Genomic DNA, 1,153,433 nt, shown 5'->3' with positions numbered 1-1,153,433 from the left:
CCGGGAGGGAAAGCACAGGTCAGTTACCCTTACGGTTCCACAGGACCATTTTCGCAGGATCTCCGACCTTAACGGGATTCCTGTTGTCCCCGCTCCCATGCAGCTCTCTACTTTCAAACACACAGTATAGTGTAAGTTCCCTGGTTGCAGAGCAAGGTACTGCAATGATGTTACAAAGTTGTAATGGTGTTCCTCCCCCCCCCCCCCCCCCCCCGAAAAAAGTTTATTTTTTAAACATTTAAACGCAAAAAGTAATATTTACATGCTGTTCTTTCTACAGTGCTCATCGATGTCAGCAACATAAACACAGACATTTTGGAAACATTTCTAACCTATCTGTAGCACTATCAGATAAATAGCTCTTCAGTAACAGTATAAAATTAAGTCAGAATGTTAGATAATTTCATTAATTAATCCTTGAATTTGATACTTCGTGCTTTGTTTAATTGTTTAGGTCAGACCTTTACACTGGACTCCTCAACAGATAAGTATTTTCTTAATTTTTTCTTTTTCTCTTCTTTCTACTCTTGTTTCACAGTTCTCTTTTTCTTTATTCTATGGAACCTCAGATTATGCACCTTTCTTTCGGTGGGTACAAATCTTTCTTTCAGTAGTAGCCAGGGCACTGGTCCAAGAGAACCTACTACTCTGACTGTACAAACAAAAAAAAATTAAACCTAATTCCTATCCAATTATTTGTCTCAGGCAGGAGTGCAGTACCAAATTAACTTTTAGGTTTAACTAGCCATTAAGCCCATTAAAACGGGCGAGAGGTAACTTTTAGGTTTAACTAGCCGTTAAGCCCATTAAAACGGGCGAGAGGTGTGTTTTGCAAACCATCCTCTCTCCCCTGGCCTCACCCCGTCCACCGATCCTCCCCCCCCCCCCCCCCCCCATGTCCAGCAACCCTCCTCTCTGCCCTGCTCTCACCCCATGTCCAGCAACCATGCTCTCTCCCCCCATGTCCAGCTACCCTCCTCGCCAGCGCTCCCTCCGTGCCGGGTCCCCTGCACTGACCTGACAGCGCCTCTCACCTCCAGAGGTCAGTGCAGGGGGCCCGATACGGAGGGGAGCGGCGGGGATGGGGGGGGAGGGTGGAGGTTGGTGTGCGTGATGTTCGTTTCCAGGCTCCAGCGGCAGTGTCCGACAGTCCGACTCCGTTTCCCTCTCTGTTCCGCCCTCTGACGTCATCACGTCTTGACGCAAAGGCGGGACAGAGAGGGAAGTCTCTACTGCGCATTTGCAGGTGAGTCGCTCACTTGCCATTTGTGTTTGATGTTTTTCACTTGCTACCCAAAAAAAGAAAATCAAAGGACCTTTCAGACACACAGGCATTCTTCTGTTTCAGGCCCTTACTATTTGTTTAATTATTTTCCTTACAAGTAATTCACTCCTTCAATCACTTTTATCTCTTTTAAAAACCATCATGTTTCTCATTAAGATTCAGCTGAATATGAGAATCACTCAGACGTTATTCCTTCAGTGCAAGAGGTGGTGGTGTGGGGTCCCCTGGGCAACAGTGATCATAACATGATCAAGTCTGAGCTACTATCTGGGATAAACCCACAAAGGAAATCTATTGTAGTTGCATTTAATTTTCGAAAGTGCGACTATAATAAGATAAGAAAAATGGTTAAAAAGAAGCTGAAAAGATCGTCTGCTAAGGTTAGGACACTGAATCAGGCATGGCTGTTATTCAAAAATACCATCTTGGAAGCTCAGACCACATGCATTCCACATATTTGCAAAGGTGGAAAGAAGGGAAAACAATAGCCAGCATGGTTAAAAAGTGAAGTAAAAGAGGCTATTACAACCAAAAGATTGTCCTTCAAAGAATGGAAAAAGACCCACATAAAGAAATTAAGAAGCAACATAAGCACTGGCAAGTCAGATGCAAAGCATTAACAAAGAAGGCTAAAAGAATATGAAGAGAAACTTGCCACAGAAGATAAAACTCATAGTAACAACTTTTTCAGGTACATCAGAAACAAAAGGCCAGGAAGGGAATCCGTGGGACCGTTAGAACAGGAAGGAGCAAAAGGGACGTTCAGGGAGGACAAAGCGATAGCGGAGAACTAAATTAATTCTTTGCTTGTCTTTACAGAAGAAGATGTAAGAGATCTGCCTGTACCGGAAATGGTTTTCAAAGGTGATGCAGAGGAACTGAAAGAAATCTCAGTGAACCTGGAAGATTTACTGAGCCAAATTTACAAATTAAAAGAGTAGTAAGTTACCTGGACCGGATGGCATACATCCAAAGGTACTCAAAGAACTCAAGCATGAAATTGCTGATCTGCTGTTAGTAATATGTAACCCGTCGTTAAAATCATCCATAGTACCTGAAGATTGGAGAGTGTCCAATGTGATACTGATTTTTAAAAAGGGTTCCAAAGGTGATCTGGAAAATTACAGACCAGTAAGCCTGACGTCGGTGCCGGGCAAAATAGTGGAAATTATTTTAAACAATAAAATTACAGAACACGTAGACAAACATGGTTTAACGGTTCAGAGTCAGCATGAGTTCAGCCGAGGGAAGTCTTGCCTCGTCAGTTTGCTTCATTGTGGCGCATCTTTACACTTGATTTCAGACATATTCTAATTAGAGTTCCTGAGGAAGATTGCAGGTGATCAAAACCCTGCAGAGTCGAACTTGTGATTGCTTTTTCGAATATGAGCTGAATAACGCCTAAAGAAGTTTGGCTGCCAGGTTCAGTTCACAAACCCGGTGGCACAAACATAAATGTGCCTTTATTTAAATACTTAAGATTGTATACTTAAGTTTTGTTGCATCTTCATGCCCTAATCTTGGAGGCAGACTTGGACATAGTTGCAATCACAGAGACATGGCTCAATGGTTCCCATGAATGGGATGTAAACATACCAGGATATAATCTTTTTAGGAAGGATAGAGAGGGGCGTAAAGGTGGAGGAGTAGCTCTGTATGTGAGAAATGATATCACAGCGACTGAAATGACAGGGAACTGGGGAAAGGAAGAAGCGATATGGATCACCTTAAAAAGAAAGGATAAAGCCTCGGTCCATGTGGGTGTTGTCTACAGACCTCCGACACATTTGGAGGACCTAGATAAAGATCTGATCGCTGATATTCAAAAGTTGGGGAAGAAAAGAGAGGTGCTGTTGTTGGGAGATTTCAATGTGCCAGATGTAGATTGGACGGTTCTGTCTGCGAAATCGGAAAGAAGCAGAGAGATCGTGGATGCTTTTCAAAGTGCTTTACTCAGACAAATGGTGTCAGAACCCACGAGGGAGGGAGCGACGCTAGATCTGGTACTCACAAATGGGGATAATGTGTCAAATGTCCGAGTGGGTGCCCACCTGGGCAACAGTGACCATCAAACGGTTTGGTTTGATATGACGGCTGAAGAGGAGGGTGGCCACTCAAAACTCAAAGTCCTGGATTTCAAACATGCTGACTTTAGTAAAATGGGGGAATACCTGAGGAAGGAGCTGATGGGATGGGAGGAAATACAAGAAGTGGAAGGACAGTGGTCCAGACTGAAAGAAGCTATAAATAGGGCCACGAACCTTTATGTAAGGAAAGTAAATAAAAGCAAGAGAAAAAGGAAACCGATATGGTTCTCCAAGCAAGTGGCTGAGAAAATAAAGGCTAAAGAGTTGGCGTTCCAGAAATACAAAAAAACTCATGAAAGGGACACAAGGAGGAATACCGGATGAAACTGAAAGAAGCCAAGAGAGAGATACGACTGGCGAAAGCGCAAACGGAAGAACAAATGGCTAGAAATGTGAGGAGGGGTGGCAAAATTTTCTTCAGGTATATTAGTGAAAGGAAAATGACTAAAAAGGGAATTGTGAGACTAAAAGATACTGCGAACCGCTATGTGGATAATGATGAAGAAAAAGCAAATTTGCTAAATAGATACTTCTGTTCTGTTTTCACAGAAGAAAATCCTGGAGAAGGACCGCGATGGACTACAAAAAGTACAAATGAGATTGAAGTGGATAGAGCACCGTTCACGGAAGAGAGTGTGTATGAACAACTTGAAAAGCTAAAGGTGGACAAAGCCATGGGGCCGGATGGGATCCACCCTAGGATATTGAGGGAGCTCAGAGAGGTTCTGGCGGGTCCTCTTAAAGATTTGTTTAATAAATCCTTGGAGACGGGAGAGGTTCCGAGGGATTGGAGATCGGCGGATGTGGTCCCACTTCACAAAAGTGGTGATAGGGAAGAAGCTGCAAACTACAGGCCGGTAAGCCTCACTTCAGTTATTGGAAAAGTAATGGAAGCCATGCTGAAGGAAAGGATAGTGAATTTCCTGGAAGCCAATAAGTTGCAAGATCCGAGACAGCATGGATTTACCAAAGGGAAATCGTGCCAAACGAACCTCATTGAGTTCTTTGATTGGGTGACAGGAGAATTGAATCAGGGACGAGCTATGGACGTAATCTACTTAGATTTCAGCAAAGCTTTTGACATGGTTCCCCACAGGAGGCTCTTAAATAAACTGGAGGGGCTGAAGATAGGACCCGAAGTGGTGAACTGGATTAGGAACTGGTTGACGGACAGACGCCAGAGGGTGGTGGTGAATGGAATTCGCTCGGAGGAGCGAAAGGTAAGTAGTGGAGTACCTCAAGGATCGGTGCTGGGGCCGATTCTGTTCAATATATTTGTGAGTGACATTGCTGAAGGGTTAGAAGGTAAAGTTTGCCTATTTGCGGATGATACTAAGATCTGTAACAGAGTGGACACCCCGGAGGGAGTGGAAAACATGAAAAAGGACATACGGAAGCTAGAAGAATGGTCTAAGGTTTGGCAATTACAATTCAATGCGAAGAAATGCAAAGTGATGCACTTAGGAAGTAGAAATCCACGGGAGACGTATGTGTTAGGTGGGGAGAGTCTGATAGGTACGGGCGGAGAGAGGGATCTTGGGGTGATAGTATCTGAGGATTTGAAGGCGATGAAACAGTGTGACAAGGCGGTGGCAGTAGCTAGAAGGTTGTTAGGCTGTATAAAGAGAGGTGTGACCAGCAGAAGAAAGGGGGTGTTGATGCCCCTGTATACGTCGTTGGTGAGACCCCACCTGGAGTATTGTGTTCAGTTTTGGAGGCCATATCTTGTTAAGGATGTAAAAAGAATTGAAGCGGTGCAAAGAAAAGCTACGAGAATGGTATGGGATTTGCGTTACAAGACGTATGAGGAGAGACTTGCTGAACTAAACATGTATACTCTGGAGGAAAGGAGAAACAGGGGTGATATGATACAGACGTTCAAATATTTGAAAGGTATTAATCCGCAAACAAATCTTTTCCGGAGATGGGAAGGTGGTAGAACGAGAGGACATGAAATGAGATTGAAGGGGGGCAGACTCAAGAAAAATGTCAGGAAGTATTTTTTCACGGAGAGAGTAGTGGATGCTTGGAATGCCCTCCCGCGGGAGGTGGTGGAAATGAAAACGGTAACGGAATTCAAACATGCGTGGGATAAGCATAAAGGAATCCTGTGCCGAAGGAATGGATCCTCAGGAGCTTAGTCAAGATCGGGAGGCGGGGCTGGAGGTTGGGAGGCGGGGATAGTGCTGGGCAGACTTATACGGTCTGTGCCAGAGCCGGTGGTGGGAAGCAGGACTGGTGGTTGGGATGCGGGGATAGTGCTGGACAGACTTGTACGGTCTGTGCCAGAGCCGGTGGTTGGGAGGTGGGGCTGGTGGTTGGGAGGCAGGGATAGTGCGGGGCAGACTTATACGGTCTGTGCCCTGAAGAGCATAGGTACAAATCAAAGTAGGGTATACACAAAAAGCAGCAAATATGAGTTATCTTGTTGGGCAGACTGGATGGACCGTGCAGGTCTTTTTCTGCCGTCATCTACTACGTTACTATGAATAAAACCATCTTTTAGCAAGCATATAAGCATGAATAGGATAGTACATGTTACAGAGTGTACTAATTAGCTTCTCTCTTTTTGAGAGGCTCCTATATGTTATAGCAGGCATAAGCATTAGTATATGCCATGACATAACAAATTTGTAAGTAGGTGCTTTTGCATTATAAAAGAGCTAGAGTTATGAGTGATATGAACAAGATTTTGAAAAAAAAAAAATATATATATATACAGCTTTGTAAGAATTGATTTGTGTGTTTTCATGGAGAATATAGGTAGGTAGACCTTTTTTGTTTATTATATTGTGATTATTTGTCACGTTTTGGATTGGGAGCATAGGTTTTGCTCACTTCTCATTGGGAGAATTTCAATGATTGAGAAACTCATTCACCCTTAGGAGTAGGTTTTACCTTGTGAACTACTCTGTCCTTTGGGTGAGTTAATACTCTGAGAATCTCTCCTTTACACAAAATTTCTTAAAGAATTGTTTTTCTTTTTTGTATTAGTTGTAGAGTGTCTTGGGTCTTGCTACTTAAAGCCTCTCTGAATTGTTACATTACTCTGGTTTGTGTTTTTGATTTGTAGTTTTATACCAGAGACAGTGTTGGGAATTGTATTTATAGCATTTCTTTTAAATTCAGACAGTCCTTTGGGTCCACCACCTCCACCGGGAGTCTATTCCACATGTCCACTACCCTTTCCATGAAAAAGTATTTCTTTAGATTACTTCTCAGCCTATAACTTCTTAACTTCATCCTATGCCATCTTATTCCAGAGTTTTCCTTCTTTTGAAAAAGGCTCATCTCCTGTATGCCATGGAGATATTTAAATTTCTTTATCGTATCCCCTCTTTCCCGCCTTTCTTCCAGAGTATACCTATTGAGGTCTACATTAGTTTCTATTTATTTACTTATTTATGACATTTATATCCCACATCAAACATTAGTTTGAAACCTGGGAGCATTTAAAATCATTTTTTTTTCCCTTTGCCAAGATCAAAAGAGAAAGATGGTTTGTGGGAACTTGCTCCTTTTTGTTTTGTGGAATGAAGTGGTGTATTATAAAAATGCACTTGATATTTTTTTTATTACTATTATTTACTACTAGTTGATATACAGCAGAAGTTAACCAAGTCTACTTCATGCATTCTAATATATTTTTAACAGTATTTTCTCAGTTATTACCCAAATGCGAACACAATTATAATGTTATTTAATAAGCTCCTATTATTCTGTCTCACTATTTCCAGTTTTGTCACAGTATGTCATCACAAGGACAAAATATAAGAAAACCAATGGTCTGCATTAGGGGTTTATAGCCTATTTAATTATGTTTAAAGAAATTAGAGATTTGCATGAAAGAGAATATTTATTTTTATTATTTTGACTTATGAAAACCACTTCTCTAAAACATGCTCAAAATACAATCATCTCTTTTAGGTGAAGATGTTTTCTATGTGTACCAGTGAAAGGAGAGATTACTTTTACTTATTTTAAGGGGACATTTTTAAGAGCAATATTGACATTTGTGTATTTAACGGTTGAAGATACTGAATCCAGCATCGTTTCAGGTGTCACTGAAGTGGGTGCATATTGAGTCTTGTTAATGGATGCACATTCATAGTGGCTGCCATGTGATCCAACAGCCGAAGGAGAGTCCTGGTTGTGGCGAAATGGACAGATTGTACATGGCATACCAAGGAGACTAAGTCCTGAAATATCTGTTCTGGGAGCCTCGCCAGAGATCGGTGAGAAGACGCATCATCGCATGCAACGCCTGAAGATTGGCCTTTGGAGAGGACGCTGCCAGTAACCAGTCATTCAGGTATGGATAGCCTTGATAATCCTTCTGGTGTAAATGAGCCACCACAACAACTACACACTTGGTGAACACTCTGGGTGCTGTACTGATAGTGGCTACTGCCTAGTTGGACTCTGAAGTACTTTCTTGAGGACAGACAGATTGGTATGTGAGAGAGCCATGCATCCCTTTGAAGGAAAGGAAAGATAATTGCTAATGTCATTCAAAAATGTTCCTTGATTATAAACTGATTCAACTTCCTGAGATCTAAAATGGCATGGTGTCTCTCCTTTTTTCATGACAAGGAAATACCTTGAATAGAAACATCTGTTCCTACAGCCTGAATGGTTAAGAGGCATTTTGTTTCCAGTTGAAGTCAAAGCTGATGTGCTAGAAGAAGCAGAACCCTTGGAAATCAAAGTGGTGGCCTGGTGATGAAATGCAAGGCATAACCTGTATGAACTATCTTCAGCACCAAAGTGTCTATCATAATTAATTGCCAGGTGGCGTTGGATGTGACCTCCCACAGGTATGAAATGGTTGTTGGTGCAGTCAAAAACTAGTGTCAGGTTTCACTCACTGCGTTACTGCTGCCTTTTGGACCATATGGTCCCGATTGTATCTGCTGTTGAATTGTTGACATTGCTTAGGTTGTGGACTTGTGATGTTGATGTTGAAATTTAGATTTTGTCAAATAGTAAGGCAATTTTTTTATACAATGACTTGGTATAATGCTGATTGTCATTTCAAGAGTATAAATTAAAAATCTAATGTTGTGCAATCGTCCTTTAATCCTGTTGATTCTTGCTGCTTAATTAATACATTAAAACAAATTGGTCAGTTTCCTTTATTCAGTGGGAAATTTGCCATGGCAGATGAAAGTACATGAAATCAAACACTGACAGAAGTCAGATTTCTTCCATAAGCTTGTTGCTAGACACAAAGTACAGTTTATATAGACAAAACAGGATTACATCATAAGGTCAGCTAAAATTCAGTTCAATAAATCAACAAAATAGAAAAGAAACTTTGACAATTAGCAAAAATAGATGAGTTTCAGGGGAAAAAAGCCCAAAATGTATCTTAGGTAACGATTCTCAACCTGATAAGAGAACAAGAATAATTATTAATATATCTAAATTGTTCTTTCAGAAACAGAATGGAAAATAAAACAATTGGCACTAAAACTTGTCTTGGAGATGTTTACGTTTCTTCATAGGACCCCTTAACTACAGCTAAGCAGCTCAGTGAAATTTAAATAGCTTTCTCACAAGGTTGATGGAGGGGCTGAGAGCTGCAAGTTTATCTCTTGTAACCCAGAGAGAATTTCTGCTGTTTTACAGACCAAAGATATTTAACCCTATGTTTACCAGTTCCACAATTCCCTCCTCTTGTCATGATGATATCCCGTAGGAATAATTTTTGACAACATCCATCTTGAGGACTTTAATCTGTTCACAGTATCTTTCTTCCACTCATTTCACATTTCTTGGACTAACTTGTTAGAAAACATACTAGAGCAAATATGTAAAGACTTAAACAAATTCTACAATCAAAATACATATTATAATTCCTCCTACTTGTAAAGCTTATCTCTAAATCCAAAAGCTATTAAATAAGCTATGATCAGTCTTATAAAAATCTCAGGGTGATAATTCTCTAATTTTATCTTAGTATGAGAGCTAACAACCTTTCTCCTATATAGTGAAGGAAAAAGCATTTAAACAAAATTAGGGCAGACTAGGCAGTTGCCTAGAGTAACACTTTTTTTTCTGGACCAGCAGCAAGCACTTCCAGGCAAAGCAACATAATAGATACTAACAACTTCATAATCTAAGAAACTCATTAAGGTATTCTCTCCCAATGGGTAATTTTCTGGAATCTCATTTACCTTGGGTATATGACACACACACACATATTTCTATTAAGCAGCATCTTAACATAAATCCAATAATTGGACATTACTGGATTCAGGTGAAGTATTTAGTTCCCATGGCGAAGTTTCACTGAACAAATGTCTTCTTTCACTAACAACATTAGCAGAACAAAATTCTCTGCTACTATGAGAAATTCAGGGTTTAACATTCTAACTTATTGCCATAGAATCTCATAACAAAAAAGTCTTTCTGCAACTGCATTTGGCACAGACAGAAATGTAGTGAAACAGTTCATGACTCAAATTAACCAGTGAATACTTAAGTATAGCACAAAAACAAGTAAGGCAATGCCCTCTACTGTTACTGTAAATTTTAGGAGAGAATCAGTTCCTTCCAGTCCTTTGGTGCAAGAGTCCATGGGGATTTCATTTCAATTCTTCACCCATCTCTTAAGATAGCCTTCAGGTAGATGGTAATACTAAATGTTCCAGCAGGTGTCGCTGTTCAGTAGTGGTTAAAGTAGTGTTTTCTGCTAATGGGGAGTGTGGAACCTGGAAGGTACCCCTTCACACTTGATCACTGTATAACTGACACCAGCTAGGCTCCTCTCCATTTTGGCTTCAAGCAGTTATTTCTACAAAACACCTGGGGTAAACCCTGATTTGAAACTACAGCTGATGCAATGATCCCTCAGCCTTGTCTGGGAGGGCTGCAACCACCTGTAAATGATAAGACTATAACACAGCGATTAGGTTTCCTTCGTCTCATAAAACATTACTCTTAAAGTTTGCAGAACGCATACACAAAAGAAAATGCTTTCATAATCCTTTCAGTAATTAATCTCATTTAATGTTAATTCTGACCTTTTACTAGACATACTTCTTGGACTCTGGAGAGCTAATGAAAGGCTTTGAACCAAATCTAATCCAGTTTCCTGTACTCAGAGATTACAATCTTCATTTTCAGTCTTCAACATTCCACTAGTTCCTTCTATGTTCTCTCAGTTGTAATAAAGGTGTGAAATTGGTACAGTATAAAAAAAAACTTTCACTTCCTGTTGAGCTGTAAAAAGAATGCCCTTATCACTAGAGAGCCATATCATGACTCGCCAGGAAGGAATAAAGTGTTGACATTAGCTTTCTCATTACTCATCCTAAAAATAAATACATAATTTACTAAGCAATGCTAAGTAGAGAGGTGTGGTAGCCGTGTTAGTCCACTCTTAAAGGTTATCAAGGCCTGGTTTGCCTCTGCTCTGCGCCTCCGATCTGAGGAAGAAGGGCAGCCTTCGAAAGCTAATTAAGAAATGTATTAAGTTATGTCCAATAAAAAAGGTATCATCTTATTTTCTTTTCCATATTTTATTTTGTTTGATTTCTATTGATAATCCTAAGCAATGCTCAAATTCCTGACGTGGGCAGCCGGAAAAAATCCAATTGCAAAGTAAAAAAAAAAAAAATCCTAATGGGGCAGGCAGGCTCTTTACAGGCTTATCAATACTGTTTCTTATAGACCAGGCAAGAAATAGCACATATTCCTCTGCAGTTTCTGGACAAATTTCAGATTGTACCAGTCTTGGGAAAAATGATAAATCGCTCCTCCTTTGCTGTCGTGTACCTGGCCATGATACACGAAAGCAACTTGAGGGAGCAGGGCATCAGGATCTCACGTACCCCAGGATGGTGAGCCCTTGGCCTGAGCTAGGCTGCAGCAGACAAGTCCTCTGGGTAGGCGCAGAGCAGAGGCAAACCAGGCATTGAATACAAACAGGATACCAGACGTGGCAAATAGAGCACACTCAAGACAAGCAACACGCACCACCAGAAAAGGGAGATAGACCACTCAGGCGGGCCTCATGGCCGATCCGGAACCCACTCATACAGAGTCCAAGTGTATGGGCCTCATGGCCAAACTGGAACCAAATCATACCAGAGGGAAGGGAAAAGAAACAGAACAGAATCTCTTGAGCAAGTACTACTCAAGCAGTGCACACACACTGCACTAAACAGAACCACAAACAAGGGGTCAAAAGATCCTACACACAGGCAAAAAGAAACTGAAGGGGGAGAGACAACCCCACTAGATTCACGTGGTAGAAACCACAAGTAAAAGATAAGAAAACCACACAGGAAAGCAGCACAGCACTGGGCTTAGAACCCTAGCTATAAATGAATAGTCCTAACCAAGTCAAACAGACCTCACACAGAGAGGTAGCACAGGGCTGGGCTAGTAGTCCCAGCTATCCAGAAGAACCACCCACTGAAGCACAAACAGAACCGAACAGAGAGGACACTCAGGGCTGTACTAGATCCACAGCTATAAACGAATAATCCTAACCAAGTCAAACAGAAATCACAGGTAGCTCAAGGCTGAGCTAGTAGTCCAGCTAAACGGAAGAGCTGTCCACTCGTGCCATTCAGAGAGTCAGCTCAAGGCTAAGCTAGTAGTCACCGCAAACAAAAGAACCACAGACTCAAACGGAGAGGATGCACAGGACTGTGCTAGAAGACAGCTAAACAGAAGAACGGACCACTTGTGCCACACAGAGAGACCGCTCAAGGCTGCGCTAGTAGACAGCCAAATGAAAAAGCAATCCACTCAAACACAACCAGAAACCTCACAACAAGAACTCAAACAGAAAGCACACAGGAAAAACTCAAGACAAGGCCACACAGAGGAACACTCATGGCTATGCCACACAGCATTCAAGGGAAAAGGGAAGCCACTCATAAAAATACACAAGGTTGGCCACGCAGCACTCAAGGGAAAAGGGGAGCCAACTATAGGAATACACTCTAGGCAGTACCATACAGCACTCGGGGGGGGGGGGGGGGGGGGGGGGGGGGGAAGTCACTCATAGGAATACACTAGGCTGGGCCACACAGCACTCAATGGAAAAGGGAAGCCACTCATAAAAATACACAAGGCTGGCCACGCAGCACTCAAGAGTAAAGGGGAGCCAACTATAGAAATACACTCAAGGCCAGTGATGGCAAACCTATGGCACACGTGCCGTCGCTGGTCCGCCCACTCTCCCTCCGAGCATCAGTTCGGCCTCCCTCCCGCCCTCCAACCAAACAAGCATCAGGCCGCCTGCCTGTCCTCCCTCCCTCCCAGCACCAGGAACCCCCCTCCTCCTCTGAAAATTAAAAAGCGTACCGTCCTCGGGGTTAAGGTAGCGTGCAGCGGCAGCGAAACGCGTGTTCCATATCATCAAGCTGATCAATCCATAGACTGGTGGGTTGTGAAACTTGGAGGGAGGGAGGGGGGAACCTGGAACTCGGAGGGAGTGAGGGGACGACCCTGGAACTCAGAGGGAGGGGGGGATAACCCTAGGAGGGAGGGAATGACCCTGGAACTTGGAGGGAGGGGATGACCCTAGAGCTCGGAGGGAGGGGGAGGATGACCCTGGAACTGGGAGGGAGGGGGACCCATGGCATACGGCATACACTCTCATTCTCACACACACACTGTCTCTCACAGACACACTCACACCCAGTCTCACTCTCTGTCACACACACACACTCGCACATTCACTCTCTCTCACACAGTCACTCACACACACTCTCTCAAACATACACACTCCGAGGAAAACCTTGCTAGCGCCCGTTTCATTGGTTTCAGAAACGGGCCTTTCCATATCATCAAGCTGATCAATCCATAGACTGGTGGGTTGTGTCCATCTACCAGCAGGTGGAGATAGAGAGCAAACTTTTGCCTCCCTATATGTGGTCATGTGCTGCCGGAAACTCCTCAGTATGTTCTCTATCTCAGCAGGTGGTGGTCACACACAGCAGCAGCTCTGGCTAGGCCTCCAAGCCTAATCCTTAGGTTTTGTTGAGGCCTGGGGTTGAGGGCTCTTTTGAGCAAGTGCAAACCTGGTGGTGCCAGGTCCCTCCTTTTCTCCCCCCTCCCGCTGGCTCCGTTTAAAAAAAAAAATATATATATATATTTTTAAACGTCTTTAAAGGCGTTTAATTCGACGTTTCTTTAAACGTTCATTGCAGCTACTCACTGGGACACCAGTTCGTTACAGCTCGGAGCGGCAAGCAGGTAATTTTACCTTTTTATAGCGGGCAGGGGGTTCCCCGATTCTTCTCCTCGTGGCAATGGCGTCGGAGGGCGAGGGCGCAAAGGGTCGCTCCCCGGATCGCTGGAGCGCTTCTAGAGGGGATGCGGGGGTTTTACAACCTGATTCGCCCTTGATGGGTGATAGTTTAGTGACCGATGAATGTCCCGGTCGTTCCTCCGGCGTGGCGGTTTTTTTCCCGCCATAAACGCCCATCCCCCGCTCCTCGCCTCCGCCATCTTGGCCGGCCACGCGGCTCGGACGGCTTCTTCGTGGGCCGCCCTTGAGGTTGGAGACATTAATGCCATGAACGCCCTTAATTTGGGCGACGGCACAAAAGCGGCTAAAGTTAAGCGCCGTTCTTCCCGCGCGGCTCCTTCACGGAGTTTCGCGCCGGACGCCATTTTGGATGCGCAGCATGTCTCTCCCCCCCCTATTGCGAGCGCCGGTTGAGAGTGCGTCTAGGGCTGTTGCCCAGGCTGCGGAAGTGCACAGTCTGGGGGGTTTCTCCCCCGAGTTTGTTTTGCTGCTGCATCAGGCTTTCCTCATGCAAAACGCTGCCCCTGCTCCCTCTTCTGATAAAGAGGTTGAGGTTCCCAGAGGTAAACGCCCTCGGGTTGATTTCCAGGCCTTGGAGGACTTTTGTCTCCTCCGATGTAGATGAGGGCAGCGTGTCTGAGGTCTCCCAACGATCCTTTGCGGATTCCTTGGAGGAGATAGATCCCCGCTCGGATGGAGCGGATGACCCCTCTGCAGCGCGGCTTTTTAGCCCAGAGGATTTGCCCAACCTGTTGTTACAGGCCATGGACACTTTGAAGATTTCCTCTCCGGAGGACGTCTCTCCCTCAGCCCCTGTTGGCTCTGCCATTATGCTGGGGACGAAGCGCCCGCCTAGAACCTTCCACGTGCATGATGCCATGCACACCTTAATTGCGGCTCAATGGGATGTCCCAGAAACGAGCCTTAAAGTGGCTAGGGCTATGTCCCGCCTCTATCCTTTGGCTGTGAGTGAACGTGAGGCCTATCTGTGGCCTACCGTGGATTCTTTAATCACTGCGGTGACTAAGAAAACGGTGTTGCCGGTGGAAGGTGGCACGGCCCTAAAAGACGCCCAAGACAGAAGATTGGAGGCGGCCTTAAGGTCGTCCTTGGAGGCAGCTGCTTTAAGTTTGCAGGCCTCAGTTTGCGGCTCCTATGTGGCCAGGGCGTGCCGGACTATGGTGCAGCGGGCTTCCCCCTCAGATCATTCCTTGAGGGCTGATTGGCCGGCCCTGGAATCGGGCTTAGCCTATTTGGCAGACTTGCTGTATGATGTCTGGAGAGCCTCAGCTAAAGGCATGGCTCAGACAGTCTCTGCGCGGCGGTGGCTTTGGCTGAAACATTGGTCTGCTGACCACGCCTCTAAATCCCGCCTGGCTAGATTGCCTTTAAAGGCAAGCTGCTCTTTGGGGTCGAGCTGGACAAAATCGTGACCGATCTCGGCACGTCTAAGGGCAAGAAATTACCAGAGGTCAGGGCTCGGGTTAGTACTCGTCCCGATACCTCCATACCGCCCGGGCAAGTCGGGTTCCTCTGCCCCCTCTTCCTTCAAGAGGAATTTCTCCCCCAAGCAGCATTCCTTTCGCAGAGACCGCCGTCCCGGAGGTGCTCCCTCCGGTCCTCCCCCAGGGTCTCGTACCCAATGACGGGGCCTTGGTCCACGCCCCAGTGCAGATTGGAGGACGGCTGTCCTCGTTTCTGGGCGAATGGACCACTATAACATCAGACGCGTGGGTGCTGGAAGTCATCAGAGACGGCTACAAGCTAGAGTTCTGCCAACCCTTAAGAGACGGGTTTGTACTCTCTCCCTGCAAGTCTCCGGTCAAGCTGTGGTAGTGCAGCAGACCTTGGACAACCTGATCCGCCTGGGTGCGGTCGTTCCGGTGCCAAAAAATCAGATTGGCAAGGGACGTTACTCCATTTACTTTGTGGTTCCAAAGAAAGGAGGTTCTGTCCGGCCTATCCTCGACCTCAAAGGGGTCAATCGGGCCTGGAAAGTGAGGCACTTTCGCATGGAGACTCTCCGCTCTGTTATAGCGGCAGTGAAGGCAGGAGAGTTCTTGGCTTCCTTGGACATCAAGGAAGCGTACCTGCATATTCCCATCTGGCCTCCTCTCCAACGCTTTCTGCGTTTTACAGTCCTGAGACGACACTTCCAGTTCAGAGCCCTCCCTTTCGGGTTGGCTACTGCTCCGCGGACCTTTTCCAAAGTAATGGGGGTCATAGCGGCCTTCCTGCTAAAGGAAGGAGTACAAGTCCATCCTTATCTGGACGACTGGTTGATCCGAGCCCCCTCTTATGCAGAGTGCGGCAAAGCTATGGACCGGGTAGTTGCTCTTTTGAGCTCCCTGGGATGGATCATCAACTGGAAGAAGAGCCAGCTGCGCCCGACTCAGTCCCTGGTGTATCTGGGAGTTCGATTCGACACCCAAGTGGGCAGAGTGTTCCTGCCAGACAATCGGATTGTCAAGCTTCAGGCTCAGGTGGACTAGTTCCTAGTAGCCTCTCCTATTCGGGCTTGGGACTACGTGCAGCTGTTGGGCTCTATGACGGCCACGATGGAAGTAGTGCCCTGGGCCAGGGCTCATATGAGACCACTATAGCTATCTCTGTTGCTGCGCTGGACTCCGATGTCGGAGGATTATGCTGTGCGCCTTCCCGTGGACCCAGCAGTGCGCAAGGCGCTGAGCTGGTGGACGCAGACAGACAAGTTGTCTGCAGGATTGCCTCTGGTGACCCCGGAGTGGATTGTCGTCACGACAGACGCCTCTTTGATGGGCTGGGGAGCCCACTGCTTGGGAAGGACAGCGCAGGGGCTCTAGTCTCCTGCAGAGGCAAGTGGTCTATCAACCTCCTGGAACTCAGAGCCATTCGGTTGGTGTTATTGGAGTTCATCCCGGTACTGGTGTTGAAGCCTGTACGGGTCCTGTCGGACAATGCCACGGCTGTGGCCTATATCAACCGCCAGGGAGGTACCAGAGCGCCCCTCTAGCCAAGGAGGCTATGAGTCTTTGCCAGTGGGCGGAAGCGAACCTGGAGCAGCTTTCAGCGGCCCACATTGCCGGAGTCATGAATGTCAAGGCGGACTTTCTCAGTCGCCATACCTTGGAGCCCGGAGAGTGGCAACTATCTGCTCAGGCGTTCTTGGACATCACGAAGCGCTGGGGCCAGCCGAGCCTAGATCTGATGGCGTCATCGGCCAATGGCCAAGTGCCGCGCTTTTTCAGCAGAGGACGGGACCCTCGATCCCTGGGAGTAGATGCTCTTCTCCAACAGTGGCCGACACAAGAGCTCCTCTATGGGTTCCCGCCCTGGCCCATGTTGGGCAGGGTGCTAGACCGGGTGGCAAAGCATCCCGGCAGGGTAATCCTGGTGGGTCCGGATTGGCCCAGACGTCCCTGGTATGCGGACTTGTTCAGGCTCTCAGTCGACGATCCTCTGCGGCTGTCAGTGGAGCAGGGCCTGTTACATCAGGGTCCCGTGGTGATGGAGGATCCCTCTCGCTTTGGTCTTACGGCCTGGCTATTGAGCGGCAGCGTCTGAGGAAGAAGGGCTTCTCAGACAAGGCCATCGCCACTATGCTGAGAGCGAGGAAGCGCTCTACTTCTACTGCTTACGCCAGGGTTTGGCATATCTTTGCAGCATGGTGTGAAGCAGGCTCACTTTCTCCCTTCACTGCTCCAATTTCTTCAGTGTTGGCGTTCCTGCAAGAAGGTCTGGAGAAAGGCCTGTCGCTCAGTTCCCTTAAAGTCCAGGTAGCGGCTCTGGCTTGCTTCAGGGGCCGCCTGAAGGGTGCTTCCCTGGCTTCGCAGCCAGATGTGGTGCGCTTTCTCAAGGGAGTTAATCACCTGCGCCCTCCTCTGCACTCAGTGGTGCCTGCGTGGAATCTCAACCTGGTGCTAAGAGCATTGCAGAAGCCGCCTTTGGAACCCTTGTCGAGGGCATCTCTGAAAGACCTGACGTTGAAAGCAGTCTTTTTGGTGGCTATCACTTCAGACAGAAGAGTTTCCGAGCTCCAGGCGCTCTCATGTCGAGAGCCTTTTCTGCAGTTCACTGAGGCAGGAGTGACTATTCGCACAGTGCCTTCCTTCCTGCCCAAGATTGGTTCTCGCTTCCATGTGAATCAGCAGCTCTGTCTCCCTTCCTTTCGTAGGGAGGACTACCCAGAGGAGTACTCCGCTCTTGAATATCTGGATGTGAGACGAGTCATCATCAGATACTTGGAAGTGACCAATGATTTCCGGAAATCGGATCATCTGTTTGTCCTGTTTGCAGGTCCTCGTAAGGGTCTGCAGGCTGCTAAGCCTACAGTGGCAAGATGGGTCCAGGAAGCCATTGCAGCGGCTTATGTGGCCGCGGGGAAGGTGCCGCCTATCCAGCTGAAGGCTCACTCCACGAGAGCTCAGGCGGCCTCGAGGGCAGAGGCCGGATCCGTCTCCTTGGAAGAGATATGCAAGGCGGCAACGTGGGCTTCGGCTCATACATTCTCCAAGCATTACCGTTTGACTGTGGCTGCACGGGCGGAGGCCCGGTTTGGAGCTTCAGTGTTGAGGTCAGGGATTTCTATGTCCCGCCCTGGGTGAGTACTGCTTCGGTACATCCCACCAGTCTATGGATTGATCAGCTTGATGATATGGAAGGTAAAATTATGTATAATCATACCTGATAATTTTCTTTCCATTAATCATAGCTGATCAATCCATAGCCCCTCCCAGATATCTGTACTGTTTATATTCTGGTTGAATTTTAGGTTCAAGTTTAGCCTTCAGTTACTTCAGGAGGACTTCGTGTTCAAGTTCTTCTTTCACTTGGATTCTTCAAGAGTTGAGACGACTTTGTGTTACAGTGAGCTGCTGCATTCCTCTCCCCTCCGTTTTACGGGGCTGGATTGAGACATAAATTCTGCCGGCACTCCCTCCCGCTTCGTGCGGCTGTAGGGCAGCTTTGTACCCCTCCCGCTTCGGCGGTGTTGGGGTCAGTCAGCTCCTCCCGCGGTTGCGGTTGCAGGATAAGCCAGATCCCCCCGCATCGGCGGGTGTGGTGTCCCTCCCCCGCTCCGCGGGGATGAGCTGGACGGATTCCCCTCCCCCACTTGTGTGGGGATGAGCTGGGTTAATTCCCCTCCCCCGTTTCGGCGGTGGTGAGCTGGGCAGAGTGTCCCTTCGTGGGTGTAATTCTCTAAGTGCTGAGTCCTGCGGATGGAGCTTTGATATCGACATACTGAGGAGTTTCCGGCAGCATATGACCACATATAGGGAGGCAAAAGTTTGCTCTCTATCTCCACCTGCTGGTAGATGGACACAACCCACCAGTCTATGGATTGATCAGCTATGATTAATGGAAAGAAAATTATCAGGTATGATTATACATAATTTTACCTTCTTCGTGCGGCGCACCTTCGGCCTTCCTTTCTGTCTCTCAAGCTCTGGGCCCGCCTATGGGGCGGGCCCAGAGCTTGAGAAACAAAAGGGAAGGCCAAAGGCGCTGTCACGTTCACTAAACAGGAACTGGGTTTGTGAGCCCTTGGGCCACTGCCGAGGAGCAGCAGTGGCAGGCAAAACCACCCCACACCAGAAGCAAGGCAGAACAGACGTACCGGCAAATCCAGGCAGGGTCTCTGGTGGTCCGCCCGCAAGCAGAAGACAGGTCCAGGCAAAGGTTCAAAAGGCAGGCGGCAAGCAAAACAAAGTCCAGGTCCAGGCAAAGGTTCAAAAGGCAAGCTGCAAGCAAAAACAAAGTCCAGGTCCAGGCAAAGGTTCAAAAGGCAGGCGGCAAGCAAAGCAAAGTCCAGGATCAGGCAAGGTTCAAAAGGCAGGAAACCAGCAAACACAGAAACAGGTCCAGACAAAGTCTCTCAGGCAGAAGTGCACAAGCACCCACGACCAGGGCCTAAGACGCAATGCAAAGGCAAAACAGCCAGGTTTCAGAATGGCTAATAAGCCCAGCAGCAGTTGGAACTCAGCTGCTGCAATCACCAGGCAGCTACGGGTGCTGTGCAGGCTCAAACAGCACAAGCAAACCTGGCAGCCTGGAAAATCCAGACCGGACTGGGCTGAAATCTGGAACGGGTGACGGTCCACAGCAGCCACCGGTTCTGGCCACCAGAGGGCGAGGTGAGCACAGATGTAACAGGCGCGCCGAGCGAAGAACACGCGCTTCGCTGCCGACGCACGCCGCCTTAACCCCCGAGGACGGTACGCTTTTTAAATTTCAGAGGAAGAGGGGGTTCCTGGTGCTGGGAGGGAGGACGGGCGGGCGGCCTGATGCTTGTTTGGTTGGTTGGAGGGAGGCAGGCAGGCAGGCCTGGTGCTGGGTGCTGTTGCTGGGTGCTGGGAGGGAGGCCTGATGTTGTGTGCTGGGTGGGAGGGAAGCCGGCCTGATGCTGGGTGGGAGGGAGGCCTAATGCTGGGTGCTGAGAGGGAGGGCAGGGGGAGAGGAGGGTGGCTGGACATTTGTGGCTGGAGGGGAGAGGAGGGTGGCTGAAGGGGAGAGGAGGGTGGCTGGACATCTGTGGCTGGAGGGGAGCGGAGGGTTGCTGGACATGGATGGAGGGCAGAAATGAAGAAGAAAGGAGGAAAGTAAAGAAATAAATGGAAAGGAAGCCCTGGAAACGGAGTTAAGAGGACAGATAGCAGCAGAATCGGATACTGGGCCAGCATGATCAGAAAAACAAAGTCACCAGACAACAAAGGTAGAAAAAATCATTTTATTTTCATTTTAGTGTTTGGAATATGTCCAATTTGAGAATTTACATCTGCTGTCATATTTTGCACTGGGTATACTGGAGCTGTAACAGCTTAAGAAATGATTTATAATGAAAGAAAATCATGTTATTTTTTTTCTCCTATACTAGTATAATATTTTCAATGATGTCTGTTTACATGCGCCATGGCTGGTGTAAGAGGTGTGGCTATCATAGGGGTGGAGTCATGTGGTGACCCCGCCCATAATGAGTACCAGCACTTTGCGATAAATAATTCAGTATTTTGTTGCTGTTTGGGCACTCGGTCTCTGAAAGGTTCGCCATCACTGCTCTAGGCTGTACCATAGAGTCAAATAACAGACATTAGAGACAAAGGGAAAAGTAAGCAAACAGGGAAAACTGCCTTTACATACACAGATCAGATAAGAAGCAATGCTCACAAGAATCAGGAGACAAACACAGGAAAGAGTTAAAGCAGGCTAACGGGAAGGGCTGCTTCTAAAACACATGAGGAAGAAGCAGGGCTTACACTGCAGACAAAAGTTTAAAGCAAACAAAGGGAAAACAAACAATGTTCTTACCAGAACTCAGCCAGGAAGGGAAAGGAAAGGCAGGCAGAGAGAGCACACCCAACTACACGGGAGTAAGGTAATCAAGGAAAGCAGCTGGGCTGGAAACAACCAGCTCTCTGAACAGTGAAAGGTAACAAGGGAAATCACACAAGGAAACAGAACAGGCTTAAGCTGGAGAGCTTAGACAACAAGAAAAGAATCTATTCTGGTTCAAAGCAGAACCACACAGAAAAACAGAACAGGGCTTTGCTTGGAAGCAAAGTTAACAAGCTAGTAATCCATACAGGTTTAAAGCAGAACAACACACACAGAGAAATAGAAGAGGGCTTTGCTTGAGAGCAAACCTAACAGGGAAGTAATCCATACAGATTCAAACCAAAACCACTCACACCAGGGCTCAAGGCTGTGCCCAAAGGCACAGCATAACAAGAAGACCAGTTCCCTCAAAATCACACAACAGTACAAGAAAAAGGAAAATAGACCTGTTGCAAAGGCAATGCAGGAAAGCTCCCTGGGTCCTTATAAAGGAGTAGGCTGATGATGTCACAAGTAGGAAATGAAGCAGGGAGATCAAAGCGAGGCTTGGCTAACACGAAGTACACGCAAGAATACACTATACAAGAAATTCCACAAACTGAAAATGTTCAAGACAGGTTATAACACTGGCAGTATTGCTTCCACTGTCTGCGGATCAATTTTAGAAAGAAAAAGGCCTCAAAGAGCTCATATGTACTCAAAATCTACCAGAGCTGACCAGATCAATAAGATCTTCTCTTCTTCATTGGCCGAAAAACCTTCCACTTCTGGTCAATTACTGACTCTTCAAAAACTATTCTTCATTGTTCTATTTTTTTACTTTAATTTTTCAAATGCAATTGCTCCTGCTTAATGTAATCACTTGGTGCAAAAATGCTTGTCCACGTATTCAACAGAGGGACAGCAAGCAAAAGAATATCCCAAATGTTAAGTAGTAGTAGTAGAAATATTAAAGTGATAGTATCATGATCTCGTACAGACACTTATCTTTTAATGTCGGTACTTTCTGTTGTCAGCACTACAGGAACATGTGCTGTGCCATATTCTCTTCACCCCTTTGTCCCAAGCCGACGGCCAGCGTTTCGTGTTGCTGCTGCTTCAGGGTCTTGGTGACAGGGCTACTTCTGAGAGATGTCATCTGCTTCCAGCAAAAATCCCTTTAACCAAACACAAGAGCCTTGGGGGAGAGGTAATGCTGTGGCCTTTGCTGAAGGCACTACGGTGTTTAAATAGCATTTTGGGCATAGGATGAAGCAACAGAACTAATGCCTATCCGAGGGAACCCTATGTTTAGACCAGGGATGGAAAACAACACATTCCAACTGCCTGCATCTAAGATACTGATACAAATATATTCTTTCAGCATGTTAGTGCAAAGGAATATTTAGTAAAATAATAAAATGGTATTATTTAGTAAAATAAAATAGTAAAATAATGCCACAGAGTCAACGTTGGAGGTGCGAATTATTATATTAGATATATTCATTTTGCCCACGAGATGGCAGTGTTGATCAATATTACAAATTCTCACAGACGTTTTCAGCACAGTTAGGGAAACAAGACAAAAAAAATATCTGAGCAACAATTGTCTCATAAAATTTACAACTCAAAATTTAAGAGCAGAGTATCAGAACACACAAAAACCAAACTAATCACGTGGAGACACAAAACATACTCCACTGGACCAAACTGACCTGTTCATTTATCATCAATTTCACAACAGGGAATCGGCATTTACACCTAGAAAACTCCTGAGCAAAAAAGCAAGAGTCTTACCTTCTGCAGCTCTCCAGGAGTACACTCAAGGCAAAGCCATAGTGATGAAGTCGGGGTTACAAAATTGTCAATTCTCGCTGCTTATTTAATACATTAGAACAAGTTGGTCAGTTAGTTTCCTTTATTCAGAGGGAAATTTGCTGTGGCAGAATAAGGTACATATAAAATCAAACACTGACAATTAGAAGTCAGCTTTCTCCCATGAGCTTCTTGCTAGACACAGAGAGTGTACAGATTATATAGACATAATGAGCTAGATTCTATATATGGCACCTAAAAATATGGCTTAAGCATATTCTGAAAGTATGCGTAAATTTTATAGTATATGTTTAGATCGCCAGTGCTTTTCTTATGTGACTATTTTATTCTGTTCCAAAATATCTAAGATTCATTATTTGACTTGATTATTATCAAAGTTTTCTCTTTACAGTTTATATGGGTGTCCAGGGTTTTCACCTTAATGCTTATGGCTGCCAGGTTTGATCTCAAGGTCCTGTCATGATTACAAAGGTTTCCTGAGCATAGTGGAGAGGGGAAGGGAGAGAGGGATAAGGAGTGCTGTCACAATGCCCTGCTACTCCAAGAGATAGTGTGAACGTGTCATCTCTGACCTACAATAATTGATCTCAATGGACCCATGATGAGGGCGGGGGGGGGGGGGGGTCAGCTGAAGGTACTTGTGTTTGTCTTAGGTGATTCCCCGTCCACTACACCAGGCCTCAAAGTAGTTCCCTCAGTACTATCACTGAAAACATTTATCCTCCATACCAGATTCCACACTGCAGGGCTCGGGGGTGGGGGGTGCGATCATGTGAATTAAGGATGGCAACTCGATCATGAATGCATATGAACACAAATTTCTAGAGCAAATAGAAAGGTAGCAAAGCCTTTATTGCCTTTCCACAATCATGCAAAACAGAACATGCATTGATACAAGTTAGCAGGGTCTGTAAATGTCAACACATGGTATGAGACATTACAATACTGGTACACAAACAATATAGATTGAGAACAGAACAATGATACCCCATATACATCTTTCCCCCTTCCCCCATACACCCTAGCCAGAAGACAGATCTAAATGTTCTTTAACTTGAAAACACACTCTTTATGGCTGCAGTCTATGGTGCATGGTCCTAAGATGTAACACAAATCTCACTCTGTCCCTGGGAGACACTATCATTGTCTTTCAAACACTCAAGCTGTACAGGGTTACATAAATGGGTGAGCAGTACATACGGTGGAAATCTAAACCACTACCTCTAGTATCTAGGCCCCAGCCCTGGCCTTTCTGGCTCCTGGAACTTTCCAAACTCCACTAGGAGCTTCAGCAGGGGGCAGTTTAACTGCACCTGACGGATGAGCAGTGTGTGGCTGGGTTTAGATGTAATAAGGATACCATCACATATTTGTGTGAGGAGCTACTAGAGGACTTGGAGCCTACTGCTTGAAGGGCTATGCCATGGCTTTTCTGGCTAATGCAACTTTCCAGACTCCACTAGGAGCGGCAGCAGCTGCCTCCCATATCATTAGCCAGTTTCTGGAGGCTTTTTTGAAAAGGGACACCGTGTATATCCGTTTCCCCATGCGTGAAGCTGAACAGCAGGAAACAATGACATCTTGTTAGGCTACTGCTAATTTCCCCTCTGTGCTTGGCACTATTGATGGGATTCATGTGGTCTTCTCGCCATGTGCTCATAGTGAGGCTGAATATCACAATAGAAAGGCGTACCACTCCATCAATGTGCAGGTTGTCTGCAATGCAACACTTGAGATTACAGCTGTCTGTGCCAACTATCCTGGGTGTTACCACGATTTCTATGTGTTTTAGTGCTTGGGCATCCACATGGCTTTCTAGAATTGGGACATCAGAGGTGGATGGCTAGTAGATAAGGAGCATCCTACAGCCCCTACACCCTTCTATTGATTGATTATCAACCCCCATGAGGCCAGAGGAGGTTTTCTACAATAAGGCCCAAAGTGCTACCAGGGCAGTCATTGAGCATACATTTGGCCTGCTGTAAAACAGGTTCCACTGTTTTGACTGCTCTGGCGGCAAGCTCTTACACAGTCCCACCAACATATGTGGCATTGTTACAGCCTGCTGCATGCGTCATAATCTGGAAATTAGAAGACAGATGTCTCAGCCAAAGCCACAACCCAGTCGATAAGCCAAGGGACAACAAGTGAAAGACAACCTCATCCAAACATTTAGGGTAAAAAGGTGGCAGTACAGTTGCCAAATGATGAGTACATGTGAACCCAGCCTTCACTTGGCCCCCTCATAAACCCACCTCTTGACCCTGCAGGTCTCAGCCAAAGGAGAGATCCTAACCTCTAGCTTGAAAAAAACTTTCAACATCTCTCTGTCCCTGGTGTACACTATCTGTATCTAGCAAGTACTCAAGCTGTACAGGGTTCAGTGGGTGGGTGAGCAGTGTAAATGGTGAGAATGAAAACCACTACCCCTGCCTCATAGGCTACTTCTACTTCATAAGGCCCATAATATTTCACTTTTGTAACACTGAAGTGTATATTCCCACCACCAAACTTTTCACAGTATGCACCCCAGCCCCATTGTCCATTGAAGCAGCAGCAGAAGATGACAACATCCTGCTTCTGGAGGCAGATGATCACAGTATAGGCGGCACAGGTAATGGGAGCATCAGAAGAGAAGATTACTCCTAGATACTGTCATAGCACATGTGGGTGGTTGGGGGGGGGGGGTCGACTGTTCAGGGGTGGGATCTTTGGGTTTTGGAGGAACCTTGGGGGATTGAGATTGTCTTGGAGATCTCAGTGTTGTGGGAGGTTTTGAGGATGGGGTAGTTGGTGGGGGGGTTGTTTATCTCATGCTGTGCTGAATTGATTTTTCTGCTTGTATTATCTTTTATTAATAAAAAGACACAATAATAAAAATGTATGGATGCCATAATGGAAAACATTACACGAAGGAAAACATGGTGTAAATCTTTGCGTCCAGCTTTCCATGGAGAGCAGCAAATTCTATTACCACGCACATAGATTTTGGAAATGCCTACATCATGCCCATTTGTATGTGTGCGCACTCCAAATTAGGCATATTCTGTAACGCAATGTGCGTAGATAGTTGTGCGCATTGATTCCAATTACTTCCAGTTAGTGCTAATAATTACCTATTAATTGTCTCTTAACCAATTAAATTATGTGTTTCTTGTGGAATACACTTTGATTTCCACGTAGAAATTAAGGCGCGCTGTATAGAATGTGGGGGAATAGGCTTACATCATAAAGTCAGCTAAAATTCAGTTCAAGAACTCAGCAAAATAGGAAAGAAAAGAGACTTTGACCATTAACCAAAATAGATTAGTTTCAGGACAAAAAAATAACAGGTCTTAGGTAATGTTTCTCAACCAGATAAGAGAACAAGAATGATTACTGATATATTCTTGTCTATCTAAGTCATTCTTTCAGAAACACAGAGGCTGGAAAAGAAAACAGTTGGCACTAAAACTTGTCTTGGAGATGTTTACCTTTCTTCATAGGGCCCCTTAACTACAGATAAACAGCTCAGTGGAATTAAATAGCTTTCTTACAAGGTTAATGGAAGGGCTGAGAACTGGAAGGTTATCTCTTGTAACCTAGTTGCTATTTTACAGACTAAAGATTTAACCCTGTGTTTACCAGTGCAACAATCCCTCAATCAATTCTTTTTTACTTTATCTCCAAAAAGGTCAGTTCCCATACATGGTGCATCTACAACACATTCAAAAACATCTTCTTTTCAGTCTGATGCTCAAAGCCATGCTAATTTTCTGGTAGCAATTGCTGTGGCTGCTGCTCAAATTGCAGTGTCATAACCTTTACTACTACTACTTATCATTTCTATAGCGCTACTAGACGTACGCAGCGCTGTACACTTGAACAGGAAGAGACAGTCCCTGCTCGACTTGCTGCCCTTGCTATGTGTTTAGAGCACTCTTCAAGATGATCACGTATAGTCTGAAATGAGTGACTGCTAGACTGTGGAATGAGTTCTGAAAGTTTAAATAGGTGTACTGAAATCCTTGCTGCAAGCATGGCAGACTGCAAAGATGTTCTGCCTATTTAATCCATTGTTTTCAACTATTTACTGGGCGGTGAGCTGGGAATTCTTTCCCTGATCTGGATTTTTGCATGGAAGATTTCAGTACAAGGGATGCATGGGCCAGATGTTGTTTTCCATGGCCAAGAATGTCCTGCTCCTTTATATTTCATGTGTATGACTCGTTTTATCAGTTTTAGTTAGAAAGGAATAGCCCATAAAAATTGTGTAATTCCTGTAAAAGATCATCCAAAGGCAGAGCAATACCTTCATTGGAGAAATGTAGATATTTAAGGACTGAGCGTTTCCAAGAAACTGGGTTCTGCTAAGACACTGAAGGCAATTCTAATGTTGCAAGCTTGCATAAAAATTTTGAATAAGTGTCATCTTCCTGATAACACTGATTTATCTTGAATAGATGTTGAATCTAAGGTCTGTCTTTGCTTCTTAGGAGAAGGCTAAGATGATGATCTGGAGTGGCTAGGCAAACCAGCTGGAGATGAACATCATTTGATATTAAACCTAGATAAGACAATAGCGTCCTGAGTAACAGGACATAGTCCTGAGCCGTCCTTAATTCCAACATTATTTCATAGGCAGATTGTTCTGGTACTGTCTTTCAGATATCTAGGTGTGATTATAGACTCTGCTCTTTCAATGATCAGATATCCGATGTTGTGAAAAAATAGTTTTATTACCTTTGACAATTATGCTCCATTAGGAATGCTATAGATCAAAAATCCCTAACTCTAGCATACATTACAACACGATATGATTACTGTAACATTATCTATGCTGGCATCACAAAAACAAATCTAAAACATTTACAAACTATTCAGAACATAGCCACTCATATTATCTGTTGAGCCTCAAAATATGATATATCACTTTACTATGCTGAAAATAACAGGTCTAGCCATCTACTTGCCCAGTATTTAAAATTTAAACAAGATAGGTCTAGAATTACTCAGATAATAGATTCATCAGATGTTACACACATCACGGATCCTGATATAGCTTTTTAAAACAATTTTTATAGTTCTGAAATTAATTTCACACCCTCTTCCTTCCATAGATTCACTGAGCATTTGACTCCTCCTGCTATTTCTCAGAGCCTATTGAATTCTTTAGATCAAGATATCACTGAAGCAGAAATATTTTCGGCCATGAAATCGTTTCCTAAAAATAAGTCTCCAGGAAACAATGGGTTTAATATTGAATTCTACTTAGCTTTCTCAGACATTCTTAAACCCAAGCTTCTCCAGTTATATAATCTTTTTCTAATGGAAGAATCTTCTAAAGGTTCTTTCTTAGAATTTACGATTATAGTAATTCCTAAACATAGGTGCCCCATATAAGCCCCAGCCCAGCTATGACCTTCCCTGCCTGCCTCCTCCTCCTCCAATGTGGCCCCGGCACAGCCAGGAACAAAACTGTATCTTCTGCTGCCTCCCTCAGTTCCCCGACTGCTCTCCTTTCCATTCCTGCCGCGGCCGCCATGCATTTAAACCTTTTATTTTAAGTCTCAGCGGCGGCTCACCTCCAGCCTTTCCCTTCCTGCTCAGTGTCCCGCCCTCACAGAAACAGGAAATACCTCATCAGAGGAAGGCGGGACTCTGAGCGGGAAGGGAAAGGCTGGAGGCATATAAAAGGTTTAAACACAGGGCGGCAGGAACGGAATGGAGGGCTGTCAGGGAACTGAGGGCGGGCAGGTGGGGCTGGGTTGCACCTCAAACTTGGGGGCTGAAAAGGGGGGCTGGGGCAAGTCACTGGACATGGATGGGAGGGGAGGACAGGGGGCAAAGGAGAATTGTTGGACATGGATGGGAGGACAGAGGAAAATTGCTGGACATGGAGAGGAGGAGAGAGGAGAAATCACTGGACATGGAGGGGAGGATAGGGGCAGAGGAGAATCGCTAGACATGGATGGGAGGGGAGGCCGGGAGAAAAGAGAAATCGCTGGACATGGAGAGGAGGACAGGGGAGAGAGGAGAATTGCTGGATATGGATGGAGGGAGCAGGGGAGAGAAGAGATTTGCTAGATATGGATGGATGGAGGGGAGGGCAGGGGAAAGAGGATCTGATGTTGAATTGTTCCATAGATGTGTATGTGGTTTAGTGTTGGTAAGTGTTGTGCCCCTCACCTGCTGCGTGCTCCTTGCAGCTGGCCCGCTCCCCGGTCCCGCCTCAGTGAAGGCGAGCATCAGCCATGCTGGCTGGGCCGACGCTCCGCCTCACTCCCCGCTCTGCTGGCTTCGCGGGCCATCATGGCGGAGCCGGCGCCCCGCTCTTGCCATCACTGCAGTGTGGAATGCCAGCCATGTTGGCAGCGCCGGCATCCCAGGGAAAGCGCTTCTTTAACGGGTGCAGGGCCCGGAACTCTGGCCACGCCTCCGATGCCCAGATTGGCCACTTGCATCTAGACCCCGCCTCCTCCTACCGATCGGCCAATCTGTGTTTCCCTTGCCAGCTGATATTTGTCTCCCTGATGGTGGGGGCTATTTAAGGAGCAACGTCTCTCTACAAACTGCTTCGGCTTCTACTTCGGTAGGTTCGCTTGTGCTACTGTGTGACTTTGTCATCTACTCGTTCTACTGTCTACTTTGTTGCTGACCTCTGCCTGGACCTCGACTACTCTGTGCTTGCTGCCTGACCTGACCACTGCCTGGACCTCGACTACTCTGTGTTTACTGCCTGACCTGACTTTGTGCTAGTTCCTATGGACTCTTTACCAGCGACCTGCTCTGACCACTGCCGGTACCTGAACTGCTCATTTGCTACTGCCAGCCTCGCTCGCCTCCTGAACGCCAAGTCCTCTCCGCCAGAGTACTCTTTGCCTGCTGCCGTCTGACCCCTGCCAGCCTCTGGAAGTCCTGTCGGCTGCCTGCACCTGGGGGCTCAACCCTCAGGGAACGGCGGCCATCACAGGTGAAGCCTCGGGGTTGCCCAGCTGCCCAACAGAGCGCAGGTTCCAGTCTTCATCTCTGTGCTCCGCCTGGGCACAAGGACTTGCGAACATTACAGTAAGTGCTTGAAACTCTGAAAGCAGCTGCTTCAACACCTTTTTATCCAAATTTTACAAAGCTTTTGAAACTGGCACTTCCTGTTGGCACAGCTACCTGTGAGAGATGCTTTTCTGCCATGAGATGTGTACGAAACTGGCTGAGATCCACAATGGGTCAGGAAAGACTGACAGCTTTATGTTTACTAAACATTGAAAGTGATCTTGTTGGAGATATTAACCCTGAGCAGATCATTGACACTTGTGATGCGAAGTCTAGTCGTCGGCTGTTACTTCACTAATGTGACCATTTCATTTTGGGATTTTCCATGGATGGAAGAAGCAGTGTTTAAGAAGAACATTTTTGAATAGTATACATTGGTTAACATATGTTTTGAGCAACCACTTTTTTCTTTGACATATGATACATATCTAATATCTAAATTTAATAAAAGGTATTAATTGTGACTATTTTATTTTAACTTTTTTTTCTGTGTTGTCAAACAATTATGGATGAAAGCCCCACCCCTGGTACCACCCCTAGCCCCGTACAATTTAGCCTCCACAAACAGTTGGGCCACCGACTGCCTATGTTCCTAAACCTGATAAAGATCAAAGTAAAGTGGAGAATTATAGACCCATATCACTTATCAACACTGATAATAAAATATTTGCTAAAATTCTTGCCTCTAGACTCCAAAACATTTTTCCTATTATCTCTCTATATAAAAGGCAACACCAACGTTCTATGAAGCCTCCAGCCGGAAGTGTGAAGGGGGAGAGATATCCGGTTTCCCCATGAGTGTCTGCCCCGCCCTCTCTGTAACACAAACAGTCAGTGGAGGAAAACAGCAAAGCACGAAATCAAATCGCTCGCTCTGTAACAGTGAAGGACTCAGAGGGGGCAGGGGAGAGAGGCCAGAGGGCAGGGACACACACACTCCCACTCCCACATGCACACAGAAGAAAACCTTGCTAGCCCCCCCCCCCCCCCAATTTCATTTGCATCAGAAACAGGGCTTTTTTACTGAAGGACTCAGAGGGGGGAGGGGAGAGAGGGCAGAGGGCAGGGACACACACACTCCCACATGCACACAGAAGAAAGCCTTGCTAGCCCCCGTTTCATTTGCATCAGAAACGGGGCTTTTTTTACTAGTTATTCATAAAGATCAAAATGGATTTACTCCCCAGTGCCTCCCAAATGATAATTCTCTGCTCTTTTGAAATATCTTCTCGAATGCTCATAATTTTGATGACTCTTTAAAGTCTCCTTGGATGCAGAAAAAGCATTTGACAGAACTGAATGGCAGTATTTGTTTTATAAAACAAAAAGCACCAAGGGCCTCCAAAGAAAAGGGATCAAGTCTTTAATGATATACGTTGATGAAACAGTACTTAAATGGACCAGACATGGTCCGTGTTTCGGTGCCCAGTGCCTGCGTCAGGGGTCGCAATAAATAACTGACCACATGCGGCAGTATTATGAAGAACAAAATGAAGTGAAAAAGTGATATACTGCAACTTCGTATGATCCCCTTAATGCAAAATAGATAGATGTTTAGATTAAGCAAACACAATCCTTCAGTCCAAAGCTCAATCAAGTAAACAGTGATAGATATTTAGATTGATTTTACTTGATTGAGCTTTGGACTGAAGGATTGTGTTTTGCTCAATCTAAATAGCTATCTATTTTGCATTAAGGGGATCATACGAGGTTGCAGTATATTGCTTTTTCACTTCATTTTGTTCTTCATAATACTGCCGCATGTGGTCAGTTATTTCAACACGGACCGTGTCGGGTCCATTTAAGTACAGTTCATCAACATATATCATTAAAGACTTGATCCCTTTTCTTTGGAGGCCCTTGGTGCTTTTTGTTTTGTTTGTTGGCTTTTGCTGTGCTTTGCTCCCTCTCTCTGTTATACTACAGTATTTGTTTTATACCATGAGATGGTTTGGTATTGGTGAAAAATTCATAAACATGGTTAATATTCTTTATGGTAATCCTTTGCCTACTATAGTGGTCAATAGCACTGTTTCTAAACCCTTTTCTGTAAAAAGGAGAACAATACAAGGTTGCCCTCTCTCACCACTTCTTTTTTTTTTATTTTTTATTTATTTAAATTTTCCAATATATCACCACATAAAGTGAATATGCAATCGGCATTATTTAACATTAGGAAACAAAAATGTCCACCAAATATTTTTTAACCATCTCCAAAGGAGAAATTAACGGCGATTTGGGAAAATTAAGAAACCTAAGGTTAAGTCTTTTAGTCTGATTTTCAAGGTATTCAAGTCGTTTATGTAGGAAATTATTGTCTTTAACCAAAGCTGTTTCTATAGATCCCATTTCTTGAATTTTGATATCCACACGTTCCAATTTCTGGGTTTGCTGTGCAGTCACTTGTGCATGAAGCAGGGCAGCCTCAGAAAGAACTTCAATATCAGAAGAATTCTGCTTTAAAGTAGTTTGCATAGAGGTTTGGATATTGTAAACCATGTCCCATAGTGACTCCAGCGTCACAATTGCTGGTCTAATCACTCCACTAGCCACAGGAGGAGATTGAGATAGACTATCAGCCCGAGCTAACTTGGAAACAATAGCTTGAGGCAATACCTTTGAAGCCTGTTGTAGTAATGTTTCCCGAAGTTGAGAATCTATCTCCGTTGCTGCAGTCACACCCTCAGACAGGACCAGCTGAGCCACTTCGGTGTCTGTCTCTGTTTGAACAGCCAGCAACTCTCTTCCAGGCTGGGGAGGTGCAATTTGCTTCACAGGGCTCAAGGAAGCCCCGTTTCCACTCTCAATCGACTCCGAAGGGCCGAGAGCTGCAGTGGGGGTCGAAGTTCCCTGAGGACCCGGTTGCTGCCTGGGAAATTGTAGGGTTGTTTGTTTCATCGTCAAGGAGGTCACAGGAACCGAGGGAAATTCCTTTATCTTCCCTCTCCGCTTCCCCATGGTTAACGAGGCTACAGAGGCACCGAGAGAAACTCACAAACACAGCAGCCTCCAGGAGCAAACACAGGTGCATCTATTCACAGCGCCATCTTGGAAATCTGTCACCACTTCTTTTTAACATTGCTTTAGAACCTTTGACAATGGCTGTTATACATAATTCTGAAATTTTGGGTGCCTGCATTGGTACTGAAGAATTTAAACTATCACTATATGCAGATGATATTCCTCTGTATACTACATTAAAATCCAGTCCGCCTCTCCTTACTTCTATAGAACCCTTCTCTTTATTATCCAGTTATAGGAGTAGAGGAGTGGCCTAGTGGTTAGAGCACCAGTCTTACAATCCAGAGGTGGCTGGTTCAAATCCCACTGCTGCTGCTTGTGATCTTGGGCAAGTCACTTAACCCTCCATTGCCTCAGGTACAAACTTAGATTGTGAGCCCTCCTGGGACAGAGAAATATCCAGAGTACCTGAATGTAACTCACCGTCAGCTACTACTGAAAAGAGTGTGAGCAAAAAACTAAATAAAACTTGAATCAGCTGTTTTGTCCTTCTGTTCAGAAACATCACATTTCTTCTTTTACTTTTAAATGAAAACCTAATAAAATCAAATATCTGGGAATTTGGTATGGTAAAACTGTAGATCACTCCTTACAGGTAAATTCTGAAGCTCTTCTATCCATAGTAGATTGTACTCTAGATAGATGGAATCTATCTCTCATGGTGGGGTCGGGCTGAGGCAATAAAATTGGTTCTTACTCCAAAATTAAGCTATATTTATAGCATGGTACCAAATAGAAGGTAAGCTTTCTAGATTTTTATGGCAGCGTAAACCCCCTAGAATTGCTCTTCTGAAACTTAAATTGTATAAGTCTAATGGTGGTATCAGTTTCCCGGATTTTAAAACCTGTCTTCTGTCATTTAGATTGTCACAGGCTATATATTGGTTTCATGAGGATAACTTATCAAAATCTTCCTAGATAGCTTGATTTTGAGAAACATTTAGGGGTATGTTTACTAAGGTGCATTCCATATCATCATGCCGATCAGACTGGTGAGTATGTTCTCTATCTCAGCAGGTGGTGGTCACACACAGCAGCAGCTCTGGCTAGGTCTCCAGGCCTAATTCTTAGGTTTTGTTGAGTACCTGGGGTTGAGGGCTCTTCTTGAGCAAGTGCAAACCTGGTGGTGCCAGGTCCCTCCTTTTCTCCCCCCCTCCCGCTGGCTCCGTTAAAAAAAAAAAAAAAAATTTTGAACGTCCTTTAAGGGCGTTTATTTCAACGTTTATATCAGCGTTTATTGCAGCTGCTCACTGGGACACCAGTTCGTTACAGCTCGGAGCGAGAAGCAGGTAATTTTACCTTTTATAGCGGGCAGGGGGTTCCCCGTTCGGTCTCCACGTGGCTTATGGCGTCGGAGGGCGAGGGTGCGAAAATTTGCTCCCCGGACCACGTGTGTGCGTCTAGTGGGGATGCGGGGATTTCAAAGCCTGACTCGCCTTTGTTTGGGCGTCAGTTTGGAGTCCGGTCAGTGTCCCGGTTCTTCCTGCACTTGCTCAAGAAGAGCCCTCAACCCCAGGTACTCAACAAAACCTAAGAATTAGGCCTGGAGACGTGACCACCACCTGTTGAGATAGAGAACATACTCACCAGTCTATGGATTGATCAGCTATGATTAATGGAAAGAAAATTATCAGGTATGATACATAATTTCACCTTAGCTTGATTTTGAGAAACATTTAGGGGTATGTTTACTAAGGTGCATTAGCGTTTCTAACAAACCTTTAAATTTAAGGCACGTTAAACGCTAACGCGCCTAAACCATTTACGTGCATTAAAAACGCTAACGCGCCCATAGTGCACCTTAGTAAACATGGGCGTTAATTTCTCCTTTTCCTCTTCATCTCCTTCCTTCAATGGATACATTCTCATATCCTACTGGTATGTGCTTAATTAAAGCTACTGCGAACCTTATCAGCACTATGAGAAAAATAATGTTAGTATTTGGTTTAATTTGTCCAATAGACTAAATAATTCAGCTCTAAACTGGCCGCTTTGGCAGGAAAAAGGTATATGGTCATTATCTCAAATTACTGTATGTGATGATATGACTTCTGCTGAATCTGCTTGTCTACTGTATAATTTGCCTGTACTTGAAGCTGATTCATGGCTTAATCTTTCTAATATCTATCTAAATTTATTGCAAAACATGGGTGATCAGAATGACACATCTAATCTAATTACCTTCTGCTGTACTATCCGAATGGGTAACAAGAAGGCATTGAAAATATACAAATGTATGCATGACTCCTTCTTAAACCCCTGTCTTGAGCTCCAACATAAATGGGAATTGGAACTGTTACTATTATGAAGATATTGGTTGGTTAACCTTTTGGTCTAAATCCAGTAGACCCACTTTTTCTGCAGGTATAACTCAAATCATCATTTTTTGTTCTTCACAGAGCTTACTGTACTCTTTCCAAACTGTCTAAATTAACCAGATCAACATCTCCTTAAAAATGTTGGTCTTGTTCTGCTCCTATTGGTCATCTAAAGCATCTCCTCTTTGACTGTCCTTATGTGTACACCTTCTGGAATCTAATATGGAAAAGAATAAGTGCAATCATTCCCTTCTCCTCACCTGTTGGTTTGACATATGATGTGATAATACTCCGTTCTTCAACCCCTAAACTCACACTAGAAGATCAATATCAAAAAACATCTAAATATATAAAAGGCACTTTGAAGCCTCAAGCCGGAAACTTGAGGCGCCCGAGATATCCGGTTTGGCCTGCAGGCTCCAGTCACTGTAGCTCCGCCCTCGCGTCAAAACACAATGATGTTGAGGGCGGGGCGGCCCTCGCGTCAAAACGCGATGACATTGAGGGCGGGGCGGCCCTCGCAACCACGTCACTGAGGGACGAAGGGACGAAGAGGAGAGGTGTGCAACTCGGAACGGAGGCACGGAGGGGTGTCTGCAACTCGGGAGGGAGGGAGGACGGGGGGGGGGGATTACCCTGCTAGCGCCCGTTTCATTTTTGCCAGAAACGGGCATTTCTTACTAGTTTTAATATAATGATGGCTCTTGCCACTCATCTTATAATATTTCATTGGAAGAATAATCCACATTTGAATTTTCATGAATGGTGGAGTCATCTCTGTACTATTGGAAATTATGAATCTGCAGCTTTTAAATTTCGTCAATTATCTACTTTTAAAAAGCATTGGGCTCCTTTTGACCATTACATAAAAACAGCATCTTCTAGAGATTAGACCTTTTATATTTATACTTAAGTTTTCATATTTACCTTTGTGTAATGCATTTGGCTTTTCTCTCTTTTTTCATATATTCTATGTTGTATTGGTTTTAGTTTTTATGAAAACTCAATAAAAATGATTAAAAAAATATATGATAGGGTCACTCCTCTTGTATTTTGGTGGAGGTTGAATTTGTGGGGACGGGGAACAAACTTTGTCCCCGTATCATTCTCTAATTGACAACCTTTACCTTCCACACACTAAGGTCCCCTTTTACAAAGCCATTCGGTAATGCTGGCATAGTCCATTCAAAATGAATAGGCAATGTCTGCATTACTGCACTGCCAGCTGCTAGCGTGGATTTGTAAAAGCAGGGGGTAAGATAACAAAGCAGGACCTCGGGAATCTAGGACATAAAACCAGAGACAGCTGTTTGACCAGCTTACACCAGCACGGAGGAGAAAGCAGGCAAAGGTTGCGTTTTAGATCACCGTCTCCCACCTTTTTCCAGTACGTATTCTTCAATCCTGTCGAATCACTTTGCTGTAAATGCGGGAGCAGAAGTGGCAGTTTTGCGCATCAGGCTATGATGGTGGCCTTGTTGGGTACAGAGTAGAGTTGGGGCGCTCCTCCTCGTTTTCTGATCATCTTGGGAATTGGAATTGAATACAGGACCAAGTAGCAGAGGGGAAAGTAATCTAAACTTATTGTCAATAACAGCAGCTAGGTTAAAAAAAAAAAAGCTAATTTAGGCACCCTTTTATCAAACTGCATTAGTGGATTCTGGTGCAGTAATGCCGACAAAGCCCATTCAAAGTGAATGGGCTTTGTTGGCATTACCGCATGACAGCTGCTAGCGTGGTTTTGTAAAAGGGGAAGGTTAATTGGAAAACCACACACTTGGTAACACGTTGTACACTCGCTGTCTTTTCAGTCTTCAAGATGAGCGCCAGAGTGCAGGTACACTTGAAGTAATCAGAATGGATAGATTCATAACTTAGAAGGAGACATTGAAAATAGGTAAAAGTTAGAGGAAGATAACATTATACATATCATGAAAACTTAATGATTATGTAAAATTCACTAAACTCCCCACTCCCACTTTTACAAAGCCGCACTAGTGGCTGCTGGTATGGTAAAGCTGACACAGTCCATTCAAAGTGAATGGGCTGTGTTGGTATTGTAGTGCAGCTTTATAAAAGGAGGGGTAAAATCTTGCCTATTTGACAATGTAAGTCTCAAAGAAATAAGGATCAACTTTATTCCAGCAGATGGCGCTAATGATTCCTACTAGTAGTTCAATGACAGTCTCCATCCAGCTTGATGTAGTTAGTTCTGAAAGCTGTTTTGGAAGTGACTGTGTGTGAGTAATATATACTATTTTAGCATTTCTTTATCCCTTTCAATGTGGGGAAAATCCAGATGAATGAGCCAAGCCTATTTTCTCCAAGGACAAGGAGGCTGAATATCATCACGCATGGCCCAGGAGACCAGAACTAATAAAAAAACTTTAGAAAGTTCTAGAGCGGCGCGCACGGGGACAATGCACCGCGCATGCGCGAGTGACTTCCCGCTGGTGACGCCCGCGCGCTTCCCTCAGTTCTTCTTTTTCCGCGATCCGAGAGAGTTGTGCTTGTCGCTTCTCCCTTGTGTTTTTTGGCTCAGGAGAACCGCTGATTTTTGTGTTTATCGCGCCCTTTTCTCTTTGTATTTAGTTTCTTAGATAAAATTTAAAAAAAAAAAAAAGGTTTCTTTTAGTTTTTCTCATTTTTTGAACCTTCCTTTCCTTTTTCGTTGCGGCCGCCCTTAGGCTGCTCGGCCGCGTCTTTTTTGTGCCCTTTTTATTGGCACAATCGAGCCATTTGATTTTTGCGGACGTTATTTTCCCGCCCATGTCATCGAAGACTCCCAGAGGCTTCAAACGCTGTACTCGCTGCAACCGGACCATCTCGGGTACCGACCCCCCAAGTGTGGTGCCTCCAGTGTCTTGGGCCCGTTCATCTTCCAGCTGCCTGTAAGCTGTGTAAGTTAATGAAAAAAAGGACCCAGGTGGCTCGAGAGGCTCAGCGCGAGAGACTTTTTGCCGATCTGTCTGGTCCTTCGACATTGGCATCGACATCGGTACCGAGGTCGGCGGCGTCGATGTCGAGGGAAGCAGCAACGACAGTCCAGGTAATGGCTGCCGAGAGACCATTGCGAGCTGGGAGCAGCGAGGCATCGAGCGGGTCTCCACCCATCTCGAGGCCTACTGCTATGCAGCCCCCCCCCCCCCCCCGGCTCCAAGGAGGTGTGAGGATTCCCCTTCCTCCTCGGTACCGAGGAGGGTCGATGACGGGCGTCGAGCGAAGGCTAAGAAGCACCGTCATCGATCTCCTTCCATGCGCGTACCGAGAGCTCCGGGGAGCCGAGGGAGTCGGCACCCGAGAAGCATCGGCGCCGGGAGGACTGCTCACCATTCAGGAGGTGCCGATGCGTCAGTCGTCCGTCAGCCTGGTACTGGCTCTCGAACCTCCTCAGATTCTGGCACCGACTCCTGTATTGGCCCCACAGTCTTTTCCGATGGCAGCTCTCGATAAGCGTCTCCAGGCCCTTCTTCCAGAGCTTCTGGAAGGATTGCTTCGTCGGTCTGCCTCGGTGTCGGGGGTGCTTGCGCCTCCCGTACCGACTGCTGAGATGACATCTGGGCCATCACCTGTGCAGAGGTCCCCGCCCTCGGTACTGCTTGCGTTACCGGAGCCGGCTACCACCCGGGTTGACTCCCCCCCGACATCGGTGGAGGAAGCTTCGCCAGAGTCCAGGCAGGGGTCGACTTCTCGACATCGCCCACAAGGACGTCGATCCTCGACGTCGAGACAGGCACGAGTTCGGGCTGCTCTTAAGGAGTTTATATCCGATACCGAAGAGGAGCGCTCATGGGGAGAAGAGGAAGACCCCGGGTATTTTTCGGAGGAAGACTCCTGTGGGCTTCCTTCTGATCCTACTCCACCCATTGAAGTTAGACAGTCTCCGCCTGAGAGTCTTACTTTTTCATCCTTTGTAAGGGAAATGACTAAGGACATTCCATTCCCTATGGAGGCTGTGGATGAGCCCAGGGCTGAGATGCTCGAAGTCCTGGATTATCCTTCGCCTGTATAGGTTGCAACAGCCCCCCTGCACAATACACTCAGGGAAGTGATGTTGCGGAATTGGTCTTGCCCTCTTTCTAATTCAGTTGTCAACAAGAAGTCTGAGTCCCAGTACAGAGTCCATGAAGAGCCTGTGATGGTGAAGGCCCAACTTCCTCATGATTCCATGGTGGTGGACTCTGCTCTCAGAAGAGCCAAGAGTACTAGAGACTATGCCTCGGTGCCCCCAGGCAGAGAGTCTAGGACCTTGGATTCTTTTGGGAGGTGTACGTATCAGGCCAGAATGCTCGCCGCCAAGATCCAAACATACCCCGCTGTACACGAGCATTCACTTACGGAACTCGGTGAGGCAACTGTCCAGTTTAGTTGAAGCTCTCCCTCCGGAGCTTGCTGAACCTTTTCACCAGGTGGTCAGGCAGCAGAAGGCGTGTCGCAAATTCCTGGCCAGGGGAGCTTACAACACTTTTGATGCCGCATCCCGAGTAGCTGCTCAAGGTATAGTGATGTGCAGACTCTCATGGCTGTGTGTCTCTGACCTGGATTAGAAGACCCAGCAGCAAATGGCGGATGTTCCTTGCCAGGGGGATAATCTTTTTGGAGAGAAGGTTGAGGATATGGTCGATACCCTCAAGAAGCATCATGATGCGATGTATTCTCTCTCCCGCCGGACGCCTTCTACTGCTACCTCCTCCACTAGGAGGTTTTTGGGAGGGAGGAGGAGTGCTACCTATTCCTATAATAGGCGTAGGTACATTCCTACCTCTCAACAACCTGTTTAAGCTCGCTTCCAGCAGGCTTGCTCTCAGCGACGTGCACCTAAGGCCCTTCTGGCTCCCCAGCAAAAGCAAAAGATGGGTTTTTGACTGGCTCCAGAGCAGCATAGCCGCAGTAAAAGTAGCCGTGCCGGACGATCTGCCTGTTGGGGGGAGGTTAATATTTTTTCACCAAAGGTGGCCTCTCATAACCTCCGACAGGTGGGTTCTTTAAATAGTTCAGTTAGGATACACTCTCAATCTGGCATCCAAGCCTCCAAATTGTCCACCGGGAGCTCAATCCTTCAGCTCCCAGCACAAGCAGGTACTTGCAGAGGAACTCTCCGCCCTTCTATAGGCCAATGCGGTCGAACCCATGCCTCCCAGGCAAGAAGGGCTGGGATTCTATTCCAGGTACTTCCTTGTACAAAAGAAAACAGGGGGGATGCGTCCCATCCTAGACCTAAGGGCTCTGAACAAATTCCTTGTCCAAGAAAAGTTCAGAATGATTTCCCTGGGCACCCTTCTTCCCATGATTCAGGAAAACGATTGGCTATGCTCTCTGGACTTAAAGGACGCCTATACTCACATCTCAGTGCTTCCAGCTCACAGGAAGTACCTTCGATTCCGATTGGGAAATCAGCACTTTCAGTACTGCGTACTACCCTTTGATCTAGCATCTGCGCCCAGGGTCTTTACAAAGTGCTTGGCAGTTGTCGCAGCATCGCTACGCAGACTGGGAGTGCATGTGTTCCCTTATCTCGACGATTGGCTGGTGAAGAACACTTCAGAGGCAGGAGTTCTAAGATCCATGCAAGTGACTATTCGACTGCTGGAGCTGCTGGGGTTTGATATAAATTATCCCATCTTGTTCCAGTACAGAAGTTGGAATTCATAGGAGCTCTGTTGAACACGCAGCTTATCTACCCCAGGCAAGGGCAGACAATCTTCTGGCCTTAGTGTCCTCAGCTCGAACATCTCAACAGATCACAGCTCGGCAGATGTTGAGACTTTTGGGCCACAGTACATGTGACTCCCATGGCATGTCTACATCTGAGATCAGCTCAGTGGACCCTAGCTTCTCAGTGGTGTCAGGCTACAGGAGATCTAGAGGATGTCACCCATCTTTCCACCAAATTTTGCAATTCCCTTCTATAGTGGACCATTCGCTCCAATCTGACCTTGGGACATCCATTCCAAATTCCTCAGCCACAAAAAGTGCTGACGACGGATGCATCCCTCCTCGGCTGGGGAGCTCATGTAAATGGGCTTCGCACTCAAGGAGCTTGGTCCTTTCAGGAAACAGGTCTTCAGATCAACCTCCTGGAATTACGGGCGATCTGGAATGCTCTAAAGGCTTTCAGGGACCGGCTGTCCAATCAAATTATCCTAATTCAGACAGACAATCAGGTTGCAATGTATTACACCAACAAGCAGGGGGGCACCGGATCTCGCCCTCTGTGTCAGGAAGCCGTCAGCATGTGGCTTTGGGCTCACCGCCATGGCATGTTTCTTCAAGCCACATATCTGGCAGGCATAAACAGTCTGGCCGACAGGTTGAGCAGGATCATGCAACCTCACAAGTGGTCTCTGAACATGGACGTTGTCCGCAAGATCTTCCGAGCATGGAGCACCCCCTCGGTAGATCTTTTTTCCACTCAGACCAATCACAAGGTCCCTCAGTTCTGTTCCAGGCTTCAGGCCCATGACAGACTAGCGTCAGATGCCTTTCTTCTCCATTGGGGGACAGGTCTTCTGTATGCGTATCCTCCCATACCTCTAGTAGGGAAAACTCTGCTGAAACTCAGGCAAGACCGCGGAACCATGATTCTGATAGCACCTTTCTGGCCCCGTCAGATCTGGTTCCTTTTCTTCTGGACTTGTCCTCCGAAGAATCGTGGAGATTGGACTGTTTTCCAACCCTCATCACTCAGAACGAAGGGTCACTTCTACATCTCAACCTCCAGTCTCTGGCTCTCACGGCCTGGATGTTGAGAACTTAGAAGTTGCCTCTTTAGGTCTGTCAGAGGGTGTCTCCCAAGTCTTGCTTGCTTCCAGGAAAGATTCCACAAAAAAGTGTTATTCTTTTAAATGGAGGAGGTTTGCCGTCTGGTGTGACAGCAAGGCCTTAGATCCTTTTTCTTGTCCTACACAGGCCCTGCTTGAATACCTTCTACACTTGTCAGAGTCTGGTCTAAAGACCAACTCAGTAAGGGTTCATTTTAGTGCAATTAGTGCTTACCATCAATGTGTAGAAGGTCAGCCTATCTCTGGACAGCCTTTAGTTGTTCGCTTCATGAGAGGTTTGCTTTTGTCAAAGCCCCCTGTCAAACCTCCACCTGTGTCATGGGATCTCAACGTCGTTCTCACCCAGTTGATGAAGCTCCTTTTGAGCCACTGAATTCCTGCCATCTGAAGTACTTGACCTGGAGGGTCATTTTCTTGGTGGCTGTTACTTCAGCGCTTAGAGTCAGTGAGCTCCAAGCCCTGGTAGTCCATGCTCTTTATATTAAATTTCATCATAACAGAGTAGTCCTCCGCACTCATCCTGCTGAAGGTGGTGTCTGAGTTCCATCTGAACCAGTCAATTGTCTTGCCAACATTTTTTCCCCGTCCACACACCCGCCCTGGTGAGGACAAGTTGCACACCTTGGACTGTAAGAGAGCATTGGCCTTTTACGTGGAGCGGACGAAGCCCTATCGACAGTCTGCCCAGCTGTTTGTTTCTTTTAATCTCAATAGGATGGGAGTTGCCATCGGAAAACGCACCATTTCTAATTGGCTAGCAGATTGCATTTCCTTCACTTATGCCCAAGCTGGGCTGACTTTAGAGGGCTATGTCATGGCTCATAATGTTAGAGCGATGGCTTCAGTGGCCCACTTGAAGTCAGCCTCCATTGAAGAGATTTGCAAGGCTGCAACGTGGTCATCAGTCCACACATTCACATCTCACTACTGCCTTCAGCAGGATACCCGACGCAACAGTTGGTTTGGGCAGTCGGTGTTACAGAATCTGTTCGGGGTTTAGAATCCAACTCCACCCTCCTAGGCCCATTTATGTTCTGTTCCAGGCTGCACTCTCACTTAGTTGTGTTTATTTTCAGGTCAATCTCAGTTATGTCCTCGCCATTGCGAGGCCCAATTGACCTATGTTCATTTTTTTGAGTGAGCCTTGATGCTAGGGATACCCCATGCGTGATGATATCCAGCCAGCTTGTCCTCGGAGAAAATGAAGATACATACCTGTAGCAGGTATTCTCCGAGGACAACAGGCTGGATATCATCACAACCCACCCTCCTCCCCTTTGGAGTTGTTCTTCTTCTTCTTGTTTTGCTTGTTATATAACTGAGGGAAGCGTGCAGGCATCACAGGCGGGAAGTCACTCTCCCATGCGCGGTGCGTTGTCCCTGTGTGCGCTGTGCCGCTCTAGAACTTTCTAAAGTTTTTTGATTAGTTCCGGTCTCCTGGGCCGTCGTGGACGACGACCCATGCGTGATGATATCCAGCCTGCTGTCCTCGGAGAATACCTGCTACAGGTATGTATCTTCGTTTTATTTCTGTTTGTTGTCTGAGAGTGCACATTGACAAATGTGTTAGCCAGTGGCGTAGCTAGTTGGGGCACAGGGGGAGCAGTCGCTCCCTCAAACAGATTTTTAGAAAAAATAGCACCTAAGCTCCATATGCCAATATCTTTCTCTGCCTCCCTCCTCCCCCCTCCCATGCGATTCTTGCATCTACTCCTGTCTCTTCTGCCCGTTCTCTCCCATCCCTGTGGTCATTTTTAAAGCCCTGAAGCATTCTCCCTCTGGCACCGGCGATTGACATAGTCAGCCTTCTCCCAGTGTCTGGGCCTCTCCCTCAGGCGTGTCCCACCTCTGCGGAAAACAGGAAGTTACATTACAGTAGGCGGGGTGCGACTGAGGAGAGGCAAAAGTTGTAAGACTCGGGAGGTGGGGAAGCGCTGCCCAAGGAGGCTTAATAGGAGTGGAAGTGAGCCTATCTAGTCCATTGTAAGCAAGGAAGCCAGTTTGGTTAATCTATTTCCACTCCCCCGTGCAGCCGTCATTGCCATTCACTCGAAACAAACTTATGAGCTGCTGCATCCACCTTGTCATTTTTTTTTATTGTTGGTCCATCTGTAACAAGTCTAAAGCTGTTTCAGTTGGATAGACAGTGCCTTAAAAGCTGGAGGAGAAAAGAAATAACAATTGAATATCACTAAAACAGCTTCAAAAATTATTGTACTCGGTAGAAACCGCAATTACAGTGAGGATATCCTGTTTCCTGATGGGTTCATCTTAACTGTTGTGATCTGCCTTGGGAAACCTGGTGTTATAAAGGTGATAGAATACATTGACATTAAATGGAAGTAGAATTAAACTCTTCTTTCACTGGGGCACATGGAATCACATCTTCATCTATTTTGTAGAAGTTTCTTTTAGATACACAAATGGGTTATTCTGTTTTCAACATGTTTCAGGGGCAAGTGGTTTTATAAGTCAAAATAAAAATAAATATTTTGTTTAATGCAGATCTCTTTTGTTTAAACAAATGGACTATAATAAGCCCCTAATGTAGTCCATTTGGATTTCTAATATTTTGTGCATGTGATGACTTATACTGTGCCAAAACTGAGAACTCTTATCTCTATCTGGTCGATTAGAAAAGGAACACTATCCACCCTAAAAAGTTGTTTTGTGGCTGTGCATGACGAATTGTGATACTGAATGAATAAATAAATGTGTGTTTGTGTCCCTAGTCATTCATCCTACGTTTATATAATCCTTTCAAGAAATCCAGTTAATCATTTAACATTAGTGGAACATAGCCACAGAGGCATGGTATGGTCGCGTTTTTTATATGGTAATACTAGGGCCCATCTAAGGAACAGGTTATTTTGAGTTAGTCTTCACTGGACCAAACTTGCTTTCCTTGTGCCATCACTATCCAGCAGGATAGGCAGTGTCTTGAAAGGTGGAGGATAAAGGATTTTTTTTTTTTTACATTTACATTTATATCACACATTATCCCAAGCAAAGTAAGATTCAATGTGGCTTACATTTTGAAAATATGATGAGACAGAAATATAGTATTCAGTTATATCATAGGAACAAATAGTTGAATATGTCTGAAAATTTTAACAAAGTTGAGATTAGCATATATACCCAACTGGGTATTTAAAAGTTTGTCCTTTAATGATACCACATGTTCAGAAATCATAGCCATAAGTAAAGACAGTTATTCAAAGATTATCACATGCACACACCAGAAAAGGCATCCATCACATTGCAAAAATAAACAACTTCTACAGCGAACATCCAAAATTTAATTTTTATTTCCTTATTTCCATCTTCCAAAATTCCAGACAGCAGATCAGCAGGTCCGAAAGCAGTCCAAAACAAATAAAGTCAGAAACAACACAATTTATACCTAATTGTTCAACCACCCTTAGGATTCACCTTTGGGTTTAAAAAGCAAACCACATGTATGTAAGGTCTGGATAGACAAATTAAAACAATCACTGTTTAAAGCAAATGCCCATATGTAATACGTGGTAGCAATAATGAAACAATGATGGAATATTCACAGAGCAGACAGACTGAGCCAACAGATTTATTTTCCACTGAACATAATTAACTTTGTATGAATGTGGCAACAGCTCATAGGTTTGCTTGCTTTGTGTTGAGAGTAGGGCGATGACAGCTGTGCGCGGAAAGGGAAACTGAGACTGACCTAACTGGTTTCAACATTTTGATGTCGCAGGCGTATTTTCAAAGCACTTAGACTTACAAAGTTACACAGTAACCTATGGAACTTTGTAAGTCTAAGTGCTTTGAAAATGAGCCCTTTGGTCTCCTGTCTATTAAACCTCATTGGAGCTGTCAGAGGATGGGCCATGGGAGCAGGCCAGGGAGATATGTGGCCCCAAGGAGGATGGGGAGCGCTGAATGAGACAAGGAAGAAGGTTAACATGGGGAGAGCGAAAGATATAGTAAATGCGGGACAGGGAGGGAGAAGGGCACAGAGTCAATACTGGACAGGGAGAGGGTAGGGACATTGGAATGCAAAGAGGAAGTGCTGGAAAAATAAGAAAAGGAGGGGGATAGGGGCACTACTGGAAAGGGGGTAAGGAGATAGGTACACAGAGCGGGCACTACTGGAAAGAGGAGGAGGAGATAGGAACATAGAGGGGCACCACTGGAAGGGGGAATGGGAATATGGTCAAATGGTGAAAAAGGGGTGAGATGGGGAGAAAGAGGTAATGCTGGAAAAAGGGGGAAGATGGGGACACAGGGCAATGTTAGAAAAAGGGAGAGATGGGGACACCAGGAGGGCAGATACTAGAAAAGGGGGAGATGAGACCAGGTAGGCTTGTGCTGAAAAGGGGAGATGCTGAACTTGGGAGTAGGATAGGGACAAGGGACACAGAAGGGAGATACTGGACAGAACAGATAGTGGTGCAGAGGAAAGAAAGATGGTGCACTTGGAGACAAGAAATGTCAGATGGGCAATAGACCCTGTAAAGGCAGAAGAAACAGAGAAAAACAGAAAAGAGACCGTGGAACCAAAGCAAATGAAAAAAATAAATTGTTCAAACAACAGTAGAAAAAGGTATTTTATTTTGAATTTGATATTAGGAATATGATTGTATTTAAAAATGCATATCTCTGATGTCTTCAAATTAGCAACCCTGCAGGGGTCCGAGTGCATTTTCTTAAGTCATTTTGGATGTACTGCAGCACAGATTTTGATGGGTAGAATCAGGTACTGCAAATCCCACATGAATTTGGGATGTGAGTTCACACTAGGACTGATTGAAAAATCTTCCTTCTGGAGCTGGATCACTTGGCAGCTCTATGCACAGCTATTTAATAGTGGGGACATAAAACAAAAGATCAGTGCCAACAGATGAAGAGAAGAAAAGGAAGAAGACAAGAGGCAAGAGAAGAAATGGAAAGGCCAATCTGGAAAAGAATTTGTAAGGCTGACTTATGGAACATGGAAAAAAGACTGGGACCAGCCAAATTCCCAGACAACAAACGTAGAAGAAAATTATTTTTATTTAATACTTTGTAAGGACTGAGATGTACCTGCTTTGTAAAAGGTACATTTTTTCTATTTTTATTTTGCAAAGTACAGGAGAAAATGCATTTCTTTTTTTTCTTTTTTTTTTTTACCAGTATTGCACTGTTTTATAGAGTCTGGCTTCCTTGGGCAGAGAGGAGGGGGTCTCTATTTCAATTTTTGTTATTGTTGCTCCCTATTCTGTATTAGATTGGTAGCATGGAATGTTGTCGCAATTTGTGTATCTGCCAGGTGCTTGTGACCTGGGTTGGCCACTGTTGGAAACAGGATACTGGGCTAGATGGACCATTGCTCTGATCCAGTATGGCTACTCTTATGTTATATAGATGAGGGTCTGCCCATGTTCTGCATGTGTGACTGAGGTGAAGGATTCTGCTAGCATGGAACAGTGCTGCTTGTTCCAGTTTCCCAATAGTAGGTATGTTGGTTCTCCAGAGCCCAGTGTAATTTATATTTTCATAGGTGGGTTAGGGCTGTTATGGTATGGTAAGTTTTGTGTTCTAGGGCAGTCCTGGAGTACCCCCTTACCAGTCAGGTTTTCAGGCTATCCACAATAAATATGCATGACATTGATTTGCATATACTGCCTCCATTACATGCAAATCTTTTTCATGCACATTCATTGTGGATTGCCTGAAAACCTGAATGGCAAGGGGGTACTCCAGGACCACCTAGGGAAACACTTCTCTAGCTTCCACTGTAATATTTATAGCACCGTCTTTTCATACGTAGGCTAGGGCTGTTATGGAGTGGTAAGTTTTCAGTATATATTTTGGGTGTCTTTTTGCAGGGGTTTGTGTTATTTCACAAAGCGTCTCACCCTATTTGAAAGTAGGCTGTGGAGCAAGGGCCACCTTTGTCATGCAAAATAAAAATTCTCAAGACTAGTGTTCTTCACATCCTGTACAGTCACAACACAAACAAAAGCCCATTTGATTTAAACAAGGTGTCTAGCAGTGGAAGGATGTGTGTGCTATTCCTGAGGTGATGGTCATGATTTGAATATTTTTACTTTGTATATAAGAAGACAGGTTGCCTGCTCTGCCAGACAGTCCAGAGACCTCTTTTGTGTCCTGCCTCCTGATGTAACTTACTGTTTCCTTGTAGCCAGGACGCAACAGAAACAGCATGTATTAATCAATGCCTGCTACAGCCCCTGAGCAACACCACAGACACTGCTGTCTAGCAGATACCAACCAGCGCCTATTTTATAAAAGTCTGCTCCCCCTGAGATCAAAACCTGGCTACGCCTCTGGTTTTAGCCCATATTGTAAAACCAAACTGAGAGGGGCTTCCCACCTGTATAAGTCATGAAATGAAAAACACCCTTTAATAATCCATTCCTATATTTGTAACAAAGTTGTCACAAGTTGAGTTTACTTTTGGTTTGGACTTTTTGTCTGTTTAGCCACCCCTGCAAAGCTGATTCCACATTAGAGATTGATGCGGCAACAAGGTTTGTCCCCGCCCCTGCCCCCAAGCTTTGTTTCATCCCATCAGCAGACGCCTTGAACAGTTAGGATTTTGAAGTATAAAAAGAAACAATATTCAGTACAACTGTCATTTTATAAATCACAACCAATACAGAACAAGGATTAAAAAAAAAACCCTCTCCCCTCCCTCCTCACAAATATTCCCACCAATAGTGAGAAAACTGAACAGGCCAAATTAATACAGAATATTGCATAGAAAATTCATGCTAGTAGAATACCTCAGTCACACAAATGCCAAATACATAATAGCTGACCAAAAATGAAAAACATATATTAAACCAAAACCCCAAGCTAAACCAAAGACATAGAAGGAGATGGATGTCCTCATATAATAGGCATAATATAAAGATCACACATGTCAGGGATGGTGTTAGGGGAGTTCAACTAAGACAACTGCCCCTGGCCAGAGAAAGAGAGAAAAGCCTGCTGAAAGCTGAAGAAAGCATGGCCTGGTATTGGGCTTTGAGGTGCCCTTCCAAATTTCTGTCCTGGGCACTAGCCATGTCTAACATCAGCTCTGGCAGCATACACAAGTTACATCTGACATATTCTAATCACAAAATAGAAAATAAATTTTTTCCACCTTTTGTTGTCTGATCACTTTATTTTTCAAATCATGTTGGTCCCTCGCTCTAGTTGTGTTTCCTTCTGTCTTCTCAACTTACTTGCCAGTGTCTCCTGCCCATTTGATGATTATTTTTTCTCAATGCTCACTATTCTCATCTTCTATCTCTGCAGGGCCGGTCTTAAGGCAAGGCGGCCGCATAGGGCCTCGCGCTCAGGGGGGCCCCGTGCGGCGTGCCTCAGGTCACCCCGCCCCGACCGCCCGAGCTCCACTCTCCCTCACAAGTTCAACAATGCGCAACGGCGACGTGGTGGGGGCGGTCCGCCCCAGATGTCGGCGGGTGGTGGTGGTGGGGTGCTCCGAGTCCGCTCCCGGCGCTGCTCGCCCTATCCTGCCTTAAAAAAAACAATTTGAAGAGCTGGAGTAACAGGCAGCAGCGCCTTGCATCTGCCCGGCTACTAAAAATCTCTTCGACGACGTCATTGGGCCTTCCCACATTGAGTCCCGCCCGCCTCTGAGGTAACTTCCAATTACCGCGAGGGCGGGCGGGACTCAATGTGGGAAGGCCCAACGATGTCGTCAAAGAGATTTTTAGTAGCAGGGCAGACGCGAGGCGCTGCTGCCTGTTACTCCAGCGCTTCAAATTGTTTTTTTTTTAAAGGCAGTGAGGGTGGTGGGCCTGGGCGGCAGGAAAATGGAGCTGGTAGGTGGGGAGGGACTCAGAAGGGAGAAGGGTGTGGGGCTCTCAGGTGGGGGGAGGGTGGGGAGGGGGTTCTCAAATGGGAAGGAGACTGAGGTGGGGAGGGGGTTCATGGATGGGAGAAGCAGAAGGGGGTGGGGAGGGGGTTCTTGGATAGTTGAAGGGGACGGGTGGGTACGGGACTGGGGTTCTTGGATGGGAGAGACTGGGGAGGGGGTTCTTGGATGGGAGAAGGGGACAGGTGGGGTTCTTGAATGGGAGAAGGGGACTGAGGTGGGGAGGGGGTTCAAGGATGGGAGAAGGGGATGGGGAGGGGGTTCTTGGATGCTTGAAGGGGACGGGTGGGGAGGGGACTGGGGTTCTTGGATGGGAGAGACTGGGGAGGGGGTTCTCGGATGGGAGAAGGGGACGGGTGGGGAGGAGACTGGGGTTCTTGGATGGGAGAAGGGGACTGGGTCTGAGAAGGGGCAATATGGGAAAATGGGGCATGCATGGGTCAGGTGGGAGAATGGTTCTGAAAAGGGGGGCCCTAATACAAGGCATGTGGATGAAGGGGGCTGGAACTGGGGGCTGAAAAGGAAGTTAGGTGGGATAAGGGGGCTAGTACTGGGACTGGAGGCTGAAAAGGGGCAGGGGCTGAAACTGGGGACTGGGGGCTGAAAAGGGGGACTGGTGGGATAGTGGGGCTGGAATTGGGGGCTGAAAAAAGGGGCGGAGAGAGGGGCAGATCCTGGATGGGGGAGCAAGAGGGAGGGGCAAACCCTGGATGGATGGGAGAGGAGAGGGCAAATGGTGGATTGAAGGGGCAGAGAGAAAGGGCAGACAGTGAATGGATGGGGGAGAGAGAGACGGCAGACAGGGGCAGATGGTGGATGGAAGGGGCAGAGATAGAGGGCAGATGTGGATGGAAGAGGCAGGAAGAGAGGGCAGACATTGGATGGAGGGGACAGCAGAGAGGGCAGACACTGGATGGCAGAGAGAGACCGAAGACAGATGCTGGATGGAAGGAAGACAATGAAAAGAAGATGAGGAAAGCAGAAACCAGAGACAACAAACTGTAAATAAAATATATATTTAAATTTTTTTGCTTTAGGATAAAGTAGTATTGTAGATGTGTTAATAAATGTTTATAATAGAACATATAAACAAGGTAATCTTTTTATTGGACTAATTTTAATACATTTTGGCTAACTTTCGGAGAACAAAACCCCCTTCCTCAGGTCAGGATAGGATACTGTAACAGTACTATACTGTATTGACCTGAGGAAGGATGTTTTGGCCTTTGAAAGCTAAATGTATTAGTTCAATAAAATGGTATTTTATTTTCTATATTTGTTTTATTTCTATTTGTTAATTTGTAAAGTGGTGATTGGTATTTGTTAGTTTTTTTCAAATTTACATCTGCTGTCTTTATATTTTGCACAGTACTAGAGGACATTTTCTGTTTCTGTGGTGTTGCATTGTATGCAGAGTCTGGCATCTTGGGGTTTCATTTTATTTTTTGTCTAAATAGAAAGTTTATGATTACTTATTCTATAGTGGATTAGGGTGTATCTGTGTTTGTGAAAAAGACATGGCTTTCAGTTGGCATTGACTGTGCAGGATCAACAAGCCCTGGAGCTGGGGGCCTTGGAGCTCCCATGTGGGTCCAGCACTGCCCCCCTTCCCCCGTGTGAATCCAGCACTGCCCCCTTCTCTCACACGGGTCCAGCACTGCTCCCTTTCCCTGCGTGGGGCCAGATCTTCCATAGGCCTGTTCCGGAGCCTTCCCTCCTCTGACTTCTCCGTGGGGTGGTAAAAAGTTTGCTCCCGCAACTGTGGTAAAACAAAATTTTTACCACGGATCACAGCAGGTCCTCGTGCCCGTGCCATTCTCTACACCACACTAGCTTGTATCTGGCTCTCTTCAAAGATCTAACTGTCAGTACTTCTAGTAATTTGTGTTGTTTTATGATGAATCCTTTTAGGGCAGTGATCTTCATTATTTTTCTAAATGGGACCATGTTAGGAAAAAATCTATGTGAGAACCAAGATCGGTTTAGGGTGTGGGGGAGGCCTCCAATGCACAACTGTCCTGAAGGTTTCTCTTTCAGCCTGGCTTCTCAGGTGCAGTCTAAGAAATTTGTGCAACTATAATAAAGTCTACTACTCCACACAGTTTCTCTTTCAACTCCCCTCCAACTCTTTCCCAGCTAGACCCAATCCCCTGCAATCAACCATCACTATCCTGTCTCACTTCCAATCCCTTTAAGCAGGCTTCTCTCCCCCCCCCCCCCCCCCCCCCCTGTTTTTCAATCCTATATTTTAATCCTGGGGAATACTATGCAAAAATAAATAGATTCTGCACATTTCTGCATAGTTTATATGGAGTGTTTCTGTACAGAATTCTCCCATCATAAAGCTTGAAATTCCCTCCTGCTATCCTATTTCCCTCCTCAGTTCCTCTTCTCAGTCCAACTGCAGCTCTCTACCTCTTACTCCCAACAAGACCCCTAATTCTGTCTGCCAATTCTTTATCCTCCCCAACTATCACTGTATCTCTCCCCTGCCGTCCCCCATCGCTTACCCTCAAGCTTGATCCCTCACCCCTTAATCCAGTGGTACACTCCCAGCTTGCTCTCACCCACCCACCCCTACACCCCCACGGCACAATATCGGCTTTCTTTGCCTCCTGCCAACTCCATGGCACATTTTCTTTTATCTGCCACCCCAATCCCCATAACACACTCTGTTTGTTTGTGCCCCCTCCCGACAAGGCACACGACACCTTGCTTCGACCCCCAAATCAACGAAGAAAGGAACCAGAAGAGAAATCCTTATGTAGGAAACCACAAAGGAAGTAAGGATAAGCAATGTTCTTCCAGACATCAGTAAACTATTTTCTTTTTATTGAAAAAACACCACATATGTTGAGATCCAAGAGACCGCCTGCCTCAGGGGTCACACCGTAGAACTGTAAATTTAAAAAAAAAAAACACTAACCTTGTGCTCAATTTAACAATTGTTTATTGCCATATTGATATATGAGAATATACAAGTCTTAATGGCAGACAAGGTATGTTCTAAATTCTGGACAGAGGCCAGTTCCTTAAATAGGGAATTTGGCATCTTGAACACAAAAGGATCAAATTAATACATAAAACGATTCATTATTACAGGAGCATAGGTTAGTGTACTGAGGTTTATCGTCTCTGTAATACTCCCCTTCACCTCTTGACCATCAGATTATCCATAATATATTGGAGTCATAAATTGCTCCCAAGTAAGATACAAATGACTTAAATGTTTTTCCATATCTAAAGGTCCCTAGGTCACTGATCACTCTGTTCTTTTTAGTTAAACAGTGAAGTAATACACATTCAGAAAGTGGTCATACTTACTAAATTCTAAGGTAGAATTTTTTTTCCACAACACAATCTCAGATTTGATGACAAAATCTCATTGAAGCGATGGTGCATAAGAACAGTAGAGACTGGTAATGGCACAACGAGTGTAGCCGTGCTCAATCACAGTAGAGTCCTAAAGCACTTTTATTTCTCCCACATTTTAGGACTCTGTTCATTTTATTGAGCACAGCTACACTCATCCCATTACCAGTCTCATCACATCTGACAGGTCGTGTGATCCCTGAGGCAGGCAGTCTTTTGGGTCTCAACATGTGATGCTTTTTTTAATAAAATGTTTTACTGATATGTGGAAGAACATTATCCGTCCCTACTTCCTTTCTGCTTGTGGTCCCCAATCCACATGACGAACACACCTCTGTACTCCCCCCTCAATCCCATGGCACACTCACATGCTCTGTACTCCACCCCCCCCCCCCCCGAACATGGCACACCTTCACATTACACTCCCCCCCCCCCCCCAGCAACGTGGTACACTCAAATTGCTTTGCACCCTCCCAATTCATATGGCACATAGTCTACTACTACTACTACTATAAATCATTTCTATAGCGCTACCAGTCGTACGCAGCGCTTTACAATTGAACATGAAGAAAAGACAGTCCCTGCTCAAAAGAGCTTACAATCTAAATCAGGACAGACAGACAGGACCGATAAGGGTAGGACAGACAGAAGGACACATAGGGAAGGGACTATTGAAGAAAGGAAGACAAGATAAAGGTTATGAGCAAGTGACAAGTTAGGAGTCAAAAGCAGCATCAAACAGGTAGGCCTTTAGCCCAGATTTGAAGGCGGTTAGGGATGGAGCTAGACGTAACGGCTCAGGAAGCCCATTCCAGGCATAAGGTGCGGCGAGACAAAAGGAACGGAGTCTGGAGTTAGCAATGGAGGAGAAGGGTGCAATTAGAGATTTGCCTAGTGAACGGAGTTCCTGGGAAGGAGTGTAGGGAGAGATGAGGGTGGAGAGGTAGTGAGGGGCTGCAGAGTGAATGCACTTATAAGTCAATAAGAGGAGCTTGAATTTTATACGGAAACCAGGGCTTTTTTTGAGGGGGTACTCGGGGATACTGAGTACCGGCACCTTTTCCATTGTCTGCTAAAATTGACCCATGGTCCCCATGTTTTGATGAAAGACCTCAGGCTCTACACACAAATTCTGCCTTGTCATGCATTCTGTGACTGGTTGCAGGGGGCCTGGCTATTGTGGGATGGGTCCCTCAGTGATCACCCCACCCTTGAAGAACGGCCTGGCATTTGAGTACCGGCACCTTTTTTGCTAGAAAAATGCACTGACGGAAACAGATAGGGAGCCAGTGAAGTGACTTCAGGAGAGGGCTGATATGGGCATAACGACTTTGGCAAAATATTAGTCGTGCAGCAGAATTTTGAACAGATTGAAGAGGAGAGAGGTGGCTGAGTGGAAGACCTGTGAGAAGCAAGTTGCAGTAATCTAAGCGAGAGGTGATGAGAGTGTGGATGAGGGTTCTGATAGCATGTTCAGAAAGGAAAGGGTGAATTTTGGCGATATTATAAAGGAAGAAATGACAGGTTTTAGCAGTCTGTTGAATATGTGCAGAGAAGGAGAGGGAGGAGTCGAAGATGACCCCAAGGTTACAAGCAGATGAGACAGGAAGAATGAGCGTGTTGTCAACAGAAATAGAGAATGGGGGAAGGGGATAGGTTGGTTTAGGTGGGAAGATAAGGAGCTCAGTTTTGGACATATTGAGATTCAGGTGGCGGTGAGACATCCAGGCAGCAATGTCAGAGAGGCAGGCAGATACCTTGGACTGGATTTCTGGTGTGGAGAGGTAGATCTGGGAGTCATCAGCGTAAAGGTGATACTGAAAACCGTGGGAAGAGATCAGAGCACCAAGGGAGGTCACCTTTCTCTGTCCCCCATCCCCACTGCACACTTACTTTACCTTGCATTGCCCCCTCTTATTCCCATGGCATACTGGCCATCAGCATCAGCTGCTGTTCTCCCCCCTTTCCCATAAAGATCGTGGAAGAAGAGGAGCTGCATATTGGGCTGTTTCCTCCCCCAGTGCTGGCCTAGATCCAGCTGTTTATTTGAACTGCAGGGCTGTATGGAGGTCCTCCGGGTTCACTTGAACAGTCAAGTCTAAACCAGCACAGGAGGAGGAAATGCTTCCTCCTCTTAATGCACAATCTGAAGAAAAAGTGAGCAAAGCAGCTGATGTCAGTTGCTGCACTTGTGCAGAATTCTGTGGGTTCTACAGAGGTGGGGAATTCTGTGCAAATTCTGCATTGTGCAGTTGGCACAGAATTCCTCCAGGAATAATATTTGCTCAGCAGCCTTCTTTGCAGTGTTATCTGAGTTTATCTTGTTGGGCAGACTGGATGGACCGTTCAGGTCTTTATCTGCCGTCATTTACTATGTTACTATCTCTGGACCAGCTAGGCTTTTTTCTTGTTCCATGTGACTCAGCTAGTTTGAGCTGCTGTATGCCCAATCTCCCACACAGCTATCAGTCTTATGAGAATAGTGAAGGAGTTCCGGGAACATATGGCTCAAACTTACAGAGAGTTGAATGCTGGAGGTAGAAAACAGAACAGCTAATAATATGGATGTAGTGCCAGTAGCAAGACTGAGGGTTGTTGGTGTCAGAGGATCCACTAACAGGGTCAGTGGGGTCACAACTGGCCTCCAGGAAGGAAAGGATGCTTGACCCATTGGGAGGGGGGCTGGAGGGAAGAGAGAGGGGTTACTCCAGGGGAGGGTGGCTTGAGGGAAGTGAATGGGCTGTGTTAGTATTACTGCACTGTCAGCTGATAGCACAGATTTGTAAAAGCAGGAGGTAAGATAGCAAAGCAGAACCTCAGGAATCTGGGACACGAAACCAGATACAGCTGTATGACCAGCTTGCACCAGCAGGAAAAAGAAAGCAGGCGAAGGTTGCGTTTTAGATCACCATCTCCCACCTTTTTCCAGTCCGTATTCTTCAGTCCTGTTGAACCATGTCACTTTTAGAGCAAGGGCAGTCAGCCACACCGCCCCTCAACAGCATGAACCTCGTTCCTTTTTTCACAACTGTAAATGCGGAAGCGTTGTGCTTCAGGCTATAATGGTGGCCTTTTGGAGTACAGATTAGAGCTGGATGTGCTCCCCCTCATTTTCTGGTAATCTTGAGAACTGAATGTGGGACCAAGTAGGAGAGGGGAATGTTATATATACCTATTGTCAATAACAGCGACTAGGTAAAAAAAAAAGAGAGAAGCTAATTTAGGCACCCTTTTATCAAGCCATGATAGTGGCTGCCGGTGTGGTAATGCCGACAACACCCATTCAAAATGAATGGACTTTGTCAGCATTGCTGCACGACAGCCACTGGTGTGGCTTTGTAAAGGGGCGGAGGGGGGGTTAGTTGGAAAACCACACACTTGGTAACGCTGTTGTATGCTCGCTCTCCAGTCTGCGAGATGAGCACCAGACTGCAGTGACACCTAAAGCACTAATGGCTGCCGGTATGGTAAAGGCGACACAGCCCATTCAAAGTGAATGGGCTGTGTCAGTATTGTAGTGCAGCTTTATAAAAGGAGGGGTAAAATCTTACTTATTTGACAATGAAGGTAATAAAATAAGAAGGATCTACTTATTTCCAGCAGATGGCGCTAATGATTCCTACTACTAGTTCAATGACTTCTCCCTCCAGATGAAAGTAGTTCTGAAAGCTGTTTCGAAAGTGACTATGTGAGTAATATATACTGTTTTAGCATTTCTTTATCCCTTTCAATGTGGGAAAATCCAGATGAATGAGCCAAGACTATTTTAGTTCTGTTTGTTGTCTCAGAGTACACATTGAAAATGTGTTAGCCCATATTGTAAACTGAGAGGGACTTCCCACCCCTCTCAGTCACAAAATGGAAAATACCCTTTAATAATTCATCCCTATATTTGTAACAGAGTTGTCACAAGGTGAATTTACTTTTGGTTTGGACTTTTTGTCTGTTTAGCCACCCCTGCAAATCTGACTCCACATTAGAGAATGACATGGAGACGAAGCTTGTCCGCACCCCGTCCCCACGAGCTCTGACTCCTTCCCCACAAGTTCTGTTTTGATCCCATCCTCCTCATACAGTTAGGATTTTATATTTAAATCATTTTATTAAAGTGTTACAAGAAACAATATTCTGTACAACTGTCATTTTATAAATCACAACCAAGGACTTCCGGTGGAGCCGGGCAGCAAGATGGCTGCTGGTCAGTGAGCTCTGTCAAGCCAGAGCCACAGCCCTGCTGAAATGGCCGAAAACCTACAATAAAACTAAAAAGACAGCGGCGCCCAGTCTCCGGATCCCGCGGGAAAGGCAGTCGATAAACACCAGCAGCCCAAATGCCGACGGCAAAAAGAACCATAACATAAATGCCGGATCCCAAGATGGCGGAGGAGCATTGAGCGACGGCGAAACCTCGAGAGCCAATAGCACCGTGAGTGACGAGCAACTGAAGGGGGCACCTGAACGGGAGTTAGCCTGAGAGACAGATGAGCCGTATACTTTCCCGCGCCTCTCCCTGTGTGTTGTGGCCCGCAGGCAGGGGTCCTGTATAGGGGCGCACCCGAAGATTAGCGGACGGCCATTAGAGGATCATACCTTAGACAGGAGAAGGCGCGAAGTCAAGTGGATGGCCGCCCAGAGGGCCTAGAAGAGGGGAGCCCCAGATATGGCTAACGTTGAACGGGCAGCACGGCACAACAATAAGGTGCACTAAGTAAAGCAAGTTTGGGCTTAAAGTCTTTACCCTGCAGCGCAGCAAAATCCCTCCTGTAAGCAGTCGAGGTGGCTCCTGAGGCAGAAGAGCTAAATAGTGAGCGCTAAACGGCGCAGGAAGGCCGCAGCGAAATATAAACTGCTCAAACAAAGGAATCAAAGTGGAACATATTCTCGGCGCCAGTGGGCTGGGTGTGGGGACAGATTAAGGGCAAGGCTTGTGCAACCTATGGAGCCTTTCTTGCGGCCCATGCCAACAGGAACAACCCGCAGAGGAACAAAATTTGACAAAGGAAAAATCTCTCCCCATAAACCAGGCGTAAAGATGCCGGAAGGAAAGCAGGAAGAATCCGGGGAGTTCAGCGAAAAACAGCTAGCGCAAATTACGATGGCCGTCTGCGCAGCCTTAAACCCGAGATTGGACCTGCTGGCAAGCCAATTTAAAAACTTAGAAACTTCCAGGGTTGACACTGAAAAGAGACTGGGAGAAGTGGAACAACGGATGTCGACTGTGGAAGATGAGAGGTCGCAGAACGAGAAAGAACTGTCCCGATTGCGGGAACAACTGAAGGCACAACAAGACAAAATGGAGGATATGGAAAACAGCGCAAGAAGGTGTAATTTGAGGCTCGTGGGAATACCGTAAAACATTCCAGAACAATCCCTAGGAACTGGCTGAGAAAAGAGCTGGCCTTATCAGACAGCTATGGAACGCTATGTATAGAACGTGCCCACAGGTTGGGCAGGCGAACACAAGGTCAGCTGCGGCTGAGGATTGTTATTATAAAAATTTTCAACTACCTCCATAAAGAAGAAATTCTACGGGGATACCGTACGAAGCGAGAATCATTAGCCTATGATGGCTCCTCGGTAAAGATCTTTCAAGACTATTCAGCAGGAGTCCAAGATCAAAGGCGCCGATTTAAACCCCCTGTGTGCATCACTGGTACAGAAGAAAACCAGATTCATGCTGTTGTATCCCGCAGTCTTGAAGATCCAACACGGACAACAATGGCGGACTTTTAAAACAGCACAGGAAGCACAACGGTTTATAGACAATGAGTTAAAGGTACCAGAGGACTGACACCTGAGTGCTGGGTTGCTTGAAATAAGGTAGAGGACGCCAATCGCAACCGATTGTCGCCTCACCAGTGGGTGAAAGCGACGGGTAAGAATAAAAGGTTTACGTTGAAATGTACCATTGTTTATATTGTATTGGGATGGTTTAAATCAGTTCAGAGTTCTACACTAAGTTTGTAAAGTTACACAGACCGGGTCCATCGGAGGGACATGGGATTAGAATATGGAGTGAACTATCAAGGAGAGGTGGGACACACACAAAGAGTAGGTTCAACGCGGTCAGGACTATGGCCTGACGGTGGAAGTTAACACGAAAGGGAAGGGGAAGGAGGGCAAGGGAGGGGGAGATGAGAGGGGGAGGGAGGGACATAGGAGGAACAAGGGAAGGGGAGTACAAGATAACAGTGCCATAAAACAAGAACAACAACAGGAGTCATGCCATTTAGAAGCAGGCAGTAATAAAGAGATTACAAAGCAGTCTAACAAAATTGATTCAAAGGTGAACCCTAAGCTTCAAGGGTACCAGAGGGGAACTAAGAAGGAGAGCCAGGGGAAGGGCTGGGACCCAGGGCCTCCAAAACAGCAAAGGCAATTGAGAAGTCATAGCGTCTCACTGAACTGCACACTGTAGAATAACTACCTGGAACGTGGGAGGTATAACCTCCCCGATCAAGAGGAAAAAGATTCTAACTCACTTAAAGCGCATACATGCGGATACTGCATGTCTACAAGAAACCAGGTTAACAGACCAGGAACATGAGACGCTAACCCGGGGATGGGTGGGGCAAACCCTCTATGCCTCTTCTGATGGCCATAGAGGAGGAGTGGCGATTTGCCTGCACAAGAATCTAGCTTATTCTGCTGAAAAGGTCATACAAGACACTAAGGGGCGATATTTATTGGTTAAGCTGTGGTTGCAGGGCAGGGAATTATATATATTAAATGTTTATGCCCCCATCCCAGCAGAGCGCTCCTTCTTCCCGGAGCTGGTAAAACATATACTCCCTTATCAGGGGAAGCCACTGATTATTGTAGGAGATATGAACAGCCTGCTGGAACCCAAAACAGATTGTACAAGGGTTAGAGGAGAGAAGGGGGGAGCCAGGGGGAGAGCAAGATACTGAAAGAATTTAGAGACTCTCTCTCTGCGGTAGATGTCTGGAGGGTTCTTCACCCCGAGACAAGAGATTACACACATACAGTGGGGGAAATAAGTATTTGATCCCTTGCTGATTTTGTAAGTTTGCCCACTGACAAAGACATGAGCAGCCCATAATTGAAGGGTAGGTTATTGGTAACAGTGAGAGATAGCACATCACAAATTAAATCCGGAAAATCACATTGTGGAAAGTATATGAATTTATTTGCATTCTGCAGAGGGAAATAAGTATTTAATCCCTCTGGCAAACAAGACCTAATACTTGGTGGCAAAACCCTTGTTGGCAAGCACAGCGGTCAGACGTCTTCTGTAGTTGATGATGAGGTTTGCACACATGTCAGGAGGAATTTTGGTCCACTCCTCTTTGCAGATCATCTCTAAATCATTAAGAGTTCTGGGCTGTCGCTTGGCAACTCGCAGCTTCAGCTCCCTCCATAAGTTTTCAATGGGATTAAGGTCTGGTGACTGGCTAGGCCACTCCATGACCCTAATGTGCTTCTTCCTGAGCCACTCCTTTGTTGCCTTGGCTGTATGTTTTGGGTCATTGTCGTGCTGGAAGACCCAGCCACAACCCATTTTTAAGGCCCTGGCGGAGGGAAGGAGGTTGTCACTCAGAATTGTACGGTACATGGCCCCATCCATTCTCCCATTGATGCGGTGAAGTAGTCCTGTGCCCTTAGCAGAGAAACACCCCCAAAACATAACATTTCCACCTCCATGCTTGACAGTGAGGACGGTGTTCTTTGGGTCATAGGCAGCATTTCTCTTCCTCCAAACACGGCGAGTTGAGTTCATGCCAAAGAGCTCAATTTTTGTCTCATCTGACCACAGCACCTTCTCCCAATCACTCTCGGCATCATCCAGGTGTTCACTGGCAAACTTCAGACGGGCTGTCACATGTGCCTTCCGGAGCAGGGGGACCTTGCGGGCACTGCAGGATTGCAATCCGTTATGTCGTAATGTGTTACCAATGGTTTTCGTGGTGACAGTGGTCCCAGCTGCCTTGAGATCATTGACAAGTTCCCCCCTTGTAGTTGTAGGCTGATTTCTAACCTTCCTCATGATCAAGGATACCCCACGAGGTGAGATTTTGCGTGGAGCCCCAGATCTTTGTCGATTGACAGTCATTTTGTACTTCTTCCATTTTCTTACTATGGCACCAACAGTTGTCTCCTTCTCGCCCAGCGTCTTACTGATGGTTTTGTAGCCCATTCCAGCCTTGTGCAGGTGTATGATCTTGTCCCTGACATCCTTAGACAGCTCCTTGCTCTTGGCCATTTTGTAGAGGTTAGAGTCTGACTGATTCACTGAGTCTGTGGACAGGTGTCTTTCATACAGGTGACCATTGCTGACAGCTGTCTGTCATGCAGGTAACGAGTTGATTTGGAGCATCTACCTGGTCTGTAGGGGCCAGATCTCTTACTGATTGGTGGGGGATCAAATACTTATTTCCCTCTGCAGAATGCAAATAAATTCATATACTTTCCACAATGTGATTTTCCGGATTTAATTTGTGATGTGCTATCTCTCACTGTTACCAATAACCTACCCTTCAATTATGGGCTGCTCATGTCTTTGTCAGTGGGCAAACTTACAAAATCAGCAAGGGATCAAATACTTATTTCCCCCACTGTAGATCCCGGGCACATGGCACTTGGAGTAGGTTAGACTATGTTTTCATGACAACAGATCTCTTCCCCAATGTAAAGGAGGCACAAATAACAGAAATAATAATCTCGGATCATGCCCCGATGTGGGATGATTTGGGGGCCCCCCCAAGAATATTTAAAGGCCAGACGCTGGAGATTTCCAAGTCATCTGGCAAAAGACAAGTCCTTTCAAGCGTTCCTAATTGCAAAATGGGAAGAATTTGTATCGTATAATAAAGATCATATGTCTAACCCGCAGTTATTTTGGTGCATGGGGAAGGCAGTATTAAGGGGTGACATAAAAGCCTATATGTCAGCTAGGCGGAAGAAAAATACTCTTAACCTTGTAACGTTAGAAAAACAGATGCAAAAAGCCAAACGCTGCTATGCGGCACAAGCAACAGAAGCCAATAAAGAGGCATATTTAGCAGTTCAGGCAGCAGTAAACTCACTCCTACATGAACAAACGCAAAGGAACCAAATCTACCAAAAATATAGGTTCTATAGATTTGGGAACAGAGTGGGGGGACTTCTGTCAAGACTAATACAGAGCAAAAGGGGGAATAGGACAATCCCGACCCTAAAGGACAAACAGGGGAACATCACAAACGCTCCAGATAAGATAATACAGTTGTTACAGGAACACTTCCAAGAATTATATACTTCAGAACCACTTGGGGAAGGGATGGAGATAAGAGAATTCCTACAACGGGCAGATATGCCACGATTAGGACCAGAGGAGGTCTCCCTTCTGGAGGCGCCCATCCAGCCCTGGGAGCTACAAGAAGCGATAAAAAGCTTAAAACCATTCTCGGCACCGGGTGTGGATGGGTACACAGGGGAATTTTACAAGCTAATGCAGGCAGCCTTGATATGCCCACTCTTCGCTTACCACCAGGCTATCATTCAAAAGGGACAAGTTCCTCAGTATGAAAACACTGCAAGTATCTCACTGCTATTGAAACCTGGGAAGGCAGCGGATGAGCCAGAGTCATATAGACCTATATCTTTAATCAATGTAGATATCAAACTGCTAGCGAAAATATTGGCAAAACGTTTAGCGAGGTGCCTGCCAAAAATTATTGACCCGGCACAGGTGGGGTTTATCCCAGGGAGGCACTCTGTGCTCCACGTGCGCAGAGCTTTGTTGGCAATGGCGCACAGCCGCTATCAGCATATTCCTGGTCTAGTGGTGAGTCTAGATGCCGCTAAGGCCTTTGATAGAGTGGGGTGGAGCTTCCTTTTTGAAATAATAGAGTGGGTGGGTTTCCCCAGTGAGACGCAGCAGGCCATCAAAGCCTTATATACAAACATGTCCGCGTACGTAACAGCCAATAGCGGAATATCGCAGAGCTTTCAGATAGAGCGGGGAACAAGACAGGGTTGCCCCCTTTCTCCTCTGTTGTTTGATGTGGCGCTAGAGCCTTTGCTGAGATTACTGAATTCGGCAGCAGAGATCAAGGGGGTACGGATGGAAGAGTGCGAGATACGAGCCTTAGCCTATGCAGACGATATTCTTCTGCTTCTCACAGAGCCCCAAGGGTCCCTTCCGGTGGCCCTGAAGATCATAGAAGAATATGGCCGACTATCGGGATTTACGATAAATCAGGGGCATTACCAGTTGATGATGATACACGGACGCATTGGAGGGGGGGGGGGGGGGGTCCCATAAAGTGGGTAGATTCCAAAATGAAATATTTGGGGGTATACCTCTCCAGAACTGGGGGCTGGCTCCCTGTACCGGGATAATATTGACCCACTGCTGGATATGACCAGAGGTAAATTGGCCATATGGAGAGAATTACCCCTCACACTGTGGGGGAAAATAGCACTATTTAACATGGTGATTGCACCACGGTGGCTATATGTGTTTCAACAACTGCCTTTGTTCCTGAAACGCAAAGATGAGGAGAGGCTACGGCGGTTGATACAAACATATCTATGGCGAGGGAAGAAGCCAAGAATCACATATCGGTTGATTGCATCGCCCCGGGAGGGAGGAGGCATGGGCTTGTTGAACATCAAATTTATGACGATTGCCTGCTCCATGAGGCACATCAATGACTGGTACAGGGGGTCCTCAGAGTTTTCCCTGACAGAATTAGAGACCTCTAGATTTCTAGGAATACATTTTAGTTATTTATTGCACACAGGAGGGGCTCTACCTAAAGACGCATACAAAATACATCCAGTACTATGAGCCTTAAGGGAAACATGGAGATGGCTATGCAGGTGCCATTTCTTTTTGGCCAGAGTGTCCCCTTGGCTATCCATCCGTAATAACCCGAACTTTCCGGCAGGCCAGGGGAAAAGCGTATTTGATCAATGGGCGGAGAAGGGAATAGTGCACGTAACGAATGAAGAAGGTAAAATATACTCCTACCCAGAGTTGCAAAAGAAATATAAGATTCCATCCAATCACTGTTTTGCATACTATCAGTTAAAACATTATATAGCCTCACTAGAGTGGACAGATTTAACAGAGGATGTCGTGGAGGTTATCTCGGAAGACTATACTGTGGGGGCTCAGTTGCCGGTGCCACTGAGATTCCACCACCAGCAATTAAAAGACATGACGGTGGAACCAGATACAGCTAATTTAGCTTTAGAGTGGTCCAGAGATCTTAGGTGTGATATCTCTGTGGATACCTGTGAAACGTTTCTAAAATCACTATATAAGTGGAGGCTTTCTATACCGCAGAGAGAGAGGTTATACAGGTGGTTACTACGGACATATATCTCCACATAGAGCATATTTGGCAGGGTTCGCAGAGAGTGGCAATTGTCCAAAATGTCTAGGAAAATCAGCCACCTTAGGACATATGTTTTGGCATTGCAGATATGTGGAACGCTTTTGGTACAAGATATTAGGCGGGATAGAGAAAATGTGGAGCTGCACTGTCAACCGAGAGCCACTGATACTATTTAATGTATTCACATACTCAAGAGCCCCTCCGGAAGGATTCAAGGCCTTCATTAGAATAGCAGTCTATTTTGGACTCACGTCCATCTTACAGTACTGGAGACAGAGGGAAGAACCACCACATCAGATATGGAGATCGCAGCTTATAAAGCAGATGCAAGTGGACAGGTGTGGAATTAGAGACCTAGATAGCATACCGGGCCGGAAGTTCTAGGTGGGAGCCCTTGTGGGACACCTTAACCCCCAGAGGGAGAAGCCTTCTATTTAATTTCTAAGTATTTAGAGTTCAGACATCGACATTGTCTGGGGAGTTGACTGCTTGGAAGAAATTAGAGAATTAAAGACAGGTGAAGCTAAATGGAGTTAAGCTCTAACAGACTCCTGGAGCATTTGGGAATGGCGGGTGGGGGGGGGGGGGGAGAGGGAGGGACGGGTGGTAGGCTATTCATTTAGTAAGGGATTAGATATATAGACCAGAGGCTAGAAATTGGAAGATCCAGGATTGTAGGAATGACTTACCTCGAGTAGGAGACCATATGGTAAAGTTATGCGGGCACCACAATCCCACTGGTTAAACACAGCAATAAAATGTACAGGTCTTAAAGGTATAGTGGGGCTGGGAGGTGTTGGTGCAGAGGCTTGAATGGAAAGGGTATCTGATTAACTAAGTGGGAAGAGAGCCTCCACGGAGAGACAGCAATCTACAACAGAGTGGAATGTTGAAATTGTTGTAATAATAAATGCATACCCAGCCATCTGTTAGTCGTCTTACATTGTAAAGTTGAAGTATGGTTAGAGTATAGGATGGTATATAAATAACAGGTTGGGCTTATTGTGGTGTATCGTCACTCCGTGGGGCAAAGTGGCTCTCTATGTATACTTAAGAGATGTTACATTGTAACAATGCCTGGAAAATAAAAATGGTCAATGCTTGATGGAATGTTAAGGGAAGGGGGGTGGGAGGGAGAAAATATAAATGTTTGATGATGCAGCGGAAAAAGCTTACTGATGGGTACGATGTGAAACCAATGCCAATGTTATTATGAGAAATGTCAGTTTTGTTTGCTCTGCTGTTCGTCAATAAAACCTTTGAAATATAAATCACAACCAATACAGAACAAGGATTTAAAAAAGAAAGTCACTCCTCCCCCTCACAAATATCCCCTCCACTACTGAGAAAACTGAAGAGGCCAAATTACTACAGAATACTGCATAGAAAATGTATACTAATAGAATACCTCAGTCACACACAGAGAATGCAAATGCCAAATACATAATAGCTGACCAAAAATGATAAACATATATTAAACCAAAACCTCAAGAAGCCACACCAAAAACATGGAAGGAGATGAATTTCCCCTTCTATTGGGCAAAATATAAAGATCACACATGCCAGGGATGGTGTTAGGGGAGTGCAACTAGGACAACTGCCCCCTGGCCAGAGGGAGCCCCAAACCTGCTGAAAGCTGAAGAAGCTAGTAGTGGGCTTTGAGGTGTCCTCCTAAATTTCTCCCCTGGGCCCTAGCCACGTCTTACACCAGTTCTGGCAGTATACACAATTAACATCTGACATATTCTAATCACAAAATAGAAAATAAAAAAAATTCTACCTTTTGACCTTTGGTCATTTTATTTTTCAAATCATGTTGGTCCCAGGCTCTGGTTTCTGTTTCCTTCTCTCGTCTCATCTTCCTTGCCAGGGTCTCCTTCCCATTTGATATTTCTGCTTTCTTCATGCTCTCCATCCATCTTTGTGTACCTATCTTTCTCCAAGTTCAGCATATATCTTCTATGTGTCCCCTATACTTCCCTAACCAGCATCTCTTCTGTGACCATCTTCCCGCATTCATCATCACCACTCTGTCCCTTCCCCTGTGTCCCGCCATCACTTCTCTGTGTTCCTATGCCCCCATGTCTAGCATTACCTCCCATGTTCATATAACATCCACATGCAGCATCTCACCCTCCCTTCTTTCCCTTCCCTCCAGCGCTACCTCTGTTCCCTTCAGCTCCATCCCTTCCCCACTCCATTCAGTGCTGCCCGTCATTCAGTTCTAGCCTCCCTCCCTCCATCTCTGTTACATCAGAAGGCGGGAGTCAGCAGAGGAGGGAAGGCCCCGGAACAGGTCTATGAGGAATCTCCTCGCAACGGGGATGAAGGGAAGTAAGGATGGAGGGAGGAGATTCCAGACCTGGGTAATTGCGGGGAGGGGGGGTTCACTGTTGGTGCAAGGGTTTTACCTGTCCTGCATGGAGGTAAAAAGTTCAGTTTCCACACCTGCGATAAAAAAAATGTCACCGCAGATTACGGCAGGTCTCCATCCCCATGCCATTCTGAAGCCACTGTCACTCTTGGTTTAGGAGGTGGGTAAGACCTCCAATGCACAACTGGCCTGAAAGATTCTCTTTCAGCCTGGCTGCTCAGGTGCATTCTAAGAAATTTGTACAAGTAACATAAAGTCTACTATTCCACATGTTTTTTCTTTCAACTCCCCTCCAACTCTATCCCAGCTAGTCCCAATCCCCAGCAGTCAACTTTCACTATCCTGTCTCACTTCCAGACCCTTTAAGCAGGCTTCTCCCCCCCCCCCTCCATTTTTCAATCCTATATATTAACCCTGTACACACAAAATATAGGGGTATCAAAATTCCAATATAATTGTAACTTACAATAACTGTATTATATTCTCACAACTATAAATCATCTTCAAACATTTCTTCTGTATTACAAAACATTAAAATCTCATACCCACCATTACATCATTATAGTGCTGTCCATATACACATTCCCATTTACAAATTTGTATTCAAGACACAAGCCATTAAACAGCATGTGACATGTACACCCTCCCACTCAGAAATATATGCAACTCTCATCATACAGTGATGTCCATTAAATCGCTTCACAAATATCAGAATGTGACATCAACTGTCCACATAGTGTTCCACAGTTGGCATAACAATATGATGTCCAGCCATACATCCACCTCTGCATGAACTGAATGTATCAATCAAACACATCAAAATACTTCCAAGGTTCCAGATGCAGTCCAAAGTCACGCTGTCGATCTTACAACTGAAATGCACATCGCAAGATTGGTAGAGCCCGTTTCACATGAGTAACGAATCCAACACAGTCTCCATGTTTTGCTTCACTACGCATCATCAGGGATCAGACATCTAAAAGTAAAATAGCAGTCACTATAACATGCACCCCCCCCCCCCCCCGAATATATATCCATACAACATTACAATATTACATAAATAAATATCAGCAAATACTTTACAACACTTGTGTTAGTGAATGGGCAGAAACAAACTCACTCCAAGCCAACATGCTGCATGGCGGGTCCGCCAAAAGACGCCCACACATGCGCATGATTGTCATTAAGAAACCCCTAGCGTCACTCCTCCTACACGCTCTATCAATTCACTTCTTTGTTTAGCCCATATGGTGACACCGTGTTCCATGAAAAAAATAATTGTTCCTTTCTAGAAAGTAACAATGGAACATTGCAAGGCTGCAATGTGGTCTTCAGTCCACACATTCACGTCACACTACTGCCTTGAGCAGGACACCCGGCGCGACAGTCAGTTTGGGCAGTCGGTGCTGCAGAATCTGTTCAGGGTTTAGAATCCAACTGCAGCCCCCTAGACACTTTTTTTTTTGTTCTGTTCCAGGCCTACACCCCTTCCCGTGCACTCCGCTCCATGGATAAATTCTTCTTATCTGTTCCCTTCTCCACTACTGCCAACTCCAGACTTCGCGCCTTCTGTCTCGCTGCACCCTACGCCTGGAATAAACTTCCTGAGCCCCTACGTCTTGCCCCATCCTTGGCCACCTTTAAATCTAGACTGAAAGCCCACCTCTTTAACATTGCTTTTGACTCGTAACCACTCGCCTCCACCTACCCTCCTCTCTTCCTTCCCGTCCACATTAATTGATTTGATTTGCTTACTTTATTTATTTTTTGTCTATTAGATTGTAAGCTCTTTGAGCAGGGACTGTCTTTCTTCTATGTTTGTGCAGCGCTGCGTATGCCTTGTAGCGCTATAGAAATGCTAAATAGTAGTAGTAGTAGTAGTAACATTGCCACCCCGGGTCCCGCTCAACTGATATAAGACCACAAACTTTAATTGATCCGCTGAATGTTCCACCTCTTTGCAGTGGGAAACCAGGGTGGGGGGGCAGTCACTGCAAACACTTAAATGATTTGCAGTGCAAACTTTAATTTTACAAGTGGTCTGCCCTATATACCACAACTTACAAGGGCAACAGGTTCCATACATGCACCGAGCTGTGTTACAATAGGTGTAAGCATGCAATCTATAAATCTGACCCGTAGAATGAAGTACATAAATCTCTATAACTTGTAAAGCATATGAACAGTAAATGCACCGCTGACAGGCAACATGACCCAATGTTCCATTGTTACAGGGTTGTGTCTTTAATACACATTTGTAAATGGGAATGTGTATATGATCAGCACTATAATTATGTAATGGTGGATATGAGATTTTAATGTTTTGTAATACAGAATAAATGTTTGAACATATTTGTAATCCTGGGGAATCTTGTGCAAAAATAAATAGATTCTGGACATTTCTGCATCATTTATTTGGAGTGTTTTTGTACAGACTTCCCCCATCATAAGGCTTGAAATCCCTTCCTGCTATTTCCCTCCTCAGGCTCTAGCCCAGTTCCCCTTCTCACTCCAAATGCAGTTCTTGCTCCCTCTTACTCACAACATGGCCCCTAAATCTGTCTGTTCCCAAAGTCTTCTCCCTCAGGCACACATACCCACCTATCATTCTTTCTCCTCCCCTCCCCAACTATCATTGTATCTCTCCTATACAGTCCCTCATGGCTCACAATCAAGCTTGTTCCCTCACCCCCCCCTTACACAAGTGGTACACTCAGCTTACTGTCCACCACACACTCTCATGGCACAATATCAGCTTTCTTTGTCCCCTGCCAACCCCCATGGCACATTTTATTTTCTCTGCCACCCCTCTCCCCAATCCCCATAGCACACTCTCAGTTTGCTGTACCCCCTCCCCCTAAGGCACATAGTCACCTTTCAGCAGAAAGGAAGTAAGGATAGACAATGTTCTTCAAGACATCAGTAAAACATTTTATTTAAAAAAACACCACATATGTTGAGACCCAAAAGATCACTGGCTTCAGGGGACACACAATTTGTCAGATATGATGAAAAAGCATAAGGAGTGGCAAATCAAATGAAAAGCGCTGATAAGGAACGCAAAGAGGGACTTTGAAAAAAAGATTGTGTTGGACACAAAAAGACATAAAGTTTTTTTTTAAGTATATTAAAAGCAAGAAGCCGACAAAAGAATCGGTTGGACCACCAGATGACCGAGGGGTAAAAGGGGCACTCGGAAGACATAGCCATAGTGAAGAGATTAAATGAATTCTTTGCTTCGGTCTTCACCAAGGAAGATTTGGGAAAGATACCGGTGCCAGAAATGGTATTCAAAGCAGATGAGTCAGAACTCAATGAAATCTCTATAAACCTGGAGGATGTAATTATGCAATTTTACAAATTGAAGAGTAGCAAATCTGAAATGGATGGTATTCATCCCAGAGTACTGACAGAATATTCAATCGTTCTTATTTCAAAGGTCTTAGGTTCCTGTATTGTTTTTAAATTACCTTTCAGTATTCTTACTGTGAAATCACTGGTGGTGCAGTGTTCTGGTCTTGTAAAGTGTTGGCCCACAGGGGTGGGGGCTTGACTGGCACCGGCTATTTTCATGTGATGTCTGTGCAGATTGAATCTTTTGATTTGAATATTTTGACACCCAACAAACAGGACTTAATAAGGATCTGGGTTTTCTAACCCATTATAAACCATAAAGCTGTATTTCTCTGTTTATTTCTTTATTACCCTCCTCTCACCTACCAACACCCATCCTGTTAGAATATCAGTGAAATGCTTTGATGTCCCCATGCATACCCCCTCCCACTCTGTCAGACTGTCAAAGTAATGCTTTGATGTTTCTCTTATATATACTATCTGCTAACACATTTGCTTATTTCCGATCTGACGAAGAAGGGCAACCTTCGAAAGCTAATCAAGAAATGTATTAAGTTATGTCCAATAAAAAAGGTATCATCTTATTTTCTTTTCCATGTTTTATTTTGTTTGATTTCTATTGATAACCTTTAAGAGTGGACTAACACGGCTACCACACCTCTCTTTTAAATTTACTACACTGTAGTTTCATCGCATGCCCCCTAGTCCTAGTATTTTTGGAAAGCGTGAACAGACGCTTCACATCCACCTGTTCCACTCCACTCATTATTTTATATACTTCTATCATGTCTCCCCTCAGCCGTCTCTTCTCCAAGCTGAAAAGCCCTAGCCTCCTTAGTCTTTCTTCATAGGGAAGTTGTCCCATCCCCCTTCGCTGCACCTTTTCCAATTCTACTATATCTTTCTTGAGATCCGGCGACCAGAATTGAACACAATACTCAAGGTGCAGTCGCACCATGGAGCAATACAACGGCATTATAACATCCTCACACCTGTTTTCCATACCTTTCCTAATAATACCCAACATTCTATTCGCTTTTCTAGCCGCAGCAGCACACTGAGCAGAAGGTTTCAGCGTATTATCAATGACGACACCCAGATCCCTTTCTTGGTCCATAACTCCAAACTCCTTGTTCTGTATTGTTTGTGATTTATAAAACAACAGCTGTAGAGAATATTGTTTCTTTCTTATACTGTTCAAGGCTTATGCAGATGGGATCAGACAGAGTTCACGGGGACAGGGACAAACTTTGCCCTCTTATTATTTGTTACTTCAGGCCATGCAATGAAGAATACTGATTTAGGGGGGTAATTTTATGAAAGGCTTTTACAAGCCACTTATTAAAGTACTCCAGACACACACACACACACACACACCCCTCTCTAGGTGACCAGTACTAAAAAAGTAACAGATATGGTCTTTACTAGTGGTGTTGGGTGAGAGCAACAAAACAAATACCATTCTAAGTTGATGTTTGGATTTGTATTTTTCAAGGCCGCCAGAATCTGTGCACTCGCCATGCCCGGTAGTTCAATTCAAAATAAGGGATGCAGACAAAAGGGTTATTGCTCATAATATGTACTAAGTAAGTGAATATGAAATTAATTCGTTTTAGCCTCAGTTCAGTTACAAAACAGAGGCTTATGTGTGTGATTTTAGTTCTTTGAGCTAAGGCGTAGATCTAGGTGCACTAAAATTTGTGTGGAGGCAAGTTCGGCGATGAGTGAAGGCGCTTTTTTATGTGAATGATTTTTTTTTTTTTTTTGTGGAGGAAGGAGGTACAGAAAATGGGGGAGTTGGTACATATGTAGAAGGTTGCATGTACACTGAACCAATGATTCCACATATTTCCCTTATTATTGAATACAATCTTGGGGGGATATGAAGCTGGGTAGTGTACCCTAGTGGATGTTCGTAAATTCAGTACTGTAGCGGGGGGAAACATACTATATGTAATTCAGCAGGTTTTTGGTTGTTGTTGTTGTTGGGGTGTTTTTTTTCCTTCATGGAACCCTTTTAAATACAGCTATGCGCTATCGTGCTACTTGCTGGCCCCTTTTACTTTCGCTTTCCAAATATTTTCTGAAGGGCAAAGGAGCTATTGCATCCCAGCTGAATGGGGACACCAGGCGCAATTCATCGGAAATGTTTAAGGATATGACGTTTACAAATGTTGCTGAAGTAATATGAACGTGATTAAAATAAAAGGAACCGAGAACGCAGTGTGTATAATAGTTGTAATGAAAGTACAACAGTATTTCAAGTATTGTTTCTGTTTCACGCTTATTCAGATTACCTCTTTTTGTGTGTGTGTGTGTGTGAACACAGATCGTAGGCTATGTGGTTTTGTGTTGCAATTTTCCTATGTACATTTAGTTTTCAGTGAGGATTTTAAAACGGCACAGGCAAAGAATCTACGATCTAAACTCTGTGTATTTGTGTACTTCAAGCGACGTCCTTAGTGCTTCGTCTCTGCTGGGTCTCGCCTCGCCCAGCAGCACCAATGGCGCGGCAGAAGACACAGAACCACAGCGCCGCCATTGGTTCGTCGGCCATGGCGAGATCACGCGTTTCCCTTCCGATTTCCTCTCGAAAAGTGAAGCACTCTGGCCGGTTGCCGGGGAAACCTCCGTGACGTCGGCGACAACGGGCGTCCTGGATTGGCCCTGGCATCGGACCAGGCCAGGGCCGTACTGTCGCCGCCCGTCCCCGCCCCTTGGCGTGCGCCCGGCCCTCCCCTGCTCTGTAGTGTACACCTACGGGCGGGTGGTGACTGACCACTTGCACAGTGTCCCGTGGCGGGGTCCTAGTGAAGCTGACGAGTGCTGCTGATCTGTTGATACCAGGCCGCATCAGGTCAGTCTGTTCTTCTTGGGTTCGATTATAAAGAGACGAGTCACTAGTGTTTGCTCGTTTTCTTCCATCTACGTGGCCCTGAATGATCTGTACCTAGTTGTACTCTCCGTGGGCGATTATGTGATGAAAATGGCCACACAGTAAGCATATGAAAAATGTGAACGTGCACGGTACACAGGGTCTTCATTTGCTATGTATATATATATATTTTTTTTTATCTAGCCTTTTCTCCGAGCTTATCCTCCCTTGAAGATGATAAATGTAAAAAGATTCTGTGGTTGTCTCCCTAGATTTTTTTTACAATAAATATCCGAATTACTCTCTAGTGACTTGTAGAATCGGCAGAATTTGTAGTGAATCGGGAGGATTATGAGACTGTTTGAATAAGACTCCGATGTCTTTTGCATTATCTTGTGATAACTTCCTGTGTTCGATGCTGTAAAAGGCAGAATATGATGGAGAGAGCACTTACTATTAGGAAACCGAGCAACAAAAATGTGTACATGGTTACTTCGATTTTTAATGTTCACTTTTTAAATTGATGTATTAGGGTAAAGTCTAATGGATTTGTATTATAGACTGTTTATTGTCTCTTTAAAAAAACGTAATTGGGAATAATTCATTTCAAAAATCAAAGGTGATGCTACCTGAAATGCACCTCCTGACCCAAGAGTTTGTTTTAAGTCGGTAATGTAAGTTGAATACTAAATCCAGGTTCAGTAGCATTTACTTTATAGTTCCTTTTTATGTGTCACAGATATGTGTTTCACACAGTACCTTTACAGGTTATTTAAATATACTTTTGAAAGGAGTTACAATATTTAGGACACCCGCTGACATAGAGCATATTAATCTGTGATTTATGTATGCTCTCTTGCTATTTCCTGTTTCAGGTATCTTGTTCCATTGTTTTGGTGCTAGAGGTAATTGCAAATATCTATCTATCTATTTATTTATTTGTTACTTATATCCCACATTTACCCACTCATGCAGGCGCAACGTGGCTTACAGAGAATTAAATAGTTTGCTGTAGAGCATATTAACCTGTGTTATGTATGTTGTCTTGCTACTCCTAGTTTAGGTATCTTGTTCCATTGTTTTGGTGTTAATTGCAAATTGTTCCATGTATTCATATAGTCGGTAACTGCTGTTTCCATATCATCATGCTGATCAATCCATAGACTGGTGGGTTGTGTCCATCTACCAGCAGGTGGAGATAGAGAGCAATCCTTTTGCCTCCCTATATGTGGTCATGTGCTGCCCAGTGTTGCCAGGTGGGCGGTTTTACCGCCCAATTGGGCGGTTTTCCGCGACCCGCCGCGGGAAATTTTTGCCCGCGGCGGGTTGCGGTTTTTTGGGCTGCTTTTTGGGCTTCAGGGCAGTTTTTTGGGCAGCTTTTTGCCTTTTTCGGCTGCGGGGGGCGGGGTTTTTGGGCGGGGTTAGTGACGTTTTGGGCGGGGCCGATGACGGGGAGGTGGGGCCGGTGACGGCGGGGGCGGGGTTGATGACGGCGGGGGCGGGGGTGATGACGCGGGGGTGGGGGTGTCAGGGGCGGGGTTTGTGTTTGGGCGGTTTTTGGGCTGTTTTTTGGGCTGGATTGGGCTGGAAAAAAAATTTCCACCTGGCAACCCTGGTGCTGCCGGAAACTCCCCAGTATGTTCTCTATCTCAGCAGGTGGTGGTCACACACAGCAGCAGCTCTGGCTAGGTCTCCATGCCTAATTTTTAGGTTTTGTTGAGTACCTGGGGTTGAGGGCTCTTCTTGAGCAAGTGCAAACCTGGTGGTGCCAGGTCCCTCCTTTTCTCCCCCCTCCCGCTGGCTCCGTTAAAAAAAAAAAAAAAAAATTTTGGACGTCTTTAAGGGCGTTTACTTCAATGTTTATTTCAACGTTTATTGCAGCTGCTCACTGGGACACCAGTTCGTTACAGCTCGGAGCGAGAAGCAGGTAATTTTACCTTTTTATAGCGGGCAGGGGGTTCCCCGTTCGGTCTCCACGTGGCTTATGGCGTCAGAGGGCGAGGGCGCGAGGATTCGCTCCCCGGACCACGTGGGTGCGTCTAGCGGGGATGCGGGGATTTCAAAACCTGAATCGCCTTTGTTAAGCATCAGTTTGAAGGCCGGTCAGCGTCCCGGTTCTTCCTCCGGTGCGGCGGTTTTTCCCGCCATAAGCGCCCATCCCCCGCTGCTTGCCCTCTCCATGTTGGCCGGCCACTCTGCTCGGACGGCTTCTTCTTGGGCCGCCCTCGAGCTGGGAGACGTTAATACTATGGTCGCCCTTGATTCGGGCAACGGTAAGAAAGCGGCCAAAGTTAAGCGCCGTTCTTCCCGCGCGGCTCCTTCTCGGAGTTTTGCGCCGGACGCCATTTTGGATGAGCAGCACGTTTCTCCCCAACTCTTGCGAGCGCCGGTTGAGGGTGCAGCTAGGGCCGTGGCCCAAGCTGCAGAAGTGCACTGTTCGGGGGGATTCTCCCCTGAGTTCATTTTGCTGCTGCATCAGGCTTTTCTTATGCAAAATGCTGCCCCTGCCCCCCTGTCTGATAAAGGGGTTGAGGCCTCCGGAAGCAAACGCCCTCGGGTGGATTTCCAGGCCCTAGAGGACTCTGTCTCCTCTGATGTAGATGAGGGCAGCGTATCTGAGTTCTCCCAACGGTCCTTTGGGGATTCCTTGGAGGAGATGGATTCCCGCTCGGATGGAGTGGATGACCCCTCTGTAGCGCGGATCTTTCGCTCAGAGGATTTGCCCAACCTGTTAGTGCAGGCCATGAGCATTTTGAAGATTTCCTCTCCGGAGGACATCTCTCCCTCAGCCTCTGTTGGCTCCGCCATTATGCTGGGGACGAAGCGCCCGCCTAGAACCTTCCACGTGCATGAGGCCATGCGCACCTTGATTTCGGCTCAATGGGATGTCCCAGAAGCGAGCCTCAAAGTGGCTAGGGCTATGTCCCGCCTCTATCCTCTGCCTGAAGGTGAACGGGAGGCCTTTCTTTGGCCTACCGTGGATTCTTTAATCACTGCGGTGACTAAGAAAACGGCGTTGCCGGTGGAAGGTGGCATGGCCCTAAAGGACGCCCAAGATAGAAGATTGGAGGCGGCCTTAAGGTCGTCCTTCGAGGCGGCTGCTTTAAGTTTGCAGGCCTCAGTTTGCGGCTCCTATGTGGCCAGGGCGTGCCTGACGATTGTGCAGCGGGCTTCCCCCTCGGATCCTTCCTTGAGGGCTGATTGGCCAGCCCTGGAATTGGGCTTGGCTTATTTGGCAGACTTGCTGTATGATGTCTTGAGAGCCTCAGCTAAAGGTATGGCTCAGACAGTCTTTGCACGGCGGTGGCTTTGGCTGAAGCATTGGTCTGCGAACCATGCCTCTAAGTCTCGCCTGGCTAAGTTGCCTTTTAAAGACAAGCAGCTTTTTGGGGTCGAGCTGGACAAAATTGTGACCGATCTCGGCACGTCTAAGGGCAAGAGGTTCCCAGAGGTCAGGGCTCGGGCCAGTGCTCACCCCGGTAACTCCAAAGGACGGTTTCAGGAAGCTTCCTCCGGTCCTCCCCCAGGGTCTCGTACCCAATGACGGGGCCCTGGTCCATGGCCCAGTGCAGATTGGAGGACGCCTGTCCTCGTTTCTGGGCGAGTGGACCAGGGTAACTTCAGACGCTTGGGTGCTGGAAGTCATCAGAGACGGCTACAAGCTAGAGTTCTGCCGACCCTTAAGAGATGGGTTTGTACACTCTCCCTGCAAGTCTCCGGTCAAAGCTGTGGCAGTGCAGCAGACTTTGGACAATCTGATCTGCCTGGGTGCGGTCGTTCCGGTGCCAGAAGATCAGCTTGGCAAGGGACGTTACTCCATTTACTTTGTGGTACCAAAGAAAGGAGGTTCTGTAAGGCCTCTGCGACTGCCAGCGGAGCAGGGCCTGTTGCATCAGGGTCCCGTGGTGATGGAGGATCCCTCCCCCTTTGGTCTTACGGCCTGGCTATTGACTGGCCCAGACGTCCCTGGTATGCGGACTTGATCAGGCTCTCAGTGGACGGACCTCTGCGACTGCCAGCGGAACAGGGCCTGTTGCATCAGGGTCCCGTGGTGATGGAGGATCCCTCCCCCTTTGGTCTTACGGCCTGGCTATTGAGCGGCAGCGTCTGAGGAAGAAAGGCTTCTCAGACAAGGTCATCGCCACTATGCTGAGAGCGAGGAAGCGCTCTACTTCTACTGCTTACGCCAGGGTTTGGCGTACCTTTGCATCGTGGTGTGAGGCAGGCTCCCTTTCTCCCTTCACTGCTCCAATTTCTTCAGTGTTGGCGTTCCTGCAAGAAGGTCTGGAGAAAGGCCTGTCGCTCAGTTCCCTTAAAGTCCAGGTAGCGGCTCTGGCTTGCTTCAGGGGCCGCCTGAAGGGTGCTTCCCTGGCTTCGCAGCCAGATGTGGTGCGCTTTCTCAAGGGAGTTAATCACCTGCACCCTCCTCTGCACTCGGTGGTACCTGCGTGGAATCTCAATCTAGTGCTAAGAGCCTTGCAGAAGCCGCCTTTTGAACCCTTGTCGAGGGCATCTCTGAAAGACCTGACGTTGAAAGCAGTCTTTTTGGTGGCTATCACTTCAGCCAGAAGAGTTTCCGAGCTCCAGGCGCTATCATGTCGAGAGCCCTTTCTGCAGTTCACTGAGGCAGGAGTGTCTATTCGCACAGTGCCTTCCTTCCTGCCCAAGATTGTTTCTCGCTTCCATGTGAATCAGCAGCTCTGTCTCCCTTCCTTTCGTAGGGAGGACTACCCAGAGGAATACTCTGCTCTCAAATATCTAGATGTGAGACGAGTCATCATCAGATACTTGGAAGTGACCAATGATTTCCGGAAGTCGGATCATCTGTTTGTCCTGTTTGCAGGTCCTCGTAAGGGTCTGCAGGCTGCTAAGCCTACAGTGGCAAGATGGGTCAAGGAAGCCATTGCAGCGGCTTATGTGGCCACGGGGAAGGTGCCGCCTATCCGGCTGAAGGCTCACTCCACTAGAGCTCAGGCGGCCTCGATGGCGGGGGCCGGGTCCGTCTCCTTGGAAGAGATTTGCAAGGCGGCAACTTGGGCATCAGCTCATACCTTCTCCAGGCATTACCGCTTGACTGTGGCTGCTCGGGTGGAGGCCCGGTTTGGAGCTTCAGTGTTGCGGTCAGGGATTTCTATGTCCCGCCCTGGGTGAGTACTGCTTCGGTACATCCCACCAGTCTATGGATTGATCAGCATGATGATATGGAAGGTAAAATTATGTATCATACCTGATAATTTTCTTTCCATTAATCATAGCTGATCAGTCCATAGCCCCTCCCAGATATCTGTACTGTTTTTATTCTGGTTGCATTTCAGGTTCAAGTTTAGTCTTCAGTTCCTGTTCAGGAGGACTTCGTGTTCAAGTTTTTTCAATTGGATTCTTCAGGAGTTGAGACGATTTTGTGTTACAGTGAGCTGCTGCATTCCTCTCCTCTCCGTTTTACGGGGCTGGATTGAGACCTAAATTCTGCCGGCGCTCCCTCCCGCTTCGTGCAGCTGTAGGGCAGCTTTGTACCCCTCCCGCTTTGGCGGTGTTAGGGCCAGTCAGCTCCTCCCGCGGTTGCGGTTGCAGGATAAGCCAGATACCCCCGCATCGGCGGGGTGGTGTCCCTCCCCCGCTCCGCGGGGATGAGCTGGACGGATTCCCCTCCCCCACTTGTGTGGGGATGAGCTGGGTTAATTCCCCTCCCCCGTTTCGGCGGTGGTGAGCTGGGCAGAGTGTCCCTTTGTGGGTGTAATTCTCTAAGTGCTGAGTCCTGCGGATGGAGCTTTGATATCGACATACTGAGGAGTTTCCGGCAGCACATGACCACATATAGGGAGGCAAAAGGTTTGCTCTCTATCTCCACCTGCTGGTAGATGGACACAACCCACCAGTCTATGGATTGATCAGCTATGATTAATGGAAAGAAAATTATCAGGTATGATACATAATTTTACCATTTGTCAGTATAGTGCAGCATTAAGGATCTGGAACATATAGACTAACAAAATTGAGCAGTTTTAAGCTCCTCTGGAGCCAGTGCTCTGATTTTCTTCTAGTACTAGTAGGCAATTGAATATTGTGAGTAAAAAAAATTTGATAAAACACAAAATACACCCCCCCCCCCCCCCCCAAAAAAAAAAAAAAAATTGATAGCTTGTGTATGCCTTGAGAATGTCTGATAGCAGTTTCATAGGTATCCTGATGGCAGAGGTTTGACCCAACGAGAAAATGTGTGGCGTATTAAGAGCTGGGTAAAACACGTGGAGGTGTATTTTCAACGCACTTAGACTTAAGTGCTTTGAAAATACACCTCTTAGTAACTTTGTAAGTCTAAGTGCAATTTCTGTTTATGTTATGCATTGTGTGTGTGTATGGGGGGGGGGGGTATAACTGTAAACTTCTAAAGTGTCAGAATTTATTTTTGCTACAATACCAACCCTGGAATGGTTCTATGATCAGCAACAATTGGAAGATTTGATTCTTGCACCTTCATGCAACCAGAGTATTCTCTATGAGTAAACCAGACAAAGGTAGTAGGATTCCTCTACTCGCATTTCATTAAATTTGAGGCAAACAAAACAAACTGTAAAGATAACTGGAACAAGGCTTACAAAACATTTGGCAGAGTTTGTTTATAGTTAATAAAGGATTTATAGACCGGCCCAATAAAAGTTGCCCAGATAGATTTTTATGGAAAATCTAAAATAAATAAAATTTGTTAAGAACACCTCATTTGTTTAAAGAACTAGTATTTTTCCTTTATAACATGTGTGAGTTTATATGTAGTATGTTCTTAAAATAGGGTCACAGAACAGGCCCCTCTCTTTCCCTCTGAAAAGGGCTGGATTTAAGGTTTTGGCACCCGTAGACAGGACCAGAGAATAAGGGAAATGGGACTTTTACTGCCTTTCTGTGGTTTTTGCAACTACATTCAAAGTGGTTTACATATATACAGGTACTTATTTGTACCTGGGGCAATGGAGGGTTAAGGGAGTTGCCCAGAGTCACAAGGAGCTGCAGTGGGACTCAAACCCAGTTCCCCAGGATCAAAGTCTACTGCACTAACCACTAGGTTACTCCTCCACAGATCTTAAACCAAGTGGCATAGGGTTATGCCTTCAAAATGTGGCATTAGGTAGTTACCTCTGTTTTCTGTGCCTAAATTCAGGCCTTCCTCTGTGACTATTACCATGGAGAGTGCAGGGGTCTGAGTGGTACACAAGGCCTTGTACTGGCTGCTGTTTCTGTTGGCATCACTGCTGTTGCCCCTGCTGTCAACATGGGGCAGGAGGAAGTGGATGGGGGGGGGGTGAAGGTTTTCCATTTTGATCACCATCTCCTAGGTTCAGGTGAGGGTTGTTTTTAAAAGACTGTTAAAATGGAGTAATAGTGGTTAAATGTTTGGGATGCACTGTTTTAGTGATTTCCCATCGCCACTTGCTTAGGAAAAAGTATTCCGCTAAAATTTTAAGAGAGGAAGCTATAGAAAATGAATCTGAAAGTGAAGCTACAGGGCTCTTGTACAGGAGTTTGCTGTGGAAATCGGAGTACCTCATACAGAGTAGTAAGTCTGGCTCCCGACTTTCTAGCCATTTACCTCATTTAATCCCAGCCACAATGGCTGCTCCATGTACTGTGCTGCACATTTAGCTCGCTCCTATAGTTTCTGTAGCGCTGCTGGATATGTGTTGTATATATACATACTAGTAAATAAGGCCCCTTTTTGACACAAGGTTTTCCTTGGAGTGTGTATGTTTGAGAGTGTGTGTGTGAGAGTGACTGTGTCAGAGAGAGAGAGTGAATGTGCGAGTGTGTGTGTGTGTGAGAGAGAGATAGTGTGTCTTGGTGCGAGTGTGTGTGTGTGTGTGCATATGTGAGACACAGTGACTGTGAGAGAGAGTTTGTTTCAGACAGATACACTGTGGGGGAGAGAGAGAGAGTGTGTGAGAGAGTATGTGTGCGATACACAGACTCTCTGTGAGAGTGACTGTGACACACAGAGTGAATGTGATAGTCTGAGACATAGTGTGAGAGACTGTATGAGAGTGAGAGAGAGAAAGACACTGTGTGAGAGAGTGTGTGTGTGTGACAGAGATACCTCCCCCCTCCCTCTGTGATCTCAGGACACCCTCTTCCACCCCCTCTGGTCTCAGGACCCCCTGCCTCTCCCCCCCCCCCCCCCCCCCCCGCGTGGTTGGCAGCACCGTGCGAGTGTGTGTGTGTGTGACAGAGTGAGAGAGACTGGGTGCGAGTGTGTCTGTGTGAGAGAGAGAGTGTGTGTGATTGTCCTCTGTCCCCTGCCCCCCCTCCAGCCACCCAGTGATTCTCCTGTATCCCCTGCCCCCCTCTTCAGCCACCCAGCTATTGTGCTCTCTGCCCTGCCCCCCCTCCAGCCACCCAGTGATTCTCCTGTGTCCCCTGCCCCCCCTCCAGCCACCCTGCGATTCTCCTCTGTCCCCTGCCCCCCCCCCCCCCCCCCCCAGCCAACCAGTTGAAGCGGCAGCGTTATTGAAAGCCCTGGCCATCCACGGAGTCAGCTTCAGAATATTGGACGAGGCGAGTTCGTTCGTTCCCTCAGTCCTCCTGCCTTCTTACCCGCCCTCGATGTCATCACGTTTTGACGCGAGGGCGGGGCAGAGAGATGTGACACCCTTACAAACTTACGAACCCTGAAGCCACGGAGTCAGCTTCAGAACGTTGGAGGTGCGTTTTATTATAGTAGATGAGAGAGTCCTTGCTAAGTAGAACTGACACTCGAGTCATGTCTTCTTCTGAACAAATTGATAAACACTGCTGTCTTGTCCAAGAAGTGCTGGTGTTGCAGTGAGACTGGCATGGCAGCAGGATCAAGGAGGAGCGCAGAGGGGGATAGAAACAAAGAAATAGTCCTTATGTTTAACGTTTCGTACGTTGGATTGACTGCAGTGTGTGATCATTGAAACTTAATATTTTTTAAGTACTCAAGCTGTGTCAAACATATTGTGTAATTGCAGCTTCCATATCATCAAGCTGATCAATCCATAGACTGGTGGGTTGTGTCCATCTACCAGCAGGTGGAGATAGAGAGCAAACTTTTGCCTCCCTATATGTGGTCATGTGCTGCCGGAAACTCCTCAGTATGTTCTCTATCTCAGCAGGTGGTGGTCACACACAGCAGCAGCTCTGGCTAGGCCTCCAAGCCTAATTTTTAGGTTTTGTTGAGTGCCTGGGGTTGAGGGCTCTTTTGAGCAAGTGCAAACCTGGTGGTGCCAGGTCCCTCCTTTTCTCCCCCCTCCCGCTGGCTCCGTCAAAAAAAAAAAAAAAAAAAAATTTGAACGTCCTTAAAGGCGTTTATTTCGACGTTTATTTAAGCGTCTATTGCAGCTACTCACTGGGACACCAGGTCGTTACAACTCAGAGCGGACAGCAGGTAATTTTTACCTTTTTATAGCGGGCAGGGGGTTCCCCGATTCTTCTCCTCGTGGCATATGGCGTCGGAGGGCGAGGGCGCAAAGGGTCGCTCCCCGGGTCGCTTGAGCGCTTCTAGAGGGGATGCGGGGGTCTTCAAGCCTGATTCGCCCTTGTTGGGTGACAGTTTCGTGACCGATGAATGTCCCGGTCCTTCCTCCGGCGTGGCGGTTTTTCCCGCCATAAACGCCCATCCCCCGCTCCTCGCCTCCGCCATCTTGGCCGGCCACGCGGCTCGGACGGCTTCTTCTTGGGCCGCCCTTGAGGTTGGAGACATTAATGCCATGAACGCCCTTAATTTGGGCGACGGCACAGAAGCGGCTAAAGTTAAGAGCCGTTCTTCCCGCGCGGCTCCTTCGCGGAGTTTCGCGCCGGACGCCATTTTGGATGCGCAGCATGTCTCTCCCCCGCTATTGCGAGCGCCGGTTGAGGGTGCGTCTAGGGCTGTTGCCCAGACTGCGGAAGTGCACAGTCTGGGGGGTTTCTCTCCCGAGTTTGTTTTGCTGCTGCATCAGGCCTTCCTCAAGCACAACGCTGCCCCTGCTCCCTCGTCTGGTAAAGAGGTTGAGGTTCCCAGAGGTAAACGCCCTCGGGTTGATTCCCAGGCCTTGGAGGAATTTGTCTCCTCCGATGTAGATGAGGGCAGCGTGTCTGAGGTCTCCCAACGGTCCTTTGCGGATTCCTTGGAGGAGACGGATCCCCGCTCGGATGGAGCGGATGACCCCTCTGCAGCGCGGCTTTTTAGCCCAGAGGATTTGCCCAACCTGTTGTTACAGGCCATGGACACTTTGAAGATTTCCTCTCCGGAGGACGTCTCTCCCTCAGCCCCAGTTGGCTCTGCCATTATGCTGGGGACGAAGCGCCCGCCTAGAACCTTCCACGTGCATGATGCCATGCACACCTTAATTGCGGCTCAATGGGATGTCCCAGAAGCGAGCCTTAAAGTGGCTAGGGCTATGGCCCGCCTCTATCCTTTGGCTGTGAGTGAACGTGAGGCCTATCTGGCCTACCGTGGATTCTTTAATCACTGCGGTGACTAAGAAAACGGCGTTGCCGGTGGAAGGTGGCACGGCCCTAAAGGACGCCCAAGACAGAAGATTGGAGGCGGCCTTAAGGTCGTCCTTTGAGGCGGCTGCTTTAAGTTTGCAGGCCTCAGTTTGCGGCTCCTATGTGGCCAGGGCGTGCCTGACTATGGTGCAGCGGGCTTCCCCCTCGGATCATTCCTTGAGGGCTGATTGGCCGGCCCTGGAATCGGGCTTAGCCTATTTGGCAGACTTGCTGTATGATGTCTTGAGGGCCTCAGCGAAAGGCATGGCTCAGACAATCTCTGCGCGGCGGTGGCTTTGGCTGAAACATTGGTCTGCTGACCACGCCTCTAAATCCCGCCTGGCTAGGTTGCCTTTTAAAGGCAAGCTGCTCTTTGGGGTCGAGCTGGACAAAATCGTGACCGATCTCGGCACGTCTAAGGGCAAGAAATTACCAGAGGTCAGGGCTCGGGCTAGTACTCGTCCCGGTACCTCCAGAGGACGGTTGCAGGAAGCCCGTCGGTACCGCCCGGGCAAGTCGGGTTCCTCTGCCCCCTCTTCCTTCAAGAGGAATTTCTCCCCCAAGCAGCATTCCTTTCGCAGAGACCGCCGTCCCGGAGGTGCTCCCTCCGGTCCTCCCCCAGGGTCTCATACCCAATGACGGGGTCTTGGTCCACGCCCCAGTGCAGATTGGAGGACGGCTGTCCTCGTTTCTGGGCGAGTGGACCACAATAACTTCAGACGCGTGGGTGCTGGAAGTCATCAGAGACGGCTACAAACTAGAGTTCTGCCGACCCGTAAAAGACGGGTTTGTGCTCTCTCCCTGCAAGTCTCCGGTCAAAGCTGTGGCAGTGCAGCAGACCTTGGACAATCTGATCCGCCTGGGCGTGGTCGTTCCGGTGCCAGAAAGTCAGCTTGGCAAGGGACGTTACTCCATTTACTTTGTGGTACCAAAGAAAGGAGGTTCTGTCCGGCCTATCCTCGACCTCAAAGGGGTCAATCGGGCCTTGAAAGTGCGGCACTTTCGCATGGAGACTCTCCGCTCTGTTATAGCGGCAGTGAAGGCAGGAGAGTTCCTGGCATCCTTGGACATCAAGGAAGCGTACCTGCATATTCCCATCTGGCCTCCTCATCAACGCTTTCTGCGTTTTGCAGTCCTGGGACGACACTTCCAGTTCAGAGCCCTCCCTTTCGGGTTGGCTACTGCTCCGCGGACCTTTTCCAATGTAATGGTGGTCATCGCGGCCTTCCTACGAAAGGAAGGGGTACAAGTCCATCCTTATCTGGACGACTGGTTGATCCGAGCCCCCTCTTATGCAGAGTGCGGCAAAGCTGTGGACCGAGTAGTTGCTCTTTTGAGCTCCCTGGGATGGATCATCAACTGGGAGAAGAGCCAGCTGCGCCCGACTCAGTCCCTGGAGTACCTGGGAGTTCGATTCGACACCCAAGTGGGCAGAGTGTTCCTGCCAGACAATCGGATTGTCAAACTTCAGGCTCAGGTGGACCAGTTCCTAGTAGCCTCTCTCCTTCGTGCTTGGGACTATGTGCAGCTGTTGGGCTCTATGACGGCCACGATGGAAGTTGTGCCCTGGGCCAGGGCTCATATGAGACCGCTTCAACACTCTTTGCTGCAGCGCTGGACTCCGATGTCGGAAGATTATGCTGTGCGCCTTCCCTTGGACCCAGCAGTGCGCAAGGCGCTGAGCTGGTGGATGCAGACAGACAAGTTGTCTGCGGGAATGCCTCTGGTGACCCCAGAGTGGATTGTCGTCACGACGGACGCCTCGTTGTCGGGCTGGGGAGCCCACTGCTTGGGAAGGACAGCGCAGGGGCTCTGGTCTCCTGCAGAGGCAAAGTGGTCTATCAACCTCCTGGAACTCAGAGCCATTCGGTTGGCGCTTTTGGAGTTCATCCCGGTACTGGTGTTGAAGCCTGTACGGGTCCTGTCGGACAATGCCACGGCTGTGGCCTATGTCAACCGCCAGGGAGGTACCAAGAGCGCCCCTCTAGCCAAGGAGGCTATGAATCTTTGCCAGTGGGCGGAAGTGAACCTGGAGCAGCTTTCAGCGGCCCACATTGCCGGAGTCATGAATGTCAAGGCGGACTTTCTCAGTCGCCATACCTTGGAGCCCGGAGAGTGGCAGCTATCTGCTCAGGCGTTCTTGGACATCACGAAGCGCTGGGGCCAGCCGAGCCTAGATCTGATGGCGTCATCGGCCAATTGCCAAGTGCCGCGCTTTTTCAGCAGAGGACGGGACCCTCGATCCCTGGGAGTAGATGCTCTTCTCCAACAGTGGCCGACACAAGAGCTTCTCTATGTGTTCCCGCCCTGGCCCATGTTGGGCAGGGTGCTAGACCGGGTGGCAAAGCATCCCGGCAGGGTAATCCTGGTGGGTCCGGATTGGCCCAGGCGTCCCTGGTATGCGGACTTGATCAGGCTCTCAGTCGACGATCCTCTGCGGCTGCCAGTGGAGCAGGGCCTGTTACATCAGGGTCCCGTGGTGATGGAGGATCCCTCCCCCTTTGGTCTTACGGCCTGGCTATTGAGCGGCAGCGTCTGAGGAAGAAGGGCTTCTCAGACAAGGTCATCGCCACTATGCTGAGAGCGAGGAAGCGCTCTACTTCTACTGCTTACGCCAGGGTTTGGCGTATCTTTGCAGCGTGGTGTGAAGCAGGCTCACTTTCTCCCTTCACTGCTCCAATTTCTTCAGTGTTGGCGTTCCTGCAAGAAGGTCTGGAGAAAGGCCTGTCGCTCAGTTCCCTTAAAGTCCAGGTAGCGGCTCTGGCTTGCTTCAGGGGCCGCCTGAAGGGTGCTTCCCTGGCTTCGCAGCCAGATGTGGTGCGCTTTCTCAAGGGAGTTAATCACCTGCGCCCTCCTCTGCACTCAGTGGTGCCTGCGTGGAATCTCAACCTGGTACTAAGAGCATTGCAGAAGCCGCCTTTTGAACCCTTGTCGAGGGCATCTCTGAAAGACCTGACGTTGAAAGCAGTCTTTTTGGTGGCTATCACTTCAGCCAGAAGAGTTTCCGAGCTCCAGGCGCTCTCATGTCGAGAGCCCTTTCTGCAGTTCACTGAGGCAGGAGTGACTGACTATTCGCACAGTGCCTTCCTTCCTGCCCAAGATTGTTTCTCGCTTCCATGTGAATCAGCAGCTCTGTCTCCCTTCCTTTCGTAGGGAGGACTACCCAGAGGAGTACTCTGCTCTTAAATATCTGGATGTGAGACGAGTCATCATCAGATACTTGGAAGTGACCAATGATTTCCGGAAATCGGATCATCTGTTTGTCCTGTTTGCAGGTCCTCGTAAGGGTCTGCAGGCTGCTAAGCCTACAGTGGCAAGATGGGTCAAGGAAGCCATTGCAGCGGCTTATGTGGCCGCGGGGAAGGTGCCGCCTATCCAGCTGAAGGCTCACTCCACGAGAGCTCAGGCGGCCTCGATGGCAGAGGCCAGATCCGTCTCCTTGGAAGAGATATGCAAGGCGGCAACTTGGGCTTCGGCTCATACATTCTCCAAGCATTACCGTTTGACTGTGGCTGCACGGGCGGAGGCCCGGTTTGGAGCTTCAGTGTTGAGGTCAGGGATTTCAATGTCCCGCCCTGGGTGAGTACTGCTTCGGTACATCCCACCAGTCTATGGATTGATCAGCTTGATGATATGGAAGGTAAAATTATGTATAATCATACCTGATAATTTTCTTTCCATTAATCATAGCTGATCAATCCATAGCCCCTCCCAGATATCTGTACTGTTTTTATTCTGATTGCATTTCAGGTTCAAGTTTAGTCTTCAGTTACTTCAGAAAGACTTCGTGTTCAAGTTTTTTCACTTGGATTCTTCAAGAGTTAAGACGAGTTTGTGTTACAGTGAGCTGCTGCATTCCTCTCCCCTCCGTTTTACGGGGCTGGATTGAGACTTAAAATTCTGCCGGCACTCCCTCCCGCTTCGTGCGGCTGTAGGGCAGCTTTGTACCCCTCCCGCTTCGGCGGTGTTAGGGTCAGTCAGCTCCTCCCGCGGTTGCGGTTGCAGGATAAGCCAGATCCCCCCGCATCGGCGGGTGTGGTGTCCCTCCCCCGCTCCGCGGGGATGAGCTGGACGGATTCCCCTCCCCCACTTGTGTGGGGATGAGCTGGGTTAATTCCCCTCCCCCGTTTCGGCGGTGGTGAGCTGGGCAGAGTGTCCCTTCGTGGGTGTAATTCTCTAAGTGCTGAGTCCTGCGGATGGAGCTTTGATATCGACATACTGAGGAGTTTCCGGCAGCACATGACCACATATAGGGAGGCAAAAGTTTGCTCTCTATCTCCACCTGCTGGTAGATGGACACAACCCACCAGTCTATGGATTGATCAGCTATGATTAATGGAAAGAAAATTATCAGGTATGATTATACATAATTTTACCATTGAACAGTGGCAAACAATAATCAAGAGCAGATTAATCATTTTGAAGGTTTCTTTGGCTTTATATTTTGAAATTACTGGTAGACATTGTGCATTCTGGGAATTATCTTGTGTATGAGTGGTAGTCATTGAGGTGACTGAAAAACAAGCTGGACCATGGGTTTGCGTTGGAGGAACTGTAACCATAACCATTAAAAGCTTTGGTCCCTGTTGCCACCACCATAGTATTAGAAATCAAAATTGTTTTTTTTTATTGGATTGTGGTAAGCCAGGGGCCATAAAGTGTGCTTCCTTTCTCTTTATTTCATCAGAACAACCAATGAACACCTACCCTTCCGAAAGCTGCTGAAAACTTACCCCTTCAAACAAGCTTACCCAAACAACCCAACTTAATTCTCAAACTTAATTCCTCACCATCAACACTACCTACACTCCAATCCTCTCCCTCACATCTCTTCATATTGTTCTACTCTTTATAACTGAACATCTCTTGATACTTTGTACCATACTTTGTGTCATCTATGTGAAACTTTGTACCATACTTGTGTAACCGCTGTGATACTTTATAACACAACTTGTAAGCCGCACTGAACTTGCTATTGAGCGGGAAAGAACGGGGTATAAATGCTATAAAATAAATAAATAGAGCAGGGGTTCTCAACCTAGTCCTCGGACACACCCAGCCAGTCAGGTTTTTAGGATGTCCACAGTGTGTATTCAGGAGATAAATTTGCATGTACTGCTTCCATGGTGAAAAAAAAACCCTTCAAATTGATTTATCTGTCTTATGCATACTCATTGTGGACATCCTGAATATCTGACAGGCGTGGTGTGTCTGAAGGTCAGGATTGAAAACCTCTACTTGAGCAATGGTTTCCAGATTTGTCCTAGTGGACCCCCAGCCAGTTGTATATTCACTGCAGCTATCTTAAAAACCCATGAAAGAGCTGCAGGCCCAAATTTCTCATGTATATTAACTACAGATAGCCTGAAAATTCAGCTGACTAGAGGTCTCTTGGGACAGGTTTATGAACACTGCAAGTCACAGAACCAAAGTATTCAAAGTTGTTAAAACACATGCAGACTGTGTAAAATTGCAGGAAGATATTGGGAGACTGGGCATTCGAATGACAGATGACATTCAATGTGGACAAATGCAAAGTGATTGGGAAGAACAATCCAAATCATATAATTTACCTGATGCTAGGGTCCAACTTGTGGGTCAGCACCCAAGAAAAAGATCTAGATGTTGTTGTAGGTAATACACTGAAATCTTCTGCCCTGTGTGCTGCAGTGGCCAAAAAACCAACAGGATGCTAGGAATTATTTGGAAAGAGATGGTAAATAAGACCAAGACTACTATAATGCCTCAGTAGCACCCCAAGGTGTGACCTCGCCTATTGCGTTCAGTTCTGATCACCGCATTTAAAAAAAAGATATAGCGGAACTAGAAAAGGTGCAAAGAAGAGCAACCTAAATGATAATGAGGTTGGAACTCCTCTTATATGAGGAAAGGTTAAAGAGGTTAGGGCTCTTCAACTTGGAAGAGAGATGGCTGAAGGGAGGGGGAGTGGCCAAGATGGTGACACGCTAGTTTGGAGCATACCTGTCCAGCATTTCTTGGTTCTTCATTGAAGATTTTCCTCTACGATTATGCCTCATACCAAGCGAAAGAGGGCTTTGAAGGCTCTTCCCGTGGCAGCCTGAGCCTCCTCTCCACCTCAACAAACGCTTGAACAGTTTGTCTCCAAACAATCTCAGGCACTGCCAAGAGGGCCCTGCTGAATGTTTGGGGGAGGGAGCGTCCATATTCTTGTTACAAGATGTTTCTCTGTCCCCTCTGTCATCCGTTGCTCCACTGTGTCTGGCAGCTGTTTGCGCCCTGTCCACACATGAACCAGAAGTGGAAGGTACGGGGATCAGGGACACTGAGGAGTTAGCTGTTGAAGTTGAGACAACAGGGTCTGCAGCTTGTTCTCTTGAACCTGTGGCGGTGACTTTGGAGGTAATCTGGGAGGTTCTGAAGAAACTGGATTTGACGATCAGTAAAGCATCTGATGAGATTTTTGGCTTGGTGGGTAAGGTGGACTTATCAAAATCTGTTGGGAAGGTTAAGCAGGATGGTATGCTTTTTTTTTCCCCAACAGACCCAAACAGAGGTTAAAGAATTGAAAGCTACTGTTTCTACAGTAGTTAATGAAAACTTTGATACAACGTAAATTCAAATAGCTTGAAAACTATAATTGCAGATTAAATCTATGAGTACTTAATTTTCCCAAGGCATTTGGTCTGGATCTCATTGAAGACTTCAAAAAATACTTTGTTTCCTTCAAATGCTATGGCTCCGTTTAACAAAGATTTACTATCTGATTAATGCTTCAAGGGATGCAATGGCATCTGTATCGGCTCAACAATATTAGATCAAGAAGAAAATGCTTTAAGAGATTTATTTTCAGTTTTGGAAGAGTTACTGATGTTCTAAGAGCTACTTTGTTAGTCTCATTTGTTTTCAAGCAAGTTCTGAACTCCGTAATGAAGCTGTAATTTCGTAAATGTAGAACAGAGATTTTCAACCTTTTTCATTTCACGGCACACTTACATGGTGCTAAAATTATCAAGGCACCCCCCCCCCCCCACACACACACACACACAAATGGCCCAGCATTTTACCTTCTTCACCACCCACCTGCAGAAATAGTCCAGCATCTCTTTGTTCTGTTCCCTCTCCAGTCAGCAACCAAGTATCTTCCCTTGTCTCTCGACCCCCTCCCACCATGTACTTTTTCAAAGTTTGCTTGTCTCTAGCGATCGGTACCAGCGAGCAGTGAGTTCATACAGCCTGCTCGTGCCAACTCCAGAGCCTTTTCTGATGTAACTTCCTGATTCCTGCCCATGTGGAAGCAGGAAGTTACACCTTTATTCGATCACATTTTCACCTCGTAATTGTTTCTATACTGGTCTTGGCATACGCCTTACGGTACTATGTAAGCCACATTGAGCCTGCAAATAGGTTGGAAAATGTGGGATACAAATGTAACAAATAATAATAAAAACTCTGGGGTTGGCACGAGCAGGCTGTATGAATCGCTGCTTGCTGGTACCAACCGCTAGAGACGAGGAAACTTTGAAAAGGTACACTTGTTCCAGCAGAAATTAAGCTGGCCCTACTAATAAATGACCCACTCCACAGCACACCTGTGGACTAGCCACAGCTCACCAATGTGCCACGGCACACTGGTTGAAAAACGCAGCTCTAGAATGACTTTCTGTGGTAAAAAATTGTGTTTATTTCCTGATGTGACTAAGGTAACTCGGGAGAGAGAGAATTTCTAGCGATGCGTGTGGAGGCAAATGATGTGGGAGCTACTTTTTTTATTAGCCTATCCCTGCAAGTGCTTAGTGCAATATCTAGGGGTCAAGTATACCTTTTTCATTCCAGCTCAATTAAGAGCTTTTTTAGACCTTAAGAAAATCTCTAAATATTTAGTTTGATGATATTGTAATGTCTTGAGGAAACGTATTACGCTTTATTCCTCAATAATTTTGATTCCTTTATTACTCCCTGTATATTGTAGGTTTCTCTCCCTACTGTTGGTGGTCTAAGAGAGAAAATTATTATATTCCTTTTAATTGTTTTCTTAACAAATGCTTATCCGTTTTTCTGTAGCAAGTATTGTTTCTATTGTGTGATATATTTTTCAATTAATACATTTTTTTTTTAAAAGACAGCTAAAGGGAGATGATATGATTGCGGTCTACAAAATCCTGAGAGGTATAGAACGAGTGGAAGTGAATCTATTTTGGCTTTGTTTTTTTTTTTCTGTTTCAAAAAGTACAAAGAGTAGGGGACACTCAGTGAAGTTACATGGAAATACTTTTAATATAAATAGAAGGAAATAATTTTTTCACTCAGTGAATAGTTAAGCCCTGTTCCTCTTTGGTGGAAGATGTGGTAACAGCAGTTAGCATATCTAGATTTTAAAAAGGTTTGGACAAGTTCGGGAGGAAAGTTCCATAGACTGCTATTGAGATGGACATGGGGAAGTTACTGCTTGCCCTGGGATTGGTAGCATGGAATGTTTCTACCATTTAGGTTTCTGCCAGGTACTTGTGACCTGGATTGGCCACTGTTGGAAACCGGATACAGGGCTAGATGGACCATTGGTCTGACCCTATATAGCCATTCTTATACTCTTATGAGATCAAAGGTATACAACCACAAAAAGGAAGAAATCTCCACTTAAGCTCAACAATAATTGTTGGTTGTTGAAAGAAGGGAAAAGGATCTAAGCAACCTTGCACAAACACTGCATTTATAACTAAGGGATCCAGTTGTCAATCATAGATCCTTGGGAAAAAAAAAAAAAAACCCTTCAGTGTTTTTAAATATTTTAATCTTTTTTTTAACCATTTCATTTTTAATAAACATTTACTAAAGGTGTAGCTTCCATTTATTGCAGAAAATCTCAGCAGAGCAGTTCATGCAGCCATAGCTCAAGTACAAAGCAAATACTTAGCTTTTCAAACAAACCCGATCCTCCTACGGGACCTGTTTCATCAGCAGAGAACTGGCTTCATCAGGGTTAACTCGGGGTTGTACATCAGCACACAATGTCTACAATGAATATGAAACACAAATATATTAATACTACCCAAGCTTATCCCAATAAAAAGACCTACTTAAAACTCACTTACTTTTAGTGTCCTATTGATACAGCTTTGTGGCAGGCTGCTACATTGAAAATGGCACGACTAAAATGCCAGCTCATTTTAAATCTTCAAACTTTTAGAGCCCTGTTTACTAAGGTGCGCTAGTGTTTTTAGCGCACGTTAAACACTAGAGATACCCATATGGGTATGTCTAGCGTTAGTGCATGCTAAAAACGCAAATGAGCCTATAGTGCGGCTTAGTAAAACAGGGCTCCTAGTCAGATATGTCTTTCTATTAACTATATTAAAGTTCCCCAAAATTCATTAACAGACCAATTGTATTTAGATCTATTTTAAATATAGGAAACTTATCAAGTTTATCTACCTTGAAATAAGAAGCGAATAATTTCTTTTCCCCGCAGCGCTGTAAACACAAAATGCCAGCACATGCTCTATAAAATAAAATTTAAAAACAGTCAGTTGGACCCTCCCCCACTGTGATAGCCCAAGTCCAACATCCTCATCTTTTTGAAATTTTATTGAGCATGAACTGGAATTTTGAATTGCTGCGGTGACAAGAACTTATTCAGTAGTTCTTACTTTAAGGTAAAAAAAAACTTTATATATATCCTATATTTAAAATAGGTCTGTATACAATTGATACTTTGATATAGTTAATAGAGGAATCAGACTAAAAGTTTGAAGATTTAAAAACACTTGCGTTTTAGTTAGTCGCGCCATTGTAAATGTAGCAGCCTGCCGCAAAGCTGTATCAAGTGACACTAAAAGTAAATAAGTTTTAAGTATGTCTGTTTACAGGAATAAGCTTAAGTAGTATTTTAATATATTTTTGTGTTTTCATATTCATTACAGAGAGTCCTGGGATAGGAGGTAGTGTCCTATTGTGGATTAAAAACTGGTTAAAGGAGGTCACGTGATGCTGTGAGCTAGGAAGGACGTGGAACTTTCTGCTGCTGGGAACCTTGCCCGAAAACTGAACTTTAAAGGTGTCTCCGACCCCAGAAGATTGATAATCTAGGGCACATTCGCTCCCCCAGTGTATGGACAAATATTTAACAAGATTGGCGATGGCGCAAACCGGAAGAAACACTAAGAAAAAAGAAGAGAAACCGAGACTTGGCGAATCCAAGATGGCGGCCGCCTCGCCGGCGAATTCACCCTCCCGCCCGGCCTCTGATTTCACGCTGCCAGAACTTACAGAAGCAGTGGTGGGTGCACTGGCCCCCCAATTCGATCAACTCTCTGCCCAGATAACAGGTCTGTCGGCGCTCACAACGGAACTCTCACGTCGGGCCGGGGAGCTGGAGGCTCGGGTTGCGGAGGTAGAAGATGGTCAACAAAATAACTCGGGGGAGCTAGAAAGACTACAACGCCTGGTCCAGGAGAACGTGCAGCGAGTAGAAGATTTGGAAAATCGCTCGCGCCGCGATAATCTTAGATTTGTGGGGTTTGCAGAATCTTTGGCAGATAAGGATTTAAAACGTACATTGGAGACATGGCTGCAGGCGCACTTCCCAGAGGCGGGTGAAGGCCGAGCGATCCGAATTGAACGGGCACATCGCGTAGGACCTAGACCAACAAGAGAATCGAGGCCCAGAGTGGTGATAGCAAAATTTCACTGTTATGCTCAAAAAGCGGCAATATTGCGACAGTATAAAAACTGCAGGGAAACTACAAAGTTTGATGGGACTTTAATTCGTATCTTTCAGGATTACTCTGCGGCCTTGGCAGCGCAACGACGAGCTTTTTCCACGGTTTGCACCTGCCTGGTGGAAAAAAAGTTTAAATTCACTCTGCAATATCCAGCAACGCTGAAAATCCTGGAGAACGGAACCTGGACAGCTTATACTACACCAGAAGCTGTAGCGGAGTGGTTAAATCATCATCAGACCTGATCCTGGGGGAATCCCTAATCTATTCATTAGATGGTTTGACCATGCAGTATGTGGATGGTGTACGTGGTTGGCGGTTACCGGTTGGATTCCTAATTTGATTGAGTTCCAGAAAGTTTCTGTTGGATTGTTAAAGATGACAATTGATTGTGACAAAAGAGTGAGACTGAGTTGAATGGTGAACAAGATGGCAGACCGGAGACACATGGCAGAACAGTTCAGGAATGGGCCGGACGAGGAAGATAACCACCTATCCTGTACTGTGAGCTTTGCGGTTTTCTGGGATATGTGAGACACTATCTATGTAACATTCTTAAATTGAAAGAAGGGCGGGGTTCCTATGGCATCTAGACCTCTGCCTTCTGTACTCACTGGAACGGAGTGAAGTGGGTAAGATAGGCCAGACGGTTAGTGGGGGGCAGACGGGGGGAGGGCAGGGGGGGCGATAAAGAGGGGTGGGGTGGGAGGGAATAGAAGTAGGGGCGAGCAGAATGATGATGGGGAACAAAGACGAGCTGTGGGTTTAGGTCAAACATGGTATATCTCTGTGTTGTTTGATATAAGGTGCCTTTGGTTGGGGCTGGGCAACCGGGGCATTATGTTCGCTTTGTTATATGTTAATTTGGTAATTTTGGGGGATTATCCTGACTGAACCTTTAAGATTAGTGACCTGGAATGTGGCTGGGATTACTTCTCCAATTAAGAGATCCAAAATTTTAGCACACCTGAAGCGCCTAAAGGCTTCCATAGTCTGCCTACAAGAGACTAAACTCTCAGATGAGGAACACCGAAAGCTGCGCCAACAATGGGTGGGGGAGTGTTATTACTCCTCTTCCGGAGCTAGGCGGGGAGGAGTGGCCATACTGATTAGGAGAGAGCTCCCATGTACTTCTAAATTAATAGGACAAGACCCAAAGGGAAGATATGTCCTGCTCCATCTTAACATTATGGGACAGGAATACTACCTATGTGCTGTCTATGGGCCAAATGGTTATGACGCAGACTTTTTCCAGACTCTGATAAATCTAGGTCTTAAATATGATACGGCCCCTTGGATTGTAGCGGGAGATTTTAACCAGGTGCTTGATCCGGACCTTGACCGCTCGACGGTTGGGGCATGGAGTGCACTACCCCGCAGCAAAGGATTGCCTTATCTTTGCAAATTAATGGACCTAGTGGACCCCTGGAGGTTACTATTCCCACAGAGGCGGGATTATACTCACCTGTCGAAGGCCCATAAAACCTGGTCCCGTATAGACTACCTTTTGGTTTCCACATCGCTTTTTTCTCGGGTAATTAATACGGACATGGCACCTATGGCGATCTCAGATCACACTCCAGTTTGGGCCGACATAGCACTGGGACACAATGTGGACAGATTTAAGTCCTGGAGGTTTCCATCCTACTTAGCTGGGGATAGAGACTTTGGCAATTTTCTAGTACAAAAATGGAACTTGTTTGAATCTGATAATGTAGCCCATAAAGATAATCCGACATTATTCTGGGAAACCTCTAAAGCAGTCATGAGAGGGGAAATTATTAGTTACTTAAGTGCAAGACATAAAAAGATCTCCCAAGGTATACTTTTACTAGAGCGAAAATACCAACAAGCCAAACGTGCACACATACGCTGTAGAACCCAGACAAATTACGATAGTGTGATTGCGGCACAAGTGGCTCTAGACTCACTACTCCACGAACGTGCTAAGAAGCAAGCTTTTAGTCGTAAATATCACTATTTCAAATTGGGTAACAGACCTGGGAAATTGCTAGCTAAAGTCGCAAAGGCTTGGTCAGAGAAGACATTCATCTCTACAGTGTTAGCACCTGATGGCTCCCGTAAATCTTGCCCTAAAGATATATTGACCATATTTCGAGATTATTTTTCCCGAGTGTACCAACCGGAAGCGCAGCAGGGGGGACCACAATTAGATGATTATTTGAGAGATGCAGGCCTCCCGGTGCTGCCCCCCGCAGTTAGAGATCAGTTGAATGCTCCCCTCCAGGCCCGGGAGATTCAACAAACGATCAAGGGTTTATCTTTGGGAAAATCTCCGGGCCTGGATGGGTTCTCTACAGAATATTATAAATTACTGTCGACCCAACTGAGTGTCCCCCTGACGCTTCACCTTGAGACGGCGGTGGCAGTGGGGAGGCTGCCCAGGGACTCGAATGACGCTTTAATTGTTCTTATCCCGAAGCCGGGTAAGCCAACTGACTTGCCAGGGTCTTACCGGCCAATATCCCTTCTCAATGTAGATGTAAAAATTCTAGCTAAAGTCCTTGCTGATAGGCTGGCCATGCATCTTCCGGCCTTAGTGGGAGACCACCAGGTGGGGTTTGTGCGGGGGAGGCACCCAGGTCTAAACGTCCGTAGGGCCTTGATGGCGGTGGCGCACGCTGAAGCTACGGGTCACCCATTATTGTTGGCAGGCCTGGACGCTACTAAAGCATTTGACCAAGTAAATTGGGACTACCTCTTCCAGACACTTAAATACATAGGGTTGTCAGGGTGGTATTTACATGCCATAGATACATTATATACTGATCCTGGGGCCAGAGTCCTAGTGAATGGAGTGTGTACTCCACGTTTTTTGGTAAGACGGGGCACAAGACAGGGTTGTCCCCTATCCCCACTCCTGTTTTTGATTTATTTGGAGCCCCTGTTGCGCAACATCATAAAAGATCCAGAAGTGGGGGGAGTTCAGCTGCCACAGCTTCATGTTAAAGTATTGGCTTATGCGGACGACATTCTCCTAGTGTTGACACATCCTCAGACATCGCTGAAAATAGCTTTAGACCACATAGCAGAGTTTGGATACTACTCGGGGTTCCAACTCAACTCACAGAAATCTGAGGCGCTGCCGGTACCCCTCTCAGTGCGGGAACGCTGGGGGGGAAGGTTCCCGTTGAAGTGGACCACTGATCACCTGGTTTACTTGGGGATTAAATTGCCAGCATCACTTACGCAACTTTACAAAATCAACTTGGCCCCCTTGTGGAAAGAGACACAGCATACCTTAGAAATGTGGCAGCGCCTTCCCCTGTCTTTGTGGGGGTGCGTAGCGTTGTACAATATGGTCTTGGTTCCTAAATGGTTATACGTGGTCCAGGTACTGTCTCTCTTCTTCTTACACAAAGATGAGCGGAAACTACATAGGCTCTTAGCTAGATATCTATGGAACGGGAAAAGGCCCAGGGCTACATTAAAACAGACGTATCTTCCAAGACATAAGGGAGGGTTAGGTGTACACAGTATTCAACGTATGTCAGTGGCGGGCTGCATGAGACACCTTACAGATTGGTTTAGGGGCACATCCTATTTTTCTTTTCCTATTCCTGAAACTAAACTGGTGAGCAAGTATCACTTTAGCTATTGGTTGCATGCACCAACGGGCAAAGCACCTACTGCCAAAGGATACGCCCCTCTTTTTGCGCCACTGAGACGTACATGGCGATGGCTGGGCAAAACTGGAGGGTTTGAGTGCCACTCTTCCCCCTTTCTACCGATTGGTGGCAATGCGGATTTTCCAGTGGGCACGGATACTGAGACTTTTCAGACATGGAGGGAGGGGGGGACAATATTCCTGTTTCAAGTATTAACAAAAGAAGGCAAATGTAAGTCCTTCACAGACTTGTGTGAGAATGTTGGACTTCCTGCGCAGGCTGCCCTTTCCTACTTACAACTGAGTCATTACATTGCCTCCCTCCCCCGAACTTCGCTGACCTCACAGAGACGGAGACAAATTACAGACTTGCTAGATTTGGAGGCGCAGCTTTCGGTTCCTCTTAAATTTTACCATTTCAAACTCAAAGAGCTTTGCCCGGAGATACCATATGACCAGATCGCTGGGGCCTGGACTAGAGAGTTGGGCTGTCCTATTACTGGCGTGATGGTACAGGCTAATTTGGCAATTGGATATAAGACTTTTAAAGATGCGACACTACAGGAATCTCAATATAAATTTAATATGAGAATATATATTTCACCACATAGAGCGTTCAGAGCTGCCCTGAGACCTTTGGACGACTGCCCTAAGTGTGCGGGAGCTGGGGCGCATTTGGGACACATGTTCTGGTTGTGCCCTCCGGTCCGTGCCTTCTGGACACAGCTTTGTGCATTTGTCTCGACTGTCTGGGGGTTGCAGTGGTGCCCCTTACCTACTCTCTTGTTTGATAAATATAAGGTGAGAGGGAACCGAAGAAAGGGCATGTTACCATTCTTACGCAGGGCGACTGCTATGGGAAAGAAAACGATTCTATTGAATTGGATCTCATCGGAACCACCTTCGGTACCACGATGGCGATCCCTTATGATTTCCCTAGGTGCCTTAGAACGTAGGGAAATAAATGACTTAGCATCCCCAAAGGGAGATCGTCTGTTACAATGTTGGTTACTGTTTTGGGATACCCTGACCCCCATGGCTCGTAGTAGAATCTTGAATGGGTAAGCTCGCTGGGAGGAGGGCGGGTGGGAGGTGGGATGGGGGGAGGTTAGATGGGTATACTATGAAAAGTAAAATTATAGATGGCCAGTTGGACTATGTTGATGTACATCAGTTTATTGGAACACACTTGTAATGCAATGTTTTTTCTTCATCTATTGTCACTTGTATATTTTGGTCGTCAATAAAAATGATATTAAAAAAAAAAAAAAACTGGTTAAAGGATAGAAAACAGAGTAGGGTTAAATGGTCAGTATTCTTAATGGAGAAGGGTAGATAGTGGAGTTCCTCAGGGGTCTGTGCTGGGACCGCTGCTTTTTAACATATTTATAAATGATTTAGAGATGGGAGTAACTAGTGAAGTAATTACATTTTCTGACACCACAAAGTTATTAAATCGCAAGAGGATTGTGAAAAATTACAAGAGACTGGGAGACTGGGCTTCTAAATGGCAGATGACGTAATTTAATGTGAGCAAGTGCAAAGTGATGCATGTGGGAAAGAGGAACCCGAACTATCTATATAAATAATTCTCACCTCCAACGTACTGAACCTCACTGTGTGGCAGGGAAACACTGAAGCCCTGTAGTCTTCTAGGCTGTCATCACCACTCACTCTCACTCTCACTCATAGACCCGCCCTCAGCCACTCCCCATCCACACATAATCCACACTCCATTCTAAATGTAAATTTGTAGTTGCAAGATCCCATGAGTGTCTGCCCCGCCCTCGCGTCACAACGTGATGACGTGGAGGGCAGGGCTATGACAGCCAATCGGCAGTTCCAACGCCCTCCGATGCTCCCCCCCCCCCCGACGCACAGCCAGAAACAGCGACCTACGCAGGGCTTCTACCCCCCCCCCCCCCCACCGACGCACACCGACAAACACCGCTACGCAGGGGGAGGAGTGCCGTCCGAACACCTGATCCGCTGGGACCCCGAAGCTGCCGGCCGCCCTCCACAAAAATACTACCCACCTGCACCCTCCCGACGCTGCCGTCCTGTGCCCTCCCGACGCTGCCCTCCAAACACCTCACACACTGCCTCAGGAAAACCTTGCTAGCGCCCATTTCATTGCTCACAGAAATGGGCCTTTTTTACTAGTAGCTACATAATGCAAGGTTCCACGTTAGGAGTCACCGACCAAGAAAGGGATCTCTGCGTTGTTGTTGATGATAACGTTGAAATGTTCTGCTCAGTGTGCTGCGTCAGCTAAGAAAGCAAATGTAATGTTAGATATTATTAAGTAAGGAATGGAAAACAAAGTGAGGATGTTATGCCTTTGTATTGGTCCATGGTGCGACCGCACCTTGAATATTGTGTTCAATTCTGGTCGCTGCATGTCAAAAAATATATAGTGGAATTAGAAAAGGTACAGAAAATAGCAACGAAATTGATAAAGGGGATGGGACGACTTCCGTATGAGGAAAGGCTGAAGCACCTAGGGCTCTTCAGCTTGGAGAAGAGATGGTTAAGGGGAGATATGATAGAGGTCTATAAAATAATGAGTGGAGTGGAACAGGTAGACGTGAATCGTATGTTCACTCTTTTTTTTTTTTTTGTTACATTTGTACCCCGCGCTTTCCCACTCATGGCAGGCTCAATGCGGCTTACATGGGGCAATGGACGGTTAAGTGACTTGCCCAGAGTCACAAGGAGCTGCCTCTGCCTGAAGTGGGAATCGAACTCAGTTCCTCAGGACCAAAGTCCACCACCCTAACCACTAGGCCACTCCTTGCGGCAAAATTAAAATTGGTGCACATCCGTTTTGAGTCTGAGACTTTACTGCCAACCGTGGACTTAGTGGTAAGGTCTCACGTGTTAACCGTGCGGTAATCGTCTACACACGTAGAATGACGATTACTGCCCGGTTTCTGCACTGCACCAGAATATAAAAATTATTTTCCGGCGCGCATAACAGCCATGTGTCAAAAATTAACTGCAAGGGGCCATGCGGTAGCCGGGTGGTAACTCCAATTTGACACACATTGGGCGCACGTAGGTGCCTATGCAGCTTAGTAAAAGGGCCCCTAGGTCTCAATGCATAAAATGGGGCCTGTGCTAAAATTCTTTCCAAAAATACTAGGACTAGGGGGCATGTGATAAGCTACAAAGAGGTAAATTTAATACGAATCGGAGAAACTTTTTCTTCACTCAACGTGTAATTAAACTCTGGAATTCATTGCCAGAGAATGTGGTAAAGGCGGTTAGCTTAGCGGGATTTAAAAAGGGTCTGGGTGGCTTCCTAAAGGAAAAGTCCATAGACCATTATTAAATTGACTTGGGGAAAATCCACTGCTTATTTCTGGGATAAGCATCATAAAATGTATTGAGCTCTTTTCTGGGATCTTGCCAGGTATTTGTGACCTGGATTGGCCACTGTTGAAACAGGATACTGGACTTGATGGACCTTTGGTCCATCCCAGTGTGGCAATACTTACGTATGTACTTATGTTCAACCCCTGAGTTCAATAACTCTGATGAAGCCAGTTCTCTGCTGGTGAAATGGGTACAGTAGGAGGATTGGGTTTGTTTGAAAAGCTTAGTACTTGTTTTTGTATTTGAGCTATGGCTGCATGAACTGCTCTATTGAGATTTTTTGCATTAAATGGAAGCTATATCTTTAGTAAATGTTTATTTTAAAAATACTAAAATAAGGAAAAACACTGAAGAGGGCATTTTATAAGTATCAATCATTGACAACTGGAACCCTGGAACCTTTGCAGTAAAAACTAAGGACCCTGTTTACTAAGCCACGCTTTAGGCTCACTAATATTTTTAGCGCATGCTAAACATTAGCGCGCACTAACGCTAGAGACACCCATAGGAATATATGGTGTCTCTAGCATTAGCCCACACTAAAACAATAGTGCGCCTTAGTAAACAGGGCCCTAAGTTTTAAATGTAGTGTTTGTGCAGGGTTGCCGTGATCCTTTTTCCTCCTTTCAATAAACAGTTTTTGTTGAACTTACGGTTTTAGGAGCCACATTGCTCGGATGTCGCTTTTCGGCCTTGCACTATACAGGATCTGGTTGTCATGGGGCTGTCATCTGCACACATGAAAGTGTTTAGTGGTTCTCATACCAGTCCTCAGGGCTTACCCAGGAGTTAGGTTTTCAGGATTCCCACAATGAATATGCATGAGATTGATTTGATTAGAACTGTAGGAGTGGGGAGTGCATGCAAGTTTATCTCCTACATGTTCATTGTGGATGGGTGAGAATCACTGTTTAGGCACAATCCTGCCAAGTTATTAATGCCTTCAGTGATCTTTGTAGGCATACATGAATAAAATTTGTTATGCCTGGGTCCTCTCTGAATTAAGCGTTCAAGCTTATACATGTTGGTAACCATGTTTGCATCTTTTAGAGGTCATCCAAATAAGATGTTTCTAGTGAAGGCATTTCTCGGTGAATTGTTCATACTAAGTCATGTACTGTTGGTGTTGGAAACTTAATAAAAATGAGTTAAACATAAGATGTTTCTAGATGAGATATCAAACGAAACTGAAGGGAAGGAACCTCAAAAGGGTGAGCAATATTTAGATACATTAATGTTCTATAAAAGAAAGTAGTCTACTTTCTTTTATAGAGTAGGCTCCTATTGCCACCTTCCGGGCACCTAATTGATACGCCCAGAATTTCAGTGCGGGGGGACTGGACCACAGATAAAATATGACTTGTGAATGCATGGTAGTAAGATTCCAATAGGCTGATTGGTTGGACCATTTGATCCTTTTCTACTACCATTGTCTTTTAATTAGTGGGAGATTGTGATACAAATACGTTCTGTAAACGAGACCTGTGGGTCTCATTATCTCTTTAAAAAAAGAAAGTCTCCTAACCTGTGGGTTTCCCCTAGGTTTAGAAAGCAAGATTGGAAAATGCTGTCTCGACTCTTCCGCCTGCATGGGCTTTTTGTTGCCTCGCACCCATGGGAAGTCATTGTGGGCACAGTAACGCTCACCATTTGCATGATGTCAATGAACATGTTTACGGGAAATGACCGAATCTGCGGGTGGAACTATCAGTGTCCAAAGTTTGAAGAGGTAAGAAGCTGAATTTGCTCTGGCATTTGTCGAATCTGCTTTTTATTAGTGTTCCATCAATGTTAAGTGGTGACATTTTATTTATTTAAAAGTTGTATGTATACCCTCTCCTTGACAAACAGCCAATCAAGATGGTTCACATAGCAAAACAAATGAGAAGCCCTATATTACTTTCAAAGCCGCCTTAAAATAAACCATAGAAAACGCACCCTGTATAGTCACATGAGAAGGGAAAAGAAGAAATCCTTCAAACAGTATTGGAAACCATGTGCATCAAAGTTCATTGCACATTTGGAAAACTGTTTTATCAGTTCTATCATGTTTTTTGTCAACAGTTGACAACTAAAAATAACTAAAAATATAAGGAGATGATTTAGATCACTATTTCATATGTTTGGCTATATCCACCTAGGATTTTGGACTGGTGATCTATAAATAAAGGTATTTCTTTATGAAATGTAAAACAAGGGATGTGTGACCTGATGGGGGGTAAAGAGAAAAAGCAAAGCTATTCTCTAGATCAGCCAAACGTGTGCAGTACTTTTATATAAGAATAGCCAAACTGGGTTAGACCAATGGTAAATCTAGCCCAGTATCTTGTTTCCAACAGGGACCAGTCCAGGTCACAAGTACCTGGCAGAAACCCAATAGTAACAAGGTTCCATGCTACCAATTCCAAGGCAAGTGGTGGCTTCCTCATGTTTATCTCAATAACAGACTATGGACTTTTCCCCTAGGAACTTGTCCAAACCTTTTATAAACCCAGATACGCTAACTACTGTTAGCACATCCTCCAACAAGTTCCAGAGCTTAACTATTGAGTAAAAAAAATTTCCTCCTATTTGTTTTAAAAGTATTTCCATGTAACTAAATCGAGTGTCCCCTAGTCTTATTAGAATACAGTTCTAGTTGAGGTGGTAAGGTGCATGAGGGTTTGAATCCTGCATTTCATGGAGAACATATATTACATATAAGTACTTGGTTTTAACTAAAAACAAGTAGGATTGTAAGTCCTCATATGCTACAGGTTATTTTCAACCAAAAAAGGGGGGGAAAACAAAAGGCATTGATAGAAATCTGCCTTTCCTTAGCGTATGCAGCTGATGAATCCAAGAACTGGTGGGTTGTGTCCAGCTACTAGCAGGTGGAGATAGAGATTACAAAGCTGAAGGCAGTGATACCAGACGACCAGCTCCTCCTTCACCTCAGTACATCTGTATCTCCAGCAGGTGGTGGACGGCGCTTCAGCAGCTCCTGGATTTGTCTGTTGGGGATACTCCTGAGTCCTGTGGGCCAGTTGAGTTTAGGGGTGTCTGGCTGGTGGTGCCGACTTTGGGGGCATACTCAGTCTTCTGGGTCCCTGCTTCACCCTTTCCCCCCTTGCCTATGGGTCTTTAGAGCTCTAGCCTTCCTCACCAGTACTGTGCTTTAATGTGGGCGACGCTGACGTTTGAAAGCTGTTCCCGCTGCGCTGGCAGTTCTCTGCAGCAGGACTCTGTGTGGTGGTGTGTTTGAACGCTAGGGAGGGAAGTGCTGAAGTTCCCCTTCCCCGAGCAGCCTTTTCCTGCGCTAGTATGGCGGAATGCGCGCCTTTTTGCTGTTGTGGCCCTCTCTTTTCTCCTGATGTCAGCTCATCCTTTCCTGCCCTGTAGCCTCGATGTGGCTGGGGGGGGGGGGGGGGCGGCTTCTCCTAAAGGACCGTGTGTTCCATTAGAGACTGCTGGTACAGGGGATTTCCCTTTATTTTCTCCAGCCTTTGGTTTCCTTTACCAAAATCACTGTTGAGTCAGAAACTGTTTGCATATAGCTGGGGCAGTGGCACAAATTCTTTTCAAACTGTCCCCACTATGCAAGGGGATCCAAGGGAAGAACAGAACTACGTTAAGCTGTTTCTATATCTTCTGAATCTGAGCAGGATCTCCTGTGCTCTGGGACCCTTAATTTGAACCTTTCTTCTTAAGACAGCTTGGCCTCAGTAGCCCTTTTTTGTGATTGGGGGAGTTTTTATGCCCATCTCGGGCAGATGGGTTCTAGAAGGCTAAGTTTTTTCCAGAAGGAATCTGATGGTGCTGCGATGTGCCTTGTTATTTTTGGGATGCACGTCAGCCACTGGGGGCTTCTTGGGGCAGGGGATTTCTGACACCCCCCACCCCCCGAGCTCATTCTGCTGCTCTGTATGCCTCTATGTTGCAGAAGTCTGGTAGGGGAGCTAACAGTTCCTTTTTAGTTCAGCCTTTGCAGTTTTCTGGCTTGTTCTCTGTCTTAGTCTCTTCAGATGGACCCTGCCCCGAAGGGGGGATGTTTTCTCTCCAGCTCAGCAGTAGGGTCCATTTCTCCCCTGTCTTCCTCTATTCAGAGGGGGTCTTTTCAGGGCAGTCAGTCCCTTTCTGCACAAAGGCAGCAAGAATCACCTGAGCTGGAAAGCCATGTTTGCCTAAGTGGGTGTATTGATGGCAGCAGGCTCGAGTAGGCCTGACTGGCTGTGGTGAGTTAAGATTTTCTTATAGTTCCTGCGTTGGCTAAGGCTGTTCCTGGTGTGGGAAACAGTGAACAGTATCAGAGCAGGAGTCCTTATATGTTGGGCCTCTGAAAGGGCCTATTTAGTGTTTTTATTTACAGACTTTTCTGTCCCCTTGGTTTTTCTCTGAGGGCAGTTGCTTGAACAGCTTGGAAGTTTCCCTCCTTCCTTTGTGAAACTCTTTTTATGCTGGCAGTACATGGTGGTGTGCCTGATCTCTGATCTTGGAAGCTCAGCAGGGTTGGGCCTGGCTGGTTTCTACTTGGATGGGAGACTGCCTGGGAATTGCAGTAGGTTTTGTTGTTTTTTTTCTGCACCTTTTGCTCCTTTACAAATGGGAGTTTCTAGGCTTATTGCCTTTGGTTCCACTTTCTGTGGTGAAATGTTACATATTGTGGTTTTCTGGGGCCAGTGCTCCTCAGTACTGTCATGGAGGCATTTGCTCCAGGGTGCAGTAGCTTCAGCAAAATAGTTTTATTTTTCTGGAAGATGGTTGGCTTTCAGCCTGAAGGTCACAGGTTTAAGGCTGGTTTGTGCATCATGTTAGAAGCTGTGGTCCTCTGCTCCTTTTCTTTGGGGCATATTTTACTTCCCTCTCTCATATTGTTTGCCTTGACAAGCAGTTCTTTCCATAGCTGGGACAGTTTACACTATGGTACATTGCCAAAGGTTAGCTGAGGTGGTTTCCCACAGCAGCTCTGCTCTTCTAGTTTTGCTCTCTGACACTGATCAAATTATTGCATTCCAGCTCCAGCTTCCACTGTATCTGTGGCACCTCTAGTTAGCTGTTTGTTGCAGTGTCTCTAAGGCTTTTATTGCACTTTTTCTTTATATTGGACAGCTAGCTATATTCAGAGCTACTTCAATTTAGCCTGCACTTCAATTTTCCCTGCACTTCTCTCTTAGGAAGCATTTCTTTTCTTTCCTCTTTGGACCCCTCATCTGCGGTTTCTCTGTTTGGCCGTTCTGAGCCCTCATCTCATGTTCAGTTCCAGGCTTTCCCTGTTGGCATGGCTATGGCGCCATTCACCTTTTCCTAGGTTTGGGAGTTTTGCAGCATTCTCCACAAGGACAGCATCAGAGTGCACTTCACTCTAGACGAGATCCGAGAGTTTTTCTTCCCGGGTCTTCTCGGAATCCTTGAGCTGGGTGGTCACCCTTCAAATGAGCCAACCTCGTCCCATCCCAGACAGCTCTGGTAAGATTTTTTTTCTTGACCAAGGACTGGAGGATCTAGGTTCAGACTTTGGTGCCCAGTCTGCTCAGGGCGCTGAGTCCTCGGGCCTGGCTATGCATTCATGTCTTGGGCTCTGTGGTGGACACTTTGGAGGTAGTGCTGTGGGTGGTGCTCATAGACAACATCTACAGCTCTTGCTTCTCAACAGGTGGTCTCCTGTGTTCCAGGAGTGTCAGCAGTGTCTTCCACGGCTGTTCTCGGTACGCCTGCGCATGAACTGGTGGCTTCGTAATTCCTCCCTGTGGAAGGGATGCTTTGGCGACTCCGCAGTGGATGGTGGTGGTCACGTATGCGAGTCTCTCTGACTGGAAAGCCCTTTGCCTCCTCCTTCCGTCTCTGGGGTGGTGGATGGCACAGGGGACGGTGTAGCTGATCTCCCACCTGGATCTGCTTTTGGTGCTGTTCGTCTTCTAGCCTTTCAGGACACATTGCAGGCCAGGCGGTGCTTGTGCCATCTCCCCCGCCTGTACCTGCTTTTGGTGCTGTTCGTCTTCTAGCACTTCAGGACACGTTGCGGGCTAGGCGGTGCTTCTACCATCAGAGAAGATGAGGCGGTGGCTGCTTCTTTGACAGAGTGGAGTCAGACTGTGGCCATCGGGGTGTGTCGCCCCCATGGAGTGGGCAGAGGACCTCGTGTTCTGTTTCTACGCTGCCCACTTTGTGGGCTTTTCCTACGGTGAGTTCTCTTTTCTGCCCTCTTCTGGTCTCGGAAGAATGGTTATTCTGCACCAGTGCTTCTCCAACATGGCCTCAGGTATAGAACTCCGTAAGTAGATCTGATGGCATCCCGGCTGGACACCCAGATTCCTTCTTTCTTCTGTCATTGGAGAGAGGGTGATTCGGCAGGGCTGATTGTTCTATTGCATCCTTGACTGGAGGACATTCTTCAATAGTGTTTCCTCCATGGCCTCTGCGGCCGAGTTCTTTTCAGATCACTGTCCGCCTGAGTCGAGTCATTCTGGTAGCTCTGGATTAACACGGTGCCCTTGGTATGTGGATATAGTGAAGTTCCTGGTGGTGCCTTCGTTTTGGATCTGCTTGACTCCAGGCTCTTCTGGGTCCGCTCCTGAGTGGCTGATCCCTCTTGCTTTGTTCTTGCGGCCTAGTGTTTTGAGAGGCCGACTCTGAGGAACAGAGTTCTTTGGACGCTATAGTTACTATTCTGTTGCGATCTTGTATGTGGTCCACTGCAACTGCGTATTCTCAGGTGTTGAGGATTTTTTTTTTTAGGCTGGTTGTGGCCCACGCTTGGTCTTCATTGTGGGCGTCTGTTCTTCAGCAATTGAGTTCTTTCTGTAGGATGGGTTGCAGAAGGGCCTGGCCATGCACTCGGAGGTGGTGCATTTCTTGCAGAGTGCTTTGCTCCTCCACCGCTGCGACCTTCTTCTCCTTGAAACCTCATTCGTATTCTCCGAGTCTAGCTTGGGGCTCCTTGTCTACCGAGCATTGCTTCGGACTCCTTTTTGTTTCTTTGCAGAATGCTTTGCTTAGGAACTTACAAGCAGTGTTCTTGGTCGCCAATTCTTTGGCATGCAGAGTATCTGAATTTTTAGCGCAGCCATTCTGAGCTGTTTTTTTTCTGCAATTTGCTGAGTCTGGAGTGACCTTGCTTTCGGCTCCTTCTTTCTTTTCCGCCTGTGGTTTGGCTTTTCTTTTTTAACCTCTCTTTCTTCCCTCCTTTCAGGAGGGGGATTTTCACACGGAGTACACAGATGTTCAGAGGGCTGCCCGGTATTTGCAGATGTTGCATGTTTTTCAGCGTTCAGATCTTCTTTTGTCTTTGTCACTGGTTCTTGCCGTGGGACAGCAGCCTCTGTGTAATCTGATTTTTTTTTTCTCGTTGGATTGTAGATACTTTGTGTTTTTTTTGGAAAGGTTACGTCCCACCGGTGGCATTCCAGGTTTGTTTCACAAGTTTACTATCATACTTCTTGGGCGGAATGAGTGTGCTTTTACTATTCAGATGCTTCCTTTGCAGCAGCGGTTCTGTCTCAGGGAGCGACGACTTCCCACCCTACTTAGGGATTGCTTTGGTACATCCCACCAGTTCTTGGATTCATCTGCATACGCTAAAGAAGGTAAAATTATGCCTTAGCTGCTGATAATTTTCTTTCCTTTAATAGCAGCAGATGAATCCAGGATCCCGCCCTTTGTCAGCCGCACTTGTTTTGCCTATCTGTTCTTATTCTGGTCTTTAGTTTCCAAAAAAAAAAAGGAGAAGAGGAAAGAGAACAGAAACCACTGAAGAGGACTCCATCGCAGATGTGGTTTCTCTTAAGTGAGACTGACAAGTTTCTGGTTTATATGGCTGGTGAGGAAGGCTTCCTGGTTTCTTGTCTGATTCTGCTTGGTGATGAGACATGTACTGAGGTGAAGGAGGAGCTGGCCGTCTGTTACCACTGCCTTCAGCTTTGTAATCTCTATCTCCATCTGCTGGTAGATGGACACAACCCACCAGTTCTTGGATTCATCTGCTGCTACTAAAGGAAAGAAAATTATCAGCAGGTAAGGCATAATTTTACCTTCCTAGTTTCCACCTGCTTGTGAGGACCTGAATCCTACTGTCCATGGAGAATAGTTACCGAGGGAAGATGGAACTCAAGCTGCTTACCCATATTTTTCCTTTTTATCAAGTCTTATTTTTTTTACCTGTCTCCAGTTCTGCAGTTCGCCACAGTCTCGTATCCAGTGCACACACAAATTGGCACAAACCTTTCCACAAAATCACCCAACCTTCATACCTCTCCATTTCCCCTTTTTATACATCTTCTAGGTAGTTTTCCATGTCATCTATATTTTCTCTCTTCGCTGGGGTTCATGCTTCCTTTTTCTGCTGTTGGACCACAACCCCCTGGTCTCTGTCTTCTGACATATGGTGAAACTATCAGATTTTGCTCTCTAATAAAGTGGGAATACGTGAGCATATTAGCTTGTTCTCCTTCTGTGGATTTGTTCTTTTATTTAGATGTAGCTCACATTCTCCGAGGACAAGCAGGCTGCTTGTTCTCACAAATGGGTGACGTCCACGGCAGCCCCTCCGATCGGAGATCTTCCTAGCAACAGTGTTTGCTAGTCCTCGCGCGCGAGGCCGTCTTCCCACCCGAAATTGCTCGTGTTCGCTAGTCTCCTTTTTTCCGCAGCTCGGGAAGGCTGTTTTTTTCGGTCGCTCCGCGCCCCTAGGAGATCCCTCGCGATTCACAGTCTTTTTTCTTTTTTAAATTTACCTTTATTTCTAGTGTTGGCCCGTAAGTTTTCTTTCGTGGTCGAGTGCCCGTTCGCTTTTTGGTGAGTTTTTGGTGCCCTTTTTTTCACCATTGCGGATTTCAATTTTGCCGGTGTGATTTTTCCGCCCATGGCATCGAAGCCATTCAGCGGCTTCAAACCGTGCACCCAGTGCGGCCCGATAATCTCTCTCACTGATAGGCACGCTTCTTGCCTTCAGTGTCTGGGGGTTGGGCACCGTCCCCAGGCCTGTAATCTCTGTCTTCTTTTGAAGAGGAGAACTCAGGCGGCGAGATTAGCCCAGTGGAACAGTTTGTTCGGGACTTCATCCGGCGCGTCGACATCCTCCGTTCCGCGGTCCTCGGTATCGGAGCCTTCGGTACCGCGCCCATCATCGACTTCGGTACCGCGTTCATCGGTCCCAGCATCGACATCGAGGCCTTCGGTATCGAAGTCATCGTCTGGTGCAGCTGCGAGGTTGGGATTGTTCCTCGTGAGGATGTCGTCGGAGGGTGCTTCGATGTCTGGAGTGCAGGTGAGGACCCGAGGAAACGTTTGGATTCGACGTCTTCCTCTTCGGTACCGGGGGGTGCAGAGGCCGTGCGTCGTGCTAAAGCAAAGAAGCACCGGCATCGGTCACCCTCCAATCGTTGGGTACGAGAGCTCTGGGTCGCCGGTACCGCCGGCACCCAAGCGTCGACATCGGGAGGACCGCTCACCCTCCATTCAGGAGGTGTCGATGCGTTCCCCTGTGGACAGCCCGGTACTGCCTCCATCCCCGGAACAGATTCGCAGCTCGTCGTCGATACCGGCCCCACCGCCTTTCTCCACAGCCTCTCTGAACGAGAGCCTCAGGGCCGTCCTTCCGGGGATCCTGGAGGAGCTGTTTCGCCCTTCTCCTCCGGTACCAGGGGTGCTTGCGCCGCCGGTGCCGTCAAGTGAGGCGACGGCTGGGCCCTCATCTGCTCTGAGGACGCCCGCCCCGGTACCGCTTTGCGGTGCCGGTGCCGGCCGCCTCCCAGGAGGGCTCCCCGACGACGTCAATGGAGGGAGCTCCATCATCTCCGCTATGGGAGTCCTCTTCTCGACGCTCCCACCGTGGCCATGTTCCCACGGAGTCGAGGCAGGCGCAGCTTTGGACCGAAGTCCACCAGCTGGTGTCCGACACTGATGAGGAGGCCTCGTGGGAAGCAGAGAAAGACGTCAGATATTTCTCTGATGAGGAGTCTGACGGTCTTCCTTCTGATCCTACTCCCTCGCCTGAAAGACAGCTTTCTCCTCCAGAGAGTCTCTCTTTCACGGCCTTTGTCTGGGAAATGTCTACGGCAATTCCCTTTCCTGTGGTCACGGAGGATGAGCCGAGAGCTGAGATGCTGGAGCTCTTGGACTATCCTTCGCCACCTAAGGAGTCGTCCACAGTACCCATGCATCATGTCTTCAAAAAGACGTTGCTGGCGAACTGGGCGAAACCCTTAACTACGCCCCACATCCCCAAGAAGATCGAATCTCGATATCGGATCCATGGGGACCCGGAGTTGATGCAGACTCAGTTGCCACACGACTCTGGTGTGGTGGATCTGGCCCTCAAGAAGGCCAAGAGTTCTAGAGAGTATGCTTCGGCGCCCCCGGGCAAAGACTCTAGAACCTTGGACTCCTTTGGGAGGAAGGCCTACCATTCTGCAATGCTCATTGCCAAAATCCAGTCCTACCAGCTCTACACGAGCATACACATGCGGAACAATGTGCGGCAGTTGGCGGACTTGGTGGACAAGCTCCCTTCTGAGTAGGCCAAGCCCTTTCAGCAGGTGGTCAGGCAGCTGAAGGCGTGTAGGAAATTCCTGGCCAGGGGGGTCTTTGACTGTTTTGATGTTGCATCCAGGGCCGCTGCTCAGGGTGTGGTGATGCGCAGGCTCTCATGGCTGCGAGCCTCCGACCTGGAAAATCGAATCCAGCAGCGGATTGCGGATGCCCCTTGCCGGGGGGGGGGGGGGGGGGGAACAGTGTTTTTGAGGACAAGGTCGAACAGGTGGTTGAACAGCTCCACCAGCGGGATACCACTTTTGACAAGTTCTCCCGCCGGCCGCCTTCAGCATCTACCTCTTCGGGTAGACGTTTTTACGGGGGAAGGAGGACGGTCCCCTATTCTTCTGGCAAGCGTAGGTACAATCCTCCTTCTCGCCAGCCTGCTCTTGTAACCTCCGATCAGTGGGTTCTCCAAATAGTCCGGCTAGGATACTCTCTCAATTTGGCCTCCAAACCTCCAAATTGCCCACCGGGAGCTCAGTCCTTCAGCTTCCAGCACAGGCAGGTACTTGCAGAGGAACTCTCCGCCCTTCTCAGCGCCAATGCGGTCGAGCCCGTGCCACCGGGGCAAGAAGGGCTGGGATTCTATTCCAGGTACTTCCTTGTGGAAAAGAAAACAGGGGGGATGCGTCCCATCCTAGACCTAAGGGCCCTGAACAAATATCTGGTCCGAGAAAAGTTCAGGATGCTTTCTCTGGGCACCCTTCTTCCCATGATTCAACAGGATGATTGGCTATGCTCTCTGGACTTAAAGGATGCCTATACGCACATCCTGATTCTGCCAGCTCACAGGCAGTATCTTCGATTTCGTCTGGGAACACGGCATTTTCAGTACTGTGTGCTACCCTTTGGGCTCGCCTCCGCGCCCAGAGTGTTCACCAAATGCCTGGCTGTAGTAGCGGCTTCTCTACACAGGCTGGGAGTGCATGTGTTCCCGTACCTCGACGATTGGCTGGTAAAGAACACCTCCGAGGCAGGAGCTCAGCAGTCCATGCAGGTGACTATTCGACTCCTGGAGCTGCTAGGGTTTGTGATAAATTATCCAAAGTCCCATCTTCTTCCAGTTCAGAAACTCGAATTCATAGGAGATCTGCTGGATTCTCAGACGGCCCGTGCCTACCTTCCAGAGACCAGGGCCGACAATCTGCTGGCCCTTGTCTCCTCGGTGCGGGTGTCTCAGCAGATCACAGCTCGGCAGATGTTGAGATTGCTCGGCCACATGGCCTCCACGGTTCACGTGACTCCCATGGCCCGCCTTTTTATGAGATCAGCTCAATGGACCCTAGCCTCCCAGTGGTGCCAGGCTGCTGGGGGCTTAGAGGACGTGGTCCGCTTGTCCATGAGGTTTCTCCTCTCCCTCCATTGGTGGACAATTCGATCCAATTTGACCCTGGGACGTCCCTTCCAGATTCCTCAGCCACAAAAGGTGCTGACCACGGACGCGTCACTCCTGGGGTGGGGAGCGCATGTCGATGGGCTCCACATTCAGGGGAGTTGGTCCGTCCAGGAACAAGGTCTACAGATCAACCTCCTGGAGTTGCGAGCGGTCTGGAACGCTCTGAAGGCTTTCAGGGATCGGCTGTCCCATCAAATTATCCAAATTCAGACAGACAACCAGGTTGCGATGTATTACATCAACAAGCAGGGGGGCACTGGATCTCGCCCCCTGTGTCAGGAAGCCGTCCGCATGTGGCATTGGGCACGCCAGTTCGGCATGTGGCTCCAGGCCACGTATCTGGCAGGCATAAACAACAGTCTGGCCGACAGATTGAGCAGGATCATGCAACCGCACGAGTGGTCGCTCAATGCCAGAGTGGTTCGCGAGATCTTCCAAGTGTGGGGCTCCCCCTTGGTGGACCTCTTTGCCACTCAGACCAATCACAAGGTCCCTCAGTTCTGTTCCAGGCTGCAGGCCCACGGCAGACTGGCGTTGGATGCTTTCCTTCTGTTTTGGGGGGAAGGCCTCCTGTACGCGTATCCTCCCATTCCTCTGATAGGGAGGACTTTCCTGAAACTCAAGCAAGACAGGGGAACCATGATTTTGATTGCTCCTTTTGGCCTCGTCAGATCTGGTTCCCTCTTCTTCTGGAATTGTCTTCCGAAGAACCGTGGAGATTAGACTGCTTTCCAACCCTCATCACGCAGAACGAGGGGGCGCTTCTCCATCCCAACCTCCGGTCTCTGGCCCTCACGGCCTGGATGTTGAGAGCGTAGACTTCGCCTCCTTGGGTCTGTCAGAGGGTGTCTCCCGTGTCTTGCTTGCTTCCAGGAAGGATTCTACCAAGAGGAGTTACTTCTTCCTCTGGCAACGCTTTGCTGTGTGGTGTGATGGCAAGGCCCTAGATCCTCGCTCTTGTCCTACACAGACCCTGCTTGAATACCTTCTACATTTATCTGAGTCTGGTCTTAAAACCAACTCTGTAAGGGTTCATCTTAGTGCGATTAGTGCATACCATTACCATGTGGAAGGTAAGCCGATCTCTGGACAGCCTTTAGTAGTTCGCTTCATGAGAGGTTTGCTTTTGTCAAAGCCCCCACTCAAACCTCCTACAGTGTCATGGGATCTCAATGTCGTTCTCACCCAGCTGATGAAACCTCGTTTTGAGCCACTGGATTCCTGTCATCTGAAGTACTTGACCTGGAAGGTCATTTTCTTGGTGGCAGTTACTTCAGCTCGCAGGGTCAGTGAGCTTCAAGCCTTGGTGGCTCATGCTCCTTATACCAAATTTCATCATAACAGGGTAGTCCTCCGCACTCACCCTAAGTTCTTGCCGAAGGTGGTGTCTGAGTTCCATCTGAACCAGTCAATTGTCTTGCCAACTTTCTTTCCCCGTCCTCATACCCGCCCTGCTGAACGTCAACTGCACACATTGGACTGCAAGCGAGCATTGGCCTTCTATCTGGAGCGGACAAGCCCACACAGACAGTCCGCCCAACTTTTTGTTTCTTTTGATCCCAACAGGAGGGGAGTGGCTGTGGGGAAACGCACCATATCCAATTGGCTAGCAGATTGCATTTCCTTCACTTACGCCCAGGCTGGGCTGACTCTTGAGGGTCATGTCACAGCTCATAGTGTTCGAGCCATGGCGGCGTCAGTGGCCCACTTGAAGTCAGCCACTATTGAAGAGATTTGCAAGGCTGCAACGTGGTCATCTGTCCACACATTCACATCTCACTACTGCCTTCCGCAGGATTCCCGACGCGACAGTCGGTTCGGGCAGTCGGTGCTGCAGAATCTGTTTGGGGGTTTAGAATCCAACTCCACCCCCCTAGGCCCATTTTTATTCTGTTCCAGGCTGCACTCTCAGTTAGTTGGAAAAGTTTAGGTCAATCTCAGTTATGTCCTCGCCGTTGCGAGGCCCAGTTGACCACGTTTGTTGTTTTGAGTGAGCCTGGGGGCTAGGGATACCCCATTTGTGAGAACAAGCAGCCTGCTTGTCCTCGGAGAAAGCGAATGCTACATACCTGTAGAAGGTATTCTCCGAGGACAGCAGGCTGATTGTTCTCACCTACCCGCCCGCCTCCCCTTTGGAGTTGTGTCTTCCCTTGTCTTGTTTTTGCTTGGTAAGGGACTAGCGAACACGAGCGATTTCGGGCGGGAAGACGGCCGCGCATGCGCGCACCGCGGGCGCGCGCGAGGACTAGCAAACGCTGTTGCTAGGAAGATCTCCGATCGGAGGGGCTGCCGTGGACGTCACCCATTTGTGAGAACTATCAGCCTGCTGTCCTCGGAGAATACCTTCTACAGGTATGTAGCATTCGCTTCCTCATTATTTGTAGCTGAAGGTGAGCCGCATTCAAGTATAATAGATATTCCTTATCAGAAGGCTTACAGTCTGTGCCTCAGGTACACAGAAGAACGAAGTGACTCCAAGATTTATAAGGTTCTAGTTCTGCTAAGTAACCCCATCACGTTTTAGACATCTCTATGTGCTAGATCTATCACAACTAGAGTGTCTCTCCATTTCTTCAAGCTGAAATCATACTTAAGTTAACAAAAATGTTATTTTGTGGACAGAAAGAGGACTATTTAACTTAAAAACAAAACAAAAAACCACCAGTGTGTCTTCCAGACTTAAAACAAAGATGAGGGCTGGGCCCCACTGGACCCCCTTAACAGTGGAGCAGTATTCCAGGGATTTCTGAAACTGACATGGCTGTCACATCAAAAACTTCTGGATGCTTCCCCACACCACCAGCTTTAAGATCTAGTTTTATAGAGGGGGACTGCACAGTGGACAGACAACTGTTGCTATTTTCTCCCTCCAGTCATGTACCCATGAATTTCCCTTTCCAGCTCCATTGTTCCTCTGGCACTGGGTAATTCTTTCCTGGGTATCAGCCACAGTTTTTTTTTCTGTTGTGCGTAGAGAAGTCTCATCTCTTCATTCTTCATGCTGCTCTCTGCTTTGTTCTTTCTGCTCTAGGCTCTTATCCTGTGAGCATCACTCATGTGCCCTGGCTCCTCACCTTGCAAATCATCCATGTGTATCTTATTGCCTGTTTTGTCCTTATTTTTGGTTCCTTGTCGCACTTGGGTTTTTCCTCTCTATTCCTTCTCAGATCCTCACTATGTACAGACTTCCCACTACTAGACCATATATTTCCTATATGTGGGTGAAAACAAATGCCTTGGTTGATTATCTGTGGCTGTCAAAGTTCTGCACTGCTGCTGCTCCCAGCACTCGGTCACGACCAGTGCTCTGTGCATGCTCTCCGTAATTGTCTCAGCCTGAGATTGACAGAGGCTGTTATTCAAAGGAGGCCACTCTAGTGTGTGTGTGTGGGGGGGGGGGGGGGGGGGAATGGAGGAGATATTGCTGTGTGCAGAGCATATGCTGAATAAAGTAGAGTGCAGCCATCTGTATCCTGTAATCTGCCCATTAAATCTCACACCCTGGGGGGCCTCATTCTTTGGTGACTGTACACATATTCAGAAAGCTTCTGCACATTAGAGAGCCATTTCTGGTGTATCTTGTTGATACAGGGTACTGAGAGGTGAGCCTAGGTGCTGGTCTGGACTTCCATATCATCATGCTGATCAATCCATAGACTGGTGGGTTGTGTCCATCTACCAGCAGGTGGAGATAGAGAGCAATCCTTTTGCCTCCCTATATGTGGTCATGTGCTGCCGGAAACTCCTCAGTATGTTCTCTATCTCAGCAGGTGGTGGTCACACACAGCAGCAGCTCTGGCTAGGTCTCCAAGCCTAATTCTTAGGTTTTGTTGAGTACCTGGGGTTGAGGGCTCTTCTTGAGCAAGTGCAAACCTGGTGGTGCCAGGTCCCTCCTTTTCTCCCCCCTCCCGCGGGCTCCGTTAAAAAAAAAAAAAAAAATTTTTTGGACGTCCTTTAAGGGCGTTTACTTCAACATTTATATCAGCGTTTATTGCAGCTGCTCACTGGGACACCAGTTCGTTACAGCTCGGAGCGAGAAGCAGGTAATTTTACCTTTTATAGCGGGCAGGGGGTTCCCCGTTCGGTCTCCACGTGGCTTATGGCGTCAGAGGGCAAGGGCGCGAAGATTCGCTCCCCGGACCGCGTGTGTGCGTCTAGCGGGGATGCGGGGGGTTTTCAAAGCCTGAATCACCTTTGTTGGGCATCAGTTTGGAGTCCGGTCAGTGTCCCGGTTCTTCCTCCAGTGCGGCGGTTTTTCCGGCCATAAGCGCCCATCCCCCGCTGCTTGCCCACTCCATGTTGGCCGGCCACTCTGTTCGGACAACTTCTTCTTGGGCCGCCCTCGAGCTGGGAGACGTTAATGCTATGGTCGCCCTTGATTCGGGCAACGGCAAGAAAGCGGCAAAAGTTAAGCGCCGTTCTTCCCACGCGGCTCCTTCTTGGAGTTTCGCGCCGGACGCCATTTTGGATGCGCAGCATGTTTCTCCCCCGCCCTTGCGAGCGCCGGTTGAGGGTGCGTCTAGGGCCGTGGCCCAGGCGACAGAAGTGCACAGTCTAGGGGGTTTCTCCCCTGAGTTCTTTTTGCTGCTGCATCAGGCTTTTCTTATGAAAAACGCTGCCCCGGCTCCCCCCTCTGATCAAGGGGCTGAGGCCTCCGGAAGCAAACGCCCTCGGGTGGACTTCCAGGCCCTAGAGGACTCGGTCTCCTCTGATGTAGATGAGGGCAGCGTATCTGAGTTCTCCCAACGGTCCTTTGGGGATTCCTTGGAGGAGACGGATTCCCGCTCGGATGGAGCGGATGAACCCTCTGCAGTACGGATCTTTCGCTCAGAGGATTTGCCCAACCTGTTAGTGCAGGCCATGAGCATTTTGAAGAGTTCCTCTCCGGAGGATGTCACTCCCTCAGCCTCTGTTGGCTCTGCCATTATGCGGGGGACTAAGCGCCCGCCTAGAACCTTCCACGTGCATGATTGCACATCTTGATTTCGGCTCATGGGATTTCCCAGAAGTGAGCCTTAAAGTGGCTAGGGCTATGTCCCGCCTCTATCCTCTGCCTGAAGGTGAACGGGAGGCCTTTCTTGGGCCTACCGTAGATTCTTTAATCACTGCGGTGACTAAGAAAACGGCATTGCCGATGGAAGGTGGCACGGCCCTAAAGGACACCCAAGACAGGAGTTTGGAGGCGGCTTTAAAGTCGTCCTTCGAGGCGGCTGCTTTAAGTTTACAGGCCTCAATTTGTGGCTCCTATGTGGCCAGGGCGTGCCGGACGCTTGTGCAGCGGGCTTCCCCCTTGGATCCTTCCTTGAGGGCTGATTGGCCAGCCCTGGAATCGGGCTTGGCCTACTTGGCAGGCTGGCTGTATGATGTCTTGAGAGCCTCGGCTAAAGGTATGGCTCAGACAGTCTCTGCACGGCGGTGGCTTTGGCTGAAGCATTGGTCTGCTGACCACGCCTCTAAGTCTCGCCTGGCTAAGTTGCCTTTTAAAGGCAAGCTGCTCTTTGGGGTCGAGCTGGACAAGATTGTGACCGATCTCAGCACGTCTAAGGGCAAGAGGTTACCGGAGGTCAGGGCTCGGGCCAATGGTGCCCGCCCCGTTTCCTCCAAAGGACGGTTTCAGGAAGCCCGTCGGTATTGCCCGGGCAAGTCGAGCTCCTCGGCCCCTTCTTCCATCAAAAGGAATTTCTCCCCCAAGCAGCATTCCTTTCGCAGAGACCGCCGTCCCGGAGGTGCCTCCCCCAGGGTCTCGTACCCAATGACGGGGCGCTGGTCCATGGCCCAGAGCAGATTGGAGGACGCCTATCCTCATTTCTGGGCGAGTGGACCAGGGTAACTTCGGACGCTTGAGTGCTGGAAGTCATCAGCTATGATTAATGGAAAGAAAATTATCAGGTATGGTACATAATTTTACCTTTAGCACCAGGTGCTTGAAGGTACACCTTTTCAGATCCAATGGCATACCAGGTTGAGGAAACACTGGTTTATTTGTATGTTTATGTGAATGAGTAAGAGAGACGCCCACTTTCGATGAGATTATCCCTTGACATATGACTTAGAGCACATAAATATGTAGGGAAGGAAGGTGATGACAGACTCCTACTTTTCTTTTGCTTTGCATTGTTTTTATTTGTGTAGGTAATCAGAAGTATTTTTCAAAAAAAGAGTTGGTGAGCACAGGGTAGGCATGATCCTTTAAACTATTTAGTCTTTAGCAGGATTGATTCCTTTAAAATGGAGAGAGTGAGCATGTTGCTATGTCCAATGTCTTTATTGAATTAAAGCCAGCAATAAAGCTATTTAATGTTCTTAAAGATTTGAGATGCAGTAACCAGGATTCACATAATTATTGTAGCAGAGTTTAAAGATTTGGACCAGCTTCTGAAGGAAATGTCCATAAGCAGTATTAACCGAGTAGGCTTGGGGGAAGCCCCTGCTATTCCCTGGAGTAAGTAGTGTGGAATCTGCCTACTCTTGGGTTCCTTTCAGGGCACTTGTGACCTGAGTTGGCCACTGTTGAAAGCGGGATATTGGGCTTTATGGGCCTTTGGCCCAATGTAGCAGTTCTTATGTTCTGGTATTCCTAAGAAAAACAAACCTTCTCTGTCTTACAGGATGTGTTAAGCAGCGACATCATAATATTGACCATCACAAGGTGCATAGCAATCTTTTACATCTACTTCCAGTTCCAGAATCTAAGGCAGCTTGGGTCAAAATACATTTTAGGTATTGTAGTTTCTCTTATTTCCAGAGTGTAGTATGTTGTCTCTTGTCTGCAAATGTAAATTTAGATATTCTTCTTGGATTGTATTTGCTCAAATACATGTTTTTTTGTTTTCTTTTTTAAATATTCTAATGCATTAATTTAATATAACTCAGTTCTTATGACTGATGTTTTTGTTCAGACCCTTTCTTGCTTGGCTGTATGTTTTCATATAAATATCTTTTTTTTTTTAACTGCTTCTTTCTCTCTTACAGGAATCGCTGGCCTTTTCACAATCTTCTCAAGTTTTGTATTCAGCACTGTGGTGATTCATTTCTTAGATAAAGAGCTGACAGGCCTGAAGTAAGTAATCTACACTGCCAGGAGTCTGATTATGAAGAAATGAACAAACGGTTCAAAATGGATGTAGCTACTCGTGTATTTTAAATTTCAGCAGAGGCTAAATGGAAAACCAGTTTAATTTCCCAGCTTTGGTTTTCAAGAATCACTCATACACAACATCTGGCTTCAGGATATCCACACTAAATATTACACATTTTTCTCAAGTGTCTGTAACCAGAGGTCCCACATGATTATTTTACGTATTTTGTTCTTTTGGAAACTAAATTTATGAGTCTGAGAATCATCCTAGCAGAAACATATCCACCGTTCTGTTAGTTGTTGATTAGAAACCCTCCTTACTGTATTTCACTTATAGCAGGGTTTCTGCTACGCAGAGGACTTGGGTTCAGTTTGCAAGTCAGGACTGTGCTCTCCAGACTGACAGGGATGGGAGATGCTATGTAAACTAGAAACGAGAAAACCAGAAAACATTCACATGAAAATGCAAGCAAACCAAACCAAGAGTGGAAAATGACAAATGTTAAGATGACCAAATGTTGTAAAAAAAAAAAAAAAGTTCCTTTAGGTGGGTAAAGAACATGTAGATACAAGTCCTAGACAGAAAAACTCAACACAGGCTCTGTTTTAGCTAGACAGCCTTCATCAGGAGAATCTGAGACTCCACAAAACAGAATTTAATCCAACCAAGAAAATCAAACACTGCATGAATTAAAGTAAGGGTGCATGTGATCAACATAAAATTTCTAATCCACAGTAGAATAAACATACATTTACATGAGCCTACTGCATACCAGCAGTCCAAACCGGAATATCCACATCAGTACCCAAACTGACTTGATGCTATGAAAGCAACGTGGATCCTCTGAGAGCAGATGTGTCTGCTGTCATTCTTCAGCAGCAGTATCTAGTGGCCAGATGAAGGGATCAGTTAGCTCAAGTTGCAACACCTGGCCAAGGACTGTTGCTACAACTGTGATTTTTAGAGGACCCACAAATAGGTACCAAAAAAGCCCATGGTACCATCATAGCCTAAGTGAGGCTGATTCCAAGGAGCAGAAAGCCCAAAGAAGCAAAAGGGAATTACGAGGCAAAAAAAGTATTGCATACCAGTAAGGTGGAATTTAGGGGCACCCAAGTAGCTTATTATTTCAGACCCTTTAGACTGCTACATGGTTTCCAATTAAAGTAACATTTATCTTTACCACATATATAATAATGTTTTTGTGGAAATAGAACGCTTCTCTGTTTGAAGAGGGGAGAGCCCTTTATTTAAAATTAACACACTATTACAGTTTTCTCCCCTGGCGATATTGCTAGACAATTATGAAAGCCTGAAATTGACACACAAGGGGGCCCAGCAGTTTGTCCGAAAGGCCAGTATAATTGCGAAGAAGCTTATTATGAATAATTGGATGCAGGCTGAACCACCAGACTACTGGCATTGGAGAAACAAGTTGTATGAGTTGCTGCTGCAGGAGCGTAGGGTGGTGGGGTCCTCCCCAAAGAGAAGAAAGAAATTCCTGGAGATATGGGACGGTTATATCCAATCGCTATCTCCGAGGGCACGCAGTTTTGTGTTAAATAGATTATGAAGGATGTCAAGGAATATATATATATATTTATAAAAGTTGGGGTTTTTTTTTTTTCCTTTGGGGGGGGGGGGGTGGCGGATTTTGGGGGGGGAGGGAGGGGAGGAAAAAGAGGAACTGTTGTGTATAAAACTTTGCTGAAACTATAAGGTGCATTGTTATATTGGAAATTGTTTCAAGTTCTACCTGGTTGTTTTGAACCAAAATGTTGTACCTGTTTGATTAATAAAAGAAGATTTAAATTAAAATTAACACACTATATTCAGAGATTTAATGCTGTCAGTGCCGACACTGACTACATAAGTTCCCCCTACCCCCTTGAAATTTCTGGTGGTCACACACAACTTCTATGGGCAATTCTATAACTGGATGCCTCCATTTAGGCGTTCCAAGACTAATCATATAGTGGGACCTAGGTACCTAGATTCCATTATAGAATACAGCATAACCCACTATCTGATTAAAATTTAGGCGCTCACGCATGCCAGCTGTAAATTTGATGTAAGTGTGAGCGTCTAAATGCAGCCGAGATGGGTGTAACTTAGGTACGTAAGTGGGAGTCATGACTATATATCCCATCTATGCTTGGCACATATTTGAAAGGGGGAGTGTATACAGGGACAAAGTTAAGTGAGTATTTGCATAATAGCTCTTAGGTGTCGTGCAGGTACTATTTGCTTAAGTACATCAATGCCCATGTAAGTGTGGGCACCTGGTTTTAGAATTGCCCTTTATGTGGGAAAGGGTAGGGGTGTGCTGAGGGAGGCAGTAGCACTTATCTGTTTAGCTGCAAAATTCAGGTGCTAAACAGATATCTGTTGCAGTTAGGCCAGTGAAATAACAGGCCTAACTTAAGTGGTAGTGACTGCTGCAAAAATGTACATTCAGCAGTGCTACTTAAACATGATGACCCCTTTCTGATAGAATGTAGAAATCAGAATTGATAATCCAAGTTAGGATGTATACAGTTCTAATAGTATTTTAGAAAACAATTTGCCAACATAGAGACTTTTCTAAAATACATGTAGGAATCCATGTGTATGTGAAGGTATGTATTCCACAATTACAAAGGTGGAAAGTCCGCAACTTTTTAACATGTGTAACATGAAATAATTTTTTTTGAGGGGGGCATTTTTTATAAACCTACATACACATGTAAATGCAGCCTCTCTGTGGTTAATAAGGAACAATCTTTTAGTTTGTTTGCAGGGGGAGATAAACAAACAGTGCCAGGGAGTAGCTGTAGATAAATGTGTAGATTTGGTTCCACCCAAAATCCATGTCGGTTTGCAGTCTGTGTATTACAGATTTATAGATGTAAATACCGGCTGTCTAAACTTGGGTTTTACCTGTGTAAATCACAAATAAGGCTTGTAAAATAATGCCATAATGCCACTGAATATATGAATACAGTTTTTATAAATGATATAGAGGCTTATTTTCAGAGCACATAGAAAGTTATGTAGTAACCTATGGAACTTTGTAAGTCTTTGAAAATGAGCCCCTTAGTGTCTCAATGATTCTGATCATTTTTTTATAACTTCATGATATTTCATTTCTTCTTACATGTGCGATTTTGATAAGTAGCCAGTTTCTTTTGGTTTCTCTGACCAGTTGTTCTTTGCATCTTACTTTTTCAGTGAAGCTTTGCCCTTTTTCTTGCTGCTGATTGATCTCTCCAAAGCCAGTGCATTAGCCAAATTTGCTCTCAGTTCCAATTCACAGGTCAGTGTTTCATATGAAGTTTTTGCCCATTACCTTTGCTGGAATGTGTTGTAGTGTAGAGGATTCCTCCATATAAAACAAACAAAAAAAAAAGTATATTTGCGTATATATAATAGCATATACCCAGACACACAGTATACAGATAAAATGGGTATATGTATTTATCTGTAGACACTTAAATGTTTATTCCTGTTTAGTTGTTATTCTTTTATACCTTGTCCATCAAACTGGAGTTTGACCTGAAGTGGCTTACAAGAGAATAAGTACATAAGTATTGCCACACTGGGACAGACCAAAGGTCCATGAAGCCCAGCATCCTGTTTCCAACAGTGGCCAATCCAGGTCACAAATACCTGGCAAGATCCCAGAAAACTAAATACATTTTATGCTGCTTATCCCAGAAATAAGCAGTGGATTTTCCCCAGGTCAATTTAATTATGGTCTATGGACTTTTCCTTTAGGAAGCTGTCCAGATGCTTTTTAAACCCTGCTAAGCTAACCGCCTTTACCACATTCTCTGGCAGTGATATCCAGAGTTTAATTACAAGTTGAGTGAAGAAACATTTTCTCTGATTCATATTAAATTTACTATGTAGCTTCATCACATGCCCCCTAGTCCTAGTATTTTTGGAAAGAGTAAACAAACTATTTACGTCTACCTGTTCCACTCCACTCATTATTTTGTAGACCTCTATCATATCTCCCCTCAACCATCTCTTCTCCAAACTGAAGAGCCCTAGATGCTTCAGCCTTTCCTCATAGGGAAGTCCCATCTCCTTTTATCATTTTCATTGCCCTTCTCTGTACCTTTTCTAATTCCACTATATCTTTTTTGAGATGCGGCGACCAGAATTGAACATAATATTTGAGGTTCAGTCGCACCATGGACCAATATAAAGGCATTATAACGTCCTCACTTTTGTCTTCCATTCCTTTCCTAATAATACCTAACATTCTATTTGCATTCTTAGCCACCACAGCACACTGAGCATTACGTAGCTATACTTCGGGTTCCTCTTTCCCACATGCATCACTTTGCACTTTTTTCTCACATTAAACGTCGTCTGCCATTTAGACGACCAGTCTCATAAGGTCCTCTTGTAATTTTTTACATTCTTCTCACAATTAACCATTTTTAATAACTTTGTGTCGTCAGCAAATTTAATTACCTCACTAGTTACTCCCATCTCTAGATCATTTATAAATATGTTTAAAAGCAGCGTCCCAGTACAGACTCCTGAGAAACCCCACTATCTACCCTTCTCCATTGAGAATACTGACCATTTAGCCCTACTCTGTTTTCTATCCTTTAACCAGTTTTTAATCCACAATTAGACACTACCTCCTATCCCATGACTCTCCAATTTCTTCTGGAGCCTTTCATGATGAGGTACTTTGTCAAACGCCTTTTGAAAATCCAGATACTCAAACAGAATATTTATTTATTTATTATCTCATTTATACCCTACATTTTCCCAATATAAACTAATGGTGCAATATAGCAATGAAATACAGGACAAAATTGTATTTTGTAAGCAAGTGGGATGTCAAATGTAGAGACACAAAATAGTTTTATTGTGGAGACAATTTTGAATAGGTTAACTGATTCCCCAAGCCATTATTGAAAGACCTTGGTTCTTACTCAAGAAATAATTTTATTTCATTGGCACAGAATGAGAGAATGCCCTTTATTTTTGTTTAAGGGATCTTGTCTCGTGCATCCACCAGTACTGACTTGCATCCGGTAGGCAGGAATATCTCAGCTCCTCCCAGTACTTTCAGTGAAGTTTTTTTAGTCTTGTCCCTGGATCCTCATTGGACCATCACATATGACCATTCATTCAAATGACTGTGTAAAAATGTTTGTTCTAATAATGGTGCTTTATTAGCCTCAACATAGGTGCCCCCTGATAAAATTACCCTTTCCATATCATCAAGCTGATCAATCCATAGACTGGTGGGTTGTGTCCATCTACCAGCAGGTGGAGATAGAGAGCAAACTTTTGCCTCCCTATATGTGGTCATGTGCTGCCGGAAACTCCTCAGTATGTTCTCTATCTCAGCAGGTGGTGGTCACACACAGCAGCAGCTCTGGCTAGGCCTCCAAGCCTAATTTTAGGTTTTGTTGAGTGCCTGGGTTGAGGGCTCTTTTGAGCAAGTGCAAACCTGGTGGTGCCAGGTCCCTCCTTTTCTCCCCCCTCCCGCTGGCTCCGTTTAAAAAAAAAAAAAAAAAATTTTAAACGTCCTTAAAGGCGTTTATTTCGACGTTTATTTAAACGTTCATTGCAGCTACTCACTGGGACACCAGTTCGTTACAGCTCGGAGCGGACAGCAGGTAATTTTTACCTTTTTATAGCGGGCAGGGGGTTCCCCGATTCTTCTCCTCGTGGCATATGGCGTCGGAGGGCGAGGGCGCAAAGGGTCGCTCCCCGGATCGCTTGAGCGCTTCTAGAGGGGATGCGGGGGTCTTACAGCCTGATTCACCCTTGTTGGGTGACAGTTTCGTGACCGATGAATGTCCCGGTCCTTTCTCCGGCGTGGCGGTTTTTCCCGCCATAAACGCCCATCCCCCGCTCCTCGCCTCCGCCATCTTGGCCGGCCACGCGGCTCGGACGGCTTCTTCGTGGGCCGCCCTTGAGGTTGGAGACATTAATGCCATGAACGCCCTTAATTTGGGCGACGGCACAAAAGCGGCTAAAGTTAAGCGCCGTTCTTCCCGCGCGGCTCCTTCGCGGAGTGTCGCGCCGGGACGCCATTTTGGATGCGCAGCATGTCTCTCCCCGCTCTTGCGAGCGCCGGTTGAGGGTGCGTCTAGGGCTGTTGCCCAGGCTGCGGAAGTGCACAGTCTGAGGGGTTTCTCCCCCGTGTTTGTTTTTGCTGCTGCATCAGGCCTTCCTCATGCACAACGCTGCCCTGCTCCCTCGTCTGGTAAAGAGGTTGAGGTTCCCAGAGGTAAACGCCCTCAGGGTTGATTCCCAGGCCTTGGAGGAATTGTCTCCTCTGATGTAGATGAGGGCAGCGTGTCTGAGGTCTCCCAACGGTCCTTTGCGGATTCCTTGGAGGAGACGATCCCCGCTCGGATGGAGCGGATGACCCCTCTGCAGCGGCTCTTTAGCTCAGAGGTTTTGCCCAACCTGTTAGTGCAGGCCATGGGCATTTTGAAGATTTCCTCTCCGGAGGACGTCTCTCCCTCAGCCCCTGTTGGCTCTGCCATTATGCTGGGGACGAAGCGCCCGCCTAGAACCTTCCACATGCATGATGCCATGCACACCTTAATTTCGGCTCAATGGGATGTCCCGGAAGCGAGCCTTAAAGTGGCTAGGGCTATGTCCCGCCGCTATCCTTTGCCTGAAGGTGAACGTGAGGCCTTTCTGTGGCCTACCGTGGATTCTTTAATCACTGCGGTGACTAAGAAAACGGCGTTACCAGTGGAAGGTGGCACGGCCCTATAGGACGCCCAAGACAGAGGATTGGAGGCGGCCTTAAGGTCGTCCTTTGAGGCGGCTGCTTTAAGTTTGCAGGCCTCAGTTTGCGGCTCCTATGTGGCCAGGCCGTGCCTGACTATGGTGCAGCGGGCTTCCCCCTCGGATCATTCCTTGAAGGCTGTTTGGCCGGCCCTGGAATCGGGCTTAGCCTATTTGGCAGACTTGCTGTATGATGTCTTGAGAGCCTCAGCTAAAGGCATGGCTCAGACAATCTCTGCGCGGCGGTGGCTTTGGCTGAAACATTGGTCTGCTGACCATGCCTCTAAATCCCGCCTGGCTAGATTGCCTTTTAAAGGCAAGCTGCTCTTTGGGGTCGAGCTGGACAAAATCGTGACCGATCTCGGCACGTCTAAGGGCAAGAAGTTACCAGAGGTCAGGGCTCGGGCTAGTACTCGCCCTGGTACCTCCAGAGGACGGGCTCAGGAAGCCCGTCGGTACCGCCCGGGCAGGTCGGGCTCCTCTGCCCTCTCTTCCTTCAAGAGGAACTTCTCCCCCAAGCAGCATTCCTTTCGCAGAGACCGCCGTCCCGGAGGTGCTCCCTCCGGTCCTCCCCCAGGGTCTCGTACCCAATGACGGGGCCTTGATCCACGCCTCAGTGCAGATTGGAGGACAGCTGTCCTCGTTTATGGGCGAGTGGACCACAATAACTTCAGACGCTTGAGTGCTGGAAGTCATCAGAGACGGCTACAAGCTAGAGTTCTGCCGACCCTTAAAAGACGGGTTTGTACTCTCTCCCTGCAAGTCTCCGGTCAAAGCTGTGGCAGTGCAGCAGACCTTGGACAATCTGTTCCGCCTGGGGGCGGTCGTTCCGGTGCCAGAGAATCAGCCTGGCAAGGGACGTTACTCCTTTTTCTTTGTGATTCCAAAGAAAGGAGGTTCTGTACGGCCTATCCTCGACCTCAAGGGGTCCATTGGGCCTTGAAAGTTCGGCACTTTCGCATGGAGACCCTCCGCTCTGTTATAGCGGCAGTGAAGGCAGGAGAGTTCCTGGCATCCTTGGACTTCAAGGATGCGTACTTGCATATTCCCATCTGGCCTCCTCATCAACGCTTTTTGCGTTTTGCAGTACTGGTCGACACTTCCAGTTCAGAGCCCTCCCGTTCGGGTTGGCTACTGCTCCGCGGACCTTCTCCAAAGTAATGGTGGTCATCGCGGCCTTCCTGTGGAAGGAAGGAGTTCAAGTCCATTCTTATCTGGACGACTGGTTGATCCAAGCCCCTCTTATGCAGAGTGCGGCAAAGCTGTGAACCGGGTGGTTGCTCTTTCGAGCTCCCTGAGGTGGATCATCAACTGGGAGAAAAGCCAGCTGCGCCCGACTCAGTCCCTGGAGCATCTGGGAGTTCGATTCGACACCCAAGTGGGCAGAGTGTTCCTGCCAGACAATTGGATTGTCAAGCTTCAGGCTCAGGTGGACTAGTTCCTAGTAGCCTCTCCTATTCGGACTTGGGACTATGTGCAGCTGTTGGGCTCTATGTCGGCCACGATGGATGTAGTGCCCTGGGCCAGGGCTCATATGAGACCACTTCGACAATCTCTGCTGCTGCGCTGGACTCCGATGTCGGAGGATTATGCTGTGCGCCTTCCCTTGGACCCAGCAGTGCGCAAGGCGCTGAGCTGGTGGACGCAGACAGACAAGTTGTCTGCAGGAATGCCTCTGGTGACCCCGGAGTGGATTGTCGTCACGACGGACGCCTCTTTGTCGGGCTGGGGAGCCTCTTCTTGGGAAGGACAGCGCAGGGGCTCTGGTCTCCTGCAGAGGCAAAGTGGTCTATCAACCTCCTGGAACTCAGAGCCATTCGGTTGGCGTTTTTGGAGTTCATCCCGGTACTGGCGTTGAAGCCAGTACGGGTCCTGTTGGACAATGCCACGGCTGTGTTCTATGTCAACCGCCAGGGAGGTACCAAGAGCGCCCCTCTAGCCAAGGCAGCCGTGATTCTATGCCAGTGGGCGGTAGCGAGCCTGGAGCAGCTGTCAGCAGCCCACATTGCCGGAGTCATGAATGTCAAGGCGGACTTTCTCAGTCGCCATACCTTGGTTCCCGGAGAGTGGCAGTTATCAGCTCAGGCGTTCTTGGATATCACGAAGCACTGGGGCCAGCCGAGCCTAGATCTGTTGGCGTCATCGGCCAGTTGCCAAGTGCCGCGTTTTTTCAGCAGAGGACGGGACCCTCGATTTCTGGGAGTCGATGCTCTCCTCTAACAGTGGCCAACACAAGAGCTTCTCTATGTGTTCCCGCCCTGGCCCATGTTGGGCAGGGTGCTAGACCGATTGGCAAAGCATCCGGGCTGGATAATCCTGGTGGGGCTGCCAGTGGAGCAGGGTCTGTTACATCAGGGTCCCGTGGTGATGGAGGATCCCTCCCCCTTTGGGCTTACGGCCTGGCTATTGAGCGGCAGCGTCTGAGGAAGAAGGACTTCTCAGACAAGGTCATCGCCACTATGCTGAGAGCGAGGAAGCGCTCTACTTTTACTGCTTACGCCAGGGTTTGGCGTACCTTTGCAGCGTGGCGAAGCGGGCTCATTTTCTTCATTCACTGCTCCAATTTCTTCAGTGTTGGCATTCCTGCAAGAAGGTCTGGAGAAAGGCCTGTCGCTCAGTTTCCCTTTAAGTCCAGGTAGCGGCCCTGGCTTGCTTCAGGGACCGCCTGAAGGGTGCTTCCCTGGCTTCGTAGCCAGATGTGGTGCGTTTTCTCAAGGGAGTTAAGCACCTGCGCCCTCCTCTGCACTCAATGGTGCCTGCGTGGAATTTTAACCTGGTGCTCAGAGCATTACAGAAGCCGCCTTTTGAACCCTTGTTGAGGGCATCTCTGAAAGACCTGACGTTGAAAGCAGTCTTTTGGTGGCTATCCTTCAGCCAGAAGAGTTTCCGAGCTCCAGGCACTCTCATGTCGAGAGTCTTTTCTGCAGTTCACTGAGGCAGGAGTGACTATTCGCACAGTGCCTTCCTTCCTGCCCAAGATTGTTTCTCGCTTCCATGTGAATCAGCAGCTCTGTCTCCCTTCCTTTCGTAGGGAGGACTACCCAGAGGAGTACTCTGCTCTTAAATATCTGGATGTGAGACGAGTCATCATCAGATACTTGGAAGTGACCAATGATTTCCGGAAATCGGATCATCTGTTTGTCCTCGTAAGGGTCTGCAGGCTGCTAAGCCTCCAGTGGCAAGATGGGTCAAGGAAGTCATTGCCGCGGCTTATGTGACCGCGGGGAAGGTGCCGCCTATCCAGCTGAAGGCTCACTCCACTAGAGCTCAGGCAGCCTCGATGGCAGAGGCCGGGTCCGTCTCCTTGGAAGAGATATGCAAGGCGGCAACTTGGGCATCGGCCCATACATTCTCCAAGCATTACCGCTTGACTGTGGCGGCACGGGCGGAGGCCCGGTGTGGAGCTTCAGTGTTGAGTTCAGGGATTTCTATGTCCCGCCCTGGGTGAGTACTGCTTCGGTACATCCCACCAGTCTATGGATTGATCAGCTTGATGATATGGAAGGTAAAATTATGTATAATCATACCTGATAATTTTCTTTCCATTAATCATAGCTGATCAATCCATAGCCCCCGCCCAGATATCTGTATGGTTTCTATTCTGGTTGCATTTCAGGTTCAAGTTTAGTCTTCAGTTACTTCAGGAAGACTTCGGGTTCAAGTTTTTTCACTTGGATTCTTCAAGAGTTGAGACGAGTTTGTGTTACAGTGAGCTGCTGCATTCCTCTCCCCTCCGTTTTACGGGGCTGGATTGAGACATAATTCTGCCGGCACTCCCTCCCGCTTCGTGCGGTTGTAGGGCAGTTTGTACCCCTCCCGCTTCGGCGGTGCTAGGGTCAGTCAGCTCCTCCCGCGGTTGCGGTTGCAGGATAAGCCAGATCCCCCCGCATCGGCGGGTGTGGTGTCCCTCCCCCCGCTCCACGGGGATGAGCTGGACGGATTCCCCTCCCCCACTTGTGTGGGGATGAGCATGGGTTAATTCCCCTCCCCCACTTGTGTGGGGATGAGCTGGGTTAATTCCCCTCCCCCGTTTCGGCGGTGGTGAGCTGGGCAGAGTGTCCCTTTGTGGGTGTAATTCTCTAAGTGCTGAGTCCTGCAGATGGAGCTTTGATATCTGACATACTGAGGAGTTTCCGGCAGCACATGACCACATATAGGAGGCAAAAGTTTGCTCTCTATCTCCACCTGCTGGTAGATGGACACAACCCACCAGTCTATGGATTGATCAGCTATGATTAATGGAAAGAAAATTATCAGGTATGATTATACATAATTTTACCTTATAAGTGGTAGAAACATTACACCAGCTCTAGAATTGGTGTAAATGTCTATACTGATTATTTGTCAAGTTTGCACATAAATTGTAGTACTTTATAATGTACAGGCATACGTGTGTGTTTCACCCAAACTCTACCCCTATGCATGCCCACTGACAGTGTATGCACTGTGTTAATGGCATGTACTTTTCCACTACTCTGTCTTATACATATGTGAAAACTGTTATATGGTCATATCCATGCATACATGACTAAAATACCTCAAAGTGGGCATGTACTTTACTGCTTAAAGTACTCACAACCCCATAGAATTACGCTCAAAAGTATTTCATAAAGTGAGAAGGCAGGGAAGAGTTTAGTATTACAGTTCATTTTAGTTGGCACAGCTACCTACCTGTCTGTCACAAAGCAAACACATGGTTTTGTTGTGCAGTATGTCTATTCCCTTATTGACAGGTAATCTTTCTTCTAGGATGAAGTAAGAGATAATATTGCACGTGGTATGGCAATCCTAGGACCCACATTCACACTCGATGCGTTAGTTGAATGCCTTGTGATTGGTGTTGGTACAATGTCAGGTGAGCAATAATATTCAGACAGCCACTGGCATAATCAAATACTGAAATGTGTTGGATTTATTTGTAGATTTAAATAATTGGCGTTTTGTCAATGTTGCTATCTTGCTGCAAATCCTGACTCTCAACTTCATTTTCTCCTTTGTGTAGGAGTACGGCAGCTTGAAATCATGTGCTGTTTCGGCTGCATGTCTGTGTTGGCCAATTATTTTGTCTTCATGACCTTCTTCCCAGCCTGCGTATCCTTGGTATTGGAGGTAAGAAGAAACTGCACTTTCCATTCATGAACAGAGAAGTTGGTGATGACATAACTTACAAAAGTTTACTCTTTCAGCCATCTTGAACATTTTTAAAGTTAGCCATTTTCTGTATTTTGCTCACTGAGGAGTGTAATCCATTTTATTCAATCCAGTATTGTAAAGATGGAATATGAATACTGGAAATCAAGATGTACAAAATTTTGGCAAATCTGTGTAAAGTAGGCACACTTTGACCAACCTCATTATCTCTTGAGTCCTTTGATAAGATTGGCTTGTAATATGACACTTTTCTTCCTGAAGTCTCACCACATCACCACAGTTGTACCCACTTTTCTGTGGAATAAAACTTGAAAGATCAAATCACCATATTTGATCTCTTGTGTTAGGAGCTACCAGGCCAGTCGTTTCTTGAATCAAGTATAGCAATGTATTACCTAGTAGAAAATGACCAGTGGGTTCATCCTGTTAATGAGCTATACTTGTTTAATTATATCATATTTGTTGTACATTTGCAGTACTAAAATAGTAATCTGTACTTTTAACTATTACACAGCTTTCCCGGGAAAGTCGTGAGGGGCGTCCCATTTGGCAGCTTAGCCATTTTGCTCGTGTTCTGGAAGAAGAAGACAACAAACCAAACCCTGTGACACAAAGGGTCAAAATGATTATGGTATGTTTTAAACTAAATCACAATTTTTTCACCACTATTTTTTTCTTGGAGGGAAAAGACCTCAGTGGCTTCGTAGCCAAATATTAGGCGTATTAAAGCCTTGCAATACATCCACAATCATCGATCTGGGGGGAAAAAAAGTTAACTATTGAAATCTCATACATCTATTGCAACTGTTTTACTTTTCATTTTCAAAAGTCATCTTTTTTGTAAATTTTCAGTTTTATGTATTTTTTTTTTAGACACTTAACATCATGGCTCACTAGGCTCTACAGAGCTATCCATTTTGCCAATGCTGGCTTCTTCAGGAGCCTGTCTGCCAAAGTCGTATACTAAGGCAAAAACGCCCTTGGGGGCCACTTAAAGACCTTGATTCTGAAAGACCATGCTTATGTCCTGCCGACAACCATGTTTTAAGCAGGATTAAAAAAGCAAAACAGCGAAGATGACTAACAAAAGCAAAAATAATCAAAAATTAAAAACAAAGTATCAAATTTGTATTTAAAAATACAAATACATAAAAAAGTAAAGAAGTATGAAAAAGACGACATTTGTTTATAAAAAATTAAAGCACTTTATTAGCCAAAGGATAGCAGGGAGAAAGGGACTCGACACAGCTGTGTTTCGGCCATACAGGCCTGCGTCAGGAGTCTTCTCACCGTGTGTTGATTTTTAATTCTATCCAATTGTAAAGGGACTATGTGTGTCTCTTTTTAAACTGTAGCCTTAAATAATCCTTGAAACAAAGTCAAGCAAAAAACATCGGAGCAGCGTCTCGTCTTTATAAAATCAAACAGAGCAAGCAGGTAGTAAACCAATCCAAGGAAGTAGGAGGGTTTCTTTTCTACGTTAAATGTATCTGTTATGGTCTATGAAAAGCTTGCAGAAGAATGAGCTCCTGCAGAACATTCCTGTAGTACTGTATCCTTTCCTCTGTTTAGTCTGCAAATGGATGCAGCAAATTGGCCACACTAACAACAAGAAAATCACTATGGTGGCAATTTAGTATTAGATCATCTTCGGTCCAAGTCAGTGGTTCTGCTGCTAGATTTTGATCGAGGGACTATTCAAGCTGGAAAGAAAAGTTTGCAGGAAAAGGGAACAAGATGGGGACCATTGACAAATATTCACATTCATTTCAATTTGGCCAAGAAAATTTGAATTTATAAATTCCTAATTTTTCAGCTGTCCTAAACTGATCTAACAAAGTGTGATGGCTTATTGACTTTTGGACACGTTTATGTATAGAGTAGTATAAGGATATAAGTAAAAAGTGGGATGTTTGACCACGGAAATACAAATCCTGGAGACATTCCATGCTGCGCTCCTAGTGACCTACGGACAAGCTTACCACGAAAGGTCTTTTTCAAGACCACTTTTGTAATATAGCCAATCACTTTACGTTTGGTTCGTTACATGGACCAAATCGTGTTTCAGGCATTTCAGACTCCTGATGCAGGCCTGTAGGCCGAAACACAACAGTTGTGTCAAGTCTTTTCTTCAATAAAGAAGTTTTTATGATATTGTCTCCAGAATTTGTATTTCCGTGGTCAAACATCCCACTTTTTACCTATATCTGTGTTTTCCCGTGGGGCGTTCAAGTTCTCCGCTTGATTGCGGATTTTTTTTAGAGTAGTATAAGGCACATTTACTTATAGTATGGCACATTGTTAGAACCTCAGAGAACAACAAATTGAAATTTTGAGTGTAAGATAATAGGAATTTAAATTGTGCCTCAAAAGGTGCATGAGTTCTTCAGATCTGACTTAAGTTGTAATTCTGGTTAGCCTCAATGCTGTAAGACTGATGTAGAATTTATCCCGTTTTGCTTTCTGAAGTCCTTAGGTTTGGTCCTTGTTCATGCTCATAGTCGTTGGATAACAGAACCATCTCCTCAAAACAGTACGGCAGAAGGTCTGAAAGTGACGATGGCACTGGATGAAAATACACCAAAAAGAATCGAACCTCGTGTGCCCTTTTGGCAGTTTTATCTCTCTAGGTAGGTTAGTGCATAAACGCATCTGGTAATTTTTCTGCTAGGTCACTGACCTGGAATCTTTTTGAACTGCTACAGTCTGCCACCAGGCTGTCTGCAGTGTACTTGGTATTTCTAAGAAAAGTGCTATGTAGCAGGGGCGTAGCCACAGGTGGGCCTGGATGGGCCCAGGCCCACCCACTTTCCCTCCAGGCCTGCCCAGGTGCCCATTCACATCCTTCGCTCGCTGCTTCTCCCCAGGCTCCGCTTCGCTGCATCGCTCTGCATTCTTCTTCTCGCCTGTCGCGCGGTGCTGCCATTCATGCAGGCGGCTGCGTTCTCCCCTGCCGCGTCTATCCGGTCTTAACAGGAAGTGCATCAGAGGACCGGATGGACGCGGCGGGGGGGAGCACGGCTGCCTGTGTGAATGGCGGTGCTACGTGCAGCGTGGCGGGCGAGAGGAAGAGTGCAGGGAGCGACGATCATGCGGCGAAGCGGAGCCTGGGGAGAGGTGCGCATGGCTACATTTGGTGCTCACTCAGCCAAGGTACCGGGCAGGCAGCGTAGCAGAGGGAGAAATTTTGTATAGTGGGAGGAGAGGGAGAAATGCTGCCTGGAGGGAGAGGGGGATAGGGACAAGAGATATGGGGTTGATGGAAAAGGAGAAATGTTGCATGGAGGGGGAGGGAGAACACAGGGAGAAATGTTGCACACAGGTGAAGAGGAGGGAGAGATGGTGCATGAGGGTGGAGGGAAGGAAGAGAGAGAGAGACAAAGGGGTAGAGGGGGGCAAGAAAGGGAGAAATCTTGTATATGGGGGTGGAGGGGAGGGAGAAATGGTGCACGGAGAAGAGAGGGAGAAATGTTGGGCATGACAGTGGATGGGAAGAAGGGAGAGATGCTGTATGGGAGGAGGAGAAAGAGATATTGGACCTGGGGCACAAGGGAGGGGGAGACAGAGATGTTGAACAGTGGGAGAGAGTCAGAAATGTTGGACATGGTGGAGGAAGGAAGAGAATGCTGCATGGGAAGGAGGGGGAAGACAGATATTGGATCTGGGGTACAAGGGAGGGGGAAAGAAGGATGTGGACAATGGGAGAGAGGGGGAGATGTAGGACATGGGGTTGGATGAGAGGCAGGGGAGATTCATAGGAGAGAGGGAGATATTGGATCCAGGAGCAAATGAGAATGATGGAGAGATGCCAGACAATGGGAGTGAGGGAAGAGAGAGGGAGAAATGCTGGACCATGGGGAGGAGAGAAGGGACAGGGAGCTAGAAGGGTGGATGGAGGAAGATGCTGGGAATGGTGGAACCATGTGGGAGATGCTGGAGGGGGGAGGAGGAAGAGGGTGGCAAGAAAATGGATGAGAGGATAGTGATTACAGAAGATAGAAATATAGTAATGGGGAGTAGATTAAAGATGAAATGGAATGGCTGAAGAAGGAGTGAGTTGGGTAATGGGAGAGGTAGTGGGTGAGAGAAGAAGATGACGATCTGATAGGCAGCTGTAAAGTAAAAAGAAGGAGAAAGGCGAGAAAGAGAGTAAAATTTGAGTTGACAGAAAGGCAGAAAATAAAAAAAAAAAAGAGGAAGCAGCTAAAAAGGAATGATCAGTATGTCAGAGGTAGATGTAGTGAGGGAATAGACAGTAGAGAGGAGAAAAGACAAATGCACAGCAGTCACTTGAAGGAGAATTAGTAGACGCCAGGAAATTAGAAGCAACATAATGGAAAAATAAAATGTCCAGACATCAAAGGCAGAAAAAAGCATTTTATTTTGAATGTTTAAATGGAATATGTTAGCTTTGTGAAAAGTGCATAGCAAATGTCTTTGCATTGTGTTCAGTACAAAGGAATGCATTTTTGTTTTTATTTCTTCAGGGTTGTAGTACATGTTAAGTTTAACTTCTTGGGGTTCTCAATTCAATTTTTGTGTAAATATTTTTATTTCTAACTTGTGATCCCTTGTTCTGTTTTTGGTGAGGGTCTGTCAGTGTGATAGTAATGGCAGGTACATAAATCGGAAGGGAGGCAGGGAAGAGAGGGGATTTGAGAGAGTGCCCTCCTTTATTTTCTGACCTGGGCCAGAGCATGTCTAACACTGGCCCTTACCCTTGCTTTATAGCTGATGGGGCTCCCCAAGCATCCATCCTCCAAAGGCAGTCAGAGCTCCCTTCTACCAAGCTCTGCAGTTGGCGACAGCATCTTTGAGTTACTGACAACTAAGGATGCAAGGGGTGCCAGCTTTGGTCGCTTAGGGATGTTGCTGCTGCCTGCCAAGCTTGGTAAAGGGAAGTTCTGGCCACTTTCAGAGGAAGTCTTCAACTGACAGAGTTTGAGGATCCTCATTAGCTAAAGTATTTATATTTTGAGGTGAAGGTAGGGCGAGGCAGAGAAACTTTTGTGCCACCCACTTTGGGCTCAGGCCCACCCAAAATTGGTTTTCTGGCTACGCCACTGCTATGTAGCCATCCTTTTCATTCTTAGGATTGCATTTTATTTGATCAAAGGCATAGTCTGTGTTTGTCAGCACAAAAGGGCGCTTGTTCATCATGCAGTTTGGAGCTGTTTCTATTCTAAGTATTGTACTGATACATTGAATACCAAAAGGAGTGGAGGAGTGGCCTAGTGGTTAGGGTGGTGGACTTTGGTCCTGAGGAACTGAGTTCGATTCCCACTTCAGGCACAGGCAGCTCCTTGTGACTCTGGGCAAGTCACTTAACCCTCCATTGCCCCAGGTGCAAATAAGTACCTGTATACAATATGTAAGCCGCATTGAGCCTGCCATGAGTGGGAAAGTGCGGGGTACAAATGTAATAAAAATAAAATGCAGATTTGCTTACTGAAACACATTCCCGTATTAGTTTCTTCAAGTTGAGAAGAGTATAACAGAACATCTTTATGTAAAGAGTATAACAGAACATCTTATGTAAAGAGTATGCTAAAGTGCAGAGTGTAGTTCTGCAGTTGATTTTGCTGAAGGTTCACATCACCATTTAAAACAAGGAAGCTATTTTAACATATGTATTTTGTTTTTTTTTTTCTAGAATGGTCAGCATGGATGTAGAGCAAATGATCACCCTAGGTTTTAGCCCTTCTACTTGCCATCAAGTACATCTTTTTTGAACAGACAGAGACCGAGTCTACACTCTCATTAAGAACCCCATGATATCGCCAGTGGCAAACCAGAGAAAGATATCTGACAGCGGTTGCAAGAGACAATTGCTGCTCATGAAGCCTGTCAAGAAAACTGTCACAAATAGAAGAGGATTGCAAGGGGCAGAGTGGTAATGTCTAACTCTCTTTGATAGATTCAAAACAATGTGATGTCAAACTGATCAAATATCCTCAGCTAAATACCACTTTTCTCCTGTAGAAGTCATAAGACCATTGCCAGTAAAGGAACACCCAAAGGCCAAGTTTGTAGTGGGTGATTGTTCTTCGGTGGATACTAATGAGCATGAGGATGAAACTGAGCTACCTGATGAGCCACGTACCATCGAGAAATGTCTCCACGTTCTTAGGAACCCAGAGGTAAAAAAAAAAAAGCTGCTAGGTTTACTTTACAGCTACTCACATTTTTTTTCTTTAAAGAAAAAAAGCAGTGGCATCAATAGTAGTAGCATTTAAAGCAAATGTTGCAGTGCTGCACACTTTGCAGTGGTCCTATTCCTTTCTAGAATAGATAGCAGAGCTGGGCAACCATGGCCTTTGAGAACCACAACTCAGTTGGATTTTCAAGATTTCCACAGCGAATATGTATGAGATCTGATTTCCATGTACAGCTTCCATTGTAATCAAATAATGTCATGCATATTCATTGTGGAAATCTTGAAAACCCAACTATGGTGTGGCACTCAAGCGCCATGGTTGACCACCCCCTGACGTACAGTAATAAGATGCGACAGCAGAAAGACCATCTGGCCTTTCTAGTCTGCAGAGTTATCCTTTAGCCTTGAAGGGAAGAGGGGGAGGAGATGCCATATCGTGGATTGTCCAAACCACCTGCGAGCTTAGCCTGCTTTGCTCACTGAGGTTAGGTTTTGTGTTGCCTTCTCCAAGGACAAGCAGGCCTATGATTCTCACATGTGGGTAATGCAATTTGCACTGCCTGGTCTAGAACTTGTGACAAGCTTTTACATAGATACTTTTGGAACATGAATTGCACCCCACCGCGCATGAGTCGCACTGTCTGTTGCGAGAGTGTGGGACCACCAGTTCTTTTTTTCCGTGGTGAGGAGTCTGCACATTTTTCTCTTTGTTCCTCACAGCTACCAGTGCGGTTTTCTACAAGAGCAACTTTTTGTGCCTTCTCAGTTTCTCTTTTAGTTTTATTTTGTACTTTGTTTGGGGTATTCGTCTTACATTTTTAGTTTATTTTCTCCCTTTTATAGGTTTCCTTTATTTTACCGCACTCGGTAGGCTGCATTTAGGCCTGAGCTTCGGTCGGGTTCTTCCCTTTATTTTTCTCTGGTGCTTTGCCCCTTTTTTCTGCACCATCGAGTCTCTTGATTTAGCTACAGTTGTTTTTCCTTCCATGTCATTGAAGGTGCCCAATGGCTTTAAACTCTGTACCTGGTGCAATAGGACCATCTCTGGCCAAGAAACCCTTTCTTAGTGTCTCCAGTGTTGGGGCCTGAACACACCTTCTGTCTTCCGTGTCTTCGTATGGAGGAGAGAACAGAGCCAAAGAGGCTCAAAGAGAAACTTTTTGTAGCCAGGTCCAAAACCTCAACGTATGTTGCATTTGGGGGTGTCACTCCATATGGCTGCAAAACAGAGAGTGACCGTGCATCTAGTGGGTCTCCACCTGCCTTGACACCGGCTGCTATGCAGGCCCCCTGGGACTGATCGGCGTCAGACCCCCAACCCTGAGGTGACGTGAGGACTCGGTGTCATCCTTGTTGATGCCAAGCATCAGAAGAAGCATCGGCATTGATTGCCCTCGACGCATGGTGCCAGGAGATCCAGGGCACCGAGGACCTTTGTATCGCTCCATGGTGTAACCGCACCTCGAATATTGTGTTCAATTCTGGTCACCGCATCTCAAAAAAGATATAGTGGAATTAGAAAAGGTGCAGAGAAGGGTGATGAAAATGATAAAGGAGATGGGACGACTTCCCTATGAGGAAAGGCTAAAGCGGCTGGGGCTCTTCAGCTTGGAGAAAAGACAACTGAGGGGAGATGTGGTAGAGGTCTATAAAATAATGAGTGGAGTGAAACGGGTGGACATGAAGCGTCTGTTTACGCTTTCCAAAAATACTAGGACTAGGGGGGAATGCGATGAAGCTACAAAGTAGTAAATTTAAAACAAATCGGAGAAAACGTTTCTTCAGTTAACGTGTAATTCAACTCTGGAATTTGTTGCCAGCAAATGTGGGAAAGGCGGTTAGCTTAGCAGAGCTTTAAAAAAGGTTTGGACGGCTTCCCAAAGGAAAAGTCCATAGACCATTATTAAATTGGACTTGGGGAAAATATTTCTGGGACAAGCAGCATAACATGTTTTGTACTTTTTTGGGGGATCTTGCTAGGTATTTATGACCTGGATTGGCCACTGTTGGAAACAGGATGCTGGACTTGATGGACCTTTGGTCTGTCCCAGTATGGCAATACTTATGTACTTATGACTCCCTGGCACCTGAGAAGCACCTGCGCTGGCTCCCCTTCATATAGGAGATGCCAATGAGTGTTCTCCAGGCAGCCAGGACCAGACACCTGCTTCGACCCCCCCCCCCCCCCAACACACAAGTTCAGCCTGCTTCTGCACAGACGCCCCAACGTTTCCTGATGTTGGCCCTCGATGAGTGCCTCTGGACCTTGCTTCTTGAGCTTTTGGTGGGGTTTATACAACAAAGTGCCTCAGCATCTGTGGTGCTTGCGCCTGCCATGCCTCTTGCTGCTGTCCCACATAGCCATCAGCCTGCGGTGGTGTCTTCAGCGCTGATTGCTCTCTCTGCGTCAGTTGCCACCCGTGTTGGCACCCTCTCGAAGTCTGTGGAGGAAGCTTTGCTTAGTTGAGGCTGGAGCAGACACTTCAATGCCCCTCTCGGGGACATGGTTCCTCTTCGTTGAGATTGGCTCTGTCTCGGCTCTCCCATGAGGAGTTCCTAGCTATCACTGATGAGGACTGCTTATGGGAGTCGGAGGAGGATCCACAGTACTTCTTGGAGGAGTCTTATGGCATCCCATCTGATCCCTCCCCTCCACAGGAAAGGAGAAAGTCATCTGAGAGCCTTTCCCATCTTTTATTAAGGAAATGGCAAATGCTATTCCAATTCCTTTGGAAATGGAGGAGAGCCCAGGGCTAAGATATTAGAGGTCCTGGACTACAAGTCTCCTCCTAGAGAGGCTGTGATGGTCCTATTTCATGAGATCTTACAGGACATTCAAGTGAAGAACTGGGAATCCTCTGTATCGGTCCCTATCCTTTCCAAGAAGATTGACACTATGTACCAGATTCAGTCTTCCCCTAGGTTTGATAGGCCTCAGTTGCCTGACCATTCCCTAGTGGTGGAATCCACACTCAATGGACCATGAGTTTCTAGGGACTATGCTTCGGCGTCCCCGGCAGAGAAGTTGGAACCCCTGGATTCTTTTGTACAGAAGATGTATCAGGCTTCTATGCTTATCTCCCGTTTCTGCTGTACACGAGCCTGTACTTGTGGGTCCTTGATGCGTAATATGTCTAATTTGGCAGATTCTCCCACTGGAGCAGGTCGAATCTGTTCGCCAGCTGGTCAACAGCAGAAGTCATGTTGTAGGTTCTTGGCAGGGAAGACACTTTTGTCTATGACACTTTTGATAATATCGTTTAGAATCTGTGCTCAGAGTATAGCGATGCGCAGACTCTAATGGCTACATATCTGACTTGGACTCGGCCTTTCCAACAGAGTTTGGCGGATGCTACGTTCCAGGGGGATAATCTTTTTTGAAGAGAAGGTGTAATAGGTCACTGAACTCATCAAGAAGCACACTGATACCATCGATATTCTCTCCCACGAGGCGCCTTCTGTGACTCCCTCCTTATCTAGGAGGGTTTTTTTCAGCAATTTGGAGTACTTACTCACAGAGTCGTAGGTACACCACTTCTCGCCAGTTCCAGCAGGCTCACCCCCAGCAAGCTCGTTCTCATCAACAGTGTGCACTAATACCCAGACAGCTCCCCCCAGTCAAAGCATGGGGCAAGCCTTTACTGGCTCCAGCAGAGCATAGCTGCTGTAAAAGTGACCATCCCAGACGACTTGCCAGTCAGGGGAAGCTGAAGTTGTTGTTTTTTTTTTTCCCCCAAGAAGGTGGCGCCTTGTAACCTCCAACCAATTGGGTCCTACAAATAGTCCCTTCTCAGATATGCCCTGTATTGGTGAAAGACACTGCCAGATTTGCCCTCCGAGAGCAAATTCCTTTGGCTCTCAGCATAAACGATACCGCAGAAGAATTCTCTGCCCTTCTAAGGGCCAATGGAGCCCATTCCACCAGGGGAGGAAGGGAAGTACTATTCCAGGTACTTGTGCAGAACGAAGACACGGGGGACGTGTCTCGTCCTAGATCTAAGGGGGATGCTTCTCATCCTAGATCTAAAGGCCTCTGAACAAATTCCTGGTCAAAGGAAAGTTTCAGGATGATTTCCCTAGGACCCTTCTCCCCATGATTCAGAAAAAATGATTGGATATAGACTTAATGGTTACTCACATCCAGGTCACAGGAGGTATCTTCGATTTTCTTCCTGGGGTCACGTCACTTCCAGTACCACATGTTGCCTTTTGGCCTTGCGTTGGCTCGCCGGGTTTCACCAAGTGTCTTGCTGTAGTCGCAGCGTCACTGGTGGTCTTGTGGTATGCAGGAAGGCACTCGCACATGCGTGGTGGAGCCCAACTCGCTCACCAAAGAGCTCTGTAAAAGGTCACAAGCTCCGGATTGGGCAATGCGAATCGACTGGGCAACGTGAATCGCTTTACCCACATGTGAGAATATAAGGCCTGCTGTCCTTGGAGAATACCTGCTATAGGTAAGTATCTTTGCTTCTCTGTTCTATTGTAGCATACTTTGAGGGTGCAGTAGGGAAATCGGCAGAGTGCAGATCAGCGTCGCAGAAGATGTGTCTCTGGTGTTCCAAGTCATTCTTTTCTAAAGTGCCTTTAAATATCTACCCCCTCCCTTTACCACCCAAAACAAGATGGTGTTTCTGTGATCACACTGCAGGAACTATGAGGAACCTGATTTGAGTCGATAAATCTAGGAATTTCTCAGCATCAAAGTCTGCAGTTTGGTTCATTATTAAAGGGATATTTTCCCCTAATTTTGTAAAAGTCATCAAAAATTGCATGCACTAATTTGGGTAGGCACCCAATTTGTGCATGCAGTTTAATTGAAGAGTGAGCTAATTAGCTCCAATTAGCTTTTTAACAAGCAGTTATTGGTACTAATTAGGTTAATTGGAACTTGTGTGCATAAATTTAGGCATGAATAAAAAAAAGGTACATAGAAATAGGAGGGTCATGGCAGAACGGGGGCATTTATAGCATTTATGTACGTTATAGAATAATGGGAGTATGCACCTAATTTAGGCACGTATATTTGGTACCAATATCCACACCTAGTTAAGCACAACTCCCAGGCATAAGTGTTATTTAGCCACCCTATAGAATCTAGCCCTTAATGTACTTGAGAGAAACATGACTGCATTGAATGGTAGTTTTAGTTTAAAAAAAAAAAAAAAAAAGTATTACAAAATACAAATGCTTTTCTGAAACCTCCCCCCCTCCCCCAATAAATAAATAAAGAGGGCTGCTGAAGCTATGCATCATGTAAAATAGGGACTAAATTTTCTCTGCATTCATATCATGAGTGTTACAGGGCAGGGACTTGTGCGCCTCCTTGCCGGCAAAATGATTATGTATGAGATTGGTCTACAGTGTTGGGGTGGGGAGGTTTCAATGCTTCAGGTATAGATTTTTAAAATGTAAACATAAGATTCAAGGAAGCAATGTTGAAACTACCCCCATTGCAGACATTACAACTTGCTTACAAACTGAAAGTACACATGTATTTTCACTTTGAAACTTGCTGTAGGTATTTTGTATCCACAGACACTTGCACTTGCTTTATGTGGATGACTTTTCATGAAATGTATATGTAAAGCTGAAAATGAGCTATGTTCTTCCCCAATTTAAAGACATCCCTGGGATTGCTGCCTTTAAAGGTAGCTAAAAATATGCACCTTATTCCACAGAGCACATATTTGTAGGTATGTTGAAGAAGCTTGGGTAAATCTCTCTTTCGGTCACATAAATGGCTTTCACGGTTACCCTGTGAAATTCATTTAAGATGCGCTTCATGTAGTAGATAGTGTGAAAGCATTGGAATTTTGATAGCCATATGAAATTAGAGAAGTACATTGCAAAAAGAATCAGTGTTGAACATCTAAGAAGGAATGGTCCAGCATAAACCAGTGAGATGAAATCACATAGTTCTCTCTGCTTTGCCAGATGGGTGCCAGGTTCCTCAGTGATGCAGAGGTTGTTAGTTTAGTGAATGCTAAACACATCCTCGCTTATAAATTGGAAAGTACAATGGAAGCTCCTGAACGTGGTGTGTCCATTCGGAGACAGATGTTAGCCAAAAAACTGGCTCAGCCTACAGCTCTTCAGCAACTGCCTTACAAGCATTACAACTACTCGATGGTGAGTTATTAGTGGTTGGCTGTTTGATGCTTTATTCTCCCAGCACCATTTCTAGAGTAATAGTATGCTTGTGTGTTCCACTGTCTAATTTATTCATTTTACTAGAGAAAATTGGTTGGTTAATTTTTCTCTGATTTGTACTGTACAGTCAGCATTGTTTTAAAACACCAATTGTGGTGTTGTACCCATATACCATTGCTGAATGTCCAGGCAATAAACTGGCCTGCCTTAACTGGGTACCGCCAGTATTTAGATTCAGTATCCAGGTAACTATGCGGACAAGATAGGACAGCAATTTTGGTTGTCCTAACTTGTTTAGATAGATTCCAAGTACTGACGCTGAATGTTGGTGGTACCCAGATAACTTCCGTCTCCACACCCAGATAGTGCTAGGGTGGTCAAAGATCTTCAGTGGCATTATCTGGATAATGCAGATGAAAATCCTGGTATGCCCCCAGTGAGCAGCATTTAATAGGAGCAGCTCCAGTCTGGATAAGTGCTGCTGGGTATTGGGGCATTTTAGAACGTTTGCAGGCAGTGTGTTCCTGCAGTCGCTCTGATATAAGACCTTGTCTGTACTGTCTAATTGTTATTTGGCCTTCTTAGGTGATGGGAGCATGTTGTGAGAATGTGATTGGCTATATGCCCATTCAGGTTGGTGTAGCTGGGCCGCTTCTCTTGGGATAACAAGGAATTCCATTGCCCCTGGCAACAACGAAGGCTGTCTAGTGCTAGCACAAACCGGGGTGTGCAGGGCAATATTTGTAAGTACTTTTATGTCTATAAATTTGGTCTGGCTGCCTTTTTTAAAAGTTCTGCATAGAGATCGGTGAGCATATGGAGGATACTTTTGTAAGTCGCCTTTTTTTATAGACACATAGGGGCCTATATGTCTTTATAATACAAGCACAAATCCTGCAGAAATAGTACCTAGACTGAGGTCACTTATTGGGAACAAGAGAAAATATATTTTATAAAATACATGCATAGAATGCAACTCTGCCCAGATTCCTCCTCTGAGCACAGCTACTTGAAAATGACATACAAGTACTTGCCATACTTTATGTATGAGGTAATTTTATAAGAGGCCTCTATGTGTGTATACAGGCATATATGCAAAAACCCTTTATAAATTTACCTCTTGAATACAGTGTGTTGTGTATGTTGCTCTGTTGCTTTTCATTTGCTCAGCATGCTAATATGTGGTGACTTTAAATGCGCACCAAACATGGAGCACACAAATCAGGCCTAGCTGGTGATTTGGAGGCTTACATATATTTGCTAGTTAAAGAAATTTAAACTCTCAAGTATTAGCTGAATACCAGTTTTTAAGCACCAGCTGTATTTGAATTCTTATTTACTTACTGGATGTCTACATCTTTTGTTGCCCTCTTGGGTGTTTTATGCTGATAGTACTCAGCTATGGGAAGAGAGGCTGCAGCCGCTGCTTGGGTAGCAAAACAGGTGCCCTGCAAAGTCACCCTGGAGTTTAATGCCTTACACATGAGATTTCTGCAGTAAATGGCCTATGCAAAAGAGCAGAGAAATAAACAGATAGCAAGTGAATGCTTAATGAGAGCCAGCTGAGAAACCCAGAGCAAGACAGCGCAGTTTTGAAAAATGAACCTGGTAGAAATTACATCTGAAAGTATTTATTTTCCATTTACTAAAAGGTGTCTTTGTTTCACCTTAGCTTGGTTGGAGGAGCAAGGAGCCGTGTCCTAGCAGACGGAATGACTCGTGGTCCTGTTGTGAGGTTGCCCACTGCTTGTCATGCTGCAGAAGGAAGGTGTGGCTGGAAGCTCAGAGGGTTTCAAAGTCATTAAAGAGGCATTCGATAGCACCAGCAGGTGGGTGTTTCATTAGCAAGGCACAGACATATTTTTATTGCTGCTTTTTTTTTCCTGTTTCTATCATACATTTGAAGGTGGTGACTTAGCTTGGTCTTCAGTGAAATGTCGTAGCTTATTTATGATACTGTCCTAAAGAACTGAATAGATTTCTAAGAAGCTATTGTCAAATGTACTTGTGAGAGAAATATGAGCATAGTAATCTGCTAATATAGGTATTGTTGCTTAGTTATGCGTTAACTTCTTTTTAAAGAGATTTTTCAATAGATAGGATTTGCCGATTAATACTATTTACTAGGTATTTATCAGAACAAAAAGCATAATCTTAAACTGACTTTTTTTTTTCCACTAAACTTAGCCTTTATCCTTGTCCTGCCACCACTTTCCTGCATACTGCCATTTACTGCAATAGAAGGGAGCCTTTATTAGGATACGTTAATTAGCTGTTGCTTTTAGCTTGACTTACTGAACACTTTCTCAGCTTCGCTCACCAGCATGCCACTTTCTCAGCTTCGTTCACCAGCATGCCACCTCACCAGAGAATCTGTGCTTAGCCAGTCAACCATCTTAGCTCTTGTAGCACACCACTACCATCAGACTACTAGTCTCGGTACTGTCCAGAGAAGATGAGATTGAGTGACTAGAGATTTTTGTCCACGTTTTAGCCAGCCAGCACCATAATCTCAGTTTTAAAAGGAGACTGTCTCCATCCATAAATTCAGCTATATCTATCTTAAAAAAAAAAATTTGAGCATTTCCTTGTGACTTCAGGGCCTCCAACAAGCTGGCATATATTCATCTGCTAATGCTAAGACTCCTCTGGCAATAAAAGGAACTTGATTAGCACATATTTCTAGCAAGCCATGTTGGATGGGGAGCGAGAAATATAGTATGTAGAAAACAGTCTTCATTTATGGTAAATGAAGAGCAGAAGAAGAAACACGTAGAATGCAACATTCTTTTTTCTGCCTTGCAGATTTTGCTCGTCTTGGGAGACTTCAGGTCAGTTAGCTGGTCGCAACCTATATATCCGTTTCCAATCCCAGACTGGGGATGCCATGGGAATGAACATGATATCAAAGGTAAACGAGATTGTTCTTCACAAATTAACGTTTTTAACCTGGTCCTAACTTAAAAGGCTTACAATACATTCCAGGTGCAATGAATCACTACCCCAAAGAGCTTAAGTCTAAGTGGATGTCTGAAGCAGCAGGGGATCATGATTTGCCTAGGGTGTGTATTCAAGTGGCAAAAGCAGAATTTGAAACTCTGATCACTGTAATCAGTCTCTTTATCTTTTATATGCTGTGATTCTTAGTATCGCCTCTTGTGAGGCAGGAAACAAAAAGTGGTTATAGAGATCTCTTACAAGAGAGAATCACGCAGTAAATTAATTAAAACACAGGGCAGGTGAAACTACAATGTGAGCAATTCAAAGCATAAAATAACTGCTGCATTACTTACAAATTAAGTGTATGTTTAAACTTAAGAGAGAAAATTGAACAATTGACTGATTTGGAGTGATTGGTTTTATTATTCTGATTTTGTTTCTAGAAGATAAGGCTGGGGCTTACTGTTTTTTTGCCTGCAGGGCACCTGGTTTTCCTTGTTTAAGCTTAATCATAGTACTGAAGGCTGGCAAAGAGCTGTAACTCAGTACTCAGTCTGCAGACCAGTAAGAACAAGCAGGCATACGTTTTCTGATATTAATTTAATTTGACACATTTATTTATGCTTATAATCCACACAGTGCTGAGCAGATTACAAGCATATTCATACAAAATACAAAATTGTACAGATCATAAAAATATTATTACAAACCAAAAAGTTATAGCCTCATTTGAAAACCACTACACACTTGGTTCTGTTTAATAGACCGATCAAATATTTACTAAAAAAAACAACAAGTTTTTAAACTACACTGAAAAATCATTACAGCTTTTAATATTCAGAATAAAAGATGGAGGAAGATTCAAGAGCTCAGTTCCTTTACCAACTAGTGTTCGTTCTTGTGGTTTTCAGTGTACAAAGAACTTAGGATTTCTGTCACTGAACGGAGACATCCTGAGGGGGTATAAATTATCACAAAATCTGTTACGTAACAAGACCATAAAGAATTATAAAAACAAAAACTAAGATTTTAAACTCAATTCTAGCCCTTAAGGGCAACCAATGTAACTGAATCAAATAAGTGTCACATGATCAAATCTACCACCTAGAACAAGTTTGCTGCAGCATTTTGAACTGCTTGTAGTCTGTGTAGTTTTTGTGAAAGACCCATAAAAACCACATTACAATAATCTAATGTAAGAACAGAGATTGAACAATCCATTTAAACTGATATTCCATGAAATATTGTTCTCCTTAGCAACTGTAGTTTAAAGAAACATTTCTGAACCACACAACTAATACACAAATCCATTGATAACCTGGAGTCAAGAATGAACTCCTAAAGGTTTTTAATATTTGATTTCAACAAAACTTCAACCCCTGACAATTTTGATTTATTTATCAGTTGAACTCCCCACCCATAGAATATTTGTTTTGGCAGGATTAATCTTATGATGATTCATATACATCCAAATGTAAATAGAATGAAAAACATTGTTCATTACAGTATAAAGTGCAGACAAATCAAAATGCATAGGAAACAAAAGAACAAAACCAGCAGTATATGAAAAATACTGGATTTTTAAGGACTGAAATAGTCTCCCCAGACCACTAAGGTAAATTTTAAATAACATGGGAGAAGGAGGAGATCCCTGAATTACCCCATTCCTTTTATTCTTTTCCTTGCCAATTAACCTGAACAACTGTTTTTTAAGAAACGGGACTGAACCCTTCCAGAGACTTAAGTCCCCTAGCTCAGGGGTAGGCAACTCCGATCCTCAAGAGCCTCAGGCAGGTCAGGTTTTCAGGATATCCACAATGAATATGCAGGAGATAGATTTGCATACCAAGGAGGCAGTGCTTGCAAATCTATCTCCTGCATATTCATTGTGGATATCCTGAAAACCTGACCAGCTTGCAGCTCTCGAGGACTGGAGTTGCCTACCCCTGCCCTAGCTTATCCAGCAAACACTCATAATGAACCAAATCAGGCACAGTGGATAAATTCAATTCCATAAGAAATATTTGGGTCCCTTTTATCTAACAACAATCTAATTTCAGTCAACAAAGCTGCCAGAACTGTTTCTTTACTAAATTGAGATATAAACCCAGACTGCATTGGATCTAACAATAGATAGACATCTAAATATTCCTGTAATTGGTCAGCAACTATTGCCTCTGTAATTTTGTCATAGTAGGTAAATTTGCACCTGATAATAATTACAACTATCCTTACTATCTGAAGCAACATTCTTTAATAATGAAGATAGAATAATCTTTTCCCTGTGCTTTGTAAAAACCCCATTCTGCAATGAATGATTGATTCACTAAAAGAAGCAACCATCCCAGAATGTGGTTCGGCAAGGCTTTCAGTAAGGTTGCAGAACATGGATCCAACATATTAGACATATTTTCTTCACCTTCCTCCCTGTAACAGGGCACAGAACATGCACTTTCAAGGCTGCAGGAAGAGTTCCCAGAGCTTCAAGTGCTAGCTGTTAGCGGCAACTACTGCACAGACAAAAAAGTTGCTGCCCTCAACTGGATAGAGGGAAGGGGAAAGTCTGTCGTCTGTGAAGCCACCATTCCAGCCAAGGTGGTTAAAGAAGTAAGTGGCTCTAAAACAGTATGCAGACTGGCCAGTTAGGTAGAATAGAATATCGCTGGCAAAGTTTGGGAATGGTTGGATTGCACTCTGAACTCTTGACCTCCCAAGGAGCTTAGAGGCCCTTTTACAGAGCGGAGGTAAGCCTAACACAGGCTTAACCACTTGCTTTTCCGGGGCTACCGCCAACCCGATGCAGCAGGTGGCAGTAGTCCCGCCCTGAGCACGCACCATTTCCTGGGGGGGGGGGGGGGGGAAGAAAACCCCAGGAAATGGCTTGCAAGACGATAACCCGGAGGTAATTGGTTACCACTGGTTAGGGTTGGCGATAAGGACTCCTTGATGCATGGCCATACAGTAAGAGTTCTCTTACCACGTGGATATGTATGCTGGGGCTTTTTTTTTACCCGCTGCGGTAAAAAAGGTCCTGGCACCCAGGAAAAACAGCCCCCCGCTGCTAGCTCAGGGCTATTTTTCCCGCATCTTGGTAAAAGGACCCCTTACAGTCTTAAGGCTGACAAGCAGATCAATGATGAAATAGGAATCGTCAATCAAGTTGCAGGTGACTTATCTTTTTTTTTATAAATTACTCACTAGTACTGTTTAACATTTTTTAAATAAATTTCTTTATTAATAGATCAATACAATTATCCTAAAATAAAATCCATTCCCTTAACCCATAGTTATTAACCAATCCATACACCAATACATTTAAAACAAACAATTCTCCACAATACTCTTTCAGTACACATTCAAATAACATATATCTGGCAATCTTTTACATCAGTGTGTGGTCATAGCTCTTAGTCATGTGTTAATCCACTGCTCCAGAGTCTCCCACAAGATTCAGTCTTGCTTCAAATCAGACTCATTGAATCACCAACTATAAAATAGTTCTGTCCTTTTTTTCAACAAACCGTTGTAACGTTAGTGATAAATCTTGAGCAACCATTGATGATGTCAATCAGCAACATCCAAAACTGTCCATTTTCACTATTAGCAGTATCATGTGCTCCAGATATATATATTTTTTGAAAATGTTATTACATTTGTATTAGAGTTTCAATCTCTCCTGTTCTTATAGTATTCCACCATATGACCAGGACCCAACATGCTCATGTTTCGCTATAAAAGGTCATCAGGGGTCTTGAATTCTAAACACAATAACAGTGGATTAACTATAATTCTACTTAATATGTATCATTGTTAAAAACTCTCAAAATTAAACATTAACATGTTATCATAAATACACTTACTGGCTCATCCAGGTGGTGGGCCAGCAATGCGGTGGTGAGCTAGAACTGCTCTCCCAAACGCATAGATGGTACCAGCTAACACAGAGGTTAAATACTCTAGAGGTTTAACCACTCAATCTCTTTATTGAGTCCAGCTGGAGCTACCGTGTTCCATTGAAATATATAATGTGCTCCTTCCTAAGTAGTGCCTGAGGCATGTTACCACCACCCTCTAACTTAACACAATCAAGGACAACAAATCGAAATTCCTCTAAATTGTGTTGCATTTCCAACCAGTGGGCTACAATAGGAGCTTCCAAACGAGCTGTATGTATGTTACTTAAATGCTGTGAAATACGCAATTTAATCCTCCAAGAAGTCCAGCCAATATACCACAAACCACAAGGGCAAATCACCCCATATATAACAATTTATAGTATTGCAATTTGTGTTTTCATAAAGATAATATATTTCTCAGAATGAGGAATTTGAATTTGAGTAACTTCCATAGCATACTGACAATAGTGTACATTGATTGCAATCTATGGTGGCCCACTATTTCCCATTGAACTATCACGGTTACCTCTTTCTTCGCCAATTGTTCACCTAGATTCATACCCCTAGAAAAGCAAACCGGGGTGTGACCTTAAATGCAGGATGAATATTTAACATGGGCCAATATCGACGAATGATGTTTATACTATCATTAGATGCTCTGGTGAAAGGTAAAACACACGTTAAAGGTTTACATTCATTAACCCTATTCACCTTCCGTTCCCATTCAGGATGATAAATACTCGCTTAGCAGCATTTTTCAAAACTTTGTGGGGATAGCCTCGAACCCGAAACCTGCTGATCATCTGTTCTGCCTGAGTGCAGAATTCTTCCCTAGAGCTACATGCTCTACATACTCGTAGGGATACTGTCTTTTAATGCTTTTGGGTGATGGCTACGGTAATGAAGCATACTATTTCGGTCAGTGTTTTTAACGATATAGTCGGGTTGTGAAATCTATTGTTATCCCAACAAATGTTGATATCTAAAAAATTGACTTCATATATAATGCACAAACTTAATATGATCACTAATTTAATTTATTCTTGCAAAAACATTTTTTAATTCCAATTCAGTGCCCTTGCCATATCAATAGTATATCATCAATATACCGTAGCCATTTAACTACCCCTCCAAAGTATTGAGATGTGTAATAACCTTTCTTTTCCAATTGATCCATGTATAAACACGCAATGGTAGGGGCTACAGTAGCCCCCATTGCTACTCCTTTTATTTGTAAGTAAAATGTGTCCTGAAACTTGAAATAGTTGTGATATATCACCAATCTCGCCATCCTGCCTAACAACTGAATTTTAGAGGCTGACAGAGGACAAATTCTCCAACAAACTATCTATTAGTTGTATCGCCTCTATCTGCGGTATGTTTGTATAAAGAGCTGTGACGTCCAACGTCACCAGACATACCTGCGCTTTCTCTGAAATTTTAAGGTTGATCCAATATTTCCAAAAGATGTGTCTTTGACAAGCTGTAGAGAGTCCTTATAGGTTAGTGAAGAAATATAAGCATGTTACACTGGATTTAAATAGAACAGACTCATCTAGGTTTTAGGCTGTCTGCATATGTTAATACAACTCAATGAATGGGGGGGAGGGGAGAGATAGAGCCAGCAGTGAGGAGACAGTGGACACTTTATCAGATATAGGGCCTTTGATCTGTTATGGAGTGAGAAGTCAATGTCTCTATTGAATCCTGCACAAGGAGAGATAGACCTTGCTCCAGGTGACAGTGCCTCAAGACTCAAAACAATCCCCAACAGATATTTGTCTACAGTTCTCTAATAAAGGAGATTCAACCATCTCTCTGAGAATGTCTTACACTGCACTGCTGCTCCTACTATATAATACAATGTGCTTGTGTGCAGATTATAAATAGATTCTTGGAAGGTGGTGTATAGATATCATTACACTTATAGAGGAATGAATAGGACCATTTCTGAAACATTCATTTTGTCTCTGTTCAGAACCTATAGCGTGTTACAAGGTGCCTTTTTATGCAAACTTTTCATAGAGGGGGCCTTGGACCTGTTTTCATCTGCAAACCCCACCCCCTAACTAAACACAATATCCCCAAAAAATGCTGGGTAAAGCTATTCCAATATAGCTGTAAAATTTTCTTAAGATGTATCTCGCCAATCACAGCTATGTGCAATTACAAAATGTTATAATTTTCTTATCATAACATATGTATGTTAAGAAAATTAAGAAAATTTTGTAATTGCACATATCTGTGATGGGTGAGATATAACTAAACACATATATCCTGCCACTAGTTATACTTTTCCAAAACTACACAGGAATTCAGGATTTCATGAGATTTTTCCCTCCCAAAGGTTTTCTGGCCTGTCCACTTATTTGAACCAGGTCTCTGAAAGCACACCGGATTTCAGAAGGAATACTGTTGGTACGTCTCAACATTCTACTGGAGGCACATCTAGCCAGCCAGTATTTCAGGATGCCTCCGTGAATATGTTTGAGAGATGTGCATGTAGTGGGTCTCAATATATTCATCAAAGCACCTCATCTATGAAATTTAAAGGGGATATCTGCTATTAAGCTATCCAAGGCTATCCTTTTTTTTTTTTTTGATGGAGACATTGCACAAACTCACTCATTCCAGACACATGAGTCCTACAACTATTCTCCAGGGGGATACAGAATAATTTCACTCAACTTCCTTCAGCACTCCTGCTAGCAACCTGCCATCATCTTTTGCAGGATATGTAGAGGTTCTGAGATATGGAAAATGAAAAAAAATTCCTTAGCCACCAACACCCATACCTCTATTTATCCCCATTACTGGAGGCCCCAGTGATTCACCATGTAGAACAGACTGCAGTACCAGTACCCTCTTTCTGGAATCTTATCTGCTTCAAGAGTTTTAAACAAAATAACTGTTGCGGTAGCACACCTAAACAAGAAGGAATTCTTTTTTTATTTCCCCTATATCAGTACTTGGTTAACATCAGCACACAAATAACCAAGATGACCTTCACTCCCTTAGGATCATGGAACATCACAGGTTCAGACTTCTTCAACATGCAAAATCATTCATTCATGCTCGTTCAAGAATCCGTAGGAACTTGCTTGAACACCCTTCTCTTCCCCCCCCCCCCCCCCCCCCAAAAAAAAAAAAAAAAAGCAAGGGCCACCTTACTTAAGCATGCATCTGCAAGCTCAGAGCATCGGGTTAAGGAATCTCCTACAACTGTGTGCAGTGTCTGCTCACACTATCTTCAGTCTCTTAGGGCATATGGTAGCAATAGTCAATATTGTCCCCTTACAAAGGTACACATAAGACAGCTACAGTGGTAGTTCCACTGGGGCAGCCATAGCAGCCAGTATTGCTTCTGATCACTGTAAATGCAATTATTTATTGCTACCTACAGTGGGGTAAATGCATGGAAACTTTTTCAGCAGGGGTGCACCTTCTAGCAGCCTTAGTATATCATTGTCATGACCACAGACGTGTACATTGCAGGTTGAGGAGCCCATCCACCCAGTATTCACTGACCCACAAGAAGTTCCTCCACATTCAGTCAACTTGTAAGCCACATTGAGCTGAAAATAGTTTTCGGATAATGTGGGATATAAGAACAAGTAAATAAACTTGAGCTCTGCCTTCTGTGCTCTCCAGTCATTCAGAAAATGAATCCAAAGGAAGGTGCTTCCTCATGTGCACAGACAACCAGGTCACCAGTGAACACAGCAGTTCCGGCTCCTATGAATTATGCTAGGAAGCAGTCAAAATCTAGAGCCTGGTGATTTTTCTAAATATGATCCTTCAGGAGTGGAGGAATAGCCAAGTGGTTAGTGCAACGGACTTTGATCCTGGGGAATTGGGTTCAATTTCCACTGCAGCTCCTTGTGACTCTGGGCAAATCACTTAACCCTCAATTGCCCCAGTACAATTAAGTACCTGTATATACTATGGAACCGTTTTGAATATAGTTGCAAAAACGCAAAGAAAGGTGATATATCAAGTCCCATTCCCTTTCCCTTTCCCTTTCCCTTATACTTACCAAGAGACCAAAACTAAATATTGCACAAATTCAGCTGCTACCTGTATTCAGAGATCTGGTCCCTAAACCTGGATATGACCCTTTATCGTCAAGAAATGGGTGATTTTCCATCATAGAATTTTGCATCCAGCATATCGCAAAATGCACAGTTTTTTGTTCCAAAACAGCTGTAGATGGATAAAGGATGTGTTCTCCATGCCCTAAAATCATAGACTCCTCTGTGCCCGTCTGCCCATCCTATTTATATCCAACACCATTCAGAACAGACACTCAGCACATATAATTAATAGTACCTTACTGGTATTGATACATTTTTCATTCCCATGACTCGCTTTACTGATTCATGTACCACTTCACCTAAGGCAGTGTTCTGTGAAGAGCCTAGGGTGGGCTAATCGTGGCCTCGTGAGTCTCTTTCCCCCCCCCCCCCCCCCCCCCCCCCCCCTTGAGCCTTATGATTGGCACTACATCCATATCATTAGTTCTGTTTTCTCCCCTGCACCATTCAGCTTTCTAAGTTTGAGCCATTTGTTTCCTGAACTCCGTCACTTATCTCATTAGACTGAGCAGTGTGGAAGATTGGGGACTGAGCAGCTCAAACTTGTGTGGTGCCAGAAGATAAGACCCTGCTAACATCTCTTCTCTGTACTTTCACTTTCTCTGTCTCCTCCTTCCTGAAGTTCACTCTCATCGAAGATCACTGGTCATGTCATGGTGCCAGTGTAAATTGATTTTTCCATTGAACTCATGTGATGTGCAGTCAGACCATTAATAGGCAATCATTACGGTTTGTGTACTGGGCAGTTGATAAATGACTAAGGTCGAATATCTCTTTCTGGTGTACTGATGCGAGTAATGACTCAAAATTCATTTATGTTCCCAGTTACTGAAACATCTACAGAAGCCTTGGTTGAACTTAATATAAACAAGAACCTGGTGGGATCTGCTATGGCAGGCAGTATTGGTGGTTATAATGCACATGCAGCTAATATTGTTACTGCCATCTACATTGCATGTGGACAGGTAAGCCATAGATTTCCCCAAATCTCATTGTACCGCGTTAGCTGAACATTTGGTTTGCAAATGTGACTTCTGTCTTTTCTTTGTATAATAATAGGATGCAGCACAAAATGTGGCGAGCTCTAACTGCATCACACTAATGGACCAGCGGGTCCCCTAAAGGAAGATCTGTATATCACATGTACTATGCCCTCTATAGAAATGGCACTGTTGGTGGAGGAACTAACTTGTCTCCTCAGCAGGCTTGTTTACAGGTATGGAACTTTCCTGACCCTTAATTTTTCTGAAACAGAGAGGAAATATGGCATTAGTGGTTGTACAGTGCTTCATGGTTTGACAGTGTAGTTGTTCCAGCTTTTCCTTTGGCACCTTGGGAGAAAGGCCTGGAGTTCATGGAAACCTTGAGGTATAAGAGAAAAAAATGGACATTGCCCCAGTGGTTCTAATTTAATAGCTAAAATTAAGAACTAGACCTTTTTCTCTTCAGTTTGTTGACCTAAATTTTGTGCATTTGTAATGCAGCTAAGGAACATCTGGAATAAATTTTGGTCTTGGGGTTATTTGTCCCCAGAAAAGTGGAACTAGCACAACAATACATAGAAAATGTAAATATAACATGCACAGTAAAAGTGAATTTGAAGGATAAAACTTGATGTCGCCATAGTAAATAAATGCGATGATAGAAAAACAAAATATAAACAGTTTGCTTCCTTGGTTCTATTCCTAAGGAATAGGCAGAGTAATAATTTAAGCAATCCAAGAGTTCTGCTATTTTCCAGTCTCTGAATAAATCCTTAGTCCTAGAAGAAATAAAACCTATACTGTATATGTTCATGTGGCAAAAGAGCTAATGGCCTAGGCAAATACTAGTCCCTTGAATTATAACTTACCTTAAACTCAAATTTGGAAAGGCAAGTAATTACATAAAATCAAAATCAGTTTAGGTGGGTAAAAAAAATTCACCTGTCTGACAATTGCCCACCTTTAGTATGGCTAAAATTTTCAGTGACTTTGAGTCAGTGCCCTAAGGGGTGTTAATTTGAAGGAAAGGTGTATGGGTAACTTGAATTTTCAAGTCTAGGCACGTAACTTTTCAAGTAAAATTCCATCTGCAAAAAGATGCAGGTGCAAGTACCATGTCCTGGCACTTTTTTTCGAAGTGGAAAGTTCTTGCAAACTTTCTTTTTGAAAATTGGTGCAAAGACTGAAGTTAGAACATGTTGTTGTGCTACAACCGGTGCAATTTTCAAACTTTCTGTTTTTTTTTTATAGATGCTAGAGGTCCAAGGAGCAAGCAGCAAAAATCCTGGAGACAATGCACGTCTACTTGCACAAATTGTTTGTGCAACAGTGCTTGCGGGAGAGCTTTCTCTAATGGCTGCACTAGCGGCTGGGCATCTAGTGAAAAGCCACATGGATCATAATCGGTACATTTTTTAAAAATCCTACTTGGTTTGTAATGAAATGTAACCAGTAGATGCTCTCATTTACTTATGCTTAATAATCACAGAGCTGACCTTTTTGAGAATGGGACTACAAGAATAAACTTATCCATTCAGCAGGGTTTCCCATTCATTATGCTTCTCCCTTTACAGAGCTTTAGAAAAATATCCTGAAAGAAGTTTTGATCTTCTTTGATGTCAGTCTTAGTCTTAATTCTCACATCAGAAAGAGAGTTAGTGATGCTAGGATAAGAAGTTTTTCCAAAATTTGTAATGGGTTGTACTATATATATGTATACTTACATGGTAACAGAGCACCCAGTTCGTAGTATACAAAACATGGATGATGAATTTGAAACCTAGCTGCATCTTACTATCTTCTTTTCTTTACCTAGGTCTAAAAGCAACCTGCAAGACTTGCAGGGTACCTGCACCAAGAAGGCAGCATGAACTTGGCTGAATTGTAGAAATATACCAAGGTCAAAATGGGGGAAATATAAAACTACCTGTGAACTTTTGGAAGGACAATACTTGAGTGGAAAATATTGTAGTGAAAAGAGAAACCTGGCCAATGATCACAGCTTCTCCTAACAACCTTTTGAGCAGGTTATGGAGATTAAGGAATGGATGGTTTGGAATAAGACAGTGCTGATAATTTCAAATACTTGGTAAAGGAATCAGCACAGTGCAGCTTAAGAACTCTGTATTTCAGCTATTTCTGAGATGAAAGAGTTATACTTTTTTTTATATATATAAATGTAAAGCAGAACTTTGATTTAGCTTCAGTTGGTTAACATACAGTACTTTGGAATTTCTAACTCTGTTTCATCCATATTTTTAAAATAGATTTAGATAAGTGTGTTAAGCTAGGGTTGAGAGAAGGGCTTAATATTTAAGGCCTTAATATTTAAGTCAAGTGGTTGCCTTCTGCCAAGGAGAAGCAGCGGCCCATATACAGCTCTGAATTCAGGTTCTACTAGGCATGCAGACCTTGATGTCTCAGCAGCAGGTGAAGGGCTAAGGGTCAACCTTCATGTTTTTGCGAACACTCAATTGAGATGGTAAGGAAGGAGCTGTCCTATGTATCTGTGTTCTTTCCCGTTCTCTTACTGTAGTGCTGCTGGGTAATTCCTAAAGTAGTAGATATGTTTGAAAGCTTCAACTGTGGTCATGAAACTTTATGGGTAGATATCCAATGTTTCTTTTGAAAAGATGTGTATATATGTAAAATATGTAAATGCGGACTTTTCTTGAAGGCCCATGGCCATTTAGGCTGGGACATTTTGTCCTACCCTGGACCCCCTTTTAATTAGGGAGCATAAGCAGCTGCCCACAAATGGAGCTTACAGGAAGTTGAGCTTGGGTATAGGACACATGTAAATTTGTGAGAAGTAGGAACAACAAAATGTGTGAATCTGGAATATACACTCAACTTTTTACTGTATTTAAGACCACTTAAAGCTGAGGAAGTGTTGACCCATTCCATCTTATGAGCAATTTCAGAGATTGGATTTATTTAATTGTCAGGGCTTATGAGCACTGTGGACAATATGTAATATCCGTATTAAAACATTTTCTTAGCAGTCTCTATCACTTTTCCCTTGCATGTAGTGTGAAAGACCTAGATATCAGAATGACTAAATTCATCTAAGCAGTACGTAAACTAGTATCATGCATCATCTAAAAATTACGCTTGGATATTAATAAGATTAATAGAAGTCCAGCTAAGAACACAGAGACATTGCTATTAAATGACAGGATGTGTCCAATACGGCATATGTTTAGTTCACACTAGGATTTTTTTTCCAGTACTGTTAATGAAGTTCTTTAGGAATGTTCAGTGGTCTGTAGTAAGGTGGCACAAATATTTTAAATGCAGTAGCAAACCTCAATGAAAAATGTAGAAATTATTGGAGACATTTCTCCTTGATGTACTACAGTAGAAAAGTTGCCCTACTGCTGTAAGTACATCATGGGAAGGTTATAGCAGCTACATATGAACTTTTATGTACGGTTTATTATAATATATAATGCATTTGCTTTCAAGGTCATACTTCCCTAATGTAATAGGGTGACCAGACATGTTTTAAGTTAATTTCTCTGTCTGGATTCTTGTTGACCATTCCTTTTTTTTTTTTCTTTCTTTATTTTAAACAAATTTAAATGTTAAAAAGCCATAATTTTTAATATAAGATTCACAGATTAATATTCCTCAGATTTTTCTAAGGTACAGTCAACTCATTTATACAAATATTAGGTACTTTGGGTGGGGAGATGAAGAGGCAGCCACAAAAACTGTACTTTGTTGTTGTTGTTTTTCATCTTTCCTCTTAAGGTTTGACAGACACAGTGTAGCACAAAGTCTTTGTTTAATAACAAAACAAAAGGGAGAAGAGCAAAAATCCCTTTAAGCAGGCTCGTCTTTGTATGCTATGGAGTAGCTCTGTATTTGATTCTGAGCCCTGGTCCTTGGTGTACTGTATTAGCCAGGGCTGGAGATGCTCTAGAGGTAGCATTCGCATCCCCTGAGGGAGAAGAGGGAAGGTGTCTCAGTCATCCTGGCAACGACTACTCCTCATGGCTGGATTTAGGGCCCATGATTACAAGATTCTGAAATAATCTGGTATATGGCTCTCTGCCATGGACTCTTTCTGTAATAATTAGGCTGAGTGAATGAGGACGCAAGATAAAATGATCAAAAATACCCCTGGGTGACTGCAGAAGAAAGCTTATGGCAATTAATGTTGATTTTGGTGTGCATGTCCCTGTCCATCTTTTTATTCTAGCATGCAGAAGGTCATTAAGAAAACAGTAATAAGCAGGGGCAATTTGCAGTCCTTCATGGATAATAGACTATGTACAAATAACTGTGCTGTACTGAGGCTTTGGTCAATTCATATGGTAACATTGGGCACTAATGGGTTAAGAACGTCAGGGGGTAGGGCCCACCATTAAGTGTTCACTTTTTTCCTTTTAGTATTAAATGTACACTGGAGTTATTCTCAAATTTGTCAAAACTTGAGCTTTCTATATGGTACGTATCACACTAAAAATACATATTCAGTTTGCCATGTCATGGACCCATCCAGAACATGTGTTCTGCCAGTATTATCCAGAAAGCAAGTTACCTTTCATAAATAGGACATTAAGCTACTGTATTTATATATTTATAACTTTTTTTTAACCATGATTGTATTTTATGAAAGGTCATAACTGAGCAGTGAATGTTTATACTGGTGAACGTAACTGACATTATCTTATACAGGTTGCATTTCGTTCTTGAATATGGCTTTGGTTTGGTACTGAACATATTTTCAATTTCATTAAATGATGAAAAACTTTTCTCTATTTATTTCCACTGGTGATTTTGTCAAGAGGTAACAAAGACAAGGGTAGAATATAACAATATGCTCATTTGTGGATTTTGCTTGAACATATTTCTCATGAGCAGTCTTGGCTTACACACAACTATATATCGTTATGATTTTATTGTGTTTACTGTTCCGCCTTTATACAGAGCCATCAAAGCAGTTTACAAAATAAAACTAAAACAAAGAAATACAAAAATCAAATTCAACAACAAAGACTCATAAAACACAGGAATTCCATTAATCAGGTATGAAAGTATTCAACAAAACATTAGTTAACAAACAGTAAATACAGGTGCCATCCAGAGTCTCAAAGCCCAAAGGGTAGCATTCTCAAGTTTATAGGCCATATTTAAAAAAACAAATTAGGAGCAATTTTTTAATTTCAGGACAGACAATTCCATAAATAGGAAGCTAGAAAGGGAAAAAAATCTGAGTGGTGTGTGGAGTCGAGATGTGCTTATGGTAGTGTTTGGAGGGACAGGAAGTTCCTTGAGGTGAGTGTAAATCTTGAAAAGGCCTGTATGGAACTAGTAAAGAAGATGACACCTTATTTAAGAGCACTCCATTGTAGCTGAGTAAGTATGAGCACTTTAATAGCTTATTGGTAGCCAATGGTAATGTTCTAAGAAAGGGGAAATGTGATCTGATAGAGCTTGACATAAGATCCCAGTGGCCATGTTTTGAACAGGTAGACATTTCACCAAGTACTGAGGTAATCCAGCAAACACATTGCAGGAATCCAGATGTGATGTAACAGTGACTTGAATCCTGTTCACTTAGAAAGGGTTGTACTGATCAAAACTGACGCAGGGTAAAGAAGCAGTTGTTTGACAACAGAAGAAATACAAAAATTGAATCGCAGCTAGTAGAATGCACACCCAATTATCTAAGAGATCACAGAGAAAACAGCTGAAGAATGGAGCCCAACAGGGAAAGTGCTACTTATGGCCCTGCTGCTGAGTGACACTTTTTGAAGCTAGCAGGTACACACACCAGTCCCTTCAGATCATCTTCGTTCTTCACAATGTCTGCAGGGTTCCCATGAATGGCTAGGAATCTCCATTGTAAAACCCCACAGCAGCCTTCTGAAATTCAAGGCCATGACCTTTCTCAGCTTGCTGGAGCCAGGAACAATTGCTCAAGATGCTCCAGTGCCAGATAAAGCTATCCCACAAGGCTCTACACCAGATAAGCAGTCTGTCAATTCTTAACCCAAAGTTCTTGCAAACGCTTACAAAATCCCTTTCTATCTCTGACTGGAGTATTCTGAGAACAAGCAGGATTTCAACCCTATTTATAACTTTATTAATGCCCCTGAGGGTCTTGATAGCCCTGCCAATCCATCAAGTCTACGGGAAAACACCTTTCTGAACCATCTGTCTCCAAGTTCAATGTGCATCCTGCCTTGAAACTCTCTCTCTATATATAAACAAATTGGCTTATTACACACACACCCACCCTTCTAGGTATATGACTTTTGGAATTGACTTATTACACACGTGTGTGTGTGTGTAATACTTATATATATATATATATATGTGTGTGTGTGTAATACGTCAATCAATTTCAAAAGTCATATACCGAGAAGGGGTGGTTTGAAAATGATGAGTTTGTGAATATATGGACATATTGTTTTGCTTTGATTGCTGCTGCTCCCCTTGAGAAGCTGGAATCCTAAGCAGCCACCTAGTCTTGCCTAATGGTTGTATCACTTCTGCTAAATACATAAGTGTTGCCACACTGGGACAGACACAGACCAAAGGTCCATTAAGTCCAGCATCCTGTTTCCAACAGTGGTCAATCCAGGTCACAAATACCTGGCAAGATCCCAGAAAACTCAATACATGTTATGCTGCTTATCATATGTACATAAGTATTGCCACACTGGGACAGACTAAAGGTCCATCGAGCCCAGTATCCTGATTCAAACAGTGGTCAATCCAGGTCACAAATACCTGGCAAGATCCCAGAAAAGATCAATACATTTTATGATGCTTATCCCAGAAATAAGCAGTGGATTTTCCCCAAGTCAATTTATTAATGGTCTATGGACTTTGGACAGCTTCCTAAAGGAAAAGTCCATAGACCATTAATAAATTGACTTGGGGAAAATCCACTGCTTATTTCTGGGATAAGCATCATAAAATGTATTGATCTTTTCTGGGATCTTGCCAGGTATTTGTGACCTGGATTGACCACTGTTTGAATCAGGATACTGGGCTCGATGGACCTTTAGTCTGTCCAGACCCTTTTTAAATCCTGCTAAGCTAACTGCCTTTACCACATTGTCTGGCAACCAATTCCAGAGTTTGATTACACGTTGAGTGAAGAAACATTTTCTCTGATTCGTATTAAATTTACTACTTTGTAGCTTCATCGCATGCCCCCTAGTCCTAGTATTTTTGGAAAGTGTAAACCACACGCTTCACATCTACCCGTTCCACGCCACTCATTATTTTATAGAGCTCTATCATATCTCCCCTCAGCCGTCTCTCCTCCAAGCTGAAGAGCCCTAGCTACTTCAGCCTTTCCTCATAGGAAAGTCATCCCATCCCCTTTATCATTTTTGTCTCCCTTCTGTGTACCTTTTCTAATTCCACTATATCTTTTTTGAGATGCGGCAACCAGAATTGAATACAGTATTCGAGGTGCGGACGCACCATGGACTGATACAAAGGCATATAACGTCCTCACTTTTTTGTTTTCAATTCCTTGTCTAATAATACCTAACATTCCATTTGCTTTCTTAGCTGCCACATCACACTGAGCAGAGAATTTCTTCCTTCCTCCTTTTTTAATACACAGAATATATTTGGCCTGGGCTTCCGGGATGGTATGTTTGAACAGCATCCCTTGCTCACATCTCTTCAACTTCTCTTCCTTCCCTCAGTAAGTCTGAGCCTGGTGCTAGTAGCAGATACCTACGAGCCCTCTTTACTTTACCCCCTGTTTCTGTACCCCCACCCTACAGTCTTGAGCTCAGGTTCAGTAACCATTCTTGAGCTCAGGATCAGTATCAGAGACCCATATAGCAAACTTGCCATAATCCAGTTTCCCTCTTGTTCATTCCTCTCTCCTCTCATAATTCCCTAGACCAATGATAAATATACTGAGTTTCTCCCTGTATTGTGGGAAAGTGTTGAGCATAATATATGTAAATGAACCTATGGACTCTCAGTAAGATCTATGCTCCATTTTCCCAGAAGAGGACATACTGTGGATGTCAATATAGTGAGTAGACTGATCCATTTTCTATGACACTCTTCTCTTGGAGTGGCCATGGGGAGTTGGTCAACCAGGTCTTATGATTTTTTGATTAGAGTGCTTGTATCTAGGAAAAGAAAATAGGCAGTCTCTTATTTCTTAGGCTGAAAAGGTAGCAGGAGAGGGAGGAAGAAGGCCTCCTGTCTCTGAACTCCAGCAGCAGGTCTAGCAGGTCATAGAATAACTCACTGTGGTGATTCTTCTGGCATTTCACTATATATTGCTTTTCCTGAGAGATTCAGTAGTGCAGTGAAGAGTATCCCACTCTGAAGGAACAACCCTCTCACGCTTCACACTGGTTTTGCCTTTCATGCGGAAGGAAGACCCTGAATGGAATTCCATGCGTGAACAAAGATTGTGACAGGAGTGGTGAAAAGTGTGTATCAGGTGTCTATACAGAGGTAGTAGCCTACTGAGTGAAAAGGAGAAAAGAAAGCACTGTGAATCTGATCTGATCTGATCCACGAGTACAAAAGTGTCCAGAGGAGGAAAGGAACCAAAGAGAAGATATTCATGCATTTGTAGAAATAAGTGCAAGAATGATACTAAGGGAACCTGGCAGCAGTCCAAAGGGAACCTAGCATTGTTAAAAGGAAGGAAGGAAGAGTAGGAGATCACAGACATCCCTATGGACACTTTTAGAACTGCAACCAGCCTGTTACAAATTGAGGAGTCCTTTTACAAAGGCGTGCTGAAAAATGGCTTGCAGTAGTGTAGGTGCGGGTTTGGGGCGTGCGCCAATTCATTTTTCAGCGCGCCTGTAAAAAACGCCTTTTTTTTGCCAAAAATGGATGTGCGGCTAAATCAAAATTGCCACACGTCCATTTTGGGTCTGAGACCTTACCGCCAGCCATAGACCTAGCAGTAAAGAATCTGGGTGTTAATGAACTACGCGTGTCAAATGCCACTTGGTGCGAGTCCGAAAATAAAAACATTTTTCAGATGCGCATATTGGATGTGTGCCAAAAATGAAATTACCGCAAAAGCCACGCGATAGTCGAGCGGTAACTCCATTTTGGCATGTGTTGGGCACATGTAGATGCTTACGCGGCTTAGTAAAAGGACCCCTGAAATCTGCTTCATTTTGAGGACATTTTCCCAGTTAAAGATTGTATTGTGAACAGCATTAACAGACAGCTGGTAGAAGGCACAGCAGGGTTAGTTACTTTCATTTTTTGGAAGTTTCATTGCCTTCTTTTTTGGTTCTTTCTTTCTAAACTTATTTAATAAAATTAGAAACTGCCTTTTGAAGCCGACAACAACCTGATCAAGGCAGCTTACATAAATTTAAAAAACAAACAAAAAAGAACAAAATAGAAACAGAGAAAATGACAGCAGAGAGAGACCATTTGGCCTATTCCTTCCTCTCACTTAGAGATCCTATGTTGTTGTCTCAAACTTTCTTGAATTCAGATACATAGAAAGTACAGACTGTGCGGTAACTAAAACTAAGCTAAACACAGATAATTAACCACAGAGGCTCCATGTCTAAGGAAAATGCCATTCTATTACCATCTTGCCAGAATGCAAGTAGTTCAGCTCCAAATGAATATCAATGGGAAGCTCATTCCAGAGCAGCAGTGACACTATGGAAAATATTTCCACCCTAATCTTTGCCTGCTTCACTCATAGGGATCACCAGCCAAATTGGCTGGAACATTAAGGTCAACCTGGCTCTTACCAAGCAAGCCTATGAGCCAGATACTGATGACTGTTTGCCCTAAGATCCAGGAAGACCAATCAAAGAATCTTAAACTATAGTTGCTGTTGAACAAGTAGCCAATATAAACATGGTCAAAATGGCATCAGCAGTGTGAATTTCGTAGAGTGAATGCTACCTGAACAGCAGCGTTTTACAGCACCTGGAGCCTGTTTATGAACCACTGAGAGGGGTCCACGTATGGGCCATTACAGTAAGCGAAAAGAGATGTGATCAGAACATGTAGAACCAACCCAAAAATGTAAAGGTCCAAAAATACTCAAATCAGAAAACTGGGAAACTTCAGTGAGAAAGAACTGTAATGAAACAGAATAGCTAAAGCTAAAGTATAATTAATATAATTGTATCAATATTAATCTTACAAAGGAGGAAAAAAAAACCCTCAAGTCCAGATAATGGTATCTGTCATATCTCATGCCACCAAAATCTTATGAGACTCCATTTTTATTGGTCTTTAAAAACCTCCTTCATATTTTTAGTTATACACGTACATACACAGAAAATCTAAAAAATGCAAAATACAAATATTATCAACTTGACTAAACAGCAAGCACTTAGCTTTAAAGATAAAGTCCTGAGGGGGATCTCTGTTTCACTAAATCAAGCTTCATCAGGGGAACTAAGTGCCATGCTCGCAATTCAACATATTATTCAAGTCTTGATGCTGGTATAAAAAAATGGAGGCATATGGGAGAACCTGGGTGTTTTGATTCCATATAGTGCCTTTTCTTAATATCTGCATCAAGACTTGAATAATATGAGTCTGCTTGTTTGTTGAATCACAAGCATTGGCACTTAGGGTTCCTGTTACTAAGCTACTGTAAAAAGTGACCTGCGGTAGTGTTTTTGGAGCGTGCTGGGCCATTTTTTACCACAGCTGGGGAAAAGGCATTTTTCAATGGGGCAGTAAATGGCAGTGACCTCAAATGAAAGGTAGGGCATGGCTGTTTATTACCTGAGCCCTTATCGCCAGCCATTGACCTAGCTGTAAGGGCTCACATGCTACTCATGCAGTAATCATGCAGCGTGCGCCAATGTGGGGGCGCTGCCGATTAGCACCAGAAACAACCCCGCGGAATAAAATAGAAAACTATTATCTACCACAGGAACCAGCACGTGTCAAGTTCAGAATTACCGCTGGGCACCCACGCTACCCCGACAGTACTGCCGATTTGGCGCTCGCTACTCGCACAGCCCTACCGCTGCTTTGTAAAAGGGTTCCTTAGTTCCCCTGATGAAGCTTGAGTTAGTGAATCAGAGATCCCCATTGGGACTTTATCTTTAAAGCTAAGTGCTTGCTTTTTGGTTAAGTTGATACTAGTTTGCTTTGTGCATTTTTGAGATTTTCTGTGCACAAGTATAACTAAAAATATGAAGGAGGTTTTCTTAAGATCAATAAAAAAATGGAGTCTCATAACATTTTGGTGACATGAGATATGACAGATACCATTATCTGGACTGTTGTGGTCTTTTTTCCTTCTTTGTAAAATTATTATTATTTTCATTTTGATCTAATTAATATAATTTTGTTATCAATATTCTAACGTCCAAAAATAGACAGAATTCACAAACTAAACTCAACTATAAAAAACGTTGATAGCACTGATCAAGCCACTTGATTTTCCAAGACACACTTGGGACCCTGTTTACTAAGCCGCACTAACGTTTTTAGCATGCGCTAAATGCTAGAGTTGCCTATATGTTCCTATGGGCAACTTATGGGCTGATAATCAAAACCCGGCGCCATTCAGGATAGCGCTCTCAAAATACTGCCGTTCCACCGCCGTAGTAGCATGGAATAGCGCAGTCATGATCAGAGTTAATATATACAGATATAAGCAGCGTTATAGTAGCGCTAACCCCCTCTAAAGAGCGTGATAAAATATGCTAAACAGTCAGGGCGCATGCACACTAATCTGATGCACTAAAAAGAAGCCAGTAACAACGCACATGTGCATAGGTGGGGCGCACCATAGCGAGCATCCTTGCATAGGACAGCTCGTCAGTGTGTCATAAAATGCACCCTGTCGTAAAGGACGACAAAACATGCTGTCTGAAAATGCCATAAAAAGATAGCTTGCTGCCCTGTTGTTCTATAGGTGGCCCTAGTCTTTCTTGCACTGGCTTTGTACCTCATTTGACTGCACTTGTAGTGCTTTCCTTCTGGCTTTTTTGTCGCATCACAGACCAGTTTGAGGTAAGTGAATGCACATATGTATTTGAGTAGCCTCATCGTTTGTGTGGGGGGGCTTAAAAGTAATGCTTTTTTTGTTTTCTCAGGTGCCTGTCCTTGCTCCCATTGGCGGTCCCCTTGCCTTCTTGTGCTGTTTTTGAACTTTAGAGGTTGGTGGTAATCATGCTCAACTCCCAAAAGATGTACTGTAATCTGAGGGGTGGGGTTTTTTTTTTTATATATGTGTGTGTGTGTAATCTAAAGGGGTGTGCATTTTTATTTAGCATTGCCTTCTTTCTTTTTTTCAGGATTCATAGCCGACCTGTATAGTATAGGCGGTTGTTGGTTCCTGCTATACCCGTGTGTTTTTAATCTTGTGCATGTAAGCATGAGCGTTTGGCTTTCACAAAAGGCCTTCCAGCTGAGTGGAGCAGATTGCCAAAACCTGTCGTTTCTTTCTCTATAACATCAGCAAAATCCGTCCCTTCCTCTCTGAACACTCTGTCAGAACCCTTATCCACACTCTTATCACCTCTCGCCTAGACTATTGCAACCTGCTTCTCACCGGTCTCCCACTTAGCCATTGCTCTCCTCTTCAATCAGTCCAAAACTCTGCTGTGCAACTCATTTTCCGCCAGAGTGGCTATGCTCACATTAGCCCTCTCTTCAAGTCACTTCACTGGCTCCCTATCCGTTTCCGCATTCAATTCAAACTTCTCTTACAGACATATAAGTGCATTCACTCTACCGCTCCCCAGTACCTCTCCACTCTTGTCTCTCCCTATGCCCCCCCCCCTTGGGTACTCCGTTCTGTGGATAAATCTCTCTTGTCTGTCCCCTTCTCCTCTACTGCTAATTCCAGGCTCCGTTCCTTTTATCTCGCTGCACCTCACGCCTGGAATAGACTTCCAGAGCCTGTACGTCTAGCCCCATCTTTGGCCATTTTCAAATCCAGACTAAAAGCCCACCTCCTTAATGTTGCTTTTGACTCCTAACCACTACTCACTTGCCCTGTCCCTTTATCCCCACCTTTCTTTAATTACCTTACCTCTTAGTTGTCTGTATGTTTGTCCTATTTAGATTGTGAGCTCTTTGAGCAGGGACTGTCTTTTTCATGTGTGGTGTACAGCGCTGCATATGCCTTGTAGCACTATAGAAATGATAAGTAGTAGTAGTAGAGGTTTATATAAATACATTTTTTGTTTCCTCAATTCCATCATGTTCTTGTTGTGTTTATATTTATACATTTTTGGTTTCCTTATTTCAATAATGTTCTTGTCACATTTATATAAATAAATTGGGGGTTTTTTCCACATTCTTTGATGTTCTTGTCATGTTTGCTGCCTCTCTGGGGGCCAGGGATGGTGGTGGTATTGTGCCCAGAGACATCCCCTTTCACAGAACAATATTCAACAACAAAGGAGCTCCAGCAGTCTGTGGGGAAAATGGTGAAGGTTTGTCATACATATACTATGGAGATTGTGCTGTGAAGCAGGCAGTGATAGAGAAACTTTGTCCCCATCCCCACCCCGTCCCCATGGGCTTTGTCCTTATCTGCAGAAGCTTCGAAGAATTATGATTTTATATTTAAATCGGAACAATATGCTGTGCAACTGTTATGTATAGATTATAAACAAAAAACAATAATTACCACGAGCAGCTATAATAACCTTCCTCACCACCACCCTCTACCCTTCCAACCCCAACAATAGCTAATTTCTACTACCCCAAGGAATCCTAATCCACCCTGTTAAAATGTCCAGAGGTACAAAGTACAATCCCGTTCTGTATGCCCTATGAAGCACTGTTATGATTTTTTAATCTGTGGATGAATAAGAAGTCATCAACAACCTTGGGATTCAGTCTAGCGCTCCTGTCTTACTACTACTACTTATCATTCCACAATTCTTCCCGCAATAGATGTCTTCCTGGAAGATGTACAGGATCCCCTATGCAAATATTGCTAGCTGTGGCCAGCATGTTTGCTTGTTTTTCCAAAAAAACAAAATATCATTGTCTGCATAACAGTCCAGTTCATTAACAGGTTTCAAAGTAGAAAATGACACAGGGACAAAATGTTTGTCCCTGTTCCCGGTGTTCTCTGTCCCCATCCCCGCCCCATCCCATGGTATCTGTCCCCACCCCGTCCCAACAAGCTTTGTCCCTATCCCCATCCCCGTCCCCGTGTCATTCTCTAGATGGTGAAAGTCATAGTTTTGGCTGGGGAGGTCTATATTGCTTGCTGTAAATATATCATGCTAGCAAGTTACCCCAAATCATATATCCTTCCCCAAAAATGTCATCAGAGAAGAAGAACGACTGGGAGAACTTTCTGGCATCATTCCTTCTCAAGCTTTATTCCCCTTCCTTGTTTTACAACTATGCCCTGTGCACAAAAAGGCATGTGCCAACTGACTGGGGGGGGGAGAGCGGATGCATGAGGTACAACAAGCTTTTCATTGGCGGTGAATGAGGGGAGGACACGCCTACTGTTTGTAGGCCCGCTCATGCATAAAGGCACGGCACGTGCGTGGTCCGCTTCGCCCAGCAATCGCTTCTGAAGATGTCAGAGAGAAGATTTACATGTAAGTATTGCCATAGAATAGAATAGACTCTGTCCTGGAATGTGTTCACCATCTCTCTGGTGCAGGGAGTGGACATGTCATGTGGGATCGGCTGACATATGGGAGTCTGGCTAACAAGGAAGTCTGAATTTTATGGCATGCAATACAGATGAAAGCTCTGGGTCAAAACGTTAAAAGGGTAGTAGACATCTGTGAGCCAGTTTCCCAATGCTGTATGTAGAATTAAGTCATTATGGACATACTCATTGCACCTTTCTATTTGTATGTGGGAGCTGAGAACTTGTTTTGGTTGGCAGATCCCCATTCTATAATCCGGGGTGATTTTCATGTACCTTTTGCTTCCTTTCCTTTTAATTGCCAGTTGGTGAAGTAGCATACACCATGTTTTCGTGACAAAACCATATCCAAAGGTAGTCTGGAAAAATGTACAATGCTGGACAGGACAGCTTTCGTGCTAGTCAACTTATGGTGTTGACATCTTTGCTTGGGTGTGGCCAGAAGAAAAGCTGCCTACATCCAGCATTGGAGCTATGTGATACAAGTTCATTGTGCATGAGAGGACAGTACAGTTAGTTTAAATTCTAAAATATAAACAGACCCAATAAACCAAATAATGTTTACTGGGATGCAAAATTAGAACAGTGGAGCACCCAAAAATCAGAAAACAGTAACAGGTAACCATTGTATGTTCACTCTTACTATCTCTGCCTTCTGTGCTTTTCTCCCTTTGGCAGATGTGAGAAAGCGTCATCCTGGAGAGGGAGGTGGTGGAGGTGAGTAGTAGTATCAAGGGAGGGGGGAGGGAAGGGGGTGTAATAAAGTTCAACATGCATGAGAGGACAGAACAGTTTGTTTAAAGTGGACACTGTGTAATTCTGGTACCTGTTGCATAAGAGAGTGATCTTTGAAAAAGCTTGGCAGTCGTTACATAGTAGAGAATTCCCTTGCTAATACAGCACACTTTTCCATCGTTTCATGGAAAGACCCACAGACCCAATAAACCAAACAATGTTTATTGTTGTGCAAAATCTTTACAGCAGTGGAACCCCCCCCAACCCCCCCCCCCCCAATTGTAACAGGTAACTGGATTAATCATGCAAAATTAGAACAGTGGAACACAACAAAAACAGCAAACTATGTACACATTTGTTCACTGTCACTATCTTTCCTTCTGTGCTTTCTCCCCTTGGAAGACATGAGAAAGCGTTGCGCTGGCGATGGAAGTAAGTAGTAGCACCAGTGTGTGTGTGGGGGGGGGGAGGGGTGAAAAACTGCTGTCTTTGACATGTTGTACGGTTTTTACAGTGGAGGATCCCGAGTGTGAGAAGCCATCCACCTCCGGACTCTCATCCCCGAAAAGATCCAGTCCCAGCCAATACTACCTTGGCACATCAATGTAGTCCCGTTTTGTTCTTTAGGAACACATAATAAATGATAAAGCAAATACTATTGCAGTAAAAAATTACTTTAAAAAATTGTATGAATAATGAAGTAATTGGAAGGTTTTTTCTGGCCAATGATAAAGAGAAGATCGCTGTGATCTGGTTAGCTGTAGATCTACTTGGTCTATGAACTCTGTGAGGCCTTTTTCCTTCCATAAAATTTCAGGATCTAAAGAATAAGTTTGTGATAAGATCTGTGTATGGTGGGACTAGCATTGGTGTATTTCAAACACTGTTTAGGACATTTTTATTTGGTGAAGATTATTTTTGTATGTATTCTTGCGATTTCATTTTTCCATACTCCACTTGATTTTTGATTTAAGTGAGCTCTATTTTCAGCCACAAGGTTACTGCACAACTTTAAATGAATAAGATATCAATGGGATACTGTGTTATCAGAATACAAATTACATCACAATGATAGAGGGGATAAAATTGGAGGGGAGGTTGTGCTATATGTTAAAGAGGGAATTCAGTCAAACAAAAAAAAAAACATTCTACATGAAACGGCAGCGTGGAATTACTATGGATAGAAATTCCATGTGTGAAGGGACAAAACAAACAGATGAAGAAATGTTTACAGAAATTAGGAAAGAGGGTAAAATGGGCAACAGTATAGTAATGGGTGATTTCATTTACCCAAATATAGACTGAATAAATGTTACATCAGGTAGTGCCAGGGAGATAAAATTCCTAGATGTAATAAATTACTGCTTCTTAGATAGAGGAGTGTGGTAGCCGTGTTAGTCCACTCTTAAGGTTATCAATAGAAATCAAACAAAATAAAACATGGAAAAGAAAATAAGATGATACCTTTTTTATTGGACATAACTTAATACATTTCTTGATTAGCTTTCGAAGGTTGCCCTTCTTCCTCAGATCGGAGAGGAAGAAGGGCAACCTTCGAAAGCTAATCAAGAAATGTATTAAGTTATGTCCAATAAAAAAGGTATCATCTTATTTTCTTTTCCATGTTTTATTTTGTTTGATTTCTATTGATAACCTGCTTCTTGGAGAAATTGGTTCAGGAACCGACAAGAGGTGGAGCCATTTTAAATCTAGTCCTTAGTGGAATGCAGAGCATAGTACAAGAGGTAGTGGTGTTCAGTCCGCTGGGAAACAGTGATCATAACATGATCAAGTTTGAGTTACTATCTGGAGTGAAGCCACAAAGGAAAATCTACGGTAGCAGCATTTAATTTTCGAAAGAGCAACTATAATAAAATTAGGAAAATGGTTAAAAAGAAGCTAAAAGAAATGACTGCAAGGATTAGAACATTAAGGGATAGCTTGGTGTTTACCGCCAGCTGATTTCTACCACAACCTAAAAACGCTACTGCAGCTTAGTAAAAGACCCCCTAAATCAGGCATGAACATTGCTTAAAAATACCATTTTGGAAGCCCAGACCAGATGCATTCTATGTATTTACAAAAGTGGAACGAAGGGAAAATGACAGCCAGCATGGGTGATGATGCAGAGGAACTGAAAGAAATCTCGGTGAACCTGGAAGACGTACTGAGCCAAATCAACAAATTAAAGAGTAGTAAATCACCTGGACCAGATGGCATGCATACAAGGGTACTGAAAGAACTCAAACATGAAATTGCTGATTTGCTGTTCATAATCTGTAAACTGTTGTTAAAATCGTCCATAGTACCTTAATAATTGGAGGGTGGCCAATGTAATGCCAATTTCCAAAAGGGTTCCAGGCATGATCCAGGAAATTACAGACTGCCAATCCTGATATCAGTGCCTGGCAAAATAGTGGAAACTATTGTAAAGAATAAAATTACAGAACACATAGATAAACATGGTTTAATGGGACAGAGTCAGCATGGATTCAGCCAAGGGAAGTCCTACTGCACCAATTTGCTTCATTTCTTTGAAGGTGTGAATAAACAGGTAGATAAAGGTGAGCTGGTTGATATAGTGTAGTGTAGCATTTTCTGAAATGCTACCTGTTCCACGTGCAAGGCCCAAGAGACAGGCAGAGCTCCAGAGTCTCAATGCGTGGATGAGACGATGGTGCAGGGAGGAGGGTTTTAGATTTGTTAGGAACTGGGCAACATTCTGGGGAAGGGGGAGCCTATTCCGAAAGGATGGGCTCCACCTTAACCAGGGTGGGACCAGGCTGCTGGCGTCGGCATTTAAAAAGGAGATAGAGCAGCTTTTAAGCTAGAAATGGGGGGAAGGCTGACAGTCGCTCAAAAGCGAATGGTTCGGGAAAAGGTATCTTGCAAAGATACCTCACAAACAGGGAAGATAGGGTTTCTGGATAGTGAGGTTGCACAACAGACCGTGGTAGACCAGGTGCCCTTAAATACAACTAAAGATCAGACAAAAGATGTCAAATCAATAGTGTCAGGTACTAAGCATCATGCAAATAAGAACAACAAACATACTCTGAAATGTCTATATGCAAATGCTAGGAGTCTAAGAAATAAGATGGGAGAGTTGGAATATATTGCACTAAATGAAAAATTGGATATAATAGGCATTACTGAGACCTGGTGGAAGGAGGATAACCAGTGGGACACTGTCATACCGGGGTACAAAGTATATCGTAGTGATAGGATGGACCGGACTGGTGCATTGTATATTAACGAGAGCCTTGACTCAGATAGATTACAAATTCAGCAGGACACAAATCACACCTTTGAATCATTGTGGGTTGAAATTCCATGTATAAAAGGGAAAAAAAACGGTGATAGGAGTGTACTACCGTCCGCCTCGCCAGGATGAGCAGGTAGACACAGAAATGATAAAAGAAATCAGAGACGCGAACAAAATGGGCAATGTGATAATAATGGGTGACTTCAATTATCCAAATATAGACTGGGTAAATGTAACATCGGGACACGCTACAGAGATACAATTCCTTGATGAAATCAAGGACAGCTTTATGGAGCAACTGGTGCAGGAGCCGACGAGAGAAGGAAAAATTCTAGACTTGGTCCTTAGTGGAGCGCATGATCTGGTGAGGGACGTTATGGTACTGGGGCCGCTTGATAACAGTGACCATAATATGATCAGTTTTGATATCGACCTTGAAGTAACTGTACACAGAAAGTCAAATACGTTAGCGTTTAACTTTAAAAAAGGAGACTATGATAAAATGAGAAGAACGGTAAAAAAAAAACTTAGGGGGGCAACTGAGAGAGTAAAAACTGTACAACAGGCGTGGACGCTGTTCAAAAATACCATCCTGGAGGCCCAGGCCATACATATTCCGCGAATTAGAAAAGAAAGACGGAACTCCAAAAGACAGCCGGCCTGGTTGAAAAGTGAGGTGAAGGAAGCTATTAGGGCTAAAAGAAACGCCTTCAGAAAATGGAAGAAGGAACCGTCTGAAAATAACAAGAAGCAGCATAAGAAGTGTCAAAGCAAATGCAAGGCGCAGATAAAGAAGGCCAAGAGGGATTACGAAAAAAAGATAGCATTAGAGGTATATTAAAAGCAGGAAGCCGGCAAAAGAATCGGTTGGGCCGCTGGATGACCGAGGGGTAAAAGGGGCAATCAAGGAAGACAAAGACGTAGCGGAGAGCCTGAATGAATTCTTTGCTTCAGTCTTCACCGAGGAAGATTTGGGTGGGATACCGGTGTCGGAAATGGTATTTCAAGCGGACGAGTCGGAGAAACTTACTGACTTCACGGTAAACCTGGAGGATGTAATGGGGCAGTTCGGCAAACTGAAGAGTAGCAAATCTCCTGGACCGAATGGTATTCACCCTAGAGTACTGATAGGACTGAAAAATGAGCTTGCGGAGCTACTGCTAGTGATATGCAACTTATCCTTAAAATCGAGCGTGGTACCGGAAAATTGGAGGGTGGCCAATGTAACGCCCATTTTTTAAAAAGGCTCCAGGGGAGATCCGGGAAATTATAGACCGGTGAGTCTGACGTTGGTGCCGGGGAAAATGGTAGAGGCTATTATTAAAAACAAAATTACAGAGCACATCCGAGGACATGGATTACTGAGACCGAGTCAGCACGGCTTTTGTGTGGGGAAATCTTGCCTGACCAATTTACTTCAATTCTTTGAAGGAGTAAACAAACATGTGGACAAAGGGGAGCCGGTTGATATTGTGTATCTGGATTTTCAAAAGGCGTTTGACAAGGTATCTCATGAAAGGCTACAGAGGAAATTGGAGGGTCATGGGATAGGAGGAAATGTCCTATTGTGGATTAAAAACTGGTTAAAGGATAGGAAACAGAGAGTGGGGTTAAATGGGCAGTATTCACAATGGAGAAGGGTAGTTAGTGGGGTTCCTCAGGGGTCTGTGCTAGGACCGCTGCTTTTTAATATATTTATAAATGATTTAGAGATGGGAGTAACTAGCGAGGTAATTAAATTTGCTGATGACACAAAGTTATTCAAAGTCGTTAACTCGCGACAGGATTGTGAAAAATTACAAGAGGACCTTACGAGACTGGGAGACTGGGCGGCTAAATGGCAGATGATGTTTAATGTGAGCAAGTGCAAGGTGATGCATTTGGGGAAAAAAGAACCCGAGTTATAGCTACGTCATGCAAGGTTCCACGTTAGGAGTTACGGACCAAGAAAGGGATCTGGGTGTCGTCGTCGATAGCACACTGAAACCTTCTGCTCAGTGTGCTGCTGCGGCTAGGAAAGCGAATAGAATGTTGGGTATTATTAGGAAAGGTATGGAAATCAGGTGTGAGGATGTTATAATGCCGTTGTATCGCTCCATGGTGCGACCGCACCTTGAGTATTGTGTTCAATTCTGGTCGCCGCATCTCAAGAAAGATATAGTAGAATTGGAAAAGGTGCAGCGAAGGGCGACTAAAATGATAGCGGGGATGGGACAACTTCCCTATGAAGAAAGACTAAGGAGGCTAGGGCTATTCAGCTTGGAGAAGAGACGGCTGAGGGAAGACATGATAGAGGTATATAAAATAATGAGTGGAGTGGAACAGGTGGATGTGAAGCGTCTGTTCATGCTTTCCAAAAATACTAGGACTAGAGGGCATGCGATTAAACTACAGTGTAGTAAATTTAAAACAAATCAGAGAAAATTTTTCTTCACCCAACGTGTAATTAAACTCTGGAATTCATTGCCGGAAAATGTGGTGAAGGCGGTTAGCTTAGCAGAGTTTTAAAAGGGGTTGGACGATTTCCTAAAGGACAAGTCCATAAACCGCTACTAAACGGACTTGGAAAAATCCAAAATTCCAGGAATAACATGTATAGAATGTTTGTACATTTGGGAAGCTTGCCAGGTGCCCTTGGCCTGGATTGGCCGCTGTCGTGGACAAGATGCTGGGCTCGATGGACCCTTGGTCTTTTCCCAGTATGGCATTACTTATGTACTTATCTAGATTTTCAAAAAGCTTTTGACAAAGTTCCTCATGAGAGACTCCTGAGAAAATTAAAGAGTCATGGGATAGGAGGCAATGTTATTTTGTTGATTAGGAATTGATTATTGGACAGAAAACAGAGGGTAGGTTAAATGGCCATTGCTCTCAATGGAGAAGGGTAAATAGTGGAGTGCTACAGGGATCTGTACTGGGATTGGTGCTCTTTAACATGTTTATAAATTATTATTATTATTAACATTTGTATAGCGCTACCAGACGCACGCAGCGCTGAACACCTGACACAGAAAGACAGTCCCTGTTCGATAGAGCTTACAATCTAAAAATACAGACAGACAAGACAATTAAGGGCGAGGAAAGTACTGGGTGAGAAGGAACAAGGATAGAGGAATTGAGTAGTGGTTAGGAGCCAAAAGCAGTGCTGAAAAGGTGGGTTTTCAGCATAGATTTGAAAACAGGTAGAGATGGAGCTGGGTGTACAGGCTCAGGAAGTCCATTCCAGGCATAAGGTGCCGCGAGGGAAAGGAACGAAGCCTGGAATTAGCAGTGGAGGAGAAAGGGGACGACAAGAGAGATTTGTCCAGCGAGTGGAGTTTACGGGGAGGAATGTAGGGAGTGATGAGAGAGGATAGGTAATGGGGGGCTGCAGAATGGATTCATTTAAAGGTCAGTAAGAGAAGTTTGAACTGTACGCGGAAGCGGACAGGGAGCCAGTGAAGTGACTTGAGTGGGCTAATGTGGGTAAAACGATTTTGGCAGAAAATAAGTCGTGCCGCAGAAATTTGGACAGACTGGACAGGAGAGAGATGGCTGAGCGGAAGACCAGTGAGAAGCAAATTGCAATAATCCAAGCGAGAGGTGACAAGGGTTTGGATAAGGGTTCTGGTAACGTATTCAGAGAGGAAGGGGCGAATTTTGCTAATGTTGTAGATAAAGAAGCGACAGGTTTTGGCCGTCTGCTGGCTGTTAGCGGAAAAGGAGAGGGAGGAATCAAAGATGACTCCTAGGTTGCGAGCAGATGAGACAGGGAGGATGAGGGTGCCATCTACTGAAATAGAGAATGGATCTGGAAATCAGTATGACCTGTGAGCAGTGGCGTACCTAGGGTAGTTGACACCCAGGGCCGGTCATTTTTAACCCCCCCCCCCCAAAAAAAAAATCCAGTACTAGGCATGCCGAGAATACAAAACACTCATGACCTTTAGAGCAATTCTACCACACCATAAGCAGTCATTTCTACGAGTCACACAAGGAAAAGGAAAGCATCTTAAACACTACAGTGAGCACTAGAACATCAATTCACCTATTGTAAAACTAAACCAGACAGAATAGTACAGATCGTAGATCCTGCACAGTCAATGCCACTGAAAGCCATGTCTTTTTCACAACACAGATACACCCTAATCCACTATAGGATAAGTAATCATAAACTTTCTATTTAGACAAAAATTAAACTGAACCCCAATGCCAGACTCTGCATACAATGCAACACCACAGAAACTGTCCCCTATTACTATGCAAAATATAAAGACAGCAGATGTAAATTTGAAAAAAACTAACAAGTACCAATCACCACTTTACAAATTAACAAATAGAAATAAAACAAATATAGAAAGTAAAATAATACCATTTTATTGGACTAATACATTTAGCTTTCAGAGGCCAAAACCTCCGTCCTCGGGTCAGTACAGTATAGTGCTGTTACAGTATCCTATCCTGACCTGAGGAAGGGGGTTTTGTTCTCCGAAAGTTAGTCAAAATGTATTAAAATTAGTCCAATAAAAAGATTACCTTGTTTACATGTTCTATTATAAACATTTATTAACACAGCTACAATACTACTTTATCCTAAAGCAAAAAACAAAAATATATATTTTATTTACAGTTTGTTGTCTCTGGTTTCTGCTTTCCTCATCTTCTTTTCACCATCTTCCTTCCATCCAGCATCTGTCTTCGTTCTCTGCCATCCAGTGTCAGCCCTCTCTGCTGTCCCCTCCATCCAATGTCTGCCCTCTCACCCTGCCCCTTCCATCCACATCTGCCCTCTATCTCTGCCCCTTCCATTCACTGTCTGCCCTTTCCCTTCCATCCACTCCACTGTCTGCCCTTTCTCTCTGCCCCTTCAATCCACCATTTGCCCTAACTCTCCCATCCATCCAGGGTCTGCCCTCCCTCTCGCTCCCCCTTCCATCTAGGATCTGTCCCCTCTCTAACTGCCCCCTTTTTTCAGCCCCCAGTTCCAGTCCCCTTCTCCCCTCCCCTTTTCCCCTCTGAACACCCCCACCCCAGTTCCCTTCTCCCCTCCCCTTCCTTCTCCCATCTGAGATCCCCACTCCAGTCCCCTTCTCCCCTCCCCTGTCTGAGACCCCCACCCCAGTCCCCTTCTCCCCTCCCCATCTCCTATCTGAACACCCACCCCAGTCCCCTTCTCCCCTCCCCTTCTCCCGTCTGAGACCCCCACCCCAGTCCCCTTCTCCCCTCCCCTGTCTGAGACCCCCACCCCAGTCCCCTTCTCCCCTCCCTTTTCCCCTCTGAACCACCCCCGCCCCAGCCCCCTTCCCCCCTCCCTTCCCTTCTCCCGTCTGAGATCCCCACTCCAGTCCCCTTCTCCCCTCCCCTCCCCTGTCTGAGACCCCCACCCCAGTCCCCTTCTCCCCTCCCCTTTTCCCCTCTGAACACCCCCACCCCTTTCGCCCCTCTCCTTCCCCACCTCAGTCCCATTCTCACTACTGTCTGAATCGGCGAAGCAGCATCGCAGGCAGCGCCTCGTCTGCCCTGCTTGTAAAAATCAAATCTCCTTCTCCTCGTCTTGACGTTGACTTGGGCCTTCCAATCAATCACTATGTCCCGCCCTCCTCTAAGGTAACTTCCGCGAGGGCGGGCGCCGGGACATAGTGATTGATTGGAAGGCCCGAGTCGACGTCAAGAAGTCAAGACGAGGAGAAGGAGATTTGATTTTTTTCACAAGCAGGGCAGGTGAGGCGCTGCCTGCGACGCTGCTTCGCCGATTTTTGTTTAAAGGAGGCGGTGGGAGCGGAGCACCCCCCACCCACTGGCACCTGGGGCGGACCGCCCCCCCCGCCCCCCCCCCCCCCCCCCTTGGTACGCCACTGCCTGTGAGGCTATTAAATTTGCAGATAACACAAAACTATTCAAAGTTGTTAAAGCATGTGTGGACTGTGAAAAATTGCAGGAAGATCTTAGGAAATTGGAAGACTGGGCATCCAAAGAGCAGATGAAATTTAATGTGGACAAATATAAAGTGATGCACATTGGGAAGAAATTTGAATCATAGTTACTTAATGCCAGGGTCCACCTTGGAGGTCTGCACCCAAGAGAAAGATCTAGGTGTCATTGTAGACAATATGCTGAAATCTTCTGCCCAGTGTGCAGAGGCAGCCAAATAAGCAAACAGTATGCTAGGAATGATTAGGAAACGGACGGTAAATAAGACCAGGAATACTATAGTGCCTCTGTATTGCTCCATGGTGTGACCTCACCTTTGAGTATTGCGTTCAGTTCTGGTCACTGTATCTAAAAAAAGATTTAGTGGAATTAGAAAAGGTTCAAAGAAGGTTGCAACATCAGTAATGCACATGCCTTAAATATCTTCATGTTGGACATTTTTTTTTTTACCTGGCTGCTTTGATGCCACAAGAACAAGTTAATCTGTTGAAAAAGTACCTTTCCAAGATACTGTTGATTATGCATAATTATGATCATTCCGTATCCTGACAAATTTGCCAATACCCATCTGTTACCGTTCCCCCTTTACAGCACTCCCTCACAGTCTTAAAGAACATACTACACACAGCAGGAAGAGGATGACTCAGCAACTGCAGAGCAGGGAGGGCGTGGTCTAGGTGGGATAAAAGTCATTATCCCAGCTCAGTCAGAGAGGCCCAGAGGAAAGAAGAGAAGCCCTCCAGCATATGCCTCTACTGTATATGTGTAAGCTACAGAAGCTCCACTCAGACTCAGATAGGCTAGGCTCATCTTGGAACCCTGAAACTGTAGCTTTGGAACTCAGGGCCAAGTCTGGCCCAATTGTGCTGAGACAGAACTTTAACTCTGGGACCCTAGGCCAGAGACAAGCTGTTTGTGCTGCCTTTTGAGGCATGCCTTTTAGTACATGCTGTGGCCCTGCAAGAGCAGGCCACAGGGAGAACTCTTGTGTCGAAAATTTGTTTTTGTGTTTTATTTCTCCCCACCTCTGAAAGAAAGAGGATACCCTTTACCTGCACCATTAATAAATTGTTTTGTTTTCACCTTTAAAACTGCTGTCTGTCTGTAGTTTGTCAAGGTTCTGGGTCTGCCCCCTCTCCAATTTACCATCTTTCTCATTTTAGAGGGTGAAATTTGTTTACCTGCCAGGTTTTTTGTGAGCATATCCCCATGTGGGAGAAATCTGTCATATGATTGATTTATTCAAAGCAAAGCAAGCAATGGATTGTGCAAGCTGACCCATTTAACCAGTGACCCATTGGTCGTATGACTCATTATTTATTTATTGTTAGAATTTGTTATACCACCTTTCAAGAACTATCAAGGTATTTATACTTTGAAACTCATGTTTCTGTGATAAACAAACAGTGTTTTGTTGTCTTACACTAGTTTTGTTCAGTACGTTCTCTACTAAACATCTCATCCCAATGCACAATTTTATGTGTACTTGTTCTTTCCAAGACTTGACTATTGCAACACCGCTTTGGCAAAGCTACTTCAGATTACAATTAAACACATAAACGTGATCATGTTTCCCCTCTGCTTATTCACCGTCATTGACTTCTAGTAAAATTTTGTTGTCAATATAAGGGGCCCTTTTACTATGCCGCGTAGGCGCCTACACGCTCTGAACACGCGCCAAATTGGAGTTACCACCCGGTTACCACATGGCCCTTGCGGTAATTTCAATTTTGGTGCACGTCTGCTACCCGCGTCTTCAAAATATTTTCTGGCACGCGTAACGGACGTGCGCCAAGTGGCATATGACATGCGTAGGTCATTACCACCTGGATTCTTTACCGCTAGGCCAATAGCTGGCAGTAAAGTCTCAGACCCAAAATGGACGCGCAGCAATTTTGATTTTGCCGCAAGTCTATTTTCGGCAACAAAAAAAAGACCTTTTTTACAGACGTGCTAAAAATGGATTGGAGCACATCCAAATATGCGCCTACTTTACCGCAAGCCATTTTCAGCGCATCTTTGTAAAAGGACCCCTAAGATTCTTACCATGATCCATAAAATATTTTATTCAGGTATATCCTCCCTATGTCCCTATAAGCCTGCTCAGAAACTTTATGAGCTACTTCAAACCTTTCCAAATACATTGTGTGCCGATTGGAAAGCACTCGTCATTCAACCTTCTATTTCTTAGACCCAAAGTTATGGAACTCCCCTCTCCCCCCCCCCCCCCCCCCCCAGGTAAAATTAGAGCCTAGCCACACAAGCTTTTCTTACATGATTTTTTCCCTAGATTCTATAAAGGTCACCCATATTTAGGCACAGATTCCAGATTGGCATCCAAAATAATGGGCTCCAATGATTTAATTATTGGAGTTAACAAGCACTTGATTGGCATTGTGATTTGGGTGCTGATCTTGTTACCTGCTATTCCGTACCAGTGTGTGCCTCAATTGGATTGTGTGCAACTCGAAAAGGGGGTGTGGCTATGGGAATGGCATAGACAGGTCAGGGGCATTTAAAAAGTTGCACGTACTGTTACAGAAGAGCAGGAATTTGCATCCAATTTGCACATCAGATTTACACTAGGTTTCGGCCGGTTTAAGTCCTCACGCCCAAAGTTGAGCACTGAATTTAGCACTCAATGCTATTTTAATAAAAAGTGCTAATTAGGGACTGGATTTTCAGCTGTTAGGATCACCAGATTAAGGCTACCACACATACGTGTTAAATCATTTTGTAGTAGTTTGGCTGCTCCAGCGCATTAAACTGTGTTATTTTTCTTAATTTTTCTCCAAGGGGGCATGGTATGGGCAGAGAGTGGACATGGGAGCATTAGCAGCTAGCACGTTATACTTAACTTTGCATTAGCCAGTTAGCGAGCGGCAACATGGGACCACTTACCACCTCCTAACACTCCGCACTTACTGCGCGCTAATGGTAGAATTAACGCATGACCTGCAAATTCTAGCACACTTTTGTAAAATGGCCTCTAAGTTTTGAACCAGCTAGTCTGTATATTCAATGCCACTATCAGCTGGCTTAAACTAAATGAATACGTTATCCTCTTAGTGGTTGACTATAGCCACTAAAAAAGATAACTTGTGGTGCTTTCTTTGCTCCTTCCCCAACCCAGCCCACAATGATACGGAGAACATTGGGTCATTTATTTATGTATTTGTGGCATTTATACCCCGCTCTTTCCCGCTCGATAGCAGGTTCAGTGCGGCTTACAAAGTATGGTACAAAGTATCACAGAGATGACATAGACAAAAAGTGGCCTTAGGATAATCTGAATAAATGTAGGTCTTGCTTTGCAGAAATAGGCTCTTTACCTTACGTACTATTTTACTGAAAAAATGCTTTTGCTTATCAGGAATATGTATGGAACTGGATTAAAATCTTCAAATTATTTGAAGATACACCCATCACATATAAAACTGTGATCTTTCGCTTGTTCAATCCAGACTTTTAATTCCAGACTCACGTACAAAATTGTTCAGAATAACGATCTCTTTGGCTACTCACCTATTATTTGTAACTGGAAAGATAACTCAAAACTTAATTTTCCTGAATGGTAGAGTTATCTATGTATTATAAGGAAATATGAAGCAGCCACGGCCCTTAAACTCCATATGTCTTCAGTCAAGAAAACATGGACTTTATTTGACTCTTTTTGTGCAGATGTAGCCTTATAACCTCTAATATGACTTTTTCTACAGGATACTCTTATATACACAGTCAGCAGTTTATTATGCTTGTATTATTTGGTAGCATCTTGTTTCTGTTCTATTTTGTATATTCACATGTGAAAATTTCAATACATTTTGTCAAAAAAAGTGGTCTTAGCATGCCCATACATGGGTTTTTCCCACGTGCTAAGGCCAATTTTATCACAGCTGCAAAAATGGCCTTTTTGTATTAATGGCCTTGCTCTAATGTTGCCATTAGTGTGTGGCCATTAAAATATTTTACCACATAAACACTTACAGCCAGTGGTGTGCTGGTAAATGTTTAACAACAGGCTCTCTCCCCGGTCCACCTCTGCGTCCCCCTCCCAAATTGCAGAGCTGGCTATAGCCGGGGAGTGAGCCTGGGGGGAGGGGGGCAATGCATTACTTCAGGAAAAAAAATTAAATGATCCCAGGTTCCAATCTGTTTAAAGTGGAATAAAATGCCATAAATAAGTAAATAAATATAAACTTTTAATGATGAACACCTGATTCTCAAAGTGGACATATTCCAAACACTATAATGAAAATAAAAATATTTTTTTTTCTACCTTTGTTGTCTGGTGACTTTGTTTTTCTGATCATGCTGGCCCAGTATCCGATTCTGCTGCTATCTGTTCTCTTAACTCCGTTGCCAGGGCTTCCTTTCCATTTATTTATTTATTTCCTTTCCTCCTTTCTTCTTCATTTCTGGTCCACCTCAGACTTGACTGTCCAGAGGATCCAGCTTCTGCCTATTTTCTTCATCCATGTGCAGTTTTTCTCCTCTCTTCCTTTTTGCTCATCTCATCTCCTTCCTCACTCTTCCCTCCCCTCCATCCATGTCCAGCATTTCTTCTCTCTCCCTTCCCTCTCCTCCATCCATGTCCAGCAACCCTCCTCTCCCCTGCCCTCCCCTCCATTCATCCACCCATGTCCAGCAACCCTCCTCTTCCCCCTGCCCTCCCCTCCATCCATCCACCCATGTCCAGCAACCCTCCTCTTCCCCCTGCCCTCCCCTCCCCTCCATCCACCCATGTCCAGCAACCCTCCTCTCCCCCCGCCCTCCCCTCCATCCACCCATGTCCAGCAACTCTCCTCTCCCCTGCCCTCCCCTCCATCCACCCATGTTAACCATCTCCTTCCAGCCCCCCCCAGCAGCCCATGTCAACCATCTCCCTTCTAGCCCCTCCCCTACTCAACACCAGACATTTCCTGCCTTCTTCCAGCCCCCCCCCCCATTCCCGATCCCCCACTCTCCAGGTTGTCCATCATCTCCTGTCTGCCCTCAGCTCCCCGATAGCCCTCATTTCCTTCCTGCCGCCGCCCTGCCTTTAAATATTGTATTTTTCCTCGAGTCGCGGTGCCAGCACTGAAAGCAGCAGGCTCGGCTTCAGCCTTCTCTCACATGGTTCACAGGAAATACATCAGAAGAGGGCGGAACCATGCGAGGGAAGGCTGGAGCCGAGCCGAGCCTGCTGCTTTCAATGCCAGCGCTGTGACTCGAGGAAAAATACAATATTTAAAGGCAGGGCGGCTGCAGGAAGGAAACGAGGGCTATCGGGGAGCTGAGGGCAGACAGGAGATGATGCATGACCTGCGGAGCAGGGGAGTCTGCAGCTCGCGGGGTTGAGGGAGGAGAGGCAAGCGAGCCGGCTCACACTTGGTAAACAACCGACTCACAAGATGCCAATAAATTTAACAACCGGCTCTTGCGAGCCGGTGTGAGCCGGCTCCAGCACACCACTGCTTACAGCTACCCATTTTGTTGGCAATAAGGGCTTACATGGTATTCCTGCACTAAGCAGTGCATGGTAATGTAACTGTGCTGATAAGAGCAGAAATGGCAACTCTTTGCCCACTAACACACCTCCTCTATTTTGTAGTGCATGGTTAGTGTGTGCTAATTAGTCAGTAACCACAGGACACCTAAGTGTTTCCCGCAGTACACCATTTTAGCTACAGTAGGCATACAGTAGTAGGTGCACATTAGTGCCTAATGCAGCATAGTTAAAGGGCTCCTTAGTGATTTAAACATCCCGATACTATGTATACCGTCTTAAAAATCTATGGATAGAGGAGTTATGCACTGGCCATCTGGCAGCCAATGCAACATTCCTTTTGAATATCAGGTCATAGGTTTTATGTTATTTATTGTATGAATTATAAAGTGGAATATAAGAAAACTTAATGTAAGGTGGTGTCCAAGTTGCAGGGTGGTCCTTTGATGGAGTCACAGCACAGGACCCCCACAGAACATTTATTTCTTCCCAGTCCTCTCCCTTCTTTACTCAAAGCACACACACTCATACCCAAGAGAGCAGGTTCTCTCTGTTTTTTGGGGGGGGGGGGGGGAAATGGAATTCCCTTAACAGCCCTGGTCCCTTCAAACAACTGCTCAAGATATGGAGTGCTCTGTAGGGATAACACCACCTACATAGCACTACACTATAATATTACAATATATGGCACTTAAATTCAGAGTCTGGCTAATGGAAACATCTTTGGAAGATTGCACTATAGACTACAGACTTGGAGCCAGATCAGCATCACTTGGCAAGATTTTGCCAAGTTCTGCAGGAAGGCCCCTGCCAACCTGGCTGATTCCATATCTGGGCAGCTGTGACAACATCCTCATATTGTTTATTGAAACAATGACTCGTGGTTAAGTTGACTTCCAGAATGACTTAAATGGGACAATATTGTGATTCTTCAAATCATAACATCTGAAACAAACAATACTGTTGTGATAGCCAGTTCAGAGCTAGTGCAACAATATGTCAATTAAAGCGAGATTAGGATTTATGTGACATATACCATCTGGAGCCAAGATCCCAGAGTTGCAGTTTGCTGATGCTGCTTGACTTTGCAATAATTCTCTGGGTCAGATGATACAGAATATAGGGAACAGCTTGCCAGCTCCAAGAACTTCTGCCTCCATCAGAACTGTATAAAAGATGTCTTTTTTCCATTTGACTGAGTCTGCCATCATTCAGGGATGCCATTCACTTTACATTGTTCTGCCGAGACTCATCTGGGGATCTTCTGTCTATGCAGGACATCTGGTGCACCATCTACATTCAGGTTGTATAAAGCTATATGCTATTGCTAAAGGGGCCCGGATTAAAGGCCTACCCTAGGGTTTAATGTGCATTTACTCTGTCCTTTTCCCATGTCCCATTCCCATACTTGTCTTTCAGTTTCCTGAGTTTCCTTGCATTCTTATATAAATGTATATCATTTGTAGCCACTTGGATTTTCACTAGTTACTCATAAATAAACAGCCTTTATTTTTTCAACCATTGAGGTTTGTTTCATTGCTTGCTAGTATAGCTAGATTTTGGATTTGGGTCCGTAAGGGAACGTAAATTGGTTGTTATAAATTCCGGAGTGTGAAATCATAATTATACCACGTGTTCTTGTTCCCACATTGCCTCCTCCTTTCCCAGAGGCAAGGTAATCCATATCAGCCCCATAGCTCCATTTCTCTTTACTGAAGATAAGTGCAAAACAGTTACTGCATTCAGATAGTCTTTCTGTCCAGATGTTGTATTGCTTTATACAAACTGGACAATGAGGCAGAGATTTTACAAAAATGATTTCTTTATTTGTAGATTAAAATGTGATCTACAAGTCAATCTACATGTCAGGATTCCCTTACCTCTGTGAATTCCCTCACAACATTCATCAGATTGGAACCTTATTATTTGTTATTCCAGAAATACCTTAAAACCTCTCTGTTTAAGCAATTTCTCACAGATGATCATAATTAATTTAAACCCCTAATTGTACAATTATTCAATTTCTCAGTTCCATTCTAATTGTTATTATACATGAATGACCATAAATTGGTACCTTTTTGTGTCTAGCATTCATTTCCATATTGCATATTGTAATACTCAATCCTCATTTACTTTGTTATTGATGCATAATGTATACTATCCTGCATCACTTTTTGTACTATTAATCACAATAAGTTGTTAGCCGCATTGAACCTGGTCTATTGGGATAATGTGGGATATAAATTAAATAAATAAATAGCCACCTCAAATATGCAAGAGGTACTTGCAGTGTGTTCAAGTGTGTCTCATGTACTGTATATCAGTTTTGGATATCTTGAAAACCCAACTGGCAGGGAATTTCTGAGGACATGGTTAAGAGCCAGTGTTATGGTACGCATAAAAATGACTGCTTGCAGAACAGCAGCTCTTCTGTCAGTGACTGAGGATGCCAATTGCACAATATCAGCTAAAAAAAAGAAATAAAACAAAGTAAAACAAAAAGAAAAGAAAATAAGAGCATGACTTTTTAATAGTAACATAGTAACATAGTAGATGACGGCAGAAAAAGACCTGCACGGTCCATCCAGTCTGCCCAACAAGATAAACTCATATGTGCTAGTTTTTGTGAATACCTTACCTTGATTTGTACCTGTCTTTTTCAGGGCACAGACCGTATAAGTCCGCCAAGTACTATCCCCGCCTCCCAACCACCAGCCCGGCCTCCCACCACTGGCTCTGGCACAGACCGTATAAGTCTGCCCAGCACTATCCCCACCTCCTACCCACCAGCCCTGGCACAGACCGTATAAGTCTTCCCAGTACTAGCCCCGCCTCCCAACCACCGGCTCTGCCACCCATTCTAGGCTAAGCTCCTGAGTTTCCCCTTTAGGTTTTGGCTCCACTGACAAGCTCAAATGCTGATGACATGGAATTTCCAGTGCTTTTCACATGACTGCAGGATTCCCCTTGGTCTGAGTTTGCATTATTACAGTACCAGAAATTCCCCTCTGCATTGTTTGACTGCTAGAAGAGTTTCTTTTCAATACAGCTTTCAGAAATACGGGATGGCCTCTAATGCTCTATGTTCAGCATTCTGGCTGCCCTCCAACACTGCCACCACAGCCTTTTTTAATAGGATTAACCATGCAATTTTGACAAGCTTTCAAAGGCTTATTTTATTTCTATTTATCATCTTTCAAGTGGATTAACATGATGACCACACTAAAATATCAGCTCTAATTTGATAAACTAGCATAAGAAAGATGAGTGTATTCCTAGTAGATTAGGTATGCCAGTTTTATGTGTTTAATTTTCTCTACTTGGCTAAGAAACAAGGAAATTTATTTATGTTTCAACATTTTTATTGATGACATCTCAAAAACATAAATACTTTACATCTCTTGATATTCAAGCTCGGTATTAAAACAAGGAAAAATGAAAACAATTTGCTACATTTAGTCATCAACCTTTTTACTGTTTTATCCCCTCCCCCTTCCCCCCTCCTCCCCTCCCTATGACACCACACACACTATACCATGCATTTTGGGGATGCCCAAAGGTTAGAGCCTTTTGGAGACGGATCCAGAGATACATGACCACTATACTGGGAGAGACAATAGGAGGATCTTGGGACCATTATGTTTTAGACACACCAGCAGCTTTTCGTATTAAAGGAAATTTATTTAGATTGTAAGCTCTTTTGAGCAGGGACTGTCTCTTTGTATCAGGTGTTCAGCGCTGCGTGCGTCTGGTAGCGCTATACAAATGCTAATAATAATAATAAAGAAGCAAGTGCTATGAACTCCCCACTTCTTGTCTTTTTTCATTTGGCAACTTAAGGAAGGCAAACTTTCACAAAACTGTACTGATTCATCTCTACAATTTAGCTTGTGCGAAATACAGAGTTGCACGGGGACAGAAATTTCACCCATCCCCAATGGAACGTAACCTATTCCCAGCTGTACCTGCTAAAATACATTCCATCCCCACCTGTACCCACAGGTGTCGACACTATTATTTACTTGCTCGCAGCCCTCTGTTTCTTCCCAACCTCAACAGTCTCCTGTGTTTTTTTTTTAATGTTATTCACTATTTAACCAGTGAGTGTTCCAAGCCTCAGTCTGGCTCTCCAGCTGGCTGCACTGCGAAAGAACAGAATGCATTCATAAAACATCCTTGTATACTTGAGTAATTGAAGTGTCAGGGTCATGTGCTAGCTCTGTAGTTTCCCCTCTAGGTTTTGGCTCCACTGACAAGCTCAAATGCTGATGACATGGAATTTCCAGTGCTTTTCACATGACTGCAGGATTCCCCTTGGTCTGAGTTTGCATTATTACAGTACCAGAAATTCCCCTCTGCATTGTTTGACTGCTAGAAGAGTTTCTTTTCAATACAGCTTTCAGAAATACAGGATGGCCTCTAATGCTCTATGTTCAGCTTTCTGGCTGCCCTCCAACCAGGGCCGGTCTTAGCAAGTGCGGGGACCTATGCAGACCAATTTGGTGGGGCCCCATCCTAGCCCCGCCCCTATCCTAGCCCCGCCCCCGCCCATTGATAAGATTATTCAATTTTTAGAAAATTTTTTATTTATGAAATTTCAAATAAAGACAAATGAAGCTAAACTTGTACAGAAAAACTGATTGAAATAATAAGCACAATGCTATCATGAAACCCCCCCTCCCAAGAAATTATTCAGTTCAAGTCCACAATTAGTAGTTCAAATTCTCATAACCCCGGGGGGTCAGAGGTGCGGACACACAATCTCTCCACTGCAAAACACTATACACAAACTTGTGCAAAAACACAGTCAGAACCTTACCAAACCATAACAGCACTAATTCCAAGGACAGGACGAGCTACAACCTTATGCATGGAAAGGCAGAACTGTAATTACACCAGGCTCTATAACACCAATACACTACCTTGTGAAAAAAAAAAAGGGCTGCAAATACTACACGCTAGCAGGATACTGTACCTTGATCACACATGAAAAACACATGACACAACAAATATGAAGGCAAAATACTGAATGGAAAGTTACCTCAAGAAGTTAGACTCAGCATGCAGAAATACTAGAAAAATTGAAACTTACATGCAAAATATCACAGATGCACATTTCTAAAAGCTGACATATTCCAATTAATAAATTCTGAATAAAATACTTTTTTTCTACCTTTGTTGTCTGATCATTTAGTTTTTCTATTCGCTTTGGTCCCAGTGTCTTCTGTTTTATGCAGTGTCTTCTTTCCGTTTGATATTTTTTCTCTCACCGTGTCCACCATCCTCCTGTGTCCTTATGTGTTCTGTCTACCATCTGTAGCCCCCTGTCCCTATCCTTTCTCCAGTTTCATGACGTCAGAAGAAGGCGGGGCACAGCGAAGAGAAGCGCTTTTACTGGCTGGGAGCGCTTTCACTGACGCTGCAGGACTGGAGGTAAATTTAAAAGCAAAAAAGGAAAGGGATCGATGATCGATCGTGGGGGAGAGAAGAGGGCGGGCAGTTCGGACGAGCGGCGGCGATCCCCGGGCGGAACTAGGTCAAGGCTGACTGAGGCGCGCCGCGCGGGGCCCTATGCGGCCGCCTCGGTCTAAGACCGGCCCTGCCTCCAACACTGCCACCACAGCCACAAAATCACTTGATTTACTACTCCCTGGGACTGCTCCCCACTTCACTCCTATACACGAATGAAAGCATCTATATTAAAGGAACTATAAGCAGAAAAGTCCATATTCATTGCACCAGTGGCGTGGCAGGCTTTTTGTATTTGAAAGGTGAGATGAGAACATTAAGGGGGTAATTCTTTGTCACCTATAATTAGGTGCAAAGGGTCAGATTCTATATAAGGTGCCAAAAAAATTGGTGCTAATAAAACCACGCTTAGCACAATTCTATAAACCAGACATAGCGGCCATCCTGAGACTGAAGTTTAGGTGCAGTCATTTACATTAGCTAAAACCTGTTGTAAATGCCCATGTCTTATTTAGGCACAGATTGGGCATATGCTGTAACAGTGCAAGTAATTTTCAGGAATGCTCATGACCCGCCCATGCTCCTCCCATGGCCATGCCCCTTTTGTGATCCAAGGCACACATTAAAATTTATGCCTAGGGGCAGCCTTACCATTAGGCCACCTGTGTCGGGAGCCTCAGGATTCACTCTTAGGGGAGCAGCATCTCCCCCTTCCTTCCTCCACCCTGTTCCCCGAGATTTACCTTCTTTTTTTATGTTCCAAAAGCAGGCAGTGGCAGCAATTCTGATATGCTACCTTGCCGCTGGCACCCACCTCTTCACTTTACTGTGGCCGCCTCATGTAACTTCCTGTTTTGTCAAAGGCGGCCACAGTACAGAAGAGGCCAGCGCTGGTGGCAGGGCAGTGTAATAGAATCGCTGCCACCGGTGACTTTTCAAACATGAAGAAAGAATTTTAATTTGGCCCCGGGGGGGGGGGGGGGGGGGGGGGGGCGGCATCTTAGCCCTGCCTCAGGTGGCATCTTGCCTTGTGCTGCCCCTGTTTACGTGCACCACTTTACAGAACATGCTTAGAAAGTTGTGTGTGTAAATCCCAACTAGTGCCAATTAGTGCTGATAATTGCTTGTTGGTGACCATATTATTGGCGCTGATTAGCTTGTTATGCAACGCATGCAGATTTGTGTGTGCAACTTTAGTCACCGTTTATAGAATTTGGGGGAAAGTGTGTGTGCTAAGCACAAATTCTATAACAGTAACATTGTACTTAATTGCTGTTATAGAATACAAGCATAAGTTGGCATTTATATGCCCACATTTTGGCGCAGCCTCATTGCCAAGTCTATAAGTACCATGCCATACTGGGACAGACTGAAGGTCCATCAAGCCCAGCATTCTGTTTCCAACAGTGGCCAATCCAGGACACAAGTACCTGGCAAGATCCCAAAAAAGTATATTTTATGCTGCTTATCCTAGAAATAGGCAGTGGATTTTCCCCAAGGTCTATGGACTTTTCCTTTAGGAAGCCATCCAAACTTTTTTAAAACCCCGCTAAGCTAACTGTTTTTACTGCATTCTCTAGCAACTAATTCCAGAGTTTAATTACTCGTTGAATGAAGAAACATTTTCTCCTAGTATTTTTGGAAAAACACCGTTCCACTCCACTCATTATTTTATGGTAGGCACAAATGCACATGACTAACAGGCTTATTTTCAAAAGAGATAGACATCCAAAAAGTGACATAAATCAGCATTTGGACGTTTATCTCACAGAAACGTCCAAATCAGTATTATCAAAACCTCTTTTTGGACGTCTTTCTCTGAAGTCCGTCAGAAGGATGTCCAAATTTCAAGGGGGCATGCTCAAAGCGGGACCTGGGTGTTCCTAAGACATGGACGTCTTTCAGCAATAATGGAACAAAACAAAGACATCCAATACTAAAGCTTAATGTTTTGAGCTAGACCTGTTTTTATAACAACTAGCTGCAGTGAGAATTGAACCCACTTCCCCAGGATCAAAGTCTGCTGCACTAACCACTAGGCTACTCCTTTACTCCACTCAAGAAGTGCCCCAAATAACCAGATGACCACTGGAGGGACTCGGGGATCACCTCCCCTTACTCCCCCAAATCACAAAACATTTTTCCAAACAGTACTTTCAAAAGGAAAAGATAGGCTTTTTTTGTGTAGAAAATGACCTTTCTTGTTCTGATTTTGGACGTTTTACAAAAAACATCCAAATTCAGACTTACATGTCATATCCAAAAATGCCCTTTCTGTATTTGACTTGCCCAAAGTCTCAAGGAGCATCAGTGGAAGTTGAACCCATGTTGCCAGGATCAAAGCCTGCTGCACTAACCATTAAACCATTTCTCTTCTGTTGTAAATGTGTTGCATTTGGACGTGTTTTGTTCAAAAATGGACAAAAAAAAAAGGACGTCCAAATACGACATCCAAACATCCTTGGTATTTTCGAAATGAAAGATGGACGTCCATCTTTTTTTGAAAATGACTTTCTCCCCGTCTCCAAATTTGGATGTCTTTGTAAAACGTCCAAAGTCTGACTTAGACGTTTCTTTGAAAATGCCCTCTATATGTGGCAGTTGTACCTAAGTACAAGGGTAGACAAAGAAATTTTTTTTTTTAATTGTCTCACACTTTAGAATCAGACTTGACGCAGATCTGCATTTCGGCTCCCAGGCACCTGCCTCAGGAGTCAACAATATCAGGAACCTTGGAATACAGTTAGATTCAACACTTACTCTGATTCCCTAAATCCAAGCAATCTTTAAGAGCTGCTTCTACTATTTGTGACAGCTACGCTGCCTCTCTCCTTACATCGAAAAGGTAAATCTTATCCCAGTTGTGCATGCCATAGTAACATCAAGATTGGATTACTGCAATGCACTATACAATGGTCTGACTACAAAGGGCCTGCACCAGCTCCAGTTGATTCAGAATGCAGCAGCAAGACTCATAGAAGTAGGGCCGTGCCAACAGCCTCTCTCCTTACATCGAGAAGGTAAATCTTATCCCAGTTGTGCATGCCATGGTAACATCAAGACTGGACAATGCACTATACAATGATCTGACTACAAAGGGCCTGCATCAGCTCCAGTTCATTCAGAATGCAGCAGCAAGACTCATAGAAGTAGGGCCGTGCCAACACGGTAGGTGGGGTAAGCACCGCAGGGGGGCACTGACCTCTGGAGGGCGCCGCTCCGTTCACTTGCAAAATCTTTTACCTGAAGTTGTGATTCTCCTCTCTCCCCTGCCCTTCCCTCTCCACGTCAGAAAGTGAAGGCAGCCTAGCAGTGCTAACTGAGGCAGACACCTCTGCTGAAGTTGTTTAAAAGAATACAACCAGTGCTACATATGTCTTTGGTGTAGGAACAACTTCTCATTCGGGGTGAGCTTGAAGTGAACAACATTCAAATTAAAGAGAACAGGTTTGGAGAAAGGCGTGCAAGTGAGACTGGGGAGAAATAAAAAATAAATAGTGTAATTGTTAAAATCTGTAAGTGGTTCAAAGTTGTTTTTTTTTTGAGCATGTACACTGAGAGGAGAGCATGACTGCAATGATGTGTGCATAATTATCTGATCAGGTAACCTGAGATATCTACAGCTAAAAGCTATTCCATTGGCTGATGGTTCAAACAGTAGGTTCAAAGAGGAAGTTTAGCTGTGAAGAGCTGGTAAGTGAAAATCTGATTGCTTTTTTGTGTGTAATTACTAAATGTTTTGTGTGTAATTACTAAATGTTTATTTCTTATATATCTTCACCATTCATGATGTATTGTAAGCCACATTGAGCCTGCAAAGAGGTGGAAAAATGTGGGATATAAATGCAATAAATAAATAAATATAAAACATTCTGCTTGGATAGGAGAGTTTGTGATATGTGAAAATACATTTTGCTTTAATGAAATTGCTAAACTTTAGAGTCAGTGCTTTTTTGTGTTTGTTTTTAGGTTATGGATTTTGTTTTTTGGGTTTTATTTATTAACCTTTTTATGTCTGTGCAGAAAGTGCCTTTGAGAAATAACTTAAAAAAGAATCCAGCGCTGGCTTCTGTTCTTTATGACCTGGCAGAAAGGCATCTGCTCACCCTATGGGTAGTTAAAGATGATATACTGCTTAGTCTGAGTGAGAGAGATATGGAGAATGACAGAAGGGAATGACTGTAAGGCCCACTTGGGCCTGCCCAAGCCTGAAACAGTGCTGCAGAGATTGCACAGTTTCTGGCTTTTATGTGGTTCAGGGGAGAGAGGAGAATCGCTGGACATGGATGGGAGGGGAGGGCAGGGAAGAGAGATTCTCTGGACATGGATGGATGGAGGAGTTGGCGGGGAGAGAGGAGAAATGCTGGTCTTGGATGGAGGAGAGGAGAGAGAGAATTATTGCTTTATATGGATAAAGGGGAGGGACGAGAGAGGAGAAATGCTGAACATGGATGGAGGGGATGAGAGAGGAGAAGTGCTGGACATGGATGGAGATGAGGAAAGAAAAAAAAAGATGCACATGGATGGAGATGAGGGAAAGGGAAGAGAGGAGAAAAACTGCACATGGAGAAAATAGGCAAAAGCTGGATCCATGTTATACCTCCTCCAGTCAATTTCACAGAGGAGGACACAGCATTTACTTATGGATGTAGGGCAAGAAATGAAGAAGAAAGGAGGAAAGTAAAGAAATAAATGGAAAGGAAGCCCTGGAAACGGAGTTAAGAGAACAGATAGAGAGCAGCAGAATCAGAGACTCGGACCAATATGGATAGAAAAACAGAGTCACTAGCCAACAAAGGTAGAAAAAAATCATGTTATTTTCATTTTAGTGTTTGGAATATGTCCACGTTGAGAATTTACATCTGCTATCTTATTTTGCAATGTATAGCAATTTGTTTTCTAAGAATATTGCTGACAATTCCTGTCAGTGTGGCAAGTGGTAAGCGATCATTTTCACGGTTAAAAATCATAAAAAATTATTTGCGATCAAGTATTTCGCAAGAAAGGCTTGTAAGCCTTGCCATCTTGTGCCACACCGGGGGGGGGGGGGGGGGGGAGCCAACTGATAGTCTGCAGGGGGGCACCAGAGACCCTAGGCATGGCCCTGCATAGAAGGTTGCAAGCGACGTGACCACATCACACCATTTTTGCAAAAACTTCATTGGCTACCAGTACAATACAGGGCTAAATTTAAAACTCTATGTCTGATTTTCAAGGCCCTGAAAGAAAATGGTCCCGAGTATCAGAAGGATTGGAATGATCCTCCACACACCACCAAGGACACTAAGGTCCTCCCAAGGACTTTCACTAACTACACCCTCTCCAAAAGACATTACACGATGTAATACCCGCAAGCGAGCCTTCTCTGGAGTAGCCCCCACACTCTGGAATGCATTGCCTGAACGGCTCCACTCAACAGAAGACTACCTCTACTTCAGGAAGCAGGTGAAAGCTTGGCTCTTCAACCAAGCCTTTAACGGAAGAAGTAACTAACTTGTTAGCCTCACTCATACACACACACAAGGATTGACTCGGGCTGCACATACTGCAGCGAGACATGTTTATCCACTCCTACCCTAGCTGAGATAATATTTAACCATCTCTATGACCTCACGTGCAACTTTCTTCAAATCAATCACCTTACTTTCTAATTCTTCCTACTTTCTTACTCATCTATATGTTACAACTTTGCCTTACCCTTCACTACCAATTATAATGTTCTAGTACATATTGTGTTGTCATTGCAAGTAGTATAGCATGCCATAATTTGCTCTAATTGCCTCCTGCTCATGTTTGATCTATTCTTACTGTACACCGCCTTGACTGAATTCCTTCAAAAAGGCGGTAAATAAATCCTAATAAATAAATAAATAGGAATATGGAACAAAAAAACTCAGCATCTTCTAGGCCACACTGTTCCAAACAGTCATTCCAGCTTGCATATTTGAACAATAGATATTACTTCTTTAGAAGATGCCGAACCACTTGTTGGGATTGTACAAAGCCCACCTGATGCTGATGGATAAGATCTGGCAGCAGGCCTGACATCTGAGTTGCTAGGATCTTAGCCATCAGCTTCACCTCAAAACTGAGCGAAGAGATAGGTCTATATGAGTCCAGCTGAGAGGAGTCGCAACCAGGCTTAGGCAATACCACTATTATTGAGTGATTTGCATGAACTGGAAAAGCAGCGACATCACAAACTCATCCAAGATATGTCTCCAGTGGTAATGAAACATGATTCTGGAGAAGCTTATAAAATTCGGCACTTCGTTCATTGGGGCCTGGAGTCTTAGTCAATGGGGCCTGTCTTATAGCCTGAAGGATCTCCAAAGCCGAAATCGGCTCATGCAAACGCCCAACTACCTGTGGGTCAATCGTAGGCAAAGCCATAGTAGAGACATATGCCTGAACTGCTTCAAGTGGGACAGAGGATTGCTGATAGAAGCAAGCAAGATATTGGGAAAACAAAAGTATCAGCTAGTCCTTATTAGACTCAAATTTACCCTGATGATAAATACTTTTATTAAAAAAACGGGGACCCTCCCAGGGATGGACTAAGTGAGCTAGCAACCTCCCATCCTGATTCCCATGTTGATATAGCTCGTGCTTATAATACACAAGGGACTTAATGATCTGGTAATGAACTAGAAAACTGAGGGCCACCCTAGCTGCTTGTATATTGTCTTTAGCCGTCGTAGGACACATAATCTACTCCCTCTTACATCGGTCAACCTGACGTTCCAAATACAACAGTTCTTTGGCCTGTTTCCATCTCCTAGCAGCCACATAGGCAATGATTTCCCCAACAGCCTTCGCTGTTTCCTAAAATAATATGGGGTCTGAAGCATGGCGCTCATTATGTGCCTAATAATGTTGCCACTTCTGGACAAGATAAGATCTAAAGGAAGAATCCCAGTACAAATATGATGGAAAACGCCACAAGTCTGGGACCCACTCATCCAATACACCTTGAAGATCAACTTGGAAAAGGGAATGGTCTGGGAGCATAGGGAGATCTATATTTGCCTCAGTAACCCTATGGAAATGAGTGGATGTCACAAACATATAATCAATGTGAGACATGACCAAATGTGCCCTAGCAATATGGGTAGACTCTTTGTCTAAAGGATGAAAAATCCACCAGGGATCCACCAAATCTAGGTCTTTACAAAAATATTGAAGGCCCCGACTGGGTCTAAGGTCAACATGGCCCCTTCCACCCTTTTTTTTTTTAAATAAATCTTTTTATTGACATAAAAGTGTACAACGTGTAACACCGTAACCAGCAGGATATTACGATAAATGGCTAAGAAAAATAATAATATCAAATTTTTCCTTTTTGTTCCCCAACTAACAAACTCCCCCTAATCCCCTCCCCTCTCTACTGCCCCCCCCCTTCCACCCTTTTTATCTAAAGAAGGATCCATTGCAATATTAAAATCCCCCGAACTAGAAGAGGCAAATATAGATATGGCGTTACAACTTTAATCAGTGTCTAAAAGAAGGAGAGAGTGAAAACATTAGGGGCATAAACATTCAGAATGACCAGCTCTGAGCTCTGAACGGTCAAATGGACCAACATATATCTACCCCCCCATCCCACCAGCACCTTATGAATCTGAAATGGTATTAATTTACTGATCAAGAATACTATCCTGCACTATGGGTAGTACCAGATGAATAATGTACTGCCCCCACCCAGCTACGCTTCAATTTTTGGTGTTCCTCATCGTTTAGGTGGGGTCCTGAAGACAGGTTATAAAACATGCTTTTTCTTTAGCTCCTGTAAGATCTTTGTTCTCTTAATGGGCGAATTAATACCCGCCACATTCCAAGAATAAACCCGGTTCCCACTGCACAATGGCAATAATAAAAAAAAACAGATTTCCCAGGGTCTCTCAGTGCCCAGCCTCCACCAGGTTCTCCCCCTCCCCCATACCACAGACCAGTGGCATACTAAGGGCGGGGCGGTGGGGGCAGTCTGTCCTGGGTGCACGCTGCAGGGGGGTGCAAGGAGAAGCCGTGCGGCTGTCGGCTCTGTCGGTTCCCTGCTCCCTCTGACATTACTTCCTGTTCTGGGGCAGAAAACCAGTTGAGCTGACAGCCACCCGACTACTTCCAGCATTCCCAGAAGGTAAGATGGGGGGGGGGGTGGAGATGATAAGCCGGGGGGGGGGGGGGTGCACAGCAGCGATCTGCCCCAGGTGCCAACCGACCTAGGAATACTACAGCCATAGACCATTAGCAACACACACCATACTCGCAGACATCCATGTAAGTAGCCCTGAAGTACAACTTCCAACCCCCAAAACAACCTTCCCACCCAACCAGCCCCCCCAAATCCCCAACCCCATCTCACACATACCCAGAGAAAGACTCCCCCATGAACTAACCCCCCTTCAATCAAAGCTCATACACACATTCATCCCCCAATCATACCATCCCCTAGCCTAGCTCCTCATTATACAACTCAGCTGTCAAGCCCAGTGGAGAGATTATGCATTGGCATTACTGAGGTGACATCAAAACTGTAATATAATTGTATCTTGGGGACAGTATTACACCTAGGCAGTCACCTAGTATGTACTTATATTGTGGATAAACAAAATTTAATTGTTGGGACCAGGGCTCAGAATCAGAATCCTCCAAGATGCTGATAAGCAGCTTTTCACACTCTTTCCTTTTACCCACTCTCACAGTAAGCCAGGTGAGTCCAAAGCTGTTGTTCTGAATCAACTGTTTGCTAAAATCACTTTATTTGGCAGTCACAATAAAATATGTCAGAGGCAGTAGCAAAATTCAAAAGCAACAAGTGACAACAATAAATATTTACAGTAGCTCTGAAGTACTTTGCTCCCCCCTCTAATATCAGAAAAAGTCCAGACTCATTTATCTCCTTGAGTAAAGATCTACTACTGTGGGTAGCAGAACAGTGCAATTCAGTAAAATGTCCACTTATAGTACAGATATTGGCTGCTATGAGACTCAGGGACTCAAACTCAGGTGCAGATCCTTTTCAATGGGGGGGGGGGGGGCAGCTGAGATGTTCTTGGATTCTCAGCAACACTGTAGTTGTAGTGGATGATGGTCTTTCTTAAGGTGTTTCTGGAGCACTACTGCAATGATTTTCAAACCTGGTCCTGGAGGCACCCCAGCCAGTCAGGTTTTTAAGATAGCCACAATGAGTATTTATGAGAGAGATTTGCATGCACTGCCTCCACTGCATGCAAATCTCTCTCTTGAATATTCATTATGGATATCCTGACTCACTGCATTAGTGGATAGGGAGGAATCCTTGTCACCATGCTGGAAGAAATACACAGATCGACCAGCCTCTCCATCTCAGTATCTAAAGGGGAGTGATGAAGGCTCCCATGCCCTTTGCTAACTGATAGAAAGCCATTTGAACAACTGCCCTAACACTTATGCAATCCTGGGCACACCTTGGCCAAATATTCTATCTTGGGTAGCACATTACTCAGTCCATTTAGGATCTGGTCTCTAAGGCTAAGGCTAAGGCTTAGGCTTAGGCTTAGGCTTAATTAGAGACCAAAAAGCTCTCAGAAAAAAACAGCCAGTCAGTTACATAGGTGCTCCATATAAGAAGCTTAGGAAGGCTAAGCCCAACTGTGACCGTTGTCTTCACAGGTCTGCTATGGCAGTGGCACTGGTAAAAGCAGCAGAAAAAAAACACCTGGGACCATTTCCCTGCACACGCCGCAACTAGCTCTGCCGGTCTGTCCTCTACAATGCAGGGGTTTTGTGTCAGAGAGGGACAACAAGCAAAACTAACAACAATATGCTCAGGGAAATGGTCCTCATGTCTTTTCTACTGCTTTTACTGATGCCAAAGCTGACCCAGGAAGGCAGCAAAAGGGTAAATAGGATGGATGCCACTGCTTGCCCTGGGATGGTAGCATGGAATGTTGCTACTTATTGGATTTCTGCCAGGTACTTGTGACCTGGATTGGCCACTGCTGGAAGCAGGATACTGGGTTAGATGGACCATTGGTCTGACCCAGTATGGCTATTCTTATGTTCTTATGAGAAGGGGAAAGAGAGACGGAGCAACGTTGGATGGGGAGAGAGACGGGACAATGGTGCATGGGGAGAGACGGGGCAATGGTGGACGGGGAGAGACAGGGTGATGGTGGATGGGGAAGGGAGGAGAGAGAGAGAGAGATGGGGTGATGCTGGATGGGCTATAGAGACAGAGAGGGTGAAGTTGGTTGGTAGGGGAGACAGTATGAGAGAAGAAATGCTGCATGGCAGGGAGGACAGAGGAAATGCTGCATGAGAGAGAAAAACAAAGGAGATGCAGCATGGCAGGGGGAGAGAGAGACGATGCTGTTTGGCAGAGAGAGAGAGAGAGAGAAGAGAGGAGATGCTGCATGGAGAGAGATAGAAAGACAGATGCTCCATGGTGGGGGAGGAAAGAGAGAGAGACTGCATGGCAGGGAGGGACGGATAAAGAGAGAGGCATGGAAGGGGAAAAAAGAGAGAGAGAGGGAGATGCTGCATGGGAGGTAGTGATAGTGACAGAGAGGAGATGCTGCAAGCAGGTGGAGAGAGATAGAAAGACAGAGATGCTCCATGGTGGGGGAGGGAAGAGAGAGGCTGCATGGCAGGGGGGATATAGAGAGAGGTATAGCAGGGGGAGACAGAGAAAGAGAGGAGATGCTGCATGGCAGGTGGAGTGACAGAGAGAGGAGATGCTGCATGACAGGTGGAGAGAGATAGACAGAGATGCTCCATGGTCGGGGGGGGGGGGGGGGGGGAGAGGAGGTGCTGTATGGCAGGGGAAAAGAGAGAGAGATCCTGGATAACTTGGGGAGAAAGGTAAGAGTTAAAGAAAGACAGAGGAATAAGAGGAACGGGCATCTTTACCTTCCTGACTTTTGCATCTAAAACCTGGAATGCTTCCACAGTTGTCGAGTAACTGAAGAGTTTTGCAAAGTTCAGCTAGAGCACATAAAGGCATATTTTCAAAGCACTTACACTTACAAAGTTACATGGAGGCATATTTTCAAAGCACTTAGACTTATAAAGCTACGTGGAGGGCATTTTCGATATGACATCTAAGTCCAACTTTGAACATTTTGTACAAAATGTTCAAACTCTGAATAGGAAAGAAGGTAATTTTTGAAAAAGAAAAACATCTATCTTTTTTCCGAAAATACTGTTTCGAACAAGGTTTTGTGCTTTGGACGTTTTGTTTTTTGGTCCATTAAAAAAACAAACAAACGAATAAGTGCAAAACATAGAGATTCAGGTCATTGAGATGTAGGAGGAGCCAGCATTTTTAGTAGACTGGTTCCCCAGACATCCCAGGAGAGCAATAGGGCACCCCAGAGGGCACTTCTGTGCACTTCATAAAAATGTCCCAGGTACACATTTCACTTTTGCTCCCTTATCTTGTCCCCTGAGCCCTCCAAAATTCATCCAAAACCAACTACCCCCCACTGTACACCACTACAATAGCCCTTATGGGTGAAGGGGGAACCTATATGTGTGTACAGTAGGGTTTTGGTGACTTTGGGAAGGGTCACAGTTACCACCACAAGTGTGACAGGTAGAGGGACATAGGGACCTGAGTCGCCCACTCCATTGTGCACTGCACTGACCACTACACTACTCCAGAGACCAGCATGCTGCTCTAATAGACCTGACTTTAATATCTGAGGCTGGTAAGTCATATTTTTATTCACATTGTTGGGGGTGGGAGGGGGTCAGTGACCACTGAAGGGGGTATTGGGGGGTCACCAGTGGTAATCTGGTCTTTTAGGGCACCTTTTTTTTGCCTTATTTGTTATAAAAACAGGTCTAGCTCAAAACATCTCAGGTTTAGTCCTGGACAGTTTTGTTCCATTATAGCTGAAGAATGTCCAAGCCTTAGGAACGCCAAAATATCACCCTTAACATGCCCCCAACATGCCCCCTTGAGATTTGAATGCACTACAGAAGAACAGCATAGAAAAACATCTGAAAATAGGTTTCAAAAATACTGATTTGGACATTTTTGAGAAAAACATCCAAATGCTGCTTTATGCCACTTTTTAGTCATGTTTCTCTTTCAAAAATGAGCCCCATGGTAATCTACAGAACTAAGTGCTTTGTAAATGAGCCCCTATGTACATCATTGATGATAACCAAAGCTACACAATATTCTGCTTTATGTAATTTGTCAAAGCTGTATTTATGTATTGGATCATTGTTTTCATCAACTATAGTTCTTGACTAAAGCACTCATAGCAAAATGCCTAGATAATCCATCTGACCTCGTTCAGAGGTTTATATGAAATAGCTTCAATTCTGTCACCTTAACAATTTCACAAAGCTTCATCTTTGTCACACTAGATCAGCAAAAAATAAATAAAAATGTATTGTGTAGATGGTGCATATAAGCATTTCTATAGCCCTCATAAATGGAATATGTTTCCAGTCATCACTGTCTAAATCCTCATGGGATGCAAAATAGTGGTGTTCTATGAGATGAGGCATAGATTAATGCAAAATTGCTGCCACATCATTATCAGACTCATTTTAAAAAGAGAAAATGTCCAAAAGTGACATGTCTGCATTTGGACGTTTTCTCACAAAAACGTCCAAATCAGTATTTCAAAACCTATTTTTAGACGTTTTTCTCTGAAGTCCATCTGAAGTGTGTCCAAATCTCATAGGGGCATGTTCAGGGTGGAACTTGGGCGTTCCTAGAACTTAAATGTTTTTCATCCATAATGGAAGAAAACAAAAATGTCCAGGACTAAAACTTAGATGTTTTGAGCTAGACTAGTTTTTATAATGAATAGTTGCAGTGGGAATTGAACCCACTTCCCCAGGATCAAAGTCCACCGCACTAACCACTAGGCTACTCTTCCACTCCACACAAAAGGTGCTCCAAATAACCAGATGACCACTGAAGGGAATCCAGGATCACCTCTCCTTACTCCCCCAGTGGTCACTATACCCCTCCCACCCCAAAAAATTTGATTAAAAATATTATTTGCCAGCCTCGGGTCCATTAGAATAGCATGCAGGTTCCCGGAGTGGTCTAGTAGTGGTGCAGTGCACTGCAGACAGGTGAACCCAGGCTTCTACCTCCCCCTACTTGTTACACTTGTGGAGGGAACTGTGAGCCCTCAAAAACCCACCAGAATCCCACTGTACCCACATATTGGTGCTCCCTCTCCTGTGCTGACTCTTTGATGCACTTTGAGATTTACATTACAACCAAAGCTTTTACCACACTTAGAACATGTGAATGGTTTCACTCTATTGTGGATTTTCTTGTGTATTTTGTCCATTTTGCATTCGGACATTTTTTTGTTTGAAAATGGACCAAAAAATAAAATGTCCAAACACAAAACGTTTTTCCAAACAGCATTTTCAAAAGGAAAAGATCAGACTTTTTTTTTTGGTAGAAAAATGACCTCCTTTCCTGTTTTGATTTTGGACGTTTTACAAAAACGTCCAAATTCAGACTTAGACGTCATATCCAATAATGCTCCTTGTGCACTTGACTTGCCCAAGGTCACAAGAAGCTGCAGTGGGAATTGAACTCATGTTGCCAGGATCAAAGCCCGCTGCACTAACTCTTTTGATGACTTCAACCCAGAATGTGTGAGTACCATGCCCTCTCCTCAAGTGGGTTCTCTAGTGCTCCCCGCCCATAAATCAAAAACTGAGATCTTGTTGGCCCTTGCCGTTTAAGTGACAACTTCCGTTGGGGGGAAACGGGGTAAGAATGGCTTGGCAGCAGGAGGGAGAAGGGTAAAAAAGATGGAATACATCCTCGGCCTGGTGGGAACAGGGGCAGCCAGAAGTTAATGCGTCAGGGGGATGCAGGAACTCAGATCATGGCTGGACAGATTCAACTTCAGAAGTTGAACAAGGTCTGTGCCCCGATAGTGGCTGAATAGATTTGGATGGGCTGGAGTGGAGCTTTTCAGGGGCTTCAGTGTTAATTTCAGAAATTTTAGAACATGGACAGTGCTGGGCAGACTTCTATGGTCCATGCCCTGAAAATGGCAAGGACAAATTAAAACCAGGTATGCATGTATTACACACCATATGTAATGAGTTTATCTTGTTGGGCAGACTGGATGGACCATATAGGTCTTTATCTGCCATCATGTACTACGTTACTATGTTCTTGTGATAGGAAGAAGAGGAGGAGGAGGGGAGGCAGGAGCAGCTCTTCCTCAACCTCGACTTCCAATTCCTCTTCCATGTTTTCTACCTCTTCTTCTTCCAGTGTTGTTCCTGGTTCTGCTAACAAAACACAAGGGGCATCTTGGGGGGGGGGGGGGGGAGAGGGGAGGTCAAGGACTGAGGGTTATCTGCTTTAGTTGCTCTCTCAGAGCTATGGGAGCATGTCCCTTGAGCCTTGAGGAAAATTAGGAAGAGACACTACATAGAAGAGGGCAAAAGGGCGGGGTAAGGAGGAGGAAGCAGATAAGGTTAAGAAGGTCTTGCGCAATGCTATTAACTGGGTGCGGTCATTTTTTAGGATGGCTAGTATGTGGGGTCACAGTGATCCCTCACAGTATGGTCTCTTGTTGGCCTATGGGGATTCGGATTTGAATGCATGCCAGCATTTCGGTGATTGGGCCTGGCTCAACTATGATGAAGCATTCTGAGACAAAATGGAGAATCTCCAAATGGGTTCGGGGATGCAAGACATTAATCTTTGGCTCACTCATATGTCGACCAGACCTGGTAGTAGTGGGGCTGTGAGTGTTTGTAGGCAGGCAGTATTAGTCTCAGGCAATGTGCGGCCCTTTTGGATTGGAGAGCTGGTGCCTCAAATTACAGGAACAACGGGCTTTGAGGGACTCAAGGGTGAGGACTCATTGCAAGTATTTATTATGTGCTTGCTCCAGTCCGCCTGATCCAGCTTCCTCCAGCTTGTTCCAGTCCGCCCGATCCTGCTCTCCCTGCTTGCTCCAGTCCATCTGCTCCTACCTGTTACAGCCCGCGTGATCCAGCTTGTTCCAGCCCGCCTGTTTCAGCTTCTCCCTGCTTGCTCCAGTCATCCTGCTCCAGCTTGTTCCAGTCCGCCTGATCCAGCCTCCCTGCTTACTCCAGACCTCCTGCTCCAGCCAGCTTGCTCCAGACTGCCTGATTCAGCCTGTTCCAGCCCGTCTGCATCAGCTTATTCTAGATTGTTCTAGACTGTTCCAGTCTGTCTGCTTCAACTTGTGTAGTCCGCCAGCTCCTGCTTCAAACCATTCCAGCTTGTTCCAGCACTACTGCCGTGCTCTCCACCGCACTCACCTGCTCCTGCCCGCCTGATACCCAATCCACCTGCTCCTGCCACTCAACCTGCCTACTAGCCACTCACCTGACAGACTACCACCTGCCAGCCCGCCTCCCAGCCCATCTTCCTACCAGCTCATCACTCCCCTCCCCGACTGATCACCCTCACCCCCTGCCTGTCTCCCAGCCCACCTACCTGCCCTGTGAACACCTCAGTCACTACTCATGGCCCCCATCCACATCCTATTCCTTGCCCTGTCCCTCCCCAATCTTTTCCCCCTCCAACCGCCATCTACCACACGATTTCACTACCCATCCCTGTCCTCTTCCGTCCTCCTCGCTACTGCAATACCCTACCTACCCCTGTCCCCCACCACCTCACCATCCCTACTGTCTTCCTCCTCCTTCCTAGCTCTCAACTTTCAACACCTCCTTCCTGCCATGAACCCTTCCCCTTTCTTCCTAAGCGCATCCCGTCTTCGTCGCCCTTCCTCTCCCACCCTTCTCCGCACTCTCTTGCTCCTTCTCCTGCTATCCACGGGAGACATCAATCCCAACCCAGGTCCCCCACACCTGTCCTCACCCTCATCTCATCTATGCAAACGTTCCCGCGATAGCTCCAATCTCATCTCTATCCCCCTCCTCCCTCCCCTTCTCGTGCGCCCTGTGGAACGCCCACTCGATCTGCAACAAACTTCCCTTTACCCACGATCTCTTCATCTCCCATTCCCTTCAACTGCTTGCCCTAACTGAAACCTGGCTCACCCCTGACAACTCTGCCTCAATCACAGCCCTATGCCACGGAGGCTATCTTTTCTCCCATTTGCCTCACCCAGCTGGCCGCGGTGGCAGCGTCGGGCTACTACTTTCGCCCTCCTGCAGTTTTCAACCTCTCCCCCTACCTCAGTCTCACTGCTTTTCATCCTTTGAAGTTCACTCCATCCGTCTATTCCACCCACTGCCACTCAGAGTTGCAGTCATTTACCGCCCCCCTGATAAATCCCTCCATTCCTTCCTTACCGACTTCGATGCCTGGCTCACCATTTTTCTCGAGCCCTCATCCCCATCCCTCATTCTTGGTGACTTCAACATTCACACTGATAACCCATCCGACTCATATGTTTCTCAGTTCCTCACTCTTACCTCCTCCTTCAACCTCCAACTGAGCCCCACCACCCCTACTCATAAATCTGGCCACTGTCTTGATCTCGTCCTCTCTTCCACTTGCTCTCCCTCCAATTTCTGCGTTTCAGCTCTTCCTCTCTCTGACCATCACCTAATCACATTCACACTTCAGCACCCTCCCCCTCAATCTCGCCCCACACTAACTACTACGTCCAGAAATCTCCAGGCTGTTGACCCCCCACCTTATCCTCTTGTATCTCTGATCGCCTCCCTTCCATCTTGTCCTCCAAATCTGTTGACAAAGCTGTCTCCACTTACAATGCCACTCTCTCCTCTGCTCTTGACACCCTTGCACCATCCATCTCCCGTCCCACAAGGCGTACCAATCCCCAGCCCTGGCTGACCCCTTGCACCCGATACCTTCGCTCCTGCACCCGTTCGGCTGAACGCCTCTGGAGGAAATCTCGCGCCCACACTGACTTCATTCACTTCTAATTCATGCTATCCTCCTTCCAATCCTCCCTATTCCTTGCTAAACAGGACTATTACACCCAATTGACTAATTCCCTCAGCTCTAACCCTCGTCGTCTCTTCGCCACTCTCAACTCCCTTCTCAAAGTGCCCTCCGCTCCCATCCCCCCTCACTCTCTCCGCAATCTCTGGCCGACTACTTCTGTGACAAGGTCCAGAAGATCAACCTTGAATTCACCACTAAACCTTCTTCTCCTCTTCATCCTATAACCCACTCTCTCAACCAACCTACCCAGGCCTCCTTCTCCTCTTTTCCTGCTATCACCGAAGAGGAAACCGCCCATCTCCTCTCCTCCTCGAAATCCACCACCTGTTCCTCAGACCCCATCCCCACCAACTTACTTAACACCATCACTCCTACTATCACCCCCACCATCTGTCATATCCTCAACCTCTCTCTCTCCACTTCAACTGTCCCAGACACCTTCAAGCATGCCGTGGTCACACCTCAAAAAACCATCACTTGACCCTACCTGTCCCTCCAACTACCGCCCCATTTCCCTCCTCTCATGCCATCCTCGATCCGCTTCAATCCGGCTTTCGCCCCCTACACTCGACAGAAACAGCACTATCTAGTCTGCAATGACCTGTTCCTCGCCAAATCTAAAGGTCACTATTCAATCCACATCCTCCTTGACCTATCCGCCGCTTTTGACACTGTCAATCACAACCTACTTCTTGACACACTGTCCTCCTTTGGGTTCCAGGGCTCTGTCCTCTCCTGGTTCTCCTCTTATCTCTCCCATCGTACCTTCAGAGTACACTCTCATGGCTCATCCTCCTCCCCTATCCCGCTCTCTGTTGGAGTTCCCCAGGGATCTGTCCTTGGGCCCCTTCTTTTTTCAATCTACACCTCTTCCTTAGGCTCCCTAATCTCTTCTCATGGTTCCACTATCATCTTTATGCTGACGACACCCAGCTTTATCTCTCCACACCAGAAATCACTGCGGAAACCCAGGCCAAAGTACTGGCCTGCTTATCCGACATTGCTGCCTGGATGTCCAACCGCCACCTGAAACTGAACATGGCCAAGACCGAACTTATTGTCTTCCCACCCAAACCCACTTCTCCTCTCCCTCCACTCTCTATCTCAGTTGATAACACCATCATCGTCCCTGTCTCATCTGCCCGCAACCTCGGTGTCATCTTCGACTCCTCCCTCTCCTTCTCTGCACATATCCAGCAGATAGCCAAGACTTGTCGCTTCTTCCTCTATAACATTAGCAAAATTCACCTTTTCCTCTCTGAGCACACCACCCAAACTCTCATCCACTCTCTCATGACCTCTCGCCTTGACTACTGCAACCTACTCCTCACTGGCCTCCCACTCAGCCATCTATCCCCCCTTCAGTCCATCCAGAACTCGGCCGCACGTCTTATCTTCCGCCTCAACCGATATACTCATATCACCCCTCTCCTCAAGTCACTTCACTGGCTTCCGATCAGATACCGCATACAGTTCAGCTTCTCCTACTCACCTACAAATGCACTCGAACTGCAGTCCCTCCTTACCTCTCTACTCTCATCTCCCCTTATGTCCCCACCCGTAACCTCCGCTCTCTAGACAAATCCCTCCTTTCAGTACCCTTCTCCACCACCGCCAACTCTAGGCTTCGCCCTTTCTGCCTCGCTTCACCCCATGCTTGGAACAAACTCCCTGAGCCCATACACCGGGCCCCCTCCCTACCCATCTTCAAATCATTGCTCAAAGCCCACCTCTTCAATGTCGCCTTCGGCACCTAATCACTACACCTCTTCTTAGGAAATCTTAACTACCCCAACTTGACATTTCGTCCTTTAGATTGTAAGCTCTTCTGAGCAGGGACTGCCCTTATTTGTTAATTTGTACAGCGCTGCGTAACCCTAGTAGCGCTCTAGAAATGTTAAGTAGTAGTAGTAGTAGTAGTGATCCAAGATGGATCAGATTGGGAGGGAGTCTCTTGTGAAGTGTGCCCGGCTTGCCTCTTGCCAGGTCTCTCTGGTGGCTCGTTACACCAGGGTTTGACCCCTAGAGGTGTTATGCTTTTGATGCATGTGGATGGGCTACCTCTTACCTGATATCAGTTTGCTGCGGCTTCAGTCCCTTATATGGCGTGAAGCCCTGCCCAGCACATCCCAGAATACACTGGGCAGGGCTGGGCGCCTCCATTTCGCAGCATCGAAGGAAGAGGAGGGAGGCAGGCTACCTTCCTCCTCCAACCCAAGGTAGGGGGGTAGGGGTGGTAGGGGGCGGATTGACACTGGACCACCAGGGACCCTTGCCCATGCTGGGGGGGGGGGCTAAGGGGGACTGGAGATGCACCGGCTCTCCAGCCCTCCCTGAACTGTGTCGGGGGGGATTGGAGGTCCAGCGGATCTCCAGCCCCCCTGTCACTTGGGGGGGGGGGGGGTTGTTGGTCGCCCATTGGGCCACCAGGGACTTTTGTTTTGGAAATGTTGACCCACTGAATCTCCAGCCCTCCCTGACCCTGGGGGGGGGGGCACCATAGGTCCGCTGGACCTCCGGCCCCGTCGCTGGGGGGTCTTCAGGTTTGCTTTGTTTGGGGGAATGGGGGCCTGCTAGCATGCTCACCATTCCTCCCCAATGGTCTGCAAACCCTAACGCCAGCTTGGAGCTGGCGTAGGGTTTGCCACAGCCAGCAACCCAATCTTTGGCGCACTGGTCGCTGATCATTGGGGATGAATATGTTTAGCCCTGTTTTGCATGCTAGTTGCGTTCAGAGCCCTCGAGTGCGTTGTTTCACGTGGTCAGGGACTCTGATCATGGGGCAGTAGCAAACGGCGGCGCTAGTATGGCACTAACAGCCTCTAACGCCGGCGTTTGCTTCTGATCATCTCCCTGTGAGGTAGGCAGGTAGTACTGCTGAAACACAGACCGTGTCAGGTCCTTCTACTTAAGCTGGGTTGGATTATCCTTTGGCCAGCCTCTACTTTTCCCTGCTGGAGGTACCTCCACCATTACACCATTGTCTAGCAAGTTGTAGAATTCCTCTGTGAGGAGAGGACTTTGGTAGTGCGGTTTGGTGACGACATGGGGCAGTACAGCGCTTGGAGGCTGCTGGGCAAAGTTGAGCTTGTAGCCTTGTTGGATAATAGTGAGGACCTACCAGTCATTTCTGATTGCAGGCCAATTGTCCCTTAAGTGGAGTCAACATTCAGTTTGACGTCACGATTTGGACATCAATATTTCTATTCATGCAGGTAAATTTAACACTGGTCTCTTCAGGAAGCCCAGGGATACAAACACTCTGTTGCATTATCATAGTTTCCATCCTGTGAGTTTAAAACAGGGCATGCCAGTAGGTCAGTTTTTTAGAATTAACAAATTATGTGGGGGGAAAAAAAGACAATTTTGAATTCCATGCCCAAGACATCCAAAATGTTTTTTTTCCAAAGGGTTTACCCCAGGAAGCTAGTAAAAACAACATACAAACAAGCAGTGAATGTACATCACCAATGGCTTCTCAGTGACAAAGGGAGGAAAGACGTATTGTCTTGTGTGTTGCCTTATTCTTTACAGTCTTCGCAAATTAGACATATCATTTATAAACATTAGCCTTTGTTATCACTACATGGATTGGCTACCAATCTATGATTTGCTTTCACTAGAGGGAAGAACTTAGGGGAAATGTTGGCAAAGGAGGGAATGACAGCCATGGAGAGCTTAGGGAAAGGGCATGCTAGATGTGGCAGTTGTGGTTATTATGCATATGCATGGGTCACACAAGAAGTGATTAACCCAGGCACAGGTGACAGATTTTATATTAAGATACTGATTGCAACATATCTCAAGTGGTTTATGGCATCAGATGCCCTTGTGATAAATGGTACATAGGGCACACCAGGCACAGAATAAAAGATAGATTGAAGAGCATTTGAGCAATTTGCACAATCATAAAGCTGAAGTCCCTCTTAGTCAGTCACTGGGATCAGCACCAGCATGTTGAAAAAGATTTGCTCTTTGTAGTGCTGTTTCATATCAAGTTGAAGAGAGGAGGTAAAATAGTAACATAGTAGATGACGGCAGAAAAAGACCTGCATGGTCCATCCAGTCTGCCCAACAAGATAACTCATATTTGCTGCTTTTTGTGTATACCCTACTTTGATTTGTACCTGTGCTCTTCAGGGCACAGACCGTATAAGTCTGCCCCGCACTATCCCCGCCTCCCAACCACCAGCCCCACCTCCCAACCACCGGCTCTGGCACAGGCACAGACCGTATAAGTCTGCCCAGCACTATCCTCACCTCCCCAGCCCTGCCTCCCAACCCCAGCTCTGGCACAGACCGTACAAGTCTGTCCAGCACTATCCCCGCCTCCCAACCACCAGTCCGCTTCCCACCACCAGCTCTGGCACAGACCGTATAAGTCTGCCCAGCCCTATCCCCGCCTCCCAACCCCCAGCCCCGCCTCCCGATCTTGACTAAGCTCCTGAGGATCCATTCCTTCGGCACATGATTCCTTTATGCTTATCCCACGCATGTTTGAATTCCGTTACTGTTTTCATTTCCACCACCTCCCACGGGAGGGCATTCCAAGCATCCACTACTCTCTCCGTGAAAAAATACTTCCTGACATTTTTCTTGAGTCTGCCCCCCTTCAATCTCATTTCATGTCCTCTCGTTCTACCACCTTCCCATCTCCGGAAAAGATTCGTTTGCGGATTAATACCTTTCAAATATTTGAACGTCTGTATCATATCACCCCTGTTTCTCCTTTCCTCCAGAGTATACATGTTTAGTTCAGCAAGTCTCTCCTCATACGTCTTGTAACGCAAATCCCATACCATTCTCGTAGCTTTTCTTGCACCGCTTCAATTCTTTTTACATCCTTAACAAGATACGGCCTCCAAAACTGAACACAATACTCCAGGTGGGGCCTCACCAACAACTTATACAGGGGCATCAACACCCCCTTTCTTCTGCTGGTCACACCTCTCTTTATACAGCCTAGCAACCTTCTAGCTACTGCCACTGCCTTGTCACACTGTTTCGTCGCCTTCAAATCCTCAGATACTATCACCCCAAGATCCCTCTCTCCGCCCGTACCTATCAGACTCTCCCCGCCTAACAGCAGTACTTAAAAAAAAAAAAAAAAAAAAACAGCAGCAGCTCATTTTCAATTGGAAAACAGTGACCCCTAGGGGTCTGAATAAAGAAATTGAATGGCAGGCGTTGATTTAAATTTCCTGGGTCTTCAATAGGGGAGTGATCTGTTTAACCGTAGATGCGCATGCACTGGCATCTTCCCAGGGCGCTAGAGAAAGGAGAGACAAGCTCATCAAAGGTAGCCGTTACTGAGATTTTGATTTGGTTTATAAATGTTTTTGATATTAGTTATATTTTTGGCACAATCTAAAGTGCAGCTAGCATTTACATGACATAATATAATAAGGGAGGTTCTGATGTATATTGTCACACATAAGCTTGCAGTTTGGTGTTTTGTTCTAGTTAAGTTCTGCAGAGGATGCCCAGCTGGGTGAAACAGAGAAGAATGAAAACAGAATGAAAGAGAACAGACAATAGAAAATGAGAATGAAGTATAAAACTAAGATTACCAACAGTGTGGTGGAAGTTTGAAGCATTTATAGATTTTTTTGGGGGTTATCGACACAGTGGATATACATAAGAGCGGGATCCTTCTCTACATTAGCACTGATTAAAAGAATATTCCATCCGAGGAGTGCCATCTTTGCAGATAAATGAAGTTCACACTTGTATGATTATCACTTCTTAAGATTCAATGATTTCACGCAGGCAGGATGGACTCAGTGCGATGATGGTGGAGGAGTGCGTTATGGAGGAGATGGATCCTGAACCATGTTTGGTATAAAGCACTTATCTGAGCACTATTATAATATTAACAATAGATCAATGATAGTATTACAAAACATTTATAAAAAAAAATTCTTTATGATTTTTGTTTTCTGTAAAGATTGGTGTAATTAGTTGAGGAAACCGGACATATTGTTACCCTATATATTTAATAGTGAAAAGTTAAAATTTAATGCCAAGAAGTGCAGAGTGATGCAATTGGGGTGCAGAAACCCAAAAGAGAGATACTGGATAGGAGGGGAGAGGTTAGTAATCTCAACTCAGGAGAGAGACCTTGGGGTGATGGTGTCCAAAGATCTGAAGGTAAAGAAACAATGCGACAAGGTGGTGGCCATGGCCAGAAGGATGCTAGGCTGCATAGAGAGGGGTCTAACCAGCAGAAGGAGGTATTGATGCCCCTCTACAAATCATTGGTGAGGCTCCACTTGGAGTATTGTGTTCAGTTTTGGAGGCCGTATCTTGCTAAAGATGTAAAAAGACTGGAAGTGGTGCAAAGAAAGCTACAAAACTGGTATGGGATTTGCGTTGCAAACCGTAAGATGAGAGACTTGCTGACCTGAACACATATACCTTAGAGGAAAGGAGAAACAGGGGTGACATGATACAGATGTTCAAATATTTGAAAGGTATTAATCTGGAAACAAACCTTTTCTGGAAACAGGAAAACGGTAGAACTAGAGGACATGAATTGAGGTTGAAGGGGGTAGACTCAGGAGTAATGTCAGGAAGTATTTTTTTCCACAGAGAGGGTAGTGGATACATGGAATGCCCTCCTGTGGGAGGTGGAAGAGATGAAAATGGTAATGGAATTCAAACATGCATGGGATAGACACAAAGGAATCCTGTTAAGAAGGAATGGATCCATGGAATCTTAGCAGAGATTGGGTGGAAACATCCGTAATTGGGAAGTAAAACCAGTGCTGTGCAGACTTCCACAATCTGTGCCCTGATCGTGACGGGATATGGATGGGTTGGAGCGTAAATTTTAAGGGACTTTGACGTTAACTTCAGAAATTTTAGTACAAGAACAGTGATGGGCAGACTTCTACAGTATGTGCCCTGAAAATGGCAAGGACAAATCAAACAGGTATAAATATAAAGTATTACATGCCATATATAATGAGTTTATCTTGTTGGGCAGACTAGAGGGGCCATACAGGTCTTTGTCTGCTGTCATTCATTAAGTTACTACGGAGCTCATTTTCAAAAGAGAAAAACGTCCTGAAAATGGAATAAATCTGCATTTGGATGTTTTTCTCACACAATAATGTTCAAATAGGTATTTTCAAAACCAATTTTTAGATGTTTTTCTATGAAGTCCATCAGAAGTCCGTTCAACTCACATGGGGGCATGTTAAAGGCGGGATATGGGCGTTCCTAACACTTGGACATTTTTCAGCCATAATGGAACAAAACAAAACCGACCAGGCCTAAAACTAAGATGCTTTGAGTTAGACCAGGTTTTATAATGAATAAGGCACAAAAAGGTGCCTTAAATGACCAGATGACCATTGGTCACTAACCCCCTCCCACCCTCAAAAAATGTGATTTAAAACATTACTTGCCAGCCTCTATGCCAGCCTCAGATGTTATACACAGGCCCATTAGAATAGCATGCAGGTCACTGGAGTAGTCTAGTGGTGGGTGCAGTGCGCTGTAGACAGGTGGACCCAGGCTGATATCTCCACCTACCTGTTGCACCTCTGGTGGAAACTATGAGCCCTACAAAACTCACCAGAAACCCACTGTAACAACATATAGGTGCCCCCTTCACCTGTAAGGGCTATGGTAGTGGTATACAGTTGGGGGTAGTGGGTTTTGTGGGGCTCAGGAGACAAGATAAGAGAGCAATGGTGAGATGTGTACCTGGTAGCATTTTATGAAGTCCACTGCAGTGCCCCCTGGGGTGCCCTATTGCTTTTCTGGGATGTCTGGGGGACCAGTCTGCTAAAAATGCTGATTCCTCCTACATCCCAATGGCTTGATTTTGTGCGTTTTTCATTTGGATATTTTTTTTTTTAATCGGCCAAAATACAAAACGTCCAAATCACAAAACCTTGTTCAAAACAATATTTTTGAAAAAAAAAAAAAAAAGAGACTTTTTCTTTCTTGAAAATGACCTTTCCTATTCAGATTTTGGATGTTTTTTTGCAAAACGTCCAAAGTTGGACTTAGACGTCATATCGAAAATGCCCTTCCATGTCACTATGCTACTATCTTCCTTGGTAAAGACTGAAGAAATAATCTCTCCGCTGTGGCTTTGTCTTCCCTGAATGCCCCTTTTCCCTCTCGGTTATCTAACAGTCCAACTGATTCATTTACCAGCTGCTTGCTTCTAATATACCTAAAAAAGTTTTTACTATACAGCTTTTGTGTGGGGAAATCTTGCCTGACCAATTTACTTCAATTCTTTGAAGGAGTAAACAAACATGTGGACAAAGGGGAGCAGGTTGATATTGTGTATCTGGATTTTCAAAAGGCGTTTGACAAGGTACCTCATGAAAGGCTACAGAGGAAATTGGAGGGTCCATGGGATAGGAGGAAATGTCCTATTGTGGATTAAAAACTGGTTGAAGGATAGGAAACAGAGAGTGGGGTTAAAAGGGCAGTATTCACAATGGAGAGTAGTTAGTGGGGATCCTCAGGGGTCTGTGCTAGGACCGCTGCTTTTTAATATATTTATAAATGATTTAGAGATGGGAGTAACTAGCACGGTAATTAAATTTACTGATGACACAAAGTTATTCAAAGTTGTTAACTCGCGACAGAATTGTGAAAAATTACAGAAGGACCTTACGAGACTGGGAGACTGGGCGGATAAATGGCAGATGACGTTTAACGTGAGCAATTGCAAGGTGATGCATGTGGGAAAAAAGAACCCAAATTATAGCTACGTCATGCAAGGTTCCACGTTAGGAGTTACGGACCAAGAAAGGGATCTGGGTGTCGTCCTTGATAATACACTGAAACCTTCTGCTCAGTGTGCTGCTGCGGCTAGGAAGGTGAATAGAATGTTGGGTATTATTAGGAAAGGTATGGAAAACAGGTGTGATGTTATAATGCCGTTGTATTGCTCCATGGTGCGACCGCACCTTAAGTATTGTGTTCAATTCTGGTTGCCGCATCTCAAGAAAGATATAGTAGAATTGGAAAAGGTGCAGCGAAGGGGGATGGGACGACTTCCCTATGAAGAAAGACTAAGGAGGCTAGGTCTTTTCAGCTTGGAGAAGAGATGGCTGAGGGGAGACATGATAGAGGTATATAAAATAACTAGTAAAAAAGGCCCGTTTCTGACACAAATGAAACGGGCGCTAGCAAGGTTTTCCTCGGAGTGTGTATGTTTGGGAGAGTGTATGTGAGAGTGACTGTTTGAGAGTCAGAGTGAAAGTGTGAGTGTGTGAGAGAGAGAGTGAGTCTCTCCCTGAGCCCTGCCCTTCCAATCCATGCCCATCCATGCTCTCTGTCACCTGGCCCCTCCATTCATCCACTATCCAGCAATTGCCCTCTCTCCCTTAGGCCTGCCCTGCAATCCATATCCATCCATGCCCATCTGTCCCCTCTATTCATCCCTATCCAGCAATTTCCCTCTCTCCCTGAGTCCTGCCCTCCCAATCCATGCCCATTCATACTCCTCTGTCCCCTGCCCCCTCCATTTATCCATTTCCAGCAATTCCCCTCTCTCCATGGGCACTGCCCCCTCCATTCATCCCTCTCCAGCATTTCCCCTCTCTGCCTGAGGCCTGCCCTGCAATCCATATCCATCCATGCCCATCTGTCCCCTCTATTCATCCCTATCCAGCAATTTCCCTCTCTCCCTGAGTCCTGCCCTCCCAATCCATGCCCATCCATGCTCCTCTGTCCCTTGCCCCCTCCATTCATCCCTTTTCAGCAATTTCCCTCTTTCCCTGTGCCCTGCCCTCCCAATCCATGGCCATCCATGTTTCTCTGTCACCTGCCCCCTCCATTCATCCCTATCCTGCATTTCCCCTCTCTGCCTGAGGCCTGCCCTGCAATCCATATCATCCATGCCATCTGTCCCCTCCATTCATCCCTATCCAGCAATTCCCCTCTCCATGAGTCCTGCCCTTCCAATCCATGCCCATCCATGCTCCTCTGTCACCTGGCCCCTCCATTCATCACTATCCAGCAATTGCCCTCTCTCCCTTAGGCCTGCCCTGCAATCCATATCCATCCATGCCCATCTGTCCCCTCTATTCATCCCTATCCAGCAATTTCCCTCTCTCCCTGAGTCCTGCCCTCCCAATCCATGGCCATCCATGCTCCTCTGTCCCCTGCCCCCTCCATTCATCCATTTCCAGCAATTCCCCTCTCTCCATGGGCACTGCCCCCTCCATTCATCCCTATCCAGCATTTCCCCTCTCTGCCTGAGGCCTGCCCTGCAATCCATATCCATCCATGCCCATCTGTCCCCTCCATTCATCCCTATCCAGCAAGTCCCCTCTCCCTAATCCTGCCCTTCCAATCCATGCCCATCCATGCTCCTCTGTCACCTGGCCCCTCCATTCATCCCTATCCAGCAATTGCCCTCTCTGCCTGAGGCCTGCCCTGCAATCCATATCCATTCATGCCCATCTGTCCCCTCTATTCATCCCTATCCAGCAATTTCCCTCTCTCCCTGAGTCCTGCCCTCCCAATCCATGCCCATCCATGCTCCTCTGTCCCTTGCCCCCTCCATTCATCCCTTTTCAGCAATTTCCCTCTTTCCCTGAGCCCTGCCCTCCCAATCCATGCTCCTCTGTCCCCTGCTGCCTCCATTCATCCTTTTCCAGCAAGTCCCCTCTCTCCCTTCCATGGCCCCCCCTCGCATCCATGCTCCTCTCTCTCCCATGTCCCAGCCTGGCCCGCCCTCTTCTCCCCCCCCCTTCGCATCCATGCATCCCTTTTGTGTTTTTTTTATTCTTTTTAACTTTACCTCTGTGGCGTTTCCGGCAGTGAAGCGTCAGGGAAGGAGGCGGCGCTCCCGATGTCTAGCTTTCCCTTCGCTGTGTTCCGCCTTTTTTTGAAGGCGGAACACAGCGAAGGGAAGGCTAGATGTCGGGAGCGCCGCCTCCTTCCCTGACGCTTCGCTTCCGGATTTGTTTGTTTAGACGCAAGGGCGGGGCAGAGACGGCTGGGTGGCTTCACACCACGAACGCCACGAACCCTACAGCCAGGGACTCAGGGAGTGACGTCAGATGGCTTCAGAACGTTGTCCTCATTAGAACGTTCACGGTGCGTTTTATTATATTAGATGTGTGGAGTGGAACAGGTGAATGTGAAGCGTCTATTCACGGTTTCCAAAAATACTAGGACTAGGGGGCATGTGATGAAACTAGTGTAGTAAACTTAAAACAAATCAGAGAAAATGTTTCTTTACCCAACGCATAATTAAACTCTGGAATTCGTTGCTGGAGAACGTGGTGAAGGCGGTTAGGTTGGCAGAGTTTAAAAAGGGGTTAGACGGTTTCCTAAAGGTCAAGTCCATAAACCACTACTAAATGGATTTGTGAAAAATCCACAATTCCAGGAACAACATGTATAGAATGTTTGTACGTTTAGGAAGCTTGCCAGGTGCCCTTGGCCTGGATTGGCCGCTGTCGTGGGCAGGATGCTGGGCTCGATGGACCCTTGGTCTTTTCCCAGTGTGGCATTACTTATGTAATTGCCTCCAAAGCAATCATTTTACAAAAATCTTTGCCTCCTTATCAGCACTTTGCATTTGACTTTCCATTCCTTATACTGTTTCCTGTTATTCTCAGTCACATCCTTCTTTCATTTCTGATTTTCTTTAGCTCTTATAGCTTCCTTTACCCTACTTTTTAACCATGTTGGCTGTCGTTTGGCTTTCCTTCCTCCTTTAATACATGGAATATATCTGGGTTTGGGTTTCCAGGATGGTATTTTTGAATAGCACCTACACATAATGTTCCTCAAGTTTTTTGTAACCATTCTTCTCATTTTAAAGGTGAGAATTTATGTAGTGTATCTAGATTTTCAGAAAGATTTTGACAAAGTTCCTCGTGAGAGACTCTTGAGAAAATTAAAAAATCATGGGATATGAGGCAATGTTCTGTTGTGGATTAGGAATTGGGTATTGAACAGAAAACAGAGGGTAGGATTAAATGGCTATTTCTCTCAATGGAGGAGGGTGAATAGTGGAGTGCCGCAGGGATTTGTTCTGGGACTGGTGCTATTTAACATATTTATAAATAATCTGGAAATTGGAACATGGAAGGTGATTAAATTTGCAGATGACACAAAACTATTCAAGATTGTTGGAAATTGAAAGACTGGCCATCCAAACGGCAGATGAACTTTAATGTGGACAAATTCAAAGTGATGCACATTGGGTAGAATAATCCATAGTTACCTGATACTAACTACCATAATCATACTTGTTAAGGACAGACTCAGGTTCTGAAACAATCATGAAAACGCCATCTATATCCCAATACTAGAAATCCTTTCCTATATGTGGCAAGGATTTCTTGAAATCTTGTAATTCTGTTTATGGCAGAACTAGTTCATTGCTTTAATCTAAAAGAGAAACAATTGTACAAATAATTTTGTTTAGTGTAATAATTTTATTTACAGAATTGCAAAAGTACATCACATTTAGTGCAAATGCAACTAAGATTTATATACTTCTTTGTAAACTTCCCATGCCCTTTGTAAAATTATCCAATTCAATTAAGAAACAAATTATTTGTCTGTGTTCATGATAGTTACCAAAATGGCAAAGAGTAAAACATTCATCTCCTGGTTTGTCAGCAATTTCTTTAAGTTTTCCAGCAGCGGCTATGGGGAATGGACTATCATTTGTTTAGATGATTGTAAAAGACCAAAAACATTTGAGTGAAAGAAAATAAAACTATATGTAAAATGTTCACTAGTGATATAGTAAACAATTATTTTCTCATTGTATTTGCCATACTAGCTTTACTCTAGGCACTTTTCCAGATATTCAAATCAAAAACAAATTTTCTGCAATAAGGCATATTTCATGCACATCATTTAAAAAAAAAAAAGCAAATCAAGTAAATATATAAAGACATGAAATCTGCATGTGTGTAAACATTTTAGGCTAGTATGTATGCCTCACTGATAACAGAATATACTTGCTAGGAAACAAGTCACAGTCAAGGATTGGACTGCTGATACACATTTAGTCCAGTCATCACATTTTGGTCTTTGTATTTGTGTCAGGCATCAGAGTTTATTTCTGAAAGCTATATTTGCCCTAGTGTACTGGCCAGGTATAAAAAAGTCAAAGAAGCAACTTTTAACCTCTTCCAGTAATAACCTACACAAGTGTTTGCTAATCAAGTGACTATTCATCTCTGCTCCCTCAAGCTGCTTATCAAAATGCACAGGAGGGCAGATTTCATCACAGCAACAAGAGAACGTTTCAGAGCTGTATGCCTCTAAGAAAGATCTTCATAAGATACTTGACTCCAATTTTCCTCTGTACCCTCCCTAGTATGGCTTTATTATATGGGCAAATCAAACTGGGTAGTAAACTAGCAATGTATGATTGACTTATAGACTGGGAATTTTGTTGTGTGAAGACAAATATTACAGTTGAGCGTGTTTATCCTGATAAATGTGTCAGAAGGCAGCCCTCACTCACAGTGTATACAAACTTTAGTTTCCACTTTCAGGCCTTCTCTTACCAGCTCACACACAATGTATCTTGAAATTTCTGGTTTATGGACTGGAACACAACTAAAAATGCAATAGAAATATGAAGATTTCTGGTGGGAAAATAAAGCTTTTCACACTTTCCCTCCATCAGAACCATAGGTCTTCATAGGAGTGCAGCAAAGAGATAAAGGCAAAGTCTAAAGTGAAACTGTCCTTGGTTATTACTTAAAGAGATGTTTTACAAAACAAATGATCCATTTTAGAAACCAGCAACAGGAAAAGAAAGGAAACCAATGATTATACAAAGCAAAAAAATATATATATAAACAAATCCCCTCCAAAATATGTACTGTAGACTTGTGAGAAAAAACACACTCCTCCCTTGTATATTTTGCAAATGAGCAGCACAACTCCTAGATTAACTTGCAGGTTTTGTGCTTTCACAGAGGGAACCCATTTGGAGCAGTATTTTTGCAGGTCTACAGTAAATAACCAATCTGTAAATCTTATAAAATTAAAGCATTAACCCACAGTTTGTGATTCAAAGTTGTATATCTTCTCCCTTCTGCTACAGCAAGCAAATAAAAATACAGCAATGTACTGTACAGTTTTCAATACAGGTATTTATAATTGCACACTGATTCAGCAAGGAAAGCTAGAAAAAGACATCTAGTGTTGGGTGTTCAGCCCGGTTGTATTTATTCATTCTGGACCCAAGGCCTGGGGCCTGTGCCATAGGAAAGGCTGTAGATCCTATGTTCCAGCTGGAGCTTGCTCTCTGGTTTATTTTTCCAAAATGGAATGTTCACACAGTCTTGCTTTCTGTCACTGTAAAAAGCATGGAAGGGACACAGAAGATCAGTTTTAAATACTGAGAAGAGGAAAGGCATTAAAGGATAAATAGGTTTGCTCTGTACCATCATACATAATACAGCACTTTCTTGCTCCTTCGATTGACAAAGATTCTAACTGGCTTGTATACTAAAACATAACCACTAAAAAGGACTGAAAAACCTCCAGTAGTATCTAGCAGTTGCAGACATATTTCAGAATCAATGTATGACATTGGAGGGGAAGTGGTAGAAGGGACAGGTTTCTAACAGGGCACTAACACAAATTTCAAAAGGTGCCTACTTTATGAAGACAACATAGGCACCTACATACCTTATAAAATACTCTCCTACAATAAAGGTAAGTTACTCACCTGTAAGCAGGTGTTCTCCGAGGACAGCAGGCTTGCGGGTGACATCATCCATGGAGCCTGGTGCAGATACTGCCAAGTACACTATCACTTTAAGGCAATGCCCCCACTGCATATCCTCGGGTACCTTCCTGCCTGACACTCGAGGGCAGGTATAATAGTAAAGCTAAGGCAACTCCAAAGGGAGATGGGAGGGATGTAAGAATATATGCCGGCTGTCCTCAGAGAATACCTGCTGCAGGTGAGTAACTTAGCTTTCTCCGAGGACAAACAGGCATAATATTCTCACATGTGGGATTCACTACCAGGCTCACAATAAATCAGTTTCTGCAACCAAGGCAATAGTGAGCCTGCTGGAAAAAAAAGGGCTGGAGGGTGGAGTCGATTTTTAAGTAGTAAAAAAATTCTACAGGGCTGCTTGTCCAAACTGGCTATCCTGCTTGGAATGCTGATCCAGATAGTAGTGAGCAATGAAGGTGTGGCTAAAAGACCACATAGCAGTCTTGCAAATGTCTTCAATGGAGGCGTAAAGATGGGCTACCTAATCTACCATGGCTCTTAGACTGCGGCCATGAAGGGTCAAGCCCAGCCCTCAGTATATGTGAAGAAGATATAGTCATCCAGCCAAGTTTATAGTTGGTGATGGAATCACCAACCTATTAGGGTCAAAGGACAAAATCTGGGAGGACTTCCTATGAGGTTTTGTAAGTTCTAGATAGCATGGACGAGAACACTTGCAATCCAAGCTATGAAGGCTGTTTCTCTAGGATTACAGTGTGGCTTAGGGAAGACGACATGTAGTACAATGAAGGAATTTGGGGTGGGTTTGGAGGACACCCTGTCGTGGGAGAACCTGGTGTAAGGTGGTCTGCCACAATGGCTTGAAGTTTGCTAAATCTTCTAGCAGAAGAGCTATTAAGAACACTACCTTATATGTGAGGAATTTTAAAGAACAGGAACAAAGCAGTTCAAATGGAGGTTTCATGATGGCTGTTATCATGACCATTCTGATCCCACACCACTGGAGGCAGTTTGATAGGAGATTTGATATGTAACAAACCTTTCATGAATTTAACTATTAAGGGATGAACTGAAAATGGCTTATTATCAACTTTAGTATGAAAAGCACTGATAGTACTCAAATGTACTCTGAGTTAGTGGAGGAGGTACTCCATAAGGTTAGGCAAAAGAGCTTGCAGTAGGATAGAATGCTCTAGTTGCACATCAGAGAGAAAATCTTTTCCACTTTAAAAGGTAACATTTTTGTATAGGTGGTTTCCTACAGACTGCATCAGGAAGGTTTAAGGAATGTTAATCTACGTTATCAGGAACCAAGCTGTCAGGGCTAGAAAGCGAAGGTCTGGATGAAGGAGTAACCCTTCGTTCTGTGTATCGCAGTTTGAGTACAGTTTTCCATACAAGAGGCAGTGGGGGAAAAGCTTATAGAAGGTCTGTTCCTCAGAGAAGCAAGAAGGCATCTGCGGCTGTACAATTGAGCATATACAGTCGAGGGCTGTACAATTGGGAGCATACACAACAGCGGGAAAGCATGTTGTTCTTAGAGGAAGCAAAGAGATATATTGCTGGTGTCCTCCACTGTGGCATATTCAACAAACTTCAAGGTGCTGAGGGACCCAAGATGTTTCAGAAGCTGTGGCGACAGATAGTAAGAACCTATTCCTTTTGTTTCTTCAGGTAATACATCGCTACTTGGTTGACTGTGAGAACAAGTGCAGCCTGACCGATGATACGATCCTGGAAGGTTTTGAGAGCGTTCCATATTGCTCATAATTCTAGAAGAGTGATATGATATCTTTTCTAATGGGGACCAAGAACCTTGTATGTGGAGACCTTCTATGTGTGCTCCCCAACCTGTCATGGAGGCATCTGCAGTGAGGAGCTTGTGATGTGGAAGGGGTTGGAACATAAGACCATGGTGAGATTCTGAGACACCATCCACCACTGTAGAGAGTGGCATACATAAGTATCGCCATACTGGGACAGACCGAAGGTCCATCAAGCTCTGCATCCTGTTTTCCAACAGTGGCCAATCCAGGTCACAAGTACCTGGCAAGATCCCTAAAACAGTACAATACATTTTATGCTGCTTATTCTAGAAATAAGCAGTGGATCTTTCCCAAGTCCATTTTAATAGTGGTCTATGGACTTTTCCTTTAGGAAGCCATCCAAACCTTTTTTAAACCAAACTAAGTTAACTGCTTTTACTACATTCTCTGGCAACGAATTCCAGAGTTTAATTACATGTTGAATGAAGAAATATTTTCTCTGATTTGTTTTAAATTTACTACTTTTGGAAACAGTAAAACAAGCGATTCACGTCTACCCGTTCTACTCTACTCATTTTATAGACCTCTATCATATCTCCCCTCAACTGTCTTTTCTCCAAGCTGAAGAGCCCTAGCTGCTTTAGCCTTTTCTCATAGGGAAGTCATCCCATCCCCTTTATCATTTTTGTCACCCTTCTCTGTACCTTTCTAAGTCCACTATATCTTTTTAAAATTTTTTATTTATTTATGAATTTTCATTTTATAATCATGCAATAACATATGGCAATTCTGAAATATGATACATTTAAAATAAAATAAGAATTATTTCTAAATTTAGACCACAATTTGGTTCAAGAACAAAGAAAATTTAACATAGAATTAATAATAAGAAACGGAAGGATCCCACGGTAGGCACAACCGATACATAGTTGAACAATCAGGTATTCTTATTCTACTCTTTGCTCGAAATAAATTCTGACAATTTTCCCCGGTTCAAAAATATATAATTCAAGGAATTTAAAGAAATGACACATCTACAGGGAAACATTAGAAAGAAGGTTCCACCGAAATGAAGTAATCTTGATTTTAATTGCAAAAACTCTTTCCTTCTTTTTTGAGTTTCCCTCGATAAGTCAGGAAACTTTTGAATTATCTTTTATATGGCTAAATGCGCTGTGATTGGCTCAGAGACTTCCAGGTCTCTCAGCTGAGTGAAGCACGGCCAAAAAGAACGTTTTTATTATTTGGGTGTGAATAATGGCCAAAATGGAAGGCTATTTTTGTGATGGACGCTTTTAACTGCACTCTCCAATATCAGCTGATTTAAAAACGGCCAAAATGGAAGGCTTTTTTGAAGCGGAGCAAATTTTTGGTGGTGTTGTTACTTTTATAGCAGTTTTTCAATCCAGCGCAGCCCCAACGAGAAGTAAGACCTCTCATTAGATTTTCCGGCATTTTCCACCGTTAAGGCAATCGGAAAAGTTTAGTGCATCTCATTACAATAGGTTTCTGCACAGTTTGCTCATCTGCATTCATTTTCATTAGCTGCTACCGTCGTCAGAAAAAAGTCTTTAGTGCATGCCAGGGTTTACTACTTGCTCGTTAATGGCTCGTTAAGTTTAGTGCATCTGGCCCTCAGTCTCACTCTCTCTCACACACACACACTCGCATGGTGCTGCCAACCACGCAGAGGGGGGGGAGAGGCAGGGGGTCCTGAGACCACAGGGGAGGGGAACGCAAGGGGGGAGGGGAAGGGGGGCCTCAGACCTGAGAGTGGGGGAGGGTATCTTGAGACCACAGGGGAGGGGATCCTGAGACCAGAGGGGGGGAGGGGAGGTATCTCTGTCACACACACACTCTCTCTCTCTCACAAACACTCTCTCTCACAGTCAGTGTCTCTCTCTCACTCCCACACAGTCACTCACACTGTCTCACATTCACTCTCTATGTGTCACACAGTCACTCTCACACACTCTCAGTATCACAGAGAGTCTATGTATTGCACACATACTCTCTCACACACACACAGTGTATCTGTGTGAAACACTCTCTCTCTCACAGTCACTGTGTCTCACATACGCACTCGCACACACTCTCATTCTCACACACACACTCTCTCTGTCACACACACACTCGCACATTCACTCTCTCTCACGCAGTCACTCTCACACACACTCTGTCAAACATACACACTCCAAGGAAAACCTTGCTAGCGCCCGTTTCATTTGTGTCAGAAACGGGCCTTATTTACTAGTATATATATATATATATAGCGAAGATACTTACCTATAGCAGGTATTCTCTGAGGACAGAAGGCTTCACATTCTCACATGTGGGTCGACGATCTGTGTCACCCGGGATATCGATATATAGACAGCAAAGAAAAAATTTTTACAGAGCCTTATGGGCAAGTGACGCGCTCCACCGTGCATGTGCGGAGTGCCTTCCCACTCGCAGCGCCTCCGCATCTCGTCTGTTTAATCCAATAGCATAAATATGTAATGAAGTAGGAAGAAACAATTCCAAGGGGAGGTGAGCAGGATTGTGAGAATGTGAACCTTACTGTCCTTGGAGAATACCTGCTACAGGTAAGTATCTTCACTTTCTCCGAGGACAAGCAGGCTTCCAATTCTCACAAGTGGGGAATCCCTAGCATCCAGGCTCACCGAACACAACAAAACAATGGTCAACTGGGCCTCACAACGGTGAGGACATAACGCAGATTGACCTGAAACAAAACACAACTAGATGAAGGTGCATACTGGAACAGAATAAAAATGGGCCTAGGAGGGTGGAGCTGGATTCTAGACCCCAAACAGATTCTGCAACACTGACTGCCCAAACCGACTGTCACATCAGGTATCCTGCTCAAGGCAGTAGTGAGATGTGAATGTGTGGACTGAAGACCATGTCGCAGCCTTACAAATCTCTGTGCATGCGCAGTGTGCACTGCACACACGCCAGAAGACTCTGACAAAACTTTTTTTATATTTGCTTGCAAAATGCCGATTCCTGGGCCGACGTGGACGTTGACCCACATGTGAGAACAAGCAGCCTGCTTGTCCTCAGAGAAAGTTTTTTTCTCGTTGAGCTTCTCGGGAAATTCATGTCCTTTTCTTCATACGAAGACAAAGGACACAATTTGCTGGGCTACGGTCAGGCCCAGGAACTGAATATACCAGAATGTGTATCAGTACCAGAGATGGTTCGGTTGCACAGGGAACAACGTTTGAAGCCACTGGGAATCTTCGATGACATGGAAGGGAAGATGGCTCCGGCAAAATCAAGTTGCAATTGTACCTAAAAAAGAGAGAAAGGCACGAAAAAAAGGGTAACTCCGACCAAGCAGGCCTAAATGGGGGCCCGCGATTAAAAACAAAGAAAACTTAAACGCGGGCCTAAAGCCGAAGAATGGTAAAGGAAACTTTTCTTTTTTAAAATAATGGGAAAAAACCAGAAAAACAAGAAAAAATAAGAAAAAAAAACCAAGCAGAAAAAAGCTCTGAAAATGCGGTATTATTACTTCCTGTTCAGGGGCAGAGGGAGCATGAAAACGAAGAGCCCGCAGGCGCGTGGCCCCCCCCCCCCCAATGGCGTGCATCCAGGGGGGGTTCATCGGCGATCCGCCCCGGTGTCAGCCCCCCTAGGAACGCCACTGCTGAATCATGAACCTATGATATGCTGATGCTTACTAATATTCCATCTTTTGCTACTTGTCACTTCTCCGTGATTTTGTTTGTAGACAGTGGAGGTTGTGTTCCGGGTCCCTGATGAAGGTCGTCTTGAAACTTTGCAGCGTCGGACGCAGCAGTGAAAAATTGTTGGACATAGAAAGACACAGCGGCGTAGAAATTTTACTACACCTGGAGAAGTAACAGCTGCTGGGTATAGTGCACACACCCAGCAGCATTAAGATAAATGCGCCTCTTTTCTCACAATACTCTCATTGAAAAGTTTTTGTGCTCTCATGTTATTTGTATATGGTTTAGTGAAATGCTCATGGATATACAAAAAGATCTGCATGTTGGTTAATGGTCATGGGCAAGATGGTACTCTATTGCTTTCAAGACGTATATAAGTTAATATATTTCAACTGCATTTTTGGGTCCAACAAGAGAAGAAAAAGCATATTGGTATTGTAAGGCATTATATAGCATGGTAACATATTGTAGTACAACTTTTTCTAGAGATTAGTTGGAATGCATGTGAATACAGTGCACTCCATTTAAGTGCACGTCGGATAAGCGCATGCTCTGTTTAACTGCAAGCCGTACTTCGGTCCCGTTTTTGGCGCCATCAATTTTTATGGGGACAAACTTCGGTTTAGCACACCACTGATAAGTGCAAGATTCGCTTATATGCATGGTTTAAGACCGCTCCTCTGCAGGAAAGACTCCGCATAAGCGCAGGCACGGAATATGGAAGCCGATTGGCTCGTGACAACCAACTAGATTTCAAATTTACTGCCCCTTTAACTGCCACAGGCAGAATAAGCGGGGTTGTCGTCGTCGCCGCCGCCAAGCAACTGTAAGACTAAAAGTGGCTGAACGAATAGAAGTTCTTAAAAAACTAGAAAACAAAGTCAAGCATCTATTGCTAAAGAATATGGTGTCAATCCCAGTCAAATTTCACGTATCTTGAAGCAGAAAGACCAGCTTCTGGAAGACTGGCAAAACAATACAAATCCACAACAGAAATGAAAATGGGCGGGAAAAGCTGAGGAGGTAGAAGATGCTCTTCTTTGGTGGTTTTCTCAAGTCAGGAGCAGACAGTTTCCTGTCAGTGGTCCATTGTTTATGCAGAAAGCTAATCAGCTATGTGAAAGTCTTGGACTAACTGAATTCAAAGTCACTGTTGGATGGTTGGAAAGATGGAAGGAAAGGAACACCACAAAATTAAGAAACAGCATGGTGAAAAACAAGACGCTGATGACTTCGGTGCTGAAAATTGGGTTATTTCAGTTCTTCCTACCATCTTGAACGAGTTTGCACCTCGTCACATTTTCAATGCTGATGAAAACGGTCTCTACTGGCGAGCGATTCCTGATGGAACACTTGCATTCAAACAAGCCGAAACTATAGGAGGTAAAACGTCGAAGGACCGACTGACGATGCTCCTTTGCTGCAATATGGATGGGAGTGAGAAGTTGGAACCACTCATCATTGGAAAGAGCAAACAGCCCCGTTGCTTCAAGAATGTTAAGCTTCCTGTGTCATATGAGGCTAATGCAAATTCATGGATGACTGGGGAAATTTGGAAGCAGTGGCTAAAGAAGTTAGACACTAGAATGCGGGCACAAAAGCGTCAGATTTTTATGCTTTGTGATAATTGTGCTGTACACAGTGATGATGTCAGGCTGTCTAACGTCAAGGTGGTATTCCTGCCACCAAACACTACCTCTCTGATCCAACCTATGGATCAGGGCATAATAGCCAATTTCAAACAACATTATTGGGCTCTAGTGCTACATCGTCTGATGAGCGTTATGGATGACCAGACTGGCAAAGATAAACGTGCTGTTGAAATGGCTCGTAATCTATCACTGTTGGATTCCCTACATATGCAGAAAGAAGCCTGGAATCATGTTAAACAGGCAACCACTGTGAACTGCTACAAGCGGGCAAGCTTTGTTAGGGTTGTGGAGAGGGACGAAACAGATGCAGCTGTTGCAAACGAGTCAGATGAACAGGCTATTGACATCCCAGCTAGTGTTACTGAAGAGGCGTTTCATCACTAAGTAGCTGTTGATTACGATCTACAAACAGCTGACAACAGCACTGATGTCGAGATATGCGCCTGCCTACAAGCAGGCAACGGCTGATGATGAAACAAATGATGAAATGAGCAGCGAGGCACATGCTGACAAAATTCAACAACCTCATGTCACTTTTGCAAGAGCGCTGGAGAATCTCAACACCGTGCGGGCCTATCTGGAGGCCACTGGATGTCAATGCTATGACAGTTTTTACCGTCTGGCAGACATAGTCTATGGAACTCACAGACACAAGAGTGTACAGAGGACTATGACTGATTACTTCAAGTAAGCCTAACGTCAGTTAACGGAGACTGTATACTGTACGTACAATAAACAGTACTGTACATGTTTATCAGATGTCAAGCTTCTTTGTGTCACAATGGTTAAGTGCACGCTCCGGTTAACTGCATGTATTTCTTTGGTCCCAGACCCTTGCACTTAAGCGGATTGCACTGTATTTGAATACTTAAATACTGTGTTGATTTTAGGTAATACTAATGCAATTAATGCCAATATATTATTACCATGCTAGAGTATGAATAATATGAAATGAGTACATGAAAAAATATGAGATGAAATATGAAAAAAACATGTTATGGGGATGAATGTTTTATGTGAGTGTAGGTACGTTAGCAAGAGTTAATCTTTTTTAGATATTAGAATACAGTTGGAGAGCTTTAGTTTATTCATGAAGTAAAGCAAATGCTACATACCTGTAGAAGGTATTCTCCGAGGACAGCAGGCTGATTGTTCTCACTGATGGGTGACGTCCACGGCAGCCCCTCCAATCGGAACACTTTCTAGCAAAGTCCTTTGCTAGACCTCGCGCGCCGATGCGCACTGCGCATGCGCGGCCGTCTTCCCGCCCGAAACTGGCTCCTGCTGGCCAGTCTCATATGTAGCAAGACAAAGAGAAGGGAAGACACAACTCCAAAGGAGAGGCGGGCGGGTTTGTGAGAACAATCAGCCTGCTGTCCTCGGAGAATACCTTCTACAGGTATGTAGCATTCGCTTTCTCCGAGGACAAGCAGGCTGCTTGTTCTCACTGATGGGGTATCCCTAGCCCCCAGGCTCACTCAAAACAACAACCATGGTCAATTGGGCCTCGCAACGGCGAGGACATAACTGAGATTGACCTAAAAAAATTTACCAACTAACTGAGAGTGCAGCCTGGAACAGAACAAACATGGGCCTAGGGGGGTGGAGTTGGATTCTAAACCCAGAACAGATTCTGAAGCACTGACTGCCCGAACCGACTGTCGCGTCGGGTATCCTGCTGCAGGCAGTAATGAGATGTCAATGTGTGGACAGATGACCACGTCGCAGCTTTGCAAATCTCTTCAATGGAGGCTGACTTCAAGTGGGCTACCGACGCTGCCATGGCTCTAACATTATGAGCCGTGACATGACCCTCAAGAGCCAGCCCAGCCTGGGCGTAAGTGAAGGAAATGCAATCTGCTAGCCAATTGGATATGGTGCGTTTTCCTACAGCCACTCCCCTCCTGTTGGGATCAAAAGAAACAAACAATTGGGCGGACTGTCTGTTGGGCTGTGTCCGCTCCAGATAGAAGGCCAATGCTCTCTTGCAGTCCAATATGTGCAGCTGACGTTCAGCAGGGCAGGAATGAGGACGGGGAAAGAATGTTGGCAAGACAATTGACTGGTTCAGATGGAACTCCGACACAACCTTCGGCAAGAACTTAGGGTGAGTACGGAGGACTACTCTGTTATGATGAAATTTGGTGTAAGGGGCCTGGGCTACCAGGGCCTGAAGCTCACTGACTCTACGAGCTGAAGTAACTGCCACCAAGAAAATGACCTTTCAGGTCAAGTACTTCAGATGGCAGGAATTCAGTGGCTCAAAAGGAGGTTTCATCAGCTGGGTGAGAACGACATTGAGATCCCATGACACTGTAGGAGGTTTGACAGGGGGCTTTGACAAAAGCAAACCTCTCATGAAGCGAACAACTAAAGGCTGTCCTGAGATCGGCTTACCTTCCACACAGTAATGGTATGCACTGATTGCACTAAGGTGAACCCTTACAGAGTTGGTCTTGAGACCAGACTCAGACAAGTGCAGAAGGTATTCAAGCAGGGTCTGTGTAGGACAAGAGCGAGGATCTAGGGCCTTGCTGTCACACCAGACGGCAAACCTCCTCCACAGAAAGAAGTAACTCCTCTTAGTGGAATCTTTCCTGGAAGCAAGCAAGATGCGGGAGACACCCTCTGACAGATCCAAAGATGCAAAGTCTACGCTCTCAACATCCAGGCCGTGAGAGCCAGGGACCGGAGGTTGGGATGCAGAAGCGCCCCTTCGTCCTCTGTGATGAGGGTCGGAAAACACTCCAATCTCCACGGTTCTTCGGAGGACAACTCCAGAAGAAGAGGGAACCAGATCTGACGCGGCCAAAAAGGAGCAATCAGAATCATGGTGCCTCGGTCTTGCTTGAGTTTCAACAAAGTCTTCCCCACCAGAGGTATGGGAGGATAAGCATACAGCAGACCCTCCCCCCAGTCCGCCGGGGGCCTGAAGCCTGGAACAAAACTGAGGGACTTTGTGGTTGGCTCGAGATGTGAAGAGATCTACCAAGGGGGTGCCCCACACCTGGAAGATCTGTCGCACTACACGGGAATTGAGCGACCACTCGTGAGGTTGCATAATCCTGCTCAACCTGTCGGCCAGACTGTTGTTTACGCCTGCCAGATATGTGGCTTGGAGCACCATGCCGTGACGGCGAGCCCAGAGCCACATGCTGACGGCTTCCTGACACAGGGGGCGAGATCCGGTGCCCCTCTGCTTGTTGACATAGTACATGGCAACCTGGTTGTCTGTCTGAATTTGGATAATTCGGTGGGACAGCCGATCTCTGAAAGCCTTCAGAGCGTTCCAGATCGCTCGCAACTCCAGAAGATTGATCTGCAGATCGCGTTCCTGGAGGGACCAGCTTCCTTGGGTGTGAAGCCCATCGACATGAGCTCCCCATCCCCGGAGAGACGCATCCGTAGTCAGCACTTTTTGTGGCTGAGGAATTTGGAAAGGACGTCCCAGAGTCAAATTGGACCAAATCGTCCACCAATACAGGGATTCGAGAAAACTCGTGGACAGGTGGATCACGTCTTCTAGATCCCCAGCAGCCTGAAACCACTGGGAAGCTAGGGTCCATTGGGCAGATCTCATGTGAAGGCGGGCCATGGGAGTCACATGAACTGTGGAGGCCATGTAGCCCAGCAATCTCAACATCTGCCGAGCTGTGATCTGCTGGGACGCTCGCACCCGCGAGACGAGGGACAACAAGTTGTTGGCCCTCGTCTCTGGGAGATAGGCGCGAGCCGACCGAGAATCCAGCAGAGCTCCTATGAATTCGAGTTTCTGCACTGGGAGAAGATGGGACTTTGGGTAATTTATCACAAACCCCAGTAGCTCCAGGAGGCGAATAGTCATCTGCATGGACTGCAGGGCTCCTGCCTCGGATGTGTTCTTCACCATCCAATCGTCGAGATATGGGAACACGTGTACCCCCAGTCTGCGAAGTGCCGCTGCTACTACAGCCAAGCACTTGGTGAACACTCTGGGCGCAGAGGCGAGCCCAAAGGGTAGCACACAGTACTGGAAGTGACGTGTGCCCAGCTGAAATCGCAGATACTGTCTGTGAGCTGGCAGTATCGGGATGTGCGTGTAAGCGTCCTTCAAGTCCAGAGAGCATAGCCAATCGTTTTTCTGAATGTTGGGGAGAAGGGTGCCCAGGGAAAGCATCCTGAACTTTTCTTTGACCAGATATTTGTTCAGGGCCCTTAGGTCTAGGATGGGACGCATCCCCCGTTTTCTTTTCCACAAGGAAGTACCTGGAATAGAATCCCAGCCCTTCTTGCCCGGATGGCACGGGCTCGACCGCATTGGCGCTGAGAAGGGCGGAGAGTTCCTCTGCAAGTACCTGCTTGTGCTGGAAGCTGTGAGCTCCCGGAGGACAATTTGGAGGTTTTGAGGCCAAATTGAGGGTGTATCCTTGCCGGACTATTTGGAGAACCCACTAGTCGAAGGTTATGAGAGGCCACCTTTGGTGAAAAGCTTTCAACCTCCCTCCGACAGGCAGGTCGCCCGGCACTGACACTTGGATGTCGGCTATGCTCTGCTGGAGCCAGTCAAAAGCTCGTCCCTTGCTTTTGCTGGGGAGCCGAGGGGCCTTGCTGAGGCGCACGCTGCTGACGAGAGCGAGCGCGCTGGGGCTTAGCCTGGGCCGCAGGCTGTCGAGAAGGAGGATTGTACCTACGCTTGCCAGAAGAGTAGGGAACAGTCTTCCTTCCCCCCAAAAATCTTCTACCTGTAGAGGTAGAGGCTGAAGGCTGCCGGCGGGAGAACTTGTCGAATGCGGTGTCCCGCTGGTGGAGCTGCTCTACCACCTGTTCGACTTTCTCTCCAAAAATATTATCCGCACGGGAAGGCGAGTCCGCAATCCGCTGCTGGATTCTATTCTCCAGGTCGGAGGCACGCAGCCAGGAGAGTCTGCGCATCACCACACCTTGAGCAGCGGCCCTGGACGCAACATCAAAGGTGTCATACACCCCTCTGGCCAGAAATTTTCTGCACGCCTTCAGCTGCCTGATCACCTCCTGAAATGGCTTGGCTTGCTCAGGGGGGAGCTTATCCACCAAGCCCGCCAACTGCCGCACATTGTTCCGCATGTGTATGCTCGTGTAGAGCTGGTACGACTGGATTTTGGTCACGAGCATAGAAGAATGGTAGGCCTTCCTCCCAAAGGAGTCCAAGGTTCTAGAGTCCTTGCCCGGGGGCGCCGAAGCATGCTCCCTAGAACTCTTGGCCTTCTTTAGGGCCAAATCCACAACTCCAGAGTCATGAGGCAACTGGGTGCGCATCAGATCTGGGTCCCCATGGATCCGGTACTGGGATTCGATCTTCTTGGGGATGTGGGGATTAGTTAGAGGCTTGGTCCAGTTCACCAGCAATGTCTTTTTGAGGACATGATGCATGGGTACTGTGGACGCTTCCTTAGGTGGAGAAGGATAGTCCAGGAGCTCAAACATTTCAGCCCTGGGCTCGTCCTCCACAACCACCGGGAAGGGGATGGCCGTAGACATCTCCCGGACAAAGGAAGCGAAAGACAGACTTTCGGGAGGAGAAAGCTGCCTTTCAGGAGAGGGAGTGGGATCAGAAGGAAGACCCTCAGACTCCTCGTCAGAGAAATATCTGATGTCTTCCTCTTCTTCCCACGAGGCCTCACCCTCGGTGTCAGACACAAGTTCACGGACCTGTGTCTGCAACCGTGCCCGGCTCGACTCCGTGGAACCACGGCCACGGTGGGAGCGTCGAGAGGTAGACTCCCTCGCCCGCACCGGCGAAGCTCCCTCCGCCGATGTAGTCGGGGAGCCCTCCTGGGAGGCGACCGCAGCCGGTACCGCACGCGGTACCGATGCCGGAGACCTCACCCCTGGCAATGGGCAAGCCGGCGCCTCACTCGACAGTACCGGTGGCGCAAGCACCCCCGGTACCGGAGGGGTAGGGCGCAACAGCTCTCCCAGGATCTCTGGGAGAACGGCCCGGAGGCTCTCGTTCAGAGCGGCTGCAGAAAAAGGCATGGAAATCGATGCAGGCGTCGATGTCAGAGTCTGTTCCGGGCGTGGAGGCTGTTCCGGGCTGTCCAAAGGGGAGTGCATCGACACCTCTTGAACAGAGGGTGAGTGGTCCTCTCGGTGCCGATGCCTACTGGGTGCCGACTCCCTCAGCGACCCAGAGCTCTCGGTGCCGACACGGGAAGGAGACCGGTGACGATGCTTCTTCGACTTCTTGGAACGAAGCATGTTACCGGAGCTTCCCGGCACCGACGAGGAGGACGTAGAATCCAGCCGTCTCTTCCTCGGGGCCGAGGCCGAAGGAGGTCGGTCTCGGGGGGGGGGGGGGGGGGGGCTGTACCGCAGGAGCCCTCAGGGTGGGGGGAGACCCACCCGAAGGCTCACCGCCACCAGCAGGGGAATGGACAGCCCTCACCTGCACTCCAGACGAAGCACCACCGTCCGATGACATCAGCAAACGAGGAGGTCTCGATACCACCGACGCAGCCTTCCGATGACGCCCCGATGCAGAGGGCCGATGCCTCGATGCACTCGGGGGCGAAGATGAAGGTCCAGGCGCCGATGACGTCGATGCAGTCGATACTCCCAGTGCCTATGCCGACGAAGAGCCCGAGAACAAAATGTTCCACTGGGCCAATCTCGCTACCTGAGTCCGCTTTTGTAAAAGGGAACACAGACTACAGGCTTGCGGGCGGTGCCCAGCCCCCAGACACTGAAGACACGACGCGTGCCTGTCAGTGAGCGAGATTACCCGGGCGCACTGGGTGCACTTCTTGAAGCCGCTGGAAGACTTCGATGTCACGGGCGGAAAAATCGCGCCGGCGAGATCAAAACTCGAAATGGCGAAAATGGCACCGCAAAAATAGGGGGAAGAAAAACTTCGACCGAGGCCTAAATGAGGCCTACCCCGACGACGAAAGAAAACTTACCGGGGCAAAACTGGAAGTAAGGGAAGGCAAAAGACCATAAAGGTCTCCCTCCGACACCTTTTTTTTTTTTTTTTTTTGAAGAAAGAGTCGATAAACGACGCGCGAGGGCAACTTTGGGGCGCGAACGGCGAAACACGACCGTACCGAGCGCGGACAAAAGAAGACTGGCCGGCACAAGCCGGTTTCGGGCGGGAAGACGGCCGCGCATGCGCGGTGCGCATCGGCGAGCGAGGACTAGCAAAGGACTTTGCTAGAAAGTGGTCCGATTGGAGGGGCTGCCGTGGACATCACCCATTAGTGAGAACAAGCAGCCTGCTTGTCCTCGGAGAACTTTATTTACATATTTATTGTTGTGTTAGTTTCTTGATTGGCACTGGGAGCACTGGTGTTGCTCACTATTGTTCTGTTGAACATTTGAGAGACTTTCAATGATAGAGAAACCCATCCACCCTCTAGGGATCGCCTTCAAATTGTGATGCACCGCTTGGGTAAGTCTTATCTTACCTCTGAGAATTTCTCCCTTTCACATACAATTTTTTAAAGTTCACAGTAGAACTTATGTAGCTCTCCATCTGAACTCTATGTTTGTTTGTTTTTTTTGGGGGGGGGGGGGGGTGTCAAGTAAGTTCTAAAAATCCCTGGTTTGTGTGTATTGGTTCATTCATTTATCAATTATACCAGTGGAATTGAAGGGAATTACATATTTAAATCCATGCCAATGGGGGCAGAACACTATGGCAGTTAAGATCTGTGTGTTCTTTAATTGATTAAAAGGCTGTTTACCTTTTACTTCACTCTCTGGTGCTATCATGTATAGACTGCTGCAATTTCCTTTACTTTGGTTTACCCCAAGCACAATTACATAGATTGCAGCTGTACAAAATGCTTCTATTAAGCTCCTTTATAAGGCAAAGAAATATGATAGGGCATCATTGCTTTGATCAAAAGAGCATTGGCTTCCAGTGGTACATCAGATTCCATTTAAGGTGCTTGCCTTGACTCACTGATCATTTCATATTGGCTTCCAGCCATTTCTCGTTAGCTCCTTTATTCTTTATGTTCCAAGCTTTGTGTTCATCCCAGTAGCAGCTGATGGTTGTCCCCACCTATATGTATATCTGTCTGAATTGTGTCTATCACTCATGCTTTGACTAACAGTACAGTTCTTGTAGAACAAACTCCGAGTCTTATTGTAAATTTAGGATGGCTTTTAAGACAGTATACTTGGGCCATCCTTCTTATCTGATTGATTTAGTTTGAATCTGCCTTTGTGAACTTGCCTACAGTGGTGGAAATAAGTATTTGATCCCTTGCTGATTTTGTAAGTTTGCCCACTGACAAAGACATGAGCAGTCCATAATTGAAGGGTAGGTTATTGGTAACAGTGAGAGATAGCACATCACAAATTAAATCCGGAAAATCACATTGTGGAAAGTATATGAATTTATTTGCATTCTGCAGAGGGAAATAAGTATTTGATCCCCCACCAACCAGTAAGAGATCTGGCCCCTACAGACCAGGTAGATGCTCCAAATCAACTCGTTACCTGCATGACAGACAGCTGTCGGCAATGGTCACCTGTATGAAAGACACCTGTCCACAGACTCAGTGAATCAGTCAGACTCTAACCTCTACAAAATGGCCAAGAGCAAGGAGCTGTCTAAGGATGTCAGGGACAAGATCATACACCTGCACAAGGCTGGAATGGGCTACAAAACCATCAGTAAGACGCTGGGCGAGAAGGAGACAACTGTTGGTGCCATAGTAAGAAAATGGAAGAAGTACAAAATGACTGTCAATCGACAAAGATCTGGGGCTCCACGCAAAATCTCACCTCGTGGGGTATCCTTGATCATGAGGAAGGTTAGAAATCAGCCTACAACTACAAGGGGGGAACTTGTCAATGATCTCAAGGCAGCTGGGACCACTGTCACCACGAAAACCATTGGTAACACATTACGACATAACGGATTGCAATCCTGCAGTGCCCGCAAGGTCCCCCTGCTCCGGAAGGCACATGTGACGGCCCGTCTGAAGTTTGCCAGTGAACACCTGGATGATGCCGAGAGTGATTGGGAGAAGGTGCTGTGGTCAGATGAGACAAAAATTGAGCTCTTTGGCATGAACTCAACTCGCCGTGTTTGGAGGAAGAGAAATGCTGCCTATGACCCAAAGAACACCGTCCCCACTGTCAAGCATGGAGGTGGAAATGTTATGTTTTGGGGGTGTTTCTCTGCTAAGGGCACAGGACTACTTCACCGCATCAATGGGAGAATGGATGGGGCCATGTACCGTACAATTCTGAGTGACAACCTCCTTCCCTCCGCCAGTGCCTTAAAAATGGGTCGTGGCTGGGTCTTCCAGCACGACAATGACCCAAAACATACAGCCAAGGCAACAAAGGAGTGGCTCAGGAAGAAGCACATTAGGGTCATGGAGTGGCCTAGCCAGTCACCAGACCTTAATCCCATTGAAAACTTATGGAGGGAGCTGAAGCTGCGAGTTGCCAAGCGACAGCCCAGAACTCTTAATGATTTAGAGATGATCTGCAAAGAGGAGTGGACCAAAATTCCTCCTGACATGTGTGCAAACCTCATCATCAACTACAGAAGACGTCTGACCGCTGTGCTTGCCAACAAGGGTTTTGCCACCAAGTATTAGGTCTTGTTTGCCAGAGGGATTAAATACTTATTTCCCTCTGCAGAATGCAAATAAATTCATATACTTTCCACAATGTGATTTTCCGGATTTAATTTGTTCAATAGAGGTGCTTTAACTAAAGATCTGTGTAGAATTTTTCATACTGCTGTGTTGACTAATGGTTAATGTAATTTGGTTCCTATTGTACCTGGTGCTTAGTAAAGACTGTATATTTAAGGGAGGGGCTGCTTCTTGAGAAGCTGGCAATTTCTGAAAAGCAGACTTTGGGAGAACACATGTGATTTGAAGCACTGCAAGACTCAAAGCTCAGCATTTCTGAATTTAAACATTTCTAGATGTTGTGTTGGTTTGACTCATAGATCCTAAACTGCTCTGTTAACTGTGTCTTCCTCAAATTTGCTTTTCCAGAGTTCAAGGACACTGCCTTAATCTATCCTAGGCAGAAAAATAAGATAGCATTTACAACACTTGATTGGATTAAAAAACAAAGCCCAACATGGCCATGTTTCACCCAGGTTGTTTTGAGACAAAGACTATACAAACAAACAAACAAGAGTTCGTATCATAAAAATCCTTTCATGGCATATATGCATAGGAGGCAGGGCTCTCAACTAAAAGGAAGCCCTGGAATGAGGGGGCATAAGATGAAGATAAAAGGGGTTAGACTCGAGTAATCTAAGGAAATGCTTACACAGTAACATAGCAACATAGTAGATGATGGCAGATAAAGACCTGTACGGTTCATCCAGTCTGCTCAACAAGATAAATTCATAGCATAAGGTATGATGTGATACTATATATGCACACTTGATCTTGATATGTACTTGCCACAATCAGGGCACAGACCGTAGAAGTCTGCCCACTACTAAAGCTGTCATTGAAGCCCCACTCGAGCCCATCCAAATCTGCCCAGCCACAATCAAGGAAGAGACGACAAAAAGCATGCCTGGTACTGGCCTTGCTTCCCAATTGCTGGAGTTGCCATCTAAGCACCACTAAGTTTGTTTGGTTCCATTCTTTCCATACAGGATTCATTTGTGGCTATCCCACACATTATGGAATTACATTATCATTTTCATTTCTATCACCTCCGCAGGAGGGAATTCCAGGTATCTACCACCCTCTCTGTGAAAAAGTAAATCCTGAGGTTATTCCTGAGTCTGCCCCCTTGCAACCTAAATTCATGTCCTCTAGTTCTACCACCTTCCCATCTCTGTAAAAGGTTAGCTTGTAGATTAAAACCTCTCCTTTCGTTCAGGGTATATATTTTCAGGTCATCAAGTCTCTCCTCGTACATCTTGTGACGTAAACTTCTTACCATTTTCATTGCTTTTCTCTGATCTGCTTCAAGTCTTTTTACATCTTTAGCAAGACATGGCCTCCAAAACCGAACAAAATACTCCAAGTGGGGCCTCACCAACTTGTACAAGGGCATCAAATCACCTTTCTTCTGCTCGTTAAACTCCTGTCTATGCAGCCCATCATCCTTCTGGCTGTGACCACCGCCTTGACACTTTGTTTCGTCACCTTGAGATCCGCAGACACCATCACCTCAAGGTCCCTCTCCTGAGCTATGCTTATCAATCTCTCACCTCCTATCTGGTACATCTCCTTTGGATTTCTGCACTTCTTTGCAATAAATTTTAACTGCCACACCTTTGACCATTCTTCTAATTTTTCGAGCTCACTTCTCATGGCTTCTACTCTTTCCAGGGTATCCACTCTGTGCAATTGTCGTGTTATCCACAAAAAGGCAAACGTTTCCTTCTAACCCTTCAGCAATGTCTCTCACAAAAATATTAAACAGAATAAGCCCCAGTACTGATCCTGTGACACTCCACTACTCACCTTCCTTTCCTCTAAGTGAATTCCATTTATCACCACCCTCTGTTGCTTGTTGGTCAACCAGTTGACCACTTTGGGTCCCAAGTTCAGCCCTCTCAGCTTATTTATGAGTCTTCTGTGAGGATCTGTATCAAAGGCATTGCTGAAATCCAAGTAGATTACATCTAGTGCATGTCCTTTATCCAGTCAAAGAAATCAGATTAATTTGGCAAGATTTTCCTTTGATAAAACCAAGTTGCTTTGGAGCCTGTAACCCTTTGGATTCTAGAAAGTTTTTTTAATTCTTTATTTATAATTTCAAAATTTTACATCACAAGAAAAACTTGTTACAGAAAAAACAGACCCAAAATAAACATTAGGATAAAATATCCAAAGAAAACTTTTGTAATCATATATTGTATGTCTTCTTTAAATCACAAGTAGACAAGTAAGAGGGGGGCATGAAACAAAAAAAATGGGGAAATCAAAACAGGTATAATTTAGGAAAAAGCTTAACACGCATTTTCTCACCTATTACAAATACTTCTAATCAGTTGTTAGCTTCCGCAGATAGTTTCCTTGAATCCAGAAACACTCTTAATTGCTCTGGCTGAAAAAATATGTATTTTATTCCTTGATATTTCAAAACACACTTACTAGGGTAATTCAGATAGTACGAAACACCCATATCTAAAGTTTCCTTTCTCATACTCAGAAACAATTTCCTAAGTTCTTGTGTCTGCTTTGTCACATCTTGATATATTCTTACTGTTTTACCATAAAACAATTCATTCATCTTTCGAAAGTATATATTTTTAACGCTTCAATGTCCTGTTGAAAAACTAATTGAACAAATAATGTCATTCTTTCAGACTGTTCAGATAAAGAAACTTCCAACAGTTCAGATATATTCAAATTTCCTTCCAAGATTTCTTTTCCTGAGGAATTTTTGTTTTGAATGTAGTAAACTTTATTTACCGGAGGTAAAGTTTCAGGGGAATATCTCAAAACTTCAGTCAAGTATTTTTTAAAGACTTCCAGTGGTGATATTCCTATCTCTCTTGGGAAATTTAAGATATGCAAATTAAGTCTCCGATTATGGTTTTCAATTTGTTCAATCCTTCTTTTAATTATAAGTTTATCTTTAATCATTTCTGAGGATAAATCTTGTAGTTTTTTAACATCTTGTTTAATCTCTTTAGTTTGTGTGGAGAAATCTGTTCTAATATTCGCCAGAGATTCAGAAAAAGTGTTCATGGTACTCACAAGTGTAGAAATTTCCTTTGTGGATTTCTCTACAGTAGCTGCCAACTGTTGGAGAACAATCCCAATGCTCTCCAACGACACCGTTCCCGAAGCTGCTTTCAATGGCTTCAATTCAACGCCGGAGCTCAAAGGTTCCAGCTCACCTGCACATACCACCTTTCCAGTACCTTCGATCGAGGTAGTCCCAGCAAACACTCCGGTTTCGGGTAATCCTCTCTGGTTCTGGCGGCTGTCGGGAGGGAGCGGCGGATGAAGCGCCGGAGGTGAGAGAGTAACATCCAGGTCCAAGTCCTCAAGGTTTTCCCCTGCCTTGAGGAGAGCCGGACCCCTCACGGCGTCCTGGGTAGAAATTCGCGAGGTGTACCTTTCAATCGACGCCTGACAAGGGGAAGAGGTCCGGGTTGTCGAAGCTTCTCCTCGGACCGTTCCCTTTCTTTTTGTATGAGGCATCGTAGGAAAAATTTCTTTAGTCGGCGTCGATACAAGAAGGGCTCTATCCTCGTTCAACTGCGTGTCGCCATCTTGACACGCCCCTTGGATTCTAGAAAGTTAACTATCATTTTCTTCAGCAACGACACCATTATTTTTCCTACCACTGACATGAGGATTACTGGCCTGTAGTTTCCCACTTCTTCCCTGTCACTGTTTTTGTGAAGAGGGACCACATCTGTTCATCACCAATTCCGCAGAACCTCTCCCATCTCTAAAGATTTATTAAATAAATCCGTAAGGGTCTCACCAGGCTTTATCTGAGCTCCCTCAGTATTTTGAGATGTATCCCATGTGGCCCCATACCTTTGTCCACTTTCAGATTTTCAAGTTGTTTATAAAACACTTTCTTCCATGAACGGTGCAATATCTTCTCCATTCCCAGATATACCCTCAGCAGCTAACCACGGGTCCCTTCTGCAGGATTTTCCTCCAAGAACACCAAAGAGAGCATTTGTTTAGGACATTTGCTTTGTTTTTTTCCATCACTTTCCATATAGCTGATTTCAGCATCTTTTAGTGGTCCTTTCACTTTTACCCACTGCTTTCCTACTTCTTTCAGATGTTCCCATCCAGACAGCAATTCCTTGAGGTAGTCCCCCATCTGAATAAAGTTAGTTTTTTTTGAAGTCTAGAACCTTCACTTTTAAATGAACCCTCTCCACACCTATATAAATATTAAACCACACCATCTAGTGATCACTGGATGCCAGATGATCACCTACTATAACATCAGAAACACTCTCCCCATTAGTAAGCACCTATGTCAAGTAGTAGTATTAGTAGTACTTCCCCTTTATAGCTATATTTTGAATGTCTTCAATTAAATCTGTCCACTTTTTTTTGTCTGTGAAGGAGGCCTGTATATAACACCAATGTAAATACATTTGCCGTTTCCTCTTTCCAGACTGACCCACAGTGCCTTTTCCTTACCCTGTAGGTGTGGCTTTAATATTTTCTTTAACATATAATGCCACTTCTCCTCTTTCTTCTTACCCTGTCTTTCCCAAACAGATTATAGTCAGGTATAACAATATCCTAGCCATGGTTCTCTGTGAACACCACTAAATCCAAATCAGCCTCTTCCATCACATCCTCAAGATCTAAAATCTTATTTCCCATACTTTGGGATTTGTATATACTGCATTTGAGACGCTGCCCCTTTTTCCCTTAGTAACTAAAGCAGGCAAATCTTCTGAGGTTTTTGCCACCACTTGATCTAAATTAGTCATTACAGTCCAAAAAGCCTAAATAATCACCCCCCCCCCCCAACTGGACCTCGAATATTACTGGGACCTTTGCCTGGTATATACAGTAGATTCCAGATAATCAGACCATTAGTTACGGTAATTGGGGCAGCTATTTGGTCCAAACAAATCAAGATTATAGCCAAAAAAAAGTTTCACTTATTTGGGACACTGCCATCTTTAAACATGGCGAAGGTACAGATTGTTTTTAGTGTGACTGCTCGGTGATTTTCACCATTAAAAAAAACAAAAAAAAAAACCAGAAGATACCAGATTACTGTTAAGCGAATGCTACATACCTGTAGAAGGTATTCTCAAAGGACAGCAGGCTGATTGTTCTCACTGATGGGTGACGTCCACGGCAGTCCCCTCCAATCGGAAACTTCACTAGCAAAGGCCTTTGCTAGCCCTTGCGCAACCATGCGCACCGCGCATGCGCGGCCGTCTTCCCGCCCGAACCGGCTCGTGTTCGTCAGTCCCGTATGTAGCAAGACAAAGACAAGGGAAGACACAACTCCAAAGGGGAGGCGGGCGGGTATGTGAGAACAACCAGCCTGCTGTCCTCGGAGAATACCTTCTACAGGTATGTAGCATTCGCTTTCTCCGAGGACAAGCAGGCTGCTTGTTCTCACTGATGGGGTATCCCTAGCCCCCAGGCTCACTCAAAACAACAAACATGGTCAATTGGGCCTCGCAACGGCGAGGACATAACTGAGATTGACCTAACAACTTATCCAACTAACTGAGAGTGTAGCCTGGAACAGAATAAACATGGGCCTAGGGGGGTGGAGTTGGATTCTAAACCCCGAACAGATTCTGAAGCACTGACTGCCCGAACCGACTGTCGCGTCGGGTATCCTGCTGCAGGCAGTAATGAGATGTGAATGTGTGGACAGATGACCACGTCGCAGCCTTGCAAATCTCTTCAATAGTGGCTGACTTCAAGTGGGCCAGTGACGCTGCCATGGCTCTAACACTATGAGCCGTGACATGACCCTCAAGAGCCAGCCCAGCCTGGGCGTAAGTGAAGGAAATGCAATCTGCTAGCCAATTTGAAATGGTGCGTTTCCCCACAGCCACTCCCCTCCTGTTGGGATCAAAAGAAACAAACAATTGGGCGGACTGTCTGTTGGGCTGTGTCCGCTCCAGATAGAAGGCCAATGCTCTTTTGCAGTCCAATGTGTGCAGCTGACGTTCAGCAGGGCAGGAATGCGGACGGGGAAAGAATGTTGGCAAGACAATTGACTGGTTCAGATGGAACTCCGACACTACCTTCGGCAAGAACTTAGGGTGAGTGCGGAGGACTACTCTATTATGATAAAATCTGGTGTAAGGGGCCTGGGCTACCAGGGCCTGAAGCTCACTGACTCTACGAGCTGAAGTAACTGCCACCAAGAAAATGACCTTTCAGGTCAAGTACTTCAGATGGCAGGAGTTCAGTGGCTCAAAAGGAGGTTTCATCAGCTGGGTGAGAACGACATTGAGATCCCATGACACTGTAGGAGGTTTGACGGGGGGCTTTGACAAAAGCAAACCTCTCATGAAGCGAACAACTAAAGGCTGTCCTGAGATCGGCTTACCTTCCACACGATAATGGTATGCACTGATTGCGCTAAGGTGAACCCTTACAGAGTTGGTCTTGAGACCAGACTCAGACAAGTGCAGAAGGTATTCAAGCAGTGTCTGTGTAGGACAGGAGCGAGGATCTAAGGCCTTGCTGTCACACCAGACGGCAAACCTACTCCATAAAAAGAAGTAACTCCTCTTAGTGGAATCTTTTCTGGAAGCAAGCAAGACACGGGAGACACCCTCCTACAGACCCAAAGAGGCAAAGTCTACGCTCTCAACATCCAGGCCGTGAGAGCCAGAGACTGGAGGTTGGGATGCAGAAGCGCCCCTTCGTCCTGTGTGATGAGGGTCGGAAAACACTCCAATCTCCACGGTTCTTCGGAGGACAACTCCAGAAGGAGAGGGAACCAGATCTGACGCGGCCAAAAAGGAGCAATCAGAATCATGGTGCCTCGGTCTTGCTTGAGTTTCAACAAAGTCTTCCCCACCAGAGGTATGGGAGGATAAGCATACAGCAGACCCTCCCCCCAGTCCAGGAGGAAGGCATCCGATGCCAGTCTGCCGTGGGCCTGAAGCCTGGAACAGAACTGAGGGACTTTGTGGTTGGCTCGAGATGCAAAGAGATCTACCAAGGGGGTGTCCCACACCTGGAAGATCCGGCACACTACTCTGGAGTTGAGCGACCACTCGTGAGGTTGCATAATCCTGCTCAACCTGTCGGCCAGACTGTTGTTTACGTCTGCCAGGTACAGTGGGGGAAATAAGTATTTGATCCCTTGCTGATTTTGTAAGTTTGCCCACTGACAAAGACATGAGCAGCCCATAATTGAAGGGTAGGTTATTGGTAACAGTGAGAGATAGCACATCACAAATTAAATCCGGAAAATCACATTGTGGAAAGTATATGAATTTATTTGCATTCTGCAGAGGGAAATAAGTATTTGATCCCCCACCAACCAGTAAGAGATCTGGCCCCTACAGACCAGGTAGATGCTCCAAATCAACTCGTTACCTGCATGACAGACAGCTGTCGGCAATGGTCACCTGTATGAAAGACACCTGTCCACAGACTCAGTGAATCAGTCAGACTCTAACCTCTACAAAATGGCCAAGAGCAAGGAGCTGTCTAAGGATGTCAGGGACAAGATCATACACCTGCACAAGGCTGGAATGGGCTACAAAACTATCAGTAAGACGCTGGGCGAGAAGGAGACAACTGTTGGTGCCATAGTAAGAAAATGGAAGAAGTACAAAATGACTGTCAATCGACAAAGATCTGGGGCTCCACGCAAAATCTCACCTCGTGGGGTATCCTTGATCATGAGGAAGGTTAGAAATCAGCCTACAACTACAAGGGGGGAACTTGTCAATGATCTCAAGGCAGCTGGGACCACTGTCACCACGAAAACCATTGGTAACACATTACGACATAACGGATTGCAATCCTGCAGTGCCCGCAAGGTCCCCCTGCTCCGGAAGGCACATGTGACGGCCCGTCTGAAGTTTGCCAGTGAACACCTGGATGATGCCGAGAGTGATTGGGAGAAGGTGCTGTGGTCAGATGAGACAAAAATTGAGCTCTTTGGCATGAACTCAACTCGCCGTGTTTGGAGGAAGAGAAATGCTGCCTATGACCCAAAGAACACCGTCCCCACTGTCAAGCATGGAGGTGGAAATGTTATGTTTTGGGGGTGTTTCTCTGCTAAGGGCACAGGACTACTTCACCGCATCAATGGGAGAATGGATGGGGCCATGTACCGTACAATTCTGAGTGACAACCTCCTTCCCTCCGCCAGGGCCTTAAAAATGGGTCGTGGCTGGGTCTTCCAGCACGACAATGACCCAAAACATACAGCCAAGGCAACAAAGGAGTGGCTCAGGAAGAAGCACATTAGGGTCATGGAGTGGCCTAGCCAGTCACCAGACCTTAATCCCATTGAAAACTTATGGAGGGAGCTGAAGCTGCGAGTTGCCAAGCGACAGCCCAGAACTCTTAATGATTTAGAGATGATCTGCAAAGAGGAGTGGACCAAAATTCCTCCTGACATGTGTGCAAACCTCATCATCAACTACAGAAGACGTCTGACCGCTGTGCTTGCCAACAAGGGTTTTGCCACCAAGTATTAGGTCTTGTTTGCCAGAGGGATTAAATACTTATTTCCCTCTGCAGAATGCAAATAAATTCATATACTTTCCACAATGTGATTTTCCGGATTTAATTTGTGATGTGCTATCTCTCACTGTTACCAATAACCTACCCTTCAATTATGGGCTGCTCATGTCTTTGTCAGTGGGCAAACTTACAAAATCAGCAAGGGATCAAATACTTATTTCCCCCACTGTATGTGGCTTGGAGCAACATGCCGTAACGGCGAGCCCACAGCCACATGCTGACGGTTTCCTGACACAGGGGGCGAGATCCGGTGCCCCCCTGCTTGTTGATGTAATACATGGCAACCTGGTTGTCTGTCTGAATTTGGATAATTTGGTGGAACAGCCGATCTCTGAAAGCCTTCAGAGCGTTCCAGACCGCTCGTAACTCCAGGAGATTGATCTGCAGATTGCGTTTCTGGAGGGACCAGCTTCTCTGGGTGTGAAGCCCATCGACATGAGCTCCGCACCCCAGGAGAGACGCATCCGTAGTCAGCACTTTTTGTGGCTGAGGAATTTGGAAAGGGTGTCCCAGAGTCAAATTGGACCAAATCGTCCACCAATACAGGGATTTGAGAAAACTCGTGGACAGGTGGATCACGTCTTCTAGATCCCCAGCAGCCTGAAACCACTGGGAAGCTAGGGTCCATTGAGCAGATCGCATGTGAAGGCGGGCCATGGGAGTCACATGAACTGTGGAGGCCATGTGGCCCAACAATCTCAACATCTGCCGAGCTGAGATCTGCTGGGACGCTCGCACCCGCGAGACGAGGGACAACAAGTTGTTGGCTCTCGTCTCTGGGAGATAGGCCCGAGCCGTCCGAGAATCCAGCAGATCTCCTATGAATTCGAGTCTCTGTACTGGGAGAAGATGGGACTTTGGGTAGTTTATCACAAACCCCAGTAGCTCCAGGAGGCGAATAGTCATCTGCATGGACTGCAGAGCTCCTGCCTCGGATGTGTTCTTCACCAGCCAAGCGTCGAGATATGGGAACACGTGCACCCCCAGCCTGTGAAGCGCCGCTGCTACTACAGCCAAGCACTTCGTGAACACTCTGGGCGCAGAGGCGAGCCCAAACGGTAGCACACAGTACTGGAAGTGACGTGTGCCCAGCTGAAATCGCAGATACTGTCTGTGAGCTGGCAGTATCGGGACGTGCGTGTAAGCGTCCTTCAAGTCCAGAGAGCATAGCCAATCGTTTTCCTGAATCATGGGGAGAAGGGTGCCCAGGGAAAGCATCCTGAACTTTTCCTTGACCAGATATTTGTTCAGGGCCCTTAGGTCTAGGATGGGACGCATCCCCCCTGTTTTCTTTTCCACAAGGAAGTACCTGGAATAGAATCCCAGCCCTTCTTGCCCGGATGGCACGGGCTCGACCGCATTGGCGCTGAGAAGGGCGGAGAGTTCCTCTGCAAGTACCTGCTTGTGCTGGAAGCTGTAAGACTGAGCTCCCGGTGGACAATTTGGAGGTTTGGAGGCCAAATTGAGGGTGTATCCTTGCCGGACTATTTGAAGAACCCACTGATCGGAGGTTATGAGAGGCCACCTTTGGTGAAAAACTTTCAACCTCCCTCCTACCGGCAGATCGCCCAGCACTGACACGTTGATGTCGGCTATGCTCTGCTGGAGCCAGTCAAAAGCTCGTTCCTTGCTTTTGCTGGGGAGCCGAGGGGCCTTGCTGAGGTGCACGCTGCTGACGAGAGCGAGCGCGCTGGGGCTTAGCCTGGGCCGCAGGCTGTCGAGAAGGAGGATTGTACCTACGCTTACCAGAAGAGTAGGGAACAGTCTTCCTTCCCCCATAAAAACGTCTACCCGTGGAGGTAGAAGCTGAAGGCTGCCGGCGGGAGAACTTGTCGAAAGCGGTATCCCGCTGGTGGAGCTGCTCTACCACCTGTTCGACCTTCTCTCCAAAAATATTATCCGCACGGCAAGGCGAGTCCGCAATCCGCTGCTGGATCCTATTCTCCAGGTCGGAGGCACGCAGCCATGAGAGTCTGCGCATCACCACACCTTGAGCAGCGGCCCTGGACGCAACATCAAAGGTGTCATACACCCCTCTGGCCAGGAATTTTCTGCACACCTTCAGCTGCCTGACCACCTCCTGAAATGGCTTGGCTTGCTCAGGAGGGAGCTTGTCCACCAAGCCCGCCAACTGCCGCACATTGTTCCGCATGTGTATGCTCGTGTAGAGCTGGTAAGACTGAATTTTGGCCACGAGCATAGAAGAATGGTAGGCCTTCCTCCCAAAGGAGTCTAAGGTTCTAGAGTCCTTGCCCGGGGGCGCCGAAGCATGCTCCCTAGAACTCTTAGCCTTCTTTAGGGCCAAATCCACAACTCCAGAGTCGTGAGGCAACTGAGTGCGCATCAGCTCTGGGTCCCCATGGATCCGGTACTGGGACTTGATCTTCTTGGGAATGTGGGGATTACTTAGAGGCTTGGTCCAGTTCGCCAGCAATGTCTTTTTGAGGACATGATGCATGGGTACTGTGGACGCTTCCTTAGGTGGAGAAGGATAGTCCAGGAGCTCAAACATTTCAGCCCTGGACTCATCCTCCACAACCACCAGGAAGGGGATGGCCGTAGACATCTCCCGGACAAAGGCCGCAAAAGACAGACTCTCGGGAGGAGAAAGCTGCCTTTCAGGGGAGGGAGTGGGATCAGAAGGAAGGCCATCAGACTCCTCGTCAGAGAAATATCTGATGTCCTCCTCCTCCTCCCACGAGGCCTCACCATCGGTATCAGACACAAGTTCATGAACCTGTGTCTGAAGCCGTGCCCGGCTCGACTCCGTGGAAACACGGCCACGGTGGGAGCGTCGAGAGGTAGACTCCCTCGCCCGCACCGGCGAAGCTCCCTCCGCCAACCGGGAGCCTTCCTGGGAGGCGACCGCAGTCGGTACCGCAAGCGGCAGCGATGTCGGAGACCTCACCCCGGGCAAGGGGCCAGCCGGCGCCTCACTCGACGGTACCGGAGGCGCAAGCACCCCCGGTACCGGAGGGGAAGGGCGCAACAGCTCTCCCAGGATCTCTGGGAGAATGGCCCGGAGACTCTCATGCAGGGCGGCTGTGGAGAAAGACACGGAAGCCGATGCAGGAGTCAAAGTCAGAGTCTGTTCCGGGCGTGGAGGCTGTTCCGGGCTGTCCAAGGTGGAGCGCATCGACACCTCCTGAACAGAGGGTGAGCGGTCCTCCCGGTGCCGATGCCTACTGGGTGCCGACTCCCTCGGAGACCCAGAGCTCTCGGTACCGACGCGGGAAGGAGACCGGTGTTGATGCTTCTTTGACTTTTTCAAACGAAGCATGTCACCGGAGCTTCCCAGTACCGACGAGGAGGACGTAGAATCCAGCCGTCGCTTCCTCGGGGCCGAGGCCGAATAAGGTCGGTCTCGGGGGGGCTGTACCGCAGGAGCCCTCAGGGTAGGGGGAGACCCACCCGAAGGCTCACCGCCACCAGCAGGGGAATGGACAGCCCTCACCTGCACTCCAGTCAAAGCACCACCGTCCGACATCAGCACTAGTGGAGGTCCCGGTACCACCGACGCCGACGCAGCCTTCCGATGTCTCGGCCCCGACGATGCAGAGGGTCGATGCCTTGATGCAATCGATACAGTCGCGGCCGAGGGCGGAGGTCTTGACGTTGTTGACTCCCGGTGCCGATGCAGACAAACAGCCCAAGAACGAAACGTTCCACTGGGCCAATCTCGCTACCTGAGTCTTTTTCTGTAAAAGGGCGCAAAGACTACAGGCCTGCGGGCGGTGCCCAGCCCCCAGACACTGAAGACACGACGCGTGCCTATCAGTGAGCGAGATTACCCGGGTGCACTGGGTGCACTTCTTGAAGCTGCTGGGAGACTTCGATGACATGGGCGGAAAAATCACGCCGGCGAAATCAAAACTCGTAATTGCGGTAAGGCACCAAAAAGAGGGGGAGAAAAAAACTCGACCCGAGGCCTCAAAAGGGCCTACCCCGAAAACGAAAGAAAACTTAATGGGGCCAAAAACTAGAAATACGGGAAAGGGAAAAAGACCGAAAGGCCCTTCTCAGAAATCCCTTTTTTTTTTTTTTTTCAAAAGCGAAAAGTCAAAAGACGCGTGAGGGTCAACTTAAGGGGCGCGAACGGCGCAAACACGACCGTACCGAGCGCGGACTAAAGAAGACTGATGAACACGAGCCGGTTCGGGCGGGAAGACGGCCGCGCATGCGCGGTGCGCGCGAGGACTAGCAAAGGCCTGTGCTAGTGAAGTTCCGATTGGAGGGGCTGCCGTGGACGTCACCCATCAGTGAGAACAAGCAGCCTGCTTGTCCTCGGAGAAATGACTGTATTTGACTGGCACCTCGTTTATGTGCAGTCAGTTCATTCAACTGCCCAGCCCAACTGCTGTTCTTTCATTGGTGTGTCGCTGCCATTACTGTTCTATTAATTATTAAATGGAACTTCAATGACTTGACTACATTTATGTGTAATTAGCTGAGTTGGATCCAGTAAATCTACTATAATAAAACTCACCCTCAACGTTCTGAAGACACTGACGTCACTGCAGCAACTCAGACACCGGTTCTTAACTTCATGGTGGTGAAGCCTCAACACTCACCATGTCTCCATGCCCCGCCCTCGTGTCACACGTGATGACGTTGAGGGCGGAACAATTACAAAACAACGTAAATGAACGAACGGGGAGGGAAACACGCTCTGCGTGTTTCCCTACTCCTCCCCTTCCAACGAATCGATGCAGACAGCCTAACAAAAAAAAAATGCAGAGGACGTGCCCAACCGAAGCCATCTCTCAGCCCATGTCTCCTAGCCCCGCCCTCACGTCAAACGTTATGACGTCGAGGGCGGACACATGGCCAGAGAGAGATGGCTTCAACTGACAAAACCCACAGTGAGCACAGACTACAAACGTCCCAGCTACAATCCAACCACCCCTCCACATATGGCCCCGCCACAATCACGGTCATCCTTCCACAAAGTGGTGACTTACAGGGGAGTGGGAGAGGAGAGGGAGGACTGCCTGTGGCATCTAAATCTCAGGTATTACAGAGAACCCTGCCTCATCCTTTCATCGGGGGAAGCGCATTAGCAGTTATCAATCTACTCTAAATCAAAATCTGGGAAGCGATTTCAACTGTGCTGCTCTGAAGGAATCGCCACTACTAAATATCAGGAAACAGTACGATGCCTACTACACCAAAATGACATGCTTCCCCCCTTCATTCTCTCTCCTAAAAGTTCCGGGACTCTGGTCACATGTCGCTGAGAAGCTCTGAGCCATTTCCCCACAAGCTAATTTTTCGCAGATTTTGTGGCGGTTACGTCAGCTACACGACCAGAACAAAACTTTGACATGAGATCGAAGGGGTTACAGAGAGACGTCAAGGCTTACCTGCTGCATGGAATGCAGAGCCCTAGAGAGATCTGTTTCTCAGACCAGCAACAGCCCCGAACTCAGAGTATCAGTGACAGTGTAAGACTCACTCTGCTAGCATCCCACTGTGGGAGCCGTAAAGCAGCCGCAGCTGCTCCTGTTTGCTGATTGGTTAAACGGAGAGTCTGGCCCCGGGCCAAGCTAATGAGCTGGGCCTGCTGATGATGAGGATGGAGGGGAGAGGGTGAGAGAGCAAAGTGCAGCAGCAGGTTCTGCAGGCAGAGCCGGAATGCCAAGGTATGTTTCCAGTACTGGCAGAGTTCAAGCATGCTTGCCGACTGCAGTCACACACTGAGCAGCAGCTCAGACTAGGAATACTCTCTTCTATTTAAACTAAAAAACAAAAACGGGGGGACAACCCTGGAACTCGGAGAGAGGACGGGGGGGACACTGGAACTCGGTGGGAGGGAGGGGCCCCAGGTACACACACTCTCTCTCACACACACTCTCGCAACCAGTCTCACTCTGTCTGTCACACACACACACACACTCACAGATTCACTCTCTCTCTCTCTCTCTCTCTCACACAGTCACTCTCACACACACTCTCGCAAACATACACACTTCGAGGAAAACCTTGCTAGCGCCCGTTTCATTTGTGTCAGAAACGGGCCTTTTTTTACTAGTGTTGCCATAATGAACGGTATTCTATAAAGGGAGTTCTGGGATTGGCGCCCTTTACAGAATAGCGCGTAAAGCGAAGATACTTACCTGTAGAACTGCAAAATGGCACTTATCCAATTTAAAGCTGCGCCTGCCTGAAGACTGCCAATCTCGAGTCAGAACGTCCCTATGGAACATCATAATGTCACAGTGTTCTTTAAACAACCCACCAATCTGGCTGCCTCGCGATAAGAACACAGCTCTCAAGGTACAGGAGTTTTCAAAATTGCATACTCACCTGAAGTGTTCTGCAAGATGTGTGTGTGTGTGTGTGGGGGGGGGGGGGGGGGGTTGTTGTTTCTATCTACCCTCGCATCAGACGTGCTGTTTTTGCTGTTCCAGGTTTATTCACAGTGAAGGCTCTTGAAAAAGCCTATGCGAAACGGGTCTGTCGGGACCTCACTGCATGAGAGACTGACTTGCCAGCAGAAACAGAGCAGCACAGAAGTGTTTTTCTTTGTTTCACACACTAATTAGAAGGTTTAACATTGAGAGTTTTTTTTTTTTTTTTTTTACCAATGATTACTTTTTAACTGTGTGCTTTGAACATTTTTCTGATAAGTAATTTGTCCGGTTGAGTTAACCGAGTCAAGCCACAGTAGTATGAGGTTTTTCCTCTCACCTTCATATTAAACATAAGTGATTTCACATTCACAAGAGCACAGTGATTTCGCAGTGTGCATGTACAAGATTCACAGTGGGTTTGGGTGTATTTGACTATGCCATGCCAATGTTGGACGGTCCACACTGCATGCATTTTATAGAAATGCCCCCTTCATGACCACGCCCCCCTTTGCAGACCCACGTGGAAACATTTAGGCGCTGTTCTATAAATGGGTGCTTAAGTGTGTTTTTGAACAGATCTGCCTTTTCTGCCCCAATTTGGCACCTCTGTTAGAATGCTTTCCATGTTGAATTTTCAGTGAAGTAGTGCCTAACATTCGGTGCCATATATAGAACTAGTAAAAAAGACCGTTTCTCAAAAAAATGAAACGGGCGCTAACAAGGCTATCTTGTAATGGTGATTATGTTTTTAAGGCTCTCGTCGAAGCGATTTCTCCTCTCTCCCCTGCCCTGCCCTGCATGTCCAGCGATTCTTCCCTCACCTCCCATCCCTTCAGTATCCCGCGATTTTGACCTCCCCTCCATGTGAAGCGATTTTCCTGTGCCCTGCCGTCCCCTCGGTATCCTGTGATTCTGGCCTCCCCTCCATTTCCAGCGATCCTCCTCTGCCCTGCCGCCCCCTCTGTTTCCCGCGATTCTTGCCTCCCCTCCACGTCCAGCGATTCCCCTCTGCCCTGCCCTCCCCTCCATGTCCAGAGATTCTCCTCTCCACTGCCCTCCTCTTGGTGTCCCGCGATTCTGGCGTCCCCTCCATGTCCAGTGATTCTCCTCTGCCCTGCCCTCCCCTCCATATCCAGCGATTCTCCTCTGCCCTGCCCTCCCCTCCGTGTCCCGCGATTCTGGCCTCCCCTCCATGTCCAGCAATTGTCCTCTACCCTGCCCTCTCCTCAGTGTCCCGTGATTCTCTCCTCTCCTCCCATCCCCTCCATGTCCAGCAATTCTCCTCTACCCTGCCTTCCCATCCTTGTCCCGCAATTCTCTCCTCTCCTCCCATCCCATGTCCATTGATTCTCCTCTGCCCTGGCCTCCCCTCCATGTCATGTCCAGCAATTATCCTCTGCTCTGCCCTCCCTTCCCTGTCCCGCAATTCTCCCCTCCCATCCCCTCCATGTCCGGCGATTCTCCTCTGCCCTGCCCTCCCATCCGTGTCCCGCGATTCTCTCCTCTCCACCCATCTATGTTTATTCTCCTCTCCCCTGCCCTCCATGTCCAGTGTTCCGTTGCCTTCACTTGTCTTGCTTGTGTTCGTAACATCCTGACGTCAGCTCGCCTCCAGCGTTCACTTCCCTCTCACTGTTCCGCCCTCTGACATCATTTCATCTTTATGCAAGGGAGGGACAGTGAGCGGGAAGGGAATGCTAGAGGCTTGCTGATGTCAGGATGTTATGAACCCAGATAGCCAGCCAGCCATGGAACATTGATAGTACAAATTATTATATTAGATTCCCCCACTACTGTCCTATTGATGGTGCTACGCTATATACTTAGTAAAATGTGTGATAACAGATAGTTTAGAAAGGGTCACTTTGGTTATGTGCACACTCTGGTTATATGCAAGTTAAACTTCTGTCCTGAGGCTGTGCACTTAACCAGAGTGCACTTGTATATATGTATACACACACATATAAATATATATATTATTATTATTATTCCATTACATAACATTAAAGGCACAAATTCATATATACAGTCAGAATTCTAAAAAAAAAATCAAAATAAGTTAATACAACAAACTGATATTCACATATTTATATTAAAGTTGATTGCAACAGAGCAAAAATCAAAAGACCAATAGATACCCCTTTGCTTGTATCACTTACTTTCTAATACGTGTATACTAAATAAATCTGCATTATGCTATAGAAATAACAAATATACATGTACACAAATCAAAAAAACCCAAAATTCATTCTCATTCTCTCTTTCTCTCACACACATAAATAATTTAAATTAAATTTGATACTGTTAACATACTCAAACTTGGGTTCAATCAAGCAAAAACAAAATCAGGGAAGTCAACAGTTGGTGAGCCAATCAGCTTAAAAAAAATCAAAGTGAATACTCCAATTTACACACTGATTTCTATGCTGTTGAAATGCAAACATTATGACGATGAATCATTTATTAATGTTTTATGAATTTAAGTATATTGTTTGATTTTGAGTCTCATTAATGTTTTATGTTTGATTTTAGCTTGTGATGTTATTACCCCAATGCACCCTGAGGGCCAAATATGGCCATGTTGAGTATTTTAATAAAGAATTTTAAACTACAGATTCATTTATTGTGGTAATACTTGTGGTTCTTATCTACCTGAGGCACTATATTCTCATTTTTATTCTCAATTCCTATTCCCAATGTGGCTTCTATGGGAACAACTGTGTGTTCTGGTAGTGTAAAGTGGACAGCACCATATCAAAGCTAAGTGCCACTGCTAGATTAGTTTGGAAACATTTTGGAATGATCCATTGATATTTGAATGAACTTACAGACATTTTGAATTTGGAAGGCCATCCCAAAACGACACCTACTCTCCTTTCCTTTTCATAACCTTTTGCTTCTAAATCCAAGACTTATCCACCTTCCCAGTTAATAGTCCTATCTCTAATTTATGAATTAGAGGCTTTCTACTTTCATCCTCTCCTGAGCTGGAGGGAAGCGCCTTTGAAGATGCTACAGATTCCTCTTTTGATGGGGCCCAGGTTGCCAAGAACTGTGGAGAACATAAACTAAGAGTCCTACTGTCTTCCTCTCCATCATGGAGGGCCTTTGAACCTGAAGATTTTTTTTTGAAAATCATAATTTATCTTGAAATGCTCATTGAGCCAAGTCAAAATAGATGAACCTAAATTATGTCTTCCCTCTCTTAGCTCTTGTGTCTCATTCTCTCCTATTCACCATTCTGCTCTGACATCCAAGGGTGTCTCCTCACTCTCTAGAACCTGCCCTCTTTGCAGAGCAGGCATACTGGACTGGGAGTAATGACATTTACCAGTTCTATATAATCTAGACAGAGATAACCTCCTTTATTGCTTTCTGATTTATTCTGTATGAGGGAATTATAAAAAACAGCTCTGCAAACAAAAACATGTATATAATTGGACATATGGCTCCTTCCTGTATCCCAGGTGGTCTTTTCTTTGAGAACAGAAAGCTCATAACTCAGTCTACCCACCTCATCTACTACGTAAGGCCCAAAGGTTGAGCCCATGGTCTTCTTGTATTCTCATTATTGTAGAAAATCAAAGGATAAAAGTAGCTGTGGTCAGACCTCAGACATTTTCAAGCTATAACATAGTCCTCCTCTGCCAGACAAATTGGCATTACAAGATCTATGCAGATAGTCTTCAGCTGCACTGCAGGAAACAACAACCCACCAACATATACATAGAGGAAGAATCAGTAGAAGATAACCTGGAAAGTGGCATCAAGAATACTGCCTAGCATGACTACTGGGGTCTTGCTGAGCCAGATGGTACTGTACTCTAAATGATCCAGTTAGCAGAATCCTTAACAAAAAAACTCTCAATGACGAAGTTTTGTAAGATTGACATACCTGACAATGCTAGAAAAGAATAGATTTTCCAGACGTCTTCTCTTGGACATATGATGTAAAACGCTTAAGGAATTTGGGATACTCTCTTTTTGCCACGGCTCTTAATACTGAGGCTGGTGCCCAACCCCCAGGGTTGACTATACAAATAGAAAATGAGATAAAAGCTTCAAGTTAGCACATATAACACAAATATCTACTGATCCAAAAAACAAACACTACATACTCACCATAAAAGATTTTGAGAAGCAGGCTAATATTTCTTTCAGCATTACTTTATAAAGTAGAGGTAGTGCTACTGCTTTTCATAAATTGCATTTTAAGATACATTTATGTGATTGTTCTTTTAGGAAATGTATTTAAAGTTTGGCAATATAAGAGGAAAAAAATCCCTCAATGCAAACAAGAAAATGAAACATAGCTGGTGTCAGGAGGGCACATAAATATCTTCTTTAAACTTTCTGAAAGACTTTGGAGATGAACTTCAATTCTTTCTTTGAGTTTCTGAGTGTTCAGCTATTTAGCTAGCAGCAATCTGTTTAACCAGTTTGATTAGTTTTAGGAAAGTAATAGATAAAACAGAATTTTGCACTTATTTAATGTGGTATAGTAATAGAAACATTTTTACAGACATATTATTTTACTTAAAAGTGATACCTCTTTGGCAACAAAATTATTATACTAAGGTTATAAAATGATTAAACCATTTGCCTGTATAAATTCTTTGTGAATGGAGTACTATAGAAAATGGGATCGTGCCTTAATGTTTATTAAACATATAAGAGGCCATGCTTACTAAGGTGTGCTAGCGTTTTTAGTGTGTGCTAAAAATTAGCACGCAGTAACCGTGTAGATGTCCATAGGATTATTACAGGCATCTACATGGCGTAGCTCAGTAAATGGGACCCAAGGTGGAAAAAGAAAAAATATTTTGATTCATAATAGCTATTTACAAAGGTTCTGCTTTCCCTTTAGGAATTCTGATTGTGAAGTCATCCTTTTGATAAAATATTCATTTGGTTTATTTTTAGGTAATCTTATTTCATACAGGTAGGTCTCCGATTTATTTTCCATTGCCTATTTCTTGGCCAATAAAGCTGGCACAAGAACAGGGAGTTTACATAAAGCAAAAGCTACATACCTGTAGAAGGTGTTCTCCAAGGACAGCAGGCTGATTGTTCTCACTGATGGGTGACATCCACGGCAGCCCCTTGAATCAGAGATCTTCACTAGCAAGAGTGTTTGCTAGCCCGCGCGCGCGCGCACGCATACTATGCATGCGTGACCGTCTTCCCGCCTGAACGCGCTCGTGTTTGTCAGTCCAGTACATAGCAAAGACAAAGACAAGGGAAGACACAACTCCAAAGGGGAGGTCGGCGGGTTGGTGAGAACAATCAGCCTGCTGTCCTCGGAGAATACCTTCTACAGGTATGTAGCTTTCGCTTTCTCCGAGGACAAGCAGGCTGCTTGTTCTCGCTGATGGGGTATCCCTAGCCCCCAGGTTCACTCAATACAATAAACATTGGTCAATTGGGCCTCGCAACGGTGAGGACATAACTGAGATTGATCTAAACTAAACCAACTAACTGAGAGTGCAGCCTGGAACAGAATAAAAATGGGTCTAGGGGGGTGGAGTTGGATTCTAAACCCCGAACAGATTCTGAAGCACTGACTGCCCGAACCGACTGACGCGTCAGGTATCCTCCTGAAGGCAGTAATGCGATGTGAATGTGTGGACAGATGACTACGTCGCAGCCTTGCAAATCTCTTCGATAGTGGCTGACTTCAAATGGGTCACCGATGCTGCCATGGCTCTGACACTATGAGCCGTGACATGACCCTCAAGAGTCAGCCCAGTTTGGGCGTAAGCGAAGGAGATGCAATCTGCTAGCCAATTTGAGATGGTGCGTTTCCCGACAGCCACTCCCCTTCTGTTGGGATCAAAAGAAACAAACATTTGGGTGGACTGTCTGTGGGGCTGTGTCCGCTCCAGATAGAAGGCCAATGCTCGCTTGCAGTCCAATGTGTGCAGTTGACGTTCAGCAAGGCGGGTATGCGGACGGGAAAGAATGTTGGCAAGACAATTGACTGGTTCAGATGGAACTCCGACACCACCTTCAGCAAGAACGTAGGGTGAGTGCGGAGGACTACTCTGTTATGATGAAATTTGGTATAAGGAGCATGAGCTGCCAAGGCTTGAAGCTCACTGACTCTGCGAGCTGAAGTAACTGCCACCAAGAAAATGACCTTCCAGGTCAAGTACTTCAGATAGCAGGAATTCAGAGGCTCAAAAGGAGGTTTCATCAGCTGGGTGAGAACGACATTGAGATCCCATGACACTGTAGGAGGTTTGATGGGGCCTTTGACAAAAGCAAACCTCTCATGAAGCGAACAACTAAAGGCTGTCCAGAAATCGGCTTACCTTCCACACGATAATGGTATGCACTAATAGCACCATGATGAACCCTTACAGAGTTGGTTTTAAGACCAGACTCCGACAAGTGTAGAAGGTATTCAAGCAGGGTCTGTGTAGGACACCAGCGAGGATCTAGGGCCTTGCTGTCACACCAGACGGCAAACCTCCTCCATAAAAGAAGTAACTCCTCTTAGTGGAATCTTTCTTGGAAGCAAGCAAGATACGGGAGACACCCTTGGAGAGACACAAGGAGGCAAAATCTACGCTCTCAACATCTAGGCCGTGAGAGTCAGGGACCGGAGGTTGGGATGCAGAAGCGCCCCCTCGTTCTGAGTAATGAGGGTCGGAAAACACTCCAATCTCCACGGTTCTTCGAAGGACAACTCCAGAAGGAGAGGGAACCAGATCTGACGCGGCCAAAAGGGAGCGATCAGAATCATGGTGCCTCGATCTTGCTTGAGTTTCAACAAAGTCTTCCCCACAAAAGGTATGGGAGGATAAGCATACAGGAGGCCCTCTTCCCAATGCAGAAGAAAAGCATCCAACGCTAATCTGCTGTGGGCCTGAAGTCTGGAACAGAACTGAGGGACTTTGTGATTGGCCCGAGTAGCAAAAAGATCCACCAAGGGGGTGCCCCACGCTTGGAAGATCTGTCGTCCTACTCTGGAATTGAGCGACCACTCGTGAGGTTGCATAATCCTGCTCAACCTGTCGGCCAGACTGTTGTTTACACCTGCCAGATATGTGGCCTGAAGAAACATGCCATACCGGCAAGCCCAAAGCCACATTCTGACGGCCTCCTGACACAGAGGGCGAGATCCGGTGCCCCCCTGCTTGTTGATGTAATACATGGCAACCTGATTGTCTGTCTGGATTTGAATAATTTGATTGGACAGCCGATCTTTGAAAGCCTTTAGAGTGTTCCAGACCGCACGCAACTCCAGGAGATTGATCTGTAGATCTTGTTCCTAGAGGGACCAACCCCCTTGGGTGTGAAGCCCATCGACATGAGCTCCCCATCCCAGGAGAGACGCATCCGTGGTCAGCACTTTTTGTGGCTGAGGAATTTGGAAGGGACGTCCCAGAGTCAGATTAAATCGAATTGTCCACCAATGCAAGGATTGAAGAAAACTGGTGGACAGCCGGACTACATCCTCTAGGTCCCCAGCAGCCTGGTACCACTGGGAAGCTAGGGTCCATTGAGCTGATCTCATGTGAAGGCGAGCCATGGGAGTCACATGCACTGTGGAGGCCATATGGCTGAGCAACCTCAAAATCTGCTGAGCTGTGATCTGCTGAGACACCCGTACCCAGGAAACGAGAGAGAGAAGATTGTCGGCCCTCGCTTCCGGAAGGTAGGCACGAGCCGTCTGAGAGTTCAGCAGAGCTCCTATGAATTCGAGTTTCTGAACTGGAAGAAGGTGGGACTGTGGATAATTTATCACAAATCCTAGCAGCTCCAGGAGTTAAATAGTCATCCGCATGGACTTTAGAGCTCCTGCCTCGGAGGTGTTCTTCACCAGCCAATCGTCGAGATAAGGGAACACGTGCACTCCCAGTCTGCGTAGAGATGCTGCTACAACAGCCAGGCATTTGGTAAATACCCTGGGCGCGGAGGCGAGACCAAAGGGTAGCACACAGTACTGAAAATGCCGTGTTCCCAAGCGGAATCGAAGATACTGTCTGTGAGCTGGCAGTATCGGGATGCGAGTGTAAGCATCCTTTAAGTCCAGAGAGCATAGCCAATCGTTCGCCTGAATCATGGGAAGAAGGGTGCCCAGGGAAAGCATCCTGAACTTTTCTCGGACCAGATATTTGTTCAGGGCCCTTAGGTCTAGGATGGGACGCATCCCCCCTGTTTTCTTTTCCACAAGGAAGTACCTGGAATAGAATCCTAGCCCTTCTTGCCCCGGTGGCACGGGCTCGACTGCATTGGCGCTGAGAAGGGCGGAGAGTTCCTCTGCAAGTACCTGCTTGTGCTGGAAGCTGAAGGATTGAGCTCACGGTGGGCAATTTGGAGGCTTTTTGATCAAATTGAGGGAGTATCCTAACCGGACTATTTGAAGAGCCCACTGGTCGGAGGTTACGAGAGGCCACCTTTGGTGAAAAAAGTTTAACCTCCCCCCGACCGGTAGATCGTCCGGCACGGACACTTTGATTTCGGCTATGCTCTGCTGGAGCCAGTCAAAAGCCCGTCCCTGGCTTTTGCTGGGGAGCCACAGGGGCCTGCTGGGTCGCACGCTGTTAACGGGAACGAGCGCGCTGGGGTTTTGCTTGGGCAGCAGGCTGGCGAGAGGGAGGATTGTACCTACGCTTACTCGAATAGGGAACAGTCCTCCTTCATCCATAAAAACGTCTACCAGTTGAGGTAGAAGCTGAAGGCGTCCGGTAGGAGAATCTGTCGAAAGCGGTGTCCCGCTGGTGGAGCTGCTCTACCACCTGTTCGACCTTTTCTCCAAAAATATTATCCCCCTGGCAAGGAGAATCCGCAATCCGCTGCTGAAGTCTATTCTCCAGGTCGGAGGCACGCAGCCATGAGAGTCTGTGCATCACCACACCTTGAGCAGCGGCCCTGGACGCGACATCAAAAGTATCGTAAACACCCCTGGCCAGGAATTTACGACACGCCTTCAGCTGCCTGACCACCTGCTGAAAAGGCTTGGCTTGCTCAGAAGGGAGGTTATCCACCAAGTCTGCCAACTGCCGCACATTATTCCACATATGAATGCTCGTGTAGAGCTGGTAGGATTGGATTTTGGAGATGAGCATTGAAGAATGGTAGGCCTTCCTCCCAAAAGAATCCAAGGTTTTAGAGTCTCTGCCCGGGGGCGCCAAAGCATACTCCCTAGAACTCATGACCTTCTTAAGGGCCAGATCCACCACTCCAGAGTCGTGCGGCAACTGAGTCCACATCAACTCTGGATCCCCATGGATCCGATACTGGGACTCGATCTTCTTGGGAACGTGGGGATTAGTTAGCGGCTTCACCCAGTTTGCCAGCAACGTCTTCTTGAAGACATGATGCATGGGTACTGTGGACGATTCCTTAGGTGGCGAAGGATAATCCAAAAGCTCAAACATTTTGGCCCTTGGTTTATCCTCCGTAACCACAGGGAAGGGAATGGCCGTAGACATTTCCCGGACAAAGGCCGCGAAAGATAGGCTCTCGGGAGGAGAAAGCTCTCTTTCAGGAGAGGGAGTGGGGTCAGAAGGAAGACCATCAGACTCCTCGTCAGAGAAATATCTGATGTCTTCCTCTGCATCCCATGAGGCCTCACCATCGGTATCAGACACGAGTTCATGAACCTCGGTCCGAAGCCGTGCCTGCCTCGACTCCGTGGAAACATAGGCACGGTGAGAACGTCGAGAAGAGGACTCCCGTACCGGAGGCGATGAAGCTCCCTCCATCGATGTCGTCGGGGAGTCGTCAGGGAGTCGCCTGGGAGGCAGCCGATGCAGGTACTGCAAGCGGTACCGGTATTGGAGACCTCACCACGGGCAAGGGGCCATCCGTCGCCTCACTCAACGGCACCGGCGGTGCAAGCACCCCGGTACCGGAGAAGGGCGCAACAGCTCCTCCAGGATCCCTAGAAGAATGGCCCGGAGGCTCTCGTTCAGAGCGGCTGTCGAGGAAGGCAGGGAGTCAGGCAAAGACGACGAGTTCAGAATCTGTCCGGGACGCGGTACCGGGCTGTCCAGGGTAGAGCGCATCGACACCTCCTGGATGGAGGGTGAGCGGTCCTCCTGGCGTTGATGCTTAGAGGGTGCCGATTCCCTCGGTGACCCAGAGCTCTCGGTACTACGTCTGGAAGGTGACTGGTGCCGATGCTTCTTTGAGTTCACACGAAGCATGTCACCGGAACCTCCCGGTACCGAAGAGGAGGACGTCGAATCCAAATGACTCTCTCGGGGCCGGGTCCTTAGAAGGTTGATCCCGGGGGGGGGGGGGGGGGGCTGTACCGCAGGAGCCCTCGAGGTAGGCGGAGACCTACTCAAGGGCTCACCGCCACCAGCAGGGGAATGGACAGCCCTCACCTGCACTCCGGAAGAAGAGGCACCCTCCGACGACATCAGTACCAACGATGATCCCGGTACCGTAGACGTTGAAGCACCGGTTGATGACCTCGGTACCGCAGACGTCGATGCACCGGCCGATGACCTCGATACTGTAGACGTCGATATACCGGGCAAGGCCCTGAACAAACAGTTCCACTGGGCCAATCTCGCTACCTGAGTTCTCTTCTTCTTCTTCAACAGAAGACAGAGATTGCCGGCCTGAGGACGATGCCCAGCCCCCAGACACTGAAGGCACGAAACGTGCCTATCAGTGAGCGAGATAACCCAGCTGCACTGGGTGCACTTTTTGAAGCCGCTGGGAGGCTTCGATGACATGGGCGGAAAAATCATGCCAGCAAAGTCAAAATTCGCGATGATGACAATGGGCACCAAAAAATAGGGAAAAACCCGTACGGGCGGCCAAAAGGGCCGCTTTCGAAAGCGAAAGGAAACTTAACGGGGAAAAACTCGAAAATAAGGGTTTAAAACAATTTTTTTTAAACAAAACTCAAACAACATGACGGAGAAGAAAAACGCAAGACTTCCGAATGGAAGAACGCAACGAAAGGCACGAGGGTCTCCTCAGGGCACAGACGACCAAAACAACAGCCGTCCTGAGCCACGGAAAAAAGAAGACTGACGAACATGAGCGCGGTAAGACAGTCGCAGTATGCGTGCGCAAGCGAGGGCTAGCAAAAGCTTTTGCTAGTGAAGATCTCCGATTCAAGGGGCTGCCGTGGACGTCACCCATCAGTGAGAACAAGCAGCCTGCTTGTCCTCGGAGAAAAATAAGTTGTTATTCAGGTGGGCTCAAGAGACATTTGGCTATATTCCTATGCATTTTTTTGCTCTCCTCCTAATTTTGAACAGCAGCGAGAATGACCATACAAAAACAGAGATAAAATGGAAAGCAGGTATTGGAAAAAGTTGAATACATACCATTTGCTACATATGTGATCTTGCACTGGATATTGTCTCTGCTTATTTCCCGGTTACCTTCTGGCGGACTAACTAATGTTTGACAGATCATAGCAATGTTGATTTTGGCACGAACACATCGATTGCTCACCTACCACATAAATCAAATACAACATAGGGTTTACTAAATGAATGAACAAACCATGAAGATAATGAACTCATCAATTTCTATATCTGTATCCTAATTTTCTGAAATCAAAGAGATTCTGAAATCAAAGAGACATATTTGAAAAGCACTCCTAATGCAAAAATCCCAGAGCTGGATTTTGATTACATAAGAATTTAATATTTTTTAAAATAATTTGAGTACTGACAACTGGCATTTCAAATTCCTTGCCCTCAAGTTAAAATGGCTGTGAGGGCCAGGCCCCTCCCCCTCCCTTTTGGTATATTCAAAAACAAGGGGGCACCCATCAGGGAGTTGGGGGAGAAAGGTCTACCCTTTCTGGGTCTTCTTTCCCCACTCCCTCCATAACTGTTTTCTTTACCATTGTCCTCTTCCTTACCTCTTTCCAGGTTCTTCTCCCATGTATACTGTGTCAGAGCTACATTCTCAGTCCACTCCATTCTTTTTAGCTCTCCCCTCACCTACCTGCTCCTGGGCAAAGCATAATGGGGCCTGACCCTCTAATCTTAAGCTGCAAACTGAAGCAGTTTTCCTGGGTAAATCTTTCAGTGTCAATAACGCCCCCCCCCCCCCCTCAGCTTATGGCCTTTGAGCTGGCATGTGCCTATTCACAAGCACAATTGTGGCTTGGCCTTTACACAGATTTCCCTCCTTTACACAGGAGAACTGTGTAAAGGACAGGTTAGGGCCAGACCTTTTATTGCACCCACCCTGGCTTACTGCTCATTTTTCTTTTCTCACTGTTACTGAAAGATCACTTTGGAGAGACAATCATAGGTTGAAATTTGGGAGTGGAGATCCATCTGTTGGGCTTGTGTTGGCAGAATAATATGTTAGATTTTACTCGCCTGCAGTTTTCCCTATTGATGTTACAGTCAGACTAAAAAACTGATTTACCTAGTGGCCAGAAAAAACATATGTAACACTACAGAGTCCTCTGATAACAGACACTATAAAAGTTCACAAACACACCAATAGCTTCCCTCTATTCCTTTCGGCAACATTACATTTTCATTCACAGCTAGCTACCTATGGACTGCTCCCATTTTACATTTCCTCTCAACTCACTTTGCTGTGATGGTCCTTAGCTAATGGCCACACAAGCGTGCTTTCTGGCACCCTGTAATTACAGACCCTAAATATGGCCATTAAGTGTCACAGTTGCACAAGGATCCTGACTCCCTCACAAACTCAGCCAACTTGCCCTGGGTATAGAAACCAGATTCTATTGAATCACCAGGTTGACCATAGGATGAAAAACAATGCTTTTACCAGGCCTAAATAAATGAGACATTATGAAATAAGTTTAACAATTTTTTTTATAAAATGGATCAAAAACAAAAGCACAAAGCGCCTTCAAGGGTGGGAGTGTCAATTAGTCAGATCCGACACGGTCTGTGTTTTGGGGAAACCGCCTGCATCAGGGGTCAAAATAAAAAAATATATGAACACATAACAAATAAATATGATACTCATACGTATCAGTATAGATATTGTTCAATATTTTCACAGCAATCAAAATGTTTATTAAACCTTTTAGCTACAAATAACAAAGTAGTTTACAATAATTAAAAATAAAAAGGTAACAGGAAGGGGAAGGGACAGCAGACACTGCAGTGTGTAGCCTGTTTCAGGGGATGGTAAAACAAGCAGTGTTAGAAAGGTGAACTGAGCTTCAGAGCACAGTGAAATTTGCTTAAGGAGCATCCAACACCAAGAATGTGCTTTGGGCCAGATGATCAGCAGACCTCTGAGATCATAGTGATATGTGGAAATGGAACCTATAATCCTCATCAACCAAAGAGAAGACAAAAGTGCAAGAGGTGAAACATCTGCTTTACAGTATTCAAACAATCACTTTACTGCCATACCTAAGCTAACCCCAGTACCCCCAGACCACCCTTTGGATCCAAAGGCTTGGTGAATGCCAGATCAGTTACTAAGAAATTATCAGTGATTCATGATATCAGCTATGAACATCTAGACATTTTAGGAATAACTGGAGCTTGGATAGATGGTAAATCCCTAGTTTGATTGTCTAAACTATGACCAACAGGTTTCAACAGTCTGCAATAACCAAAACCAGGAAGATGGAGTGGAGGGGTTGCAGTCATGACTAGGGGACACAAACTGCGCAGAATCACCAAATCCCTTCTAACTGAATCAGAATCCCTTTTAATCCAACTAGAGGAGGAGAAACCAATCTAGCTGCTCATGGTTTACCGATCATCTCTTTAAGAACTCCTTGATCCGATTACAGAACTGACCTTGAGTTTCTCTAGGCTGGTGATCATGGGGCATTTTAAACCAGATACTGCAACCCCAAATACCATGACAGCTTTCTTCTTGGACACAATGACAGCACTAGGATTCACACAGGTGATCAATTCTCCAACCCAGAAAAAGGGTCCCATATTAAACCTGGGGTTCAACAAGGGGGTTGACATCCCAGAACACCATGATAGCAGTATTAAAAGAATACCTTTATCATGGATAGACCATTACCTAATCAAATTTCCTTTAAGTGACCAATTTAAGTAGATGGCGCCTCCCAGAGTTCGGAAGGAGATCAGAGACTAGAAAAATAGCTGACCGCTGAGAATTTCCTAGAGACCTTGGACTATCCACATATTTGTATGGAAAGATAACTCCTAGTGTCAGAGCAGGTTGACATTTGGAATATACACTTTGCTAAGGCCCTATAGAAAGCTACACTGCTAAAAAAGGTCTTATGCCCTACTCACAAATGCTCACCATTATCTCCAGAACTTTGGCCCATAAATGAAGGACAGAAACTGGAAAGATGGAATAAATCTTGCCTGACTGAAGATAGGCTAAACTGTAGGAAAACACATGACAAAGTACTGCCAAGCCTTAACTCAGGCAGCAATGGTCGATGTGAATGCAATCGACGTGTATATTGTAAATATGCTTTAAACACTGATAGGGTCTTTAATCTCATTACATTTTTTCCTACTCTCACTTGTATGTTATGTATTGTCATTTTATTTACCCTACCTACCTGTTATTCTTGTACATTAATTGTAACAATATGCTGAACCTCTTACTCTATTGATGGTAATGCCATTGTTATATAATGTAAGCCACATAAATAGGTGGGAAATAGGTGGGATACAAATGTAGCAGGGACTGTCTTTCTTCTATGTTTGTGCAGCGCTGCGTACGCCTTGTAGCGCTATAGAAATGCTAAATAGTAGTAGTAAGGGGACAGTATGATTGTAATTCAGCAGGCGTGGTGCATGCAATTACTTGTCCTTGCCATTTGTGGTATATTAGGCAGACACCTCAAAATTAAAATCAGGATAGGGGAACATATAGGCAATATCTGTGTGCAGAAAAGTGAAGCTCTGTTAGCTGCTCATTTGGTAGCATTTCAACATTCTGTGGAGAATTTGCATTTTATAGTGTTGACAAGTTCAATTACATCGAAGTGGTAAAATGTCAAAACTTTATTTAAAATTAGAGCAGAGAATGATTTATTTCTGGCAAACAGTGCATCCTGTAGGTTTGAATAAGGCAGGGGCGTAGCCACGGGTGGGCCTGGGCCCAGGCCCACCCACTTAGGCTCAAGGCCCACCCATGATCCCTTCCCTCCACTCCCACCCCGTCTCACAGATCCGGCACTAATCTTTTTTTCCTCCCTATTTCTCTACCATCGTGCTTCCAACTTACAAGATTGGTGATACATACAGGCCGGCTCCGGCGTTCGCTCTGCCGCGTCACGCCCTCACTGACGCTGCGTCATGCCCTCACTGACGCAACTTCCTATTTAGGACAGGATGTCACGTTAGCAAAGCCAGGGAATGCCGGAACTACAGCGCGAGCCTGCGTGTGTGAATCGCTGCCGGCCCGGATAGTTCCAATGCTGTAAGTTGCAGAAGCAGGGAGAAAAAAAAGTACAGAGGTGCCAGACCAGGGACTGGAGGCAGGGAAGGGAGAAAAGTGCTGGACCGGGAGGGGCACCAAACCAGGGAAGGGACAAAAGTGCTGGACCCGGGGGGGGGGGGGCATAAGAGGGACGGGAGAAATGTGTTGGATGGACTGAGAGGGGTGTGAGAAATAGAAATGTTGTGCATAGGGGTGAAAAAGAGGGAGATGTGCATGGGGAAATAGGGAGAAACGTTGGACATGCCAGAGGAAGGGATAGATGCTGCATTGGGGGGGGGGGGGGGGGTGGATGAGAGAAATGTTGGACCTGGGGCACAAAGGAGGGGGGGAGAGGGAAATGGTGGACAGTGGGAGCGAGGAAGAAATGGTGGACAGTGGGAGCGAGGAAGAAATGTTGGACATGGCGGAGGAAGAGCATGAATGCTGCATGGGAGGGAGGGGAAGAGAGAAGTTGGCTCTGGGGTACAAGGGAGGAGGATAGAGAGATGTAGGACATGGGACTGCATGAGAGGCAGGAAGAGATGCACAGGTGGAGAGAGGGGAGAAGAAGATGGATCCAGGAGCAGATGAAAATGATGGAGAGATGCCAGACAATGGGATTAAGGGAAGTGAGAAGGAGATATGCTGGACCATGGGGGGACAGGAGAGAAGAGAGAACGGACAGGATATATCAGGCTACAAAGGTGGGGATGGAAGAAAGAGAAAGCAGATGTTGGGCTAGAAAGGTGGACAGAGGAAGGCGCTGGGAATGGTGGAACCATGTGGGAGAGGCCAGGAAGGGGAGGAGAAGGGTGGCAAGAAAATGGATGAGAGGATAGTGATTACAGAGGGTAGAAATATGGTCATGGAGAATAGATTAAAGATGGAAGGGAATGGAAGCCTGGGGAAGGAGTGAGATGGGGAATGAGAGAGCTAGTGGGTGAAAGAAGATAGAAATCTGATAGGTAGCTGAAAAGTAAAAAGGAGGAGAAGGATGAGAAAGAGGGTGAAATTTGAGCTGACAGAGGTGGAAAAGAAAAAAAATGAGAGGACAGAACTAAAAAGGAATTATCATTATATCAGAGGTAGGTGTAGTGAGGGAATAGACAGCAGAGAGAAGACAAATGTACAGCAGCCGCTTGAAGGAGAATTAGTAGATGACAGGAAATTGGAACCAACATAATGGAAAAATAAAACACCCAGACAACAAAGGTAGAAGAAAGCATTTTATTTTGAATGTTTTCAATAGAATATATTAGCTTTCGGAAATGTGCAATTGTGGTCAATAGAAAGGAAATGCATTTCTGTTGTTATTTCTCCAGTGTTGTAGTATATGTTAAGTTTAACTTCTTGGGGTTCTCAATTTTTGTGTAAATATTTTAATTTCTAACTTGTGATCCCTTGGTCTGTATTTGGTGAAGGTCTGTCGGTGTGATTAGTATTGGCAGGTGGGGAAATTGGAGGGGAGGCAGGGAGGAGAGGGGATCAGAGAAAGTGCCCTCCTTTATTTTCTGACCTGGGCCATAGCATGTCTAACACTGGCCCTGACCCTTGCTTTATAACTGGTGGGGAACCCCAAGCATCCCCAGCTGAGAACCTCCTCCAAAGGCAGCCAGAATTCCCTTCTACCAAACTCTCCAGTCAGTGACAGCATCCTTGAGCCACCGACTACTAAGCTCGCATGTGGTGCTGGCATTAGTGACTTAGGGACATTGCTGCTGCCTGCCAAGCTTGGTAAAAGGGAGTTCTGGCTGCCTTCGGAGAAAGTCTTCAGCTTTGAGGATCCTCATTAGCTATTTATATTTTGAGGTGGAGGTATGGCGGGGCACAGATAATTTTGTGCCCACCCACTTTAGGCTCAGGACCACCCAAAATTGGCTGTCTGGCTATGCCACTGGAATAAGGAGGTTGAATGTGAAGTATAGTGATTGATATCTGTTAATTTAATGATAACAAATCTAATTGGTGTAGACTATGCATGTGTCCGCTGTTTTTCTATCAGTACGAAGAGTCAGCTCCAGGTGGCAGTACTATCATGCCCCGCCAATATTAAGATTATTTGAATGGACTTATGGTATTTATTGTTATTAGCAGCATATATTGTATTTTGTTATAGATGGTTATTGTTTTGGATTTTAATGGGGTGAGTTAATATGGTGATCCTTTTTTGTGTAGGCTGACAGCTCCTAAAAATGCCATCTGGCAAAACTCAGAACTGTGTCAAGCTGTTCTTAAATAATTTCTAAACCATTGGAGTACTGGGCTGCAAAGCTGATTTTTGGCTGGACAGAAGACCAAAACTGCCTGTTTTTGTGTGTACTGATGCTATATGTAGGTTCATCTTTATTTGATCTATATGGAGTTTTCTTGTAAACATAAGGGGATCACCAGGAAGACCCTACCACAGTATAATAAGAGTTTTTTCAAAATCAGAGGAAAACCTTTTTCTGGAGTAGAGGAAATGCTATATTTCATCTTATGGATGTTCCTCATATGTTCATTAATTGTGACATTCTGTGTTAGCAGATGAGTATTACTATTTCATTCTGAGACATTGTTTGGAACTTATTTCTGATGCTGATTTTCTGGGGTGGTTTGTGAATATTATAGACTGTGTTTTGTTTTTATGTACATTTATGTGTATTTGTAACAGAGATTTGAAAGAAAAATGTTAAATTTGTATTTGTTGGATTTGTATCCCACATTTTCCCACCTTTTTACAGGTTCAATGTGGCTTATATAATACCGTGAGGCATTCGCCAACACCGGTAAAGAAACAAATACATTCAAGTTTGTGGTCGAATAAAGTACATGCGTGCAGACACATTAAGGAATCATAAAGAGAAGCAGAAGGATTAGTTTAGGGTACAATATTCTCATAATTTTTGTAGTTTAATTGGGGAGAACTATTTGTAGTGTGATTTTTCACATTTATGTATACATTAACAAACAGCCTACTGCAACCCCCAATAGAACCAGTATGCCCAGTGAAAACTGAACTGCAATGATTTTGCTGTATACGTTACCAACAAAATTAAAAGTCTCTATCAGACTTTTGTTCCTGGGGTGTTGAGTAGGAGGGTTGGGGGCTGGGGGAGTTAGGGGCGGGAAATAGGATTTTTGTTCTTGTTATTGTACAGTTTATTGTATGTGATCATTGTTACATATTAAACATTTAATAAAATTGTTTTAAATACAATTCTCCATCAAGCTTTACAGGCAGTCTCATCTAGTATCCTGCCAGTTAACCAGGATCATACAACTTGCCTTCTCCTCATACAGACATATAGGACTCTTAACCCAATAACAGAGGAGGGCCTTGACAAAATCCTGACAGTCCTACGACCAACTCATGATCCCTCGATCCACACTCATCAAAGACAGAGCAGCAGGCAAGCAGTAGAAGGGGGCCATAAAAATTGTCAACTCCTCTTTCTAATGGGCAACTACCAACAGCATTAAAAAGGGCAGTGGTGGATTCTCTGCTAAAGAACACCCTTGACCAGGAGAAGCTCGAAAATTACCAGCCAGTATCTAATATCCCATTTCTCGGAAAACTTACAAAACTGTTTACGTTCAGTTCAATGACTGGCTAGAAGAGAGAAACTAGCTAGATCCATGCCAATCTGGATTCAGCCCCGTTTTAGTAACATAATAGATGACGGCACAGAAAGACCTGTACGGTCCATCCAGTCTGCTCAACAAGATAAACTCATATGTGCTGCTTTGTTTGTATACCTGACTTTGATTTGTATCTCTAGGTAATCTGGGGATTTATATGTGGATGGTTTCTTAGGGTGTCCTTCAATACATTGTAAAAAAGAAACCTGCTATATTGCGTAAATTCATTCTATCTGAATGCTAAGTGACTCACTTCTTGTTACTGAGGGGTATGACATGCCAGTTAAAATTTTTTTAATTTTTAAATAGTGCTCAGAAACAGGTATTTGAGTTGAGCTATGAGCAGCTGTTTAGTCATAACACCATCACAGCACTACCCTACCTTCCTGCCAATATATCTGTTGGTAAATTACCAACAGATATATTGGCAGGAAGGTAGGGTAGTGCTGTGATGGATGTGATGGATTGATGGTGTTATGACTAAACAGCTGCTCATAGCTCAACTCAAATACCTGTTTCTGAGCACTACTTAAAAATTTAAAATTTTTTTTAACTGGCATGTCATACCCCTCAGTAACAAGAAGTGAGTCACTTAGCGTTCAGATAGAATGAATTTACGCAATATTGCAGGTTTCTTTTTTACAATGTTTTGATTTGTATCTGCCATTTTCAGGGCAAGGACCATAGAAGTCTACCCAGCACTAGCCCCGCCTCCCACCAACGGCTCTGCCACCCAATCTCCGCTAAGCTTCTGTGGATCCATTGCTTCTGAACAGGATTCCTTTATGTTTATCCCACACATTTTTGAATTCTGTTACCGGTTTCATCTCCACCACCTCCTGCGGGAGGGCATTCCAAGTATCCAAGTTTTGGCATGGAGATGATCCTCACGGAACCAAGACAGATTTGCCTTGATGTTAGCGATTTCTTAGCTGCTTTTAACACTGTGGACCATAATATCATACTATCATGACTGGCAGAAACAGGTATCAGTGGCACAGTACTTGCCTAGTTCAGACTGTACCTATTAGATAGGCCACAGCCATATTGTTTGGCAGAACTCCATTGCTACCATGGCCACTGATCTGCGAGATAGTACAAGGATTAATATGTCACCTATTCTTGTTAATATCTACCTCAAGCCACTAGCCGGGCTGATTTGGTCCATGAATACTCAGTTCTACATCTACGAGGATGACATGAACTTCTTCAAAAAGATGGTAAATAAATCCTAATAAATAAAATAAATATGCACTGAAACAGTTACATCTGATGCAGTAGACTGATGGCATGCAAATTCCTACAGCATTCAAAATATGCAACAGGGGAAACAGCACACACCACCGTGATAACCTACCATGGTTTGCTGCATCGGACATGTTTGCCTCCTTTCCTGTCAGTGCATGAGTGGGGACTGGCTCATGCACAAACAGGAAAGGAGACAAAAAAAAGCCCACTAAACTCTGACCTGTGGCCTCAGCATCCCGAGCCTAGGAACCCAGTACTGGATGCCATCAACCAGAAAGCCTCCAGTGCTACAACTCCACAAACCCTATGGAGCAACACACCAAGTCCCGGGAAGCCATCCAGCAGCGTCCTCTCTGTCCCACCTGTATCTTACTGAATACCAACACTAGTAGTGGGAGTTGAACTGTCAATTAAAAAAAGGTGCATATGGGGTAGGGGTGGGGGGAGAAATATGCATCTTTCTCCCACTTGGAACACTGGGGGTGGGGGGCTCAGGACAAACAGGGTCAATTGAGGTGAAATGCCACACTTAGTTTGTATCACCCTTTACTTCTGGGCTGGAGTAAAGATTCAGTGCTATAAAAAAAATAAAAAACTGCCAAAATTTGGTGAATTATTTTTATATCATTAGCAATTACAGATTCAGCTTTTTACAACACCACTGTATTGTCCTTTAGTGTGATAGTTTAACTTTTTTTTAATATACTGCCTTTCTGTGGCACAACCAAAGTGGTTTATATATTATATAAAAGGTACGCTTTCTGTCCCTAGTGGGCTCACAAAGTAATTTTTTTGTACCTGGGACAATGGAGGGTTAAGTGACTTGCCCAGTCTCACATGGAGCTGCAGTGGAAGTTGAGCCCAGTCCCCCCCCCCCCGGTTCTCAACCCACTGCACTATTAGGCTATTCTTCCACTCTACTTTTTATTTTTTTGCACTAAACCTTACTACATTGGGAATAAGAAGAGAGTTGACTATTGAGCTAAAGTATAGTGTGCAGCTTATTATATCAGCCCTTCACTGGGGAAAAAGAAGGGAAGAAATGCAGCCTATTCCTGTCTCCTGCTGCTCAGTCGGGGAAGGAAGGAGAGAAAAAAATGGAGAGAAATTTTGACTAGCAGTTTTTCCAGTGTTCTTCCCCTACCTTATTTAGAGCTGCCAAATAGATGCTCCACTACTAACACATAGCTCTCTCTGATTTGCCATCCCACAACAGTATTCCAACCAGCAAGTCCAGCGGCAGATCTTTTGAGCTACCAGGAACGAACCCTTTCGCCACATTTTTAAAAATGACCTTTATTAATGATGTATTTTCTCCATACTTTCTTTTATCTTACCAATGTATTTATTTAATGCTTGCCTTAGTGGTGTGATGGACAAACCTGATTTAGTGATTGTACCTAAGTCACAAGTTTACTGTTCAGATGAGCGTGTGGTACCTATTTCCCAGGTCTTGATCACTCATATAAGTATAGCTCTGTCTGCTTGCTTGTCCTCTGGGCAATGATGGTCTGACTTGATTTGGAGACCTCTGCATCCTTCTTTCTCTACCTTTGTCAAATACCACCTAGATACTGTCTGCATCCTTCAATGTTTGCTTCTGAATCCGTAATTTGGCACATTCTCTTCTCTAAATGATGGAATTCTGAAGCCATATATGAATTTCCTTTTAATGCCTCATCAATTGGCTTGCCTATCAACCTCTTATTCTTGTCACAGCTGTTGCCATAATTTGCTAACATTTACTTTTGTTCTGTTTTCACAGAAGAAAATCCTGGAGAAGGACCGCGATGGACTGCAAAAAGTACAAACGAGAATGAAGTGGATAGAGCACCGTTCACGGAAGAGAGTGTGTATCAACAACTTGAAGAGCTAAAGGTGGACAAAGCCATGGGACCGGACGGGATCCACCCCAGGATATTGAGAGAGCTCAGAGAGGTTTTGGCGGGTCCTCTTAAAGATTTGTTTAATATATCCTTGCAGACGGGAGAGGTTCCGAGGGATTGGAGAACGGCGGATGTGGTCCCTTTTCACAAAAGTGGTGATAGGGAAGAAGCTGGAAACTACAGGCCGGTAAGCCTCACTTCGGTTATTGGAAAAGTAATGGAAGCGATGCTGAAGGAAAGGATAGTGAATTTCCTGGAAGCAAATAAGTTGCAAGATCCGAGACAACATAGTTTTACCAAAGGGAAATCGTGCCAAACGAATCTCATTGAGTTCTTTGATTGGGTGAAAGGAGAATTGAATCAGGGACGAGCTATGGACGTAATCTACTTAGATTTCAGCAAAGCTTTTGACATGGTTCCCCACAGGAGGCTCTTAAATAAACTGGATGGGCTGAAGATAGGACCCGAAGTGGTGAACTGGATTAGGAACTGGTTGACGGACAGACGCCAGAGGGTGGTGGTGAATGGAATTCGCTCGGAGGAGGGAAAGGTGACTAGTGGAGTGCCTCAGATCGGTGCTGGGGCCGATTCTGTTCAATATATTTGTGAGTGACATTGCCGAAGAGTTAGGAGGTAAAGTTTGCCTATTTGCGGATGATACTAAGATCTGTAACAGAGTGGACACCCGGGAGGGAGTGGAAAACATGAAAAAGGATCTGAGGAAGCTAGAAGAATGGTCTAAGGTTTGGCAATTAAAATTCAATGCGAAGAAATGCAAAGTGATGCACTTAGGGAATAGAAATCCACGGGAGACGTATGTGTTAGGCGGGGAGAGTCTGATAGGTACAGACGGGGAGAGCGATCTTGGGGTGATAGTATCTGAGGATTTGAAGGCGACGAAACAGTGTGACAAGGCGGTGGCCATAGCTAGAAGGTTGTTAGGTTGTATAGAGAGAGGTGTGACCAGCAGAAGAAAAGGGGTGTTGATGCCCCTGTATAAGTCGTTGGTGAGGCCCCACCTGGAGTATTGTGTTCAGTTTTGGAGGCCGTATCTTGCTAAGGATTTAAAAAGAATTGAAGCGGTGCAAAGAAAAGCTATGAGAATGGTATGGGATTTGCGTTACAAGACGTATGAAGAGAGACTTGCTGAACTAAACATGTATACTCTGGAGGAAAGGAGAAACAGGTGTGATATGATACAGACGTTCAAATATTTGAAAGGTATTAATCCGCAAACGAACCTTTTCAGGAGATGCGAAGGCGGTAGAACGAGAGGACATGAAATGAGATTGAAGGGGGGCAGACTCAAGAAAAATGTCAGGAAGTATTTTTTCATGGAGAGAGTAGTGGATGCTTGGAATGCCCTCCCGCGGGAGGTGGTGAAAATGAAAATGGTAACGGAATTCAAACATGCGTGGGATAAGCATAAAGGAATCCTGTGCAGAAGGAATGAATCCTCAGGAGCTTAGTCGAGATCGGGAGGCGGGGCTGGTGGTTGGGAGGCGGGGATAGTGCTGGGCAGACTTATATGGTCTGTGCCAGAGCCTGTGGTGGGAGGCAGGGATAGTGCTGGGCAGACTTATACGGTCTGTGTCAGAGCCGGTGGTGGGAGGTGGGGCTGGTGGTTGGGAGGCGGGGATAGTGCTGGGCAGACTTATATGGTCTGTGCCCTGAAGAGCACAGGTACAAATCAAAGTAGGGTATACACAAAAAGTAGCACATATGAGTTGTCTTGTTGGGCAGACTGGATGGACCCATCATCTACTATGTTACTTGAGCTTTTGTAGTAGCTATTAGTGAAATTCAAATCAAAAGGGCTTGTTTCCAGTTTTAACTCCCTAATTTTTCTAAATAAAATGCTTAGTTCTATATTCAATATGCACCCTGGAGAAAAGCCTGTATGATTAGTGGTGGCACAGAACATAAGAACTACCAAAATGGGTCAGACCTAAAATCCAAACTCAGTATCCTGTTTCCAACAGCGGCTAAAACAGGTTACACATACCTTGTAGGCTCCCATAAAATTTGATGTTTCCATGCTTATGTACCCCTAGGTCTAATAGTTTATTGATTTTTCTTCATGTGTATCTTTATTAGCTTTAAATTAAATAAATTACAATCCAAGCATGCCAACAAATGCTTAAGCATAAATAATTACATGCCATGCATAAGTCAACCAAATACTGATTAGTAGTCCCAATGCTTTCCCCCTAATTTTTTTCAATATGTTTTATTCATCATAACTGTTGCAGCAGGGCAATCTTCAAAACAAAGCACGTTAAACACTACGACAACCATAGTACTGAATTCAAATGCCATTAATCGAGGTCTACCTGCCTTTTATTGAATTGCAGCATTTTTCTCCCCTTAATCTTCCCTCCCTTGATATAAAGAATGCATATATTTGTGCTTCTCAAGTGGGAGCTATGTTTGTTCTTTGCCTCCTCGCTGGGTGCATCTGTAGCCAACCTTCTCAAATGTCACACTACCAATCTTAATTTTTGACAATCTACCCTTCCTCCATCCCTCTTTCACCCCCATTCCTGCTCAGTGACCATTTATATAGCAGTTTAATGACCAACTATGGTCTCTGTTTGAAATAATGTTCCAGATCAGTTCCCCTACTTGCTGAAACTTCCTCTAACATTAGGGATTGCAGCTTTGTGTCTTAATTCACTCCATTACCATCTGAGAATACAGCAAATTCTTCCAAGGGGTCAAATTGGGAGGTTCCTCCTTTCTCCAATTTTGTAAGATTGTTTTCATGGCCAATTGCCACACCTTCATTAGATAACGTTTTTGTCCTGATCTCGTACTGAATCATCATCAAAATGGAGTTTCGCCTTTGGTAAATGATAATTAAAATTTTTGTTAAAAAAAAAAAAACAGGCCATCTTCCCCCCAAAAAAATCTTGAATGAATTGACAACTCCAAAACAAATAACCAAAGTAGCCTCTACCCTCCCCACAGTTTAGACATTTCCCTTCCAGTGCCATACCCATTTTTTGCATGCTTTGTGGAGATGTATAAGCCTCCAACAAAAATTAAAGGTAAACCAAATTGCTTTTTTCAGTTTTGGACAAAATCAAAACTGCCACTGAAACTGTCTGAATGCTTTCGGCCAAAACCAAAACTGCAGATGAAACTCATTACCTGGTTTCAGCTGAAAACTCAAGTTTGGTTATGTGAATGTGAACCAGTGAGGGCCACTGGGGATTGTCAGAGCTTGCAGTCTGCACCCCTCTGCTAAACCCACAGTATCCAAGCCAGGATACAATTTAAATAATGAAAGACCATATTTTACCTCCAAGCAAAGTAGCCTCCACACATGGACCACAGCTACTGAAAAAACTAAAAGCCACAGTGTTTTTAGAGTGGCTGACTTTGCATCACACTCAGAGTGACAGCTGATGTCTTAACTCCACAGAGAAGCTAACTTCTAAGGAGCTTATCCCAAATTTACAGACTTAAATTCCTGCAAAAATTCTGTATCAAAAGCATTTAGTTGAAGCACTTTACCATATAAATTATTGTGCAAGATCGTAACTGCATATTTTGCAATTGAGTTAAAAAAAATAGTCCCCTCTTTCCCAGGACTACCTTACAATCCCCTGGTGGTCTAGTGGCATAGTCAGGGCAGAAGTGATAGACCAGTCTTGGCAGCCACTTTGAGAGCAGAGCTGGAACGAGCAGGAGTAACTGTGTATCGCTCCTGCCCCAACTATACCCCTAGACCACTAGGGATTATACGATAGACCCAAGGAGGCCTATGGGTGGTAGTGTGGGGGCATTTAGGGGATCTGGAAGGAGGGGTTCATAAAATTGTTTATGACACCACCAACTGTGCAATTTTCTCTGTTCAAGGTCCCGGAGTTGTGGAATAAGTTCCCACACTTTAGATCTACATCATCCTTACAGCAATTTAAAATGGGTCTACTTGCTTGCCAATGCCTATAATTGATTTTTTACAGTGAAGTGTGCTGAGGCAAGACTGGACTGAATTACTTGCCCCTGTGTGTTCCCCCCCCCCCCCCTCACTTTCCTATGGATATTATAGTTTCACCCCTTTCTGACTTTTCTTTTTTCTGTTTGCTTTATACCCTTCTCTATTTTCTTACCCTCTATTGGGCTGTAAGCTGCTCAGACAGAGCTCTGATGGGCAGGATAGAAAATTTCTGAATAAACTTGAAACTTGACAGCTCCTGGTTTTTTTTTTTTTGGGGGGGGGGGGGGGGGGGCAGGGAGAAGTACAAATTTTCAGCTTCCACTGAGAACACAACCATTTTCACAAAAAACTGAAAAAATGTCCAAAAATTAAAATAATCCTTTGACCAAAACTGGGCAGAAAAAAGGATTTGGGGTTGGCTTCAGCACCTTAACTAAAACCAAAATTCAGTCAGCCTCTAACAAAAATTTACATCGTTGTTCCTGTAACCCTATACTACTCAATATCCCTGGAACCTAGCACAAAGCAGCATCGTGAAGTTCAACTGGAGCACTGGGCTGATCATTTACTTGCATGTAAATAATATTTTGTATCTAATAAAATTTTGTAATATAGGGATTCTTTGTAGCATTTAATAACCAGAAGCCTATTCTTCTCAATAGTCCTCAGCAAGGAGGATGGATGAAAACAGGAGACAGGATGAAGACCAAAATTGAAGCAAATTAGGTTAGCCTCTGTTTCCCCTTCCCAGCACAGCTGTCATCTCAATACACTCAAAACAAAGCAAAGAAACCTATGAGCTGCTGCATCCACGTTTGACATTTTTTTTTTATTGTTGGTGGCATTTTTATTTAATCTGACTTATATTTTCAAACATGCCAGCTTGTGCAGCATACAGATGTACACAGAGGAAGTATAATAGAATAACTTTTCATAGGTATAACAGTAATTTGTTATAAATCGTAATCAGTGTGTTAGTTGGAGGGACTGGTTATAGGGACACTAGAACGTGTCATATTCGTGCAGAATTTTTTCTCCTGGTCAAGGGCCACTAAAACAAACATATTATGAGAATCAGGTGCTCAACATTTAACGTTTCTATTTATTTACTTATTTATGACATTTATATACCACATCAAACAAGAATTAGGTTGAAACCTGGGAGCATTTAACATTTCTTTCCTGTGATTAAGATGGCATGTGGGAACTTGCTCCTTTTGTTCTGTGGATTGCAGTAGTATATTATAAAAATGCACTTCATATTTTTATTACTACTATTTAAAGGCAGATATTGAATAATGAGAGCAGAGCTACCTTCATGCAGAAGTCCAGTCACTCAAAATGTACCAACATTGTCCAGTTCAGCTTACTATTAGCTGCCGAGTTCATACAAAGTTAATTATGTTGCATGAAAAATAAATCTGATGGCTCAGGCTGTTTACTATGTGAATATTCCATCACTGTTTCATTATTCTACCAAGCATTACATATTAAGGACATTTGCTTAAAACTTTGTTTTAATTTGTTTATCCAGTCCTTACATGCACATGGTTTTGCTTTTAAAACCCAAAGGTGAATCCTAACGGTGGATGAACTATTAGGTATAAACTGTGTTGTTTCTGACTTGTTTTGGGCTGCTTTCGGTTCTGCTGATTTGTAGAAATGTAGAAAGGTAATCAGAAGAGTAGTGGAGTCAACAGGACACATCCAAAGGCACAAGGGAAACAAATGCTGTCATACACAAGGTTTATTCATAAGGTCTCCTGATACCTTATGAGTAAACCTGTATATATCTCCCTCTTGTCTTTGGATGTGTCCTGTGACTATACTAGTCTTCTGATCACAATTTTACCTAACCATGATAAACAGACTTCCAACGATCTAGGTCTCTTATCGATATTTAATCAGGTTTAGCTTAGAGTGATTTGCTGAAATCTGGATCCCTAAGTACATAATCATCTTTGACTCCTCTCTCTCCTTCTCTGCGCATATCCAGCAGATAGCCAAGACCTGTCGCTTCTTCCTCTTTAACATCAGCAAAATTCGCCCTTTCCTCTCTGAACACACCACCCGAACTCTCGTCCACGCTCTCATTACCTCTCACCTGGACTACTGCAACTTACTCCTCACCGGCCTCCCACTTAGCCATCTATCCCCCCTTCAGTCTGTTCAGAACTCTGCTGCAAGTCTCATATTCCGCCAGAACCGATATTTATTTATTTATTTATTTATTGCATTTGTACCCCACATTATCCCACCTTTTTGCAGGCTCATATCACCCCTCTCCTCAGGTCACTTCACTGGCTTCCGATCAGATACCGCATTCAATTCAAGCTTCTCCTTCTTACCTACAAATGCACTCAGTCTGCTGCCCCTCACTATCTTTCTACCCTCATCTCCCCTTACGTTCCCGCCCGTAACCTCCGTTCACAGGATAAATCCCTCCTCTCAGTACCCTTCTCCACCACCGCCAACTCCAGGCTCCGCTCATTCTGCCTCGCCTCACCCTATGCTTGGAACAACCTTCCTGAACCCTTACGCCAAGCCCCCTCCCTGCCCGACTTCAAGTCTTTGCTTAAAGCCCACCTCTTCAATGCTGCGTTCGGCACCTAACCCTTACCGTTCAGTGAATCCAGACTGCCCCAATTTGACTGCCCCTATCGGACCGACCGTTCACTTGTCTATTAGATTGTAAGCTCTTTGAGCAGGGACTGTCTCTCTTTGTTAAATTGTACAGCGCTGCGTAACCCTAGTAGCGCTCTAGAAATGTTAAGTAGTAGTAGTACTTGTTTTAACCTACCAGAAGGTAGTTACTTCTAATCTGACCTACCTCCTTATCCGTGAGCTGTATTTTAAATATTTCAGATGTGTTCATATTTACTTTAAAACATGCCAATCTCCTGTATTCATTCATTTCCTAACTGCAAACATGATATCTAGAAAGAATTATTCTGTGGTTAGTACCACCAATCTCTATGCTCCCAATGTTCACATCTCTGCAATCAATAATTCAATAGACAGTGCAAAAAAGGGAGAGTGTGGACATTCTTGTCTCATTCTCTCTAGATTGAAAAACTCTGAATACCCTCTATTTACTTTTAGGAATGGCTTTGGATTCCTATACACAGGCCTCAAAGTTTTCAAGTTTAATAAAAGTTTAATATACTGCCTATGAGTAAAACTTTCTAAGCCTCATCCAGCTTAAGAAGATGGGCCCAAAGTCTATCTTCTCCAATGTTATTATTATTTGTAGCATTTGTATCCCACTTTTCCCACCAATTTGCAGGCTCAATGTGGCTTACACTATGCCGTAATGGCGCTCGCCATTACGGGGTTGAGGATTACAGATGGTATTACATTAAGGCACTTACATACATGGTAAAGTTGAGTACATTATGGTATAACGTATAGGTTCCTGAATGATAGAGTGATTTAAAACATAGGTTGGATAATCAACTATAAAGAGCTCATTTCCAGCATGGGGAAATAAAGTGGTAGTCCATATAGCGTGCTTTCGTTAATAGCAATGAGGTTAACTAGTTGAGTGGAGAGAGTTCGGTTTTGTCTAGTTGTTGTAGTCAGTTGTTTCGTATTTAGGATGGGTCGTTTAGGTATGCCTTCTTGAATAGGTCAGTTTTCAGTAGCTTACGGAAGATTGTTAGGTTGTGCGTTGTTCTTAATGTCTTCAGTAGTGCGTTCCATAGTTTCTTGCATATGTAGGAGAAACTGGAAGCATATGTGGATTTATATTTAAGTCCTTTACAGCTGGGGTAGTGGAGGTTCAGGAATGTGCGTGCTGTTCTTTTTGTGTTCCTCATAGGTAGGTCTATGAGGTCTGACATATAGATCGGGGCTTCCCCGTGAACGATTTTGTGAACCAGGGTGCAGACTTTGAACGCAATTCGTTCTTTTAGTGGGAGCCAGTGTAGTTTTTCTCTTAGAGGTTTGGCGCTTTCGTATTTAGTTTTCCCAAAGATGAGTCTTGCTGCTGTATTTTGGGCAGTTTGAAGCTTTTTAATGATTTGTTCTTTGCATCCGGCATAAATGGCATTACAGTAATCTAGGTGGCTCAGCACCATTGATTGTACCAGGGAGCAGAAAATAGCCCTAGGGAAGAAAGGTTTGATTCTTTTGAGTTTCCACATTGCGTGGAACATTTTCTTTACTGTATTTTTTGCATGGCTTTCGAGTGTGAGGTTTCGGTCAATTGTAACTCCAAGAACTTTCAGACTATCTGAGATAGGAAGGGTGTAGTCTGGGGTGTTTATGGTGTTGGGTTTGTTTGTGTTATATTGTGAAGAGAGAATGAGACATTGTGTCTTTTCTGCATTTAGCTTTAGTTGGAATGCATCCGCCCATGAATTCATTATTTGGAGGCTGTGATTAATTTTATTTGTGATTTCGGTTATATTGTGTTTGAACGGGATGTAAATCGTGACATCATCTGTGTAGATACAGGTTGAGTCCATGGTTGGATAGCGATTTGGCTAAAGGTGTCATCATTAAGTTGAAAAGGGTTGGTGAGAGTGGTGATCCTTGTGGTACTCCGCATTCAGATTTCCATTGTGATGACGTTCTTGAATTTGATATCACTTGATATGTTATTGCGGTTAGGAAGCCTTTAAACCATCTAAGTACGTTTCCTCCAATCCCGAAATAATCTAGGATGTACGAGAGAATTTGGTGGTTAACCATGTCGAACGCACTGGACATGTCAAATTGTAGGAGAAGCACATTATTTCCAGTTGCAATTATTTGTTTGAATTTGGTTAGGAGGGTGGTTAGCACTTTTTCTGTGCTGTGGTTGGATCAAAATCCTGACTGTGATTCATGTAGTATCGCGAATTTGTTTAGGTAATCGGTGAGTTGTTTGGTCACCATACTTTCCATTAGTTTGACTGCCAGGGGAATGGATGCTACTGGTCGATAGTTGGTTGTGTTGTTTAATTGTTTCTTTAGGCCTTGGGTATAGGGGTGAGTATATATTTCCTTTGTCCTTGGGGAAAAGTCCACTCTAGCACGTAGTTAATATGTGATGGAAGGTCTGTTAAGCATTGGGGGGGGGGGCGGACCTTATTAAGTTGTTGGGACATATGTCCAGTTTGCAGTGGGATTTGGCGAATTTGTTGATTGCTTGAGTGATGGTTTCTTTGGTTAGAAGATCGAAGTTTGTCCAGGTTTGATCTTCTGGGTATTCGCCAGGAGTGGGGTCCAGGCAGTCCATGAATTTTTCATGATTAGTGGTATTGAGTGTTAGCGTGGATCATAGTTTTATAATTTTCTCATTAAAGTATTTGGCAAGGTTGTCTGCTGATGGGGTGACTGTGCTGGTTGTGGTAACCGGTGTGGTATCTAGTAGTTTATCCACGAGGTGGTAGAGTTTATGTGTATCTTTATAGTCTGGTCCTATTTTGGTTTTGTAGTATGTTCTTTTGATTTGTCTTATTATTTGTATTTTTTTTGCATTTGTTTCCATGCATTAAGTGTGAATTCATCTTTCATTTTTTTCCATGCTCGTTCTAATCTCCTAACTTGTGTTTTTAGTTCTTTAGATTGTAAGCTCATTTGAGCAGGGACCGTCCTTCTTTATTTTGTACAACGCTGCGTAACCCTAGTAGCGCTCTAGAAATGTTAAGTAGTAGTAGTAGTGGTTTCAGTTCTTCGTTGAACCAAGGTATTGAGATTTGTCTTCGTGTGGATCTTATTTGCAATGGTGCAATTTTGTCTTGTGTGTTCCTGTTGTCCCAATTTATTAAATAATGTTTGGAGTCGGTTTGTGTTGTCCATTCATTATTGTAATCTGTTGACAATTTCACAGGGTCAATTTGGCCTCTGGTGGTGTAGGTTGTGCATTCCTGCTTGAGGTGTGTATCTTTTTTCCGCCACTGTAGGGTGAAGTTTAGTTTATAGTGATCTGACCATGGTATGTCTATCCATTTTGTGTCTTTTATTATAAAGTTTAGGTCTGGGGATAGTTTGTGTGTGAAGAGGTCAATTGTGTGTCCTTTGACATGCGTGGCTTGCATACTAGACCAATTAAGGTCCCATAGTTGGAGGAAGTCTTTGCATTCACGTGCATTGGTAGCATTAGGGTCTTCTAGATGTATATTTATGTCCCCGATAATAAATAGTCTGGGATTAGAAACACAAATATTTGATATAAAATCCACGAAATGTGATTGGCATTCTTGCCATTTTCCTGGTGGTCTATAAAACAAGACAACGTTTAGGTTATCAAGCAGGTTAGTATGGTTAATTCTGACTGAGGCGATTTCAAGTTTTGGTGTTATAGACTCGGCTGTAGTTGTTACAGTGAAGTGAGATCTGTAGATTAGTGCTAGGCCTCCTCCTTTTTTTTTCTTTCCTTGTCCAGTGAGTAATTTTGTAGCCTGGGGGGCAGAGTTCCAGAATTATGGGGTCCTTTTGGTTGTGGATCCAGGTTTCGCTAATGATTAGTAGGTCGAGATTGTCTTCTGTGATCCAGTCTGTTATAATTGTTGTTTTATTAACAGCTGATCTGGCGTTCACGTATCCTATTTGGATAATTTGGTAGGGGTTCGTGTTTGGTGTTGTGTGGATTTCTTTTTAGCTGTCGTTCCTTTATTTTGGTAGGTCTTATTTCCCTTCTGTTGTGGTTGTCTGCGTGTTGGTAATGATCTGTTGTTTGAGTTGTTGTCATTTTGATAAGGTGTGTTGTGTCCGATCAGTCTTTGGCACATGTTTAAAACATAAAGGCCCAATCTACCGTAACGCTTTTACTGCATCCATGGGCAGGAGGTGGAAGGACGCACCCTGCTTCCAGGCTGCCCGTAACAAATCTTTTTCTGTTCCTGAGTTCTTTCTTTTTATTTTGTTTAATTATCTCTTCAATTTAGCATATTGTAAACCACTCAGATGGTTTTCCCGATATGGCGGGGTAACAAATTTTAAATAACCTTGAAACATAATGAAAATTCATTCCACACCCTGTGCCCCAAGCAAATTTGCTAGAGATAAAGGCATTGCTGTGGATCAGGTGACATGCAGGGCCGCCGAGAGACTGTGCCAGGCCCGCCCCCCCCCCCCAAATCCCTACCAATGTCGCCTCCCTCTCCTGCTCCCAGGCCGCCGGCGCTGCAGTCCCCGGTCTCACCTGCCTGCCCTCGGCTCCGTCGATAGCCCCCCTCCGTCCGCCACCGTGACTGGGCCCCCTGCATTCAAATTGGCAGCGCCTCATCTCTGTGTGAAGGTGGCAGATCGCCTCCCTTCGGGCCCTCCCTGCCGTGATGGAAGGCCCGAAGGGAGGCGATCTGCCACCTTCACACGGAGGTGAGGTGCTGCCAATTTGCATGCAGGGGGCCCAATCACGGTGGCAGATGAAGGGGGGCTATCGACGGAGCCAAGGTCGAGCAGGTGAGACCAGGGACTGCAGCGCCGGCAGCCTGGGAGCAGGAGAAGGACCCAGCCCCCCCCCTCTCGACGGCCCTGGTGACATGAATATCTATCCACTCAAAGTTCAGCAGCCAACTGCAAGAATTACACAACAAGTTTGCTGTGTGTTTTCAGCCCACTAATGAGGAAACCCAAAATATAAAAGAAAAGGCAGGAGTGCAGTATTGTGCTGTTTCTGTTCAACCATCTTGGATACTCCCCCAGGTTCCGGAAACATTTTAAAAAATTGCTGTTACATTGGTCACCCTCCAAATCTTCAGTATCATAGACAATTTTCACAATTAGTTATAGATAACTAATAGATTTGCAGTTTCATTTTTGAGTTCTTTCAGTACTCTGGGATGTATATCATTTGACTCAGTGATGTGCTACTTTATCATTTTAACCTATTACATTTTCCAAGTTCACCGAGAACAACATAGAAACATAGAAAAATGAAAGCAAATAAAACCATATGGCCTATCTAGTCTGTCCATCCATGCCATCTACTATTCCTTCCTCTCCCTTAGAGATCCTATGTACTTATCCCAAGCTTCCTTGAATTCAGATATAGTCTGTGTCCACCACCTTCACCGAGAGGCTGCTCCACGAATTCACCACCCTTTTTGTGAAGAAGTATTTACTCAGGTTTTTGCTGGGTCTATCTCCTTTCAGCTTCTGAGTTCATGGCAGCCATATGGAAGGCAGTGACTACATGGCCACAAGACAGTGTGGATTGTCCCTCCCATGAACATACTGATGGACCACCAGGGCTTGTAAAGATAGACCCTGGGGGAGGGCCCATCCTGGGATGGAGGCGGCCGCTGTTTGGGTGGGTGGGTGGGGGAACCTGATTACCCAGCTATCGGTAATCCGCAGTGTCGGATAACTAAAGGTCTGTTAACTGGGGATTCTACTGTATTTATAAATAATATGAAAATGGGAACGAGTAAAGTGATCAATTTTGCAGGTGACACAAAATTATTCAAAGCTGTTAAATTCTAAGTTGTTAAATTGCTTGTGGACTGAGGAATTGCAGGACCACCTTGGGAGACAAAGAATGGACATCCAAAATGAAAGATGAAATTTAATATGAAATTTAACCTAAATTATAGCTACACACACTAGATTCCATATTAGGAATCACTACCCAGGAAAACGATTGAGGTGTCATTGTGGACAATATGCTGTCAATGATGGTATGGATGGACAGAATGGATAGGCCATGTGATCTTATCTGCCATCATTTTCTATGTTGAAATCTTCAGCTCAGTGTGTGGCAGTAGCCAAAAGAAAACAGAATATTAATTACTAAGAAAGGAATAGAGATCACAATGCCTCTATATTGCTCCATAGTGCTACTGTGTACACTTCTGGTCACTGCATCAAGAAGATATAGCAGAATTGAAAAGGTACATAGGAGAGCAACCAAAACGATTAAGGGGATGGAATGATTCTCACATGAGCAAAGGTTAAAGAGGTTAGGGCTCTTCAGTTTGCAGAAGAGATGGCTGGGGAGAGATATGATAGAGATCTACAATCTCTGGTGTAGATGATGAATTCCAAAGACTGAATCATACTGGCTAACAGAATCTTGAAGACTGGTGCCAGAATCAAACAACAATTTTTTAATGCAACAACAAAATTTATAATCTCTCATTGTTTTCAGAGTCATGCTTGTGCCTGCTGAACATTGCTGCTAGTTAACAAATAAGATACCTAACTTTACTGGCTGTAAACTACTTCACACTCAATTGTAGATTTTGAAACATTTTAAAATCTCATATGTGATGCTCAACTTAAAGCACAGCACACAACACCTCACACTAGGACTAGGGATTAGTAACAAAAGCCAAAGAGGAAGAAAAACAGAAAAAGCTACCATCGCAGCATCCACTACTTACAGGAGCACTGTCATGATCTACAGAAAAGTTACAGACAATCCAAGTATCAGGGTCATTTTCAGTAAAAGCCGGTATCATTCGAATGGCAGATAGGTACAACACATCCCGTTGAGATGCAGGCCATACTCTCTACAGAAAGAAGAAATAGTCAAACTATAAAAACAGAATAGATTATTTGGGATTTTATGTTATTTTATTTTTTTCAAAGCATTATTAGATCACAGGTGCAGAAACCACAATTAGTAAAATCAAGTAACTTACCTACACGCAGGTTTTCACCAAGTACAGCGGAACTCAAGTTCTCACAAATAGTGATGTCATTTAAGAGTCCTCACAGAGAAGTCTCTTCAGTTTAGAATACTCACAAGCTTTTAAAAAGAACTACAGTGTGTGTGCGCAGTTTTCCATTTGTTACTGTCATGCAGGATCTCCTTAGTGTTTAACAAAGCTTACATAGAAGACAGCTCCTAAGGTGGGTACAAAATCCTCACATATCTACCCACACGTGAGGACTTGTATCCTGTCACCTAAGGAGAACATCTACTATAGAAAAATAACTTGGATTTGTCTAGGAAAATGAATCTAATTAATAAGCCAGCTTTCACAAAGTTCAATAGATGGGGGTAATAAACATCAACATACATAACCACCCAATGTCTCAAAACATTCACGCTGTAGAGACAAGGTGAATTTCTTGATAATGAATCGTAGTCACAGACCTCAGTGGCGACTCGTTTCACAAGGGCAAAACACCCTTGACTCGCCTTGCCTCCTCACTGGTCTGTATAGACTTTTATTACTTTTAATATTAGAAAACTTTATATAGATTTGAAAACTTTTTATACATTTTATCATAAGAAGCCTTAAAACAAAGGACTTATCTTAATCATATGAAGAACCATCTACCAACCATAACAGAAAGCTAAGGCTTACGTGCAATCCAAATTATGATAGACAAGCTCAACTTAGTGGGTATGTGGCTGAGAGAAAAATGTTGAAAGGACGATTGACTAAGGTAGAAATCTGACACCATCTTAGGAATGAACTTCAGATTGTTGGGAAATTTTGTGTAGGGTAGATCAGTCACTACAGCCTGGAACTCAGTAACTTTGCATACTGACGTTACCATCACCAAAAATAAGACCTTTCAGGTCAGATACTTTAGATCTCAAGAGTCCAGAGGCTCAAAAGGAAACTTGTCAGTTGGGTTAGAACAACTTTGATCCCAAAACAGAGTGGGTGGCTTGACAAGAGGCTTCAATAGGACTAGAGCCTTTAACAGAAGGAAGCTCCAGATAAAGTAAACTAAAAGCTGTACAGAGATGAATTCACTTTCTACACTGTGATAAGTATCAACCTCACTAATGTGAACTTTAATGGAACAAGTTTTCAAATCTGACTCAGGAAGATGTAGAAGGTACTTAAGCAATTTTTGTGAGAGGCATGAGAAAGATCTAAGGATTTTCTGTCATACCAGATGTCAAACCTTTTCCATCTGAAACCATATGACTGACTTAAGGAGTCCTTCCTGGAAGCAAAGTGGATGCCTGACACGCTATCAAGCAGGTTCAGAGTAGCTAAAGTCATTTTATCAAACTCCAGGCTGTGAGGACAAGGGCCCCTGATGTTGAGCTATAAAAGCATTCACTGAACTTGCATAATTAGATTTGGGGAATATCCTTGTTTGATGGGTCTGATTATGGAAAGTTTCAGAAAAAGGAACCATACCCGCCTTGGTCAATAATGGCCTATGAATATCACATTTCACCAATCCCATCTGGGTTTTAGGAGAGTCCTCTCTAAAAGAATTGCAGGACATATATACAGACAACTTTCCCTTTCCACAGTTTGCCATCTGACCTTGATCTACAGCAGAATTGAGGTATTTTTTTTCTGTTCTAAAGAGTGGCAAAGAAATCTACAGTGGGTATGCTCCATTCGTGAATGATCATCTAAGCCACTCTTGATACCACTTCGTATTATTGGAATACTTGATTTTGTTTGTCAGAACATTGCCCTCCGTTGCAAGGTAGATGGTCCTGTTCTGTGGAAGCCACCTGGCCTAATAACCTCAACATGCCCCTGGTTGATATTTGCTGATTCATTTTCATCTTCTGCACAACATCAAGGTGATAATCTTCTCCTGTAGGAGAAAGGCCTTTGCCCGAGCTGTGAATTCCAATTGAAGTGACTGGCTCACGTGGGATTTTAGGTACTTTCTGATAAACTCTAGTGACGCCAGCACCCAAATGGTCATGCCCATGGATCTTTACTGGAAGGAGCCCAATGTGTTTTTGACCAGCCAACTATCCAGACAGGGAAACACATGCATCCTCAGCCTATTTGACATGCTTTTCTGCTTGGCACTTTGTCAGTACTTCAGATGCAGTATTATTGGAGTTTATTACCCTAACATTTGCATTTTGTCATCTGTGGCTTAAATAATTTGACTCCTGAAGCAGGTGAATATGGTGCCGAAATGCAGGACTGCACAGAGTCATTTTTATTGCTTTTCTTCAATAAACTACTACTACTACTATTTAGCATTTCTATAGCGCTACAAGGCGTACGCAGCGCTGCACAAACATAGAAGAAAGACAGTCCCTGCTCAAAGAGCTTACAATCTAATAGACAAAAAATAAATAAAGTAAGCAAATCAAATCAATTAATGTGAACGGGAAGGAAGAGAGGAGGGTAGGTGGAGGCGAGTGGTTACAAGTGGTTACGAGTCAAAAGCAATGTTAAAGAGGTGGGCTTTCAGTCTAGATTTAAAGGTGGCCAAGGATGGGGCAAGACGTAGGGGCTCAGGAAGTTTATTCCAGGCGTAGGGTGCAGCGAGACAGAAGGCGCGAAGTCTGGAGTTGGCAGTAGTGGAGAAGGGAACAGATAAGAAGGATTTATCCATGGAGCGGAGTGCACGGGAAGGGGTGTAGGGAAGGACGAGTGTGGAGAGATACTGGGGAGCAGCGGAGTGAGTACATTTATAGGTTAGTAGAAGAAGTTGAACAGGATGCGAAAACGGATAGGGAGCCAATGAAGGGTCTTGAGGAGAGGGGTAGTATGAGTAAAGCGACCCTGGCGGAAGATGAGACGGGCAGCAGAGTTTTGAACCGACTGGAGAGGGGAGAAGCACACTGGTCTGCCCCCTTCTTTTTCTAGTTGCTATGTTGACTGTTGTTAGGGAGCCACTTCTGCTTTTCTTGTTTTTGTTTTATTTTGTGTCCTTTTAGACACTATACATAGTCTTTACAATCTTGTTCACTGAATGAATAGAGAGAGGGGATCTCCCACATTCTCATCAGTATAGCCTTAAGGCACCATCACTGCTTCCTTGGGTGGTTGAGTAATTGGGGATATTTAATGTTTCTGCCCTGTGTTCCTTCTCCATATCTAACTTAAATGGAATAAAGAGGAGTTGCTCAGGATGCAACTATCTCTTTCATGGGGAGAAGCTGAATTTGACAGTAAGCCAGCAGAAACCACCTTTTTAGAGAACTCTAAGCCTGTAATCAAAATACCAAGTGCTCTGAATCAGACCCAAACAAGAACTTCCAAGGAGGAGGTAAAGGTCTGGCCTGGCTAGGCCTCAATACCTTAAGTGAAAGCATACCTTGATCAAGGGCATCCAGACACAAGCTTTCCTGCATCTCAGAGAAGCTTTCTAGAAATTGACACTGCTGTAGCAAATATCAACTCTGAGGTTGGTCTTGGTGTTAAATTTCCTCCAGGTACTGCACGAGTCTCAAGGATTGGCTGAAAGACTCTGTGTATCCACACTGATACCATCAAAGCTAAGCCACTGCATTCAGCAAGGATCTGCTTGAACTCCTTCTCACAGGCTGCCAATGCAAAGGACTCAGGGGCCCTATTAGATGAGGTCACTAGGAGAGTACTGGTGGCCTACTGTAGGGTCCACAAAAGCTGTCAGAACCCCACTGGTTTCAAGGATGTTGACTGGTCCTTTATGTGGGGTCACCCAGAGGATTTGACAATAGATCCCATTCTCTAAATGCCTTGCTCCAAAGGGATACGACGTAGCAAACATAACATAGTAAATGACGTGATTTGCACAGTATATCCAGTCTGCCCAACAAGATAAACTCACAGCAAATGGTATGATGTGATACAACTCCCTAGCTACTACTGATATCAATGCTTCTTGGCTTCCACCCAACATTGTGAGCCCTTTGCATCAAAGATAAAGCAGAATCCTTTCGCTATTTCAGGGGGAACTTACACGTCTGGTTTCAGTGGATTCTAACACTTAGAATCGATGATGAAAGATGCATTCGGTGCAGCTCCTGAACCCTTTGGGACTGACATTTTTGATGCATATATTGATGTATGGTACTTTGACGTACCAATGATCTTTTCACATTGTTCTAAATCCCTTGTCTTATCTGAGAATACAAATGACGTTGAAGAGGTTCCTGATTGGGACTAAGGCACTGCAAGCACCAACTGTGTGTATCTCCTTAAGGCAGGAGTTCTCAACCCACTCCTCAGGACACGCCTAGCCAGTCAGGTTTTCAGGATACCTACAATGAACATAACATGAGTACAATGGAGGAAGTGCACACAAACGTTCTCATGCATATTCATTGTGGGAATCATGAAAACATGACTGGCTAGGTGTCCCCCAAGGACTGGGTTGAGAACAACTAGCTCAAGGTATGTTTTTTGCCATGCCACACACATTTCTTAAAGTCATTAGGAGTTTTTTTTTTTTTCTGGGAATGAAAAAAACCAACAACAAAATAAAAATTACTCAATTTTTAAAGTAGGCCTGATCAGGATGCCCTAAGTACAAAAGGGAGATAGAATGGGTGGATGCACAAAAAAGAAAACTGCAACATGAACTGAAAACCTAACCAGGAAAGCTAAAAAGATTAATTTTAAGAGGCCTACAAAACTGCAGGAAGTATCAAAATTAAAAAGTTTACTACAGTAGGTTGCAAAGAGGAAAAGTCTGTTCAGCTCTATGGAAAAACAAGTTTGAGGGGATACCGTGCAACTGCAACAAGCAGGAAATTGTATGCATGTATGATAGCCCTTCTTGAAAGCTTGAAGATGTATTCTATGCCAAAGAAGGTTTTCTGAACAGGCTCTGTCTGATGATACTATCTGTGAAGACTTGCTATCTTGCTGGTCATCGGAGAACAGACTTTTCCCAATCTCAAATTTCCTCCTCCTCCTCTTTCCCCTCCCAAACATACAGGAGAGATCCTGAAGTTACATTTATTTAGAAAAAAATGAATCATTCTTTCAGTGAGGGATGTCTCATCCAGCTGTTACTTACCTGTAGCAGGTGCTCTGTGAGGACAGCAGGATAAATAGCTTTGGCACGTGGTTACATCATCTGATGGAGATGGCATGGGAATGCTCTCCAGCTTTTTTACAACTTTTTAAAACATTGCACTGGGCATACGCACGCGCCTTCCCACCTGCCGTTGTTGCATGGGACCTAGCCAGTTACATAGTAACATGACGGCAGAAAAAGACCTGCATGGTCCATCCAGTCTGCCCAACAAGATAAACTCATATGTGTATACCTTACCTTGATTTGTACCTGCCTTTTTCAGGGCACAGACCGTACAAGTCTATCCAGCAGTATTTCCCGCCTCCCAACCACCAGTCCCGCCTCCCATCACCGGCTCTGGCACAGACCGTATAAGTCTGCCCTCCACTATCCTCGCCTTCCAACCACCAACCTCTCTTCCCCCACCTGCTCCGGCACCCAATTTTGGCTAAGCTTCTGAGGATCCATTCCTACTGCACAGGGATTCCTTTATGCATATCCCATGCATGTTTGAATTCCGTTACCGTTTTCATCTCCACCACCTCCCTCGGGAGGGCATTCCAAGCATCCACCACCCTCTCTGTGAAAAAATACTTCCTGACATCTTTTTTGAGTCTGCCCCCCTTCAATCTCATTTCATGTCCTCTCGTTCTACCGCCTTCAGTTGAATTGTTATAATTCAATTCCAACGGGAGATGAGGGAGAATATGTAAGGCTATTGATATGGCTATTTTTGAAGAACATGGAGCAGGATATAATACCTTTACATAAGGGGCTCCCTAGCTACAGTCTGCCTTCAACAAAAAAGGGGACATATGCAGAAGACCCTGCAACAAGCAAGGGATAACAGACAAGAACTTGCAATTTTTTTGTTTTCGGAAAACAGTCTGGAACATGAAAATAAATGGACCTAGGAGGGTGGAGTTAGACCCCAAAAAGATTCTGAAGGACTGTCTGGTCAAACTGACTGTCATGTCAGGAGTCTTGTTCCAAACAGTAATGGGATGTGAATGCATGGACTGAAGACTATGTTGCAGTTTTGCAAATTTTCTCTATGGAGGCTGAACTCAAGTGCTGTGACATGACTCTTGTTTAGAGGCAGCCCAGCCTGGGCATGAGTGAAGGAATGAGTGAAGAAAATGCAGTATGCTTGCCAATTAGAAAGTGTGTTTGCTAATGGCAGCCCCTATCCTGTTTGGGTCAAAAGAAACAAAAAGTTGGGTGGAATTTCTATTGGCTTTAGTCCAAGTCACATAGAAGGCCAATGCTCTTTTGCAGTCCAAAGTGTGGAGTGTCCTTGTTGTACCTTTGTGGGCATGAGATCTTGGAAAGAATCTTGATAGAACAATTGTCTGGTAAATATAGAATTTCACTATTACCTTAGGAAGAAACTTTGTTTGTGTGTACAGGACCACTCTATTGTTGTAAAACTTTGAGTAAGTTGGATCAGCTACTTGGGCAGGGAGCTAACCACTCTGTGGGTTAAAGAGACAGCCACCAAAAACAGGACCTGCCAAGGACTGTTATATCAGATGGCAGGTACGTAGTGGCTCATAAGGATCTTTCATCAGCTGAATTAATATAATGTTGAGGTCCCATGATACTACAGGAGGCATGATGGGAGGCATCAACATAAGTAAGCCCCACATAAAGGCTGTACATATATAGGCTTACCTTCTGCTTGGTGATAAGTGCCAACTGCACTAAGGTAAATCCTAAAAAAGTTGATCCTGAGACCTAACTTAAGCACATAAGCACCGCCATACTGGGAAAGACCAAGGGTCCATCAAGCCCAGCATCCCGTCCCCGACAGCGGCCAATCGAGGCCTCAAAAACCCGGCAACCTCCCCCCCCCCCCAAAAAAAAACAATTAATGTTCAATGGACTTTTTCCTCAGGAATCTGTCCAAACCCCCTTTAAATTCCGTAAAGGCCAGCTGCTGTCACTACATTCTCCGGCAATCAGTTCCAGAGTCTAACTACACGCTCAGTAAAGAAAAACTTTCTCCTATTTGTTTTAAATCTACCATATTCTACCTTCATCTTGTGTCCCCTGGTTTTCTTGTTGTTTGAAAGTGTAAACAATCGCTTCACATCTGTCCGCTCTACTCCGCTCATTATCTTGTAGACTTCTATCATATCACCCCTCAGCCGCCTTTTCTCCAAGCTGAACAGCCCTAACCTTCTCAGCCTTTCCTCATAGGGAAGTTGTTCCATTCCCTTTATCATTTTCGTCGCCCTTCTCTGTACCTTTTCTAATTCCTTTATATCTTTTGAGATGCGGCAACTAGAATTGGACACAATACTTGCGGCGCGGTCGCACCATGGAGCGATACAACGGCATTATAACATCCTTGTGTTTGTTTTCCATCCCTTTCCTAATAATACTCAACATTCTGTGCGCTTTCTTAGCCGCTGCAGCACACTGGGCAGATGTTTTTAACGTCTTATCAACGATTACTCCCAGATCCCTTTCTAGGTCCATAACTCCTAACGCGGAACCTTGCATGACATAGCTGTAATTCGGGTTCCTCTTACCCACATGCATCACTTTGCACTTGTCAATATTGAACTTCATCTGCCACTTGCACGCCCAATCCCCCAGTCTCGCGAGGTCCTCCTGTAATCTTTCACACTCCTCCTGCAACTTGACAACCCTGAATAGAGGTATTCAAACAGCTTTTGTGTAGGTCAAGAAAATGGATCTAGGGCCTCGCCCTCACACTGGACAGCAAACTAATTTAAACCATATGATCTTCTAAGCAGTGGAGTGGAATAGCTGCCTAATGGTTAGTGCAGCAGCCAGTGGAGTGGAGGAGTAGCCTATTGGTTAGTGTAGCAGCCTGAGAACCAGGGGAAATGGGTTCAATTCTCACTGCAGCTCCTTGTCAAATCACATCCCCTTTCCTTAGTAGAAGCTCTTCTTGAAGCCAAGAGGACTTGAGACGCTGTCAGGCAAGTTGAGTGAATCCATCTCAACCTCCAGGTATGAGTGCTAGGGACCAGAAATAGTAGGTATCCATTTTTATTTGATCCCACTTATATTTTCAAACATGTTGGCTTTTGCAGCATATGGATGTACACACAGAGGAAGTATAACAGAATAACTTCATAGGTAGAGTAGTAATTTGCTATTAATTGTAATCATTGTGTCACTTGGAGGAACTGGTTATAGGGATCCAAAGAGAGGGGGCACTGGAAATATGGGAGAGGGGTTGCTAGAGTGGACCCACGGAAAGGTAGGGGGCTGCTGGATCCGAAGGGGGAGCTGGAGAGAAGGGAGAAAGGTGCTGGACCATTGGGGGGAGGGAGGGCTGGGGGGAGGGAAGGGGGAGAGAGGCGCTGGACCCATGGGGGGGGGGTAGGGCTGGAGGGAAGGGAGAGAAACGTTGGATCTGCAGGGGAGGAAGAGAAGGGAGGGGACACAGAGGGAAGATGCTAGACATTGGGCAGAATAGGAATGCAGAAAGAATGCTGGATTTGGGGGGGGGGGGGGAAGGCCACAGGGACACAAAGAAGTGAAGCTGGACATAGGTGGAGGGGATACGGATAGGCTTAGGGCTCTCTCTGGCCAGGGGGCAGATGTCCTAGTTGCACTCCCTAACACCATCTCTGACATGTATGATCTTTATATTTTGCACCAAATAGGAGGAAATGCATATCTTTCTATTTCTGTGGTGTGGCTTCTTGTGGTTTTAGATTAATATAAGTTTATCATTTTTGGTCAGCTATTATGTATTTGGCATTTGTGTTCTATGTGTGTGTGACCGAGGTATTCTGTTAGCATGAATTTTCTATGTACTTGAAATGTACAGAATGCTGTAGTAATTTGGCTTGTTCAGTTTTCCTGATAGAGGAGGGGATATTTGTGAGGGGAGACAGGGATTTTGTTGACTCTTGTTCTGTATTGTTTGTGATTTCAGTTGTACAGAATATTGTTCCTTTTTATACTTTAATAAAATGATTTAAATATAAAATCAGATCGAGGCTTGTGCAGATGGGATCCGACAGAGCTCACGGGGACGGGGCCAAAGCTTGCGGGGCCAGATTTTGTCCCTGTGTCAATCTCGTTCTGAGTGTCGGAAAACAGTCCAATCTCCATGGATCTGTGGAAGATAACTCCAGAAAAAGGAACCAGATCTGCCTCGGTCAGTAATGCGATTAGAATCATAGCTCCCTGGTCTTGTTTGAATTTCAACAAAGTCTTCTCTATGAGAGGTATCGGAGAATACACATACAGAAGACCCTCCCCTCCATGTAGCAGACAGGCATCTGATGCTAGTCTGCCATGCGATCTGATCCTAGAGCAGACCTGGGGGACCTTGTTGAGATGAGTGGCAAAGAGATCCATCAAGGAGGTGCCCCACTCTTGGAAGATCTTGCAGGCTATGCCCATATTGAGAGACCATTCGTGCTGTTGCAAAACCCTGCTCAGTCTGTCCACCAGGCAGTGGTCCTTTGCTGGGAGGTATACGGTTCGGAGTTCCATCCCATGAAGGAGGGTCCATTGCCACATCCCCACTGCTTCCTAATGAGGGGTAGGATTCCTTTACCTACATAACACATTGCAACCTGGTTGTCTGTTTGGATAAGAATAATTTGGTTTTGCAGTGTCTCTGAAAGTCTTTAGAGCATGCCAAATGGTCCTGAGCTCAAGATTGATGGATATGTAGATCTGTTTCCTGTGCAGACCAAGTCCCATGGATGTAAAGCCCATTTACATGAACTCCCCATCCTAGGTTGGATGCATCTGTTAGCAACCTCTGAGGAGGTGGAATTTGGAATGGTAGTCCCACAGTCAAACTAGTCCAAATCGTCCACTAGAGAGGGGCATGAATCAACTCTGGAGAATCTGGATGACATCTGCTAGGTTTATGGCCTCTTGAGACCACTGGGAAGCTAGGGTCTACTGGGATTCTCTCAACTGGAGATGTGTCATGGGTGTGACGTGCACTGTTGAGGCAATGTGGGCCATAACATTTGGCAAGCTGTGACCTGCTTGCTGCTTTGGACTTGTGAGGCAAGTGCTGATAAAATCTCTGCTCTCGCTTGTGGAAGAAAAACCCAAGCCTGCAATGTATCTAGCAGGGCTCCAATGTATTCTAATCATGGTACTGATAGCAGGTGGGACTTGTGGTAGTTTATGATGAACCCTAGTAACTCCATCACCTAAATAGTTAGGCACACTGATGCACCCTCCTGTGATGTGCTCTTGACCAGCTAATCGTCCAGATAGGGAACACATACACTCATAAGAACATAAGAATGGCCATACTGGGTCAGACCAATGGTCCATTAGCCCAATATCCTGCTTCCAATAGTGGGCCAATTTAGGTCACAAGTAACTGACAGAATCCCCAATAGTAGAAACATTCATGCTAGTGATCCTAGAGACAAGCAGTGGCTATCCCCATATCTACCTCAATAGCAAACTATGGACTTTTCCTCCAGGAGCTCGTCCAAAACTTTTAAAACCCAGATACACTAACTGCTGATACCACATCCTCTGGCAACAATTTCCAGAGGTTAACTATTTGTTGAGTGAAAAAATATTTCCTCCTATTTATATTTTTGGAAAGAGTAAAAAATCAATTTATGTTTACCCATTCCACACCACTTAGTATTTTGTAGACCACTATCATATTCTCCCTCAGGCTGTCTCTTTTCAAAGCTGAAAAATCCTAACCTCTTATGCCTTTCCTCATATGAGAGGAGTTCCACCCTTTTAATCAATTTAGTCACCCTTTTCTGAACCTTTTCTACTTCTGCTATATCTTTTTTTTTTTTTTTAAGATACAACGACCAGAGTTGAACACAATACTCAAGGTGTGGTCATTCCATGGAGCAATATAGAGGCATTACAATATTCTTTTGTCTTATTTTCTCTTTCCTAATAATTCCTAGCATTTTGTTTGCTTTTTTTGGCCACCGCTACACACTGAGCAGAAGATTTCAGTGTATTGTCTACGATGATCTTTTTCTTAGGTGCTGACTTCTAAGGTACAAGTTAGCATCAAATAACTATGATTTGGATTATTCTTCCCAATGTGCATCACTTTGCACTTGTTCACATTAAATCTCATCTGTTATTTGGATGCTCAGTCTTCCGGTTTCCAAAGGTCTTCCTGCAATTTTTCACAATCCGCATGCATTTTAACAACTTTGTTTTGTGTTGTCTGCAAATTTAATCATCTCACTCGTTCCCATTTCCAGATCATTAATAAATACATTATATAGTGCCAGTTCCAGTACAGATCCCTGCAGCACTCACCCTCCTCCACTGAGAGAATTGGCCATTTAACCCTACCCTTTGTTTTCTATCCATCAATCAATTCATCATCCACAATAGAACACTGTCTCCTATTCCATGGGTTTTTAATGTTCTCAAGTCTCTCATGAGGGATTTTGTCAAATGCTTTCTGAAAACCTAGATAATGAAGCAAATTGGTAAGGCAAGATATTCCTTGGCTGAATCCATGTTGACTCTGTCCCATTATTTAATTTATTTATTAGGATATATTTATCGCCTTTATGAAGGAATTCACTCAAGGCGATGTACATGTTCATCTCCCAGGCTATTTATATATGCCACTATTACTGGTAGACATTTGGTGAAGACCCTGGGAGCCGACGCAAGGCCAAATAGCAGAACGCGATACTGGTAATGGTGTTTCACCATTTGAAATGAGATACTTTCTGTGACTGAGCGTAGCCAATCCTTTTCCTGAATCATGGGGAGAAGGGGGCTGAGGGAATCATCTTGAACATTTCTTTGACCAGAATTTGTTCAGGCCTCTGAGGTCTAGAATGGGTAGAAATCTTCCTGTTTTCTTGGACACAAGGAAGTTGGTGGAATAGAATCCTTTCCTTTCTTCCCCTGGTGAAATGGGCTCAACCACATTGCTTGTAGAAGGGCATAGATTTTCTCCACAAGTACCTGCTTGTGCTAAGAGCCGAGTGATGATGCTCTCAGTGGGCAATTTGGTGGTCTTTGTTGTCAATGCAGGGCATAACCAAGACGGACTATTTGAAGAACCCACTGTGCAGAAGTTACAAGGGGCCACCTTGTCATGTAAAAAATTCAGCCTCCCCCTACTGGTAGGCCACTCAGGACAGTTAATTTGAGTGAAGCTTGCTCTCTTGGATCCAGTCAAGTGCTCGTCCCTTGCTTTGACTGGGGCACCCTGGCTGGGGATTCTGGGACGGTGTTGGTGAGACTGATAACACTGGGCTTGGGGCTGCTGGGCAGAGTGGGAAGGCGGCAGTAACCTACACCTTTGAGAGTAGCAGGTTTGTTGCCTAGGCCCACTCAAACACTCTGTGAGGAAGAAGATGCAGTTGGAGGGTGCCGAAACAGTTTGGATGTATCCGTATTTTTCTTTATCAGGTCATTGACCTCTACCTTATCTCCAAACAAGATGACACCCAGGCAAGGAACATCCTCCAACCTCTCCTGAATTGCTGGTTCTAGATCATAGACATGCAGCCATGAGTGTGCACACCCTGAAGAGTGCCGAGGTACAGCTCTTTTCTCTGATTCCAGGGAAGCTTCCTCCCCTGACGTCGAGAGAGGTACAAGTATGTGCCAAGGTTGTCGCTGACCCCCTTTGAGGCGTCAGCATCAAGGATCTCTGCACCAGCATGGAAGGAGCCTCAGAAAGAACCTGGGTTTGATCTGCAGTTGGTGCAAGTGCCCTTGATACTTCAACAGTTTGCAACTGCAGCATCTGTGCCAGCTCCTCCCTGAGCATGGCTCAGAACTGTTCATCAAAGAAAGGTAAAGGAGGGGAAGTCAGAAGAGAGGCAGCCTAAGGTGTCTTGTCGGACCTGGCTGCTAGGAAACTTGTACACCAGCACCTCTATCAAGGAGGGGGTATGCTCCTCTTGGTGCCAGCACTTCTCAGGTACTGGTGATGGTGATGCTGATGCCCAGATATCTAAGCACTCGAGGACTGATGCTTATAGTTTTTGGGCTTTCCCCGATGCGCAGCATCGTGGCCCTTTGGTGCAGACAAGGATGACATTGAACCTGTACGTAGTCTCAGTGTCGGGTCCGATGCTGACCGATCCTGGGGCATACTCTCAGCGCCTGATGTCGAGAGAGGTGGAGACTTCCTCGATGCCACTGCACTAGTAGTGGATGCTGAAATCGAGACTCATGGTCAGGTCCAAGGCACCCAATGTACCAGTTGTGCGGAACCATCATGGAAATTACCCGATTACATTGGGCACATCTTTTGAAGCCACTCGGGGTCTTCTTGGACATGAAGAAAAGGATCATGGCAAATTTAAACTGCTCAAGTTTGAACTGGAAAAAGGGGCAGCAGTCAAACTGGGGTCAGGGCTCTGGCCTAAAAATGGCCTAGCAATACACAAAAAATAAAAGAAATTAAAGAGAAGTTGAAGAAAAAAGTTTGAAAAAAAATTATCTGAATGGACTGAAAAACTCACATGGGAAGGCACTATTAGAAAGCACTGTGAGAAGAACCACGACTCAACCTCCCTGTTCTGCGAAAAAATGAAGACTAAGGGACCTGTGTTCAAGTGTCAAGGCACCAGCACATACATGGTGGGACACTGCTAGAAAGTTCTTGATCTCGCTAGTCAGTGTCTGCACTGGGCTTCCTTGGATGACATCACCCAGTTGTGAGAATAAGACGGTCTGCTTGTCCTCGGATATGCTGATATCAAACCTCACTGCTTATGCAATGACCAGCAATGTGTGAGCTTGGATGACCCTGTCACGCTGTGCACACTATTATGGAAGCTCCATTGTTACATAAGTACATAAGTAGTGCCATACTGGGAAAGACCAAAGGTCCATCTAGCCCAGCATCCTGTCACCGACAGTGGCCAATCCAGGTCAAGGGCACCTGGCACGCTCCCCAAACGTAAAAACATTCCAGACAAGTTATACCTAAAAATGCGGAATTTTTCCAAGTCCATTTAATAGCGGTCTATGGACTTGTCCTTTAGGAATCTATCTAACCCCTTTTTAAACTCCGTCAAGCTAACCGCCCGTACCACGTTCTCCGGCAACGAATTCCAGAGTCTAATTACACGTTGGGTGAAGAAAAATTTCTCCGATTCGTTTTAAATTTACCACACTGTAGATTCAACTCATGCCCTCTAGTCCTAGTATTTTTGGATAGCGTGAACAGTCGCTTCACATCCACCCGATCCATTCCACTCATTATTTTATACACTTCTATCATATCTCCCCTCAGCCGTCTCTTCTCCAAGCTGAAAAGCCCTAGCCTTCTCAGCCTCTCTTCATAGGAAAGTCGTCCCATCCCCACTATCATTTTCGTCGCCCTTCGCTGTACCTTTTCCAATTCTACTATATCTTTTTTGAGATACGGAGACCAGTACTGAACACAATACTCCAGGTGCGGTCGCACCATGGAGCGATACAACGGCATTATAACATCCGCACACCTGGACTCCATACCCTTCCTAATAACACCCAACATTCTATTCGCTTTCCTAGCCGCAGCAGCACACTGAGCAGAAGGTTTCAGCGTATCATCGACGACGACACCCAGATCCCTTTCTTGATCCGTAACTCCTAACGCGGAACCTTGCAAGACGTAGCTATAATTCGGGTTCCTCTTACCCACATGCATCACTTTGCACTTGTCAACATTGAACTTCATCTGCCACTTGCACGCCCATTCTCCCAGTCTCGCAAGGTCCTCCTGTAATCGTTCACATTCCTCCTGCGACTTGACGACCCTGAATAATTTTGTGTCATCGGCGAATTTAATTACCTCACTAGTTATTCCCATCTCTAGGTCATTTATAAATACATTAAAAAGCAACGGACCCAGCACAGACCCCTGCGGGACCCCACTAACTACCCTCCTCCACTGAGAATACTGGCCACGCAATCCTACTCTCTGCTTCCTATCTTTCAACCAGTTCTTAATCCATAATAATACCCTACCTCCGATTCCATGACTCTGCAATTTCTTCAGGAGTCTTTCGTGCGGCACTTTGTCAAACGTCTTCTGAAAATCCAGATATACAATATCAACCGGCTCCCCATTGTCCACATGTTTGCTTACCCCCTCAAAAAAATGCATTAGATTGGTGAGGCAAGACTTCCCTTCACTAAATCCGTGCTGACTTTGTCTCATCAGTCCATGTTTTTGTATATGCTCTGCAATTTTATTCTTAATAATAGCCTCCACCATCTTGCCCGGCACCGACGTCAGACTCACCGGTCTATAATTTCCCGGATCTCCTCTGGAACCCTTCTTAAAAATCGGAGTAACATTGGCTACCCTCCAGTCTTCCGGTACTACACTCGATTTTAGGGACAGATTGCATATTTCTAACAGTAGCTCCGCAAGTTCATTTTTTAGTTCTATTAATACTCTGGGATGAATACCATCAGGTCCCGGTGATTTACTACTCTTCAGCTTGCTGAACTGACCCATTACATCCTCCAAGGTTACAGAGAATTTGTTTAGTTTCTCCGACTCCCCCGCTTCAAATATTCTTTCCGGCACCGGTGTCCCCCCCAAATCCTCCTCCTCGGTGTTAATGTAGCACTGGCGTCCCTGACAAAGGATTTCTGAAACGGGGATCTCTGTTGGACGTCTTGAGCAGTTAGTGAAATACTGACAAAATATCATGCATCAAATATTGAGATAAGTTCGCTCCTTACTGTTTTTTGGAAATACTGGTGCTGCTTATTTTGGAAATCTGAAGACTGATACTTTGAGAACTTTATTTTTCAGCCAATGGACTTTGTGTTATTTTGTTTATTAGATTCCTTGTGGACCTTTTTACAATCACTGTTTGATATAAAAAATAAATAAAATATGGGGAAGGGAATAATTAAAGAGTACTAATGATGTATAGAGCTTTTTAAGCAAGCCGAATCGTTTGGCTTTACTTAATGAGATTAAGCTTGGCTGTGGATTACAGCCTATACTGAATTCTCATTTGTTTCTCTTTCAACAAAGTTTTTTGAAATTGTTAGCAACGACTGCTAGGCATTTGTGAAAATTCTTGGTGATGTGAAGCCAAATGGCAGTAAGTGATACTGAACATGGTGTTTCTTACTACAAATCTCATCCTTTTAGTCCAGAGAGCATAACCAATCTCCTTCTTGCATCACTGTTATGAGGGTGCCCAAAGAAACCATCCTGAATTTTAGTGCGGCCAGGGACTTTTTCAGGGCCCTTAGGCATAGGCGTGGTTTGACTGTTTCATTTGGGGGGGGCAAAGGATGGGGCGGAGCATATTAGCATATTCATTTGCATATATACATATGCAAATGAATATGCTAATATGGAGGAAGGAATTGAAATTTACAGGCAAAATATCACAGATGCACATTTCAAAAAGCTGACATATTTCAATTAATATATTCTGAATAAAATACTTTTTTACCTTTGTTGATCATTTAGTTTTTCTATTCGCTTTGGTCCCAGTGTCTTCTGTTTTATGCAGTGTCTTCTTTCCAGTAGGCTTCCCTCTGCTCCCCACCCCTCCCAGTCCCATCCATCTCCTGCTCCTTCCCTCTGCTCCCCACCCACCCCTCCCAGTCCCATCCATCTCTTGCTCCTTCCCACTGCTTCCCACCCTCCCAGTCCCATCCATCTCCTGCTCCTTCCCACTGCTTCCCACCCTCCCAGTCCCATCCATCTCCTGCTCCTTCCCACTGCTTCCCACCCTCCCAGTCCCATCCATCTCCTGCTCCTTCCCTCTGCTTCCCACCCTCCCAGTCCCATCCATCTCCTGCTCCTTCCCTCTGCTCCCCACCCCTCGCAGTCCCATCCATCTCTTGCTCCTTCCTTCTGCTCCCCACCCCCCCCCAGTTCCATCCATCTGTTGCTCCTTCCCTCTGCTCCCCACCCCCTCGCAGTCCCATCCATCTCTTGCTCCTTCCCTCTGCTTCCCACCCCTCCCAGTCCCATTCATCTCCTGCTCCTTCCCTCTGCTCCCCACCCCTCCCAGTCCCATCCATCTCCTGCTCCTTCCCTCTGCTTCCCACCCTCCCAGTCCCATCCATCTCCTGCTCCTTCCCTCTGCTCCCCACCCCTCGCAGTCCCATCCATCTCTTTCTCCTTCCTTCTGCTCCCCACCCCTCCCAGTCCCATCCATCTGTTGCTCCTTCCCTCTGCTCCCCACCCCTCGCAGTCCCATCCATCTCTTGCTCCTTCCCTCTGCTTCCCACCCCTCCCAGTCCCATCCATCTCCTGCTCCTTCCCTCTGACCTCCTTTCCCAGTCCAGTCCAATCCAATTCCTGGTCCTTCCCTCTGCTCCCCACCCACCCCTCCCAGTCCCATCCATCTCTTACTCCTTCCCTCTGCTCTCCACCCTCCCAGTCCCATTCATCTTCCCTCTGCTGCCCCCCCCCCCCCCCCGCGAGGTCCAGGATCGTGACTCCGTTTACCCCCTCTCTTCCTCCGGTGCAGGCAGCAGTCTTCTTCAGCCTTTCTGTGTTCCTGGCAGCGGTAGCGACGTATACGCTGCCTTCGGTCTGCCCCGGAAGCCTTCTCTTCAAGTTCCTGTTCCCACCTATGCGGGAACAGGAACTTGAAGAGAAGGCTTCGGGGCAGAGCTGAAGGCAGCGTGTATGTCGCTACCGCTGCCAGGAACAAGAAAGACTTAGAGAAGATTGGTGCTGCCTGCGCCGGAGGGTAGGAAGAGAGGGGGTAGATAGACACGCTCGTCTCCGTCCGCTTCGCTGCTTCCCTGCCCTCTCTGTCTGCGTCCCGCCTTCCTCTGATGTCATTTCCTTTCGGGCGGGACGCAGACAGAGAGGGCAGGGAAGCAGCGAAGCGGACGGAGATGAGCGCGTGCCTGCTTGTTTTTTTTTTTTCACTTCTAGCGCCAGTCCACGTCATCGTCGTTTGGGGGGGCATTGCCCCCCTCGCCCCCCCCAGTCTACGCCTATGCCCTTAGGCCCTCATCCCATTTTCACTGTGAGCAGGAAGTACTTGGAATAAAATCCTATCTCTTTCCCATAGTGGAGCGGATTTGACCACACTGGCCTTTAAGAGGGAACAGTTCCTTGTTAAGCAACTCCTGATGTTGAGAACTTAATCTTGATACTCTCAGTGGACAACCTGGAGGAATAGGTTCCAATTACAAACAGTAACCTACCCGTACAATTTTTAGAACCCACCGGTCTGAGGTTTTAAGGGGCCACCTTAAAAAAATCAGTCTCTCTTCTACCACAAGGTTGTTTTGGATGGTTATGGAGATTGAGGTTATGCTTTACTAAAGCCTGTGAAAAGCTTGCCCTGGTTTTGACTGGGAAGCTGGATGGGGACTTTTGGGCCCTCTGTAGTCTTGGATGAAAGCGAGGGTCCTGAGGTGTCTGGAAAAATGGGAGGATGGAGGATACTTATACCTTAAGAGTAGTAAGATCTTTGCTGCCTCCTGCTAAAATACCTCCTGGAAGAGGTCAAGCCAGGAGTGGGCCTGGAAAGGGTATTAAGTGTGTCCAAGTGCTGCATGCTATGATTTGCAGCCTCTTGCACCTTCTCTTCACAGCACGGTACATCCCCCAGCCTCTCCTACATTTCTGCCTTGAGGTCTGAGGCTTACAGCTATGCGAGTCTACACATTCCTCAGGCTGTGGATTTCATATTGCAAATATATGTAAACTCCACAACATTGCACATAATATTCCACAAGTGCATACTCATGTAGAGATAGTAAGAAGCTATGTGGGCTATAAGCTTAGTACTCTGGTAAAACTATTAGAAAAAATGATTCCAAGGATAATGGTGAGCCGGCCGATATTGTGTATCTGGGTTTTCAAAAGCATTTGACAAAGTACCTCATGAAAGACTCCTGATTAAATTAGAAAGTCATGGGATAGGAGGTAATGTCCTACTGTGGATTAAAAACTGGTTAAAAGAGCCACCCGGGGCCCGAGCGATGGAAGCCGCTGCAGGGGTCCCTCGTTCGGCACTCGATGAAGACGATGATCTGGAGCTGTTCAGCAAGGACACCACGTTAACGGATGCAAACTCATTCAGTTCTACAATGGTGGTATCTCCTTCATCTATGATAAATCAGAAGAAGTTTGAGGAAGAGCCTGATGTAAAGGACCTCTTTATCACTGTGGATGATCCTGAAAGCCACTTCACTGCCATTGAGACATTCATTACTTACAGAGTTGCTACAAAAACATCACGTGGTGAATTTGACTCAAGTGAATATGAAGTTCGACGACGCTACCAAGATTTCATTTGGTTAAACAGCAGACTTCAGGACGCTCATCCTACCTTAATCCTTCCTCCTCTGCCAGAAAAGTTTATAATGAAAGGAATGGTAGAACGATTTAATGATGATTTCATTGAAACTCGTAGGAAGGCATTGCATACATTTTTAAACAGAATCGCAGATCATCCAACCCTCTCTTTTAATGAAGACTTCAAAGTTTTTCTTACTGCTCAAGCCTGGGAATTGACAACTCACAAGAAGCAAGGTCCAAGCTTGCTCAGTAGGATGGGACAAACTGTGAGAGCTGTAGCATCATCAGTAAGAGGAGTCAAAAACCGCCCTGAGGAGTTTGTGGCAATAAGTGAATATGTTGAAACATTCAGTCAAAAAATAAATACACTTGATAAAATCACACATAAAATTTACAAAGAAGAAAAGGAATATTTTGAAGAAATGAAGGAATATGGATCAATCCATACGTTGTGGTCAGCCTCAGAAGAAGATTTGGCAGGCTCACTAAAAGGTATCGCTAGCTGTACTGATAAGTGCTGCAAAGCCATAGTTCAGCTGATGGCAGGATTGACGGAAAATTTGATGCCGGTTGTACAGGAATACATTTTGTACAGCGAGATGTTAATGAGCGTTCTGAAGCGGAGGGACCAAATTCAAGCAGATCTTGATGTCAAAGTTGAAGCTTTGTCCAGTAAAAAAATGGATCAAGAATCACTTCATGAAGCAATCGGAATGCTTGAAGATAAAGTAGAATGTGCTAATAATGCTCTGAAATCTGACTGGGACAGATGGAAACAGAATATGCGAAGTGATTTAAATCAGCCTTTACTAATATGGCTGAGATAAATATCAACTACTATGAGGAGTGCCTTGCTACCTGGGAGGCCTTTCTTTCTTCTCAAGCAAATAATCCTCACTTGGAAGAAGATCCAGAAGATAAACTTTGAATATGTAAATGAAATTCTGAGTGATCTCATTCCGTTTGCGATGACCAAATTGGTGCTTTGTGGGTGAAAGCTAAGCTGTGGTACGGTTCATTGTATAAAAAGAAAGACAACTGGAAAGCTAAACATATAAAAGCTCAGGTAGATCCCACATTTTGGATCATGGTTTAAAAATGTATGCTTGCATGTGAAAAAGATGATTGAAATTATGAAAATGCTTCCTCCCAAGAATTATAATTGTATCATAAAAAATAAAATACAGTTGTTTGATTAAAAAAAAAAACTGGTTGAAAGATATAAAACAGAGTAGAGTTAAATAGTCAGTATTATCAAAGGAGAAGAGTGGGTTTTTAACATTTATAAATGATAATTAAATTTGAAGACGTTGTTAAATTGCAAGAGGATTGTGAAAAACTGCAAGACGACTTGACGAGACTGGACATCCCAATGGCAAATGACATTTAATGTGAGCAAGTGCAAAGTGATGCATGTAGGAAAGAGGAATCCAAACTATAGCTACGTGATAGAAGGTTCCACATTAGGAATCATGGCTCAGAAAAAGGATCTAGTTGTCACTGTTGATGATGCACTGAAACCCTCAAATCAGTGTGCAGTGGTGGCTAAGAAAGCAAATAGAATGTTAGGTATTATTAGGAAAGGAATGGAAAACAAAAATGAGATTATAATGCTTTTGTATTGCTCCATGGTGCAACCACACCTCGAATACCGTGTGCAATTCTGGTCAAAGCATCAGAAAAGATATAGCAGAATTAGAAAAGGCACAGAGAAGGGTGATGAAAATGATAAAGGAGATGGGACGACTTCCCTATGAGCAAAGGCTAAAGCGGCTAGGGCTCTTCAGTTTGGAGAAGAGACAGCTGAGTGGAGATATAATAAAGGCCTATAAAATACTGAGTGGAGTGGAATGGATAGAGGTAAATTGCTGGTTTACTCTTTCCAAAAATACTAGGACAATTGGGAATGCAATGAAGCTACTAAGTAGTACATTTAAAACAAACTAGAGAAATTGTTTCTTCACTCAAGTGTAATTAAACTCGAATTCGTTGCCAGAAAATGTGGTAAAAGCAGTTAGGTTAGCACGATTAAAAAAAAAAAAAAAGGCTTGGATAACTACCTAAAAGAAAAGTCCCTAAGTCATTATTAAGATGGACTTAGGGAAAATCCACTGCTTATTTCTAGGTAAGTAGCAGAAAATCTGTTTTCCTGTTCTGGGATCTTGCCAGGTACTTGTGACCTGAATTGGTCTCTGTTGGATACTGGACTTGACAGACCTTTGGTCTGTCCCAGTATGGCAACACTTATGTTCTTATGTTTTTGATTCCCTCCCTGGGGGCACTAAGCAGTGAATCTTCGTACTCTTGGCTGCACACAAAGCCAGTGTGTTTTAGACGTCCTTTCCATAAGGAACTCAGTTTACTGAGACACATATTCTCTATATGCCTAAGAAACATTACTGAATCTGATTTCCAGGCCTCAACAATTTCATAATGAGGCAAGTTTAATTAGTGTTCATGGATGCTTATAGAGCTCAGGGGGACTGTAATACAGCAAAAATATTTCTGGGTCCCTTTGTAACTCAAGCTTCCCACAAACCTGTATTTTGATCCGAGTTGTTTGAAACTCCTGAAGCTACTGAAGGCTGGTTTGTTTTTGCTGGTGTTCCATAATGTAAGAGTGATTTGAAATCTTTATTAGAAGGATAATTTTCTTTCTTTTATCATGTAAATGTAAGATGACTATTAGTATTTGTAACCTATCAAACAAGGCACTTTGATATGAAATCCAGAATAATACATATATTACAATTAAAGATAAATAGAACATTTCGTTCCATAAAGGAAACATATCTTCAACTTAGTCCACATTAAGAAGGGGAACCAAGAGATAGTAAATCCATAGGAACATGGATAAAAAAAAAGGAAAATAAAGAAAAAGAGTAAGGACAAGAAACCACACCTTCTCAAATCCCTAACAAACCCAAACTGACCCTAACAAGCTGGGCATCAAGGAAGAGTAGCAACTTTCCCTTCTAGAAAAAATCTCAACTGAGCTGATTCATAGAAAATATACCAAACATTCTGATATACCACAAAATATTTACAAGGAAATCTAAGTTGGAAGGAAGCTCCTAAAGAAGTAATTGCAGAATGATAATTCCAAAAACTTCTTCCTTCTAGACTGAGTCCACCTAGACACATTGGGAACACTTGCATCTTCTCACCCATAAATGAGGTATCTGCTGTCACAAAATATTTTTTGCAAAGGTGGAAATTTTAACACAGTTTGCAAAAAATTATGAAAAAGATTTCTCAGTGGAGTCCGTCTTGATTGAGGAAGATTAAAAAAAAAAATCTTAAATTCAAACCTCAAATTTAAAATTTCCTCAGCATTTGTGACTTATTTTACATTAAAAGCAATAGAGAAGATTTTATCTTGGCAATAGATTTATCCAGCGTATCAACCCCGGCAGTGCAGGAAATAACTTTAGTCTCCAAGCCTGCAGTTTAAAAGAAGAAGTTGTAGAGATTGAAACAAATGAGAAGCAAACCTGGTGCAAACTACTGGTAATCCACAGACAGTGTGTCCATGGTTACTACATCCGGCTTTACCACTAGTTTCACAGGGGAGAGTAACAACTGAAGCAACGGGCAGAACTCCTGTCTGTGATGACACTGCTCCCAGATCGATCTCCTCCTGGCTCCACTGGGTTCTCTGGAATACTCACCCCCCCCCCCCCCCCCCCCCGATAGCGGTGCTAAGAATCCCAGTCCCATTCGCACCACAGATGGATCCATTTCTCCAGAGCTTACCTGCTCAGCCACCCCCGCGATGCCAGAGTTACTGGCATCCTCCACTCCTCGCAGTAAGCAAGACTAAGAAGCGCTTAAAGGAACTGGGAGGGTTAAGGGTCGTCCTGGGCTCAGCGAAACATTGCTGTCCAAGATGGGGCTCTTCCCCTCCCCTGCAGCAGAAACACCCAGCAACGGAGAGGTTCCACATAAGATGTTATAGCGGCTTGTCGCAAGGTATTAGGAGCCGGTGGAGAGGGAGGAACTCCTTGCAGCTTCCCCCTGCTCTTAGACATTGTAAAATATCACACCAAAGAAAATAGGTAATAAAACCCCACAGACTATCACTAGGATTCTGGTCGGCTATTTTGGATCTCAACCGAGGCCCAGGAGAGCGAAGAGGGGGTACACAGGGGATCTGATGTACGAGGGCTTTGGGCGAGGAGATGAGATGTTGCCGGCTGGGGGAAGGGAGCTCCTCAGGCAGGAGATGAGAGGCTGCCGGGGGGGGGGGGGGGGGGGGGGGGGGAAGGAAGGTCCTCAGGCAGGAGATGAGAGGCTGTCGGAGGAAGGGAGGTCCTCAGGCAGGAGATGAGAGACTGCTGGGGGAAGGGAGGTCCTCAGGAAGGAGAGGAGAGGCTGCTGGAGGGGTTCATCAGGCAGGAAATAAGAGGCTGCAGGTGGGGGAGATTAGAGTCTGCTGGGGAATCTCAGGTGAGTAGATTAGATATTGTGGTGGGGGGGGGGGTGTCAGGAAAGATGCTGAGTGGATGTTGGGGGGGGGGGGGGGATTGGAAGGGAGGAGAGGTGTTTGGGGACTGCTGCTGCACAGAAATGACAGGGATCTACAATACTGGACTGGTGGTAGCACAGCTGCACTTACTTCCTCTTCTTGAGGTGGTGGTAATTTGAGCTGCAATATCAGTTGTACCAGCTAGTGCATGGTACTATGCGTTAGCTGTCACAGCTGGCCACACCTCTATTCACACATTTCACTTTCATGTGGACAGTGGCATAGCCAAGAGGCCCATCCAGAAGCAGCACACCTATGATGTAGCTGGCAGGGATCCCCAAGCCCCACCAGCCGAAAACTCCCAACAACTGTCCCTCCTGCATACCTTGTAAATAACAGATCTTTGCCTGCAGCGAGCAGCGACTGATACATACTGTTTGCACCGGCCTCACAGCCTTCCCTCTTTCCCTCTGATGTACTCCCGCTTATGCGGAAACAGGAAGTTGCATCAGGCTGTGGAGACAACATGAGCAGTGTGTATTAGTTGCTGCTCGCTGCCGGTGAAAATCTGCTATTTAAAAGGTATGCGGGGAGGGGGGATGTTTGAGAGACCATATGGCATGCAGGCAAGAGAGGGAGAGACCAAATCACTTGTAGGACAAGGCGGAGTTCTTCTGCCCACCCATCGTGGGCCCAGGCCCACCCAAAATTGGGTGTCTGGCTAAACCCCTGCATGTGTGAACCACTTCTATGTTAGGCAGCTAACATAGGATTTATACCGAAGCAGGTGCCTTTTTAGGCCAGGAGACAGCACATGTCTGTGCTATTGTCTACTTCATGATAAACCCCAAATTAGCTGCTTAACGCAGCTTAGTAAAAGGGTCCCAAAGTCTAATAAAAGAAAAATAATGGTTGCAAAAAATAATTTGTCAATGCATAGCATCCTATAGCTCCATCTTTTGCCATCAAAATATTATTAAGTCAGTGTTTCCCAAGTTGGTCTCGAGTATCCCCCTTGCCAGTCAGGTTTTCAGGATATCTACAATGAGTATGCATTAAAGAGATTTGCATACAATGAAGGCAGTGTATGCAAATCAATCTCATGCATATGCATTGTGGATATCTTGGAAACCTGACTGGCAAGGAGGTACTCCAGGACAGATTTGGGAAACACCAGTCTAAGTCATATTATCTGACATTGGATATCCCTAATAAGCGTAATTTTGTTTCCTAGAGAATACATTTATAGAGCACAATAAAAATGTATTAATGCAGTCAGATCAGTGTAATGTTTTTAAAATGAAAACTAGGAATGCAAAACAATTTAAACAAAGTTTTACACAGAAAGACAGTTCAAAAATATCCCAGTTTAAAGAGCATGCAGTAATTTCTCTACCCACCTTGTGTGTCTGATGGATAATGATTGCACTATCAGACAAAGTTTCCACAACATGGAAATTTTCAATGGTAGCTGAAATGAAAAATTAAGGTATCATCAGTACAAAAATAAACCATTGCAAAAAGTCATTTAGTAAATGTAAACTATTTTGATTGTGAAGAAAATCAGCCACTCAGTACCCAGCTGATAATGAAGCCACAACTATTTTCTAAAGGCCTGATGTAATAAACTTTGCTATCCCCTTTAGTCCAGTAGTTTAATTTTAGTTTTCTCAAGTAACCTTAACTCCTGATGCAGTAAAGATTTTAGTGTGAAAAACTCCACAGTTAAACCACTGTACTAAAGAGCAGTAAAATAGTTGAAGTAAGAGACCCTACAAAAAGGCAGCAGGGTTTCTAAGGTGAACCTCAACATTTCACCTCCGAGGACTAATGGCGCAAGAGGGCCTGGCAGAAGGCACCCAACACAGTGAAGTCCTTGACCAAACAACCTCCACAGTGATGGACTCCCCTGGATCAATAATTTTTACCAGGTCCAGAGAGGCCTTCAGCTGTGTCCTCTTCTCACTGCCACTATTTTGTAAAATGGCAGCATCCATCCCCTAGCAGTGTGTTGGGACACACTGTTACGCTAAACTGGGAGATATCCAGGGGCTTGGGCTGAAAAATCCAGGCTTTTCATTGGCCCTGTGTTTTTAAATGTCTTCTTTCCTATCTGTGCGTGAGCCAGTTCCTGATGCAGATCACCAAGTTCATGTGAACTATTTTTTCTGTCAGTGCACACTTTTTAATGCTGCATCAGGAATAAAAGTGTTTACTGCATATATAAGAATGCAATGCACTGAAGCTTAGAGCACCATTTTAATATATGACTTTTATATCAAGCCCTCAGTTTGCACTTTAAAAATAACTTTCTATAGGTGAATTGATTTTTTGGGGCATGGGGAAGGGGAAGAATTTTCCCTTTAGCAAAAGCTCCTTTTTAACACACATAAATTAAAATTTTATAAGGGGCTGTGGGAGCAGCAGTAGCCAATATGGGTTTTAGAAAGCTACAACCTGCTACTCTGGCTACGTATACCACACATGGGCATCTCCAATCATTTTGAAATGTTGGTACCTAACACAATACAAATTATCTCTCCCTAGACACAATGAAAAAGCTTGTTCAATACTGAGGATGCTCGGATCCCTCAAAGCTAGTTCCTATGATGTGATGTAAATGGTTTCCTTGGTCTCCTCTTCTTGCCTTTTGGATGCTTTGTGGTAATATACAGTGCTGAGAAACATTTGTGAACCCTAATTACAAGCTAACAACTTGATAAATAATAACGTACAAAGTAGGAATAATAAATTAAACTCTAGTGTTTGTAGTCCAATTAAATGCCTAATTAGAATCAGATGCTGTACAGGGCCCTTCTTGCCTCTAAAATGTGGGGAGCTGAACAGAAGAGGCAGAAAAAAAGCCCTTCTGGCAAAGGAAAGTTCAGTTTTTCTCTTTTATAATAATGCTAAAATTTATTAGAGTAAATAAATTGTTACAATAAAAATTCTTTTATCCCAGTGCAAAGCATTTGACACGGTTCTCTTAAATAAACTGGATGGGCTGAAGATAGGACCCGAAGTGGTGAACTGGATTAGGAACTGGTTGACAGACAGAAGCCAGAGGGTGGTGGTGAATGGAACTCGCTTGGAGGAGGGAAAGGTGAGTAGTGGTGTGCCTCAAGGATCGGTGCTGGGACCGATTCTGTTCAATATATTTGTGAGTGACATTGCCGAAGGATTAGAAGGTAAAGTTTGCCTATTTGCGGATGATACTAAGATCTGTAATAGAGTGGACACCCGGGAGGGAGTGGAAAACATGAAAAAGGATCTGAGGAAGCTAGAAGAATGATCTAACGTTTGGCAATTAAAATTCAACGCGAAGAAATGCAAAGTGATGCACTTAGGAAATAGAAATCCTAGGGAGACGTATGTGTTAGGCAGGGAGAGTCTGATAGGAACGGACGGGGAGAGGGATCTTGGGGTGATAGTATCTGAGGATCTGAAGGCGACGAAACAGTGTGACAAGGCAGTGGCCGTAGCCAGAAGACTGCTAGGCTGTATAGAGAGAGGTGTGACCAGCAGAAGAAAGGAGGTGTTGATGCCCCTGTACAAGTCATTGGTGAGGCCCCACCTGGAGTATTGTGTTCAGTTTTGGAGGCCGTATCTTGCTAAGGATGTAAAAAGAATTGAAGCAGTGCAAAGAAAAGCTACAAAAATGGTATGGGATTTACGTTACAAGACGTATGAGGAGAGACTTGCTGACCTGAACATGTATACCCTGGAGGAAAGGAGAAACAGGGTTGATATGATACAGACGTTCAAATATTTGAAAGATATTAATCCGCAAACTAAGCTTTTATGGAGATGGGAAGGCAGTAGAACTAGAGAACATGAAATGAAATTGAAGGGGGGCAGACTCAAGAAAAATGTCAGGAAGTATTTTTTCACGGAGAGAGTGGTGGATACTTGGAATGCCCTCCCGCGGGAGATGGTGGAGATGAAAACGGTAACGGAATTAAAAAATGCATGGGATAAACATAAGGGAATCCTGTTCAGAAGGAATGGATCCTCAGAAGCTTAGCGGAGATTGGGTGGCAGCACCGGTGGTGGGAGGCGGGGCCATGGGTTGGGAGATGGGGCTACTGCTGGGCAGGTCTGTGCCCTGAAAATGGCAGATACATATCAAGGTCAGTTATACAGATAAAGTAGCACATATGAGTTTATCTTGTTGGGCAGACTGGATGGACCATGCAGGTCTTTTTCTGCCGTCATCTACTATGTATGTTACAGAAAATTGAATTCTTATTTATATTAGTCCAAATTTCAGTACAAGGAAAATAAAATATCTCTCTCTGTGTTTCCTTTGGAAGCTATCAGATTCTGACATAGTACAAGATGTGCTTAGGCAGAATACTGAAGCTTAATTTTAATACTGAAGCTTAATTAATCACTTAATGCCTTATATTTTCTCTCTTACTTATCTGGTATTCTTCAACTCTGACCTCTAAGGTCACCTTCACATAATTCTGTTTCTTTGGTATTTTTCTCAAATATTCATCATTTGCCCTTTTTAACCTCCTTCCCTCGAATACTTATCACTCATACGTGTCCTTCACTGAAAATGTCCCTGTGTTATGTTTAGAGCCTGTTTGAAGAAAACAGACACTTGTTAAAGTTTATGGCCCATTACTAGGGCTAAGCAAGCCTGTCTATGGTCTGTAAGAAGACCAAGAAGACACAAGCTAGCTGATTACCCTACTAGATCATAAATAAGAGAATAAGTTATATAGACAAAGCTGCAAAACCAGACAGCTCTATACTAAACAATGCTTAAGAAATTGGATAACAAGCTAGATATCATTAAGAGATATTCAGTACAACAGTTATAGCATCCTATCCTATCTACAGGTCCAAAATAATCTGAGTGTAGTTTTCCACCACGGGCCTATGAAAAAGAGTAGTTATCTGTCTGGATAATGTTAAGATGGCCATTTATAGGCATTTGGAACTTGCAGCTCCATCCAAACACTGCCACAGAAGTCCACAAATGGAAATGTTGAAGACCAAAGTAGCTCTAGATCCAAGAAACCACACAGAATGCTAGACTAACATCTAAAGATCTTCAGGCTTCTCTTGTGGACGCTTATGTGAGGGTTTATGTGTCAACCATTAAGAAAAAACTGAATGGGAATGGTGATAGCTAAGAAGAAACAACTGCCTGCCTCTAGTTTATCAAAGTACCTGGATGACCTACAAGACTTCTGGAATAATGTTCTCTGGACAAATGAAATAAAACCTGAACTTTTCAGTCAAAAAAAATAAACATTTTGCTTTGAAAACCAAGTACTGCCTTTGAAATTAATCATATGGGGACTCTCATGCACGGTAGTACAGGCATCATTGTGTGGGTCTGCATCAGGAGCTAAACAGTTTACTGTTATTGATGGAACCATAAAAATACTAGAGGAAAATGTCAGGGTATTAATCTATGAAACAGAGCTGAAAGTGATTCATGCAGCAAGGCCATGACTCTAAATGTTCAAATAAATCTACTTGTGTGAAGGAGTAGCCTTGTGGTCAGTGGTGTGCTGGTAAATTTTTAACAACAGGCTCTCTCCCCGGTCCACCTCTGCCCCCCCCCCCCGTCCACCTCTGCGCCCCCCCCCAAAATTGCAGAGCTGGCTATAGCCAGGGGGGGGGGGGCAATGCATTACTCTCTCCAGGAAAAAACTATTAAATGATCCCAGGTTCCAATCTAATTCATGTTTAATGTGGGATAAAATGCCATAAATAAGTAAATAAATATAAACTTTTAATGTTGAGCACCTGATTCTCAAGGTGAACATATTCCAAACACTATAATGAAAATAAAATGAGTTTTTTTCTACCTTTGTTGTCTGGTGACTGTTTTTCTGCTCATGCTGGCCCAAGTATCCGATTCTGCAGCTATCTGTCCTCTTAACTCCGTTTCCAGGGCTTCCTTTCCATTTATTTATTTCCTCCTTTCTTCTTCATTTCTGGTCCTCAGCTTCTGCCTCTTTTCTCCATCCATTTGCAGTTATTCTCCTCTCTTCCTTTTCCCTCTTCTCATCTCATTCCTCACTCTTCCCTCCCCTCCACCCATATCCAGCATTTCTTCTCTCTCCCTTCCCTCTCCTCCACCCATGTCCAGCAACCCTCCTCTCCCCTGCTCTCCATGCACCCTTGTCCAGCAATCCTCCTCTCCCCTCCATGCACCCATGTCCAGCAACCCTCCTCTCCCCTCCATCCACCAATGTCCAGCGACCCTCCTCTCCCCCCTGCCCTCCATGCACCATGTCCAGCAACCCTCCTTTCCCCCCTGCCCTCCATGCACCCATGTCCAGCAACCCTCCTCTCCCCTCCATGCACCCATGTCCAGCAACCCTCCTCTCCCCCCTGCCCTCCATGCACCCATGTCCAGCAACCCTCCTCTCCCCTCCATGCACCCATGTCCAGCAACCCTCCTCTCCCCTCCATGCACCCATGTCCAGCAACCCTCCTCTCCCCTCCATCCACCAATGTCCGGCGACCCTCCTCTCCCCCCTGCCCTCCATCCACCCATGCCCAGCAACCCTTCTCTCCCCTGCCCTCCATCCACCCATGTCCAGCATTTCTTCTCTCTCCCTTCCCTCTCCTCCACCCATGCCCAGCAACCCTCCTCTCCCCTCCATCCACCAATGTCCAGCAACCCTCCTCTCCCCCCTGCCCTCCTCTCCATCCACCCACCCATGTCCAGCAACCCTCCTCTCCCCTGCCCTCCATGCACCCATGTCCAACAACCCTCCTCTCCCCTCCATGCAACCATGTCCAGCAACCCTCCTCTCCCCTCCATCCACCAATGTCCAGCAACCCTCCTCTTCCCTGCCCTCCATCCACCCACCCATGTCCAGCAACCCTCCTCTCCCCTCCATCCACCAATGTCCAGCGACCCTCCTCTCCCCCCTGCCCTGCTCTCCATCCACCCACCCACTCATGTCCAGCGACCCTCCTCTCCCCCCTGCCCTGCATCCACCCACCCATGCCGAGCAATTCTCGTCTCCCCCCTGCCCTCCTCTTCGCCATCTTCCAGCCCTCTCCGCTCCCCTGGTCGTCCATCTTCCGTCTGTCCTATGCTCCCCGATAGTAGCCCTGCTGGTTTCCTTTCTACGCTGCCGCCGCCGCCCTGCCTTTAAAAAAATGTATTTTCCCTCGAGGCGGCCAGCGTTGAAGCGAAGGCAGCAGGCTCAGCTCAGTTCCTGCCTTCGTTCCATTCCTTCACATCATGGCTCCGCCCTTGCCTGACGTATTTCCTGTTTGCGCAAGGGCGGAGCCATGATGCGAAGGAACGGAACGAAGGCAGGAACTGAGCTGAGCCTGCTGCCTTCGCTTCAACGCTGGCGCGCCTCGAGGGAAAATTAATTTTTTAAAGGCAGGACGGCGGCGGCAGCGCAGAAAGGAAACCAGCAGGGCTACTATGGGGAGCAGAGGGCAGACGGAAGATGGATTTGTGGGGCGGGGGAGCGGAGGCGAGCCGGCTCGCACTGGCCAACAACCGGCTCGCAAGATGCCAGAAAATTTAACAAACGGCTCTTGCAAGCCGGTGCGAGCCGGCTCCAGCACACCACTGCTTGTGGTTAAAGCAGCAGACTGAGAACAAAAGAAGCCAGGGTTGAAATCCAGTTTCTTTCACTAACATTCTTTATGACTTTGGGCAACTCACTTTATTCTCCACTGCTTCTGGTATGAAAGACTGTAAACCCTTGTGGGCAGGAAAAATACCTAATGTACCTATCTGTAACTCACTGAGCTTGGATATGTAAAGCAACCAGTTTTGGACTGGGCAAGTTAAAAGCAGCAGCAGCAGCAGTGGCTCTTATTCAATAATGTAACAGAACTGAATACATGACACTAGTCAACTGGCTGGAGTACTCCAATACTGTAGTACCAGGTTTGCTGACATCAAGGCAGGCAAAAAGTTGTGTAGTACACAAGAACAATTTACAGCCCAGAATATGTAGAGCTTTCCTGCATGTGTGGCTATGAGGCTTAGCATAGAAGGCAGGCAAAACTATTGTTTCATTTATGTGAAAAGGTATAACTGTATTTGCTCTGCCATAAGATTTGGAAGATATCATGACGACCGATTGACTGGAAAGGTTCTGTGTTCATTCCAATACTAAAGAGAGATCCAACTGATTGTGGAAATTATCACACAGTTGCTCTGATCTCACATGCCAGGATAATATCCACAATTTAAAACACACAATAATTACACGAGTCAGACAAAATGGACGTACATGTGCATATATATTTTGACCTTGCCTAAAAAATAAAAACATACTGGTGTATTGCTCTTAAAGTTTAGCGTTGGGTCCTGAATGCTTGTTCAAAAAAAGTCAGTCTTCAAACTCTTTTTTAAGGTAGCTGTATCATTTCCCAGTCTCAAAGTGAGAGGTTACCTATTCTACTCTTCTGGACCCACTATGCGAAAAGCAAATGGTAGTGTCCAAACAAAATGGAGTAGATGGAATAAGACTGTGTGCCTTAAGGTGCTTTCAGAAGGTACATCATGACAGTGCTTGATAGAACAGTAGAGAACTTAACTTGAAACTACAGGCAACCAAATGCAATGACAATAGAATGGGTGAAATATGTGAAAGGCAGGAAACAAGCAAATGAGCAACTGCACCTTGAACCAATTGTAAAGATCTCACTCTGTAAAGGGAGATCCAAATGTAATATAAATATATAAATATAATTCTTGTCAGAATGAGACATTGTAGAACTGTCCTAAAACCTTTAACAGATAACCTAACTCTGATCCTACAAAGCAATTCAAGCCTGAAAAAAAGCAGCCCTAACAACTGTTTTAATGTTTGGTTTCATAGAAACCTCTGAATCCAAAATTATCCCCAAACTGCGGACCATCTATGTTATGATTTTTGTATCATTACGATCCTAAGAAGATGGCTCTTCAAGCTATCGTATCTTGGAAAGCTTCTATAAATTTCTATTTCTAAGATGTAAGCTCATCTAATTGCAGACCTAAAGATTTTGAAAAACCTGGCAGACCGGCATCAAGTGCAAATTACATAAAAGGGCAGATAGCACAGACCCTTTTGGGGACTCAAGCCTTTGTTGGCAATTGGGCAGAAAAAGAGTGACTATACATGTTAACGATGGATCTATTATCCTTTGCTTGCTGCAATATTACAGAAGAGTAGTCCTGCACAGACATTGAAGAGTTCAGGCTACCCAATGCTCCTTTAACAGCATCCTCAGAGACCATAAACTACTAAGTCTTCAGAGGAGACTTCCACCTGGTCCTATGTGTCCTTCTAAGCATCTAAGATTTTTCAGTGGCTTAATATTTTCAAAGCACTTAGACTTACAAAGCTACATAGCAACATACGGAACTTTGTAAGTCTAAGTGCTTTGAAAATGAGCCCCTTAGTGTACCATGGAATCAGTTATGTCTTTGACAGGAAGCAATTTGATTTAAAACCTCAAAGTAGTGTTCCACTGGGTAAAAGAAACCATAATACAATAAAAGGGATACCACCAAGCTGCAGTAGCCACTTTGACATCAACAAGGAGGGATCATATTTTTGCTCTAAAGGTATGAGGAGCACCTAAATTAGGCTTAATCCTTCCGAGAAAGTGAAGATACTTACCTGTAGTAGATGTTCTCTGAGGCCAGCAGGTATTCTCACAAGTGGGTCATCGATCCGCGTTGGCTGGGGAACTGGCACAAAAAAATAGCAAAAAAACTTACTAGAGCCTTCTGATGTGCATGCTACGCCCCACCGTGCAAGCACAGAGTGCCTTCCCGACCGCCGCGTGACTGAGCTCCTCAGTTTAATCCAACATCATAAGAAAAAATAAATAGAAAACAACTCCAAGGGGAGGTGGGCAGGATTGTGAGAATGTATCAGCCTGCTGTCCTTGGAGAATACCTGCTACAGATACGTATCTTTGCTTTCTCAGAGGACAAGCAGGCTGAATCATTCTCACAAGCAGGGTATCCCTAGCATCCAGGCTCATCCAAAACAACAAACATTGGTCAATTGGGCCTTGCAATGGTGAGAACAAAATGTAGATTAACCTAAAACTATATACAGCTAACAGAGTGCATCCTGGAACAGAATAAAACTGGCCTAGGGGGGTGGAGTAAGATTCTAGACCCCAAACAGATTCTGCAACACTGATTGCCTAAACAGACCGTCAGGTATCCTGCTCAAGGCAGTAATGAGATGTGAATCTGTGGACTGAAGATCATGTCGCAGCCTTGCAAATCTCTTCAATGGAGGCAGACTAAGTGGGCCACTGATGCGGCCATGGCACTGACATTGTGAACCGAGACATGACCCTCTAAAGTCAGCCCAGCTTGGGAATAAGCAAAGGAAATGCAATCTGTAGCCAACTGCCAATGGTGCATTTACCGATGGCGACTCACCTCCTGTTGGGATCAAAAGAAACAAACAACTAGGCGGACTATCTGAAGGGCTTCGTCCGCTCAATATAAAAGGTCAATGCTCTCTTGCAGTCCAAGGTGTGCAAGCTGTTTTCGCCAGGGTGGGCATGAGGAAGGGAAAAAAATGTTGGCAAGACATTCGACTGGTTCAGATGGAACTCTGACAGCACCTTCGGCAGGAACTTAGAGTGCGTGCGTAGGACTACTCTGTTGTGATGAAACTTAGTATAAGGTGCATCCAAGTACTAAGGCCTGAAGCAGCCACCAAGAAAACGACCTTCCACATCAAGTACTTCAGATGGCAGGAATTCAGTGGATCAAAATGAGCTTTCATCAGCTGGGTGAGAACGACGTTGAGATCACATGACACTGGTGGAGGTTTGACAGGGGGCTGTCCAGGAATAGGCTTGTCTTCTACACCTTGATGATAAGCACTGATTGCACTAAGGTGAACCCTTAGGTAGTTGGTTTTAAGACCAGACTCTGATAAGTGTAGAAGGTATTCAAGCAGGGCCTGTGTAGGACAAGAAAGGGGATCTATGGCCTTCCTGTCACACCAGATGGCAAACGTCCTCCATTTAAAAGTGTAACACCTCTTAGTGGAATCTTTCCTGGAAGCACCCTCCAAAAGACCCAAGAAAGTGAATTTTAGGCTCTCAACATCCAGGCCGTGAGAGCCAGAGATTGGAGGCTGGGATGGAGAAGCGACCCCTCATTCTGTGTGATGAGGGTCAGAAAACATTCCAATCTTCAAGGTTCTTCAGATGACAATTCCAGAAGAAGAGGAAACTAAATCTGATGGGGCCAGTAGGGTGCGATCAGAATCATGGTTCTATAGTCTTGCTTGAGTTTCAACGAAGTCTTTCCCACTAGAGGTATGGGAGGATATGCATACAGAAGACCTTCCCCCAATGAAGGAGGAAGGCATCTGACACTAGTCTGTCATGGGACTGAAGCCTGGAACAGAACTGAGGGACCTTATGATTGAGATGAGTGGCAAAAAGATCCCCATGCTCGGAATATCTTGCAGGCTATGCTCATGTTCAGAGACCACTCGTGAGGTTGCATTATCCTGCTCAGATTGTCATCCAGGCTGTTGTTTACGCTTGCCAGATGTGGCTTGGATAAACATGCCGTGACTGCATGCCCAGAGCCACATCTGGACGGCTTCGAGGCACAGAGGGCGAGATCTGGTGCCCCTCTGCTTGTTGGTGTAATACATTGCAACCTGATTGTTTGAACTAAGATAATTTGGTTAGACAGCCAATCTCTGAAGGCCTTTAGATCGTTCCAGATTGCTCGGAGCTCCAGGAGATTGATCTGAAGATCTGTTTCCTGGAGGGACCAGGCTCCTTGAGTGTGAAGCCCATCTATATAAGCCCCCCACCCCAGGAGTGATGCATCTGTTGTCAGCACTTTTTGTGGCTGGGGAATTTGGAATGGTAGTACCAGAGTCATATTGGACTGAATAGTCCACCACTGAAGAGAGCCCACAAGCTCGGGGGACACTCAGATGATATCCTCCAGACTTCTCGTGGCTTGATACCACTAAGAAGCCAGGGTCCATTGAGCAGATCTCATGTCAGGACGCGCCATGGGAGTAACATACACTGTGGAAGCCATGTGGCCCAACAATTTCAACATCTGCCAAGCTGTGACCTGCTGCGATGTCCGAATCTTGGATGTGAGGGACAGAAGTCTGTACACGCGTGTCTCCAGAAGATAGGCCCGAACCGTCCGTGTGTCGAGTAGGGCTCCTATGAACTCCAATTGTTGAACAGGATGGAGATGGGACTTGGGTAGTTTATTACGAGCCCTAGTAGCTCTAGCACCTGAATAGTCCTCCGTATAGACTCTCTAGTACCTTCTTCCGAGGTGCTCTTCACCAGTCTGCGTAGCGATGCTGCAACTACCGCTAGACATTTGGTAAACACCCTGGGAGCTGACATGAGGCAAAAGGACAATACGTGGTACTGAAAATGATGTGTTCCCAGCCGAAATCAAAGATTCTTCCTGTGAGCTGGAAGTATTGGGATGTGTGTATATGCATCCTTTAAGTCCAGACAGCATAACCAATCATTTTCCTGAATAATGGAAAGAAGGGTGCTCAGGGAAACCACCCTGAACTTTTTTCAGACTAGGAATTTGTCTCTGTGCTTTGCAGCAGCCATCTCTACTTTGTCTCCCGATGTCGATGCCAACGACCGATGCAGATGTCGAAGGATCAGACCGAGCTCCAAAACGTTTCTCTCTTTGATCCTCTCGGGAAATCTGTTTCCTTTTCTTCATACGAAGACAAAGGACACAATTTGGTGGGCTGTGATCGGGTCCAAGGCACTGAATACACCAAGAATGTGTATCAGTACCCGAGATGGTCTGGTTGCACCGAGGACATTTGAAGCCACTGGGAATCTTTGATGACGTGGAAGGAAAATGGTTTCAGCTAAATTAAAAGACTTGATTGTGCCTAAGAAAAAAAAAGGCACAAAAAAGAGGGAAAACCCGGCTCAGCAGGCCTAAGTGCAGCCCACGATGAAAAATAACGAAAACTTAAACTCGGGCTAAAGACTAAAATAGTAAGGTTTTTTTTTTATAAATAATAAAGGAAATGAAGAAAAAAAAGGCGCAAAGCAGCAAACGAGGCACAAAAAAAAAGGCTCTTTCCCGGGCGGAAAAGGAGCGACGGAGAAGCCACACTGTTCCTCAAGCGGAGAAAAGGAAACGGAGGAGTGCGGCAAGGCACTCTGCGCATGCATGGTGGGGCACAGCACGTGCGTCAGAAGGCTCTAGCAAGGGTTTTGCTATTTATTATGCCAGTTCCCAGGCCGACGCAGATTGTCAACCCACTTGTGAAAATGATTGAGCCTGCTTGTCCTCGTAGAAAATAATTAACCAAACGTGTTTGTTTATTCCATACTTGATATACCACCTTTTCTGTAGATACAATCAAAGTGGTTTACATATATTATTTTTTGAAGGTACTTTCCTGTCCCTAATGGGCTCACAATCTTGACTGGTGATCACACCAAGTTAATTTATGCTCAGTGGGCCAAGCCTTCACATTCTTTTGTAGCGCTTTACAGAAAAAGAACATATCAAGGACAAGGCTGATTCTTTTCCCTTATTTGTTCAATCTATACACAAAACAAATAATCACAGAAGCAGGACTGTATGAAGAAACCTAAGGTATGAAAATAGCTGAAAGACTAGATAACTATGTAACTTCTGCTATGCTGATGGTACTATTGGCTCCAAACAGTGATCTAAAAATAGAGCTGGAACAGTGTGGGGCTTTACCACCTCTATGATCAGAGATAATAGCATGCAAATTTATGCACGCTATTCTCTCTGATCATAGGGTAAAAGTGTGGGAGGATTGTGCCTGAGCATGAATTCGGGCACAATACTCCCGCACTTGATTGACAGGTCTATATCCTCCCACACTTGTTTGACAGGTCTAGGCTGTCAAAAGCCCAGCCCTCTCAAACACAGGGGCTGGAGGTCCATGGGACCACCAGACCACAAGTACACCCACCCGAGCAATGTGACACGGGGGGGGGGGGGGGGGGGGGCTGAAGGTTCTGCAGACCTCCAGTCCCACCGACCAACACCCAACACAAGCTCGGGGGGGGGGGGGGGGGGGCTGGAGATCCAGTGGGTCTCCAGCCCCTCCTCACCCCCTCAGTGTCCCCTGAAATAGAGCCCTGGTGGACTAGTGTGCTGTGAGTCAACCCCCCACGGTCCCCCCGACACAGGTTCGGAGGGGGGCTGAAGATCCGGTGTGTCTCCACCTCCCCTAACCCCCCCCTGGCATCCCCTCACATTGAGCCCTTGTGGCCCAGTGGGCCACGAGTCAATTCCCATCCCTCCACCTGGTGGTCTTAGTGGCCCCTTCCCCACCTTCTACCTGCGTTGGAGGAGGGAGGTGGCCTCCCTCCTCTTCTATCAGCGCTGCCTCGAAAATGGCGGCACTGAGCGCTGCCCAGTGCATCCTAGTGTGAAGCCACACCTAGCGCATCCCAGGATACACTGGGCAGGGCTGTGCGCTGTCATTTCCGAGGTGGCACCGATGGAAGAGGAGGGAGGCCACCTCCCTCCTCCAATAAAGGTAGGGGGGTGGGGAAGGGCTGCCACGACCACCAATAGGGGGGAGGGGTGGGGACTGACTCGCGGTCCACTGGGCCATCAGGGCTCCATTAATGTGAGGGGATGCCAGGGGGGTTAGACCCACAGGATTTCCAACCCACCTGAACCTGTCAGGGGGGAGCGTCGGGGGACTGGAGGTCTACCAGACCTCCAGCCCCCATGTTGCTGGGGGGGGGGGGGGTATCGGGTTGGGGTTCCTGCTCCTGCAGGGGGGCTGCAGGCTGCTGCATTGGGGAGGAATGGGGGGGGGGGGCCCTGATAGCATGCAAATGCATGCTGGATAGGGCTCACCATTCCTCCCCAATGGTCTGCAAACCCTAACGCCAGCTCCAATCTGGCGTAGGGTTTGCCGCAGCCAGCGAGCCAACGTTTGGCGCACTGGTCGCTGATCATTGGGGAGGAATAGGTTTAGCATGCATTTGCATGCTACTTGTGCTAAGAGCCCTGGTTTGTATGTATTTGCATGCTAGTTGTGTTCAGAGCCCGCAAGAGTTGTTTCATGCGCTCAGGGGCTCTGATCATGGGGCGGTAGCAAACGCAGGCACTAGTAAGGCATAAAACAGCCTCTAACACCTGTGTTTGCTTCTGATCATCGGCCCATATATTACTGGCTGAAAGTAAAGATGATTTGAAGTATCTGGTCATCAAGATCAAAGAACAGGCTCAATATGAGTCTGTACTTTAACATAAGGACAAAACATATTATGATATCTAGTAAAATCAATAATTTTGTTCAGATTTACTCAACCAACCATGCTAACCCTGATTCAACAGCTTTAAACTTAGCACTTGACACCAATGCATCCTGGCTTATTTTCCAAGGATTGAAACTCAACCCTACAAATCTAAGACAACCTGGATCTCTCACCATTCTCCTCTTTCTGAGATCCAGCAGCAAACAACAATATCCTAATTCTCCTTTCAAAGCGCATCATAATTTGAGTCTATACAGTTGATTTACTTCCAACCTATGGTAACAGGTTGCCAAATCCTCCTATTATCTGATGGATGTGCTCAGTGAAACCTTTTTCCCAAGACCACTTGAAAATACTTGCTTTTGCATTTCTTTTGAATTGTATTGACTACTGTAATTCCTTTTATTATGGATTAAACCATACCTCCCTTCAAAAGATACAATTTGTATAGAACACGGCAGCCCATTTATTGATAGGTATGGGCATTTGATCATATTACCCCTACCCTAAAAAAAATACTCCATTTGCTCCGAACATTGTCAAGAATTCGCTACAAGGTATTTATTATACACAGGGCCAAATTCTATAAATAGTGCCTTAAAAATTGGCGCTGAAAAACCATGCAGTGAGACACCTAAAGTTATATGTAGTTTATAGAATATACTCACATGCCGTTCTTGCAACTAAAATTTAGATGCACACATTTAGGCCTCCTAAATCCAGGCCTAAATACCAGCGCCTAAGTTAGGTGCAGATTGGGTGTGTTGCATAATAGTGTGCATAGTTTTTTTTAAATGCCCACAACCCACTCATGGCCACACCGCCTTTTCACAAGAACTTATGTGCATCACGTTATAGAATACACCTAGAAAGTTGTGTGTGTAAATTCTAATTAAAGCCAATTAGTGCCGTTAATTGGTTAAGAACTAATTATCTGCGCTAATTGCTTGTTAATTAAGTTGTGTGTACAATTAAGCCATGCAGCCACATTAGCGTGCACAACTTAAGGTGTCATATATAGAATTTTGGGGGACGATATATAAGTCTCTACTCACAGGCACCTCCACTTATCTGGCTGATCTTCTCATTCCCTCTTTCCCACCCTCTCCCAATAATTTAACTAACCCTCCCACCCCCTTTCGTCCACTGTCTTGATATCATAAGATATGCTGCCATTTCCTGCTTTGGTCCCATGAAATGGAACTCACTTCCTCACACTTTATGAGGCGAAACCAACTACACATAATTCAAAACCACTTGAAAGGCTTTGGGGAGTCTAAGGCCCCTGTTGTCGGTTATATTTTTATGAATGTTTTTATCTTGTAAAACTTCTTTGTTATTAAAGTGGGACATAAAACATTGAGCTTGTTCAAGCCATGGTATTTGCAATAATGTGAAACACATGTGAAAGTTGGACAATGAAGCAACAAGACAAGAAGAGAATCAATGCTTTCAAATTATGTTGTTGGAGAAGAACACTGCATACACAATGGAGACTGCCAAAAGAACAAACCAATCAGTATTGGAAGAAATCAAACCTAAGCTTTCTTGGAAGCTCAAATAAGACTCTTTCATACTACAAATACTTCATAAAAGAGAAAGGTCATTAGAGAAAAGCATCATGTTTGGCAAGGTTGAAGGTCAAAACATAAGAATGTTATGGTATAAGCCAACCATCAGAATTAAATGTGTAGCATGATGTTGTGTTGGATCAGATACATATATACACCAATATATTTGTGCAGCTTTTAAAAATATATATATTTGACACTGCAGCAGAACTGGCTTTCATTCCAAAAGCCCTCTTCAATGGACCACAAAATGCTTTGCAACAGACTGCTTTGTAAGTTATAACTTTTGATCTAGACCTGCTACGCTACTTTACCTTACTTAAGCACAGATTATCTGTAAAGATCTTTTAAAACCTACCTCTCGTGTGCAATTGTATATTAAATCAACCTTTTTGATTTTAAAAATACGGTCTCTTTGTGTTCTGAGTATATGGTATCTTTTATATATACTTAATTTATTTAATCTATTGCAATTATCACCTTTGGTGATTGGTGGAGAAATTAATATCCTAAAACTTATAAATACAGCACCTGCTCTTAAATTATAAACAGTAGCGAGTGCTCTAGAGCTCTTTTCCCCAAGTAAATCATTTCTTGTAACAAGAAGAAGACCAGCAATGCTATAGATCTATACAACAGCAAATATGGATGCCACTCAACCAATCATTAGCCATCTGAATGAAGACCGAATACAGTTCAGGGCAACTATTCAGAGGATCGCTATGAATCAACACCAAATCAAATGCACTTAATCTATCCAGTGGGGTTATAGGATCTAATCATGTTTAGAGTGTGAACAGTGCGAAATATGGACTACTACTTTTTTTTTTTTGGGGGGGGGGGGGGGGGGGGGTCAAAATTTTTTTTTCTCAGCATTGCACTTTACATTATACATTGGAATAAAACCTGGAGACATGCCACCAACAGTAAATGAAAGCTCCACTCACTAGAACCTAGACCATGGTTAGACAATGCGCCATTTACCCCACCTATAAACGATTGCTTTACTAAGCCACAGTCTTTTGCACAGGAATAAGATTCTGTAACACCAGAAATATATTTCAAAGCAATATTATTACTTGATGAAACCTTCTAAATTTTGATATTAATAGTGGGCTTTGTTTCTACACCAAATATTGTTGTGCACTCTTAAACATGCAAGCCTCTCAAAACAACTACGACAATGTATGTGTCCCAGGTTTGAAGACAATTTAAGCTACACTCAAGTGAATGTGTAACAGTATAAAACAAATTGGACTGTGTTCCTTTGCAGTGTAGCAGACAATGACAAAAAGCAAATCATAAATATGTCCTCCTAAGACAAGAATATGCATCAATCCAAGCACAAGCTCATTAACGTATTCAGGCTACTTTTCTTCTGTGCACAATTCAGGAAAATTCCCTCTGTGAAAAACAATTTGATATATTCTAACTTTCACCATTCTCCCTTCCCCCCTTCAAGGCATTCAACATTTTTTTTTTAATTTTCATTGTAAAGATACATTGAAATACAAAAACAGCCTGGCTTGGGACAAAAATGAATCCTTACTTTCCCAATCATTGCGGACATCAACATTCCAGAAGTAATGGCAGACTTCGTGCCCTGTAACACCTTTAACAGAATGTGTGGCTTTTAAGGGATCCAGAACTATTCCATTTTCTTCCACTTCTCTTCGATATACCTGAACAACAGCAAAAGGCAAGTTCATGCACTGTCCAGCAAACAAAGGCATCGTGATATAAGAGATGGTTCAATGTTGTCTAGTGAGATTGTTTTTGAAATGGATTATAATTAACAATTGATTGAAGACAAACGAACTATAGGAAAGTTAAAAAAATTCCTATTTCCACTGTAATTCCAATTTAAAATAAGGAATACAAGGAAAAAACCCCTATAATCTTGTCATCACTTCTTCAGAGCTATAGTTAGTAAGATTTTTCTTATATATACTAGAAAACATTTGGTGAAGAACAATCTAAATATTAGGTCAATGCAAAAGACAGGTTCAGTATCTTTCCAGATTCCCAGCTACAGTCTGGAATACATTTGTGACAGTGCATTTAGTTTCTTGTTGTACTGCCACACCTGCTGAGCCATCAAAGACCAGAAACAGAAAACATTCTGAAGAGCTGCATCTTGTTTTCTTTACCATGCATCTTGTGTATGACAGAAAACCAGGGGCAGGTAATCAATGAAGGCCATAGGATTTGAGAGAGAGAAACATAATGAAGCTACATACAGCAAGAAAGAAGAATATAAACAGGCCACAATACCAGAATTACCTTCATTTCCCCTTCTTCTACTACTAACTGCCAATTGGCATCCCCTCCTACATCTTGCAGAGAGTAGGTCATATGATTCTTCACCATCTCTTCCACCTACAAAAACACAAAATTATAAAACTACATGAAAGATAACAGTATTACTGCTGAACTCAGCAATAGGGCTTTTTTTTTTGTTTAAACAATTAGGTAGCTCCTGTAGCTATAAATGTATTTAGAAAGATGAAATGTATACATTGTTCAAAATACCCTCTGAGCCTAAAATATTTATTTGTTACATTTGTACCCCACATTTTCCCACCTATTTGCAGGCTCAATGTGGCTTACATAGTACCGGAGAGGCGTTCACCAGCTCTGGTTTGAACAAATACAAAATTGTGTTTTGGTAGGATGAGGTACATGTGAAAAGACACATTAGGGAATTGAAGAGCGGAAGAGTTTTGTTGTGTCCGCTACATGCTTTAGTTTTGTTGTGTTGCATGGTTCAGGCATTTAGGTTGGATCGGTTGGGTATGCCTGTTTGAACAGGTTGGTTTTTAGTGATTTCTGGAAGTTTAGGTGGTCATACGTTGTTTTCATGGCTTTTGGTAAAGCGTTCCACAGTTGTGTGCTTATGTAGGAAAAACTGGATGTATAAGTTGATTTTTATTTGAGTCCTTTGCAGCTTGGGTAGTGGAGATTTACATATGATCCTGATGATCTGGATGTGTTTCTGGTTGGTAGGTCTATGAGGTCTGTCATATATCCTGGGGATTCGCCGTAGATGATTTTGTGAACCATGGTGCAGATTTTGAAAAAATACGTTCTTTGATTGGGAGCCAGTGTAGTTTTTCTCGAAGGGGTTTGGTACTTTCAAATCGCGTTTTTCCAAATATATAAGCCTGGCTGCAGTGCTTTGGGCGGTCTGAAGTTTCTTTATGATTTGTTCTTTGCATCCTGCATAAATTCCATTGCAGTAGTCTACATGGCTTAGTACCATTGATTGTATCAGGTTATGAAATGTTTCCCTCGGGAAGAATGGTTTCACGTGTTTGAGTTTCCACATTGAGTGGAACATTTTCTTTGTTGTCGATTTTACTTGGCTCTCTAGTGTGAGGTTATGGTCGATTGTAATGTCGAGGATTTTCAGGCAGTCTGAGATAGGGAGGGTATAATTTGGGGTGTTTATATTTGTGGGGTTGACCGCATTGTATTGGGATGAGAGGATGAGACAGTGAGTTTTTTCTATACTGAGTTTTAGTTGGAATGCATTTGCCTATGAGTCCATGTTGTTCAAGCTGAGCTTGATTTCGTTGGTGATTTATGACAGATCATGTTTGTAAGAAATGTATATTGTGACATCGTCTGCATAGATGAAGGGGTTTAGGCCTTGGTTGGATAAGGACTTGACTAGTGGGGTCATCATTAGGTTGAATAGGATCGGTGATAGTGGTGATCCTTGGGGTACTCTGCAGCTTGCTTTCCATGGTGATAAGTTTGAGTTTGATTTCACTTGATATGTTCTAGTGGTTAGGAAACCCTTGATCCAACTAAGTATATTTCCACCAATCCTGAAGTAATCTAGTAGTCTTAGTAGTATATTATGGTTTACGTTCAAATACTTGAAAGGTATAAATCAGCAAACGAACCTTTTCCGGAGATGGGAAGGAGGTAGAATGAGAGGACATGAAAGGAGATTGAAGGGGGGCAGACTCAGGAAAAATGTCAGGAAGTATTTTTTCACGGAGAGAGTGGTGGTACTTGGAATGCCCTCCCGCGGGAGGTGGTGGAGATGAAAACGGTAACGGAATTCAAACATGCGTGGGATAAACATAAAGGAATCCTGTGCAGAAGGAAGGAATCCTCAGAAGCTTAGCAGAGATTGGGTGGCAGTATAGCTCTGCGTGAGTCTGGTAGTGCCTTGGAAATGTTGAGCAGTAGTAGTAGAGCCGGTGGGGGGAGGCGGGGCTGGTGGTTGGGAGGCAGGGCTAGTGCTGGGCAGACTTATACGGTCTGTGCCCTGACAATGACAGATATAAATCAAGGCAAGGTATACAAAAAACGTAGAACATATGAGTTTATCTTGTTGGTCAGACTGGATGGACTGTATAGGTCTTTTTCTGCCGTCATCTACTATGTTACTATGTTTTATGTCGAATGCCCTGGACATGTCGAATTGGAGGAGAAGTATGCTTTTACCTGTTGCTATTTCCTGCTTGAAGTTGGCTAGGAGAGTGATTAGTACTGTTTCAGTGCTATGGAGAGGGCGAAATCCTGATTGTGCTTCATGTAATATTGAAAATTTGTATATATAATTAGTAAGTTGTTTGGTTACCATGCTTTCCATCAGTTTGACTACCAGTGGGATAGATGCTACTGGGCGGTAGTTAGTGATTTCGTTGTTTTCTTCTTGGAATCTTTTGGTATTGGGGTGAGTAGGATGTTGCCATTTTCTTTAGGGAAGAGGCCATGTTGAAGCATGTAGTTTAGGTGGGATGTGAGGTCTGCTATGAAGCGGTCAGGGGCGAATTTTATTAGGTAGTTGGGACAAATATCCAGTTTACAGTGAGTGTTAGAGAATCTACTAATCGCCTGGGTCACTGTTTCGATGGTGAGGAGAGCGAAGTTTGACCAGGTTCGATCAGCTGGGTATTCTCCAAAGGTTGGGTACAAACCTTTGATGAAGTTTTGGATATCGGTATTGTCCTGAGGTAGCGTGTTACGTAGGTTTGCAATTTTTTCGTTAAAGTATTTGGCAAGTTTATCTGCAGATGGGATGTCTGTATTGGTTGTAGTGACCGGGGTGGTGTCTTGTAGTTTGTTCACGAGTTGGTATAGTTTCTTCGTGTCTTTGTAATCTGGTCCTATTTTAGTTTTATAGTATGACCTTTTGGTCTGTCTTATTGTGTATTTGTATTTTCTTTGTATTTGTTTCCATGCGTTGTGTGTGTGTTCATTTTTTGTTTTTTTCCATGCTTGTTCGAGCTTCCTGGATTGTGATTTTAGTTTTTCAGTTCATCATTGAACCATGGTATTGAGTTGTGGCTACGTGAGGTTCTTGTTTGTACGGGTGCAATTTCGTCTAGTATGCTTCTGCATCTATTATCCCATTCTATGAGGTAGTATATGGAGTCCGTTTGGGTTGTCCATTCGTTGTTGTAGATCTGTTGCCAGAATGTTTTCGGGTCTACTTGACCTCTTGTGCTATATGTTGTGTGTTCTTGTATATGGTATGAACCCTTTTTCCGCCATTTTAGGGATAGGTTTAGCTTGTTGTGATCGGTCCATGGTGTTTCTGTCCATTTATTATTTGTTATTATTAGGTTCTGGTCTGTTGATAGTCTTTGTGAGATGAGGTCGAGTGTGTGCCCTTTGACGTGGGTTGCTTGCATCTGTGGCCATTTGAGATCCCATGAGTGGAGGAATTCCTTGCATTCTCGTGCATTGGTGGAGTTTGGGTCTTCTAGGTGAAGGTTAATGTCTCCTAATACTAGTATATTGGAGTTGGTTGCACAGGTGTTTGAGATGAAGTCCATGAAGTTTGTCTGGCCTTCGTTCCAATTACCTGGTGGTCTATAAAACAAGACACAGTTCAAGTGATCACACAGGGTTTTGTTATGGATTCTTAGTGCTATACCTCCGCCTCTCTTTTCCTTTCTGGTCCAGTGTATGATTTTGTATCCTGGAGGGCATAGGTCTAAGATTATGGGGTCCTTTTAACCATGGATCCAAGTTTCATTGACGAAAAGTAAATCAAGGTTCTCCTACAAGATCCAGTCTGTTACTATTGTTGTTTTGTTTGTACTGATCTGGCATTGATGTAACCCACTTGAATTTTTTGGTATGGGTCTTCTATGTTTGGGGTTGTTTGGATTTTTGTTAGTTGTTGCTTCTTTGTTAGTGTGAGTTTGTTAGGACCTTTCTTTCCCTTCTGTTGTGGTTGTCTGTTTGTTGGTGTTCTTCCTTTGGTTAGGTTGTTGTCAGTTTGGTGAGGTGTGGTGTATCTGATCGGTCTGTGATGATTGTGTAGTATGGGTATGATGTTACTTTCTGCAAGTGGGGTGGTTAGTGTTAGGTGGATCAGTGATAAGGAGTAGATAGTTAGTAGTAGTTGATGGTATTCATTTGTGAACCAGGGTGCAGATTTGAGAGTGATGCGTTCTTTGATTGGGAGCCACTGTTGGGTGCTACGTCCTTAATGCTATCACTTCTTGTCTAAGGATTCTGTTTTGGGACTTTGATTTATGCTGACCCTTTTGGATTTTCTTATTGTTTTGTTAAGTTGTCATTCTGTACCTACATATTTTGGGGATCACAGATTAAGATATTTTCTAAGAATAATTGATTTCTCTGTATTCCAGCTTTGTCCTTGGTTTTCCCTTGCCTCAATCCATCTACAATTTTAATCTTTAGAAGCGCTGGACTTTCACTTTGATGTAGCTCCACCAGGACTATCTTCACTCCCTTAGTAAGAGCTGTGGAAAACATGAAAAAAGATCTGAAGAAGCTAGAAGAATGGTCTAACGTTTGGCAATTAAAATTCAATGCGAAGAAATGCAAAGTGATGCACTTAGGGAGTAGAAATCCAAGGGAGACGTATGTGTTAGGCGGGGAGAGTCTGATAGGCACGGACGGGGACAGGGATCTTGGGGTGATAGTATCTGAGGACCTGAAGGCGACGAAACAGTGCGGCAAGGCAGTGGCCGTAGCTAGAAGATTGCTAGGCTGTATAGAGAGAGGAGTGACCAGCAGAAGAAAGGAGGTTTAATGCCCCTGTATAAGATGTTGGTGAGGCCCCACCTAGAGTATTGTGTTCAGTTTTGGAGGCTGTACCTTGTGAAGGATGTTAAAAAATGGAAGTGGTGCAAAGAAAAGCTACGAGGATGGTATGGGATTTGCGTTCCAAGACGTATGAAGAGAGACTTGCTGACCTGAACACGTATACCCTGGAGGAAAGGAGGAACAGGGGTGATATGATACAGACGTTCAAATATTTGAAAGGTATTAATCCGCAAACGAATCTTTTCCGGAGATGGGAAGGCGGTAGAACGAGAGGACATGAAATGAGATTGAAGGGGGGCAGACTCAGGAAAGATGTCAGGAAGTATTTTTTTCACAGAGAGGGTGGTGGACGCTTGGAATGCCTTCCCGCGGGAGGTGGTGGAGATGAAAACGGTAATGGAATTCAAACATGCGTGGGATATGCATAAAGGAATCCTGAGCAGAAGGAATGGATACTCAGAAGCTTAGCTGAAATGGGGTGGCGGAGCAGGTGGGGGGAAGAGGGGTTGGTGGTTGGGAGGCTAGGATAGGGGAGGGCAGACTTATACGGTCTGTACCAGAGCCGGTGATGGGAGGCGGGACTGGTGGTTGGGAGGCGGGAAATACTGCTGGGCAGACTTATACGGTCTGTGCCCTGAAAAAGACAGGTACAAATTCAAGGTAAGGTATACACATATGAGTTTATCTTGGGCAGACTGGATGGACCATGCAGGTCTTTTTCTGCCGTCATCTACTATGTTACTATATCTAGCCATTCAGGACCAAATAGTTTCTTATTCAATTATAAGCAGATGCATTCCAAATTCAATGATCAAATTCTACCAGAATGTACCAAATATGATCTGTAGTCATCTGGACTGCCTGATCACAAGTAACATAATTATAAATATCTGTCCTATAATTAACTTTTTCTACATAAACAAATTAGTAGGCAAATGTTAACTGATACATAAAAAGTGAAGGGAGAGAAGAAACAATGTAATACAGTACAATCCAAACCAACTATTTAAAATACAGCAACTTAAATCTGGTTATTTTCTTTAGAGTCATATATCTAGAAGCTCCAGAGCGTACTATAACACTATGATATAACCCACGTCAGAATGCAAAACAGTTTCTAAAGAGAAACTTACGGGATTTATGCAAAGTTAGGAGGTAATTTTCTACAGGTTGCCAAGTTAGGGCACCGGGATGCTGTGCACCAAGTGCGAATTCTATGTCTGTATTTATATGCTGCCACTTACACCGTATCAATGGCTATGTAAATATCCGTGGCTAAATGTTACAGTTGTGCGCTATACCTAACGGTATACATAAACCTTAGTGCTTAGGTTCTGGCACGCCCCGGACCCACCCATACTTCTCTTATGTCCACATCCACTTGCAGTTACATGCTATAAATTTGTGCACTGAGTTTGCAGAACAACTAGTGCAGCGATGCTGAGAGTGCCAATTAAGTTACACACGTAACTGCAGGTATCTGTATTGTGCCTGCAATTATGCATGCAGCATTATATAATTAGGGTGTTAATGATTTCCTCTGAAAGTTACATTCATCTTACTTATAAACATTCTATCTAAATTCTTCTCTGTTGGTTGCACAAGAACATGTATAAGGTAGTGAAAGATTCATCATAGGCTGTTCCAAGAGCTGAATGATCCCTATATTGCACCTGGCAAGTGAAGAAGCTGACAGATCTGAATTCCTTTCACTCTCTGCAGTTCTAACAACATTAACCACTAAGAAAAAAAAATGAAGGTTCAATACAAAGAGGGTTGTACAATATAAGTTGGGGTTTGAAGAAAACGAATTTGCAGCCAAACAGAATGACTAAAGAAAGGGTACAAATAAAATAAATGCTACATTTTATATATTAGTAGGGCAATACTTAAACTAGCAAAGCACATTTCATACTCCAACTACTAAAATGCAGGATATGGTTAGGCTGCTTTCTTTTTGTTTCCCTTTTCCCTATTTAATAGAACTAGTCATCAGCCCCCACAAAGCATGCAACATGATCTTCCTGGCTGCTAGCATGGTAATGTTCTGTTTAGCAGAGAGAGAGAGAGAAAGAGAGAAAACTTGACTGTAACTTTTCTAAAGATGTTGGCAAACTATGCATAGCTCACTGTCAGAGACCAGGAGAACTTAACCAGTCCAGTAAAGAACTTTGTTGCCACCACTGCTTTCCCTAGTCTATCCCAAATTACTTTATACCAAAACAGGGCCATGCCTAGGGTCTCTGGCACCCCCCTGCAGACTATCAGTTGGCGCCCCGCCCCCCCCCCCCCCCCCCCCCCCCCCCCCGGTGAAAATGACTGCTCACCACTTGCCACACTGACAGGAATTGTCAGCAATATTCTTAGAAACAAATTGCTATACATTGCAAAATAAGATAGCAGATGTAAATTCTCAAAGTGGACATATTCCAAACACTAAAATTGTTGCAGGAATTACCACTATTGTTAGCAGAATCTGTGGTACTTCAGGAGTCAAACACCACACACCAGAATGAGAAAGAAATCTTCTTTATTTGCCAGCAAACAAAGTAGGACATCAGCGCTAGCTCTCTCCTTCAGCTCTCTGTGTCTTCTCTCTCCTGTCTTGGTTCCTTCTCGTCTCAGCTAATGTAAGCTGCTTCTGCTCTCCTTTATATAGGGTCCTAAACCCTTCTAGCCCCCCTTTCTCACCAGATGGTAAAGAATAGATTGATTACCCTGTCTTGAACTAATTATCTCTATACATTTACTCAAAAATATCAGTTACATAGGTTTGAGATTTCCTAAACTGACCTATGACCTAGGGCCTCTCAAACTAGACAATGTGGCACCTATATCCTGCATTTTATTATTATTATTAAATTCTCAGATTCCCAGTTATAGCTTCATACTAACTGCTAACTGGACTCTGGCATTCATTAAGGGGCCAAGGGGCCAGTCTTGCTTAATGGCACACAGACATGGTTTGTTATTACTTTCAGAAGACCAGTCCTACACTTAGCTATAATCAATCAAGGAGAAGACTTGACTTTCCCTGACCTCTTTCACCTAGCTAGGACTGTGGATAATTCAAACCAGATGATGACCTCTTAAACTGCAGACAAATCTCACTTGAAAGTCAGACACTGATGTAACACTGAATTGAAAAGATATTTACATAGAGAAATAGAACCTATTAATTAACAGAATAAAACATATTTTAAATAAGCAGAAATCAGAATTCCTTATAAGACAAAATCTAAATCATCTAGAATTATTTAAATCTACTCTATCTCCTTCTAAACAGCTTTCAGTCTAATCTTTAAACTGCCTGCGAAACTGTCCAGTATGCCTTACTCAGAATGGCCTCCAGATGTGGTAAATAATACCTATGAACAATCCTTAACAATCCATCACTCAAAAAGGGACAAAGAAGGTTTCATTTCTCTCTGACCTTTCTAACCTCTAGTCTAGCAAAAGCTAGACATTTGAGTAATTAAAACCAGATGGCATTCTACCACTTTACAGGACTGAACCAAAAACAGAACTAACACATTAATATAATTTCTCTGTCCAAGCTGCCTCAAAATGAAAATAAAATTATTTTTTTTCTACCTTTGTCTGGTGACTTTTTCTGATCATGCTGGCCCCAGTATCTGATTCTGTGGCTATCTGTCCTCTTAACTCCGTTTCCAGGGCCTCCTTTCCATTTCTTTCCTTTCCTCCTTTCTTCTTCATTTCTGGTCCTCAGCTTCTGCCTATTTTCTTCATCCATGTGCAGTTTTTCTCCTCTCTTCCTTTTCCCTCATTTCATCTCCTTCATCTCTCTTCCCTCCCCTTTATGTCCAGCAATTTCTCCTCTCTCCGTGAGCCCTGCCATCCATATCCATCCGTGTCCCCTGCCCCCTCCATTCATCCCTATCCAGCAATTCCCCTCTCTCCCTGAGCCCTGCCTTCCCAATCCATGCCCATCCATGCTCCTCTGTCCCCTGCCCCCTCCATTCATCCCTATCCAGCAATTCCCCTCTCTCCCTGAGCCCTGCCCTGCAATCCATATCCATCCATGCCCATCTGTCCCCTGCCCCCTCCATTCATCCCTATCCAGCAATTCCCCTCTCTCCCTGAGCCCTGCCCTGCAATCCATATCCATCCATGCCCATCTGTCCCCTGCCCCTCCATTCATCCCTACCCAGCAATTCCCCTCTCTCCCTGAGCCCTGCCTGCAATCCATATCCATCCATGCCCATCTGTCCCCTGCCCCATCCATTCATCCCTATCCAGCAATTCCCCTCTCTCCCTGAGCCCTACCCTCCCATCCATCCATGCCCATCTGTGCCTTGCCCCCTCCATTCATCCCTGACCCTATCCAACAATTCCCCTCTCTCCCTTCCATGAATCCTGCCCTCGCATGCTCCTCTCTCCCCTGCCCTCCCGTTCCCATGTCCCAACTGCCCGCCCTCTTCTCCCCCCCTCCAATATCCCATTCCCTTTCCTTTTTTTTTTTCTTTTAAATTTACCTCAATCCGGCAGCGCAGGCACAGCGTCAGTGAAGGAGGCGGCGCTCCCGATGTGTCTAGCCTTCCCTTCGCTCATGTTCCGCCTTCTTCTGACGTCAAGGAAATGACGAAGAAGGCGGAACATGAGAGAAAGGGGAAGGCTAGACAGTAGACACGTCAGGAGCGCCGCCTCCTTCACTGATGCTGCCGGACGGAGATAAATTAAAAGAAAAAAAAAAAAGGAAAGGGATCTTCTTGTTGCAGGAGCGGGAGGGCGAGGTAAGCATGGTGCGGCGGCGCCCCCCCAAAGGATGGCGCCCCCCTGCCATGCTTACCCCGCTTACCGTATTGGCACGGCCCTGTGCCCAAACAAGCAGGCCAAAGAGCATAGGACTTCCTCACATCCTCAGGAATTGGCGATTCTTCCCTTTTTTTTTCCAAGCTCACTTAAGTTTAATACTGGGCCTTGAAAAGTTTATAGGAAGGACAAAAGTTAACTTTCCCCTTCCCTTCTGCAGTTCTGTTGTGTCTTAGCTAATCTCAGAGACAGGAGTCTGGAGTGTGCCTAGCAGCCAAGACAGAGAACTCAGCAACAACAGGAATAGTTTATTGGCTGCCGAGATCTTACGGAAAACAGCTCAGCACAAACAGAAGTCTGTGAAGTAATTCACAAGAGCAGAGGAGACATTGTTATTGCAAAACCTCAGAGAAACCTGCTGGGACTAGGTTCTGGGCTCTGCCAAGGATCCATCAACTACAGCTCTAGAAGCAAGAAAGGGGCAACTGGCTAAAGCTTACTGCAACCACTGGGTCAACCAGTCACTGGGGACTGGTTGCTCATCTAGAGTAGGGGTTCTTAACCCAGTCCTTGGGACACACCTAGCAGTCATGTTTTCAGCATACCCAAAATGAACCTTGACTTTTTTTTATTCCATGAGAAGAATCATACACCAAGAGACTTAATGAAGCAACTATTTTGGGCCCTGAGTTTTTGACATGTGTTACTCCCTACTACTGGGATTTTCTTCTGTTTGCAAATCTCAGCCCTAGCTGGGAGGGGGTGAGAACAGGTGAGGGGTGGAACTGTTTCATTTTCCTTCCCACCAGTTTCTTCCACTAGCTGGAGCAATGCATAGGCCTAAGAAAATCCTATAATTTGCTAAGTACTATACTGTTGTCTGATTTGTGACAACATTTTGTTTAATTCAATCAGTTTCTGATACTGTTGGGAAAATAACCTACAAAGCCTTGTGTTGTATTTTGCATATTCCATCTATTTACTTTCTGTGTACATCTATTTGCATGTTTAAATAGTTTTGTTTTAATGTTTTATGCTTTAAGTAAAGCATACTGTGTATGCTGTTTACTTACTATGGTTGGGAAATAGGGTTGCCAACTGGCTGGTTCTTCAATGGCCAGGCTGGCTTGCCTGTCAGGAGACCCTTCAAATCGATAATAGAAAAGTTGTTTTTAAATTTTTTTTTTTTTTTACTTCTGCCATGGCCCAGCCCAAATACTTTAAAAGACATCATCCAAGCCGGTATCAGTCATGGTCAGTCCCCCCCCCCCCCCCAATCGGCAGGTCCAGTATCTCTGCCTCCCCACTGTCCACTAAACTTGCCTTCAGTGGTCAGCAGAGGTTCAGACAGGCTGTCTCCAGCTGGCCATGGGGTTCTCCTCTCTGCTATGTCACACCTCCTTTGATGCAGCTTCCTATTTACATGTGGGTGTGGCAGAAAGGCAAGTTTAGAAGACTGGGGGGGGGGGGGGGATAAGTGTTAGCAGGAATAACATGACAGATAATTTTTTACTGAGGGGAGCAGGGCTACTGTGGGTGTCAGGCCCGCCTTTCCAGGTGTTGAGGGTTAGAGGTACTTGGAGGAAGGGAGATATGCTGCTGGAGTGATGTCTGGACCCATGGGCAGGTGGGAATGGGGTGGGGGGGAGAGAAGGAGAGAGGGAAAGGAGATATGTTAGACTGGTGGGAGGGAGAGATGGCGAGGATGCAAGACAGGGACGGCGCACTGGGACAATGGGAGTCAGAGGGGCAATGCAGGAAAAGGGGGGCGAGATGGAGACCTGCAGAGGCAATGTAGGAAAAAGGTGATACAGAGGCACACAGAAGCAATGCTAGAAAAAGGTGAGATAAGGACACGAAGAGTGATGCTGGACAGATGACAGAGAAGATGGATAGTGGACATAGAGAAGAAATGACAAATGGACAGGAGACTCTGCAAATACAGGGGGAAAAAACAAGAAGAAAGCAGAAAAGTGAAAAGGACCAAAGCGAATGGAAAAATAAAATGCTCAAACAAGTATTATATTTTGCATTTATTAATTGGGATATGCTAGCTTTTAGAAACAGACATCTCTAATGTGTTGCAATTCAGCTTCTAATTCTCTGGTATTACTGTAGTGGAAGAGTAGCCTAGTGGTTAGTACAGTGGGCTTTGATCCTGGTAAACCAGGTTTGATTCCCACTACAGCTCCTTGTGACTCGGTGCAGTGGAGTGTTAAACGATTTGCCCAAAGTACAAAATAAGTACCTGTATATAACTGAAAGAAGCCAAGAGAGAGATATGTCTGGCAAACGCACAAGCGGAAGAACAAATGGCTAGAAATGTAAGGAGGGGTGACAAAAATTTCTTCAGGTATATTAGTGAAAGGAGGAAGTCTAAAAAGGGAATTGTGAGACTGAATGATGCTGCAAACCGCTATGTAGATAGCAATGAAGAAAAAGCAAATTTGCTAAATAGATACTTTTGTTCTGTTTTCACAGAAGCAAATCCTGGAGAAGGACCGCGATGGACTGGCAAAAGTGCAAATGAAAATGGAGTAGATATAGCACCATTCACGGAAGAGTGTGTGTATAAACAACTTGAAAAGCTAAAGGTGGACAAAGCCATGGGACTGGACGGGATCCACCCCAGGATATTAAAAGAGCTCAGAGAGGTTCTGGCGGGTCCTCTTAAAGGTTTGTTTAATAAATCATTGGAAACGGGAGAGGTTCCGTGAGATTGGAGAACGGCGGATGTGGTCCCTCTTCACAAAGGTGGTGATAGGGAAGAAGCTGGAAACTACAGGCCGGTAAGCCTCACTTCGATTATTGGAAAAGTAATGGAAGCGATGCTGAAGGAAAGGATAGTGAATTTCCTGGAAGCAAATAAGTTGCAAGATCCGAAACAACACGGTTTTACCAAAGAGAAATCGTGCCAAACTAATCTCATTGAATTCTTTGACTAGGTGACTGGAGAATTAAATCAGGGATGTGCTATAGACGTAATCTATCTAGATTTCAGCAAAGCTTTTGACACGGTTCCCCACAGGAGGCTCTTAAATAAACTTGACGGGCTGAAGATAGGACCCGAAGTGGTGAACTGGATAAGGAACTGGTTGACGGACAGACGCCAGAGGGTGGTGGTGAATGGAATTCTCTCGGAGGGAAAGGTGACCAGTGGAGTGCCTCAGGGATCGGTGATGGGGCCGATTCTGTTCAATATATTTGTGAGTGACATTGCCGAAGGGTTAGAAGGAAAAGTTTGCCTTTTTGCGGATGATACTAAGATTTGTAACAGAGTGGACACCCGGGAGGGAGTAGAAAACATGACAAAGGATCTGCAAAAGTTAGAAGATTGGTCTAAGGCTTGGCAATTAAAATTCAATGCGAAGAAATGCAAAGTGATGCACTTAGGGAATAGAAATCCACAGGAGAAGTATGTGTTAGGTGGTGAGAGTCTGATAGGTACCGACGGGGAGAGGGATCTTGGGGTGATAGTATCTGAGGATCTGAAGGCGACGAAACAGTGTGACAAGGCAGTGGCCGTAAGTAGAAGGTTGCTAGGCTGTATAGAGAGGGGAGTGACCAGCAGAAGAAAAGAAGTGTTAATGCCCCTGTACAAATCGTTGGTGAGGCCCCACCTGGAGTATTGTGTTCAGTTTTGAACGCCGTATTTTGCTAAGGATGTAAAAAGAATTGAAGCGGTGCAAAGAAGAGCTACGAGGATGGTATGGGATTTGCGTTACAAGACGTATGAGGAGAGACTTGCTGACCTGAACATGTATACCCTGGAGGAAAGGAGAAACAGGGGTGATATCACTGCGGAAACATAGGCCAAAGTATCGGCCTGCTTATCCGACATTGCTGCCTGGATGTCCAACCGCCACCTGAAACTGAACATGGCCAAGACTGAACTTCTTGTCTTCCCACCCAAACCCATTTCTCCTCTCCCTCCACTCTCTATCTCAGTTGATAACACCCTCATCGTCCCCGTCTCATCTGCCCGCAACCTCGGTGTCATCTTCGACTCCTCCCTCTCCTTCTCTGCGCATATCCAGCAGATAGCCAAGACCTGTCGCTTCTTCCTCTATAACATTAGCAAAATTCGCCCTTTCCTCTCTGAGCACACCACCCGAACTCTCATCCACTCTCTCATTACCTCTCGCCTTGACTACTGCAACCTACTCCTCACTGGCCTCCCACTCAGCCATCTATCCCCCCTTCAGTCCATTCAGAACTCTGCTGCACGTCTTACCTTCCGCCTGGACAGATATACTCATATCACTCCTCTCCTCAAGTCACTTCACTGGCTTCCGATCAGGTACCGCATACAGTTCAAGCTTCTCCTACTAACCTACAAATGCACTCGATCTACAGCCCCTCCTTACCTCTCTACCCTCATCTCCCCTTACATTCCTACCCGTAACCTCCGCTCTCAAGACAAATCCCTCCTTTTAGTACCCTCCTCCACCACCGCCAACTCCAGGCCCTGCCCTTTCTGCCTCGCCTCGCCTCATGCGTGGAACAAACTCCCTGAGCCCATACGCCAGGCCCCCTCCCTGCCCATCTTCAAATCATTGCTCAAAGCCCACCTCTTCAATGTCGCCTTCGGCACCTAACCACCACACCTCTACTCAAGAAATCTAGACTGCATCAACTTGACATTTCGTCCTTTACATTGTAAGCTCCTCTGAGCAGGAACCGTCCTTCTTTGTTGATTTGTACAGCGCTGCGTAACCCTAGTAGCGCTCTAGAAATGTTAAGTAGTAGTAGTAGTAGTAGTGATATGATACAGACGTTCAAATATTTTAAAGGTATTAATCCGCAAACGAACCTTTTCCGGAGATGGGAAGGCGGCAGAACTAGAGGACATGAAATGAGATTGAAGGGGGGCAGACTCAAAAAAATGTCAGGAAGTATTTTTTCACGGAGAGACTGGTGGATGCTTGGAATGCCCTCCCGCGGGAGATGGTGGAGAGGAAAATGGTAACGGAATTCAAACATGCGTGGGATAAACATAAAGGAATCCTGTTCAGAAGAAATGGATCCTCAGGAGCTTAGCCGAGATTGGGTGGCGGAGCTGGTGATTTGGAGGTGGGGATAGTGCTGGCCAGACTTATACGGTCTGTGCCAGAGCCGGTGGTGGGAGGTGGGGATAGTGCTGGCCAGACTTATACGGTCTGTGCCAGAGCCGGTGGTGGGAGGTGGGGATAGTGCTGGCCAGACATACGGTCTGTGCCAGAGCCAGTGGTGGGAATAGTGCTGGGCAGCCTTATACGATCTGTGCCAGAGCCGGTGGTGGGAGGCGGGGATAGTGCTTGGCAGACTTGTACGGTCTGTGCCATGAAAATGACAGTTACAAATCAAGGTAAGATATACACAAAAAGTAGCACATATGAGTTTGTCTTGTTGGGCAGACTGGATGGACCGTGCAGGTCTTTTTCTGCCATCATCTACTATGTTACTATAACAGGGGCGTAACCAGACCTTGAGGTGGGAGGGGGCCAGAGTCCAAGGTGAGGGGGCACATTTTGGTCTGCCACCCTGCCACCGCCCCCCCCCGGCCGCTCCTCACCCACTACTGCAGCAAATAGCTTGGCTGGTAGGGGTCCCCAACCCAAAACCAGGGGCCCACAGGAAATTTGGGGGGCCCAGGCCCCCATGGCCATGCCACTAGTATATAATATGTAAACCGCTTTGATGGCAACCCATTCCCATTCACTTCTAGTAACACAGTAGATGACAGCAGATAAAGACCTGTATGTCCATTCAATCTGCCCAACAAGATAAAACTCAAATCATAAGGTATGATGTGATACTACATATGCATATTTGATCTTGATTGTTCTTGCCATTTCTCTGGTTAACTATGATTCTGATTATTCTTTCCAATTTGCGTCACTTTGCATATGTCCATATTAAATTTAATCTGCCTAACAAGATAAAACTCAAAACATAAGGTATGATGCGATACTACATATGCATATTTGATCTTGATTGTCCTTGCCATTTCTCTGGTTAACTATGATTCTGATTATTCTTTCCAATGTGCATCACTTTGCATATGTCCATATTAAATTTAATCTGCCATTTAGATGCCCAGTCTTCCAGTTTCCTAAGGTCTTTATGCAATTTTTCACAACCTGCATGTGTTTTGACAACTTTGAATAGCTTTGTCTCATCTGCAAATTTAATCATCTCACTCATTGTTACGATTTCCAGATAATTTATAAATATGTTAAACACCACCAGTCCCCGTACAGATCCCTGTGGAACTCCACTATTCACCCCCTCCATTGAGAAAAATGGCCATTTAACCCTACCCTTTATTATCTGTCCAATAACCAATTCCTAATCAACAGAAAGACATTGCCTTCTATCCCATGACTTTTTAATTTTCTCAGGAGTCTCTCATGATGAACAAAAGCTTTCTGAAAAATCTAGATACACTATATCAAACAGCTCACCCTTATTCATGCCTTCAAATAAATGAAGCAAATTGGTGAGGCAAGACTTCCCTTGGCTGAACCCAAGTTGACTCTATCCCATTAAACCACGTTTCTCTAAGTGTTCTGTAATTTTATTTTTATAATTGTTTCTACTATTTTGCCCTGTACTGAAGTCATGCTTATTGGTCTGTAATTTCATGGATCACCCCTGGAATGCTTTAAAAAAAATTGGCATTACATTAGCCACCCTCCAATCTTCAGGTACTATGGACGATTTTAATGACAGGTTACAGATCACTAATAGCAGATCAGCAATTTCATGTTTGAGTTCTTTCAGTACCCTGGGGTGTATCCATCTAGTCCAGGTGATTTATCACTCTTGTCAATTTGCTCAGTATATCTTTCAGGTTCACAGAGATTTCTTTCAGTCCCTCTGCAACGTCACCCTTGAAAACCATTTCTGGTATAGGTAAAAACCTCTTACAGCTTCTACCGTAAAGACCAAAGCAAAGAATTCATTCAATCTCTCCACAATGGCCTTGTCCTCCGAGTGCCCCTTTTACTCCTTCATGATTTAATGGTCCCACAGATTCCCTCACAGGCTTTTTGTACCTGAAAAAGGTGTTACTATAATTTTTGTCTCCGTTGCAAGTTTTCTTTGTATTCTCTTAACTTTTATCACTGATGCTTTGCATCTAACTTGACAGTGCTTATGTTGTTTCTTATTTTCTTCATTCGGATCCTTTTTCCATTCTTGGAAGGATTCTCTTTCGGCTCTAATATTTATTTATATTATTTATTTATTGCGTTTGTATCCCACATTTTCCCACCTATTGGTAGGGTTCAATGTGGCTTACATAGTTCCTTAGAGATAGTTACAGATTCCGGCGTAACTGGTTACAGACTGCATAGTACAATTGGTTATAGACTGCATAGTCCAAAGTAAGAGTTTGTATGGGACTATTGAGATACCGTAGGGGATTTAGCTAGAAAGACTGTAATTATGCTTTGTACTGACTGGTGGGCTTAGCATGATTTTGTTGTGGTAGTGTGGTAGGTGTGTAGGTAGGTTGAGCGACAACAGTTTTGTATTGTTGCTGTCTATTTTGTAACTTTCTGAAAAAGGGGGTCTTTAGGTTTTTTTCAGATGTTTAGGTAATTGTCCATGAGTTTCAGGTCTTTTGGCAATGTGTTCCATAGCTTGGTGATTATAAAGGAGAAGCTGGAGTCATATGTTGATTTGTATTTCAGGCCCTTACATCTGGGGAAGTGAAGGGTTAGGTACGATCTCACTGATTTATTTGTATTCCTAGTTGGTAAGTCAATTAGTTTGGACATGTAGCTCGGTGCTAGGCCAAAGATTATTCTGTGTGCCAGGTAACAGATCTTGAAGGCTATACAAAACCTTGATTGGCAGCCAGTATAGATTCTGGAGAAGAGGTTTCGCTCTGTCGAATCGTGTTTTTCCGTAGCTGAGCCTGGATGCTGTTTTCTACTGTTTGTAGTTTCCTTAAAATTTGATCTTTGCATCCTGTGTAGATTCTATTGCAGTAGTCCACGTGGGTTAGAACCACTGTTTGGATCATACTGCGGAATATATCTTTTGGGAAGTATTGTTTTATGCGTTCGAGTTTCCACATTGTGTAGAACCTTTTTTTCCTAGTGGCCTTGGCTTGGTTTTCGAGTGAAAGGTCACGGTTCTATGGTGACGCCTAGGATTTTAAGGCTGTCTGAGATTGGGAGAGATGAGCCCAAGGCATTGTTGTGAAATGTTCAGTATTGTGGTGGGGTGAGAGAATAAAGCAGTGTGTTTTTTCTCTATTGAGTTTCAACTTCAAGGCTGATGCCCAGGATTCCATGGTGTTCATGCTGTTCGTGATTTCAGAGGATTTCTGATGGGTTATTTTTGAAAGGGATAAAAATTGTAACGTTGTCCGCATGTAAGATTGGGTTGAGGTCTTGTTTGGATAGGGATCTGGCTAATAGGATCATCATTAGGTTGAATAGTATAGGCGAGAGTGGTGATCCCTATAGTACTCTACATTCTGCTTTCCAAGGTTGTGAGATTTTTGAATTTGATTTGACTTGGTAAGACCTAGTGATCAGGAATCCCTTGATCCATGTAAGTATTTTTCCTCTAATTCCTATCTTACTGAGTATTCTTAGTAGGATATAGTGGTCGACCATTTCAAATGCACTTGACATGTCGAACTGTAGTAGGAGGAAGTTTTTGCCTGTTGCGATTTTCTGTTTGAATTTGGCCAGAAGCATGAGTAGCACTATTTCAGTTCTATTGTGGGGTCTGAAGCCTGAGATTCATGCAGTATGGAGAATTTGGTGATGTATTCTGCTGTTTGGTCACTATGCCTTCCATCATCTTGGTTGCCAAAGGTATAGATGCGACTGGCCTGTAGTTTGTAATTTTGTTGTTTTTTTTTCTTGGTGTCTTTTGGAATGGGTGCAAGTAAAATGTTTTCTTTGTCTAGTGGGAATAGACCTTCCTGGAACATGAAATTTAGGTGGGCTGTGAGAGCTTCAATGAAGCATTCAGGGGGAGTTTTCATAATATAGTTGGGGCAGGTATCTAGTAAGCAGTGAGTGGAGGAGAACTTTCTAATTGCCTGTGCCACTGTTTCAACGGTGAGATAGGTGAAATTTGTCCAGGTTTGGTCTGCTGGAGATTCTCCTGGGTGTGGATCTAGTTTGTTAATGAGGGTTTCAAGGTTGGTGTTTTCTTAAGGCAGGTTTTTGCGTAGGTTGATGATTTTTTCTTCAAAGTATTTGGCTAGTTCAGCTGCAGGTGGGAGGTCTGCGTTCAATGTTGTTACTGTTTTGGTGTCTAGTAGATTGTCCACTAATTTGTATAGTTTCTTCGTGTCTTTATAATCGGTACCTATTTGTTCTTTATAGTGTTTCCTTTTGGTTTGTCTTATTTTGTGTTTGTATTTCTTTTGTGTTTCTTTCCATGTATTTAATGTTTGTTAATTTTTGTTTTTTCTTAATGCTCGTTCTTGTTTTCTGGATTGTGTTTTTAGTTCTTTAAGTTCATCGTTGAACCGTGGGATTGTGTTGCGTTTATGTGAGGTTTTGGCATGTATGGGTGCTCTCTCATCTAGTACGATATTGCTTCTTTTGTCCCATTCTGCAAGGAATTCTATGGAATTGGTTTGTGATGACCACAAAGAACACAGCGAAGATGACACAAAGAAATGGTCTTTAGACAATCAGGCTTATTTTCGAAAGAGAAGGGCGCCCATCTTCTGACACAAATCGGGAGATGGGTGTCCTCCTCTCAGGGTCGCCCAAATCGGCATAATTGAAAGCCGATTTTGGGCGTCCTCAACTGCTTCCCATCGCGGGGATGACCAAAGTTCACAGGGGCGTGTCAGCACCGTAGCGAAGGCGGGACTGGGGCATGATTAAGAGATGGGCATCCTCAGCCAATAATGGAAAAAAGAAGGGTGCCCGAACTGACCAGATGACCACCGGAGGGAATCGGGGATGACCTCCCCTTACTCCCCCAGTGGTCACCAATCCCCTCCCACCCTAAAAAAGAAAAAAAAAATAACTAAAATGTTTTTTGCCAGCCTCTATGCCAGCCTCAAATGTCATACCCAGCTCCCTGACAGTAGTATGCAGGTCCCTGGAGCAGTTTTAGTGGCTGCAGTGCACTTCAGCCAGGCGGACCCAGGCCCCCCCTACCTGTTACACTTGTGGTGGTAAATGTGAGCCCTCCAAAACCCACCCGAAACCCACTGTACCAACATATAGGTGCCCCCCTTCACCCCTTAGGGCTACGGTAGTGGTGTACAATTGTGGGGAGTGGGTTTTGGGGGGCTCAGCACCCAAGGTAAGGGAGCTGTGCACCTGGAAGCAATTTGTGCAGTCCACTGCATTGCCCCCTAGGGTGTCCAGTTGGTGTCCTGGCATGTCAGGGGACCAGTGCACTACGAATTCTGGCTCCTCCCATGACCAAAGGGCTTGGATTTGGTCTTTTTGAGATGGGCGTCCTCGGTTTCCATTATGGCCGAAAACCGGGGACGAGCATCTCTAAGGTTGACCTAAATGTTGAGATTTGGGTGTCCACGACCGTATTATCGAAACGAAAGATGGACACCCATCTTGTTTCAATAATACAGGTTTCCCCGCCCCTTTGCAGGGCCGTCCTGCGAGGACACCCTCATGAAAACTTGGGCGCCCCGTTCGATTATGCCCCTTAATGTTTAAAAAGTTCAAATTTATTGATAGGTCTATATAAATAATGTGAATCAAAGAGACTCGACAGGGCCATGTTTTGGCCAACTGGCCTGCCTCAGGTGTCTTTATGTTCTAAATTAAAACAATTATAAAACTGACTTAAAATCACAGTATCTCTTAGAAATGAAAATGACTAATAAAAATAAGTGATGTACAAAAGAACAGTCTTCTCTTATGTAGGTATATTCCACCTTACATTTAAAATTTTTCTTAAATAAATCAATAGGCACATATAAAAACACATTTAATAAACAATAATAATGCAGGCATTTTATGGCTGTTAAAGAAATGTATATTAACACCATCTGTTTATAAGAACCTGTCGCCTAACAGTTAACACAATAAATCGAAGAAATCTTTCTAAGACCTAGGTTTTACAGATTTAAAACTACCCAATCTATTGTTATGTACCCTAGCTAAGGAAAGTTTGAAAAAAAACAATTCTACTTAAGTTCAGATGACTATCTTAAATGTATTAAAACAGCAGATTACTTATGCTTAATAGGGAAAATTAGATGTGATTAAGACAAAAGAATATACGTAAATATCTCTGCACCTTGATCAACACTCATACATAGTATAATACAATATGAAACAGTTCTTAGTAAATGCTAGTACAGTGAGATGAACCATAGCAAAACTTGTGTAAACCAAAGTAATGGTAAATTATGTTTTATCTAGGAGCTAAATGTATGTGTACCTTTTACAATGGTCTGTTGAAAAAACTGTCTATTGAACTGCTACCAGAAAGAAATCTCGTGTAAGGAGCTCTGGTAAATAAAAAGATAAATTGTATACTGATATGAAAACGTGTTACAAATAAGGTTGAAAATAAAAATAAAATGCCTGATGGTCTGAAGAATATTCAATAGAAATTGTTATCTGTCCGCTGTACTCCAACCCCGCTCGTGAGCCCTTGAGCCCAGACCCCCCTCCCCTCTGCATGGGTCAGGACTCCTAAGATCTCTCCATCTAAACCACAGGGTTCATGTCGTCACCTTGAAGTGCCAGCGACACAAGTCAGTGTCGAATCCATTAGAGGAGCATGCTGCACTGTACTATCAGAAATATGAAGGCACAACTCCTTCCCTCCAATTAAACTACCCTGTGAGCCCTCCCTGCAAGATATCCATTGATCCTGGCAAAGGAGAAGCAGCCAGAACTGAGGGGGCCAGCACAACTCTTCCTTTATGTTCCTTCACCACAGCAGGTAAAACAAGTAATACAACTTTGGAGCTACTTAAGAGTGTAACTTCACACAGGGAACCACCATGAATCTGAGAGCTACTGTGTATGCATATAAACAAACCTTTCCCCAAACCCAAAACACTTATGCATAAGAACATAAGAACAACCACACCGGGTCAGACCAATATTTAGTCCAGCACACTGCTTCCAACAGTGGCCAATCCAGGTCACAAGTACCTGGAAGAAACCCCAATAGTAACAACATTCCATTCTACCAATTCCAGGGCAAGCAGTGGCTTCCCCATGTCTGTCTCAATAGCAGACTATGGATTTTTCCTCGAGGAATTTGTCTAAACCTTTTTTTAAACCCAGATATGTTAACTGCTGTAACTATGTCCTCTGGCAAAAAGTTCCTATTTGTTTTAAAAGTATTTCAATGAAGTGTCCCCTAGTCTTTGAACTTTTTGAAAGATTAAAAAAAAATCAATTCACTTCTATTTGTTCTACACTACTCAGGATTTTGTAGACCTCAATCATATCTCCCCTTCAGCTGTCTCTTTCCAAGCTGAAGAGCCCTAACCTCTTTAGCCTTTTCTCATATGAGAGGAGTTCCATCCCCTTTATCATTTTGGTTGCTCTTCTTTGAACTTTTTCTAATTCTGCTATATCTTTTCTGAGATATGGTGACCAGAACTGAATGCAATACTGAAGGCGAGGTCGCACTATGGAGCAATACAGAGGCATTATAGTATACTCGGTCTTATTTTCCATCCCATTCCTAGTAACTCATAGCATCCTGTTGACTTTTTTGGCTACCGCCACACACTGGGCAAAGATTTCTGCGGATTGTCCACACCACCACCTAGATCTTTCTTGGGTGCTGACTCTCAAGGTGGACCCGTAAATATGAATCTACTACTACTACTATTTAACATTTCTAAAGCGCTACTAGGGTTACGCAGCGCTGTACAATTTAACATAGAGGACAGTCCCTGCTCAAAGAGCTTACAATCTAAAGGACAAGTGAACAGTCAGTCCGATAGGGGTAGTCAAATTGGGGCAGTCTGGATTTCCTGAGAGGTGAGAGTTAGGTGCCAAAGGCAGCATTGAAGAGGTGGGCTTTGAGCAAAGACTTGAAGATGGGCAGGGAGGGGGCTTGGCGTAAGGGCTCAGGAAGGTTATTCCAGGAATAGGGTGAGGCGAGGCATAATGAGCGGAGCCTGGAGTTGGCGGTGGTGGAGAAGGGTACCGAGAGGAGGGATTTGTCCTGTGAATGGAGGTTTCGGGCTGGAACGTAAGGGGAGATGAGGGTAGAGAGGTAGTGAGGGGCAGCAGACTGAGTGCATTTGTAGGTAAGAAGGAGAAGCTTGAACTGAATGCGGTATCTGATTGGAAGCCAGTGAAGTGACCTGAGGAGAGGGGTGATATGAGTAGATCGGTTCTGGCGGAATATAAGACGTGCAGCAGAGTTCTGGACAGATTGAAGGGGGGATAGATGGCTAAGTGGGAGGCCGGTGAGGAGTGGGTTGCAGTAGTCAAGGCGAGAGGTAATGAGAGCGTGGACGAGGGTTCGGGTGGTGTGTTCAGAAAGGAAAGGGCGAATTTTGCTGATGTTGAAGAGGAAGAAGTGACAGGTTTTGGCTATCTGCTGGATATGCGTGGAGAAGGAGAGGGAGGAGTCGAAGATGACTCAGAGGTTGCAGGCAGATGAGACGGGGAGGATGAGGGTGTTATCAACTGAGATGGAAAGTGGAGGAAGAGGAGAAGTGGGTTTTGGTGGAAAGACGATGAGCTCGGTCTTGGACATGTTCAGTTTCAGGTGGCGGTTGGACATCCAGGCAGCAATGTCGGATAAGCAGGCCGATATCTTTGCCTGGGTCTCCGCGGTGATGTCTGGTGTGGAGAGATACAGCTGGGTGTCATCAGCATAGAGATGATACTGGAAGCCATGAGATGAGATCAGGGAGCCCAGGGAAGAGGTGTAGATTGAGAAGAGAAGGGGTCCAAGGACAGATCCCTGGGGAACACCAACAGATAGCGGAATGGGGGTGGAGGAAGATCCATGAGAGTGAACTCTGAAGGTGCGGTGGGAGAGATAGGAGGAGAACCAGGAGAGGACAGAGCCCCAGAACCCAATTGAGGACAGTGTGGCAAGGAGTAAATCATGATTGACACTGTCAAAAGTGGCGGATAGATCAAGGAGGATGAGGATGGAGTAGTGGCCTCTGGATTTGGCAAGGAACAGGTCATTACAGACTTTAGAGAGTGCTGTTTCTGTCGAGTGAAGGGGGCGAAAACCGGATTGAAGTGGATCGAGGATGGCATGAGAGGAGAGAAAATCAAGGCAGCGGCTGTGAATGGCATGCTCAAGTATTTTGGAGAGGAAGGGTAGGAGGCAGATGGGGCGATAGTTGGAGGGACAGGTAGGGTCAAGTGATGGTTTTTTAAGGAGAGGTGTGACTATGGCGTGCTTGAAGGTGTCAGGGACAGTTGCAGTGGAGAGAGAGAGGTTGAGGATATGACAGATGGAGGGGGTGACAGTATGAGAGATGGTGGTAAGTAAGTTGGTGGGGATGGGATCAGAGGAACAGGTGGTGCATTTTGAGGAGGAAAGAAGGCGAGCAGTTGCCTCCTCGGTGATGTCAGGAAAGAATAGAATAGAGGCCTGGGTTGGTTGGTTGAGGGAGAGGGTTGAAGGGTGAAGAGGCGGAGATGGCTTGCTAGTGAACTCAAGGTTGATCTTTTGCACCTTGTCGTGGAAGTAATCGGCCAGTGATTGAGGAGAGAGCGAGGGGGGGGGGGGTGGGAGCGGGGGGCACTTGAGGAGGGAGTTAAGGGTGGCGAAGAGACGACGGGGGTTGGAGCTGAGAGAGTTGGTCAATTGGGTGTAATAGTCCTGTTTGGCAAGGAATAGGGATTATTCTTCCCAATGTGCATCACTTTGCATTAGTCCACATTCAATTTCATCTGCCATTTGGATGCCAAGTCTTCCAGTTTTTTTAAGGTCTTTCTGCAATTTTTCACTGTCCACATGTGTTTTAACAATCTTGAACAGTTGTGCGTCATCTGCAAATTTCATCACCTCACTCGTTTCGATTTCCAGATCATTCATAAATATGCTAAATAAAACCGGTTCCAGTACAGCTCCCTGTGCCACTCCACTATTCACTCCCTTCACTGAGAAAAATGGCCATTTAACCTTACCCTCTCTTTACTGTCCAATAATCAATCCTAATCCACAACAGAACATTGCCTCTTATCCCATGTCATTTTCTCAGGAGTCTCTCATGAGGAACTTTGCAAAAGCTTTCTGAAAATCTAGATACACTACATCAACCATCTCGCCTTTGTCCACATGTTTATTCACGCCTGTAAAGAAATGAAGCAAACTGGTGAGGCAAGACTTCTCTTGGCTGGAACCATGCTGACTCTGTTCCATTAAACCAGATTTATTTATGTGTTCAGTAATTCTATTCTTTATAATAGTTTCCACTATTTTACGCGGCACTGACGTCAGGTTTACCAGTCTAATTTCCCAGATCAGCCTGGAACCCTTAAAAAAAAAAATCAGCGTCACATTGGCCATCCTCCAATCTTTAGGTACTACGGACGACTTTAATGTCAAGTTACAGATTAACAGCAGATCAGCAATTTCATGTTTGAGTTCTTTCAGTACTCCTGGATGCATACCATCTGGTCCAGGTGATTTACTCCTCTTTAATTTGTTGATTTGGCTTAGTAAGTCTTCCAGGTTCACAGAGATTTCTTTCAGTTCTTCCACATCGTCACCCTTGAAAAGTATTACTGGAATAGTTAGAGATCTCTTATATCTTCTTCCATAAAGACCGAAGCAAAGAAATCATTCAGTTTCTCTGCTAAGGCCTTGTCCTCCCTGAGTTCCACTTTGCTCCTTCATGATCTAACTGTCCCAAGGATTCTCTCACAGGCTTTCTGTTTCTGATGTAACTGAAAAAGTTGTTACTGTGAGTTTGTGTGTCAGAGGCACGTTTCTATTAATTTCTTTTAGCCTTCTTTATCAATGCTTAGCCTCTAATTTGCCAGTGCTTATGTTACTTCTTATTTTCTTTATTTGGGTCCTTTTTCCATTCTTTGAAGGACATTCTTTTGGCTTTAATAGCCTTTTTCACTTCACCTTTTAACCATGCTGGCTGTTTACTCTTCTTTCCATCTTTGTAATGCATATGGTCTGGGCTTCCAAGATAGTATTTTTAGATAATGTCCATGCCTAATTTAATGTTCTAACCTTTGCAGCCTATCCTTTTAGCTTCTTTTTAACCATTTTCTTTATTTTAGCATAGTCATCCTTTCGAAAATTAAATGCTGCTACACAGTTGATTTCTTTTGTGGCTTCATTCCTGATAGTAGCTCAAACTTGATCATGTTATGATCACTGTTTCCCAGCAACACAACACCATTACCTCTTGTACTATGCCTTACACTCCACCAAGGAGTTAATCTAAAATGTTTCCCTCTCTAGATCAGTTGCTCCAAGATGCAGTCATTTATTACATCTAGGAATTTTATCTCCCTGCCGCTCCCTGATGTAACATTTATCCAGTCAAGATTGGGGTAATTGAAATCACTATTAATCATGGAATATGTAGAATATAATATCAAAAACTCTCCAACAATTCTACAATATAATCAAGGTGTTTGTGGGTAAATGTGGCAGGCAACAATGAAAAAAAGTGGAGAAAAAAAAAGACCTCAGTGATATCAGAAACACCTCGTTTTTAAAGGACACGCCTTTTGTATGAGGGCACCTCATCTAATATAATAAAACGCACCGTGAACGTTCTAATGAGGACGTTCTGAAGCCATCTGACGTCACTCCCTGAGTCCCTGGCTGTAGGGTTCGTGGCGTTCGTGGTGTGAAGCCATCTAGCCGTCTCTGCCCCGCCCTCGCGTCTAAACAAACAAATCCGGAAGTGAAGCGTCAGGGAAGGAGGCGGCGCTCCCGACGTCTACCCTTCCCTTCGCTGTGTTCCGCCTTCAAAACAAGGCGGAACACAGCGAAGGGAAAGCTAGACGTCGGGAGCGCCACCTCCTTCCCTGACGCTTCGCTGCACGAACCGCCACGGAGGTAAAGTTAAAAAGAATAAAAAAAAAAAAAAAGGGATGCATGGATGCGAAGGGGTGGGGGGGCATGGATGCGAAGGGGGGGGCATGGATGCGAGGCATGGATGCGAAGGGGGGGGGGAGAAGAGGGCGGGCCAGGCTGGGACATGGGAGAGAGAGTAGCATTGATGCGAGGGGGGGGGTCATGGAAGGGCGAGAGGGGACTTGCTGGAAAAGGATGAATGGAGGCGGCAGGGGACAGAGGAGCATGGATGGGTATGGATTAGGAGGGCAGGGCACAGGGAGAGAGGGGAATTACTGGAAATGGATGAATGGAGGGGGCAGGGGACAGAGGAGCATGGATGGCCATGGATTGGGAGGGCAGGACTCAGGGAGAGAGGGAAATTGCTGGATAGGGAAAAATGGAGGGGCCAGGTGACAGATGAGCATGGATGGGCATGGATTGGAAGGGCAGGACTCAGGGAGAAGGGAATTGCTGGATAGGGATGAATGGAGGGGACAAATGGGCATGGATGGATATGGATTGCAGAGCAGGCCTCAGGCAGAGAGGGGAAATGCTGGATAGGGAAAAATGGAGGGGCCAGGTGACAGAGGAGCATGGATGGGTATGGATTGGAAGGGCAGGACTCAGGGAGAGGGGAATTGCTGGATAGGGATGAATGGAGGGGACAGATGGGCATGGATGGATATGGATTGCAGAGCAGGCCTCAGGCAGAGAGGGCAAATGCTGGATAGGGAAAAATGGAGGGGCCAGGTGACAGATGAGCATGGATGGCCATGGATTGGAAGGGCAGGACTCAGGGAGAGGGGAATTGCTGGATAGGGATGAATGGAGGGGACAGATGGGCATGGATGGATATGGATTGCAGAGCAGGCCTCAGGCAGAGAGGGGAAATGCTGGATAGGGAAAAATGGAGGGGCCAGGTGACAGAGGAGCATGGATGGGCATGGATTGGAAGGGCAGGACTCAGGGAGAGGGGAATTGCTGCATAGGGATGAATGGAGGGGACAGATGGCCATGGATGGATATGGATTGCAGGGCAGGCCTCAGGCAGAGAGGGGAAATGCTGGATAGGGATGAATGGAGGGGGCAGGTGACAGACAAACATGGATGGCCATGGATTGGGAGGGCAGGGCTCAGGGACAGAGGGGAATTGCTGGAAAAGGATGAATGGAGGGGGCAGGGGACAGATGGCCATGGATTGGGAGGGCACGGCTCACACTCTCTCTCTCATATACAATGTCTTTCTGACTCTCACTCTCACACAGTCTGTCTCACACAGTATCACATTCACTCTCTATGTGCCACACAGTCACTCACACACTCGCTTGGTGTCATACACTCACTCTCACAGAGAATCTGTGTCTCACACACACTCTCTCTCTTGCCCACACACACACACTCTCTCTCACACTGTGTCTCACATACACACACTCTCATTCTCACACACACTCTCTCACAAACACACTCGCACCCAGACTCACTCTCTCTCTCACACACTCACACTTTCACTCTGACTCTCAAACAGTCACTCTCACATACTCTCCCAAACATACACACTCCAAGGAAAACCTTGCTAGCGCCCGTTTCATTTGTGTCAGAAACGGGCCTTTTTTACTAGTTAATCATAAGTCTCAAAAAAACACTCCACAGTATTTAATTTATAATAACTCTGCCATTATACCCTTACAGACACCTATAGGTTGAGACGCTGTATTCAATTAGAAGTAACCTGAAATTGTTACTTATCTTGGATGATGGTTCTTCCACGGACTCTTGTAGTCTCAAAATCCAGTTATGTAATTCTACAAAGTCCCATAAAGTCCCGACAGGGGAACCCTGTTTCGCCAATAAATAGCTGCTTCAGGGGAAATCCTTAATTTAAACACAACCAAGCAACTTAGACAACTTATGGTCTCCATTTCACACCGGTACAAAAATGGCGGTCTGCTTCTTTTTCAAACGTTCTGCTTATATACTCAGCGTGTGACGTCAAAGACGCCTCCTCCAATCATTTATGCAATGCAATTAAAGAAATGCTTTCCATTCGATGGACACATTTAAACCCTTAGGGATTACAGTTTGCAACAAAAATATCCATCGTTGCTCCTTTTGTCTCACTAATCGTCTGATGTCGCCCCTCCGTTCAGTTATTCTTATCTGTTTCACGATGATGCGCCTCAATTCTGAAAATTGATGATGTTTCATTAAGCAGTGAGACACCATGGGTTCATGTGTTTTTTCAGCCTGTATACAGTGTCTGTGTTCTATCAATCGTGTCTTAGGACGAGATGTCTGTCCTACATAATATAATTTACACGGACAGCTTATAATGTATATTACATTATCAGAAGCACAATTAGTTGTAGAATACAAAGGGTAAATCTTGTCCGTATGTGTATCAATAAACACATTTGACTCAATCATGATGCTACACACAGAGCAATTACTACAGGCTTTATGTAAGCCTTCCTTGGACCTCATAGTGCTTGTACGGTTCCAAGTAGAGAGTTGCATGGGGACAGAAATCCTACCCATCCCCGCCCGTCCCTGCTGGAATCTTACCCGTCCCCACCCATCCCCGCTGGAATCTTACCCGTCCCCACCCATCCCCGCAAAAATTAAAACCATTCCAACCCGTCCCCACCCGTCCCCGCAAGAATTTAACCCATCCCCACCCATCCCCGTAAGAATTTAATAGTACATAAAAGAAAGTTCCAGTCAGCTCCCTTTCTGGATTTGAGCCACAGCACTGTAGGCAAGGAAGGAATAGAAGTTGGAACTTGGAACACTCTGGTGCGCACATGTAAGATTTGTCTCTGATTCACTGGCAGTGTGTGCTGAGAATGAGTCCATTCACGCCACATGCACGCGCCAGTAGGTCAGGTGACATCTGATTCTCGTGCCTGTGTCAGAGCTGAGGTCTGTGCACCAGCCTGGGAGCAAAGAGGATTAACAGTAACATAGTAAGTGACAACAAATAGACCTGAACGGTCCATCCACTCTGCCCAATAGTCACACTCATGATCAATTCATCATTAAATCAACGAGTGTGATATTATATACTTGATTATGGTCTTTCGTGTTTCTGGAACAAAGACCACAGGAGTCTATCTGGCCCCATCCTTATGTTCCAACTGCTGGAGTTGCCATCGAAGCCCACTCCAGCCTATTCATGTTCTCATTTGTGGGACACAGACCGTAAAAGTCTGTCCAGCACTGTCCTTATGTTCCAGCCACTGAAGTTGCTGTCTAAGCCCTTTCCAGCCCATCCTACACCAGATTGCCATGTATGAGACACAGACCATACAAGTCTGCCAGGTATCAGCTCTAGTTCATCACAGCCAGAGTCGCCATCTAAGTGTCACTTGACATATCCACACACATGCAGCCATTTAAGGTTAGCTTTTATATAACTTCCATTTTCTAATTAGAGATCCTCTGTGTTCATCCCACGCCTTTTTGAATTCCGTCATCATTTGTGACTCTACCACCTCCTTAATGGAAGACTTTCCACATTTATGCTGTTAAAGCAAGGAAGAAGAGGAGGAAGAGACAGCACTCAAATAAATTGGTATTCGGTAGATGAGAGGCTGGTGCAGGTGCAGCTTACACTTCCACGAGAAGCCCACAGAACTGGTTCCATCCCCGCGGGAACCCCGCAGGAACTGCCTCCGTCCCCGCGGGATTCCCGCGGGGACGGAAGCCGTGCAGCTCTCTAGTTCCAAGTGTCTGCAGAGCACAGTGCATCATTTAAGTTGACCCTTTTTAAACCCCGCTAAGCTAACCACCTTTACCACATTCTCTGGCAACAAATTCCAGAGTTAAATTACACGTTGAGTGAAGAAAAATTTTCTCTGATTCGTATTAAATTTATTACTTTGCTGCAAGATTCACCAATACCATTTCTACTTTGAAACCTGTTAATGAACTGGACTGTTATTTATGTTTGAGTGATGCCGATGATATATATTTTTTTCCACAGTTTATTTATTCAAGTTACCAAAAACAAGAACGTACACAATGATCCAATAAATTGTTGTTTTGGTGGTGTCACAGTTTCCATCCCCCCCTCCTTAACTCAACTCGTATAGCAAGGCAAGGATTTCAGTCATGGTGACCCATTAAGAAATAAACTGTTGTGGTAACACAATCTTTCATACAGAAATATCTCGCCATCGCATATAATGTGTCCATATTTTTGAGAATTGTAAAAGGTGACCACGTTTTTTAGCTGTGAGCTTAGACATAAGGCAACAATAGTTCACTTTGTTGAAGACCTGAGCCACAGTTGTTACTGTAGTCTGTTTCCAGCATTTTGCCACCAAAATCCAAGCAGCTGTATATACATGAGATAAGAACTGGTGAAGTTCCTTCTTGACTCCCAGCTGCCACACATTAAAAAGGCAGGTATCTGATGTAATGGGGAGGGGAGGGGGGGGGGCTGGGGTACACTGCTAGAGATGAGAATGAAGAGCAGTCCAAAAGCTATGAATAGTAGGGCATGTCCACCATATGTGCCAAAAAGTGCCTGGACCCCTGCATTGGCGCCAACAAGCTGTTGATCCCGTCTTAAAGATTTGTGACAGTCTATGTGGGGTGAAGTACCACTGATATAATAACATAACCATTTCCACTAATGGAGTGGCAACTGATCTTCTCATTAAATGTTTAAATGTCTTTGCCCATTGTGATGGTTCACAGGTAGACAATAACATCGATTCCCACTTTTTTTGATAAGGGAGTAGAGGTTGAGATCTATGTAATAGAGCCTGATATATTTTAGAGATCCCTCCTTTGAAAGCACCTGATCGCAATGCACTTTCCAGTTTAGTTTCCACCAACTTTAACTCTGATTTGGTTCTGTGATAGATAAAGTCTTTTATTTGCATATAATGATAGTAGTCTCTTCCTAACAAACTATATTCATCCTTTAATACTTCAAATGTGGTACATTACCCCTCTTCCCAGAGCTGACCCAGCTCACAGAGGGAGGATGCAGCCCATCTCTGGTATGTGGGGTCAAATGTACCCTGGGGAAAGCCCGGAGAACACATGATAGGGGTCTTTAAGTGGTATCAATGATTAGAAAAATGTGGGTTCTACACTGCACCCAGGCTACCAGCACCACCCCCGTCTGACCTCCCACTCGTGGTAACATTCATCGCAATGTCGGCAAAGGGAGCCATGGAGTGGCCCGAAGGGGAACTCCTCCCACTAAATGTTGATCAACAGATGACCAAGGTTTAGGGACTCCCTTCTGCCAGACTGCCACAGTTTGGAGCAGGGTTGCCCTATAGTATAATGTAAAGTTAGGAACCCCCATACCACCATCTTTTCTAGCTTGATAGAGGATATTCCGATTTACTCTGGGGGTCTCTTATGTCAGATAAATGAGAAGACTTTTCTAGTGAGGGACGTAAAGAATGATTGAGGAATATTAATTGGCAGAGCCATAAACAGATACAGCAGTTTGGATAGCACAGAAGACGATATTTTGATTTTTTGGAAAAACGAGCAACATACTGGCTACAACTAGCAAAATTTGCATGGGGAATCCTGTACATTCCTGCTACCAGCACATGCTATAAGAAGAAATATTCTGTTGGAGGAAGGATTGTGGAAGACAGGAGAGTTAGACTGAATCATGAGATTGTTGATGACTTATTCATCTACAGATTTAAAAAATCATAACAGTGCTTCATAGGGCATATTTCTCCCCTCTAGGCCATACAGAACAGGTTGCATTTTGTACCCCTGGACATTTTAACAGGTTGAATAAGGGTTCCTTGGGGTAGCAGAAGTCAGCTATTGTTGGAGTTGGAAGGGTTATTTTAGTTGCTCGTTATTATTATTATTTGTAATTTATACACAACAGTTGCACAGCATATTGTTCCTTTTTATATTAAAAAAAAAAAAACATTTAAATACAAAATCGTAAGTGTTCGAGGCTTCTGCAGATGAAGACAGAGACCACAGGGATGGGGCGGGGATGGGGATGAAGACAGGGCCTGCGGGGACGGGACAGAGACAAAACCTGTGGGGATGGGGTGGGGACAAAGGAACAACCCACAGGGACGGGGTGGGGATAAACTATCTAAGGGCCAGATGCACTAAACTTAACGAGCCAGCAACGTGGTTTTTCAACTGATTCTAGCCACTTTAGCGTGTAAGTAGTAAACCGGGACATGCACAAAAGGGTTCTCCGAGCCATTTTCGTGTCACGGTAGCAGCTAACGAAAACGGAATGCAAAGCTATTATAATGAGCTAATTACTATTGTAATGTGAATGCGATGCACTACCGTTTCCGACCCCATGCACAAAAGCAGTCCCTACCTTTACCATGGAAATTTTAATGGGAGGTGTAGACCTGCTGGTTCTTCATTATTGCAAGTAGGAGAAGGGGAGAAACAAGGCAGGGAAGATGGAGCACAAAAAATATATATACCAGCTTACACGCAGCTTCTTTGCGTGTATGAAAGCCATGCCATATGTTTCTTTTTCAAATTACATTTTACTGGCAAGAAATTGGGGGGGGGGGGGGGGGGGGGGGGGGAGGCGGGCAGTACCGAAATGTAAAGCATAAAAGTACCACAAATGCAAGGGTCCATCAAAGAAACAGCGTCTGTGGGAAACGGGCTTGGTTCCACCCCCAGCTGTTCCTGCTGCTTCCTTCTATTGGACTGCTGACATCCTAGAACACCCAACTCCCTGAAGATGGATTCTCATTGGTTGGCTGCTGTCCCAACTCCTCCTCCCTGCAGGGCTTCCCTGATGACATCACTTTAGAGCTGTGAACTGATTGGATCCGAACTTCTTGATGTCCCCCTCCACAGACAGGGGCTAAACCAATAGGACAGCATCAGCCTGGGATGTCCCGCCTACTCACTACTGGAGGGCAAGGATGCCAAGTGGGCGGTTTTCCCGCCCAATTGGGCGGTTTTCCGCGACCTGCTGCGGGAAAATTTTGCCCGCTGCGGGTCGCGTTTTTTTGGGCTGGTTTTTGGGGTTTTTTTCGGTGGTTTTTGGACGGTTTTTCGGGCCGCTGGGGGCGGGGCTAGTGATGTTTTGGGCGGGGTTAGATGACGTTTTAGGTGGGGCTAGTGACGTTTTGGGCGGGACCAATGACGGCGGGGGCGGGGTTGATGACGGCGGGGGTGGGGGTGTGAACTTTTTGGGCGGGTTTCGGGGCCGAGTACCTGGCAACACTGCCGGAGGGGGACACCAGGAAGTTCCATCTGTGTAGCAAGCAGTTTAATCACCACTGTTCTCTCCCCCTAATGGAACAGTTTGCTGCCCCTCAAAGACAGCAGTTTAAAAAAAAAAAAGTTTTGCACGGCTCAGCTACAAAAATCCCCCACTCCGGAGCTCTCCTGTTTGTTCCGCCTCGTGTTCCAGCAGCCAATCACAGCGCGTTTGGCTTCTCTGGCTGGCAGCAGGAACTTCTCATAGCAACTGGAGGAGTGATTTGCTGCCTCGTCTGTTTGCAGCACAACAGTTCCCCAATGCTGTATGCTGCTCAGCAGTTTTCAAGAAAAGAAAAGTTTTATATGGCTTTCATACATGCAGCTTCTGTGCGTGTATGAAAGATCAGCTGCGCTTAGCGATTGGCTGATCTGCACATACTCAGTTGACCGACTGGCTTCCCCCCCAAAGAAGGAAATCGCATCAAAATGAGCTAACAGCAAGCAGCTCATTTGCATGCGATTTCCTTCATGCATGCCCGGTTTTCTCAGAATCGGTTCGCAGCAACGAGGATCGCTAAGGTAAGAGCTTTTTGCGGGGGCTTTAGTGCATCTGGCTGTTAGTGTTTAGTGCAAGTGAATTTTTAGCACGCACTAAAAAAACACTAGTGCACCTTTTGAAAAGGCCCCCTTAGTGTGATCTCATTACCATGAGTGTGAAGTGGAGACGTAACCTATGGTTAGTGCAGTGGGGTGAGAACCTGGGGAACTAGGCTTGATTCCCATTGCAGCTCCTTGTGAGCCTAGGCAAGTCACTTAACCCTCCATTGCCCCAGGTACAAACAGATTGTGAGCCCACTAGGGCTCATTGTATATGTAAACCGCTTTGGTTGTACCCCAGAAAGGATGTCTATCAAATCCATGATCCCTTACCTGGTGGCTTTGATGGTGTTGCAGATGTATATAAGTGTTTTGGGTTACTAAGTAGTATTAATTACACTGCTTGATTTTTGTGCTGTTTAGCTTGATTGCTAATTTTAAAAAAAATGCCAAATAAAATTATGGAGAAAATAACTAATTTAAAATTATTTTCTTTTGTGAGTAAACAGAATCATATTTTAGTGCTCTACATGAGCAGGTATTATTTCAACTTGACAGTCAGCCTGTTAGGCTAAAATATTGCTTTATTTAGAAATTCTTAATAAGACCATGCAATTCTGAAGATACCATAACTCAATAAAGAAAAGGATTATTACAATATATGAGGAAAAGCTTGTATTCAAAGGGACCGAATTAAACATTTGTGGGTTAGTGGCTGTCTGAAAGATTTTGCAACAGAATTTAAACAAATTTCTGGTTCATTTAAATTCCACAGCAAACATTCATAAGAAGTTTCTTATGTCTTGTTTTCTGCTTTGTGCAATAGCAAGAATCAATGCAAGAGCTAACTGCACAGGTTGTTGAGCATCATTCAGGAAAGGGAGGAGGAGGAGGAGGAACTTTGATTCCCCAGATAGGCAGCTGCTCATGCTCTACTCCTGAGCCCCAGTCTGTGGCTAAAAGTTAAACAGTGCCGCTGCCAAGCCATGCCATCTTTGCCAACCCCGCCCACAGACTCAGGTACTTACTTGACCCTCCTCCAGATGTTCTCACTTACCCCACACTCCACACAGGGCAGTGGTGATCCCTACTTGCTTCTGCCTCATTTCCACCTTTGGGAAAAGTGATGGTGCCTGACCCCTAGTAGTAAGCCTACATTATATATAACTAAAAAGGAGTGCTCCCTTATTTGGAAGGCTGATTCTTAGTGGTATGCACTGTCACGGGTCATGTTTAATTCTACATGCCTCTTATGGGGGAACTACCAGTTTGGGGGAGGGGGGACTAGGGTAGATCCCCCAAGCCCAAAGGTGGGTTTGGGAAAGGTGATGGAGCAGATGGAGAGGCACTTTTTTTTTTTTTTTTTTTTAGTACTTTTAGAGCTGGATTGCAGCTGGGGAGGGCAGGAGGGCCACCAGGGAATTGAGGTTCAGAGGGAGGACCTTAGACACTGGGGTAAGTAGCTCCTTTAATCATTCCTACCATAGCATCAAAAAATGAATTATACCTTAGTTAAATACAGTTATCTTTTCTGAAAACCAGTCTGTTAAACCTTTTTATGCATTTCCACATTAATGAGCTTTGAATGAATTTACATAAACTTATAGACAAAGTGGGCTTGCACAACAATTTAGTAAAAAGATGGCCTGTTTTGCAAAGTTTTTTTTTTCACTAAAGAGTCTTCATATTTTAAAATACACAAAAAAGCGCCAGCATTGCACTGTTTTGTGCACAAAGCCATTCCCCCTCCTCCAAAAAATGTTTCACACTCTAAACTTTAATTCTGCATGCAAATCAAATGCCAAAATACAAAAAACTCGTCAGCACAAGTTTACAACTGAGGAACAAGTGAGTTGGTTAAGAATAAACAGATAACATAAATGTAAGTAACCCCATTCTGTGTATTCATACAGTACCTGAGCGCTGTATCTGTGTACATCAGAGGCACTGACTAGATCAATGGAAGACATGGAAGAAGAGCGACTATAAGGCTATCACAGAGACAGATAAAGAAAAAAAACCAAGTAATCAGAACAAAGATACAATAGAAAATTCAATCAACAATCTTCCATGCACCAGAAAATGGAGAAAAGAAAAGTAAAAACAAAAGCATCAATAAGAAACAAGCAGAGTCAATAATGCCGAGATCCTTCAGTTGTTACACATTAATTAATGACTTTGAAAAGAATATCAGGATTAGTAAAAATGCAGACCACCACCAGTTATCACCAGTTTTGGCAGTCCACACTTGAAATTGAAACATTAAGAAAAGATTACAAGAAATACAACATTGGAACCCCCAATATTTATTTTTTTAAAGACCAAAGCTTGCTACATCTCTTCTCTTCTGAAATAACCGGTGTGCATTACTAACGGCGAAGCAAGTATCAATCAGATATTCTCATCACTTTGCAGGTGAGATACACATTTCAGAAAGAGGATACTCATGGAAATATCACAGATATAATATGAAGAAACCTGATATAAAAGCTGTGGAATTTCAGCACTAAAAATTATAGAATGTTTTGCCCACTTCAATTACCCTTTATGAAACAGATTTTTACTGTACACCAACAGTTTAATAAATGGTTTCACATACTATTCATACCTGACATTTAAACAAAATGGTCTCTCACAGCTCTGATCAAATAATCATATGTGTGTTTTGACCATTTAAAATGAACCTTAAGACTTATTTAAGAATGCTTTTTGCTAATTTCTTGCTATTTGACATCCCTCATCTATGAGCCTCAGAAGCAAATTCCTGGTTACACGGATGCAGACCTCTTGTGTTGCACCCCCTTCCAATTTCCTATTGTAGTTCTACCCCCAAACCCACTTTGTTTTGTCATGTCAGAATAGCATTATCCTGACCCCTATATTTTTAGACTGTAGGCTGCCCAGATGGTTCATCTGTTGGGCAGGATAGTAAATCTCTCTATATAAAAGGCAACACCAAAGTTCTATGAAGCCTCCAGCCGGAAGTGTGAAGGGGGAGAGATATCCGGTTTCCCCATGAGTGTCTGCCCCGCCCTCTCTGTAACACAAACAGTCAGTGAAGGAAAACAGCAGAGCACAAAATCAAATCTCTGGCTCTAACAGTGAAGGACTCAAAGGGGGGAGGGGAGAGAGGGCAGAGGCACACACACTCCCACATGCACACAGAAGAAAACCTTGCTAGCCCCGTTTCATTTGCATCAGAAACGGGGCTTTTTTTACTAGTTTTTAATAAACTTGAGTAGCTATAAGATCCCTATGAAAGACTGTCTTATGTATCTGTAAAGGGCTACAGATGCCTAACTGCACTACAGAAGCAATCACTATTAGTAGCAATAAAGTCTTGAGGGTTGTCCCTTAGCAAACATTCACATTTCTTGTCAGTAGAGGATGGAGCTTCAGTACAGACACAAATGACCTCCATCAGAAGTTAATTTGTCCTGTAATTGTTGCTTTCTGAAGATATTCCTATGTACGCTCAAACTGATGGGTTAAACCAATTGTCCTATGCTATCCGGAAGAATTTCTCAAATTAACATTTCCACAACTCTGAATTCCAATTAACTACTAACTGCTATAAATTAATGTCAACTGTCCCTTTTAAACTGGGAAGCATAGATCTAGAGAACAGAATATATAATTATTCAACCAAGAACAGATGGGTGTGTTGTGCATAAATCTAAGAAACAACTACTTCGAAGAACAATTACAGGTTAGAAGCTATTCTTTGTCAAAATACAAGATATTTCTAATGGATTCACAATGATATAAATGACATCCAGATACCAAAAACAGAACCAACAACCAATGGAATCAATGTTCCCTCTACATAAGTACATAAGTAATGCCATACTGGGAAAAGACCAAGGGTCCATTGAGCCCAGCATCCTGTCCACGACAGCGGCCAATCCAGGCCAAGGGCACCTGGCAAGCTTCCCAAACGTACAAACATTCTATACATGTTATTCCTGGAATTGTGGATTTTTCCCAAGTCCATTTAGTAGCGGTTTATGGACTTGTCCTTTAGGAAACCGTCCAACCCCTTTTAAAACTCTGCTAAGCTAACCGCCTTCACCACTTTCTCCGGCAACAAATTCCAGAGTTTAATTATACGTTGGGTGAAGAAAAATTTTCTCCGATTTGTTTTAAATTTACTACACTGTAGTTTCATCGCATGCCTCCTAGTCCTAGTATTTTTGGAAAGCGTGAACAGACGCTTCACATCCACCTGTTCCACTCCACTCATTATTTTATATACCTCTATCATGTCTCCCCCCTCAGCTGTCTCTTCTCCAAGCTGAATAGCCCTAGCCTCCTTAATCTTTCTTCATAGAGAAGTCGTCCCATCCCCGCTATCATTTTAGTCGCCCTTTGCTGCACCTTTTCCAATTCTACTATATCTTTCTTGAGATGCGGTGACCAGAATTGAACACAATACTCAAGGTGCGGCTGCACCATGGAGCGATACAACGGCATTATAACATCCTCACACCTGTTTTCCATACCTTTCCTAATAATACCCAACATTCTATTCGCTTTCCTAGCCGCAGCAGCACACTGAGCAGAAGGTTTCAGTGTATTATCGACGACGACACCCAGATCCCTTTCTTGGTCCGTAACTCCTAACGTGGAACCTTGCATGACGTAGCTATAATTCGGGTTCTTTTTTCCCACATGCATCACCTTGCAATTGCTCACATTAAACGTCATCTGCCATTTAGCCGCCCAGTCTCGTAAGGTCCTCTTGTAATTTTTCACAATCCTGTCGCGATTTAACAACTTTGAATAACTTTGTGTCATCAGTAAATTTAATTACCTCACTAGTTACTCCCATCTCTAAATCATTTATAAATATATTAAAAAGCAGCGGTCCTAGCACAGACCCCTGAGGAACCCCACTAACTACCCTTCTCCATTGTGAATACTGCCCATTTAACCCCACTCTCTGTTTCCTATCCTTCAACCAGTTTTTAATCCACAATAGGACATTTCCTCCTATCCCATGACCCTCCAATTTCCCCTGTAGCCTTTCATGAGGTACCTTGTCAAACGCCTTTTGAAAATCCAGATACACAATATCAACCGGTTCCCCTCTGTCCACATGTTTGTTTACTCCTTCAAAGAATTGAAGTAAATTGGTCAGGCAAGATTTCCCCACACAAAAGCCGTGCTGACTTGGTCTCAGTAATCCATGTCCTCGGATGTGCTCTGTAATTTTGTTTTTAATAATAGCCTCTACCATTTTCTCCGGCACTAACGTCAGACTCACCGGTCTATAATTTCCTGGATCTCCCCTGGAGCCTTTTTAAAAAATCGGCGTTACATTGGCCACCCTCCAATCTTCCGGTACCACACTCTATTTTAAGGATAAGTTGCATATCACTAGCAGTAGCTCTGCAAGCTCATTTTTCAGTTCTATCAGTACTCTAGGATGAATACCATCTGGTCCAGGAGATTTGCTACTCTTCAGTTTGCTGAACTGCCCCATTATGTCCTCCAGGTTTACCGTGAAGTCAGTAAGTTTCTCCGATTCGTCCGCTTGAAATACCATTTCCCACCCAAATCTTCCTTGGTAACTTTTGGTGGTGTGTACTGCTGCTAGGCATAGAACATATGAAGAGCCATTTTGAGTTAGATAAGGCCCATCAAACTCAGCATCCTGTCTTCAATAGTGGCCAGTCCAGGTCACATGTACCCAAGCAGATCCCAACATATTAATATATTTCCGAAAATTAATTTCCAAGGACGAACATAAGAATAGCCATACTGGGTCAGACCAGTGGTCCATCTAGCCCAGAATCCTGTTTCCATCAGTGGCCAAGCCAGGTTGCAAGTAGCTGTTAGAAACACAAAGAGTGGCAACATCCCCTGAAGAGCACAGGTACAAATCAAAGTAGGGTATACACAAGAAGTAGCACATATGAGTTATCTTGTTGGGCAGACTGGATGGACCGTGCAGGTCTTTTTCTGCCGTCATCTACTATGTTACTATGTAATACATTCTCTGTATTTTGAACACAGCCAACCAACCTCATTCATTTCAAACCTGAAGTCATGCTGTATAATAAAAAGCAGACCAACACTGGACTTCGTCATCTGGAAATTATTTAACCAAATGGGATTTGAAAGCTAATAGTATCTATTTGAATATTTCCTTGAGAGTTGATTTCTAGAAGAATCCTTTACTTCATCGCATCATGAAACTGCTTTTCCAAGGTATTGTCCTCTAAACTTGTTTAGTTTACCTTATTCTAAAGAAATGCTTCAAGAGATATTAACCCCATTTCTATAACAAAATGGACAATGACATTGGCTACAGTCAATCATCATGTCTAATATTATTTGGCATCCCTTTCGTTTCAGTCTTATGCCAATATCTAGAAACTGACTCACTTATCTTGCTTAAAATATTCAAGAGGAGGATTATAATTGCAAACAATTGCTTGAAATGATAAGTGCCTAGAGAACCAGATCATTACATTGAATGGCCTGAAAACTATGGATTTACATTCTGTTTCTATAAAATTTGATTGTTTTTTTTGGATGACCAACAGAACACTCAAATTTGACTTCTTTCCGCACATCAGAAATCCCCACATCTTCTCTACCTGCAATACAATGCAATGTCACCAGACTAAGTGTAGAACAATATTTCAGCTGTACCACCACACCATTTAATCTGCTCCACATTACAAGGGTGGACATTACCATTTTTATTAAATCAAACTTCTGTATTTTGTAGAATTGATTGCAGAAACAACTAAAACAGCATTGCACTGTTGCTATCATACTCCGGCAATGAGATTTTATATTTGAAGAACTTATAAGCACAGGATCAAGCATTTGTTATTGGTAATTTTGTCATCTGCTAAAGTGTGAAACACAGATGCTATTTTATACATATTATTGTGGACAATAATGCTGATAATTTCAAGAAATTCAAAGGGATAATTTTTACTTTGTCAGCTTTCTAGTATGCACAAACACTTTCTCACGTGCTAGTAATATCCTGAACAGAAAGTATGGAACTTATTCATTTTAACTGCCAACAAAACACTGTCAATCAGCATATTTATTTCTTCTGGATTAGAATGTTTGCATTCATAATCTGCTAAACAATCCTCTCAGTAAGGAAGGGCTTTTGTTTCTAAGACTTGCTACACCATCTGAGTGGATGATCGAAACCAGGGCTTTTGGTTCCTGCTGAAACTGAATCTGCGGCCGAAATTTGGTGCTCGGTTTCTGCTGGAATTGAAGGTAAAACTGTAGCCTCACCGTCTCAAGTCCATCCCCGGGGCCAGACTCCTCCCCCCAACAAAAGAAAATCCTCCTCCTGGGCCACCCACCAACTCCCCCCTCCCCTGTAGGCTTTTATCCAGGCCTACTTCTAAAAGCTCTAGTGGTCTCAAAAGCAGATATGATAAAAACGATCCCAAGTCGCACCTGCTCACGTCCCAACTTAACGGCAGTCTTACAAAAAAAAAAAAAAAAAAAACAACTGCTGTGGGAGGCTGCGGCTTCCATTTTGGGACAGGAACCAGCATGGACAGGATCAATCCCCAGTCACTCCTGTACATGCCATTTCTTTTTTTTTTTTTTTTTAATATCTTTATTAAATCAAAGGCAAGTACAAAATATCACGGTGTGCCACGAAGCAAAGACTGAAGAATGCAACAACCAAATGTGGGTGAATTTTGGTGAACATGACAATAAAGGCGACAACCCCAAAAAGAATTATGCACAGCCCCTGGTCCTTTTTCATATAACCCTTAAACAAATCCCCAAACAAAACCCTTCCCTCTTCAGGTCTCCACACTCTGTCCCATATCATCTCATTGGCAGGATCTAAGGGAATTTCGAACCGCAGATCAAATTCATCAACTAATGAGGCAGACAACGAAAGTGGCCCAAAACAACCCAACAAAAGGAACACACGGCCACACATTGCCTAACCCAAGGAAAACATACTGAGAAATAGTACAGGCAGACAAGATCTCAAACAGTCATACACAAACAAAAACCAAGTCATGAAATAACCTCATGTACACTCACATATATAACCACACAATATTAACCAAAGACTAAGCCTGAAATAACACACAAGACCAGAACACCAGACCCCACACCAAAGAAAAAAGTCTAATCATGCATCCAGTAATCAAAACTCGGTCTTATTAGTAGCCCACAGTGAAAAGAAACCAAAATGAATACCTTCAAACTACTCCTAATAATCTACTCCTTAACACTGATCCACCCCTCTTGCAGAAAGTAACATTATACGCATACAGCGAATGCTACATACCTGTAGAAGGTATTCTCCGAGGACAGCAGGCTGATTGTTCTCACTGATGGGTGACGTCCACGGCAGCCCCTCCAATCGGAATCTTCACTAGCAAAGTCCTTTGCTAGCCCTCGCGCGCCCGCGCGCACCGCGCATGCGCGGCCGTCTTCCCGCCCGAAACCGGCTCGAGCCGGCCAGTCCAGTATGTAGCAAGACAATACTCTTAAGGGAAGACACAACTCCAAAGGGGAGGCGGGCGGGTTTGTGAGAACAATCAGCCTGCTGTCCTCGGAGAATACCTTCTACAGGTATGTAGCATTCGCTTTCTCCGAGGACAAGCAGGCTGCTTGTTCTCACTGATGGGGTATCCCTAGCCCCCAGGCTCACTCAAAACAACAACCATGGTCAATTGGGCCTCGCAACGGCTGAGGACATAACAGAAATTGACCTAAAAAATTTACCAACTAACTGAGAGTGTAGCCGGAACAGAACAAACAGGGCCCTCGGGGGGTGGAGTTGGATCCTAAAGCCCAAACAGGTTCTGAAGAACTGACTGCCCGAACCGACTGTCGCGTCGGGTATCCTGCTGCAGGCAGTAATGGGATGTGAATGTGTGGACAGAAGCCCACGTCGCAGCTTTGCAAATTTCTTCAATGGAGGCTGACTTCAAGTGGGCTACCGACGCAGCCATGGCTCTAACATTATGAGCCGTGACATGACCCTCAAGAGCCAGCCCCGCCTGGGCGTAAGTGAAGGAAATGCAATCTGCTAGCCAATTGGATATGGTGCGTTTCCCTACAGCCACTCCCCTCCTATTGGGATCAAAAGAAACAAACAATTGGGCGGACTGTCTGTGGGGCTGTGTCCGCTCCAGGTAGAAGGCCAATGCTCTCTTGCAGTCCAATGTGTGCAGCTGACGTTCAGCAGGGCAGGAATGAGGACGGGGAAAGAATGTTGGCAAGACAATTGACTGGTTCAGATGGAACTCCGACACGACCTTTGGCAAGAACTTAGGGTGAGTGCGGAGGACTACTCTGTTATGATGAAATTTAGTGTAAGGGGCCTGGGCTACCAGGGCCTGAAGCTCACTGACTCTACGAGCTGAAGTAACTGCCACCAAGAAATGACCTTCCAGGTCAAGTACTTCAGATGGCAGGAATTCAGTGGCTCAAAAGGAGGTTTCATCAGCTGGGTGAGAACGACGTTGAGATCCCATGACACTGTAGGAGGCTTGACAGGGGGCTTTGACAAAAGCAAACCTCTCATGAAGCGAACAACTAAAGGCTGTCCTGAGATCGGCTTACCTTCCACATGGTAATGGTATGCACTGATTGCACTAAGATGAACCCTTACGGAGTTGGTCTTAAGACCAGACTCAGACAAGTGCAGAAGGTATTCAAGCAGGGTCTGTGTAGGACAAGAGCGAGGATCTAGGGCCTTGCTGTCACACCAGACGGCAAACCTCCTCCAATGAAAGAAGTAACTTCTCTTAGTGGAGTCTTTCCTGGAAGCAAGCAAGATACGGGAGACACCCTCTGGCAGACCCAAAGCGGCAAAATCTACGCCCTCAACATCCAGGCCGTGAGAGCCAGGGACCAGAGGTTGGGATGCAGAAGAGCCCCTTCGTCCTGCGTGATGAGGGTCGGAAAACACTCCAATCTCCACGGTTCTTCGGAGGATAACTCCAGAAGAAGAGGGAACCAGATCTGACGCGGCCAAAAAGGAGCAATCAGGATCATGGTGCCTCGGTCTTGCTTGAGTTTCAACAAAGTCTTCCCCACCAGAGGAATGGGAGGATAAGCATACAGCAGACCCTCCCCCCAGTCCAGGAGGAAGGCATCCGATGCCAGTCTGCCGTGGGCCTGAAGCCTGGAACAGAACTGAGGGACTTTGTGGTTCACGCGAGATGCGAAGAGATCCACCAAGGGGGTGCCCCACGCTTGGAAGATCTGGCGCACCACTGTGGAATTGAGCGACCACTCGTGAGGTTGCATAATCCTGCTCAGTCTGTCGGCCAGACTGTTGTTTACGCCTGCCAGATATGTGGCTTGGAGCACCATGCCGTTCCGGCGAGCCCAGGTCCACATGCTGACGGCTTCCTGACACAGGGGGCGAGATCCGGTGCCCCCCTGCTTGTTTACATAATACATGGCAACCTGGTTGTCTGTCTGAATTTGGATAATTTGGTGGGGACAGCCGATCTCTGAAAGCCTTCAGAGCGTTCCAGATCGCTCGTAACTCCAGAAGATTGATCTGTAGATCGCGTTCTTGGAGGGACCAGCTTCCTTGGGTGTGAAGCCCATCGACATGAGCTCCCCATCCCAGGAGAGACGCATCCGTGGTCAGCACTTTTTGTGGCTGAGGAATTTGGAAGGGACGTCCCAGAGTCAAATTGGTCCAAATCGTCCACCAATACAGGGATTCGAGAAAACTCGTGGACAGGTGGATCACGTCCTCTAGTCCCCAGCGGCCTGATACCACTGGGAGGCTAGGGTCCATTGAGCAGATCTCATGTGAAGGCGGGCCATGGGAGTCACATGAACTGTGGAGGCCATGTGGCCCAGCAATCTCAACATCTGCCGAGCTGTGATCTGCTGGGACGCCCGCACCCGGGAGACGAGGGACAACAAGTTGTTGGCTCTCGTCTCTGGGAGATAGGCGCGAGCCGTCCGAGAATCCAGCAGGGCTCCTATGAATTCGAGGTCTGCACTGGAAGAAGATGGGACTTTGGGTAATTTATCACAAACCCCAGTAGCTCCAGAAGGCGAATAGTCATCTGCATGGACTGCAGGGCTCCTGCCTCGGATGTGTTCTTCACCAGCCAATCGTCGAGATATGGGAACACGTGCACTCCCAGCCTGCGAAGTGCCGCTGCTACCACAGCTAGGCACTTTGTGAACACCCTGGGCGCAGAGGCGAGCCCAAAGGGTAGCACACAGTACTGGAAGTGGCGGGTGCCCAACTGAAATCGCAGATACTGTCTGTGAGCTGGCAGTATCGGGATGTGTGTATAGGCATCCTTCAAGTCCAGAGAGCATAGCCAATCGTTTTGCTGAATCATGGGGAGAAGGGTGCCCAGGGAAAGCATCCTGAACTTTTCTTTTACGAGATATTTGTTCAGGGCCCTTAGGTCTAGGATGGGACGCATCCCCCCTGTTTTCTTTTCCACAAGGAAGTACCTGGAATAGAATCCCAGCCCTTCTTGCCCGGATGGCACGGGCTCGACCGCATTGGCGCTGAGAAGGGCGGAGAGTTCCTCTGCAAGTACCCTCTTGTGCTGGAAGCTGTAAGACTGAGCTCCCGGTGGACAATTTGGAGGGTTTGATGCCAAATTGAGGGTGTATCCTTGCCGGACTATTTGCAGAACCCACTGATCGGAGGTTACGAGAGGCCACCTTTGGTGAAAGCTTTCAACCTCCCTCCGACTGGCAGGTCGCCCGGCACGGACACTTGGATGTCGGCTATGCTCTGCTGGAGCCAGTCAAAAGCTCGCCCCTTGCTTTTGCTGGGGAGCCGCGGGGCCTTGCTGAGTCGCACGCTGCTGACGAGAGCGAGCGCGCTGGGGCTTAGCCTGGGCCGCAGGCTGTCGGGAAGGAAGGATTGTACCTACGCCTGCCAGAAGAGTAGGGAACAGTCTTCCTTCCCCCGAAAAATCGTCTACCTGTAGAGGTAGAAGCTGAAGGCTGCCGGCGGGCGAATTTGTCGAATGCGGTGTCCCGCTGGTGGAGAGACTCTACCACCTGTTCGACTTTTTCGCCAAAAATGTTGTCCGCACGGCAAGGCGAGTCCGCAATCCGCTGCTGGATTCTATTCTCCAGGTCGGCGGCGCGCAGCCATGAGAGCCTGCGCATCACCACACCTTGAGCAGCGGCCCTGGACGCAACATCAAAAGTGTCATAAACTCCTCTGGCCAGGAATTTTCTGCACGCCTTCAGCTGCCTGACCACCTCCTGAAAAGGCTTGGCTTGCTCAGGGGGAAGAGCATCAACCAAGCCCGCCAACTGCCGCACATTGTTCCGCATGTGCATGCTCGTGTAGAGCTGGTAAGACTGGATCTTGGACACGAGCATAGAGGAATGGTAGGCCTTCCTCCCAAAGGAGTCTAAGGTTCTAGCGTCCTTGCCCGGGGGCGCCGAAGCATGTTCCCTAGAACTCTTAGCCTTCTTTAGGGCCAAATCCACAACTCCAGAGTCGTGAGGCAACTGACGTGCGCATCAGCTCTGGGTCCCCATGGATCCGGTACTGGGACTCGATCTTCTTGGGAATGTGGGGATTACTTAATGGCTTGGTCCAGTTCGCAAGCAATGTCTTTTTCAGGACATGGTGCAAGGGAACAGTGGACGCTTCCTTAGGTGGAGAAGGATAGTCCAGGAGCTCAAACATTTCAGCCCTGGGCTCGTCCTCCACAACCACCGGGAAGGGGATGGCCGTAGACATCTCCCGGACAAAGGAAGCAAAAGACAGACTCTCGGGAGGAGAAAGCTGTCTTTCAGGAGAGGGAGTGGGATCAGAAGGAAGACCCTCAGACTCCTCGTCAGAGAAATATCGAGGATCTTCCTTTTCCTCCCACGAGGCCTCACCCTCGGTGTCAGACACAAGTTCACGAACCTGTGTCTGCAACCTCGCCCTGCTCGACTCAGTGGAGCCACGTCCACGATGGGGGCGTCGAGAGGTAGACTCCCTCGCCCGCATCGGCGAAGCTCCCTCCGCCGACGTAGTCGGGGAGCCTTCCTGGGAGGTGGCCGCGGTCGGTACCGCACGCGGTACCGACGTCGGGGACCTCAACCTGGGCGATGGGCCAGCCGGCGCCACGCTCGACGGTACCGGAGGCGCAAGCACCGCCGGTACCGGAGGGGTAGGGCGCAACAGCTCTCCCAGAATCTCTGGGAGAACGGCCCGGAGGCTCTCGTTTAGAGCGGCTGTAGAGAAAGGCTGTGAGGTCGATGCAGGCGTCGACGTCAGGACCTGTTTCCGGGCGTGGAGGCTGTACCGGGCTGTCCAGAGCGGAGCGCATCGACACCTCCTGCACAGAGGGTGAGCGGTCCTCTCGGTGCCGATGCCTGCTGGGTGCCGAATCCCTCGGCGACCCAGAGCTCTCGGTGCCGACATGGGGAGGAGACCGGTGTCGATGCTTCTTCGATTTCTTCCGAAGCATGTCACCGGAGCTCCCCGGCACCGACGAGGAGGACGTCGAATCCATCCGTCGCTTCCTCGGGGCCGAGACTGAAGAAGGTCGATCTCGGGGGGGCTGTACCGCAGGAGCCCTCAGGGTAGGAGGAGACCCACCCGAGGGCTCACCGCCACCAGCAGGGGAATGGACAGCCCTCACCTGCACTCCACCCGATGCACCACCGTCCGACGACATCAGCAGACGAGGTCCTGGTACCACCGACGTCGATGCAGCTATCCGATGTCTCGGCGCCGATGCAGAGGCCCGATGCCTCGATGCACTCGATGCAGGGGCGGCCGAGGAAGATGGTCTGGACGCTGACGACGTCGATGCACTCGAAGATCCCTGGTGCCGATCGCCGACGAAGAGCCCGAGAACAACACGTTCCACTGGGCTAGTCTCGCTACCTGAGTCCGCCTTTGAAGAAGGGAACACAGACTACAGTTCTGAGGGCGGTGCTCGGCCCCCAGACACTGAAGACACGACGAGTGTCGATCAGTGAGCGAGATACCCGGGCGCACTGGGTGCACTTCTTGAAGCCGCTGGAAGGCTTCGATGTCATGGGCGGAAAAATCACGCCGGCGAAATCAAAAGCCGAAATGGCGAAAATTGAAGCACCAAAATTTAGAGGGAGAAAAAATCTCGACCGAGGCCGAAAAGAGGCCTACCCCGACGACGAAAGAAAACTTACCGGGGCAAAAAGCTGGAAGTACGGGGAGGATTGACACGAAACCCGGTCGAAGGGTTTCCGGAGCACTTCCCGACTAACAAAGCTTTCCCGAAGGAAAAAAACACGCTCAAACAGAATTTGGACGCGCGAGGTCGACTTTCCGGGGCTCGACACGGCGAAAACACGACCGTACCGAGTGCGGACAAAAGAAGACTGGCCGGCTCGAGCCGGTTTCGGGCGGGAAGACGGCCGCGCATGCGCGGTGCGCGCGGGCGCGCGAGGGCTAGCAAAGGACTTTGCTAGTGAAGATTCCGATTGGAGGGGCTGCCGTGGACGTCACCCATCAGTGAGAACAAGCAGCCTGCTTGTCCTCGGAGAATATACAATCATCAAAGATTGATCAGATACAGCACACCTCATCAAACTGACAACAACTTAAACAAAGGAAGATCAACAACATGCGGACTACCACCACAGAATGCAAAATCATTTGAATTGTGTCTTGTTTTACAGACCTCCAGGTAATTGGAACGAAGGCCACACTAACTTCATGGACTTCATTTCAAACACATGTGTAACCAACTCCAATGTACTAGTATTAGGAGACATCAACCTTCACTTAGAAGACCCAAACTCAATCAACGCACGAGAATGTAAGGAATTCCTCCACCTATGGGATCTCAAATGGCCACAAATGAAAGCAAACCATGTCAAAGGGCACACACTTGATCTTATCTCACACAAACTTTCAACAGACCACAACCTAATAACAGATATTAAATGGCCAGAAACACTCTGGACTGATCATTACAAATACAAGAACACACATCCTACAGCACAAGAGGTCAAGTAGACACGAAAACATTCTGGCAACAGATATACAACAATGAATGGACAGCACAAACAGACTCCATATATTACCTCGTGGAATGGGATAAAAAATGCAAATGCATACTAGATGAAATAGCACCCTTACGAACAAGAACTTCACGTAAGCAAAACTTGATACCATGGATCAATGATGAACTGATAAAGCTAAAAACACAATCCAGGAAACTCAAATGAGCGTGGAGAAAAACAAAAGACGAACACACACTCAACACATGGAAACAATCACAAAGAAAATACAAATACGCAATAAGACAGACCAAAAGATCATACTATAAAACTAAAATAGGGACAGATTACAAAGACACGAAGAAATTATGCCAACTCGTGAACAAACTCCTAGACACCAACTAGGTCACTACATCGAATACAGACATCCCATCTGCAGACAAACTTGCTAAGTATATCAATGAAAAAATTGCAAACCTACGCATCACGCTACCTCAGGACAACACTGACATCAAAATCTTCCTTAATGAGTTGCACCCAACCACAGGAGAATACCCGGCTGACAGAACCTGGTTAAAATTCGCCCTCCTTACCGTCGATGCAGTTGCACAGGCGATCAGTAGGGTTCTCCAACACTCACTGTAAACTAGATAACTGTCCCAACTACCTAATGAAATCCACCCCTGACCGCTTCATAGCAGACCTCACATCCCACCTAAACTACATGCTTCAGCGAGGTCTCTTCCCTAATGAAAATAGCAATATCCTACTCACTCCGATACCAAAAGACACCAAGAAAAAAAACAAATGAAATCACTAACTACCGTCCAGTAGCCTCCATTCCGCTGTCAGTCAAACTGATGGAAAGCATGGTAGCCAAACAACTTACAGATTATATAAACAAATTCTCAATATTACACGAATCACAGTCAGGGTTTCGCCCCCTCCACAGCACAGAAACAGTACTACTCACTGTCCTAGCCAAATTCAAGCAGGAAATAGCAATAGGCAAAAACAACCTCCTCCTCCAATTCAACATGTCTAGTGCATTCGACATGGTAAACCATAATATATTAATAAGATTACTAGATAAGTTCAGGATTGGTGGAAAGTTACTTAGCTGGATCAAGGGTTTCCAAACCACAAGAACATATCAAGTAAAATCAAACTCGAACATATCATCACTGTGGAAAGCAGACTGCGGGGTACCACAAGGATCACCGCTATCACCGATCCTCTTCAACTTAATGATGACCCCCACAAGGCCTTATCCAATCAAGACCTTAACCCTTTCATCTATGCAGACGATGTTACAATATACATTCCTTACAAATCTAAACTGACAGAAATCACTAACGAAATCAAGATCAGCTCGAACATCATGGACTCTTGGGTAAATGCATTTCAACTAAAACTAAACAAAGAAAAAAAACACACTGTCTCATCCTCTCATCCCCACACAGCGCAGATAACCCCACTATTATCAACAGCCCAGATTACGCCCTCCCTATCTTAGACAGGCTGAAGGCGTTACAATGGACTGCAACTTGGAGCTAAGTGACATCCACAGCAAAGAAAATGTTCCACTCAATGTGGAAACTCAAACGTGTGAAACCATTCTTCCCGAGGGGGAACATTTTGCAACCTGATACAATCAATGGTACTAAGCCATGTCGACTACTGCAATGGAATTTATGCGGGATGCAAAGAATAAACTTTAAAGAAACTCCAGACCGCTCAAAACACGGCAGCTAGGCTTATCTTCGGAAAAATGCGATTTGAAAGTGCAAAACCCCTTCGCGAAAAACTACACTGGCTCCCAATCAAAGAACGCATTGCTTTCAAAATCTGCACTGTGGTTCACAAAATTATCTACGGTGAAGCTCCGGGATACATGACAGACTTGATCGACCTACCAACTAGAAACACATCCGAATCAACACCAACGTATCTAAATCTGCACTACCCAAGCTGCAAAGGACTCAAATACAAATCAACTTACGCATCCAGTTTTTCCTACATAAGCACACAACTGTGGAACGCATTACCAAAAGCCTTGAAAACTACGAACGACCACCTAAACTTCCGGAAAACACTAAAAACTAACCTGTTTAAAAAGGCATACCCTACCGATCCAACATAAATGCCTGATTTTTGCAACACAACAAAACTAAAGAACGTAATGACATACACAACTCTTCCGTTGTACAATTCCCTAGTGTGGCTGTGCCACATGAACTTTATCTTACCACATCACTTTGTATTTGTTTACACCGGAGTCTGTAACGCCTCTCCGGTACTATGTAAGCCACATTGAGCCTACAAATAGATGGGAAAATATGGGATATAAATGTAACAAATAAATAAATAAATCTAGGTGGGGTGTTTTCCTAGATTCCCTAGCTAGTTGGTACCATTGGGAAAGTTTATTCAGAGAACAGGCAGTAGCTGGAAAAATAAGTGGTCTAGTTTGGTGAATTTAAGAGGAGAACCCAGGCGATGCTCCAGAGAGGTAACATAGTGCCTCACCTGAAAAACGTGAAAAAGATGTGTATTAGGAATGTTCCATGCATGCTTGACTTGATCAAAAGAAGGGAAATGGTTACCACTTAGCTCACTCAATTGACCCAGTTATCTACAACCGCCTTTTTGCCACCATATAAAAGCTCCCTGGCCCACACCCGTCGAAAAGTCCAGATTATCCACGAAAGCGCAAAGTGATTTGCCCTCCCGCCCTCTGGGCTTCTCTGAGAACAACCCGCCACCAATGCCAGGCCTTCCTCAAAGCAATCAGAAATTTGTTGTTGCCCAAGGCTCCCATCCTGTGGCTAGCATGAGTGTCTACAGCTAAGAAGACATTGTGTGGGGCACACCAACTTTGCCAAAAATCTGCAGGGGCAAAATGAACGGAGTTAGTATGCAATTCGTGAACCCACCTCAACAAGGAAGCCAAATTATAAAGGCAGAGGTCTGGGTAACTGAACTCCCCCCTGTGCTTTAGTATGGGTCATTTTAGAGAATGCGATACGAGTAGAGAATGCGATGCGAGGTCTTTTAGAGTGCCATATACAAGAGCTCACAATGTTGCAATATAATCCTCTTTTTTTCTCTGTGCCACCCACAATGGTAACATTTGCAGTGGGTAAAGTAGTTTTGGAAGAATAACAATTTTAAATAAGGGCCACTCTGCTAAAAAGTTCATGGGCAAATCTTTCCATTGCACACAAAGCTTCCGCACCGCATCCAATTTCTCTGTCACATTTTTCATGTAGAGCCAATCATAATCAGCACTCAAATAAACTCCCAGGTATTTAATCCCAATTTTTGCCCACGAAAGAGGGAAATCCCTCATGGCTACACATGCACAAGGGTTTGTGATGGGGAGAGCCTCTGATTTCCTAAAGTTAATCCTCAGACCGACAAAAGCACCAAAATCCTGGATGAGTCTCATAATGACTGGAAGCGTAGAAGTTGCATTGTTGATGAATAACATGTAGTCAGCGAAAAGATTTATTCAGTATTCCCGGCCGCCCACCTGAATGTCCTCTAGGAGAGTCTCCTGCCATATTTTTGCCACTAGAGGCTCCTAAAGAGAGCACAAACAAGACAGAGAGAGGGGGCATCCCTGCAGTGTCCACTCCGCAGAGAAATAGTGTCTGTGAGGACATCAATAATGATAAGCTGAGCAGAAGGGTTACTATACAGCATTCTCACCCAGTCTAAGAAGGCCCCTGTAATACCAAAATGCTGAAGAACTCAAAAGAAATACTGTCATAACACTTTATCAAACACCTTCTCTGCATCAATCACATCCCCCGACCTACATGCTCCCTTCCCTGAGTATCCGGCAGACCTTTAAAATATTGGCTGAGGCATATCTGTCCGGCACAAAACCTACTTGATCAGGATGAATAAGCTGAGGGAGGAACCTGCCCAGCTGAGACGGAAGTAGCACTGTCAAAATCTTAAGGTCCTGGTTCAAGAGAGAGATAGGTCTATCAGTCCCAACCAACTCCGGATCCTTTCCTGGCTTTGGGAGAACTTATGGAAACATGTTTCAAGGTGGGACCCATAACTTGAGTCTCCTGGAACGAGTCACACATACTTATGAAAGGAGGTATAATGATATCCTGAAGGATTTTAGGAAATTCCTTTCCCAAACCATCCAGCCCCAAGGCCATAGCCAACTTTAGATTATTAATGACTCCATGTATCTCTTTTCCTGTTAACGGTGCATTAAGAACCTATAACTGTTCTTCAGACAGCTGTGGCAATTTCAGAGAATGAAAAAATTCCAATCCATCAGGTTGGGAAAAAGAGCTGCTATCATACAGGGATGTATATAAGTGCATGAATTCTCGCTGGGGGTCCCCGCAGCACTCTTATGCTTTGTTAAAAAACTTTTAGTGGATCAGGGTCTCACCAGAGAAGCTAATAACTTGCCTGTCTTATTACCCCACCGATGTAGTCTGTATCTGTACAGCTTTATACTGTATAGTGTTCTTGAATCCCACAAGGCTTGCATTTGCTTCTTGACTTTGAAATGTATAGCACGATTCTGTTAAGATGGCTGAGCAAGGAAGAAACGCCTTGTCTCCCTCAACCTGGATGCCATTACTATGATGTCTTGCGCCCTCTTCTTGTGAAGCACTGTGGTAAAAGCAATGATTTTACTGTGGAGAACTGCTTTGGCTGCCTCGCAATAAATTCTGGGCTCCACATCGTCCATGCTATTATCAACCATGTAATCCAACCAGGAATGCTGCAAGAATGCTGTACTCTTTAACCTGGTATAAGGCTGGATTCATCCGCCACCATGGGGATGGAGGGATCTCCCCCCATGTAAATTCCATCTTCACCGGGGCGTGGTTAGAAACATCCGCCAAGTCTATGGATATGTCCACCACTAAGTGAAACAGGATCCAAGAAACTAATATAAAGTCCAGGGATGCATGGATCCCATGAGGGTGAGAGAAAAAAAAAGTGTAATCTTGTTCCTCTACATAGAACAGACGTCAAACGTCCAAAACATCCAATTCTCTAATCAAGTAACTGACCCCTTTGCGTTTCCTCAAGGGCTTTCTGGGTGGCTTGTAGTCTATTGAAGGATCACTGGTGATGTTAAAGTCTCCCCCAAGAATAAATAGGCAATCATCAAACATGCCTAGCCGAGCCTGTAACTGGGTGAAAAATTGATGGGAATAATATGTATTGGGGGCATGCTACACAGAGCAACATGTATGCACTGCAAAGTACCTGCAGCAAAAACAAACCTCCCCTCTGGGTCTAGATAAAGTTTATGTAGAGAGAAAGCCAAAGTCTTTTTAATTAAAACAGCTACCCCCATTGTCGACTGTTAAAAGCTGCATAGTAAATCTCCCTGACCCAATCCCGTTTTACAGTGGGGGAAATAAGTATTTGATCCCTTGCTGATTTTGTAAGTTTGCCCACTGACAAAGACATGAGCAGCCCATAATTGAAGGGTAGGTTATTGGTAACAGTGAGAGATAGCACATCACAAATTAAATCCGGAAAATCACATTGTGGAAAGTATATGAATTTATTTGCATTCTGCAGAGGGAAATAAGTATTTAATCCCTCTGGCAAACAAGACCTAATACTTGGTGGCAAAACCCTTGTTGGCAAGCACAGCGGTCAGACGTCTTCTGTAGTTGATGATGAGGTTTGCACACATGTCAGGAGGAATTTTGGTCCACTCCTCTTTGCAGATCATCTCTAAATCATTAAGAGTTCTGGGCTGTCGCTTGGCAACTCGTAGCTTCAGCTCCCTCCATAAGTTTTCAATGGGATTAAGGTCTGGTGACTGGCTAGGCCACTCCATGACCCTAATGTGCTTCTTCCTGAGCCACTCCTTTGTTGCCTTGGCTGTATGTTTTGGGTCATTGTCGTGCTGGAAGACCCAGCCACGACCCATTTTTAAGGCCCTGGCGGAGGGAAGGAGGTTGTCACTCAGAATTGTACGGTACATGGCCCCATCCATTCTCCCATTGATGCGGTGAAGTAGTCCTGTGCCCTTAGCAGAGAAACACCCCCAAAACATAACATTTCCACCTCCATGCTTGACAGTGGGGACGGTGTTCTTTGGGTCATAGGCAGCATTTCTCTTCCTCCAAACACGGCGAGTTGAGTTCATGCCAAAGAGCTCAATTTTTGTCTCATCTGACCACAACACCTTCTCCCAATCACTCTCGGCATCATCCAGGTGTTCACTGGCAAACTTCAGACGGGCCGTCACATGTGCCTTCCGGAGCAGGGGGACCTTGCGGGCACTGCAGGATTGCAATCCGTTATGTCGTAATGTGTTACCAATGGTTTTCGTGGTGACAGTGGTCCCAGCTGCCTTGAGATCATTGACAAGTTCCCCCCTTGTAGTTGTAGGCTGATTTCTAACCTTCCTCATGATCAAGGATACCCCACGAGGTGAGATTTTGCGTGGAGCCCCAGATCTTTGTCGATTGACAGTCATTTTGTACTTCTTCCATTTTCTTACTATGGCACCAACAGTTGTCTCCTTCTCGCCCAGCGTCTTACTGATGGTTTTGTAGCCCATTCCAGCCTTGTGCAGGTGTATGATCTTGTCCCTGACATCCTTAGACAGCTCTTTGCTCTTGGCCATTTTGTAGAGGTTAGAGTCTGACTGATTCACTGAGTCTGTGGACAGGTGTCTTTCATACAGGTGACCATTGCCGACAGCTGTCTGTCATGCAGGTAACGAGTTGATTTGGAGCATCTACCTGGTCTGTAGGGGCCAGATCTCTTACTGGTTGGTGGGGGATCAAATACTTATTTCCCTCTGCAGAATGCAAATAAATTCATATACTTTCCACAATGTGGTTTTCCGGATTTAATTTGTGATGTGCTATCTCTCACTGTTACCAATAACCTACCCTTCAATTATGGGCTGCTCATGTCTTTGTCAGTGGGCAAACTTACAAAATCAGCAAGGGATCAAATACTTATTTCCCCCACTGTAGCTTCTAATGCTCAAAATTATTTAAATAGTAACAGAGGTTAGTGTATCTGAGCTTAAAAAAAAAAAGGTTTGGACAAATTCCTGGAGGAAAAGTCCATATCTGCTATTGAGACAGACATGGGAAGCAACTGCTTGCCCTGGGATTTGTAGTATGGAGTGATTTGGGTTTCTGTCAGGTACTTGTGACCTGGCTTGGCCACTGTTTGGAAAACAGGATACTGGGCTAGATGGACCATTGGTCTGACCCAGTATGGCTACTCTTATGTTATGCAGCATTGCTATGTCAGTGCGAAATCTTTTCAATGCTTGCAAGAGCCTAGTCCTCTTAATAGGTAATAGGGGAATGCACACCGTCCACATTTAGAGATAAGACCTTTAGACTAGCCATTACCATGGGATTCAGGTACGCATTGCAAGATAAAGATTGTTAGCAAACAGTAAGTCGAGACAGCCTCCCAGCCGAGCTGCCCCAACTGCCAGGAATACTTCAGTTGGATCCAAGATATAAGAGAAGTATCAAAGCCAGGCAATGGGCCCAGCACCCGCTAGTCCCAGAAATCAAACTCAAACAAATCACATGGAGAACCAGGACACCCACACCCTCTCTCCCCCTCATCCCCTGCAAAAGGATACAATCCTCACAGCAACCAAACACAAATAGTATACCCTCGCCACACCACACTCACCCACCACATTTAACACTAACCCTTCCCTGCTCCCCTCCTCCACACCTTTTACCTCATTATCCCCCACTCTAAACTTCACATGGGCAACCCAAAGAGTAACAGTCTAACAACATCATCCTGAAAGAAAAAAGAAAAACTAGAAAAATCAGGTAAAGTAAAACAGTAACTGGGAGTCAATGTTTGTCAACACTGCATGAACACAGGGCATGATGCCAGCAAACGAGGACCCTAATTAGATGTATGGTCACCCAAGGACCAGGATAGCCTTAGGTGTACTGAAATCAAGGAACTCTCCTCAGGGAGCAGTTCTTATACCAGATCTGGGAACAGAGCACAAAAATCCCAAGTCTCAGCGCAGAGAGATATCAGATACTCACTCGGTTTAATTCCACAGCCGTCTATATCACAGCAGCGCCAGTACTCATGACATCAGGTCCGAACTTCCAAGTATGGCCCTAGCAAGTCACTACAGCTTCTCTGCAAATGCTCCGAGATCGTCAGCATCAGTAAAAAAAGAAAGTTTTGTTGTTGTGTGTAACCCGTACTTTCACCAGGAAAAGGAGTGCAAATGTACCCCCTTTTCAAAAATGTGTTTACAATGTTGACCCATTCGTTTGCGATAACCAGCTACACGGTCCGAATAGTCTTGAAATAGAAGCACTTATGAGCCTTTGTATTCCACTTTGCATGAGCACAGTAAGCCTGCATAAGCCCGTCTTTGTCAGCATAGTTGAGCAGACGCACCACACTAGCTTCAGGCGTGTCTCTCCTTCTTGGAGGATGTGCACATGATGCATCTGTTCCACCCTAATGGTGGAGTCAGGTAGTGCTAAGTGTGCGGGAAGCCATTTTTCGATAGTCCCATAATTCCAAGTCTTGCAGTGTTTCGGCCAGGCCAATAATTCGGATATTATTTTGTCTGCTCCTATTCTCCTGATCGTCAGTCAATTGAATTAACTGTTGACACTGGGTCTCCACAGCCGCCAGATGGGCCTCTGTAGAAATCTTCCTGGCAGGCTACGTGCTCCTCCGCCTGCTGTAGCCGCATACTTTGGCGCTCTAGATTTTCTTTTATATCATGAACAGAAGTCTGAAGTTTGTAAAGCAGTTTGTCAAGAACTGCAGTAAGCTGCTTGGAAATCTCCTGAACCGCCTTTGCCTGCGGGGTGAACACTGGCATGTTAGTTTGAGACACCAACTTAGGGCTTGTGGTCTGCATTCACTCCCTACCAGGTCTCGGGGTTCTCGCCGGCATACCACACCGCAATTCAACAGAAGGCTTGGCGAGCTGCATAGGCGCCCCGTATAAGAGGCTTGAGGAGGGTAAGCCTCCCCAGCCCAACCCTGACCATCTCCTTGTGTTTCTTCTGCTGCCCGCCATCTCCGTCGTCATTTTTAGTGCCCTGAAGAGTTCTCCCTCGGCACCGGCGTTGCACAATCAGCCTTCTGCCAGCGTCGGGGCTTTCTCTTCAGGTGCGTCTCACTCCCACCTCTGCGGAAAAGAGGAAGTTGCGTTAGAGTAGGCGGGAGTCCAGGACGCGCCTGAGGAGAAGCCCCATAGTAACATAGTAGATGACGGCAGAAAAAGACCTGCGCGGTCCATCCAGTCTGCCCAACAAGATAACTCATATGTGCTACTTTTTGTGTAAACCCTACTTTGATTTGTACCTGTGCTCTTCAGGGCACAGACCGTATAAGTCTGCCCAGCACTATCCCTGCCTCCCAACCACCAGCACCGCCTCCCACCACCGGCTCTGGCACAGACCTACAAGTCTGCCCAGCACTATCCCCGCCTCCCAACCACCAGTCCCGCTTCCCACCACTGGCTCTGGCACAGGCCGTATAAGTCTTCCCAGCACTATCCCCGCCTCCCTACCACCAGCCCCGCCTCCCGATCTTGACTAAGCTCCTGAGGATCCATTCCTTCGGCACAGGATTCCTTTATGCCTATCCCACGCATGTTTGAATTCCGTTACCGTTTTCATTCCCACCACCTCCCGCGGGAGGGCATTCCAAGCATCCACCACTCTCTCCGTGAAAAAATACTTCCTGACATTTTTCTTGAGTCTGCCCCCCTTCAATCTCATTTCATGTCCTCTCGTTCTACCACCTTCCCATTTCTGGAAAAGGTTCGTTTGCGGATTAATACCTTTCAAATATTTGAATGTCTGTATCATATCACCCCTGTTTCTCCTTTCCTCCAGAGTATACATGTTTAGCTCAGCAAGTCTCTCCTCATACGTCTTGTAACGCAAATCCCATATCATTCTCGTAGCTTTTCTTTGCACCGCTTCAATTCTTTTTACATCCTTAACAAGATACGGCCTCCAAAACTGAACACAATACTCCAGGTGGGGCCTCACCAACGACTTATACAGGGGCATCAACACCCCTTTTCTTCTGCTGGTCACACCTCTCTCTATACAACCTAACAACCTTCTAGCTATGGCCGCCGCCTTGTCACACTGTTTCGTCGCCTTAAAATCCTCAGATACTATCACCCCAAGATCCCTCTCTCCGCCCGTACCTATCAGACTCTCCCCACCTAACACATACGTCTCCCATGGATTTCTATTCCCTAAGTGCATCACTTTGCATTTCTTCGCATTGAATTTTAATTGCCAAACCTTAGACCATTCTTCTAGCTTCCTCAAATCCTTTTTCATGTTTTCCACTCCCTCCCGGGTGTCCACTCTGTTACAGATCTTAGTATCATCCGCAAATAGGCAAACTTTACCTTCTAACCCTTCGGCAATGTCACTCACAAATATATTGAACAGAATCGGCCCCAGCACCGATCCCTGAGGCACTCCACTACTCACCTTTCCCTCCTCCGAGCGAATTCCATTCACCACCACCCTCTGGCGTCTGTCCATCAACCAGTTCCTAATCCAGTTCACCACTTCAGGTCCTATCTTCTGCCCATCCAGTTTATTTAAGAGCCTCCTGTGGGGAACCGTGTCAAAAGCTTTGCTGAAATTTAAGTAGATTACGTCCATAGCTCGTCCCTGATTCAATTCTCCTGTCACCCAATCAAAGTACATAAGTACATAAGAACTCAATGAGATTCGTTTGGCACGATTTCCCTTTGGTAAAACCATGTTGTCTCGGATCTTGCAACTTACTGGCTTCCAGGAAATTCACTATCCTTTCCTTCAGCATCGCTTCCATTACTTTTCCAATAACTGAAGTGAGGCTTACCAGCCTGTAGTTTCCAGCTTCTTCCCTATCACCACTTTTGTGAAGAAGGACCACCTCCGCCATTCTCCAGTCCCTCGGAACCTTTCCCGTCTGCAAGGATATATTAAACAAATCTTTAAGAGGACCCGCCAAAACCTCTCTGAGCTCCCTCAATATCCTGGGGTGGATCCCATCCGGTCCCATGGCTTTGTCCACCTTTAGCTTTTGAAGTTGTTGATACACACTTTCTTCCGTGAACGGTGCTCTATCCACTTCATTCTCATTTGTACTATTTCCAGTCCATCACGGTCCTTCTCCAGGATTTTCTTCTGTGAAAACAGAACAAAAGTATCTATTTAGCAAATTTGCTTTTTCTTCATCATTTTCCACATAGCGGTTCGCAGTATCTTTTAGTCTCACAATTCCCTTTTTAGTTATTCTCCTTTCACTAATATACCTAAAAAAATTTTTGTCACCCCTCCTTACATTTCTAGCCATTTGTTCTTCCGCTTGCGCTTTTGCCAGTCGTATCTCTCTCTTGGCTTCTTTCAGTTTCATCCGGTATTCCTCCATGTGTTCCTTTTCTTGAGTTTTTCTGTATTTCTGGAACGCCAACTCTTTAGCCTTTATTTTCTCAACAATTTGCTTGGAGAACCATATCGGTTTCCTTTTTCTCTTGCTTTTATTTACTTTCCTTACATAAAGGTTCGTGGCCCTATTTATAGCCTCTTTCAGCCTGGACCATTGTCCTTCCATTTCTTGTACTTCCTCCCAGCCCATCATCTCCTTCCTCAGGTATTCCCCCATTTTACTAAAGTCAGCACGCTTGAAATCCAGGACTTTGAGTTTTGAGTGGCCACTCTCCACTTTAGCTGTTATATCAAACCAAACCGTTTGATGGTCACTGCTGCCCAGGTGGGCACCCACTCGGATATTTGACACGCTATCCCCATTTGTGAGCACCAGATCCAGTGTCGCTCCCTCCCTCGTGGGTTCCATCACCATTTGTCTGAGCAAAACACTTTGGAAAGCATCCACGATGCCTCTACTTCTTTCCGATTCCACAGACGGAACCTTCCAATTTACATCCGGCAGATTGAAATCTCCCAGCAACAGCACCTCTATCTTGCTTCCCAACTTTTGAATATCTGCGATCAGGTCTTTATCTAATTCCTCCAATTGTGTCGGAGGGCTGTAGACAACACCCACGTGGACAGAGGTTCTATCATCTCTTTTTAAGGTGATCCATATTGCTTCTTCCTTTCCCCAGGTCCCTATCATTTCAGTCGCAGTGATATCATTCCTCACATACAGAGCTACTCCTCCACCTTTACGACCCTCTCTATCCTTCCTAAATAGATTATAACCTGGTATGTTAGCATCCCATTCATGGGAACCATTGAGCCACGTCTCCATGATTGCAACAACATCCAAGTCTGCCTCCAACATCAGGGCCTGAAGGTCATGAACTTTATTGCTTAGACTGCGAGCACTTGTGGTCATCGCTTTCCATCTACATTTCTTGGTATGCGTTTCAACATTAGTGATTTGGGGGTTTCTTTTCTCTTTGGGTACCTTCATATCTTTTTGTTCTACTTTTATTATTTTTTCTTTGGCTTCCGTTCTGTTTTCAAGAACATCACAGTGCTGTAATGGAGAAAGAATTTTGTAGGGGCAACACTTGTGAGGTCAGATGTTTTCTTGTCACATAACGAAGTCTGCCTGAGCCTACAGTGATCCATCTATTTTTAGGTGGTTTTATCCTTTGTGGTAGTGGTGATAATTTGGTATGATTCTGTGTAGTATGATATTGTGCGGTGCTAGATGCTTGTTTAAGTGCATCTAGTTCCTGTTTTACTTTACTGAGGTCGTGTTTTAATCTAGTGAGTTGCAGACAGATAGGACAAGCCTTAAGTCTCCAGATAATTGGTCTTGAAACTAAAGCATCACAATTATTACAGAGAATAAAAGTCATCCTGATTGGTTGAAATGGGTATGAACAGGTGTGATATAGTGAGAACAGCAGCCTATGGATCTGTTGGCTGAGATTCTTATTATTAGAGCAGTAATCCTTAGCTGGTGAGTAGAAGACTGGGGATTCCTGTGATGAGGGGTTTTCTTTTCAGAGACAGTTGTAATATGGGTGGAGTTAATTTGTGATAAGTAGTGTATTTGGGGAAGTTATTTATGAAGTGTCCGTCTTGGGGTGGGTGGGCGAAAGCTTAAGATTATAGGAATGTGGCTGCTGTAACCTATCTGAAGAGCTGCACCTGAATTCACCAGAAGAAATTTCCAGGTGTACAGCTCTAAGGATTGGGACATGCAAATCACAATTTTAGCAGAGTATGTAACTAAAACAGGAAAGATATAAATGCAGAATTAAGCCAGAGCAATTCTTATCTGTGTGTATCCTTCAGGCAGGAGTCAGTAAAGGCCATGTGGTTTAACTGCTCCTCCTCCAACACAAACTATAGCCTCACCTTAACCTAGAGATTTACAAGCCAGATGGGGGAAGGGTACACTTTTAGGGAGCAAACAAAAGATCTAATTCTTTTGGTAGTTTTCAGATTAAACAGATATCAAACCAGTTTAAAACACAGCAAGTAAATCACAATATTAGCAGAGCAGATATACAGGTTTTTTCTTCTTTTTTCTATGAAAGCCTAAGATTATAGGAATGTGGCTGCTGTAACCTATCTGAAGAGCTGCACTTGAATTCACCAGAAGAAATTTCCAGGTATACAGCTCTAAGGATTGGGACATGCAAATCACAATTTTAGCAGAGTATGTAACTAAAACAGGAAAAATATAAATGCAGAATTAAGCCAGAGCAATTCTTATCTGTGTGTATCCCGACACTGGCAGAAGGATGACTCTGAATCGCTGGTGCTGAGGGAGAACTCTTCAGGGCAGTAAAAATGACAACAGCAGGCAGCAGAAGAAACAGGAAGAAAGATGCATGACTCGGGGGGGGGGGGGGGGGGGGGGGGGGGGGGAAAGCTGCCTAGGAGAAACAGTTGAAGACTTCCTGGATGCCTTGGACTTTTCATGCTGCAACAGGTTAGTTGAATAAGATTGAATTCCTTGAAAAACTGAAGATCCTTGAATTGAAAGGGCCATAGTAAAATCCCAACTACCATCAATATGAAGTTGAGACCTTTTCTTTTATAATCTCATAATCAACCTTGTCGACACAATGGATAGCCATATATGTGGCCATAAAGACAGTTGAATTATCGTTTGTTTCTCTGTTGCTGACAGTTCATGAACATCCTGTGCTCTCTACATAGTTAGGAGAAGCATAGAACTGAAATCCTGATTACAGGCTATAATGAATGATCTAGGTGTGGAGAGAGGTGCAAAGGGAGCAGTTAAACCTCTATGCTGAGAGTGAGGAATCTTGGGAAAGATACCATGAATAGAATAGAATGTTAATTTTGAAGTTCCTGGTTTTATAGGTCAAAATAAAAATAAATATGTTTTTAATGCAGATCTCTTTTGTTTAAACATAACTAAATGGGCTATAAGCCCCTTATAGTGTATTAGGTTCTGCCCAGTGTAATATTTATGGTACAGTAAGGTTCGGAGTGTGCTTTTGCACAAAGTTGTGCATAGTGTTTTGCAGTTGAGCGATTGTGGTTAGTATATGCTTTGAGCAACCACTTTATTCTTTGACATATGATACATATCTAATATCTAAATTTAATAAAAGGTATTAATTGTGATTTTTATTTTTTTCTGTGTTATCAGACAATTATGGATTTAAGCTCCACCCCTGGCCCCACCCCTAACCCCACCCCCTTTAGCCTCCCCAAACAGTTGGGCCACCGACTGCCTATGGCGAGCTGCCCTCGAGTTGCCTATGCTCATGGCTGCAGCTGCATACCTTGGTGCTCTAGATTTTCTTTTATATCATCAACAGAAGCCTGAAGTTTGGAAAGCCACATGTCAAGAACTGAAGTAAGCTGCTTAGTAATCTCCTGAACTGTCTCTGACTACAGGGTGACCACTGGCATGTTAGTTTGAGATGCCATCTTAGGGCTTGTGGTCTGCACTCGCTCCCTACCAGGTCTTGGGGTTCTCGCAGGCATATCACGCCGCAATTCAACAGAAGGCTTGGCAAGCTGCCCTTGAGTAGCTATGCTCTTATCATCCAAATAGTAAAAAAAAAAAAAAAATCTAAACCACCGTATCCTGCTGTCAAAGTTGACAGACATCCATTCAGCTAAGAAGCATCATGTGACCCCCTGCTCATGCCATTTCCAATCACAAAATCGAGGCCACAGGAAGTCGTGGGTGTTTCGCAAGGCTACTACGGGCATCTCACAAGGCTGCCATTTTGAGACTGGAAACAGCATGAGCAGGAGCAACTGGGGATTTCCGCTGCCTGTGCTGGTTCCAAACCTGCTGTGGGAAGTTGTAGCCGCCATTTTCACTAAGCAGTGGGTGGGAGCAGGAGCAACTTGGGATTGCTCCTGCTCCTAAGAGGCCACTAAACCAATAAGGCTTTTAGACAGTAGGTCCAGGGAGAGCCTACACAGTGGTGGTGGTGGGGGGGGGGGGGGGGGGGGGAGGGAGGAGTTCTAGAGCCATCTTTTCAGTTTTATTCCCCTAAATCAAGTTTCATCCCATTGTGTTAAATTTTGGGAGTTACATTAGCCCCAGAGAGGTAGATATTCTTTAACCTTTTTAACATAATTTTTCCAACTTCCATTGGGATGGAAAGAATACAAAAACTGATCGAGTAAATAAATGACAGTTGGTTGCTAGACAAAGTTGCAAGTTTTAGACCTTTAATTTTGTTAAGCTCCATGGCATGTGACCATTTAAGTGACACAGACTGTATTCATGAAAAACACTTTAAGAGGACAGCATGGGTTAAATTAACTTTACTTTGGTAGTTTGTGGTGGAGCTGCTGTAGAATATTTCAACATGATCAGAAGTAAATGTTCCCTGCATTAGTTTCTAGGTCTTTTTTTCTTGTAGGGATTCAGTTTGACTTCAAATTTAGAAAAGCACTATCAGACTTAAAGATCAGAAGCTTTGATTCATCGAATTAAAAAAATCTATAAATTATAATATGCATTTAATTGTTCTGAGAGATGAATACAAAATTATCCCAAGAATACAGAAAAAGGAGGACATACTTGTCATTTAAGTTCTCTAATGAAACCAGCATAACATAACCAGTGAAAGATGCCTTAAGGTATGTTATATGTTTATTTATATTTTCTTAACCACCTTTCAAAATATTCCAAGCACAGCAACATACAATAAAAAAAAAATTATAAAATATTTTAAAGCAAGAGAGTAAGATAAGAAAATAGAATAAAAGCTGTGAGTGATGATTGCTGTTCGCTGCCCTGAGCTGGCTGGTTCATCCTAGGCCTGTTCAAAGAAATACTCTGGAACAGTATGTAAGGGTCTGAATACAATTAATAGAACCTTAAATTTTATTCTGTAGGTTACAGAAAGCTAGTGTTCTGCCACTAATGATGGAGTAGTTTGGTCATTCTTTGTGCATTTTTTCCTCCTCTTTTTGTCGTGTCTCCCCTGCAGCTAGCTGCAACACAATCTATGCAGGTATCATAAAACATCAACTTTGTAGGTTGCAGACACTTTAGAACACAGCGGCTTGCTTTCTTAGTTGAGCTCATAGGAAAGACCATGTAACTCCTCTTCTCTGTTCCTTATGTAGGCTGCCAGAGTCCTTTAGAATCCAGCTTAAGACTCTCTGCCTGGCATTCAAGGTTTATCACTGGGGGACCCCCATCTTATCATTATTCGTCTATTATTCCTTAATCCTTATACTCCCTATCGATCTTTCCAGTCATTACATGCCCATCATTGTTCCGTCTCCAAAGATGGCCCACTATGAATCAATTCGTAATTCCACTTTCTTTTTTCTGGCACCCAAATTGTGGAATGACTTACCTCCATTCTGTTTGCTCAAACTTCTCTCTCTCGGTTTAAAACTTACTAAAGACACATTACTTTGATTTGGCTTTTAATTTTATTCACCAGTAAAGGCTTTTAGGGGAGTCCCATTTGCCTGGGAGACTAGTTTACTTTGTTTAATCCATTTTTGTTTTTAGTATACTTTCAACCTTTGGGTGAATGTTTTTTATCCTGGCGTTCCTTTCAATCTTTTAATTTTATTTTTATTGGAATTTTTATGATACCATACAACTTAACTCTAAAGAAAGATATGCAATCTTACAGAGGCTAATGCATTGAGTTAACTAATTCCCCCACCCCCACCTTTGGTCATCATGGTGGTGCTGATAGCTGTGTTTTCGACTGTTCATAGGGTTGCCAATTCTTTTGAAAAGTCCCCAAGTGGCCTCTTCTCATTGCAGTAAGTTTCGACATTTGGTAAAGATAGTCCACTTTTCGCAATGTAAGTTGCATTGATGGGGTCTGCTGTTTCCAAGCCCTTGCCATTGACAGCTTTGCAGCAGCAAACAATTGAGTTGCAAGTCTATGGTGAGAGACGCTTACTTCTGGAGGCTTAAAATGTAAGACAATATTCTGCTTTACATGGATAATTTTGTTGTAATGCTTGTTGAACCATCCAGATCACTTGTGTCCAATAAGTCTGGACCAGAGGGCACTCCCACCATATATGTACGAAGGTGCCTCAAGAGCCACAGTTACGCCAGCAGTCTGCTGATACCACAGAAAACATTTGTTGCAGTCTATCAGGGGTATAATACCACCAATATTGTATCTTGAAACCGTTTTCTATCATATTTTGTGCTAGAGATGGTTTGAGCAAGAATTTATATCCCCTTGACCAGGTTCCCCTTGGATATGTACATCGCAATGCTACCTCCCATCTTTCAATATAACGTAATTGGGGGTTATTGTAGAACAGTAGCGCTAGATATAACCGAGATACGCTTCCTTTGCCCCCCCCCCCCCCCCCATCTGTATGGCCTTCTCTAGTGTTGTTTCCGTAAGGTCCAATTTCTCCCGTGCCCACCTATGAATATAATATCTTAAACAGCTATAGTAGAGAAGATCACTTTCCCTCAACCCATATTCCTCTTGAAGTTCTTCAAAATTAAGGAACCTCCCATTAGCCCTCACCTGGCCTAGATTATATAAACCCGCCCTAGCCCACCTCTCATATACTGGTTCTGAGGACCCCAGCTGAAAACCCGGAGCCCTCTGGTTAGCTGTCTGCAAATAATATTTTCTCTCCGGGAAAAACTACTTCTGTATACGATACCATGTGGAAAGCACATGGCCCACTGCCAGCAGAACTCTCCTAATTATGGCCAGTAGATCACTCCCCGGTAGCCACATAGCATGTTCCAAAGATCAAGCCCCCATCCAAACTCGCTCCCAGTGTAGCCATTTCTTAGTGGTAAAGGGGGTCCAGTCTGCTAACACTTTCAATTGGGCCGCTTGATAACACAAATAGAAATTAGGAACTCCCATACCTCCTCTATCATGTGTCTGGTACATCATGGCTCTCCGTACCCTAGGTGGTCGCTTCCGCCATATGTAAACAAATACCTTGCGGTTGAGCTGAGAAAAAAAACTGTGTGGAATTGGTATTGGGAGAGCCAGAAATAGATATACTAGTTTAGGGAGCAGCATAATTTTGATTGCATGAATATGCCCTATCCATGATATAGTCAATCCCTCCCACCTATCTAGTTCCACGAAAAGTTCTGCTACCTTCTGGGGGTAATTGGCTAAAAATAGGCCCTCTACCGTAGGTGTTATGTTTATCCCCAAGTATTTGATAGACTTAGCAGCCCAGACAAATGGGAAGGCAGCTTTTAGCTGAGGTACTTCCCGTGGGGGAACTGTAAGATTAAGAATTTCTGATTTAGTAATGTTAATCTAGAACCTTGATAGCTGCCCATATTGAGTGATAGTCTCAATGGCTTGTCGAACAGAAGACTCCGGGCGAGCCAAAGTCAGGCACATCATCTGCAAATAACATTATTTTGTGTTCCTTTCATCCCCTGACCAAGCCCCTGATTCCTGGGTTCCCCCTAATCCTATTAGCAAGTGGTTCAATAGATAATGCAAACAGTAAGGGAAAGACCGCGCACCCCTGTCTGGTTCCCCTATGAAGCGCCAAGGATTTAGTATATGTACCATTTAGTTTTAAGGTTGCTAACGGATTTGTATACAGCAATCTAAGCCATCCCATATATCGTCACTCTATCCCCACATATTTCAGGACTGAGAACAGGAATGTCCAGTTCACCCTATCGAAAACTTTTTCAGCATCGATCGAGAGTAATAGCGCTGGTGTCTTATCGTCTCGGGTTTGCTGAATTATATGCAGCAGGCTTCTAATGTTATCATGAGTCTGTTATGAAGCCTGCCTGGTCCTCACGTATCAGCCTAGGCAACACCATCTGGAGCCTGCGTGCTAGAATCTTTGTGAAAATTTTATAATCTGTATTTAATAGGGAGATTGGTCTGTAGGATCCACACTGCTGAGGGTCCTTCCCCAACTTCAGCAGCAAAGTGACTGCTGCCAATCGCCAGGAATGAGGCAAGTCCTGTATATTATCAAAGGATGTAAACACTCGCAGCAGTATAGGGGCCACTCGCTTAGCAAACAGTTTATAGAACCTAGTGGGAAAGCCATCTGTGCTGGGGGCCTTATTCTGAGGGAGATCGGAAATCGCCCAGTCAACATCATCTAGTGTGATGGGTGCTGATAACATATCCATTTCTCCCCTCGATAACTGCGGGATGCTAGCTTCTCGAAGATAGGCTTCTGTGTCAGACATCGAGGGCACTATCTCAGGCGTATAAAGCTCTGTGTAGTAATCATAGAAAGCCTTCTGTATCTGCTCTGTTTGAGTGCATTGTATCCCTGCGGCATTTTTGATAGTAAAAATATGATTTTGTTGCTTGTTTCTTTAATTTATATGCTAATAACCTACTAGCTTTATCTCCAAATTCAAAGTGCTCTTGCTGTACCCTTTGCAGCTGACAAGATAACTCAGCCATTTGAATCTCATTAAGCTTTAATCTAAGCTGATGCAATGTTTCAGCTCCCTGGAGATCAGAGGGATCTGCTTTGTGCAATGGTTCCAACTGAGCTATAATGCCTCTAATGTCTTGTTCCTGGGCCTCCTGTGTTTTGGTAAGGTGTGCTTGTAGTGCTATCAAATTTCGCTGGTGGATTGCTTTCAGACCCTCCCACAGTATGGTAGGTTGTATCTCACCCACGTCATTAAATTCTAGATATTCCACGATATTTTTTTCCACCGTGGACACATTCTGGGGATCTTTTAATATGGACTCATTACGCCGCCAATATCTAGGGCCCTTGGGTATACTTGTCACTCCCATCAAAACCACTGGAGAGTGATCCGACCATGACCGGGATTCGATAATACTATAACCCCATCTCCCAGCCAAAGGTCTATCCTAGAGTATGTATTATGCTTAGGGGAGAAATAAGTATAATCCCTTTCCTGCCCATGACTCCCTCGCCAAAGGTCAACCAGCCCCCAGCGTGCCAAAAAGCTTTTAAATAAGATTCTGTCTTGCTTAGCATAATCTACCTGCCTCTTTGAGTTGTCTAATGGCGGATCTATTGTGAGATTAAAGTACCCCCCATAATCAGTTGTCCCCACGAGTGACGTTGAAACACCCTCTCTACTTCTGCTATAAAGGGCCCCTGTCCTTTATTAGGTGCATAAATTGACATCATAGTATATTGTGCATTATACAGGGAAGCCATGACTAGAAGATATCTGCCTTCCTTATCAGACACTATACCCTTTGTGTATATGCCATGGATGACTATTCGAGAACGCTATGAGCACCCCTTTTGTTTTTTGATTAGTTGTATTACAGGCAAATGCTATAGTGGGATACCATTTATGATTAACTAACTTTTCATGCTGTGGCTTCAAGTGGGTCTCCTGAATAAACATCATTTCTGCCATTAAACGCAACATTTCTTTAAACATTAACTTACGTTTCATGGGTGAGTTAAGACCACGGACGCTCAAAGTAACATACTTAAACATATTCATTGGTCCCCCCCATTTTTCATCTAACCTAGTCAGCCACCACCAGATGCCATGTTGTTTCCCCAACCCCCTTCCACCCCTCTCTCCCAATACCAACTGTAGCATGCCATTTTACCCAATCGTGACATGGCTACTAGAGAAGGACATGAGTCTCTAAACCATCTGCCAGTCCTTTATCAGTAGTCCTCCACTCTTTCCAGCGCTCCACACCTATCAGGATCCAGTCCGCTCCTGTAGCAGGGCATTTTCACGAATGCTATTGGCCTCAGCTGGGGCCTGGTGGTGATATAGCTTGTCTTCCCGAGATCTGTCTCCTAAGGCGGCCTTTCCCCTGGGATACTCTGTGCCATTTCGGCCTGTCTTGCTTCTTGCTACCAGGCTGCAGATGCTTCCCTGGTGGGTCATTTCGATCACCAGTTGATAAGAATTCTTGTGCTTCTTTCCAGTGAGGCCACTCTGCGTTGTTTGCCCTCTTTGTAAAACACTAGAGCAAAAGGGTGCTGCCATTTATACCAGATCCCCTCCTCTCTTAATCGGCCGGTTAATGGGCATAATTCGCTCCGTCGCTTGAGTGTAGTTGATGAGAGGTTGTGGTAGATCTCTATAGGATAGCTATCCCACTGGATAGGGCTAGCCGCCCTTGCTTTATGCATCACTGCTTCTTTCATTTTAAATTCAGCAAAGCAGACCACAATATCTTTTGGTACATTTGATTTTCTCGCCCCTAAGGTTCGATGGGCACGCTCAATCCAAACTGAGGCCGGTGTGCGAGGCTTGTCAGGGTCAGAGAGCAAGTGGGCCGCAAGGCACTGGATTACTTTTTCGCACTCAGAATATTCGGGTAGCTCCGGCAGCCCATGGACCAGAATGTTGGAGCGACGGCTCAGATTTTCTAGATCTTTCACTTTATCTAGGAGATATCGAGTTTCATTTTTTTTGGTCCTGTAATTGCCGTTCCAACATAGTTAGAGATTCAGTATGTTCTTCAAGGCCCACTTCCGTTTCAGCCACGAGGTTACCCAGCTCAGCTATTTCTCCTCTAATGTCAGCTCCCAGCGTCACCAACTCGTGGCGCATTGCCTTTAGATCTGACCTGATTTCTTGGAGCCAACTGCATAGTGTGGGCCACGATTCATGTTGTGATTCCAATGTCTCTCCATTCACATTAGAGCCCGCCAATTCCTCCGTGAGCTGTTGGCTTTCCCCATCTCGGGCGCCATATTCCTCAGAATGCATTGCAGGAGACATTGCCTTCCGTTGAAATGCACATGCTTGAAAATCGATTGTTTTCACCCCTGATGCAGGCATAGCCCATGCAGCGCACCTGATCTCCAGTTGAAAGCGTGTCTCGCTTAATATTTCGTGGAGGATCGCTAGTTATGAAGCTATTTGTTGGCAGCAGCTTGGGAGCTCCGTTTTCACGCTGCCATTCGAGCCTGTGACGTCACTTCCTTCTCTCAATCTTTTAATTTTTGACTATGCTAATTGCCTTGACCTGTTATCAGAATTTTGTGGTACATCATACTTGATTAACAAACAAGCAAACATAGTCTAATTACAGAACATACTTTATCAGAGCTATGTGAATATCTCAAATTCTCTGAGCCTTCTGAAGTGTAGAAGGAAAGATACATAAAATGAAACAAAAACATCATGACTTGCTAAATGCCAGGAGCAAGTTTGTTTTGACCTAGAAGAACTCTTGTTTCTTTTTCTTTCTTGGGAATTACTATCCATCTTTAAAAGAGAGTCACCCCAAGATGACGGACAGCAGGTACAGCTTGATACAAAACTTACAATTTTGTTAAGAGATTAACAATAGTGAAATGACCAAATATAAGCATAAATACAAACAATGAGGTAAAATTAGAGATGGGCTAATTGATTATTATTAAAACACCCCATAGTTAGGATTACACCAGTATGCCATCACATTAGACAAATTTACTGTCAAGCAAATCATGCCAATTTCTTTGTAGCCCATGACTTACCGATTGAACATATCTATGAGTCCCCACTCCTGAATATGCATCTCTGGGAGCTGGTGATGTTGGCCAATGTAACCTGATCTTCTCACAGTGAGACTTGAAAGAGAAAACATTTAATTTAAAGTTTGACTATTTCATAGAAACTATTTTAGTTTGACTTCACAGAAACTCAGCATATACTTCCTTATTTTTAAATTTTTAAAAAATATGCAACAAAGATCTCTTCATATTTTGATACTATAGCTTAAAATAAATACCTGCTCTATTTTATCTTGCCTGTCCAGGGCAGCTTCAACAGCATCAAAGAATTCTTCTTCATTAATCAAACTATTAGGTCCTTCCTAGTTTAACACAAAAAGTAAATAAAATTCAAGTTGAAACAATATTTTCAGTACAAGAGACACTTCTTAGTGAATGCACTTGTGTAGGAAAAGATTCAAAGTATTTTGTGACCATACCACTTGGCTTCATTTACAGCAAAAGGATAAATAAATTGACTGCCAGAGTTGACTTGCCCACAGTAAATATGGGCAGCAATATACATTAGACAATAACTTTATTCAATCTTGTGCTATCACTGTGGTTTCTCAACCTCATCCTTAGGACTGGCCAGCCTCTTTTACAAGATACTCATAATGAATAGTGAATGATACATACCTGTAGCAGGTGTTCTCCGAGGACAGCAGGCTGATTGTTCTCACGACTGGGTGACGTCCGCGGCAGCCCCCACCAACCGGAAGAAGCTTCGCGGGCGGTCCGCACGCGGGGCACGCCCACCGCGCATGCGCGGCCGTCTTCCCGCTCGTGCGTGACCGTTCCCGCCAGTTGAATGACAAGCAAGAAACAACATGAAAACGCAACTCCAAAGGGGAGGAGGGAGGGTAGGTGAGAACAATCAGCCTGCTGTCCTCGGAGAACACCTGCTACAGGTATGTATCATTCACTTTCTCCGAGGACAAGCAGGCTGCTTGTTCTCACGACTGGGGTATCCCTAGCTCTCAGGCTCACTCAAAACAAGAACCCAGGTCAATTGAACCTCGCAACGGCGAGGGTATAACAGAAATTGACCTACGAAGAACAACTAACTGAGAGTGCAGCCTTACCAGAATAAATTCGGGTCCTGGAGGGTGGAGTTGGATTTACACCCCAAACAGATTCTGCAGCACCGACTGCCCGAACCGACTGTCGCGTTGGGTATCCTGCTGGAGGCAGTAATGTGATGTGAATGTGTGGACAGATGACCACGTCGCAGCTTTGCAAATTTCTTCAATAGTGGCTGACTTCAAGTGGGCCACTGACGCTGCCATGGCTCTAACACTATGAGCCGTGACATGACCCTCAAGAGCCAGCCCAGCCTGGGCGTAAGTGAAGGAAATGCAATCTGCTAGCCAATTGGAGATGGTGCGTTTCCCGACAGCGACCCCTAGCCTGTTAGGGTCGAAAGAAACAAACAATTGGGCGGACTGTCTGTGGGGCTGTGTCCGCTCCAAGTAGAAGGCCAATGCTCTCTTGCAGTCCAATGTGTGCAACTGACGTTCAGCAGGGCGGGTATGCGGCCTGGGGAAGAATGTTGGCAAGACAATTGACTGGTTAAGATGGAACTCCGACACCACCTTCGGCAGGAACTTTGGGTGGGTGCGGAGCACTACTCTGTTGTGATGAAATTTGGTATATGGAGCATGAGCTACTAGGGCTTGAAGCTCACTGACCCTACGAGCTGAAGTAACCGCCACCAAGAAAATGACCTTCCAGGTCAAGTACTTCAGATGGCAGGAATGCAGTGGCTCAAAAGGAGGTCTCATCAGCTGGGTGAGGACGACGTTGAGATCCCATGACACTGCAGGAGGCTTGATAGGGGGCTTTGACAAAAGCAAGCCTCTCATGAATCAAACGACTAAAGGCTCTCCAGAGATGGCTTTACCTTCCACACGGTAATGGTAAGCACTAATCGCACTAAGGTGATTCCTTACTGAGTTGGTCTTGAGGCCAGACTCTGATAAGTGCAGAAGGTATTCAAGCAGGTTCTGTGCAGGGCAAGAACGAGGTTCTAGGGCCTTGCTCTCACACCAAACGACAAACCTCCTCCACTTGAAAAAGTAACTCTTTTTAGTGGAATCCTTCCTAGAGGCAAGCAAGACACGGGAGATACCCTCAGACAGACCCAACGCAGTGAAGTCTACGCCCTCAACATCCAGACCGCGAGAGCCAGGGACTGAAGGTTGAGGTGCAGCAACGCTCCGTCGTTCTGCGAGATGAGAGTCGGAAAACACTCCAATCTCCACGGTTCTTCTGAGGACAACTCCAGAAGAAGAGGGAACCAGATCTGACGGGGCCAAAAGGGCGCTACCAGAATCATGGTGCCGTGGTCTTGCTTGAGCTTCAGCAAGGTCTTCCCCACCAAAGGTATGGGAGGATAAGCATACAGGAGGCCGGTCCCCCAATGGAGGAGAAAGGCATCCGACGCCAGCCTGCCGTGGGCCTGTAGCCTGGAACAGAACAGAGGCAGCTTGTGGTTCGTCTGAGAGGCGAAAAGGTCCACCGAGGGGGTGCCCCACTCTCGGAAGATCTTGCGTACCACTCTGGAATGAAGCGACCACTCGTGCGGTTGCATGACTCTGCTCAGTCTGTCGGCCAGACTGTTGTTTACACCTGCCAGGTATGTGGCTTGGAGGAGCATGCCGGACTGGCAAGCCCACCGCCACATGCCGACGGCTTCCTGACACAAGGGGCGAGATCCGGTGCCCCCCTGCTTGTTGGTGTAATACATTGCAACCTGATTGTCTGTCCGAATTTGAATAATTTGGTAGGACAGCCGGTCTCTGAAAGCCTTCAGTGCGTTCCAGATCGCTCGGAGCTCCAGGAGGTTGATCTGCAGATCCTTTTCCTGGAGGGACCACAGACCCTGGGTGTGAAGCCCATCGACATGAGCTCCCCACCCCAGGCGAGATGCATCCGTCGTCAGCACTTTCGTGGGCTGCGGAATTTGGAATGGACGTCCCAGGGTCAAATTGGTCCGGATGGTCCACCAGAGCAGTGAAGTGCGGCAACTGGTGGAGAGGCGGATGACATCTTCTAGATTCCCGGTGGCTTGAACCCACTGGGAAGCTAGGGTCCATTGAGCAGATCTCATGTGAAGACCAGCCATGGGAGTCACATGGACTGTGGAGGCCATATGACCCAGAAGTCTCAACATCTGCCGAGCTGTGACCTGCTGAGACGCTCTGGTCTGCGAAGCCAGGGACAAGAGGTTGTTGGCCCTCGCTTCGGGAAGGAAGGCCTGAGCCGTCTGGGTATTCAGCAGAGCTCCTATGAATTCCAGAGACTGGGTTGGCTGGAGATGGGACTTTGGGTAATTTATCACAAACCCCAGCAGCTCCAGGAGTTGAGTAGTGCACTGCATGGACCGGAGGGCTCCTGCCTCCGAGGTGTTCTTGACCAGCCAATCGTCGAGATATGGGAACACGTGCACTCCCAGCTTGCGTAGATATGCCGCCACCACCACGAGGCACTTTGTAAACACTCGTGGGGCAGAGGCGAGCCCAAAGGGCAGCACACAATACTGAAAGTGCCGTGCGCCCAGGCGGAATCTGAGATACTGTCTGTGAGCTGGCAGTATCGGGATGTGAGTGTATGCATCCTTTAAATCCAGGGAACATAGCCAATCGTTTTTCTGAATCATTGGCAGAAGGGTGCCCAAGGAAAGCATCCTGAACTTTTCTTTGACCAGGAATTTGTTCAGGCCTCTCAGGTCTAGGATGGGACGCATCCCCCCTGTTTTCTTTTCCACAAGGAAGTACCTGGAATAGAATCCCTGCCCTTCCTGCCCGGGTGGTACGGGCTCGACCGCGTTGGCGCTGAGAAGGGCGGAGAGTTCCTCTGCAAGTACCTGCTTGTGATGGGAGCTGAAGGATTGAGCTCCCGGAGGACAATTTGGTGGCAGGGAGGCCAAATTCAGGGCGTATCCGCACCGCACTATTTGGAGAACCCACTGGTCGGAGGTTATGAGAGGCCACCTTTAGGTGAAAAAATTTCAACCTCCCTCCGACCGGCAGATCGTCCTGTACGGACACTTTGAGGGCGGCTATGTTCCCGTGGATCCAGTCAAAAGCCCGTCCCCGGCTTTTGCTGTGGAGGCGCAGGGGGCTGCTTAGGCGCACGCTGTTGACGAGAACGAGCGCGCTGGGGCTGTCCCTGTGCCTGACGAGGCCTTCGGGCCGGCTGGGTGTACCTAAGCCTTGCAAAGGAATAGGGCGCAGCCTGCCGGGCCCGGGAAAAACGTCCACCTGCTGAGGTGGATGCTGAAGGCGCCCGGTGGGAGAGCTTGTCGAGGGCGGTTTCCCGCTGATGCAGTTGGTCCACCAGCTGCTCGACCTTCTCACCAAAAATGTTATCCCCCCGGCAAGGGACATCGGCCAATCTCTGCTGGGTGCGGTTGTCCAGGTCAGAGGCGCGCAGCCATGAGAGCCTGCGCATCACTATACCTTGGGCCGCAGCACGAGACGCCACGTCACAGGTGTCATAGATACCCCTGGACAGGAACTTTCTGCACGCCTTCAGCTGCCTGACCACCTCCTGATAAGGCCTGGACTGCTCTGGCGGGAGCTTATCGACCAGGTCCGCCAGCTGCTTCACATTGTTCCGCATGTGGATGCTCGTATAGAGCTGGTATGACTGGATGCGGGTCACGAGCATGGAGGATTGGTAGGCCTTCCTCCCAAACGAGTCCAGAGTGCGAGACTTCCGCCCTGGGGGCGCCGAGGCGGTATCCCTCGGACTCCGTGCCCTCTTGAGAGCAGAATCCACGACCGCCGAGTCATGGGGCAATTGTGGCCGCATTAACTCTGGGTCCGAGTGGATCCTGTACTGGGACTCTGCTTTCTTGGGGATGGTGGGATTAGATAATGGTCGCATCCAGTTCCGAAGCAGTGTCTCCTTGAGGACATTGTGCAGCGGCACTGTGGTGGACTCTCTAGGTGGTGATGGATAGTCGAGGACCTCGAGCATCTCAGCCCTCGGCTCATCCACAGAGACCACGGGAAAGGGAATGCAAATAGACATATCCCGCACAAAGGAGGCAAAAGAGAGACTCTCAGGGGGTGAGAGCTTCCTCTCAGGTGAAGGCGTGGGGTCCGAGGGAAGACCCGCAGACTCCTCGGAAGAGAAATATCTGGGGTCCTCCTCTTCCCCCCACGAGGCCTCTTCCTCGGTATCGGACATAAGCTCATGTAGCTGAGTCCTGAACCGGGCCCGGCTCGACGTCGAGGCGCCGAGGCCTCGATGTCGTCGAGCGGTGGACTCCCGCGCCGGCGGGGACGAAGCTCCCTCCATCGACGTCGACGGGGACTCCACCTGCGTGGCGGTCGAGACCGGCGCCGCAAGCGGCGTCGGCGTCCTCGGCACCGGGCTAGAGCTCGCCGGCGCCACAGTCATCAGCGCCGAGGGCGCAAGCACCCTAGGCGCCGGCACAGCCTGGCGCATCAGCACTTCCAGGATCCCCGGAAGGATGGCTCGGAGGCACTCGTCCAGGCCCGCTGTCGGGAAAGACGTGGGGGCCGGTAGAGGCATCGGTGCCGGAAGCTGCTCGGGTCCAGGAGACTGCACCGAAGTGCTGGGACCCTGACGTGGCGGTACCTCCACCACCGAAGGGGACCTCTCCTCTCGACGCGGACGCTTCGGCGTCGACTCCTCTCCGGTACCGAGAGCCGGATGCGTCGAGGGCGACCGGTGACGGTGCTTCTTTGCCTTCTTACGGTGCCCGTCACCGGTGCCGGGTGGTATGGAGGAGGAGGAGGTCGATCCCCCTCGGTCCCGAGGAACCGGGTCAGACAGGGTTCGGTCCCGAGGGCCACGGGCTGAAGGAGTGACCGGGGCCGACTGCCCACGCGGTCTCTCACCTCTACCCTCACTGGAGGACCGGCGGGCCGACGGGACCCGTTCTCCTGGGGTCGATGCCATCGATGCCGATTTTTCGGGCATCGATACCGGTACCGAAGGACCGGGCGTCGATACCGATGCCGTCGAAGTCGAGGGGCCGGCGCAAGTTCCAAAAAGGCGGTCCCGCAGAACTTGCCTCGCAACCTGAGTCCGTTTCCGGAGACCGAGACACAGAGAACACGACTTGATATTGTGCTCCGGCCCGAGGCACTGGAGGCACCAAGCGTGGGTGTCGGTCTGCGAGATCGGCCGGCCGCACCGACCACACTTCTTAAATCCACTCGGGACCTTCGAGGACATTGACGGAAAAATCGCGTCGGCGAAGTTAAAGTCGTCGATGGTGGCGGAAATCACACCTCGAAAAAATTAATCGATCGCGCGGCCACAAGGCCGCAACGCGACGCCCTCGCTAGAAACGAGGGAAAAAGGAGCGCGTGCTCTTCTTTTTTTTTTTTTTTTTTGAAGAGAAGAAAAAAACTAGAGCACGCGGCAACCGAATAAACGAAAATTAAACAAAATCGCGTAAACGCGACGGTCTTTCCGGGGCTGCGAAGGGAGAGCGGCGACGGCACGACTCTCCTCAGGCGCGGAAAAGAAAAGACTGGCGGGAACGGTCACGCACGAGCGGGAAGACGGCCGCGCATGCGCGGTGGGCGTGCCCCGCGTGCGGACCGCCCGCGAAGCTTCTTCCGGTTGGTGGGGGCTGCCGCGGACGTCACCCAGTCGTGAGAACAAGCAGCCTGCTTGTCCTCGGAGAAATGTACAAGACATTTTGGCATACAGTGGCGGCAGTAAAAACAAACATAGCTCATGCCTGTTTATTGTAGACATCTTGAAAAACCAGACTGACCAGTGAGTCCCAATGACTGGGTCAAGAACAACTTGGACTATGATAACTTTCCTTAAAGCATTCACAGATACACATATACATAGATTTTTATACAACACTATTTATGTTTAGTAACAAACACTGTCTAATTTATTTTAAATGAATGCATTTATGATTTATGAACAATGTCAGACTGGTTCAAACTGTTGACTACTCCTAAGAATTATATTGGGGGTGGAGGGGGAGAGATTTGGATTTAGCTCACACGTTTTTAGAAATAGACCAAGGCGAGTTACAATCTCTGTCTCCAGGGCCTTACAATCTAAGCTGTACCTGAAGCAAAGGAGGGTTAGGTGACTTGCTCAAGATCACAAGGATTATTAAATGGGACTTCAACCCTGGTTTTCTTGGTTCTTATTCCACTGCTCTAACCATGAGACTACTCATTCACTCTTATTGCTTGGACCATAGAACTGTTTCCTTTGATTTTAAGGAAGAGCATACTGGACTAACTTCATCTACCATGAATTTATTATGTGCATACAACTCTTAAGAATCAATCATTCATTTTCCCTCAAGAAGTGCCCAATTATTTCTAGACATACCAAATATTTTAAGTACACCACTCCACTTATAAGCTTAGTTGGTCTTTGAACTCCCTTTATGTTATCCGTAACTGTTTGTCTAGACCAGTGATCTTTGCTAACTTTTAAGTTGGGGCTATGTTGGGTCCATAGGGCTGATGGAATGCTGACAAATCTTCCTACATGGGGCCATGACACTGACCAATGTATGTTGACATCCATCCCCACCAGAACACCTGGCCTCAGACACACTGAGAACACAGAAAGACCCTCTTAAAATACAGGTTAAGTGACACCCACTAAAGTACTAATGTATACAAAAATTAAACTGAAACCTTAAGATGCAAGACTTCATGCAGTGCAACGCCAGAGAAACAGAAATTAATTTCCTCCCATGCAATGCAAAATATGAAGGCAGCAGATTGAAGTATGTCAGTTTTGAATATTTACATCAGTAAATTGAAAATAAAATCATTTTACCTACTTACCTGCCTTTGTTGTCTAGTGATTTTACTTTTTTAAATCATCTTGTTCCCAGTCTCTGGTTCCGCTTCCCTCTGTGTTCTTAACTTTGATTTCAGGGTCTGCTGCCTATTTGCTATTTCTTTTCTCTTCTTTCTTCACATTCTGTCCTATATCCATCTATAGAAATGACCTTCCACATTCAGCTGTCTTCCATGTTCTGCCTCCTTCTCAAATCGATCTACTTTTCAATCTCCTCCCTTTCTTCTCTTCCATCCATATGTTAACATAAAAACATAACAACTATACTGGGTCAGACCAATGGTCCATCTAGCCCAGTATCCTGCATCAAACAGAACTCAGATCAGAAGTACCTGACAGAATTCCAAATAGTAACAACATTAATGCTACTGATCCTAGGGACAAGCAGTGAGTTTCCCCACGTCTATCTCAACAGCGGACTACGGTCTTTTCCTCCAGGAACATGTCCAAACCTTTTTTAAACCCAGATACATTAACTGCTGATAACACATTCTCTGGCAATGAGTTCCAGAGCTTAATTATTCATTGAGCGAAAAAATATTTCCTCCTGTTTGTTTTAAAAGTAAGTTGTAAACTTAAAAGTAAAATGTAACTTCCTTAAGTGTCCCCTAGTCTTTGTACGTTTTGAAAGAGTAAAAAAACTAATTTACATTTACCCGTTGTACACCACACAGTATTTTGTAGACCTCTATCGTATCCCCACCCCCCTCCAGTCGTCTCTTTTCCAAGATGAATAATCCTAACTGCTTAAGCCTTTCCTCATATGAGAGGAGTGACATCTCCTTAACCATTTTGGTCACTCTTCTTTGAACCTTTTCTAATTCTGCTTTATCTTTTTTAAGATACGGTGACCAGAATGGCACACAATACTCAAGATGTGGTCGCACTATGGAGCAATACAGAGGCAAATCTATCTTATTTTGTATCCCTTTTCTAATAATTCCTCGCATTCTGTTTTTGGCCACTGTCACACACTGGGCAGATTTCAGCGTATTGTCTATAAAGACACCTAGATCTTTTTTCTTGGGTGCTGACTCCTAGGGTAGAACCCAGCATCAAATAATTTAGGATTTGGATTACTCTTCCCAATGTGCATTACTCTGCACATGTCCACATTAAATCTCCTCTGCCATTTGGATGCCCAGTATTCCAACTTCCCAAGATCGTCCTGCAATTTTTTATAATCCACATGCGTTTTAACAACCTTCAATAGTTTTGTGTTGTCTACTTTAATCACCTCACTCATCATTCCCATTTCCAAATCATTAATAAATGTTAAATAGCACTGGTCCAAGTACAGATCCCTGGGGCATTCCACTATTCACACTCCTCCACTGAGAGAATTGGCCATTTAATCCAATCCTTTGTTTTCTATCCATCAACCAATTCCTAATCCTCAACAGAACACTGCCTCCTAGCCCATGGGTTTTTCTCAGGAGTCTCTCATGAGTGACCCTGTCAAACATTTTCTGAAAATCTAGATACACTACCATCAACAAGCTCACCTTTATCCACGTTTATTCATGCCTTCAAAGAAATGAAGCAAATCGGTGAGGCAAAACCTTCTTTGGCTGAATCCATGCTGACTCTGTCCCATTAAATCATGTTTGTCTATGTGTTCAGTGATTTCTTTATAATAATTTTCATTAGTTTGCCCGGCTTCGATATCAGGCTTACCGGTCTGTAATTTTTCAGATCACCCCTGGATCCCTTTCTAAAAACAGAAGTTACATTGGCCACCATCCAATTTCTTCAGTAAAGACCAAGGCTAATAATTCATTCAGCCTCTCTGCTATGGTCCTGTCTTCCCGAGTGCCCCTTTTACTCCATGATTATCTAATGGTCACACAGACTCCCTCATAGCTTTCTGCTTCTGATATGCCTGAAAAAGTTCTTACTATGAGTTTTTGCTTCTCTGCCCCTCTTTTCATGTACATTTCCCATCTTCTCTTCCCTTCCCCTTCATGCAGCATCAAACCTAACTCCTATCCCCCTCTCCCTTTGTCCAGCATTGCTTCTGTCTCCCTATTACCCTCCTTTCCCAGCATTGCTCCTTTTTGCCCCTGTCGTTAGACTCCCTCCCCATCCAGCATCTTTTTGCTGTGTGTCTGTCCCTCTCCATGTCCAGTTTCTCACCTTTTTTCCCTTCTTTCTGCACCCCTCAACATGGGGCCAGTATCTCCCTCTGACACCCCCCCCCCCCGGATCTGGCCTCTTTCTCTGGCCCTGCCTTCCTCCCCGACTCCCCTCTTTTTCCTTCTTCCTGCACCCCTCAACATGGGGCCAGTATCTCCCTCTGACACCTCCCCCCCTCGGGCTCTGGCCTCTTTCTCTGGCCCTGCCTTCCTCCCCGAGTCCTGTGTTCCTCCTTAGGGTTACCATATTTGCCCTAAGAAAAAAGAGGACACATGCCCCACCCAATGACACACCTCTTCCCCGCCCCCACCCCGCCCATGCCCCGCCCCTTGCCCCGCCCCCTATTCAAGACTTCAATGGAGCTGGAGACACTCACAGAATAACAAGTCACCCTGCAACCCACAACAAGATGATTAGTTCCGCATGGCCGGGGGCACTTTTAAGAGAAACAACATTGGGCAATAAAACGTTTCACAGAAAAAGAAAAAAAACCCAGCCAGCATGATAGGGACGGAGGATACCACTTGTACAGATAGATGAGGTAGGAGAGGAACGGTAAGGAAGCCCTGGAGAGTTGAAAAAGATAGCACAGAGAAGCTGCCGGACATTTGTGCACCTTTGTTCCAATCCAAATGAAAATCGAGAACAGGAGGATTTATTTTTAACCAACAGGGAGAGAGATACCAATTGAATTACCCAGCCAGTTCCATTCTGGTCTCCCCCCCCCCCCCCCCAGACGGGCCACAGTTTTCTTGTACTTTAACTTGAACAACTACTATCTCCGGTTTTATTACTTCCCCGAATCCCCACACTACCGCGACTGCATGGCAGGCAGCAGCCTGCCAACTAAGTGAAGTAGCACTAGCAGCTACATCAAGAAAGTGGCTCAGTCCGTCCGACCCTCACCCAGACCCACACAACTCGGACAAAAAACAAATTTACCTCGTGGCTGCAGCAGGCACTACTAGTTCTCGTGTACGTGCAGGAGGACTGAGAACGGGAGGGCGGATCGATCAACTAATCAGCTGATTGGGGCGTGTACGTCATCACGCACGGACGCTGCACGTCGGACGAAGGGAGGAGACTGAAAGTCAGGAGGAGGAGCGGAGGACTCGTAGAAAACCCGGACAAAGCCAGCAAACGAAGAAATCCGCCCGGACTCCCGACAGCGCCCTCAAAAAGAGGACATGTCCGGGGAAATCCGGACAAATGGTAACCCTATCCATTCCTTCCCCCCCTCCATAGGTCTGGCATTTCTCCTTGCCTCTACCTCCCCTCCTGCCTTCTGCACCTAGCAGTCTTACAAACTTGCACATCTTCCCAGCAGTGACTAAACCAGGCTGCCTCCAGCCAGCCCAGGGGAGCCTCCCCCCTCTTGCAACTTCCTGTCGCTGCATGGGTGGAATGCACAGAGGGAAGGCAAGCAAGTTTTTAAGACCATTGGGTGGGAGGGCAGGAGGGAGGTAAAGGCAAGGAAAAATGCATATGCTCAATACCAATTCTGGGACAGAATGGAGGGAGCCTGTTTACATTGCTGACTGTTGCCGACGACCCAGGCAAATTTACAAAGGAGCAAGACATTTAGGCACCGCCTTTTAGGCCCCACCATTCAGGCATTGCTGTTTAGGCACAGGACATTTAGGCATCGTGATCTTTATGTGCCAGGACATTTAGCTTGAATTCTTTTCTTTCCAGTACCCTCCTCCCAAACATTGCCACTGCCTCTCCTGCTCCTTCTCAGCTCCCCAGGACCTCACTTTCCTATCACTCAAAGGGAGAACGCAGCTCCCATTGCCTAATCCAGAACTCATGGGACATCATAATGTTGATACCCAGAACATATTCATACAATGATTTGCAATGCTAAAACAGCTGAACACAGTGAAGACACTCGCTCATCACCCACAGAGCTAGCCTCCATGCCAAAGATCATAGGTGAGAAGCTTCTACTAACCAGACTCGTGCATTCTTGATGGATATACAGCAAAGATACCCCTCCTTTCAACACTGAAGCTGTGATCCACCCACTATAAACTTCAGGTCCCACGTTCCACCAATAGCCTAACCCAGCGAGTCTCCTTATAAAATTGTTACCTTCTCTGCCCTGAGCCTCCACTCCATGACTCCTGCACCCCCTTGCGCATAATACCATCACAAAAGCAAAGACTATCGCATTAGGCACTGTTAAGACCACATAAGCTAGGAACATTCAGGACACTATGGCAAAAGTCTTCCCTATGGAGGCTAGAACAGTGCATCCCAATCCTTTTGCAGCTGCAATTCCATGATTGTAGCAAAACAAAACAAACAAACAAAAAAAACAAGTGTAACCTCCTGGAGGTGCAAAATAATGATGCATCTATGGAGAGCCCACCTGAATCGTACCCCATTTGGGGTCCCAACTCACAGTTTAGGCAGCTCTGGGCTAGCATATCTCTGGCACCTCGAATATTGTGTTCAATTCTGGTCGCTGCATCTCAAAAAAATATAGTGGAATTAGAAAAGGTACAGAGAAGGGCGGGGAACATGATAAAGGGGATGGGACGACTTCCCTATAAGGAAATGCTGAAGCGGCTAGGGCTCTTCAGCTTGAAGAAGAGATGGCTGAGGGAAGATATGATAGAGGCCTATAAAATAATGAGTGGAGTGGAACGGGTAGACGTGAATAGTTTGTTTACTCTTTCCAAAAATACTAGGACTAGGGGGCATGCAATGAAGCTAAAAAGTAGTAAATTTAATATGAGTTGGAGAAAATATTTCTTCACTCAATGTGTAATTAAACTCTGGAATTCATTGCCAGAGAATGTGGTAAAGGCAGTTAGCTTAGCAGGGTTTAAAAAGGGTCTGGACGGCTTCCTAAAGGAAAAGTCCATAGACCATTATTAAATTGACTTGGGGAAAATTCACTGCTTATTTCTGGGATAAGCAGCATAAAATGTATTGAGCTTTTTTGGGATCCTGCCAGGTATTTGTGACCTGGATCGGCCACTGTTGGAAACAGGATGCTGGGCTTGATGGATTTTTGGTCTGTCCCAGTGTGGCAATACTTATGTACTTATGGATCCAGCTAAAGATTTGAAGACTATCACAACAAGACATCAACCAGTTAGTCTTCTTATATATATCAAAACTGACCATGTCGTTCCTGGGAGGGCATCCTTCTCCAGTGCCCTGATATCTGCCAACAGTCCACGAACCACGCTGACAAGAATTATGCACAGAGTATGTGTCTATGTGTGTATCTTATCTATATATCATAATCAAAGTTGAAGCTGTTTTTATTTGTTTCTGACTGGATTTATGCCCTGGCTCTGGAGTTAGCAAATTGTACAACTAGTGCTTAAGTATAAATGCTGTCCTATAAAATGGCCCTTCTAACTGGTAGGATCTACGTATAGGCCATTGTTAACAAGAAAACCGTTTGCTTATACATTTCTGTAGCAAGAGGATAACCTGCCTATTGGGCTTTTCTTAATACACAAGGACAGACATTGCTTATACATTTCTGTAGCAAGAGGATAACCTGCCTATTGGGCTTTTCTTAATACACAAGGACAGACATTGCTTATACATTTCTGTAGCAAGAGGATAACCTGCCTATTGGGCTTTTCTTAATACACAAGGACAGACAAGCTACTACCACACCTCAGTGTCAACCACCATCAGCCCCTGATGTGGTGAGTGCTGTACAGTTTAATGGATGCTGAAGGACCTGTCATTCAGAAAAAATTCATGCTACACTGCAACAGCCCTGCAAGCGCCTAACAAAAGGCAGCATCTCTACTGGGGAAAAGCAAGGAGGGAGTACAGTAGGGGCACCACAAAAAAAAAGGGAATTCAAGCTAGGAGGCAGAGTAAGAGAATCAGGCTTAAATATCCTGGCCTCTAAACAGCAGTGCCTAAACGTCATACATGACTGCCAGAGAGATGCTGGACTGGGGGGGTTGGGGGGGGGGGGTGGAGGAGAGATGCTCTCCTCAGAGGGAGAGAGATGTTGGACCTATGAGCACTGAGAAAGGGAAGAGAGAGAGAGTGGCTTATTGGGTTGCGCTGGCCCGTACAGAAAAGTAACGAAAAAGGAGAAAAGGTCCTTCACATAGGTGTGAGCAATAAAACAAAAAAGTGAGGCGAACTCAAAGAAGAAATCAAAACATAATAGTATTTATTAAGGCATAAGGCCAACCATATAATGTAAGAGTCTGTATAATAAAAGGCATAAAAACAACCCCTATTCATTCATGGAACAGGAGTATGCACTCTTTCTCTCTTTCAGATTTTTTCCCCCTTAACATTTTTAAAAATAGGCTCTCATAAGCTGATGAGAGCCTTTCCTAAAATTCAATGTCTGCTTAGCTCTATTCAAGTCTCAAGTTTCAATTTTATTAGGGGGTTTACTATCCTGCCTATCAAAGTTTGTGTCTAGGTGGCTTACATACTAAAACATACAAAGAGGGTTAACATATAAATATTATGACAACACATGATCAGAGGCGTAGCCAGGTTTTCATGTCAGGGGGAGCAGACTTTTGTAAATTAGGTGCTGGTCGGTGTTGGACAGGCAGCAGTGCCAGTACTGTTACTCAAGTACAGTGACTGTGGCCAGCAATGATTAATACAGGCTGCCTCTGCTGCATCCCACCTACAAGGAAATTGGAAGTTACATCAAGAGGCTGGAGGTAGCAGAGGTCCTGGGACCAGTCAGAACAGGCAGCCTGTCTTAACTGCAAGTAAAATTATTCAAATTTTCACCATCACCTCAGAATACTACTTCCACTGGTAGACATGTTTAAATCAGATGGGCTTTTGTTTGTGTGGTGACTTTACAGGATGTAAAGCCCATTAATCCTGAGAATTTTTATTTATGGTGACAAGGGCCACCAAAGGTAGCCCTTGCCCCAGAGTCTACTTTCAAATAGAGCCAAACAGTTTATGAAATAACACAAAACCCTGCAGAAAGACACTAAAACCTATACAGGGAACACTTGTGGGGCCAGCCAAAGGCAGTTTGTCTTACATGTCGATGCTGCCGGCAGGCATAAAAACACTGGAGGTTCGCCAAGGAGAAAGGCCAAGAGAGATATAGGACTACGCAGGACAGGGGAAAGGGAGAAATGCTGGATCAAGTGCTGTGCAGCTCCCCGTGTGACCCCTTAGTGATGCCTAGGCCAGTGGTTCTCAACTTTTTTTCAATCAGGACACACATGATGGATGATGCTTGCATCCATTACACCCTGCACACATAATCCCCATGGACCTTGGTCTGAAACAGTATATCAGTTCTTATATGTTAAATTTAAACATGCAGATTGCAACAATTAACATGAATCCATCAGGAAACAGGCTAGCCTCATTGAAATTTGGCCATCTGTATTATATAGAACAGTGTAGAAAAATGAGCACAAAATACAGCATTACTGCTGTTTCTACCAGCTACAATAATTTTTAAGCTGTTTTAGTGATATTCAATTATTTCATGATATTTATATCTACATATCGGAAGCTTTCAAATAAACTGAAAAGCTGTAAAAAAAAATAATTTTGTCCTCCACCTTTTAAGGCACTGCCTATCCAAACAGAACACCTTTAGACTTTTTACAGATGGACCATGCATAGGTAGTCCCTTATCTCTAATAATCTTTTTGTTATTGTTTTCTATAGATTTTACTATTGTTTTGGGTCAAAATTCTTGATAGCCTCCATCACCTGCTTTATCTAACCTCCTTGTCTTCAACCCCTCACCTTCCTGAGTCCAGCACCGCTTTCTGTTTCCCCTCTCTCTCCCCTCTCTGAGTCCAACACCACTGTATACCCTCTCTCTCTCTCTCCACCCCCCCCCGCACCGCTTTGCTCCCCCCTCTCCCCAAGTCCAGCAATGGTTTCTTTTCCCCATCTCTCCCCCCCCCCCCAGGACAGTCAAATCTGCTTCATTTAGCAGCCCCTGCAGCGATAACACGCTGCCAGAGCCAGCGTCACATCCTTCACTCTACCACGTCCCGCGCTGCTCTAGCTCGGACATTTCCTGTTTGCGCGAGGGTGGGAGTCGTGACGCAAGCAGAGAGGGAAGGATCCGACGCCGGTCTCAATCAGGCTGCTTGTTATTGCTGCAGGGGCTGAGTGGTGTTGGGCTTGGAGAGGGAGGCATGCCATGGAATGGTGGGAAGGGAAGGGAGGGGAGGGGAGAAAGGGCAAATTAAAAAAAAATGTCCCGGCCCCGCTGGTTCAAAACGGTATAGGCGCCATTTAAAAAAATCTGTTTGGGGGAGCAACTGCTCCCCCTGCACCCCCCCTAGCTACGTCACTACACATGATACACAAAGGGAAAAAGGTAGAACTACAATATCAATAGGAAAGAAAAAGGGAAAGAGGAGAAGGAAGTGCTACAGGGCTTTATAGCTATCTAGGCTATATTCCTCACAGCCCACGAATATGCATTAGGGAAACGCATCTGTAAATAAAAATGTCTTGAGCTCTGTTTTAAAGTTCTGAAGGGAGGTCTTCTGATGGAGAGATTGCGGTAATTTGTTCCAGTGTTCCAGACCCTGTAAAGAGAATATAGCTTTCCTAGTATGTTCGTGTATGATTTAATGAAAAGGCGGTACTACTAGCAGGTTTTGAGAAGAGGATCGAAGTGATCTCCGACTGGCATATGAAATCAATAAGCACGACAGATAAGAGTGGTTCACAAGATTGACGAGTCTTGTATACCAGAAGCAGAATTTTAAAAATACGGTGGGGCAGTGGAGGGCAGTGGGCAGCCTTTAGAAGTGGGGTGACTTGGTCACATTTTTTCTTATCAGTTATCAATTTTATAGCCATGTTCTGGATTTATTGTAGAAGTCTAATATCTGTGGTTTTAAGACCAGAGTATAAAGAATTACAGTAGTCTAGTCTTCTAAAAAAGTGTACAAGAATATTAATAGCTGATCAATCAAGAAATGCATAAAATGAGCGAATTTGACCAAGCCTAAAGTAGCATCATTTGGTCAAATTAGAAATCTGTTGGCAGAATGAGAGTGATTCATCTATGTATAACATCAAGAATTTTCGTATATTGTACCCGTGTGATAGGTATAGAGTTAAGAAGAATAGAATGCAGGAGAGTGGCATTTGAGGAGTTGGTAAGGAGAATGTATTTTCATTACTCATTATTAAGTATCAGTTTGTTTTGTTTAAGCCATTGGGTTATTTGTACGAGGTTATGATTTAAGGAATGGATCATCTGATTATCTGTGGGACTGATATAATGCATAAGTTGTATGTCACCTAAATATACAAAAGCTGTAAATTCTAATGACTGGGCAAGTAAAAGTGAGGCTAAAAAAATTGTATTATATAAATGAAGAGTGACCGACGTGCCGCGCATCACAGATCTATCCCGAGTCCCTACGTAACATTGTTGTTAGAGGCAGTGACAACGGCACGTAGAGGCAGGACCAGCGGATCAACGGCGATCTGTAACAAACCCCCAATACGCCTCTCCCGACGTGCCCTAACAGATCTGACAGCAGCGCAGTTATCCACTGCTTCACAGAGAAGAGACTAAAGGAAAACGAGCTGTTTCCATAGCAGCAGAAACAGCAAGACCCCCAGGCCCAGATCTGTGCCTCTCCTCGATCAGTGTCTCTCTCTTCCCCCTCTCCTCTTTCTCCCGCCCTCCTTACCCGGCTCTGTCTACTCCTCTCGCAGAACAGAATTCTAGTTGCTGATCACTCCCTCCCCCATGCTGTGTCCGTCTGCCTCTCACCGGCAGCTGCGGGAAGATCTCGGCCGAGCAGCTATGACAGAATATCGTGCAGGCCACGGGAAGCGTAGAGAGGCGTGGGTGCTATAGACGGGTAGCATGTTTATATTTACAGTAACCTACTCAATGGTTCCCTCCCACTCCCCCCTCCCCCGGTCATTTGCCGCCACTTTCTTCACGTAAATCCTTTCCTTGATTAGCCAAGAGAAGCAGCTTCCCTCTCCCCTGAACTTAACTCGCCCAAACTCCGCGATAGAATGCGTACCTCTCCCAATGCAAATGCGTAAACAGTGAAAAATGAAGAGGCAGGGGCACATTTGGAAGCTTTGACCCGAGAAGCAGCTCCTCCACACACACACACACACTACATAGCCCCGACTGCTCTTCCGCCCTGATTCATCTACCCGCTGCAGGAAAGGAGCAAGAGATTACAGTAGTATCAGACAAAACAAATGCCTGAGGGCTTTATTCTTATTTATCATCCCAAAAGGAGTTACCAGTGTCACTCTGCACCGCCCCCTACCATCACTCCAGCAGATTCTTCTCCTCTTCTGCTCTTCTCCTCTGTCCCCTGCCCCCCCCCCCTGGGTGGCTACAGGGGGGGCAGAGGACAGAGGAGAATCTCTGGATGGCTGGAGGGAGGCAGGGGAGAGAGCAGACTCGCTGGGTGGCTGGAGAGGGGGGACAGGAGAAAGAGCAGACTCGCTGGGTGGCTGAAGAGGGGGGTGGGGGAGAGAGGAGAATCGCTGGGTGGCTGGAGGGGGGGCAGGGGAGAGAGGAGAATTGCTGGGTGGCTGGAGAGGGGGGACGGGGGAGAGAGGAGACTCGCTGGGTGGCTGCAGAGGGAGGGCGGGGGAGAGAGGAGACTCGCAGGTGGCTACAGGGGGGGCACACACTCTTTCACACAGACGCACACACACACTTTCTCTGTCTCACACATATACTCACTCTCTCTCTCAACTCACTCACTCTCTTGCACACGCACACACATACACACTTTCTATGTCTCTCTCACACACACACTCTCTCTCTCTGTCTCTCTCAACTCACTCTCACACTCTTTCTTTCACACAGACGGGCGCACACACACTGTCTCTCACACACTCACACATATACACACTCTCAACTCACTCTCACACTCTCTCTTTCACACAGATGCACACACACTTCATCTGTCTCTGTCTCACACATATACACACTCACACTCTCTTTCACACAGACGCACACACACGCTTTCTGTCTCACACACTCACACACACATACACACACTCTCTGTCTCTCTGTCAACTCACTCACACTCTCTTGCACACAGAAGCACGCACACACACTTTCAATGTCTCTCTCTCACACACATATACACACTCACTCTCTCAACTCACTCTCACACTCTCTTTCACACAGATGCACACACACTTCATCTGTCTCTCGCACACACACATATACACACTCTCACTCTCTCAACTCACTCTCACTCTTTCACACAGACGCACACACACACGCTTTCTCTCTCACACACACATATACACACACTCTGTCTCTCTTTCAACTCACTCACACTCTCTCTTGCACACACTCACACTTTCTATGTCTCTCTCTCACACACTCACACATATACACACTCTCACTCAACTCACTATCACACTCTGTTTCACACAGACGCACACACACACTTTCTCGGTCTCTCTCTCACACATATACACACTCTCACTCAACTCACTATCACACTCTGTTTCACACAGACGCACACACACACTTTCTCTGTCTCTCTCTCACACACACACACATATATATATATATATACACACTCTCACTCAACTCACTCTCACACTCTCTCATTCACACAGACGCACACAAACACACTTTCTCTGTCTCTCTCACACACTTACTTACTCACACACACACACACACACGTTCTCTGTCTTTCTCTCTCTCTCACACACACATATACACACTCTCTCTCTCTCTTTACATTTCAGAAATAAAACATATTGCCCGTTTGGCTATTTCATTACATTACGCACAACAGAAATGTTGCCCGTTGTTAACGGGCTTTACGGCTTGTGTTAAATAAATAAATGAAAGGATTGATCCTTGTGGGACTCCTGAGGCAAGAGTGAATAGCTTTGATTTTGGATTCTACAATTGAACTGTGTATGAATGACTGAGAAAATAAGATTTAAATCAGTCTAGTCCCTGATCTCGAATTCCTATTTGGTAGAGTCTATCTAAAAGAAAACTATGATCAACCAGGTCGAATGCTGCAGATAGAGTGAGATCAATATAGATCATCTCTTTTGGTCTAACTGACTGTGAACGCAAGTAGCAATGCCGAGGCTGTGGCAGACAAGTCACCTAGACTGGCACAGGGCAAGTGTCAGAACAAATCAGGACTAGGCAAGACAACACAATCTAAGCTTAGGAACAGAAGATACAGACCAAAGACAAAGCAGGAGCAGACTATCAACAAGGCAGGAACAGAGCTTTGGCTTGGCAGCAGGAACAGGAATCAGGAACAGAGCTTTGGCTTGGCAGCAGGAACAGGAGTCAGGAACAGAGCTTTGGCTTGGCAGCAGGAACAGGAGTCAGGAACAGGCTTGGCTGGGCAGCAGGAACAGGAGTCAGGAACAGGCTTGGCTGGGCAGCAGGAACAGGAGTCAGGAACAGGCTTGGCTTGGCAGCAGGAACAGGAGTCAGGAACAGGTTTGGCTTGGCAGCAGGAACAGGCTTGGCTTGGCAGCAGGAACAGGAGTCAGGAACAGAGCTTTGGCTTGGCAGCAGGAACAGGAGTCAGGAACAGAGCTTTGGCTTGGCAGCAGGAACAGGAGTCAGGAACAGGCTTGGCTGGGCAGCAGGAACAGGAGTCAGGAACAGAGCTTTGGCTTGGCAGCAGGAACAGGAGTCAGGAACAGAGCTTTGGCTTGGCAGCAGGAACAGGAGTCAGGAACAGGCTTGGCTGGGCAGCAGGAACAGGAGTCAGGAACAGGCTTGGCTGGGCAGCAGGAACAGGAGTCAGGAACAGGCTTGGCTGGGCAGCAGGAACAGGCTTGGCTTGGCAGCAGGAACAGGAGTCAGGAACAGGCTTGGCTTGGCAGCAGGAACAGGAGTCAGGAACAGGCTTGGCTTGGCAGCAGGAACAGGAACAGGCTTGGCTTGGCAGCAGGAACAGGAACAGGCTTGGCTTGGCAGCAGGAACAGGAACAGGCTTGGCTTGGCAGCAGGAACAGGCTTGGCAACAGGAACAGGAGTCAGGAACAGACTTGGCTTGGCAACAGGAACAGACTTGGCTTAGCCGGAACAGGAATCAGGAACAGACGGGGGTAAAGGGGAGCCATAGAAGGAAGCAACTTGAGGCTGGGCCACACAGCCACTCAAAAGGTAAAGTGAAGCCACACAAGAAAGCAACTCGAGGCTGGGCCACACAGCCACTCAAAAGGTAAAGTGAAGCCACACAAGAAAGCAACTCGAGGCTGGGCCACCCAGCCACTCAAAAGGTAAAGTGAAGCCACACAAGGAAGCAACTCGAGGCTGGGCTACACTGCCACTCAAATTCAAACATCAGATAAAGAAAGCAAAGGGTAAAGGGAAACCACACAAAGAAGCAAAGCCTTCAGGAACATGGTTAAGAAACAAGACTTTCAGTTACAAGACACAGAAACACAGGAATAAGCATTCAGGGACAAGACTCACAGGAACAAAGCCAAGCTGGAAAGGCACAGGAATAAAGCAAAGCAGGACTTGGATCCAAACAGGGAACATGAAGACAACGTTAAAAGACCTGTTGCAAAGGCAAGGCATGAGAGTTCCAAAGTGCTTTTTAAAGGACTTTGCTGATGATGTCACAACTTCGAATGAGGCTTGAATAGACTGTAATGAGGCTTGGATAGCAGGAACACCAGAGTGAGGCTAGGATAGCAGGAACACCAGACGGCAGATGCATCAATGCAGGGCCAAGGCAGTCCGGAGAAGCCAAAGTGCCAGATCACTGGAAAAAAGGTGAGTCTGGATGCAAGGGCACGGTCACAGCCATGACAATGCCTAATAGAGCAGTTTCAGTATTGTGGTGTGGTCTGAATCCTGTTTGATGCAGGGGCGTAGCCAGACAGCAGATTTTGGGTGGGCCTAGTCAAGAAGTAGGTGGGCACCAAGTGTTCTCCTCCCCTCTCCCCCCCCCCCCCCCCAATGCGATGAGGCCAGTATCAGCAGCTTAGGAAGCTTAGACTGCTGAAGTGGAAAGCAGTGTTTTCAGCACCATCAGGGGGAGGTCTTCAGCTGGCGAAGCTTGGGATCCCCACTAGCTAGCACTAAATATGTGCTGCTGTTGGGTGGGCCTGAGCCCTAAGTGGATGGGCCCCGGCCCACCTGTTGCTATGCCACTGGTTTGATGTGGGTGAAAAGTGCTTGTTTTGGAAAGAAAGCCTTGAAGTTGTGTGTGAATTGTTTCTATGATTTTGACAAGGAAAGGAAGATTAGCAATAGGGCAGTAATTCCCTTTATCTGAAATGAATTTAGAGGAGTCTTAACTTGGGCCATAAGATAGCATGCTTCCATGTGTCTGGGACCTTCCCCGCTAAGAAAGAAGTGATCATGTGTAAAATAAATAGGCCTAGTACTTGGGCCGATCGTTGAATGAAAATGGAGGGTATAGGATCATGAGATGCAGTTGTAGTTTTCATACCCTGTATTATATTAAACTGAGATTTAGAAGGGTTTTGAAAGGAAGTTAAATAAACTAATTGCTAAAACAGAGTTCAATGGGGTGCTACTTGGCATCACCAATGATGTTGTAGAGAAAGAATTACGATGAGTAATGATTATATTTTGGAAATAGTTTGCGAGGTTTTGACTAGAAGGAAGTGTTAAATGGGTCAGCGGATGGGGGACATGACGTAGTCAAGAATTTCAGAGTTTGATTATGATAAAGTATTGTATTTGGTGCTTTGGTTATCCTAAAAGAGCAGTAATTCTTTTTAGACGTTAGGATTGTTAGTTTATATGAGTTGGCAGTATCTTTATAAATAGCTAGGGCCGTCTGGGTACACTGGCATCTCCAGATGCGTTCAGCCTGTCTAAGCTGAAGATGTCACGTGTACCACAGTTCCTTGTAATGCTTGAGTTTTCTTCTCTCACCAGCATCTCAGTCATGCTGTCCTCACTCAGTCATTGAGTTGGCAGTATCTTTATAAATAGTTAGGGTCGTTTGGGTACACAGATAGGCTGAACGCATCTGGAGACGCCAAAGTTGAAGAAGTCAAGTGTACCACGGTTCCTTGTAATGCTTGAGTTTTCTTCTCTCACCAGCATCTCATCAGTCATGCTGTCCTCACTCAGTCATCGTCTTACCAGCACTTGAATGAGGTTGTATAAGAGATTCTCTAATATTTCTTTACTTATTTCAGAAGTTCCCTGGAGAAATCACCCAGCAGAATTTTCAAATTTGGTATTAAATTTTCTCCCATGCTACCAGTGCAGCTGTACAGTGTACATCTTCCACCAAACAGCTCTAACTGGCAAACGGAACTTCCAACAGTTATCACTTTGTAGGAAGCCCTTTCTTCACATTTAGTTTTAAAATTTCTCAGATCACTCACTGAAATACAACATCTGTTAGTTTAGAATCTTTTAGTCCCACTGCAGCCACGAGACTGCATGAGCCTGTCAGCACTGAAGACTGCTGCTGGTGGCCTCCCATGTCAGTTCAGACCTCACTGTATCACCAAGCATGGCTTCTATTTATTTATAAATACCCTGTTTACACCTACACTAGAGACTGACACAGGAACGGGTAGTAGCGATAAACTGCAGTTACATTGCAGGAACTGCAAACTTTTTCTGTATTTTACCGTGGATGCAAACAGCAATTAGTTCCCTGCAGGAGTGGTACTAATCCCTGCACCCGCTGTAAAACAGATGCCCTTTTACCGCTGTTTTACAGCTGGGTAACTTCCAACCGTAATCTGGCCTCCTCTCCATCCCATTCTGCTGCTCCCTGCCTGCAGTGGACATGTGCAGGCATGCATGCATGCATGCACACAGTCCTTCCTGAACTCCTCCCTGGAGTGGCACGTCAATACTCCCCGCCCCACCCATCATGCACGACATCAAACAGAAGAGGACTCTGGTCACTTTTTGTCTTTCATTTCACGCTACTGCCACCACTGCATGCCATTTTGTGGGTTATTCAGTGTGGCATTAAGAGAGTTGCAGGCAGCACAGCAGCAGAGCTGTCTGAGGAGGAGGAGTCAGGACTTGGCTAGAGGACCCAGGAGGACTAATCAAAGAGAGCAGCGTGCGTGAGCCCAGGAGGAACACCGTCAGACATTGTGAAGACCACAATAAGGTGCCCCCCCCCCCCAACTGTGAGTGATCTTAACAATTTTAATTATTGTCTGATGACTGGCATACTTTTAAAAATATCATTTTTATTATTATTACTATTATTTTACGTTTTCAAATAGCTGTTTTGATAAATCACTGATCTTACTCCCTAACTCAGATGTAAAAAAAACAAAAAAAAGGAATTGTTTTAGTTGATGCTGAGCAGAAGGAAAAGATCCTTTGTGGTGTGTGCCTCAGGTCGTTTGGTATCACAGGCAGGGGACTCCAGTCGAGACATTTTTATTATAAGATGGGAGAAACTATCAGACTGAATGTGTATTTATTTATAGCGTTTTGTTGGAATTCTCTGAAGCCTTGCTTCAGTCACATTTGGCATTAAGACTGAACTAAATATTGTTCCTGTTTATACTATAATACAAAGATTTAAATATAAAATCAACTGTTCAAGGCTTCTGTGGACCGGGACAGAGTTTGCGGGGATGGGGCCAAACTTTGTCCCTGTGTCATTCGTTAACCTACACTACATCTTTCTCTTCCCATCTGTTGAAGTCTGCACTGGAGAAACAGTTACAAAGTGCTTAAAACTGCCAACTAACTAGACTTCCTTTTATGTTTTCATTTTGACATGGGTATCAGACCACAATCCTAGAGGATATCCTTGATGTATTACACATATTTGTATACAATAGACTGCATGCAAAGATAAAATGAATATTCATTATGAATATCGTGAAAACCTGACTGGTTTACAGCCCTTCAGGAATGCAGTTTGACACCTCCTCAATTAAGCCTTGCTGTCACATAAATACTATCCGATTGTATTGTACTCTGAAGAATACAAACTCTTAGTTTCCCAGTAGGGCTGCTTGTATACTTTTTTTTTTTTAAAGTAAATTGTACTAACACTTTCCTCACATAGGAGTGCAAATACGTCTTTAACACCATGCAGTTTTGGAAGAAAAGTAGACTGCCTACCTCGTAGTCTGGTCCTCCAAAATGGGATTTTTTCTTTAATTCTGTCATGGCATTTTTATATGCCTCTTCTATTCTTCTTCTTTTTTCAACTTCCTGTAACAAACACATAAATCAATCTAAACAAGAGCTATTAATCTTTTTATAAAATTAAGTGTATGTTTATGCAGTGGGGGAAGGGGAAGGATAGTTTTAGAGGATGATGTTTATTTGTATGTCTCAAACTTAACTTTCTGAAAAGATTTTGTGAAATACTGTTTACTTTTATACCACCTGTACTGTCAATGCATATCTAGGTGGTGTACAACAGTCAACTATAGCAGAGATATCAAGCTACCCAGTTCAAGGCTAGAGATTATTTTAGCCAGTCCTAATTTTGAACTTACATTCCAAAACCATGTGGGTTTTGAACTGCCTCATTCTCCCCACTGAAATGAGTGCTGCATGTCCAATAATAAACTGGAATGGTGTGGTCAGAAATCTAGGATGATCCCAAACTCTCTTGCCTGGAATTGGCTAAGTTGGCATCTCTGCTAAAGCCATTCATATAAACACTGTTGTTTCATACTTACCTCAAATAATTATTTTATTTTGGTCATGTGCTAACACACAGACCAAGATGTAGGCTTAGACCACTGTCTCCAGATTCATATTCTGAAGACATTACGTCACCATCTGCTGTGATGTTCAGCTACTGCCCATCTGTAGCAACAGATCCTATGGCCACCTGCCCCTTATATGGGTTTCCTTGGTAACACCACACCTTTGTGAAAATTAGAAGCAGGGCAATCACAGATGTGGTGTATATGAACCAGCTCACAGGTTCCATGATTTTGTTTTTGTTACATTTTCTGCTCCTGGCTATGGTGGAGGAGGACCCCCTTTTTGTTTCTATGGTGGAGGAGGACCAAGGAGAGTGCATGGTGAGCATGAGGGAGGAAATCTGGGCAGGTAGGATCTGGGGGTAGGTGACCTCCACAGCTCTGCAAACTCCTTCCCTTCCACAGTGCCAACAGTCCTCCTCACACTTCTCAAATGTGTTCGATTAAACAGCTTTTATCTATAGCAATACATGTCTACATAACAATTAGTGTACTCTGTTGATTACCTGGTAATCAGAAAAAGCCAGATCTTGAAACTATACTGTACAATGGCTAATTGCACAAAAGAAAACTGGAAAAGCATTGCTGCTCTAACAAATGTTTTCAATAGCAGGATTAATGAAATATACAAGGTCATGACATTGCTCATTGCTGGGGAAAAACAGTTCTTCCAGAGCTCATAACTTAGTGTAAAGTTCTGTGCGTGCACGGCTTTTCCCACACATAGTGATCTCCTTGGCTCCTCATTTAAGCAACTCTCAGGGAGGCAGGAGGAATTGTGTGCCTGATCAATCTTGCTGTTTATGGAAAACATCTGTTCAGATGAACAACAATGCTTTGCATCAACAAGCACGATTTACTCAGGCATACAAGCACGTGATTCCCAAGTTCAGGGCTGCTCGCATCTTTATGCAATATGTCAAAATTTAGGTGAAGCAGAAAAACGAAGTGAGGACCAATATTGCTGCTTTACAAATTGTATCCAGTGAAGCAAACTTTAGGAGAGCCACTGTAGTTGTGATGGTTCCAATTTGGTGAGCACCTCTTTTTTTTTTTTTTATAACCAAACTGTATGTAAGATGCCATCCAATTTGCAAGTGTCTTTTGGTGACCTGTATGCCAATCTTATTGGGGTCAAAGGAGAAAAAAATAACAACTATATAGACTTCCTGATTGACTCATTTTTTAAGACAGTATGCGAGAGCCCATTTACAGTATGGCATATAGAAGGCTCTCTCATGTGAGCTGTTGAGGTTTTGGACACAATGTTACTACCTTAGGTAAAAACTTGGGATGTTTGCTAACTATTCATGATGAAATTGTGTATATGGCTCATAACCTACAAGTGCTTGGATTTCAATCTCTCTTCTAGCAGAGGTTAACAGCTACTAGGAAGTTATAACAAGAATAAGGTCCCAAAGAACAAGGGGCTTAACATGACATCCTTTTATGATACATAAAAGGACAGGACACCTACAAGCTAGAGACCTATCAAATGGAACATGATAGGCGGAGCGTATGCTGAAATGTCTTGCATAGTTTGCATAGTAAAATGTCAGCAGATAAAGACCTGAACAGTTCATCCAGTCTGCCCAACAAGTGCCAAGAGATGAATCTGGCACTCTGCACAGGTTCCATGTCTTCATGATTTAACACTGGTATATTTACTCTGTCTTTCCCTTCCAATTTTGGGGCAGATCACAGAAGTCTGCTTGGCATCGGTTCTATTTCCCATCTACTAGAGTTGCCAAAGCTCATGCCAGCCTTGATCCTGATCTCTTTTGTCATTTACAGGACTTGGACTGTAGAAATCTGCCTGGCATTGGTCATACGTCCCAAAATCTGAAGCTGCCATCAAAGTTCACTCCAGTTATGAGGTCATTTAAATTTTACTTTAATTGGATTCCATCCATTTCTATATAGTGTTCCTCTGTGTTTATCTCATGCATTCTTGAATTTCATCACCTTTCTGATTAAGGATGCCTGGAGTAGATGGCATAAAGTATGGTGCTAGTCTAATACATAGTTGAGTTATGACCATCCATGGAACACCAGATAGAAAATCTTTTCCATTTGAAAGCATACGTACACTTAATAGATGGGTTTTTCTGCAGTGATCAGAATGTCTTAGAAAAGCTTTGGTAAACATATTGTCATTGTGGACAACACTTTGAAATCTTCTGCTCAGTGTGAAGTGGGGCCAAAAAAGCAAACAGAATGCTAGAAATTATTAGGAAAGGGATAGAAAATAGGAGACATTATAATACCTCTGTATCACTCGATGGTGCAAACTCACCTTGGGTACTGTGTGCATTTTTGGTTGACGTATCTCTAAAAGTTATAGCAGAATTAGAAAAGGTTAAAATAAAGGACAGCCAAAATGATTAAGGGGACGGAACTCTTCTCATATGAGAATAGGCTTAAGAGGTTAGGGCTCTTCAACTTGGAAGTGACACGGCTGAGGGGCAATATGACAGAGGTCTAGAAAATTCTGAGTGGAAAAGAATGGGTAAACATGAATCAATTACTCAGTCTTTCAAAAAGTACAAAGACTAGGGAGACACCCCATGAAGTTACATAGTGATACTTTTAAAACGACTAGGAGAAAATATATTTTTTCACACAATGAGTAGCTAAGCTTTGGAACTCATTGCTGGAGGACGTGTTAACAGAGTAACTGGGTTTAAAAAAAGGTCTGGTCAATTTCCTAGAATCAAAGTCCATAACCTGCTATTAAGACAGACATGGGGAAAGCCACAACTTATCCCTGGGATTGGTAGCATGGAATCTTGCTACTCTTTGGGATTCTGCCAAGTACTTGTGGACATGGATTGGTCTCTGTTGGAAGCAGGATACTGGGCTAGGTGGATCATTGGTCTGACCCAGTATGGCTATGATTATGTTATGTTGACCTAGAAAAAGGCTAAACACTGCTCAAATTCCACAGTATGGTAAAAGCTGGATCCAAGATGGCCGCACCCTATTGAGACGCTGTGTCGCGTTTCTACTGCTGCTGCTACAATGCCTAAACGTAGGGGAAGAATGATAGCCAGAGCCTCGCTACCAACTCCCTCTTTACCTGGTCCTATGGACCGCTTTGCTCGACCGCAGAGAGTTGCTTCAGAAAGCGGGACGCTGCCAGTTGGGATGTCCGGCGTGTTAAGAGATTCGGTCTCCCCTGGGTTAGATACCATTCTCAGCCCCGTTATGCGGACTCCACCTCCTCAACCGGTTGGAGCAAGCTCCTTTCTTGCTGACTCGATGGGGTCTCCCAGTGAAGGTGGTGTGGACCCGGAAGATCGTCGAGTGGAGGACTCGCTTTCATCGCAAGCGGGAGAAACGCTACCACCGTGGAATGCGAGGAGAGGTACCGAAGGACAGAGCGAGATCCCTGTGAAGGCGTCTGAGAGGTTTGAAATACCTAAGGAATTAGTTGTCAAACCAAAGGAGGTTACTCTAGACAAATTATGGGACTTAGTTTCTGCCTTGGGACATTCTTTCTTGAAACAGGCTAATGAAACTGTTCCAAAAGTGAATTTACTAGAGAAAGATTTAAGAAAGATGGAGGAAAAGACTAAAGATATGGATAGTAAAGCTGAAAAGGCTGACCAAAGGATTATGAAATTGGAAATACTACAACCTCTGATGACAAACGACTTGACTAATCTTAGGAAAACAATGGAAATATCTGATAACTATACTAAAAGTCACAATTTAAGATTTGTAAATTTTCCCAGGATAAAGACTGTTCCTCCTCTTGATATGTTAAAGAGATACTTGCGAGATATTTTGAATATATCAGATCAGAACTTACCACCATTTATTTCTGCTTATTATGTCCCAGGAAAGGAACTGAATCAAATTCCTGAAACTCCAATAGACGTATCTCTTTTGCTTGAGACTTCTGATTCCGAATTAGCAACGGCAGCAACTTTGGTTGGTACCGTTGCATTGTTACCAGATAAAAATTGGATCTTCCGTCTTTTCTTTCGCAATAGAGAAAAACCCTTTTTGGGTTATAAGATATTATTATTTCCTGATGTCTCTAAGGAGACAAGGAGACGGAGGAAACAATTCTTGCTCCTTAAGTCTGAAATAATACAATTGGGGGCACCTTTATTTTAAGGTACCCCTGCAAATGTATAGTAAGACTTGATGGGAAGAAATATGTGTTTACAGAGCCTGCACATGTATCAGCCCTTATAACTTCGGCAAAAAAGGATAAGCGTTAAAGGAATAAGTAACTCATCTCAATAGAATCTGCGTTAATTTAATTTAATTTCCTAAATGTGTTTTTTCCATTCTCCTTGTATTCCTAAATCTTGGATTTCCAATTTATGGACTTGAGTATCAATAGTTACCTAATAGATTGTTAATCTTCAATGATATAAGGTAAAATTATGTATAATCATACCTGATAATTTTCTTTCCATTAATCATAGCTGATCAATCCATAGACTGGTGGGTTGTGTCCATCTACCAGCAGGTGGAGATAGAGAGCAAACTTTTGCCTCCCTATATGTGGTCATGTGCTGCCGGAAACTCCTCAGTATGTCGATATCAAAGCTCCATCCGCAGGACTCAGCACTTAGAGAATTACACCCACGAAGGGACACTCTGCCCAGCTCACCACCGCCGAAACGGGGGAGGGGAATTAACCCAGCTCATCCCCACACAAGTGGGGGAGGGGAATCCGTCCAGCTCATCCCCGCGGAGCGGGGGAGGGACACCACCCCGCCGATGCGGGGGGATCTGGCTTATCCTGCAACCGCAACCGCGGGAGGAGCTGACTGACCCGAACACCGCCGAAGCGGGAGGGGTACAAAACTGCCCTACAGCCGCACGAAGCGGGAGGGAGTGCCGGCAGAATTATAAGTCTCAATCCAGCCCCGTAAAACGGAGGGGAGAGGAATGCAGCAGCTCACTGTAACACAAACTCGTCTTAACTCTTGAAGAATCCAAGTGAAAAAACTTGAACACGAAGTCTTTCTGAAGTAACTGAAGAGTAAACTTGAACCTGAAATGCAACCAGAATAAAACAATACAGATATCTGGGAGGGGCTATGGATTGATCAGCTATGATTAATGGAAAGAAAATTATCAGGTATGATTATACATAATTTTACCTTCCATATCATCAAGCTGATCAATCCATAGACTGGTGGGATGTACCGAAGCAGTACTCACCCAGGGCGGGACATAGAAATCCCTGACCGCAACACTGAAGCTCCAAACCGGGCCTCCGCCCGAGCAGCCACAGTCAAGCGGTAATGCTTGGAGAATGTATGGGCCGAAGCCCAAGTTGCCGCCTTGCATATCTCTTCCAAGGAGACGGAACCGGCCTCTGCCATCGAGGCCGCCTGAGCTCTTGTGGAGTGAGCCTTCAGCTGGATAGGCGGCACCTTCCCTGCGGCCACATAAGCCGCTGCAATGGCTTCCTTGACCCATCTTGCCACTGTAGGCTTAGCAGCCTGCAGACCCCTACGAGGACCTGCAAACAGGACAAACAGATGATCCGATTTCCGGAAATCATTGGTCACTTCCAAGTATCTGATGATGACTCGTCTCACATCCAGATATTTAAGAGCAGAGTACTCCTCTGGGTAGTCCTCCCTACGAAAGGAAGGGAGACAGAGCTGCTGATTCACATGGAAGCGAGAAACAATCTTGGGCAGAAAGGAAGGCACTGTGCGAATAGTCACTCCTGCCTCAGTGAACTGCAGAAAAGGCTCTCGACATGAGAGCGCCTGGAGCTCGGAAACTCTTCTGGCTGAAGTGATAGCCACCAAAAAGACTGCTTTCAACGTCAGGTCTTTCAGAGATGCCCTCGACAAGGGTTCAAACGGCGGCTTCTGCAATGCTCTTAGCACCAGGTTGAGATTCCACGCAGGCACCACTGAGTGCAGAGGAGGGCGCAGGTGATTAACTCCCTTGAGAAAGCGCACCACATCTGGCTGGGAAGCCAGGGAAGCACCCTTCAGGCGGCCCCTGAAGCAAGCCAGAGCCGCTACCTGGACCTTAAGGGAACTGAGCGACAGGCCTTTGTCCAGACCTTCTTGCAGGAACGCCAACACTGAAGAAATTGGAGCAGTGAAGGGAGAAAGTGAGCCTGCTTCACACCACGCTGCAAAGATACGCCAAACCCTGGCGTAAGCAGTAGAAGTAGAGCGTTTCCTCGCTCTCAGCATAGTGGCGATGACCTTGTCTGAGAAGCCCTTCTTCCTCAGACGCTGCCGCTCAATAGCCAGGCCGTAAGACCAAAGGGGGAGGGATCCTCCATCACCACGGGACCCTGATGTAACAGGCCCTGCTCCACTGGCAGCCGCAGAGGATCGTCGATTGAGAGCCTGATCAAGTCCGCATACCAGGGACGTCTGGGCCAATCCGGACCCACCAGGATTATCCTGCCGGGATGTCTTGCCACCCGGTCTAGGACCCTGCCCAACATGGGCCAGGGTGGGAACACATAGAGAAGCTCTTGTGTCGGCCATTGTTGGAGAAGAGCATCTACTCCCAGGGATCGAGGGTCCCGTCCTCTGCTGAAGAAGCGCGGCACTTGGCAATTGGCCGATGACGCCATCAGATCTAGGCTCGGCTGGCCCCAGCGCTTCGTGATGTCCAAGAACGCCTGAGCAGATAGCTGCCACTCTCCGGGCTCCAAGGTATGGCGACTGAGAAAGTCCGCCTTGACATTCATGACTCCGGCAATGTGGGCCGCTGACAGCTGTTCCAGGTTCGCTTCCGCCCACTGGCATAGACTCATAGCCTCCTTGGCTAGAGGGGCGCTCTTGGTACCTCCCTGGCGGTTGACATAGGCCACAGCCGTGGCATTGTCCGACAGTACCCGTACAGGCTTCAGCACCAGTACCGGGATGAACTCCAAAAGCGCCAACCGAATGGCTCTGAGTTCCAGGAGGTTGATAGACCACTTCGCCTCTGCAGGAGACCAGAGCCCCTGCGCTGTCCTTCCCAAGCAGTGGGCTCCCCAGCCCGACAATGAGGCGTCCGTCGTGACGACAATCCACTCTGGGGTCACCAGAGGCATTCCTGCAGACAACTTGTCTGCCTGCATCCACCAGCTCAGCGCCTTGCGCACTGCTGGATCCAAGGGAAGACGCACCGCATAATCCTCCGACATCGGAGTCCAGCGCTGCAGCAGAGAGTGTTGTAGTGGTCTCATATGAGCCCTGGCCCAGGGCACTACTTCCATCGTGGCCGTCATAGAGCCCAACAGCTGCACATAGTCCCAAGCCCGAAGAGGAGAGGCTACCAGGAACTGGTCCACCTGAGCCTGAAGTTTGACAATCCGATTGTCTGGCAGGAACACTCTGCCCACTTGGGTGTCGAATCGAACTCCCAGATACTCCAGGGACTGAGTCGGGCGCAGCTGGCTCTTCTCCCAGTTGATGATCCATCCCAGGGAGCTCAAAAGAGCAACTACCCGGTCCACAGCTTTGCCGCACTCTGCATAAGAGGGGGCTCGGATCAACCAGTCGTCCAGATAAGGATGGACTTGTACTCCTTCCTTTCGCAGGAAGGCCGCTATGACCACCATTACTTTGGAAAAGGTCCGCGGAGCAGTAGCCAACCCGAACGGGAGGGCTCTGAACTGGAAGTGTCGGCCCAGGACTGCAAAACGCAGAAAGCGTTGATGAGGAGGCCAGATGGGAATATGCAGGTACGCTTCCTTGATGTCCAAGGAAGCCAGGTACTCCCCTGCCTTCACTGCCGCTATAACAGAGCGGAGAGTCTCCATGCGAAAGTGCCGCACTTTCAAGGCCCGATTGACCCCTTTGAGGTCGAGGATAGGCCGGACAGAACCTCCTTTCTTTGGTACCACAAAGTAAATGGAGTAACGCCCCTTGCCAAGCTGACTTTCTGGCACCGGAACGACCGCACCCAGGCGGATCAGATTGTCCAAAGTCTGCTGCACTGCCACAGCTTTGACCGGAGACTTGCAGGGAGAGAGTACAAACCCGTCTCTTAAGGGTCGGCAGAACTCTAGCTTGTAGCCGTCTCTGATGACTTCCAGCACCCAAGCGTCTGAAGTTATTGTGGTCCACTCGCCCAGAAACGAGGACAGCCGTCCTCCAATCTGCACTGGGGCGTGGACCAAGACCCCGTCATTGGGTACGAGACCCTGGGGGAGGACCGGAGGGAGCACCTCCGGGACGGCGGTCTCTGCGAAAGGAACGCTGCTTGGGGGAGAAATGCCTCTTAAAGGAAGAGGGGGCAGAAGACCCCGACCTGCCCGGGCGGTACCGACGGGCTTCCTGAAACCGTCCTCTGGAGGTACCGGGACGAGCACTAGCCCGAGCCCTGACCTCTGGTAACTTCTTGCCCTTAGATGTGCCGAGATCGGTCACGATTTTGTCCAGCTCGACCCCAAAGAGCAGCTTGCCTTTAAAAGGCAACCTAGCCAGGCGGGATTTAGAGGCGTGGTCAGCAGACCAATGTTTCAGCCAAAGCCACCGCCGCGCAGAGACTGTCTGAGCCATGCCTTTAGCTGAGGCTCTCAAGACATCATACAGCAAGTCTGCCACATAGGCTAAGCCCGATTCCAGGGCTGGCCAATCATCCCTCAAGGAATGATCCGAGGGGGAAGCCCGCTGCACCATAGTCAGGCACGCCCTGGCCACATAGGATCCGCAAACTGAGGCCTGCAAACTTAAAGCAGCCGCCTCAAAGGACGACCTTAAGGCCGCCTCCAATCTCCTGTCTTGGGCGTCCTTTAGGGCCGTGCCACCTTCCACCGGCAATGCCGTTTTCTTAGTCACCGCAGTGATTAAAGAATCCACGGTAGGCCACAGATAGGCCTCACGTTCACTCACAGCCAAAGGATAGAGGCGGGACATAGCCCTAGCCACTTTAAGGCTCGCTTCTGGGACATCCCATTGAGCCGAAATTAAGGTGTGCATGGCATCATGCACGTGGAAGGTTCTAGGCGGGCGCTTCGTCCCCAGCATAATGGCAGAGCCAACAGGGGCTGAGGGAGAGACGTCCTCCGGAGAGGAAATCTTCAAAGTGTCCATGGCCTGTAACAACAGGTTGGGCAAATCCTCTGGGCGAAAAAGCCGCGCTGCAGAGGGGTCATCCGCTCCATCCGAGCGGGGATCCGTCTCCTCCAAGGAATCCGCAAAGGACCGTTGGGAGACCTCAGACACGCTGCCCTCATCTACATCGGAGGAGACAAATTCCTCCAAGGCCTGGGAATCAACCCGAGGGCGTTTACCTCTGGGAACCTCAACCTCTTTACCAGACGAGGGAGCGGGGGCAGCGTTGTGCATGAGGAAGGCCTGATGCAGCAGCAAAACAAACTCGGGGGAGAAACCCCCCAGACTGTGCACTTCCGCAGCCTGGGCAACAGCCCTAGGCGCACTCTCAACCGGCGCTCGCAACAGCGGGGGAGAGGCCTGCTGCGCATCCAAAATGGCGTCCGGCGCGAAACTCCGCGAAGGAGCCGCGCGGGAAGAACGGCTCTTAACTTTAGCCGCTTCTGTGCCGTCGCCCAAATTAAGGGCGTTCATGGCATTAATGTCTCCAACCTCAAGGGCGGCCCAAGAAGAAGCCGTCCGAGCCGCGTGGCCGGCCAAAATGGCGGAGGCGAGGAGCGGGGGATGGGCGTTTATGGCGGGAAAAACCGCCACGCCGGAGGAAGGACCGGGACATTCATCGGTCACGAAACTGCCACCCAACAAGGGCGAATCAGGCTTTAAGACCCCCGCATCCCCTCTAGAAGCGCTCAAGCGACCCGGGGAGCGACCCTTTGCGCCCTCGCCCTCCGACGCCATGTGCCACGAGGAGAAGAATCGGGGAACCCCCGCCCGCTATAAAAAGGTAAAATTACCTGCTGTCCGCTCCGAGTTGTAACGACCTGGTGTCCCAGTGAGTAGCTGCAATAGACGCTTAAATAAACGTCGAAATAAACGCCTTTAAAGACGTTTAAAAATTTTTTTTTTTTTTTTTTTTTAACGGAGCCAGCGGGAGGGGGGAGAAAAGGAGGGACCTGGTACCACCAGGTTTGCACTTGCTCAAAAGAGCCCTCAACCCCAGGCACTCAACAAAACCTAAAAATTAGGCTTGGAGGCCTAGCCAGAGCTGCTGCTGCTGTGTGTGACCACCACCTGCTGAGATAGAGAACATACTGGGGAGTTTCCGGCAGCACATGACCACATATAGGGAGGCAAAAGTTTGCTCTCTATCTCCACCTGCTGGTAGATGGACACAACCCACCAGTCTATGGATTGATCAGCTTGATGATATGGAAGTTTAATTTTTATGTTGCTTTTCCAACCAAGATGTTTTCTTGTAATTTTGATGAAACTAAATAAATAATAAATAAATGAAAAAAATTCCACAGTATGAGGGATAGAAACTTCAGATTTGGATAAAGATGTCCTTCACATTGAACGATCAATGGCAGACAACCCTAGAACTTGTGTGGTGGAAAGAGAAAACCGGTACTGCTGTGGCCAATATAGTATTATGGAACTTTGCTGTTGTTGGAATTTGTGCAGTTTTTGATATGAGGGATGGAGGGTATGCATACAGAAAATGCCACATCCAGGGAAATGCCAGCCCATTGAAGTTAGACACTCAGAGGCACAGGTGCCAACATTTCATAATGACTGGGAGTGCCAAATCACTCTCTTCCTGGACATAATGAAGAAGCTTGCCCAATACTGGGGGTGGTTAGCACCCACAGGTACCTACAGAGCTAGATCCGATATTCAGAGAATGGAAGAATGAAGCAGTAGAGGGGAAGTTTTGCATATATGCTGCTAATGAACAGGCTGACCTGAAGGGTCCTCTCCTGAAAAACAGTCTGCACAGTTGCTGAGTCTAGAGACACTTGTGAAGCTGAAGTCCCTTGCTGAGTATGTTGGTTATACGGTTGTAATAACTCTTAGGGGTACAAGCAGCTTGTATTTGTATGTGTATGGCTCTGAAAGTCTAAAATCTTTGCTGATTATAAGACATAAAACACTTACCTAGTTATCTGCCTAAATTAACACATATGTGCTGTGGAAAACGAGCAGAAAAAAATTGAAGGGATAGTAAACAGCATGAAGCTCCAAGTGGTTGATATAGAGCTCCTCAGACTTCAGCCACATTTTTTACATGTGGTGAGCATCAGTATGAGCCCCTCAGTCTCTCTTGGAAGCATGTGTGGTTAGGACTAGTCAATATTGTGATGGGAACAAAGGGAACATTCAATACAATAAAGAGGATGAAAATTAATTATATTCATTTTGAGCCAAACCTGAGATTGCTGGACAGCAGCAGCTATATTACCCAACATCTGTAATCAGGCTCTGGCCATGACTACTAGTGCTACTTGAACACTGTGGAAATGTGAAATGAGGGCTTGCATTCCGTCCTCTAGTAAACAGACTTTTGACTGCACTGTATAACTATATAGGAACTGGTAGGTGAATGGAGTAGTCTAATGGTTAGTGCAGTTGGCTAAGAACCAGGGGAAAGTGATTTTGATTCCCATTGCAGCTCCTTGTGGTTCTGGACAAGTTATTTACCCTTCCACAGCACCAGGTACAAAATAAGTACCTGTATATATAATATGTAAACTGTCACAGAAAGGCAGTATATCAAACCCCATTCTCTTTCCCCTTATTCATATGGCACAAAGATTTTGGAAATTGATAAAGTCTAGAGTCTACAGGAGATATACTGTCTTTTCCATGAAGGATAGTGCTTGATTTTGGAGAAGGCCACTAGATTCCAGGATGAATCTTAGAAACTCTCTTTAGTAAGGATGGATTTGAATATGTCTGTACACTTCCCAAAAATCTATGCTACAAAGCCAGTCTTCCTTTCTTTAGGCAATAAAGTGGAGGGAAAGTATTCATTTTAAACTTCTCCTTCAGAAGAAACAAATTCAAGTCCATCAGAAAATACCCCAAGTACAAAAGCATTTGAGAGTAGGGAAGTTGGATCCAAAATAAAGGCTGATCTGAAGTCTGGGAAACGAACCCGAGACTGTAATCTGTCATGACTACGCTCAAAATCCAGTAATCTACAGTGACTTTCCCAGGACGAAAGGGAAAAGGGGGCCCTCCCTATCCCCCCTTAAAGGAGACCAAGATGCATGTTCTGCAGGGGGTCATGACTGTAAAAGTGGATCAAAGTCAAAAAGGTGCATGCAGCTTTGACTAGGCAAGCGTAGCTTGCTTCAGTTGAGTCCAGTGGTGTGCTGGAGCCGGCTCGCAAGAGCCGGTTGTTAATCTTTCTACCGACTTGCGAGCCGGTTGTTAAATATCGCGAGCCGGCTCTGGCTCTCCTCCTTCCCTCCGGATCCGGTCCCGCTCACCGATTCCTTTTTCTTCGAGGCGGCCTCGCGTGACTTCTACTGAAGTCTCAGCAGCCATTTTGAAACGCGAATCAGCAGCGGGGGAGAGATGAGAGTCAGCGGGCAGGCAAGACTGCCTGCCCAGAAGAATTAGAAGAACAAGGAGTCGGTGAGGGACTGGATCCGGAGGGAGGGAGGGAGGGAGGGAGGAGAATTCGCTGACAACTCGGGAGGGGGTGGCAGAGGAGAGAAGGGAGTCGCTGGGCATGGGTGAAGGGAGAGGAGAGAACTAAGGGTCACGCTGGGTATGGGTGCATGCAGGGCAGGGGAGAGGAGAGGAGGGTCACTGCTGGACATGGGTGGATGGAGGGCAGGGGAGAGGAGGGTCACTGCTGGACATGGTTGGATGGAGGGCAGGGGAGAGGAGGGTCACTGCTGGACATGGGTGAATGGAGGGCAGGGGAGAAGAGGGGAGGAGAAGAAATGCTGGACATGGATGGAGGGGAGGGAAGAGTGAGGAAGGAGATGAGTTGAGGGGAAAGGAAGAGAGGAGAAAAACTGCACATGGATGAAGAAAATAGGCAGAAGCTGAGGACCAGAAATGGAGAAGAAAGGAGGAAAGGAAAGAAATAAATGGAAAGGAAGCCCTGGAAACGGAGTTAAGAGGACAGATAGCAGCAGAATCGGATACTGGGCCAGCATGATCAGAAAAACAGTCACCAGACAACAAAGGTAGAAAAAAATCATTTTATTTTCATTATAGTGTTTGGAATATGTTCACTTTGAGAATCAGGTGCTCAACATTAAAAGTTTATATTTATTTACTTATTTATGGCATTTTATCGCTCATTAAACATGAATTAGATTGGAACCTGGGATCATTTAATTTTTTTTTCCTGGAGGAATGCATTGCCACCCCCCCAGGCTCTCTCCCCGGCTATAGCCAGCTCTGTAATTTGGGGGGGGGGGGGGGGGGGCGCAGAGGGGGACCGGGGAGAGAGCCTGTTGTTAAACATTTACTAGCACACCACTGGTTGAGTCCTTTCACTTTGATAAGGCTTGATAAAACAGAGCACTGGATCTGCTGAGAATGTTTTTGACAATAATAAAACACTCTTATAGTAATAAAAAGACTTACAGTACTGATTCAAAGTAGTGTACCTTGAGGAGAAAAGAAGGCAGGATAGCAGTAATAGAAAGTGCTACAGTACTGATTCAAAGTGATGCACCTTGAGGACAAAAGAAGGCAGGATAGCAGAAAGATCCTGAAGAGTGGAGCAGTGATGTTTTATAATGTTAGCGGTCTCTTCTACTAAGTCACCAAATAAGGAATTCCCTGTATAAGAGATGTCTGCTAATTCTGAATGGATGTCCTCATGTAAACCTGATGAGTGCAACCAAGCTAGGTCCCTTAGGCTACAGAGGAAGTGGAAACTCTGGATGAGGTTTCAAAAGATGCCATATGTCATCCATATAAGATGAGTTCTATATTCATCGGCATCTGTTAATGCAATTAGCAGAATCTATGATGAAAAGCTAGGAAAAAAAGCTCCAACTTTTTGAAAGACTGTATTGCATGTAGAAAACCATGCAGAGCTGATGGGTTGCTAAGCAAGCTAAAAGATCACTTGACAGGCTCTCTTTCACTTCAGTCTATTAAACCTCCATGACCTGTCGCTAATCTCAGGAAGCTGACCTGATGAATACACACAAACTACTCCTACTATTCTATTTCATAACACTGATTCACACAACTATATCCAATCCACTCATCGAATGCACCATGATACCCATACTACACACACACCAAAGACTAATATGAAACTATACACATTACCAAACCGACAACAATTCTAACAAAGGAAAACCACCGACACGTGGACAACCACAACAGAAGGGAAACAAGGATCCAACTAAAATAAAGGAACGACAACTAATCAAAATCAACACGTCAAAAACGGACCCTTACCAAATAATTCAAGTAGGATACATAAACGCCAGATCAGTAGTCAATAAAACAACAATTATAACAGATTGGATAATAAAATAAATAAAATCAAGTTCATTTTTGTTTCCAAGGATGAAATTGAATCTTCAAGATCTGCACAAGAGGAAAGATTCAGTAAAGCTTCCACAGTTGCTGGAACTCGTGAAAATCACCAGTTTATTCCCATTGACTTGAACCAAATTTCAGTCAGTAGAGTGTCAAATGATTCCTCCTCATTTGTTGTCAAACTTTGTCAGTCAGATGACCCAGTGAGTGTACCTGGCATAAATGTGTCTCAACTTCAGCCTGGGCAGTATGTTGCCTGTGTTTATGACAACAAATGGTGGATTGGCAATGTCTGTGACACATCATTTGAAGAACATGATGCCTTGGTCAACTTTATGCATCCATGCGGGCCTGCACGATCATTTCATTGGCCTAGCAGAAGAGAATCTTGTTGGATTTCTGAACAGCATATTCTAGCAGTTCTTCTAGTACCAGCAACTACAGCACTTGGACGACAGTATACATTTCCAGAAACAGTAGTGAAACTTATCAGTGAAAAATTCTTGTCACTTCAGCACTGAGGTTTTACTTGGGAACCATTAAGACACCCCCATTAGGCTTGAGAAACTAGGCAAAGACAACCAAATGAGGCTTGGGAACCTCAAGTAAGATGCCCACCTTCAGGCTTGGGAACCTGTGCCAAGTGGCTGGACTTGCCTGGCTATCGGGCGTGACCTCTTGGCGATGAGGTTGCCACTTCCTATTGAATTGGTAGTGGCGTAGCCACCATGGACCAACGCATGCTTAAAGCAACAGAGTGACTTATACAGCAATTAGAAACATCGATGGGCCCTATATCCGTTTCATCTATCGTTCAACAATACTGGCCAAAAAACACTTTTTTTGCAATCCATATATGGAGAGACTCCAAATTGAAAACTACATATTCTGATAGAAGGAAATCTGCTCTTTCTAATGGTGCTAAAAGAAAGAATATTGAAGCTGTCCCACTGGAGATCAAGGGCATCAAAAATAGCCCAAAATGGGCAAAAATGCTTTTTATACCAACTTTGAACGCTTATAATGTTTCAACCACTTGAAGGAAAGTGCTGCAAATTGGAATGCTTCATTACAGCCGTGCATTTAGTACACCTACTAAAAATCAACCTGAAAGGCCAACTAGTTTAGAAACTACAGCAGCCTCAACATCGCTGTAAATTGATTTTTGCCGTTTTTTTTGGCAAAGTTTGAGCCTAAACCATTCAAAAAGTAAGAGGACTAGGATCATGGGGTTTTGCCAGTTCATTAAGCCCTAAAAGTAGTGCAGGTTCTCCAAATATCCCCCTTGTACTACTAAAACTTCCAGTTTTACAGCTTCTGGAAGTTGGCCCAAAATGTCATTTTTGCTCAGGCGACATTTTGCAACCCTTTACTTGAGGTCCCCTAGAACCTCCAATTTTTAGTCTTTTGAACTAAAAGTTTGCACAGCTTAGATTTTTATCATAAAGAAACTATGTACCAAATTTCATCAAAATCTGAGATGGTGAGGTGGGGACCCCTGGTCCACTTGACACGGAATGACTCAGCAGGAAGCCGGGGGGGGGGGGGCCTGTCAAGATGGCGTCGAGAACGGGAGAAGTATAATTCGCTCTAAGCTGGTTTTTCAAGGGTAAATAGAAAAAAAAGGTTTCTTTATTTACAAAATGCTACATTCAAAACGTAAAGGTATACTGAGGTTAGTGCCCCTGCCTACCTCGACTTCCTCCCCGATTCAACCAGATCTTGAGCGTTTCTTCCCCTGGATTTCCCGAGTGCAGAGGGAGACAGAATCTGCAGCGGTGGTGACCGGGGAAGCAGAACAACCGCGGGACAATGAGATCTCGCTGTCCCCTCCATCAACATCAATGATTCCTCCATATCCAGCGGCGTTAGCGACTCAGGCGGCTATCCAGACGACTAACGGACGTGTGTTCGGAGGGAAGCCCAGCGGGGAACTGAGTCAACTACACACGCCGCTGAGCTCCAGAGACTCACAATCTCTGGAAGGAACTTCAGAGCAGAAACTAGATAAGATTTGGCTAAAACTCCTGGAAATGGATTCAACTTTGCAGAGATCCTCTGGAGAGGTAAAGGTTCTAAACGTTAAAATTGAAGAATTAAAAGATTCAGTAGAACTGGTTAAACAAGATTTGTCATTGAAAGTTTCAACTTTACAGACTGAAATAGAACAAATACAGGAGTTCAAATTAGTAGTGGTAAAGGACAATTCTGAATTTCGTAGAAAAATCGAAATGATAGAAAACTATAACAGAAGACTGAATTTGCGGGTGCTAAATTTCCTCATACTCCTTGGGATAAAATCCATTGGACTTGTTTAAAAGATTTCTTTTAGAAAATTTTAAACTTCCACAGGAAGCAATTCCCCCTATTAACAAAATTTATTATATTCGTAGTAAACCTAAAGGAGTAGAAAGGGCAAGGAAAGCTACAGAAAAAGATGATATTGATGTGAACAATATTTCAGCAATTTTGGAACAATCTTTAGAAAATGTCATTGAAGGAGCTACATTGATAGTCTCCTTCATATTTGAACAGGATTTGAACTCAATCATGAGACTTTACTTCAAATCTACTAATTATCAGTTTGGAGGAGAAAAAATTTGGTTATATCCAGATGTCACTAAGGTGACGCAACAGAGGAGGAAAGATTTTCTGACTATAAGAATGAAAGAGTTAGGAGGCACTTTTTTATTAGCTTACCCATGCAAATGTATTATACGGATGGCCCAAGTTAAATATGTCTTCTATACGCCGGAGCAGCTGAAGTCTTTTCTGGACTCAAAATCATTAAAATAGAAAGAACTTTGGGAAATATGATGCCTTAACTTGATTGTTAATTGCCTTATAATCTTCTCTAATTCCTAGCCTCCCCTTTTTCATGCTGTTGTGGTCTAAGAAAGCTGTATAGTTATTACTAGGAGAGAGGATATCTCTTTTATTTTTCTTTAAATTGTATTTTCTTGGCTGTATTACACTTGACAGTATATTCTGTTTAAGCATTAAAATGAAATAAAAAAAAGCAGGAAGCCGGCAAAAGAATCGGTTGGACCGCTAGATGACTGAAGAGTAAAAGGGGCGATCAGGGAAGACAAAGCCATAGAGGAGAGATTAAATTAATTCTTTGCTTCAGTCTTCACCGAGGAAGATTTGGGTGGGATACCGGTGCCAGAAATGGTATTCGAAGATGACGAGTCGGAGAAACTTAATGAATTCTCTGTAAACCTGGCGAATGTAATTGGGCAGTTCTACAAATTGAAGAGTAGCAAATCTCCTGGACCGGATGGTATTCATCCCAGAGTACTGACAGAACTGAAAAATGAACTTGGGGAGCTATTGTTAGTAATATGTAATTTATCCTTAAAATTGAGTGTGGTACCGGAAGATTGGAGGGTGGCCAATGTAACGCCAATTTTTTAAAAAGGTTCCAGAGGAGATCCAGGAAATAATAGACCGGTGAGTCTGATGTCGGTGCCGGGCAAAATGGTAGAGACTATTATTAAGAACAAAATTACAGAGCATATTCAAAAGCATGGATTAATGAGATAAAGTCAACATGGATTTAGTGAAGGGAAATCTTGCCTCACCAATCTACTACATTTCTTTGAAGGGGTGAACAAACATATGTATAAAGGTGAGCCGGTTGATATTGTGTATCTGGATTTTCAGAAGGCTTTGACAAAATACCTCATGAAAAACTCCAGAGGAAATTGGAGAGTCATGGGATAGGAGGTAGTGTTCTATTGTGGATTAAATACTGGTTAAAAGATAGAAAACAGACAGTAGGGTTAAATAGTCAGTATTCTCAATGGAGAAGAGTAGTTAGTGGGGTTCCCCAGGGCTCTGTGCTGGGACCGCTGCTTTTTAACATGTTTATAAATGACCTAGAGATGGGAGTAACTAGTGAGGTAATTAAATTTGCTGACAACACAAAGTTATTCAAAGTCATTAAATCGCGGGAGGATTGTGAAAAATTACAAGAGGACCTAAATGGCAGATTGCACTTGCTCACATTAAACGTAAAGTGATGCATGTGGGAAAGAGGAACCCGAATTACAGCTACGTCATGCAAGGTTCCACGTTAGGAGTCAAAGACCAAGAAAGGGATCTAGGTGTCATTGTTGATGATACCTTGAAACCTTCTGCTCAGTGTGCTGCTGCGGCTAAGAAAGCAAATAGAATGTTAGGTATTATTAGGAAAGGAATGGAAAACAAAAATGAGGATGTTATAATGCCTTTGTATCGCTCAATGGTGCAACCACACCTCGAACACTGTTCAATTCTGGTCAAATTAGAAAAGGTGCAGAGAAGGGTGACGAAAATGATAAAGGGGATGGGACGACTTCCCTATGAGGAAAGGCTAAAGCAGCTAGGGCTCTTCAGCTTGGAGAAAAGGCGGCTGAGGGGAGATATGATAGAGGTCTATAAAATAATGAGTGGAGTGGAACGGGTAGATGTGAGGCATCTGTTTACGCTTTCCAAAAACACTAGGACTAGGGGGCATGCGATGAAGCTACAATGTAGTAAATTTAAAACGAATCGGAGAATATTTTTCTTCACTCAACGTGTAATTAAACTCTGGAATTCGTTGCCAGAGAATGTGGTAAAGGTGGTTAGCTTAGCAGAGTTTAAAAAAGGTTTGGACGGCTTCCTAAAGGAAAAGTCCATAGACCATTATTAAATTGACTTGGGGAAAATACACTATTTCTGGGATAAGCAGTATAAAATGTTTTGTACTTTTTTGGGATCTTGTCAGGTATTTGTGACCTGGATTGACCTACTACTATCATGTTTTATCATTATAATGTTACCCAAGATCCTTCTGTAATACTAAATGCCTATTTTCTTATGTATTGCCACCATTCATGATGTATTGTTAGCCACATTGAGCCTGCAAAGAGGTGGGAAAATGTGGGATACAAATGCAATAAATAAATAAATGCCACAACTAGGAAATGATGGGGTAGCTGTTTTCTCACACCTAATGGATTTCTGTATCTTACACATGGTATCAATTTTCTTTGGGGTTACCTGAACCATCAGTGGAGTTTCCCAGTTTGAGTATTTTTCATAATTGTATGAAGTGGAACAGTGATTCCTTCTCTAGGAGAAGAGTCAATCGAGAACTTCAAAAAGTTCTGAATGAGGGTCTTCCTCTGTTTCTCTATGGGGGCTGGCTGGCTTCACATCAGGCTCTGCAACTTAGATTAAATAATTACATTTTCTGCTTATTTACAACCCAAACTTTTATTGACTGCTGCTCAGTCTGTCTTCAGGAACCAGTCGTCAATCTTACTTTGAACTTCTTCCATTTATTTTTGGATGGAGAAAGGAAATTTTTATCTTTCCTTCACATTTGCAAATAACTCTCCTCATGTCCTGTGATCGGAGCTGGATCCTTATTTACATCTAACCCTCCTGGACAACAAAGAAAAAGCCTACAGCAATCTGCATCAGTTGGACCATCCAAGGATATCAGAACCAGAAACTCTAAAATTCATACCTGCAATCCATGTCAAAACTTTATTTTAACTGTATTTACTTCTAAAACTCTGAATCTGTTAAATTCCTTAAAACCAAAGGCAAATATCAATTCCCTCTACAAAGCAATTCACACAGAAGTGCTAAGTGTGCAGCCCATTTGCTTTCCACTGTTGCTAGAAACCTTTGATCTCACAGGCCTGATCTGAATTTACAACTTTAAAAAGGTCTGCTTCTTTCAGAATATTTAAAGCCTTAACCCTGCACTTGCCAACTAGTAAGATTGTGAACTCCACAGAGTGGACAGAAGGCCATCCAGTGAAATTTTGCCTAATTTCTGACAGAAAAAATGTGCACTGGGCTCAAACATCAATCAAGTATCCCAGTGGTGTATGGGAAAGGAACCCATAATCCCCATAAACCAAAGAGACGGCAACAGTGCAAGAGGTCTAACACCTGGATAAGATAACAGTACTTAAAAGATCACCTCATTGCCACACCAAATCTACCCCCAGACCACCCTTGGGAACTATAGGACTGGTGAATGCCAGATCAGCTGCAAAGAAATCCTCGGTGATCCATGATGCCATAAATGAACAGCATCTCGACATCCTAGGAATAAGTGAAACCTGGCTAGATAAAAATGGGAGTTTACCACTTTGCTGAACTAAGCCCAACAGGTTTCAACATCAACCAAGACCAGGAAGAGGGGGTGGAGGGGTAGCAGTCTTGGTTCGGGGTACAATCAAACCGCGCAGAATATCCATCCCCCAGCTACATGAATCTGAAACTCTTTTAATACAACTTGAAGAGGAGAAACCAATCTGGCTGCTCATGGTTTACAGAGCACCTCGTAACACCACATTATCTGTGCAAGAACTCCTAGACCTGATTACTCAAGTGACCCTGAATTACCCTAGGCTGGTGATCATGGGAGACTTCAATCTACACATCAAAACCCCAGATACCTCCACAGCTGCCTTCTTACACACGATGATAGCACTAGGATTTACACAGGTGATCAATTCTCCAACCCACGAAAAGGGTCACATACTAGACTTGGTATTCTACAAAGGGATGGATATCCCAGAAATCTGGGATAACAGTATTGAAATAACACCCCTATCATGGTCAGACCATTTTCTAATTAAATTTTCCATAAGTGGCCACCTAAAACAAATGGCATCTCCCAGGAGATCAGAGACAAAAAAAAGCTGACCACTGAGAATTTCCTAGAGGCCTTGGACTATCCACATGTGGATGAAAAGACAACAACCGTGTCAGAACAAGCTGATATCTGGAATACACAGCCAAGACCTTAGAGAAAACAGCACCACTAAAAAAGGCCTTATGCCCCACTCACAAACACTCACCTTGGTTTTCTGCAGAACTTCGGATCCTTAAACGCGAAGGATGAAAACTGGAAAGGAGATGGCGCAAATCTCACCTGGATGAAGACAGACTAAACTATAGGAAGTACATGGCAAAGTACCGCCAAGCATTAACAGCAATCAAAAAACAGTATTTCTTGCAATGCATTGCACAGGCTGCCACTTTAACCAAGCAGTTGTTCAGTAAACAGCCTACTGCAACCTCCACAACAGAACCAGTCTGCCCAGTCTAAACTGAATTGAAATGATTTTGCTGCATACTTTGCCAACAAAATTAAAAGTCTCCACCAGGATTCACTGGCAATCTCACCCAGTCCCCAACCAACCAGGGGTGCACAAACTCGCCCCCTCCTGACAGAGAGGGATGGGACACTTAACCCAATGACAGAGGAGAGCCTTGACAAAATCCTAAGAGGCCTTCGACCTACTGCCTGCTCCCTCGATCCCTGCCCATCAAAGGAAGTGCAGCAGGCAAGTATGGGCCGTTTAGAAGGCGCCACAAAAATTGTGAACACCTCTCTTTCTAATGGGCAACTACCAACAGCATTAAAAAGGGCAGTGGTCCACCCTCTGCTGAAGAAAAACAACCTTGATCAGGCCAAACTTGAAAATTACAGGCCAATATCCAACATCCCGTTTCTAGGGAAAATCATAGAACAAACAGTCTGTGTTCAACTTAATGAGTGGTTAGAAGAGAGAAACTGGCTAGATCCATGTCAATCTGAATTCAGCCCTGGTTACGGTACAGAAACGGTCTTTGTATCCCCTACTAGATCTTCACAGAAACCAAGACAAGGGATTTGCCTCGACGTTAGTATTGCTTGATTTCTCTGCAGCTTTTGAGACTGTGGATCATATCATGCTAGCACGACTGACAGAAACAGGTATCAATGGAACAGTACTCGCTTGGTTCAGATCCTATCTGTCAGGCAGGCAACAATCCATAATGATTGGCAACAACTCATCACCACCATGGACACTGACCTGTCGGGTACCACAAGGATCGATACTGTCACCTATTCTGTTCAATATTTACCTCAGACCACTAGCTGAGCTGATTCGGTCAATGGACACTCAGTTCTACATCTATGCGGATGATGTGCAGCTACTCATACCCACTGAAAATGACTTACCTACAGCCTTCAATAAACTGATTACCTGTCTAACATCAGTTCAAGAATGGGCTAAACACAACAAACTTTGCCTGAACCCAAGTAAAACCGAGCTTCTCTGGGTCCCTATCACAAGTGGATACATACCTGACATCACAATCCCTTTTGGGAAGTATGAACTCCCCCTCAAATCACAAGTCAGAAACCTTGGAATACAGTTAGATTCAACACTTACTCTGATTCTCCAAATCCAAGCAACCTTCAAGAGCTGCTTCTACTATTTGCGACAGCTATGCTCCCTCTCTCCTTACATCAAGAAGGTAAATCTTATCCCAGTTGTACATGCCATGATAACATCAAGACTGGATTACTGCAATGCACTATACAATGGTCTCACTACAAAGGGCCTGCACCAGCTCCAGCTGATTCAGAATGTAGCAGCAAGACTCATAGAAGGTTGCAAGTGATGTGACCATATCACACCATTTTTGCAAAAACTTCATTGGCTACCAGTACAATACAGGGCTAAATTTAAAACTCTATGTCTGATCTTGAAGGTCCTGAAAGGAAATGGCCCTGAGTACCTGAAAAATAGGATGATCCTCCACACACCGCCAAGGACACTAAGGTCCTCTCAAGGACTTTCACTAACCACACCCTCTCCAATATACGATGTGATACCCACAAGCGAGTCTTCTGCGGAGTAGCCTCCACACTCTGGAATGCACTGCCTGAAAGGCTCCGCTTAACACAAGACTACCTCTACCTCAGGAAGCAGGTGAAAGCTTGGCTCTTCAACCAGACCTTTACTGGAAGAAGTAACTAACTCGTTAGTCTCACTCACACACACAAGGAGTGACTCGGGCTGCATATACTGCAGAAGGACAAGTTTATCCACTCCTACTGTAGCTGAGATAACATTTAACCATTTCTCTGACCTCATGTGCAACTTTCTTTAAACCAATCACCTTACTTTCTAACTCTTCCTACTTTCTTACCCTTCTATATGTTACATCTTTGCTTTACCCTTCGCTATCACCTATAATGTTCTATTACGTATTGTGTTGACATTGTAAATAGTATACCATGCCATACTTTGTATTATTTTTTAATATTTTTACTGCTGTAATTGTCTATTGCTCATGCTTGACCTATTCCTATTGTACACCACCTTGAGTGAATTCCTTCAAAAAGGCGATAAATAAATCCTAATATTAAAATAATAATAAAAATTGAAAGGTATGGCTTCAGCAATCTCAGGTACAAAGCCAGTATACTTTCTGGAGGAGACCAGCAGGCTTATTTTCAAAAGAGAAGGACGCCCATCTTTCGACACAAATTGCAAGTTGGGCATCCTTCTCACAGGGTCAGCGAAACTGGTATAATCGAAAGCCGATTTTGGGCTTCCCCAACTGCTTTCCGTTGCGGGGATGACCAAAGTTCCCAGGGGTGTGTCCGAGGCGTAGCGAAGGTGGGACTTGGGCATGCCTAACACATGGGCATCCGCGACTCATAATAGAAAAAAAAAAGGGCGTCCCTGATGAGCACTTGGACGACTTTACCTGGTCCTTTTTTTTTTCTTACAACCAAGACAGAAAAAGGGGCACTAAATGACCAGATGACCACCGGAGGGAATCAGGGATGACCTCCCCTTACTCCCCCCCAGTGGTGACTAACCCCTTGCCACCCTCAAAAAATTTTTTTAAAATATTTTTTGCCAGCCTCTATGCCAGCCTCAAATATCATACCCAGCTTCATGACAGCAGTATGCAGGTTCCTGGAGCAGTTTTAGTGGGTTAAATTCACTTCAGGCAGGCGGACCCAGGCCCCCTCCCCCCCACCTGTTACACTTGTGGTGGTAAATGTGAGCCCTCCAAAACCCACCACAAACCCACAGTACTCACATCTAGGTGCCCCCCTTCACCCGTAAGAGCTAAGGTAGTGGTGTACAGTTGTGAGGAGTGGGCTGGGGGGGGGGGGGTTCAGGGGCTTAGCACACAAGGTAAGGGAGCTATGTACCTGGGAGATTTTCTGAAGTCCACCGCAGTGCCCCCTAGGGTACCTGGTTGGTGTCCTGGCATGTGAAGGGGTCCAGTGCACTACGAATGCTGGCTCCTCCCATAACCAAAGGGCTTGCATTTGGTCGTTTCTGAGATGGGTGTCCTTGGTTTCCATTATTGCCGAAAATCCTTGGTTTCCATTATCACCGAAAATCAGAAACGACCAAGTCTAAGGATGACCATCTCTAGGGACAACCTAAATTTCAAGATTTGGGCGTCCCTGACCTTATTATCGAAACAAAAGATGGACGCCCATCTCGTTTCGATAATAAGGGTTTCCCTGCTCCTTCGCCGGTACATCCTGTGAGGATGTCCTCAGGAAAACTTTGGTGCCCCTTTCGATTATGCCCCTCCAGGTGATAGAGACGGTTCAGATGGAATGCCACAGGACTCCTCAGCTGATAGATCCTATGGGGCCTGATTTGTCTCCCAGGAGAGGTATGACTTTTTAAAGTACTGTTCATGGGAAGCACAAGGAAGACAAGCGTCGACTCTGCATTGAGGTAGATGAGTCTCCGAAGTTGGAGAAAGTTCTTTTGTTGATACCGACATGTGTCAGTCAGGTGTTTGTTGCCCTGGACGGTCAATGTCAGTCACAGGACCTCCCCTGAGACTGGCTCTCTGATGCATCGATGGGCTGGGCTGAGGCTAGGGCAAGCACCCTGTAAAGCCTGTACAGAGTGCAAATGTGGTAGGCCCTGAAAGCAACTCTTTGAGAATAGCCTGGATTTCCGCATGAAGAGTAGGCATCGGAACCGGCTGAGAAAGTGGTAAGGGCGCAGCCTGAGTTATAATCTGTAGAGGCACAGGAGATCTGGAATACCTCAAAGACTCTGGCTGAGAAATAAGTTGAAGAGGAGTGCAATCACTGCGGCATGGACGTTCCCTGTGCATCGAGGACATCGATGCAGGGGAGGATGTAGGTAGAGTCCCTGGAGGGAGAACAATGGTGATGCTTCTTAGGCTTTTTATGCTGTAGGTCCCTCAATGCACGCAGCAATGACGACACGGACAGAGTCCTTACGGATACGCTGTACCGAGTCCAATGTCGGACCTTATTGATGTTGTGTCAGTGCACCCAATGTCTATTCCGACGCAGATGCAGGTTCCCCATAATCCCCTGGCATGCTCGATGTTGATGCCAATGTCAATGCAGAACCAAAAAGTTTTTCATGTTGGACTATGCGGGCTTTAAGGGTCCTTGCTTGCATGCATAGTCAGAATCTACACTCTGTATGTTCCAGTGCTCTGAACCCAAGCTCTTAACACACTGTGCCTGAAATAGTGCTACTGCATTGAGTACACTTCTTAAAGCCATTCTGCACCCTTGTTGACATGAAGGGAAAAAATATGTCAAAAGGCTCTATGGCTGAGGGAGCTTGAGTAGTTGTGTACCAGAAAATGGTCGATGTTTCCCAGGGAAAAGAGGTGCTCAGAGGCCCCAAAACGTCAAAAATCGAAAAATGAATGTAACTGAAAAAAAAAATGTATAACTTGAACATGTCAATACAGGAAAAAGCATATGAAGAAAACATGTCCTGAAAAAGGGAAGGAACCAAAAAGGCAAAAGTTTGACATATTGAGGAAAGATTAAAAATACAACCTCTCTACTCCATGGAAAACAATAGACAGCTGATATCACGCGTGAACATCAGGTGGGAAGGCACTTGTGCATATGCGGTGGGGGCACTGCCTCAAAAATTCAGAGTGATTGCTCATGTAAAACGGGTCAGAAGGTTTCAGCTCTGACCCAATTTAAAACAGTGAAGTAAAAAAATAATAATAATTAAAATATCAAATGCTAAGTCTCTTACCTTGTCCAGTCTTTTTTGCCAACTGTCTTCACGTTTCACCATGAGGTCAATACAATGAGAAAGTGTAGCAAGAATTCCAGCGGTAGTTGCCTTAAAAGTAATAGCTTCACCTTTAAAGTCTATGCCATTAATTCCTTTGGGCGTCACATGTGGGAATACTATAATAGAACAGATTTAAGATACAATTACACAGATCTTGGTAACTAAAAACATACAACATATACTATACAAATGAATTACTAACAGCTTAAGGAAAGTCCTCTAAGGCAGGGGAGTAGCCAGACATCCAATTTTGGGTGGGCAGAACTCCGCCTTGTCCCACAAGTGATTTGGTCTCTCTCTCGTTTGCATGCTATATGGTCTCTCAAACATTCCCCCCACTACCTTTTAATCAGCAGATTTTCACCGGCAGCGAGCAGCAACTAATACACACTGCTCACATTGTCCTCACAGCCTTCCCACTGATGCAACTTCCTGTTTCCGCAATAGGTGGGAATACGTTGGAAGGAAGGTTGTGGGGCCACCCGGGCCCATCCTTGGCTACGCCACTGCTCTAAGGTATGAATGAATCAAGTCCTAACTTTACTGTCATATTCTTAATGCTCTTCAGTTTTTCAACACAATATACTGGTCTAAATTTAACACAAACACACAAATCTGTCAACAAAATGACTTTAGTCTTATAATCATTACCCAGTACTTCAGCACTCCTCTGTGACTCTTACAGGGCAATTAGAGAAGATGCACATGCTGAAGAGATAGGAATGAGGTCAAGAAGACAACACAGAGGCCTACTGGCAACAAATAGAACATATGAAGCGCAGAGAGCCTTTGGTACAGAACGTAGCATGTTCTGAAGTACTATCTCCCTATTGAAAGGGAGAGGAAAAAAACTACACTATATGGAGTACTTCACTAAGTGGCTGAAAGAATGAGGTCAACAAGGTTTTAGATTCATAGTTAGATGGGGCTATATATAGAAAAACAAAAGGGTATACTGCAAAGATGGTCTATATTTTTCTGTGGCAGGAAGGAGGATCCTTGGTGAGAAATTCCAACAATATGTTATTAGGCATTTAAACTACAGAGTATGGGGTGACAAATGGAAGCAGGTGAGATCAAGAAGTCACCCCCAGAAAATGCAAAAATGCAACAGCAATGGGGAAGATAAAGTTAATACTATCATCAAGAAAGTAGAAGGGGAGATTATGCAAAAAATGAGAATATCAATAAAATGGAGCTGGAATGCAATGAGCTCAAAATGTTTGTAGTCCAAATAATAAAGTTTGCAAAAAATAATGTCAGAGGCTTATTTGGATGTTGTTGCTATCAAAGAGGAATGTCCAATGATCCTATATAAGAACATAAATGTTGCCATTTTGGGATAGACCAAAGGTCCATCAAGCCCAGCATCCTGTTTCCAACAGAGGCCAATTGAGGTCATGTACCTGGCAAGATCCCAGAACAGTAAAACAGATTTTATGCTGCTTATTCTAGAAATAGGAAATGGATTTTCCCAAGCCCATCTTAATAATGGCATATGGACTTCCTTTAGAAAATTATCAAAACATTCTCAGGCAACGAATACAGAGTTTAATTACATGTTGAGTGAAGAAATATTATCTCCAGTTTGTTTTAAATTTGCTACTACTTAGCTTCATTGTGTGCCCCCTAGTCCTAGTATATTTGTTAAGAGTAAACAAGCGATTCATGTCTACCTGTTCCACTCTACTCGGTATTTTCTAGACCTTTATCATATATCCCCATTAACCGTGTCCTCTCCAAGCTGAAGAGCTGTGAGGAGTCTGAAGGTAGGATCAGTATGGAATCTGACCTGTAGGTGACCTATCTAAAAGCAGAAATTATAGAGCTTGGCCCAGCAATTGCAGAGATCCTGGAGGTCAGCACCTTTACAAATGACAGAGCAAAACAGAATGCAGATTCTAATGTGGTTAATGACAGTTGGGGACTAGAAAAAAACAGGATGGGGGAATGGAAAGCTACAAAGGAGCATCACATGAGGAGAAAAGGGCCCTGACTGAGTCATGTGCTGTTTAGATATGGACTATGAAAATACCTGAGAAACTCCTACTCAGTGGGGTTATCTGCTGACGAATGTGAGATTTGATCCCAAGCAAAATCTTCTAGGACATTGCCCAAAAGGATTCCCAGCTGAAGTTGGCGTAGAATTAAGCTGAACTTAGCGATGTATATTTAATCTGCTAATAAATGTCTTGTATTACTTTTATAGTTGAGGTGCATCTGTCATGTAACATTTCCTTCCTTCCATTCATTCATCTCCTTTCTATCTGAGTACATCTCGCCTTTGTCGCTGTCGTCATACCTCTCCTACTCTTCTCCGTACTCACTTGCTCCTTTTCCTGCTCTCTGCTGAGGACATTAATCCCAATCCTGGTCCTCCACATCACCTCTCATCCTATTTGTGCAGGTCACACCATGATATCTCCAATCAAATTTCTGTTCCTCTCCTCCCCCCTTCTTCCCTGCCTTTCTCTTGCGCTCTGTGGAATAGCCGCTCTGTCTGTAACAAACTTTCCTACATCCATGACCTCTTTATCTCTCATACTCTCCATCTGCTTGCTCTAACTGAAACTTGGCTTTACCCTGAACACTCTGCTTCAGTCGCGGCCCTATGCCATGGAGGTTATCTTTTCTCCCATACTCCTCGCCCGGTTGGCCGCGGAGGTGGTGTCAGGCTACTACTTTCACCCAGTTGTAGATTTCAACCTCTTCTTCCACCTCAGTCTCACTGTTTTTCTTCCTTCGAAGTCCACTCCATCCGTCTATTTGCTCCTCTGCCTCTCCGAGTAGCAGTCATTTATCGACCCCCTGATAAGTCCCTTTCTTCCTTTCTCACTGACTTTGATGCCTGGCTTTCCTTCTTTCTTGAACCTTCATCTCCTTCCTTCATTCTTGGGGATTTTAACATTCATGCTAATGATCCCTCTGACTCTTTTCAATATCATTTATAAATATATTAAGATAGCACCGGTCCCAGTACAGATCCCTGTGGCACTCCAGTATTCTCCTCCATTGAGAAAAATGGCCATTTAACCATACCTTCTGTTTTCTGTCCAATAACCAATTCCTAATCCACAATGGAACATTGTCTCCTAACTTCATAACTCATTTTCTCAGGAGTCTCTCATGAGGAACTTTGTTAAAAGCTTTGCAGAAAATCTATGTTTATTTACACCTTCAAAGAAATGAAGCAAATAAGTGAGGTAAGACTTCCCTTGGCTGAATCCATGCTGTCTGTGATCCGTAATTTTATTCTTCATAATAGTTTCCAATGTTTATTTTGGCACTGGAGTCAGGCTTACCAGTTTGTAATTTTCTGGATCAGCCCTGGAACCCTTTAAAAAAATTGGTGTTAACATTGGCCACCCTCCAATCTTCAGGTTCTATGGACGATTATAATGACAGGCTACAGATCACTAATAGCAGATCAGCAATTTCATGTTTGAGTTCTCTCAGTACCCTAGGGTGCATGCCATCTGGTTCAGGTGATTTACAACACTAATTTGTTAATTTGGCTCAGTACATCTTACAGGTTCATTGAAAATATTTTCAGTTCCTCCACATCGTCACCCTTGAAAACCATTTCTGGTATACACAGATCTTACTTCATCCATAAACTACTACTACTACTTGACATTTCTAGAGCGCTACTAGGGTTACGCAGCGCTGTACAGTTTAACAAAGAAGGACAGTCCCTGCTCAAAGGAGCTTACAATCTAAAGGACGAAATGTCAAAGGAGCTTACAATCTAAAGGACGAAATGTCAAATTGGGGCAGTCTAGATTTCCTTAATAGAGGTAAGTGGTTAGGTCCCGAAGGCGATATTGAAGAGGTGGGCTTTGAGCAAGGATTTGAAGATGGGCAGGGAGGGGCCTGGCGTATGGGCTCAGGGAGTTTATTCCAAGCATAGGGTGAGGCAAGGCAGAAAGGGTGAAGCCTTGAGTTGGCGGTGGTGGAGAAGGGTACTGAAAGGAGTGATTTGTCTTGAGAGCGGAGGTTACAGGTAGGAACGTAAGGGGAGATGAGGGTAGAAAGGTTAAGGAGGGGCTGCAGATTGAGTGCATTTGTAAGTTAATAGGAGAAGCTTGAACTGTATGCGGTACCTGATTGGAAGCCAGTGAAGTGACTTGAGAAGAGGGGTGATATGAGTATATCGGTCCAGGCGGAAGATAAGACGTGTAGAAGAGTTCTGAATGGATTGAAGTGGGGATAGATGGCTAAGTGGGAGGCCAGTGAGGAGTAGGTTGCAGTAGTCAAGGCGAGAGGTAATAAGAGAGTGGACCAAAGCAAAGAATTCATTCAGTCTCTCTGCTGCGGCCTTGACCTCCCTGAGTGCCCCTTTTGCTCCTTTATGATCTAATGATCCCATGGATTCCCTCGCAGGCTTTGTGCTTCTGATGTACCTGAAAAAGTCGTTACTGTAAGTTTTTGCCTCTGCAGCAAGTTTCTCTTTATATTCTTTTAGTCGTCTTTATCAATCCTGTGATTCTAACTTGCCAATGCTTAAGTTGCTACTTATTGTCTTCATTTGGGTCCTTTTTCCATTCTTTGAATGGTTCTAATAGACTCTTTCAATTCACCTTTTAACCATGCTGGCTGTCGTGAGTAGAGGACATCAGATTGCAGTTACTTACACTATCTGATTTTGTTAAATTTGGTAATTCACTTAGGGCTTCTTTTACTAAGCCATGCTAACGATTCACATGCAGCAAAGGAAAGGATGCCCATAAGATTGAATGGGCTTCCACTCATTTGCCGCACCAAGAATTGCTAGCACAGCTTAGTAGAAGAGGCTCTTAGTGATGCTGCTCCAGCAGCAGATAAGATATGGACACATTTTTGTTGGATTATTTGTAGTAAATAATTAGCAGATTTTAGTACACACAGCTTCAGCTTTAGAAATGTTAATTTCTTTCTTCATCTCTCTGTCATACACCCCAGAATAATTCACTGCTGAGTCACTTTAAAGTTGAAGTAACAAAACATCTGTTTACTCACTGTTTGCAGTTAGATTATAATCAGACAGGCTTATATATACATATTACTATACATTTGTATTATCAGCTCCTTCCATGTGCTTAGATGGTAATGGATGCTCACACCACCATAGATCCTCTCAGGTTAGGAGAGATCATGAGCTCCATGTGCTCCATGTGCTGCATCTGCTGCATCTGCTGTGTCTAACCCCCACAGGAAGTTGCATAGCTGTGTGACCTCTCTAAGTAATTCACATCAGAGGTCACAGAGTAATCACAGAGAAATAATAGGTGACAGGCAATGCATGTAAAATACAATTACATTCCAACAAACCCCTTCTCATGCATAACTGTCATGCAATTATTTATTCATACAAAGTCCAAGCTTTATACGCAGATTCACAAAATGTTCTCTGGGTAACGGTTTGGTCATGATGTCAGCTGTCATCTCACTGGTGTGACAATAGTGTAGACTGATGACCCCTTCTTTCGCCAACTCTCGCACGTTGTGGTATTTCGTTGCGATGTGCTTGGTGCGTGACTGAACCTTGTCATTCTGTGACAGTCGGATGCAGCTCTGATTATCTTCCATTATCTGGATTGGTCTCTTTTCAGCTATTCCAAAATCCAGCAAAAGTTTTTCAATCCACATCAGTTCTCTGCACGCTTCCGATACGGCCACGTATTCAGCTTCTGTAGAAGACAAACTCACAATACTTTGTTTATGACTGGCCCATGAAATTTGTACATTTCCATACATAAACACATATCCACTTGTGGATTTATAATCAGAATGATCCCCTGCCCAATCTGAATCACAGTAACATATTAGTTTTGGATTACTATTGGCTGAAATCTTTAATTTACAATCAATGGTACCCTTTAAATACCTTACCATCCTTTTAACTGCAGTCCAATCTGATTTGGTAGGTGAGCTGACCCTTCTGCTCAAAATTCCTACTGCATTTGCTATATCAGCCCTGTATGTGGTAGCTAGATATAAAAGCTTACCTATGGCTGATCTATATTGGATGTTATCTGGTAAAGGTTCTCTTACTGTTTCATCCTTCAGAAAATCAGTGATCATGGGAGTGCTTACAACTTGGGCATCTTGCATACCTAAACTTTCAATAAGCTCATTTATTTTCTGCTTCTGGCTTAGAAGATAAGAACCATCATTTTGTTTCTCAATTTCTATACCAAGATAGTATGACACATTACCAAGTTCTTTTATCTCAACATTGAGGTTTAAACACTTTACAATGTCCTTGTACTCTTGCTCACTTTTGCTTGCAATGAGCAGATCATCAACAAAAGCTAAAATGTATGCATATTGTCCATTTGTGCACCTAGTGTACAAGCATTTATCTGCTTCACCTTGCTTAAATCCTAAATTTGTCAATATTTCATGCAATTTATCATTCCAACATTTTGCACTTTGCTTTAATCCATAAAGACCTTTGTTTAATTTACACACTAGCTGTCTTTGTTTTGTATTTATGAAACCTGTTGGCTGTTCCATGTACAAGTCTTCAGTTATATCTCCGTGAAGAAACGCTGTTTTCACATCAATGTGGTTGACTTGCATGCCTTTTGAGACTGCAATGCTCAGAAGTGTTCTAATTGTCGTGTGTTTCACTACAGGTGCAAACACTTCATCAAAATCTTCTCCATATTTTTGAAGATATCCCTTTGCCACTAATCTGGCTTTATACCTTTCCACTTTTCCTTGTGCATTCCTTTTTAACTTGAATACCCATTTGCATCCTATAGCTTTCTTGCCAGGAGGTAATTTTGTAAGAATCCAAGTATTATTTTTATCCAATGCATCAATTTCTTCTTGTGCAGCTTTATGCCATTCAGCAGCTTCTTCTGCTGGCATTTTCTCAATCTCATCCCATGTTAAGGGCTCTTGAGCTTCTGCTGACTTTGTTAGGTAAGACAGTCTTAGGGGTGGAACACCTTTGTTTTCCCTGGATGAGCGTCTGACAACAGGTTGGTCTGACCTTTCCGCATCCTCTATATCTGAGAGTCCTTCTCCAATTGATTCCCCTTCTCCAACTGTACTGTCTTCTTCAATGATCCTTTCTGTGTCTGTTTCCTCTACCTGTTCCTCGTTAGATACAGATGAGTTGCTTTCAGACATCTGCCTTGGTATGGCATTTATATACACTGGCATGTCTATTATGGTTCTAGTTTCATATTCTGGATGATAAGGCTCATCTGGGACAATCCAGCCTTTATCAACCCTTTTGTTTTCATCAAAATATGTAACATGTCTTATGCCAACAATGCCAGTTTTCAGATTCAAAATTCTATATCCTTTGTGTCCTGGAGCATAGCCAACTAAAATGCCCCTTTCTGTTGTGGAATCCAGCTTATGCCTTCTTTGCTTTGGTACATGAGCATATGCTGTACTTCCAAATGTTCTTATGTGTGACAGGTTTGGCTTCCTACCATGCCATGTCTCATGTGGTGTGCGCTCAGCGCCTTTAGTTGGCATTCTGTTTTGTAGGTACACTGCTGTGAGAATGGCTTCCCCCCATAGTCTTTTAGGGAGATTGCTATCTGACAGCATACATCTGGTCATTTCCACAATTGACCTAAATTTTCTCTCTGCAACAGAATTTTGCTCTGGTGTATAAGCTACTGTTGTGATATGTTGAATGCCTTCTTGTTCTAGAAATGTGCGCATGCTTTGTGAAGTGAACTCACCACCATTGTCGGTCTGAAGAACCTTTGGTTTTCTTTCAAATTTATTGCTCACCATGGCTACGTATTTCTTCAGCATGTCTGTGACTTGACTTTTCTCTTTCAGCAAATAGGCCACACAATATCTAGAGAAATCATCCAAGAATATTAGCACAAATCTGTTATTTCCCAATGATGGGATATTAAACGGTCCACATAAGTCACTGTGTATTAAGTCCAGCACTTTATTACTCCTATTTCCTGTGTATGCAGGAAATGAGGGTCTCACACCTTTTTGAGTAACACAGTCTATGCATTTCTCCATATTACCAGCATCTGCACTTATCTGAATGCCGGTGGCCAGTTGCTTACTGTAAAGATCCTGGATCACCTTAGAATCACGATGTCCCAGGCGGCGATGCCAGATTTCCAGACTACATTTACCATCATTCTTCCTTACTTGCGCCATATGTGAGGCTTCACCTGAAATGCTCAGTTTATAAACATCATTATGCATAAAAGCTTCAGCATACACTTCATCATTTTTAGAGATTGTGCACTTACTGTTTTCAAAATGAATCACAAAACCCTTCTTATCTAATGTAGATACACTAAGCATATTGCAAACTGCTTGGGGAATATACAAGACATCACTTACAGGAATTTCTTTAACTTCATTAGACACTTTGCATTTTAAGAATCCAATACCTTTTGCTTGGATCTTAGCAGTCCCTGCGTTTGCAGTTTTAAGAATACCTTCCTCTGGACACATTTCCTGAAAGAAATCCTTACAATTGGTTAAATGGCATGTGCTCCCTGAATCCAAAATCCAAGTACTTTCATTTGAATTATTATTTACCATAGTCAAAGATTTTTCTGCCATTAGAAAGCCCTTGTGTTTATCTTTGTCCTTCATACATTTCCTGGTTTGAAAATTCTTTAGTTCCATTGGCTTAGGTGAGCTAGAGGGAGTGTTTTGTGTTTCCTTACACCATTTAGATACATGTCCCTCCTTTCCACATGAGTAGCAAATCAGCTTGCCCTTGGGTGGAGTTTTCCCATAGCTCCGCCTTCCTCTGTTCTTTGCCAAGAAATTTGTTTCATTTCTCTCTGACTTGCTTTGAGAACACATCTCCTCAGAATCATTTATTATGCATTCCTGCCTTAGTTTTGATGTTGTCTGTTCAAAAGATTGCCCTTCAATGGCCTCATTTACAGACCTAAAAACATCAAACTTCTTTGATAGTGAGGTAAAAAGAAATGCTCTTTTCAATGCATCACACATGGGAATTCCAGAAAGTTCTAGCTTTTGAAATGAAGACATAAGATGCATAATGTGATCATTACATTTACTTTTATCCCTTAATTTGGTTTCATTCAACTCTGCTAACCAAATTGGTTGCTGCTTTGCATATGTAGTTGCATACATAGTTCTCAGCTTACATAAAATGTCCTTTGGTGTATCTTTTCCCTCCACTAATATGGCTTGTTTCTCTGAGAGAGCTTCCAAAAGCATGCACTTCACATAATAGTTTGCATTGTCCCATTCAGCCATATTTTCAGCTGTTCTGTCTTGGTCTAAGCATATATTTAATCCTTTTGCTCGAAGGAGACATATGAATCTTAGTTCCCACTGCCGATAATTAAACTCAGTTAATTTAGGCACCTTGAGAGAATAGAAAAATGGTGAATTTCCTCCCTCAGCCATTTTCTTAGCCTTCTGTCTGCTGTGTGGGGGGAGAGAGAGACAGACTGAATCTTTCCTTTAAAACTTAAGAGAAAAATGTGGCCTTTTTTTCTGCCTGGTAATATTTCTCTTCTTTTTCAATTCCTGGACCCTGGGCCCATAACCCTTTTGTTGGATTATTTGTAGTAAATAATTAGCAGATTTTAGTACACACAGCTTCAGCTTTAGAAATGTTAATTTCTTTCTTCATCTCTCTGTCATACACCCCAGAATAATTCACTGCTGAGTCACTTTAAAGTTGAAGTAACAAAACATCTGTTTACTCACTGTTTGCAGTTAGATTATAATCAGACAGGCTTATATATACATATTACTATACATTTGTATTATCAGCTCCTTCCATGTGCTTAGATGGTAATGGATGCTCACACCACCATAGATCCTCTCAGGTTAGGAGAGATCATGAGCTCCATGTGCTGCATCTGCTGCATCTGCTGTGTCTAACCCCCACAGGAAGTTGCATAGCTGTGTGACCTCTCTAAGTAATTCACATCAGAGGTCACAGAGTAATCACAGAGAAATAATAGGTGACAGGCAATGCATGTAAAATACAATTACATTCCAACAATTTTGAGATTACTATTGATACTACAAAAGCCTTGCAGAAATATGCTAAATCATCATGTAATTGGATGTCTATCCTGTATATCTAATGCAGCATGCCTCACTATCATTTCTTTATCTGTTAACCGAATGGTTTAATACAATATTTCCCACATCGGTCCTGGAGTACCCCCCTTGCCAGTCAGGTTTTCAGGACATCCACAATCAATATGCACAAACTTGATATGCAAATCTCTAATGTATATTCATGCTGGAGTTTTTTCATTTGCTAGGGGAAATAATATTTTAACCCCAATTCCAAAGAATGTAAATGGGAATATGCAAGAAGTGAGCAATTACAAACCCATAGCCTCAATTCTGCTTGTTACAAAAATGATGGAAAGTTTGTCATTCAGCAGCCTGAGAGCTATTTGGACAAACTTGATAATTTACAAACATTTTAGTACAGAAATAGTGGTAGGTTCTATTGTAGCTTTTCGAAACACAGTACTGAGTCAGGGAAAATGTGCAAACTTAATTCAATTTGATTTTTAAGCACACTTGATTGGATGGACCATGGGATTTTCCCATCTGCATTGAGTAGTTTTGGTATTCATGGTACTGTTCTAGAATGGTTTCAAGGTTTTCTCACCAACCAATCTTACCGTGTTAAGGGTAATGATGTTAAGTCAGAATCCTGGAGAGAATCTTGTGGCATTCCACAGGGTTCTCCTCTATCGTTGATGAGATCTCAGGTCGTTTCGTTTAAGATAACTGGACTATAACTTTTTCTGGTATGTTAATTTAATTGAAAACTAGATTTTGTCTCATAGACGAGCTAAATAAGGAAAACACCAAATTTCTGTGGTTGTGGGGACAAAAATGGCCCTACAGAAAAGGCACTATATACTGTGAACCAGACTTCCAAATTACAGACTCAGGCCAAGTCAGCCCATGCTAAGGCTTGCTGGCTAGTAAGCCCAGATCTATTAAGCATTGAAAGGAACATTGCTGACATAGCCAAGGCTGAAAGAGTGAAAATAACAACACCCTTATTTACAGAAACTTGATCTGCATGTTCTGGAGCAACCTGCTCATGGTGCCAACGGCCCTGTTTGGTCCTTCAAGCCAGGGGCGTAGCCAGACAACAGATTTTGGGTGGGCCTAGGCAAGAAGTGGGTGGGCACCAAGTGTTCTCCCCCCCCCCCCCCCAAAAAAAATATATATATATCTCAGCTGGCGGGAAAACGCTTCTTTCCACCTTGGCAGTCTGACGCAGGCATGACTGAAAACTGAGAATGCACAGGTGCCGGTATCGTGGAGAGTAGTGTTTTCATTACCATCAGGGGGAAGTCCTTAGCTGGCGGAGCTTGGAATCCCCACCAGCTATGGCTAAACATGTGCTACTGTTGGGTGGGCCCTGGCCCACCCAGGCCCACCTGTGGCTACGCCACTGCTTCAAGCCACAGCAATGGAAAAGTACTAGATTTGTTATTCTGGATAGCATGACTCTCTAAAATCAAGAAAAAGGTATAAAGAAACTCCTCCTTAAGCATAACATGACCTTTGGGTGTTATCTTGAGCAGTTCACATATAAGCTGCCATCCGTGGGACAGATAACAGTCCTGGTCTGAGCCAGCGACATGAACAGCATATAAGGCTCGTAAAAAGTGGCTCCTCCCGCCTGCTCCTGCTCACCTGCCTGCCAGGGTTGCCTGCCTGAGAGGGAGACAGACCATTTGCTAGCAGCTGGCTGCAGCTCCTGTGCCTCAACAGATCCTACAGACTGCCTGCCTCTGTCTATACCATCATGGGTGAGAAGAGCTGTGTCATCAAGTCAGGTCATACCTTGTCCTTCCCCTAGTGCCTTGGGGTGTTAAGTGTCAACGGATTTTAGGACTAGGGCATGTGTGCAGATGACGTTTAATGTGAGCAAGTGCAAAGTGATGCATGTGGGAAAGAGGAACCTGAATTATAGGTATGTCATGCAAGGTTCCATGTTAGGAGTCACTGACCAAGAAAGGGATCTAGCTGCCGTCGTTGATACGTTGAAACCTTCTGCTCAGTGCGCTGCTGCGGCTAAGAAAGCAAATAGAATGTTAGGCATTATTAGGAAAGGAATGGAAAACAAAAATGAGGATGTTATAATGCCTTTGTATCGCTCCATGGTGCAACCACACCTCGAATATTGTGTTCAATTTTGGTCGCCACATCTCAAAAAAGATACAGTGGAATTAGAAAACGTGCAGAGAAGGGCAACGGAAATGATAAAGGAGATGGGAAGACTTCCCTATGAGGAAAGACTAAAGCGGCTAGGGCTCTTCGGAATGGAGAAAAGGCGGCTGAGGGGAGATATGATAGAGGTCTATAAAATAATGAGTGGAGTTGAACGGGTAGACGTGAAGCGTCCGTTTATGCTTTCCAAAAATACTAGGACTAGGGGGCATGTGATGAAGCTACAAAGTAGTAAATTTAGAACGAATTGGAGAAAAATTTCTTCACTCAACCACTGCCAAGGGCCACTCGTTGCGTTGGGCCTGGTTGTCTTTGAGTAAGACAACAACCTTCGCGGATTTTGCCCTTGCTGATCTGCCATTTGCTGCGGGTCTGTAGGGTCGGGAGGTACTCTCGTCTCCAGCGGCTCCAGAAGGTATTGGCCAAACTCTGGACTTGTCTCCATTGCCGTCTGCATAGGTCTTTCTCATCGAAATCCCCAGGCGGGTTTGGTGGCACACCTGTCTTTTGCGTTAGAAGTGTGGCTGGGGTCAAGATCAAGGGCGACTCTGGATCTGAGGACACTGGGATCAGAGGTCTCGCACTGATGATAGCAGATACTTCTGCCAGAAGTGTGGTCAGCACCTCATGGGTGAGGCGATTAGCCCCTGCTTCAGATAGCATAGAGTTGAGAATGCGACGAGCAATCCCGATCATGCGCTCCCAAACTCCTCCCATATGCGAAGCATGGGGGGGTTGAATATCCACGTGCAGTGGTGATCGTTCAGGTACTTTTCGATAGCTGGTGCGTTGATCTTCTCTGAATGTATTTTCAGCTCTTTGCAAGCACTTATGAAGTTAGATCCACAATCAGAGCGAATCTGCTTGGCTGGGCCGCGGATTGAGAGGAACCTCCTGAGAGCGTTTATGAAGCTTGAAGTGTTCATCGACTCTATGACTTCGATGTGGACAGCGCGTATGCTCATGCACGTGAACAAAACGGCCCATCGTTTGCTGCTTGCACTTCCTCCTCTGGTTCGTCTCGAGACAACTGGCCAAGGTCCAAAGATATCCAGTCCCACATAGGTGAATGGTGGGTCAGTGCTCAGCCTTTCGGATGGCAGGTCTGCCATTCTTTGGTCTTGGTGTTTGCCTCGCAGTTTTCGGCACTTGACGCATCTGTGGATGGTTGCAGTGATGCACTGCTTCGCTCAACATGTAATTAAACTCTGGAATTTGTTGCCAGAGAATGTGTGACTAGCTTAGCAGAGTTTAAAAAAAAGGTTTGGACGGCTTCCTAAAGGAAAAGTCCATAGACCATTATTAAATTGGACTTGGGGAAAATCCACTATTTCTGGGATAAGCAGCATAAAATGTTTTGTACTTTTTTGGGATCTTGCCAGGTATTTGTGACCTGGATTGGCCACTGTTGGAAACAGGATGCTGGGCTTGATGGACCTTTGGTCTGACCCAGTATGGCAATACTTATGTATGTACTTATGTACCCTGCCTTGACAGGTACATAAATACTCAGTACTTTACCATCATCTTGGGAATATTGGTATAACGGTATCATCTCTAATTTGCATTGCTTTTACTGCTGCCAATTCATATAATAAAGTAGCTTTTATTTTTATATAATATCTGAGTCTTGTGTCCTATTCTTCAGTGTTTCTTTTCGGCTGAAAGCTTGGATTTTTGCTTTTGGAGAGAAGTATAATTTACATCTAATTATATTCCAGAGTGCTACTTTTATAATTTATTACCTCTATACATGCCCCCTCTGTGTCTGCCCTCTACCTGAGCCTAGGTAATTGAGTTTAGCTCCCCACAATGTAGTCTACCTGGATTTCAGAATAGCCTTTGACACAGTTTCTCATAGAAGGTCCATCAAACTTAGTAGACTAAAGTTAGGAACCAAAGCATTGAACTGGATTAGAAACTGGTTGGCTGACAAATTGGATAGGATTGGACATATGACAGAGTGGTGGTGAATGAAATTCGCTTGGAGGAAAGAAAGGTGAGTAGTGAAGTGCCACAAGGATCAGTACTAGGGCCAATTCTGTTCAATATATTTGTGAGTAACACTGCTGAAGGGTTAGAAGGAAAAGTATGTCTTTTTGCAGAGGACACAAAGACTTGCAACAGAGTAGACACACCAGAGGCAATAGAAAACATGAGAAGAGATTTACAAGCATCAGAAGCATGGTCTAATGTTTGGCAGTTAAAACTCTAGTGTGAAGAAGTGCAGAGTGATGCACTCGGGAGTAAAAATCCAAAGGAGCGGCCATGTGCTAGTGGGCAAAAGGCTGATATGCACAGATGAAGAGGGACCTTGGGGTGATAGTGTCTAAGGATCTCAAGGTTGCGAAAAAATGCAACAAGGCATCAGTCATAGCCAGAAGGATGCTAGGCTGCATAGAGAGGAATCACTAGCAGAAAAGGTGTTAATGTCCTTATACAAGTCTTGAAGACCTGAATATGTACACCCTAGTGGAAAGAAGAAATAGAGGAAATCCGATACAGATGTTTAAATACTTGAACGGTATTAATCTACAAACCAATCTTTTTCTGAGTCAAAGAGGCGATAAAAAAAGAGAACATAAATTGAGATTGCAGGGTGGTAGGAGTAATGTCAGGAAATATTTTTTGACTGAGAGGGCCGTGGACGCTTGGAATGCCCTCCCAGTAGAGGTTATGGAGACAGTGACGGAATTAAAAAATGAAAGGGATAGGCACAAAGGAACCCTTCTCATACATCTCTCGATGCAATTCTCATAACATTATTGCCTTCCTCTGGACTGCTTTATCATCTTATGTTCTTAGGAGTAAAGTCACGAAATTCAAATCACAGAGAGGATGGTCGAAACCTGGAATACCCTCCTAAGGTGGTAGAGACAAAAACGGTGAAAGAATTAAAAATGGCGTGGGATGAACACAGAGGATCTCTAATTATAAAATGGATGGTATAAAAAACCCCTAAACTTAAATGGCTGCATGTGTGTGGATGTGACAAGTGATACGTCGATGGTGACTCCAGCCCAGATGAACTAGGGTCAGAGCCTGGCAGACTTATATGATCTATGTTCCATATATGTCAATCTGGTTGAGGATGGGCTGGAAAGGGCTTGGACAGCAACTTCAGTGGCTGGAACCTGAGGACAGTGCTGGGTAGACTTTCTGGGCTGTGTCCCACAAAGACAAGACAGATAGGCTGGAGTGGGCTTCAACAGCAACTCCAGTAGCAAACTGGGCCAGGCAGACTTCAATGGTCTATGTCCCAGAAACACCAAAGAACAACCACAATCAAGTATTTTACATCACATTCTTTTTTATTTATTTATTTATTGCATTTGTATCCCACATTATCCCACCTTTTTGCAGGCTCAATTGCTTATTTAATTATGAATTGACTAGTAAGAAATGCCCGTTTCGGAAAAAAATGAAACGCAAGGTAATTTCCCGCCCACCATCCTCCCTCCCTCCCTTCCGAGTTCCAGACCTCCCCCCCCCCTCCGTCCCTCCCTTCTGAGTTCCACACCCCCCTCTCCCTCCCTCCGTCCCTCAGTCACTTGGTTGCGAGTTTGTGATTAAAGTTTGCAGCGCTGTCCCCGCTGCTGTCACTGAATGTGTGGGACTCCCCCGCTGCTGTCACTGAATCTCTGAAACTCGTGCGTTGTGCGTTCCCCGCCCTCTACGTCATCGCGTTTTGACGCGAGGGCGGAGGTACACTGACTGCAGGCCCGTCCTGCCCTCTGCGTCATCGCGTTTTGACGCGAGGGCGGACTTCCGGCTTGAGGCTTCATTGGAATGTTGGAGGTGCCTTTTATATATATATACAGTGGTGGAAATAAGTATTTGATCCCTTGCTGATTTTGTAAGTTTGCCCACTGACAAAGACATGAGCAGCCCATAATTGAAGGGTAGGTTATTGGTAACAGTGAGAGATAGCACATCACAAATTAAATTCGGAAAATCACATTGTGGAAAGTATATGAATTTATTTGCATTCTGCAGAGGGAAATAAGTATTTAATCCCTCTGGCAAACAAGACCTAATACTTGGTGGCAAAACCCTTGTTGGCAAGCACAGCGGTCAGACGTCTTCTGTAGTTGATGATGAGGTTTGCACACATGTCAGGAGGAATTTTGGTCCACTCCTCTTTGCAGATCATCTCTAAATCATTAAGAGTTCTGGGCTGTCGCTTGGCAACTCGCAGCTTCAGCTCCCTCCATAAGTTTTCAATGGGATTAAGGTCTGGTGACTGGCTAGGCCACTCCATGACCCTAATGTGCTTCTTCCTGAGCCACTCCTTTGTTGCCTTGGCTGTATGTTTTGGGTCATTGTCGTGCTGGAAGACCCAGCCACGACCCATTTTTAAGGCCCTGGCGGAGGTTGTCACTCAGAATTGTACGGTACATGGCCCCATCCATTCTCCCATTGATGCGGTGAAGTAGTCCTGTGCCCTTAGCAGAGAAACACCCCCAAAACATAACATTTCCACCTCCATGCTTGACAGTGGGGACGGTGTTCTTTGGGTCATAGGCAGCATTTCTCTTCCTCCAAACACGGCGAGTTGAGTTCATGCCAAAGAGCTCAATTTTTGTCTCATCTGACCACAGCACCTTCTCCCAATCACTCTCGGCATCATCCAGGTGTTCACTGGCAAACTTCAGACGGGCCGTCACATGTGCCTTCCGGAGCAGGGGGACCTTGCGGGCACTGCAGGATTGCAATCCGTTATGTCGTAATGTGTTACCAATGGTTTTCGTGGTGACAGTGGTCCCAGCTGCCTTGAGATCATTGACAAGTTCCCCCCTTGTAGTTGTAGGCTGATTTCTAACCTTCCTCATGATCAAGGATACCCCACGAGGTGAGATTTGCGTGGAGCCCCAGATCTTTGTCGATTGACAGTCATTTTGTACTTCTTCCATTTTCTTACTATGGCACCAACAGTTGTCTCCTTCTCGCCCAGCGTCTTACTGATGGTTTTGTAGCCCATTCCAGCCTTGTGCAGGTGTATGATCTTGTCCCTGACATCCTTAGACAGCTCCTTGCTCTTGGCCATTTTGTAGAGGTTAGAGTCTGACTGATTCACTGAGTCTGTGGACAGGTGTCTTTCATACAGGTGACCATTGCCGACAGCTGTCTGTCATGCAGGTAACGAGTTGATTTGGAGCATCTACCTGGTCTGTAGGGGCCAGATCTCTTACTGGTTGGTGGGGGATCAAATACTTATTTCCCTCTGCAGAATGCAAATAAATTCATATACTTTCCACAATGTGATTTTCCGGATTTAATTTGTGATGTGCTATCTCTCACTGTTACCAATAACCTACCCTTCAATTATGGGCTGCTCATGTCTTTGTCAGTGGGCAAACTTACAAAATCAGCAAGGGATCAAATACTTATTTCCACCACTGTATATATATATATATATATATATATATAGATAGATAATGAGTGTGACAAGTAGGGCAGACTGGATGGATCATTCAGGTCTTTATCTGCTGTTACTTACTATATATTATGTAAATAGAAGGATAATATCAAAACAAAACACATCAACAGTTCATTTATGATGGGCAAGACTGGTGCACAGACAACAACTCCAGCAGTGGGGAATTGATGCCAGTGCCAGACAGACTTCTATGGTCTGTGTCCCAAATATGGAAAGACAGATCAAGATGGGGTGGAGTGGGCTATGCTATGAGTGAGCGTCCTTGGGGACGTTTTCACCTGAGCATCGCTGGAGTTGAGTACCTAACCACCTGGAGGAGCTGAACAAGACCCCTGAAGACGCTAATTTTAGTGAAACATGATCATGTCGGGTCCAGGTTCCGTGGTGTATCAACTTCTTATTGTGATATAAACCCATGAGGAAGAGCATTTACCAATAGGTGACTGTATTACTAATTTGGAAGTGCTGAACCCGGAGGTATTTTATTTATTTTTGTTACATTTGTACCCCGCGCTTTCCCACTCATGGCAGGCTCAATGCGGTTTACATGGGGCAATGGAGGGTTAAGTGACTTGCCCAGAGGTATGAGGATTGAAGATAGTCGTCCACTTACAGTTAGTGATTTAAAGGACATTTAACTTCAAGAGAGAACATCTGCAGTGACGTCCTAAAGGAACGGAATTCATCTTATAAATTTGGACCAGATTTTCAATGTGGAAAGGACTTATGTATTAGGACGATTAATCAATAGCTGTGTAATTCCATTGTGATGCACTAGTCCTTGTTTAGTAACAGTCTGATTTCATTTGTATTAGTTAGTGTTTGATGTAAACCTTTTGTAATAGGGTATGTGTGGATGTGAGAGAATGGTAGTTTGTGTGTGTGATAAGGAAATTTTAATTACTATGAGTCAATTTTCTTACAAATAAAAATTAAAGAATTTTTGCATTTACAACGGTTGTTGGTATGTGAATACAACTCCAGTAGCTGGGACGTCAGGCCAGTGCCAGGCAGACTTTAATGGTCTGATCCCTGAAAATGGCAACAATGGATCAGGATCAAGCATGCCTATTTTATACTACATTCATATCATATGCTATGAGTGCAGGTATTGTAAATCTCAATGGGGTAGGGTAAGACATCTTAAAGTAGATCTTTGCAAGTAAAATGTTAATGCTACCATTTGATATAGCAGAATTAAAAAAGGTTCAAAGAAAGGCAACCAAAATGATTATGGGGATGGAACTCCTCTCATATGAGGAAAAGGTAAAGAGGTTAGGATTCTTCAGCTTGGAAGTGAGACGGCTGGGGGTGGGGGGGAGTGAGGATAAGATAGATGTCCTACAAAATACTGAGTGGTGTAGAATGGGTAAACATAAGTTGATTTTTTTACTCTTTCAAAAGTACAAAGACTAAGGGACACTCATGGAAGTTACATGGTATTATTTTTAAAATGAACAGGAGGAAATATTTTTTCACTCAATGAATAGTTATGCTCTGGAGGAAAAGTCCATAGTCTGCTATTGATATAGTCATGGGGAAATCCACTGTTGGGATCAGTGGAATGAATCTTGCTACTGTTTGAGATTCTGTCCGCTACTTGTGACTTGAATTGGCACTGTTGGAAGCAATATACTGGCCCAATATGTCTGTTCTTATGTTCTTAGTTCAATCATGAATTAATAATGAATGCTACTGTTGGGAACTGAATGGACCAATCTGGTCTTTATCTGCCATCATTTACTATGATACAACATACAATAAATTGCTTAAAAGTAACTTTTGGAATGGCTTGACAGGACCACATTGGTTAGTCCATATTAAATTAATAGGAGAACGGCACCCAGTACCTGGCAAGAAAATTTTGTGCTCAAGCAACATTAAGTGGAAAAGCTGCCTAGGGTAGGGGTGGGCAGCCTATGGCCCATCATTGAATTTTATGTGACCTCAGAGACCATGGAAAGTATACACAGGAAATATCAACTAGAATTTTCACAATTTTAAATACTGTGTTTCACAAATATTTTCAGAGTAGTCCCAGCTAGTAGTTTTTTTCCATGTCTTGTCTGTCTGTATTATTTAGATTGTAAGCTCTTTTGAGCAGGGACTGTCTCTTAGTATCAGGTGTTCAGCGCTGCGTGCGTCTGGTAGCGCTATACAAATGCTAATAATAATAATAATAATGTTTTTAGTTATATGGAGCTATGTGCATTTTCCGTTTCTGACATTATGTAAAGCAAAGTTCCATATCTGTAGCAGGTGTTTTCCGAGGACAGCAGGCATATATTTTCACACATGGGTGAAGTCATCTGATAAAGCCCGGTGCAGAAAATGCCTTAGTGTACTGTCAGTTTTAAAACGTTTGAGGCAGTGCCCTCACCATGCATGCACGGGTGACCTCCTGCCCGACACTTAAGTGTGGGTCCAGCAGTATAATACAAAAGCTAAGATGATTCCAAGAGGAGGGAGGAAGGATGTCAGAATATATGCCTGCAGTTCTCTGAGAACACTTGCTACAGGTAAGTAACTCTGCCTTGTCTAAGGACAAGCAGGAATAATATTCTCACATGTAGGATTAACTAGCTGCCAGGGTCACAGTGTCAATAATGAACTTGGTAACTGAAGGAAAAGGGCTGGAGAGTGGAGTTGACATTCAAGTAGTAAAAAGATTTTGCAGGCGTCAGGACTGCTTGTCCATACTGGCTATCCCACTGGATGCTGCAGACAATAGTAAGCAGTGAAGGTGTGGATCAAGGAGATCAGATTCAGAACAGGAGAAGGCATGACATCAAAAAGTTGAAGCCGGCTCAGCCCCGCCTCCTCTGTGCAGCCAAGTCATCCCTGTACACCCAAAACTAAGCAAACAAACCTACCAGCTGCTGCATCCACGTTGTTCTTCTTTTATTGTTGGTAGCATTTATATTTAATCTCACTTATATTTTCAAACATGCCAGCCTGTGCAGCATACAGATGTAAATAGAGGAAGTATTGGTTTCATTGTTTAGAGTATTAATTTGTTCTAAATCGTAATTGGTGTCTCATTTGGAAGGGCTGGTTATAGGGACTCCCTAGAAGGTATTGTATTTATGTACTGATCACTTCACCTAGTAAAGGGCCACCAAAACAGACATGTCCAGGAGCTCAACATTCAGAGTTTCTATTTATAAGTACAAAGAGGTTTTTTAAACCATAATTAGGTTGAAACCTGAGAACAGTTAACATTTTTTTTTCTTGTGTGTACACCAAAAGAAAAAAAATGGTATGTGAGAACATGCTGCTTTTGTTTTGTGGGATGCTGTGGTATACTATAAATATGCACTTTAAAAAAATTAACTACTACTCTTTCAAAGACAGGTTTTGAATAATCGGAAAATGTGGGGTATAAATAAATAATTATACATAGTAACATAGTAGATGACGGCAGAAAAAGACCTGCACGGTCCATCCAGTCTGCCCAACAAGATAAACTCATATGTGCTAGTTTTTTGTGTATACCTTACCTTAATTTGTACCTGTCTTTTTCAGGGCACAGACCGTATAAGTCCGCCCAGTACTATCCCCGCCTCCCAACCACCAGCCCCGCCTCCCACCACCGGCTCTGGCACAGACCGTATAAGTCTACCCAGCACTATCCCCGCCTCCCAACCACCAGCCCTGGCACAGACCGTATAAGTCTGCCCAGCACTAGCCCCGCCTCCCAACCGTCTCTGCCACCCATTCAAGGCTAAGCTCCTGAGGATCCCTTCCTTCTGAACAGGATTCCTTTATGTTTATCCCACGCATGTTTGAATTCCGTTACCATTTTCCTCTCCACCACCTCCCGCGGGAGGGCATTCCAAGCATCCACCACCCTCTCCGTGAAAAAATACTTCCTGACATTTTTCTTAAGTCTGCCCCCCTTCAATCTCATTCATGCCCTCATCGTTCTAACCGCCTTCCCATCTCCGGAAAAGGTTCGTTTGCGGATTAATACCTTTCAAATATTTGAATGTCTGTATCATATCACCCCTGTTTCTCCTTTCCTCCAGGGTATACATGTCCAGGTCAGCAAGTCTCTCCTCATACGTCTTGTAACGTAAATCCCATACCATCCTCGTAGCTTTTCTTTGCACCGCTTCAATTCTTTTTACATCCTTAGCAAGATACGGCCTCCAAAACTGAACACAATACTCCAGGTGGGGCCTCACCAACGACTTGTAGAGGGGCATCAACACCTCTTTTCTTCTGCTGGTCACGCCTCTCCCTATACAGCCTAGCAACCTTCTAGCTACGGCCACCGCCTTGTCACACTGTTTCGTCGCCTTCAGATCCTCAGATACTATCACCCCAAGATCCCTCTCCCTGTCCGTACCTAGCAGACTCTCCCCGCCTAACACATACGCCTCCCGTGGATATCTGCTCCCTAAGTGCATCACTTTGCATTTCTTCGCATTGAATTTTAATTGCCAAACCTTAGACCATTCTTCTAGCTAAATAATGAAGGAAGAGCCTCCTTTACACAGAAGTTCTGATCAGAACATCTGATCTGATGTGCCAACACTATCAAATTCTGTTGTATATATTTATTTCTTCTTCAAGTCTGTGTGGTTGTAAAAGGCATTTTTTTTTTTTAGAAATCTTTGTCTCCTGCCTGTGCGTTTATTTTACTATTTTACTATGAAGGCAAACAATACACCACCAAAAAGCAGATACTTACCTGTTAACAGGTGTTCTCAGAGGACAGCGGGCCTTATATTCTCACAAGTGAGTAACGTGGCGCTGCGTTACCCGGTCCAGACTTTATACCATGCTTTAAGAGCTTTGTGGAGTGCGAGACAAGCTCCATCGTGCATGTGTGGGTGCCTTCCTGTCTGCCGCAAGGGTGTGGTTACCGCAGTTAAATAATACAGCAAGAAAAATAAAAATAGGAGACAACTCCTAGGGGAGGTGGGAGGGTTTGTGAATACCTGCTACAGGTAAGTATCTTCGGTTTCTCAGAGGACAAGCAGGCCATTAATTCTCACAAGTGAAATATCCCTAGCATCAAGGTTCATCGAAAACAACAAACTGTGGTCAATTGGACCTCGCAACGGAGAGGACATAACTCAGATTAACCTGAAACTACGAGTAAGAGTGCAGCCTGGAAAAGAATAAAATGGGCCTGAGTGTGGAGTTCCTTTCTAGACCCCAAACAGATTCTGCAATACTGTCTACTTGAACCAACTATCGCATTGGGTATCCTGCTCGAGGTAGTAACGAGATGTGAATGTGTGGACTGAAGACCACGTCGCTGCATTGCAAGTTTCTTCAATGGACACCGACCACAAGTGGGCTACTGAAGCAGTCATGGCTCTGACATTGTGAAGCATGACATGATCCTCCAGTGTCAGACCAGTCTGGGCATAATCGAAAGAAATGCAATCTGCCAGCAAATTAGAGATTGTGTGTTTCCCGATGGTGACCCTCATCCTGTTGGGATCAAAAGAAGCAAAAAGTTGGGTGGACTGTCTGTGAGGCATTGTCCACTCCATGTAGTAGGCCAATGCTCGCTTGCAGTCCAAAGTGTACAAGGTGCTCTTGCCAGGATGGGCATGAGATCGGGAAAGAATGTTGGCAAGACAATCGATTAATTCAGATGGAACTCCGACACAACTTTTGGTAAAAACTTATGGTGCGTGCAGACGACGATTCTATTGTGATGAAACTTAGAATAAGGTGAATCCACTAGTAGAGCTTGGAGCTCACTAAACAAACATGTGGATAAAGTTGAGTCGGTCAATATTGTGTATCTGGATTTTCAAAAGGCGTTTCACAAAGTACCTCATGAAAGACGCCAGAGGAAATTGGAAAGACATGGGATAGGAGGTAGTGTCCTATTGTGGGTTAAAAAAGATAGAATCAGAGAGTAGGGTTAAATGGTTAGTATTCTCAATGGAGAAGGGTAGATAGTAGGGTTCCCCCTGGGTCTATGCTGGGGCTGCTGCTTTTTTAATAGTAGGGTTCCCCCTGGGTCTGTGCTGGGACTGCTGCTTTTTAACATATTTATAAATGATCTAGAAATGAGAGTAACTAGTGAGGTAATTACATTTGCTGACAACACAAAGTTATTCAAAGTTGTTAAATTGCAAGAGAATTGTGAAAAATTACAAGAGGACCTTACAAGACTAGGCATCTAAATGACAGATGACGTTTAATGTGAGCAAGTGCAAAGTGATACAAGTGGGAAAGAGGAACCCAATTTATGTAATACAAGGCTCCACATTAGAAGTCACCACCCGGGAAAGGGATCTAGGCGTTATCACTGGTATGTTGAAACCCTCTGCTCAGTGAGTGGCAGCCGCTAAGAAAGCAAATAGAATGTTTGGTATTAATAGTAAGGGAATGGAAAACAAAAATGAGGACTTTACAATGCCTTTGTATCGCACCATGGTGTGACCGCACCTCAAATATTGTGTTGAATTCTGGTCGCCGCATCTAAAAAAAGATATAGTGGAATTAGAAAAGGTGCAGAGAAGGGCAAAGAAAATGATACAGTGGATGGGATGACTTCCCTATGAGGAAAGGCTAAAGTGGCTAGGGCTCTTGAGCTTGGAGAAGAGGCAGCTGAGGAGAGATATGATAGAGGTCTATAAAATAATGAGTGGAGTTGAACGGGTAGACGTGAAGCGTCTGTTTACACTTTCCAAAAATATTAGGACTAGGGGGTATGCGATGAAGCTACAAAGTAGTAAATGTAAAATGAATTGGAGAAATATTTCTTCACTCAACATGTAACTAAACTCTAGAATTTGTTGCCAGAGAATGTAGTAAAAGAAGTTAGCTTAGCGGAGTTTAAAAAAAAAGTTTGGATGGCTTCCTAAAAGTTCATAGATCATTATTAAAATAGACGAGGAACATCTACTGCTGTTTCTACCGGCTAAAATAACTGTTTAAGCTGTTTTAGTTATATTCAATTTTATGATATAAAATATCTAGATATGGAAAGTTTTCAAATAAAAAAAAGCCTTAAAAAAATCCCTTATCCTCCATTTTTTAAGGCACTGCCTACCCAACTGGAACAGCTTTAGACTTTCAGATGGACCACACACAGGCAAGTCCATTATTTTTTTAATAAACTTTTGCCATTATTTTGGGTGAACAAAATGGTAGCAAACTCCGCTTTACTGGCTTCAGCCCCTATAATGGGCTAGATAGACTCATGCCGTATCCTATTCTAAATATAACCTCCTTGGAGTGGATAGAAGACCACGATACTGTCTTGCAGATTTCTTCAATGGAGGCAGAGTGGAAATGGTTACTGAAACCACCATGGCTCTTACATAGCGAGTAGTGACATGGCCATGAAGGGTCAGCCCAGCCTCAGAATGCATGTAGGAGATACAGTAAGCCAGCCAAGCTGAGATAGTACATTTGGGGATGGGGATGCCTAATCTGTTAGGGTCAAAGGATACAAAAAGCTGAGAGGATTTTCTTAAAGGTTTAGTATGCTCCTGATAATACACTAGAGTACACTTGCAGTCTAAGGTATGCAGTGCTACTTCTCCAGGATTAGTGTGTGGCTTACTTTAGAAGACAGTAAGTACAACAGATTGACTGAGGTGGAACTCTGATACCACTTCAGTGAGGAATTTGGGGTGGGTTTGGAGAACAAGTCTGTCATGGCAGAACCTAGTGTAAGGCGGGTCTGCACAAGAGCTTGAAGTTCACTTACTTGTCTGGCAGAAATGCCACTAAGAACAGTATTTTCCAAGTGTGGAATTTCAGAGAACAGAGAGACTCGCAGATAGACTCTCTCCAACAAAAGGGGAGGAGGCAGAGAAGCTCGAGGAGTATGGGATGGAGAGCAGCCATGCTGTCCATCCAAGGACACACTTGTTATGCCTGTACACATACAGCACAATTGCCTCTTTGCCTGTGGGTACCCAGACTACCCCACAGGGGGCTATAGGGGATGCTCTTGCAAACACTCCCTGTTCCCATGGCACTTTAAGGTGGCAATCCCAAACTCACAACCCTTACCCAATAGTTGACAATTATTACCAGGATACATAGTAACATATTAAGTGACAGCAGATAAAGACCTGAACAGTCCTTTCAGTCTGCCCAACAGTACATTCATTATCAATTCAAGATTAAATCAACAATGAACATAAGATTATATGCTTGATCATGGTTTCTCTTTGGTGTTTCTGGGACATAGACTGTAGAAGTCTGCCTGGCTCTGTCATATTCCAACCACTAGAGTTGCCATCAAAGCCCACTACAGCCTATCCAAATCTGTCACATCATTTGTGGGACACTGGCTGTAAAAGTCTGCCCCGCACTGTTCTCAAGTTCCAAATTACTGGAGTCTACGTCAAAGCCCTCTTCAGCCTACCCTAAAATGGATTGCTATATGCGGGACATAGACCATACAAGCCATCCCAGCACCGACCTTAGCTTTTACAGCCAGAGTTGCCAACTAAGCACCACTTGACATGCAAACACATATACAACCCTTTCAGTTTTGTTTTTTTTATACCATTCACCATTAGAGATTCTCTGTGTTCATTCCATGCCTTTTTGAGTTTTGCCACCTGCCTCGGAAGGGCATTCAAAGCATCAATCATCCGCTCCGTGAAAAAGAATTTTCTGACATTACTCCTAAGTCTATCATCCCACAACCTCAAATCATGTCCTCTAGTTTTTCCATTTTCCCTTTTCTGGAAAATGTTTCTATATTAATACCTTTCAAGAATTTAAACATCTTCCTATATAATAAAAAGCACCTCCAACATTCTGAAGCTAGCAGCGTGGACAAAAACCTTGAAGCATTGGTGCTCCGGTATCCATCTCCTGACATGATGACGTATCGCACCTACGGTTGCGTCACCAATGACTGTGCCCAATCACAGCACAGCATCGCGAGTCAATCTCACCTACAACATATTAAAAATAAAAATGGCCAACGGCGCAAAAAAAACAAAACAAAACAAAACAAAAGTGCCAAACTTTGGCTAAGGGAAGAAAAGCAACATACAATAATAAGCAGTGAGTGACCCACCTGAGTCCTGGCCGCTCAGGTTCAGGGCGTTATTGTCAGGCACAAGTTCTTCTTCTTGGTCCAGGGGTTGACTTTGGGCGGGCGGGGGGGGGGCTCGATGAGCAGTGGCTTGGCTTTTTCCCCTTCATCCTGATGGGCTGGCTGATCCCTGTTAATTTCTAGCTGGGTTCTCGCCAGCACCGGCTCCTGCGGGCTCCCCTTCTCCTGCTCCCCTCTGCTGGGGCAGCGGACAGAAAGCGGGAGGCTAGCGGTGAGGCCACCGGCTGCCAGGCCCACCTGAGCGGACATGGAGACCCCCCCCCCCCCAAGCAGGCGCCCCACCCCTCCCCTCCCTTGACCAACCCACAAACTTGGGGGTGGGGAGGATCAGTAGATGCGTACGGAAGCAGGGAGAGCACAAACCCCAGGAGGGATCCGCGGCCAGAGATCGATCATCAGGGCAAAGTGTGAGCGGACATCCCCGAGGCTGCTCCCCACAGCAACACACCTTCTCCCCCCTCCAACCCAGCAAGGGCGCACAGCCCCCTCTTTTCCGGTGCCACCAAAGCACCGCAGATCCTTTTCTCACAAGGACAATGGCACAATAGACACACGGATCCCTCTCCCTGCTGCTGCTCCCATAGCAATGGCAACACTAACACAGCTCGCACCCAGCGGCAGCAAGATTAACACTTAACATAGTAACATAGTAAATGATGGCAGAAAAAGACCTCCATGGTCCATCCAGTCTGCCCTACAAGATAAACTCATGTGCGCTACTTTTTGTGTATACCTTACCTTGATTTGTACCTGTCCTTTTCAGGGCACAGACCGTGTAAGTCTGCCCAGCACTATCCCCGCCTCCCAACCGCCAGCCCCGCCCAACCCCCAAATCAAATGCCACACTACTACTGCACCCGACAGCAAGATCGCCTCACATCAGCAGCACGCACGAGCCCTCCCTGTCCCCCCAAAAGGGACCAGCACAAGTCAACACAACTTGCTCCCAGCCGTCCTCCCTTTAATAACCACATTTATTCACCCACCTGTGGCTACTCGGATCCCCCCCCCCCCCCCCCCCCCCCCCACATCTCAGCCTCAACCCTCTGCTCTCACCCAGCAGCACAGTCGGTTCCTGGCGTGGCCTCTCTCTCTAGGCAGCGGCACAATTATCTCCCCACCCGCCACGCCAACTAGAGAAAGGAGCGACGGCGACCCCTGTTGTGGACCCGGCCGGGAGCTCGGTCACCGCTTTATTTACTTCCAAAGACACTGTTTGCGGTGGGGAGACGGCGAAGCTGGCACCGGGACCAGCTGAGCTCCTCACACGCTCAAGGGCAGCGGTTAGGTAAAACTTTGTAACTTCATTACACTACATCCTACAAACACAATAACAAAACAACCAACAGTACAACAAAACAAAAAATAACAAATGAAATGGCACATAACACAAAAATGTCAAATATTCATTACCAACACAAGTATAAAATAAACCACTTTCAACAAAATCATTGCAGAAATCAAATACCTTGCTAGCGCCCGTTTCATTGCTCACCGAAACGGGCCTTTTTTTACTAGTTTTTACCATATTTCCCCTGCTCCTCCTCTCCTCTAGATCCTCCAGTCTCTTTTCATACGTCTTTTGGCCCAAGCCCCATGCCATTTTTGTCACCTTTTTCTAGACCCACTTCAAGTCTTTTTACATCTTTAGCAAGATACAGCCTCCAAAACTGAACACAATACTCCAAGTGGGGCCTCACCAACGACTTGTACAGGGGCATCACCTCCTTTCTTTTGCTGGTTAAGTCTCTGTCTGTACAACCTAGCATCCTTCTGCCTACAGCCACTGCCTTGCCACATTGTTAAACTATCACCCCAAGATCCCTCTCCCTGTCTGTGGATATCAACCTCTCAATGTCTAACATATATGTCTCCCTTGGATTTCTACTCCCTAAATGCACCACTTTGCACTTCTTTGCATTGAATTTTAATTGCCAAACCTTAGACCATTCTTCTATCTTTTGCACGTCCTTTTTAATGTTTTCCACTCCCTCCAGGGTGTCCACTGCATTACAAATCTTGGTATCAACCACAAAAAGGCAAACCTTATATTCTAACCCTTCAGCAATGTCACTCACAATTATATTGAACAAGTCTTTAAGAGGATCCACCAGAACCTCTCTGGGCTCCCTCAATATCCTGAGATGGATCCTGTCCGGTCCCACGGCTTTATCCACCTTCAGATTTTCAAGTTCTTCATAAAGACTTTCTTTCATGAATAGTGCTATAGCCATTCCATTCTCATATTTACCTTTGACAGTCAATTGTGGTCGTCCTCCAGAATTTTCTTCCGTGAACACAGAACAGAAGTTATTTGTTTAGCAGATTTGTTTTTTCCTCATCATTTTTCCTCATGGTTAGTGCAGCAGGCTTTGATCCTGGCAACCTGGGTTCAATTCCCACTGTGGTTCCTTGTTACCTTTGGCAAGTCACTTAACCCTCCATTGACCCAAGTACAAAAACTGTGATTGTGAGTGCTCTAGGGACAGAAAAAGTACCAGCATCTAATGTGTACAGCGCTGCATACATCTAGTAGTGCTACAGAAATGATTAGTAGTAGTAGTATCATTATGCACATAGCAGTTTACAACATCTTTCAGTCTCCCATTTCCATTTTTAGTCTTCCTCCTTTCACTAATATACCTGAAAAAAATTCTTGTCTCTCCTCCTTATATTTCTACCCATTTGTTCTTCCGCCTTCACCAGATGCATATCTCTCTTGGCTTCTTTCAGTTTCAACTGGTATTCCTCTGTGTTCCTCTTATTGAGTTTTTCTGTATTTCATGAATGCCAACTCTTTTGCCTTTATTTTCTCAGCCACTTGCTTGGAGAACCATATTGGTTTCCTTTTTCTCTTGCTTTTATTTACTCTCCTCACATAAAGGTCAGTAGCCATATTTATAGTTCCTTTCAGCCTAAACCATAAGTACATAAGTACATAAGTAGTGCCATACTGGGAAAGACCAAAGGTCCATCTAGCCCAGCATCCTGTCACCGACAGTGGCCAATCCAGGTCAAGGGCACCTGGCACGCTCCCCAAATTCCTTTCCCCAAATTCCTTTCCACTTCTCTTATGTCCTTTCAGACGATCAGTTCGTTCTTCAGGTCGTGTCCCCCCCCCCCCCCCCCCCCCCCCATTTTGCTAAAGTCAGCATGTTTGAAATCCAGGACTTTGAGAATTGAGTGGCTGCCTTCCACTTTAGCTGTCATATCAAACCAAAACATTTGATTTGATTTATTTTTATTATTTATTTCACTTGTATCCCACATTTTCCCACCTATTTGCAGGCTCAATGTGGCTTACAAAGACCTGTTGTGGCATCGCCATACAGGATAGAGTATACATTTGGTGATACAAGTAGTCAAGCAAGACACGAAGATTTGATCAAGTAGTTGTAAAGAGATACATTCTGCCTAAGATCGGAAGGGTGTTGTGTTATGGTTAGTTATGGGTTCTCATGGTAAGCTTTGTCAAAGAGGCAAGTCTTCAGTGATTTGCGGAAGTTAGTTAATCACTACTGCCCATGTGGGCACCACTCGGACATTAGACACACTGTCCCATTTGTGAGGGATGATGCTGACTTATTCTAGATGACACTATTCCCTGTCTTCCTTTGACTTCTGCAGGAGATATAAGACAACGGAAGTCATGCCAACTTTCATAGTTGACTCTGGAGTGATAACTTCTGCTGCTTCCAAAGTTCCTACAGCACCTCTTATTCAATGCGAAGCAAATTGCTGGACTTGCGATACTTCACCAAAAGCTGTCTCATGTACCTGTGACCATTCGAGAGAAGGTGTATTATTTGGATCTGTTGACGAGCGCAAACTTACCTGTTAATCTTTTGGGGCGTGACTTTTTGCCACAGGCCCATGCTGTACTATCCAGGCAAGACCCTGGGGCTCTGAGGTACACTTTCCTTTAAGGGAGCAGCAAACGGAGGTGGAGGCTTTGCCGCCTCACTTATGGGAAGTTGCAAGTGGTGCCTGTGTGCATTCAAATCATTCCCACGAAACCGAAATCCTGGATAAGACTGTACCCTCTCCCTAAGCATACTTTGGAGGGAATAAGACTTATTGCAGACCTATTCCATCAAGTTATTTATCCCAACACCTCTGCCTACAATACCCCATTTTTGCCAATATTGAAAGCAAAGGGCAAGTCACACAGGTTTGTTTGTGATCTAAACGTCTTAAATGCTATTGTGATTCTTATCTCCCTATTCTGCCTAACCCATATGACATATAGACTCAAACCTCTGCCTCTGTCACTTAAGCACTGCCTTCTTTTCTATCCTCCTCATGAAGACAAGTCAGCCCTACTTTGCATTTATATTTGATAACCAACAATACACTTGGTGGACACTTTCGCAGAGCTACACTGAAAGTCCTACCCATTTCTCACAGGCAGGCCTTGCATTCTGTTTTACAGGATATTCAGTTTGAATCCAGAACATCCATCCCCCAGCTACATGGATCAGAATCTCTTTTAATACAACTTGAAGAGCAGAAGCCAATCTGGCTGCTCATGATTTACACGGCACCTCGTTACAACACATTATCTGTGCAAGAACTCCTAGACCTGATTAATCAAGTGACCCTGAATTACCCTAGGCTTTTGATCATGGGAGACTTCAATCTACACATCAAAACCCCAGATACCACCACAGCTGCCTTTCTGGACACGATGACAGCACTAGGATTTACACAGGTGATCAATTCTCCAACCCACGAAAAGGGTCACATACTAGACCTGGTATTCTACAAAGGGTGGATATCCCAGAATTCTGGGATAACAGTATTGAAATAACATCCCTATCATGGTCAGACCATTTTCTAATTAAATTCTCCCTAAGTGACCACCTGAAACAAATGGCACCTTCCAGAGTTTGGAAGGAGATCAGAGACAAAAAAAAGCTGACCACTGAGAATTTCCTAGAGGCCTTGGACTATCCGCATGTGGATGAAAAGAAAACAGTGAAAAGAGAACAAGTTGACATCTGGAATACACACCCAGCCAAGACCTTAGAGAAAACAGCACCACTAAAAAAGGTCTTATGCCCCACTCACAAACGCTCACCTTGGTTTTCTCCAGAACTTTGGATCCTTAAACGCGAAGGATGAAAACTAGAAAGGCGATGGCGCAAATCTCGCCTGAATGAAGACAGGCTAAACTGCAGGAAGCACATGGCAAAGTACCGCCAAGCCTTAACAGCAACCAAAAAACAGTATTTCTCTCAATGCATTGCACAGGGTGCCAATTCAACCAAGCAGTTGTTCAGTTTAGTAAACAGCATACTGCAACCCCCACAACAAAACCAGCCTGCCCAGTCTAAACTGAATTGAAATGATTTTGCTGCATACTTTGCCAACAAAATTAAAAGTCTCCACCAGGATTTACAGGCAATCCCACCCAGTGCCCCCCAACCAGTCAACCAGGGGTGCACAAACTCGCCCCCTCCTAACAGAGACAGATGGAACACTTAACCTAATGACAGAGGAGAGCCTTGACAAAATCCTAAGAGACCTTCGACTAACTACCTGCTCCCTTGATCCCTGCCCATCACTGATAGCGCAGCAGGAAAGTATGGGCCTTATAGAAGGCGCCACAAAAATTGTGAACACCTACTACTACTACTACTACTATTTAGCATTTCTATAGCGCTACAAGGCATACGCAGCGCTGCACAAACATAGAAGAAAGACAGTCCCTGCTCAAAGAGCTTACAATCTAATAGACAAAAAATAAATAAAGTAAGCAAATCAAATCAATTAATGTGACCGGGAAGGAAGAGAGGAGGGTAGGTGGAGGCGAGTGGTTACAAGTGGTTACGAGTCAAAAGCAATGTTAAAGAGGTGGGCTTTCAGTCTAGATTTAAAGGTGGCCAAGGATGGGGCAAGACGTAGGGGCTCAGGAAGTTTATTCCAGGCGTAGGGTGCAGCGAGACAGAAGGCGCGAAGTCTGGAGTTGGCAGTAGTGGAGAAGGGAACAGATAAGAAGGATTTATCCATGGAGCGGAGTGTACAGGAAGGGGTGTAGGGAAGGACGAGTGTGGAGACATACTGGGGAGCAGCAGAGTGAATACATTTATAGGTTAGTAGAAGAAGTTTGAATAGGATGTGAAAACGGATAGGGAGCCAGTGAAGGGTCTTGAGGAGAGGGGTAGTATGAGTAAAGCGACCCTGGCGGAAGATGAGACGGGCATCAGAGTTTTGAGCCGACTGGAGAGGGGAGAGGTGACTAAGTGGGAGGCCAGCAAGAAGCAGATTGCAGTAGTCTAAACGAGAGGTGACAAGGGTGTGGATGAGGGTTTTGGTAGAGTGCTCTGAAAGAAAGGGGCGGATTTTACGGATGTTGTAAAGAAAGAAACGACAGGTCTTGGCGGTCTGCTGGATATGAGCAGAGAAGGAGAGAGAAGAGTCAAAGATGACCCCAAGGTTTCGAGCTGAGGAGACAGGGAGAATGAGAGAGCCATCAACAGAAATAGAAAACGGGGGGAGCGGGGAGGTGGGTTTGGGGGGGGAAAATGAGAAGCTCGGTTTTGGTCATATTTAATTTCAGGTGGCGTTGAGACATCCAGTCAGCAATGTCAGACAAGCACGCTGAAACTTTGGTTTGGATGCAAGGTGAGATATCAGGGGTAGAAAGGTAGATTTGGGAGATCAGCATAGAGATGGTAGGAAAAGCCATGGGATGAGATTAATGAACCAAGGGAAGAAATGTAGATAGAAAAGAGGAGGGGACCAAGAACAGAACCCTGAGGTACGCCGACAGGCAGAGGGATAGAAGTAGAAGAGGATCCACCAGAGTGAACACTAAAGATGCGGAGGGAGAGGTAGGAAGAGAACCAGGAAAGGACAGAGCCCTGGAATCCAAGTGAGGACAGGGTATCGAGAAGTATGCTGTGATTGACAGTGTCAAAAGCAGCGGAAAGATCAAGAAGAATGAGGATGGATTATTGACCTCTGGATTTAGCCAGTAATAGGTCATTGGAGACTTTAGTAAGCGCAGTTTCGGTTGAGTGGAGAGGGCGAAAACCAGATTGTAATGGGTCAAGAATAGCATGTGAGGAGAGAAAATCAAGGCAGCGGCGGTGAACAGCACGCTCAAGTAATTTGGAGAGAAAAGGAAGGAGGGAGATGGGTCGGTAATTAGAGGGACAAGTAGGGTCAAGTGAAGGCTTCTTAAGGAGAGGTGTGACCACAGCATGTTTAAAGGCAGCAGGGACAGTCGCAGTGGAAAGTGAGAGGTTGAGAATGTGACAGATAAAAGGAATAAGAGTAGGAGAGATGACATTAAGAAGGTGGGTGGGAATGGGATCAGAGAAACAGGTGGTACATTTTGAGGAAGAAAGGAGAAGTGTAGTTTCCTCAATAGTAACTTCAGGAAAGGAGGAAAGGGAATGAGGGGAAGGAGAGAGAGGGGAACGGACTAGTGGAGGGAGAGGTGGTGAGGTAGAGAAAGCAAGGTTTATCTTTTGAACCTTGTTGTGAAAGAATTCAGCAAGGGTCTGAGGAGATAATGAAGGGGGAGTTGGGGGAGGGGGCACCTTGAGGAGAGAGTTCAATGTGGTGAAGAGAAGTCGAGGATTAGAGCCAAGAGAGTTGGCCAGTTGGATATAATAATCCTGTTTGGCACGTAAAAGAGCAGATTGGAAGGAGGTCAGCATGAACTTAAAGTGTAAGAAATCAGCAAGGGCCCGAGATTTCCGCCAGAGGCGTTCGGCGGAGCGGGTACAGGAACCTAGGTAGCAGATATTAGAAGTCAGCCAAGGTTGGGGTTTTGTACGCCTTACAGGGCGGGTCATCAAAGGTGACCCTCTTTCTAATGGGCAACTACCAACAGGATTAAAAAGGGCAGTGGTTCGCCCTCTGCTGAAGAAAAACAACCTTGACCAGGACAAACTTGAAAAGTTACAGGCCAGTATACAACATCCCGTTTCTAGGGAAACTCAAAGAAAAAACAGTCTGTGTTCAACTTAATGAATGGCTAGAAAAGAGTAATTGGCTAGATCCATGTCAATCTGGATTCAGACCTGGTTATGGAACAGAAACGGGCTGAAGACCATCTCTTCTTTTTTTTTATTTTATTTTTATTAATTTTACATTATCATTTATGCATATACATAAAATCAGAAATACGGAAAAGAAGAAAAAAAAGGAGAATTCAATATATCACTCAAGAAATTAAAAAAGAAAAGGAAAAAGAAAGATTTTTTTCCCTCCTTTTTTCCTAAATTATTAGACCACAACACTGGATCCAAGATCAAAGAAATATTATTTAAGGAATTATTTAAACTAATAAACAAAGGCAGAAGGATTCTTTTTGAGTGCAGCCGATCTCAGCTTATGATTCAAGGCATGAATCTCTACTCTTTACCAATAATAAATTCCTGAAGCTTCTCAGGCTCAAAAAATATATAATTCTGAGAATTAAATCGTACTACACATCTACAGGGATATTTAAGGAGGAAGGAGCCTCCATTACTAATCAGCTTAGGCTTCAAAGTTAAAAATGCCTTCCTCCTTTTTTGAGTATCCCTGGACAAGTCAGGAAATATTTGAATTTTTGCGCCTAAGAATTCTTCATTTATATTACGAAAGTACAACTTAAAAACATTGTTACAGTCTAGCTCAAATGCGAAGGACACCAACAAAGTAGTTCTCTCAGTTATTATTTCAAGTGAATCCTGGAGAAATTCTGTTAAGTTCATTTTCCCCACTGCCGAACGGATTCCAGTTATATATTGAATTTTAGTCATTGGTAGTATATTTTCCTCCGGAATATGTAAAACCTCTTTCAAATATTTCTTAAACATCTCCAGTGGGGCAATTAATGGAGATTTTGGAAAGTTCAGTATCTACAAATTATTCTTACGAAGCTGGTTCTCTAAATGTTCAAATTTTCTATTTTGAATATTTTTTTCTTTGGAAACTAAAGCAGTAAAAGTTTTAAAAGTTTGTACCTCACTGTCCAAAGTCTCCATTTTGGTGTCCTGGGCTTCAAGCTTGGCCTTGAAATTCTCCTGCACCGTTTTTATCTCCATTAGTTCCACTTGTGTTTTCGCTGAAATTCTTTCCAGAGTAGCGTTCATGCCTTGGATGGCTTCCCATACCATCTCTAAGGTGACCATAGCCGATCGTTCTCCGATAATTCCTGTAGGTGACTCCTGCAACGGCAGACTCACGGACCGAAGTCCTGACTGCCCTGATGTCTCCACTGGAGAAGAAGTTGCGACGGGGCCTCCTACCACAGCCCCAGGGGCTAAACTGTCTCCGGAGCCCTCATGACGCTGTTCCTCCGATGCCGCTTTTCCACCTGCAGGTCTTGGAGGAGCTGTGTAAGGGGGCGGACTCAAAGAGACTCCCTCCAAGCTGTGCTCCGGCAGAAGCGTCGGAGCCGTCGAAGCGCTCATCAAGGATCCCGGCGTGCGCACCACGATCGTGTCCAATGTTCCCTGCCGCATGGTGGAAGATTCTCCCTGTCTCGAGGAGGTGAGCACAAGGGATTTCCCCTTTCTTTTCCCCATGCTGGGTGTTAGAGAGGTCCAATGCTAAGGGAATCACTTGGCGTTCAGGAGGTGTACACTCGCACATCCACCTCAGACGCCATCTTGGATCCAAGTTCCTCCATGTCCCCGAAGACCCATCTCTTCGACAAGATATACCACAAAGACCAAAACATGTGAAATTCCCACATATATCTAGTAATGTTAAGAATGCCTTATATCACTATCATGTATTCCTTTACCATGTAACCCAAAATACTTCTGTAAGACTAAATTTCAATTCTCCTCTCATTTCCACTATCCATGATGTATTGTAAGCCACATTGAGCCTACAAAGAGGTGGGATAAAGCGAATGCTACATACCTGTAGAAGGTATTCTCCGAGGACAGCAGGCTGATTGTTCTCACTGATGGGTGACGTCCTCGGCAGCCCCTCCAATCGGAATCTTCCTAGCAAAGTCCTTTGCTAGCTCTCGCGCGCATGCGCAGCCGTCTTCCTGCCCGAAACCGGCTCGAGCCGGCCAGTCCAGTATGTAGCAAGACAATACACTTCAAGGGAAGACTCAACTCCAAAGGGGAGGCGGGCGGGTTTGTGAGAACAATCAGCCTGCTGTCCTCGGAGAATACCTTCTACAGGTATGTAGCATTCGCTTTCTCCGAGGACAAGCAGGCTGCTTGTTCTCACTGATGGGGTATCCCTAGCCCCCAGGCTCACTCAAAACAACAACCATGGTCAATTGGGCCTCGCAACGGCGAGGACATAACTGAGATTGACCTAAAAAATTTACCAACTAACTGAGAGTGCAGCCTGGAACAGAACAAACAGGGCCCTCGGGGGGTGGAGTTGGATCCTAAAGCCCAAACAGGTTCTGAAGAACTGACTGCCCGAACCGACTGTCGCGTCGGGTATCCTGCTGCAGGCAGTAATGAGATGTGAATGTGTGGACAGATGACCACGTCGCAGCTTTGCAAATTTCTTCAATGGAGGCTGACTTCAAGTGGGCTACCGACGCAGCCATGGCTCTAACATTACGAGCCGTGACATGACCCTCAAGAGCCAGCCCCGCCTGGGCGTAAGTGAAGGAAATGCAATCTGCTAGCCAATTGGATATGGTGCGTTTCCCTACAGCCACTCCCCTCCTATTGGGATCAAAAGAAACAAACAATTGGGCGGACTGTCTGTGGGGCTGTGTCCGCTCCAGGTAGAAGGCCAATGCTCTCTTGCAGTCCAATGTGTGCAGCTGACGTTCAGCAGGGCAGGAATGAGGACGGGGAAAGAATGTTGGCAAGACAATTGACTGGTTCAGATGGAACTCCGACACGACCTTTGGCAAGAACTTAGGGTGAGTGCGGAGGACTACTCTGTTATGATGAAATTTGGTGTAAGGAGCCTGGGCTACCAGGGCCTGAAGCTCACTGACCCTACGAGCTGAAGTAACTGCCACCAAGAAAATGACCTTCCAGGTCAAGTACCTCAGATGGCAGGAATTCAGTGGCTCAAAAGGAGGTTTCATCAGCTGGGTGAGAACGACATTGAGATCCCATGACACTGTAGGAGGCTTGACAGGGGGCTTTGACAAAAGCAAACCTCTCATGAAGCGAACAACTAAAGGCTGTCCCGAGATCGGCTTACCTTCCACATGGTAATGGTATGCACTGATTGCGCTAAGGTGAACTCTTACAGAGTTGGTCTTGAGACCAGACTCAGACAAGTGCAGAAGGTATTCAAGCAGGGTCTGTGTAGGACAAGAGCGAGGAGCTAGGGCCTTGCTGTCACACCAGACGGCAAACCTCCTCCATAGAAAGAAGTAACTCCTCTTAGTGGAATCTTTCCTGGAAGCAAGCAAGACGCGGGAGACACCCTCTGACAGACCCAAAGAGGCAAAGTCTACGCCCTCAACATCCAGGCCGTGAGAGCCAGAGACTGGAGGTTGGGATGCAGAAGCGCCCCCTCGTCCTGTGTGATGAGGGTCGGAAAACACTCCAATCTCCACGGTTCTTCGGAGGACAACTCCAGAAGAAGAGGGAACCAGATCTGACGCGGCCAAAAAGGAGCAATCAGAATCATGGTGCCTCGGTCTTGTTTGAGTTTCAACAAAGTCTTCCCCACCAGAGGAATGGGAGGATAAGCATACAGCAGGCCTTCCCCCCAATCCAGGAGGAAGGCATCCGATGCCAGTCTGCCGTTGGCCTGAAGCCTGGAACAGAACTGAGGGACTTTGTGGTTCACTCGAGATGCGAAGAGATCCACCAAGGGGGTGCCCCACGCTTGGAAGATCTGGCGCACCACTCGGGAGTTGAGCGACCACTCGTGAGGTTGCATAATCCTGCTCAACCTGTCGGCCAGACTGTTGTTTACGCCTGCCAGATATGTGGCTTGGAGCACCATGCCTTGACGGCGAGCCCAGAGCCACATGCTGACGGCTTCCTGACACAGGGGGCGAGATCCGGTGCCCCCCTGCTTGTTGACATAGTACATGGCAACCTGGTTGTCTGTCTGAATTTGGATAATTTGGTGGGACAGCCGATCTCTGAAAGCCTTCAGAGCGTTCCAGATCGCTCGCAACTCCAGGAGATTGATCTGTAGACCGCGTTCCTGGAGGGACCAGCTTCCTTGGGTGTGAAGCCCATCTACATGAGCTCCCCATCCCAGGAGAGACGCATCCGTTGTCAGCACTTTTTGTGGCTGAGGAATTTGGAAAGGACGTCCCAGAGTCAAATTGGACCAGATTGTCCACCAATACAGGGATTCGAGAAAACTCGTGGACAGGTGGATCACGTCTTCTAGACCCCAAGCAGCCTGAAACCACTGGGAGGCTAGGGTCCATTGAGCAGATCTCATGTGAAGACGGGCCATGGGAGTCACATGGACTGTGGAGGCCATGTGGCCCAGCAATCTCAACATCTGCCGAGCTGTGATCTGCTGGGACGCTCGCACCCGCGAGACGAGGGACAACAAGTTGTTGGCCCTCGCCTCTGGGAGATAGGCGCGAGCCGTCCGAGAATCCAGCAGAGCTCCTATGAATTCGAGCTTCTGCACTGGGAGAAGATGGGACTTTGGATAATTTATCACAAACCCCAGTAGCTCCAGGAGGCGAATAGTCATCTGCATGGACTGCAGGGCTCCTGCTTCGGATGTGTTCTTCACCAGCCAATCGTCGAGATATGTACATAAGTACATAAGTACATAAGTAGTGCCATACTGGGAAAGACCAAAAGTCCATCTAGCCCAGCATCCTGTCACCGACAGTGGCCAATCCAGGTCAAGGGCACCTGGCACGCTCCCCAAACGTAAAAACATTCCAGACAAGTTATACCTAAAAATGAGGAATTTTTCCAGTCCATTTAATAGCGGTCTATGGACTTGTCCTTTAGGAATCTATCTAACCCCTTTTTAAACTCCGTCAAGCTAACCGCCCGTACCACGTTCTCCGGCAATGAATTCCAGAGTCTAATTACACGTTGGGTGAAGAAAAATTTTCTCCGATTCGTTTTAAATTTACCACACTGTAGCTTCAACTCATGCCCTCTAGTCCTAGTATTTTTGGATAGCGTGAACAGTCGCTTCACATCCACCCGATCCATTCCACTCATTATTTTATACACTTCTATCATATCTCCCCTCAGCCGTCTCTTCTCCAAGCTGAAAAGCCCTAGCCTTCTCAGCCTCTCTTCATAGGAAAGTCGTCCCATCCCCACTATCATTTTCGTCGCCCTTCGCTGTACCTTTTCCAATTCTACTATATCTTTTTTGAGATACGGAGACCAGTACTGAACACAATACTCCAGGTGCGGTCGCACCATGGAGCGATACAACGGCATTATAACATCCGCACACCTGGACTCCATACCCTTCTTAATAACACCCAACATTCTATTCGCTTTCCTAGCTGCAGCAGCACACTGAGCAGAAGGTTTCAGCGTATCATCGACGACGACACCCAGATCCCTTTCTTGATCCGTAACTCCTAACGCGGAACCTTGCAAGACGTAGCTATAATTCGGGTTCCTCTTACCCACATGCATCACTTTGCACTTGTCAACATTGAACTTCATCTGCCACTTGCACGCCCATTCTCCCAGTCTCGCAAGGTCCTCCTGTAATCGTTCACATTCCTCCTGCGACTTGACGACCCTGAATAATTTTGTGTCATCGGCGAATTTAATTACCTCACTAGTTATTCCCATCTCTAGGTCATTTATAAATACATTAAAAAGCAACCCCCAGCCTGCGAAGTGCCGCTGCTACCACAGCTAGGCACTTTGTGAACACCCTGGGCGCAGAGGCGAGCCCAAAGGGTAGCACACAGTACTGGAAGTGGCGCGTGCCCAACTGAAATCGCAGATACTGCCTGTGAGCTGGCAGTATCGGGATGTGTGTGTAGGCATCCTTCAAGTCCAGAGAGCATAGCCAATCGTTTTGCTGAATCATGGGGAGAAGGGTGCCCAGGGAAAGCATCCTGAACTTTTCTTTTATGAGATATTTGTTCAGGGCCCTTAGGTCTAGGATGGGACGCATCCCCCGTTTTCTTTTCCACAAGGAAGTACCTGGAATAGAATCCCAGCCCTTCTTGCCCGGATGGCACGGGCTCGACCGCATTGGCGCTGAGAAGGGCGGAGAGTTCCTCTGCAAGTACCTGCTTGTGCTGGAAGCTGTAAGACTGAGCTCCCGGTGGACAATTTGGAGGTTTGGAGGCCAAATTGAGGGTGTATCCTTGCCGGACTATTTGCAGAACCCACTGATCGGAGGTTATGAGAGGCCACCTTTGGTGAAAAGCTTTCAACCTCCCTCCGACTGGCAGGTCGCCCGACACTGACACTTGGATGTCGGCTATGCTCTGCTGGAGCCAGTCAAAAGCTCGCCCCTTGCTTTTGCTGGGGAGCCGCGGGGCCTTGCTGAGGCGCACGCTGCTGACGAGAGCGAGCGCGCTGGGGCTTAGCCTGGGCCGCAGGCTGTCAGGAAGGAGGATTGTACCTACGCTTACCAGAAGTATAGGGAACAGTCTTCCTTCCCCCGAAAAATCGTCTACCTGTAGAGGTAGAAGCTGAAGGCTGCCGGCGGGAGAACTTGTCGAATGCGGTGTCCCGCTGGTGGAGAGACTCTACCACCTGCTCGACTTTCTCTCCAAAAATGTTATCCGCACGGCAAGGCGAGTCCGCAATCCGCTGCTGGATTCTATTCTCCAGGTCGGCGGCACGCAGCCATGAGAGCCTGCGCATCACCACACCTTGAGCAGCGGCCCTGGACGCAACATCAAAAGTGTCATAAACTCCTCTGGCCAGGAATTTTCTGCACGCCTTCAGCTGCCTGACCACCTCCTGAAAAGGCTTGGCTTGCTCAGGGGGAAGAGCATCAACCAAGCCCGCCAACTGTCGCACATTATTCCGCATGTGTATGCTCGTGTAGAGCTGGTAAGACTGAATTTTGGCCACGAGCATAGAGGAATGGTAGGCCTTCCTCCCAAAGGAGTCTAAGGTTCTAGAGTCTTTGCCCGGGGGCGCCGAAGCATGCTCCCTAGAACTCTTAGCCTTCTTTAGGGCCAGATCCACAACTCCAGAGTCGTGAGGCAACTGAGTGCGCATCAGCTCTGGGTCCCCATGGATCCGGTACTGGGACTCGATCTTCTTGGGGATGTGGGGATTAGTTAAAGGCTTGGTCCAGTTCGCCAGCAACGTCTTTTTGAGGACATGGTGCAGGGGAACAGTGGACGCTTCCTTAGGTGGAGAAGGATAGTCCAGGAGCTCAAACATTTCAGCCCTGGGCTCGTCCTCCACAACCACCGGGAAGGGGATGGCCGTAGACATCTCCCGGACAAAGGAAGCAAAAGACAGACTCTCGGGAGGAGAAAGCTGTCTTTCAGGAGAGGGAGTGGGATCAGAAGGTAGACCCTCAGACTCCTCGTCAGAGAAATATCTGGGGTCTTCTTCTTCCTCCCACGAGGCCTCACCCTCGGTGTCAGACACAAGTTCACGGACCAGCGTCTGCAACCGTGCCCGGCTCGACTCCGTGGAGCCACATCCACGATGGGGGCGTCGAGAGGTAGACTCCCTCGCCCGCATCGGCGAAGCTCCCTCCGCCGACGTAGTCGGGGAGCCCTCCTGGGAGGTGGCCGCAGTCGGCACCGCACGCGGTACCGACGTCAGGGGACCTCACCCCGGGCGATGGGCCAGCCGGCGCCACGCTCGACGGTACCGGGGGCGCAAGCACCGCCGGTACCGGAGGGGTAGGGCGCAACAGCTCTCCCAGAATCTCTGGGAGAACGGCCCGGAGGGTCTCGTTCAGAGCGGCTGCAGAGAAAGGCATGGAGGTCGATGCAGGCGTCGACGTCAGAACCTGTTCCGGGCGTGGAGGCTGTTCCGGGCTGTCCATAGTGGAGCGCATCGACACCTCCTGAACAGAGGGTGAGCGGTCCTCTCGGTGCCGATGCCTGCTGGGTGCCGACTCCCTCGGCGACCCAGAGCTCTCGGTGCCAACGCGGGGAGGGGACCGGTGACGATGCTTCTTCGACTTCTTCCGAAGCATGTCACCGGAGCTCCCCGGCACCGACGAGGAGGACGTAGAATCCAGCCGTCGCTTCCTCGGGGCCGAGGCCGAAGGAGGTCGGTCTCGGGGGGGCTGTACCGCAGGAGCCCTCAGGGTAGGAGGAGACCCACCCGAGGGCTCACCGCCACCAGCAGGGGAATGGACAGCCCTCACCTGCACTCCACTCGATGCACCACCGTCCGACGACATCAGGAGACGAGGTCCCGGTACCACCGACGTCGATGCAGCTATCCGATGTCTCGGCGCCGATGCAGAGGGCCGATGCCTCGATGCACTCGATGCACTGGCAGCCAAGGAAGAAGGTCTGGACGCTGATGACGTCGATGCACACGATGACCCCGGTGCCGATGCCGACGAAGAGCCCGAGAACAAAACGTTCCACTGGGCCAATCTCGCTACTTGAGTCCGCCTTTGTAAGAGGGAACACAGACTACAGTTCTGGGGACGGTGCTCGGCCCCCAGACACTGAAGACACGAAGAGTGCCTATCAGTGAGCGAGATTACCCGGGCGCACTGGGTGCACTTCTTGAAGCCGCTGGAAGGCTTCGATGTCATGGGCGGAAAAATCACGCCGGCGAAGTCAAAATCCGAAATGACGAATTTGGAGCACCAAAACTTTAAGGAGAAAAAATCTCGACCGAGGCCGAAAAGAGGCCTACCCCGACAACGAAAGAAAACTTACCGGGGCAAAAACTGGAAATACGGGAAGGGGCAAACGAAACCCAAGGGGGTTTCCGGAGCACTTTCCGAACGAAAAGAAACTTTTTCCGAAGAAAAAACACGTCGATTAAAATAACGGACGCGCGAGGTCGACTCTCCGGGGCTCAACACGGCAAAAAACACAGCCGTACCGAGTGCGGACGAAAGAAGACTGGCCGGCTCGAGCCGGTTTCGGGCGGGAAGACGGCTGCGCATGCGCGGTGCGCGCGGGCGCGCGACAGCTAGCAAAGGACTTTGCTAGGAAGATTCCAATTGGAGGGGCTGCCGAGGACGTCACCCATCAGTGAGAACAAGCAGCCTGCTTGTCCTCGGAGAATGTGGGATACAAATGCAATAAATAAATAAATAAAATCCCTGCTAGATGATCTTCACAGAAACAGAGACAAGGGATTTGCCTCAATGTTAGTACTGCTAGATTTCTCAGCAGCTTTTGACACTGTGGATCAGTGTATCTTACTACTACTACTACTATTTAGCATTTCTATAGCGCTACAAGGCGTACGCAGCGCTGCACAAACATAGAAGAAAGACAGTCCCTGCTCAAAGAGCTTACAATCTAATAGACAAAAAATAAATAAAGTAAGCAAATCATAATCAATTAATGTGTACAGGAAGGAGGAGAGGAGGGTAGGTGGAGGCGAGTGGTTACAAGTCAAAAGCAATGTTAAAGAGGTGGGCTTTCAGTCTAGATTTAAAGGTGGCCAAGGATGGGGCAAGACGTAGGGGCTCAGGAAGTTTATTCCAGGCGTAGGGTGCAGCGAGACAGAAGGCGCGAAGTCTGGAGTTGGCAGTAGTGGAGAAGGGAACAGATAAGAAGGATTTATCCATGGAGCGGAGTGCACGGGAAGGGTTGTAGGGAAGGACGAGTGTGGAGAGATACTGGGGAGCAGCAGAGTGAATACATTTATAGGTTAGTAGAAGAAGTTTGAACAGGATGCGAAAACGGATAGGGAGCCAGTGAAGGGTCTTGAGGAGAGGGGTAGTATGAGTAAAGCGACCCTGGCGGAAGACGAGACGGGCAACAGAGTTTTGAACCGACTGGAGAGGGGAGAGGTGACTAAGTGGGAGGCCAGCAAGAAGCAGATTGCAGTAGTCTAAACGAGAGGTGACAAGGGTGTGGATGAGGGTTTTGGTAGAGTGCTCGGAAAGAAAGGGGCGGATTTTACGGATGTTGTAAAGAAAGAAACGACAGGTCTTGGCAATCTGCTGGATATGAGCAGAGAAGAAGAGTCAAAGATGACCCCAAGGTTTCGAGCTGAGGAGACAGGGAGAATGAGAAACTTGCTGACCTGAACATGTATACCCTGGAGGAAAGGAGGAACAGGGGTGATATGATACAGACGTTCAAATATTTGAAAGGTATTAATCCGCAAACAAATCTTTTCCAGAGATGGGAAGGCGGTAGAACGAGAGGACATGAAATGAGATTGAAGGGGGGCAGACTCAGGAAAGATGTCAGGAAGCATTTTTTCACAGCGAGGGTGGTGGACGCTTGGAATGCCCTTCCGCGGGAGGTGGTGGAGATGAAAACGGTAGCGGAATTCAAACATGCGTGGGATATGCATAAAGGAATCCTGTGCAGAAGGAATGGATACTCAGAAGCTTAGCTGAAATTGGGTGGCGGAGCAGGTGGGGGGAAGAGGGGTTGGTGGTTGGGAGGCTAGGATAGGGGAGGGCAGACTTATACGGTCTGTACCAGAGCCGGTGATGGGAGGCGGGACTGGTGGTTGGGAGGCGGGAAATACTGCTGGGCAGACTTATACGGTCTGTGCCCTGAAAAAGACAGGTACAAATTCAAGGTAAGGTATACACATATGAGTTTATCTTGGGCAGACTGGATGGACCATGCAGGTCTTTTTCTGCCGTCATCTACTATGTTACTATGAGAGAGCCATCAACAGAAATAGAAAACGGGGGGAGCGGGGAGGTGGGTTTGGGGGGGGAAAATGAGAAGCTCGGTTTTGGTCATATTTAATTTCAGGTGGCGTTGAGACATCCAGACAGCAATGTCAGACAAGCACGCTGAAACTTTGGTTTGGATGCAAGGTGAGATATCAGGGGTAGAAAGGTAGATTTGGGAGTCATCAGCATAGAGATGGTAGGAAAAGCCATGGGATGAGATTAATGAACCAAGGGAAGAAGTGTAGATAGAAAAGAGGAGGGGACCAAGAACAGAACCCTGAGGTACGCCGACAGGCAGAGGGATAGAAGTAGAAGAGGATCCACCAGAGTGAACACTAAAGGTGCGGAGGGAGAGGTAGGAAGAGAACCAGGAAAGGACAGAGCCCTGGAATCCAAGTAAGGACAGGGTATCGAGAAGTATGCTGTGATTGACAGTGTCAAAAGCAGCGGAAAGATCAAGAAGAATGAGGATGGAATATTGACCTCTGGATTTAGCCAGTAATAGGTCATTGGAGACTTTAGTAAGCGCAGTTTCGCTTGAGTGGAGAGGGCGAAAACCAGATTGTAGTGGGTCAAGAATAGCATGTGAGGAGAGAAAAATCAAGGCAGCGGCGGTGAACAGCACGCTCAAGTAATTTGGAGAGAAAAGGAAGGAGGGAGATGGGTCGGTAATTAGAGGGCCAAGTAGGGTCGAGTGAAGGCTTCTTAAGGAGAGGTGTGACCACAGCATGTTTAAAGGCAGCAGGGACAGTCGCAGTGGAAAGTGAGAGGTTGAGAATGTGACAGATAAAAGGAATAAGAGCAGGAGAGATGGCATTAAGAAGGTGGGTGGGAATGGGATCAGAGGAACAGGTGGTACATTTTGAGGAAGAAAGGAGAAGTGTAGTTTCCTCAATAGTAACTTCAGGAAAGGAGGAAAGGGAATGAGGGGAAGGAGAGAGAGGGGAACGGACTAGTGGAGGGAGAGGTGGTGAGGTAGAGAAAGCAAGGTTTATCTTTTGAACCTTGTTGTGAAAGAATTCAGCAAGGGTCTGAGGAGATAATGAAGGGGGAGTTGGGGGAGGGGGCACCTTGAGGAGAGAGTTCAATGTGGTGAAGAGAAGTCGAGGATTAGAGCCAAGAGAGTTGGTCAGTTGGATATAATAATCCTGTTTGGCACGTAAAAGAGCAGATTGGAAGGAGGTCAGCATGAACTTAAAGTGTAAGAAATCAGCAAGGGCCCGAGATTTCCACCAGAGGCGTTCGGCGGAGCAGGTACAGGAACGTAGGTAGCAGATATTAGAAGTCAGCCAAGGTTGGGGTTTTGTACGCCTTACAGGGCGGGTCATCAAAGGTGCAAGAGTGTCTAAGGCAGAGGATAGAGTATTATTGTAAGAAGAAATAGCCTCGTTGACAGATGTGGATGGTGCCACAGTAGACTGACAGAAACAGGCATCAATGGAACAGTACTTGCCTGGTTCAGATCCTATCTGTCAGACAGGCAACAATCTACAATGATTGGCAACAACTCATCACCACCATGGACACTGACCTGTGGGGTACCACAAGGATCGATACTGTCACCTATTCTGTTCAATATTTACCTCAAGCCACTATGAGCTGATTTGGTCAATGGACACTCAGTTCTACATCTATGCGGATGATGTGCAGCTACTCATAACCACTGAACCTGACATACCTACAGCCTTGAATAAACTGATCACTTTAACATCAATTCAAGAATGGGCTAAACACAACAAACTTTGCCTGAACCCAAGTAAAACCAAGCTTCTCTGGGTCCCTAACACAAGTGGATACATACCTGACATTAATATCCCTTTTGGGAAGTATATACTCCCCCTCAAATCACAAGTCAGGAACCTTGGAATACAGTTAGATTCAACATTTACTCTGATTCCCCAAATCCAAGCAACCTTCAAGAGCTGCTTTTACAATTTGCGACAGCTACACTGCCTCTCTCCTTACATCGAGAAGGTAAATCTTATCCCAGTTGTGCATGACATGGTAACATCAAGACTGGATTACTGCAATGCACGATACAATGGTCTCACTACAAAGGGCATGCACCAGCTCCAGTTGATTCAGAATGCAGCAAGACTCATAGAAGGTTGCAAGCGACGTGACCACATCACACCATTTTTGCAAAAACTTCATTGGCTACCAGTACAATACAGGGCTAAATTTAAAACTCTGTGTCTGATCTTGAAGGCCCTGAAAGGAAATGGCCCCGAGTATCTGAAGAATAGGATGATCCTCCACACACCACCAAGGACACTAAGGTCCTCTCAAGGTCTTTCACTAACTACACCCTCTCCAAAAGACATTACACGATGTGATACCCGCAAGCGAGCCTTCTCCGGAGTAGCCCCCATACTCTGGAATGCACTGCCTGAAAGGCTCCGCTTAACACAAGACTACCTCTACCTCAGGAAGCAGGTGAAAGCTTGGCTCTTCAACCAAGCCTTTCATGGAAGAAGTAACTAACTTGTTAGTCTCACTCACACACACAAGGATTGACTCGGACTGCACATACTGCAGTGGGACATGTTTATCCACTCCTGCCCTAGCTGATATAATATTTAACCATCTCTCTGACCTCATGTGCAACTTTCTTCAAATCAATCACCTTACTTTCTAATTCTTCCTACTTTCTTACTCATCTGTATGTTACAACTTTGCCTTACCCTTCCACTACCAATTACAAAGTTCTAGTACATATTGTGTTGTCATCGCAAGTAGTATACTATGAGGCATATTTTCAAAGCACTTAGCCTTCCAAAGTTCCATAGAAACCTATGGAACTTTGGAAGGCTAAGTGCTTTGAAAATATGCCTCTATGTCATACTTTGTATTTTTGTTCGAATATTTTTACTGCTCTAATTGCCTATTGCTCATGTTTGATCTATTCTTACTGTACACCGGCTTGAGTGAATTCCTTAAAAAAGGCAGTAAATAAATCCTAATAAATAAATCAACTGTCCCTTAGGCCCTCATGTCACCCTGGTTTTATTATGTGCTGTACATTTTCTGCTTCCACAGTCTCTCCCTTTGCAAAATTTAGTTGACTTTTACTCTCAGGCTTCTCTACAAGACCAGCTTACCTGGGGTGCATGAGGCAATCCGAACTGCTGATGGACTGTGGAAATCTGGTGATCCTTATGTCTGTCCTCCATCTTTGCTTTACCCTACTGCTCTTTATTTGCATCAATCACTCATGCATCTGCTGCTACTATGTGTACGGTTTTCAACTTTTTATGGTTACATCCAGATTGTGACTCCACTGCGGAAGCTGTAACCCTGGCACCACTGTTGGACTGTGGACTGCAAAAGCCACCCTTTGAAACCAGCTTCCAGATCTTTGTCACTGTCACTTGTCTGTTCTCTGGATGGGTGGAGGTATACCGGTCCACTTCAATGACTGCAGTTGCAACCATCAAAATTTTCGTGTTCAAATTCATTCCAGTTTGCGGCATGCTCCTGGTTTGATCCTCTGACTAGGGCCTAGCTTTTGTCTCATATGTTTGGGAAGGCCTGAAATTGGCTTTTGGGTTCAGGAGGCAGTTGCATGCTCCTTATAATCCTCAAAGCTCTAGCCAAGTTGAAAGGATGAACCAAATACTTAAGAGCACTTTGAGAGCCCTAACTTCTGATTGGGTCTCTGATTTGCTAAATGCACTGCCTTTTGCCCTTATATTCATTTGCAACTCACCTCAGAGAATTAGGGAAAGCCTTACCCCATATGAAATTACTGGACATCCAATGACAGGGCCTTTACACCATATGGTACCACCAGATCCCCAATTATTGCGCAGCAATATCTTAATATATTGTAAACGTTTACACTCAGTACTGTCTTCTACTCCTTTATATCAGGCTCCAGGAAGCACTGTATAGACTGCAGATGGCACATCATACCCACAACTGCAACCAGGAGATTGGGAATATATTAAAAACCATCGGCCTGCTACAGACCTCTCCCCGAAGTTCACAGGATCCCCAACAAGTGCTGCTTGTTGGGTACTCTAAATGGAAGCTTCAAGGACTGTCATCCTGGATTCATCTTACTCATTGCCGAAAAGAACCAGTTCCCTTGTCTATATCGGAGCATTCCATAACTAAGTGTTTGAGCTAAAGTATTATGCCTTTTTGTCACCCCTTTGGGAATCCAGAAGCTACTTCTCACAACTACAGTGTGGTCTGCTTAAAGGACGTTTTGGACTTTTGCTTGGGTTTTGTGTACTTCTTGTAGTTATTGTAATTTTAGTTCTTGGACATTAGGGCTTTTAACCTTTGTTAATATTTTGAATTTTAGTATTCCTTGACAACTAATCTGTTTAAGGATAGCCATTGCTGGTGATATATCACAACCACATGCCCTTGTGGTACATTATTGCCATAATACCAATATTAACTGCAATACTGTGGAATTGGTGGTATGCAAATGAGCATTTGGAGTATCGTCTCCTGCCAGAGGTAGCACAGTTTATGGTACAGTATGCTGGTTATAGACCTATGAAGGAACAGACACCATGGGATTCATATGTTGATTATTCCAAATGAAAGCATATGCCTGCTGTTTCTACTCTGCTCTTGTATCCCCTTTCTGGTGCTGTTGAAAACTATTGGGCTTTATTAGCTCAGGCCTCCTTGAGTACTTCCGCTTTCTGTATTAGAAATACTTTAACTTCTAGTGCTACCTAGCTACTTTTCATTTATATGTTTCATCTTTTTTTCAGTGCTATGATGAATGACACCCAGTTTAGGGATATTCCACTAGTAAAAACCAAGACAACTTTTTCTGGAGTGTTATATAACCTAGGAGCTCTGAAAAATCCTACTGCTTATACTAATGATCAGCTATTTCATATTTCACTGCTGAATGTCACATCTACTACTGATTAGTAATAAATTTCATAGCATAAAAGAGAAACAATGTTATGTATCCTGGACTACCCTGTTCTTCCATGACTCCTGTATCCTTTACTTATTCTTCCATGTATTTACCCTTAGGCTGGTTCCTTCTGTGTAGGAAAATAGCACTTATGTTCCTGCTAATGCCTCTGGAGGTCCCTGCACTACTGGAAGACTTACCATTGGTGCATTCCTGATATGGTCCTCTTCCAGACATGGTCATAACCCTAGATCACTTGCTGTTCAGTTTTCTCATGAAGATTAACCTGAAGTGCATTTGTTTTCTAAAGCTGAAGTCCTTGCTCTAGCTACTTCTTTGGCTGGTGTACCTGGATTAGCACATCATGTACATAAAAAACTGACAAATCTTCCTTGTATCTTAGCCAAGACTATTAATCTTACCTCCTCTCCAGGAAACCCATAGCTCCATCTATACTTCTTCCCTTGGTACTCTGATCTCATCCCATCGTTTTCAGTATCATCTTTACACTGAAGACTCCCAGCTCTACTTCTCCACACCAGAAATCTCAGCAGGAATGCAGACCAAAGTATCAGCCCGCCTGTCTGTCATTGCTGCCTGGATGTCTCAGCACCATCTGAAACTAAACATGACCAAGACTGAGCTTCTTATCTTCCCCCCTAAACCAACCTTTCTCCTCTTCCCCCATTCTCTATTTCTGTGGATAACACTCTCATCCTTCCTGTCTCATCAGCTCGTAACCTTGGGGTCATCTTCGACTCCTCCCTCTCCTTCTCTGCACATATTCAGCAGACTGCTAAAACCTGTCATTTCTTTCTCTATAATATCACCAAAATTCGCCCTTTCCTTTCTAAGCACACTACCAGAACCCTCATCCACACTCTTATCACCTCTCGCTTAGACTATTGCAACTTTCTTCTCACAGGTCTCCCACTTAGCCATCTCTCTCCTCTTCAATCTGTTCAAAATTCTGCTGCACGACTAATATTCCGCCAGTGTCATTATGCTCATATTAGCCCTCTCCTCAAGTCAATTCACTGGCTCCCTATTCGTTTCCGCATACAGTTCAAACTCCTCTTATTGACTTATTAGTGCATTCACTCTGCAGCTCCTCAGTACCTCTCTACTCTCATCTCTCCCTACACTCCTCCCCGGGAACTCCGTTCACTGGGTAAATCTCTCTTATCTGCACCCTTCTCCTCCACCACTAACTCCAGACTCCATTCCTTTTATCTTGCTGCACCATATGCCTGGAATAGACTTCCTGAGCCGGTACGTCAAGCTCCATCTCTGGCCATCTTCAAATCTAAGCTAAAAGCCCACCTTTTTGATGCTGCTTTTAACTCCTAACCCTTATTCACTTGTTCAGAACCCTTATTTTATCATCCTCACTTTAATATTCCCTTATCTCTTGTTTGTCCTGTTTGTCTGTCCTAATTAGATTGCAAGCTCTGTTGAGCAGGGACTGTCTCTTCATGTTCAAGTGTACAGTGCTGCGTACATCTAGTAGCGCTATAGAAATGATAAGTAGTAGTAGTAGTGGCTTAAGGAAAGCGGTCATTCAGAACCACCTTGTTATTGACTACTCCTTACGGGCCCAACCATGGTTGTAAGGAGTTTTGAGGGGATGTGTAGCTTTAATTTGACTGATAATGTTCTGATTGAGCAAAACCTTTAAGACCTACGAAACCTATCTTCTAGTATTCAGCACTCCACTGCAGGAACTAGTATGCTATCAAGTATTTCTGATTGGTTTGCTAGCTGGATGTCTAACATTGCCTGGGTTCATGGCCTCCTCCTTAAATAATAGGCTTCATTGCTGTGTGCATTATTCTGTGCTGTTTTCTGCGGTAGCTGCTCTCTTTGGCAGCTAAGAATGTGTTTTCTAGCCCTCCTGCTGTTCATGTTATCATGCTGCAGACTGTCATTGATGATGTTGCTGCCTCTCTTTAGGAGCCTTTCTCTCTATGTGTGGGTGATTCTGGACAGAATCAAAGGGGGGGGGGGGGGGAACTATTGTAGAGGACCTGGGAGAATTGGAGAGTTGGGGTCCGAGAGAGAATTAGGGAGAAATGGAAAGCCTGTGCCACTCATATAATGAAGAGGAATTGTTAAGTTCCTCTGAAGCGGAAAACAGTAGCCTTGAAGGGTATGAGCTGTGAATATTTGGCTGAGGATAATTATCTGTTGAACCAAATTTACTAGCAAAGGCCTTGATACCTAAGACATGAAGCAAACTGAGCAAACTGTGTGTACCATAGCCACAAAAGGAACTGCATGGGCCAGAATGATATGATGTACCTATTGATGGAACAGACAGGGCCTGAAAAGGGAAAAGTGTGTTGCTTGCAATTGTCTTATGCCAAAGAATGAATCTATACTCAGAAATGTGCTAATAAAAACAGCTCAGCTGAAAGATGGATTAAAGACTTGCATGGAAAACTGCTGAATTTGCACCTGCATGACAGTCTTTCTTAAAGCTGGCATTAGCTAATTATACTTGCAGAAAAGGCAGCTGAGGGGTGAGGGGTGATATGATAGAAGTCTACAAGATTAGAGCGGATTAGAGCGGACAGATGTGAAGTGTTTGTTTACACTTTCAAACAACAACAAAACCAGGGGACACAAGATGAAACTAGAATATGGTAGACTTAAAACAAATAGGAGAAAGTTTTTCTTTACTCAGCGTGTAGTTACACTCTGGAACTCGTTGCCGGAGAATGTAGTGACAGCAGCTGGTCTTATGGAATTTAAAGGGGGTTTGGACAGATTTCTGAGGGAAAAGTCCATTGAACATTATAAATTTTTTTTTGGGGGGTGGGGGGTGGGGGGGGGGGGGTTGCCGGGTTCTTGAAGCCTGGATTGGCCGCTGTCAGAGACAGAATGCTGGGCTTGATGGACCCTTGGTCTTTTCCCAGTATGGCGGTACTTATGTACTATATGTACTTATGTCTTTATTTCCTTGAACTTACTTTGAGCTCTGAAATGTAAGCACTAAGGAAAGGGAAAGGAGTCTATCAGGTTTTAACAGCTAATAGTGCCACCCCCTAACCACTGAATCCCTTTTCCAAGCCCTTTGGACTCCCCCCACATACCTGAATAAGCGATACCCACTTGGCTCCTGCCTCCAGTATCATTACCTTTAAAATGGTGCCAGTCTCCCATATAAGGGCAGACTAGCCCTGCATGGTGTATTATGAGAAGAGCAACACGGAGACGGAGATGCACTGGATCCCTACGGACAACAGTTCAATGTAGAGCAGAGAGGGAGTATGGAAGGTAGGCTCTTTCCAATCTGTGAACGAGACGTATGGATGATAAAAGACTTTACTGGATAACATCAAAGGTGACTCGACACAGCTGCTGCGTTTTGGCGCCAAAGCGCCTGCCTCAGGAGTCATAAGATGTAATTTTTAGACCGTAACGTTGAGCACAAAAAAAAAAAAAAAAGAAGTATTTGACACTGTGCATTTGACATGCTTCACAGAGACCATTTCAATAGTCCGTGAAAGTTTGTTTGCTTTCTTCTAAATTGTGGGTTAAAAAAATCCTACCGTTTCAAATACTTCTTTTTTTTGTGCTCAATGTTACGATCTAAAAATCACATCATAAGACTCCTGAGGGAGGCGCTTTGGCACCGAAACACAGCAGATGTCGAGTCACCTTTGATGTTATCCAATAATGTCTTTTATCATCCATATGAGAGTCTCCTTCACTGATTGGAAAGAATCTACCTTCCCTACTCCCTCCCTGTGTGGTGTACCCCAATATGCACTGCGTGGGACAGGTTGCCACCATTTTGAAGATAATGCCAGAGGCAGGAGAAAGTGGGCATCACTCCTGCTTCATTAAGGTCAGGGAGGGATAGACTTGAATAAGGGTTCTGGAGATTAGGGAGTGCCACTAGATATAAAGTTTGTTTGTTTTTTTAAACTGAAGTCAGGGGTGGGAGTAGGAGGGGGCACCACTACACACCAAGACCTTAAAAAAATTTTGAGGGGGAGGGGTCTCAGTACTAGAAAACAGGGAATTTTTTTTATTTGCATGAAGCCTTTATTGACAAGTAATACAATATCCAACAGAACAATACAAAATAAACCTTACATTGCATTTCATAGCATCTTGACACAAGTCATGGCTAACACTTGGCTATCACTAACATATCGCTCTTTCCGTTGCTATCAATTTGGGATCAGTACATTTCACTTGTGTGCCACCGTGCCTGTGCAAACATATAGCCTTAGAAACTCCAGTCTTTATAACATTTTTTGAATTTTAATTGAACTTAACCTATTCCCTTATCCCACCTGCTTCCCATACCTCCCCCCCCCAACAGGACTCACATTACTCTAGCCCATGACATCGTTGTGGTTGTGCATGAGAAATAAAGGGATCCCATATAGAGTGCCACTTAGTTATTTGGTTGCACCTCTCAGCCAGTAGCCTTTCCATCTCACAAACGTACCCCAGTTTCTGGAGCCATCTCGCAAGCGGTGGGACTATAGGCTGTTTCCAGTAGGCAGCTATGACAATTCTAGCTGCACATGTGGCATAGCGCATCAAAATTTGTTGGGTGGCGGAGAAGCCCGTGACTTTAGCAGAAAATAGAAAGATAGTTGGGTGCCACGGGATCAGGCCACCCAGCCACACCTGCAGTCTGCTACGGATCGCTTTCCAAAAAGCCCTGATCTTCCCACAGTTTCACCAGACATGCCCTATAGAACCCGTGAAGCCACAGCCCCTCCAACACAACCCCGAGAGTGCCAGGTAAATGCGCCTGAGACACTCAGGTGGGCATATACCACCTAAACAGCACTTTAATGGCATTCTCTCTAAAAGGTACATAGGACGACACTCCCACTGCAGCCCTCTCTATTCTCTCCCATTCCTCCTCCTCCAGCTCCATGCCCAGCTCCCTCTGCCAGCTCCTCCTATGAAGTGTGTAACAAGGTGTTTGCTTATTAATAATTCGGTATAGGCGTGATATCATCCCCCTGGTCATGGCTGGCCCCTCACAAATTTGCTCAATGGTTGTTTGTTCCTTTTTCATCACTTCCTGGACTGCCCGTGTCATAAGAAAATGTGACAGTTGTATGTAAGCATACTCATCATTCCCATGGACGGGAATTTCTCTCGAGCGTCTGAAAATGACATGAGTGCTTCCCCCTCATACAGTTGTCCCCACCTTCGCAAACCTCCCTCATACCATCTGGTAAATGTTCCCCGTTCTGTCCCAGGGTAAAACAATGGGTTATATGCAATAGGAGACAGACGAGACAGTATACATAGGTGATGTGGAAAAAGACTGTCCCAGTTAGATAATGTGACATAGACGGGCACAGACCCTCGCCCAGCAACCTTTGGGCTTTCGGAAGCCACATGATCGCCCCCCAAAGGCCGAGCGCCTACAGTATACTGTTCCAAATGCACCCACTGACGGTCTGGGTAGTCCTGGAACCATTCTACTGCCGCACGTGCCTTTACTGCCCTATAATACCGGGCCAAGTTGGGGACTCCGAGCCATCCCCTATTCCTATCCTGATACAGAAAGGCCCGCGCTAACCGCGGGCGTTTGCCAGCCCAAATAAAACGCACAATACGGTCCTGTACTGCAGCTAAAAATTTTCGGGGCATCTTGATAGGAAGTGCCTGGAATAAGTATAACAGGCGTGGCAGGATATTCATCTTAACTGCAGCCATACGGCCAAACCAGGAAAGCTCAAGATCACCCCACCTGTCCTAGTCCTCAGTGAGTGCCCGGGCCAGCCCCTTGTAATTTTCTGCAAAGAGTTCCGAGAGTTTAGCCCTTATGTTCACCCCCAGGTAGCGCAGGCCCTTTCTAGCCCACCTAAAGGTGTACAGGGACTTTAGTGCTTCCACTTCTTCCTCAGGGAGCGTCACATTTAAGGCTTCAGATTTTGACATATTCACTCGAAATCCTGATACTGCTGAATATTCTTCAATATCCCGCAGGAGCCCAGGGAAGGTGGTCAAAGGACGGGTAACAAATAACAGCACATCGTCTGCAAATAAAGACAGCTTGTGCTCCCTCCCCGCTATGGTAATGCCAGTGACACCCGGATTAGATCGGACCCTGGAAGCAAAAGGCTCCATAACCATGGCGAACAGCAGTGGAGCGATGGGGCATCCCTGCCTGGTGCCTCTATGTAAAGTGAGCATGTCAGAATTACCCCCGTTTACTCTAATACATGCTTTGGGCGAGCTGTAAAGTGCTTGAATCCACCCACGAAACCATGGCCCTATCCCAAAAGTCTCCATCACTGTGTACATAAAGGCATTTTTTTTTAACCTTCAGGGAGGGAAGAGACCTATTAGATCAACAGTGATTTTTGTGTTTTTATACTGAGGGGCACCCTAGATTACCGGATATGGTAAAATTATGTATCATACCTGATAATTTTCTTTCCATTAATCATAGCTGATCAATCCATAGACTGGTGGGTTGTGTCCATCTACCAGCAGGTGGAGATAGAGAGCAAACTTTTGCCTCCCTATATGTGGGCATGTGCTGCCGGAAACTCCTCAGTATGTCGATATCAAAGCTCCATCCGCAGGACTCAGCACTTAGAGAATTACACCCACGAAGGGACACTCTGCCCAGCTCACCACCGCCGAAACGGGGGAGGGGAATTAACCCAGCTCATCCCCACACAAGTGGGGGAGGGGAATCCGTCCAGCTCATCCCCGCGGAGCGGGGGAGGGACACCACACCCGCCAATGCGGAGGGATCTGGCTTATCCTGCAACCGCAACCGCGGGAGGAGCTGACTGACCCTAACACCGCCGAAGCGGGAGGGGTACAAAGCTGCCCTACAGCCGCACGAAGCGGGAGGGAGTGCCGGCAGAATTTAAATCTCAATCCAGCCCCGTAAAACGGAGGGGAGAGGAATGCAGCAGCTCACTGTAACACAAACTCGTCTCAACTCTTGAAGAATCCAAGTGAAAGAAGAACTTGAACACGAAGTCCTCCTGAAGTAACTGAAGGCTAAACTTGAACCTAAAATTCAACCAGAATATAAACAGTACAGATATCTGGGAGGGGCTATGGATTGATCAGCTATGATTAATGGAAAGAAAATTATCAGGTATGATACATAATTTTACCTTCCATATCATCAAGCTGATCAATCCATAGACTGGTGGGATGTACCGAAGCAGTACTCACCCAGGGCGGGACATAGAAATCCCTGACCGCAACACTGAAGCTCCAAACCGGGCCTCCGCCCGAGCAGCCACAGTCAAGCGGTAATGCCTGACAAAGGTATGGGCCTTCCCCGCGGCCACCTAAGCCGCTGCAATGGCTTCCTTGCCCATCTTGCCACTGTAGGCTTAGAAGGCTGCAGACCCTTACGAGGACCTGTAAACAGGACAAACAGATGATCCGATTTCCGGAAATCATTGGTCACTTCCAAGTATCTGATGATGACTCGTCTCACATCCAGAAAATTGAGAGCAGAGTATTCCTCTGGGTAGACCTCCCTACGAAAGGAAGGGAGACAGAGCTGCTGAATCACATGGAAGCGAAAAACAATCTTGGGCAGGAAGGAAGGCACTGTGCGAATAGTCACTCCTGCCTCAGTGAACTGCAGAAAAAGCTCTCGACATGAGAGTGCCTGGAGCTCGGAAACTCTTCTGGCTGAAGTGATAGCCACCAAAAAGACTGCTTTCAACATCAGGTCTTTCAGAGATGCCCTCGACAAGGGTTCAAAAGGCGGCTTCTGCAATGCTCTTAGCACCAGGTTGAGATTCCACGCAGGCACCACTGAGTGCAGAGGAGGGCGCAGGTGATTAAGTCCCTTGATAAAGCGCACCACATCTGGCTGCGAAGCCAGGGAAGCACCCTTCAGGCGGTCCCTGAAGCAAGCCAGAGCCGCTACCTGAACTTTCAGGGAACTGAGCGACAGGCCTTTGTCCAGACCTTCTTGCAGGAACGCCAACACTGAAGAAATTGGAGCAGTGAAGGGAGAAAGTGAGCCTGCTTCACACCACGCTGCAAAGATACGCCAAACCCTGGCGTAAGCAGTAGAAGTAGAGCGCTTCCTCGCTCTCAGCATAGTGGCGATGACCTTGTCTGAGAAGCCCTTCTTATCAGACGCTGCCGCTCAATAGCCAGGCCGTAAGACCAAAGGGGGAGGGATCCTCCATCACCCCGGGACCCTGATGTAACAGGCCCTGCTCCACTGGCAGCCGCAGAGGATCGCCGACTGAGAGCCTGATCAAGTCCGTATACCAGGGACGTCTGGGCCAATCCGGACCCACCAGGATTACCCTGCCGGGATGCTTTGCCACCCGGTCTAGCACCCTGCCCAACATGGGCCAGGGCGGGAACACATAGAGAAGCTCTTGTGTCGGCCACTGTTGGAGAAGAGCATCTACTCCCAGGGATCGAGGGTCCCGTCCTCTGCTGAAAAAGCGCGGCACTTGGCAATTGGCCGATGACGCCATCAGATCTAGGCTCGGCTGGCCCCAGCGCTTCGTGATGTCCAAGAACGCCTAAGCAGATAGCTGCCACTCTCCGGGCTCCAAGATATGGCGACTGAGAAAGTCCACCTTGACATTCATGACTCCGGCAATGTGGGCCGCTGACAGCTGTTCCAGGTTCGCTTCCGCCCACTGGCATAGATTCATGGCCTCCTTGGCTAGAGGGGCGCTCTTGGTACCTCCCTGGCGGTTGACATAGGCCACAGCCGTGGCATTGTCCGACAGGACCCGTACAGGCTTCAACACCAGTACCGGGATGAACTCCAACAACACCAACCGAATGGCTCTGAGTTCCAGGAGGTTGATAGACCACTTGCCTCTGCAGGAGACCAGAGCCCCTGGGCTGTCCTTCCCAAGCAGTGGGCTCCCCAGCCCATCAAAGAGGCGTCTGTCGTGACGACAATCCACTCCGGGGTCACCAGAGGCATTCCTGCAGACAACTTGTCTGTCTGCGTCCACCAGCTCAGCGCCTTGCGCACTGCTGGGTCCAAGGGAAGGCGCACAGCATAATCCTCCGACATCGGAGTCCAGCGCAGCAGCAGAGATTGTTGTAGTGGTCTCATATGAGCCCTGGCCCAGGGCACTACTTCCATCGTGGCCGTCATAGAGCCCAACAGCTGCACGTAGTCCCAAGCCCGAATAGGAGAGGCTACTAGGAACTAGTCCACCTGAGCCTGAAGCTTGACAATCCGATTGTCTGGCAGGAACACTCTGCCCACTTGGGAGTCGAATCGAACTCCCAGATACTCCAGGGACTGAGTCGGGCGCAGCTGGCTTTACTCCCAGTTGATGATCCACCCCAGGGAGCTCAAAAGAGCAACCACCCGGTTCACAGCTTTGCCGCACTCTGCATAAGAGGGGGCTTGGATCAACCAGTCATCCAGATAAGGATGGACTTGAACTCCTTCCTTCCTCAGGAAGGCCGCGATGACCACCATTACTTTGGAGAAGGTCCGCGGAGCAGTAGCCAACCCGAACGGGAGGGCTCTGAACTGGAAGTGTCGGCCCAGTACTGCAAAACGCAGAAAGCGTTGATGAGGAGGCCAGATGGGAATATGCAAGTACGCTTCCTTGATGTCCAAGGATGCCAGGAACTCTCCTGCCTTCACTGCCGCTATAACAGAGCGGAGGGTCTCCATGCGAAAGTGCCGAACTTTCAAGGCCCAATTGACCCCTTTGAGGTCGAGGATAGGCCGTACAGAACCTCCTTTCTTTGGTATCACAAAGAAAAAGGAGTAACATCCCTTGCCAAGCTGATTTTCTGGCACCGGAACGACCGCCCCCAGGCGGATCAGATTGTTCAAGGTCTGCTGCACTACCACAGCTTGACCGGAGACTTGCAGGGAGAGAGTACAAACCCGTCTTTTAAGGGTCGGCAGAACTCTAGCTTGTAGCCGTCTCTGATGACTTCCAGCACCCAAGCGTCTGAAGTTATTGTGGTCCACTCGCCCATAAACGAGGACAGCCGTCCTCCAATCTGCACTGGGGCGTGGACCAAGGCCCCGTCATTGGGTACGAGACCCTGGGGGAGGACCGGAGGGAACACCTCCGGGACGGCGGTCTCTGCGAAAGGAATGCTGCTTGGGGGAGAAGTTCCTCTTGAAGGAAGAGGGGGCAGAGGAGCCCGACCTGCCCGGGCGGTACCGACGGGCTTCCTGAAACCGTCCTCTGGAGGTACCAGGGCGAGTACTAGCCCGAGCCCTGACCTCTGGTAATTTCTTGCCCTTAGACGTGCCGAGATCGGTCACGATTTTGTCCAGCTCGACTCCAAAGAACAGCTTGCCTTTAAAAGGCAATCTAGCCAGGCGGGATTTAGAGGCGTGGTCAGCAGACCAATGTTTCAGCCAAAGCCACCGCCGCGCAGAGATTGTCTGAGCCATGCCTTTCGCTGAGGCCCTCAAGACATCATACAGCAAGTCTGCCAAATAGGCTAAGCCCGATTCCAGGGCCGGCCAATCAGCCCTCAAGGAAAGATCCGAGGGGAATGCCCGCTGCACCATAGACAGGCACGCCCTGGCCACATAGGAGCCGCAAATTGAGGCCTGCAAACTTAAAGCAGCTGCCTCAAAGGACGACCTTAAGGCCGCCTCCAATCTTCTGTCTTGGGCGTCCTTTAGGGCCGTGCCACCTTCCACCGGCAACGCCGTTTTCTTAGTCACCGCAGTGATTAAAGAATCCACGGTAGGCCACAGATAGGCCTCACGTTCACTTTCAGTCAAAGGATAGAGGCGGGACATAGCCCTAGCCACTTTAAGGCTCGCTTCAGGGACATCCCATTGAGCCGCAATTAAGGTGTGCATGGCATCATGCACGTGGAAGGTTCTAGGCGGGCGCTTCGTCCCCAGCATAATGGCAGAGCCAACAGGGGCTGAGGGAGAGACGTCCTCCGGAGAGGAAATCTTCAAAGTGTCCATGGCCTGTACCAACAGGTTGGACAAATCCTCTGAGCTAAAAAGCCGCGCTGCAGAGGGGTCATCCGCTCCATCCGAGCGGGGATCCGTCTCCTCCAAGGAATCCGCAAAGGACCGTTGGGAGACCTCAGATACGCTGCCCTCATCTACATCGGAGGAGACAAAGTCCTCCAAGGCCTGGGAATCAACCCGAGGGCGTTTACCTCTGGGAACCTCAACCTCTTTACCAGACGAGGGAGCAGGGGCAGCGTTTTGCATAAGGAAGGCCTGATGCAGCAGCAAAACAAACTCGGGGGAGAAACCCCCCAGACTGTGTACTTCCGCAGCCTGGGCAACAGCCCTAGACGCACCCTCAACCGGCGCTCGCAAGAGCGGGGGAGAGACATGCTGCGCATCCAAAATGGCGTCCGGCGCGACACTCCGCGAAGGAGCCGCGCGGGAAGAACGGCGCTTAACTTTAGCCGCTTTTGTGCCGTCGCCCAAATTAAGGGCGTTCATGGCATTAATGTCTCCAACCTCAAGGGCGGCCCAAGAAGAAGCCGTCCGAGCCGCGTGGCCGGCCAAGATGGCGGAGGCGAGGAGCGGGGGATGGGCGTTTATGGCGGGAAAAATCGCCACGCCGGAGGAAGGACCGGGACATTCATCGGCTACGAAACTGTCACCCAACAAGGGCGAATCAGGCTTTAAGACCCCCGCATCCCCTCTAGAAGCGCCCAAGCGATCCGGGGAGCGACTCTTTACGCCCTCGCCCTCCGACGCCATATGCCACATGGAGATAAATCGGGGAACCCCCTGCCCGCTATAAAAAGGTAAAAATTACCTGCTGTCCGCTCCGAGCTGTAACGACCTGGTGTCCCAGTGAGTAGCTGCAATAAACGTTTAAATAAACGTAGAAATAAACGCCTTTAAGGACGTTCAAAAATTTTTTTTTTTTTTTTTTAACGGAGCCAGCGGGAGGGGGGAGAAAAGGAGGGACCTGGCACCACCAGGTTTGCACTTGCTCAAAAGAGCCCTCAACCCCAGGCACTCAACAAAACCTAAAAATTAGGCTTGGAGGCCTAGCCAGAGCTGCTGCTGTGTGTGACCACCACCTGCTGAGATAGAGAACATACTGAGGAGTTTCCGGCAGCACATGACCACATATAGGGAGGCAAAAGTTTGCTCTCTATCTCCACCTGCTGGTAGATGGACACAACCCACCAGTCTACGGATTGATCAGCTTGATGATATGGAATTTATGTTTTAATTTTAGGGGACTAGGGCGTTAGGATCTGGTTGGGTTGGGGAGAGGGAATGGGCTGGTGCAGAAAGCTGGGCTGGGGTGCTGCTGTTTTTTTTTAATTGTTAAATGTCACCCTTCCTGTCATTGCATGAGACAATCACTGCTCATGCACTAATAGGAAGGGTGACATTTTGCAATAAGCTGTGGATTACTACTGAATTTTTAATGTGGCAGTAATTTCCATGCTCATTACATGTAACATGCCAGTGGAATTTTTGTCACTTTAATTTTGTGGTAGAACTGATATGCTGAGCCGGCTCTATTGTGAGTCTTTCTGCATTGGACCCTAAATATGAAAGAATGCTTTCACTCTATTACAAAAGGAACAGCAGAGATAAGTACCAGGCACACTGTCTGCTCTTCTAGTCTTATCCAATGGGCTGTGGCCCTAGACTAACCCCACCAAAACCGTCTTCAGACCTGCAGACATCGTTGGGGAGTTCTAGCTTCCTTTATTTTTCATATTAAATAGCGTTACTCTTCCCATTCCAAATAAACTTCAGCATTTGCTATTTTAGTCAGAAAAATTTATGTTGACACAAATTGGCAGCCGGGAAAACAGAAATAATATAAAAGGGAGAATCAACATTTAGAAGTATTTATTCTGCCTAACCAGCATAGCAACATATTTTTCTAGATAGCTAGCTCATATTTAATTTCATTAAATACGGCAATATAGTTTAGCCATTAGATGTGTTAATAATATACACTCTGAGTATGAAATCTACCTACTTAATACCGTCTTATCAATATCTCTGCTTTAAAAATCCTGTTTTATCCAGATGCACAATATTGAACTTCAATTCTGAAGCATAACAGTTTTGTAAATATTCTGTAATAAACAGACAATGAAATCAATAACTAGCAAAGCGTCCAAAGTCAGACAGACATCAAATCGAAAATGCCCCTCCTGGTCTACTATGGTTTCAATTGCAACCTTGCAATCGGGATGTCCTACCTTCCCTGTTTGGCGATATCTTATCCTTAGTGTCCATTTTTGGTTTATAAAATCAACAGACATATTAAAAAAATAAAATAAAAAGAAAGTTTACCCTAATCAAAAAAAGGACAACCCAGAACCACAACTCCTCATGGGTAAAACGTAAAAAAGCAATATCGGATCACAGATTGTAAATGTATTTAAAACAATATGCAATTTAAAAAAACCCCAAATATAAACCTACCATTCTTCAGCAGAGCAACAATAGTCAAAACTGTCTATTAACACCAACTGAAAAGGCCAAAATGAAAAATAAAAAAATATCGTGTGCATATGTGCACACAAGAGTGCATGCACAAACACACACATACATCTATTAACCATTATAAGTATCTAATAGTACTGGTCTCAAAAATAAAATAAAAAAGGGTTAAATGTGTACAAGCAAAAAGCTTTAATGCAGAGAGATAAATAAAGGTCTAAACTCACTGTAAAGAGCTTCAAGTTGTGTTCTTACAATGACCAAACCAAACAATGAAAACCTATAAAAGCCAACCAAACTCCACCAGGGAGTGAAACAAAATTATGAAGAAAAAAAATCTGTGCCAAATTAGGAAATCAGCCCAACACAAAACACTGGCAAACTACATGTCTTACCTTAATGGCGCTTTCTTAAAAGCTTCTGCACTTAAGTCAGCAAATGGGAGCGGATCGCAATCAGACTAAAGACTGCTGTACTTTCCCACTGGCAACCCCGATTGACACTACTGCCTTTGGGAATCAGATTAGGAAATATATAGGCTCCCGGCAAGAACATGTGCAACAGACTGGGTGTCCGCCCTGGTTTTACCAGGATATCTAGCTCACCAGCTCTTGCTTTTTCTTTCTTTAACTGGATAACTTGTTTGTCTTGGAGTTTTGCCAACCTGATATGAGGTCCACTTATCGAGATGCTGCACCTAACCCTCGTAGAGCCACAGCTGCTTCTTTCTATCCTTGTTTCAGGATTACAAAAACTTGGTGCAGAAAATACTTCTGAATGATAATGGTGTCTGCCATATGGGGTAATGCTATGGCCAAGTCCAGCAGAGGAACTCCATCCCAGAACAAATCTGACATTTACCAGGGCATTACAAAAGCTAACGTTTCCCTCTATATGGCTTTGTGCTTTCTACAGACATTATATTGAAGAGACTGTTAAATGATAGATGAGTTGGCATGTTTTTCAATTTAACTTTCTCACTCTCTTACCTTTCGAAGTATTACATATTGAAGTTCTTTTTTTTTCTTCTTGACAGTACCACTTTATATTGGGTAACCGAAACATGGGCGTGGTACTTACATTGTTATGAGGTCTTTTTTCTCTGCCAATTGGCTTCTGGCTTGTCATGTTAGTAATCCAATGTTGAAACTGAATGAGTGAGATGCCTTGCATCAAGATTTGCTGTAACTGTTATTTCTCCTATTTTGGGTTAGTTGATTTCAATTACCCCCAAATTGACTAGATATATGTCCACATCAGGAAACACCAGGGAGGTAAAATTCCTAGACAAAATAAATGATTGCTTCATGGAGCAACTGGTTCAGGAATTGAGGAGGAGCTATATTAGATCTAATCCATAGTGGAATACAGGACTTGGTGTGAGGCAATGGCATTGAGTCCACTAGGCAACAGTGATCATAACATGATTAAATCTGAACAACTTATTTATTTTTATATTTGTACCCCACATTTTCCCACCTCTTTGTAGTGAAGACACCAAGGAAATCTACTGTGGCAGTATTTATCTTTTGAATGGCAACTATGATAAAACAAGGAAAGCTGTTTAAAAAAGCTAAAAGGACTAGCTAAAAAGGGTAGGCATTTAAAATTAGGCATGGATGTTGTTTAAAAATACCACCTTGGAAGCCCACATCAGATGTATTTCATGTATTCAAAAAGATAGAAAGAAGGCCAAATAGACAGCATGGTTTAAAAGGTGGGGAGTGAAAGAGACTATTAGAGCCAAAAGAACATCTTTCAAAAATGAAAAAAGGATGCAAATGAAGAAAACATGAAGCAGCATAAGCACAGACAAGTTAGATTCAAAGCATTGACAAGGAAGGCTAAAGAGAATTTGAAAAAGAAAAGTTGTCACAGAGGCAAAAACTTACAGCAATAACTTTCTCAGCATAACGTCTGTGTGGCTTTCAGATTACTAAGGGGTAAAAAGGGCACTCAGGGAGGACAAAGCCACAGCAGAAAGACTAAATTAATTCCTTGCTTGGGTCTTAACTAAAAAAGATGCAAGAGATCTACCTGTACCAGAAATGGTATTTAAGGGTGACAATATGAAGGAACTGATATAAATTTCAGTGAACCTGGAAGATGTAACAAGAAAAATCAACAAGTCACAGAGCAGTAAATAACCTGGACTGAATGATGTATACCCCAGGGTACTGAAAACTCAAAAGTGAAATTGTGAATTCACTATTAATTATCTGTAATCTGTCATTAAAAACATCCTCGGTACCTGAAGATTGGATAGTGGCCAATGTAAAGCTAGTTTTTAAAAAGGGTTCTAGAGGTGATCTGGGAAATTACAGACCAGTAAGCCTGATGTGAATGCTGGGCAAAATATTAGAAACTATTATAAAGAACAAAATTACTGAATATAGACTGTCTCATTAAACTATGCTTGTCAACATGGATTCAGCCAAGAAAAAATTAAAAAGCCATGGGAGAGGTGGCACTGTTCTTTTGTGGACCAGGAACTGGTTAAATAATGGAGTGCCACCGGGATCTGTATAGGGACCAGTGATTTTTAACATTTATAAATGATCAGGGAACGGTAATGACAAGTGATGTGATCACATTTACAGGTAAAACAAAACTATTCCAAGTTGTTAAATCACATGCTGACTGAGAAATTGCAAGAGGATATATAAGCTTGGAAGACTGGGCATCCAAATAGTTGATGAAATTTAATGTGAATAAGTGATGTACACAGAGAAGTATAAATCAAATCAGCTATAAGATACTAGGCTCCACATTAGGCGTCACCACCCAAGATTTAGGTGTCATCATGGGCAATATGTTGAAATAGTCTGCTTAGTCTGCAGCAGTGGCCATATAAAGCAAACAATGTTAGGGAAGGAATAGAAAATAAAACAAAGATTATTATAATACCTCTAGATTGCTCCATGAAGTGACCTCACCTTGAGTACTGTGTGCAATACTGGTCACCACATCTCAAAAAAGATATAATGAATTAGAAAAAGTACAAAGAAAAGAAACCAAAATGAATAAGAAGGAATTCCTCTTATATTTGGAAGAGGTTAGTAGGGCTCTTCAACCTGAAGAGATAGGTAAGATACATGTCTATCAGAGGTGTCACTACAAGGTGGCAAGTGCTGCTCTTAAGAAAAAAAAGTTCAACACCCCTCTGCCACCCCAGTTTCAGTCTATTGGAAGAAAGGGGCAGAAAAGGGTGCCTCACCCTCTGTCTGGCATCTCCCTACCTCATGCTGTTCACCACCTCATCCCACAAGGTCCGGCACCTCTCTCTCTCTTGTCCTTCCACCCCCTTGGCGGTCCACCAACCTTGTGGGACACCAGCTGCACAGCAATGAAAGCAAGCTGCCTAAAGCCAGCCCCAGAAGCCTTCTCTATGCTGTGACATGCCTACATGGAAACGGGAAGTGACATCAGAGGAGGTAGGTTGAAGTGGAGGAAAGTTTGTTGGAGGAAGCTGGTTTTCGTCAAGGATGCTGCTTGTGATCCATAGGAAATCTGGAGTATTGTAGTACAGTGGGGAGAGGGAGGGAAGGGAGATAGCACACCAGTGAGTGGGGGGAGGAAGAGAAATATGCCAGACCATAGGGAGGGGAGAGATGTACTGTACTGGGGGGTGGGGAGGTGCCAAAGCTTGACTGAGGGAGTGGGGAAAGGGGGAGATACTGTAAAGTGTGGGGGAAGGTTAAAATATAGTGTAAATGACTAGAGAGAAGAAAAGAGTCATTGAAAAGGAATGGGGATTGGGGAAGGATGTGTGACATGGGTCTATGAAGAGGTTGAAAGAGGGTGGAAATGGTGATTAAAAGATGGTGAAAGAGGCAATAGGAGATGGAGTAAGAGTGAAGAATGGCCTGGAGGCAAGGAAAGAAAGGAGAGAGAGAGATACAGCTGGGGCTGCCCTCACCTACCCTCCACTTCTTACCCCAGGTGAGGGCAGAGCAAGTGAGTACAGAGGACGGAAATAGGGGATTAGGGAGTGGTGAAAAATGGGGGGGGGGGGGAATAGGAGACTTGGAAAGGAGAGAGACAGAGGGGGCAACAGGAGTACTGGAGAGGGTTGAGAGGGGGAAGGAAAAAGCCGGTAAGTAGATGAGAAGTAAAAAAATATAAACGCGAAGAGAAAAGTAGAAAAGAAAAGAAGAAAGATCAGCAACTACCAAATGTAGAGAAGAAAAGTAGACGACAAGAGAAGAAATGGAAAGGTAAATATAGAAAAAGACTGACAAAGAAAATGGAAGAGAGACTAGAACCAGCACAATTAAAAAAAAAAAAAATGCCCAAATAAGGGTTAAAAAAAGAAGAAAAATATTTAATACATTAAGGATTGAGATGGTATCCGCTTTGGGAAATGGAAATCAGAGGTGCCAGTAATCTGCAGACTGCACACAAGGGGTCGAAAGAAGATTACACATCAACAGGAGTTCAAAATAATTATTCAGCAATGGGATTTCACATAAAAAGCCCATATGATTTAATTTATTTAATATTTCCTCCTATTTTTTCATTAAGTCAGCAGCTTCATTAAACATCTTAGGTATCTTTGTTATCCTTAGCCCTCTAGGAATTTGTTTATATCTGCATAATTCAAAAGAGAAGAAGCATGTAATTCAGTACTGACCAATCTCTTACTAAATTTAACAGTCTTTTTCCAGTGAGTGAGATAATCATCATCCATAAGCCATGATAACAGCCAGCATTGCAGCCTAGGTTGGAACTTGGACCTAAACAGGCCGGAACCGGACCTAGATTTTTTGTTTCTTCTCTCAGAGCCAAAAATCTCTTTCTTCTATCCTGTGTTGGTTTCGTGATGTCATGGAAGAGCCAAATCGTCTGTCCACAAAATTGTTTTTTTTAAAGAGTTTTTGAAGTATAATTTTATAATCGAATTCACATCTTGCTCAAATACTAAAGACACAAAGTTCTTCACTGAGTAACATCAGAAAAAGAGTCTTCTAATAAAGCTGATACATTCAATGGTTCAGTTGGTATATTTTCCATTTTTGAAGATTCTGTTCCAGTTAGTGGCCGCAATGGCAAATAATATATTTTATTCACCGGAGGAATAGCTGAGTTTGGATAAGCTAACACATCTGTTAGGTATTTTCTAAATAGTTCCATTTGATTTATACCTTCCACCACAGGAAAATTCAGGATTCTTAAGTTTAAACGTCTATTAAAGTTCTCCAATTGTTCAATTTTTCTGTTAATGATAGTTTTATCTTTTATCAGTACTTCCTCTGTGTTTTTAATTTTTTATATCTTTTTGAATTTGCATAATCTGGTTCTTAGATTCTTCCTAGTATTTTTCAAAGATTGAGTTAAGAAATCAGCTTTACTCACAATTGCTGATGTGTCTTGGGCTGTTTTTGTTACCATTTCAGTCAGATCTTGTAGACTTTCAAATAGCCTCGAGGTTAATCTCTGTGGGAGCTAATAGCTCCTTGTTCTCTCTCTCTCCCTGCTCCCTGGGTTTGTGCACTGCCGAATGGAGTCCTGATTTCTGATTTCTTCGACTTCCGAGTCATTCAGGGTCCCTGCATTTCTCCCAGATAAGCAGGACACGGAGGGGGATTAAGTTCAGGAGGCGACAAAGATGTTTCAATTGCCTGGGGAGCCGAAGCTCCTCCTTCGGCTCTCAGCAAGGGCTCAATCACTCCAGCTGCTTGTGAACTTGCTGTTGTGCATCTATCAACTGCTGAATCGGGGAAGATGTTCTGACCAACGGCAGTTGGCCTTTCACCAATCCCTTTCTCTTCGTATGAGGCATGAAGAACAACGATTTGCAAGCAAAAACAGCAGACGATTTGAGAGACAACCAAACGGTCAGACCGCCATCTTGGCTCCTCCCCCTCCCAAATCTCCTACAGATCCTTTCTAACGGTGGAAGTTATAGCAGAATCTATTAACACCACAACTGAAAATTGCCTCTGTTAATATCATGGACCAAACTCTACACAGCCAATTGTGCTGCATCCTTTTCTACAGACCCCCAGGAAACTGGAAAGTGACTTTGTGCTTTCAAATCGATTTATTCCGAATATTAGTCTAGCAGCTGTATATTGTGCTGTTTGCATTTCTTTAGTAGTAGTTCCTTGCATCCGGCATAAATTCCGTTGCATTAGTCTGCATGTTCAAGGACCATGGATTGGACTAAAGTGCTTGTCCAGGGAGAATGTAGTGTTCTTTTGCAGCCTGTCACTTATGGTGTTTTCTGATGTTGCCCCTACGTATTGGTTTTGGAGGAATAGATTGCACTCAGTAAAATCAATGGAGCTACGTCACTCTAGATATGCTCTTAAGCGAAGGAAGAGTTTTCTGCAAATGTGGGAACCTTAGACACAGGCGCTTCCTTTCAAAGTTCACAGCTTTATCCTGAATGATTTAGGTGGATATTGATACCTCCTTTCTACCTTGAGTGGTTTTGTAATCACTTGGGTGCACTGGAGGGAGATTGGCTGGGGGAGGGAAGAGTAGGTCCTTGGTTGTTGCTTACTTTAAACGAAAATTGTTATTTTTTTTCTTGACTCGTTATTTGATTGTTGGGTTCTTCATAAAGCCATTTAAATTCAAGTGTGTGTGTGTGGGGGGGGGGGGGGGGGGGGGGAATTCTAGTTTCAATATGAGGGTTAAAACTGAGTGGTTTACTTGTTCATCTTCGTGATGGTTATTACACAAATGTTATGAGTATCTGGATATGGTATGTCTGCATGACCACTTTGATTGTCCAATAAATATATTGGAATACATAAAATTGGAGAGAGAGGGAGGGAGGGGTGTGATGTGGTGGTGGGCAAAGGGTTACCATATGGCTCCAGAAAGAGGAGGACACATTGATCCAGTCCGGGTTTTGCTGCCATTGAAAGCAATGGAAGTAAAACCCAGACTGACTCAATCTGTCCTCCTTTTTCTGGAGCCATATGGTAACCCTAGGTGGGCATGATGTGCAGAAATGTCACTTTGGTTTGACCCCTTGTTGCCACTCCAAATATTTCTGTCTAGAGATGTCACTAATGTCCACAAAATCCTGAGTGAAGTAGAACAGGTTAACATGAATTGATAATTTACATAGTAGCATAGTAGATGACAGCAGATAAAGACCCGCATGGTCCATCCAGTCTGAACAAGAAACTCATTATACATGGTATGTGATACTTCATATGTATACCTGGTCTTGATTTGTCCGTACCATTTTCAGGGCATAGACTGCAGAAGTCTGCCCAGCATTGTAGTTGTAAAATTTCTGAAGTTAATGCTGAAGCCCCTAAAAGCTCCACTCCAGCCCATCCAAATCTATTCAGCCATGATCAGAGCACAGACCATAGAAGTTTACTCATTACTGGCTTTGCTTCCCAATTATCTGTGTTGCTTCCTAATCTTCACTAAGCTTCTTTGGATACATTCCTTCTAAACAGGATTCCTGTGTGTTTATCCCACATATTTTTGAATACTATTACTGTTTTCATCTCCACCACCTCCTGCAGGAGGGCATGCCAGGTATTTACCACCCTCTCCATGAAAAAAATACTTCCTGATATTATTCCTGTTTCTGGAAAAGGTTTGTTTGCAGATTAATACCTTTCAAATATTTGAACATCTGTATCTTATCACCCCTGTTTCTCCTTTCCTCCAGAGTAAACATGTTCAGATCAGCAAGGTTTTCCTCGTACATCTTGCAACGCAAATACCATACCATTTTTGTTGCTTTTCTTTGAACTGCTTCAAGTTTTTTTTTTTTTTGCATCCTTAGTAAGATAAGCTAAAAGCCCACCTTTTTGATGCTGCTTTTAACTCCTAACCCTTATTCACTTGTTCAGAACCCTTATTTTATCATCCTCACCTTAATATTCCCTTATGTTTTGTTTGTCATGTTTGCCTGTTCTAATTAGATTGTAAGCTCTGTCGAGCAAGGACTGTCTCTTCATGTTCAAGTGTACAGTGCTGCGTACGTCTAGTAGCGCTATAGAAATGATAAGTAGTAGTAGTAGTAATATGGCTTCCAAAACTGAACACAATACTCAAAGTGAGGCCTCACCAACAACTTGTAGAAAGGCATCAACACTTCCTTTCTTCTACCAGTTATACCCCTCTCTATGCAGCCTAGCATCCTTCTGGTTATGGCCATCACTTTGTCACATTGTTTCATCATCTTCAAATCCTCAGACACCATCACCCCAAGGTCCTCTCGTGAGCCAAGCTTACTAGATTCTCCCTTCTTATTTGGTATATCTCTTTTGGATTTCTGCAACCAAGCGCATCACTCTGCACTTCTTGGCATAAAATTACAAATTATTTTTTAACAATTTATTCTTCCTAAAAATACATAGACTAAGGGACACACCATAAAATTACAGAGATTTTTTTTTTTTTTATACTCAACACATTTCAGCTCTGGAACTCGTTGCCAGGGGATGTGGTAAAAGCAGTTAGCATTATCTGGAATTAAAAACAGGTTTGGACAAGTTCCTGGAGAAAAATGGCATAAAGGTAAAATTATATCTTACCTGATAATTCTCTTTCCTTTAACGCAGCAGATGAATCCAGGAACTAGTGGGTTACGTCTGCCTACCAACAGGTGGAGATAGAGATAAACAAACTAAAGGCAGTGATGTCAGACAGCTAGCTCCTTCCTCAGTTAGTATGTCATTCGTAAGCATTTGCCAAGGCCAAAAATATGAAACCAATAACAACCAGAAACCATTCTCACTATGAAAAACAGAGAACCAAATAAGAACTTTGAAATAACTGTAACTTGATCCAGAAATCGGAATCCTTTCCGTGTTCCCATAGCTGTCTGAACTCTGCAAAAGAGAATCCGGAAGGAAAAAATAGCCACACTGCGCGGAAAATGAAAAAACCGTCGGCTGAACTAGGGAGGGATCCCAGATTCATCTGCTGCGTTAAAAGAAAGAAAATTATCATCAGGTAAGACATAATTTTACCTTCCTTGTCACTTGCAGCAGATGAATCCAGAAACTAGTGGGATGTACCAAAGCATTCCTTAAGTAGGGTGGGAAGCCGACGCTCCCCGCGCCAACACTCCCGTCCCAAAACTCGCATCCTCCCAAGCAGACACATCTAGCCTGTAATGCTTCGCAAAAGTATGACGGGACGCCCAAGTAGCTGCCCGAAAAATCTCTTCCAGAGATAAGGCCTCCGCCTCCGCCCAAGAAGCCGCTTGTGCCCGAGTAGAATGCGCCTTCAGGGCGCCCTTGTAGCAGATATGCCGTTCCAATGGCTTCCCTAATCCAACAAGCAATGGAAGCCTTAGAAGCCGCCTCACCTCTTTTTGCTCCCGACAAGAGCACAAAGAGATGATCCGAGCGTCGAAACTCGTTAAGAGATCTGCAAGTACCGAAACAAGGCTCTCCGCACGTCCAGGAAACGTAGCGAGGCAAACTCCCCCGGATAATCCTCTCTTCGAAAAGACAGAAGATAAACTGCCTGATTGACATGGAAAGCCGAAACCACTTTAGGTAGAAACGACGGTACTGTCCGAATCGACACCCCTGCTTCAGAAAACTGCAAAAAAGGATCTCTGGAAGACAAAGCCTGAATTTCAGAAATCCTCCTCGCCGAAGCAATGGCCACCAAAAACACTGTCTTAAGTGTTTGAGCCGTTGAATAAGGTTTCTGAGAAGGATCTAACGGTGGGGGGCCTGGAGGGCTCGCAGTATCACATTGAAATGCCACGCCGGGCACGGCTGCCGCAGAGGAGGCTGAAGAGCCTCGCGTAGGAAAGGGACCACAGCAGAGTGAGCTGCTAAAGAGCAACCATCCAATTTGCCCCTAAAACAAGCTAGCGCGGCCACCTGCACTCGAAGGGAATTATATGCCAATCCCTTTTGAATACCATCCTGAAGTTGCTTTTTCCCCCTAGATAATTACAAAATCACCCCCTACTTAGCCTGATCTCATCATTATAAATGTAAGTAAATGAAATGCAAACCCATCAAAATCCCATGTAAACATCACACTGCTAAATTAAAGAGGACAATTTTCAAAGTTTATATTGCTAAAAAGTATTTCAGCAGCATTAGTCAGCTGTCCAAAAACTGCCTCTTTCAATGCTGCTAAAACCTATGTGTCTTTCCACAATGCAAAAACTGCCCTCTTTCAATGCAGCTAAAACCTATGTGTCTTTCCACAATGCACCAAAGTAAAAGCAGGCATGTTTAGGTCAGGGGAGGAAAAGTATATGAGAGCATGGAATTTTCAATTTTATGGGGGTAATTTTATAGCGCATTTTCTGCATGTAAAACATGTTTTACTAGCAAAAGGTTAAAACGTTTTGTGACCAATACCCATGTAAACATGAGCATGAAAGTTGTATATCATCTGTGTATAGGTATTCTTGGGGAGCTAGTCTGGAAGAATTAGCGGCAGTGTACACATTTACAACTTCTTCAGAGTGAGTGTGAATTTGTGCACATTTAAGCCTAATAAAGAAGGCCCATTTATAAAGGTGCATATATGTTTATGTTGTCTTAATAAAACAAGCACCTTTCTGGACATTTCACATAGATGGTTATGAAATAAACCCATTTGTGTACTTTTTCCAGCAGAATTGTACCTGCAGAAAGTCTGTGTATACCCTTAATCCACAGCAAGTTTCAAATCAGAAGTATACAGACCTCTTTGATTTGAAAAATCATGCAATGCTCATAGACATAGCATACGCATTGGTGTCTGTCCCAGTGTAAACAGTCTGAAAATTACCCCTATAAAATACCATCTAACCCAGGTAGGATAGTGCACTTAGAGAAAGGATAAAGCAATAAAAGGCGCAAAGGTTTTAAAGAATAATTAAGGAAAAATATACCTAGACAAAGTGAGTTTATAAAGTCTTGAGGAAAACAGTAAACAATAATTACTGAGAAATTTAGCTAGTTATATGCTTTAACACATCAGATAATCTATTGCACAGATACTCTGATTATGTGATACTTACATTTTTCTTTACTGCCATTGCCACTATGCAAGAAATCTCCATCAGGGTGATTCGTAAGAAAATCATCTTCATCATCTTCTACAACTGAAAGAAAAACTAAAGTTAGGGTTGTATTTCTCATTCACAAGGAAAGTACATAAGTACATAAGTAGTGCCATACTGGGAAAGACCAAAGGTCCATCTAGCCCAGCATCCTGTCACCGACAGTGGCCAATCCAGGTCAAGGGCACCTGGCACGCTCCCCAAACGTAAAAACATTCCAGACAAGTTATACCTAAAAATGAGGAATTTTTCCAGTCCATTTAATAGCGGTCTATGGACTTGTCCTTTAGGAATCTATCTAACCCCTTTTTAAACTCCGTCAAGCTAACCGCCCGTACCACGTTCTCCGGCAATGAATTCCAGAGTCTAATTACACGTTGGGTGAAGAAAAATTTTCTCCGATTCGTTTTAAATTTACCACACTGTAGCTTCAACTCATGCCCTCTAGTCCTAGTATTTTTGGATAGCGTGAACAGTCGCTTCACATCCACCCGATCCATTCCACTCATTATTTTATACACTTCTATCATATCTCCCCTCAGCCGTCTCTTCTCCAAGCTGAAAAGCCCTAGCCTTCTCAGCCTCTCTTCATAGGAAAGTCGTCCCATCCCCACTATCATTTTCGTCGCCCTTCGCTGTACCTTTTCCAATTCTACTATATCTTTTTTGAGAAAAGGAGACCAGTACTGAACACAATACTCCAGGTGCGGTCGCACCATGGAGCGATACAACGGCATTATAACATCCGCACACCTGGACTCCATACCCTTCTTAATAACACCCAACATTCTATTCGCTTTCCTAGCCGCAGCAGCACACTGAGCAGAAGGTTTCAGCGTATCATCGACGACGACACCCAGATCCCTTTCTTGATCCGTAACTCCTAACACGGAACCTTGCAAGACGTAGCTATAATTCGGGTTCCTCTTACCCACATGCATCACTTTGCACTTGTCAACATTGAACAACATTGAACAAGTCTGACTCCAAGAGGCCAAAATCTTCCAAATAGTGTCTTAGGGTTTAATACAGTATGTAATTATAAGCCTCACAGGGAGGGTGAAGAATACAAATATTTCTTTTTGCTCCTATTTAAAGAAATATGACTAATTCAAAGATAGCCGAGTAAAATTACAATAGCAGTGCTTAAGCAATTTGATAAAATTATTAATAGTTGTGCTGACCACTACAGTCCACAATGTGTTAATCATGATCCAGTAGTTTATTCTTATTACAAATAATGGTGGCACTGGTAATGGCTGTTCGTATACCTGCTAATGAGAGAGACCAACAATTTAAACTTGATGAATTGAAAAAAAAAACAAAACACATGAACTGGATGGACTGGTCTGTTTTCAATTAAACTAGCTGGGTAACTATATAACCTTAGCTCCTGACTCTAGAGAGTCAACAGGTCATAGTGAAGAATGACACTGGGCACCTTGTTGAGAAACAAAGACACATAAAAAGCAAGATAGTACTTTATGTTTTGCATACTATTTTCTCAAGCATTACCGTTTTTCCTATGCAAATCTAATCTGATCCTAGCCCACTGCCAACTCACTACATCCAGTTGCTGAGAGACGAGGATATGAACCTCAGAGTTAAACGTTTCTGTCTTTAAGTGCATGCTCATCACCAGCACCAATCTAACAAAAACATATGGTCAAAGCTTTGCTGAAGCCTTTTGCAGTTATCAATGGACTGTTCAGCAAGTGTTGCTAAAAGGGCAATATATCTTATTTTACTTCTTGGTACTGCAAGAAGACATTAGCATTTGCAATCCTTAGGCAGCCCAAGGAAATCAAGGTTAATTAATCCTGCTGTCTATAGAGAACACCTGCTACAGTTAATCAACCACACAAGTGAATGACATTACCTGATGTCATTGGGACACTCTGTTAACAGATCAAAATCATCTTTAAGAGAAATGGGCCATACTCTGTCTGTTGTCCTGCTGTCTACAGAGAATATGTGCTAAATGAAAGCACCTTTATTTTCTCTATGAGCAGGATATAAGTCAGTCACACCTAAGCTGCAGATTGAATCAATGAGCTGACCCCTCTGTTGAGGACTAACTCCTTGTACATTTATGTGAAAGCTGAATTAAGATTTCTTGCTTTAGGATAGATGGTAGGCAAAACTATCCCTTAATTAATGTGGAAAAGTATGCATACCTTTGGTAATAACATAATAGGTCCTTAGCACAAACATAATAGGTCCTTAGCACTACTTTATTGTGAAGAAAAACGTAGATACGTACCTGTAGCAGGTATTCTTCGAGGACAGCAGGATTTAAATTCTCACGCATAACAACGATCTGCGTCGTCCAGTCCAGAATTTACCAAAGCTAAATGAGAGCTTTGTGGAGACAACTCCAACTGGAGGTGGAATTGTGAGAATATAAAGTCTGATGTACTCAGAGAATATCTGCTACAGGTATCTTCACTTTCTCTGAGGACAAGCAGGCTTGTATATTCTCACAAGTGGGGGGAAGTTCTATTTATCCAGGCTCACCAAAAAACAAACAACATTGGTCAATTGGGCCTCACAACAGTGAGGACATAACACAGATTAACCTGAAACTATATACAATCTGAATGAAGGTGAAGCCTGGAACAGAATAAAATGGGTCTAGGAGGGTGGAGTTGGATTCTAGACCCCAAACACATTGAGCAAAACTGTCTGCATGAACCAACTGCTGCGTCAGGTATCCTGCTCAAGGAAGTAGTGTGATGTGAATGTGTGAACTGAAGACATCGTAGCCTTGCAAATTTCTTCAATGGAGGCTAACCTCAAGTGGGCTACCGATGCGGCCATGGCTTTGACATTATGAGCTGTGACATAACCCTCCAAAGCCAGCCCAGCTTGCGCATAAGTGAAGGAAATGCAATCTGCCAGCCAAACTGAAATGGTGCATTTCCCAATGGCGACCTACATCCTGTTGGGATCAAAAGAAACAAAAAGCTGGGCAGACTGTTTGTGGGGACTTGTCTGCTCCATGTAGTAGGCAAATGCTTTTTTGCAATACAAGGTGTGCAAGCTACTTTTGCCAGGCTGGGCAAGAGGTCAGGGAAAAAATGTTGGCAAGACAATCGACTGGTTCAGATGGAACTCCGACACCACTTTCACCAGGAACTTAGGGTGCATGTGGAGGACTACTCTGTTGTGATGAAATTTAGTATAAACTGCATCCACCACTAAGGTCTGAACCTCACTAAGAGCTGAAGTAACAGCCACCAAGAAAATGACCTTTCAGGCAAAGTACTTCAGATGGCAGGAATTCAGTGGCTCAAAAGGAGCTTTCATCAGCTGGGAGCGAATGACATTGAGATCCCATGAAACAGACAGAGGTTTGACAGGGGGCTTTGACAAAAGCAAACCTCTCATGAAGCAAAACAACTAGAGGCTGTCAAGAGATGGGCTTACCTTTTACACGTTGATAAGCACTAATTTCACTAAGGTGAACCCTTAGTGCAATTAGTCTTGAGACCAGACTCTGATACGTGTAGAAGATATTCAAGCAGGGTCTGTGTAGGGCAAGTAAGGGAATCTAGGGCATTACTCTCACACAAGACAGAAAACCTCCTCCATTTAAGAGAGTAACATCTCTTAGCGGATCTTTCTTGGAAGCCAGCAAAACTGGGAGACATCCTCTGAAAGATTCAAAGAAGCGAATTCTAGGCTCTCAATATCCAGAAAATGGAGGTTGGGATTTATTTATTTGTGGCATTTATACCCCGCTCTTTCCCGCTCGATAGCAGGTTCAGTGCGGCGTACAAAGTATCAGAGAGATAACACAAAGTATGGTACAAAGTATCACAGAGATAACATAGTTATATAGAGTAGGACAATAGGAATAGATGTGGGAGAAGGATTGGTGTATGTGTAGTGCTAGTGTTGTGGATTAGGTTCGAGAGTTAAGTTGGGTCATTTGGGTAGGCTTGTTTGAAGAGGTAAGTTTTCAGCAGCTTTCGGAAAGGTAGGTGTTCTTTGGTTGTTCAGATGTGTCGAGGTATGGCGTTCCAAAGTTGGCTGCCTATAACGGAGAAGTTGGATGCATAGTAGGTTTTGTATTTGAGACCTTTGCAATTGTGGAGATGAAGATTGAGAAATGTTTGAGAAGATTTGGACCCATTTCTGGCTGGAAGATCAATCAAGTTGGTCATGTAGCTTGGAGATTCGCCATGGAGGATCTTGTGGATCATTGTGTGGGCCTCATTCTGCGTGATGAGGGTCGGAACACACTTCATCTCTACGGTTCTTCGGAGGATAACTCCAGAAGTAGAGTGAAACATATCTGCTATTGCCAATATGGCAGGATCAGAATCATGGTTCCATGGTCTTGCTTGAGTTTCAACAAAGTCTTCCCCACTAGAGGTATGGGAGGATACGCACACAGAAGACCTGTCTCCCAATTGAGGAAGGCATCTGATTCTAGCCTGGAACAGAACTGAGGGACCTAATGGTTGACCTGAGTGGCAAAAATATCCACCAAAGGGGTGCCCCACGCTCAGAAGATCTTGTGGGCTATGCCCATATTGAGAGACCACTCGTGAGGTTGCATTATCCTTATCAGGCTGTCGACCAGGGTAGTGTTTGTGCCCGCCAGAGAAGTGGCTTGAAGCAACGTGCTATGTTGGTGAGCCCAATGCCACACCCGGATGGCCTCCTGACACAGATGGTGTGATCCAGTGTCCCCCTGTTTGTTGGTGTAATACATTGCAACCTGATTGTCTTTTTGGATGAGAACAATTTGGTGAGATAACCGATTTCTGAAAGGCTTTAGAGCTTTCCAGATCGCTCAAAGCTCCAGAAGATTGATCTGAAGATTTGTTTTCTGGGAGGACCAAGCTCCTTGAGTGTGAAGCCCACCTACATTTTATTTATTAGGATTTATTTACCACCTTTATGAAGGAATTCACTTAAGGCGGTGTACAGTAAGAATAGATCAAGCATGAGCAATAGGCAATCAAAGAAGTCAAAATATTCAAACAACAATAAAAAGAATGGCATAGTATACTACTTACAATTTCAACACAATATGTAATAGAACATTATAATTGATAGTGAAGGGTAAAGCAAAGATGGAACATATAGATAGGTAAGAGAGTTAGAAGAGTTAAAAAGTGACTTAGATAAAGTTGCACATGAGGTCAAAGAGATGGTTAAGTATTATCTCAGCTAGGGTAGGAGCAGATAAACATGTATGTGCAGCCCGAGTCACTCCTTGTGTGAGTGAGACTAACAATTTAGTTACTTCTTCCAGTAAAGGCCTGGTTGAACAGCCAAGTTTTCACCTGCTTCCTGAAATAGAGAGAGTCTTGTGTTAAGCGGAGCCTTTCAGGCAGTGCATTCTAGAGTGTGGGGGCTACTCTGGAGAAGGCTCACTTGCAGGTATCACATCATGTAATGTCTTTTGGTGAGTGTGTGTTTAGTGATAATCCTTGAGAGGACCTTAGTGTCCTTGGCAGTGTGTGGAGGATCATCCTATTCTTCAGGTACTCAGGGCCATTTCCTTTCAAGGCCTTGAAGATCAGATAGTTTTAAATTTAGCCATGTATTGTACTGGTAGCCAATGAAGTTTTTGCAAAATGGTGTGATGTGCTCACGTTGCTTGTAACCTTCTATGAGTCTTGATGCTGCATTCTGAATCAACTGGAGCTGGTGCAGGCATTGTAGTAATCCTGGCTTGATTTATTTATTTTATTTATTATTACATTTATATCCCACATTTTCCCACTGATTGTAGGCTCAAAGTGGCTTACATAAATCTCTAGTAAGGCTACAGTGCAAGAAGAACAATTATACAAATTGAGAATAAGAAATAAAATAACAATTAAACAGCAAAAAGGCAAGAGATAACAGGTAATTATTGTCCTTGGATCTTAATTTATAGTAAGAGTTTATTCAAGTTAAGTTAAACCTGGGGAATAAGCCTTCTTAAACAACACTGATTTTATCATGTTATCATGGCATGCACAACTGGGATAAGATTTTCCTTCTAGATGTAAGGGGAGAGGCAACGTAGCTGTCGCAAATACTAGAAGCAGCTCTTGAAGGTTGCTTGGATTTGGGGAGTCAGAGTAAGTGTCTAACTGTATTCCAAGGTTCCTGACTTGTGATTTGAGGGGGAGTTCATACTTCCCAAAAGGGATTTTGATGTCAGGTATGTAGCCACTTGTGTTAGGTACTCAGAGAAGCTTGGTTTTACTTGGGTTCAGGCAAAGTTTGTTGTGTTTAGCCCTTTCTTGAACTGTTAAGACCGTTAATCAGTTTATTCAAGGCTGTAGGTAAGTCAGGTTCAATGGGTATGAGTAGTTGCACATCATCCGCATAGATGTAGAACTGAGTGTCCATTGACCAAATCAGCTCAGCTAATGGGTTGAGGTAGATATTGAACAGAATAGGTGACAGTACCGATCCTTGTGGTACCCTGCAGGTCAGTGTCCATGGTGGTGATGAGTTGTTGCCAAACATTATGGACTGTTGCCTGTCTTGATAGATAGGATCTGAACCAGGCAAGTACTTTTCCATTGATACCTGTTTCTGTCAGTCGTGCTAGAATGATATCATGATCCACAATGTCAAAAGCTGCTGAGAAATCTAGCAGTACTAACACTGAGGCAAATCCCTTGTCTCGGTTTCTGTGAAGATCATCTAGTAGGGATACGAGGATCATTTCTGTTCCATAACCAGGTCTGAATCCAGACTGATATGGATATAGCGAGTTTCTCTCTTCTCGCCAACGATTAAGTTGAACACAGGCTGTTTGTTCCATGAGTTTCCCTAGAAACGGGATGTTGGATACTGGCCTGTAACTTTCACGCTTGTCTTGGTCAAGATTGCTTTTCTTTAGAAAAGGGTGAACCACTGTCCTTTTTAATGTTGTTGGTAGTTGTTCATTAGAAAGAGAGGTGTTCACAATTTTTGTTCTACATGAGCTCCCCATCCCAGGAGAGATGCATCTGTCATCAGAACTTTTTGTGGCTGAAGAATTTGAAATGGAAATCCTAGAGTCAAACTGGATCGAATGGTCCATCACTGAAGAGAGCGTACAAGCTCTAGGGACACATGGATGACATCTTCTAGACTCCCTGTGGTTTGACACAACTGGGAGGATAAAATTCCATTGAGCATATCTCATGAGATGACGTGTCTTGGGTGTAACATACACTGTGGAAGCAATGTGGCCCAATAATCTCAACATCTGCCGAGCTGTGACCTGCTGAGAGGCACAAACCTTGGATACAAGTGAGACAAGGTTGTCCGCTCTCGTCTCCAGGATGTAGGCTCGAACCTTCCGTGTGTCGAGCAGGGCTCCTATAACCTCCAATCGCTGGACAGGGTGGAGATGGGACCTGGGGTAGTTTAAAACAAACCGTAGTAGCTTGAACACCCAGTCATCCTCATGGACTCCTAAGCACCCTCCTGTGAGGTGCTCTTCATTAGCCAAATCGTCGAGATACGGGAACACATGGAGGGGCATAATCGAACACGGACGCCCATCTCCATGGGTGACTATCTCCGAGAACGGGTCCGCGAAGGGGCGGGACAGACCATATTTTCGAAAAAGATGGGCGTCATCTTTTGTTTCAATAATACGGTTTGTGCCAGGCAAATGCATCGGATTTGGGTGGATTTGAGCTGGGCAGTATCGGTTTTCAGCGATAATGGAAACTGAAGCAGCCCAGCTCAAAAACGAACAACTCCTAGGCATTTGGTTGTGGGAGGGGTCAGGATTCGTAGTGCACTGGTCCCCCCTCACATTCCAGAACACCAACCGGGCACCCTAGGGGGCACTTGTAACAAGTAAAAAATAAATTTTAAAATACCTCCCAAGTTCATAGCTCCCTTACCTTGGGTGCTGAGCCCCCCAAATCCCCCCCAAAACCCACTCCCGACAACTCTACACCATTACCATAGCACTTATGGGTGAAGGGGGGGCACCTAAATGTGGGTACAGTGGGTTTTGGGGGCTGTTTGGAGGGCTCCCATTTACCAGCACAAGTGTAACAGGTAGGGGGGGATGGGCCTGGGTCCACCTGGCTGAAGTCCACTGCACCCACTAACAACTGCTCCAGGGACCTGCATACTGCTGTGATGGAGCTGGGTATGACATTTGAGGCTGACATACAGGCTGGAAAAAAAAATAAATTTTAAGTTCTTTTTTTTGGTGGGAGGGGGTTAGTGACCACTGGGGGAGGCAGGGGAGGTCAACCCCGATTCCCTCCGGTGGTCATCTGGGCAGTTGGGGCACTTTTTCGGGACTTGATCGTGGAAAAAAAAAAAGGGTAAAAAAAAAAAAAGCGGCCCAAATTCTCGCTACTGCCGCTCTTCTGTTTTCTATTATCGGCCGAGAAACGCCTATCTCTCCTCAGCAGATAAACACGTCCCAGTCCCGCCTTCACCACGCCTCTGACACGCCCCGTCAACTTTGTTAGTTTCCCGCGACAGACTGCAGTTGGAGGCGCCCAAAATCGGCTTTCGATTATACCGATTTGGGCGCCCATCTCCCGATTTGGGTCGAAATATGGGCGTCTTTCTCTTTCGAAAATAAGCTGGACTCCCAGTCTGTGTAGCAATGCTGCAACTACTGCTAGACACTCGGCGAAGATCCTGGGAGCTGATGCAAGGTCAAAAGGGACCGATAGAGGGGACTCCCAGTTCCTGACGAGGACTTCCTTGAGTAACTCGTGGGGAGGTGCAGTCACAGCTTCTTTAGGAGGAGATGTGTAGTCCAGGACCTTGAGCATCTTGGCCCTGGGCTCATCCTCCACTTCCAAAGGAAATGGAATGGCATCAGCTGTTTCCTTTATAAAGGTGGAAATGAAAGGCTTTCCATGGGAGACTTTCTCCTTTCAGGTGGATGGGAGGATTCAGAAGGAATCCCATAGGACTCGAGGAAAAGTAACTGGGATCCTTCTCTGAATCCCATGAGCACTCCTCTTCGATGTTAGACAATACATCCTGATGGGAGTGTCGAGACCGAACCTGTCTCGGTACTGAGGAACCATGTATCGGCGTAGAGAAGCCAACTCCTGCCTGGAATCCGACGACGCTTCCTCCACCGATGTTGAGGGAGTGCTGGCTTGGGTGGCAGTAGACACCTGGGCCACTGATGGCAGGGGCCACACCGCAGGCTGAGGGCCAAGCGGGGCTACAACATGAGGTAGGGTAGGCACAAGCACCCCTGATACTGATGTACATCATTGCATAACGCCATCCAGCAGCTCAGTGAGCAAGGTCTGGATGCTCTCACTGAGGGCTGACACCAGGAAAAGCTGGGTTGTCGGCTGAGGCACAGTTTGCAGAAACAATGGGGTCGATGTGGGAGTTAGATCTTGGCTGCTAGGAAACCAGTGCATTGGCACCTCCTGTATGGAGGGGGAGCACTCTTCTTGGCGCCGACTCTTCTCGGGTGCCAAATCCTTCCACACCCCGGAGTTCCTGGACCGTGTGTCGAGGGTGACCAATGATGATGCTTCTTGGCCTTCGCTCAAAGCGTGCCGAGGCTCCTTGGTGCTGATGAGAATAATGTTGTGTTCACATGTCACCTCAGGGTCGGGTCTGACGATGGATGGTCCCGGGGGCCCTGCACAGCAGGAGGCCTAGAGGCAGGTGGAAACCGACTTGATGCGTCACTGCTCCCATGTCTTAAAGGTCTTGTAGCAGCCATGCTTACTGACACTCCAGATGCCAGTGCGAGGTTCAATGCTGATGCAGATGTCGAGGACCAGACTTGGCTCCAAAAGTCCTCTTTCGTTGAGCCTCTCTGGAAACCTGGGTCCTCTCTTCATGTGAAGACAAGAGAACACAGTTAGTGGGTATTGGTTGGGCCCAAGACACTGTAGACATCAGAAATGGTGTCTTTTCCAGAGACTGTCCGATTGCACCGGGTACAGCGCTTGAAGCCACTGGGAATCTTTGTAGACATGAAAAGAAAAGCTTTGTTGGCTAAATAAACAACGCAATGGTGCCGGCCTGATGATGGAAACAAAAAAAAAACAGGCAAACATACAAAAATGAAAGGAAAATAAAAAGGAAGAGGGTTTCCAACAACAGAAACACAATGAAAACAAACAAAAAAAATAGCCAGAAGGAACAAAAATGGTTCTCAGGACCGAGCGACGTGAGAAGGGAGTTATACAAATACACCCTCTCCTCATGTGGAAAAAGAAGAACTGAGGAGTCCACATTATAGTGGCGGATGGGAAGGCACTCGCAACATGCATGGTGGAGAGTGTCTCGCGCTCCAGAAAGCTCTCATTTAGGCATTGGTAAATTCTGGACCAGGCGATGCGGATCGGCATCACCCACTTGTGAGAATATATAAGCCAGCTTGTCCTCGGAGAAGTCTCCATTTGGTACGTACATAAGGCCTGAAGCTCTCCGATTCTGAGAGCATCGGTAAGACAGAATTCTCTTCAAATGCTTGAGATGGAGGAGGAGGAAGAAACGTCACCGGAGAGACGGCTGCCTAGCCGTCATGCTCTTCCGGACTTCACTGCATTCAGCTATAAGTAGCATGGTGGTTGGCTATTATCTTGCTATAATTGTATAGGATGTTTGGCAGATTGCATTGAGCACATGATGGATTGCAGGGAAAACCGGATTTGAAGGTATTTGCTTATAAACTGGTGGCTATGACAGAGAAGCTTCTCAGTGACATGGCGTTGCAGCATGTGGAACCTTCTGAGTCGGCCACTACAGGGGTGATCTCACAGGTTGAAGAGGACGCTCACCTGGCAGGGCGTGGTGAACTTCGGGGATGTTTTGATGATTGAAAGCTGCCATGTTGTCCCCTTAAACAAGAATTGCACCAGGATGTACACAACCTCCGTAAAATGGTGCAGGACATGGGTCATAATTTGAACGACTTGAAGAAAAGAATTAGATCATGATGCCGCGTTGGAGGCTAATACAGGATAGCACTGCCTTGGAAAATATAGCAGGAGCTCTTGCTCAAAACAAGGATGGGGAAAATAGAGTGCACCGCAATAACTTACGGGCTCATGGAGCCCTGGAAGCTGGATCAGACAGTGTAGCACAGACATTGATTCGGGCTATTTATCATCCGTTCCTTTTGGCAGCCAACATGGAGTGCGAAGTGCCCAAGATTGAATTTGAGTGAGTGCACCGCGCCCTTGGCTCTAAGTTGGGTGAGCGCCCCAAATACCTAGTGGCTTGCTTTTTGCATTCTTCCCTGAAGGAACAAATTTTACAGGCTGCACATAAAGTGGGGCATATTCTATGGAGGGCTCCAAAGTGGAATTGTATTTGGCTATGTCTACACTGACTTTAAGGAACCTGCATAAATTTGTGACACCACGTGCTGTCTGGCCTCCCATGATATGTGCTATCGATGGCATTATACATTTGGTCTTTAATTTACCCTGACAATGTCCAACAAAGTAACTACAGCAGAAGACCACTCTTTGTTGCAGGAAGCCAAATTGTTATCTTCCATGGGAAGAGAACAATCAGAGTGAACCTCGGGAGGCCTCGACCTTCTCAGAGATGGAGGTAGGGATCTCAGAAGGGAAACAACTACAGTGTATTCCGATGGCCCCCTCCAATGTCTGGTTCCCAGGTTGAGCGGTTCTACTGCACTTTTCTACTTGATGCGAGTGCTCGGTGGCTGGCTTCATAATCAGTTTGCTGGACATTTGGCTATGCTGTAGTTATCACTGATCTTTGTTACTATCCCTTGCTTGTCCTTTAGGGCCCGCACAAAGGGAAGGGGGGAGAGGGGGATGGGGGTTCAGGAATTTAAGGGATGAGAGTCTTATTGTTTTGTAAAGGGTTGAATCTTTGCATGGGGGAATGAGCTCTTTCATTTGTTGGGTTGGGTGGATGGGCTTAATCATGTTCTTTGCTTATTGCATTTTATCTTTTTGATGTTCTTTAAATGGATTCTGCAAAACTAACATTGTTTACCTTAAAAGTGATAAGCCTGAATACCCCTCGCAAACCAACCAACTGCTGTTAAGGAAGCGGGGTGGGTTTTATCCAAAGAGCCACATCCTTAAGCCCTCCCTGAACCATCTGGTCAATTACAAAAACTACCCTCATATATACTTAATAAACGGGTGTCAATACTAATGGAGTGGGTATTATTTTGAACGATCGATTGATCACCAGGTTAAAGATAGTGTTTAAGTTAGGGCGCTATTTACTTATGGAAGCTGAAATTAATCAGACTTTACACTTTGGTTAATGTGTATGCGGCCTAACACGGATCAAAAAGGTTTTTTTTTTTTTTTAAGAGGAAATAGATTGTTTGCTAAGGGATAAAGCAGAGGGTCACAATTTATTTATTGTATTTGGGGGGGGGGGGGGGGGGGTGGGAGGGGGATTTTAATTTGACTTTTGATGCCCAGCTTGATAATTCCACCACCAGGGGTCAATATTGACAAGCTGACAGGAAACGTTTTGAGAGCTTTTTTTGACAGTGGATCTTCTTGTTCCTTGGAGACACTTGCATCCTACTGCTCGGGATTATACTTGTTCTGTAGTCCACAACTCTTATTCTCGAATAGATTTTTGGGGGGTGAATTGTGAGCTGATTTCCTGAGTGGATTCAATGGACAGAGCCCAGGGTGTGGTCTGACCATGCATCGTTTCGCTTCTCACTTTGGAGTGATGCCCTTTTCTGCGGTAGGCAATTCTGGCAGTTCCATGATGGTCTTCTCCTAGATCCTAAGAATGTGGCTCATTTAGAGAAGGCCCTACATGAATACCTGCAGTTTAAGCAGGACAGAACTTTCTCCTTTTAATTTTGGGAGGGTTTTAAAGGTGGTGATTAGAGGTAATATCTCTCTTAGTGCTTACGATATAGACAGCATAAGCAGAAGCAGGAGTGGCTAAGACAGCAACTATTACTTTGGGAACCTGCCATAACCGAGGTCAGGGACCGCGTCTTTGCTAGCACAAATGGATGGGCTTCACAATGACTCTGAGATTTAGAGGATACCAATGAGAAACTCAAATCTTTGCAAAATAAGTACTTTGAAAGTGGTATCCGGCAGGGAGACTTTTGGCTTACAAACTTTGGAAATCGTATGTAATAGAATCACACTAATTAGGGGACATCTCTTGGAGGGACTGTTGAGATTCTCAATCTATAGCAAAGCTTTTATCACTTTTTACCAAATCTCTACACACCAATCATGGGGTCAGTGAATATCAGATTTCTCATTATTTAAAAGGATAGAACTGCACAGATTAGCTCCTGAACAACTGTCATCCCCGATTACGGAGGGTGAGATCTTGTGGGCTCCAGGCCTTGATGGCTACACTAATCGATTTTACAAATGTTTTGAAGCACTTGGTAGTGAAACCCTTGACAGAGGCCTTTTAACAGCTTGCAAAGGGGGGGGGGGGGGGGGGGGGGGGGGGGGGGGGGGGGGGGGGGGGTGGGGGGGGGGGGGGGGGGGGGGGAAATTGCCACTCTCCTGGAGTATGGCAGGAATTACCCTTATTTTGAAACCAGGCAAACACCCAGTCATTGTAGATTTTATGGGCCAATTGGGCTCCGACTAGATTTTAGCTCATACACTGCAAGCCTATATGGGTAATTGGTATTTGGCAAGTACTTCATTTGCTTTGGTCTGCTGGTGAGGATGGTGAACTGGCCTTGCTCCTCGGGATTGATGTGGAAAAAGTCTTTGACAGGATGTCCTGGCTTTCTGTTGGGCACCCTGTCGAAGTGGGTGTAAACTGCCGCTTTTTAGACTGGATACGGTCCATATATAATATACCGATAGCTTGTTTACAGATTAATAGGGGACATAACTGGATACCGTGGTCAACGATGAACTCAAAAAACTAAAAACACAATCCAGGAAACTCGAACGAGCATGGAAAAAAAAAAAATCAAAATATCAACACTCACTCAACGACTGGAAACAAATACAAAGAAATATAAATACACAATAAGACAGACCAAAAGGTCATACTAAACTAAAATAGGACCAGATTACAAAGACATGTAGAAACTATACAAATTTGTGAACTACTAGACACCACCTTGGTCACCACAACCAACACAGACATCCCATCGGCAGACAAACTTGCCAAATACTTCAATGTAAAAATTGTAAACCTATGCAACACGTTACCTCAAGACACCACTAATATCGAATACTTCATCAATGGCCTGGACCCAATCCTGGGAGAATATCCAGCGGACCGAACCTGGTCAAACTTTGCCCTCCTCACTGCCGAAACAGTTACCCAAGCGATTAATAGGTTTTCCAACACTCACTGTAAACTGGACTCCTGTCCCATCTACCTATTAAAATCCGCCCCGATCGATTCATACCCACCTCACATCCCACCTAAACCACATGCTCCAACAAGGTCTCTTCCCTAAGGAAATGGCAACATCCTACTCACCCCAATACCAAAAGACACCAAAAAGAAAACAAACGAAATCTCAAACTACCACCCAGTAGCATCTATCCCACTGGTAGTCAAACTGATGGAAAGTATGGTAACCAAACAACTCACTGATTACATAAACAATTCTCAATATTACATGAGTCACAATCAGGATTTCGCCCCCTCCACAGCACCGAAACAGTATTAATTACTCTCCTAGCCAAATTCAAGCAGGAAATAACAGGAAAAAGCATACTACTCCTCCAATTCGACATGTCTAGTGCATTCGACATGGTAAACCACAATATACTACTAAGACTTCTGGATTATTTCGGGATTAGTGGAAAAATAATTAGTTGGATCAAGGGTTTCCTAGACACCTGAACATATCAAGTGAAATCAAATACAAACATATCTTCACCATGGAAAGCAGACTGCGGAGTACCTAAAGGATCACCACTATCACTGATCCTCTTCAACTTAATGATGACCCCACTAATCCTTTGGCCTTAACCTTTTCATCTATGCTGACGATATCACAATATACATTCCTTACAAACACGATCCGACAGAAATCACCAACGAAATCAATCTAAGTTTGAACATCATGAACTCATGGGCAAATGCATTTCAATTAACACGGAAAAAACACACAGTCTCATCCTCTCATCCCAATACAATGTGAACAAACCCACAAATATAAACACCCCAGACCACACCCTCTCCCTATCTCAGATAGCCTGAAAATCCTTGGCGTTACAATCGACCGAAACCTCACACTAGAGAGCCAAGTGAAATCTACAACAAAGAAAATGTTCCACTCAATGTGGAAACAAACGCGTGAAACCATTCTTCCCACGAGAAACATTTTGCAACCTGATACAATCAATGGTATTAAGCCATGTAGACTATTGCAATGGCATTTATGCAGGATGCAAAGAACAACTCATAAAGAAACTACAGACCGCCAAAACACGGAAGGCAGGCTTATATTTGGAAAAACGCGATTCGAAAGTGCCAAACCCCTCCGAGGAAAACTGCACTGGCTCCCAATCAAAGAACGTATTGCATTCAAAATCTACACCATGGTCCACAAATTATCTACGGCGAAGCCCCGGGATACATGACAGATCTCACAGACCTACCAACCAGAACACAATCGGATCAACAAGAACATACATAAACCTCCACTACCTAAGCTGCAAAGGACTCAATACAAATCAACTTAGGCAACCAGCTTTTCCTACATAAGCACACAACTGTGGAATACACTACCAAAAGCCGTGAAAACAACTTACGACCATCTAAACTTCAGGAAATCACTAAAAACCAACCTATTCAAAAAGGCATACCCTACTGACCCAACCTAAGTGCCTGAACCCTGCTACACAAGGAAACTAAAGCTAGTAATGGACATAACGCAACTCTTCCTCTCTACGATTCCCAAATGTGTCTGTAACACATGAACCTTATTCTACCATAATACCACTTTGTATTTGTTCTTTACCGGCTGGCGAACGCCTTACGGTACTATGTAAGCCACATTGAGCCTGCAAATAGGTGGGAAAATGTTGGATACAAATATTACAAATAAATAAATATGCAGACAATTTTTGAACTATATCAGGGAACCGTTTTGCTGCTCCTGTTTGCACTTGCCATGGAACCTTTGGCTCAAGAGGTATGTCAAAGTAGGGATATCCAGGGTATTGGATGCAGGGGGATCCATACTAAACTTTTGCTGTTAGCAGATGATGTTTTATTAACAGTCACTAACCCGCGTGAATCCCTCTCAGATGTACTATTGGTTTTACCAACTATGGGGAGGTATCGGGTTTTAAGATCAACACGACTATGTCAGAAATTTTGAATCTATCGGTGGGACCCGGGAGTGTTCTTGGTTGAGAGATCATTTTCCTTTCCGATGGGCCCCCTCTATCTTGCAATATCTGGGGGTTAATCTCACTGCTCGTCGGTGTACTCTTTATGAGGCAAATTATCCCCCGCTCCTTCGGGCTATCTGGGCTGACCTGGAGTGGTGGGAGAACCTGCACATCTTGTGGTTGGGATGGATCCATGGCATGAAGATGTTGGTTCTCCCACAGCTGCTCTTTTTATGGCTCTTCCACAAATTTTTTTACTCCCTTACACGCAAAATCTTCCAATATATTTGGAGTCTTAAGCCCCCACGAGTGCAGCGTTTGGTGCTCAACTTACCTAAAGAGATGGGGGAAACTGCAGTCCCACATTTTCGATGTTACTATCAGGCTGCTCAATTAAAGTAATTTTTAGCCTGGCACAGAGATAGCCATAAAAGCTGGGTTCAGATAGAACGAGCACAGAGATAGCCATAAAAGCTGGGTTCAGATAGAACGAGCCCCATATTCTCCTGCTTTATGTGCTCAGCTGCCTTGGCTTACAATGAGGGAGTTACGGACTCTGGACAGGTCTGCCAATCTCTATTTACAACCTACACTAGACTCTTAGATCCAAGCCTGGGCACGTCTTTTAAAAGGTCAGCAATATTTTGGGTTACCCCGCTTATCGTGGTGAGGGAGTTTCCCTCGGACTCCCAGGATCCTCGCTACCAGACTTGGGAAGCTTAGGGGTCATCCAAATTGGGTCTGTTGGTGGAAGATGTGACATTGGTGGCCTTTTCTGAGCTGGCTGATGAATTTGGCTTGACTACTGGGGACTTATTATAGGCAGGTATCAGACTTTTTCCGTAGATGGGCCCTTAAGGAATTGGGCTGAGACCTTCTTAGAATGGGCCATTAATGGGAGTAGTGGGCGAGGACTCTCTCATGGTTTTATCGTGGTTTCATAAGCAATCCGATCCACCCATTAAATATATTTCCATTTGGGAGGGTATGCTAGGCACTATTTATACTGCTAAAGATTGGGATGCAGTTTTTAAACGTCTCCTCAAGATTTCTATAGCCAGCAATCTAGTTAAGAATGGCTATAAAATGCTCTATCAATGGTATCTCATTCCTGCTTGTTTATATAAAATATATCCTATAGTTCCAGATAACTGCTGGCAAGCCTGTGGTGAACAGGGCACCTTTGTTCACATCTGGTGGTCCTGTGCCTTGGCAATGAGTTATTGGGACATGGTTCTTGTTTTCATTTCTGATATCACTGGGTTGCCAATACAAAAATCTATGGGTTGTGCTCTCCTACACATTAAGCCAAAGAAGTTTCCGGGGAAGTATGTCCACTTAATCTACCACATTACTAAGCCTGACTGCTGCTGGCATTGTCCTGGAAGCAACCTTTTCTACCATCACATTTGCAAGTTTTGACTAAAGTGGCCTATCTATGCCGGATGTCTTACCTCACAGTGCTTCATCGAAATCATCTGCTACACTTTACCTGAGTTTGGGACCCCTAAGTTAAATGACAGGAGTGTAGAGCTGTTTGAGTCTCCCTGTTTACTGACTTTTCCTGCTATTTCTATAGCTAGGGGGGAGGAGGTTATTCCTAGGTATATACTTAGCACTGTACCTATGAGTGCAGTTATGACTTGTTAGTATTTTTGGGATGTTTGTTTTTGGGGTTGTATGTGGTTTTTCATCTTTGAAAAATGCGTTATATCTTTATTAAGGCTCATGACCATCACTGGTAATAAACAAAAAAACAAACAAAAAAAAATGGGAGGGAAGATGATATAGCTTAAGTTTAACTCAGTATTTAGAACTACTATTTGAGGGTGGCATGGTAGCTTGTTTACAAATCAGTTCTAGAATTGGATTTTGAAGTTATTTCTCATCACAATGACTTGGCTTTGGGTAAAAAAAAAAAAAAAAGGTGAAATTAGGCCTTACCTGCTAATTTTCTTTCCTCTAGATCCTCCAGACTGTTCAGGACATTTGGGTTATGCACTCCTACCAGCAGAGGGAGACTGAGAACACTAAAACTTCTTATACAAGTAGCCTGTGCAGACCTTCTACTAACCAGTAAAACAGTAACGAAGCAGAGGAACAAAACACCTCCACCTAAACAAAACCACTGAATTCACACTCAGATCTCCTCCCCTTAAGATGGGGAATTCAACTGCAGATGGGCACAAACAGTATCACAAACTGCCCTTAGTAAAACTCCAGGACCCAAATCATAGGAGCTACTAGAAATATCAGCAACTGAAGTCTAAAGAAATTATCATACTGAACTGTCCGATACACTGGGTGGGCTCTAGAACGGTCTGGAGGATCTAGAGGAAAGAAAATTAGCAGGTAAGGCCTAATTTCACCTTCCGCAGCAATCCTCCAGACCGTTCAAGACGCTTGGGACATACCAAAGCAGTAAACACATCTAAGGGTGGGACCTGCGAAGCCCAGAGGACAGGACTGCAGCTCCAAAACTGGCATCCTCCCTTGCCTGTACATCCACTCTGTAATGTTTGACAAAAGAATGCAGGGAGGACCACACCACCGCTCTACAAATGTCCACTGGTGGAACAAAACTACTCTTTGCCCAAGAAGCCGCCACCCCCCTAGTGGAATGTGCCTTGAGCCCCACCGGCACCGTACGGCCATGCAATATGTAAGCCGAAGAGATGGCATCCTTCAACCACCGAGCTATAGATGCCTTAGAAGCAGCCGCTCCCTTCTTGGGCCCCCCATGAAGGACAAATAACCTGTCCGAAGTCCTGAATTCCTCCGACCTGCGCAAGTAAACCTTCAACACTCTGCGCACATCCAATTTTGCCAAACGACGCTGAGAAGCATTCCCCATCCGGTCCCCCAAGACCAGCAACAAAATCACCTGATTGACCTGAAAGGAGAATACCACCTTAGGCAAAAACGAAGGCACTGGACGCAGCGAAACCTTTTCCTTAGAAAACCACAGAAACGGAGGCCTACATGAAAGAGCCTGAAGTTCCGAAATCCTGTGAGCCAACGATATGGCTACCAAAAAGACCACCTTCATAGCAAGGTCTTTTATCGAACAAGACTCCAAGGGCTCAAAAGGAGAACCCGCCAAAGAATCAAGAACGATATTAAGATCCCACTGTGGAACTACCAGCCGCTGAGGACGAAGCAACTTCACCCCCCTCAAAAAACGGACCACATCCGGGGAAGACGCAACTGACCTGCCCTGCACCTTACCCCGAAAACACGCCAAAGCAGCCAGCTGCACCTTCAAAGATGACAATGAAAGGCCCTTCTCAAAACCATCCTGCATGACACAGAAGCTGTCGAAGGGACACACGTCCGGTCCCCACACCAATCTTCAAATATGCGCCACACATGCACATAGGACTACTACTACTACTACTATTTAGCATTTCTATAGCGCTACAAGGCGTATGCAGCGCTGCACAAACATAGAAGAAAGACAGTCCCTGCTCAAAGAGCTTACAATCTAATAGACAAAGACATCGAACGTTTGCGAGACTGCAGCATCGTCTGAATAACCTGAGGGAAAAACCCTTTCCTTCTCAACCGTTCCCTCTCAAGGGCCACACCGTAAGAGAGAACCGATCCGGATCCGGCATGACAATTGGACCCTGACACAACAGCACCGAGCCCCCCAGTCGCAGAGGCTCGCCTTCTAACAAGCGCATCAGATCCCCGAACCACGGCCGACGTGGCCAATTTGGAGCCACCAACAACACCGGACCCGCATGACCTTCTACCCTCTGTAGGACTCGACCTATCAAGGGCCACAGGGGAAACACGTACAGCAATACCCGCTGAGGCCATGGAAGGACCAACGCATCGATCCCTTCCGCTCGCGGATCCCGACGCCGACTGAAATACTGAGAAACCTGAGCATTCTGTGCCGACGCCATGAGATCCACTACTGGCATTCCCCACTTTAGAACTATCTGGTTGAACACCGACTGGTGCAGAGACCATTCTCCGGGGTCCAACATGTGTCTGCTTAGAAAATCCGCGTTCACGTTGTCCACCCCGGCCATGTGCGCCGCCGAAATCCGCACTAGATGCTTTTCCAACCAACTCATGAGCAGAGCCGTCTCGATTGCCAACCGCGGACTCTTTGTACCGCCCTGCCGGTTAACATACTCTACCGCTGTCGCGTTATCGGACATGACTCTTACCTCTTTTCCAACCACACTTGAGCGAAACGCCAACAGAGCTAGCCGAATCGCCCTCTTCCAACCGGTTGATAAGACTACTGAGCTTCCTCCGTCGACCACCGCCCCTGCGCGGACCAACTGAGACACTGAGCTCCCCAGCCCAGCAGACTGGCATCCGTTACCAGAATCACCCACTGAGAAGGTTCCAACGGCATGCCCTTTTTCAGATGAGCCGAGCCCAGCCACCACTGGAGATTGCGCCGAGGAGCCCCCCTCAATGGCAACCGCAACTCCAAACTGTGTACCTGAGGAGACCACCTGGACAACAGAGCCACCTGAAGCTGACGCATATGCGCCCTGGCCCATGGTACTACCTCTATTGTCACTGCCATGAGGCCCAGAACCCGAAGGTACATTCGAACTGTCGGACTCTGAACAGACATTAACAGCCGGACCTGCTGCTGAAGAGAGGCGATCCGAGAATCCGGCAGAAAAACATGACCCACTGCTGCGGAACCGCACTCCCAAGTACTCCAGACTCTGCGATGGGATCAACTGACTTTTGACTACATTCACTACCCATCCGAGTGATTCCAGAAATGCGACCACCTGAGCTGTCGCCGCCACACTGTGAGCCCGAGACTTCGCCCGGATCAACCAGTCGTCCAGATACGGATGCACCAGAATTCCCTGCCTCCACAAAGCCGCTGCCACCACCACCATTATCTTGGAGAAGGTGCGTGGAGCCATTGCCAGACCAAAAGGCAGAGCACAGAACTGAAAGTGCCTCCCTAGAACAGCAAAACGAAGGAAACGCTGATGGGCCTCTCGAATCGGCACGTGCAGATACGCTTCCGTGAGATCCAGTGACATGAGAAATTCTCCCTGAACAGCCACTATGACCAAACGCAGAGTCTCCATGCGGAAGGATGGCACCTTGAGCGCCCCATTGACCCTCTTGAGATCTAAAATGGGTCGAAACTGGTCCTCCTTCTTCAGCACCACAAAGTAAATGGAATAACCACCCATTCCCCAGCTCGTGCCGAGGAACGGGTACCACAGCTCCCAACTGGATTAAGTGACCCAGAGTCTCTTGAATAGCCTTTAACTTGACTCTAGAGTGACAAGGAGAGGGAAGAAACAGATTCGGCAGCGGTTGCTCGAACTCGAGCGCATAACCGTCACAAACGACCTCCAGCACCCACTGATCTGAAGTAATTTGGGTCCACCCCTGATAAAACAGACGAAGTCGCGCCCCGACCTTCACCAGAGGCTTGACCCGCACACCTTCATAAGGAGGACATTACCATTTCTGGCACCTCCGGAGGAGTCCCGATCTCCTCGACGACCCCCTCGAAAGGGCTGCGTCCGCTGGAAAAAACAGCTTTTAGAAGGAGACACAAATCTGCCCGGCCTGTACCGCCTCGCATCCTTAAACCGACCTCTAGCCGAACCACCTAGACTAGCTGCCTTAGGCCGTAACTCCGGCAACCGTGAGACCTTGGTATCCCCAAGACCACTCATCAGTTTATCCAAGTCCTCTCCAAACAACATAGAACCTTTGAAAGGTAGAGAACACAACTTTGCGTTAGAGGCCGCATCTGCCACTCAGCCCCTAAGCCAAAGAGCCCTGCGAGCCATCACCGCCAGAGCCATATTCTCAGCCGAAGCCCTTAGCAAATCATAAAAGGTGGCTGCCAAAAACGAAGACCCCATCTCCAATTTGGCCAGGTCCTGAACCAAACCAGTCCTATTTAACACAGGCTCATCCAAGAGCTTCTCCGCCCAACGGAAACAAGCTCTGGCTACCAAGCCCCCACACACAGAGGCTTGCAAGGCCAAAGCCGACAAATCAAAGCTGCGCTTCAGAAGGACTCTAGCTTCCTATCCAGAGGATCCCGTAAGGCTGTACCGCCATCCACCAGAATGGCCATAGCCTTAGTAACCGCTGTAACCACCGCACCCACAGTAGGTGGTTTCAGCAGGGCCAAATCTTCCGGAGGCAAGGGATACAGCCGCGCCATAGCCCTAGACACCTTACAAGCAGGCTCCGGCACAGACCATTCCTGAAAAACCATGTCCCTAATGTCTGAATTCATGGGAAAGGAATGGGAGGCTCTCCGAATCCCCTTAACCAAGGGAGTGGCCACCGGAGCAAACTTCAAAGTAGAGATCACCTGATCAATGAGCTCTAACAACTCCTTCTTATGAAAAATGCGAACCACTGAAGAACCTTCCCCAGGCCTTAGCCGATCCTGATCCTCAGACACATCTAAGAGATCCTCCTCTCCTGGGTCACTCCAAACGTCCGACCCAGGCAGAGAAAGTATCTCCATAGGCTCCGAAATATCCACCCGTGGGCGCTTAACTCCCACTGAGCTAGCAGCCTCCGGGGAACAAACAGCCTGAGAGGGGCCAGCTCTCCAGGCATTATACAGAGACCAAACAAACTCAGGGGGGAACCCCTCCGACGCTGCTGAAGCCCCAACAACACTTCCCGCAGTCTCCGCAATGGACCCCCCTCGCTCCCGAGGCGGCAGGTCCATCGTGTGATCCGCGGCTAAACTAGGCACGCTTCCCGCCACACACGGGTACCCTGGCGCCGGTATGGAATGCGCAGCCAAAGGGCCGTGCTTCCCGCCAAAAACGGCTCCGTCGAGGCCGACCCGGGACGTGCAGCCAAAATGGCCGCGTTTCCCGCCAAAACCGGCCCCGCCGTTGCCGGCCCAGAATGTGCGGTCAACTCACCGCCCAACACCTCCACCGACTCAGGGGAAAGCACAGGGGCAAGAGCGCTGACAACGTAGGCTCCCCACAAAATCTACATTTGCCATCTTTCACTTCAACGCCGTGCTTCGCGCAAAACCGACACCTTGCCGGCTTGGACATAATGGCCGCGAACACAATAAAAACAAACAGTTGCTTTGTGCTCTGACAGACTAATAGCCAAAACCGCCTAAGGCAAGAACGCTCTTGAAGACGTTTTATCTCTGGACTGCCACAAGAACTGCCAAAATAGCCGCCTTTTAAAAACGTTAATTTATTTATTTTTTTAAACCTCGGTGCTGATGCCTAAACGCCTCAAGGGTACAGAACGAAGTCTGTAGCCGAGGTCAAGCAGTCCTCCAGAGGAAGAGCACAGGGGGAGGGACCCGGCCACCCGGGTGTGACACCCCACAGGGAATAAGAAGCCCCTTAGGACTTACACCCTGTAACAGAGATCCAAGTGTGGGTTCTCTAACATTTACAACTCAACCTAGAAACCCCAAACGGGCCTACCAGACAGAGTACACTGCACAGGCTGCACACATCTACCCTCTGCTGAGACTGAGAAAATACTGGTTAGTAGAAGGTCTGCACAGGCTACTTGTATAATAAGTTTTAGTGTTCTCAGTCTCCCTCTGCTGGTAGGAGTGCATAACCCAAGCGTCTTGAATGGTCTGGAGGATTGCTGAGGAATATTGGGTATTTCCTAATGTTTGTAGGGGAACCGGATTAGGAAAAGACAGTTTCTTGTTATATGTGGCACTGGGTGAAAACTGTTCCCATTCATTTTCCCTGTAAACATTTGCTTAAATATAAAAATCAGAACTTTTTGAATGCTACAGCATCTCCAAGATTATTTGGTATTTAATGTTTAATTCCATTTAATGTTTAATTCCCTGGTTTATGTAATGTGTGTAGATTTGTTGAAATTTTGTTAAAGCAGCTGCTGTATTATAAGCTGTTTCTTGGGTACTTCTGACAATTTCTGTTGTATTCTCCTTAAATGTGGGCTAGCAGGAATATATTTTTTCTTTTGATTTGGTTGTTTATAGTTAAAAGATTATTTTTTTCATACCTTGCTTTGATAACCTATATAAAAAATATAATAGAGTAAAAAAAAATTGAATAGACTACAGTAAAAAAAATATATGTTTGAGAGGGGGAGCTTTGTTTTTGTGTTCATTCCTTAGAGTGGACCCTCCCACCACCCAAAAAACCCCCCCAACCCTAAGGATAGTGTGTGGGAAGGACAATACATGCTTCTGTCTGAGGTGTCTGCTATTAGGAGCAGTATCTCATGCCAGTTACGTTAGAGAAGAGGATTCCATCATCTCAAAAGGATTTCTCATAAAGCAAGAAAGTTCAAGGTTGAGGTAAAGTTGTTGAATTGGAGGCTCTGTCTGAAGATCTCTCATAAATTTTGAGACAATCGAATACAGAAAAGCAGAAGGCTGGTCTATCAATATAATATGCAGATAAAGCACTAAGGTGTACTCTGACAGAGGATGTCTGAAGACCCACTGTTTAGATGGGGTACAAGTATTTGAGAATGGTATCTGGTGAATAGCAAAACGGGGTCAGACTGACCTTATGGTTGAACAGATGGAAAACCTCACCCATTTGAAGGCATAGGATCTTCTTGTGTTAAGTTTCCTTGCTGCTTCGTCTTGAATTAGAGTTGGCAGTTCTGAGGAAACAAGCAGAAAATGCTCAGTTTCCATGCCATCAGAACCAGTGATTTGAGACTTGGATGCAACAGCACCCTGACTCTGCAATAAGAGTGAAAACCTTAAACCTTAAATTTTACCGATAGCCTCTTGAGGACAGAAAACCGCTTTTGAGAGGCTAATTTGTGGTAAACCTGGGTTTCTTTTGCAATTTTTGTATAGCTTTGGTTATTAGAGGTATGGGAGGATATACGAAGGAGAGGAGGCACCAAACCTAGCCTATAGTTAGCATATCATGTCAAAGACAATGTAATGTGATATGGCTCTTCTACCCTGCTAACTCCCACTAAATACAGATTCAGAGCAGGAAACAAAAAAAAATACATTCAACTAATCAAACAAGAAATTTTTAAAATAGATACGTTTTCAGTTTCTTACAAAAACTATAAGGAAAAGGATCGTAAGTATAAAGGTAAAGATAGCCAAATATGAACTGCTCGATAACAGAACGAATCTTCCAAATTTTCTTATACCTCACTCCAGTAAAAGATGGATAAAACAGAAGGTAAGGGTCTCTAGACAGAAGGAAACCAGAATAAACCAATAAGATATTCTGGGTTAGTTCCATCAAACATCTTAAAACGAAACAGGCTAATTAAAAAAAAAATCTATCTATTCAACTATCTTTCTATCTATGGGCTTGAGCTGGAAGCCAGTGGAGGGAGATCAGTACTGAAGTAACCCTATCATATATTTTTATATGAAAAATAAGTTTAGCAGCCATATGCTGCAAAATCTAGAGTTAGTACGTAATTTAGCCATAAGAGAAGAAAATGGACTATTTGAAGTAATCCAGGTGAGAAGATAAAAGCCTGAACAGTAAAATAAAATGCCCTTCATTAAAATAATGACAAACATTACGCAATTGCAGAAGTTCAAAAAACACAGTCTGAACAATATGATTAAGATGTGGTTCAAGGGAAATAGTACCTTAGAAGTGTGTTCAATCTTGACAGAAAAATCTGATTAATAATTTAGAAAGAATTAAACTTCCAGAATGATCCAGCCAAAGCAATTTGGTTTTCTCTTTGTTTAAATCCATGGATTGAACTATATGGTCAATCCTAGTAACACATGTAGCAACAGCAGTCATAGTAATTCACTGGAATCAACAGCATATCATAAGTATTGCCATACTGGGATAGACCAAAGCCCAGCATCCTGTTTCTAACAGTGGCCAATCCAGGTCAAAAATATCTGGTAAGATTCCCCCCCAAAATACAAAATACTTTATGCTGCTTATCGCAGAAATAAGCAGTGAATTTTCCCCAAGTCTATTTTAAATAAAGATCTATGGACTTTTCCTTAGGTAGCCGTCCAAACCTTTTTTTAAACCCCACTAAGCTAACCATCTTTACCACATTCTCTGGCAACAAATTCCAGAGTTTAATTACACATTGAGTGAAGAAAAATTCTCAGATTAGTTTTAAATTTACTACTTTGTAGCTTCATTGCATGCCCCTAGTCCTAGTATTTTTGGAAAGATAAACAGATGCTTCACGTCTACCCGTTCCACTTCACTCATTATTTTATAGACCTCTATCATATCTCCCCTCAGCCGTCTTTTCTCCAAGCTGAAGAGCACTAGCTGCTTTAGCCTTTCCTCATAGGAAGTCGTCCCATCCCCCTTTATCATTTTTGTTGCCCTTCTCTGCACCTTTCTAATTCCACTATATCTTTTTTGAGATGCGGTGACCAGAAATGAACACAATATTGACGTGCAGTCGCACCATGGAGCATACGAAGGCATTATACCCATCCTCATTTTGTTTTCCATTTCTTTCTTAATATCTAACATTCTATTTTTTCTTAGCTGCTGCAGCACACTCAGCTGAAAGTTGCAACGTATCATTAACACGACATCTAGATCCGCGTAAGAATAAAATTTCACATCTAAGGCAGAGAATGTCAAAATCAAAAGAGAGCACTGAACAACACAGAAGAGTGTGGAGAGACTTGCGGTACGTCACAAGGGAGTATCCAGCTGTTTAAACAAACATTGTTTATTTTAGCATGTCTATGATAAAGGAATTCTCTAAACCATGATAAAATATTATCTGAAATAACAATTAGTCTATGCTTAAATAACAAAATTTCAAAATCTACTGTGTCAAATGCAGCTATAAAATCAAATTGCAGCAAAATAAGAGCCTCTCTCTTAGCTAAGCTAATCCTAGCTTCTGAGACCAGGGCTATAGCACTGTGCTATAAAAAGACCTAAAACCAAATTGCAACAGACCAAGACAACAATGATTGATCCAAATAATATGCTAACTGACTGGCCACAATAGCCTCTTATAATTTATCAAAGTGAAATAGAGACTATTTAAAAAATGTGTAATCCAATCTAACACCTGAGGAAGGGGATCGTTCATAACATACACTGGGCAACTATCTAAAAGATGAGGAAAACCTAGTCAATAAAAGTCTAATCTTATCCTTGTTGATAGATGAAAAGGAACACCAAATTCTATCAGTAGGGAAAACTGAGTTAACAGTTGACACGGTGTCTAATATAATCGACCACATCCGATAAGTTAGGGAGGTACAGAATCCCGAATTCTATCTTGTCTAAGAAATAGATTGCCAAATAAGAAGCCGATGGAATGTTATCCTGATCATCTGAGTCAGCATTACATGACAAAGAACTTATAAATAAAAATACTAAAAAGCTGTCTGGACATAGACTGTGAAGTATCAGTCTGAGAAGCAAAATATGACGTCTTAGCATTACAACAGATCAGCTGTCCTGGAGCCCAGCCAAAGCAGGCTTACTACTTAAAATGGAAAGTGCCTTCAGCATGGAGGAACTACATAGCCTCTCAGTGTTTGTGGAACTAAAGAGAAGAGGTGTTTTTGCCTGGTCCTGAGGAACACCCTTCTACACTCTAGAAACTGTCTTGCTGGTGAGTGGGAGCATGCAGATTACAGATCTCGTGGTTTATATCTTTCTATCACAGGTGGGGCAGCCATGGAATCATCCTTGGCCAGTGTAAACGGCCTCCATGGAAAGAAATAAAAACACTAACAGGAAGATGACCAAAAGCCCGCGCTGTTCCAACCAGCGATCTAAAAATAGCGCTGGAACAGCGTGGGGGGTTATTAGACCTATGATTAGAGATAATGATATGCAAATTTAAGCATGCAATTATATCTGATTATGGGGTAGAAGTGCGGGAGAATTGTGCCTGAGCATGCACTCAGCACCATCCTCCCGCACTTGTTTACAGGTCCGGGCTGTCAAAAGCCCAGACCTCTCAACACAGGGGCTGGTGGTCCATGGGACCACCAGACCCCAACCACCCCTGCCCAGAGCAAGGCAAAACGGGGGCTGGAGGTCCAGCGGACCTCCGGTCCCCCCCGACGATCCCCCCCCCCCCCCAGGTTCAAGGAGGGCTGGATATCTGGTGGGTCTCCAGCCCCCCCCTAAACTCCCCTCGGCATTTTGAAACGGTCCCTGTTGGCTCAGTGGGAGACCGACCCCCCTCCCCCCCCAGCAACAGGGGGGGGCTGGAGGTTCACCAGACCTCCAGTCCCCCGACACAGTTCAGGGAGGACTGGAGATCCAGTGGATCTCCAGCCCCCCCAACCCCCTAGCATAAAAAACAAGGGGTCCCGGTGGTCCAGTTGTCAATCCCCCTACCCCCACCACTCCCTAACTTGAGTTGGAGGGAGGTAGCCTGCCTCTCTCCTCTTCCTTTGACGCCGCCGCCGCCGCCTGCAAAATGTTTCTTCCTTATATGGTGTGAAGCCCCACCCAGTGCATCCCAGGATACACTGGGCAGGGCTGGGCGCCATGGTCGCTGATCATTGGGGATGAATAGGTTTAGCATGCATTTGCATGCTATTGTGCTAAAAGCCCTGTTTTGCATGTATTTGCATGTTAGTTGCATTCAGAGCCTGCGAGCACGTTGTTTGACGTGCTCGGGTACTCTGATCATGAGGCATTAGCAAACGCAGGCGCTAGTATGGCGCTAACAGCCTCTAGCGCCAGCGTTTGCTTCTGATCATCACCCTGTAAAATTGAACTAAGAAAAAATTAAAATAAATGAAATGTTTTTTAAAAGACAGCATTAGTAAAAGAAAAATTATTTTCAAAAATTTGAGAGGGATATCTTTGTTTTTGTGTTCATTCAGCAGAGCATAACCATCTCAAACTGTGGGAGACTGAGGGACTGCAGTGTGCGGGGACAGGTATACATGCTCAGGACTCTACACTAGTTCTGGGCTCCAGGACAGCTGATCTATCTCAGCAAATTCAGACCAGAGACATCTCATTGAGTGGCTGATTATATTCTGCCCATTGATGGAGAACAGGAATTAACTTCAAGTACCTTGCTTGGGCCTGGTAGAACACAGTTCTACTTCTGTTTTCCACACATTCCAAAAACATATTTTTCTATAATTTATAATTTTAAGGCAATAATTTTACAAATAGGTCAAACCTCCACTTCCATCACTTGCTTACTGAATTGGGCTGTAAGTCAAAGCCCCAGGCATCCATATTCTAATGTTACTTTCAACCCCAAAATTTGTATTTAAAATTATGTAGTATACATATATTATCTTGACTTTCACTGGTAGTAAAGCAACACACAGATTTCATAGAAGTATACTACACTACTGATAGCATTACAGTGGCAAAAATGAAGAAAACCAGAACTTGGATGATCTTCACCGTAAATCTCGGAGCTCTGTAGAATTGATGAGATGTTCAGCTGCAAGATATTCCTCCTTGCTGCTTTTAGGTACCATATCACTAAAATTAAACTACTAATTTACCTTTATCTCTCTCAAGTTCATCCATTGAAACTGCATCTGCACAGGCATCAAAGTACTTCTGTAAGGTATCAACCTGTCTACACAGGATATCTCTGAACGTTTCCATTTCAGCAAGCTTCTCACGCAAACTGTGACCTTTCTATACAGGAAAGAAGAAAGAATGAAAAATATGAACAGTCCATGCATAATAAAATTCCTTCAACAAATAAGTATAGAGAAGAAAATATTCATATAGATTACACTACTACTTACAATCAAATGACACACATTAAAACATGATTTTATGGATTTCTTTCAGTATATGTCATTGTATAAAAGCTAGTGATAAATTATAAAAATGAATAAGTGCTTTATGTCAACACTATAGCTTTATAATGGAATTAGGTGGTTGCAAAATATTTTACAAATCTGTTATGTGAATCACTAACCTTGAATGACGAGGTGGATGTGGCAGAGTAACCCACTTGCTCCTGAGACCAGAGAAACCATAGAGCCATGGCGCCGCAGACTAGACTCTGATCCATAACCTGATTCAGTCTAAAATAAGAAGCAATAGGCATTAAATATATATCTGCAAAGGAAACTTTTACATAAGACAAAATTACATAATTGTTTGAAGTCATTAGGATATTATTTGCCAGGAAATTGCTTGGGTAAATCAATGACACCATCTAAGCAATCTGTATCACATCTACCTGAAGCAGCTCTCAGACAAAGTAACGGAAAATGATAGCAACTGTAATGAGATTATCAAAAGAATACTACTAGAGAAGCCAATTTATTTAGATCACAATTTCGGAATAAGCTGTTTGCAGTTTATAGAATCTGAATATATACATGGAAGTAAAATCTCTACTGATAAAAAACATGCTCTTTCCTCTGGAATACCTAAATTCACCAGGGCAACCAGTGTTTGCAAAAAACAAAAAAAAAAACAAAAATCAAACCAAACAAAGCCAACACCACAAAAAAAGTAGGAGTACTTCTAGCATGGGATCCAAGTATCATACTTTAAAAGTAAATTGTTACAGCAAACGATACAAGGCAACCTGACTAAGGGACGCTTTTACTAAACTGTAGCAAGTCTTTGCACTTTCTGTGCATTAGTTGTGGTAAATGCAGGGCTGACATTTGCCCTGCATCAAGGGCACAGAACAGACACTTACTACAAACTAGTTTTTAACACTTTGTCCTCCAATTCCTGATCCCCCCCAACCCCTCACCCTCCAAATGCAATTCTATGATGAAGCCCCTCCTTGGAAAAAGCCTCTCCCCATCACTCCAACTCACCCTCCCCTCACTCTCTACCTCAGGGGTAATCAGGGGTCAGTCTTTCATATAAAAGCATTGTTGACACTCAAAGCAAAGGCACATTCCTCTAGACCAGGCTTATCCAAACTTTTTCTAATGGGGGAAACATTTTACATTTGTAACATTTGGAGAGCCAAAACACGCATGTTTTCTCAAATAATGGCAAAATGTAGCAGTGCATCATCGCCCCAGCTTCACCTAGTCTCACTCTTGCTCATGTAACCCCTCCCCCCACAGCCTTCACCCAGTTTTTCATGTGACCCTCTGGGGGAGGAATGCTGGCTTCGGTCTAACCCCTGGTAACATAGTAAATGACGGCAGATAAAGACCTGTACGGTCCATCCAGTCTGCCCATTTTACATGGTACGTGTTTCTTTATATGTATACCCAAATTTGATTTGTCCTTGCCTTTCTCAGGGCACAGACCGTAGAAGTCTGCCCAGTACTGTTCTTGTACTAAGTTCTGAAGCTAACGTCGAAGCCCCTTAAAATTTACACCCCAGCGCATCCCTATCTATTCAATCACGATCAGGGCATAGACCGTAGAAGTCTGCCCAGCTCCCATTTTGTTTCCCCAATTACCGGTGTCACCACCTAATCTCTGCTAAGATTCCATGGAACCATTCCTTCTAAACAGGATTCCTTTGTGTTTATCCCACACATGTTTGAATTCCATTATTGTTTTCATCTCCATATATCCACCACCCTCTCCGTGAAAAAATACTTCCTGACATTAGTCCCGAGTCTGCCCCCCTTCAACCTCAATTCATGTCCTCTAGTTCTACCACCTTCCAGTCTCAGAAAAAGGTTCATTTGTGGATTAATACCTTTCATATATTTGAACGTCTGTATCATGTCACCCCTGTTTCTCCTTTCCTCCAAAGTATACATGTTCAGGTCAGCAAGTCTCTCCTCGTACTGTTTGCAATGGCAAATCCCATACCATTTTGTTAGCTTTTCTTTAAGTCTTTTTACATCTTAGCAAGATACGGCCTCCAAAATTGAACACAATACTCAAGTGGGGCTTCACCAACGACTTGTAGAGGGGCATCAACACCTCCTTTTTTCTGCTGGTTATGCCCCTCTCTACACAGCCTAGCATCCTTCTGGCCACGACCGTCGCCTTGTCGCATTGTTTCTTCACCTTTAGATCCTCAGACACCAACACCCAAGGTCTCTCTCCTGAGTCGAGCTTACTATTCTCTCCCCTCCTATCCGGTATCTCTCTTTTGGGCTCTGCACCCCAAGTGCATCACTCTACACTTCTTGGCATTAAGTTTTAACTAGTATTCACTACTGGGGTATAAATAATCCTCCGGGGTTTCTATTTTTTTACCTAATAATAGACCAGTAAACCCTTAGTAGAATGTGTATGAATTATATATTGCATGCAGTGGCAATGTTAATAGCACAAACTCTCCAAACAATCTTTTTTTTTTTAATAATTTTCTTTTGCATTCAAATAGTGCTCAGTGACTGGAAAAACACCTCTAGGCTGACTGGCAGTCTTTTAGTGTGTTTTTCTTCTTTAGTACATCATTGCACTCCACCACCTGCCTATCCTAGATGTTATAGTATGTCTTTTTAAGATAAATCATTACAAACTCATAGGATAACAACTTATCTTAGCACTTGACAAGTTGGTTCAACTACGTCTAGAAGTGGTCTCAGTCACTTTAAAAATGTGCAGTGAAATAAATCAAAATGGAGTTTTTAAAACCAGTTCCCAGTTGTCATCCACTGTTGGTGCCCAGGATGGCCACAATCAATGTGCCATTGTGTATACTGTAGAGATGCTCTTGTCACGTCAGCTGTCAAGAATCCTATTACTGGGAAAGATTATGTGTTAAAGTATTCCACGAATTGTGAAACAGCTCGTGTAGTATACGGCACATGTTGCCCTTGTAAAAAATGGTACATTGGCCAAACTAAACGGAGCATAAAAGATCGCACTGCGGAGGCATGTGAGTAATTTTGCGGGGTGTAGAAAAACGAAGCTCCCCTGGTTTCACACTGGGCGGATCTCAAACATGAAATATGGGATCTGTCATTTGTAGTGTTATATCAATTACCTAGCACTTTTAGTGGGGATGTGGTGTCTGCATTAATTCAAAAGGAGCAGCGGTTTATTTTTCATTGGCGTACGGTAATTCCATCAGGGCTGAACAAGGAGACTGATTGGTGGGCTTTGTCCCACCTCTCGGGGATTTAAATTCATGAGAGGCAGTATGGGTGTATCTACTGCGTATGCACCGGCGTTCTGGCCGACTGAGGGAGAGGAGTGTAGGCTGTTCCTGCCTGAAGGTAGCCGTTATATGATTATAATTTGAAAGTTTATTAGTAAGCTAGTAATGAACAGATGAATATTAAGATAGGATGTTCTGCATTCATATAGGGATCGCTTTTGAGTTGCACGTGATATTTTGATTTTTGTTTTTAGAATAGTGTTCCCCATGAAGACGCTATGGTGAAACATGCTAGCATGTAAAGGGCACCAAGAGTGGATGACAACTGGGAACTGGGTTTAAAAACTCCATTTTGATTTATTCACTGCACGTTTTTAAAGGTGACTGGGACTGCTTCTAGACGTAGTTGAACCAACTTGTCAAGTGCTAAGTGGTTTATCCTATGAGTTTGTAAACAGTATATAAAAGATATGGATTTTGTTTGTTTGTTGCATTTGTATCCCACATTTTCCCACCTATTTGCAGGATCAATGTGGCTTACATCATATCGTAAAGGCAATCGCCAAGACCGGTATGGAAGCAAGATTTCATCTTAAAAAGACATACTATAACATCTAGGACAGGCAGGTGGTGGAGTGCAATGATGTACTAAAGAAGAAAAACACACTAAAAGATTGCCAGTGAGCCTAGAGGTGTTTTTCCAGTCACTGAGCACTATTTGACTGCAAAAGAAAAATTATTAAAAAAAAAGGATTGTTTGGAGAGTTTGTGCTATTTAACATTGCACTGCATGCAATATATAATTCATACACATTATACTAAGGGTTTACTGGTCTATAATTAAGTTTTAACTGCCAGACCCTCAACCATTCTTCTAACATTCGGAGATCCCTTCTCATCGTTTCTACTCCCTCCAGGGTATCCACTCTATTGGCTATTTTCATGTCATCGGCAAAAAGGCACACCTTTCCTTCCAACCCTTCAGCAATATCTCCCACAAATATATTAAACAGAATAGGTCCCAGCACCAACCCCTGAGGAAACCCCACTGCTCACCTTCCTTTCCTCCGAGCGGATTCCATTTACCACCACCCTCTGCCACCTGTCAGTCAACCAGTTTCTTATCCAGTTCACCACTTTCGGTCCTAAGTTCAACCCTTTCAGCTTATTCACGAGTCTTCTGTGGGGGACCATATCAAAGGCTTTGCTGAAGTCCAAGTAGATTACATCTAGCGCACGTCCCTCATCCAGTTCTTTGGTCACCCAGTCAAAGAAGTCAATAAGATTCGTTTGGCAGGATTTTCCTTTCATAAAGCCATGTAGCCTCGGGTCCTGTAACCCGTCGGTTTTCAGAAAGTTAACTATCCTTTCTTTCAGCAGCGGACTCCATTTTCCACCACCGAGTGAGACTTACCGGGTCTGTAGTTTCCCACATTTTCCCTGTTTCCACTTTGTGAAGAGGAACCACATCCGCTCGTCTCCAATCTCGTGGAACTTCTCCCGTCTCTAAAGATCTATTAAATAAATCTTTAAGCGGTCCCCGCCTAGACCTCTCTGAGCTCCTTCAGTATCCTCCTTGGCTGGGAGGCACGTAGTGGAGACGCCCAGCGCTGCCCTCCAGGTGTTGTGGAGGACTTGCAGCCCATCTGCATATCCTCTCAGCCTTCTCTGGGGTGACTCCCAGGTCCACCCCGATCCTCCCAGGGCCTTCGCTCCAGGTGCCACGCACCAAAGCATTTTCTTTGTACACTTCGTATTTTCTCTCAGTTACTTCTTATGGCTCCAGTACACCTTCTCTTCTTGGTACTGCCCCTTCCCAATCTTTCTCCATCTGAAACCACTGTACACTGCACAAACACATTGCCCACCTTCTGCTTTCATCATCTCACCATCTCTTGTCTATCCCTTCTTCTCTGCTCTCAACCTTCAACATTTCCTTCCTTCTATTCAACCATTTCCATTCTGAGTGCATCTCGCCTTCGTCACTGTCATGTCTCTCCTACTCTTCTCTTTACTCTCTTGCTCCTTCTCCTGCTGGGGATATCAATCCTAATACTAGCCCTCCACATCAGCTCTCATCCTATTCATGCAGGTCACACCATAATGTCTCCAATCCAATTTCTGCTCCTCTCCTCCCCCTTTCTTCCCTGCCTCTCTCATGTGCTCTATGGAATGCACACTGTGTCGGCAACAAACTTTCCTACATCCATGATCTCTTTCTCTCTCATACTCTCCATCTGCTTGCCCTAACTGAGAAATGGCTTTGCTCTGAAGACTCTGCTTCAGCCGCAGCCCTGTGTCATGGAGGCTACCTTTTCTCTCATACTCCTCGCCTTGTTGGTGTCGGGCTACTACTTTCAACCCTCCTGTAGATTTCAACCTCTTCTTCTACCTCAGTCTCACTGCTTTTCTTCCTTCGACGTCCACTCCATCCGTATATTCACTCCTCTGTCGCTCCAAGTAGCATCATTTATCAACCCCCTGAAAAGTCCCTTTCTTCCTTTCTCACTGACTGACTCCTGGCTTTCCTTCTTTCTTGAACCTTCAATCTCCCTCATTCTTGGGGATTTTAACAGTCATGCTAATGATCCCTCTGACTCTTATGCTTCTCATTTTCTCTCTAACATCCTCTTTCAATCTTCAACTGTGCTACACTACTCCCGCTCATCAGAATGGCCACTATCTTGATCTTATCTTCTTCTCCAACTGCTCACTCTCCAGTTTCTGCGCCTCAGCTTTCCCCTCTCTAACTATCATCTGACTACTTTCATACTTAAACATTCTCCCCCCCCCCCCCCCCCCAGTCCCATCCAATCTCAACTAATACATTTAGGAATCTTCATGCTATTGACTTCTACTCTGTTCTCTAGTGTTTCAAACCTCTTCTCAACCACTATGTTATCCAAGTCTGTCAATGAGGCTGTCTCTTCCTATAATACTACTCTCTCCTCTGCTCTGGATACTCTCGCTCCTCCCATTCCCTGTTCTGTAAGGTGTACCAAACCCCAGCCTTGGCTAACCTCTAGAATCCACTACCTGCGTTTTTGTGCCCGCTCTGCCAAACGCTTTTGGCTGGAGGAGTGGCCTAGTGGTTAGGGTGGTGGACTTTGGTCCTGGGGAACTGAGGAACTGAGTTCGATTCCCGGCACTGGCAGCTCCTTGTGACTTTGGGCAAGTCACTTAACCCTCCATTGCCTGCCGCATTGAGCCTGCCATGAGTGGGAAAGCGCAGGGTACAAATGAAACAAAAAAAAAAAAAAATCCCGTGCCCAGGCAGACTTCATACATTTTAAATTCTTGCTGACCTCCTTCCAAGCTGCTCTTTCGCTTGCCAAACAGGACTACATTCAGTTGACAAATTCTCTTGGCTCAATCCCTTGACATTTCTTTGCTACACTGAACTCTCTCCTCAAAGTGCCTTCACCTCCAACTCCCCCCTTCACTTTCTCCCAGACTCTGGCTGAGTACTTTGATAAGGTTCACAAACTTGAATTCTCAACAAAGTCACCTCCACCTCTTCCCTTAGTCCTTTTCTCTCAACCCTCCTTCAACCCCTGCCTCCTTTTCTGCAATCACTGAAGAGGAAACTGCACATTTTCTTTCCTCCTCGAAACTAATCTGTTCCTCTGGTCCTATTCCCACCCATCAACTTCGCACTACCTCTCCTACTGTCATCCTTTTTATCTGTCATATCCTCAATCTTTCACTTTCCAGTGCAACTGTTCCTGATGCCTTCAAACATGCCGTAGTCACACCACTCTTCAAAAAACCTTCATTGGACCGTACCTGTCCTTCCAGCTATTGCCTCATCTCCCTCCTCCCTTTTCTATCCAAGATGCTTGAATGTGCTTGTTCACCGCCACTGTCTTGATCTTCTTTTATCTCAACCTATTCTTGATCCAGTTCAGTCTGGCTTTCACCCTCTTCATTCAACTGAAGCAGCCCTTGCTAAACTCTCTAATGACCTCATCCTGGCCAGATCCAAAGGTCTCTATTCTATCCTCATCCTTCTCCATCTATCTGCTGCTTTTGACACTGTTGATCACTGCCGATTCCTTGATACACTGTCCTCACTTGGATTTCAGGGCTCTGCTCTTTCCTGGTTTTCTTCTTATCTCTCTCATTGTACTTTTATTCTCCTCCACTTCTATCCCACTAGCTCCATCTGTACTTCGTCCGTTGGTGGTTTTCAGCATCACCTTTATGCTGATGATTCCCAGATCTACCTCTCTACACCAGAAATTTCAGCAGAAATCCAGGACCAAGTATCAGCTTGCCTGTCTGACATTGCTGCCTGGATGTCTCACAACCATCTGAAACTGAACATGACCAAGACTTTGCTGCTTATCTTTCCCTCTAAACCAACCTCTCCTCTTCCCCTTTCTCTGTGGAAAACTCTCTCATCAGCTCGTAACCTTGGGGTCATCTTCGACTTCTCTCTCTCCTTCTATGCACATAATCAACAGACTGCTAAAACCTGTCATTTTGTTCTCTGTAATATCACCAAAATTCATCCTTTCCTTGCTGAGCACACTACCAAACCCTTACCCACACTCTTATCACCTCTTGCTTAGACTACTGCAACTTGCTTCTCAGAGGTCGCCCACTAAGCCATTTCTTTTCCCTTCAATCTGTTCAAAATTCTGCTGCATGACATTCTGCCAGTTTTGCTATGCTCATATTAGCCCTCTCCTCAAGTCACTTCATTAGCTCCATGTTTCCGCATACAGTTCAAACTCCTCTAACTGACTTACAAATGCATTCACTCTGCAGCTCCTCAGTACCTCTCCACTCTTATCTCTCTCTACACTCCTCCCCAGGAATTCCATTCACTGGGTAAATCTCTCTTATCTGCACCCTTCTCTTCCACTGATAACTCCAGACTCTGTTCCTTTATCTTGCTGCACCATATGCCTGGAACAGACTTCCTGAGCTGGCAGGTCAAGCTCCATCTCCAGCCTTCATATCTAGGCTAAAAAAAACATCTTTTTGATGCTGCTTTTAACTCCTAATCCTTACTCACTTGTTCAGTACCCATGTTTAATCATTTCCACCTTAGTAAATACCTTATCCCTTATTTATCCTGTTTGTCTGTCCTAATTAGATTGTAAGCTCTGTCGAGAAGGGACTGTCTCTTCATGTTCAAGTGTACAGCGCTGCGTACATTTATTAGTGCTATAGAAATGGTAAGTAGTAGTTATAGTAGTAGTAGTTTTCCCTCACTTGGCTTCAGCTTTAGAACAGATAGCAGGATTCCTGCTTCTCCACCACAACTTGGCTCTCTGCAAGCTTAAGACATGCGGTACTAGAAATTTGGGTTGGTCGCATGAGTCTTGAAACCATGAGATCAACCCAAACTTGCAGAGAGCTGAGTTGCAGCAGGGAAACAGGAATCTCACTGTATGCATCACAAGAATTGCCAAGCTTCTAAGGGCCAGGAAAAAAAAGCACTTGGCGGTCCAGATTCTGGCCCATGGCAAATAGGTTAGAGAAACCTGCTCTAGACAATCAAGGATTATCCCCAGGTAAGTTCAGGGAGGGGAGGAAGGCAGCCATCACCGTGACGTCACGTGTCAATGAAGATTTGAGCATCCACGCTACTGAACCACCTCAGAACTTCCTGTTACAGAGAGATGCTTTGGGCCGGGTGAGAAGCAGTACTGTTTTCAGTGCAGCCTACAGCGGTGAGAAGCAAGGAGAAGGAGCCGCAGAGGAGACTGGGTCCATGGGAGTGCCATGCTAGGAGAGGTAAGAAGAGGTGCCGAAGACAGAGAGAAAGATGTGACCACGGCAGCAGAGGGGATATGGGAGAAAGAGGGAGAAGAAAAAAGAAAAGAAGACAGAAAAAGATGCAGATGGGGGCAGGGGGCACAGGAGAAAGAGGAAGCAGAAAAAGAAAATAAGACAGAGAAAAATGCAGACCACAGCGGGGGGGGGGGGGGGGGGGGGGGGGGGTGGAAGAGGAAGCAGAGGGAAAGGAAGCATAAAAAAAGAAAAGAAGACAGAGAGAAAGATGCGGACCATGGTGGGGGCGAGGGTCACGTGAGAAAGAGGAAGTAGAAAAAGAAGACAGAGAAACATGCAAACGGGGGGGGGGGGGGGGGGATGGAATGGTGCCCCATGGAGGGAGGGGATGAGATGGCATCCATGGAGTGGAGTAGAGGGGAAGGGAAAGGAAGGGAAAGGAGGAGATTGTGCCTGGGGAGGGGATGAAGGGAGATGGTGCCGATTTGGATCATGCGATTGATCGCACAATTACAGATTTTAATCGATGTACAGCCCTAGTTAAAATCCACACTAGTTGCTTAATGCAGCTTTATAATGAAAGCCCCCAAATTACTGTGAAGCAACATCTGTCTCTTGTTACTATGCCTGCTTCAAATTATGGTGCAGTTACCATAAAAGTTTAATCTAAAAAAATTTAATTTAATACAAAGTAAATATTACTGTCTGTTGTGTGCATATCTCTATTACACAGAAGGTAACCTTGCTTATTAAGTTTTGAAAATGAGCAGATTGTCAGAACATGAAAATAAAAATAATGATCCGATGGAACACTTGTGTTATTTACATTCAAGCAGTAACCTGCTTAAGATTTGGTTTGGACTGAAATTTATTTAATTAAATGAATTCAAAACAGAGCATGATCTGCATACTGCATAATCTATTTTGTGGTCTTAATGTTTATATAGTATGGCAAATGTAACATGACTTGGCTGGGGAAAGAAAACCCATAAGAACCCCATAAACACCCCCTCCCCCAGAAAATCATCAAAAAACAGGGACATGTTAGATACGCTATATTCCATTTTATTTCTTATATATATTGCCTTCTCAGAAAAGTGGGAGAAAATATGGTTTACAGAATCCATTTAAACAACAAATTACAATACAAAATCCCTAGTACACATTGATCCATCCCCTTACTCTTCATACTACACAGTGAAATAGAAAGCAATTATTTATATTTTGGTCTTCCATGGAAAACTGAGGCAGCTACAATTCCCTCAGAATATGGCAGCAAGACTTCTTGCTGGGGATGAGTCTTACGATCATATGCCTGCCTGTCAGAGAATTACACTGGCTTTGGGTCTTGAACGTGAGCCGATATTCAGTTCGAACTGCTGTTTTTTAAAGTAATGTGACAGAATTACATTTTTAGTCACCAATGAGTAACTGATGCAGCAAAAGATGAGAAAACGGTTTATTTGTTGCATTTGTATCCCACATTTTCCCACTTATTTACAGGATCAATGTGGCTTACATCATATCGTAAAGGCAATCGCCAAGACCGGTATGGAAGCAAATACAATTTGATATTAGGGTCGGGTAAGGTTAGTATATTCAGGTGCCTAGGAATCGAAGATAGGAAGTAATATATAATGTCCAATATAGTCTATGGTTTTGCAGTGTACTCAGAATTATCCATAAGTTCTTGGGTCTTTTCCCATTTTCGTTCTAAGTGTCAGCAGGACTGCTTCAACTCTAGTAACTCCAAATTAAACCAAGGGGCATTAACCTGTGGCAAACAAAATTTTCTCAGATACAGATGCAGTCATCGAGAGAAGATTTTGGAATGATACTGATTGCTGAGGATAGGTGGGGGTGGGGGTGGGGTGGGCAGAGGGCCTGAAATTAAATTAAGGGAAGGGGAACAAGACTGAAGGCTTGCTGTTGAGCAAACCCTGTCTTTATCTGCTTCATTAGCTTCAGGGAAGCAGTCACTTATGCATGCCTATATAGCCTTCAACTCTGCTGTAAGAAAGAACATGGGAAAATAAAGTTCTTACCTTGGTAATTTTCTTTCCTTTAGTCACAGCAGATGAATCCATTACGAATGGGTTGTGTCCACCTACCAGCAGGGGGAGATAGAGAACACTGAAAATCATAGTGCCCCTAGGACGGCTAGCTCCATCTGCCTCTGGGTTTTGAAGCTTCCAAAGCAGTATTAAACCACAAAGTAGCATAACATGAACTTTCCTCACAGTGAATGAACGCCCCAGAAAAGGAGCAACACAAAGGAGGGACGAACTCAACCTCCTATAGTAGAACAGAAATCCTGAAGACAGTTTTCCAACTTCTCCCAATGAGGGAACATGTCTGCAGGAAAAACTGAACACAAAACAGAGTCAATCAAGGAGGGATCATGGATTCATCTGCTGCGACTAAAGGAAAGAAAATTACCAAGGTAAGAACCTAATTTTCCCTTCCTTGTCATTAGCAGCAGATGAATCCATTACGAATGGGATGTATCAAAGCAATCCCTAGATAAGGCAGGAACAAGCCACACCACGCGCAAGCACTTGTGCTCCAAAAAACGCGTCCCTCTTGGCAGCCACATCCAGCCTGTAATGACAGGCAAAATAGAGCTTAGAAGCCCAAGTAGCTGCACTACGTATCTCTTGAAGAGAAAGTGCTCCCGTATCGGCCCAAGAGGAAGAAATCGCTCTTGTGGAATGTGCCTTAAAGGCGTGAGGCGGAAGCCGGCCAGCCAACAGATATGCAGAAAAAATAGCTTCTTTGAGCCAACGGGCTATAGTGGCTTTAGACGCTGGAGACCCTCTGCGAGGACCTGACAACAATACAAAAAGGTGATCAGAGGTCCTGAAAGCATTAGACATCTGCAGATACTGCAACAGAGCCCTGTGCACATCCAGACGGTGCAACTGCCCAAAAGATTTCGGAAACTCCTCCCTAGTAAAGGAGGGCAGATAAATAGGCTGGTTTAGGTGAAACGCTGAAACCATCTTAGGGCAGGAAGGAAGGCACAGTACGTACCATTACTACGGACTCTGAGAATTGCAGAAATGGGTCTCGACAGGACAGCGCCTGGAGCTCAGACACTCGTCTCGCCGATGTACTGGCCACCAAAATGACTGTCTTTAGAGTCACATCCTCCTCCGAAGCTCGCCTCAGTGGCTCTAAGGACGAACACTGAAGAGCCTTTAATACTAGCCCCAGGTTCCAAGCCAGACAAGGGGCCCGCACGGGAGGCCGGAGCCGAAGCACCCCTCTAAGAAACCGTGCAATGTCTGGATGCGCAGCCAGGGAGAGGCCAGCAACCTTCCCCCGAAAACATGCCAAGGCTGCCACTTGAACACGCAGGGACTTATAGGCCAAGCCTTTTTGTATACCATCCTGCAAAAAGTCAAGTATCAGCGAGACAGAAGCCCGCATGGGTGTGATCGCTTTAGAAACACACCAAGCCTCAAACTGGTGCCAGATCCGAGCATACGCAACGGAAGTGGAACGCTTGCGGGCCTGCAAGAGAGTGGAGATGACCTTGTTAGAATAGCCCTTGTCTCTCAATTGCACCCTCTCAATAGCCATGCCGTAAGACCAAAGCGGCATGGATCCTCCATGGTCACCGGACCCTGCGTCAACAGGTTCGGTACCAGAGGCAAAGGAAGGGGACCTCCACCAGCATCCGCCGGAGGTCCGCATACCATGGCCGCCTGGGCCAATCCGGGGCAATGAGGATCACCACTCCTTGATGCAGCCGAATTCGCAGGAGGAGTCGGCCTATCAAGGGCCAAGGCGGGAACACATATAGGAGGCCCAGAGGCCAGGGTTGAGCCAAGGCATCCAACCCCGCCGAGCGAGGATCTCTCTGTCTGCTGAAAAAGGACGGGACTTTGGCATTTGTGTTTGTTGCCATAAGATCCGCTACAGGCGTTCCCCATTTGGCACAGATCTGAAGGAACACTTCGTCTGCCAGTTCCCACTCCTCAGGGTCGATTTGATACCTGCTTAGAAAGTCGGCTTGCACGTTGCTCTGACCTGCTATGTGAGCTGCTGACAGAAGCTGCAGATGTAGCTCGGCCCAGTGGCATATCTGAGCGGCCTCTGCGGCCAGTGTTTGACACTGAGTGCCGCCTTGTCGATTTATGTAGGCCACTGCTGTCGTGTTGTCCGACAGAACTCTAACAGCCAGCCTCTCCAGAGTCTTGTGAAAGGCTAAAAGAGCCTGGAATATCGCTCTCAGTTCCAAGCGATTGATGGACCACCCCGTTTCCTCGGGTGTCCACAGACCCTGGGCATAGCTTCCCTAGCAATGTGCTCCCCAGCCCTTCAGGCTGGCATCCGTTACCACCAGGCACCAATCGGGAAGCACTAGCGGCATTCCTCGCCGGAGCATGCTGTCTGAGAGCCACCACTCCATACCGAGTCGGGCCGCAGGGAGCCACGTGAGTCTGCGTTGATAATCCTGGGACATAGGATAGCATCGTTGAAGCAGGGCAATCTGAAGAGCTCATGTGTGCTCTCGCCCATAGCACCACTTCCAAGGTGGCCTTCATCGACCCCAACAGCTGGACAAAGTCCCAAGATCGCGGGCGAAGCATCCTCAGGAGCAGATGGACCTGATTCTGAAGCTTGTACCGCCTTTGCTCGGGTAGAAAGACAAACCCCGAGGCTGTGTCGAACTGGACCCCCAAATATTCAAGAGATTGAGAGGGAGTCAGGTGACTTTTGGGTATATTGATGACCCAGCCCAGAGATTGCAGTACTGAGACCACTCTGGCTGTTACATGACGACTCTCTTCTGCAGAGTCCGCTCTGATGAGCCAGTTGTCGAGGTACGGGTGAACCCGGATACCCTCTCACCTGAGAAAAGCAGCTACCACCATTACACCTTGGAAAAGGTTCGGGGAGCTGTGGCGAGGCCAAAAGGCAAGGCCTGAAACTGGAAATGATTTCCCAACACCGCAAACCAGAGGAACCGTTGGTGCGGGGGCCATATAGGAATGTGCAAGTAAGCTTCTTTCAGGTCCAGAGACGTGAGGAATTCTCCTGGCTGTACCGCCGCAATGACGGAGCGCAGGGTTTCCTTGTGAAAATGCCGCACTCTTAGTGAATCGTTGAATTCTTTAAATCGAGAATGGGCCGAAAAGACCCGCCTTTTCGCGGCATCACAAAATAAATGGAGTAACGACCGCAGCCGTGTTTGGCGGGAGGCACAGGGATCACCGCTCCAAGGTGCAACAAGACTTGTAAGGTCACCTCTACCGCTGCCCGTTTGACGGCAGTACCGCATCGGGACTCCACAAACACGTCTCTCACCAGGGCACTGAATTCCAATCGGTAACCTTCTCTGATCAGGTCCAGGATCCACTGATACGAGGTAACCTTGGTCCACTCCTCAATAAAGAGGGAAAGGCGTCCTCCTACAGCTGTAAAGGAGGAGTGGACTGGCGTCCCATCATTGTGGAGGACGGCCCTGCACTCTTGGCCTTGAGCCTGTCGCTGCGGAGCCTTTGTCCGAGCGAAAGGAGTTCCTCTGTTGAAAGTGGGCACATTGAGTAAACCCAGCAGAGCGCCCCGGGCGATACCTTCGAGCTTCACGGAAGCGAGGTCTGGAGGAGGAGGGAACCACTTGACCCTTGGAAGAAGACCACGGCCTCAGGTAACCGCTGGGGTTTAGCATCCCCAGGTCTTTAACAATCTTCTCCAACTCCTCTCCAAATAACAGAAGGCCCCGAAAGGGCAACTTCACCAGCCTTTGCTTAGAGGCCATGTCAGCCGCCCAATGCCGTAGCCATAGAAGGCGGCGGGGGGACACCGCCACAGACATCTGTTTAGCCGAAGCTCTGACCAGATTATAGAGGGCGTCAGCTAAAAATGACAAGGCCGACTCCATGCGCGGTGCAACCTCTGCGAGGGACTCCGCACCATCCACAGGCTGTTCCACTGCCTGTTGTAACCAAGAGAGGCAGGCTCGAGCAGCATAAGAACTGCAAACAGACACCCTTAAGGCTAGGCCCGAAATCTCAAAGGACCGTTTTAGCGCTGATTCCAGTTGCCGGTCCTGAAAGTCCTTCAAGGCGACCCCCCTCCCTCTACAGGGAGGGTGGTCTTTTTTGTCACCATCGTGACTAAGGCATCCACTTCAGGCATCCCAAAACAGGCCAAGTGCTCCTCGCTCAGAGGGTAAAGATGCCCCATCGCCCTGGCACTTTCAAGGGCCCCTCGGGGTCAGCCCATTGAGCAGAAATAAGCTCTTGGATGGAGTCATGCAAAGGAAAGGCACAAGCAGGCTTCTTAGTACTCACCATCCTTGGATTGCCAGAGGAGGCCTTGCCTTGAACAGGGTCATCAATAGAGAGGGCCTGTAAGGCATCAGAGATAAGTGCTGGCAGCTCATCGCGGTGGAAAATCCGAACCGCAGTGGGATCATCCAGATCCAGTGGCAAACTGGCTCCTTCCTCTGGCTCTTCAGACCACGAAGGCCTGCCAGATCCCTCAGAGTCCCCACAGCCCGACCACAGGGGGGAAAAGGGGGGAGCGCCACTCTCCGACAGGGAATTTACCCGTCTATGCTTAGCGTGCATCCAACGCTCAGGGGAATCCACGTCTGGCATCAGCCCTGGGCCATCATCAGTCGGAGGGGAACCAGGCAGCAACGCAGTGTCAGACACCTGCGGCAGAGCTCTTTTCAGCATGAAGGCTTTATGTAAAATAAGCACAAACGCGGGGGAGAAAAACTCACCCTGACCTCCCGTCTCCGAATTAGGAGCCACGGGGAACGGAGCTCCTCTGGTAGCCTCGGCCCGAGGCGCCCCTCTGCTCTCAGACTCCTCCGCAACCACAGGGGTCGAGCCATGCGGCTCTTCCAAGATGGCGCCCGCTGCCAGCTCCATCGAGCGGGAAGAATCATCGCTCGTCATGCTCGTACTGGCTCTACCGTCTAAACAGCACGTTTTACAGAGCCCCGCTGCTGATCTGCGCTTGCCACAACAGGAACAGCGCTTAACTCCCTCAGCAGCCATCGCCGAAAAACGGTGGAATAAAATTCAAAATGGCTTCTTCGCGCCAAAGTCACCCCGATCGGAACGCCTTCCGCGGGCCCTCCCCGGAGGAGCTGAGTGCTGCTCTTACCTGAAAGGACCGAGTCCACGAGCTCCGGTCACGCTGCACAGTCAGGAAAAACCTCAGAAATAGCAGCGCTGAAAAGCATGTTTTTGTTTTTTTGTTTTTTTTAACGCTGTGAGGAAAGTTGGAGGCAAACAGCTACACAGGTACTCCGGAGGCTGAAGAGGGTGGGAAAGGCAGGGAAAGGGCAAACCTATATGCCTGCATCCACAAAGGGGGAAGGGTAAGGTAGGGAAAGGGCGAACCTATGTGCCTTTAAAGTGGGCTCCACTTAGCCACAACACCCCTGCTACAACTGGCAAAAGCACAGGAGCCACCCCAGGCAGAATCTTCAAGAAGCTGAACAAGCTGCGTCCAACCCTGCTGGGAGATAGAGAAATACTGAGAGGCAGATGGAGCTAGCCGTCCTAGAGGCACTATGGTTTTCAGTGTTCTCTATCTCCCCCTGCTGGTAGGTGGACACAACCCATTCGTAATGGATTCATCTGCTGCTGATGACAAGGAAGTATAATTATTCAATACTACACTCCTGCTTTATCTTTCAAGACCCATACCTGCATTTTCACAACCCTCATAAATGCAAAGCATATTACCATGAACAAACAATAGCAAAGCATGCATTTATAAGCCTTCACCTCTCAAACAAAGCTATGCACATTAAACAAATAGGATCTATCACATTTACAGTCAAAAGATGTGTTGTCAATAGCTTAGGAAAAGTTGGTAGCAGAAGAATCAAACAATCAGAAAAGGCAAGGATCATGGAAAGACCCACCATTTAAACCATAGCAATGTTCAAGGTAGAGCAGGTCCCTGCTGCACTTGATGGTTGCAAAGGAGATAATTAGCAATTCAGAGCTGAAATCCATTCTCAAAGATCACCAGGTAAATACTAGGCATAAGCATCTATGCAAAGATTTTTTGTTTCAAATTATAGCAAACAGCTTCAGGGATATGATCTCAAAGAATTAGCATCAAGCCAAAATACCATGCTGAATATCCAGCAAAACCATGCTCAAAAACTGAAATTGTTAGTGAACTGCATCACCTTCTCCAGCTTCTTACATCTTTTCTGGGAATCCATTACTGTTCTCAGGAGAATTTTGTAATGATGAGAGCTACAAGAAAAATCCACATGACACACCCAAAGTACTCAATTTTTTTTCTCTGTTGTTGATGATTTAATAGCTGGTAGCAGCAGCAAAACAAGGCTAAGGGAATACAGCTCTCAGTAAAATAAACAACTGAATGGATACATGCAACCATAAGCGTAGCTCAGCGTAGTACATATGTGAGCAAAACGTTTTGTAAAGTGGGACAATAAAAGTAAAGCAGATTTTCAGGGGAAACTGCTACTTAGCAGGTATGTTAGGATTCTGTTCTTACAAGGCTACTCTCTTCCTTTTAAAGGTTCTCAATTATTTAAATCTCAACAGATGTATTAAAAATTATATTTACCCTTATATGTCGATACATAAGAGGATAAGAATTGCCATTCTAAGTCAAACGAAAAGGTCCATCAAGCCCAGCATCCTGTTTTCAACCGTGGGCAATTCAGGTCACATGCAACAGGCAGGATCCTATAAAATAGATAGCTTCTATACTACTTACCCCCAGGCAGGGGCGTAGCCAGACAGCAGATTCTGGGTGGGCCTAGTTAAGAAGTGGGTGGGAACCAAGTGTTCTTCCCCCCCCCCCCCCCCAATGCGATGAGGTATCAGAAGCTTAGGAAGCTTAGACTGCTGAAGTGGAAAGCAGTATTTTCAGCACCATCAAGGGGAGGTCTTCAGCTGGCGGAGCTTGGGATCCCCACTAGCTAGCACTAAATATGTGCTGCTGTTGGGTGGGCCTGAGCCCTAAGTGGATGGGCCCCGGCCCACCCAGGCCCACCTGTGGCTACGCCACTGCCCCCAGGGATAAGCAGTGGTTACCTTAAAGTTTATAAATGTTTTCTCCAGGAATTTGTCCAAACCTTTTTTAAATCCAGTTATGTTCACTGTTTTTTTACCACATGTGACAAATTCCAGAGCCTAAGCATGTATTAAATGAAAAAGCTGGGACCGCTGCTTTTTAACATATTTATAGATTACCTAGAGATGGAACTAACTAGTGAGGTAATTAAATTTGCCGATGACACAAAGTTATTCAAAGTAGTTAAATCACGGGAGGATTGTGAAAAATTACAAGAGGACCTTACGAGACTGGAAGACTGGGCGTCTAAATGGCAGATGACATTTAATGTGAGGAAGTGCAAAGTGATGCATGTGGGAAAGAGAAACCCGAATTATAGCTACGTCATGCAAGGTTCCACGTTAGGAGTCACGGATCAAGAAAGGGATCTAGGTGTCGTCGTTGATAATATGTTGAAACCTTCTGCTCAGTGTGCTGCTGCGGCTAAGAAAGCAAATAGAATGTTGGGTATTATTAGGAAAGGAATGGAAAACAAAAATGAGGATGTTATAATGCCTTTATATCGCACCTTGGTGCGACCGCACCTCAAATATTGTATTCAATTCTGGTCGCTGCATCTCAAAAAAGATATAGAGGAATTAGAAAAGGTGCAGAGAAGGGCGATGAAAATGATAAAGGGGATGGAGCGACTTCCCTATGAGGAAAGGTTAAAAGGGCCAGGCTCTTCAGCTTGGAGAAAAGGCTGTTGAGGGGAGATATGATAGAGGTCTATAAAATAATGAGTGGAGTTGAACGGGTAGATGTGAAGCGTCCGTATACGCTTTCCAAAAATACTAGGACTAGGGGGCATGCCATGATGAAGCTACAATGTAGTAAATTTAAAATGAATCTGAGAAAATTTTTCTTCACTCAACGTGTAGTTAAACTCTGGAATTAGTTGCCAGAGAATGTGGTAAAGGCAGTTAGCTTAGCAGAGTTTTAAAAAGGTTTGGACGGCTTCCTAAAGGAAAAGTCCACAGACCATTATTAAATGGACTTGGGGAAAATCCACTATTTCTGGGATAAGCAGTATAAAATGTGTTGTACTTTTTTGGGATCTTGCAGGTATTTGTAACCTGGATTGGCCACTGTTGGAAACAGGATGCTGAGCTTGATGGATCTTTGGTCTTTCCCAGTATAGCAATACATATGTACTTATGTGCTTATTTGTTTTAAACATACTACTTTGTAACTTAATGGCATGCTCCCTATTAGTCTTTGCACTGTTTGAAAGAGTAAATCTATTTGAATCTACCCATTTCACTCCACTCAGGATTTTATAGACCTCTATCACTTCTTCCCCTCAGCCATCTCTTCTCCAAGCCAAAGTGCCCCAAATGCTTCACCATTTTCTCATATGAGAATCATTCCATCCCCTTTATCATTTGCTTGCCCTTTTCTATATCTTTTCTGATTCTCTTTTGGGATGTGGAAACCAGGATTGTATACAGTTTTTTCCTCCTTCCTAATAATTCTTAACATGGTTTGCTGTTTTGGCTGCCACTGCACACTGAGCTGCAGATTTCGACTCACTGTCCACAACAACAGATTCTTCTCCTGGATGATTAACACCTAATGTAGCACCTAGCATCATGTAGATATAATCAGGGTAATTCTCACTTAAGTGCATTACTTTGCACTTGTCCATATTAAATTTCACCTGCCATTTGGATCCCCCGTCTTATATTTTTCCAAGGTCCTGCTGTAATTTCACAATCTGTAGATCATTTCACAACTTTGAATAATTTTGCCTCATTGGCAAATTTCACCACTTCATTCGTTGTTTTATTTATTTATTAGGATTTATTTACTGCCTTTTTGAAACAATTCACTCAAGGCAGTGTACAGCAAGAATAAGTCATACATAAGCAATAGATAATTACAGCAGTAAAATATTTAAATAATACGAAGTATGACATAGTATGCTACATTACAATGCGAACACAATGCACAATAAAACATTGTAATAGCATAGGGTGTAAGCAAAGATGGAACATATAGATAGATAAGACAGAGTAACAAAAGTAAGAAAATAAGGGACTAGTTAGAGAGAGTTGCAAATGAGGTCAGAAAGGTGCTTGAACATTATCTTGGCTAGGTTAAGGCCTGGTTGAACAGGCAAGCTTTAACTGCTTCCTGAAGTAGAAATGTGTTAAGTGAAGCCTTTCAGGGACTGCATTCCAGAGCGTGGGGGCTACTCTGGAGAAGGCTCCCTTGTGGGTATCATATCGTGTGATGTGCTTTGGAGAGGGTGTGCTTAGGGAAACTCCTTCAGAGGACCTTACTGACCTTGAAGGTGTGTAGAGGGAAATCCTGTTGTTCAAGTACTCTAGGCCATTTCCTTTAAGGGCCTTGAAGGCCAAACAGAGTTTTAAATTTGGCTCTGTATTGTACTGGTAGCCAGTGAAGTTTATGCAAAAATGGTGTGATGTGGTCATGCCGCTTACAACCTTCTATTAGTATTGCTGCATCATTCTGAATCAATTGGAGCTGGTGCAAACCCTTTGTAGTCAGACACGTGTAGAGTGCATTACAATAATCCAGTTTTGATATTATCATCGCATGCACAATCCAGTTTTGATATTATCATCGCATGCACAACTGAGACAAGGCGTGCCTTCTCAATGTAAGGAGACAGGCACTGTAGATGTTGAAGTGACAGAAGCTGCTCATGAAGGTTGCTTGGATTTGAGGGATCAGAGTAAGTGTTGAATCGAGCAGTATTCCTAGGTTCCTGACTTGTGATTTGAGGGGGGGGGGGGGGGGGGTTCATATTTCCCAAAAGAGATTTTGATGTCAGGTATGTCCCCCACTTGTGTTAGGGACGCATAGAAACTCAGTTTTACTTGGGCTCAAGCAAAGTTTGTTGTTTTTTGCCCATTGATGTTACAGACAGGTAGTCTGTTTATTCAGGGATGTGGGTAAGTCAGGTTCAAAGGGTATGAGTAGCTGCATGTCAACCGCATAGATGTAGAACAGAGTGTCCATTGACCAAATCAGATTGGCTAGTGGCTTGAGGTTAATATTGAATAGAATAGGTGACAGTATTGATCCTTGTGGTACCCCACAGGTTAGTGTCCATGGTGGTGATGGACTATTGCCTGTCTGATAGATGATCTGAACAACGGCAAGTACTGTTTCACTGATACTCGTTTCTGTCAGTTGTGCTAGCAAATCATGATCCACAGTGTCAAAGGCTGCTGAGAGATCTAGCAGTACTAACAACGAGGCAAATCTCCTGTCTCGGTTTCTGTGAAGACTATTTAGTAGGGATACAAAGACTGTTTCTGTTCCATAACTGGGTCTGAATCCAGATTGACATGGATCTAGCCAGTTTCTCTCTTCTAGCCAATCATTGAGTTGATCATAGACTGTTTGTTCTCATAAGAACATAAGAGTTGCCCTACTGGGACAGACCACGGCTCCATCTAGCCCAGAATCCTGTTTCCAAAAGTGGACAAAGTTACAAGTACTTGGCAGAGTCCCAAAAAGTGGCACAATTCCATGCTACTTAATCCCAAAGATAAGCAATAGAATTCCTCCGGTCAATCTTAAACGTTTATGGATTTTTCCTCCAGGAATTTATCCAAACCTTCTTTAAACCCAGCTATGTAAACTACATTTACCACTTGCTGCAGCAACAAGTTCCAGATCTTAACTACATAGTGAGTGAAAAAAAATATTTTCTCCTGTTTTAAAATGTGGTACTATGTGTCCCCTAGTAGTTATACTTTTGGAAGAATAAACAATCAATTCACATTTACCAGTTGCACTCCAGTCAGGATTTTAAAGACCTATAGCATCTCTCCTCAGCCACCATCTATTCACCAAGCTGAAGAGCCCTACCTCTTTAGCCTTTTCTCATAAGAATCATTCCATCCCATTTATCTTCATTTTTGTTGCCTCTCTCTGTACCTATTCTAATTCCACTGCATCTTTTCCCACCAGAAATACGAACATTATTTAAAGGTGCAGTCTCACCATGGAACAAAACAGAGGCGTGCTTGGCCACTCAAGATCTTATTATTGGTGTTCAAAGTTTTAAATAATTTAGTCATAAGAACATAAGAGTAGCCATACTGGGTCAGACAAATGGCCCATCTATCCCAGTATCCTGTTTCCAAAAGTGGCCAAGCCAGGTCACAAGTACCTGAAAGAAACCCAAATCATAGCAACATTCCATGCTTCAAATACTAGGGCAAGCAGTTGCTTCTCCATGTCTGTCTCAATAGCAGACTATGGACTTTTCCTCAAGGAACTTGTCCAAACCTTTTTTAAACCCAGATACTGTAACCGCTGTTACCACATCCTACAGCAAAGAGATCCAGAGCTTAACTATTTGTTGAGTGAAAAAATATTTCCTCCTATTTGTTTTAAAAGTATTTTCATGTAACTTCCTTGACTGTCCCCTAGTCTCTGAACTTTTTGAACAAGTAAAAAAAAAATTTGATTTACTTCTACTTGTTCTACACCACTCAGGATTCTGTAGACCTCAATCATATCTTCTCTCATCTGTTTCTTTTCAAAGCTGAAGAGCCCTAACTGCTTTAGCCTTTCCTCATTTGAGAGAAGTTCCATCCCCTTTATTATTTTGGTTGCTCTTCTTTGAACCTTTTCGTTATATCTTTTATGAGATACAGTGACCAGAACTGAATGCAATACTCAAGGTGTGGTCGCACCATGGAGTGGTACAGAGGCATTATAGTATTTCTGATTTTATTCACCATTACTTTCCTAATAATTCCTAGCATCCTGTTTGCTTTTTTGGCTGCCGCCACACACTGAGCAGATGATTTCAGCGTATTGTCTACGACAACACCCAGATTTCATGACTGCATGACCACCAAAGTGGACCCTAGCATCAGGTAATTATGCTTCAGATTATTCTTCCCAACATGCATCACCTTGCATTTGTCCACATTGACTTTCATCTGCCATTTGGATGCCCAGTCTTCCAGTTTCCTAAGGCCAATAGTTCTGTGTCATCTACAAAGTTAATCACCTGGGAGCGACAGCAGCAGGCAAAACCCACCATCCAACGCTGGGCAAGCACACCGACACCGGCAGGGACTGCAGGCACCGCCCTGCGAGCCGGAACACACGGACTGGAACACTGGACTGGAATTCCCCGGACCGGAACACTGGACTGGAATCCCCCGGACTGGAACACTGGACTGGAATCCCCCGGACTGGAGGACACAGGACTGGAACACCGGACTGGAACACAGGACTGGAATTCCCCGGACTGGAGGACACAGGACTGGAACACCGGACTGGAACACAGGACTGGAACACCGGACTGGAACACAGGACTGGAATTCCCCAGACTGGAGGACACAGGACTGGAACACCGGACTGGAACACAGGACTGGAATTCCCCGGACTGGAGGACACAGGACTGGACCACACCGGACTGGTCCACACAGCTTCACCTGCACTTAGCTGTTAAGCCCCCCAGGAGTTGAGCTCCTGGGTTCGAGTAGCCGGCAGGACTTACTGGACGACACAGGGACCAGGACTAGAACAAGCTGTAACTGAAGTGCGCCTAACTCCTAAACTGACCAAAAGTGTTCCTATGCCCGGCACCAACAGAAAAGTTCCTAAGCCCTCCACTAACAGCAGCGCTCCTAACAGAAACTAACAGGGGTGCACCTACGCCCTACACTAACAGAAGTGCAGGGAAGCCACAAGGGAAAAGGAAGGGAAGACCAACGCCAGACCTAACACTGGTGCTTCCTAAGCACCAAGCTGCAGCAGCTAAACACGGGTTCTCACCCCGGTGCTTCCTAAGCACCAAGCTACAGCAGCTAAACACAGGTCACGAGGAAAAGAGGGAAGACACAAGGAAACAAGCAGGAAAGCCAAATACCCAAACAACAAAGGTGCTTCCTAAGCACTTACTAACAAGGGTGCTCCCAGCACCAAACTCCAGCACTGCACTAACAGCAGTGCTACTCACCGTAACAAAAGGGAAAGCAGGGGAGCCAAAGGGAAAAGCAGGGGAGTCAAACACACAAGTCACAAGTGCACACTGCACTAAACTAACCTGGACCTAAAGCAAGTAGCCAGAAGCAAACGTTGCGAAGGCCCTGAAGGAAAGAACACCACTTCCTTATCAAGGCCCTCCCAGATGATGTCACTCTCCCTAGAGCCAAGCAGAACACATTGAAACTCCGAGAGGCCCAACCCACATCAATGCAGCACCGAGAAGCTCTTGAAGCCAGTACACCCAGGGAGAGGTAGAGCAACTCAGTCCACACCCACAGCTGCAGTGAAGTGAGACAATTAGCCCCATGCTGGCAGCAGCCGGAACAGAGAGAGAGAGAGCTAGCTCAAATGGGACAGAAAAACGGAACAGAAGCCAGCTAAAAAGCTGACCCCCAGGCAAAAGGTAAGTTTGAGAGGGGTTCTGACCACGATCATAACATCACCTCACTCATCATTACGAATTCCATATCATTTATAAGTATGTTAAACAGCACCAGTCCCAACACTGATCTCTACGGCACTCCACTGTTCATCCTCCTCCATTGAGAAAAATGACCATTTAACCCTACCCTCTATTTTCTATCCAATAACCACTTCCTAATCCACACCAGAACCTTGCCTCCTATCTCATGACTAATTCTCTCAGGAGTCTCTCATGAGGAACTTTATCAAAAGCTTTCTGAAAATCTAGATACACTACATCAAACGGCTCACCTTTATCCACTCCTTCAAAGAAATGAAGCAAACTGGTCAGGCAAGACATCCCTTGGCAGAACCCATGATGACTCTGCCCCATTAAACCATGTTTTTCTACATGTTCTGTAATTTTATTCTTTATTATAATTTCCACTGTTTTGCCCAGCATTGGTGTCAGGCTTAACAGACTGTAATTTCCTGGATCATTCCTGGAACCCTTTTTAAAAATCAGCATCACATTGGCCACCCTCCAATCTTCAGGTACTACAGACAATTTTAATGACAGGTTACATATTAAACAGCAGGTCACCAATTTCATGTTTGAGTTCTTTGAGTACACATGGATATATGCCATCTGGTCCAGGTGATTTACTACTCTTTAATTTGTCAATTTGGCTCAGTACATCTTCCAGGTTCACCGAGATTTCATTCAGTTCCTCAGCATCATCACCCTTGAAAACCATTTCTAGTACAGCCAGATCTCTCACATTTTGTTCCCTAAAGACCGAAGCAAAGAATTCATTCAGTTTTTCCGCTATGTCCTCCCTGAGTGCCCCTTTTACTTCATGATCTAACGGTCCCACGGATTCCCTTGCAGGCTTTCTGCTTCTGATGTACCTGAAAATGTTGTTACTGTGAATTTTAGCCTCTGCGACAAGTTTCTCTTCATATTCTCTTTTCTTTATTAATGCTTTGCATCTGACTTGCCAGTGCTTATGTTGCTTCTTATTTTTTTCATTTGGGTCCTTTTTCCATTCTTTGGAGGACAAATCTTTTGGCTGTAATAGATTCTTTTACTTCACCTTTTAGCCATGCTGGTGGCCATTTTCTCTTCTTTCCACCTTTGCAAATATTTGGAATACATCTGGCCTGAGCTTCCAAGAAGGTATTTTTGAATAACGTCCACACCCAATTCAGTATCCTAACCTTAGAAGCCGATCCTTTTGGCTTCTTTTTAACCATTTTCCTCATTTTATTATAGTGAACCTTTCAAAAATTAAATGCAGCTACAGTAGATTTCCTTTGCAGGTTCATCCCAGATAGTAGCTCAAACTTGATCATGCTATGATCACTGTTTCCCAAGAGACCCAAGACCACCACCTTTCGCACTATGCTCTGTATGCCACCAAGGACCAGATCCAAAATAGCTCCCCCTCCTGTCGGTTCCTGGACAAGTTGCTCCAAGAAGCAGTCGTTTATTACATCTAGAAATTTTATATCCCTGGCACTCCCTGATGTAACATTTATTCAGTCAATATTGGGGTAACTGAAATCACCCATTACTATAGTGTTGCCCAATTTGCCAGCTTTCCTAATCTCTGTAAACATTTCTTCATTTGTCTGTTCGTTCTGTCCCAGTGGACGGTAGTACAGCTCTACAAGAATACTCCTTACCTTCACACATGGAATTTCTATCCATAATTATTGCACGCTGCTCTGTTTCATGTGTAATGTTTATTTTGATTCAATTTCCTCTTTAACATACAGTGCAACCCCCCTTCTCCAATTTGAACCTCTATCATTGCGATACAATTTGTACCCTGTTAACACAGTGTCCCAATGATTGTCCTTTTTCCAACAAGTCTCTCACATGCCTATTATGTCTACCTCATTTAGTGCTATATATCTAACTCTCCCATCTTATATTTTAGGTTTCTAGCATTTGTATACAGGCACTTCAGATTAGGTTTTTTCTTGGACATACAAGCTGCTTAGAAGTTAAAGGGGATAATGTGCATCCTCTCATTAAGCACATCGGGCCTACTTTCAGCATGGTTCAAACCTCTCTACTGGGATTCCATAAATGTTCTGTTTCAATAGTATCCTTCAAGAGGGGGTTGGTGGGACTGAAGACTAAACTACATCCTGCTGTGCCTTCTGGTGACTCTTAATGTAGCTAACTCACTAATCAGATTGCCCTTAATAACCTTTGCAAATATTTTACTTCTTCACACCTCAATTACTACCTAATTCAGGTCAGGAGCAGTGCTACTTCTCAGCAGCCAATGAGCTGAAAATACCTGTTTTAAAACAAAATTTCAGCCTTGCTGCTATTTTTTTTTTTTGTTTGTTCTTTGGCTGTCAAGTTTTAAGCTCTAGAAAAAGTTTCAGTTTAAAACTATGGGAAAAATTTCTACCTCTAGAGAAAGTTTCAGTTTAAAAGTATGGGAAAAGGGCTGTACACTACAGAAATTAGTTTAAAAAGCCAAGATACGGTGACGGTCTAACCGGGGACCACGTGACAAGATGGCGGCACGTTAGTTTGTGGCTTGTGTGAGCTCTGGAGTTTAGCTTGCCAAAAACTCTTACCTTCTAAGAATGCCCCATACAAAGCATAAGGGAACGGTTAAGGCAGGAACCTCGACGCCCAGGCCTTCCATAGGGCAGCAAACAATGGAGAGATACGCCACAACTGCACCTACCCAGGTTTCCGGGGATAGTCCTGCAACCTGTAACAGGTAATTGCTAGAACAAAATGCAGTAACGTTGGAGCAAAACCATGTAAACCAATACTATGCAAACTAACTCCAACGTGAATGTATTAGTGTTGAATTGGTGTGACAGAGAAAAGCCCTCAGAAACCGCTGGCAAACTGCCTGCGGTTTAGTGCGTGGTTATATATTGCTCAAATTATAACTCACACAGCGTTTCTATCACTGGGCAAAAAACTCTGTCAAACCTGGGCTAAATTATGTAAAAAAAGCCTCAACAAAATGTATTAACTGATAGCGGTGCTTTTAAAGAAGCAGGCCCCACTAGTAGCCTGGATCAATTCAGCATAAAAGGAAAAAGACTTAGCTTTAAACTGAATTCAAGCACTCTTCTTTGTCCGTTCTACGGAGATCACCGTTTCACCTAAGACCACGGCTTCGTCAGGAACGGAGTGCTCATTATACGCTGAGATCTGAAACAAACAACAAATATGGTTGTAAATCTGCTATCAGAAGATGCAAAACACAAAAGAAAAGTCACACCACGGACAGACATACTGATTTGAAGGCGTGAATTTTTTCAAAATGGCGCCTTGGCGTTCACGTTCAGACAGCTGATAAAAATACTGGCGTGAGCGTGACGTGTTGAACAGATCAAATCTTAGGAGGTCGGCAACCAAGGAACCCATGGTTGAACATTGTATTAAATACAAACATAAATTTGAAGATCTACAATGTATTGCAATCGACTGGATAGAACCGTCTCCTCGGGGCGGTAATCGGAAGCTCATATTAGCAAGGAAAGAGGCTAGGTGGATTTTTGAATGGGACACTTTAGAGCCTAATGGGCTCAACAGTTCAATTGATTGGTTTAATTTTTACTAACGTTCAACACGTCACGCTCACGCCAGTATTTTTATCAGCTGTCTGAACGTGAACGCCAAGGCGCCATTTTGAAAAAATTCACGCCTTCAAATCAGTATGTCTGTCCGTGGTGTGACTTTTCTTTTGTGTTTTGCATCTTCTGATAGCAGATTTACAACCATATTTGTTGTTTGATTCAGATCTCAGCGTATAATGAGCACTCCGTTCCTGACGAAGCCGTGGTCTTAGGTGAAACGGTGATCTCCGTAGAACGGACAAAGAAGAGTGCTTGAATTCAGTTTAAAGCTAAGTCTTTTTCCTTTTATGCTGAATTGATCCAGGCTACTAGTGGGGCCTGCTTCTTTAAAAGCACCGCTATCAGTTAATACATTTTGTTGAGGCTTTTTTACATAATTTAGCCCAGGTTTGACAGAGTTTTTTGCCCAGTGATAGAAACGCTGTGCGAGTTATAATTTGAGCAATATATAACCACGCACTAAACCGCAGGCAGTTTGCCAGCGGTTTCTGAGGGCTTTTCTCTGTCACACCAATTCAACACTAATACATTCACGTTGGAGTTAGTTTGCATAATAGTCCTGCAACCTCTCTGGAAGGAGACCATGAGGGCATGGGACTCAACGTCACTCTTTCTCCCCCGGAACTCGAGCCACCGCCCCAACCCGAAGGGCGCCTTCTCCAGACAGGGCTCTTGCGACCGGGATCGGGTGCACAAGGGCCCGCGGATCGAGGAATGGAGACGGCGAAACCCGATGGAGGGAAGAAGGGAGGAATCCCTACTCCTGAGCTGAGAGCTCTAGTTGTTAAACCTGGGGCGGTGACGCTGGAGAGTATTTGGGAAGCTCTCCAGCGTTTGGACATCTCAGTAGCCAATTCTACAAAAGAAATCTCGTCTCTTGTGAGTAAAGTAGATTCACTTTATAACAATATGGAAAATACAAAACAAGAATTTGCTTCTCAATTGGTGGAAGTTAAACAAGAAAAGAAGATGCTACAGGAATTTAATTCAACAATTGTTAAAGATAAGACTTTTATTCATCGGAAAATAGAACAGATTGAAAACTTTCACTGCAGACTAACATTACGTTTTTTGAACTTTCCAAAGTCCTTAGGGGTTAGCCCATTAGAAGCATTTAAGAAATATCTACAAGAAACTTTACATTATTCTCCTGAAATGTTTCCCCCGATAAGTAAGATCTACTATATTCAATCAAAAAAAGTGTCTGAAATTCAATCAGGATTACAAACTATTGAATCTTTAAATCAAAATAAGGACAGTTTGAATTTGTCTGAGCTTCTAGAGACTTCTATGACCGAGGATTCTGAAAGATGTACTTTAATAGTAACTTTTGTATTTGAGCAGGACTTAGAATCGGTTAAACATTTATACTTTAGAAATGCAAAAGCCCTTTTTTTGGGCAAAAAGGTATGGATGTTCCCAGATGTGACTAAACCTACTCAAGAGCGACGGAAAGTTTTCTTAGCTCTTAGAGCTGAAACATTAGCTCTGGGGGCATCATTTTATCTTAATTACCCCTGTAAGTGTGTGGTAAAGTACCTAGGGATAAAGTACATATTCTTTCAATCTGAACATCTTAGTGAATTTGTTAAAGTTAAGAAATTGGCTACTGGTTAATACCAGCTTCTAGTCGAGAATAATGTTTAGACGGATAGGTGTCTGTTAAGCTATATATCTGCTATAATGTTTTTTTTCTTTTCTTCTTAAGACTTCTCCTGTTATTTTCCTTTCATGTGATCCCCCACTCTTGTGGTCTAAGGAAGATGAGTGAAAAAGTTTCTTTATTATTTGCATGTTATGATTTCAAAATATGTATCTGTATTGCCTACTCAAGTTTATAAATGGCTTGTAAAAAATTCTAAAATGGGAAATAAAAAAAAAAATAAAAAAAAAGCCAAGATACTTCCCTGTAGCAGGTATTCTCCGAGGACAGCAGGCTTCAAATTCTCACAAGTGACTGGCGCCGATCTGCGTCACTCGGTCTGGCATTTTGCCAAATCTAAAAACAGAGCTTTGTGCAGTGCGAGCTGCACTGCATCGTTCATGCACGAATGCCTTCCTGCCCATTGTGCGAACACAGTCTCCTCAATTTAATACTAAAGCAAAACAAATTAAGTAAAAATACCAAGGAGCCAACTCCAAGGGAAGGTGGGAGGGATTCTGAGAATATGAAGCCTGCTGTCCTCAGAGAATACCTGCTATATGTAAGGATCTTCACTTTCTCCAAAGACAAGCAGGCTTCTATCTATCTTCTCACAAGTGGGGAATCCCTTACATTCAGGATCACCCAAAACAACAAACATTGGTCAATTGGGCCTGGCAAGGGCGAGTACATAGCACAGATTAACCTGAAACTATATACAATCTGAATGAGTGCAGCCTGGAACAGAATAAAACAGGCCTAGGAGGGTGGAATTGAATTCTAGACCCCCCAAACAGATTCTGAAACACTGACTGCCCAACCCGGCTCTCGCATTGGGTATTCTATTTAAGGCAGTAGTGAGATGTGAATGAGTGGTCTGAAGACCATGTCTTAGGCCTTGCAAATTTCCACAACTGAGGCTGACCTCTAGATGGCTACCAACACAGCCATGGCTCTGACGTTATGAGCCACAACATGACCCTCCAAAGAAAGCCCAGCCTGGGATAAGTGAAGGAAATGCAATCTGCCAGCCAAATTAAAATGGTGCATTTCCCGATGGCAACCCACATCCTGTTGGGATCAAAAGAAACAAAAAGCTGGGCAGACTGTCTGTGGGGCCATGTCCGCTCCATGTAGTAGGCCAATGCTCTCTTGCAATCCAATGTGTGCAAGCTGCTTTCGCTAGGGTGGGCAAGAGGTAGGGGAAATAATATTGGTAAGACAATCAACTGGTTCAGATGCAACCCCAACATCACCTTCGGCAGGAACTTAGGGTGCGTGAGGAGGACTACTCTGTTGTGAAACTTAGTATAAGGTGCATCCACTACTAAGGCCTGAAGCTCACTGACCCTATGAATTGAATTAACAGACACCAGAAAAATGACATTCCAGGTCAAGTACTTCAGATGACAGGAATTCAGTGGCTCAAAAGGAGCTTTCAACAGCTGGGTGAAAACAACGTTGAGATCCCATGACATTGGTGGAGTTCTGACAGGAGGCTTTGACGAATGCAAACCTCTCATGCAGCGAACAACTAAAGGCTGTCCAGAGATGGGCTTACCTTCTACACGTTGATGATAAGCACTAATTGCACTAAGGTGAACCCTTATGGATTTGGTCTTGAGACTAGACTCTGATAAGTGAGGAAGGTATTCTAGCAGGGTCTGTGCAGGGCAAGTAAGGGGATCTAAGGTCTTGCTCTCACACCGGACTGTAAACCTTCTCCATTTAAAAGAGTAACATCTTAGTGGAATCTTTCCTGGAAGCCAGCAAGACTCAGGAGACACCCTCTGAAAGACCCAAGCAAGTGCCAGATACTGGAGGTTGGGATGTGGTGATGAGGGTCAGAAAATACTCCAATCTCCCTCCAGACAAAGAGGGAACCAAATCTGCAGCGGCCAGTACGGCGTGATCAGAATCATGATTTTGCAACCTTGCTTGATTTTCAAGGTATCCGAGGATATGCATACAGAAGATCTGTCCCCCAACTGAGAAGGAAGACATCTGACATTAGTCTGCCGTGGGCCTGAAGCCTGGAACAGAACTGAGGGACACTGTGGTTGATCTGAGCGGCAAAAAGATCCACCAAGAGGGTCCCCCATGCTTGGAAGGTCTTGCAGGCCATGCCTAGAGAGACCACTTGTGCGGTTGCATTATCCTGCTCAGCATGTTGGCCAGGGTGTTATTTGCACCAGCCAGATAAGTGGCTCAAAGGAATATGCAATGCCACATCCGGACAGCCTCCTGACACACAGGGTGTGAACCGGTGCCTCCCTGCTTGTTGATGTAGTACACTGCAATCTGATTGTCTGTTTGAATGAGAATAATTTGATAAGATAGCCAATCTCTGAAAGCTTTCACAGAGTTCCAGATTGCTCAAAGCTCCAGGAGGTTTATCTGAAGATTTGTTTCCTGGGAGAACCAAACTCCTTGAGCTACATGAGCTCACCAACCAAGGAGAGATACTTCCATCGTCAGCACTTTTTGTGGCTGAGGAATTTGAAATGGAAGACCCACAGTAAATTGTCCACCACTAAAGAAAGCGTATAAGCTTTGGGGACACTTGAATGACATCTTGTAGACTCCCCGTGGCTTGATACCACTGAGAAGTCAGGGTCCATGTGAAGACATGTCATGGTTGCAACGCACACTGTGAAAGCCATATGGCCCAGGAATCTCAACATTTGCCGAGCTGTGACATGTTGAGAGGTATGAACCTTGGACGCAAGTGAAACAAGATTGTCCGCTCTTGCCTCCGAGAGGCAGGCTCAAATCCTCTGTGTGTCAAGCAGGACTCCAATGAACTCCAATCACTGGACAGGATGTAGATAGGACTTGGGGTATTTAAAACGAGCCCTAGTAGTTCTAGCTCCCGAGCACTGTCCTCTGAGGTGCTCTTCAAAAGCCAATAATCGAAATACGGGAACACATGGAGGGGCATTTTCAAAAGGGACGGCCAAGTTTTGATGAGGACGTCCTCACAAAACGTTCCTATCCAGGGGCGGGGAAACCCGTATTTTTGAAACAAGATGGACGTCCATCTTTTGTTTCGATAATACAGTCAGGGACCCGCAAATCCTGAAATTTGGTTATCCTTAGAGATGGTCGTCCCTAGACTTGGTCGTTTCTGATTTTCGGCGATAATGGAAACCAAGGACGTCCATCTCAGAAACGACCAAATGCATGCCATTTGGTCATGGGAGGAGCCAGCATTTGTAGTGCACTAGTCCCCCTGACATGCCAGGACACCAACCGGGCACCCTAGGGGGCACTGCAGTGGAGTTCATAAATTGCTCCCAGGAACATAGCTCCCTTACCTTGTGTGCTGAGCCCCCAAAACCCTCCTAAAACCCACTACCCACAACTGTACACCACTACCATATCCCTTACAGGTGAAAGGGGGCACCTAGATGTGGGTACAGTGAGTTTCTGGTGGGTTTTGGAGGGCTCACTGTTTCCTCCACAAACATAACAGGTAGGGGGGATGGGGCTGAGGCTGGCTAAAACTGCTCCAGGGACCTGCATACTGCTGTGATGGACCCGAGTATGACATCTGAGGCTGACATACAGGCTGGCACAAAATATTTTTGAAGATGTTTTTTGAGGGTGGGAGGGGGTTAGAAAAACACGACCAGGTAAAGTCATCCAAGTGTTCATCAGGGACGTCCTTGTTTCTTTCGATTATGGGTCGAGGACATCCTAGTGTTAGGCATGCCCAAGTCCCACCTTCGTTACACCTCCAATACGCCCCCTTGAACTTTGGCCGTCCATGAGACGGAAAGCAGTTGGGGACGTCCAAAATCAGCTTTCGATTATACCAATTTGGATGACCCTGTGAGAAGGACGCCCATCTCCCGATTTATGTCGAAAGATGCTCGTCCCTTTCTTTCGAAAATTAGCCTGATGGACTCCCGGTCTATGCAGCGATGCTGAAACTACTGCTAGACATTCAGTGAAGACTCTGGGAGCTGATGTGAGGCCAAAAGGCAACACGCTGTACTGAAACTGATGTGTTCCCAGCCGAAATCAAAGATACTTCCGGTTGGCTGGAAGTATCGGGATGCGAGTATATGCATCCTTTAAGTCCAGAGAGCATAGCCAATCATTTTTCTAAATCATTGGGACAAGGTGCCCAGGGAAATCATCCTGAATTTTTCTCGGACTAGAAATTTGTTCAGGGCCCTTAGTCTACGATGGGACGCATCCCCCTTGTCTTCTTCTGCACAAGGAAGTACCTGGAATACAATCCCTGCCCTTCTTCCCCTTCGACCACATGGGACTTTAGAAGGGTGGAGAGTTTCTCTTCAAGTACCTGCATGTGCTCAGTGCTGAATGCTTGAGTTCTTAGCAGGCAATTTAAAGGCAATTTAAAGGTTTGGAATGCCAATTGAGGGAGTATACGAGATGGACTATTGGAAAACCACTACGATCAGAAGTTATAAAAGGCCATCAGGTGAAAAAATTTTAGCCTCCCCCTGACCAGCAAGTTTTCCAGGATAGACACTTTTACTGCGGCTATACTTTGCTGGAACCAGTCAAAAGCTCGTCCCTTGCTTTGACTGGGGAGTAGCAGAGGCTGAGCAGCATGACGTGAACGAGCATGCTGGGGCTGAGCCCGAGCAGGCTGACGAGCCAAAGGAGTGTACCTATGCCTAGAAGAGTAGTAGGGACCGCTACTTAGCTTGTAAAAGAAAACCTCCTAGAAGAGGAGGTGGATGCAGAAGGCGCCTGGTGGGAGACAAAAGAGATGGTATCAATGTATTTGGTCTGCAACCTCCTCAACCTTCTCTCCAAAAAGGTTATCCCCTCCCGGCAAGGGGCATCCGCCAACCTCTGCTGAACACAGCCATGAGAGTCTGCACATTGCTATACTTTGAGCATCCTGGGAGATACATCAAAAGTGTGTTAAGTGCCCCTGGCCAAGAACTTCTGACACACTTTCTGTTGCTTGATCAACTGGTGAAAAGGCTTGGCCTGCTCCAGAGGGAGCGCACCAACCAAGTCTGACAGCTGTCGCACTGAGTTCCGCAAGTAAACGCTTGTGAAGAACTGGTATGACTGAATACGGGAGACCAGCATTGAAGCCTGGTACATCTTCCTCTCAAAAGAATCCTGGGTTCTAGCTTCTCTGCCTGGGGGTGCTGAGGCATAGTCCCCTAGTGCTCTTAGCTCTGTTGAAAGTGGACTCCACCACTATGAAATCATGAGGCAACTGAGGCCTAATGGTATGGCATTAGCCATTTCCTTCACAAAAGAAAGGCTCTCCAGCAGAGACTGTCTCCTTTCAGGTGGTGGAGAGGGCTCAGAAGGAATTCCATAAGAGGGAAAAGTATCTGGGATCTTCCTCTGAATCCGAGTGCTCCTCCACCTCGGTATTGGACAGGATCTCCCTATGAGATCGCCAAGACCGAACTGCATCGATGCCGAGGAATTGTGCCTTTAAAAGAGGCAGCCAGCTCTCACCTCAACTCCGGCGAAGCTTCCTCTACCGATGTCAAGGGGGTACCAGCTTGGCTGGCAGTCAATACTGGGGCCTCAAGAAGCGCCAGTGGCTACACCAAAGTCTGAAAAGCCAGGTGGGGCCACAGCGGGAAATATGGCAGGTGCAAGCACCCCAGATACTGATGCACACTTTGCATAAGGCCATCCAGCAGCTCTGTGAGCAAGGCCTGGAAGCGCTCATTGAGGGCCAACACCAGGAAAGGCTGGGGTGCCGGTTGAGGAGCAGGTTGCAGAACTGCTGGGGTTCGTGCAGGAGCAGGATATTGGCCACTTGGAGACAAGTGCATCGGCACCTCCTGTATGGAGGCAGAGCAATCCTCCTGGCGCTGATGCTTCTCGGTTGCTAAATCCTTCGATGCCCTGGAGCTCCCGGGCACCATGTGACAAGGGTGACCGATGACAATGCTTCTTGGACTTTGCCAGAAACATGTCACCAAGGCTCCTTGGGGCCAAGGAGGACAACGTCGAATCTTCACGTTCCCTCAGGGTTCGGTATGACAATGGACGGTCCCAGGGGGGCCTGCAGAGCAGGAGACGTCGAGACAGGTAGAGACCCACTTGATGCATCACTGCTCCCAGTGTCTTAAGGGTCTGAAGCAGCCATGCTTACAGATGCTCCCGATGCCTGTGCGATGCTAGACATTGATGCTGACACCTCAGACCTCGACTTACTTCCAAAAATCTTTTCTTGTTGAGCCTCTGAGGAAATCTGGATCCTCTTCTTCATGTGAAGACAGAGAACAGAGTTAGTAGGGCTATGGTCGGGCCCAAGACACTGCAGACACCAAGAATGGGTGTCTGTTCCCGATATTGTCTGACTGCACCGGGTACAGCACCAAAGCAATTGGGAGTCTTCATGGACACGGATGGGAAAACCTTGCCTGTAAATTAAACAACTCGATGGTGCTTAAAAAAGGCGGAAAGGCACTGAAAAAAGTAAGGGAAAACCCATCCAGTCAGGACCTAAAACGGCCCAATGACGACAGAAAAATAAGAAAACAAACCCGGGCAAAACAAAACTAATAAAATAAAGGGTGGGTTTGGAAAAAAGGGCTCAAATAAAGGAGCCACAAGAAACGAGAAGAAATTAGTCAGAAGGCAATGAAAAGCTCTCAAAAAAAATGGGTGTGTGAGGAGAGAGCAAAAAAAGCGCACCTTCTCCTAACACAGAAAAAAGGAGAACAGAGGAGACAGCGTTTGCGCGATGGATGGGAAAGGCGCTCGTGCTACACAAAGCTCGGTTTTTAGCTTTGGCAAAATGCCAGACCTGGCAATGCAGATCGGCGTCACCCACTTGTGAGAAGATAGAAGCCTGCTTGTGCTCGGGGAATACTTGCTTCTCGCTTTTATTTTTCCCCTAAGACCGAGTTAGGCCCTGCTGTGCCTGCTAGAGGCTGTTAATGCTGTGGTTCAAAGTTAAATTTTAGAATAAGGGGGAAAAGGGGGACTAGTTGATAAAGTTTGCTTTTTTTTTATTCTGCCTATCAATAACCTACAATTCCTCCTTTAAACCCCAATCTTTAAGTTCCCAAAGCACAGAGCAAAATAATGTTCAAATTTCCTCTTCTCTCAGAACTTCTCACCCATCGTATAAGAGGCTTGGGGAGGCTAAGCCTCCCCAGCCCAGTTGTGACCTTCCCCGCGGCCCCGCCTACCTCCTTCTCTAAATGCAGCCCTAGACTCCCCCCGACTCGAAATCTTCTGCTGCTGCCGCTTCTGTTGAGCAGCGCAGCGGCAGCCTGCAGCCAGGAATGAGACTACGATCAGCCAGCATAAGAAAAAAAAGAAGCGCGGGGCCGCAGCAGCCTTCAGACATGCGCTGACGGCTCTGCCGGTCTCTGCCCCGTGACGTCAATTTCCCCTTCCGGGGGCAGAGGACCGGCAGAGCCGACAGCGCATGTCTAAAGGCTGCTGCAGCCCCACGCTTCTTTTTCTTCTTCTGTCAACGCTTCTGTAAAGAGGCCCGGCCGGAGGAAGAGAAGAGAATGTGGTCACTGGCGGGAAATGGTAGGAGGAGAGAGAGGAAGAGCAGGGGAGAGCCAGGGGACATGGACAAGAGCAGTAGAGAGCCAGAGAGCGATAGGAAGAGAAAGAGGGGCCATGGAAAAGAGCAGGGGAGAGCCAGAAAGAGATGGGGAGAGAAAGAGGGGCCATGGAAAAGAACAGGGGAGAACCAGAGAGAGATGGGGAGAGAAAGAGGGGACATGGGCAGGAGAGAGAGAGAGAAGCTGCTGGAGAGAAACTGGGGGAGACCCTAGCTGTCAGACTGAGAAATGCTGGCTGGATGAAAGGAGGGAGAAAGAGGAAAAATGCTGGAAGGAGGGGGCAGAATGAGGGAAGACGCTGGTAGGGAGGGAAAGAGGAAAGACACTGGAACGATGGTGTGAGAGAGGATATGCTGAATGGAAAAGGGTCAAGAGAGAGAACTGTCTAGAAGGAAGGGGAGATAGAGGGAGACAATGGACGGAAGGATTGGGAGAGGGTAATGGGTGGAAGGATGGAGAGAGAAAGAGGGATGACACTGGATGGAAGGGTAGGAGAGAAATAAGGAAGGTGCTGGGCATGGATGGAGGGGAGGGAAGTATATGCACATGGATGGAGGGGAGTGAGGAGAAATGCTGGATATGGATGGAGGGAAAACTGTTGAATTTAAGAGCTGGATCGGGATACTGAAGGATAGGGACAGGGCTACAGATGGTAGATAGGACGCATAAGGACACAGGAGGATGGTGGACACTGCAGAGAAAAAATATCAAATGGAAAGAAGACACTGCAAAAAACAGAAGTCACTGGGACCAAAGCGAATAGAAAAACTAAATGATCAGACAACAAAGGTAGAAAAAAGTCAGAATTTATTAACTGCAATATGTCAGCTTTTGGAAATGTGCGTCTGTGATGTTTCGCATATAAGTTTCAATTTTTCTAGTATTGCTGCATGCTGAGGTGACTTCTTGAGGTAACTTTCCAGTTCAGTATTTTGCCTTCATATCTGTTGTGTCATGTGTTTTTCATGTGATCAAGGTGCAGTATTCTGCCAGCATGTAGTATTTTCAGCCCTTTTGGGGTTTTTTTTGTTTTACTAGGTTGTGCACTGGTGTTTTAGAGCCCGGTGTAATTACAGTTCTGCCTTTCCATGCATAAGGTTGTAGCTTGTCCTGTCCTTGGAATTAGTACTGTTATGGTTTGGTAAGGTTATGAGTATGTTTTTGCACAAATTTGTGCATAGTGTTTTGCAGTTGAGCAATTGTGGTTAGTACATGCTTTGAGCAATCACTTTATTCTTTGACATATGATACATATTTAATATCTAAATTTAATAAAAGGTATTAATTGTGACTTATTTTTTACTTTTTTTTTTCTATGTTGTCAGACAATTATGGATGTGAGCCCCGCCCCTGGCCCCACCCCTAACCACGCCCCCTTTAGCCTCCCCAAACAGTTGGGCCACCGACCGCCTATGTTCTCACCTATTATTGCTACAACATTACAAATTTGTTAACATGTCAGGACATAGGTCAAATTTGTTGAAATACAATCTTTAGACTTGAAGAGTATTGGTCCTCCATAAGGTTGTTGGTCCAAAGCTCTGAAATGGTTTACCATTCTTATTTAGAGTACTGCAGAACTGTGCAGAGTTTAAATGAAATTTGAACACCCTTCTGTTCTAGCAGGCTTTTGGATGTTAGTTTAAAGTAGAGGTCTGCACAGGAACGGGGTTTGCGGGGATCCCGCGGAGTCCACGAGAATCCCGCAGGTTCCCCCCCCCCCCCCCCCCCCCCCGGTCAGCGGGAGTGCCACGGGGACGGAACGGTACATGCGGGATTCCCGTGATCGAGGCCGCAGCCAAAAAATCGCGGCTGGCAAAAAAAAAAGGCCAGCCAAAAAAAAAAAAAAAAGGCTGCCCAAAATCCAGCAACCCGCACATGGCATGATAAAGCTGCAACAGGTCACGGAAAGGGGCAGCAGAAGATTCAAATTTCAAACAAAGCATGGTTACATGAAGATTCAAAAAGAATGTCTGCTGCTGGTTCGCCCCTTCTTCTTTTAGTGGGCAGAGACACCAAGCTCTCCTCCAACGAGGCGCCACTCAGAGTCAGACAGCAGGAGAATGAAATTTCTCGGGGGGTTTTTCCAGCCAGTTGGACTTCGTTAATGATGTCATACTGCTTAGAACTGCAGGCTCCAGCCAGGTCCACTACCAGTGAATAAAGGCAGACTCTGACCATGCTTAGAATCAGAGACTCGTCATCAGTGCTGTAGGAGAGAGAGGAGGACAGCAGCAAGCAGCAGCACGAGGAGCACTGCATGAGGAGGACTTCTTTCAGAGGTAGCAGGAGCAGATCAGCTGTGTCACAGAGGAGAGAGGGAGGGAGCAGGATGGAGCAACTGGCACTGAAGGAGAGAGAACTGGAAGGCAGCAGAAGTTCAGCAGCTGTGGTACTGTGACCAGAGCCAGACCAGAAGAGAAGGGGCAGTGAGTACTACTAGTGACTGTGAGTGAGTGACTGAGTCATCCACAGAAGAGAACTGCACAGAGGTGAGCTCAGCTAACTACTTTTATTTTTTATATGTATAGCCAGTTTATTTCTCTCATGGTGGGAACTGGCTGTTTTATGGGGACGGGCGGGGATGGAGGAGATCACTCACAGAGACAGGCGGGGACGGAAGAGATTACTCACGGGGACGGGTTAGATTCTGGCGGGAATGAGCGGGGACGGGTCACATTTCTGTCCCCGTGCAACTCTCTAGTTTAAAGAGCATATGAAATGATGGAGAAGTATGACATAGGTATGCATATGAACTGAGTCTCTGCGGAGAAGTATTATATTTGTGATTTTGTCTATCATGTGTATGTAAGTTTTTGTTGTGCTGTTTTACTTTGTACATTCTTATGTATGTTGATTTGATCACCAAGTACTTTAGGACTGTAAATAAATAAGTAATGATATTCTTGGATTTACTTTCTATCCCTTTTCTAAAAATTTCTAACCAAATTACTACCAAAAGCCATAAAAACAACCTATAACCACCTAAACTTCCGGAAATCACTAAAAACCTACTTGTTCAAAAAGGAATACCTTACCGACCCTACTTAAATACTTGAACCCTGCAACACTACGAAACCAAAGAACGTAATGGATATAACTTAACTCTTCCTCTATACGATTCCCTAATATGTTTGTTCCACATGAACCTTATTCTACCATAACATTACTGTGTAACTGTTTATACCGGAATTGGCAAACGCGTTTACGGTACTATGCAAGCCACATTGAGCCTGCAAATAGGTGGGAAAATGTGGGATACAAATGCAATAAATATATAGTCTACGAGTTGTAATCAGCTGATTCTGGCTTTTCCCTCAGTTAAATATGTGCGATTTCAGACTTTGCTTTCTCATTCTTTTTTATTTTTAGCATTTCAACTATGGAATAATCTTCATGTGAACTTGTGTGTTGTGAGTTCTTATTTTTCTTTTCATAAAGCTTTGAAAACTTGTTTGTTAAATTTAGTTATGTTCCTTTGAATTTTTTTTTTTACTTTAAATTTATTTAAAATTCCTTATGTTCTGTAGCAAAATTCTTTTCTTATTGTATCTCACCTTGAATCTCATTTTGAGGGAGCTGGCATATGATGAATCCTTTAAAACAAAGCTCCTTATTACATTAAGGTTTTATAACCCACTACAACCATCAAGTTCTAAGCTGATAACAACAAGAAAAAACATACTCCGGATAATTGTACAAAAATCCCAATCTAAAACTTAAACATCTAAGAATTAGAAACATTTTCTGAAAAGAAAAGTCTAAATTTCCTAAACTCAAAGCAGCGTTCTATATGCCTCAGGAAAGGAGGAAGAGAATTCCAGCTAGACGCTGCCTGATATGTCAGTGAGGACTGAAAAGGACGCATAGCCTGAAGAAAAAAAAAATCTTTAAAAGAAAAGGATTTCTGGTGACTGCCACGATTCCTATTAAAAATAAAATGGTTAATCAGATAACCAGAGGAATTTCCATGAAAAGTTTTAAAGGTCAAGACCTGGACTTTAAATTGTAATCTGGCCTTGGCCAGTAGCCAATGCAACGGACATAAAGAGAGATAGGGTCATTTTTCTCTTTTTTTTCAGTAAATAAATTTGACTCTTCTGCATCATTCTTAGAGACTCTTGGGAAACTTAAAAACCCATGGGATAGGAAGCAATGTTCTGTTGTGGATTAGGAATTGGTTGATGGATAGAAAACTCAAAGAAACTACAGACCACCCAAAACACGGCAGCCAGGCTTATATTTGGAAAAACGAGTTTCGAAAGCGCCAAACCCCTCTGTGAAAAACTGCACTGGCTCCCAATCAAAGAACGTATCGCCTTCAAAATCTGCATGTATCGCCTTCAAAATCTGCACCATGGTTCACAAAATTATCTACGGCGAAGCCCCGGGATACATGATAGAGCTCATAGACCTACCAACCGGGAAACAATCGAATCAACAAGAACATACTTAAATCTTCACTACCCAAGCTGCAAAGGACTCAAATACAAATCAATTTACGTTACCAGCTTTTCCTACATAAGCACACAACTGTGGAACGCACTACCAAAAGTCGTGAAAACAACATACAGCCATCTAAACTTCAGAAAATCACTAAAAATCAAACTATTCAAAAAAGGCATACCCCTACTGACATAACCTAAATGCCTGAACCCTGCTACACAATTAACTTAAGCTAGTAATGGACTTAACACAACTCTTCCTCTCTACGATTCCCAAACGTGTCTGTAACACATGAACCTTACTGTACCATAATACCACTTTGTATTTGTTCTTTACCAGCTTGGCGAATGCCTACGGTACTATGTAAGCCACATTGAGCCTGCAAATAGGTGAGAAAATGTGGGATACAAATGTAATAAATAAATAAAACAAAGAAAAGAAAATAAGATGAAGCCTTTTTTATTGGATTAAATACATCTTTTGATTAGCTTTCGAAGGTAACCCTTTTTCTTCAGTTCGGAAATAAGCAAATGTTGACATATCAGAAAATAAAGTGAAACAGAGGCATTCCAATGACAGTCTCAGATTAGGTGAGAAACAGGGAGAAGTGGGTGGATGCGAGACAGAGAGAGAGAGAGAGAGAGAGAGATGTATGGCAGATAAGAGAGTGACAAAGCAATAGAATTTTATGGTTTATAGTGGGAAAGTCTAGATTTTTGTTAAGTCCTGTCTGGTGGGTGTCAAAATATTTCATCATTTTGACTTCAAAGGTCTTACACTCCTGGATTGTCTTAAAATTTCCTTTTAGTGTTCTTACTATAAGTTCATTGATGCAATGTTCTGGTCCTATAGTCACTCACATGGGAAAACATTCAGAATAAGGGGATCATTCACATGCTCATCCTCCAATGTGGTATACATCATTCAATATAAAAAGTGTGAAAAAGGTTGCTATATTGGAGAAACAAGCCAGATGCTAAAGACACGGCTCAAGTTACACAGACACAATATTAAACACTCCAGTGCCAACTAGGATGCCACCTCTGTGGAACAGCACTTTACAAAATCAGAACATTACATCAACGGGCATACATAACTACCAGAAACATTTTTTTTTTTTTGCCAGAGCTGCAATTTGGGATTCAAAGGTATGGTTACAATTTATTATCATACCCAGATATTTAAATTAGGAGACATCATTTAAGGTAGGTACAGTGGTTGGAAAGAATTGCCTGTCCAATAGCTAGGCACCTACAGTCGTTGACAGATTTAATACTAGATGGTTCTCAGACAACTAGCAATCATTCAGACAGGACTGGATTCTGGAGAGATTAAATGTTATGGAGATCCAGAGAGTCCATTAGAAGAATACCATCTGCACAGTACAAGACATTAATACCAGAGGACTGTGCAACTACAGCAAATGGACTTAGAAAAATACTGAATAAAAAAGGTGCAAGTACCAACCCTCGGAGCAATCCACATATAAGAGGATGTCAGGAGGAAGTTGAGTACAGGCATGAGACTGAAAAAGGTTCTTCCAAATATCAGGCAACAGCTGAGGATCATTCCTGGGACACCAAAAGATCTAGCTAGAATTGAGTGATTGAATAGGTCAAATGCTGCTGAAAAGCCAATGAGATGACCATGGCGATGTTACATTGGTCAAAGGCAGAGTGCACATCTTTCATTGATGTAGCAAAACTGTCTTAGTACTATGATGAGACCAAAAGCCAGACTATCAAGGATGCAGAACGTTAAGGGATTCAGAATGGTGTTGAAATTGCCTTAAAACTAAGCACTCTGTTAGTTTACACAGTAACAGATTCCATGCGGATTTTAAACCACGATGTATAACTTGCAGGATAAAGCTCTGCATGCTAACTGAAGACCTTACTCTGAGCCGCTACCTACTTATTTCAGCTGTCTTCTGGCCCGTCAGTTCTTTTCTTGCTTAACCATCTGACCACTGCTGTTTCACCATCTCTGCACTGGGCCTAGAAGCAAGCTCTGACTGCCAGCACCAATGTCAAATGCCATGGGGATTTTACCACGCCACCGCTCTATGTGCAGCCTAAGACACAAGCCAAAGATGTACGTCTTTGATGGCACCTGGCATAACAGCAGTAACCAGAGGTTTATCAATGTGGCAGCTTTTATTTGGCGCTAAAGTTGATATGATTATTGGTGGTGGAATTTTATTGCATTGATTAAGGGTGAGTTGTGGAATGTCTATATTTAGCTTATTTTAGCTATCTTTTATTAAGTATTAACACGAATTGCTGTGATATATAATTTTTTTATAATTCTATGACATCATGGAGAGATTGAAATTTATTTTATTTTTATTTTATTGCATTTGTATCCCACATTTTCCCACCTCTTTGCAGGCTCAATGTGGCTTACAATATATCATGAATAGTGGAAATACATAAGAAAATATACATTTGGTATTACAGAAGGATCTTGGGTGTCATGATAATACAGAGCATAGTAGTAGATTAACAATCAAATATTATAAGACAATTCTGGGTGAATGTATAGGAGTTCATATTTGTTGTTCTTTGTGGTATGTCTTGTTAAAGAGATGGGTCTTCAGAAGTTTGCGGAAATTAATTAATTCGTAGGTCGTTTTTAAGTTGCATGTTAGCGTGTTCCAGAATTGTGTGCTCAGGTAAGAAAAGGTTGATGCATGCGTTGTTTTGTACTTTAGACCTTTGCAGTTGGGAAAATGCAGATTAAGGAATATGCGGGATGACTTTTTAGCATTCCTGGATGGTAGGTCTATCAGGTCTGACATGTAGGCTGGGGCGTCGCCATGAATGATTTTATGAGTTAGGGTGCACATTTTGAACGTGATACATTCTTTAAGTGGGAGCCAGTGTAACTTTTCTCATTAGGGTTTAGCACTTTCATATTTTGTTTTTCCGAATATTAGTTTAGCTGCAGTGTTCTGAGCTGTTTGGAGTTTATTGATTATTTGCTCTTTGCAACCAGCGTAGAGTGCGTTGCAGTAGTCTAGGTGACTTAGTACTAATGATTGTACCAGGTTACGGAAGATGGTCCTTGGGAAATAAGGTCTTACTCTTTTTAATTTCCACATTGAGTGGAACATCTTCTTGGTTGTGTTTTTCGCATGGTTCTCAAGTGTTAGGTGTCAATCAATAGTGACTCCAAGAACTTTTAGGGTGTCCGAGATTGGAAGAGTCAGTTTTGGTGTGTTCGTGGTGGTGAATTTGTTCGTGTTATATTGCGAGGTGAGTACTAGGCATTGGGTTTTTTTCTGCATTGAGTTTCAATTGAAATGCATCCGCCCATGTGTGCATGATATGTAGGCTTTGGTTGATGTCGTTGGAAATTTCTTTTAGGTCTTGTTTAAATGGGATGCAGATCGTTACATCGTCAGCGTAGATATATGGGTTGAGGTTATTTAAGCTGTTGTACCTGTCAAATGCCTTGCTGTTAGTGGATTATGGGGTTATATGTAATATGAGAGGTTTGCAAATCCCTATTATTTACTAGTGGTTATCAAACTTTTATACCCCAGGCCCCACATCATACTTCAGCATTAATAGATATAAACATATCTCTTAAACCTATCCCAGTTATAATTTCTAGAACTTTTACAAGAAATGGGAAATTCAAGCTTAAATGTATGAGAGGTCCCTCTTGTAGGGTTAAGATACTATAAAGGGTTGGCATCCTCTTATATTCCCATACCAATTCATTAAATAAATGCTAGATCAGTAGTAAATAAAGCTGAATTGATTCGGGAATGGACTGAGTCAGAACAACCAGGGATGTTTTTTGTTGCTGTTGAGAACTGGCTTTGTCTTAGGGAGGATCCAGTTCTGAATATTTTATGTCCTAATGGTAATAAAATTTAGAATGTAGTCAGAGGGGGAATGCAAGGAGATGGTCTGGCTTTAATATATAGGTCTCTCTTTAATATACGATTGGAGTCAAGTCTCATCACCCCCCTTCCCTGGTGGTGATGGCCTGATCTGTTCAGGATGATACAATGTAATGCATGGAAAACTGGGATATGTGCTGTTTTATTGCCCTCCAGGGAAATGGAAGTCTGCAAAGATAATTTTAGGGATTTTACTTCTGGAGATAATTTGGTAGCTGAAAATATATTGCTATTAGCCAATATTAATGTTAATTTAGATAATCAAGAGAATTCTGAGTCTACTCTAGAGGGTTGGTAGATACAGTGCTTTTTTTGTGCCAGTACAGCATACGGCACCTTTTTTCTCAGGGCCGGCTCTCCTGTCCGCCCTCAAGCTCCCTGACTTTCTTTTCGTGACGCCCTGCATTGAAATCTTTTATTTTACCTCAAGTTGCAGCAGCGAAGCAGCAGTGAAAGCAGCAGGCAGGCTCACCTCCAGCCTTCCCTTCCCTCTCAGCATCCTGCCTTCATTTGATGTAATTTCCTTTCCGCGAGGGCGGGACGCTGAGGAAAGGGATGCTGAGGGGAGGGAAGTGAGGAGGCGAGCCTGCCTGCTGCTTTCACTGCCGCTGTGACTTGAAGTAAAATACAAGATTTCAATGCAGGGCGGCAGGAACGGAAAGTCAGGGAGCTTTGGTAAAACCACATTGCCTTGGATCTTGTAACCTGTTAAGACTCTGGGAAGTTCATAACCATTTCCTTTAGCACAGCCTCCATTATTTCTCCAACCACCAAAGTGAAGCTGACTGGCCTGTAGTTCCCGACTTAATATAAAAACATAAGTGATGCCATACTGGGACAGACCGAAGGTCCATCAAGCTTAGCACCCTGTTTCCAACAGTGGCCAATCCAGGTTAAAAGTACCCGGCAAGATCCCAAAACAATACAATACATTTTATGCTGCTTATCCTAGAAATATGCAATGGATCTTCCGCAAGACCATCTTAATAATGGCTTATGGACTTTTCTTTTAGGAAGTTTTCCAAACCTTTTTTTAAACCCCGCTAATCTAACTGCTTTTACCACATTCTCTGGCAACGAATTCCAGAGTTTAATTACACATTGAGTGAAGAAATATTTTCTCCGATTTGTTTTCAATTTACTACTTTTTAGCTTTATTGTGTGCCCCCTAGTCCTAGTATTTTTAGAAAGAGTAGACAAGTGATTCATGTCTACCTGTTCCACTCCACTCATCATTTTTTAGACCTCTATCATATCTCCCTTCAGCCATCTTTTCTCCAAGCTGAAGAGCCCTAGCCACTATAGCCTTTCCTCATAGGAAAGTCATCCCATCCCCTTTACCATTTTCATTGCCCTTCTCTGTACCTTTTCTAATTCCACCATATCTTTATTCAGATGCAGTGACCAGAATTGAACACAGTATTTGAGATGCAGTCATACCACTGAGCGATACAAAAATATTATAATGCCCTCATTTTTGTTTTCCATTCCTTTCCTAATACCTCCTAACATTCTATTTGATTTCTTATCCACTGCCACACACTAAGAAGAGGGTTTCAACATATCATTAATGATGACACCTAGATACCTTTCCTGGTCGGCAACTCCTAATGTGGAACCTTGCATCACGTACCTATAGTTCGGGTTCCTCTTTTCCACATGCATCACTTTGCACTTGCTCATATTAAACATCATCTGCCATTTAGACACACAGGGGCTCATTTTCAAAGCAGACTTGCAAAGTTCCATAGTAACTTATGGCACTTTGTAAGTCTATGTGCTTTGAAAATATGCCGCAAAGTCTCCCAGTCTCGTAAGGTCCTCTTGTAATTTTTCACAATCCTCTTGCAATTTAACAACTTTGAATAACTTTGTGTCATCAGCAAATTGAATTACCTCACTAGTTACTTCCATCTCTAGATCATTTATAAATGTTAAAAAGAAGCGGTCCCAGCACAGACCCCTGGGGAACCCCACTATCTACCCTTCTCCATTGAGAATACTGACCATTTAACCCTACTCTCTGTTTTCTATCTTTTAAACCAGTTTTTATTCCACAATAGAACACTACCGCCTATCATGTGACTCTCCAATTTCCTCTGGAGTCTTTCATGAGGTACTTTGTCAAATGTCTTTTGAAAATCTAGATACACAGTATCAACCGGCTGACCTTCATCCACATTTGTTCACCCCTTCAAAGAAATGTAGCCATGTTGGCTTTGTCTCAATCCATGCTTTTGAATATACTCTGTAATTTTGTTCTTTATAATAGTCTCTACCATTTACTCGGCACTGATGTCAAGCTCACCGGTCTATACATTTCTTGGATCACCGCTGGAACCTTTAAAAAAAAAATTATTTTTAAGATAAATTACATATTACTAACAATAGCTCTGAAGTTCATTTTTCAATTCTATTAGTACTAAGGGATGAATACCATCCAGTCCAGGCAATTTACTACTCTTCAATTTGTCAAATTGCCCCATTACACCCTCCAGGTTTGCAGAGATTTGAATCAGTTTCTCTGACTCGTCAGTTTTGCATACCATTTCTGGCACCGGTATCTCTCCCACATCTTCCTCGGTGAAGACGGAAGCAAAGAATTAATTTAATCTCTCTGCTATGGCTTTGTCTTCCCTGTTTCCCCCTTTACCCCTCGGTCATTTAGTGCTCCAACCGATTCTTTTGCCAGCTTCTTGCTTTTAATATAGCCCCCCCCCCCCCCACAAAATTTTTCTAAATGTTTTTGCCTCCATCACAATCTTTTTTTTTTCCGAAGTCTCTCTTTGCCTTCCTCATCAGCGCCTTACATTTGACTTGCCATTTCCTTATGCTGTTCCTTATTTCAGTCGGATCCTTCTTCCATTTTCTGAAGGATTCTCTTTTAGCTCTAATAGCTTCCTTCACCTCACTTTTTAACCATGCCGGCTGTCATTTGGTCTTCCTTCCTCCCTTTTTAATACAGGGAATATATTTGGCCTGGGCTTCTAGGATGGTATTTTTGAACAGCATCCATGCCTGATGTAAATTTTTTACCTTCGCAGCTGCTCCTCTAAGTTGTTTTTTTTCCCCACTTTATCATAGTCTCCTTTTTGAAAGTTAAAATGCTAATGTATTAGATTTCCTGTGTATACTTTCTCCAGAGCTGATATCAAATCTGATGATGATATGATCATTGTTAGCAAGAGGCCCCCAGCACCATTACGTCCTGTACCAGATCATGAACTCCACTAAGGTCTGGGTCTAGAATTTTTCATCCTCTTGTTGGCTCCTTTATCAGCTGCTCCATAAAGCAGTCCTTGATTTCGTCAAGGTATTTTATCTCCCTAGCATGCCCTGATGTTACATTTACAAGTCAAAATCGGGGTAATTGAAATCACCCATTATTATTGTGTTCCCCAGTTTGTCAACCTCCCTAATTTCTGCTAACATTTCTAAATCTATCTGTTCATCCTGGCCAGGTGGACGGTAGTACACTCCTATCACTATCTTTTCCCCTTTACACATGGAATTTCAATCCATAGGGATTCCAAGATGTGTTTTGTTTCCTGCAGAATTTTTTTTATCTATTTGATTCAAGGCCCTCCTTCTCTGCTATTACTTTTGCAATGAGGAACTACATTCACTTCTCCAATGCCAGAATCTGAGCTCCCTCAATATCTTGGGATGGATGCTATCCAGTCCCATGGCTTTGTCCACTTTGTTTATCAAGTTTCAAGCACTTGATATACCACCCTTTCATTACTCTTTAGAGTGGTTTACAGGATATATATCTGCATATAGATATACAGTGGGGGGGGGGGGGGGAATACATATCATAGAAAAGACAGTTCAGAGCCGCAGTGCCTTAAACTGACTCGCTGTTGGGTGTGAAAGCATATCAGGGATTGTAGGCATCTTTGAATAAGAAGGTTTTTAGGCCAGATTTTAATTTTTGGAAGGATTTCTCTAAACATAAAACAAAAGGAAGAGCATTCCAAAGCATGGGGCAAGACACACTAAAGATAAGAGTTCTGACAAAGTCAAAAGGGACGGGATGAAAAGATGGAGTCATCAAGCAGTTGCTCTAGGAGGAGCAAAGCATTCTAGCTGAAAAGTAGGGGCTAAGCAACTGAGAAAGATAAAGCAGGGCACCCGAGATGTGTACCTTATTTATTATAAAAATTATTTACCACTTAATTGACTAAGTGGTTTACAAAACAAAACAAAACAAAACAAAAAAAAAAAAATATATATATATATATAAAACCAATGATAGTAATCTGAAGGAAATCCTATGGGAAACTGGGAGACAGTGTTCTTACCAAAGAGTGGAGTGATGTGATCAACTCCGCGATAATTTTGACAGCAGAATTTTGAACAATTTGGGGACAGCGGAGGTGGATGCCATGAAGTAGAGATTTGCCACAATCCAGCCATGAGTGAGAATGCATAAGGCAGATTTATCAAAAAGATGCCGAACTGAATAATGTTAAGTTTGTAAAAACAAGCTTTAATCGCATGGGAAATCTGCCTCCAATAACTGTAAATCACCTTTACATCTGGGCAATTTCAACACTGATAATGGCACCCTAGCTTATTTGCCTTGCCATAAAAATGTAATCAGTGCTCTTTCAAGCTCACGGTTATGCTTAAAAGTAAGTCAAAAGGGTAACATTTGGAGCACATATAGCCAGGGCCGCCGAGAGGGGGGGGGGGGCGGGGGCAAAATTCCCCGGGCCTCCAAGGGGGGCCCGACACCGGGGTCAGGCTTCCGGCACTGCAGTTCCCGGTCTCACCTGCCTGCCTCCTCGGCTTCAGGCCCCCTGCATTCGAAGCGGCAGTCACAGATCGCTTCCCTTTGGGCCTTCCCTCCGTGTCCCGCCCTCGCAGAAACCGGAAGTTACATCAGACGAGGGCGGGACAAAGGGAGGGAAGGCCAGAAGAGACACGATCTGTGACTGACGCTTTGAATGCAGGGGGCCCGGAGCCGTGGAGAAGGGCAGGTGAGACCGGGGACTGCAGCGGTGGGGGGAGCGGAGGCGGGGCCCGGCCTAGTCTCTCGGCGGCTCAGCATATAGCCACTTTGGGACGAGCATCATATTGTATAGCGCAACACATCCCAAAAGAGAGATAGGAAAGTGCTGCCATAGTTGTAATTTCTGAGATGTAAAGGCCAACTGAGGTTGAATATTAAGTGCACATACCTATGGAACTTTGTAAATCTAAGTGCTTTGAAAATGAGAATACTTTTTAGTAAAAAATGTTGCTAACTTTTCAGCAGATGGTGTCTGATCTGGAGAGGTTTTGTTTATTGGGCGTTTAATAAGTGATTTCAGGATGTGGTACAATTTTCCCTTTCATATTTGCAACTGTATGTAACCTTTCGCTATCTTTTGTGCCATCATTTGACAGTGCTACCAAAATAAGTTGATTTAAAAATGACTTATGAATTAACACTCATTAAAATGTATCTAGATCAATACTATACTGCTTCTTTTTAGTCTGAAGTATCATAATACCTATGTTCTACATTAACTAAAGAACTGAGGGATTAATGAATATCATATTCAAGTTTCTGTCAAATTAGTTTTTATGAACAAGCAGCTCAGAAACTAAAGCATTCGCAATGACCCCTCTTACCACCAGAGGGAGCCAGCGCACAATATACCTCTTTTTGGTAGCCTGGTCTAAGGTTACTGTCGGTCAAAGAACAGCAATAACCCTTCATTTGGATTCTACTGTATGCTCAAAGCTTTGCTTTCAACTGATGGTTTTCCCTCTTCAGTTTAAGGTGAGATTGATAGTACTTTTCGAATTCATACACTTGGCATATGTCCCTTCCCATTTTGTTCCTTGAAAAGAAAATGAAACCATAACTACTCGCCTGCAAATTCCACAAGGTCTCTCTTTACTCCCTCTGTAAATTTCATTTTTGATTAAAAATACACCATGACGTGCACACATAAATTTTACTCTCAAGTGCAAGTAACATTTGAATGGGATAACTCAACTTGAAGGTAACACAATCTACCAGTTGAAGAGCTGAGAAAATAGATTTGTAAATAGGTTCATATATGTGAGAGTTTGAGAAGACATGGGATAAGCACAGAATACCCTTGGTTGCAAAGTAGTAAGGGAAAAGCTAGGAATGAACCAGACAGTTTAAACTGGCCTAATATTCCTTATATCTAGTCATTCTGTTTATATAATGCAGTCCTCACACAGCTACAATTATCAGATAACTTATCAGATTCTGTATCACCCCCAAATAAAGTATTACTAATGTAAAACAAGCTTAGAAGCTCATTATATCAAACATTATGTGTTTTACTGAGCAGTAACAAATGTAAAGTGAAATTTAGGTCAACTCCATAGCTTAGTAGCAACTGCTGTCTGAAATGCCTGGGCTCAAGTCCTAGTCCTAGTTTATGATGATTGCTTGGTAGCACTGTTCCCCCTAAACTGAGTGGGAGCCCTCAATGTACAGTCCCTGACAGAGGGGGGGGGGGGTGTTTCACTACCACATTTTCAAAAGTGAGGGACAGGAAAGCTCTGCAGGACCCTAGCAATTGAAACCCCCCCACTGGCAGCAAAGAAGTTGGACTCGCACTCTCAACTTACAGGGAACCGTGCACGGAGGGGCTGTCAGCTGCCTCTGGAACCACAAGCCAGTCTTTCACACAACACAGCACAACAACTGGTACTAGGCAAAGGGGCCAACTTATATTTCCCTTTGAGCACCATTAAGTTACTGCTCAGTAAAATGCATAGGTTTGTGTGTTGATTTAAGGAGATGAACAGATCCAGACATAAAACTGGTTTAGTAATTCCCTTATTCCTTACTTGTCCTGTTTGTCTGTCCTGATTAGATTATAAGCTCTTAAGAGCAGGGATTGTCTCTTCATGTTCAAGTGTACAGCGCGGTGTATGTCTAGCAGCGCTATAGAAATAAGTAGTAGTAGTAAAACTGATCATTGTGCCTCCCCCCCCTGCTGGCTGTCATCATTATTAATTCCATTCATCAACTGCTGATCATCCAATTTATCTTAGGAACAAATTCCAAGTTACCCAGCATAACACTACATAAGCTGCATTGAGTCTGCCATGAGTGGGAAAGCGCGGGGTACAAATAAAAAAAAAGGGGGGTTGGACCCATGGAAAGGTGGGGCTGCACTCAGAAAGGTACTGGACCCATGGAAGGGGTGCTGGAGGGAACTGAAAAAGGTGCTGGACTCATTGGAGGAAGGGGAGCTGGAGGGAAGGGAAAAAGGTGCTGGACCCATGGAAGGAGGGGGAACCAGAGAGAAGGGAGAAAGGTGCTAGACCCATGGAAGGAGGGGGAGAGCTGGAGGGAACTAAGAAAGTTGCTGGACCCATAGGAGAGAAATAAGAAAAAGCTGGGTGAGGTTGGAGAGGAGAAACATATTGGTGTGGAAGAGGAAAAGAGAGGAGAAGCTGGACACTGGGAGGTAACAGAAACAGAGGAGAAATGATGTGCATGGGGGGGTGGGGGCATAGGGACAGGGACACAAAGGACAGATGTTGAGTGGGGATGGTATATGGACACGGGACATGTTAGATATGGGGGAGAATAGAAACACAGGAGGGAGGTAGGGGGCACATGGATATAGATGAGTGATGTTCGACATAGGGGGAGAAGATAGGGAATAGAAAGGTGATGATGGATATGAACATAGGGGAGATACTAGGCAGGGAAGTATAGGGACACAGAGAAGGGAGATGACCAGGACACAGAGATAGAAGATGGATGATGAACATGGAGAAAAAAGGGATGCCAAATGGACAGGAGAACCAGGTGAGTCAAAAGAAGACAGAGGGAAACAGAAACCAGAGCCCAATACCAACATGATTTGAAAAATAAAATGACCAGACAAAAGGTAGAAACAGTTATTTTGTGATTAAAGCATGTCAGGGCTGAAATTTGGGAAGGGATCCCAAAGACCACTACCACACTGCATTTTTTCAGCTTCCAGCAGGATTGGGACTTACTGGTCAGGGGCCAAGGGCAGTTGCTCTAGTCGCACTTCCCTAACATCATCCTTGGCATTTGCCTTATATTTTGAACAGGAGTAAATGCATCGCTTTCTGTTCAAGGCTTGTGCAGGTGGGGTCAGAGCTCATAGGTACAGGGACAAACTGTCACTGTATCATTCTCTACAAAATGTCTTAACTTACAGATGAGTATATATGGTAATTACATTTAGAATAAATGAAGGGCTGTATTAATATTTTTATTAAAGTTTCAAAACAAAGTATATATACTAACATGATAGCATACACTAGACCTCATAAGCATATAACTCAAACCCTCTCCCCTACACTGAAGCCACTTATATCCTAACAGCCCAAAAGTAATAAAAATTATAAGGAACTGGATTTAGCTCATTCATTGAAGTACTGTTCCCCGTCTCTGGAGGGCTTATAATCTAACCCCTCCTTTTACATAGCTGTGCTAGTGGCTACTGCTGCAGTAATGCTGACAGCCCATTCAAAGTGAATGGACTGTGTCGGCATTACCATGTGGGCTGTGTCAGCATTACTGTGTGGCTTTGTAAATCTCATATTCTCAATATCATCTTGTACTGTACAACCTATAACCAATCATTCCATGCAAATTGTAACAAATGTACTTCAGACTCTTGAAAGCCACACTGAACCTAACGATAGCTGGGAAAATATGGGATACAAATGCAAATATAGTAAAGTAAAAAGGAGAGGGGGGTAAGTTTGTACCTAAGGCAATTGAGAGTTAAATCCAATTTGAACCCTGTCTTCTCTAGTTCTCAGTCCACTGCTCTAACAATTAGGCTACTCCTCTCAACCCTACAGGAAATCCAGTATCACCTCGTCTGCCCCTTATCCACCTTGAATAAAGAAATTTTAAAAGGTTTGCTCACTTAGTTGGCAAATAATTTTCAATTAAAAAAACAAATTAATGCAGAGTTTTATACACCCAAAAGGCATCAAAAAGACAGAGGTGATTAGAGGCTGACCGGATTTTGGTTTTGGCACTGAAACTAACCTAAAATCCAGGTTCAGGCTTCGGCCGAAAATGCAACAGCATTTCGGCTGAAATTGAATACCTCTATCCTCTACAATCACTCTCCACCCTGCACACCCACCACCCCCACAGGCCCTCCCTGGGCCTAAGTTTAAACCTCCCCAGTCACTCTTCCCTGTAAGTTCCACAGCCAGCTGCCAGGATATCCAACAGCAGCCCTTCAAGCATCTTGGGATAGGAAACAGCATAAATAGAAGTAATCTCCAGTCATTCCTGCTTGTGCTGTTTCCAAGGAAAAGGAGCTTCTAACATAAGAAGTTATCATATGAGCCTCCAAACTATAGACCAGAGGCTCCCAAACCTGTTTTGGACATCCACAATAAATATGTAGATGTTAGGAACTGGGCAACATTCTAGGAAGGGGGGGGGGGGGGGGGCTATTCCGAAAAGATGGACTTCATCTTAACCGAGATGGAACCAGGCTGCTGGTACTAACATTTAAAAAGGAGACAGAGCAGCTTTTAAACTTGAATTGGGGGGGGGGGGGGGGGGGGGGGGAGCCGAGAGTCACTCAAGAGCATATTGTTTGAGATTAGTATCCTTGAAAGGTTAAAATGGGACATTTAGACTATCCCAATAGAGATGTTTCAACAATGATGAAGCAAAGCCAGGAATATTTAAAGGGAGAACAGAGTAAAACAAATTATTCCCATTAACTTCTAAGCATCGTGTAGATGCAGGGAAAAAACATAATTTCAAGTGTCTGCACACATATGGGAGAGTTAAGAATATATAACACAAATTAAAGAGGTAGATATAATAAGAATTAATGAGACCTAGTGGAAGGAGAACAATGGGAATCAGGGTAAAAATTATATCACACTGACAGTATTTCAAATTGGAGGGGGTGAGGGTGCACTATATGAAAAAGAAGGAATCGAGTCAAATAAAGTAAACATTCTGCACAAAACTGACAGAAGTGTGGAATCCTTAAGGATAGAAATTCCATGTATGAAGGGAAAGAGTATACCGGTAGTGCTATCTACCATCTGCCAGGACAGAACAAACAGATGAAGAAATGTTTACAGAAATTAGGAAAGTTGGCAAATTGAGCAACAGTATAGTAATGTGTGATTTCAATTACCCAACTACTGACTGGATGTCACATCAGGGAGTGCTACTACTACTACTACTTAACATTTCTAAAGCGCTACTAGGGTTACGCAGTGCTGTGCAATTTAACATAGAGGGACGGTCCCTGCTCAAAGAGCTTACAATCTAAGAGACAAGTGAACGGTCAGTCCGATAGGGGCGGTCAAATTGGGGCAGTCTGGATTTACTGAACGGTAAGAGTTAGGTGCCGAATGCAGCATTGAAGAGGTGGGTTTTAAGCAAAGACTTGAAGATGGGCAGGGAGGGGGCTTGGCGTAAGGGCTCAGGAAGGTTGTTCCAAGCATAGGGTGAGGCGAGGCAGAATGAGCGGAGCCTGGAGTTGGCGGTGGTGGAGAAGGGTACAGAGAGGAGGGATTTGTCCTGTGAATGGAGGTTACGGGTGGGAACGTAAGGGGAGATGAGGGAAAGGTAGTGAGGGGCAGCAGACTGAGTGCATTTGTAGGTAAGAAGGAGAAGCTTGAATTGAATGCAGCATCTGATTGGAAGCCAGTGAAGTGACCTGAGGAGAGGGGTGATATGAGTATATCGGTTCTGGTGGAATATGAGACGTGCAGCAGTGTTCTGAACAGATTGAAGGGGGGATAGATGGCTAAGTGGGAGGCCGGTGAGGAGTAAGTTGCAGTAGTCAAGGCGAGAGGTAATGAGAGTGTGGACAAGAGTTCGGGTGGTGTGTTCAGAGAGGAAAGGGCGAATTTTGCTGATGTTAAAGAGGAAGAAGCGGCAGGTCTTGGCTATCTGCTGGATATGCGCAGAGAAGGAGAGGGAGGAGTCAAAGATGACTCCGAGGTTGCGGGCAGATGAGACGGGGAGGATGAGGGTGTTATCACCTGAGATAGAAAGTGGAGGAAGAGGAGACATGGGTTTTGGTGGAAAGACAATGAGCTCGGTCTTGGACATGTTCAGTTTCAGGTGGCGGTTGGACATCCAGGCAGCAATGTCGGATAAGCAGGCTGATACCTTTGCCTGGGTCTCTGCGGTGATGTCTGGTGTGGAGAGATATAGCTGGGTGTCATCAGCATAGAGATGATACTGGAAACCATGAGATGAGATCAGGGAGCCCAGGGAAGAGGTGTAGATTGAGAAGAGAAGGGGTCCAAGGACAGATCCCTGGGGAACACCAACAGATAGCGGAATGGGGGTGGAGGAAGATCCATGAGAGTGAACTCTGAAGGTGCGGTGGGAGAGATAGGAGGAGAACCAGGAGAGGACAGAGCCCTGGAACCCAAATGAGGCCAGTGTGGCAAGAAGTAAGTCATGATTGACAGTGTCAAAAGCGGCGGCTAGATCAAGGAGGATGAGGATGGAGTAGTGGCCTCTAGATTTGGCAAGGAACAGGTCATTACAGACTTTAGAGAGTGCTGTTTCTGTTGAGTGAAGAGGGCGAAAGCCGGATTGAAGTGGATCGAGGATGGCATGAGAGGAGAGAAAATCAAGGCAGTGGCTGTGAACGGCACGCTCAAGTATTTTGGAGAGGAAGGGTAGGAGGGAGATGAGGCGGTAGTTGGAGGGACAGGTAGGGTCAAGTGATGGTTTTTTGAGGAGAGGTGTGACTACGGCGTGCTTGAAGGTGTCAGGGACAGTTGCAGTGGAGAGAGAGAGGTTGAGGATATGACAGATGGAGGGGGGTGACAGTATGAGAGATGATGTTAAATAAGTTGGTAGGGATGGGATCAGAAGAGCAGGTGATGCTAGGAAGTGCTAGGAAGATAAAATTCCTAGATGTAATAAATAACTGCTTCTTAGAGCAACTTGTCCAGGAACCAACAAGAGGGGGAGAGACATTTCAGATTTAGTCCTTAGTGGAACGCAGGGCTTAGTATAAGGGGTAACGTATTGAGTCCGCTGGGAAACAGTAATAATAACATGATCAAATTTGAGCTAATATCTGGGTGAAGTCAATAAGGAAATCTCCTGTAGCACATTTAATTTTTGAAAGAGCGACTATGATAAAATTATTTATTGCATTTGTACCCCACATTATCCCACCTTTTTGCAGGCTCAATGTGGCTTACAGAGTGTTATTATGATGTAGTCATTACAAGATCTTAAATACAATCGATAATAGGCTGAAGGTAAATGGGGATTTAGATGGAAAGGTGTTAGGTAAGGTAGTGTGAGAGGTGTTTTTTGATGCACGAGTGGTTTAAGGAATGATTTGTTTCATTGAGGATTACTTTTGTAGGCTTTGTTGAAGAGATGTGTCTTCAAAGATTTGCAAAAGTTGGTTAGATTATCCATGGTTTTCAGGGCCATGGGTAATGCGTTCCATATCTGTGTGCTTTTGTATGCAAAAGTAGTGGCATATGACTGTTTGTATTTAATTCCTTTACAACTGGGGAAGTTCAGGTTGAGGAATTTGCGAGCCGATCTTTTGGCGTTTCTGGGCAGTAAGTCCACTAGATTTAACATATAGAGTTGGGCGTCTGCATGGATGATTTTGTGAATGGTTGTGCAGATCTTGAACTCAATTCGTTCCTTGAGCGGGAACCAGTGGAGTTTCTCTCTTAGGGGCTTCGCACTTTCGTATTTAGTTTTACCAAAAATGAGTCTGGCTGCGGTGTTCTGAGCTGTTTGGAGTTTTTTGATGGTCTGTTCTTTACAGCCTGCATACAGAGTGTTACAGTAGCCCAAGTGACTTATCACTAATGACTGTACTAGAGTGCGGAAGATGTTTCTTGGGGAAAAAAGGTTTTATTCTTTTGAGTTTCCACATTGAGTAGAACATTTTTTTCATTGTATTCTTCACGTGGGTATTGAGTGTGAGGTTTCGATCAATAGTGAGTCCAAGAATTTTCAGATTTTCTGAAATAGGAAGTGTGCAGTATGGTGTGGTTATAGTGGGGTAGTTGTTTGTGTTATATTGGGAATTGAGAACTAGACATTGAGTTTTTTCTGCGTTAAGTTTTAACTGGAAAGAGTCCGCCCAAGAGTGCATGATTTGGAGGCTCTGGTTGATCTCGTTGGTTATTTCGTTTAAGTGACTTTTGAACGGGATGTAGATCGTAACATCATCAGCATATATGTAGGGGTTAAGGTTTTGATTGGCTAGAAGTCTGGCTAGTGGTATCATCATTAGGTTGAAAATGGTTGGTGAAAGGGGGGATCCTTGAGGAACTCCACATTCCGGTATCCAAGGTGGTGATCTGTCAGTATTCGTTGTTACTTGGTAGGATCTGGTGGTGAGGAATCCTTCGAACCATTTGAGAACTGGGCCTCCGATTCCGAAGTATTCTAATAGGTGTAGTAATATTCCATGATCCACCATGTCGAAAGCACTAGACATGTCAAATTGTAATACGAGTATGTTCTTGCCAGTTGCAATTGTATTTTTGAATGAATTAATTGCAGATACTAGTACAGTTTCAGTGCTATGATTTGATCGCAATCCTGATTGAAACTCATGTAGAATTGAGTGTTTGGTTAGGTTGTTTCGTCAATATGCCTTCCATCAATTTTGTTATGAGCGGGATAGAAGCAACTGGTCGATAGTTAGGTCCATTGTGCTTTTCTTGGTATCTTTTGGCAGCGGAGTGAGAAGGATATTTCCTTTATCCGTGGGGAAGAGACCATTTAGGAGTCTGTAATTTACTTGGTTCGTGAGGTCTTTTTTGAATTGTTTGGGGGCGGCTTTTATTAGGCTAGTGGGGCAAATGTCAAGTTTGCATTGAGATTTGGCATATTTTCTGAGCCAGTGTGAGAGTTCATCTACTGAAATCAAGTCAAACTTGGTCCATAATCGATCGGCTGGATATTCCCCAGGTTTTGGGTCTAAGCATTCAAGGATGCTTGTGTACTCAATGGTATTGCTTGGTATCATGTGTCGGAGCTTCATGATTTTTTCCTTGAAATAGTTTGCTAGGTTGGTTGCCGATGGGGTGTCTATGCTATTCGAGGTGACCTGTGTGGTGTTTAGGAGATTGTTTACAAGTGAAAAGAGTTTGTGCATATCCTTGTACTTTGGTCCTATTATAGTTTTGTAGTATGTTCTTTTGGTTTGTCTGATGTTGCATTTGTATTTTCTTTGTAACTGTTTCCACTCTTTGAGTGTGTGTTCGTCTTTTTTTTTTTTTTTTTGCTCCATGCTCTTTCTAGTCTTCTAACCTATGTTTAAAAAAAAAAAAAAAGTTAAAAAGAAGCCAAAAGGATAAGCTGCAAAGGTTAGGACTTTAAATCAGGCATGGAGGTTGTTTAAAAGACCATTAGAGCCAAAAGACCATCTTTCAAAAAGTAGAAAAAGGATCCAAATGAAGATAAGAAGCAACATAAGCACTAGTAAGTTTGATACACAGCATTGATAAAGAAGGCTAAAAGAATATGATAAACTTGCCACAGAAGCAAACAGAAAGCCTGTGAGGGAATTTGTGAGACTGTTAGATCATCAAGGAGCAAAAGGGGCACTCAGGGAGGACAAGGCTATGGAATGAATTCTTTGCTTTGATCTTTACTGAAGAAAATGTAAGAGGATCTACCTGTACCAGAAATTGTTTTCAAGGGTGACAATGCAGAGAAACTGAAATCTTAATGAAAATGGAAGACTGAGTTAAAACAACAAATTAAAAGAGTAGTAAATAACCTGGATCAGATGGTATGCACCCCAGAGTATTGAAAGAACTCAAACATGAAATTGCTGATCTGCTGTTAGTGATCTGTAACTTGTTGTTAAAATTGTCCATAGTACCTGAAAATTGGAGGGTGGTCAATGCAACACCGATTTATAAAAAGGGTTCCAGGGGTGATCTGTGAAATTATAAACTCGTAAGCCTGACTTCAATTCTGGGCAAAATAGTGGAAATTATAGAGAATGAAATTACTGAGCACATAGACAAACATAGTTTAATGGGCCAGAGTCTGAATGGATTCAGCCGGCAAAAGTCATGTCTAGCAATTTGTTTCATTTCTTTGAAGGTGTGAATAAACATGTGATTAAAGGTGAGCCAGTTCATATAGTGGACATAGATTTTCAGAAAACTTTTCACAAAGTTTCTCATGAGAAAATTAAAAAGCCAAAGGATAGGAGACAATGTTCGGTTATGAATTAGGAATTTGTTAAAGGATAGAAAACAGAGGGTAGGGCTAAATGGCAATTTTTCTCAATAGAGGAGGATAAATATTAGCTTTATAAATTATTTAGAAACTGGAATAAGTGATTACACATTTGCAGATGACACAAAACTATTTAAAGCCATCAAAACACATGCGGATTGTGAAAAATTGAAGGAAGACCTTAGAAGTTGAAAGACATAGAGGCATATTTTCAAAGCACTTAGGCTTCCAAAGTTCCATAGGTTTCTATGGAACTTTGGATGCTAAGTGCTTTGAAAATATGCCTCATAGCATCCAAATGGCAGATGAAATTTAATGTGGACAAATGCAAAGTGATGCACATTGGGAAGAATAATTCAAATCATAGTTACTTGATGCTAGAATCCACCTTAGGAGTCAGCACCCAAGAAAAAGATCTAGGTGTCATTGTAGACAATATGCTGAAATGTTCTGTCCAGTGTGTTGGCTGCCAAAACAAGCACACAGGATGCTAGGAAGTATTAAGAAAGGGATGGAAAATAAGACAAAGATTACTATAATGTCTCTGCATCACTCCATGGTGTGACCTTGCTGAGCACTGTGTGCAAGTCTGCTCACCATATTTAAAAAAAAAAAAAAGTAGAATTAGAAAATGTTCAAAGAAGGGCGGCCAAAATGATAAAGGGGTGGAACTCCTCTCATATGAGGAAAGGCTACAGAGGTTAGGGCTCTTCATCTTGGAAAAGAGACAGCAGGGGGGGGGGGGGGGTGATATGAAAGAAGTCTACAAAATCCTGAGTGGTGTAGAATGGGTATCCTTTTTTACTCTTTAGAAAAATACAAAAACTAGGGGATACTCAATGAAGTTACATGGTAATACTGTTAAATAAATAGGAAAAAATACTTTTTTTCACTCAATGAATAGTGAAGCTCTGGAACACGGTGCCAGTGAACGTGGTTATGGCGGTTAGCTTATCTGGGTTTTAAAAAGGTTTTGACAAGTTCCTGGAGGAAATGTTCATGATCTGCTATTGAGATGGACATGAGGGAAGCCACTGCTTGCCCTGGGATCGGAAGCATGGAACCTTGCTACTATTTAGGATACTGCTTAATACTTGTGACATGGATTAGCCACAAATGGAAACCGGACAACGGACTAGATGGACCACTGGTTTGACTTAGTATGGGTATTCTTATGTTCTTGTGAGATAGATTTGCACACCAAGGAGGCAGGGCATGCAAATAGATCTCATCAGTGGTGTGCTGGAGCCGGCTCGCAAGAGCCGGTTGTTACATTTTGTACCGACTTGCGAGCCGGCTCTCCTCCCTCCCGCCCGATCAATTGTCCGCCCGATCCCTCACTGTAACTGACCGTCACCTGACTCTTTTAATTCTTCGGCGGGGCAGGCAGTCTTGCCTGCCTGCTACCAGCGCTGACTCTTCCCTGCCGGTTTGCGCTTTAAAAATGGCCGCCGAGACTTCTACTGAAGTCTCGGCGGCCATTTTGAAGCACGAACCAGCAGGAGAGAGTCGGCGCTGGTAGCAGGCAGGCAAGACTGCCTGCCCCGCTGAAGAATTAGAAGAGTCAGGTCGGCGAGGGACGGGACGGACCCGGATGGAGGGTGAAGTCGCCGGTGAACATTTCGGGAGGGGTGGCAGGGGAGAGAAGGGAGTCCCTGGGCATGAGAGGCTGGAGGGGAGAGAACTAAGGGTCGCGCTGGACATGGGTGCATGCAGGGCAGGGGAAAGGAGGGTCACTGCTGGACATGGGTGGATGGAGAGCAGGGGCGAGGAGGGTCACTGCTGGACATGGGTGCATGCAGGGCAGGGGAAAGGAGGGTCACTGCTGGACATGGGTGGATGGAGGGCAGGGGAGAGGAGGGGAGAGAGAAGAAATGCTGGACATGGATGGAGGGGAGGGAAGAGTGAGCAAGGAGATGAGATGAGGGAAAAGGAAAAGAGGAGAAAAACTGCACATGGATGAAGAAAATAGGCAGAAGCTGAGGACCAGAAATGAAGAAGAAAGGAGGAAAGGAAAGAAATAAATGGAAAGGAAGCCCTGGAAATGGAGTTAAGAGGACAGATAGCAGCAGAATCGGATACTGGACCAGCATGATCAGAAAAACAGTCACCAGACAACAAAGGTAGAAAAAAAATCATTTTATTTTCATTATAGTGTTTGGAATATGTTCACTTTGAGAATCAGGTGCTCAACATTAAAAGTTTATATTTATTTACGGCATTTTATCGCACATTAAACATGAATTAGATTGGAACCTGGGATCATTTAATTTTTTTTCCTGGAGGAATGCATTGCCACCCCCCACCCCAGGCTCTCTCCCCGGCCATAGCCAGCTCTGCAATTTGGGGGGGGGGGGGGGTCGCAGAGGAGGGCCAGGGGGACCAGGGAGAGAGCCTGTTGTTAAACATTTACCAGCACACCACTGGATCTCATGAATATTCATTGTGGATAACATGAAAACCAGACTGACTGGGGTTCCCCTCAGGACAGGTTTAGGAATCACTGCTAGAAAGACTAAGCATCAACAGGAATATAGTCTCACAAACAGGGTGGTAAAATCCTGGCATTCCCTCCTAGGATGGGCAACAAGTTAAAACAGTAATGAAGTTCCAAAACATATGTGATAGGGAAAAAAAATCCCTCACTGTAGCTGCTCAAAACAGTGAGAACAAAGAGTATGACTGAGCAGAATGTTTATTTATTAGGAGTCACAGACCTGTACCTGATTCATTGAATGCTGGAGCTGACTGAATAAATGGCAAAATGATTATTTTGAAGTGCTGGAAGTCCTAGCAGAAATGCAGATGCTTATGTAGCTGGGACTCTTTGGCAGGATTTACAGGGTACTTAGGAGGCTCACACTAATGGTAGCTATTCAGAACAAAAATTTGTGGCTTGGCATGGAAAAAGTGAGTGCTAGAAGGAACTAAGTGAAGATATTTTATTTATTTTGATTTAGCTCACATCTTTTTCAGTAGCAGCACAAGGTCAGTAACATTTATTTATTTATTTATTGCATTTGTATCCCACATTTTCCCACCTATTTGCAGGCTCAATGTGGCTTGCGTAGTACCGTAAACGCGTTTGCCAATTCCGGTATAAACAGTTACACAGTAATGTTATGGTAGAATAAGGTTCATGTGGAACAAACATATTAGGGAATCGTATAGAGGAAGAGTTAAGTTATATCCATTACGTTCTTTGGTTTCGTAGTGTTGCAGGGTTCAAGTATTTAAGTAGGGTCGGTAAGGTATTCCTTTTTGAACAAGTAGATTTTTAGTGATTTCCGGAATTTTAGGTAGTTATAGATTGTTTTTATGGCTTTTGGTAGTACGTTCCATAGTTGTGTGCTTATGTAGGAAAAGCTGGATGCATAAGTTGATTTGTATTTGAGTCCTTTGCAGCTTGGGTAGTGGAGGTTTAGATATGTTTGTGTTGATCCGGTTGTATTTCTGATTGGTAGGTCGATGAAGTCTGTCATGTATCCCGGGGCCTCGCCGTAGGTATTTCCCTATCACTGGAGGGCTCACACGAAGTTTGTACCCCAGACAATGGAAGGTAAAGTGACTTGTCCAAGATCACAAGGAGCAGTAGTAGGATTTAAACTGGGATTCTCCAATTGTAAGCCCAGTGCACTAGCCACTAGGCTATTCCTTTAGCAAACCATGAAAAAATAGGAAGCCCCTCCCCCAAAACAGAGCTTAGAGTCCAGCAAACAAATATATCTTAGAATCCACTTTATCTTTCAATAATAAAATAGATACATGGGAAATTGCAATATATACACTAATTTAATGGCCAAATGACAAGGTAAGTATAATTTTAATGATCACCATATCCTTACAAAGCTAAATTATTCATGTAGGATTATTTATTCCTGTGTTTTACATACCATATTTATTTGAAGACTGGTGGATATAAATTCATTAATCGTGAATAACTTTTAGTACCAATTTTGTTTTCTCTCAACTCTTCTAGTGGTACAGTGCATAAATGCATAAATATTATAGAAGACTGGATGTACAGATACCATTTAAAGTTTAATAAGGAAAAGACTAAATTCATGCTAGTAGGCGGGCACCACAGTTTATCACAGGGCAACTTAATAAAAATCCAAGATAGAGAATACACACTTTCTCAGAGATCAGGATTTTGGGATTATCTGACACTATCTTTTGAATCCCAGTTAAATCATCTGAATAACAAAACTTTTCATCATATGAGGAAACAGATGAATCTGAAAGTTCTTCAGAGAAGATTGCTTTCAATTACTGATTCAAGCTTTTGACCAAATTGAGGACAATTCAAAATACAGTCATTCACAGTTGATATTTTCATCCACTAAAGCAGATTATAACACATTTTACCTGATTCATCTCCACTGGTTCCCGGTAGATGCCAGGATTATGTTTAACTTCTACTGTTTTCTTTTCAAAATTTTATACGGTAAAGCTTCATCCTACATGTTCAATCTTTTTGAATTTCCTACTACTAATTGGACTTACTCGTTATGTAATGCTTATTCCTTCAATTTTCCAAATCCCAGATTATGTATCTTTTGCCTATCAAGCTGAAAGGTATTGCCAGCACAATTGCGAGCTACTACTAGTTAAAGATTTAGAAAAGCCTTAAAAACCTTCCTATTTCAAAAGCATGTATTGAATAATTAAGCCTGTTTCTATATTATTGGATTGTGCTTTGCCTATTGTAGCTCCAGGAAGTATATATCTGTGATCCACTTTGAACTTGTGTAAGTACATGTGGAATATTAGAATGTATGCTGTGCTATTGTTCAATGAACCTCTAAGCAGCTTTATATATTCTTTTAAATATACTGTAAGAAGTTGTTCTATGACAATATCAAAAGTAAATTGATACAGCATTGGATTATTTCCTTAATGCGTCTTTCACAAACAATGGGTTATGAGAATAGCATTTTCCTCGGCAATTTGAATTATTGCTTATGCTATTACCCATTTTTCTAATTTATTATTGAAAGATATAATTGATTTCAGGATATATTTTCAATCATCTGTGTTACAGCAAGGCTGTCAAAGTATCCAGATTCAGAAGGGAAACACAAGAACATAAGACATTTGGCCATGCTTGTTTTGAAGTTTATATCCATTGGTCCACTGCACTATGGTAAAGAACCACTTCTTCCACCTGAAACCAGCACCTGACTTGCCTCTTCCTCCAGGATATTCATATACCAAAATGAATCAGAATTCTTATTTATTTATTTATTTAATTTTTTTTTTTTGGGGGGGGGGGGGGGGGGGGGGGGGGGAGGAGAAAGACAAGTAACCCAAGATTAGCTTAAAATCTCACCTGTGTATTAGGCAGCTCTCTTCAACAGATACAGCAGAAAGATAAAAGAATACAGTACTTTTATTACAGTCTTGCCATTTTAACTCAGAGCTATTTGTGTCTTGTCCAAAGCTCCAAAAGGCAGGGCCTGTCTTATATAAAGTGCTGTGTACTCCTCAAAGCACTATATGATTTTTTTTTTTAAACGCTAATCTTTGCTTCCAGTAAAATTATCAATACAAAAATACAGATTGGTCTAAATCCTCAACTAGTTACAAGATCAGCTAATACGATGTTGCTGATAGTTACCTATCATGCTTATTTTTGAAAGAGATCGCCGGCGATCTTCCGACACAAATCGGGAGATGGCCGGCCATCTCCTAAAACTGGCCAAATCGGTATAATTGAAAGCCGATTTTTGGACACACTTGCCGGCATTTGGTCGCGGAGGCGGCTAAACTTCAAGGGGGCGTGTCGACAGGGTAGTGAAGGCGGGACATGGGCGTGCTTACGAGATGGCTGGCTTCAGCTGATAATGGAAAAAAGAAAACCGGCGATGATGAGCATTTCGCCGGTTTTACTTGGTCTATTTATTTTCACAACCAAGTCTCAAAAAGATGCCCAAACTGACCAGATGACCACCGGAAGGAATCAGGGATGACCTCCCCATGCTCCTCCAGTGATCACCAACCCCCTCCCACCCCAAAAAAAACCAAAAAAAACAAAACTTTAAAACATTTCCTTCCCTAGGAGGGGAAGCCAGTCGGCCTGCTCGTAAAAAAAAAAAAAAGGATCTTGCTGATCAGTTATGTTATGACTTACTTGTTCTTGAGTGCTGTATTTTGTGATACCGTTTTGGTAAATGTTCAAGACTTCATACAAATTAAAAAAGTCCCTGCTGTTCATTTTCCCTTGATGGCCGTCCCTGACGTGCACTTCCCTTAATAGCCGTCTTTCTCTCCGAAAGTGCAATTCTCTTAATGGCCGGCTTTCTCCCCGAACAGGGAAATCAAAACAGTTTTTGCTCACCATTTTTTTAGTAGTAACAGGGGGATTTGATTATACCCCTTCAGGTCTCTCTCAGTCAATCACAGTGCTTTTAGCTGTCTGTGAGTGGCTGAGAGAGACTTGGATTGGGTATAATCAAAAGGGAGGGCCAGCCAAGTAAGTGGAGCTGTGGCCAAGTGGTTACATCATGGCTTTTGTAATGCAGAGGTGGCCGGTTCAAATCCCCCTGTTACTACTAAAAAAACGGTGAGCAAAAACTGTTTTGATTTCCCTGTTCGGGGAGAAAGATGGCCATTAAGAGAAGTGCACTTTCGGAGAGAAAGACAGCTATTAAGGGAAGTGCACGTCAGGGACGGCCATCAAGGGAAAATGAACGGCAGGGACTTTTTAAATTTGTATGAAGTCTTTCTTGAACATTTATCAAAACAGTATCACAAAATACAGCACTCCAGAACAAGTAAGTCATAACATAACTGATCAGCAAGATCTAAACATCCAGAAGTACCAGTGCACTATGAATGCTGGCCCCTCCCATGGCCAAATGCCCTGGATTTGGCCGGGTTTGAGATGGCCGGTTCCAGTTTCCATTATCGCTGAAAAACAAAGTCGGCCATCTCAAACCCGGCGATCTATGGCATTTGGCCGGCCCCAACCGTATTATCGAAATAAAAGTTGGCTGGCCATCTTTTTCGATAATATGGTTCCGGCCAGCTGTTGCGGCACCGCCAAAATAGATCGCCGGCGATCAATTTCGCCAGCGCTGTTCGATAATGCCCCTCTATATGTACAAAAAGAACTGAATGGGTACAGTTTTCACATTTTAGTATCTTGAACTTCACTTTTATTCACAATGACCAATTAACCCATCTGCCAAGGAACTTATGTGGATAGTTTCAGTACTCTTTTCAAATGAATGTGCTTTCTCCTAGAGCTGGCCCAATCACTATGAGGGGCATAATCGAACGGGGCCAGCCAGCTATAAGGGCGGCCATCAATAATGACGGCCCAGTCAAGCGGCGTACCTGACCGTATTATTGAAACAAGATGGCTGGCCATCTTTCGTTTCGATAATACGGTCAGGGCCGGCCAAATCTCAACATTTGGGCCGCCCTTAGAGATAGCCGGCGTTAGAGATGGCCGCCATTGGTTTTCGCCGATAATGGAAACTAATGGCGGCCATCTCAAACCCAGTCAAATCCAAGCCATTTCTGAGGAGCCAGTATTCGTAGTGCACTGGTCCCCTTCACATGCCAGGACACCAACCGGGCACTGCAGTGAACATCACAAATTGCTCCCAGCTGCATAGCTCCCTTACCTTGGGAGCTGAGCCCGCCAAATCGCCCCCAAAACCCACTACCCACAACTGTACACCACTTCTATAGCCTTTAAGGATGAAGGGGGGCACCTACATGTGGGTACAGTGGGTTTGGGGGGGGTTTGGAGGGCTCACATTTACCACCACAAGTGTAACAGGTAGGGGGGTGGGCCTGGGTCTGCCTGCCTGAAGTGCACTGCACCCACTAAAAACTGCTTCATGGACCTGCATACTGCTGTCATGGAGCTGGGTATGACATTTGAGGCTGGCATAGAGGTTGGCAAAAAAATGTATTTAAGTTTTTTTTGGGGGGGGGGGGGGGTGGGAGGGGGTTGGTGACCACTGGAGGAGTAAGGGGAGGTGATCCCCGATTCCCTCCGGTCGTCATCTGGTCAGTTTGGGCACCTTTTCGAGGCTTGGTCGTGAAAAAAAAAGGGACCAAGTAAAGTTGGCCAAATGCTCGTCAGGGCCGGCCTTCTTTTTTCCATTATCGGCCGAGGACGGCCATCTCTTAACCACGCCCCCGTCCCGCCTTCAGTACTCTGCTGACACGCCCCCTTGAAGTTTGGCCGGCCCTGCGACGGAAAGCAGTTGAAGCTGGCCAAATCGGCTTTCCATTATACCAATTTGGCCGGCATTAGGAGAAGGCTGGACATCTCCCGATTTGTGTCGGAAGATGGCCGCCCTTCTCCTTCGAAAATAAGCAGGTATGTGGATTAGGCACCCAGCGCGGGGTACAAATGTAATAATAAAAAACCTATGGTGGCACAATTTGGGGACATCAGAAATTCTACAAAAGATTCATCACTGCCCGACATCCATGCACATCTAAGGCCTGCTGATTATCACCTCCCTCCCCCTCAAATCCTCTTTCAGAGGGTTCAGGACATGGCAAACCTGAGCACAGATTGGTCAGAAGCTAATCTTGGTGCCTGACTTACTGTGTCATTCCATAAAGGAATAAAGGTGTGATGTTTGGTTTAGCAGTCAACTACAGTCATCAGATGAAAGAATGCAACAGAGGAACTTGAAGGAAAACAAGATAATATCATCTGTAACAGAACAGACATGCTAGAACAGGTAAAAACCAAACAAGAAGAAGTATGGGGTAGACCAAATGTGTTTCCAACAAGTAGGTTTATTAAAACAGACTCAACTGAGTCCTGCATTTCGGAGCTAAACGCCTGCCTCAGAAGTCCAACAATTAATCTCTGTAAAAGGCAACACAAATATATACATATGTAAATGAAATATGTTTAAAAAAAACACAAAATAGCATAAATAAAATATACTCAAAATATATCAAACAAGAACAGACTATATAGATATAACGGTAAAATGGAGGAATACAAATGTGTGGTGTTAAAAATGAGTTAACATTAAATTAGAAGCGAATATTTCTATAAAATAAATATAATTCTCAAGAGTGCTAAGTTCTGTTACATACTAGACACATACCAGCCACTGATGACGAACACTAAAAATACACAGACTAAGAAATCCAAAGGTACAGCATCTAGCAAAAGTAGAACATTGGATCACCACATGTATACAAATGGAAAATGAATAAAAAGATGAATGATAAACAGTTTACACAAAAAACATCATGATAAATAACACAAAGGATCACAGAACGGTAAGAACATGGCAAAACAGACAATCATAAAGCAATTAAAAGTAATACAAAAAATGAAAAATATAGAATTTACCAGAGATGAAAATTGAATGCAAATGATATGCATTAAAAAGGCAGACAAAGCACAAAAAAATTACAATCCAACAGAAAACATGGTAAAACCTAACAACCCAAAGGAATCACAGAAGAGTGAGATGTGAGAGCATAGCTAATATATTAAAACTGATAAACGGATGCTGTGAACAAATAAAATATAGTGACAATGAAAAAACACATCCAAAGAAAACTTACACAGCTATTTTATTTATTTATTTATTTGGATTTATTTACCGCCTTTGTGAAAGAATTCACTCAAGGCGGTGTTAAGAATAAATCAAACATAAGCAGAGGACAATTACAGCAGTAAAAATATTCAAACAACAATACAAAGTATGGCATAGTATACTACTTACAATGTCAACACAATGTGTAATAGAACATTTTAATAGACAGCATAGGGTATAAGCAAAGATGGAACATATAGATAGGTAAGACGTTTATGAAAGATAAGATGACAAGTGAAAAATGGCACAATCTTGGTAATCTTAAAACCAAGTGAGATTAAAAGATACATCATGAAAATAAGACAGTGAATGCACAAGGAACCAATATGCGAAATGGAGAAATGCCTCTAAAATAGCACAAAATGAAGCAGCTCTAGTGGTGCATGAGAAAGGAAACAAAATGAATAGTAAATAATCTCATGAAGCATGTGGGAGAAAAGGTGCCACAAGTAACAGCATAAAGTGCAGTGTAAAATACGCCACAAATGAAATGTGGAGTGCATAACATTAGAATGACAACATATGATAGACAAAATAAGATCTTAGGAAAAATGTTCAAACAATGTAAAAATGGCAATACAAAAAGTAAAGGTATATGAACCAATATGCTGAAAGAATAACTATGCACAAAAAATGCAGATCATCAACGCTGGGATCCACAGCACAGCCCAATAAACAGACCCCCAAAAGTGGCATAAAATATTTGAAAAGTGATACCAACATTATGTGGTCTATAAAATCAAGTGAATAAAGATAAAGGTCCCCATTTGTTAAGGTGCACTAGCACTTTTAGCTCGTGCTAAAAATTAGAGCACGCTAAAAATGTTAGTGCGCCTACAGCACAGCTTAGTAAGCAGGGCTCAAAGTGAAAAAAAGATATATACTTACAAAACTGCATGAATCAAAGAATATTGTGACGTGAAACGTGCCAATTACGAATTATGTCACCGAGAGGCAAAGTAAAACATGTGAGAGTGCAGTGTTAAAATATATAAGATGAAACCAATTATGAACGACTGTGAAAATTGGCATGAAAAGGGCACAACCAATAATAAAAGGTGACCCAAGCCTCGTTTGAAAAAGAAAACTGGTATCTTAAAAAAAAGCCTCGTTTGGGAACGGGAAGAAGGAAAGACGTCAAGTCTCAAAGAAAACAAATACAAGCCTTGTTTTGGAAAAGGTATAAAACACAAGTAAATACAAGCCTCAACTGGAAACATGGTAAAGAAAACAGCCTACACTCCGCTGTGAAGTGCCAAATTTCAGTGTAGATAATTACAAGTCAGAAAAAAATTAAAACAGTGAAATAAGAACACAGGATAAATACTAAAAATACATAAAAAGTAAAAAATACTAAATAGTGAAGCAAGAACACAGACTAAAAAACAAAGATGCCAAAGAACCAATAAATCAGGTATAATATGTGCTATTATAGAAAAAAAAAGGTGTAGAACCTGAGGACTGAACACAATGCTATATGTATAAAAATCACAAAAAGTGCCATCTCGGAAAGCCTACTCCAAGGACTCAACATCTAACCTAATGTCCTTCAGAATAGCATATCCATGGACCATTTTGGACTCTATTTCCCTTACCCTTATTTCTTTTTACCTTGTCCCTTCTATCCCATCTAATTTAATTGTATTTGAATAACCACTGGTCTGGCGATAGCCTTATCAGTACATTGTAAGCCACTTTGAGCCTGCACAAGTGGGAAAAGGTGGGGTATAAATGTGCTAAATAAATAAATAATAAACAGACCTAAAAATAAAAAGCATAAAACAGAAAAGCTATGTATAAAAATCGTTATATATATATATATATTTTATTTTTTAAATCACAGTATATAGATCTTGAGACACAAGCCATTAATATGCCTCTAGATTTACACTGACAGGTTATCTGATAAGTATCTTATAGAAGGGTATCAGAAGGCAAGTTATACCAAGCGAGATGATCTACTTAGAAAAAATGAAAGTGCTCCTCACTCACTTTTATCAAAAAAATATATGTAAGATCATTCATAAAAATTGGCATATTTTGGAGGGCCACGATTGTTTTAAAGAGATACCAATCATGGCCTATTCGAGAAGTAAAAACCTCAAGAACTATTTAGAACTATCCACTCTTCCTGACTTATCAACATCTGACAACCCTGCAGTACATAAAGTCATGAAAAATGCGGTTCATTTAGTATTTGTATTCACTGTCTAGACATCAAGGAATTTATTCATCCAGTTACAAGACTACTACTACTTATTTCTAAAGTGCTACTAGACGTACGTAGCGCTGAAACTTGAACATGAAGACATGTATATTCATTGCATCATGGAAAACGAAACAGCAGATCAGTAAAAAATATATATAAAAACTTTATTGTTTCAACCGTAAAATGGAATGCTTGTATAATGGTGGATGTTGTTCACATAAATCTTGAAGAACATCAAAATCTTGAAAAAACCAGCATGAGAACAGCAACTGTTGTCCACCGACGTACATAAATCGCTTTGCTTACAATGCTGGATTTCAAGCATTCCATTTTACGGTTCAAACAATAGCCCCTGACGCAGCCCTCCTGGGCGAAACACGGCCTGTGTCGGGCAACATTTTAGTATATGGTACTACTAATAAAGATTTTATATATATATTTTTTACTGATCTGCTGTTTTGTTTTCCACGTTGGAGTTTGCGGATCGCTTGCATTGTTGTTTTTTGGGATATTCATTGCATCATACCTCAAATTGCAATAGCTCTTTTGTAGTCTATGTATTACTTTGTCCTTGCTCCAAACTAAGGGGTCCTTTTACTAAGGTGCGCTGAAAAATGGCTTGCGGTAGTGTAGGCGCGGGTTTTCGGCGCATGCCAATCCATTTTTCAGCACATATGTAAAAAAGCCCTTTAAAAAATTTTTTGCCGAAAATGGAAGTGCAGCAAAATCAAAATTGCTGTACGTCCAATTTGGGTCTGAGACCTTACTGCCAGCCATTGACCTAACGGTAAAGTCTTACACGGTAACCGAGCAGTAATGAAATATGTGCGCCAAATGCCATTTGGCGCGTGTAGCTGATGCGCGCCAGAAAACAAAAAATATTTTCTGGGCACACACTAAAAATGAAATTACCACAAGGGCCATGTCGTAACCGTGTGGTAATTCCATTTTGGCATGTGTAGACGCTTACGTGGCTTAGTAAAAGGGCCCCTTTATGTGGGAAAAACAAACAAACCCATCAAAACTAAGATAATTGAGCACCACAGTTGTTTGAACAGAAAAGTAGAATCCGCATCTTTGATTTAACACTGGTATGATTATGAACACACTACTCATGACCTTAAATTTTTTTAAATAAGAGTTATAGAACCCAGATGGCCAGGAGGAGATAGAGATTTGATTTTATAACGAGAACAAAAACGGATTTACCTTTTCAATTCTGTAACACCATCAGGTCTGAACATGGAAATAAAAATTATATAAAGAGGTTTATAGTCTTTTACAATATAATTTTGTATACTATTTTTAATACATATTGCAATTTCTTTATATATATACTGTAATTTTTGCACATTGCTCTTCGGTTTTATTCTTAGGTCTGTTTATTTTTGGTTTATTTTTTTCGTACTTTTTGTGATTTTTACACAAATAGCATTGTATTCAGTTCTCAGGTTCTATAACTTCTTTTTCTATAATAGCACATATTATACCGGATGGTTTGTGTCTAGTATGTAACAGAACTTAGCATTTTTGAGAATTATATTTATTTTATAGAACTGTATTCGCTTCTAATTTAATGTTATCTCATTTTAACACCACACGTTTGTGTTCCTCCTCCTGTTATACCTATACAGTCTATTTTATTCTTGTTTGATATATTTTGAGTATATTATGTTTTTATGTTACTTTATGTGGTTTTTTTTTTAACATATTTCATTTACATACGAATATATTTGTGTTGCCTTCTACAGAGATGAATTGTTGGACTCCTGAAGCCGAAATACAAGACTGCGTTGTCTGTTTTAATAAACCTGAGTGTTTTAATAAACATACTTGTTGGGAACACATTTGGTCTACCCCCTACTTCTTGTTTGGTTATACTCTCCACCCATGGGCACGCCTCCTGTGCTGGAAAATAAAATTTTCCAGTGCTCGCCAAGCAAAAAACTACCACAGGATGCCTCAGGACATCCTGCGTTAGTGCCCTTTTAGTGTGCTGTAGGCCCACATTAGGCCTACCATGCTTTAGTAAAGGGCCTCTATAGTAGTTTGACAGATAACAAAACAATGTACCAAAATACAAAGTGCTGATTTTGAAAATAAATTTCTCACTAAACTGATTGTCCTCAGTTTGTAATAGCACCATTGGATCAGACTAGATATGCGAGTTTGAGTCTGGATGTTGATCAAGTATAACCCCTAGAACATTCATGGTTGGCTCAAAAGTGATTTCAATACCAGTTACCTTAATAGACAGGGAGAGTGGAGAGGGGGAGGGGAGCTGATAGCTGCTGTGCAGTGGGACACAAATGGACTTTGGGGGGGGGGGGGGATGCACCAAAGCCCTCGTTACAGCCGTTCCATACCAAATTTCATAACGGCTATGCAGGAAGGAAAGGGAATGCAAATGAGCTGCTCGTTGCAGTTAACTTGCATTCTCTAACCCTTCGTAAAACCGTCGGAAAATTGGCCCGTAGAGCATGCGCAGAGCAGCCAAGCGTTATACTAGCCAAGGACGTCAGAAAAAAAAAACCCAAACACGTCCTTTATGGACGGCCTTGCCCCCCCCCCTCGAGGTCGTTTATCAACGGCCTTGCCCCCCCCCCCCCCGCCCGAGGTCACCGCTGCTCCTTGCTCCCCCCTGCATTAAAATCATAACTTTAGGCAGCCCCGGCCCCCCTCCCTCCCTTTCTCTTCCTTTCTTTGAAATGACAACTCCGCCTCCCGCCATCCTCCATAGGTTACTTACGTCAGACGAGGGCGGGCCCAGGAGGGACGTCCGAAGAGGCGATCAGCTGTTCTTGCCCGTGCAACGCCTTCACACAGAGGTGAGAGGCACTGTGAGGGCCTGGTATCAGATGGAAGGGGGCTGGCGGCGACAACCTCGGGGTGGGGAGGCGGAGGAAGGTGGGAGCTGTCATTTCAAAGAAAGGAGGAGAAAGAGGAAGAGAGGAAGGGAGGGGGGCCGGGGCTGCCTAAAGTTATGATTTTAATGCAGGGAGGAGCGGGGAGCAGCGGTGACCTCAGGCGGGGGAGGGGGGGGCAAGGCCGTCAATAAAGGACGCTCCTGATGAGCGTTTTTGCCCCCTCCCAATTTTTTTTTTTTTTTTTACATTTAAGTTTTGGAAGCCGGGCAGCCCCAACGAGAGGTACAGACCTCTCGTTAGCTTTCCCGGAGTTTTCCAGCGTTAGGGCAAGCGGAAAACATTAGTGCATCTCATTTCAATAGGGTTTCTACACAATTTGCTCATCTGCATTCCGTTTTCGTTTGCTGCTACCGTCATTGGAAATTGGGCTTTAGTGCATGCCAGGGTAATCTACTTGTTCGTTAAAGGCTCGTTTAGTTAAGTGCATCTTGCCCTTACTTTACTAAATCAGGCTCTATAAAAACTGTGTAAGACCTCGAGGGAGTACTTCTCTTCCACTTTAATTTCAGCTGCTAACACCTAAGTTTCTGAACTGGCTTTTAGATTCAAAGAAAACTTGAAAAGGCCTTAAGATAGAGATTATAACAAAACATGGACAAATCCGACAAGCACCGACAAACCACTTATTTTCTGTACCCCCTCCAAAACACCTAATGGTCTGAACATACAAAGTGTCCAAGTTATGAATCCTGAGGCTCTGAAGCCCTAAATATATACTACAACACAAAAATTAAGAGAAAAAAATATTGAGATGTCATCAGTTGTAGCTAAAGAAATTTTAGAACTGATGAATTCTATAACAGTACAATGCAGACAAAACTGTCTTAAATGTTTGGGTGAGATCTATGTGGTAATCAGAATATAGCATCATCTGTGTTCATCTGTAGTCACTAAATATAAGTACTGCAATTAACATAATCCTTCATGTATTATCTTTAATACATATAATCTCTTTTGCAGACACCCAGTGTAATCCAGATCTAACTGTATTAGAAACATGACAGCAGATAAAGGCCATATGACCCATCCAGTCTGCCCATCCTCTGTAATCCCTAATTCTTCCTGTTCCTAAGCGATCCCACATGCTTATCCCATGCCTTTTTAAATTCTGGAACAGTCCTAGACTCCACCACCTCCAACAGGAGGCCATTCCACACCTCCCACCACCCCTTCTGTGAAATAGTACTTCCTTAGGTTACTCCTAAACCTATTCCCTCTTAACTTTGTAATATGTCCCCTCATTCCAGAGCTCTCCTTTATTTGAAAATGAGACTCTTCCTGTACATAAATGTCCTTGAGATATTTAAATGTTTCTATCATGTCTCCTCTCTCCCAGTGTATATATGTTGAGGTTCATAAGCCTGTCCCTATAATTTTTGTATTCAAGACCACTTACTAATTTCATAGCCACCCTCTGGGCCAACTCCATCCTGTTTATATCTTTCCGTAGGTACGGTCTCCAGAACTGCACACAGTACTCCAAATGGGGCTACTAAAGAGACTGATACAACGGCACTATCACCTCCTTTTTCCTGCTGGTCATGCCTCTCTATGCACCCAAGCATCCTTCTGGTTTTGACCGTCGCTTTTTCAACCTGTTTGGAAGCTTTAAGATCATCAGACACAATCACCCCCAAGTCCCGCTCTTCCTTCGTACACTGAAGCACTTCACCGCCTATACTGTACAGTTCCCTCGGATTTTTGCGACCCAAGTGCATGACCCTGCATTTTTTGGGATTAAACCTTAGTTGCCAAATATCAGTCCATTCCGCCAGCTTCGATAGGTCCTCCCTCATGCCATTCACACCTCCAGAGTGTCCTCCCTTTTGCATAGTATCATCCGCAAAGAGACAAACCTTACCAGACAGCCCTTCCGCAATATCACTCACAAAGATGATAAAAAGAGCCGGCCCTAGGACCGATCCCTGTGGTACTTCACTGATGACATCCTTTTCTTCAGAGCAAGCTTCATTTACCACTACTCTCTGTCTCCTACCATTCAACCAATTTTTAAACATAGTAAACATAGTAGATGACAGCAGAAAAAGACCTGCACGGTCCATCCAGTCTGCCCAAGAAGATAAATTCATATATGCTACTTTTTTATTTGTACTGTCCTCTTCAGTGCACAGACCATATAAGTCTGCCCAGCACTATCCCCGCCTCCCAACTACCAACCCCGCCTCCCACCACCAGCTCTGGCACAGACCGTATAAGTCTGCCCAGCACTATCCCTGCCTCCCACCACCGGCTCTGGCACAGACCGTATAAGTCTGCCCAGTACTATCCCCGCCACCCAACCACCAGCCCCGGCACAGACCGTATAAGTCTGCCCAGCACTAGCCCCGCCTCCCAACCACCAGCTCTGCCAACCCATTCTAGGCTAAGCTCCTGAGGATCCCTTCCTTCTGCACAGGATTCCTTTATGTTTATCCCATGCAGGTTTGAATTCCGTTATGGTTTTCATCTCCACCACCTCCCGCGGGAGGGCATTCCAAGCATCCACCACCCTCTCCGTGAAAAAATACTTCCTGACATTCTTCTTGAGTCTGCCCCCCTTCAATTTCATTTCATGCTCTCTCGTTCTACCGCCTTCCCATCTCCGGAAAAGGTTTGTTTGCGGATTAATACCTTTCAAATATTTGAATGTCTGCATCATATCACCCCTGTTTCTTTTTTCCTCCAGGGTACACATGTTCAGGTCCGCAAGTCTCTCCTCATACGTCTTGTAACGCAAATCCCATACCATCCTCGTAGCTTTTCTTTGCACCGCTTCATTTCTTTTTACATCCTTAGCAAGATACAGCCTCCAAAACTGAACACAATACTCCAGGTGGGGCCTCACCAACGACTTGTACAGGGGCATCAACACCTCTTTTCTTCTGCTGGTCATACCTCTCTCTATACAGCCTAGTAACCTTCTAGCTATGGCCACTGTTTCATCGCCTTCAGATCCTCAGATACTATCACCCCAAGATCTCTCTCCCCATCCGTACCTAGCAGATTCTCACCGCCTAACACATAAGCCTCTCTTGGATTTCTACTCCCTAAGTGCATTGAATTTTAATTGCCAAACCTTAGACCATTCTTCTAGCTTTTTCAGATCCTTTTTCATGTTTTCCACTTCCTCCAGGGTGTCCACTGTGTTACAAATCTTAGTATCATCCGCATAGGCAAACTTTACCTTCTAACCCTTCGGCAATGTCACTCACAAATATATTGAACAAAATCGGCCCCAGCACCGATCCCTGAGGCACTCCACTACTCACCTTTCCCTCCTCCGAGCGAACTCCATTCACCACCACCCTCTGGTGCCTGTCCGTCAACCAGTTCCTAATCCAGTTCACCACTTTGGGTCCTATCTTCAGCCCATCCAGTTTTAACCCAATCAGTTACTCTAGGTCCCATACCGAGGGCACTCAATTTATTTGTCGCCTGTGCGGAACCGTGTCAAAGGCTTTACTGAAATCCAAGTATACCACATCAAGCGAACCTCCCACATCCAACTGTTTGGTCACCCAGTCGAATAAGATAGTCAGATTCGTTTGACACGACCTGCCACTAGTGAAGCCTTGCTGCCTCGGGTCCCGCATTCCATTTAGTTCAAGAAATCTCACAATCCTCCTCTTTAGAAGCGTTTCCATTAGCTTACTCACCACCGAGGTCAGACTGACAGGTCTGTAATTCCCAACCTCCTCCTTACTTCCACTCTTGTGAAAAGGAACCACATCCGCCCTTCTCCAGTCCACCGGGACCACTCCAGTTTCTAAGGAAGCATTGAAGAGGTCCGTCAGAATTTCTCTGAATTTCTTAAGCACCCTCGGGTGTATCCCATCAGGCCCCATCGCTCTATACGTTGATACTATAACACAGCTTGCATTTTAAAAGAAAACTATCAAGCTACTGCATACCAACATGCTGTCAAGGATTAAGGATTAATGGGAAAATCTAACCCCTAGTAACTGGCATGTTTAGTGTCCAACCAAGGGAGTGACTTACTGGTTCCAGAGCTAGTTTAAAAATGTTACAAAAGGGAGGCTGAGAGGGAGTGTACTTGGTGAGCACTGACGTGGTGTTCGGAAAATCTCGTCGGCCAACTGACACCATCAGGGCAGGCCAGCATTACCTTCAAAAGCCAGCTAATCCCTATAGCATGGCCAGCAGGGCATAGCCTAAGAGGCACAGCAGGCTCCTTGTGAGCCCTGGTGGTCTGAAGTTGACTCAGGTACATTGTTTTATTTCCTCTTAACCTCTTTAAATGGGGAAGCATAAAGTTAAAGCTAAACATCCCATTGCAAGTACGCCAGTGGTAACGGGTCCAATACAGAAACATCTGGTGGTAATGAATAAAGACACCCCCCTACACTGTTGGACTCCGGAGCCTCACTGAGTTCAGGGGAAAGACTTACCCCAACCCACTTACTTCTTCCCTAATCTAACCTTTCCCCTCCAGCGGGTTTATTCCAAGAAGGTCTCCCCCATTGGGAAAGGGTTCAGCTTTGAAGCAGCCGGCTACACCCTTACTGCCATAATCTTCTGAACAGTTACAACCAGTTTAGTATCCTACAGAAGTCCCTATGGGTGAAATAGAGACTTCTTAAATTTCCTTAGTAGATGTTTGGAATGTGGTGAAACAGACTGAGGCATTGCTCCAAGGCTCAGTACAGGAAGTGAATGATACATACCTGTAGCAAGTGTTCTCCGAGGACAGCAGGCTGATTGTTCTCACGACTGGGTGACGTCCGCGGCAGCCCCCACCAACCGGAAAAGCTTCGCGGGACGGTCGGCACGCAGGGCACGCCCACCGCGCATGCGCGGCCGTCTTCCCGCCCGTGCGCGACCGCTCCCGCCAGTTGAATGACTAGCAAAAATGAAGAAAACGCAACTCCAAAGGGGAGGAGGGAGGGTAGGTGAGAACAATCAGCCTGCTGTCCTCGGAGAACACCTGCTACAGGTATGTATCATTCACTTTCTCCGAGGACAAGCAGGCTGCTTGTTCTCACGACTGGGGTATCCCTAGCTCTCAGGCTCACTCAAAACAAGAACCCAGGTCAATTGAACCTCGCAACGGCGAGGATACAACAGAAATTGACCTACAAAGAACAACTAACTGAGAGTGCAGCCTGACCAGAATAAATTCGGGTCCTGGAGGGTGGAGTTGGATTTACACCCCAAACAGATTCTGCAGCACCGACTGCCCGAACCGACTGTCGCGTCGGGTATCCTGCTGGAGGCAGTAATGAGATGTGAATGTGTGGACAGATGACCACGTCGCAGCCTTGCAAATCTCTTCAATAGTGGCTGACTTCAAGTGGGCCACTGACGCTGCCATGGCTCTAACACTATGAGCCGTGACATGACCCTCAAGAGCCAGCCCAGCCTGGGCGTAAGTGAAGGAAATGCAATCTGCTAGCCAATTAGAGATGGTGCGTTTCCCGACAGCGACCCCTAGCCTGTTAGGGTCGAAAGAAATAAACAATTGGGCGGACTGTCTGTGGGGCTGTGTCCGCTCCAAGTAGAAGGCCAATGCTCTCTTGCAGTCCAATGTGTGCAACTGACGTTCAGCAGGGCGGGTATGCGGCCTGGGGAAGAATGTTGGCAAGACAATTGACTGGTTAAGATGGAACTCCGACACCACCTTCGGCAGGAACTTTGGCTGGGTGCGGAGCACTACTCTGTTGTGATGAAATTTGGTATATGGAGCATGAGCTACTAGGGCTTGAAGCTCACTGACCCTACGAGCTGAAGTAACTGCCACCAAGAAAATGACCTTCCAGGTCAAATACTTCAGATGGCAGGTATTCAGTGGCTCAAAAGGAGGTTTCATCAGCTGGGTGAGGACGACGTTGAGATCCCATGACACTGTAGGAGGCTTGATAGGGGGCTTTGACAAAAGCAAGCCTCTCATGAATCGAACGACTAAAGGCTCTGCAGAGATGGCTTTACCTTCCACACGATAATGGTAAGCACTAATCGCACTAAGGTGATTCCTTACTGAGTTGGTCTTGAGGCCAGACTCCGATAAGTGCAGAAGGTATTCAAGCAGGTTCTGTGCAGGGCAAGAACGAGGTTCTAGGGCCTTGCTCTCACACCAAACGACAAACCTCCTCCACTTGAAAAAGTAACTCTTTTTAGTGGAATCCTTCCTAGAGGCAAGCAAGACACGGGAGACACCCTCAGACAGACCCAACGCAGTGAAGTCTACGCCCTCAACATCCAAGCTGTGAGAGCCAGGGACTGAAGGTTGGGGTGCAGCAACGCTCCGTCGTTCTGCGAGATGAGAGTCGGAAAACACTCCAATCTCCACGGTTCTTCTGAGGACAATTCCAGAAGGAGAGGGAACCAGATCTGACGGGGCCAAAAGGGCGCGATCAGAATCATGGTGCCGTGGTCTTGCTTGAGCTTCAGTAAGGTCTTCCCCACCAAAGGTATGGGAGGATAAGCATACAGGAGGCCGGTCCCCCAATGGAGGAGAAAGGCATCCGACGCCAGTCTGCCGTGTGCCCGAAGTCTGGAACAGAACAGAGGCAGCTTGTGGTTGGTCTGAGAGGCGAAAAGGTCCACCGAGGGGGTGCCCCACTCTCGGAAGATCTTGCGTACCACTCTGGAATGGAGCGACCACTCGTGCGGTTGCATGACTCTGCTCAGTCTGTCGGCCAGACTGTTGTTTACACCTGCCAGGTACGTGGCTTGAAGGAGCATGCCGAACTGGCAAGCCCAGCGCCACATGCCCATGGCTTCCTGACACAAGGGGCGAGATCCGGTGCCCCCCTGCTTGTTGGTGTAATACATTGCAACCCGATTGTCTGTCCGAATTTGGATAATTTGGCAGGACAGCCGATCTCTGAAAGCCTTCAGTGCGTTCCAGATCGCTCGGAGCTCCAGGAGGTTGATCTGCAGATCCTTTTCCTGGAGGGACCACAGACCCTGGGTGTGAAGCCCATCGACATGAGCTCCCCACCCCAGGCGAGATGCATCCTTCGTCAGCACTTTCGTGGGCTGCGGAATTTGGAATGGACGTCCCAGGGTCAAATTGGTCCGGATGGTCCACCAGAGCAGTGAAGTGCGGCAACTGGTGGAGAGGCGGATGACATCTTCTAGATTCCCAGTGGCCTGAAATCACTGGGAAGCTAGGGTCCATTGAGCAGATCTCATGTGAAGACGAGCCATGGGAGTCACATGAACTGTGGAGGCCATATGACCCAGAAGTCTCAACATCTGCCGAGCTGTGACCTGCTGAGACGCTCTGGTCTGGGAAGCCAGGGACAGGAGATTGTTGGCCCTCGCTTCGGGAAGGAAGGCCTGAGCTGTCTGGGTATTCAGCAGAGCTCCTATGAATTCCAGAGACTGAGTTGGCTGGAGATGGGACTTTGGGTAATTTATCACAAACCCCAGCAGCTCCAGGAGTTGAGTAGTGCACTTCATGGACCGGAGGGCTCCTGCCTCCGAGGTGTTCTTGACCAGCCAATCGTCGAGATATGGGAACACGTGCACTCCCAGCTTGCGAAGGTACGCCGCTACCACCACGAGGCACTTTGTAAACACTCGTGGGGCAGAGGCGAGCCCAAAGGGCAGCACACAATACTGAAAGTGCCGTGCGCCCAGGCGGAATCTGAGATACTGTCTGTGAGCTGGCAGTATCGGGATGTGAGTATATGCGTCCTTTAAATCCAGGGAACATAGCCAATCGTTTTTCTGAATCATTGGCAGAAGGGTGCCCAAGGAAAGCATCCTGAACTTTTCTTTGACCAGGAATTTGTTCAGGCCTCTCAGGTCTAGGATGGGACGCATCCCCCCTGTTTTCTTTTCCACAAGGAAGTACCTGGAATAGAATCCCTGCCCTTCCTGCCCGGATGGTACGGGCTCGACCGCATTGGCGCTGAGAAGGGCGGAGAGTTCCTCTGCAAGTACCTGCTTGTGATGGGAGCTGAAGGATTGAGCTCCCGGAGGACAATTTGGTGGCAGGGAGGCCAAATTCAGGGCGTATCCGCACCGCACTATTTGGAGAACCCACTGGTCGGAGGTTATGAGAGGCCACCTTTGGTGAAAAAATTTTAACCTCCCCCCGACCGGCAGATCGTCCGGTACGGACACTTTGAGGGCGGCTATGTTCCCGTGGATCCAGTCAAAAGCCCGTCCCCGGCTTTTGCTGTGGAGGCGCAGGGGGCTGCTTAGGCGCACGCTGTTGACGAGAACGAGCGCGCTGGGGCTGTCCCTGTGCCTGACGAGGCCTTCGGGCCGGCTGGTTGTACCTACGCCTTGCAAAAGAATAGGGTGCAGCCTGCCGGGCCCGGGAAAAACGTCCACCTGTTGAGGTGGATGCTGAAGGCGCCCGGTGGGAGAGCTTGTCGAGGGCGGTTTCCCGCTGATGCAGTTGGTCCACCAGCTGCTCGACCTTCTCACCAAAAATGTTATCCCCCTGGCAAGGGACGTCGGCCAGTCTCTGCTGGGTGCGGTTGTCCAGGTCAGAGGCACGCAGCCATGAGAGCCTGCGCATCACTATACCTTGGGCCGCAGCACGAGATGCCACGTCACAGGTGTCATAGATACCCCTGGACAGGAACTTTCTGCACGCCTTCAGCTGCCTGACCACCTCCTGATAAGGCCTGGACTGCTCCGGCGGGAGCTTATCGACCAGGTCCGCCAGTTGCTTCACATTGTTCCGCATGTGGATGCTCATATAGAGCTGGTATGACTGGATGCGGGTCACGAGCATGGAGGATTGGTAGGCCTTCCTCCCAAACGAGTCCAGAGTGCGAGACTCCCGCCCCGGGGGCGCCGAGACGGTATCCCTCGAACTCCATGCCCTCTTGAGAGCAGAATCCACGACCGCCGAGTCATGGGGCAATTGTGGCCGCATTAACTCTGGGTCAGAGTGGATCCTGTACTGGGACTCTGCTTTCTTGGGAATGGTGGGATTAGTTAACGGTCGCATCCAGTTCCGAAGCAGTGTCTCCTTGAGGACATTGTGCAGCGGTACCGTGGAGGACTCTCTAGGTGGTGATGGATAGTCGAGGACCTCGAGCATCTCGGACCTCGGCTCTTCCACAGAGACCACGGGGAAGGGAATGCTGATAGACATATCCCGCACAAAGGAGGCAAAGGAGAGACTCTCAGGAGGTGAGAGCTTCCTCTCCGGTGAAGGCGTGGGGTCCGAGGGAAGGCCCGTAGACTCCTCTGAGGAGAAATATCTAGGGTCCTCCTCTTCCCCCCACGAGGCCTCATCCTCGGTATCGGACATAAGCTCATGTAGCTGAGTCCTGAACCGGGCCCGGCTCGACGTCGAGGCACCGAGGCCTCGGTGTCGTCGAGCGGTGGACTCCCGCGCCGGCGGGGACGAAGCTCCCTCCATCGACGTCGACGGGGACTCCACCTGCGTGGCGGTCGAGACCGGCGCCGCAAGCGGCGGCGGTGTCGACGGCCCCGGCGCCGGGCTAGAGCTCGCCGGCACCACAGTCATCGGCGCCGAGGGCGCAAGCACCCCCGGCGCTGGCACAGCCTGGCGCATCAGCCCTTCCAGGATCCCTGGAAGGATGGCTCTGAGGCACTCGTCCAGGCCCGCTGCCGGGAAAGGCGGTGGGGCCGGTAGGGGTGTCGGTGCCAGAATCTGGTGGGGGCCAGGAGACGGCACCGAAGTGCCGGGACCCTGTCGTGTCGGTACCTCCACAACCGACGGGGACCTCTCCTCTCGACGTGGACGCTTCGGCGTCGCCTCCTCTCCGATGTCCGGATGCGAGGGCGACCGGTGACGACGCTTCTTATTCTTCTTGCGATGCACGTCACCGGCGCCGGGAGGTATGGAGGAGGAGGAGGACGATCCCCCTCGGTCACGAGGAACCGGGTCAGACAGGGTTCGGTCCCATGGGCCACGGGCTGAGGGAGTGACCGGGGCCGACTGCCCACGCGGCCTCTCACCCCTACCCTCACCGGAGGACCGGCGGGCCGACGGGACCTGTTCTCCTGGGGTCGATGCCATCGGTGCCGATGTCTCGGGCATCGATACCGGTACCGAAGGACCGGGCGTCGATACCGATGCCGTCGAGGTCGACGTCGAGGGGCCGGCGCAAGTTCCAAAAAGACGGTCCCGCAGAACTTGCCTCGCAACCTGAGTCCGTTTCCGGAGACCGAGACACATGGGACACAACTTGAGATTGTGCTCCGGCCCGAGGCACTGGAGGCACCAAGCGTGGGTGTCGGTCTGCGAGATTGGCTGGCCGCACCGACCACACTTTTTAAATCCACTCGGGACCTTCGAGGACATCGACGGAAAAATCGCGTCGGCGAAGTTAAAGTCGTCGATGGTGGCGGAAATCACACCTCGAAAAAGGAAAACGACCGTGCGGCCACTAGGCCGCAACGCAGCATCCCCGCTAGAAGCGAGGGAAAAAGGGAGCGCGTGCTCCACACGTTCAGTTTTTTTTTTTTTTTAAGAAAGAAAAACCGGAGGACGCGGTGTACAAAAACTAAATAGAAAAAACGATCCGCGTAAACGCGATCGGCTTTCCGGCGGCTGAAACAGAGAGAGCGGCAAAGGCACGACTCTCTCCAGACGCGGAAAAAAGGAACTGGCGGGAGCGGTCGCGCACGGGCGGGAAGACGGCCGCGCATGCGCGGTGGGCGTGCCCTGCGTGCCGACCGTCCCGCGAAGCTTTTCCGGTTGGTGGGGGCTGCCGCGGACGTCACCCAGTCGTGAGAACAAGCAGCCTGCTTGTCCTCGGAGAAGCTCTGTTACTTTTCTCTATTGTCATAACTGAAACAAAAAAACTCAACAAATAGATAATTCTATCAAGAAATTTGAATCTCAAAAAGGTTCTTTACAACAGACTGAAATATTACAGATTAAGGATAATTTATTATTGCATAAGCAGATTGAAATGTTAGAAAATCAACTTTTGCCTGCTAATGTGAGATTCTTAAATTTTCCTGTCTGTCCTTTACTGTCTGCTGAGATTCTTTTCAGAAAGACAAAACTAAAACTTCCTTGAAATACTAATACAGATACTATTGCTATTACTAAATTGTATTATTTGCCAAAGAAAGTTGAGGAGGCGCTAGAGGTCTTCTCTGTTAAAGGAAATAATATATTGGATTTGACAGCTTTTTTGGAAACAATTCAGGACAATTTCTCTGGGTGCTCTATTCTACTGGTGTCTTCTGCTTCAGAACTTGAATTTTAGTTTTGAAAAATTACTTTAAGGAGGATTATTTATTTTGTGGTGGGAAATTGCAAATATTTCCAGATGTTTCTAGGGCTACACAGGCTAGACATAGACAGTTTTTTTTTAAACTAAAAAGTAGAATTTTGGCTCTAGGAGTTATTTTTTCTTGAAATTTCCCTCAAAGTGTCTGATTACTTTGTCTGATGTTAACTATGAGGCTTATTTTCGAAAGAGAAAAACGCCCAAATTCTGACCTAAATCGGGAGATGGACGTCTTTCTCTTGTGGGTGCCCAAATCGGTATAATCGAAAGCCGATTTTGGGCGTTTCCAACTGCACTCCGTTGCGGGAACGCATAAAGTTGATGGGGGCGTGTCGGAGGCGTGGTTATCGGCTGAGCAGAGATGTGTGTGCTCGGCCAATAATGGAAAAAAGAAAGGCGTTTTCAGAGAGAATTTAGGTCACTTTTGTTGGACCCGTTTTTTTCATGAACAGGTCCCAAAAAAGTGCCCTAAATGACCAGATGACCACCGGAGGGAACCGGGGATGACCTCCCCTGACTCCCCAGTGGTCACTAACCCCCTCCCACCAAAAAAAAAACAAATGTTAAACACTTTTTTCCTAACTTGTAAGCCAGCCTCAAATGTCATCCCCAGCTCCATGACAGCAGTATGCAGGTCCCCGAAGTAATTTTAGTTTAGTTAGTGCTGTGCGGGACCCATGCAGAGAGGAAAAATCGGAAGAAAAAAAAAAAAACAAGCAAGTGCAGTCAGGGACGTCTAAATTACCAGGATAGTAAAAGGGGGAATTGAACCAGCAACCTTCTAATTACAAGCTCAGTGCTCTAGCCAGTGAACCACATTATTCAGGTGCTTAGATGCCCTTCCCTTTCCATTAAGTCCCTCCAAGTTTCTGTCAGCCAATCACCGCTGTTTAGCTGACACAGATGTCAGCTAAATGAGCTGTGATTGGCTGACAGAAACTTGGAGAGACTTAATGGAAAGGGAAGGACGTCTAATCAGTGGTGCACTGGCTAGAGCACTGAGCTTGTAATCAAAAGGTTGCTGGTTCAATTCCCCCTTTTACTATCTTTTAATTTGGACGTCCCTGACTGCACTTGCTTGCTTGTTTTTTTTTTCTTCCGATTTTTCTTCTCTGCATGGGTCCCGCGCAGCACCAACTAAAGTAAAATTGCTCTGGGGACCTGCATACTACTGTCATGGAGCTAGGTATGATATTTGAGGCTGGCATAGAGGCATCTCAGGGGGACCAGTGCACTACGAATGCTGGCCCCTCCCACGACCAAATGCCTTGGATTTGGTCATTTTTGAGCTGGGACGCTTCGGTTTCGATTATCGCTAAAAAACAAAAACGCCCAGCTCAAAATAACGCCCTAATCCAATGTATTTTCGAAAAAAAAGATGGACGTCCATTTTTTTCGAAAATACAGTTCGGCCCGCCCCTTCACGGACCCGTTCTCGGAGATGGATGTTTTTACAAATGGGCGTTCGCGTTCGATTATGCCCCTCCTTGTCTTTTTTGAACCAGATCAGCTAGAAAGGTTATTGATAGATAAGGAGCAATGTAATTGCAGGTGGATAAACGTTACATCGCCTTATGTATGTTCCAGGTGGAATGTAATTTTGTTGATTTTTTTCCTATTTGGTTAATTTCCTTAGGTCCTCTATTTCTCCCTTGATATGGGCTATACAGTGCTAACTGTACTTGTTATATGTAAAAATCTAATATAAAAATATTACAAAAAGCAGGCTTTAGAAATGTTAGTTAGTAGTAGTAGTAGGCTTAAAAACTTATTAGCTGTAATGTTTGATTTTGCTGCCATAACACTTGGGTATCTCCATCCCTCCCTTCAGATGAATTACATAAGTACATAAGTATTGCCATACTGGGAAAGACCAAAGATCCATCGAGCCCAGCATCCTGTTCCCAACAGTGGCCAATCCAGGTCACAAATAACCGGCAAGATCCCAAAAATGTACAAAACATTTTATGCTGCTTATCCCAGAAACAGTGGATTTTCCCCAAGTTCATTTAATAACGGCCTATGGACTTTTCCTTTAGGAAGCCGTCCAAACCTTTTTAAAACTCCGCTAAGCTAACCGCCTTTACCACATTGATATTCTCTCTCTTTAAATAAGAATACAGCAAGGAATATGATCTTTCCTGGCAAGACACTACTGTGTCCACTTGTTAAGGTCTGGTGCACCGTAATACATACTAGCAATTAGAATTCTCTTCCAATAATGGGAGCTGTAGGCCAGTCATTAATAAAATGTTTTAATGTATATCACTTCTCAAGAAAGAAACCCCAAGCAATTCTGGTATCTGTGGTAATTATATGTTTAACTGCTTAAGCTTTCCTAAACACCATGTAAACGCTTAAATACACAGTCAAAATATTAGGCATTTCTCATATCTGATAAAAATGTTGGATTTTGTGTGTCTGAAGAGATTGTCTAGTTACAATCCCACAGTAGGATACAATGGAACTTTGCAAGAATGACATTAAACATGCATTGCATAAAATCCATGAGTATAAGAGCATTTGTAATTTTTTTTTGTTTTCTAAATCTACTTGCAAAACGTGAGACTTTACTGGGACACTTTCTCATTTAATGCAACCTGAAATAAGACATTTATTTTAGGTGAAATAAGACATTTATTTTAGGTGAAATTAAAATGTTCAAGAAAACCTTGCAAGAAGGAGATATTTGGATTTCGCTCATACCTTTTTCAGTATCTAACAACATGGGAAGGAACAATCCCCAGTATCACCTGCCCGTGCTGGCTCCAATCTCAAAACGACTACAGTGACCTCCCACGGAAGACTTGAACAACTGCCACAGAAAGTTGAGGCAGCCAATCTGACGGCAGAGGCGGCATGGGAAGGAGCAGCTGGGGATCACTCCTACTCCAACAAGGCCACTAGACCACAAAGGCTTCTAAGGTAGGCCTGGGAGAGTGGCAGCTTTTGGTTTGGGGATGTGGGGAAAGCAGACAGAGTAGAGATTAGTTGTGCTTTTCACGGGGGGGGGGGGGGGGGGGGGGGGGACCAGAATGTTTGGCCGAAACATGACCAAACCTAGATTTCAGGCCAGTTTTAGAACCAAAACCGAAATTCGGTAGGCGTCTAAGACCCCTGGCCAAACTATGTTGAATTATCCACTAAGACAGAGTCTTCCTGAGGGAGGGAGTGACTGACACCTGCTAAGTTCTCCGTGGCTTCAGACCACTGAGAAGCTATGGTCCACTAGGCTAGCCTTAAATGGAGGCACAACATGGGATTCACATGGACAGTGGAGGCCATGTGGTCTAACAAACCTCAACATTTGCCAAGCTGATACCTACAGCATCAGGGAGTCTATATGCTGTTCTGGCGGGAAAGCTTGGCTCGAGTTGTGTCGAGCAGGATTCCTATGAGCTCCAATTATTGGACTGGTTCCAGGTGGGACTTGGGGTAATTGATGTCACACCCTAGAAGTTGTAGCATCAGAATAGTTTTGCACATAAATTCTTGCACCTCTTCCTTGGAAGTGTTCTTGACCAGCCAATCATCCAGGTAGGGAAACACATGTATTCACAAGTCTGCAAAGTGATGCTGTAACTACTGCTAGACACTCTGTAAATATCCAGAGACCTGAGTTTAGGTTAATTTAAAACTTGATATACTGCCCTTCTCAGAAAAATCAGTGCCATTTACAATTAAAACAAGTTAAAATTGAAGAAGAAAAGAACTCCATTATTAATCAAATAGGCATAGCACAAATGGGGGGAGGGGGGGAAGGCTCCAGCTCTACCACTGAGCAAGTAGTAGCCTAAAAAGGTAGGCTTTAAGCAAAGACTTCAGCTATGGGTAGAACTGTTCATTATGGAGCTCTTAAGGGACAGCATTCCAGAGGGAGGAGCAGTATGGAAAAAAGCTGAGAGAAATGAACTGGAGGGAAAGACAAAAAGTGAGAGCTGAATGTAAAACCCAGGAGGGAATGTGTGGAGTAATCAATGCTGAGAGATAAGAAAAGATGCCTGTGTGAAGGACCTTGTGGACAAGATTTTATACTGGATGCAAAAATGGATAGGGAGCCAGTAATGTTTAACTAGAAGGGGGGAAATGCAATCAGATCTGTGAGCATGTGTAAGTAGGCATATAGAGGTATTTTGAATAGTCTGAAGACGGGTAAGGACAACCTTAGGAAGGCTGACAAAAATGATATTACAGTAGTCCATACAAGAGGAAACCAAAGAATATAAGAGTGGCACAGGAAACATCCAAACAGTGACAAAACAAATACTACTACTACTACTACTATTTAGCATTTCTATAGTGCTACAAGGCATACGCAGCGCTGCACAAACATAGAAGAAAGACAGTCCCTGCTCAAAGAGCTTACAATCTAATAGACAAAAAATAAAGTAAGCAAATCAAACCAATTAATGTGTACAGGAAGGAGGAGAGGAGGGTAGGTGGAGGCGAGTGGTTACAAGTGGTTACGAGTCAAAAGCAATGTTAAAGAGGTGGGCTTTCAGTCTAGATTTAAAGGTGGCCAAGGATGGGGCAAGACGTAGGGGCTCAGGAAGTTTATTCCAGGCGTAGGGTGCAGCGAGACAGAAGGCGCGAAGTCTGGAGCTGGCAGTAGTGGAGAAGGGAACAGATAAGAAGGATTTATCCATGGAGCAGAGTGCACGGGAAGGTGTGTAGGGAAGGACGAGTGTGGAGAGATACTGGGGAGCAGCAGAGTGAGTACATTTATAAGTTAGTAGAAGAAGTTTGAACAGGATGTGAAAACGGATTGGAAGCCAGTGAAGCGACTTGAGGAGAGGGGTAGTATGAGTAAAGCGACCCTGGCGGAAGATGAGACGGGCAGCAGAGTTTTGAACCGAGAACAGAACCCTGAGGTACGCCGACAGGCAGAGGGATAGAAGTAGAAGAGGATCCACCAGAGTGAACACTGAAGGTGTGGAGGGAGAGGTAGGAAGAGAACCAGGAAAGGACAGAGCCCTGGAATCCAAGTGAGGACAGGGTATCGAGGAGTATGCTGTGATCGACAGTGTCAAAACCAGCGGAAAGATCAAGAAGAATGAGGATGGAATAGAGACCTCTAGATTTAGCCAGTAATAGGTCTTTGGAGACTTTAGTAAGCGCAGTTTCGGGTTGAGTGGAGAGGGAGAAAACCAGATTGTAGTGAGTCAAGAATAACATGTGAGGAGAGAAAATCAAGGCAGCAGTGGTGAACAGCACGCTCAAGTAATTTGGAGAGAAAAGGGAGGAGGGAGATGGGTCGGTAAATAGAGGGGCAAGTAGGGTCAAGTGAAAGCTTCTTAAGGAGAGGTGTGACCACAGCATGTTTAAAGGCAGTAGGGACAGTTGCAGTGGAAAGTGAGAGGTTGAGAATGTGACAGATAAAAGGAATAAGAGCAGGTGAGATGGCATTAAGAAGGTGGGTGGGAATGGGATCAGAGGAACAGGTGGTACATTTTGAGGAAGAAAGGAGAAGTGTAGTTTCCTCTATAGTAACTTCAGGAAAGGAGGAAAAGGAATGAGGGGAAGGAGAGAGAGGGGAACGGACTAGTGGAGGGAGAGGTGACGAGGTAGAGAATTCAAGGTTTACCTTTTGAACCTTGTTCTGAAAGAATTCAGCAAGGGTCTGAGGAGATAGTGAAGGGGGAGTTGGGTGAGGGGGCACCTTGAGGAGAGAGTTCAATGTGGTGAAGAGAAGTCGAGGGTTAAAGCCAAGAGAGTTGGTCAGTTGGATACAATAATCCTGTTTGGCGCGTAAAAGAGCAGATTGGAAGGAGGTCAGCATGAATTTAAAGTGTAAGAAATCAGCAAGGGCCTGAGATTTCCGCCAGAGGCATTTGGCGGAGTGGGTACAGGAACGTAGGTAGCGGATATTAGAAGTCAGCCAAGGTTGGGATTTTGTACGCCTAATAGGGCGGGTCATCAAAGGTGCAAGAGTGTCTAAGGCACAGGATAAAGTATTGTTGTAAGAAGAAATTAGATAAGATAGGACGGGACTGGAAGGGAGGAGATTTAAGTGTGAAAGTTATAAGATGGTGATCAGAGAGGGGAAGATCAGAGGCAAGGAAACTCGAGGGTGAACAGTTGGAGAAGATGAGATCAAGACAGTGACCATTTTGATGAGTGGGGAGGTGGAGCATAGTTGGAGATTAAAGGAGGATGTTAAAGCGAGTAACTTGGAAATATAAGAGTTGGAAGGATCATTAGCAGGAATATTAAAGTCACCATAGATGAAAGAGGGGAAGGAAGGATCATGGAAGAAGGCAAGCCAGGTATCAAAGTCACTGAGAAAGGATGCAAGGGACTTATCAGGGGGACGATAAATGACGGCTATTCGAAGAGGCAGAGGAGAGAAAAGGCGGATAGAGTGGACTTCAAAGGAGGAAAAACAGTGAGATTGAGGTGGAAGAAGGGGTTGAAATCTGGAGGAGGAAGAGAGAAGTAGTCCAACACCGCCCCCGCGACCAGCAGGGCGAGGAGTATGTGAAAAAAAGATAACCGCCATGGCACAGGGCTGCGACTGAAGCACAGTCATCAGGGCAGAGCCAGGTTTCTCTTATGGCGAGCAGATGGAGGTGACGCGAGATAAAGAGGTCCTGGATATAGTAGAGTTTGTTACAGATAGAGCGGGCATTCCATAGGGCGCAAGAGAAGGGCAGAGAAGAGGAGGGGAGTAGAGGAATAGAGATGAGGTTAGAGAGGTCGCGGTGAGATCTGTAGAGTTGGGATAATAGTTGGTGAGGAGAGCCAGGATTGGGATTGATGTCACTGGCTGAGAGTAAGAGAAGGAGTAAAAGAGAGCGGAGGAAAGTAGGAGAGGTGTGGCCACGAAGGCGTCGAAGGCGAGAGGTATTTAGGTGGAATGGGGAAGGCAGAATGGAAGGAAGAAAGAGACGGAGATTAAAAGCCAAGAGGGAGGAAGAGGGTAGGAGAGAAGGTGAGGTGATGAAGTCGATGGATGGGCAGTGAGTTCCTGTAGCGGAGAGAGGTAGGGGGTCAGAGAAAAGATTAGGAAGGGACAGGGCTAGGAACAGAATGTGAATAGGGGCCATAAATGACTGAGGTACTTTAGCATCTGGGAAGAAGATTAGACGTAAAGAGAAAAATGCCCCGGCGCGCGGCACCTAGAGCGGAGGCCCTGAGTGGATCGGAGTGGACCTGGGTGTCACCCCGGAGAAGGCTGTAAGGATATGCAGTTGAGCTGCAAGTCCTCCACAGCACCTGAAAGGCAGCCAGTGGTAGAGCTGGGCACCTCTCAGCTGAGGAAAGGCTTACCAGGGGTTAGGCCGAAGCCAGCATTCCTCCCCCTGAGGGTCGCCTGATCCTAGCCAAAAAGCACCTGGAAACTCTGTGCACTTGAAGCGAGGGCCCTGGGAAGATCGGGGTGAATGTAACGAAGAGAAAAGGAACAAGATTTGGTGATTACTGCGATATGCAAGCTGGAAGAAGGCTGAGGGTCAAAGATTACTCCTAAATATTTGAGGGTGTCAACCAGAACTAAAGTAGTATTCTGTACTGAAGGAGAAACAGTGGGAACTGAATATCTGAGACCCACAAGGCTACTGATTTAGATGGGTTGAGAATGAGGTGGTTAGGCAAACATAACATGGCACTAGCAGCGGTGCTTTTCCACTCAACATCTGAGATACTTCCTGCAATGTGGATGTATCTGAATATGGGTATAGTAATCCTTCAAGTCCGGAGATTTTTCTCAATCACAGGAAATTAAGGTAACTAGGGAAACCATCCTGAACTTCTGTTTTGATAGGTTTAGGTTTATTATTTATAACCCTCTCCACTGAAGGCGGGGGGTACAAGTCACTCCATATATACACACACAACTACAAAAAACATACAAAATCAATTCAAAGGCCAACGTCCATGAAAGTGCATCCAGTTCAATCATAAAGAGCTCAAGGCATTCCAAAAGCCTGCTGCAAGAAATTATGCTTTGCCCATTTCTTAAAGAGGCTACAGTATGAGGTTATCTTAATGACAGCAATAACTGATTCCATTCATAAAATCTGGTCACTGAAAAGGCTCTTTTCCATGTCACCCCAAGCCTTGATCACTGAGAATCAAGCACCACCAATCTGCAGGCGTTTGCTGAACACAGTGTCCATGCAGGAAGATAAGGTTGAAGAATAGAACGTACATAAAAGTAAGAATCGTAATAAAGTTCTAAATGAACCAACAAGAGTATCTTACGCTTGACATGGAAAGCAAAAAGAACACCAACCAAGTTTAGAAAGATGATGGGTAACATGGTTGAACTTGGGAAGACAACAAAAGTTGCACTGTAGAGTTTTGCAAAACCTGCAGAGCTTGCATGCAGGCAGTCCTAAATAAACAATGTTACAATAATCAATACCACTAAACACCACAGATTGTAATACACATTTAAAATCTGACCAAGGTAAGAAATTAACCAAGATTGCAAACATGATTAGAGACCTTAAAGGTCCTTGATAACAGAATTTCTGCAGGCATATCTGGAGTAGAACCTTTTACTACAAACAATTCAATCTTGGAAACCCTGAGCAATAGATTATTTGCCTTCATTCAAACAGATATGCCTTCAAAAATAACTTGCAGCTGGGCAATTATACTTGTTTAGGGCCCCTACGTCAAGAACAGGACAGAATCCTGCTGTCTTTTGAGGGACCAGAAAGTACTCGAGTAGAATCCCTTCTCTTTTTCCCCTGATGGGGACCACGTTGGCCTGAAAAAGGGAGGAGCTCCTGTGTAGAATTCATGGAGCTAAGGAGCTTAATTTTGATGCTTTCACTGGGCAATCTGGAGGTATTCTTTCCAATTTCAGAGTATAGCCTGCCTGGACTATTCTGAGAATCCACTGGTCTGAGATTACAAGGGACCACCATTCCTGGAAAAAAATTCAGCCTCCATCCAGCATTACTGGCAGACAATCTAGGGTAGTTATTTTTTATGACAACTATGCTCTTATACAGCCAGTCAAAAGTGTGTCCCCTGCTTTAACCAGGAGAATCTTTGAGCTCTCTGCTTCCTTAGACAACAGTAGGGAGCTCTGGGCCATCTAGGATGGACGAGGGGGTGGAATGAACCTATGCCTTTGAGAATAGTAAGCCTGCCATTGCCCTCCACCAGAATACTCCCTGGAATACGAGGCTGTGCTAGGGACATTGACTTGATGGTATTAATATGCTTCTTGGTAAGTTATGTGATCTCTTCCACCTTGTCAGCAAAAAGGTTGCCATCTTGGCATGGGATGTCTGCCAGTTTCTCCTAACAGCAAGTTCCAGGCCTGAGGTACATTGCCAGGTAAGTCTGCGCATCCTAATACCCATGGTGGAGGCACTAGATGCCACATCAAAAGAATCATATGTTGCCCAAGCTATATGCTTCCTGCATTCCCACTATTTGACTACTAGCTAGCAAGGTTCTGCAGCTTTCTCAAGAGGCAGAATATCTCCAAACTTTGCCACACTGTGAATTAAGTTCCACAAGTGCATACTTATGATAAGAACGTATGCTGGAGACTAGCATAGCATTCTGAAATACCTACTTCCCAAAAGACTCCAAGGTCCAAGCATCTATTTCCAGGGGCACCAAAGGGTGCATCTTTGAATTCTTGGCCCTTCTGAGAGTAGATCTGACCACCACAGAATGGTGAAGAAGCTATAGCTTCCCCAAACTGGAAGCCTTCTGGACTCTCACAACGCAACAATGATTTTGCTACTGAGAGAAAAACGTGATTTATACTAAATTGAACCCGCCGATTCCAAATATGAACTCCGAATTTGCCTGACACGTCTAGATTTTAAGTTATACATGCAAAGCCTATTCACTTATAATATTAATGCTTGGGATGCATTTGTGCTAGTAGTGCAGAACTTCCTTGGGAACAGACGAGCTGAAAACTATGCTGAACTAGTAGACAACATGCTTAAAGCATATGAACAACTTGGCTGCCGAATGTCATTGAAAATGCATTTCTTACATTCCCATCTTGACTTTTTCCCACCCAATTTGGGACACATAAGTGACGAACATGGAGAGAGGTTCCATAAAGACATTTCTACAATGGAGAACAAATAACAAGGCCGCTGGAATCCCAACATGATGGGGGACTACTGCTGATTTTTGCAACAGGAAAATATGACCGGACACAAACGCAAAAGCAGATGCCTGAAGCACTTTTAACAGTACTGGGCCTTGCCGAAGTAAGACTTTTAAACTGGAATACGAGACTTTTTTGAAATTTTGTTATTCCATTACATTTTCATATACTGTTTACTATGAAAACTTTGATGTAGATCAGGTAATTGTTGGAGCAAAACTCGTTCTGTAAAAAATTATTCAATGCTTTCCAAGTGCTTAATTCATTTGGGCAAACTTATGCATAACAAAATTTCCTGAGGTGTTACAACAATTCTGACTTTGGATTTGGAATACACACACTGAATTTAGTATAGGACAAATGGTTTTTGCCCAGTATCACACGAAAAAAATTTCTTTGTTGTGCTGTGAATCAACCTTCCTGTGAATAGGCTGAACAGAGGGTGGTCTTCCATGGCTTCATTTGCACAGCCTGAAGGATTCTGTGCACAGGTACTGTCACAGCTTCCTGGGAGGGGAGGCGGGGTCAGCAAAGTCGAGGATGGCAAACATCTCAGCCTTGGGCATTATAATCCTCAACCTGCACTTTAAACATGATGGAACTCAACATCTCCCATAAAGCTCATTGAAGGAAAGCTCCTCAGGGGAGATGCTCTTTTCATGGGGAGATATTGACAGGATACCAAGGGACCCTTACTCCTAAAGGATCTCTGATTCCTGGTCAGACTCCCAGGAACGGTCCAATTCAAACTTAGAAATACTCTTAAGGAGAAAATTTATTTATTTTCAGACTCTGAACCTGCCTTGGTCTACTGGGCTGCTGGCCAGGCTTTGGACAGGAGCGGTGAGAGACAGGAATCCTCTTGTGCTCTGAGGAAGTTTCCTCCTTTGAAAGACTGAACAATGACACTTGTCTCGACTGGCACCTTCTTCGATGCCCTTTGAGGCATCAGTGTCAACAAACAGTGAACAGGCAATGCATGGGCCTCCAGTATGGGCTGGGGCTCCAACAGGGCCAACACCAATGCCTTAGATGCCTTGCAATTGTGTGAGGTCAGGAGGCATTCCACCTCTTGCTGGCGCATGGCCTGGATCCACTCCTCAAGGTTAGCCATTGGTAAAGACTTGGCCTCAGCCAGTACGGTCACATCCTTTGCAGGTACTGAGGTCGAATCAGTGGTGTGCTCCTGGCTCGAAGGAGTCTGGTGCATCTGTTCTGGAGCCTTGGATGGGAGCCACCCTCTTGGCGCAGTGCTTGACACAGTATTTCGACAGGGACCAATACCAATGCTTCTTGGCTTTCACCCAGCATTGGTGTCCCTCAGTGTTAAAGAGGATAAAGTCAAAACCTTACCTCTGGAGGATGCCAGATACCGATGGGCGTTGCCAATGCTCGATGTCAAGGCGGGGGGGGGGGGGGGGGGGGGAATCTATTTGATGCATTCCAATGCAGCTCCACAAGCCAAAGGGACTGATGTCTCCAATGCCGATGGACTGGGCTTGCTATGCCAAAAATACTTTTCTGCTGCTGCTCTCGACCTAAAGCTTCTGGTTGATAACTGTGAAAACACGTGACAAGAAGGACTATGGTCAGGTCCCAGATATTGCAGGCACCATAAATTGATGTCCATAAGGGATATGATCTTGTTGCATCTAGCAATAGTAAAAGGAGAAGGGAAAATTAGGTTCTTACCTTGGTAATTTTCTTTCCTTTAGTCACAGCAGATGAATCCATTAACTGATGGGTTGTATCCACCTACCAGCAGGTGGAGATAAAGAACACTGAAAAAACATAGTGCCCTCTTGGATGGCTAGCTCCATCTGCCTTCAGTATTTGAAACTTCCAAAGCAGAGTGAATCCTCAAAGTAGAATAACATGAACTTTCCTCACAGTGAACGAACGCCCCAGAACAGGAGCAATAACCACACAAAGGAGGGACAATCTCAACCTCCTGTAATAGAACGGTATATAGAAATCCTGAAAACTGTTTTTCAACTCCTCCCGATGAGGGAACATATCTGCATGAAAGATCTGAACAAAAAACAAAGTCAGCCAGGGAGGGATCATGGATTCATCTGCTGTGACTAAAGGAAAGAAAATTACCAAGGTAAGAACCTAATTTTCCCTTCCTTGTCATCAGCAGCAGATGAATCCATTAACTGATGGGATGTACAAAAGCACTCCCTAGTTAGGGCGGGAACAGGCAACACTGCGAGCAAGCACTTGCACTCCAAAATGCACGTCCCATTGCGCTGCAACATCCAGCCTGTAATGCCCAACAAAAGAGAGCTTAGAAGCCCAAGTGGCCGCACTACAGATCTCTTGAAGAGAGAGTGCCCCCGTTTCAGCCCACAAGGAGGAAATTGCTCTGTGGAGTGCGCCTTGAACGTGTCAGGCGGAGACCGCCGTGAGAGCAGATATGCAGAAAAAATGACTTCCTTGAGCCAATGGGCTATAGTGGCCTTAGACGCTGGAGACCCTCTTCGAGGACCTGATAACACAAAAAAGGTGATCATAAGTCCTGAAGGCATTTGACATCTTCAGATATTGCAATAGAGCCCTGTGAACATCCAAAAGATGCAACTGCCCAAAAGATTCCGGAAACTCCTCTCTAGAAAAGGAGGGCAGATAAATGGACTGGTTCAGGTGAAACGTTGAAACCACCTTAGGCAGGAAGGAAGGTACAGAACATACCGTTACTCCGGACTCTGAGAATTGCAGAAAGGGGTCTAGACAAAACAGCGCCTGGAGCTCAGACACACATCTCGCCGAGGTTGTGGCCACCAAAAAGACTGTCTTTAGAGTCACATCCTTCTCTGAAGCACGCCTCAGGGGCTCGAAGGGCGAACACTGGAGAGCCTTCAACACCAGCCCCAGGTTCCAAGCCGGACACGTCAGCCGCACTGTCGGGCGAAGCCGGAGTGCTCCTCTTAGAAATCGGGCAACGTCCGGATGAGCGGCCAGGGAAAAGCCAGAGACCTTCCCTCGAAAGCATGCCAATGCTGCCACTTGCATTCGCAGGGAATTGTACGCCAAGCCTTTTTTGTAATCCATCCTGCAAAAAGTCCAGTATCGGCGAGACTGTAGCCATCGTGGGTGTGATCGCCTTTGAAACACACCACGCCTCAACTGGCGCCAGATCCGAGCATAAGCAACGGAGGTGGACCGCTTGCGGACCTGCAAGAGAGTGGAGATGACTTTGTTAGAATAGCTCGTCTCTCAATTGCGCCCTCTCAAGAGCCATGCCATAAGATCAAAGCGGCAGGGATCCTCCATGGTCACCTGTCCCTGCACCAACAGGTTTGGCACCAGAGGCAAAGGAAGAGGAGCCTCCACCAGCATCCGCCGGAGGGCCAATCCGGGGCAATGAGAATCACCACTCCTCGATGTAGCCGAATTCGCAGGAGGACTCGCCCAATCAAGGGTCAAGGATGGAACACATACAGGAGGCCCGAGGGGCAGGGTGGAGCCAGAGCAACCAACCCCGCCGAGCGAGGATCTCTCCGTCTGCTGAAAAAGCACGGGACTTTGGCATTTGCGCTTGACGCCATTAGATCCGCTACGAGCGTTCCTCATTTGGCACAGAACTGAAGCAACACTTCGTCTGCCAGTTCCCACTTCGCTGGGTCGATTTGATGCCTGCTTAGGAAATCAGCTTGCACGTTGCTCTGACCTGCTATATGCGCTGCAAAAAGTGGCAAATCTGAGCGGCCTCCACGGCCATTGCTCTGCACTGAGTGCCGCCCTGGCAACTTATGTAGGCCGCCACTGTCGTATTGTCCGACAGAACTCTGACAGCCAGCCCCTCCAGAGTCTTGTGAAAAGCCAGAAAAAGCCTCGAATATCACTCTCAGTTCCAAGCGATTGATGGACGACCCCACTTCCACGGGTGTCCACAGACCCTGGGCATAGCTTCCCTGGCAATGTGCTCCCCAGCCGACCAGGCTGGCATCAGCTATCACCAGGCATCAAGAGGGAAGCACCAGCGGCATTCCTCGCCGCAGCATGCTGTCGGAGAGCCACCACTCCATACTGAGCCAGGCCGCAGGGAGCCACGTTAGTCTGCGTTGAAAATCCTGGGACATTGGAGACCATCGTTGAAGCAGGGCAATCTGCAGCGGTCTCAAGTGCGCTGTCGCCCATGGCACTACCTCCAAAGTGGCCGACATCGACCCCAGCAGCTGGACAAAGTCCCAAGCTCGCGGACGGGGCATCCGCAGGAGCAGACGGACCTGATTCTGAAGCTTGCACCGCCTCCGAGAGGGGGGGGGGGGTCAGGAGACTTTTTGGTATATTGACAACCCAGCCTAGAGACTGCAGTACTGTGACCACTCTGGCTGTGGCCAGATGACTTTCGTCTGCCGAATACACTCTGATGAGCCAGTCATCGAGGTACGGGAAAACCCTGATACCCTCTCACCTGAGAAAGGCAGCTACTACCACCATTACACCTTGGAAAAGGTGCGGGGAGCTGTGGCGAGGCCCAAAAGGCAAGGCCCGAAACTGGAAATGTTTTCCCAACACCGCAAACAGAAACCGTTGATGCGGGGGCCAAATAGGAATGTGCAAGTAAGTTTCTTTTAGGTCCAGAGACGTGAGAAACTCTCCTGGCTGTACCGCCACAATGACGGAGAGCAGGGTTTCCATGCAAAAATGCCACACTCTTAGTGCCTCGTTGACTGACCCTTAAGTCGAGGATCGGTCGGAAAGACCCGCCTTTTCGAGACACCACAAAGTAAATGGAGTAGCGACCGCAGCCGCGTTCAGCGGGAGGCACAGGGATCACCGCTTCGAGATGCAACAAGACTTGTAGGGTCTCCTCTACCGCCGCCCGTTTGATGGCAATACCGCATCGGGACTCCAAAAACACGTCTCTCACCGGGCCGCTGAATTCCAATCGGTAACCTTCTCTGATCAGGTCCAGGACCCACTGATCTGAGGTAATCTTGGTCCATTCCTTGAGAAAGAGGGAAAGGCATCCTCCTACTATTTTATTTTTATTAGTCTGGCCATTGCATCAATACTCTTGAGGCCGAGAGCCATTACTCCTAGGGAAATTCTTGGCACAATTATTTTAAATTCTATAAAAATTATGCAGCCTTTTCTCTTATAACAGTATAATCACTGTCTCTAAATAATTAATTTAGAATTTAGTGCTGAAGAGTTAATACTCAGAAACTTTTTTTATTGGTGTGTGTTTTCAGTTTCCCAATCATATGTCCTGGCCCTTTCCCACCAGATCGCTCTTGACTCACCCAGTCTCAATACACTAACCACTCTCCCCCTCCACAAGTTTTGTGCTCCCTTCCTATCCTAGCTCAGCTCTTCTTCCTTCTCTCCTCTTTCCTTCCTTGAGATCAGTCCCTCTAACTTATTTGCTACTGACCACCAGCACACTCTCTCAACCTCCACCTACATGAGGTTCCAGTACTCTCTTCAGGCCTGTGCAGATCAAATGGCCACATCAGCCTCCCGCCTTCCAAACTACATGAATGGATCACAATCATTCAACCTCTCCTGGCCACTGTGCTCAACTCTTTGCAGAAAATGTGAATAAGTCAGGGCTTCTTCAGAAATGGTGCATCATGGGCTTTAAATCCAGCCACCCAGGTGCTGACCTTACCGATGACTACCTTCTGCCCTATTAGATTTGTTTAGTCATTTCTTTGGTATGACAGGGAGCAAGAGCCACTGACACTTATCAAACAATCTTGGCACAGGAGGAAGTACTGGAACAAGGAGACTTCTACAAAAAGAATATCAGGATCCGAAACGCAGAAAAGAGAAAAACATAAAAACAGGGAAAATTTCACACAGATCAAAACCATATGGCCTATCAAGTCTGCCCATCTATACCATCTATACCATCTACTATCCTTTGCTCTTCCTTAGAATTCCTTTGTACTTGTCCCAAGCTTTCCTGAATTCAGATAAAGTTTTTGTCTCCACCACCTCCACCGGGTGACCATTCCATGAATTCACCACCCTTTCTGTGACAGTTATTTCCTCAAGTTACTTCTGATTTTATCCCTTTTCACCTTCATCCTATGCCTAGGGTTACCATATGTCTGGTTTTACCTGGACATGTCCTCTTTTTGAAGACATGGCTGGGCAACCGGGCAGGTTTTGCCAGCTTGCCCATTTGTCCGGATTTGTGGACAAATGAGCAAGCTGGCGGGCAGGCCTATCCTCCCCTCTTTTACCTTAGTGTGGTACCCTGGTGGTCTAGTGACCTCTTTGGGTCAGGGAAAAAGCCCTCTCTTTCCTGCCTGGTGCATCTGTAGACTGTCGAGAGTTCAAGATGCCTCAGTAGAAGTCTTGCAAGGCCACTGCTTGAACTCTCATAAGCCATTCTGAATCAGCGCTGGGAGAAAAAGTCTGCAGATGCGCCGGACAGGAAACAGTGTTCAGTTTTGGAGGATTATCTTGCTAAAGATGTAAGATGACGACGTAGTCCAGAGGAAGGCGACAAAAATAACATGGGGATTGTGCCAAAAGACATATGAGAAGAGGCTGGAAGAACTGAAAATGTATACCCTAGAGAAGAAGAGGGACAGGAGAGATATGTTACAGACGTTTAAATACTTGAAAGGTATTAATATAAAATGTTCAAGCGAAGGGAAAATGGTGAAACAATGGGACATGAACTGAGGTTGCGATGGGGTAGACTTAGGAGTAATGTCAGAAAATTCTTTTTCACGGAGAGGGTGGTGATGTCTAGAATGCCGAGGGAGGTGGTGGAGGAAAAAACTGTGGCAGAATTCAAAATGGCGTGGATTTCTAATTAGAAAATGAATGGTATAAAAAAACAAAACTTAAAAGGTTGCACATACGTTTGCATATCAAGTGGTGCTTAGATGGGAACTCTGGCTGTATCAACTAAGGCTGGTGCTGGGCTGGCCTGTATGGTCTGAGAGCCTCATATAGCAATCTGGTTTAGGATAGGCTGGAGAGAGCTTTCACAGAAACTGCAGTAATTTGGAACACAAGGACAATGCCAGGCAGACTTTTACAGTCTTTGTTCTGCAAATGACAAGATGTATTCAGATAGGCTTTGACAGCAACTCCAGTAGTCAGAACATAAGGACAGAACCGGGCAGACTTCAACGGTCTATGTCCCAGCAACAACAAAGACCATGATCAAGTAAATATCACCACGTTCACTGTTGATTTAATCTAGAATAAGAATGAATGTCACTGTTGAGCAGACTGGATGGACCATTCAGGTCTTTTTCTGACATCACTTACTGTGTTACTATGAAGTTTAAATTTAACAGGGCTGGCTGCAATTAAGCTTGTGTTCAAACAACTGAATCTAATTATCAATTAAATGTGGTCAACTGGTTGACTGAGTAACTAAGGGGTGTTGCATAATTTGTTCCTTAAATAAGTGAATCTCTCTTATCCGTCCCCTTCTCCTCTACTGCTAATTCTAGACTCCGTTCCTTTTGTCTTGCTGCACCTCACGCCTGTAATAGACTTCCAGAGCCTGTGCGTCTAGCCCCGTCTTTGGCCGTTTTCAAGTCTAAACTTAAAGCCCACCTCTTAACCACTGCTTTTGACTCCTAACCTCTACTCATTTGCCCTGTCCTTTATCCTCCCCTATTTTCCCTTAATTGTTCTGTTTACCTGTCTTATCTAGATTGTAAGCTCTTTGAGCAGGGACTGTCTCCTTTTGTGTATGGTGTACAGCGCTGCGTATGCCTTGTAGCGCTATAGAAATGTTAAATAGTAGTAGTAGTTTATTCAGGTTCCCTTTGTCTAATATTACTGTCACGGCTGTGGCTATGCCCCCGCATCCACACTCACTTTTCCTTCTGGTGGTCAGATTCCGAGGCTTCTCCGGACTGCCTCCTTCCTGTTTCCCAAGCCTCATTCTGACATCCCAGTATCTTAGCCTCTCTCTGGTGCCCCTGCTGTGTTCTTCAGTGCACTGGTTTCTGCCTTAGTACTCTGTCCTGCCCATGTGGTTCACCTGCTACTAAGCTAGTATCCACTGGTGGTCCAAGGGCTCACCCTCCCTGAGATCATGACAATTACATTTTGTTTAAACATCAGAAACCATTCAGTGTGACATATGCAATAATAGGGGAAATAGAAAGGGGAGGGAGTACTTTTTCTCATCACTGTGCATGCCATGATACCGAGGTATCCTGCCTTGTAATTTAGTCTTTTATGACATATTTCCTGCAAAGAAATAGAAGGCCCATAAAAGGATATGGAGTTGTCACTGAAGTATTTCTGAAAATGTGTTTGTTCCATGTCCCTATATTCTTACTATATCTTGTCCAATGCATTCTTGGAAGTCAGTTGTGGCACTATGATAGATTCTGAACATTTCATGGTCAGAGAAGTAGGCTGAGAACCAAGGAAGCCAAAGTTCAAATTATACTGATGCTCCTTGTCTTCTTAGATAAGTCACAATCCCCAACTGCTTCAGATACACACAGATTGTAAGCCCTCCGGGCACAGGGAATTATCAATTGTACCTGAAAGTAATTTGCATTGAGTCACTACTGAAAAGGCATAAGCCAAATCCAAATTAGATATTATTTCTTTTCCCTAATTCTTAATTAAAACAAAAACTAATGGAAATCTTTTTTTAAATAATAAAAGCCACTTGGAAAACAGGCCTCATAGCTCGAAGTATGATCCATCTTAGAAGTAAAGTGTTTGCTCTTTACGACACAAATTATTTGCTCTTTTTGTGTATTCTACATTACCATATCTACCATGAATTTTGCATTACCCTGTCAAAAGTCTGAAGACACAGTTTCCACATCTGAAAGAAAAGCATTAAACTAATCAATATCCAGAAATCTATTTTGCAATATCACATCTTTTATCATCCAGAACAAAGACAAATTTGGAAAGAATCTATTGAAAAGATATATAAACAGCAGCTATCACTTAGGCTTATAATCCTTAATAAGGCTATTTTGAACACATAGTAGGAGGCATCACAGAAAAGAATGCTGGCCATGGGGAAGCCTTGGAAGAACAGGTGGGTTCAGGCAGGCAGTGAAGTCATTCAGTGAAGACTTTGGCAAGGGCTGTTTCTGTAAAGACAGAGCAGTGTTCATTAATGCAAGGCCTGTGGGATAATGATGGGTTCTGTCCTCATGGTGGCTTTGGTTTTTGTCACTAGCAAGTCTGGCTTCTAATGCTGGGCCTCTCTCTCCCCCCCCCCCCCCCCTCCCCTGCAGGTAATGATTCTCTCCCTACCTCTCCCCTCACGCCCCTGCAGGTAATGATTCTCTCCCTACCTCTCTCTCCCATGTCTTCCCATGGTCATTTAACCACTTGCATGTCTTCGCCATCAACTATTAAATCAGGATGTCTGGTGGCTATGGGGACCTGCCTTCTGCAAAAACTTCCTGTTGCAGCACAGGTGGGACGCAGCCTGACTTAATCACTGCCAGTGAAAACACACAAGTGGTTGCATGACAGTGGGAAGGGGCGGGGGAGGAAGAAGCCATACTGTGCATGGATGGGGGGGGAAGGAAGGGAGAAGGTGATGGATCTGTAGGTGTGTTCCATTCAATTTATTTATTTGTTACATTTGTACCCCACATTTTCTCACCTATTTGCAGGCTCAATATGGCTTACACAGTACCGTAAAGGTGTTCGCCAAGTCCGGTTGAGAAACAAATATAAGGTTATGTTATGGTTGAATGAGGAGGGAAGGAATGAAGATAGTATATTGTCCAGTACGATCATTGGTATTGCTGTGTTGCCTGGTGTGGGGGTTAACATTGGATCGGTGGGGTAAGCCTTTTTGAAGAGGTTGGTTTTTAGTGATTTCCTGAAGTTCAGATGGTCATGGATTGTTTTCATAGTTTCTGGGAGTGCGTTCCATATTTGTGCGCTTATGTAGGAGAAGTTAGATGCATAACTTGTTTTGTATTTGAGTCCTTTGCAGTTTGGGTAATGTAGGTTTAGGTATGTTCTTGATGATCCGGTTCTGTTCCTGGTTGGTAGGTCTATAAGGTCACCCACCAGATTCTTATCCTCCCTTAGAGAGTATTCCTCTCACCCTTAGGTTTCCCCTCTGAAGCAGGCATTCCAAGTATCCCCTTCTCCATCAAGCATATGCCCAACCACCCTGCTTCTTATGTGTAAAAAAAAAAAAAAAGAAAGAAAAAGATATCCCTAGTGTCTAATGGCACCCACCTACTCCTTCTTACCCCAAACCCTGAACTGTAAAACAAAAATTTGCCAGTGTTGTAGGGGCCCCCTCCCTCCTCCTGACTTAAAAAAAATTTCCTTGGTGTCTCTACTGGCACACCCTCACCCCCCCCCCCCCCCCATTAGTTGTATCTTAAGAGAAGGAGTGATACTCACTCACTCCTGCTTTTGGCACCACCATCTTGAAAAATGGCAGTGCATCTTAGGATGTACGGGGTGGGGTCAGACTGCGAAATATGACATTTTTTTTCCTTATTCAGAAGTGTGGGTGCCAGAGGCAGGAGCAAGTGGGCAACAGTCCTGTCTCTTAAAATATGCCTTGGGGGAAGGGGCACTAATAGACTCCTGAGAAATTTATTTTCAAGTCAGGGGTGGGGGAGGGAAAGGGGACCACTTAACTACCAAGGAATTTGTTTTTACAGTCAGGTGCAGGGGGGGGGCAGGGGAGTGAGGAGGTGCCACTAAACACCAGAGACATTTTGTTTTTTGAAGGCAGGGATGGGTGGGAAGGTTGGTTTGGGGAAGGGGGTGGTACTGATGTAGAATGCCCATAGCTTGAGCCAATCGCCACACATGCACTGACAAGAGAGATAACATTTTGCAATGAGCTACGGATTACTAGTCCAATCTTAACAAGGCAGTAATTTTCATGCTGATTGTTTATAGCATGCTGTGATATTTTTTAGTTACTAATTTCACAGTAGAAGCCATGCACCGAGCCAGCTCAACTGCAAGGCTTTATACATCAGCCCCTCTGTCTCCCCTCCCTAACTGATGCTTAGGAGGAGAGGATAAACTCAGGAACACACATCAATATAGGTTTGCATGCTCTCTTTCTTTCTTTCTTAGGGCATTCGCTCTTCTAATCTGAGCAGGCAGCCAGGCTCAGCAGCAATCCTCCTGACCTTAACATAGGGAAACAGCCAATCACTTACTTTTGTCTGTCCCTGCTCTGCTATCTGCTTATTCTTCATGCTGTACAATGTAACCTCCTGCAGCAAGGGCCTCGCTACTCAGGTAATTATGTGATTTTTATGCAATTATGCACAAGCATAACTGTTAAATTTCCCAGGGTGTAAACACTGCTGTACCAGAAAAACAATGGGATCACAGCCCGGACAGAATTGAGAAGCATGTTCTGGTCACCTAGGACATTTTTACTCTCACAGATAAAAAGTTTGATATAAGAAATGCAGAGAAAATCACTATTAAAAAGTATTACTACTAAGTGACTATTCTATAGTACCAAGAAAATGTGAAAGATATACAAATGACTACAATTGTATTGAGAACCATCAGCTTTATTTACAAGAAATAAAATAAAAATAACACCTCATATGCCCCTCATAACGTGCTGACGGCGTACAATATACTTTATGAACTCCAGAAGGAGGCTGTCCTCAGAACAATTCAAGTGTTGAGGCAAGAATCAGCAATGAATCAGAGACAGATAATCTGTAACAGGCTCATTCCTACTGTGATATGCCCAAAAGTAATCCAGAAACTAAGGAAACTAAAAAGATGTGCTCTGTGGAAGAAAGGGGGAAAATAAAAGATATAAAAATTAAAATACATACCAGGCTTCCGTAAATTACCAGAAGGTAGCTTTTCCCATAGATTGGGAAGTTCATGAACAAGGGGGTCATTATATGTAGGGTTACCATACGTCCGGATTTACCCGGACATGTCCTCTTTTTGAGGACATGTCCGGACGGGTTTTGCCAGTCCACCCGTTTGTCCGGATTTCTGGATAAACGGGCGGGCGGGCCTATCCTAGCCTCCCCTTCCCTACTACCTACTGCCCTGGTGGTCTAGTGACCTCTTCGGGGCAGGAAAGAGCCCCCTCTTTCCTGCCCGGAGCGCTGCCTTACCCTGCATTCTGTTGCTGTGACGGTCTCGGGATTTAAAATGGCCGCCGAGAGTTGAAGCAGCCTCATGAGACGTCAACTCTCGGCAACCATTTTGAATCCCAAGACTGTCACAGCAACAGGATGCAGGGAAAGGACAGAGCTCCAGGCAGGAAAGTGGGGGCTCTTTCCTGCCCCAAAGAGGTCACTAGACCACCAGGGCAGTAGGTAGTAAGTAAGGGGAGGGGAGGTGACGGGGGGAGGGGAATATGTGACAGGGGGCGGGACATGTGTCCTCTTTTTCAGAGGACAAAATATGGTAACCCTAATTATATGAAACCGAAGGAGAGGAGCCAAATGAAAATATACATTTTTCACTGAGAGGGTAGTGGAGACCTGAACACTCTCCCAAGCAGGCATCGTAAGATGCAAAACACTGGTATAGTTCAAAGAAATGTGGGACAGATACATAGAGCTATTAGAGCTAAAAGAAAATCCTTCAGAAAATGGAAGGAACAGACTGAAATTAATAAGAAACAGCTTAAGGAATGTCAAGTCAAATGCAAAGTGTTGATAAGGAAGGCTAGGAGGGACTTCGAAAAAATATTGCGTTGGAGGCAAAAACACATAGTAACATTTTTTTTAGGTATATTAAAAGCAGGAAGTTGGCAAAACAATCGGTTTGACCGTTAGATGACCGAGGAGTAAAAGGGGTGATCAGGGAAGACAAAGCCATAGCAGAGAGATTAAATGAATTCTTTGCTTTGGTCTTCACCGAGGAAGATTTGGGAGAGATACTGGTGCCAGAAATGGTGTTCGAAGCTGACGAGTCGGAGAAACGGAATGAAATCTCTATAAACCTGGAGGATGTAATTGGGCAGTTCTACACATTGAAGAGTAGCAAATCTCCTGGACTGGATGGTATTCATCACAGAATACTGATAGAACTGAAAAATGAACTTGCGGAACTATTGTTAGTAATACGTAATTTATCCTTAAAATCGAGCGTGGTACTGGAAGATTGGAGGATGGTCAATGCAACGCCGATTTTTTAAAAAAAGGTTCCAGAGGAGATCCAGAAAATTATAGACCGGTGAGTCTGACGTCGGAGCCGGCCAAAATGGTAGAGACTATTATAAAGAACAAAATTACAGAGCATATTCAAAAGCATGGATTAATGAGACAAAGCCAACATGGATTTAGTGAAGGGAAATCTTGCCTCACCAATTACATTTCTTTGAAGGGGTGAACAAACATGTGGATAAAGGTGAGCCGGTTGATATTATGTATCTGGATTTTCATTAGGCTTTTGACGAAGTACCTCATGAAATACTCCAGAGGAATTTGGAAAGTCATGGGATAGGAGGTAGTGTCCTATTGTGGATTAAAAACTGGTTGAAAGATAGAAAACAGAGAGTAGGGTTAAATGGTCAGTATTCTCAATGGAGAAGGGTAGTTAGCGGGGGTTCCCCAGGGGTCTGTGCCCGGACCGCTGCTTTTTAACATATTTATAAATGACCTAGAGATGGGAGTAAATAGTGAGGTAATAAAAATTTGCTGATGACACAAAGTTATTCAAAGTCATTAAATTGCGGGAGGATTGTGAAAAATTACAAGAGGACCTTACGAGACTGGGAGACTGGTCGTCTAAATGGTGATGCATGTAGGAAAGAGGAACCCGAATTATAGCTACATCATGCAAGGTTCCACGTTAGGAGTCACCGACCAAGAAAGGGATCTAGGTGTCGTCGTTGATGATACGTTGAAACCTTCTGCTCAATGTGCTGCTGCAGCTAAGAAAGCAAATAGAATGTTAGGTATTATGAGGAAAAGAATGGAAAACAAAAATGAGGACGTTATAATGCCTTTGTATCCCTCCATGGTGCGACCGCACCTCGAATATTGTGTTCAATTCTGGTCGCCACATCTCAAAAAAGATATTGTGGAATTAGAAAAGGTGCAGAGAAGGGCGATGAAAATGTTAAAAGGGATGGGATGACTTCCCTATGAGGAAAGGCTAAAGCAGCTAGGGCTCTTCAGCTTGGAGAAAAGGCGGCTGAGAGGAGAAATGATAGAGGTCTATAAAATAATGAGTGGAGGAGTTGAACAGGTAGATGTGAAGCGTCTGTTTACACTTTCCAAAAATACTAGGACTAGGGGGCATGCAATGAAGCTACAATGTAGCAAATTTAAAACAAATCGGAGAAAGGTTTCCTTCACTCAACGTGTAATTAAACTCTGGAATTCGTTGCCAGAGAATTGGTAAAGGCGGTTAGCTTAGTGGAGTTTTAAAAAGGTTTGGACGGCTTCCTAAAGGAAAAGTCAATAGACCATTATTAAATGGACTTGGGGAAAATCCACTAGTTCTGGGATAAGCAGTAGAAAATGTTTTGTACTTTTTTGGGATCTTGCCAGGTATTTGTGACCTGGATTGGCCACTGTTGGAAACAGGATGCTGGGCTTGTTGGACCTTTGGTCTGTCCCAGTATGGCAATACTTATGTACTTTTAGAGACCTTTGAGACAGAGTGAGACAGTGACAAAATAGTAAGCAGGTACAAATGAGCAGACAGGGTGAGCCAAAATTGTTTTTTTTTTCTGCCAACATTTTCTACAATAATGTGTTTCTATAAATAGTTGGAATAACTGCACAGGCAATATGTTTTCAGGTAAAATTTTATTTTTGTTTAAAGAATCTCCCCCTCCCTTTTTTTTTTTTTTAATTTATTTATTTTTTGCATTTAGCATTGGTAGTTCAAGGTGAGATACATTAAGGGACGCCAGTTTCTTCCCTGCCCACACAGAATTCACCTCCTCTGTATTCTTCCTTGGGGCTTGACAATTTCTATCATGTTTTGTTTTTTTTTTACATTTGTACCCCGCGCTTTCCCACTCATGGCAGGCTCAATGCGGCGGGCAATGGAGGGTTAAGTGACTTGCCCAGAGTCACAAGGAGCTGCCTGTGCCGGGAATCAAACTCAGTTCCTCAGTTCCCCAGGACCAAAGTCCACCACCCTAACCACTCCTCCACTCTTCTTCATCCCCTGCCCCTAACCTTCTTTTCTTCTTATTTGCTTTCCAAGGCTTGACCCCCTTCTTCTCTTATTCCAACAACATCCATTCACTCTCTACTACCTCATTACCAATGCTATCTCCACTTTTCTTCCTCTACAAGTATCTGCTTTTGCAGAGAGCTGATGTAAAACGCTCTCGGTGGGCATTTTGGAGGTTGATGCCAATTCAGAGTGTATCCACTACAGACTACTTGAAGAACCCACTGGTTGGAGGTTACAAGGGGCCATCTGTGTTGGTAAAAAATGAGCTTCCCTCTGACCGGTAAGTCGCCTGGAATTAATACTCTGTGTGGCTATGCTCTGCCGGAATCAAGCCAAAAGCGTGTGCCCTGCTTTGACTAGGGAGCCAGCTGGAACTTCTGGAGACAGGGTTTGCGAGGCCTGAGACACTGGGCCTGAGTCACATGAGCTAAGTGGGCAAGTGGCAGGTACCTACGCCTTTGAGAGTAGTAGGACCGATAAATCTGCCCAATCGAAAATCATCTTGTCAAAGATGATGCAGATAGAGATGATGCAGAGAGCGTGTGGATCGTGTTCAGTGTGTTTCTTAATGAGGTCAGCAACTTCTTCCACTTTCTCTCCAAACAAGTTGTCCCCTTGGCTTGGTATGTCTGCTAGTCTCTCTTGAATAGCCTGTTTGAGGTCAGAGAGACACAGCCAGGAGAGTCTGTGCATCCCCACACCCATACCAAATAGCCTGGACACAACATCAAAAGTATCACAGGCGTCCTTGGCCAGATAATGCCTACACTCCATCTGCTTGTTAACCAACAGGCAAAGCACAGCGATCTGCTATGAAAGGAGAGTCTGCCAGACTGTTTATCAGAGATGCCCAAGTACACGCTCATGTACAGCCGGTAAGACTGGATGCAGGCAACAAGCATCGAGGCCTAAAAAAGTCTTCCTCCCAAACAAATCCAAAATTCTGGCCTCTCATTACAGGGGTGCTGAGGCATGAGACCAAGAACTCTTAGCCAGTTTGAGAGTGGATTTGCCTACCATGGAGTGGTGAGGCAGCTGGGCCCACAGCAGCAAATACCTTTGCTGGCGAGGGTCTCCAACCCCCGCCAGCCGAAGCCTTCTTCAGTGCCAGTCTCCAGCACTGCCACGTTCCCTGCCCTTTCTTCCTCTTCATGTCTTGCATGCTTCTTTAACTGAGCATGCTCAGTTTCACTTAAAGGAGCATGCAGGACATGAGGAGGAAGAAAGAGCAGGGCAAGGAACGCAGGGGCGCTGCAGACCGGTGCCGAAGAAGGCTTCAGCTGGCAGGGGTTGGGGACCCCCTCCAGCAAAACCAAGTGCCCGATGAAATGGGGGGGGGGGGGCCCCAGGCCACCATGGCCCCACCTAGCTACACCACTGCTGAGATCTCTTTTTCTCCCCCCCCCCCCCCCCCAAACATTTTTTTTTCTTAATAGGTATAAGATTTGAACTTCATGATTACGGAGCATGAGAAATTTAATTGGTGTTGGGTAGTTATTCTGGAATTAATAACCCTAACTCACCCTTGTGAAAAGCATTCTCTGATTCAAAGCTCACAAGCAGGACTAGTTTGATCCTCCTACATTGTTCCAGAACAAGTAACAATTTAAATACATTCAAGACCACACTCCTCCCATGGACAAATTCTGCCTATCCCTTATCAATTAAAGGATATAGCATGCCAATCTGCCATAATTTTTGCCAATACTTTAGCATCTACATTCAATACTGAGATTGAGCAATATAATTCTGGAAAGGTTGTGTCTTTGCCCAGCTTTGATATTAAACATATTAGAGCTCTGTTTACCCCCTTAAGAAACTATCTTGCTCTATTGTTTCCTCATAATACTCAGGTAGGGGTCTTTTGACAGTGTCAAGCAGAAATTTGTTTAAGTGCTGGAACAGTTTTGGACTGAGTCCCTAGCGTATCCAGATCTTATATACCAAACCTTTGGCGGTGTTAGAAAATGGTATTTTGTCCACACCGCTTAGGTTATTCAGGGGAACGCAGCAGGAGATGTCCCTTCTCCCCGCTACTCCTTGACCTCATTCTGTTGACTACTGATTTATCTCCAGAGATTCAGGGGGTAACTTGTATGAGGACTGAGTGCAAGCTGGCTGCTTATGCAGATTTACTCATTTATTCTACAGGTGACATCTATTCCGACACTGTTGCAGTTCAAACACAGGTCTGGTACATACTACTAGTACTACTACTATTTAACATTTCTAGAGCGCTACAAAGTGTACGCAGCGCTGTACAAACACAGAAGAAAGACAGTCCCTGCTCAAAGAGCTTACAATCTAATAGACAAAAAGTAAAGCATTTAAATTTAAAATATTTAAGCAGTCAAGCACAAGAGAACAGTCACAGAAGGACTGAAGATGTTGAAGGGTGGTCAGTGTGATTAGGTGTAACTCTGGTTGGAGTAGTGGGAGAAGGTGATAGAAGAATAGAAATGGGTGAGGTAAAGTAATGAGTGGGTTGATAGGGAGGTTATATAAGACATGTCACTCTAGGGGTGGGTGGGTAGAGGGGTAGGGTGGGTGGGGTATGCTCTTAACTGGCAAAAATCAGAGGTGATGCTGTTAAACAAGTCTACATACCTGACTGATCCTACTTTGACTCAATTTCACCCTGCACCGCAGGGGTTTAAATATCTGGGGATATAGTTTGCACAAACATTGGATGAAACTGTATCTGGTAACATGAATAGGCTGTCTAATTTAGTTATTGAACATACATCTCACTGATTGTCCCTTTACCTTTCTTGGTGGGGGCTGTTAGAGGCTTCTCAGGATGGCGATACTACTACAAATTTTGTCTACACTACAAATGCTCCCTGTTCCTTTCCCTAAATCTATGTTTTCTGATGAGGAAAGATTACTTACCAGATTTCTCTGGAAAAGGAAGCCAACTCGCATTGCAAACTTTGAAACTGCCTGCTCAGAAAGGAGGGTGAGCTTTCCAGATTTGTGGTCTTATCTTATCTAATTTATCTAGGAATCTTCACGATATTGACCCTTCATCTCTATCCTCCCATGTTTCAAACCTCCTCTCTACTGTGGCACCATCCACGTCTGTCAACGAGGCTGTTTCTTCTTACAACAATACTCTATCCCCTGCCTTAGACACACTTACACCTTTGATGACCCGCCCTATAAGGCGTACAAAACCCCAACCTTGGCTGACTTCTAATATCCGCTACCTACGTTCCTGTACCCGCTCCGCCAAACGCCTCTGGCGGAAATCTCGGGCCCTTGCTGACTTCTTACACTTTAAGTTCAGGCTGACCTCCTTCCAATCTGCTCTTTTATGCGCCAAACAGGATTATTATATCCAACTGACCAACTCTCTTGGCTCTAACCCTCGACTTCTCTTCACCACATTGAACTCTCTCCTCAAGGTGCCCCCTCCCCCAACTCCCCCTTCATTATCTCCTCAGACCCTTGCTGAATTCTTTCACGACAAGGTTCAAAAGATAAACCTTGAATTCTCTACCTCGCCACCTCTCCCTCCACTAGTCCGTTCCCCTCTCTCTCCTTCCCCTCATTCCTTTTCCTCCTTCCCTGAAGTTACTATAGAGGAAACTACACTTCTCCTTTCTTCCTCAAAATGTACCACCTGTTCCTCTGATCCCATTCCCACCCACCTTCTTAATGCCATCTCACCTGCTCTTATTCATTTTATCTGTCACATTCTCAACCTCTCACTTTCCACTGCAACTGTCCCTACTGCCGTTAAACATGCTGTGGTCACACCTTTCCTTAAGAAGCCTTCACTCGACCCAATTTGTCCCTCTAATTACCGACCCATCTCCCTCCTCCCTTTTCTCTCCAAATTACTTGAGCGTGCTGTTCACCACCACTGCCTTGATTTTCTCTCCTCACATGCTATTCTTGACCCACTACAATCTGGTTTTCTCCCTCTCCACTCAACCGAAACTGCGCTTACTAAAGTCTCCAATGACCTATTACTGGCTAAATCCAGAGGTCAATATTCCATCCTCATTCTTCTTGATCTTTCCACTGCTTTTGACACTGTCGATCACAGCATACTTCTCGATACCCTGTCCTCACTTGGATTCCAGGGCTCTGTCCTTTCCTGGTTCTCTTCCTACCTCTCCCTCCGCACCTTTAGTGTTCACTCTGGTGGATCCTCTTCTACTTCTATCCCTCTGCCTGTCGGCGTACCTCAGGGTTCTGTTCTTGGTCCCCTCCTCTTTTCTATCTACACTTCTTCCCTTGGTTCATTAATCTCATCCCATGGCTTTTCCTACCATCTCTATACTGATGACTCCCAAATCTACCTTTCTACCCCTGATCTCACCTTGCATCCAAACCAAAGTTTCAGCGTGCTTGTCTGACATTGCTGTCTGGATATCTCAACGCCACCTGAAATTAAACATGACCAAAACCAAGCTTCTCATTTTCCCCCCAAACCCACCTCCCCACTCCCCCCGTTTTCTATTTCTGTTGATGGCTCTCTCATTCTACCTGACTCCTCAGCTCGAAACCTTGGGGTCATCTTTGACTCTTCTCTCTCCTTCTCTGCTCATATCCAGCAGATCGCCAAGACCTGTCGTTTTTTTTCTTTACAACTTCCGTAAAATCCGCCCCTTTCTTTCCGAGCACTCTACCAAAACCCTCATCCACAACCTTGTCACCTCTCGTTTAGACTACTGCAATCTGCTTCTTGCTGGTCTCCCACTTAGTCACCTCTCCCCTCTCCAATCTGTTCAAAACTCTGCTGCCCATCTCGTCTTCCGCCAGGGTCGCTTTACTCATACTACCCCTCTCCTCAAGTCGCTTCACTGGCTCCCTATCCGTTTTCGCATCCTGTTCAAACTTCTTCTACTAACCTATAAATGTACTCACTCTGCTGCTCCCCAGTATCTCTCCACACTCGTCCTTCCCTACACCCCTTCCCGTGCACTCTACTCCATGGATAAATCCTTCTTATCTGTTCCCTTCTCCACTACTGCCAACTCCAGACTTCGCGCCTTCTGTCTCGCTGCACCCTATGCCTGGAATAAACTTCCTGAGCCCCTACATCTTGCCCCATCCTTGGCCACCTTTAAATCTAGACTGAAAGCCCACCTCTTTAACATTGCTTTTGACTCGTAACCACTTGTAACCACTCGCCTCCACCTACCCTCCTCTCCTCCTTCCTGTACACATTAATTGATTTGCTTACTTTTATTTTTTGTCTATTAGATTGTAAGCTCTTTGAGCAGGAACTGTCTTTCTTCTATGTTTGTGCAGCACTGCATACGCCTTGTAGCGCTATAGAAATGCTAAATAGTAGTAGTAGTCTTACCATATGGAATTTCTTTTATGAAAAGGAGGTCAATGGCTTAGGGAACAAAATGAGGATCAGAAACTGAAATGGCTGGCCCTGGAAGAGCAGATATGGCTCCTTCTCCGATATCTTTGTGAAACTGGTTATCACGATTACAACTGGTTGAGCTGTATATTCGTTTTGGCTCTAAAGTGGTGCCCTTCCTGAGGCAGCCAGTAAGTTGGCGAAACAAGGCACACTTGTAGAAGGGTGGCACGAGAGGAGTGCTATTTACTCGTTTTGGATTATCGGAACTTCTCTCCAGATAAAACTACGGGCAGCCCAAGTTTCCGATTTCCCGAAGGTTACCACAGCCTGGAAGCTTGGAAGCTAAGTATTGCTGGACTCATAGATTTACTACAATTTTCTACATTGAAGCAAAGTATTGCTGGACTATTTCTAGTGAATTCATCTTGATTAATTTATTCATCAATAGATGAAGTGCTCGGCTGTGAGTTAGAGAGTCCGTGACTGTACGGAGGGCTTTCTCTGTATGTTGAATATAGAAGGGTGAGAAAGGCTATAGATTGTGTAGGTTGATTCGTGTGTTCGTTTTGGTGTTAAGTGCCTCACTTATCTAAGCTTTAATATTAGTGTTGGAGAAATTGAGTTTTTTTAAAAACCATTCGTTTTTCTCATGTTTTTATGAGTTTTTTTACACATGATTCTTTTTTTCTCCTCACTGGGACCGATGATATTACCCTACTCCAAATTTATATCCGTGGCGTAGCGAGGGCGGGGCGGTGGGGGCAGTCCGCCCCGGGTGTCAGCGGGTGGGGGGTGCTCCGTCGTCTCCTGCCACCACCCTGCCCTTTTTTTAAATCCATGCAGCGACGCAGGCAGCGCCTCGCGTCTGCCCTGCATGTGCTGTGAAGAAGAAAATCACGTCGCTAGCGTCGGGCCTTCCCACGCTTTGTCCCGCCCTCGAGGAAATAGGAAGTTACCTCAGAAGAGGGTGGGACACAGCGAGGGAAGGCCCGACACCAGTGACGCGATTTTCTTCTTCACACAGCACAAGCAGGGAAGAAGGGAGGCGCTGCCTGCGTCACTGTATGGATTAAAAAAAAAAGCAGGGTGGTGGCAGGAGAAGAGGGCTCTGTCGGCTCTAAACTGAGGGGGGAGGGGGACGGGACCGGCTCGGGGGGGGGGGGGGGGGAGAAGGGGAAGCTTAGATGGGTGCTCAGAGGGGAGAAGGGGTCTGAAGCTGGAACTGGGGTCTGACAAGGGGGCTGAAAAGGGGGGATGCAAGGCATGTGGTGGATGAAGGGGGCTGGAACTGGGGGCTGGAAAGAGGGGGCAGAGAGAGAGAAAGGGGACAGACCCTGGATGGATGGGAGAGAGAGGGCAGACAGTGGATGGAAGGGACAGAGAGAGAGAGGGGGCAGACAGTGGATGGAAGGGACAGAGAGAGAGAGAGAGGGGGGGGGGAAGACAGTGGATGGAAGGGACAGAGAGAGAGAGAGGGGGGGGGAAGACAGTGGATGGAAGGGACAGAGAGAGAGAGAGAGGGGGGGGAAGACAGTGGATGGAAGGGACAGAGAGAGAGAGAGAGAGGGGGGGCAGACAGTGGATGGAAGGGACAGAGAGAGTGAGAGAGAGGGGGGGCAGACAGTGGATGGAAGGGACAGAGAGAGAGAGAGAGGGGGGGGCAGTGGATGGAAGAGACAGAGAGAGAGGGCAGACACTGGATGGCAGGGACAGAGAGAGAGGGCAGACACTGGATGGCAGGGACATTAGAGAGGGCAGACACTGGATGGCAGAGAGAGAGCGAAGAAAGATGCTGGATGGAAGGAAGACAGTGAAAAGAAGATGAGGAAAGCAGAAACCAGAGACAACAAACTGTAAATAAAATATATATTTTTATTTTTTTGCTTTAGGATATAGTATTGTAGCTGTGTTAATACATGTTTATAAATAGAACATGTAAATAAGGTAATCTTTTTATTGGACTAATTTTAATACATTTTGACAACTTTCAGAGAACAAAACCCCCTTCCTCAGGTCAGGATAGGATACTGTAACAGTACTATACTGTATTGACCTGAGGAAGGAGATTTTGGCCTCTGGAAGCTAAATGTATTAGTCCAATAAAATGGTATTTTATTTTCTGTATTTGTTTTATTTCTATTTGTTAATTTGTAAAGTGGTGATTGGTATTAGTTTTTTCAAATTTACATCTGCTGTCTTTATATTTTGCACAGTACTAGGGGACAATTTCTGTTTCTGTGGTGTTGCATTGTATGCAGAGTCTAGCATCAGGGGTTCAGTTTAATTTTGTCTAAATAGAAAATTTATGATTACTTATTCTATAGTGGATTAGGATGTATCTGTGTTTGTGAAAAAGACATGGCTTTCGGTTGGCATTGACTGTGCAGGATCGACAATCTGTCTGTTTTCGTTTTACAATAGGTGAATTGATGTGCTAGTGCTCACTGTAGTGTTTAAGATGCTTTCCTTTTCCTTGTGTGACTTGTACAAATTACTGCTTATGGTATGGTAGAATTGCTCTATAGGTCCTGAGTGTTTTGTATTCTCGGTATGCCTAGTACTGGATTCGGGGGGGGGGGGGGGGGGTTAAAAAATGACCGGCCCCGGGTGTCAACTACCCTAGCTACGCCACTGATTTATATAGTGGAGTTTAGTATACTTTATGTAGGAGGAGCATCCTAGTGGTTAGTGCAGCAGACTTTGATCCTCGGGAACTGGGTTCGATTCCCACTGCAGCTTCTTGTGACTGTGGGCAAGTCACTTAACCCTCCATTGCCCCCGGTACAAAATAAGTACCTTTATATATGTAAACTACTTTGAATGCAGTTGCAAAATACCACAGAAAGGTGGTATATCAAGTCCCATTTCCATTCCCTACATGGAGCTTTGAGGTCCCCACTTGGTAATTTAAGTACAAGGATCTTGGTGTTTGATCTTTTGCTTGGATAAGGGAACCACCTGCAAAAGGGAAAATTAGGTTCTTACCTTGGTAATTTTCTTTCTTTTAGTCACAGCAGATGAATCCATTAACTGATGGGTTGTATCCTCCTACCAGCAGGTGGAGATAGAGAACACTGAAAGACCAAAGTGCCTCTAGGACGGCTAGCCCCAACTGCCTTCAGTATTTGAGATTTCCAAAGCAGAGTGAACCATAAAGGTATAATAACAAACTTTCCTCACAGCGAACAATCGCCCCATAACAGGAGCATCAAAGGAGGGACGATCCCAACCTCCTGTAGTAGAACATAGATAACTGTTTTCCAACTTCTCCCAATGAGATTCATATCTGCATGAAAGATCTGAACAAAAAACAAAGTCAGACAGGGAGGGATCATGGATTCATCTGCTGTGACCAAAGGAAAGAAAATTACCAAGGTAAGAACCTAATTTTCCCTTCCTTGTCATCAGCAGCAGATGAATCCATTAACTGATGGGATGTACAAAAGCAATCCCTACTTAGGGTGGGGGCAGGCCACACCACGAGCCAAAACTTGAGCTCCAGAAACAGTGTCCTGCTTCGCTGCAACATCCAGCCTGTAATGCCGGGCAAAAGAGAGCTGAGAAGCCCAAGTAGCCGCACTACAGATCTCTTGAAGAGAGAGTGCACTCGTTTCAGCCCACAAGGAGATGGCTCTCGTGGAATGCGTCTTAAACGCTTCAGGCGGAGACCGATCTGAAAGCAGATACACAGCAAAAATTACTTCCTTGAGCCAACGGGCTATAGTGGCCTTAGACGCCGGGCCTCCTTGCCGAGGACCTGACAACAAGACAAAAAGGTGATCAGAAGTCCTGAAGTCATTTGACATCTGTAGATACTGCAACAGCACTCTGCAGACATCCAGAAGATGTAACTGCCCAAAGGAGTCCGGGAAATCTTCCCTAAAAAAGGAAGGAAGAAAACTGGGCTGGTTCAGGTGAAACGCTGAAACCACCTTAGGCAGGAAGAAAGGCATTGTACGTACCTTTACTCCGGACTCCGAGAATTGCAGAAAAGGATCCCGACAGGACAGCTCCTGCAGCTCAGACACGGGTGTAGCCGATGTCATGGCCACCAAAAAGACTGTCTTGAGAGTCACATCCTTCTCCGAAGCTCGCTTAAGCGGCTCGAAGGGCGAACACTGAAGATCCTTCAACACTAGCCCCAGGTTCCAGGCCAGACAGGGAAACCGGACAGGACGACGCAGCCTAAGCACCCCTCTGAGAAATCTGGCAATGTCCGGATGAGCAGCAAGGGACAAGCCAGCTACTTTCCCTCGATAGCATGATAATGCTGCCACTTGCACCCGCAGGGAATTGTAAGCCAGGCCTTTTTGTAAGCCCTCCTGTAAAAAGTCCAGCACCGTTGAGACAGTAGCTTGCGTGGCTGTGATCGCCTTTGAAACACACCACGCCTCAAAATTGCGCCAGATCCGAGCATAAGCTGCAGAGGTGGACCGCTTGTGGGCCTGCAAGAGAGTGGAGATGACCTTGTTAGAGTAGCCCTTGTCTCTCAATTGCGCTCTCTCAATAGCCAGGCCGTAAGACCAAATCGGCAGGGATCCTCCATAGACACAGGACCCTGAACCAACAGGTTCGGCACCAGGGGCAAATGAACCGGAGCGCCAACCAACATCCAGCGGAGATCCTCATACCACGGACACCTTGGCTAATCTGGAGCGATGAGAATCACCAGACCTCGGTGCTGTCGAATCCGCAGTAGGACTCGTCCTATCAAGGGCCAAGGAGGGAAAACATACAGGAGGCCCAAGCACCTGGGCTGAGCCAAAGCATCCAACCCCGCCGAGTGAGGATCTTTCCTTCTGCTGAAAAAGCGAGGTACTTTGCCATTTGCACTTGACGCCATTAGATCCATACCAGGACAAATCTAAAGAAAAACTTCTTCTGCCAGTTCCCATTCCGCCGGGTCGATTTGATGCCTGCTGAGAAATAACCTCTGAAGTCATCCCCAGGGCATCAACACCCGGAGGGAAGCCAGGAGGCAACACAGTGTCAGACACCTGCGGCAGAGCTCTTTTCAGCATAAAAGCCTTATGCATTAAAAGCACAAACTCAGGAGAGAAAAAAAAAAAAACTCACCCTGACCCTCCGCCTCCGAATTAGGAGAAACGGATGTAGGAGCTCCTCTGGCAGCTTGTAAACGAGGCGTCCCCCTGCACTCAGACTCCTCCGTAACCGCGAGGGTCGAGGCATGCGGCGCTTCCAAAATGGCGCCCGCTGCCAGCTCCATCGAGTGGGAAGAAACATTGCTCAGCATGCTCAAACTAGCGTAAGCGTTTAAGGAGCACGCTTCACACAGCCCCGCTGCTGATCTGCGTTTATCACAACGGGAGCAGCGCTTAACTCCTTCAGCAACCATCGTCCGTTTTTTCACAGGACGGGAATATAGCAATAAAATGGCGGCTTTGCGCCAAAACTTACCCCGATTGGAACGGCATCCGCGGGACCTCCCCGGAGGAGCTGGGCACCACTCTCACCTCAGAAGCCCGAGTCAACGAGCTCCGGTCAAGCTGCACAGAACCAGAATCACTGGAAAAAGCCTCAGAACAGCCACGCAGTAAAAGCGCGCTCTTTTTTTTTTTTTTTAACGCTGTGAGGAAAGTTGGAGGCAGGCAGCAACAGAGGGACTCCGGGAGGCGGGGGGAATGGGTAAGGCGGGGAAAGGGCGAACCTATATGCCTTTAAAGTGGCCACCACCAGCCACAACACCCCTGCTCAACTGGCAAAGCACAGGAGCCACCCCAGGCAGTCTGAAATCCAGGAGCTGATCAAGCTACGTCCACACCTGCTGGGAGATAGAGAAATACTGAAGGCAGTTGGGGCTAGCCATCCTAGAGGCACTATGGTCTTTCAGTGTTCTCTATCTCCATCTGCTGGTAGGCAAATACAATCCATCAGTTAATGGATTAATCTGCTGCTGATGACAAGGAACGTTTATTTTCAAACTCTAAAATACGTAATCCTTCTCCGATATGCCATGCCTTAGGATCTGAGCTCCCAAGGTTGCAGACACTGTTCTATTCAAAGAATTTTGAGCATTTCATGATTCTTTTGATCCTGAGGATAGAGTATCCTTATACATGTTATTATGGTATAATCTATTCATTAATATCAATAAAATGGTTATTGATTGGAAAGTTTGGCAACAATGTGGGATCTGGTATTTACATTATACAGGAGGGTAAGGTTCTCTCCTTTCCAAATTTGCAGGCTAAGTATAACTTTCCAGTTACGTAAAATTATTGATGGCTTCAGTTGAAGTATTTGATTGCTAGTAGTGGATTAGTTATTTCTGACCTAACTATGGAATGGTCTGTTCAGTCTGCCCTAATAATGGTATCTCAATTACCCCACACCAGTTCCAAATTTACAAATATTTGCAATGCAACAAGTGCTCCTTGACAGGGTTGGAAAAGCTCTGGGAAAAACTGGGCTATACCGGAGAGAAAGCACATTAGAAAAAGATATAGAGAGCTGTATTTAAAATCTCTAGATCTGTATCCCTCTGGCAGATGTTTTACTTCCTTCTCCACAAGAGCAACTGGACTCCTGATAAGGTAGCAAAATGTAGACCATGAGAGGGCAACTGGCATTGGATTGTAAGTAGCATATAAGCACACTGTCGCAGGTGTTTGAATGTCCATCACTATCTGAATACTGGGCAGACATTTGGAATCAGATTGCCACAGTTTTTTCTATGTAGGAACCTATTACATACAGAAATATGATCTGGAAATTGCTTGGTTTATCATTATCTCTTGCTAAAGTTCATAGGAGATTTGATTTCTCATTTTGACTGCAGTGAAACTTACAGTGACTCATGGAAGGCCACATCGTGTTTGATGATACAACACTGGTGGAATGTGGTGTGTCTATATCTTAAATACAAGGAGGTTTTGATGGACAAACAGGGGTTTTCAAACTTCCAGGAATTATTGGGCCAAGCTTGAATACCTACAACACTGATATTTTTTTTCTTTTTGCAACTAATCCTGATGCCAGGGGTTTTCATGTTTATTGTTTTTGGTTTTTATATGTTTGTGATTTGAAAAGTTAATAAAAAGATTTGAACAAAAATTGTAGCATTGGTGAGGCAAGACTTCCCCTTGGCTAAATCCACGTTGATACTCTCCCATTAAACCATGTTTGTCTACATGTTCGGTAATTTTGTTTTTTAAATAGTGTCTCGTTTTGCCTGGCACAGACATCACATCTCACTTATTTGTAATAAATGTTAGGAAAGGATTAACAGCAAATTTTGAGAACCTGTATATTAAAACTGACTCGCACTGTATCTGCACCTTATCTTGCTAATTTAGTTCAAGCTCCCCCACCATGGGCGCAGCAAGACCTTGCGGTGGGAGGGGGCCAGAGCCTGAGGGGGGGCACATTTTAATCTACCGCCTGGCCTCGCCGACCCCCCCCCCCCCACTGCCCTTCTGCACCCCACAGCAGTAAATACCTTTGCTGGCAGGGGTCCCCAACCCCCGCCAGCCAAAGCCTTCTTCAGCACCGGTCTCCTCACCTCCTCCCCCCCCCCCCCACCTTGCCACACCCCACAACACCAAACACCTTTGCTGGCAGGGGTCCCCAACCCCTGCCAGTCGAAGCCTTTTCGGCGCTGCTCCCCCCGCCATACCCCACAGCACCTAATACCTTTGCTGGTGGGAGTCCCCAACCACCATCAACCGAAGCCTTCTTCAGCACCGGTCTCCGGTGCACCACATTCGCTGCCCTGTGCTGTCTTCCTCCTGACGTCCTGTACACTCCTTTAAGTATTTTGTATTTGGTACTGTGGGGGGACGGGCAAGAGGCGGTGGGGGAAGGAGGAGACCGCCGCTGAAAAAGTCTTCAGCTGGCGGGAGTTGGGGACCCCCACCAGCAAAACCAGGGGCTTGGATGAAATCGGGGGGGGGGGGGGGGGTCCAGGCTCCCGTGGCCCCACCTAGCTACGCCACTGTACCCCACAGAAAAAAAAATACTACATTATATTCGTAGTAATTTAAAAAAGGTCTGTACTCTGCAACAAAGTAAACAAAAATTATATTTTAGTTTTTATAGTAGACGTGTGTTAGTCCACTTTTAAAGGTAATAAATAGAAATAAAACAAAACACAGAAAAGAAAACAAGACGATATATTTTTTATTGGACTAACTTAAGACATTTTTTGATTAGCTTTCGAAGGTAACCCTGCTTCAGATAAGAAATAAACAAATGTTGATAAACTCCTAAAAGAGCAATTTTGTGTTACCAAAATTGTATGGAAAGTTTGCATTGTGGCCAACTAAACCATGTTTGGCAGTGGTCAATCCAACTTAGTCCATCACGTTCACAAGCACTGAAATTCACATACTAGAATTTGAAAATATTTTAAAAATAACTTAAAATAAACTCTCCAGCAAAATTCATACCTTGTGCTGTTCAATGCCATCTATCCAATGCTGTCTATGATCCAGGTCTTGAGCTCGTAGGTACCAAACACTGTCATTGACGCTGATATCAAAGCGGCATTCATCAAACTCATGAGGCTGATAAGATGATGAAAACAAAGTGTTAAGTATAGAACAAATTAGGTTACAAATTGCTACAGAAAAACAATGTACAATACCTTGACTCTTGAGAGGCACAGTAGAGGTACCATAGATTTATGAATGGTAGTTAAACTTTAAAGACCTGACATTAATACCTTCTAGAAAGGTTGAACTGTATGAATAAGTGCCTGCACATTTCAGAGTTTACTTCTGAAGAATTAGATATGGCAATTCTTAGACATATTCACTAACTGGCAGATATTTTAGTAATCAAATTTTTTTATTGAAGAAAATGTACCCATACCTCTTATATGATATGCAACTGAACACAAAACAATAAAATAGTAATAAAGAACACTACAAAACAAGTGGTTAGAAAAACATTACTAATTATCTCTTCCCCCACTGATTCAACATCCAGTTTTATTACAGCCATCCAAGACCACAGGATCACATGTAGCTCCTAGACAATTGCATTCTCATACAGTATCATTTTCAATGTGAAAGTGACAGAAATATTCAAAAAAAGTAACCATAAAAACCCAAGAAGCTTGATTTGGAGGTTTCAAAGAGCCAGGATGGAGGGTAGGGGAAAACTAGAAGAGCAGTTGGGGTTCAGAAGCTCAGGAGAATGAAGGCAGCATGACACCAACAATGCACATGAAAAGAAAAAGCCAAAACACTCTGACTGAACCAGGGCCGCCTTTGGTCGGGTAGATAAACAAACCCCGAGGTCGTGTCGAACTGAACCCCCAAATATTCTAGAGATTGAGAGGGGGTCAGGTGACTTTTGTGTATACTGACAACCCAGCCCAGAGATTGCAGTACTGAGACCACTCTGGCTGTGACACGATGACTCTCTTTTGCAGAGTCCGCTCTGATGAGCCAGTCGTCTCGGTACAGGTGAACCCGGTTACCCTCTCACCTGAGAAAGGCAGCTACTACCACCATTACCTTTGAAAAGGTTCAGGGAGCTGTGGCGAGGCCAAAAGGCAAGGCCCGAAACTGGAAATGTCTTCCCAACACCGCAAATCGGAGGAACCGTTGGTGCGGGGGCCAAATAGGTAGGTGCAAGAAAGCTTCTTTTAGGTCCAGAGATGTGAGAAACTCTCCTGGCTATACCGCCGCAATGACGGAGCGCAGGGTTTCCATGTGAAAATGCCGCAGTCTCAGAGACTTGTTGACTTTCTTTAAGTCAAGAATGGACCAAAAAGACCCGCCTTTTCGCGGTACCACAAAGTAAATGGAGTAATGACCGCAACCATGTTCGGCGGGAGGCACAGGGTCGCCGCCCCAAGGTGCAACAAGACTTGTAGGGTCTCCTCTACCGCCGCCTGTTTGACAGCAGTACTGCACCGGGACTCCAAAAACACATCTCTCACCGGGGCATTGAATTCCAAACGGTAACCTTCTCTGATCAGGTCCAGGACCCACTGATATGAGGTAATCTTGGTCCACTCCTCTAGAAAGAGGGAAAGGCGTCCTCCTACAGCTGTAAAGGGGAGTGGACTGGCGCACCTTCATTGAGAGGGTCGCCCTTGAACTCCAGGCCTAGCACCGGCCGCTGCGGATCGCTTGACCGAGCGAAAGGAGTTCCTCTGCTGAAAACGGGCACGTTGAGTAAACCCAGCAGAGCGCCCCAGGTGATACCTTCGAGCTTCACGGAAGCGAGGTCTGGAAGAGGAGGGAACCACCTGACCCTTGGAAGAAGGCCACGGCCTATCCTCGGGTAACCGCTGGCGTTTAGCATCACCTAGGTCTTTAAACAATCTTCTCCAAGTCCTCTCCAAATAAGAGAAGGCCCCAAAAGGGCAACTTCACCAGCCTTTGCTTAGAGGCCATGTCAGCCGCCCAATGCCATAGTCATAAAAGGCAGCGGGCGGACACCGCCACAGACATCTGTTTAGCCGAGGCTCTGACCAGATCATAGAGGGCGTCAGCTAGGAATGACAAGGCCGACTCCATCTGCGGTGCAACCTCAGCGAGGGACTCTGCACCATCCACAGGCTCTTCCACTGCCTGTTGTAACCAAGAGAGGCAGGCTCTAGCAGCATAAGAACTGCAAACAGACGCCCTTAAGGCTAGGCTCGAAATCTCCGTTTTAGTGCTGATTCCAGTCGCTGGTCCTGAATGTCCTTCAGGGCGACCCCTCCCTCTACTGGGAGGATGGTCTTTCTTGTCACCGCTGTGACTAAGGCATCCACTTTAGGCATCCCAAAACGGGCCAAGTGCTCCTCACTCAGAGGGTAAAGATGCCCCATCGCCCTGGCACTTTCAAGGGCCCCTCGGGGTCAGCCTACTGAGCAGAAATAAGCTCTTGGATGGAGTCATGCAAAGGAAAGGCTCGAGCAGGCTTCTTAGTACTCGCCATCCTTGGATTACTAGAGGAGGCCTCGCCTTGAACAGGATCATCGATAGAGAGGGCCTGTAAGGCATCAGAGATAAGTTCTGGCAGCTCATCGCGGTGGAAAATCCGAACCGCAGTGGGATCATCCAGATCCAGTAGCAAACCGGCGCCTTCCTCTGGGCTCCTCAGACCACGAAGGCCTGCCAGATCCCTCAGAGTCTCCACAGCCCGACCACGGGAGGGGGGGGGGGGGGGGGGGAGGGAGGTGCACCACTCTACGACGGGGAATTTACCCGTCTAATTTTAGCGTGCATCCAACGCTCAGGGGAAGCCACTGTCATCAGCCCCAGGCCATCATCAATCAGAGGGGAACCAGGTAGCAACGCAGTGTCAGACACCTGCGGCAGAGCTCTTTTCAGCATGAAGGCTTTGTGTAAAACAAGCACAAATTCAGGGGGAGAAAAACTCGCCCTGACCTCCCTCCGAATTAGGCACCCCTCTGCTCTCAGACTCCTCTGCAACTGCGGGGGTCGAGCCATGCAGCGCTTCCAAGATGGTGCCCGCTGCCAGTTCCATCGAGCGGGAAGAATCCTCACTCGCCATGCTCGTGCTGGCTCTACCGTCTAAACAGCACGTTTTACAGAGGCCCGCTGCAGATCTGTGCTTGCCACAACAGGAACAGCGTTTAACTCCTTCAGCAGCCATCGCCAAAATACAGTGGTATAAAATTCAAAATGGTGTTTTCACGCCCAAATTCACCCCGAACGGAACGCCATCTCCGGGCCCTCCCCGGAGGAGCTGAGTACCACTCTTACCTCAAAGGACCGAGTCTACGATCTCCGGTCACGCTGCCCAATCAGGAAAAGCCTCAGAAACGAAAGCGCAACTTTTTTTTTTTTTTTTTTTTTAAACGCTGTGAGGAAAGTTAGAGGCAAACAGCTACAGAGGCACTCCAGAGGCAGAAGAGGGTGGGAAAGGCAGGGACAGGGCGAACCTATATGCCTGCATTCACAAGGGGGAAGTGGGAAAAGGCAGGGAAAGGGTGAACCTATATGCCTGCATCCACAATGGGTAAGGCAGGGAAAGGGCGAACCTATGTGCCTTTAAAGTGGGCACCACCAGCCACAACACCCAAGCTCAACTGGCCATGCACAGGAGCCTCCCCAGCAGTGGTGTGCTGGAGCCGGCTCGCACCGGCTCGCAAGAGCCGGTTGTTAATTTTTTTTTTTTTTTTTTTGATTTATAAATTTTTATTGAACATCAAGCAATATAACAATAATCTGGAGCCCATGACTCCCACAACTTTCCAACAAGTCAAAATTCAAACCATTGCCACAAAGCTTTTTTCCCCCCCCCCCCCCCTCCCCCACCTACCCTCCCCCCCTACCCCCCCCTACCCTTCCCACCCTTCAGCACTGTAACTTAACCAGCCCTGTTCACTATGTTTCCAGTAAAAAGTGTCTCCAGATGCATCCATTCTTCTGCAGTGTGACAATATCTCCCTCTACGTCTATCCGTCATCTTTTCCATGGCCACTATTATCCTAAGCCTCTCTACCCAATCCTTTCCCGTAGGGCCCTTTGTTTGTTTCCAATTTAAGGCCACCGTGGTTTTCGCCGCCGCCAGACCCATTCTTTTTATTCTGCATTGCCATCTCTTCCCCCTCCTATTGCCCCAGCCCAGCAAGCACCACTTAGGATCACATGGGACCCTGTTACTTCCCCCCAGAATACCTGTAGTACCGGACACTCCCACCATATATGAAAATATGTCCCCCTCCCATTCTTACATCTCCAGCATGTGTCAAGGGCATCTGGAAACATTGCCTTTATTTTATCAGGTGTGTAATACCATCTGCTTAGTATCTTGTACGCATTCTCTTTTATAAGGACACAAATAGATGCTTTCTTGGCCTCTAAACAAATTCGCCTCCATTCTATTTCAGTCAATTCTGTTTCCAGATCCCTCTCCCACGCCTTCATGTATGGCAATTTTACAAATTCCACTCCCCTAATATAATCATAAAGTTTAGATATCCCTCTCCCCTGTAGATCTACGGTACCCCACAGATTTTCAAATTTTTCCGTTATGGTTGGGTCCTCCTTCATCCCTATCTCCCTCCACATATAGTCCTTCACCTGCATGTATGCAAATATGTCTGACCCAGGAAGATCATATTCCTGCCTAAGTACCTCAAAGCTTTTGATCATCCCATTCTCCAGTAGTTCCCGAAACCGAATCAGTCCCTTTTGAAACCATGTGAGGAGAACCCGATTTTCTTTCCCCCCTATAAACCCTGGCTCTTGTGTTATCCAAGCATATGTGGATCTATTCCGGGTTTTCCTCAATCTTTTCTTAAGAGTTCCCCATAATCTCAGCAAATGGGATACAAAGGGATTCAAGGCCATCCTCCTATACTCCACATCCGGGATTGAACCCCACAGCAACGCATCCAAATTTCCCCCCTGTACAAAGATCTGCTCCAGATTAGTTATTGGTGAGAGGTCTACTTTACTCCATAGTCCTATCTGCTGCAATTGGGCCGCCCAATAATACCAAAGGATATTCGGCATGCCCCTTCCTCCCTGTTCCACAGTCCGCCACATAATCTTCCTAGATAAACGGGCCTGTTTCCCACCCCATACAAAGCCCCCCAACTCCATTTGTAATTTGTAAATCTCCCCTTTGGGGACTAAGATAGGTAATGTCTGAAACAGGAATAGCAACCGGGGAAGGATGTTCATTTTTATGGCTGCTATCCTACCCCACCAGGACAGCCATCCCAGCTTCCATCTACATAAGTCCTTTCTGATTTCTCTAAAAAGAGGTAGATAATTCAACATGTATAAACTATTAAGGTCTCTCGAGATGTTAATACCCAAATATTTGAAGCTAGTAGTTGTCACCCTGAAATCAAAGTTTCTCCCCAACTGTGCCATCTCTGAATCTGATATCGTGATGCCCATTAGTTCGGACTTATCCAAATTAACCTTAAAGCCCGATAAGGTTCCAAAAAATTTCAATTCCCTCATTATTATAGGTAACGTCAGGAGCGGGGAGCCCACATAAAACAATATGTCGTCGGCAAATAATGCCATTTTGTGGTCTCTTCCCCCCATTCGAACCCCTTTAGCATCCCTTAGCATTCTAATTCTTTGTGCTAGTGGCTCTATAGAGATAGCAAATAACAACGGAGAGAGGGGGCAGCCCTGCCGCGTTCCTCTTTGAATGGCAAATGAGTTTGACCAACCCCCATTAACTTTGATCCTGGCCCCCGGTGTTGTATACAGCCCTTTCACCCACCCCACAAACAGGCTTCCTAGCCCCATTTCCAACATTACCTCCCATAAATACTCCCATTCGACTCTGTCGAAAGCTTTCTCAGCGTCGACTGTGAGCAAGGCCAGCGAATCCCCCCTTTTCTGTGCTCCCCAAATTATATTTAGAGTTCGTCTGATGTTATCGCTCACTTGTCGGTGCATTATGAATCCTGACTGATCTATGTGTATAAGTGAAGGAAGCAGTCCCTTCAATCTCTCCGCTATTACCTTGGCCAGGATCTTAACATCGACGTTAAGTAGGGATATCGGTCTATATGACCCACATACCGTGGGATCTCGTCCCTGTTTTAGTAGTACCGAGATCCCTGCCTCCCTCATACTCAATGGCGGATTGCCTTCAACAAAACATACATTCCCAACCCTTACCAAGAGTGGACCTAATTCTTGCTGAAAAATCTTATAAAATTTAGCAGTGTAACCGTCTAATCCTGGTGACTTCCCACTCTTCAAACCTCTAATAACTGAAAGCACCTCTTTAAGATCCATTGGAGCTTCCAGTTCCGCCCTCTGATCAGCTGTTATCTTTGGTAAATCTAATTCCTGTAGAAACTCTAGGATGTCGTGTTTCTGAGGCCCATCTCCCTTTGCATACAATTTAGTATAGAAATTCACAAATTGTTCTCTAATTTCATCGTCCTGAAAGTGGAGCCTATCATTTACCCCTTTGATTTTAACAATTGTATTTTTTATCCTTCATTCCCTAAGCCGCCTTGCTAGCATGTTTCCCGCCCTATTACTAAATTCAAAAAAGTTCTGTTGCATTAGCCTTCTATGGAATTCCATCTTTTTCAGCTGTATAGTTTGTAATTCCGTTCTCCACTTAATGAGTTCTTCCAAATTCTGAGCTCCACCCTCCCGTTGATGTCTAACTTCCTGTCTTACCAGCTCTTTCCGCACCTGTAATTCATGGTGTTCTCGTTCCTTTTTCCTACAAGCCCCTTTTCGAATAAGATGTCCCCGGATCACCACCTTTAATGCATCCCACACAGTTCCCACCCCCACCTCTCCGTTGTCGTTAAATTTTAAATATTCTTTAATAGCTTCTCGAATTTCCTGACAGTCTGTCGTTCGATCTAGTAGAGTTTCATTAAGGCGCCACAGCTTTCCCATTCTCCTACATCCCCTCCTCTTCAGTGCAATCCAGACTGGAGAATGATCTGAGGCATGAATGCTCTCAATCTCTGTCTGATGAATTGCCCCCCATATCTCCCTACTACACCATAACATATCAATTCGTGCATAGGTGCCCTGGGCATGAGAATAATGGGTATATGTTCTTTGAGCTGGATGCTGGAGTCGCCACACATCAAGTAAATCTAATTCCCTCATCAATTTATGTAACATACGTCTATTGGCTCCCCCCCCACCCACTCCCCCTTTAGAGTGGTCAATCTCTTCTACCGTATAATTGAAATCCCCCCCCCCAAGAGAATCTTCCCCTCCACGAAGCTCGCTAATTCTTGCCTGAGATGATCATAAAACCTCCCCTGACCTACATTGGGAGCATAAACGTTGATAAGTGTGAGTGGGCCCTCATTTGTTCTCCCCTTGATGGCAATGCATCTCCCTTCCCTTTCTTTGTAAACATCCTCTTTAACAAATTGCACATGTTCCTTCACATAAATTGCCAACCCCCCGGTTTTACTCCCCTTGGGATCTGCCAACGTAAAGCCTTCTCCCATTCCTTTATTGAGTATCAAATGTGTATCCTGCGGCCTAATGTGAGTTTCTTGTAGGAAGACTATGTCCCAGTTCATTCTGCGCAATTCTCTAAAAATCACGCTCCTCTTATTAGGGCTGTTCAAACCGTTTATATTCCATGACCCCACCCTTAACCCCCCTCCCCCCTCCCCTGGTCCCCTCCCCCCCTCCTCCCAATCATGGGCCTGTCCCTCAACTGGCCATCACCCCCGTCTGCCAGTTTGCCCCTCAGGAAGTGAGCCCTCCCCAGAGGACCGCTCATTAACCATAAACTCAGTCATCAGCATTCCCCAACATTTCCTTTCCCCCTGCATCTCCATCCCGTCAAACAACATCACATAACAACCTGCAGGTCACCCCACTTGTCTGTCTTCAGACCAAAGTTCAAACCAAGAAGTCTGTACTTGGTTTTCTTCAAGTACCATCTTCATTTTCAAGTTCCGAACGCCCCACAGACTGTGATCGATATTCCTTCTGTCTGGTAACCTTCTGCCATCCATTTCGCTCCTTTCGAGCCGGGCTATTCTGCTTCTGCAGTTGTGCTTCCTCCACCTCTCTCGGCAAATCTGAGCACCCCATATCGCGTAGAAGTCTCCATGCCCCCAAGTGAGATTGTAGTCTGCGAGTGTTGTTACCAACAGTAATTTGTATTCCAAATGGATGTAACCACCGGTATCTCAGGCCGGCCTTCTGGAGATATGTCGTGACTTCTTTAAAGTCTCTCCTCCGTTGTAATGTTTTCTTTGCCAAATCCTGGAACACTTTGATTTTCCCAGATTTCCATTCTATTTCTCCCATATTTCTCGCTTTCCGCCACACCTCTTCCTTCACAGTGAACTTGTGAAAGCAAGCTATTATGTCTCTCGGCATTCCGCCTCGTTGTGGCCCCAAACTCCTATGGGCCCTCTCGATTTCCACCGGCTCTCCCCTTACTTCTTCTTCGGAGCTAGTGTCTTGCTGTAATAAGAAGGCACATAAATCCTTTACCGTCTGGGCTGCATCTTTGAATTGATCTTCCTCCGGCACCCCCTTGAATCTCAAATTGCACCTCCGTGAGCGATTCTCCAAGTCTTCCATCGCCATCTCAATCTCTAGCTTAGATTGCTGTTCCGATTTTAGAGATTTCCGCAGATCCCGAACCTCTGCTGACACAGCTTCAGTCTTTTCCTCCGCCTCTGCCAGCCGGTTACCAATCTCTTTCGTTTCCTCTCGCAACTCCGCAACTGCTGAGTGTAGGCTGCGCCTCGTTGTTACCATTTCTGTTTTTATTTCTTTAAACCACCTTACAAAGTCCTGTTTGCAAATTTCTGTGTCACTTGCCCCATTCTCCTCGGGGTCCGGATCCGACTCATATTCCTCGGCCGCCATTTTGGAGCCTCGTGTCATCGTTCGCGCTCCTGCACTCCCGCTCGGCTTCGGTGCCTCGGAGGCGAATTTAAATTTGGCCAGCTTCTTCTTCGCCGCCATTCCGCTTGCGATCTCGTTATCTGAAGACAGATTTCTTCGATTTGAGTGGGGAATCACTTAATTTTGCCTCGGAGCTGACAGAGCTCTTTAGCTAAGCAGCCATCTCCAAGAGCTGACGTCACTTCCTCTCCCGGTTGTTAATTTTTATGACATCGTGCGAGCCGGTTGTTGAGGCAGGGTGAGCCGCTTCGCAGCGCCCAGCACAGCAGGAAGAAAGTTTGTTGCCAGGTGGTTGGACGTGCGTTTCCTTCCTGTGTCTCGCGGTGGTGCTCTGTGATTGGGCGCGCGGGCAGACACCATGCTGGCAGCGGCTGCTGCTGTGAGTCACGCGCTGAGTTCTTCCCGCCCTTCCTGTGTGAGAAGAACCGCAGCGGCGTCTGGTTCCCACTCCTATCAGCAAGTCAAGATGGATGCGGGTCTGGAGGAGTGCAGCACGCTGGGGGGGGCTCTTCCAGACTATCGTCAACGACATGAAGGTAAGCGGAGCTGTCGCGCCTTTCCCCCTACATCAGGTAAAAGGGGGGAGGGGTGAGGCTGGGGTCAGACGCCCTGGGGCTGGTGAGTGAGCGGTGACCCTTTCGTCTCGGGATGTGTCCGGCCGGGGTGACGGTAAGCGCCACAGGGGACGGATTTTCCTTCCTTCAGGTGAAAAGACTGAAGCCGCCTGGTGGACTCTGAACAGCTGTTGAATGTCGCTGCCAACTTGTTCAAGGGTTGCCTAGAGTTAGCTGATGCTCTTTTCTGCTCTGGCCATCGGCTATTACTTTTCAAGGTTTTCCCCCAGAAGGCTAATGAAAATTGCATGACTTTAGGAGGCCACCCAGGTTTCCTAGTGCATTAATTTCTGCTCACCCTTCATGGCCAGTTGCCTGTGGTTTGCACTAAAGAAAAGAAAACCTGCTCCCCTCTCCTAAATGCTCCCCCAGCACTGTAACTGGAGTAAGAATAGTCTGCCACAGCTTAAAAGATAAGCTTCTTCTATAAATCACAGCTAGCATAGAGGGGAGGGAAGAGTGAGGAAGGAGATGAGATGAGGGAAAAGGAAGAGAAGAGAAAAACTGCACATGGATGAAGAAAATAGGCAGAAGCTGAGGACCAGAAATGAAGAAGAAAGGAGGAAAGTAAAGAAATAAATGGAAAGGAAGCCCTGGAAACAGAGTTAAGAGGACAGATAGCAGCAGAATCAGATACTGGGCCAGCATGATCAGAAAAACAAAGTCACCAGACAACAAAAGTAGAAAAGATCATTTTATTTTCATTGTAGTGTTTGGAATACGTCCACTTTGAGAATCAGGTGCTCAACATTAAAAGTTTATATTTATTTACTTATTTATGGCATTTTATCACACATTAAACATGAATTAGATTGGAACCTGGGATCATTAAATTTTTTTTCCTGGAGTAATGCATTGCCGCCACCCCCTCCCCCCCCACACCCCGAGGCTCTCTCCCCAGCTATAGTCAGCTCTGCAATTTGGGGGGGGGGGGGCGCAGAGGGGGACCGGGGAGAGAGCCTGTTAAACATTTACCAGCACACCACTGTTCCCCAGGCAGAATTTTCAAGGAGCTGAACAAGCTGCTTCCTACCCTGCTGGGAGATAGAGAAATACTGAGAGGCAGATGGAGCTAGCCGTCCTAGAGGCACTATGGTTTTCAGTGTTCTCTATCTCCCCCTGCTGATAGGTGGACACAACCCATTCGTAATGGATTCATCTGCTGTTGATGACAAGGAAAAAGCTAGATTGGGCTTATATAAAAGTTAGAACTCCATACTATTAAAGAGTGGCTTAATCACACTAATCAAGAATATTTTAGTAAGGCCAGCAAGCTACTAGCCCATAAACTGAAGCAACAGGCCAACCACAATTATATTCATAAAATCCTGGATCAGGGTCAATGGTGTACACGTGACGCTGATATTCAGGGTTTGTTTGGTTGGTTTTTTTTTTTTTTTTTTTTAGAAGTTCTATATGCAGCTTTATACTCCAGAAGATGCTCCTCCCAAGGTCATAACTGACTTTTTTTTTTTTAGCTTCTGTCTCTCTGCCAATCCTTAGTCCCTCAGAAGTTGAAGCTCTCTCAGGTCCTATAATGCTAGATGAGGTATTGTGGGCTATTAAGCACCTCCCGGTTGGTAAAGCTCTGGGACATGATGGCTGTAGTAATAAATTCTAAAAAAAACAAAACAAATGTAAAGGCCTGTTGGCTCTGCTACTCACTAAGGTTTATAACGCCATAGATAAGAATACAGTTCTACCCCATTCAACTTGGTTGCGGATACAATACTACTTAAACCCAATAAAAATCCTCTATGTAGCTTTTATAGGCAATCTCTTTATTGGATACGGATTATAAAATTTTTACCAAAATTCTTGCACACAGATTTCAGAAGGTCTTACCCTCCCTGGTTAATGAAGATTAGTCAGGATTTATTCAGGGTAGACAGACATTTGATAACAGCAGGAGGATATTGCATCTGATTGCTGCTGTAGAGTGGGGTTTAAATCCTGCCAGTCTAGTGTCCTTAGATGCAGAGAAAGCTTTTGATAGGGTATCATGGCTTTTTATGTGGACAGTTTTACAGAAAATTGGCCTGTTGGGGCTTTCACTGTATCAAATACCCTTCAGCTATGCTTAAGCTAAATGGCACCTTCAAACTTTTCTGGGGCTCTAGGCAGGCTGTGCATTATCCCCCCCTGCTTTTTGCTCTGTTGAGCAAGCGGTATTAGGGATCTTGGTTATAGGGTCAGCCCATAAGATCATGCTGTTCGCAGATGATATTGTTAACACTATACAATCTAGCACAATAATTCTTTAATTGGGAGGAAGTAAAAGATAACCAGCATGTAGAGAACCTAACTCCACAAAAGTCTTTAATCAAACATATACATGGCGAGTGTCGTACTCACTTGCAAATGCGCAGTACAGACCCTCTCTGCCCCGCCCCCACGTCAATACGTGATGACGGGGACGGAACAGAGGGGGTCTCTACTGCGCATTTGCGAGGGACGAAATCGCCGTCGCTAACGCTCCCCCCACCCGGAGTCGCCGCCGCCACCCACCCTCCACCCGGCCGGGCCCTCGCTCCGCTATTGAAACAGCGAGGGAACACAGCACACAGCTCTGCTGAGCTGCCGTCCTTCCTTCTTCTTCTCTGCCTGTGTCCCGCCCTCGACGACATTAGATCACACGAGGGCGGGACACAGGCAGAGAAGAAGAAGGAAGGCTGACGGCAGCTCAGCAGAGCAGAGCTGTGTGCTGCGTTCCCTCGCTGTTTCAATAGCGGAGCGAGGGCCCGGCCAGCTGGAGGGGTGGCGGCGACTCGGGGGGGGGGGGGCCTTGCAGCGGCGACGGGAAGGGGCTTTCAACCCCCCCTTTCCTATACTAGCCCGTTTTTACGGGCTCAACGGCTAGTATAATATAATAGTAATAGTACTGGATCAGTCAAACTCAAATATTTCAACCCTCCGGCAGTAACTTAGCCATAACATTGGGGAGAGTATGTAATCATCACTGATCTATTGATTTAAGAAGGAATATCAAATCAAATCACTTACCTTTATTGGAAAAATTCTTCTTTTTCTCTTTTTTCTTTATAAAAAACTGTTCAATCAGGAGACACGTCATACCGACATGAATTCATGTTTTGCCGATAAGCTGTCTCAAGATCTGCCTCCAATAAACCGAATTCAAGTGGTGCACCGCTTTAACGGAGATAGACCTTGATACAGCCTAAGGGCGAAACAAGAATCCACATCGGTATGACATATCTTCTGATTGAATATTTTTTAATATGGTCCCTGGGTTGGCCCATTTAATGAGGGATCAAGGTAATATAAAGGTAATATAAATCAAGGTACATTCTTGATTTTTTGCAAGCAGACAGTATCACATCTATACACCTATTCAGTACGCATTCCAATTCTCCCCTGGGCTGACAGACAAGGTTTACAAACTTTGGGCTGCCCAATCTCTGATGCAAATTTGGGAAGAGTATGCACAGATCCCTTTCTCTGATCTCCAAGATGAAAACGGTTTACCCAACTCTGTTTCTTTCAATATAGGCAGCTTAGAGATTTCATACTACACAGGACAAGGGATGACCTCACTTTGGCAGAACAGTCCACAGAATTAGCGCTGAATTCAGGCACTGGGAGGGGAGGGATCTCTATAAAGCTTTATTGAAAGATGATACTCCAGTCCACAAATAAATTGATAAATGAGAAACATTTTTGTCTGGTACTTATGATCCTAAACAATGGAAGAAAGTTTTTCTATATCTGTTTAAAGGTCTCCATAGCTAACTCTACGTTAAAAATCTTCTACCAATGGTATTGTACACTAGTGTAATTTTTTCAGATCTACAAAAGTGGATCGCCGCTCTGTTGGCATAATTGCAGCAAGAAGGTTTCCTTTTTCCACATTCGGTGGACCTGCTCAGTGATGCAAGCATTTTGGACAGCGTTGCTTCAGGAATGCAACACTTTTCTTCTAGTTCACTACCCACTTCGTGCTGTTTTCTGCTGCAGCATAATATTGGGGTTACGCCACAGGAAGTCCATTGTCTTCTGACATATTTTCATAGCGGCCAGGACAACATTGGCGCAACTTTGGAAACAAACTGTTCCACCACTTGAGATGATTTTTAAAAAGTGGACTAATACTGCCTGATGATCCAACTCACAGCTTATAAATACAATCGACTCAACACTTACCATAAGGTTTGGGATTTTTATCTGGCCTAGAGAGCTACTGCCCACCCCACCACCCCCCTCTTCTTAGTTATACTCCCATAAATGCTTTTCTTTTTTTACTACCCCTCTTTTAAACGGATTTTATATAAGCAACTCATGACTCACTCATTATATAATGTTTGTGGAATGGGAAATTTTGTTATGTTATGTTCTTCTTTGGTAAGTTTATATAGTATCTGTTCTGTTTGGTATTTTGCTGATTATTGCATTGTACTGTCTTGCTTTTGAATAAAGCATTAAAAAAAATTACTTCAACTTCGAGCATTCCTCCAGGCTTCATATATTCCAGGACACTCCAACCAATTAGCAGACAGACTCAGAAGAGCACTACCTCCATACAAGTAGACCCTTTCAGACCAAGTGGCACAACAAATCTTTCAGCTTTGGGGCACTCCACTAGTCCACCTCTTTGCTATGCACCTCAATACCAAATGCAGACTCCCTTCGAAATACAGTCAAGGAGCAGATACTTTTTTTCCCTACATTGGAACCCCCCTTGATGCCAAAACTGATTCGCAAGGTCCTACAGGAGGGAATGAATCTGATTCTCATAGCTCCAAATTGCGCCCAACAACAGTGGTACCCATGGTTGCTCAAATTGTCAATTGCCAGTCCCACTCACCTAGGCTCTCACCCACTCCTCCTAACTCAACAACAGTGTTGCCTTCATCCCAACCTCAAAAAGTTGGCATTAACAGTGTGGAGAATCAGGGGATTCCTCCCCTATCAAACCTGTTGACTATACATCATGTTCTGGAAGCAGCTCAAACAATCCATGCAGAAATCATATTCCCTGAAATGGAAGAGGTTTTCCCATTTGGGGCTCCGAGCATAACTATGACCATTTTATATCTTTGATCCAATCTATTCTCCAGTACCTCTTTCACCCTAACTCGCCATCGTAAGAGTTCACCTTACAGCAATTTCTATCCACCATACCAATTCTCAACACTCATCTTTTGTTTCTCATCCTCTGGCTCGCTGATTTGTCAAGGGGCTTCTGCATCTCTGTCCTCCGATTCATACACCCCTTCCAACTTGGGATTTGAATTTAGTATTAACACAGCTCATGTGGGCCCCCCCCCCCCTTTGAGACGCTGGCTTCTGCATCTCTCCAGCACCTTACTTGGAAGACCTTATTTCTAGTGGAGATCACATCAGTACGCCGTTTCAGTGAATTACAAGCCCAGTGCATTACTCTCCATACACAAGGTTTTTTCCTATCAAGGATGTTCTACAAACTCACCCTTTTACCAGAAATTGTTTCTTCCTTCCATCTTAATCAAGCCATTGCCCTCCCTGTTTTTCCCCCTAAACCTCAATCAATTGCAGAGACAACCCTTCACACTTTAGACTACAGGAGGGATCTTCTATTTTATCTTCACAAAATTTACAAACATAGACAGGCCTTTCAGCTTTTCCTTTATCATCATCAAAATCACCTCAGATTACCAATGACCAAAGTAACTCTCACTCTAGATTGCAGATCTCATTGGTGTCTTGTCATCAACAAGTCAATCTACATTCACCACCTAAGCTTTGAGCTCACTCAGTGAGGGCTGTAGCTACTTCTGTAGCACATCTCAGAGGTGTCCCTTTACTAGACATTTGCAAAGCGGCAATGCAGTCCACACCACACACATTCTCTTAACACTATTGTCTAGATACAGCAACCAGAATTGATGCTAACTTCACACAAACCGTGTTGCAGAACTTATTCTCTAGACAAAATATTTTTCCTTCTCCCTCACTACTATTACTATGGGTTGCAACATCACTGCTAACTATACTTGCAAGGAGTCACCGTGTGTGTCTGCATTATCCTGCCCACAGAGAAAGCATAGTTGCTTACCTCTAACAGGTGTTCTTCGTTGTCCTCAGGATAATGCAGACACACCTTAACACCCACAATCACATCAATACCACTTGCATAAGATCACAGGAACATAATTGTCAAACTCCAAACCTTTATCTATTTTCATTCACAACTATGGATTATTGCTTGCAATTCATGGAACTGAGGAGACTGGTGATGTCGACTAAGTGGGAAGGATGACTCCATACCATATTGGCTGATGAAATTATTCTAAATCAAACTAGATTAATGCCAGTCCTAGGTTAAAAAAAAAAAAAAAGCAGCTTTAGTCTTACAGCTGGTTTAATTTGCATTTACATAAACTGCTATAATTGTTGGGAATATTTAGATTTAAAGGAGAAAGTTTCAAACTGAATTTGATTGTTTTATCAAACTTTCATTGCCTGCTTCTCCTAGAGAACTTTTTTGATAGAGGACTTGGCTGACTCACTGGGACTTATAGTCCCGCCCAACCTTTCCAGGGTTTTCTACTCATATATAGACAACCCAAAATTCATTAATATTACTCCTCAGTCATACACAGAAAACTTACAGTCTAACCCAGTACACCTGTTCACAACCATTCCAACCAATCAAGATGACTTACTCTGTGCAGTGGCGTACCTAGGGTAGTTGACACCCGGGGCCGGTCATTTTTTAACACCCCCCCCCCCCCCCAAATCCAGTACTAGGCATGCCGAGAATACAAAACACTCAGGACCTATAGAGCAATTCTACCATACCATAAGCAGTCATTTCTACGAGTCACACAAGGAAAAGGAAAGCATCTTAAACACTACAGTGAGCACTAGAACATCAATTCACCTATTGTAAAACGAAACCAGACAGAATAGTACAGATCGTAGATCCTGCACAGTCAATGCCAACTGAAAGCCATGCCTTTTTCACAAACACAGATACGCCCTAATCCACTACAGAATAAGTAATCATAAACTTTCTATTTAGACAAAAATTAAACTGAACCCCCAATGCCAGACTCTGCATACAATGCAACACCACAGAAACAGAAAATGTCCCCTAGTACTGTGCAAAATATAAAGACAGCAGATGTAAATTTGAAAAAAACTAACAAGTACCAATCACCACTTTACAAATTAACAAATAGAAATAAAACAAATATAGAAAGTAAAATAATAACATTTTATTAGACTAACACATTTAGCTTTCAGAGGACAAAACCTCCGTCCTCGGGTCAGTACAGTATAGTGCTGTTACAGTATCCTATCCTGACCTGAGGAAGGGGGTTTTGTTCTCCGAAAGTTAGTCAAAATGTATTAAAATTAGTCCAATAAAGATTACCTTATTTACATGTTTATTTATATTATAAACATTTAACACATCTACAATACTTTATCCTAAAGCAAAAAAAATAAAAAATATATTTTATTTACAGTTTGTTGTCTCTGGTTTCTGCTTTTCTCATCTTCTTTTCACTGTCTTCCTTCCATCCAGCATCTGTCTTCACTCTCTCTCTCTGCCATCCAGTGTCTGCCCTCTCTGCCGTCCCTTCCATCCACTGCCTGCCCTCTCTCTCTCTCTGCCCCTTCAATCCACCATTTGCCCTCCCTCTCCCATCCATCCAGGGTCTGCCCTCCCTCTCGCTCCCCCTTCCATCTAAGATCTGTCCCCTCTCTCTCTCTGCCCCTTTTTTCAGCCCCCAGTTCCAGCCCCCTTCTCCCCTCTGAACACCCCCACCCCAGTCCCCTTCTCCCCTCCCCTTCTCCTGTCTGAGACCCCCACCACAGTCCCCTTCTCCCCTCCCCTGTCTGAGACCCCCACCCCAGTCCCCTTCTCTCCTCTGAACACCCCCACCCCAGTCCCCTTCTCCCCTCCCCTCCCCTTCTCCCCTCTGAGATCCCCACCCCAGTCCCCTTCTCCCCTCCCGTCTGAGATCACCCACCCCAGTCCCCTTCTCCCCTCCCCCCCTCTGAACACCCCCACCCCAGTCCCCTTCTCCCCTCCCATCTGAGATCCCCACCCCAGTCTCCTTCTCCCCTCTGAACACCCCCACCCCAGTCCCCTTCTCCCCTCCCCTTCTCCCCTCTGAGACCCCCACCCCAGTCCCCTTCTCCCCTCTGAACACCCCTTGACGTCGACTCGGGCCTTCCAATCAAATTGATTGGAAGGCCCGAGTCGACACCAAGACGTCAAGACGAGGAGGAGAAGAAAGGAGATTTGATTTTTTTTTTTTACAAGCAGGGTGCAAGGCGCTGAATGCGACGCTGCGCCGTTTTTTTAAATGTGCAGTGCCGCAGGAACGGCCACGGGAGTCGACGGGAGCGGAGCACCCCCCACCCACTGGCACCCGGGGCGGACCGCCCCCACCGCCCCCCCCTTGGTACGCCATTGACTCTGTGTAATAATTGTGGTGCTTTAGCTCCAAGGGACACCCATCTGGAGGCTTAAGGTATGTCCTGTCTTCAGCTTGCTAGTATAGAGCAGGAACTGGATGCAATTAAAGCAGCTTCTATCATTGCACACAATCATACCAATTTCTCACCACTGCCTCAAAGAATAAAAATACCTAAGAACAGATGGATCACAGTAGGCTCAGGTAGACAACATGTGGCACAGAGGCATCTACCTTCACATTTGTTGCCCCTACATAATTCTTTTGCTCCATTACAGCACTGTGATGCTCCAGAAAATAGAACGGAGGTGGAACAAAAAGCAATGAATGTGTCCCAAGAGAAAACACATCCCCAAGAACTAATAAAGAATCTCATTCCAGAAGACTGTTGCTGCTAGGGGATTCCATTATCAGAGGCAATAACTTTGGAACACAGTTCAAGGGGCTCAAGCAAAGTGAAACATCTTCCAGGCTCCTCAGCTACCAGGAGTACTAGGCAAATACTGATTATAATCAATCAGAGAAGAAACTAAGGAGTCTAACACTAATGTTGTTATCCACCTGGGAACAAATGACCTGGCCAATAATATCCCACTTGCAATGCAGAACACTTTTCAGGAGATGGGGAGGGGTTAAAACCTTTGATACAAACAGTTAACTTTTACTGAAGTATTACCTACTTTTGAAAAGGGAGAGAACTTTACAAAATACCAAGAATTTCAATAGGTGGCTCAAAGCCTTGCATCACCAAGATGATTTTAGGTACAAAGGAGGATGGGGCAATACAGAGAAAAACAAAAAAGACTACCATGTAATGAGGGGCTGCATCTCAATGTGGTAGGAAAAAATGTCCTTGATTAGAAATTCAGAAGGGAAAATTAGGTTCTTACCTTGGTAATTTTCTTTCCTTTAGTCATAGCAGATGAAGCCATTACGTATGGGTTATGTCCATCAACCAGCAGGGGAGATAGAGAGCACTCAAACTTTCACAGTGCCCTCTTGGCCAGCTAGCTCCACTGCCTCTTCAGTATTTGAAGCTTCCAAAGCAGTATGGCAAACCGCAATGGGAATCACAAGAGCTTTCCTCACAGCGAACGATGGCCCATCACAAGGGCATGAACTCATAAAGGAGGGAATAAACTCATCCTCCTTACTGTATAAGTGGAGGGGAACACACGCGCCTCCTGGAGGGAATCACACATCCTCCCAACACACTGGAGGGAATGAACTCATCCTCCTATTTATAGAACTGGAGGGGAACACACGCGCCTCCTGGAGAGAATCAACACATCCTCCAAAAAAAACATGCTGGAGGGAATGAACACATCCTCCTAAATTTAAACTGAACATGAATCCTGAAGATTGTTTTCCAACTTTCTCCCAAGGAAGGAACTTCAGGAAATTAGAACAGAACCTGAAAAACAGATTCACAGCATACAGACAATCATACAGGGAGGGCTCATGGCTTCATCTGCTATGACTAAAGGAAAGAAAATTACCAAGGTAAGAACCTAATTTTCCCTTCCTTGTCATCAAGCAGATAAAGCCATTACGTATGGGATGTAACAAAGCAATCCCTAGATAGGGTGGGAACAAGCCACACCATGCGCTAGCACTTGTGCACCAAAACGCGCATCCCTCCTGGCAGCCACATCCAGCCTGTAATGTCGGGCAAAGGAGAGCTTAGAAGCCCATGTTGCTGCACTGCATCTCTCTTGAAGAGAGAGTGCTCCAGTTTCAGCCCAAGAGGAAGAAATCGCTCTAGTAGAATGTGCCTTAAAGACTACAGGCGGAACCCTGCCGGCCAGCAGATAAGCTGAAAAGATAGTTTCTTTGAGCCAGCGGGCAATAGTGGCTTTAGACGCTGGAGACCCTCTGCGAGAACCGGATAGCAAAACAAACAGATGATCAGAAGTCCTGAAAGAGTTAGTAACTCGCAGATACTGCAGCAGAGTCCTGCGCACATCCAAAAGGTGCAGCTGCCCAAAAGATTCTGGAAACTCTTCCTCTGAAAAAGAGGGCAAGAAAATAGGCTGGTTTAAGTGAAAGGCTGAAACCACCTTAGGCATAAAGGAAGGCACGGTCCGAACCGTGACTCCGGACTCTGAAAATTGCAGAAATGGGTCTCTACAGGACAGCGCCTGGAGCTCTGACACCAGTCTCGCCGAGGTAATGGCCACCAGAAAAACGGCCTTCAGTGTCAAGTCTTTCTCCGATGCTCGCCGAAGCGGCTCAAAAGGAGATGCCTGCAGGGTTTTCAAAACTAGCCCCAGGTTCCAAGCTGGACAGGGTGCTCGCACTGGAGGTCGGAGCCGAAGCACCCCTCTAAGAAACCGTGCCACATCTGGGTGAGCAGCCAAAGACACGCCTTCCACCTTACCACGAAGGGAGGCCAACGCTGCCACCTGCACCCGCAGGGAATTATAGGCCCAATGGAACAATGGCTCTGGAAGCACACCAAGACTCAAACAGGCACCAAATCCTGGCATAAGCTACGGAAGTGGACCGCTTGCGGGCTTGCAGGAGAGTGGAAATAACTTTATTGGAATAACCTTTATCCCTCAATTGCGCCCTCTCAATAGCCATGCCGTAAGACCAAAGCGGCCGGCGTCCTCCATGGCTACCGGTCCCTGAGTCAACAGGTTCGGTACCAGAGGTAACGGCAGAGGAGCCTCCAGGAGCATCTGTCGGAGGTCTACATACCAAGGTCTCCTTGGCCAATCCGGGGCGATGAGGACCACTTCTCCTGGGTGCAGCCGAATCCGCAAGAGCAGGCGCCCTATCAAGGGCCATGGGGGAAACACATAAAGTAGACCCGGAGGCCAGGGTTGAGCCAAGGCATCCAACCCCGCCGAGCGAGGATCTCTCCGTCTGCTGAAGAAGCACGGGACTTTGGTATTGGCACTTGTCGCCATTAGATCCATCACGGGCTTGCCCCATTTGGCACAGATCTGCAGGAATACTTCGTCTGCCAGATTCCATTCTGCTGGATCGATCTGATGCCTGCTTAGATAATCGGCCTGCACATTGCTCTGACCTGCAATATGAGCTGCCGACAGACACTGAAGATGCAGCTCGGCCCAGTGGCAAATGTTCGGTCTGCGCGGCTGGTGCTCTGCACCTTGTTCCGCCTTGTCGATTTATATAGGCCACTGTTGTCGTGTTGTCCGACATCACTCTGACAGCCAATTCTTCCAGGGTCACTTGAAAGGCCAGAAGCGCCTGAAACACCGCTTTCAACTCTAGGCGGTTGATGGACCACTCCGACTCCTCGGGTGTCCATAGACCCTGGGCATGCTTCCCCTTGCAGTGTGCGCCCCAGCCCTTCAGGCTGGCATCTGTTACCACTAGGCACCAAACGGGGAGCGTCAGCGGCATTCCTCGCTGCAGCATGCTGTCCGAGAGCCACCACTCCATGCTGAGATGGGCTGCAGGGAGCCAAGTAAGTCTGCATTGGTAATCCTGAGAAATAGGAGACCATCTCCGTACTAGGGAATACTGTAGAGGTCTCAGGTGCGCTCTCGCCCAGGGTACCACTTCCATCGTGGCTGTCATCGATCCCAGCAGCTGGACAATGTCCCAAGCACGCGGGCGGGGCATCCTCAGGAGCAGACGGACCTGATTCTGAAGCTTGCACCGCCTTAGCTCGGGTAGAAACACATAGCCCGAGACTGTGTCGAACCTGGCCCCCCAAAACTCTAGAGATTGTGAAGGGGACAGGTGACGTTTGGCCATATTGACAACCCAGCCTAGAGATTGCAGTACTGAGACCACTCTGGCTGTAGCTTGTAAGCTCTCTGTTGCAGAGTCTGCTCTGATGAGCCAGTCGTCTAGGTACGGGTGAACCCTGATACCTTCTCGCCTGAGAAAAGCAGCTACTACCACCATTACCTTCGAAAAGGTTCGGGGAGCTGTGGCGAGGCCAAAAGGCAAGGCCCTGAACTGGAAATGTTTTCCCAACACCGCAAACCTCAGAAACTTCTGGTGCGGGGGCCAAATCGGTATGTGCAAGTAAGCTTCTTTGAGGTCTAGAGACGTGAGAAACTCTCCTGGCTGAACCGCCGCAATGACGGAGCGCAGGGATTCCAAGTGGAAATGCCGCACTCTCAGGGACTTGTTCACTTCTTTTAAGTCCAGAATAGGGCGAAAGGACCCACCTTTTCGCGGCACCACAAAGTAGATGGAGTATCGGCCGCAGCCTTGCTCGGCGGGAGGCACCGGGGTCACTGCCCCTAACAGAATCAGACCTTGTAAAGTCTCCTCCACCGCCGCCCGTTTGACGGCAGAACCGCATCGGGACTCCACAAACATGTCTCTTACTGGGGCGTTGAATTCTATTCTGTATCCATCTCTGATCAGGTCCAGAACCCACTGATCTGAGGAAATCTTGGCCCACTCCTCGACAAAGAGGGAAAGCCGTCCTCCGATGACAGGCATCGAGGAGAGGGCCGGCGCACCATCATTGAGAGGGTCGCCCCTGAACTCCTGGTCTTGAGCCACCGGCTGCGGAACGCTTGTCCGAGCGAAAGGAGTTCCTCTGCTGACCACGGGCACGTGAAGTGAACCCAGCAGAACGCCCCGGGCGGTACCTTCTAGCTTCACGGAAGCGAGGTCTGTACGAGGAGTGGACCGCCTGGCCCTTAGAGGAAGGCCTCTGCCTATCTTCGGGCAAGCGCTGGGGTTTTGGATCACCCAGGCCTTTCACAATTTTCTCTAACTCCTCACCAAATAAGAGAAGTCCTTGAAAAGACAACTTCACCAACCTTTGCTTAGAGGCCATGTCCGCTGCCCAGTGTCGTAGCCACAGACGACGGCGAGCCGCCACTGCTACTGCCATTTGTTTAGCCGAAGCTCTGACAAGGTCATAAAGGGCATCAGCCAGAAAGGACAAGGCCACCTCCATCCGCGGAGCCACATCCAAGAAGGGCTCCGCTCCATCTCCGGGCTGAGCCACTGCCTGTTGCAGCCAAGCTAGGCAGGCTCTCACAGCATAACAGCTGCATGCAGACGCCCGAACAGTGAGACCTGCAATTTCAAAGGACCGTTTCAACGCTGTTTCCAGCCTACGGTCTTGAACATCCTTCAGGGCAACACCTCCTTCAACAGGGAGGGTAGTTCTCTTTGTCACCGCAGTGACTAGGGCATCCACTGTAGGCATTTGAAAACGAGCCATATGTCCCTCACGCAGAGGGTATAACTGCCCCATAGCTCTGGAAACTCTCAAAGGTCCCTCGGGGTCAGCCCACTGAGCCGAAACAAGCTCTAGGATGGAGTCATGCAAAGGGAAGGCTCGAGCAGCTTTCTTGGTACTAGCCATCCTGGGATTACCCGAGGAGGCCATGCCACTGTCAGGATCTTCAATCGAGAGGGCCTGCAGGGTATCTGAAATAAGCACTGGCAGCTCATCACGGTGGAAAATCCTCACCGCGGAGGGATCATCCAGATCCTGTGGTAAATCCGCACCTGACTCTGGTTCCTCAGACCAAGAACGTCTGTCAGAGTTCTCCGAATCCTCACACCCCGACCACGGGGGGGGGGGGGGGGGGGGGGGGGGGGGGGGGGGGGGAAGGTGCACCACAATTTGAAGGGGAATTAACCCTTCTGCGCTTATCTTTAGGCCAAGCATCCGGGAAAAAAGCCTCACTGGGCAGTCCCAGGCCAGAATCCATCAGGGGGGGCAATCAGAGGAGCCTCAGGCAACCCTTGAGGAAGGGCTCTTTTCATCATGTATGCTTTATGCAGCAAAAGTACAAAATCCAGGGAGAAAATCTCACCCTGGGCACCCAAATCCTGTCCGGTGCTAGCCACTCCTGAAATAACCTCATCTCGAGGTGCCCCACCCGGCTCAGGTCTCTCCGTGTCCACGGAGGCCGCGCCATGTAGTGTAAGCAAAATGGCGCCCGCTGCCAGCTCAGAGCGGGAAGAAACATCGCTCGCCGTGCTCGGGCCGGCTCCTACGCCAATACAGCACGATTTACAGAGCCCTGCTGCTGATTTGCGCTTGCCACAAGTGGAACAGCGCTTTACATTGTCCGCAGCCATCGCCGAAAAACGGCGGTAAAATCCAAAATGGCAGTTTCGCGCCAAAATCGCCCCGATCGCGGGCCCACCCCGAAGGAGTTGGAAAACACGCTTACCTCAAAGGTTCTAGTGTACAACTACGATCCTGCTGAAAATCAGGTCAAAAACCTCCGTTCCAGCGTCTCTGCATTTAAAAACGCGACACAACTTTTTTTTTTTTTTTTAAGCTGTGAGGAAAGCAGAGGTATTGAAGACTCCGGAGGCTCAGATGAGTGGGAAAGGCAGGGAAAGGGCGAACCTATATGCCTGCATCCACTGTTGGTGGGTAAGGACAGGGAAAGCAAGGCAATATGTCCACATCCACAGAGGTATGGGTAAGGCAGGGAAAGGGCTAACCTATGTGCCTTTAAAGTGAAGCTGCTATAGCCTCCAAAACCCCGGTTAACAACTGGCAAGCCAGGAACCACCTCCCGGCAGAGTTTTCTGGAGCTCGAACAAGCTGCAGCCACCCTGCTAAGGGAGATAGAGAATACTGAAGAGGCAGTGGAGCTAGCTGGCCAAGAGGGCACTGTGAAAGTTTGAGTGCTCTCTATCTCCCCTGCTGGTTGATGGACATAACCCATACGTAATGGCTTCATCTGCTTGATGACAAGGAAAATATGTTTCTAGGTGTTTAATAAAACAGAAGGCAGGGGTGGCATATGGAGGCAGGTCACTTCCAGAAGTCACCCCCTGCTAAAGACAAGATGTGATAGTAGTAAAGAAAGCAATGAAAACAGCCTTAGCAAATCACTTCTTACCAACACAGCAAGAAGTGAGACTAAAGAAAAAACTAAACAGAAGATGAAACTGCTACTGAAATGTAGCTGGAAACAGGGGCGTAGCCAGACAACAGATTTTGGGTGGGCCTAGGCAACAAGTGGGTGGGCACCAAGTGTTCTCCCCCATCCCAACCACCACCAAAAAAAATACCTCAGCTGTCAGGGAAATGCTTCTTTTCACCTTGGCAGTCTGCAGCAGGCATGTACTGAAAACAGAGCATGCGCAGGTGCCAGTATCGTGGAGAGTAGCGTTTTCGTTACCATCAGGGGGAAGTCTTCGGCTGGTCGAGCTTGGGATCCCTACCAGCTACCGCTAAACGTGTGCTACTGTTGGGTGGGCCTGAGCCCTAAATGGGTGGGCCCCGGCCCACCCAGGCCCACCTGTGGCTACGCCACTGGCTTGAAAGCGATGACCATAAAAGCTCGCAATCTAAGCAACGAAGTTCATGATCTGCAAGGCCTTGATGTTAGAGGCAGACTTAGACATTGTTGCTATCACAGAGACATGGTGCAGTGATTCCCATGAATGGGATGCAAACATACCAGGCTACAATCAATTTAGGAAGGATAGAGATGGTCATAAAGGTGGAGGAGTAGCTCTGTAAGAAACGATATCAGTGACAAATGCCAGGGGCCTAGGGAAAGGAAGAAGAGATATGGATCACATTGAAAAGAGATAATGGAACCTCTGTCCACATAGGTGTTGTGTTGTGTTCAAACCTCCAACACAATCAAAGAAACTAGATAAAGATCTGGTTACAGACATTCAAAAGTTGAGAAAGAAAAAAAAAAAAAAAAAAAAGAGGTGTTGCTGCTGGGAGATTTCAAACTGACGGATGTGGATTGGAAAGTTCAGTCTGTGAAATCGGAAAGAAGTAGAGAGATCATGGATGCCTTTCAAAGTGCTCTGCTTAGACAAATGGTGACGGAAGGAGCAACGCTGGATCTGGTGCTCACAAATGGGGAAAGTGTGTCTAATGTCCGAGTGGGTGCACTGATCAACAAACAGTTTTGTTTGATACAACAACTAAAGTGGAGGGCAGCCACCCAAATCTCAAAGTCCTGGATTTCAAACATACTGACTTTAGTAAAATGGGGGAATTCCTGAAGAAAGAGCTGACAGGCTAGGTCAGCGATGGCGCACCAATGGCACGCGTGCCAGAGAGGGCACGCAGAGCCCTCTCCTTTGGCACGCGCGCCGTCGGTCCGCTCCACCCACTCTCCCTCCCTCCGAGTAACAGGCCGTCCCGCCCGCCCTCACTCCCTCTTCCAAACCACGGAAGCACCAGGTCGCCCGCCTGCCCGCCCTCCCAGCACCAGCGCTCGCCCTCCCTCCCTCCCAGCACCAGCGCTCGCCCTCCTCCTCCGAAATTGAAAAGGCGCCGGCAGCTACAGCGAAACGTGGCATGGTCTTCGCTCGGCGCGCCTTTGCTTCGCTTCTGTCTCTCAAGTTCTGGTCCCACCCATGGGCGGGATCAGAGCTTGAGAGACAGAAGCGAAGCAAAGGCGCGCCGAGCGAAGACCATGCCACGTTTCGCTGTAGCTGCCGAAGCCTTTTCAATTTCGGAGGAGGAGGGCGAGCGCTGGTGCTGGGAGGGAGGGAGGGCGAGCGCTGGTGCTGGGAGGTGCTGGGCGGGCGGGCGGCCTGGTGCTTCGGCGGTTTGGGAGGGAAGCAGGCCTGGTGCTGGGAGGGAGGCAGGCAGGCTGGGTGCAACTGGGTGCTGGGAGGGAAGGAGGGAGGCAGGCCTGGTGCTGGGAGGGAGGGTGAGCACTGGTGTTGGGAGGGAGGGAAGCAGGCAGGCCTGGTGCTTCGTCGGTTTGGGAGGGAAGCAGGTCTGGTGCTGGGAGGGAGGGAGGCAGGCAGGCCTGGTGCTGGGTGCTACTGGGTGCTGGATGGGAGGGAGGCCTGGTGCTGGGAGGGAGGGAGGCAGGCCTGGTACTGGGTGCTGGGTGGGTGGAAGGGTGGTCTGGTGCTGGGAGGGTGGCCTGGTGCTGGGAGCTACTGGGTGCTGGAGGGAGGGAGGGTGAGCGCTGGTGCTGGGAGGGAAGGAGGCAGGCAGGCCTGGTGCTGGGTGGGTGGAAGGGTGGTCTGGTGCTGTGATGTGCATAATGATGAGGAAAAAGCAAACATGATAAAAATACTTCTGTTCTGTTTTTATGGAAGAACATCCTGGAGAAGGACCACAACTGACTGGCAAAAGAACATATGAGAATGGAGCAGATAAAGCACCGTTCATGGAAGAAAGTGTTTATGAGCAACTTGAAAATTTGAAGGTGGACAAAGCCATGGAATCAGACAGGATCCATCCCACGATACTGAGGGAGCTCAGAGATTCTGGCAGGTCCTCTTAAAGATTTAATAAATCCCTGGAAATGGGGAAGGTTCCGTGGGATTAGAGAAGAGCGGATAGTAACATAGTAAATGACGGCAGAAAAAAAGACCTGCACGGTCCATCCAGTCTGCCCAACAAGACAACTTATATGTGCTACTTTTTGTGTATACCCTACTTTGATTTGTACCTATGCTCTTCAGGGCACAGACCGTATAAGTCTGCCCAGCACTATCCCTGCCTCCCACTACCGGCTCTGCTATCCAATCTCGGTTAAGCTCCTGAGGATCCATTCCTTCTGAACAGGATTCCTTTATATTTATCCCACGCATGTGGTCCTTCTTCACAAAAGTGGCGACAGAGAAGAAACTATAGGCCAGTAAACCTCACATCTGTTATTGGAAAAGTAATAGAAGCGATGCTGAAGAAAAGGATAGTCAATTTCCCAGAATCAAAATCTGAGACACAAAAAGCAAACCCAAAGGTAAATCATCAAAGCCAGATGTAAATTATAACCAACTTTATTCAGCACCACTTGTGTACCTTACCTGACACACTATACATAAATAAAAATATCATTAATATTCAGGTAAAAATAAAACAAACAATGAAAAACATAAAGCCTATATGCTACAAAAATGCTGGTACCAGAAAAAAAAAGTAAACACAATATGAACAATAGTTAAAATAATAATTAAAAAAACAAATGGAAAAAAAAACACAAGATGAAAATGCTACAAAGGATATGACCTTACAGCTGGAACACACGAAATTGTAGGTGCAGAACAATAAACTTGTATCTGAAAAACCTAGGCACAACAAAGCAATAGATGGAATATATACATACCGGTAAACTATGCATATTTAGAACACCAGAATGCTGACAAGCATTAGAACACACAAGATATTAACTGGCCAATATATTCACGGTGGGATAAACAAGAATGCATACAAATATATTAAATACCATATATGTCCAAAAAAAGGGCTAAAAACATGGCTTACCAGAATTGACCGGGTATAAAAGCACAGGTATATGAACCAAAATATATATAAACCACAGAGTTCTATAAGCATAATCGTTAATGTGAAGCAGACAGGTGGGTCCCATCGAAACATGGCCCCGTGTTGGGTCAGGAGCACAAGTGGTGCTGAATTAAGTTTGTTATAATTTACATCTGGCTGTGAAGATTTTTTGGTCCACCCCAATTACTTGGTGCTTCTCACAAGATCCGAGGCAACATGGTTTACCAAAGGTAAATCGTGCCAAACGAATCTGACTGAATTCTTTGACTGTGACCAGAGAATTGGATCGAGGATGTACGCTAGATGTAATCTACTTAGATTTCAGCAAAGCCTTGGACACAGTTCCTCATAGGAGGCTCTTGAATAAAATTGACAGGCTGAATTTAAGACCCAAGGTGGTGAACTGGATTAGGAACTTGTTGACAGATGCCAGAAGGTGGCAGTTTATGGAATTCATTCAGAGGAAGAGACAGGTGAGTAGTGGAGTACCTTAAGGATCAGTGCTGGGCCCAATACTGTTCAATATATTTGTCAGCGACACTGCCGAAGGGTCAGAAGGTAAGGTTTGTTTTTTGTAGATGATACCAAGATTTGTAATAGTGTGGACACATTGGAAGGAGTGGAAAACATGAAAAAAGATCTGCAAAAGTTAGAAGAATGGTCTAATGTTTGGCAATTAAAATTAAATGCAAAGAAGTGCAGTGATATGCACAGACAGGGAGAGGAATCTTGAGGGGATAGCATCCGAGGATCTGAAGGTGACGAAACAGTGTGACAAGGCTTTGGCCATAGCCAGAAGTATGCTAGGCTGTATAGAGAGGTGTAACCAGCAGAAGAAAGGAGGTGTTGATGCCCCACCTGGAGTAGTGTTCAGTTTTAGAGGACGTATCTTGCTAAAGATGTAAGACTTGAAGCAGTTCAGAGGAAGGCAACAAAAATATGGAGCTTGCACTAAATGGAATAAGAGATTAGAAGACCTGACTATGTATACCCTAGAGGAAAGGAGAGACAGTGGAGATATGATATAAATACTTGAAAGGTATTAATATACAAATATTTTCCAGAGAAAGGAAATGGTAAAACTAGAGGACATGAATTGAGGTTGCGGGGTGGTAAACTTAGGGGCTATGTCAGAAATTTCCTTTTCACAAAGAGGGTGGTTGATACCTGGAATGTCCTCCCAAGGCAGGTGGAAAAGAAAAAAAACCTGTGGCGGAATTCAAAAAGGTGTGAGATAAACACAGAGGATCACTAATTAGAAAATGAATGGCAAAAAAAAATAAATAAAATTTAAAGGGTTATATATATATATGTTTGTATGTAAAGTGGTGCTTTGATGGCAACTCCGGTTGTATTAACCAAGGCTGGTGCTAGGTAAGTCCTGCATATAGCGATCCAGTTTAGGATAGGCTGGAGAGTGCTTCGATGGAAACACCAGTTATTCAGAACATGAGGACAGTGCCAGGCAGACCTTTATAGTCTGTGTCCCGCAAACGACAAGAAGGATTTGGATAAGTTGGAGTGGGCTTTGACATCAACTCCAGTAGTTGGAACATAAGGACAGACCCAGGCAGACATCTACAGTCTATGTCCTAGAAACAGCAAAGAAAGACCATGATCAATAATATAATATCAAGTTCAATGCTGATTAAATCTTGACTCAATAACGAATGTGACTGGGCAAACTAGATGGACCATTCAGGTCTTTATCTGCTGTTACTTACTATGTTACTATGTAAGTGTTTGCTTTTATACGTATTTACTTTATAATATATGTTGCTTCAATTTCAGAAGATGGGACAACAAATGAAAAATCAAAATCTGAAAATGCAGAATCTTATGTCACCTAAAGCACAGCTGATAAACTGATTTCATAACAATACATGGCAGATAAGCATTCTAAATGAACATGAGCAGGCTTTTTAGTCACTCGCCAATCACCATAGGTAAAAAAAAGGCAAGTAAACACACAGGTGAAATCATCATTTATACTAATGCAGAAACAGGAACAACGGCAGACCGCAGTAAAACTATTCTTTGACATATATGCCACACCTCTTTCCTTGTATTATATACCAACACTGAATTCCTCAATGCAGCAGTATTAAACACTTGCCAAAAGAGGTGAATCTTTAAACTACTAAGGAACTCCAGGTCATGCAATCTCCTTAGGAGATAATGGAGGCCCAAAGCACGAGAATGCCCCACACGTGTATATTATGGTGTGCAGACGGGGGGGGGGGGGGGGGGGCCCCAAAAGATATATATTCTGCAAGCCCTCTTGAAAAGGACAAAAAGAGTTATACGCAGCTAAAAGAGGAACTAAACATTCAATGGAAAAATACTGGGCAATCAGAGCTTTTTACCCAATTTTTTTTTATTTATGTTTATTGACGTCAGTACAGAAGGAACAAATTCAAAGCGTAACACGTTACACACTAGTTCGCCTGTGGTACACAAAATGCTTCAACTAAAACGGACATGAGATGGAACGATCTCATACTAATACAACATTTGTCCTGAAAAACATTCCCATACTGACTTTTTGTTATTTTGTATATAGATAGATGTACTCTAAGCACATCGCAGTAACTCAACCAATTCCAAGCGACATCCCAACTAGCAAAACTCCATACATACCTACCCCCTCCCCCTGCCCTCCCTGTCATACTCCTCCCCCGCCCCCCCCCCCCCCCCCCCATCTTGTAATGTCTGGAAATCTGGGGACAAACTCTCACCCAAAAATCTTTGCCATAGAAGGGCGTATTGCCTATTATCCACATTAGGGGATTTTCTATGAATCATACACCCATAGCTAGCCACGTCTGTCATTTTATCCACCCAGCATGAAGCTGGCACAGGATCCTCACCTGTTCAGAACTGTAAGATCGTTTTTTTAACCACCCAAGTTGAAATGTAAAGAAATCTTCTTTGCGGCGGGGAAAAACCTTAAGCAATCAAATCGGACTGCTCCCCCAACAGCAGTGCAGCATATGACCATTCCACTGTTGACTGCAATACCCTGTTAAGGACTTGGAAGGCCTTGTTCCATATAGTTAATTTTGGGCATTCCAGAAAAGAGTGCAAAAGGTTTCCAATCCCAGCCCGACATTTAAGACACAAATTTGAATCCCACATCTTCAGTTTTACTCCCCTTTCCTGGGTAATATAAGTTCTGTGTAAAATTTTCTTGCAAATCTGCAGCCTTAACCATTTCATAAAATGTCTTAAACAAGGTGTAAAATTGTGGACTGAAGTTCTCTGTGTACCTAACTCTGCATTCCACTGATAAAGAACACTCTCAATCCCACCCTCTGAACTGGTCATTTTTACCAACCTGTACCAAGTGGCGAGTCTATTCCCAGCCTCTGGCATGGCCTGGGCCACACGGTCCAAGCTACCAAATGTCCATGTCTCCCCATGTTTCACCTTTACCTGCTGCCAGTAATGCCTTGCCTGCATGTATTGTAACATGTGAGTATTTGGTATCCCTCAGCACTTTTTTGACTGAGAAAAAGATAAAAAACTGTCTTCACTCGGGGAAAGCATATGGCCTAATGTGCTGCACCCCCACCCTGCCCACTGCTGGAATGCCGAAGGTCCTACACCAGCGGGAAAATCCACATTCCCCACAAAGCTCAGGAAAGGAGACACATGCCTGGTGAGTGCGCCACCAGCTCCAAGCAGTATGCAGGGGGTCGAAAATAACTAAATTGCATATTAAACTTTGTGCCCAAACCGGGGTGCGAATGTACTAAATTTATAAACGAGTATGGGGAACACCATCTCTCCCACCATTTACCTGGGGTGAACTTAAGACTGCCCGCTGATCCCTTCAAAAACAATTCTCATCAACGCTGCCACATTGTACAGGCGTACGTCCGGCAAGTTAAGTCCTCCTCACTCCCTACTTAAAATTAACATTTGGTGTCCTATACATGACCTCTTTTGCCTTCATATAAAAGCCCGCAGTACAGAACAAAATAAATGTTCATCTTGTCTTTTGATCCAAATAGGTATCGTCTGCAAAGGATATAACAATTTAGGGAGTAAGATCATCTTAGACAACGCTACCTGTCCGAACAAGGAGATCGGTAAATCCTTCCACCTTAAACACAGTTGCTTGATCTTATCTATCTGATCCAGTATATTGAGCCTGTACACCACATCTGAGTTTGTGCTAAGATAAATACCTAGGTATCGCATCGGGTGTTGCACCGGAGGGATAGGCAAGCTCGCAAATCGAGGGTTGTGATAGCTACCCAACAGGGGAAGGAGTTCGGACGTCACAATTAACTCTTAAGCCAGATATAGCTCCAAACTCCTTAAAACATATTTAGTGCTCCCCCTAGATGTGAGTGGGCATCTGCAAGGTAGAGCAGAATATCATCGGCGAATAAGTTGATACAGATCTCTTGCCCTCCTACTTGAAGACCTCGGTTCTTATCACTCTTGCACAATTTAATTGCAAGTGGTCCTATGGCTAACAAAAACAACAATGGGGACAGTGGGCACCCCTGTCTGGTTCCCCTCTGTAAATTGAAATTCTCCGTCAGTTTGTTGTTAACCAATACTCGCCTGTGATCGAGCGTATAAAACCTGGATCCAATCAACAAACCGGCCCTGTATCCCATACTTCTCCATAACCCAGAAGAGATATTGCCACGAAATACTGTCGAACGCTTTCTCCATGTCCAACCCTGTGATGGCTTCTGTCTTCCCCTTCCCTCGATATGTGTGTATTGCCGCTAAAGCTCGGGTGAGGTTCATAGAGACGTACCTGCCTGGAACAAAACCCACCTGATCATCATGTATAACACTGGGAAGAAAATTATTCATCTGCCTCACAAGAATAGCTGCTAGGAGTTTGACATCCTGGTTAAGCAAAGAAATTGGGCAGTACGAACCCACTTGAGTGGAGTCCTTCCTTGGTTTGGGCAACAATATTATGTGGGCTAGGTTTTGGTAGAATTCTACCCCTCCTGGTGCTAGGCTGTTATACATATCGGCCAGTGGCCGTGCCACCACATCCGACAGAATTCTGTAGTACTCTGGGCTGAAACCATCCGGGCCTGGGGCTTTCGTCAACTTTAAAGCCTTAATTCCCAATCTGATTTCCTTTACAGAAACGGGCCTACTCAGAGTTTTTGCCCGATCCATGGTAAACCGAGGGACCGATAAATCCTGAAAAAAAGGCCTCCCTTTTCTCTGTATCTAAATCGCTTGCCTCATAAAGTGATTGGTAATATTGGACAAACTGATATTGTATTTGGGATTCCTTGTGGAATCGCCTCCCAGACCCATCCTTGATGTAAGTGATAACCTGACGTTTCTTATAAGGGCACACCAAACTGGCCAAAAGTTTCCCCGCCTTGCTACCTCACTTAAAACAGTTTGAATCTTTGGTAGTAAATATCTCTTTCTACCCGATTGGTCAACAGCTGATCAATCTGGCGTCTTAGCTCCATCACAGCGTCTTTGGAGGGCTTATCCAACCGGTACATATGGCCTGCGAAGGGATTGGTATTCATGTGACAAACATAATAACTGCGCCTCTAGCTTTTTCTTCTTACTAGATGTGTATGTCAATATGTATCCCCTTAGCACTAATTTAGAGGCTTCCCAGAAAGTTACAGGTCCCACGTCCGGGGTCTCATTGGTCGATTGGAAATCCAGCCATTTTCCCTCGAGTAGTCCGAAATGCAGAATCTTTATACAAGGAGGCGAGAATTTCCACACCCTTTCTGTCAAATCTGCTGTGTAAGATATAGCAAGCGATATTGCAGAGTGGTCTGATAAGGAGTTGTCAGTAACTTGAACCTCCTTGGCTACTGAGAAAAGGGATTGTGATATGAGAAAATAATCTAATCTAGAGTAAGTGTTATGCGGGTGGGAACAGAATGTAAATTCTGTGTCATGAGGGTGTAAAAGCCTCCATATATACACTGTACCCAGCTGATGGAAGAGAAAATTGACACCCTTGCCCTCAATGGCCCCTCCCCTGGTTTTGGCAGGTTTACAATCAACAGTGGGGTCAGCACATGTGTTAAAGTCCCCCCCCCCCCCCCAGAACGAGTCGATACTCTGAGTGTGGTGTCAGCTTAGCCACTATTTCAGAAAAGAATTTATGGCTGTATATATTAGGGCCATACAGATTACAGAAGCCTAATTTGCGACTCCATAGTTCGCTTAGCATTATAACATATCTACCATCTCTATCCTGAATTATTTTGTGAACGTTGATCGAAGTTGTTTATGAATTATTATAGCTACCCCCCCCCCCCCCCCCCCCCCCCGTTGCCTGGAGTTATAAGATGAGCTAATCACCTCCCCCACCCAGCCCTTTTTCAACTTTGCATGCTCAGCGCTGGACAAGTGAGTTTCCTGCAAAAAAACGAAGTCAGCTTTTTCGGATTTCAACCATGCTAATATTTTTGTACATTTAACAGGAGAGTGTATGCCATCCACATTAAGAGATATAAATTTCAGATTAACCATAACAAGAAAACAGACCTACGTTAAGCGTGACATACTCCCTTTCCGTCCCACAGGCCTCCCAGCTGAGCCTGCTGGACTTTTTCAACCTCGGTACAACAACCCCCAGTAGAAAACAACAAGATTTCCAGACTGCGTTACCCACCCCCTTCCTCCCCTCTTACGATGGCGGTCACTACATCTACCCCATGTTCCCCCCATTCATTCTCTCTATCCCACTCGAACATCACATTCGTACCTAACCCCCCCCCCCCCGTTACGAACCCTCTCCTCCCTCTTAAGTTGCTCTTCCATCCTCCCCCCTTCCCAAACAACACAGTGAAGATTTATTCACCCCGCACCCTCTCTGCCCTCTTAATATAAAAATTATTCCTGCCCAAGTATTCTCCCCATACACTTTGAACATCACCCCCAGAAACAGAACTCCAAAACCTAAACATTCTTATGACCCTCTGTGGCAGATATTCCAAGCAAAAGGTCAGTGGAATCCACATCTATAGAACCCCCCTTAGGCTTGCTGGGTGGGATGCCGTCCAGAGAGAAAAAGAAAAAGACAAAAACAAAACACAGCATGGTGGATTTGGCCTGATCACTTATCAGATGTTACCTTCACTCAGCAGGCTCACTCTGTCTCTCTTTATTAAGACTGTCCAGGAAGGCCTGAGCCGCCGAGACTTCTGAGAACAGGACCGATTTCCCTGCATGCCAAATCCTGAGTTTAGCTAGGTACATAAGCGAGAAACGAATACCTTTTCTGTGCAGTGACGTGCACGTTGGTGCCTTGGCTCTGCGCATTTGCGCTACTCCAGCTGAGTAGTCATGAAACATTAACAGTCGATGTCCTTCATACTCCAATGGTGATTTCTTAGAACGGAAAGCTTTCAGCAATTGTTCCTTTTCTTGCCAATTTATGTAGTGTGCGATGGCTGTACGCGGTTTACTGTCATTCTCTCCTCACAGTCCGATCTGATGTGCACAGTCATTGCATTCCAGTTGTACAGTCTTCTATGCCAGCTGTTCTGGCAACCATGTGCTGAAACACTGGTATAGCTCCCTGTCCTGGACTGATTCAGGCAGCCCAATGACACGAAGGTTGTTGCGACGGTTCCTATTCTCCTGCTCCTCCAAGCACTCACGAAGGGCCGCTGCCTCTTTTTGTAAATCCGCAATCTGCAACGCCATGCCACATGTCCTCCTGCTCCGACACACGCTGTTCCACTTCTACAATTCTCCGGGTCTTAGTATCAAATTTCTCACTTATCTCTTCCACCGCTGTCTTTATTTTATTGAACCGGTCTTCCAGCGCCGTTGCCACTGTCCGCGAGATCTTCTTGGCCCAGTCTCCTGCCTGCTGTTCTGTTGCCTGCTAGGACTCTTGGCCCGTCGCCATCTTAGTTGCTTTCAATGGGATAGCTTTTTTGTGTTTTAGGCCTCTCTGGCTCCTTGTGGGCATGCCTTCTCCCAAAATGCTCTCTCAGACGCTCAGCTATGCCCGAGCACTGCCCAATCAGATCGGAAGTCTAATAAAATCAGCAAACCTGTGAAGGACACGTATAATTAGCAGGTATTTGCAGAGAAACGACGGAGCTTTCTTACTGCAGTTCAGGTAGCAGGCATCATGTGACCCCCTTTTTACCTGATTCTGTACTCAACCAGCAACCAATAGAGTTTGATCAAAGCCAAGGTAACAATCAAATCTAGTTCTTCCCTACACAAGATTTAAAAACAAACACGCTTCAACCTAAGCAACTAAAGAGCTGACTGCAGTGAATAACATTTTTAAAACCTTAGTACTGTAAAATATACAGTACTATACACCCTGAAGTAAAAATATTTTTTTAAAGAACTTAAATTTCATTCATAAACTGGTGTATACTCTAGAAGGAAGCTTTGTTCTCAACTCTCAAGACTAGCTCTTCTCAACCCAGTCCACAGGGCACACCTAGCCAGCCAGGTTTTCAAGATATCCACAATAAATATTCATGAGATAGATTTACATACTGAAGAGGCAGTGAATGCATCTCTCTCATGCATATTCACTGAAGATATCATGACAACCCAGCTAGCTGTTCCTGAAGGACTAGGTTGAGAAGCACTGCTCTAGCCTTCACTTACAAAAGCTGCAATGGGACAGCACAGGCTGCATGGATTGGTCAAACAGGATAGGCCAGCATCCTAAGCACGTAAAGCACTTTATTTCAATACTTCAGATCTTAGCAAAACTATTTTAATTCAGCACAACTTGAGGAAGCTAGGCTTAAGCGCTTCTTTGAAAAAAAATCGCCACTACTTAAGCTACATTATCCATGACTTGCTTAAATATATAGCAAGCCTCACGTGACGTGTTTTCCTTTCAGTATTATAGCTCTCCACTCCAACTCCACATATGAGAAGATTCCAGAGAGACTAAAGTTATAACTGAAATCTTGTTTTGTTGTACCTATGCTCTTCAAGTTCTGAGTATTCCAAATTTGTAATCTGTAAATTTGGAGCCTAGATCAGTGATGGTGAACTCTGATTCTCGAACCACAACAGATACTTTTTTTCTTAGGCTAGCCAGGGTCCCCTTTTTCAGAATCTGCAGAAAATACAGTTTTCACTTGTACTAAATAATAGAAGAAAATATGTAGGTACCTAATCCATCAAGTTGAAATAATCTGCTTATTTGGCCACCGTTGCACACTGAGCAAACAATGTTAGGAACTATTAGTGAAAGGAATAAAAAAAATAAGTCAGAATATATTGCCTCTGTACTGCTCCATGGGGCAATTGCACATTGAGAATTGTGTGCAATTCTAGATTCTGCATCCCAAACACTGTAGAATTAGAATAGGAACAGAGAAAGGAGACCAAAATAAGAAACAATTCTCTTGTGAGGAAAGGCTAAAGAGGTCAGGGTTATTCAGTTAGGAGAAGAGAGACAGCTAAGAGGACATATGACAGGAGTCTATAAAATCCTTAATGGAGTGGATCAGATCAACACAAATTATTAAGATAGACCTGGGGGAAAGCTACTGCTTATTCCTTGGGAGTATTGTAGCACAAAATCAAAGCTACATTTTTGGATTCTGCCAGATATTTGTCATCTGGATTGGCTGCTGATAGAAACAGATACCGGGTTTATGAATCATTGGTATGACCCAGTATGGTGTTTAAGCTTTCTTCAATCAAATGTTGCAGATCATAAATATTTATTATAGATATACAGTATGGAAATTATGAAAGCCAGATTTGTGGCACTTGAAGTTCTTAATTTGCCACTCCTTACCTAAATCATAAAATTATGATGTGGTATCATCCATCTGTTTTTGACTTTTTCAACACTGTGTAGTAAAACATATTAGGCCTCTTGTCTCTTTCCTCCTCCAAAAAAGGTAAGCAGCAGAACAGAACCCCAAGCTGCTCTTGTGTATATTAAACAAAGTCACAACACTAACTGAAAATATGTTGTCTTCCAGTATTTAAGTGTTAAAATGGTCCTAGAATTGAAACTGTATTAAAAAGTTGTGAAAGCTAAGGAGGATTCTATGTAAAGCACTTACTACCCACAGGAAAACCTTAGGGTACACTCCTTACAATGTTTCACAATTCAGCCTTGCTCACATTTCCTTTTTTATGTTGGCTTATCAGCTCCCAATAACCTCCAGTTGGCACATATGCTGAATCATACAAGACCAAAAAAAAAAGTGGCATGAAAATGGAAATACAAATTCTAAACATCTCTACTTCCCCAAAGTCTGCATGCTTCCACATTTAACAGTAGTGCACATGCATTTTCAAATTCAGTTTCTTAAAGAAAACAAAATAAAAATGGTTATTACAAGAAACAGCACTCACCATGCACTTCATAATTCTTCAAAAGTCTTTATGGCAAGCAGTAATTAACACCCATAATTTTCTAATGATGTGTGAACATTTCATGATGCCTAGTTTTCTTCTTTAGAACAGAAATGTTGACGTTTATAAAGTTAATTATGTAAATTTTTGTACACTGTGTGAATTACCGCACAGTTTTCACCCTCACAGAGAAATGCTTCCCAACATTTTCTTATTTAATGGCACACTGAGATTGGTTCAGTGTGCCTTAAGGACCAAGTAAACTTTGCATGATTCTCCCCTCATCTCACCAGGAAAAGAGCTGCATTTTTCTCATTGTAAGCACCTCATTCTGCCTGCTTCATTTTCAGGTCTGACAATTTGAGGCCAGACAGTTTTGTGAGATGAAGCTATGCATTCAAATGTCAGTGTGAAGCCAGCAGAGGAGGCACACACAGTTAAGCAGTGTAGAAATGTTATTAGCCTTCTAGAATACTTGTTCCCTATGGTATTTGTACTAGTAGTAAGAAAGAAGTATGTTTTGGTGAAGGGAAAGAAGGGGTGTCCAGTGAATTAACCCCATGGATAGTAGTCAATCTATTCTCAAACTATATCTAGGGACATTAGTTTTTGTTTTATAATTAATGGAATCGGTTTTACCACTTGCAGGGGCTCTCTTAAAACTTAAGGCCTCAATAGCACCTCAGATTCTTATGACTTTAGAAAATGGCACAAGATTTTTGGGTGAGGTAGAGACTGCCAATTCTTTGCCCTATATGATACCCATAACCTCATGCCATTTTCTCAATGATGGCACAGAATCATGGTAGTTTAGGTACAGCATGCATTTTCAATTATCTTAAGAGTCAGCAGGAAACAGATCTAGCAAGAAGAGGAGGAGTTATTTTTTTAAAACTGATCTTCTCCCAGTTTTTTTCTTCAAATAAACTCTGATAAAAAGAAACTACCATAAAAACTGAAAATAAAAGGTACTTAAATATACCTAAACAATGTTTTCTGTGGAAGTTACGCCAAGTCAGAAATTTTGACTTGGGTTGCAGTTTACTCTAGGAGCCATACAGCTAACTAGAGCACTGTGTAGCATAATTCAATCACCAAATTAAAGAAAAAATGCACTTAAACAAAACAAAAACAAAAAAACGAACAAAAAAACACCTTGGCTGTCTAGGTGGAGGATTTTACCCAATTATATTCATTGTGGTCTTTTTTATTTTCCTTTGTAGCTTATCTTCTCATAGCTTCTGTTTCAGGCTGTCCTTTAAATTTTACATGTCTTCTATTCTTCCTCACTTTTTCCCATACCAAATCTTTGATTTTTATCATATTTTCTTCTATTTCTCTCCTCATTGGCTCAAACTCTTAGATCACTCTCCTCTCTCTATCCACTAACATTTGGATCTCACCCTTCTGTCTCCATTCTACCTCTTCCCTTCACCATCTCTTACTCTTCAGTACTCCCTATCGCAACCCTCCCTCCCTCCAGGTTCTACATCTCCCTCTTATTCCCCCACCAAATAGAATCCCAGTAGTAGTAAGTACCATGAGAAGGTAACCAGGGTTTGAGATGACATTTTGAAAAAGAGAGCTGAAAAGGTAAGCCTGTGCAAGGGTCGTTCCTATCTACAGGCTGGGGCTACTCTCGGAGCAATGTCTCCAAAAGCAGGAGGTGGCGGCAGTGCTTTATTAAACAAAAACACACACAAAACCACCAGCCTTTTAAGGTTGCTACTGGTGAGGAAATTAATACCACTTCTTGAGGTGGTGTTACTTTTCCATGAAAAGTGAAGCTTTACAAGGTTAAATGCAATTTGCATTATTTATTTTGCATCATAGCTGCTTTGCATGCTTCATATTCCCTCGTTTAAAGTACTGCTGTATAATAAAAAATAAAAAAAGCAAAGCTAGGCTATTAGTGTTACTGATAAATATGAATTATTGCTACCATGCAGCACAGTAAACCGACCCATTAGTCAGTTAGTGACCACAAGCATTAGCTAATAGCAGGGCCGTTTTATAACATCACATAGTGCTAAGACATCCCTGATATTTTAATTGACCTGATCTTTGGTTTTATTGAGCCAGGAGGCAGGGAACTCTTACTGAGTGCTCTACAGTCTCTGGCACAAATCTAGATGAAATTGTATGAATAGTAGAGATGGACAAAGTTTATAATTTTCCAGGTTTTTTTTGTTTGTTCTGGAATGAACGTCATTACTAGTGCACATTATGTGCAAAGAGTGTGCAATGCATGAACCATCACGCAGGTATGCACTATTGGTAAAGAGTGCACATTCTTTGCATATATTATAAAGTATACACACTATCATCAGTGAACAGTATTTCATCTGAAAAGGATAGCCAAACCTCAATGAATGGTTCCATAAGAACGTAAGAGTAGCCATACTGGATCAGACCAATGGTCTATCTAGCCCAGTATTCTGTTTCCAACAATGGCCAAGCCAGGTCACAAGTACCTGGCAGAAACCCAAATCGTGGCAACATTCCATGCTATCAATTCCAGGGCATGCAGTTGCTTCCCCATGTCTGTCTCAATAGCAGACTATGGAAAAAAAACAAAAGATGAACACACACTCAACGCATGGAAGCAAATACAAATAAAATACAAATACGCAATAAGACAGACCAAAAGATCATATTATAAAACTAAAGTAGGGCCAGATTACAAAGACATGAAGAAACTATACCAACTCATGAACAAACTACTAGACAACAACTTGCTAAATACTTCAATAAAACAATTTCCAACCTACGCAACACGCTACCTCAGGACAATACCGATATTGAAAACTTCCTCAATGGTTTGGACCCGACCCTTGGAGAATACCCAGCTGACCGAACCGGTCAAACTTCGCTCTCCTACCCGTCGAAACAGTTACCTAGGCGATTAACAGGTTCTCCAGCACTCACTGTAAACTGGACACCTGTCCCAATTACCTAATAAAATCTACCCCTAACCACTTCAAAGCAGACCTCACATCCCACCTAAACTACATGCTTCAGCAAGGCCTCTTCTTTAAGGAAAATGGCAACATCCTACTCACCCCAATACCAAAAGAAAAAAAAAACTAAATCAATAACTACCACCCAGTAGCATCTATCCCACTGGCAGTCAAACTGATGGAAAGCATGGTAACCAAACAACTTACCGACTATATAAACAAATTCTCAATACTACATGAATCACAATCAGGATTTCATCCCATCCACAGCACTGAAACAGCACTAATTACCCTCCTAGCCAAATTCAAGCAGGAAACAGCAACAAGTAAAAGCATACTTCTCCTCCAATTCGACATGTCTAGTGCATTCGACATGGTAAACCATAATATACTACTAAGACTACTAAATAAGTTTGGGATTGGTGGAAACATACTTAGTTGGATCAAGGGTTTCCTAACCACTAGAACATACCAAGTGAAATCAAACTCAAACATATCATCAACGTCGAAAACAGACTGTCAAGTACCTCAAGGATCACCACTATCACCGATCCTCTTCAATCTAATGACGACTCCACTAGCCAAGTCCTTAGCCAACCAAAGCCTTAACCCTTTCATCTATGCAGACGATGTCACAATCTACAAGCTCTGCTTGCACATCATGGACTCATGGGCAAATGTATTTCAACTAAAACTCAATAAAGAAAAAACATACTGTCTCATCCTCTCATCCCAACACAGTGCGGACAACCCCACAAGTATAAACAGCCCAGATTACACCCTCCCTATCTCAGGCAGCCTGAAAATCCTTGGCGTTACAATGGACCGTAACCTTACACTAGAGAGCCAAGTGAAATCCGCAACAAAGAAAATGTTCTACTCAATGTGGAAACTCAAACGTGTGAAACCATTCTTCCCGAGGGAAACATTTCGCAACTTGATACAATCAATGGTACTAAGCCACGTAGACTACTGCAGTAGAATTTATGTGGTTTGCAAAGAACAAACCTTAAAGAAACTTCAGACTGCTCAAAACATGGCAGCCAGGCTTATATTTGGAAAAACGCGATTTGAAAGCGCAAAGCCTCTCCGTGAAAAACTGCACTGGCTCCCAATCAAAGAATGTATTGCTTTCAAAATCTGCACCATGGTTCATAAAATTATCTTTGGCGAAGACCCGGGATACATGACAAACCTCATAGACCTACCAACCAGAAACACATCCGAATCAACACGATCATATCTAAATCTCCACTACCCAAGCTGCAAAGGACTTAAATACAAATCAACCTACGCATCCAGTTTTTCCTACATAGGCACACAACTGTGGAATGCATTACCAAAAGCCTTGAAAACAACGTATGACCACCTAAACTTCCGGAAGTCACTAAAAACTAACCTGTTTAAAAAGGCATACCCTACCGATCCAACTTAAATGCTTGAACTCTGCAACACAACGAAACCAAAGCACGTAATGGACATAACTCTTCCGCTCAACAATTCCCTAATGTGTCTGTTCCATATGAACCTTATCTTACCACAACGTCACTTTGTATTTGTTCATATCGGAGTCGGGGAAATCCTCTCCGGTACTATGTAAGCCACATTCAGCCTGCTAATAGGTGGGAAAATGTGGGATACAAATGTAACAAAAACTTTTCCTTCAGGAACTTGTCCAAACCTTTTTTAACCCAGATACGCTAACTGCTATTACTACAATCGCCTGCAAACAGTTCCACAGCTTAACAATTTGTTGAATGAAAAATATTTCCTCTATTTGTTTTAAAAGTATTTCCATGCAACTTCCTTGAGTGTCTCCTAGTCTTTGTACTTTTTGAAACACTACAAAAATCGATTTCCTTCTACTCGTTCTACATCACTCAGGATCTTGTAGACCTCAATCATATCTCCCCCCATTCATCTTTTTTCCAAGCTGAAGGGTCCTAACCTCTCCAGTCTTTCCTCATATGAGAGGAGTTTCAGCCCCTTTATCATTTGGGTCGCTCTTCTTTGAACCTTTTCTAATTCCACTACATCTTTTGAGATACGGAAACTCAGAATTGAACACAGTACTCAAGGTGAAGTTGCACCATGGAGTGATACAGAGGCATATCGAATATCTTTCCTAATAAATCCTAACATCTTGTCTGCTTTTATTTTTTTGTCTACAATGACACCTAGATCTTTTTTTGGGTGATGAGTCCTAAGGATGACCCTAGCATCAGTAACTGTGATTTGGATTATTCTTCCCAACAGGGCCGTGCCGATGCGGTAAGCGGGGTAAGCACCGCAGGAGGGCGCCCACCTCTGGAGGGCGCCGCCGCGGTGCTTACCCTCGCCCCGCGCCGCCGAGGCCGTTAAATCTTTTACTTGCAGTCGCAGCAGCGTCTGTGAAAGCGGAGCGCTGCCGACGTCTCCCTTCCCTTCGCGCTGTTGGTTCCCTCAGTGTCCGCCTTCTTCTGACGTCAGAAGAAGGCGGGACACTGAGGGAACCAACAGCGCGAAGGGAAGGGAGACGTCGGCAGCGCTCCGCTTTCACAGACGCTGCTGCGACTGCAAGTAAAAGATTTAAAGGCCCCCAGGGCGCGCCGCGATCATCTTCACGGGGGGGGGGGGGGCGCGCGCCAACTGTTCATCTGCAGGGGGGGGGGGCGCCAACTGTTCATCTGCGGGGGGGGGGGGGGCACAGACCCTTGGCACGGGCCTGCTTCCCAATGTGCATCACTTTGCATTTATCCACATTAAATTTCATCTGCCATTTGTATGCTCAGTCTTCCAGTTTCCTAAGGTCTTCCTGCAATTTTTCAGTTTGCATGTGCTTTGACAACTTTGAATAGTTTTTTTGTTATCTGCAAATTTAATCACCTAACTTCCAGATCATTTATACATATGCTAAATAGCACCAGTCCCAGAACAGATTCCTGCAGCAGTCCACTATTCACACTACTCCATTGAGAAAAATGTCCATTTAACCCTACCCTCCAATTTCTGTCCAATAAACAACTTCTATACCACAAAGCGAATGCTACATACCTGTAGAAGGTATTCTCAGAGGACAGCAGGCTGATTGTTCTCACTGATGGGTGACGTCCACGGCAGCCCCTCCAATCGGAAACTTAACTAGCAAAGGCCTTTGCTAGTCCTCGCGCGGCAGTCTTCCCGCCCGAACCGGCTCGTGTTCGTCAGTCCCATATGTAGCAAGACAAAGACAAGGGAAGACACAACTCCAAAAGGGAGGCAGGCGGGTTTGTGAGAACAATCAGCCTGCTGTCCTCGGAGAATACCTTCTACAGGTATGTAGCATTTGCTTTCTCCGAGCACAAGCAGGCTGCTTGTTCTCACTGATGGGGTATCCCTAGCCCCCAGGATCACTCAAAACAACAAACATGGTCAATTGGACCTCGCAATGGCGAGGACATAACTGAGATTGACCTAACAATTTATCCAACTAACTGAGAGTGTAGCCTGGAACAGAATAAAAAATGGGCCTAGGGGGGTGGAGTTGGATTCTAAACCTCGAACAGGTTCTAAAGCACTGACTGCCCGAACCGACTGTCGCGTCGGGTATCCTGCTGCAGGCAGTAATGAGATGTGAATGTGTGGACAGATGACCACGTCGCAGTTTTGCAAATCTCTTCAATAGTGGCTGACTTCAAGTGGGCCACTGACGCAGCCATGGCTCTGACATTGTGAGCCGTGACATGAACCTCAAGAGCCAGCCCAGCCTGGGCGTAAGTGAAGGAAATGCAATCTGCTAGCCAATTGGATATGGTGCGTTTCCCCACAGCCACTCCCCTCCTGTTGGGATCAAAAGAAACAAACAATTGGGCGAACTGTCTGTTGGGCTGTGTCAGCTCCAGATAGAAGGCCAATGCTCTTTTGCAGTCCAATGTGTGCAGCTGACGTTCAGCAGGGCAGGAATGAGGACGGGGAAAAAATGTTGGCAAGACAATTGACTGGTTCAGATGGAACTCAGACACTACCTTCGGCAAGAACTTTGGGTGAGTGCGGAGGACTACTCTGTTATGATGAAATTTGGTGTAAGGGGCCTGGGCTACCAGGGCCTGAAGCTCACTGACTCTACGAGCTGAAGTAACTGCCACCAAGAAAATTACCTTCCAGGTCAAGTACTTCAGATGGCAGGAGTTCAGTGGCTCAAAAGGAGGTTTCATCAGCTGGGTGAGAACGACATTGAGATCCCATGACACTGTAGGAGGCTTGACGGGGGGCTTTGACAAAAGCAAACCTCTCATGAAGCGAACAACTAAAGGCTGTCCTGAGATCGGCTTACCTTCCACACGGTAATGGTATGCACTGATTGCGCTAAGGTGAACCCTTACAGAGTTGGTCTTGAGACCAGACTCAGACAAGTGCAGAAGGTATTCAAGCAGTGTCTGTGTAGGACAAGAGCGAGGATCTAGGACCTTGCTGTCACACCATACGGCAAACCTCCTCCATAGAAAGAAGTAACTCCTCTTAGTGGAATCTTTCCTGGAAGCAAGCAAGATACGGGAGACACCCTCTGACAGACCCAAAGAGGCAAAGTCTACACTCTCAACATCCAGGCCGTGAGAGCCAGAGACTGGAGGCTGGGATGCAGAAGCGCCCCTTCGTCCTGTGTGATGAGGGTCGGAAAACACTCCAGTCTCCACGGTTCTTCGGAGGACAACTCCAGAAGAAGAGGGAACCAGATCTGACACGGCCAAAACGGAGCAATCAGAATCATGGTGCCTCGGTCTTGCTTGAGTTTCAACTAAGTCTTCCCCACCAGAGGTATGGGAGGATAAGCATACAGCAGGCCTTCCCCCCAGTGCAGGAGGAAGGCATCCGATGCCAGTCTGCCGTGGGCCTGAAGTCCGGAACAGAATTGAGGGACCTTGTGGTTGGCCTGAGATGCAAAGAGATCCACCAAGGGGGTGCCCCACACCTGGAAGATCTGGCGCACTACTCTGGAATTGAGCGACCACTCGTGAGGTTGCATAATCCTGCTCAACCTGTCGGCCAGACTGTTGTTTACGCCTGCCAGATATGTGGCTTGGAGCCACATGCCGTGACGGCGAGCCCACAGCCACATGCTGACGGCTTCCTGACACAGGGGGCGAGATCCGGTGCCCCCCTGCTTGTTGATGTAATACATGGCAACCTGGTTGTCTGTCTGAATTTGGATAATTTGGTGGGACAACCAATCTCTGAAAGCCTTCAGAGCGTTCCAGACCGCTCGTAACTCCAGGAGATTGATCTGCAGATCGCGTTCCTGGAGGGACCAGCTTCCCTGGGTGTGAAGCCCATCAACATGAGCTCCCCACCCCAGGAGAGAAGCATCCGTAGTCAGCACTTTTTGTGGCCGAGGAATTTGGAAAGGACGTCCCAGAGTCAAATTGGACCAAATCGTCCACCAATACAGGGATTTGAGAAAACTCGTGGACAGGTGGATCATGTCTTCTAGATCCCCAGCAGCCTGAAACCACTGGGAAGCTAGGGTCCATTGAGCAGATCGAATGTGAAGGTCGGCCATGGGAGTCACATGAACTGTGGAGGCCATGCGGCCCAGCAATCTCAACATCTGCTGAGCTGTGATCTGCTGGGACGCTCGCACCCGCGAGACGAGGGACAACAAGTTGTTGGCTCTCGCCTCTGGGAGATAGGCCCGAGCCGTCTGAGAATCCAGCAGAGCTCCTATGAATTCGAGTCTCTGTACTGGGAGAAGATGGGACTTTGGATAATTTATCACAAACCCCAGTAGCTCCAGGAGGCGAATAGTCATCTGCATGGACTGTAGAGCTCCTGCCTCGGATGTGTTCTTCACCAGCCAATCGTCGAGATATGGGAACACGTGTACCCCCAGCCTGCGAAGTGCCACTGCTACTACAGCCAAGCACTTCGTGAACACTCTGGGCGCAGAGGCGAGCCCAAAGGGTAGCACACAGTACTGGAAGTGACGTGTGCCCAGCTGAAATCGCAGATACTGTCAGTGAGCTGGCAGTATCGGGATGTGCGTGTAGGCGTCCTTCAAGTCCAGAGAGCATAGCCAATCGTTTTCCTGAATCATGGGGAGAAGGGTGCCCAGGAAAAGCATCCTGAACTTTTCCTTGACCAGATACTTGTTCAGGGCCCTTAGGTCTAGGATGGGACGTATCCCCCCTGTTTTCTTTTCCACAAGGAAATACCTGGAATAGAATCCCAGCCCTTCTTGCCCGGATGGCACGGGCTCGACCGCATTGGCGCTGAGAAGGGCGGAGAGTTCCTCTGCAAGTACCTGCTTGTGCTGGAAGCTGTAAGACTGAGCTCCCGGTGGACAATTTGGAGGTTTGGAGGCCAAATTGAGGGTGTATCCTTGCCGGACTATTTGAAGAACCCACTGATCGGAGGTTATGAGAGGCCACCTTTGGTGAAAAACTTTCAACCTCCCTCCGACCGGCAGATCACCCGGCACTGACACTTGGATGTCGGCTATGCTCTGCTGGAGCCAGTCAAAAGCTCGTCCCTTGCTTTTGCTGGGGAGCCGAGGGGCCTTGCTGAGGCGCACGCTGCTGACGAGAGCGAGCGCGCTGGGGCTTAGCCTGGGCCGCAGGCTGTCGAGAAGGAGGATTGTACCTACGCTTACCAGAAGAGTAGGGAACAATCTTCCTTCCCCCATAAAAACGTCTATCTGTGGAGGTAGAAGCTGAAGGCTGCCGGCGGGAGAACTTGTCGAAAGCGCTATCCCGCTGGTGGAGCTGCTCTACCACCTGTTCGACCTTCTCTCCAAAAATATTATCCGCACGGCAAGGCGAGTCCGCAATCCGCTGCTGGATCCTATTCTCCAGGTTGGAGGCACGCAGCCATGAGAGTCTGCGCATCACCACATCTTGAGCAGCGGCCCTGGACGCAACATCAAAGGTGTCATACACCCCTCTAGCCAGGAATTTCCTGCACGCCTTCAGCTGCCTGACCACCTCCTGAAATGGCTTGGCTTGCTCAGGAGGGAGCTTGTCCACCAAGCCCGCCAACTGCCGCACATTGTTCCGCATGTGTATGCTCGTGTAGAGCTGGTAAGACTCAATTTTGGCCACGAGCATAGAGGAATGGTAGGCCTTCCTCCCAAAGGAGTCTAAGGTTCTAGAGTCTTTGTCCGGGGGCGCCGAAGCATGCTCTCTAGAACTCTTAGCCTTCTTTAGGGCCAAATCCATAACTCCAGAGTCGTGAGGCAACTGAGTGCGCATCAGCTCTGGGTCCCCATGGATCCGGTACTGGGACTCGATCTTCTTGGGAATGTGGGGATTACTTAAAGGCTTGGTCCAGTTCGCCAGCAATGTCTTTTTTAGGACATGATGCTTGGGTACTGTGGACGCTTCCTTAGGTGGAGAAGAATAGTCCAGGAGCTCAAACATTTCAGCCCTGGGCTCGTCCTCCACAACCACCGGGAAGGAGATGGCCGTAGACATCTCCCGGACAAAGGCTGCAAAAGACAGACTCTCGGAAGGAGAAAGCTGCCTTTCAGGGGAGGGAGTGGGATCAGAAGGAAGACCATCAGACTCCTCGTCAGAGAAATATCTGATGTCCTCCTCCTCCTCCCACGAGGCCTCACCATCGGTATCAGACAAGTTCACGAACCTGTGTCTGAAGCCATGCCCGGCTCGACTCCGTGGAACCACGGCCACGGTGGGAGTGTCGAGAGGTAGACTCTCTCGCCCGCACCGGCGAAGCTCCCTCTGCCGACGTCGTCGGGGAGCCTTCCTGGGAGGCGACCACAGTCGGTACCGCAAGCGGCACCGATGTCGGAGACCTCACCCCGGGCAAGGGGCCAGCCAGCGCCTCACTCGACGGTACCGGTGGCGCAAGCACCCCGGTACCGGAGGGGAAGGGCGCAACAGCTCTCCCAGGATCTCCGGGAGAACGGCCCGGAGACTCTCGTGCAGGGAGGCTGTGGAGAAAGACATGGAAGCCGATGCAGGAGTCGAAGTCAGAGTCTGTTCCGGGCGTGGAGGCTGTTCCGGGCTGTCCAAGGTGGAGCGCATCGACACCTCCTGAACAGAGGGTGAGCGGTCCTCCCGGTGCCGATGCCTACTGGGTGCCGACTCCCTCGGCGACCCAGAGCTCTCGGTATCGACGCGGGAAGGAGACCGGTGTCGATGCTTCTTTGACTTTTTCAAACGAAGCATGTCACCGGAGCTTCCCGGTACCGACGAGGAGGACGTAGAATCCAGCCGTCGCTTCCTCGGGGCTGAGGCCGAAGAAGGTCAGTCTCGGGGGGGGCTGTACCGCAGGAGCCCTCAGGGTAGGGGGAGACCCACCCGAAGGCTCACCGCCACCAGCAGGGGAATGGACAGCCCTCACCTGCACTCCAGACGAAGCACCACCGTCCGACGACATCAGCACTAGTGGAGGTCCCGGTATCACCGACGCAGCCTTCCGATGTCTCGGCCCCGACGATGCAGAGGATCGATGCCTCGATGGAATCGATACAGTCGCAGCCGAGGGCGGAGGTCTTGACGCTGTCGACGTCGACGCACTCGATACTCCCGGTGCCGATGCCGACGAAGAGCCCGAGAACAAAACGTTCCACTGGGCCAATCTCGCTGAGTCCTTTTCTGTAAAAGGGCGCAAAGACTACAGGCCTGCGGGCGGTGCCCAGCCCCCAGACACTTAAGACACGACGTGTGCCTATCAGTGAGCGAGATTACCCGGGCGCACTGGGTGCACTTCTTGAAGCAGCTGGGAGACTTCGATGACATGGGCGGAAAAATCACGCCGGCGAAATCAAAACTCGTAATTGCGGTAAGGCACCAAAAAGAGGGGGAGAAAAAAAACTCGACCCAAGGCCTCAAAGGGGCCTACCCCGAAACCGAAAGAAAACTTATCGGGGCCAAAACTAGAAATACGGGGAAGGGAAAAAGACCGTAAGGCCCTTCTCCGAAATCCCTTTTTTTTTGTTTTTTTTTTTAAAGCGAAAAAGTCCAAAAGACGCGCGAGGTCAACTTAAGGGGCGCGAACGGCGCAAACACGACTGTATCGAGCGCGGACAAAAGAAGACTGACGAACACGAGTCGGTTCGGGCGGGAAGACGGCCGCGCATGCGCGGTGCGCGCGAGGACTAGCAAAGGCCTTTGCTAGTGAAGTTTCCGATTGGAGGGGCTGCCGTGGATGTCACCCATCAGTGAGAACAAGCAGCATGCTTGTCCTCGGAGAATAATCTACTATAATAAAACTCACCCTCAATGTTCTGAAGACAACGTTCTGAAGTCACTTAGACTCCCAGAACGGTTCGTAAATTCATGGTGGTGAAGCCACTGACCATGACTCTCTGCCCCGCCCACGCGTCAAACGTCATGACGTCGAGGGCGGAAAACCTAAAGAAAACTGAAAGAAGGGATCGCACCCAGGCAGGGGGAGGAGTAGGGAAACTACTCCTCTCCCTGCCTAGGAAACGCTGGCTACCAACCTCGCGACCCACCTGCGGACAAACTCTGTAGGGAAACCACTTCCAAAGCTCCAGAGTTCAAATGAAGCCCCGCCCACAGAATGTTGGAGGTCCAACACCCACCCCCCGCCCCCTCGTGTGCCGCCCCCCCCAAGCCACCCACCAAAGCTCAGTAGTTCAAAAGAAGCCTAGCCCACAGAATGCTGGAGGTACAACACCCACCCCCCACGCCGCCCCCCCCCAAGCCACCCACCGTCGTGTAGCTTTGCTGGCGGGGGACCCGAAACCCCGCCAGCACAAGTCGTGTCTTCTGACTACGGCGTGATCTTCGGCATTGCTAGCCTCTGCAGGCCGGGCTTCTGTGCATCTGACGTCCTGCACGTGCAGGACGTCAGACGCAAATAACCCCGCCCTGCACAGGCTAGCAATGCCGAAGATCACACCAGAGTCAGCAGACAATACAGGACTTCTGCTGGCGGGATTTTGGGTCCCCCGCCAGCAAAACAACGCGACGGTGGGTGGGTGTCGGGCGGAGGGGATGGTGACAGCACTCATCAAACACACCCCTGTAATCTGGCAGCGCTTCCTTCCCTCTTCTAAGCAGAATCCCCTCCCCAACTGAACTATACACCACACATACTCACTAATATCTGGCAGTGCTTGCTGAACCACCCCTCCACACACACACACTCACTCATCTGGCAGTGGTTCCTGACCCCCCCCCCCCCCACACACACACACACACTTACTCACTCTCATTTGGCCACACTTCCTAACCCCCCCACCACCACACACTCACTCATCTGGCAGCGGTTCCTGAACCCCCCCACCACCACACACACTCACTCATCTGGCAACCCCTCCTCACCCCCACCACACACACATACTCACTCTCTCATCTGGCAGCGCTTCCTGAAACCCCTGCCCCCCCCCCCCCCCACACACACACACTCACTCATCTGGCAGCGGTTCCTGAACCCCTCCCCCAACCACACATACTTACTCACTTTCATTTGGCCACACTTCCTGAACCCCCCCCCCCCCCCACCACACACACACACACACACTCTCATCTGGCAGCGCTTACTGAACCCCCACCCCCACACACAAGCTCACTCTCATCTGGAAACGCTTGATTAACCGCCCCCCCCCCCCCCACACACACACTCACTCATCTGGCAGAGCTTCCAGACCCCCCCACACCCCTCTTCTTCCAAGCTGAACCCTCCAACACACACCCCCACAGCCCTCCAACACACACACACACTCTCTCTCTCTCTCTCTCATCTGGCAGCGCTTCCTGAACCCCCCCCCCCCCCCCCCACACACACTCACTCTCATCTGGCAGCGCTTCCTGAAACCCCTGCCCCCCCCCCCACACACTAATCTGGCAGCCGTTCCTGAACCCCCCCCCCCACACACACACTCACTCTCATTTGGCCCCGCTTCCTCAACCCCCCCCCCCCCCCCCCCACACACACACACACTCACTCTCTCATCTGCCACTGCTTCCTGAACCCACGCCCCAAACACACTCACTCATCCGGCAATGCTTGATAAACCGCCCCCCACACACACACTCACTCATCTGGCAGCACTTCCTGAACCCCCCACACCCCTCTTCTTCCAAGCTGAACCCCCCCCAACACATCCCCCCCACACACTCTCTCTCTCTCTCCCCCTCCTCCAGCACACCAATTGCTTGTGTGCAGTGGTGGCAATCTCAGACACCAGAGAGAGAGGGGGGGCCTGACACCAGAGAGAGAGAGGGATGGAGGTATCTCTGTCACACACACACTCTTCTCTCTCACAGACAATGTCTTTCTGTCTCTCACTCTCACACGCTCTATGTCTCACAGTGTATCACATTCACTCTCTATGTGTCACACAGTCACTTACACACTCGCTTGGTCTCATACACTCAGTCTCATAGAGAATCTGTGTCTCACACACACTCTCTCTCTCTCGCACACTGTATCTGTGTGAAACACACTCTCTCTCACACTGTGTCTCACATACGCACTTGCACACACTCTCTCACAGACACACTCACACTCACTCTCTCTCTCACACACACACACACTTTCACTCTCACATACACTCTCCCAAACATACACTCTGAGGAAAACCTTGCTAGCGCCCGTTTCGTTTGTGTCAGCAGGGCCGTGCCAACACGGTAAGCGCCGCAGGGGGGCGCCTGCCTTCAAGGGCGCCGCGCCGTTGAGTTGTATTTAAAAAAAACCTTCCTCCTCCGCGCTTTAAATTTACCTCGCTCCGCCTCCAACGTCTGCACAGCATCAGTGAAAGCGCTGCCTGTCTGACGTCTCTCCACCAGCCTTCCCTTCACTCGTTTGTTCCCTCTGTGTCCCGCCCTCAAGGAAATGACGTCAGAAGAAGGCGGGACACAGAGGGAACAAACGAGTGAAGGGAAGGCTGGTGGAGAGACATCAGACAGGCAGCGCTTTCACTGACGCTGCGCAGACGTCGGAGGTGCAGAGAGGTAAATTTAAAGTGCCGGGGAATCGGGGATGGAGCGGAGGAGGCTCACGCTGAATGAAAAGTATGCTCAGAGCCTCCTCTGCAGGCCAAACCTGTGGCCATAAGCAGACACGGCTTTTCACTCGTTTAGCCCAGTAACTGTTGCTGGACACTTCAGTCCTTAGATCTTCGGCGTTTACAGCAATTAATGAAGGTGGTAAGGCTAAAGTCAGGATCGGGACTCAGGAGATCTCTCTCCACACACCTGCTCTCTAGCAAGGCATGTGACCTTTCCTCAGCACCACACTATAAATCTATTCTACATGTTTGCAATTAATAGCTTCAATGCCCTATTTGTCCAAACTTCTCACAAAATCAAAGCCTGTGGCCTGACCAAGTGTACATATAATAACACTATACTAAAAAGAAAGCAATAAAAGGTCAAACAAGTTCATAGGTGGTACTTTAATATAAGTTACTGAACTGCCATACTCCCATCATTGCTGCATTGGAAAACCTATAGGCCAAGGGTGGACAACCTTGGTCCTCAAGAAACGCAACCCAGCTGGGTTTTCAGGATTTCCTCAATGAATATGCATGAGATCTATTTGCATACAATGGAGGCAGTGCATGCAAATAGATCTCATGCATATTCATTGGGGAAATCCTAAAAAAAAAAAAAAAAACTATTGTGGCCCTTGAGGACCAAGGTTGCCCACCCCTGCTGTAGACAATTACAGCAGCAGTGTTATCAGCCATCATCGTTTCTATAGCTCTACAAGGTGTACGCAACACTTTCAGAAACCTTAAGAGACTGTCCCCACTCCTCTGAGCTTACAATCTACAAGGCTGAGTTAAAATGGCAAGGCCATAATAGGGATGATCTAAAGTAAGGTGTAATACAACTTGCATGTTACCTGAGGACCCAGAAATGTGAAGCTCAGCAACAGACCATGTGAGACCAGAAAAGGTTAGTTACATTCACACACAGTAGATATTTCTCTGCCCCCCCCCCCCCAAAGAGATTACAATCCAAAATGACTTGGCCAAGGTCACAAGGAACATCAAAAGAATTTGAATTCTGGCATCCCTGAAGGGAGAGGGTGTAAAGGCAGGCAGACATTAATAACATTTCTCCATCTATAAGAATCAGGCCCGGTATTGCCCATTCTTTCGTGGGTGCCACTAAAGTTTGCCTGAGAAGCACCCCTTGAAGGAGTTCAGCATCTCTCTACTTTTGACCAGTTCTGTACATGGGATGCTGCAATTCATGTCCAATAGGTTAAGATTTTCCACTAACACCACCTCAACCATTCATTCTTAGAATCTGGATTTAAATAACCAGATCTTCGTCCACACTAATTTAGACTGAAGTGCTAATGCCCCTTACTATGATGGCCCACAGTACTCTCTCTCACAGCTTCTGCATTTCAGAAGATTTATTTTTTAAACCTAAGAGCTCCTCTAACCTCTCTCCCTTTTCTACCATTTTTCTCTTTCCTGAGCAATTATAGTTCAGTATGTTCGTATCCCTTTTCAAGAGACTATGAGCCGCATCTGTACGACAGCAACAATATCTAGGTTTGCATCCGCCATACAGGCTGACAAATTTGGAATTTTACTGATTAAACCAAATGGTGTGGCGAGGACAGGTGTGCCATGTAAGACTCCACATTTTCAATACATTAAAACCCACACAAACACACAATATGAACTGCTCTTTCTATACTTATCTTCTACTTTACTTTGCATCCTCATTTATGTTAGTTTAGTTCATTGTCATATTTGATAGTTTATTTACAATCAAAATGTTTTAACACTGCCAAATAAGGTTTCAACAACCGATCTTGCTGTACTGATTCCCCAAGTATAAAATGACGGTGCATGAAATAACCTTAAGGTGATGTATGCCAGTCAGAGAAAAGCAAGCTTTTGGCTGAATTATAAGGTTTTGGACTATGTAATTATTGGCACAAAATTAATGGACCCAATACAAAGCAGCACCAAAGCTGTTTGAGTCTAACAAGCCTCATTTAGGCAGGGGGATACTTTCAGACAACTGTCCCCAAACACAGGAATAAAGAAAAATAACTCGGGGAGACCAACCAGGGGAAACAGCCTTTGTGTCTTATTTTTTTGTATTATCAATAAATTGTTTCCCCTGGTTGGGATTACATTGGTCTCCCCCAACTGTTTTTCTATGATACTTTCATCATGCCATATGATTAACCCCTCTGCATTTTTAAGTACACAGATGCCTTCTAATATCATGTAATAAGTCTTCAAGAAAATGTTTTGGGATCCATTTCTTAGAATAGAAAGCTTACCGTGATAACAGCCTTGCTAAGGCAGATAGATCCTCTGCAACCGTATTCAGTCTCATCTTCAGACTTGTAATAACTTAGAGTATTGTTCTTTAAGACCACCCATCGATCTTGCCATCCATGAATATAGTTGGTCCACTGCAAAGAGGAAGTAAAAAAAAAAATATATAAAAATAATTACATAAAGCATGACACTCAGGTGACATCCTCCAAGTAACTGCTCAAGCACTTATATTACTTGGTAATTAGCATCACTAAGTACACATTTTAAGATTATTCATCAAGTTGTGGAAATGTTTTTTCTCTAGCAATAAAAATGGTCAAAAATGCCTTTTACCTAAAAGGCAGAATTAGCTATACACAAGGTTTGAACACAAATACTGTTTGAAAAATCCAATCCCCCACTAATAAATCTCTTTAAATGCCATGATGCCAACAGAAAAAAAAAAATCCTTAGGATCCTACTGCAGTTATAACTGACTTTGGATTTTTCTGGACCTTGGCTGGCGGGGATTGGGGTCCCACGCCAGCAAAGGTAGGCGACGGCAGAGGAGGGTTGGCAGCGGGCGGGAGGGGGGTTCTGTTTCTGACGTTTTGCACGTTGTACGTGCAGGACGTCAGATTCACAGAAACAGAACGAAGCCTTCGCGGGAAGAAGAGGATCTCGGCTGGCGGGCAAAGGTAGGCGACGGCGGGGGAGGGTTGGCGGCGGGAGTGAGGGGGGTTGAGAGGGTCATCGGCAGGGGTTGTCAAAGTTGGCAGCAGCGGGTGGGGAGGGGTCGGCGGCGCGGGGGGGGGGGGCTAAAATGTGCCCCCTCACCTCGGGCTCTGGACCCCCCTCCCGCTCAAGTCTGGCTACGCCCCTGCCTGAAAGAAACCCAAATCATGGCAACACTCCATACTAGAAATCCCAGGGCAAGCAGTTGCTTCCTCATGTCTGTCTCAACAACAGACTATGGTCTTTTCCTCCAGGAATTTGTCCAAACCTTTTTTAAACCCAGATACGCTAACCACCGTTACCACATCCTCTGGCAAAGAGTTCTAGAGCTTAACTTTTCATTGAGTGAAAAAATATTTCCTCCTATTTTTTTTAAGTATTTCTGTGTAACTTCTCCGAGTGTTCCCTAGTCTTTGTACTTTAAAAAAAAAAAAAAAAAAATCAATTTACTTCTACTCGTTCTTCACCACTCAGGATTTTGTAGACCTCAATTATATCTCCCCTCAGACAATCTCTTTTCCAAGCTAAAGAGCCCTAACCACTTTAGCCTTTCCTCATAAGAGAGGAGTTCCATCCCCTTTTATCATTTTGGTCACTCTTCTTTTAACTTTTTCTAATTCCGCTATATTTTTGGAGATACAGCGACCAGAACTGAACGCAATTCTCAAGATGTGGACACACCATGGAGTGATAGAGACATTAAAGTATTTTTGGTCTTATTCACCATCTCTATCCTAATAATTCCTAGCATCCCATTTGCTTTTTGGCTGCCGCCACACGCTAAGAAGAAGAATTTAGCATATTATCTAAAATGACACCCAGATATTTTTCTTGAGCGCTGACCCCCAAGGTGGACCCTAGCATCAGGTAACTATGATTCGGATTATTATTTCTAACTAGTGAAAAAGGCCCGTTTCTGAAACGAATGAAATGGGCGCTAGGAAGGTGTTTCCTCAGAGTGTGTATGTCTGAAAGAGTGTGTATGAGAGAGAGTGAATACGCGAGTGTGTGTGTGTGACAGAGAGAGAGTGAGACTGGGTGTGTGTGTATGTGATAGAGAGAGTGTGTGTGTGTGATAATGAGAGTCTGTGGGGGGAGGGTCCCCCTCCCCTCCCCTCTCCTCACTCCCTCCCAGTTCCAGTGTGGTCCATCCAGTTCCAGGGTTGTTGTCACTCCCCACTTCCCCTCCCCCCCTCCATGGTCATCCCTACCTCCAGTTCCAGGTTTGGTCCCTCCCTACTTCCCAGTTCCTGGTCCCCCACTCCCTCCCTCCAGGTTCCAGCTCCTTCCCTCTGTGTTTGATGATCTTTCCTCCGTCCCTGTTTCTGGATCCCTTCCTCCGTCACAGTTGGAGTGTCCTCTCTCCTTCCCAGTTCCAGAGTTTTCCTTGACTTCTCTGCCTTTTCTTCTACATTGCCCTGCCATGCATCATTCCCTTTCTGTTCCCATCCATGGCCCTCCCCCTGAGTTCTGCGGTCGCCCTTGCCCCCGAGATCGCCGGTCACGGCCGCCCCCCCCCTGCCGCGTCTTACCCCCGTTATAAAGTGCTGCACGCAGCAGGCCAGGCCATCCATGGCCCTGCTCCTGAGATCGGCGGTCACCATTTCCAACCCTGGCGCACCAACCTGTTTCTTGGCCCACAGAAGCTCCGGTCTAGTGCTGCACGCAGTACGCCTCGCCAGCCCAGCAGTTCGCTTCCTTTCGGGTCGTCTTCCCTCCTTGTGTCCCGCCCTCTTGTGACGTAGGTTCCGGAAGGGCGGGACACAGGGAGGGAAGAAGACTCGAAGAGAAGCGATATGAGAGGCAGTGTTCGTTCTTTGGGGGATGTTTTCCGCAGGAAAGCGTGTTGTCCTCAGGTTCGTGCCGGGGGGGGGGGGGGTCCTGAAATTGGAGGTAGGGGTGAGTGTTGAAGTCGGTGGGAGGGCGGGAGGGGCATTGAAGTGGCAGCGTTGGAGGAAGAGTGTGACATCTGTGTGGGTGGGGGCGTGGTCGGGTGGTTCGAGCGATCCCTTCACTGTTATAGATCCGCCCTCGACGTCATAACGTTTGACGCGAGGGCGGGGCAGAGAGACACAGTTAGTGGGATGGCTTCACCACCATGAATCCACGAACCCTTCAGCCTGGGAGTGACGTCAGATGGCTTCAGAACGTTGTCTTCAGAACGTTGAGGGTGCGTTTTATTATATTAGATGTGCATCCCCTTGCGTTTGTCCACATTAAATTTCATCTGCCATCTGGATGCCCAGTCTTCCAATTTCCTAAGCTCTTCCTGCAATATTTCACAGTTCGCACGTGTTTTAACAACCTTGAAGTGTTTTGTATCATCTGCAAATTTGATCACCTCACTCGTCGTTCCGATTTCCATATTATTTATAAATACGTTAAATAGTACTGGTCCCAGAACAGATCCCTACGGCGCTCCACTGCTCACTCTCCTCCATTGAGAGAAATGACCATTTAACCCTATCCCCTGTTTTCTGTCCAATAACCAATTCCTACTCCACACCAGAAACTTGCCTCCTACCCCATAACTCTTTAATTTTCTCAAGAGTCTCTCATGAGGAACTTTATCAAAAGCTTTCTGAAAATCTAGATTCACTACATCAACCAGCTAACCTCTATCCACATATTTATTCACACCTTCAATGAAATGAAACAAATTGGTGGGTTAAGACTTACCTTGGCTGAACCCATGCTGACTCTGTCCTATTAACCATGATTGTTTGTCTACGTGTTATTTAATTTATTCTTAGTAATAGTTTCCACTATTTTGCCTGGAACCGATGTCAGGCTTACTGATCTATAATTTCCCAACCACCCCTAGAACCCTTTAAAAAATCAGTGTCACATTAGCCACCCTGCAATCTTCAGGTACTACGGACGATTTTAACGACAGGCTACAGCAGATCAGCACTTTCATGCTCGAGTTCTTTGAGTACCCTTGGATGTATGCCATCCGGTCCAGGTGATTTACTACTCTTTAATTTGTCAATTTGGCTCAGTACATCTTCCAGTTCCTCCGCATCATCATCCTTGAAAACCATTTCCAGAACAGGCAGATCTCTTACATCTTTTTTTTGTAAAGATAGAAGCAAGTAATTCATTCAGTTTCATCGCTTTGGCCTTGTTATCCCTGAGCGCCCCAATTGCTCCTTCGTGATCTAACAGTCCCACGGATTCCCTTGCAGGCTTTCTGCTTCTAATGTACCTGAAAAAGTTGTTATTGTGACTTTTAGCTTCTGCAGCAAGTTTTCCTTCATATTCTCTTTTAGCCTTCTTTATTAAGGCTTTGCATCTGACTTGCCAGTGCTTATGTTGCTTTTTATTTTCTTCATTTGGATCCTTTTCCCATTCTTTGAAGGCCAGTCTTTTGGCTGTAATGGCCTCTTTTACTTCACCTTTTACCATTCTGGCTGACATTTTCTCTTCTTTCAACCTTTGCAAATAAGTGAAATGCATCTGGACTAGGCTTCCAAGATGGTATCTTTGAATAACATCCATGCCTGATTTAGTGTCCTAACCTTTGCAGCCGATCCTTTTAGTTTCTTTTTAACCATTTTCCTCATTTTATTATAGTCGCCCTTTGAAATGCAGCTACAGTAGATTTCCTTTACGGGTTCATCCTAGATAGTAGCTCAAACGATCATATTATGATCACCGTTTCCCAGGGAACCCAACATTGCACTATGCCCTGCATGCTACCAAGTACCAACTGGCAGGAAAGCTTTGGTGGGGGGCAGATCCTGTGTGACTCCGACCACCACCCCCTGTTCTGACACCTATGACTCTACTCAACCACTAATGGCCACCTCACCCCTCCCATCGAAACCCTTCTTAATTTGCTAGAAGAGCCAAGCCTTCAACCTGTTTCAAAAGGTTAAAGTAATTCTGTTCCAACTTTCAGAAGACTGTTCCACATTTGTTAACTGCAGTACATAGTCCATGCCTATAGCATACCCATTTCCTGCCCCATAGTAGGTTATGCAGTTAGCACTTCAATCTGCCATATGGAAACACTATGGTTGTACACTTATTACAAGCTAATTCACATGCTAACTATGCAATAATTGTACACAAACATATTGAGAACACCCTCAACAGTTGACATACAAGCTTCATTAAGTAGTCAAATTATCATGTTTAAGTGAACAAAAACTTTACTGCACTTTAGTAAAAAGGCTCCTTGTCAAACCAAAACCACTAAAATTTACTCCTGTGGTCCTTGAAATCTTGAAAAATCAATCCTCAAAGTAAAACTAAGACTTTTATACATTGCAAGCACTGACTTTAGTTTTGAAGTAACTATCTAACCCTCCTGACATTTGGGGCACTAAACGAAAAGCAGTGCAGTTAGCCAGGAAATGCATGCTGAGTTGCATATGGAACTAATTCAGATATAGCCAACTGCACTGTTCCACACCTTTTTAAAAAATCCAGATTAGAACTGAATCTTAACTTTACACTCCCAGAGATCACTATCTTCCAGTTAAGAATTCCAGTTCCACATGTAAAGCTGACCTGAAAGTTTATTTATTTCACAGCCTTTTGGCCTGGACTGGACTGATCAGGCTAATTGTCGTGAGAGATACTGAGAGTAGTCAGACTCTTTTTCCTGCTGTTTCTTTTGCCCGTTTAACCTTTTATAACTACATTGTACACTGCTCTGTTTTTATGTGAAGGGCAATAGAGAAAGATAATAATAACCAAGCAAACTTTTGCTAAGGTTTGCATTTATATTTTGATACCATTAAACAAGATTATTCAGAGATGACGTAGTACAAAATCCTCCCACACCACATAAGACCCTATTTTACATATGATTTAGTAAAGAAGGAACTTGCGTAATCCAGAAGGTCCTGAATCTCTCTATGACCAACTTTCGTTAGACTGAATTAAAATTAATACACTCTTAAAACAGTCTTCCTAAGGGTCTATGCAATGTGCAAGATTTGATGCCGTGAAGGGGCATTTTTCATATGACCAAGTCGGACTTTTTTTTTTGTTTTGTTACATTTGTACCCCGCGCTTTCCCACTCATGGCAGGCTCAATGCGGCTTATATGGGGCAATGGAGGGTTAAGTGACTTGCCCAGAGTCACAAGGAGCTGCCTGTGCCTGAAGTGGGAATCGAACTCAGTTCCTCAGTTCCCCAGGACCAAAGTCCACCACCCTAACCACTAGGCCACTCCTCCACTTTGGACGTTTTGTGCTAAACATCACAAATCCGAATAGCAAATGTAACCATTTTTGAAATAGCAAAACACCTTTTTTTTATTTTTCGAAAATACCGTTTGTACCAAGGTTTTGTGTTCTGTGCGTTTATCTTTTTGGGCCATTTTTGTCAAAAAGTGAAAATCAAACCATTGGGGTGTAAGAGCAGCCAGCATTTTTAGCAGACTGGTCAACCAAACATCCCAGGACAGCAATGGGGTGCTGCTGTGAATTTCACCTAAAAGCTCCCAGGTACACATCTCACCTTTGCTCCCTTATCTTGTCTGCTTTCCCTCCAATGCCCACCCAAAACCCACTACCCCCAAATGTATACCACGACAATAGCCTTTATGGGTGAAGAGGGCACCTATATGTGGGTACAATGGGTTTCTGGCGAGTTACCACCACAAGTGTAACAGGTAGGGGGAGTTATGGGCCTCAGTCCACCTGTCTATAGTGCACTGCACCCGCCACTACACTACTCCAGGGACCTGCATACTGCTCTAATGAACCTGGCTATAACATCTGAGGCTACCATAGAGGCTGGTGAATGCTATATTTATTCACATTTTGTGGGGTGGGAAGGTCATCCCTGAATCCCTCCAGTAGTCATCTGGTCATTTAGGGCACCTTTTTGTGTCTTGTTAGAAAAACAGGTCTAGAGCAAAACAGTTTTTGCCCTAAACATTTTGGTTTTATTCCATTATGGCTGTAAGACATTCAAGCATTAGGCCCACCCTAATCCCACCTTTGAAACACCCCTGACATGCTTCCTTGGGATTTGGACACACTGCAGACGAAATGTATAGACAGACATCTGCAAAACAGGTTTAAAAAATACCGATTTGGACATTTTGAGAAGAAATCCGTCCAAATGGTGCTTTATGACATTTTTGGGATGTTTTCCTCTTTCGAAAATGAGCCCCACAGACTATTTAAAATAATATCTTAAAAACCAATTAGATAAAATACAAAAAATAATTTAATTGACAAGGACTAAATTAATTCATAAAACATGGCCTGCTGGATCTGTCCGATGGTCCATAATGCCTAGCATCCTGACAGCAACCAATTTTGATCACTTAGAACACTGGTCTTCATTAATTTTTAAGCTGGGGCCACTTCTGATTCTAATGAGCTGAAGGATAGCCACACCACTGCTCACCAGTGCTCACCACTGCTCACATTCATTCTCACCAGCCCACCTTCCAAATTCATTAGAGGTATCCTCAAGGTTGTGAGCATTTCAAAATGCCTTCTCAAAGCACGTGGTTCTTCCTCCATTGTCTTTCTACCCAGGCTCAGGAAAAATGGGGAAAGTGAAGAGTAGCGGGGGGGGGGGGGGGGGGGGGGGGGGGGGGGGTGTGAACAAAGACAAAGAAGCCACCCCCGAGGTCTCCATGAGCTGCCACTAGCTCCCAGGACTTGCATTGAAGAACATTGACCTAGAAGAACTCAAGCAGATGCATTCCTTCTTCCTCACGCTTACCAAGTTAGAATTGCTACCTCTTCTGTTAAATGACTCCTCCTCCAAAAACTATTAACCACAACTCTATCTACTTTCCTTTGACAAAATCTTCCTACAACATATTCCACTGCCTATGAGAGACTGGAAAAATAAATTTGTTCTGCACCTGCATGGCATGCCCATTAGAACCAGCAGTATTTGAGGGGTAACTTGTTCCATATGATTCAAGTTTTGTAAATCTTTATCGTATCTTCTCTCACATTTATCCCCTGCCAAGATGCTGAACTGCCCTAACTGGTTGAGACTTTTCTCTTAAGGCAGCCATTTTATTCCTGTGTCATTTGTTGCCCTTCTCTAAACACATTTTCAAGGACCCATGCAAAGGCACATTTTCTATCTTTTTTTTTCCTTTTTCAAATAATTCCTAACATGAAATTAAAGGTACCTAATAATTTACTTTTCCATGAGTTCTGCTAGACTGGTCCACTACAAATAGCATCCTCCTTCCTCCTGCCGAAGAATACAAAGATTATCTCTCTGTATTGGCTAGTGCAGCAAGGAAGGGTAAAAGCAAGTTTCTGGCAGAGGAGAATTTTCTTCCTTTTCCTATGTATTCTCCTCCATTCTTCTTCTCCCATTCCACCCCCAACTAGTGGTAGCCCCAACCTGGCATATCAAGTCATTTCTACCTTGGAGCCCCAGCTTTCCCAAGCTGAGTTCCTGGATTGGACTAACAAGATTCAATGACATAAAATTATCAGGAAGCAAAATTTCACATTCCTCAGTGTCCTTGCCAGACAATCCAGATGACAGTGCATATAAGAACTTTGCCCCTACAGCGGGTGAGAAGATTCAAGGTTGCTCTAAAGACTGCCTGTCCAGGATGCTAATGCCTTAAAAAGAAACGCAAGGACAGACACGTGTCTGCCATACATATCTACTCTGGCAAGAGAAATTCACACTTACTGCATTGGCCTACGCTCTCAATGAATGTGCTCTTAGGGGTCCTTTTATTAAGCAGTGGTAGGGCTAACATGCAGATAGCATGTGCCAAATCAGTACTACTGCAGGGGTAGCACAGGCGCCCTGCGATAGTTTCAAAGATGGCGCACATTGTTTCCCAAGGTAGAAAATATTTTTCTATTTTCTATCATGGGATGCGTTCCCGGCGGTAAATGGCAGCTCGGACACATTATTTATTTATTTATTGCATTTGTATCCCACCTCTTTGCAGGCTCATTTGTGGCTTACAATACATCATGAATAGTGGAAATAAGAAGAGAATAGACATTTGGTATTATAGAAGGTTTTTGGGTTACATGATAATGTTAGCACATGATAATAATATAACAAGAAAACATTATGAGACAATTCTGGGTACATGTGGGGGAGTTCACATGTGTTGATCTTTGTGGTATGTCTTGTTAAAGAGATGGGTCTTCAGTAGTTTGCGGAAGTTGGTTAGTTCATAGATCGTTTTTAGGTTGCACATCTTGAAGAAAGCTTATAATAGAGCAAAATATAATGAGAGATTGGCTTTTGAGAAACTCTGGAAAAACACATGACAATCAAAGAACTTTGACCTTTGTTAGAAAATATACAAATGCAAGCCCAAGAATCTCTGCTATAATAAGAAATCAATGGCATATATTACAATCAAATGATATGTTTAAAGATACGTTATGTATTTCATACACACGGGGAAAAAATTTAAAGGAAATTTTAAGTCCATCAAATCTTAAATCTGTGCCTATGAAGAAAACTAATATTCCAGTTGGTCACTTTAAGTGTGGTAAATGTAAAAATTGTGACATAACCTTGCAGTTAAAATCTTTTGTCAACCCATATGACCTTAAAAAGTATCAGCTAAAGCATTTTAGTAATTGTGATACTACTTATGCAGTGTATGTAATTCTCTGCCCATGTGAAAAGCTATATGTGGGGAAAACAATACGTAGTTTTAGAATAAGATTAAATGAACATTGGAGTAATATAAAAAGGGAGCTGATGGAAGCACCATTAGTTAGTCATTGCAATAAGTTTGGACATACTTTTGATAATTTTAAATGCTTTATAATTGATGTGGTGAAATCAAACATCAGAGGAGGAGATAGGGGTAGGCAACTGTTACAACAAGAGCAAAAATGGATTTATCGCTTGAACTCATTGGAACCAGTAGGTTTAAACAATCTGAGTGGTGTGCATTTTACTGTTAAGTACGATCATTGGAAGAATGTAGAGACATTGCTCTGTTTAGTTGAATTGGGTAATGATCTAGCAATGCAGTGGATTAGAGCTATTGATTGATGATGAAGATATCATGTTACTATTGATTGGCAATTTTCAATAATGCAGTGATTTGATTAGTTAAGAAAGGTGATCTTCTCATTGGAGAAGGGATAATTGATGTGGTGAAATTAAACATCAGAGGAGGAGATAGGTAGGGTAGGCAACTCTTACAATAAGAGTAAGAATGGATTTATCGCCTGAACTAATTGGAACCAGCATTGGAACCAGCAGGTTTAAACAACTTGAGTGGTGTGCATTCTATAGCTAACAATGTTAATTAAAAGAATGTTGAGACATGGCTCTGTTTAGTTGAATTGGGTAACGATCTAGGAATGCAGTAGATTAGAGCTATTGATTGACTGTGTTATGTTTACCAATCACTGATTGGTAACTTTAAATAATGCAGTGAATTGATTGGTTAAGAAAGGTGATCTCATTGGAGGATGGATAATTGGTAGCGAGTTTTAAGCAGAAAAGTTAGGTTGAAAAAATACACACCAATCTGTTCAACAGCTAGGAACGCTGTATGGAAGAATTGAGATTTGATAAGATGCAATGTGAGTATATTGTAAAAAGAATGTAAATATTCTTATGTTTACTGAAGTAGTAAAGTGTTAGTTAAGCTAATGATTTGATAAGTAAGGATTTAACATTGGTCAATGCTTGACGTTTTATAATACTTATTTGTTGCATTTGTACCCCACATTTTCCCACCTATTTGCAGGCTCAATGTGGCTTACATAGTACCATCAGAGGCGTTTGCCCAGTCGGTTGATAACATAGTAACATAGTAGATGACGGCAGAAAAAGACCTGCACAGTCCATCTAGCCTGCCCAAGATAAACTCATATGTGTATACCTTACTTTGATTTGTACCTATCTTTTCCAGGGCACAGACCGTATAAGTCTGTCCAGCAGTATAACAAATACATAGTTGTATAGGTATTATAGTGATCGAATGAGGTATAAGTGGAGGGTCGGAAGGGGTGAAGATTGTGTGTTGTCCTGTTTGATCATAGATATGCTGTGTTGGTAGGTGAAGAGGGTTACATGGAGTCGTTGGGGTAGGCCTTTTTGAAGAGGTTGGTTTTTAGTGATTTCCTGAAGTTCAGGTGGTCGTGGATTGTTTTCACAGCTTTTGGGAGGCCATTCCATAGTTGTGCGCTTATGTAGGAGAAGCCGGATACGCAAGTTGTTTTGTATTTCAGTCCTTTGCAATTTGGGTAGTGTAGGTTTAGGTAGGATCTTGATGATCTGACTTTGTTTCTTATTGGTAAGTCTATAAGGTCTGTCATGTATCCTGGGACTATGCCGTATAAGATTTTGTGGACTAAGGTGCAGATTTTAAAGATGATCCGTTCTTTCATTGGGAGCCAATGCAACTTTTCTCTGAGGGGTTGAGCACTTTTGAAGCGTGTTTTGCTGAATATCAGCCTGGCTGCTGTATTTTGGGCAGTCTGAAGTTTTTTAATGAGTTGTTCTTTGCAACCCGCATAGATTCCGTTGCAATGGTCTGCATGGCTTAGGACCATTGATTGTATTAGGTATCGAAAAGTCGTTCTTGGGAAGAAAGGTTTTAATCGTTTGAGCTTCCACATTGAATAGAACATTTTCTTTGTTACAGAGTTTACTTGATTCTCTAGGGTAAGGTTGCAGTCGAGTGTGACGCAGATTATTTTCAAGCTGTCCGAGGTAGGAAGGGTATGTCCTGGAGTATTTATGGTTGTGGGTTTGTATTTGTTATATGGAGAGGAGAGGATGAGGCTGTATGTTTTTTCGGTGTTCAGTTTCAGTTGGAATGAGTTTGCCCAGGAGTCCATGATGTTCAGGCCATCATTGATTTTGTTGGTTATTTCTGTTAGATCATGTCTGAAGGGGATGTATATTATAACATCATCTGCGTAAATGAATGGGTTAAGGCCTCGGTTGCATAAGGACTGTACCAGTGGAATCATCATCATGTTGAAGAGTATTGGTAATAATGGTGATCCCTGAGGTACTCCGCAGACTGCTTTCCACGGTGGTGATATGTTTGAATTTGATTTTACTTGATAAGATCTGGTGGTTAGAAAACCTTTAATCCAGTTAAGAACATTTCCTCCAATCCCGAAGTGGCCTAGTATTCTTAGTAGTATGTGTGGTTTACCATGTCGAATGCGCTCGACATGTCAAACTGGAGGAGTATGCTTTTGCCTGTGGCAATCTCCTGTTTGAATTTGGCCAGGTGGGTGACTAGGAGGCGTATTTTCAAAGCACTTAGCCTTACAAAGTTCCATAGTAACCTATGGAACTTTGTAAGGCTAAGTGCTTTGAAAATACACTTCTAGGACAGTTTCGGTGCTATGGTGGGATCAGAATCCTGATTGTGAGTTATGTAGTATTGAGAACTTGTCCAGGTATTGCATAATCTGTTTAGTCACGAAGCTCTCCATCATTTTTAATACTAATGGGATAGACGCAACTGGGTGGTAGTTGGTGAGATCGTTTGTGCCTTTCTTGGCATCTTTTGGTATTGGTGAGAGTAGGATGGTGCCATGTTTCCTCAGGGAAGAGACCTTGTTGTAGCCTGAAATTTAGATGGGATGTAAGGTCTGTTATGAAGCGATCTGGGGTACACTTAATACATGCAAATTGGGGCATGTGTCCAATTTGCAGTGGGTCTTGGCGAACCTGTGAGTCGCTTGTGTAACTGATTCGGTATTGAGGAGGTTCAATGTTGTCCAAATGCGGTCAGCTGGGTATCCTTCTGTGGTTGGGTCCAGATCGTTGAGGAAGATTTCAATGTCGGTGTTATGGTGAGGAAGTGTGCTACGTAGTTTTTTAATTTTTTCGTTAAAGTAGTTAGCGAGTTTGTCTGCGGTTGGGATGTCTGTGTTGGATGCGGTGATAGGGGTGGTGTCTAGTAATTTACAATTTGGAATAGTTTCTTCATATCTTTGTAATCCGGTCCTAATTTGGTTTTGAAGTGGGATCTTTTGGTTTGTCTTGTTGCATATTTGTATTTCCTATGCATTTGTTTCCATGCATTACGTGTGTGTTCATCTTTTGTCTTTCTCCATGCTCGTTCAAGTTTTCTGGTCTGTGTTTTGAGTTTTTTTAGTTCGTCATTGAACCATGGTATAGTGGTCTGTCTTTTTGATGTTTTTGTTAAGGGTGCTATATTGTTTAATACACTGTTGCATCTGTCATCCCAGTGGTTGAGAAAGTATAGAATCAGTGCGTGTTGTCCATTTTTTTCATATATTTGTTGCCAGAAAATTTGTGGATCGATTTGCCCTCTTGTGGTGTAGGTAGTATGTTCTGGGGTGCAGTATGAGCCCTTTCTCCGCCAGTTTAAAGTTAGGTTCAGTTTATAATGGTCGGTCCAGGGTAATGCTGCCCATTTGATGTCTATTATTAATAGGTTGTTGTCTGTGGGCAGTTCTCTCTCCGCTCAGAGGACAAATCCCTCCTTTCAGTTCCCTTCTCCACCACTGCCAACTCCAGGCTCCGCTCATTCTGCCTTGCCTCACCCTATACGTGGAACAATCTTCCTCAACCCCTACGCCAAAACCCCTCCCTACCCATCTTCAAATCTCTGCTTAAAACTCACCTCTTCAATGCTGCTTTCGGCACCTAACCTTTCGGAAATATAGTAGCCTATCAGACTGACTCTACACTTGTCTTTAGATTGCACACCTGTCTTTTAGATTGTAAGCTCCTTGAGCAGGGACTGTCCTTCCATGTTAAATTGTATAGCGCTGCGTAACCCTAGTAGTGCTTTAGAAATGTTAAGTAGTAGTAGTAGTAGGTCCAGTGTGTGTCCCTCGATATGGGTAGTTTGCATGTGGGGCCAATTAAAATCCCAGGACTATAGGAAGTCTTTACTTCATCAGCGTTGGTGGAGTTGAGGTCTTCTAGGTGAAAGTTAATGTCGCCTAGTAGCAGTATGCTGTTGTTGTTTACACAGTTGTTTGATATGAAGTCCATGAAGATGGGCTGGCTTTCCTTCCAGTTGTCGGGTGGTCTGTAGAATAGTACACAATTCAGGTGATCGGTCAGGGAGTTGTTATGGATTCTAAATGAGGCAATTTCTAGTTGGGGTGTTATGGAGGCGGCAATGGTTTCGGTGAGGAATTGTTCTTGGTATATTAGTGCTATGCCTCCGCCTCTTTTTTCTGATCTAGTTCGGTGGGTGATTTTGTAACCTGGTGGGCATAGTTTGAGGATTATGGGGGTCGTTTTGATTGTGAATCCATGTTTCATTGATAAAGATGAGATTGAGGTTTTCTGAGGTGATCCAATCTGATATTGTTGTTGTTTTGTTGATTACGGACCTAGCATTGATGTAGCCTACCTGGATATTTTGGTATGCGACTTCTATGTTTGGTGTTGTATGGATTTTTGTTATTTGTCGTTCCTTGGGTGATGTGTGTTTGATGTGATCTTTCCTCCCATTTTGTTGGTGATGTCCATGTTTAAATGGTTTTCCTTTAGTGTGGTGAGAATCGGATTGATGGAGCGTGGAATGTTTGATCAGTCTTTGGTGATTTTGTAGGGTGGGTATGAAATAATGTTCTGTGAGTGGGATGGATAGTGCTAGGTGGATCAGTGCAAGGGAGTAGATTACCAGAAGTATTTTGATTGTGTTCATTTTGGTGTCAATTTAGGATAGATAGGTTACTCACAGTCGGGTGCTCAAGAGTGAAGTCCTGGGGTACTTATAAGTCGATGAGAGGAGCCTGAACTGTATGCGGAAGTAAAAGCGGGTGGGGTGCAAACGGAGTGACTTGGGGAGAAGAGATAGCATGGAGATTCACCAGTTTAGCCATCAGGTAGGAGAGAGTGAAGGGAGCGAGCTGCGGCTCTGGGAATTTTGTGAATCCCTGCGGTAGGAATTTTATCACAGTGTTGAAAATATAGTGAACAATTAAGAAAAGATCCTTTTCTTTGATAGCTTATTAACAACAAGCTTTATTTAGAAAAGATAGTTTGTGTAAGAACATACATCAACTTGTTCAACAGATCAGTATGTTGAAATGAAAGATCTGAGTGGTATAAGTAGTAATGTGAATAACTGATTAAAAAAAAGTAGATAGAGTAATAAGAATGTTATTTAATTTGAATAGCATTTATGTGTATAATCTCACAATTGTCAATATTTTTGCTATTTTGATTAGAATGTTGGACTTGGTGTATACATGAAAATGATAGGATGATATGACATCATAAATTGATTTGTCTTAGACATATATTGAACTGATTATCTACTGAATTAAATGCTAAGGTATACTAATGATTTTGCAAGTAAGGATTGGACACTAGCCAATGTGTGATTTTTCACAGATGTAATTGTTATGTATTTGCTTTATAGGTGATCACAAGAATATGTGATCCCATCTTGTTAGATGCTATAAGAAAGTTGATGCACGGCTCTGATGAAGCATGTAAAGTGAAACGGGTTTGGCCACCGTCGAGCCATAGCTAAGTGCTCAACAACTGTTTGTTACATAAAAAGAAGAGCATGTTTGAAAATAAAGGAAGATTGGAATTTAAATACATCATGTTGACAAAGCATTTATACTGGGACTCTTCACTTGTTGTTTATCTGAGTTAGAGCCACAGTAGCCTTCCTCTTTTTGTTGCTTCCAAATTCATCTCACCATACAAGTTTTTGAGGCTGAATGTCCTTTCCTGGGCCTGCTATTAAGAAATAAAAACTCTTCTAGAATGTCTTTGATGACTTCAAATGGCTAGGATGTTCTTCTTCATCCTGAAATACCAAATTCTCTTCTGTCCCAAAGCTCAGGAGTTCAGCATCTGATTCATGTGGAAGATGGCACCTCATTTGGTATAAGGGAAGGCACGGTGCACAACATCTTGTTAGATATCCAAGTACTGCTTCCTACATAAAAAGCTTGGAGTTCCAAGACCCTCTCAGCCAACTCCTCCAGGACTATGTTTCAAAGCTTCAAAGAGCAATGTCACTAGTACCTGAAGTACCAGTCTCACGAGTACACTACCAGGTGCACCAGTTATCTAAGATCATTGACTCCTCCTGGGTGAGCTGCCAGCATCCTGCTTATCACTCTAACATGACAGTGTTGCTATCTAACTAATCCAGAGAAAGCCCCTTTTCTAGGCCATCATAAAACATGCTACCATTTGATGAATCATCTTAAAAATGCAAGACTTGGGTCTGCAATATGCTTTATAAACAAAAACTCTCTATAGCTCCAAATATACCACTGATGTAGACCTCTTCCTATCTTTCAAAACTGTAGAAATCACTGTCACCCAATGGCCTCTCTCCTACCCGTTGTAATCCCTTGTGCTTATAAGTAGGAAAGCTCCTGCATCTTCTACAAGTCTTACGCCATCCTCATACCAAAACCATCTTAGCAAGGGGTGAGTAAATTACTGCCTCCTAGGTTGTGGTCTCCAGCCTACCCCTCTTTTTCCAACCTTAGTGGACCCGCAAACCCTGATTTCCCAGCTACCTTTGCATCAAATATCTGAAATGTCCATCTTTGATGATGCATTGAGAGATTCATATCAGAGACAGCCATCTGGAGCCACCTCTGCACAGCCAAACTAGTTAAGTATCATGCAAAGAAAAATTGCTTTGCTGCCACCATAGGTTTATGCTCACTGGATAGACAAGAGAAGGTTGGGGTCTAACTGGGGGTTTAAGGATACATCTCTCTGCACTTGGATTTAATGTGGACACTTCCCCAATCTTGCAATATATTTTTACAATTTCCTCAACCTGCTGAATGTTTCAACTGTTTTGAATAACTCATCTGCAAGTTTAAATCACCTCATTCATTGCTCCCTTTTCCATGTCATTAATCAAAAACAACAATAATCTCAGTATATATATTTTTTCTCTCTGGAGAGCTGACCATTTAGTCCTGTTGCATTTCCAAACTTAACAGTTCTGGAATAGAAGGCTGATGGTTAACTTCCCAAGCAGTCTCTTCTGAGCAAATGAATTCTGAAAATTCAGACAATATAAAAATTGACCTTTATGCACATGCTTACTTACATCTTCAAATAATTCCAACAGATTAATAGTATATAACTTTCCTTTGCTAAATCTATGCTTTCTCTTCTCTGTTAAGTCATGTTTATCCATACATCCAATAATTCTGTTTTTGTTTCCACCCACCTTGGATACTGAGCTGCCAACTTGCTCCATATTTACCTGATATGGTTAATCCAGCCCTGGTTTCATTCCATGGCATGCAGGGACTTGTAGTTCTGTTTTCTCAAATACATTACCTCTAAAAAGCAAAACCTACAAGTCCCTGGTATGCAACTGGTCAAAGCCAGAACTGAGTAAATGATGCCAGTTAGAAAGCCTACACTGACATCAGGTTCACTGGTGGAGCTCTTTAAAAATTGCTGTTACATTACCTACTCATAGTCAAATACAAAGGCAGAATATAAGATAAATTATATAGTTCATCAATAGATCTAAAGTCTCAAATCTGAATTTTTACAGAGATGAATACAATAAATATACTGCTGATTGATGAACTCGACAGTAACCAAAACAGTGCTTCCAGAATTCGAGGTTCTAACTGGTGCTCCCCAGTAAGCACCGAAATAAACGATATGGCTTTTCTAATAGCTGTATTTTCTTCCAGTGGTCCTTTGATCCACGATTACCTAGGGGTTGGAGACCTATGATTTCTTGATGTCAAACGCAAAAAAATTTTTTTGAAGTATATTTCTCTTTTCAAAAGTAGCCTGCCCGTTTACCTGTAACTTCCCCGATTCTATATTCTGTCCCCTTCTCAGTTTTAAAAAGTATCTTTTTCCAATTAACACCGGCTCTGCTTGTATCCATTTAACTCGTATCTGGGAAACCAATTTAAACACGCTATCAATATCCTTACTGAAGTGTTAAGTACGAAAAGCATGACTCACACGTTGTTATAAAAAATCTTCAGTAAACTTAAGAGATTTAAGCACCTCTGTAAATGCAGCCAAGCTTCATAATCCAAAACATAAATCAGTCAAGAAAAGCTATATTGGAGAGTGGCACAGAAGGCAGCGCAGCAATACGGGACATTCCACTCTTTTTCGCGGAAATTAAAGGTCCGGCTGTTGCCTCACGTGTTACATGGAAATCTTCCAATGAACAAATAAGACACGATCAGTTATCTCCACCACCAATAAATAAGTGTTATAACAGAAAATAAGTTACAGACTGCAACGATTCCTGAGACAAAACTAACCCCTTCTTCCTTCCTTCCTTCCCTGTGGACCAAAGCAGAAACTGACCCCAACCAACCTTATCCACACCACAATCCTTCCCCAACAACTAAGCCAACCCAGCTACTGTCACTTGCTGGGAAGACGTAGACCGAGCAGCGGCACAGGCAGAGGAACGATGCAGCGAGCAGGAGGCGCAAGCCCCAGTACGGGGCAGGACTAGGAGAGGGTCTCACCTTGCTGAGAACCTCGCAGAGCTCCACGGGCGGCCCGGCCTCTGTCTCCACATCATCTTCAGAGCCCGAGGAATTCCAGCTCTGGTTATCCGACATGGAACCCCAGATAGGGGCGGCGGTTTGCCGGAGCAAAGGGCTGCAGCAGGCAGAAGAGAAGGATGACCGGTGTGTGCGGTTCTGGTGATGTCTGACACAGCTCTACGAGGCTGTTGTCCGCGCCCCCTCTGGCGCTGCCCGGCAATTACCACCCGCGCTCCGCAGCCTGTCTCCTTGCCTTAGCTCAGCGCTACTGCTCAGCGACACGAATTTCCGCACACTCCCGAGCTCCAGACAGAGAGTGAGAGAGAACGAAAGAGCCAACCCCGCTCGCCAACAATCTCCCCTCACGCAGCCGCCATCTTCCCCCGCAACGTCACAGCTGCCACTCTTTGCAGCCCCTTCCCGCGGCGCACTCTGGCCTTAGGGGCGCAGCTTTCCTCGTGACGTCACTGACAGCAGCCAGTTCCATCCACTGGCCGCCTTCCCAAGAGCTTTCATTGGTTCGTTGTCCTTTCTCTTAACTCCTTCTACTGTCCTCGCACAACGCTTCCGGCTTTTTACTCGACAGTAGGAAGTTGAAAACCAATGACGTTGCCAAGGAGACCTGAATCCGGAAGTGATCTCAGGTCTCGACAGTGACACCAGAAGTAGATTGGGCCGCGGGCGGGTGTTTGTGTCATGATGGGTGTGCATGCAACATCTGGCACCGGTGCTGCTTTCTAGAAAAATTTGTATTGTTTCTGTGTTTTCCATTATCTTTCTTGTACTTTTTTTTAAGTTACGATATGAGCTTTGACGGGAACGCGGTTATACCTTCCGTTATAGAAATATCTGTCCTGTGTGAGCCGTGGTGATAGGAAAGGAAGGATTTTGAATCTTGCATTGGTTCGGGATCCAAGTTTTACCTGAAATCCTGGTTCTATAAGGTAGGGGTTTCTCCTGCATGTTTGGTATGAGAGGGGGTTGGAAGGGAAGAGCTACCACCTTTTCGCTATTTGATCGTTTGAATAGCGTGTTGGATAAATTATGTTAAGGTTTCCTGAACATAAATTAAAGTTTGATGTAATTCTGACTCACTGTTCTGAAATCCGGGTTTTTTTTTTTTTACCTTGCGCCTATTTTTGATCTGGAACGTTTTTGTTTGTTTGTTTTTGTTTTTTAATGGCCGTGTCAGATCAATAGTAAAGAATTGATATGAGTGCAGTGAACATGTCCAGACGTATCCTTTAGCAAGTTCTTGGTAACTTGACTCGATAACTCGTAAAGGGTAGGTAATTGTCATCATTCTAAATAATGGCTGCAATGGCAACAAGTTCCAGAGACGTGACATCTACAGGATGAGATCCGGAATTTTCTGCTAGTTCTAGAGGAGTGATTATAGCAATAAATGATGTATTATGTGAGTGCATGTAGTATAAAACAACATACTACTATTTAGCATTTATATAGCGCTACAAAGCGTACGCAGCGCTGAACAAACATAGAAGAAAGACAGTCCCTGCTCAAAGAGCTTACAATCTAATAGACAAAAAGTAAAGCAAGCAAATCAATTAATGTGTAGAGGATAGAGGAGAGGAGGGTAGGTGGAAGCGAGAGGTTACAAATGGTTACGTGTCAAAAGCAATGTCAAAGAGGTGGGCTTTCAATCTAGATTTAAAGGTGGTCAAGGATGGGGCAAGACATAGGGGCTCAGGAAGTTTATTCCAGGCGTAGGGTGCAGCAGACAGAAGGAGCGAAGTCTGGAGTTGCAGTAGTGGAGAAGGGAACAGATAAGAAGGATTTATCCATGGATCGGAGTGCACGGGAAGGGGAGTAGGGAAGGACGAGTGTGGAGAGATACTGGGGAGCAGCAGAGTGAATACATTTATAGGTTAGTAGAAGAAGTTTAAACAGGATGCGAAAACGGATAGGGAGCCAGTGAAGCGATCTGAGGAGAGGGATACATCAAAACATTCTCAAGGCTGTCCTGTGGCACCTCCAGATACTTGGGTTTTCAGGATATTAATAATGACATGTTTGAAATACTTTTACAAGTATTGGAGACGCAATGCATACAAATGTATTTTAAGCACATTCATTATGAATATTTTGAAAACCCGGGGCAGAAAATAGAGAATAGCCTCAACTTCAACCAAGTGAACTGAAACTCTGGCTCAATGACATTACTCATCTTCATCAGTGGAGCCCCTTGTGTCCGTGACATCTTCACCCTTGTTTGCAGCCCCCTAAAATGTGCCCCCGTGAAAACCAGTTCATAGGGTCTGCTTCATCTGTGGGATATATTTAGGAAGCCCAGTACTAAGAGGGATAGTTAATAAACTATGGTGAAATTGCAGTTTTACTGCAGCCAATTAATAGTTTTAAATACTTGATAGACCACTCTCATATTAATATCAGAGTGGTTTACAATCCAAATTATTCTACGAGTCACTAACCTACAGTACCTGTTGGTTTGTATGCTTTTATGGATGTGCATGCTTGGGATCTCATTCCCCTAAAAAATATGCATCAAGGGCAAATAGCACATGATTTTCTAAAAAAAAAAAAAATGTGCATTACTCCCTTGACACACACATGTCAGTAACTTCCCCTTCAAAAGTTTTTCTTCCATTTCTGGTCAATGGGAAAAATGCTCAGGTATATAAGGCCCTGTGTATGAAGTCTCAATGGAAGTGTAATAAAATCAGAAGAGTCAGGGGTGTGATTGAACTTGTTTTTTTTAAATATATATTTAAATAAGTAATTTGATTTGGGGGTCCTTATTTGCAACACCTAAGCCCCAGAGCGCGTAGCTTACTTCTTAATGATGGGTGAACTGTCCACCAGGATAATTATGGCTCCCTTTGGTTCCTGGGAGGGGGGGTATGATGGGGAGGGGGGGGGTTAACTTGTTTGGGAAGATGTTGATGTTGAGGTAGACAGCCATTGTACTGTGATCGAGGTCAGTTAGTTTTGATAATCTGGTATTATGCAGAGAATGCATATAGTGATAGGATTTGTTATTTCTAGAGAATATGCGAATAATGTGAGGGGTGAGGAAGGTTTCTCGGGGATAGGGCAGATATATTCAAAAGTCTGAGAGTCTGTTCCGAAATGAGTAGAGCTGTCCGGTTTGTATGTGTAATTTGCTAGGGGTATGGACGGTTATGGTACAACATGCTGACTTCTTAATAAAGCTGTTTAAATATAAAACTGTTACAACCTTACAAAATAGGGGTGGGGGGATAAAATTGTTAAAAGTTTGATGGCAGGTGGCATTAGTGTTTTATCGTACATAATTTCATGTGTGAATAACTGTACAACCATATTCTTAGATGTAATTGCTTTGATGAGTCATCAATAAAACTGTTGAAACTTAAGTAATTTGTGAAGCATTCTTACTAAACCAATACAGTATTTAGTTGAGTATTTTTTGGACAGTGATTTTTACAATATTAAAATACTTTTAAGTAGTAGGTGTAGACAACTCATGGAGATTAAACACCAAACTGGCTGAAGTTAAACACCTTTATTACAAATACTAATACACCATTTTTATATACCATCAGCACCAAAAGCTCAAGACGGTTTACAGGGGAAATACTGTACAATAGTACAGTGGCGTACCTAGGGTAGCTGACACCCGGGGCCGGTCATTTTTTACCCCCCCCCCCAAAAAAAAAAAAAATCCAGTACTAGGCATGCCAAGAATACAAAACACTTAGGACCTTTAGAGCAATTCTACCATACCATAAGCAGTCATTTCTACGAGTCACACAAGGAAAGGAAAGCATCTTAAACACTACAGTGAGCACTAGAACATCAATTCACCTATTGTAAAACGAAACCAGACAGAATAGTACAGATCGTAGATCCTGCACAGTCAATGCCAACTGGAAGCCAAGTCTTTTTCACAAACACAGATACACCCTAATCACTATAGGATAAGTAATCATAAACTTTCTATTTAGACAAAAATTAAACTGAGCCTCCAATGCCAGACTCTGCATACAATGCAACACCACAGAAACAGAAACTGTCCCCTAGTATTGTGCAAAATATAAAGACAACAGATGTAAATTGAACAAAAACTAACAGTACCACTCACCACTTTACAAATTAACAAATAGAAATAAAACAAATATAGAAAGTAAAATAATACCATTTTATTGGACTAATACATTTAGCTTTCAGAGGCCAAAACCTCCGTCCTCGGGTCAGTACAGTATAGTGCTGTTACAGTATCCTATCCTGACCTGAGGAAGGGGGTTTTGTTCTCCGAAAGTTAGTCAAAATGTATTAAAATTAGTCCAATAAAAAGATTACCTTGTTTACATGTTCTATTATAAACATTTATTAACACAGCTACAATACTACTTTATCCTAAAGCAAAAAACAAAATATATATTTTATTTACAGTTTGTTGTCTCTGGTTTCTGCTTTCCTCATCTTCTTTTCACCATCTTCCTTCCATCCAGCATCTGTCGTCGTTCTCTGCCATCCAGTGTCAGCCCTCTCTGCTGTTCCCGTCCATCCAATGTCTGCCCTCTCTCCCTGCCCCTTCCATCCACATCTGCCCTCTAATCTCTGCCCCTTCCATTCACTGTCTGCCCTTTCCCTTCCATCCACTCCACTGTCTGCCCTTTCTCTCTGCCCCTTCAATCCACCATTTGCCCTCCCTCTCCCATCCATCCAGGGTCTGCCCTTCCTCTCGCTCCCCCTTCCATCTAGGATCTGTCCCCTCTCTCTCTCTGCCCCTTTTTCAGCCCCCAGTTCCAGCCCCCTTCTCCCTCTGAACACCCCACCCCATTCCCCTTCTCCTGTCTGTGACCCCCCACCCCAGCCCTCTTCTCCCCTCTGAACACCCCCCCACCCCAGTCCCCTTCTCCCCTCTCCTTTTCCCCTCTGACACCCCCACCCCAGTCTCCCTTCTCCCCTCCCCTTCTCCCGTCTGAGACCACCACCCCAGTCCCTCTTCTCCCTCCCCTGTCTGAGACCCCCACCCCTGTCCCCTTCTCCCCTCCCCGTCTCCCGTCTGAGATCCCCACCCCAGTCCCCTTCTCCCCTCCCCTTTTCCCCTCTGAACACCCCTACCCCAGTCCCCTTCTCCCTCCCCTTCCCTTCTCCTGTCTGAGATCCCCACTCCAGTCCCCTTCTCCTCTCCCCTGTCTGAGATCCCCACCCCAGTCCCCTTCTCCCTCCCCTTTTCCCCTCTGAACACCCCCACCCGAGTCCCTTTCTCCCCTCTCCTTCCCCACCTCAGTCCCGTTCTCACTACTGTCTGAATCGGCGAAGCAGCATCGCAGGCAGCGCCTCGTCTGCCCTGCTTGTAAAAATCAAATCTCCTTCTCCTCGTCTTGACGCCTTGACGTCGACTCGGGCCTTCCAATCAATCACTATGTCCCGCCCGCCCTCGCGGAATTTACCTTAGAGGAGGGCGGGACATAGTGATTGATTGGAAGGCCCGAGTCGATGTCAAGATGAAGAGAGGGAGATTTGATTTTTTCACAAGCAGGGCAGGTGAGGCGCTGCCTGCGACGCTGCTTCGCCGATTTTTGTTTAAAGGAGGCGGCGGGAGCGGAGCACCCCCCACCTACTGCCCCCCCCCCCCCCCTTGGTACGCCACTGCAATAGTAACAACAGTTACACTAAGGAGCCCTTTTACTAAAGCTTAGCACTTACTAAATTCTAAGAAGCCCATAGGTATATAATGAGCTTCTTAGCACTTAACATGCATTAAACTTGCACTAAGGTTTAGTAAAAGGGCCCCTAAAAAGGCAGTTAAAATCAATTTAACATGTTTACTTATCAGCCTTGTTTTTAATAACTTATGAAGCTCATTTAATTATAATGATGTCTAAGTTCAAAAGGCATAGAATTCTAAAAACTGGGTGCAATAGGAGAGAATAATTTCTTGCGAGATATTGCAAGATGTAACTGAGTAATTATGGATACATCAACCTTATTAGTATGAAGTAACTGTTGGGTCTTGACTGAGATCTTAAAAAGGTGCCAAATATAATAGACTCATTCTGTGTAAAATTCAAAACACAGAATTTTAAATTCGATATGTATTGCAGTAGGTAGCCCATGTAGGGTTATAAGTTAAGGAGTAATCCTATCAAATTTGGTTTTAACCAATATGACCGTAGCATCCATATTTTGTATCAATTGAAGTCACAACATGAATTTTTTGTAAGTCCTGTACACAAAGATTTGTAATAGGCCAAATGCAAATAAAATAAAAGCGTGGGCTAATTTCTGCAAGTCATTAAGTGGCCCTTTTACCAACTGGTGGTAGGGCTACCGCAGGAGTAGCATGTGGCAAATCGGCCTTACTGCCGAGCTCTCCTAATTTTTTAGCTCCAGTGTGTGGGGAGTAGGTGTGTCCGGTAATCCTGCCCGGTTACTGCTGGAACCCTCACCGCCTCTTTAATAGAAGGCAGTAAGGGCTCTGGCAGTAAATGACCGCATGTCAAATTTTGAGGAAGCGCACAGCCATTTATTGCCTGTATTGGGAAAATGCCCTTTTACTGCTACTTGGTAAAAGGGTCCCTAAAAGAAAAATAAGGATGAATTTTGACATATAAAATGAAGTTTAAGAAAAGCCATAGATGTAACTTGACGAACTTGAGCCTCACCGCTCAGGGCCGAATCCAGGAAATCCTGTGAACAGTTGTTAGTATAGGAACTTGAATATATATGGTGATACAAACATAGTCCAGTACAACTTGAATACATTAATAACCTAACATATTTTGTCAATGACCGCCTGCATCAGGAGTAATTAGGTGTCTTTTAAAAAAGACCAAACAGTCGCAACAAGGGTAACAAAAGAAAGGGCAGCAGATGATGTCTCAACTAACACCTTTATTAACCATCCAACACTCAACAAGAGTCGTGTTTCAGCCCGCAAGGGCCTTCCTCAGGAGTCTAAAAACACATATATAAAAAACAATGTAAAACAGCAATATAGAATAATCAATTTAAAAACTATAAAATAAACATTAAATGAACATTAAAATGATCCTTCATATCGACACAGTGTAAATAAATAACATAAGGAACATATAGATAACATGTCTTTAGCATAATTATATAATCTTACATGACATTCAAAATACAGTGATTTTGGAGTATATGGACAAATACAAATATATCCTAAAAGCAACTTAATAAAAAGAATAAAAGAATGACTTAACAATATATGTATCATCAGATACAAGCATGCGGGATAAGCATAATACAAAAGTGGCTTCAAGATATATCATAAATAACCAGCATAAAATGAAGATTGTGGTACAAGTAAATACCTTAAGTAGGATGTGTAGCTGAACCCAATATGTAGCAGATGTCCAATATCTGAAACAAGGAGGGGAGGGGGGAGAAGAGGAAGGAGGAGTAATATGTGAATAACAAGTGTATAGGAGTGTTGTGTTCTTCTGAAAAATACCAATTAAATGTGGGTATCGCTAAAAAAGTAATGTGAATGGGTGAAATAATGAAAAAAAATGCTGATGATAAAAACATTTTTATGATGACAAATGCCAAAGTGTAAACAAAAAGGTTCAAAGTAGTGCAAACCCACCTTAAACTAAAAAGGCATACAGTGTGAAATGGATAAAGGATATAGATATGTCACCAAAAGGATACCAGGAGTGCATCAAGGATATATTGTGAAAACCAGTGTAAAGAAACGGTGCACAAAAATGCTGGTATACAGTGATAAAGGGCAGGAGCTGTGCCAAAAAAGAGAAAAACGCTGGAAGAAAAATAGTGCTACAAGTGTGCTAGCAACCTACAAAAAAGAGGGAGGGGGAAGCAATGCGGTCCGAGAGAAGAAAAAAAACAGACACACAGCTATAAACCAAGCAGTGCAAAAAGAGCGAAACCGAAGCAAAGTAAAGATGCCGGCAACAAAGGGGAGGCAGCAGAAAAAGGCAGGAAAAATGAATAGCACCTAGACACAGTATCGGAATGAAGAAAGGTAGTACCTTGCTGTTGTGAATCCAAAAAACGTGGACCACTTAAATACATTTGAGTGCAAACTAGGAAAGAGAAGAGAGCCAAAGAGGGGCATAATCGAAAGGGGTGCCCAAGTTTTCCTGAGGACGTCCCGGCGAAGGGGCGGGGAAACCCGTATTATCGATACAAGATGGGCGTCCATCTTTTGTTTCGATAATACGGTCGGGGACGCCCAAATCGTGAAATTTAGGTCGACCTTAGAGATGGGCGTCCCTGATTTTCGGCGATAATGAAAACTGAGGTCGCCCATCTCAGAAATGACCAAATGGAAGCCATTTGGTCGTGGGAGGAGCCAGCATTCGTAGTGCACTGGTCCCCCTGACATGCCAGGACACCAACCGGGCACCCTAGGGGGCACTGCAGTGGACTTCACAAATTGCTCCCAGGTGGATAGATCTCTTACTTTGTGTGCTGAGCCCCCCACCCCCCCCCCAAAAACCCACTCCCCACAACTGTACACCACTACCATAGCCCTAAGGGGTGAAGGGGGGCACCTACATGTGGGTACAGTGGGTTTCTGGTGGGTTTTGAAGGGCTCACATTTACCACCACAAGTGTAACAGGTGGGGGGGGCCTTGGTCTGCCTGCCTGAAGTGCACTGCACCCACTAAAACTGCTCCAGGGACCTGCATACTGCTGTCATGGAGGTGGGTATGACATCTGAGGCTGGCAAAAAATATTTAAAAAGTTTTTTTTAGGTTGGGAGGAGGTTGGTGACCACTAGGGGAGTAAGGGGAGGTCATCCCCGATTCCCTGCGGTGGTCATCTGGTCAGTTTGGGCACCTTTTTGTGGCTTGGTCGTAACAAAAAATGGATCAAGTAAAGTCGCCCAAGTGCTCGTCAGGGACGCCCTTCTTTTTTCCATTATCGATCAAGGATGTCCATGTGTTAGGCACGCCCCAGTCCCGCCTTTGCTTTGCTTCCGACACGCCCCCTTGAACTTTGGTCGTCCCCGCGACGGAAAGCAGTTGACGCCCAAAATCTGCTTTCGATTATGCCGATTTGGGCGACCCTGAGAGAAGGACGCCCATCTCCCAATTTGTGTCGAAAGATGGGCGCCCTTCTCTTTCGAAAATAGGCCTGAAAGTGTCTCTTATTATACTGAAATGAAACTAACATCACTGACTGTTGACATAGGAGTACGTCATCAGTAAAGAATGACGGTAATAGAGAAAAACCGAGACAATAAATCTGGTGAGCTATATAAACCATGAAATTAAAAAATGAAATAAAAAATGGTCCCTTTTTGTTAAAAATATTGGACCTATATATAACTAATGAACAATGAAAAATAAATAATAAAAATGATAAGTAACTGGATGGGAAATATGTCTAGTTTCCGTGTTATATTATGAATAAAATACATCATATGGTAGAAAAACTGAACGCTTGCTAAAAGATAAAACACTCCTTTAAATCTTAAGGAATGTAAATCATGACATTGACAATTTGCTCCTAAATCATAGACAAATGTTACAGTCAAAAATGTCAGTAACAAATGGTGGAAAAACAATACACTGAATGATATTCAAAAATCAGAGAGTACTCCTGTATTAAAATATACTATGAGAGGAAAAAGAAAAAAAGGTGGTTGTGGGGGGGGGGGGGGGGGGGGGGGGGTGTTGGGTGGGGGGGGGGTTAGGGTGTGTGTATATATAGAGAGGGGAGGGGGGTACGATTGTGTGTATGGTTGTAACATGATGTTAAAACCTACAGAAATGGCGTTAGATCTACTTCAGCATTTAATCTATAAGGTATAATTGTGTTAAATTCAAAAATAAATGTTGTACTTCTATTTTAAAGGTCACCACCTCTCCATTTCTGTTGTATCTGTTTTATGACAAAAAATTTTATTTCTTCAATAGTGTGATTGTACTCATGCCAATGTTCTACTAGTGGAGCAGATTGTATGTTTCTACTGACACAACTCCAGTGTTCTATAATCCTGGTTTTAATCTTACATATCATTTTTCCTATATAAAGGAGGTTGCAAGGACAAATAATCACATAAATAACATTTGTCGAGTTACAATCTGTAGTATGCCTCAAAGTATATACTTTCTTAGTGATTGAATGTTCAAAATTTTCTATAGTAAGGCTATGTTTACAAACTGTACATCTGCCACAACTAATATAACCAAATGTCACAACATTCATCATCTCTATTTCCAGTAATGTAGAAGATACTAGCTTCTCTCTAAGGTTTTTGTTTCTTGAGTAGGCAATTGTTGGTTTGATATTCTTGAAGCAAGGAAGTACTTCCAGTATATGCCAATTTTTCAATTTTATTCTTCGAAAATTGCTGGAATACTGAGAAAACATCATTGTATATATAATGTCTGGTGTACTCTGACTCTCTTTTGGTTCCAATAGTATTTTCCTATCTTTTACAATCGCCTTTTAGAGACATTTATCTATACTGGAAGTAGGATATCCTCTCTTTTGGAACCGTGAGCCCATCAAAGCTGCTTGTGATTGAAAATCTGTACATAAACGGCGGAGAAATTGTGAATATGGTAAATTGCTTTTTAAACTGCAATTGTGGAAGCTATTGAAATGTAGATATGTATTTCTGTCTGTTGGCTTCTTATAGATGTTTGTGACAAAATAATATTCTGTCTTTGTGATGAGTATGTCAAGAAAATGAATCTGCTTATGGTCAAATTGCATTTTGAAGTGTAAGTTCTTATCACGTGTTGAGCCATTCATAGAATTCTTCCAATCTGGTTTTTGTTCCTTTCCAGAGCAAAAACACATTATCATTATATCTTCTATTAAAAAAAAAACAACCTCCGATTTGAATGGATGATTCTGTAAAAAATTCTTCTCAAAATTTGCCACATAAAGGTTCACATCAGGTGCCATGGCTACTCCTTTGATTTGTTGATAGAATTTCTTTTGAAATGCAAAATAGTTGCGAGTTAGTGCGATAGTTGCAAAAGTGATAATCAAAAAATTAGGTATATGGTGATGTACTGTTCTGCATTTGAGTGTTGCCTCATTGATCACTAACGCTTCTAGTTGTGGTATGTTGGTATATAATGCGTCAATATCAAGAGTGACTAATATGGTGTTGTCTAAATCTCCCTCAAATTCATCCAGTAGAGTGGTCATATGTGATGAATCCCTAACATATGATGAATGTAAAAAGAAATCTACAAATTTTGAAAGTGGCTCTAAAACTGACTGACCCGTTGCCTGAAACGGTAGGATGGCCTGGAGGTTGTGTCATGGATTTGTGAATTTTTTGATAATGTGTAAATTGTTGGTATATGTAAGACGAAATCCGCCAGAAGACGGAGAACTCAAAATGCCCCACGGTAGATACAACAGTACAAAAAAAGTGGTAGAGCGACCAAGGAAGCCAAAGACAGGAAGATGCACATCAATAAGAAGGTTTATTTGAAGTATAAGGACTTGACACAACGTCGTGTTTCGGCCGTTAGGCCTGCATCAGGAGTCTATAAAAATATATATACATGATAAAACCAAGTCAAATATAAAATAATGAACGTATACAATACACACATATATACATAATTGCAAAGATATAATAAAGTATATGTAAATATAAATGTAAAAATAATTCAATATAAATGAATTAAAATACATATAAAATGAAATTTATATTTATGGCATTGTGTCTGTATCAGAGGATAGTGAATATTTATATGTACAATAAAAATTAAAAACGGGTAAAATTAAAAAAAACCATATATATATATATATATATATATATATATATATATATATATACAGATAAAGCACATACATAATTGAGAGTATGAAAAACAATGATAGAATGTGTGTGAATGTATGTAGTGATAATACATGACTATATAAAAATTGGAAATAAACATCAATATAAAATACAATTTATTATAAGCAGAATGTATAATTAAGGTCTACTGTAGTAAAAACACATGATAAAAAAAAACCACTTTCTAATTGAACAATTACATAACATTATTTGAATTAATCAAAAATAATAGTCAAAGTGTGAGAGATGATACACGTGAGCAGACAGCTAAGGTCTGAAAAGAGATGATATTAAAAAATTATATTAAAATTAAAATTTGAAAGAGTAATAAATGGCAAATTTAATAATGTGGTGATGTGTGAGGCATTAAAAATCAGACGGATAAACCACAAATAAATAAAGTGAAATGGGAGGACACTTGATGAAAACTAATGGTAGCTGATGTATTTATTAAGTATTGGAGGGAACACTAACCTCTTACACAGGATGTTTCTGAAAAATGATGAAGAAAAATCTTCAAAAGTAGCACAGTAGTCTATTGGAGAATGTCAAACATAAAATTAAAAACAATATATTTTGAAAAGATGTAATATGATTCAACATGAGATGTGATACCATAAAAAATTAAATAGAAATCAATGCAGTCTCTTCAAAGGAAACCACTGCTTAATGCCCCTGCCCTCTTCAGAGCACCCAGGAGGATCCTGTACCAAACAGGGCTGGCAGCTTTCCTCCTACCTCACAGCACCACATCCCTGTGGCCTCTCACACTGCCTTCATATGCTGGACAGGGCTACATTTACATTCTCACACTCCATGGCAGCTTACTTCCCCCCTCCCCAGGGAAGCTCACTCCCCACCCCACCCCCCCAGGGACGCTCCAGTGGCAGGCCCTTTCTGTCCTCCACCTACTCCATGGCAGCTTCTCTCTCAATCAGTTTCCTCACCCTCCTGGTGGCTAGGAGCCACCCAGAAATCTCTCCCCCTCTCTCACAGCTGGAGGGAATTATATACCGGTGATGCAGCTAAGGGACTGAGCTTCACCTCCCCTTCTCCCTCTAGTGGGGAAGGGAGTAACTGGCTCACTAAGCACTGAGCCACTGCTCTCCCTGCTGGGGTTGGAAATCCGTTCCACCCTTTTGGGGCTACCCTCCTCTCTCCTTCTTGCAAGGGCTTTTGGGAACCATAGTTCGGGGATTAGCTGCTTCTCTGTGGGGCCCCGGGTGCTAGCTTTGACACACTATACAAATAATATTCCTATTAGATATACACAATAATGCCCTCTGCCCCAATGAATATGGGGGCAGCATAGTCATCAATGGTTTATTATTTAGTTTTTATTTGTATTTTATCTGTACTACTCTGCTTTTTCTTGATTTTTTTTTTGTATTGTTAACCTTGCCTGTTTTTATTTACTGTAAGCCACATTGAACCCAAGTATATTTGGGATAATGTGGGATATAAATGTCAAATATAAATAAATAGCAAAGAATATTAGAATTGATAAAAGTGTTGGGACATTTAATGAATATGTGGGAGAGAGATGTACATGTCCACTGCTTCCATTGTATGCAGATCTTTATTGTACATGTTCATTAGAGGTATCTTGAAAACATAGCCTTTTGATGGCCCTCAAGGACTGGAAGTGAGGACCAAAAACTATCTGGTCAGTATTCAGCTGGTAGCTAAATTTATATTCAATACCGTTCCATGTCTGAGCTCCAGCATTGAATGTCCAGTTGTCACTGAACAAGTGCTGGCCATGGGGAGTTACGCAGGTCCTGGCCAATATTCAGTCAGGACCCACATAAGGGGATATCAGGTCAGCCCTCCAGCAATAGAGGCCCCTCTAACATGTATGTCCCCTCCACTAGCCCTTCCTCCCAACTGTAGGACCCCCTTCCAACACATCCCATCCCCCTCTCCAAAGTTCCAGTAGAATCTTCCAGGGCCTGCCTTAAGTTCCATGGTGGCCCTTTGGGTGATCAGAGCAGGAGCAAACCCCATTCGAGCCCAGATGCATGAAACCTAACAAGCTAGCAACATGATTTTTACACTGGTTCTAGCCAGTTTAGCGAGCATGGAGTACAGCGAGACATGCACAAAAGGGTTCTCTGAGCTCTTTCCCGTCACTATAGCAGCTAACGAAAATTGTTTGCAAAGTTATTATGATGAACTAATTATTATACAAATGTGCATTCAAAGTGATGCACAGCTATTTTGTGAGTGATGCATACAAGCAGCCCCTACCTTTACTGTGGAAAATTTAACAGGAGGTCTGGAGCTGTCGGTCTTCACAGTTCTTCATTGTCAAAAGTAGGAGAAGAGGAGAAACAAGATGTGCCAGAGCAGCTGAATGCAGCAGTAAAGTGTGGACTGAGCCCATACTTCCATCTTCCGCAACCCTCTTTCTTTGCAGTGAGAGGGGGGCTAGTGTCCAGCATTGTAGCAAGTCAAGCGAAAGAGACCAATTGGCAAACATTTCTGCTCAGAACAGATGTGTTTGGACAGATGTTAAGAATCCATTCCGAAGGAGAAAAGCAGTCCAGAGTTTGCAAAATGCCTTCCAGTAAAGTAGAGTTAGCAGCACAGGCTCCCAAGACCAGACACTCCTTAAGCCAAGTTTTTCCTTTCTTTAGTTCAGATCAGCCTGTCAGCCACTGCCCCAGCCGTGGAAATACACCCCTGATCACAGGAAAAAAAAAAACGCTACACTGGCTTTCATACACGTAGCTTCTTTGCATGTATGAAAGCCATATAGAAGCTACTACCACTACTACTAATCATTTCTATAGCGCTACTAGACATATGCAGCGCTGTACACAGAAGCAGCACTCTAGCATTCGCAGAGCAGCCATGCTTAGCCATTGGCTGTTCTGCACATGCTCAGCTGACCAACTGGGTTCTCTCCTATCGCATGCAAATGAGCTGATTGCAAAAGCAGCGAGCAGCTCATTTGCATATGATTCACTTTGGGAATCGCTCTGTATTTCTAAATCAGTAATTTTTACCAAGGTGGACATACAGAGTGCTTCTTTACAGGGGCCTTTGTGCATCTTTCTGTCAGTTCTGTTCTGTGCAGTTCTGGCAGCAGAATAGCTAAAGTGGCCTCTAGCGATAGTCTTCCCGGGGTGGGGGCTTCTACAACCTCTAGTGACTTTGGTTGGGTGGATTGGGTCCCGTCAAGGAGAGGTACTTGTATGGTTGGGGAAGTTGGGTTCAGTTGTGTTGTTGGGGGGTTCAGGAGGGAGGATCAGGCCTTGTCAAGGGGATCAGGGGGAGTTTAGGAGGGAGGGGGAGCAATACAAGCTGGTAGCTGGAAGCTATGCGGGTGTTGGCCGATATTCAGTACCAGTTCCCACATAGCTCAGTAGGCATAGTTAGGACTGCATTAAAAAAAAAAAATCCTGTCTGGCCACTTAGCTATGCGGGTTTGGAGCTGAATATTGTATGCATCTCACCAACTCTGCCCCTGTAACGGGCTAGCCATTTACTGCTGGTACTGCCCAGTTAAGTGCCACTGAATATTGGCAACCAGCCCACTGAGCACGGTTTGCTTAAATCACTTTGAATGTCAGGCCCTGTGTGGTTAACTCATTGATACACATTAATAAGTAAACCCCTTAGATAACTAAATGTATCTCCTTTCATGGACTTTACATTCCAGTGTGACACAGATTAGTTTCAAGACTGTAATTGTCTTGATTGTTATTTCTATAATAGAGAAGTTAGCTTGCTTGCTGCACAAAGGTCCTTTCACTAGCAGTTCCTTGCTCAGATAGCTCTGATAGCCTTCTCTGAAAATCAATTATTCACAGCTAAGTCTGAAAGTCATCCAGACCTTCAACTTACAGCTAAACTTGCTCAAATGGATTTCTTTTCTCTCCTGTGTGGTCCAGTGCACCTTGCTAACTATTGTATTGCTTACTTTATATCTCATCCAGTCTTGGTCAGAATTTGAACTATAAACAAATGCTGGTTCTCCTGCTGCTTAGCATGTTACCTCATCCATTGTGCCTTATAGCAGCACTTATCAATCTTTTTGTAGCTGCTTTCCCATTCACATTACCTCAGAAAGCCTGTGACACCCCCCCCCCCCCTCCAAGAGGTGCAGGCCAATATCCTTTTTTATGGTAGGCCTACCTAGGTTGTGACCCTTTTAGGGTCTTGACCCACAGTTTGTGAAGCTCTACCGCATAAGATTTGTTCATGCATTTTCTTTAGGGAAAAAGTGTTTGCATGAGTTGTGAATATAATTAAAGGTAAATGAGGGTATATCTGACAGTCTCAGCTTCTAAAATGCTCTGGATCCTGTTAGAACATAATAGAATCTGGGATGAAAAGAGTACTAGAGAGATAATTATTAAAACCATATTTTTGAGCACTTTGTAATCTTCTCTTATTCTTTGTTCCTTTTCTTTGGTCTCTGGTTCACTTCTCAGAGGCAGAGGGATTTGTAGCAAAATAATACAACAAACAAGTGTGACTTGGAAAAGGTATTTTATATAGAAACTAGTAAAAAAGCCCCGTTTCTGATGCAAATGAAACGGGGCTAGCAAGGTTTTCTTCCGTGTGCATGTGGGAGTGTGTGTGTCCCTGCCCTCTGCCCTCTCTCTCCTCCCCCCTCTGAGTCCTTCACTGTTACAGAGAGAGCGATTTGATTTCGTGCTTTGCTGTGTTTTCCTTCACTGTTTGTGTTACAGAGAGAGCGAGGGCGGGGCAGACACTCATGGGGAAACCGGATATCTCTCCCCCTTGACACTTCCGGCTGGAGGCTTCATTTAGAACGTTGGTGGTGCCTTTTATATGTAGAGATAGGCTTATATGTCATTCTGTGTAGGTATCTGAGGAAGGGGGGTGGGTTGTGGATATGAATGTCCTGGTAATTGGATGTATATGTCTGTGTGAATGTCTTTGTCCCTCTCTGTGTTTATATACCTGCATTCTCTTTTGCCAGCATCTTCCTGCAGAGACAGTGGAACGCCTTTTTGTTTGGGGGGGGGGGCAAGCTCTGCCCCAACCCTGCCTATGCTCCTCCCCCAGCTCCAGCATCTCCCCTTGCCTAATATCCCATAGTCACCCCCACCACCCTCCCATGGCATCCAGTATCCTTCCCTACCTTTCAACCCCCCCACCATAGTATAAAAATATGTAGGAAAATATTAAACTGAACTCCCAAAAAGCCGCAGCACAATTCCGGTCCGGATCTTCCAGGCTGCCAGGTTTGCTTGTGTTGTTTGAGCCTGCACAGCACTCGTAGTTGCCTGGTGATTGCTACAGCTGAGTTCCAGGTGCTGCTGGGCTTATTAGCCTTTTGGAATCTCTCTGCAGTTGCCTTTGCATTGCGTCTTAGGCCCTGGTATAGTAACATAGTAGATGACGGCAGAAAAAGACCTGCACGGTCCATCCAGTCTGCCCAAGAAGATAAATTCATATGTGCTACTTTTTTATTTGTACTGTCCTCTTCAGGGCACAGACCGTATAAGTCTGTCCAGCCCTATCCCCGCCTCCCAACCACCAACCCCGCCTCCCACCACCAGCTCTGGCACAGACCGTATAAGTCTGCCCAGCACTATCCCTGCCTCCCACCATCGGCTCTGGCACAGACCGTATAAGTCTGGCCAGCACTATCCCCGCCGCCCAACCACCAGCCCCGGCACAGACCGTATAAGTCTGCCCAGCACTAGTCCCGCCTCCCAACCACGAGCCCCGGCACAGACCGTATAAGTCTGCCCAGCACTAGCTCCGCCTCTCAACCACCAGCTCTGCCACCCATTCTAGGCTATGTGGGTATGGTATATGGGTGCTTGTGCACTTCTGCCTGAGAGACTTTGTCTGGACCTGTTTCTGCTTTTGCTGGTTTCCTGCCTTTTGAACCTTTGCCTGAACCTGGACTTTTGCCTTTGCTTGCCGCTTGCCTTTTGAACCTTTGCCTGGATCTGGACTTTGCTTTGCTTGCCGCCTGCCTTTTGAACTTTGGCCTGGACCTGTCTTCTGCTTGCTGGCTGACTGCCTGGAGACCTTACCTGGATTTGCCGGTACGTCCGTTCTGCCTTACTTCTGGTGTGGGGTGGTTTTGCCTGCCGCTTCGCGGCGGTGGCCCAAAGTCTCACAAACCTAGGTTCCAGCCTGTAAACGTGACAAATATACAGCATTCATACATTTTTTTATCAAAGTGACCTCAGTGATGTTCACCGCCCACCACTTAAAGGCTTTATGTGGCGATACATATCAACATCAACCTCTTCATCAGTACTCTATTGCTTTCTTATAAATTTTTTAAACAAATCACTTATCTTGCTTAAGTCTGTCGAACTCGGGGGGTATTAATGTCCGGCATGTATGTTTCGCTCGCACAAGCAAGCTGTCTCAAGGACCTACCCCTAAAAAAGAAACAAACTCAATTAGAATATATCTCTCTCCTTAGCATTTAGTGTATAAAGCTTTGACATCTAATGTGACTAAACAAATTTTGGCATCATCCAGCACTTGTATTTGTTGTAATAATGCTAATAAATGGCCTGAATCTCGAACGTATGATTTGATGTTTCTTAAGCATGGACGAGGTGACAGTGCACCGCCTGGCTTCAGTGTGGCTGGTGGCGGGAAAAATCATGCTAGCATCAGCATGGAGGAGCCCCCTTGACATGTTACCTTTATCAGCATTGAAGGTAAAGTTATTGAAGGACATGGCAGAGCTAATTATTATTCACAATTATTTTATGTTTCAGAATAATTTTTTTCACCAAATAAAGGGGGTTGCCATGGGGGCCACAGTAGCCCCCACGGTGGCCTGCTTGTATATGGATCAATTGGAAAAACAGTTTGTATACACGTCGAGGAATTTTGGGGAAGTGGTCACATGGTTACGGTACATCGACGATATACTGTTAATATGGTGTGGAGACAATGACAACTTGATAAAATTTATGGAACAATTGAATTCAGTTAGTGTGCACATTAAATTTGTACACCACATAGGTCAGCATGAACTTAACTTTTTGGACGTTAACATTAAATGGTATATGGAACAGTTTGTAACTAAAGCATATTGGAAAGATACGGATCGGAACACCGTACTACATTATCGTAGTCATCATCCGCAGATGTTAAAAAACAGTATTCCTGCTAGTCAGTTACTTCGTATCCATAGGCTATGTAGTTCCCGAGATGAATTTAAATTACAAGCTAAGCAGATGATGATGAGGTTTGCCCAGCGAGGGTACCCTAACAAAATATTAAGAAAAGCAACAAAAAGAGCTTTCAATTTTCAGCGGGAATGGTGTCAGTCTAAAAGTTTGAAAACAGAACGTCCTCCCTTAACTTGCGTACTTCCGTACACACAGATGTCAAAAAAATGTATTTTGAATTATAAAAAAAGCATTGGTCAATTTTGGGCATACATGACATGTTTAAAAACACCCCAATATTTGCTTTTTCAGGAGGAGTTAATTTGGGGGAACGTTTGAATCCAAGTAGAAATATGATACAACAGAACAGATCAGATGGTTGTGGTCATGGTGTGTGCAATCATTGTGTATATTTCAAATATGCCTTACAAGTTCAAGAAATTGTTATCCCATATACTAATGGGAAAAAATATAAATTGATGGGATACACAGATTGCAACACAATGAATTGTGTCTATGGGATTCAGTGTCCGTGTGTTTTTTGGTATATTGGCCGAACCACACGGAAAATTAAAACTCTTATTGCACAACATTTGAGCAATCTGCGTACTGGTCGCACAGAAGCCCCCATAGTGTCTCATTGGCAATTAAAGGAACATACTATACAGGAGTTACGTTTTGTAGGGTTGAGTCAAGTAAAATCTGAGAGAGGGGGCAATGTCCCTTTAATGTTATTGGTAGCGCTATAGAAATGATAAGTAGTAGTAGTAGAAAGGAACAACGCCTAATATTCAAGTGGAACACGTTGATTCCTAATGGCCTTAATAAAGAAATAGAGTGCTCAGCATATAATTGATGGTGCTTAAATGCTGAGGTCCTGTTGTAAGCTGTAAGCATGTGTGGGCGTTCTTCTTTGATGCCTTCACGAGCAACTGATGTTCCAGTGCCCAACAACCTGAGGTAGGCATGATGATGTTTGTATTTTTGAACGTATAAGCAAGGGATAAGATAGATAATTGTGTATTGTTCATTTAGAATATATGACCCCTGAAGATGCTCTACGGAGCGAAACACGTGCGTGTAGGGTCTTGATGGTGAGATGGATATATCACTACAACAGAAAAAACCACGATGAAGTTAAAGTTTATTAACTGAAGTGGTGAGATTATCATGTGATCCTCCAGTCAGTATCGATCTGATGTAAGGGAGTGAAAAATAACAAATGGACAACAGATGAATGAGGAAGTGGATTAACTCCTAGAGCTAGAGCCTGGTGTCTCAAGAGAAGTAAATTTTGAAAATGACTTTGGAAGCAGTCTAAGCAGCTATAGAGCATCAAGCTTATGTTACAGGTATCACATACTGAGGAGTAATTGGAGTTCATGAGCAGATATGATTTCTGACTTATAAAGTGTGGATGATAACTTGAAAATTGAATTGCCTATCCTTTTGGAAAAACGGACTGTGGCTTTAAGAAGAGTGACTATTGAATTGTAGTTTCTGGTGATGACTTATGAGGAACATGAAAATGAGAATTGTATTTGATTTTTAGAATGTTTAATAGATGTAGTTATTCTGTTTAGTGTGAATGGAGTAAGAGTGAGGTGTGAATGTTGGTTTGTGTGAAAATGTTTTAAAATATGGATGACAAGATTATTAATTGAATTAAATATTTAATAAAGATTGTTTATTAAATACAGTGGTTGTTGAAGAGATTGTACCTCCATCTGTTGATATTTATTCTCAACCTGTTGATTTGGACTGGCCTAGCAGGACTCAAGGAAAGGAAAGGATGACAGATGAATAAATTTCATCTTTTAGATAATCTGGTCAATATTGAAATGATTTAACTGGCCAGAAATGGCTGCTGACCGGTTAAATCGCTTGATCACCTTCACACTTCATCACTCTCCACCTCAGTCCCGCCCAACACTAACCACTACCTCCAGGAATCTCCAGGCTGTCGACCCTCCCACCTTATCCTCCAGAATCTCTGATCTCCTCCCTTCCATCATGTCCTCTGAGTTTGTTGACAAGGCTGTCTCCACTTACAATGCCACTCTCTCCTCTGCTCTGGACGCCCTTGCACCATCCATCTCCCATCCCACAAGGCGTACTAATCCCCAGCCCTGGCTAACCCCTTGCACCCGATACCTTCGCTCCTGCGCCCGATCGGCTGAATGCCTCTGGAGGAAATCTCGCACCCTTACTGATTTCATTCACTACAAATTCATGCTATCCTCCTTCCAGTCCTCCCTATTCCTCACCAAACAGGACTATTACACCCAATTGACTAATTCCCTCAGCCCTAACCCTCATCGTCTCTTGGCCAACCTTAACTCCCTCCTCAAAGTGCCCTCTGCTCCCACCCCTCACTCTCCCCTCAATCACTGGCTGACTACTTCCGCGACAAGGTGCAGAAGATCAACCTCGAATTCACCACCAAACCATCTCCTCCTCTTCACTCTATAACCCACTCCCTCAGCCAACCAACCCAGGCCTCCTTCTCCTCTTTTCCTGACATCACCGAAGAGGAAACCGCCCATCTTCTTTCCTCCTCGAAATGCACCACCTGTTCCTCAGACCCCATCCCCACCAACTTACTTAACACCATCTCTCCTACTGTCACCCCCCCCCCCCCACCATCTGTCATATCCTTAACCTCTCTCTCTCCACTGCAACTGTCCCTGACACCTTCAAGCATGCGGTAGTCACACCACTCCTCAAAAAACCATCACTTGACCCTACCTGTCCCTCCTACTACCGCCCCATTTCCCTCCTACCCTTCCTCTCCAAGATACTTGAACGCACCATTCACAGCCGTTGCTTTGATTTCCTCTCCTCTCATGCCATCCTCGATCTGCTTCAATCCGGCTTTCGCCCCCTACACTCAACAGAAACGGCACTATCTAAAGTCTGCAATGAACTGTTCCTTGCCAAATCCAAAGATCACTACTCCATCCTCATCGTCCTCGACCTATCCGCCGCTTTTGACACTGTCAGTCACTATTTACTTCTTGCCACACTGTCCTCATTTGGGTTCCAGGGCTCTGTCCTCTCCTGGTTCTCCTCTTATCTCTCCCACCGTACCTTCAGAGTACATTCTCATGGCTCTTCCTCCACCCCCATCCCGCTCTCTGTTGGAGTTCCTCAGGGATCTGTCCTTGGGCCCCTTCTTTTTTCATTCTACACCACTTCCCTGGGCTCCCTGATCTCATCTCATGGTTTCCAATATCATCATTATGCTGACGACACCCAGCGTTATCTCTCCACACCAGACATCACTGCCGAAACCCAGGCCAAAGTATCAGCCTGCTTATCCGACATTGTAGCCTGTATGTCCAACCGCCACCTGAAACTGAACATGGCCAAGACCGAACTTATTGTCTTCCCACCCAAACCCACTTTTCCTCTCCCTTCACTCTCTATCTCAGTTGATAACACCCTCATCTGCCCGCAACCTCGGAGTCATCTTCGACTCCTCCCTCTCCTTCTCTGCGCATATCCAGCAGATAGCCAAGACCTGTCGCTTCTTCCTCTATAATATTAGCAAAATTCGCCCTTTCCTCTCTGAGCACACCACCCGAACTCTCATCCACTCTCTCATTACCTCTCGCCTTGACTACTGCAACCTACTCCTCACTGGCCTCCCACTTTGCCATCTATCCCTCCTACAGTCCATTCAGAACTCTGCTGCACGTCTTATCTTCCGCCTGGACTGATATACTCATATCACCCCTCTCCTCAAATCACTTCACTGGCTTCCGATCAGGTACCGCATACAGTTCAAGCTTCTCCTATTAACCTACAAATGCACTCGATCTGCAGCCCCTCCTTACCTCTCTACTCTCATCTCCCCTTACGTTCCTACCCGTAACCTCCGCTCACAGGACAAATCTCTCCTCTCAGTCCCCTTCTCCACCACCGCCAACTCCAGGCTCCGCCCTTTCTGCCTTGCCTCACCCCATGCTTGGAATAAACTCCCTGAGCCTATACGCCAGGCCCCCTCCCTACCCATCTTTAAATCCTTGCTCAAAGCCCACCTCTTCAATGTCGCCTTCGGCACCTAACCACTATACCTCTATTCAAGAAATCTAGACTGCCCCAAGTTGACATTTTGTCCTTTAGATTGCTCAAAGCCCACCTCTTCAATGTCGCCTTTGGCACCTAACCACTATACCTCTGTTCAAGAAATCTAGACTGCCCCAAGTTGACATTTTGTCCTTTAGATTGTAAGCTCCTTTGAGCAGGGACTGGCCTTTTTGTTAAACTGTACAGCGCTGCGTAACCCTAGTAGCGCTCTAGAAATGTTAAGTAGTAGTAGTAATTTTCAGCAGCAATTATCACCGCTGAAAATTATCAGTTAGTGCAAGTGTTTTGTGGGCATTCCGGGGGTGGGGTGAGCACTTGTGTTTCCCTACTCCCCCTGCCTAGGAATCAGCTGTCAGTGCCCCTCCCCTCGGCGCATCACCCAAGCCCCTAACCCCCCCTCGGCGCATCACCCATTTCCTTGTCATCAAGCAGATGAAGCCATTACGTATGGGTTGTGTCCATCAACCAGCAGGGGGAGATAGAGAGCACTCAACTTTTCACAGTGCCTCATGGCCAGCCAGCTCCACTGCCTCTTCAGTATTCTCTATCTCCCCAAGCAGGGTGGCAGCAGCTTCTTCGAGCTCCATCAAAAATCTGCCTGGGGGTGGCTCCTGGCTTGCCAGTTGTTAGCCGGGGTGTTAGAGGCTATAGCAGCTTCACTTTGAAGGCACATAGGTCAGCCTTTTCCCTGCCTAACCCATGCCCCCTTGGATGTGAACATATTAGCTTGCTTTTCCCTGTCCTTTCCCACTCAGTGGATGCAGGCACATTGGTTCGCCTTTCCCTGCCTTTCCCACTTATCTGAGCCTCCAGAGTTCTTATTCCTCACAGCGTTAAAAAAAATATATATATGGATCAGAGGTTTTCCTTTGATTCTTCTATGGGACTGGAACTGTGATACTCGGTCCGGTGAGGTAAAAGTGTTTTCTAACTCCTCCGGGGTGGGCCTGCGATCGGGGCGTTTTTGGCGCAAAACCGCCATTTTGAATTTTCCCGCCGTTTTCGGCGATGGCTGCAGAGAATGTAAAGCGCTGTTCCCGGTGTGGCAAGCGTAAATCAGCAGCAGGGCTCTGTAAATCGTGCTGTACAGATGTAAGAGCCGGCCCGAGCATGGCGAGCAATGATTCTTCCCGCTCAGAGCTGGCAGCGGACGCCATTTTGAATTCTCCGCATGGCGCGGCCTCCGTAGAGACGGAGAGCCCTGAGACCTCTACAGAATTCCCTACTTCAAAGATGGTCTCCAGTTTCTCAGGATTATCAATGCAGACTTTCTTGGCTCCCTGCGGCCCGACTCAGAATGGAGTGGTGGCTCTCAGACAGCATGCTGCGGCGAGGAATGCCGCTGGCGCTCCCCGATTGGTGTCTAGTAGTGACAGATGCCAGCCTGAAGGGCTGGGGCGCACATTGCAAGGGGAAGCATGCCCAGGGTCTATGGACACCCGAGGAGTCGGAGTGGTCCATCAACCGCCTGGAGTTGAAAGCGGTGTTTCAGGCGCCTCTGGCCTTTCAAGTGACCCTGGAAGGATTGGCTGTCAGAGTGATGTCGGACAACACGACAGCAGTGGCCTACATAAATCGACAAGGCCGCACTCGGTGCAGAGCACTGGCTGCGCAGGCCGAACAGATTTGCCACTGGGCCGAGCTGCATCTTCAGTTTCTGTCGGCAGCTCACATTGCAGGTCAGAGCAACGTGCTTATCTAAGCAGGCATCAGATCGATCCAGCAGAATGGGAACTAGCAGACGAAGTATTCCTGCAGATATGTGCCAAATGGGGCAAGCCCGTGATAGATCTTATGGCGACAAATTCAAATGCCAAAGTCCCGTGCTTCTTCAGCAGATGGAGAGATCCTCGCTCAGCAGGGTTGGATGCCTTGACTCAGCCCTGGCCTCCGGGCCTACTATATGTGTTCCCTCCGTGGCCCTTGATAGGGCGCGTGCTCCTGCGGATTCGGCTGCACCCAGAAGTGGTCCTCATCGCCCCGGATTGGCCCAGGAGGCCTTGGTATATGGACCTCCGACAGATGCTAGTGGAGGTTCCCCTTCCTTTACCTCTGGTACCGAACCTGTTGTCACAGGGCCCGGTAGCCATGGAGGACGCCTGCCGCTTTGGTTTTGTGGCATGGCGATTGAGAGGGCGCAATTGAGGGACAAAAGCTATTCAAACACAGTCATTTCCACTCTTCTGCAGGCCCGCAAATGTTCCACTTCCGTGGCTTATGCCAGGATTTGGCGCCAGTTTGAGTCTTGGTGTGCTTGAAAAGCGATCACACCCATGCGGGCTCCTGTCTCGCCGATTCTGGACTTTTTGCAGGATGGTGTACAAAAAGGCTTGGCCTATAACTCCCTGTGGATGCAAGTGGCAGCGTTGGCCTCCCTTCGTGGTAAGGTTGAAGGCGTGTCTTTAGCTGCTCATCCAGATGTGGCACGGTTTCTTAGTGAGGTGCTTCGGCTCCAGCCTTCCGTGCGAGCACCCTGTCCAGCTTGGAACCTGGGGCTAGTTTTGAAGGCCCTGCAGGCTTCTCCTTTTGAGCCGCTTCGGCGAACATCGGAGAAAGATTTGACACTAAAGGCCGTTTTTCTTGTGGCCATTACTTCGGCGAGACGGGTGTCAGAGCTCTTGGTGCTGTCCTGTAGAGACCCATTTCTGCAATTCTCAGAGTCCGGGGTCACGGTTCAGACCGTGCCTTCCTTCATGCCTAAGGTGGTTTCAGCGTTTCACCTAAACCAGCCTATTTTCTTGCCCTCCTTTGATAAGGAGGAGTTTCCAGAATCTTTGGGGCAGTTGCACCTGTTGGGTGTGCGCAGGACTCTGCTGCAGTATCTGCGAATTACTATCTCTTTCAGGATCTATGATCATCTGTTTGTTTTGCTATCAGGTCCTCGCAGAGGGTCTTCAGCGTCTAAAGCCACTATTGCCCGCTGGCTCAAAGAAACTATCTTTTCAGCTTATCTGCTTGCCGGCCGGTCTCCGCCTGTAGCCTTTAAGGCGCATTCTACCAGAGCGATTTCTTCCTCTTGGGCTGAAACTGGAGCACTCTCTTGTCAAGAGATATGCAGTGCAGCAACATGAGCTTCTAAGCTCTCTTTTGCCCAACATTACAGGCTGGATGTGGCTGCTAGGAGGGATGCGTGTTTTGGAGCACAAGTGCTAGCGCGTGGTGTGACCTGTTCCCACCCTATATAGGAGTTGCTTTGTTACATCCCATACATAATGGCTTCATCTGCTTGATGACAAGGAAGGGAAAATTAGGTTCTTACCTTGGTAATTTTCTTTCCTTTAGTCATAGCAGATGAAGCCATGAGCCCTCCCTGTATGATTGTCTGTATGCTGTGAATCTGTTTCAGGTTCTGTTCTTGTTTCCTGAAGTTCCTTCCTTGGGAGAAAGTTGGAAAACAGTCTTCAGGATTCATGTTCACTTATAGGAGGATGAGTCCATTCCCTCCAGTTTATGTTTTGGAGGATGAGTTTATTCCCTCCAGGAGGTTGCGTGTATCCCCTCCAGTTATACAATAAGGAGGACGAGTTTATTCCCTCTAGGAGGATGTGTTCATTCCCTCCTTTTGAGTTGATGCCGTTGTTAAGGGGCCATCGTTCGCTGTGAGGAAAGTTCATGTTATTCCCATTGCGGTTTGCCATACTGCTTTGGAAGCTTCAAATACTGAAGAGGCAGTGGAGCTGGCTGGCCATGAGGCACTGTGAAAAGTTGAGTGCTCTCTATCTCCCCCTGCTGGTTGATGGACACAACCCATATGTAATGGCTTCATCTGCTATGACTAAAGGAAAGAAAATTACCAAGGTAAGAACCTAATTTTCCCATCCAGCGACCCTCCCCTCCCCCCCCTCGGCACATCACCAACCCTCCCCCCCAGCACATCACCCAAGACCCTCCCCCCCCCCCCCCACCCCGGCCACATCAATCCCCTCGCCAACCACAACTCCCAATAGTAATGCTTTCCGGCTGCTGCTTCTCCTGTTGAGCAGCAGCAGCCGGTACAAAAAGAAAAAATCCGAAAAAAAAACCAACCTGAAAATCGCGGCTCCGTAGACAGCCATCTGGCATTGGCTGTCGTCTCTGCAGCCACTCCTCCTCTCCCCTGCACGTCACTGCCCCTGGAGGAAGACCCTGGAGCAGCGCAGCGACGTCAGAGGGGAGAGGAGGACCGGCTGCAGAAACGACAGCCAATGCCAGATGGCTGTTTATGGAGCCGCGTTTTTCAGGTTGTAATTTTTATTTTCATTTTTTTCTTTTTGTACCAGCCGCTGCTGCTCAACAGGAGAAGCAGCAGCGGCCGGACACCGTTACTATTGGGGGTTGCGGGTAGCAAGGGGGCTGATGTGCCGGGGGGGGGGGGTAGGGGCTTGGGTGATGCGCCTGGGGGGAGGGGCTTGGGTGATGCACCGAGGGGGGCAGGGGGGAGGGGAGGGTCGCTGGACATGGGTGGCTGGAGGGGGAGAAAGAGGGGGGAGGGGCTTGGAATGATTTACAAATTTAACAATTATTCCTTCTCATTATAATACTTTATTAACAACTGTATAATTACCAAAAACACACAAAAAAAACTCATTGCTAGCGCCCGTTTCCTTCAAAACAGAAACGGGCCATTTTTTACTAGTAATATATAACATGATTAATAACATGTGTAACTGATGATCCAGTCTAGTTTGTAACTAGAGTGCAACACTGTAATTTCTCTTTGATTATCAACTGTAAGCCACATTGAACCAAAACTTGTTCTGGATAATTGTGGGATAAAAGAATGAATGAATAGGACCACACAAAACACAGTCCTAGCTTTATGCAGCAACCCATAGCCAGTTAAGTGCTAAACATCGACTTTACCAGCTATGTGTTAGCCTACTCCGCATAAATTGGATATTCAGTGCTGAAGTCTGGACACAGCCTGGCATAGAATATCCAGTAACGATGCCTGGGTAGTCTGCAAAATGCTTATCGTTGTCGGCTAAATATTGACCCATGTTACTATTTTTGTAAAATCCCTATTTGACAGAAATAGCTTTTAGCTTTTTCCAGTGATACCTTAACTATATATAGGGGCAAAGAGACATGGTCTTACAATAGCATATAAATTCTAGATTACTGTATAGATATCATAAACACTATAAAAATGTAGTTCTCTGTTAAACAACTTTGTCAAAGAGTCCAGTAATCGACAAAAGATATATGTGATTATATGATCTCTTTCAGAATATGAAGGTTTGATACTGTGTTTGGTTGTACAATGGACAACACAAAGAAACATGATGCAGTCTTATCTGATGAAGGATTCCAGTTTAAAATGGAGCTTAATGACAACAAAGCTGGAATGGAAGGCTTAGATAAAGAGAAAATCAACAAGATTATAATGGAAGCTACCAAGGTATGTCTATGTGTTTGTATGTTATCTGCATATGTAAAGAAAACAATGCATTCTTTTCTGTAAACTGTTCAAGTGCAGATTAGGAAAGGTCCTTTCTCTAGGAACAGACAGGATGGCAAGTCCTCATAGATGGGTTTTAGGAAACAGCACTTCAGATGTATGTAGTTCTTTGCTTCTGACTGTCTTGTGAGGCACCTTTGGGTTTTTTCCCACAGAGTCTAATAGACATCTTCCACTGCTGTCTTTGTGGTAAACTAAACTGGACTTAAAAAACATAGGCTTTTTCATTCTTCACTTTCGTGCAGGCCTCTTTCAAATTAAACTTTTCCCCTACAGTTACCCTAGTTAGAGTTTGTTTTTTTTTTGTTATTTTATTATATTTATTGATTTTAAATCATATCACAAGCATTACATCTTGTTAAGAAAAACAGAAAGAAAAAACATTTTTCAGTACATGCCAACATAATTCAACTTCTTTCTTAGACCACAATAATTGTAATGGAGGGGCTAAGATACATTAGGAGTGAATCAAAAGAATAAGTTTTTTTTTTAAAGAAATAAGGCCTGGATTCGCCCACAAAACATTTATATTGTGAATAACATGTTCTTAAACTAACAGAGGATCTATTTGTTCACTTTCTTCAAATCTATGAAATTTCTCAAGTGTTCAGGATCTAGGAATTGATATTTATTTTCCAGATATTTAATCTGACATTTACAAGGATATGCCAGTATAAAGTTAGCACCTAATGCCTTGACTTCGTCTCTCATTGCCAAGAAAAAACGCCGTCTTTCCTGGGTAATCTTCACTACATCTGGATATAACCGAAGAGTTTCACCATAAAATGGTTTAGCCAAATTTCTAAAGTACAATTTTTTGATCATGTTCAAATCTTGTTCAAAGACCATTGAAACAAGGAGAGTTTGTCTCTCAAAAATCCCATCATTAGAATTTTCCAAGAAGGCCGATAGGTCCCGCAATCCTTCAATCCCCTCTATTCTCCTTTTAGGAATTGGTAAATAATATATTTTGTTGATTGGCGGTATTAAGTCTGAAGAAATAGATAAATTTTCAACAAGGTATTTTGTTCATGTTTTAAATTGTCTAATATTTTGCACATCTGCCTTGTCAGCCTCCTCTTGGGTCTTGGAGTGTCCTGGTTAGGCATTCTTAAAATTGAACTTGTTTGATTTCACAATGGCTATATTTTTGAGCCATGTCTCAGAAGTCTCCAGTAGACTTAAAATGTACAGACAGTGCAGCAAGGCCATTTCCAGAGCAGATACATACAATTGGTACTTGAAGTGCCTTGTGCCTATTCACAAACCCTGTCAATGATTTTCCTATTCTCTGATGACAATGAAAGGAATCTATGGCTATGAGGAACAATGTGAAAGAATCTTTGGTATTTTGGAGTCCAGTCCATTGCTGTCGGCATTAGTCTGAAAAGTCCAGGAGCTACACCAGACATTAGGGTGGCAGCGGCAGTGGGAGCGATGGGGGGCAGCAGTGGCGGGAGTGCGGAGGTGGGGCGGCCTTGCCTCTCGGCGGCCCTGGTGAAGGGTTGTTTTGCGACCAAGAATCTCCAATGCATTTTGGCTTCCTTGGAATATGTGGAGACCCAGAGGATACCCTCATTACTAGTTAGTTTCAATGTGGAGAAGGCCTTTGACCAGGTCCACTGGGATTTTTTATTTGCTGTCATGGACAAATATGGTTTTACAGGTAGATTGGTTTCTGTGATCTAAGCACTGTACCCCTCACCTCGGGCAAGTGTTAATGGTCAACGTTCTGACCATTTATTTGATTGGCCGTGGGACCCAGCAGGGTTGTAATTTATCCCCACCTCTTTTTGTTTTGACTTTAGATCTTCTTATTAGAGATCTTCATTTTAATCCTGACGTTTGGGGGGTTTCAGCTGGTAGAGAATCCTTTAAATTGGCGGCATCTGCCGATGAGCTATTGGTTCTTTTAATGGATCTCCAAAGGTCTTTTCATGCCCTTTTGGAAAGCTTCCACAAATATGGGGACTTTGCCAGCTTGAAATTGAATCTGGATAAATCGGAGGCCTTGGCTATCCCACCGGCAGTGTGTTGCATCTGGCTGGATCCCTTCCCCTTGAAATGGGCAGATGGGTCTTGTTTGTGTCTGTGTTTTTATAATTTTATGAAGATTTTAGTGTGGAATGCCTTGTTTGTATATGCATTTGTATTTTGTATGATGTGAATGTTTTTTCTACACCGCCTAGTTTTAGGTGGTTTAAAGAAATTTAAAATAAATAATTTGGGGATTCTCTTAACCCTTTCCATAGCTGACTTATATCGTCTTAACATAAGTACATAAGTACATAAGTAGTGCCATACTGGGAAAGACCAAAGGTCCATCTAGCCCAGCATCCTGTCACCGACAGTGGCCAATCCAGGTCAAGGGCACCTGGCACGCTCCCCAAACGTAAAAACATTCCAGACAAGTTATACCTAAAAATGCGGAATTTTTCCAAGTCCATTTAATAGCGGTCTATGGACTTGTCCTTTAGGAATCTATCTAACCCCTTTTTAAACTCCGTCAAGCTAACCGCCCGTACCACGTTCTCCGGCAACGAATTCCAGAGTCTAATTACACGTTGGGTGAAGAAAAATTTTCTCCGATTCGTTTTAAATTTACCACACTGTAGCTTCAACTCATGCCCTCTAGTCCTAGTATTTTTGGATAGCGTGAACAGTCGCTTCACATCCACCCGATCCATTCCACTCATTATTTTATACACTTCTATCATATCTCCCCTCAGCCGTCTCTTCTCCAAGCTGAAAAACCCTAGCCTTCTCAGCCTCTCTTCGTAGGAAAGTCGTCCCATCCCCACTATCATTTTCGTCGCCCTTCGCTGTACCTTTTCTAATTCTACTATATCTTTTTTGAGATACGGAGACCAGTACTGAACACAATACTCCAGGTGCGGTCGCACCATGGAGCGATACAACGGCATTATAACATCCGCACACCTGGACTCCATACCCTTCCTAATAACACCCAACATTCTATTCGCTTTCCTAGCCGCAGCAGCACACTGAGCAGAAGGTTTCAGCGTATCATCGACGACGACACCCAGATCCCTTTCTTGATCCGTAACTCCTAACGCGGAACCTTGCAAGACGTAGCTATAATTCGGGTTCCTCTTACCCACATGCATCACTTTGCACTTGTCAACATTGAACTTCATCTGCCACTTGCACGCCCATTCTCCCAGTCTCGCAAGGTCCTCCTGTAATCGTTCACATTCCTCCTGCGACTTGACGACCCTGAATAATTTTGTGTCATCGGCGAATTTAATTACCTCACTAGTTATTCCCATCTCTAGGTCATTTATAAATACATTAAAAAGCAACGGACCCAGCACAGACCCCTGCGGGACCCCACTAACTACCCTCCTCCACTGAGAATACTGGCCACGCAATCCTACTCTCTGCTTCCTATCTTTCAACCAGTTCTTAATCCATAATAATACCCTACCTCCGATTCCATGACTCTGCAATTTCTTCAGGAGTCTTTCGTGCGGCACTTTGTCAAACGCCTTCTGAAAATCCAGATATACAATATCAACCGGCTCCCCATTGTCCACATGTTTGCTTACCCCCTCAAAAAAATGCATTAGATTGGTGAGGCAAGACTTCCCTTCACTAAATCCGTGCTGACTTTGTCTCATCAGTCCATGTTTTTGTATATGCTCTGCAATTTTATTCTTAATAATAGCCTCCACCATCTTGCCCGGCACCGACGACAGACCTCACCGGTCTATAATTTCCCGGATCTCCTCTGGAACCCTTCTTAAAAATCGGAGTAACATTGGCTACCCTCCAGTCTTCCGGTACTACACTCGATTTTAGGGACAGATTGCATATTTCTAACAGTAGCTCCGCAAGTTCATTTTTTAGTTCTATTAATACTCTGGGATGAATACCATCAGGTCCCGGTGATTTACTACTCTTCAGCTTGCTGAACTGACCCATTACATCCTCCAAGGTTACAGAGAATTTGTTTAGTTTCTCCGACTCCCCCGCTTCAAATATTCTTTCCGGCACCGGTGTCCCCCCCAAATCCTCCTCGGTGAAGACCGAAGCAAAGAATTCATTTAATTTCTCCGCTACGGCTTTGTCCTCCTTGATCGCCCCTTTAACACCATTTCGTCCAGCGGCCCAACCGACTCTTTGGCCGGTTTCCTGTTTTTAATGTATCTAAAAAAATTTTTACTATGTATTTTTGCTTCCAACGCTAATTTCTTCTCAAAGTCCTTTTTTGCCCTCCTTATCTCCGCTTTGCATTTGGCTTGGCATTCCTTATGATCTATCCTGTTACTTTCAGTTGGTTCTCTTCTCCACTTTCTGAAGGATTGTTTTTTGGCTCTAATGATTTCCTTTATCTTACTGTTTAGCCACGCCGGCTGACGTTTAGTCTTTTTTCCCTTTTTTCTAATACGTGGAATATATTTGTCCTGAACCTCCAGGATGGTGTTTTTAAACAGCATCCACGCCTGATGCAAGTTTTTTACTCTGCGAGCTGCTCCTTTCAGTCTTTTTTTCACCATTTTTCTCATTTTGTCGTAATCACCTTTTTTATAGTTAAACGCTAGCGTACTTGATTTCCTAGTTTCACTTCCTTCAATGCCAATATCAAAACCGATCATATTATGATCACTGTTATCAAGCGGCCCTCGTATCGTTACCCCCTGCACTAGATCATGAGCACCACTAAGGACTAAGTCTAGTATTTTTCCTTCTCTTGTCGGCTCCTGAACTAGCTGTTCCATGAAGCTGTCCTTGATTTCATCAAGAAATCTTATGTCCCTTGCGTGTACAGATGTTACATTAACCCAGTCTATATGCGGGTAATTGAAATCCCCCATTATTATTGTGTTGCCCAGTTTGTTTGCGTCCCTGATTTCCTTTAACATTTCCGCATCCGTCTGTTCGTCCTGGCCAGGCGGACGGTAGTACACTCCTATCACTATCCTTTTCCCCTTTGCACATGGAATTTCAATCCACAGTGATTCCAAGGAGTGTTTTGTTTCCTGCAGAATTTTCAATCTATTTGATTCAAGGCTCTCGTTAATATACAATGCTACCCCTCCACCAATCCGATTCACCCTATCACTACGATATAATTTGTACCCCGGTATGACAGTGTCCCACTGGTTATCCTCCTTCCACCAGGTCTCAGAGATGCCTATTATATCTAATTTTTCATTTAGTGCAATATATTCCAACTCCCCCATCTTATTTCTTAGGCTCCTGGCATTCGCATATAGACATTTCAAACTATGTTTGTTGTTCCTAAGTACATCATGCTTAGTACTTGACAGTATTAATTGGCAATCTTTTGTCTGATTTTTATTGTTATTTAAAGATACCCGATCTACTACAATCTCTTTTGCAACCTCACTATCAGGATACTCTATCTTCCCTGTTATGGTGATATCTTTGAAAGATACCTTATCCCGAACCATGCTCTTTTGAGCGACTGTCGGCCTTCCCCCCATTTCTAGTTTAAAAGCTGCTCTATCTCCTTCTTAAACGCCGATGCCAGCAGTCTGGTCCCACTCTGGTTAAGATGGAGCCCATCCTTTCGGAATAGGCTCCCCCTTCCCCAGAATGTTGCCCAGTTCCTAACAAATCTAAAGCCCTCCTCCCTGCACCATCGTCTCATCCACGCATTGAGACTCTGGAGCTCTGCCTGTCTCTTGGGCCCTGCGCGTGGCACAGGTAGCATTTCAGAAAATGCTACCCTGGAGGATCTGGATTTCAGCTTTCTACCTAAGAGCCTAAATTTTGCTTCCAGAACCTCTCTCCCACATTTTCCTATGTCATTAGTACCCACATGTACCAAGACAGCCGTCTCCTCCCCAGCACTATATAAAATCCTATCTAGGTGACGCGTGAGGTCCGCCACCTTCGCACCAGGCAGGCAAGTCACCAGGCGATCCTCACGTCCACCAGCCACCCAGCTATCTATATGCCTAATGATCGAATCACCAAGTACAACAGCTGTCCTAACCTTTCCCTCCCGGGCAACATTTGGAGATATATCCTCGGTGCGAAAGGATAATACATCCCCTGGTGGGCAGGTCCTGGCTACAGGAGTACTTCCTACTTCACCAGGGTGATGCTCTCCTTCTAGGAGACCTCCCTCCTCCAAGGTAGCACAGGGGCTACCTGACTGGAGGTGGGACTTCTCTACAACATCCCTGTAGGTCTCCTCTATGTACCTCTCTGTCTCCCTCAGCTCCATCAAGTCTGCTACTCTAGCCTCAAGAGAACGGACACGTTCTCTGAGAGCTAGGAGCTCTTTGCATCGGGCACACACATATGACACCTCACCAATTGGGAGATAATCATACATGTGACACTCAATGCAAAAGACTGGATAGCACCCCTCTCGCTGCTGGACTGCTGACTCCATCTTAGCGTTTTTTGAGTTTTTCCGTAATTTAAAACTTGCTAAAGTATTAAGGATATCAGCCTATCACTAACTTACAGTTCCTCCTTTAAACCCCAATCTTCAAGTTCCGAAAGCACAAGCAAAATTTGTTCACTTACCAGAGAAATATCCTCTTCTCCCAGAACTTATTAGAAGGAAAGCTCCGAGGATATGCAGATGAGCTGCAAGTCCTCCACGGCACCTGAGAAGGCAACCGGTGGGAGAGCTGGGCACCTCTCAACCAAGAAAAGGCTTACCAGGGGTTAGGCCGAAGCCAGCATTCCTCCCCCTGAGGGTCACCTGATCCTGGCTAAGAAGTACCTGGTAGCTCTGGGTAGGTGGAGCGAAAGCCCTGGGTAACTGTGGCGAAGGCCCTGGGAAGGTCGGGGTGGATTTGGGAGTCACCCCGGATGCAGCTGTGAGGATATGCAGAACGCTGCAAGTCCTCCACAGCACCTGGTAGGAGCACTGTGCACCTTGAGCAGAGGCCCCGAGTGGATCGGAACGGACCTGGGAGTCACTCCGGCGAAGGCTCCGAGGATATGCAGATGAGCTGCAAGTCCTCCACGGCACCTGAGAAGGCAACCGGTGGGAGAGCTGGGCACCTCTCAACCAAGAAAAGGCTTACCAGGGGTTAGGCCGAAGCCAGCATTCCTCCCCCTGAGGGTCACCTGATCCTGGCTAAGAAGTACCTGGTAGCTCTCTTGCTACCTCTCTTGCTAGTCAAAATGGAGCTACAGTTGGATAGCTGGCAGGTTCTCCCATTACCATTGGCAGGCCATATTAGTTTGATTCGAATGGTCATTTTTCCCAGATGACTGTACTTGCTGCAAACCTTGCCCCTTTGCTTGTTGCGGAAGGATCTCAGGCGCTTTTATCAGCTCCAATTTCAGTTTTTATTGGGTAACTGTTCTCAAGGCAGATGGGCCTCCCTAATTTGAAGCTCTGTAATGCTGCCTGTTTACTGCAGCATGTCTCTGACTAGATATACTCTTCCTGCAGTTTTACCCCATTGTCTTTGGAGGAAGCATACTATGCCCCCTACAGCTTGCTCTCACTGCTTCAGCTGGATCACAAGTTGCTTCCCTCTCACTTGAGGACTAGTGTACTGTTAGACCCCTTAAGGGCTTTGTGGTATTTGTTGGTGCACAGGATTGGGTGGGGATTCTCTAGTTACTGATATGTTACCACAGCGGGTAACCCTGCATTTTTACCGGGATTGGACAATCCTATTTTTCTTGCCTGGGACCCCCTTGGTCTTCAGCGTTTGGAACATGTTTTGAATAATGAGGGTTATCTTCGCCCCTTAGTTAATTTGAAAGGCCTGGTGGGATTTCATTGGGGGGGGGGCAGTTTTGCATATTGTCAGCTGAAGCACTATATTCAATCTTTAAATGACCACTCTCTGTGTTCTCGCCTTGGGGACAGCATTAAGAGGTTTTTTTGACGACATCTCTTAACATACAACTTCTATATCAGGGTTACTTAAGGCTTTGTATAGGTTGGAAAGGCCTAGGGATTTAACACAGATGAGGTATAAATGGGAGCAAGATGTGGGGGTGAGCTTAGATTCTTGGGATTTTCTACTATAAAGGGCATTCCGCAGCCGACCACAAATGCGAACTATAGAGAGTGCTGTTTTCGAGTGCTCTGTAGAGCGTATTATACCCAGGTCCAGCTGTTCAGAGCCCACAGAATATCTTCGCCAATTTGCCCTAAGTGTCAGGTGTCTGACAATACTTTTTTTCATTCTTTTTGGGAATGCTTGGAAGTGAAACATTTTTAGAGAAAGGTTACAGATTATATGGCCTCTCTCTTCCAATGCAGGATTTAGGGTACTTCTGCTTAATTATTGCAGGATTACCCTAAGTCATTTCGGGATCTGGATGAGGGATGTACCCTGTCGTTTCACAAACTGTGTCTGTTGGCAAGAAAATGCATACTGCAATCCTGGGCTTTCTCTCAGCCGCTTGCATTTTGGCACTGGCATAATGAACTCCATCAGTTGATTATTTGGGAAGCCAGGGAGGTGCGGAGCATGCAAGACTCGCTTTTGAAGCTTTGGAGTCCTTATTTAGAGTCTTTGCCACCATGAGGAAGGAGCCTTATTTTGAACACTATGTGGTTTCTACCAAACTGTGTACATATTACTTTTGTGTCTCATGGTTCGTGTTTTGGGATTGCTTGTTAGAAGATTGGGGGTGGGGGGGGGGGGTTTACTTTTGTCAGGATGATTACAAAAGCCCAGACCCACAGGAGATTTGGTTGTATCTTTTGCTGTAATGAGCTTCTCCTTCCCCTTGCCCTCATTACAGCAAAATGTTTCACTTCCAAGCATTCCCAAAAAGAATGAAAAGAAGTATTGTCAGCCACCTGACATTTCTTTCAATTACACTGCTGGTTACTCTTCAGTTGATGTTCTGAGATGATGTGTCATTTTTGAAAACTTAATTGTTTGAACTTAAAGTATAAAAAGAAACAATATTCTGTACAACTGTTGTCTTATAAATCACAATCAATACAGAACAAGGATTTAAACAATCCCTCTTACCTCATAAATATCCGTTCCACTATTAGAAAAACTGACCAAGCCAAATTACTACAGAATGCTACATAGAAAATTCATGCTAACAGAATACCTTGGTCACACACACACAAGAGTACAAATGCCAAATACATAGTAGCTGACCAAAAATGATAAACATATATTAAACCAAAACCCCAAGAAGCCACAGCAAAAAAAATAAAAAGAGATGCATTTCCTCCTATACCATGCAAAATATAAAGATCACACATGCCAGGGGAGTGTAACTAGGACAACAGCCCTCTGGCCAGAGAGAGCCCTAAGCCTGCTGAAAGCTGAAGGTGTCATGGCCTGGTAGTGGGCTTTGGGATTCCGTAGCCATGTCTAACACCAGCTCTGGCAGGATACACATTTCAAATCTGACATATTCTAATCACAAAATAAAAAATCATTTTTTTTCTACCTTTTGTTGCCTGGCCATTTTTATTTTTCAAATCATGTTGGCCCCAGGCTCTGGTTTCTGTTTTCTTCTCAACTCACTCACTAGGGTTTCCTGCCTATTTGACATTTCTTTCTCCATGCTCATCATCCATGTCTGTTTACCTATCTTTCCCCATGTTCAGGATCTCACTTCTCTGTGGCCCCTATACATCCCTGTGACCATTTCCCCGCATTCATCATCACCACTTTATGTCCCTAACCCCCCTCCTGTGTCCAGCCATCACTTCTTTGTGTCCCTATGCCCCTCAAGTCTAGCATCTCCCTTCTATGTTCCTATTCTCTCCCATGTCTAGCATCTTCCCTCTGTGTCCATATACCCCCCTCTCATTCCTGGAATTGCTGCCTCTGTATCCATATACTATCTGCTTGCAGCATCTTATCCTTCCTTTCTTCTCTCCCCTCTAGCGCTGCCTCTGTCCCCTTCAGCTCCAGCCCTCCCTCCCTCCCTTCAGCACTTTACTCACTTGGTTCCAGCCCTCCCTCCCTCCATCGCTGCCTCTGTCCCCTTCAGTTCCAGCCTTTACTCCCTCCAGCATTGCCTACCTCAGTTCCAGCCCTCCCTCCAGTACGGCCTACCTCAGTTCCAAACCTTCCACCAGCACTGCCCCCTCAGTTCCAACCCTCCCTCTAGCACTGGACCCCCTCAGTTCCAGCCCTCCTTCCCTCCATCACTGCCCCCTTCAGTTCCAGTGCTCCCTCCTTCTAGCACTGCACCCTTCTTCAGTTCCATCCCTCCAGCACTGCCCCCTCCCCACTCACAGGTCCAGCACTGCCCCACTCCCGTCCATGCGGGTCCAGCCCTGTGCCCCTTCCCCACAGTCTTTTCACCCTGAAAATCCCCCACAGGCCTGCTCCAGGGGCTTCCCTCCTCCGGGTCCTGCCTTCTGCTGTAACTTCCTGTTTTGCAAAACAGAAAGTTATATCAGATGGCGGAAGTTGGCAGAGGAGGGAAGGCCCAGAGCAGGCCTGTGAGGGACCTTCAAGCAGGATTGAAGGACAAGGAAGGGAGGTAAGAAGAAGGAAGGGAAGGAGGAGATGCTGGACCCATGGTAATCGTGTGAGGGTTTTTTTTACCGTGGGAGTAAGAATTTTTACCACTCCCGTGGGGCGTTAAAAAGGTTTGCTTCTACACCCGCAGTAAATGCAGCAATTGCTTTACCCGGGTCCCTGTCTCCGTTCCCATCCCCGTGTCATTCTCTAATATGAACTCCCTCATGTATCCTACAAAGGCTAGTACTTCAGAGGCGAGGGCTCTGGGCCAAGGACACACGAAGATGGGGATCCCAAGGTTCATTTTGGGATGCCTTGGATTTGGTGGATGCTTGGTGTCTGCTTGATCCAGAGGAGTGAGATAACACTCATTGTTCGCGGGCGCATGACAGATTATTTAGGTTGGATTATATTTTTGTCTGTAGGAGTCTGTTTGCAGCTGTCCATGCAGCAACTATTGGACTGGAAGTTATTTAAGACCATTGATTGGTCTGGATTGATTTGGAAGCACCTAGCTGCTGCAGAAGCCAGATGGGTTGACGTTTGTCTTATGCAAATACCTACATGATAGATGGGATTTTTGTCTTGCAAACAACACAGCACATGGACCAGCCTCAATTGTTTTGGGATGCTGCAAAAGCTGTATTTGGGGGGGGGGGGGGGGGGGGAGGCATTATCACCTACACCAGTTGTACAAAGAAGATATTAGCAACCAGCATTGTCCAGTCTGAATGTCATTTACGGCAAGCTTAAAAAGATTAGAGCTTTGTCTCAAGCAGCCAAAGATAAATTAGTATCCACACAAATTACATTGAATACGTTAACACATGAAAAAAAATACTTGGGGATTACTTTATCACAAATATAAGTTTTACAAGTACAGAAATAAGATAAGAAAACATCTAGCCAGGATGGTTAAAATCTGGGGTGGATTGCGGACAGTGCCGATATTACAGTATGGGTCAGGGGCCATCCAAAATCATAGCGATTACATTGCTAATATTTTCTTGCAGCCTTTTCAGCAGTTGTATACCAGGGAGGGATCAACCAAATTAATGGATTCCCAGGAGTTTTTGAAGAAAGCAGGTTTGCCTGAATTGTCTGATGAAGCAGTAGAGGCCCTCAATTTACCTTTGCAGGCCAAAGAACTGCAGATGGATATTGTCTTTCCATGCCTACTCGGCCCCTGGTGCAGATGGGTGCACCGGTGCCTTTTATATGATCTTGCAGCTCCAATTATTGGGGCCATTACTTTCTTATTATCAAGCTAAGACTTCACCTAGATATACAAACACGTCTCTTATCACCTTAATCACTAAACCAGACAAGCCCCATGAAGTAGCCAAATCCTATCGTCCAATCCTGCTGCTAAATGTGGATACAAAGCTATTGGCAAAGATATTGGCCAATCGACTCATAGTTTATTTACCAAAACTCATTGGGTCAGCTCAAATTGGTTTTGTAAAGGGTAGGCAATCTGTACACAATGTCAGGAAAATCCTAACAGCTGTGTCCCATTGTCGAGCCTTTTAAATTCAAGCCTTTGCAGTTAGTTTAGATGCTGAAAAGATTTTGACAAAATTCACTGGGATCATACGTTTACATTTCTTTCTCAGGTGGGCATCAAAGGTTGGTACTTTGATATGGTGGCAACCCTGTATAACAATCCCAGGCTCATCTCTTAGTAAATGGGATAAGAACCTCATCCTTTTGTATAGGGCGTGGCACACACCAGGGTTGCCCGTTGTCACCGTTGTTATTTGTGCTGCATCGGGAACCACTGTTGAGGAGGATTAACTCTGATCCTGCCATTCCTGGAGTTGCACTCTCCACTCATGAGATCAAGGCCTGGGCATTAGCAGATGACCTTTTTATACTGTTGACAAACCCTCAGTCTGCCTTGGTACATCTGTTATCTTTAATAAAAGAGTCTGGGCAGTTTTCAAGCTTCACCTTGAATCTTACAAAATCTAAGTATTTGAATTCCAGTGCTGTTAAATGTGTATATTTTTATTCTGTTTCATGGTTGTTCTATTATTAGGTGTCAGTTGTCTGTTTTCAAATTTACCTCATTTATTGTATTTATGTTTATTCTTGGTTATTTTACTATTGTTATGCTGTTAACTATATTGTATGTTTTAAATCCCAATAAATAAATAGGGCTCTCCCAGTGTTGCCAGGGGTAAAGACCTCTTGGAGGGATCATTTCCCTTAACTTGGGAGGACAAAATGCTAAAGTATTTGGTTATATATTTGCCTATGGGTCTGGGAACATTATACCACCAAAATATGCAGAGGCACTTAGATGACACCTCCCATTGACTGCAATTTTGGACAGCCTTTCCCTTACCTTTGTGGAGTCGAATCCAACTATTGAACATGATGATAGCCCCACGGTGGTTATATATTTTTCTGCTTTTACCATTGTTCTTAAGTAATTGTGATAAGAAATTACTACATTGGTGTTCACAGAGCTTTCTGTAGTGGTGAAAGAATCCTCGCCTCTCCATGGCGGTGCTGCAAGGACCAAAAGGTCATGGGGTTATTAAAGCTACGGTACTTGTCGGCATCTAGTGGTATGTGCCATGTAAATGACTAGTACCGTGGCACAGATCATTTTTCAGTCACGAGTTTGGAGACTGGATTAGTGCCGCAGATACATTTTAGCCATCTTTTACATGCTACTGACCCCTTGCCTCCGGGAATCTTTAAAATGCATCCTGTTTATTCTGACTGGCATTAAGTCTGGCACTGACTCTGTAAACACCATGGTTTTTCACTAGATGTGACTCCATCCATCATTCCTTCCAGCCTAGGGTGCTATTGTGTTCGCGACATGTGGACACTGTCCTAAATGTGCCTCCAGAGCAGGTACCTTAGGCCATATGTTTTTGGAGTCATCTGAAAGTTCACAGGTTCTGGTAGCAATTGATGGATTCTCTTCAGATTTAGTGGTCATGTACTGTGAGATTGGACCCACTGCTATTATTTGGGTGGTTTGTCTTGAGTGATCCTGTGCCTCAGGGCTTCCACAGTTTCTTTCAACAAACAGTTTTCTGTTCTCTTTCCTGGCTACATACTGAACCTCCATCTCTTCAATGATGGTGTGCCTACCTCATTGAGTAATTATTCATGGAGTGCCTACAAGTGATGGACTGTCAGAGCCCCAAGGGTCAGATTTTTAAATAATTTGGGAGCCCTTTTGGTTATCTTTATCCCATCAGGCTCATAGTAGACTTTTAAACTTTTAGCTATTGTTTGGATACAGCTGTGAGATTTGATATTGCAGTAGTGGTAATCTACATTCTGTTTATTTAGGGGGGCGGGAGGGCAAGGAGGTTTATTATCGAATATATGTTAGTGCTACCTTGTTATTTGTTTTGTTTTTCTAAATAATAAAAAAAAAATTTTAACATGAAAAGGAAACAGAAGGCAATTGAATATGGTGTAGACCATACAGATGTCTACTGTCCATCAGTAGAAGGAACTAAGAAAAGAAAAGCAAGAAGCACTGTGTGAATTAAAGAAAAGTTATAGAATATCATCTTTATTTAACAGCATTATAAACTTACAAAATGGCAAACAGTTCAGAATTGTCATCATGGTATAATTTAAGGTCCAACTTCTATTTACACATTCTGGTATTTTCTGCCAATATTGTCCTCCCCTCCCCCCTCCAAAGCCATCCCCCTGACCTTATCCCCTCCTTGTTTTTGTACTTTTTATTTCAGAACTTATAAACAGAATTACAATTCCAGAAATTAATAAGAAAAGGCAAATGCCTCAAACAGAAAAAAAAGAACCTTGAACAACTCATGTCAGTTAATCACATTATATAATTTGCTAAATTGAGAAAAACCATTAAATCAAGATATTTAAGAGCATACTTTGCATTCTGGTTATTAATGAGTTTAAAAATGGAGTCAAAATTCTTATGAAACAATTGATTTTCTTCTCACCCAGCTTTTGGGATGACATACACTCCATATGTACTTAAGATATGCCTTTGGTTTCTCCAAAGTATCACTCTGGATGGTTCTTTTTGTTTGTTTGTTTTGTAACTTGTTTATTTAATTTTCAAAATAAAACAATAAGAAACACAAATATCCAGTAGATGTACATTGTTCTTCAGTCCACCAACCTAACATTCCAAAGTAAACCAACAGTAATCACCCCTCAACTTCTCTCCATCCCCCTGCCTCCCACCCTCTGGTAACCCTCTATAAACTAACCACTGAAGGCCAGATAATCTGTGTAGTCTTTAGCAGTAAAAATTACTTTTCCATTGCTGAAAGCATCGCCATCAACTTCAAATAGTCCCAGTTTATATTTAGGTATTGCCTTTAGGTGGTACAGGGAATACTACTGTTCTAATATGATTACTGCTTGTGTCCAGTCTGAGGCACTGCTCATTTCCAATGTTCAGCAACCACTGTCCTGGCCACTATCACCCCCAACTGTAGCAAGGCACAGCAAAGTTCAGCAGCGCAACCTCTATGGTAGGAGCTATTTTATGATGGAAAATTTGAGAGAGCATCAAAATTAGCTGGCTTCATAAGGAATGAAGAATAGGACACTCCCACCACATATAGTAATATGTCCCTTGTGCCCTACAACCCTGCCAACACTTCCCTGTACTCCACCCATACATTTTCAACAATTGCAGTACCAGCATGTAAGAACCTTTATACCAATTTTCAACAGTAAGAGCAGATATACCAGTTTCTGCATTCTTCTCCATATCTCCTCCCACTCCTCCATCTGCAAGGATCTCCCCAGATCAGTTTCCCAATCTTGCACGTATTAAAGCTTATGATCCCCTCCTCCCATTAAGACTCTGGTAAATCTGGGATATCACCACCTTAGTTACCATAGGCCCCAAGAGATTCTCAAAAGTGCCTTTCTCAGGGTCCAAGTCAGTCAGTATACCTGACGTATGGAGCTAATAATCCATAGCAATCTTGTAGGTCCCCTAAAGCTTGTATCCTCTTATACATCCTATCGTAAAACTGCCCCCCACACACCAAGCCCCTCTCCTCCCATCTATTAAATAAAACCTATTCCCTTCCCGGACAGAGCTCTAAATTATAGTGCAGGGGAGTATACCAAGTATACGTCTGCCTCCTAACAACTTCTTCCTGGTTCTCTTCTACATCCGCATTGTAATTTATAAGTACATAAGTATTGCCATACTGGGACAGGCCGAAGGTCCATCAGGCCCAGCATCCTGTTTCCAACAGTGGCCAATCCAAGTCACAAATACCTGGCAAGATACCAAAACAGTAGAAGTTCATGTACAGCTCCCCCCTTCCCCCTCCCCCCCCCCCCCCCCCGCAAGAAATTTTCCTCTAAGTTGACAAGGGAGCTACATTAAGGGGCATGTGTTCCCCATCTGCTTGTTCTAGTTCCACCTATTGCTTTATTTCCTGCACCTGCCATGCAAGGAGGGCCCTTAGTTGCGCCACCTGATAATATTTTTTTACATTTGGTACCGCCAACCCTCCCTCTTACATACTCAGCCACAAAACACCCTGAGCCACTTGAGGCTACCTACAAGCTTAGATAAACCGGGAAAACTGTTGCTTAATTTGAGACCACAAAAGAGAGTGTAAAGCAGTATACACACCTTTATTGAAAGATAGACCCGACACGGGCCACGTGTTTCTACGCACTAGCGCCTGCCTCAGGGGTCTAATATAAAATAACATAAAAATATATCAGTTATACATAATCATAAATAAGAACATGCACATATACAAAACACAAATAATCTATAAAAATATTACACTCCAACAATAAGTGAGGTATACACAGTGCATTTTTTCTAGCAAAAAAGGTGCTGGTACTCAAATGCCATGCCACCCTTCAGGGGTGGGGTGATCACTGAGGGACCCACCCCACAATAGCTAGGCCCCCTGCAACCAGTCACAGAATCTATGACAAGGCAGAATTGGTGTGTAGAACCTGAGCTCTTTCATTAAAATATGAGGACCATGGGTTAATTTTAGTAGACAATGGAAAAGGTGCCAGTATTCAGTACCCCAAGTACCCCTTCAAAAAAAGCACTGGGTATACACAAAGAAATAGTAGACAAAATATACATATATACTTATGAAAACATATAAAAACATGAATGTACAGAAAAATTTCTTCTTTTATAAAATCTATTAATTTTTGCAAAATAAGAGGTTTATTTGTTAATATACTTATGTGTATATCCTCTATATGTCTGTTCATGAAATAGATCAATCTATTTTCATGTTAATTTGATGGCACTCTATGTCTATGCATATGTTTAATCTATGGCAGCATTATTATCCGTTTAGAGAGCACAGTTTATTACTGTGTTCGTTTATTATTTATTTATTTATTGCATTTGTATCCCACATTTTCCCACCTTTTTGCAAGCTCAATGTGGCTTACAATACATCATGAATAGTGGAAATAAGAAGTGAATAGATATTTGGTATTACAGAAGGATTTTGGGTTACATGATAATGAAAAACACGATAGTAATATAACAAGAAAGCATTGTAAGACAGTTTTGGATACATGTGGGGGTTCACATGTGTTGATCTTTGTGGTATGTCCTGTCGAAAAGATGGGTCTTCAGTAGTTTGCGGAAGTTGGTTAGTTCATAGATTGTTTTTAGGTTGCGCGGCAGTGCGTTCCAGAATTGTGTACTCATATAGGTAAAGGTTGATGCGTGCATTTAAGATCATTTAAGATCTATCGTATGTCTTTTAACATTTTTTTTATTTGTTACATTTGTATCCCACTTTTTCCCACCTATTTGTAAGCTCAGTGTGGCTTACATAGTACTGGAGAGGTGTTTGCAGACTCTGGTGTAAACAAATACAAAGTGATATTGTGGTAAGATAAAGTTCATGTGGCACAGCTACATTAGGGAATTGTACAACAAAAGAGTTGTGATATGTCCATTATGTACTTTAGTTTTGTTGTGTTGCAGAGATCAGGCATTTATGTTGAATTGGTAGGGTATGCCTTTTTAAACTGGTTAGTTTTTAGTTTTTTCCGGAAGTTTAGGTGGTCGTACATAGTTTTCAAGGCTTTTGGTAATGCGTTCCACAGTTGTGTGCTTATGTAGGAGAAACTGGATGCATAAGTTATTTGTATTTGAGTCCTTTGCAGCTTGGGTAGTGCAGATTTAGGTACATTCGTGTTGATTCGGATGTGTTTCTAGTTGGTAGGTCGATCAGATCTGTCATGTATCCCGGGGCTTCAGCGTAGATAATTTTGTGAACCAGAGTGCAGATTTTGAAAGCAATGCGTTCTTTGATTGGGAGCCAGTTTTTCGCGGAGGGGTTTTGCGCTTTCAAATCGCATTTTTCCAAAGATAAGTCTAGCTGCAGTGTTTTGAGTGGTCTGAAGTTTCTTTAATGTTTGTTCTTTGCATCCCGCATAAATTCCATTGCAGTAGTCTAAATGGCTTAGTACCATTGATTGTATCAGGTTGCAAAATGTTTCCCTCAGGAAGAATTGTTTCACGTGTTTGAGTTTCCACATTTAGTGGAACATTTTCTTTGTTGTGGATGTCACTTGGCTCTCTAGTGTTAGGTTGTGGTCCAATGTAACACCGAGGATTTTCAGGCTGTCTGAGATAGGGAGGGTGTAATCTGGGGTGTTGATAATTGTGGGGTTGTCCGCGCTGTGTTGAGATGAGAGGATAAGACAGTGTGTTTTTTTCTTTGTCGAGTTTTAATTGGAATGCATTTGCCCATGAGTCCATGATGTTCAAGCTGAGCTTGATTTCATTGTTGATTTCTGACAGATATTGTTTGTATGGGATATATATTATGACGTCGTCTGCATAAATGAAGACGTGATCTTCAGTCCATACATTCATATCTCATTACTGCCTCGAGCAGGATACCCAACGCGATAGTTGGTTCGGGCAGACAGTGTTACAGAATCTGTGTGGGGTCTAGAATCCAATTGTGAGAATATAAGACCTGCTGTCCTCAGAGAATACCTGCTACAGGTAAGTATCTTCGCTGTATGCCTGGTAATATTTTCCTCACATGTATTTTAGAACAGGCTGTATCCTGTTCTAAAATACATGTGAGATGGATGTTCATTTGTGATGTTCCCACTTGGATGCCCATCCTAAAATGCCGCTCTAAACATATAGGTTCATTTGTAACAGGGCACCTAGGTTTAATACGGAAAGGAAGGTGCCTATTTTTAGCCTTTTTTTTAAGGCATATAGGCAGCTATACGTCTTTATAAAATGTTAACTCAAATCCTGCATGACCTAGACTTAAGGTGTAAATATATGCACATACAATATGTGGAATCATGCATATTTTATAAAACACATGTGTACATCGTGACTCTATCATGCTTGCTCAAACTCTGCCCTGAACATGCCTACTATAGAGATATGTACCAGCTAGCATTGTGTATACTCTTAGGTCTAACCTAGGGGGTCTTTTACAAAGGCTCAGTAGCGTTTTTAGTGTGAGCTAAACGCTAGAGACACCCACAGGAATATATGGGCGTCTCTAGTGTTTAGTGCCTGCTAAAAACATTAGCGTGCCTTTGTAAAAGACCCATCTAATTCTTTAAAAGTCCATTAACACATGTAGATCAGCATTTTAAGCATGAAAATGGTTATATAATTACCCTCAGTGTGCTATATGTATAATACTACCCAATTTTAAAAACAAACACTGGGACCCAATGGTCTTACAAATGAAAATTGTATGTTGTTAAGTCTGCAATTCTGTGGCCCCTTAGAGGGTATTACTCACAAGTGATGTGCCAAAGGGGTTCCCTAGAGGGGTTAATAGAGCATTGGCTACAGGTATAGCATAACCAGGAAAAGGATGTAAAACTTCTGCTATCTTATAAGCCTATCTTCGTTTTGAATATGAACTTGAGACTGTTAGAAAAAATATTAGACAATAGATTGGTGGTGTTAATCCTGAATTTAATAAAGGACGATCAGGTAGATTTTGTTCAAGGTATGCTTGCTGTTCCCTTATCCATTCTTCATGCTGTTCTTTTAAAAATGTCCATAATACCTGAAGCTGTCATAGAGCCTGATGTCTCTTGCCGGTTTCACATTCAGGGGAGAGGGAGAAGGAGGGGGGGCAGTAAAAGTGGGGAGGTGTCATGCCTTAATCTCTCCAGTAGACAGCTACTGAATCAGAGCCCCTTTCTGTAACCTGTACATAACAAATACTAGATCTAAATAACAATGTCCATCTTTTTAATTTCAACATTTTTATTGATGACAGTTCATAATAACACCTCCAGATAATATAAGTATACAAAGATTCAAATAAGAAATTGTACACAACTTATACAAACTTATATAGTCCATCATCAAGAAATTTTTTAAAACATTTTCCTCCCCACCCCTCCCCTATCCTCTTTGCTAGTTTCAACAGTTTTTATTGTTATTTTAACAGTTGTAAAATGTGTAATTAACATTTGACATTTGGTATTATACTTCCTACTTATGGATATACAACCTGAACTGTTATCCTCAGTGTTTTAATTCCCCTCCCTCTCATCCTCCCCCATGATGCCCCAAATGCTTACAGATATCGTGAGACTAACAGCACAATAAAGTGATTGAATCAACTGATGTTCCTTGTTGTGTGATAGGTATTATTGTTGTATCTGAGTTAGGCTATTGGTCATTGTAATTCTTTAAAGCTTGTTCGAAAATGGACATTCTTTATGAACTTTCCCCCTTTCCCCTCTTCCCCCTATCCCTACCTCCCCCTCCCCTATGATCCAATAGAGTTTAACTGTGGTTGTTGTCCTATCAGTGTATACCCACATCTCAAAGCGTATTAAGTATTAGGCTCCGGCCTCTCTGAGATAGTGTATCTATCATAGGTCCCCAGATTTTAAGAAAACATTTTTTCCGGCGGCAGCTACCTTTTGCTTCTCTTGCTTCCCATGTCAGCAAGAGGTGTATCTGGTTGCGCCAATGCCAATATTCAGGGGGCCTATCTGACGTCCAGTTTTGTAAGATGCATTTTTTTGCTACTAAGCAGAGCTTACGACATAACAACATCTCATCTGCCGTAAGGCCTCGAAATGCCCCTGGGCAGTCCAGTATCAATTGTAGGGGGGTGCCCACTATTTTCCGTGATGTGGTGGAAGTCAAAAAATTCACTACTTTCCTCCAAAATGACCTCACTTTTGTACATTCCCAAAATGCATGATAAAAGGAATTTTCAGCTAGCTTGCATTTCAGACAGGTTGGCGTGTCGATCCCTCCCATTCTAAAGAGCTGGAGCTGTGTAAAGTATGCTCTGAGGCTCATTTTCAAAGCACTTAGCCTCCCAAAGTTCCATAGAAACCTATGGAACTTAGCCTCCCAAAGTGCTTTGAAAATATGCCTCTCTATGTATCACCCGGAATGCGCATTCTCTATAAGTTGCACCACTGATCAGTTTGGGGATGCTCCGAATATAGGCTGTTATATCCCAGTTATCTAAATTTGCCCCCGTATCTGCCTCCCACCGTTCACGGAGTGGCAACCACTCCCTTTGTGTCGCCAGTGTCCACAGTTTTTTTTGGATTTGGGAAATCGAGGGAGCCTCATCTGATATGTATGTCATCATAAAATTGTTTGACTTTTTCTCCCAGTTGAAACTTTAGCGCTTCCTCATCTAAGGAGTGGACATAATGTCTTACCTGACCATACCCAAAAGCATCCCCCCAGCCCCCACCCTCAGCTGGTATGAGTTGTCTGAGGGGCTTAATTTTCCCTTCCCCGTCTAATAGTGTCCGTAGACATGTGATACCTCTAGCTGTCCATTGCTGAAAAACTGGATTATCCATACCCGGTGCGAACATCGGATTTCCTCTTATGGTCAACAGTTCTGATGTATGTGGCTTACCCCCTATTTTCTTCCCTAAAATTTTCCATGCCTCTTGTAGGGGGAGCAGTAGAATACTACTTCTAAAAGTCTTGGGTATCCAAGTAGTAGTGAGATGCAGCAAGGTGACTAAATTATAAGGCCTAAAGTATGTTTTTTCCAACTGTAGTGGTGAATGTGTGTTTGTGGAAAAAATCCAATCTCTCACCAGCCGTAACAAACTAGCTATATTATAGTATTGCAAGTTAGGCAAACCAAGACCGCCCTGTTGCCAGGCTCCCAGCAGAAACTGAATCTTGAGCTTAGCTTTTTTTTGTGCCCAACAAAACCGCCCCACTAGCTTATAAAAACGCTTGATATCTTTCTGTAGTAATTTCAGCGGCAAAACTTGTAGCACATATAGCCACCTGGGCAGAATTACCATTCGTATAAGACAGACCCGACCTATCAATGGCACTGGAAGCAACCTCCACTTTGTCAATTGTTGTTCTGTTTGGCTTAACAGCTCGGTGACATTTATTCTATAGATATCCTTTGTTTGTGAAGTCAAAAGGACTCCCAAATAGCGGAAGGGGCCTTCTGTCCATCTCAAAGGGAAATCATTTTTCCAAAGGGTTTTGGTATGTAATGGAATTGCCAAGGCCTCAGATTTATCGAGGTTTAATTTGAATCCTGAGTAATCCCCATACTCCTTAAATACTTCAATAAGATCTTCAAGTGATTGTTTGGGATTAGTAAGAATCACTAATAAATCATCGGCAAATGCTGCAACTTTAAATCCCATTGCTCCTACCTCGACTCCCCTAATGGATCTAGTTGAGATTATGTCTCGAATCAAGGGGTCTAGGTATAAAGTGAATAGTAATGGGGAGAGAGGGCATCCCTGTCTAGTCCCTCTAGAGATCTCGAAGCTCACAGACCACCTCCCATTGACCAAGACTTTTGCTCGAGGCGAAGTATATAGGGCTTTAATTGCTTGCACAAACCAACCCGAGAAGCCATAATTGTCCAAAACTGAGAACAAAAAAGGCCACTCCACGCGGTCAAATGCCTTTTCGGCATCAAAGCTGACCATCAGCGCTTGTTCTGAATTCCTCCTGAGGTGTTCTAGGGCCAATATGATACTTCGCATGTTCTTAGTTACAGAACGTCCCTGAACAAATCCCACTTGAGCTTCATGAATCAAATGCGGTAATACTTTTCCTAGCCTCTTAGCTAATATTTTTGCTAGCAATTTGACCTCATAATTTAATAGGGAAATAGGTCTATATGATGACACGAGTTGCTCATCACGTTTCGGCTTTGGCAACACTATTATCTGGGCTAAATTAAGGTGTTCCGGCAGCTTCCCCTTTATCACCCATTCATTGAAAACCTCCGCTAGTATCGGAGTAATGTGGTCACTCATTATTTTGTAAAATTCGGTTTTTAGCCCGTCTGGCCCCGGCGCTTTCCCCAGTTTACTTTGGGTAATTGCCCAAGTGACTTCATCACAACTTATGGGTTCATTCAGGTGTTCCAACTCTATCTGGTTCAGCGATGGTATGTCGATATTCTGCAAATAAGAATCATTCTGTACTCCCTGGTTATCCCCAGCACTATATAATTGTTGATAATATTCCTGGAAAATATTGCTAATTTCTGTATCCTTATTTAATAATTTGCCATCCTTGCCTTTAATAGCAGCTATATGTCTTGATATAGATGGGGGGTTTATCAGTTTAGCCAAAAATTTGCCACCCTTATTACCATGTTTATAAAGTTGAAAGCGGTAATAAGTTTGGGACTTCACTGCCCTCTCATGTAGTATTGAATTTACTTCGGTCTGAATTGAGATTAGTTCTTTATGCCCCCCTGAGGTCGGATTCTGCCCATATTGTTTTTTCAAGCGTGCGAGTTGTTTTTCCAACCGCAGTAGTTCTCTATCCCGTTGTTTTTTGTAGTTACTGACATAACTAATGACCTCCCCTCGGAGGACCACCTTTGCTGCTTCCCAATATGTAGTTGTCTCCATTACGGACCCCTCGTTGAATTGTCTATATTCGTCCCATTTAGCTATTAGGTAATCTTTAAATTTCCCATTCGAATAGAGGTAGCTAGGGAATGTCCAACCTCCCTCTCTCTGGGAAATGTCGCCCCCCTCTTGCCAGGTCATCCAAACTGTGGCGTGATCAGATATCACGCAAGGACCTATCTCCGCTTTATCTACATACGTAAACATCGTACGTGAGATTAACAGATAATCTATCCTGGAGTGGGTCTGGTGAGCTCTAGATTGGTGTGTGTATTCCCTTTCTGTTGGGTGCAGAGTACGCCAAACATCTATCAAGTCTAATGTATTGCACATATCTGGCAGCCCTCTAGTACTAGAGTTCTTTCGCACCAATGGCGGATGTGATTTATCAACTAGAGGATCCCATGTCATATTGAAGTCTCCACCTATCATTACCGGGAGGGCCTCCATTTTGGCTATAGTCGCAGTTACTTTTTTGTAAAATTTGAGGTTCAGCGTATTTGGGGCATACACACTACCTAATATTACTTGTTTTCTAGCAATAGTAGCTGTGCAAAAAACAAAACGCCCTTCTGTGTCTTTATGTATGTTATGAATTTTGGATACTACCCCCTTTCTCAAAAGAATGGCCACACCCCCTTTGTTGCCCGCCGCTGGTGAGGCGATACAGTCCCCTACCCACCATTTAGTCAACTTTGCGTGTTCTTCATCTGATAAATGGGTTTCTTGCATTAATACTATGTCTGCTCTTAATCTTTGTAGATACTGTAAGATTTTCGATCTTTTGATGGGGGAGTGTATTCCCCCCACATTCCATGTCATTATTTTGATCATCTTACGTGATGTAAGTTCCCATTATCTTTAGATGGAAAAACTGTTTTTATGTGTGAGAGAAGCCATCCCAGCCTATGGCTTCCCTCTTTCTTATACTTTAGTTGCCTCGTTCTTCTGGGTACCATATATATAATGGTCCATCGTGTTTGCTCAACAGCCACAGTCACAAGTATAATCCCCTGCATTGCCCCCCTTCGTCGTCGGTTCCCCCCCCCCTTTACCTTCCCTTCCCAAATCCCCCCTCCCCCATCCTCCTCCATTCCCTCCTTCCGTGTGCTTCCTTGTATGAAGCCGTCACTTAATAACGCTAATCCACCTTGTCCCCCAGTCCCGAACCAGTAAATTCCCAAATCTTAAACTCTCCTCTTATCCCTACGGTGTAACATTATAACATTTTAACATTCCCTAAATGAAATATTCTTTATAGTCTCTGTCTTGAATTCCCCCAACACTCTACACATTTTAATTGCAACATCATTAACAGGTGAATTTAATTACCAACATGAACAGTCAATAGAGCTGCCATCTTCAGTTCCAAAGGCACTTTCTGTTTTTCTCCAAAGGACTTCCCAGGCACCATGTGCAGTGTTGCAGTAAATCGTGTCCATCGCCAGATTTATATCATTCTGTACTCATTACTGCCAGATCTTGTTGGCTCATGCAGGCTCCCCATCCTCAAAGTTATTATTGTCAGAGTGTTCCAACTTTTTCAGAAAGTCTTTGGCCTCCTTGTCTGACATAAAGGAGTGAAGTTTACCTTTGTGTGTTACTTTCAGAGTAGCAGGGTACTGCAAGGTAAAACGGATCTTCATTTCAAAAAGCCTTGAACACACCGGTGAGAATGCCCTTCTCTTAGCCGCAATTCCTGCCAAATAATCTTGAATGCAGAGTACTTTGGTATTTTCATATGCCAGAGCCTTATTTGATCTTGCTGCCTGCAATATATGTTGTTTATGCATAAAATTAAGCACTCTGCAGATAATTACTCGTGGCTTAGGATTATCCATCTGGCGTACTCCCAACCGGTGTGCTCGTTCAATTCGTAAAGGGCCAAGCTCTGCTGGAAAGTCAATGATGTGAGTCAGCCATTGTTCTAGTACTTTCTCCAGCTGTTTTCCACCCAGCGCTTCGGGGAGACCTACTAAGCGGATATTATTCCGCCTGGAGCGGTTTTCCAGGTCTTCGATTTTGGTTTCTAGATCGGATACCTTTTTCTGTAGATTTTGTTGCGTTTCTTCCACTCCTGCTATTCTGTTTTCCACCTCACTAGCTGTGGATTGAAACGCCATGCATTCCTTGGTCAGGCTCTCCAATTTCGCATCTAGCTGTTCTAATTTACTATCTAACTTCCGGTCAAGCGGGGCCAGTCGACGGTCTAACAATTCTTCCATCACTCCCGTTAATTCGGAAGTGATCTCGGCGATCCATGCGGACGACACCGATGGGCTCGTTTCGGGTGAAGTCGCCGCCATCTTGTCTTCTGTTATCCGGCCCCGCTGCCTTTCCTTTTGAGCTGATTTTGCTGCCATGACCGAGTTTTCGCCCGCTCTAGGTAACCAGTTACCGGCACTAAGTCTTACTCGATGCAGTAATGCAATTTTGGTGGGAATGATTCTCTCGCAGTTGTGGGGATGAGCAGGTAGGTTTCGGAGAGATTTTCACCGACACCCTCTCTCCACCATAGCGTCACGTGACTCCATGTCCATCTTTTTAAACATGGACATCCCTTTCTCTTCTGTGATTGGAGTTGAATGTCTATATTTAGGGCCTTTTCTAGTCCCAGCTAAGACATGATCAGGCCACACCCCCCTGGACATACTGCAGTGTTAGAAATTCATACCCTGCCGTTGTATTGGGATTTGGATATCCATGCAATATGGACATTTAAATGCCAGTTTTCAGACGTCCAAAAAAAAGAATAGAGCTTCTAAAATAACCATAGTCTACTATATGTATAATGCTGTACATAAAACAGGCATTCCAGGGCATCCCTAGCTATATGTATAGGGACTGATATTCAGCCCCTACATATAGTTTGTATGTGTTGATTGGATAGAGGAAAACTAGTTATATACCAAGGTGTCTAATCCAAATTTATAAGTTATACATATAGCACCAAATATCACGTCATCTACATGTAGTTTATATGTAGAAAGCCTGATTTTCAGCACTTCTGTGTATTGCTATATCGCAGCTCCTTGTGACTCTCCATTGCTCCAGGTACAAATAAGTACCTCTATATAATATGTAAGCTGCATTGAACCTGCTATGAGTGGGAAAGCGCGGGGTACAAATGTAACAAAAATAAAAATATTCAGCAGTGCTCACTATGTGTATAGCACCACTGAATATAGGAGTAATTTGAAATGTCTAGATTAGCTACTCCAAATTATTTTCCAGATGCCTCCCATGGGAGGCTGAGAAGAAGACAAAAACGATGATGGAATTCAAGAATTTGTGGGATAACACAGTGGATCACTAAATAGAAAAAGAATGGGATCCAATTAAAGCAAAACAGAAATGACCTCATAACTGGAGTGAGCTTTGACGGCAGCTTCAGAGTTTCGGAAGTAAGACCAATGCCTTGCAGACTTCTACAGTCTGGGTCCTGTGAATGGCAAAAACAGATTATGATCAAGGCTGGAGTGGGCTTCAATGGCAATCCAGTAGTTAGGAAGTAGGACCAATGCCAGGCAGACTTCTACAGTCTGTGCCCCAAAATTGGCAGGGAGAGACAGAGATATGTATACCCATGTTTAATCAGGAAGAAGTGGAACCTGTGTAGAGTGCCAAATTCAACTCTGGCTACCTTACTGAGCAGACTGAATGGACTGTGCCGGTCTTTATCTGCCAACATTTACAATGTTAGATTTTTTTTTTACTCATAATTGGCCTAACAGAATTTTCTTTTTAATACAGGGCTCTCGATTTTATGAAAATGAACTGAAGAAAGATCAACAGGTTAATCATCGGATTGAAAAAATGATGCAGCAAAAAGCTCAAATTACAAGCCAGCAGCTAAAGAAGGCACAGATACAGGTACTTGATCTTGTCTCTTATTACCTTCTCTGCTCCTCTTACTACTAGTATTACTACTTCTAAACTACTACTAGTAGTACTACTTTACTATTTATCATTTCTGTAGTGCTACTAGACATATGCAACACTTTGCACAAACATGTAAGACACAGTCCCTGCTCGACAAACTGGACAAAAGTGAAGTTACTTCTCTGCCGTAGATATTCTCTGAGGACAGTAGGACTTAAATCTTCATGCATGCGCGACATCACCGACAGAGTCTAGCAAGGGAAACAATACCCAAGCAGTGTTTTCTAGAAGCCACATGACATTCACAGTCCTGCTGGTCCTCAGAGAATAAGGGATTAGCGAATATCATCGTTTACTTGGGTTTGGCATAGATGTGTGCTAATTTGATCAAACCTTTTTATTTCTGTTTGATCAGACATTTTTGAGTGCTAAAATATGTTAAATCATGAGTAAAGTTTAGTTCACAAAAGGGGGAGCTAAAACAAGCAGAAAGGTGAACTAAGCTTAACTATTGACCCTTATTCACCTGATCAATACCCATGTTGTTTTAATCACTCCCATAAGAAATGAAACTCCCTATTAAGTCCCAATGCAGAGAGATGTGTTTAATATGTATTATTTTGAAGCTGGAAATTTAATCCTGTGTCAGAGATGGGACTAATGTTAGGCTGTGATGCTGTGCCAGTGTGGTCTTTGACCTGAAGTTCTCTAGGACAGTGGTCCTAGATTCAGGTCTCCTGGGTCCAGGGTGGAACTTCTCACCTGGGAACAGCAGCTCCAGGACCTTGTTGCCACAGACAAACACTAGCCTCAGAAATATTAGTTAATTCCTGGGTCAGAGGTGGAGTATTCATGTTTGGCATAAAAAAAAATCAGCCCTAAACACTGTATTACCTGAATCTGGGCTCCTCAAAACTTGGAGCCTAAGTCTAGCTTACATCAATAAGCATGGGGGGGACTCAGAGTGCAGCAATAGCCTCAGAGCCCATTCTCATCTGTTATTGGGCTGAAGCTCATCTTGTAACAATCTCAGCGGTCCACAGGCACAGAGAATATACGAGCAGATTTCCTCAGATGAACTGCGCTGGACCTGGGACAGCAGGAGTTGACCTTCCTGCATTTTATCTTCTGACAGAGGGCTGGAATCAGTATACAAAAGGATAGCAAAATGTCTAAATACAAACAATCCAAAAAATATTTTGCTTCAAAATATTTATAAAGATCCACTGTATAAATTTATTAAACACATGAAACCTCAACTGCCACAGGGGGGTTCCATAAAATAACCACCCCAGAATTTTGGCTTCTATCACTGGTTTCTTTAGAGAGCCCTAAAAAAAGGAACAATGGAAAACAACTCCAAAGGGAAAAAGAAACGATTTCCTGTTTTGGGGGGGGAACATCGTTTTCTTTCTCCTTTGGAGTTATTTTTCGTTGTTCCTTTTTTTTCGGGCTTACTAAAGAAACAAGTGTTAGAAGCCAAAATAGAGGGCTGGAATCCCCATGCTTCAGCTTGATGGCGACTCACAGAATACCACACGTCATCGGTTCTTCAACTGCAGGAGAGAGACTGGGACGGGGGGGGGGGGGGGGGAGGATTAATGCCATGGTGCAGACCTGGCCTCAATAGGAACCCCTCTGTCTTTCCTCCTTGGTCATTTATCAACAGAATTGTTCAGACGATGCCGGGCACTCTTTTCTCATGCTTCTCGTCATTCTGGATTGGCTCCATGGTATGTGGATCTTGTTCATCTCCTAGTAGGGCCCCCTACATTTGGATGGGGGCTTCTTAGGCAAGGCCTGGTAATAATGGAGGATCTTGATGATCCTATCTGGCTTATGGCCTCACCCTTGAGAGGCGGTATTAGAGAAAAATGGGCTACTCTGCAGTCATTTCCACTCTTCTCAGAGCCCAGAGGCAGTCCAGGTCTATAGTCTTTTTGAATGCTGGTACATGGAACAGAATCTCTACCCCTGAAGGCCACAGGTCCCAGATATTCTTGAATTTTTGCAGAAGGGCTTGGAATTCAGTTCCCTGAAAGTGCAGATGGCAGCTTTTGTTTCCAAGGTAAGATATTTGGCATCAGATTGACTGCACTGGGATTAATGCTCTTATAGCTATTCATGCTTATTAAGGTGGATAGGATTTGATGTACTGACTTTCTGTGGTTACAATCAAAGTGGTTTACATATTATATACTTATTTTGTACCTGGGGCAGTACAGGGTTAAGTGACTTGCCCAGAGTCACAAGGTACTGCAGTGGAACTTGAGCCCGGTTCCCGTGGTTCTCAGGCCACTGCACTAATCATTAGGCTATTCATCCACTCCTCAACAAGCAAAGATCTTCTAGCATCAAGTTGAACTGTTCCATAGTTGTTATGGGAAGTTTATGATAAATAAAATTTAAATGTTAAGTCTGGTAAGAGCATGTGGCAAAGAATAAGAAAATATGCATTTCTTTCTTTCTCTTGGGGTTCTTTAGTAAACAATGTTAACAAGTAGTTACGGAGCATCTCATATGACCTGTTTTCTAATTGGGCTTCTTGAGCCCCAGATAATTTCCAATTGGTTGCTCTATAATTAAACTTAATACAAATAAAAGTAGGAAAGAAATACACTGACACAGGTAATGACACTGAACAGGTACACACATGAAAGACAGATGTATATAACTTGATTTTTCACAACTGAATCACAGGCAAGCATGTAGCTTTCTTGACTTCACATAGTCTGTTCCTTTTTTGTGTGTGTGTCCAAGTATCTTTATTAACTTTGAAAAGTACAAAGTACAAAAAACAAAATGTGTACAACAGAATACTCAAATAGAGAGTTCAATGAAACCAAGCAGTACAAAGAAGAACAATTTGTCAGGTGAAGTTGCTGGATGTGAAAAAAAAAAATCACCTTTCAAGTACAGTGTCTAGAAAATATCAGAAACATATATCAAAGCTGTTAAGTGAGTATTTAAGTATTGGACATATAGGAGTCCAAACTAGACCAATGGAGAGAGATCTTTCGTATCTATTACTGAGATTTCAAATTGATGAAGTTGCAATACAGATTGCCACCAGACATGAATATTTAAAAGAGAGTTATCTTTCCAATTGGATAGTATGGATTTTACAGCAATTTCTAATAAAATGTTGAGCAATTTAGAATCATGTTTATCCAGAGAGGTGTCCAATGCCAGATAACCAAAAATAATCATTTTCCAGGAGATTGGTTGTTGAATGTGTAGAATTTTGGAAATAATGTTCCATGTCTTTTTCTAAAAGGCATGAGTGAGACTGCATTCAAAAAGAAGATGTTTCAGAGTTCCAGGATATGTCTTACATGACCAACAAAGATTTTGAGATAGTAGACCTGCAACTGCTAGTTTTTGTGGAATCCAGATGGCTTTGTAATGCAAAAAGAAAAGCGACTGGATTATGTTAGCTGAGGTTACTGGTCATCCAAGAAATTTCCAGAAGTATTTCCATTGTTCTGATGTTAGTTTGTGTTCCAAATCTAGTTCCCATGAATGCATGAGACCAGATTTGAAGATTCTTTTGATATCAAAAATTTGTATATGTTAGAGGCCATACGACCAGTACTAAATAGTTTCTCAACAAAGAAAATTAGTCGGTTGTAGTGAAAGTGTCAATGTTTTCATTTCTGGTAAGGCAATGCTGCAATTGCAACCATCAAAAAAAACTGATTAAAGGGTAATAGATATTTCTCCGAGGACAAGCAGGCTGCTTGTTCTCACTGATGGGTGACGTCCTCGGCAGCCCCTCCAATCGGAATCTTCCTAGCAAAATCCTTTGCTAGCTCTCGCGCGCCCGCGTGCACCGCGCATGCGCGGCCGTCTTCCCGCCCGAAACCGGCCAGTCTTCTTTCGTCCGCACTCGGTACGGCTGTGTTTTTTGCCGTGTTGAGCCCCGGAGAGTCGACCTCGCGCGTCCGTTATCTAATCGACGTGTTTTTTCTTCGGAAAAGTTCTTTTCGTTCGGAAAGTGCTCCGGAAACCCTCTTGGGTTTCGTTTGCCCCTTCCCGTATTTCCAGTTTTTGCCCCGGTAAGTTTTCTTTCGTTGTCGGGGTAGGCCTCTTTTCGGCCTCGGTCGAGATTTTTCTCCCTTAAAGTTTTGGTGCTCCAAATTCGTCATTTCGGATTTTGACTTCGCCGGCGTGATTTTTCCGCCCACGACATCGAAGCCTTCCAGCGGCTTCAAGAAGTGCACCCAGTGCGCCCGGGTAATCTCGCTCACTGATAGGCACTCTTCGTGTCTTCAGTGTCTGGGGGCCGAGCACCGTCCCCAGAACTGTAGTCTGTGTTCCCTCTTACAAAGGCGGACTCAAGTAGCGAGATTGGCCCAGTGGAACGTTTTGTCCTCGGGCTCTTCGTCGGCATCGGCACCGGGGTCATCGTGTGCATCGGCGTCATCAGCGTCCAGACCTTCTTCCTTGGCTGCCAGTGCATCGAGTGCATCGAGGCATCGGCCCTCTGCATCGGCGCCGAGACATCGGATAGCTGCATCGACGTCGGTGGTACCGGGACCTCGTCTCCTGATGTCGTCGGACGGTGGTGCATCGAGTGGAGTGCAGATGAGGGCTGTCCATTCCCCTGCTGGTGGCGGTGAGCCCTCGGGTGGGTCTCCTCCTACCCTGAGGGCTCCTGCGGTACAGCCCCCCCGAGACCGACCTCCTTCGGCCTCGGCCCCGAGGAAGCGACGGCTGGATTCTATGTCCTCCTCGTCGGTGCCGGGGAGCTCCGGTGACATGCTTCGGAAGAAGTCGAAGAAGCATCAACACCGGTCCCCTCCCCGCGTCGGCACCGAGAGCTCTGGGTCGCCGAGGGAGTCGGCACCCAGCAGGCATCGGCACCGAGAGGACCGCTCACCCTCTGTTCAGGAGGTGTCGATGCGCTCCACTCTGGACAGCCCGGAACAGCCTCCACGCCCGGAACAGGTTCTGACATCGACGCCTGCATCGACCTCCATGCCTTTCTCTGCAGCCGCTCTGAACGAGAGCCTCCGGGCCGTTCTCCCAGAGATTCTGGGAGAGCTGTTGCGCCCTACACCTCCGGTACCGACTGCGGCCACCTCCCAGGAGGGCTCCCCGACTACGTCGGCGGAGGGAGCTTCGCCGATGCGGGCGAGGGAGTCTACCTCTCGACGCCCCCATCGTGGACGTGGCTCCACGGAGTCGAGCCGGGCTCGGTTGCAGACGCAGGTCCGTGAACTTGTGTCTGACACCGAGGGTGAGGCCTCGTGGGAGGAAGAAGAAGACCCCAGATATTTCTCTGACGAGGAGTCTGAGGGTCTTCCTTCTGATCCCACTCCCTCTCCTGAAAGACAGCTTTCTCCTCCCGAGAGTCTATCTTTTGCTTCCTTTGTCCGGGAGATGTCTACGGCCATCCCCTTCCCGGTGGTTGTGGAGGACGAGCCCAGGGCTGAAATGTTTGAGCTCCTGGACTATCCTTCTCCACCTAAGGAAGCGTCCACTGTTCCCCTGCACCATGTCCTCAAAAAGACATTGCTGGCGAACTGGACCAAGCCTTTAACTAATCCCCACATCCCCAAGAAGATCGAGTCCCAGTACCGGATCCATGGGGACCCAGAGCTGATGCGCACTCAGTTGCCTCACGACTCTGGAGTTGTGGATCTGGCCCTAAAGAAGGCTAAGAGTTCTAGGGAGCATGCTTCGGCGCCCCCGGGCAAAGACTCTAGAACCTTAGACTCCTTTGGGAGGAAGGCCTACCATTCCTCTATGCTCGTGGCCAAAATTCAGTCTTACCAGCTCTACACGAGCATACACATGCGGAATAATGTGCGACAGTTGGCGGGCTTGGTTGATGCTCTTCCCCCTGAGCAAGCCAAGCCTTTTCAGGAGGTGGTCAGGCAGCTGAAGGCGTGCAGAAAATTCCTGGCCAGAGGAGTTTATGACACTTTTGATGTTGCGTCCAGGGCCGCTGCTCAAGGTGTGGTGATGCGCAGGCTCTCATGGCTGCGTGCCGCCGACCTGGAGAATAGAATCCAGCAGCGGATTGCGGACTCGCCTTGCCGTGCGGACAACATTTTTGGAGAAAAAGTCGAGCAGGTGGTAGAGTCTCTCCACCAGCGGGACACCGCATTCGACAAGTTCTCCCGCCGGCAGCCTTCAGCTTCTACCTCTACAGGTAGACGATTTTCGGGGGAAGGAAGACTGTTCCCTATACTTCTGGTAAGCGTAGGTACAATCCTCCTTCCCGACAGCCTGCGGCCCAGGCTAAGCCCCAGCGCGCTCGCTCTCGTCAGCAGCGTGCACCTCAGCAAGGCCCCGCGGCTCCCCAGCAAAAGCAAGGGGCGAGCTTTTGACTGGCTCCAGCAGAGCATAGCCGACATCCAAGTGTCAGTGTCGGGCGTCCTGCCAGTCGGAGGGAGGTTGAAAGCTTTTCACCAAAGGTGGCCTCTCATAACCTCCGATCAGTGGGTTCTGCAAATAGTCCGGCAAGGATACACCCTCAATTTGGCCTCCAAACCTCCAAATTGTCCACCGGGAGCTCAGTCTTACAGCTTCCAGCACAAGCAGGTACTTGCAGAGGAACTCTCCGCCCTTCTCAGCGCCAATGCGGTCGAGCCCGTGCCATCCGGGCAAGAAGGGCTGGGATTCTATTCCAGGTACTTCCTTGTGGAAAAGAAAACAGGGGGGATGCGTCCCATCCTAGACCTAAGGGCCCTGAACAAATATCTCGTAAAAGAAAAGTTCAGGATGCTTTCCCTGGGCACCCTTCTCCCCATGATTCAGCAAAACGATTGGCTATGCTCTCTGGACTTGAAGGATGCCTACACACACATCCCGATACTGCCAGCTCACAGACAGTATCTGCGATTTCAGTTGGGCACACGCCACTTCCAGTACTGTGTGCTACCCTTTGGGCTCGCCTCTGCGCCCAGGGTGTTCACAAAGTGCCTAGCTGTAGTAGCAGCGGCACTTCGCAGGCTGGGGGTGCATGTGTTCCCATATCTCGACGATTGGCTGGTGAAGAACACATCCGAGGCAGGAGCCCTGCAGTCCATGCAGATGACTATTCGCCTCCTGGAGCTACTGGGGTTTGTGATAAATTATCCAAAGTCCCATCTTCTCCCAGTGCAGAAGCTCGAATTCATAGGAGCTCTGCTGGATTCTCGGACGGCTCGCGCCTATCTCCCAGAGGCGAGGGCCAACAACTTGTTGTCCCTCGTCTCGCGGGTGCGAGCGTCCCAGCAGATCACAGCTCGGCAGATGTTGAGATTGCTGGGCCACATGGCCTCCACAGTCCATGTGACTCCCATGGCCCGTCTTCACATGAGATCTGCTCAATGGACCCTAGCCTCCCAGTGGTCTCAGGCTGCTGGGGGTCTAGAAGACGTGATCCACCTGTCCACGAGTTTTCTCGAATCCCTGTATTGGTGGACAATCTGGTCCAATTTGACTCTGGGACGTCTTTTCCAAATTCCTCAGCCACAAAAAGTGCTGACAACGGATGCGTCTCTCCTGGGATGGGGAGCTCATGTCGATGGGCTTCACACCCAAGGACGCTGGTCCCTCCAGGAACGCGGTCTACAGATCAATCTCCTGGAGTTGCGAGCGATCTGGAACGCTCTGAAGGCTTTCAGAGATCGGCTGTCCCATCAAATTATCCAAATTCAGACAGACAACCAGGTTGCCATGTACTATGTCAACAAGCAGGGGGGCACCGGATCTCGCCCCCTGTGTCAGGAAGCCGTCAGCATGTGGCTCTGGGCTCGCCGTCTCGGCATGGTGCTCCAAGCCACATATCTGGCAGGCGTAAACAACAGTCTGGCCGACAGATTGAGCAGGATTATGCAACCTCACGAGTGGTCGCTCAACTCCATAGTGGTGCGCCAGATCTTCCAAGCGTGGGGCACCCCCTTGGTGGATCTCTTCGCATCTCGAGTGAACCACAAAGTCCCTCAGTTCTGTTCCAGGCTTCAGGCCCCCGGCAGACTGGCATCGGATGCCTTCCTCCTGGATTGGGGGGAAGGCCTGCTGTATGCTTATCCTCCCATTCCTCTGGTGGGGAAGACTTTGTTGAAACTCAAACAAGACCGAGGCACCATGATTCTGATTGCTCCTTTTGGCCGCGTCAGATCTGGTTCCCTCTTCTTCTGGAGTTATCCTCCGAAGAACCGTGGAGATTGGAGTGTTTTCCGACCCTCATCACGCAGAACGAAGGGGCTCTTCTGCATCCCAGCCTCCGGTCCCTGGCTCTCACGGCCTGGATGTTGAGAGCGTAGACTTTGCCTCTTTGGGTCTGTCAGAGGGTGTCTCCCGCGTCTTGCTTGCTTCCAGGAAAGATTCCACCAAGAGGAGTTACTTCTTTCTGTGGAGGAGGTTTGCCGTCTGGTGTGACAGCAAGGCCCTAGCTCCTCGCTCTTGTCCTACACAGACCCTGCTTGAATACCTTCTGCACTTGTCTGAGTCTGGTCTCAAGACCAACTCTGTAAGAGTTCACCTTAGCGCAATCAGTGCATACCATTACCGTGTGGAAGGTAAGCCGATCTCGGGACAGCCTTTAGTTGTTCGCTTCATGAGAGGTTTGCTTTTGTCAAAGCCCCCTGTCAAGCCTCCTACAGTGTCATGGGATCTCAATGTCGTTCTCACCCAGCTGATGAAACCTCCTTTTGAGCCACTGAATTCCTGCCATCTGAAGTACTTGACCTGGAAGGTCATTTTCTTGGTGGCAGTTACTTCAGCTCGTAGGGTCAGTGAGCTTCAGGCCCTGGTAGCCCAGGCCCCTTACACCAAATTTCATCATAACAGAGTAGTCCTCCGCACTCACCCTAAGTTCTTGCCAAAGGTCGTGTCGGAGTTCCATCTGAACCAGTCAATTGTCTTGCCAACATTCTTTCCCCGTCCTCATTCCTGCCCTGCTGAACATCAGCTGCACACATTGGACTGCAAGAGAGCATTGGCCTTCTATCTGGAGCGGACACAGCCCCACAGACAGTCCGCCCAATTGTTTGTTTCTTTTGATCCCAATAGGAGGGGAGTGGCTGTAGGGAAACGCACCATATCCAATTGGCTAGCAGATTGCATTTCCTTCACTTACGCCCAGGCGGGGCTGGCTCTTGAGGGTCATGTCACGGCTCATAATGTTAGAGCCATGGCTGCGTCGGTAGCCCACTTGAAGTCAGCCTCCATTGAAGAAATTTGCAAAGCTGCGACGTGGTCATCTGTCCACACATTCACATCTCATTACTGCCTACAGCAGGATACCCGACGCGACAGTCGGTTCGGGCAGTCAGTTCTTCAGAACCTGTTTGGGCTTTAGGATCCAACTCCACCCCCCGAGGGCCCTGTTTGTTCTGTTCCAGGCTGCACTCTCAGTTAGTTGGTAAATTTTTTAGGTCAATCTCAGTTATGTCCTCGCCGTTGCGAGGCCCAATTGACCTTGGTTGTTGTTTTGAGTGAGCCTGGGGGCTAGGGATACCCCATCAGTGAGAACAAGCAGCCTGCTTGTCCTCGGAGAAAGCGAATGCTACATACCTGTAGAAGGTATTCTCCGAGGACAGCAGGCTGATTGTTCTCACAAACCCGCCCGCCTCCCCTTTGGAGTTGTGTCTTCCCTTGAACTGTATTGTCTTGCTACATACTGGACTGGCCGGCTCGAGCCGGTTTCGGGCGGGAAGACGGCCGCGCATGCGCGCGAGAGCTAGCAAAGGATTTTGCTAGGAAGATTCCGATTGGAGGGGCTGCCGAGGACGTCACCCATCAGTGAGAACAATCAGCCTGCTGTCCTCGGAGAATACCTTCTACAGGTATGTAGCATTCGCTTTACTGTGCAATAAAGAAAAGGAATGCAGTGTTCCATTTGATAATAATTGATGTATATAATATATGCCTTTGTTATACCAAGTTAACCATAATATATATGATTTATTGATTTTAATAATGGGATTACCCTAAATTATGGAGTGTAATGAGTTCTCACTAGGGGTTTCCATATATTTATCTAGTTCAATCAAGCATTTATGAGGTGAAACAATAATAGAATTATCTTGTGTTTCGGTATACAGAAAGGAATATGTTGTGGATGTATGTATTGAGACCATAATTCTTTTTCAGTTTTCAACCATATGGGTTCATAACTGGAATGTGTAGCAGTCCCATAACTTGCTTGTTGCATTATGAAAGCTTTGTGATACGTCCAGAAATCTGGAAAATCAACACCAGCGTGTTTTTAGAATTTTTTAATGTTTTCAAAACAATTTCTGGGACTTTGGAAGCCCACAAAAATTGTGATAGAGGTTTATCTATTTGTTGATAAACAGTGCGGGGGAAAAAAACTGGAATCATACGTAAAATAAAGTTAATTTTTGGCATTACTACCATTTTATAGACTCCAATCTTCCCCACCAGGAAAGGTGCAATGGGCTGCATGAAAGAAGTAATTCTTTGATTATTGAAAGAATTTTCTTTGAATTAGATGTCATAGTAGATTCAAGATCTGATAGATCTAATCCAAGATAACGAAAGCCACTAGATGACCAAACAAAATCAAAGTGTGAGCTAATGGTTGGAGTGGCATGTACATTAAGGGGTATTAACTCAGTTTTTTGTTTATTAATCTTGTAGCCTGAACAATAAGAGTACGTTTCTACCAGTTTTAAAAAGTTTTCTATAGATTGTATAGGATTTGTGAAGAATAGCAGAACATCATCTGCATAGGCCGCTGCTTTGATTTCTTCATTTTTAAAGGAGATGCCATGTATAGTAGAATTATGACGGATGGAAATAAGTAGGGGTTCCAGAGCTAAATTAAACAGAAGAGGCAACAGCGGACTGCCTTGTCTGGTGCCTCTCTTCAAACATATTTGCTTTGATAACATATTATTTGCAATAATGGATGCCGAAGGATTAGTGTATACTAGTATTTTAATTTATTGATGAAAGAATCTGGTGCTCCAAATTTATGAAGGACAGAGAACAAGAAGTCCCATTCTACTCTAGCGAATGCTTTTTCAGCATCAATAGCCATTGCTATAATAGGTTGATCTATAGATTTAGCAAGCAAGATCTGGTGAAACAAGCAGGCATTGTCGGTGATTAATCTCCCTGGCGTAAACCCTACTTGATTGGGGTGAATAACAGAGCCAATGATTAAACGTAGGTGGTTAGACAGGATTTTTGCAAATATTTTGTAATCTACATTTAGTAGAGATATTGGCCGATAATTGGAGACCTGTGTAGGTGTCGCGTTCTCAAGGACCTTGGCATACTGTCAGGCTTCTTCCCCAGGAGCACTGGGTTCGTGAGTCCTTGGCCACTACCGTGGAGCGGCAGTGGCAGGCAAGATCACCTTCAAGGTAGAGACGAGACAAGACTGGACCGGAACCCCGGACTGGAGTTCTACACAGGAATACCCAGGACTGGAACGCACCGGACGGGTGCGCACTGGAGCGGAGCCCACTGGACTGGAACACACCGGAGTGGACCCACTGGACTGGAACATACAGGAGCGAAGCCTGCTGGACTGGAACACACTGGAGTGGACCCACTGGACTGGAACCCGCTGGACAGGAACACACAGGACCTAGGCTTCACCTACACTTAGCCACCTTTCCCCGAGGGTTGAGCCCTCAGGTTCGGGCAGCCGGCAGGGCTTACAGGAAAAACCGGAACTGGAACTTGCAAGCAGGAACAGCAGGAATCAGGATACAGAAGTGCCCCCAGTCACCTAGGCGAAAGCAAGGCAGACAGGCAGGGAATGTCCGGGTTCCAGCAGTAGGCAGGTTCAAAGCAAGTCTCAGGGCAGGCGGCTAGCAAAGCAGTAAGGGTCAAAGCAAAGTCTCTGGGCAGGCGGCTAGCAAAGCAGTAGTCAGGTTCAAAGCAAAGGTCAGGACAAGGAACAAAACTATGGCTGCAGCTCCAGTATCACAGAGTACTGGCAACAGACAGAACAAGGGCAGAAGCCCCAGAAGCAAAAGAAAACACACACGGGAAAAACCAGAAAGTTAAACACGAGAAGACTAGGAGACTGTACATAAGCTAACAGGAAAGCTATGCCCAAGCTAATCGGTCATATACTAGAAACATACACAGAGCAAACTCAGGAGAACTAATAAAGCTGTACACAGGCTAACAAGCAAAGCTGTGCCCAAGCTAACAAGTCATACACTAGAAACATACACAGAGCAATCACAGGAGAACTAATAAAGCTGTACACAGGCTAACAAGCAAAGCTGTGCCCAAGCTAACCGGTCATATACTAGAAACATACACAGAGAAGAACTAGTAAAGCTGTAAACAGGCTAACAAGCAAAGCTGTGCTCAAGCTAACAAGTCATACACTAGAAACATACACAGAGAAGAACTAGTAAAGCTGTACACAGGCTAACAAGCAAAGCTGTGCTCAAGCTAACAAGTCATACACTAGAAACATACACAGAGCAATCTCAGAAGAACTAGTAAAGCTGTACACATGCTAACAAGCAAAGCTGTGCCCAAGCTAACAAGTCAAACATAGAAACTCACACAGAGCAAACAATGTAGCAGTGTACAGAGCACTCTACATACCAGGGCCCTTAGACGAAAGGCAAGGGCTGCAGGCTCTAAGTGATTAATAAAGCCTTTCAACACCAGAGGCACAGCTGCAGCAATCTCCTTGCCTCCAAACAGAGGCTTGACACACAGAGAAGTCAGCCCACAGGAAGGAACAGCGGGAGCCATCTTGGATACTGGCAGAGAGGAGTCGGCAGCCATCTTGGAAGAGGCAAAGCCCACACAGGTGAGGTCCAGTAAGGCAATCAGCACACAGAGCCAGAGAGAAACTAAGACAGAGACAGACACAGAGACAAGCAGAAGCCAGCACAGCCACTGACTCCCAGAAACAGGGTAAGAATGAGGGTGATCACGGCCCCAGACGTGACAGTAGGATCCTTATTAGGTTTTGGTATAATATAATATGCAGCTGTTTTTTTAAAAAGGTTGACTTTATTAAATCAATAAACAGCTGCATATCATAAGACTCCTGAGGAAGGCGCTTTTCTCGCCGAAACATGGCTGCTGTGTTGAGTCGTTTTTTTGCAATAAAGAGTTTGTTTCCATCATTACATGTCCTCCAGTTTTTGAGAAGAGCCACTCTTCCTACTTGTGCACCTCCTACTTGTGCACTCTTCCTACTTGTGCACCTCCATCGTTGTGGGTGGTTATGTTTAGATGAACTCATCCAGCCATACCTTCCGTGTCCCTTTTATCCAGGAACAGTTGTAAGAATTCCGGAGAGTCAAAGACTCGGGTAGTGTTGTTTAATGTGATAATCATCCTTGCAGGGTATTGTAATCCAAACCTTGCTCCTTTTTCTTTAAGGTATGATCTCAAAGCCAAAAACTGCTTCCGTTTCTGTGCAGTGGTTTTTGACAGATCTGGGACAATATTGATCCTTCTGCCTTCAAAAATCAAAGACGGAATCGATCTTGCTGTTGTCAAAATTAGTAGAGCTTGAGGATATCAAAGTAGTTTTGCAACTATAGGGCACGGTGTCTTAGCATTGAACTTATCTTCCCTGCAGATCTGTGCGCATGCTCCAATTCAAGAACTGTTTCAGGTGGTAAATGCAGTGGCATAGCCAAGGGTGGGCCCGGGTGGGCCCAGGCCCACCCAGTAGCAGCACCCTATGAAGTGGCTGGCAGGGGTCCCCAAGCCCTACCAGCCAAAAACTCCCAACAACTGTCCCTCCTGCATACCTTGTAAATAGCAGATCTTCGCCTGCAGCGAGCAGCGACTTATACATGCTGTTTGCACCAGTCCTACAGCCTTCCCTCTGATATTGAGGCAGCTTGGGCAAAGAAGTCATATTAATTTGGTGTTTAACTTTTCAGTCCTGTAAAGTGGAGGAATGCCATCTGGTTTTAATTGCTCAAGAAGTCTAGCTTTTGCTAGACCAGAGGTTAGAAAGGTCAGTGAGAAATGAAACTCTCTTTGTCCCTTTTTGAGAGAAGTAATTATTTACCACATCTGGATACCATTATGAGTAAGGCATATTGCAGGCAGTTTAAAGGATTAGGCTAATGCTGTCTAGAAGAAGATAGAGTAGATATAGATATTTAGATGAGTTAGATTTTGACTTATAAGGAATTCTGATTTCTGCTTATTTTAGAATATGTTTTATTCTGTGTAATTAATAAGTTCTATTTCTATATAGAATATCTTTTCAATCCAGTGTTACATCTTTGACTGACTTTTCAAGTGAAGCTTTGTCTGCAGTTTTAAGAGGTCATCATCTGGTTTGAATTATCCACAGTCCTAGCGAGTTCTTTGTAGGAAGCTAATAGGTGAAAGAGGTCAGGGAAAGTCTTGATTAATTATAGCTAAGTGAAGGACTGGTTTTCTGAAAGTAATAATAAATGTATGTGTGCCATTGAGCAAGATTGGCCCTTGACCCCTTAATGAATGCCAGAACCCAGTTAGTATGAAGTTAGCTGGGAACCTAAGAATTTAATCATAATAAAATGCAAGAGATAGGTGCCCCATTGTCTAGTGTGAGAGGCCCCAGGTCATAGGTCAGTTTAGGAAATATCAAACCTATGTAACTGATATTTTTAAGTAATGTGTAAGTAATAATTAGTTCAAGGCAGGGTAATCAATCTATTCTTTACCATCTGGTGAGAAAGGGGGGCTAGAGAGGTGTAGGACCCTATATAACTGGGAGCAGAAGCAGCTTACGTTAGAAGAGAGACAACAGAAGAAGAAGGAGCTGAGAAGAAGAGAAGGAGCTGAGACAGAAGCCATAAGATCCAGAGAGCTGAGAAAGAGAAGAAGAGACCTAGTGCTGATGTCCTACTTTGTTTGCTGGCAAATAAAGAAGATTTCTCTCTCATTCTGGTGTGTGCTGTTTGACTCCTGAAGTACCACAAATTCTGCTAACAATAGTGGTAATTCCTGCAACAATATATTCCCGCCTATGCAGAAACAGGAAGTTGTGTCAGAGGGAAGGCTGTGGGGCCAACATGAGCAGTGTGTATTAGTTGCTGCTCGCTGCCGGTGAAAATCTGCTACTTAAAAGGTATGCAGGGGAGGAGGGATGTTTGAGAGACCATATGTGGCATGCAGCCAAGAGAGGGAGAGACCAAATCATTTGTGGGTCAGGGCGGAGTTCTGCCCACCCATGTTGGGCCCAGGCCCACCCAAAATTGTGTGCCTGGCTACGCCCCTGGGTAAATGCAGGATTTTCAGGAGCCATGTGCTTAAAAACAGTGGTAAATTCGATCCTTCTGAGTGTTCTGGTAAGCCCAAAATTTGGATATTGTTTCTCCTGCTTCTGTTTGCAAGATCTTCTGTCTGTTTTTCCAAGTAGAGAAGTTTTCCGTTGTTAAGTGCACATGTTGTGGTAAATCTGTGGCTGTTTGTTCTGAGTGCTTTTCTATTGCCTCTAATCTCATTTGAAATTCAGAGACTGACACTGTAAGTGCCAAGAGATCATTTTTCAAGCTGCAAGTTGTTTCAAAATGCTTGCAGTGAGATCCCTTAACACCTTTAGTTCTTCTAAAACAGCTTCAGAAGGGTGCACGTTAGACCTGTTCGGCGCCATCTTTTCAGGGGACTGTATATCACATTTCTTCCTTTTTTCTCCCAAGGAAGAAGACATGCTAGTTACCTGTTTGTGAGACTTGCTTGCAGACATGTTTAGCAGTAAGTCTTTGAGCAGTAGTGTAGAAAATTGTGCCAAAGACACCAGTATATACTTGATTTTAACAAGACCTAGGAGGGAGCTCCAAGTCTACACGTCCATCTAGTCCAAGGTCCTCTAGCACCCCCCCCCCCCCCCCCCACACACACACACACACACACACATAGTCTGTTCCACTCATCCACCACATTTTGCAAGGCCAACTTAGATTTTTCTTAAATCTGTCTTCTTTCACCCTCATTCTGTGACCCCCTTGTTCTGGAACTTCCTTTTAGTTGAAAGAGGCCTGCCTCCTATGCACTTATACTATGGAGACATTTAAATATCTTTATCGTATATTCTCTTCAAAAATATACATATTTAGATCTTTAAGTCTGTCCTGGTTTGCTTTATAATGAAGATTACTGACCATTTTAGTAGCCACTTTCCAGGACCAACTCTGTCCTGTTTATTTCTTTTTGAAGCTGCAGTCTTCACAATTGTACACAGTCCTCCAAATGAGGTCTCACCAGTGGCTTATACAGAGGACCTACCCCCTTTTTTTTTCCTGCTGGCCATTCTCTTCCTTTGCGCTCAAGCATTCATCTGGCTTTTGCCATTGCATTTTCTATCTGTTTGGCCATCTTGAGATTATTAGATAAAGTCACCCCCAGGGGTATGTGGGGTTTTTTTTTCAAGACCTGGCTACTTCCACTTTAGCAAAGAGGAGAGAGCTGAAACCAGTTCTCAAGGAAAAAATAAAATATAGGTGAACTTTTCTGTTTTGTCTTTGCTTTGGAGTGGCAGGGAAGGTGTACAGAGTTAAACAGTAGATGAAGTTTGGAAGGTTCTGTGCAATTCTGGAGTGACTTTGATGCCACCCCTCTTCCCCCAGCTCTGTTGACTGTGACACGGGAATAAGTTGCATCAGTGTCAAACGGTGCCAGATAAAAGCAAACAGCTGAGAAGGAACATACCTGCTGGTAATGACCAAGGCCAGGAAGGGATGTGTGTTTTCTTTATTTTTGTTTGTTGATGCTGGAATTTCTCTGCTACCGTGGGAGTGAATTAAGGGTTTTGCTATCTGCAGATACTTTTTGGGTCAATGAATGTTGTTGTTCTGCAACCTCACTATGCCTTTCTTTTATGAAAAATTTTTATGGATGTTCAAGGTTCATGAATATTCTATGTTCAGGCTGCATGGTAAGAATGTGAGCTGGGAACAAGTGGATCAGAGGCATTGGGATTCAGGGAAGGTAGAATGGATCAGGACCTCGTGAATCCCCTTGGAGCCTGTCTGGGTTTCTAGAAGGGTATGGTTGGCTGGAATTTGGTGGGGGGGGGAGGGTTAAAAGGGTTTAGTATTCCTTGTTGGGATATTTATCTAGTGTTTAACCTTCTTTGTTTTACTCTGGGGGGAGGATGTAACGGAATTAGAAAAAGACCAAAGAAGAGCGACCAAAATGAGGAAAGAAAAGGTTAGGGCTTAAGTACAAAGACTAGGGGACACTCAATAAAGTTACATAGAAATACTTTTAAAACAAAGAAGAGGAAATATTTTTTTACTCAAAGAATAGTTAAACTACGGAACTCGTTGCCGGAGGATGTGGTAACAGCGGGAAGCATATCTGGATTTAAAAAAGGTTTGGACAAGTTCGTGGAGGAAACATCCATAGTTCGCTGTTGAGACAGACATGGGGAAGCCACTGCTTGCCCTGGGATTGGTAGCATGGAATGTTGCCTCTATCTGGGTTTCTGCCAGATATATGTATCCTGCATTGGCCACTGTTGGAAACCAGATACTGGGCTAGATGGACCATTGGTCTGAACCCAGTACTTATGAGGATACAGGGGGACGGAGGAAGGGAAATTAGACACACCAGGATGGGAAGGGGATATGGTGGGCAACAGAGGGGAATCCATCAGGACACTGAGAAAGGGAAATGGGACGTGATATACCGCCTTTCTGAGGTTTTTGCAACTACATTCAAAGCAGTTTACATATATTCAGGTACTTATTTTGTACCAGGGTCAATGAAGTGTATGTAATCTTGTAGTGTTTAAATTAATGTTAAGCTTGTCCTTTTTAATATGAATACTGGAGGGATCAATTCTCCTAGAAAGAGACAGCTCTTGTTTGGGAACTAGAACAGGCACGTAAGACACCCAAAAAGGTTTGGGAGTGGCTGGGTAAATAATACAACCAACCGGACAAGAGGTATAACTTCAGCATAAATGTATTTATTTACAATAACAAAATTCCTGGTCCTGTTAACTCACAGGGCTGAGTCATAGCAAGGTCTTTCTCTGCACACATCCAAGTCCTCTATAGTTCAAGAACCTAATTATTAGTTTTATATTCAAGTTTTATATTCATACTCTCGGGCTTGTTTCCTCACAGAGCCCGAGGCATACAGAAGGGTGCCACCCTGGCGGTTCAACAATCAGCCAAAGCCAGCCTCTGGCGGTGGCGCAAAACACAGTCCACGGCTGCCACGCCCAAACCACAGTCTCTCACTTTCACTCTGTGGGTCAGGTCTCACCCAAGCCTTGCCTCCAGCACAATTATACAGTTCAGTGTGAGCAGTATCAAAACGCTCCAGCACTCTTGCACTGTTCAGTAAACAGTTCTAATGATGTAGCACTCTTATAGTTCAGTTCCTTAACTCCCACACATGTATGCACTTATCACAGCTGTACAGTAATTACATCTCCTCAGGGCTTTACCCCAGCCCTAAACTAATGTTTATACTCAAGGCTTATGATAACTCTCAATCTGCAGCCCAAGTCACAATCAGTTCAAAGACACTCCTGGCTTACCTCAGCCAGATCTCATCACTTCAGTCAATCTCAGTTCAGCCACTTTTTTTCCTCAGGTTCTCTCTCTCTCCAATGTATTGGGACCTTGCTCCTCCTGGGCTCTCTGCTCCCAGGGCCTCTCCCTTCTTACCTGTCTTAGGGCTTTTGACTTCCTGTCTATTGGGAAGGCACTCCTGGGCAGGCAGCCTCACTTCCCCATAATGCATTGATCCTGCCACAGTAGTTCTGCAGTCCAGCCAGGGACACAGCAGGTCTAACGTCACCTGCTGTAGAATGGTTGAACGGCAACTCCCCACAGGGAATATCTCTAGGGACATCTGCACAAAGACCCTCACTGCCTCACAAGTAGGGTTACCTTACGTCCAGTTTTACCCGAGGACATGGCTGGGCATCTGGGCAGGTTGTGCCAGCCTGCCCGGTCGTTTGTTCTACAAGGAACTTTAATACAAGATTCCTGAGGCGCAGGCACTTTCGTGGCTCCTAACCACTACTCATTTGCCCTCCTCCTCCCCTGTTCCTCTTTACCCTGTAATTTCCTTGCCCGTAATGTCTTGTCTGTCTGTTTTACGTAGATTGTAAGCTCTTTGAGCAGGGACTGTCTCTGTATGTCAAATGTTCAGCGCTGCGTGCGTCTAGTAGCGCTATATAAATGCTAGTAGTAGTAGTAGTAGTAGTAGTGCCGAAACACGGTGCTGTGTCAAGTCTCACGTACTACAGTAATAAACTTAAGTGTTTATCCCATTGTCTGTTCAGCCTGCTTCCTTCTCCCACTTTTTGGTTTGCGAAGTTATATTGGCACCACTCTGAGCACAGTTGCTGTGTATAATCATTTATCTGAATATTTAATGACAGGAAACGCTTGTTTAAAATACTATCTCTCTATATAAAAAGCAACACCAACGTTCTATGAAGCCTCCAGCCGGAAGTGTGAAGGGGGCGAGATATCCGGTTTCCCTATGAGTGTCTGCCCCGCCCTCTCTGTAACACAGTCAGTGAAGGAAAACAGCAGAGCACGAAATCAAATCGCTGGCTCTGTAACAGTGAAGGACTCAGAGGGGGGAGGGGAGAGAGGCCAGAGGGCAGGGACACACACACTCCCACATGCACACAGAAGAAAACATTGCTAGCCCCCGTTTCATTTGCATCAGAAACGGGGCTTTTTTACTAGTGTTTTAAATAATCCCTTAAAGTTCTTTAGTGAGAGCGCCTTCCAAAGGTTCAGTGTTAAAAAAAATTCCATAATGTAGGAGCCGTTACACTGAAACAAGTAGTTCTGGCTAGATGAGAGCAGATTTGAAAGTGAGTCAAGGTCATGAGTTGACCCTGGTGAATGGATCGTAGGTTCCCTGAAGGTGGATATGGTATGAGGAAACTAAACAGGAAAGATGGAGTTCCAGAATAGAATGCTGGGTAAAAATTAGAATCTTAAACATAATTCAGATTGGTGGGTAAAAATTAGAATCTTACGCATAATTCAATAAAAATTGGAACCCAGTGCTCTTTACATAAGTACATAAGTAATGCCACACTGGGAAAAGACCAAGGGTCCATCAAGCCCAGCATCCTGTCCACGACAGCGGCCATTCCAGGCCAAGGGCACCTGGCAAGCTTCCCAAACGTACAAACATTCTATACATGTTATTCCTGGAATTGTGGATTTTTCCCAAGTCCATTTATTCAGTAAGTCTGATGCACTGTCATATTTCTTAGCTCCATATAGCAATTTAACTGCAGTGTTTTGAACAACTTGTAATCTTTGCAGTTGATACTGCAGTAGGTTTTGTAGTAGGGAGCTGTGACCTGTGCAACAAATGGTGGTATATCAAGTTCAAGAATAAACAAACAGTTGCAATAATCAAGTTTTGACTGTCACAGTCTTCGACGTCCGTGCCTTGCTCCATCTAGACCCATTAGATTTACATGCAGTTCTTGCGTGACATGTGGGGTCACTGTGGGGTGGTGGAAGCTAATCTCGTGATGTCATCAGTGCAGAGCCCTTCTTAAGCTGGCCTCTGTGTGCACTCAGTGGTCTGGCAATAATTCTTGATTGAGCTTAGGCCTGCCTGAGGCTCTGCTAGTTCCAACTGTTGTCTCCCTGTGGGGCCGTGGGCTGAAGCTTTGCTGCAGCTTTCACCTTCTTGCTCTGTTCCAGTATAGCCTGCTTCCAATCCTTGAAGTCCATGGAACTTCTTGTACTTCAGCTGAGATTCCAGACGTCCGCAGTGAGTCCTTGGTCGCTGGTTGCAGTGAGTTGGCTCTGTGCTGAGTTTTGGACTGTGTGTGCTGGGATGACGTGGAGTGCTGGAGGTACTAGGGTCGTGGCCACATCTCGAAGTATCTCTGGATGAGGTGGCTGTGCTTGGAGCGCAGAGGGATCCGCGTGGGCTGTTCCTGGTTCCTGTTTGCTGCGCTGTGCCTGTGTGTGTGTCTTTTGCCCTGGGAGCATTCGGCTCCAGCTTTTCAGAGACTGTTACTGACCCGCCTGTCCTGGGAGCATCGGCTCGGGCATTGCTTTATTTAAACCCTTTTGCCCTGGGAGCATTGGATCAGGCATTGCTTTGCTTAAACCATTTTGCCATGGGAGCATTGGCTTGGGCATTGCTTTGCTTAAATCTGGTTGCCCTGGGAGCATTCGGCTCAGACGACTCTGTGACTGTTTGTTTTCTTTTTTGCCTTCAGCAAGCTGAGTGGACCACTCAAATTCCCTATCTGGGTGCGGGTCTACAAGAGACTATTTTTCCTTTGCCCTGCTGCTGCTCATCTCTGGCTTCTTAGAAAGCTTGCTGCGGAGGTCCCGTGGCTTACATGAGAGTCCTGACAGAATGAACCTTTATCTGACTGCCAGTGGTCTCAACGCTTCCAGCTAAGTTCTACTGCTTTCCGTTGCCCGCCAGGGTGGGCCTTTGACTAGTCTCTTGTGCTCTTGAGTTTGCTTTCCTTGTACAGCTAGGCTGTCTTACTATTTGACAATATTGTATGCTTAATGTTTTGCTTTGCTTTAGCTAGTGTTAGGATGTGCAGCTAGGCTGCTTATTGTCCTCTCTTCTCTTACGTTATTGCTGAGCCGTTTGTTTAACTTTTGCCTTGCGTTTCTTTTGCTGCCATTAAAGCTACCTTAGTTCACCTCCAGTTGCAATCCAGTCCAGTTCTTTGGGATACTCGTGTCTCTATGGGACTCCGTCTACCCCTAGAGGTGGTTGAGTGATTCTCAAAAAGCCACCCCTGGGCCAAGGGCTCACAAACGTCACAATGAGATGACTAAAGTGTGGCTAAGCAAATAAATTGAATGATGATCAAGAACGCATGGCATGTATTTGACGAAGTGCATAGAATGATTTTTCAATGACTAGAAATATGATTTGAGAATTTAAGGTGGTTATCTATAGTGACCCTTAGAATTTTGATGGAATCACTTAAAGGAATTTTCACTTCGTGTCTACAAGGTAGACACAGAAGTTCTGAGGATCCACGAAGCATAGAAATAGAGCAGCAATAGTCTTATTAGGGTTTAATTTAAGACCATTATCTGACAGCCAATTAGCATTCAGTTTGTGAGAGATGTCAGCAATTATATGTGTGGATCTAGAGTGATGGGGAAAAAGAAGCTGAATGTCATCGACATATATACAGAAAGAGATACCCAAAGTTTGAATGAGAAGAGCTAGAGGGGCCAAAAAGATATTACAGAGAATAGGACCCAACACCGAGCCTTGAAGAACACTACATGTCAGACTACTGCTTAGACAAGGTATCAGACTAATGAATCTGGAATAATGTGTGCTGCAATTCTGGTCATCATATTGCAAAAAGTTCAAAGAAGAGTGACAAGGATGGTAAAGGGAATTGAACTTCTCTCATATGAGGAAAGGCTAAAGAGGTTAGGGCTCTTCAGCTTGGAAAAGAGATGGCTGAGGCGAGATATTTCTGAATGATAGGACTTTATACAGTGGTTAAAAGTAGTGAACGATCAGTTAGTTAGACATCTGGATGCAGGGACCCCATTATCCCCTCAGTTGTTTAATATATTTTTAAGTCCTTTGGGAAGATATTTGGAAAAATTGAATATTTATTTTTTATCTTACACAGATGACATATTTCTGCTATGCCCAGAATTAGGAACATTGGAAAAAACTATACAAAAAGTAAAAAGAATAATAGTTATAGAAGAAAGCTGGACAAAAGCCAATTTTTTAAAATTTAATACTGAAAAGACAACTCTTCTTTGGTTTGGAGAACAACACCGGATATCCAATGTTGATATCTTATCCTTGGGTGCTAGTCTCAAATTTGAGGCCAAGTCTAAGGTACTGAGAATTATTTTGGATTCAAAGCTTACTTTTGAACACTAGATTAATGGGTTAGTTAAAACATTCTACACTGTTTGAGATCAATAAGATTGCCATTAAGTCCTGTCAGCTTTAGAACAATTGCACAAACTGTTTTAATACTTAATTTAGATTACTGTAATTCTCTTTATTGTACTTTAACTGCTAAACTGAAGAAGCAGCTTCAGTTATTGGAAAATACTTCTGCTAGATTAATTTTCAACCTGGCAATAGCCTAATCAGTACATTGTAAGCCACTTTGAGCCTGCACACATGTGGGAAAAGGTGGGGTATAAATGTGCTAAATAAATAAAATAAATAATGAAGCTACCCCTCTTCTTAATGACCTGCATTGGTTGAAGGTTGATAGCCATATAAATTTCAAGCTTGCATGTTTAGCCTATAAATGTCTTTATGGGCTAAATCCTGAGAAAATAGCTCTACCTTTAATATTCTTGGGTAATGGGTCTACTTCAAGGAGTAGGGAAAAGATTTTATTGAATGTCCCTTCTATGAAAAATATTATTATTATTATTAGCATTTGTATAGCGCTACCAGACGCACGCAGCGCTGAACACTTGATACAAAGAGACAGTCCCTGCTCAAAAGAGCTTACAATCTAAATAATGCAGACAGACAAGACAGTTACGGGTGAGAGAAGTAATGGGAGCTATAAAGCAGCAGTGAAAAGGTGGGTTTTCAGCATAGATTTGAAAACAGGTAGAGATGGAGCTAGACGTATAGGTCCAGGAAGTCTATTCCAGGCATAAGGTGCCGCGAGAGAAAAGGAGCAAAGCCTGGAGTTAGCAGTGGAAGAGAAGGGGGACGACAAGAGAGATTTGTCCAGTAAGCGGAGTTCACGGGGAGGAATGTAGGGAGAGATGAGAGTGGAGAGGTAATGGGGGGACTGCAGAGTGGATGCATTTAAAGGTCAGTACGAGAAGTTTAAATTGAATGCGGAAGCAGACAGGGAGCCAGTGAAGTGACTTGAGGAGTGGGCTAGTGTGGGTATAACGATTCTGATGGAAAATAAGTCGTGCCGCAGAATTCTGGACAGATTGGAGAGGAGAGAGATGGCTGAGCAGAAGACCAGTGAGAAGTAAATTGCAATAGTCCAAGCGAGAGGTGACAAGGGTGTGGATAAGGGTTCTGGCAGCGTATTCAGAAAAGTAGGGGCGAATTTTGCTAAAATTGTAGATAAAGAAACAACAGGTTTTGGCGATCTGTTGAATATGCGCAGAGAAGGAGAGAGAGGAATCAAGATGACTCCAAGGTTACGAGCCGAGGAGACAGGGAGGATATGAGAGCCATTAACAGAGATAGAGAAAGGGGGAAGAGGGGAGGTGGGTTTAGGGGGAAAATCGAGAAGTTCAGTTTTGGACATGTTGAGCTTTAGATGGTGTTGAGACATCCAAGCAGCAATGTCGGACAGGCAGGCTGAGATTTTGTCCTGGATCGAGGTTGAGATTTCAGGGGTGGAGATGTAGATCTGAGAGTCATCAGCATAAAGATGGTATTGAAAGCCATGGGATGAAATCAGGATACCAAGGGAAGAGGTATAGATGGAGAAAAGGAGGGGTCCAAGGACAGAACCCTGAGGCACACCAACAGAAAGCGTGATGCAAGTTGAAGAGGATCCACTAGAGTGAACACTGAAAGAATGAAGTGAGAGGTAAGAGGAGAACCAGGAAAGAACAGGGCCCTGGAATCCAAGCGAGGACAGCGTATCCAGAAGTATAGTGTGGTCAACAGTGTCGAAAGCAGCAGATAGGTCAAGAAGGATAAGGATAGAATAGAGACCTCTGGATTTAGCCAGTAGCAGGTCATTAGAGACTTTGGTAAGTGCAGTTTCGGTAGAGTGAAGAGGGCGAAAACCAGATTGGAGTGGGTCAAGAATAGGTTGAGAAGCAAGGAAGTCAAGACAACGGCGATGAACGACACGTTCAAGTAATTTGGAGAGGAAAGGGAGATGGGGCGATTGTTGGAGGGACAGGTAGGGTCAAGTGAGGGTTTTTTAAGGAGTGGAGTGACAACAGCATGTTTGAAGGCCATAGGAACAGTTGCAGTGGAGAGTGAAAGATTAAGGATGTGACAGATGACTGGGATGATAGTAAGAGAGATAGTGTTAAGTAGATAAGTTGGGATGGGATCAGAGGAACAGCTAGTACATTTAGAGGAGGAAAGAAGAAGGGCAGTTTCCTCAGTAGAAACTTCTGAGAAGGAGGAAAAGGAAGGAGAGGAAGGAGAGTAGGGGGTGAGGACTAAGGGAGAGCGAGGTGGGGAGGGTTTGGATGAAAATTCAAGGTTAATCTTACGGATTTTATCGTTGAAGTGCTCAGCTAGGGTCTGAGGAGAAAGAGATGGGGGAATTGGGGATGGAGGTGCCTTGATAAGAGAGTTCAGTGTGGCGAAGAGGAGTCGAGGGAATTTGTCAATTGGGTGAAGTAATCCTGTTTGGCAAGTGAAAGGGCAGACTGGAAGGAGTTAAGCATGAATTTGAAATGAATGAAGTCGGCAAGGGTGCAGGATTTAAGCCAAGAACGTTCAGCAGAGCGGGCACAGGAACGAAAGTAGCAGATTTTAGAGGTCAGCCAAGGCTGGGGTTTGGTACACCTAGTAGGACGGGGCATGGGAGGGGCAAGAGTGTCCAGTGCAGAGGAGAGAATAGTATCATAGGAGGAAACAGCTTCATTGACAGACTTAGATAGAGTGGTAGTAGAGAAAATGTTAGAGACATAAGAGGATAGAGTAATGGGGTCAATAGCCTGAAGATTTCTAGATGTGGGGATTGAGATTGGGTGGGATCGGGGAGGAGGGTGCTTAAGTGTGAAGGTTAATAGGAGATGGTCAGAAAGGGGGAGATCTGAGGAACAGAAGCTGGAGGGAAAGCAGTTAGAGGAGAGGATAAGGTCAAGACAGTGACCATTTTGGTGAACAACTGAAGATTGAATGAGGTCGTTAAGGCAAGGAATTGGGAAGCATAAGAATCAGAGGAATCATCAGGGTGGATATTGAAGTCACCAAGAATGAGGGACGGAGATGAAGGTTCAAGAAAAACGGAGAGCCAGGCATCGAAGTCAGTGAGGAAAGAAGAAAGGGACTTATCGGGGGGTCGGTAAATGACTGCAACTCAGAGTGGCAGCGGGTTGAATAAGCGGATGGAATGGACTTCAAAGGATGAGAAGGAGTGAGACTGAGGTATGGGAAGTGGCTGAAATCTGCAAGAGGGTAGAAACCCGACGCCGCCTCCACGGCCAACAGGGCGAGGAGTGTGGGAAAAGAGGTAGCTTCCATGGCATAGGGCAGCGACTGAGGCAGAGTCGTCAGGTTGGAGCCAGGTTTCAGTTAGGGCGAGGAGTTGGAGAGAACTGGAGATGAAGAGGTCATGGGTAAAGGAGAGTTTGTTGCAGACAGATCGTGCATTTCAAAGGGCATACGAGAAGGGGAGGGAAGAGGGGGAGAGGAGGGGAATAGGAATGAGGTTGGAGACATTCCAGAGTGGTCTGTATAGATAGGATGAGGATTGGTGTGGGGGGCCCGGATTGAGATTGATGTCCCCTGCGGATAGCAGGAGAAGGAGTAAGAGAATACGAAGAAGGAGAGGTAGGGCGACGAAGGCGGGATGTGCATTGGAGGAATGGAGATGGGTCAGCAGCAGGAAGGAAATGTTGAAGGTTGAGGGCTAAGGAGAAGGAAGGGGAAAGGAGAGAAGGTGAGGTGATGAGGGTCAAGTGTAGCAGCAGTGTAAAGTGTTTTTGGGCTAAGAAGTAGGTTGGGAAGGGACAGCATCAGGAAGAGAGTGTGCACAGGGGCCATGGTCATGGTCAGCAGAATTGGATTGCTGGAATGTTGGAATGGGTGAATCTGGTACGCTGGGCTACTGGGGGAAGGTGACAAATCAGGAACGCTGAGAACAACAGATACCAATGAGCAAATCAATAAACAGGCACAACAGCCAGGCAAAGCCTAAATCAGGAGGACAGTGCTGTCTGCAGCCTATCTCCAAAAGGGTAGATTCTAAAACTGCTTGCTTTAATGCTGTTAGCTTTCACCCCAGCAGAGATGCTAGTCACACCCACAAGTTTGAAACTGTTTGTGGGGGATGGGAGGAAATAGCAATGTTTGATGGTAGAGAGAGAAAAATCTGATGGTAGATAAGCTATTAAATATAATGCTGAGAACAACAGATAGTAACATAGTAGATGACGGCAGAAAAAGACCTGCACAGTCCATCTAGTCTGCCCAAGAAGATAAATTCATATGTGCTACTTTTTTATTTGTACTGTCCTCTTCAGGGCACAGACCGTATAAGTCTGGCCAGCCCTATCCCCGCCTCCCAACCACCAACCCCGCCTCCCACCACCAGCTCTGGCACAGACTGTATAAGTCTGCCCAGCACTATCCTCGCCTCCCAACTACCAGTCCCACCTCCCACCACCGGCTCTGGCACAGACCGTATAAGTCTGCCCAGAACTATCCCTGCCTCCCACCACCGGCTCTGGCACAGACCGTATAAGTCTGCCCAGAACTATCCCTGCCTCCCACCACCGGCTCTGGCACAGACCGTATAAGTCTGCCCAGCACTATCCCCGCCGCCCAACCACCAGCCCCGGCACAGACCGTATAAGTCTGCCCAGCAGATACCAATGAGCAAATCAATAAACAGGCACAACAGCCAGGCAAAGCCTAAATCAGGAGGGCAGTGCTGTCTGCAGCCTATCTCCAAAAGGGAAGATTCTCTCTAAAACTGCTTGCTCTAATGCTGTTAGCTTTCACCCTAGCAGAGACACTAGTCACACCCACAAGTTTGAAATATAATCTGTAAATCAGTTTGGGAACAAACACTCTCTTTTTCTTTTTAAATTGTTAAAGTCTGATATAGTATTCCAACTCACATCCGGCAAGTTGCATCTTATCTCTTGTTCCGAAAGGTTTTGAAAACCTTTTTGGGTTTTTTTCAAAGCAGGAACTTTGATTAGGAATTTGGGTCTTAGTTAGATAGGAGTGCTATTTGTATTAGTTCCTTTCTTTCGAGAAGATTCTTTTTAATTGTAATCCGCTTTGCAACTTTTAGGTTAATATAAATCCTGTTAATACAATACAATATGATACGATTGAGATCTACAAAATCCTGAGTAGTGTAGAAAGGGTAAAAGTGAATTGAGTTTACTCTTTCAAAAGGTACAAAGACTCTGGGACACTCAATGAAGTTACATGGAAACTCTTTTAAAAGAAATAGGAGGAAATACTTTTTCACTCAACGAATAGCTCTGGAACTTGTTGCCAGAAGATGTGCTAACACCAGTTAGCATATCTGAGTGTAAAAAAGGTTTGGACAAGTTCCTGGGGGGAAAAGTCCATAGTCTGCTATTGAGATAGACACTGCTTGCCCTGGGATTGGTAGAATAGAATCTTGCTACTATTTGGGTTTCTGCCAGGTACTTGTGACCTGGATTCAGGGCCAACGCAAGGAACTGTGGCTCCCTGAGCCAACTTTAGCATTGGTGCCCTTCCACCCCTACCCATGATCCAGTAGCTCACCCTTTATCTCAAGTCGTCCCCCCCCCCCCCCCCCACTACTGGTGATAGTGTCAAGATCCCAAATCCCAATCCAGCATCTCTCCCTCCCTGCCCGGAGAGAGGAGGAAAGAGAGAGGGAGAGATGCCAGACTGGGATTTGGAACCCTTTATCACCAGCACCCTGGGCCAGTGCCTCACCTGGATTGACCACTGTTGGAAACAGGAGACTGGGCTGGATGGACCATTATTGCGACCCAGTACGGCTATTCTTATGATCTTAATACCCCCAGATTATGCTCTTGTTCTGTGCACAGATGAACTTCATCTTCTGCACTGTACGGCTCTCTTGTGTTTTTTTTTTCAACCCAATATATGACCCTACATTTTTTAGTATTAAAATTTTAGCTCTAAATTCTAGAGCTTTCTTACATTTTGTTAGATCCACAGCAGTCTTCTGTGATTCAATTTTCTAGTCACTTAGTCAAAGAAATTGATAAGATTCATCTGACCAATCCTACATCTAATAACGCAGCCTCAGATCCTCTAATCTACTGGGTTCCAGAAACTGCACTATCTCATGTTTTATTAGCAACTCCATTAATTTACTGACTTCCAAGGTTAGACTAGACAGTGTATATTTCCCAGCCTCCTCTTTATGTATACTTCTATAAAGAGAAATTACATCTGTCCATTTCCGGTCCTCTGAAACCATTCTTGATTTTTAAGACGCATCAAGAAGATGTGATAGGGAAGCTGCCAGAACTTCCTAAATTCCCTGGATAGCCTTGAATGTATTCCCTCCGGCCCCATAATTTTATCTACTTGTAGTTCAGGTGGCTCCTTAGAAACAGTCTTCTGAAAATTATTTTAGATTTTTCTCTCTTTTGCTTTTTATTTATTATGACATTTCTATCCCGTATTATCCCAAACAGAGTTCAGATTCAATGTGGCTTATAAACCAATTACAGGCAGGTACTATCTCTGTCCATAGAGGGCTCACAATCTTGGTTTTTGTACCTGAGGCATGGAGAGTTAAGTGACTTGCCCAGGGTCACAAGGAGCTGCAGTAGGAATTGAACCCAGAATGCTGGGATCAAGGTCCTCTGCACCAACCATTAGGCCAGTCCTCCACTCCCTATTTGTGACAATTTTTTGTTTTGCTTCTTCAGACTGTTCTTCATCAGAAACGTTTGTTAAGCAGTTCCATGTTTCCCTTATCAGCCTCCAAATTTATTCTAGGGTTTTACAATCTCACCATTGTGTGTCCCATGTCACCAACTTATCTTTAAAAGTAATCAGGTGACCCTCAGGGGGAGGAATGCTGGCTTCGGCCTAACCCCTGGTAAGCCTTTCCTCAGCTGAGAGGTGCCCAGCTCTACCACCGGCTGCCTTTCAGGTGCTGTGGAGGACTTGCAGCTCATCTGCATATCCTTACAGCCTTCTCCGGGGTGACACCCAGGTCCACTCCGATCCACTCAGGGCCTCCGCTGTAGGTGCCGCGCGCCTAACGGCACGTGGGGCATTTTTGTCTTTACATCTAATCTTCTTTCCAGTTGCTAAAGTACCTCAGTCATTTATGGCCCCTATTCACATTCTCTTCCTAGCCCTGTCCCTTCCTAATCTTTTCCCTCACCCCCTACCTCTCTCCGCTACAGGAACTCACTGCCCATCCGTCGACTTCATCACCTCACCTTCTCTCCTACCCTCTTCCTCCCTCTTGGCTTTTAATCTCCGCCTCTTTCTTCCGTCCATTTTGCCTTCCCCATTCCACCTAAATACCTCTCGCCTTCGACGCCTTCTTGGCCACACCTCTCCTACTCTCCTCCACTCTCTTTTACTCCTTCTCTTACTCTAAGCCGGTGACATCAATCCCAATCCTGGCCCCCCTCACCAACTATTATCCCAACTCTACAGATCTCACCGCGACCTCTCTAACCTCATCTCTATTTCTCTACTCCCCTCCTCTTCTCTGCCCTTCTCTTGCACCCTATGGAATGCCCGCTCTATCTGTAACAAACTCGCCTATATCCAGGACCTCTTTATCTCGCGTCACCTCCATCTGCTTGCCATAACAGAAACCTGGCTCTGCCCTGATGACTGTGCTTCAGTCGCAGCCCTGTGCCATGGCGGTTATCTATTTTCATATACTCCTTGCCCTGCTGGCCGTGGGGGCGGTGTTGGACTACTTCTCTCTCCATCCTCCAGATTTCAACCCCTTCTTCCACCTCAATCTCACTGTTTTTCCTCCTTTGAAGTCCACTCTATCCGCCTTTTCTCTCCTCTGCCTCTTCGAATAGCGGTCATTTATCGTCCCCCTGATAAGTCCCTTTCATCCTTTCTCAGTGACTTTGACGCCTGGCTTGCCTTCTTCCATGATCCTTCCTCCCCCTCTCTCATCCTTGGTGACTTTAATATTCCTGCTAATGATCCTTCCAACTCTTATATTTCCAAGTTACTCGCTTTAACGTCCTCCTTTAATCTCCAATTATGCTCCACCTCCCCCACTCATCAAAATGGTCACTGTCTTGATCTCATCTTCTCCTCCAACTGTTCACCCTCTAGTTTCCTTGCCTCTGATCTTCCCTCCTCTGATCACCATCTTATAACTTGCACACTTAAATCTCCTCCCTCCCAGTCCCGTTCTATCTTATCTAATTTATCTAGGAATCTTCACGATATTGACCCTTCATCTCTATCCTCCCATGTTTCAAACCTCCTCTCTACTGTGGCACCATCCACGTCTGTCAACGAGGCTGTTTCTTCTTACAACAATACTCTATCCTCTGCCTTAGACACTCTTGCACCTTTGATGACCCGCCCTGTAAGGCGTACAAAACCCCAACCTTGGCTGACTTCTAATATCCGCTACCTACGTTCCTGTACCCGCTCCGCCGAACGCCTCTGGCGGAAATCTCGGGCCCTTGCTGATTTCTTACACTTTAAGTTTATGCTGACCTCCTTCCAATCTGCTCTTTTACGTGCCAAACAGGATTATTATATCCAACTGACCAACTCTCTTGGCTCTAATCCTCGACTTCTCTTCACCACATTGAACTCTCTCCTCAAGGTGCCCCCTCCCCCAACCCCCCCTTCATTATCTCCTCAGACCCTTGCTGAATTCTTTCACAACAAGGTTCAAAAGATAAACCTTTCTCTACCTCACCACCTCTCCCACCACTAGTCTGTTCCCCTCTCTCTCCTTCCCCTCATTCCCTTTCCTCCTTTCCTGAAGTTACTCTTGAGGAAACTACACTTCTCCTTTCTTCCTCAAAATGTACCACCTGTTCCTCTGATCCCATTCCCACCCACCTTCTTAATGCCATCTCTCCTGCTCTTATTCCTTTTATCTGTCACATTCTCAACCTCTCACTTTCCACTGTGACTGTCCCTGCTGCCTTTAAACATGCTGTGGTCACACTTCTCCTTAAGAAGCCTTCACTCGACCCTACTTGTCCCTCTAATTACCGACCCATCTCCCTCCTTCCTTTTCTCTCCAAATTACTTGAGCGTGCTGTTCACCGCCGCTGCCTTGATTTTCTCTCCTCACATGCTATTCTTGACCCACTACAATCTGGTTTTCGCCCTCTCCACTCAACCAAAACCGTGCTTACTAAAGTCTCCAATGACCTATTACTGGCTAAATCCAGAGGTCAATATTCCATCCTCATTCTTCTTGATCTTTCCGCTGCTTTTGACACTGTCGATCACAGCATACTTCTCGATACCCTGTCCTCACTTGGATTCCAGGGCTCTGTCCTTTCCTGGTTCTCTTCCTACCTCTCCCTCCGCACCTTTAGTGTTCACTCTGGTGGATCCCTTCTACTTCTATCCCTCTGCCTGTCGGCGTACCTCAGGGTTTGTTCTTGGTCCCCTCCTCTTTTCTATCTACACTTCTTCCCTTGGTTCATTAATCTCATCCCATGGCTTTTTCTACCATCTCTAAGCTGATGACTCCCAAATCTACCTTTCTACCCCTGATATCTCACCTTGCATCCAAACCAAAGTTTCAGCGTGCTTGTCTGACATTGCTGTCTGGATGTCTCAACGCCACCTGAAATTAAATATGACCAAAACTGAGCTTCTCATTTTCCCCCCCAAACCCACCTCCCCGCTCCCCATGTTTTCTATTTCTGTTGATGGCTCTCTCATTCTCCCTGTCTCCTCAGCTCGAAACCTTGGGGTCATCTTTGACTCTTCTCTCTCCTTCTCTGCTCATATCCAGCAGATTGCCAAGACCTGTCGTTTCTTTCTTTACAACATCCGTAAAATCCGCCCCTTTCTGTCCGAGCACTCTACCAAAACCCTCATCCACACCCTTGTCACCTCTCGTTTAGACTACTGCAATCTGCTTCTTGCTGGCCTCCCACTTAGTCACCTCTCCCCTCTCCAGTCGGTTCAAAACTCTGCTGCCCATCTCATCTTCCGCCAGGGTCACTTTACTCATACTACCCCTCTCCTCAAGACCCTTCACTGGCTTCCTCTCCGTTTTCGCATCCTGTTCAAACTTCTTCTACTAACCTATAAATGTACTCACTCTGCTGCTCCCCACTATCTCTCCACACTCGTCCTTCCCTACACCCCTTCCCGTGCACTCCGCTCCATGGATAAATCCTTCTTATCTGTTCCCTTCTCCACTACTGCCAACTCCAGACTTCGCGCCTTCTGTCTCGCTGCACCCTACGCCTGGAATAAACTTCCTGAGCCCCTACGTCTTGCCCCATCCTTTGCCACCTTTAAATCTAGACTGAAAGCCCACCTCTTTAACATTGCTTTTGACTTGTAACCACTCGCCTCCACCTACCCTCCTCTCTTCCTTCCCGTTCACATTAATTGATTTGATTTGCTTACTTTATTTATTTATTTTTTGTCTATTAGATTGTAAGCTCTTTGAGCAGGGACTGTCTTTCTTCTATGTTTGTGCAGCGCTGCGTACGCCTTGTAGCGCTATAGAAATGCTAAATAGTAGTAGTAGTAGTAATATGCCTTTATTTTATTATATTAGTTATTTTTTCTTCTATTTGCAAGTTTGTTCTTTTGACTAGTGTTCTAGGTTTTCATAGCTTTTCCAGATACTCTTATTTGTCTGTTTCTTTCTATGTTTTCTTGTTATTTTCTTAGCTAAATTTATGCCAGGTTAATATTATCCATCATACTACTGCATACTTGTACAACTGAATGAATACATTCCAATTTTTCTTGTAGCATTTATTTTCTGATTTAATTTCTTTGTATGAATCTTTTTTCCTTTAGGTTGATAAACTGGTTATGGAATTGGAAGAGAGTCGTGATCTCAGTCGTGTAATAGTACATATAGACATGGATGCATTTTATGCTTCTGTGGAAATGAGGGACAACCTAGAACTGAGAGATAAGCCCATGGCTGTGGGGTCCATGAGTATGCTGGTAAGATCAGTTGGTATGAGTCAAAATAAGTATAGGTTCTCAACACTGTTTCTTTCTGTTCAGATTTTATTTCTAGGTTTCTGCATTTGTTTCTTTGTTTCTTACATATATCTAGTCTTAAGAACAAATTAGATTCACCTCATATTATAATTATCACCATGGATCAAAGCAGGAATATATTCATCAAAGGGCAAATTATGACGTGTGGCGGGGCATTTTCGATATGACATTCAAATGGCAAAAAACTCCCAAAAACTATCAGAACATGTTTAAAAGCATATGTCTTTAGTGAAAGAAACAAAGAAACATGTTCCGATATTCGAAAATGCCCCCAAAACATTTAGAAACAGGACAAACTGCAAACATCATAGATTGTGTACATTTGATATACTGCACATGTTTTTAAATGTCTTTCTCCGAGGACAAGCAGGCCATTAATTCTCATAAGTGGGTAATACGGCACCTCATTGCCCTGTCCGGGCTTTATAACAAGCTTTAAGAGCTTTGTGGGACATTCTGTACTGTGCATGCATGAGTGCCTTCCTGTCCACTGCGAGACTGTGGTTATTGTGGTGAAGAGAGGACTGTGTCTGTGGTTTCTCTTCACTTCCGTTTCGGAAGAGCTTCTTTATGGTGCCTTTTCAGCTTTTTTTTTTTTTGAATGATTTTTTGCTGTGCCTTATCAGGCTTTTCTCCCGTTTTCTTCCCATACATTATTAGTTATTTTTTGCCGATTTTATTTCCTTTATTTTCCACGTCTTAGACTATGTTTAGGCCTACTTTCCGGTCCTGGTGCAGTCAGACGATCTCTGGCAAAGGCACCCATTTGTGGTGTCTTCAGTGCTTAGGGCTCGACCATAGCCCTGCCAACTGTGTCATTTGTCTTCAGATGAAGAAGAGGACTCAGATTGCCAGAGAGGCTCAACGTGAGAGGATTTTTTTGGAGCCAGATTCAAGTCCTTGACATCAGCACTGATGTTGTTAGCATCAACGTCGAAGACTGCATCAGGAGCATCGGTCCCTATGGCTGCTTCAAGACTCAATGACACTGGGAGCAGTGATGCTCTCAACGCTGACTGCTGGACATGGCCCCTGGGACCGGCCAGCATCTGACCCGACCCCAAGGCGTCGTGAAGATTCAACGTTATCCTCGTGGGTGCTGACTTGGGCGAAAGCCAAGAAACATCAGCATCGGTTGTCCTCAACGCATGGTGCCGGGAGCTCTCCGCAGGTCACAGATCGGCAGATGTTCAGGTTGTTAGGCCACATGGCTTCCACAGTTTATTTGACACCCATAACATGCCTTCACATTAGATCATCTCAATGGACCCTATCCTCCCAGTGGTACCAGGCTACAGGAGAGCTGGAAGATGTCATCCGAGTGTCTCCAGACCTTGTTCACTCTCTGCTCTGGTGGACTGTTATGATCCAATTTGAGCCTGGGACTTCCATTCCAAACCCCTCAGCCTCAAAAAGTGCTGACAATGGATACATCGCTACTGAGTTGGGGAGCTCATGTAGATGGGCTGCACACTCAGGGAGCATGGTCCCTCCAGAAAACGGCTGTTCAGATCAATCTTCTGGAGCTCCGGGCAATCTGGGACACTAAAGGCTTTCAGAGATCGTCTGTCCAATCAAATTGTGCTCATTCAAACAGACAACCAGGTTGCAATGTATTACACCAACAAGCAGGGGGGCACCGGATTTCACCCTCTGTGTCAGGAGGCCGTCCAGATGTGGCACTGGGCTCGCCAACATGGCATGTTCCTTCAGGCCACTTACCTGGCGGGCAGCAACAACAACAGTCTGGCCAACAGACTGAGCAAGGTCATGCAAGTGGTCTCTTAATATGGGTGTTGCTCGCAAGATCTTCCGAGCGTGGGACACCCCCTCAGTGGATCTCCTTGCCACTCAGCTGAATCACAAAGTCCTTCAGTTCTACTCCAGACTTCAGGCCCACGACAAACTAGCATCAGATGCCTTCTTCCTGCATTTGGGGACAGGTCTGCTGTATGCATATCCTCCCATTCTTCTTGTGGGGAAGACTTTGCTGAAACTCAAGCAAGACCACAGGACCATGATCTTATTGTGTCTTTGTGGCCTCAGCAGTTCTGGTTCCCTCTTCTGGAGTTATCCTCCAAAGAATCATGAAGATTAGAGTGTTTTCTGACCCTCATCATGTAGAACGAGATATGTCTTCTACATCCCAACCTTCAGGCTCTGGCCCTCACGGCCTGGTTGTTAAGAGCCTAGGGTTAGCACTCAAGAAAAAGATCTGGGTGTCGTAGATAATACACTGAAATCTTCTGCTCAGTGTGTGACGGCGGCCAAAAAAGCAAACAGGATGCTGGGAATTATTAAAAAAGGGATGGTGAATAAGACCGAAAATGTTATAATGCCTTTGTATCACTTCATGGTGTGTCCGAACCTTGAGTATTGCATTCAGTTCTGGTTTCTGTATCTCAAAAAAGATATAGCGGAATTAGAAAAGGTTCAAAGAAGAGCGACCAAAATGATAAGGGGGGGGGGGGGGTGCAACTCCTCTTGTATGAGGAAAGGCTAAAGAGATTAGGGCTCTTCAGCTTGGAAAAGGGATGGATGAGGGAAGATATGATTGAGTTCTACAAAATCCTGAGTGGTGTAGAATGAGTAAGTTACTTGGAAATACTTTTAAAACAAATAGGAGGAAATATTTTTTCACTCAACGAATAGCTAAGCTCTGGAACTCTTTGCCAGAGGATATGGTAACAGCAGTTATCGTATCTGGGTTTTAAAAAGGTTTAGACAAATTCCTGGAGGAAATGTCCATAGTCTGCTATTGAGACAGACATGGGGAAGCAACTGCTTGCCCTGGGATTTGTAGTATGGAGTGTTGCTATGATTTGGGTTTCTGCCAGGTACTTGTGACCAGGCTTGGTCACTGTTTGGAAATCAGAATACTGGGCTAGATGGACCATTGGTCTGACCCAGTATGGCTACTCTTATGCTTCTCTTGGTCTGTCAGAGGGTGTTTCCCGGGTCCTGCTGGCTTCCAGGAAAGATTGCACTAAGAGGTGTTAGTCTTTCAAATGGAGGAAGTTTGCTGACTGGTGTGAAGCAATGCTCTAGATCCTGTGTACTGTCCTACACAGTCCCTGCTTGAATACCTTCTTCTCCTCTCCGGGTCTGGTCTCAAGACCAACTCCATAAGGGTTCACCTCGATGCAATTACATAAGTACATAAGTACATAAGTAGTGCCATACTGGGAAAGACCAAAGGTCCATCTAGCCCAGCATCCTGTCACCGACAGTGGCCAATCCAGGTCAAGGGCACCTGGCACGCTCCCCAAACGTAAAAACATTCCAGACAAGTTATACCTAAAAATGCGGAATTTTTCCAAGTCCATTTAATAGCGGTCTATGGACTTGTCCTTTAGGAATCTATCTAACCCCTTTTTAAACTCCGTCAAGCTAACCGCCCGTACCACGTTCTCCGGCAACGAATTCCAGAGTCTAATTACACGTTGGGTGAAGAAAAATTTTCTCCGATTCGTTTTAAATTTACCACACTGTAGCTTCAACTCATGCCCTCTAGTCCTAGTATTTTTGGATAGCGTGAACAGTCTTATCAGTGTGTAGAGGGTAAGCCCATCTCTGGATAGCCTCTTGTTGTTTGCTTCTTGAGGGGTTTGCTTTTGTCAAAGCCCCCTGTCAAACCTCTATTTCCCAACCCCATGCCCATCCTGGCGAGAGCACTTTGTACACCTTGGACTGTAAGCAAGTATTAGCCCAACTTCATTTCTTTTGATCCCCAAAGGATGTGGATCGCTATCGGGAAATGCACAATCTCTAATTGGCTGACAGTTAGCATTTCTTTCGCGTATGCCTAGGCTGGGCTGACACTGGAGGGTCATGTCAAGGCTCACAATGTCAGAGCCCTGGCTGAACAGGTAGTCCACTTGCTGTGAGCCTCCATTGAAGAAATTTACAAGGCTGCAACATGGTCTTCTGTGCACACATTCATATCACACTACTGCCTCAAGCAGTTTACCCAACACAGTAGTTGGTTCGGGCAGACAGTGTTGCAGAATCTGTTTGGGGTCTAGAATCCAACTCCTCCCCCCTAGGCCCATTTTATTCTGTTTTAGGCTGAACTCTCACTCAGTTGTATATAGTTTTAGGTTAGTCTGAGTTATGTTGTCGCCATTGCAAGGCCCAGTTGATCAATGTTTGTTGTTTTCAGTGAACCTGGATGCTAGAAATACCCCACTTGTGAGAATGAATAACCTGCTTGTCCTCAGAGAAATCAAAGATACTTACCTGTAGCAGTTTTTCTCTGAGGACAACAGGCCTTATATTCTCACAAACCCTTCCACCTCCCCTAGGAGTTGCCTCCTATTTTTATTTTTCTTGCTGTAGTATTTAACTGCGGTAACTGCGTCCTCGCGGCGGGCGGGAAGGTACCCACGCATGCGCGGTAGAGTGTGTCTCATGCTCCACAAAGTTCTTAAAGCTTGTTATAAATTATCCACGTGAGAATATAAGGCCTGCTGTCCTTGGAGAATACCTGTATAGGTACTGTAAGTATCTTCGCTCTAGCTATTGGAAGTACACTACGCATATCATTCAGCAGCGGTACTGGTCCCCGCATAGAGAAAACATCCATGGCAACGGTAGCATGTTCTCTTCACATGCAAAACATACGTAAATACCTGCCTGCACGTGGAGGAACGTTCCTCAGTATGGACAGTCCTATCTTTTCACAGGAGCCTAATTTTAGTGTGCCAGAGACAAAGATCCTGGTCTGAACTTTTCACGCTCCTCCACCACTTGCTACCCCACAATGTCTCCATGAGGCATGGAGATCCATTAGAGGCAGCCTGGAAAGGTGAGTGTGAAGCAGTGCCCCCCAAGATCACTCGTGCAAGCAACATACATAAGCAGAGTCACATGCAGTGAGTTCCCTTTGTTGTTGCAATACATGTTATTGAAGTTTCATAAAAATGAATAAAAAAACATAGGTGACATCAGAATGTCCAGAATATTTAATGACAAGTAATTATGGGGGGGCCCCCTCAGTAACCCTTCAATGCAGAAATGAGGGCCTGCACATATCTAGACACACACACACACACACAACACCAGCACACTGGCCCATCCCAACATACTAATGGAAATATTAGCAGCAGCATACTAAAGTACATTGAACCACCCCAAGGGACACCTGGTTTACCCCACTGCCCATCCCCACCTCCCAGTACCAGTGCATATGCTCCACAGAAAGGCCACCATGCCACCTCTGTCCCCCATGGCTACTTCAGCTCACACAGCACCTGTGCCTGTGTACTGCATACCCACCCCTGAGCCCCCATCCCCAAATCTGGCTGTAGCCATCTGTCACAGGCTATGTGAGGAGCACTGCACAACATGTCATTAAAAAAAATTATATATATGATGCCAAGAAGGACCATCACCTGAACCCTGTCTCTACCAATTGTTGTTTTTTTAGGAGATTCAGCATTCACAGGGATCTTGAGGCGCTCGTGCACCGCTACAGGAAGATATGGTGTGAAAATCCTGGCCTCATCCAGTGCAAGAGGGAGCACCTTAGGGCCCGACATAATTTCCACTGACATTGCACCCCTATTACAACGCTGTCCTGGATCAAGGCCTGAATATGCAACTACCCCCATTACAATGTGCCCATAACCCCCATATCCACTAGAATGTGTTGCAACCAAATGCAAACATATGAGATGACATGGAAAGGAAGTGGGCGGGGGGGGGGGGGGGGGGATGTTGGACAGCACCCTCCTGTGACCAAAACAAAAGTGGCCAGCATGTTACACAAAGCTACCTAGCCCGTTGCAGCAGCTCTGGCAGGATAAATAAGACAGTAACCAGACAAGACTAATAGTGGGAATTAAATCCTCATCCCCTGCATTGAGGGGCCACAGCACACAAACCCGAGAAAGGAGTGTGCAAGGAGGACAGTACACTGACCACAGGGGGCTGTGAGAGCACAAGTTGCCACCCAAATGGATGGCCTCTCATGGCCCAGACCCCTCATTGATTATATACAGCAATGTGAGGTCCAAAGTTAGGTATTCTACTCTGTGAAAGATTCTCAATGCCCAAGCTGGGGACCCTTCAAACCTCTACATGATAGTAGCATACAAACTCCTCAGGAAAACCAGGTGCCGCCCCCCCCCCCCCCCCCCTCATGTACCCCAAGAGCCTGCCCATGAGTCATAGGACAATGTGCAGCCCCTGGCATCTATGAGAGCCCCAAGGCAGATAGCCTAATGACATCACAGATAGATGCTCTCAAACGTAGGTTTCTTACCTTGCAGTATGTAAAGTGCCTTTCTCAGCACAGGTGGCCAGAAGGATGGGGGAAATATCTGGCCCAAAGTCTCGTCTCAGGAGAGGCTCCACTCACAGATGCCCTACAGGCAGAGCCTAGCCTGTGTCCCTCTGGAGAGTGGCCAGCTGAACTGACCAATGCCATTCTCCCTGTATGTAGCTACAGTAACCTGGACATAAGAAGACAGAGCAGTTCAGAAAAACAGCATTGTGCCCATCTACATCACCATTGCACTCTGTAGCAATCTGTCCCTTGGGGATTCACAATCTCTTCATAATCCAGGACCCAAAGTAGCATGGTTTCACTAGGTAGTAATATAGTGCTGTACTTGACAATAACAAATCTGTCCCACCATCTAGATCCTGTACTTTGCTAAAACTCCTCAAAGAGCATTAATCGCCCTTCACTAGTTAGATATTCCAGCATATCAATAAGCTGGAGACCATTCAGGACGATCTACCATCGGCGGACCAGCTTGCTACTTATTTCAAGGACAAAATACAAGTTCTTAGATCCACACTAACTAGTTCCCCTGCAGATGTGGATGACTTCTTACGCTCTTTGGATTCAAGCTCTGCTTCCTGTCCAGCCGATCGCACATGGTCTGCCTTTGACAGCGTTCCTGTAGATCACGTTTCTAAAGCACTCCTGAAGTTCTCCAATAAGTTTTGTGGCCTGGATGCTTGTCCTAGTCACCTTTTGAAAGTGGCCCCACAACGCTTCATTGTAGACTTGACTTGCTATCTTAATCACATGTTGAATCATGGCATCTTCCCCCCCCCCCCCCCAAAGCACGGCAGAATTCTTCTCACACCCATTCCTAAGAATCCAAAGATCAAAGCCGACGTCATCTCTAACTGTTGACCAGTGGCGTCCATTCCACTGATTGTCAAAGTGATGGAAAGCTTGGTGAACACCCAGTTAAATGTATTCCTAGAGTCCTTTGATATCCTGCACTACTCTCAGTCAGGTTTCCGCGCTCAGTATAGTACTGAAACGGTTCTGGTTACGGCCCTGTCTGATTTTAAACGGGAAATTTCTACTGGAAAAAAAGTATTACTGATGCAGTTCGATATGTCCAGTGCATTCGACATGGTGGACCACAACATCTTACTACATCTATTGGACACCTTAGGCATCGGAGGGAACGTGTTGCATTGGTTTCAGGGCTTTCTGTCAACAAGAACATACCAGGTCAAAGGCACTCCAGATCATTCTGCGCCCTGGAAAGCTACTTGTGGGGTCCCCTAAGGTTCGCCTCTTTCACCAACGCTATTCAACATCATGCTGTTTCCCCTTGCAACAGCACTAGCAAAACTAGGCTTGAATCCATTTATCTACGCAGATGATATAACCATCTCTATTCCCTTCCATTCCTCCTTGGATGAAATCAAAGATCTGATTGAAGCGAGTTTTTCCATCATGGATCATTGGGCTGAGGTATTTCAGTTTAAGTTAAACAAAGATAAAACTCAGTGTCTGATGCTCTCGTCCATCCATACCAGATTTTCATCACGCTTGCTTGTACTTAAAGACCAGACTCTCCCTATTTCAAAGAGCTTAAAACTTCTAGGTGTTGAGCTGGACCCTTACCTTCAATTGGATTTGCAAGTGCGAGCGGTCACCAAGCGGATGTTCTACGCAATGTGGAGACTGCGGCGCATTAGGTTTTGTCTCACCAGAGAGCTCTTCCGCACACTTGTTCACTGGTTAGTTCTCTCTCACCTTGACTACTGCAGCGGGATTTACGCAGGCTGCCAGGAGCAACTACTGCGAAAGTTCCAGACTGCCCAGAACACTACTGCAAGACTCATCCTGGGCAAATCGCGCATGGTTCCCGCACAACCTCTACGTCTCAATCTGCACTGGCTCCCAGCTTTGATGAGATACCACAACCTGTGACTTTGAGCTAAACACTTTTATGAAGACCCTCTGGGATTAATCTTCTAAAAATGACTGGAACCAATTTAGTACTTCCCCCAATCCCAGTTTCCAGAGCTTGCAATGAAAGCTGGTGATTAACCATATCAAATGCTATAGTAACAGCTGTCTATCATAAGGTGTTTAATTTTTAGGCTCTGGCCTATCCAAAGAGCGGTTTTAGAAATTGCACCAGTATGTGTGTTGTGGTTTAAGTAGTTGTGTGTGTATGTGTACCCCTTAATAAATCTGAAGTTACTTGAGGTACAGGTCAGAAACTTTGGGGATACGGAGAGCAGTTTGGACATAGATGTGTGTTCTTTATTTTAGATACTTCTGAAATAATTAATGAGTGTGGTGTGTGGGGAAGGAATGTGTGTGGGTGAGACTACATGGGATGCTGTGGAGAAACAGAGAACCAAGGTTCTTTGGAATATGTTAGTTTCTACTTGTGTCTTTCTACATTTTTCAATAATAATAATAGTTCTGTTTTTAGCACAAAGCTTTATTGCCCATTATAAATGCTCCTTTGAACAGCTTTGGTTCTCTGTTTTTAATCTACTGATGCAAAAGCTCCTACTAGTTTCAAGGGTATTTTTATTTTTTAAAGTTTCAAAAGATACAAAGCATGTAAAAATTACAGTGTAATTTATTCCATTTAATTTAGAAACTGGCAGAGAGAATTAATGTCACTGTTCTTAACAAAAGATTTTCTATAGCGATGCTTTTGATGTGTTGCAGTCTCATGGTTTGATACTCTATTGCAGACGTTGTGAACGCTATGTCCAGAATCTGTCATGTAACTAATCTTGGGTAGGATAACAGTCCTTTCTCAGAAAAAAAAAATATGTATGGTTGCAATTTATTTGATACACCACTATTCATATAAAAACAGCTTGGTTTACAATACAAAATAAAACTTTTGAAATGGAAAGGAACAAGTTTAACAGGAAAGGGAAGAGAACAAGAAAAGCATCAATCAATCAAGGCATACAAAACATTTCCAACATTCACTCAGAGCCAAACAAGGTCACAGATGCCCAGCAACAGACAATACTCAATAAGTAACCCCAAATGCAGCCCAGAATAGGTAGGTTTTAAGGGCTGCCTTGAACTTTGGGAATGAGAGTTCAAGCCGAGGTGAGGAAGATAATGAGTTTCATCAGGCTGGAGCTGCACAATAGAAGGCTGATTGCCTTGTTGATGCTAGTCTCGCAGAGAAGGAATATATAGGTGCGGATCGTTTAGGGACCTAAGGTGCATATTGAACAATTGCCGAGAAAAGGTTATCAAAGGTTGGTTCTTCTTAGACAGATATACGCTACTATAATTTTGTTTTTTAAAGATATAAGATATAAAAATGTTGCACATCATTTTCAGTAATTAAAGAAAAATCCTCAACAGTTTGATATTTCCTGTGTCCCGTACAAAAGCTTAGTAACAACTCTTTAAATGAAAGATCATCTCTAGTGTTGCTCCATTGTGAAGTTGTAGTCAAGAAACTGTAGATTAAATGAAGAATGCTTTAAAAATGGACTTCAATTTTATTTCTTACATTTCTTTAATATGTTATTACTTTATCGCTTCATATCATTATGTATATACAGCAGAGACTTGATTTTCCAACCTTAAATGGGACCGATCTGTTGTCTGATAACTGAGAAGTTGAATAAAGACTCTACATCCCTCTGCCCCCCTTCTTGCCACACTAAGCACAGCCTCCTACCCCGCCCACCCTCCTAGTCTCACAAGGCTGCTGTTTTGAAAGCTGGGATGGGCAGGATGCAACTGTGGATTGTTCTTGCTCAGACCTTATTGCTGAAACTACACCTGAGGAGGAGGAGGGGACCTATGGTTGAGCAGGTGAGTGGGGAGTAACTTGAGGGGGTCTGGAGCGGGAAGGCTGCTTCTTTATGGGTGGGCAGGGTAGGAGGCACTTTGGGGGGGGGGGGTTCTGGGATGCCCTAATATTTGAGAAGGCGGGAGGGAGCGAGTGGGCAGTAGGTGAAAAGGGGGGTATTATGCTCACAGGGACAACAAATGTGAGCGGAGCTGCACAGCACACATTCCATGTAGGGCATGACTGCAGCTTCCCATCTTGTACCACAACACTGTCTGCCCCCACCATCATATAAGTGATGTACATAGAGCACATATAAGAGCACAGACTGCTAAAACCTGTCGTTTCTTTCTCTATAATATCAGCAAAATTCACCCTTTCCTTTCTGAGCACACTACCAGAACCCTCATCCACACTCTTATCACCTCTCGCTTAGACTGTTGCAACTTGCTTCTCACAGGTCTCCCACTTAGCCATCTCTCTCCTCTTCAATCTGTTCAAAATTCTGCTGCACGACTAATATTCCGCCAGTGTCGTTATGCTCATATTAGCCCGCTCCTCAAGTCACTTCACTGGCTTCCTATCCGTTTCCATATACAGTTCAAACTCCCCTTATTGACCTATAAGTGCATTCACTCTGCAGCTCCTCAGTACCTCTCCACTCTCATCTCTCCCTACATTCCTCCCTGGGAACTCCGTTCACTGGGTAAATCTCTCTTATCTGTACCCTTCTCCTCCACTGCTAACTCCAGACTCCGTTCCTTTTATCTGGCTGCACCATATACCTGGAATAAACTTCCTGAGCCGGTCCGTCAAGCTCCATCTCTGGCCGTCTTCAAATCTAAGCCAAAATGGCAATACAGAAATCGGTCTGTAATTGCTCAACACAGCAAAATCAAGAGAAGGCTTCTTAAGTAAAGGTTTAATGGTAGCTTCTTTCAAAGAATCAGACAAAATGCCATCTTGTAATGATCTGCTGACAATCTGCATCAATGGCAATGCTATCTTGGGTTCAATGGGAGATAAATGCCCAAGTATTTAAAGCACTCAGTAGCCCATTTTAGGGGAAATTCTCCCACCCATTGCCTTGTCAGGGAGGTGGATGTAGCCAAACCCTCCAACTTATCCATATTGAGTTAAAGCTTGAAAACATATCATATTCAGCAAAGTTTTCCAATAGAACTGGGAGAAAAGCCATAGGGCTAGATAGGTGCACCAGAAGGTCATCCACAAAAGTGGATATTTTAAACTCAGTACATCCTATCTCAACCCCAGTAATTTCTGGGTTAGCCAGAATTTCCCTAATCAGGGGATCTAATGTCAGCAGAAATAGCAGGGGGAGGTAAGTGGCAACCCTGTCTGTTGCCCCAATAAGAAGGCCTCAGAAATGATTCAATTTACTGATATCATAGCTTTTGAGCATGATATATAACTCTGGATGACATGCTCAAACGGTCCATCAGTACCATACTACATAAGTAATGCCACACTGGGAAAAGATCAAGGGTCCATCGAGCCCAGCATCCTGTCCACGTCAACGGCCAATCCAGGCCAATCCAGGCCAAACGCACCTGACGAGCTTCCCAAACATACAGACATTCTATACGTGTTATTCCTGGAACTGTGGATTTTTCTCAAGTCTATTTAGTAGTGGTTTATGGACTTGTTCTTTAGGAAACCGTCTAACCCCTTTTAAACTCTGCTAAGCTAACCGCCTTCACCACGTTCTCCGGAAATGAATTCCAGAGTTTAATTATGCATTGGGTGAAGAAAACGTTTCTCCGATTTGTTTTAAATTTACTACACTGTAGTTACATCGCATGCCCCCTAGTCCTAGTATTTTTGGAAAACGTGAACAGACGCTTCACATCCACCTGTTCCATTCCACTCATTATTTTCTATACCTCTATCATGACTCCCCTCAGCCGTCTCTTCTCCAAGCTGAAAAGCCCTAGCCTCCTTAGTCTTTCTTCATAGGGAAGTCGTCCCATCCCCGCTATCATTTTAGTCGCCCTTCGCTGCACCTGCTGAATTTGTAACCTATCTGCATAGTTCCTTAAACATAAAGTCCCAGCACACCCGATCAAAAGCTTTCTCAGCATCAAAACTAATGAGTAAGGATGATTCCCCTCTGGATCGTACACTCTCCAAAGTAGCTAAGTTATTCCGAATATTTTTCACCACATTACACTCCTACTTGGGACTCAGCAATAAGAGAGGGGAACACTTGTGCTAGGCAATTGGACAAGATTGTAGCAAGTAATTTAGCCTAATAGCAGATTAAAGATATAGGTCTATAAGATTCTAGTAGTGAATAATCTTTCCCTGGCTTAGGAATACTACTATCCACGCCATCTCTAGTGACTCAGGCAGCTGTTTAGCTGCTATGATTTCATTAAACATAGCAGTCATGAGCTCTACAATATCCAGTATTAATCATTTATAAAATTCCACTCTGTATCCATCCAGACCAGGCGTTTTATAAAGAGAGCTTTTGCAGATCACCCATTGAACCTCATATGCTTCAATAGGTCAATATAATTTAGCGGATTGTGATTGTGTGGGACATGCTAATTCAAGGCTGTCCAAGTAGGAGTCAGAATCTAAACTATCAGAGTTATCAACACTGTAAAGTTTTTAATAATAATCTTTAAAAATCAGATCGATCTCTTTGTCTGTATTAACCAAGGTACCAGTAGTAGTTTTAAGTGTCAGAACTCTAGAAGAGCGGCTCTTAGGGTTAGCCAAGCGAGCCAGCAGTCTATCGGTATTCCTGAATTTATATAATTGATATTGATAATAGCTGATTTTTTTTTTTTTAGCATACTGGTGTAAGAACTCATTCAAAGCCGCCTGCTTTGCCAGTAATCGGGTCTGAAGGGAAAGGAGTAGGGGTGACACCACAACTCTGCCGTAAATGAATCAACTGATGTTCCAAGTGCAATATCACTTGTTTTTTTCTTCATACTGCTGTAAGCTATGATGTTGCCCTGTAAGACAACTTTAGCTGTGTCCCAAAACAAAGTTGAATCGGAGACATTTTGTGAATTAAAGTGCTTGTAATCCATTCATTTTTTTAGCAAGTAGTTTAAAAATTCCTCATCAGTGTATAAATGCAAGGGGAAGCACCAAGATCTGTCAAGCTCAGGATGTCCCTGCCCCTGGATCCGCACCCAGACGGGAGCACGATCAGAGATTGCAATAGATTCTATAGACGTCTCCCTCACAGCTGAAAATAGAGCCTTATCCATAAGCAAATAATAGATTCTAGAGTGTGTCGTGTGCCCTTGATATTCCAGGGTGGGGAGTCCTCTGGACATCAATGACATCCAGACTAGTACACAGCATAGGAATCCTTGTAGTGTGGTCTAGTTTCTCTTTGTGAGGGTTATACGTCTTATCGGGATCAGCTTCCACCTTAAGGTTGCCCCCCTATGATTTTTGGTTGTTGTAGGGTTTAGCTGTAGCATTGAAATAAGGTTCTGGAAGAAAACATTTGTTATATATGTTGGGAGCATATACATTTCTTAACAATAAGGGCATCCTATCCACTATAACTTGAGCAATTATATATCTCCCCTCCTGCTCTCTGTACATAAGCTATCAACCTCAAACCCCCAAACACACACACACCTCATAATCTGTTCCGAGTTGTATGAGTCATCAATGATTGTTTTTCCCTGATTTCCATGGGGAGGAAGATTCCGCAAATGACAAAAGTCAGATGAAGATGAAGATTCGGCAACTTCACTATGTATGAGAGTTGTTAATAATGAGGAACTGGACAGATAATATTCACGCAATTCATATTTTCTTGGGTTGCCTGAGGCAGCACTTTGAAAAACATTGTCCATGTCGAGACATGGAAGACTTTAAAAGATAAGTTAAATAATTAAAATGTTTGGTATATGGTTTCATTTTGATTTCAACTTTTGAAGCCAGTTCATTTGTAAAATTCTGATAAACGTTGAGACACGTGTGCAATCATTCAAAAATTTAAATGGTGACACAAGTAGGTCTTTTTGATCTGTGGTGGTCCCATTTTTGTTTTATGAGCATACTTAAACTATCTTTTAGATATATTTTTCAGATGCTACTTGTACATATTATATTGGTGCAGTATCTGTGGGTTGTTTATTTGGTTAGACCAATTCTATGGCTGGCATAATTGCTTGCGCCGAACTGCATATAACCAGTCGTGTTAGTATTCTATAAAGAAAAGTAGGTGCCTATTTTCCTTTATAGATTAGGCTTCTAAGAAGTGCCTCTAGGTGCCTAAATTCAAGCACACTTTTATAGAATTGCCTTCATAGTGCCTACTTTTACACAGTATACAACAAGAATTCTTGAAGGTGGGACTGGCACTTAGATGTGTGACTTTTTTCCATATGTTGTCTTTGTAAAATAAAACATTTTTTGTCCACTATGATTTAAATTTGCCTCTCTAGAAAAATTTCCTTTTAAGCCTTTATAAAATAGGCACAACATATGTATCTGTGTGTCCTGATAGTATAGCTGCCTTATTTTAAATTACCCTCCTAGTGATTAGATGTACATATTAATTATTCAAATATTTATTTTTTCCCAAGTCAACTTCAAATTACCTTGCTCGTCGGTTTGGTGTTCGTGCTGCTATGCCTGGATTCATTGCCAAGAAACTCTGCCCAAATCTTGTTATTGTTCCATTAAATTTTGACAAATATCGAGCAGTAAGTAAAGATGTAAGTACTCTACAAAATATCTTATTTTTCTATTACTGACTACAGTGCAGTTAAATTTCATGACTAGGTATCATTATACCTGCATAGGGTAAAATGTGTTATGTCCATGAAATTGAAGGTGAAGTCAAGATTCAGACTAATGACTCTGTGGCAGTGCTGCACACTAAAATATGGAAGACTTGGATTTGATTTTTAGATCCAGTTTCTAATTCCTAGGCCATCTGAGATTGGAAATATTGTAGAGGCAGTGTTCAAAGTCCATGAAGTTAGGAAGTCTGAATCACTGTAAAATGGTGGCATTTGGTGGATAAACAGAGGGTCCACATTTAATTTATTGCATTCTGGGGGTGGCCATGGTCTGTGGGCCCCTGTCATTACAGTCTCTGAACTAAGTTGGGGGGGGGGAGGGGTTGTTAAAAATTAGGGAACATCCTAAGTAATTGTCAATGAAAAATCATAATTTTGTAGCCCTATAAACGTTGGTTTTAGTTGAGTTGGCAACCCAAAGGGACAGAAGAAAAATCTCCAAACAACATGTTGCCTCATATTAATTGATTGCAAAATTTCATGTGAGCTAGACATTTTTATAATTATGCCACAGTGTTGTTGCATTTGTATATTAGAAATTGTTTATTATGGTTATCCATTTTAAAGATACTGAAATCATTCTGCTTTGTACTGTATATATAAGCATAGAAACAAACACGATTAGGGTTTACATACCTCAAGAAAGATATCATCGAACAGAGCCCAAGTTTTTAATACCTTTCATAGCAGAGCTTTCAGGCATGCTCTACTGAACTCATGCTTCAGAACTTTGCTCCTGTCTAACATCAAGTGCCTAGATTTCACAGCTTGAACGTTGAGTAGGTAGTTTTCTCCTAATCTGCCTAATCATGTGTCTTATGTTCTTCTGGCTTTTAAGAAAGATTTCACTTGAAGGTCTTACATTTTTAAATAGAAGAGGTTTGACTTATGGTACATAGGACAAGACTTTAGATTCTTTCTCCTGAAACTGCTTGAATAACATCTGCATCATTCAGAGTTTGGTCTGAAGGCTAACTCTTTTAGGAATTACCTGAGTTCACCTTGCCCTTGCTATCACCGTGTAGAAGGTTAACTCATCGCTATACATCTTTCAGTTATCAAGTTCATGCAAGACTTGCTTCAACTGTGTCCTCAATATTGTACTAACCTAATTGATGAAATCTTCTTTTTAGCCATTAGTTTCCTATGAGCTGCAGTACTTGGCCTGAAAGATCATATAGTTTCAAGTTTCTTTATTATTTGATATACCGCCCATCAAATTGTATCTGAGTAGGTTACATGTGTAATTGAATTAAAAAAGAAAAAAAACACACAAACAGATAGAAAAGGGAAGCAGAATTCCTTTAGGATAGGAAAGGAGAGGGGGCAAGAGAATAGGGCTACAGTGCCCTCCAGGACTTCCCATAGCACCATTGTTTATCCCCTCCCAGTGCATCCCAGGATGCTCCGGACAGGGGCTGGGCCCAGAGGCAGGAGGGAGGATGCAGGCGTTGCTCCTGCCCTCCCGCAGATCTAAGGTATATGGGGGTGTGGGGTGTCACTAGAGCACCAGAGAGTGATGGGTACTGTAAAGGGCGGAGGAGGGAGTCTGAAGTTGGTCCACTGGACCACCAGAGTTCTTTTACTTGGGGGAGGGTCCAGGGGAGTGGGGTGGGGAGGATGTTGGGGTCCAATGGATCACCAGGGAATTTTTAAGAGATCTTTGGGGAAGGTTCAGGGGGGTGAGGAGGCAGTACAGGTAGGGTCAGGAGGTGGTCCACTGGACCACTATGGATTTTTGGTTCAAGGTCACAGGGGGGGGGGGGGGGGTTGGGAGGGGAGATTAGTGAACACAAATAGGCAGCCTTTGCAGTTGCCTCCTCCTGTCCGACAGCTCCAGAGCAGCCATAAAGCTAGCTTGTTAAAGCTAGGTACTCTGGAGCTGTGCATCGCATGGAATGCTTATTAGAATACTGATGAGCTCGTTGTATTACATTTCCATCTCCTACTTTCACCTACTAACTCTCCTATTCCCCATCTCACTCCTTTTCCAGCCTTCCATTCCCTTCCATCTTCATTCCAATCTACTCCCATTTATGATATTTCTACTCCCTGTAATCACTATCCTCCTCGTGTTCATTTCCTTGCCACCCCCTTTGGCCTGTCCCACATGTTCCACCATTCCCAGTGTCTCCGACCCTCCACCCTTCTAACCCAGCATCTGCTCCCTCATTCTCCTCTCCCCCCCCCCCCTCCCCACATCTTCCTGTCCCTTTTCTCTTTCCTTGTCCCCTCCCCTGGGGGCCAGCTTTTCTCCCTTTCTCATCCCTCCCACCCATAGTCCAGCATCTCTCTCTCACTCCCTTCTGCCCCTGGATCCAACATCTCCCTTGTTCTTTCCCCCTCCTGTGCAGCATCTCTCATTCCCTCTCTTCCACCCTCATGTTCAACATCATTCTCTCTCTTTTTCCTCTTCCCCCTCTACCATTGTCCACCATCTCTCTCTCCCCCCCTTGCATCCCAAGTCTAACATCTCTCCCTCCCCTCCACCACCATGCCAACATTTCTCTCTCTTCCCTCTCTCCCCTGTTATGCATCTCTACTTCTCTCCCCACCCTCTCCTAACCTACCCTACATCCAACAATTATCCCTCTCTCCCCCCCTCTTGCAGCATCTCTCCCTCTCTCCCCCTCATGTCCAACAATTATCGCCCCCTTGCAGCGTCTCTCCTTTCTCTCCCCTCCACCCACAAGCCCTCTCTCCTACTCCTCCCATGCAGCATCTTTAAAGGGTCACCGTCAGTGTGTAAGAATCGCTGCTGCTGGCTGACCCGGAAGCCTTCCCTGTGCCACGTTCTCCCAGGAAATTGCATCAGAGTTGTGGGGGAGTGGCAGAGAGAAGGCTTCCGGGTCAGCAGCGGCAGCGATTCTTACACGCTGCTGGCAACCCTTTGAACAGGCGCTGAGGGAGATTTAAAAAAAAGAAGCGAAAGCCTAGCTTGCTCCCTAATGCCGGTGTTGGCAAGTGTGCACTACTGCTGGGTGGGCCTGAGCCCAAATTGGGTGGGCCCAGGCCCACCCATGGCTACTACCCTGTTGCATAGGGTTCTCTGTAGCTGCAAACGGCACATGTTAGAGCCACAGAAAAAAACAGTCTAAAGCAAATGTTGACAGCACAGTAAGCTTTGTACATCTGACTGTCAGTCCTGCTTATTGATGGAAAGAGCATTATTGCTTACCTGTATCAGATGATTTCCATAGACAGCGTCCTCGGCCCCAGATAACCTGGGAAGAAGACTTCCTAACGTGGCAGTTGAACTGGAAACTTTCCATACAGCTCTCACCAACAGGGGGATGATCAGAAGCAAACACCGGCATTAGAGTCTGTTAGCGCCATACTAGCAGCGGCGTTTGCTAACGCCCCATGATCAGAGCCCTCGAGCGCGTGAAACAACGCACTCGAGGGCTCTGAACGCAACTAGCATGCAAATGCATGCTAAACAGGGCTAAACATATTCATCCCCAATGATCAGCAGCCAGTGCGCCAAAGATTGGGTCGCTGGCCGCGGCAAACCCTATGCCAGCTCCAAGCTAGCATTAGATTTTGCAGCTCATTGGGGAAGAATTGTGAGCACTGTCCAGCACGCATTTGCATGCTGGCAGGCCCCCATTCCCCCCAACAGCAAACCTGCCAGCGACAGGGGGCTGGAGGTCTGGCAGACCTCCTGTCTCCCCGACGATCCCCCCCCCCCCCCGGTTCAGGGAGGGCTGGAGATCCGGTGGGTCTGTAGCCCCCCTAACTCCCCAGCAAAAGGTCCCTGGTGTCCTAGTGGGTGACCAACCAACATCCCCCCAGCGACAGGGGGCCTGGAGGTCCGTTGGACCTCCGGTCCCTCCCCCCTGACGATCCCCCCCAGGTTCAGGGAGGGCTGGAGATCCAGTGGGTCTCCAGCCCCCCCCCTAGTCCCCCAGCAAGGGGTCCCTGGTGGTCCAGTCCCCACATACCCCCCTGCCTTGTGTGTTGGAGGAGGGAGGGTATCCTGCCTCCCTCCTCTTCCTGCGACGCCGCAAAATGGCAGCGCCCAGCCCTGCCCAGTGTATCCTTGGATGCGCTGGGCGGGGTACCCCATATAAGGGCGCCCAGCCCCGCCCAGTGCACCCCAGGAACCCTGTCGCTGGGAGGGGAGGTGGGTTGGTTGGTCGCCCACTAGGCCATCAGGGACCCTTTGCAAGTTACGGGGGGGGCTGGAGACCCACCGGATCTCCAGCCCTCCCTGAACCTGGGGGGGGACCGGAGCTGGGGAGGGGGGCTGGTTGGTCACCCACTAGGCCACCAGGGACCCTTTGCTGGGGAAGTTAGGGGGGGGGGGCTGGAGACCCACCGGATCTCCAGCCCTCCCTGAACCTGGGGGGGGGGGGAATCATCGGGGGGACCGGAGGTCCACTGGACCTTCAGCCTATGTTGCTCGGGGCAGGTGTAGTTGGAGCCTGGTTGTCCCATGGACCTCCAGCCCCTGTATTTGACAGGTTTGGGCTTTTGACAGCCCAGACCTGTCAAACAAGTGCGGGAGGATTGTGCTGAGCATATACTCAGGCACAATTCTCCCGCACTTCTACCCCATGATCAGAGATAATTGCGTGCTTAAATTTGCATGCAATTATCTCTGATCATAGGTCTAATAATGCCCCGTGCTGTTCCAGCGCTATTTTTGGAGCGCTGTTTGGAACAGTTCCGGGTTTTGATCATCTGTCTGCAACTGAGCTACCAGCCGACTTGCATGCAGGAACGGCTTGCATATAGGAAGGGCTGCACATGCTCAAAACTTTTACACTACGCTCTGAACTCTGGAATAGTTGTTACACCTCTCTGGTGTATGATGACACCACCCATTTTTGTGCTTGTTGAATCCTCCTGTCTACGGAAATCATCTGCTACAAGTGAATAAGAATGTTTTTTTCAAAAACAAAACAAGAATTACGCTTCATTGAGGTGCAGCTTTATTTTTCCAAAATGTCAACCACAAAGCAGATTTCAAGCATAGCTTTTCAGCCAGTGATGATCGGGCAGAGCTCCCTTACGTTGTTTCACAACACAAGGAGCTCACGCCGGGATTGAGGCTTTTCCCCTATACACTAAACATATGTTTGACGCTATATATATTTTTTCGTAGGAGTTTATATGTGTATATGATAGTAGATTGATCTGACTACCTACAGCTCCAATATTGATTATTTGTATGATTTTGTGTCAGAGAAGTTCATTAATTATGTAGACACAACTTTGCATGTGGAAAACTATGCCTGACATTTTTATTCTGTGGAAAGGAAAAAAAATACCTTGGCAAGCAACATACACTATCTGGGGTTTTAGTATACAAATAATTATTTGCTTTCCGCTCAGCAATACAACAGCTTTGGTTGAAATGACAGTAAGTATCAATTGGATCTAGGCATTGCATTTCGATTTGTGAGTCCCTTGCTTTGGATGAAGGAGCTGCTTATAGTTAAGCCTCTTGCTCTTACCTGGATCAGTTATTAGATTGGACCTAGTTTACAAATAATTTTCTCTTCAGCAAAGATTTCAAAAGTGAGGTCCTGAATAATGACAGTTGTCCATTTTTTTCATATAATAATGTTAAATTCAAAACTGTTGTTATTGCAAATTTATTAAAGATCTTATTTCTTGGTTAACAAGGTTAGAGAAATACTAGTGGAGTATGATCTTAACTTTTTACCTCTGAGCCTTGATGAAGCCTATATCGACCTAACAGAGCACTTGAAGGAAAGGTTAAATTGGTCCAAAGGAAAAAGAACGTATTTCCTGAGAAGAGACAGCACTACAGAGAATAGTATGTATTTTACTTGTTTGGTTTTTTTAATTGAATTATTTTTCCTTTTTTTAAGGAGTAAAGGTTGGAATCTATCAGAGCTTTCCTACCATCTTTTATACCCTTTATTTCCAGTCCTTGTTTTCTTGAAGGGAGTGGATGGGGGGGGGGGGGGGGTATGGGAATGGAAAGGAGATGAAATTGTTCATATTTGACAAGTTTTGTTAATTTTCATTGAGGACCAAACTTGTGTAGGAGGAAGCCTGAGGCTAAGGTATTGAAATATGAGTCAGGAGATGTCCTCTATGTGAGCTTAATAATCCCCTCTTCTGCATGCTGTATGTGGCACTGGATAGGGTATGTTTATTTCCATGAGTCTCACTGTACCCAAACTGTAATTAAGTTATATGAATTCTGATAGCTGTATTAATCTTGAAAAAATAGCTCTTTACAGGCTATGCTTCCTTTATTCTGAATAATTATAAGAAATTGTTGAGTATGAGTGTTTGAGACCACATGGGTCTCTTGTTCAGATTTGACAGCAAGGATGAAAGAAGGAAGTTCCCTTTTAAGGTTCAAATTCCTAAATAAGTCCCTTCCACATATGTTTATTTTTCCCTATAGAAATTTCTCTGGGCACAGCAAGATTTAGATATGTGGGTGATTTCATCTGAAAGAGGCCTGCATGGCAACAGCTTTCCAGCTTTACCTAAGCTATTGAGCGAGTTAACTGCGTGCATGCCTTTTTGCCTACCACTGTCAAGCGGGACCTCACCACTCCCCATTTATACACAGAATTGAATGGTCACACTTTTTTGTGCTCCATCATAGTTTTTGTGCCCCCTCATAGTTTGCATCTAGTGATATTTTTCACAGTTGATTTCTGAGATTTTTCTCATGTTTATATTCTGTAAATCCTATTGTGTCATATAATGTCTCTGGTTTTCCCATTAGCCACATTAATTAGGGTTCATGGTCATTTCAAGTTTCCTTTATATTTTTCATTAGCTCAGTACATAAGAATAGCCATACTAAGGCAGAGTGATGATCCATATAGCCCAGTATCTTGCTTCCAACAGTGACCAATCCAGGTCACAAATACCTGGCAGAATCCCAAATAGTATCAAGATTCCATGATACCAATCCCACGGACAGTACTGGTTTTCCCCATTTCTATATCAATTGCAGACTATGGACTTGTCCTCCAGGAACTTGCCCAGACCTTTTTAAAACCCAGATACGCTAACCGCTGTTACCATATCCTCTGGTAAGAAGTTCCAGAGCTCAACTATTCATTGAGTGAAAAAATATCTCCTCCCATTTGTTTAAAAAGTATTACCATATAACTTAATTGAGTGTCCCCTAGTCTTATTATTCACATTTACCCATACTACTCCACTCAGAATTTTGTAGACCTCTGTCATATCCCCCCTCATCCATCTCTTTTCCAAGCTGAAGAGCAGCCTTTCCTCTTATGAGAGAAATTCGTTCCCGTGAATAATTTTGGTTGCCCTTCTTTGAACATTTTCTAATTCTGCTATATCTTTTTTTAAATACAACAACCAGAATTGCACACAATACTCAAAGTGAGCTCACACCATGGAGTGATACAGAGGCATTATAATATTCTTTGTCTTATTTACCAACCCTTTTATAATAATTCCTAGCATCCTGTTTGCTTTTTTGGCTGCTGCCACTGCACACTGGGTAAAAGATTTCAGTGTATTGTCTACAGTGACACCTTTTTCTTGAGTGCTGACTTCTAAGGTGGACCCTAGCATCTGGTAACTATGATTTGGATTATTCTTCCCAATGTGCATCACTTTGTATTTGTCCACATTAAATTTCATCTGCCATTTGGATGCCCAGTCTTCCAGTTTCCTAAGGTCTTCCAGCAATTTTTCACAATCCGCTTGTGTTCTGACAACTTTGAATAGTTTTGTGTCATCTGCAAATGTAATCGCCTCTCTCATCATTCTGTTTTTCAGATCATTTATAAATATTTGAAATAGCACATAGTACAGATCCCTGCAGCACTCTACTATTCACCTCCTCCATTGAGAAAAATGTCCATTTAATCATGCCCTCTGGTTTTTCTTTGTTACATTTGTACCCCGCGCTTTCCCACTCATGGCAGGCTCAATGCCATGCTCAATCCACAGAAGTACATTGCCTCCTATCCCATGACTTTTTAATTTTCTCAGGCGTCTCTCATGAGGAGCTTTGTCAAAAGCTTTCTGAAAATCCAGATATACTACATCGGCTCACCTTTATCCACATGTTTATTTAATGAAGGGAAATCTTGCCTTACCAGTCTACTACATTTCTTTGAAGGAGTGAACAAACATGTGAATAAAGGCGAGCCAATTGATATTTTGTATCTGGATTTTCAAAAGCATTTCACAAAGTACCTCATGAAAGGCTCCAGAAGAAATTGGAGAGTCATTGGATAGTAGGTACTGTCCTATTGTGGATTAAAAACTGGTTAAAGGGTAGAAAACAGAGAGTAGGGTTAAATGGTCAGTATTGTCAATGGAGAAGGGTAGATAGTGGGGTTCCTCAGGGGTCTGTGCTGGGACCGCTACTTTTAACTATTTATAAATGATCTAGAGATGGGAGTAACTAGTGAGGTAATTAAATTTCCTGATGACACAAAGTTATTCAAAGTGGTTAAATTGCGAGAGGATTGTGAAAAAATTACAAGAGGACCTTACGAAACTGGGAGACTGGGCGTCTAAATGGTAGATAACGTTTAATGTGAGCAAGTGCAAAGTGATGCATGTGGGAAAGAGAAACCCAAACTATAGCTACGTAATGCAAGGTTCCATGTTAGGAATCACCGACCATGATACCGGGGGCGTGTCCAAGATGGCGACTCACACTCGAGGCTGAACGCTCTGGTGCTGCTGGATGTTGTTCTCTTTCCTTGAAAATACAAATCGGAGAAAAATCTAATGCCTCACACTAAGAGAAAAGGCGTGGTGAGGAATACGCCGTCGGTGCTCCTCACCTCTACGCCTCTCCAGACAACGCTGGATCGTTTTGTTTCGAGTTGCCCTAGAGGAACCGGCGTGGTGCAAGCCGCTGTGAATGATGCCAAAGGAGCGACACCATTCCAGGCTGTTGAAACATCTCTTTCACCGCCGGAGTTTAACACCCCGCCGTGTCCTGCTCGTGAGAGAGGGGGGATGTTGGACCTGATCTCATCGGAAGGCGACGGAGACAGGCCCGAAAATGACGGCGCCACCCCAGACCGAGCAGAGGAATTATCTTTGGAGTTAACAACCCCACCGGTGGTAACGTTGGATTCAATTTGGAAGGCTATTCAGGCCCTGACAAAAATAGTGACGAATACTGCCCGGGAGACCAGACTTCTAGTGAGTAAAGTAAATACCTTGACAGAAATTGTGGAGAAAGTAAAAATTGAGTATATAACAAAGTTTGAGTCAATTGAAACAGATTTAACAACGCTGAAAGCAGTTAATATGACTATAATAAAAGATAAAACGTTGATGATGAGGAAAATAGAGCAAATTGAAAATTATAATAAACTTTTAAATTTAAGGATTTTGAATTTCCCAGTGGTAGATGGCATTGCTCCAATGGAACTATTTCGAAAATATTTAATTGAGATTCTGCAATATTCCCCTTCACTTATACCTCCATTGAACAAAATCTTTTATATTTCCTTGCAAAAGAAAAGTCAGGGGGAATTGAGGGAAGAAACTCAAGTTGAAGCTGGAAATATTTTACAAAATTTAACAGCATTCTTGGAACAATCTTTGTCAGTGATATCTCAGCGTCAAACACTTTAATTTCTTTTGTCTTCGAACAAGACAAGAATTCATTATTAAAACTATACTTTAAGAATTCTATGAAGATTTTCTGTGGCTCAAGGCTTTGGATATTTCCGGACGTTACAAAGACTACACAGGATAAGAGAAAAGTATTTCTATCACTGAGGGAAGAAACCAGGGCTTTAGGAGCCACTTTTTTGTTGGCGTACCCATGTAAATGTTTAACCAAATATCTGAATGTAAAATACGTTTTTTTGAACCAGATCAATTAAAGTTTTTTCTGGAACAGAAAAAGCTCTCCAATGTGAATCCAACATAGTTTGAACATACTGTTAACAAGGGATAAGAGGGTAGAATATGAGTCAGGCCATTTTTCTTTATTATATATATCTTATGTTCTCCTGGTTAAAAGACTAACCCCCCACATGTAGTGGTCTAAGGAAGAGTAGAAATTATGATGTATAATTGCTTGGTTTATGAAAGAGAATTCTTTATTTGAATTTTACTATCTCTGTTTTTCCTGATACAATATGTATATTCGTGTAAATTGTCAAATTAAATAAATAAAATAAAAAAAAAAAAAGGAATCACCGACCAAGAAAGGGATCGTGGCGTCGTTATTGGGCCGTTTGGTCCTTGGGTCTGGACCGTGGTCCTTACCTTCAAAAGAGCACAAAGGTGGGTGACCTCCCCCCCCCCCCCCCCCCCCCCCCCACACACACATAGAAAACAGGTTGCATCATCGCCCTTCATCCCCGGCAGAGAGACCTGGACCCCGGACTGCCAGACCACCCTGTAGACCCTCCTTGGACCTACCTTAACAAACACTGGTGGTCTAGTGGCCTACTTATTCCTGTCTGCTGCTGCTGAATCAAACAGCTGCTGAGACTTCCTGTGGCCACTTCTATTGAAGCTTTCCACAATGTCAATGGACCTGAATGTGATATTAACCCAGCTGATGAAAGCTCCCTATGAGCTGCACAATACCTGTGAACTGAAATACCTGAGCTGGAAAGTCTTGTTTTTGATGGTGGGAACTGGTGGTGGTGGCTTCAGTGCTCAGAATAAGTGAGTTCCAGGTTCTAGTAACTGATCCATCTTATACTAAATTATTTAACAATAAGGTGGTTTTGCGCACTCATCACGAGTTTCTTTCTAATTTTGGATTTCCATCTTAACTACTGTATCATCCTGCCAACATTTTTTTCCCAGACTTCATGGCCACAAAGGTGAAATTGCATTGCACATATTGGACTGCAAGAAAGCCTTGGCCTTGTGTTTGGAGCATTCTAAAACCCTTAGAAAGTCCACACAGCTTTTTGATTCTTTTGTCCCAAAGAGGGTAGGGCTGTCTTCAACAAACACACACTATGTAATTGGCTTGCAGAGTGCTTTTTCTTCATTTGTACACAAGCACAGAGTCATGTTACAGCTCACAATGTCAGAGCTATAGTGGCATTGATAGCCTACTTGAGATCAGTTTCCACGGAGGAAATTTGTAAGACTGCAACATGGACATATGTTTATACATTCACAGCCCACTACTTTATGAAGATTCCTGGCCAGTCAATCCTCCAGAATCTCTTTGGGGATTAGAATCCAACTCCATTTCTCCTTGGCCAGTTTCTTTTTTTCTTTTCTTTTCAGGCTTCCTTCCAAAAAAGAAAGAAAAAGAGATTATGCAAAAGGCTAGTTGCCACCAAAAATATGTTGATATCTACCTGTTGTTTTCCCATTTTTCTGTTGAAGGCAGACTGTAGCTAGGGCATCCTATGTTGAAGGCAGACTGTAGCTAGGGCATCCTATACTGTGAGGACTTGTTATCCTGCTTGTCCTCAAAGGAAACCAAGTTATTTGCCTGTAGCAGGTGTTCTTTGTAGACAACAGAATACAAGTCTTCACATACCCACCCACCTCCCCAAGAAGTTGTATTCTACTCATTAAACATACAGGCTGAGGTAATCTCACACAACAATGAGAAGCAGGAAGTGCACATATGTAGTTGATCAACTCCAAAGCTTTGAGTATATTTTAAGCTAGAGAAGCTTTCTGCTGAGGTTCGGTCACTGGAGCCAGCCATCCTGTGAGGGTTTGTATCCAAGGAATGCACCTGCTACAGGTAAGCAACTTATGTTTCCACTCAGTATACACTTAAGCTGTGGAATTTTGGTTTTGGTTTGGAAGATGTAGTCAAGACAGTATAGGTAGAGTAGAAAAGAAGAAAAAGTTTCGTAAGCCACTAAACTGTGCAGACTTGAGAGAACCACTGCTTCTCTCTTAATATGAGTGGTTCTGCATCTTGAGGTCTTGTGACTTGAATTGGCTAGTCAGAGATGGGTGCTTAGCTTGATGGACCTTTGACCTGACCCAATATGACATATCTGTGGGTGAAATTTGTGGAGCGAGGGGGTGCAATTCCCCCCACAAATATAGTGCTGACACTTGGGGTAGGAATCAAATAAACCCCCAATATTCAAAACCATTTAACCAGCCATGAATGGCACCTGGCCGGTTAAATGGTACTTAGCAGGCTATCCGCTGATTTTCAGCGCATTGCTGGATAAGTTTGGTGACCACATTTGGCCACATGAATATGTTGTATGTCTTTGGCCAGTTCCATCTTAACCGGCTAGTGCTGAATACCGGTTTGGCCGGTTACGTTGGAGCAGGCCAAAAATAAACCAGATATTCATGTGGCCAAATGTGGTCACCAAACTTATCCAGCAATGCGCTGAAAATCAGCAGGTAACCTGCTAAGTACCATTTAACCGGCCAGGTGTCATTCATGGCTGGTTAAATGGTTTTGAATGCCAGTCACCAGAAATGGCCTGGCATTGAATATCTGGGCTCAGCGCTGACCTCATGAGACAGCCTGGCTACCTCCCGTAGTCTGAATATCGGCCCCAGGATGCTTACCCTGATGTCACGCTCTGGTAATGGCTGCAGCAAAGCACAGAAATTCAGCTTGGGACTAGCAAGTTGCCCAGGTCCTGCTGAGGCTCTGCCCCCCTGCAGGATATAATAGGTCGCATAAAACTTGTATAAGAAGAAGACAGGTCCCAGATGACTAAAAGCAATCTGTTGCTTGAGGTGAGGGTTCTTTCACACACACATGCTCTTTAGTTGGATCACCAGAGCAATCATCATAGGCCAGAAGAGACGTAGCATGGCTTCCTTTGAAACTTAGTGACATGAGCTCCTCTTAATCAGCCATCTAGGCACAAATCTTTGCAATGGCTAGAACCCTACTATTACTACTACTATTTAGCATTTCTATAGCGCTACAAGGCGTACGCAGCGCTGCACAAAAATAGAAGAAAGACAGTCCCTGCTCAAAGAGCTTACAATCTAACAGACAAAAATAAAGTAAGCAAATCAAATCAATTAATGTGTACAGGAAGGAGGAGAGGAGGGTAGGTGGAGGTGAGTGGTTACAAGTGGTTACGAGTCAAAAGCAATGTTAAAGAGGTGGGCTTTCAGTGTAGATTTAAAGGTGGCCAAGGATGGGGCAAGACGTAGGGGCTCAGGAAGTTTATTCCAGGCATAGGGTGTAGCGAGACAGAAGGTGCGAAGTCTGGAGTTGGCAGTAGTGGAGAAGGGAACAGATAAGAAGGATTTATCCATGGAGCGGAGTGCACGGGAAGGGTTGTAGGGAAGGACGAGTGTGGAGAGATACTGGGGAGCAGCAGAATGAGTACACTTATAGGTTAGTAGAAGAAGTTTGAACAGGATGCGAAAACGGATAGGGAGCCAGTGAAGCGACTTGAGGAGAGGGGTAGTATGAGTAAAGCGACCCTGGCGGAAGACGAGACGGGCAGCAGAGTTTTGAACCTCTCGGGGCTCTGAATACTGCCTTTGCAGCATCCTCTGCCCCAGATAACCTGGGAAGAATATTTCCAAACCTGGCAGTTGAACTGGAAACTTTCCACACAGCTGTCACCAACTGAGCCACCAGCTGACCCTTAATACATTTCTCAGCTAGCTTTCAAGAGTTAACACCTTCCTTCTGCAGGTCAAAACAGAATGAATAAAAGATGGCAGTGCTGGTGGATTTAACCATCTTTAATCATTCTTATCATTCTTATCTGACATACGGAAGGGGGTCTAACTTCTGAAAACTACTCAAGAAATGTATCACCTTTATTTTTTTTTTTGGGGGGGGGGGAAGTGGAAGAGGGATATACTTTTATTTATTGACCTTTGGTACATTCAAGCAGACTAACATGGCCACCACACTACTTCATCTCTCACACACATATATATTCTCCCTAGGCCCAACCCAGCCAGCTTCAACTCCCCAACCTGTTCAATTGCAGCAAATCATTTCAATAAAATATTTTCAAACTTTTTGTATTTCTTGCAAGACCAGCTCAAAGAGCTACAGGGCCCTGTGCCAGCTTTTGCTTCTGTGCCCCCATCCCAGGGCCAAACTTGTAGTATGGACCACATCATTGGCCTTCCAGTCCCAACCCCTGCAGCATAAATCCCTTTTGAGTCCTAGCCCACCAGCATCAGCTGTCTTCCAGGCCTAGCTGCCCCCAGTCCCAGCATCAGCTCCCTTCCAGCCAGAGCTCTCCTCAGTCTGCTTCTCCCAGCCTAGTCCCATCCCCAGCATCAGCATCCACCAACATCAACCCTCTTCCTGTCAGTCTCTCCTCCCCCACCATTAACCTTCACACAACAAGAACTGTGCTCTTTGCTCCTGCAGCGGTGTTCGTCTTCTGTATTGTGCCAGCACTGTTGCCAACACCACTGTTGATTTTAAATGTGAGAATCAGAACTTTCTGTATTCTTGCATTAAAATCAGCAGCAGTGCCAGCAACAGCACTGCACAAAGCAGAAAGAGAGCACAGTGGCGAGAGCAAAGAAGTCTGTTCTTGCCACTTTGAAGGGCCAGCAGTGAGGCAGGTTTTCTGCACTTTTGAGCCTTGGGCACCCTGAGCCAGTGCTCACTGGCTTGTCCTAGAAACCAGCCCTGATTTTTTGATATTCTATTCTCATTTTCTTCCTTTTTTTTTTCTTGATCCTTCTATTTTTTTTTCTGTTTCCTTATCTTGTCACACCATTTTTGCAAAAACTCATTGGCTACCAGTACAATACAGGGCTAAATTTAAAACTCTATGTCTGATCTTCAAGGCTGTCAAAGGAAATGGCTCTGAGTACCTGAAGAATAGGATGATCCTCTACATACCGCCAAGGACACTAAGGTCCTCTCAAGGACTATCACTAACCACACCCTGTCCAAAAGACATTACAGGATGTGATACCTGCAAGCGAGCCTTCTCCAGAGTAGCACTCTGGAATGCACTGCCTGAAAGGCTCCACTTAACACAAGACTATCTCTACTTCAGGAAGCAGGTGAAAACTTGACTCTTCAACCAGGTCTTTAATGGAAGAAGTAACTAACTTGTTAGTCTCACTCACACACAAGGAGTGACTCGGGCTGCATATACTGCAGCAGGACATATTTATCCACTCCTACCCTAGCTGAGATAATATTTAACCATCTCTATGACCTCATGTGCAACTTTTTTAAAATGTCACCTTATTTTCTAACTCTTCTTACTCTCATACTTATCTATATGTTCCACTTTTGCTTACCCTTCACTATCAATTAAAATGTTCTATTACGTATTGTGTTGACATACTTTGTATTGTTATTTGAATATTTTACTGCTGTAATTGCCTATTGCTCATATTTGATCTGTTCTTACTATACACTGCCTTGAGTGAATTCCTTCAAAAAGGTGGTAAATAAATCCAAATAAATACATATTTAGGTTTCCAGTTCTCATTTCTGTAGCCTTCTCTTCTCCCCCTTCAATTTCTAAATGTCCTTTTTCTCTTAACCATTTATTAACTCAGCTTTTCCACTAGATGTTTTTCATTCAGTAGTCATTTTTCTTCTTTTGCTTATTTCATTCCTGTGTCCCATATATTTTGTTTTGCTTTTCCTTTAGTTTTTCATGCTCTTCTCTCGAATTTCTCTCACTTTTCTTGTTCATTCCTCAGCACCCACATCCCTCCTCTCCTAGCATTCACTTCTCCCTACCAGGTGATTCACCATCTCATATCAGCTGTTTGGCCAGCATAGTACTTCATACTTTCAACAGTATACCATGTGGTTTAAAAAACTTTGAATGAGGCATAAGAGGCACTGGCAGCAGGAAGAGCAGGTCAAAGAAATGTCTCCCCATTTTGTCACTAGCGCCGCTCTCCTGTTGTCAGCTGAGAACAGACTACAGAATCCAGGAGGGAACCAGAGATATAGGATGAAGAAAGGTGGCAGATGGTACCTATGAGAAGCAGGCAGAGGAATTGCTAGGTACTTAAAAAAAACCAGGGGAGAGTTCTCAGGAAGGCGGCATGCCAGTGGGAGTTGGGGAGGAATTTTGCACCCCTCCACCCTCTAATCTGACCTCCCCTTGCCTTCTCCCAATATTGTTCAAACTACACCTATTGGTATATCTTTGTTACATAGAAAGATAGAAAAATGTAGGCATAAACCATATAGCCTATCTAGTCTGCCCATCCATGCTATCTACTCTTTCTATCACTCCCTTAGAGATCCTATGTACCTGTCCCAATCTTTCTTGAATTCAGATGCTGTTTTCATCTACACCACTTCCACCAGGAGGCCGTTCCACAAATTCATCACCCTTTCCATGAAGAAGTAGTTCCTCGGGTTACTTCTGAGTCTGTCTCCTTTCACCTTCATCCTATACCCTCATGTTCCAAAGCCTCCTTTCAGTTGAAAGAGACTCGTCTCCTGTGCATTTATGCCACATAGGTATTTGAATGTCTATCATATATTCCCTCTCCCGCTTTCTTCCAAAGTATACATATTGAGATCTTTAAGTCTGTCCACATACGCTTTATGATGAAGACCACTGACCATTTTAGTAGCTGCCCTCTCGATCAACTTCATCCTATTTATATCTTTTTGTACACAATATTCTAAATGAGGTGTCACCAGAGTCTTATACAGGGGTATTTTTACCTCCTTTTTCCTACTGGCCATTCCTCTTCCTGTGCACTCAAGCATCCTTCTAGCTTTAGCCGTTGCCTTTTCTACCTTTTTGGCCACCTTAAGATCATCACATATGATCACACCCAAGTTCCACTGCTCTTTCATGCATAAAAGTTCTTCACCCCCTTAACTGTACTGTTCCCTCGGGGTTTTGCAGCCCAAATGTATGAGCCTGCATTTTTTCAGCATTAACTCTAAGCTGCCAAATTCCAGACCATTCCTCTAGCTTCACTAAGTCCTTCCTCATGTTATCCACACCATTAGGTGTGTCTACTCTATTGCAGATTTTAATATCATCCTCCAAGAGGCAAAACTTACCAGGCAGCCCTTCAGCAATATTGCTTACAAAAATGTTAAAAAGAACCGGCCCAAGAACCAGTGGTAACATCCTTTTCCTCAGAATGAGCTCCATTTACTACTACCCTCTATTGCCTTCCACTGAACCAGTTCCTAACCCACTTTGTGGAACTGTGTCAAAGGCTTTGCTAAAATCTAACTACACCACATCTAGCACTCTCCCTCCATCCAACTCTCTGGTCACCCAGTCAAAAAAATTACTCAGATTTGTTCTTATCTAATTTGTTCTTATGTGATCTTACAAGCTTGAGCTCATAAATCAACCATCAGGTATCAGTAATGCACATTGACTGGGACTCCCAACCCCAGCTGGTCTAAGAAGTAGAAGACCTGACTCAGAAATCAAATCCAGGTTATTTGTATGGCAGTATACAGCCCAATTCAAATTATTTAAAATATTCTCTTAGCTATAAATCGTGTCAAGGAAGTCATAGTCAACAACTGTAAACCTTTTGTAATGCAGGTAAAAAAGAAGACCATATGAAGGAAGTGGTAGAGAGCAGTTTGCACGTGCATTCTATATCTCCGGTGCTGTTTGAAGACAATACGTTGCCTGCAGATGAAGAGAATGGCAGCATGCATGAGCTTAATTTTGCAAAGCAACAAGTCCCAAGTTTGGCGGAGCATGCCATTGTCTTTGGAACATCAGCTGAAGAAACTGTGAAAGAAATTCGGTTTAGAATTGAGCAAAAGACTACACTAACAGCGAGTGCAGGTACCCTTTTGATTAATATCTGCAAATAATATTAAATGTTAAGTACAATTTTAAGTAAGATGAAACCAAGGCTTTCCCATCAGAGTGAAACTTTTCCACTGTTGGCTTGAGCATAGCTGGCCAATGATGTCAGGGAAGCCACGACTTTATTTCCAGTTTTGCTATGGTCTCTATGGGGGTAATTCTATAAGGAGGGCACCAACAACATACATAAATGACTAAAATACCAGCATAGGGGGCATGTGCAATTACCTCAAGATGTGTCTGTTCCTCAAATAGATCATTTTGGGGAATCCTCAATGTCAGAGATTTCATTACAGGATATATGGCAGATAGTCACAAGGACTAAGAAACTGTTAACGGGGAATGTGACTGAATTATGCCAGTTGTCTAAAGATATGATAGTCAGTTTGGAGGACTTAGATCATAATAAGAGCAGTTCTTTAAAGGGCGCTTAGTTAAATAGGGATGCATCTAAATGGCAGCATCATTAAGTACATATGTATTCTATAGAGAGTGTGCAGAATAGGCACCTATACTGTAAAAAAAAAAAAAAAAAGTAAGCATTCATATGCAGTAGGGCATCCAGTTATCTGGACCTGCTGTCATGTACATATGTGCATGTACACAATGTACATGTTGGCATTGCAAGCACGGGGGTATTCGCAAAATGGCAGCAGTAATGTGACTCCCTAATTTTGGAGCTGCTGGCATCCTCCTGGCCAAGCTGTTCCTGGGACAGGAACATAAATTGTTCCCTGTGCTTGTCCAGAGCAGGAACTGTGTCCCCATGAGTAGGGTCTGTGAGGGGCTCGGGAAACATTTCAACAGACAAGCATCATTTCCCAGATGGGCAGAGTGTGGAGGAGGGCACTAAAAACGATATGTAAAGGAAAGCATATTCTCTGAAGATAAGCAGGCCATATAATTCTCACATGTAGATGACATCATCCATGGAGCCCGGTGCACAAACACTGCCTAGCTTACTATCCCTTTAAGAGTTTAAGTCCGCGCTGCCACCACGCATGCGCTGGTGCCTTCCCACCTGACTCATGAGTGCAGGACCAGCGGTCTTTCTTTATTCTCGGAGAAGAGGTTTGTTTCTCCTGAGGTACCTTCCCTCATGGGTTTTTTCCCCTTATCTTTTTGTCGAGTATATACTCCCTTAATTTCTTAGTGGACTTTCCCCTCACTTTAAGTTTCCCCCCACTTTCAGCTCTAGAGGCCCACTTAGTCCTGAGCAATGGCTGAGATACATCGAGTATTTTTCGGGTGGGCTGTGCCCCTTTTTTCCTTTCCATTGAGCCGTTTGATTTTACTTCTGCCATTTTTCCTTCCATGTCCTCTATGGTTCCCATTTGCTTCAAGCACCGTATCCGGTGTAGTCAGACCATTTCTAGGGCTGACATCCATTCCTGGATGTATCTAGTGTTTGGGTCAGACTGTAACGATTTTAACTGTGTTTACATAAGCAGAAAAGAGCCCAGAGGTCCAGAGAGGTTCAAAAAGAAAAGATTTTTGGAGCCAGGTCCAAACTGTCTATGCTAGCATTGGTATCAGCCTCGGCGTCTGTACCGGAATCTGAAGCATTGGTCCCTATGGCTACCAGACCTGTATCTGACACTGGGAGTGGACGTGGATCAAGCGGGTCTCCACCTGCCTCTGCGCTGACCACTGTGCAGGGTCCCTGGGACAGGTCAGCGTCAGACCCGATACCAAGGAGGCTTGTGAATTCAACGTCAGCACCGAGGGACGTCGATGCTTGGAATTGGGCGAAGGACAGGAAGCACAAGCATTGGTCTTCCTTGATGGCACGGTGTTGTAAGCTTCAGGGCATCAAAGACTTTGGTGCCTAAGAAGCTTCGGCACCAGGAAGAGCGCTCTCCCTCTATTGATGAGGTGCCTTTGCACCAGTCTCCTGGTAGCCAGGACCCAGTTTCTGCCAACAACAAACTAGCGTCCCAGCCTTTATTGATGTCGGCCCTTGATGAACAGATCCAGGCCTTGCACCAATTGGTAATGTTCTTTAGATGCAGAATCCATTAGCACTGGGGGCACTTGCACCAGCCATTACTCTATCTTTGCTTGTCCTGTGAGCTTCTCAACCCTTTGGTGTGGTCACTGACGCCAGTGCCACATAAGGCGTCAGCATTGACACCTGCCCATGCAGGTATGCCCTTGACCTCTGTAGAGGAAGCTTCACTGCAGTCTAGAGGCGAGCCTGCATTTCTGCGCCATTCCAGGCATGGACATGGTTCCTCATGTCTGAGGCATACACAGGCTCAGCACTTCCATGTGGAGTATTTTGCTGATTGTGCCTTGCTGGCTGAGACAGATTTGTTTCCCTTTTCTTCTGGAATTCTCCTCCAAAGAACCGTGGGGATTGGAGTGTTTTCCTATCCTCATCACTCAGAACGAAGGGTCGCTTCTACATCCCAACTTCCAGTCTCTTACTCTCACAGCTTGGATGTTGAGAGCTTAGAATTTGCTTCTTTGGGTCTTTCGAAGAGTGTCTCCCAAATCTTGCTGGCTTCCAGGAAAGATTCCATTAAGAGGTGTTACTCTTTTAAATGGAGGAGGTTTGCTGTCTGGTTTGAGAGCAGGGCCCTGATCGTCTTACTTGTCCTACACAGATTCTGCTTGAGTACCTTCTACACTTGTCAGGGTCGGGTCTCAAGACCATCTCCATAAGGGTTTACCTTAGTTCAATTAGTACTTATCATCAACGTGTAGAAGGTAAACCTATCTCTAGACAGCCTTTAGTTGTTTGCTTCATGAGAGGTTTGCTTTTGTCAAAGCCCCCTGTCAAACCTCCACCAGTGTCATGGGATCTCAACATCGTTCTCACCCAACTGATGAAAGCTCCTTTTGAGCCACTGAATTCCTGCCATCTGAAGTACTTGACCTGGAAGGTCGTTTTCTTGGTGGCTGTTACTTCAGCTCGTAGGTTCAGTGAGCTTCAGGCCTTAGTAGTGGATGCACCTTATACTAAGTTTCATCACAACAGAGTAGTCCTCCACACGCACCCTAAGTTCCTGCTGAAAGTGGTGTCGGAGTGCCATCTGAATCAGTCGATTGTCTTGCCAACATTCTTTCCCCAACCTCATGTCCATCCTAGCGAAAGCAGCTTGCACACCTTGGACTGCAAGAGAGCATTGGCCTACTATATGGAGCCGACAAGGCCCCACAGAGAGTCCGACCAGCTTTTTGTTTCTTTTGATCCCAACAGGATGGGGGTCACCATCGGGAAACACACCATCTCTATTTGGCTGGCAGATTGCATTTCCTTCACTTATGTCCAGGCTGGGCTGGCCTTGGAGGGCCATGTTATGGCTCATAATGTCAGAGCCATGGCTGCATCGGTAGCCCACTTGCGGTCAGCCTCCATTGAAAAACTTTGCAGGGCTGCAACATGGTCTTCAGTCCACACATTCACATCTCACTACTGCCTTAAGTAAGATACCCGATGCAACAGTCTGTTTGGGAGTCAGTGCTGTAGAATCTGTTTGGAGTCAAGAATCCAACTCCACCCTCCTGTTCCCGTTTTATTTTGTTCCAGGCTGCACTCTCATTCAGATTGTATATAGTTTCAGTTTAATCTGTGTAATGTCCTCGTTGTTGTGAGGCCCAATTGAACAATGTTTATTATTTTGGATGAGTCTGGATGCTAGGGATTCTCCGAGGACAAGCAGGCTGCTTGTTCTCACTGATGGGGTTGACGTCCTCGGCAGCCCCCTCCATCGGAAAGTTTACTAGCAAAGGCTTTTGCTAGTCCTCGCGCGCCCATGCGCACCACGCATGCGCGGCCGTCTTCCCGCCCGAAACCGGCTCGAGCCGGCCAGTCTTCTTTCGTCCGCGCTCGGTACGGTCGTGTTACGCCGTTCGTGCCCTAGAGAGTCGACCTCGCGCGTCCTTTTCGACGTGTTTTTCATCTCTTTTTCTCAAAAAAAGTTCGGGAAGCGCTCCGGAAGTGTTCTGGAAGGCCCTTTCGGGTTTTCTGCCCTTCCCGTATTTCTCAGTTTTTTTGCCCCGTAAGTTTTCTTTCGTTGTCGGGGTAGGCCTTTTTTGGCCTCGGTCGAGATTTTTCTCCCTCTAAATTTTGGTGCTTCAATTTTCGCCATTTCAGCTTTGATTTCGCCGGCGTGATTTTTCCGCCCATGACATCGAAGCCTTCCAGCGGCTTCAAGAAGTGCACCCAGTGCGCCCGGGTAATCTCGCTCACTGATAGGCACTCTGCGTGTCTTCAGTGTCTAGGGGCCCAGCACCGCCCTCAGAACTGTAGTCTGTGTTCCCTGTTACAAAGGTGAACTCAGGTAGCGAGATTAGCCCAGTGGAACGTTTTGTTCTCGGGCTCTTCGTCGGCATCGGCACCGGAGGCATCGAGTGCATCGACGTCGTCAGCGTCCGGACCATCTTCCTTGGCTGCCGCTCCATCGACTGCATCGAGGCATCGGGCCTCTGCATCGGCGCCGAGGCATCGGGCGACTGTATCGACGTCGGTGGTACCGAGACTTCGTCTGCTGATGTCGTCGGACGGAGGTGCATCGTCAGGAGTGCAGGTGAGGGCTGTCCATTCCCCTGCTGGTGGCGGTGAGCCTTCGGGTGGGTCTCCTCCTACCCTGAGGGCTCCTGCGGTACAGCCCCCCCGGGATCGACCTTCTTCGGTCTCGGCCCCGAGGAAGCGACGGATGGATTCTACGTCCTCCTCGTCGGTGCCGGGGAGCTCCGGTGACATGCTTCGGAAGAAGTCGAAGAAGCATCGACACCGGTCCGCCTCCCCATGTCGGCACCGAGAGCTCTGGGTCGCCGAGGGATTCGGCACCCAGCAGGCATCGGCACCGAGAGGACCGCTCACCCTCTGTTCAGGAGGTGTCGATACGCTCCGCTCTGGACAGCCCGGAACAGCCTCCTCGCCCGGAACAGGTTCTGACGTCGACGCCTGCATCGACCTCTCAGCCTTTCTCTGCAGCCGCTCTAAACGAGAGCCTCCGGGCCGTTCTCCCAGAGATTCTGGGAGAGCTGTTGCGCCCTACCCCTCCGGTACCGGCGGTGCTTGCGCCACCGGTACCGTCGAGCGTGGCGCCGGCTGGCCCATCGCCCAGGTTGAGGTCCCCGACGTCAGTACCGCGTGCGGTGCCGACCGCGGCCACCTCCCAGGAAGGCTCCCCGACTACGTCGGCGGAGGGAGCTTCGCCGATGCGGGCGAGGGACTCTTCCTCTCGACGCCCCCACCGTGGACGGGGTTCCACCGAGTCGAGCAGGGCGAGGTTGCAGACACAGGTTCGTGAACTTGTGTCTGACACCGCGGGTGAGGCCTCGTGGGAAGAGGAGGAAGACCCCAGATATTTCTCTGATGAGGAGTCTGAGGGTCTCCCTTCCGATCCCACTCCCTCTCCTGAAAGACAGCTTTCCCCTCCTGAGAGTCTGTCTTTTGCTTCCTTTGTCCGGGAGATGTCTACGGCCATCCCCTTCCCGGTGGTTGTGGAGGACGAGCCCAGGGCTGAAATGTTTGAGCTCCTGGACTATCCTTCTCCACCTAAGGAAGCGTCCACTGTTCCCTTGCACCATGTCCTGAAAAAGACATTGCTTGCGAACTGGACCAAGCCACTAAGTAATCCCCACATTCCCAAGAAGATTGAGTCCCAGTACCGGATCCATGGGGACCCAGAGCTGATGCGCACTCAGTTGCCTCATGACTCTGGAGTTGTGGATTTGGCCCTAAAGAAGGCTAAGAGTTCTAGGGAGCATGCTTCGGCGCCCCCGGGCAAAGACCCTAGAACCTTAGACTCCTTTGGTAGGAAGGCCTACCATTCTTCTATGCTCGTGGCCAAAATTCAGTCATACCAGCTCTACACGAGCATACACATGCGGAACAATGTGCGGCAGTTGGCGGGCTTGGTTGATGCTCTTCCCCCTGAGCAAGCCAAGCCTTTTCAGGAGGTGGTCAGGCAGCTGAAGGCGTGCAGAAAATTCCTGGCCAGAGGAGTTTATGACACTTTTGATGTTGCGTCCAGGGCCGCTGCTCAAGGTGTGGTGATGCGCAGGCTCTCATGGCTGCGTGCCGCCGACCTGGAGAATAGACTCCAGCAGCGGATTTCGGACTCGCCTTGCCGTGCGGACAACATTTTTGGAGAAAAAGTCGAGCAGGTGGTAGAGTCTCTCCACCAGCGGGACACCGCATTCGACAAGTTCTCCCGCCGGCAGCCTTCAGCCTCTACCTCTACAGGTAGAAGATTTTTCGGGGGAAGGAAGACTGGTCCCTATGCTTCTGGTAAGCGTAGGTACAATCCTCCTTCCCGACAGCCTGCGGCCCAGGCTAAGCCCCAGCGCGCTCGCTCTCGTCAGCAGCGTGCGCCTCAGCAAGGCCCCGCGGCTCCCCAGCAAAAGCAAGGGGCGAGCTTTTGACTGGCTCCAGCAGAGCATAGCCGACATCCAAGTGTCAGTGCCGGGCGACCTGCCGGTCGGGGGGAGGTTGAAAGCTTTTCACCAAAGGTGGCCTCTCATAACCTCCGACCAGTGGGTTCTGCAAATAGTCCGGCAAGGATACACCCTCAATTTGGCCTCAAAACCTCCAAATTGTCCACCGGGAGCTCAGTCTTACAGCTTCCAGCACAAGCAGGTACTTGCAGGGGAACTCTCCGCCCTTCTCAGCGCCAATGCGGTCGAGCCCGTGCCATCCGGGCAAGAAGGGCTGGGATTCTATTCCAGGTACTTCCTTGTGGAAAAGAAAACAGGGGGGATGCGTCCCATCCTAGACCTAAGGGCCCTGAACAAATATCTCGTAAAAGAAAAGTTCAGGATGCTTTCCCTGGGCACCCTTCTCCCCATGATTCAGCAAAACGATTGGCTATGCTCTCTGGACTTGAAGGATGCCTACACACACATCCCGATACTGCCAGCTCACAGACAGTATCTGCGATTTCAGTTGGGCACACGCCACTTCCAGTACTGTGTGCTACCCTTTGGGCTCGCCTCTGCGCCCAGGGTGTTCACAAAGTGCCTAGCTGTGGTAGCAGCGGCACTTCGCAGGCTGGGGGTGCACGTGTTCCCATATCTCGACGATTGGCTGGTGAAGAACACATCCGAGGCAGGAGCCCTGCAGTCCATGCAGATGACTATTCGCCTCCTGGAGCTACTGGGGTTTGTGATAAATTATCCAAAGTCCCATCTTCTCCCAGTGCAGAAACTCGAATTCATAGGAGCTCTGCTGGATTCTCGGACGGCTCGCGCCTATCTCCCAGAGACGAGGGCCAACAACTTGTTGTCCCTCGTCTCGCGGGTGCGAGCGTCCCAGCAGATCACAGCTCGGCAGATGTTGAGATTGCTGGGCCACATGGCCTCCACAGTTCATGTGACTCCCATGGCCCGTCTTCATATGAGATCTGCTCAATGGACCCTAGCCTCCCAGTGGTATCAGGCTGCTGGGGGCCTAGAAGACGTGATCCACCTGTCCACGAGTTTTCTCAAATCCCTGTATTGGTGGACGATTTGCTCCAATTTGACTCTGGGACGTCCCTTCCAAATTCCTCAGCCGCAAAAAGTGCTGACCACGGATGCGTCTCTCCTGGGATGGGGAGCTCATGTCGATGGGCTTCACACCCAAGGAAGTTGGTCCCTCCAAGAACGCGATCTACAGATCAATCTTCTGGAGTTGCGAGCGATCTGGAACGCTCTGAAGGCTTTCAGAGATCGGCTGTCCCACCAAATTATCCAAATTCAGACAGACAACCAGGTTGCCATGTACTATGTCAACAAGCAGGGGGGCACCGGATCTCGCCCCCTGTGTCAGGAAGCCGTCAGCATGTGGCTCTGGGCTCGCCGTCTCGGCATGGTGCTCCAAGCCACATATCTGGCAGGCGTAAACAACAGTCTGGCCGACAGGTTGAGCAGGATTATGCAACCTCACGAGTGGTCGCTCAGTTCCAGGGTAGTGCGACAGATCTTCCAAGCGTGGGGCACCCCCTTGGTGGATCTCTTCGTATCTCGAGCGAACCACAAAGTCCCTCAGTTCTGTTCCAGACTTCAGGCCTCCGGCAGACTAGCATCGGATGCCTTCCTCCTGGATTGGGGGGAGGGCCTGCTGTATGCTTATCCTCCCATCCCTCTGGTGGGGAAGACTTTGTTGAAACTCAAGCAAGACCGAGGCACCATGATTCTGATTGCTCCCTTTTGGCCGCGTCAGATCTGGTTCCCCCTTCTTCTGGAGTTATCCTCCGAAGAACCGTGGAGATTGGAGTGTTTTCCGACCCTCATCACACAGGACGAGGGGGCGCTTCTGCATCCCAACCTCCAGTCTCTGGCTCTCACGGCCTGGATGTTGAGGGCGTAGACTTTGCCTCCTTGGGTCTGTCGGAGGGTGTCTCCCGCATCTTGCTTGCTTCCAGGAAAGACTCCACTAAGAGAAGTTACTTCTTCCATTGGAGGAGGTTTGCCGTCTGGTGTGACAGCAAGGCCCTAGATCCTCGCTCTTGTCCTACACAGACCCTGCTTGAATACCTTCTGCACTTGTCTGAGTCTGGCCTCAAGACCAACTCTGTAAGAGTTCACCTTAGTGCAATCAGTGCATACCATTACCGTGTGGAAGGTAAGCCGATCTCAGGACAGCCTTTAGTTGTTCGCTTCATGAGAGGTTTGCTTTTGTCAAAGCCCCCTGTCAAGCCTCCTACAGTTTCCTGGGATCTCAATGTCGTTCTCACCCAGCTGATGAAACCTCCTTTTGAGCCACTGAATTCCTGCCATCTGAAGTACTTGACCTGGAAGGTCATTTTCTTGGTGGCAGTTACTTCAGCTCGTAGAGTCAGTGAGCTTCAGGCCCTGGTAGCCCAGGCCCCTTACACCAAATTTCATCATAACAGAGTAGTCCTCCGCACTCACCCTAAGTTCTTGCCAAAGGTCGTGTCGGAGTTCCATCTGAACCAGTCAATTGTCTTGCCAACATTCTTTCCCCGTCCTCATTCCTGCCCTGCTGAACGTCAGCTGCACACATTGGACTGCAAAAGAGCATTGGCCTTCTACCTGGAGCGGACACAGCCCCACAGACAGTCCGCCCAATTGTTTGTTTCTTTTGATCCCAATAGGAGGGGAGTGGCTGTAGGGAAACGCACCATATCCAATTGGCTAGCAGATTGCATTTCCTTCACTTACGCCCAGGCGGGGCTGGCTCTTGAGGGTCATGTCACGGCTCATAATGTTAGAGCCATGGCTGCGTCGGTAGCCCACTTGAAGTCAGCCTCCATTGAAGAAATTTGCAAAGCTGCGACGTGGTCATCTGTCCACACATTCACATCTCATTACTGCCTGCAGCAGGATACCCGACGCGACAGTCGGTTCGGGCAGTCAGTTCTTCAGAACCTGTTTGGGCTTTAGGATCCAACTCCACCCCCCGAGGGCCCTGTTTGTTCTGTTCCAGGCTGCACTCTCAGTTAGTTGGTAAATTTTTTAGGTCAATCTCAGTTATGCCCTCGCTGTTGCGAGGCCCAATTGACCATGGTTGTTGTTTTGAGTGAGCCTGGGGGCTAGGGATACCCCATCAGTGAGAACAAGCAGCCTGCTTGTCCTCGGAGAAAGCGAATGCTACATACCTGTAGAAGGTATTCTCCGAGGACAGCAGGCTGATTGTTCTCACAAACCCGCCCGCCTCGCCTTTGGAGTTGAGTCTTCCCTTGAAGTGTATTGTTTTGCTACATACTGGACTGGCCGGCTCGAGCCGGTTTCGGGCGGGAAGACGGCCGCGCATGCGCGGTGCGCATGGGCGCGCGAGGACTAGCAAAAGCCTTTGCTAGTAAACTTTCCGATGGAGGGGGCTGCCGAGGACGTCAACCCCATCAGTGAGAACAATCAGCCTGCTGTCCTCGGAGAATACCTTCTACAGGTATGTAGCATTTGCTTTCCCCACGTGTGAGAATATGAAAGCCTGCTTGTCCTTGGAGAAAGGAAAGATACTTACCTGTAGCAGGTATTCTCCAAGGACAGCAGGCTTCATATTCTCACAATGCCAACCACCTCCCCTTGGAGTTGTCTATTTCATTATTTTATTTTCCTTGTTTTTGCTTTAAAATTAAACTGAGAGGACCACGTTCTCGCAGTGAGTGAGAAGGCACTCGTGCAGGCACAGTGGAGCATGGCTCGCGCTTCACAGAGCTCTATTTTTTAACTTGGGCAAAAAATGCTAGACCAGATGATGAGTATTGACGTCTACCCACACGTGAGAATATGAAGCCTGCTGTCTTTGGTGAATAACTGCTAGAGGTAAGTATCTTCGCTTTATCTACCATCATCTACTGTGTTACTGTGATACCAGCTGTGGCCAAGAGGGTGTCTGGAATGATTTTGTGGCAAAGAAGGCTAGGGCTATGGAGACCTTCAGGTGCACTGACAGGGCTTTTTCCCTCCACATTGTGAGCTCTAGTTTTTCATCCAGCTGGTTGCCCAGGTGTACTGTCTGAGCTTGTGCAGACATGGCTCCTCTGTCATGTCTATGAACTGTGTTCTGGTCCTATATCCTCCCAACATAGAGGCTCTGATTATTTCATTTTTTTATTGGGAATATTAACTGCCTTGATGAAGAGATTCACCCAAGGCGGTGTGCAGCAGGTACAGTTTAACCTAAAACTTACAATTTTGACCAGATATAAGCATAAATACAATCAATGAGGCAAACTTTTAAATGGCAAATTGAAACCTAATAATAGGACTAACATAACACAGTATCAGAAATATATAACAGCACTGTAAAACAATCCTATAACAGAAATATGATCAATATCAGTACAATTCAAATGGTACTTTAACAGACAACATGAAAGAACATTCAAATAACATAGATATGATTTGATGTTAGCATAGTACCAATGAAACACCTAATAGGCATGCATTAGAACATTCAAATAACATAGATATCATGCTAATGCTGTTTGAACAATACAATGAAATCGAGGAGGCAAGTAAAGTTGAGATCAAGGAGGTTTAATAAGACAGGAGATGGCATGAACCTATCTGGTCCATTCTGTGGGCTGAAGCCAGTGGGTGGGCTTGCCGCCATATTAAGTGACCCCAAACATTCACAGATGCTATTGAAAACAATAACAAACTTGTGAGGTTACCTTCTTGGTTTTGTATTCTTTCTGTTAGGAGGAGGTTGGGGTTTGGGGAGTTTTCGAGGGGTCTGTGAAGGGGGGGGGAGGTTATATTCAAAATGTTTTTGTCAGTGCTCCAGAGCATGCTTATTTATTTACAATGCTGTATTGTACTACTACTACTACTACTACTTAACATTTCTAAAGCGCTACTAGGGTTACGCAGCGCTGTACAATTTAACATGGAAGGACAGTCCCTGCTCAAGGAGCTTACAATCTAAAAGACAAGTGTACAGTCAAAAGACAAGTGTACAGTCAGTCTGATAGGGCATACTATATTTCACGAAAGGTTAGGTGCCGAAAGCAGCATTGAAGAGGTGAGTTTTAAGCAGAGATTTGAAGATGGGTAGGGAGGGGGCTTGGCGTAGGGGTTGAGGAAGATTGTTCCAGGCATAGGGTGAGGCAAGGCAGAATGAGCGGAGCCTGGAGTTGGCAATGGTGGAGAAGGGAACTGAAAGGAGGGATTTGTCCTCTGAGCGGAGGTTACGGGCAGGAACATAGGGGGAGATGAGGGTAGAGAGGTAGTGAGGAGCCGCAGACCGGGTGCATTTGTAGATAAGGAGGAGAAGCTTGAATTGTATGCGGTATCTGATCGGAAGCCAGTGAAGTGACTTGAGGAGAGGGGTGATATGAGTAAATCGGTTCTGGCGGATTATAAGACGTGCGGCAGCGTTCTGAACGGATTGAAGGGGGGATAGATGGCTAAGTGGGAGGGCGGTGAGGAGTAAGTTGCAGTAGTCAAGGCGAGAGGTAATGAGAGCGTGGACGAGAGTTCGTGTGGTGTGCTCAGATAAGAAAGGGCGAATTTTGCTGATGTTGAAGAGGAAGAAGCGACAGGTCTTGGCAGTCTGTTGGATATGCGCAGAGAAGGAGAGGGAGGAGTCGAAGATGACTCCGAGGTTGCGGGCAGATGGGATGGGGAGGATGAGGATGTTATCAACTGAGATAGAGAGTGGAGGAAGAGGAGAAGTGGGTTTAGGTGGAAAGACGAGGAGCTCGGTTTTGGACATGTTCAGCTTCAGGTGGTGGTTGGACATCCAGGTAGCAATGTCGGATAAGCATGCCGATACCTTGGCCTGGGTCTCTGCGATGATGTCTGGAGTGGAGAGATATAGCTGGGTGTCGTCAGCATAAAGATGATACTGAAAACCATGAGATGAGATCAGTGAGCCTAGGGAAGAGGTGTAGATTGAGAAGAAAAGGGGTCCAAGGACAGATCCCTGGGGAACACCAACAGATAGTGGGATGGGAGTGGAGGAAGATCCATGAGAGTGTACCCTGAAGGTGCGGTGGGAGAGATAAGAGGAGAACCAGGAGAGGACAGAGCCCTGGAACCCAAAAGAGGACAGTGTTGCAAGAAGTAGATCATGATTGTCAGTGTCAAACGCAGCGGATAGGTCGAGGAGGATGAGGATGGAATAGTGGCCTCTGGATTTGGCGAGGAGCAGGTCATTGCAGACTTTAGAGAGTGCTGTTTCTGTCGAGTGTAGAGGGCGAAAACCAGATTGAAGTGGATCGAGGATGGCATGAGAGGAGAGAAAACTGAGGCAGCGACTGTGAACGGCGCGCTCAAGTATTTTGGAGAGGAAGGGTAGGAGAGAGATGGGGCGGTAGTTGGAGGGGCAGGTAGGGTCAAGTGATGTTTTTTTTAGGAGAAGTGTGACTATGGCGTGTTTGAAGGTGTCAGGGACAGTTGCAGTGGAGAGAGAAAGGTTAAGGATGCAACAGATGGAGGGGGTGACAGTATGGGAGATGGTGTTAAGTAGGTTGGTGGGGATGGGATCGGAGGAACAGGTGGTGCATTTCGAGGAGGAAAGAAGGCGGGAGGTTTCATCCTCGGTGATCTCAGGAAAGGAGGAGAAAGAGGCCATGGTTGGTTGGTTGTTGAGAAGGGCTACAGGCTGAAGAGGAGGTGGTGGCTTGGTAGTGAACTCAAGGTTGATCTTTTGCACCTTGTCGCGGAAGTAGTCAGCTAGTGATTGAGGAGAGAGTGAAGGGGGAGTGGGATCGGGGGGCACTTTGAGGAGGGAGTTAAGGGTGGTGAATAGACGACGAGGGTTGGAGCTGAGAGAATTGGTCAATTGGGTGTAATAGTCCTGTTTTGCAAGGAATAGGGAGGAATGGAAGGAGGATAGCATGAATTTGTAGTGAAGGAAGTCTGAATGGGTACAAGATTTCCTCCAGAGGCGTTCAGCGGATTGGGTGCAGGAGCAAAGGTAACGGATGCAAGGGGTCAGCCAAGGCTGGGGATTAGTACGCTTTGTGGGAAGGGAGGTGGATGGAGCGAGGGTGTCCAAAGCAGAGGAGAGAGCGGCATTGTAAGCGGAGACCGTTTTGTCTACAGTCTCGGATGACATGATGGAGGGGAGGAGATTAGAGATACTAGAGGATAAAGTGGGGGGGTCAATAGCCTGGAGATTCCTGGAGGTGGTGGTTAAAGTTGGATGGGGCAGAGGGGGGTGTGAAGAAGTGTGAATGTGATCAGGTGATGATCGGAGAGAGGGAGAGCAGAAGCGTGGAAATTGGAGGGTGAGCCGGAGGAGGAGAGGACGAGGTCAAGACAATGGCTGTCACGGTGAGTGGGGGTGGTAGAGCACAGCTGGAGGTTGAAGGAGGATGTTAGGGTGAGGAACTTAGAAGCGTTAGGGTCGGATGGGTCATCAGCGTGTATGTTAAAGTCTCCGAGGATGAGGGACAGAGATGAGGGTTCAAGAAAGACGGAAAGCCAAGCATCAAAGTCGGTGAGGAAGGAGGAGAAGGATTTATTAGGGGGCGGTAGATGACTGCGACTGAGTGGCAGCGGGTAGAATAGCTGGATGGAGTGGGCTTCAAAGGATGAGAAGCAGTGAGACTGCGGTAGGGGGAGGGGTTGGAAACTACAGGAGGGCGAGAGTAACATATATAGTAACATTGTAAATGACGGCAGAAAAAGACCTGCATGGTCCATCCAGTCTGCCCAACAAGACAAACTCATATGTGCTACTTTTTGTGCATACCCTACTTTGATTTGTACCTGTCCTCTTTAGGGCACAGACCGTATAAGTCTGCCCAGCACTATCCCCGCCTCCCAACCACCAGCCCCGCCTCCCACCACTGGCTCTGGCACAGACCGTATAAGTCTGCCCAGCACTATCCTCGCCTCCCACCACCGGCTGGCTCTGCCACCCAATCTCGGCTAAGCTCCTTAGCCTAACGCCTCCACCGCGGCCAACTGGGCGGGGAGTGTGGGAGAAGAGATAACCTCCATGGCAGAGGGCTGCGACTGAGGCCGAGTCTTCCGGGGAGATCCAGGTTTCGGTTAGGGCGAGCAGTTGAAGGGAGCGAGAGATGAAGAGATCGTGGGTGAAGGGCAGTTTGTTACAGACTGAGTGGGCATTCCACAAGGCGCATGAGAAGGGGAGGGAAGAGGGGGGGAGGAGGGGAATAGAGACGAGATTGGAGACATCCCGGAATCGTTTGCATGGATAGGATGGGGACAGGTGAGGGGGACCTGGATTAGGGTTAATGTCTCCCGCGGATAGCAGGAGGAGGAGCAAGAGAATGCGGAGGAGGGTGGGGGAGGTCGGGCGGCAAAGGCGACGAAGACGAGGTGTACTTAGGAGGAATGGGGATGGGTTAATGGCAGGAAGGAAGTGTTGAAGGTTAAGAGCTAGGAAGGAGGCGGGGGACAAGAGGGATGGTGAGGTGGTGGGGGATGAGGGTGAGTAGGGTATTGCTGTGGCGGGCAGGGCAGGAGGGCAGCGAGTTCTAGTGGTAGACAGTGGGAGTGGGGGGGAAAGAAGATTAGGAAGGGACAGGGCAAGGAAGAGAACATGGACAGGGGCCATAAGTAGTGACTGAGGTGTAACAGGTGACTATGTAGTGACTGAGGTGTTAAGCAGTTAACAGGCGACTATGTAGTGATTGAGGTGACTGAGGTGTTAAACAGATAGATAGAGCTGGAAAGCTGGGTTTTGGACTGGCGAGTAGGTAAGTCAATGGCTGACAAGCTAGCAGGCAGGTAGGTAAGTCAATGGCTGAGAGGCTCGCTAGCAGGCAGGCAGGCAGATAGCAGCTGGAACAAGCCGGGATAAATGGACAGGAGCAAGCTGGAACAAGCCGGAGCAAGCAGGAACAGATGGACTGTGTCAGGATGAGCAGACGGACAGGCTGGAACAAGCCGGGGCAGACAGGAACAGATGGACTGTGATGAGCAGGACCAGAAGACGACAGAGTAACAGGATACGCTGAGATGGATAGATTGGAACACGCTGGAACAGACAGACTGGCACAAGCGGGTCATGCAGGAATGGATGGACTGGAACAAGTTGGAACAGTCGGGCTGGAGTGGACGGACTGGAACAGGCTGGAACAAGCTGGGTAGGCTGGGATGGACGGGCTGGAACAACAGGTTGGAACATGCCGGTGGACTGGAACAAGCAGGGAGTAAGCTGGATCGGCGGACTGGAACAAGCTGGGGACAGGAGGACTGGAACACGCTGGAGCAGATGGATTGGAGAGTCTGGATCAGGCGGACTGGACCGGGGCAAGCTGGCAGCAGGGCAAGGCAAGGACCAGAGCCAGCATGGATCACAGGAGTCTGGATCAGGCGGACTGGACCGGGGCAAGCTGGCAGCAGGGCAAGGCAAGGACCAGAGCCAGCATGGATCACAGAGATATGAGCAGTGGGTCTGAGGGAGAGGATCAACACGAGGGCCTGGGGATTAGCTGCCCCAGGTCACCTGGCTCCCCACGCTCCTCTCCGAGGATTAGCGTCAGGGTCTGTGGGTCAGCTGGGGTCGATGGAGTAGAACAAGCAGGGAGAAGCTGGAACAGGCAGACTGGAGCAAGCAGGGGGAAGCTGGAACACGCAGACTGGAGCAATCAGGGGGATGTTGGGTCAGGCAGACAAGCTGGAGCAGGAACAAGCTGGAGTGGATGGACTGTGCAGTCTTTCCTTTCCTAGCTAGATAATAGTTGGGCATCAGAAATTCCAGATTGTTTCAACAGCGAAGGTGCAGACTCAGATACAGTCCCTGTTTTCCACTAATTCCTTCTCACTGGGGTTATGCGCTGTCAAACTGATTTCCTGCTTACCGTGGACCAGGTAGACTCCTTTCTAGTCCCGTACAACCACCCCAGGAGAAAGTTGTATTTTTGCTTATGATGACAATAAAGATATTTCTACATAAGAAGAATAGTAAATGCTTATGTGTGGATTATTTGTTTATTTATTTATTAGGATTTATTTACCACCTTTTTGAAGGAATTCATGCAAGGCGCGGTGTACATGAATAAGTCAAACATAAGCAGTAGACAATTACAGCAGTAAAAATATTCAAGCAACAATACAAAGTATGGGATAGTATGCTATATTACAATGCCAACAAAATACACAATAAAACATTTTAATAGACAGCATAGGGTGTAAACAAAGATGGAACATATAGATAGATGAGATAGAGTAATAGGAGTAAGAAAATAAGGGACTAGTTAAAGAGAGTTGCAAATGAGGTTAGAAAAGTGCTTGAATATTATCTTGGTAAGGGTAGGAGTGGATAAACACATCCTGCTATATAATATGTGCATCCATTTTGACAGCTTTTTTTATTTATTTGAAAGCTTCCCATATGTAGATATATATCATGAAATAAAATTGAAAATCACTAAAACAGCAAAACAAATTATTGTAGCTGGTAGAAACATGCTAACCCTAAACTTGAACTGTTCCACCAAAATAGTTGAAAACTATAAAACAAAATGCATGGAAGCTCTTCTCACCCCAATATTAACACAAATAGTGTTCAACAGTGACCAAACCAAAAATTATTAATCTTTGTCAACAAGTCCTTTAAGCAAACTTTTGTTTGAAATTTTTATAATAAAAAGGAAGAAAAAAGCCTCAGCAGTCAAAGGTAACAGCTACTTGCAGGGTGGTAACCCTCTTCAATTCTTCCAATGTCTGGACTCCTTATGACTTTGAATCAATCATTAGCAAAAAAAACCTCCCCTTTTTTTATTGACCCCTCCCTATCCCCTCCTCCCCCCCTCTCCCCCCCACCCCCCCCCCCCCCCCCCCGTGCTCAAGCAGTCTGACCCTACCCCGAATTGACCCTATATCTTCTATCCCATAGAACTCCCTTCCCTAAGTCAGCTTTTACTTGGATCATTTAATGGTTTGTTACAAATATCGAAGATTTTCATTAGCAAAAAAACCTCCCCTTTTTTTTATTATATAAAATCTTTCTTCTCCAAATTGAGTGTCAAATCCTCCACCCTTAATTCTTCCAGTATCTTCAATACTGTCTTAACATTTGCTGCTTATCCTAGAAATAAGAAGTGGATTTTCCCCAAGTCCATTTTAATAATGGCTTATAGACTTTTCTTTTAGGAAGCTCTCTAAACCTGTTTTAAACCCCGCTAAGCTAACTGCTTTTACTACATTCTCTGGCAAAGAATTCCAGAGTTTAATTACACATGAGTGAAGAAGTATTTTCTCTGATTCATTTTAAATTTACTACTTTGTAGCTTGCCCCTTATTCCTAGTATTTTTGGAAAGAGTAATCAAGCAATTCACATCTACCCGTTCCGCTCTACTCATTTTTTATAGACCTCTATCATATCTCCCCTTAGCCATCTGTTCTCCAAGCTGAAGATTCCTAGCTGCTTTAGGCTTTCCTCATAGGGAAGTTGTCCCACCCCCTTTATCTTTTTCATCTCCCTTCTCCATACCTTTTCTAATTCCACTATATCTTTTTTGAGATGCGGGGACCAGAATTGCACACAATATTCGAGGTGTGGTCACACCATGGAACGATACAAAGGCATTATAATGTCCTCATTTTTGTTTTCCATTCCTTTCCTAATAATACCTAACATTCTATTTGCTTTCTAAGCTGCTGCCGCACACTGAGCAGAGGGTTTCAACGTATCATCAACGATGACACCTAGATCCCTTTCCTGGTCGGTGACTCCTAATGTGGAACCTTGCATTACGTAGCTATAGTTAGGGTTCCTCTTTCCCACATGCATCACTTTGCACTTGCTCAACATCTATGCCATTTGGATGCCCAGTCTCCCAGTCTCGTAAGCTCCTCTTGTAATTTTTCACAATCCTCTTGCAATTTAACAACTTTGAATAACTTTGTGTCATCAGCAAATTTAACTCCCATCTCTAGATCATTTATAAATATGTCAAAAAGCAGCAGTCCCAGCACAGGCCCCGGGGGAACCCCACTATTTACCCTTCTCCATTGAGAATACTGACCATTTAACCCTACTCTCTGTTTTCTACCTTGTAACCAGTTTTTAATCCACAATAAAACACAACCTCCTATCCCATGACTCTCCAGTTTTCTCTGGAGTCTTTTAAGTTTCAACAGTTTTTTATTGATGAATTTCAATTAAACATACAATCAACAAGTCTAAAACGAAACACATCTTCATCAATCTTTTAACAATATGGCCCTACCCCATCCCCCAGATCGTGTTAACCTAACGACAACTGATGGTGTCTACCAATCCCCCCGATCAATTTGTCCCATAGCTTTTACTTCCAACATCAGCAAAACACATATTATACCATGAGGTCCATCAGACCAATCTTCATATTGACCCCTCCCTATCCCCTCCTCCCCCCTCTCTCCCCCCCCCCTCCCTCCCCCCCCCCCCCCCCGTGCTCAAGCAGTCTGACCCTACCCCGAATTGACCCTATATCTTCTATCCCATAGAACTCCCTTCCCTAAGTCAGCTTTTACTTGGATCATTTAATGGTTTGTTACAAATATCGAAGATTTCCAATCGATTCATTCGTCTCTAATTATCCCTTCATATTCCCTCCCCCCCGTCCCCCTCCCTCCAGCACCCTTCCAGTCAACTTAAGACCATACTCAAGATCATTTAGACAGCAAGCATACATACAAAACACAAAAAAAAAAAAGGAGAGGAGGGGGGGGGACAGAAACGAGAGTCCACCAATTCCTCCACAACCCATAACCCATGTTAACCTGAGCAGCCTTATGTCCGGCTGCAACGGAGTGTCCTCATTCCACTTCAACTCTCAACCGGGATTTAACAGCAGGCTCCTAGCCCTGTGCGGAGGTGATTCAACATAGCTACCCCACACTGCCTGGAATTGTTTCCTCCGTTGAGGCGTAAACTTAGCATATTGGCATTCCCAAGTCATCATGGCATGGAATTTATTTCTCCATACCCAATTTCTCTGGAGTCTTTAATAAGGTATTTTGTCAAATGCCTTTTGAAAATCCAGATACACAATATCGACCAGCTCACCTTTATCCTTGTTCACCCATTCAAAGAAATATAATAGATTGGTAAGGCAAGATTTCCCTTCACTAAATCCATGTTGGCTTTGTGTCATTAATCCATGCCTTTGAATATGCTCTGTAACTTTGTTCTTTATAATAGTCTCTACCATTTTGCTCGGCACAGACACCACACACATGCGCACACATGTATTGGTCTTTCTTTTTATGGACTGAGTATGAGACCACGTACAGGCACACTTAGGGAGTAATTTATGCACAGCAGATGTAGTTGCAAACTACATGGCAGTTTTAATATCCAACCCCCCCTGTTTACTAAGCCACATGGCATTGCTGACACATCCCATTCAAAGTGAATGGACTTTGTCGGCATTAGCCAACCACCAGCCGCTAGCGCAGCTTAGTAAACAGAAGGGACTGTTTGCTACCCACATTGTTTGTGCAAAATGCATGTTAATTAAAAAGGTCCATGTAGTTTGCATCTGCTAGTTGGGTTACTGGCGGGGGGAGGAGGCAGGCAAATAGCGCACATATGTTTGAAAATCAAGTGAATGTGTGCTGTAGAATCTAGCAGGAGCGCAGTTTTCAAGTAGTTTTACTTTTGTAAATACCTACTACCTGAATAAATGGTTTTAACAATTACCTTAACATAGGCTAAGTTTGATAATATGGTACCTATGTTTGGGAAAAGGCACCTATTTTAGGTCTGTTTTCTAAAGGCAACATAGGTGAATCAGCCATAGTTGTGCACAAATGCTCTCACACAATATACACCTATTCTAAAGAAGGAGTTACTTGCATGTGTACATGCATATTTTATAAAATACGTGCATAGATCGCAACTTCAGTCCACTCAGAATGCCTATGCAGAAATCATAAAAAAGATGTATACCCCTACCCACAGTTTTATAAGAACACTTTTCCTCATGTAAAACCTAATTTATGCACTTTTTCTGTGGCTTACAGCCTTATTTTTGAAAGAGAAGGGCGCCCATCTTTCGACACAAATCGGGAGATGGGCGTCCTTCTCTCAGTGTCGCCCAAATCGGCATAATCGAAAGCCAATTTTGGGCGTCCCCAGCTGCTTCCCGTCGCAGGGAAGACCAAAGTTCCCGGGGGCGTGTCAGAGTCGTAGCGAATATTCAGCCAGCGGCAGTGTTTTGTTTTATACATTTAGATTAGCCCCAAATATTGAGTTCTGGGCTGTGTCCGCACATTTATTTATTTAACCCTATTTATGTATGTAATAAATGTATTTATTTATGTAACCCTAGTAGCGCTTTAGAAATGTTAAGTAGTAGTAGTAGTACCCTGCTCTTTCCCACATACAGCAGGTCCAGTGCGGCTTACATAGTAAAAGAAAGCATCTTACATGGTAAAGAATACAGTAAAAACAAGGAAATGTAGGAACAGTATTATAAATTGTGATGATCATAACTACTTACATTATGAAAGGCATTACAAAGGACATGTGAAAAGAACGTAATGAACTAGAATAGGGAAGATAGACAAGGATATGATAGGCACTGAATATTGGGGACTAAATTAAATTGAGATGGCCACCAGAGCCTATGTACTTGGGTGGAAGACATTTTCCAGCCGATATTCAAAGTGATTTAAGCGGGCAGGAGTCTCTCATGTACCGCTGCCTAATTTAGGATATTTAACACTGGACACTGCTGTTGAATATTCAGCTGGGGCCTGCATAAAAAATTTATGCCTGTCCAGGCTGAATATCTGCTGGGACCCGCATAACGATTTTTGTCCTTAAAAGCCCTCCCGATTCTCCTCTCAGCCTCTGAAATTGCCCCTTCCCCCCAGTCCGCAAGCATGAGAGTACCTTCCCTTCCCCCCACCAAATGAGCCTCCCAACTCCCCAGAGGTCTAAGTAGGCTTCCCTCCTGCTCTCGATGACCCTACTAGGACCACCAGGAGGGGGGCAGGGGACTCATTTGAGGGGGAGGGAGGTGATCTGATGCTCACTGGCTGAGGGGAGGAAGGAAGGCGAGATTTCAGAGGCCGCGAGGGCCTTTAAGGGTAAAAATTGTTATGTGGGTCTCAGTTGATATTCAGTGCCAGAGCCCCCATAGCTAAACGGGTGAAGTTAGCACAGCTTTTGAGCTATCTTAAATTTACCTGTTTAGCTTTGCAGGTGCTGACACCCATATAACCCCCCCCCCCCCCCGATTCTTCCCCATTGTCATCCCAAGTACCCCCCTCACCTGCCCACTTCTTTGTTGGGCGGTCTGTGAGAATATTCAACAGCACTGTCCAGTTAACTACCGTTAAATATCCTCAATTAGGCAGTGGTACATGAGAGACTCCTGCCCGCTTAAATCACTTTGAAATCAGCTGGAAAATTTCTTTCATCCAAGCACAATTCTTGAAAAAGGAATGTATCTATTCAGGCACAAGTACATCAAAGAAAAAAAGTATAATACAGGAAATTTGGTAGTTTATGACTAGCATATAAAAAAATATTGATTCAGAATAGCAGAATGTAATTCTCTCAACAGTGTAACCTCTTACAAAGAAAAGAAGTTCTAAAGGAAGAGAAAGCAATACTTTGGATGTTGCCCTTCATAGACTGTGCCAAATGATCAAGGTCATAAAATATAAATTGCTCCCCCGGATATAAGACAAAACATTTACAGGAAAAGAAGAGTGAGGGTTGCTCATATGGAGAAAAATTCTTGACAAAGTTCCAAAAACAACCTCTGTTTAATCTGAATAATTTTGCTCACATCTGGAAAAGCCCTAATCTTTCTTTTGTTCCATAACAAATCATCTCTCTTGGCTGGAAAAATTTGAGAATTCAAGCTTCATCTGTTTTGATATAAAACTGTCGGGGTACCTTTGGTGACGTCTTCCTCTTAAGATGTTTCCAGAAATGAAGGCCAAATTGTATAGAGACAGTTCACCTTCTGATACTAATTTCTGATTTTTATGTTTATATCAAATCAAAGAGAAGTAGTAGTCATATTTGGTGTTTTCGTAATACTTTTAAGCATTTCTAAAAAAGAAATCTTAGAAATCCTAGGGAAATTAATAATGAAGGAGTCACTTCCCCAAATGCCCCAGGCACTTTTGCTGAAATGGCTTCCCTCCCCCAAATATTAGTATGACCTTTTTATTCCTTGCACACAGCCCCCCACTAAAAAAAAAAAAGAAGCTGAACAGGGAAGCTACACTGAAAATCTTAGTATATGTCTGGTCCTGTGGCTTAATGTATACTTCAGAGTCTGAGAGATGTGTAATGATTATCCCTCAGTACCACATTTAGTTGAAGCATCTACAGCTAAGATTTTTCCAGTTTCTAGACACTGCTGTTTTATATATTTTAATTACAGCAAAAAAAGCAAGATTGTTTACACTCCTTCATAATAATTAAGAGCTTCTTGGGTAGATGAGGCTGCATCCTGATCCATGAGGCCTACACAAGAAGGAGCAGGTTCAGAGGGATTCTTTTCTGCTTGTCCACAGCTACAAGCACTACATAAAGGAAATAATTTGTCAAGCTTTCAGTTGAGCTGCATCTACTAGTGCATACTGGGCTGCTGTGATGTTGAATGCACCTCCAAAATGAGTCTTTAATTTTAAGTCTATTCTTAAAGATTAGAAGTTATCTCCTATGTAGATAAGGCACAAGAATCTGCATAAGTAATATGCAAAGTTGCTACTGGATTTTCTTGTATACCTTCACCAAGCATTACTAAATGTAAATATGGTCAGTCAACTATAGTTGCCAAGTTTATAAGAAAGGTTATTTAAGCAATGATCAACCCAAGCCTGTTGTTAAGTTGCTTGGTGCAGACTGCAGAGACCATGTAAAAGTGAAATGGGATAAGACATTTTTCTTAAAGTCAGCTTTCTTTCCTTTAAGTTATACATAGTTAGAACCATTCCTCTCGAATTTAAATGTGACTGTTTGTTGCAGTGGTGTAGCCAGACAGCCAATTTTGGATGGGCCTGAGCCCAAAATGGGTGGGCTCAAAACTTTCTCTCTGCCCTGCCCCCTTCCCCCCCCCCCTCCCACTCTCTACTCCTCCCCCTGCACCTCCCAACTCAAAATATACTTTAGCTCATGAGCATCTCCAGGCTCTGTCAGCTGAGGACTTCCTCCGAAGACTGCCAGAACTCCCTTTTACCAAGCTTGGCAGGCAACAGCAGCAACTGCTTGAGCCACCGATACCCACACCCCACGCATGCTTAGTTATCGGTGGCTCAGGGATGTTGCCATCATCTGCCAAGCTTAGTAGAAAGGAGTTTTGGCTGCCTTCAGAGGAGGTCCTCGGCTGATAGGGCTTTGGGATCCCCACCAGCTACAGCAAGGGTCAGGACTGGTGTTAAGCTTGCAAGGGCCCAGGGCAGAAAATGAAGACCCTTCCCTCATTCCATGTCCTTCCTGCCTCCCCTCCAATCTCCCCATCTGCCATTACAATCACACTACATACCTTCACCAAGTACAGAACAAGGGATCACAAATTAGAAATGAAAATATGAACTGGGAACCTTGGCATGTACTGCAGCAGTGGAGAAATAAAAACTGGAATGTATTTCCTTTTGCAATGGCAAAATGAATAGATCTCCAGCAATATCAAAATCTTCCAGTGTAACTGGGATCTAAAGATGAATCTTAGTGTCCTTACCAAAGACTTCAGAAGTGCAACTCGATGGTAAATGTTTCACCCATCAACAATTAAGCACTGGTCTTTTAAATATGTTATTTTTATCTGTTTTTTACTTTCTCATACAAAGATTATTTTGCTTAATTTAGCTAAATGTGCACTTATCTTTGTCGGCTTGTGGGATTAATTACCCCGAGCCAACAAAGATAAGTGCACATTTAGCTAAATTAAGTAAAATAATTTTTGTATGAGAAAGACAAAAAAGATAAAAAAATAACATATATTTAAAAGTCCAATGAAGATGATAGTGCTCAATTCTTGATGGGTGAAACATTTACCATTGAGTTGCACTGCTGAGGTTTTGAGTAACGACACTAAGGTTCATCTTTAGATCTCAGTTACATTGGAAGTTTCCTTTTCTACTGTATACAGTAGAATGACATCCACTATGCACATTTTTCAGCTAACATATTTTGGTTAATAAATTCAAAATAAAATGCCTTTTCTTCCTTTGTTGCCTGGTCATTTTATTTTTGCATCATGTTGGTTCCAGTTTCTCTTTTCCACTTTCCTGTCTTTCTGCTAATTCTCCTTCGAAGAGCTGCTGTCCATTTGTTTTTTCTCCTGTCTTGTTCCATTCCTTCACTAAACCGCCCTCTGACATATTGATCTTTCCATTTTAACTCTTTCCTCTTTTTTTTTCTCTTCTGCTCTCTGTCCACTCAAATTTCACCTTCTTTCTAACAACCCTTTTCCTTCTTTTTACTTTTCAGATACCTATCAGATTTCCATATCCTTCTTTCACCTACTAGCTCTCCTGTTCCCCATCTTATTCTTTACTCAGCTTTCCATTCCCTTCCATCTTAAATCTACTCCCATTTATCATATTCCTACCCCCTGTAATCACTATCCTCCGCTCATTCATTTCCTTCCACCCCTCTTGGCCTTCATTCCCAGTGTCTCCTTCCCTCCACCGTTCTAGCCCAGCTTCTGCTCCCTCTTTCTCCTCTCCTCTCCCCACCCTCCACCCCCTCCCATCATCTTCCTGTCCCTTTTCTCTTTCCTCCTGTCCCCTCCCCAGCATTTCTCCCACCCATAGTCCAGCATTTCTTCTTCACTCCCTTCTGCCCTTGAATCCAATACCTCCCTCTTTCTTCCCCTCTCCTGTGCAGCATCTCTCCTTCCCTCTCCTCCACCCTTATGTCCAGCATCGTTACCACTCTTTTTCCTCTTCCCTCCCTCCCATTGTCCACCATCTCTATCTCCTTGGCATCCCAAGTCTAACATCTCTCTCCCCCCCTGCAGCATGTCTCCCTCTACCACCATGTCCATCATTTCTCTCTCATCTCTCCCCTGTGCAGCATCTCTCCCAGGTTCAACATTCCTTCCTCTCTTGTCCTTCACCCCTCCTGTGCAGCATTTCTCCTTCCCTTCCCTCCCCACCCTGCCTTGCCCTACGTCCAACAATTATCTCTCTCCCCCCATATCCAACAATTATTCCTCCACTCCCATGTCCAACAATTTTCCTTGTCCTACCTACCCCCTGTGCAGTATCTCTCCTCTCCCTCCCCTCCACCGCCATTCCCAACAATTTTCCCTCTTTTCTACCTCTCCCCCCATGCAGCATCTCTCCCTCTCCCCCACCCCATACCCAACAATTTTCCCTTTCCTCCCTCCCCTCCGTGCAGCATCTCTCGTCCCCTAGCTCCGTGCCCAACAATTTTTCCTCTCTCCTACCTCTCCCCTGGACAGCATCTCTCCTCTCCCTCCTCTCCACCCCCATGGCCAACAATTTTCCCTCTCTCCTACCTTCCATGCAGCATCTTTCAAAGGGTTAGTGGCAGCGTGTAAGAATCGCTGCCGCTGTTGCCAGCTGACACGGAAGCCTTCCCTCTGCCATGTTCCTTCCTGGAAATTGCATCAAAGTTGGGTGGGACACAGCAGAGGGAAGGCACATTGCTGGCGATCCTTTGAACAGGCACCAAGAGAAATTAAAAAAAAAATCAGCAGCTGGAGCCTAGCTTACTCCCTAGTTCTGGCGTTGGCAAGGGTGCACTGCTGCTGGGTGGGCCTGTACCTCTTGGTATAGACTTGGTATGAGAGTTAATGAAAATGTATGAGAGCTCCTGCAGTGGTTATGGACGCCAAAACCTCTCCCTTGTCTAAACATGCTCAATTATTTGTGGGCCATTCTTTACCAAAGGGATTTTTAGGAGTAGGAGTGTAAAGGCAGTCCTCTGGGTTCTTTAAAGTTGTGCATCCAAATTTCTAACTAGCATGCAAATTTGGGTGCACAACCTATAGAATGGTGTCAGGTTGTGCACCTATCATAATTGTTAAATTAGGCGCCAATTGGCCTTAAGTACCAATTGTTATACATGTAACTACACTTAGGCACTATTCTATAAACTTAGCATTTAAATGCTATAGCACGCAACTATAAAGGGGGCATTTACATGGGTGGATCAGGGGCATGTCTTGCAGTTGTGTATATAATTTATAGAATATTAACACTTAGACGTGCAACTGCCAACTTTAGAAATGACCGTTTAAGCCAGCCTTTGAAATGACTGCTCACACCTAAAGTTAGGAACATGCATGTTGGCTTATGCTGTATTCTATAATGGTAATTCTACACCCAGTTGTCTTTATAAAATATGCACTTAGCACCTATATTTTTTGCACCTAATTTTTGGCACGCTTTTTTTAATCTACCCCATGGTGTTCTAAAACGTAAAGGCCTCTAATAGTGCAAGCTAGCACTGGACAGGGAGGTGTGTACTGGTAGAGAGCACAGATATTAAAACTTACAAAACAATGCGTTCATTCCATCTGGAATAGGTATGTGTATTTGATTGCACATCTATGCTGTATACAGATTCTTGAAGGCATGTTGGGGTAGCCTGTATCAGATGCCATGTGGAATGAGTGTACTGAGATGTTTCATCCTTCTCTTTTGATCAGGCATCTGGAAAGTTGGCAGAAGATGATAGTCTTTTCCCATTTCCTTTAAGTTTTCACTGAGTAACTGATCTAGTTCGTGTTCTATCTTAGTTATACAGGGTCGATCTTCTTCATAGTTTCACCCAGGGTTCATATCTATCTAATATAATAATTCGCACCTCCAACATTCTGAAGCTGACTCCGTGGCAGTGAAGCCATGTAGTGTTCGTAGGGTTCGTAATCGCCCCACCCTCGAGGGAACTCTGTATAGTTGCCAGCCCCCACACCTCCCTCCCTCTATCTCTCTGCCCTCCAAGCACGACCTGTCCTCCGGCAGCCCCTCGCCTTCCTAAGTGCTGGCTGTATGCTTACCTTGGGGTGCGGTGTCCACAGTGAAGGCGAGCGGCGCTTCACACTGCCTTCGCATGTGTCTCAGCTTTCCCTCTGGTCCCGCCCTTCCGGAAACAGGAAATGAGGGCGGGACCAGAGGCAGAGCTGAGACACATGCGAAGGCAGTGTGAAGCGCCACTCGCCTTCACTGTGGACGCCGCACCCCAAGGTAAGAATTTTTTAAATACAGCCAGCGCTTAGGAAGGCAAGGGGCTGCCGGAGGACAGGTCGTGCTTGGAGGGCAGAGAGAGAGGGAGGGAGGCGCGGGGACGTGGAAGTCGGAGGAGAGGGGGGGGCGTGGACCTCGGAGGGAGGGGGCGTCCTGCAAGTCGAAGGGGAGGGGAGGGGGTTGTCCTGGAACTTGAGGGGGAGGGAGGGAGGCGCGGGGGTGTGGAACTCGAACGAGAATGGGGTCCTGGAACTCGGAGGGGAGGGAGGGGATCCTGGAACTCAAAGGGGAGAGGGTCCTTGAACTCAAACGGGAGGGGGGAGGGGGGCCTGGAACTTGGAGGGCACAGAGAGAGAGAGGTAGGGAGGGGGCCTAGAACTCAGAGGGGAGAGAGATGGAGGGAGGGGGGTCCTGGATATGGGTGGATGGAGGAAAGGCCATGGGAGAATGCAGAGTTGATGCACATGTAGGGGGGGAGGGCAAGGGACAGAGGAGAATTGCTGCACCACGATGGATGGAGGGGGCAGGGGAGAGATGCTGCATATGGATGGATGAAGGGGGCAGGGCACAGAGGACGTTTGCTGCATATGGATGAATGCAGGGAAGAGACCATAATTGGTGCACACAGGACACACACTGCACTCTCTCACTCACACAGACAGACACACACATTCTGTCTGAATCACACACTCTCTCTCTGACACACACTCTTTCTCTCTCACACATGCTCTCTCCTAACAGTTCCCTTAAAAACATAATTGCCACTAGAGGACAATCTTGCTAGCGCTCGTTTCATTTCTTTCAGAAACGGGCCTTTTTTACTAGTATACAATAAATAGCATTCACTCTTTAGATCTGTGTGAAGACAAATTATTCTGTCATTTATCTCTGAAAATATACATAGCAGTCATATCCTGCTAAGTATAACCTATTGCTTTTATCTGGGCCTTAAAGACTACACTACTGTATTCATACAACACAGATGGTGAAAAATGCATATGTCCTCAATCTCTTTGCTCATTAAATTCAAGCCTGTTCTGGAGATAACATTTATAGATAGATGGTCATCAGCCATCTTCTATACCAATGTAGTTTTCGAATGTTAGCTTGAAAGGACAACTGTTGAACATTTGTACAGATGTATTAGTATATATGTGTCTATATAGGGGGAGGGGAGAAAATTGGTTGAATTCACTTGGATAGTTGATTGTATTATGTTGAGCACGTACAAAATGGTTGGTTAACACACTTGTATTCTGCAAGATTGTGGTTTAAGTGCTGCAAGGTGGTTCATAATACTAGAAATCATTTAAACATAAAAACAGAAGGACAGGGTGGGGATGAAAAGTTAAAAGTTTGATGACGGACTGCATCATTTTGTCTTTATTGTATATATCTTCATATTGGAATCTCCGTATATTCATATTGTTAAAAGTGTTCTGGTTGGTTGGTCATCAATATAAATGTTGAACCATAATTTATGTCAGGACTGGGGGGAAGGGGGATAGTTGGGGGGATAGGGGAGAAAATGTTAAAAACCTTTTTGATGCTGTTTTGTGTTAAGTCTATCCAGTAAGATTTGTTAGTGGAATTTGTATAGTGAAATGTATTGCTAAGATTTGATATGCTGAAGCATCAATAAAATTGTTTTAAACATATGTGTCTATATATATGAAATGTGATAACTCAGTTTACTTTATAACTAATATTATAATACTGCTCTTTTTTAGGCATTGCTCCTAATATGATGTTAGCAAAAGTATGCAGTGACAAAAACAAACCTAATGGCCAGTTTAGGATACCTCCCAACAGACAAGATGTGATGGATTTCATCAAAGATTTACCAATCAGAAAGGTGAGCGACATATAGAAAATGGGTAGCTACTAGTACTTGTACCACTAATTTGCAAATATATTTGAGTGATTACCCCTGTAGGGAGACCGGCACTGGAGCTGCCTGCATTCCTAGCTGAATGTTCAGCTGGAGGGGAGTATATGTAGTGAAATAAGGGGCACGAGATCTGCAAACTAAACCCTCTACCAAGAGGTATGATAATTCTGAGGAAATAAATTTTATGGAAACTAAACAGAAAACATAACTTTAAATCTTCTTGCAGTTTGTGAAGGTCAGTGATTCAGTGAATGTTATCAGCACTTTACCTCTCATGAATAAAACCAGTCTGATCTTTATATGTTATGGCAGGAAGATACAACTCTAGCCTAATTGCTAATGCTTTATCTAAAATCCTTGCATCATGGTTTAACAGCAATATATGAGTCACACTTAATGGTATCTGTACGAGCTTTATGAATCACATTAATTATTGCGTTTCCTCTATGTATTTATTTATTTTTTTACATTTTATTTTATGTATTGGGAATTAACCGCCTTTATAAAGAAATTCACCCAAGGCAGTGTGCAACAGGTACAGCTTGATATAAGACTAACAATTTTAACAGTATAAAAATAGGGATCTGTCTGAGGTTGTATTGTTATTCTTTACAATATTAAGATGAATGCTTTTAAGGGTTTATGTCAGCAAGCTTTTTCTCAAGCAGTTCTTTTGTGTTTTTATGTTTCAGTTTTAGGGGCCTGTTTACTAAGGTGCTCTAGCATTTTTAGCGCGCACTAACACTAGAGACACCCATATATTCCTATGGGTGTCTCTAGCATTAGAGTGCACTAAAAACGCTAGCATGTCTATAGCGTGGCTTAGTAAACAGGGCCCATAATGTTTTAATTTAATTTGCTTATGAATGATTATGTACATTTTTCTGTAAGCTGCTTAGTCCTAGGTGGGGTGTACATTTTAAAAATAAATAAATAAAGCATAAATACAGTCAATGAAGTAAACTTGAAGATGGCAAATTGAATCCTAGTAATACGACCAACATGATATAGAATCAGAAATATAAACATTTAACAGCACTGTAAAACAATCATATAATAGGAATGTGATGTCAGCAGAATATGAATGATATCATTTAGATTGTAAGCTCTCTTGAGCAGGGACTGTCCTTCCACATGTTTTAACTTGTACAGCGCTGCGTAACCCTAGTAGCGCTATAGAAATGCTTAGTAGTAGTAGTAGTAATAATAGGCAGTATGTGATTTTAAAGGGAGTTCCTACTTCTCAAAGGGTATTTTGAAGTTGGTTACCTGTCCCCTTGTGTTAGGAACTAACATTATTTCTGCTTTGCATATTGAGATAGACATGGGGGAAGCCACTGCTTATCCTGGGATTGGTAGCATGGAATGTTGCTACTATTTGAGTTTCTGCCAGGTACTTATGACCTGAATTGGCCACTGTTGGCAGGGCCAATCTTAGATGGGGGCAGTCACACAGGGCCTCGCAGCAGCCTTAGCATCTCCCTCCCGCTCCCTACTTCACCGTCATTGCCGTCTTCTGTTCTCAATCTAATTGCCTTGGTCAGCTCTCTCCTACTCCCTTTCGGCTCCCTATAGCAGCATCGGTGAGGTACTTCGGCAGCTTGGAAGCTTTCTCTCTGCTGCAGTTTCCTGTCATGCATTTTTTTTTTTACTAAACAGTCATTGTGGAAATATCTTGACAGGGACTTTTTCCTCACATCATGGTGTAGTTATCATGATTTAACTTCCTGTGGAGAAATCTTTCTGTAGTGTCCTGAGAAGAGCACTACTTTTTATGAATCATTCTCTGTCTTTTTCTATCTTTATGGGAAAAGATTGCTGTCCATGCATTTGTAGGCATGTTAATATTTTTGATGGGTTTGAAAGCCAGAAACATTAGATCCGTATTTAAGAGATATGGGCCTCCAGGAAAAGTCTCCGTTGCTTTCTATGCAAAACTGTTGGAGGATGTGACCCGTTAGAATGTTGACCATCACCAGCCTCCTTCCCTTTCACTTTCTGTTGTCCTCCCCAACGCCAGCAATACAGGCAGATAGAAACAGGAAAAAATAACTGGCAAGGGATTTGCCAAAATATGGATTCAGAGCCCTATACACAACCCCCACACATATACATCATCACTCCCAAATCCACACATACGCACTCCCACAGAAATCCACACATTTACAATGAGGCAGCTTGGGCAAAGAAATCATATTAATTTGGTGTTTAAAGTTTGGTTCAGTCCTGTAAAGTGGAGGAATGCCATCTGGGTTTAATTTACTCAGAAGTCTAGCTTTTGCTAGACCAGAGGTTAGAAAGGTCAGAGAGAAGTAATTATTTACCACATCTGGATACCATTATAAGCAAGGCATATTGCAGGCAGTTTAAAGGATTAGTTTAATGCTGTTTAGAAGAAGATAGAGTAGATATAGATATTCTAGACGAGTTAGAATTTGTCTTATAAGGAATTCTGATTTCTGCTTATTTTAGAATATGTTTTATTCTGTGTAATTAATAAGTTCTATTTCTATGTAGAATATCTTTTCAATTCAGTGTTACATCTTTGACTGACTTTTCAAGTGAAGCTTTGTCTATAGTTTAAGAGGTCATCATCTGGTTTGAATTATCCACAGTCCTAGCTAGTTCTGTGTAGGAAGCTAGGTGAAAGAGGTCAGGGAAAGTCTTGATTAATTATAGCTAAGTATAGGACTGGTATTCTGAAAGTAATAAATGTATGTGCGCTATTAAGCAAGACTGGCCCCTTGGCCCTTGACCCCTTAATGAATGCCAGAGTCCAGTTAGCAGTTAGTATGAAGTTAGCTGGGAACCTAAGAATTTAATAATAATAAAATGTAAGAGATAGGTGCCACATTGTCTAGTGTGAGAGGCCCCAGGTCATAGGTCAGTTTAGAAAATATCTCAAACCTATGTAACTGATATTTTTAAGTAATGTGTAAGTAATAATTAGTTCAAGGCAGGGTAATCAATCTATTCTTTGCCATCTGGTGAGAAAGGGGGGCTAGAGAGGTGTAGGACCCTATATAACTGGGAGCAGAAGCAGCTTACGTCAGAAGAAGAGAAGGAGCTGAGACAGAAGCCATAAGACACAGAGAGCTGAGAAAGAGAAGAAGAGACCTAGTGCTGATGTCCTACTTTGTTTGCTGGCAAATAAAGAAGATTTCTCTCTCATTCTGGTGTGTGGTGTTTGACTCCTGAAGTACCACAGATTCTGCTAACAATAGTGGTAATTCCTGCAACAACAACCCACATGATCTTATCCATACACCATGCCTTCCACAAACAAATGCATTCACCCTATCCCCCACTCACCCAAACACATGCATATTTCCACTTCCTCCCACCACACCTGCACACCACACTTCTCAAATAAAACACCCTACAAGTACATTTCCCTTACACCCATTACTCCAATACATACATATTAACCCACACACATAAAAACAAGCACACACACACACAGTCCCCAGAAACTTAAACACACACTCCCTACTCTCGCACAGATCCTGTATATTTCTACACCCAGTGCTGTGCTGGGGCCGGCTCGCAATGGCTCTGCAGAGCCGGTTGTTAATTTTTGAAGATTTTTGCGAGCCGGTTGTTAAGCTGTCAGCAGGGACGGGAGTTGGGACAAAGTATTTTTTTTTCCCTGGCTGGAGGCATGCGCATGCCCACACACACCAGCTGCCCTGCCTCCTCGTGCTGAATTGGGCTGGTTCCAGTGGCGTACCGGGGGCGGGTGCAAACCAATGGGGTGTGTGTGTGTGTGTCCTTCTAACTTCTGCTCCGGCCTCCGTCCGTGCTGCTCCGGCGCACGCCTTACCTCTCTGGCTCACTTGTCTCTTCCCAGTGGCTTGTCTCCTCCCAGCAGGCTCCTCCTGCTCTCTCTTGGCCTCGCCAGTGCGCCCACCCCTTCCTATTGCGGTAGGCTCCTCTCGCTCTCTCTCCGCCTCTCCGGTCGAGTCCCGCCCATCAACGTCACGACGCCTGCTTCCTCCCCCTGCAGCACCCTGCGCGCCAGTGAGTGTGCCCTTTCTGCTTCTTCTGTAACGGCTCCTGCACGTGTTTGTGACTCCTATCGTGGCCGACCACCACACTCTTCATCATTGCAGCCAGCCACGAGCTAGTAAGTAGTGCCTTCTCTTCTGTTTCCTGCACTGCTAGTGCACAGCACAGTCCTCCACACGACACCCCTGCCGGACCACCAGTCTATCATAGTTCTCCTCGTCGGCAGAAGAATCTTCTTGGATAAGTTCACACTTCCATCCAGCCAGGTAATTAGGCGTGGCGTGATCTTATATTTATTTATTTAAATTGACAAAAACACCGTTTTTCATTGCATTTTCTGCTACTGCTACTGGGGGGATCATAAATGTGAAAAGGAAGGACGGGGGGACAAGATAGAACACTACTCGTCTACTCTGGAGGGATTGGGAGAGAAAGGGCAATGGCATTGGGCATGAATGGCTAAATTTCAGTGAGGATATCCTGATGCCTGGGTTCGTCTTAACTGTTGTTGTTGTAATCTACCATGGGAAGCCTGGTGTTATAAAGTTGATGGAATATTGAAATTAAATGGAAGTAGAATTAAACTCTCCTTTCATTGGAGCACACATGGAATCAGATCTTCATCTGTTTTGTAGAAGTTTACCTTTTTACACAAATGGATTATTCTGTTTTGAACATGTTTCAGGGGAAAGTGGTTTTATTAGTCAAAATAAATATTTTGTTTCATGCAGATTTCTTTTGTTTATACATAAATGGGCTATATAAGCCCCTAATGCAGCCCATATTGGTTTTCTTATATTTTGTTCTTGTGATAACTTAGTACAAAACTGAAAACTCTTATCTCTGTCTGGTCGGTAATAAAAGGAGCTCATTGTGAACACTATCTACCCTAAAAGGTTGTTTTGTGGCTGTATGAAGAATTGTGATATTGAATAAATAAGCGTATGTGTCATGATGCATCCTAAGTTTATATAATCCTTTCAAGAAATCCAGTTAATCTTTTAACTTATTAGTGGAGCATTACCACAGAGGCTTAGTATGGTCGCATTTTCAATATGGTAATACTACTACGGCCCAGCTAAGGAACAGCCAGGTTATTTTGAGTTAGTCTTCACTGGACCAAACTTGCTTTCCTTGTGCCATCACTATCCAGCATGTAGGCAGTGTCTTAAAAGATGGAGGATAAAGGATTTTTTTTTTTAACATTTTTTCCAAGCAAAGTTGGCTTACATTTCAAAATACACTGAGACAGAATAATAGAATTCAGTTATATGATGGGAACAAATAGATGATATGTCTGAAACATTTGAGATTAGCATATATATGATGTATTTTATTTATTTATTTATTTTATATTGTTTGTAAATTGGTTGCTACAGAGGTCCTTTGTACCAATAATGTATAATAAAATTACATACAACATACATATGTACAGTTTTTTGTTTTTTGCCATGTCCCACCAGCCAAATAGACTTCTGCCACTCTCCGCTGCTTGTTTCCTGTGCAGAGCTGCATGCCAGGCAGTCAGGACTTCTTGTACATGCTCTGAGAATGCGCAAAAAGTCCCAGCATGCTGCACAAAGCCAGAAACAAGCAGTGGGGAGCGGTGACCAGCAGAAGAAAGGGGGTGTTGATGCCCCTGTATAAGTCGTTGGTGAGGCCCCACCTGGAGTATTGTGTTCACTTTTGGAGGCCGTATCTTGTTAAGGATGTAAAAAGAATTGAAGCGGTGCAAAGAAAAGCTACGAGAATGGTATGGGATTTGCATTACAAGACATATGAGGAGAGACTTGCTGAACTAAACATGTATACTCTGGAGGAAAGGAGAAACAGGGGTGATATGATACAGACGTTCAAATATTTGAAAGGTATTAATCCGCAAACGAACCTTTTCCGGAGATGGGAAGGTGGTAGAACGAGAGGACATGAAATGAGATTGAAGGGGGGCAGACTCAAGAAAAATGTCAGGAAGTATTTTTTCATGGAGAGAGTAGTGGATGCTTGGAATGCCCTCCCGCGGGAGGTGGTGGAAATGAAAACGGTAACGGAATTCAAACATGCGTGGGATAAGCATAAAGGAATCCTGTGCCGAAGGAATGGATCCTCAGGAGCTTAGTCAAGATCGGGAGGCGGGGCTGGTGGTTGGGAGGCGGGGATAGGGCTGGGCAGACTTATACGGTCTGTGCCAGAGCCGGTGGTGGGAAGCGGGACTGGTGGTTGGGAGGCGGGGATAGTGCTGGACAGACTTGTACGGTCTGTGCCAGAGCTGGCGGTTGGAAGGCAGGGCTGGTGGTGGGGAGGTGAGGATAGTGCTGGGCAGACTTATACGGTCTGTGCCTGTGCCAGAGCCGGTGGTTGGGAGGTGGGGCTGGTGATTGGGAGGCGGGGCTGGTGATTGGGAGGCGGGGATAGTGCGGGGCAGACTTATACGGTCTGTGCCCTGAAGAGCACAGATACAAATCAAAGTAGGGTATACACAAAAAGCAGCAAATATGAGTTATCTTGTTGGGCAGACTGGATGGACCGTGCAGGTCTTTTTCTGCCATCATCTACTATGTTACTATGTGACAGTCCATTTATTAGGTTGTGGGACTCAGTATCTCTGCCAGTAAAGGAATGCCTAGCATGCCTACATGGGTAGGGGGGAGATAAATGTATTGTGTGTCCCCCAAGTCCACCCCTGGGTCTCCCCCCCCCCCCCCCCCCCATCCAAATTGCAGGGCAGGCTACTATGCCTGCAGAGAGAGCCTGTTGTTAATACTTTACCAACTAACTCTCTCCCTGGGAATAGCCAGCTCTGCAATTTGGGGGGGGGGGGGGGGGGGGGGGGGGCGCAGAGGTGGATGGGGGAGAGAGCCTGTTAAAAATTTACCAGCACACCACTGCCTACACCCTTATTTTAATACACATACTCGGTAGCAATTCCATGGAGAGGTTTTTAAGTGAAAGGCAAGGTGTTTGGTGTTGGAGGACTAAATTGGTAAGGCCTAGCTTGTTGTTGAAAATCACAGCCAGGTGTCCACCCCATTTAGATGCATGATTGATAAGTAAGGGGTAGATATCCTGAAGGGAAAGCTTGACTGAGATAAAGGGAATCCTCATCTAAAAGTCACATAGCAATTGGATAAAGCCTGAAATTTGCCTATTATGTGCAGAAATAATTAGTAGCATATAACATATCAAATCTTATGTACTGTATCAAACCAAAAGCTCAGAACAGTTTACAACATTGTAAAGTAATTATCAAATTAAAAATACAATATTCAAGTAACAACAATAAAACTAACACAGGAAACATAAAAATACAAAAATGTTAAGAAAAAAATTTGGTAAACAACCAAAACTTAAGCAGCTTTACTAAACCTCAGATAATTAGTTTCAGTCCGAATTTCAACAGGCAGAGCATTCTAAATAGGAACTGCAGCAAAAGTAAACTTTTTCTTAGTAGATGAGGCTAACCTAGGTTTAAAGAAGAAAGATACCCAGGGCAAAGACCATTCATGATCTTAAAAACCAAACATGAACCTAAATTGAATCTTGGCCTGCACTGGTAATCAATGAAGGGCTTTAAGCAAAGGAGTAACATGATCAAACTTGGTTTTATGAAAAAGTAATCGTGCAACATATCCTGAAGTAATTGTATCCTGACCAGAGTTTTAGAAGATAGACCCAAATAAAGAAAATTACAGTCATCAATTTTTTAGGTGATCAAAGCCTGAGCAAGTTTTTGCATGTCATCAATTGAAAAATAAGAACAAATTTGATGCAAATGTTTGAGCTTAAAATAAACAGCAGTCGTGGGAGGAAGTGACGTCACCGAAGCAGATGGCTGCCTAGCGTTCTAGCTCCCGTTCCTCGATACTTACAAAAGCTATAAAAAGCCATCACCAACCTTTTTGGAACTGCCTGCAGTGTTCCCCGCTGCTCCTCACTGATACCAGGATGAGTAAGGCGTCTTCGGCGCGAGCTAAAGAGCAGGAGAAGTCAGCTGGCGGCGGACCGGCCAAAACCGCGAAGCGCCACGAGGTAATGGCGCCGGTCTCTCCCTCCGACTCCGACTCAGCGCTTTCATTAGCGGAATCGCGGAAACCGCATATTAAAAAAGGAATCTCAGGCGAACTTCGCCAGATCTTGAGCGGTATACAAGCCGATATAAACAAATCGAAAGATGAGATTCTGGATAAAATGGAGTCGCTGAGCTCTGACCTCCGCGAGCTGGGGAACAGAGTTGAGGAGGTAGAAACTAAGCTGGAAGAGCACTCTGAATCCATACAAACACTTGAGACCAATCTCCAAACCTTAGATCAAAAACATGTAGATCTAACCTACAAACTTGATGATCTTGAAAACAGGGGAAGGAGAAACAACCTTAGATTCCGCGGAGTCCCTGAGGGCGGAGAGACAGAGGATGTTATTCAAATTGTACAGACATTGTGTGCCAGTTTGCTGGGGGCCGACGCTGCAGGGGTAAAGATTGAGATCGATAGAGCACATAGATCCCTGGGCCAGCGGCAGGAAAACAGAGCACGGGACATTATCATCCGGTTTCATAGGTATGAAACAAAGGAACAATTACTCAATTGCGCCAGGAAAAGGCCCAACTTGGAATATGGCGGGGCCCATATATCTGTTTATCAAGACTTATCACAATTCACCTTGCAACAAAGACGTTTGATGAAACCAGTTTTGGACATTTTGGCCAAGGAGCAGATTGCATACAGATGGGGCTTCCCTTTTTCCTTGATTTACTCACTTCAGGGTGTCAAAATGAGAGTTACATCGATGACAGAAGCTTGGAAATCCCTGCATGGGGCAGGCCTGGTACAGACAATCAAACCACCAGGCGCCTTGGCTCCGGCCACGAAGACAAAGCTTCAAAAGTGGCAAAGGATTCCTGCCACTCCTAAAAGGAATATTCCAAAAAGAAAAGTGGCCGTGGAAGAAACCTGAATTTGGCCAGAAGAAAATTGGCTGAAATTGTTCTCCTGGTTGGTAACGTTGCAGAGAGTTGTTGATAATACTCTCTGTCTCAAGTTTGAGAATGCACTGTACTCTGTTTACTAATGCTATCTTATGCATAATTGAAACTTAACTTTATAGCTAATAGAGGAAATTGCAATTAGGGATGTGGGGTATATTGTGTATAAAACTGCATAGTTATAAGAAATTAAGAGGAGGGGAAGTGTAAGGTGATGGATAACGGGCAGGGTCCCAGCAAGTGGACGGGTGACCATGGTTGCTCAAGTTGGGTCCATGACTTTGGTGATGATATAGGAATTCGGGAGGGAGGGGGGGCTGGGTTGCCCGGATGCGGGTGTGTTATTTCCTCGCTTCCCACTATTGGGACTTGATCCCTTTAGTCGGTGTTAGACAGGGGGGGATGGGGTGGGTATGGGTAAGGGGAGGGTTATCAAAGGGGGGAGGGAGGGCTAGGGACGGATGGGAGCACAACTGGTTCTGGATAGCACAAAGACATGAAGTGGAAGGACCCCACCTAGTGGGGGGAAAAATAGCTGATGTAACACCTCAGTCATGAATACAGACTTAAAAATCTTATCATATAATGTCAAGGGGCTAAATATGCCCCAGAAAAGGCAGAAGTTTTTCAAAGAGATGCAGTTGCTTAGGCCGCATATTGTACTATTGCAGGAGACTCATTTCCGCAGGGCACATGAGAGGCTGTTAGCTCATCCAGAATACCCAAGCGCCTTCTTCGCCTCCTCTGCCGACGATTCCAGAAAACGTGGGGTGGCTGTCCTGTTTCATAAAACAATCTCGGCCCAAATAAAGAAAATCAGACGGGACCCGGGAGGGCGTTTTTTGCTTTTGCAAATTGTTCTGGATCAGGTAGATCTCACACTTGCCTCGATTTATGCCCCTAATGAACACCAGGGAACTTTTTACACTAAGGTGAAAAACATACTCGCCACATTCACCAGGGGTTCCTTGATTATGGGGGGTGACTTTAACGAAGTTATGGACCCTGGGTTGGATAGATCTGGGAGACCTCAACATCCGACATCTAGGGATTCATTGGCATTGGGTTCTTTGGTCCACTCACTGGGTACTCTGGATGTTTGGAGATTGAGTCATATGACAACCAGGGACTATACTTTTTTCTCTCCTGTACATAAGTCATACTCTCGAATCGACCACATCTTCCTGGACGTCACACTAGCAGAGAGGGGCCCGAAAGCTGAAATTGGCAGTATAACAATCTCAGACCATGCCCCAGTCTGGGTGGTCTTACCGACTATCAAAGCAGAGGTTAAAGACCAAAGATGGACACTTAACACAGACCTATTATTGGAGGGGGAGGTGGTGGAGGGGTGTAGGAAGGTCCTGAAAGAGTACCTGGAGTTAAATATGGAATCGGGCCCTCCCCTCAGTGTGGTGTGGGATGCTATGAAGGCAGTCTCAAGAGGCTACTTTATACAGATAGCTAGTAGGCGAGCGAGGGTTCGTAGGACCCAGCTGGCGCAGTGCCTGGAAAAGATTAGGATCCTGGAGGCACAGCACAAGTCGGGTGGTTCCCAGGCTGTTTTGGAAGAGTTGCGTGGGCAGAGGCTCCATCTTGACTCTATTTACTCCGAACAGCTAAGTTGGCTACAATCCAGAAACAAAGTTCGATCATACGAATTTACTAACAAGGCAGGTCGACTCCTGGCTATAAAACTGCGTAGGCAAAGAGTGGACCGAACGGTCCCTCATATCAGGGACTCGAAGGGAGAATTGCTGAACACTTCTGAGGCCATAAGGAGGCGCTTTAGTGAATTTTATCAGAAATTATATGCGCAGGAGACTAACCCACCTGAAAACGCTGTCTTGGATTATCTGGCAGAGAGTCAACTGGCTTCTTTAACCAGTCAGCAAAGAGCATCCCTAGATGCACCGGTCACTCCAGTTGAGGTACAAAAAGCTATCCAACACTTACCTTCCTGTAAATCACCAGGTTTAGATGGATTCCCCAATGAATTCTACAAGAAATACACCATTGAGCTGGCCCCACTGCTAGCCGATTTATTTAACTTGATTGGGAAGGGGGAGTCTTTGCCCGCTTCCATGTTGGAAGCATGGATTGCGGTACTGCCCAAACCGAATAAAGACCATAAGGATTGTGGATCCTTCCGCCCTATTTCCGTTCTAAATGCCGATGTCAAAATCCTAGCTAAAGTCCTGGCCAATCGCCTGGCACCCTTGCTCCCAGCTATTATCCATCCTGATCAGGTGGGATTTGTCCCTTATAGAAAAGCTACGGATAACACTAGGAGAGTGGTCGATTTAATATATCTGGCTAAGAAAATGAAGAGACCACTATGCCTCCTTAGCTTGGATGCCGAAAAGGCTTTCGATCGGGTGCATTGGCCATTCATGTATAAGGTGATGGAGACCTTTGGAATAGGACCACAGTTCTGTGGATGGATACAAGCATTCTATAGCTCCCCTAAAGCGTGTATTCGGGTAAATGGGGGTAACTCAGGGATGATACCCTTGCATAGAGGCACTAGACAGGGTTGCCCTTTGTCCCCTTTACTATTTGCAATGGTAATGGAACCATTTGCAACCAGGTTGAGAAATAATCCAAATATATCAGGACTCACCATGGGTGGGAGAACTCATAAATTAGCCCTTTTCGCGGACGACGTCCTGTTATTTGTCACAAACCCCCTGACCACTTTCCCTGGGCTTTTGCGGGAGATGGAGGAATACTCGACTGTGTCGGGATTTAAAGTTAATATGTCCAAATCTGAAGTTTTGAATATAACCCTCCCGACGGAGCTCAGGGAATCATTGAAGACTTCCTATGCATTCAGATGGGCGGGTAAGAGCATTCGCTACCTTGGGGTTAACTTGACAGCAGACCTCTCGGATCTCTTTTCGGTTAATTATAAAGGGTTGGCTGAGGCTCTCATAGATGACTTGGGTAAATGGGGGGATATTGCCCTCTCATGGTTTGGTCAAATAGCAGCAGTAAAGATGAACGTCTTGCCACGCCTACTCTATTTATTTCAGGCTCTACCAATTAACATGCCACGAAGATTCTTATCAATGCTACAGGACCGTATAATGCGCTTTATCTGGGCAGGGAAGCGTCCAAGATTGGCACGCACGGTTCTTTACCAGGATAGGGAGAGGGGAGGGCTGGGTGTACCCAATTTGGCTTGGTATTATAGAGCAGTCCAGGCACGAGCAGCAGTGGAATGGTTTCAGGACTACCCAGATAGGCAGTGGGTACAGCTTGAACAATATACTCTAGGTGATAGGTCACTGGGGGCTCTTATGTGGATTCCGGGCTCATTTAGGTCTCTGGAGACAGGACTATGTCCATCAATATACGTCACCCTTTCAAATTGGGATAGCATGTTTCTACACCGACGCACAACACTATCTCGTCTGTCCCCCATAGCTTACAACCCCTCGTTTTACCCTGGAACGACAAAAGGAGTATTCACAAGATGGTACACTGGGGGCTTACGAATGTGGGGTCAGCTATTCGATGGTGAGAATCTGTTGTCCTATCCTGCAGCTCTTGAAAAATTCCCGATAGTGGGGTCTGATCGATACTCCTATCTCCAGCTGGCCTCCTTTCTTAAGACAAGGGCAGTTCGGGAGGTTATGGCTAGGGAACAAACTGCACTAGAGCTTATCTGTGAAGGTCCACCCACTACTACTGGGCTGGTCTCCCGCCTCTATCGCATTATTAATAGACAATCCCCGAACTACACACTTCATAGGAAGAGTTGGCAGAGGGAGCTGGGCATGGAAATGGAGGAGGCTACATGGGAGAGGATTGAGCGGGCAGTGATGAGGGTGTCGTCTCATGTGCCCTTTAAGGAAAATGCGGTGAAGTTATTGTACCGTTGGTACTTGACGCCTGAACGTCTCCAGCGTATTTACTCTACACTGTCGGGGCTGTGCTGGAGGGGGTGTGGAGTGCGGGGCACAGCTGGTCACGTCTGGTCACGTCTGGTGGACCTGTAAGAAGGTCAAGGCTTACTGGAGATCGATTCATAGCAGGTTGCAGGGGTGGACGGGCAGCCCAATGCCATGGAGCCCAACCTTCTTTTTATTCTTTGGGGGAGCGGTGAGTCTTTCTAGTACTCAGTATAAATTTGTGGGACAGGCTATAACCGCCGCGAGAATAATAATTGCTGCTTATTGGAAGCGGCCGGTGACTCCGCCTATCACTAGATGGGTCCAAAAATTGAGACACACCTGTGAAATGGAAAGGCTTCTAGCGGAGAGGCGTAATCAACTAGACAGATGGCATCAGATCTGGGACCCTTTTCTTCTTCATGTATAATTTGACTAGAGTTCTTTGTTTAGGTTGTGCCGGAAGGATGGGTGGGAAGGGGAGGGAGGGTGGGATGGGTATACATGTGATCAGAGAGATTATGAGGAAGGGATTAGTAACATAAATGAAAACACTGGAAAAGTGAAGTTTTGAAATCATAAATCTGAATACTTTATTTGACATCTCAATACAGCAAGAATTTGTTTTCCTTTTGATATACAAAGAAATTATTACTATGTTCTGTATTGAATAATCGTGTATCTCGGAGAATACTTTGGCTTATTTAAAAGACATGTAACCCGACTTGCATAATGTATTATGTTTCAGATACTTTGTATCATTTATTAATAAAGACTTCTAAAAATTAAAAAAAAAATAAATAAACAGCAGTCGTAAGCTTCTTAATGTGCATATCCCCAGTTAAGTCTGAATCAATCCAAACACCCAAGCTTGTAACAGCTTTTTGAAGTTGGATCATTTTGCCCTCTATAATAGGATTTTGTAGTTAGAAAAGGAGAGGATTTACCATTGACCCATTAGGTGTCTGTGTGCTGAGTTGGGCAGAAGGAGGAGAGAGAAAGCTAGGTAGATGTATTGGGAGAGAATTCAGCTATGGAGGGTATATGCCAGGGAATCACTGCAGTAGAGCTATTAGGGGGGATTTGTATGCCATGATAAGCATTTGACGGGTGTGGTAATTGAGAGAGCTATGGGATATATGGGGGAGTGGTGGACATTGAGAGCCAGTTATAGGCGTTTGTATGATGGGGAGGGGTGAGAGAGAGCTATGAATGTGTGTAAGCTGGGGGGGGGGGGGGGGGGTAAGAGTGGTTACAGAAGGAGCCAAGTATGTGTGTATGTATGTGCTAGAGGAAAAATGAATCTTAAAAAAGAGAACTACTGAGGGGGTGAGGAATGTGCTCTGGGTTGATGTGAGGAAGAGAACAATTGTTTTATTGGGGGGCGGTTGAGAAAGTACTATGGGTATGTGTGTGCTGAGACAGGGTTTGAGAAAGAAAGATAGAGAGAAAACCAGGGGCGTAGCTACGGGTGGGCCTGGCTGGGCCCAGGCCCACCCAATTTCAGCCCAGGCCCGCCCAGCGCCAGCCCCAGCACCCATTGCCGGCCACTGCTGCTTTTCCTGTTGAGCAGCAGGGCCGGCGCTACAAAAAGAAGAAGCGCTAACGGCGCTAAGGAGTAAGGACGAGAAATGTTTAAAAAAAAAAAAAAAAGCGCGGCACCGGCAGGCACTGTCTCGGCAGCCTTGAGGCATTGGCTGCTGAGGCATTGGCTGCTGGCTCGCAGGCTCCTCCCGCAGACGGGAGGAGCCTGCCAGTGTTGCCAGGTGGGCGGTTTTACCGCCCAATTGGGCGGTTTTCCGCGACCCGCCGCGGGAAATTTTTGCCCGCGGCGGGTTGCGGTTTTTTGGGCGGCTTTTTGGGTTTCTGGGCGGTTTTTTGGGCTGATTTTTGCCTTTTTCGGCCGCGGGGGAGCGGGGTTAGTGACGTTTTTTGGGCGGGGTTAGTGACGTTTTTTGGGCGGGCCGATGACGTGGGAGGCGGGGTTAGTGACGTTTTGGGCGGGCCGATGACGTGGGAGGCGGGGCCGATGACGTGGGAGGCGGGGCCGATGACGGGGAGGCGGGGCCGATGACGTGGGAGGCGGGGCCGATGACGTGGGAGGCGGGGCCGATGACGGGGAGGCGGGGCCGATGACGTGGGAGGCGGGGCCGATGACGGGGAGGCGGGGCCGGTGACGGCGGGGGCGGGGCCGATGACGGCGGGGGCGGGGGTGATGACGCGGGGGTGGGGGTGTCAGGGGCGGGGTTTGTGTTTGGGCGGGTTTTGGGCTGGTTTTTGTGCTGGATTGGGCTAGAAAAAAATTTTCCACCTGGCAACCCTGGAGCCTGCGAGCCAGCAGCCAATGCCTCAGCAGCCAATGCCTCAAGGCTGCCGAGACAGTGCCTGCCGGACGGTGCCGCGCTTTTTTTTTTTTTTTTTACATTTCTCGTCCTTAGCGCCGTTAGCGCTTCTTCTTTTTGTAGCGCCGGCCCTGCTGCTCAACAGGAAAAGCAGCAGTGGCCGGCAATGGGGGCTGGCGCTGGCATGCAGGGCGGGCCTCGTCGAAGAAAAGAGGGAAAACATGGAAGGATGGGGAGAAAAAGAGGGAAAACAGATGGAAGGATGGGGAGAAAGAGGGAAAACATGGAAGGATGGGGAGAAAAAGAGGGAAAACAGATGGAAGGATGGCAGAGAATGAGGGAAAACATGGAAGGATGGGGAGAAAGAGGGAAAACATGGAAGGATGGGGAGAAAAGAGGGAAACAGATGGAAGGATGGCAGAGAATGAGGGAAAACATGGAAGGATGGGGAGAAAGAGGGAAAACATGGAAGGATGTGGAGAAAAGAGGGAAAACAGATGGAAGGATGGCAGAGAATGAGGGAAAACAGATGGAAGGATGGCAGAGAATGAGGGAAAACATGGAAGGATGGGGAGAAAGAGGGAAAACATGGAAGGATGGGGAGAAAAGATAGAAAACAGATGGAAGGATGGGGAGAGAAAGAGGGAAAACGGATGGATGGGGAGAGAGACTGGATGGAAGGATGGGGAGAGAAAGGGGAGAGACTGGAAGGATGCAGAGAGAAAGGTGAGAGACTGGAAGGATGTGGAGAGAGAAGGGACACTGAACAGAAAAGGGTAGAGTGATACAGAGACACTGGTTAGAAAGAGGGAGAGAGACATTAGATGAAAGGATCAGGAGAGAGGATAGATGGATGGAAGGATGGGGAGAGAAAGAGGGAAGACGCTGGATGGAAGGGTAGGGAGAAAGAGGTGACACTGGACGGAAGGATGCAGAAAGAAAGAGGGGAGACTACTGGAAGAATGGGGAGAGAGAGGGGAGACTGGAAGGATGGGGAGAGAAAGAAGAGAGCTGCTGGATGGAAAAGGAGAGTAGTGAAAGACTGGAGAATAAGAGGAAGGGGCATGGGGAGAACAAGGGTGAGAAAAAGATGAAAAGCCATAAGTAGATGAAGGAAATTAAAGAATGGATAGTAAGAATGAATTAAATCAGGACAGAGAGAGAGAGGCAGAAAAATATTGAAGAAAGCAAAGAAAAAGGAGAGAAAAATGAGAAATGGCCAGGAAACCGTGGCAGAAGAGTTAAGCGAAAACGAAGGAAAGCAGAATCTAGAGACTGGGAGCGACACAATGAGAAAAAGTAAATGGCCATACAAGAAAGGTAAAGAAAATAATTTTATTTTTAATTTAGGATAAAGTAATATGGTACCTGTGTTAATGAAGTTTCAGAGACCAATACTTCCTTCCTTAGGTCAGGCAAGGATACCGTAACAGCATTATACTGACCTGAGGCAGGAGGTTTTGGCCTCTGAAAGCTCATGGAAAAGGGTGTTAGGCTATTAAATAAATTATTTTCTGAAATCTGATGCACTGAAAAGCAGCACTTTACCCTGTGTGACAAATGCATCTGATTAGCGTGACTAAATTTTGCTGGGGGAGGGGGGTAGAGAGAAAATTTTGTGCCCACCCACTTTGGGTTCAGGCCCATCCAAAATTGGCAGTCTGGCTACGCCACTGGAGAAAACTAAGGGTCTTGCAAGGGGGATGGAAAGAAAGCTGGGGAGTGTTCATGCTAGAGAGTGGGCAAAGAATACTGGGGACTGAAATTGCTGTGGGTCAGGGGGAATGTTCAAGCTAGCTGGGGAGTCAAACTGCTGCAGGGAAGGGGAATTAAACTTGAGCAAGGAGAACGCTGGGGGATCAGGCCTGGGGCATAGAGGAACTTTGCCTTTTTGATCAAATTGTGTATATTGAGAGTAGAAACATCTTCAGGCTTTTAAAAACTGTGCAGGATTTTCATGATTTTTGCGCGGAATTCCTCCAAGAGTAAAAATTGCCCTATGGTATACATGCCTCATATGTAGACATCTCCTGGAGTGTAATTTGGGCAGAGTAGGAACAGAGTTGCAATGTACCTGTGCAATTTATAAAATATGGGAGTCCATGCATGCCACATACTGTATCTATTTCAGAGCAGATGCAAATGTGTGCATCAGCATTTGCATGTTGACTGGTCTGGATTTAGGTGCTTATTTTATAGAGGCAGATAGATACTGCATTTCCTTTGTAACATTGGCTTCAAATAGGCACAGTTATAAAATCAGGCTGTATAGGCCTAGGCCTACTCATTAACCATGGGCCCTTCCTGAAAAATCATTTATAGCTACACCACTATTTCAAAACATCTTTATAAATTAAGTTTTTGTACTAGCTTTAGAGAAGAAACATTACACTTAAGTAATTTCTCCGTGTTGCTTAGTCAATTCAAATCATAGCATTGTTATACATATTCAAAGAACAATGATACCTACTGTGCAATAGGAATTAAATATGTGTGACATAAAATACATTTACATTCTTCAAGATATAAAATTTAATTGAGTCATTTCTTTTACTGTAATAATAAGTTGCATATTTTCTTTGACTAGGTTCCTGGTATAGGAAGAGTAACAGAAAAAATGTTAAAAGCTCTTGGAATTACTACTTGTACAGAACTTTACCAGCAGAGGGCACTGGTGACTCTTCTTTTTTCTGAGACCTCTTGGCATAACTTCTTAAATATCTCACTTGGCTTGGGTTCAACACACATAGAAAAGTAAGCGTTCTTTCCATCTCTTCACTCCCTTTTTTAAATATTGTTCTTGACTGTCTTGGAAGAATTAATATTTACACAGAATATATAATTCTTATAAATAGTTACAAAAACCCATCAGCCTCCCCTTTTTAATCACCTTTATGTATTGCCACAATCCCTCTCACAAGAAATGCAATGAACAGTGCTTGTTGAATTTAAAAGATTAAGGTACTTCTACAGTTAACCGGTGGCAGAAATGCTTGCTTTCTAGTAATGTGTGTTGTGAGAAAGTAATAATGTGTACCACTACAACTATTTTATTTATTTATTTATTTATTTATTTGGAGTAAGCTAACTAAATTAAAGGACTTTTTAATGAAAATAAAGCAATATTTTAAGCAGATCTTTCATAATCTATTCAGAACAGGGTAACCTAAACCTACCATGTATCAGAGCCCAGATTAAAGGTTTGTCTTGGAAGAGGCAGAGATTCTTCCTTATATCAGTGGGTAGGGTACAAAGAAAGAATCTCCTTATTTTGTAGATTTCTGTTAGGTAAAACAAGACTGCAGAGTATACTAAATAAGACAGGACATGGAAGAACACTTTGACTTAAATTTATAAAAAAAAACAGTAAAAGTGAAAACACGACTTCGATACATCACTTTGATTGACCTCACATTCCAGGAGAGAAAACCATATTTTGAACATTCGATTCCCCCATCTTGCATATCAGTAAGTGATGCTGTGCCCCTGAACCCGTTCACTGAGATCTATCATGTGAATATGAATACAACAGAAAGAATGGAAGCATGGACATGGAGAAGGATTTGTAAAACTGAGAGTATTGCCTTGAGACCAATGTTATTTTAAAGTGTGAAAGATAAGTAGTAAAGTATTTGGGGGCAGAAGACAAAGTACTTTGAGTTTGTCTTTGACTGTGAAGTCATTATGGACATGTGTTAAACCATTTCTCTAAAAACACATTTAAGGGGGTAGTTACTAAGTTGACGTATTTTACCTTAGATTACTGCAGAAGTCACTAATCCGTGGCATCTCAGTACTGCAGTTTTTTGATTCCTGTGGTACAAGAATAACGCAAGTTGCAATCATTATTGCAAGTTGCATTATTCATCCTCCCTGGGAGCATTATGCCATAACCCATGCCTTGATGCTTACAGAGAACCTTCCTAAAGGGAGTGGAGGAGTAGCCTAATGGTTAGTGCAGTGGGCTGAGAACCTGGGGAACTGATTCAATTCCCACTGTAGCTCCTTGTGACCATGGGCAAGCCACTTGACACTCTGTTTCCCCAGGTACAAAAACTTAGATTGTGAGCCTACTAGGGACAGAGAAAGTACCTGCATATAATATATGTAAACCACTTTAGTAGTACCCACAGAAAGATGGTATATCAAATCCATGACCCTTTACCCTACGTAAAGGCCCCAAAGCATCTCAGAAATGCACTCAGTTGCTTCTTCCTCCCCTGCCCACCCTGAAGATGTACCCTCCCATAGGCCTCTCTAGGCCTACCTGTTAGAAATTACTGGTGGTCTGGGGCAGGTGCCGTCCCAGTCGCTCCTGCCCTTCCAGCACCAGGTACAAAATGGTGCCAGTAATCTTTAGCAGCAGCCTAGTGTTTTGAACCCTAGCGGTAGTACTGTGAGACTACTGCTAGGGATAGCCAGTGTCATCTTGAGCCCGGTGCCAGCAAGGGCAGGAATGACTGGGGATTGTTCCTGCCCCAGAACATCTAGACCACAGGGATTCTAAGAGGTAGGCCTGGTAGGGGCCTTTGAGAGGGTGAGGGTTTGGGGGAGGAGGGAGAAGCATTCCTTTCTATGAGATGGTCTGGCCCCTTTCAAATGGCATCCGGGAGCAACTGAGTGCAATTAGTGGCCCAGTGCTTCTGGGCTGGATAATAATACAAACTTTGACCTGGCATTATTTTTCCTGGAAGAACGTAACACAAGCTGCATTATTCAATTTACTTCATGATAAGATGTTTTACTTGCATTTACATGCTTTGCATCTCATTATTATGTTTTCCTTGGTGACTGAAATTAGCATGAGCTACACTAGTGTAATGCATGATATTGTCATTTAATGCATGTTAAGAGGCAAATATCATACGTTACTGCCTTAACACACCTTGGTAACTATCCCACTTAGAGAAATTTTATCTTGAATTTTTAATGTTTTACCTCTAAAAGTGCAATTATTGAAGTAATTTAAAATGTTTTCTTTCTTTCTTTTTTTTAAGGGATGGGGAAAGGAAAAGTATGAGTACTGAAAGGTGATATATGTTTTGTCTTACTATTGATTATAAGAACATAAGCATTGCCATACTGGGACCGACTGAAGGTCCATCAAGCCCCAGTATCCTGTTTCCAACAGTGGCCAATGCAGGTCACAAGTACCTGGCAAGATCCCAAAACAATAAACACAGATTTTGAGCTGCTTATCTCAAGAATAAGCAGTGGATTTTCCCAAGTCAATCTTAATAATGACTTATGGACTTTTCTTTTAGGAACTTGCCCAAATTTTTTAAACCCTGCTAAGCTAACTACTTTTACAGCATTCTCTGGCAATTAATTCCAGTACAGTCATTCACTTGGCTGAGAACACTTTTCCGAATTTTTGTCAACCCATTTTTTCCAAATCAACAACAGTTAGAAATCCATGCAGTCCGATATTGTAAAATTATGGGCTGTGAGATATTTAAAAATAAGTTTATTTCAAACAGCAGAGGAAGAAACACTAGTTTTATCTGAAATCAGCAGTTAAAACAAATTGGTAGCTTAAACCACAAAATCTGAAATTATTCTGGTCTGATATAGTCAACCAGAAATACAATACCATTGTTCTTAAATGACACTGGGACCTGTTTACTAAAGGGCATTGCAATTTGCTTTTAATGCAGCTTAGCACTCAAACGTAGTGTGCATTAACAGCAAAATATGCACACCAGTGTGTGGAGACATTCCCTGTGTGTTGGCTATTCAGTCACACGCTGACATTGCAATTAGTGTACTTCTGCGTTAACATCAAATTTGGCGGTGCGTGTAGATGGATACAACCCACCAGTAGATGGATTCATCTGCTGCAGCTAAAGGAAAGAAAATTATCAGGTAAGACCATAATTTTACCGTCAATAATTGAAATCACCCACTATTATAGCATTGCCCAATTTGCCAGCTTTCCTAATCTCTGTAATCATTTCTCCATCCATCTGTTCTTTCTGTACCAGTGGACGGTAATACAGCCCTACAAAAATACTCCTTCCCTTCACACATGGAATTTCTATCCATAATGATTCCACGCTGCTATCTGTATCATGTGGAATGTGTTTTTTATTTGACTCAATTCCCTCTTTAAGATATAGCACAACCTCCCCCCCCCCCCCCCCCCCTCCAATTTGATCCTCTCTATCATTGCGATATAATTTGTACCCTGTTAACACAGTGTCCCATTGATTGTCCTCTTTACACCAAGTCTCTGAGATGCCTATTATTTGTACATCATAATTTAGTGCTATATATTCTAACTCTCCGATCTAATTTTTCAGGCTTCTAGCATTTGTATACACGCACTTCAAATTGTGTTTTTTCCTTTGATCTACAAACTGGCTTACTTTCAGCATTGTTGAAACCTATCTACTGGGATTCACTAAATGTCCTGTTTCAATAGTATCCTTCAAGTATACTCCACACCGAACCATGACTGTCTGCGTCCCCCCTCTCCCCATTCTAGTTTAAAAGCTGCTCTACCTCCTTTAAAAACTTAGCTCCAGCAGCCTGGTTCCATCCTGGTTAAGGTGGAGCACATCCTTTCAGAACAGTCTCCCCCTTTCTCAGAATGTCGCCCAGTTCCGAACAAATCTAAATCCCTCAGCCCTGCACCATTGTCTCAACCACGCATTGAGACTTTGGAGCTGTGCCTGTCTTTTGGGTCCTTCGTTTGGAAAAGGAAGCAACTCTGAAAATGCTACCCTGGAAGATCTGGACTTCAGCTTTCTACCCAAGTGCCTAAATTTGGCTTCCAGAACTTCCCTCCCACATTTTCCTATGTCATTGGTACCCACATGTACCAAGACAGCTGGCTCCTGTCTAAGTGACGTGTGAGGTCTGCCATCTTTGCACCAAGCAGGCAAGTCACCAGACAATCCTCACATCCACCAGCCACCCAGCAATCTATATTCCTAATGATTGAATCACCAACTACAACAGCTGTCCTAACCCTAATGCTATTTCACGGCCTATTCCTCTGTCAAAATGGCAACATTATTTTGACTCCCATACTGAATAATACCCAATCCAGCCTAAGTGTAGTCTCTAACTATAGAACAGTGACTTCAATCCCATTGTTGGTAAAGGTAATGGAGGGGTTAGTCACGCAACAACTAATGGACTATCTCCAACTTCACTACATTTTGCATAGCTCACAATCTGGTTTTAGACCTTCTCACAGTACTGAAACTGTTCTCACCATCCTCCTAGCTAAATTTAGATGAGAACTTAGCTTTGGTAATAAAATATTATTACTCCAATTTGATATATCCATTGCCTTTGACACTGTTGATGATAATATCCTTCTAAACGTGCTTAACCATTACAGTAGAGAGGTGTGGTAGCCGTGTTATTCCACTTTAAAGGTAATCAATAGAAATAAAACAAAATAAAACACGGAAAAGAAAATAAGATGATACCTTTTTTATTGGACATAACTTAATACATTTCTAGATTAGCTTTCGAAGGTTGCCCTTCTTCGTCAGATCGGAAAGAAATTTCTGTATGATTTGCATTGACTTTCAATAAAGACAGAATATCATTCAAGCTACGTACCTTCACTCACAAAGTTTTGTATGGTTTTGCCCCAATATACATGAACAACATTATTGAATTACCCTCACGTAATTCCTCTAAATCATCTAACGAATATCTTATTCTACATTTCCCGAATTGTAAGAAAGTAACCTACAAAACAATCCATACCACTAACTTTTCATATCAAGGCACTAAAATTTGGAACTCCTTACCTAAAGCAGGGAGTAGGAAGGGTAGGCTCTTCTCAAAGACTGGAGGAGACGTAATGGTGAAAATCAATTCTTTATTGCAAGAAAATCAGAAACAACTCAACACAGCAGCCGTGTTTCGGCACTTCACGTGCCTTCCTCAGGAGTCTATAAATTATAGTATTCAAAACATATAAAAGGATATATGATAAAAAGATAATAATCAAAATCGACAAAGGACATGTCTAAGAAAATGATATAAAAATTCTGTACATATATATAAAAAAAGATGTCACATATAAATAATCCATCAATCCATCTATTCATAAGACAATATATGAATACTAAGATTGTCACATATATATAAAAAAAATTATGGCTTAAAACTACATGTATATAAATATGACCATATGAAAACAAAGTATATATAATATAACCAGGACCCTCCAGGTGCAGCCAAGGATAGAACAATCTCCTCCAGCCACAGGCTCCCGGTACAGTCAAGAAATAAATGTCCACCAGCAAATTCAGTCTTAAGGACTTTATTCCATGCAGATTTCTAGTAGACCTGATACACAGTTCCAACAGCAGCATTCACCTTCAATCTTAAGCACATATAAGCCACCTGAAAGTGTGTGGCAAATAGTCCCCTTTAAGCAGTAGGCTATCAGCACATATCAGGATTCAATACAGGCTCACAGTCAGCTCCAGTCTGGGCTCTTTATCCCGTGCACAATAAGCAGTAGTTCAATTCCAAATAGAAGCAGTTCATTCAATTCATCATCACAGTTAAATCACAAAGCAGCAGTTTCTACCTTCTACTCTCTTTACCTTCAGGAGAGTTCAATACTTTAGGGACTCATACCCAAGGGATTTCACCCTGCATCAGCTTCACTGGTAAATTCAATACTTTAGGGACCTCCCTTACCCAAGGATTTTCAGCCTGAAAATACTTTTGGGACTTCCTCACACCCAAGAGGTTTCAGCCTGCTTCAGTACTTTAGGGACCTCTCTTACCCAAGGGTTTTCAGCCTGCAACTGCTTCTCTCCCCTTGGGACTCCTTCCCACCTGCCTAATCAATCCCTGGCTTCTGCTACCACAACCAATCATTCTCCTTCCATTAGCTTCCCCCACATCCATACCAGCTGAGTTGAGCATTAGACTAATGATGAGCTCCTGCACACAGGGTTTCCTATCTCTCTTTCCCCCTAGTGGCAGCCAATCTACACATCCTGCCAGCTTACACCCATGTCTTCCTCTATTGCAGCTAGGAGTCCAGTCCAGGTTCTTCATCTGAACCCCTGGCTTTTTGCCTGCAATGCCTTCTGGGACTTGTATTTCAGACTGAAACTGCCTTAACCCAATTATCCTGGATGTGACTTTATCACAATACATAAATATATATATATATATATATATATAGAGCAACCATTAAAATAAATAAATATGAACAAGTCAAAAAAGATACAAATTCTAAAACATATATCAAAACGAATTATCAATAAAAAGGTGTTGTATACCAAAATAAAACAAATAGATATATAAAAAAGAATTATCTAAAAGATGTTGTACACTAAGGTAAAACAAATAGACAATATAGATATTCAACCAGGTCTACTAACCTTATGATGTATAACTGATTGTGTGAAACGATATTTTTATTTTAAAACAATATTTTCACAAAAGATATAAATATCATCCTATGAATAAAGCAGAAGACTCACTTATTATTAAAATCTGGTATGATTGCCCAAGTCAACAAGAAATAAAAACACAAACATGAACCTTCTAAGCATATGTGTATAAATAAATATATATATATATATATATATATATATATATATACACCAACTTAGAGACTGGTTGTATATAATGTGCATTTCCATGAGACTAAAAATTAGTTGTCATCTTGATAATTGTAAGATTAAGTGTAAAAATTATTTATTTATTTATATATAATACACTCCCCTATAGCTGAGAATCCTATATGAATAAGATTGTGAGATACATTGATACTGTAAAAATATCCATAAATAAGAATTGTTATACATTTAAAAAAATGTGTATATACAGAGAATGTGTATATGAGAGACCTTATTGAATGCCATGATGTTATTTGCCATGGGAAAAATCCTACGTAGTGCAAATTCACACTTTATGTTGTGTACAGAAACATAAGGTGTGAGAGGCAGTGTCTTTTCTATAAAGGATTACTAAACTAGATCACTGAAATATTCATGTTTTACAATTTTGGCTTTTTTTTGTCTATTCAAAATTCACTTTTATCATCACTTTTCATGATTTTTTATGATTTTTGTGTCATTTTTATTATTCTTAATTTTTTACATTCTTATTGTGTTCATTCATTTTATTTTAACCATAATAAACTGCAAGGGAAATTTCAATCTCAATTTTGAAAAAGACTATTTTATTAGTTTTGTTTCTTTTTGCATTTTCCACGAACATGAAGAACACAGCCTACTGAATAAACTTTGGGGTGTTTGGATATCCACATGTTTTTAATACGACATAATCAATGTATCTCACAATCTTTTTTTTTTTCTCTTTAAATTTTTTTAGTATCACATTTTTATAACAGCCAATATGCACAGATTAAACAACCATCCCCTTCAAACCCACGCAGGGGCAAACAATAACTGAAAGAAATATATCATGAACATCCTGAACAGCAATATTAACTCCTCTGCCTCAATCCTATTTACAGTGGGCCTGGTAGCATTATTCTTTATCCAAATAAGCTGTGTGTTATCATTCTACCTTCCCAAATAAACTTAGATAGAAAGTCCTGCAATTGTTTGAGTATTTGTCTCAGAACCGCCACCGGCAGTAATTGAAATAGAAATAACAATCTAGGCGATACATTCATCTTCACTACCACCATTCGCCCCCACAAGGAAAGCCACAGTCCCCTCCATCGGGTTAGCTCCACCCGAATTTGATCTACGATCTTCCCATAGTTTAAACTATACACTCTGCCCAGGTCCCTGGGGATCTGGATTCTCAAGTACCGAATGCTGTTCTTGGCCCATTTAAAAGCAAACATTGCTCTCAATCTACTTTCCTCCAAGTGGGTTAAAGAAATTCCCAACAGTTCACTTTTTATCCATATTAACCCTTAAATCAGCATACTTTTTAAATTCCTGAAGGAGCCGCAATACCGTAGGTAATGTCTGCTCAGGATCTACAACATATAGTAGCACATCATCCGCAAACAAAGCGATACAGTGTTCCATCCCCCCAATCATGATACTCCGAATATCTAGATGGTGATGTATCAATTCTGCTAAAGGGTCTATGTACAGTGCGAATAGGAGGGGCGACAAGGGACATTCCTGCCTTGTCCCTCTACCAATTGGAAAGAAAGAGGTATAACCCCCGTTAATATTAAGGCACGCTTTCAGAGCCGCATATAGGGCTGCTAACCAAGTGCTAAAATTGTCCCCCAGGCCCATGCGGTTCATTACCTCCCTCAAAACCCCCCAACTGACCCGATCAAAAGCCTTTTCCGCATCTATGGCCAACATAGCTGTACTAGACTCGGATCTTTGTGCCTCCCATATCAAATGGAGAGTACACCTTATGTTGTCCCCTACCTGCCTCCTTGGGATAAACCCAGATTGGTCTATATGAACCAACTTCAGCATCACCCTAGCCAATCTATTTGCCAAGAGCTTAGCCACTATCTTTGCGTCCACATTCAGAAGTGAAATAGGTCTTTATGAACCACATACGGTGGGGTCTTTTCCTGGGTTTAGGCAGAACCGTCACCCCAGCCTCAGACATAGAAGCCCATTACCCTCCAAAGCCCCATTACCCACCCGCACCAATAGGTCCCCAAGCTCCTCCACAAAGCATTTGTAGAACCTTGCTGAGTATCCATTTAACCCTGGTACCTTACCATTCGAAAGCCTTTTTATCACTCCTTGCACCTCCCCTAATCTAATGGGTTCCCCCAGCTGAGCACTTTTTGATTCATTCAATCGTTTTAACAGAACATGCTCCAGATACCTAGCTATATCTACAGCTGATTCGCACTCAGGAGCATTGTATAAATCTTGGTAGTATTTCAAAAAGCATTTTGCGATGTCTGAATCAACGTAGTGCCATCCTCCCCTACCATCCCTCATCTTTTGAATAAGAGTTCTTGCTCTCTTAGCCTGTAGATAGCGGGCCAGCATTGCACTTGATTTATTAGCAAACTCAAAGTATTGTTGCTTAAGCTTAGTTCTCATAAAATCAACTTCTGCCATCTGTAATTGTGCTATTTCTCCTCTCACTTTTTTAAGATCCTCCCATAGCTGTGGCATAGGATTTTGTTTATGCTGCTTTTCTAGACGCAATAAACGTGTGTGCAAAGTTAGCGAGTGCTGCCCTTTTTCCCTTTTCTTGGGGGCCCCCACTTGATAAGGGCAACCCTCACCACTGCCTTCAGCGCATCCCAGGGTACACTGTCTGTTACCTCCCCATTGTCATTAAAATGACGAAATTCTTGAATATGGAGCTTAATATCTTCCCGCACTTTCTCATCCCCTAGTAGTGAATCATGTGGGGGAGCATAATCGAACGGGGCGCCCAAGTTTTCCTGAGGGCGCCCTCGCAGGATGTCCCCGCGAAGGGGCAGGGAAACCAGTATTATCGAAACAAGATAGGCGGCCATCTTTTGTTTCGATAATACGGTCATGGACACCCAAATCTCAACATTTAGGTCGACCTTAGAGATGGTTGACCTTAGAGATGGTCGTCCCCGTTTTTCGGCGATAATGGAAACCGAGGACACCCATCTCAAAAACGACCAAATCCAACTCATTTGGTCATGGGAGGAGCCAGCATTCATAGTGCACTGGTCCCCCTGACATGCCAAGACACCAACCGGGCACCCTAGAGGGCACTGCAGTGGACTAACTGATGCACTAACTGAACGGAAAAAGCCCTTCCCTTACCGATTCCTTAGCGATTCGGAAAGGAACGGGCATGCATAAAGGAAATCGCATGCAAATAAGCTGCTCACTGTTAGCTCATTTGCACACGATTTCCTTCCTAAGGAGTGGAAGCCAGTGCAGAGCAGCCAAGCATGCATGCCAAAGACGGCTTCATCACACAGAGAAGCTGCATGTATAATAGCGGTCTACAACCTTAAATAAATTGCCATCTACAACCTTAGAAAAATACAAGTTCAGGTGAAAACGTCCAAGTACTCGTCGGGGACGTCTTTTTTTTTTTTTTTAGAGTGTGGGTGAAGGACGTCCTTCGCTATGCCTCCGTTCCTGCGACGGCAGTTGAGGATGTCCAAAATCTGGATGTTTCTATGAGAAGGACGTCCATGCCTGGATATTTATGTGAGAAGGACGTCCATGCCTTTGCTGTGCCTCCGACACCCTTTATTTATTTGGATTTTGGATCACAAGTAGCAGCAGTGGGATTTGAACTGGCCACTTCTGGATTGCAAGACCAGTGCTCTAACCACTAGGCCACTCCTCCACTCCCTTGAAATTTGGCCGTCCCTGTGGGGGGAGGCAGTTCAGGACGTCCAAAATGTTTGAAAGAAGGATGTCCACGCCTTCGCTATGCCTCTGCTGACACACACATACCTCCCCCCCCCCCCCCCCCCCCCCCCCCCCAGGGACCTGCATACTGCTGCGATGGACCGGAGTATGTCATTTCAGGCTGGCAAAAAAAAAATTTTAAGTTGTTTTTTTCGGGGTGGGAGGTGGTTAGTGACCACTGGGGAAGTCAGGGGAGGTCATCCCCGATTCCCTCCGGTGGTCATCTGGTCAGTTTGTGCACCTTTTTGAGGCATGGTCGTAAGAAAAAATGGACCAAGTAAAGTCGGCGAAGTGCTCGTCAGGGACGCCCTTCCTTTTTCCATTATCGCTCGAGGATGCCCATCTGTTAGGCACGCCCCAGTCCCGCCTTCGCTACGTCTCCAACACATCCCCAGGAACTTTGGTTGTCCCCGCTACGGAAAGCAGTTGGGGACGCCCAAAATCGGCTTTCGATTATGCCAATTTGGGCAATCCTGCGAGAAGGACGCCCATCTCCCAATTTGTGTTGAAAGGTGGGCGCCCTTCTCTTTCGAAAATAAGCCTGATAGACTTACATTCCTTATACCTTTCAGAATGAGTCTATAGAATGCTATTAGCCTGTAGAGACTTACATTCCTTAAACCTTTCAGAATGAGTATATAGAATACTATTAGCCTGTAGAAAAAACACCTATGCAGAAATGTTATAGTTTAAAGTGAAGAAGATTTTCCCTCTGGTGTATAGCCAGAGCACTCGACCCTGCTAGGTGCTCCCTTCCTACACTTATGGAGTACCGCCTCCATCTTCCTGAGTCTGGTCAAAATTAACTCAGAGTACACTTGAGTGCCATTAGCACTTTTCACTGTAGGGTTGATAATAAGCCAGTTTCCATTCATCCCTTTTTACTACTTGAATGTCAACTCCGCCCTTTGGCCCTTTTTTCCACCAGGCTCACTTTCTCCTTAGTTCACAAAATTATTATTATTTTTGTGAGCCTGGAAGCTAGTGAGGCCCACATGTGAGAATATCATGCCTGCTTGACCTCGGAGAAAGCAAAGTTGCTGTAGCAGATATTCTCCGAGGATAGCAGGCATGTATTCTCACTTCCTTCCCACCTCCCCTTGGAGTTGTCTTCTTAGCTTTAGTATTATACTGTTGGTCCCACGCTCGAGCAACGGGTGGGAAGGCACCCGTGCATGCGTAGTGGGGGGGGCATGGCCTCAAAGTTTGAAAGTGACAGTGTACCATGGCAATGTCCACACCAGGCTCCGTAGATGACATCACCCACATGTGAGAATATATGCCTGTTATCCTCAGAGAACATCTGCTCCAGGTAAGTAGCTTTGCTTTCTAACACACAACTAGGCACAAGTATTTACACCAACTATAGATCTAGAGTAGGTGATTACATCCTACTTTTAAGTGCATTTTGGCTATTTGTGCTGGTGTTCTGTAAAGAAAAGTAGGTGAAAGTGTTGGCTCAACTTAAAATAAAGCCTTTTGAAATATCTATTGCTACTTAGAAAATACAGTGCATGCTCATCATAAGAACATTTACTATATTGCTCAAAAAACTCAAGTTCTTTGGAAACCCATTGTTTCTGTTATTTTACCAATGTACATAACATAATTCTGTAACTGGCATAACCCACATAGTGTTGTGATATAATAAGAATATGTTGTGCATTTTTAGCATTCTGGAATGGATGTGCCTAATGTGTTGGACCTATAAACTATATGTTCATTACCCATACCCATATGATATAATTTGTAGGATGTAACATAGCCTGCTTGTTATTGAAAATGTAGTTAACCAGTGTTGTAGCAAAAGAACTTGTTATTTTGATGACTTTATAAGCCGTGCAAATTTGATTTTATCTGTCTTTTGCACATTCAGAACTTTCAGTGAAATAAGCGTAGCCAGCGAGCACTATACTCTGTGCCAGGAACTTTGCCGTGATCTTGCTCAGGATCTGCTAAAAGAAGGACTTAAGGTATTAAATTGCTGGGTTGCTCTTGCAATCTATTTAACCTCTCTGGTACTAGAGCCCCTGTGTCTGAGCTCATTGCTTTTGCATTACTGCTGTATTTCTCAGAACAAATGTGCTAAATGAGGCAGTCATTTCAAATACAGATCAAGTTACTGTAAATAAATAAAATAGGGAGAAGCCTTCTGTTGGCTTTTCTGTCATGGGTATTTCCTTTACATTTTCCTCAGTAAAGACCAAAGCAAAGAATTTATTTAGTATATTTGTGCTGTGGCCTTGTTCTTTCAGTCTTCAAGTCAGTTGGACCATTAGATGATTGAGGGATGGAGTTTCGATGTACACACATTTTACAGAATACATGCACAAATTTACACTGTTAGAACAGATGTAAATTTGTGTGTGAGAATTCATACACTTGTAGGGCTTATTATGGATGCTTATTTTATATAGTCACCTGTGTTTTACATGCAGAGACTCACTCATAAAATTTTGTGTATGAATATTCATGTTATTCATGTAGAGCAGTGGTTATATCTGTTTGTTTAATTTTACTATGATATCCATGTGTCTGTATGGAACACCAATTGCTATCTTCTAATCTGGATTGACATATGCCATAACAGTACATTGTAAGCCACATTGAGCCTGCAAATAGGTGGGAAAATGTGGGATACAAATGCAACAAATAAATAAAATAAATAAATCAACAGTGTGTCACCCAAAATTTGACACAGACAGCAAGCCCATGCTTTCCTTAATAATCGTGTGCTTTCAGGCTGAAGAGTGCAGGAAGCATGGAGCCAGATACTTGAAATCCCATAATCACTCCTTATATCTGTTTCACCCCACCATCAGCCGAAGCTGGAAATATTGTTAGTGTTATCTCCCCCTCTCTCCCTCCCACTGGCAGTCAGCAACACAGCATGCTGAACCTTCCTGTGCGTCCACTAGAATCACTCTTCCATCAGCCCAGGCTGGAAATACTACATCCTGCTCCCTCCCTATGATTGTAATCATTGCTGCAAGCCTTGTGGGGGGGGGGGGGGGATTAGCCCATGGTAGTAAGTGGCTTGCATGCCTCTTCTAGCTGCAGGCTGACCTAATCCAGGATATTCAGTGCCAGGGCATGTGCAGCTCTCAGCATTGAATATCTGGATATGTCTGCAAACCTGAAAGTTAACCAGGCACTGGCCGATATTCAGATTGGTGCCTAGTTAATTCGCTACATACAGTTAAGACAGCTGTTTTGCTGTCCTTACTTTATGCGGTTACTGGCTGATTAGTGGACTGAATATCACCACTAACTGGCAAAGTTGCCACTCAGCCCTGTAACTCTGTCCGCAGCCTGCCCATAGTTAGGGGATGGTCGGTTAGCAGAGATACTCAGCGGTACTAACTAGTTAAGTGCCTCTGAATATCAGTAGCCAGTTTGCTCAGTGGGGTTGAACTGAGCAGGAGTCTCTTCTGCCTGGTTAAATTCTTCTGAATATTGACCCCATTTGCTGCCACATTTACTGCTATTTATTGGCTGAGGAGAAACAGATAGCCTTGCTTCCATCCTCTCTCCTTCTGTCACCTATGATTATTGGAGAAAGAGGGTAAGTTTTAAAGGGGGATATGGTGGCATCAAAAGGAGAAAGAGCGCATATTCATAGAGGTGGAGCGAATGTGATGGGGTTTGAGAGAGGTGGGGTTAGCCTGGGGGGCATGGGAAGGTGTAAACCTGGTGCAGTGGTCTTGTTGCAGAAAGGGAACCCCAGGAATGGCAAATGACCACCTTTCATAAAAATGACTTTCAGGATTGAAATTAGGAGAGGACTGAGAGACAAGGGAGAGCAGAGATTTGTCAATTATGTGGAGACTAGGGGAACTGGGCATCCCATGATGTGACTGAAAAGGAGTTTGGGGATGGTGGAAATGGACACAGATTGAGTATGGTTTCAGGCATTGTGTGGCACTGAGGGAAAGGCAGCTGGGTGGGGGGATGTGTAAAATGAGCTTAGGCATTTAAAACAAGGCATAGAAAGGTAAGGTGAGGAAGAGAGATAGGGTCAAACAAAGAAGGATGTGCAGGTGCTGGGGAAGTAGTAAGAAGAAAGAGGTAAATGAATTATTGATAAAAGGTGAGAATAGAGGAGCTGGAGAGAGCAGGTGAAAGGGAAGCTAAGAGAAGAAAGGGCAGGAAAAGGATCAGAGCCACCCCTGTTACATAGATAAATTGCCCACACAACAGTAGGAAAACCTCCCCCCCCCCACCATTTTTAGTGCTTTGAAACACATCATTTTTAAGAATATGCATTTCTTATATCTTTGTATTCTGCTGTATTTAGTACTGTATAAAATCAGGTTTAGTTTTATTTCTGCTTTGTTGTACTTCTCACAGAGGCTATGACTTACTGAGATTTCCATTTCCAAGTTTTGGATCTTGGAAATTGTTCTGTAATTGGTGAGGGTTGGTCTGTGCTTTGCATAGTGATCAAGTTGAAGGATTGTGCAGGCATCTAGTTTCTGTGTTGGGGTCTATAACAGTTTGTTCAGCTTTTCCAACAGAAAGTGTATTGATGATTTCTCCAAGGACAAGCAGGCTGCTTGTTCTCACATGTGGGTCGACGTCCGCGTCGGCCCAGGAAATGGAAAATTTTTCCCAGCAAAAATTACAAAGTTTTGCCAGAGTCTTCTGGCGTGAACAGCTCGCACCGCGCATGCGCGGACGACTTCCCGCAGGTCGCGTGAGCGTGCCTCTTCAGGTTTCTTTTCTCTACACTGAGGTGCGGTAGGTTTTTTCTGCGCTCCTCTCAGGCCCAGGAAAGAGTCTTCGTTAGTATTTTTTTTCTCCTATTTTTTCTTGATTTTATTTTATTATCACTTAAAAAAAAAAAAAAACAGTTCCCGTAGTATATTTTTAGTAATTTGTCCCCTTTTAAAGTTTCCTTTGTTTTTTCGACGCGGCCGGGTTATTCCCTAATTTTTTGTGCCCTTTTTCTTTTAACAGGCACAATCGCGTCTTTTGATTTTGCCAAAGCCATTTTCCCTTCCATGTCATCAAAGACACCCAGCAGCTTCAAACGTTGTACTCGGTGCAACCGGACCATCTCAGGTACCGATACCCACTCTTGTTGTATCCAGTGCCTTGGGCCCGACCATAGCCCAGCCGCTTGTAGTCTGTGTCTTCATACGAAGAAATGGACCCAAGCGTCTCGAGAAGCCCAACGAGAAAAGGTTTTTTGGGGCTCGGTCCGGTCCTTCGACATTGACATTGGTACCGAGGTCGGCGTCGACATCGAAAGCGTCGACGTTGGGAGGAGAGGTAATGGCTGTTGAGAGACCAACTCGCACTGGGAACAGTGAGGCGTCGAGTGGGTCTCCACCTGCCTCAAGGCCTCCTGTTATGCAGGCCCCCCGGGACTGACCTTCGTCGGACCCGGCCCTGAGGAGACGTGAGGATTCCACGTCCTCATCGGTACCAAGGAGTCTCGATGACGGGCGTTGAACGAAGGCGAAGAAGCACCGTCATCGTTCTCCTTCGACACACGGTACTGGGAGCTCCGGGGCGTTGAGAGAGTCAGTACCCAAGAAGCGTCGGCACCGAGAGGATCGCTCCCCCTTGTCTCCTAGCAGCCCGGTACCTGCTCCCGAGCCTCCACAGATTCTGACACCGCCTGTTCCACTGACCCAGCAGACTTCTCCGATGGTGGCTCTCGACGAGCGCATCCGGGCCTTCTTTCCAGAACTTATGGAGGGAATGCTACGTCAGTCAGCTTCGGTGTCGGGGGGTGCTTGCGCCTTCTGTACCATCTGCTGCAGCAGTGTCTAGCCCTTCTCCTGCGGTGAGGTCCCCGACCGCTGTGCCGCCTTCGGCATCGGCTGCCACCCAGGTCAACTCTCCTTCGACGTCGGTGGAGGGAGCTTCGCCACAGTCTGACCGGGTGTCGGCTTCTCGACATCGCCATCGAGGACATCGTTCCTCGGCGTCAAGGCAGGTTCAGTGTCAGAGTACCTTAACAGAGGTCTTATCCAATACTGAGCAGGAGCGTTCATGTGAGTCAGAGGAAGATCCCAGGTACTTTTCTTCTGATGTCCTATGGGATTCCCTCTGAACCTTCCCCTCCACCAGAGAGGATACTATCTCCACCGGAGAGTCTTTCCTTTTCCTCTTTTGTCCGGGAAATGGCTACGGCTATTCCCTTCCCTGTGAAGGTTGAGGATGAGCCCAGGACTGAGATGCTCGAAGTCCTAGACTATTCTTCTCCACCTAAAGAGGCTGTGACAGTCCCACTCTATAAGGTACTGAAGGAAGTCCTTATGTGAAACTGGTCGGCCCCTCTGTCTGGCCCTGAGGTCCCGAAGAAAGCTGAATCCCAGTATCGGATCCACGGTGAACAAGGATTGATGAGGTCTCAGTTACCCCACTATTCTATGGTGGTGGATTTTGCCCTCAAGAGAGCCAGGAGTACTATAGACTATGCTTTGGCGCCCCAAGGCAGAGAAGCTAGGACTCTTGATTCTTTTGGGAGGAAGACGTATCAGGCCGCTATGCTCGCTGCCAAGATTCAAGCGTACCAGCTCTTCACGAGCGTTCACTTGCGGGACTTGATAAGGCAACTGTCTAGCTTGGTTGAGGCACTCCCTCCGGAGCAAGCCTAGCCTTTTCACCAGGTGGTCAGGCAGCAGAAGGCGTGTCGAAAATTCCTGGCCAGGGGTACGTTCGACACTTTTGATGTAGCATCCAGGATCGCTGGTATAGTGATGCGTAGACTCTCATGGCTGCGTGTCTCTGACCTGGATCATTTGGTCCAGCAGTGAATGGCGGATGTTCCTTGCCGGGGGGCAACCTTTATGGTGAAAAAGTAGAGGATCTTGTTGATCAGATCAAGAAGCATAATGATGCTATGGATTCTCTCTCCCACTCGGCATCTTCTGCTACTACCTCCTCATCTAGGAGGTATTTTGGGGGGAAGAGGAGTGTTCCCTATTCCTATCCTAGGCGTAGGTACACTCCTGCTTCTCAGCAGCCTGCCCAGGCTCAGCCCCAGCGTGTGTCTAAGGCCCATACTGCTCCCCAGCAAAAGCAAGGGATGGGCTTTTGACTGGCTCCAATTAAGCATAGCCTCAATAAAAGTGTCCATACTGGACAACTTGCTGGTTGGGGGGAGGTTGATATTGTTTCACCAAAGGTGGCCTCTCATAACCTCCGACTGGTGGGTTCTTCAAATAGTCTGGTTAGGATACACCCTCAATCTGGAATCCAAAACTCTCCGCACCTTCTAAAGGCCCAAGCGGTCGAACCCGTTCCACCAGGGGAAGAAGGGTTGGGATTTTATTTCAGGTATTTCCTTGTGCAGAAAAAGACAGGGGGGATGCATCCCATCCTAGACCCTTAACAAATTCCTAGTCCGAGAAAAGTTCAAGATGGTTTCCCTGGGCACCCTTCTTCCCATGATTCAAGAGAACGATTGGCTATGCTCTCTGGACTTAACGGATGCTTAAACACACACATCTCAATATTTCCAGCTCACAGGAGGTATCTTCGATTTTGGCTAGGAACACAGCACTTTAATTACTGTGTACTGCTTTTTGGTCTGGCGTCTGCACCCAGAGTGTTTACAAAGTGCCTAGCGGTAGTCGCAGCATTGCTACGCAGACTGGGAGTGCATGTGTTCCCTTATCTCGACGATTGGCTGGTGAAAAGCACCTCAGAGGCAGGTACTCTACAGTCCATGCGAATGACTGTTCAAGTGCTAGAGCTACCGGGGTTCATGATCAATTACTCCAAGTCCCATCTCACACCCCAGTTCAAAAGTTGGAATTCATTGTAGCTCTGTTGAACACACAGACAGCTTGAGCGTATCTTCCTGAGGCAAGGGTAGACAACCTCCTGTCCCTGGTGTCCACAGTTCGAGCGTCTCAACAGATCATGGCTCGGCAGATGTTGAGACTTCTGGGGCACATGGCCTCCACAGTTCATGTAACTCCCATGGCACGTCTACATATGAGATCAGCTCAATGGACCCTAGCTTCCCAGTGGTGTCAAGCTGCGGGGGATCTAGAGGATGTGATCCAACTGTCCACCGACTTTCAGAATTCCCTTCAGTGATGGATGATTCAATCCAATTTGACCTTGGGATGCCCATTCCAAATTCCTCAGCCACAAAAAGTGCTGACGACGGATGTATCCTTCCTGGGGTGGGGAGCTCATGTAGATGGGCTTCACACTCAGGGAGCCTAGTCCTGTCAGGAAAAAGGTCTTCAAATCAATCTCCTGGAATTGCGAGTGATCTGGAACACTCTAAAGGCTTTCAAAGATCGGCTGTCCAACCAAATCATTTTGATTCAGACAGACAATCAGGTTGCCATGTATTACACCAACAAGCAGGGGGGCACCGGATTGCGCCCTCTGTGTTAGGAAGCCGTCCAGATGTGGCTTTGGGCACGCCGTCGCATGTTTCTCCAAGCCACATATCTGGCAGGATTAAATAACAGTCTGGCCAACAGATTGAGCAGGATAATGCAACCTCACGAATGGTCGCTGAACATGTACATAGCCCGCAAGATCTTCCGAGCGTGGGGCACCCCCTAGGTGGATCTTTTTGCCACTCAGATCAATCACAAGGTCCCTCAGTTCTGTTCCAGGCTTCAGGCCCATGGCAGACTAGCGTCAGGTGCCTTTCTCCTTCATTGGGGAACAGGCCTCCTGTATGCGTATCCTCCCATACCTCTAGTAGGGAAGACTTTGCTGAAACTCAAACAAGACTGCGGAACTATGTTTCTGATTACTGCCTTCTGGCTGCTTCAGATTTGGTTCCCTCTTCTTGTGGAGTTGTCCTCCGAAGAACCATGGAGATTGGAGTGTTTTCCAACTCATCACCCAAAACGAAGGATCGCTTCTACATCCCAGCCTCCAGTCTCTGGCTCTCACGGCCTGGATGTTGAGAGCTCAGAATTTGCCTCTTTGGGTCTTTCAGAGGGTGTCTCCAGAGTCTTGCTTGCTTCCAGAAAAGATTCCACGAAGAGGTGTTACTCTTTCAAATGGAGAAGGTTTGCCATCTGGTGTGACAGCAAGGCCCTAGATCCTCTTTCTTGTCCTACACAGACCCTGCTTGAATACCTCCTACACTTATCAGAGTCTGGTCTCAAGACCAACTCCGTAAGGGTTCATCTTAGTGCAATTAGTGCTTATCATCGATGTGTAGAGGGTAAGCCTATCTCTGGACAGCCTTTAGTTGTTCACTTCATGAGAGGTTTGCTTTTGTCAAAGCCCCCGGTCAAACCTTCACCAGTGTCATAGGATCTCAATGTCGTCCTCACCCAGCTGATGAAAGCTCCTTTTGAGCCACTGAATTCCTGCCATCTGAAGTACTTGACCTGGAAGGTCGTTTTCTTGGTGGCTGTTATTTCAGTCCGTAGGGTCAGTGAGCTTCAGGCCTTAATAGTGCATGCACCTTATATCAAGTTTCATCACAACAGAGTAGTCCTCTGCACGCACCCTAAGTTCCTGCCGAAGGTGGTCTCAGAGTTACATCTCAACTAGTCAATTGTCTTGCCAACATTTTTTTCTCCGTCCTCATACCCGCCCTGGTGAAAGCAGTTTGCATACCTTGGACTGCAAGAGAGCATTGGCCTTTTACGTGGAGCAGACGAAGCCCTTCAGACAGTCCGCCCAGTTGTTTGTTTCTTTTGATCCCAACAAGAGGGGAGTCGCCATCGGAAAACGCACAATCTCCAATTGGCTAGCAGATTGCATTTCCTTCACTTATGCCCAAGCTGGTCTGACTCTGGAGGGCCATGTCACAACTCACAATGTTAGAGCCATGGCTGCATCAGTGGCTCACTTGAAGTCAGCCTCCATTGAAGAGATTTGCAAGGCTGCAACGTGGTTGTCAGTCCACACATTCACATCTCACTACTGCCTTCAGCAGGACACCCAACACGACAGTCGGTTTGGGCAGTCAGTGCTACAAAATCTGTTCGGGGTTTAGAATCCAACTCCACCCCCCTAGACCCATTTTTGTTCTGTTCGAGGCTGCACTCTCAGTTAGTTGTTTACGGTTTCAGGTCAATCTATGTTATGTCCTCCCCATTGCGAGGCCCAATTGACCAATGTTCATTGTTTTGAGTGAGCCTGGATTCTAGGGATACCCCACATTTGAGAACAAGCAGCCTGCTTGTCCTCTGAGAAAGCGAAGATACTTACCTGTAGCAGGTATTCTCCAAGGACATAGGCTGGTTGTTCTCACAAACCCGGCCACCTGCCCTTTGGAGTTGTTGTTAGTTTGTTTCTATGCTTTTTGATTAAACTGAAGAGGCACGCTCATGCAACGGGCGGGAAGTCGTCCGCTCATACGTGCCAGAAGACTCTGGCAAAACTTTTTTATTTTTGCTGGGAAAAATTTGCCTTTTCCTGGGCCGAGTCGGACATTGACCTACATGTGAGAACATTCATCCTGCTGTCCTCGGAGAATACCTGCTACAGGTAAGTATCTTTGCTGTACAGCTGCAGTTCTGTCCTTTTAAAGGTACAGTTTTTGCTATTTGTTAAGGGGTGTGTATGGCCAAAAATAAGTGTGGTTCATGGTTTTTTAAAATTAATTTTCCCAATTTTCAGGCATTTTGTTATGTTCGTTTAACAACTTAAAAATGTGCCAATTAATTTACAGATATATGTGTCCACAAGTGATTTGCATATCCTTTATATTTTTAGGCACCCAAATGAACCAAATGCATGCTCATGAATGCACGCCTCTACTGTTTGCATCTTGAAAGTTAGTGCTGTTATAGTATGAAAGGTTCACTACAAAGAAATTTTGTGTTATTTCACAAAGTAGTAGGCAGTGGAGGGATTTTGTGCTGCTTTTATTGAAGTGGAATCAGAATTTATATATATATATATATAAATATAAATATATATTTTTTTTTTTTTTTTTGCTAAACTGTAAGTGGATACATTTAGCTCTGCTCTGTATAGACTCCAGAATATATTTTAAAAAATCTTGATGTTGCATTAAGTTTAGTGTGAATTTATCTTTGATTTAGGGCCCTGTTTACTAAGCCGCATTATAGGCGCGTTAACCATGTACTTGCCTACAATATCACTATAGGCGCCTATATGGTTAGCGCACGCTAATTGTAGGCGAGTTAAACATGGGATAGGAGGTAGTGTTCTATTGTGGATTAAAAACTGGTTAAAAGATAGAAAACAGAGAGTAGGGTTAAATGGTCAGTATTCTCAACGGAGAAGGGTAGTTAGTGCAGTTCCCCAGGGGTCTCTGCTGGGACTGCTGCTTTTTTAACATATTTATAAATGACCTAGAGATGGGAGTAACTAGTGAGGTAATTAAATTTGCTGATGACACAAAGTTATTCAAAGTAGTTAAATCGCGTGAGGATTGTGAACAATTACAAGAGGACCTTACAAGACTGGGAGACTGGGTGTCTAAATGGCAGATGACGTTTAATGTGAGCAAGTGCAAAGTGATCCATGTGGGAAAGAGGAACCCGAATTATAGCTATGTCATGCAAGATTCCACATTAGGAGTCACAGATCAAGAAAGGGATCTAGGTGTTGTCATTGATGATACGTTGAAACCTTCTGCTCAGTGTGCTGCTGCGGCTAAGAAAGTAAATAGAATGTTAGGTATTATTAGGAAAAGAATGGAAAACAAAAATGTGGACGTTATAATGCCTTTGTATCGCTCCATGGTGCGACCACACCTCGAATATTGTGCTCAATTCTGGTCACCGCATCTCAAAAAAGATATAGTGGAATTAGAAAAGGTGCAGAGAAGGGCAATGAAAATGATAAAGGGGATGGGACGACTTCCCTATGAGGAAAGGCTATAGCAGCTAGGGCTCTTCAGCTTGGAGAAAAGGCGGCTGAGGGGAGATGTGATAGAGGTCTATAAAATAATGAGTGAAGTTGAAAGGGTAGATGTTTATGCTTTCCAAAAATACTAGGACTAGGGGGCATGCAATGAAGCTACAAAATAGTAAATTTAAAACGAATCGGAGAAAAAGTTTCTTCACTCAACGTGTAATTAAACTCTGGAATTCGTTGCCGGAAAATGTGGTAAAGGTGGTTAGCTTAGCGGAGTTTAAGAAAGGTTTAGACAGCTAAATCCATAGACCATTATTAAATGGACTTGGGGAAAATCCGCTATTTCTGGGATAAGCAGTATAAAATGTTTTGTACTTTTATAGGATCTTGCCAGATATTTGTGACATGGATTGGCCACTATTGGAAACAGAATGCTGGGCTTGATGGACCTTTGGTCTTTCCCAGTATGGCAATACTTATGTACTTATGTAAGTTGCAATTTTTGACACTTAAATTTTAGACTTTTTTTCTCCACAGGTTATCCAGATTTCAAGGGATGGCATGTCGGGGGTGTGCTTTGGGCAGGACATGGGAGGCACCAAAAGACATGTTTTTCTGCAATAATGAAATAAAACGAAAATGTCTAGGGCCAAATTAAGGCTTCTTGGCTAGACCTATTTCACTAACGTCTAAGTGACCAAAAGGTGACCTAAATGACCAAATGATCACTGGAGGGATTAAGGCTTAATGCCTCTTACTCCCCCTCCCTCCCACCCCCTTACTCCGCTAGTGATCACTAGCCCCCTCCCACCCACCTAAGAGTAACAATGACAGTACATACCAGGCTCTGTGTCAGCTTCAAATATGATGGCCATTCTTGTTAGAGCAGCAGTGGACTGTGAAGGAGACCCAGGCCCATATCCCAATCTAACTGGTACCACTTCTGGTAGAATGTATGAGCCCTCCAAAAACCACTAAATACCTACTGTACCTACATATAGGTGACACCTGCAAGTTTGAGGGGTATTGTAGTGGTGCACAGCTTGTTACAGTAGGTTTTTCTCTGTTCCTGGAGGGCTTACCATACAATATAAGGGGGTTATGGAGAGATGTGTACCTGGGACCTTTTATGTGAAGTCCACTGCAGTGCCTTCTAGACTACCCCACTGCTCTGCTGGGATGTCGGTGTGGGCAGTCTACTAAGAGTGCTGCCCCCCCCCCCCCCCCCCCCCCCCCAATACATCCCAGTGTCTGTTTTTTGGACATTTTTCTCTTAGACAGTTTTTTTCCCAAAAGAAAAACACACTGAGCACAAAACGTCTAGAAAAAAGCAATTTTTGAACCAAAGAAATAGACGTTTTTCAAGTTAAATTTTTCTTTGTTCGCCACTCAGTGTTTGGAAGTTTTTATTGAAAATGCTCTTCCAAATGCAATAATTTTCATTAACAGTTTTATTAAAAGTGTACATTCTTTTAAGAATAGTTTATATTTCCTTTGTATCACTTTAAACTACAGTAAATAATATTTTGGTTCTTTTTTGCTCAGCCACATAATGTAGTTTTCAGTGTGTCACACATATAAACACGGTCTGTCAGGTGTGTCACAACCGAAGAAAGGTTGAGAACCACTGTTCTAGTGATATATACATGTAATATTTCAAGAGTGACTCCCATTCTCTCTAGGATTAGGTAAGCTGTACTGATATGTAGCAGGAAGGCAAATCCTGCATAGTGAGTTTCAAATCTAAAAATCATAGTAACATAGTAGATGACGGCAGATAAAGACCTGTACGGTCCATCCAGTCTGCCCAACAAGATAAACTCATATGTGCTACTTTTTTGTATTTATCCTTGCCATTTTCGGGGCATAGACCGTAGAAGTCTGCCCAGTATTTGCCCCATCTCCCAACCACCGGTGCTGCCACCCAATCACCGTTAAGCTTCTGAGGATCCATTCCTTCTGAGCAGGATTCCTTTGTGTTTATCCCACGCATTTTTTAATTCAGGTACCGTTTTCATCTCCACCACCTCCCGTGGAAGGGCGTTCCAAGTATCCACCACTCTGTTTGTGAAAAAATACTTCCTAACATTTTTCTTGAGTCTGCCCCCCTTCAACCTCATTTCATGTCCTCTAGTTCTACCGCCTTCCCATCTCCAGAAAAGATTTGTTTGCAGATTAATCAGTCTGTTCTTCTTATTTTCTTTTTAATGTAACTATTGTGGTGGTTGAATATGCATTCTTAAAGTTATTGTATTGTTGTGAATCACTTTGAGTCTGTGTGATGCAGGCAATTAATAATTTGAAGTAAGTAATCAAATAAATGAAGTACTTTGCCGTTTATTGCCATTATTACAAAAAAATGTTTTTGTAGGGCAAGACCGTTACCCTGAAACTGAAGAATGTGAACTTTGAAGTGAAAACAAGGGCTTACACTGTACTGTCTGCTGTTTCTACCGAAGAAGAAATCTTTGCAGTTGCCAAGGAACTGCTTAGGGCAGAGATTGAAATTGCTTCTCCCCAACCCCTACGACTAAGGCTTATGGGTAAGATGATATAAGTGTGTTTTCTGCAAAACCTCTTCTGCTTTTAAGAGAAAAGACATTCCGTTCAGTATTCAGATTCTGAGGTCAGCGTATATTTTAAAACGCAGGTTGTGTTGTTAAAAAAATACATATATTCAGCAGCCATATCCATACAGCCAGCAGCGCTGAATACAAATGTCAGCTATGCATATAGGATGATATTCTTAGCTAGGGTAGGAGTAGATAAACATGTCCTACTATAGTATGTGTAGCTGGTGTGACTCCTTGTGTGTGTATGTGTGTGTGTGTGTGTGACTAGCAAGTTAGTTACTTCTTCCATTAAAGACCTGGGTGAAGAGCCAAGTTTTCACCTGCTTCCTGAAGTAGAGATAGTCTTGTATTAAGTAAATCCTTTCAGAGAGTTCATTCCAGAGTGTGGGGGCTACTCTGGAGAAGTCTCATTGGCGGCTATCTCATTGTGTGATGTCCTTTGGAGAGGGTGTGGTTAGAAATACTACTTGGAAGGGCCTTAGAGGGGCATTTTCGAAAGAAACATCTAAGTTTGGATTTGGACGTCTTTGTAAAACGTCGAAATCCAGAGGCGGGGAAAACCGTATTTTCGAAAAAAGGATGTCCATCTTTTGTTTTGAAAATACCATTGAAGACGTCCAAATCCAAGGACGTCATTAAATTTGGACGTCTTTGACTTTCGGCCATTTTTGAACACAAAGACGTGCAAATGCAAGACATCCAAAACAGAGGGGGAGTGGCTTGATGGTTAGTGCAGCGGGCTTTGATCCTGGCAACATGGGTTCAATTCCCACTGCTGCTCCTTGTGACTTTGGGCAAGTCAAATGCACAAGGGGCATTTTTGTATATGACATCTAAATCTGAATTTGGATGTTTTTTGTAAAATGTCCAAAATCAGAACAGGAAAGGTCATTTTCTACAAAAAAAAGTCTCTCTTTTCTTTTTGAAAGTGCTGTTTGGAAAAAATGTTTTGTGATTTGGGGGGGAAGGGGAGGTGATCCCTGAGTCCCTCCAGTGGTCATCTGGTCATTTGGGGTACCTCTTGTGTGGAGTAGAGGAGTAGCCTAGTGGTTAGTGCAGCAGACTTTGATCCTGGGGAAGTGGGTTCAATTCCCACTGTAGCTATTCGTTATAAAAACAGGTCTAGCTCAAAACATCTAAGTTTTAGTCTTGGACGTCTTTGTTTTGTTCCATTATCACTGAAAGATGTCCATGTCTTAGGAACGCCCAAGTCCCGCCTTGAACACACCCCTGGCACGCTCCCTTGAGATTTGGACATCCTTCTGACAGACTGCAGTTGGAGACGTCCAAAATCGGGTTTCAATTATACCGATTTTGACGTCCCTGGGAGATGGACCTCCATGTTCTGATTTATGTCGAAAGATGGACGTCCATCTCTTTCGAAAATGAGCCTGTTAGTGACCTTGGAGATATGTAGAAAGAGATCCTGTTCAAGTGCTCTGGGCCATTTCCTTTAATGGTAGCAGTGAAGTCTTTGCAAAAATGGTGTGATGTGGTCACATCGCTCACAATCTTCTATTAGTCTTGCTGCAGCATTCTGAATCAATTGGAGCTGATGCAGACCCTTTATAGTCAGACCAGTGTAGAGTGCATTACAGTAATATATAAGTTCTTTTGAATATCAGGACCAGAACTATTCATTATGAAGCCCACATCTGTTTCAAAATGCAGAAGCTCCCAGTTCATCAAACTGTTGCATTTTAATCCAATATTCTGCTTCACTCTTACAGGGAATATCACCGCAGCAAACACCGTTCCATGAATTATCATTTTTCTAGCAGGTTGCCAATAATATCAATTGAAAACCATTAAAATAATTTTAAATTTCTATTTTAAATGCCTTTTCAGTGTGCATCTTCAGCCAATTCTGCCTTTTCTTTTAAAGGAAAGGAGGTATGTGAGGAGGGATTCTGGCAGAAAGATGCTTCATTTTAATTTAGATTTGTTGGATACAGTGGATACGTGTTTTTTGAACTTTGACTGCATGAAAGTGCCTAAGATATTGAAGGGAAAGAAGAACAATTTTGTTGTTGTCCAGTTATTGCTGATTTAACTTGAGACTCAAACTGCAGAGTGTTAACCACTAGCCAGTACCTCTACTTTACATTTCTCTGTTTGTTCCTCCATCCCCATTTAAGTTTCTCACAGAACTAGTTCATCAGCGATGTTTGCTTACCTGTGAACTTAAAGTTTGTTATCACTTTAAAAGAAATCTTAGTGCATCTTAACACATTTTAATTCATGGTCAGGAGTGAACATAGCACAGCCTATAGTTAAATACCATTTACCAGTTTTACAAGATCACCTCAAACCCTTAATTTTGTTTGTAAAGTTCATACTTCCTTAGGTCAAAAAGTAGGATGTGTTTTAGTATATCTTTGGAAAATAACTAATATTAAAAATGGTTTAAAACATTTTAATTCCATTGTAAAAACTATTTTGGTTGTGTTTGCTTGCTGGATGAATACCGCACATGTGTTTTGATTTTCATTACCTGAAGCATGTCCTAGCAACTTCAATCCCTAAGAGTCCACCAAACAGTCAGGTTGTCAGAATAACTCTGGTGTAATAGGTGAAATAGATTCTCATACTATGGAGGCAGTTTACATGCAGATTTATCTCTTACCTAATCATAAGAACATAAGAATTGCCATACTGGGACAAACTGAAGGTCCATCAAGCCCAGAATCCTGTTTCCAACAGTGGCCAATCCAGGTTACAAGTATCTGGCAAGATCCCAAAACAGTACAGTCCATTTTATGCTGCTTATCCTAGAAATAAGCAGTGGATCTTAATAATGGCTTATGGACTTTTCTTTTAGGAAGCTATCCAAACCTTTTTTAAACCCCGCTAAGCTAACTGCTTTTACCACATTCTCTGGCAATGAATTAATTACATGTTGATTGAAGAAATATTTTCTCTGATTTGTTTTAAATGTACTATTTTATAGCTTCATTGTGTGCCCCCTAGTCCTAGTATTTTTGGAAAGAGTAAACAAGTGATTTATGTCTACCCATTCCACTCCACTCATTATTTTATAGACCTCTGTCATATCTCCCCAGTCGTCTTTTCTCCAAGCTGAAGAGCCCTAGCTGCTTTAGTCTTTTCTCATAGGGAAATCATCCCATCCCCTTTATCATATTCGTCACCCTTCTCTGTACCTTTTCTAATTCCACTATATCTTTTTTGAGATGCGGTGACCAGATTTGCACATAGTATTAAGGGTGTGGTAGCACCATGGAGCTATACAAAGGCATTATAATATCCTCATTTTTGTTTTCCATTTCTTTCCTAATAATACCTAACATTCTGTTTGCTTTCTTAGCTGCCACCACCGCACACTGAACAGAGGATTTCAACGTATCATTAATGATGACATCTAGATCCCCGTCCCTTTCCTGGTTGGTGACTCCTAATGTGGAACCTTGCATCACATAACTATAATTTGGGTTCCTCTTTCCCACGTGCATCACTTTGCATTTGCTCACATTAAATGTCATCTGCCATTTGGATGTCTTTGAATAACTTTGTGTTGTCAGCAAATGTAATTACCTCGCTAGTTACTCCCATCTCTAGATCATTTATAAATATGTAAAAATAAGCGATCCCAGCACAGACCCCTGGGGAACCCCACTATCTACCCTTCTCCATTGAGAATACTGACCATTTAAACCTACTCTCTGTTTTCTATCTTTTAACCAGTTTTTAGTCCAGAATAGTACACTACCTCCTATCCCATGACTCTCCAATTTCATCTGGAGTCTTTCATGAGATACTTTGTCAAACGCCTTTTGAAAATCCAGATACACGGTATCAACCAGCTCACCTTTATCCACATGTTTGTTCATTCCTTCAAAGAAATGTAGTAGATTGGTGAGGCAAGATTTCCCTTCCAGTGGCGTACCAAGGAGGGGGGGGGGGGCGGTCTGCCCCGGGTGAACGCCGCTGGGGGGGGGGGGGGGGGTGCCGCGCGTCTGTCGGCAACACTCGTTCCCTGCTCCCTCTGCCCCGGAACGGGTTACTTCCTGTTACGGGGCACAGGGAGCAGGGAACGAGTGAAGCTGACAGGCGCGCGGCACCCCCCCCCCCCCCCAGCAGGTAAAGATGCACCCGGGGAGGGTGTAGTTTCGCCGGGGGGAGGTCGTGTCCGTCATTTCGCCGCTGGGGGGGTGCCGCGCGTCTGTTGGCAATGCTCGTTCCCTGCTCCCTCTGCCCCGGAACAGGAACCGTTCTGGGGCAGAGGGAGCAGGGAACGAGCGTTGCCGACAGATGCGCGGCACCCCCTCAGCAGGTAACAATGCACCGGAGGGGGGTGTCCGTCGTTTCGCCGGGGGGGGGGGGGGGTCGTGCTGCATCCGGGGGGAGGGGCGCATCGGCGATCCGCCCCGGGTGTCAGCCACCCTAGGAACGCCACTGTTCCCTTCACTAAATCCATGTTGACTTTGTCTCATTAATCCATGCTTTTAAATATGCTCTACCATTTTTCCCGGCACTGATGTCAGGCTCACTGGTCTATAGTTTCCTGGATCACCTCTGAAACCTTTTTTAAAAATTGGCGTTACATTGGCCACCCTCCAATCTTCCAGTACCATTCTTGATTTTAAATATAAATTAGATATTACTAACAATAATTCCACAAGTTCATTTTTCGATTCTATCAGTACTCTGGGATGAATACCATCCGTTCCAGGTGATTTACTACTCTTCAATTTTTCAAATTGCCCCATTACATCTGCCAGGTTTACAGAGACTTCATTCATTCATTCAGTTTCTCTGGCTCATCATCTTTGAATACCATTTCAGGCACCGTTATGGTTGTGCTAAAAATCTGACCAGTTGGTGGCCCTTAAAGACCATAGTTGTTGCCCACTTTTGCCTCTGAATGTAGTACATTGTAGGTTTTTCAACCTTAATATATATTTAATGGGTCTACGGTGTACAAACAGTATTGCTGTTAGGACTTGGAGACTTTTCAGATTTGAACAAGAAAAGCCCGTTCTATAAAGAAGGTTTTCCTAAACCTGACTTAGTGACCCTACACGCAGTCAATTTTTCAGGATATCCATAGTAAATATGCATTACAAAATATTTATTAACAAAAACCTTTCTCCACACAAACCAAGAAGATGGCCGACAGGTAAGGAGCTCAGTAACGCGCTCCTGAAGCCCTGAGGGAAAAAAACCCACCTAGACCATCTGGGCAACCCTGCAACCGGGCTGGAACGGACCGGAGTCAAATCGGAACAGACTAGTGGAATACCGAATAGCGACGACCTCACGGAACCCCAGCACAGACGAATGAACCCGAAGCTGACCGCAGCTGTCTGCCCACCTCGAGGCCTCGACCCATCCTGACCAACCCCGATCGAACTGGAATCCTGCCGTGCCGTGCCGTGCCGAGGCCGATCGACCTCAGTGCCTGACAGCCTTAACGGGTGACCGCCACGAGGTTTGCCACGAGGTTCCACTCCCGCGATCCAAGTCTGGTACACCGATCGTATTGGAATCCAGCTGTGCCAAGGCAGATCAATCTCACTGACCGACGGCCTCAATGGGTGACCGCCACAAGGTTGCACTCCTGCGATCCAAGTCCGGTGCACCGGAGAGACCATCGAAACCTCGCTGCACCCGGGAGACGCGAAACGGAGGGAGAAGTCGACCGCATGGATCGAGTAGAGAAGGGAAAAGCGCCGCACACTCGAATATACGCCAGGACACCGGATCATAGGCCTCCCAGACAGATCTGGAGAACCAGGAGACCCACGCGGACACAATCTCCCAACCCAACATCAACCGTGGCAAGGACCCGCGTGAGAGCGACCTATTCGCACAGTGGAGCCTGTGCTGCCGAGATCCAAGATCGAGACAGTACCGCCGCTGGTGGGTACTAGACTGAACTAATGGACTCTCCACCAATTCCAGACTTACATCTCTAGAAGGAGACCCGCTGAGAGTTGCTGATGATAGGCTGCAGCACTTCATAAAACCATCCGCCTTGTTCTGAATGAAGTAACTTTAATCTGCTTAATTACCGGTAATCTGCATCTCATATCAGGATACTGCAGATAGAACTGTAATCTGCTTCAAATTTATGCTTTTAAAATCTGCATTAAACCTATGGTTTTTTTTGTTTTTTAAATCTGCATCCTATAGCATGATATAGCATATAGAACTGCTCCAAACCTACGCTTTTAAAATCTGTGTTAAACCTATGCTTTTTTAGAATCTGCATCCAATAGCATGATATTGCGTATAGAACTGCTTTAAACGAATGCTTTAAAATCTGCATTAAACCTATGATTTAAAATCTGCATCTGATAGCATAATATTGCATATTGAACTACTACTACTACTACTTAACATTTCTAGAGCGCTACCAGGGTTACGCAGCGCTGTACAATTTAACAAAGAGAGACAGTCCCTGTAATGTAAAACTTGCTGCATCTCATAGCATATAGAACAGGATATTGCATACGGAACTGTAATTTAAACCCTGTATTTCATAGCTTGATACTGTATACAGAACTGTAATCTGCCTTTCTTAAACCTCAATGCAACAATATCATGATTTGATAACTGAGCTGACATACTCTAATGCTCTAAATACACAAATTAATTCACAAACAAACACTGATATGAACTCCAGCACACTATTTCTAACGATCTACTGTCTCACCCTAATCCAACACATACTCATAATCCCGAGCACAGACAATAATAGTCCCACACTTCACAAACCATCCAAGCAACCCACACACAACATGCATATTCAAAAAATTAAAAAAAAGCCATGAAGAACCTACTATCCACGGACACCATCAACAGAAAGGAAGGAAAGAACTCAACAAACCCACCTACCAAGAAGACAGACAACTGATATGAATTACCACTACCCGGAGCCCAGTTGAACATCACCAACTAATACAAATAGGCTACATCAATGCCAGATCGGCAGTTAATAAAACCACAATCATAACCGACTGGATTATTGATGAACATCTCGATTTTCTACTTATTAGCGAAACTTGGATCCATGACTCCAAAGATCCAATAATTCTAGAGCTCTGTCCCCCAGGATACAAAATTACCCACTGGACAAGAGAAGGAAAAAGAGGAGGAGGCATAGCAATAATTTATAAATCTCAATTCACAGTCACAACAACAGCAGAATCTATACTACCCCAACTTGAAATAGCCTCAGTCAGAATCAACCACCCCAAACTACGTAATCACCTAAACCTAATCTTATTTTACAGACCCCCGGGCAATTGGCAAGACTCACAAACACAATTTATGGATTTCATATCGAATATTTGGGTTTCCACCCAGGACCTTCTCATAGCAGGAGACATCAATCTCCATCTTGAAGATACTAACTCAAGCAATGTACTTGAATGCAAGGAATTCCTCCAACTATGGGAGCTCCACTGGCCAAACATGCAACCCACCCACAATAAAGGACACACATTAGATATTATCACCCACAAATTCCCATCAGAACCTAATCTCACACATATAGACACAAAATGGACAGCCATGCCATGGTCCAATCACTACAAAGCAAACCTCTCCCTCTGCTGGAGAACAAAAAAGACACAACAAAAACAAGAGCAGAAAACCTACACTACGAGAGGCAAAATAGACCCACCAACATTCTGGCAACAATTCTATACAGACGAATGGACAACACCCACAGACTCACCCCAATTTCTTCAAGAATTGGACAACACATGCAGAACAGTACTAGACAACATAGCACCACTTCAAACCAGAACCTCACATAGAAAAAAATCAATACCATGGTTTAATGAAGAACTGAAAGAACTAAAAACACAGGTCAGAAGACTAGAACGAGCATGGACCAAGAAAAAAGATGAACAAACACTCAAAGACTGGAAAAAGCTACAAAGAAAAAATACAAATACACTATCAGACACACTAAAAGAACGTACTACAAAACCAAAATAGGACTAAACTACAAGGACACACACAAACTCTTCTCACTTGTAAACAAACTCCTAAATACTACACCGGTTACCTCTAACAATATAGAAACCCCATCCGCAACCAATCTTGCGAATTACTTCAATGAAAAAATCATAAAGCTCCGACTCATGATACCTACCAACACTACTGAGCACACAAACATCCTTGAATGTCTTGACCCAAAACCTGGGGAAAGCCCAGCAGATCGATCATGGACCAACTTTGACATGATATCGTCAAACGAATTCTCACAATGGCTTGGAAAATACGCCAAGTCACAATGCAAATTAGACATCTGCCCCAACAGCCTAATAAGATCCGCCCCCAAACAATTCAAAAAAGACCTCACAGATCATATAAACCACAGGCTTCAAAATGGTCTCTTCCCCATGGAGAAAGGAAACATCTTACTTACCCCACTACCAAAAAATGCTAAGAAAAACACAATGGACCTAACCAATTACCGCCCAGTAGCATCAATTCCACTCATTACCAAACTCATGGAGGGCATAGTGACGAAGCAACTCTCTGAATACATAAATAAACACTCAATTCTACACGAGTCTCAATCAGGATTTCGGTCAAATCACAGCACCGAAACGGTACTAATATCTGCAATGAACTCATTCAAACAAGCAGTTGCAACTGGTAACAACATACTCCTCCTACAATTCGACATGTCCAGCGCTTTTGACATGGTTAATCATGGAATACTATTACATATACTAGAATACTTTGGAGTAGGAGGTACAGTTCTCAAATGGTTCAAAGGATTCCTGACCACAAGATCTTACCAAGTAACAACAGATACGGACAGATCACCCCCATGGACACCTGAATGTGGAGTTCCCCAAGGATCCCCCCTATCACCAACTCTCTTCAACCTAATGATGATACCTTTAGCCAAACTTCTAGCCAATCAAAACCTTAATCCCTACATATATGCAGACGACGTCACGTTCTACATCCCATTCAAACATGATCTAAACGAAATCACCAACGAGATCAACCAAAGCCTCCAAATGCACTCCTGGGCAGATGCATTCCAGCTGAAACTCAACGCAGCAAAAACTCAGTGTCTTGTCCTCACCTCACAACACAACAAAAACAACTACTCCACAATAACCACACCATACTGTTCTCTCCCTGTCGGACAAAATCTAAAAATTCTCGGAGTTACCATGCACCGAAACCTCACACTCGACACTCACGTGAAGAACACAACGAAAAAGATGTTCCACTCCATGTGGAAACTCAAAAGAGTAAGACCTTTCTTCCCAAGATATATCTTCCTTACCCTGGTACAGTCACTGGTAATAAGCCATCTGGACTACTGCAATGCACTGTACGCTGGCTGCAAAGAACAGACTATCAGAAAACTCCAAACAGCCCAAAATACCGCCGCCAGACTCATATTTGGAAAAACTAAATATGAAAGTGCAAAACCCCTAAGAGAGAAACTCCACTGGCTCCCTCTCAAGGAACGCATCGCTACATTATGGTCGGACCACCATAAAGCAAATGTCTCTCTCAACTGGCAAAAAACACACATAAACACAACCAATAAACATGAGCGAACAACATACACCATGAGAGGAAAAATAGACCCCACAACATTTTGGCAACAGATCTACCAGAACGAATGGTCAACCAATGCTGACACCATCCAATTCCTCCAAGAATGGGACGATTTATGCACAACAACATTAGACAAAATTGCCCCAATCCAAACCAGAACATCACACAGAAAAAAATCAAACCCATGGTTCACCGAAGAGCTGAAAAAGCTTAAAACACAAGTCAGGAAACTAGAACGGGCATGGAACAAAAAAAGAGATGAACAAACACTAAATGCCTGGAAATTACTTCGGAGGAAATACAAATATACCATAAAACAGAATAAAAGACTACACTACAAGACAATAATAGGACCAAACTACAAAGACACACACAAACTCTTCTACCTCGTGAACAAACTATTAGACACCACACCAGTCACAAACAACAGCAAAGATATACCAGACGTTGACAACCTTGTGAAATACTTCAAGGAGAAAATAATAAAATTAAGACTCCAAATACCTGCCAGCCCTATTGAATACGCCACACTCCTAGATTGTCTAGACCCAGAAGACGGAATATACCCAGCAGACAGAACCTGGACCGAATTCGAACTACTATCAGAAGACCTCATCTCTGAAACACTTAGAAGATATGCCAAATCCCACTGCAAACTAGACATATGCCCAAATAACCTCATGAAATCAGCTCCTCAACAATTCATAATAGACCTAACAAACCATGTAAACGTCATGCTACAAAACGGACTTTTCCCAAAAGAAAAAGGAAAAATTTTACTCACCCCTATACCCAAAGACACAAAGAAAAGCGCAAGGGAAATAACCAACTACAGACCAGTAGCATCCATACCACTAATAACCAAAATAACCGAAGGAATGGTAACTAAACAACTCACTAACTATTTAAACAAATACTCAATACTACATGATGCCCAATCAGGATTCCGATCGAATTACAGCACGGAAACAGTATTAATTACCCTCATGACTAAATTCAAACAAATGATTGCAACCGGCAACAATATACTCCTCCTACAATTTGACATGTCTAGTGCCTTCGACATGGTAGACCACGGAATCCTATTACACATACTCAAATATTTTGGCATGGGAGGAAATGTCCTAAACTGGTTCAAGGGGTTCCTAACCCAACGTTCATACCAAGTCACATCAAATTCAGCCATGTCTGCTGCATGGACACCTGAATGTGGGGTACCACAAGGATCACCTCTCTCACCAACCATCTTCAACCTAATGATGACCCCCTTGGCAAAACTCCTATCAAACCATAACCTCAACCCATATATCTATGCCAATGATGTAACAATATACATCCCTTTCAAACAAGACATCAAAGAAATCTTCAATGAAATCAACCAAAGTCTACGCATCATGAACACCTGGGCAGATGCATTTCGTTTGAAACTAAATGCAGAAAAAACTCAATGCCTGATACTTACCTCCCAATACAACACAAATGAATTTACCGCCATAAATACACCTAACCTAAGCCTTCCAATCTCAGAAACGTTAAAAATCCTTGGAGTTACTATCGACCGACACCTAACACTCGAAACCCATGCAAACAACACAACCAAAAAGATGTTCTACTGCATGTGGAAACTGAAAAGAATAAGACCATTCTTCCCAAGATCCGTCTTTCGCAGCCTAATACAATCCCTCGTACTCAGCCATCTGGATTACTGCAACTCACTGTACGCAGGCTGCAAAGAGCAAATCTTGAGGAAACTTCAAACAGCCCAGAATACAGCAGCCAGACTCATCTTCGGAATACCAAAATATGAAAGTGCAAAACCCTTACGAGAGAAGCTACACTGGCTCCCACTCAAGGAACGCATTACTTTCAAAGTGTGCACATTAGTCCACAAAATCATTCACGGCGAAGCCCCAGCCTACATGTCTGAGTTAATCGACTTACCATCCAGAAACGCTAAAAGATCATCCCGAACTTTCCTCAACCTCCACTTCCCTAACTGCAAGGGCCTGAAATACAAGACGCTGCACGCATCAACCTTTACTTACATGAGCACGCAGTTCTGGAACAAACTGCCGCGGAACTTGAAAACGATCTACGAACAAACCAACTTCCGTAAATCACTGAAGACACATCTTTTTGATAAAATTTACGGAAAGAACCAAAACACATAAAGCTCACACTCACTGTTCAGTAATACATCAATACATCCACTTATGAATTCTCAACCCCTAATCTCACCACACCCATACCTCTACTCACAGAAAAATGTATACCATATGCTACATATAGCGCCCCTTAATTTCCCGTTGTCTCCTTCCAATGTCTCAATGTTCTTTTCAATTGATTTATTCCTTAACGATTTTGATTTTGTCTCGTTTAACTCTTCACAATGTAATCCATAACCTGAATTGTAACAAATTGTATTTCCATTATTCATAATGTATTGTAAGCCACACTGAGCCCGCAAAAAGGTGGGAAAATGTGGGATACAAATGCAATAAATAAATAAATAAAATTCAAGATCTGCACGATAGTACACAAAATCATCCACGCAGACGCCCCAATCTACATGCTAAACCTTGTGGATTTGCCTCCCAGAAATGCCATAAGATCATCCCGCCAGTTCCTCAATCTGCACTTCCCCAGCTGCAAAGGAATAAAATACAAGCTGATACACGCCACCACCTTCTCTTACATGAGCACGCAGCTGTGGAATGCACTACCTACAACACTGAAAGCTATTGACGAAATAACCAACTTCCGCAAATCCCTGAAGACACATCTCTTCCAGAAAGCCTACAAAGAGAAACCATAGCCTTACAAAAATTACCTCACCAATCCACACAGTTATCACAGTCCACCTTCAACCTTGCCTAACAACTTCCTTCTCTCTTCCATTACCTAATCTTTGAACACTACTAATTGTAACTGACATCACAGAATGATTATGTCATAACCAAACTCTGTAAGCCACATTGAGCCTGCAAATAGTTGGGAAAATGTGGGATACAAATGCAATAAATAAATAAATCAAATCTCCAACAAACCCACCAATTCATCCAGTCCAACCACAGTTAGTTCTCCTTATAATGTCCAAAGTCCCAAATGATCAAATCGATCAAACAACTTTCATAAAATAAAAGTTGACAATAGTCCAACTGCAGTCAGTTCTCCTGATAGTCAAGAGGGATATAATCAACAAGCTAAGTTGTTGGCGGATAGGTTTCAAAAGCGTGGGTATCCCCCACAAGCGATCAGCAAGGCTTATAAACGTGCCAAATATGCACATCCCTGTTGGTTAGATATTCCGAAGGGCAGCAGGGAAGATCAAGATTGGCATATTAATTGTATACTCCCATTTTACAAGCAAACAGGGTTGATACAAGATATTTTAATGAAACATTGGTCAGTGTTATCGTTGCATCCAGCGTTAAATAACAAGCCACGATTTTCATGTATGCGAGATCGGAATATTGGAGAGTTATTGTCTAAGAAAAGATTGATGATACAGCAAGAGCGGGGGATGCTAAATGGACATACACAGTGTAATACATGTGTTTATTGTAAGCATGTTATGTGTACTGATCGAGTGTGGGTTCCATCTGTGGGGAAATACTTTTATTTAAGACCTAGGACAGATTGTAACACTCAGAATGTAATTTATGGTATATGTTGCCCATGCCAATTGTGGTATATTGGTGAAACTACGCATAGAATTAAGATGCATATAGCTCAGCATGTTAGCAACATTAGGTTAAATAAAGTGGAAACTCCGCTTGTGAGTCATTGGCTACAATTGAATCACACGATTGCTGATTTGAAGTTTGTAGTTCTATTTCAGTTGCAAGGTGGAGTGGGAAACCCTGAGAGGGAATTGGTTCGTAGAGAACAACGTATGATTTATAATTGGAAGACTGTGGAGCCATATGGTCTTAATAAGGAAGTGGATTAATCTCTATTAATAGCAGTATAAAGGAGTAAGTGTGGTGTGAAACTATGCGACTTGCGTAGCTTGTTGTACCGGATTTGGAAGTAGTCCTTGGTGCACCAGACGCTCTAATGGAGCAGGTAAAGGTAATTTAAAAAAAGATACATTTGAATAATAGTAGGTTGAGTGTTGAATTTAGGATTATGAGATTAATGTGAGATGTTTGTGTAAGGTCTCCTGATGAAGTAAAAAGGAAACACGGCCTGTGTTGAGACCGGGACCTGTTTGAAGTGAGTGACGAATAAGGAAATCAGCAAACATCGGATGATCTCCATGGATAATTATGAACTGTGAAGGTTGGATATTGGATAAAGTTTAACATTGGATTTACCAGTGGAAGGATTGGCATCTTTAATCTGCACACACTGATAGCACATCTTGGAGCGTTGCGGTTTTCATCCTATGAACTTTGTTCGACCGATTGGGTCATTTTTGACTTTGGTCAATATCAGGAGAACTGACTACAGTTGGACTATTGTCAACTTTTATTTTATGAAAGTTGTTTGATCGATTTGATCATTTGGGACTTTGGACATTATAAGGAGAACTAACTGTGGTTGGACTGGATGAATTGGTGGGTTTGTTGGAGATTTGATGTGTTTGTGTGGAGAAAGGTTTTTGTTAATAAATATTTTGTAATGGATAAATTAGTTTAACATTGATGTATTGAATGCAGATTAACTAATTGGAAGAAGGATTTATCCCTTGCAATTGTACTAGTAAATATGCATGAGATGAATTTGTATTCATCTGAGACCCAGTGTATGTAAATTTATAATATACAGATTCATTGTGGATATTCTGAAAACCTAATTGGCTGTGGGGTCACCAGGACAAGTTTACGAGGCTTTGCCATAAAAGGAAGCATCTCATCTTTAATCATCTTATAATGTTAAAAAAAAAAATGAATGTGGTGTGGTGTGGAAGTGAATTTTAACATAAGAGATGTCATGCTGAAACAAACTAATGATCCCAGTATTTTGTGAGTTGCAGGTAATAGATCCTCATTTTTTCAGTTCTAGATTCCGATTTAGAGGCAAATATTGCTATCGATCAATTATAGGGTTATTATTAGTGATATTCAATCACTGCTTCCAAAAATGTCATCTTGTTGATGTTTGTTGGATATCTGTCCTTCTAATTTATTTGCTAATCCACCAATTACTATAATTTTTCAATAGTTTGTTGGTGTCTGGGAAACTTCCAGTACAGATGAGTTGTATTGCACTCACTCTTATACCAAAAGCTCAGAATTTGGATTTATCACTTCCAGTTTTAGACCGATAGCGGGGATCCCTCCGCTTACTAAACTGGAAACACTTGTTAGCTAACAGTTATCTACATATATTGCTAGATATTCATGTTATCATTCTACACAATTTGGGTTTAGATCTCAACGTAGCACTGAGTCTCTTCTTTTGGTGCTAACTACCATTGTTAAATAATACTTAAGTAGGGGTAAACAGATTATTTTATTTCAATATGATATCTTGTCAGCTTTTAATTCAGTGGATCATGGATTGTTGATGAACAGATCGAGGGGTTGGGCTTGTCTGGCTCAGTATTAAACTGGTTCATGGATTTTCTGAAGAATAGATCTTATACTGTTTGTTAATGTTGAAGAGTTGGGTATCTACAAGTGGAGTGCCTTTCATTGTCCCCTATGTTGTTTAATCTTTTTATGAGTTAACTTTCGCACATTGTTATAAATGAGGGTGAATGTTTATTTTCCTACGCTGATGATATTTTAATGTTGGTCCGTGTATGTTCTACACTAAAATAAACATCTAAAATTTTCTGTGCTATGAACAAAATTCAGAAATGGGCTGTTGGACATATTCTTTAATTGAATCAGCTTAAGTTCTGTGGTTCTCTAATTCTGAGAAAGATATTCCTCTTAACCTCGTACTGCCTAATGGAATCACTTTAAATATGGAAAAAGAATCTAGGGTTCTGGGTGTCATTTTGGACTACTTGTTAACTTTTGAAGCCAGATTAATCAGTTTTGGAAAAAGTCTTTTTTCCATTTACGCCAGTTGAGGCTGGTAAGATCATACTTTCAAAAGTCACATTTTATTTTGTTGGTCCAGATGTTGATTGTATCTAATCTGCTTTATTGTAATTCATTGTATTTTGGATTAGTAGTAAATTGTTAACTAAGTTACAACTTTTACAGAACATAGCGGTACAGTTGATTTTTAATTTAAGAAAGTACAATAGTGCCGCTGGTCATCTTAAAGAAAAACATTGGCTCTGTGTTTGGGCGTGAATTGTTTTTAAAACTATTTGTTTGTTTTTTCAGGTTTTATATGGGAATGCTTCTGAATTGTTAATTCAGTGCTTTTCTCATTGTTTTTATAATTCAGTCAGAGTTCCTGAAACTTTATTATTGGAGTATCCGGTGTTGAAGTTCAAACATCAGTTGGGTTCTGCTGTTTTAGTTTTAAGGAATGTCTTATAGTCTTAGTATTGTTTGATAGAGTAAAAGCTATTTTCTATTAACTTGTTCTTTACCACTCATGTTTCTGTAAATCTGTACCATACCCTTCACTGTCATCTCATGTCCAAGCTGAAAAGCCCTTACTTGTAAAATCTGTCCTTGTAAGGGACTGTCCTGCTGAGAGCATCCAGCAAAACTTATATTAAGGTGTATCCTGAGTAATTTTGTTAAATGTATTCTGTAAATCTAGAGGTACTTGTCTACATTTCCCTTATCTACATTCTTGTATCTTCAGAAACTTCTAATAGATTAGTAAGACAATAATTCCCTTTGCTAAATCTATGTTGGCGCTTCTCCGTTAAGTCACTTGTGTCCATGTGCCTAGTAATTCTGTTCTTAAAAATAGTTTCTGTTATTTTGCCTGGCACCAATGCTAGGCTGTATAGATTAGTGTTTTTCAAATCACAGCTGCAGCCCTTTTTAAACATTGGCTTCACATTAACCACCTTCCAGTTTTCAGATTCACTGGCTGATTTTAATAATAGGCTACAGATTGCTGCATAGCGAGCAGAGGAAGAAGCATGCGCTGTGGTATCTCTCTTTGCAGGCCCGCTTCTGTTGAACAGGAAGTGCAAATAGGAGAAGAAGGCGGGTCTTCAAAGAGAGACACTGTGGAGCATACATACTGCTTCCTCTGTTTGCTGCAAGAGCTAGCAGGCTGGGCTATCCATAGGGTGGGTGGGGGGAAGAGGCACAAATGAGCAGAAAAGCCTTGAAGGTGCCATGGAACACACTGCTTGCAAGTGTAAGGAAAGTTTGCAGGTCAGGCTGTAAGAGATGAGGGAGAAACAGAGTGGAAGAAAAAGGAAGGAGGCCATGTGTGTGTGTGTGTGTGTGAGAGAGAGAGAGAGAGGAGAGCTAAGTAGAAAGCAAAGGGGAGCATGCTGTAAGTATGAGAGAGTTGGGGAGTAAAGTGTGTATAAGGGGGAAGGAGAAGGGAAGTTTATGGCTATGTTTATTATGCTAGTGAAAAGAAATCCAGAAGTGGGAAATGAAGGACAGCTAGACCGACCACTGGTTCAACCAATCCAGTTTTATTCTTTGAAATGTATATAGGACACAATGCCTGCTTCAGGAGTCTGCTGATGTGGAAATCACAAAAAGGAATGATACTGGGAGTAATGTATAGGTCTTGAAAAAGACCATTTGCAAATAGGTGATGCACTGTCACAGTGCTGAAACAATTTCACACTGAAACTATTAGTGAAACATATAGTACCCACCTATTACATTTCTGATATGTCATTAACAAAATCAGCATTCATCAATAAGTACAGACCATGTTTAACCATTATATATAAACTGGTGTAACTGGCAAAATTTGTAGCATACCTCCAGTATATTTATAATTCTAGGTCTGTGCAATCTCATTTTTAAATGCTTTTTTCTTTCCTTCTAAAAACACATATTAAATAGTAGATTCAGCTTAGCTTAACATGGAGCTCTATTTCAAAATGTCATTCTATATCAGATATCTTCTTTGCTCACAGTCTGAAAAAAACCCACTATGGTGTTCATTTTTTTTTTTTTTTTGAAACAAATGGATGTCTCAAAATGGCCAAAAAAAAGTCCTCCTGCCAAAAATGTCCAAATCATGATTTTCAAAAAGACAGAATGTGGACGTTTTCCCTTGAGGAAATGTATTGGAGACGTGTTTTGGGTGGGACTAGGGTGGGCACAAAATTAGGACATCTTTCAGTGATAATGGAATGGGAAGAAACATCCAAGGCAAAAAAGGATGTTTTTATGCAGTACTATTTCAGTCATGTCCAGGGTCCAAAAAGGTGCCCTGGTTGAGCAGCTGACCACTGGAAGGAGGAAGGCATGACCCCTTCTTCATCTCCCAGTGGTCACTGACCCCCTCCCATCCCCCTAAAAAGTCAAAGCAGCTTTGTAAGGAGTAGCCTAGTGGTCAATGCAGTGGACTTTTAACAATGGGACCCAGGTGTAATTCCCAAATTAACTCTTATTTCTCTACAAATATGTGCGCCTTCCTGGAACATCTACTGTACCTAAGTTTATAAAACACCTGCAAGCATGATGGCTATTATAGTAGTGTACAGTAAGATACAGTAGGGTTTTATTTCTGTACCTGGAGTGCTCACAATACATAATAAAGGAGTTAAAGTGGAATTTTTTCCTGGGTGCCATTTCTTAAACTCCACTGCACTGATTATTAGGCTGCCCCTCTACTCTGTGTGGCCATTTTTGGGCCTGCTTTTTTGGCATTCGTATTTTGGACATTTCAGTTTGGAAAATGGCTGTTTATTTTGGACATTTTTCAGTGCAAGAACATCCTTCTCACATATTTTCAAACAAGAAATCCTGACATTTTTCCTGTTAGAAAATAGCTGTGGGATGTACAGTTTTTGGGGACATAATGAGCAGGATGTCCCAATTCTGACAAATGTTTTTTTCAAAAATGCCTCTCCACAGCTCTTCTCCCTTTTAAACATCAAAAAAGCATGGATTAAGTACAGACAGCTTGTATAGTCATTGGTAGGTTTTTACTCAATCCACCCTAGTCCACTTCAATACCATAATATGGATATGACATTTGATATGCTTTTGTTATGATGGATTTTTAGGTGTACGGGTGTCCAGCTTTTTAAACGAAGAAGAAAAGAAACATCACCAGAAGAGCATTCTCAATTTCCTGCAGGCTGGCAAAGTAGCCAGCACCTTATCTTCACTTCCACCAGAGAAACTAGAACCCAGACTATGCAACATACTTCCGCTGACATCCCACGGGGAGAGTTTTTTCAACAAGAAACGAGCTGAAATGCAGCAAAACAGAGAGCCTCTCAGAGAGGATACTCTTAGCCAGCAGAAAATGCCCAGCTTGAAGACTTTAGAGACTACAGGGCAGGAAACAAATGGCAAAAGAGATGCTGAGAAATCTACTGAAAGCCAGATCCTTACTTGTCCTGTTTGCTTTCGGAAACAAGAAACTAGCAGTCTGGAGACATTTAACAAACACATTGACAAATGCCTTATGGGTGCTTGTGGAGACCCTAATATGGAAATTCAGTACAAAAAAGATGAGTTACTCATGTTAAAAAAGAGTGATATTAATAATGCTAGTACTCCTTTAGATGATAAAAAGAAAAACCTTGAAATACTGCAGATTAACAAAGTGAACAAACTGGTGGAAGACTGCGAGGGCCACTCCAGCAGTAGTAATGCTGAAACAGTAACAAGCATAGCAGTGGAGTGTAAGCAAAGCAAGGAGAAAGGTTCAAAAGGCTCTGACAGGCCCAGTGCTACAGCAAGCAACATGTGCTGTCTACAAAATGTATCTGCTAAAGAAGTAGAAACTCAGCAGCCATGTACCTCCGGAACCCTGGAAGACACTGTTCTGATCTGCCCAGTATGTAATTTAGAACAAAAGACCACCAGCCTTGCATTGTTCAACAGGCACGTGGATGTGTGTTTAAACAAAGGCATCATTCAGAAGCTGACAGAAGAAAGCACTGGTCCAGCTGGGTGTGATACTGCAGCAAATACCCCAAGTTCTGGTAGGTGTATTTCATCTCTAACATGCATTTATAGCGAACATGTACTTATGTTATAGATTGTACAGAAGTCACTTTGGAACTACAGTACACAAACGAATTGGCAGTGTCGGAGAAAAACTGCAGCCTTAAAGTATTCAAGGCCTCTTCTCATGGATCTGATGATAACCTCTTTTCGCTTGTAGATGGTTAAGGGGCTGTATATAGTGGATATATCTACAAGATGGCATCTTTGGAACATATTGCTGTCATTTTCCTGACAACTTTTATAACTTTATAAAAGACTGTGTTTAAATTGGCATTTATATTCCACTTTGCCATTCAAGTCAGATTACAACACATCAATTAAAACACTTATTTTCAGAATCCATATAAAAATAAATTAAAATCCTCCCCTATTCAGCTTATAAAATAGGTCTTAGTAACTGAATACACTTGTTACCACAACCCTTAACTCCAGTTATACACTTGCAATCCTTCAGTAATCCCCTTTTCTCTTTGTTGACTTCAAATTGGGCATTATTTACCAAAAGACTCTACAGCAATCCTGTGTGCTAACATGCACTTTAATGCAAGTTAATTACCCCAGGCCCTCTTTTATGCAGTGAGACCTATTTACTAGTAAATGTGAATTAGCATCATTAGTGTATGCTAGTGCACTTAGTAAATGAAAAGTTGTAGAGTTGTGTATTTGAGGCACAGAAATCTGAGGGAGGGGTACACAACGGGAGCTGATATTCTAATGGCTACAAAGCAAGACTAAGTCAACAAAATTATTATATTCTATGATTTCAAGCTAGAAAAACAGTACAACAAAGTGTTAGCCAGAGGGATGCTAGTCTGCATAAGCAAAGGTGTAATTAGTAGAAAAAAAGGAAGTGATTATGTGGTTGTATAGTTTGTTGGGAGAATCTCACCTGGAGTATTGTGTCCTGTTCTAAAGTTTGTAGCTGTATAAGGAAATGCATAGGAGATAAGCACTTTTCAGCAAAAGGGAAGTTCTAGAAAAAGGAGTCATGATATGAAGGCTTTGAGGGGTCAGATTGAGGATCAATGTCAGTAAATGTTTCCACAGAGAGGGTGGGAGATGCCACATCCTCAGGCATAATTTCTCAAAGTCTGCAGTGGGCTGTCTCAGTTCTTGCTCCACCCCCACCCCCACCCCACTCTGCTGCTGGAAATGTCTAATCTGTTGGCAAGCTAAAGAACAAATATCACGGTCTTACCCCATACTTCAACAGAGCAAAAGATAGAGGCAGATTCCAACAACAAATCGTAAAAGTGTGGAGAAGAGTTAGACAACAAAGACACAATCCAGCAGCAGTATGGTTACAGTCACTTTTATTCAAAAAAGCCCAATGTGGCTATATTTCAGGGCAAAAGGCTAACATCCAGATTCCTTGATAATTATGTTCAAAGGGTCTAAATCACTGAGATGATCAAACGTTTCAACTGTTACCATGTTGCTGTGGATTGTGTCTTTGTTATCCAACTCTTCTCCACACTTACCGCATACTGCTCCTTCAAGCCTCAGAGGAATGCATGCCTTCCTCATTTAGCAATTATCCAATGTTCTTAACCTTTTAGCCTCCCACCTCAAATGATGTTGTCCCCCCCCCCCCCACACCCAGTAATGCTGGTAGAAACTCCTGCAAACCTACTGTACCTAAATGTAGCTTGTCTTGGAAACAAGGTGTGAGCAAAATGCTTAAATAAATTAATAAACCTGAAATAGAGGAAAACAGAGAAATCCGCCATTAATCTATAATCTCTTTCTCTGCCCCTCCCTCCATCCCAATGCTTCAAGATTGTCGGTATACAATGATGCTCCATCCCTCTCCTCCCTGGTAGCCAATGTACTAAATCGATTGGAGTCCACTCAGTTCTAACCGTACCCACTGCTTGTCCTTTCCTCTTCCACCTATTCCAACCCTACCTACTGGTAGTTCTCCCTTCTCCTTCTCTCATTCAACTATTGCCCTTATCTGAGCAGCCTTAAAGTATCACCCTAACCCCTCCCCCTCCTTCCATTAATTGCATAAAGGGTCACAGACACAGCTCTCAGAGGCTTTCCCTTCCACACAAAACTCTGTCACTTTTCTGCATCTGCCCAAGTACCCTCTAAGGTACCATAATGGCAGGGCTCTAAAAAGGTACATTGGCTTCGGTAATGCATTCATTCTCACTGTTTGCATCCTCCCTCTCCAAGAAATAGTCATCCTATCCCAGATCTCTAGCTGTCTACCAGTTCTCTTGAATGGGGTATCATAATTAGTCGCATATAGTTGATTAGCCAAAGTTATTAAATTTACCCCTAAATATAACAGGAAAACCCTCTCAATGGCCCTCTCCCTGACTGAAATATTCAAAACCTATGGTATGGAATAGTTAACTTTAAATCCTGACACCCTCCCATATTCTTCACTCTCCTTCATTTGCTTGGGCAAGAACACTCTGGGCTCAATTAATTTCAGCATCACATCATGAACAAATAAGCTGGCTTTATACTCTCTCCTCCTCCTGCCCTGCACCCCATGAATGTTCACATTTCCTCTTGAATTCCTATGCAAAAGGCTCCATGGCCAGGGCAAATGATAATGGGGAAAGGGAACTCCCTTGCTGTGTTCCTCAGTCCAGTTTGAATTAATCTGACTTCCCACCATTCTTATCAGTGCCTCGGGCCCATCACACAATGCCCATATCCACCTCAAATCCTCCCCCAACTCCCCAACTCTCTCTGCTTCAGGGATGAACAGAAATCCACCTCAACCTCTCAAATGTCTTCTCAGTGTCTAAACTCATCCCGTTTGGTGACTTCTTTCATCTTCTGCCATTTTCTTATTTATGGATTAAGTGTTTTTTTATGAATTGCTCATTTATCTTCATTATATTTGGTTATAAGATGCCTGGAGTCTATAAGCTTTGGGTGCCAAATACAGGTAACAAAATAAATCAAGTTATTGTTTTGCAGGGAGCTTGGGAAGAGGACAACAGGACATAAATACTACAACAAGAACAAAGAGGTAAGAGAAATTCTAGTGTGACTAAGTTGAGAAAACTAAAGGAATTATACTCTTTCATCTTTTTACAAAATTAATGTTGGTGTGTTGGGTCACATCCTTGGCTTTCTTGCATGATGTGCATAGCAGAAGTCTCTTTATGTGGATTTAACTTAAAGGGTGTTTGAAGAAGCATTATTTTTTTTAATCATTACATAGAGCTTGGCTTTGCTAAATTTTAGGTTGGCAAATAATCATGCACCATTTGGCAGGAACCATGAATAACATCTGCTTTTTGAGTTACGTTATGAGGCTCATTTTCGAAACACAAAAACATCCAAACAGTGGCAGAAGGGCGGGGTTTTTTGCCAAGGCGTCCAAATCACTATTTTTGAAACCCATTTTTAAGATGTTTTTCTATGCAGTTCATCTGCAGTGCATCCAAATCACAAGGGGACATGTTGGGGGCAGGATTTGGGCGTTCCCAGAACTTTGGCGTTTTTCTGCTAAAATGGAATAAAGCAAAAACGTCCAGGGCTAACAGATGTTTTGGTGTAGACCTGATTCAATCATGACTACGTCATAAAAAGTTGCCCTAAATGACCAGATGACCACTGGAGGGATGAAAGCATGACACCACTTACCCCCTCCCACCCACCAAAGGTGTGAAACAAACAGTACATACCAGCCTTTGTGACAGCTTCCGATGTTATGGCCAGTCCTATTAGAGCAGCAAGCAGGTCTCTGGAGTAGGCTGGTGGTTGGTGCAGTGCACTGTAGCGAAGGAGACCCAGGTCCATATCCCACTCTGTTACACTTGTGGTGGAGAGTGTGAGCCCTCGAAAACCCACCAAAAACCTACTGTACCCACATATAGGTGACACTTGCAGATATAAGGGCTATTGTAGTGGTGTACAGTTGGGTACACTAGGGTTTTGGAAGGCTCCCCATACAATATAAGGGGATAATAGTGAGGTGTCTACCTGGTCCCTTTTATGTGAAGTCTACTGCAGTGCTCCCTAGGGTGCTCCACTGCTCTGCTGGGATGTCCGTTTGACCAGTGTACTGCTACCCCCCCCCCCCCCCCCCCCCCCCCAATATGTCACAATGACTTGTTTTTGTGTATTTTTCCCTTGGATTTGTTTTTCTGAAAATGGTCACAAAAGAAAAAGGCACTGAACACAAAACGTCTAGGAAATGGACATTTTTGAAACAAAAAGATAGACGTTTTTCTGGTTCGAAAATCACTATGTTCTCCACTTGATTTTTGGATATTTTCAGCAAAATGTCCAAAATCAGATTTAGACGTCGTATTGAAAATACCCCTCTGATTTATTACAGATTTGTATGCTGCCATATCCCCACAAAGCAGGTTCAGAGCGGGTCACAATACAGTACAATTAATACATCCTTCTAAATATAATTAGCAACTGAAAAGAAGAAAATTATACAACTTATTAAAGAAAGAGGTTTTCAGTTTTTTTATGAAAGGCCATATAAGAAGGACTCAAACGAATATCTAAAGATAACAAATTCCAAACCTTAACCATTTGATAGCAAATAGATGTTTCATATACAGATTTATGTTTAATTCCTTTCATTGATGGAAAAGATAGTAATAAATGGTCCTGATTATGACTGTTGGTGAAACCACCCAACAACTAAAATAAATAAGGAAAACCTTGTAGCACCTCCCCATGCAGAGTTTTAAAGACCAAGCAGCATAACTTAAACTCAATACATAGTTCAGCTGGGAGCCAGTGAAAATTCACCAGTAAAGGAGTAATATGATCATATCTAGACTTCCTATATATCAATCTTGTGGCTGTATTCTACACTAAATGCATTTTCTTCATAAGATTCATTTGAAATTCCAGAATAAAAGGAATTACAATAATCTACTTGGGACAGCATAGGTACTCTAAAGTGTTGTTGAAGAAAATATGAATGAATTAGTCTCAACTGTCTATTTCTAAAATGACTTTTGAATTAACATATTAACCTAATTCTCAAAATGTAATGAGGAGTCCAGTAAGACCCCCGATATTTTAGAGACTATCAGTTTTAAAAGATATCTGTATTACATCTGAGAGAGATTCAGCATGCTGATCAAACCGTAAGAGCTTGTTTATTTTTCAATATTGTTTAAGCTGAACCTTCAGAGATCATGTTTTAATTTTATTGATAGAATCTGTTAATGCTCTTGAGAGTACATTTTTCTCCAAATCAACTGGTAACAACAGAAAGATGTCATCTGCATAGGAATAGAGCCATTCAACAGGGGAGAAACTGGAGACTCCTGTGATATACCACATGAGGGTCTCCAAAACTTTAAGGAAGATCCATTTTTGACAATTTAATATTGTCTGTTCTTCAAAAATCTCTCAAACCACCACAACATATAGGACCAATCATCCCTTACTGCACTAATCTACATATTAACAATTCATGGCTGACAGTGTCAGATGCTGCTGAGTCATCAAATTGTAGCACTTGATCTCCTCTGCTTAAGACTTCCCTCTCTTCTGATACCAACTCTTATCAACAGCATCTCTGTGCTATGAACATTTCTAAAATGATGGTAGTAATAAAATATTGAAATCATTAATAAAATCAGATAACTGAGATGCCACTAAAACTCCACCAATTTAGTGATAGAAGGAACGCTTGCCTAATTGTAGATGCCCTATTATGAACACAACTAAACCATTTTCAGCAAAAACAAATTAGTAAATTTAGCACTGTAAATATTGCACCAGACCCTAATACACCAGTACACCACCTAGTGAGAAAACAGAACCAATGGGAGTGCAATAAGATTTCTACATAGAAGCTACATGCTAGCAGAATACTGCACCTCAGTCACACATTCAAGACTCTGCATGTACAGCAATACTAGAAAAATATAAACTGAAATGCAAGATATCAGAGATGCATATTTCCCAAAGATGACACATTCCAATTGATAAATTCAGAATAAAATACCTTTTTCTACCTTTATTGTCTGAACATTTTATTTTCCCATTTGCTTTAGTCCTAGTGTCTCTTTTCTTTGATTTTTTAAAAACTCTTTCCAGGGTTTCCTTCCATTTGGCAAAGCCTGTGAGGGGAGCACTTCAATCCAGCAGGATGTAGTCCCCACCAGTGGGCAGCCCTGGGCTTTTCACTGGTTCTTTCATTGGTAGCTATGCCCTTAAAAAGCAATTCCATGTATTCATCATAAATTCCTGACAAATGTAATTACTCCTTTCCATGTCAGTGAGGAAATTGTACAGTTCAGGAAAAAAATATAGGAAGCACCAGAAACCTCCCATATAAAGTTCCTTCACATTCTGGATTGTAAAAAGGTTCTTGCTTACTACATACAATGAATAGAATCAATCAGAAAGTCTACCCAATTGTTTTTCTCCTTCAGCTACAACAGACCAAGCATCCTAATGGCTAAACTGACCTTAGCTAATAGGTATTATCCTGTATTCATTCCTGTTATGAACAAACTACTGCCCCTGTCATTGGCAGGCAATAAGACTGAAGTAGTTGACTCTTTGAAGATCTTAGGGATCACCATAGGCAATAAAGTAACTTATCAGTCTCTTATCTTACAACTAATTAAACATTTTTTTCAAATGATTGCAAAATGATTCGTTCCATTAGCAGCCTTATTTTCAAAAGTGATGGACGCCCATATTTCGACCCAAATCGGCAGATGGGCGCCCATCTCGCAAAGGCGCCCAAATCGGTATAATCGAAAGCCGATTTTAGGCGCCTGCAACTGGACTCCGTCGAGGGAACGAACAAAGTTGACGGGGGCGTGTCAGAGGCGTGGTGAAGGCGGGACTGGGGTGTGTTTAACAGCCGAGCAGAGATGGGCGCCTTCGGCCAATAATCGAAAAAAATGGCTGTTTTTAGCAAGAATTTAGGTCACTTTTTTTGGACCCTTTTTTTTCACAAACAAGTCCCAAAAAAGTGTCCTAAATGACTAGATGACCACCCCTGACGCCCCCAGTGGTCACTAACCCCCTCCCACCAAAAACAAAAACAACTTTAAAAACTTTTTTTTTCCAGCCTGTATGCCAGCCTCAAATGCCATACCCAGCTCCATCACAGCAGTATGCAGGTCCCTGGAGCAGTTGTTAGTGGGTGCAGTGGACGTCAGCCAGGTGGACCCAGGCCCATCCCCCCCTACCTGTTACACTTGTGGTGGTAAATGGGAGCCGTCCAAAACCCACTGTACCCACATCTAGGTGCCCCCTTCAGTCATAAGTGCTATGGTAATGTTGTAGAGGTGTGGGTTTTGGGGGGATTTGGGGGGCTCAGCACCCAAGGGAAGGGAGCTATGGACTTGGGAGGTATTTAACTTTTTTTATTACTTGTTACAAGTGCCCCCTAGGGTGCCCGGTTGGTGTCCTGGCATGTGAGGGGGACCAGTGCACTACGAATCCTGGCCCCTCCCATGACCCAATGCCTTGGATTTGTTCGGTTTTGAGCTGGGCGCCTTCGGTTTCCATTATCGCTGAAAAACGAAACCGCCAGCTCAAATCCGCACAAATCCGATGCATTTGCCGGGCACAAACCGTATTATCGAAAAAAAGATGGGCGCCTATTTTTTTTTTTTTTTCGAAAATATGGTCTGTCCCGCCCCTTCACCTACCCGTTCTCGGACATAGACGCCCATGGAGATGGGCATTCGTGTTCGATTATGCCCCTCCACGTCTCCTTTCATTCACCTCATAGTTCACTCTCTGTTATTTATTATATTTTATTTTATTTTTGTTACATTTATGCCATCTTGATTACTGTAATACCTTTTTCTGAGCCCTTTACATCACTGACCTTAAATGCTTACAATTAATTCAAAACACTGCAGTCAGGCTTATCATCAGAGTGAAGAAATGGGATCATGTGACCCGATTACTCAAAAAGGAACACTGGCTACCAGTAGCATTTTGGATCCTCTTTCAAAATACTAAGCTTATTGCATCAGATAAAAAAACACTGGTTTATTATTGTTATTACACCTTTTAATTCCATACATGCTTACTAGGGGAAATTCTCTATAGATAGCCTAAAGTTAGGTGCTGGGATGATATGCGCTAAATGCAAATTTTCTAATGGCAGCTGTGTGCGCAACTGCCATTATAGAATACTTGCGAGTCTGCATCTGTATTCCTAACTTTAGGTGTGAGCACTTGTGCTATGGCTGGCATAAATGCTTACACCTAACTGTAGGCAGTTTGACATGAATAACTGCTTGACACACCCTTGACCCACCCATGCTCCTTCCAGATCCACATCCCCCCTGCACACTCTGGAATTTGAGTGCTCAGTTTATAGATTACCAACTAAGAGCAGTTATACAGGTAAATGCCAATTAGTGTCAGTTAACACCAATTATAGTCAATAATTGAATGTTAAGACCAATTAGCAGCTAATTAAGTCATTAAGGTATGCATGCAACTGGCCTTATTCTATAAGTTGCATGCTCAAATTTGTGCACAACTTTCTAGAATTAGGGGGTAGATCTCTATGGTCTTTAAATCAACATCTCCTAGTGGTCCCCTCTTCATGAAATTTGTTTTCATTTCACCCTTGACAATCTCTTTAGTGTTATAGACCTAACACTCGGAAACAATTTTCCACTCCACCTCCTTATTGAGCCTGTTTATCAAAGATTCAAAGTAGGACTAAAGATTCACTTTTTTTGAGAAAATATATGCTTCAAGCGTTCTACGTCATCGTCATTCTTGTTATCAACACAAAAGGACAAGGCTCAGATCTGAACTGCAATACAGAAAACCTTCTCTGATCTACTCTATAAAAATGTATCTTTCTTCTCACTTCCCTCGTTCACTATTAAATCTACTTTAGCATGAAAACTATAAAACACTTAGTTGGTACCCTGTTAAGTGATAAAGCAAAAGCCTAATAAATTTGAAACTACTACTTTCTATTTAATAAAGTTAAATGTTATCTAATCAGAGCCACTGCAGCTACCGTTGCTCTCTTAAAAGTCTGCTTTACTGGACAGGATGAGGTAATATTATAAAGAATTTTTTTGCATGAAAAGCCTGATTTATATGTGTAAAAGGTCACTTTTAAAATTACCCACCCCATGGGTTATACAAATAAAAGTATGTTTCACAAGACGGTTCACACTCTTGACATGACTCTCGTATAGGTGTGATCAGGAGGCATAGTTTGGATGGAATCTGGGTGGAGCCATGGAGCGTGTGCATAGTTTATAAAATATCCACTTATTCATGTAATTCACTCAAACAGGTATAAATATACATGGATGCATTTTGGTGACAATTTTGCAGTTTCTGTGAGGCTATTTTATAAAAAACATGTAGAAACCTGTGTGTCTTTTTAAAATAGCTTCAAAAAGGTGCCTACTTTGACTTCCAATTCCAAGCTAGGCAAGCTCACTTCCCGCATAGCTTCTTACCAGATCTTTATGGCCATACACTTGCTAAACATTTAAACATTGTGCACAGTGTTGCGATGTAAGCCACTATCCCTCATAAGGCTGAGCAGTTCTGTTCAGAAGTTGGCAAAGGGAAAGAATGCAGGATGTACATGGTCCAAATGACCGATGATATTTTGATATGCATTGACAGCATCTATGATGGGTATGAGCACCCAGAGAGTTGCTCGTCTATGGGCTTAAGACCTAATGTATGATGTACAAGAAAGGCTTACTGCCATAGAAAGAATCCCTTCAGAGATAAGATCCAGGAAGCTGCTACCCTTATCAAGGCAGTGACACTCTTAAGACCCTTTCCAGTCCACTTATGACCCAGCCTCCTCTTCCAGGGTTTACCAGAGTGGCAGGCAAAGGAGGTCTACTCAAGCTATAGCTATCCTCCTCCTTTCTGCTCTTCCCAGTTAAGACACGGCTCTCTCTCTTGTCCCAGATAGCAGAAAACCCAACCAGCTCCACAGCCAAAACCAGGGGTATGGTTTTGACTGCCTGTGAACATATCCAGCATCCCTGTGGCCATAGTGGGCAACCTACAGTTTTTTTGCAAACTGCTGGCTGTTTATAACCCCTGATTAGTGGATTCTAAAGATCATTCTGTTAAAATGCTGTCTACAACACTATCAAACTCCCCACCGAGGGCATCATGGTCAAGCTGTCAACATCAAGGAGTTCTTTTCACTCATAGATGCAAATAAGTAAGTAAGCATTTCTATACTGGGACAGATTGGAGGTCCCTCAAGCCCAGAATCCTGTTGTCAGAGGGGAAGTGAGCCCTTGGGCCATAGCTGGGAACCGACTAGGATCAGGTGAGTTACTCGGGCTAGGCACAACACTAGGCAAAGTACTAGACAGGGCTTGGCAGAAGACAAAGCAGGCAGCACTTGACTGAAGGGAAAGCAGGCAAGGCTAGACAGGACAAGACAGACAAGGCTAGAATTGAATTCAGACAAGGCAAAGCCAGGCAAGTGGGGCTAGAACTGGGCAAGATCAAAAGACACAACCAGACAGGAACTAGGACACAAGGCAAGACAAGCTGGAACACGGAGACAAGGCCGGGCTTGGAACTGGAGACAAGACCAGGCTGGGCAGATGCTGAAGACAGGGCTGGACTGGAACTGGACTCAATGCAGGATTGGAACTGGAGACAAGGCTGGACAGACGTTGAAGATAAGACTGGACTGGAACTAGAGACAAGGCTGGAACACGACAGGGCTGAAGACACACGTGGCAAGGCACAGCTCCAGAAGACCTCTTGCGATGGCGCCAAAGGAAGCCAGGTACCACCCCTAATACCCCCAAGGCCGGAAGTGGACCTTTCAGGTCACCTAGAACTCTTGTGCGCTGCCCCAACAAAGACAGGTCTTCATCGCGCGCACCCTAAAGGCCCAGCACTCAGAAGCAGCACCAGGTCCAATGAATGCCAGCCGCAAGCCCCAAGCATCGTGGGACCTGTTAAGAGGGAAAAAGGTATGTCAGGGTAGGAAATACAGCAGAGCCGTGACACCTGTTTCCAACAGTGGCAAATCCAGGTCATTAGTACCTGTCAGGACCCCAAAAAATGTAACATAGATTTCCATATCATCAAGCTGATCAATCCATAGACTGGTGGGTTGTGTCCATCTACCAGCAGGTGGAGATAGAGAGCAAACTTTTGCCTCCCTATATGTGGTCATGTGCTGCCGGAAACTCCTCAGTATGTTCTCTATCTCAGCAGGTGGTGGTCACACACAGCAGCAGCTCTGGCTAGGCCTCCAAGCCTAATCCTTAGGTTTTGTTGAGGCCTGGGGTTGAGGGCTCTTTTGAGCAAGTGCAAACCTGGTGGTGCCAGGTCCCTCCTTTTCTCCCCCCTCCCGCTGGCTCCGTTTAAAAAAAAAAAAAAAAATTTTAAACGTCTTTAAAGGCGTTTAATTCGACGTTTCTTTAAACGTTCATTGCAGCTACTCACTGGGACACCAGTTCGTTACAGCTCGGAGCGGACAGCAGGTAATTTTTACCTTTTTATAGCGGGCAGGGGGTTCCCCGATTCTTCTCCTCGTGGCATATGGCGTCGGAGGGCGAGGGCGCAAAGGGTCGCTCCCCGGATCGCTGGAGCGCTTCTAGAGGGGATGCGGGGGTTTTACAACCTGATTCGCCCTTGATGGGTGACAGTTTAGTGACCGATGAATGTCCCGGTCGTTCCTCCGGCGTGGCGGTTTTTTCCCGCCATAAACGCCCATCCCCCGCTCCTCGCCTCCGCCATCTTGGCCGGCCACGCGGCTCGGACGGCTTCTTCGTGGGCCGCCCTTGAGGTTGGAGACATTAATGCCATGAACGCCCTTAATTTGGGCGACGGCACAAGCGGCTAAAGTTAAGCGCCGTTCTTCCCGCGCGGCTCCTTCGCGGAGTTTCGCGCCGGACGCCATTTTGGATGCGCAGCATGTCTCTCCCCCGCTATTGCGAGCGCCGGTTGAGAGTGCGTCTAGGGCTGTTGCCCAGGCTGCGGAAGTGCACAGTCTGGGGGGTTTCTCCCCTGAGTTTGTTTTGCTGCTGCATCAGGCTTTCCTCATGCAAAACGCTGCCCCTGCTCCCTCTTCTGATAAAGAGGTTGAGGTTCCCAGAGGTAAACGCCCTCGGGTTGATTTCCAGGCCTTGGAGGACTTTGTCTCCTCCGATGTAGATGAGGGCAGCGTGTCTGAGGTCTCCCAACGGTCCTTTGCGGATTCCTTGGAGGAGATAGATCCCCGCTCGGATGGAGCGGATGACCCCTCTGCAGCGCGGCTTTTTAGCCCAGAGGATTTGCCCAACCTGTTTTTACAGGCCATGGACACTTTGAAGATTTCCTCTCCGGAGGACGTCTCTCCCTCAGCCCCTGTTGGCTCTGCCATTATGCTGGGGACGAAGCGCCCGCCTAGATCCTTCCACGTGCATGATGCCATGCACACCTTAATTGCGGCTCAATGGGATGTCCCGGAAACGAGCCTTAAAGTGGCTAGGGCTATGTCCCGCCTCTATCCTTTGGCTGTGAGTGAACGTGAGGCCTATCTGTGGCCTACCGTGGATTCTTTAATCACTGCGGTGACTAAGAAAACGGCGTTGCCGGTGGAAGGTGGCACGGCCCTAAAGGACGCCCAAGACAGAAGATTGGAGGCGGCCTTAAGGTCGTCCTTTGAGGCAGCTGCTTTAAGTTTGCAGGCCTCAGTTTGCGGCTCCTATGTGGCCAGGGCGTGCCTGACTATGGTGCAGCGGGCTTCCCCCTCGGATCCTTCCTTGAGGGCTGATTGGCCGGCCCTGGAATCGGGCTTAGCCTATTTGGCAGACTTGCTGTATGATGTCTTGAGAGCCTCAGCTAAAGGCATGGCTCAGACAGTCTCTGCGCGGCGGTGGCTTTGGCTGAAACATTGGTCTGCTGACCACGCCTCTAAATCCCGCCTGGCTAGATTGCCTTTTAAAGGCAAGCTGCTCTTTGGGGTCGAGCTGGACAAAATCGTGTCCGATCTCGGCACGTCTAAGGGCAAGAAATTACCAGAGGTCAGGGCTCGGGCTAGTACTCGTCCCGGTACCTCCAGAGGACGGTTGCTGGAAGCCCGTCGGTACCGCCCGGGCAAGTCGGGTTCCTCTGCCCCCTCTTCCTTCAAGAGGAATTTCTCCCCCAAGCAGCATTCCTTTCGCAGAGACCGCCGTCCCGGAGGTGCTCCCTCCGGTCCTCCCCCAGGGTCTCGTACCCAATGACGGGGCCTTGGTCCACGCCCCAGTGCAGATTGGAGGACGGCTGTCCTCGTTTCTGGGCGAGTGGACCGCTATAACTTCAGACGCGTGGGTGCTGGAAGTCATCAGAGACGGCTACAAGCTAGAGTTCTGCCAACCCTTAAGAGACGGGTTTGTACTCTCTCCCTGCAAGTCTCCGGTCAAGCTGTGGCAGTGCAGCAGACCTTGGACAACCTGATCCGCCTGGGTGCGGTCGTTCCGGTGCCAAAAAATCAGATTGGCAAGGGACGTTACTCCATTTACTTTGTGGTTCCAAAGAAAGGAGGTTCTGTCCGGCCTATCCTCGACCTCAAAGGGGTCAATCGGGCCTGGAAAGTGAGGCACTTTCGCATGGAGACTCTCCGCTCTGTTATAGCGGCAGTGAAGGCAGGAGAGTTCTTGGCTTCCTTGGACATCAAGGAAGCGTACCTGCATATTCCCATCTGGCCTCCTCTCCAACGCTTTCTGCGTTTTTCAGTCCTGAGACGACACTTCCAGTTCAGAGCCCTCCCTTTCGGGTTGGCTACTGCTCCGCGGACCTTTTCCAAAGTAATGGGGGTCTTAGCGGCCTTCCTGCTAAAGGAAGGAGTACAAGTCCATCCTTTTCTGGACGACTGGTTGATCCGAGCCCCCTCTTATGCAGAGTGCGGCAAAGCTATGGACCGGGTAGTTGCTCTTGTGAGCTCCCTGGGATGGATCATCAACTGGAAGAAGAGCCAGCTGCGCCCGACTCAGTCCCTGGAGTATCTGGGAGTTCGATTCGACACCCAAGTGGGCAGAGTGTTCCTGCCAGACAATCGGATTGTCAAGCTTCAGGCTCAGGTGGACTAGTTCCTAGTAGCCTCTCCTATTCGGGCTTGGGACTACGTGCAGCTGTTGGGCTCTATGACGGCCACGATGGAAGTAGTGCCCTGGGCCAGGGCTCATATGAGACCACTACAGCTATCTCTGCTGCTGCGCTGGACTCCGATGTCGGAGGATTATGCTGTGCGCCTTCCCGTGGACCCAGCAGTGCGCAAGGCGCTGAGCTGGTGGACGCAGACAGACAAGTTGTCTGCAGGATTGCCTCTGGTGACCCCGGAGTGGATTGTCGTCACGACAGACGCCTCTTTGATGGGCTGGGGAGCCCACTGCTTGGGAAGGACAGCGCAGGGGCTCTAGTCTCCTGCAGAGGCAAGTGGTCTATCAACCTCCTGGAACTCAGAGCCATTCGGTTGGTGTTATTGGAGTTCATCCCGGTACTGGTGTTGTAGCCTGTACGGGTCCTGTCGGACAATGCCACGGCTGTGGCCTATATCAACCGCCAGGGAGGTACCAAGAGCGCCCCTCTAGCCAAGGAGGCTATGAGTCTTTGCCAGTGGGCGGAAGCGAACCTGGAGCAGCTTTCAGCGGCCCACATTGCCGGAGTCATGAATGTCAAGGCGGACTTTCTCAGTCGCCATACCTTGGAGCCCGGAGAGTGGCAACTATCTGCTCAGGCGTTCTTGGACATCACGAAGCGCTGGGGCCAGCCGAGCCTAGATCTGATGGCGTCACCGGCCAATTGCCAAGTGCCGCGCTTTTTCAGCAGAGGACGGGACCCTCGATCCCTGGGAGTAGATGCTCTTCTCCAACAGTGGCCGACACAAGAGCTCCTCTATGTGTTCCCGCCCTGGCCCATGTTGGGCAGGGTGCTAGACCGGGTGGCAAAGCATCCCGGCAGGGTAATCCTGGTGGGTCCGGATTGGCCCAGACGTCCCTGGTATGCGGACTTGATCAGGCTCTCAGTCGACGATCCTCTGCGGCTGTCAGTGGAGCAGGGCCGGTTACATCAGGGTCCCGTGGTGATGGAGGATCCCTCTCCATTTGGTCTTACGGCCTGGCTATTGAGCGGCAGCGTCTGAGGAAGAAGGGCTTCTCAGACAAGGTCATCGCCACTATGCTGAGAGCGAGGAAACGCTCTACTTCTACTGCTTACGCCAGGGTTTGGCGTATCTTTGCAGCATGGTGTGAAGCAGGCTCACTTTCTCCCTTCACTGCTCCAATTTCTTCAGTGTTGGCGTTCCTGCAAGAAGGTCTGGAGAAAGGCCTGTCGCTCAGTTCCCTTAAAGTCCAGGTAGCGGCTCTGGCTTGCTTCAGGGGCCGCCTGAAGGGTGCTTCCCTGGCTTCGCAGCCAGATGTGGTGCGCTTTCTCAAGGGAGTTAATCACCTGCGCCCTCCTCTGCACTCAGTGGTGCCTGCGTGGAATCTCAACCTGGTGCTAAGAGCATTGCAGAAGCCGCCGTTTGAACCCTTGTCAAGGGCATCTCTGAAAGACCTGACGTTGAAAGCAGTCTTTTTGGTGGCTATCACTTCAGCCAGAAGAGTTTCCGAGCTCCAGGCGCTCTCATGTCGAGAGCCTTTTCTGCAGTTCGCTGAGGCAGGAGTGACTATTCGCACAGTGCCTTCCTTTCTGCCCAAGATTGTTTCTCGCTTCCATGTGAATCAGCAGCTCTGTCTCCCTTCCTTTCGTAGGGAGGACTACCCAGAGGAGTACTCTGCTCTTAAATATCTGGATGTGAGACGAGTCATCATCAGATACTTGGAAGTGACCAATGATTTCCGGAAATCGGATCATCTGTTTGTCCTGTATGCAGGTCCTCGTAGGGGTCTGCAGGCTGCTAAGCCTACAGTGGCAAGATGGGTCAAGGAAGCCATTGCAGCGGCTTATGTGGCCGCGGGGAAGGTGCCGCCTATACAGCTGAAGGCTCACTCCACAAGAGCTCAGGCGGCCTCGATGGCAGAGGCCGGTTCCGTCTCCTTGGAAGAGATATGCAAGGCGGCAACTTGGGCTTCGGCCCATACATTCTCCAAGCATTACCGCTTGACTGTGGCTGCTCGGGCGGAGGCCCGGTTTGGAGCTTCAGTGTTGCGGTCAGGGATTTCTATGTCCCGCCCTGGGTGAGTACTGCTTCGGTACATCCCACCAGTCTATGGATTGATCAGCTTGATGATATGGAAGGTAAAATTATGTATAATCATACCTGATAATTTTCTTTCCATTAATCATAGCTGATCAATCCATAGCCCCTCCCAGATATCTGTACTGTTTTTATTCTGGTTGCATTTCAGGTTCAAGTTCAGTCTTCAGTTACTTCAGAAAGACTTCGTGTTCAAGTTTTTTCACTTGGATTCTTCAAGAGTTAAGACGAGTTTGTGTTACAGTGAGCTGCTGCATTCCTCTCCCCTCCGTTTTACGGGGCTGGATTGAGACTTAAAATTCTGCCGGCACTCCCTCCCGCTTCGTGCGGCTGTAGGGCAGTTTTGTACCCCTCCCGCTTCGGCGGTGTTAGGGTCAGTCAGCTCCTCCCGCGGTTGCGGTTGCAGGATAAGCCAGATCCCCCCGCATCGGCGGGTGTGGTGTCCCTCCCCCGCTCCGCGGGGATGAGCTGGACGGATTCCCCTCCCCCACTTGTGTGGGGATGAGCTGGGTTAATTCCCCTCCCCCGTTTCGGCGGTGGTGAGCTGGGCAGAGTGTCCCTTCGTGGGTGTAATTCTCTAAGTGCTGAGTCCTGCGGATGGAGCTTTGATATCGACATACTGAGGAGTTTCCGGCAGCACATGACCACATATAGGGAGGCAAAAGTTTGCTCTCTATCTCCACCTGCTGGTAGATGGACACAACCCACCAGTCTATGGATTGATCAGCTATGATTAATGGAAAGAAAATTATCAGGTATGATTATACATAATTTTACCTTCATGCTGATTATCCCAGGAATAAGCAGTGGACTTTCCCAAGTCTACCTTAATAATGGTTTAAGGACTTTTAGGAACTTGTTCAAACCCTTTTTAAACCCTGCTAGGCTTACCGCTTTTGCTATGTTCTCTGGGAATGAATTCCAGAGCTAAATTACATGTTGAGTGAAGAAATATTTTTTCTAATTTGTTTTAAATATACTACTTTAGTAGCTTCATTGTGTGCCCCCTAGTCCTTATACTTTTGAAAAGAGTAAAAAAAGGTGATTCCATATCACTTAGTATTTTATAGACCTCTATTATTTATTTTAGTTACATTTGTACCCCGCGCTTTCCCACTCATATCTCCCCTCAGCTGTCTCTTCTACAAGCAGAAGAGCTGTAGCCTCATTAGTTTTTCCTCATATGAAAGATGTTCCATCCCCTTTATTATTTTGGTCACCCTCTTCTATACCTATATCTTTTTTGAGATAAACCAAAAAAGCCAATGCGATCACATTTCGAGCCAAAGTTCTGTGTCAGCATACTGCCCCGGTGAGAACCTAAGTAAGCTTTCTCTGAAAGAAAAAATTTTTTTTGTGATGCTTTGAAATTTTGCAACAGTATACTGCCATATCCTGACAAAGAGCTTTGGTTCAAAACGTGATTGCGTCAGCTTTTTTGTAAAATTGTATGTGCTATACTCTATTTTCAAGGAACAGTGATTGCCAGATAAATCCTATCCTATATAATAATTTGCACCTCCAACATTCCATCTCTGGCTGCCTGGGTTCGTAACATCTCCTGACGTCAGCCAGCCTCCAGCATTCCATTCCCCCTCACTGTCCCGCCCTCGAGTCAAGACGTAATGACGTCAGAGGGCGGAACAGTGAGAGGGAATGGAACGCTGGAGGCTGGCTGACGTCAGGAGATGCTATGAATGGAACGGAAGCCAGCGCCAGCCAGAGAACATTCAGGTACAAATCGAGGGGAGGAGAGAATCACGGCACATAGAGGGGAGGGAGGGAGGAAGGGAAGGGGAGGGCACGGCAGAGCAGAGGAGAATTGATGGATGGGATGGGAGGACAGTAGAGGAGAGAATCGCGGGACACAGATGGGAGGGCAGGGAAAGGAGAATCACTGGACATGGAGGGGAGGGCAGGGGAGAGAGAAAAAAAAGCTTACATGACAGCCTTCCTAGGGCCCGTTTCATTGTTGAGGAAACAGGCATGTTCCACTAGTTTATATATCGTTTTAAAAAAATATTTCTTGCACAGAATAATATTGATGAATAAATGATTAAAATACTATTTTAAATATACATTTATAGAAAAATTGGGACTTATAATGAGATTAAAGCAGTAAATGAGAGTGCTGTGTTCAGCACCAAGTGAAATTGCTACATTTATTGGGCATGACCCTTTATATGATGGTCCCACCATATTCATATGAATTATTGTTATGAGTCTATTTTGAATAGTATAAGGGTTTTTTTTTTAATTATATGGCTGCTTTAGAGGTTTTTGGAATATTTTAAGTCTTCACTTCCTTTAAGATGAGAGATATATATGCCTTTATAAAATAGGCATATAATATGCACCTTTTTGGACATTTCACAGAGGGAGTAATTTTATAAAAGGGTGCCTAAGATTGTACTCAAACGTTTTATAAAATTCACATGCACCTTAAAGCTCCACTCCATTGCCGCCCAAATGCTGCCCCAGGAGTACTTGCATGTAAATTTTGTTAATGTATACCTGCTATTGTTGACACACTTACTTGCAAACATGGTTGTATTTGCACAATTCTATAATATCCATTTTCTACTTGTAAAACATGTGTAATTTTATAATAGTACACCTGCCTTGTACAGTCAAAAAGAACGCAAGTTACATATTTTTTTAAATCAAAGAACTCATGCACATATTTCCCATTATAAAATAACATCCTTGCAGAGTAAATGCCCACACTTGCACTGAGACTCATGCAATCATTCTAGTATCCTAAAAGAGCTCAAATATGAAATTGCTAATCTAGTACTAGTTATCTGTAAGCTATCATTCAAAACAGCCATGACACCAGATGGCAGAAGATTAGAAGATGGCCAGTATAATGCCAGTTTTTAAAAAAGGATTCCATGGGTGATCCAGGAAACTATAGACTTGTAAATCTAATATTGATGGAGGACAAAATGTTTGAAGCTTCACTAAAAACAGAATCACTGACCATATAGGAAGATGCAACTTAATGGAAATAAGTTAGCATAGATTCAGCAAAGGCACATTTTGCCTTACTAATTTGTTTGAATTTTTTTTTAAGGAATAGACAAACAAGTGGATAATGGTGAACAGGTTTGAAATCATGCATGTGGATTTTCAGAAGATGTTTGACAAAGTCCCTCATAAGAGACTCCTTAGGAAATTAAAGAATCTCAAACCACTACATACCTCAAGATCACAATTCTCATTTTCTACTTTCATCACCTCAACAGCCATTTTGTCATCTATCTTCTCCTCAGCTCTTGATCGTCAATGTTTTCCTCCTATCATTCAGCCATCTCCATTCTGTCTGAGCACATCTCATCTTCATCACGGTTATTGTGTCTCCCCTATTCTCTACTCTCTTGCTCCTTTTCCTCCTTTCTGCTGGGGATATCAATCCCAATCCTGGCCCTCTCTCATCCAACATGTACAGATCAAACTGCAACCTCTCCAGTCTTTTTCCTATTCCTCTTCTTCTTCACTCGCTTTCTCATATGCCTTGTGGAATGCCCACTCTTGGGCTCATTTTCGAAAGAGAAGGACGCCCATCTTTCGACATTAATTGGAAAATGGACGTCCTTCTCACAGAAATGTCCAAATCGGTATAGTCAAAAGCCGATTTTGGACATCCCCAACTGCACTCCGTCGCAGGGACTGCCAAAGTTCAAGGGGGCGTGTCAGAGCCATAGCGAAGGCGGGACTTAGGCGTGCCTAACACTTGAACGTCCTTGACCCATAATCGAAAAAAAGAAGGACATCCCTGACGAGCACTTGGACATTTTCACCCAGACCTGTTTTTATTATGACTAAGGCACAAAAAGATGCATGAAATGACCAGATGACCACCGGAGACAATCGGGGATGACCTTCCATTACTCCCCCAGTGGTCACTAACCCTCTCCCACCCTCAAAAAACATCTGTACATATATTTTGTGCCAGCCTCTATGCCAGCCTCAGATGTCATACTCAGGTCCATGACAGCAGTATGCAGGTCCCTGGAGCAGTTTTAGTGGGTGCAGTGCACTTCAGACAGGCGGACCCAGCACCATCCCCCCCCCCCCCCCCCCACCTGTTAAGTTTATGGAGGAAACAGCGAGCCCTCCAAAACCCACCACAAACCCATCGTACCCACATCTAGGTGCACTAACGGCAGCAGCGTTTCACATTCAGCTGCCTGCCCTGGCCCAGAAGTCCTTCTCTTTGCCGCACCCCACCCCCTTTGCTGTAACTCCCTGTTTCCACAGGGGCGCAGCAAAGAGAAGGATTCTGGGCCGACAGGACAGGCACCTGAATGTGAAATGCTGCTGCTAATAGTGCTCTGAAGGGGAAAATCATGTTGCAAAGGTACACAAGGGGTGGGGAGAGAAGCTCAGGACAGCTACTGTTGGTGGCAGTGGTGAAAGACAGAGAGAGAAAGCAGCTGAAAGTCAGGACAGCGATCTATTTCTAAAAAAAAAAACTGTCCAGATAACCCATATTCATTCAATTTTTACATCAGGATATCATGATCCACTGTGTCAAATGCTCCTGAAATGTCAAACTGGAGCAACACACAAGGAATTCCTTGACTGAGAAATTCCCGAACTTTAGAAACCAAAAATACTAATAATGATTCTATTTTATTTTTTATTTATTGCATTTGTATTCCACATTTTCCCAGATCTTTGCAGGCTCAATGTGGCTTACAATATATCATGAAATAGTGGAAATAGAAGAGAATAGACATTTGGTATTACAGAAGGATTTTGAGTTACATGATAAAGTTAGAACATGATAGTAATATACCAAGAAAACATTATGAGACAATTCTGGATACATGTGGGGGAGATCACATGTGTTGATCTTTGTGGTATGTCTTGTTAAAGAGATGGGTCTTCAGTAGTTTGCGGAAGTTGGTTAGATCATAGATCGTTCTTAGATTGCGCGGTAGTGCATTCCAGAATTGTGCACTTATGTAGGAAAAGGTTGATGCGTGCGTTAGTTTGTATTTTAGACCTTTACAGTTGGGGAAGTGAAGGTTAAGGAATGTGCAAGATGATTTTTTAGCATTCCTGGGTGGTAAGTCGATCAGGTCTGACATGTAGGCTGGGGCTTTGCCATGAATGATTTTGTGAACTAGGGTACATATTTTGAACGTGGTGTGCTCTTTGAGTGGGAGCCAATGTAGCTTTTCTCTTAATGGTTTGGCACTTTCATATTTTGATTTTCCGAATATTAGTCTAGCTGCAGTATTCTGGGCTGTCTGGAGTTTTTTGAGTATTTGTTCTTTGCAGCTGGCGTATAAGGCATTGCAGTAGTCTAGATGACTAAGTACCAGTGATTGTAGCAGGTTACGGAAGACGGTTCTTGGAAAGAATGGTCTTACTCTTTTTAATTTCCACATTGAGTGGAACATCTTTTTGGTTGTGTTCTTCGCATGGCTTTCAAGTGTTAGGTGTCAATCAATGGTAACTCCAAGAATTTTTAAGGTGTCCGAAATTGGTAGATTCAGTTTTGGTGTGTTGATGGTGGTGAATTTGTTCGTGTTGTGTTGAGAGGTGAGTATTAGGCATTGGGTTTTTTCTGCTTTTGGATGATTGATTCTTACCGAGGCAATTTCAAGTTGTGGCAGGATGGATTCAGCTGTTGTTGTGATGGTGAATTCGGAGTTGTATATTATGGCTATTCCTCCTCCTCTTTTTCCGTTTCTTGTCCAATGGGTAATTTTGTAACCTGGTGGGCATAAGTCTAATATTATGGGGACTTTAAGGTCATGAATCCAGGTTTCAGTGATGAATAGGAGGTCAAGATTATCTGTTGTGAGGCATGTCATCTCATTCATCTCAGAGGAGGTTAGTTGGAAGTTGCAGCCGTACTCATGGGAGGGTAGCTGCAACCTCAGGCCTTGATCTGGGACAGAGGTGTTATGACTTACTAGTTGCCTATTAGCCACATGGAAACTGATATTGTACACATTATCAAAATCCTTATCTACTCTCTCATCACCTCAGACTTAGACTACTTTAACTTGTTTCTCACAGATCACCCAATAAAACATCTCTCTTCCCTTCAGTCTGTTCAAAACGTTTCCACCAGTGTCACTACACTCACATATCCTATCCTCAAGTCACTTCATTGGCTCTGTATATGGTTCAAACTCCTCTTATTGACTTCTAAGTGCATTCATTCTTCAGCCCTCAGTATCTCTTTTCTTTTATGTCTTGCTACACCCCACCCCAGGAACTCACTTTTAATCTGTACCCTTCTCAGCTGCCAACTCCAGACTCTGTTCCTTCCATCTTGCTGCACCGTTCACCTGGAATAGATATCCTGAGTCAGTATGGTTGTTCTCTCTCTCTGGCCCTCTTCAAATCCCGGCTAAAAGCCCACCTTATAAGGCTACTTTTAACTCTTAAACCCTTATTCATCTGTTCGGTACCCTTGTTGTTTTAACCATTCCCAAAATAAATGAAACCCCTAATCCTTTATTTGTCCTGCTTGTCTGTCTTGAATAGATTATAACCTCAGTTGAACAGGGACTGCCTCATAAATTGTTTGTGTACAGAGCTTTGTACATTTGGTAACTCTATAGAAAGAAATAGTAGTAGTAGTAAATGCTACAAAATACAAAAATAGAAAGATGCACACTTTAACCAAAGCTGATGCATTCTAGTTCCTAACAATTTTTAAATAGTTTTTCTTTTCTACCTTTGATGTCTATGCATTTTATTTTTCTAACTAGGTTGGTTTCAGTCTCTCTTTTCCACTTTCCTTGTGTAATTCTTCTAAATTCTTTTTCACCGTCCTGTTTACATATTTTCTCTCCACCTCTCTTCCCATTGTCTTCTCTCTTTCTTTCCTTCCTTAGTTTATTCTCCCTTTGTCTTTCACACCCAAGTGTCACATTTCCATCCTCTGTACTCAGTCCCTCTGGTCTTCATTTACCTTTCTCTGACTCATTCCCTCACTAGCCCCAGTTCCTTTCCTGTAACTTAACCCTTCCTGACATCAAGGGTATTTCTCTTACCTCCTCCCCAGTTTCCCATTCCTCCTGCTCAACTTCTTTCCAGTCTTATTTCCACATTCTCTCTTATCATTCATAGTCCTATGTCTTAGCATGGCCCCCTCCCCCATCCATGATCCTTCACATCACTCCCCTTTGGAATACACTTCCCCCTTCTCACCTGCTCTCTCACCCTTCCTCACTCTCACTAGAGGCTCTTCTCCCCTTGACCCTCTCTTTCTAGAAATACTTCTTTTCCACTTTCACCCATTTCCCGCTCCCTTTTACTTTCTCTCTGTCTAGAAGCTCTTCCTTTTTTTATTCCCCCCACCAGAGACTATCCATCACTCTCACTTAATGCTTTTCCGTATTATCACATCCACTCATCCAATGCTTTTCCCCCATTCTCACACTCACACACCCAAAGCTGTTTTCCCTCCTATTCTCACCCCCATCCACTTACTAACTCCCCAACCAGCCCACTAGAGATACCTCCCTCCCTCTGTCCATCCTCCTTGCCATCCATCCAGAGACATTCTCCTCTCTCCTTTATCCAACACTGATTCTTTGTGATGCCACCTCATCCCCAACTGGCAGCATTAATAAGACATTATCTACTACCACGTACCAGTCTTACGATAAGATCTTTGAGATTTTGAAGCTCTTATCACAAGACTGGTCCTGAGGCAGCAGGAGATGTTGTCTTATTAACATGTCGTCTACTGCAGACTAAAGGGGGAGATTGCCGCAACTGCTGAATAGGAGTCTCAGCTCTATTGGCAAGAATGTGGGAGATGACCTGTGAAAATGGGAGTCTCTCACTGAATGCAGGAGATTCATGTGTATATAAAGTGTGTTATAAGTTCTTCTGTAGTGCAGACCTGATGAATATTTCACAGGTGTGTCATTTTCTGCCACACCAATGCTCTACTTGTAGTTCAGTTCCATTTGAGAGCAAGACCCAAAAACTGATTGTTTTTTATGACAATGAGAGAGCAGTAGTAAAATAGTAAGATCTTCGGTAGGAAATTTTTGTTAAGTAAATTATTAATAAAAGGATTGTTAGAGATATGTTTCTCTAGTTGATTCAAAGGCTGCGACTGATAAATGTTTATTTTCTTATGATTTTATTTCAGACCAGGATTAATGCCTCAGCAACCTTCATCAAAGAAAGCTAAAGCCATCAGTTCCAGAAACACCATTGATAAATTTTTTAAATAAAAATATGTACTATATGTTTTAAGAGAGTATATATTACTATTGTTTAGCCTTGTATTGCTTCAGGAATATTTAAAAGTGAGAAGGTGTTAATGCCAGTTTGTTTGTTTTTGTGGGGGGAGGGGTCCTGTGCCCTTTCGCTGGCAATGTTTTTATCTCTCCTGTCTGCTGGGCCTTTCTTGGAGCACATGTAGGAGTATGGACTGCTCTCAGCAAGGCATAAAGTCCTGCCAGGGAGACAGTATGTTCAAAGAACAGAAAAAAAATAATAATTGTTACTTAAGTAGTTATTAACCTACTCATATTCCAGGCAGTATTTCAAGTTAGCTGTGATTTTTTTGTAGACCTTTTTTCAAAGGTGCAGTAAAAAGTGGCCTGTGGTAGTGTGGGGTGCCTGTTTTGAACACACACTGGGCCATTTCTTTACTGCGTGTGGAAAAAAGTTGTTGTTTTTTTAATGGGCCGGGAAGTGGACGTGTGGCAAAATTAAAACTAGTGCGTGTCTATTTATGCCCTGAGCCTTTAACGCTACCCATGTGGTAATCGCGCAGCTTGTGCCAACTGCCAATTACCACCGGGAATGCCCCTGCGGTAGAAAATAGAAAATTATTTTCTACCGGAGGATTCGACGCATGGCAAACTTGGAATTACTGCCAAGCGCACATGCTAACCCAGCAGTAGTGCCAATTTGGTGTACGTATCCCGTGCATTAGCCCTCCTGCACCTTTGTAAAAGAGCCCCTTAGGTAACTTAGATAAAGAGCTCCTATAAGAGTGTGTATTGGTGTAAAACAATCCTTTTAAAACACAGAGAGGAGGCAATAAGTAGGATTGCATCAGTAACGAATGATTTAGCTGTAGATACATAGATATTGTTCATAGTTCATAATAGTGCTTTTGCATAATGTGTATTGAAAGCTAAAATAATGAAATTTCAATACTGTCTGAAAGGTATCCCCATGAACTGACTAGATAAATGCTAATAGTAACAAGTAGGGAAAGCATGCTGAGGCTTGGCTTTGAGAATGCTTTCCAGTATAGATTTATAGAAAAGCTGGGTGTGGGTGCTTGTGGGGCATGTAAATGAGGGTAGGTGTAAATGTGTGTGGATTGACAATAGAACCGTGCGTGCCTGGGTGGGGTGTGGGGTTGTGTGCATGGTTTGTATTAGCAGTGTGTGGATTTGTATGTCGGACGTGTTTGTGTGTGTGTATTAGGTTTGTGTGGGAAATAGGGGAAGAGGTACATGGAGCTACACAGAAGTATATGGTTGTGAGTGAATATATATGTAAGGGGTTTATGGGGATGATGGGTGTTGGAATTCACAAGGGATGCATATGGATTTGAGTGTGAGCGTGACGATGGAGACAGGGAGGGGTGACTTCAGAATTGCCTTTTTATACCTTCCATCACCAGCTGCTTCACTTAGAGGTCCTTTTACTAAACTGCACTAAGAAATGGACTTAGCGTTTCCTGCACGCAAAGCCCATTTTTAGCTCAGCCAGCAAAAAGGCCTGTTTTCCAATATATGGCTGTACACTATTGTTAGCATAAAAAAAATGATCGCATGAGCACTTACCGCCACCTATTTAGGAAGCGCTAAGGGTTCCTGAGTTAACCATTCACTAACCAGTTAGCATGCGATAATTTAGATGTATTAACTGGTTAGCACAAGAATGCCCACTCTCCACCCTGACACGCCTATTCAGAAAAAAAGATAAAATATCTATCATGCGCTTAGTGTGCGCAGATACCACAACAAATGCAGAATGCATTAGACTATTTTTGCTGCATTAGAGTTATCAATAGAAATCAAACAAAATAAAACATGGAAAAGAAAATAAGATGATACCTTTTTTATTGGACATAACTTAATACATTTCTTGATTAGCTTTCGAAGGTTGCCCTTCTTCCTTTCCGATCTGAGGAAGAAGGGCAACCTTCGAAAGCTAATCAAGAAATGTATTAAGTTATGTCCAATAAAAAAGGTATCATCTTATTTTCTTTTCCATGTTTTATTTTGTTTGATTTCTATTGATAACCTTAAGAGTGGACTAACACGGCTACCACACTCCTCTGCTGCATTAGACTATTTTGCTGTGTTGTGCCCAAATTAGTGCTTAATGCAGATTAGTCTGTGTCTACCTGTGTTTCACTGTAGCAAAGCGCTGGAAGGGTAGTGGGTCTTTTTAAATAGAATACTCATCAGCATTGAACATTTTGTACATGTTTTTGTTTTTTTAATTTATCTGAAATATTTGCATTGCTTCCTAAATGCCAAATTTGGTGAATCTCTGGAGGGTTATTGTATATACAAACAGACACAGATGGACATTTATATAATTCTTTCCAACATTCCGTATGTTGGAAAGTATGATGGAATGTTGGAAAGCATGATGAAGGAATGAAGCTGATCCATGCATATGCATATCTCATTTTGTCTTTGGATTTTTTAGTGCTGGAAAATTTGTCCAGTTCTTTTTTTGAATGCACTTAAAGCTTCTCAATTATGGAAAAGGCTTGATTTACCCATTGTGAATCAGATCTTGTTAACAAAAAAGGCAAAAGGTTTATTGGACTCTTACACAGACATTTTCCCTGCCTTAATTATTTCATTGGTTAGCTATCTAATCAGCGCTGTTAATTGGATGTTAGCAAGCAATTATCAGTACTGATTGGCATTAATTAAGATTTACGCACACAACTTGCTAAGTGTATTCTATAACGTGGTGAGCATAAATTCTATGTCGCATAGTTGAAAAAAGGGCGTAGTTATGGGAGAGGAATAGGCAGGTGATGGGCGTTTCTCAAATCTGCGCATGTTATAGAACACACCAGCTGTCCGCCTAATTTATGCGTTGGGATTTACACCAGGTTTTAGTTGACGTAATTGACTGCAACTAAATTAAGTGAAGCAGAGCAGCACTTCATATTCTATAACATATGCCTAAATTAAAGCGCACTTTCTGGAATACTCTTTTATTTCCGCATGGAAATTGAGGCACTATATATAGAATCTATCCCTTTGTCCTTAATAACACTTTTGTGTTCATGAAAATAAATGCCCTGATTTTATAAAACCCAACTCCACTTATATCTTTAAACAGTACTTATACAATCTTTAAGGGACATAGAGATTAGAATCTATCAGATTCTCATGTCACCACCATTTTGGCTTTAATTGTGAGCAATGCACTGTAATAGGAAGAATTTGTATGTGAGGAACCCCCTCCTTTAAGGATTTTTGGGATACTGTGGAAGTTGGATGATTTTATAAAAGTCACCAAAAATTACATGTGCAAGTTTAGGCACTCTCCTGATTTGTGCATGCAATCTAATAGAATAACGAGCCAATAATTGGCTTTTTAACAAGCAATTATGGGCACTAATTAGATTTAATTGGGACTTACACGCTTGTAAATTTAGGCACAGCCTGAAAGAGAGCGTGCTTTTGAGTTACTCGTGTAATTATAGAATAAACGTGCTCTGCACATAAATTTAGGCATGCGCATTTGCACTACATTTTCATTGGTACAATTGGTGGCACCTAAATTTACATGCGTCCTCTCCGCTTAAGCATTATTTTATAAACCATGCCGAGCTTTAGGCGCAGCTTATAGAATAGTGGCTTAAGCAAGATTTTTGGCACAGATTTTTTTTTTAGGTGGTATTTATAAAATTCAACCCAAAATGCTTAAAATTATAAAGAATTGTAATCATATTTATATAGAAATATGCCTTGTAGATTACAATTTTATATTGAAAACATTTTATTTTTTTATATTGAAAACATATTATTTTAATTGTAAATCGTAATTGTAAATCTTCCTCAAATTGTTTAAAAATGTAATGAACTATTCCTATAAAGAAGATGATTATTTCAAGGGAAAAATAAAAATTTAGTCTTGATGATGATAAAATGTGTTGTGTTGTGTTTTGTTTTGTTTTATTCTGTTCTCATCTCCAAACATGAGTATGTCAAATCAGCCTGTTAACCCGGTTTGCAGAAAACAATGATTCAGTTATTGTACTCGGCTTCTGCTGCTTGGGTTTACTGGGGCTTGGGATACTGTAAGAAGCAGCAATTGTAATCCAAGGGAGGGTGGGATTTCCATACTACTACTACTATTTAGCATTTCTATAGCGCTACAAGGCGTACGCAGCGCTGCACAAACATAGAAGAAAGACAGTCCCTGCTCAAAGAGCTTATAATCTAATAGACAAAAAATAAAGTAAGCAAATCAATTATTGTGTACAGATTGCTCCCATCTTCCACTCAGGCTTAAGATACTTATTATTATGACAATTAGTGGGTGTTTGGTTTCTCTCCTCTCTGTTGATTGGCGTCAGTCTACAGTTCTAGGAGACTATAGGGCCTCCTGTGATCAAATTGCCAAAATGATCAAAGAAGAGGTGTCGAGCACTGCTGTGGTCCTGCCTCCAAGAAGAAAGAAGAAAAATAATTAAATTCAGGAAAAGTGGATCATGGGTCAGGAGGTGGGGGTAATGTAGAAAAAAAAAGGATTGATTGGAGAAAAGAGGCAAATTTTGGTCATTTTGTTCAGTTTTATATTGTCACTTTACACATACAAATGCATTTTTACACACTTAGAATTTGTTGTATGTGCACAAATATTTTATGTCTATAAAATATTTGTATAGTTACGGTAAATAAATGAAATTAAAGAAAAACACATTCTTCTTTCGTATTGCACCAACATGATCTATGAAAAGCACAACGTCTCAGGAGCCCTTTTACAATGCTGCAGTAGAGCTACCTCAGCATTGATGTGTGTCAATCTGGCACTACCACCGGCCCACTGCAGGAGCCAGTGGTAGTACCATCCCCACTGCGTGCCATTTCCAGTGGACAGGAAATATTTTAAATTTTTACCACTGGGTTGGTGCAGGATCCCTTATCGTCTCCTAAATAGGAGGCGATAAGGGCTTCCCTAGGAAATGGCCCTGCAGCAAGCCATTTCTTTAAAATAAACAAAAGCCCACTGTGATAAAAAGGGCCTTTGCACATAGCAAATCCATGTGCTGACCTCACCACAGAGCCCCTTTTACCGCAGCTTGGTAAAAGGGCCTCTAAGTGAAAAAGTGTATCTCTTTATTTTATTTATTTTTTGCATGAAGCAGGCACATTTGCTCCATCTGGGAATCACTATTACTTTGAGCAATTATTTATAGAAGGCCATTAGTGCACGTGGTTAAAAATATCCCTTCCCCCAGGAGTTTAAAATCCAGGTCCTAGCAGCCAGAGGTGAAGTTGCTCACTTAGGATTAAGAGCTACTGTCGACTGTAAGCATCACCAGGGCCGGTCTTAGCAAGTGCGGGGCCCTATGCAGACCAATTTGGTGGGGCCCCATCCTAGCCCCGCCCCAGCTCCACCCCATTGATTATTAAATTTTTAGAACATTTTTTATTTATGAAATTTCAAATAAAGGCAAATGAAGCTAAATTTGTACAGAAAAACTGATTGAAATAATAAGCACAATGCTATCATGAATCCCCCCTCCCCAGAAATTATTCAGTTCAAGTCCACTACAATTAGTAGTTCCAATTCTCATAACCCCGGGTGGTCAGAGGTGCGGACACACAATCTCTCGACTGCAAAACACTATACACAAACTTGTGGAAAAACACACTCATAACCATACCATTACCAACGAGCTACAACCTTTTGCGTGGAAAGGCAGAACTGTAATTACACCAGGCTCTAAAACACCATTACACTACCTCGTAAAAAAAACAAGACAAAAAGGGCTGCAAATGCTACACGCTAGCAGGATACTGCACCTTGATCACACATGAAAAACACATGACAACAGATATGAAAGCAAAATACTGAACTGGAAAGTTACCTCAAGAAGTCAGACTCAGCATGCAGCAATACTAGAAAAATTGAAACTTACATGCAAAATATCACAGATGCACATTTCCAAAAGCTGACATATTCCAATTAATAAATTCTGAATAAAATACTTTTTTCTACCTTTGTTGTCTGATTATTTAGTGGAGACCTTACAATGGCCATCACTCATTCCTAGAAATGACCCTTAAGAAATTAACTTTTCACCAAGTCACTGCCACCGTTTATCATTATCAATAGACTCAAGGAGTGTACTAAAAATATATGCTCTTCTCAGGTCAGAACCTTTTCAGCAGTAATTCAGTCCCACTGAATGCCAGTGATTACCCACTCTAACATCATAAACATTCTCTCCTTTCATAAGCATCAGGTCCAATATGGCCCCACTTGAGTTCCATTACCAGGTTCTGGAGCAATTCTCCTTGTAAAGGTTCCAGGCTCTCCCTACTTCAAGATAATACCACAGTAGGGATATACAAATCATCATCCGGCATATTGAAATCAGCTATCAATATTACCTTTCACAGCAATATTGTGCATTTCCTATTGAGATGGTTTCATTAGCATCAATATTTCAGTGCATGAGACATCTCTGATACATTGTAAAATGTTACAGCTTCCCAGGTGAATCTTAATTCATGGAAATGGCATTACACATGGTGACTTAGAAAGATCAAAAGTACATGAGTTTGATTAGTGCTTGGAAAATATAGCAATTTGATTCTAGCACAGTATCACATTTGGGAAATGAAATATATGAAACAGGTACAAAAGCAACCTGAGCTAGTAAAGTTAAAAATACAACACAAAACCTGACATATTTAATAAGCTGCTCATTTCACAATTTTTTTCCAGTCTCCAAAACAGTCTGTTTTTCATAAATTGCTTCTTCCTACTTCAGTTGCAATCAGAGTTTGTTGGGGAAGGGAAAGGGAGAATACTTTTGCAATAGTAAGGATGGCTCAGGCTGCTCACCTCCGCTGTAGTCTCTGCCTCCGACCAGACCACGACACTCCCTGACTCCAGCTCCTTTTCCCGATGGCTGCAGGCTGCTCACCTCTGCTCAGTCCAACCATGGTCTCCAGCTCCTTCCCGCTCAATGACTCCCGCCCGCCCTCGCCGGAAACAGGAAGTACAAGTATCTGATCATCGGAAGGCGGGACACTGGAAGGTGGAAGGGAAGCTGGGTGAGCGAAGCTGGCGGGGGGTGGGGGGGTGGCGAGCGAGCGATGATCGCGGTCCGGGGAGAAGTGAGCAGCTGCAGCAGGATTGGATTATGATGATTGATGGCATCATGGCAGCGCGGTTGGTTGGTGGTTCTTGACTTGTTGTGGTCCGATGGCGATGTCCGAGCGAGCGGGGAGGGGCACAGTTGAGGCACGCCGCGCGGGGCCCTATGCGGCTGCCTCGGTCGCCTCTCCCTAAGACCGGCCCTGAGCATCACAGACATATCTGTGCTGTCAAACATTAAATTAGTCTCAGCACAGTTCATCATGCAACAGTTCTCATTTTAGTAAAAATGAATATTCTATTCAGTGTATTGTTTCTAGCAAAAAAAAGGTGCCAGTACTCAAATGTTAGGCCACCCTTCAAGGGTGGGGTGATCACTGAGGGACACACTTCACAATAAACAGACCCCCTGCAACCAGTCACAGAATCTATGACAAGGCAGAATCGATGTGTAAAGCCTGAGCTCTTTCATTAAAACTTGGTGTTTATGGGACAATTTTAGCAGACAATGGAAAAGGTGCCGGTACTCAGTACCCCCAAGTACCCTCTCAAAAAAAGCCCTGATTCTATTCCTTATTCATGAGCAGTAAGTGGCAACCTCACTTTTCTGTCTTTTAACAACAGGTTTGATCGTTATTTTTTTCCTTACAAAAATATAACTGCATACCATAGCTGCCAGGTGAGAGTCAGGTTAACTAAATAAAGCTTGCACTCCACCCAGAAGCCTGGTCTAAAGCAAAAGAGCAGCCAAAGGTGGCATTGTGCTCTGTCTTTATCTTGCAGCTGTGCTATGCTGGGTGGACAGGATTGTCTCTGTGCAGTACATAAGATATCTATCTTATTTAATGCTGTGATGTTAAGGCTGCCAACTGAATCCAGATGTGCAGGACAGGGTTGATCCAGTCATGGGTTTACCCCCAGTGCATGCTGGGACATAGTCTTGCTTTTTCTTAAGGAACGCAATGGGGAACTTAGAACTACAAGTCCCTGCAAGCAATGCTATAAACCCAGGACTGGAATCAACCCTGTCCTGCAAATCTGGATCTAGCTGGCAGCCTTATGTGATGTGCATGCAAGTCTGTGCGTGTACACGGGACTGTGATATTCTAAAAATGCACAGTCTGCAAAGCAGCATGTCTGTTTTACAGTGCAATAGTCTGCAAAGTGCATTCTCTATGTTTTAATGAACACTGGTGCAAATGCATGTGGTGGTTACGCTGTTTTGGGGCTCTGTCCCTTTAAGGCAGGTGTAGCAATACAGGTGTCGGGTGGAAGTTGAGAGCATAAAGTAAGGAGGCTTGAAAGGGTGGAGTACTGAAACTTGTTGTGGGACTGTGCTAGGAGCTGGCAGGCAGGAAAAAAAAGAATTTCCCTTTGACTTCTAAAGCAAGATACTATTTTGGAGTGCGATGAGGTCCCTGAGATTCCGAAACAGCTGCAGGTAGAAAAGTGAGAACTGAACTTAGACTCTGCTTCTTTAATGTACTGTGGCTACTGGCCAGTGGCATTGGGAAATAGCTATGGAAAGTTGAATTCTGAAAGGGTCAGACTATAACTACAGTGGACGCAGAATCTGACAGTTTCCTGAAGTTGACTTAAAGGGACTTCTAGCCTTAAAGAGGTAAATGTGTTCTAATGGGACTTTTTCATATTGAGATATAAGATGTTGATGTAGAATTTCCTTGATATGTCATATCAAGGACTTTTGTTTTGCACTGGATGTTTCATGTCTTTTTTTTTTTTTGTAAATACGAGTTATAGCTTGCTGTAATCCGAATAAAATTGTCTCAAAACTTTGCAGCTGTTGGGTAGAGCATCAGAGCTGTAGGTGATGGGTTTCAATGTGAGAGAAGTGGACTGGCTGATAAAAGGCTGCAACCATCTATGGCAATTACTTCTTAAGATTCTGGGGAAATCAAGCCTTTGTGACCTCCATATATTAGCCGCCAGCATTTAGATTCAGCCATAGGGCAATTTGTATACTGAAGTGATATGGTTCAGTTTTGAATATTTGGCCTGGTAGTGAATAGCACAGAATGAACAGAATCATGATATTCTCTGTGGACAGCATTGTGTATATCGATGGCCCTGTCATCTTCAGTAATGTACAGTATGTATGAGAGTTTAGCATTCTGCTCTGTGCATGTATTTGGAGCTCAGGGTCAGTGCTAGCCTGTTTGGCGCCCTATGCAAACCTTCAAATTGGCATCCCCTTAATTAACTTTTAGGTCCACAAGTTCCTCCCGCCCAAGATTTTGATAATTGAACTTAACAATTATGATCACCTCAATGCCGTCTCTCCTAAAACAATCCTGTAACAGTTCACGCTGATGGCTTTTTGACTTTGTGTGGCTGTTAGGACCTATTGCTTTGCTTGGACTGTAGCCACTCTTTGTCACTCCCAGAAGCTACCAACCTAGGCGACTGCTTAGTTTACCTAATGGTTGAGCCAGCCCTACTAGAGGTATGCAAGGATTGTAGTGTTAGGTAATCTATACTGTGTTTCCTAGTGCTGTTGTGACATTTCCCTGTTCTCTTTGTCTACTAATCCCCTGAAGATTTTGGTGCGAAGGGGAGAGAATCTGAAGGAGGAACTAGTCCTGCAGGAGGCAGAGCTACAATGAAGGGGTTGAGCCACATCAAGGGAGTGAGCAACCTCAAGGAGCTGCTGCAGACCCCCAAGGAAAAGGACAGCGAGGATAACCATGAGATCTGTAAGTCTGCTTGGGAGAGAAGGATCAATGCAATAGTCAGAAGGGAAATGCAGATACCCTGTGAAATGCCACTTACAAAACCTCCCTTTGCGTACAAGTATGTGTGGATGACAAGACCAAGACTATTTGTGTTCAGGGGAGAATTTTGGGCAGAGTTGTGATTTACATTTTATTTTTTATTTTATTTTTGTTACATTTGTACCCTGCGCTTTCCCACTCATGGCAGGCTCAATGCGGCTTACATATTGTATACATGTGTACTTTATATAAAGCACACAAGTTTATGTGTACTATCCCCTCATTCTATAACTTGGTGCATGTGTAGTTTATAGAACGCTAGGAATGAAACACATGAGAGGTGTCAATAAAGGGCATTTAAGCTTAATGTTAGTGTCTCATCACACAAACTCTTGGATGCCATTCCTTTCAGAATGGTCCAACCTGGGACTTCTGAGGGCATTCTTTTCTCTCTCCAAGCTACAGTCCTTGCTTCTTCTTGTCAGTCTTAGGACCAGTGGCATAGCCAAGGGTGGGCCCGGGTGGGCTCAGGCCCACCTAGTAGCAGCAGACCTATGATGTGGCTGGCAGGGATCCCCAAGCCCCACCAGCCAAAAACTCCCAACAACTGTCCCTCCTGCATACTTTTTAAATAGCAGATCTTCACTTGCAGCGAGCAGCAACTGATACATAGTGCTCGCACTAGCCCCACAGCCTTTCCTCTGATGTATTCCCTCCTATGTGGAAACAGGAAGTTGCATCAGACGGAAGGCTGTGGGGCCAACATGAGCAGTGTGTATTCACAGCCAGATTTTTGTGAAAATCTGCTATTTAAAAAGTATGCAGGGGAGGGGGTATGTTTGAGAACCATATGGCATGCAGGTGAGAGAGGGAGAGACCAAATCACTTGTGGGACAAGGTGGAGTTCTTCTGCCCACCCATCTTGGGCCCAGGCCCACCCAAAATTGGGTGTCTGGCTATGCCCCTGCTTAGGACTCCCTATTAAATTAATTTTTCTGCATAACCATGGAACATCATTTCAATTTCTGTACTTGTTGCAAAATGTATTTCTTTGACTGACTGTACTAGTTTTCCTTAGCTAAATTACATGAACATGTAGAACCGAAATACTAATTGCTTTGTATTGCATTAGTACTGATTAGTGCCAGCATTAGTTTATTTACAAAAACAGATATTTGCTTGCATTGGTTACCTCCACAGTGGCTCTTAAGGAGAATGCGTATAATAATGATGATCTTTAGAGATATGCACTGATTGGCACACCTTAAAAAATTGATTTAAGGCATATTACATAGTAATATAGTAAATGAGGGCAGATAAAGACCCACACGGTCCATCTAGTCTGTCCAATAAGGCAGCCAGAGCCACTCCTGCCACTCCATTCAGGTTACACACCTTTATGATTTAAATACTGCATCACAAATAGGACAGTTGCCTATTTGTCACAATATCAATCACTAACATATATAAAGTCGATTTATGCACTTTAAAAAGTTCTATCATGTGTTCAAGTTTTTTTTAATAGGAATATGCAATTAAACTAGGAAGTATAAATATCAAAGAAAAAAAAGGCCAAATGAACTGACATTTTTTCCTGTGCATATCCCTAATTGATCCTTTCTGCCTAGACTGTGCCACTGAAATTCCTTGTATAAGCACTTTGTACCAAACAGAAATAGGTTATTCTTAGTTCTACGCACATGAAATGCAGCAGCCTGCTCTGCAGCTGAGCTCTGCTGTAACAGTTTTTATGCAAAGTCTCTTCATAGAGGGTAAAAACAAGCCCATCGGGTTTCTGTGTAAAGGCATGCTGGACTGTTCCTCATGGTCCATTGCTGGCTGAGACTGCCCCCCTCTGGGTTTGTGAGTGCCATGTCTGTGGCACCCTCCACTCCAGCTGAGGGAAGCAGTAGAAGCTGGGCCCAGATCTCCTACATAGTAGTGCACAACATGCCACTGAGCCACCAGGCTGTCCTATAAAAAAACTGAGTTTAGTCTAGTTTACAGTTAGATCAGTAAGATCCTCTGTTTTGTTTTCTTTTATTTGCTCAGCAGCTTCCTCCTGCTGAAGTAGAAACTGCCCCCAGGAGAACTGTGGCACTATGACCCTTCATTCACAGTGATCCAGGGAAGAGAGAAGATCCTTTAAAAATTAAATCACGAAACCATGTTGGTATCGGAGAAGGAAACCGTCATGGAGAACACTGCAATTATTTTACTAGTATAATCTATTTTTAGAACTAGTTTATACTTAAACAGAACGATTGGCTTCAGAATTCTTTTCCCGCTAAATAAATTCCCTCCAGACCGCATTAGACAATGATTACCAGCTTCGCAACACCCTTTCCTTTGGCGTCTCCTTGGCTGGATCTACCCTCCAGCTGAGGATTCTTCCCAATCTTTCATTCGGACCGATTTAGTCCAGAAGTGCCTCTGGGACCTTAGTGGACCTCATGCTGGTCTCTGAGTTGGCAGTGTGTGATGCAAGTAGCGGTGTTAGTGATGACGTCAACTCTGCATCTGGAGGAAAGGCAGGATCAGAGCATTGTGGCTGCTGGAACTGGTCTTGTCAGTGCAGAGAAGTTAATTGTTGAGTTTAGAGAGAGGGTTCAGTGTTTGACACCATTGATTGGACCTAGTTCATCTGGTGGTAGTACCTTAGAGTGAATTTGATTGGTGGTAGAATCCCTTTACAAAGTTTGCCTCTTTCATGTCTGCTTCCTTGTCTTAGTCTCCATTTCTTGTAGCTTGGTAGTATATTTTAAATGCCCAAACGTCAGGAACAGATGATGTGGTATCCTCTGATAGTGTGTTATAAAGTGCCCAAGCTGCAATCTCCCAGGACAGGAAGACTGAGTACTTGGAGAAGTTTAAGAAGAATCCGAATTTAAGGCTTCTCAATTTTCCTTTTGTTAAAGTGACTTTGGTCAAGGACTTATTTCCTAGCTTTCTACAAGAAGTTCTAAAATATCCCGAGTAAAGTGGTGTGGTAGCTGTGTTGGTCCACTTTTAAAGGTAATAAACAAAAATAAAACAAAACAAAGAAATTAAAATAAAATGATACCTTTTTTTTTCTGGGACTAACAATACATTTTTTGATTAGCTTTCTTTGATTAGCTTTCTTCAGATCAGTAACGATCAAATGTTGATATATATAATGAAACCACACAAAATCTCCCCAATGGAATGTTTTTTGGTAAACGCAACCAAATAAACTACAAAACCAAAAATAAGAACTAACTGTCTGCAAATAGCAAAACCTTTAGTTTTTCATTACACATTGGTTTGTTGTACATATTCATGATGTGATATAATCTTATACTTGTATAAGGGAACCCTCGGAAGATACCACTTATAAAGACAATGTCATTAAATCTTTTGCCTAGTGGCATAGCATCTCTTCATTGGGCTATCCCTTAATTCATTTTTTGTAAGTGCTATTGCAAACACGTAAAAGTGCTCAAACTACACGTGCTCTAAATAATAATAAACTTATCTTATCTTCGAAGCCGTGTCCATGTCTCTTAATGCTAAAATCCACTTGGGCTTCCCCTGATTGCGCCCGACACCGCGGGTTTCAATACTTTCATCAGGGACTCGGGTTAATTGCCCTCAGCAGATACACAATGACCTGTTAGTTGAAACATCGGCGTTGAATGCTTATGCTGCACTCTTGCGTTCTTTGTAGGCGCTATTTAAAGGCTACCAACTGCTGTCGCTTCAATGTGACGTCACTGTGAAAACAAAAAATCCCAGCCAGCTTCCTTCTTGGTAACAAACAGTTCTAGACACACAGTCTTAAGGGCACAGCCAGTACTTCTCATGGGGATCCTCCTGCTTCAGTTACCAGCTCTCTTCTTCAGCTGCTAGCTCTGAAGAGAGAGCTAGCAGCTGAAGAAGAGAGCTGGTAACTGAAGTACTGGCTGTGCCCTTAAGACTGTGTGTCTAGAACTGTGTGTTACCAAGAAGGAAGAACGCAAGAGTGCAAATATTCTTTATTGCAGTACTCGGAATCAACAAAGAAAATCCAATTTACAGTTCAGTTGCTTGTAAAAGAATTGTGGCCTTCTGCCCATAGAGTCTGTATCTAGCCACCTCAGAAGCAAGGAGATGGCCAGAACCTTGGCCCAGAAAAGCTGTAACACTCAAGGAAAATACTTGGGAGAACTCGGGAATTACAGTAGATTAAGAAGGGATCAGCCCCTAGAACAGATGCTAATCACAAAGGCATGCTAGGAAGACTGGGACCTCTCACACAGCCCTCAGGAGCAGAGAGGCAGGGCTGGCCCTTGCTCAGAGCTAACAGCAAATCGGGAAAGCTCACAAGGAGTCAATCACAGGAAGTGCAAACTACAGGGAAAGCAGTCCTAATATACAGAGATACAGTATCTATTACACAAACAATGCAATTGAATAGAAATAATACTCATATGGGGGCAGAGCACTGAGGTCTTTTTTAAATTCAAATCAATTATTGTATACCGCTAAAATCCCCTTTCCAGGGTTCAGTGTGGTTTACATTCTAAGTGAGACAAAAGCAAATAGTGTTAATGTGAGGTTTGAGAAACATTAGAGACCATTGGATTAATAATGCCTGAGATTAAAAACATTAAGGAAAGGATAATGGATGATACTGGGAGGTAGACGTCATGATGGATTGTTATGAAGCAGTCTTTGGTAAGAGAGAGGTTTTTAGCCTCTTCCTGAAGTTGAGGTAGCTGTTTTATGTTCTGATGGGAATAGGTAGAAAGTTCCATATTTTGACTCCAAGAACGGGGAATGGAGAGCTGAAAATCTTCTGATTTCTAATTGTCTTTTGGCATGGTGATGCTAGCATCAGTTGTTGTTTGTCTGTTAGACTGGACCAGACATAGCAAAGTGGGAGGTGTGGAAGTGCCAATGTAGCAGGCTTCAAAATTATGCTATTACTCATTATAAGTTAGGTAGGGTTCCTCATTTAAGCTGCCATTCTTCCATGGTCAGTGGTGCAGCAGTCAGAGGAGTTTAGATCAGGAGAGAGGCCACATTGTAGCTCTCCTGTTATAGAGTTGTTAATTTCCTTTGTTTGCTGTTTGAAATATGGTTATAAGTACAGAGCTGAGCAGGACGGGTATTTGTAAGACAATGGAGAGAACTGACCTTAAGCAATCCTTGGGTTCCTCTATCAGGCTGCCGTACACTTAGTACACTTTTAGATTCTGTTCTGTTTCTATAAGATAAAGAAGCCACATGAGACTTTTTCAACTTTTCTTGGAGGCAAGCCGCAAGTATTTCCTGATGTATCTTGGTGAACAGAAATCAGGAGTAAGACATTTTTGGCAGCGAGGCAGGGGTTTATATCTACTGGAGAAACCTTCCAGAGCAATTTCCTTGCAAATGTTACATTCATTTCCAAAATAACTTATGTTTTCTTTGAGCAATTTCAAGTTGAAGTTTTGTTTGGACACTAGAGGGGTTTCTTAACCTGACAATTATATTGAGTCTATTTCTGGATTTATAAGCTTTTTCCTTTTCCTTCTTTTCTCTTGCATTTCATCTTCCCATGGTGGTGGATTCTTGGTCCTAAATGTGGGCCAGTTTGGATAAGCAGTTTTCTTAGTAGATCCCTGAGTTTGGCTCTGACTTACTTACTTACTTACTTACTACTACTACTACTACTATTTAGCATTTCTATAGCGCTACAAAGCGTACGCAGTGCTGCACAAACATCGAAGAAAGACAGTCTCTGCTCAAAGAGCTTACAATCTAGTAGACAAAAAAATAAAGCAAACAAATCAATCAATGTGTAGAGGAAAGAGGAGAGGAGGGTAGGTGGAGGCGGGTGGATACAAGTGGTTATGAGTCAAAAGCAATGTTAAAGAGGTGGGCTTTCAATCTAGTATCGGTTATCAAGTTATATTACAAATTTAACTTGTGTTATTCTGAAAGGATTTGAACTGCCTGTTGCAGAATTTTCAGTGAAGTTCTTGTTTGTTTCATAAAACCCTGGACTAGAGTCTTTCTTTTCTTTGCATGAGAGTAAAAACTTACTTGCTCCCTGAACTAATAACAAAAAGTATTTAAAGAATAAAAGCCCTGGCTTAACACCCTATGGCCTATTGGATTTTATCCAGCTCCGGCCTGCGCCCAGCTCGGTGAATTAGGCGTGATGAAGAAACTCTTTTGGATTTTGTGGCCCTGGTCTCACGTGCTGACCCACGAAGAGCTAGCTGGTGCTCAGAGTGTGTGTTGTGAGACCAGGGTTACATATGCATAATGAATCCCATATGATGATGGCACTGTTGAGCTCTGGCTGTGTTTCCCTTCCTCCTGGGCTGTGAGCACTACCTCCGCTGCATTTCTAGCCCTGCTTGACACATGTTGTATGTCTATGTCTAGGAATTGCATTCAGATCTCCTATATGGCAGCACGGCACTGCAGCTGGACCATTAGGGTGACATCCTAATTTTATATTGTATTCTTCAGCTGATATTAATGGTAAAATGTGTGCAGACTCCTTGCATTGTTGCCCTCATTATTATGAATTCAAATGCATAGAAACAGTTGCTCATCAAACCACCACCATGTAGGCATTATATAAAAACAGAAATAATACAGAGCACTGAAGAGTTTAAACTACAAAGGGTTTTTCTATTTAAAAAGCTCTGGCCTTAAAAGGTGTGCACCAATTGTTCCAGAACAGTATGAAGATATAAGGAGTTAAGGAGACCTTTTACTAAGATGGGTTAATAAATGGGCTTAGCGTGTTTTAATGTGCGACTTTCCTGAGCACAAAACACATTTCTAGCATGTCCCTAAAATAGGGCTTTTTTTTCTGTTTTGAAGGTCCCACATTAATTTCCCCATTAGTGTGCGAGACTTGCCAAAAACTTGATGCGGGTATACTTACTGCCACCTATGTAGGAGGCACTAAGTGCTCCTGTGTTAAGCTCACTAATCTGAATATGCTAAGAACATAAGAACAGCCATACTGGGTCAAACCAGTGGTCCATCTAGGCCAGTATCCTGTTTCCAACAGTGGCCAACCCAGTTCACAAGTACCTAGCAGAAACTCAAATAGTAGAAACATTCCATGCTACCAATTCCAGGGCAAGCACTGGCTTCCCTCATTCCATCTCAACAACAGACTATGGACTTTTCCTCCAGGAACTTGTTCAAACCTTTTTTCTTAACCTCCAGCAATGAGTTCCACAGCTTAATTATTCGTTGAGTGATCTTTGTCAATGAAATTACATGGAAATACTTTTAAAACAAATAGGAGGAAATTATTTTTTCAATCTACTTTTACCCCTTCTACCCACTTAGGATTTTGAAGACCTCAATCATACTCCCCCTCAGCTGCCTCTTTTCCAAGCTGACGAGCCCTAAACTCATTAGCCTTTCCTCATATGAGTAGAGTTCCATCCCCTTAATTATTTTGGTTGTTCTTCCTTTTCTAATTCTTCTTTATCCTTTTTGAGATATGGTGGACCAGAATTCAACACAATACTCAAGGTGAGGTTGCACCATGGAGCGATACAGATGTATTATAATATTCTTGGTCTTTTTACCTTCTCTTTCCTAATAATTCCTAGCATCCTGTTTGCTTTTTTTGGCCGGCGCCGCACACTGGCCTGAAGATTTCAGCATATTGTCTTAAGTAGAGGAGTGTGGTAGCCGTGTTAGTCCACTCTTAAGGTTATCAATAGAAATCAAACAAAATAAAACATGGAAAAGAAAATAAGATGATACCTTTTTTATTGGACATAACTTAATACATTTCTTGATTAGCTTTCGAAGGTTGCCCTTCTTCGTCAGATCGGAAATAAGCAAATGTGCTAGCTGACAGTGTATATAAGTGAAAAACATTCAAGCATTGCTATGACAGTCTGACAGGGTGGGAGGATGGGGGTGGGTAGGAAGTATGCATGGGGACATCAAAGTATATCATTGGTATTCTAACAGGGTGGGTGTGGACAGGTGAGGGGAGGGTGATCAACAGAGACATACAGCTTTATGGTTTATAATGGGCTAGGAACCCCAGGTCCTTGTTAAGTCCTTTCTGTTGGGTGTTAAAATATTCAATCATTCTGACTTCAAAGGTCTTACGTTCTTGTATGGTTTTAAAGTTACCTTTGAGGATTCTCACTGTGAAGTCACTGGTGCAGTGTCCTGGTCCTGTGAAATGTTGCCCAACAGGCGTGGGAACCCTGCTGGCACCAGCATTGTTTATATGATGTCTATGTAAATTGAATCTTGTCTTAAGCATCTGGCCTGTTTCTCCAATATAGCATCCTTCATTACATTTTTTACACTGAATGATATATACCACATTGGAAGATGAGCAAGTGAAAGATCCCTTTATGTTGAATGTCTTTCCTTTGTGGATGACTTTGGGGTCCTGTGAAATATTTTGGCATAGTTTGCAACTGGATAAATTACAGGGAAGTGTGCCCTTCTGTTCCTTTTCAGTCTGTGAAGGAAGTTTTGTCTAAAATGACATTGTGAGGGACACAGTGCAGATGTCCCTTGATATACTCCCTCATGGGGAGTTGCAGTTCAGCCACCTTGCAGCAGGTGGTGCTAGACCTGCTGTATCAGAGGCTGAACTGCAGAGCTACAGTAGCGGAGCCAGTGCACTGTGGGGAAGTTAGGCACCCTGGATAGGAGGGAGGGGCTTCACAGTGCATAGTTAAAAGCCTTTGGATAGAGAGGAAGAACAGGAGCCCCAGAATGTGACCTGACAATGCATTTAAGTTGCTGTGATCTGGCTGAGGTAAGCCAGGAGTGCACTTAACTGTTGTGATCTGGCTGAGGTAAGCCAGGAGTGCACTTAATTGTGTGACTGAGGTAAGCCATGAAGACATGTAATTGCTGTGTGGCTAAGGTAAGCCACTGTACATTTTGAACAGAACTGTGCAAGTGTGCTGGAAGCATTGGTATTACTTAACTGAACTGTGCAAGTGTGCTGGAGGTCAGGCTGGAGTCAGACCCAACCAGCGGAGTAGAACTGAGAAGCAGAGTTTGGTGTGGAGACCCCACAACCACAAACTATTTGGGTTTCTAGTTGGAAGCCTATACAATTAATAATAACCAGGAGAAACTGTTTTATTTTGCAACCCTGGTTCTATTTATTTATTTATTTATTTAGATTTTGCTCAACCTTTTTCAGTAGTAGCTCAAGGTGAGTTACATTCAGGTACAATCTAAGTTTGTACCTGAGGCAATGGAGAAGTGACGTAACAGGCCAACGATTAAGTAAAATAAATACTTTGAGTTTGTACCTCTTGTCCGGCTATATTATTTCACCAGTCACGCTGAACCCCTGCTCGGGGTCTTGCAGAAACCTAGATTTTTTTCTTGAATGCTGACTCCTAAGGTGGACCCTAGCATCAGGTAACAATGATTTGGATTATTCTACTCATCTTGCTTCTATGCCCATTCTCCTCCCATGACATGCCCACTCTAAAAAAAAAAAATATATATATATATATAGTTAACGCATGCTTGGCATGTGCAAACAGGCAAAATACTGCAAAATGCATCTTTAACAAGGCGTGCTGAACATATAGGTTGGATCAGAAGTTATATTCGTCATAGAAATTTACCCAAGTTTCAAAGTCATTCCTGTTGGTAAAACAGTATTATATCTGTGGAAATGCGTTTATGAGAACAAAGATATATGGGTAGTTCTACTACCTTTGCTCTTTTACTGATGTTCAGGGAGGCATTTCTAGTGGCAGGAGAAGAAACACCGCCTGTACTTCTGTTTTTTCAAAATCAAGCAGCAAAAGTACCCACCCAAGAAAGGAGGTGCAAGCCTTACTGCTGCTTTTCCCATACACAGCTTGCAAACTGAAAGTATGCACTTACTTTACTTTCAAAACTGGTGCTAAGACTGGGGGTAAAAATAGTAGTGGATGTGCACCAATGCGGGTTATATGAAAACTGCCCTCTGTGTGTTAATGGTGGTGTAGAATATTCTTATTTCAGTGGTGTAGCCAGACCTGTTGTTTTGAATGGGCCCAGAGCTAACTTAGATGGGCCCTTTCACAGCATGGCACGGCACTCCACAGCCCCCCCACCCCCACGGAGATATTTTAAAAAATTATAGATGTTTTCACCTACCCCACATCAACATCTCTCCTCCTCCTCCATGGTGTCCCGGCATCTGCCCATCCCTCCCTGATGTACCTTACAGGCATTCCCGGCACCTGCAGTGATTCAATTATTGTTGCCTGCGTTGACTCCACAGGCTTCCATTGGCTGGGTCCCGCCAGACAGGAAATGATGAAAGCGAGGGCAGGACCCGGCCAATGGAAGCCTGCAGGGCTGGCTCAGGCAGCAATAATTGAATCAATGCAGGCGCCGGGGATGCCTATAAGGTTCACCAGGGAGGGACGGGGTTCAGTGACGGGCAAGCAGATTTCGGGACGCCATGGAGGAGGAGAGATGTTGATGTAGAGTGCTGCCGCTGGGTTGGCCTGAGCCAAGAATGGCCCACTCTTAGCTACGCCACTGGCTTATAGCCACTGTTCCCTCTAAGTTCAGTGGGAGTCCTCCACCTACTGTCCTGCTAGTGGAGGGTGCTGTTTCACTATTGACAGGCAAACTCCGCAGAACTCCAGGGAACCTGCCTGTGTCTCACCTTTGAAAGCACAATATTGAAGCCCTCCCCCCCCCCCCCCCCCCGGGCAGCAATGCAGTTGGAGGACTCCCATTCTGCTTAGAAGGAACAGTGCTCATAGCACCAGTGAAATGATCATTTGAGTTTACTTAATTATGGATGTCTGCTATGGCCTGTTTCTTTAATGCCGTAAACACATACCCTGTTCAATTTCTTTGCTACAGTGCTACAGAATGAGACAGATTTTCAGAATGCTGCTAAAGTGAATGACGTGACGACCATGACCATGCTGTTTGAGAAGAATGTTAAAATAAATGCTATGAACAATGTAAGTGTAACATGCGGCTAAAACCGGTTTCACCTTGTGAGGGAAATAAATGCAGTTATTGTATTCCAGCTGGAGGCTGATGAAGGCTGCAGTCTCTTTGCAAGACTCATTGTGAAATATTGCTTCCCCTGGTTCCTGCTTCCTGGCAGATGCCAGCACCGATGTCACTGAGTGATTGTCGATTGTTAATCTTCTGATGCCTATTTCAGTAAGTGAGGATGTGAAAACCCGCGGCCAGTCCACATTCAGCTTTCATGGCCCATTGCTCTTATAAAATTCTTACTAAGAAATCAAAATTCCTGCACTTGTATATAAATATCCTTAATAAAAGAGTGGTAGCAAATGCTATCCAACAACTGTACACATTTGCAAAAATAAAAATCACAGCCAAATTGTACACTCAGATTTAATCATGCACAACAAACATGTTTGTACCAAAATAGATCTGTATCTTTCAAAAATAGAGAACCCATTACATAAAACAAATGAAGAGTTTACCAAAAGGTACCTCCTATTACAACTATATAATACACAGCCCCAAAGATCCACAGAGAAAAAGGCTTTAATCTATTAATAAAAATATCACAGACCAAACATAATATTCAAGCTATATAAATACTTAGCCAAAACACTAACTTAATGAATTAATTAAATTTTTTTGTATTAACTCATAATTTAAAACATGGCTGAAACAAACACAATATAAGTGGCAGAGTAGCCTAGTAGTTAGAGCACAGGGCTGACAACCAGGGAATCCTAGTTCGAATCATGCTGCTCTTCCTTGTGATCTTGGGTAAATCACTTAAGCCTCTATGCTTGCGGTGCAAATTTAGATGGTAAGTTGTCTGGGGACATGGATGTACCTGGTGTACCTGAATGTAACTCAACTTGCGCTAATGAAAAAAGTGTGAGCTAAATCCCAAAAAGAAATAGCTGAAACACAATAATATAGCTCCAAATATAATTATAATGCATTGCATATAAATTAAACATACAGGTACAGTTCAAAAACAGAGAAGCTAAGAGGGTCAATATTCAGCCCAGATATTCTAAGCTGGGGCATAGCCAGCCTCTAGTATTGAATATCCCAGTTAGTGAGGCAACCCTGGACCTAACCGTGTTCTGGCTGTCCTAAACTTAACCGGTTAGCAGATTGAATATCGCCCAAGCTCTGCCCCGGACCACTCCTAACCTAGCCAGTCCAAGGGGGATATTCAGCAGCAGTATCCGGATAAGTGAGGCTGAATATCCGGGGGTAAGTTGCTTATGTCCACCTATGTGCTGATAGTCAACCACACTTATCTGGAGAGTGCCGCTGAATATCACCACCAGGATACAGGAGGAGAGAGGTTTTAATGTGTGTAGTGATGCTAAAAAGAATTAGAGGGATCTGACCAGGAGGCTCTGAAAAATGAAGTGTACAAAAAGTAGACTTGAGAAGAGTCGTAGTCTTGTGGAACACCTACATTTGTATTTTCCAATACTGAATTTGTTAGGAATCATAGCCTGACTTAGGGGATCATGTTATAAAGCACTTTCTGTGTGTAAAGCATGTTTTACGTGTAGATCAATGTTCTCATGAAACTGTATGGCTGAATACACCCATGTAAACCAAAAAACGTCACACAAAAATGTCAGCAAACCAAACCAAGAGTGGAAGATGACAAATATCAAAGATGACCAAATGTTGCAAAAAAGTTCCTTTAATGGGTAAAGAACGTGCAGATAGAAGTTCCAGTCAGAGGAACTCAACACAGACTGTTTCACCTGAACTGCCTTCATCAGGAGAATCTGTCGAGACTCCACAAAACAGAATTTAATCCAACCAAAATCATTAAAAACTGCATTAGTTAAACCGAAAGGGTGCAAATGATCAACATAAAAGTGGGTTTCTGCCAGGTACTTGTGACCTGGCTTGGCCACTGTTTGGAAAACAGGATACTGGGCTAGAAGGACCATTGGTCTGACCCAGTATGTGTACTCTTATGTTCTTATGTAAATGTCTAATCTGCAGTGGAATAAAGTTGCATTTGCATGAACCTACTGCATACCAGTAGTCCAAACTGGAATATCTGCATCGGTACAGAAACTGACAAAAAGTAGCAATGTAAATGTTTATTATGTCCACTTACTTTGGAGCAAATATAAATTGGTATGAGAGCATTTGTGTACTATTGAACTAATTCTGGGGCCCTTTTACTAAGCCACATAGGCGCCTACGTACGCTCAATTCGTGCCAAATTGGAGTTACCGCATGGCCCTTGCGGTAATTTCAATTTTGGCGTGCGTCCGCTATACACGTCTGAAAAATATTTTTTAATCTCTGGTGACCGGCAGATATGCGCATTAAGTGGCATTTGACGCACGTAGACCATTACCGGCCTGTTACCGTGTGAGAGACCTTACCACTAGGTCAATGGCTTGCGGTAAGGTCTTAGACCCAAAATGGACACGCAGCAATTTTCATTTTGCCGCATGTCTGTTTTCGGCAAAAAAAAAAAGCTTTTTTTGTAGGTGTGCTAAAAAATAATTCTGTGCGTGCCCAAAACACGCGTCTACACTATCGCAGGCCATTTTTCAGTGCATCTTAGTAAAAGGACCTCTTTGGGAGCCTATTCTGTAAAAGCGTGGGTTGTCTTTTTAAAGTAGGCACTGGATTGACATTCTACATATGAACCCTATCATAAGATCAAGTCCTTAGAGAACAATTTAAAAGCCATTTTGGTTAGTACATAAACATTGCTATACTGGGACAAACACAAAGGTCCATCAAGCCCAGCATCCTATTTCTAACAGTGGCCAACCCAGGTCACAAGTACTTGACAAGATCTCAAAACAGATTTTTCGCTGCTTATCCCAGGAATGAGCAATGGATGTTTCCAAGTCCATTTTAATAATGACTTAAGAACTTTTTTTTTTAAGAATGTGGGCAAACCTGTTTTTAAACCCTGCTAAGCTAACTGCTTTTACTACATTCTCTTTACTAAATTCCAGAGTTTAATTACACGTTGAGTGAAGGAATATTTTAAGCTATGTTTTTGTGCTTGGAAATAGATGTTCATAATATTACATATGTGGTAAGCACTTTACCTGAACTGAGAAGAGGCATTCCTGGGAGAAGGGTTGCAGTGAGATTTGCCTTTATGAACACTCTTGAAAATATGTCCATGTGCATGCAAATTAACCCAGAAAATGTGTGTATTTTAAGAAGCAAGTATAAATGTAAGTGCATAAAATCATGGGGTAATTTTCAGAATAGAAGTACATCAATGGTTTTGTTTTGAAAACTCCCTGGTAGAACTATGCATGCACCATTTACGCACATGATCAGTTATAAAACTATCCCTTTATTTGGAATCTGTCTGCTACCTCGTCATCTATTTTTTTTTAAATTGTCAATGAACCATTCAGTTAAGATTCTGGTTCCTTTCTCAAACAGATGCAGCCAATCTCAATGGTATAATCAAAGTTCCAGTTTTTGTAAATTTAGGAGTTTATTTTTCAGTTCAATTGTGGTATTTTTAAGGTTACAAAAGACTGTTTTTCAGAGTTATTGATGGTGCAGATACTATTGCTGGGCACCTTTTTTCTAGTTGAATCAGATGCATAGATTTTTGTAGCAGAAAGAGAGTGGATGATCCAAGACAGGGAAAGGGAGGGGGTGATGAGTACTAGAGGCAGTGGGTTTTCCCAGTGTTTATCTAATACACACCTATTTTTATTAGTATTTTTTATTTAGCATCAGGATGTTCTATCATTTTATGTGTGTGCTCATGCAAAGAGCTTCTAGCTCTCAGAGAACGAATCCTCTTGAGGCTAGAGTAGCAGACTTGGAGGAGCTGAGAGAGACAGAGAGGTACATAGAGGAGACCTACAGGGACGCCTCCCAGTCTGGCAGCCCCTATGCTGCCTTGGAGGAGGGAGGTCTCCTAAAAGGAGAGCATCACCTTGGTGAAGTAGGAAGTAATTTGTAGCCAGGACCTGCAATATCCTCTTGTACTGAGGATGTGTCTCCAGGGAACCTTTGCCCAGGATGGAGGGGCTAGGACAGCTGTTGCAGTTCGTGATTCGATCATTAGGCATGTAGATAGCTGGGTGGCTGGTGGATGTGAGGATCGCCTGGTCACTTGCCTGCCTGGTATGAAGGTGGTGGACCTCATGCCCCACCTAGGTAGGATTTTAAGTAGTGCTGGGGAAGAGCCGGCTGTCTTGGTACATGTGGGTACCAATGACAGAGAAAAATATGGGAGGGAGATTCTGGAAGCCAAATTTAGGCTCTTAGGTAGAAAGCTGAAACCCAGATTTTCCAGGGTAGCATTTCCACGTGCAGGATCCAAGAGGAAAGGAGAGCTTTGAAGTCTCAATGAGTGGTAGAGACGATGGTGCAGGGATGAGGAATTAATTTGTTAGGAACTGGACAACATCTTGGAAAGGAGGAGCCTATTCTGAAAAGAATTGACTCCACCTTAACCGGGATAGAACCAGGCTGCTGGCACAAACATTTAAAAAGTACATAGAGCATCCGTTAAACTAAAATGGGTGTGGGGTGAGTATCCTTGAAGGATACTATTGAATCAGGATATTTAGGGAATTCCAAGAGGGAGGTTTCAACAGTGGTGAAAGAAAGCCAGGAGTGATTAAGAGGAGAGTAGAGTAAAGGATGCAAATTATCCCTGCCAACTTCAAAGCAGCTTATAGATGTAAGGAAAAAAACACAATTTGAAGTGTCTGTATACCAATGCTAGAAGCCTAAAAAATAAGATGGGGAAGTTAGAGTAGTTAGCATGAAATGAAGAGGTAGGTATAATAGTCATCTTAGAGACCTGGTGGAAAGAGGACAATCAATGGGACACTGTGTTAAATTAAATTGTAATAATAGAGTGGATCAAATTGGGAGGGGGGGCGTGCTATATGTTAGAGGGAATGAATCAAACAAAATGTTTATTCTATGTGAAACAGATAGCAGCGTGGAATCATTATGGATAGCTATTTTTTATGATGTGCATTTCCCTTGTTTGGCCAGCAGATGGTCTGTCCTTTGTTTGTAACAGAAGTGACAGCTTCTTCTTCCAGCCTAAACTGAGGAGAAGTAATCTGCACTGCTGTTGGTCAGAAGCCCTACAGTGTTTATGCTCTGGGCTCTGATTGAATCTGCTGGAAATCTTTAGGGCGTGTAGAAGGTACAGACCTCTATACTGAGACCTTGTTCAAAGACTGTGAGCTGTTAATTTTCCTGAACTCCCCAAGTACTACTCAGGTAGTGAATAAGTGTTTAGTTTAATATTGATTCCAGTTTAATTTATCTGTTATTGTTTGCTAATTACACCCTATTCATCTGTTCACTGTTCTAACTTGTTATGATAATCCTGGGCTGACTAAGAATCCTGGTGTTTTGGGTCCGTAGGTGCTTTCTAGGAACTGTGGGACCCCTGGAAGTGTGGCCCCAATGTCCTTAGAAACCTCTGGGGAATTAAGTTGCAGGTGGGAGATTCGCCCAGAGACAAGCGTAACCCAGAAGTTAGGAGGAAGGGTATGCTAGAGTAGAGCGTGTGCACAGAAGGTAGTGGGCCTGAGCAGTGCTGGGACAGACCCTTTAGGTGGCCGCAGGGTTACCCCCCCCCCCCCCAGGTGGGTTCTAGGTGTTTTGTGAAAGGGTCCTTTTATTAGGCTACAGTAAAAAGTGGTCTTAGCACACCCTTGCACGGGTTTTTCCTACATATTAAGGCTATTTTTACTGAAGCAGTAAAATAGCTGATTTTCTATTTTTTCCCAGCTTTGCATACATTCTTTGAGTGATGGAAATGGGTTTCTTTAGTTTAACTGCTTGAAATCAGTAACAGAGCTAAAGAAGCATTGTACTGAAAATGTTGGAAAACAATTATTATTGCTACAATAAAACTCAGTAATTCAAATTAGATGAGTCAATGGCTTCATCTTCATTGGTCTCTCTTTTTTTTTTTTTTTAATGAATATGTGATATCCCTATGTTAGATAATAATATTAAAATGGTGCTGTGATATATGTCAAGAGGTTTTGGTAGAGTGTCTTGTAAGCATAAGAGATGAGACTGAATAACCCAAATTATGTGAGACATGGTAAATTTTAGCCACTCAGTTATAACAAGAAAATGCCATAACGATTAAAGCTGATCTTGCATTCCTGGGCACAAATAGAAACAATGACTCGATATTCAGCAGCCAACTGGGGGGGGGGGGGGTGTCTTAGGCGCACTGGCGCTTTAAGCGTGTGTTAAAAATAGGTGCACACTAAATGCTAAAGACGCCCATACAAATATATTGGCATCTTTAGTGTTTAGCCTGCACCTGTTTTTAGCAGGTGCTAAAAATGCCAGTGTGCCTTAGTAAAAGACCCCCTGGGATAATACCCAGATTTTCAGAGGCATTATTCAGTTAATTCCACTGAAATTCCCTACAAACTGCCTTGATAGCGCCAGGATGGTCCAAGAGAGGAATATAGGCCAGAATTTATTTGGAGACTGGTGATAGTCAGTACTAGTATCCAGTCTGCTATCTGGACAATATAGGACAGCTTAAAAATTGTAAATGCCAATATCTAGATATCAACTGGAGCATATTCTGGTAAATCTTTAAATGCCATGGCCAGTATTTAAAAGGATCACCGATTACAGAGTTTAAATATTGATCTGTAAGTACTTTATCCCCTTTTGAAATGTCCAAGCCAAACCTTTACCAAAGAAAAGCAGTTGGAAGATTTAGAATGTCAAACCTTTTGCATTACTTGTCATGTTTTTTTTCCCTCAGCTGAAGCGAACAGCATTGCATTTTGCTGTTGCAGGAAATCATTTAGCTGCTGTGGAATTTCTTCTCAGTCGCAAGGCTCAGGTGAATGTTGCAGATAAGGTAATAAAACCAAGGCTTCTCTTTTGTTTCATTTACATTCGCTTATTTCTGCTATAGGACATAGGGCAGTCTACATTGTGCTCAAAAACTGGACTTCACCTTCCTCTAAGGAGTTTGTCTTAAGGGTAAGGGCCATGCATTTGGTATACTGCTTTTTCTGTGGTACAACCAAAGTGGTTTAAACATTATATACAGGTAATTTCTCTGTCCCTAGATGGCTAACAATCTAAACTTTGTACCTGGGGCATTGGAGGATTATGTGACTTCCCAGGGGCACAAGGAGCCATAGTGGGAATTGAACCCAGCTCCCCTGGATCTCAGCCCACTGTGGTGACCATTAGGCTACTCTTCCATCCTTAGAAATTCCCCAGTTTAGAAGCATTAAAGCCAGTGGTGATTTTCTGCTAGATTACCAACCTAAACCTTCTCTTACAACCAGGACCTCTGGGAACCTGCTTCCTTTTCTTCCCACTGCAGCTAAAGTAGAAGGTAGAACACCCCCCCCCCCCCTTTCCCTCGGCTCTGACCTGGTACCTTGTCTTAAGAGTTACCACTGTATTCATCAACTTGATGACTAATTCTGCTTTAGATGAGATCTCAAGTTAAAATGTTAACTCAGTTGCTCTACTTATTTGTAAAGGCAAGAGTAGCTGTGACTATATATTCCACTGGGGGTGTTTTCCAGTGACTGAGGGTGAGTGGTCTTGAGTTCAACATGACAAAGATGTGAGCCAATCCTAATAAATTAAATGCGTAAGTAAAGACATGCCGAGTCAAACCAAGGTTCATCAAGCCTAGAACTGTGTCTCAGTAGCCAGTGTGGGTGACAAGTGATCCTAAAAATTAGATCTGTTTCTCATAGCTTATTTCCAGGGATAAGCCCAAGTTTACCTAGCTAATAATTGTTTTACGGACATATCCTCCAGGAACTTGTCCAGAACTAAAGGCATATTTCTTTCTCCAGGCTTTTAATGTATGATGACTTTGTGGTTTAAACAAGGCAGGTATAGTTGTGTTAGGATATGTTTTATATGTTTTTTTATTATGAATATTTTGCTGTAAACTGCCTAGTATTTAGGCAGGGTATAAGTTTTTTTTTTTTTTTAAATAAATAAAAATGATGTCACCTTGACTGTGTCCTCCGTCAACAGATTAATTATGTACTGTATGGAAAAATGTTTTCTATGGTTTGTTTTTAGTATGCTGGCTGTTAATTTCATGGACTGCCCTCTTGGTCTTGTGGTGTTTGAAAGGTTAAACAACCATTCTCTATTTAACTGTTCCACTCCACTCATGAGGTATAAACCTGCCATATCTCCTCTCAAGTTGTCTTTTCTCCAAGCTGAAGAGCCCCAACCTGTTTAACTTCTTTTCATAAGGGAACTGTTCTATCTCCTTTATAATTTTTGTTCCCATTCCTGAACCTTTTCGAGTTCAGCTATAACATTTTTTTAATATTACTGTTTTGTTTAACTTGGCAGGAAACCTATTTTGTCCATGTTACAATAAAAATAAAAGGAAAACAGCACAATATCTTATTTTACAAGCACAATAATGCTCTGTCAGCACATCCTAAAAAAGAGGAAATCATCTGGTCTCTCTCATTCAGTCTCTGCAGTTGATGTTGGTGCTTCCAGTACTTATTCCAAACATTACTGTACACATCAGCCTTCCCCCTCAGAGAACAAGACAACTTTTCAATAACTGTGACTTCAAACACAAACATTTGCTTATGCCAGTGAACTTGCTCTGGAGTCACACCAGGGCTGCTGCTTTGGGAATCTGGCAGCATGTTGCAGCTGACTCACTAACATACATTCATTGTTAGAAAGTGTCACCCCCTCCCCTCCCCGGTATCACAGGAGACATAGCAATTGAATGAGAACTATTCTGTGTAGAAGGAATGGACGCAATGAAGCTTAGTGGAGATTAGGAAGCAACACTGGTAATTGGGAAGCAAAGTTAGTACTTGGCAAACTTTTACGGTCTCTGCTCTGCTTGTGGCTGGACAGCTTCAGCTTCAGAAGTTGGAGAGCAAGGACAGTGCTGGGCAGACTTCTATGGTCTGTGCCTTGAAAATGACAAGGCCAAATCAAGACCAGGTATACATATGAACTATCACGTACCGTATGTAATGGGTTTATCTTGTTCAGCAGACTGGATGGACTGTAAGGTCGTTATCTGCTGTCATCTGCTATGCTACTATGTATGTTACCTCTCTGCCCAGGATCTCCCTGATCTCCTTTCCTAATCTCCAAAACAAAACTATCTGTAGGCAGATCTACTACCTGTGCAAATAATACCTCCAGAGTGACACATAACTAATAGGGTAACTAATAGGGTGCCTCTGAATGCACCTCATCATTCCTATTTCCAGATCATTTATAAATATGTTAAAAAGCACCAGTCCCAGTACTGATCTTTGCGATGGCAGATAAATACCATATGGTCTATCCAGTCTTCCCATCCATACCATCTAGTATCCCTTCCTCTCCCTTAGAGATCTTATGTGCTTGTCCCACTCCACTTTTCACCTTTCTCCAGTGAGTAGATCGATGCACAGCAGCACCCATTAAATACAGGTGCCACGGGAAAAATTACTGAGTCACAAACAGCGACCAATGCACCAGTGGCGTAGCCAGACTGCCAATTTTGGATGGGCCTGAACCCAAAGTGGGTGGGCACAAAATTTTCTCTCTACCCCCCTCCCCCAGCAAAATTTAGTCACGCTAATCAGATGCATTTGTCACACAGGGTAAAGTGCTGCTTTTCAGTGCATCAGATTTCAGAAAATAATTTATTTAATAGCCTAACACCCTTTTCCATGAGCTTTCAGAGGCCAAAACCTCCTGCCTCAGGTCAGTATAATGCTGTTAAGGTATCCTCGCCTGACCTAAGGAAGGAAGTATTGGTCTCTGAAACTTCATTAACACAGGTACCATATTACTTTATCCTAAATTAAAAATAAAATTATTTTCTTTACCTTTCTTGTATGGCCATTTACTTTTTCTCATTGTGTCGCTCCCAGTCTCTAGATTCTGCTTTCCTTCGTTTTCGCTTAACTCTTCTGCCACAGTTTCCTGGCCATTTCTCATTTTTCTCTCCTTTTTCTTTGCTTTCTTCAATATTTTTCTGCCTCTCTCTCTCTGTCCTGATTTAATTCATTCTTACTATCCATTCTTTAATTTCCTTCATCTACTTATGGCTTTTCATCTTTTTCTCACCCTTGTTCTCCCCATGCCCCTTCCTCTTATTCTCCAGTCTTTCACTACTCTCCTTTTCCATCCAGCAGCTCTCTTCTTTCTCTCCCCATCCTTCCAGTCTCCCCTCTCTCTCCCCATCCTTCCAGTAGTCTCCCCTCTTTCTTTCTGCATCCTTCCATCCAGTGTCACCTCTTTCTCCCTACCCTTCCATCCAGCGTCTTCCCTCTTTCTCTCCCCATCCTTCCATCCATCTATCCTCTCTCCTGATCCTTTCATCTAATGTCTCTCTCCCTCTTTCTAACCAGTGTCTCTGTATCACTCTACCCTTTTCTGTTCAGTGTCCCTTCTCTCTCCACATCCTTCCAGTCTCTCACCTTTCTCTCTGCATCCTTCCAGTCTCTCCCCTTTCTCTCCCCATCCTTCCATCCAGAGTCTCTCTCCCCATCCATCCGTTTTCCCTCTTTCTCTCCCCATCCTTCCATCTGTTTTCTATCTTTTATCCCCATCCTTCCATGTTTTCCCTCTTTCTCCCCCTCCTTCCATGTTTTCCCTCATTCTCTGCCATCCTTCCATCTGTTTTCCCTCATTCTCTGCCATCCTTCCATCTGTTTTCCCTCTTTTCTCCCCATCCTTCCATGTTTTCCCTCTTTCTCCCCATCCTTCCATGTTTTCCCTCATTCTCTGCCATCCTTCCATCTGTTTCCCTCTTTTCTCCCCATCCTTCCATGTTTTCCCTCTTTCTCCCCATCCTTCCATGTTTTCCCTCATTCTCTGCCATCCTTCCATCTGTTTTCCCTCATTCTCTGCCATCCTTCCATCTGTTTTCCCTCTTTTCTCCCCATCCTTCCATGTTTTCCCTCTTTCTCCCCATCCTTCCATGTTTTCCCTCATTCTCTGCCATCCTTCCATCTGTTTCCCTCTTTTCTCCCCATCCTTCCATGTTTTCCCTCTTTCTCCCCATCCTTCCATGTTTTCCCTCATTCTCTGCCATCCTTCCATCTGTTTCCCTCTTTTCTCCCCATCCTTCCATGTTTTCCCTCTTTCTCCCCATCCTTCCATCTGTTTTCCCTCTTTTTCTCCTGCATGCCAGCGCCAGCCCCAGCTCCCATTGCCGGCCACTGCTGCTTTTCCTGTTGAGCAGCAGGGCCGGCGCTACAAAAAGAAGAAGCGCTAACGGCGCTAAGGACGAGAAATGTTAAAAAAAAAAAAAAAGCGCGGCACCGTCCGGCAGGCACTGTCTCGGCAGCCTTGAGGCATTGGCTGCTCCCGTCTGCGGGAGGAGCCTGCGAGCCAGCAGCCAATGCCTCAAGGCTGCCGAGACAGTGCCTGCCGGTGCCGCGCTTTTTTTTTTTTTAAACATTTCTCGTCCTTACTCCTTAGCGCCGTTAGCGCTTCTTCTTTTTGTAGCGCCGGCCCTGCTGCTCAACAGGAAAAGCAGCAGTGGCCGGCAATGGGTGCTGGGGCTGGCGCTGGGCGGGCCTGGGCTGAAATTGGGTGGGCCTGGGCCCAGCCAGGCCCACCCGTAGCTACGCCCCTGCAATGCACAAAGGGGATCGCATGCAAATGAGATGCAGGGATCCCTCTTTGTGCATTGGTCGCTGTTTGTGGCTCAAAGGTGTCAAATGCATTTGACAGCTTGCAGAAACTCCCTGCGGGTCCAGTGGACCACCCCCAAGCAAAAACACCCTGGTGGTCCAGTGAATCCTGACCCCCCCCCCCCCCCCGCCTCTGCACCCTCTCCCCTCTCCCTTACCTTAAAATGTTGGAGGCAGGAGATCAGGAGCAACACTCTTCCTTACTGTCTCTAGGCCCACCCAGAACAAAGTAGCAGCACCCAGCCCCTGCCAGGTGCATTTTGGGATGCCCTGGGAGGGGCTAAGCAGCATTAAGAAAAAAAATCCTTAGATGGTGTTTAGCTCCTCCCAGTGCATCACAGAATGTACCAGGCAGGGGCTGGGCCAGTGGCTTAGCCAGAAGACAATTTTTGGGTGGGCCAACAGGTTGGATGGGTGGGCACTAGGGTTGCCAACTTTCTGAAAGAGAAAAACCTACCACCTGATGTACCCGTGCCCTGCCTCACCCCATGCTCCACCCCTACTCCGCTCCCAATAACTTCAATGAGGGTAGCAGTGCAGGCCACACTGAAGCTTGAGGGAAGTCCAAAAGACTGCACTCTTCAGTCCCCGTTGAGCCATGGTCCCCCAACACATATATGCTTCTCCTGTATCAGGGTTTGTCAATTCTTTTGTGGCCACAGCCCCATAATAGTGGCCAAATAAAATTATGTGACCCCCCCCCCCCAGAGGTGCATAACAATTATGTACCTATAGAGAGCCCACTCAAGTTGTGACCCCAAATGTGGGTTTTGTGACCCCATTTGGTATCCCAACCCACAGTTTGGGAAGCTCTGTCTTATATGGTATTGAAGCCAAATACATTCTGCATCCACAGAACCCCCTGGCCCTTCCCCAACAGTGGATGCAGAGCAGGGCTAGGACACTTCCGCATAAAACTCACCAAATACATATTTGTCTCTTGTGTAATCTCAATAACAGACGTGTAAAGTAATTCAAGCTACTCAGAACCTAGATCAAATCTATCATTCCAGCACTAGCTCCCAAAACAAGGATTCTACCTACAATATTTTAGGGCCCTAAATATTACAGTGATACCCTAAAATATCAATACATCTATTAGGATGTATTTTCTTCACCCAACGCGTAATTAAACTCTGGAATTCGTTGCCGGAGAACATGGTGAAGGCGGTTAGCTTGGCAGAGTTTAAAAAGGGGTTAGACGGTTTCCTAAAGGACAAGTCCATAAATCGCTACTAAATGGACTTGGGAATAATCCACAATTCCGGGACTAACATGTATAGAATGTTTGTACGTTTGGGAAGCTTGCCAGGTGCCCTTGGCCTGGATTGGCCGCTGTCGTGGACAGGATGCTGTGCTCGATGGACCCTTGGTCTTTTCCCTGTGTGGCATTACTTATGTACTTATGTACTTATATACTTATAGGAAAACTGAACAAGCCAGATTACTACAGAATGCTACATAGAAAAGTCATACTAAAAGAATACCTTGGTCACACACACACACAACACAAATGCCAAATACAGAATAGGTGACCACAAATATAAACATGAATTAAACCGAAATCCCAAGAAGCCAGCCTTTTCATATAGTACAATACCAGAGAAATAGAAAGAGATGCATTTCCTCCTATACTGTGCAAAAAAGAAAGATGACACATGCTATGGATGGTGTTAGAGGAGTGCAACTAGGGCAACTGCCCTTGGCCTCCTGGCCAGAGAGAGTCCCAAGCCTGCCAGAACTTGAAGAAGATGCAGCCTGATAATGTGCTTTGGGGTCCCTCCTAGATTTCTGCTCTGGGCCCCAGCCATATCTAACACCACATCTGGCAGGATGTACATTTCAAATCTGACGTATTGTAATCACAAAATAGAAAATAAAATTATTTTTTCTACCTTTTGTTGTTTGGTAATTTTTTTTCCCCAAATAATGTTCATCCCAGGCTCTGGTTTCTGCTTCTCACTGCCTTCTCTTAACTCTCACGCTAGGGTCTTCTGTCCATTTGACATGTCTTCTCTCTTCATGCTCACCATTCATCTTTGTGTCCCCTATCTTTCTCCATCCAGCTTCTCTCCCCTCCCTCTTTCCGCCCGCCTGCCCGCATTTGACTTGCCTGCCCTCCCTCCTTTTCTCACTTGTTCTGTGTGTTTAGTATTTGACTCCCTGTTCTTTCATCCCTTGGTTTCAGTACCTCTTTCCTTTCCTTTCCTTTCCCTTCTCTTCTCCCTCTCCCCTCCCCCAGGTTCAGCACTTCTCTTCCTTCCAGCCAGTCAAACGCTGCCTCCCAGGAGTACAACACCCTTCCCTCCAGCCCCCCCCCCCCCCACAAGTCCAGTACCCCTCTCCCTTTTCTCCAGCCTACCTCCATGGGTCCAGCACTTCTCTCCCTTCCCTCCAGCCCCTCCCCCAACAGCTCCAGCATCTCTTTCCCTACAGCCCCTCCCATAGGGCAGCACTTCTCTCCCTTCCCTCCAGACCCCCCCCCCCCCCCGGCCTGGAAGGTCATCTCTGTCTTTTTCCTCCCTGCTTCTGTTGCTCCTTTCCCTGCGCTCCCACCTCGTCCCGCGAGTCCGGCACTTCAGTTTTTTTCCTCCCTGCTTCTGCTGCGGTGCTTCTAACTTAGTACTGGCGTGCGCAGTGAGTTCACAAACACGGGCCCAGCTCCAGGGTTCCCTCTGCTGCGTGCGTCGGCGTCCTGCCCTAACAGGAAGTTGCATCAGAGAGGGCGGGATGCAGAAGAGTGGACCCTGAAGCCGGCCTGTGTGTGTGAATCGCTGACAGGTAGCGCACACTAATACTCTTAAGTTGGAAGCACCGCAGCAGAAGGACAAAAAAAAACAAAACAGAATTGAAGGACTCGCCAGAAGGGAGCAGAGGGAAGGGAGCGAGCCAGCTAGGGATGCAGTATTGGTTGGGGACATCGTAGTGCACCATTCCTGGGTGGGCCTTGGGCAAAAGTGGGTGGGCCTGGGCTACGCCCCTGCTGCAAAATCCACCACAAACCCACTGTACCCACATCTAGGTGCCCCCCTTCACCCATAAGGGCTATGGTAGTGGTGTACAGTTGTGGGGAGTGGGTTTTGGGAGGCTCAGTACACAAGGTAAGGGAGCTATGTACCTGGGAACTTTTTCTGAAGTCCACAGCAGTGCCCCCTAGGGTGCCCGGTTGGTGTCCTGGCATTTGAGGGGGACCAGGGTACTACAAATGCTGGCTCCTCCCACGACCAAAGGGCTTGCATTTGGTCATTTCTGAGATGGGCGTCCTTAGATTCCATTATCGCCGAAAATCAGAAACGACCAAGTCTAAGGACGACCATCTCTAGGGATGACCTAAATGTCAAGATTTGGGCGTCCCCGACCGTATTATCGAAATGAAAGATGGACGCCCATCTTGTTTCGATTATATGGGTTTCCCCGCCCCTTTGCCAGGATGTCCTGCGAGGACATCCTCAGGAAAACGTGGGCGCCCCTTTCGATTATGCCCCTCCACGTTATCCGTTGTGCAATGGGCAACCAATGTAGTCATTTCAACACTGGAGAGATATATGCATATCATGGTGGAATTCAGAATGCTGAGGGCTAACTAATGAGTGAGGAGAATTTAAAAAAACTACCTGTGTGCCATTTCTTATTTTCTAATCTGTATATATTTCTCTGACTTCCTGGTGGATAATGTAGATATTCAGAACACCTGCATGAGCCAATAATCTTTAAGCAGAGACAGCACAGTTTTGAGCATTTTGAATCTGAAACATCCATTTCTCTTCCAGAAAAGCCCAACTTAAAAAAAAAAATTACCAGGTGCATAAATGGGTCTCTCTTGAAAAGAAAGATACCAGAGAAGTTGTCATACGAAAATCCATAACTAATTACAACATAACACCACTCATCCCTTACTATGATTATCTTTTATAATTGTTTGATTTAGACTAACTCATGATCCTTGTTATCCTTGATATCTCTAACATCAATTGTATCTTTGGTACCCTGATATGGTGATGCCACAACAGGTCTTTGTAAGCCACATTGAGCCTGCAAAAAGGTGGGAAAATGTGGGATACAAATGCAATAAATAATAAATAAATAAATAACCAAATAAATACTTTGAGGGTCATAAAGTAGCAGCATGTGCTAGTGCTGTAAAGGGGTCTTTTACTAGGTCGCGGTAGAAATCAGCTAGCGGTAAACACCCATTATATTCCTATAGGCATCTCTGTGTTTACTGCCAGCTGGTTTCTACCGTGAGCTAAAATCACTACCACAGCTTAGTAAAAGACCTCCAAAATGCACGTTTTTTTTTTTAAATCAAATGGCCCATTTTATGTAGAGGGCCTTGTGGTGAATACTGCACATTAATTGCATTATGATATGCTATTAGACAGTGACTCCCTTTGCAGCAAATGAGCTACCTTCCTTCCCTTGTGTTAAATATTAACATAAGAGGGATAAAGGACAATGTCTTTGAACTCTGAGCATGTTTATTTTCTTGTGGCTTACGTGAAACCACATCCTGAACCTGTGTTTGTGATTTAATTAAAAAAAAGAAACACCATAAATGGGCCATATCAGGAGATGGAGGTGGAATAAGTTGATGGAAGTTTGGAAGCAGTGTTTTTTTGTTGTTGTTGTTTTAATAGACAACATGGAACAATGCTATAGCAGATAGTTTTATTCTAAGGCCATGTTATCAGTTGCAGACCCAGCTAAAGAGATGTTTTATGTGGTGCGATCATGCTTAGGAGAGAAAAGGGTTTCAGGAATGATGCAATGGGCATATAGGCGTTCCCAGGGAGGATGGGGTTGCAGTGTATGCCTGTATTTTATAAAATACACAGCTACATATATAGAAGACATGCAACATTTACACACTTTTTTGGAGAAGGTTTAAATATGTACGTTGCCATTTGTGCACTCTTGGGGCTGGATCTGGCCTATTGTTAAAAGCACAGAAAGACCTATATTGCCTTTTCAAATCAGACTTAAAATAGGCGCCTATTTGGATTTTCACAAGGTACCCTGTTATAAAATTAAATCCTTAAAATTATATGTTTTGCAGCCATCTGACTATTGCCTTCAGGTTGTATATATTTAGACTTTTTTTTTTTTAAATGATAGTTAAATTTTAAAAAGCATAAGAGAATGGTTCTTCAGAAGTATTTCACTGAAACAGCATTTCTAGATCATTATTTATTTTATTTAAGAACTTTGGTTCCTGTACTTGCGGTATCCATCAGAACGTTGAGCTCTTGTCTATAATAAATCTGTTTTCTGTAGACTCTTGCTTGTCTTGACTATGTTTTAATCTCCACAGAGCAGGTACTGTCTCTTATGCATGTTTTTTTCATAGTGACTGTAGAGGAGTGCTTTAGAAAGGATTGATGGGAATAGTAGACTACAGTCACAAAACTAGTCATCTCATGTTTCTAGTGTTACCTTAATTTCTGAATATACCACATATGTGAATGATGGCAAAGCCCTGAAACAGCACTTTTTTCCCCAGGAGCAACAGACACTGAAAAGGGACTGAAGCTGTCAACCTTTTCATGCTGCTACTGCATGCTTAAGTTCACGGAACTGGTTTTGCTTGTCTCCAGTCAATGTTCACAAAATGATGATGCTAACCGTTTATATTAGTGGTAATTTGATCTAATTTTCTTTTCTTTCAAGCACGGGTTGACGCCACTTCATCTTGCTGCCTGGTCTGCAGACCTGAACATCATGGTAATGTTAATTAAAGCTGGCGTGAATCAGAAGGCCAAAAATGAGGTTTGTTGCTAGATATAGGTTTTTGTAGTTTAAAAAAAAAATAACTTTTCTTCTATTTTTGCTTATGTTCTTTTACAAGTTTTATTTTGCTCTTTTCTGAAGTTCTTAGAAACTCATGGTTTTTCAGTATTTCTAATATTTACCTCCAAATCCCTTCCCATAAAAAGAGCAAGGGGGACCTGTGTGCTGAATTCACATAGTGGCCAGAGGAGCACAGCAAAACCTGCACAGTCCACACAATAAAGTGCGGAAGGATGGTTCTGTTCTTTCTTCTTCACTTGAGGATCAATGCAAAGGTGTCCTAGGTGAACCTTCAGCCTCGGACCTCTTTCCCAAATTAGCAGAATCTTGGGGTGGAGGTATACAGAACACCGCCCCTCACCTTTAAGGATAGACCCTCAGATAGCCTGAGCCACCTTAGTACCATTAGGCCCGCCCAGGAAGGAAGTGAGACTGGAAGGGAGGAGCTGAAGGTGCAGGGACCAGGAAGTATAAAAGGTAGGGCCAGACTGGGGTTAAGGAGGCCCAGGAAAGGAAGAACCGAAGCCCCAGCATGTGCCTCTAACAACGGTGACTTGGCAGAGGTAAGCCAACTTTTGATTTGAGACTTGGGGTCTGGCTGGAGCCAGACCTGGAACTCAGAGAGAGAAAGTGAAAAACTTACAGGCTGTGTTTGGGGCGTGGCAGCCAACTGCCTCAGACTGTGTTTGGGCCCTTTCAGCCACAGGCCCTGGTTAAGACTTTGCTTGCTAAACCAAAGAGACTTTTCACCTTGTGTTCCTGGCCCTGTGATGTAACAGGCCTCAGGTTTTTGTTAATAAAGCACTTGTTTCAATTTACACCTTTGTCCGGCTGTGTTGTTATGCAGGCCCACCCTTAACCCTCGCTCGTGGTTTCACAGGGCCTAATGACCTGAAAGTTAAACTGGACAATTGTGGTCATCTCAACACCACCCCTCCCACATCAGCCCTATAAAAATATGTAATTGGGCTTCAAAGAGATGATGATGGAAGGCATGCAAGGCAAGTACATGTATAGAGGCCCAACACATCTATACAGTGACTTTAGAAAACTGCTACTTCCATATATAGATCTGCAGTGCGCAGTTAGAAAGGGGGTGTATTGTGGGTGTGGTTTCTGTCAGACCAAAAGAATGTGTACTTCTGGTTTTGCAATAGAAATACACACATTTTACAAACTTCTAGACCTCGACACTCAGAAGCGGAACCAGCTTGAAGGTGCAGGGGGAGTAAGAGTGGCGCCAGAGCGGACTTCTGCCAGCGCGCGTTTTAAATGCAACACATTGAGTATAAAATAGGCGCCAGCGGAAGTCCATTTGGGGCAGTGGCCACTCCCCTGGCGCCCCCCCTAGCTGCGCCACTGTCGACAGTTACACCTGCTTCAAAGCAAGCGTGTCTGCTTACTGCTCATTTGTGTCAGGGGTTTGTGAGTGTTTGAGGGAGTCAATCTTTTCTACTTCTCAGGTATTAAAAACTACCTCAAATGCCAAAAGAAAGAAAAAAAGGCAGATGTATTTTCAAGTTGGCTTCTTAATTGGCTTTTCCTGGATATCGAGTTTTGTAAAAAGCTGGCACTTATATGGGTAACTGTAAAAACCAGAACTTAAATGCTCAAAACTCTGAAAGATGATGCTCTTTTTTTGAACATATACCTGCGGCAAACATGGTTATTTCTCTATGCCCTTATTAAACTTTACAAAAGGCTCTATGTTCAGCGAACTCTATGTAAAATATTTGGAAAATTATACATGTCCTAATGTGACCATGCCTTTTCCTACCTACTAGAGATTAGCTATGAAAATCAGGCTTTTTACTTTTAAATAATAAACTTTGCTTCATGATACCTATGTATATGTAGATATATATGGGGCTGCTTCCTAGGAACAGCCACCCTAGGCATATGCCTAGTTTGCCAGATGGCTCAGCCAGCCCTGACCCACTTCATTCTGTATTGCCCTTTAGGATGGAATGAATGCTCTGCACTTCGCAGCCCAGAACGATAAGGGTGACATTGTGAATTATCTTCTGCAAGATCTACATCTGATGGACCTAAACAAATGTGACCAGGTGCAGTTCCTAAATTAATACAAGATATACTTACTTAGATGGTTGCCTTTCACTTTTTTTTTTCTATAGTCTAATTCTACAAAGAAATACTTTAGTGATTAATAGAATCTACACAGGAGAATGCAAGAGTGCACACATACTTCTGGATGTGCACAGGGCCGCCGAGAGACTGAGCCGGTCCCGGGGCAAGTCCGTGCCCCCCCCCCCCCCCCCCAATCGCTACTTCTGTCGCCTCCCTCTCCTGCTCCCAGGCCGCCAGCACCGCAGTTCCCAGTCTCCACCTACCTACCCTCTGCTACCTTCTGCCTGCCATCCGACCCCCTTCATTTAAATTAAAAAAAAAATCTCTAAAGCAGCAGGCGCACTGCCTTCTGTGCGAAAGTGGCAGATGGCCTCGGGCGGGCCTTCCCTCACTGTGTCCCATCCTCGCGGAAATAGGAAGTTACATCAGAGGAGGGCAGGACACAGTGAGGGGAGGCCCGCCCGAGGTGATCTGCTGCTTTCGCACAGAAGGCAGTGTGCCTGCTGCTTCAAAGATTTGTTTTTTTTTAATGCAGGGAGTGTGACAACAGACAGAAAGGAGCTGAGGGTAGGCAGATGGAGACAGGACTGCGGCGCCAGTGGCCTGGGAACAGGAGAGAGCGAGAGACTTCGGCACTGAGCCCTCCTTGGTGGCCCGGGCACGGGGAATTTTGCCCCCCCCTCTCGGCAGCCCTGGATGTGCAAAGCCTGTGCATAGAAATGTGTAGTCCTTGTCAGACAAATTGAAAATCGCTTCCTGAATGTCTAGCCTATCTCTCCTTTATTTCCTCTTCTATAGGGTGTGCCCAGAGCTTAATTTGTGGGCAAAAAAGAAGTGGAACTGTGAAACTGGGAGAGGATCAGGAGCAACAGGAGAAGTGAGGCTGAAAAGGAGCAGAGTACCTGTTCTGTGCTTTGCTCCAGGCTCACCCCGCCCCCTCCCTTCCCTGTAAACTGGATTGTTCCCCCTTTTTATATTGGGGGCCACATTTAATATTTTGTAACATTCGGACGGCCTTTGCCTTGATTTTCTCTCCTCTCATGCCATCCTCGATCCGCTTCAATCCGGCTTTCGCCCCCTACACTCGACTGAAACGGCACTATCTAAAGTCTGCAATGACCTGTTCCTCGCCAAATCCAAAGGTCACTACTCCATCCTCATCCTCCTCGACCTATCCGCCGCTTTTGTCACTGTCAATCACAACTTACTTTTTGACACACTGTCCTCTTTCGGGTTCCAGGGCTCTGTCCTCTCCTGGTTCTCCTCTTATCTCTCCCATCGTACCTTCAGAGTACACTCTCATGGTTTGTCCTCCACCCCTATCCCGCTGTCTGTTGGAGTTCCTCAGGGATCTGTCCTTGGACCCCTTCTTTTTTCAATCTACACCTCTTCCCTGGGTTCCCTGATCTCATCTCATGGTTTCCACTATCATCTTTACGCCGACGACACCCAGCTTTATCTCTCCACACCAGACATCACTGCGGAAACCCAGGCCAAAGTATCGGCCTGCTTATCCGACATTGCTGCCTGGATGTCCAACCGCCACCTGAAACTGAACATGGCCAAGACCGAACTTATTGTCTTCCCACCCAAACCCACTTCTCCTCTCCCTCCACTCTCTATCTCAGTTGATAACACCATCATCGTCCCTGTCTCATCTGCCCGCAACCTCGGTGTCATCTTCGACTCCTCCCTCTCCTTCTCTGCACATATCCAGCAGATAGCCAAGACTTGTCGCTTCTTCCTCTATAACATTAGCAAAATTCACCTTTTCCTCTCTGAGCACACCACCCGAACTCTCATCCACTCTCTCCTGACCTCTCGCCTTGACTACTGCAACCTACTCCTCACTGGCCTCCCACTTAGCCATCTATCCCCCCTTCAGTCCGTTCAGAACTCTGCTGCTCGTCTTATCTTCCACCTCGACCGATATACTCATATCACCCCTCTCCTCAAGTCACTTCACTGGCTTCCGATCAGGTACCGCATACTGTTCAAGCTTCTCCTACTCACCTACAAATGCACTTGATCTGCAGCCCCTCCTTACCTCTCTACCCTCATCTCCCCTTACGTTCCTACCCGTAACCTCCGCTCTCAAGACAAATCCCTCCTTTCAGTACCCTTCACCACCACCGCCAACTCCAGGCTCCGCCCTTTCTGCCTTGCCTCACCCCATGCTTGGAACAAACTCCCTGAGCCCATACGCCAGGCCCCCTCCCTTCCCATCTTCAAATCATTGCTCAAAGCCCACCTCTTCAATGTCGCCTTCGGCACCTAACCACTACACCTCTACTCAGGAAAGCTAGACTACCCCAACTTTACATTTCATCTTTTAGATTGTAAGCTCCTTTGAGCAGGGACCGTCCTTCTTTGTTAATTTGTACAGTGCTGCGTAACCCTAGTAGCGCTCTAGAAATGTTAAGTAGTAGTAAGACATGCGTGCATGTATGTGTGTGTGCTCCTGCTTTCTCTCTCCCATTTCCCTCGCCTGTTTTCAGCTGCAGATTCTTACTGTTTCCCTGCCTCAACTCGTCTATCCACAAGCTTGAGCCGCATGACACTGGAAGTTCAGGTTGGTCTCGTGGTTTCAAATCTTGAAACTGTGAGACCAACCTGAACTTCCAGCACCATGAAGCTCAAGCTCACAGATGGATGAGCTGTGGTGGGGAAGTAGGGATCCTGTGGAAAAAATCTGTGTTTCTCCCAAAAAATTGCCAAGCATCTGTAGGCCAAGAAAAGGCACTCTGTGGGCCAGGTTCTGGTCGGCAGGCCGTAGATTGACAAGCCTGAAGTAGGACACCCTTCAACTCTGAAGTCCAAAAAGAAGTGGTGGAACTGTGTTCCAGGCTGTTCCCCAGAAAGTAAGCCTTGGGTGTACTTATTTAGGTCATAGAGAGGCATATTTTCAAAGCACTTTGGGAGGCTGTTCCATAGGTTTCTATGGAACTTTGGGAGGCTAAGTGCTTTGAAAATGAGCCTGATTGTCTCATCTTAGATGGACATTTGGAGGACAGTTTTACAACTCTGAGGGTCACGTGGTAGGAGTCTGCTCTATAATGGCACCCAGGTTCTGGTATAGAATACTAGCATAACCCAGTATTTGCATCACTGTGGGCATGTAGATACAGCAGGAACATGGTGTAATTTAGAGTACTGTATAACTTACGCACATAACTGGGAGCACCCATGTCCTGCTTTGTCACATTTTCGTCACCTTGAGATCCTCAGACATCTTCACCCCAAGTTCTCTCTCCTGAACTGTGCTGATCAATCTCTCGCCTCCTATCTCATATATCTCCTTTGGATTTCTGCACCCCAAGTGCATCACTCTGTACTTCTTCGCATTAAATTTTAACTGCCAGCCAGACCTTCGACCGTTCTTCTAATTTTGGAGATCTCATGGTTTCTACTCCCTCTGGGATTTCACTTTGTTGGCGATCTTCGTGTCATCCACGAAGACAAACTTTCCCTTCTAACCCTTCGGTAATGTCTCTCACACATATATATTAAACAGAATCAACCCCAGTACCAACTCCTGAGACACTTCACTACTCACCTTCCTTTTCTCCGAGCAAATTCCATTTACCGCCACTCTGTTGCCTGTCGGTCAACCAGTTTCCTATCTAGTTCACCACTCTGGATCCTAAGTTCAGTCCTCTCAGCTTGTTCATGAGTCTTCTGTGAGGAACTGTATCAAAGGCCTTGCTGAAATCCAAGTAGATTACATCTAGTGCATATCCTTCTATGGTGACCCACTCAAAGAAATCAATCAGATTTGTTTGGCAGGATTTTCCTTAACCCATTGGATTATAAGAAAGTTAACTACCTTTTTCTTCAGCAGCAACTCCCTTTATTTTTCCTATTACTGATGTGAGGCTTACCGGCATGTAGTTTCCCACTTCCCTGCCCCTGTTTATTGTGAAGTTGGACCACATCCACTTGTCTTCAGTCCCATGGAGCCTCTCCCATCTCTAAAAACGTATTAAATAAATCCTTAAGAGATCCTGCCAGGATTTCTCTGAGCTCCCTCAGTATCCTGGGATGTATCCCATCTGGCCCAATAGCTTTGTCTATTTTTAGATTTTTCAAGTTGTTTATAAATGCATTATTCTGTGAACAGTGCAACAAGAAGAGAAATTGACTTGAACTGAGAGGCAACAGAATGTTTCCAAAAACGGAAACGTGACAGTAAGGATCTTAATGTAGAAGAGGCCCTGAATCAGTGGTTCTCAATTTTACTGTACTGTTTTTTTTCCTTCCACTTTTGTGTTTGAACAATAAATATTTTGACTTTTATCTGTCAATTGTACTGATTCTTTTTTTAACGGTAACATGTCATCTTCATTTTTTGTGGCAGCTACTTAGGTGGGGCAATGTACTATAGCCTTGATGTGACCCAATTAACCAGAATCCATTGTATTTGCAAGTTTGTCATGCACAAAAACCTCCTGTTGTACTTTACAAATGTATCTGTCCCCCATAACTCCAGTCTTCTCCCCTTATCCTTGGTCATGCCTTGTATGATTTTGTATTGTATTTCTTGTAGAGCCACATCATTCCATCACATGGGGTATTCCCATAGATAGCTGCATCAGGTCCCAAGCTACTAGCTTTGCCGATGTCTCTTAGCCCAAAGATTTGCTAGTGGTCAAGATGATCTACTTTTCTCACTTCTCTTCCTAGTTTAAAATAAGACCGCTATGTCTAGTCAGGTCATTTTATTGACCAAAAAGCTTTTGCACTGTTGATCCAAATGCTGGTTTTACCACACCTGGATTATTGTAATGTCTTATTTTTTGGTATTAAGTGTTAATATCAGAAAAAATTGTGAATTATAGAGAACACAGCTGCTAGACTGATTTTCAAACTGAATAGATAAACTAGTGTTTCATCATATCTTGTCAAACTGCATTAGCCGAAAGAATCAGGTTTAAAGCTGCTTGTCTAATTTTCCAAATGTTATATGGCTTCACATCTGAATATGTTGATTAATGTCTCATCATTATGCTTGGCTCACTCTAACAGACTGAAAGAACAATTGATGTTCTAGTCCCTCCACACAAGTTTTGATTTTTCCTCCTATGAAGTACAATTGAAAATGAAACAGGAGAGTACCACTCCTCTAATGGCCCTCTTGGAGATTATTTGAATTGGTTCGTATTCATCTCATTTATGCTACCACATTATAAATCCTCAAGTCTGGAAGAGCTGCTTGGGATAATTTTTATAAGAGGCATTGTATATGCATATGCCATCACACACAATGCTTATACCATCACATATATGAAAATGGTCTATGGACTTTTCCTGTAGGAAGCCGTCCAAACATTTTAAAATTCTCGCTAAGCTAACCGCCTTTACCACATTCTCTGGCAATGAATTCCAGAGTCTAATTACACGTTGAGTGAAGAAACATTTTCTCCGATTCGTTTTATATTTACTACTTTGTACCCTCATCGCATGTCCCCTAGTCCTAGTATTTTTGGAAAGAGTAAACGGACGATTCATGTATACCCGTTCCACTCCACTCATTATTTTATAGACCTCTATCATATCTCCCCTCAGCTGTTTTTTCTCCATGCTAAAGAGCCCTAGACGCTTCAGCCTTTTCTCATAGGGAAGTCGTCCCATCCCCTTTATCATTTTCGTCGCCCTTCTCTGTACCTTTTCTAATTCCACTATATCATTTTTGAGATGCAGTGACCAGAATTGAACACAATATTCGAGGTGCGGTCGCAGCATGGAGTGATGCAAAGACATTATAACGTCCTCATTTTTGTTTTCCATTCCTTTCCTAATAATACCTAACATTGTATTTGTTTTCTTAGCTGCTGCAGCACACCGAGCAAAAGGTTTCAACTGATCAACAACGACGCCTAGGTCCCTTTCTTGGTCGGTGACTCCTAATGTAGAACCTTGCATTACTTAGCTATAATTCTGGTTCCTTTTTCCCACATGCATCACTTTGCACTTGCTCACATTAAGTCATCTTGCATTTAGACGCCCAGTCTCGTAAGGTCCTCTTGTAATTTTTCACAATACTTTCACAATTTAACAACTTTGAATAACTTTGTGTCATCAGTAAATTTAATTACCTCACTAGTTACTCCCATCTCTAGATCATTTATAAATATGTTAAAAAGCAGCGGTCCCAGCACAGACCACTGGGGAACCCCACTATCTACCCTTCTCCATTGAGAATACTGACCATTTAACCCTACTCTCTGATTCTATCTTTTAACCAGTTTTTAATCCACAATAGGACACTACCTCCTATCCCATGACTCTCCAATTTCCTCTGGAGTCTTTCATGAGGTACTTTGTCAAATGCCTTTTGAAAATCCAGATACACAGTATCAACCGGTTCACCTTTATCCACCTTGCTGATGAAATGCGCATGGGCACATGTACATCCATAAATTATAAAATGCTGTAATATATACATGTTCAGGCTAATATCTAGGTCTGGGCATTTACGCCAGCTATAGAGTAGGTGGAAGTGATTGGGCCTTAAATTAAGGAACGTTTTCAAGTTGTAAGTCCCAGAAGATCCCAAAAAGTAGATCAATTTCTCATAGCTCATTTCCAGGATGATCAGTGGCTTTCCTAAGTCTACCTAGATAATAATTGTTTTACGGGCTTTCCTCCAGGAACTTGCCCAAACCTCTTTTGAACCTCACTGTGTTAGCTGCCTTGTCTACATTTTCCAGCAACAGATCCATACCTTATTTATAATCTATTTGGGGAAAAACTATATGTTGTGAGGGTTGTTTTGCAGCTAGCAGCACTGGTGAAAAGTATGTGTGTACTTTATACTACAAGGACTTTGCAGGATTTCTGAAGTGAAAGTATACATGTGCGTTTCACTTCATTTGTCAGATTTTCAAAGTACACTCATACGTCCACTTTGAAAATTACCCCAGGAAAAGTACATGTGTACTTTTATCCACTCCCCTATGTGTAACTTTCTTTAAATTAGTCACCTTATTTTCTAACTTCTCTTACTCTCTTACCTATCTATATGTTCCATGGAATGGAGGGGGAGAAATGGTGACCATAAGATGGAGGGAAGGGAGGAAATGGTACCCATGGAGAGAAGGGGAAAGAGAGATGAGAGGAGATGGTGTCCATGGAGGAAAGGAAAGAGATGGAAACTAGATAGATTTGAGAAGGAGGAAGAAAAATGGAAGAAAGTTGAGGGTGAAAGATGGATATAGGGCAGGAAGTGAAGGAGGAGAGAAAAAAAATTGTGAATAGACAGGAGGTCCAGGAAACAAGAGTTCAGAGTACAGAGAAGCAGAACCAGAGACTGTGAAGATCATTAGAAATCCACGGGAGACGTATGTGTTAAGCGGGGAGAGTCTGATATGTACGGACGGGGAGAGGGATATTGTGGTGATAGTAGCTGAGGATCTGAAGGCGACGAAACAGTGTGACAAGGCGGTGGCCATAGCGAGAAGGTTGCTAGGATGTATAGAGAGAGGTGTGACCAGCAGAAGAAAAGAGGTGTTGATGCCCCTGTACAAGTCATTGGTGAGGCGATGCCCCTGTACAAGTCATTGGTGAGGCCACACCTGGAGTATTGTGTTCAGTTTTGGAGGCCGTATCTTGCTAAGGATGTAAAAAGAAGCAGTGCAAAGGAAAGCTACGAAAATGGTATGGGATTTGCGTTACAAGACGTATGAGGAGAGACTTGCGCACCTGAACATGTATACCCTGGAGGAGAGGAGAAACAGGGGTGATATGATACAGACGTTCAAATATTTGAAAGGTATAAATCCGCAAACGAACCTTTTCCGTAGATGGGAAGGCAGTAAAACAAGAGGACATGAAATGAGATTGAAGGGGGGGGCAGACTCAAGAAAAATGTCAGGAAGTATTTTTTCACGGAGAGAGTGGTGGATACTTGGAATGCCCTCCTGCGGGAGGTGGTGGAGAAGAAAATGGTAACAGAATTCAAAAATGCGTGGGATAAACATAAAGGAATCCTGTTCGGTAGGAATGGATCCTCAGAAGCTTAGTCGAGATTGGGTGACAGAGCCGGTGGGGGGAGGTGGGGCTGGTGGTTGGGAGGTGGGCCTTGTTCTGGGCAGACTTCTATGGTCTGTGCCCTGAAAATGGCAGAAACAAATCAAGGTCAGGTATACACATACAAGTTTAAATTGTTGGGCAGACTAGATGGACCGTGCAGGTCTTTTTCTGCTGTCATCTACTATGTTACTATGTATACCCTACGCCGCCGATGGCGAACCTATGGCACGCGTGCTGCGCTGCCTGTCGCCTCAACCCGTTCCAGCCCTCCCTCCCACACACCCGGCATCAAGCATTCCTTCGTCCCTCCCTCCCACCTGGCACCAGCCCGCCCGGCCTCCATCCCTCCCTCCGAGCAGAAAATTTAAAAGTCTTCCCTTGTCGCTCTTAATGCTGTGTCAGCAGTAGCAGTGAAAAGCGTGCTGCTGGTTCGGCGCGCCTTCAGCCTAACATCTCTCAAACTCTGGTCCCACCCTAACAGGAAATGAGGGCGGGACCAGAGTTTGAGAGACGGAAGGCTGAAGGCGCACCGAACCAGCAGCACGCTTTTCACTGTTATTGCTGACGCTGCCTTAACCCCGACAAGGGAAGACTTTTAAATTTCCTGCTCGGAGGGAGGGAGGTCGGGCGGGCGGGCTGGTGCCGGGTGGGAGGGAGGGACGAAGGAATGCTTGACACTGGGTGGTCTGGTGCCTGCGGCTAGGTGGGTGGGAGGTCGGCCTGGTGCCTGCTGCTGGGTGGGAGGTCTGGTGGGTGGGAGGCCTGGTGCTGGGAGCCTGATGCTTGGGTGGGTGGGAGGCCAGGTGCTGGGTGGCCTGGTGCTTGGGTGGGTGGATGGCCTGGTGCTGGCCTGGTGCTGGGTGGGAGGCCTGGTGCCGGGTGGCCTGGGTGGGAGGCCTGGGTGGGTGGGAGGTAGGGAGGCTTGGTGCTGGGTGGGTGGCCTGGTGCTGGGAGGGAGGGAGGCCTGGTGCTGGCTGGGAGGGAGGCCTTGCCTGCCTGCCTGCCTGGTGCTGGGTGGGAGGGAGGCCTGCCGCTGGGAGGGCAGGGGGGAGAGGAGGGTGGCTGGACATGGGTGGCTGGAGGGGAGGGCAGGGGGAGAGAAGGGTGGCTGGACATGGGCAGCTGGAGGGGAGAGGAGGGTGGCTGGACATTTGTGGCTGGAGGGGAGAGGAGGGTTGCTGGACATGGATGGAGGGCAAGAAATGAAGAAGAAAGGAGGAAAGTAAAGAAATAAATGGAAAGGAAGCCCTGGAAACAGAGTTAAGAGAACAGATAGAGAGCAGCAGAATCAGCGACTAGGACCAATATGGATAGAAAAACAAAATCACCAAAGGTAGAAAAAATCATTTTATTTTCATTTTAGTGTTTGGAATATGTCCAATTTGAGAATTTACATCTGCTGTCTTATTTTGCACTGGATATACTGGAGCTGTAACAACTTACAGAAATGATTTAAAATGAAAGAAAATCATGTTATTTTTTTCTCCTATACTAGTATAATATTTTCAATGATGTCTGTTTATATGCACCATGGCTGGGTGTGGCTATCATAGGGGTGGAGTCATATGTGGTGACCCTGCCCATAATGAGTACCGGCACTTCGTGATAAATAATTAGATTTTGGGTTGCTGTTTGGGCACTCGGTCTCTGACAGGTTTGCCACCACCCTACGCTATCTATTAAAATGTTCTATTACATATTGTGTTGACATTGTAAGTAGTATACTATCCTGCTTATAATCGAAATAGAAAAACGCCTATATTGTGACCCAAATCGGGAGATAGACTTTTATCTCACAAAAACGAATAAAGCGGTATAATCGAAAGCTGAATTTGGACGTTTTCAACTGCACTCTGTCGCGGATGCGGACAAAGTTGATGGGGGCGTGTCAAAGGCGTGGTGAGGGCGGAACTGGGGCGTGGTTATCGGCCGATCAGAGATGGGCGCCTTTCGCCGATAATGGAAAAAAAATATGCGTTTGTAGCGAGAATTTAGGGCACTTTTCCTGGACCCTGTTTTTCCATGAATAAGACCCCAATAAGTGCCCTAAATGACCAGATGACCACTGGAGGGAATCGGGGATGACCTCCCCTGACTCCCCCAGTGGTCACAAACCCCCTCCCACCACAAAATATGCCGTTTCACAACTTTTATTTTCACTCTCAAATGTCATACCCACCTCCCTGGCAGCAGTATGCAGGTCACTGGAGCAGTTATTAGGGGGTGCAGTGGACTTCAGGCAGGTGGACCCAGGCCCATCCCCCCCCCACCTGTTACACTTGTGCTGGTAAATGGGAGCCCTCCAAACCGCCCCCCAAACCCACTGTACCCACATGTAGGTGCCCCCCTTCACCCCTTAGTAATGGTGGAGACTTGTGGGCAGTGGGTTTTGAGGGGGATTTGGGGGGGGCTCAACACACAAGGGAAGGGTGCTATGCACCTGGGAGCTCTTTTACCTTTTTTTTTTTGTTTTTGTAGAAGTGCCCCCTAGGGTGCCCGGTTGGTGTCCTGGCATGTGAGGGGGACCAGTGCACCACGAATCCTGGCCCCTCCCACGAATAAATGTCTTGGAGTTATTCGTTTTTGAGCTGGGCGCTTTCATTTTCCATTATCGCTGAAAAACAAAAACGCCCAGCTCACAAATTGTCGAATAAAACATGGATGTCTATTTTTTGCGAAAATACAGTTCGGTCCGCCCCTTCACGGACCCGTTCTCGGAGATAGACGTTTCCGTTCGATTATGCCCCTTTATGCCATACTTTGTATTATTATTTGAATATTTTTACTGCTGTAATTGTCTATTGCTTATGTTTGATTTATTCTTACTATACACCGCCTTGAGTGAATTCTTTCAAAAAGACGGTAAATAAATTTTCACCTAATTTATGCAGAGACACTTTCTGAGTTAAAATATATGCATACTTTTGAAAATTGAAAAGTATGAGCCTAAATTCATGTAATCTTCTAGGTCTCTCACTCTCACACCAGCGTCCTGGGCACTGACTAGGTCTCAGGGTTGGGCACCCTTGACCTGGGCCACAAAACAATACACACAGTCTTCCTTCTTTTCTTACACCTTGTACTGAGCTGGGCACAAGCCGAGGCCAGCTAAAATATGGTAGGCCATAGGGTTTGAGTTATTCACTTTTCCTACTTTACTTTTAATAGTTATGAGTCAATCACTCGTTCTCTCACGCAATGAAAAGACTCCAGTCCAAGATTTTATAAAACACAATAGGAACTTTACTGAAAATGCTGCAACAGGCAGTTAAAATCCTTTCAAACTAACACAGTTGATTATCCATTCTTTCTGAGTGGAACAATCTAAGGCTGTGCCTGCAGAAGTGTTGAAACAAGCAATCTTCCTTTTCGACAAGACATCCCTGTCTGTCCACACTCCTCCCCAAGGTGTACATCTCCCTGGGGCTCCAACAGGCTCTTCCCTGTTCCTGCTCCCAGGCTGGGATCCCCTACTTCCTATCTGGAGCACTCCTCTACTTCACGGTTGCTGCTTGGACTGGCAGAAACCTCTCCTTGGATCAGTCTTAGTTTCTTGAACCCGCTGAGGATTCTTCCTCTCTCCTCCTGGGGTAGACCTCTGGGTAGACAGAGTCCCAAGAGTATCCCAAAGAACTGGACTGGATTGCAAGTGGAGGTGAACTAAGGTAGGCTTAATGACAGCAAAAGAACACGGGTCAAAAGACAAACAAATGGCTCAGCAATAATATAAGAGAAGAAAGGACAATAAGCAGCCTAGCTGTACATCCTTACACTAGGTAAAGCAAAACAAAACCTTAAGCATACAATATTGGCAAATATTGATGACAGCCTAGCTGTACAAGAAAAGCAAACATAAAAACACAAGAGAATAGTCAAAGGCCTGACCTGGCAGGGTAATGGAAACCAATAGCACTTAGCTGAAAGCGGTAAGACCACTGGCAGTCAGATAAAGATTCCTTCTGCCAGGACTCTCATGTAAGCAGCGGGACCTCCACGGCAAGCTCTCTCAGAAGCAGGAGATGAGCAGCAGCGAAACAAAGCAATTCAAAATAGTCTTTTGTAGAAACAAACAGTTTCTGAAATGCCTGAGCCAAACGCTCCCAAGGCATGCAAATCAATAACAGTCTCTGAAATTTATTTATTTATTTATTGCATTTGTATCCCACATTTTCCCACCTCTTTGCAGGCTCAATGTGGCTTAAAATACATCATGAATAATGGAAATACATTAGAAAATAGGCATTTAGTGTTACAGAAGGATCTTGGGCAACATGATAGTGATAAGACATAACAGTAGTATAACAAGTAGATATTGTAAGACAGTACTGAATGTAAGTGGAGGAGTTGTGTATATTTACTACTACTACTATTAAACATTTCTATAGTGCTACTAGACTTGTGCAGCGCTGTACAAATTAACATGAAAAGACAGTCCCTGCTCAACAGAGCTTACAATCTAAATTGGACAGACGAACAGACAGCTAGGGGTAGGGAAATTGCAGTGGTAGGGGTGATAAGTGAGGGTGTTGAGTAAGAGAGTCATGGTTAGGAGTCGAAAGCAGTAGCAAAGAGGTGGGCTTTAAGCCTAGACTTGAAGACAGCCAGAGACTGAGCCTGACGTACTGGCTCAGGGAGTCTATTCCAGGCATAGGGAGCAGCAAGATAGAAGGAACAGAGCCGGGAGTTAGCAGTGGGGGAGAAGGGGGATGACAGGAGACATTTACCCAGCGAACGGAGTTCACGGGGAGGAGTGTAGGGAGAGATGAGAGCGGAAAGGTACTGAGGAGCTGCGGAGTGGATACACTTGTAGGTCAAAAGGAGAAGTTTGAACTGTATGCGGAAGCGGATAGGGAGCCAGTGAAGCGACTTGAGGAGAGGGCTAACGTGAGTATAGCGACTCTGGCTATATCAACATTGGTTGATCTTTGTGGTATGCCTTGTTAAAGAGATGGGTCTTCAGCTGAATGTTCCCAAGGCAAAAGACACACACATAGGCACAACGCAGCAAACAGAAACCAGGAACAGCCCACGCGGATCCCTCCGCACTCCAAGCACAGCCACCTCGTCCAGGGATACTTCTCGTCCCAGCGCTCACAGTCCAAAACACAGCACAGGGCCTACTCACTGCAGCCAGCGACCAGGGACTCACTGGGACGACTGGGGACTCAGCTGAAGGGCAAGAAGCTCTCTGGACTCCAAGGTTTGGAAGCAGGCTTCAATGAAACAGAGCTCTCAGGAGAAATCTGCTGCAATGCTTCAGGGCATGACCTGACAATGAAACAGCAGATGAAACTAGCAGAGCCTCATGCAGGCCTGACCTCAATCAGGGATTATTGCCAGAACACTGAGTGCACACAAAAGCCATCTTAAGAAGGGCTCAGCACTGATGACATCACCAGCTTGGCTTTCACCACTCTACAGTGACCCCACAGGTCAGTGGCTAGAACTGCAGGTAAAACTAATGGGTCTAGGTGGAATAGGGCACTGAAGAGTAAGGCACTGTCGTCGTCGACGACTGTGACAGGTAATCCCCATTATAATGTGGGATTACATTTAGAACAGGAGACCTATATGACAAGTCCAAAAAGGTGTTTATAGAGGCCTTTTACAAACAAGGCACTCAGATACAGCACCAATAGCACACAAATGGTGACACACACATTTAGATCTGTGCTGAGTCAGGTGTAAAGGTGTGCATATAGTGTGTGTGTGCTCATATATTTTATACAGTATGCATATATATTGTGACTGCTTGATTTGAGGTGTCTATTTCTACAGTCCACTTACAGTTTCCTTTTCATCCTTTGACCCAGAAAGTCATTGAGATCGCCTTGTGTACACATACACTCCTATTTTCAAGAATGTATTTACTCCTTGTACATGGCAATTGTGGAACACTTTAACTGCTTAAAATTGCTACCTTGTCTCTCTCTCTCTAATTATTTTCACTTAAGAACAAAATGTTACTTCTGATGCCTCTTTTTCAGAAAGGTAAAAAGCCGTTTCATCATGCTGCAGAGAATGGCCACATTCAGACAGTGAATAATCTCATTTCACTGAAGCTGTTCACTTTAGAAAAAGACAAGGTAAGATGTCAAGAGACCACTGTCGGGGTTGAGTAATAGCTCCAGCTCTTTACTTCCCATCTAATGTGCATGTTTATATCACCCCTAGTTTCCCTAAGTTCTTTCACACAGGAGATGATACAGTAAAGTGCACAAACCTTTGTACAGAGTTAGTGCAGGGTGCCTGTGTCTTTAGCACACAATTTTGTGGGCGCCCAGGTGCAGAAAAGGGTTTTGCACTGAAGCTAAGCCTGTGCAAAGCCTTGCGTACTCTGTAAGCTGAGAGGGTGCCCTCCAACTGCATTGCTATAAGTAGGGGGGGTGTTTCAATGTTGTGGTTTTCAATCTGTGTGATTTACAGAATAGAATACCCTGAGCACCCATCCGCACAATTAAATTTAGTCACGGGCAGTTACACCAAGTAAAACTTGATGTAAATGCCAACACCTAAATTAGGTATGGACCAGGTGTATTCTATAAGCGTGGGTAGAGTTTAGAGACGCCCATGGCCACGTCCCCTTTCCAACTACGTGACTTCGAATTTATGTGCATCACATTATAGAATACACTTAGACAGTTCTGCACATAAATTCTAATTAATGCCAATTAGTGTCAATACTTGTTGGCAATTATCAGCACCGATTGGTTTGTTAACTAATTAAGTTGCATTTGCAAATTTAGAATGTGACTGGATTTGTGCGTGAAACTTAAGTCACGCTATATAGAATCCGGGGGTAAAGCGCTGCATTTAGGTATGGGCATTTACACCTGCTATTGACATGGTGTATGTTTTAGGTGCATAGATGCCAATTTGTACTAGTATTCTAGAACAGAATCTTGACACCCAGATGCTATTAAAGAATTCACACTTAGCACCCTGCATCTAGGCACCTAACTTTGGCACCAAGTTTATTTATTTATTTAGAATTTGCTCACACCTTTTTCAGTAGTAGTTCAAGGTGAGTTACATTTAGGTACTCTGGATATTTCTCTGTCCCAGGAGGGCTCACAATCTAAGTTTGTACCTGAGGCAATGGAGGGTCAAGTGACTTGCCCAAGATCACAAGGAGCAGCAGTGGGATTTGAACCGGCCACCTCTGGATTGCAAGACTGGTGTTCTAACCACTAGGCCACTCCTACAACCACTGCCAAGGTCTTCATCATATGGCTCTAATGCAAGCCCCACAGTAACAAAACAAATTAAAAAACAAACTCAGACTTCCTAGGTTCACCTGCCATTCTGGTACAATTCAATATTTTAACTGTCCCACAGAGAATAATTTTATACTTGAGGCTTATCCTTCAGATGGCAGAAATGCACTAACCTCTGGCAGAAGCGTAGCTAGGTTTTGATGTTGGGGGTGGGGGGGGGGGGGAGAAGCAGACCTTTTGTAAAAGTAGGTGCTGGTGCAAAACTGAAGGGCTGATCTGCATAGGCACCATTTCATTCAAAATCCGTTTGGGGGGGGGTGGCTGCTCCCCTTGCACCCCACCTAGCTATGTCTCTGACTCTTGGTTAGAAAGGCATTGCAAGGTTGTAGTTTCTAACACTGACACTCATTGTTACTAAGGAGAAAAGTGAGAATATGTGAGCATGGGAAGGATATAGTGATTACCAGAGGTGCCAAGTGGTAACTCAATGGAATGCTCTCTCTCAGACAGAGAGCCCCTTCTCTTACTCAAAGAGCCTCACTACCACTGCACTGATCCTGATTACTGCTTTCATGAGACAACCTTAAAAGAAGAAAAGAAGGAGGAAAAAATCTGAGCACATCTTCCTGTGTACTTTGCCTTCCCTTCTCTCTCTCCATCCCTTATCCCTGCACCTACAAGTGCATGTTCACAGAAAGCTATACACATACAGTAGAGTCTCGATTATCTGATGTAAACAGGAGTGGCTCATTGTTGGATATCTGAAAAGTCAGACAATTTATTCTATATTCCATTCCTAATAATTCCCAACATTCTCTTTGCTTTTTTGACACTTGTCCGTATTACATTTCATCTGTCATTTGGATGTGCATTCTTCCAGTCTCCCTTCTGCAATTTCACGCAGCCTGCATGCGGTTTAACAACTTTGAATAGTTTTCTGTCTTTTGCAAATTTGATCACCTCACTTGGTTCCCATTTCCACATCATTTATAAACATGTTAAGCACTAGTCCCAGTACAGATCCTAGTGGGACTCCATTACCTACCTTCCTCCCATTGAGAGATGTGGCCATGTAACTGCTTTCTATCTTTTAACTAGTTCGCAGTTAACAACTGAACATTGCCTCCAATCCATGCTTATAATTTTCTCAGGAATCTCTCATGAGGAACTCTGTGAAAAGCTTTCTGAAAATCTAGAAACACTACATCAACTGGCTCACCTTTATCCACCTATTTATTCACGACTTTAAAAAAAATGTAGCATTGGTGAGGCAAGACTTCCATGTTAACTATGTCCCATTAAACCATGTTTGATCTTATAATAGTTTCTACCATTTGCCCAGCACTGAGTCAGTCTTAACCATCTGTAATTTTCTGGATCACCTCGGAACCTTTATTAAAAACTGGCTACCTTTCAATCTTCAGATACCCTGGGTGATTTAATGACATGTTACAGATTACTAATAGAAGAGCTACAGTTTTGATCTAGGTGATTTACTACTCTTTAAAGTGTCGATTGGCATAATACATCTTCCGTGTTCACTGAGATTTCTTTCAGTTCCTCCATATTGTTTCCCTTATATCTCATTTTTGGCACAGTAAAGATTGAAGAATGAATTTAGTCTCTCTGAAGTGGCCTTTTCCTCCCTGAGTATCCCTCTTACGCCTTGTGGATCTAATGGTCCCTCGTAGGCTTTCTGCTTCTAATGAACCTGTAAACGTTTTGCTACATTTTTGCCTTTACAGCAATCTTCTTTTCAAATTCCCTTTTAGCCTTCTTTATCAACGCCTTGCATCTAACTTGCCAGTACTTATGCTGTATTCTTCATTTGGATCCTTTTTCCATTTTCTGAAAGATGTTCTTTTGGCTCTAATAGCCCCTTTCACTTCACCGTTTAATTATGCCAGCTGTCATTTGGCCTTCCTTCCACCTTCTTTGATATGTGAAGTACATAAGCATCGCCAAGCTGGGACAGACCAAGGGTCCATCGAGCCTAGCACCCTGTCACCGACAGCAGCTAAAAGAACAAGCAATTTGTCCCGCCCCTCCTAGAAATAGTGTATTTTCCCCTCATCCATTCAATAACACTCTATGGCCTTTTCCTCCAGGAAGATGTCCAACATTTTTTTGAAGTCCGCTAAGTTAACCGCCTTAACCACTTTTTCCAGCAGTGAATTCCAGAGTTTAACTACGCGTTCAGTGAAGAAAAATTTCCTTTGATTCGTTTTAAATTTACCACACTGCAGCTTCATCGCATGCCCCCTTGTCCTAGTATTTTTGGAAAGCGTAAACAGACGTTCCACATTGACCCGTTCCATTCCACTCATTATCTTATAGACCTCTATCATATCCCCCCTCAGTTGCCTCTTCTCCAAGCTGAAGAGCCCCAGCCTCTTCAGCCTTTCTTCATAGGGAAGTCATCCCATCCCCTGTATCATCTTTGTTGCCCTTTTCTGCACCTTTTCCAATGCCACTATATCTTTTTTGAGATGCGGCGACCAGAATTGAACACAATACTTGAGGTGCGGTCGCACCATGGAGCGATACAATGGCAGAATAATATCCTTATTTTTGTTTTCAATCCCTTTCCTAATGATACCCAACATTCTATTTGCTTTCCTAGCCACAGCAGCACATTGAGCAGACGTTTTCAACGTATCAACAATGATGACACCTAGATCCCTTTCTTGGTCCGTGACTCCCAATGCTGAACCTTGCATGACATAGTTTTAGTTTGGGTTCCTCTTTCCCACATGTATCACTTTGCACTTGTTCACATTAAACATCTGCCATTTAGACGCCCAGTCTCCCAGTCTTGTAAGGTCCTCTTGTAGTTTTTCACAATCTTTCACATATGGTTTGGACTTCCAAGAAAGCATTTTTTTTAACAATGTCCATGCGTGATTTAAACTCTACCTTTGCAGCTGCTCCTTTTAGCGTTTTTTTTAATGTTAAATTTTTATTGAGTTTATAAGAATTATAAACATAGTATGCTCATTACAACTAAGCACAATTGGTCTATCAAACATACAATGAAAATATTGAAATGCTAAACCGTAACCTCTCAGAATTACCCAGCCACCCCTCCTGATCAATTATCACCCCCCCTTAGGAATGTTGAGTTAGTGCAGCAAAACTTGTCCATAGTTCAGAAGTAGGGTCATAAAGACCCAATCTCTTATCTGTAAGTCGTTCGAACTCTCTGACCAATGATAGCTTTAAAGTCCAGTCTGCTTCAGTCGGCCCCACTGATCGTTTCCAGTGGTTAGCGATAATATTCTTAGCCGCTGTCAAACACATTCTTTTAAAATGTCTCTGCCACTTCAGGCCCCACCTGTTACCCAAACCCAACAGGCACCACTTTGGGTCGTAAGGAAAAGGTTTATCTATATGGTTGGCAATCTTAGCAGCAACTGTCTCTCAAAAGGGTTGGATCTGATCACAGGCCCACTAAATATGCAAGAATGTTCCCGTTTCCGTACCACAACACCAACAGGTACTGGAGGGCGTATGAAACATAGCATGTAGTTTTACAGGAGTGTAATACCATCGTGTTAATACTTTGTATGCATTTTCTTTCAAAAGTTCACATATTGAAGCCTTCTTAACTTCCATGAATACAGCTTTCCATTCACTCTCTGTAAGCTCCACATTAAGATCATGCTCCCATTGCTTCATTTATGTAAACTTCTGGAAGCTTACTCCCCTTATGAATTTATAAAGAATAGAGATAGTATCCTTTATTTTCCCCATCAAAACCCAAATATTTTCAAAATGCTCATCTTGGTCATCCCTCAACCACCCCTGTTGGGAGATATAATGCTTAAACTGTAAGTAAAAAGACCTCAGTCTTAGGAATATAATACTTCTATATTTCTGCAAAAGGTCTCACTTCACCAGTGGTGTGCTGGAGCCGGCTTGCACCGGCTCTGCAGAGCCGGTTGTTACTTTTTGAAACATTTTGCGAGCCGGTTGTTCAGCTCAGCTGTCAGCAGGGACGGGACAAAGTTTTTGTTTTTTTTTCCTGGCTGGAGGCATGCATCGCATGCCCGCACACACCAGCTGTCACCTGATATTGGTAGCCCTGCCTCCTTGTGCTGGTTCCAGAGGCGTACCGAGGGCGGACCACCCAGATGCAAACCAATAACTTGCAGTCCTCTTGCTCTCTCTCCGCCTCGCTAATGCGCCCTTCCTACTAGCGGCTCCTCCCAACGGCGCCTCTCGCTCTCTCCAGTTGAGTCCCGCCCATCTTCTATGTCACGACACCTTCCTCGGCCTGCGGCACCCTGCGCGCCAGTGAGTGCGCCCTTCCTGCTTGTCTAACGGCTCCTGCAGCAGGTATTTGGCTCCTCTCTGGCTCTGTCCGTCCCAGCACGAGCTAGTAGCGCCTTGCCGCCTTCCCTTCTGCTTCCTGCACTGCTAGTGCATGCACAGTCCTCCGCTCCACACGATTACACACCCCTGCCGGCCACCAGCTATCATCGTCCAGTCCTCCTCCAGTCGGAAGAATCTTGGAGCACTTCACTTTCCATCCAGCCAGGTAATTAGGCCCCGCGGTGCAATCTCATATTTATTTATTTAAATTGACAAAACAAAATGTGAACAGGAAGGACGGGGGGGGGGGGGGGGGGCAAGATAGCTTAATAATAATAACAAAGAACACTACTCTGGATGGGGGAGAGAGGGCAATGGCAATGGGCATGAATGGCTAAATTTCAGTGAGGATGTCCTGTTTCCTGATGCCTGGGTTCGTCTTAACTGTTGTTGTTGTAATCTACCATGGGAAGCCTGGTGTTATAAAGTTGATGGAATATTGAAATTAAATGGAAGTAGAATTAAACTGTCCTTTCATTGGGGCACACATGGAATCAGATCTTCATTTGTTTTGTAGAAGTTTACCTTTTTACACAAATGGATTATTCTGTTTTGAACATGTTTCAGGGGGAAGTGGTTTTATTAGTCAAAATAAATATTTTGTTTCATGCAGATTTCTTTTGTTTATACATAAATAGGCTATATAAGTCCCTAATACAGCCCATATTGGTTTTCTTATATTTTTTTCTTGTGATAACTTATACTGTGCCAAAACTGAAAACTCTTATCTCTGTCTGGTCGGTAATAAAAGGAGCTCATTGTGAACACTATCTACCCTAAAAGGTTGTTTTGTGGCTGTATAAAGAATTGTGATATTGAATAAATAAGCATATGTGTGTGTCCCTAGTCATGATGCATCCTAAGTTTATATAATAATCCTTTCAAGAAATCCAGTTAATCTTTTAACTTATTAGTGGAGCATTACCACAGAGGCTTCGTATGATAATACTACGGCACAGCTAAGGAACAGCAAGGTTATTTTGAGTTAGTCTTCACTGGACCAAACTTGCTTTCCTTGTGCCATCACTATCCAGCAGGTTGGCAGTGTCTTAAAAGATGGAGGATAAAGGATTTTGTTTTTAAACATTTATCACACATTCCAAGCAAAGTTGGCTTACATTTCAAAACACACTGAGACAGAATAATAGAATTCAGTTATATCATGGGAACAAATAGATGATATGTCTGAAACATTTGAGAGTAGCATATATATGATATATACCCAACTGAGCATTTAAAAGTTTGTCCTTTTAATGATACCATATGTTCAGAAATCCATAGCCATTTAGTATAGGTAGTTTAGTTATTCAAAGATTATCACATTCATACACCAGAACAGGCATCCATCACATCACATTGCAAAAGAAAACAACTTTTACAGAGTACGTCCAAAATTTAATTTTTATTTCCTTATTTCTCTCTTCTAAAATTCCAGACAGCACATGTACAGATCAGTAGGAGGACCCAAAGCACTCCAAAACAAGTAAAGTCAGATATAACACAGTTTATTGTTCAACCACCCTTAGGATTTACCTTGGGTTTAAAAAGCAAAACCATGTGCATATCCTTTGCACCAATAATGTATAACTCTCTCCCTGAGAATAGCCAGCTCTGCAATTTGTGTGTGTGTGTGGGGGGGGGGGGGGGGGGGGGGGGGAACAGAGGTGGATGGGGGAGAGAGCTTGTTGTTAAAAATTTACCAGCACACCACTGCACTTCATCCACATCCATAAAGTCCCTAAAGCAAACTAGGCCTTGGGTAGCCCATCTTTTAAATACAGGGTGCCTAAATCCTACTGTAAATCCTGGGTCTGAGCTGACATGTGCATAGGAGGAAGACTTCCCTAGTTTCCCAAATCTAGAGCAAAGAAAACCCCACAATATCAGAAGGTGCTTAACAAATGGATTTTTTGAAAGCTGACTGTAAGTCTTGGAGGACAGAGAGGCCCATAAGACCGCCCCTAGAGCATAATCCTGCACATATACCTGGCCCTCCTTTTAGTGTTTTTAAAACCATTTCCCTTATTTTATCATAGTTGCCCTTTTCAAAATTAAATGCTGTTTCAATAGAGTTTCTTTCTTAGTGTCTTCACTCCAGTTATTATCTCAAATTTGGTCATGTTATGATTACTATTGCCAAGTGGCCTCAAAACTGTTACCAGCAAATCCCACATTCCACTAAGGATTACCTATGGAATTGATGTCCTTGTCAGTTCCTGACCCAGCTGCTGTATGAAGCAGTCATTTATTTAATCTAGGAATGTTTTGGAGCCATATCACCATGATGTTTGATTCCCCTGACACAGTTTAGGCGAAACAGGGGCCCCTCTCAGGATTATTGAAGTCCTTACCCTGATAACATTGGACATGGTGGAGTAAGATAAGTAGTAATTGCTATAATAGTAATTGCTACATTTTTAAAAATTTTCAGCTATAAGAAGGAATTTTGAGGTGAAGAATCTGATTGTTCATATGTTCTTGTAATTCCCAATTTTGATAAGTACTTTTGGTGGAGTGTTTTTCTGGTCGATGATTATATAGATGTGATTGATAACAGGAGACTGTAATGATTGCACTTTTTCACTGAGGTCTTTTTTTTCTCCACTGTAAGATTTTTCATTTTTTTTAATGAAATGAGTTTAATTATAACATTATAGGAAACTTACCAATATTTTTTAGAATTGAAATCACCTATTTTAGTATTGCCAAATTTGCAAGCTTCCCTACTTTCTGTTAAAACTTTATCATCACCTGTATGTTCTGGCCTGGCAGATGGTAGGATAGCCCAAGAAGTATTCTCTTTCCCTTCACACATAGAATTTCTATCCATAAGGATTCCACATTATCTGTTTCTTGCTGGATTTCTGTTAAACTCAGTTCACTCTTTTAAATATAACCCCTAATTTTATAAAAGTCGCCAAAAATTGTGTGTTAAAATTTGGGAGTGCACACAATTGACTAACATGCTAATTAGTGCCAATAATTGGCTTTATAACAAGCAATTATTGCACTAATTAGATTTAATTAGAACTTACGCTTGTAAATTTAGGCATAGGATCCGTGCCTAAATTTTAAGTGTGAGTAAAAGCAAAGGGCGTAGAAAAGGGAGGGTCATGGGTGGAAGGGGGGTCATTCCTAGCATTTACGTGCGTTGTTATAGAATACAGGGGAATACGTGCCTAATTTATACATGCACATTTGCACCATGTTTCAGTTGGTGCAATTGACCGCACCTAAAGTTAGGTGCGATACCTGGGCATAAGCGCTGTTTTATAAACTGCACATAATTTTAAGTGTGGCTTATAGAATAGCGCTTGTTTGGCACTGATTTTTTCAGCACCATATATAGAATTCACCCCATAGCGCCATCTCCCCCCTCCCCCCCCCAATTTGATCTACTATGGTTACACAGTGTTCTGTTGTCTGTCCTCTTTCTACCTGGTCTCTGAGATGCCTATTATATCTACCTCTTCATTTAGTGCTCTATACTCTTATTTTTAGGTTTATAGTATTCCTATGAAAATTATCTCATATTTCTTCCACTCTGTGGGGCTCTTTTACTAAGCTGTGGTAAAAAGTGGCCTTAGCGTGCTCGTACGTGGGTCTTTCTCACACGCTAAGGCCATTTTCTTCCACAGCCAGAAAATGGCCGAGTTTCCTATGTTTTGAATGAATGGCCATGCATTAATGTTGCCATTAGCATGTCACCATTAAAAAATAAACACATGAGCATTTACCGACACCACCTATTTTGTAGGTGGTAAACATGGTAATGTAGATGCGCTGATTAGTGCAGAAAATCCCACTCTCTTCCACCTCCCAGAAAAAATTTAAAATAATTTCTAGCACGTGGTTTGCATGCACAGATCCACTTACTGCAGAATGCCTGAGCACATCCCATGATAGCCATTTTAAGCTGTGGAAAGCTTGCTTTAGCGCTTACCACGGACCCCTAAGTCTTTTCAGAGGCACCAAAGAAAAGCAAAAAGTGAAAATCAAAAGCAATTAACACTTAAAAATTTTCTAGATTTATACCCTGGAGAAACCATCTAAAAAATCTTACTCTTTGGGATGGTTCCACCTTGGCTTTTCTAGACTTCCACTGGCTGGATCATAAGCTCTTGAGTATTTAACAAATGTTCTCAAAGTTTTTCATATTGAGAAGCTGCCATTATTCTTGGAACCTGGAGTTGAAAAAACAGAACTGACATAACTAATTTGCATGACCTGGAGTCATATGGTCACTCTCTAGAGGGGAAATTTTTGTATCCTTTTTCTTTTTGGTGCAGCAGTTTTTCTCCTGCTCCTTTGGGTTGCAGCGCAATCAGAACTATTGCTGCTATGAGCCTTCATTCTCAACTTCCTGTGGATTTGCCTTTATTTTTGCAACCCATCTAGCCAACCAGAGGTTACTTACCACTGCTCCCCTTTGAACTTAATATGCATGCACCTTAAATCCAACCAGTAAGTCTCACTGTTAAGTGATGGCTGGGAATGCCGGTGTTTTGAGCGGAGAAGTTTTAACTGGTGACGATCAAAAGGTTTTTAGTACCATATATTCTTTCTTGGGAAGCTATCCTGTTTTGAGAAGACTCAGCAGTGTACTCCTGATGAAGGCTGCAAAGCCGAAACACAGCCTGTGTGTTGAGTCCACTCGACTGGGTCTTGTAATTGCTGGATGAAGAATAAACCTACTTTTGCCTTACATCATCCTGATGCTGTGTGTTCTTCCACTCTTGTGACTGTTCTGTGGGACTCCTGCCATAGGCTTTGAGTGCTGTCTCTGAACATACCCAGTCCTAGCTGTCCCAGGGAGCAGAAATCGGGGCTAGGGATCAAACTTGCGTCTTCTGCATGAGGGCATTATGCTTAAAGAAATGATCAGTTCCTGTCGCACTCTGCTTATATTCTAAAGCAATACTTGGGTGTATACAGAAAGCAAGCTGTTTGCTTACTTAATTTACACCCCAAAAAGATAAGAACTGAGCAGGGATTTAAACAAAGATTTTGTAGGGGAGGAGAAGGGTGCTACTGCATATGGAGGCTGTTAGACAGTAGGAAGTAAGGAAGGCAAAATATTCAGGGTAAGAGTAACAATACTCCTAGGAACTGTAAAACACTAAAAAGGTGACCAGAATTCCATGCTGAAGTTCTCCTCCAGTGTCCTTAAACAGAAAGGCACATCATTGATGTAAAAGAAAAATGTGTGGGTGTGTGAATTTCTCTACACACACCCTTTGGTTACAAAGATAATCCAGCTTTAGACAAACATCTCACCTGATAGCATGGTCAAGCCCTGAGGGGAAGGTGAGGTAAGTGCTGGGTTTAGGCCAATTCAAGATAAGCATTTTGTAGCATTTCTGGAAACACTGAAAGTTGTGCAGGATGACTTTTTCCCCACTATAATTTTGGCCTGGTTAGGTTCCTTCACTTCTGGGCTTCTAACTATATTCAGTGTCTTTTAAATCAAAGGTGAAGGGAAGGGCTAAGCTCTGAGACACCATAAAATTTAATTCACAACTTCTAAAGACTTTTTTGTGGTTAAAATCTCCCTTCTATTATTAATCCAGCTATTACAGCAATGATCTGAAACAACATATCCTGGTAAACTTAATAAAACTGACCTGCAAAACATAGCTGGGAGAGGTGGGGAGAGATTACAATCTACAATTGGGTGGAGGAATAGTCCAGCTGGGAAGATAAACTTTCAGTGCTGTGGGAAATTGTTCTTGTTGATGATGTTGAAGTTTTAGTGTTGAGTTGGGTTTCCAATTTATTGCATTATGAAATGTGTCATATAAAATATAATATATGGCAGGGTGCATTTTAAAAAGTCATTGCTGAACGTATGTTGCCATATGTGCATAAATGACCTTGTGGTAACGTGACATACGGCTGGCCGTAAGACTCAGACACAGGCAACGAGGTAAGAGTAAACAGACAAATTCTTTATTATTGTATTCTACTATACAAGAGCTGGTGCTATCAGTGTTCTTGTGGAACCCTAAGGAAGCAGTGTTACTAGGACTGGCTTCTGGCCATGCCCTGATCACAATGTTACTGTTCCAATACAACCACAGTTCAACACAGGCTTGCCTTCAGCCTGGACACACAACATACGAGTCTTTCAAGTAATGCAGAAACTTCCTATCTTGAAAGTTTTACCACATAGACTCTGGAGATCTAATTGAGGGCCACTCTGCTTTCCTGAACCGCCCTCAGGTACTATAGCCCAGCTGCCTCCTGGGAAGGATTCCTTCCTTCCCAGTCTTTCTCCAAGAGACCTCTTGCCTCAGGGCCTCTCTGAACTACTCAACTCCAGGGCATTTAACCACCTTCCGGCCTGAACCTCTCTCTTTTGACTCAGCCTCCAACATAGCAGGTTAGTGCCACCTGCTGTATGGTGGCTAAACTTCAGCCTCAATGAGGGAATGTTCTCAGGGCCACCTGCCACTAAAGCCTTTACTCTCTCCAGACCTCTTGTAAAATATCAACTGGTTAAGAATATGCACCATGACATGATGGCGTGCACTCTGCCAGTGGTGCACAGGGGTGAATTTGGGCAAAGTGTGGGCATAAAGTATGAAATACCTTAATCTACATGTGTACATGCATAAAGTACACGCCTTCATTCACACTGGCTCTTGAGCAAGGAGTAACTGATCACGCCTACATATGCTAGTATTTTATAAAGACAAGTTGCAGCTGTGGATGCATAAATGTGGCGGGGACACATGCAACGGGTACATAAATGCGGGCACCTAGATGAAATTGCACGTCTGAAGAGTTGTTGCACTGCCTAGCTTTGTTATGGTCTTTATCTTTTGTGATCAGACCTTCCTACACGCTATAAGGAAGATTGGAGTTTCTGCTTACATTGGTATAGTAATACCTGTTTTCAGGTATTACTTGAATACTGAAGTGTTCTATGATCAGTTAGCTATAATAGCTTTCTCAGTGAGCAGTTTTGTCAATGGAGAAAGGTGAACATTAGTGTGCCCCAAATATGAGTACTGGTGCTAACTTATTTAATATATTTGTTAATTTGGGGGAAAAAAAGGGAGAAACATGACATAAACTAGTTGATTAGGCAAAGTAGGTAAAACACAAGGTGTAGAACACATGAGGATCTGGTAAGTCTGGTGACGTGGGCATCTTAATTTAAATGGAGTATAAGCAATCATATTTCATAATCATGTCTATCCCCGTTAATCCTAACCCTTTACCTTTTTCCTCCATATTTCAATTATCTAGCTTAAATCACTAAGGGGCCCTTTTACTAAGGTGCGCCGAAAAATGGCCTGTGTAGGTGTGCATGTTTTGGACGTGCGCAGGTCCACTTTTCAGCGTGCCTGCAAAAAAGGGCTTTTTTTTTGTGGCCGAAAATGGACATGCAGCACAATTAAAATCCCAGCACCCAGCAACATATCTTAACCAATGATCGTACTGGATAGTGTATAATCTTTACCTCTTTCGACCCCTCGATACCTGATCCCAACCTACCTCATATGATCACCACATACTGTAACTTTGTATCTGTTATCAACCGAATTGGCAACAGCCTCTACGGTACCATCTAAGCCACATTGAGCCTGCAAATAGGTGGGAAAATGTGGGGTACAAATGTAATAAATAAATTAATTAATTAAAGCCAGCGTGCATCCATTTTTGGCCTGAGACCTTACTGCCACCCATTGACTTAGCGGTAAGGTCTTGCATGTTAACCGGGTGGTAATTGTTAGTGTGCATACACTGCCGATTACTGCCAGGTAAGCACCACACGGTAGAAAATTTCTACCGCGTATTTTGTACGCACGTCAAACATGAAATTACCGCCCAGGACACGTGGTAGTTCCAATTTGATGTGCGTTGTGCGCACGTAGGTTCCTATGCGCCTTTAGTGAAAGGACCCCTAAGTATTTAACTACATCTATTCCCAACTCAAGTTTTACTGGTCTAACATTATATGATGTATTTTTCTTTCTGTTAATATATTTTGAACATGTTCATTCTTTTCTAATTGTTATATAAACCACATTGAACCTGAGTTCTACTCTGGTTAATGTGGGATATAAATGTCATAAATAAATAAAAAGTGGGTGCCTGCTTTTAGGTGCCCTGGTGGTAAGAACTTATTTTATAACAACATCTGGGCAGCCAGGTTCTCTTATAGAATACTAGTGTAATCTGTTATCGGCACACCCATCATTTGGGTGCTGGCAGTTGCTGGTGTAACTGTGGGCATCTAAATGTGGTGAAGATGGCGCATAACTTACAGTATTCTGTACGTTATGTGCATAAGTGGGAGCCCTATATACCCCCCATGCATTTGCAGACTATAGCACTTAGGCAAGCCATTATATAACAGCTCCTTATAGTACCTCTGAAAATTTATTTATTTATTTATATCATTTATACCCCACAATTTCCCACCACTGGCAGGCTCAATGTGGCTTACAACATTTAGTTAACAAACAGGAAATTACAATAAATAGAAACTGATACGAGGGGCGGAAAGGTACAGGGTTATGAGAAAGTAGTTAAGTCCACAAGATCTTTAGAGGAGTTGGAGTTCAGGAATCACAGAGGCAGGACGGGATCTTTAGGGTAAGCTTGCCCAAATAAGTAGGTCTTGATAGACTTCCTGAAAGTCAGATGATCTTGAACCGTTTTTACAGATTTAGGTAATGTATTCCACAAATGAGTGCTGATAGGGCAATTCTAGAATTGGGCACTTACTTATGCATCACTGCTATAAAGGCATATATGTGTGGTATATGTTAATGTATTTTTTATCCCCCAGTACCTAGAGGGGCATTTTCGAAAGGACGTCCAAGTCAGAATTGTCCCAAATGGACGTCCATCTCACGTGTATTTTCGAATAGGAACTATGTCAAAATTTCTTGTTTGAAAATATGTGAGATGGAGATCCATACTCCGGAAATATCTAGCGTGGGCATCCATTATGTAAAACTGGAACGCCCAAAATATGAACAGGAAAAACAAGGGATGTAGACATCTATATGGCAGCATTCTGTGCAAATAGCCACACAAATCAGATGTTCCTGCAGAGCAGAGAGGCAACCTAGTGGTTAGTACAGTGGACTGTGAACCAAGGGACTCAAATTCAAACCCCACTTTAACTCTTATTTTATAATTGTGAGCTCTCCAGGAACAGCAACATAGCTACTGTACCTGAATGTACACCACTTCTATAGCCGTTAGGCTTCCAGGTGGCTTATCAAACCTATAAATGGCAAGTGACCGACTCACCTGCAAATGCGCAGTAGAGACTTCCCTCTCTGTCCCGCCCCCGCGGCAAGATGTGATGACGGGGGGAGGGGGCGGGACAGAGAGGGAAACTGCGTGGAAGGGGAGGGAGGGAACCGCTGACGTCGCTACCGCTCCCCCCAAGGTAGCCGCTGCCGCCCCCCCCCCCGGAGTCGCCACCACCCCCCCTTCACCCGGCCCGGGCCCTCTCTTCGTTATTCAACTTACAGCAGCGCCGAAACAGCAGCAAGCAGTTCAGCTTCAGCTCCCGTCGGCCTTCCTTCCCTGCCTGTGCCCCGCCCTCGCCGACGTGACGTCACACGAGGGCGAGGCACAGGCAGTGAAGGAAGGCCAACGGGAGCTGCTGCTTGCTGCTGTTTGGCGCTGCTGTAAGTTGAATAACGAAGAGAGGGCCCGGGCCGGCTGAAGGGGGGGCGGGGGCGACTCCGGGGTGGGGGGGCGGTAGCGGCTACCTTGGGGGGGGAGGGGACATGGGAGGTCTCAGAAGGAGGGGGGGCCTTGGAGCTGGGAGGGCTGGACTGAAGGGGGCCTTCCAGCTGGCTGAGAAGAAGGCACGGGGGGGGGGGCCTTGGAACTGGGAGGGGGGGCAGGGGGCCCCTTACAGTTGTGAGGGAAGGGGGCCCTTACAGTTGTGAGGGAGGGAAGGGGGCCTTGGGAGCTGGGGGGGAGGGCCTGGGGCCTTGGAACTGGGAGGGAGGGAGGGAGGGCGGGGGGCCTTGCAGCTGGGAAGGGGGGAGGACTGGAGCCTTGGAGCTGAGAGGGAGGGACAGAGGGGGCCTTGGAGCTGGCAGGGAAGGAGGATGGCAGGGGGCCTTGCAGCTGCAACGGGAGGGGGGCCTTGGGAAAAAAAAACATTCCAATACGCGCCCGTTTTAACGGGCTTAACGGCTAGTATATTTAGGTACAGTAGATATTTTTCTGTTTCTGGAGGGCTCACAATTACAATAAAATAAGATTAAAAAAGTCAAAATAGGATTTGAACCTGGTTCCCTCGGTTTATATACTCCATTGCACTAATCACTAGACTATTCCTCAGGCTTGTTTCCTGCTCTCTTAAGTAGAGGAGTGTGGTAGCCGTGTTAGTCCACTCTTAAGGTTATCAATAGAAATCAAACAAAATAAAACATGGAAAAGAAAATAAGATGATACCTTTTTTATTGGACATAACTTAATACATTTCTTGATTAGCTTTCGAAGAAAGGCAACCTTCGAAAGCTAATCAAGAAATGTATTAAGTTATGTCCAATAAAAAAGGTATCATCTTATTTTCTTTTCCATGTTTTATTTTGTTTGATTTCTATTGACTGCTCTCTTAAGAATGCTTGTAATACCTGAAGCTGTCATAGAGCTTGGTATCCCCTTTCTGTTTCACTTTCAAGGGAGAGGGAGGGGCAGCAGCCACTGAGGGATTAAGGAGGTGTCATGCCTTAATCCCTCTAGTGGACAGCTCCTTTTAACAGGGCACCTGAGGAAAGGCTAAAGAAGTTAGGGCTCTTCAGTTTGGAAAAGAGATGGATGAGGGGAAATATAATTGAGGTCTACAAAATCCTGAGTGGTGTAGAACAAATCAGGTTTTTTTACTCATTCCAAAGGTACAAAGAGTAGGGAACACTTGAGGAAGTTACATGGAAATACTTTAAAAACAAATAGGAGGAAATATTTTTTAAATTAACAAATAGTTAAGCTCTTGAACTCTTTGCCGGCGGTGATGAGAACCGGTTAGCGCATCTGGGTTTAAAAAAGGTTTGGACAAATTCCTGGAGAAAAAGGCCATAGTCTGCTGTTGAGACAGACATGGGAAGCAAGTGTTTGCCCTGGGATTTGTAGTATGGAGTGTTGCCACAATCTGGGGTTTTGCCAGGTACTTGTAACCTGGCTTGGCCACTGTTTGGAAAACAGGATACTGGGTTAGATGGACCATTGGGCTTACCCAGTATGGCTACGCTTATGTTTTTTGTACCTTGGATGTGCTTGAAAAAGGTCTAAATAAGGATGTCCTTCTTTTTAGACATGGACGTTTCTTCCCGTTGGGTAATCGCTTTTTGATGTCTAGATTTCAGGCCCTCCCTAATCCCTCCCAAAACATTCCAACACACTTCCTTGCTATTTGGACATGCTGCAGTGTTGGATGCCCCTTTTCTGCATTTGCAAAATTGGTACTTGAACATCCGTTTCGGCCTTTAGAGACATCCATATGCTTCGAAAATAAGCACCATATTGTAATGTATGCCCACACATACATATATTAAAGAATAAACTCATCCTCTCTGTGTTTATTTGAAGGAAGGAAACACAGCTCTGCACCTAGCTGCTAAAAATGGCCATAATGACATTGTGGAAATGCTGATAAACCTTTGGGATGACATAAATGAACAGAATGAGGTGAGTAAGTAAGATTAGTCAATAACCACACCTAGGAATCACGAGAAGTACAAGGTTACAGGCAAAATAGTGTGATGATCACTGCTATACAGATAGAATGATATATATTAGGGGGAGTTAGTAGTATAGAACTTTAGCAGGCGATTGAAAGAATCGCTGTCAAATGTTGCTTAGCCTGAACCTTAAATTTTAAATATAAAATCCCTTCAATAGGATCTCACCACTTGTTGGATTTAGGAGACTGAGGAGTTGCCTAATGGTTATTGTAGTGGGCTGAGCACCTGGGCAACTGGTTTTGATTCAACACACACAAACCCCACTAAACAATATAGGTGATGTTTTGTGGTAAACAATCCAATGTAAATGATTATAACTAAGTGAGAGTACACCCTACCAATCAACTTATGGAAGTGGAAGAGAGCCTCAGATACATAGTCACATTAAACAACAATAGTCAGTGATTCACTCAGGAGTGAATTCTATATATGGTGCCAAAAAACCATGCATAAACCTCACCTAAAGTTAGACGTTGTTTATAGAATATGCGCAGCACTCATTCCCGTACTAAAATTTAGGTGTAACCATTTACACCAACTAAAACCTGATGTAAATGCCCATGCTTAACTTAGGCACAGATTGGGCATATTCTTTAACAGTATACGTAAATTTTAGGCACGCCCATGACCCACCTGTGCCCCTCCCATGCCCACTTTTGAGTTCCACACATTAGAATTTATGCGCCCACTTTACAGAATATGCTTAGAAAGTTGTGTGTGCAAATTCTAATTAGTGCCAATTAGTGCTTGTTAGTGACCCAATTAGCGGTGCTGATTAGCTTGTTAACAAATTAAGTTGCACATGCAAATTTAGGCATTATATATAGAATCTGGGGGTCAATGACTTCATTGGCAAAAAACCTCCACTTTTAATAAGACTTCAAAATAAACTCATGCAAATGTTCACAAAATGGAGCAAAATGAAAAGAGCACTTCACTTTATGAAAATACTCAACAAGCAGAGTGCTTATTGGTGCTAAATGTGAATATATATCTGAGGCTTTTTCCATAAGTTGATTGGTAGGGTGTTCTACTACTACTGCTTATCATTTCTATAGCGCTACTAGACGTACGCAGCGCTGTACACTTGAACATGAAGAGACAGTCCCTGCTCGAAAGAGCTTACAATGTTCTCTTACTTTAGTTATAATAATTTACATTGGATTGTTTACCACAAAACATTACCTATATTGTTTGGTGAGGATTGTGTTTGTTGATACAATTTGGAGACCTGACTCCATAATTTTTGGGGAACTGGGTTTGGTTCTTATTGCAGCTCCATGTGACTCTGGGCAAGTCACTTACCCCTCCATTGCCCCAGGTACAAAAACTTAGATTGCGAGCCCACTAGGGACAGAGAGAGTACCTGTACATAATAAATGTAAATGGTTTTGGTCATGCCACAGAAAGGCAGTATATCAGATCCTTGACCCTTTAATCTTTATCATGAGTCAGACCCCTGGCTCTGAGACAGCCTCTGGCTCCTTCAATCCAGCCAGGTCCCTTCTATTGCTGGCATCATGTGGCCAAACTCTTATCAAAAAAAGATACCTCGAGACACTGGATAGGTTTACTTAGAGCCCCTTTTACCAAGCGGTGGTACTCGTACCGCTGTTGTGCTTCATGACAATCTGCTGTGCTGTGCTATATGATTCTTGTATTCCGCTAAGTTCAAGAGAAATCCTAAGTGGATTACAAACAATAAGTGCTTCATGAGAATTTACAATTGCATATCTAATACATTGAAACTAAAAAAAAAATCTTTCTTATCAATTGTACATCTCAAACACTACCGCTGGGCTATCGCAGGAGTCTGGTGGTAGTGCCTGCTCCCAATGTGCACCATTTCCGGCTCTGAAAAAATAGTTTAATTTTTTTAGTACTGGGGGCTTACCCGGCAGTAATCAGGCAGCCTCACGCGCTGCCCGGTTACTGACAGGTTAGCGCTGGAGCCCTTACCGCCTCCTAAATAGGAGATGGTAAGGGCTTTCCCCAGAAATGGGCATGTGACAAGTGTTACACTTATTGCACAGCCATTTCTATTAAAAAACAGTCCTTTTATCCGCTGTGGTAAAATGGGGCCTCAGCGAGTGGCAAATCCACACACCGATACTGCTACCACAGAGCCCCTGTTACCGCAGCTTTGTAAAAGGGGCCCTTAGTGTGGCTCTAAAATTCTCAGGCTTTGCAGCTGGGTTTAAATAGCTCAGGTCAGCTACAGACTCCAAATCTCACATAAAGTCAACTTTTTAAAATTCCTGCTTCCGTAGCATCGATCTTGTCCTTGCCCACAACACCAATAGTGGGCTTTAATCTCTAGGTCTTTTTAATTTAGCTTCCAAAACCAATATAAGAAGCAGATTATAAACTTCTGCTCTGTTTTCTCAGCTCAGTTAAGAAACACATGCTAGTGAAGGGCTTAAACTCTGGTTCTTTATCAGTTCTCTCCAGAAAGAAGGAGATAGAAAAAGATACTAGTGATGTACATTGAAAATAATATTAATGCTTTTTAAGGTCATTTTTCAGACTTTTTCCAGATATTTTTACACATTCGTTATAATACAAATTTTTGAATGCACACTAGAACATTTTAATTCACATTACAATGTTTTTTTACACATTAAACTTGAGTTAATTTTTAGATTAATACATATTAAATCGGTTTTAATATGCACTAATATTTTAAAGCATGGTGATGAACTGAATGCATACTGCAGAATGTATGTTCTATAAAACAGCTGCTCTGTTTGTCATTTGGCTTCTCACACTGAATCACTTTCTCTCCTTTCCACACTCCTCTGGAAACACTCTTGTGACATATTTGTGGTCTGTTCGGAGTCTCCACTCCCTGAGGCACTTAATGCCAGGAATTTTGGGGCTTATAGTTTACTTTTGTATTAATTGTTCAGGGAATCCTTTCTGGCCTATATGTTCTTGCTGCTCTCTGGGAAGGGGAACACAAACCCCTCCACAGAGACCAATAAGATGTCTAGATCTCACAGTGGTTTTTGTTCAATAAAGACTCGTATTACCCTTTCTCATGCCCTCTCTTGCATTGGGAGGAGGTTATTTGTGCAGCCCATATGCACTGAGTAGGGACTGGCTTCATGTTTCCAAGATACTTCTAGGGCACAGAAGATAATTATATGAATATGGAAAACCTTTGAGAGCAGTGGCGTAGCCACAGGTGGGCCTGGGTGGGCCGAAGCCCACCCATTTAGGGCTCAGGCCCACCCAACAGTAGCACACGTTTAGCGGTAGCTGGTGGGGATCCCAAGCTTGACCAGCTAAAGACTTACCCCCTGATGGTAACAAAAGTGCTACTCTCCACGATACCGGCACCTGAGCATGCTCATTTTTCAGCACATGCCTGCTGCAGCCTGCCAAGGTGAAAAGAAGCGTTTTTCCCATCAGTTGAGATATTATTTTGGTGGTGGTTGGGGGGGGGGGAGGGGGGAGAACACTTGGTGCCCATCCACTTCTTGCCTAGGCCCACCCCAAAATCTGTTGTCTGGCTACGCCCCTGAGAGTAAGTAGAAACTCAGTTCGGTACTCCATGCTGGCTGACTGGTTATTTCTTATCCTGGTTTCTTTCGTACTTGCAAAGAAGAAAACTTCATGTTAAAGTACAGGACTCTGTTTCCACTACTTCTAATCACGTGTGGTGTACAGCAAGGTTCAGTCCTATCGGCAGTACTTTTTAACTTATTTATGGTGTCTCTGGGGGATGTTTTCCAAGATCTACACATATCATATAGAATATATGCAGATGATATACAATTCGTCATCCCTGTTAACAAACATGGTCAGGATTTCAACTAGATGATTTTCCATTTATTCCTTTCACACTAGAAGATAATTCCATGCAATAGGGTGAGAAGGCTCTCTGCTGGGCTGCAACTTTAGCTGAGTAGTCCCGGAAGATCATAACTATTCTTCCAGCATAGGAAGCATGATGTCCCTGTTGGGTGACTTGAAAAACTGCTTCTATGTAAGTGAAGTTCAGGTACTTTGCCATGACAGTGCGAGGCCACAGTCCACCACCCTTTTATGGGCTCAGCCGATGAGCATGTTCCACTAGTACCTGCTCCGGGGGGGGGGGGGGGTGGGGGGGGGGAGGTTGGTAATATTCCACATTTCTTTCCTGCTGTGGATAAGTATGAGAATTGGAGTAGGATATTTCAATTCATTTGCTAAAAATATTCATATTTCTTTGTGCCTTTAGAATGGTGAAACACCATTTTATTTGGCTGTGGAAGGTGAACAATGAAGATTGTGCTGTCTTGTTACTGGAGGCTGGAAGTGGACATCAATAGTTTAAGTAAGGTAGGTGCATTGTACTGCTGAGAGAAATTCTTTTCATTTATATGGGAAATGTTTACTGGGAATACATCCTTAAGAGCTTATTTTATGACCTAGCCATTGCCTTCTGCTTCTTTTTGCACTTCCAGCTCAAATAAAACTAGCCTCTATTGAGCTACCTCACCAGGAGATTTCATTTATCATTACTTGGAGATTTTTCTCTATTTTTATAATAGAGCTTTATTCCCCTCTCCCTTTCCTCTAGCCCAGTTACTGCAGTGAGAGATTTGGGGCCGGACCAAAAACCACAGCTCCCTTTAGAACCTGTTAATACATGCACCCTGAGTCTGGCCAGTAGGTGTCATTCTCGAGCACACCCTGCAGCTGCATTACAAAATATCCACTTTGCAAATGGGGAATGTCTAAATTAAAAAAAAATGTTTTAAAATGTGATCAATCTTTATCCATGAAACTTCATGGGAAAAGAATTATTCAAATAGTCTTTATAAATTAAAAATAGTTTGAAAGTTATAACGAGTCAAAAATTTGTAAATGCTGAACGGTGGTTCAAAGCCTTGTCATCCCATAGGTTGATTAGTGTAATGGGTTGCTGTTGGGTCTGCCTAAACGATTATTAAGATCACTGCAGATTGTGCAAAATGCTACTGTTCAAATTATTGATGACATTTCTAGATTTGAACATTTAACAAATCCCATTGGCTTGCTATTGAGCAAGATTTTGTTGTTCATCTTAAGGTCATCAAGAACAATGCATCAGTAGTAGTGGTGTCAAGTTTACTTATTTACCAGCTATCAGGTCATTTAAGATCAGCAGCGAATGGCTGTCCCTTCTTTCCATTCTTTAAACTAGAGGAACATAGGTCTTCTATATTCTATATTGCAGGAGTAAAATTATGGAACACAGTACAAGCCTATATATATATCAAGAGCACTAACCCCCCTGTTTACAATGCCATGCAGCAATGCTGACACAGCCCATTCAAAGTGAATGGGCTGTATCGGCAGTACTGTACCGGCAGCCACTAGTGCTGCTTTGTAAACAGGGGGATAAATCTTTTGAAAAATAGTTAAAGATTTCTTTATTTCAGCACGCTTTTAATGTGCAATGTTATTTAAACATGTCTGGTTTTTAATATCTTTATTTGTATTTTATTAAGTATATTTACAATTTACAGTTTATTAATTTATATGCTGTTAACAAAAATTGTAAGTTTTATGTTAAACTGAACCTGCTGTGAACCTTGGGTGAATCTCTTCATAAAGGCGTTTAAATCCAATAAAATACATAAATATTCTGCCTATTAACTAGGCGGATTCCATAAAACATATACAATCAGACAAATCAGCATAATCATGGTAACACTCATAAAAAAATGACTACAGAAATACATAATCAACAGCTAGCACAATGTTGCATGGTGCTCACCTATTCCTAAATGTTCAGATTAGCTGTACATATTACCCTGCTTCAAATAGATTCCATAACAGGTGTGTCTTCAATAATTTCTTAAATTTGTTAGTATCATTCAGTGTCCTAATCTGCATAGGAAGCTTGTTCCACAATACCGGACCTGCAAGTGAAAATGTTCTCTGCCTAGTCTCTTCAAAGTGAACTTTCCTCAGAGCTGGGATAAGTAACCTATATATACCTTCAGATCTTAAGGCTCTTCTTGGCTGGTAAATTCTCAGAACCGAATGTAAATAAACATCAGAATCTTGTGGCATAGCCTTGTGTATTACAATAAGATTTTGAATTCAATTCTTTTCTCCATCGGTAACCAATGAAAATCTTTCAATATAGGACTTATATGCTGAAAATCAAGAACAACCACTTACAAGTCATGCAGCTGTGTTTTGAATAATCTGCAATGCCCTTGTACTGAATTTTGGAAGGCCCAGAAACAGAGGATTGAAGTATCCTGCTTAGAATTGTAGATAGAGCAGATTATACATTTTTTAAATAAATAAAAGCTAGAAAATCTATTTCGCACTCTCCTGCTCCTCCACCTGTCTCCTTTCAATCCCCTTCCTAGCTTTTGTTATTAGGGGTGGACGAGTAAGGCATTCATCCAGTTTAAAAATGACTGAAATATAAGTATGTATCGGCAGTGTATGAAATGAAGGCAAAGAACAAAATAGACTGGAGGGTGGAGGAAGAGAGAAGCAGGGATCGGGGTAAGTTTTCAAGCCAACAAATTTCGCATTCTAAGTCTTTTAGCTCCCTATTAGTTTTTTTTTTTTCAAATTAACAAAGAAAGTGATGATTATGCTCTTATGAAGGCTTTAAAAGTATCCCAGGTGATTGAACCAATCTGTGTCTTCAATTTTGTTCAGTTCAAAGTAAGCTGTGATGACTTTGGTGACATGTTCACGGAATTCAGGTGTATGCAACAGTGAAGAACTGAAACGCCAGTTAGGTGGTTTTGATGGTTCGGTGATGCATCGTAATTAGGGTGTGATCCATGATATAGCTTCTGTGTCCATGTGATTAACATATTGAAAGAGATGGCTCGATAAAACATAGTTTATGTGATATTCAGCACTTAACTGGCTAGGATAAACTGCATTAAGATAGTACTGTGATTGATGCGATTATCTTAGCTGCTTAAGTGCTTTATCCCCCTTACAATTCACCTTACAAAAATATTCAAATTGTGATCACCCTCCTCAGAAACAGCACAAGTTTAAAGCAAGTCGGATTTTGTTTGCCCCAGAGTCTGCTGTCGAATAGGGCCAGAGACTTTATGAATAACAGAAAACCCTGCAACAAAGACACTCAAAACCTGTACAGAAAACTTAACACACAACAGCCCTAATCCACCTATGAAATGACAGTGCTGTAAATATTACACTGGACCCTAGAGCACCAAAATATCTGCTACTGGAAAACTGGAACAAGCTGCACTGTTGCACTCCTAAACAGATACTACACGTTAGCAGAATCCGTCACACATGCAGATCATGGACAGACCCTCACGTGATACAAAATAGGGAACCACAAAACACATTCACACAAAAACTGAAATAGAGATCCCCTCAAGAAAGTCAGATTCTGTAAGAGAAAGGGAATTGGGACTTGATATATCGCCTTACTATGGTTTTTGCAACTACATTCAAAGCGGTTTACATAGTTACATACAGGTACTTATTTGTACCTGGGGCTATGGAGGGTTAAGTGAGTTACTCAGAATCACAAGAAGCTGCAGTGGGAATTGAACCCAGATCCCAGGATCAAAGTCCACTGCACTAACCAAGGGCAAATACTGGGAAAAGGGAAACAGAAATGTATTTTCTCCTGAACTCTGCAAAATACAACAGAGAAATGAACACTTCCACAAAGCAGGCACATCTTAGTCCTTAAAAAGCATAAATATTTGTTTTCTTTTTACCTTTTTCTAATTGGGCTGGTACCAGTCTCTTTTCCACTTTCCATGTGTCAGTCTTCTAAATTCTTTTCCAGGTTGGCTTTCCATTTCTTCTCTCTCGTCTTGTCATTTTCTTTTCCTTCTCTGACACTGATCTTTCATTTTGGTTTTTTTTCCCACTTTTCTCTCACTCTCCTTAGTCCTTTAGTATCCATCTACCTACTGGCTTTTACCATGCCCCTCTCATTCCCCTCTGCAGCACTCCCATTCCCCCCTCTGTCTCTCCCTTACGCAGTCTCCAAAACCCCTCCCCCATCTTTCACTCACTTGTAAGTCCCCAGTTCCTGTCCTCTGTACTCACTCTCTTAGCCCTCATCTACCTTCCACTGCATCTCATCACCCTATCAATCCTAGATTCATCCCTGTTCCTCCTTCCTTCCTGTTACCCTATACCCCATGCCCAATAGCCTCTCTTTCACCATCTTTTTAACCCCATTTTCTACCTTAACTCAACTCCCTTCAGAGACCTATCCCCTTTCTCCCATACCCCTCACCAGTACCCCCATCCCTTTTCAATGCCTTTTATCCTCTCTCCACATTTTGTCTCAACCTTCCCCACGCCATCTCTTTTCTTGCCCCTCTTCTTATATCCCTCATTTCACACCCTCACTTATTTCTTAACCCATCAATATACTCCTACTTATATCTAAAACTGCCAAGTATTCACTGTCCCCTTAAATTCCCACTCCATGTCTCCTATCCATAATTCCCTGCTCTGCTTCTTATTCCTCTCCCCTCTACCCATACCCCCCAGTTCTATCCATCTCCTGCTCCTTCCTCCCCCACACACCCAGCCCCATCTTCTATTCTGTTCTTCTCCCCTCTGCTCATACATCTCCTACTCCCACCTCTTCCAGTCCCATCCATCTTCTGCTCTCCACTATCTCCTATTGATATTTTTCTTCTACGACCACCTCCATTTCCTCTGTGTACAGCACCTCACCTCTGTGTCTCTGTCGCTATGTCGATATTCAGTATCTGCCCTTTGTGTCCCCATCCCTCCCTCCTGTCCCACTTCTGCCCCTGCACTCCCACCCCAAGGCCAGCATCTCTCCCTCTTCTGTGCCCTACCCTGCTCCCTCCCCATGGTACTGCATCTCTCTTGTTCTCGCTTCTCCTTCCCCTTCCTGAATACTGCATCTTTCCCAATCTATTCCCCTCCCTCATGCATCTCATGTTTCTAAACCCTCACCATCCCAGCATGATTCCCTCACTCCCCTGTGGGGCCAGTTTCTTCTCCCTCTCTTCTCCAGCTCCTCATCCAAGCTTTTGCTGCTTCTCCCCATTCCCCCATGGTCTGGCATTTCTCTCCCTAACCCTTGTGATCTGGCATTTTTTTCTCCTCCCCATCTGTGGGTGGGGCATCTCCCTCTCTCCTTCCTCTTCTGAGGTCCACTGTCACTCTCCCATCCCCCATGAGATCCAGTGTCACCCTCTCTCCTCCCTGGGAGATCCAGCATTGCTCTCCTCTCCTTCCCCTGGTAGGTCCAGCATCATTCTTCCTCTCTCCTCACCCCTCGTGGGGGTTCAGTATCCCTCTTCATCTTTCCTAACCCCCCCCCCAAGGGGTGTAGTTTCCCTCTTCTGTCTTCTCAAACCCTCCATGGCCATGGGCGTAGTTTGGTGGGGCGCCTCCAAACGCTAGGCCAGCACAACGCTGCAGGAAGCTCTCGGTCCCTCCTTCCCACTTTCAGATCCCCGACAGCACTCCTCTCCATTCCTTCCTGCCCCCCTCCGTGTTTAAACCTTTTATTTTATTCGCAGTGATGGCAGTGAAGAAGACAGCACAGCGGTCTCGCCTCCAGCCTTTCCCTTCCCTCACAGTGTCCCGCCCTCGTGGAAACAGGAAATACATCATCAAAGGAAGGCGGGACACTGAGAGGGAAGGGAAAGACTGTAGGCGAGCCCACTGTGCTGTTTTCTTCACTGTCATCACGACTGAAAATAAAAGGTTTAAATGCGGGGGGGGGGGGCAGGAAGGAATGGAGAGGAGGGCTGTCGGGGAGCTGAGGGCAAGCAGGTGGGGCTGGGTTGGAACTGAAGGAGACTAAAAAGGCGGATCTGGGGAAGTCACTGGACATGGATGGGAGGGGAGGGTGTGGGGGGGGGTCAAAGGAGAATCATTGGACGCTGGGGAAGTCACTGGACATGGATGGGAGGGGAGGGGAGGGTGTGGGGGGGTCAAAGGAGAATCATTGGACGTGGATAGGGGGAGGGCAGAGGAGAATCACTGGACGTGGATGGGAGGAGAGGGAAGGGGAGAGAGGCAAAATCACTGGACATGGAGGGGAGGGCAGGGGCAGAGGAGAATTGCTGGACATGGAGGAGAGGGGAGGGCAGGGAGAGAAGAGAAATCGCTGGACATGGAGGGGAGGGCAGAGAAGTGAGGAGAATTGCTGGACATGGATGGATGGAGGGGGCAGGGGGAGAGAGGACATTTGCTGCATATGGATGGAAGAGAGAGGGCAGGAGAAAATGGAGAGTTGCTGGAAATGGATGGATGGAGGGGAGGGAAGGGGAGAGAGGAGAGTTACTGGACATGGATGGAGAGGAGGGAAGACAGGAAGGAGATGCACATGGATGGAGAGGAGGGCAGGGGAGAGAAGGGAAATTGCTGTACATAGAGGTGAGGGCAGGGTAGAGAGGACAATTGCTGGACATGGATGGATGGAGGGGGCAGGGGAGAGAGGAAATGTGCTGGATATGGATGGATGGAGGAGAGGGCACGGGAGAATGGAGAGTTGCTGGACATGGATGGATGGAGGGAAGGGAAGTCAGGAAGGAGATGCACATGGGTGGAGGGGAGGAAAGAGAGGAGAAATGCTGGACATGGATGGAGTGGAGGGCAGGGAAGAGAGGAGAAATGTTGGACAAGGATGGAGGGAAGGAAAGACAAAGGAAGGAGATGCACACGGATGGAGGGGAAGGGAGAGAGGAGAAATGCTGGACATGGATGGAGAGGAGGGAAGACAGAGGAAGTAGATGCACATGAATGGAGGAGAGGGGAGTGAGGAGATATGGGTGGAGGGGAAACTGCTGAATTTAAGGGCTGGATCAGAACACTTTGAGGGCAGATACTGAAACTGGAGGAAGGATAGGGACAGGGCTACAGATGGTAGGACAGGACGCATAAAGACACAGGAGGATGGTGGACATGGTGAGTGAAAAAATATCAAGTGGAAAGAAGACACTGGGACCAAAGCGAATAGAAAAACTAATTGATCAGACAACAAAGGTAGAAAAATATTTTATTCAGAATTTAATTGGAATATGTCGGCTTTTGGAAATGTACATCTGTGATATTTTGCATGTAAGTTTCAATTTTTCTAGTATTGCTGCATGCTGAGTCTGATTTCTTGAGGTAACTTTCCAGTTCATTATTTTGCCTTCATATTTTTTTTATTTCTAGTTCCTTGTGTCATGTGTTTTTCATATGTGATCAAGGTGCAGTATTCTGCTAGTGTGTAGTATTTGCAGCCCTTTTTTTTTCCATTAGGTAGTGTACTGGTGTTTTAGAGCCTGGTGTAATTACAGTGCTGCCTTTCCACGCATAAGGTTGTAGCTCGTCGTGTCCTTGGAATTAGTGCTGTTATGGTTTGGTAAGGTTATGAGTGGGTTTTTGCACAAGTTTGTGTATAGTGTTTTGCAGTGGAGAGATTGTGTGTTGGCCTTACTGAGGTGGCACCAAAAACATCAGAAAGGGTATAGAGCCTAAATCATGACACACTACTTCTTGAAGGATCTACATATAGAGCTTATGCATTTCTAAGGTCTACACTGGCATGGTATGGGAAAAGGGGTGGGGAAATACTACTGGAGAGGAAGAGGGAGTTCTGGATAAGGAGGAAAGAAGGAAGGAAGTGAGAAAGAGCTGGCTTTTTTGGGAATAACTATAATGAATATGTATGAGATATCTCATACATATTCATTACGGTTATTCCCAAAAAAGCCAGCTCTTTCTCCCTTCCTTCCTCCATAATAGCATATTCATTTGCATATATATATATATATATATGCAAATGAATATGCTAATATGCCCTGCCCCATCCTTTGCCCCCCAAAATGACACAGTCAAATTATGCCCATGCTCCATGGAATCCAATGTCCTTCTTCTCTCCTCACTCCCCCCCTGCGGGATCCAATGTCCCTCTTCCTCTCTCCTCACTCTCCCCCCGTGGGTGACCAGTATCCCTCTTCCTTTTTCTGTATCCCCCCACGAGGTCTGGGATCACTCATCCCCCCCCCCCACGCCCCCGGCGAGGTCTGGGATCACTCCCCTCTTCCTCTCTCCTTACCTCTCCTGTGAGGTCCAGGATTGCTCACCCTCCCCGTGAGGTCTGGGATTGCTTCCTCCCCCCCCCCCCCCCGGCGAGGACCAGGATTGCTCACCCCCAGCAAGATCCAGGATTGCTCCCCCTCCCCCCCCCCCCGCCCCAGCACTGCAGTCTTAAATTTGACTTGGCCGTTGGCAGCATTAGCAATGTAAGCACAAAAATGAAAATTGGCGTGCGTACATTTTGGGCCTGAGGACTTACCGCCACCCATTGACTTAGCGGTAAGGTCACATGTCTTAAATGGGTGGTAAATTACTGCCCGGGCCACATGGTAGCTGGGCGGTAGTTCAAAATTGGCGCACATAGGATGCACGTACCTGCCTAATTTTCTGAACTTACTACATAGGATTTTTTTTTTTTAATTCTAATTAGTTGTGACGCAAGATCATGCAGAGCAGCTCATTAATTTTCAGTTTTGGAAACTGGTGCATGAAAGTTTGTGGGCTGGTGTGGTTATCTTTGTGGATTTCCCAGTGGTTTGAAAGTTTGCTTCAGAGCTCACGTGCATCCTGTCACAAATGTTTTTTTATTTATTTAATTTTTTAGCATTTGCCAAGAAAATGAGTTTAGTCTTTATGTTTAAACAATTTTTATTAAACATCAATAAAATAATACAACCATAATCTTGTACAAATTGTTAATTTTTGTTTCCCAATACAATACCCCCCCCACCCAACATACTTATGTTTCATCAGTTTTATGAAAAACGGTATACACTTTTATCAATAGTATATAGGTAATCAGTACAGCCAATCCTTAAGCCCCATCATATTCAAACAACAACCAATTTGAACCTTCTACTTTCAACTTACTTTGTTAGGTCTTTCATCTAACCCCCCCTCCAAATCCCTCCACACCCAACCACCCCCCTCCCCCCATACCCTCCTAATCTCGCCCTCCCTCTCCCTTCCCATGGAAAACTCACAAACATCTTAAAGAAGGAAGTATCTTAACCCTTAGCTCCAGTATAGTGGTTACAGCACATTCAATACAAAGCTCCTTCCTTTAGCTGATAAGTTATCTATATTTCCCCCAGATCTTCAAAAACTGAGTTTTTCGTTTTCGGAGATCCTCTGGCTTCTCTTGCCTCCCACATCAGCAGCTGATGCACCAGATTCCGCCAATGCCAAAATTCTGGCACTGCTTCTGAGGTCCAGCATTTAAGTATACATTTCTTTGCTAACAAACATCCCTTACGAAAGAGCAATGTCTCCTCTGGGGTATTTCCTCTGAACGACCCGTAGATATCTAATAGCATCTGTGAGGGGGTACCTGATACATCACAAGACAGCAGCTGTGACAGGTATTCAGCTACCTTGGACCAAAAACCCTGAATAGCTTGACAACTCCAAAATGCATGATAATATGTGTTTTCAGCTCTTTTACATCGTGAGCATAGTGAATTTTGTGCCCCCCCAAACTTTGCTAATTGTACTTGTGTGAAGTAGGCCCTGTGAATTACTCGAAAAGCACATTCCCGATATTGGGCCCCACTAACTAAATTGGCAATACCCTTCACCTGCCTTTTTATATCCCAAGTAGAGAGATCGAGTCCCAAATCTTTCTCCCACCTCTCTCTAACTGTTTCCCAGTCTTTAACTGTTCCAACTATCCCTAGCGCCTTATACATGTCAGAGACAGATGGTTCAGTATCTGAGAGTTCCTCAAAAAATCCCTTCAATTTAGATCCCGACCTTTGTATCAATCTCTCCCTGTCTAGGGATTGTATAAAATATTTCAATTGGCAATAAGCGAAAGTATCCCCCCACTGCAGTGTTTCATTACCAAAAATTTGCTCTTGCGATTTTATCTGTCCCTGTACTCCTATTACGTCTTCCAGACAAACTATTCCTCTTTCCTCCCATCGTTTAAATACTGGATTCTCCAAGCCTGACACAAATTTAGGATTCCCACGAATGGTCAGCAATTCTGTAATTCCCGCATCCACTTTCAAACATTTTCCTAAGAACTGCCAAGCGTCTCTCAGCGGAGTCAACAGCAAACTTTGTCTTAGGTATTTAGGGATCAAAGATCTCTCCACCTGTAACAATGACACTAAGTGGTAGGGAGCACAAAATGCCTCTTCCATCTCTAGGGGGGTGTATTTATTTGATTCAAAAACCCAGTCTCTAATATGTCGCAATAAACATGCCACATTATATAATTTCATATTAGGCAAGCCGAGTCCCCCCTGTGACCAGCCCCCCCCATAATAGTTGGTATTTGGTTTTCGCCTTTTTATTTGCCCAACAAAATCTCATTACCAACCGATAGAAACTCGTCAGATCTTTATTCAACAGCCGAAGGGGAAGAGTTTGCATGACATATAACCAGCGAGGTAGTATGACCATACGTACAAGCCCCAGACGACCTATCAGAGAGAGCGGCAAGGCATCCCATTTCTCCAATTGTTGTTTGGTTTGTGTCAATAGTTGTTTTATATTAAGCTTGTAAAGATCACTAGTCTTTGTGGTTAACAAAATACCTAGGTAACGGAAGTGTCCATTAGCCCACCGCAACGGGAAAGTCCCAGGCCAAATTCTAGCAACGTCTTCATCAGTAGCCAATGCCTCTGATTTCTCCAAATTTAGTTTAAGACCAGAGAAATCTCCAAATTCCTGAAATGCCTCTAATAAAGCTGGCAACGATATCTCTGGCCTTGTGATCCCAACTAATAAGTCATCGGCGAAGGCTGCTAGTTTAAACTGAACTGCCCCCAAACATTACACCATGAATGTCCGGATTAGAATATACTTCTCTTATCAACGGATCCAAATATAATGCAAAGAGTAGCGGCGACAAGGGGCATCCTTGACGGGTACCCCTCTCTATCCTCACATTTTCTGTGCAAGTACCATTCACCACAACTCTCGCTGTTGGGGAGGTGTAAAGAGATCTAACCGCATCCAAGAACCATCCAGCAAATCCATATTTTTCCATTACTGTAAACAGAAAATTCCATCTCACACGGTCGAAAGCTTTTTCTGCATCAAAACTTACTATAAGGGCCGAACTATTCCTCCTACCAATCTGTTCCAAAGAGAGTAAGATCCGTCTAAGATTCTTTGATACAGCTCGGCCTTTAACAAAGCCTACCTGCGCTTCATGTACAATTTTTGGCAGCACCCGACTCATTCTGTTTGCCAATATTTTTGCAAAAATTTTTACTTCACAATTTAACAGTGATATGGGTCTGTAAGACTCGGGTAGAGTGACATCTCTTTTAGGCTTCGGGATTAATATAATACGGGCTATATTCAATTGATCAGGTAGTGACCCTTTCTCCACCCATTCATTATATGCATCCACCAATGGTGGGAGAATCGCCTCTCCCATCAGTTTGTAAAACTCTATTTTCATCCCATCCGGCCCAGGTGTTTTCCCTGACTGACTACTGCCAATAGCCCATCTCACCTCATCAATAGATATAGGTTCATTGAGCTTTTCTCTCTCCCTATCCGTCATTCCCGGAGATTCCAAATTATCCAAGTATATAGCACTTTCCAGGCCTGAATCTTCCCCTTCTGTATATAATTGTTGGTAAAAAATTTTAAAAATATCTCTTATTTCAGAATCGGAGTGACATATTTTACCTGTCTGATCTCTCAAGGCCGTTACAATGCAAGAGGCCTGTTTCCGAGCTATAAGTCGTGCCATCAGCTTCCCACCTTTGCCCCCAAATTTGTATAATTGAAATTTATAGTAGGCTTGTGATTTGACCTCACGTTCATGAATTAATGTGTTAAGAGTCACCTGCGCTTCTAGTAATTCTTTTCTAAGACGGGCATTCGGGGTTTCTCCAAAACTTTTCCGCAAACTTCGTGTAAGTGCCTCCAATCGCAAAATTTCTCTATCCCTAGCTTTTTTGAAGTGACTAACATAGCTTATCATCTCTCCTCTCAGGACTGCTTTGGCTGCTTCCCAATAAGAGGAGGCACTTGCGACCGAGTGCTCATTGTTAACTTTATATTCAGCCCAATTAGCCATTAATCTGTCCCTAAAACCTGTATTTTTAGTTAAATAGCTCGGAAAAGACCACAAGCGCTGTTTCTCCTCTGTCCCCCTCGGTTGCCAGTTCACCCAGACTTCTGCGTGATCTGAAATAGAATAGGGTCCTATTCTCGCCTCTCTAACCCCTCCCATTAATGATCGGGACAGCAGTAGGTAATCTATCCTCGATTGGGTATTATGAGCCCTTGACATGTGAGTGTAGTCCCTATCTTGTGGGTGTAATATTCGCCATACATCTAGAAGGTCCAGTACAGTGCAGAGGTTGGGCAGACCTCTTGAGGGCCCGTGCCGGTATGTAGGAGGGGCCTGAGATTTATCCATTGTTGGATCACACACCATGTTAAAGTCCCCTCCTAATATCAGTGGGATGGGGTCCACTTTGGTAAGTGTGTTCAACAGAGTTTTATAAAATTGAGCCTCAAATTGGTTCGGAGCATATATACTTCCTAGCAGCACCTTCTGTCTTGCTATTATCACCTTACCAAAAATGTATCTCCCCTCATGATCTTTAATCACATCACTCAGTTCCGTCACCAACCCTTTCCTAAGTAAGATAGCCACCCCTCCCTTTTTCCCTTTTGCTGGTGAAGCTACACATTCCCCTACCCACCATCTGGCCAATTTTTCATGTTCTTTATCTGAGAGGTGTGTTTCTTGTAAAAAGCAATGTCTGCATGAATTTTTTGAAGATATTTCAAGATTTTTGATCTTTTAATGGGCGAGTTAATACCGCCAACATTCCATGTTACTATTTTGATCATTTTAAGGGACATAAAACATCCAATTTGCCATTGAAACCTTTTATCTCCTGAAAGAGGCCACCCCAGCCTATGGTCTCTCCCAGCTACGTCTATGCACTGTATATACCAAGCCCTCCCTAAGTGCGATAGTATCCCATTCCTTCTTATTTCAATAATACCCTTATTTTCCCTGTGAGTTTTCCTTCCTAGTGGTATCTGCTCCCCATTTCCTTGAAATCCCCCCTTCTCCTCCCTTACCCCCCTCTTCATCCCTCCTGTCTTCTTTACTACATCCCCCCGAGGAACAAGTCACGTTTGACTCCCCCCCTTACTAATTCCCACCCAACAAATAGTTTAATTTTTGTGTTCACATATTCACACCGAAAAGTATTTTTTGTTTTGTTTTATTCCCCTTATCTCACTATTCCCAATTGGTGTTATGTAAAATTTCCCACTCAATAAGCCTCAATTATGGCTAAGTCATGTGAACCATCTACAACTTGCTATAACTGTCAAACAAAAATATCATTTCAAACATTCATAGAACTTCATCAAACAAATATAACATTTCAAACATTCTTAGAACTCCGACAAGAGCTCTCAACTCTAATACATGCAATTAATCTCCCAGCTCTATCATACCTGGATGGAATGTGGAAGCAAAAAAAAAAAAACATTTATCTCAGTTCCCATCTGCTTTTTACCCATATAGTCTTTCATGAGGTTGTCTCCCAACCTGAGCAGATTGTATTTCTCATCCACCTTATCCACCACAACTGCTGGAGCACTCCCTAGTTAAGCAGTCTGCATAGTTATGTTAATTAAGCCTTTTGAAGCAGGACCGAGTACTTCCAGAGAGATTTGTTTTGTCTAATTACCTCCCTCCTCAGTCTATCCAAAACGCTTCCAGGGACCAGTGTTATCTCAGAGTATGTTCCCAAACTGGCTTTTGCTCAGCATATATATCAATCACCCCCGCTGGGTCAGTACGGATGTAAACCTCAATCTATACAGCCCAAAACTACTGCTCCAGTGTCTTTTGTTCTTTAAGAGAAAAAAAAAAAAAAAAAAACACAAATCAGATCTTGCTCTGATTAGATGCTCTTGTTCTCCGTGCTCCTCAATTTCTTCCCAACAAGGTCATCAAAATCTTGCCTTTTCCAGCTTATTTATACTAATCTCTGCTTTGTAGTTCTCTCCAAGTAGCCTTCACCCGGCACTAACCTTTTCTCGTATTTCAAATTGTATATCCGTGGAGATCTGGGTCATCAATCTCATCACTCATCACCCGTCTGCAGCAGCTTTTTCACAAAGTCTTGTGCCTCTTGCGCCGTTTCATAAGTTCTCGTGGTGGAATGATGAGTTACCCGCAATTTCGCCGGGTACATCAAGGCAAATTTCACCTTATGCTGCACCAGCTGGGAGCAAACTGGCGAAAAGCTTCTCCTCTTCGCTGCAACTGCAGCAGAATAATCCTGGAAACACAGAATTTTCAAGTTGTTGTATCTAAGAGCCATACCTCCTCTTATAGCTTGCAGGATCGCTGTTTTTTGGACGAAGTTAAGCAAGCAGCAGATAACAATTCGGGGCCGAGCGTCGCCAGATCTCTGTGGCCCCACCCGATGTGCTCTCTCAATTTGCAACGGACCCAGCTCTGCATTCAATTTCAGTTCGTTCATCAGCCACTTTTCAAGAAATGCACGGAGGTCTTTGTCGGTGATCTCTTCTGGAAGCCCAACAAAGCGTAAGTTGTTACGTCGGGATCTATTCTCTAGATCCTCAAGCTTCTCTGCTTGCTCTTCCACCAACTTTTGGAGTTTCACATATTTTCCTTCCACGGCACCTGTTCGGTCTTCCAGGGCCCCCGTGCGTTGTTGATGCGCTACGAGGTCTTGACTCAGTTGCTCCATATGATGTTGTAGTCCCTCAAGTTTTGAATTTAAGCTTTCTAGCTTTTTGTCTAAGATCGCCTCCTTCGCGTTCGTCACTTCTCCCACGATCTCTGCTGCCCAGGCAGACCCGACTGCAGAGGTTGGCGGGCTGGCTGGAGCCGCCATTTTGTCTTCCAGCGCTTTGCTTTTTTCTCTGTCTTTCTTTAACGATTTAGTCGTCATAGCTGTCTGTTTTTTCACTTTCAGTCTCCGAATCCTAATGTGGCAGCTTTCCGCTACTGATTAGTCAGGTTCACGTCGCTTTTCAGTGGTTTTTTCGGCGGGAATTGCAAGGAGGTACCTGGAGCTAGTCTAACAGCGACCGCTCCGGTACATAGCGTCACGTGACTCCCATGAGTTTAGTCTTTAATAGCACTAGACATTAAAGCCATCACTAATATTGTTTGGCTGTCTTATGTAAATAAACAGACTTAGAATAGGGGAAGGGTCCAGTTCTGTTAACAGGCCAAGTGGAGTGCAGGAGTGGCCTAGTGGTTAGAGCACTGGTCTTGCAATCCAGAGGTGGGTTCAAATCTCACCGCTGCTCCTTGTGATCTTGGGCAAGTCACTTAACCCTCCATTGCCTCAGGTACAAACTTAGATTGTGAGCCCTCCTGGGACAGAGAAATATCCAGAGTACCTGAATGTAATTCACCTTGAGCTACTACTGAAAAAGGTGTGAGCAAATCTAAATAAATAAATGTATAAGAATTTTCAAATACAAAATCCAAGATATCCAAACTCTTGTTACAGAAAAACAGAGCCATATTTCACTTACAAACAGAAGAAAAGAAAAAAAAATTACAGTGAGCTGCTTTTCCTCTAGCTATGTATCGAGTCTGCCAATAAGTTTATAGAGTAAGCCACAATTCACTAGGAATTCACTTTAACAAGAAAAAAGGTAAAAATTACTCCATCTCAAACTATATTCTATGAAGTGGAAGTTGACAAATGAGGAACCATTCTAGGTGGTGACACAGGTCATTTAGAATAAAAAAAAAACCTTCAGGTGTTCAGGATCAAAAAATATATATTTATGAGTATTCCATTTCTGAAATTAAGGCTGCGAGTTCAACAGTTGGGGGCTTCTTCTAGTTAAACTCCTAAGATAAGCAGCATAAAATCTTATTTATTTATTGGGATTTATTAACCACCTTTATGAAGAGATGCATTCAAGGTGGTGCACGGTAGATACAGTTTAACATCAAAATTTTAACTGCATACCAATAGTAAAATGAACAAGTATGAACATAAATACAATGAAAGAAGAAAACTTGAAAACATCAAATTGAAACCTAATATTAGGACTACCATGAAACAGGATAAAAAATATAAACATTTAACAGCACTGAAATTCAAATAACATAGATATAATACTGTTTTACTGTTCTGGGATCTTGCCAGGTAATTGTGACCTCAGTTGGCCACTGTTGGAGACAGGATACTGGGCTTGATGGACCTTTAGTCTGTCCTAGTATAGCAACACTTATGTTTTACATTCACAGGTCACTAACTCATGGGTAACTCGGGTCATGAAATAGTAAGTTGGCCTCAAAGTTTGAGCAACACACATTAAAATACTAAATATTTATCTCTTGCTAGTTTCTGACTCTTAAGCCATCCGATTTTGAAAAACTGTGAATAAGTGGCTGTTTTAAAACTTATTTTCCAGGATGGGAACAACGCTTTGCATGTAGCAGCCCAGAATGGTCATGTTTCCATGGTCAAGTTTCTGATCAGTAAAAATATTAGCCTTGCTGTATCTGGTGTGAGTATCTTTGACCCTCTTTGCTTTGAAAATATTTTGGGGTGGAATTTTTGTACTCTTCATTTTTCACTTTCAATAATGTACTTAAACATGTTCAGTATTATGTATGAGAAACTGGACACACACTTTGCTATTTCAGGGGTCCTACACGCATCCAGTGTGTGCCAAATCGGCATTACCGCCTGGCTACCATGTGGCCCGGGCGGTAATTATGAATTTGGCGTGTGTTGAAATCACGTGGTAGAAAATATTTTTTATTTTCTACCGCATGGCGCTTACCCGGTGGTAAATGGCAGTGGGATCGCATTGCATGCCTACCACCCAGGTAGTGCGTGAGACCTTTCTGCTGAGTCAATAGGTGGCGGTAAGGTCTCAGGCCAAAAATGGATGAGTGCTAGTTTTTATTTTGCCACACGTCCATTTTCCGGATCCTTTAAAAAAAAGGCCCTTTTTTCCAGGATACGGTAAAAACTGGCCCAGTACATGCCCAAAAGAAGTGCTCACACTGCCACAGGCCACTTTTTGCCGTGGCATTTTCAGAATGGGGAGGCATGCCGGGTCTTCATACTCCCTAAAGTTCTTTCTGAAGGGAAACGCAGACGGTCTTTGAATTCCTTGGGCTTCTGAAGTTGTTACCCTAAGTCACAGTCTAGTTGAAAAAATATACAACACACCTGGTTTGAATTGTTGAAAAATCAAACCTTTACTGGAACTTGAAGCCAATAGGAAAAAATCAGAGCAGGTGGTCCAGTCCGGACACAAATAGGATGCACAGTCCAGAAATCCAAATAAGGAAAGCCACTTTAAGACTCACAGTCCAAAATAAATAAATAGGGCAGTAGCTTCAGAGGCATTATCCTGAGTACTGGGACCCTCCCTTGTTGGTATCTGCAATCCTGTGAGCCGACCAGATGGTAAGGGACACTTATTACTTGTCCAAAATGAGCTTCTAGGCATTTGCATATGCAAAAAACATTTTGGTTCATTTTTTAAATTTTTAGACATTTTGTTCATTTTATTTAACACATTTATTTTACTAACAAAAACATTTAACATGCATAAATCATATGTGCATTAACTCGACACTAGATTTTATAAAAAGTTAAGGGCCTCTTTTACAAAGCTGTGGTACCGATTCTCGGTGCGGCAAATGAGAGCAAGCCCATTCAATTCCTATGGGCTTCCTCTCATTTGCTGCACAAGAATCGCTAGCGCAGCTTTGTAAAAGAAGCCCTAAATATTTGAAGTTATGCTAATGGATCCTTTTACCAAGCTGTGGTAAAAGGGGGCCCCGCGCTAGCAGCAGGGGCTGTTTTTGCCATGCACTAAGACCCTTTTTACCACAGCAGATAAAAAGGCTGAAAAAAGAAATGGCCATGCGGTAAGATCTCACGTACTGCGTGGCCATGCCGGTGGGGGGGGGGGGGAGGAGAGCAATTACCGACGTCCATTGTGCAGGAAACCGTCCAACCCCTTTTTAAACTCTGCTAAGCTAACCGCCTTCACCACTTTCTCCGGCAACGAATTCCAGAGTTTAATTACACGTTGGGTGAAGAAAACTTTTCTCCAATTTGTTTTAAATTTACTACACTGTAGTTTCATCGCATGCCCCCTAGTCCTAGTATTTTTGGAAAGCGTGAACAGACGCTTCACATCCACCTGTTCCACTCCACACATTATTTTATATACCTCTATCATGTCTCCCCTCAGCCGTCTCTTCTCCAAGCTGTATAGCCCTAGCCTCCTTAGTCTTTCTTCATAGGGAAGTCGTCCCATCCCCGCTATCATTTTAATCGCCCTTCGCTGCACCTTTTCCAATTCTACTATATCTTTCTTGAGATGCGGCGACCAGTGGTAACCGGGTAGTGAGCACTGCTGCCTGATTACCGCCGGGTACTTCCCCTGCAGAAATATTTTTTTCAATATTTCTGCTAGTGCCAGAAATGCGCTGGGGGTGGAACTAACGCTAGCACCCGCGTTGGGCTGGTGGTAGTTCCAGGTTGCCTCACGGCAACCCTTTAGTAAAAGGGCCCCTATATTTACAAAGGAAAACCTTTTGCCACCTCATTCGCTGGACAATTAGAGTGTCAGACAAAATGCCTAGAGTTGATCTCATATGTTGGATCCATCAGAGGGGTTTAGTTATTGAATGCGACTGCCAGGAGATCCATGTCAACACAACTGATGCAAAAGCAATATGGCACAAGGTTATACAATTTTGTATTTCACCTTTTGCAGAAGAGCTTCTCAAATGATTTTATAGTCACAATGACTAGTAGAATGAAATATTACAATATTTAGGAAGTGAGGCATAAAGAAAGGGAGAGGCACAGAAGGATTACTGGGAAAGATAAATATTAAACGGAGCCCAAGAACAAGGTATAAAAACAGTGTGACTGAAAATGATCAAACAATCCTGCCTTACCTTTCCCAGCCTAATAATATGAGGCACGCTATATTTAGAAACAATAAAGCACAGTGATTAGGAAATTCAATTTCCTTCTATTCAGATCTCTAATTACAGTAATTTAGCTTCATCTTGGCTTGTTTCAAAGTAACATTTGAAAAGCATGTAGGAGGTGACCTGCCTCCATTCATAACTGGATTTCCAGAGTCGAAGCAGAATATGAATTCAGAGTAGAAATCTACCTGCCAGAGGAAGCCAGAAAAGGATTTAGCCAAGTAAATATTGCATAAGTACATAAATATTGCCATACTGGGAAAGACCAAAGGTCCATCAAGCCCAGCATCCTGTTTCTAACAGTGGCCAATCCAGGTCACAAATACCTGGCAAGATCCCAAAAAAGTACAAAACATTTTATACTGCTTATCCCAGAAATAGTGGATTTTCCCCAAGTCCATTTAATAATGGTCTATGGACTTTTCCTTTAGGAAGCCGTCCAAACCTTTTTAAAACTCCGCTAAGCCAACTGCCTTTACCACATTCTCTGGCAACGAATTCCAGAGTTTAATTACACGTTGAGTGAAGACAAATTTTCTCTGATTCGTTTTAAATTTATTACATTGTAGCTTCATCGCATGCCCCCTAGTCCTAGTATTTTTGGAAAGCGTAAACAGACGCTTCTCATCTACCCGTTCAACTCCACTCATTATTTTATAGAGCTCTATCATATCTCCCCTCAGCCGCCTTTTCTCCAAGCTGAGGAGCCCTAGCCACTTTAGCCTTTCCTCATAGGGAAAGATGTTCTTCTCCATGTGGAAGCTGAAAAGAATAAAACCATTCTTTCCAAGATCTGTCTTCCGCAACCTGGTACAATCACTCGTATTAAGCCATCGGGATTACTGCAACTCATTATATGCAGGCTGCAAAGAACAAATAATGAGAAAACTTCAGACAGCCCAGAATACAGCAGCCAGACTCATCTTCGGAAAACCAAAATACGAAAGTGCAGCACCATTACGCGAGAAACTACACTGGCTCCCACTCAGGGAACGTGTCACCTTTAAAATATGCACATTAGTGCACAAAATTATTCACGGTGAAGCCCCTGCATACATGTCTGACTTGGTAGACCTGCCACCCAGAAACGCCAAAAAATCATCCAGAACTTTCCTCAACCTCCACTTCCCTAAGTGCAAAGGTATAAAGTATAAAGGACTACATGCATCAACCTTCTCCTACAAGAGCACGCAACTCTGGAACGCACTGCCACGCGGCCTGAGAGCGGTCTATGAGTTGACAGACTTCCGCAAACGATTGAAGACCTATCTCTTTGACAAACATACCGCAAGGATCAAAACATATAAATCCCATATACATCATAACAATGCCTCAAGGTATTACCCCACGTACTCCACGTCCCCGTACTCTCTCCCATTCAATATCTACCCACAGATAAAAACTGTCTACCCCATCGCTCACTTGTTATTATTCGATCAGCGTAGTTATTCCCCTACACCATATCCTTTAGTTTCTACACCCCAAAGGCGACTGATCTGACTCTGTCTTCCTAATCTATTCACAATATAACCCATAATCGTATTGTAAGAAACTGTATTTCCATCATTTACAATGTATTGTAAGCCACACTGAGCCCGCAAATAGGTGGGAAAATGTGGGATACAAATGCAATTAAATAAATAAATAAATAAGTCGTCCCATCCCTTTTATCATTTTCGTTGCCCTTCTCTGCACCTTTTCTAATTCCACTATATCTTTTTTGAGATGCGGCAACCAGAATTGAACACAATCTTCAAGGTGCGGTCGCACCATGGAGCGATACAAAGGCATTATAACATCCACATTTTTGTTTTCCATTCCTTTCCTAATAACACCTAACATTCTATTTGCTTTCTTAGCCGCAGCAGCACACTGAGCAGAAGCTTTCAACGTATCATCAACGACGACACCTAGATCCCTTTCTTGGTCCGTGACTCCTAATGTGGAACCTTGCATGACGTAGCTATAATTTGGGTTCCTCTTTCCCACATGCATCACTTTGCACTTGCTCACATTAAACGTCATCTGCCATTTAGACGCCTAGTCTCCCAGTCTCGTAAGGTCCTTTGTGAAACAATGTTTAAAATCGGAGACCTATGCACAAGTGCAACATTTCTTTGGGCCAATTCAGACCTTTGACACAGACATCAACAGAGAGATAATGAAGGGTGCAGCACCATTTCACTCCTCTATCTGGTATTCAACAAACAAGTTTTAGATGATAGAGCAATAAAAAATTAACACAATGCATAGGTGACTAGATTTTGAGACTTATCCTTGCGGAAACAGGAAATGAGGGCGGGACCAGAGCTGAGAGAGAGAGAGAAAAGGGCCGAGCCTGCATGCATTTTACCGCTGCTGGCCGGCCGCCGTAACCCGTCCCCGATGAGGTAAGTCAAGAGATGACTTTTAAAATTCAGAGGGAGGGAGGGCAGGAGACCCTGGAACTGGGAGGGAGGGAGGGAGACCGACCCTGGAACTGGGAGGGAGGGAGGAAGGGAGGATGACCCTGGAACTGGGAGGGAGGGAGGGAGGGAGGGAGGAAGGGAGAGGGGACCCTGTTGAACTGGGAGGGAGGGGGGACCCTGTGGAACTTGGAGGGAGGAGTAGGGGGACCCTGGAACTGGGAGGGAGGACCGACCCTGGAACTGGGAGGACCGACTCTGGAACTGGGAGGGAGGACCCTGTGAAACTCAGGGGGGACCCTGTGGAACTCGGAGGGAGGGGGAAGATCCTGGAATTTGGAGGGAGGGAGGACCCTGGAACTCGTAGGGAGGGACTCTGGAACTCGGAGGGAGGGAGAGGGAAAGGAGAGAGGGGAGGGAGGAGGCCTAGAACTCAGAGGGAGGGGAGAGGGAGGGGAGAGGGAGAGGGGGAGGGGGGAATGCACCACCTGTAAAAAAAAAAATAAAAAAAATTCAGCACCCCCAATCATTTTGAAACGTTGGCTCCTATGGATGGGTGTGGGGGCCGCCTCGGTGTGGGAGCAGGTGGCCGGGGGGGGAATGGGTTCTCTGTTGTGGGGGGAGGCTGACCCGGAAGGGGGGAAAGGACTTGGGGAGGGGGGGGGGACATGATTTCAGTTTCTGCTGAAAATGCACAAGCATTTTTGGCCAAAACCTGAACCTGGATTTGGGTCAGTTTCAGTGCTAAATCCGAAACCAAAATTCGGTCAGCCTCTACTGCCTGAACTGGCAGCCACATAGGCGCCTATTTATAAAATAGCATCAAATAGGCACCTTTCTGTCCAGTTAACAAAAGTGCCCTTTTATAAAATACCTTCTTTATGTGCACTTCTTTTGAGGCTGTTGAAGAGCTTGCTGAGTTAGAAATGGCTGTATAGCAAGATATGGAACCAGTCATATTAACACACAAATGACAAGAACAGAGCAACAGGAAATTAATATCATTAGAGCAGTGAGTTTCAACCAGTCCTCAGGACATATCCAGTTGGGGTTTTAGTATGTCCACAATTAATATACATGAGATAAATTTGCATACAATGGGGACAGTGCATCTCCAGAAAACCCTTGTTTGTAAATATGAGTCTCACATTATAAAGTTGGGAAAGGTAATATAGGATCATTTGATCGTTTTCAGTCACACTGTTTTTCATACCTTGTTCTTGGGCTCAGTTTAATATCTTCGATTCATCAATGCCTTATTTCTTTTTGCCCCACTTCCTGAATATTATAATATTTCATTCTATAAGTCATGGTGACTATAAAATCATTTGAGATGCTCTTCTATTAAAGATGAAACACAAAATTATATCACATTGTACCCTATTGCTTTTGCATTGGTTGTATGGACATGGTTCTCTTAACAGTTAGATCCCTCAGAGGGGTTTAGTTAAACAATACAAGCACTGGGATGAGAAACACTGCCTTACATGCTTGAACAGTAAGTTATAATGATGGAATATATGTTAACTCTCTGCTTTATTGACAGCAGAAGGATTCCCCTCTTCACCTTGCCATCAGAAAGCATCACATGGAGGTTGTGGAAATCCTCTCAGAAGCCCAATTTGATATCAATACTCTAAATCAGGTGAGCAAAAGTAGCCTTTTCTAGAAAAATAAATGACATTATTGTCTGAAAGATCATTTTAAAAAGCAGAAGAGATGCATTTTATTTAAAATATATTTTCATCACCCAGAGCGCATAGTAGAGTATTCTATGAATGGGGATACTGACCCTCTTGATCAGGTTTGAGTGGACTAGTTTTCAGATATGGCTTACTGGATAAGAGAGGGGAAGTGGATTTATGTACAATTATAACTTCCAGGAAAAATGAAGGCGAGCGGTTATAAGACTTTGGCCAAGTCCCTATCTAAATCTGGCCTCAACCCCTTCAATTATGCAGATGACGTCACTATATTCATCCCCTTCAAATCCAACTTAGCAGAAATTTCCGATAAAATAATTAATGGAATGAACATCTTAGCCTCCTGGGCCAACGCTTTTAAGATGAAATTGAATAAGGAGAAAACACAATGTCTAATCCTCTCATCCCAGTTCTCTGCACCCATCCCAACCACACTCAACACCCCAGATGTCAACATTCCCATATCTGACAAACTAAAATTTTTAGGAGTAATATTAGACAACCATCTAACTCTGGAAAATCACGCAAGTGCCACAACAAAGAAAATGTTCAACATGATGTGGATGCTGAAACGAGTAAAATCTTACCTTCTGTAACTTGGTTCAATCCACTGTACTGACCCATGTTGACTACTGTAACAGCATTTTCATTGGTTCCAAGGCCCAAATTCTGAAAAAACTTCAGACCGTCCAAAACACGGCTCCCAGACTTATTTTTGCTAAGTCACAATTTGAGAGCGCAACTCCTCGCTGTGAAAAGTTCCATTGGCATCGTATTACTGAACGAATATACTTCAAAGTCCACACGCTGATTCACAAGATTATCTACGGAGATGCCCCAGGTTACATGTATAATCTGATTGACCTTCCAGCCAGAAACGGTTTAAAATCTTCTCGAACATATCTCAATTTGTATCTTCCCAATTGCAAAGGACTTAAGTACAAGACATATTACGCATCCAACTTCTCCGTAATAGGCAGTCAACTATGGAATGCCTTACCAATATCCATTCCAATAGTCAACGACCTTCTACCTTTCCGGAAGCTACTAAAAACATACCTCTTCAAGCAAGCCTACACAAATAACCTGAATTAAATTATAAGTCCATGTGTACTACAAAGACCAATCTATGAATACAGAACCGGAATATGCTCCCCTATTTTAATCCTTTAGTATATCCCTCTTTTTACCCATCCTCACACAATCCAATATATCCTTCTTCCTACCCCTCCCCTACATTTTTCCCATACTAACTGCACGTTAACTCTCAATACTCACCCTCCTCCCATTCCCCTACCACTTCCATCCTCCTTTCCTTGCCTATCTTACATATCCACCTCATTACTTATAATATCACAGCTGCACCCATTCTATATCACTTTGTTAACCTATTTTACTATGTAAGCCGCATTGAACCTGCTAGTGAGTGGGAAAGTGCGGGGTATAAATGTTACAAACAAATAAGAGCCCAAACTTCTCTTGGGGGGGGGGGGGGTATCCACATTCTACAGCTGAAGAGCAGACGTGGAGGCTGTACTGAGATCCTGAGTGCGAAGATGGGCCTGGTTCAATATTGGAAGCATTCGCAGGGTTCTTTGAGGGCTTCCTGGTTGGCAGTGATCTGTAACTTTACAAATATGAACTGCTAATATTTGCATTCAAAGGGAGGAAGTCCTGGTTTGTTGCTAAATGAGCACCTTTTCCACTGGACGCACATTGACGCCATGATTCCTTCACTTAGGGCTGTTCTTCCATAGATCTCTTAGGATTTTCTATGCCTGCTCTCTTGCTTGCATGACACTCGCACTCCACGGTTAGTATTGTTCTTCTCCTTATTGTTTTGTTTTGATTGGGGTATTTTAGGGGTTGGAGTAGGGATGGGGGGGGGGGGGTTCTTTTTTTTTTTCCAGCTCAAAACCTTACCACCTATGTATCTTGTTCACTTTGGTATGATATGCTGTGTACTCTTTACTGGTGTGTGGTATCTAATAAAAATCATTAAGAAAAAATGTTAGCACACCTGCTCCACCAAGGAGTCACCCTGATGCAATGACAGCTCAGGCCTGCCGGAAAATTTTGAATGTTACAGGTAGGTGCACCTTTCTGTGCATTGCTGGAAACATCTGTGCACCACATGGAATGTTTATTTTAATAAAAATGAGCTTGTTTTCATAGATTTGCATAGCATTCTTGTTCATCATTTCCTGCAAGCAGTAAAAGCAGTGCCAGTGTTTTGTGCATTAGGCGTACAATAACATGCACACTAAACTGGCTAAAACTGGTCTAAATGAAACATTGCAAATCTGGTTTGCTTTGAGCATCTCCCCCTGGGTTTCCTAGTACATTATAGACCATAAAATGATAACTATTTTGTCATTCTCTAATCACCATCCACCTATCTCGATATTTCTCACCCACCACAACCCCCCCCCCCCCCCCCCCCGGGACTATTGGAATGCTTTTTTTGTTCACATATGTTCTGATATTTGTCATCTTTTGCTCATTTCTGACCCAAAGAAGAAGATATTGTCTTCGAAAGCTAGTCAAAAAATGTATTTTATTTTTTTCATTATTACTCTTACTAAGAAACCATGCTAAATTATTCTGGGCTACCTGAAGTTTCCTTAACAATATGAGGAAATCCCACATACAATGCATTACAATAATCTAAAGAGCATAAAACAAGTGCCTTGTGACCCTGGCTAAGTCACATAACCCTCCATTGCCCAGGTAAAAAAAAAAAACCCCAAAACTAGATTGTGAGTTACAAGGGACAGAGAAAGTACCTGCATAGAATATGTAAATTGCTTTGGTTGTACCACAGAAAGGCAGTATATCAAGTCCATGACCCTTTACCCTTTACCTTTACAATTGCTTGCACAACTGTTCTAAATAAATCCTCATTGAAATATGGCCTTAGCGTCCTCAATCTTCAAATATGTATATATATAATATGGATTGGCCCCCTATCATATGGTTTCTCTTATTCATCTCTCTGCTAGACGTTCCAATTTCGATTCTAGAGATTTTTTGTTGCTTCACTTACCTAATCCAAAGAGAATTAAATATGAGTTATTACGATAGTACCTTTGCATATCAGGCTGCAACCCACTGGAACAATCTTTCCTGCAACATTAGGGGTCAGGTTAACTATGCCAAATTTTGGAAGATGCTAAAATCCTTTTTATTTAGAATACTCTTGTTTTAATAATTGTGCATTATTTCTGGTAATCATATCTAAAATGCTTGTTTTAATGATGTCATGATTTTTAGTGATGTAATTATTCCTGGGAATGCCCAGATTCTTTGACATTCAAGCCACACTAAGCTCATGAGGCATGTGTGGGGTACAAGTGTCCTGTAATGTAATGTAATTTGTCCCTAGGGCCTTTTCTGTATATCCATTTGGCCTTTGATCATTTGTTGTATGACTAAAGGACAGCCACAGGATTTTTCTCTTTTGCTTGCAGAGACAGGAGACAGCTCTGCATCTGGCAGCTGAGCTTCGAAACATAGATCTGGTGGAAAAATTACTGAAGGCAGGCTGTGATCTAACCATTGTTGATAAGGCAAGTCTCTTTATAGTGATAGAGGTACATTTATATAATGCTTCTGTTTAAAGTATTGTCTGGCCGATTGCATTACCACATTGTGCCCGTAGTTCCTTATTGAATTTGTAAACTAGTGGAATATCATTCTTGGGGGGGTGTGGGGGCCTGAGAGTGTTTTTGTCAGCTGTTAAGGTTTGGGTCACCATGAAGGAACCACGTGGAGACTCAGATTGGGATGGGTTACTGTTATTTGTTTGTTGGTAAATTCTTGGAGTGGGGGGGGGATGTAGGGTGGGAGTTGGGTGTAACTGTTCTGGGGGGGGACAGAATATTTTGGAAGTTGCCTGGTTGTGGATGATTTTTCTGCTTGGTTTTATGTATCGTATGGTCATTTAATCCCATTATCTTGTTTTGTGTGACTTCAGTAAAAGAATAATTTAATAAAATCCTGTCTGGCCGCTATTGTAGCATCTGAGCCACTAACAGCTGCAGGCTGAATTGACCCCCGATCATAGGAGCCAGCTCTGTAGGTGCTATGGGTGCTTGAGCACCCCCTAATATTAAGAAAATTCCATGTATATGTACAGGGAGGGGTTATTTCCAGTAAGTTTAGCATCCCCAATAATTTTGAAAAGTTCATAGACCATTATTAAAATGGACGGGGAAAATTCACTGCTTATTTCTAGGATAAGCAGCATAAAATGTATTGTACTTTTTTGGGATCTTGCCAGGCACTTGTGACCTGGTTTGGCCACTGTTAGAAACAGGATGCTGAGCTTGATAGACCTTCAGTCTGTCCCAATATGGCAATACTTATGTATTTATGTACTTATAATCCTGGTCCTCCACATTAGCTATTCATAAACATAGTAACATAGTAAATGACGGCAGAAAAAGACCTGTATGGTCCATCCAGTCTGCCCTACAAGATAAACTCATATGTGCTACTTTTTGTGTATACCTTACCTTGATTTGTACCTGTCCTTTTCAGGGCACAGACCGTGTAAGTCTGCCCAGCACTATCCCCGCCACCGGCTCTGCCACCCAATCTCGGCTAAGCTCCTTAGGATCCATTCCTTCTGAACAGGATTCCTTTATGTTTATCCCACGCGTGTTTGAATTCTGTTATTGTTTTCATTTCCACGACCTCCCACGGGAGGGCATTCCAAGCATTCACTACTCTCTCCGTGAAAAAATACTTCCTGAGATTTTTCTTGAGTCTGCCCCTCTTCAGTCTCAATTTATGTCCTCTCGTTCTACCGCCTTCGCACCTCTGGAAAAGGTTCGTTTGCGGATTAATACTTTTCAAATATTTGAACGTCTGTTTCATATCACCCCTGTTTCTCCTTTCTTCCAGAATATACATGTTCAGGTCATCAAGTCTCTGCTCATACGTCTTGTAACGCAAATCCCTTACCATTCTCGTAGCTTTTCTTTGCACCGCTTCAATTCTTTTTACATCCTTCGCAAGGTACGGCCTCCAAAACTGAACACAATACTCTAGGTGGGGCCTCACCAACGACTTATACAGGGGCATCAACACCTCCTTTCTTCTGCTGGTCACACCTCTCTCTATACAGCCAAACAACCTTCTAGCGACGGCCACCGCCTTGTCACACTGTTTTATCGCCTTCAGATCCTCAGATACTATCACCCCAAGATCCCTCTCCCCGTCCGTACCTATCAGATTCTCCCCGCCTAACACATAGGTCTCGCGAGGATTTCTATTCCCTAAGTGCATTCACTTTGCATTTCTTCGCATTGAATTTTAATTGCCAAACCTTAGACCATTCTTCTAGCTTCCTCAGATCCTTTTTCATGTTTTCCACTCCCTCCTGGGTGTCCACTCTGTTACAGATCTTAGTATCATCCGCAAATAGGCAAACTTTACCTTCTAACCCTTCGGCAATGTCACTCACAAATATATTGAACAGAATCGGTCCCAGCACCGATCCTTGAGGCTCACCACTACTCATCTTTCCCTCCTCCGAGGGAATTCCATTCACCACCACCCTCTGGCTTCTGTCCGTCAACCAGTTCCTAATCCAGTTCACCACTTCGGGTCCTATCTTCAGCCCATCCAGTTTATTTAAGAGCCTCCTGTGGGGAACAGTGTCAAAAGCTTTGCTGAAATCTAAGTAGATTACGTCCATAGCTCGTCCCTGATTCAATTCTCCTGTCACCCAATCAAAGAACTCAATGAGATTCATTTGGCACGATTTCCCTTTGGTAAAACCATGTTGTCTTGGATCTTGCAACTTATTGGCTTCCAGGAAATTCACTATCCTTTCCTTCAGCATCGCTTCCATTACTTTTCCAATAATCGAAGTGAGGCTTACCGGCCTGTAGTTTCCAGCTTCTTCCCTATCACCACTCTTGTGAAGAGGGACCACCTTCGCCGTTCTCCAATCCCTCGGAACCTCTCCCATCTGCAAGTATATATTAAATCTTTAAGAGGACCCGCCAGAACCTCTCTGAGCTCCCTCAATATCCTGGGGTGGATCCCATCCGGTCCCATGGCTTTGTCCACCTTTAGCTTTTCAAGCTGTTCATACACACTCTCTTCCGTGAACGGTGCTCTATCCACTTCAATCTCATTTGTACTTTTTGCAGTCCATCGCGGTCCTTCTCCAGGATTTTCTTCTGTGAAAACAGAACAAAAGTATTTATTTAGCAAATTTGCTTTTTCTTCATCATTATCCACATAGCGGTTCGCAATATCTTTTAGTCTCACAATTCTCTTTTTAGCCATTCTCCTTTCACTTATATACCTGAAGAAATTTTTGTCACCCCTCCTTACATTTCTAGCCATTTGTTCTTCTGCTTGCGCTTTCGCCAGACGTATCTCTCTCTTGGCTTCTTTCAGTTTCATCCTGTATTCCTCCTCGTGTTCCTTTTCTTGAGTTTTTGTGTATTTCTGGAACGCCAACTCTTTAGCCTTTATTTTCTCAGCCACTTGCTTGGAGAACCATATCGGTTTCCTTTTTCTCTTGCTTTTATTTACTTTCCTTACTTAAAGGTTCGTGGCCCTATTTATAGCTTCTTTCAGCCTGGACCACTGTCCTTCCACTTCTCATATTTCCTCCCAGCCCATCATCTCCTTCCTCAGGTATTCCCCCATTTTAATAAAGTCAGCACGCTTGAAATCCAGAACTTTGAGTTTTGAGTGGCCGCTCTCCACTTTAGCTGTAATATCAAACCAAACCGTTTGATGGTCACTGCTGCCCAGGTGGGCACCCACTCGGATATTTGACACGCTATCCCCATTTGTGAGCACCAGATCCAGTGTCGCTCCCTCCCTCGTGGGTTCCATCACCATTTGTCTGAGCAAACCGCTTTGTAAAGCATCCACGATCTCTCTACTTCTTTCCGATTCCGCAGATGGAACCTTCCAATCTACATCCGGCAGATTGAAATCTCCCAGCAACAGCACCTCTCTCTTGTTTCCCAACTTTTGAATATCTGCGATCAGGTCTTTATCTAATTCCTCCAATTGTTTTGGAGGTCTGTAGACAACACCCACGTGTATAGAGGTTCTAGCCTCTCTTTTTAAGGTGATCCATATCGCTTCTTCCTTTCCCCAGGTCCCTGTCATTTCAGTCGCTGTGATATCATTTCTCACATATAGAGCTACTCCTCCACCCTTACGACCCTCTCTATCCTTCCTAAACAGATTATAGCCTGGTATGTTTGCATCCCATTCATGGGAACCATTTAGCCACGTCTCCATGATTGCAACAATGTCTAAGTCTGCCTCCAACATCAGGGCTTGAAGGTCATGAACTTTATTGCTTAGACTGCGAGCATTTGTGGCCATCACTTTCCATGTACATTTCCTGGTATGTGCTTCAACATTTGTGATTTGGGGTTGTCTTTTCTCTTTGGGTACCTTCATATCCTTTTGTTCCAACTTCATTTCTTTCTCTTCTGCCTCAGTTCTATTTTCAGGATCATCACCATGCTGTAATGGAGCAAAAGAATTCTGTAGGGGCAACACTTGTGAGGGCGGATGCCTCTGATGCACATAGCGAAGTCTGCCTGAGCCTACTGTGAACCATCTATTCTTAGGTGGTTTTATCCTTGGAGGCAGTGGTGTGAATTTGGCTTTATTCTGTGCTGCATGGTTACCAAGTGATGTCGCCAATCTAATTTCTGTTCCTCTCCTTTCCCCTTCTCTGCCTTTCTCATGTACTCTGTGGAATGCTCGCTCTGCCTGCAACAAACTTTCCTACATCCATGATCTCTTTATCTCTCATACTCTCCATTTGCTTGTCCTAACTGAGACTTGGCTTTGCCCTAAAGACTCTGCTTCAACTGTGGTCCTGTGTCATAGAGATTATCTTTTCTCCCATACTCTTTGCCCGGTTGGCCACTGAGGTGGTGTTGGGCTACTACTCTCACCTTCTTGTACATTTCATCCTCTCCTTCCATCTCAGTCTCGCTGCTTCCATTCTAGCCGTCTATTCATTCCACTAACTCTCTGAGTAGCTATCATTTATTGACCCCCTGATAAGTGCCTTCCTTTCTCACTGACTTTTGACTCCTGGCTTTCCTTCTTTCTTGAACCTTGATCTCCTTCCCTCATTCTTGGGGATTTTAACATTCATACTATTAATCCCTCTGACTCTTCAGCTTCTCAGTTTCTTGCTTTAACATCCTCTTTCATCTGCAACTGGGCTCCACTACCCCTGCTCACCAGAATGACCACTGTCTTGATCTTATCATCTTCTCCAACTGCTCACTCTTCAGTTTCTGTGCCTCAGCTCTTCCCCTCTCTGACCATCATCTAATAACTTTCACACTTAAACACCCCAGTCCTGTCCAATCTCCACCAATACATTTAGGAATCTTCAGGCTATTGACTCTTCTACACTGTCCTCTAGTGTTTCAAACCTCTTGTCAAACACTATGTTATCCAAGTCTGTCAATAAGGCTGTCTCTTCTTATAATACTATTCTCTCCTCTGCTCTGGATAGTCTCGCTCCTCCCATTCCCTTTTCTGTAAGATGTACCAAACCCAAGCCTTGTGTGACCTCTCGAATCTGCTTCCTACATTTCTGTGCCTGATCTGCCGAATACCTTTGGCTGAAATCCCGTGCCCATGCTGACTTCATACATTTTAAATTCTTGCTGATCTCCTTCCAGTCTGCTTTTTCACATCCAGTTGACAAACTCTCTTGGCTCAAACACTCGGTATCTCTTTGCCACACTGAACTCTCTCCTAATAGTTGCCAGCTTAGATTTGCAGCTACCGCACGTTAATTTTCCATGTTAAGCTGTGGTAACTGCAAAATCTTACACACTTTAGTAAAAGGGCCCCTTAGTGCATTCAAAATCAACTTAATCTGAATTAATCTACAAATTAATGCTCATTTTATCTGCAATTATTAAAAGTTCTAATGTGCAATAACAATATATTTTTTTAAACAAATATGTGAAACTGAAAAAAGAAGGGAAAAATGTCTCAAAATCAGACAAAACGGCCAAACGCACCGAAAAACGAACCAAATCTTTTTGCCTTGTGCACACCCCTACTAAGTGATTCAGTACAAATGAATAAGCCAAAAGGATGTCCTGGATAAGGCGAGATTTTCCAGGTGGTCATGCTCTGTGGCTGACAGCTGGGATGCATTCTTAGCAGTGTGGATAAGATAACTGGATAGCTCTTTCTGTATTGTCACTTACTATGTTATCATGTTACTAAATGCATGAAAAGTAAGACTACAACAGTCAGGTAAGATTATACCTAACAAAGTTTTATTACTTCTGATTTCAGCAAGGAAAAACAGCTCTGGCTGTGGCTTCAAGGAGCAACCACACCCTCATTGTAGATATGATTATCAAAGCAGAAAGGTACTACACCTGGAAACAGGTAAAAACAATCAGACTGTTTTACTTAAAATGTTCTGTGTGTTGGTAACAGTAATAAAAGTTTAGTTAACAACTTTCCACAGAAGACGTTTACCTTGGACGGTCTGGAAATTGAAACCTTTCCTTGGGAAATCCAGTGTTGCCACCCTACCCTATGTGTCAGTCAGGGTCTGCTTGGACTACATAAGAATAGCTATACTGAGTCAGACCAACGGTCTATATAGCCCAGTATTCTGCTTCCAACAGTGGACAATCCAGGTCACAGGTACCTGGCAGAAATCCAAATAGTAGCAATATTCCATTCTACCAATCCCGGGGCAAGCAGTGGCTTCCCCCATGTATATCTCAGTAGCAGACTACGGACTTTTCCTCCAGGAACTTGTCCAAACCTTTTTTAAACCCAGATATGCCAACTGCTGTTACCACATCCTCTGGCAACGAGTTCCAGAGATTAACTATACGTTGAGTGAAAAAGTATTTCCTCCTATTTGTTTTAAAAGTATTTCCATGTAACTTCATTGAGTGTCCCCTGGTCCTTGTAAGTTTTGAAAGGGTGAAAAATCGATCCACTTTTACCCATTCTACATCATTCATGATTTTGTAGACCTCAATCATATCTCCCCTCAACAGTCTCTTTTCCAAGCTGAAGAGCCCTAACTTCTTTAGCCTTTCCTCATATGGGAGGAGTTCCATTCCCTTTATGTGAGATATAAAGCTTCATTATGCATAGGATGTCTAGGTAGGAATTGGGATATCCAGTTCTGGCTCTGCTGAACATGGAATCCTTTATAAACTCATATAAAGATGCAGCCATTTCACAAAAGAAATCAGAGAAATAAAATAACCAGCCATGTTTCAAAAAAAAGAGTGGTATCACTCGTCAATTTCTGTGTATGACTGCTGATTTTCACTGCTTCCATATACAAGTGCCATCATATGTTGTGACTGGCTATGCCAGTTAAGGTCCATGGAGACACAGGAAAGAAGGCTGAGCAGGCAGAAAAACTTGCCATGGACTAATGACTTTCTGGAAAAAGAAAACATACTAGTACTAAAACTTACTCAGAAACCTCACTGTCATGTTCCCAGGGAAACTATTTCCAGATTAGCAGGAGCCCTGGGTGGGAGGAGGCAGGAGAGAGCAAGACCTAGACAGAGGACTAGACTGGCTGGGTGCAAGCCAAGCTTTCTGGGAGTTGTAGGCACAAACACTTCCTGTGCAGGAAGCCAAAGTATCTCCTTAGCAACCCTTCCAAGCTGCAGAGAGAGGATGGAGCTGATAGTCTTTCCATATGGAGGAAAGCAGGATAATTCATTAGTAACTCTATCCAGCTGTGGAAAGGAGGATGGGGTTGCTACCTTTTACACTCAGAACAGCCTGCATATTAAGGGAGGGCTCCAAGCAAGGACAGAGAAGCCATGGCCTGGCTGGCATTGGGGAAGCTACTTAATTGCACAGGGCAGAAAAGGAAGCCCTGGGAAACCTGAAGCTGATTTCACTGGGAAGAGAGGAGTGTTATTTGTGTGAGGGAAGAACATTCCTTTGAGTAATGCAGAGGTCTACAACTGCCTGCCAGTAGAGGAAGAAAGCTTTGGGATAAAGGGTCCTAGATTCACTTTGAAGAGGGGAGAGATGACCAGGGGTCAGTCTCCTGATAGATATTGCAAGGCAAGAATGTACTGGAAGAAAGGGGTTAGTCTTACCAGACAGAAAGTAAGCCTTAAGAGGCAGCTTGCACACAGAGAAGGAAGGCTTGAGTTAAAACAACCTCCTTTGCAGAGATGGGTTTGGCCCTAGAGAGAGGCATTTTGAGAGAAAGTCTAGTTCTCTAATGGATAAGGCCCTGGCTTATAAGGTTGGGATTGTGGGTTCAAGCCTAACTTGATTCAGCAAGAGCAAAACAAAGGATAGTGCACAAGATAATTCTGGTAAACCGTAAACACCAATAAAAGAGGAAAGATAAGACACTCCCCTTAAAGAAACCCTTTTGTGCTGGGGGGCAACAGAATTTCCTGAGCACAGAAACCCCAAAGGAAATTAGAGGAAGAGGAAAACTTATTTAATTAGGGTGGAAAGTGCTTGGATGGCTTATGTAAAGTGAGAGGGTGAAAAGCCATAGAAAAGTAGCAAAGGAGGGGCACAGGCCCTAGTTCTGTCATTAGGGAAGGAAAACAATGGTGTTAACCAAATGAATGAAGATTCTAGTTTTATTTTTAGTGGGGGGGGGGGGGGGGGGGGGGGGGGGGGGGGGAAGGGGGGATTAGTGTCAGTTTGAACTTATGTTTGTAAAAGAAGGGAAGCATCCTGTTAATTTCTTTTTGGTGGGACTGAATAAATAAAGAGCACATGTAGAATATTCTGAAGCCTGGCTGTCTATTGGGGCTTAGGAGTAGCAGCAATGAGGGCTATGGACCAGCTGGACCCAGGGAAGGAGCCTATAATTAGGTAGGAGCCTGGGGTGCGGACAAAGCCCTCTTGGGAGCTGTCTACTACGACTAATACTAATATAATTCAATTTTTGTCCTTGTTTCTAATTTGTGATCCCTTGTTCTGTACATAAGTACATAAGTAGTGCCATACTGGGAAAGACCAAAGGTCCATCTAGCCCAGCATCCTGTCACCGACAGTGGCCAATCCAGGTCAAGGGCACCTGGCACGCTCCCCAAACGTAAAAACATTCCAGACAAGTTATACCTAAAAATGCGGAATTTTTCCAAGTCCATTTAATAGCGGTCTATGGACTTGTCCTTTAGGAATCTATCTAACCCCTTTTTAAACTCCGTCAAGCTAACCGCCCGTACCATGTTCTCCGGCAACGAATTCCAGAGTCTAATTACACGTTGGGTGAAGAAAAATTTTCTCCGATTCGTTTTAAATTTACCACACTGTAGCTTCAACTCATGCCCTCTAGTCCTAGTATTTTTGGATAGCGTGAACAGTCGCTTCACATCCACCCGATCCATTCCACTCATTATTTTATACACTTCTATCATATCTCCCCTCAGCCGTCTCTTCTCCAAGCTGAAAAGCCCTAGCCTTCTCAGCCTCTCTTCGTAGGAAAGTCGTCCCATCCCCACTATCATTTTCGTCGCCCTTCGCTGTACCTTTTCCAATTCTACTATATCTTTTTTGAGATACGGAGACCAGTACTGAACACAATACTCCAGGTGCGGTCGCACCATGGAGCGATACAACGGCATTATAACATCCGCACACCTGGACTCCATACCCTTCCTAATAACACCCAACATTCTATTCGCTTTCCTAGCCGCAGCAGCACACTGAGCAGAAGGTTTCAGCGTATCATCGACGACGACACCCAGATCCCTTTCTTGATCCGTAACTCCTAACGTGGAACCTTGCAAGACGTAGCTATAATTCGGGTTCCTCTTACCCACATGCATCACTTTGCACTTGTCAACATTGAACTTCATCTGCCACTTGCACGCCCATTCTCCCAGTCTCGCAAGGTCCTCCTGTAATCGTTCACATTCCTCCTGCGACTTGACGACCCTGAATAATTTTGTGTCATCGGCGAATTTAATTACCTCACTAGTTATTCCCATCTCTAGGTCATTTATAAATACATTAAAAAGCAACGGACCCAGCACAGACCCCTGCGGGACCCCACTAACTACCCTCCTCCACTGAGAATACTGGCCACGCAATCCTACTCTCTGCTTCCTATCTTTCTACCAGTTCTTAATCCATAATAATACCCTACCTCCGATTCCATGACTCTGCAATTTCTTCAGGAGTCTTTCGTGCGGCACTTTGTCAAACGCCTTCTGAAAATCCAGATATACAATATCAACCGGCTCCCCATTGTCCACATGTTTGCTTACCCCCTCAAAAAAATGCATTAGATTGGTGAGGCAAGACTTCCCTTCACTAAATCCGTGCTGACTTTGTCTCATCAGTCCATGTTTTTGTATATGCTCTGCAATTTTATTCTTAATAATAGCCTCCACCATCTTGCCCGGCACCGACGTCAGACTCACCGGTCTATAATTTCCCGGATCTCCTCTGGAACCCTTCTTAAAAATCGGAGTAACATTGGCTACCCTCCAGTCTTCCGGTACTACACTCGATTTTAGGGACAGATTGCATATTTCTAACAGTAGCTCCGCAAGTTCATTTTTTAGTTCTATTAATACTCTGGGATGAATACCATCAGGTCCCGGTGATTTACTACTCTTCAGCTTGCTGAACTGACCCATTACATCCTCCAAGGTTACAGAGAATTCGTTTAGTTTCTCCGACTCCCCCGCTTCAAATATTCTTTCCGGCACCGGTGTCCCCCCCAAATCCTCCTCGGTGAAGACCGAAGCAAAGAATTCATTTAATTTCTCCGCTACGGCTTTGTCCTCCTTGATCGCCCCTTTAACACCATTTTCGTCCAGCGGCCCAACCGACTCTTTGGCCGGTTTCCTGCTTTTAATGTATCTAAAAAATTTTTTACTATGTATTTTTGCTTCCAACGCTAATTTCTTCTCAAAGTCCTTTTTTGCCCTCCTTATCTCCGCTTTGCATTTGGCTTGGCATTCCTTATGATCTATCCTGGTGTGTGGCGGAGGTGTGGTATTCTGTTGTCAAGTAGTTTCTGTGTAGAACTTTATAGCAGTCCCACTTGTTCTGTTTTACCAGTAGTAGGTGTATTGGTGTGATATTTGTAGTGCTGCCTATTCTTTAGTAGGGTTCTTGTTTAAATCATAGGAATCAGTGCTACTGTTCTATGATAGATTTGCTACATGTATGTTACGTTAGGATTTTGTATTATTTCACAATTGTCTGGTAGTGAAGAAATTTATTTAGCTATTACTGAGATAACACGAGAATCAGAATAAAAAAAATTATGGTAACTTCCATGAAGAAAATATGCTGTTTATGATCTGCACATTTTGTTTGGGGGGAGCAGGGATTAGGAGATAGGGTTTTTGTGGATACAGAGCATGTTTACATTTAATATATAAGAACTGATATACTGTATCAGAGCAAAGGTCCACCATGAGGGTCATATTTGCAGTGTGTCACGGATGTGAGCATCATCCCATCATGTGTGTCCTGACTGAAAAAAGGTTGAGAGCCACTGCTCTAGGGTATACATATTCGAGTTTTCCAATTTCTTCTCATACATCTTTTGGCTCAAATCCCATACTATTCTTAGCAAGATGTGGCTTCCAAAACTGAACACAATACTCCAAGTGGGGTCTCACCAATGACTTGTACAGGGGCATCAACACCTCCTTTCTTCTGTTGATTGTGCCTCTCTCTATGCAGTCTAGCATCCTTCTGGCTATGGCTATCATCTTGTCACACTGTTTTGTCACCTTGAGATCCTCAGATGCTATCACCCCAAGGTCCCCCTCCCTTTCTATGCATATCAGCCTCACCTCCTAGCACATATAGCTCCCTAGGATTTCTACTTCTCAGGTACATCACTCTTCACTTCTTCACATTAAATTTTAACTTCCAAACATTAGACCATTCTTCTAACCAGTGTTGCCAGATGGCAAAAAGTTTTCCAGCCCAATATTAATATGGTCAATATGAATATTAATAAGGTTGATATGAATATTAAGGTTGATATGAATATTGATATTTATTGTAATCATAAGCAGCATAATTCATAATCAGCATCTACAGCATAATCGTAATCAGCATCAGCATAGCAGCATATTCATAAGCATAATAATCATAATCAGCATAATCATTATAAGCAGCATGTCATAAATAAGTAAATAAATAACAGCTAGAAACTCTGAATGTTGAGCACCTGATTCTCATAACACGATGTCTGTTTTGGTGGCTCTTTACCAAGAGAAAAAAAATCTCTGCACAAATATAACAAGTGCTAGGGTGTCCAGCCCCTCCAAATGACACACAGATTGTGATTTATAGCAAATTACTACTCTACCTAGTGAAAAGTTATTCCATTATTATACTTCCTCTGTGTATGTTCATATGTTGCACACGCTGGCATGTTTGAAAATATAAGTGAGATTAAATAAAAATACCACCAACTCATAGGTTTGCTTGCTTTGTTTTGTGTGTACACAGAACAATGGCTGAGCAGGGGAGGGGAAACAGACAAACCAATTTGGCTTCAACTTTTTGACCTCGTCCGGTCCCATCTCCTGTTTTCCATGCTATTCTGTTATAAAAGCGATGTCTCGGCTTAAAAGTTTTTCAGTGGTTCCCTTTCCACACAAATGGGGTCCTAGGTCCAAAAATTATGGTTCCCTTGCATAGAACCATGGTCTCAAGAAAAAAAAATTTAATGCATGAAAGCATGGTCTCAAATAAAAAAAACAGTTCCCTCACTGCAAAAGTGGGGAGGTGCATGAAAGAATATCAGCTACACTGCAAGGTTCCCTTACAGAGAAACACAGTCTCGGCTCAAAGATGGCTTCCTTTCAGTGTCTGAAGCCAGAAAACAGGAAGAGAAGCCACGCGCTTCTTAATGGCAATGTGATGATGTCACCAGGGGTTTTTTTGGATATTCTAGATGTTTGGATAAGCGGAGGTTGGATAATCGAGACTGTACTGTATTGAATAGAATCGGCCCCCACACTGATCCTTGAGACATTCCACCACTCACTTGTCTTTCCTCCTAGTGAATTTTGTAAACCACCATCCTCTGTCAACTAGTTTCTAATCTAGTTCACTACTCTGGGTCCTAACTTCAGCTCATCAAGTTTATTCAAGAACCTCCTATGAGGAACTGGGTCAAAGATTTTGCTGAAATCCAAGTAGTTTGCATGTAGCGCATGTCCTCAATCCAGTTCTCTGGCCAGCCAGGCAAAGAAATCAATCAGATTCATTTGGCATGATTTATCTTTGGTAAAACCATGTTGACTTTCCAAGATGGCACTGTGACCAGACGCACCCGGGTTTGCTCCTGAGGAGGTTCTGAGTTTTTTGATCCATTCGCGTCCTCGGACCCTTCAAACGCGATGGGAAAGCGGAGGGGAAAAGTGAAGGATTTCCCCTCAACTCCTGGAACCCTTCCAGCGATGAAGCAAACAACTTTACAGTTTCAGACGAAACAACCGGGACCTCTAAGTGCTTCATCTCCTTCTGCAACTCTCGAAACATTGACGTCGATAGAGAGCGTAGACGGGCTTCTCTGAGCCCTGTGGAATGCATGGCACCACGCCAGCTGGGGAGCGAGTTTTTCGCAGCAGCCCAAGCAGCTACGGACACCGGAGTAGTGCAACCAGCACTGCTTGAGGGGGAGGTCTTCTGCGAATCTGAACGGGACTCAGGAACAATTTTCAATGGCCTCACAGGCCTTAAAGGTATTACCCCAAGATATTGTTTCCAAGTTATCCCGTCGGGAGATCTTACCTCGCTCTCCTCCATTAGCAAGTGGTATAACTAAACCTGCCGTTGTGACATTAGAGTCACTGTGGGACATGGTCTACAGCACTCATTCCTCCATGCAGGCTATGATTCATGAAAATGCTGATGATATTAAAGTTATTTCCCAAGTCGTTCTGATTCAAGCACAGGAGTTTGCACAACAGTCCTCTAAAATAGGAAATATGGATTCCAAGATACAAGAAATGGGGACTTTGGAAGCAGCCTTAGTTAAAGATAATAATTTCCTTCACAAACGCTTGGAATACCTGGAAAACCAGGTTAGAAGACTTAATCTAAGGTTCCTCAATTTCCCCAAGTCTCCACTAATTTCTTCTGTGGATATGGTGAAAAAATATATGAGTGAGATTCTGGGGATGGATAAGGAATCATTACCTCCTATCACACGTGCTCAATACATCTGGAGCCTTAAGGGGAGGGATGGAGAGCCCCCCTTACCGGTAGTGGGAGAAGTTATGAACCTTACTTCTTTCCTGGAAAACTCACTGGAACTTATTACCCAGAGGACAACTATGGTGGTCACCTTTGTCTTGGAGCCAGACCGGAATGCTGTTTTAAGACTTTCCTTAAGACACTTAGATAAACTGTTTATGGGTTCAAAAGTCAGAGTTTTTCCTGATCTCTCTAGGCAGACACAGGTGAGGCGCAAGGCCTTTTTAGCCCTGCACCCCAGAGTCGAGGCCGTGGGAGCAAATTTTGTATTGCGTTTTCCTTGTATATGTAATATAGTGCTAGAGGGTAAACAATACCAATTCATGGACTCTAAACAGCTTATTGATTTTCTTGATGCAAGAATGGAAGTGAATGTTGTATGTCCTCCCTGAATAGCAGGCTGGAGGTTGACCTAAGAGGTGGCAGATGTAAGTTTTCTTTTTCTTTTTGTTAGGTTTTCTAAATCTTGGAATCGTATTTCTTTTCTGGTGGACGAAGTTGATATTTGTTCTATTTTCCTTTTTTTTATTACTGATTTATGTAAATTTAATGTGTATTTCAATGTCTCAATGTGTTTGAGATTATATATTAAAAAATTTGGTAAATTAAAAAAAAAAACCATGTTGCCTCAGATCTTATAGCCAATTGGATTCCTGGAAATTCACTATCCTTTCTTTCAGCAGTGCTTCCATTACTTTTCCAGTAATTGAAGTGATTCTTTATGCTTGCCTAAGCTGTTAAGTTTGTACTCTTATGTAATTCTCTGTAAGCCACATTGCGCCTGCATGTGTGGGAAAATGTGGGATATAAGTAACAAATAAAAAATAAATGTTTACTGGCCTGTAGTTTCCTACTTCTTCTCTGTTACCACTTTTGTGAAGAGAGATCACATCTGCTCTTCTGCAATCCCATGGAACGTCTCCCATCTCCAAAGATTTATTAAACAAATCTTTAAGAAGACCTGCTAGAACCTCTCTGAGCTCCCTCATTATCCTGGGATGGATCCCATCCAGTCCCATGGCTTTGTCCATCTTCAGGCTGACATTTGTTGTTGCATTTTTTTTCACCATGAGACTGTCACTAGGGTCAGTGCTATCATTTTGAATCCAGAACCAAACAGGGCATGAGTTAAAGGGGAATGCCCATGCCCATCTCCCTGCCCCATCCCACTCGACTACCAGGGATCATCTCTGAATAAGTCTTGGGGGGGGGGGGGGGGTTGTGGCAAGGGGTCTAGTGTCTGAGCCCTTTGAGTACCCTGGGATGTATGCCATCCAGTCCAGGTGATTTACTGCTCTTTAACTTATTGATTTGAATTTTACACCTTCCAGATTCACCAAGATTTGTTTCAGTTCCTCTGTATCATCACCCTTTTATACCATTTGTGGCACTTGTACATCTCTTACATCTTCCTCAGTAAAGACAGAAGAAATAATTAATTTAGTCTCTCCACTATGTCCTGGTCCTCTCTGCCCCTGGGGGCTGTGTAAGAAAGTCACAGGTTTTTTTCTAGCATGCCTTTCTGATCAGCAGCTGTTCTAGGGGCTGATCCCTCCTCAATCTACTGTGATTCCATCAAAATTATTCACCTTTTCCCAAGGCAGTTTCCCAAGTCATTTCCCAGGTTATTTTTTTCCCCTTTGAGTATCAGACCTCTCAGCTGGTCTGAGGTTCTGGAGTGTTGGTCACGAGAAATGGCCCGGCATTGATTTAGGTGGGCTCCCTCCTGTAGTCTGAATATCAGCCCCTTTATCTTTTATGAGTCTTCATATTTCCTAAGTGTAGGTTTCCTACCACCACAATCTCTATTCTCCAATTTCTTCTCCCCCAGGGATTAGAGGTCCAAAACACATGAAGCTATTTTTGATGTTCAGTGGATGCGCACTTCTTTTTCTAATATGAGTTTCTTGAATTAGTATAATTCCTGCACCTAGACTATTTGCCTTCTTAAACAGCAGCTTTCTTTTTGTGAATGCATTAGACTGGGGCCACAGCTCACAGTTCTTTGCTTGACGTTGCAAGGAGCAAACAAACCCACTCAGACACTCCAGAATAGATACAATTATATACTTAGCTTTTTATTATCTGCTATCCGGTGATAAATCAGGAATCACAATGATCTAGCACTGCTACTATTTATCGGAGGACAGTCACAGAGCAATTAGAAGATAAGTAAATAGATCTAATAAGCTAACAGGCAGGAGCTTGCTTGGAGGTGTTCCTAAAAAAATCTTGTGTGCAGATACTGGTGCCAAGGTCTTGTGACTTCAGAGCTGGCATTCATGATCTGCCTTTTCCCTAGCATTCCCTGGGGCTCTACAAGAGAGAAAGTCCCCTGTTTACAACAGGTGCAGGATGGGGATGAGAAAGAGAGAGATTTTTTTTTCCTTCTCATGGTGCTATGTAGTGTTTCACAGACTGATAAGAAGGGGCCAAATATGTATTTTTCTGTACTAGCTGTGTAAAACTTTCTCTAAATCAGAAATATGCAGTAAATATGTAGTTTTTAAGACAGTACTTTAGTATGTTAGCTAGGTGTCCACAGCCCGATTTTTCACTAGCCCAATTATGATTTTTCTAGCATGTAACAGTGAGGAGAACCTGACTCCTTTACATTCAGCATTATGATTCTTATTAATTGTGATATATTACTTTAAATGTGCCTTTTCCTTCTCCTGAATACCTTTCCATTTCCAGAACTGAATTCATGGGCATTTGTTTCTCTGTCTCAAGCCTGTATCCTTTAAATCATCTTTATATCAATGTGTATGTGAGTAGACTTAAATTGATGCTGTTAGATTATGATTTCAGGGTAGTAGTGCAATGTATGATGTAGATTACTATAATGTTCTTTACTTGGGAATTGCATCTTCTCATTGTACAATACAAGTGATCCAGAATGCTGTAGCAAAATTTTTTTTTTGGGGGGGGGGGGGAGGGAGGCAGATTTGATCACATTGGACCAATACTGAACAATTACATTGGTTACCAGTGGAATTTTGCATTTTGTACAAAATTTTGACACTTATTCATCCAGCTGTTTATGCAGGAATTCTCTGGAATTTGTCTTAGATATTGGTTTTGTACTATCTTGCTTAAGATCTGAGACAGATATGCAGCTGTCTATTGATAAGCTGGTACAGATATGGTAGGCTGAAACCAGGGCCACAGCCATTTTGGTGGCAGGTCCTGTTCTCTGGAACAAATTACGTGGACCTTTAAGGTTGAGTAGCAGAATGTAGCAGAATGCAACAGTTGAAGAAATTTTAAGAGAGGTCAAGATGGTGTCGTGAGTGGATGCCCATGCAGGAGCTCTGCTCTGAATTCGTTTGGCCTTACCTTTGGCCAGACTGAAGAAACGCTCCAGTGTGTGGGAGCCGCAGCACCGAGGTCCACCACACCGGGGAACCAGTCCAGCTCCCAGAAGCCATGGGGCCAACCACCACCGTAAGAGAGCAAGTCAGGCATGGGGCACGGCAGTAGACATGACAGTACCCTCTCCTCAAAGGCCTCCTCCCCTCGGTCCAGGGTAGAGTGTCTCAGGAAACTGATGAAAAAAACCTTTTCAGAAGCGTAGGAACAAGACTAACAGACTTCCATGAATTGTTCTTGAAACCATAGGTCCTTCTGGAACACATACCCATTTGGGCATAGTACATAACATCGGAACTGGAAGAGATTCCTTAGGAAGATTCTTGGCCAAGGCCTGAATCTTGGATGCATAAAAGCAAACAGTCTTACTCTGGGGAAGCCTCCCTCCTAGAAGAAGATCCATGGCACCCTTGCTTCCCAATAAGGAGGACTGTTGGGCTCGTGGACTTTGCAATCTGTCATGGACTCAGCGGAAGTGAGCCCTTGGGCCCTAACCATGAACCAGCTAGCTGTAGGTGAGTTACTCAGGCTAGGCAACAGTACTAGGCAAGGCAGGCTTGGTCTGGAGATGGGCAAAGCAGGCAGAGCTTGAACTGGAGACAAGGTAGGCAGGACTAGGCAGGACTTGAAGATGAGGCAAGGCAAAACAAGGCAAGCAGGTCAAGAACTGGATCCAGACAAGGTAAGACAGGACAAGGCAAACAAGGGAAGAACTGGATCCAGACAGGCAGGGCAAAGTGGGAACTGGATCCAGCCGAGGCCAAACAGTACAAGGCAGGACTGGAGCAGACAATGCTGGAACTAGACGACATAGCAGGCAAGCCTGGAACTTGGAGACATGGCAGCCAAGACTGGAACTTGAAAACACATAAAGCAAGGCAAGATGAGACACAGCTCCTGGAGACCTGTTGCAAAGCCTGAGGTGAAGAGTTCTAAGGTTCCTTATAAGGACCCCAGCAGATGAGGTCATCAACGGGTATCTCATCCTCTGCAGGATCTTTAAAAGAAGGCCCCCTGCACATGTGTGCACCTAGGGGGTGCCAGTGCCAGAAGCAGCTCACCAGACCGATGGAACACTCCGGGATGCAGGATCTGCAACACCGTCGGTCCATCACGCCAGGGAACCAGTCTGGCGCCCAGACCACTGCCGGTAAGAGGGTAAGTTGGGTGTCGGGTACGATGGTAGCCACGACAACCTTCATTGTGGACTCATTGTTTGAATACATCTTCCTGATTTTTTATGTTTATATATGTTTTCCCTAGTTTCTTCAGTTGCCTTCATTGGTGATATGATTGTATAATCTGAAATGTTAAAAAAGAAAAATTTTAAAGAAAAATTTAAAAACACATTTTATTATTATTATTATTTATTGCACTTGTATCCCACATTTTCCCACCTATTTGCAGGCTCAATGTGGCTTACAAGACCTGTTATGGCATCACCATTTCAGGGTACAACAGATTCACTTGGTGTTACAAAGGTATCCAGGCTAACAAGTTGATCTAATCAGCAATTGTGGAGATAAGACAATCAGAATATGAGAGGATGTAGTGATGTATTGTGGATTAGTTATGGATTCTCGTGGTAGACTTTGTTGAAGAAATAGGTTTTCAATGATTTGCGAAGTTAGTTATTACGTTAATCGTTTTCAAGTGAGTTGGTGGTGCATTCCAGAACTGTGTGCTCATGTGGGAAAAGCTGGACGCATGTGTCAGTCTGTATTTTAATCCTTTTCAATTGGGGAAATGTAGATTAAGAAAGGTGTGGGAAGATCTTTTAGCATTTCTGGGTGGCAAGGTCCACGAGGTCAAGCATGTATGACGGGGCTTCTCCGTAATAATTTTATGAACAATCGTGCATATCTTGAACGCGATACGTTCATTTAACATTTATATATGCAGGCCTTTTTGAACAGGATGATGATATACAGTGGTTATTTTTTGATTAAACTTTGTGCAATTTACTTAATACTCTAATGTGTAATGTTTATTGTGTATGTTTATTGAAACCTGCCTATGTCTTGCTTTAAGGGTTTTTTTAATAAATAATTTCCATTATCTCTCCATGCTTGTGTGTACTGCAACCTTTCGGGCATCTTTCCCAGTGGTTAGTCAAGTTCCCCAGAATATGTCCCCCTTGCTCTCTGTTTCAACACACACACATAGACACACATACATAAATAAATAGGGAAATTACACAAAAAAATACTCTTTCCTTACTCATGGGCAGTACGCCTTAATCTGCAGCCAGTCATAGATGGTGAGAGTGTACCATCTGCAGGATGAATTTTAAACATTAACAGCAACAACTTACCATGAAATTTAACCAGTTAGTCATGATTTCTTTTTTTTCTTTAGGTAATTCCAGAATGAGCAGTCCAGCTTTTGAATTCCCTTGATGTGGCTATGCACACATTTTTACATAAATGCTTCCCCAGAATTTGATTTTTTTTTTTTATTGTCTGGTTTTGGTTCATGCCTCTTTCAGTTGTATCTCAAGGCAAGTTACATTCGGAGTCTGAACCCAGTTACATATATAGCAACACAGAATGCACCTCTTAAGTGTTCATGTCTGCTTAGGAAGGAGCCTTAGATTTATATTTTACTTATTAACTATTTCTAGGCTGATGTCCATAGTTATCACAGAGCAGGTGATGGAGAATGTTAAGGATGCCACTGCTTTGCCCTCAGCCCAGTACCAGCGCAGCAGAAGCAAACACCAAGGAAGCAGAGAGAAACATTTGTAGAAAACATCGAGGTGTAGATGCATTTTAAAGTGCTTGAGGTTCTGCATAATGCAGCATCTATGTCCTGGGGGATAGCCATTAGCAGAGGAAAGATAATGGATCTTCTTTCAAAGAGTATCATCCCTGCACTATTTTCAGATGCAACACTCCTTTGAGCTGGGCTGGAGACTCAATAGCAGGAAAGCTGTAGAAAAGAGAAAATCCATTTTTTGAGCTGAGCCCCAGCCTCCACCCAGGGCAGAGGTGACTAGCCCTGACACTCGTCTAAAGAAGTCGCCAGAGGAGATAAGTGGTGTCTGATATTACTGTCCTTGGGCATGTGGCAGATAACATTAATGTTGGTGGTATAGTGTTTTGGGAAAATGATTGCCCTGAATGAGCAGTTCCTGCAAGTGGTGAAGAGTGTGGGGTTTAAGAGGCTAATGCCTCTGTTAGCCCCCAGTTACCTTCCAGAACAACTTTAGAAGGGGACCGGGTGATCCCCATTTCAGTAGCAATGGAGTGGAGGAGTGGCCTAGTGGTTAGAGTGGTGGACTTGGTCCTGGGAACTGGGTTCAATTCCCACTGCAGGCACAGGCAGCTCCTTGTGACTCTGGGCAAGTCACTTAACCCTCCATTGCCCCAGGTACAAATAAGTACCTAAGCTGCATGAGCCTGCCATGAGTGGGAAAGCGCGGGGTACAAAAAAATGTCAGGAGTAGTCAGAATGATACATATGCAGAATGATACATATGCCTGCCTCTTCCTGTCTGGTGGCAGCTAGACAAGGCAGGGTAGGCTGTAGATATAGTGGAGGCATACCAGCAGCAGGGTATAGGTGGGCTATGATGCACACCCAGGTGATGGATAGTAGCCATAGCTGAGCCCATAGTTTAGGTTAGAAGAGAAGTGTGCCTGTTTACAGATAGCATAAAATAAGCAATATGGAAGAGCATTTTCAAAAGACTGCCCAAGTCAGAATTGGGAGTCTTGCTCATAACACCCAAACAAAAGTCTATCTCACAGCCATTTTCGAACAGGAAAAATATTGAGATTTTCTGTTCAAAAACATATGAGAAGGTCGTTGCCTTGGATGTTTTTTCCCGTTCCATTATTGCTGAAAGACGTCCTAATTATGGGCCTACCATACTTTTCTCCCTATACCAGCAGACCACTCTTTCCTTATATAATTTTATTGCATGTTTAATTACTCTAGGCTTAATTTGGTTTGCTCACTTTTACTTCATGTACAAATGATCTCCATATACAGGTTAGCACCATTTGACAGTCATATTTATCATTGGATGACTGTGTGTGTTCTCTGTTGATTTTGCCATTGATTGTTGTTTGTTTTATTACTGTTTTTTTATGCTTTGTTCTTCCTTTTTATATATCTATATGATATATATGACTTTATTTTACACAAGTTTATGTTTTGACATTTATTATTTATATTATCCTACTTTATATGATTCTATGTACTTATATTTTTGAGTTTTATTTTAACCTATAGACTCCTGAGGCAGGTGTTGTTCGCCAAAAACACAGTGCCATGTTGAGTCTTATTCACTGTATTTTATTAACTATTAAAGGATATTCCCTCCATCTCTCGTCTCCTTGGTCGTACTTGGAAGTGTCCTGTTGATCACACTACTCCTTTGTCCCTGTATTCCCCTCGTAGCGGATCCAGTTTCTCCACTTTTGCGGTTGGTTGTTTGCTTGTTTGAAGTGGAAACAATCTATACTCTAAGGATCTTCTGTATATGTCTCCACATGTCTTTGACTTTATCACTGTTTTGTCCCTACTACCTCCCATGGAAGAGTATTCCAAGCACCCACCTCCCTCTCTGTGAAAATGTATTTCCTGATGTTGCTTTTCTGTTTCCTCTCCTTGCAGCTTTATTTTATGTCCTCTAGATCTATGGCCTCCCATTTCTTGAAAAGGTTCATTTATTCCTTACTGTCATTCAAAATTTAAATGTCTGTATCTCCCCTCCTCCCCTCCAGGGTATACATACTAAAGTCAAGTCTCTTGTTATACATCTTCCAGTGCACAATCCACACCATTTTTGTTCCTTTCCTCTGAACTGCTTTGAGTCTTTATGTCCTTGTCAAGACATGATCTCCAAATCTGAACATAGTACTCCAAATATAGTCTTACCAATAACTTGTACAGGGGCATTATCACAGCCTCTCTTCTGTTAGTAATGCTCCTCTCTGTGCAGCCTAGCATTCTACTGGCCTTGGCTGTCACTACCTTGTCACATTTTTTACCCCTTTGAGATTCTCATACTATCACCCCAGACTCCCTTTCCTGGTGCTTGCACATTAGCCTTTCACCCCCTGCCCCAGTGTAAGTTTTTAAACTTCACTTTTGGAGGTTGCAGGCAGCAAGCCGATTCTCACACACCAGGGGTGTAGCCAGACACCCAATTTTGGGTGGGCCTGGGCCCAAGATGGGTGGGCAGAAGAACCCCGCCTCATCCCACAGATGATGTGGTCTCTCCTTTTCTCACCTGCATGCCATATGCTCTCTCAAATATCCTCCCTCTCCCGCATACCTTTTAAATAGCAGATTTTCACCGGCAACGGGCAGCAACTAATACACACTGCTGATGCAACTCCTGTTTCCGACTAGGCAAGAATACATCAGAGCGAGGCTATGGGGCCGGTGTGAGCAGTATGCATCAGTCACTGCTCAATGCAGGCGAAGATCTGCTATTTACAAGGTATGCAGGAGGGGACAGTTTTTGGGATTTTTCAGCTAGTGGGGCTTGGCAATCCCTGCCAAACACATCATAAATGTGCTGCTACTGGGTGGGCCTGAGTCCAAAGTGGGTGGGCCTGGGCCCACCCAAGCCCACCCTTGGCTACGCCACTGTCACACACTGCTCATGGTGGGCCTAGAGCCTTCTCTCTGATTCAACTTTCTGTTGTTTGCATAGGTAGACCTATATCAGAGGGAAGGCATAATAAAAAAAACACTAATGTACATCGTCAGCTGATATTCAGCTGGCGACGGTCAGCATTTTTTAAAATCCCAGATCCTCTTCCCGGCTCCACAAAGAGCCCCCCTCAATCCTCCCCCCTCTCTCCAGCCCATGATAACTATAGCTCCTCCCCTCCCCCTGGAGCAAGGCCCCCTCACCCAAAACCCCCCTGAGATGTAGGTAGGCACCCCCGAGCTTAACTGAAGTCCTGGTGGTCTATAGGGATCATTGGGGGCAGCAGTGAGGCCCCCTCACTCCTTTCCCTTGTCATGGTCCTTTACAAATGGCTGCTGTGACCTCTTACGGAAGCTCACAGTAGTACTATGAGCTACCATGAGATGTCATGGCAGCCATTTGTAGAGGTCCGCCGGAAGGGCAGGAGTGAGGGGGCTTTGCTCCTGTCCCCAAAGATCCCCACAGACCACCAGGGACTCAGGTAGACCCGTGAGGGGATGGGAGGGGGGGGGGGGGCTCATTCTGGGGGAGGGGCTTTAGGTATCACCAGCTGGGGGTAGGGGATAGGAGGGATGTGAGCTCTTTGCGAGGCTAGGAAGGTTATTAAGGGGGGGGGGGCTTTCAGGGCCAATAATAGTTATGCAGGTCCAGCTGATATTCAGTGCCGGGACCCACATAGTTAAGCGGGTGAAGTTAGGACAGTTTTTGAGCATAACTCTTGGCTCCTCCCCAGTACCACTCCCAGTGCCGCCCCTGAGCTGACCACTTTTTTGTTGAGCGGTCTGTGAGGAAATCCCATGGCTCTATCCAGTTAAATGCTGTTGAATATCTCCACTTAGGCGGCAGTAAGTTGATTAAACAGGCAGGAGAGGCTTCTGCCCGCTTAAATCGCTTAAAAACTAACATGATAGAATATGTCATATATAACCACTAAGACCCCCATCCCCTATCCATATTGTGGCAATATATCAAGTCAATAAAATCCAATCAAGACTGTTCCGATATATCTATTTTTTTTTTTTGGGGGGGGGGGGGGAACATGTATTTGTAGTAGTCTATATTCTTTCATGATGTATGATGTATACAATTATTGTTTTTTATTGTAAATCGCTTAGGCACAAATAGTATGTAGCAGTATATTAAGTCAATAAATCCAATCAGACTGTTCAGGAAATGCTAGATTGTTGGTGGGAAGGGAGGGGAGAGAGAGATGCTGGATTGCAGGACGGGGAAGAGTGAAAGCAAGAGGAAGAGATGCTGGTAAGGCCCTGGGTGAGAACTTCAGCTGGAGGAGCATAGGGATCCCCATCAGACACAAGGGTGCGTTGCTGGGTGTGACTGAGCCAAAAATGAGTGGGCCCCTGTTTTACAGATAGTATTAACATATTCAACAGAGTAGGATATGCCAGTAAATAAGATGAAAGATGACTTTGACCAATTTTCCAGTTTTTTAAAGATATAGGGGGTCTTTTACAAAGACATGCTAGCATTTTTAGCACGCACTAATGATTAACGCATGCTAAATGCTAGAGACACTATTAGGAATATATTGCATGCTTATTTTTAGCACACATTAAAAACACTATTGTGCCTTTATAAAAGGACCCCATAGTAATCAATGGCCTTGGTGGAGATGAAAAATGATAATATCAAGTGTCATAACTGTAAGGTTGATAGCTATGGGACTACTAAGCAGTGGCGTAGCCACAGTGGGGCCTGGGTGGGCTGGGGCCCACCCACTTAGGGCTCAGGCCCACCCACAGCAGCACACATTTAGTGGTAGCTGGTGGGGATCCCAAGCTCCACCAGCTGAAGACTTCCTCCTGATGGTGCTGAAAACATTGCTCTCCACTTCAGAAGTCTGAGCTTCCTAAGCTGCCGATACTGGCAACTGCGCATGCTCAGTTTTTAGCCCATGCCTGCAGCAGGCTGCCAAGGTAGAGAGCAGTGTTTCCTGTCAGCTGAGATATTTTTTTAAGTTGGTGGGGGAGGGGGGGGAGAACACTTGTGCCCACCATCGGAGCCAACTTTTCAAAATTAATTGGGGGTGCTAAGCCCAATGGAAATAACCCCTCCCTGGACACATACAAGATTTCTCAATATTGGGGGTGCTCAAGCACCCACAGCACCCACAGTCGGCTCCAATGGTGCCCACCCACTTCTTGTCTAGGCCCACCCAACTCTGCTGTCTGGCTACGCCCCTGCTACTAAGGTTTCCATTGCTTATAAAAAAATAGTAAAAGATTTTAGAGAATATAAGTATATAGAAAACAGAATGAGAAAAGAGCCCAATACATTGCAATTCTTTTCCACTCAGTAGAGGCTTGTTTTCTATTGTACTTCTACTTGCTTAGTAAAGCAATTGTGGTAAAAATTTGCTGCACTTTCTGATGTAAAGGAAATTAGAAATAAGAAAATGTTTTCTCAAACTTTTATTAGGCAATTTTGAGTTGGAACTAATTTTCTGACCAAGATTAGAACTTGGTCTGATTCTGTGATATTGTGCAGGAAGGTAACAGAAATATTTCTCTGTCTAGTCAATTTTAGAATATTATTTTACTATCTTACTGTAATCTGCATAAGATTATAATTAGTAACTTGCAGAATATAAATTTCATTTGTATTTGTGCTAAGCAAAAAAGCAGTGCTGCTCTTCCATTTCAGACACCAAAGAAAGAAGACCAAACTAGAATAAATTGCATTAATATAAGGCAGTGATTCGCACGCAAGCCAGTCCTCAGGACACTCCTAGCAGTCAGGTTTTCAGGATACCAAAATGAATATGTATGAGATAGTGCATGCAGATTTATTTCATGCATATTCATTGTGCATATCCTGAAAATCTGACTTACGGAGATGTGTCCCGAGGACTGGGTTGAGTGAACCACTGATATAAAGTGATGGTTTTATTTCTGTATGTGTCATCTATTAACAGGTCGTAAACTAGGTAAATTTAACAAGATATAAAATGTATTTGATAACTGAGAATACCAGGGGCTCAATGTTAAATAATCAAGAAGTCTTCCAGTGAATTGGTAGCAGGGTTAATCCCCGCTTTGTCCATCAGCCTCACCCAATCTTCATTAGTTCTGTAGAATAGCTTTTGTAATTGCAGATTGCTGGGCGCATGTCCCTCTGTGTTCTAAGACACCAGGCTTGGGAGACCAACCTTATGGAACGTTTTCTCTTTGTAATGCCCCTCATCTATCAACATAATTAGGGATGCCCTATTTATTTATTTATTCATTGGGATCTATTAAACTCTGCCAATGCTTAAAACCCTCTCCTGGAGGCACACCTTGCCAGTCATGGTTTCAGGTTATCAGAAAGAATATGTATGAGAAAGACTTATATAATCTGGCCCTCTGTTATATGGTAATTTCTCCAAGGACAGCCAGGATCCAACACCACAGTACAAAGGCACGCCCATCTGAATTTTCCAAGACTGCTCTGTAGTACTACTGGAACGGTGCCATTGATTTTCTCCAGTCTGTGCAGAGCTTCATGACTTACAAGCATGCTTTATGCTCATTTAGCCCCTGCAATGTTTAAGATTCACATCAAAGTGCAATGGCGCACTTATGAAAACCCTTGGACACCAGGAATGTATAAAGAACTTAAACCTATATGAGGCATATTTTCAAAGCACTTGAAAATGAGCCCGTATAGTGTCTCAAACTTGTGACTGAACTGTTCTAATGTAAACTGTTGAGTAGGGTAAGATATTTGCTGATTAGCAATAACAGGGTGTAATTGTCCTGCTCTGGCACTATAATTTCTTGCTGTTATGTTGAGTGGAAGCGGAGTGCAGGGACCCAGGCATCTTCAGTGACCTCTTAATATTTCTCTGCCTTAATAGTGGGGAAATATGCAGAGGTATTCGGTGGGCAGTGGGTTATTTGAGGGAAGAGTAAGCAAAGAATGGGAGAGAAAACGAGCAGAAGACAAAGGGTGGGAAGGGGCTGTGCGGGGGCTTAGATGTAGTACTGCAAGGTGTGTGGTTGAGATGGGTATGCATGTGTGAATATGGAGCTGAGAGGCTGTCGGGCAAGGCTGGGCACCAGACAGATAGATTGATTCTGGGATGGAAACCTAGAGTAGGCTGTATCTTTAGAGAGTATGAGAAAAAACCCAGGCAGGTGCTCTGCATTTCCTATCCTGGAATGTCTGTGGCATTACATCTCCCATAAAATGTGCAAACATTTTGGGGGCCTTGAATAGACACATGGCAGATGTAATCTGTCTGCAGGAAACAAGACTTTTTGTTCAAGAACATCTAAAACTGCACCAGCAATAGGTGGGAGATGTATTTTGTTCCCCATCACAGGGCCGTAAAGGAGGGGTAGCAATACTAGTGTGGAAAATGTTCAGCTGTAAGGCTCAGCATCTTTTTCAGAATGAGCAGGGGCACTACGTAGGGGTACACCTTGCAGAGGCAAGAGCTGGTTTTGGTGGGGGTGTATGGACCTGTGCCAAGAGATGAAGCCTTCTTTCGCCATCTGTTCCATGATTGTTTGGGCCATATAGACCTTCCCTTTATGTTGATGGGAGATTTCAGTGAAGTTATGGACTCTGGCATAGATCGTTCTCAGGAAGGTGGTAGGGACGAGGCAAGGGCAGAATGGAATTGGGCACTTTTCTAAAGCATTGGAATTATTGGACCCCTGGCATCTTCTCCACCCAGAGGAAAGGGATTACACGCATATGTCTTGAGCACACCAAACACTCTCCCACTTAGATTATATATTACTTTAGGCACAAAATTGTGTTCCCATGTAGCGTTGGCAGTTATAGGGTCCAGTGGAAAATAATCGATCCCAACATGATTTGGATTGATTTGGAGGGTGGCCCGTATTCTTCTCAAAGACAGGGATGGCTTTTTCCTGCATATCTGTCCTACCTACCCAGATTTTCGCACTATTTACAACAACAATGGGCAGACTTTGAAAGTAACAATCTGGCTCATGCTTCTCAGTCTGCGAATTTCTGGCCTGCAGGGAAAGCAGTAACTGAGAGGGGGCTATTATTACCTCACAAAACGTCCAAATCAGTATTTTCAAAACCTATTTTTAGACATTTTTCTCTGAAGTCCGCCAGAAGTGAGGAGTAGCTATGGTTAGGGGGTGGTGGACGTTGGTCCTGGGGAACTGAGGAACTGAGTTTGATACCCATACTTCAGCACAGGCAGCTCTTGTTGACTCTGGAAAGTCCTTAACCCTCCATTGCCCAGGTACAAATAAGTACCTTATACAAAATGTAAGCCGCAGTGAGTCTGCCAGGAGTGGGAAAGCGCGGGGTACAGATGTAACAAAAAAACAAAAACAAAGTGCGTCCAAATCTTAAGGGGGAGTGCCAGGTGTGGCTCAGGGGGAACTTGGGCGTTCCTAAGACTTAGACCATTTTCAGCCATAATGGAACAAACAAAAACGTCCAGGAATAAACTTAGATGTTTTGAGCTCCACCTGTTTTTATTACGAATAAGGCCACAAAAAGGTGCCCTAATAACCAGATGAGCACTGGAGGAGAATCAGGAATGACCTCCCCTTATTCTCCCAGTGGCCACTAACCCCCCTCCCGCCCCCCCAAACTGTGATGAAAAACATTACTTACTAACCTCTATGCCAGCCTCGATGCTTATACTCAGGTCCATTAGAACAGCATGCAGGTCCCTGGAGTAGTCTAGTGTTAAGTGGCGTGCACTGCAGACAGGGTGGACCCAGGCTCTACCTCCCCCTACCTGTTACACTTGTGGAGGAAATTGTGAGCCCTCCAAAACATCACCAGAAACCCACTGTACCCATATATAGGTGCCCCCTTTTCACCTGTAAGGACTATGTTAGTGTGTACATTGGGAGGATAGTGGTTTTTGGGGGCTCACCACTACAAGGTAAGGGAGCAATGATGAGATGTGTACCTGGTAGCAGTTTATGAAGTCCACTGCAGTGCCCCTAGGGTGCCCTATTGCTGTCCTGGGATGTCAGGAGACCAGTGTACTAAAAATGCTGGCTCCTCTACATTCCAATGGCTTGGTTTTGTGCGTTTTGGCAGTTGGATATTTTTTTTTTTTTTTTTTTTGAAAAGGGACCAAAAAAAAGTCCAAATCACAAAATGTCCCAAAAAACAAACATCCGCTGTATTTTTGAAAAAAAGGATAAACGTTTTTCTTTTTTGAAAATGATCTTCTTTCCTATTTGGATTTTGGACAAGTCGGACTTAGACATCATAATCGAAAATGCCCCTCTCTGTGTACTCCAGATGCTCCTGATGTATCTGAAGTCTGAAAGAAGAGCATGTGTTGAACAGAATATTGCAGAGATATTTGTGGCAGGGAAAGTGAACTCGTTTAACACAATATTGCAAAAGCCTAAATCTCAAGGGTGCTTGGGGTTACTGAATTACGTTACTTCAATGTGGCTTGTATAATGAAGCATATCAATGACTGGTACAGGGGTACTGGGGATTTCTCACTAGCACACTTTGATGCCTACTTGTTCTCCACTGATCATTTTAGCTGGCAGATACATACCATGCCAGCTGCACTTAACGATGGAATCCTTTTATACAGTTGGCACGGGCTGCTTGGTGATGAATCTGCAGGAGCCATCATTTCTGTGCAGCAGTAATTCCTTACTTGGCTACCCAGCACAATCCGGATTTTCCCCTGGGCACGGACTCACCGGTATTTGCCAGATGGAGATCGCGAGGCATATAATATCTGTTGCTGCTGTTCATGGAGGATGGAACTTTAAAACCTGTTGATAGTCTTACGAGACAATATGCAATTCTGCCCTCAGATTATTTTGCATACATATAGCTTCAGCACTATGTGCGAAGCCTCCCATGGACAGAATTATGTGAAGATGTGCAAGATAATCTCAATGAGGCCTTTATATTAAGTTCTCAGAACCGAGTGCCCCTGGCCTACCATCACAGATACTTGCAGGGCAACTCAGAGGACTTAAACTATAATGGCTTAGCTGCCCAATGGACTAGGGATCTAAGCACAACAATCTCAGCACAACAACTACAACAAACTCTTGCTACAACTTATCGATGTACGCCTAACACAACACAGTGGGAGATGCAATATAAGTTTGTCCCGCGGGTGTACATCTCCCCCCATCGCGCTCTGTGGGCTACATATGCAGCATCTGCAGAATGTCTTAAATGCAAACATGTTCCTGCAACGTTAGGACATATGTTCTGGAGCTGCTCAGAGGTCCAAAAGTTTTGGACCTGGGTATTGCAGGTGACAATGACACAGTAGAGCCGGCTGGCGAAAGTACATCCATTACTTTTATTTGAGGAATACAACTTAACAGCTCCTACTATCCCAGGGTTGGTGGCTTTCCTCAGGCGACTGGTGCTGGTGGCCAAGAAAGTAATTCTACAGTGCTGGTGAGAAGATCCCCCCCCCCCCCCACACTTATTCAAGTTGGCGCTTAGAAATGATCTCGATGCTAACTATGGAGAGAATATTTCTGACATAGCTTCAGCAAAAGGACATGCTTTCCAGCGATGTTGGGAGCAATTTTGGTTGACATTGCAGCCCGTAGCTGGATCTTAAATTAATCTCACATACTGTGCTTTATGCTATTTCTTAAATGCCTGGCCCCTGTCACAGCCTCCTGCAGGGTGGGTGATGGAGGGTGGGCTGCGGAAAAAAGAAAATGTTTATTTTTGGAAGTTTTGCTATGTTTGATGGTTATTGCTTGCCTTTCATACTTCTTTCAATATGATGTGTACCAGTGTTGATGCAATAAAAATGATTTATACAAAAAAAAGCATAACATCATATTTTACTTAAACAAATATGTTTTCAATGCTTTATGAAAAGAGTAGTAACAACTCATTTAGGTCAATTCCACCAGGACATCATTCCATAACTGAACAGCAAAATATAGAAAAGAGTTGGAAAATAAACCTTAAATCTCACATTCTTGGTCGTAGGAAAGGCCAGAAGTAATTGATTACACCTTCTAGAGATTGCATTAAAATTTAACATTATCACCAATTGAGATAAATTTTCTGAACAAGTACCCATTAAAGCTTTCACAATTAGTTTAAAGATCATTTTCATAGTTTCCAATGTGCATATATGAATTTGAATTTTTGTTTTAATTAGGAACATACAGAAAAGAATGGAGACATGGAGAAGGATATGACTTTGACATTCAAGCAAGACCACAGCCCACAGACAAGCAAGATTCGTTCAGCCCTCTGGAATCTAACTTATAATCAGCTAAAAGAGCAGGAATGGAAAACACTGGCATATTTATGGAACTTTTCAGATCTACAGGTCAAAGCTATCGAAGAACAGTGGACAGGTCATTGTCAATCAGCTTGTGAAGCAGGAAATGCTGCCGGTTAGGGCGGCGTCTTCTGTTTTGAGTTTTGTGTCTATATATGTGTTAAAATTTTATTGAGCATGAGTTGGAATCTGCCTAGGAATGAAATGTTTGGCAAGATATGAATGTATTAAGTTAGATGAAAAATGGGAGCAGGGGAGGAGAGAGTGAGTGAAAAGAAGTAACTGTTCTTTAATGTATCTTGGCGGATGATGGTGGATAGAGGATGTGGCTTTAGACTATTGTCTCCTGGGATGGGAGAAAATTGGGTTCAAGATATTATGAGTCCTAGCGACAAAGTGAGAAGTGATGTGGGGTTAAAGCTTCAAGTTACTACTTCCACCTCTGCTTTGACCTCTGAAGATTATAGCTGTTTCTCTCTTTCACTTGTGAAAGATAGTTACATAAGTAATGCCACACTGGGAAAAGACCAAGGGTCCATCGAGCCCAGCATCCTGTCCACGGCAGTGGCCAATCCAGGCCAAGGGCACCTGGCAAGCTTCCCAAACGTACAAACATTCTATACATGTTATTCCTGGAATTGTGGATTTTTCCCAAGTCCATTTAGTAGTGGTTTATGGACTTGTCCTTTAGGAAACCGTCTAACCCCTTTTTAAACTCTGCTAAGCTAACCACCAGGAAGGAAAGAGTCAGTCCCACAGTTCTTTGTGATGCCTGAATTATCATGAGAAATTTAGTTCAGAAGGGATTGTCTGTGATGAATACATTGCTTTCTAATTTACATTTCTCCTGATGCAAAATTCTTGAAGGGACTGCTTTCTTTGTGTGGCCATAGAAAGAATGGGTAGAAGGAAAGAAACTTAGAAGTACAATTTATTCCTGGGGAAACAAGCTTAGTTCATTGCCTTATGTAGATGGAATAAAAGAGGCTCTTTCCTTCTTACAGTTTCTCCCATTGTTTACAGTTTTAAAAATCGTAGCGTGCCCTGACAACATACAAGTGCACCTCTGTGGTTTATGCTCAAAATAGGCTTTAGAAAAAGATTGATTGAGCCAGTCTGGAATCTGCCTGGTTGACTCAGAGTCTCTGGGTTTTGAAATCAAACTCGGGGTGAGTTCCAAGTTTCTGTGGGCCCAGGAATTTAGAGTTATAAAATAAAAGCAGTGGCAGTGTGCAGCATTTTCAGAATGTTGCAGGAGAGAAGGCACTTGTCTCTCACCTAGATAGGGGAGGTGAAGTTGAAGTAGGAGATAGAAAAATCTAGAAGGAAGAAGTAGAGTATTAGCACTTTCTAGTACATGATAGTATGAGAAGTCACCATGTAGGCACCAGTACCACTTTCCTACAAGTAAGGGTAGGGGACGGCAATGTTCAAAGCCGTTCACCCATGTAATTTGGCTGGCTGATAATTGTCATACCTCAGTCTTACTAAAAGTATATGTGTTCTTGCATAGTCTCCTTAAAGTTGAGGAAGGACTATAATCAGTGGTGTGCTGGTAAATTTTTAGCAGGCTCTCTCTTCGGCTGTAGCCAGCCCTGCATTTGTTTGGGGGGGGGGGGGGCTAGGTGTGGACTGGAGGGGCAATGCATTCCTATCTTCCCCCCTCCCATGTGGGCGTGCTAGGCATATCTTTGCTGGGAAGGATGAGCCCCACCAACCAAATAAATGGACTGCTGCCACTCCATGCTGCTTGTTTCTGGCTCTGAGGAGCATGCTGAAACTTTTCGCACATCAGAATGAGCAAGACGTCCCAACCAGGGGCGTAGCTGCGTGGGGCCTCGGGGGCCAAGGCCCCCGCATTCCTCTCTCAGGCCCCCTCTACTGTGGTGGCCAGTCAGGTGCCTGATTTTAGGAACCACGTCAAGAAAATTCAATTTGCTGCCGCTGCTGCTGTTTTAAACTAAGGGCATAATTTCTCGCGTGGTCCAGCTTCACAGCACACCGGCTCCTGCACCCCTGTGATCAGAACGTCACTCACAGCCACTGTGCTTCCTGAGCTACAAGCCTCGAGTGATCCACGAAGAGACCTGCCCCCACAGCACGATTGGACACACGCACAACACTACTCACGAGGCATACGCAGCTGTTAATTACGAAGGAAGCCTCTCCTGTGCGGTGCTGCCTGCCAGCGCTGTGAGTTGACACCGCTTGAAGAAGAAGCAGGACTGCCCTGCAGCAAGACCTGCAATTCCGCAAATCTTCTTTAGATCGCCGACGGCGGCAGCATTTCACTTAGGCTGTCTCTGGCCAATCTGCGTTTCTTCTGCAAGATCCTGCCCGCCGAAAAGAAGGGCGGGAACTGGAAGAGGGAAGGCCCCATGGGTCAGCCGGAGACAGCCTGAGTGAAACGCTGCCACCATCGTCGGCAATGAATCTAAGGCAGGTTTGGAGGGCAGAGGCTCGGATGGGGTAAGAGATGACTGGACCAGGGTAGGGGGTGGCAGAGTAAAGTAAAATAAAGGAATAGTGAGGACAGAAAGAGAAGATCTTCAAAATGAGGGTCAGGGATGGAGGAGATTGATGAGATAAGGTGCAGGAGAGACAGATATACCTTCTGGATTCTTGGAGAGGTGGGCAGGAAGAAGAGAAGAGAGACAGCGAGCTGCTGAACCTAAGAGAGAGGGACACATGCTGGCCCTGAGGTTGGGGGAGGGGTACAAGAGAGAAGGAAGAGAGAGTGAGAGAGAGATGCTGACCCCAGGGGTAGTAAAAGAAGAAAGAAAGAGACATGTGGCCCAGGGGAGGGGAAGAAGATAGAAACAGATATGCTGGCACTGGAAGGGGGCGGTAGTGTGGGAGAATATGGAAAAAGCAAGAGGAGAAGCTGACTATGAGGAGAGATAAGGGACATGTTTGATGTGGGGAGGGGACATAGAGACACAGAGGAGGGTGATGGCCATGTGAAGGGGACAGAGACACAGAAGAGCAATGCTGGACAACACAAGAATAGGAACAGAGAGAGTGGAGATGCTGAACATGGTGGAAGGATGGGGCAAAGAGACAGGGGAGATACTGGACAGGGCAGATAGGAACGCAGAGGGAAGATGGATGGTGAACATGGAAAAAGAAATGTCAAAATGGACAAGAAGACCATGGTAAGAGAGTTAAAATTTAAAAAAGCAGAACCCAGTGGCTCAGCCAATACAAATAGAAAAATAAAACGACAGACAACAAAGGTAGAACAAATAATTCTATTTTCTATTTATTTATTAGAATATGTTAGGTTTTGGAATTTATATCTGCCATATCTGGTATAAGACATTGCTGGGACCTCTGAAAAAAAATACTCACTTATTGGCCTGAAATCTCCAGCATAGCAGTGACAAATCTTCAGCTTTGTCATGGGCTACCCTTGGCATCTCTGCTCCCCCTCCATTGACAGCAGGAGAGCCATTAATAAGATGTCATCTCTTGCTCCTGCAGGACCAGTTTCATAATAGAAGCTGCAAAATCTCACAGCTCTTATCGTGAGACTAGTTCTGTGCCTTTTTATTTTTATTTCTCCTGTGTTGTTCTGCTTATAGAGAATGTGATTTCTCAGTGTTTCCTGTTCTAATTTTTAGTCTTTATTCTGTAATTAGTGAGGGTTAATCTGTGTTCTGCATGTGACCAAGGTGAGAGATAGCGAATGCTACATACCTGTAGAAGGTATTCTCCGAGGACAGCAGGCTGATTGTTCTCACTGATGGGTGACGTCCACGGCAGCCCCTCAATCGGAAACTTCACTAGCAAAGTCCTTTGCTAGCCCTCGCGCGCCCGCGCGCACCGCGCATGCGCGGCCGTCTTCCCGCCCGAAACCGGCTCGAGCCGGCCAGTCCAGTATGTAGCAAGACAATACACTTCAAGGGAAGACACAACTCCAAAGGGGAGGCGGGCGGGTTGGTGAGAACAATCAGCCTGCTGTCCTCGGAGAATACCTTCTACAGGTATGTAGCATTCGCTTTCTCCGAGGACAAGCAGGCTGCTTGTTCTCACTGATGGGGTATCCCTAGCCCCCAGGCTCACTCAAAACAACAACATTGGTCAATTGGGCCTCGCAACGGCGAGGCCATAACTGAGATTGACCTAAAAAATTTACCAACTAACTGAGAGTGTAGCCTGGAACAGAACAAACAGGGCCCTCGGGGGGTGGAGTTGGATCCTAAAGCCCAAACAGGTTCTGAAGAACTGACTGCCCGAACCGACTGTCGCGTCGGGTATCCTGCTGCAGGCAGTAATGGGATGTGAATGTGTGGACAGAAGCCCACGTCGCAGCTTTGCAAATTTCTTCAATGGAGGCTGACTTCAAGTGGGCTACCGACGCAGCCATGGCTCTAACATTATGAGCCGTGACATGACCCTCAAGAGCCAGCCCCGCCTGGGCGTAAGTGAAGGAAATGCAATCTGCTAGCCAATTGGATATGGTGCGTTTCCCTACAGCCACTCCCCTCCTATTGGGATCAAAAGAAACAAACAATTGGGCGGACTGTCTGTGGGGCTGTGTCCGCTCCAGGTAGAAGGCCAATGCTCTCTTGCAGTCCAATGTGTGCAGCTGACGTTCAGCAGGGCAGGAATGAGGACGGGGAAAGAATGTTGGCAAGACAATTGACTGGTTCAGATGGAACTCCGACACGACCTTTGGCAGGAACTTAGGGTGAGTGCGGAGGACTACTCTGTTGTGATGAAATTTGGTGTAAGGGGCCTGGGCTACCAGGGCCTGAAGCTCACTGACTCTACGAGCCGAAGTAACTGCCACCAAGAAAATGACCTTCCAGGTCAAGTACTTCGGATGGCATGAATCCAGTGGCTCAAAAGGAGGTTTCATCAGCTGGGTGAGAACGACATTGAGATCCCATGACACTGTAGGAGGCTTGACAGGGGGCTTTGACAAAAGCAAACCTCTCATGAAGCGAACAACTAAAGGCTGTCCTGAGATTGGCTTACCTTCCACTTGGTAATGGTATGCACTGATTGCACTAAGGTGAACTCTTACGGAGTTGGTCTTCAGACCAGACTCAGACAAGTGCAGAAGGTATTCAAGCAGGGTCTGTGTAGGACAAGAGCGAGGATCTAGGGCCTTGCTGTCACACCAGACGGCAAACCTCCTCCAATGAAAGAAGTAACTTCTCTTGGTGGAGTCTTTCCTGGAAGCAAGCAAGATGCGGGAGACACCCTCTGGCAGACCCAAAGAGGCAAAGTCTACGCCCTCAACATCCAGGCCGTGAGAGCCAGGGACTGGAGGTTGGGATGCAGAAGAGCCCCTTCGTCCTGCGTGATGAGGGTCGGAAAACACTCCAATCTCCACGGTTCTTCGGAGGATAACTCCAGAAGAAGGGGGAACCAGATCTGACGCGGCCAAAAAGGAGCAATCAGAATCATGGTGCCTCGGTCTTGCTTGAGTTTCAACAAAGTCTTCCCCACCAGAGGGATGGGAGGATAAGCATACAGGAGGCCCTCCCCCCAATCCAGGAGGAAGGCATCCGACGCCAGTCTGCCGTGGGCCTGAAGCCTGGAACAGAACTGAGGGACCTTGTGGTTCACTTGAGATGCGAAGAGATCCACCAGGGGGGTGCCCCACGCCTGGAAGATCTGTCGCACTACACGGGAATTGAGCGACCACTCGTGAGGTTGCATAATCCTGCTCAACCTGTCGGCCAGACTGTTGTTTACGCCTGCCAGATATGTGGCTTGGAGCACCATGCCTTGACGGCGAGCCCAGAGCCACATGCTGACGGCTTCCTGACACAGGGGGCGAGATCCGGTGCCCCCCTGCTTGTTGACATAGTACATGGCAACCTGATTGTCTGTCTGAATTTGGATAATTTGGTGGGACAGCCGATCTCTGAAAGCCTTCAGAGCGTTCCAGATCGCTCGCAACTCCAGAAGGTTGATCTGTAGATCGCTTTCTTGGAGGGACCACCTTCCTTGGGTGTGAAGCCCATCGACATGAGCTCCCCATCCCAGGAGAGACGCATCCGTGGTCAGCACTTTTTGTGGCTGAGGAATTTGGAAGGGACGTCCCAGAGTCAAATTGGAGCAAATCGTCCACCAATACAGGGATTCGAGAAAACTCGTGGACAGGTGGATCACGTCCTCTAGACCCCCAGCGGCCTGATACCACTGGGAGGCTAGGGTCCATTGAGCAGATCTCATGTGAAGGCGGGCCATGGGAGTCACATGAACTGTGGAGGCCATGTGGCCCAGCAATCTCAACATCTGCCGAGCTGTGATCTGCTGGGACGCTCGCACCCGCGAGACGAGGGACAACAAGTTGTTGGCCCTCGCCTCTGGGAGATAGGCGCGAGCCGTCCGAGAATCCAGCAGGGCTCCGATGAATTCGAGTTTCTGCACTGGGAGAAGATGGGACTTTGGGTAATTTATCACAAACCCCAGTAGCTCCAGGAGGCGAATAGTCATCTGCATGGACTGCAGGGCTCCTGCCTCGGATGTGTTCTTCACCAGCCAATCGTCGAGATATGGGAACACGTGCACCCCCAGCCTGCGAAGCGCCGCTGCTACCACAGCTAGGCACTTTGTGAACACCCTGGGCGCAGAGGCGAGCCCAAAGGGTAGCACACAGTACTGGAAGTGGCGTGTGCCCAGCTGAAATCGCAGATACTGTCTGTGAGCTGGCAGTATCGGGATGTGTGTGTAGGCATCCTTCAAGTCCAGAGAGCATAGCCAATCGTTTTGCTGAATCATGGGGAGAAGGGTGCCCAGGGAAAGCATCCTGAACTTTTCTTTTACGAGATATTTGTTCAGGGCCCTTAGGTCTAGGATGGGACGCATCCCCCCTGTTTTCTTTTCCACAAGGAAGTACCTGGAATAGAATCCCAGCCCTTCTTGCCCGGATGGCACGGGCTCGACCGCATTGGCGCTGAGAAGGGCGGAGAGTTCCTCTGCAAGTACCTGCTTGTGCTGGAAGCTGTAGGACTGAGCTCCCGGTGGACAATTTGGAGGTTGTGAGGCCAAATTGAGGGTGTATCCTTGCCGGACTATTTGGAGAACCCACTGATCGGAGGTTATGAGAGGCCACCTTTGGTGAAAAGCTTTCAACCTCCCTCCGACAGGCAGGTCGCCCGGCACTGACACTTGGATGTCGGCTATGCTCTGCTGGAGCCAGTCAAAAGCTCGCCCCTTGCTTTTGCTGGGGAGCCGCGGGGCCTTGCTGATTTGCACGCTGCTGACGAGAGCGAGCGCGCTGGGGCTTAGCCTGGGCCGCAGGCTGTCGGGAAGGAGGATTGTACCTACGCTTGCCAGAAGTATAGGGAACAGTCTTCCTTCCCCCGAAAAATCGTCTACCTGTAGAGGTAGAAGCTGAAGGCTGCCGGCGGGCGAACTTGTCGAATGCGGTGTCCCGCTGGTGGAGAGACTCTACCACCTGTTCGACTTTTTCGCCAAAAATGTTATCCGCACGGCAAGGCGAGTCCGCAATCCGCTGCTGGATTCTATTCTCCAGGTCGGCGGCACGCAGCCATGAGAGCCTGCGCATCACCACACCTTGAGCAGCGGCCCTGGACGCAACATCAAAAGTGTCATAAACTCCTCTGGCCAGGAATTTTCTGCACGCCTTCAGCTGCCTGACCACCTCCTGAAAAGGCTTGGCTTGCTCAGGGGGAAGAGCATCAACCAAGCCCGCCAACTGTCGCACATTGTTCCGCATGTGTATGCTCGTGTAGAGCTGGTAAGACTGGATCTTGGACACGAGCATAGAGGAATGGTAGGCCTTCCTCCCAAAGGAGTCTAAGGTTCTAGCGTCCTTGCCCGGGGGCGCCGAAGCATGTTCCCTAGAACTCTTAGCCTTCTTTAGGGCCAAATCCACAACTCCAGAGTCATGAGGCAACTGAGTGCGCATCAGCTCTGGGTCCCCATGGATCCGGTACTGGGACTCGATCTTCTTGGGAATGTGGGGATTAGTTAATGGCTTGGTCCAGTTCGCAAGCAATGTCTTTTTCAGGACATGGTGCAAGGGAACAGTGGACGCTTCCTTAGGTGGAGAAGGATAGTCCAGGAGCTCAAACATTTCAGCCCTGGGCTCGTCCTCCACAACCACCGGGAAGGGGATGGCCGTAGACATCTCCCGGACAAAGGAGGCAAAAGACAGACTCTCGGGAGGAGAAAGCTGTCTCCCAGGAGAGGGAGTGGGATCAGACGGAAGACCCGCAGGACTCCTCGTCAGAGAAATATCTGGGATCTTCCTCTTCCTCCAACGAGGCCTCACCCTCGGTGTCAGACACAAGCTCACGGACCTGTGTCTGCAACCTCGCCCTGCTCGACTCCGTGGAACCCCGTCCACGATGGGGGCGTCGAGAGGTAGACTCCCTCGCCCGCATCGGCGAAGCTCCCTCCGCCGACGTCGTCGGGGAGCCTTCCTGGGAGGTGGCCGCGGTCGGCACCGCACGCCGGGTACCGACGTCGGGGACCTCAACCTGGGCGATGGGCCAGCCAGCGCCACGCTCGACGGTACCGGTGGCGCAAGCACCGCCGGTACCGGAGGGGTAGGGCGCAACAGCTCTCCCAGAATCTCTGGGAGAACGGCCCGGAGGCTCTCGTTTAGAGTGGCTGCAGAGAAAGGCTGAGAGGTCGATGCAGGCGTCGACGTCAGTACCTGTTCCGGGCGTGGAGGCTGTTCCGGGCTGTCCAGAGCGGAGCGCATCGACACCTCCTGAACAGAGGGTGAGCGGTCCTCTCGGTGCCGATGCCTGCTGGGTGCCGACTCCCTCGGCGACCCAGAGCTCTCGGTGCCGACACGGGGAGGAGACCGGTGTCGATGCTTCTTCGATTTCTTCCGAAGCATGTCACCGGAGCTCCCCGGCACCGACGAGGAGGACGTCGAATCCATCCGTCGCTTCCTCGGGGCCGAGACTGAAGAAGGTCGATCTCGGGGGGGCTGTACCGCAGGAGCCCTCAGGGTAGGAGGAGACCCACCCGAGGGCTCACCGCCACCAGCAGGGGAATGGACAGCCCTCACCTGCACTCCACCCGATGCACCACCGTCCGACGACATCAGCAGACGAGGTCCTGGTACCACCGACGTCGATGCAGCTATCCGATGTCTCGGCGCCGATGCAGAGGCCCGATGCACTCGATGCAGGGGCGGCCGAGGAAGATGGTCTGGACGCTGACGACGTCGATGCACTCGAAGATCCCGGTGCCGATGCCGACGAAGAGCCCGAGAACAACACGTTCCACTGGGCTAGTCTCGCTACCTGAGTCCGCCTTTGAAGCAGGGAACACAGACTGCAGTTCTGAGGGCGGTGCTCGGCCCCCAGACACTGAAGACACGACGAGTGTCGATCAGTGAGCGAGATAACCCGGGCGCACTGGGTGCACTTCTTGAAGCCGCTGGAAGGCTTCGATGTCATGGGCGGAAAAATCACGCCGGCGAAATCAAAAGCCGAAATGGCGAAATTTGAAGCACCAAATTTAGAGGGAGAAAAAATCTCGACCGAGGCCGAAAAGAGGCCTTCCCCGACGACGAAAGAAAACTTACCGGGGCAAAAAAGCTGGAAGTACGGGGAGGATTTACACGAAACCCGGCGAGGGGTTTCCGGAGCACTTCCCGACTAAGGTAAAGCTTTCCCGAAGGAAAAAAACACGCTCAAAACAAATTGGACGCGCGAGGTCGACTTTCCGGGGCTCGACACGGCGAAAACACGACCGTACCGAGTGCGGACAAAAGAAGACTGGCCGGCTCGAGCCGGTTTCGGGCGGGAAGACGGCCGCGCATGCGCGGTGCGCGCGGGCGCGCGAGGGCTAGCAAAGGACTTTGCTAGTGAAGTTTCCGATTGGAGGGGCTGCCGTGGACGTCACCCATCAGTGAGAACAAGCAGCCTGCTTGTCCTCGGAGAATTGCAGGTATATAGTTTGTGTGTGGATCCATAAGAGTCTGACTTGTTTGGTTTTTCCAATAGGAAGCATATTGATGTTCTGTATTTTTACTGCTGCCTTTGTAAAGGTAGTTATTAGTATTTCTGTGTTTTAGAATTGGTGCTGTTTAGTTTGATACATGGGCTCTGAGAAGCATCTTTGCAGTATTTACTGTTATTTCATAAAGTATGTGGCATTGAAGAGTTTTTGTGTAGCTATTATTGAGGTGCTGCCAGAATTTCTGGTGAGTGATGGGTAGCGGAAGCATTGACAGGGTCAAAACTGCTGCTTTGTGCATGTGACTTCTGCTGCACATGGTGTCATTATATTATGCTTCCACTACCCACTTTTTTAGGAGGTAAGGATCTTCTGTGTTGATTATGATTTTAGCTTCCAAGAGAGTCAAAGTTCCTGACAGTGTTCCCAAGAAAACATCTAGTCACCCAGTCTGCCCAGTTATGTTGTCCACACTGCTATGGACACTTCTCAGCTGCTATTACAGTGAGACCATTTCAAAGAATTTCCCTATTTTATATTTGTTATAAAGCAAAGTAGAGGGATATGTCCCACTGCAGTAATTATTTATGATCTGTGTGCTGAGAAGGTGACCAGACTCAGGTCTGCTATAATGGCAAAGTTTAAGTTATGGGATAATGCAGCTTTATTTTAAAATGTCAGTTTCCAAAGTTTCCATGTGTGTATGTGTTTATGTTGATTGATGTAGGACAGATTGTTTACTTAGAAATCCGTTATCAAGTGCACTCTAAGGCATTATTTAGGAGTATACCAAGCACTACTCACACTTATATGTCTAGTGCCCCCTCAAGTTAACTCTGGCCCCCCCCAAAATGTCAATTCTGCATACGCCCCCTGGTCCCAGCATCCTTTTCAGAGCCGGAAACAAGCAGAGGGACACAGTGGCAGTCTATTTATTTGGCTGGTGGGGCTTGGCACCCCCACTAGAAACTTAAAAGGGAGTTAAAGAGGGGGCCCCAAGCCCAAATTTTGAGAGCCGGTTGTTAAAGTAGCCATGTGGGGCCTACTTTAATAACCGGCTCCCAAAATTCTTAAAAGCATAACAAACAGCTCTCATGAAATCTGCATACATCATTTTTCATTGAAATTTCAGTCTGCACAAAGAGCAGGCACAAAGTCCATGGGCACTTGGTACTCATGGATGGTTTTCAAAGGGAAATATACTTTCCATGCTTTCCATCTAGGCAGAAGTATTTAAATTGCTCCCGTTTTCACAGCAATTTTGTGCATACTTGCCAGTTTCTGAAGAAACAAAAAGAAGGGGGGAGGGAACCTTCACACAAAGTCAAAGCAGCACACAAACAGCAGAGAGGTGACAATAAGTCCCAAATCAATGGTGCAGTGCAGAGTTTTACTGATAAAATATAAATGACTTAACATGACACAATAACTGCACAAATATTGCTCATCTAAAGACACTGTCTCTAAGATGAGCTGCAAAAGCAGCTCAGTCATGATGATTGAGCTGCTTTGCAACGCATCATAGAGGCAGTAAAACTCTGCACCACACCATTGATTTGGGAATCTGTGCTGCCACCTTTTCTGTTTGTCTGCTGCTTACCAGTTTCTGACATTCTCAGCTATAGCAGAAACTGTTGCATAAATTCCATAAATCCAACAGAGCAAAACTCCAAGGTTCCCAGCTGTGGTCAATAAAGAAAGTAGTGCAGTGGGTATAGTGGAGGAGTGGCCTAGTGGTTAGAGTGGTGGCAGCTCCCTGTGACTCTGGGCAAGTCACTTAACCCTCCATTACCCCAGATACAAATAAGTACCTAAGCCACATTGAGCCTGCCATGAGTGGGAAAGCACAGGGTACAAATTAAAAAAAATATATCTATTGTCAACATAGTCAATAGCACCTTGAGGAATCTGAATTAACCAGGTAGTTTGTCTTCAAGGGCAAATACACAGTTATTCACAGTACATGTCCTATATTATGCAGGGAAAAAGAGTTACCAGGAACATGGTAAACAGAATGCTGCTCATCTGGTTGCACGGTGTACTTCTGGCTCATGAAAATCCAATTAGACAACTGTATACTGACCTGATACACATTGGCCATCCACAGCTAGCTGGTAAGTGGAGTAGTAGCCTAGTGGTTAGAGCACCATGCTGATAATCACAGAAAACCTGGGATGGGGGGTGGGTGGGGAGAGGTTTTATTACTTAAAACCATAACACCCAAGCATAGATGAATCATACATTTATCAAACTATGACTCGGATCCAATAAATTGTCATAAGTCAACGGTGGTCCCAGCCATCCATTTTAAAGCAGCAATTGAAGAAGGCAGGTTCTGAAATCCTTACCTACCAAGTTGGTTATAGTATAGGTATACAGAAAGAGTTTCTGCAATGAATGAAAGATGAAAACATGAATTCTTGCCATTTTTCATTTCTTTTGTTATTCTGCAGGTTCTTTATGCTTATTATCTCATGCGTTCTTAAATTGTTACTCTTTTTGCCTCTGCTACTGGAAGGCTGTGCCACGTGTACACCACTATTTCTAGAGATTAAACATTTTCTCAGGTGTGGTGCAGCGACTGACTAGTACAGTACATGGTTAAAATCATACGGTAAATAGTATGGATTAAATCCAGGAGCCAAAATAAGGTATAAGCGAGTATACAAAGTTCTCAAAAGACATACCTATTATAATCAATTTATATACAATGAAACCTGATATTTGTTCTCTAAAGTGCCTTTTCCTTTTCTTATAGAAAGTTTCCGAGCTGAAAGTGCTAATGACATGGTCTCCAAGAAGTGCTTAGTTTCTTGAATTCTTCTGCAGAAGTTGGGAGGCACCGAGTTGCATGGTAGATGGCATATTACAAAAACTGGAGATATTTGAATTCTAATAACCAGCATCACATTTTTGCATTCCATGAGTAATATGGGTCAAGAATTGAGAGTTCATTATGAAATATGGACCTGTATGACTCTTTAGAAGAACAATGAAATATATGTGAGGTGTCTATAAGACATGTGTTATTTATATTGTTAAATTGTTTTTTAAATATGTATGCATTGGAAATATCTACTATAATAAAACTCACCCTCAACGTTCTGAGGACACTGATTGTCAGTGGAAGCCAAGCCCTGACTTCCTTCAAAAAGGTTCGACAGGTTCGTGGTGGTGAAGCCACCAAAATTCTCCGGGCCCCCGCCCTCGAGGGCGGAGCATGGGCAGAACAACGAAAGTGGTTTGGCAGGGAGGTGGGGTGGAAATTGCTCTGGGCCCCGTCCTCACGTCAAACGTCATGACGTTGGGGGCGGAGCAATGGCAGGAACAACGAAGGGGTTGGCCAGGGAGGGAGGGGAGCGGGGTGGGCGACGAAAACCTTGTTAGCGCCCGTTTCATTTGCTCTGAAACGGGCCTCTTTTACTAGTTATGCATAAAAGCATTATCTACTAGCCTGTGACAGTGAGTGCTCCCTTATTTGGGAGCCTGACTCCTAGTGGTAGTGCTCTGAAACTACTGCTAAGGGTCAGTAATAGCCATATTGACAGAGGGCAATGCCAAGGTAGGAGCAAGTTGGGATTACCCTTTTCAACATGCTTCCTGAACCCTGTGGATGATTTGAGTCCCAGAGGTGGAAAGGGTAGTGGGTAAGGCTGGACCTCACATTTCTTGATGTAAGGTGGAGAGAGTAAGGGGGCATGGTTTTGGTGGGGGAGGGGTCTTGTTCCTAAATTGTAGCCCTGCTTTGGAGCTGGGGAATGGTAATTGTGGAGTCACTGATCCACAAGGGGATGGAGGTCTCCCATTTTTGCACACAAAACTGTTTCAACTCTGTAACATTTTACAGTTTCCTTGCATTGCTAGTTTGCATACATAACATTTCAATAGGGTTTTGTTGTAGCTTTGTCTTGGCCAGTCCAAAACATGAAATCTCTTCTTCAACAATTCTGTTGTAGATTCACTGGAATGTGTAGGGTTCTTTTCTTTCCACATTACCCACTTTTGACTTAGCTTCTGATCACAGATAGAGAGCCTGATATTCTTCTCTAGAATTAGATTTTGATATAAAGCAGCATTCATGGTTTCATCGGTGAGAGAATACTATCCAAGTCCTCCTGATGCAACACAGCTGCCCCAAATCATACCTCCTCTTTATTTAAAATCATTTGAATTCTGCTGATCCCTATTGGTTCTCAGTGGAATCCAAGGAAACATACAGGGTCAGTATTCAGCTGTGGTTGTTAGGTTTGGGTTTGTTTTGTATAATTATGGGAGGGTGACACAAAGCTCATCAAGCTTGTCATCATCCATTCCAGAAGGTGGCAAGCTATCAAACGCGAGGGCGTGTTTTGCTCTTAGGAATTATCGGTACAAAATAGGAAACACAGGCCAAAAACATGATATTGAATGCCAGTACAGTGCACTCCATTTAAGTGCACGTTGGATAAGCGCATGCTCTGTTTAACTGCATGCCGTACTTCGGTCCCGTTTTTGGCACCATCAATTTCTATGGGGACAAACTTCGGTTTAGCACACCACTGATAAGTGCAAGATTCGCTTATATGCATGGTTTAAGACCGCTCCTCTGTAGGAAAGGCTCTGCATAAGCGCGTGCATGGAATATGGAAGCCGATTGGCGCATGACAACCGAGATTTTGAATTTACCACCTCTTTAACTGCCCCAGGCAGATTAGGGGAAAGAATGTTGTTGGAGCATGCACCGGGGTCGTCGTTGCGGCAGCGGAACTGTAAGACTTTAACACTGGCTGAATGAATAGAAGTTCTTAAAAAATTAGAAAACAACCAAAGTCAAGCATCTAATGCCCGAACTCATATGTAGCAAGACAAAGAGAAGGGAAGACACAACTCCAAAGGGGAGGCAGGCGGGTTTGTGAGAACAATCAGCCTGCTGTCCTCGGCGAATACCTTCTACAGGTATGTAGCATTCGCTTTCTCCGAGGACAAGCAGGCTGCTTGTTCTCACTGATGGGGTATCCCTAGCCCCCAGGCTCAATCAAATCAACAACCATGGTCAATTGGGCCTCGCAACGGCGAGGACATAACTGAGATTGACCTAAAAAATTTACCAACTAACTGAGAGTTCAGCCTGGAACAGAACAAACATGGGCCTAGGGGGGTGGAGTTGGATTCTAAACCCCGAACAGATTCTGAAGCACTGACTGCCCGAACCGACTGTCGCGTCGGGTATCCTGCTGCAGGCAGTAATGAGATGTGAATGTGTGGACAGATGACCACGTCGCAGCTTTGCAAATCTCTTCAATAGTGGCTGACTTCAAGTGGGCTACCGACGCTGCCATGGCTCTAACATTATGAGCCGTGACATGACCCTCAAGAGCCAGCCCAGCCTGGGCATAAGTGAAGGAAATGCAATCTGCTAGCCAATTGGATATGGTGCGTTTTCCCCACAGCCACTACCCTCCGGTTGGGATCAAAAGAAACAAACAATTGGGCGGACTGTCTGTTGGGCTGTGTCCGCTCCAGATAGAAGGCCAATGCTCTCTTGCAGTCCAATGTGTGCAGCTGACGTTCAGGCAGGGCAGGAATGCGGACGGGGAAAGAATGTTGGCAAGACAATTGACTGGTTCAGATGGGAACTCCGACACAACCTTCGGCAAGAACTTAGGGTGAGTGCGGAGGACTACTCTGTTATGATGAAATTTGTGTAAGGGGCCTGGGCTACCAGGGCCTGAAGCTCACTGACTCTTCTACGAGCTGAAGTAACTGCCACCTAAGAAATGACCTCCAGGTCAAGTACTTCAGATGGCAGGAATTCAGTAGGCTCAAAAGGAGGTTCACTCAGCTGGGTGAGAAGCGACATTGAGATCCATGACACTGTAGGAGGTTTGACAGGGGCTTTGACAAAAGCAAACCTCTCATGAAGCGAACAACTAAAGGCTGGCCTGAGATCGGCTTACCTTCCACACGGTAATGGTATGCACTGATTGCACTAAGGTGAACCTTTACAGAGTTGGTCTTGAGACCAGACTCAGACAGGTGCAGAAGGTATTCAAGCAGGGTCTGTGTAGGACAAGAGCGAGGATCTAGGCCTTGCTGTCACACCAGACGGCAAACCTCCTCCATAGAAAGAAGTAACTCCTCTTAGTGGAATCTTTCCTGGAAGCAAGCAAGATGCGGGAGACACCCTCTGACAGACCCAAAGAGGCAAAGTCTACGCTCTCAACATCCAGGCCGTGAGAGCCAGGGAGCCGAGGTTGGGATGCAGAAGCGCCCCTTCGTCCTGTGTGATGAGGGTCGGAAAACACTCCAATCTCTACGGTTCTTCGGAGGACAACTCCAGAAGAAGAGGGAACCAGATCTGACGCGGCCAAAAAGGAGCAATCAGAATCATGGTGCCTCGGTCTTGCTTGAGTTTCAACAAAGTCTTCCCCACCAGAGGTATGGGAGGATAAGCATACAGCAGACCCTCCCCCAGTCAGGAGGAAGGCATCCGATGCCAATCTGCCGTGGGCCTGAAGCCTGGAACAGAACTGAGGGACCTTGTGGTTGGCTCGAGATGCGAAGAGATCTACAAGGGGGTGCCCCACACCTGGAAGATCTGTCGCACCTACCGGGATTGAGCGACCACTCGTGAGGTTGCATAATCCTGCTCAACCTGTCGGCCAGACTGTTGTTTATGCTGCAGGTAATGTTGGCTTGGAGCACCATGCCGTGACGGCGAGCCCAGAGCACATGCTGACGGCTTCCTGACACAGGTGGCGAGATCCGGTGCCCCCCATGCTTGTTGACGTAATACATGGCAACACTGTGTTGTCTGTCTGAATTTGGATAATTTGGTGGGACAGCCATCTCTGAAAGCCTTCAGAGCGTTCCAGATCGCTCGTAACTCCAGAAGATTGATCTGCAGATCGCGTTCCTGGAGGGACCAGCTTCCTTGGGTGTGAAGCCCATCAACATGAGCTCCCCACCCCAGGAGAGACGCATCCGTGGTCAGCACTTTTTGTGGCTGAGGAATTTGGAAAGGACATCCCAGAGTCAAATTGGACCAAATCGTCCACCAATACAGGGATTTGAGAAAACTCGTGGACAGGTGGATCACGTCTTCTAGATCCCCAGCAGCCTGAAACCACTGGGAAGCTAGGGTCCATTGAGCAGATCTCATGTGAAGGCGGGCCATGGGAGTCACATGAACTGTGGAGGCCATGTGGCCCAGCAATCTCAACATCTGCTGAGCTGTGATCTGCTGGGACGCTTGCACCCGCGAGACGAGGGACAACAAGTTGTTGGCTCTCATCTCCGGGAGATAGGTGCGAGCCGTCCGAGAATCCAGCAGAGCTCCTATGAATTCGAGTTTCTGCACTGGGAGAAGATGGGACTTTGGATAATTTATCACAAACCCCAGTAGCTCCAGGAGGCGAATAGTCATCTGCATGGACTGCAGGGCTCCTGCCTCGGATGTGTTCTTCACCAGCCAATCGTCGAGATATGGGAACATGTGTACCCCCAGTCTGCGAAGTGCCGCTGCTACTACAGCCAAGCACTTCGTGAACACTCTGGGTGCAGAGGTGAGCCCAAAGGGTAGCACACAGTACTGGAAGTGACGTGTGCCCAGCTGAAATCGCAGATACTGTCTGTGAGCTGGCAGTATCGGGATGTGCGTGTAGGCGTCCTTCAAGTCCAGAGAGCATAGCCAATTGTTTTCCTGAATCATGGGGAGAAGGGTGCCCAGGGAAAGCATCCTGAACTTTTCTTTGACCAGATATTTGTTCAGGGCCCTTAGGTCTAGGATGGGACGCATCCCCCCTGTTTTCTTTTCCACAAGGAAGTACCTGGAATAGAATCCCATCCCTTCTTGCCCGGATGGCACGGGCTCGACCGCATTGGCGCTGAGAAGGGCGGAGAGTTCCTCTGCAAGTACCTGCTTGTGTTGGAAGCTGTAAGACTGAGCTCCCGGTGGACAATTTGGAGGTTTTGAGGCCAAATTGAGGGTGTATCCTTGCCGGACTATTTGGAGAACCCACTGATCGGAGGTTATGAGAGGCCACCTTAGTTGAAAAGCTTTCAACCTCCCCCCGACTTGCAGGTCGCCCGGCACTGACACTTGGATGTCGGCTATGCTCTGCTGGAGCCAGTCAAAAGCTCGTCCCTTGCTTTTGCTGGGGAGCCGAGGGGCCTTGCTGAGGCGCACGCTGCTGACGAGAGCGTGCGCGCTGGGGCTTAGCCTGGGCCGCAGGCTGTCGAGAAGGAGGATTGTACCTACGCTTGCCAGAAGAGTAGGGAACAGTCTTCCTTCCCCCAAAAAATCTTCTACCTGTAGAGGTAGAGGCTGAAGGCTGCCGGCGGGAGAACTTGTCGAATGCGGTGTCCCGCTGGTGGAGCTGCTCTACCACCTGTTCGACTTTTTCTCCAAAAATATTATCCGCACGGCAAGGCGAGTCCGCAATCCGCTGCTGGATTCTATTCTCCAGGTCGGAGGCATGCAGCCATGAGAGTCTGCGCATCACCACACCTTGAGCAGCGGCCCTGGACGCAACATCAAAGGTGTCATACACCCCTCTGGCCAGGAATTTTCTGCACGCCTTCAGCTGCCTGACCACCTCCTGAAACGGCTTGGCTTGCTCAGGGGGGAGCTTGTCCACCAAGCCCGCCAACTGCCGCACATTGTTCCGCATGTGTATGCTCGTGTAGAGCTGGTACGACTGAATTTTGGCCACGAGCATAGAAGAATGGTAGGCCTTCCTCCCAAAGGAGTCCAAGGTTCTAGAGTCCTTGCCCGGGGGCGCCGAAGCATGCTCCCTAGAACTCTTGGCCTTCTTTAGGGCCAAATCCACAACTCCAGAGTCGTGAGGCAACTGAGTGCGCATCAGCTCTGGGTCCCCATGGATTCGGTACTGGGACTCAATCTTCTTGGGGATGTGGGGATTACTTAGTGGCTTGGTCCAGTTCGCCAGCAATGTCTTTTTGAGGACATGATGCATGGGTACTGTGGACGCTTCCTTAGGTGGAGGATAGTCCAGGAGCTCAAACATTTCAGCCCTGGGCTCGTCCTCCACAACCACCAGGAAGGGGATGGCCGTAGACATCTCCCGGACAAAGGAAGCGAAAGACAGGCTCTCGGGAGGAGAAAGCTGCCTTTCAGGAGAGGGAGTGGGATCAGAAGGAAGACCCTCAGACTCCTCGTCAGAGAAATATCTGATGTCTTCTTCTTCTTCCCACGAGGCCTCACCATCGGTGTCAGACACAAGTTCACGGACCTGTGTCTGCAGCCGTGCCCGGCTCGACTCCGTGGAACCACGGCCACGGTGGGAACGTCGAGAGGTAGACTCCCTCGTCCGCACCGGCGAAGCTCCCTCCGCCGACGTAGTCGGGGAGCCTTACTGGGAGGCTACCGCGATGCCGGAGACCTCACCCCGGGCAATGGGCCAGCCGTCGCCTCGCTCGACGGTACCGGAGGCGCAAGCACCCCCGGTACCGGAGGGGTAGGGCGCAACATCTCTCCCAGGATCTCTGGGAGAACGGCCCGGAGACTCTCGTTCAGAGCGGCTGTGGAAAAAGGCATGGAAGCCGATGCAGGCGTCGATGTCAGAGTCTGTTCCGGGCGTGGAGGCTGTTCCGGGCTGTCCAAAGGGGAGCGCATCGACACCTCTTCAACAGAGGGTGAGCGGTCCTCTCGGTGCCGATGCCTACTGGGTGCTGACTCCCTCGGCGACCCAGAGCTCTCGGTGCCGACAGGGGAAGGGGACCAGTGACGATGCTTCTTCGACTTCTTGGGATGAAGCATGTCACCGGAGCTTCCCGGCACCGACGAGGAGGACGTAGAATCCAGCCGTCTCTTCCTCGGGGCCGAGGCCGAAGGAGGTCGGTCTCGGGGGGGCTGTACCGCAGGAGCCCTCAGGGTAGGGGGAGACCCACCCGAAGGCTCACCGCCACCAGCAGGGGAATGGACAGCCCTTACCTGCACTCCAGACGAAGCACCACCGTCCGACGACATCAGCAGACGAGGAGGTCTCGATACCACCGATGCCGACGCAGCCTTCCGATGTCGCCCCGATGCAGAGGGCCGATGCCTCAATGCACTCGATGCGATCGTGGGCGAAGATGAAGGTCCAGGCGCCGACGACGTTGAAGCAGTCGATACTCCCGGTGCTGATGCCGAAGCCGACGAAGAGCCCGAGAACAAAACGTTCCACTGGGCTAATCTCGGTACCTGAGTCCGCTTTTGCAAAAGGGAACACAGACTACAGGCCTGCGGGCGGTGCCCAGCCCCCAGACACTGAAGACACGACGCGTGCCTGTCAGTGAGCGAGATTACCCGGGCGCACTGGGTGCAGTTCTTGAAGCCGCTGGAAGACTTCGATGTCATGGGCGGAAAAATCGCGCCGGCGA

General features: G+C 44.8%; 5 protein-coding genes across 8 annotated transcripts; 4 read left to right on the top strand and 1 right to left on the bottom strand.

Annotated features, from left to right (window-relative positions):
• Positions 1 to 72,983: 72,983 nt before the first annotated feature.
• Positions 72,984 to 160,220, top strand: HMGCR (3-hydroxy-3-methylglutaryl-CoA reductase). The gene is given in 26 exon segments (XM_030193271.1): positions 72,984 to 73,099; positions 102,842 to 103,028; positions 119,813 to 119,924; positions 120,177 to 120,264; positions 123,494 to 123,578; positions 131,792 to 131,897; positions 132,045 to 132,151; positions 132,708 to 132,824; positions 134,663 to 134,823; positions 137,847 to 137,886; positions 137,888 to 137,951; positions 137,954 to 138,083; positions 138,165 to 138,333; positions 144,285 to 144,479; positions 145,086 to 145,191; positions 145,194 to 145,241; positions 146,172 to 146,277; positions 146,279 to 146,329; positions 147,306 to 147,411; positions 149,877 to 150,051; positions 156,256 to 156,395; positions 156,490 to 156,538; positions 156,541 to 156,591; positions 156,594 to 156,646; positions 157,665 to 157,819; positions 158,230 to 160,220. Coding segments are annotated over 25 exon segments (2,634 nt in total). The 5' UTR covers positions 72,984 to 73,099; positions 102,842 to 102,863; the 3' UTR covers positions 158,285 to 160,220.
• Positions 160,221 to 221,189: 60,969 nt separating this feature from the next.
• On the bottom strand, positions 221,190 to 762,093 carry CERT1 (ceramide transporter 1). Its single transcript, XM_030193269.1, is given in 19 exon segments — positions 221,190 to 223,092; positions 259,000 to 259,136; positions 266,408 to 266,537; positions 290,477 to 290,605; positions 315,868 to 315,938; positions 332,846 to 332,978; positions 333,580 to 333,675; positions 369,789 to 369,863; positions 405,702 to 405,794; positions 405,956 to 406,039; positions 430,738 to 430,830; positions 457,552 to 457,709; positions 532,212 to 532,295; positions 561,960 to 562,098; positions 562,388 to 562,420; positions 562,422 to 562,496; positions 687,912 to 688,028; positions 743,563 to 743,697; positions 761,683 to 762,093. Coding segments are annotated over 18 exon segments (1,869 nt in total). The 5' UTR covers positions 761,779 to 762,093; the 3' UTR covers positions 221,190 to 223,092; positions 259,000 to 259,008.
• Positions 309,676 to 311,183, top strand: LOC115463073 (sorting nexin-7-like). The gene is given in 2 exon segments (XM_030193270.1): positions 309,676 to 310,791; positions 310,794 to 311,183. Coding segments are annotated over 2 exon segments (1,245 nt in total). The 5' UTR covers positions 309,676 to 309,680; the 3' UTR covers positions 310,928 to 311,183.
• Positions 762,094 to 762,331: 238 nt separating the features above from the next.
• On the top strand, positions 762,332 to 1,000,436 carry POLK (DNA polymerase kappa). Of its 4 annotated transcripts, XR_003940991.1 has the most exons (16): positions 762,332 to 762,647; positions 789,916 to 790,087; positions 817,204 to 817,323; positions 850,882 to 851,034; positions 865,730 to 865,861; positions 871,583 to 871,736; positions 883,363 to 883,614; positions 912,874 to 912,998; positions 930,846 to 931,012; positions 933,256 to 933,288; positions 943,448 to 943,544; positions 955,721 to 955,892; positions 974,563 to 975,492; positions 978,461 to 978,512; positions 999,772 to 1,000,049; positions 1,000,405 to 1,000,436. XR_003940991.1 is itself a non-coding variant. In XM_030193266.1 (15 exons), exons 2-15 carry the CDS (start codon positions 789,950 to 789,952, stop codon positions 999,854 to 999,856), a joined length of 2,610 nt encoding a protein of 869 aa, XP_030049126.1. In that variant the 5' UTR covers positions 762,332 to 762,647; positions 789,916 to 789,949; the 3' UTR covers positions 999,857 to 1,000,283. The 4 variants fall into 4 exon arrangements, 3 of the variants coding, with proteins under 3 accessions (XP_030049126.1, XP_030049128.1, XP_030049127.1); XM_030193266.1 differs by lacking the exon at positions 1,000,405 to 1,000,436 and having other exon boundaries at positions 999,772 to 1,000,283; XM_030193268.1 differs by lacking the exons at positions 762,332 to 762,647; positions 1,000,405 to 1,000,436 and adding an exon at positions 772,198 to 772,241 and having other exon boundaries at positions 999,772 to 1,000,283.
• Positions 1,000,437 to 1,008,278: 7,842 nt separating this feature from the next.
• On the top strand, positions 1,008,279 to 1,146,163 carry ANKDD1B (ankyrin repeat and death domain containing 1B). The gene is given in 19 exon segments (XM_030193265.1): positions 1,008,279 to 1,008,579; positions 1,009,517 to 1,009,672; positions 1,020,521 to 1,020,624; positions 1,027,407 to 1,027,505; positions 1,037,971 to 1,038,069; positions 1,040,052 to 1,040,156; positions 1,054,197 to 1,054,295; positions 1,071,375 to 1,071,473; positions 1,075,755 to 1,075,790; positions 1,075,792 to 1,075,833; positions 1,075,835 to 1,075,855; positions 1,091,966 to 1,092,061; positions 1,098,474 to 1,098,572; positions 1,102,101 to 1,102,199; positions 1,107,958 to 1,108,053; positions 1,133,037 to 1,133,238; positions 1,145,050 to 1,145,075; positions 1,145,077 to 1,145,182; positions 1,145,827 to 1,146,163. Coding segments are annotated over 18 exon segments (1,581 nt in total). The 5' UTR covers positions 1,008,279 to 1,008,579; positions 1,009,517 to 1,009,578; the 3' UTR covers positions 1,145,886 to 1,146,163.
• The last annotated feature ends 7,270 nt before the right edge of the window (positions 1,146,164 to 1,153,433 follow it).

Source organism: Microcaecilia unicolor, chromosome 2, assembly GCF_901765095.1.
Source record: "Microcaecilia unicolor chromosome 2, aMicUni1.1, whole genome shotgun sequence".
Classification (NCBI taxonomy): domain Eukaryota; kingdom Metazoa; phylum Chordata; class Amphibia; order Gymnophiona; family Siphonopidae; genus Microcaecilia; species Microcaecilia unicolor.
The sequence above is the reverse complement of the archived record's forward strand: the minus strand, read 5'-3'. Positions and strand labels throughout refer to the sequence as shown.

Excerpts from the sequence above, each read along its gene's own strand:
- POLK (XM_030193266.1), top strand. The coding sequence starts at position 789,950 with ATGGACAACACAAAGAAACATGATGCAGTCTTATCTGATGAAGGATTC. Across the intron at positions 912,999-930,845 it reads AAGATTTACCAATCAGAAAG|GTTCCTGGTATAGGAAGAGT; the intron begins GTGAGCGACATA and ends TTCTTTGACTAG. Across the intron at positions 978,513-999,771 it reads ACTACAACAAGAACAAAGAG|ACCAGGATTAATGCCTCAGC; the intron begins GTAAGAGAAATT and ends ATTTTATTTCAG.